Source organism: Balaenoptera ricei, chromosome 13, assembly GCF_028023285.1.
Source record: "Balaenoptera ricei isolate mBalRic1 chromosome 13, mBalRic1.hap2, whole genome shotgun sequence".
In the NCBI taxonomy this organism is placed as follows: domain Eukaryota; kingdom Metazoa; phylum Chordata; class Mammalia; order Artiodactyla; family Balaenopteridae; genus Balaenoptera; species Balaenoptera ricei.
Window position 1 is genome coordinate 80,552,698 of NC_082651.1, and position 1,153,433 is coordinate 81,706,130.

At 43.1% G+C, this 1,153,433-nt stretch overlaps 29 protein-coding genes, 1 long non-coding RNA gene, 1 other non-coding gene and 1 pseudogene across 61 annotated transcripts; 16 read left to right on the forward strand and 16 right to left on the reverse strand.

Annotated features, from left to right (window-relative positions):
* Window positions 1-48,639: 48,639 nt before the first annotated feature.
* On the reverse strand, window positions 48,640-68,400 carry FOSL2 (FOS like 2, AP-1 transcription factor subunit). 3 transcript variants are annotated; one of them, XM_059943679.1, is made up of 4 exons: window positions 67,479-68,400; window positions 57,196-57,447; window positions 52,617-52,724; window positions 48,640-50,160 (listed from the first exon to the last, which is right to left on the reverse strand). In XM_059943679.1, the coding sequence occupies exons 1-4, from the start codon at window positions 67,578-67,580 to the stop codon at window positions 49,639-49,641; spliced, it is 984 nt and encodes a 327-aa protein (XP_059799662.1). In that variant the 5' UTR covers window positions 67,581-68,400; the 3' UTR covers window positions 48,640-49,638. The 3 variants fall into 3 exon arrangements, with proteins under 3 accessions (XP_059799662.1, XP_059799663.1, XP_059799664.1); XM_059943680.1 differs by lacking the exon at window positions 67,479-68,400 and adding an exon at window positions 65,517-65,617; XM_059943681.1 differs by lacking the exon at window positions 67,479-68,400 and adding an exon at window positions 65,321-65,387.
* On the forward strand, window positions 66,847-69,273 carry LOC132377423 (uncharacterized). The gene is made up of 2 exons (XR_009506630.1): window positions 66,847-67,548; window positions 68,054-69,273. It is a non-coding gene; the product is annotated as an uncharacterized LOC132377423 (long non-coding RNA).
* A 50,945-nt stretch (window positions 69,274-120,218) lies between these two features.
* On the reverse strand, window positions 120,219-564,686 carry BABAM2 (BRISC and BRCA1 A complex member 2). 3 transcript variants are annotated; one of them, XM_059942959.1, is made up of 12 exons: window positions 564,656-564,686; window positions 560,767-560,918; window positions 518,616-518,692; window positions 474,238-474,332; window positions 428,269-428,463; window positions 409,395-409,469; window positions 325,633-325,742; window positions 220,513-220,612; window positions 217,423-217,493; window positions 214,513-214,595; window positions 158,336-158,489; window positions 120,219-120,538 (listed from the first exon to the last, which is right to left on the reverse strand). In XM_059942959.1, exons 2-12 carry the CDS (start codon window positions 560,892-560,894, stop codon window positions 120,475-120,477), a joined length of 1,152 nt encoding a protein of 383 aa, XP_059798942.1. In that variant the 5' UTR covers window positions 560,895-560,918; window positions 564,656-564,686; the 3' UTR covers window positions 120,219-120,474. The 3 variants fall into 3 exon arrangements, with proteins under 3 accessions (XP_059798942.1, XP_059798941.1, XP_059798940.1); XM_059942958.1 differs by having other exon boundaries at window positions 564,576-564,662; XM_059942957.1 differs by lacking the exon at window positions 564,656-564,686 and adding an exon at window positions 564,116-564,538.
* On the reverse strand, window positions 552,869-553,132 carry LOC132377286 (mitochondrial import receptor subunit TOM6 homolog). Its single transcript, XM_059943469.1, has one exon. The coding sequence runs from the start codon at window positions 553,130-553,132 to the stop codon at window positions 552,869-552,871; it is 264 nt and encodes an 87-aa protein (XP_059799452.1).
* A 342-nt stretch (window positions 564,687-565,028) lies between the features above and the next one.
* RBKS (ribokinase) lies at window positions 565,029-650,644 on the forward strand. 6 transcript variants are annotated; one of them, XM_059943683.1, is made up of 10 exons: window positions 565,090-565,172; window positions 585,981-586,192; window positions 586,975-587,111; window positions 591,193-591,325; window positions 597,765-597,828; window positions 598,767-598,829; window positions 602,714-602,878; window positions 610,775-610,866; window positions 616,005-616,193; window positions 648,456-648,700. In XM_059943683.1, the coding sequence occupies exons 3-10, from the start codon at window positions 587,107-587,109 to the stop codon at window positions 648,627-648,629; spliced, it is 885 nt and encodes a 294-aa protein (XP_059799666.1). In that variant the 5' UTR covers window positions 565,090-565,172; window positions 585,981-586,192; window positions 586,975-587,106; the 3' UTR covers window positions 648,630-648,700. The 6 variants fall into 6 exon arrangements, with proteins under 6 accessions (XP_059799669.1, XP_059799670.1, XP_059799665.1 ...); XM_059943684.1 differs by having other exon boundaries at window positions 586,992-587,111; XM_059943685.1 differs by lacking the exon at window positions 585,981-586,192 and having other exon boundaries at window positions 565,157-565,172; window positions 586,992-587,111.
* Window positions 650,267-658,763, reverse strand: MRPL33 (mitochondrial ribosomal protein L33). The gene is made up of 4 exons (XM_059943688.1): window positions 658,677-658,763; window positions 657,803-657,821; window positions 655,956-656,062; window positions 650,267-650,573 (listed from the first exon to the last, which is right to left on the reverse strand). The coding sequence occupies exons 1-4, from the start codon at window positions 658,696-658,698 to the stop codon at window positions 650,524-650,526; spliced, it is 198 nt and encodes a 65-aa protein (XP_059799671.1). The 5' UTR covers window positions 658,699-658,763; the 3' UTR covers window positions 650,267-650,523.
* Window positions 658,764-660,718: 1,955 nt separating this feature from the next.
* On the forward strand, window positions 660,719-661,060 carry LOC132377029 (cAMP-regulated phosphoprotein 19-like; annotated as a pseudogene).
* Window positions 661,061-725,649: 64,589 nt separating this feature from the next.
* On the reverse strand, window positions 725,650-752,230 carry SLC4A1AP (solute carrier family 4 member 1 adaptor protein). Of its 2 annotated transcripts, XR_009506631.1 has the most exons (15): window positions 751,522-752,230; window positions 751,110-751,305; window positions 749,516-749,638; window positions 748,664-748,724; window positions 748,188-748,327; window positions 743,179-743,339; window positions 741,815-741,884; window positions 741,248-741,434; window positions 737,818-737,929; window positions 735,694-735,940; window positions 733,811-733,897; window positions 733,072-733,139; window positions 731,625-731,694; window positions 730,240-730,403; window positions 725,650-729,210 (listed from the first exon to the last, which is right to left on the reverse strand). XR_009506631.1 is itself a non-coding variant. In XM_059943689.1 (14 exons), the coding sequence occupies exons 1-14, from the start codon at window positions 752,185-752,187 to the stop codon at window positions 730,354-730,356; spliced, it is 2,238 nt and encodes a 745-aa protein (XP_059799672.1). In that variant the 5' UTR covers window positions 752,188-752,230; the 3' UTR covers window positions 730,074-730,353. The 2 variants fall into 2 exon arrangements, 1 of the variants encoding a protein (XP_059799672.1); XM_059943689.1 differs by lacking the exon at window positions 725,650-729,210 and having other exon boundaries at window positions 730,074-730,403.
* A 251-nt stretch (window positions 752,231-752,481) lies between these two features.
* SUPT7L (SPT7 like, STAGA complex subunit gamma) lies at window positions 752,482-764,207 on the forward strand. 2 transcript variants are annotated; one of them, XM_059893356.1, is made up of 6 exons: window positions 752,482-752,698; window positions 753,489-753,589; window positions 754,343-754,961; window positions 758,471-758,795; window positions 759,715-759,952; window positions 761,537-764,207. In XM_059893356.1, the coding sequence occupies exons 3-6, from the start codon at window positions 754,549-754,551 to the stop codon at window positions 761,797-761,799; spliced, it is 1,239 nt and encodes a 412-aa protein (XP_059749339.1). In that variant the 5' UTR covers window positions 752,482-752,698; window positions 753,489-753,589; window positions 754,343-754,548; the 3' UTR covers window positions 761,800-764,207. The 2 variants fall into 2 exon arrangements, with proteins under 2 accessions (XP_059749339.1, XP_059749340.1); XM_059893357.1 differs by lacking the exon at window positions 753,489-753,589.
* On the reverse strand, window positions 763,494-782,966 carry GPN1 (GPN-loop GTPase 1). Its single transcript, XM_059893358.1, has 14 exons — window positions 782,826-782,966; window positions 782,031-782,124; window positions 779,982-780,021; window positions 779,149-779,215; window positions 778,386-778,423; window positions 774,312-774,390; window positions 774,011-774,105; window positions 773,041-773,086; window positions 772,245-772,391; window positions 771,432-771,514; window positions 770,079-770,118; window positions 769,344-769,434; window positions 766,378-766,485; window positions 763,494-764,865 (listed from the first exon to the last, which is right to left on the reverse strand). The coding sequence occupies exons 1-14, from the start codon at window positions 782,934-782,936 to the stop codon at window positions 764,780-764,782; spliced, it is 1,125 nt and encodes a 374-aa protein (XP_059749341.1). The 5' UTR covers window positions 782,937-782,966; the 3' UTR covers window positions 763,494-764,779.
* A 100-nt stretch (window positions 782,967-783,066) lies between these two features.
* Window positions 783,067-786,198, forward strand: CCDC121 (coiled-coil domain containing 121). The gene is made up of 2 exons (XM_059942968.1): window positions 783,067-783,615; window positions 784,087-786,198. Exons 1-2 carry the CDS (start codon window positions 783,119-783,121, stop codon window positions 785,039-785,041), a joined length of 1,452 nt encoding a protein of 483 aa, XP_059798951.1. The 5' UTR covers window positions 783,067-783,118; the 3' UTR covers window positions 785,042-786,198.
* Window positions 786,199-790,045: 3,847 nt separating this feature from the next.
* Window positions 790,046-822,466, reverse strand: ZNF512 (zinc finger protein 512). 4 transcript variants are annotated; one of them, XM_059893353.1, is made up of 14 exons: window positions 822,353-822,466; window positions 821,773-821,831; window positions 811,784-811,968; window positions 810,879-810,974; window positions 810,197-810,280; window positions 809,414-809,538; window positions 808,788-808,874; window positions 808,277-808,375; window positions 807,519-807,686; window positions 804,398-804,592; window positions 796,492-796,593; window positions 795,504-795,566; window positions 794,230-794,328; window positions 790,046-792,067 (listed from the first exon to the last, which is right to left on the reverse strand). In XM_059893353.1, the coding sequence occupies exons 1-14, from the start codon at window positions 822,380-822,382 to the stop codon at window positions 791,759-791,761; spliced, it is 1,701 nt and encodes a 566-aa protein (XP_059749336.1). In that variant the 5' UTR covers window positions 822,383-822,466; the 3' UTR covers window positions 790,046-791,758. The 4 variants fall into 4 exon arrangements, with proteins under 4 accessions (XP_059749336.1, XP_059749335.1, XP_059749338.1 ...); XM_059893352.1 differs by having other exon boundaries at window positions 811,784-811,971; XM_059893355.1 differs by lacking the exon at window positions 810,197-810,280.
* A 522-nt stretch (window positions 822,467-822,988) lies between these two features.
* SPATA31H1 (SPATA31 subfamily H member 1) lies at window positions 822,989-856,650 on the reverse strand. Its single transcript, XM_059942614.1, has 8 exons — window positions 856,507-856,650; window positions 839,005-839,081; window positions 838,341-838,397; window positions 838,032-838,127; window positions 835,801-837,632; window positions 833,921-834,663; window positions 829,309-833,380; window positions 822,989-829,059 (listed from the first exon to the last, which is right to left on the reverse strand). The coding sequence occupies exons 1-8, from the start codon at window positions 856,648-856,650 to the stop codon at window positions 822,989-822,991; spliced, it is 13,092 nt and encodes a 4,363-aa protein (XP_059798597.1).
* A 9,266-nt stretch (window positions 856,651-865,916) lies between these two features.
* GCKR (glucokinase regulator) lies at window positions 865,917-885,872 on the reverse strand. Its single transcript, XM_059942615.1, is given in 21 exon segments — window positions 865,917-866,087; window positions 866,902-867,040; window positions 869,418-869,563; window positions 875,123-875,206; window positions 875,291-875,394; window positions 875,592-875,630; window positions 875,633-875,678; window positions 876,065-876,141; window positions 876,491-876,588; window positions 876,821-876,919; window positions 877,559-877,677; window positions 878,940-878,960; window positions 878,962-879,046; window positions 881,858-881,952; window positions 883,105-883,158; window positions 883,378-883,447; window positions 883,756-883,829; window positions 884,214-884,282; window positions 885,148-885,216; window positions 885,379-885,534; window positions 885,813-885,872. Coding segments are annotated over 21 exon segments (1,875 nt in total).
* Window positions 885,873-887,951: 2,079 nt separating this feature from the next.
* Window positions 887,952-891,632, forward strand: FNDC4 (fibronectin type III domain containing 4). 2 transcript variants are annotated; one of them, XM_059942969.1, is made up of 7 exons: window positions 887,952-888,321; window positions 888,502-888,646; window positions 888,733-888,848; window positions 889,080-889,284; window positions 889,779-889,868; window positions 890,202-890,326; window positions 890,493-891,632. In XM_059942969.1, exons 2-7 carry the CDS (start codon window positions 888,526-888,528, stop codon window positions 890,526-890,528), a joined length of 693 nt encoding a protein of 230 aa, XP_059798952.1. In that variant the 5' UTR covers window positions 887,952-888,321; window positions 888,502-888,525; the 3' UTR covers window positions 890,529-891,632. The 2 variants fall into 2 exon arrangements, with proteins under 2 accessions (XP_059798952.1, XP_059798953.1); XM_059942970.1 differs by lacking the exon at window positions 890,202-890,326.
* A 2,503-nt stretch (window positions 891,633-894,135) lies between these two features.
* On the forward strand, window positions 894,136-935,604 carry IFT172 (intraflagellar transport 172). Its single transcript, XM_059893359.1, has 48 exons — window positions 894,136-894,310; window positions 896,901-897,044; window positions 897,618-897,730; window positions 898,161-898,200; window positions 898,506-898,571; window positions 898,783-898,862; window positions 899,081-899,168; window positions 899,996-900,210; window positions 901,114-901,237; window positions 901,639-901,734; window positions 902,645-902,806; window positions 903,166-903,219; window positions 903,461-903,564; window positions 903,739-903,824; window positions 906,644-906,756; window positions 907,734-907,901; window positions 915,799-915,935; window positions 916,168-916,275; window positions 920,230-920,314; window positions 920,604-920,696; window positions 921,229-921,306; window positions 921,544-921,792; window positions 921,973-922,051; window positions 922,251-922,371; window positions 922,565-922,709; window positions 924,072-924,161; window positions 924,754-924,851; window positions 925,028-925,163; window positions 925,249-925,365; window positions 925,705-925,847; window positions 927,440-927,533; window positions 927,695-927,759; window positions 927,952-928,132; window positions 928,376-928,485; window positions 928,607-928,736; window positions 931,103-931,201; window positions 931,410-931,519; window positions 931,649-931,712; window positions 931,803-931,889; window positions 932,183-932,299; window positions 932,989-933,099; window positions 933,290-933,409; window positions 933,933-934,028; window positions 934,251-934,310; window positions 934,396-934,494; window positions 934,808-934,961; window positions 935,167-935,258; window positions 935,468-935,604. Exons 1-48 carry the CDS (start codon window positions 894,272-894,274, stop codon window positions 935,555-935,557), a joined length of 5,250 nt encoding a protein of 1,749 aa, XP_059749342.1. The 5' UTR covers window positions 894,136-894,271; the 3' UTR covers window positions 935,558-935,604.
* A 77-nt stretch (window positions 935,605-935,681) lies between these two features.
* KRTCAP3 (keratinocyte associated protein 3) lies at window positions 935,682-937,416 on the reverse strand. 3 transcript variants are annotated; one of them, XM_059893364.1, is made up of 7 exons: window positions 937,228-937,410; window positions 936,879-937,063; window positions 936,744-936,803; window positions 936,370-936,576; window positions 936,112-936,246; window positions 935,897-936,010; window positions 935,682-935,775 (listed from the first exon to the last, which is right to left on the reverse strand). In XM_059893364.1, exons 1-6 carry the CDS (start codon window positions 937,256-937,258, stop codon window positions 935,903-935,905), a joined length of 726 nt encoding a protein of 241 aa, XP_059749347.1. In that variant the 5' UTR covers window positions 937,259-937,410; the 3' UTR covers window positions 935,682-935,775; window positions 935,897-935,902. The 3 variants fall into 3 exon arrangements, with proteins under 3 accessions (XP_059749347.1, XP_059749346.1, XP_059749345.1); XM_059893363.1 differs by having other exon boundaries at window positions 935,682-935,778; window positions 936,744-937,063; window positions 937,228-937,416; XM_059893362.1 differs by having other exon boundaries at window positions 936,744-937,063; window positions 937,228-937,414.
* Window positions 937,417-937,460: 44 nt separating this feature from the next.
* Window positions 937,461-948,748, reverse strand: NRBP1 (nuclear receptor binding protein 1). 2 transcript variants are annotated; one of them, XM_059893360.1, is made up of 18 exons: window positions 948,631-948,747; window positions 945,312-945,541; window positions 945,004-945,126; window positions 944,713-944,814; window positions 944,237-944,326; window positions 944,043-944,083; window positions 943,579-943,673; window positions 941,986-942,069; window positions 941,742-941,800; window positions 941,484-941,582; window positions 939,555-939,687; window positions 939,250-939,355; window positions 939,052-939,102; window positions 938,818-938,953; window positions 938,560-938,613; window positions 938,409-938,472; window positions 938,091-938,146; window positions 937,461-938,010 (listed from the first exon to the last, which is right to left on the reverse strand). In XM_059893360.1, the coding sequence occupies exons 2-18, from the start codon at window positions 945,519-945,521 to the stop codon at window positions 937,906-937,908; spliced, it is 1,608 nt and encodes a 535-aa protein (XP_059749343.1). In that variant the 5' UTR covers window positions 945,522-945,541; window positions 948,631-948,747; the 3' UTR covers window positions 937,461-937,905. The 2 variants fall into 2 exon arrangements, with proteins under 2 accessions (XP_059749343.1, XP_059749344.1); XM_059893361.1 differs by lacking the exon at window positions 938,409-938,472 and having other exon boundaries at window positions 937,895-938,010; window positions 948,631-948,748.
* Window positions 948,749-964,024: 15,276 nt separating this feature from the next.
* On the forward strand, window positions 964,025-983,597 carry PPM1G (protein phosphatase, Mg2+/Mn2+ dependent 1G). Its single transcript, XM_059893366.1, has 10 exons — window positions 964,025-964,334; window positions 978,286-978,355; window positions 978,827-978,912; window positions 979,256-979,388; window positions 980,055-980,470; window positions 981,060-981,194; window positions 981,522-981,756; window positions 982,142-982,271; window positions 982,569-982,671; window positions 982,988-983,597. The coding sequence occupies exons 1-10, from the start codon at window positions 964,209-964,211 to the stop codon at window positions 983,192-983,194; spliced, it is 1,641 nt and encodes a 546-aa protein (XP_059749349.1). The 5' UTR covers window positions 964,025-964,208; the 3' UTR covers window positions 983,195-983,597.
* Window positions 983,598-984,089: 492 nt separating this feature from the next.
* Window positions 984,090-987,721, forward strand: ZNF513 (zinc finger protein 513). Of its 2 annotated transcripts, none has more exons than XM_059893375.1 (4): window positions 984,090-984,157; window positions 984,713-984,868; window positions 985,870-986,457; window positions 986,548-987,721. In XM_059893375.1, exons 2-4 carry the CDS (start codon window positions 984,844-984,846, stop codon window positions 987,372-987,374), a joined length of 1,440 nt encoding a protein of 479 aa, XP_059749358.1. In that variant the 5' UTR covers window positions 984,090-984,157; window positions 984,713-984,843; the 3' UTR covers window positions 987,375-987,721. The 2 variants fall into 2 exon arrangements, with proteins under 2 accessions (XP_059749358.1, XP_059749357.1); XM_059893374.1 differs by lacking the exon at window positions 984,090-984,157 and adding an exon at window positions 984,334-984,454.
* Window positions 987,722-987,829: 108 nt separating this feature from the next.
* On the reverse strand, window positions 987,830-993,681 carry SNX17 (sorting nexin 17). The gene is made up of 15 exons (XM_059893373.1): window positions 993,429-993,681; window positions 992,861-992,935; window positions 991,718-991,835; window positions 991,131-991,195; window positions 990,740-990,850; window positions 990,538-990,628; window positions 990,281-990,368; window positions 989,967-990,036; window positions 989,581-989,673; window positions 989,281-989,484; window positions 989,017-989,142; window positions 988,775-988,852; window positions 988,548-988,622; window positions 988,414-988,455; window positions 987,830-988,321 (listed from the first exon to the last, which is right to left on the reverse strand). Exons 1-15 carry the CDS (start codon window positions 993,489-993,491, stop codon window positions 988,208-988,210), a joined length of 1,413 nt encoding a protein of 470 aa, XP_059749356.1. The 5' UTR covers window positions 993,492-993,681; the 3' UTR covers window positions 987,830-988,207.
* Window positions 993,682-993,837: 156 nt separating this feature from the next.
* Window positions 993,838-998,679, forward strand: EIF2B4 (eukaryotic translation initiation factor 2B subunit delta). 6 transcript variants are annotated; one of them, XM_059893370.1, is made up of 13 exons: window positions 993,838-993,906; window positions 994,285-994,328; window positions 994,644-994,779; window positions 994,975-995,181; window positions 995,445-995,527; window positions 995,715-995,806; window positions 996,042-996,156; window positions 996,358-996,434; window positions 996,617-996,719; window positions 996,958-997,085; window positions 997,224-997,401; window positions 997,799-997,979; window positions 998,440-998,679. In XM_059893370.1, the coding sequence occupies exons 1-13, from the start codon at window positions 993,873-993,875 to the stop codon at window positions 998,637-998,639; spliced, it is 1,578 nt and encodes a 525-aa protein (XP_059749353.1). In that variant the 5' UTR covers window positions 993,838-993,872; the 3' UTR covers window positions 998,640-998,679. The 6 variants fall into 6 exon arrangements, with proteins under 6 accessions (XP_059749353.1, XP_059749354.1, XP_059749352.1 ...); XM_059893371.1 differs by having other exon boundaries at window positions 994,978-995,181; XM_059893369.1 differs by lacking the exon at window positions 993,838-993,906 and adding an exon at window positions 993,916-993,934.
* A 3,521-nt stretch (window positions 998,680-1,002,200) lies between these two features.
* GTF3C2 (general transcription factor IIIC subunit 2) lies at window positions 1,002,201-1,023,818 on the forward strand. Its single transcript, XM_059893376.1, has 19 exons — window positions 1,002,201-1,002,494; window positions 1,010,063-1,010,333; window positions 1,010,497-1,010,818; window positions 1,011,413-1,011,698; window positions 1,013,540-1,013,634; window positions 1,014,420-1,014,497; window positions 1,014,644-1,014,742; window positions 1,015,832-1,016,059; window positions 1,016,234-1,016,345; window positions 1,016,562-1,016,670; window positions 1,017,966-1,017,991; window positions 1,018,176-1,018,305; window positions 1,020,282-1,020,426; window positions 1,020,534-1,020,695; window positions 1,020,879-1,020,966; window positions 1,021,636-1,021,764; window positions 1,022,061-1,022,213; window positions 1,022,364-1,022,471; window positions 1,022,792-1,023,818. Exons 2-19 carry the CDS (start codon window positions 1,010,087-1,010,089, stop codon window positions 1,023,008-1,023,010), a joined length of 2,736 nt encoding a protein of 911 aa, XP_059749359.1. The 5' UTR covers window positions 1,002,201-1,002,494; window positions 1,010,063-1,010,086; the 3' UTR covers window positions 1,023,011-1,023,818.
* Window positions 1,023,819-1,026,395: 2,577 nt separating this feature from the next.
* On the forward strand, window positions 1,026,396-1,036,908 carry MPV17 (mitochondrial inner membrane protein MPV17). Its single transcript, XM_059893378.1, has 8 exons — window positions 1,026,396-1,026,502; window positions 1,026,895-1,026,969; window positions 1,033,721-1,033,836; window positions 1,034,056-1,034,148; window positions 1,034,243-1,034,338; window positions 1,034,587-1,034,619; window positions 1,034,889-1,034,941; window positions 1,035,936-1,036,908. The coding sequence occupies exons 2-8, from the start codon at window positions 1,026,900-1,026,902 to the stop codon at window positions 1,036,003-1,036,005; spliced, it is 531 nt and encodes a 176-aa protein (XP_059749361.1). The 5' UTR covers window positions 1,026,396-1,026,502; window positions 1,026,895-1,026,899; the 3' UTR covers window positions 1,036,006-1,036,908.
* Window positions 1,036,909-1,036,989: 81 nt separating this feature from the next.
* On the forward strand, window positions 1,036,990-1,038,613 carry UCN (urocortin). The gene is made up of 2 exons (XM_059893379.1): window positions 1,036,990-1,037,808; window positions 1,038,070-1,038,613. The coding sequence occupies exon 2, from the start codon at window positions 1,038,083-1,038,085 to the stop codon at window positions 1,038,461-1,038,463; it is 381 nt and encodes a 126-aa protein (XP_059749362.1). The 5' UTR covers window positions 1,036,990-1,037,808; window positions 1,038,070-1,038,082; the 3' UTR covers window positions 1,038,464-1,038,613.
* A 383-nt stretch (window positions 1,038,614-1,038,996) lies between these two features.
* Window positions 1,038,997-1,059,692, reverse strand: TRIM54 (tripartite motif containing 54). Its single transcript, XM_059893377.1, has 9 exons — window positions 1,059,170-1,059,692; window positions 1,043,685-1,043,857; window positions 1,042,982-1,043,153; window positions 1,041,117-1,041,212; window positions 1,040,204-1,040,437; window positions 1,039,922-1,039,944; window positions 1,039,681-1,039,805; window positions 1,039,450-1,039,542; window positions 1,038,997-1,039,142 (listed from the first exon to the last, which is right to left on the reverse strand). Exons 1-9 carry the CDS (start codon window positions 1,059,335-1,059,337, stop codon window positions 1,039,132-1,039,134), a joined length of 1,095 nt encoding a protein of 364 aa, XP_059749360.1. The 5' UTR covers window positions 1,059,338-1,059,692; the 3' UTR covers window positions 1,038,997-1,039,131.
* On the forward strand, window positions 1,048,543-1,048,615 carry TRNAW-CCA (transfer RNA tryptophan (anticodon CCA)). The gene has a single exon. It is a non-coding gene; the product is annotated as a tRNA-Trp (tRNA).
* A 1,763-nt stretch (window positions 1,059,693-1,061,455) lies between the features above and the next one.
* Window positions 1,061,456-1,063,362, reverse strand: DNAJC5G (DnaJ heat shock protein family (Hsp40) member C5 gamma). Its single transcript, XM_059942971.1, has 5 exons — window positions 1,063,250-1,063,362; window positions 1,062,732-1,062,945; window positions 1,062,391-1,062,535; window positions 1,061,827-1,061,900; window positions 1,061,456-1,061,628 (listed from the first exon to the last, which is right to left on the reverse strand). Exons 1-4 carry the CDS (start codon window positions 1,063,360-1,063,362, stop codon window positions 1,061,845-1,061,847), a joined length of 528 nt encoding a protein of 175 aa, XP_059798954.1. The 3' UTR covers window positions 1,061,456-1,061,628; window positions 1,061,827-1,061,844.
* An 11,232-nt stretch (window positions 1,063,363-1,074,594) lies between these two features.
* Window positions 1,074,595-1,082,746, forward strand: SLC30A3 (solute carrier family 30 member 3). Of its 2 annotated transcripts, none has more exons than XM_059893380.1 (8): window positions 1,074,595-1,074,886; window positions 1,078,318-1,078,499; window positions 1,079,077-1,079,223; window positions 1,079,321-1,079,474; window positions 1,080,062-1,080,260; window positions 1,080,506-1,080,611; window positions 1,080,853-1,080,987; window positions 1,081,942-1,082,746. In XM_059893380.1, exons 1-8 carry the CDS (start codon window positions 1,074,792-1,074,794, stop codon window positions 1,082,088-1,082,090), a joined length of 1,167 nt encoding a protein of 388 aa, XP_059749363.1. In that variant the 5' UTR covers window positions 1,074,595-1,074,791; the 3' UTR covers window positions 1,082,091-1,082,746. The 2 variants fall into 2 exon arrangements, with proteins under 2 accessions (XP_059749363.1, XP_059749364.1); XM_059893381.1 differs by lacking the exon at window positions 1,074,595-1,074,886 and adding an exon at window positions 1,077,924-1,078,012.
* A 9,077-nt stretch (window positions 1,082,747-1,091,823) lies between these two features.
* Window positions 1,091,824-1,114,313, reverse strand: CAD (carbamoyl-phosphate synthetase 2, aspartate transcarbamylase, and dihydroorotase). Of its 3 annotated transcripts, XM_059893382.1 has the most exons (45): window positions 1,113,926-1,114,271; window positions 1,113,547-1,113,686; window positions 1,111,241-1,111,370; window positions 1,110,230-1,110,372; window positions 1,109,916-1,110,057; window positions 1,109,558-1,109,729; window positions 1,109,169-1,109,354; window positions 1,108,885-1,108,997; window positions 1,108,419-1,108,564; window positions 1,108,030-1,108,161; window positions 1,107,655-1,107,888; window positions 1,107,307-1,107,528; window positions 1,106,918-1,107,106; window positions 1,106,548-1,106,672; window positions 1,106,238-1,106,368; window positions 1,103,438-1,103,550; window positions 1,102,949-1,103,193; window positions 1,102,486-1,102,732; window positions 1,102,022-1,102,120; window positions 1,101,609-1,101,833; window positions 1,101,340-1,101,522; window positions 1,100,893-1,101,111; window positions 1,100,450-1,100,617; window positions 1,099,656-1,099,838; window positions 1,099,432-1,099,536; window positions 1,098,758-1,098,997; window positions 1,098,430-1,098,511; window positions 1,097,963-1,098,129; window positions 1,097,633-1,097,797; window positions 1,097,357-1,097,488; window positions 1,096,934-1,097,135; window positions 1,096,368-1,096,558; window positions 1,096,133-1,096,273; window positions 1,095,821-1,095,922; window positions 1,095,326-1,095,422; window positions 1,094,994-1,095,044; window positions 1,094,657-1,094,701; window positions 1,094,380-1,094,549; window positions 1,094,195-1,094,269; window positions 1,093,461-1,093,673; window positions 1,093,131-1,093,256; window positions 1,092,777-1,092,932; window positions 1,092,590-1,092,691; window positions 1,092,324-1,092,418; window positions 1,091,824-1,092,208 (listed from the first exon to the last, which is right to left on the reverse strand). In XM_059893382.1, the coding sequence occupies exons 1-45, from the start codon at window positions 1,114,005-1,114,007 to the stop codon at window positions 1,092,106-1,092,108; spliced, it is 6,729 nt and encodes a 2,242-aa protein (XP_059749365.1). In that variant the 5' UTR covers window positions 1,114,008-1,114,271; the 3' UTR covers window positions 1,091,824-1,092,105. The 3 variants fall into 3 exon arrangements, with proteins under 3 accessions (XP_059749365.1, XP_059749366.1, XP_059749367.1); XM_059893383.1 differs by lacking the exon at window positions 1,094,994-1,095,044; XM_059893384.1 differs by lacking the exons at window positions 1,091,824-1,092,208; window positions 1,092,324-1,092,418; window positions 1,092,590-1,092,691; ... (5 more) ...; window positions 1,094,657-1,094,701; window positions 1,094,994-1,095,044 and adding an exon at window positions 1,095,049-1,095,108 and having other exon boundaries at window positions 1,113,926-1,114,313.
* Window positions 1,114,314-1,114,359: 46 nt separating this feature from the next.
* ATRAID (all-trans retinoic acid induced differentiation factor) lies at window positions 1,114,360-1,118,497 on the reverse strand. The gene is made up of 7 exons (XM_059893389.1): window positions 1,117,973-1,118,497; window positions 1,117,733-1,117,854; window positions 1,115,856-1,115,927; window positions 1,115,572-1,115,643; window positions 1,115,349-1,115,470; window positions 1,114,920-1,115,017; window positions 1,114,360-1,114,694 (listed from the first exon to the last, which is right to left on the reverse strand). Exons 1-7 carry the CDS (start codon window positions 1,118,195-1,118,197, stop codon window positions 1,114,590-1,114,592), a joined length of 816 nt encoding a protein of 271 aa, XP_059749372.1. The 5' UTR covers window positions 1,118,198-1,118,497; the 3' UTR covers window positions 1,114,360-1,114,589.
* Window positions 1,118,498-1,118,974: 477 nt separating this feature from the next.
* SLC5A6 (solute carrier family 5 member 6) lies at window positions 1,118,975-1,130,565 on the forward strand. 4 transcript variants are annotated; one of them, XM_059893386.1, is made up of 17 exons: window positions 1,118,975-1,119,078; window positions 1,119,486-1,119,552; window positions 1,123,035-1,123,579; window positions 1,123,906-1,123,971; window positions 1,124,299-1,124,455; window positions 1,124,710-1,124,777; window positions 1,125,100-1,125,254; window positions 1,125,633-1,125,773; window positions 1,125,969-1,126,098; window positions 1,126,646-1,126,734; window positions 1,127,152-1,127,264; window positions 1,127,607-1,127,674; window positions 1,128,086-1,128,172; window positions 1,128,321-1,128,502; window positions 1,128,718-1,128,821; window positions 1,129,072-1,129,187; window positions 1,129,583-1,130,565. In XM_059893386.1, exons 3-17 carry the CDS (start codon window positions 1,123,187-1,123,189, stop codon window positions 1,129,733-1,129,735), a joined length of 2,022 nt encoding a protein of 673 aa, XP_059749369.1. In that variant the 5' UTR covers window positions 1,118,975-1,119,078; window positions 1,119,486-1,119,552; window positions 1,123,035-1,123,186; the 3' UTR covers window positions 1,129,736-1,130,565. The 4 variants fall into 4 exon arrangements, with proteins under 4 accessions (XP_059749369.1, XP_059749371.1, XP_059749368.1 ...); XM_059893385.1 differs by lacking the exon at window positions 1,118,975-1,119,078 and adding an exon at window positions 1,119,178-1,119,312; XM_059893387.1 differs by lacking the exon at window positions 1,118,975-1,119,078 and adding an exon at window positions 1,119,178-1,119,312 and having other exon boundaries at window positions 1,124,299-1,124,350.
* Window positions 1,130,566-1,153,433: the final 22,868 nt, after the last annotated feature.

A 1,153,433-nucleotide genomic window follows, 5' to 3' on the forward strand; every position in this document is an offset into this window, starting at 1 on the left:
GTAGCCATTTCTTATAAATAATAATGTTCTGGTCTATGAAAATTCATTTTTGAAAGATTCACAACAACCATATTGATCATTTAGGATGATTTTGGTCCTAAGCAACACAAAATCCAACACAAACTGGTTTAAGAAATAAAAGGGATTTCTTTTTGGCCCGCTGCCTCTTTTGACTTCCCCCTATTCTGGGTCCTCTCATAATAGTCTTTCCCACCCCCATCACATCCAATACCCAACAGCTTCTCTTCTTCCCTCCAGTTGCTATGAATGAGCTGCTTATGACTTTATCTAAGACCAACTCTCCACCTGTGCACAGGGTCCTGTCCCCTCTCTCTCAACACACCAATGATCCCCTCTCAATTACTTCCTACTTTAGCAAACCAACATGGTATAATTTTTCCTGATGTCAAAAATCAAAACAAAACTTCTTGACTTCATAACCCGCTCCAGCTTCAATCACATTTTTCTTCCTTCTTTGATGTTAAAAGTCCCTGATAGATTTCTCCATTCTCCTGGACCTCAATTCCTCACTTCATTTCAGTGAGCTCTGATTCCACTAGTTGAACAACACAGTTATTCTTAGGTTTACCAATGACCTTCTTGTCGCTAAATCCAGCAGTCAGTTTTTCATCTTCATCGTAATCTACCAGCAGCATCTGATACAGTTGACTACCCTGCCTTTTTTGGAAATCCTTTCTTTTCTTGGATTTCAGGATAACCCTTTCTTGGTTCTTCTCTTCCTTTGTTGTCCACTCTTTCCTGATCTGCTTTGCTAATTTCTTCCTCATCATGCTGATCTTTAAACCCTGGAGTACACCTGGGTTTGGTTCTGGGCCTGTTCCTCTTCTACAAGTATATTCACATCTTGGTTGATTTTACCCACAGCCATAACTTCATACACCATCTATATCCTTTCAAATGTTGAATGATTTCTCTCCAGAACTCTAGGTGCATATCTAACTGGCTAGTGAACATTTCCACTTGGATATCTAATGGACATCTGCAACTTAATGTGTCCAAACCAAAACTACTGACAGTTCTGTTTCCAGGATAGCTCAGTAAGCTCCTATGAGACAGACTCCTGTAGATAATAACTATGAACTCTTAAAAACTAGCAGTTACCTGAAGGTCCTGGAGAGTGAACAGAAGCAAGCAGTTTCTGGAGAGGAATCAACACTTGGAAAAAGCAAATGCACAGGCTATGTTTCCTGTTTTGTTTTTGTTTTGTTTTGGGTTTTTTTGCCTGAAGCAGGCCACAGTAGAGTCACAACAGGCAGATAAAATGATAGAAAACCTGCAATCCTTCTGGCCTGAAGAATCAAAGGAGAGAGTTTAAGGCAGCCACAGCCTTTAGAAAGTGAGGGGAGGAATCCAGGAAAAGAGAGACCCAGAGAAGAAGAACCACACATTTTATGTATAAACTCTGTCCAGGTCTCTGGCCAATTCCTGAAATGTAATACATGAGGCAGGCTTAAGAGGCCCAGATAAGAATAAAAGAACTGAACTGAGTTTTGAACTGTGGCCCAAGAGACAGTTTATAGTTTGATACAATCAAGTTGACTGCCTGCTGAAGCAAACAAACAGTCCAGCATTTTTGGGGAGTTGTAGAACAGAATCCAGAGTCTGCACAAATTAATCACAATGTCCAGCATATCCCACAATCTCTCAACACATGAAAAAAGTGGAAAATGTGACCTATACTCAAAAGACAATCAACAGAAACTGAGAAGACCCAGATGTTAGAATTAGCAGATCATAATTTTAAAGTAAGCTGTTATAACTATGCTTCATGAGGTAAGGGGTCATATGTTTGTAACAAATGAAAAGATAGAAAACATCAACAGAGAAATAAACTCTATTTTTAAAAAACTAAATGGAAGTTCTAGAACTGAAAAGGATAATATTTGAAATTAAAAATTTACTGACTAGGCTTAACAACAAAATGGGGATAACAGAGGAAAGAGTCAATGACCTTGATATTAGACCAATAGAAAGCATCCAATCTGAAGAACAAAGAGGAAAAAAGATTGAAAAAAAAAAAAAAAACAGAGCCTCAGAGGCTTAAGAAACACTATCAAAATGTTTAACATATGTAACTGGAATCCCAGAAGGAAAGGGGAGAGACTACTGGACAGAGAAAAAAATAAGAAATAGTCCAAATTTCCCCCAAATTTGGTGAAAAATATACATTTACAGATTCAAGAAGCCCAGTATACCCCAAGCAAGATAAATACAAAGAAAACTTCCTCAAGGCATGCAGTAGTTAAACTGCTAAAAACCAAAGATGAAGAGAAAATTTTGAAAGTAGCCAGAGAAAAAGGATACATTACATATAGGGGGAAAAAAACCCAACTCAAATGACCCTGACTTCTGACCAGAAATAATGGAGGCCAATATCCAATAAGGGGTTAACATCCAAAATATACACAAAATTTGTATAGATACCAAGGGGGGTGGGGGCATGGGATGAACTGGGTGACTGGAATTGACATATATACACTACTATGTATAAAATAGATAACTAACGAGAACCTACTGTATAGCACAGGGAACTCTACTCAGTGTTCTGTGGTGACCTGAATGGGAAGGAAATCCAAAAAAGGGGGATATATATATATGTATAGCTGATTCACTTTGCTATACAGCAGAAATTAACACAACATTGTAATGCAACTATACTCCAATAAAAAATATATATACACAAAATTTTATACAACTCAATAGCAAAAAAACATATAACCCAATTTAAAAATGAGCAAATGACCTGAATAGACATGTTTCCAAAGAAGGTATACAGATGGTCAACAGGTGCATGAAAAGGTGCTCAACAACACTAATCATCAGGGAAATTATCAAAAAAAAAAAAAAAAAAAAAAAAGAGAGAGAAAAATGCCGATGAGGATGTGGAGAAAAGGGAACACTGTGCACTGTTGGTGGGAATGTAAAGTGGTACAGTCATGACAGTATGGAGGTTCCTCAAAAAATTAAAAATAGAACTACCACATGATCCAGCAATCCCACTTCTGTATATATATCCAAAGGAAACAAAACCATTATCTCAGGTATCTGTACCCTCATGTTCATTGCAGCATTATTTACAATAGCCAAGGTATAGAAACAACCTAAGTGTCTGTCAAAAGATGAATGGATAAAGGAAATGTGGTATATGTGTACAATAGTATATTGCTCAGCCTTAAAAAAGAAGGAAATCCTGTCATTTGCAACAATATGGATGAACCTGGAGGGCATTGTGCTAAGTGAAATAAGTCAGACAGAGAATGACAAATACTTGATGGTATCATTTATACGTGGAATCTTAAAGAAAGGCGGGGGGAGGGAATCAAAATCATAGAAACAGAGAGCAGAAGAGTGGTTGCCAGGGGCTATAGGTCAGAGAAATAGGCAGAGGTTGGTAAAAGGGTACAAACTTTCAGCTATAAGATAAATAAGGTCTGAGGATCTAATGTGTAACATGGTGACTAAAGTTGATAACACTGTACTGTATAATTGGAATTTTCTAAGAGGAAAATTTAAATGTTCTCACCCCACCCCCAAAAAAAGGTAAATATGGGAGGTGATGGATGTGCTAATCAGCTTAGATGGGGGCAATCCTTTCTCCATGGATCCTATATCAAATCATTATGTTGTGTACTTTAGATATCTTACAGTTTTATCAGTTATACCTCAATAAAGCTGAAAAAAAGTTGGGGGGCCCGGGGAGAAAAGAAACAATGAAGAAACCAGTGGACCAACATCTCTAAAGTACTGAAAGTAAAAACTTTCGACCCAGAATTCTGCACTCGGCAAAACTATTCTTCAAAAATGAAGGTAAAATAAAGATATTTCCAGATAAAGAAAAACTAAAAAATGTCACCATTAGCAGGTCTTCACTACAGAACACGCTAAAGTTCTCAGGCTGAAGGAAAGTAATATAAGAAGGAAATCGGGATTATGAGAAACAAATGAAGACCATGGTAAATAGTAATAACCAGATAAATACAAAACCAAATTTGTAATTCCCACTTCGCCCCACGCAAACCTGCTTTTCCTTGTAGGTTCCTTATCTTGGTGATGAAAACACCATCTTCACATTTCCCCAGGCAAACACCTTGGGGTTAGATCCTTCTCTTACTGTCCAGCAAGTAGTATTGGCTCTACTTTCAAATCAATATATATTCAGAATCTGACCATTTTTCTACTTTCATTTGCCTTCCTGGTCCAAGCCACTAGTATCTCTTGCTTGGATTACTGCAATAGCCTGCTAACCAATCTCCCTATTTCTACCCTTGCTACCATGCAGTCAATGGCATAGAACACAGCAGACAAAGGGTTCTTTGAAAGCCTATGTCAGTTCTTCCAGTCTTCTGCTCAACAGGCTCCAACGGCTTCCCATCTCACCAGGGAACAAAAAGAGTCCTTGCCACAGTCTACAAAGGCCCCATGTGATGTGGTCCCTGCTACTTCTCTGTTCTTCCTCCCTCCCTCTCTTGCTCATTCTGATCTGGCCACCTTGGCTGTTCCTTCCTTGCTGCTCCTCAAACCCACCAGCATGTTCCTGCCTCAGGGACTCTGCTCTTGCCCCAAAATCCTTCTCTGATATTTATAGGACTCACTCCTTCAATTTTCTCCCTAAATAATGCCTTATCAGTGAAATCTTTCCTAACCATCCTCTTTTATCTTCAGTTTTAGTCATAACACTTTTTGCCTTCATATTCAGTTAAACGTTCGTTGAAGGAATGAATGAATGACACAAATACCTATAACACAAGGCTGAAAGCTCAGATAAAGGGCTATGAAAGTTCAGAGGAAGGAAACTATTATTTCTTGAGCATCCTTCATATTCTAGCACTGTTGTTTATACCATTTAATCTTCATTACTGTCCTGTTAAGTAACTTATTGCCACTAATTTACAGAGAGATGTTGAGGCTCAGAGAGGTTGTTTGCCAAGGTCACGTGCATAGTAAATGATGGCAGCAGAATTCAACCTAGGTCTTTATAATTTCATTTATACATTCATTGCATCACACAGCTCCCAAAACCCCATCTGGCTCAGATGAGGGAGAGAGAGGAAGCATCTGGAAAGACTTTCTGGAGGAGGTGGCATCCTGAATCCTGTGAGATAATAGAAAAAATATTTCCTAGTTCCTGGCACAGAGTCTTAAAACCCTTATAATTCCCTAAGTGATAAGAGCACTAGGAGCACCTTTTGTTCTAATATTTGGTCTTTGACCCAGTTTTTGACACAGAATTCCTAAATCCCTTGGAATTTCCTGAGTGATAGCAGTGTCTTTTGATGTAATGAGGTGGCCCTTGGTGGGTTCTTGGATGGGGGCTGGTCACTGGAAAGACCAAGCCACGATTAGAAATTTGGAATTTTCAGCCCCACCTCGTATTCTCCAGAGAGAGGAGAGGGAAAATGGAGTTAATGATGGATCATTACGTGATGAAGTCTCCATAAACATCCCAAAAGTATGGGGTTCAGAGAGCTTCCAGGTTGGTGGACACGTGGGGAGAACAACGTGCACGGAGAGGGCAGGAAGTTCTTCACCACCACCCCCCCCCCAACCCCACACACCCTGCCTATGCATCTCTTCCGTCTGGCTGTCCCTAATTATATCCTTTTATAATAAACCAGTAAACAGTAAATAAAGTGTTCCTGAGGTCTGTGAGCCACTGCAGCAAATTAGTCAAACCTCCGATTTACAGCCAATCAGTCGGCAGCACAGGTGACAACCTGGACTTGCAATTGGCATCTGAAGTGTGCAGGGGGCACTCTTGTGGGACTAAGCCCTTAACGTGTGGCATTGGATGCTATCTCCAGGTAGACAGTGTCAGAATTGGATCAAATTCCAAATTAAATTGTAGGACACCCAGCTGGTGTCACAGAATTGCTTGGTGTTGGGAGGTGGGGACGAACGCCACACATCTGGTGTCAGGAGGGCTGTGAGTGTGATAGAAGTGCGAGAGCAAAGGAGACACACAGGAGAAGTGGGTTTTCCTAACACAGTTCCCAAGGGAAAAGATATAGGCAGGAGGTGAGCATCGCTCACGATATCAAGGGGTTGGGATGGAAGATGAAACTGGTAAATGGCACATCCTAAGACATATGTAAGAGGAGAGGTGATACCAAGAGCAACCTTTGCTACTTCACAATTCTGCCTGAACTTTCCAGCAATTAGAGTTGTCCCCAAATGGAGCCAATGACCTAGGGAAGCAATAAGGATGATATTGTTTATGATTCCTTATCTGTACTGAGTGCTTCAGAATTTACAAGTACTTTCACATCCATAACCTCACTGATCCTGTGACAGTTCTGTGACATAGGAAAGGGCAAGTGTTCTTTCCCTGTTTTATATCTGAGGAAGATGGGGCTCAGCAATTAGGCTCAACTCAGGTCCTTTCACTTGAGGTTCAAAGCTTGTTTGAGGTAGTCAGAGCTCCATTCTTGAGCCGTAGGGTTCCATGGGTGGGAGCTGTAGGGTTCCATATTGGATCGTCATAGCGGGCGGTAGTGTGAACAATGGTGAAAGAACATGATGGGCTCTGTGGACTTTATGATCCTGGTTCAGTCTTTTTTTTTTTTTTTTTTTTTTTAAGGTTTCTTACGGTAGTAAAATATATCTAACAGAAAATTTACCATTTTAATCATTTTTAAGTGTACAGTTCAGTGGCATTAAGTACATTCACAAAGTTGTGCAACCATGGCCACCATCCATCTCCGGAACTTTTTCATCATCCCAAACTGAAGCTCTGATCCCATTAAACACTAACTCCCCTTCCCCACACTCAGCCCCTGGCAACCACCATCCTACTTTCTGTCTCTATGAATTTAGCTATTACAGATACATAATGTAAGTGAAATGACACAATATTTGTCCTATGGTATCTGGCTTATTTCACTTGGCAAAACGTTTTCAAGGTTCATTTGTACTGAAGCATTTATCAGAATTTCATTCCTTTAGAAGGCTGAATAATATTTCATTGTATGGTATATACATACATTTTCTGTATCCATTTCCAGGTGTTGTGGTTCAGTCTTGCTAACAAAAGGAGCAGCCTCTTTCTCCAGAAATATTTCCCCCTTTACGCTGCCAGCTCCTAGAGCAGAATATACCAGCACCCTTTCTCCTTACCCCAGGGAGGCTCTCCCCATGCAAATGGGGTCATTTGCCCAGAGAACTACCTACTTGGGGGATCAGATCCCATTGTGAACACAATGGAAGTTTCTAGTCTTCTAGAAGACAGTATCGTGTGAGGGCCAGGCACCAGAACTTCTTTCCCTGAGGAACGCGAACGGCAAAATGCTCCAGGTCCTCCCCCTCCCCCAAACCAAGAAATGTAGCTCGGCTGCCTGAGTTGCCGGGGAGGACGGAGAGAGAAAGAGAGGTGGCCAATGGGGGACAGCCACCACTTCTACCTTGTTCCCTCACACAGTCTCCCAAGATGCCCCTGTCCCTCTCAGTCATTACCAACTAGAGGCTGGCCAGAGCTGGGTGGTGTGGCCACCTGTTGGGGACCGGGGGTGGTGCAGCCTTGGGGCCCGGAGAGGCCCCATCCTTTCCAGCCGGACCTGCTGCAAGCACCAGGCAGCAATATCCCTGCTCCACCACCACCACTGGGGAATGCGAGGCTTGCGGGCTGAGACTGCTGCAGGAAAAGCTAGATAGAAGCCCAACTGAAAAACAAAAACTGAAACAAAAGTAGCCCTTATATCCAGACAGAACTTTACTCAGCATTAAGAAGAAATGAGGGGCTTCCCTGGTGGCACAGTGGTTAAGAATCCGCCTACCAATGCAGGGGACACGGGTTCGAGCCCTGGTCCGGGAGGATCCCACATGCCGCGGAGCAACTACGCCCGTGCGCCACAACTACTGAGCCTGTGCTCTAGAGCCCAAGAGTCACAACTACTGAGCCCGCGTGCCACAACTACTGAAGCCCGCGCGCCTAGAGCCTGTGCTCTGCAACAAGAGAAGCCACCTCAATGAGAAGCCCGCGCACCACGACGAAGTGTAGCCCCCTCCTCACCGCAACTAGAGAAAGCCCGCGTGCAGCAACGAAGACCCAACGCAGCCAAAAATAAATAAATTAAATTAAAAAAAAAAAAAAGAAGAAATGAGCTACGAAGCCATGAAAAGACATGGAGGAAACCTAAATGCAAATTACTAAGTGAAAGAAGCCAATCTCAAAAGGCTCCCTACTGTACAATTCCAACCCTATGACATCCCTATGACATCCTGGAAAAGGCAAAACGATGGAGACAGTAAAAAGATCAGTGGTTGCCAGGGGTTCGGAGGGAGGGAGGAGTGAATAAGTAGAGCACAGGGCATTGTTAAGGCAGTGAAACTATTCTGTGTGATATTATTATGATGGACACAGGTGTCAAAACCCGTTGAGTGTACAACACTGAGAGTAAAGCCTAAGGTAATCCGTGGACTCTGGGTGATAACGACATGTCAGTGTAGGTTCATGGATTGTAACAGATGTACCAGGCTGGTGGCGAACGTGGATGGTGGGGAGGCTGTGCATGTGTGGGGCGGGGGTACATGGGGGACCATGGGTAAATGGGAACTCTCTGTACTTCCTGCTCAGTTTTGCTGTGAACCTCAAACTCCTCTAAAAAAATACAGTCTATTAAAAAAACAAAAGCAGCTCCAGGTACCCTGAGCTCTGGGTAACAGAAAGGGCCACCTCACTCCTCATGCCAGGAGTTACTCAGCTTTAGGCTCAGAGAGACTTGCTTGCCCCCAGGAGGGGGCAAGCCCCATTTTTCTCTTCTGATGCCATTTCTTTTTCCCATGGGGCAGGGATGGAGAGGCATTCCTTTGCCTTTTAAGTGTAGGGAGGGGATTGGTGGAGTCCTTCAAGGCCTCTACTTGATTCCTCAGCTCAAATCTGACACCTCACGGAGGCCTCCCCTGACCTCCATAACCCCTAGTCACTCCCCCTCTCTATCTGGAGGCCTAGTTTTCTGCCCAGCACTCATCACCACCTGAAATTCGCCTACCTGCTTTCATATGCCAAAACTAAGACAGAGCCTTGCCCCTGGTGTCCAGTGGGAGGCACAGAGTAGGAGTTCAGTAAATGTTGACCAAATAAATAACTGTGTGACCAGCTGCATAACCGAGGGTAAGGCAGTTAAACTTTTCTGGACCCCAACTTCCTCATCTGTAAAATGGGCGATTAGACTTAATGACCGTGCTCTCTTCTTGCTACAATGCTCTGAGTGTTCCAGCAAGTATCAGAATGACCTTGTTTTCCCACCCAAGGGCTTCTGCCAGGCCATCAGGTGACTGCGAGGTACTTAGGAAGAGAATTCCTAGCAGCCTGACCGATGTTGTCTGACTTCTCTGGCTAGGTCTGCAGATGCAGGAGAAAGGCCAGAGTGTGAGCTGAGCAGATTGGGGTGTGGGGGAGCTCCCCCCCCTAGAATGTAAGCTTTAGGTTGGCGGGGGCTCATATTTGTTTGTAGAGCCCACGTCCCTAGAACAGTGCCTGGCACACAGTGAGCTCACCAGACAGTGACCATATGAGTAAAGCAGCAGCCCTCAGCACATGTTTCCAGTCTTGGGTGAGTGTTCTGTTTGGGTTGAGTGTGGTATGAAAACAGCGATAATAATCCCTCCCATTGGTGGAGCCCTTTGCAAAGTGTTTGCACGTGCATGATGCATTTGATTCTCATGACAGCCCCATGAGATAAGGACCATCATGTATTATTATCCCCAGTTTACAGATGAGATAACTGAGGTTCCAAGAGTTTAGCTTGCCCGAGGCCACATAGCTGGTAAACGGCAGAGCCTGATCTCAAACCCAGGGTTTTTGGTTTTTTTGTTTTTTTGAATTTTTGAATTTTATTTTATTTATTTTTTTATACAGCAGGTTCTTATTAGTTATCCATTTTATACATATTAGTATATATATGTCAATCCCAATCTCCCAAAAACCCAGGGTTTTTTGCTCCAGACCCAATGCTTGTGTGTTGCTGGTCGTGCAGAGTCCTGCAGGTGGGCTGGAGAAGGAAGCTTTATGTTAGAGCCAGGGCACCGAGGACAGAAAAGGCGGCAGAGAGAAGAGCTGCTGCGACTGAGCCTGCGCTGCTGCCAGCTGGGCCCGCTGGCTGGGGGATAGGGGTGGGGGGAGGGGGAGGACTGGGGGGGAGGAGTGAGTGAGGAGGGGATGGGGTGGGGGGAGGGGGAGGAATGGGGGAGGAGTGAGTGAGGAGGGGATGGGGTGGGGGGAGGGGGAGGACTGGGTGGGAGGAGTGAGGAGGGGATGGGGTGGGGGGAGGGGGAGGAATGGGGGAGGAGTGAGTGAGGAGGGGATGGGGTGGGGGGAGGGGGAGGACTGGGGGGGAGGAGTGAGTGAGGAGGGGATGGGGTGGGGGGAGGGGGAGGAATGGGGGAGGGGTGAGTGAGGAGGGGATGGGGTGGGGGAGGGGGAGGAATGGGGGAGGAGTGAGTGAGGAGTGGATAGGGGTGGGGGCAGGGGGAGGAGTGAGTGAGGAGGGGATGGGGTGGGGGAGGGGGAGGAATGGGGGAGGAGTGAGTGAGGAGGGGATGGGGTGGGGGAGGGGGAGGACTGGGGGGAGGAGTGAGTGAGGAGCAGGAGGACAGCAGGCAGAGCCAGAGGCTCCCTCCACTCCAGCAGTGGCTGGGACCGCTGGGCGAGAGGCTGGAGAGACCACTGGCCTCACGTAGGCGCTCTGCCCCTCAGGTCCAGACATGCCCAGCTGCAAACAGGTCCTTCATGGGGCACAGATGCCAAGGATGTGGGCAAACTGGTTTGAGGAATACAAAAACTGACTTAAAGCTTTCTTCCCTTTCCCACACGAGGCACCAGACCTGCCCCATCATCCCTATGCCAAGGAATTCTCCAGAATGGCGTCTGCCCAGCCCCCAAATCCACCTGACTTCACCAAAGTCACTTATATGTCTCTTCAAATCATACACACACACACAGAGTGCCACCCCAGAGCCCTCGCTCTGGAATTCTCCAAGCTGAGCCCTGTCGGGCCCTCCCCTCCCCTCCACCTGCGGAAATCCTTTGCTCCCATCCTGCTTCCCTGCGCTGGGTCCCACCTGGTGCCCGGATCGCAGATGCCGGCCACATTGCATCAGCCCACATCAGGGAGTTCCGGGGAGCCAGCAGTTATCACACCTCCCTGAGGCCTTCCCCAGAAACCACAGGCAGTGATGAGGAAATGGAGGGGGAGGGGTGGGGCGGGGACAGGTGGCGGCCCACCCACTGGGCTGTGTTTGTCAAGGAGGGCACAGAGCGAGCAGCAGAGTAGAGGTCATCGCGAACGCATGCGCAAAGAGGGACAGGCGGGGAGACTGAGGACACACCTGAAAACCAGCGGGAAGAGGTGCCGTGTCAAAATGTCGTTCTCTTGCTGGAGGGGTGCTTTTCTTTCCAGACGCCCCAGCAAGACCCAAAATGGCCGGAGGGGGACATCTCGGTTAATCACTGGCCGATGTTTGGGTCTGCTCTATCAGCCCCAAGGCTCCAGAACCAGAGTCCTCCTTCCTGCTTCACAAGGAGACTGAGATGCGGCTTCCCCGCTGCCCGGCTGGAACAGGGCCCCCAGAGCTAGAGCAAACAGGTGATTACCACCACCACGTGTAGCTGGTACTTGTTTATTGATCACACGTTTCTCGATCACCTACTCTCCCAGGCCTTGTGCTAACGGGGTTCTCATTTCCTTAATGGGACGCCTCCCAGAGATGGTTCTGGCGGCCACAACGGGGAGGGTGTGCTTCTGACCTGGGTGGGGTGATCAGACGCCCCGACTTGCCTGGGACAGTCCCATTTTATGTCTGTTGTCCTAGCCTCACTGTCCACAGAGCCCCCTCTCACTCTCAGAGGCGTTCTGGTTTGGAAGATACATGATAGGTTTGTGGGGGGCCTGGCCCGGGGACTGGCTCAGGGGAGTTGTGTGTGATGTGCCTTGTTCCCAAGAGGGGCAACTGGACTGAGAGAGGCAGACACTAGAGGGCGCCAGTTAGCTGTACTTGGCCGGCAAAGTCCCCAGGCTGGGGCCCGACTGGCTGCCAGGGGACAAGGCCTGTCTGAGGAGAGCCGCAGGCAGAGGCCTGGCAGGTGGGGACCAGCGCGCAGCAGAGCCCTAGCTGAGCCCCTTCCTGGCCTCCACCCGGCCTGGCCCGCCTCCTCCCGCTCCCTGCATCCAGCCGGCGGGGTGCCGAGCAGCGCCTATGAGGGAAGACGGGTCCTGGCACTGCCTCCCCTCCTGCATTTCAGCCTGGACAGGCCCCTGCCAGCCTCTCCCCCGCCCCGGGCTCTTGGATGTGGCATGGTCCACCCTTGCTGGAGACCTCAGACCCCTGGGCCTGCTCTCCCGATGGTTTGTGGCTGGGCCTCAGATGGCCATTCTGGAATAATAGCCAGGCCGGGTCCAAGGAAACCCCACAGCCCCGGAGGCGTGAAGGTGGGGTGGGGAGGGCAGGAGGTAGGATGTAGAAGGGACCCACTTTCTCTTCCTTAACCCACCCTCCCCGGCCGTGTGGACTCAGACGCAACACTGGGGTCCGGGCGTCCTGTCCTGCGGAGAACGTGAAGGGCTTGCTGCCCACAGAGAACCCCCTGCTCACCGTCCCGACCTGGCCACTGCCCTGTCCACCCCACAACTGCACACAGGACTGGCCTCCAGGGAGGCCAACTCTCTGTTCCCATTCTGTTCCCCAGCCCCCGTGACTCCTCTCCAGCAGATAAACCTGATATTACCGGGCACCAAGCAGGAGAGAGCAGGCCGCACAAAAGCCGGGTTGAGGACTATTAGAACCCCGTGGTTCGGCATCCAACAGACCTGGGCCTGGGTTGCGGCTCTGATATCGGTAGCCGTGTGATATTGGGCACGTTGTTTAACTTCACTAAGCCTCGGTTGACTCACCTAGAAAAGGTTGTAAGAGCGTCTATTTCGCAAGGGTGGTGGGGGGAATAAACGCAGTAAGAACACAGAGCACCTAGCTCAGTGCCTGGCACCAAGCAAGCAGTGCCCACGGTGGACGAGTCTCTGAGCAGCACCGGCAGGGCCTTGCAGTCCCAGCCCAGCTTTTCTCTCTGCAGCAGGAGTCCTCGTCTGCAAGGGAAGAACACAGATGGACCATAAAACGTGTTATGGTGCACATGGTACGTGTAGATGAATTTTCTATTTGACAGTGACATCTTGGCTGCCTTAGCGCCAACAGCCTCAGCCTTTTAAAGAATCATTCATTCATTCGTTCATTTGTTCATTCATGCATTAGTCCCAGATTATAACTGTTGTCCTGACATAATGAGTAATAGCCTCCTTTCACTCTTGAAGTGTCCCAGTTTGGATGATAAATGATACGATCACCCTACCTAGTGTGCCAGGTTCTGTGCCTGGCACTAGGGATTGAGAGAGAGATGCTATATAAAGACACTGGGCCTATAAAGCCTTATGTAGGGCTCACCAGCCAGTGAGGAAACAGACAAGGAGATGATTGGAGAAGTGTGAGAAGTGTGGGGCTAGAGATGTGTGGCCAGCTGGTGACCCTCTGCCCCGTAAAACCCTCCCAAGAAGTACCCTTTGATTTATCTCTTCTTGGGTTAATTTACTTTTGCTTATTTACAAACCAACTTTTTGAGGTCAGTTCATGCCATACATTTTCCACCAGATACATGAAGTAGCAGTCCTCTTATTCATTATAATATTATTTTTCTCCAGCCTCAGAAGCTGCCTTCTATTCAGATATTTGTGGTATTCTGTTTTAAGAGTCACAGATATCCCATCTGCTCCTTCATGATCCTATAAACATCAGTTTTCCAGAAGCAGGTACTAATTTATTTTTTCATTCTCATGGAAAAGTATACAACTGGAAAATGGCAGTGATCTCGAGGCACACTCTGAAAGGCTAGTCCTCATAACTTAGGCCAGAAACACCTCCATGACATTTAATGAAGTTGAGGGGAGTCTTGGGGAAAAGGAGGGAAAATGAGAGAAAAGGAGCAGGGGTGTACCCTGGGGTTGGCTGGGGGTCAGGGCTGGGGCGGTCACCCCTGGGCTCCTGCCTAATCACCTGAGTTGGGTTGGGGAAGGACAACTGCCCTCCCCAAGGGACCACAGGCAGCCAGCCATGAGTGTATGCGTGAGGGTGGTGCCCCCTCACCACCCACACCAGAACCAGTGTTGAATGTGGAGGCTTTCAGGGTCCCAAACCTGCCAGGTTCCCACACACCGTGCCCATTCTCCTTGGCCCAGGTCTCATCAAACACCTTCCTCCTTCCCCCACCCACGCCTTTCAGGTTCCTACTCAGTTAACTCAAGAACACCAGGGTCCCACATTCGCTGCAGGGTCTCTGTGTCTGTCCAACGCTAGGTGCACCACAGGAATCATATCTGTCCCACCTTCTCACCTGGGGATGGATCTCAGGATTCTATCTCACCATTATCCAAGAGTGTAACTGGGTGAAAATCATGGCTGTACCCGGCCAGCCGCAGGGGGAACATCACCTTATTTAGATGTGCTGCCCCCAGGGGAGGAAGGAAAGGAAGGAGGAGGAGGGAGATGAAAAGCAAACAGGACCAAAAGGAGAAGAAAGAAGAAGGCATGGGTGATTCTGAGAATTAAGGGCAACTAGTGATGTCATCACAAGGAGTGTTTCACCTGGGTCAGTGGGTGGGAGCAAGGCATGGTGACTCATTTATGAGACTGGCCCCCATATCCAGGAGAAGCCATTCATTTAGCAAGTCATCAAGTCTTTCAGCACACGTTTATTGAGCTGTTACCATGTTTCAAACACTGGACTAGGCACAGGGGAGGGAGAGAGAGCTGACAAGGCACTGGGAGCTCGTGGCCTAGAAGGGAAAGACAGTTCCACTGCAGAGTGTAGGTGTGCCGGGGGCAGAGGGAGATGGGGCTGGAGGCCAGGGGGCTCGGTGCCATTCAGAGGGAGTGGCAGGAAAGACTGCCCCCCAGGAGGGAAGGAGAGGGTGGGGAGGGGACTCTGTGATACGTGCTGTGGGAGGAGTAGGCAGACGCCAGATGGAGGGAGGGGAGAGGGAGTTTCAGGCAGAGGAAGGAGCGTTGTGCTAGAAGGCACGGAGGATGCAGGGTGGAGGGCGATTTGGGGAACTGTAAGTAGATCCTGAGAGGGTGCAGGGGAAGGTGGCGAGAAATGAGGTTGAAGAGCTAAGCAGAGCCGATCCTGAAGGAGCTGAGATGCTCTTTCCAGGCAGCGAGGGCCCCTGAAGGTAGAAACCCAGGAGAGCGTGGTCAGATCCCCTCTTGGGAGAGCAGACACTTCGTCTAATGTGGGCAAGTGACTCTGATAGATGGGTGACCAGCTCGCTCAGAGAGAGACTGGCCCCAGTATGGAGCTCTTACGGGGGTCTGGCCTGCGCTGGAGGTTTCATCACACATCGCCCCACGCCACCCTCCAGCGATCCTCGGAGGTAGATCGGATTTCCCCAGTGGACGGATATAAAGGCTGAGGTGCCGTAGGCATTGAAGCTTGCCCACATCCCACAGCCAATAAGTGGCAGAGCCAAAATCAGAAGCCAGGATGTCTGAGCTCTTAACTGCTTCCAAACCCTACCATCCCGAGTCCTCCCTAGGACCTCCTGCTTGAACTCACTTTCCACGATTTTTCACAGTTCCTTCTTAGCCACGGCCAGTTTCATGGGATTCTCTTAAAAACAGCCAGACTTCACCATGATGTGTGGCCCGCCCTGCCTCGACCTTCTCACCCATGCCCCATCTTGTCCCATCATAGGACCTGGAGCCCTGGTTCCCCGAGTCAGGGGCTGAGGGGTCCTAGCTGTGTGGACCCCATACTCTCTCCCTGTCCCAAACCTCTACCTCTCCGGGGAAGCTACCAGGACTCCCTCCTGGGGGAGCTGGAGCCAGGTCATCCTGTAGGCCACAGCCCACCAAGATGACGAGGGCTCCCAGGAGGGACCCTCACCCCAGAATTTCCTTTTTCAAATAGGAGACTTGGGTGAGAACCACGAGGACAGGCCCCGGCGTGAACAATAGCAGCATCAGACCTCGCGCAAGCCCACGTGGCTCCTGTTCTGCACAGAAGGAAGGAAAGCCCTTTTCCACCTGGCCTAGGGTCCCAACACTGTCCCTCTTTCCTGGCTGGCGATAAATTCCCAAACATATTTTTGCTTCTCCCTCTAAAATGTTATCGTGGGCATATTTCAAGGGAAGCACTACTCTGTCTGCTTCTGATTCATACTCACTGAGCTCATCAAAACCAGAATTATTTGGTAATCCCTGTTGGGTTTACTGGATGCCCTCTGGGATCTGTAAAAATCTCTGTTCCTCAGAAACAGGAAGTTTCAACAGAAGGACAGAGGCTGGTTGCAAAAGTCAAAATTTGAATCCTCTCTGCCAACTGGAGAGGCATTTCCTCCCTTCTTCCCATCAGAAAACGTGGATTCTGTGCCTACTGTGTGTGGAACACAGAGATGATTTTTAAAAGGGGCTCTGAATTAATTCGTTAGAGCTGCCATAACAAAGTACTACAGATGGGGTGGCTTAAACAGAAAGTTATTTTCTCACAATTCTGGAGGCAGGAAGTCCAAGATCAAGGGGTCTTCAGGCTAGTTTCTTTTGAACCCTCTTGCCTTGGCTTGCAGACAGCCGCTTTCTCCCTGTGTCTTCACATGGTCTTCCCTCTGTGTGTGTCTGTGTCCCGATCTCCTCTTCTTAGAAGGACACCGGTCACATTGGATTAGAGCCCACCCGTATGACCTCATTTTAACTTAATTTCCTATTTAAAGACCCTGTCTCCAAATTCAATCATGTTAGGAATTCAACAGATGAATTTGGGGGGACACAATTCAGCTGATAAGAGGCTCTGATCTCAAGAAGTCATCCTGTGACAACGGCTTTTTCTTTGATCTCGATCTGAGGTTAGCCCCTGAGACGAGGTGGTTTAGGATATATTTCCTGAGCTGTTGTAGACTTTCTAAGGCAGGATGATTCCATGGACTAGGCACTGAGCTGTCAGATCTGGATTCAAATTTTGCCCCTTTCACTTACTAGTTGGGTGATGTAGCCCAAGTTACATAAGCTCTGAACCCTCAGTTTCTCACCCGTATAATGAGGATCATACTGCCTGCCTCACAGGGAGTTTTTGTGAAGATCCAAAAAGATAACACATGTAAAACATAGCACAATGTCCGGGAACATAGTAGGTGCTCACCAAGTGGGAGTTCTCTTTCCAGGTGCATTTCCTGCAGGGTTTCCTCTTCCAGGGAACTAAGGATGTATTCCATCCATTCTCTAGGGAGGAGCGTGCCGGGAAACATAAGAAACTCAGGTACAGGGTTAAGATGTCAGCTTCCTCAGCCAATCCATAGCCAAAATGCCTGACCGCTGTTTGGGCCAGGAGGACCCTTGCTTGGTCATCTCTTATAGTCTGGGCTGACTGGCTCACCAACTCTCCATCCTACATGTGGTCTCCTGGCTTTTCCACCTGTTACTACCTCAGAAAATGTTCTACCCTGAAGGCAGCCAAGCCCCAGAGCAGGAAGGGGGAAGAATAATCTGGACTTGAACTTCACCAGGAGCATCCACTGCCGGGACCTCTGTGAGAATGTGATGTAGGAAAGGGTGGGGATGGCTGTCGGGTCCAGGCTGAGCCCAGCTGTGGAGAGCTGGTCTAGCAGAGAAAACAAGTCCAGAGGCTGGCAAAGACCAGACCTTGCAGTCCAGAGACACAGGTGCTGGACTAGTCTAGGGACCTGGGTTCTAATGCCAGCTCTGCTAGTTCCCAGTGGTGGGCAATTCACATGACCTCTCTGAGCTTCAGTTCCCCTCAGAGAGACAAATGGGATAATGTGTTAGAAAAAATCGAGTTCATATTTTATCAATAAGTCTAAAAGGTACCCTATTGGCATCCCTCCTCTGGGCTACCACACTTCCCCAGCTGCCTAGGAAGGAAGGGAGAAGTCCTTGTTGCTTTGGTGTCCAGTTTCCTTAAACTGCCAGCATTCTACACACACACACATACACACACACACACACACACCACAGTTTGCAGCAGATTAAGGATGCATTATTTCTCAAAAAGAGTAGCATTTCCAGGTCTGGAATAAGAGAGGTGAGGGCTCATTCTGGGCCACATTGCCTCTTCAACATCATCCCCCCCCAACAAGTGTGAGTCCTCTCCCCTTCCCCCTCCCTCCCTGAATTACTCATACTCCTGGAAACATGACTGATGACCTCGGGATGAGTAAGAGGCCCATGAGCGTCAACTGCTGGGAGGGTGAATGAGTTCAATGCTCCCTAGAGCAGGGCCACTTAGACATGCGCCAGGAGTCCTGCTGGGGGAAGGGGCCACAGGACCCTGGACAGGAGCTAGCCTTTACTCAGCAATGAGCTAGAAGTCCTTTTCCCCTTTCTCCCTTCTGCCAACCCCTGGGTGCCGATGGCCTTCTCAGCAGGAGGTGGCAGCCCACACCCCTTTCTGGGCAGTGGGTGCAGGGCCTCTCAGTGAGCTCCAGGACACTGCATTTCTCTGACCCAAGCACCCCTGGCCTCACCCCAGCACAGCCAGGCCCAGGGCAACCCTGAACTTGGCAGCCTAGCCTTGGCTGCTTTGAAAGGGCCCTAATCCAGGGCTCAACCTGCAGGGTGCGTATGTGGAGTGGGTGTGTGGGTTTATACTCTCCTGTACACCCTAATCCACAGTGCCAGTCAAGCAAATATTTTTGGTCTGTTTTCCATTTTCCATGTGTCCCATTTCTGAACATTTGGTGGAAATGAGATCCCAGCAAAGGGAGGTATTAATTCAATGTGTTTTCAAGTGTTTATTTTACATGCTTGGAGTTAAGGTACAAGCTGAACATGCTACTATAAGCAAAACAACATGCAAACTAGATTGTCCTGCACTTAATACATAGAGCTGAAGCATCAGTTTCTCCATACTTAAAATGGGTGTAGTCAGGACACAGATGGCATGGAAAATAACACCAGGACTGGGAAGCATGAGGCAGCCCTACCTCAACGTTCTCTGCAACCAGGAAAAGACAGTGTCCTCACTCTGAGCCTCAGCTCCCCAGACAGTCCCTCCGTGTAGGAAACGGGGCTCACCTCCAAGCTTCGCTCCATGGGGATCTTGAGGTGTCACTTGGGACCCAGCACGATGTCCTTTGAATTGCTAAAGACAAGAGCGATGCATTAAGCGGAAGGACTTTATTAAGGTGTTTCGGGACAGAGGCACTAGATCTCAGAAGAACATGTTAGGAGGATGAATTGTTTGATGGCATTTTGAGATCCAAAACGCAGGGACTGAAATGTTAGTGAGGCAGGCAAATGGCCTGGTCAGGGAGCCCCCTGATTCCTCCCCACCAGCCCTTCTCCCAGCAGAAAGGAGGGCTCCTCTCCCCCATCTTCACTGTTTATTATCATTAGCCTCGGTCATTTAAATGTAGTTTGTTACAAGTTCCATATAAAGCAGAATAAATCTTAAGCAATAAACTCAGGTGTTTTAGGATATTACTTTCTTTCCTTCCCTATAACTCAGCTGAAACCCCTTGCTACCAGTGTAGCAGGACATTAATCACAGTCAATTCATGATCCTTTCCCCCTTTTCTTAGGGTCAGGACAGATCTTCTGGGAGGTTTACAGGGAACCAAAGCACCGGGGTAAATTCCCATCCCTCTGTTGGGATGGCTGCTGTTCTGATCCACAGCCTAGTCAGGACACAACTCTTCCCCAGGGCCACAGTGAGGGTCCAGGGTTCATCCTGCTGCCCTGGACCCTCAGAGACAGGGGAGATTCTGCAAGGGTTCCCCTGCCTCCTTGAGATCCTAACCCCGACGCAGGGGTGCCTGGTCGCTCTAACTCCTTCCACCCATCCTAGGGTGGGTTATCTTGTCTTAGAAGTGCTGTTGACTAGAAGCTGAGGGGCGCCCTGCTCTTTATCGCGCTGTGTTCCCCAGATGTTATGTCTCTATTCCTCTGAGGACTTGGGCTTTCAAAACCAAAGCCAGGAAGTCTCCCTTTTGTGTCTGCCCTGCATCTTGGGATTGTGCTTATGCTTACTTCCCCTTGGCAATCAGCACAGAACTGCCCGAGTGGTGAAAAGGGCAGAGAATAAATACTGGAGGGAATTGTTGGTATTTCAAAACTGTCTACCCCATGGAGGGTTCTCACTACCTGGTTTAGGACTTGCTGTAAAGCTCTAGTAATCAAGACAGTGGGTATTGACATAAGAATAGACAATGGGATCAAGGGAACAGAGTCTAGAAGTATTGAGTTGGCCAAAATGTTCGTTCGGATTTTTGTAACATCTTACGGAAAAACCCGAACGAACTTTTGGCCAACCCAATGTATCCACACAAGTGTGGTCAACTGATTATTAGCAAATCAGCAAAGACACCAAGGTAATTCAATGGGGAAGGAAAATCTTTAATTTTACACGGTGCTAGAACAACTGGATATTCATATATTAAAAAATGAGCATTGACCCTTACCTCACATCATACTCAAAAATTATTTTGAGATGGATTATAGACCTAAACAGATAAGCGAAAACTATAAAGCTTCTAAAAGAAAACAGAGGAGAAAATTTTCATGATCTTGCAGAAGGCAGTTTTCTTAAACAGGTCACAAAAAGCACAAAACATTTTTTTAAAGAAAGATTTATAAATTGGACCTCATCAAAATTTTTTAAAAATCAAAAGCCATTGTTACAGAAATTGACAAGCCAGTCTACAAAGAAATATTCACCAAACATATATCTGACAAAGTTCTGGTACCCAGAATATATAGAGAATATCAACAGATCAATAATAAAAAGGACCCCCCCCCAAATAAAGAAATACGTAAGTAAATAAAAGAGAGCAAAAGACTTGACCAGACATGTCACAAAAGAAGATTGGCCAATAAACAAATAAAGATTGCTCAACATCATTGAGTTAATCAGGAGACGCAAGTAAAACCTCTGTGCAACCACATTTTACACCCACTGGAAGAGCTACACTTAAAAAGACCAGCAATACCAAATGTTGGCGAGGATGGGGAGCAGCTGGGACTCAGACATTGTTAGCGGGGGTGTAAAATGGTCTGACCATTTTGGAAAACTGTTTGACAGTTTCTTATAAACTTAAACATACACCTGCCCTATGATTCACCAGTTCCATTCCCAAGCATTTACCAGAGAGAAATGAAAACATACAGTCACCAAAACACTTGTCCAAAAATGTTCACAGCGGTTTTACTCATAACGACAAGAACTGGAAACAAACATCCATCCCTATGTGGATAAATAACCACATTGTGGTATTTTTGTACACTGGAATACTACTCAGCAATAGAAATGAACAAGCTACAGGCATGCCTTGTTTTACTGTGCTTCACTTTATTGTGCTTTGAAAATATTGTGTTTTTTACAAATTGAAGGTTTATGGCAACCCTGTGTTGTCAGATGATAGGTAGCATTTTTTTTAGCAATAAAGTATTCTTTAATTAATGTATGTACATTTTTTTAGACATAATGCTATTGCACACCTAATAAAGTACAGTAGAGTATAAACATAACTTTTATATGCACTGAGAAACCAAAAAATTTATGTGACTCGCTTTATTGCAATATTCGCTTTATTGCAGTGGTCTGCAACTGAAACTGCGAGATCTCTGAGGTGTGCCTGTATTGATAGATGCTACATGGATGAATCTCAACAATATTATGTTAAAAGAAATAAGCCAGCACAAGAGAGTACATATAGTATGAGGTCATTTATATGAAGTTCTAGAGCAAGCAAAACTAACCTATAATGATAGGAATTAGAACATTGGTTGCCTCGGAGAAGGAGGTGGGGATTGACAGAAAAGTTCTGGGGATCTAATGTACAACATGGTGATTATGATTATCGTTAATAAAACTTTTTTTAAAAAAAGAAAAAGGAAAGGAGAATAAGGCCAGTTTGTGAGGTGATGGAAAGATGCTATATCTTGTTTGGAGACGTGGTTACACATATATGCATCTGTCAAAACTCATCGGGTTTTACACTTAAGATCTATGCATCTCACTATATGCAGAGTATACCTCAATAAAAAACAAAAAGAACCAGTTGCCAGAGGCTCGGGAGATGGAGAAATGCGGAGCTGGGCTTAATGGGTCTAGAGTTTCAGTTTTGCAAGATGAAAAATTCTGGAGATTGGTTGCACAACAATGTGAATATACTTAACACTACTGAACTGTACACCTAAAACGGTTAAGATGGTAAATTTTATGTAATGTGTATTTTACCACAATTTAAAGAAACAAACAAAAGATGCTACCACGTACAACCTAACAAACCTTACTCATGAGGAGTCAAACACAAACAAGTTAATTTCATAATATTTATGTAGTCCTTGAACTAAAAGAGGCAAGGTAAATCGAGGCATGGAAAGTGGTACGGGTGGCCATGGACAAGTAAGTGGGCACCGCCGTAGGGCTGAGGAACACGGTGGACCCTTTAAACTTCCTAGGTCTCTGCCCACCTCGGCTCCCCAGAGGACAGAGAGGGATGGAGCTGGAAGATTCAGGAGACCTCTTCCATGAACCCATTTTCTGAGAACTTGGGCCAGCCAGCCCCCTAGAGGTTTGTACAGACAAGGCCCTGCCTCAGTTGTGTGCGGCAGGGCCAAAGGAAGGAGGTAGGTGAGGGGACCGTGTTGAGTCCCTGCACCCGAGGCCTCAGCGCACTAGCCTGAGCTCCACCCCTAACACACTATGTGGCCCTGGCCAAGTCCGTCATCTGTCACCCCTGTCGGGAGGCTAACTCAGGGCTTCCTACACAGAGCTCCTCAGCACCCGCTGGGACTTCCCTTGGGCTCAGCTGGTCCAAGAACCAGACAGGGGCAGGGCTGGGGGCCCAGGGGGCCAAGGAGAGTCGACCCCCTCCTCCCACATGTGGCTGACATCTAGGCCTGCTGCGTGGCTGGCGGGTGATGCGAACGGTGGGATGGGGGTGGCAACAGTCGGGCCAAGGTGGGAGGAAGGCAAGCAGAAAGGGCATCATTGAGAAGCAGCAAATCATGAATCATGCTGTTCATTAACTCGGGCTAATTAAGAGACCAGCAGGATGGCCACAGTGCTGGCAATTTCTTAATGCCCGGTTGTCACAGTTCCTGCTGATTAGTCCCTCTACCTCCTCATCGTCCCAGAAGTGCCCTGGGGGATGTAAATGCTTTGGGGGCACCTCTAGACTCTCCCGGCCTTTGCAGTGGACTGCTGCCTTGAGAGAAGGGGAAAAAGAGCTGGCACTTATTAAGCATCTCCTATGGGTCAGGTCCGTGTTAAAAACTTTCATAAGGGGTATATATCGTTTGGTCCTCATAACACCCTGAGAGGCGGGACTCATCATTCCCATTTTGTCAATGGGAACATGGAGGCTCAGAATGGGGAGTGGACTTGCCCAAGGTCTCCTGCTAAATTAGGCACAGCCCCTGCCCCCCTTACCTCACTCCATCACAATGTAGAACTGTCTCATTTGTAAGACTGAAGATACTTCTAGATGTTCTACTCTGACCCTCCCCCCGCCACCCATGGCAGTCGTCTGCTCTAACAATCAACCTCCAGGTCTTTCCAACGACCCTCTTCCCTTGCTTGCTGGTGATGGAAACTCCCTCCACTGAGACAGATTTGAAGGGCTTGACTGCAGAATGCTCCCCAGAAGAGGGAAGGTGAGATCTTAATTTTTCTGAAATAAATTGAAAAAATGGAGGGACGGATAACAGTTACAGTGTGTTGCAGAGGTGGATGGAAGAATGAGCTTGGCTTGTCCCAGAGCCTGAAGGAGCTGTTGTGTCTGGAGTACAGGGACTGGGGGGATGGGGGTGGGCAGAGGCGAGGTTTGCATTCTCTTTTATCCCCCCGGCATTTCTAGCAGAGGCAATGGTGTTCGCCCTGCAGCCCTGTGAAGACTGGATGAGTGGTGTCAGGTGGGCAGCTCGACAGGGTCTGGGGCTCAGCAGAGAGATCCGGGCTAGAGTGAGACCTGAAGCTGGGCCGACCAGAGATGGCTAATCTCTGGGTATCCTCAGAGCCTGCCGCGGTGCACGGCGAAGCTGCTGCATGATGGAGATGGCCGACTGGCTGAATTTCAGCAGATGCCCTCGCTGTGGCCCCAGTGCTTACGATACTGGAAAGAGATTCTAGAGGAACAGCCTATATTCTGGGCCCCACCCCACTGGAAGTCTGGTGTCCCCAGGCTCTCCCTATGTTGCTAGACCCAGCAGCATCCACCCAGCTTCTGGAACACGTTGCTACCATCGCAGTGTTCTTCTCAGGCCCACCTGCACTTGCCTTCCCCACAGCTCTCCCATTGAGCCCTCTGATTCCACAGTCCCATTTCTAAGCTGGAAGCCTCCCAGCTGACAGCAGGACCCGGGATGCAAGACTCCCGGCGTGCACACACACGTACACACACTTACACACTCACACGTACTTCAGCATCGTTCTCGACAGGCCCCCTGTGTCCATCAGACTAACTCCTGCTACCAGGCAGGAGACCTGCTTCTGGAAAACAGAGAAGACACACAGAAACACACAGCATATTGAGTCCACTTGGTCGTTACTTGGAGGACTGATTTGGTCCCGAACTCCACGAGCTGCTGAAGATCTTAGGTGACAGCCCTATCATGAAACCCAGGCAGGCCCAGGAATCCACCCTCCTGCCAGCATTTTTCAACCCAGGAAAGGACAACGGGCAGTTACGTTTGCCCGCAGAGAGCAGAGAGCAGGAAGCCCATCCTGACCCAGGTGTGGAGGATGGCCGCAGTGTGAGGCCCACCTGCCCACAATCGCCCAGTGATTGCAGAAATCTTTTCCTTTTAAAATCATGGGGAAGGGGCGAGCTGAGGGAGACAAGAACCTAGGTATGGGTTTGGCGTTCTACCCTGTTTGTAACTGGGAGCAATTTTACAAACTTGCATCATCTTTCCCAATACAATAGATTTGGGGGTTCAAAAGTGCTGGCATGATGTCTTTTAAATATTTAGAAACCTTCTCCGCCCCTACCACCAAAGCTGAGTATTTGTTTTTTAAAAATAAACGCTTGGCAAGGATGCCACGTGGTGTCTGCAGCACAGGTGACTGTTGTGCAAGCCGGCCCACCCGACGGCCGAGGGTGGGGACCTGCCCACAGCTGTCACCCTGTTCCTAACAACTCCTCGGGGCACACCCTGCTCATTAGGCCCTGGCCACGCCTGGCCGCCCAGACTCCTGGTGGAACCAGAATGCCAGGAGCGGGCGGCTCCTGGAACCCTGAACAATGGGCTGTGAGGAGTTAATCCAGGCCAAGGGCCGGGGGGCCCAGAAAGCTGGGTGCTGGGTGCTGGGAGCTCCCTCTCCCATGCCTAGGACGGGCCTGGGCAGCGTGCACACTGGCCCAGCTCCCGGGTCTCCAGGCGGCCAGGAAGCAGCAGGGGCCCCAGAGGGAGCCAAGCAGAGCTCTAGGCAGTAAAAGTAGACTTGTGTTTAGAGGCTGCGTCTCTCAGTGGAGGGCTGAGCCGTGCCGACATTACCTCACTCCGGCTCAGTGTCCCCCCCCCCCCCCCCCCCCGGGCAGGTAAGGGATGGGACTTGTTTCTGCGTTATAGCTGGGGAGCCCAAGCGGAGCGGATGGGCAGGCAGAGAGGGGAGGCCACCGTCACAGCCCGGCACCTGCCCCGTCTCTGGCACCAGCTGGGCGAACGCCCCTGCCGGCAGCGCTGCTGCCCCCTGGAATGGATGCTACCATCTTGGGGTGGGGCTGCGCCTCCGCTGAAACAAGCTGCCTGCCTCCCACCTCATCTCACAGCCCCCCAGATAATCCAGACCCGTCTCCCCTTCCCCCCCCGCACTCCCCCCGCCCGCATTGGCCGCCTGTGGCATGAGGAAGGATGGGGCTGCCCAGCCTGGCCCCGCCTGGGAAGTACGTCCCACTGGTGCGTCTGCCAACTCAGGATAAACCGGATTGGGGTTAGGCAGGTGGCAACACGCTGCTATTTGTGGAGGCTCCTGGCCTCTTGCTCCTGTGACACCAGGAGGGTGAGGGCGGCAGCCACCTCTGTCCGGTCACGGGGCTCAGGCCTGCCAGAAGACAGGCCGGACTCACGGGCCGCAGGCTGGAAGCACAGAGTCTGCAGAGACCCACGGAAGCTGCCGGGAAAGAGCCCTGGCTTGGGACACAGGAGTCCCCAACACAGCAAATCTAGCCCCCCATTACTGGGCTGGGACAGCCCTCCCCTCCAGGGGCCCATCTGTCCAATGATGAGTTGGATTAGATGAGACCTCCTCATTCCACACTCCTGCACTGTCATCAGGCTGGGCCCCGACTCCCAATCCTCCATTGCTTCTCTCAATAAACCCTGGGGTTCTACTGGGGAATTAGAATCAACCTCTGTCTAAATTGAAGGCCATGCATGTGCAGCTCTGGGCAGGCAGCCCTGGGGTCTCCTGAGAAGAGAGGAGAACCAACCGAAAGACAGGGGGCCCTACCTTGTACCTCCCGCCTGGCCCCCATCCCAAACCCTGACCTCGTGAGGCTTACCCGCTCTCTCCAGGTCTCCAAAGCAGGGCTGAGGCACTTGGGCCAGAACCCACTCCTGGAGACACGGGCACAGAGGCCCTGCAGGTGTCATGCAGGATGGGGGGCTGTGAGCCCTGCAGTGGGGAGCCCCCTAGGGTGCCAAGGACTAGCCACAGGGCTTGAGTAGGAGTCCAAAGCCCCCTTTAAACCAACTCTGCTTCAACACTCACCCCCTAGGAAGGCCCAGAGCAAAGAAACTCCAAGCCCCACACCCCCTTTGCTAACCACTAGAATTGGTTACTCATTTGCAGAGCATGTTTTGGTCGACAAAGCTTTTTCCCATATGTGATGTCATTTGATCCTCACAACAACACGATATTTCCCCCTTTTACAGAGGAGGAAACTAAAGCTCAGAAACTGAAGCTTCAGAGGTGGTGAAACCAGAACAGGGAGCCGGGCGGTCAAATTCCAAGGTCAGTGCTGTCTGTGGGGTGTTGCGTCCCTATCTCCAAGCCCTAGGGACCCAGAAACACTCCACTGGGACTCAGACAGTGGGCTGAGGCCTTCCCAGCCAGCAAGGCTATGTGTCTGCAGTCCAAAGGGCCTAGAGACCCACCACACTGTTGCCCTGGGCCCACATGCGGGTTCATAGAGAAGGTCGGTAAAGCAAAGCCATTCTGTAGTGGGCCTGAAACTCAGGGCAGACCTTCCCTGAGGGTTGACAGGGCTGGATCTCTTTCCTCCTGCTAAACCCCATAATTTTTCTCTTAGAGGAAGAGACCCATTTGCTGCCTTCAAATCTCTGAAGAGCCATGAGGAACGGGGAATGGCCATCTTCTGTGGGGATGACGGGTGGAAGAAACAGCAAGCAGATGGGTTACAGTGTAAGGAGGGCCCAATGTAAGGATGAACTCTCCAGCTGTGGGACCTGCCTGGGGATCTTACCAGCTGCTTTGTAAAGAGGTAAGCTCCCCATCACTGGAGGCGTTCAAGCAAAGGCTGGGTAATCGTTCTGCCCTGGGGATGTTATATAGGAAATTCAACTCCTGTAATGCTGAGTGGGAAGAATGGGGCTACGTGATATTTACGCTTTTTCACACCAAGAGCCTATGATGAAATGGCAACTCTCTTAGCTTCTATTTGGCCCTCGAATTCCCCTCTATGAGTACCATACTGGATCAAGATAAAGTTGTTGCTGAGTGTCTCTACCTGCTGCTGATACAGACTGGGATGGAGTGGAGAGAAGAGGTCAAGAAGCAGCGATGGTGGGCTGTGTGGTGGCCCCTGGACCACAGCCAGCTGAGAGTCTGATGTGGGAAGGGTCTGCTGGAGCTCCACGCTCTGAGGGCCGAGTGCTCTGAGGCCATCTTTATCTGCTGTCCCCGAGAGGTAACTGGGGCATTCCCATTGATTTGGGTGGCCAGCCAAAGACCTGCCTGGGCCTCATGGGCAGCTGTCTCCTTTGCCTCAGTGACCAGAATGAGTTGTTCGGCCAGGTCAAGGCAAGCCCTCGGCCATGGGTGTTGGTCAGCCACCTGTGCCCAAGAGACAGCTGGCCAAGCCACTGGCCATCCCTCCTCTGCAGCTGACCTGGATTGTCCATATTGAAGAGGAGTTCTCTGAGGACATCTGAGTAACTGAAATCCGGAATCTGGAGCTACAGGTGGAGTGATTTGACACTAGCATCCCAACACTGTCCGCGGAACACCTCAAGCTACAAAATTGTCTGCCGCAGTTCCTTGAGGGTTAAGAGAAACCAGACCATCCCCCTCGTCCAGAAAGTCTCCCAGGAGTGTGCTCAGTTGGTGAACAGAGGGTGGCACCATCCCTCCCCCACCACCCCTCCCGGCCACCCACCTCCTGCTTGGTTTTTGGTTTTCCCCTGGAGGCATTCCCTGCCAGCCTGGGGAGGTGTGGGCACGAGCAGCCTTCAGGCTCAGCCCAGCCTGGCCCATGTTCTTCTAGGAGCCCTGGGAGCTACTCCCACTCATTCATTCGTTAATCAATGCTTCCTGAGCCCCCGTGCACCTGCAAACCTAAAACAGCAGATAATTCCCTCATAGAAAAATGGGCAAAGGATATGAACAGGTGATTCCCAGACCTGGCCTTGCTACTTATTTGCTGTGTAAATTTGGGGAAGTAACTTAACCACTCTGTGCCTGTTTTCTTATCTGTAAAATTGTGATAATAATGCTTCTAATTCACTGGGTTACTGTGGAAATTGAACGAGAATTATCTCACATGTTATGAGTAGAATTGTGTCCCCCACCAAATTCACATGTTGAAGCCCTAACCTCCCGGTACCTCAGAAATTACTTGGAGGCAGGGCCTATAAGGGGTGATGACGTTCAAATGAGGCCATTGGCCCTAATCCAATATGACTGGTGTCCTTGTAAGACGAGGAAAAGACAAAGAAATGGGCACACAGAGAAAAGACCATGTGAAGAGGTAGCAAAAGGGTGGCCAAGGAAAGAGGCCGAAGGAGAAATGAACCCTGTGGGCACCCTGATCTTGGCCGTCTAGCCTCCAGAACCCTGGGAAAATAAATGTCTGTGGTATTTTGTTATGGCAGCCCTAGCACACTAATATACCACCCAAAGCACTAGAACAGCATCTGGCATATAGTATATACTCAATAAATACTAATTACTGCCATAAATATTATTGTTTATCTCAGCTGTATACCCACCATATTAGTTTCCTACTGCTGCTGTAGAAAATTACCCCCAAACGAACTGGCTTAAGATAACACGTATTTATTTTCTTATAGTTCTGTAGGTCAGAAATCCCACCAGACTAAAATCAAGATGTCTGCATGGCTGTATTCTTTCTGGAGGCTCCAGGGAAGAATCCATTTCCTTGTCTTTTCCAGTTTCTAAAGGCCACCTCAATTCTTGGCTGTGGCCCCTTCCTTCATCTTTAAAGCCAACAGTGTAAGATGTTCAAATCGATCTTTCTCTGACCCTCCTGCCTCCCTCTTATAAAGACCCTATGATTACATGGGGACCACCCAGATGACCCAGGATAACCTTCTCATCTCAAGATCCTTAACTTAATCACACCTGCAAAGTCTCTTTTGCCATGGAAGGTCACATATTCACAGATTTGGGGGATTAGGACATGTGCATCTTTGGGAGAAAGGCCATTATTCTGCCTACCACACGCATAATCTATGATCAAGTGAAAAAAGCGAGCCATAGAACAACACCTATAGGTTAATCTCATTTATGGAAAAAGATACTAAATCAATTTATATAGAGAGAAAGAAACTCACACAACTATTAACCATGGGAAGGGAGTCGGGGCTTATGCTTTTTGTGTATTGTTCTAACTTTTTTTTTACAGTATGCACATATTCACAGATTACTTGTGTAATGTGAATTTTTTTAAAGTAATCCAAAGGAAAAAAGAAGAGATGAGTAGCCATCCTTGGGGAGATCAGTCTAGGGACATCAAACAAATCAACAGCCTCAAGACCTCTCGGTTCATGGTCTGAGAAGTAGCAGCTGGGGTGGAGGCTCCCCCCTGCCTGGGTGACACTACCTGAGGTGACACTTCTGCTGGGCTCTGAAGGATAAGAAAACGTTTCCCAGATAGAGAGGAGGCAGAAGAGTGTTGCCAATGGCAGTGGGCCTGAAGGGGCCGCCCTTACCGGGTGGTGGAGGAGCCATGGAGCAGAGGCCAGGGGCAGGACTGGACTGCTTGGCTGTGGGCAGGCCCTGTGCTGAGCGGTGGTGCAGGCCTTTCCTCATTAGATGTACGTGAACTGAGGCTGTGTGTTTTGATGAGACGAGAGAAGGTGTGACTGGATGAGAAAGGGCATGAGAGCAGGCGGCAGGGGCTTGGGGCAGCTGGTGCAGACAGGGAGAGCTGGGGAAGGGGGCAGGTAGGGCAGAGCCAGAGGCGGTGCCTTCCCTCAGTCCCCACCCACCTCCCACGGCCCCATCTGCAAGCTGAGCCCCAAGGCAAGTAGCAGGCCCAGGACAAGGTCTCGGGCAGCCTCTCCTAGGGTTGCGGGAGCTTCTAGGCCTGACCTGGGACCTGCTGCCTTGGGGCTGACTGCCAGGTCTGCGTGGGGTGTGCAAGGCAGCTGGCCACAGACCCGGCCAGGTCATCCTGGCAGCGAGGTGCCTGCACAAAACCATTTCTCTTAGTCCACTGGGGCTGCTATAACAAAATACCACCGATTGGGTGGCTTATAAACATCAGGAATGGACTTCCTTGGTGGCGCAGTGGTTAAGAATCCGTCTGCCAATGCAGGGGACATGGGTTCGGGCCCTGGTCCCGGAAGATCCCACATGCCGCGGAGCAACTAAGCCCGTGCGCCACAACTACTGAGCCTGCGCTCTAGAACCCGCGAGCCACAACTACTGAGCCCATGTGCCGCAACTACTGAAGCCTGCACGCCTAGAGCCCATGCTCCGCGACAAGAGAAGCCACCGCAATGAGAAACCCGCGCACCTCAACGAAGAGTAGCCCCCGCTCGCTGCAAGTAGAGAAAGCCCGCTTGCCGCAATGAAAATCGAATGCAGCCAAAAAATAAATAATTAAATAAACAAATCTATAAAAAATAAATAAATAAATAAACATCAGGAATTATTTCTCACAGTTCTGCAGGCCGGAAGTCCAAGATCAGGGTGCCAGCATGGTCAGGTGAGGGCCCTCCCAGGGCCTCAGGCAGCTGACTTCTTGCTGTGTCTTCACCTGGTGAAAGGAAGCAAGGGGTGTCTCTGGGGCCGGTTTTACAAGGGTGCTCATTCCACTCATGACCTAATCACCTCCCAAAGTTCCCACTTCCTAATACCATCACCTTGGGGATTAGGCTTCAACATTTGAATTTTGGGGGGACACAAACATTCAGATCATAGCACCCTCGAAGGGTTCCCAAGCTGGGGTGAGGCTGGGTCTGAGGGCGGGGAAAGCAGGCAGAGGGCCTTCAACCTGTGGCCAGCCACCCTGTGCGCTTGTCCTGACTTGCAGAGAGAACCCAGCCGTGTCTCGAAGATGTAACTGCAGATAACACAGAAGGCACCTGTCAGTGGCAGAGGGGAGAGGTGATTGCGTGGGTGGGATTAGCTTAGGTGGTAGCCAGTTCCCGTGTTCCAATGGCACCCGGGCCCAAATGATGGGCCCACATCTCTGCTCTGCCAGTTTCAAGCTGTGTGGCATTGGACAAGTTACTTAGCCTCTCTGGGCTTCAATTTACCCATCTCTAAAGTAGGGGTAATAATAGTATCTGCTTAATAGGTAACTGTCTGGTAAGTGCTTGGAACAGCTGGAGGCCAGCTTAAGTGCTAGTGGTCATTCCTGGGGACCCTCCATGGATCTCCCAGCTCGGCCTGGCAGGCGAGGACCCCTTCAGGGTCTCCACAGCGCCATATCCCTACCCTCAACCAGTCACCCGCTCACACCTGCTCCTTGGGGCCATGAGGTGGCCCCGTCAGCAGGCCCTGTGGCACAGGGAAGGGGGAGGAGTGATGGCTTATGAGGCAGTGGTTATGGGGTGCGAGGGCTCTGAAATGGTGGGAGGTGGGGACGGGAGGAAGCAGGGGTTTCAGAGTAGCAGAGAATGCCTCGGGGAGATCTGTCCGGGGCAGAGAATGCTGGCCACCGAATGCCTGGCTTTGGGGTATCAGAGCCAGCTTTGACGGGAGCCAGAGCTCCCGGCTCTGCTTCACAACGCAGAGTTGTCTGTCATTATCTGCAGGGCTGTTGCGAAATGTTCCAAACAGAATTACATACTTTTAATTCACTTTAATTGTATAAAAGACCTGTAGGTCAGGCAGCACTTTTGAGAAGGGGATAAGGTGTCACCAAGTCAGAGAAATACTGATGAGTCTGGGTCCACTCAGGAGAGTTGGGGGTGTGGGTGTCTGGATACTGATTCTGGCTGCAGGGTGAGCAGGCCAGGGGCTCTGGAATGCTAATATTGTTCTTGGAGAGGGAGAGGTGTGCTGATCTGTTGGAGCCCACAGGGAGGCCCATCTCAGATGAAGGGGGCAGAGCTCAGCACTGAGGAACTCAAGGAAATCATCCCAGTTTGCAAACTAGTGGCATAGCCAGGAAAAAGTAACAGCCTGTGGTTTTCTAATTCCATTGCCAAATGGGGGCAGGGGGCTACTGACCGGGGTGTGAAATGCAGGCTATCGATTTGTTTGATCTGTGAGGGATTCTCAGAAAAGGCCTGACCAAGGCAGGGGTGGAAATGATTGCAGAGGAAGCCCAGGCCTGCCGCAAACCGGCTGTGTAGCCTGGAACGAGCTGCTTGCACTCTCTGGGTTCCACCTCAGTCGTGTCGTAATAAGGAAGGATGGCTGCATAACCATGACATAATTATCATGCAGGGCTTACTAGGTTTGAGTCACCTTAAGTACATTATCTCACATAATCCTTCCAATAACCCTATGGAGTTATCCTCATTTTGCAGATGAGAAAATGGAAGTTCATTAGGGAGGTTGAGTAACTCGTCCAAGTTCACTCAGCTAATGAGTGACCCAACAGGGATTTAAAGGCTTGAATGGCTTTAAATGGTTGCTAGCCCCGTGCTAGATCCCTCGGGGTCAGTCAGCTCTGTGCTCCATCCTGAGCGTGAAAAATAGGGAGGGGACGCCCCAGTTCCTTTGCGCTCTACCTCACTGCTGCTTGAGGGCTGGGTCCTGGGCTCGATGTGCAGGGAGTGGGTTGGGATGGCCCCGGCCGCCACCAGGACCCCCGAGCACGTGGAGAGGAGGTGAGAGCCCTGGCACCTCCACAACCTATACACCTCCTGTTCCCACAGGTCTGAGAAAGGCCACACCCTTGCTTTTAACTGAACTCTTCTTTCCAAGAGCTTATTACGCATACCCTTTACACAGCAACTTAATCAAATAATAACTTCTGTGAAAACCCCTACAAAGGACCTTTTCACCCAGGGCTCATTTAATGCTCACAACCTCCCAGGCGGGGATGCTGTCGTCATCATTACCATTTGGACAGTCAACTGAGGCAGAAAGGTAGCCAAGGATAGGTGCTACAGAGTCGCTTGGGGCTCTTCGATAACCAGCTGGGTGCCCTTGGACGAGTCACCCATCCTTCAGAGCCTGAGCGTCCCCATCTGTAACCTGGGGATGGTTGTGAGGACTAAAGGCAGAGTGGGTGTGCAGTGCTCAGTACTCTGCTGGTGCAGAGTAAGCACTCAACAGTGATAGCCTGTATTTTTTTAGGTCCCTTTTTAAAAATGGACTTAATTTTTTAGAGCAGTTTTAGGTTCACAGCAAAACTGAAAGTACAGAGAGTTCCCATATACCCTCTGCCCCCCCGCCAACACACACACACACAGCCTCCCCACCATGAACGTCCCCCACCGGCGTGGTTACAGTCAGTCCCTGAACCCACACTGACACATCATGACCACGCAGAGTCCCCAGTTTACGTTAGGGTTCTTTCTCAGTGTTGTACGCTCTATGGACAAATGTATAATGTCGTTTACCCACCATTATAATATACAGAGTACTTTCACTGCCCTAGAAGTCCTCCGTGCTCTGCCTATTCATCCCTCCCTCCCTCCCCCTGAACGCTCGGCAACCACTGATCTTTTTACTATCTTCATAGTTTTGCCTTTTCCAGAATGTCATATAGTTGGAATCACAGAGTATGTAGCCTTTTTAGACTGGCTTCTTTCACTTAGCAATATGCTTTCAAGTTTCCTCCATGTCTTTTTGTGGCTTGATCGCTCATTTCTTTTTATCGCTGAAGAATATTCCATTGTCTGGATGTGCCACAGTTTCTTTCTTCATCCACCTACTGAAGGACATCTTGGTTGCTTCCAAGTTTTGGCAATTATAAATAAAGCTGCTGTAAACATCCATGTACAGGGTTTTGTGTGGACATAACTTTTCAACTTGCTTGGATAAATACCTAGGAGCACCATTGTGGGTTCATAAAGAGTATGTTTAATGTAGGCTCTTGTTTTTTTTTAAAGACACCAATTGTACTTGAAGATTTGTTACTTTTTTAAAAAATTAATTAATTAATTTATTTATTTATTTTTGGCTGTGTTGGGTTTTCGTTTCTGTGCGAGGGCTTTCTCTAGTTGTGGCAAGCGGGGGCCACTCTTCATCGCGGTGCGCGGGCCTCTCACTATCGCGGCCTCTCTTGTTGCGGAGCACCGGCTCAGTAGTTGTGGCTCAGGGGCCTAGTTGCTCCGTGGCATGTGGGATCTTCCCAGACCAGGGCTCAAACCCGTGTCCCCTGCATTGGCAGGCAGATTCTCAACCACTGTGCCACCAGGGAAGCCAAGGCTCTTGTTTTTTTTATCCAGTCTGCCACTCTATGTCTTTTGATGGGAGTATTTAGTCCATCAACATTTAAGGTAATTATTGGTAGATACGCATGTATTGGAAATAACCTAAATGTCCATTGACATATGAATGGATAAAGAAGATGTGGTATGTATGTGTGTGTGTGTGTGTGTATATATATGTATATATATATATAAATATATATAACTCAGCCATAAAAAGAATGAAATAATGCCATTTGCAGGAACATGGATGGACCTCTAGATTATCATACTAAGTGAAGTAAGTCAGAAAAAGACAAATACCATATGATATCACTTAACATGTGGAATCTAAAATATGACACAAATGAACTTATCTACGAAACAGAAACAGACTCACAGACATAGAGAACAGACTGGTGGTTGCCGAGGAGGAAAGGGGAGGGGAGAGGGAAGGAGTGTGAGTTTGGTATTAGCAAATGCAAGCTATTTTTTTTTTTAATTTTTTTTGGCTGCATTGGGTCTTCATTGCTGCCCACAGGTTTTCTGTAGTTACAGCGAGCAGAGGCTACTCTTCATTGTGGTGCGCGGGCTTATTGCAGTGGCTTCTCTTGTTGCGGAGCATGGGCTCTAGGTGTGCGGGCTTCAGTAGTTGCAGCACGCAGGCTCAGTAGTTGTGGCACACGGGCTTAGTTGCTCCGTGGCACATGGGATCTTCCTGGATCAGGGCTCGAACCCACGTCCCCTGCATTGGCAGGTGGATTCTTAACCTCTGCGCCACCAGGGAAGTCCAAAAACTATTATATATATGTATAACTGAGTCAATTTGCTGTATACCAGAAACTAACACAACATTGTAAATCAACTATACTTCAATAAATCAAAAATTTTTTTAAAAAAGAGTATATTTAGTTCTGTAAGAAACTGCCAAACTGTCTTCCAGAGTGGCTGTACTATTTCTCTTTCCCACCAGCAATGGCTGTAGCTTTTATTTTTATTGGGAAACAAGAAGTGACTAGCTTAAGATTATACAGCCACTTGTTGGCAGAAGAAGGACCTGAGGACAGTACCACTTTGGGTGGTTTCCCTTTGACCACATTGCCCCTCAGCTAGACACACCAATCTCATGCCCTGACAAACACTCACACTTATTCACTATGGCTTTCGAGACCCAATTCTCGGTGCAGGTGTGTGTGGAGCACTCCTCTTCTGCCCCATCCAGGAAAGCCTACCGTCCAGTCATTGCATCTGAGAAGACTGTGATGCTCTTGCCCCATGCCCGGGTGCATAGGGGCCAGTGTCCAGGCGTTCCAAGCTTACCTGTACCTGGAGAAGAACCAGATGTCCTGGAAGACTCTCCTGTCAAAGCAGACCCAGCCAGCCCCAGAGTCCCAGGAGTCACTGTGACTTCATCAGGGACTGGCAGAGGGAAAGAAATGGTCCCTACACTCTCCCCTTACTCCAGCTCTGAGTCCTTCCTTCCTTCCTCCCTTCTTTAGGTGAAATTCACATAATAAAATTAACCATTTTTAAAGTGTACAATTCAGCGGCCTTTATTACATTTCACAGTGTTGTGCAACCACCACCTCTACCTGTTTCTAAAACATTTTCATCACCTCAAAAGAAAACCCTGTACCCGTTGATCTATCACTCCCCATCCTCTCTCTCCCCAGCCCCTGGCAACCACCAACCCACACTCTACCTCTTTGGGTGTACCTATTCTGGTAACAGAATGAACGGAGTCATACAGCCAGACCTTTTGTGTCTGGCTCCAAACACGTTTCTCGGACCACACTTTCTGTAACTCCCTGAGGAAGGAGGAGAAGCAGGGCCTCTGCTGTTTCCTTTGCTTCCGTCCCTGCCCCCGGTCTACATTGCCCTGCACCCCCTGCCCACAGCGTCTGTGGCCCACCTCATCCGTTCCGTGCCATTTCCTGTTTCTTGTAACTACCCCCAAGCTGAGGACCTTGATGCTTCCTAGATTCAGTCAACAAATAGCTTCTGGGCTGGCAGGGGAGACAGACAGGTAAACAATCATTGCAGCAGTATGATGAGGCACCGCTAGGGGGTTTTCAGAGAGTCAGGGGAGCCCAGAGGAGAGACATGGAACCCAGCCTCGGGCTGAGGGTGGTCAGGGAAGACAACATGGAGACTGGGGGCCCCGTCTGTCTTGTTCTTGCTGTTTGTTTCCTCAGCACTTAGCACAGTTCCTGGCACCTAGAACAGGATGGATGACAAGTCCATCCATCAATCAAAGCAGCTCTTGGCTAAGAGCTGAAGGATGAAGTTGTTTATACCATAAATTGGGCATAACTTACCTGAAGACTTGTAGGCAAAGGTTTAGCCCCTATAGTACCCTGAAAGACGTTTCAATCTAGATCAACATGGAAGGGGACGGGGAGTCAAGTGGGAAGAGATGGGGCCAGATCACACAAGGCCTTGGAAGCTGCACAAAGGAGATTGATTTTAACCTGAGTGAAAAGAGGAAGGACTTCAAGAAGATTTGCATTTTAGGAACTCATCATTCTAATCTAGGTTAGAGATTATGATGACCTAAGGTTGTGTCAGGCGGACAGAAGAGAGATCATTCTTGCCCTCATGCAGCTGATGTTCCAGTGGGGAACAGAGATACTTAATATGCCATTTAAAATAATTAAATAGTCCCAAAGGTGCAAGATGATCTGAGGGATGCCATGGCAGGGAAATCTTTAAATTTCAGTGACCTTTAAATTGAGTGACCTTTAAATTGAGACCTGAGAAATGAACAGGAGATGGTCAGAGAGAGAGGCAAAGAGATTTCCAGGCTACACTAAAGCTATTATGAAGGTCCTGAGCAAAATGTGTTGAAGGAACTGAGAAAAGTCCAGTGTGGTTGTTGAGAAAATGTGAGGCTGGGAGTTTGACCAGATGAGGCTGGGGAGGAAGCAGGAATCAAACCCCAAAGAACCCGCTTACACATTTTGGACTTACCCTCAGCAAAACATGAAGTTTTTAATGATGTAAGCAGGATCCTAGTTTTCAAAATAGGATTACTTGCATTTCTCTTTTGCATTTCTGTGCATGTGACCTCCTTCCTCATCAGTGCATTCGTCTGCTTGCCTTGAAAGTGGTGTCAGAATTATCAAAGAAAAACAATTCAGAGAAGGAGATAAGTAGTATTTAGCTTCTGACATTGAAAATAAGATTTTTCAGCCAGGCAATAGTCTTGAAAGACAGTCGCTATCAAGGAAAAGGATGTTCTGGATGTCTTTAACTTTCTCTTTAAGATTTCAAGAAGCTAACCTGACAGAATTGATCTTAGGGCTTTAGCTAAAGAAGAGAACAGGGACTTCCCTGGCGGCCTGGTGGTGAAGACTCCGCGCTTCCACTGCAGGGGGCACAGGTTCGATCCCTGGTCGGGGAATGAAGATCCCGCGTGCCGCATGGTGTGGCCAAATAAATAAATAAATAAATAAATAAATAAATAAGTGTGCAAGCTAAAAAAAAGGAAAAAAATGAAGAGGAGAACAGAGGAGAGAGCCTCAATCTCTAGTTTGGAGGGTGTTGGGGAGGAGGCAAGAGAGGAAGCAAGTGTGGAAGGAAGTCAGGTGTGCACCCTCGTGGTCCATCCTCCAGTTGAAGTCCCAGGTAGCAAAGGTGTGTTAGATGAGGGAGGGAGGGGAGCCTGGGAGGAGATTTCCTTAAATATCTCTCTAGAGGTCTTCACATCAAAGTAAATTGCAGTGTAGTTAGGCACAGGGAAGGTTTGAATTTAACCTTCTCAAGCCACCCTGGGTCCCCATGCAGTGTTAAAATGATGGCTGCATTAGATCTGTAGCTGCGGGTTTAATATAAGAAATAGACAAGAAGCAGATAGATTGAAATCCTGCTAAGCATTTTTTTTTAATGCATTGAACAAACAACAACAAAAAGTATTGACTATGGCCTGTCATTTAATAGTTACTTCCTAATACAATCCCTGGGCCCCAGAACCTGCAGTAGCAGGAAGTAGACGGTGAACACTCTGAAGCTCCCAGGGGCCCTGCTCACCAATGCCTGTTTCAGGCATAGCCATGGCGGATAATGCACCAAGAAGGGCCTCCCAGAAGGAGAAGCCCAGAGACACAGACAGTGGACAAAGCTCCACTGCTGGTGAGGGGGGTTCCCTCCTCCAGTCTATCAGTATCTGATAGTTGCCATGAACCAGTGTCGGATGTGTCCCTTGATTCCCTTTTCTGAATGGGAGTCTTCACTGCGGTTATCCTATTCCTATTCCACCTGGCAAGTAAGTATGGGGTGGAGTGTTTTCGCTTAGATGTGTTCAGACCATACAGAGCTTCATCTGATGCCCATGGAGAAGGCTGCACATCGCCTGATGATCTGGGCCCTTGATCTGCCTGAGGCTTTGGAGTTGTCTCCCCGGGGGAGGAAAGGAAATAATTCAGTGTATGAGAAGAGGGGGGCATATAAATTTTGGGGTGGCCAAAGGGCAGACTATGGCAGAAACTGCCCGTTGGTTACTCCAGTATCCATTCTTCCCTTCTTCCTCAATAACACAACCCCCAGTTTTACGACTAAGGCTGTATATCACTAAGGCTGTATTTAAGATGACATTTCTCAGACTCCCTTGCAGCTAGCTCTGACCATGGGTGTAACTTCTAGCTAATTACATATAAATAGAAGTGTCATAAGGTTTTTCCGGAAACTCTCTGTAAGAGGGAAGGAGTTGAAATAAAAGAGGGGGAGGGGAAGCCTCTCTCCCATTCCACCATACTGCTTCTTGGAAAGCAAATATGATGGCTAGAGTTTGGTAGAACATGGATCATGGAAATTAGGGCCGTATCTTGGGAATGGACAGGAAAGAAAAGCTAGAGGATTTTGGCCCCTGACAACTTCATGAAACCACCAGACCAGCCCTCAAGCTCTGGCTCCAGACTTTTATAGGAGAGACTAAAGCTCTGTGTGTCCAAGGTTCTGTTTATTTGGGTTTTCTGTCACCGGCAGCTGAATGTAATACTAATGGATATATCTCTACGACAGGCTTTGAGTGGGAGACTTACATAATCAATTTAGTGGTTGGGTCCCAGAACCTGCAGACTGTGAACACACAAAATGTTGGCGCTATGGCTGCAGAATGGGGATTGGAGGTGACATCCCAGGTGAGGGATGACAGGGGTTTGTATGAGGATGGTGATGGTAGGGTTGGATAGCACATTCAGATCTGAAGCATATTTAGGAAGTGAGACAGGAGTTGGTGGTGGTGAGGGAGAGATGAGAGTCAAAGGCAGGAAGAGGGAAGGCAAAGAAAATGGCATTGCAAGGGAGGAGCAGTGAGCAGAGCCAGCTGCTGTGCCGTGGTCAAGGAAGATGCGGGCTGAGATATATCTGTAGGATTTGGTCACAAGGAAGTAGTCTCAGGGCAGTGGAGGTGGAAGCGGACTTGAGTGGGTTGAGGAAAGAGTGGGAGGTGAGGAAGTGGGCCCAGCGAGTAAAGATAACTCCTCCGAGGCTGAAATAGGGATGGAGTCAAGGGAGGGCTCTTATCATTTTTAAGATGGGCAAGACTTGACCTCATTTAATGGGAAGAGCCCTTAGAGAGGCAGAGGTCAACGACGGAATAAGAAGAGGTGTAAGCTGCTTGATGAAGGTCCCTGAGAAGAAGGTGGGAGGAATGAGGCTTGGGGAGCAGGAGGGACCCTTCTCTGTTAAAGCAGGAAAAGGAGGGCAGGCAGGAGACATGCTCTCTCTCTCCCGAGCTGTGGGCAGAGCCCCTGGCCTCCCTGCTCCCCGCTCCCACCTCCCCATCCTGCACATCTGCTGCCTCAATATTCCTAGTGTGTGACGGAAGCCATGTCCATACCTGCCGCCCCCTGCCTACAGCTCCCAATACCTCAAAACAAAATTCTCATTTCTGCTTACATTTGGGGTCTCAGCTTAAATGCCACTAGTTCTGGGAAGCCTCACAAATTAGGGGAAGTGCCAGTGATAACTGCACCCATGACAGCTTATGTGTCTTCTTTGAGATGCCCAGTGAACTTGTAATTACTTGATCGTACTCCCATTAGACGATGGCAGGTGTGTGCGTGTATGTGTGTGTGTGTGTGCATGCATGTGTGTGCTTCCTTAACACCTCTATCTCCCCAGCACGGAGGACAGGGCCTGGCACAAATAGGCACTACATTGGGCTGAATGACTGACTGATGAGAAGATTCAAGCCTGTCATTGAGGCTCTCGAGATCTCAGCTTCAATTTCCAGCATCCCCTTAAACCTGCCCATGCTCCAGATGTTGGGGACTACTTCCTGGTCCCCAAAGCTGTCCCACGCTTTCCTCCCGCACTGGGTCTTTGCTCAGACTGTTCCCTGTGCCAGGAATGCCTGCTCTCCACTCTGTCCTGTACAGACTCCACTTCTCCTCCCAGCCCAGGGCCTCTTCCACTGCAGAATCTTCTCTGAAACCCTCACCTGCCACAGGCTGAGCCACTTAACATTTTCCACTGTGAATGTCTGTTTTCCTTGTCCCTTCACTCCCATCAGATTGTAACCTCCTTGAGGGAAGCTTCTAGTTCGTAATTAATTGTTATTTCAAATGAAAAATTTGACTGTGAGGCAAAGAGACACCTCATATAACACTTGGGTAAATAGAGTCTTATACAACTGTGTCCCCAGTGGTGGCTTTAGAGTGTCATGCACTTAGTAGGGACACAAAAATATTTTTGAATGAATATTTTCTCCCTCATACCTTCAAGACTATGATGGTGACAGTCTCCATCTGCACATTAATTTTTTAAAATTAATTTAAATGTGGTTCTCCTATGTTTACAACACGGAAAAGGTGCCTGTTTTCATCCGTGAACAAAGTCTGTCTTTTCAGATTTATTCTGTCTTTACTTGAGAAACCAAGGCATGTCTTATGTAGCAGATCAAGGTGGTGACTGTCTTTGCCAGTGTAACAGATCCACCACTGCGTTAAGGGAAAAGGAATTTCTCCTGGAGCTGATAATTTCCAACATGTTCAGCAACATTTGTCTCTTGGGCTTCTGAACAAGACCACGAATGTAAAGGATATGAAATCTACAAAGCACTAAAATAAGGAGGAAACTACATCACTGTTCATAGCTATTATTTTCCATGCTAATGTTTCATGATTGTTTTTTAGTTCAGAAAATAGTCATTGGGATTCTCAAAAATACTACCTAAATTTATCCATAGAGACAGAAAGCAGATTGGTGGTTGCCAGGGGCTGGAGGCAGGGGGCACGGGGAGTGACTGCGTAATGGGTCAGGGTCTCCTTTAGGAGTGATGAAAATGTTTCGGAACTAGATAGAAGTGGTAGTTGCACAACATTGTAAAGGTACCAAATGCCACTGAACTGTTCACTTTAACATGGTTACTTTTATGTGATGTGAGTTTCACCTCAATTTAAAAAATTGCGTTTCACCTTTGGATCAGGACTGGGGTCCTCCAAAGTGTCCTCAGAGACATTCAGCTGAGCACCGTTACAAACCAGTTGAATGTGTGTATTTTGGTTTGTTGCTCCGTTGGCTGAGTCCTTAACAAGGACTCGTTAAGGTGATTCGTTTGATTTAGGAGTTTCTAGTTCCAGAGGTGGAGCTTGAAGCAGGTTTTATTTTTTCCTTTAAACCAGGGGAACCTCCCAGAGACAACATCTCGCAGACTGTGGATGGCGCCCCAGACGCTTCGCTGGGCCGTCTGTCCATCAGGGCCCAGTGGGGTGGAAGGAGGGCGATCCTGCCCCAAAGAGCAGAGTCACAGGCTACAGTTTCTCCCCACTCCAGGCAGGTCCCGGCAAAGGTGAAGGCTGGTTGTAAAGAATGGCGGGTGGACTTGTCCTAACAGCTCACAGCTTCTCAGGAAACCGTCCTTTTGTTGTCTTGTCACGGGGGGAACAGACTCCGTCAGAGAGAGCAAGGGCAGGTGCTGAAGCAGCATCCTGGATCAAGTGCCAGGCTGGTGGGGACGGGAGGCCGTCAGCCCTCCTCTCTGGGGCCTGCTGTGCGCAGGCCTGGCAGGGCCCTGAACCAGCGGCGGGGGGGCTGGGCTGCCCACATACCAGTACCCGTCCATCTTTTAAAGACACAGGACCCAAAGGGAAATCACACCCTTTCATTTCAAACATGGCCCGGGAGCCCCGAGCCCAGTGGCCGTGCTATAATCAAGTTGCATCAGTCAACTTTATAACCAAGTCTCCTCCTTTTTTTTTCAACACTTCATACCTTCTCCTATGCCTTCACATACGTGTCTCATTCAGTAACCCAAGAGACAAACACTGCTGACGGCCTTGGAAAATAGCAGCTCCAGGAGAAATTCCTTTTCCCTTATTCAGCGGCGGTCCAGTGAACAAAGAAAGCCCAGTGACAAAGTTGTGTTCACTTTGGAAACTCTAGGTCCAGCAAAAGGGGATAGTCCCAGGAGTCGTTCACCAAGTCGTCTTTCCCGAGGGAGAGAACCCCGCTTAATCTTTAGAACTCCACCTTTGTTGGAAATGTAATCAATAGAGTTTACCATCAACCCAGGTCACTGAACCAGTTTGGTTCAAGACAGCCTAGACTCAGCAGGAATTGCAAATTCCCCAACAGACCCTGTTAGAGCCCAGTGGAGGTGGCCCCTTATTGTTTTTCTCAATAAAAGACTAAAAAGCTGTCTGCATGCTTTGAAGGCATTGACAGCCACCCAAAGAAACAGGACTGCTTATGACTCCATCTAATAAGCGCCTGGCAACCATCAACCTCTCTAATTGCCATGTGAGTGAAGAGGTGGGAATTTTAACAAACGAAGTCGATTTCGAAGTGTTACTGGAAGATGAAAAATGTGACAGAAGCGCCTAGCCACGAGAGGCGAGCAGAGACGCCTGCTTCTCTCGGGACAGCATAATCCCGAAAGCCGACAGAAGCCGACATGAACATTCCCAGCACCTGCCTCCTTGACACTCACAAAGAGACGCATCAGTTGCTCAGGAAAATACAGGTACCCCTGAGACACCCCAGACCCTTTCCTTGTTGTCTACTCAGGCAGAAGAGGTGGCTTGGAGGCCCGGTGCTGAGAATTCTGAGTGCCCCGTTCCCTTATATTCCAGGCCCTCTCGGAAGGGAAAGGAGATATGGGAATCCTTCCCATGCAGCTGCTCTCATAGTATTATTGTTCCCCTCCCCCTCTACAGAGAGGAAACTAAGGCTCAGAGAGGTTACGGGTAGTGGGGGCAGGCCTAGGATTCAGGGCCCCTGTGACTCACAGGTCAGTGCTCTTGGGTCCTCCAGGAAACGAGGCCTACACCCTGGGCTCGTCTTATGCAGATTAGGAGCAAGTGGTGTCATCTCAGGGCCTGACTCTCAGCAGCTGCCAACCATCACGAGCGCTAATTGATTACAGGTGTGTCTCCCTACCGTTTATACCGCAGGGAAAGAGCACCCAGGACAGATGCTCCTCCATTTACCCCGGGGTTTCCTGGTCTACAGGGCAATGGGATCTGGCTGACACTTCTCAGTGTTCCACACCCAACAAACTGGGTCTATTCAAAAAGGAAGTCCAGAGATGTGATCATCCCACTTATTTGCACACCTTGGTTGTTTCCAGAGGCCTTTCCTGCGTGTGACCTCACGTGACCACCTGGACCATCCGAGCGATACCTTAAATTGGTTTTTTGAAGATTCTTGAGTTTCCAGAGTCAACCTTGTTGAAATACAATCCAAAGTACCCCCAGGAAGGGACAGCACTGTGAGCCATTAGTGGCTGGCACTTGGCAGCCAGCTGAGAATCAGGCCCTGAGAAGTGGGAAACAGGACTGGGAGGGTTTGGAGAGGGTCAAGAAGAGAAAGAAGCAAGAGAAAGGAGGTGGGGAAGGTCTGAGCCCCTCCCAGCGGCTCACCTCCCAGTTTTGCAGAAAGAGGTTCCCAGGGAGCCATTCCTTGCTTCCCCACTCCCACCAGAGAGACCAGCTCTGCCCACGGGGCCAAAGGTAGAAAAGTCTAGAAGAAAAAAGGAGACGTGACAGGAGAGATGGGAAGAAAACACAGAATAAACCAACCATCAGAGGCTCTTCAATCTTAATTCATTTTATTCTACAAAATGCTACTCAATTGAAAGTGGAGAAGCTAACCAAAAAAAAAAAAAAAAAAAAAGGAAAAAAAGTTGTAATATGTTCTCTCTTCCATAGCAGCAAGCTTTTTCTAACAAGCTTTCTTTAGTGCAAATACTGTAGGCTTGTATTACAGTAAAATAACAAAACAGAACAACAACAACAAAACACCACCAGAGATGCTTTAGAGCAGAGCTACTCCTCAATTTTCAAAAGTATACAAAGATTTTTGAGCTCACAGCCCTGCCTGGAGAGGCCTATTTAGAAGCCTTTCCAATGGGACCATTTCACCAATACTTAAAAAAAGAAAGAAAACAAGGTGCTCAGAAAGATAATTAAATTCCCCATCAAGCTGTAGGAATCTTGTACAACTTTTTTTTGCCTCCAGGATCTTATAGCAGTCTTTACTCCACATCATTGACATACCTCAAATACAGATGCACAAAGCTTATGATTGTCCACTATATCCAAAATACTATATATACATCTCTCACTGCAGAAAAGACACCCTGATACCTATTCTTTATACAAAGGCGAAGATTTTCTTCCTCAATATCAAGTAACCACAAACTAAAATAAATGGAATAAACTTTTAATCATACAGAGAAAATAATTTTTGAGGAACAGGGCAGGATCTTTCCTTGTGTTCTCTTACAACATAGACTTCTTGGTGACCACTGTCCCTAGAGGAATGACAGTCCATCTTTAAAAACAGACCTTTTTTTATACAGTTTATACAGCAGAAATCACAAATCATTTTAGAAACAAAAAAAGTATCATTAGCCTAAATTTTTAGAAAAATTATAAAGAAGAAAGAGAGGGAGAGAGGAACGGAGCATTTTAATGCTATCTGTTTCTATTCAGGCTTGGTACAACACAAAGATGTAAACATTTAAAATAAATAATAAAATAAATGTCAATTTCTTCTCCCCCTCCCCTTCCCATGCCCCGCTCAAAATTTGACCCAGCTCCTCCTGAACATGTCAGCATTAAAAAATTAAAACCCTTTTTGATGTATGACCAAAATACTAGAAGCACGAAAAGATGTCAAATAGGTAGTGGGGTGACTGGGTTTCCTTTTTTAAAAGGTGCAGGAGGACATGGGCACACCTAGAAATGTACACACGAACACACACACACACACACACACACACACACACACGACCTGTCAATAAATAGTGAGATGCTGGCTTTTAAGATGAATGCCAAGAAGACTCAACAAGCAGAAAATAGCAAGACCCCTTTACTTAAGTTTTTAAAAGAAAGTTACACACACCACGTATCCTATTGGTCCACAAATTCTATAAAACTCAGGTCAACCATCTGAAAAGTGCAAAGGAGCACATCACAGGGAAAACAAGTTTAGAGGTGGAAGGATATTGTAGGGGGTGGGTCTTTGAGAACAAACCTCGGACTGAAGGCAATCTTGCCTTGGATCTTTGGAGAAAGACCTTCTCACCTCCAGGTGTTTTTGTTTATTCATTACTTGTGGGCTTTTAATAAGGGAAGTCCTCATCACTCAGTCTCATCCTAAAGAAGGTATATATATATATAAAAGTGCCTAACACAGCGTCTGGCACATAGTAGGTGTTATTCTTTTCCTTCTTAAAGAGGCCACGTGGATGTCTCATCAGAGGAGGAAATCAACCTGAAAGTTACAAGAAGAGACTGCGAGAAGCACTGGTGGTCCATCAAGGAAATGGGAGAAAAGTCCCAATGCCTATAAGTTGAGCTCATCCTTAAAATGGAGCCATGTGGGAGCAGAGAGGAGACTCCTTTCCCCAAAGCCTGAGAAAGAGAACCCGTAGCCTCTGATGGTTCTTGGCGTTGAGATGCTTGTGTGATTGGGCGCAGTGAAGACACCTGGCCTGTCTCACGGGCAGAACAATGATTTCTTTCTGAAAACTTCCTCAGTGAACTCCCTGCTTTGAGTTGGCTCTGGCAATTGCCTAAACTTCACCTGGGATCTCCTCTCTTTCCTGTGTCAGCAGCTGCCCCCATCCACCCAGCCAGGAAGAGGACTATTCCCAGAGAGGCCAGCCAGGTGGCCAAGGGGACGGTGTGTTTCACACCAGCCTGTCAAGGGGTGCCTGCCCTATGCCATCCCAGAGCTGCCTGCAGCCCAACTGGAGTCCACACCAGCTGCCTCACGGCTGGGGACACAAGGGGAGCACAGGGTTCCCTGCCCAAGCACAAAGGCCTCCCCCCTGCGGCTGCTCCCTGAGGAGGAGGAGGGGGAAGGAAGGAAGGAAGGAAGGAAGGAAGAGGAGGAGGAGGAGGAGGAGGCAGGCCTGGGTCTGGTGTGAACTTGGGGAACAGCCAGGAGGAAGTGACTGAGGATACACTAGTGCGTTAGGTGTGAATATTCAGCCTTCTCTGAATAACCTCTGGCTTTGGGGAAGCCAGACTACCTCCCAGAACAAAGCTAGAGGGTCCTGAATAGAAACACAGCTCGGAGGCCTCAAGATCCTGAGGGGCGGCTGGGGTTTTGCTTTCTGCTGGTCCCAAAGCCAACGCAGCTTGAAATCGGAACGAAAGCCAGACACTGTCTCAGGCATGTACAGCCCGGCCCCAAGTCTCATACCGGGACCTGCCTTGGGATCAGGGCTGTGCAAAGTGGGGCACAAAGGGACTTTTAGAAATAAAACACCAGAAAGCAGCTTCATTTAAGAAATATATATATATATATATGCAAAAAGAAGCAAATAGCTCCCAATTGGCCACAAATACCACTTGAGATGATTAAGCCTTTCAGAGCTGAGCACACCCCAGTTCTCTTTGCCCATCTCCTGCTACTCCTTGCTGACTTCTGCGTCCTTGATTAATCTGAAGCCAGAGAAACCCAGTGGCCCAATCTTATTAGGAGCGCCGCTCCCAGAACCTCTGGGGAACTGGGAAGGCAGCGTCACAGCCAAGGAATGTGGGAAATAACATTTTTAAAGCATTTGGGGACAAAATACTTTTTCTTTTAATCTCCTCTCTCTTCATGCCCTATCTCTCCACACGTCACTCCCAGTCATAGCGGTCTGTGTATTTTAGGCATTCGGCTGTTCCATTCTGTGTGTCTAGTGCATGGCAAGTGGATAATGGACATTAAATACCGGCCGGTGTGCCAGGCCTGGGTACGTGAAGGGAATAGGGAACAGGGAACCATGTCATTGCTCTCTTTCTCTCTCTCTCCCCGGAGTCCAACTTTGAGTTCTAACCCCCACTGGGTTGATTTAAATAATATCTATATAGTTTTAAATTATCATACAATGATCTCTAGAGCTGAATCACAATAGCGGGGTCTCCCTCAGAGCACTAGCCCAGCAGAAGCTCATTCTGGAAGATCAGCCCTGGGGAGAAAAAGGCTTTGAGGGGTGGGAGGTGGGGACCACGCTGAGCTCTGCTGAGTTGTGCTCTTGGCGAGGCTGGAGGACTCCTTCCCTGCCCCCGACCCCATGGGAAGGGAGCAGCTAGCTTGCAGCGGGAAGCAACACATCTCATCTCTGATTTCAGCAGCCCCCAAGAATGGCATGTACGCTGCAAGCCACAGTGACAGCTCTGGGCCAGCTGTTCACAACTGGCTGATGGATCTGAGGAGCACACTGGGGTGAGGGGGCAGGGGAGTATAAAAGAAAAAGCACTAGATCCATTAGGTAGCAGATGACCACAGGGGGTTGAACAGGCACCTGGGTGAGAGGTGAGAAGCAAGTGCTGGGGCTGCTGCGAGGCGAACCCGACTCCGACTGCCTCCCTCCTTCCTCCCCCTGCATTTCTGTCCACAGCAGAGGCGCTTTTGAGGCTTGGGGAGGGGCCAGGCCCACGCTCATTAAACCTCTGTGGGTGGCATCACCCTGAGAGACAGGGTGGGGGAGGGCAAAGCCGGCAGGGACTTGGAGTGATTTGTGGCTCCTAGGGAGAGATGCCTCCCTGGTCTGGAGAGAAGGGTCCGGGGCAGAACGGCGAGGCAGTAATTACAGAAGACGTCCTACTCAAGACACCCATGTGGCTTGTTGGCACTATTCCTGGCCCGGTAATTAGGCATTTGGCAAACCCAATCTGTGCCCCGGCTGTCTCACTCACACCCTGTCTTTTGGCCAAGCCGCTCCTCCAAAAGCCGTCTCCGAGGATGGGGAGGAAGGGTCTTCCAAGCCTCCCAGCGATGGCGGCATCTCCTTGAGAGCTCAGGGAGCCCTGCTGGTGGTTCTGGAGATGGTGGTGGACCGGGAGTGTCAGGGGAGGAAAGGTTCTGTATTGCACATTGACTGTCCCCTTCTGGACAAGTCAGCCCCAGCAGAAGAGTCACCTGCTGCCCCATCTCCAGAAATGAAGAGCTTTAATATTCAGACCACCCAGATGAAATGTCATGGCAAATTTGATAAAAACCAAGAGGAAGTGAAATTGACACTGGGGGAAGGAAGGGGCAAATAGTGGGAAGGTGAAACCAAAAGGCACTGAGCATGCTTGGTGGGGCAGAGAAAGACACCATCACTCCAGAGACATATCGTGACAAAGGGACGGGAACGGTCCACACCAGCTTCAGGCTCTTCAGAAGCCAGAGAGATGCCCGGGTCCACCAAACCAAGTTCTCCAACGTTTTTCAAGAAACAGGATTTGCTTTGCAAGATGAACAAGGGAGGAGGTCCCGTGACTTCTAAGAGATCATCCAAGTCCTCCAACGCCTCACCGCCAAATCCCACCTGGGTCTCCCCAGAAGCAGGAAGCTCTCTGGCAGGGTCCCCTTCTTACCCTCATGGCCCTGGAGTGCTGAAAGGTGCTGGTCCCTGGGAAGGAGGCAGTGACGAGGACCCCCCTGGGAGCTGGGTTACAGAGCCAGCAGAGTCGGGGAGTTCAAGGAGTCTGATGACTGGTCCCCACTGCTACTGCTTCTGCGGTGAGCCTTGGAGCAGGACTCAGAGGGCGACGCTGGAGACTCCTGCTCCAGGACGCTGGGGTAGGTGAAGACGAGGTTCGAGGTGCCTGGAGTGATGGCAGGAGTGGAGGTCACCACTATGGGGGTGTGCAGGGGCTCCTCCCCGTAGAAGCCCCCAGCGATGCTGATGGGCTTGATCACGGAGCGCTGCGCCTTGTCCAGCCCCGCCGATGAGGACGAGGGGCTGTCCTCTTCCAGGGGCTCCTGCTTCACCACCACGGCGCCTACCCCTCCACTGCCCCCACTGCGCAGGGCCTGCAGCCCGGAGGCCGGGGGCGACCGGCGCTCCTCGGGGCTGATCTTGCACACAGGCCCGTGGGCCACCAGCATGAACTCCAGCTTCTCCTTCTCCTTCTGCAGCTCGGCGATCTCCTTCTGCAGGCCTGACTTCTCCTCCTCCAGTTCCTCCGTCTCCTGCAGGGGAAGAGGGGTATGTGAGGGACAGCAGGGGGTGCGCTGGGGGGTTGTCAAATCTGGGTGAGAAAGGGAAAACCAGCCACGTGCTCAGAGGACAGAGCTTGAAGGCAGCAAGCTCACACCCCACTGCTTCTGAGCCACCTGCACATTTAAGATTTCCTTTTGTTCCCAAAGCTCCAGACTGAGAGAAGAGGAAGGTCAGCTTGGAGGAAGGGTGAATTAACAATTGTAGCTGTCATGATCGAGCACTCACTTTGTGCCAGGCACTGTGTTAAGCACTTCACAGGCATTATCTCATTCAACCTAGCAGTTTTTTGAAGCAGCTATCAGCAACCCATTTTGCAGATGAAACTGAGTTTCCAAGAGGTTTAATCATTTGCCCAATGCCACAGAGCAAGCAGGTAGGGTAGCCCAGATTTGACCCCAATGTAGCTGACTCCAGAGTCCATATGCTACTACGCTCTTCTGCCTTCGTGCCAGGACCGCCCCCCGGTACCCCTGAGGGGTGAATAATAGTGAGATCCGGCGGGGGAAGGGAGCACAGCATGCAGCTCCACCCCTCTCTCCTCGTGCCTCCTCAACCCCATCCAGCTCGCCGTGGACACATCGACACTAAATCCTAAGCTGCGTGACTGGAGATTTCTGTCTGCACACACAAGCCTAGGACAGTGCCTGGCTTATAGGAAGTGCTCAATCCATCCCGTTTGGATCCTCACCGTCCCTCTTCCCTTTTTTGCTCTAAGTAGAAAGCATATGTTTCAGGACTCACAGAACCCCGGGAGAACATTCAGTTCAGCCCCTGTGCTTTAACAGATGAGACCCCTGCCAGCCTGAGCGGGCATGTGAGGTTGGCATGGACCTCAGCCCTTCCCTTCACACAAAGCCAGAGAAGCAACAGATGCACATGCAGGGGGTCGTTATGGAATACGGAAAGGCATGTGTCACCAGCCTCTTCCCCACTTTTCCTGAACACAGATTCCTGTTTGAGAGCGAGATGACATGGGCCAGAGCTTCGCTAAGCAGAGTACAGCACATTCCGAAGTGAAAAAAAGTTTCCATCTGTCTCAAGGGTCTGATGAACGTCATGAGCTTATGAGAGGCTTCCTGTGGAGGATGTGGCTCAGGGCCTGGGTGGCTGGGCCGTAGGTGGGGAGGCGCGGGGGAGTAGGGTGTGAGGCTTCTAGGGAGGTGGGGGGAAAGCTGCGGGGCCTCAGGGGGCAGGCTCTTCTGGGGCTGGTGGCAGAAGCACCTGGGGTACACCCAGGGGGCATGGCTCCTTGGAAGGTTAGTGGTAGGGAGGGCTCTGCTCGGGGAGTCTCCCCGGGGAGTGCTGATCACTAACGGATCTGCCTCACGTGACATCGGAGCACTCCCACTCCTCCTCCCTGACTCTAACACCTCCACAGGGCACTACTACAGGCATCACGGAATTCACGCAGTGCACATTCAAGACCCACGAGCGAGGGCTCCAGGATGGACAAAGGGAAGCGGCAGCAGGTGAATGGTAACTGGGAGGATTAACTAAAGTAATAGGATGTGCAAGGCAATGATTTCCAAAGCACCATCCTGGCTGCTCATTGCAAGGACCGCCAACAGAGTCTCCCTCACCTCCTCACTTTGCACACATTCCACCCAGGAGAGTTAGTCCTGGCTCTGGGTTTCCTCCACATGGCATACGGCCCATTCTGGAGGGCGGGGCTCTGGAGGGAGTTATGTGACGTTGGTCAGGTCAAGCTTTTGAGAGGGAGGGGTAGGGCCATGGGCCCCCAGGTGTGGGCAATCAGGCAGCAGGGGAGAATGACTCACAAGGGCAGAATGAGGTACCAAGGTGACAGCTTCAGGCTCAGGGCAGAGGCAGGGAACCCTCCCAGCCACGAAGAATATGAGAAAACCCCAGGATAGCACAACTCAGCTGCACGTGACCCATCTCCAGGAGACCTAGAGAGCGTCACGACCCCTGCAGAGGTGAAGGAGCCCAGAGAGCAGCTCCCCACAATGCTCGCCCGCCCAGACTAGATGGCTGAAGCTAGGCCGGGCCACTCCTGCTGGTGGCAGGCACCCTGGGAAGAGGAGCCCCAGAGGAGGCAGGTCTGGGCTTGCCTTGGCTCCCGGGCCCGGCAATGCCAACACCCTCTGCCATCCCTCACCCAGGAGCCCCAGCAGGTCTCAGTGCAGGGATCGCTCAGGTGCTGAATGAGAAAGGGTACCAGGCCCAAGAAGCCTGTCCAGTGCTCTCTGGGCCCAGGCTGGTGCTACAGGCCAGCTCCCTCTCCCCAGCCCTCTCCTTTAATCAGGGCAGTGCTGACCCGTGTGCTGAAAGGAAGGACTGTCTCTGTCTGCACTGACTCACGTGTCAGCCACTAGGGGCAAGGAGGAGGGGCGAGGGCCAGGAGCCCTGGGGTCCCTGCTCTGGCCCACCCAGAAGCGCGCCCACCCCACGCAGAGCTCCTCACCGCCTGCAGCTTCTCTGTCAGCTCCCGGCGGCGGTTCCGGCACTTGGCCGCGGCCAGCTTGTTCCTCTCCCTCCGGATTCGACGCTTCTCCTCCTCTTCAGGGGACAGCTAGAGGCCAAGGTCAAGGATCATGGTTAGGCTCGGATAAATGGCTCACCATCTTTTTGGCTTTTAACTGCATTTTAAGTAGGGGAAGAAGCCCTTCTGGAACTGGGGAGGGGAGGGCCGAAGGCAAGAGGAGCACGGCTCAGAGGCCCAGAACATGCGGCTCACTACTGTCTGGACACCTGGGAGGGCACTTAGAGCTGAACCCACCCCTGGAAGGTGAGGTCACGTGTTTGAAGGGAGAACAGGGCAGCCATGGGTCAGGGACTCACCAGCCCAAGCATGATGGCAGCACGTGTCAGGTCAGCCCCGATTCAGTGCCAAGGCCCGAGAGAATGAGCTGGGACTGCTTCCCCCAGAGTCCCCTCGTGCCAGGCCTGCCCCACCCACTTAAGCAGCTTCCTCCGCTCTGCCTAATTACGCCTCCCCATCACTCTGCCTGCTCTGCAAGCCTCATTATCTCCATTCGATTAAGGAGCTGGGCCCAGAGTAAGAACCACCCAGGGGGGCACGTTCTGTTGCCAGAGGGAGGGCCACCCACTCCCAAGTCCCTCTGCCAGCCCTCGAGTGCTGGCCGCTCACAGTTCAACCCCGAGGACTCACCAGTGTGCCTGGCACAGTGCCAGGCTGGACAGGACCAGCAAAAGGAGGAGGGGCCCTTAGGCAGGTTAAACCCTGCTGCCCACCACATCCACTCATTCACCCAACGAGCCCTTCTACACGCCAGGCACAGTTTGGGGGGTTAGAGATTTGTCAACGAACCAAATGAACAAAAATCCCCCTGCAGCTCCTCACAGTGAGGCTGGTTAGGGGCCCGTGGCTCAGGCCAGAGGGCAAGAACTCTGCTCCCCCATCAGGGCTGACACTCTGTTTACATAGAGACCCCCTTCCAGAGAAGGGCCACCAGCCCCTCGCAGAGGTGATGTGAGGAGATGGCTGAGGGCCAAGGCAGAAAGCAGTTCAAAAGGACAGACCACCCCTTCAGTCATCAGACTGACGGCACACGTACAAGATGCCAAGTACAGTACTTGGGGCTTAGAAGATTCTGGGGGAATAAGACGTGAGTCCTACCCTCAAGGGACACATGGGGAAAGGGCCAAAGCCACTTTTGGAGGGGCTAAGAGAGAAGCCGCCCCACTGATGGGTGCTGCCTGGACCACCAGCCATCCTGTGAGGGAGGGAGCCGCTGCCCGGGCTGGGCCCAGGCCAGAGTCCCCAGGACGCTCCCTGCAGCCTTGAAGGTGCGTGGCTGTGATGTCCTGCGCAGGGCACAGCATCACTGTGTCCCTCACCCCCTGCAGCAGCCTCCAGGTGGTGCGCACTGACCTGAGCCCATCCAGCGGTAACATCTCTGTTAGTCTTCAGGCCCCTTCCAGAGACCCGGTCTTGGAGTCCACACTGGAGTCCTGGCTCCACGTCCCTCCTTAAGCCCCCTCCTCCGCCTCCCCAGGAACGCCAATGGCTCCACAGTCTCTCTTCTGAGAGGTGTCAGGCAGCTGGCAGCCAAACACAGATGTGGCACTTCTGGGTGGACTTGGACGGATTATTGACCCTTCTGAGCCTCAGAGCCCCATTTGTAAAATGGGGTTAATAGGACCTGCCCTGCTTTCCACAAAGTTTCTGCAATGATCAGATGAGATGCAGTGTGAGAGTCCTCTCTAAACTAGAAAGTGCTAGAAAGAAGAAGATGCAATTCAGAGGTCTCCTCTCTGATGCCTTTTCTGCACTCACTGGGCAGCAAATCAACTGGAGACCCGGAGTCCACAGATTCAGGCACCCTGTTCTCTGTGGGGATCGGCTGAGGTCACAAGGCCACTTGGCCAAGGCCCTGAATACTTGCTACTCCTAACCCTGTCTCAACCTGAGCCCAAGAGGGTAACCCTGCTGCAGTCGTGGGTTCAGGGCTCAGCACTGAAAGGCTACCAGGGTTCCCCTTGAGGCCCAGCTAGCCCCCCTCCTCCTTCACTGAGGAGGGGCAGAAAAGATGGAGAGCTGGTCCTGGTCCACTTTGGCCTCCATTCCCCCTTGGCTGCCTCTGGACAAATTTTGGCCTCCCAATTGCCCTAGAAGTCTCGCCCCTATCTGGTGAGGTGTGGGGCAACTTGTGGGAGCTCTTGGCTTAGGAAGTGTTCAGGGGCGGTGACAACATGATTACAACTTGAGTGTGTCAGCACCACCACGTACCCATCCACAAGCCACACACACCCGCCCCTCCCCGCCACTGCTGGCCTCAGAGGGAGCCTCTGGGGCAGGTTCCAGAGCAGGGCAGTGAGGCACCAGGCCAGCCCCTGGTAACAGGCTCCTCCCCCTGGGGGAGGCTGGGAAGGCGGAAGTGAGCCTCTGAGAAAAGACCCTAGGGCTAGGAACCCAAAGAGCCAAGGTTCTAGGATGCTACCACCTAGGCTTCCTCCAAGCTGCCAGATGATTATCTGAACTCCTAATTGACATGGTATAAAACACTTCTGGCTCTCTCCTTCCCTCTCAAAAAAGGAAGGAAATTCTCCAAACTGTCTTATGGCACGCCTAGGTGGTGTGGTGGGAAAACCACAGGGCTGAAGGTCAAAAGAGGTGGATTCTAGTCCTGGCTCTGCTACTAACTCACTGTGTGAGCCTGGACAAGGCCCTTCTTTCTGGGCCTCAGTTTCCTCATCTGTAAAATAGGTGCAGAGGGAAAATTACTGAATTTTCTATAATTATTGAAAATTATAGAAAAGCTGGTCTCCAAAGACTCTTCCAGATATAAACTTCTAAATTTGGTGTGAGCTAGGTCCAGAAAAGGATGAAGAGTACTCAGCACATCTTGCTTTGTTGTCCTGCTAACCCAAGAGTCCCTCACAAGCCTGGCTCTCACTCAGGGGTCCCTTACGTACAGAGAGAATCCAAATCATCAGTGACTATAAAGCTTAGCACCCTGGGCTCCCTGAAGGAAGCACATTTATAGAGGACCTTAGGATCACTGCTACTGCAATATTTATAACTACAGGTATGGAAAGCAGCAGGGAGGGGGGATATTGGCCACTTGCCCCAGCAGCAGAAGCCCGACAGCACCCGGGAGCTGTGTCTGTTACTGTCTATTACACTCACCTCTCCATGTTGCCCCTGCACAGGGCCCTGCCACTAATAGAACAAACCAACATGTAATGGATACAAGGCCCAGCTTTGTCCTCAGAGGAACGGGGCTCCTGTGAAAGCGTCCGGTTCCTCAGCGCAGTGACCCTTGTGATTCTAAGTGTCCTGGGGACTAGTGGCACTGGATCTGCAATCATCCACTGGGCACCATGATTGAAAGGTCCTTGTATTGGAACAAGGAGTGGAGGCGGACAGTGGTTGAAATGGGGAGGGGTTCCAAAGCTGTAACTGAAGTAATTCTTCAAGCTAACATTTCATTTGAAAAAGGGATTCTACTGCCAAAGTATCTCCCTTCCCTGGACTTGTGGTGGCATGGTGTTGTAGAAAGAGCACCGCACAGGGGTCCAGGGGCCTGGTTCTAGGCCACGCTTGCCCACTCACTTGCCAAGTAGCCCCAGGTAGCTGTGTCCAGGCCTTGGCTGTGTCATCTGTGAAGGGGGACAGATGGGGCTCTTGGAAGGCTCATTCCCTCCTTTCTGGAATTATGCATGACTCTGATTTCTCTTTTGGGAAGCAGGGGGCCATCGCTGCCCTGGTAATCTGTTAATACAGACAATGGGCCTTTTGAGTGTTGGGTAGATGCTACGTAGAGAGCACAGGCCCCACCCTTTTCTGGCGTCTCTCTCAGCCAGGCTGACTCCTGCTCAAAGCTGAGCCCCTTGAGGAAAAAAAAAGGCTGATGATATCTGACCACCTCCACCCCCAGCCCTGGGAGCTCAAGCAGCGGAGCAGACTCCAAAGACCCCAGAGTCCCTCCACTTCCGAAATGTGCATCCCAGGCACCTGAAACGGGCTCCTGCCTTGAATTGGAGGCCTGAAACATGGAGGGAGAATGGAAGTAGTGTGGGCAGTACTGGTCTAGAAGGGGCGGGGGGGGGGGAGGCTTTAGGACTGCTGGGTGTCTACCAGATACTGGGAGACAGTTAAGGACTCCCCAGAAACCTCCCAGCCAGGGTTCACTGGCTGCTTGTCCTGTGGCCCCTGTACCAAGGATCAGAGAATGATACTGCTGTAGGCAGGGCCTAAGTCCTGCCCACGTGCTGACGCCTCACCACTCACTATGCGCTTTCCCACCATGATCTCATTCGGGTGGCAGCAAGTCCTGGCCAGCAAGACCCTATCTCCATTTTGCAGCCGAGGAAACTAAGACTCAGAGATTCTAAGGGACACAGGCGAAATGCCTGACTCTCAGGTCTCTAGCTCTGCCTGCACTGATGAGGGTCCTGAGCTCCTTCACCTCCCCAGTGCTCCCAGAACATCGACCCTGCTCCCTGCCAGTCTTCAGAAAAACCCTGTGTTATAAGGCCTGGAAAGCCACCGATGCGGCTCCTGACCGGAACTGTACCTGCTCATCTCTCCTCCTGCGGCCCACGGTGGTGCCAATGGTCTTGATCACGCCAGGTCTTGGGAGGGCCATGTGCCCGGGAACAGAGGCCAGGCCTGGCAGGGGGCTATAGGGGTGCGAACGGGGGTACGGGTTGGACATGGAGGTGATCACCGTGGGCTGCACCATCCACTGCAGGTCCTGGCTGGTCGTGATGGCGTTGATGGTGGGGATGAAGGCGCTGCCTGAGCCAGGCATATCTACCCGGAATTTCTGAAATGAGGAGAAAAGTAGGATTGAGCCAATAAATACTGCAGAACAGGACAAACAGAGCCAGGAGGCCAAAACTGGCAGAAAGTAGAGTCAGAGCCTGGGAAGCCAAGGTCAAGACACTGGGTGGACTTCCTGCACATCCAAGAATCAAGGGGATCTTAACTATTCCTGGGACCCCCCATGTCAGATCTGCTCCCTGACTGAGGTCCTGGAAACTCCATCCCCAACTGGCTCAGCGAGGATGTGGGCATATCCCCAATGGTTTCTAGGATAGATGTGGTCCCTAGCAGCTCACACTCAGCAGGCCCTCTCTCAAGCCCTCCAGGCCAGCTAGGCCCCCATCTGCAGGAGAGCAGGTCTTCCATCTGGGCCTCCTGAGCTTCTGGGTCACTTGCCATTATTCCCCAGGGTACCAGCTTAGGATCCCTTGAGGAGATTTGCCGACCAACTGCTTTGCAGCAACGAAGATCACCAGGAAGGTTATTATGTCTGCTTTTGTTACTTTCCAAACAGGTTCATGATGGGGTTGTGACCCCATCAGGGTGAGACCAGGTCCATGAAAAGATGTCCTCTGACCCATGAGACTGAAAGTGGTACCGTCTGCTGCCAGACTTCCCCTTGCTGTCCTTGTCCTCCTTGACCTTCACCCCCATCTTGCTTGGGGCAGACACACTGTGTCTCTCTTTATCTATCTACATATCTATCTATCTGTGCTCCCAGGCGTGTCTGTGCGAAACTTTGCTGCTAGCTCTGAGTCTTCTCCCTGTCACTTAATTTATGCCCAGACCACGTTGCAGAGCTCTGTGGAACATGCTGCAGGAAGCATTCTATTTAAAATATAAGATGATGACAGAGTACAAAAGCTAAAATGGGCCATGCTCCTCAGCAGCTGGGCTTGACCTTCCTTCAGGGCAGCTACTAGAAAGCGAGAAGGGGGGAGAAGGGAAAGATCCCCTACTTCCAGATTTTTGGGAGAGCTCCCCTCCTGAAACCCTCCAGCCTCGGATGATTCCTGTTGCCACAGAAAGGTTCTGCACATCCTTTCTTCCCTAACTTGGTGGATGAAATGATGACAACAATAATAACTAACACTTACTGAGCACTTATTAAATGACAGGCACCATGGTAGTGTTTAACCTAGATTATCCCATTAATTTTCCCTCTGAGGTAAGAACTACCATTATCTCCATTTTAGAGGCAGAAATTTAGGCTTAGAGAGATTAAGTAACTTATCCAAGGCCACGTTCTAATAAGCAGTGGGGTCAGGATTCAAACCCAGTTCAGCCTGACAAAGAGGCTAGGTCTCTCAAATACGGTGCAACACAAGCTTCTGTAGCATTGTTTCTTCCTGCCTCGAAATCCAGCCCCAAGTGCTGGTATCCATCCCCACTGCCCTCGGACAGAGCATCAGGGCCATCCCCACCAAGGGTCCCTACAGACCTTCCCTCACCCAGGACGCCCCACAGGTCTGGTTGACCCCAGATGAAATCCCACTGCCATTAGCATGGATGCTATAGCATCTCCCCTATATTGGCCCAATCAGACCAACCAGGATTAGAAGCGCCAGCAGCAACGGCAGCTGCCACCACCACGGTCTTCGCCCCTGGAGACGACAGCCGGGTTCCTTTGTGTAAATAAGGTGAAGCTTAGAGTACTTCACTGCAGCTGAGGGAGCTGTGGACCCTTCCTTGCTCACTCCCCTGCCAGCTGCCTGACCCCAGTCTGGGTGGTGGAATGTGGCTGCCTCACCTCCCAGACTGCCCTGGGGGCCCAGGGCAGGGGCATTCAGCGAAGAGAGTGACCCAGTGCAATGAATTCTGGGATTCTGTGAAGTTACCAGCGCAATGGATTCTGGGAGTCCGTGAGGAGAGCTGCCCAGTGCAGTGGATTCTGGGATTCTGTGAAGTTACCAGCGCAATGGATTCTGGGAGTCCGTGAGGAGAGCTGCCCAGTGCAGTGGATTCTGGGATTCTGTGAAGTTACCAGCGCAATGGATTCTGGGAGTCCGTGAGGAGAGCTGCCCAGTGCAATGAATGGATTCTGAGTCACCTCCCAAGGCAAAGACAACTGGACTTTTTATCCGGAGCCGACTGAAAAGTAACAGGTGTATCTGGGTATGTGTGTGTGAAGGAGGGCAGGGTGCAGTGAACACGGAAGGATACAAGTGGGAAATGATCTTCAAGGAGGAAAAACAGACAACCAGGGCTGGCTGTGAGGAGGCAGGGCAGTGAGAACACGTGAGCGGCTGAGTGTGTGCAGAAGCACTAAAGCCCAGGCAGCTATGTTTCTCTTGGGCTGCTGGATTGGGAGGGAGAATGGGGAGTAGCCTGAGTCAGGAGGCCTGGGTTTGAGGCCTTGGTGAATCACTGAGGACCCAGTTTCCCCGTCTGGAAAGGGGAGTAGTAACACCAAACTCACTGCACTATCATGAGGATTAAATAAGTAGCTACTTGTAGTCACAGGCTATAAAAGCACACCGGCGGCTCTCAACCCTGGCTGCACATTAGAATATTCTGAGGAGCTTTTTAAAAACACCAATGCCGGAGCCAGCCCCACCATTACAGTTCTAAAATCATTGCTTTGGGGTGGGGTTCTGATAAGGTGTTTTTTAAAAATGCCTGAGGAGGTTCTAATGTGCAGCCAGGGTTGAGAAATGCTGCTCCAAATAAGTGGCAGGTGGCATCGTCATCATCACGACCACCATCACCACCATCACCATCATCATCATGCATCATCATTGTAAGTGTCTGTGCATTTACGGTGCAAAAGGGGTGGCTCCAGGGAGAATTGCCAGCTTCTCATTCCTGGGAAGCACCCAATGTTTTTATTGTTTCTCTCCCCAAGTCCGGTTCTGGGTTTGAAAGACACCCGAAGCATCCAGCAGGATGGTTTAATGTGACCTTCCACTTGTGTGGGGGAACTGTCAGCTTTCCTTTCAGGAAAGCACCCAAGAAATTCATTCCTCATTCCAAAAAAAACAAACAAAAGAGCTCCCATTTCAGGCTGGGAGAGGGAAGCCAAAAACCTGAAGCAAAGCTGAGCGACTAAGATCCCTTAGGACTAAGTGCTGACTCTCAGCCCCTCTCGGGGCCCTCCAGCCCACTCACTCTGTGATGGCAGGTCTACAGAAGGCCGTGCCCAGCCATCAGCCAGATTCCTTGCAGCAGTGGCTTGGTCTAGACAAAACAAGACAGCAATAAAAAAAAAGGCAGTAGGTAATGACTGCCTCTAAATGCATGTACAACTTGTTTCAGAGGGAGGTAAAGCCATCTGGATAACACACTGGCTCTAAACTGCAAGGAAAACACGTCCTAGCCCCTGAGGGGACTGGGGCTCCGATAAAGAAGGCTTTTGTCTGCCGGAGGAGGCTCTCTGAGACACACACAGAAGTTTAAGTGAGATCTGGCAGATGTGTCTTGTCTCAACTCCAAAGGTATTTTTCAGAAAGCGACACTGGGGTCGGAGAGAAGAGGTGGGCCTAGGAGTCTGTGATCCCAGAAGTTAGCTGGTGTTCTTCTCTGACAACAGACCCAAGAATCAGTCAAATGTCATGCTGGGGAGAAATCATGGTTCTCTACGAACGGGTTAACACTGAACATAAACCAAGATGGGGTTTCCCAGCTGCGGGCATTAGGGTGGTTTGATCCCTGCTGCAGCACCAGGTGTGTGCTGGGAGTGGGGGGCTACAGGAGGTAACCCAGGACCCTCACTTGACTCCCCTGGGGCTCTCCAGCCCCCTGGAAGCTCCTCCTCTAGGGACAGAATTGAAGATGCTGGATGGCTGTGTGGTATTCCAGCCTGGCAGAGCCTCCAAATGCTTTCTTTCACTGTGTCATCCTGTTGACTTCTGGGTGGGCAAGAATGCCTATAAAAGGACAAACTGCCCCCCACCCCCACCGACCTCCTAGAGCAGTTTGGCAAACTTTCGCTGTAAAAGGCCAGACAGTAAATATTTTAGACTCTGAGGGCCATAAGGTCTCTGGTGCAACTACTCAACTCGGCCATAGTAGCGTGAGTGCAGCCACAGACAAGATGTAAACAAATAGGCGTGCCTGTGCTCTCTTAAGCCCTATTTACAAAAATACTTGGGCCATAGTTTGGCAAGCCCTGTCCTCGAGGATCATTCTCATCTCTCATGCTCAGGTTGGTGGAAAAAGAATAAAGAGAGGAAGTGAGAAGGCAAAAAATCACAACTATTCTTCTAACCCAGGGAGTCAAGGGATGGACTCTCACTAGACAGCTTGAATCTCCAGAACCTGAAGCCAAAGTTCAAGCCTTACAAGCCTTGCTGCAGGTCTTTGGGCAGCAGAACCGCCTTATCCTGAAGCATCCTGAATTTAAGGGAGCTGTGGGGCCGCTCAGTAAGTACGTGTGTCCTCCCACTGCCTATGAGAAAGACAGCTCAGAACACAGGGCCCCTAGGGCCACCCAACTTCATCAGGTCAGAGAGGTCCCTGTAGCCCAGCAGTTGCTAATTTGGGAAAATGACCTTTCTGAACTCTGCAGGGCCTTGGATTCAGAAATAAGGGTCACAACCACGGCCTTTTGCAGAAAGGTCTAGGAAGTAGGGTTTGGGTTCCTATTTCTTGCAGACATGGATGGGGCAGGGCTTATCCCAGAAACTCCTGAGCTGGGCAGAAATGGCATTTGAGATGGAAGTCAGAGTTGGTGTTTTGGGTCCATCCCCTCAGCCAGGCATGTCTCCATCAGATTGATTCTTGACTGGGCCACAAAGCACTCGAGCCATGAACCCCATGAATACCTGTGACCTGCCTCGGCAGGCAGAAATGATTATGCATATCTGGGAAGAGACTGGGTTCTTTCTCTTAAGAACCCCTTTTTTTAGTTTCCCAGCACAGGAAAAGGAAAATTCCAACATCCCAGGAGACTGGCTTGGGGAAGAGGAGAGGGCAGGGCAAATGCTGCCTCAAATGCCCCAGAATAACCCTGTTGAGGTCCAGTTTGACTCAAATGCTCTGTATTTTTACCAAACATGGGGTGTTCTCCAAAGCCTTCTATATGGAATTCAACCAATTTTCACAGATTCTGCAGTGGACATCACTTTGACCTTTGACCTTTCATTCCTCTCTGAGTAAAGCCACTTAGTTCACCATGGAAATGGTCCTAATAACTCATGATTTCCCCAAATTTTAAAGTATACAAACACTATCTCAGGTGATCTGCCTCCTGTCAGGTTCACTTGAAAGAATCATGCTATCTTTCTTCACCTAACTGCCAGAGTGAAGAACAGCAAAGAAGAAAAGGAAAAAGCAAGGAAAATAAGGTGACCAACACAGAGTTTCCACCAAGTTCCCCAGTGTCCTTCCTCCCAGGGCCCTTCTGGACAGAAATTCCACTCCAAAGCATGAGAGGATTCTCTCCACCATTCTGTGGATCCCTTTTGTACCTCCACCAATCCTGGGACAGCTGTGCACTCCACGGGAAGGGGATGCCGTCTCATCTTCTCTACAACCACAGCAGGTGAGCATGGCCAAGTCACTGCCACATGACAGGGTGCGAGACAGCAGTGGGCAAGAGGAGTCTTACACCTTCCCTCTCCAGCCCAGTGAGTCCAAGAGGGACAGAGTTACCGAATGGGGTTTGGAACAGATATATTTGCCTCAATCAGGGCAGCTGCCGTCATTTTGAAATGCTGTGGCCATCAAAAGACACCACATACAACACAGATGAGACACAGCCATAAAACACTGATTCTTTTTCTTTCTTTCAACACATAGACCAGAAAGTTAGCCTCCCGAATTCTCCAAATCAGTACCTTTATTCCTGTATAACAGAGTGGGGACATCTAAGGTAGAGGTGGCAAAGGCGCCTGCTTTTGGTGTGCCTTGTCTTGGTGACTGCTGTCCCAGGAAGACTCCTGAGATGGAGACCAACAGAATTTGGGGTCACACCCTGCTTTGGACCCAGACAGATCACCCAGACCTCATACATCACACTTGGTTCTTTATATGTCAGATCTTTTGATAACTTCCAAATATCAAATTCACCCTCAAAAGACAAAGATATGTTAGGAGGGAGGGTTTTCAAAAGAATTTGCTGAAGGCAATCCCAAAGAGGGATGCTGTAAAACCTTTCTGAATCTGACTAATAGCCACAGCATTCAAATAAGTATTTAGTCTTCTCAAAGAACAATAATGAAGGGGACAACAGTGATTTGGATGCCTAAGTTCGGGTGTGTTTGTAATAAGACAGAAAAGAAAAAAACAGAGGCTCCTAACTTTACGCTCACCTTGCATAATGAGGCAGGCAGAAATAAAGTAATGGAAATGCACTCAGGAGTTTGGATAGGAAAATTCAACTGCCACTCAGACAATACATGACTGCTGTTTCACCCCATTCACTTTGATGAAACAGTGACACTGACTTCCACCATCAAGAATCAGCGGAACAGACAAATTCCTGGGATAACATTTCGTTTGATCCTAATCTACAACATCTGTGAGATCAAGGCAAAAATTTTAAAAAAAGGCACCAGACCGTTAATATACACCTCCCACCTTCCCACCAATTCTGAAGACCACCTCCCCAAATAAAATTCCCAATGCCCTAATACAAACAATATCAAGAAAACAAGCCTTGGGAATTTGAAGACATTGTGCTGACAGATATCAAAATAGGGAAAGAAAAAAAGCACTCCTTTTTCAACCACGTTTTATTCAGAAAAAAAACAAAATCAGAAGAGAAACTGCATCTCGAAGTCAAGCAGCTCCTATTTAACCACTGTTAAATATATGGCATTTATTTGACCTGGATTAAAAAGAAAAAAATCCTAAGAATTCCGAAAACTCACCAAGTTAACACTCTCTGGGGCTGGAAAAATACATTCCCCAGATAGTTCTTCTAAGAATGTCCCGTAGGGGGCACTAGAGAGGCATGATTGGGGCTGACTTGGGAATCACAGTCATTTCTGGTAAAAGTTCTTTGATGTGAGGAATGTCCCAGCCTGGGTACAGTTGGCAAAAGTTCACTCTGGGGAATGTGTGTGTGTGTGTGTGTGTGTGTGTGTGTGTGTGTGTGTGTGTATGTGTGTGTCTTGGAAAAGGATGGTTGCCAAAGAAGAGAGCTAGTCTGGTATTCCTTGAACTGTCCCCCTTGATTTATTTTCACAAGTTATCTGAGGAACAGACAAATGGCAGCCTTGGAAAAGTTCTGGGTCTTGTTTTTGTTTTGTTTTTCATTAAAAGGGGGCCCAGCTGATGAAAACAAGTTATGAAATGACCTATGTTTGTGTAACTGGCTGAATTGCGTAATGCTCAGGGCCTGAAACCGTTTAAGAGTCGCGCAGCCAGGCAGGGCATATATCTGGGAGGTGTTTTCCTAGGAAAGTTAGGAGAGAGAGAGAGAAAACAACAACAACAACAATAAAAAGAAAAAGCCAGGAGGGGGAGGTGTGTGCAACTATTAGAGACAAATCAAATCACCAATGACCAACCTCTGAGATTAAAACTATAACTGGAACAGGAAATATTTTTCATGCTTCAAGTTCCTGCCATATACAAGAACAGAGGTTTCAACAGAGTTATCTGCCCCCCACCACCTTCCCCAAGTCACTGAAACTCATGGCCATGTGTTAAGATCAAGCTTTGTGAAGCGAGAGAGGAGAGGAAAGTTCTAGGTTGAGTAAACAGCAATAAACTTCTCAGGAATATCAGACCCCACAAACAAAGAGAGCAGAAAAAAATAATATTCACTTGCCCAGGGTGAAACCAGAGAATGCTCTTACACTGATTGGTCCGCTGAGATGCCACAAAAGGAAGAAGGCCCATCACTAACTGCCAGGAAAGTCTCCCCATAAAGGAAGCTAAGAGAAATAAAGTGATTACAGGTTTTATCTGGTATGCAATAAAGTTACCTTGAGCCAGAGTGGGGTCACAGACTTGTGAAGTAACAAAAGCTTCTCGCGTCAGTCCTTAGGACCACAGAACAGCTCTGCTCAAAGCCACAGAGATGATAGAAAAAAACCCTGCCTCCCTCCCCCCCTCCCCCCCTCCCCCCACCCCCTCCCTCAGGAGTGGATAGGCTGAGAAACTTGTCCAAAGCTACGTTACCTTGCCAATCCCTCTGGTTTGAAAGGCGCCTCACTCAAGCTGCTGGGCCGAATGGGCAGGCGTATATGCAAGAACCCTGTGCACCAGTTATTACTAATTGCAAAATCCTCATGTGTTACAGCATGCTAGGAATTAGCCAACAGCTGCTTTTTGCTTCGGTAATGAGGCCCCATTACACTCTGCTGGACTGAGTTCTCTTCCTTCTGCCTAGCACTGGTTTCCTGTCTGATTTTCTTCCAAAACAGGGAATTGCCTCCGCTCACATCCTGGGCTCAAAGCCCTAGTGACACAGATTATTCAGTTGGGGCACTGATGTCCGGTCTGACTTCCCATCCAGGCCCCAGGGTCTGAGAAAAGCCAGGCGGCGAGGTTGTAACATTTCAATGATGAGTGCCACAGAAACGGCAGCCAAAGGAGCAGATGAGAAATCAAAAGAACCCTTCCTGGTTCAGAGAGGCAGAGAGGGACTTTTTGGGGGCTGTTGAATCGGAGAATGAGGGAATGGGTTATAAATGACTCTAACCCATTGCCTAACGATAGCTGGATTCAATACAAACCACCAATGGGGCTGGAAAGCAAACAAAATCAAACACTTTGGAACAAGATTTGAAACTCTTCACCTTGGTATTCGTCATTAGGGGCGCACTGACTGCACCCTCAATGCACAGACCAGGCTCTCTACAGTGGTGCTTATGGGGACAGCAGGGCAGGTAGAGGGAAGACACAGAAAAGCCGTTCTGAGGACTCACCAGGTATGGGGAGCCAGTCTGGAATAAGATACCCCTCTTCAGTTACCAGAGAGAACCGTGTTTCCATTTTACTCTCCATCAGGGTCCCTCCTCCCTGGAAGCCCACCCCAGCCCCTTCTGGTTGGCTGGTGTATAGAGGCCAAGGCCACCGCCTTACCAGAGCAACTCTTGCTGCAGCCAATTTGGCTACAGACTGCAGATCCTGACTGAGGCGGGTTTCAGGTTCTAGTGGCCTTGCTTGTTAAGCCAGCTCCCTCACAAGCCTCGGGGTGGGGGGGTGGCTGCTGCCGAGGACAGGCACCCCACCAGCACCACCAACCCAGCAGCACCCTTCTGGTATTTATTTATTCTGGTATTTATAGACAGATCGCACGCACAATCCCTCCAGTGCAAACCAGTCCGCCTGCTTTAGAAACAAGTTGTTTTTCGGCTTCCAGAACCACTCAGGAGCCCAAGCGAGGTCTCTCCACCCTCCCCCCCCCCCCCCTTCTCTCTGCAGGCGTCCTTGCCCCAAGGTACTCCCAGACCCACAAGGCGCCCCTTCTGGTGGCAGTGCAGACTCCTTCTCCGACCCTAACAGGAGATGCATGGGCGCCGGGCACCTAGGCGCAGCCGAGCCAATCAAGGCTGACCTCCTCCTTCCCGACCTTCGCACCTGATTCCCAGAGCGACAACCCGCGCCCACTCCGGATTACTTGAAGGAACCCAACCATGTTTCCGAGTCCCCAACATTTTCCAGAAATTAAGACCGATGGGGGCCGGGGGAGAGAAGGAGAGGGTTTTTCTTAAGAATAAGGTCCCGAGATGTAGGGAGGGGCCCGTGGGTGCAAAGATTTTTTTTTTTTTCCACCACGGAAAGAGAGGAGAATGGAGGTGGATTCCTGGGAGATGAGGTACAGGATCCTGGGAAGGGGACCTGCAATTCCAGGAGCTGGTCTGGATAAGATGTAGTGTGAAGGATAGGGTTTGCTGGCTGTTCCAGCCCGCTCAACGCTCCACTTTAAAAAAAAAAAAAAAAAAGTGTTGGCGGCGGGTAGAGGGGATGAAAGGAGGTGTGGGCAGGACAAGACGAAAATCCAGAACTTACAACGGTGGCCCGTAGGAATTTTCTCGCCAAACCAAGAAATGGAAAAGAAAGCAAGAGAGGCAGTGGCGGCGAGAGGATGGCGGGGATCCGCCCGCGCCGCCAGGTGCACCCGGGCCCCGCACCTACCTGCTGGCCGCCGCCGCCACTGGAGTAGGACTCGGCGTGCGCAGGAGAGCCGCTGCTGCCCCGGGATGAGGTATCAAAGTTCCCGGGATAATCTTGGTACATGATCCGCGGTGGGGGCCCGAGAGGAAACAGGGTGTTTTTCTTCCCCCGCCCTCGCCGAGGCCGCGCACCGGCTGCTGAGCGCTGGCTCCCTGCGGGCCGCGCCTCGGGCTCTAGTCTTCGGTCCCGGGCTTCTCCCCCTCGGCGGCGACACCCCGGGAACAGTGACCCCCGAGCGCCGAGCGCTGCACTTCTTTCCTGCTCTATGAGCGCTGCGGGTCCGGCTGTCCACCCGGTCCCTCCCACTAAAAAGTCCGCGCGTCCCTCGGTCCCTCCCCTGCGCGCGCCCTCCCGCCCCCGCGCGCAACCGGAGCTCAGGCCGGACCGCCGGCTTAATCAAAAATTGGAAAGTAAAACAGAATAGGAGCCCGGCGAGTCAAGCCTGCCACGTCTGGGGACCCCCGATTTCAGACAGGGCAAAAAAAGGCGAAAAGAAAGGCTGCCCGCTTGGAGAAACTTCTATTTCCTCCTTTTAGAAAAGGAGCTGAGAATAAACTTCCTGTGGCCGACTCGCCGCCGGAGTTTCGAGCGGTTCGGACACTTGACTAGAAGGCAGCCTGCGCCCGGCCCGCGGCCGGTGGGGTTCCAGTTGAGCCGGCGCGGAGAGGGACGTGGCCCCGCTCCCCGTGCCACAGCTGCGGCGCCCGGACCTGCACCCCTTCCCCGGCGCCCGCTCCCGGACGGGCCCGCGTTGCCCGTCCGCGCCTCTCTCACTCCCTCTCTCTGTCCCCGCCGAACGCCGTTCGCTTGCTCGCTGGTTTGCTCGGAGCCCCAGCGCTCTGCCCGAGATGAGTCACTACAATGGCACGAGTTCAACTCCACACTCTTTATTCTCCAGCCCCTGTACCTCACGTCAACCCCAGACTCCACCTTGCAGGGAGGAGCGCGCGGGGAGGCGGAGGGAGAAGGCCGAGGAGGAGGAGGAGGAGGAGGAAGAGGCGCGGGAGGAGGCGGGCGCAGCGCTACCCTCCCTGCCCCGGCTCCCGGCCGCGCTGACGCCAGCCGCGCACCCAGCGCGAGGAAGGAAGGGGGTGGCGGGTGTGGGAGCGGACCGCTGGCGCGGTTTGAGGGAGCCGAGGCTCCTGGCCCTTCCCCCCCCCCCGCCCACCCCCCGGCCCCGCGCCCTTGGTCTGCTCCGCTGGCGCACGTTGCCAAAGATGGTCATTTGCGTTAGAGGACGCGAGTGCGGGTTCCCTCGCTTTCGGGTGACGTGGAGGGAGAGGGATTCCCTCGCCGGCTCCCCAGCACGCCGCGGCCTCCCCGCCTTCCACCACCCTGGGAAGGGGCGCGGGGCGGGGCCCCCGAGAGCGGCCGCAGGGGCCTCGGCGCCGGGTTTTAGAAAATAATCACAGTCCCGAAGAGCGAGACGGGCGGTTCAGTGCGGCGCCACCGCGAGGCTGGGAGCCGGGCGCGCTGAGCCGCTCGCAGGGAGGGCGCGGCCGCGCATGGTCGTCGGCGTCCTCCGCGGCGCCGCCTGAAGCAGCGGGCGCCCTGGGCGCGCTGGGTATCCGCACCTCCCTGAGGCCGGGCCTTGGCGGGGCACGGCGCCGCCGGGCGGGGCCGGCCTGCCTAGTTTGCCCTCCGTGGCTGGCTGCCCACTGCTTCCCGCCCCTTCCCCCCACCCGCCCCGTTTTTTCGGCCCTGAAATTAATTTGTTAGGAGTAGCCTTGAAGACGAAATTAAACAGTCAAGACATTCCGGCCGCCTTCTACGCTGGGCAATTGGGACGCATCTAATAGGAGTAATCGGGCATTATAAGCAACCTTGACTGTTACGAATTTGGAAGGAAAAAAAAAAAAAAATAGGGAAGAGGGAGGCCCGGGAGAGGGTGTGCCCCAACGTTGTCTTCAGCTGTTTTGGAGCGAAGTTCAGGCAGTAGGTAGTGCGGATTCCTAGGTTCTCCCTCCTCGCTGGGCGGGGTGCGGGGTAAAGAGCACAGGCCCTGGAGTATGAACGCCAGGCTGTGCTGTTTACGAGCTGTGAGACTTTGGGCGAGTCCCTTAACCTCTCTGGGCTTCAGTTTCTTCCTATCAAACGAAGGGGTTGAGACATGACCTTCAAAGGCCCTTGTCAGCTCTGGAACTTCAGTCCTTCTGCAGAGATGATCCGGAGGAGCACTGTACTAGGAGTCAAGGAAACTGGGTTCTGGTCCAGGCTCTGCCTTAGTCTCGGTTTACCCAACTTTTACGTGTACCATCTGTATCCCCACAGGGTCCTTGTGAGGACCCAACGGGAAGATGTGTGAAGGCTGTGAAGCATTATGCATTGTTAACACATCACGGTTTCGGTCCTCAGTTTCCTTATCTGTAAAGTGGGGGTGTTGCTAGGAAAGAAAAATAGAGCCGGGAACTCAAAGCTTTCCCGGGGCTCTATATAAAGCGCTGGCGTTTCCGGGACGGCTGGCGGCATCTGGCCGCCCCAATGGCCCCAAGATACGGTAATCCCAAACAATACTCGGGGTCATTGTTTACAACTATAAAACACATTCTGTCCTCAGCTCCATCCCCAAGGACGCGCGCGAAGAGGCGAGGCTGGCCGGGCTCCTCGCACCTCCGCCGCCGCCTGCCTGGCAGAGTCCCCAACTCCCCCGGTCAGGGCGAGAAGTGTCGGGCAGACGGATGCGCGCACCCAGCGCGGGGGCTTGGCGTTTTATGTTTTTGTCTTTTAAATCCTGCGTCCTGCCTGCCTGGGTGTGTTTACGCTCTTCTCTCAGCAGGACTGTGTAAATGCAGTCCTTTGACGCAAAACCGTTCAGCCCTTTCCCCAGCGGCAGCGGCAAAACCCAGAAAACTGGGGGTGGGGACGGTGAGGGGGGGGAGCGCAGGAGAAGAAACCGTGACACTTTCTTCCTCGCCTCTCCGTCCCCTCCCGCGCCACCCGGCCCCCGGCCGCCTTGGCGAGCTCTTAGCGGGCTACAAAGGGAGTCGCGGTCTGGGCGCCCAGGGCCCTCCCCGGAGCAGCCGCGTGTCGAAGCGGCGCGAACAGACGCACTTTTAGTTTTCCTTTGAGCAGCAGCGGCTGCCCGGGCCTCCCCCACCCCGCGCTTGAAAATCCGGATGCTTCTGGGTCTCTCCCACACAGTACTTCCAGTAATTCGGGGGAAAAGAAGGAGGGGGAAAGGGAGCGGGATCTTCCTCGGTGGCCTCCGCCGTCCCGGGCGCGTCCAGGCCCGGGCAGGCGCCGCCGGGAGCGCGCGGGCAGGCGAGCGCACCCTCGCGCCCTCGCCCGCCCCCGCCCTGCCTGCTCCCCAGCCCTTTCCTTTCTTGTGGGTTCCCGTAAAGCCCAGCAGCCCCGAGACGTCTGCAGAGCATCACGGAAGCTGTGCTGATGCAAGTCGCTAGCCTCCCTTCGGTGCGCCCCGGCCTGCCTCGGAGCGCTTTGATCCCGGCCTTCCCCGGCTCCAGAACTTGTGTTGGCTCCCTCTGCCCGCCGGGAGGCCTGCGTTCTGCAGCCTGCCTTCGCCCCTCAGTCCTGGAGCGCCAGACACAGAGCTGCGCCCTGGTGCTGTGGGCACCGACCGGCTGGTGCAGCTGGTGCCTCGGACTAACTGTGAATGCCAAACTGAGAATTTAGCTTCCAAGCCCAGTTCATTGCCCCCCTCTGGGGGGAATCATTCCAGGATCACCCAGTTAGAAGGGATCCTCTGACTCCCTGGAATAGGATACTAAGAAGAATAGGGGCCAATCTTTACTGAGCACTTACCAGTAGTCAGGCTGAATACTTTACGGGGATTGTCTCATGCAAGCCTCCGAACAAACGTTTGAGGTGGCTATTCGTCCCTGGTTGCAGATTAAGTAACTTGACCAGGAGAATTAGAGGGTTAGTGACCCAGTTGGAAGTACAGCTGGGCCTCTATGACTCCAGGCTCTTCCTCTTACCTGGGACATGTGTGACCTGCCTCCTACTGGAATGTCTTTGTTTCTCTCTTACTGGTCTCCAGAAAGCATGGACTTCCTCTGGTGCATGACTTTTCCTCCACTTAGAGGTTCTCCTTAATTCTCTGCCCAGCACTATCACTCAGGGTACGGAAAGGTCATGTCATATGAGGGAAGAGGAGGCGGTAAGCTGGGATGGGGAGAAAAAGGTAGCTTGTGCCACCTTCTCATTGCCTCTCTGGGTCTTGGGACCTCCCTGCACTGAAGTTAGGTGTTTCTTCCTCTGTCCCTCCTGTCCAGTGTTTGGCCCCGAAATGGTTGCCTGCACATCTGAGTGCTGGACAGTTCATGAAGCCCTTTCACATACATGGCCTCGTTTTTCCTCACATAACATCTGTGCCAGAGATGTAACAACAGTCAGGGTGCCTCTGGATTGCCAAAGTGGAGGCCGAGGAGCAGAGTGGCAAGGCAGCCTCCTCAAGATTTCCCAACCCATGGTTGCCAGAGCCTGAACTCAAACCCATCTCACCTGACTTTACACCCAGGGCTCTGCCTGTTGTCCATGCTCCCAGGCTTGACAGGTCAGAAGCAAAGTCCATGGCTTAATAATAAATGGTCCTTTATCCACCATGCCTGAGCGAATCTGCCATCATTTCTCTATTGTAAACCATACATGTTGATGATGTTTGAACATTTCTGAAAGCCAGGTACATGTTATCATCAGTGACTATTTAATCCGGAAGCGTTTCTGTTTGTCCCAAGATCTCTGGATCACTCAGGAGTCCATCAGGAAACAGACCTCAGCCCGGATGGTTCAAAGGAAGAGGCTTTAAAAATGGAGCATCTCCACAGAGAAGTGTGAGCAGAGCTAAGAGAGCAACAAGGGATCTTGCCGCACCCAAGGCCCAGTAACAGCTGGAAACTGTGACCATGCCCAGGGTTCAAAAGGGAAGAAAATAGTGTTATTAGAACCTATTGCACACTGGGACCACGGAGGAAGGCCATCCAGCAGGATAAAGAGAAGCAACCCATGCCAGAAAGACACTGAAGAGGATGGAGGAAAGGATCCCAGACCATCTCTCCCATCCCCTGTCAGCCTCCCAGGCACAGCGAAGGGCAAGGAAGGGTGAGCAGTGGATCTGGTGGGGGTGGGAAAGGCACACTCAGCAAATGAGGAATAACCAGCAAGGATGCTATTAAACCCAGAGGTATCTTCTCATGGGTGACATTTCAGGATGGGGGAAATACAGTCAATCAGTAAGTCTCACATCTCACCCCGAGTCGGGGTAAACACGAGAATAACGCACACAGCTTTTCAAGCTTGCACCTCCCCTCCCTTTAAACGTCACTGATACATTCAGCCACTAATCCAGAGGGAATGTGTTATATCGTTCAGGTGTGGGGGCAGAAAGAAAGGCTGGGAACCACGGATCAGAAGAGATCAGCATCTGGAGGAAAGAGCTGGATGAATAAGCAATGTTGACTCCTCCCTGTGGCCTAACACAACCTCCGTTACATTCCAAGAGGGGCCCACCGGCTTCAGTATTCTGAGACATGACATGGGCCCTCACCCACCATGATTCCCATTTCATGTATGGGATTCACACCAAGGAGGAGATGTGAAAGCAAGGAAGTCCAGAAACTATCGCTCTAGAGGCCAACCTAATAATAATATTAAAACTGAATGTTCTGCATCTGGGTGGTGGTTACATCTGTACATATGTGAAAAACTCATCAAGTTCTACCCTTGGATTAGGGCATCTATTTACTTTACTGTATGTTACCTTCAATTTAAAGAATACAAGCAAACAACAACAAGCCCTTTTGATTGCCTTAGACCACATTTAGCGTTATATTGAAGTCCGTGCAAGACTTCTCAGAAAGCATATGCAAATGAGGCCTTTCTGGTCCCCACTTATGGCCCCTAGGAGACTCTGAGTAGTGACTGCCCTAGAAAGACTCAGGCAGGAAGAAGGTACTTCCCCAGTTGCATGTGTGCGCGTGTGTGTATGCGTGTGTGTGTGTGTGTGTGTGTGTGTGTGTGTGTGTGTTTAAGCCGGATACATTCCAGAGATAAGTTGACCAGTGCTATTATTCAGAAATATCTTTATGAGTCAGAACAGAAGTTACCTCTGGTAGGAATGTTAGTTGGGTCTGGAAAGGAGGAACAGGACAGCTTTGCTCGCTTCCTCTTCTGGGTCTAAGATCTGCATGAGGAGAGGCAGCTCAGATTGGGCTTTGTGTTGAGAAACAGAGGTCCAAGGATGGCCCTGCTATGGCCGGCTCTGTGACCTGGGCCAAGTCCCTTGATATCTCCAGGCCCCTGCTTTCTTATCTGCCACCGAGAGGCTGGACTGAACATAGGCCCTGTCATAGGGCAAGGGATGCACAAAAGCCCTAAAGGGGGAAACTCTTTCCCCACCACTCCTCTATCCGGCATGAGTCTCCTGCCAGGCATCTTCAAGTCCCACATGAAAACACATCTCTCCCACCCTCCTATCCTGAGGACCCAGAAACCCAGGGGGCTATTCAGACCCCAGCATGAGCTTCCCCCCTCCTGCCCCCACCCCAGGCCAGAGGCTCTAGGAAGGCTTCCTCCACTTCTAATCTGGTCAGAGCGTGGGACCCATCAGCCTGGCCCCAGGATTTGCCCAGCATGTAGAGGAAGGGGGAGGAGAAGCCTGAAGCCTGGATGGACCCTGCCCTCAGGCAGTTCACAATCTAGCTGAGAAAAATAAAGAGAACACACACAATAGTGGAGGCATGAAGCAACAACAATGGTGACACCTATAAAAACCTTTAATAGGGCTTCCCCTGTACCAGACAGTGTTTTAATTGTCATATATATTAACTCAGTTAATATTCACAACAACTCTATGAGGTAGTTACAATCATCCCCATTCAACAGATGAGGAAGACTGAAGTCAAGAGAGGTAAATTCACCCAAGATTCCAGAGCAAAAGAGAAACAGAGTTGGAATTTGAACACGTGCATTCAGGCACCAGACTCGTGGTATAGAAGGCGCTAATGAATCTTCCCCCTAGCTCTGCATGGAATCATGACAAACCATCTCTACACACTTAGACACTCCACCCACCAGGGTGTCATCTGATCCTCTCAACAGCCTATGCGGTAGCCAGGACCCCCATTATTGGCCCTATTTTGCAGATTAAGAAACTGAGGTTCAGGAAAGGTAAGCCATGGGCTCAAGGTCACACCCACCTTGCATGCAGAGCAGGGTGTACCCAAGTCTTCAGACTCCCATGTGCCAGGCCTTTGCTTTTCTCCTTCACATGCTGGGTCTGTAGCGGATACAAGAGGAGCTCAGAGAATGACCAAGAGCAGGAGGCCTTGTTGCTTGATCCAGGGCTCCTTCCAGCACTGTTGAATCTCTGTCGTTTGGCAGGCCTAGCACCCACGCCCCGTTCTGGTAGGAGGACCCTGATTTTCCTTTGGGGGAACCTCCACTTCCCCATTGATCCTAACCTTTGAGCTCTAGGGATAGACTCAGGATACATGAGTCTGGCCAAACCAAACACCCACTTCCCTGGCCACAGTTACTGTTTCAGGGTGTGCTGATGACCCAAGACTGGCCTTTGAGAGTCAGACCTGAGGCCTTGGCTGAAACCCTTGGGAAAAACATACTCTCTTTCCAACTGGGAGACCATGCTCTTCACAGGGGAGAGACTGTGAGGCATAAAGCCAACCCAGAGGGCAGCAGGGCCAAGCGACGGAGAACAACAGGTTTCTGATGACTTTGTTGGGTCTCCTGGACCCCAGCTTGCCTAAAGTGGTTGTGTTCCTGGATTTCCCATCCTATGGCAAGAGATTCCCTTTTCTATTGGAGCCAATTTGAGTTGGGTATCTGTCAATTGCAAATAAAAGAGTCCACCAGTGAGCCCATAAACAGCACCTACTGTTAGCACTTACCGTTTGCTAGACATTTCAAAAATAAACGATGCCAAGTAAGAAAGTGGCTGGCCTCAAAGAATTTGGAATCTGGTGAGGGATGAGAAAGATTCTCAAACAACTTTAAAACAAGTCAGAGCGCAAGGCACCCCTAAACGCCACAAGGCAGCCACCAGTGTTCTCTGGCTAATGCGGAGGTGAGAACATATCAGGTGGAACACCTGAGCAAAGCCCTCACGAAGGTGGTGGCAGTGACATTGGCTTCAGGAGTCTGATGAGATGCTGACACGTGAAGGCGGGGGAGGTTGCAGAGCAGACAGCATTAGGAAGAGCCCAGGTTCAGGGAAGTCGGCGTATGTAGGGGCAAGAATCAAGTGATGGGGTTGACTAGGTCCAGGGGCATGGCCTAAATTTTATAGTCTGGGTGGGTGGGGGTGAGGAGAGGACGGTCCTGAGCTATTTCAAATACCTGAAGGCATTCCCTGTGGAAAAAGAGCTAAGCCTACTTGGTATGGCCCCAAAGGACGAGGCTAGGGCTAAAGGGAGGATACTGGTGCCGGGGGGAGGCAGAGTTGACCTCAGCCTAAGGAAGGCAATATCATGTCAATTTCATGGGCAGTTTGGGGAAAATGTTCAAAAAGAGGCCAGAACCTGGTAGGTGTTATAAAGGGGATTCAGAAACCAGAGGGGATGGGCTTCCCTGGTGGCGCAGTGGTTGAGAATCTGCCTGCCAATGCAGGGGACACGGGTTCGAGCCCTGGTCTGGGAAGATCCCACATGCCGCGGAGCAACTGGGCCCGTGAGCCACAACTACTGAGCCTGAGCGTCTGGAGCCTCTGCTCCGCAACAAGAGAGGCCGCGATAGTGACAGGCCCACGCACCGCGATGAAGAGTGACCCCCACTCGCCGCAACTGGAGAAAGCCCTCACACAGAAACGAAGACCCAACACAGCCAAAAATAAACATAATAAATAAATAATAAATAAAAATTAAAAAAAAAAAAAAAAAAAAAAAAGAAACCAGAGGGGAGTCTGAATCAGCTGACACTGACCATTCTGTGAGCGCTGAGCCAGACTTGGAAATCTGTGGCTAACATTGGAGGGGTTTGGATTTCATTCCAAAGGCAACGCTAATACACACCAACTTGAGGAGTGAGAAAAGGATACAGGTGCGTTGATGGGGTCAGAGCTGCACCTGTATCTATGAATTTCCTTTATAAACACACAATTTGGGAAATTTTAGTATGGATGGGATTGTAGGTGATGCCCAGGAAATTTTTTTTTTTTTTTTGGTTAGGTAAGATACTGGCATTCACTCACGTAAGATAATAGTCATATTTTTTAGATGCATACTGAAAAACATGGGGATTAAATGACATAACGTTTGCATTTTGATTTAGAATATTTAAGCAACAAAAGGGGGGAAGCATATGTATTTTTTCACACACATATATGTATATGTGTGTCTATATATACTAGACACATATACAAAGTTAGCAAATACAATGAACAGAAGATGCCAGACACAAAGCGATACTGATTGTGTTGTTCCATTATATAATTTTTAAAAGGCAAAACGAATCTATGATGTTAGAAGTCATTACAGGTCAGGCAGAGTGGAGGGCATGAGGGCTGAGTTCTGTTTCTTGGCTGGGTCAGGCTTACAGGTGTGTTCACGCTGTGAAAACTCAGTGAGTTGTGCACACAAATTTGTATACTTGACTGGATGTATGTTGTATACGTCAATAAATTTACCCTAAAATGCCACCCCTACACACATGCCCACGCACACGCACGTGTGCATGAGTGGGAGAGAGATCTGAATTGTGATATATATGTGAGAGGGAGAACGATCTGAAGCACATATGATCCTCCACCGATAATTTCTTAGAAGACGCAATGTGAGCTACGGCCTCAAGCCTGAGTTTTCCAAACAAGTTTGAATGGTACCCTCAGGGGGAAGTTGTTTTGTTTGTATTTGCCTTACTCAAGAGACACAAATCATGGGCTACAGCCAGAGAATAAAAATCTAGCTTTACGCTGATCACCCTGGTACAGGATGGAAGGCAGGGGGAAGAGCCCAGCGTGGAGACTGACAGGAGAGAGGTGGGGGGGACCGCAGTGGGCAAGGGCCTGGGAGGGCAGCGTCCACGTTCAATGCTCCCACCCCCGCCCCCTCCGGGCAGTCCCCAGCACACCAACCGTCTGGGGCGTGCTCATGTGGAGAGGGCAGATGTGCACAGACTCACAGACACCCCAAGTACGACACTCACAGAGGGGGCAGGCGCTGCCAGAACCCCTACTGAGCACCCCCTGGGTGTCAGCACACCCCACCCCGGCACCCCTGTGGATCAGCTACTGTGGGTCACTGAGCGCATGGGCTGCACACCCGCACCCCTAAAGACACACAGAGCCCAAGGAGCGGTGGCCCTGTTATCTGCACAATGAGCACATCATGCGATTGCCTGCCTCGGGCAAGGAAACACTTGAGAGGTAGGGGATGTTCCTGGAAGGAAGAATGGGAGGGAGGGAGAGAGGGAGGGAAAGAGGGAGGAAAGAAGGAAGAAAGAAAGGAAGGAGGCAGGGAAGAAGGGACACCACTGGTTTTTCTTTTGAGGCAACTGAGATGTTTCAACAGCCCTAGGTGTGTAGGCGAAAGACAAGGTTTGAGTTCTGGCTCTGCTACTCAGAGCTGCAAACCCCTGACAAAATCATTTCATCTCTATACACCTCGTTCACTCATCTGCAAAGTGGGGCAGAGAATGCTGATTTGTGCACAGCTCAATGCTCAGAAAGGGCCATGGGCTTAGATGAGAGGGGCCTAGGTTCCAATCCTGGCTCTGCTGCCTGAGAGCCAGGGGACCTTGGGCAGTTACTGAACCCCTCCAAGCCTCACTTTCCTCCCTTGTGATGTGGTGACGATAATAACACCAAGACCTCAGGGCCATGGTGAGGATTATGCATGTATGCATTCATCTAAATATCCGTCCACTGTCTATTTATTTATACTCTGCTTATTCCCCAAAGGATTTCTGTAGCTATGGGGAAGATTCAGTGAAACAACACAGGAAGGGCCTGACACAGGGTTGGCTGAGAGCACTGCATCCCTTTCTCTGCCTATCTCACAGGGTTGGGTTGAGGCTCCAGTGGGATAATGTTTCTGAAAATGTCTTGCAAACTAGGGAATTCGATACACATGACAGCTAGAGAAAGTGGAAAAGAAAGGAAGGATTTGGGGAAGCTGAGGCAGGAATGGACATCCAGCCACCTCACAGAGGAAGAGCTTGGGTTCTTGGAGCACTGAGGGTGCCCACCCACCAGCTAGGGGCCCATGTGCTTAATACATAAAGCAACTCTAGGAGGAGCCGTGGCTACAGGGTCCTGTAATGTCAGAGCTAGAAGGAACATGAGAGATCATAGGGTACAACCCCACCTCCTTACCCCATTTTACACATGTGGAAACCGAGGCTCAGAGAGGGAAACGGGCTTGCCTCAGATCATCCAGGGCAGCAGAGGCAGAGCTGGGACCAGACTCATTTCCTGATGCAAAGTGCAGAGCACCATTTCCACTGCCCCATGAACCTGGTACGTTTCTCCTCACTCTGGTCTGGGGCACTCCGAAGCAGGTCTGCAGGAGCCTCACTTCCTGGGGTGAATTCTGGTAGCTTAAGGCAGGAAGGTTTGCTCCTTCCCCTGGTAAGTGTGCCTGGGGCCCCACCCGGATGACACACCCAGGGGCTCCTGAGCAGTGACTATAGCCAATGAATATAACCTACAGCCAAGAGCAAACATAGAGCCTTATTGTTAGGGACATCGATTGCTGCACTGGGTTGGGCATTTATTTATTATCACATCTATTTCTTTTCATCAACAGAAGGCAAACATTCCCCACCCCAGTAACTGCAAGGCTACTACGTGTACCAGAGGATGGCTGATGTCCCTTGAGGCTGGGTTGGGAGCAGAACGAACCTACTTACATGGTCCTTCCATCCGATCCAATTCAGGCAAGGGTAGGAGGGACTCAGGACCGACCTACGGGAGAACTGCCCACACCATCAGGACCCGGAGGCTGCATCACTAAATACTATCAAAAGCTGGGGGGTGGGATTGGGAGCCAGAGCTTGTTCTATTCCTCACTTTGCCTCTCAACTTTTGGCAAGATACTAAACCTCCGCCTTGGTGTGCTCACCTGTAAAATATTAGGGGCTGAAAGGATTAAACAGAATACATGTGAAAGCAGCTAGCATAGTGCCTGATATATGGGTGCTCAATAAATAGTCCTGGATCTGTGTCTGAGAGCATGGTGAACCCGTATCCGCAGACGAAACTGTCAGGCCACAGCGGCTCCTTACATTACAAGGTGGATCTGAGCTGGGTTGCCCGTTCTGGGGGAGGACAGTAGCCTGGCCGTAATCTCGCTTGGCGCCAGGGAAATAAACCTGGTGGCCTTCTCAGTCTATGCCAGTCTCCTTATTTAGCTTTCGTGTCAACGTTCCCATCTTTCTCTTGGGCCCAGAGTTGGAGCCGTGCACCTCCACCCATCCCGCCCTCAGGCTCTCTCTCTCCTCTCCGCTTGGGACACACCTTCAGGCCCTTCTCTTCCCCCACCAGCCCTGTCTTTCCCTTGGGAGGTCCAGGTTTCTTCTTGTTCCCATTTCAGAAGATCCAACTTCTCTGGGCTTTTTTTCCCCCCAGCAAATGTAGGAGGGATTTCGTTGGGACCTTCAGCGGAAAGCTTTGGGAGAGGCAAGTTCCGAGGTAGCTTTGTCTAACGAGGGAGGGCCGGGCAGGTAGAGTCTGAGGTGGACGTGAAGTTTGGATCTGAGGGATGTGGGGAGCAGGTCCTGTGGGGCAGAGCAGCGGAAATGCTCTTTCCTCCGTGGCTTCCTCCCAAAGGCCCCCAGCAGGCCCGGGGCCCTTGGGAGGAGGCCTTCACCCGCAGCCTTGCCCAGGCTGTCTGCGGCTTGGGGGAAGGGCTTCTCATTTTCCAGATTCTTGACTCTCATCTTGTAATGGATCATTTGTTACTTCCAGCAAAACGCCTGGCAACAGCTCTGGGGATGGGAACCAAAGACTCGAACTCAGCTGTTTGGTTTGACCTCAACAGACTGTGAAAGCTGGAAAGGGTGCCCAGGCATCACAGAGATGGGTCCTCCTGCCAAAGCAGCACAGAAGTTCTGCGGGGTGATCAAAGAAAATGGTAGTCGATAAAACGACTCTATTTTCAAATAAGTTTGGAAAAGACTGACTTCAGTGGGTTTCTCTACTCAGGACTTCTCACGGGCTTTTGTAGGCCAGTGCAAATTACGAATATCCAGGATGCATTTTCCAAAAGCGTCCCTTGGAAATAGTGATTCAGCCAGCCCTTTGGCATTATGGTGAGGAAACCGAGGCACAAGGTTCTAGGGACAGAGCCACCAGTGAGTCAAGGTCTCCTGACCTCAGGGTCTATGCACTGTCTCTGACACCAGGATTAAGCTGGCTCATCTTTTTCTGATTTTGTTTTTGCATTGTAATCGGGGGCAGGAGGTAGTGGGAATAGAGTTTATTTATTTAGGTGTATTTTATGTGCTCTGAAGGACAGAACTAGGGCCAGTGGGTAGAGGTTCCTGTTGAGTGGAATTTCAACTCCACCCAAGTTAAGAACTTTAAAATAATTAGACCTGTCTGGACGCGAACTGAGCCAACCCATGAGGTAACGAGTTTCCCATCACTGGAGGGGTCCAACCCATGGCTGACTGACCGCTGGGTGGGGTAACAGATGGCTCCCAAAAGATATGTCCAGGTCCACATCCCCGGAACCTAGGAATGTGGTCTTATTTGGAAAAAGGGTCTTTGCAGATGTGATGAAATTAAGTATTTCAACATGAGGAGGTCATCCTAGATTATCTGGATGGACCCTAAATCCAGTGACAAGTGTCCTTATAAGAGTGAGGCAGAGGGAGATCACACACACAGAGGAGAAGCCGATGTGAAGACAGGGCAGAGACGGGTGCGCTAAGGCTACAGAACACCGCAGCTGCCAGGGCCTGGAAGAGGCCCTGCCCACACCTTGATTTTGGACTTCAGGGCTCCAGAACTGTGAGAGAATAAATTTCTGTCATTTTAGGCCAGCAAGTTTGTGGTAATTTGTTGCAGTAGCCACAGGATAAGGGTTAGGGATGCTGGCAAGGGGAGATAAGCACAGATGGGCGAGGGAGGCTTCCCCGAATGACCCTCGGGCCTCTCCTGACCCTCTGCCCAGCGGTCATCATGCCTCCAGGACACCTGTGATTCGGGGATTGGAAAGCTGTGCCAGGATTTCCCATCTGTCCTGGGAAGGGGAAGCCATCAGGGTCTAAGGCCTGAGTTAGGAAAAGCCAGTGGGGACAGCTTAGTGGCCGAACCCTGGCTGGTGCTCCCCACGGCCCCCAGCAAAGGCCCCCACTTTGGTGTCTTCAGCAGAGTGTCCCTTAAATTCAAAGAACCTACAAGCATCTCTACTAAGTGATCAGATGGCCTGTCAGATGGGGGCCCACGGGAGCTTCTGCGTCAACCAAGCAGGGTCTGCCCTTGGGTCCCCTGCCTCAGTGACAGAAATCAGTTCCCCCCAACACACACACACACACACACACACACACACACACACGGAAGGAGGGCCAGGCACGCATTCCGAGGACAGCCTGTTCCCTCACTGCTCCACGCATGCACGTCTACACGCACGCAGGGGCCCTGTGGCAACTGCCTCTCTGCTCCCGAGACAAGTGATAACACGCCTGCCGGCCCATCTCTTCTTGCTTCAGTCCCTGGCAGACTAAGACCCAACCCAAGTTGCAGGGCACAGCAGGATTAATTGCCAGGTAAAGGAGGAGGCTGTGGTTTGACTGTCTCAGCAACAATCTGGGGAGACCTGGGGACAGGAGAGAGGGGGACTGAGGCCAGTGCCCCCCCACAAAGCACCTGACTGCCCCCAAGACCCGCAGCCACCTGCAAAGCCAGTGTCGGCTGCTTTGTCCCTACAGCCGGCAGCCCAGCCCGTCGGGCACCTCCTGGCTGGCTGCTGCCTGCCTCCTTGCGGAGCAGGATGAGCTTTGCCCACCTGGGTGAGCCAGGCTGGGTGCTGGGCAGGAGCCCCAACCCTGGCACACCTGTGCGTGTGGCGGCCTGGCTCACACAGAGCCCAGCTGGCCTTGGGGGTGAGGACGGTTCCCCCTTGCCCAGCTGCAGTCACAACAGGACGCCCAGCTCCCCACTAGCTCCCACCCCACACACCCAGGGACCCGGGATCTGGTCTTGGAGGTGGCCTCGCTTTACTTCCTGGTTCCCTCTTTCCACTTTCCAAATCCTCTACAGACTTACCCCAAACACGAGAGGGAACATGGCATTCTCCCCTCTCTAGGTTAGAAATGTTTTTGTAACTGCGCCCGCGGGCTCTGTAAATGTTTGCTTGCAGGCTTGTTTTGCTCAGCTGGGCCAGGGATGGGCTGAAGCCACCCCCCTCAGCACCCCACCCTGCCCCCACCCCGTCCTCGATTGCCTTCTACCCCTCCTGTCACCACCCTAATTTCAGGCTCAACTGTGCGCGTTTAGGGCTTAATTAAACTCTTGTCTTGCTTTCAGAAGAGACATTTTCTGCCCCAGGGAGTTGCTACCGAGCTTTGTGAGGAAGGCAGGTCTGAGCAGGCTCTCAGGTGACGACCTGCCTGGTGGGAGAAAGAACATCGCCTCCTAGAAGCTGCGGAGCTGTGGCCAAAGGGGAACCAGCAGGGCAGGAGGTGGGAGGCAGGGAGGCCCCAGCCTCGGCAGTGAGGCCGCCCCCAGGCACGGGGGGCGACCTCACTGCCTCCGCAGCAGCCATTGCGTGCAGCACTCAATTATCGCAGGTCACGCTGTCCAGGTCACACTGTTCCCGTGCCCGCCCTGCCCTGCCCTGCCCAGCCAGCGGCAGCCTCCAGCGCCTCCCGCCCACTGCTGGCCGCACCCTGGACTCACCATCCGAGATTTCTCCCTCGGGGCCAACGCCCCACCCCCAATCCAAGGGGCCTCTGGAAGAGGAAAAGGGCCCAGCGAGTGGGCTCTGTGATCCAGGCCCTCAAACCAAGTCAGACCTGCCCAACACTGGTTCCAGGAGGGACTCTGTGGTATGGAACTTTCTAGAGAAGTGTGTCTCAGGGAGAGGCCTGGGTCTGCCCCTTACTACTTAGGTGTCCTTGAGATTACTTCATCTTTCTGAGCCTCAGTTTCCTCATCTGTAGATTGGGAGTGCTCATATACCTCTCCCGTGGGTGGGGAGGGGAATTGAAAGAGACAACACAGGAGAGAAAGCATTTTGTTAACTTGGGTAAAAGGCTGTACAAATATTAGGTAGTATTTCTATCAACATTAAGCAGGCAGTGAGCAAAACCACTGCTGGAGCTGCATTCCCACCTCCACCCCCCAGCCCTGCCGAATATCACTCCATGGTCCTCTCCCCACCCCGCGCCCTGCCCCCGACCCGTTCTACCCTGTGAGCACCGTGTCCCCTGCACGGCCCCCCACCCCTGCCCCCATCTCCTCCATTTCTTTCCTCCAGCCTTCAAAACCCCCTCAGGCGTTCCCCACAGACGTTACCAACAGGGAAACTGAGGCAAGGAGCAAGAAGGCCCTTGTCCAGACCACACAGCTTGTTTGTGGGGGCCAGGGGTCGGAGCCTGGTCTCCAGACACCCTGCTCGGGCCCAGAGCTCCCACCACTGTCACTGGGATGAACCTGCTTTCTAACAAACTCTTTGGGCTCCTGTGAGGCAATCATTAAAAACAGATAAGATTCTGGGGAGTGTGGCTCTGAGTCAGGGTCTCGGGGACTGTCAGAGCTGGGAGGGACCCCAGAGGTCTCCTAGGTCAACCCCCTTGGAGAACTGGGCCCCAGAGAGGGGCCCTAGCTGGCCAGTCACACGCCCTGGCCTCAAACTCTCCCTGGCCTGTTCCGGTGGGAAGGGACACCCTCAGCCCTCTGTCCCAGGAAGCCCGGTCCTCCCCAGAGGGTCCCCCAGGCAGGACATGGGAGGCCGCCCTAGAGGCCTGGAGGGAAGCGCATGGGCCACCGTCCCCAGCTGATCCCAGGTCAGCCCAGGTGACCATGCTGTTTCCATCTTCTGAAAGCTTCCCTGTGGGATGACAAAGAGCCCTGGACAGGAGGCTTTTCATCTTCCCCTGGGAGGACCTGGGTGCTGCCTCGGAGCACTTCAAAGCCCGTCCCGCCGTGGTCTCATTCAGCCTCGCCTGAGCGCTGGGGCTGGGAGGCAGTCAGGGCTGGGGGACTCTGAGGACTTGAGGGTGGTGGGGGAAGGGAGAGGTTGTCGAAGAACATGACTCGTCCAAGGTCACACCACTGAGCGAGTAACTTTTCCTCTGTGTACCTCAGTTTCCCCATCTCATGCTCCCCAGATGGCTTGTGGCCCATATTGTTGACAGTGAAAGCACCAGCATGTTGCTTGGTCCATGGTAGGTGAGCATAAATGGTGGCTTCTTCAACAAGCCAGTTATCTCACTTGTGAAATGGGAGCAATATGCCTACCTCACGGGTGGGGTGTGATCAAATAACACAAGTGCCTTGTACAGGGCCTTGGCACACACCAGGCGCCCTGTCAATGTTACTGCTCTTCCCAAATCGCTGGACCAAGCTACCAAAACCCATGCCTATGGACTTCCTCCTATGTTCCCAAGTGTCCCCAGAACTCAGTGGTCCAGACTCCCCTGGCAGCCACTCCAGGGCCCTGGCAGGTGGGAGGCTCTGCCGCTGTCCCATCAGCCTCATTGCAGGGCTGGGCTGGAGCCCACATTTTCTGAGCCTTTCCCAGGGGCGGGGAGGCTGTGAGTTCTAGCCCTCATGGCACTGCTGACTTACTGTGTGGCCTCAAGCCAACCTCTTGGATTCTCTCAGTTTCCCCATCAGTAAAATCAGGCTAATGACCATCAGCCTCCTGCACTGGGGTGTAGTGAGAATTAATTAAGGTTTGTAAGAGGCTTTGAGATCCATGGATGAAAGGCCCTGGAGAAGGGCAGAGTGTTATTATCCATTATTAGTACTGTTATATTCCATCCAAAGATCTCACAGTCTCTTACAGATGGTAATTAGTACCTTGCAGGGGTGTTTTGAGGGTGATTAGTCCCATTTCACATTTGGGAAAACCAAGGCACAGAGAGAAGTTAAGTCAGAGCAGGATGGAAAAGGGAAGAGCTGGCCCAGCATTCCTAGAATCTATTGCCACCCTGGCTCTTGTATCCTCAGCCCCCAGGGTACACTTGAGCATCTTCCTTAGGACCAATCGGTCAGGGTCCACGAGGGGCTGGTGAGGTGCCTCCTCACCTGTTCCCTTGATTCTTCCCTCGGGGAAGCCCATCCCCAGTCTGGCTGGGCTGCAGAAGCTGGCGCTGAGGGGCCTGGAAGAAAAGCCGTAGCAGGATATAAAAGCAGAGGGCACGACAGGACAGGGAGAGTGGAGACCCAGGGCAGCCCACTGCTTTGGGGTGCTGGGCACAGATGCTCCCTTTCACGCTTAGCTGCCCAAACTCCTCTTGTCGCCTTGAGGGTGGGATCATATCAAGTTCCGGTGAACCAACGCCAGTCCAGGCTTCCAAGCTCTCTCTCCAAGGGCATTCAAGAAGGTGAAGAAGCATGAGGCTCTAAGACTGACGAGGTGGGTGTTTCTGGGCTGTCAGTCCATTGAGGACTCATTGGACTAGAGAGCCCCCCGCCTGCCTTTTCTGGGGGAGGCCCATTTGTTTCCTGGAGACGATCAGGAGCCCCCGGTGCTTGTGGCTGGCTCTCCGGTGCCCTGCTATGTGGATATGGTGCCCCAGAGCTGGTAGTTTGAAGGCAGGTTGCACTAGTTTGCAGAATAAGCCATGATTTTAAGTACGTAAAGTAAAATCAGTGCTTTAATGTAGCAAGCTACAGAGGTGTTCCACAGCAAACCCAGCCTCAGAGCGTGCATCCCCATCAGGGCTGCCATACTGCACAGCTGCAGGCATCTGTCCTGCCCCTCAGCCCCACTCCCTGGGAACCAGAGCGCCGAATGCGGGACACTGATATTCAGGGACATGCTGTAAATGTTTCATACCAAGCTCTCAGAAAACAAAACAAAACCAAGAAACTTGACATGTAGTGTTTGCCAATTTCAGTGGTATAAATACTACGGCTGACTTCAAGCTACTGATGCGACATCAACCAGCTCGCCCAATTCTCGAAACTCTGACAGTCGGCTCTCTTAAGCTGGTTGGCGCCAGCTCCTGCACACTGCCCTCCCTTGAGACCATTTCCCCAAGGAGAGAGGGAGCTAATTGATACCATAGGGAGGGAACTGGGAGGTCCCTCTCACCCAAAGTAGTTCCTTCATTGATTGTTTTGTCACCAGAAATTCCTATGAAACCTTCAGTTCCAATAGAGCCCTGACATAGATGGAGAGGAGGAGGACTGAGGTGCCTGCTCCGGGGATTGTATTTGTAGGGCTCGTTCCCTGGGTGTTTCCTTGAGAAGTGGCAGCAAGCTGCTAAGGAAATGGGCATAAGATGGGCAGGTTTTGTGAAGGGATGGAATTATAAGGGGTACAGGTAACTGTCAAAGTGAGAGGCCTCAGGATAGAGGCTCTGGCTGGGAACCTGAAGCACAGCAATTTTGAGACTCCCCTGCCTCCAACTAACCAATAAGGGGCACAAGAAGCCTTTTGAAATGACCTATACTATTCAAAGAAATGAGAGAAGCTACTGCATCCGTGAAATAAGAACAAGATGATATTTTAAAAGGTGACACTGGAAAATAAAAGAGCTCTTTGAAAGTAACCTGATAGAAAACCTTAAAAAAATCTAACAGAAAAGTCAGAAGATAAAGTCGAGAAACTTTCCCAGAAAATTGAGTAAAAAGGCAAAAAATTAGGAAAGAGGAAAAGTAAAAGATAAAGAGAATTAGAGAGTGGATCCAAGAGTTCCAACATTTGCTTGTAAATAATCTCAGAAAAAGATAATGGAGAAATTTAAGGGGAGAAATAATCAAAGAAATAACCATACAAAAAAATTTCCCAGCACTGATAAAATGGGTGACCAATATGAAAGGACCTACCAAATGCCTAACACGATAGTTGAGAAAAGACCTACACCAAGGACCATCGTTGTCAAATTTCAGAATGGAGAGAAATAAAAGAACCTAAAAACTTCCAGGGTGGAAAAAAAAGCAGGTCACACGCAGAGGATCAGGAATTCAAATGAACCCAGACTTCTCAAGAAAGCAAAACGACAAGGGAGCTATGTTTTTAAAATTATGAAGGAAAACAATCTTTAACCAATACATGGTTAAACTAAAAACTAAGTGTGAGGATAGAAAAATATATACAATAACTAGATATGCAAAATCTTCAGACATGCAAAATCTCAAAAAAAGTTCACCTCCTATGAATCCTTTCACTGGAAGCTGTTATTTGAGGTACTTTCCCCCAAAACAAGGTGAAAAGGGGAAGAGCTAGGAAACCAGGAATGGAAACAGGTGAGTGGTGAAGAGACATCTCAGATGATAGCTGTGTCACAGTCGTAGAGAACAATCTATCCAGACCAGAGCCTAAGGCCTCTAGGAGGGTGTCCGTCCCGTGGGTGATAAATCACAGACCTGACCTGTTACCCACGGCACTGTAGTGAGGGGGGTTTTACTCTCTGTCTCAAGGTTAGATGAACCATATTGCAGTGTGTTAAGAATAAATGCTAAGGATGGATGAAAAGATGTTAAGGGAATTAAGAGAGACCCTTCATGATGTCCTATAATTTCTCTGCAAAACTGGAGTTAGGTCATCTGACAAAAGGGGAGGGAGAGAGAGACAGATGGGAGGCTGAGCCAATGGCGAAAGTTTAGAGATTCTGTGTCAGGAATGAAGGGGGCAGCTAACCAGGAGCAAAAGTGCTCCTGAGCATTGGGTACCACACATTTGCACCTCTCAGCAGAGCCGTGTGGGAGCTGTCTGCACCATGACTGGGTGTGAGGTTTATTCACTGATCATTTATTTTGAAAAAACTTCAAACCTATAGAAACATTCCAAGAACAATACAAAGAACTTCTATATCCCCTTCATCCAGATTCTCTGATAAACATTTTGCCACATTTCTGCTCTCTCTCTCTCTATTTGTGCCCCTGTCTCTCTCTCCCTCTCTCTTCATAAATATATATAGATCTGCCTTTTTCCCCCTGAACCACTTGATAAGAACTTGTAGACAGGTTGCCCCATGACCCCAAAATACTCCAGTTTGTACTTCCCCCAAACAACGCCCTCTCCTCATTACTATCATTCAACCCTCCAAATTAGGAAATCAAAATTAGTTTCAAGCCATCCTTTAATCCATGGACCCCATCCAAGTTTCTCCAACTGTCCCAACAATGCCTCATTTGCCTTTCTGGTCCAGGATCCAAGTCAGGATTCTGAGTGGCATTTAGTTGTCATGCCTCATTAGTTTCCTTCAATCTGGAACAGGTCCATCCTTCCCTGTCTTTCACGACCTTGACAGTCTTAAAGAGTACAGGCCATTCAGTCTGAGGATGTCCCCCAGTGTGGATCTTCCCAGTGTTTCCTTGTGTTCACTCTCAGGATGTGCACTCTTGGCAAGAATACCACAGAAATGCTGCTGTGCTCATGTCAGGACATCACATCTGGGCATGTGTTACTGACCTGTCCCACCAACAGTGATGTTAACCTTGATCACCAGGTCAGGTTGGTGCCTGCCAGGTCTCTCCATCATCAACTCACCATCTTTTTCTTTGTCTTTGATAAGTATGCGGTGGGGAGATACTCCAAGACTACACCAATATCCTGTTCCTCGTCAAATCTCCGCCCACCAGCCTTAGCATCCTTTGATGACTCCAGCCTTATTCAACAACTAGGAAGGTTGCCAAATGGTGAATATCTATTTCCATCACTCGTTCTATACATATAGTTGGCATTCTACTGTAAGGAAGAGTTTTCCATTCTCCATCATTTATTCATTTATTCCCTTATATCAGTATAGACTCACGGATTCTTATTTTAATCCAAAGGTTGTAATCTGTTACCATCACTATTTATTTTGATGCTCAAATTGTCCCAGATTTAGCCTTCAGGCAGATTCCTGTGTCATTTTGACATGTCCCCATTATTCTTTGACTGTTTCCTTAGTTTCTGGCACAAAAAGATGTTTTAAACTCATCTTGTATTTTTCCTGTTCTAGCCCTGGGATCGGCTATCAGCTCTGGTTCCTTTTAGTGGAGAATGATATTTTTTTAAAACTAAGAAGTGGGCTCGTGATGGCTTATTGCTACTGGGTTATCATTGCCTCTAGGCAATTGCCTCTAACCAATAGCATTGATTGTCTGTTCCAGAATAATGTTAAAGAACAGTGGCAAATCCTGGCACCCTCTTCTTATGCCTGACTTTCATAGCAATATCCCTGATGTTTCAACATCATGCATGGCGCTGTCTATTGGTTTGACATAGATATTTTAAAACCACATTAAAGAAGGATCCTTCTATTTCAATTTTACTAGGAGTTTATTTTTTTAAAGCAGGTATGGATATTGAATTTTATAAAATATATTTTTTGGCATCCATCTCAATGGCCAAGTTGTTTTTCCTCTTTTGATATATTAATATGAGTCATTGTATAAAATTTAGCAGTATTAAACCACATCTCTTTCTCTGAATAAAGTCTATTTGGTCAGGATGTACTTTTTAGAATATAATGCTTAATTCAATGTGTTAATATTTTATTTCAGAATTATGTATCAATATTCATAAGTGAGAAGAGCCTGGCATTCCCTTTTTTTCTTGTCTTGGTTGGATGTCTTGGTGGGGTGGAAACAGGATGCAGGTGAATGTGCAACAGAAATGAGGGCTCCTGGAGTTAAGGAGGAAAGGAAGGTGGGCAAGTGGGAGAAAAGAAGGTAGAGGGGGTCCCTGGAAGGCATACAGGAGACATAGATGCACAGCAAGTTGAAGTGCATTCTGAATGGGAATTTGAAAGAATGGAGCCCTTTCCAGTGAGGTCAAGTCTCAGATTTTGGCCAGGGGGGTAGCTTGCTGAAGAAAAGCTATAAGTCATGGGGCTTGGAAACGTCAAGAAACTGTGAGGCAAGGATCTGAATGGACTGCGCACCTGACTGTTGAAATCTCCCCAAGTGGAAGCCAAGGAGCTGGCAGAGTCAGTGACAAGGCCAGTGGGGTCATGACCTGGAGGTTGATGGAGATTGCCACAGTGGGGAGGGGCAGGTGGCCTGGCTGGCTGAGAAGACCCCAAGGGGGAGGTGACTTCTTTTTCTTCTTAATAAGGGTGAAATAGCTCGACACATGACCAGCAGTTCAGAGCTGGGGGAGTGCTGTCCTGTCCTCTCCTGGGCTCAGGTAAGGAGGTGAGAGAGGAGAGTTGACAGCCTGAGAGGCCAGGCGTCAGGGCAAGCAGAATTCGGTTGGCCAGAACTGCTGTTGAGGGAGGGGCGGCTTTTCTAATCTCAACTTGAGGACCAATTCAATTGAATGAGTTAATGGATGTGCCTGGCACAAAGGAAGCCCAGCAGAGTCACTATCATTATTATTTGTATTAAGTAATTAAATGTCTTTAAGTGATGCTAAAAGGCATTTGCAGACATTGCCCAAGAAATGTGATTGACACGTTCTATTTACAGGCAGAACTGGTTATCTTCCCCACACCCCCACCCCATCCTCCCTTTCCCTTTCTCATTTCCAGACAGCCTTTGGCATCAGCCAATCCCCTGACTCAAATCCCAGCGGCCCAAGGGCAAGTTGCATGGACTTGAGGAAACTCGGGGCCTCATCTGGAAAATGGGTAATGACACCTCCTGAAGTTGAGACAGGGCACCGGTGCCACAGGGACCACTGAATCTTGCAGCACCCTGAGCCCAGGACTGCCTAGCGCTGCAGGTTTGGTGGCTGCTCAGAGGCTGAGCAGATCCCGGGGTAGAAAGGGGACGAGGGAGGGAGCCCCAGCCAGGGCCTGGATTCCTGCAGCTCAGACTGAGAGAGAAAGGCGGTTGTTGGCGGAGGCGGGGGGTGGGGGGGGCGGGGGATGTTGAGAACAGGTTTTCCGGTCCAGACAGGCACTAATCTGTCAAGCCTAAGATCCAGGAACAGGACCCAGGAACTCTGGGAACTCTGCGGCAGGAGAGCATGGCAAGGCAGGGAAGGGTGCCGGTCCTTGGCCTGTGGACCGGTGGGTAGTCTCTGCAGTTCCGCATTTAAGCTGGGAACCAAGCAACCAGCCTCTACCACACGCCTCCATCCCCCTCATTTCTGGCCACGCTCCTGGTCCCAAAGTCCCCTCCTGGAGCCTGTGTGGTCACAGGCCCTTCCCAGGGTCACTGCTAGGGCTGCCTCTTTCCTGGGTAGGACCCTCGCTCCTCAAGGGACAGGGCATGCTGGAAAAGCCTGGGTGAACTTGGAGCCTTGTCCTAAAAGCACCTTATCACAGAGCCAGGGAGGGAGAGGGAAGGAGGGCAGGAAGGATGGACTCCCTCAGCAGGATGAGCCTCTCCCGGGGGAGGGCTTCCATCCGGGGCTCTGGTTGCTAAGTAATAATGATGATGATATTAATACTCATTCAGCATGTAACACGTGCCTGAATCAGAACCCGCACTTTACAGATGAGGAAACTGAAACTCAGAAGAGAGTTTGACTTACCTAAAGTAACAGAGCTGGTCAGTGTCAGGGCAGAATTCGAACCACATCTATGGAGCGCCAGGGCCTGTGCTTCGGTCCCCTCCACGTGCAGTGCATGAGTATTTAGAGAGCTATGGGGAGCTCAGCAATCAGCCAGGAGTGGGGTCAGGTGTGAGTTACTTAACCTCTCTGGGCCCCAGGTGCCTCTGGTGGAAAATGGGTATAACGATAGCTCCCAAAGAGAGGCATGGGAAAGAGCAAATCAGAAAATGTAGTTGTAACCGAGTCGGCTGGGGTCTCACAGGATCAGTGTGAAACCCCACACCAGGCTCCGAGGAACCCAGGGCCCTCCGCAGGATTTTTGCAGATCACCCCAGAGTGGGGGTGAGATGCGGGGCTTAGGTTCAGGGTCCCTTAGCCTCTGGGCCCTGCCTCTGCGTTTCTCTCTCCATGCCACCCTGTGAAAGCCCAGGCTATCTGTCCCTTCCTCTCTCTCCATCAAAAGCCAGCTCTCCCACACCCAGAGGTAGAGGTCTTCACCGGCCAGTGGACGGGGAGGACAGAGAAGCAAAGAGCTTCCGAATGAACACAGCGCGCTCGGGTTCTTCAAATGCCCTTCAGTCACGAGACTTCCATCTGCCCTCTCCCTGCAGGGCCCCGAAGTCCCAGGCCTCAGCTTCTCATGGGCTCCGGCCCCGCCCTGCTCTCTCCCCCCACCCTCCCCTCCCTGTGTGCCCTCTCCAGTTTTCTCCCTCTGTCAGGCAGTCCACTCAGCTTCCCCATCCCCTCCTGCCTGACTCCTTCTAGACCCTTCTCTGCACATCCAAGCCAGCCAGGTGCTCACAGAGCAAAATGACCTGCACCTAACGGAGCCACCTTCTTAGACAGCAGACTAGGTTACTTAAGCGGGGCAGGGGCGCACAGGCGAAGTGGTTTGCCTTTCCCATCCCCAGCATCCTTCCCTGCTGGCAACCCGCCCTTAAGAGGTGTATGGTCTAGTCGGTGTAAAAAAACAATTCTTGTGTTCTCTGTTAAGACCATTTGGAAATAAGATAGAGTTAAGGGTTCTAAGTAAACTCAGGGAGGGGAGTAACTGTAGGGAAAACAGGACGACTCACTGTGTGGCCTCAGGAAGGTCTCACCTCCAGACTTTCCATTCACCTGTGACAGGGGAAGGGGACAGGGCAGGACAAGGTGGCCCCGGAGGGCCTTCTGGCTGCTCCCTGCGTCCTGGAGAAGCTTTGGGAGGCGTGACACCCGCGTGACCCTCAGCCAAGGCACCGGGCTAACCCCTGTGGCACGTGCAGCCTGGCAGCCCCTGTCCCCAAACACTGTGCCGAGGAGGCAGCCCTGTGCACGAAGCAGCTGCAGGCAGAGGGCTGGACGCTCCGTGGACAGAGGACTGTGGCTTGAGCTGCGGTTTGCGCTGCGCACCAGGAAGGCTGAGCAGGGAGAAGTGGGTCCTGCTTCCTGTCTCAACCACTGACTGTTACTTTGAACAGCGAGCTTCCTCTCTCTGAGTCTTGGTTTCTCATCTGATGAGGAGGGCCTGGCCCAGCCAGCACAGATCACTAGGCCCTGGGCCTGTGGAGCTTGTGCAGGAGGCCACTCTTTGGGGCTGGGATTGGGGGACACCCCAGCTATAGGAAGAGCTGCCTGCGGAGGCAAGAGAGACACAAGAAAGGAAACTTTAAAGACTTAGCCAGCCTCCAGACTCCACCCTAACACACAGAAATCAACTCAAGAAAGGAAGAGAGATTGTATAGCCCCAGGAGCCTAAAGTGCTAAAGAGAAGTACTTGAAATGTTGCCTCAGCGCCCTGATCCTTCAGCACTCCCTTGACCTACTTTGTGCCAGGCAAGGCCGAACCACCAATCCTGGTCACATCCACCCTGACCACATCCTCGCCAGCCCCGTCGTGGTGTTTCCTTCAGGTCCAACCACCACCAGGGTCCCTCTCCTGAAGGACTCCGTCTCAGACCACCAGGACACCTGATTTTGCCCCATCAACCTTGAGCTTGGATGAATGAAGGAATGTTTTCAACAATGACTAATTACTGGATGCCAGGCTCTGAGTTATGCCCCAAGTGTGCTGGGCATCATGATGGCCCAGCCCACCCAATCCCCTTTGGTGAGGACTTGTTGCCCCAGTTCCTGGGAGGGCCAGCCAGTCATCTGCCCCTTGAGGCATGGCCTCAGCTATAGGGAGCTGCCTCTCCCAAGATCTCGCCTTTCCCAGGGCAGCACAGATAGATGACGGATGGATTTGAGGGTATAAAGGGCCCATTTGGAATGACTCTGGAGAGCAGCTCTGGTTCCAGAACTCCCATGGGGCTGGCTGAGGCTGTCACTGGGCATCTCTCCTCGGCTCCCCTCTGCCCAGTCCTGCTTCCTTCCTTGTCCCCTTGACCCCAGGGGTTGATCCCAAGTCCACTCCCTAAGAAACATCCTGCACGCTGTCTGAGAGCCTGCTTCCAGGGAACTCAGCCAGCAACACAGACAAGAGATGTGGCCCTTGCTCTGGAGAGCGCCCAGTCTAGTTGGGAATAGAAACAACAACAACAGCGGTAATAGTAACCACACAGAGCTTCCTATCGGCCGGGCACTGTGCTGTGCGTTTTATATTCACTGTATATCAGCCAGGCCTCTCTCAGTTGAAAGAGATAGAAACTCAGCTGAAGCAACTTAAGTAAAAGTAAAATAGGGAATAAATTGGCTCATGCAACTGAAAAGTCCCCTAAACCTCTTGATTCAGCTCCTGTCGGATCCGAGTGTTGCCATGGTGCCAAGAGTGTGTGTCCGAGGCCCTGTTTCCAGGGTTGGCTTCAGTCTCAGGCACAGCCTCTCATTTGGTGGCTGTATTAGTTTCCTGTGGCTGCTGTCACAAACGCGGGTGGCTTAACACACAGCTAGTTACTCTCTTCCAGTTGTGGAGGTCAGAAGTCTGAAATCACAGTGTTGGCGAGGTCTGTCCCTTCTGGGGGTGCTGAGCGGAAAATTGTCCCAGGCCTCTCTCCCAGCTGCTGGTGGTTACTGGCAATCCTTGTGTTCCTTGGCTTGTAGCTGCATCACTCCCATCTCTGCCTCTGTTGCCATGTGGTCTTTTCCCTGTGTGTCTCCATGTCTAAATTTCCCTCTTCTTATAAAGATACAGGTCATTGGATTAGGGTCCACCCTCATCCAGAATGGCTTTATCTCAACTTGCTTACATCTGCAAAGAGCCTATGTCCAAATAGGATCACCTTCGGAGGCAGTTAGGACTTGAACGTATCTTTTTGGGAGACACCATTCAACCCTTAACAATGGCTAAAGGCTCCAGCTTTCCTTCTATAAGCCTAGTAACTTCAATGGAAGTGAAGTCTCAGTAACTCCAGCTAAAGTCCCAAGTATGATTCCCACTGGCCTGGTGTGAGTCACATGTCCATCCCTGGGAACCTATCTCTGTGGCCAGGGCAAAGGAATATTCTTATGGGCTGGGCCTGGATCATGTGCTCACACTGGAACCAGGAAGTAAGATTAGCCCTACCTGGACCACATAGCCAAGTACAAATCCCTGATATCACCCAAAGAAAGAGGAATGGACTCTGGAAAGGCCAAAATAACAGATGCTTCTCAGTCTCCGTACCCCCAAGTACCCTGCAGGGTGGGACTTATTCCAATTCACCGAGTGGGAGATGGAAGCTCGGAAAAGCCAAGTGACTTGCAACGAGTGAATGGGATTAGAACTGAGCCAAGACTCTAACCCAGGTCTATGTGGCTCCAAAACTGGGTTCTTTCCCCAAGAGGTGAATGCCAAGAGTTCCTAGGATGTTCCCCCTCAGATGGGACAGTCAGGCAAAGCCTCTTGGAGGAGGTGGAGCTTGGGCTGTGCCTTGAGGGGAGGGAGAGGAGGAGCAGCCAGGAGAAGCAGAGGCCTGGAGCCGGAAGAGCCCAGGGCCTTTGGTTGGGGCAGAGAGTTCTCTTAGAGCAGTGGGGAGGGGCTGGAGGTGTGCCTGAGGCCCACTGCGAGGCCCTGACACTCTTCTGTTCCCCATGGGCGGTGGGAGCCACTGAAGGTGTCAGAACCAGGAACAGACTAGGCCCTTGATCAGCACACAGGGCACAGTCTCAGCGGAACATCAGTTAGAGGGGCGAGGCTTGGGCCAGGACCAAGAGGGGGCTATGGCCACAGTCCAGGTAAGAGGCGATAAGCACCAAGTGGGGCTGGAGACGAGGCAACTCTACCCGCAGCCACCTCGCTGACCCCAAGCCGAAATGCAACCCTGTCCCAGCCCAGTCCCCCCACCCGCCTCTGTTACTTTCTGCCTCTTGATACCAGCTGTAAATTATAGGAGAGGACCAAGGACCGGCTGGGACTTCCCTCACACTCATGTCTAGTGTCGGCCCTCAAAAACCCCTCCGGACAAACCATGCTAGTGCAGACCTCGATGCGGGCGAATCATTTCGTCCTGGATGGTTATGTTCTGGCACCAAAGGCATTTCCCCAACCAAGAGGGAGAGCAGCGAGGCCAGCTGCTGGGCCAGCTCCCCTGCCTCCTCCCGCTGACTCAGGGCAACAGGGATGGGGGATGGGGGTCAGCTGCTCCCTGGGGCCCCAGGAGCCCGTGCCCTTTGCGATGGGCTCCCCTGCGGGCTCTCAGCAGGGAGGGATGCGAGCAGGGGGATTTCTCCTGCTGCACAGAGGCCCGCAGCTGAGGATGGAAGCCCACGGGCTGCTGGGAAGCCAGCCCCGGGGCCTGGCTTAGGAAGGGGAGTTGGGGGGCCGCTCAGGTGGACTCCTGGAGAGCTGAGGGCTCCGTGAATCTTTCGCAAATGAGGCAGAGCCTCACAGGACGGGAGAGAGGTTCCCACTGTCCCCAGCGCCCTCTCGTGAAGTGTGTGTGTGTGTGTGTGTGTGTGTGTGTGTGTGTGTGTGTACAACATGCGTAGCGTGGGGGGTGGCAGGGGAGAAGGAGCCTTCGCAGTCTCCATTCTTCCCTGGTGCTAAGTCTGCGGAGATGGTCTCAGGCCACACCTATGACTGCACTTCCTCTCAGGGATCCTGGAGGAGATGGAATGAGACCCTTCCCCAGTGGGTCCCCCAGTCTTTCCAGTGACTCAGTATGGAGCGCCTTGCTCACCTTCCCCTCACCTCCTGGCATTTGAGAGAAGGGGAAGTGTGTGGGCAGCTCTGGGATTTCTCGGCGACCGTTCCCAGTCCCCCTGCCGGGGGCACTTGCTGCTCCAGCTGCTGGGAAGCAGCCCACGGGAGGGGCTCGCTCTGCATCAGAGGGAAGGCCCTTCATGTCTCACTGACTTGGCTTTTCCCAGAGCTCCCCCTGGCATCAGAAGCTGCCAGCTCCGCTCCCCGAGCACCTTGTCCTGGGGCGGTTGAGGCCTTCGCTTTAGGGCAGCGGTCCTGGGCTCCCAGTTCCCCAGTTTCTAGAGGCCAGGAGCGGAATGGCATGAAAAGGAGCCCCGAGTTTCTCAAGGATGGATTCAAAAAGATGGGATGGGGGAGGCCAGGGGGAGGCTCTGCCCAATACATTGTCATTTATAACGATGAACCAGAAAAATCTATTCTCCTGAAAAGCTGGTACACTTCTTTTTATCAGAAAAGGAGAGCTTGACACCAACAGCACTAGCTTTTGGACGAGACTGCCTGGAAGCTGTGCTCAGATGCGACAGCAGCTCAGCCCACGGTGCCCGGACAACTCTCTCCTCCTCTACCCGAGCCTTGTATTCTTTTAACCTGACTTTGAAGGCCTCTTATATCTGTGTTTTCCATTGTGAGTCATCTCTAACCTATTTGGAAACAGTCAGGACAGAATGAGTGAATGCATGCATGCATGAATGAATGAATGAATGAATGGTAATCTTTGCTGAGTAAATGTGCCAGGCTCTGTTCTAAGCACTTCATGGTATCGACTTATTTAAGCCTCCCAACAACCCTCTGAGAAGATATTTTTAGCATGCCCGTTTCACAGCCAAGGGACTAAAGCACAGTGAGAATAAAAGCTTACCCCAGGTCAAGGCTGCCTGGCTCTGCATCCTGCTTCCTACTGGCACCATCCTGCCTCTGAGAATGAGTGAGTGAAAAGAGCGCATAAGTACTGGTGAAGGAAGGGGAAGGGGTAGGGGGAGGGCAAGTGATGGTGCTGGTACTGGAGGGTCAGAGCCGATGCTGGAAATGCCGGTGGTGGGAGCAATGGAGGCGGGGCTGCTGAGGAATCCTTCTCACCTGGCTGCTTCCAGCTCTCCCATGAGAGGGTTCCTTCAGGTGCAAACACAAGGCAGCTGACACTGTGGGAAGCTGGTCCCTGGCTTGCTTGTGGCCTTGGATAAGTTCCTTACCCTCTCTTGGCCTCACTCTGCCCATTTGGGAGACAGTGGGATTCAGGGATCTGGGAGGCCTTTTAGCCAAGACACACCACGGCTCTTCCCATGGATGGAGCCAGGGCAGGGGGTGAGTTCTGAGGGTCAGGCAGCCTGGCCCCAGTGGGACCTGCAGGGCATGGGAGCAGGGTGGGAGGGCTCCAAGCTCTGGTAGCTCTTGGGGGCCACAGTCCTCAAGCCCAAACCACCCTGAACTCCCTGAAAACTGCTGGGTTCTCAGAGCTGGGAAGAAACCCAGAGACCATCTAATCTGACCTTTCAATTTACAGACAAGGAAACTGATCCTGGGGAAGGGAACTCCCTGGGCCCCCCCACTAAGCCCCAGCAGATGCAGGGCTAGACCCCAGCTGCCTGTCTCTCCGCCCACCTTCCACTGCCCACGGCTCTCTTTCCTTAAAGCTCCAGTCACCAGGCAAGAGGGCTGCAGGCAGGAGAGACCCCAGAGCATGTGGCTGGGCCAGTGGGATCTCCGGCGGTTCCTCCGGTCTTCGTGTCATCCCGGGCCATGAGTCAGGGAAGCACCACTGTGACACCAACCCAGTGAACTACGACTTTTGAGGTCAAGCAGTTGCTTATGACTAACCCTCACACTTAAGGTGCTGAGTTGGCCCTGGGAAAGTGGCAAGGGAGGCTATATCTCTTTCTGGCAGCCTCCCTTAGCCCCTGGACCCCCGGGACCCTCCCTCAGCTCCACATCTACATGCCAGGGCTCCTCAACCCCAAGCTTGCTGTCTGCTCGCAGCTGGGGGTACCTTGGAAAGAATACGATGGGTAATTCATAGTAGGATGATAACAGCTACAGGGAGGGAAAGCCCCACAGCAAGAGAGGGAAAGAGGGAGCGAGAGCTGGGTCCTGGCTCCCGCGCTGCTGACAGCTGATCACGTGCTTGTGGACAAATCCTGTCCCCTCTCTGGTCTCAGTTTTCTCCTCTATAAAAGGAGAGCTTGTGCTGGGTGTCGGTGTATCGTTCTGCACGCTGACCTTGGAGGATGACGGGGTGCTGTCCCTCTCACGGGGTATCTGCATTATAAGGAAAAGAACTGAAAAGGGTGAGCTTCAGCCCAAATAGCTGCGACCCCAGTGAAGAAACGTTGGCCAACTCCCCGCACTGAGCCTCCCGTCCCCTGCCTGACACAGTGGCCCCTGCAGCCCTCAGAGCAGGTCTGAGCGGGCGCGGGGGCCCCTCCCCGGAGCAGAGGGACTGGGGCCTGGGGCAGGTCAGTGCACTTGGACAGTCTTGGCCGTAGAATTAGGGATCTCACCCACCCCTGTGGGCATCACACCTACCCTTACACTCCCGCCCAGACCCACCCAGAGCTACAGAAAACTCCCTTAGGCACTGCCCACCCCCAGCTCATGCAGCCCTGGAGAGGGGGCGTGCAGGCCTGGTCTCCCCGTACAGCTTTCTGTCCTCAGGCAAGCTGTCCACTGGTCCCCCCTACACAGAGGTCACGCCCTCCACCCCCACTCGCCAGTCCATCAGGACCAGGGCCGGCCTGCTCTTCAGAGCCAGTTTCTCCAGAGAAACCTGCTCAAAGCATTGAGGAAGGAATGGAATGAGACTGGAGAGTAGGGTTTAGTTTTAGGAAATCTCTTAGCTTACGAGGCAGGACGTAGAACAAATGAAGAAACTGAGGCTTGCGGAGGGTAACTCAATAAGTAGGTGGGGACTACGGGGCTGGAACCCGGGAAGCCTCCACACGGGCCTCGGTGTCATTTCAAGGTTGAAAGCACAGAGCAGAGGCCCACCAGCCTCTTCCTCCTCATCTCTGCGTGGGGATCGTGCCGACCTCATGGGGTGCTGTTGAGGAGGTAACAGGGTAATGGAGCCACGTACGTGACATTTATTGCCAACATTACTATGATTATTGCTACTCACTACGCCCACCACGGTGAGCACGATCCTCAGTGCCTCAGGTGCCAAGGAGCCACGCCGCCCAGGGGGCCCCTCCCCGCAGCGCCCCAGGAAGCCGCCCTGCCTGGCCTCTGACGTCTGTCCTGTCTGGGAGCCCTCTCCTTTCTTGCGGTTCCATGTTTGAAAATCTCCCTCTGTTTTCCCAGCTCCCCTCTAACCAGAATGGCCCAGGCTCTCTGTCCCTCTGTGCACATGAGTGACTTTTGCTGAAAAGCAAACATCATTGGGGCACCCAGCCTCGTGGTTTCAGGCTGTGCGGTTTACCTCATGACGTCATCTTCCTTCCTCCAGATAAACCAGAAGAGACTTAACATCTCAAAGTCTCGGCTGCTCCTGGAAAATGGGGCCTGCACTGACTCGTCCTTTGAAGATTCAGAGAGGGCAGAGGAAGGAGTCCCCAGGCCTGGCCCAGGGTCAGGCTGACCTGGGATGGCCGAAGGGGGTTTTCTAGCACCGAGAACCTGGGTTCCTACTGGCTTGGACAGGGCTCTCTAAACATAGGAATCAGGCTCAGGGCAGGAGCTGGGGCCCCTGAGGCTGGAAAGGAAGGGCTGGCACCTCCTGGGCCCCAGCTGACAGAGCACCGGGCCCTGAGCCGCCATGCACAGAAGGCAGGAAGACAGTAGCAGCCTGAGCCCGGGGACCCCTCACCTTCCTCAGACCAGGGCACAACCCCCCTCCCTGCCCCCTGCCAACCACACAAAGGGTGGGGTATACCGGGGCGGGGGGACGGGGGGACGGGGAAGGGACCGCTTACAGCTGTTGAATACCCACCTTATCCCAGGCTCTGTGCTTTATTATCTCATTTAATGTTCTAACAGCCCTTTGAAGTAGGTAATTTATAGAGTGCTCAGTGACAGATGACAGACCCAGAGCTCAGAGAGGTTTGCCCAAGGCCCCAGTTAGCAATAGGCCTGGCACACAGTGTTCAGGACTGTTTGCTGCATAGAAAGGAGCCCAGATGCTACCTTCCCTCCACGAAGCAGAGGTCTCCAGGGCTTCCAGGACAAGACCATCTCCCTTCCGAGGGCACTCGTACCCACGGCCAGAGGGGTCCTTGCTGAGTGGGGCCTCCTCAGAAGGAGCCTGGACCTCAGGCTGGGGCTGGGGGCGGCCAGAGCAACCCAGAGTCATCTCATTTCAGACCTGTCCACTGCTGGGGAGCATGATGGCCCTTCTGTCTTCCCAGTGGGGCCCCATCTCCTTCTACTCGATCCAGATTCTTACTGGGCCTCCACCCCGTGCCAGTCCCACTCACTCCGCAGGGTGTGACGGGGAACGCAGGGAGGGGAGAGAATACAGAAACAAAAAGACATGGTTCCGGTCCTCAGGGAACCTACACTCTTGGCAGGGACCGTGACAGGGACAAGGGCCGGCACCACCACCGCAGTGTTCATGGTCACCGCGTTACTCCGTGCCTCGCCCCGCACTTAGCATGTCACACACTTGTCTCATTGAATCCCTGTTAAAAAGCAACCTGTGAAGTGGCCATTATTCCCATTTTATAGATGAGGCAACTGAGCCTCGGTCTCTCACCCAAGGTCACCCAGGTAGGAAGTGGCAGAGCTGGGATTTGAATTTGGGACTGTCAGACCGTCGGACTGTGGCCCTGATCACAACGCTCCAATAACTCTGACCCTAGGCAGGACCCATGTTCCAGAAAGATATACTGAGTGTGCAGGGGAGCTAGGGCCCCGTGAAGGGAACAGAGGAGGCAAAGGGCGCTCTCAAGAGGGGACCAGCATGCGTCAAGTTTCATGGTGCACATGGGAGCAGCAAAGAGTTCCATCAGGGCAGAGCCCCGGGCCTGGGAAGGGGGGTGCCTTTGGGAAGAGAGATCAAGGACATCCGCAGGGCAGAGCAGATGCTGGGTGATAGCCTCCACCCTGGTGCAGCCTGGGCTCCTCTCAGGAGGTTGTGTCCTTGGGGTCAATGGCCGGTCCAGGAGGGAGCTTCTCCAGGGCTGGGCCACCCTCCTCTGCTCTGTGTCAACCTCCTGCCTCACTCCCTGTGGCCCAGATGCCTTCCCGGGTCAGCTGTTGGGACTAAGCAGTCCCCAAGAGGAAAGCCTGAGCAGCTCCGAGATTGCTGGGTTTGTGGGCTGAGCTGGAGGTCTGGACAATAATGCGAGCTGATAGAGCCCACGTGGGTGGTCTCCGGGAGAGCCTGGGAGGAAAGCAGGCAGGGCGCCTCTTGGCCTGGGCTCCCAGAGCTCATTTGGAACAGGCGTGTCCATGCTGCAGGCTGGGCTGGCTGCAGGGCCTCCGGACCCCTCGGATTCTATCCCCCAAATCATGGCTGGTCATCACGAGTCACTGCTAGGTGGCCACAGCTGCCTGCCTGCCCACTCTGCCTGCAGGCCCTGATGGGGGTGGGGAGATCTTTCCTGCACTCGGGGGGTTCATTCCACAGCCGGAGCCCTGGCAGTTCCTCTCTGCCCTCTGCCCTTGGCCACCCCCTTCTCTCGTCAGCCCATCCTCTGCTCCCCCATCAACAGGAGTCACTCTTTGGGGCCCCAGAGCCGACAGGACCCTGGGGAGGTGGACTCGGAGGTGGGGAAGGGGCAGGGCCAAGGGCTGCAAGCCCCGAGCGAAGGCCTGGGACAGCGTCTGAGCCCAGCTCCCTCTGGCTCACGCTCCTGGCAGGAGGCCCAGGCTCAGAGCCAGCCTCACAGGCTGATTCGTGACTGAGAAGCTGCCTCCTGGGCCCTGCTCCGGGTGGGAGGAGCCTGGGAAAGTCAAGTTGTCGGCCCGCACAGCCCCGTGGGGCTGGCGCAGGCTAAGTGCGGTGGCTCGAGAAGCACGGAAAAACCGTTGTCTTCATTAAGCATCTGGGTGGAGATTGAAGGAATCAGCAGGAAGGCTTTTCAAATTATCCAGACTTGGGCTGGCAGCCGGGCCCCCGGGGGAGGCAGGTTTGCCTCTTTTGGGCCTTGGAAGGCTCCTCGCTCTCCTTCCTGCCATGGTAATTAACTGGGGCCTCTCTGAGAGGTGAGCAGCATTTTTCCGTACTGCTCTGCCATCCAGCTGCCCAGCCGAGGCCTCTGGCTCTGGAACCTGGGAGCAGCAAGGTCCCCAGGATGTAGTTGCCATCCCCACAGTGGGCCTGGTGAGGCCCACTTAAAGGCCAAGCTTGGGTGAAACAGGGAGCAGAAATGTGGCCACCCCAGGCCCTCAGGCAACCTTGTGTGCAGTGGCGGCTGTGGCCCAATGACCTCTGCAGGTGGCCAGGATGGTGAGGGTCAGCCATCAATGACCAGCCCCTTGATCTCTCTGGCAGCCATCGGCCTAGACCTCTGCTCTCAAAGAGCACGACGCCCGCCTGGGCGGACCCCCATCCCTGGGCACTGCTCTCTGTTTCAACTTTGGAGGTAGAGTAAGAAGGGCCAGTGACTGGCTGGATGAGGGGATTAGAGAGAGTGGGGGGTGGTCTCTTGGGCAACTTGGGGTGCCGTCATCTGAGCCAGAGGCCCAAGGCCCCTCTGGGCCTCCTAAATCCAGAGGATCCTCCATCCTACCCACTTCCAAGGAGGGATGACTGAGGTCACGTCTGCCCAGCTCCAGTCGCTCTGTGGGGTCAGCGTTCTGGAAACTCACACAATCTTCTCTATACTTGTAACAAAAACCATGAAATAACCCAAATACACTCAGAAGAAGGAAAAGGGAGTATCATGACAACCCCCCACCCCCGTGAGCCCACCACTCAGCTTCAACACATCAACATTTTCTAATCTCTTTCACTTCCCACCCCACTTTAAAAAAATGTTTGAAAAGAATCCTAGACATATTATTTTTTTAAACATCTTTATGGGAGTATAATTGCTTTACAATGGTGTGTTAGTTTCTGCTTTATAACAAAGTGAATCAGCTATACATATACATACATCCCCATATCTCCTCCCTCTTGCGTCTCCCTCCCACCCTCCCTATCCCACCCCTCTAGGTGGTCACAAAGCACAGAGCTGATCTCCCTGTGCTATGCGGCTGCTTCCCACTAGCTATCTATTTTACATTTGGTAGTGTATATATGTCCATGCCACTCTCTCACTTCGTCCCAGCTTACCCTTCCCCCTCCCCGTGTCCTCAAGTCCATTCTCTACGCTAGACATCATATCATTACCCATAAATATTTCTCGTCTCCTGGCAGTGGCCACGTGGAAGTGACCTGAGCAGTTTCCACGTCAGTCTCCTTTGGGGCAGGGTCTGCCCCTGTCACCTCTGTAGCCCATCTCCTGGCATGGTTCTTTAGGGACAGATCACTGAGCTGAGGTGACCCAAGGGCCATGATGTGACCTGTGTGCTGTATGACAATCTCTAGGTCATCCTCCTGTGACAATCTCTAGGTCTAATTTCTATGACCTAGAAATCATGGCCCTTGGGTCACCTCGGCTCAGTACTCTCTCCCTAAAGAACTGTGTCAGGAGCTGGGTTACAGAGGTGACAGGGGCAGGCCCTGCCCCAAAGGAGACTGATGTGGAAACTGCTCCGGTCACTTCCACGTGGCCACTGCCAGGAGACGAGTCTTCCTAGACCAGCCTGGATCCAGGAAGATGTGGAATCCTCTCCTGCCTCCCCAGCGTCCTCAGGATCAACTCAGTGGGGTTGGGAAGCCCCTTAATGGGGCCTACGCCTACCTCCGGCCCCTTTCTCACCCTTTGTCCTCTCTATGCACCTGTGCTGGAGTGGCCAGGCCTGTCTCCTGGCCCAGAACACCCCTTCTCCCTGCCTCCAGGCTCCTGCTCGCATCTCCTCTGAGAAGCCCTCCCTGACCAGCCTGGGGTTGCTCCTGTGCCCGCAGCCTAAACCCCCGGCCCTGTTGTGATGACGGTTCAGCGTGCCCGGGGCTTTCTGAAAGGCGGGACTGTGTCCTGAGTGTTTCACACGCGGCCAGGCCTCCTCACCAGGGATGCTCTGTAAGTTTGCTGCGTGACTGTTGGTGTGCAAATAAAGGAGTGAATTTGCAGGAGAACAAGTCAGTGGAGTAGAGAAACGACTGGAAGCATGCGGCAATGGGGAAATGCTCTTCCAGATTCTCTGTCCATCTTCAGAAACTGGAAAACAGATGGAGCCAGTGAAAGTGTGGGGATGCTTCTCTGCCGGCTGGAAAGAGGGTCTCCTGCCCCTACCCGTCAGCCAAGGCCTGGCCGTCCTGTCCGGTGTCCTGTGTCACTGGCTTCTCGGAAGCCCCCAGGCAGTTTCTCTCCCTGGGGCGGTCCGGGAGCTGGCGTGGGGCTCAGCGCACACCCGGACCCTGCGCCCGCTGGGGGGGTCTGTTTGCACACGGTCATCTGGTTTCAATCCAGTGAAATCTTCAAACTTTCCATGGGAACATGTTCTATTTTAAACTCTCCCGGATGGGCTGGACAAACTCAGCCCAAGCAGGCTGTGAGCCCTTGGGCAACTGCTGGGGGACTTGCCACCACCGGCTGGCCCCCCGTCAGCAGGAGCAGGCGTGGCTGGGGGGCTCTAGGACCGAGGCCCAGCTCCACTCCGGACTCCCTGGATGACCTCGAGCAAGTCCCTCTGCCTTCTGGACCGCAGTCTCCTCATCTTTACAGCATAGGGTTAATAGCAGGGAGCCCGACTGCCTGGGTTCAAATCCTGGCACCCCCCCTTAGTTAACTGCGTGAATGGCAAAGTTACAGAACCTCCTGGGCTTCAGTTTCTTCATCCATAAAATGGAAATAAGTTGAGTTGTTGGGATTACATGAGAGAAGTTCTCAGCACAGTGTCTGGGATATGGCAAGGCCCACGCTAAGTGCTGCTTATCACAGATCTGGAATTTCTTATCTGGAACCTTTGGTCACTTGTGTTCCAGAGTTCATATGTTTTTGCATTTTTAGGAAGGTAATATAATGCATAGTCCAACACCTCACATAATCCAGTGAGGTCTGGGCAGTACCCCGTGATGAAACACATTAGTATTTCCTCATTAACAACCAAGAATAGTTACCCAAAGTGGGAAAATTATAGGTAGCCTCATGTTTGATCAGGCCAGGTTTTGCTGCCATATAGGTTATGAAAAAAACTTTGGGTTTTCAGAGCTTTGGGGAGTTTGGAATTTCAAACAAGGGCTTGGGGAAGGTGTATTGTTATTATACCGGTCTGTTTAGGAGGAAATGCTGAAATGTTTTCCACTGCTCTGGGGTGGCTCCAGGGCCATGGACAGGGAGGGCAAGGTGAGCCCGCTGTCGAGCAGGGTGGCGGGCCACCCCCTCCTGCCCACCGTGGCCTGCCCTGGGCTGGGCCCGGTCATGCAGGGCCTCCACCAGAAACTGGGCACCTTTGTGTGAATTAGAATAAAGCACCCCTCCGTGCAGGCTCAGTACCCATGGGGGTGAGACTCAGTCAGCAGACAGCGACCTCGTCTGCAGAGAACGCAGCCCTCCCTGTGGGCAGGCCAGCACCACGGCAGCAAACCACACAGACCAACAGGGCGGGCCCTGTACCGACGGGCGCTGGAGGGGCTGGCATCACCCTCGCCTCATGTGGACGCAGTGTGACGGCGCACCTTTGTCTGAGAGTCACGAATTACAGAAGCTTCCCATGGCGTAGGGCAGTGGAAGGAGCCCCTTCAGGTCAGGACATCTATCTGGGGGCACCTGAGGCTGATTTCTGACCCACCTCCCTCCCCTGCCCTCTGCTCTGGCCACTTGGGCCCAGGAGCGCAGGCTGAGGGCTATGTGGGGAGAAGGGAACAAGCTCCTTTCATCTTAGAATCCAAGTGGGAACTAGGGCTGACATCCCCACGGGGTCATCTCAACTGACGTCTGTCCCGACGGTGGAGTGCTCTGTCCTGCGTGTTTGCCCAGAGCTGAAGCATTTACAGATCACTGTCACAGACTCCGATTTGACAGCCACAAGGGTCTCATCACCCCTGTCGTATACCTCAATAAAACCGGGTTCAGAGGCGAAGCGACTGGCCCAAGGTCATACAGCAGCGGTTGGCGGAACCTAGGCTTCCCGCCTCCCCTTCTAGCGCTCTCTTTCCCACAACTCGTGGCCTCTGGGGCCACCACCTCACAGCTCATCCGGCAGTGGCCTCACAGGGACACCTTCCCTGCTGCCTGGGCGGATGCTGCGGACAGATACCCAATCAAAGGCAGGTACGGGAGAAGGAGCTGGGCAGCAGCCGGGTGGGACCTGGCCCCCAGGTTCTAGTCATGCTGGCCAGGAGGCGTCCAGTGACTGCTCCACCTTGGGCTTGAGGAATTACGCCTTGCTGGGTGCCCAAGGGTTAAACGCAAAACCTCAGCTAACAATAAAATACAAAGAGCAAACAAAACAACAGCCGGGGTGGATAAAGGAGATTAATGCTTGTAAAAGTGCTTTGAGCCGCTGGAAGAAAGGAGACACCAAACACAAAGCTCCCTTCCCCAGCCTTGGGTCACTGTCGGGCAGCTCTGAGCCTCACGATGGAGAGGGAAGGCGTGGGCGAGGGGTAGGGGTCCACAGCTCAGGGCATCCTGTGAGCAGGGGGGATAGACACCCACACCCGGACTCAAGGGGAGAGTCTTGCTGAGATCACGCAGCCCACAAGGCAGAGGGAGGTCAGCTCTGGCCCACGCGTGGGAGGCCTCGCGAGCCTCGGGGCCCCCGGACAGGATTGACGTTCAGCACAGGTGGGGAGGCTGCCAGGCCCCTAGGGGCTCGAAGCCGGGCCAGGGGCCCTGAGGACTGAGCGCTGGCCTACTGCAGCTGGACAGGGGTGGCAGCCCCCCACGCGGGGTAAGGGCGGCTCCAGTGGGGCTCTGGGGGGGGGGGGGGCCAGGGGCTGAGGCCAGGGGCCGGGGTGGGAAGAGGCAGGAGCCCAAAGCAGATGCCTGTGGCCCTGACAGGAATGGGCACAATGCGAGCAAACAGTACCTGGAAACAGACGCAGAGTCGTGGCTCCCAGACGGGGCAGGAGAAAAGAGGCAACCAGCCCAGGGCCGGGCCAGCGCTCCACGCGCCACTGCCCCCTCCTGCCCTCCCTCAAGCCAAAGGGCTCTCCAACAGCGAGCTGCAGCAACCACCTCGGCCAGCCAGGGATCCTTTCCGGAATGGGCCAGGTGACTCTAATCCGGGCTGTGGGCGGTCTCTACAGGGCCTGAGGGCAAATTGGAAAAAGGTGCCCCTTCTGGGCTGCTGCAGCCTCAGGCCCAGCTCCAGGGTTTGCTGAGTAGCTGGGAGGCGGGGGCTGCACTTTCACCTCCTCCCCCCTCCCTATACGAGGTGGGCCTGAGCTGGAAGGCCCCCTGCAGATCAGGACCCGCCTGCCTTCCACGGGGCCTCTGAGGTCTTCCTTCCCACCTTATTCCTGCACCGGCCCCGTGATGCTGGGGACCAGCCTGCTTAGTCCCTGCCTCAGCTGAGTCAAAGAGGCAGGTGAAAAAGCACTGAACTGGGAGTCAGATTGGGTTTTAGCCTCATGCTGGGTCCCTGCCCCTCTCTGGGCCTCAGTTTGCCCATCTGTGTTAGTGTTGGCCCAGATGGTCTTGATGGTCTTCAGAAGCCTGGACATTGGTGATGCATTGATAAGTGCCTGAGTAAAGGTCGCCCATTGCCTGGGTAAGGCCCCCTGCCTCCCGCCTTTCCCACAGAGTGGCAGGAGTAGAGGCAGAGATGGGGGTTGACGGTGCGGGCAGCTTGGGAAGGGCTGGATTCCGGGTCTTTCCCCACTGCCTGGGTCTCCTGTGTCCCAGGGAGATGCCTCAGAGAGGACTCGTGCTGGGGGGACACCGTGGCTTTTCCTAGAGTGGATGACACCCTGGCTCGTGTGGGTGTGGTCACGTGCCTCCCTGCTCGGCTCCCCTCCGCCTCCACTCAGATCCCACGGCCTGCAGCCTGGGAGAGGGAGCCCGGAGACCTGCGTTCTCCTCCTAGCGATGCCTATTATGAGCCGTGTGGTCACGCTATGGGGACTCCACTTTCTTGTCTGTAAAATGGGGATAAAAACTTTTACCTCTTAGGGTCATTGTGAGGGTGAGAGATGATGGGGCGAAGGGTCTGACCCCGGGGCTGGCACGGGGCAGACAGATGGGAATTGTCATCCATCCCACCTTTGGCCCAGCCGACTCCCCTGCAGCTCCCTCCTTCTGGGATGTTCTTTCCCAGCTCCCATCCATCAGAGCCCATGGGACAGACAAGTGCCACCTCTCCCAAGTTACATTTTATGATCCCCTAGCTGGAATCTATCTCAAGAGCCCTTTTTCGCCTCCACCATAGACTCTTCCTCTTCCCGATCTCCTTGGAATGTAGTTGCTTCTCTGTGGGAGGCCTTGGGGGCAGGCCAGATCTGATGTCTCTTGGAGCTGATCTCTCAGTGCCCAGCAGAGCCTGGCACACAGTAGGTGTCCTAGAAGAGTGTGTGCAGTGCCCCAGCACTGAGGCTGCCGGCCGGGGCCTTCACAGGGGACGCTCGGGGAAACCTCTGCGATGTGCTGGCCTGTGAATGGTGCCAGGCGGGTGCTGAGGGCTTAGGCCGTCCCCTCCGCAGCCGCTGCCCCCAAAGCCTCCCAGGCTGGCCAGGTGTGGCTGGGGTAGAGCTGGGGGTGGGCTGAGGGCGCCTTCATAACAGTAATGGTAGCAGCAGCTCCCATCCACTGTCTGCTTGTTACATCCCAGGTGTGTTATGTCCATTATCTTGCCCAATCAGCACAACCAGCCCGTTAGGTAGGTGCTATTATCATCCCACTGGATCGACACAGAAGCCGAGGTTCAGAGACGTGACGGTCATGGGGCCAGTGAGTGGCTCAGTGAGGACTCTTGTCTCTTTGGTTCCAGACTGTTTGCTGCCTTCCCTCCAGCCTGGGGGTTCTGGGCTGTGTTCAGGTCAAGCCCCTGGGCCTCCCATAGGCCCTGGCTGGCAAGAGGCTGGCAGAAGAGGGCATTCCCACTATTCTCTGAGGCTCCGAGGCCTTCCCTTTGGTCTCAGAGCTCCTCCCGCATTGACGCCCACAGGTCTGTACAGGCCAGGTTTCAGGGACTCCCTGGGGCCTCCGCCTGGGCCTGCCCCTGGGTGGGCTCCCCCCGGCTGCTTCCACGCCCAGGCCCTGAAGGCAGAGGACTCAGGCTCCCGCTGCCCCTGACGGGTCCTGCAGCAGTGCGGCCTGGCCACCAGCAGGTTGCCTTGCTCGCGCTCTGTGCCCGCTGGTCTCAAAGCCCAGGCGCTGTCCCCGCATGCGGTCTCATTCCCATCTCTTCCTGTTCGCCCCTTCCCAGGGCCTCCCCTGCTCCAGGGACCCCGCCTCGGCCTCACCTCAAGGTGAGATTCCTTCAGCAGCTGCTGGCCCTGGGCTCCTTTGCCCCTTGCTGGCTGACTTCCAGTCACCACACGGATGGACCTGCCTTAAGTATCACTTTGATTCTGTCCCTCCCCTGCTCACAAGCCTTCAGGGCTCTCTGTGTCCACCTGCAGCAGCTGGACACCTCAGCCTTCGTGGGAAGGCCTTCAGAAGCCAAGCGTTTCAGTGGCTGACTGCCTCCGTTCTCCTCACCGCCCCCCTCAGCTCAGCCTGGAGACACAACACCCTCCGCGGGGTCTCACCCAAGGCACCCACCTCAGTGCTTCCTCTGCCACCCTACCAGAATATTCCAGCACCTTCCCCCATCCCCCCTGATCTGGAGTCTCCGAGGCATGAGCTGGTCCACCACCACACCCATTCCCCTACTGCTTGCTAATTGAATCGCCCCAGATTAGTGTTGCCCTAGTGCCTTTCCTACAGTAGATTTAAGTAATTATTTATGGAATATATTTATAATAGAGAAAATCAAGCAATAATTTAAATGGCCCCAAATAAAGGACGTGGTGTAGGAACTATGGAGAAATATGAGGTAGATCTTTCAAAGATGGTTGTGCTGACTGTAGCAAGATGGCAAACCCTTATGAAATCATGTTAAGTAGAAAGAAAAGCAGGATACAAAATTGTTTTGTATTGTTTTTAAACACGTTAAAAAAGAATAGAAAGAAAGACTGGAAGGAAATGCCTTTATTCCTCAGGCCTCAGCTGGGCTATCATTTCCCTCCATGGAATAGGTACAAAGAACTTGCTGCACACTGTTTAACACCCCCCGCACCAAACACGGTCATGTTAGGAGGATGGGTCACGAGTGGCTTCTGTCCTCTGCTCCTTTCATATTGAGAAAAAGACTAGGATACTGACAGTGTTGATGGGAATGACGTGGAGGGCTGGGAGCTTGTTGCTGGCTGTGACACCTGCCCAGGTGCCCACCTTCCAGGTCACACCCACCTCGGGCTGATCCAGGACCCAACAAGCAGAGCTTTCAGGCAGGACTCCTTGTGGTCCCTCCTCAGCACCCCAGGGGACCCTGTTCACCCACATCGGGTTCTCTAGAGCTGAGTGGGGGGAAAGGCGGCCCGCTGCCGGCGCACCTGCCCCCCGTTCTCCCCTCCACCCTCCGCTGGGCCAGCAGGGGAGTGCAGGCGAGATGAGCATCAGCACACATGTCCTCTGCAGTTGGTGGTACCTTCACCGCGTCCTCAGGCACCTCTACCAGGCCCCGGCCGGGCAGCAGGAGGGCCTCGATCTTAAGTGGTGGCAGAGGCAAACTGCTTACATAGCTGCTACATCTCGCAGTTCCCAAAGGTTCCCCAGGCCCGGTCAGCCTTATTTTCATAATCAGCCTGTGAAAAGGGCTCATTATTTTGTAGATGAGGGACCTGAGGCTCAGAGAGCAGCCAGCCAGGACTCAGCCCAGGCTTCTTGCTTCGCTGCTCTTTGCCTGCCACCTCTGGATGTTCTGGGTTCCAGGACTGACTTTCTGGGTGGGTTCCTTGGGGACCCGAGGCAAGCCCATACTGGGGCCTAGGAATGGGGCAGGTTCCAGGAGAGGAAGGCGGAGGGCAGTGCCCTGCCCCTTCCACTTTCCTACTTTAGGTCTTGGCTCAAATGTCACCTCCTCAGTGAGGCCTTCCCTGACCACCCTGGTTAAAAGCGCACTCCCACTGTCCCTCCTTTATTTTTCTTCTCCTCTCTTATCTTCTACCATGTGCACAATTTCCTACTTATCTTGTTCATGCTCCCTCACCCCTGATGGAGCTGGAAGTTCCACGAGGGCAAGGATTGTTATGCTCTATTCACTGCTGTTATCTCCAGTGTCTAGAACAGTGCTGGGCACCAAGTAGATGCTCAAGAAATAATTGAATGCATCCGAACTAGGCATCATGTTCTCCTTAGACCAGTTGCGGAACTCACCAGGAAGTTGAAACATCATGGTGAGGTAAAGGGATAAAATATTGGTGCGGCCAAGAGGCTGAGTCTGTGCTTAGCTGGCCCCTCTTCCAGGAAGCCCTCCCTGATTTGCATGGCCTGGACGTAAGGAGTGTGAATCTGCTGCTCTCACCACACAGCTTATCACTGCCTCCATAGCTTATCAGCAGCAGAGGAGGGGGTACTTGCCTTATCTCCCTGGCTCTTTGTGGGCAGGGCTGGTCTTATCAGTACAGCCTCAGTGCCAGGATCAGTGGGGATGCTGACAGATGTCTGTCTAACGCATCAATGGGATTCAATTCTTACTTCTGCCCTGGAAGCAACTCCCGCCTCTGGGCACATAGAAAGTGCTCAGTAAACAAGTGTGGAGCAGATGGAGGGCTGCCTGGCTGGGCACCGATTTCTGTTCTAATTTACATTTGTTTATCCTAACCTGTCAGCCTGGGCTCACCTGTGTCCTCCTTGAACTCAGCCCATCTTTGGGCTCCAGGATGGCCCTGGCACCTCTTCCTACAGCCTCTGCAGGCCTGCCCACCCTTCCTTGGGTGTGGGACTCTCCTCAAGGTTTCTGGATGATGCTACCCTCTCCAGACCTGGAAACCTGCTTCTCACTCTCTGGGTGCCCTTTCGAGACCAGGGTGGCTCACATGCGAACGAGTGGGGGACGGGGTGCTGGAGAGGGAGCTGTGATGATTACACTGGGAGCTCCTCCTGTTTCTCCAGTTAGCCTGTGGGCCTGGCCCAGGCAGATCAGGCTTTCTAACAGGGGTTCCGAAAGGCAGGAAAGGGGTTTGTCATCGACAGTCAAGATTTTAAGGAAGGCTAATGTTTATTGCATGTTTACCAGCAAGAAGGAACCCCAGCTAGTAAAGCGTTCTAGTTTTGACTGGAAACATGCCCACTCAGTGAGGTAACTTCCAGTCTCCGGCGCTCACCGGGATGTAAGCAAGTATGTAAGTCCTTGGTTTCAAAGGGGAAATAAATGATTACTTAAGAAATGCAGTTTAATAAGCAAAAATTTTGAAACAAGGGGGTCTTAGGAGCCTGATGGAAGTGACGAGTTGGGGACCTCAGGTCAAGCTGTCCACCCAGCACAGGCTCACTGAGGACCCTGGGAGGGAGGAGGGGCCGCGGGCCTGGTGGGGCTGGTGGGGCTGGTGGGGCTGTTGGGGGAGGGAGAGCTGGCAGCAGGGGTGTCGCAGGTGCTCCAGGAGGGAGTAGCGTCTATGGGACTGGAAGTCAGGGGCAGAAAAGGGTTCTTTTTTTTTTTTTTCGTCAGGTGAAGCTTAAGGGTAGGGATAGGAAAGGAAAGGAAGCAGTAAAAAGAAGGCAAGGAGCAGCCTGCATCAGACCTAAAAGGCACTAGCATCAAAGACAGCCTTGCCTGAGCACTTACTCTGCCGGCACTGGTCTAAGCACCTCACACGTCCGGATTCACTGAGTCCTCTGCCAGGCCCAGGACGCAGGTAGTTGCCCCATTTGCTTGCAGGGTAGGAAACTGAGGTCAAGCGGCTTGCTCAACGTCACGCCTCCAGTAAGTGGTGGAGGCGGGACTTGACCCAGGCCAGCTGGCTCCAGAGCCCGCGGGGCCTCAACTCCTGACAACAAGCCAATTAGCCCAGGGCTCGGTTTCATCCACGCGAGGCTCCAGCCTGGAGAGAGCTCTGGAAGGGGTTGCTCCCTGGTGGCTGCCGGCTGCTGATCGGCCAGCAGCTGGAGTGGGCGAGGGTGCGGGCCACCAGTCCTGGGAGGCTGGGGGGACAGCAGGCGAGGCAAGGGGGTGCCCCAGAGGGCAGCCTGGGTCTCAGTGAGGGTGGAAAGCGGGGAGAGGGCTGGATTGGGCAACCTGCCGGCCCGTGCAGGCTGCGAGCTGTGGTGCGGAGTTGCAGTGAGGCGTCCTCCCCCAACCTGTGCCTGCGCTGAGTCCTGGGAGTGGGCACCGAGGCAGGCTAAGCAGCATCAGGGCATCTAAAGACCCCTGTGTGCGTGTGTGGGTGCGCATGTGCTTCGAGGTGGAATGCGTCTCCCCTCAGGGCAATCTGGCCGTGTCAGTGACCCCTGCCCCAGATCTCGTGTCCCCAGGCATGACACCAGCCTTCATTCAGCTGGGCTATAAAATGAACCCAAGGTAAAACCCCCTCCACGAACCTACTCACGCACCCGAATGACTCGAAATCCCTTCAAAATTTCCCCTGGGGAGGTGGACGACATTGCCTTCCTCAAATGACTTTGTACTTCTCAGGAACTGCCATCAGAGCCCTGAGGCTTCCCTTTGGCTCTCTCTCTGCAGCGGTGGCCTGTCCTAGTTCTCTGAAGGGTCAGAGGACCAAGAAGGGAATGGCTGCAAAGGACCCGGAACCGGGCCTGGAATATCACTCACGGTGCTCAAGAGGGCAGCTGTCACTATTAACACCCACCCACCATCTTATTTCTAGAGCCGCCTGGTACCCTCCTAGCTTCTACTCTTTTGGCACCTGCCCAAACAGCCACAGATCTCTGGGAGCTGGGAGTCCCATTTTGTGGCAGAAATGTGATCATGGAGTTGAAAGGGATGAATTTTTATGAGTGGCTCCTAAACCAGCTCAAAGGGCAGATTCCAAAGAGAACCTGGAATGAGGAGACTTCTGTGGAGGGACTCTGCTCTCTGGGGGCTTCAAAGAAGGGGACGGTGGGCTCTGCTTTGGAGGAGCAAGTGTCTGTCCCATGCCATTTGGCTCATTCCAAGATGGTACCAAGGCAGCTGGCCCAGAGCAGGGAGGGCCATGCTGGTCATTCCTGGGTTGCTTTTGGGGCTACTTTTACTGCCATCATTAGTCATAATTTATCATGACCCCAAGCATGACCTTGCAGGCTTGTAAAGTGTGGCTCTGTGAAGGGGATCAGAGAATGAAGGCGCCAACGTGGGAACCCTGGAGAAGGAAAACATGAGTTACGTTAGGAAATAACCTTTGGCGTTACTGCATATTTAACCTGGAGTCAGTCGTGGATCCTGCTATCTTTGGTAATACCTTCCTTTGGTAATTTTCCTTAATGATCAGAACAACTATTTTCGTCTTGTTTTTCCCAGATGTCAGGCCATTATTTCAACCAAGTGTGTGTTGGACTTTAACCTGAGAATATGGCACAAGCTTTGAAGTCAGATTTTTTTTTAAAACTGTGGGGCTGGCCCTGGCTCGACCATCTGAAAATCAACTGGTATTTATGTATATTTAGACAGCCACATAGTTAGACCTATCCACATCTACAAAGACTGCTTCAAAGTATCTTAGTTGGGGACACAGAACACAGAACTGCTGTGTGAAGCCTGGCCTTGGAACCAGCATCTGACCTTGGCCAGCCCCAACCACCCCAAGCCCCTCTCCTCCTGGGGAAAATAGCAAAAACAAGTATATGAATGTCTTATACAGGGCTCTGTATACAGTAGATGCTCAATAAATATCTCATTTGGAGAAGCTGGGAAAAGGAAGTAGAAAGAAACAGAGAGACCTGAGTTCACTTCCTCTGTGTAATAAGGAAGGGGATGGAAAGGGAGAGATAGAGGGAAAGGGAGGGAAAGTAGATACGATGGATGAATAAGGAAATATACCCGTTCCCTGTGCGTGGGTTATTTAACTTCTTTGAGGCTTAGTTTCTTTATCTATAAGATGGGGATAATAACACCTACCTCACTTAGTTGTTATGAGGATTAGAAAAGTAGCTAGTATGGAATGTCATTCATAGCTCACTAAGGGCAGTGATCACTGTTACCACCACTCAGTACCCTGCGTCTATTACACGTCTGGTCTACTCTCCTGACTTTTACTCTCCTAGCAGTGCCGTGAGCACCAAAGATGCATAAACGTAAAGGTGATGTTTCTTCTCTTGTTTTCATTTTAAAAAGCACCAATGAATTAATCATGTTGCCATTAACAGAACTCGATGTCACGTTACCATTAGATGCTGTTCTTAACATTCACGTTAAGAACTGTGGCACAGGCCAGTCCCCATGAACTGGGGCAAGTTCTGGGCTTGTTCTATTTATAGGCCCAAGCAAGAGGCAAACCGAATGTGGTCATTTCTCTGGCTAGGCTGTGACTCCAAAACAAGGGTCTGTAGCTGTCAGGAACTGAAACTGAGTCAGAAGCAAAAGTGGCTTGTGCGGCTCTAGATTTTCCTGCCTATGCGGAGGCGGGAGGCCGAACAAAGAAGCAGGTCACTGTGAGAGGCTGAGGACCTGCCGAGAGTTCAAGCAAGACGAGCGTGGGGCAGAGGTGGAGGGAACTCTCACAGATACATCTAACCCCTCATTTGTTAAGATCAAGATGACATCATTTTGTCTTCCTAGTCACACAGACAGGGTCACTCTTCCAAAGGGGGCATATTCATTGGCAGGACTTTTTAACAGGGGCATTCTGACTTTTTAGGAAAAGGCCAAAGTCAACATCAGAAAATCCTTTTTCTGGTCTGCAATAATAACAGCCACTGTTTAGCAAACGTTTCTATGCGCCAAGCTCTGTGCTTTGTGATTTATATACTTTTCTTATTTAATTCTCACAACCCTGGGAGGCAGATGGTATTATTCCCATTTTACAGATGAGGAAAACAAAACTCAGTGAGATTAAGTAAAGATCCACACTGGAGCCCGCTCACCCCAACAGAGGCTCCCACCACTCGACTCTCCCTGCTCTTTCCAAGCCTGCGTCCAGTGACCTCATGTTGGGAGCTTGGAATCGGTCATGGTGAGAGCATTTACACCATGGGAATCGGCAAACAATACAAACCAGCCCCCTCCTTTTATTTCTCTTCTTTTTTAAACTGCTGAAGAACTGCTCATTAAATATTTACCAGCCACTAAGTGGGCAGAACCAGGATTCAAATACAAGTATCTCTCCTCCTCAAGCCCACCCTCTTTCCAGTTCATCCCAAGGAGAAAACGAGCTCTCTCTCTCTCTCTCTCTCTCTAACAAAGCACCGTCTCCCTATTGTCGTGGGTCCTCAGGAAACCAAGAGGCTGGGAGAAGGCTGAACACTGGCTGCCCCGGTCTCTTGTGCCTCCTCCCCGGCACCCCAGGAGATGCCCTGATGCAGCCATTAGTAGTAAACACTCATAACATCTGAGTCCTTTTCCTTGTCTGTGCTGAGCTAAAGATTCAACTGAAATTACAAGGGCCGAGTAAGCTGGAGACAGGATTTACAAGGTAATAATAATGTGCTGTCGTATATGGCACTTTTGATCTTCAAAGCATTTTATAGCCATTTACTAATTAGTCCTGGGCTGCACTCTGTGCGCAGGTACAATGCTCAGTGATGGGCGAACTAGCAAGAAGTGTTTAAAAAATACACAGGCGACTGTCGCCCATTTACAAGTGCCACTTGCTTCCATTGCTGTTGTGGGTAGAGATAAAAATCTCACAAACACTGGTTCTGAGTCCCTGGCATTTGAAATATGAAGTGGCTATTGTCACCTTCTGTTCTTTGGTTCCGCATAAGAAAATGAGCCCAAATCTTCCCCCTGTGCTAAGGGGGCTGAAAGTCTTTTTAAAAATCATATAATCTCCATGCTCACAAACCTACACATAGTACATCATCCTTCGCTGGGGAAGAAAGAAGTCTCAGTTTGTTTACTAGAGTCATGGACGAACGTGAGAAGCGGTACTGGATCTGGAGCTGGGAGCCTGGGCTGAGTCCTGACTCTGGCACCGACTGGCTGGTGATCATGGGTAACTCGCTTAACCTCTCTGATCTTGCTTCCTCATCTGTGGAACAGGGGCGACCCTCCTCACTTGCTTACTTCACAGGTCTGCTGCAGAGATGTGCTGAGATAAAGTGCAGGACAGCACTTCTGGTTGGATTGGGCCTGCTTCCCAGACGTGCGGGCTACCGTCGACAATCTGGCCAGCCTGAGCCATCTGGATCCCAAGAGACTGGCAGGGGCAGGAGGGCCACTCTCAGGTCACACTGCCCAATACTGGCTGCTGTCACTGCGGACTGGCGATTTGACATGCCAGGGGTCCAGGCCACGTGACCTCACCCCACCCCACAGCTGCCAACCACCCCCAGCTAGAACTGGAGCTAGAAACCCTTACTGGGTCTGAAGCAAACCCTGAGTCTGTCTACTCTAGGCTCTGTGGGCAGTGAGCCCAATCCGTGCCCCTCCATCCTGAGTGACCACGTCACGGTGCAGGAGAGTGGAAACTGGCACACAGCTGCCCTGGGGCAGAGGAGGTAGGCAGCTGGCCAGGGTCAGAAGAGACTCCAGCATGGTTGCGACCACATGCTCAACAGGATCACCTGGGGACTTTATCAAAATCCGGACGCCCAAGCCCCAGCTAATGAGGTATGATTCAGCGGGCCTGCAGCGGGGCCCTGAGCAGCAGCTCTTTAAAAAGCTCGCCGGGTGGTTCTGACTACACAGAGAAGTGACTTACTCAGGGTCACACTGCCGGCTGACGGCAAAGCTACGGCGCTGACGCAGGACACTGGACTGTTCTCTGTCATGGGAATTCCCAAGGTTTCAAGGCAAAGTACTCAAGTGGTGAAAGATCCCAGAGTTGGGCAGCACTTCGGCTGGAAGCCAAGCTGGGAGGTCTGTTCTACCTGTTCTCCCACCTCCTGAGAACATTCCTGGGTGCTGGAGAATACAGGATGGAGGGGTACCCTCACTGGCCCCCAAAAGGGCCCCGAGCTGGCTCCCTTTCAGGCTGACGTGGTGAAACTGAGCTCCCCCAACAACAAGAGGAGCTGAGGGAAGAGTGAGAGGCTGGGTTCCACCTGTGCGGGCCCTACAGCGGGAGAGAGGCAGGTGGGCCGAAGTAAGAGCACAGGCCACTCAGCCTGCTGGTTTCTCTCGCCTCCGAGCCGAGGTCCCACTTCCCTGTGTCGAAAGCCCTCAGGGTGGAACGGCGCTAAACTAAACTAGACCTTGTCAAGCGGGCAAGTTGGCTGTGGCCAGCCTGGGTGTAAGTTGAGGGAAGTCGTGTGATGGCTCCCGACTCCCAGGTTTGCCCTAATTTGCTGGCAGAGTTTCTTTAGCTCGTGGGCCTTAGTTCTCGCCTCTGACACTGAAGGGAGCAGCAGGGGAGAGGGCTTGGGGGTGGAAACAAGATGACTTCTGAAACCCCGCCTGGCTCTGATAATCCATAAATTTAGGGAAGATGGAGCTTGCTCAGGGTACCTTCCCCAACTCCGTTCCCGGATGGCTGCGGAGCTGGCAGGCCTGAGCCCAGGGATCACCCACGGGACCCAACCTGTGTCTTTCAGGTATAATTCGCACAGTGCTTCGTCAGCCCAAACAACTCTCCCATCAGCCTCGGGAGGAGGGATGGAGAGAGGGATGGATTCCTTGATGCATTCAGCAACCTTTAACGACTGCCTCCTGGGTCAGGATGGGCTTTGTACACGGCACACACACAGGGGCCTGGAGATGGATGGGGGAGCGGCGTTTGACGCTGGCACCCAATTGTTCCCGAGCGCTGGCCTAGGGCCCAGCTGGGTAGGTGGCTGAAACCTTGCCAGTTGGTCAGACTCATTCAGGCAGCACCTTTCCAATGAGGGACTGTCCAAATGGGAAAGGTTGGGTGTGAAACACACACGCAAAAGGCGCTGGCTTCAGGGGGAAAGAAAAAAGCAAATGGGTGTTTTATCTGAAAACTTAAAAGAGGTCTCAGAGACAAAGGCTTTGGAATCAGGGTGTGTGCATTTATGATGTCTTAACGTTCCCTGGAAAAATAACAGCATCCTGATTTGTGACTTTATTTCTTCCAACTAAGAAGTATACTGAAGGAAACAAAGAGGGAGCAACCAGAGGTGAGGGGCTCTGGGACCCAGGTTCCCGCCAGCCAACTCAAGTTTGGGTTCCAGTCGGGGCGCAAAGCTGCTGTGTGAGCGAAATGCTGCCGTGAAGACATTCCAATGGCTTCCAGGAAGCGGCCATATGTGCTGACACGCATGTGGACAGAGCAGTCTGGCTGGCCACCTCTCAAGACTGGTGTTTCCTAGAGCTTTCCATTGGCAAACGCTGCCTCCTGGAACTGAGGGACAAAGGTTTTGAAATAAGCCCTGGTGGGAAAGGGGGAGAAAAAAAATTGTGGTTAGCACAAACATCTTGAAAAAAAAAAAAGTGCAACTCAGAGCTTTCAACCTAACTCGGAACAGTTGTTATTTATTGTTCATGCATCTTGGATTGGATTCCCTTCCCTGCTGATGCAAAGCCCTCTGGATTTTTCCAAGGGAGGTCCATACAGTTCACTACCGTGCTATCTCTCATGGATATTTAAAGGGCCTGTACTCGGACCTTCCTGGCTGCCAATTCCTATTAGACATCAGTACTCGGGTTCCGTCTGCCCTTCCCCAGGTCAAAGCCAAGGGTCCAAGGGTACAAGCCAGAGAGTGATCAAGCCAACCACCCAGTCGTTTTCATGATCTGAAATATCAACAAGGTTGCACTTTTACTCAAGTGGATCTTTGACTTCATATAGACAGAGAGGGTCTAATAAGAGGGATTTCTAAGTGATCCACGGTCTCCATTTGTTGGCAGACATATTTGTAGTTTGATCTACTGGAAAGAAAGCCAGGCTGGGTATCAGGAGAATGTTCCCTGGTCAGTCACAGACTAGTGACAGGGTCTGGGGCAGACCGTTTGGCTTTTCCGGCAACCAGGTTCGAATCTGGAGAAGCAGGCTCTCTGTCCAACAGCAGGAGAGGGGCACGTGCCACGCTGACTGTGCCAGGCACTGCCTGAGGTGCCAAGGGTTGTGAGATGACCCAGATGTGGCACCTGCCATGCAGGTGATCTCAGTTTAGAGAAGGAGCAGACACGTAAGAAATACCAACTGCGGTGGTGAGGGCATTTATGGCAATGCCATGAGGCACCAGCCTTGGGCAACCAGTGAAGGAGGCGGTGAAGTAGCCATTTTACAGGAGTTCGAGGCAAAAGACACAGCAGGAGCAGAGGCCTGGGGGCGTGGGATGGCTGGTCAGGAGCTGGGAACTAAACACTCTTCCGGAAGAGAAAGGGTGAGGTAGAAAGCAGAGGGAGAGGAAGCCGCAGAGGTTGCGGTGGGCACCCCGTGTGTCTCCCAGTCCTCCCTCCCGCACCCCTGATGCCTGTGAGATCAGAGCAGTCACAATGGACTTATCCAGAAGTGGCTCACCTGGACCTGTGACTTGAGCTAGGAAGGGCCACCAAGACACCTGTCACCATCAGTACCACAAAGGCCTCAGTACCGTACCCACGTCTATGTTATTTAGGATATGGTTCTAATAAGCTGGGCACTCCAGGCTCCCAGGAGGTCAGAAGCCCCACATTAGGAGTCGGGGAGCTAACTTAAAGGCAGAGGGCAGACCTGCTGAAGCTGCGAGAGGCAACAAGGTGAAGCCCATCCGTGAGAAGAGAGCAGAGAACTGCTCAGCAGTCATGAAACTCAAACGGGTGGTTCAGTGTCGGCGGTTCAGTGTCAAATGGGTGGCTCAGCGTCCGGCGAAGAGCCCCACACAACTCAGCAGCCCCGGGGTCGCCGCTAAATCGCCGCTAAGAGCAGTCACTGATGACACCTGCCTGATCCCCTCCCCTAATGCCAAGTCACCGGAAACCCTCTTTCAAATTTCCGTGCTTTGCTGAATTTTTTCAGTCCCAGTCTCTGCAGCCTCTCTGCCGCATTCACGCGTGGGCGCCTGTGTCTGGGAGCTCTCTTTCCCTGGGACATTACACGTCTAGACCCCCTCCGTCCCTCCTTCTCTCCCTCCCGCCTTCCCCACTCCCACACGAAATCTCTCCTTGGCCTCTTCCCGTCCTGCTCGCCACTCCCCTCGCTTCCTCTCAGGCTCGAAACACCCTCAGCAGAGAACCTCCCCCGGACCCCGCCACCAACCAATCTGGGTCTCCAGCCCTTATTTCTCTCCCAAACTTCCAGGCCCACATTTCCAACCACCTGCAGGACATTGTGACCTGGACGTCTCTCTATAACTCAAGCCAGTGTGTTCCAAATGCACTTTTTCATCAATATTACGCATTTGAAAGTGCTTCGGCCCCCTGGTACTTCTGTAACAGAACCCTCAGTTTCCACTTCTCCCTAAACCCCTGCGATGAATTCATCCTGAAGTTTCTTCCTCTTCCTCCCCGGTGTCCCAACACCTGGGCTCCCTGTCTTGTTACCTTTCACAAAACTGCTGTTTCTCCCCGAGACAAAAGGCTTACTTCGCTTTTCTGTTGCAACTAAATCAATTCTCTTTGAACGTGGGTCTCTGCCACCACCCCAACCAAGACCCTTCATCTGCCCAAACTCGCAGCCTGGCATGCCATGATTTTTACTATTTGCACTTTTCCTCGGTTACGTTTTTGGGATCGTGCCTCCCCCCACCTCTGAGAAGCTGAGGAAGCTAAGGATCCTCTCCCAGAAAAACTGCAGGTAAGGCTCCTCACTGTGATGTCACGCGCAGTCGGGGGGCGTCGTAAGCCCCCGAAGCCCACGCACCGGCCAGGACGCCAGCCCGCACGCCCGCTCCCTGCTGTCTGGCCACCTGCTCTTCCTCACACGTGCCATTTCCACCTCGGGGCTTTAGTCACGCTCAGGACAAATGCCCTTGCCCCCATCAAGGCTTCCCTGGCCACCAGAAGCTTCTCTCCCTGCTTGCAGACGCTCTCTGTGCTTCTGCTGGGGCACGTGTCACGTGTGCACACGGCTTGCTGGCCGGGCTGCACTGCCAGACCTGGGAAGCAGGGGGCGTGTCCCCTTCTCAGTGACCCCACAGGCTGCCCGTACACAGGGCCCAGTGTGGACTTCACGGCTGTAATTAAGGTAACTACCGATGGCCACCGGGTTTGCAAGAGCAGTTCAAGCACGTCCCTTGCACGCTGTCGAGGAAAGTGAGAGAGAGCAACCCCACAAAGCAGGCAAATGCAACGTTTAGGTTCTGAGGAAGAAAACTATAAAACTGTCGTCCGTTCTCAAACTTCAACCTATGCCGACAGTTAGTGAGAAGGGTAAACACAACTCCACCTGCATCCTGATCCAGCCAAGCCGCCACCTTCTCTGAGGCTTTAGGACCGCAAATCCCTTGCCCACGATCGTCCTTATGGGAAGGGGCACTGTGATGGGGCAGAAGGAGCCCCTGACCGAGGGTGAGGCTGGCCGGGCGAGAGAAGCCCTGAGCCTTGTTTCCCCACAGTGAGGAGGGGCAACAAGCCCACCCTGATGTGACGCTCACACACAAGACGTGTGGGAAGGAACCTTGCCAACTGGCTGCCGCCCCTCGGACGTGAGGGCCGTTCGTTCCTTCCCTGTGCTTCACCTGCTGCTGTCTCCCCAGCGATATCTGTGTTTGCTGGAGGGGAGCCTGGTGGCCCTTCTTCAGAGGGTCAGATATTGACAGGCTGCTGCCCGTCTCCGCTGCATCTGCTTTACTGCCTGACGGACACCGTGGAGTGTGACGTACCCCAGCACCCCTGGGCGGGGTGGCGTCCCTGTCCCAAGTCACAGGGGAGGACATCAGGGGCACAGGCTGTTGGCTCCAAGATAGGTGCCCGATGAGGGAGTGGTGCTGGCTGCTGCTGGAACGGGCCCTGGGCACCGGGGCAGGGGCGTCTCTCCCCCGCTCTCCCTCCTCAGGCCCGGCCTCACACTGGGCAAATCTCATCAGCTCAGTTTTTCCTTGGAAACTTCTGGGGAAGGGGCCACACCAGTGCAAGCTCCTTAGACCGAAAGGTCTTGGCAAGAGGGAGCAAGCTTTAAAGCAAGCTTTTTCCTTCTTCAGAAAGTTCTGAAGTTTCCTGTGGTGTCCTGGGCTTTCCCTGCCAGGGCAAAGGGTGTGACGCCAAGGGGAAGCAGTGCGGAGAAGGGCTATTGAAAGGCATGATGCTGCCAGCTGTTGTCAGTGCGTCCTTCTCAACGCGGGTCCTCACCAAGTCGGCTCAGGGAGGGGAGGAGGAAGGGGAAAATGACAACTGGCTCCCATCCATCGATAGGTTTTCTTTTGAAGTGCTGTTTTCGTTTATTTCAGTTTTTATCAGAGAAAATGGAGAGCTGCCCAGAGTATACTGCTTGCCAATGGCACTAGTTGTCTGTCACCTTTTAAAAAACGCTTTCACCCAAAGACAAAGTGTATGGTAAGCTTTAAAAGTGTAAGCGTGTTACGGGGGGGTGGGGGGAAGGTCTTCTCACGTCCCCCGTAACTGGCCAAAAGGGCCCTCAGGGAGAGAGGCCTTGAGGCAGCCAAGCTCCTCATTCTACTCCCACTGGAAGAGAAATTATTTTTAGACCAAATTAGAGCTAAATATGCCTTCGGACAACATAAGGCTCTGACCCTCTTCACTGATCTCAGTCCCTTTGCCCTGGGTTTTATTTATTTCTTTGGCTGCACTGTGGGGCATGCAGGATCTTAGTTCCCCGACCAGGGACTGAACCTGTGCCCCCTGCTCTGGGAGCACGGAGCCTTAACCACTGGACCGCCAGGGAAGTCCCTTCACTCTGGGTTTTATAAGATCACAACTCCATCCGATCCCAGAGTCTCAGGCTAGCAGGATAAAACTTAAAGCACTGACCCCAGGCTGAGGCCAGGTAGGTTTTTCAATGAATTGGAAGCAGGACTGGCTCCTGGCCTCAGCTCACAGGCACAGCAGGGGCGGAGTAGACAGACCCCTGAGGCCAGGAATCAGGGTGCTGGGCTGCTCAGCAGGTCTACTTTTCCGGGCCCTGGGTCCAGGAGTAAGCCTCTTCCCTTCTCTGGGCACCAGATCCCTCATCTTCAAGGCAGGGAGCTGCGCCTGATGATCTCCAAGGCCCTGCAGGCTGGAGGCTGTGAAGGACAGGCAGTGTGGGCTCAAGGCCTGGCCCTGCTCCTTACTGGCTGTACCACCTGGGCAAGTGACTCACCGGTTTAGCTTTAATTTCTTCAACTCTAAGAGGTGAGCCATGACGCCTACCTTAAAGGATGATCCTCATGAAGATTAAATGAGATGCTCCGTGTAAGCACTTGGCCTGGTACCTGGCAAACCAGTTGATCAATGGGTGTCAACTGTTACCGTGGGGACCCAGCTGGGTCTACGGGGAGAGGCGGACAGCCAGGGCATGTGTGGCTGCAGAACAGAAAACCCCTGTGTGGATGGAGAGGTCCTATGGTCCTTGCTCCCGGCTCATCCTTTCCCCTGGGCCTTCTTGGATCGTTTTTCACGTATCGTATTGAGCTGGCAGCTGGAGGCACAGAGGTGGTCAGTCTCAGCATCGGACACCCAGCCAAAGTGGTTGGGACACCGCGTACCTCTTGAAATGCAGCCCGGAGGTGCTGGAGGCGTGCTCGTGGTACCAGCGGGAGGCGCCTGCGCCCGGCCGGCTTCTGCTTGAGCCGCTGCGTGCGCTCCCGTGTGTGGCTCTGGTCAAAAGCTTGGTTGGGGGGAGGTCGCAGCCGTGGACTAGATGGACGTTTAAGAATCACGTGGCTCTGGCTACCCCAGACGGGGGTATTGAAGTGGGCCCAGTCCTCAAGCAGACCTTTTTCTGTCCAGCAACAAGTATTATAAAGGGGAGGCAGTGGGGCAAGTGAAAAGAGCACTGAGCCATGAGGCAGAAGACACGGGCTCTAGTCCAGGCCCTGGCTCGCCGGGTCATCGGGAGCTGGGCCTCAGTTTCCTCACCTCTAACAGGAAGACAGATACTTGGCAATCTCTAAGCGCCACCCAGTTATGGTTCTGAGACACCCACGTGACCTTGAGCAAGCCACTTAACCTCTTTGTGTCCTGCCTCTTCACCTGTTCAATGAAGGCACCAGCCAAGCCCAGGCCCCGACGCACCGTAGGTGATGGTGGTGAGGGGAGATGGTGGTCGCCTTATCTGGGATGCTTTTTCACAAACATGGCAGAGCTCTGATCAGATGTTCAGGGAACTACAGGCAGTTGGTGAGAGGGAAGGAAGGCCTGTTCCTCTCGGCCATGTCTGCCCTCCAACTGAGAGGAGGTCCAGAGTCAGGGAGCTCAGACTAAGTTGTCGGGGGAAACAATGCCTGGGAAATCCAATCATCTATGTGTTCTGGGGAAGGGGCTCTGGCGGCACTAAAGAGAGTGGTGGCAGGGAGCTGTCAGGAAGATCCTCAGAGGCCTTGAGATGAAGGCAGTTAGGAAACTTTCTTCAACAAGGCTCATCAAAAGGGATTTTCCCTGCTGGAATTATAGGTCTTGATTTATTCAATGGACCTTTTCAAAAGAACAAGAATCCATGCGATCAACATCTGAACAATTGAATCAGTACGGCTTTAAGAAAATGAAAACAAAAACAGAGAATAAAAAGCCCTAAGAGGTTGGAGACTCCGGAGAAAGAGGAAGGAAGCCCATAAAGCAGATTAAACATCGCATAGGTGGCACTCACAACACTGTCCCGTGGGGCAGGAGTCAAGGTCCCACTTTGCAGGTGAGAAAACAGACGCTGAGCGAGTTTAGTTAAGATACACCCTGACCCCAGTGCCACCGGAGCTCGTCTTGCTGCGGGAGCGCGACTTCAAGGAGGAGACCTTGTGATCTTGCCGCCTTTAGCCTCATATACTTGGGGCCTTTTATTTGGCAGGAGCCTAAACAATTGCTCTTTTCCCAAACTGGACTCAGTAGTCTCTTTCTGGAATTCCCACATGCTTTTCTCTGGGCAATCGTAAGAGGAGCCCTACGACGCTTGCTGAGCCAGGCCAGGGCGGCGGTGGACCGGGCAGGGTGGGAGGAGAGGTTCGGGGACACGGAGCTCCTCGTCAGGAAACCAAGGACACACAAATCAAGTCAGAATTCATTTTTGCAAATAGAGGCAAGTTCCCAAACATCTAAGGCTCCTTTCTTTTTCCAGTTTTCTTCTGCAGCTGTGACTTCAACTGGCACATGTTTTTAATCAGTCATACGCAAGCCGACTGCGGTCTGAAAATCAAAGCAGTCCTGTAAATAGTGTAAGACAAGTCCCGCTAATCATCCTTGTGGTCTTGCCTTGTCCTCATTGTCCCGAACGGCCACTGTAAATACTGACTCATTTGGGGTTGCTGTCCCCGTGGCAAAGGGGTCATCCTTATAACAGAATCTCTATAGAGAGACCCAGTTCTGCCTCAATGCCTGTCACCCCAAACCCTCCAAAGGCCACTGTGAAGACGGCCCATCCAACTCTGGGCGCCTTGGTAAGCAAGTGCCCGGCACGATGGGAGCTTATTTTGTAGCTGTGCCCTGAGCGATGTCAGCCTGGCTGCTGGTATGGGCTTTAGGAACAAACAAGTGGTTGTAACTGGTTCATGTATACAGTCTCCCTAAATGTGCCAACCCTTGAGCAGGCCTGGTTCATTTTTAGGGGGTCCAAGATCGCAAAACAAGGAAACTAACACGCTTGAGGTGCAAAGCCTTGATATCATACCGAGAACACAGAATCACACGCTCGCAGCTTCGGGCAGAGGTCCTCGCCCTCGGCTGGAATCAATCTCCCCTCTGCTGGGTTCCATGGCACAGTGGCCTCCAACCTCAGGCCCAGCCATGGTCAGCCTTGAGTTTGAGATGTTTAGACTGGTGTCTAGGCTCTGTCTTATACAGCTCGGGCTCCTCGCCCGTGAGAAGGCCGAGACCGTAGTCTCAGCATGTGTTAAATTAAATAAAATGCTGTTTTAGGAGGACTTCAACAAACAATCAACTGGGATCCATTTCTAGACATCAAAGTATTGGGATGAAATCTGGCTCCTTCTAAATCATAGGGTATTTGTCAATGCGTACTGAAACGATCACAATTACCTCGTGGTTCCTTCTCCTTCTGAGACTCTCCGAGGAGGCCTCCTGGAGCCGGGCCAGTTCCTCTGGGGCTTGAGCAGCGTGCAGCCAGCTTCTGCAACTGCAGGGCCAGGCCCTGCTCAGGAGTCGGGGTCGGGGGCTGTAGTCGCCTCTGCTCCCCGGGCGCCCCCTGCTGCAGTGTCTGAGGGGAGGAGGCCACGTGGGCCAACTGGCCAGAGAGGGAGGGGCAGGGTAGTCCTCGTGGGCTCCCCCAGCCGCAGGGCTGCCTTCCTGCCCTGGGCCCCCAGCTCTGTCTGCAAGCGTCCGTCACAGCCCAGCCACCCCCCCACGTCCCACTAGAAGCTCCTTCACGGCAAGCCCCGCTGCTCATATTCAGACATCTCTGCAGCCCAGCTTCAAGTCTAGAGCCCGACGCACAGCAATTCAACAAACATTTCTCAAACGACTGTGGAAGCTTGGCTTATTTAAAGAGGTACTTTAGAATTATAAAATTTTGTAACAGAAAGAAACCTTAGCGGACATATAGTCCAATCATTACAGGGAAGGGAAAACTAAGGGCTGGAGAAGTTGATGGTCCCTCTCATATGGCCTAGCTCTTGTCTGGAAGCCCCTTGAGGGCAGAATCTGGTGGTGGTTCACCCTTAGTGCCCCATGGTGCTCACCTTCCTTAGGGCCTGACAGCAGGAATGAATGAATGCATGCATGGCTGTCCCAGGGGGCTGCCCTAAGGCCCCAGAGCTAGTAGGCAGAACCTGAGCCCATCCTCCCTATCTCCTTACTCTCAGGCTGATGCTCTTTCCGTCGTGAACCTGCTTGATGAGAAGCTGGGAGGAGGGGGCAGCAGCGTGGCCACTGAGAAAGGCCGGCCCCCCTCTCCCCCGGGGTGGGGTGTGTCAGCTGAGATGACGCAGTGCACCTGCCTGGGCTAAGGCTAGGGCAGAGAGTGGGTAGGTGGGGCTAAGGAATATGGTGCTGCCTGAGGCCTGGGACCCCAGAGCAGAGCCACCACCCTTTGTCCACCTTGTCTCACCATCTGCGCCTGCCTGGTGTGCCTCGGATGGCAGGTGCCTTGGCAACGGGCATCTCATGTTCTCTGCTGGCTCTGCCCAGGGCCGCACGGGCGGGAGCTCGGCCCTGGCTCTGCTGGTGGCCATGCAGATGCCCGTGGAGGGCGCTGGGCTCTCCTACTCACACAACTCACCTGCGCTGGACTGCTGGGGAGAAGCCGCTGTCTGTCTGATGGCGGTGAGTCACCGGCAAAATCACAGATTACCCTCCCCCCATTAGTCAGCAACAGGGGAAAAACCAAAGGATGGCCTTCAAAGGGGAAGTGCTCGGGGTCCCAGGCGAGCTGACCGTGAGGAGTGCGGGGCCTGGTCTCGCCCCAGCGGGGACGGTGCCTCCAGGCTTCCGCTCAGCACCGCCAGGCATCGGCCCGCACAGGACGGTGCCGGACCCCCAAAGGGCTTACAGAACGCTTAGGAGATCAACTCTTTGGAGCACGAAACAATCTTCTTCCCCGCAGAGAGTCTCTCTGGGGCTTTTAAGTATTGCTTGCCTGGTTGTAAACTGGGTTTCTCCCAACAGACTCTCAGCATCTAGAGGCCGAAGCTCTGTCTCCCAGCGCGGCTTGGGCCCCTGCCTGCTGCCTTCTGAGTGCACCCCCTGGTCACACCCACACTCTGGGTGTTCGCCCTCCTAGCTGGGTGCTCACAGATACCCCTTGAAGATCTGGGGGAGGGGCAGCAAGGACGGCCATGGTCCCTCTTCAGTCTAATCCCCCTGCCCAGCAGCTGAAATGATATTCCCAGACGCCTGGCTCTCTGGGCTTACAGATGGAAAAGCAGCAATTCCAAAAGAAGAAACTACTGGATGGGAGAGGACATCCGAGGCCTACCCTCCCTGCTGGGGTGCAATGGCCTTAATGGGAACTTCAGGTGGGCTCCTGGGCTGGGAGTGTGGGCAAGTTCCACAGCAGGCTGGCAGGAGGCAGAACTTCTGCAGGTGGAGGGCCCTACGGGTCCTCTCAACCATGCTGAGGTTCATGGCAAAGATGGGGAGGGGTGCAGAAGCAGAGCTCACTTGCCCTGCAGGCCCGCAGGGCTCATTCCACCCTGCACGAGCACAGGGCCCGGCACGTGCTGGCGACAGCTAGCTGTGTGGCCGTGTGCCAGTTACAGAGAGGGAGGGAGGGGGGAAAGGCCTGGAACGAAAGGAAGGACACACATACAATGTGGATAAATGATATCCACACATGGTATGAAACAGGCTTGTTCAAACGATAGGTGTAATCCATTAGTGGGTTGTGAAATCAACCTAGTGGGTCCTGACCAGCATTAAAATAAAATGAAATCAAAATCAGAGTACATCACATGTGGCAAGTAGAATTTTCTTTGTGTGAAACTTTTGTGGATGTAAAATAAATGTCTTCCTGTGGATTGTGGTTAAAAAAAAGTCTGGAAGCCAGGAGTATAAAGGAAGGGAGGTGCCTACTACATGCTAGACTTCACGCTATTTGTTTTCATCTATACTATTTTACGTTTACTCCTCCTAATGGGCCTACTACCACGCAGGTATTAGTACAGGTTCCCCCCACCATCTGAAAGTAGAGCATTCCTATGAAACCTTTCGAAATGGCATAAAGCGAAGAAGCAATAACCTTAGGACACATCTTGCTAACGGATGCAAAAATAAAATGAGACAAAGCAAGATGCTCACAGACACAGTTCAAAGCTCTGGTGGCCTGATGCTGAGATGCCGAGTGTTGTTCCTGGGGAAGGAGCTTGGCGGCGCCACTCTGGCTGCTCGGGGCGCACGCTGCCTCTACAAGGGCTCGCCACAAAACACAGGCTGAATGCTATTTTTGCTTTTTGCCTTTTTTGATAAAAGTGAAAATCCTCTTTGGATGTCTTTTAGTTACTGAAAACAGGTACTAATGTAGGTCTTTTGTAAAAGCAAAGTGGCATAAAGCGAACTTTCAAAAAGTGGGGGACACCTATATCTTTATTTTTGCCAATGAGAAATCTACAATTCGGAGATGCAAAGTAACTTTCCTAAGATCACACAGCTAATAGGTGGCAATGCTATTTATGATTCCAGAGCTGCTGGACTCCAAAGAGCACATTCTTTCCACAACGCCATGATTTCCAGCGGAAAAGGCGCTGGCAGCTGAGTGCAGAGACTAGGCCTCCCCCTCGAGATCTGCTGTGTGACACTGAATCACTCCTCTGTTTCCTCATCCACACAACGAAGGCATGGGAGAGGTGATTTCTAAATTTCTTTGATTTGGTGATCCTCCCCCTCCCAAACATCATTTTAGGTATATCTCATTCTGCTTCATTAAAACTCCATAAAATTGGACTTCCCTGGTGGTGCAGTGGTTAAGAATCCACCTGCCAATGCAGGAGACATGGGTTCGAGCCCTGGTCCTGGAAGATCCCACATGCCACAGAGCAGCTAAGCCCGTGTGCCATAACTACGGAGCTTGCGCTCTAGAGCCTATGAACCACAACTACGGAAGCCCGCTCGCCTAGAGCCCATGCTCTGCAACAAGAGAAGCCACCGCAATGAGAAGCCTGTGCACCACAAAGAAGAGTAGCCCCTGCTCGCCACAGCTAGAGAAAGCCAGTGCACAGCAACGAAGACCCAACGCAGCCAAAAATAAAAATAAATTAATTAATTTAAAAAAGGTGCTTATGTTTTTAAGAAACAAAAACAAAAACAAAAAAACTCCATAAAACTGGAATTGCCAATGGCCCAGTAATGAATGTTGAGGGCTCCTTACTGCCAACTCCCATTATACCTACGTTTGTTCTTACAAACCCCCCTAAATGGCCCTCCCTCTTGTAGGTTTGTGTGTTCAGAGGTGGTGACTGGTATCTTTAGCTCTCATTTAGGGACCTGCATTGGGTGACTTTTCAGTAGAATTATGACTGTGATAACAAGGGATGAAAGGGATGAACTTGACCTCCCTCTCACTTGTCCACCTGGTTCCTGGAAGTATTAATGCACCCTACAGAAGAACAAGGTCTAGTCTGAATGTCTGGGAGAAGGAAAAGAAGGGCACGTGCAATTCACACAAGTGCACATGGGAGGCACCATAAATGTTCTCTAAATAATGAGCCCCAGAAGAGCAAAGGGTACCCGGAAGGTTCCTTTAACAGTAAAGTCATCTGTCATCTTAAAACTCGCCAGGGTTGTTGAGAAGTACCATGTCTGTAAAGTACTATAAAATGGGAGGTATTATTACCCTGACATAATCAAGCTTGAGTTGTGATCCTGGCTCTGCTTCTCACTTGCTATGTGACCTTGGATGAGCCACTTCACCTCTCTGTACCCCAAATGCCTCATCTATAAAGTGAGGGGATGGCTTCTGAGCTTACTTCCAGGTCTAACATACAGTCATCCCCTGGTATTCACAGGAGACTGGTTCCAGGAAGGACCCTCGCGGATACCAAAATTCAAGGATGCTCAAGTCCCTTATATAAAATGGCATAGTAGGGCTTCCCTGGTGGCGCAGTGGCTAAGAATCCGCCTGCCAATGCAGGGGACACGGGTTCGAGCCCTGGTCCAGGAAGATCCCACATGCCGCGGGGCAACTAAGCCTGTGCTGAACCTGCGCTCTAGAGCCTGCGAGCCACAACTACTGAGCCTGCGCTCTATAGCCGCAAGCCACAACTACTGAGCCCACGTGCCACAACTACTGAAGCCCGTGCGCCTAGAGCCCGTGCTCCACAACAAAGAGAAGCCACTGCAATGAGAAGCCCCATGCACCACAACGAAGAGTAGCCCCCTCTCGCCGCAACTAGAGAAAGCCCGTGCATGGCAACGAAGACACAATGCAGCCAAAAATAAATAAATAAATTCATATTAAAAAGAAATGGCATAGTAGTTGGCCCTCCATATCTTTGGATTCTGCAGCCTTGGATTCAACCAACTCTGGTTTTTGATCCTCCGTTGGTTGAATCCACGGATATGGAACATGCAGATACGGAGATCCGACTGTACTTGCATATGACCTATGCACATCTCCCGTATACTTTAAATCATCTCTAGATTACTTAAATACCTAATACAGTGTAAATACTATGTAAATAGTTGTAAATACAATGTAAATGCTCCATACATAGCTGCTGTGTTTGGCAAATTCAAACTTTGCTTTTTGGAACATTTTGGAATTTTTTTTTTTGAATATATATTTTTTTCTTTGAATATTTTTAAAATATTTTCTGGATGTGGAACTCACGAGACATGGAGAGCCGACTGTACCATTATCCATTATTAATATTATTGCTTTGGGATCAATTTAACCACTTTAGCCAGAGACAGTTTCTTTAGTGGAAGCAGTAATTTAATAAATGACCTCTCCCTGTGCTTTGCTAAAGGGGTTCCCTCCTTAATAAGTACCATCAAAGGCATGGCAAGAGGTTTCTATCTCCCTTTTGTCTCCGGATCTGACTTAGGACCCCAAGAATGGAGGCCAGCATCCATCCTTCAGACCAGCAGACAACCAGACATTCACTCATTCATGCTGAGCTCCTGAGCTAGACAAGGGCTGGTTTCTGCAGGGGGCAAGGGATGAATCTGAGTAAGGCCTGGCCCTCAGGGGACACACAGGCCCTGGACTCCCAGACAGACTGCTGCCTGCTCACTCTGGGTGGGAGTTGGATGGCTTCACTTCACAGTCGGGGGCCAAGCCCTCCTCCGCCAGCTCCTTCTTCCTGCTATTGCTCTGGAACAACCAGAACAAACTTTCTGCCTGGAGTTGGCTTTCGTTTCTGCTCAGAGCTCTGCCAGGCCATTATCCAGCAGGCCAGACGTCTAGCACTTTTAATGACAATAATAATAATTTGCATTTATACAAGGTCTTTCATTGGGGAATCTTAGAGTGTTTTACAAACAATAATTAATTCTCCTTGGCAATTCTGGGAGCCAGCTATGTAGGAGTCCCTTTGCTTTGCAGGTAAAGGGTACTTTCCTGAACCATGCAACATTTTGGGGGCCTCCCTATCTACCCAAAACCTACTCACACTCAAGGCCTGGCATAAGCCTCAGGCCCTCCGCAGAGCCTGCAGCACCTGTAAGAGTTACAATGTTTTTCCTTCTCCTGAACTGGAATTTGTCCCCTGGGAACCCCTACCCATGGGGCCTCCTTTTGCCTTCTGGAACAAAACAATCCTACCTAAACTGCCTGGGGTTGCTGGTTGGTGTCCCTTGTATACACGTTGTCTACCTCTGTGGTCACCCTTGGGCGGAGCTTTGTGGCTGTCTCGCCGAGGTTCAGTGAGGCCTTGTGAACTGAATGGTGGGAGCAGCTGAGGCCTCCACCGTGTGCTCTGAGCTCCAGGGCCAGGCTGACTTCCTGGGCAGGAGTTCCCCAGGTGTTACTGGCTCTGGAGCCATGGGTCTGCCCATCTTTAAATGCAGCTCTTTAGATGTTTCCTCCTCTGTGTAGACACGGGAGGCTTCCTGCGCTCATTTCTGGGGGCTGCACCTCAGTGACCCAGAAATACCCTAAATTTCTGTTGAGTGGCTGAATGACAATGAATGAAGATCCTTCTTTCCTAAATCGATCATCTTAAGTCTAGGCAATAACTGTCAATTGTTTAAGGACTGGTTTTTGGAGACCAAGCCAGACAACAACCTCTTTAGTTCTTCTTTTTTCTTAAAAAAAATTTTTTTTATCCTTTATCAGAATAAATACTTGGTGCTACACTTGAGAAAAGGACTCATTGACTGCTGAGCTGGAAACCCACACAAGGACAGGAGCTCCATGCCCCTCCTCCTCTCCCAGGGGTTAGAGACAAGGGAGGACTCAGCACTGGGGGGCAGGGGGGCGGGGGCGGAGGGGCGAATAGAATCCTTTGCTAAGTTGATTTCAAAAAGCTAGACCTTCTGGGGAAACCAACAACTCCCTTGAGTGACTTCTGGGTCCTTGCTGGTAGCTTTATGCTTGAAAAGACACCCACCCTCCCTCGGCCAAGAGTACATTGTTTGGGTGAGATCTTTCTCACAGTGGCTTGCCATGGAAGGAATTCTGAGCATGCATCGGAGGCCGTTGTTCTCCTAAAACCTGCGCCCTTGTGAACATGAGGTTTGGCTTGTGGTGATAGAGCCTCATTTTGCTCTGATTTCACATGGTTCCCACTTACCAGCCTAGAATCAGGGGTGATCATCTCTGGCTTGGATTTGGCCTGGCTTATTGACCTGGGGGAGGCTTGGGAGGAGAAAAGTGGGCTAGAGAGGAAATCTGCTAGTGTCATTCTGTGGCAAGGGAACATCTGGAATCAGAGGGAACTGAACTCAAACATGGGTCTGTCAGTTGGTGGCTGTGTGTCTCGGGGAAGTCACACTTAACCCTCCCCGAGTCTCCACGTATTTCTCTCTGATGGGCCCAAAGGACCCATGCGGTGGTTGTCAGGCAACAGCGCCAGGCACACGGTAGGAACTCAAACCAGAGCAGCTTCCTTTCCTCCCACCCTCCCCTCCCATCGCCTAGCTGAGGAACTCCTGTTTCACTTTAATTTAACACACATTTATAGAATAGGTCCTGTTTACAGGAGGGCCTGGAGTACCGGGGACACTGCCTGAAAGTACCTGCACCTAGTAGGCATTTAATAGTTGTTGGATAAGTAAATGAACTAACTTGATCCTTGGTATTTTACAGTTTATAATATGCTTTTAAAAATAACCTCATTTTGAAAAGGGAACCCTCCTGCACTGTTGGTGGGAATGTAAATTGATACAGCCACTATGGAGAACAGTCTGGAGGTTCCTTAAAAAACTAAAAATAGAACTACCATACAACCCAGCAATCCCACTACTGGGCATATACCCTGAGAAAACCATAATTCAAAAAGACACATGCACCCCAATGTTCATTGCAGCTCTATTTACAATAGCCAGGACATGGAAGCAACCTAAGTGTCCATCCACAGATGAATGGATAAAGAAGATGTGGCACATATATACAATGGAATATTACTCAGCCATAAAAAGAAACAAAATTGAGTTATTTGTACTGAGGTGGATGGACCTAGAGTCTGTCATACAGAGTGAAGTAAGTCAGAAAGAGAAAAACAAATACCATATGCTAACACATATATATGGAATCTAAAAAAAAAAAAAAAGGTTCTGAAGAACCTAGGGGCAGGACAGGAATAAAGACACAGACGTAGAGAATGGACTTGAGGACACGGGGAGGGGGAAGGGTAACCTGGGACGAAATGAGAGAGTAGCATGGACATATATACACTGCCAAATGTAAAACAGGTAGTTAGTGGGAAGCAGCCGCATAGCACAGGGAGATGAACTCGGTGCTTTGTGACCACCTAGAGGGGTGGGATAGGGAGGATGGAAGGGAGACGCAAGTGGGAGGAGATATGGGGATATATGTATACGTATAGCTGATTCACTTTGTTATAAAGCAGAAACACACCATTGTAAAGCAATTATACGCCAATAAAGATGTTAAAAAAAAACACAACTTCATTTTAATGCAAGCAACAGTCATGTGTGAAATAGATAGCATTACTCTACTTCCACTGTACACATGAAGAAACAGGCTTGGAGAGAGTAGGTAACCTACCCAAGGTCAGGTGCGTGGTAAAGGCAGAGTGGGGCTCAGATATGAGCCAGTGCCCTGCGACAGCACACTGCCAGCCCCGGAGGGCCTTCTGTGGCCACAGGCTTGGAGCAGGAAAGGCATGGCTCTGGTGCACCCACATTCCACTAGAAGGGCCCTCTGAGCGCTGCTCCCCACCCCATATCTGGCCATAACCTCTGCAGCTAAAGGTGTGGGGCATCATCATGCGTCTGGTGACTTGGAACAGTAAAATTTTTAAATTGGGAACATTTGCTAACTGGGAGATTTCTTTCTCTTAGGCCCTGGGGCTCTGGTCCGAAACTAGCGGACAGGGCTATTCCCCAATGTCCACTTCACGGGCTCCCACCACCCTTCCCTATGGGGTGCAGCCACACTGACGCCCACACTCCACCCACTCTCCTCCCGATCGCATCTTTCTAGGGCACAGAGAGAAGTGCTCTCGTCCACACGACTCTAACTGCTCCTTAGCACAGCGCTCTGCACGGTTAAGGGGCTCAGAACAGTGACAAACTACATTCCTTCTTATTCCCAGGAGCCTTGTAAGATCCAAGAAAGGGAACAGGAAGTAGATACTGAATCCTCGGCTACTCCGGGCTCCCAGCCTCTTTTTCTTCCCAATCCTCTGGCCTCTGAACTGCTGGGAACCGCTGATAGATGCAGAATGAAAAGGGTAGGTTAGGAATCTTTCAAAATTTGCCCACATGGCCGGCCGGCCCCAGTACAATTTCCAATGTGAGCTGAGAGGTGGAAACCAGATCTGACCACAAAGCTGTCTCACCCACGGAGAGTTCATAACAGCCTTCTCAAAACCATGCCGACAACACACCCTGCAGAGGAGGGTGTCCTGGCAGAATGTCGTCACCGCGCACACTGGGCGACGCATAACCCAGCGCCTGGGGAGTGAGGTCAGTCCCCACCGTTGTGAGCTCGTCTGTTCTGGCCCTCTTAGCACATTTCTTTGTGCTGCTAGCATATTACCTCTGAGATCTAACTCTGTGGAAAATTATGTGCATTCCTTAAGCGGAGCCAGTTTTAGGTCAGAAGTTGGCAAAGAAGAGCCAGGACGTGGGCTCTCCAAAATAAGCACCTCAACGAGATCAGGGCCCTTGGTGCAGCTGGGGGAGGACCACGTCTTTGTGCTCCCAGCCCCGGGGCTCTGAGCCACCCTGCACTGTGGCACTGCTGAGGGGACGGGTATTACTGGGCGTGCGGGGGACCAGCCCAGGCTGCTGTGGTCTCAAAAACCAAGGCCAAGCAGAGTTAACCTGTTGTTGGTCAGCAAGGCCCTGTGAGAGGAGCCCCCCCCAGACTTCCAAGATGCCAGGTGGCAGGAGTGGCTGCTCCACTGGGGAGGGCAGCATCTGCTCTGCACCAAGGAGTCTGGCCAAACGAGCAAGTGGGGGCTGAAATCCAGTCCCTGCCCACTTACTCAGCTGTGTGCTCGCCCAGGGCTAGATGCCTAGAGAAAGGGGGAGGTTTTTCTTACCCAAAGCTATTAACCAAGTCTGCACCAACCCAAAGGGGCACCTTTTTCTAGTCTGCACAAAAGTTCTTTATAGGCCAGGGAGGCCTTGACCGGGGGACCATGCAGTTCTGTGCTTTGGATCCCCTATTATGCCCTGGGAACGTGGGTATGGGATGCATGCCACTGGGATGCAAATTTTATGTTAGAATCTTGTTTGGACTGGCACCAGGGGAAGAAGATTAAAAAGATTAGTTCTTCCCTAGTCTCTGCATTTTTCAAGGCTTCTTCCTGTTTTTCTCACCATGGCCACCAACCTACCTTGCCACTTTGAGCTATCCTGCCCCATCTCACTGCTCAGACTCAGAGACGGGCAAACACAAACAGCGGGTGGGGTGGGTCCAGGCAGCCACACAGGTTCTCAAGGCAGCATTTGGCTCCCTTTCCTACCATAGTTATCAAGCAGATGAATCAGTGTTCTCCTCCACGTGGGCACAGACGGGTGGCCCACCTTGAACCATGCCACTGAATTCAGTCAGACTTATACAGCTGGGGTGTCTTTTTACCAAAATTGGTGGACCCCACGGACGCCAGAGCCCTCAGACCAATAAACGAATACAGACATACAGCAAAATAAACTATAAAAACACAGCAGAATAAGCCCCCTCCCTGTGTAGACTTCAGCAACCTCAAGGCGTGCTTTGCATTGTAACTACTGCAGGGAAGAGAGAGGCCCCCTTCTAGTCAGCCCCTCATTAGGTGCTTCAGGAGCTTGTGCTGTAAAAGAACTGCACGAGTTCAAAAGTCATAGAAAGTTGGATTTGAAAACCCTAAAGGTCATCTAATCCAGGGATCGGCAATGTTTTCCTGTAAAGGGCCAGACAGCAAGTATTTTCAGCTTTGCAGGCCATATACCCTGTCTCTGCAATTCAGCTCTGCCCTTGGAGTGATAGCAGGCATGTGCGATATGTAAATGAATGGGTGGGGCTGTGTTCCAATAAAACTTTATTTATAAAAACAAGCAGCTAGCTAAGCTTGCCCTGGGGCTATTGTTTGTCAATTCTTTACCTGTCCAACCCCTCTATTTGCAGAAAAGAAGTGAAGTGGCTCCTTCCCAGTCACAGGACCCACCTGAGACCATCTAAGACCAAGACCCCAGGGAGGAACAGAGATGCTGCTGCAGGCCTCAGAGCCACCAGTGCGGAAGGCCAAAGTAGCCACTGGGATAACTGGAGATTTTGACTCACACATTCAACTTCTCCAGAGAGGACCAAACTACAAGTGGAAAATCACAGGTTGAACTCTAATGGGACTGGGAAAGACAACCCACATATAGAGCTCGGCTTGCAGAGATGTAACCATCGGTTATATCCTCATAAGTATATGTTGCTAATGTTCATTCATCAGTTAAACTCAGGCACTGTCTTAAAATGTCTCTGGTGAAGGGCTGGAAAAAACGGGAAACAAGGGCCTGGCAAGCCACTGGCACTTGCCTGTGAACAATATGAGAAGAAAACAGCAACTTCATTTTTTCCAGTCAGCAGCTAGTCAAACATCAAACAGTACAGAAATAGTCAGAAAGGACAGACCCTCTCGTCCAGAGCCGAGAACAGGTTGTTTCGGCTGTCAAGCATTTTCAAAACAAGTTTTCTTGGTCTCATGACAGCCTGTGGCAAGAACAAGCAAATAAAAAAGAGAGGAAGACCCCCTGATGGCCGCTCCGGGCTTCCACGTGGGCCGGCTCTGCCCACCCGGCCAGGTTTGCTTTCCGAATGTGCATATAAAGCTGGTCTTAGGGCTAATGCCACCTCGCCGGTGACACCACTGAGTAAAGGGCTCCTCTAAGAACTCTCTGGTATCCAGATTAATCACTCTAATCTGAGGGGAACAGGTCAAAGGCACTTAAACCCAAGGGTGCTATACTGCCCCAACTTACACCCTGCTTTGTTTTAATTTTCACCTCCTGTTACGTGGAGGTGAAATTACTCCTCTGAAAGTGAGGTTAAAAGCCCTCTACTTTGAGATGGATTTTTCCATCTCAACCGCGGAACACTTGGTCAGGGTGGGGCAAAGGGATCAGCAAGGAGGCACTGCTGGGGAGGAGGGCTAAGATCAAGCTGGTCTAGAAAGTGCCATGAACTCCGCACCAGTAGTGATTTTGCTCTTAGGGGCGGCAAGCATGAAGCTGAGAGTGGCAGCACTGAAGGACATGCAGCCGAGTGGAGATCTGGAGATGACAGTTGTCAAGTAGTCCCGAGAAAATGTTCACAAGTCAACCAAACAAGTGTATTGGGAATTCTCAGACGCCCTGAATTATTACAGAAGAACTCAAGGTAGTAGACCCAGGCTGAAGTTCAGACTCAAATTCTGGATAGCTGTGTGACCTTGGGCAAAGCACTTCCCTTCTCTGGGTCTTCTTTGTTTCACTTGCATAGTGAGGCAGCTGGACTGTCCTCCCAGCTCCAGTACTGCGGTCCCCAGACTCCCCAGAGCAGGGAGCATGTGGTCAGTTACCATCATGCCTGCTCTGGCCGCCTCAAGTCACTCACGCCACAGGGACAGCTAAAGTCGCCACTTTTAGCAATGTTCCTGGAAGAAGCTCCGTGAAAGAGGGCTTGCACTTATTCCGTGAGACAAGTTATCAGACCACAAAGGCTGTCTTCATTCTGCCAATTGTCTGTGAGAATGTTCTGAAGAAAGAAGGCTGGGGAGATGTGAAGGCTGGTACAAGACATCCTGCCCCACTTGACCTCTGCTCCCGCCCCAAACACACACAGTGGGACCCATCAGCATTTACTGTCTCTACCCAGGAAGTGATTTAAAGGCACTGCCAAAGTCTGCAGAGCAGAGCCTTTATTACCTGAGGGACAAGACTAGAGGACGGGTGGGTCCCCCTCTCCAGGAAGGCGGACAGATTGTTCTGACTGATTCCTGAGCTGTCCCTCCACAAAGGATGCCCATATCAATTTAAATTTCAAATAAACTTCAAATAACATTTCGGTATAAGTATGTCCTAAATTTTGCATGGGATATACTTATACTAAAATTATTTGTTGTTTATATGCAATTCAAATTTAACAGGGCAACTTGTATTTTTAATTGCTAAAACTGGAAACCCTAACTCTGGAGAATAAAGAGTGGGTCTCTTGGGCATTGAGGTGGCAAAGAAAAGGTGAAAGGGCCCAAGACAGGCATTCCTTTATAGTGGTGCACAAGTGTGACCACAGGTCTCAGTTTTTACTGCCTTCCTTAATATTTCCAAGGCAAGAAGGCTCTATTATGCTTTATATATCTATGCCAAGGCAGGTCACTGTATCAATATGTAATCTGCTAATTTAAGAAAAACCTTATTGCCTACAGAAAAGAAGATCAAGTGTCTTAGCACAGCAGTTAATAACAAGTTACCATTAATTGAACACCAACAATACCCCAGACATTTTACCATCATTTTCCCACTTAACATTCACAGTCCACTGTGAGAGAGGACTGTTATCCTCATGGACAGATGAGAAGAGCAACATCCACAGAGGTAACAAAATACTGCCAGAAAGTGGTAGAACCAGGATTTGAATTCTGGCTGGTCTGATCCCAGAGCATCATTCCTTCTACCGTGCAGAACTCTGTTACCTGCCTCTTTTCTTTCCTTCTCTCCTGCCTCATCTACTGCTGCCCTCTTCAAAGGAGACTGGCCTACCTGGAACCCCATGCTTCCCGGCCTCTGAGCCTCTGTTCCCTCTGGCAGGAGTGTCCTCCCTCCACCTCTGCACATCAGTTCCTACCCACCCTCCAGCGTCAGCCACCTCAATCTCAGGAAACAGACATCATCGCCTCTCCTCGGGACTCCGACTGCATTTCACCTGCATGTTGCACATGCTGCTGCCTGATGAGTTATTTATGTAGAATTTTCATCTCACCTCTGGTCCAGTGAAGGCAGACTGTGTCCCACGCATCACTTAACATGGTGCCTGATACCTACTTTGAATTCAATAAATATTTGCTGAATGAATGAATAAAAGAATGGGAAAAATGCTGGTGATCTGGGCAGGACCTAATCAAAATGACTGCCACTACAAATCCACACTGGGGCTCGCCAAACCTGAGCGTCGACCGAGGCAGAGCACCCAGAGACTCTGCAGTTCCAGACAGACAGCTGAGCTCAGTCGCCTGGCAATTTTGGGATAACTCAGGCAATCAGTCTGAGGAAGAGTGGCAGGGCATTATAAGAGCAGAATGCCAGTCTAAAAGTTGGGAAACCCAAGGTATATCCTCAGTTCCTACACTAAGTTACACTGTGACCTTGGACAAGTCACTTCACTTTGTGGGGCCTCAGCTTCATCATCTGTAAAATAGGTGTAACAACGGGCAGTACCTGTCTCATAGGGTTGTTACAAGAATCACAGGAATTAAAATATATAAAGCATTTACAGCTGTGCTGGTGCAGTGAAAGCCCTCAATGCATATTTATTATTATTATTGTCTATAAGATGATCAGGAGAGACTGGTTGATCCATTATCACTTATTCTCAGAAAGAAACAACATAGTCTTGCCTTTACATATACGTTCCCATAAATTTCACTTTTTTGGGAGACTGAAATAATGACAGTTTAAAGATTATCCGATCCCCAAAATGATCAATAATGGAAAATCTTGGTCTTCTAAATTTGATTTTTAGAAGAGCTACAGAGCTTCCCACTTTGCAATTCTGACTTGTACTCCGTGTACTGAGTAGTTCATGCCATGGATGCCCTGTCATGGGAACAGAATCTCAACCAGTGATGGACGGTTCCAAACATCAATCAGCGGGCTTTGTAGTTGGGACTCTTCACAACAGGTGGATGAGTTTTAGCACCTGGAGGGCAGCAACCCTGTGTGTGTGTGTGTGTTGTGGTCCCCAGTGCTTTGCACATACTCTGTATATACAGTTGACCCTTGAACTACATGGGTTTGAACTGCGCGGGTCCACTTAACCACGGATATTTTTCAATTGTAAATACTACAGTGCTACACAGTCCATGACTGGTTGAATCCGCGGATGTGGAGAAACTCTGGATACAGAGGGTTGACTGTATGTTACATGTGGATTAACCCTCGCATTGTTTGAGGGTCAACTATAGTGTATATAGCTCTTAAATGTTTGCTGAATGAATTACTAGCAATAACTTCACTGCAGAAGCCATTGTTACACTTGATTCTTATAATCACGGCTGCTTTAAAGCCTGTTCTCCCCATGGCCATGGCACTTCTACCTGGCAACTCAGCCCTGACCATCCAGGGCACTTTTTCTCCTCAGAAGTGACTCTGGATAAGGACTACCCTAGATCACTCCAGCCTCACTTCTGCTTTCTTGGCTTCCATTTTCCATTAGGCATGACTAAGTGCCAGAAGTTCTGTCTGGGAAGACAGGAGTCACTGGAATTTTTTGTCCTCTTCTTGATGTGCAGCCTTCCGGCTGGTTTGGAGGCAGCTGTGAAGCAGTGTCTTTCCTTTGGCCTGCTCCATTATCATACACCTCTTCTTCTTTTGCCCATTGATTATAGTAATAAGTTCAGCCACAGGAATGTTCACTTTCCCTTAAAGGTACTCAGTGTCAGGTCTCCATATTCTTAGGAGAGCTATTTCTGCTCAAGAATACCTTGGGCTTTCCCCGTGGCCACAGTGTCCCTCAGCCTGCTGGGTGAGCCACTAGGAAGAAGGTTCGATGCCCGGCCGCCCCAAGGGAAGGTGGTGGGTACGTGGATGCAGGCGTGCTGCCCTCCAGCCCTGGACTCCACGTGCTCTCCTGTGAGCAAGGGAGCAGGAAACAGGCAGAGTAAAGGGGAGAGGTCAGAGGCGGCTTGGGCCGGCCCTGGACCAGTGATTGGGTAAAAGGGTTCTAATCTTTGTACTGCATGGCCTTGAACAAGTTCTTCCAGGAAATGAAAATGATGAAGTGAATGTCAAGTCTATGCCAATCACTGTGCTGAGGGTTTCAAATATACCAATCACTCCATTTAATTTCCACCACAATGGTTAATGCTGACCATACTCAATTCTGGTGGCACTAGATGATGCTTAAGGTTCCTTCCATGTTCCACGTCCTGAGACTGGCCCCTACTGTCACGCTTACCTTTCTAAATGCATCCCTGCTTGGTCACCCAACCTAGCTCTGCTATTGGCTGTGGATTTTGGAGGTCACTGGCATAGTGGTTACTACCCTAATATCTGCTCCCTGTTTTTGCTCACCTCTATAAAGCTGTGAGTTTAACAAGTCATGAATCTAGTTCATTTTCACAGGGGGCCCCTGTGCTGAAGGATCTGACCACAGACAAGACAGAATCCCATTTCTGCAGAAGCAAGGCCTCTGCTTGTCACTAATGATGTGCACAGATTGGATGGTCATTCTTTGATGCTTCCCCTATTTCTAGAATGCATGCCTTAATGAGAAATGATAGAACCATGCGGCTTGGCCCTCCTGCCTTGGCTGGACTCCACATCATAAGCCCTGAGCAGCCCCGGCGGCACCTGTCAGAAACCAACACGCACATCTGAACAGTCAAGCCTAATTCCCGAGAAGCTGTTTTAACTTGACATCTGAAAAAGTATTACATCTAGAAGTATTTTACTGGGTGTGTGTGTTCAGGGCATATGTGTGCACGTCCCACAGCTGAAGTGTTCTATAAATATTAGATACGGGTTGTACAAAAAGGCATCACGTACGGAGTGTACTTAATTCCATTTAGCAATGTTTTCAATTTGTGTCTGACCTCTGGCAACAGAGATGGAATTTTGTCAACACGAATTAAAAAGTATGCTAAACTACCTTAAACACAATTTTCACTTAAAATCCCAGAAATATGTTAGAGCTTTGTGATCATCAGCTACCAGCCCAGTACTTTCAGATGAGGGTACTGAGGCCCCGAAAGGTGAAGTGTCTTTTCCAAGTTCACACAGGAAATTAATAATGGTGTCCAAATGAGACCCAGGTCTCCTAACTCCCAGGCTGTTATTCTTTGCATTTTCTTTACTTACTGTACGTTTTTCCTTCCAACCGTTCAAAGGCGACTCCGATTCCATGAATAAGCGTGTGTTTCTACTTTGGTATACTATAAAAATCCAAAACCAACTCCCCTATTCCTTCCTTTCTGACTTTATAGGACATCTGTCTATTTTTCCAAGAAAATGTAGGGTTGTAACTCACAAACGAGGAAGTAGGTGTACTTGGCTATCATGAACGTTTTCCCATCCTGGGAGGGATAATCAGAACCCAAGCCTGAGCTGATCAGGAGCTCTCACAACAGCACGACTAAGCGAGTTCCCCCGACTAAGATGCGCTCATCTCCCAGTTACTCTTCTGTGTGCAGCTCCTTCCGGCTTGGATGACTGCGACCAGACAGTAAAGCCTCACCCTGTTTCCCACTGAGAAAGCAGCACGGACAGGGGGTTCAGTCCTGAAAACAGCCCTCAGAGCGGCCAAAGAGTGGAATCAAAGGAAGCCAGGAACCCAGATGGAGGGCCTGGGAGAGATGGCCTGAGAGGTCCTGTGGAAGGAGCGGGGAGGCTGCGTGGGGCTGCGAACGCTCCGCGCCTGGTACAGCCTGGTCTGCACAGGCTGCAAGTGTGGTGAGCGGCCCACTCCAGGATGAGGGCTGTATCAGCAGTAATTGATGGCTGGGCTTTTTAATGGAGCTTATCATTTCACAGCAACAGATGTCAGGTTCTAACAAATAACGTGTTCTCTCTGACCTACGCAGTTTGGAGAGGATGCCTGCATGTCAGGCAGATCTGGACTCCTCCCCGTCTCTGTCGCCCTCTCTTCTGAAAGAAAAAACAAACCAAATCCCTTGAAGATACTTTTCAAAATGATTCTCTGTGAGAGTTCAAAGATCCAAGAATTTCATGGTATTTATTTGCTTTATTTTTCTCCTCACAACTTCTCTCTCTCTAAACCCTAGGAGGGATGGGTCAGCTTGTGAACACGGGAACCCAGGGTGCGTGGGGGAGAGGAAGGTTTGGCGCCCTTAGCCTTCCCCAGTTCCTCGGGAGGCACCATCACTGGTTCCTCTCCTGTCTTCTACGGGTGCTCTCATCCCCCAAGCGAGGCTGGCCTGGGCCTGGAAAATTCCCTCTTCTCTCTTGAGGGGAGTTCAGCTGAGATGAGGTTGGGAGTTTTTAAAGGGAACTATTCCTAGGAAACTCAAGGCAAAAAAAAAAGAAAACCCATGAATCATAGCAGCAGCCGGGCTTGCAGGCTCTGCCACTGAGGTCTGAGCCGCGATGCGCCCCCTGTGGCCGAGCTTTCTGGGAGCCCCAGCCTGGTTGCTCTGCCTAGCTCGGGGCTCCCCCTTCCATTCCCAGGACGCTTCCTGCCCAGAATGGCTCAGTTCTGCAGCTGTGAGGGTGAGCAGTCACAGTGGCCACAAGTCTTACCTTCCTGGTCAACCCCTACCCCCGGGGGGCCAGATGGGAGTTCCAAAAATACAGATATAAAGGGGAGGGATGCGGGGGGCGGTTAGTGGTCCTGGGAGAGGGAGGGCTGCAAAGTCCCCGTCAGGGTTTTCCCTAACACAGAGCGATGACTGGATACCTGGGCCCCAAAGCTGGTTCAGTCAGGGTTCCCTCTGGCCAGCTTACCAAGCACAGGGACTGCAGAGAGAGGCCTGATGCCACAATTAAATCTTAACCAGAAGATGTGAGTAGGCTCACATTATAACCACTTATGCTTCAAGATCACCCCTCCCCCCACCAGCCCTACCCTGGTCTCTAAAGAATTCTCAGGCCTCAGGGCTCCTGCAACCGTACTGTGAAGTGCCCTCTTAGGACTGGGATTTCCACGCTGTGCTCCATGGCCTCCCAGAGGGGCCCCGGAGGCCACAGTAAGGGATAGGGATGAGGAGCACATCAGGTGACCCCCTTCTCTTGAGGAGAGAAGATCTATTTTTATCTGTTTTACTTAGAGGGCTAACGCTTAAGACTGGATTGAAGCATTTAGCAGCTAATGAGAAGTTTGAAGGAAACAGTGTCTTTGGGAATACTAAGGTATTAACGATGAAAAATAATTGAAATAGCCCAGAATGTACAATTTTAAAAAATGATTGAAAGAGAAAGTTATTCTGCGAAGACAACAGAATGACAAATAATAGAAGTATGCATGGTGAAGAGCCACATATGGGAAATTAGGGATTGCTTTGGGAGTATCTAGATAAGTTTCTAAATAAGAAAATTACATCTCTTTCTGACATGGAGTCAAGAGGGGAAACAACAAAATGTTTTAGAAGGTTCATGATGAATTGCCCCCATGTGTTGACCGAGAAGCTATTTTTTGAAATATTCCATTTATATAATGGATTTAATGTGTGACAAGCCATTGCAGTAGGTAGTTTTAGGGTTCAATGCTGTTCTGAGAACGTACTCAGGCCTCTAGGATCAACCTAATGCTTTATACAATGAAACTCAGGGAAAACTCACTCCACCTATTCATAGATTTATCAAACTAGAAAGGATTATAAAAAATTGTCTGATTCATTTACTTAGACAGAGCTAAAGCTGTGTATAAGATACCAAGGTAGGTAAATAGCGGGTTCAGTTTTTTTTTTAAGTGATAGTTGGTTTTATGTAGATTATACAATTGAAGCATGGAGTTTTTCCACTTTTCAAACTGGCTGTACTGGCACCAAGAAGACACAACCATAGGGGACAGCAGCCATGGATGGAGCAGCCTAGAACTTAAGAATCTCTGGCCAAGTCACTGAGGTTTGAGGGACTGTTTACTCGGTTGCATGTGTAGCTAGCAATGCTGACTCCGCTATCTTTTAATTAAAAATCTCTGTTTTTCCTCCAGGTATGATGATGCTGAATTCTAACATTTACTGAATGCTTATGACATGCCAGATCCTATGCTGGACAATTCACCTACATTACCCTGTGTAGTAGGCAGAATTCTAAGATAGCTCCTAAGATTCCTCATCCCCTGGCATGCACTCCCTGTATAATCCCCAGGACTGTGAAAATGATGAATTTCATTCCTGTAAGTGGGTTATGTTACATGGAACCGATGGATGACTCTAAGGAAGGGAGATTAACTGGTAGGCCTGACCTAATCAAATGAACCCTTTAAACCAGAGACTAGATGTCAGTGACACAGAGGTCAGAAATTGGAAACATGAGTGTTTGATGTACTACTGCAAGCTTGATGATGGAGGGGTCCATGTGGCAGGGAATGGCCTCTACCTGACAGCCAGCAAGGAAGCAGGGACCTCAGTCTTACAGCCACAAGGATCTGAACTCTGCCAACAACCTGAATGAGCTTGGAAGAGGCCCTGGGCCTCAGATGTGGTAACGGCCCCAGCCAACACTTTGATTTTAGTCTTTTGGGACCCTAAACAGAGAAGCCAGGAAAGTTGTGTTGGATCCACAGAGAGTGTGAGATAATAATTTGTGCTGTTTTAAGATATAAAATTTGTGGAATCAACAATAGAAAATCATCACACACCCCATTTGATATTCTAAACTAGCTTCACTATTTTATAGATAAGGAGACAGACTATGAATTTGCCTAAAGTCACACAGCTAGTGATAGCAGAGACAGATTTAAACCCAACTCTCTCTTGACTTTAGGGTCAGTGCTCTTAACTGCCACATGCATTTCCTCTCTGTATTTATGTTACTCAAATGCCAGGCCTCTGAGGAGGGAGGCTCAGACAAGTGGTAAAGAGAATGGGAAACTTTATCTATCTGCCTGGGTGTGGATGTGCAGAAAGCCAGAATAAAATGGAGCATAATTTTTCTTTCTTTTCTAAAATTCTTTAGAAGTCAACTGACTATTAAAAGCCAAAGTAATAACAATGTATTGTGGGATTCATAATATATGAAGAAGTGAAACATCTGAATATAATAGCACAAGAGAATTACATTGTTTTAGGTTTCTACATTATACTTGAACTGTTGTAATATTAATTCATGGTAGACTGAGATAAATTAAGAATATATTTTAGTGTGTTAATAACTAAAATATGATACAGAGAGCTATAACTAAAAGACCAATAGAAGAGAGAATAGTATACTAAAAAATACTCAAATAAATCAAATGGAAGATTTGGAAGGGAAGAACAAAGGGATAAAGAACAGGGGAAATTAAACAACAAATAGTAAGAAGACAGACTTATACCCAACCAGCTCATTAATTATATGAAATGTAAATGAATGAAATACTCCAATTAAAAGGCAGAGATTATCAGACTAGATTTAAAAAACCAAGTTACAAAAGGTTTCCTTGACATATAAAGACACACATAGGATGAAAGCAAAAGGATGAAAAAAGATATACCAAGCAAAAAATAGGCACAAGAAAGCAGGAATAAAGACGCAGATGTCGAGAATGGACTTGAGGACACGGGGAGGGGGAAGGGTAAGCTGGGACAAAGTGACAGAGTGACATGGACTTATATATACTACCAAAATAGATAGCTAGTGGGAAGCAGCCGCATAGCACAGGGAGATCAGATCGGTGCTTTGTGACCACCTAGAGGGGTGGGGTAGGGAGGGTGGGCGGGAGACGCAAGAGGGAGGAGATATGGGGTATATGTATATGTATAGTTGATTCACTTTGTTGTAAAGCAGAAACTAACACACTATTGCAAAGCAATTATACTCCAATAAAGATGTTAAAAAATTAAAATTAAAAATTAAAAAAGAAAAAGAAAGCTGGTGTAACTATATTAATATCAGAAAAAGCAGAATTCAAGTGAAGTAGTATTATCAGAAATAGCAAGAATCATTTCATAATGATAGAATGGCCAATTTATCAAGAAGACATAACAATTCCAAATATGTATGTACTTAAATAACAAAACTTTAAAATGCAAAAAGCAAAAAATGACAGAACTAAAAGGAGAAATAGACAAATCCAAAGACATAGGTGGAAATTTTACCACCTCCTTTCAGTAACTGTTATAATAATAAACACAAAAAATAATAGTAAGGATATAGAAGATTTGAATAACACTAACAAGTAATTTGACTTAATATGTATATAGAACACTATACCTCAGAACTGCAGGACACACATTCTTTTCAAGTTCACATGAACTATTTATCAAGATAGACTACATGTTGGGCCATAAAACAAGTCTCAACAAATTTCAAAGGATTAAAATCATACAGATTATAATCTCTGACCAAAACAGAAATTAAACATCAGTAACAATAAAACATCCAGAAAAATCCCCAAACACTTGAAATTCAAGCAGAACGATTATAAATAACTCATGGTTCAAAAAGAAATCACAAAGGAAATTAAAAATTTTTTCTAACAAAATGATAATGGAAAAGACATACAGATGGCCAAGAAGCACAAGAAAAGCTGCTCAACATCACTAATTATTAGAGAAATGCAAATCAAAACTACAATGAGGTATCACCTCACACCAGTTAGAATGGGCATCATCAGAAAATCTACAAACAACAAATGCTGGAGAGGGTGTGGAGAAAAGGGAACCCTCTTGCACTGTTGGTGGGAATGTAAATTAATACAGCTAATCTGGAGAACAGTACGGAGGTTCCTTAAAAATCTAAAAATAGAATTACCATATGATCCAGCAATCCCACTACTGGGTGTATACCCAGAGAAAACCATAATTCAAAAAGACACATGCACCCCAATGTTCACTGCAGCACTATTTACAATAGCCAGGTCATGGAAGCAACCTAAATGCCCATCGACGGACGAATGGATAAAGAAGTTGTGGTACATATATAAAATGGAATATTACTCAGCCATAAAAAGGAACGAAATTGGGTCATTTGCTGAGACGTGGATGGATCTAGAGACTGTCATACAGAGTGAAGTAAGTCAGAAAGAGAAAAACAAATATCGTATATTAACACATATATGTGGAACCTAGAAAAATGGTACAGATGAACTGATTTGCAGGGCAGAAATAGAGACACAGATGCAGAGAACAAACGTATGGACACCAAGGGGGGAAAGCGGCAGGGGGTGGTGGTGGTGGTGGTGGGATGAATTGGGAGATTGGGATTGACACGTATATACTGATGTGTATAAAATGGATGGCTAATAAGAACCTGCTGTATAAAAACAAAAAAGAAAAAACAACATATCAAATTTTGCGGGATACAACTAAAGCAAACTTCAGAGAGAAATTTATACCTTTAAAGGCTTATATTAAAAAAGAAGAAAGGATTAAAATCAATGATCTAAGCTTCTATTTTGAAAAAATTGAAAAAGAAGAGGAAATTAAACTGAAAATAATTTGAGGAAATAATAAAGATAAAAGCATAGATTAATAAAATGGAAAACAAACCATGGATAAAATCAACAAAGTAAAAGCTTGTTTCTTTGAGAAGATTAGAAAAATTGATAAACCCGTAGGTAGACTGTTTTAAAAAAAAAGGGAGAGGAAAAAGATACAAATTTTCACTGTAAGGAATAAAAGAAGTTATATCACTATAGCCCCCATAGATATTAAAAGGAAAATAAGACAATACTATAAACAATTCTATGCCAATCTATTCAACAACTTAAATATGATGGATAAATTTCTTAAAAAAAACCCACAATTTGCTACAACTAACACAAGAAAAAATTTTAAAAATCTGAATATCACTATATTTAGTATAGACACTGAATTTTTTTCCCCACAAATAAACTCTACCAAACATTTAGAAAAAAATAATGCCAAACCTACATAAACTCTTTCAGAAAACAGATAAGGAAGGAAAACTTGCCAATTCATTTTATGAAGCCAGTGTAGTGCTATTATCAAAGTCTAACAAGGACAACACAAGAAAGGAAATTTCAGACTACTATCATCCATGAACACAGATGTAAAACTCTTAACATAATTTTAGCAAATCAAATATAATAATATAAAAAAGGATAAAATATCATGACTCAGAAGGGTTTATTTATCCCTGGAATGCAAGGTTGGTCTAACAGTCAAAACCTAATTAATGTAATTCACCACTTTAATAGAAAAAGAAAAGCCACAGGATCATGTCAATAGAGGCAGAAAAAGCATTCTACAGAATTCAACACTCACTCATGATAAAAACTCTTAGCAAAGTAGGAATATAAGGGAATTTCTTCAATCTGCTAAAGACATCTATGTAAAACCTACTGCTAACATGAATTTTAATGTGGAAATATAAGGCCAGATGTCTGCTCACATCACTTGTGTACAACACTGGACTAGAGGTCCCAGTCAGTGCAAGTAGGTTAAAAAAAAAAAAAAAAAAAAAAGAAAGAAACTAAAAAATGTAAAGATTTAAACACTAGAAAGAAGTAAAGCTGTTAACAGATGATATGACTATTTATGTAAAAAATTCTAAGAAATCTACAAAAAAGCTACTAGAACTTAGTAGGATTGTAAATTCAGCAATGTCACAGTACACAAGGTCAATATAGAAAAATCATTTCTATTTCTATATACTAGCAACAACTGGAAAATAAAATCTGAAAAGCTATCATTCACAATAAAAGCAAAAACATTAAAAAATATCCAAGACTTCTACACTGAAATCTTAAGACATTTCTGAGGTAAATTATAGAAGATCTAAATAAAACCATGTTTACTGATAGGAAGAATTCGGTATTGTTAAAATGTCGATTCTTCCCTTGTTGACCTACAGATTCAATGCCATCCCAATCAAAATTTCAGCAGGCTTTTCTTTTGCAGGTTGGGGTTGGAAGTGGCAAACTGATTCTAAAACGTATACAGAAAAAAAAAGGAACTAGGACAGCCAAAACAATCTTTAAAAAGAATAAAGTTGGAGAATTTACATTTCCTGATTTTAAGAAACATTGGTATTGGTATATAAACAGAAAAACAGATAGATGAAATAGAATATCCAGAAATAGACCCACTCATGTATGGTCTATTTATTTTGACAAAGGCATGAAGGTAATTCAACGGGGAAAGAAAGGTTTTTTCAACAAATGTTGCTTAAATACCTGGAGATATATAAACAAAAAAATTAACTTTAGCCTCTACCTCATACCATACCCCCAAATTAATTTGAGATGGATCATAGACTTAAATGTCAAACCAAAACCAAAGCTTCTAGAGAAAGACATAGGAGAATCTCTTCATCACCCTGTGGAAGGTAAATAATTATGAGGATACAAAAATATTAACATAAAAATAAAACACTGATAGGGCTTCCCTGGTGGCGCAGTGGTTAAGAATCTGCCTGCCAATGCAGGGGACACGGGTTCAAGCCCTGGCCTGGGAAGATCCCACATGCAGCGGAGCAACTAAGCCCGTGCACCACAACTACTGAGCCTGCTCTCCAGAGCCAGCGAGCCACAACTCCTGAAGCCTGGGCGCCTAGAGCCCGTGCTCTGCAACAAGAGAAGCCACCGCAATGAGAAGCCCACGCACCGCAATGAAGAGTAGCCCCCACTCACCACAACTACAGAAAGCCCACACGCAGCAACAAAGACCCAATGCAGCCAAAAATAAATAAATAAAATAAATTAATTAAAAAAAAAACCTAAAACACTGATAAAATAGATTTCATTAAAAATAAAAAATTTCTGCTCATCAAAAGATACTGTTAAGAAAATGAAAAGGCAAGCCATAGATTAGGAGAAAATATCTCTAATACATATTTCTGACAAATATATAAAGAACTTTTAAAACTCAATAATAAATAGACCAACAACCTGATTAAAAATAGGCAAAATTTGAACAGACCCTTCACAAAAGAAGACATACCAATAAGCACATGAAAATATGCTCATCATTACTCATCAGGAAATCAAAATTAAAAACACAATGCGATATCACTTCATCCCCTACAGAATAGCTAAAATTAAAAAGACTGATAATACCAAGTGTTGGAGGAGAGGATACGGAACAACTGGAACCCAGCATATTGCCGGTGGGAGTATAAACTGGTACGACTTCGAAAAAGGTTGTCAGTTTCTTATATAGTTAATCATACACATACTCCCAGGTATCTACCCACAAAATTGAAAACATATGTCTATTAAAAAGCTTATATAAGAAAGTTCATACCAGCTCTATTCATAAAAATCCCCAAATTGGAAACAACCTAAATATAATATGCAGATGAATGGATTAGTACATTATAGTATATTCATATAATGAAATATTGCTCAGCAGTAAAAAAAGGAATGCCATAACAGATAACTCTAAAATAATTATGTTGAATACAAAAGACACAAAAGAGTACAATCTGTATTATTCCATTTATAAGAAGTATCTAGAAGAGGAAAAGCTAAGACATGGTGATAGAAATCAGACAGCGTTGTCTTGGGGGTGAGGAGACTAATTGGAAAGGGGTAGAAGGTAACTTTGTCAAAACTCCATCAAAAGATACACTTAGGGACCTCCCTGGTGGTCCAGTGGGTAAGACTCTGCATTCCCAATGCAGGGGCCCGAGTTCGATTCCTGGTTGGGGAACTAAATCCCACATGCATGCTGCAACTAAGAGTCTGCATACTGCAACTGTGAGCCCACCTGCTGCAACTAAAAAACAAAGATCCCGCATGCTGCAACTAAGACCCAGTGCAGCCAACAATAAATAAATATTTTTTTTAAAAAAAGATACACTTAAATCTGTCCACTTCATTGTATGTAAATTATAAGTGTATGTAAATTACATGACAATAAATATCTTTAAAAGATATATGCAAAACCCTTGCCTTCAAAGGACTCACAGGTCGATTAAGGAAATGAGATATATACAAAGATGTGAAAAAAATCAAAGAATAATACAAAAGAGATTTCAAAGCAGTATATGACCAACAGTCAACCAACACTGGAAAGAGGGGAAAGAGCTGCCTGCAAGTTAGCATGGATGGGAAAACCATAAGGAAGAATGTGGAAGGAAGGGTAGACCTGCAGGAGCAGAAAGACAGCAGGAGGAAAGCAGTGGGCACAGGCATCGTGGGACAAAGCAGAAGCTAAACCCAAGGGTCTTTCACATGTCCACCCACTGACTGACCCTTCATATCAAGCCCATCAGCAGGGAGGAGTACAGTCTTGTTTTACACGATGAAGTTCGGGAAGGTTAATAGCCCTGCCCAAGGCCACAGAGCTTACAGATTAGAACTTGTGATAGGAACTGGGGCACACATGACCCTGAAGCCTGTGCTCACCCAGCAGAGGGTAATTCACTTGTGAGGACAGAATTTGCTGAACAGCCACGAGCAAGAAGTACATGTCACAGGAAGAGCCCTGGCCAGAAAGTGTCCTTTCTGAATTCACATGCTTAGAATTTTGCTCTGCAGGAGGGAATAAACAGCTGACTCCACTCAAAGGGCTCTAGCGCTGTTCATAAACCGTGAGAGTGTTTATGTCCTGGGCAGAGCTCTCCAAGTGAATTATAGCCTTTTACGCACTGTGTACATACAATATTTTCAGCAGGGGGTGTAAGGAATGCTGCAGCTGACCTTTCTCTCTTTCTGTCCTGTCTCTCCACCTTCTCCACCAAACTCTGGTCTGTACTGCAGGACAGTTCTCTGGTTGTGCTTATCCATTACCTGGCCTTCTGACACAGCTCAGGGAAGTTACTCAGGTCAATTAAAGACGGAGCTTTTAAACTATTTCTTCTTCCTAGCATGAGCTGCTGGCTTTCTCTTTTATTACATTTAAAATGGATTCATCTTCACTACAGTAGAAAGCAGACTTTTTTAACATTACTTCGGATGTTTTCTTTAGGCTGGTAAAGTAAAGCAAATGTCTCTTGCAACTCTGAACCAATCTGTTAAGATAAACAGGCTTCACTTACGATATTCCTATACTGAAATCATAGCCTTGTGGTCTGCAACTCCTTAAAGACTCAATTCATACATTCTAAAATGTCTACTTAAGAAGCGCGCGTGTGCGTATACGGACACACGGACGGACACACACACACACACACACACACACTGAGATAGCTTTGCCATGGAAACCACAAAAACACATCTGGTTCAGACTCCACAGCACATACCACAAATAACAGCCCATCTTCTAAGGGCAGATCCTATGTATACACAGGGAAAGCCCGGAGAATTAAACAACTGCAATCCCTCAAATGTAAAACTTACATCATAATCCCCCTTTTCAAGTTTATTTCAAGATAAGTCAGTCTTACTCATTGTTATTAGTTACATTTGCATATGTTTGTTTTTTTTCCTTAAATAGAATTTCAGACTTGGGCATCACAGACAAAGAGGCATACAGGGAGGAAGGGCACACTAAAGGTTCAGGTAAACAACAGCTCTGGATTCCACATGTGAATCTGGGGAGGTCTGGATTTCTAGAGAAAGTTACCCTGTCATTATTTAAAAGAGCCCCAACCCTGCTATGAGTGAAGGTCTTGTACTACAGAACATATAGATGCCAGTGGGTACCTGGGGATGGAAATAGGACCCAGGGAGGGGAAGGAAAGAGCAAGAAGTCTTACCAGTCAAGGAGCATTCTAGGTCTGGAAGGCCAGGTTTACTAGTAGGTACTTTAAAACCGTCACACGTTTGATATGACAAAGGCTTTGATCTCTCCTGTTGGGCTATAAATTCCATGAAGACATGGACAATTTCTAATTTATTTATCATTGTATCCCCAGCGAGGGGCACATTGCCTGGATCATGGTAGATGCTCAGTAAATACTGGATGAGCAATAAAGAGGATGCTGAATTGATATTCTTCATTTCTGTGATTCTTTGGATCTGAGCATCCTTCAGCTGGGATCACAGGTGTGAGCATATGGCTGTACGGAGTGATAAAGTAATAACCACCTGCCACTCTTATGATTTACTTTTGGAAGCTATGGTGTTGATCCACTGTTGCGTCAATCTAGGAAGGCCATGGTTCATGAAGACTGGTGTTCCAGATACTAAAGTCTTACCTGTAAAAAACTCTCTGCATTTACATTTACATATTCCATATGACTGGTGAAAGCTTTCTACAGAGAGATTCATGTGCAATAGTAGTATCTCTAAATTCCCAGCTCCAGCTAACTTCAACCTTTATCAAATTCCCAACTTACTTCCATAAGGATTTTAACAGTCCTAAGCTATTTGTGTAGCCATTTATTCAATCAAAGAAGACATAGGCCCTACTTTGGGTAATGGCTGCAGAGATGCAATGGGATATATAATTCACTCTGTTCCTTCAAAGACATTATAGGTCCATATGAAAAACTAGGTACTGGATCCCTGTGTTGACTACTAGGCAAAAATTCTATTTGTTTACTGTCAGCTGAAGTTTTCCTTTAAAAAAAAAAATGAAAGTAGATGCCAATATTTTCTTCATCGACACCAGTTATTCCCTAACTCCAATTTCTACCTAGTACTTATTCTCTAATCTAAATAGAAAGGTAGAGGGACCTCCCCGGTGGTCCATTGGTAAAGAATCCGCCTTACAATGCAGGGGACGCGGGTTGGATCCCTGGTCGGGGAGCTAAGATCCCACATGCCGCGGGGCAGCTAAACTCGTGTGCCACAACTACCGAACTCGCGCTTCTCAACTAGAGAGCCTGCGTGCCGCAAACTACAGAGCCCAAGCGCTCTGGAACCTGCTTGCCACAGCTACAGAGGCCACATGCCCTGGAGCCTGCATGCCACAACTAGAGAAGAGAAAACCCTAGCGCCACAACTCTAGAGAAGCCCCCGCACCGCAACGAAGAGCCTGTGTGCCGCAACTAAGACCCAATGCAGCCAAAAATAAATAAATCTTAAAAAAGAAATAAAATAAATAGAAAGGTAGATTTCAGAAAAATCATATAACCCATTTAAAAAGAAAAAAAGGCAATCTTACCTGATGAGGCTAGATGAGGAGTTGGCTAGCTTTTTCTATAAAGGGCCAAATAACAAGTATTTTTTGCTTTCCAGGCCATATGTGGTCTGTTTCTACTACTCATTCTGCTATGGTTGCATGAAAGCAGCCATAGAAAATAAGTTTAAAAATGGGTGTGGCTGTTGCAACAAAACTTTATTTACAAAAACAGGCACAGGGCAGGATTTAGCCTGCAGGCAGTAGCTTGCCCAACTCCTGGACTAGATAAACAAAATGTTTCTATTTGCAAGAAATAACAATTGATTCACTTACTTTGCTCTTTTGGCCATTTCATTTCCATCCCATCTGGGGCTGTATGGGTAATTTTTCTGGGCCTGGGAATAAAGCTGTCCACTGTTGGTAAAGTGATAGACGGACTGGAATGTGAGAGTCGGCTGGTCTCGAGGAAAAAAGAGGGGCAGGTCAACTGCAAAGACAGAAGAAAGGAAAAGAAAGTTAGGGCTTAAATGCCTTTTAATACACTTTTTTGGCTAAACCTGAATGTTGGGTACAAGACTATTTGAACCACAAATACTCGTTAAGGCTTAGGTAAAAGGTATGGAGAGAGAGACCAAGAAATACAAGGTGCCTTCCCTGTCTTCACAGAGTTTACAATCTAGGTAGAGAGGCAAATCACCCATAAATAAAAATTCAACCAATATGAGGCCTGATGTGCAGGTGCTGAAGGAATACTAGGAAATGGTTACAGAAGCTGGGCACCCCCAGCCACCTGACCTGCTGTGGCACTTACCTTGTCCACTATTCCATAGAGGAGTTAGCTGTATATCTGCTTTAAGCCTCCATTATATCAGAAACTCCTCAAAGGTTAGGCACTGTCTTCCTCATCTAGAATCTGATGGAGGAGGTGGGATGGAGACCATCTTTAAAGAATGGATTTGGAAAGGGGATCAAGAGGGCAAGTGATAATCTTTCTTTTTTATAGGATATGGCAACTGGGCCACCAGAAAAAAAATAAAGTTATCACTTACTTCCAATCAAGCAGTGAATTTTGATACTCAGCAGTTTTACATTTTTCCATATGTGTTACCATATATATCTCCTAAACCAGTAGGAGTTCTTTAATGGAATGCAACAGGGACTACATATGTCTACTGTTGTAGTATAGGCTGATTCTAATATTTGCTGTTAACAAGTATTATGTGCTTTATTTGTTCACTTTGGGATCCCTTAACTCAATTTTAAAAAATAAAATGACTTCCTTCAGTTGCGGCATGCGGGATCTTTAGTTGTGGCATGCATGCGGGATCTAGTTCCCTGACCAGGGATCGAACCCGGGCGCCCTGCATTGGGAGTGTGGCGTCTTAACCACTGGACCACCAGGGATCCTGCATGCTGCAACTAAAGATCCTACACGTAGCAATGAAGATCCCGCGTGGTGCAACTAAGACCTGGCACAGCCAAATAAATAAATAAATAAATTTTAAAAAATGACTTCCTGCTTTCAGTTGAGGCAAACCATCAGTAAAAATGCAGTCTGTTTCAATGGCACATTCCTCAAGGCATATAATGTGTATTTCTGTGAATGTTACCTACTTGAAGGACACAGAACAGGCACATTAATTTACAAAAAATAATAAGAAAAATGCGTATAGACTTTTATAGCTTTGCAGAGTACCTTTATATACTTTATCTGATTCGATACTTACAACTCCTTGAAGCAGACATTATTTTTACCAGCTGCATTCAACAGATGAACAGACTCCGAGAGGTTTATTAACTTGCTCATGCCATAGCTATGCAGACACAGGACTCAAATCCAGTCCTATGATTTAAATCCTAAGCTCCTTCTACTGGTCACATTGCCACCTGCTCTTGGGTCTACTGGTATAACCTCCTCACAACATACTCACTACGTCAAAATTACAATTTAGTAAGCTAAAGTCTCCACTGTGAAGGATGTATCGGGTTCAACTTTTCGGCTCCACGAGGCAAATACATGACAGAAAAATACACACTAGATAGTTATACATGTATCACCATGTCAGTTAGGGTGACATTTGACTTGGATTAGGCCCACTAAGTACCCAAAATGATTTCTTGAGGGAAGTTAGGCTTGCAGCAAACTTAAAAAACTGTCCAGTTGGTAAGGCCTCTTAGACGTCTAAGTATATCTGACTCTGACTCAGTGCTGCAGGGGGTTTCTGACAAATGAATCACACCACGACCAAAGAAAAGTGGCAAGATTTTGAATGTCCACTCTTTAATCACATTTTCCAAGTGCCTCAATGCAGTTTCAATACATGTCTATTTGTGCCAAAGCAAAGATTTGGTAACATATAGGAATAATACAAAACATGAAAAACAGACTAATTCAAATGGTAAGTAATTGGATTCAGAAAACCCTTTGGAATCCCTTCATCTTTCAGAGCTTCATCTGTAATGTCTTCAGTCTTTTTGGGTTTTTTTTGTTTTTTCTTTTTTTTTTTACATTTTCTTGGCTGCGCCATGCAGCATGTGGGATCTTAGTTCCCCGACCAGGGATCGAACCCGCACCCCTTGGATTGGAAGCGTGGAGTCTTAGCCACTGGACCACCAGGGAAGTCCCATGTTCAGTCACTTTGAATAAATATCGTTTTCTAAAATTGTTTATCTCTTTTCTGATTACTCATTTCATTTCCTCTGATTAATTTTAGAAAAATGCCTATTCACATATTCTTTCCTTTGATTTCAACTATGTTTATAGTATATATAAGTTTCCACACATTAAAATGAGATTCAGATTAACCCCCAAAGCAATAGCAATAGCATTGGTGAAAAGTATTTAACATGGAAGCTTCCCTTCAAAACAGCAATAATTTCAAATAATAAAATTCAATGGCAATAATTTACAAATTCAAAGTAAGTACAGTCACCACTCAGTATCCCAGTAATACAGATAATACCATAGGCTTCATGATTCTCAAGCTACCAGCGTTTTGGAGCTTTGAAATGCATTATATTTTTTGTTCCTGTTATTTTGTTTTCTAGAAAATGAGTTGCTGGAAGCTTTTTTGAAGCCAGTATTAAAACTCAAACACAGTGGCTACATTATTAAGGGGGCAGGACTGGTCAGAGTCCTTCAAAGGTACAATCGGTAATCCACATACTAATTCACATATGAGAAAAGAAAATTAGAAAAATATAAATATCTTGCTCAGCTTAACTAGGGTGTATCCTGCCTGGATCAGTCAGCAGTCACTAAAAGGATGGCTTCTTTAAAAATGTTCTACGCATAAGAAGGAGTGAATAAATAAACTATTTATGAGAAATACTTTGCATTTTTCTTAGAAGAATGATTTGAATGGTGCAAATTAGTCAGAATTTTAAAAAAACTAAAACTTGTTTTCCTTATCCCCGAATGTTTCTGACACTTCACATTTTGCCTATAGGCTAAAGTCATGATTTTCTGATGCATAGTAAAATAATGACTGGTGGGCCTTCAAACAGCTAACTTGCTTTATGGAACTCCCAAGGCTCTAAGCAGTTTGGGCTCATCATCTCAGCCATGTCAAATCTGAACATTTTAACATTTGCTTCCTTAGAACCCAACCTGTCTACTAGCTCGGGTTTGATTCCCAGAGTAGAATCATTCCATTTGGTTCAGTTACTCACTGTCAGTATTAATGTTCACAACTGCTTCCTATTTCCTTCTTTCTGTATACAGAGACTGAATTTTGGTCAGCTCTTGAGTCACAGAAGGCATGGTCCCCACTTGTTCAGTATAATTTCAATAACCATTTCCGAAGCATTACTTTCTTCAAGAACTTGTTGAAACAAGTCACATCCAAACACTGCTAATTCTGCTCAAGCTGGGCATTTCACAGGAGTCACTCACAGGGCTCTGACACCCTGGCAGAAGGCAGGAATAATTAAGTTCTGCACCAGCTTGCCTCATACTGGACAGTGGCTGCAGTAACAGGTTCCCCTGGCCACAGTCCCAGAGCTGGTGGTGCTGTCCAAGCAGCCACCCTCCGTGCAGCTTTGAGAGGGGGCTGAATGCACTGATAAACTTTGCTGCCTCTCTCTAAACCATGCTGAAGTTCCGACGGTTTTACCTTCTCTAGTAAATAAGCGTAACTGGCCCTATGTGCTCATCCTTGCACCAGAAGAAGACTTCATTAGTTTTCTCTAAGTTCATAAGACTCTCTAAAAACTGCTCACTTTCCCCAAAACCTCAACAATGGAAAAGTGACACTGAACAGCCAAAAGAAATGCCACACTATGTATCCGACCCACAGGACAGCTGCCAGATACTCACTCAACATTTCAGGCATAGTTCTAACAAGTTTGATCATATGGTTTTTCCAGAAAAAAAAAAAAATCTAATTATGGCAAGATTAGGGCAAGGGACATTAACAGCAAGTAGTGATAATTAGCAGTCTGGCATAAAGCAAGGAGAGAGAATACTAAATAAAAGCAGACTTAGGAAATCAAAAAGCAGCCCAGTCTGGGGTGATTCAGTGTAGGAGCAAAAAGCTCGACCATCCCTCAAGCTATAACCGTACATAGTGACGTTTACTCCCAATCTTGGTAATATGGCCAACACTCTTGGTTGCCTACCCAACAGCCATTCTCCATCCTTCTTTTTTACGGGCAGAGCCCTCCTCCCACCCCACAGTCGGAGACTGCTGCGTATTCACTCCCTCAGACTTCCCATAAAACCAAGGTATAGAAATGTGACTCAGTCCTGCCAATGGGACCTGAGGGGAAGTTGGCCAGGGGTCTTCTGAGAAATATTTTCCTCTCTAATTAAAGACACATGTACGGAGAAGCCCCCATTTCATTCTCGCCTAGATCTTATCATGTGAGATCTTGGGGCTTGGACCTGTGCACCCATCTCGTGACCATGAGCGGAAAGTCAGCCTGACATCACTGAGCTGAGAATTCATCATTCTCTGGTACTGCCCAGCTCTGGATTTCTTGTTATGTGAGACGATTACAAGCCCTAACCATTTAAACCTATCTAATCAGGTCTTCTCAGACCTGCAGTCAAAGGCAACAAAAGGAAATGTTATTTCTTGCAGCTTCTGTTCAAGGAGGCAGGATAATTGTATAATCTATTTCAAAAACATTTCCACCAAGCATGGTTAAAAACATTCAAGGCGCATAAATAGGAAAGTTTTAGTTGTCTGGAAAATTCAGTTATGTGGGATGGTTCAATCCTTGAAAATGCCAAACAAACGAGGGGTTAACCATAATTGCTTCCCTGGGAGTCACATCATCAAATATTTTCGTCATTATTCACAAGTCAGCCATTATTTCACTTCTCCAAACCTTCCAAACTCTATACTCTTGTGTTCCTGGCTTAGCAGGGAAGATGCTCATGGAGTCACTCTGTGGTGGTGATGGCCCATTCCCATTTCCAGTCCTCTCAGGCCCCTCTGCTTCCTCGAAGCCGCATTAGGAGACAGTTTTAACCCCACGTTGAATGGCTGTAAACTTCCCTTCCAAAGATGATTCCCACTGAGGTCAATTCTTCCTAAAAGCAGTTTGTACACGTCTCATTCCCAGGCTGCCCCCACAGTGGGCACACAACCAATTAGGGAAGCTGTCATTTATTTACTGACCACCCCTGATCTTACTAACCACACGCTAAACCTCTGAGACACACAGATTCTAACCACTAGAAAGTTAAATACCATACATTGCCTACAAGAAGTATAAAAGTCAAGTTTTCCAATTCAGAAGTGTCCCTACTCAAGGCATTAAAAATCAAATGGTGTGTCCATTTACTATCACTGCCTTACACTTAAGTGACCAAGGAGACTAAATATTAACCACATGTTATTAAACTGGTTTCAATTTTTCACTATCTTTTTGTGATTTGATCATGTAAACAGATTACCTTTGGGGTTTTACTAGTATTACCAAACTAAAGCCTGAAGTTTCTTGAATTTTGCTGTAAACGCTAAAAATCCTAATATGGGAGGTGACAGCATGGTATGATGGAAAAAGGTACCTACAGCCTTTGGAGTCAGATAAAAATGGGTTCAAATCCTAGCCTCATTCATTTATTAGCGGTGAGACCATAGGCAAAACATTTCATCTCTTTGAATCTTGATTTTCTCATCTGCAAAATGAGGATAATAATTCTTATAGCATTGTTGAAAGAACTGAACAAAAAAAGAGCAGGTACTAAATAAACATTCCTTCTCTCCCCCTACTCGTCCTTTTCCTTAGTTTGTATTTTTTTTTTAAATCCGACTTTATACATTCCTCCATATATGTGAAATTTCTAACTACAGCATAAATTTTCAGTGTTTAATTTTAACTCTTTTGATGGGTATCTTTCTAAACTTTGTACAGACTTTCATGTCTCAGTAAATATAACATACTGAAAATAATTTAGCCTTTTCTTGATGACAGAGAACACATGGAAAGACCATTATACACAAGAGTCTCAAGTGTTAAGAAGACTTCGCTTGCTCTTTCACAAATACTTCCTACCAGACCCCCGAAACCATCCTCTCTTAAAGAGTTGATGTGCCCTTAGTGTGGTACCGAGGTCCCCAGGGCTACTGGGATGTGCATGCTGTTTGCCCCCAACCACGAACTTTCTCTATTTATTTCTGTTGCCTTTTCCTAGCCAGCTCTTTTTCCTTTGCCACTTCTCACCAAGGCCAGCTCGGTCTCAGTATGGTCTCTCTCTCTTGCCTCTTCTCTTTGCCTTTTGTCTACTTCATCCCGCATGTATCTCAGCTTCTGAAGAGTCAGGCATGGCTGAGTATCCATCCCTAGGACCAGGACCCGGCGTGGATCAGGGGCTGCACGATATGAAGTGATGCTGTGTGAGCTCTGGGTCGCTTTCCTCAGGCACTGTCCTGAGTTCAGAGACTGTCTCCTCCTCCTCCTTCTCTTGCTGTTGTTTGTTTCCTTCCGAGTTTACAGCTGCCCCAGATAGGTGAACTTATAGGAAATCCGGCCTCTGCTTACATTGTGTTTAGCATTTGCTTTTGAGGTACTTTCTATCAACAGATACAAATTCATCATTCCAACACCCAGTGAGCCAATCAAATAAAACTGTAAGAAGAATCTCAAGATGAAAGGGATGCCATAGCATTGGCCCAGGAAGAGCCAGGTTCTCCCACCTGCCCACACAAACAAACCCAGGCTGAATTAGCTCGGCTTCTCCCGCCACGAGCTCAGAGGTTCTCAACTGGAAGTGAGCATTGGCATCACCCTGGAATTAACGTTGCAGATGCCTGGGCCCCACCTCAGACCTCTGGTTCCTGAAAACGGACCTTAAGTGACTCTGATATGCCTCGCCAGGTAGGAATCACTGCAAAGACTGAGCACTCCTAAGGATCGGGGCCATGAATTAGCACTTAGCACACAGCATGACACATTGCTAAAGGCTTGTTGAACTAAAGGAAAGGAGCATTTAAGGGACATGTAAAATTAAAACCTCAAGGAGATTCCACGTCATACCCATTAGACTGGCAAAAATTTTAAAACCCGACAATCCTCAAGTGTTGTCAAGGAAGTGGAACACTGGGATTTCTCATCACTGATGATGCAAATGTAAATTTCTATAACCTCTTGTACAGTAAAAGCGAAGATGTACATACTTCATAACTCAGCATTCCCACTCCTAAAATACTGCCGCATGTGCATAAGAAGGTAGTTAGGAGAAGGTTTGCTGTAGCAATGTTTGTGATAACAAAAATTGGAAACATCTTAAAATGTCCATCAATTGGAGACTGTGGTACATTCCTCGATGGAATACCTTATAGCAGTTTAAACGAATGAGCTAGGGCTACATGTATCAACATAGATAAATCTCAAGAACATAATGTTCAGTGAAAAAAGCAAGTTATAGATGAACATTGTTAAGTATGACCTTACAAAGTCCAAAAACATGCATACATTATTACACACTGTTTATGAATGTCTATGTAGTAAAAAGCATAAAAACGTGCATAGGAATGGTAAACATCAAATTAAGGATAGTAGTTCCCTCTGGGGGTAATGGGGAAGGAGAGAGGGACAGGAATGCATCCGGGAGGGGTACTCAGGGGGCTGCAACCAAATTGATAACATGCTCTTTCTTTAAAAACAAAACAAAACAAAACAAAAACAAAACCAGAAGCACTTATAGCAAAATATTGAGATTTGGCTAAGGTGGATACATAGTATTTGTTTTTGTACTTTTTATATACTTAAGTAGGCTTTAAATATTTATAATTTTTAAAAGGTTTTCAAAAAGCAAAGACACATATTCATAGCAGCAGAAAACAGTCAACATGATTCCATTTATATAAAGTTCAAAAACAGGAAAAATTCATGATATATTGTTTATGGACATACGTTAGGTGATAGAACTATTAAGAAAATCAAGAGCACAGTTGACATAAAATTCAGGGTAGTGGTTACTTCTGAGAAGGACACGCTTAGGGCTTCTAGGATACTGGCGTTATGTTCCATTTCTGAAGTTGGTGGTGTTTTTTTTTTTAAAGATTTAATTTTATTTATTTTTGGCTGCATTGGGTCTTCGTTGCTGTGCGCGGGCTTTCTCCAATTGCGGTGAGCGGGGCCTACTCTTCGTTGTGGTGCGCGGGCTTCTCATTGCGGTGGTTTCTCTTGTTGTGGAGCACGGGCTCTAGGCACTCGGGCTTCAGTAGTTGTGGCTCACGGGCTCACTAGTTGTGGCACACGGGCTCTAGAGCACAGGCTCAGTAGTTGTGGCGCACGGGCTTAGTTGCTCCGTGGCATGTGGGATCTTCCCAGACCAGGCATCAAACCCGTGTCCCCTGCATTGGCGGGAGGCTTCTTAACCACTGCGTCACCGGGGAAGTCCTGGTGGTGTTTCATTAGTCTCTAAAGTACGTAGGTATGTTTTATATGATCCTTATATATATATATATATTCAAATAAATACTATTTTTAAAAATGAGAGCATTTATAAAACTAAGAGGGTCAGGAAAGCTGAATGGTCTTCATGGGAAAAAAAACACCAAAGTTGTAAAGAAAAATAAAAAGCATAGTAGAAAACGGTGCCTAAAAACTGGACTACAGCTTATACAGGCACTAAGAAGATGTACATTCTCTCATGAGAACACTGTCAGGTTGGCAAAATCAGCTGGTCAGCTGGGTCCCTCCTTTTCTCCCAAATTTACTGAGTGGAAGGTAGGGTGCCAGGGAGAATGAAGGCGTCCATGCTCTGAGCATGGGCGGGAACAGGAGGCCTGAGAAATGGGGAGAAGCTCCCACAGTGAAGCACATCGGACAACGGCTGAGGCGTGAACATGGTGTCCATGCAGAGGAAGGGGGACCCTGCTTGAGGTGGAAGCTCTGCAGACGAGATGGACTTTGAGTTGGTTCTAGAAGGTTAAAAGCTGAATCAGAATGGGAGCCTGGGGAATACTCCGTAGAAAGGAAAGAAGTCGATAAAGCTTCAATACTGTGTAGACATAACAATTTTCCTTTTTTATTTGGCTCTTTTGGTATTGTATATATTCAATTTAGAAAAGCCACAACCTGCCCTATTTCATCAATCACACTTTCTATTCCACCACTGCCCTCACCTTGGTACATGCGGAGAGCAACGGGTGATGCAAAGATGAAGGGAGCTGACGCTGGCCTTGGAAGCTCGTGGCCAAGCTGCTCTCCCTTCCTGGAGGGCCCTCCACCCTTTTCTGGGTTTATCTGGGTTTCCTCTCATCAAGACTCAACTTGTAGGAAATGCCTCTGTCCCAGAACTCTGCATGCGTCCAACTCGTACTCCTGAACAAGGCCCACTCGGGGCTGTCCTCACCAGGAGAAAAGGAGAAAACCAGTGGCTGAGGCCAGGACCGAGGGGTCCCCAGCATGAGAAACCTTCCCTACCCCAGCGCTTCTCTGTCTGCTTTCCCTGGTTTGTCCATTCCCTCATCCATCACATGTTTTGTGAGCACATCCCATGTTGCAGGCCCCACGCTACACCTGAGGACCCATGCTTCCTGGAAATGGATGGTGGGCTACACTTTGTGCTTCCTGCAATGCCACCTGGTTTCTGTGTCCCCTGCGGTTGCATCCCGTTTGGATCCTGTGGATCCTGGTATTTCCTCAGTCCTGGCTTCTTGTTCAGTCCCTTCAACCTGCTCTTGCTTCTGTGACCTTCTTCCAGGACACCTCTCTTGCCTGCTCTGTCACTCACTGAGTTCTCCGTCCTCCACATCCCCATAATCCAGCCTTGGCTGAACTGCTAACAATGAAGTGTTCTTGTTATTTTATATCCTCCACATGTGAACACTGGGCTAGACACAATCAAGTAGTTGCTATGTATCTAGGGACTGACTGGCAGAAATCATAAAAGTGAGGAGATGTTGACTGCACTAGACATGTGAAAAAGGAAACATGTTTCTATGAGATGCAGAAAAAAATCTAGCAAGAGAGAACACCATAAACAGCATTTTAATACTGTTTAAACTTCTATCTTTAAAAGAATGTAGTCACAATAAATAAAGTCCTGGCCTGGGAGGATTAAAACAGAAATCTGGCTAAATTAAGGAAGAATTTGATTAAAATAATCCTTAAATAAATTAAAATATATTCAAATGCAAAATCCTTGGTATTTAAAAGCTGGGCAAAGTCTTTAAAGAGTCATAAGCTTTTAATTTCAAAAATTCATGGCTGATGTACCAAATGCAAATGATTAGAAGGAAAGGACAAAATTTTTCGAAGTAGCAGGACCGACACTGGTCAGTTTAAATGCCAGTCTTTAAAAATTAGAATATCCTACCAGGCACAAATTTGCAAATACTGAGACTACTCCAAAGTGAAGGACGACTAACTTGGCTTTATGAAGAAAAAAAATTTTGAAATGAATCTAGTTATTTTTATTTTTGAAAGGGTCTGGTTATGAGCTTCATATCCTAGAGAAAACAGCAACAAGTATCTAATTTGACGAGCATTCGTGGAGCACCTACTATGAGCCGGCTCTAGGGAGGCCAAGCTAACCAAAGCCCGGTCCTCCCCCTGACAGGACAACGCCAGCATGCACTTGACCGTCACTGTTCTCAGGCAGGGAAGCGATGGTGAGGGTTATAATAGAGATAGTAACCGCCTGGGGTGTGGGGTGGAAAGATAATCCATCTAAGGGCTTCTAGAAGGCTTGTTAGATAAGCAGGGCCTTGAAAACGACCAGGATTCCGACAGGCAGTTGCAGTGGGAGGCTTATGACGGGGAAGGGAGAGAGAAAGGTGAGGGAATTCCAGGCAGAGGGAACAGTGTCGAAGAGTCAGAGCAGAGGAGAGTGAGGGAATGCGGGTGATCAGGGTAGAGGGAATACCGGCCCAGAGGACAGGATACCGGTGCAGAGAGGCTCTGGATAAAGATGCCAAACTGTGCAAAGTCGTGAGCACAAAGCAAAGGAGTGTGGATTTTCTTCCGCGGGCACTGTTACCCTTGAACATTTCTAGGGGAGATATCCCATACCACCCACTCTGGTGGGTCAGACATTTTCCTGCAATTTAAATACCCCCAACATGGTAGAAATCTTCTAGAATGGAGAATGTTTTGGAAGGTATAACACATAAATCAAAAATGTTATTATTTACTATTAGAGGAGCGCAGTCATTCACGTCTCAGTTTGGGAACCGATTCCTCTTTACGAAACATCCCCTACGACTTACTAGCGCGTCCCTTACAGTCAAAGGGAGGCCCTGCGTGGCAAGCCTGAGGACGGCCTGTAACCAGTTTACAGGAATCTTCCGTTTTCTCTCAAACAACTCTACCTTCCTAGGCGGACAATCCTTACCGTAGGGCCTGAGATTTGGGATTGGGTGTAAGATTGGGGTGGGACATAGTTTAGGCCAAATACATGGCAGTGCTTGGAAACCAGGACCCTCAAGAGTGATTTTGTGTTTCCTCATAAGACAGGGTTAAAATCCTGGTCACCATGTCATTCCCCTATGCAGAAACCTGCATGAACTTATTTTTTATTTGTGTATTACACATGCCAAACATCCTCCACTCCAGGTTTATACTGTGCTGGGTATCAAAATTACAGGAAAATGTCTGACCCGCTAGATTAGGTGGCTATGGAAACGTTCAAAGATAAGCCATTCCATTCTTTGGTTGCTTTAGGTTCAGTTCCATCTGGTGAGATGGACAGGAAAGAGCTTATCTCGGTGAGGCTGAATTGTCACGTGAAGAACATGTGCTCTGGAGGTGGCAACCTAGGTTCCACTTAGAGGTTGTATCACGTTGGTAGATTAACTGAGCTTCTTTCCTCATCCATAAAACTGGAAAAACTCCAACCTCCAGGTTGAAAGTAAAGCAGGTGGTACAACATCTGGCACATAGTAAGTGCTCAATAAATAAAGGTTGGAGCCTGAAGGAATGTAAGAACAGGATGGTACAGTGGAAAGAATACGATCTTTGGAATTTGACAGATCTGGGCTTAATTCCTACTCCACCGGTTATGACCTGGGTGACCTCAGGCAATTTATTAAACTCTCTGAGTCTAGGTTTTCTCATGTTTAAAATGGGATAATATCTACCTTGCAAGACTGTTGGGTGGTTTACATGACATAATGAATATATGTAGAATACTTGGCACATAGAAGATATTCATAAATGATACTTATTATTACTCACTTTTCTCTTAGAAGCAATTAAAACAAACAAACCTGAGTCTATATAATTTCTTTTTCTAACCTGACTTCCAGCTGAGAAAATACAACCCATAGATTAAAGGTAGCCAGGTTCTTTCAATTAAGCTTCCAAGTTACTTCTGCCCATCATTTTATGTGGGGCAACTTCAGGAGTCTTTAGGAACTCTTCATTTTTAATTCTATAATCTTCTTCCTTCAAATTAAAAAAAAAAAATCATAGCTCTGGAGAATGTAAGGTCAAATGGGTTTTGCAGCAAAAGTTGACCAAAGACCAGAAAATATTTGAACAGAGGGGAAGCCTGATGAAAACTTGGTCAGTTTTCCTTTTCCTTTCCTTTCCTTTTCCTTTCCTTTTTTCCTGGATAAAAAAGACCAGAAATGTAATCAATCTTTGTATATTTCAAGATTCCTATTTGGTTCGTGAATTATCCAAGTTTTTGTTTAGTTGTTTTCTGACCATCTCCTTAGTCATTATTTCTTCTGTGAGAAGGGGTGGGGGATACAGTAGGAGAATGGAAATTAATTCATGTTCTTCCTTGATAGCAACTCTGCTTAGAAATTTCACTTCAGATGAAAGTATGATCGCTGTCTAAAATGATGTTTTTAAACTGTCATATTCTCCTAACTTGAATTAAAGAGAATACATTCTGAAACACAAGGTGAGCATGTTGAGGCAAACCCTTGACTTGAGTTGCTTGACTTGCACATCCAAATGTAAAGGAATAAGATCATTTTCAAGCAAAGGTATTGGATCACCGTTCTCCTAAGAGAAGCATATTTGCACTCAATAACTGGAAGCTCCAAAACTTTTTTTTTCCTTTTTATTGTTTTTGATTGAAATCTTTCTAAAGCAGCCTTCACATTTACTTCTTCCATATCCCCCTTCATTTTTTTAAAAATAAATAAATTTATTTATGGCTGAGTTGGGTCTTTGTTGCTGCGCACGGGCTTTCTCTAGTTGCGGCGAGCGGGCTTCTCATCGCGGTGGCTTCTCTTGTTGCGGAGCGCGGGCTCTAGGCGCGCGGGCTTAGTTGCTCCGCGGCATGTGGGATCTTCCCGGACCAGGGCTCGAACCCGTGTCCCCTGCATTGGCAGGAGGATTCTTAACCACTGCACCACCAGGGAAGCCCCATATCCCCCTTTAAATGACTCAAAGTCGCAATTATGAATATTAGCTCTCAGAGTGGGCCATACAGCCATGACATCAGGCTGAATGAGGCAAGTGTGTCTAAGTGTCTAGCATCTGCTGTCTATAGTTTCTTGGTTCCCTCCACCCCCATCTCCCGGCTCAGGCTATAGGTTAGGCTATACCTATATACCACAGACCTTCTCTGGACAGTCAAGCTGCTAGGAACTAGGGAACTAGTGCACCAAACTTATTAGCAGGTGTAAGAGTCAGGCCTGAGGTCCCTGTGAGTGAAACACACGGACTAAGTGACACCTCTTTGGTCTATTCCCTTCCTTTTGGCTGTGTTTTTGACAGATATGATTTCAGGGCAGAGCTGAGCTAGGCAGGTGAGATACTTAAAAATCTCCATGTCTTATCACAACAGAGGACATACTTGTTAAATCACAGTTCAGCAAGAGGCCTTGGAAATCATCTGTCCATCTGGTAACTGACGAGCCCTGTGGTACGGAGTGGTGAGCTGCTTAGGCAGCTGACAGAGAACCCCAGGTCTTGACCCTGCATCCAGCGAGCCTCACTGTCTGATGCCCCTTGTGACTTGGCAAATCTCCCTGCAGGAGGAAAGTAACCGCAGCTACCAAAGCTGCTTTTACAGTATGACTTTGGGTTCTCCATTAACCCAACTCTGAAAAATCTCTTGCTACAGAAAAATTAGGCATGGTGGTTTTTATTTTTGTGTTCCATTCCTTGGTTTTTTTTTTTTTTTCTTTCTTTCTTTTTTTTTTTTTAAATGCTAAGAAAAAGGAAGGAAATCAACATTTACTGAATACTGCAATGTGCTGGGTGCTTCCTGCCACATGGTTCTCTCTTGCCCCTTTTTACTAGGGAGTAAGGCCATGCGTGTGGCAAGGCCAAGCACTTTCCGGCAGCCATGAAGAAGAGATGGGGCCAGGCTTAGCCCTGGGCCGTCTGGGTCTGAAGCCCATGTTCTTTCTACCACAAGTGCTACAAATTAGATTTACTGCTTGTTTCTGACATTCTGGAAGGAGTTTCTACTCAGGGGCATTTTGGCTCATCTGCCATCTCAGCCAGGAGTTGCTACAGGCAAGCAACGTTCTCTGGCCATGAATCAGAAAGTGCACAGAGGTCTGAGACTGACCCGCACAGCCGTGATAGACCAAGAGGAGGGCTAGGATGTGTTGTTCGTCCAGACCTTACGAGTTATTCCCCTGGGTACAATGAGCTCAGACTTTTAAGAATTTTTATTTTTGATGTTTTGGTTTCCTTGTTTTCTTCCTTTTGATTGGGAAAATATTTTATGGTCATATCTATGGGGTTTTAATGGCATTTGACACCGTTGCTCACTTCTGTTCTTCTCCCGTGATTTCCATGACACCGTATTGATCTGTACTTCCCTTCCTTTTAAAATGTTTACCGTCTTCTTTTCTCCATCCGAGTAACAGCCCCTCACAAAGCTCAGGTGAGGGACTATTAACCCTGGAGGCTTGGCCCTCAGCCTTCCTCCTTTAGCAAGTTCCAGAAAGCCCAGTCTCTCAATATCCTCTGATGCCTTCAAAATCTCCACATCCTTCTCTGACTGCTCACCTTTGCAGTCTGATAATCCCAGAGGCCTGGTGAATGTCATAATACAAGCTTTTTGGCTTAAATGTTTTCATATATATCATCTCATCTGTGATGTTCAAGGGGGCATATTATCCCCATTCACAGTTAAGAACACTGAAACTCAGGGACAGAAAGAAGCTCATTTAGAATTACAGTTATGTGACAGAGCTGGACCTTGAATTCAAGTCTTTCTTCAGATTTTAAACCCATGGTTCTGACATCATCAGGATGTCCTGCTATCGACAGGGGAAGAATCAGGCCACATGTCTGAAATAAAAGCCATAAGCTTGCTCCTCGCTCACCCTCACAGACTGGATCTAATATTCGACCACGCTCAGGACCTTTGAGTCAACTCTGACTCTTCATCCTGCTGTTTCCATTTCTGGAAAGGCTCACTGTTGGCAGCACATCCTGGAGAGGACTGTCCACAAGGTGCTGTCCCACCGGGAGGGGACGGGTGGGGCTGGAGGCACATCTACTTCCATCGTGGACAAAGAGAAGTGGGAATTTTTTTTTTTTTTTTTAATGGCTGTGTTGGGTCCTCGCTTCTGCGCGAGGGCTTTCTCCAGTTGCGGCAAGTGGGGGCCACTCTTCATCGCGGTGCGCGGGCCTCTTACTATTGCGGCCTCTCTTGTTGCGGAGCACAGGCTCCAGACGCGCAGGCTCAGCAATTGTGGCTCACGGGCCTAGTCGCTCCGCGGCATGTGGGATCTTCCCAGACCAGGGCTCGAACCCGTGTCCCCTGCATTGGCAGGCAGACTCTCAACCACTGTGCCACCAGGGAAGCCCCGGGAATGTATATTTTTTAAAATATCAGTCCGCTTTACACAGCTGAATATGCTTTTGGTTAAACCTAAGAACAACTGCATTAGGCCTCCCATGCCAACCCTTTTAGGTCAGCTCCAAATACTAATCAATTCACACCTGAACTAATTCAATAAGCTTTCTCAGCGTCGAGGAATTGCTTCTCTACCTGTCCTACACATTGGCGCCAGCTTAATTACCTTAATTCTACCCCTTGTTCTAGCCTATAGGGACTAACCAAGGTCTCCTGGATAAAAATACAATTCTTGCATGCTGGTGTGGGCAGCTCAGGGAAGGCCCACATAGCTTTTCCTTCTTAAAACGGTGTGTGTGGTACAGCCCATCAGGCTCCAGTTAAGACTAAGGTACTGAACACAGAAGCTGAAGTTCATATACACAGAGCATTGAAGGACAGATGAAAAGAATCAGATTAGGGGGCTTCCCTGGTGGCGCAGTGGTTGAGAGTCTGCCTGCCAATGCAGGGGACACGGGTTCGAGCCCTGGTCTGGGAAGATCCCACATGCCGCAGAGCAGCTGGGCCCGTGAGCCACAGCTACTGAGCCTGCGCGTCTGGAGCCTGTGCTCCGCAACAAGAGAGGCCGCGATAGTGAGAGGCCTGCGCACCGCGATGAAGAGTGGCCCCTGCTTGCCGCAACTGGACAAAGCCCTCGCACAGAAACGAAGACCCAACACAGCCAAAAATAAATAAATAAATAAATAAATAAATAAATAAATAAATAATTATTAAAAAAAAAAAAAAAAAAAAAAAGAATCAGATTAGGAATAAAAAAGAGAGGGAAGATCCAAAGGGCTTTAACATAAAGTACCTTAAACCTGGTCACACCTTAGCAGAGCCTGATGTGGACTCAACAGCTAATCCCTTCTCATTCAGCCTGCCTGCGGCTCCTACTGTAAAACGGACATTCTCACCCGCCCCACCTTATTCTTGACCCTTTACCAATACTCTCTATGATGGAATTACCTTTGTTTCTATAAGCCAAAGGGTTCACTTTAGGTATATTATTAATTGGTTGAATGGAGAAATAGGTTTGATTCTTTAAATGTTCAACTTGCTAGGTCATCACTTATCCCTAGCTCATGGAAAAATTAAACTAGAATCTGCAAAGGGGTGCCCTGAGTAGGCACCGATATGGATCCAGAGGAAAGGTGTGGGATCCCCAGGTCTAGAGGAATGCTTTACCAAGAGGTGCCATTTTTTATATGTGTACACACACACACACCTCTATCTAAATATATGTATGTACATGTTTATGTATTTGGTTTAAAGTGCAGGGAAGTTTTAAGACTTGTACAACAGAGAAGAGAGAGCTGCTTGTTTGAAACTCAAAGATGGTGGCCATGAGCATTCCCGACCATGGGACTCTTGACCGGTGAGAGTTAGGGCATCTTTTAGCACAGCACAGAATGACTTATGGGGTTTTTAACTATTTAAAAATCAGTTATGATTCGGTATGAGAGTAGCACCACATGCATTATTATAAGTCAAATAAGAAAAGAGTATGTGAGTTTGTACATTTAGTTATAAAGGCTCTGAGTTGCCCTACCTGCACTAACCCTGTGCAAAGGGCAGGGGATTTCGAGATGAAGCAAAAATGTACTCTGCCCTAAAGAGCTCATCACTGGGGAAAGTCAGTAAACAAGATAATCACACTATAGAATGAGAAGTCCTGAAGTGGGAGGGTGCATTAAACGCACTGGTGTTCAGAGGAAGAGAGGCTGTCTAGCTACTAGGCAGACTTTATTTTCTTCCTCTGTGTTTCATAATATGCCATTTTTCTCTGGATGATAAAAAGTAGATAGTGAGATCAATGGCCTTGCTTTGCTGATGTGCATCACTGCTGAACTGTCCTGAGGTTTCTGGCTGACTAACCCTCACGTCCAGGGACACCTACTTTGCCGCCACATTCACCTGCGTGTGGCAGAGAAAGCAGCGTGCAGACACCACGTGGTTCTGAGGGGCCCCTCGGGCAGGCCAGTTAGTGGCACCAGCTGATGTTTCACCCTCTTCCATGTTTTGCTCATGAGGTGCTGAGCTCTACGGCCAAGAAACACTGTGGTTGGACAGGCCGTGATGGCCCCTGGGACTGCAGGACCAGAGCAGGGTGACAGGCCGCTGAGCGCCGTCGGAGGAGCGGGGGTTCCTGTGTCAAGGCCTCAGGCGGAAGTGGACATACTGCAGAGGGGCGTCGCAAATGCTCCGAGGTGAAGGGCTACTTCTGTTGTGTTTTACTTTAACTTCCAATCTGTCACCCACTGATAAAATAAAACTGAGTGACCAGAAAAACAATCATGCTCGGATGCCAGAGCAATGTCAAATTGCTGTAAAAGTTTCTAACTGTTTACTCTCAGTGTCTCCGTGCCTCTTCACGGTCAGGTAATCAGCTGCAGCCTGCACTTTGAGCCTCTGGTCAGGGGAGCCGCAAGACGTGCCTGATGCAGATTTTTCTCCCCCTCTTTCCTAACATCTTCATTGGAGTATAATTGCTTTACAATGGTGTGTTAGTTTGTGCTTTATAACAAAGTGAATCAGCTATACATATACATATATCCCCATATCTCCTCCCTCTTGCATCTCTCTCCCTCCTGTCCTCCCTATCCCACCCCTCTAGGTGGTCACAAAGCACCGAGCTGATCTCCCTGTGCTATGTGGCTGCTTCCCACTAGCTATCTATTTTACATTTGGTAGTGTATATATGTCCATGCCACTCTCTCACTTTGTCCCAGCTTACCCTTCCCCTTCCCCGTGTCCTCAAGTCCATTCTCTACGTCTGTGTCTTTATTCCTGTCCTGCCCCTAGGTTCTTCAGAACCTTTTTTTTTTTTTTTTTTTTTAGATTCCAAACATATATGTTAGAATTCAGTATTTGTTTTTCTCTTTCTGACTTACTTCACTCTGTATGACATTCTCTAGGTCCATTCACCTCACTACAAGTAACTCAATTTCGTTTCTTTTTAAGGCTAATATTCCATTGTATATATGTGCCACATCTTCTTTATCCATTCATCTGTGGATGGACACTTAGGTTGCTTCCATGTCCTGGCTCCTGTAAATAGAGCTACAATGGACATTGTGGTACATGACTCCTTTTGAATTATGGTTTTCTCAGGGTATATGCCCAGTAGTGGGATTGCTGGGTCATATGGTAGTTCTATTTTTAGTTTTTTAAGGAATCTCCATACTGTTCTCTGTAGTGGCTGTATCAATTTACATTCCCACCAACAGTGCAAGACGGTTCCCTTTTCTCCACACCCTCTCCAGCATTTATTGTTTGTAGATTTTTTGATGATGGCCATTCTGACCAGTGTGAGGTGATACTTCATTGTAGTTTTGATTTGCATTTCTCTAATGATTAATGATGTTGAGCATCCATTCATGTGTTTGTTGACAATCTGTATATCTTCCTTGGAGAAATGTCTGTATAGGTCTTCTGCTCATTTTTGGATTGGGTTGTTTGTTTTTCTGATATTGAGCTGCATGAGCTGCTTATATATTTTGGAGATTAATCCTTTGTCAGTTGCTTCGTTTGCATATATTTTCTACCATTCTGAGGGGTGTCTCTTCATCTTGTTTATGGTTTCCTTTGCTATGCAAAAGCTTTTAAGTTTCATTAGGTCCCATTTGTTTATTTTTGTTTTTATTTCCATTTCTCTAGGAGGTGGGTCGAAAAGGATCTTGCTGTGATTTATGTCATAGAGTGTTCTGCCTATGTTTTCCTCTAAGAGTTTTATAGTGTCTGGCCTTACATTTAGGTCTTTAATGCATTTTGAGTTTATTTTTGTGTATGGTGTTAGGGAGTGTTTTGATTTCATTCTTTTACATGTAGCTGTCCAGTTTTCCCAGCACCACTTATTGAAGAGGTTGTCTTTTCTCCATTGTATACTCTTGCCTCCTTTATCAAAGATAAGGTGACCATATGTGCGTGGGTTTATCTCTGGGCTTTCTATCCTGTTCCATTGATCGATATTTCTGTTTGTATGCCAGTACCATACTGTCTTGATTACTGTAGCTTCGTAGTGCAGTCTGAAGTCTGGAAGCCTGACTCCTCCAGCTCCGTTTTTTTTTTCTTTCTCATGATTGCTTTGGCTATTTGGGGTCTTTTATGTTTCCATACAGATCGTGCAATTTTTTGTTCTAGTTCTCTGAAAAATGCCACTGGTAGTTTGATAGGGATTGCATTGAATCTGTAGATTGCTTTGACTAGTATAGTCATTTTCACAATGTTGATTCTTCCAACCCAAAAACATGCTATATCTCTCCATCTGTGTGTATCATCTTTAATTTCTTTCATCAGTGTCTTATAGTTTTCTGCATACAGGTCTTTTGTCTCCTTAGGTAGGTTTATTCCTAGGTATTTTATTCTTTTTGTTGCAGTGGTAAATGGGAGTGTTTCCTTAATTTCTCTTTCAGATTTTTCATCATTAGTGTATAGGAATGCAAGAGATTTCTGTGCATTAATTTTGTGTCCTGCTACTTTACCAAAAGCATTGATTAGCTCTAGTAGTTTTCTGGTAGCATCTTTAGGATTCTCTATGTAGAGTATCATGTCATCTGCAAACAGTGACAGTTTTACTTCTTCTTTTCCGATTTGGATTCCTTTTATTTCTTTTTCTTCTCTGATTGCCGTGGCTAGGACTTCCAAAACTATGTTGAATAATAGTGGTGAGACTGGACATCCTTGTCTCGTTCCTGATCTTAGTGGAAATGGTTTCAGTTTTTCACCATTGAGAGTGATGTTGGCTGTGGGTTTGTCATATATGGCCTTTATTATGTTGAGGTAAGTTCCCTGTATGCCTACTTTCAGGAGGGTTTTTATCATAAATGGGTGTTGAATTCTGTGGAAAGCTTTTTCTGCATCTATTGAAATGATCATATGGTTTTTCTCCTTCAGTATGTTAATGTGGTTTATCACATTGATTGATTTGTGTATACTGAAGAATCCTTGCATTCCTGGGATAAATCCCACTTGACCATGGTGCATGATCCTTTTAATGTGCTGTTGGATTCTGTTTGCTAGTATTTTGTTGAGGATTTTTGCATCTATGTTCATCAGTGATATTGGCCTGTATTTTTCTTTTTTTGTGACATCTTTGTCTGGTTTTGGTATCAGGGTGATGGTGGCCTCATAGAATGAGTTTGGGAGTGTTCCTCCCTCTGCTGTATTCTGGAAGAGTTTGAGAAGGATGGGTGTTAGTGCTTCTCTAAATGTTTGATAGAATTCACCTGTGAAGCCATCTGGTCCTGGGCTTTTGTTTGTTTGAAGATTTTTTTTTTTTTTTAAAGGAATTCCTTTATTTTTATTATTTATTTATTTATTTATTTATTTATTTATTTTTGGCTGTGTTGGGTCTTCGTTTCTGCGCAAGGGCTTTCTCTAGTTGTGGCGAGCGGGGGCCACTCTTCATCGCGGTGCGCGGGCCTCTCACTATCGCGGCCTCTCCCATTGCAGAGCACAGGCTCCAGACGCGCAGGCTCAGTAGCTGTGGCTCACAGGCCTAGTTGCTCCGTGGCATGTGGGATCTTCCCAGACCAGGGCTCGAACCCATGTCCCCTGCATTGGCAGGCAGATTCTCAACCACTGCGCCACCAGGGAAGCCCTGTTGGAAGATTTTTAATCACAGTTTCAGTTTCAGTGTTTCTGATTGGTCTGTTTATACTTTCTATTTCTTCTTGGTTCAGTCTCGGAAGATTGTGCTTTTCTAAGAAGTTGTCCATTTCTTCCAGATTGTCCATTTTATTGGCATATAGTTGCTTGTAGTAATCTCTCATGATCCTTTGTATTTCTGCAGTGTCAGTTGTTACTTCTCCTTTTTCATTTCTAATTCTATTGATTTGAGTCTTCTCCCTTTTTTTCTTGATGAGTCTGGCTAATGGTTTATCAATTTTGTTTATCTTCTCAAAGAACCAGCTTTCAGTTTTATTGATCTTTGCCATTGTTTCCTTCATTTCTTTTTCATTTATTTCTGATCTGATCTTTATGATTTCTTTCCTTTTGCTAACTCTGGGGGTTTTTTGTTCTTCTTTCTCTAATTGCTTTAGGTGTAAGGTTAGGTTGTTTATTTGAGGTGCTTCTTGTTTCTTGAGGTAGGATTGTATTGCTATAAACTTCCCTCTTAGAAGGGAAGGTTTTGCTGCATCCCATAGGTTTTGGGTAGTTGTGTTTTCATTGTCATTTGTTTCTAGGTATTTTTTGATTTCCTCTTTGATTTCTTCAGTGATCTCTTGGTTATTTAGTAGTGTATGTTTAGCCTCCATGTGTTTGTATTTTTTACAGATTTTTTCCTGTAATTGATATCTCGTCTCACAGTGTTGTGGTTGGAAAAGATACTTGATACAATTTCAATTTTCTTAAATTTACCGAGGCTTGATTTGTGACCCAAGATATGATCTATCCTGATTGGGTTTTGGAGCTGGGACAGTCCAGGCCTCCGGAGTAGCTCTCCTGGAATACATGTGCTAGTGGAGGTGGCGTCCTGGACAATCCGACCACCAGTTAACTGTGGCTCTCTGAGGGTTTGCAGAATTGAGGACAGTGTCAAGTTCTCACCATGGCTTTCTCTGCTGCTGGGGCTGCCTTCTTACTCACTGTCCCTGTGCAGACCCCCAGATATCTCTTTTCTCAGCCACCTTCTCCCTAGCTAATTAGTCTCTCACTTTCAGTGAGGCTCATCTTTTTTTAAAAAATTTATTTATTTTATTTATTTATTTTTGGTTGCATTGGGTCTTTGTTGCTTCGTGCGGGATTTCTCTAGTTGCGGCGAGTGGGGGCCACTCTTGTTGCAGTGCACAGGCTTCTCATTGCAGTGGCTTCTCTTGTTGCGGAGCATGGGCTCTAGGTGCACAGGCTTCAGTAGTTGTGGCTCACGGGCTCTAGAGCACAGGCTCAGTAGTTGTGGCGCACGGGCTTAGCTGCTCCGCGGCATGTGGGATCTTCCCGGACCAGGGCTCGAACCCGTGTCCCCTGCATTGGCAGGCGGATTCTTAACCACTGCGCCACCAGGGAAGCCCCAGGCTCATCTTTTGTAAAAAAAACAAAAACAAAAACGGAAAAGAAAATCCGTCTTCCTGTCTCTTCCTGATGTCCTCTGTCACTCTGGATCCTCTCAGGATAAACACCCAGTCTGTACCGCACTGTGGTTACCTCTGCTCCTACTCCGAGAGACGCCTTCTTGTTTCTTCTCAGAATGTTCCTGCCACTTCCTTGTCTCACGTGAAACCTGGCTTTCTCCCTTGGCCACTCCCTTGAGTAGAAGCCACCTGTTTTCCCGGACTCACCTACACACTCAGCCTTGCCCCCAAGAAAAGCATCCCCATTCGAAGCTTCTACCATTTGGCTAGATCACTTGTGTTGATCCTCTTTGCTGTTACCTACTCAGTCTCCTGGTTACACACTAACTTCTTGATAATGTCTGCACTGGCCTCAAGTCCTCCTCTCCACTCTGGTTTCTGTAACCATCCAGGGTAACTTCAGCATCTACAAGGGCAACCTATCCAGCACCCACTTCCCCAGGGCCACATCCCCAACCGTATCATCTATTCATGCTCAGCTGCAAAATAATAACTTCTAAAATACTACTCTGTGACCACAATTTAAAAATTCACTGATTCAGAGACATTTTTGAGTGCTGGCTATACTCCAGGCACTGTTAGGTGCTGGTAGTATAGAAATGAAGTAAACTACTCTTAGTGTGCTGTGCCAGCTCTGATGACTATGCCAAAACTTTCTGTCTCTTTAAAAAGCCGAATCCTATCCTTGACATTTTCACTCAGGAGATAATCCGGTTTCCAAACTTCTTAGAGAAAATGGACACTCGAGGGCGAATTATCTTCATTTCCTGGCACTTCCTCCCTCCCCACCTCTCATATGTGCATCCTTTCCTTCTGTCTCAGAGGAGGTGGGGTTCCTTCTTGTCCAAAGCTCTTTCCCTGACCCGTGTTCCAGGTTCCATACCCTTAAGCCACTTCTAGGATTTTGTCTTTCAATGATCTCTCTCTCTCTTTTCCCTCTAAATTGTAACTTCTCCTCCACTGGTTCCCTTCTCATCCTGCTGAAGAATCTCTTCTTCCCATAAGGACCCCTCTTGACCACCACCCCTACTAGCTATTTCCCATTAGCTCCTCCTTTAATTCTCTAAACCCCATAAAGAGGTCTGGCTCACCTTCTTCATTGTCAATTAATTCCATAACCCACTCACACCTGGCTTCCCCCAACTCTAATGCATGGATGTTTCTTTCACTGCTTTTCCCACTCTAACATGGCTCATGTTAACTACCAAAGCAAATGCTTTTCACTCTCACCTCACTTGCCACTCCTGCCTTCCTGGTGTCCCTCTCTCCTGGTTCTCATCTTTCCTTGCTGCTGCTTCTTCGTCTCCATCTGTCTCCTGACTGCCACCAGCTGCCGCCGTCCCCAGAGTTGTTTTCAGTCCTCTCATGTTACAGGCTCGTCCTGTGGCCATTCCCCCAGTCCCATGCTACGTGGACTGCAGATCTGCATCAACTAGGATGGCTCTCCCTAAGCTTCAGCCTCACATTTTTGGCTATTTATTGCCTGTCTCCACCTATTTACCACCTAAACACCTCAGACTCAATATATTCAAACTCATTGTCTTTCCCCTCAACTCTGGTCCCCTTCTTTTTTTTTTTTTTTTTTTTTAATTTTATTTTTTTTTATTCAGCAGGTTCTTATTAGTTATCTATTTTATACATATTAGTGTATGTATGTCAATCCCAATCCCCGAATTCATTCCCCCCTGCCCCCTGCTTTTCCCCCTGGGCCCCTTCTTAAGTTTCCACTCTCTACTCAGCTATCCCAGCCATGAATTACACAGCAATCTGCAACTCTCCCTTACTTCCTAAATCTGAGTGTTCACAAAGGCCTGCTGGTGAAGTAGTTCCACCGCGTCTGAAGTAGTTCTAGAATCTGTCCTTTCCTCCCCCTCCCTAGTTCCACTGTTTCAGTGCCTTATATTATCTTGCCCAGACTAGTTATCCCAAGTGGTTTTCCTACCCCCGGCTTCTTCCCACTTGGATTCATCCTCCACTCTGCCATCAGACCTATGGCATAAGTGAGATAATGTCACAGCTCTGTTTAGCATCCTTCCAAGACTCTCCATGAGTAACAGGACATACTCTGAACTCCTTACATGCAAGGCTCTTCATCCTCAGGCACATTTCTTTCCCGCCTCATCTCCCATTACTCCCTTAACTCACATACCCTAAACATGCAACTTTATGAATTATTCCCAATCTTCTGAATGCACCTCATCAGTCCACGAGCACTCTAGTCTCTCTGGGACATCCTCTCCTGGTTATCTCCACAGCTTAGTTCTGCTAGCACTTGAAGACGCAGCTCTAGGGCGTTTCCGTAAAACCCCACAGAAGGGGTTTTATACACCTGTATTTTACGTCTGTGTTATGGCTCTCCGCACAAGGGTTGTATTACTGTATCTGCATATCCGCCTCCCGCACCAGAAGGCAAACTCCTAGTGCACCTCCCCATTTCTGTGGCCACTGCTCCCAACAGAGGGCTGTGTCTCTAGGAGGTCCGCACATGTCTGAGTTGAATGGACACAAGGCTTTTCTCTTTGACAACAGGACCAAGTTTTTAACCTCTGCATGCCCTGACGTTCTTAGTAATAGTGCTACAGAGGCACAGCAGGTGAGGAATGCAATGGTTTCACAGGTAACTGCCGGGTGACAGAAGTGGTTAGAAGTGATTGTGAGCTGCGTGGGGCAGAGTACTTCTGCTTTTCACTGAATTTCTTTGTGGAGTATTTGCTTTTGTAACCATGTTCATGTTTCTTTGATAAAAGTAAAAAATATAAAATTCTTTGGGTACTTCCCTGGTGGTCCAGTGGTAAAGAATTTGCCTTCCAATTCAGGGAATGAATGCAGGTTCGATCCCTGGTCGGGGAACTAAGATCCCACATGCCACGGGGCAACTAAGCCCGTGCGCCACAACCACTGAGCCCGGGCGCCTTCACGAAGATCCCGCCTGCTGCAATTAAGACCCGACGCAGCCAATAAATAAATAAATAAATAAAAAGAAACAAAGAAAGAAAGAAGTCAAATGCTAAAAAAAAAAAGAAAAAGAAAAAAATTCTTTGTTGGTTATGAATAATCTATCGATATGTCTACAAACTGCAAAGGACCATTTTCTGTGTGTTTGAAAGGACGGGTCAAGTTCTGAGGGCTTAACTCCAAAGGGACTGCATAATGAGCGTGTGCCGATGACCAGGGAGCAATCCTAGCGGGAGGCTGTACCTCCGGGGTCACTTGGCCAGCAAAGCCCTGCGCCTGAGAACAAAGTACCAGCCCCGCAGAAAGAATAATGCATTTACTTCCACAAGTCTGCTTATGTACACAGATCATTCTTACCAATGTGTGTTCACACACGTGGGTATGTATGTTTGTGTATATGGCTTTTAAAAAAACATACAAAAAAACTTTAAGAAAATATCCTTTTGTTTCTTCTACTCCCCGACCTGGGTACAGTGTGGAGGGAGCAAGCCTTTGAAAGCTATTTCTCCCAGCTTAAGAAAACTAGAATTTTAATGTTAGGCTGAAGACTTACACACACACACACACACACACACACACACACACACACACATTTGGTTAAAGGAAGTGGGCCTGAATGAATGCTGGGAAGCTTAGTGCAGAAAGGGTGCAGCTGAGATTTCCACTGAGGACAGCGGTACCCTAGGGTCAGGTGGCACTGCCATGGACAGCAGCAGACGGAACGGTCATATCAGCCAGCACGAACCACAGGCAGAGTCTTTCAAAGGCCAGAGATGAAGATAAATCAATCCTTGCTAAAAACATCTGACGGCTTCGGGGCAGAAAGGCATATTTTGCTTTGCTATGTAATTTCCTCAGTCCTTAACTACAAAAGTGTATCAGAATTGAATTCTAGTGCTCATCCTAAATGGGAGCTGAGTCACAGGTACCTCGGTGCTGTGTCTGCAATCTCAAGTGGGTGACTCATGTCTGTAAAATTCTGAGAGAAAGTACCAACCGACCCGTTGCTTAGTCATCTTTCGCATGGATGCTGGGTTCATGAGCTCTGTAAACTATAATGAGCGATCTAGCCTTTTACCATCTCTTTATTCTTTTCTAAACAGTACAAATTACATCTCTAAAAATAACTTCATCTATGCAAGTGAGTCACTGCGACCTGACAAGCTTCCACAAGCTACCCAGCTAAACTGTAATATTTACTTGTGAAGGTACAAATCTTACTGTCATATTAGCCCCCCCCCCCTTTTTTTTTTAAGATCAAAATTTGGTAGACTTGGGGAAGGGAGGAGGGTTTCATCAAATGTTTTAAGGAAAATACGGTTTACTCCTAATCTTTGATATGGGCAGGGCTTTGGGGTGGAGGTGGGGGAAGAAATCCTCTGAAAGCTACTTCTAACAGCTTATGAAAACCAGAATTTTAATATTTCAAGTTGAAGATTAATCAAAGACTCTGAACTTTTAGTAAGGGGTGCTTATTGGCTGTTGAAGGAGAAATATCAGTAATCTTACTTACGCTAACATCCTGAACTGTGAATTTATGACATTTTTGACAAAAGACCCAGCCACACTAATAAATGCATATATATTCGACATTCATCTTTATTGTCCCAGTAGCCGATTCCCTCACTGCGCCCTGGATTCTCTACCCACACAACTAAGCTTTGGTACTCCACCCGTTTGCTGGGTAGCTGTCCAACCCTCAGGCCTGCCTGCTGGTCTTTAGCTTGCTTGCCTTTCTGGGCCTGGCGTTGCCAGCTCTCAGCAGCCCCACCCCAGGCCTGTTCCAGTTAGTCAATAAGTACAATGAATGCAACCTGAGGCAGGAGCAGGTTACCTGCAAGGAGCTTATACCTTCATAAATTAGGTAGCAATACTGAAATATCAAAGCACTGTTAATCTACACTCTGGCTGAAGCCAGAAGACTGGAAGGGTTTCTTTCTCATCAGTGTTTGGTCAGGAATGGAATTACTGATACCTCTAAACCTAGGAAGTTTCCACTGCTGTTTCAGCTTCTCCTTTAAGAGATCAGACCACTTGGCCATAATCGGATGGCCACATCATCAGCCTCCCCCAGGGCACAGGGACGCTTTGGAATAGAAAGATGAAATCACTGGTCCATCTGAAAATTCCCCAGGAAATGGCCTACAAAGCCCACTGCATGGCTTCGACCTGGGCAGAGGCTGAGTCACATTAAATCCTTCCCATCTCCCGCTCACTTGACTTGTCCCAAGGAGGAGGCCAGCTGGAGTCACCCGGCCTCTGCTCCTCACCCTGGGGAGCAGCTGCCCCCTGAAGGGGTACCTACTGCAGCCTGTTGGGTCTGGTCCTTTCCGCTCGGACCTCACTAGTTCAGCCTCAGCCCCGAGCACCCGCCGTGGCCTGAGGACTGCCTGCAGGAACTGTCGCTCACGTCTACACCCCACTGTGGGCTCCGCCGAGCTCTGGTTTCCCTCAGGATGCAGTGTCCCGTTGTCTCCCTGTCATTCTCGCAAGTTTGATGTTACTCAACCTCCCCAAGCCTCTTTCCTCACTTGCAAAAATGGGGAGAATAACTATCTACCTCTCAGGGTTGAGATGACGAAGACACCTGTAGAGGAAAGTGCTTTATAGACTGCAAGTGTGCTCTGAGCACCGCACCCTCCCAGCTCAGTGCGGGGGTCCCTGGGCTCCTGCCAAGTGCCTAACACCGTGGGGGGCACGGCACATAAGAATAACATAATTTAAAAGATCAATTAGGCCTAGCAATCCTGGACCTTGGCAAGCAAATTAACGGGAATAATGAATCAAATACGCATGACAATGAAAGAACCATTCAATATAATACACGTTAAAGTCTCACAATGACGTTATTCAGATTGAGATGGAGGTGATCAGGTTAGAAAACTGGAGATAGGTTTTAAGAAATGGTGCAAGAAATATATGGAGGTCAAGGAGAGATAGCAAAGAGGTCAAAGTTGAGTGAGAGAGAAAGCCCGGTGGGCAAGGGGAGCCTGTGTCCTGAGAGAGGCCGGTGGGCGCTTCCGAGCAGGGGAGAAACACAATGGAAGTGGTGTTTCAAGACGATTAACTTGGTGGCAGGGCGCAGGAGCGACAAACCAACCAGCTGCCAAGAAACAATCCAGGAGGGAGGGGATTGGCTCTAAACTGGGGTGGAGGCAGGGGAGTGGCAAACAGGGATAAGTAGCACCTGCATTTCCAGAGCACGTGAGGGTTTCCAGTTGGCTTTCATGTGATTTAATCTTCACAAAACCCTGTGAAGTCGGTGGGATAAACAACAATACCATTTTACAGGTGAGGAGACAGTCTCAGGGCCAGTGTATGGTGAGGCTGGAAACTCAACCCAGGTTTTCTGACTGTGAGTGAGTGTTCCTTCTACTATGTGCGTAGTTCTCAAGACTAGCTACGCATCAGGCCTACCTAGGAAGCTGTTTTTAAAATATGCAAGTTCAGCAATGCCCGCCCCCTGCCCCACCCATTCTGGATTCTGATTCAGTAATAGAGGGGGGTGGGGAGAGGAGAGAGGCAGGGAGGTAGGTGTCCAGGTGTCGGGCTTTTTCAAGGCTTTGAAGGGTCCTGATGTAGGATCGGGGCTGGAACCTTGTGGGACCCAAGCGGACAAAGCGGGTACAAGAAGAGGAGCAATCACCCTCCATTCCAAGATTTGGAGCCTCAGTTCATGGAGTCGGGTCCTGCCATTAAATGCTGGGTGGAACAGAAGCTGTTCAATCCAGGGAATCTGGTAAAGACCGTCTCCCAGCCTGGGATGCTGTTTCAGCTCCATGTGTCTGTCTTAGCTCTTATCTTTTATCTCCACCAGCCAGCGTAAAAAGAGTTCTGTGGACTCCGGAAGACTGGCGGAGAGCAGTGGCTGTGAAGACCACCTCCTGTGTTGGAGGGCTCCGCACTCTCCCAGGTCTGAGTGAGTACGGGTGCTGCTGGGCCCCAGCCTCCCCATCTCCTATGGCTCTTCACTCCACCTGCTACTTCAGCCCTGTCAGTTCCCAGTTCACATGGGGTCTTAGGGAAGCCTTCTCCCGCTTCCTCAGAACCTTCTCCAGTTCCACAGAACTCTGGAAACCCCTACCCTGCTGTGGGCTTTCTTGGTCTCCCAGACTGCCCTGCTAGACACTGAGCAACGTGCTGGCAGACACTGTCTGGCACCAGCTTGTTTTTCTGACACGGGAGAGGCTCAGTGACTATTGGTTTACCTTGTGTGGTAACCTCTGAATCTGAGACAAACTGAATAAACTTCTGTCCAGTTCTCAGCTTTCTGTTCCACCCCATCACCCTTTGGAGCAAATATGAACTTCTATGAAGGCACACGTTCACTAGACTGTTCTGACTTACACTGAGGTTGGAATCCCGGAGTTGGGCCATGTCGGCCTTCCCCTTATTTTGAGCCTTTGTCCAAGCAATAGGTTACCCCTTTTATTAGATGGGGTTCATCCTCCACTCCATTTCCCTCCTGGAAGCTACAGGTTTTAAGAGATTTTTGCCTTAACAATCATTTCCCCATGAAATAGCCACATTACTAAACCAAATTGACACAATTTCAAACCAAAGCAAAAAACTTAGTATTTCATTTATCCATGATACGACTTTATCATGGATAAGTGTTTGATTTCTATTAGGCTTTTTGAATTACAGCTCTGAACATAGTTCGGTCATGGACCACCATTGCTGCTTTTGTGAATAGTTCAACTGGAATAAATACTAGAAAGAATCTCTTATCTCCTGTTTATCATACCCCACCTTCAAGGTAGAATCTTAAAACCTTTTGGATGCTTTCCCAAAAGAATTCTCCCAATTCTCTACCAGCTAATATTAACTCTCCCTTCTCCTCTCCTCTTAAAAGGTATTTGTACCCACTGTATCTGTACTTTCTACAAACATGCCAACCAAAAGTTAATGCCCTTAACAGTAGAAACCACCTCTAAAATCTACCATGTGCCTAGAAGTGAGTAATCATTTGAAATTATTAAATGTTACTAATTAGCATAAATTTCATAAGCTGAGGGTAATTACCAAGCTTAAGCACACATCTATGAAACTTCAAAATCCATTTTAAACTTGCCAATTTCAAACTGATAGGCAGAGTCTTCCAATGTTACATTGTACAGTTAACCTTCCTGGTTGGCCCTTTCCCTTTTAACTAATGGCTCTGTAAAGGATGAATGTGGGGGTGATACCTGCTTTCTGCATGTATCTAAAATCTTTCCAGTATTATGGTATTGTTTCAGTTTCTATATGTTAATGGAACCCTTACTGTAAAGAGCATGGACATTTACCATACTGCCAAAAGCAATGTATGGATTCAATGCAATTCCTATGAAAATCCCAATGGCATTCTTTACAGAAATTTTTAAAAATCCTAAAATTCATATGACACCACAAAAGACCCCAAATAGCCAAAGCAATCTTGAGCCAGAAGAACAGACCTAGAGGCCTCATACTTCTTGATTACAAAATATATCACACAGCTACAGTAATCAAAACAGTATGGTACTGGCATAAAAACAGACACATAGACTAATGGAGCAGAATAGAGAGCCCAGAAATAAATCTACACATTTACAGTCAACTGATCTTTGACAAGATTACCAAGAACACACAACGGAGAAAGGATTGTCTCGTCAATAAATGGTGTTCAGAAAACTGGATATCCACATGCAGAGGAATGAAACTGGACACTTATCTCACACCATATAAAAAATCAACTCAAAATAGATTGAAGACTTGAACATAAGACCCCAAACTATAAAACTACTAGAGGAAAACATAAGAGAAAAAGCTTCTTGACATTGGTCTGGGTAAAGATTTTTTGGATATAATACCGAAAGCACAGGTAACAAAAGCAAAAATTGACAAATGGGATTGGTGGTGTGCTGAATTGGGCGATTGGGATTGATATGTATACACTGATGTGTATAAAATTGATGCCTAATAAGAACCTGCAGTATAAAAAAACAAACAAACAAAACAACTAATACTAAACTTTCATTGGGTTATTTGTATGGAAATATGTTAATATAAATGTTTCAGACATTACATGAAATTTCTAAAAATCTTATATTTGTATTTGTATGGAAATATGTTAATATAAATGTTTCAGACATTACATGAAATTTCTAAAAATCTTATATGTTCTGGTATAATGTTATAAGTAATAATCCTAGTTATTACTTTAAAATGTATATCTCAGAAATAACTAATTTTCTTGTCAACTGCATTATTATGAACTTTCATCAAATCTTTAACTGTGGTCATTTTTAAGTCTTTTGTCATTTACAGACAGTTCTGGGTGTAGTCTGATGCTTTTGCAAATATGTTCCTATAAAAGGGTTTCATCTTCAAGAAATTCATGGAAAAGACTCTGACAAGTACAGGTTTCTGGTAACTGACTGTACTGCTGAACTGAATGAATAAGCATTTTCAGAACTCTAATGAAAAACTGATGAACTCATAAAAGTGCTAAAAAAAGATCAAGATGAAAAAAAAATTAATTACATGGGACTGAGTGAACTGATGAGGATGAGTATAATTTTTGTGACTTTCCGTCTGAATTAAAAAAAAAAAAAATCCCACAAGGTCTCAGAGGCAAAGAATATACAAATCAATTTTCACTGCAAAGTAAAGGAGCTGTTACAGTGGAGGCTTACTGGACTGAATGTCAATATTATGACATAGTATGAGTGTGTTTCATGTTTGGTAATTGCAATCATTGTTGCTTTTGTTGTGGTCATCCATGTACAATGCTTGGTGTCAGTCTATTTATCTCTTGTAAAAATAAAATACAGTGTGTGTGTGTGTGAAAAAAAAAAATTGACAAATGGGATTGTATCAAACTAAAAAGTTACTGCACAGCAAAGGAAACAATCAACAGAGTGAAAAGACAACCTATGCGATGGAAGAAAATATTTGCAAACCATATATCCGATAAGGGGTTAATATCCAAAATATTTACAAAACTCATACTCAATAGCAAAAAACCAAATAACCCAATTAAAAATCAGGCAAAGGACCTGAATAGACATTTCTCAAAAGTAGACACACAAAGGGCCAACAGGTGCTCAACATCACTAATCATCAGAACCACAATGAGATATCACCTCACACTGTTAGAATGGCTCTTAGCAGAAAGACAAAAGATAACAAATGTTACCAAGGATATGGAGAAAAGGGAACTACTGATGGGAATGTAAATTGGTTCACTAATTATGAAAAATAGTATAGAGATTCCTCAATAAATTAAAAATAGAACTGCCATATAATCCAGCAATCTCACTTCTGGGTATACATCCAAGGAAATGAAATCAGTATCTTGAAGAGATATCTGCATTCCCATATTCACTGCAGCATTATTCACAAGAGCCAAGATACGAAAACAACCTACATGTCCATCGATGGATGAATGGATCAAGATAATGTGGTTTACATAGACAATGGAGTATTAATCAGCCTTAAAAAAGAAGGAAATCTTACCATTTGTGACAAAATGGATAAACCTGGAGGGCACTGTGCTCTGTGAAATAAGTCAGACACAGAAAGACAAACATTGCATGATCTCACTTCTGTGTGGAATCTTATAGTCAAACTCTTGGAAACAGAGAGTAGGATGGTGGTTGCCAGAGTTGTGGGGGAGGAAGAAATGGGGGGATGTTGGCCCTAGGGTACCAAGTTTCAATTATGCCAGATGGCTAAGTTCTGGAGATCTAATGTACAGCATGGTGACTGCAGTTAACAACACTGCATTGTATACTTGAAATCTGCTAAGAGAGTAGATCTTAAACGTTGTCACCACATACAAAAATAAGAAAAGGAAAAAAACCAGGTGACTATGTGAGGTGATGCATATGTGAATTTGCTTGATGGTGTTGACCATTTCACAGTATATAATATATCATAACATCTAGCTGTACACCTTAAATATATACCATTTTTATTTGTCAATTATACCTCAAAAAAGCTGAAAAAAAGAGTGGCATGGATATTTAAGAGCCTTCTTTCCTTCACAATACGTTGACAGGTTGATCTCTCAGAATTTCTTTCTTTGAACAAGAACACCAGGAACTATTTGAAGACTGGCTGAGTCACGTCCCTGCAGCTGGAGGCACAGTGGTGCCCGTGAGGGCCCGTGTTGTGAGGAGAGGAGGTTATGTTGGTTCACTCCCTGGGCGGGCGAGACCTTGAAGGAACAATGTCCCTGATGCAGCAGGAAGTAGCCCTAGTGGCAGGTGGTGGCTCTGGTCCAGCTTGAGGCCCAACCAAATCAAACACACCCAACCACCTTGCATTTACAAAAACCTCTTCTATTTGAATGAGAGGTGAAAACTCTAAGACTCTGGGTCTGCGTTCTTCTGAAGAATTCCATACATGTGAAGCAGCTGCCTCCCTTTATCTCTGACACTGCCAGACAAGTAAAGCATTCCACAGAGCTTTAGTTGTGTGTTCATGGACAGCTATCATCTTCTAAATCGGGAAAACCAAATAAGATGCTCTACATCCTTTTTGTCTCCAAGGCTCTGGCACATAATCTGTATATGTCAACTTGGCATTCACGTACCCTCTGCATAACTGACGCCCGCATCCCAGGGAAACAGGGCAAGATCATATCATTATAAGAATCAAGAAATAATAGCATTACATCATTGTGTGAGTAAGATGAGGCAAGGCAGAGCTGAAAGGACTCAGCGTTTGAATTTAAACATTTGGGACCTGATTTAATCATTCTGCATTTACCACCTGTGGGATCTTAGGCACGTTACTAAACCTCTCTGCTTTCTACCTTTCCATTTGGAGAATGGCAATTGTGATTTTTATCTGGCAGGATTGTTGTAAGGATTATGAGACAATGCACATAAAGTATCTAACACAGTGATTGTCTCACAGTGAGTGGTCTTTAAACGACAACTATTAGTGTGATGTGGATTGAGGGCCCAGATACTTTCTCTTCCATAGAAACAGGAGAAGATATCAACAGACGGAAGGAAGAATCTTGCCATCGGGGTGAACAGGACTCGTGGTTCAGGAGTGAGAAGATGAAGGTGGTTTCCAGTTTAGGTTCAATCAAATCCATGACCAATAGCAGCAGTGGCCAAAACCCTCTCCAAAGCATAAAGCCCACGAAGTGGCAACACAGGTACCAGACATCAGCACGAAACGGGCTTGTTCTTAGATCTGGTCCTTTCTTAAGAGACAATTTTAATATAATTTTCTGGAGCAGTGGGTTATACTGATGATTTTCTAATTTTAAGTTCCTTGAGGGAAGGACCATATCTTATTTGTGTACCTGATATACTGCCTGGCTCAAGATGGGGCTTCAAAAAATAATTTTTAATTGAATTAAAGTAGTGGCCTTAACCCTGTTTTCCAGGCCAGAGTAGAGAAAAATAGCACATGTACTATAAACAATGCCAAGGCAATATTCCTCCCAGCATTTTCATAATACGTATGTTAGCCAAGTACTGCTAAGTACTATTAGTCAAGTACTGTTAGAGCCTCTGATGTGATCTTCAGTGTAAAAAAAAAACGACAAGAACAAAATCCAAAATATCTTCAGATTATTTTTATTGAACAGTCTGGGTTTGTTTTTACTCTTTCTACAGCCCATGTTCATATCTGGAGCCTCCCTTTTATGGGCTCTGAAGCTATAAATCTTAAAGAAGACAGATAAGGTAGGCACCTTGTTAAACAAAATCCCCACCAATATGACAAACATTCAAACAGGAGTGGCCTGCCTTTATCTCGTCGCCACCCAGTTTTGACGGAGTCTGTTTCCCTTTTACAAAGGGTTTGCTGTCTGAGAAGTGAACATTTTACCCAAGAGACCAAAAGTCACTCCCCAGCAAGGTATTTCCCAAAGGAGTTGTACTGTCTGTTCCAGAGGGCGGGCTGCGGCTGCTGAACTAACTCTCCAGGCTGCTGTGAATGCCTTGATTTTTATCTATGGTTAGAGGAATTGCGTTTTCTGATAACCTCAGTCCACTCCCCTGAAAACGTGGGTATGTATCCATATGCTGACTCATTCTGGGTGCAGAGAGCACAGAATCCCCTACAGAGGGTGGAGATGGCAGAGGCTGAAACTTCAGAGGAGGAGAAGGGGGAAGGGGGTGGGATGGAGAGAACAGCAACCCAGAGGGCTGGATTGATTATTTACAAGCTAGTTTGCCAGCAGCCAGATAAGGGATGGATCCTGGCTGGTGACTGTTACCTTGCTGCTTCTTTTAGGTCTTTCACTTAGCGATAAAGACGATGTGATGTGTTTATTAAGTCATTTGGTTGCCCTGGAAGTTGGACCTGTGCCTGTGGTGATAACTGTCTAGCCATGACTCCTGTTTGTTACAAGCCTCAGCTTTTGTTTGCTGAAATGTGGGATTTAGTTGCATCTTCGTAGGTAGGAGATACTTTTTTTTTTTTTTTTAGAAATTCACGTTCTTTTATTTATTTATGACTGTGTTGGGTCTTCGTTTCTGTGCGAGGGCTCTCTCCAGTTGTGGCAAGTGGGGACCATTCTTCATCGCGGTGCGCGGGCCTCTCACCATCGCGGCCTCTCTTGTTGGGAGCACAGGCTCCAGACGCGCAGGCTCAGTAATTGTGGCTCACGGGCCCAGTTGCTCCGTGGCATGTGGGATCTTCCCAGACCAGGGCTCGAACCCGTGTCCCCTGCATTGGCAGGCAGATTCTCAACCACTGCGCCACCAGGGAAGCCCCAGGAGATACTTTTAAAGGGACAGTTTTTAGGAAATTTAGATATATAGTGCTTGCCTTTCACTGGGAAGGATCACAATATATAGCTTTGCGGGATTTCTCTGCAAGGAATAATCCCTTCGGCACACAACAAGTCACACTACACACTGAGAGTATGAAGACGACTGATCCATACAGGAGAACCAGACATGATTCTGACCAGGGCACTGGGGCTGATCAAAACCATGGCGGCCAACAACGTTTGTGATCTCAGGGGCACCCAGCCCCAAAGTGAGTCACTTTCACAGCATGAGGGACACCAACTGATAGTCACCTTTTCAAGTGGTGGGTCTGCTCCTTGTCACATTCTTAGAACTAATAAAGATTTATTTGTATTACTACTAATGATAGTGTTCCAGTTCTTTTTAAAAATTACTATGCAATGTTTGATACATGTCAAAGAATACTTGTAATGCACATTTAACATAGTGAAAAAACAGAACGTGAATGAATCCACACTCCCTCTCTGAACAAAGACACTACCCACAGGTCGAAGCGCCTTGTGTGCTCCCCTCTTCCACTCAATCCCCCTGCCTCTCTCCCGAGAGATAACCACTATCCTCAAGTATCTGTTTGCCATTCTTTTGTTTTTTAAAAACATGGTTTTAATGCCTATTTCTGTATCCCTAAATAATATTTTATCTGGTTCTGCTTGTTTTTGAGCTTTTCATATACAAATTCTATCACATAGTATGTCTCCTGTGACTTGCTTCTTTCAGTCAACATTGGGTTTCTTAAGATTTCATCTTTACTGTGTGCAGATATGGTTTTGTCATTTCCACAATGGTGTAATGTTCCATGGGGTGAGTTTAACACTATTTATTTATCTACTTCCCCATTAGTTTTTACCACGACTAACAATGCCACCATGACTATTCTTGTACACGTGCTCCTCAAACACTTTTCCTCCTGGGCAAAGTCAAACAAATTTCTCAGCCTTCCTGCAGCGAGGTAGAGTCACATGACTGAATTCTGACCCATGGACTGTGGACGGGAGGGATAAATACCACTTCTAGACCTGGCCCCTACAACCCTGGACGTGCTGGTCTGAGGCAGAAGATGCAGTGGAGGATGCCGAGGCCCCAGGGAATGGTGCAGCCACTGAACTGAAGCAGCCAGGTCCCAGGATGCCTGCATGAAGCCGAGCCCTCCCCCACTCCCTAATGACCGTTGGTGAAGTGATAGCACAAAAAAATAAACCTTTACTGTTAGCCACAGAGATGGGGGTTGCTTGTTGTATGTTAGGCTTTCCTGACTACTACAACCTCCATTAAAATAGATTAGAGTGTGGGTATGTATGTAAGAAGGGGTCAGGGCTGGGGGTGAGGAGAGAAGGAGGGAGGTGTACCTATAAAATGGCACCAGGGATCCTTGGGGTGATGGAGACGTTGTGCGTCTTGGTTGTGTCACTGTCAATATCCTGGTTGTTGATAATGTACCACAGTTGTTCAAGATGTTACTGCCACTGGAGGAAACTGGGTAAAGGGCACACAGGATTCCTCTGGGTTATCTGTTACACTCACATGTAAATGTACAATTATCTCAAAGGAAAAATTTTTAAAAAACTACAAAAGACTGTATGGTAAATATGGAGAAGTACTAACAAAAGGAGGAAGGCAATTTCTCCCTTGTTTTTGGAAAACAGAAAAGTAAAGTGGCATTAGGTACAGAGGATGGCCCTGAGACCCAGGTGTGTGCCCAATGCACATGACTTTGCCCTTGGTTTCTTCACCTTAAAACAAGGACAATACCTGCCCTAAAACTTCACGGGGCTTGGGGAGATACAAATTACATGGGATGATAAATAGGAAAGTACTTTGAAATATTGAAAAGTTTTATACAGGATGTTGAAGACACATTTCTAGTAACAACTTGGGAATGACAAAGCATAATACAAATCCCACCTAAATTTTTAAGAGCTGGAAAGCTGCGAGCTCTGAGTCTTTGTGTTAACTCAGCAACCAAGATTGAGGGGATGTTAGGGATTGTACATCCGTGGTAACAAGATAAAAGTACTTGTTCCAGGTGCAGACAGAGTGTGAAATATGCTACTTCTAATGTAAGAAAGAAAAGAATCAAGAATATATATTTATATTTATTTTATTCACATAAAGAAACTCTGTAAGCCGGAATTGAACAACTAATAAAAGTGCCAAGAAGAGGAACAGGGTGGATTGAGCAGGCGTGAGGGTGAGACTTTTCATAGTGTGCATTTTTTTTAACTAGGTGAATATATTGCTTATTCAAACAATAAAATGCAAAATTTAAGGGACATTCTTAGGGACGGTTCCTATATTGTGTGTGTGTGTGTGTGTGTGTGTGTGTGTGTGTGTGTGTGACAGTTACTTCTGTTTTTCTCACGGCCTTACTTAGTTCCAGGAGGATGAAGTTTGCTGAGTGTTATCACTGGGGTGTGTATTTGTGTGTGCCCGTGTGTGTGTGTGTTAGTACAAGTCTGCATATGCCAGAGAGTTTTGGACAAGGTCTTACCCCCTTCATGTCTCCCCACATTGGAAATACCCAGGAGTCATGGAGTGGGGACCACTGGAGCAGCAACCCCTGCTTTTCAATTTTCTGCCCCTTACCTTATTACTATGTTTAAGAACACCAATTGATTTAATTATATTATCACTTTACATGGGGAAACTGAGGCTGACCTAACTCACCTTACCAGACAAGATGAGATTAGGAATAGCAGCTGAGGCCTTTCCTCCCACTTCTGCACTATAACCGCTAGTCAGTAACTCCCTGGGTCTTACGTGGCTTAAAACGCAAATGCTCTCAGGGTAACGAAGTTAAACCCAGGTTGTTTCAAAGGACTTTCTAGTTGTTACAAGAATTAAATTTGAAAAGCTGAAATCAAGAAGCAATTCTTTCTGATTGTGTTGGTTTTCTGCAGCCTTCACGATCTCGGCCATAATGGAAACAATGAACCATGTTGGAGTAAACTGTCTTTGAACCTTTGAGGGTAGAGTCTCTTTTTGTCTACTCTCTGCAGAGTCCACTAAGCCTGCAATCTTGGGCTGTTCACCTCCCAGAAGAATGGGTCTTTTGAAGTATGCTGTCCTCTTGGTTGGAGGCCAACTGCGCATGCTTTCATCTTCTTGTAAACACAATGTTCAAGCACCGTCCCATCGAAATGGGTTCTACCTCCTCATTGACTGACTGTGGTGGAATGATTTGAACTGAAGGTTTGGCCCACTCCATTCTTCCAACATAAAACAAAGGTTATGCCACTGAGAGATGCTTTGCTGAGACCACAATTCATTTCTGAGGTCTCAACCAAACACGAGCTGAAGGATTAACTTTGCAAATTCTTTTAATTTGTCTGACACAGGAGACAGTTTACAAAACATATGAGGTTTCCACGCTACAGCCAAATGAAAAACTAAGAAATATTAGCATAGCCAAAGAGGTTTTAAAAGAAGACTGTTCATTGGGAGAAGCCTCAGGGAATCTGAGTACAGCAGACTGTGAGTTCCTTTAGAAAATGAACATGTCCCATTCAGCCCTATATCTTTAGTATTCAGTATGGTGCCTGTCACAAAGAATACGCTTAAACATTCATGGAGTTAGTTAAATGCAGCTGCCACCTGGGAGGACATAAAAAGACAAACCCCATTTCTACAAATGTCAGGGCCTATAAAGCTAAATGAGACCCTATGTCTAACCTGACAGACTAACTGGAAAAATGCACAGAACTAAATTTGTATCTTTATTGGGAAACAAACTGAGGGGTGACAATGGTTTAGGTCAGAGATTGCTGGGTGCCTGGCATTTAAAATGTGAATGCAGTTTGCTAATTCCCTCGCCTCATGGATAGATTTGTTTTGTAATTATCTTCACTAGACTCACCTGTATGCAAAGTTTGCTGATCACTGGCAGGTACTATGGTTTCCCTGGAGACAGGGAATCCTTAATCCACCTTTTCAACACTTGGGAGAGTTCAAAAGACTCACAGTACAAAGAGACAGATTCATAGTTGGGAGTATCAGAAGCAGCACTGGGAGAAGTAACTCATTTACAGAAAAGAACTAAGACTTAGGATTTGTACCCACCAGGTACACTGGGGTAGGGACTCTCCTGATGGTATACATACCTAGAGTCTTTTAAGTGTTATAGAAGTGGCAACACATATACACTATATTACGTATATAGTGTTATATAGTATATGTACTGTGCTCCCCAGACTCTTTCAAATCATAGCATGTACTCAGAAAGTGCTATGATTTTATGGCACTATGGGAAAAATTTACGAGGCTGGCAGAGGTTACTGACCATAGGGTCCAGCTTCTCCAAGGACTGAAACCATCAGTAGCCTATCTGTAGCCTGTCCACAACCCAGCAGTATGTCCTAGCACGTGGGCTGGGAAGCTTTAGTGAACTGTTGAGAACAAGAGTTCTGGAAAGGTCTTAGTTCAAATGCTGTTCCCTTCTACTACTAGCTGTGCGACTTCTGGCAAGTTACTTCATTTCTAGGTGCTTTAGTTTCCTCTACTGTAGAATGGGGATAAGTAGCTATCTTATCGGGCTGTTGAGATAATTATATGGAATTAGGAATGTAAAGTACTTAGTACAGTATTTTGCACATAATAAGCATTCAGTAATAAGTGACACTATTTATACAAAACAATGGCATTATCATCTTCATCATCACCACCTATCATTAGAGGTCACTTCTTATCATCTTAGTAACCTCTGATTGAGAATGAATTAGATAAAGAAAAAATACCAGGTTGACTGAGACTGATGAAATGTGAATAAGATGCCTGCCCACTAATGAATTTTTTATTTGTTCATTTTTAAAATTGTGGTAAAACATACAGAACATAAACTTACCATTTTAGCCATTTTTAAGTGTACAGTAGCATTAAGTATACTCACATTGTTGGGCAAACATCACCACCATCTATCTCCAGGGCTTTTCTCATCTTCCCAAACTGAAACTCTACCTATGAAACAACAACTCCCCACTCCCTGTCTTCCCATTCCCTTGTAACCTCTATTCTGCTTTCCATCTCTGTGAAATTGACTACTCTAGGTACCTCATATAAGTGCAATCACACAGTATTTGTCCTTTTAATTGTGTTTTGACATTCCCTTCACCCTCACCTATCTGAATAGAAGGGTTTAAATCTAGCCAAGGGTCATTCTCAGTCCAGAAGTCACTCCCCAAAGCCTCTTTCAGTACATTCTAGGCCAGGCCATGTCAAGAATTTGGACTACTTCTATGGGAGGAAAAGTTACCAACAAGGTTTCAAGTTCCAAACCAGAACCCCATTCAGTGTGAAGTATGACTGAATCCTTTTGTTAAGGGTTCAGTCAGGCCAAATAGTTCTGAATCATCCAAACTGGGGATGACCAGGGGTTTCTAGCTTGGGACAGATTCCAGGTGAAGCTGGTGAGAGCCTCCACCATGCATTTGTTTCATGTAAATGTTCACTCGTTGACTCTTCACCTGGATATCCAGTGGCTCAGAAAATTCAACATATCCCAAACTGGGCTCAACATTTCCAAATCTGCTCCTCCTAACATAATCCTTGCTTCAAATGATGGCATCATCAGCTGTCTAGACGCCAATGGAAGAAACCTGGGAATCATCCTACTTCTTCTTAGTCCTTGACTGGGATCAACTACTAAGTTTTGCCAGTTTTACTTCCATTCTTGAAATATTTTCTTTCCCTTCATCTCTATCATGACTGCTCTAGTTCAGGTCTAATCATCTTTTGCCTAAACTATCTTTTTAGGTTTCCAGGTTCACATTTCAAATCATCTTCTACATAGTATCAGAATAATCTCTTTTTATAAAAAGCAAATATATGCCCCTTCTCTACTGAGCATTCTTCAGTAACTTCTTGCTATCCTCAGGATAAAGTCCATATCCGTCAGACTGGTATACGATGCTCTCTGAGTTCTGGGCTCTTACAGACTCGCTAGCTCAATCAGACATTCTTCAGGCTCTATTATATTGATACGTTAGAAGAATTCTAAGCCACTTACAGTTCCTCACGTATACTCTGTGTTTTCCCACAGTGCTTTTGTTTATGCTAGCCTCTCTGTCTGAAATGTTCTTACAGCCCTCCTGTCCTACCGGGTTGGGTGCCCCTTCTCTGCATTCTTGAAACATCTGGTGTACGCCTAGCATTGAACTTTAAATGTTTCACTGTTGTTTTTATATGTTTATCTTCCTCACTAGACTGAGCCATTGCAGAACAGGCAGTATTCATCCGGTATCCCTAGCGTCTTGAAAGTGCCTGAACCAAAGCAGATGTTCAATATGTGGTGAATAAAGGACTAAATCAACAAACAAATGAGAATAGCTATGGCATAGGTCAGGTCTGGATGCCACTGGAAGGAAGGAAGGAAGGAAGGAAGGAAGGAAGGAAGGAAGGAAGGAAGGAAAGAAGGAAGGGAGGGAGGGAGGGAAGGAGGGAGGGAGGGAGGGAGGGAAGGAGGAAACAAGGAAGGGAATACACATTGGAAAAGAAGAAGTAAAACTGTCTTCATTTGAAGATGACATATAGAGTGTACATAACATTCTAAGAAATCTACTAAAGGTCAACATACAAAAGTCAATTGTACCCCTATATATTAACAATGAACAATTAGACTATGAAAATTAAAAAAATACTCCATTCACATTAGCTTAAAACAGACTTAGGAATTAATTTAACAAAAGATGTACAAGACCTGTATACTGAAAACTATAAAACACTGCTAATGGAAATTAAAGAAGATGTAAATAAACGAAAACATATACCATGTTCATGAATCAGAAGATTCAGTATTTCTAAGACAGCAATTCTCCCCAAATTGAGCTATATATTCAGTGCAATCCCAATCATTCTTTTTGTGAAGAAACTGACAAGCTAATTCTAAAATGTATAGGAAAAGGTAAAAGATCTAAACAGCCTAAACAATTTGAAAAAAGAAACACAAGGTTAAAGACTTATCCTACCTGATTTCAAGGCTTACTATAAAATGAAAGTATAGATACATAGATCAGTGGAACAGACTAGAGATTACAGAAATAGATATACACTTACTTGGTCAACTGATTTTTGGCAAAAGTGCCAAGGTAATTCAATGAGGAATGCACAGTCTTTTCAACAAATGGTGCTGGAACACATGGTTATTAGTTTACAAAAAAAAAAAAAAGAAAAAAAAGAAGCATGCCCCTTACCTCACACTATACACAAAAATTAACTTGAAATGGATCACAGACTTACATTTAAGAGCTAAAACTATAATCTTTTTAGAATAGATAAGGCAGAAATTCTTGCTAAACTAGATTAGGCAAGAATTTCTTAAGCAGGACACAAAAAGCATGGCCCTTAAGATCAAAAAGTAATAAAATGGACTTAATCAAAATTTAATTTTTTGGCTCTTTGAAAGACATAGTTAAGAAAATGAAAAGGCAAGCCACAGATTGGGAAAAAAGATCTGCAGAAGATACAACTGAAAAGGGGCTTGTATCCAAAATATATAAAGAATTCATAACTCAAAAATAAGACAACAATCCAATTAAAAACAGAAAAAATATTTGAACAGACACTTCACAAAATAACTTACTTGGCAAATAAGCACATGAAGGGATGCTCAACTAGCCATTAGGGAATTGTAAATTAAAACCACAATGAGACACTACTACACACCCTATAACAACTGAAATTAAAAGGACTGATAATAGCGAGTGTTGGAGAGGATGTGAATGAACTGAAGTCCCATACACTGTTAGTGAGAATGTAACAACTTACAGCCTTCTGGAAAACAGTATGGCAGTATGCTACTGAGTTAAACATATATTTACTATATGATCCAGCAACCCCACTCTTAGGTTTTTACCGAAGAGAAATAAAAACATATGTCCACACAATGACTTGTGAAAGAAAATATAAAAGACTATACTCTTTATGATTCCATTTTTGTGAAATTCTATAACAGAATAAACTATAGTAATGGAAAATATGATCAGTGGCTCCCTGGGGCTGGAGGTCAAGGGAGGTGATTAACTGCAAAGCCACAAGAGAAACTTTTTAGGGTGATGAAAATGTTCCATGTCTTGATTGTGGTGCTAGTTCTATGACCATACGTGGTTGCCAACATTCATTTAAGGGTTCACTTAAAACGGGTGAATTTTACTATATGGAAATTATACCTCAAAAAAGATGGAAAAAAATATGCTTCGCGGACTTACGAAAGTTGAATTTGTACAATTAGGAAGCATACAATATGCAAATGGAAAAGTCATTAAACCTTAAATCTGAGCGTTATTTTCTGGCTTTTTCCTTATGCTGAACATTACTCAGTTCTTCAAGCTAGTGTTAAGATGTCAGCAGTACAATACTGAACACATACTGTTGTAAAAGTACTCACCTGTCTTAGCATCTTAGAACTGAGCCATTCAAACATAGGAAAAATAACTGGATTTAAGAAACCTGGTTTCTAGTCCTATTCTTCCCCTAACATCATGCATGGCCTCGGTCCTGGCATTCAGCCACATCCTATCCCTGTAATACGGAGAGCTTTCAGTAATCTGAGGTCCATGCACCCCCCTTCACCTCCTCCCCCTCCACAAGGGTCCTTGGATAAAATTCAGGGCATCTGGGAACTTGCATGGGAAAAATGTATGTCTTTATATTCACTACTTTTAACTGAAATTTAGCATTTCCTCTAATTATGAATGCAGGCAACCAACTGTAGCAGTGTTAGCAGTACTTTGACTTTGTTATCAAGAGAAATCACAGATATTTTTATATCACATTGTGGTTGTTGCTCATATCTTCAAATATTCTTTATGCTCATCACTATTTCAAAATTGCAGTGGTTATTAGATTTGCCATGGATATTGTTATTTAAGGTATTTACAAAGAGGCTCTTATATCTCTGTTATTACTTTTTGAAGATTTGATAATAGTATTTTAATATAATTGGCTTCCTTGTAGTACTGTATAATTTATTTTATGCATTTCAAAACACTGAAGAAAGGATCCATAGGGTTCACCAAAGGGGTCTTTGGCACAAGAAAATGTTAAAAACCCCTGGGCAAGATGACCTCTAACCATTCAATTAACTGCTAAGAATTCTATTCAAAACTGGCATAGAGATAGATAGCTCATATTGTAAATGAGATAATTAAAAGCACTTTAAAACTGTAAGGTGGTACACTAATGTAAGAGGTTGTCTTCTATAGGCCCATGGGTGAAGCAATGTTTTCAATGATTTCACCCCTTACTTTCTTAACTAAATTATGGGGAAGGAAAATGGGTGGTGATATCCATTATTTGTGTCCACATTTCTTTTCTAAAGAAAGATTTTCAAGATTTATGGGTCTTGACTTATTTGGATCCTGCTTTGAACAAACTAACTGTAAAAGAAACATGTTTGAGACAAACAGGGAAATTTGAACATAGACTGGGTATTAGATAATATTAAAGAATTAGATGTAATAATGTTATTTGGATACAGCTTTTTAAAAAAATTCTTATCTGTTAGAGATGCACGTTGAATTACTTACAAGTGAAATAATATTTCACATTTGCTTCAAAATATTCCAGAAAATTAAAAAAAAAAAAGAAATAAGGTAGACAAAACTACAATATGGGTGATGGGTACATGGGGGTTCATTATATTTTTCTCTCTACTTTTGTGTTTGTTTGAAATTTTTATAATAAAAAGTATTTTTAAAAAAAGATTCATAGGCTATCAGGATAGATCCAGCCCACAGAAATGCTTGGACTGTACTCTGTATAAAAAAAAAAATCAAAATCATGTAAAGGAGCACGCAGCTTGCCACAGTTCCTACCACTCCCACTTGTCTTAGAACCTGGGCTACCCCACATCTATGCAAACGTCTTTGGCTGTAGGTTTGCATGGACTTTGTATAATGAACCATTATAACTGACCACATTACTATGTCTAAACAGGTTAAATCTAGTTTTTGATAATCAGGAAATGGTAATTCTTTTCTATTTGTTTCATTATTGTTTTATGTTTTTATCCCCAATCTTCATTTAGAAAAGATTGAACTATACTTGATTTACAATATTGTGTTAGTTTCAGGTTTATAGCAAAGTGATTCAGATATATATATATATATATATATATATATATATATATATATATATATTCTTTTTTACATTCTTTTCCATTATAGGTTATTACAAGATATTGAATATAGTTCCCTGTGCTATACAGTAAAAATCCTTGTTCATCTATTTTATATATAATGCTGTGTATCTGTTAATCCCATACTCCTAATTTCTCCCTCCCCCCCTTTCCCCTTTGGTAACCATAAGTTTGTTTTCTATGTCTGTGAGTCTGTTTCTGTTTGTAAATAAGTTCATTTATATTATTTTTTAGATTCCACATATAAGTGATATCATATAATATTTGTCTTTCTCTGTCTGACTTACTTCACTTCGTATGATAATCTCTGGGTCCATCCATGTTGCTGCAAATGGCAAGATTTCATTCTTTTTTATGGCTGAGTAATATTCCATTGTATATGTATACCATATCTTCTTTATCCATGAATCTGCTGATGGCCACCTAGGTTGCTTCCCTGTCTTGGCTATTGTAAATAGCACTGTTATGAACATTGGGGTGCATGTATCTTTTGGAAATAATAGTTTTCATCTTATCTGGATATATGCCCAGGAACGGGATTGCTGGATCATATGGTAACTCTATTTTTAGTTTTTTAAGGAACCTCCATACTGTTTTCTATAGTGGCTGCAGGAGCTGATAATTCCTTAATTAAGCCACTTACTTTTCTCTTTCTATGGCCACAGAGTGAAACCCTACTGGAGCCAATATATTTGTGCCACTGGACAGGGGATCACAGCTAGACAAACTGTCACCATCACTGAGGAGTGACACTAGCTTCATGCCTCACTGCCTTCAGATCAGTAATGTCTTTGGTGAGATGTCCACTTACACTCCTGGGAGATGAGACAGTATATGTGTATCTCCCAGTGCATGCATGGTCACTGACCCTCTACGTTTGTTCCTGGGACTTACAGTTCTCTGTGAAACTCCAAAGGCTTTTGACATTCATCACATACGTGGGGATACTGCCAAGCAATGACCTGAAGCATTATAGTAATATTGTTTATTAGCACATAGGCTCTGGAATCAGTTCCTGGATTTAAATCCTAACTCTGTCACAGTGAATACATTTACCCTTTCTGTGCCACAATTTTGTCATTTGTAAAATGGGGCACTACTAGTAATTATCCTCAGAAGGATGTTGTGAGGAAGAATAACAATATATATACGCAAGGTACTGAGAACAATTTCTAGAGCATGGTATACACTTAATATCTGTTAACTCCTGTTACTATAACTATTATCTTCAACAACAGCAAAAGTTTTACAACCAAAATGATGCCCATGTTTCAATAATACTTTAAAATTAATTCTAAGAAAAGGTTATACTGAATGAGATTGATACTATAAAAGTTACTCTTTGTAAACAGCTTCCTTTCTTTCATTGAGTGAGGTGCCTTCTTGGGTTACAATTCGTTAATTTCAAAGCCGCTGCATACGTTTTTAAGTCAAAATCACTGAGTATTCATGACCTTTCTTTAATCAGATAAACTCACTTTAGCAATCACTTTAATCCAACAATTACAGTTGAAAAGAATAATATAACATATATAAGAGGGTATTTGGTATTGTGTATCTGATTTACAACCTCTTTCCTTACAAGAAGTCCCTTAAGGTCACTGAAAAGGTCTCACAAGGTATTAGAATGAAGAGAATATTCCCAATGAAAATTAATGAAATGAATTCTCAAACCAGGGTCAGAAATTACAAAAAAAAGACTTTCTGGAAGTAGACTCTAAACATGAAACAGAAGTTTCAATTTGAATCAAAATAGTGACAGTGGTTGCTAAAGGATTGGAGCTATTTGAGCTGTAAACCTTGAAGAGGGTGTGTTTGTGTGTGTAATCAAAAGACGAAAACCACTTTGCCCAGCAGAGCTAACCACTTTCAAGGAAGTCCAGGATAAAAATTAACCCAAATGTTTAAAGTATCTAAAATACCCATAGTTCTCTTAAGCAAAGCAAAAAGGCATTTTGCATTAGAAAGTAGATTTTCTTTTATCTTTTTCTATATTTTTAAATCATTTTGAACAGTACAGAGAACTGATTGGTTTCACTTTTTGTTCATAATCAATTTTAGTTCCTGTTGCTTTGATAGTTATTATTACTACTAAAATGATAAAATTAAACCACAAAGCTTTACATATTCCTGATCTGAGGTAAATATATTAATTCTAAAATAATATCACACTTTTTATAAATCTGGCTTGAAATGAATTCTAATGCATATCATTGTGGTTCCTAATTTTAATCACTTTGTTTATTCTGATTTACTCTTCAAATCTATTTATTTATATAAAAATGAGATCTGTATCCAAAAAGCAAGCAGGTTTGGGAAACCACACAGCTTTGGTTTTACTGAATTATCTAGTAGCCATCTTGTTTGTTGCTGCTAAATATTCTACAAGACATTGTTTCTGTGGCAAAGAGATGAGTTCACACCACTTTGCTCAGGAGCTGAGTGGCTGTCAATTTCGCAGCTTTGCTTTGAGTGGTGAAACGACAGTGACACATCAATGCAAATAATTTCCTTGGTTATACTAGCAATCACACAGCCTGACACAATCAGAGCTTGGAAGGGGCATTTGCAACAATAAACAGAAGGCTCTGATTTTTACTTAAAATTTCAAAAGCTGTCCTGATTTCTAGCTTATTGGCCTTGATTACAGGCCTATGAGGAAAGAATTATTTAAATGACTAGCAGAATTAGTCTGCAGTTGTCAATTTCCTCTAGCTTTCAAAAGAAAAAAGAAAAAAAAAGTCTTACCAGAAACTGAGCTCTCTGTAAAGCAAAATTACTGTTTTCTGGACTAATGTAAGCTTAAAACTAATGAATGACCAAATGAGTGGAAAGAGAGACAGATAAGGACAAATACCAAAAGAAGTATATTAGGGAATCTGTGTGAACTTTAATTATTGAAAATAAAGAAAAAAAATCAGAGTAAGAAACTCATCATCTGCTAGAACAAATAAACCCTGCCACCTCCTTCTGCCTCTACTATAACAACTGTGAAATGGAGTAACAGAGCATTCAAAGTCCTACTAAGACCTACCTGAAATAATGGACAGAGCAAAATACAATGCAAATTATTTTCTTCTTTTAATTTCTTTTGAAAATATAAGATTGTTTATAACTAACAGAAAAAGCTGTATTGTTATATTTACATGCTGTCATATATAGATATAACATATATGACAATAATAGCACAAACAAGGGTGATAAGGAGGAGCAAAGTTGTTATATTTTACCAGAATTAAGTCACTATTAAACTGAAGTAGATTGTGTTAATTTAAAGATGGATACTGCAATCTCTAGAACTACTAAGAAAATTAAAAAAAAAAAAAGGTAGCTAAAATATCAACAAAGAAATTAAGATGGTACACTAAAAACATTTGTTTGACACAAAATGAGGCAGTAAAAGAGAAACAAAAGAGGAATGAGACAAACAGCAAACAATATCAAAATGGCAGGTCCCAATCAAACTGTACCAATAATTACATTAAATGTCAATGGATTAAACTCTCTAATAAAACAGCAGAGTTTGTTTAAATGTATACAAAAGCAAAACCCAACCATATGCTGTCTACAAGAGACACACGTTAGATTTAAAGGCATTAAAAAAAAAGGTTGAAAGCAGTGGGCTGGAAAAGGTATACCAAGCAAACAATAAACAAAATAGAGCTGGGATGGGTTATTAATATCAGATGAAACAGACTATAAGACAAGAAATATCTAGAGACAAAAAGGAACATTCCATAACGATAAAAGGGTCAATACGTGGGAAGATATAACAATTATAAACGTACATGTACCTAAGAACAAAACCGATAGAACTGAAAGGAGAAATAATCCTTCCTTCATTTGTTAGTAGTAGCTACCTTCCTCAACCAAAGGCTTTCCCCAGTTCCTGCCAGGAAACTCTTTCCTACAGCTACAGCTATAGCTCTTTCCAGCTTCTGGTAACCACACTCTCCTCTTGCCCATGCAGTTCTAGGGAAGGTAAAGACTCGCTGCTGCTGCTAACCATCCCTTTTGGTTTTCTTTAACCTTTGAACACAGTCCTTCCACTGAATTCTCCCTAGCTACCTGTGTGATGTGCCATCTCTTTTCTGATGGAAACTTGACCTATATCTAAACTCCTCTCCTTGATTTGAGAGAGACTAGTAGTTTCTTACTAAATAGGCATTCTCTCTTTCTCACTCAAGTTAAAAGAACTCTGATTTTTAGTTGGGCATTTGCTGCCCCAGAAAAAGAACTACATTTCCCAGTCTGCCCTAGCACACACGCTGAGGCCTTATGAACTAAGTTCTAGAACGATGACATGTAATTGGAAGTGGTGCATGAGACTTCTTCAAAGTCTCAGTAAATAAGAAGGTTTGTACCCTCCTTCCATCCTTTTTCTATTCTCTTACTTGGATTGTGACAGCTGGAGCTCCAACAGCTTTTTTGGCCTATAAGCAAGAAAGTCACACCCAAGGGATGATGGAGTATAAAGCCTGAAGGAATCTGGGTCCCATGTGACCTTTGGATATGTCATTCCAGCCCTGGACTGCTTCCTTATACACAAGAAAGAAATACACTTCTATCTTGCTTAAACCATTGTTTTTCAAGTGTTTATTACCACTCCATCCTGACACACATGGCCTGTGAGGCACTATCTTATCTGGCCCTGACTCTCTTTCTAACCTCTCTTGTGTGACTCTCTTTGCTCACTGTGCTCCAGTCACACTGGCTCATGCAAAGCCCTTTGCTACCTTTTGTAGCTCTTTGCACAAGAGGACTTTTTTCCCCCTGAAATCTCTTCACTGAATCTGAATGGCTGCTCATTAAAGTCTCAGCTGAAATGTCAGCTCCTATGAGAAGGCTTCCCTGACCATCCTAACAACAGCTCCCCTCTTAGCCTCTTTCAAAACCCTCTGTTTTGTTCCATTATGGTATTTGTCACCATCTGTAACATATATTTGTTAGTTGACTTCTTTATTGTCTGTCTCTCTCATTAGACTCCATTAGGGATGGTGTCTCTCTTTCTAATTCTCTCTTATATATATAACATACGAAGTTTTTCTCTGTGTCACTCATCACTTTGTGCCTTGCATACAGTAAGCGAGCTTAGAGAATATTTGTTTTTAGAAATGCGTATCAGTGCACCACACCTTTATCTGATCTCTTTTCTCATTAACTAGATCAGGGGTTGGAAAACTTCTTTTGTAAAAAGAGTCAAAGAGGAAATATTTTAGGCTTCACCGTTTTTGTTGCATATTCTTCTTTTCTTTCCCCTAACGACTCTTTAAAAACATAAAAACCATTCTTAGCTCAAGGGCCATATAAAAATAGACTCAGGGTGGAGTTTGGCCCATAGGCTGTGGCCAAACAACCCTTGCGGGAGACTCTAGGTGTCTTAAGGTCAAGCCTGAGTTATTTACTTATATCCCCTGGGACCTAGCACAATACTGAGCACACAGCAGGTTCTCAATCAACTCAGAACTCAGGTGAATTGGATTAAATTGATTGGGTTAGGGGTCGAGAAGAGAAGAAATGAAATGGAACACCTAAAATGGTCAGATTTGGTCTAATATGTATTTTGCCAGGGAGATAAGGCCTATGGTCCAGGCTGGATGACTCAAAGGGTCATCTACCAAGGAGTTACAGGTAACTGGAAAAGATCTCAGTACCCTCTCCTTCCAAGCAGCAATCCTGTGACCTTAGGCAGCTGCATTCCTTACAGTGCAGCTGACAGGGGCCCATGAAAAACAGCCAGTTTTCCCCAGTGGTTGCTTTTGTTCTGTGTTACTGTGCCTTGCTATCTGGTTCTCTTGTCATCCAGTATTCTGAAAAGCTGCTGCCTTAAAGATAGCATCTACCTCCAGAGGTAAATACAGCTTGGCAAATACAGAATTACCTACATAACCACTACAGATAATTCTTAGATGATGGCCAGGAAACCTTTCTGAAAACAGTTTCTGAATGAAAGCAAGTCCCTGATCCTGCTGTGGTTCCAAATCTTGCGATATGTTGATATGGATAAAGGAAAGAAAGAAGGAATAAATGGATGAAAATTCTCCACGGCCACAGCTCCCACTCCTGGAACTGCCAGAACGCCAGGAAGTTGCAGTGTCTCCTGAGAGACCCCAGAATACGTACAATGTTCTTTCTCCCCTAGGGCATTCTTACTTCCGAACACTCTGGCAAGGTCTGAGGTCACAGCCATCAGCCTCAAGAGAGGAGTGCCTCTTTCCTCTAGCATCCAGAATGCTCAGAATTATTGCCAGCACCTGCCCTCTCGACAAACCTCTTCCCGGGCCTGGGCAGAACAGAGGGTGCGGGAGAGCAGAGACGTTATCGGGTGTCCTGCCAGGTCTTCAATCTGCATGGAGCGGTGAACCAGCCACAGAAGACCGGCTCCATCTCTAGGCGCCTCCTTCTTCCTTTTTCTTGTTCTTGAGATCTCAGAATAATTCAAGGCAACGTTCTATCATTAAGTCTCTGCCACCCCATATTCAACTCCCATCTTCATGACAAGAAAAAAGGGAATAAGTGGTCCCATGGGGGTTGTAACCAAGCAAGCAGATGCTTCCAAAAGAAGGTAAGTTTCAGATGCTTAACTGTATGACTGAATAAAATGCATTACCTAACCAAGCTTCACTCTGATGTTACAAGTCCTACATTTTAGATACAAGAAAGACACAAAAGGGTGGAAATAATTTATTTAAAGACAGGCTGTGAGTTAATGATGGAGCAGGAAACAGCATCAAAGTCCCTTGATTCACAGACAAGGTCTTATCTGCCAAAGAGCCGAGAACGCGGGCCCTGACGCTAAGAGCGGGGAGCAAACGGCCTGGGGAGGAAAGGAGTAAGAGCCTAAGGAAACACTTCGGAAGAAGTAAATTCAACAAATCTTGAGGTCCCTGTACCTGTTCTCATGAGTGTCTGGGGGTTCTATGTTTCTGAAGAAGGTAATCAAAACTAAGTGAAAATACGACTTTAGGACTTAATTTTGCACGTGACAGAGGACGGTAGAGAAGGGGCTGTAAGAAACAGTGGATACACGGTACTGTGGGGAAAATATTCTTTGGGGAACAGACCTTCCAGAGGAACAAGAACTACCATAACACTGGACGCACTGAGAGGAGAGCTGGCAGGAGCTGAGAGGCGGATGCGCTTCTATCCCTGAACAGCTCTCCTGCCAGGCCCCGCCAGAACCGGCATCCTTGAGTTGCATGTGGAAAACACAGGTGGGGAAGATCAGTGCCAAGGATATCTTTTTTTCCCTTATATCTGATATGATCTGACAGCATCTTTTTTGAAAATGGAATCATGGCTAGGAGGCCAAAGTAAGTTTCGGGACAAACTGCTGAGATTTCATGCCACTTTGGGATGAAGAAATTGGTTGAAGCAGTCATCTAATTTACTGTTTATAACTGTCCTTCTGTGTGTCCTTCCTTCTGCGTCCTTCTCTCACAGCCACTCTGGGAGGCCTCAGACCACAGCCACCACCATTCATGGCAGGGTACAGGTCCCTACTGCTGAGCTGGGCTAGAGGAAACACACCAGACTAATCCCCCAGGCAGCTGTCCAGGGTCATGAGACACAAACCAAGCATATAGTCAGGATCTGGGGTCAGGTTACCAGGCTAGAAACAGAATCACTGGGATCAAGATGGTGGGGCAAAGTGGACAGAGCAAATAGGAAGTGAGATCTCAGAAAGTGATTAACACTCAGAACAGAAAACCAAAGCCGTGATAAGGTCAGAATTAAACGTGAGAGCTGGAAGCAGCAGTACGCAGCTCAGCTCAGTAGAGCCACAGAAGATGGTGAGCAAAGAGGAGAGTGCCAGGAGGCCTTGACTGTGGGACCTCCTCTTCCACCTGGCCCTGTATTGTAGGTTAAGCTCCATCTGCTGATGTCTCCACAGGACTTACCAACCAAATCCCCAGTGACGTAAGAGGGAACTAAAACAGAGGGAGGCTTGTCCTAGTGATTTGAACAAGGTCATATAATTAGTTGGAGGCACACCCAAGATGAAAATCTTCACCTCTCCAACTCTCTGCTTATCTGTACGCATAATTAATATAGAGCAACATGCTTGCATTTTTCAGATGCATTTGAAAAGATGGTCCCAATGTAAGACTAGTTATCGAGTAGGAGTTCCATATGAAGCACTGCATGACAAGGTGGTTATCATTGGGAAATACCTTAAACGATAGGGATAACCAACTTCTTAGGAGTACGTATGGCCAACTCTCAATTATCTCTATGTAGATTATACCGTGGTAAGGTTTTCATTAGAGCTTTCTTCCCTCTACTACTGTGGACATTTTTGGGTTTCTTCCCCTACTATCTGTTGATGTGATGTCAGGTAAGACAAATTAAGCACTATTTTAGCCTAAGCAAATCATAACCAAGAAAGTAAAACTGCTGGGGAAGAAAAATGCCCCCAAGTCATTATCTTTACACTGAGAGCTTGGCTAAACAGGGCCAAAGCTGTGCATCCTGAAATAGTTTATTAAAGTCTAGGGTAGTTCCATATACTGAGTGAAGTCAACCCAAACCCACTGCTTTTCTGTAACTGGACTCAGGAGAGCTGAAACTTCTGTGCCTTTGGCTTGAAGTCTGGGCATGTTGCATATCAAATTACTAAAGAATAAAGCTCGTAGCTGACTTGCAACTTAAACCCTGCACGATGGGTCGCTGGTTCTTATATAACAAAGAAATATACAAAAGAGACTCTAAATGATCCATTAAGGAAAAGCTGGAGCAATGTTTACTGACTGATTAATATAATACAACAGGAATTTAAATATGCCTACTGTGTGGAAAACACTGAGAAGTCATGTCAGGAATTCATTAAAACATAGTCCCACCTTTAAGATATATATTATATATTACCAAAGTTACAGATTTTTTTCACTTAATAAGAATGATAACCAAATGAGCAAAGCAATATGTTTCGAGTAATCTTGAAAGTTTTGAGGCCTGAATCTGGAAAGATACTTTGAAAACAGAAATCTCTCTAGGGTAGGGTTTCTTAAATTCAGCACTACTGACATTGTGGACTCAATAACTTTTTGTTTTAGGGACCTGTCCTATGCATTGTAGGATGTTTAGCTGCATCTCTGACCTCTACCCACTAATGCCAGTAACAACCGCCAGCCCTGGTCCCCTACCCATCGTGACAAACAAAAATGTTTCCAGACATTACCAAATGTCCCCTGAGCAGCAAATGATACCTGGTTGAGAACCACTGATCTAGAGATATTTTCTCTTGAAGACCACGCAGTAAATATACTTATGCTAAAGTAAAAGGAACCAAGTCAGGACACTAAAGTTTGTCATATTCATTATTACATGTGGTTTAGTACATTTTTAAATGTAGGCTGCCATGCTAATAGCAAAAGTATACTCACTGTGTACAAGAAAACAAAAATCTTTCCACATCAGCAACAGAGTGAGTTTTGTAAAGCCTTCTGCATCATATTCCACGACACCCCTAAGTAATAAAAACATACACACAAACAAAAAACCCTCATAAAAACAAGGTATAAAGGAGATGGAAACAAGTAAAGAATATATTCATAAAGTCAGGGTTATTGAATCCGAGATGCATATAAGACAAGTGAGTGTTACCACAGGAAGGATGTGGGATTTGGAATGAAAGCAGCTAGGTTTAAGTTACAGCTTTGCCATTTTACTATCTGTTACAACCTCGGGCAAATCACTTAACCTTTGGAGCCTCAGTTTCCTCATCTGTAAAACAAATATAATCATATGTGTAAACTTCATCATGGAGTTGTGAAAAACAAGTAAGGTAAACCATAAAATGTTATGCAAATGTTAGTTACTAGTGATGAGCAAAAGGACAAATGAAGAAATCAGGGCAACAATGACCCTATGTCTGTACAGTGATAGTGAAGTCTCACTTTCACTTAGGCACTGAACAGTAACAAGCAGTGACAATATTACTAACTACAGGATTATATACTACTTTCTTCCGAAGTATTTGGAATCCTTTCTCTTGTGTCCCCCTATCCTCCCCACCAGGCTCAAGACAAAGTAGCAATGTTAGCTGGGTGGACACTGGGATCAGATGGGAGATGCACGCCTCACGCGTCAATGGAGAACAGCCTCTGAGCATGGAAGGGCCTGGAGAGAATTCTGATAGGCTCACCTCCCCCATTTCCCTCAAGAGCTAAGTGCTTGGGGGGTGTTACCATAATGTGCCAATACTAACCACACAGCGAGGACAAGGATAATGTTCTCTCTTGTCCATACAAAGAGGCCTTTGTTGTCCTTAGAGATGCCTTCATCCTGGCTGAGTCAGGCCAATCAGACCATTAATACTGATGGCCTCCAGGTTTAAGTAGGAAGGAACAGTTGAACTCATTGGGAATGTAAAGGAACTAAGGTACTGAAGGCTTAGTGATTTGCTCAAAGACTGTTGATACATCACTAAGATCTGCTGACTTAAGTCAACAACTCTGTTCACCAGTTTGTATTTCTTTTAAGGATACGTAATTTACTCAACATTATAACACTGATATCTAAACTTTTTAGATCCTGCATCCCGTAAGCAAAAACAAGCACGAATCCTTTTCATTACGCATATAGTACAGTATATGGTAGTACCTGTACATGATTTCGTAATTGTATACAAGTACTACTATATTATATGTATAAAAAAACAGGAAAATGTACATAAACCGAATGAGATTTAAAAACAAGTGTAAATTCAATTTTCACCCTTTTCGTGAACACCAGTGGAGCGAGGTGGGGCACACACCCCTGAGGTATGTGCAACCTGCTTTGGAGGTCATTGTGTTAACGTCTGCATTTTCGATTATATATAAGAAAGATAATCTTACTCAAAAATGAGAAGACTAACGGTGGCATTTATTAACCACTCTTTGTATCATAAGCACTTTCTCAAAATGCTCATAAATAAAGCTGAAAAATAATCTTAAGTATTAGAGACTCACGTGAGAGGCGGTCATACTGTTTAGATATTGATACTTCTATTTTGGGGATATGACAAATTTCACTGTGGATAATGAGAAAATTCCTTGGAATTGTTTTGAGGAGTCATAAATTTTGCTTATAATTATGCCACATTTGTAAAATTATATCCCAACCGTCTTCTTTTTTTTTTTTTAAGATTTTTTTGATGTGGACCATTTTTAAAGTCTTTCTTAAAATTGTTTCTGTTTTATGTTTTGGTTTTTTGGGCCTCGAGGCATGTGGGATCTTAGCTCCCCGACCAGAGATCGAACCCTCACCCCTCGCACTGGAAAGCGAAGTCCTAACCACTGGGCTGCCAGGGAAGTCCCCCCAACCTTATTCTTGACCTCATCTTCTCTTTCTTATTCCTTTTGCCCTAATTTCTTCATTTACTTATTTAAAATTTTAATACACACACACACACACACACACACACACACACACACACAACCCTTCTCTGGAATAAGGTGGGAGATAACTAGACCACTAAAACCCTTAGGGCTTAGTCCCCTCAGGTAGGTAGAGGATCCACCTTTTAAAGAGACTGTAAGGAAAGTCCATTCCCCACCCCTGCCTCCCAACTAAGCCCTGAGGGGAAGGTTGATAAGGGCTCTACCATCATAAGGAAACAGCTGCAGAGCAGCACACCACAGGCAAGGTGAAGGAAAGGGCCAGAGCACAGGGAGGGCGGGAGGAGACGCCCACCCTGGAACTGCAGCTACACACTTCCCTCCTCCCTTGTGGGGCCTTCTTCCAACTCCTAATCCCAAGTGTGAGTCATCGCGATGATGTCTAATGCCAGACTTCCTCCCCGAACCTCTGTGGCCCTGTGGGGCGTGGTGGTCCTCCTGTCAGGAGACCTGAGCTCTGGGAACAGGATCCCAGCCTGGCTTTCTCTCCCCGAGGTGTGTGACTTCCGCCGGGTGCCTGAACTGGCCAAGGTTTCGGGGCTTTCTTCAGTAGAATGTGCCAGCCATGCCTGCCTGCTTCACCTCATGGCTGCTCTGTGATGACGGAGGTGGAAGTGCTGTGCAGACTCTAAAGAGCCCGAGAAGAAGCAGGCCTTACGCCCACTGTTACTGCAGTGTTTGGGGCTAGTCATGCTGCTGCTCCGGGAAGACATTTGATTCTACTGTTTGCTAAAGAATGCCAAAGAAAAAGGCCTTCCTGGGAGCTTCAGTGTAAGCAACACACCAAGAAGAATCAAAATGGCATTCAGAGGCATCATACGGAAGAACTGCTCTTTTCTTAATCAAGCCCTTGTATTAGGGTCATCAGGACGTGAGTGCGTCATTGATTCGTGGTTTAAACAGAGAACTTACGTGCCAAAGTGACTGAGAAAAGCAGCAATATACTCTCTTCTTTTGTGATATCCTTGAATTACATACTGCACCTGGAATAGGAACCCAAAGCTGAGAAGTGGGGTAGGAAATCATTAAACATTTTATTATGTAAAATTTCAAAGATTCAGAGAAGTAGAAAGAATAGCAAATTGAACACCCATATGCCCACACCTCTATTCAACAACTGTGAATATTTTGTCTAGTTGCTTTATCCAGCCATCTACCTACCTATCAACCTGTCAATCAATCTTGCTGAAATGTTTCAAAGGAAATTAGAGACATCATGACAGTTTGCCCCTAAACACTTCAGCATGCATCTCCGAAAAACAAGACATTTTCCTGCATAACCACAATACTGTTGTCATACCAAATTTAGTAATCATTCTCTGAATTCATTTAGTACGCTGTCCATTTTCAAAACTTCCCAATTGTCCCCAAAACATATTTGAAAAAAGCAGAGTGTAAACAAGGATCAGGCACTTAATTTAGAAAGTCTTTTACTATAGAGTAATAGTACCTCCTGGGGTGTGGATGTGTGTATATAATATTGACTTTCCAAAGAGATTGGGCTAGTTGTCTTATTCTGTATTCTCGATTCTCTGATTGTTTCCTTCCTTTTTTCTCTACCTTCTGTATTTCCTGAAATTGGAAGTTAGAGCTAAAGGTGTGACTAGATTCAGTTTAAGTATTTTGGGCAAGAAAACTTCCTAGGTAATACTGAGTTTGATCATTGGTTAAGGTGATGCCATCCAGACCACTCTACTGTAAGGGGATGTTTCCCCTCTGCCATAGTGAGTAATCCAGGGGTACACCCCTCAAAGCATGGGAAGATCTAGTTCCCATGAACCTTTTACTTAATGGTTTTACTATCTGTTGGAGATCCTTGTCTGAATCGATTACTTCACTAGGGCCTGAAAAAATGGTGATTTTTGTATTCTCTCATTCCATCTGCCTTTATCAGCTGGAATTCTCTATAAAGAAGAGCTTCCTCTCATCAAATGGGTCTATTTGATTATCTTGAACTACAACGCCTATTGAAAAGGCACAGTAATGCTCAATTCTTTCTTTTTAAGCTCATAACATTCAGAATAAGGAGTGTTACAACAGGAGATTTTATTTTGCCTTTTTATATTTCCTTGTTATCACCAAATGACAGTTTCTATAAAAAAAATTTGTGAACTCATTAAGCTAGGCATCTGAAAGTTAGTCATTTACCCATCAGCTTCTAACACAAAAATACATTCCTTATGAAATGTCTTCATAATGGCTGAAAGAAACAGTGGGAGAAAAAGACCCCCCAAATTGTTTACATTGGCTGTAGTCACACTGAGTTTCCATGGATAACAAAAGCTCGAGATAAAGTGCTTGAAATAACCTTGACACAATTGGTACTGATAGCCATTTGTACCCTTTAAAAGTAAAACAATTCTATTTATATAAAAGGGGTTTTATGTCAATTTATAAAAACAGTGCTTGCTCTGCAGGCTTAATGCAGGATCAGAAATGTTATTTTGGGAAAAGAAAAACAGATGATAAGTTTGCTTAAGTGGCTTTGTTTAAAAAGGGGATGAAAACAGTTCTGTATACTTGATTTTAAAAACAGAAAACCATTCTAACAGAAACCCACAACAAAACTGGCTATAAAGATAGATTCCAATGTAATTACGGAAATTCATTTGAAGAGATTGTTTCTAAAAGCAGCCCATACTGTCCTCGTTTGTGGCAAGTAGAAGAACATCAATTTTAAAAGACAAGCAAAATTAATGAAAGGGAACCAGATAAGAAAAACTGACTGATTCTTGTATTTCTGGGAAAATGGTATTATAATTTTTTTGAGGAAAATGTATGACTAGAAATTAATCTCAATTGGAGAGCTTTAAAAAGGCTTTTCTTCTTGGTTCTGGAAGACCAAATTTGCATTTTTCTCTATAATACTGGGATACAGATTTGAAGGCAGTGCAAAGTCCCCCAGTGGAAATAAGAACTCTGTCCTCTGATCAGTTTTGCAGGAGGGCAGTGGCTGCGGGAATTTGGTCCAACGAGAAGCAGCCACTCCGTGAGAGTTAAATACCCTGGAATCTGTGCTGAGCCCACAGACTGCGGAGTTGCCAGGTTTTAGTTTCTCTGACATTTAAAAAGTAATACTGAAGCCTTTGAAATATTATTATATTTCTAAAATATTTTCTATATAGAGATGAGCTATCTTTTGAATGAAAGAGACAAACAAAGGATTTATTTTCCAAGCCGTTGTGAACAAGTCAACAGGAGCAAAGAAAATAGGATTTTGGGAATTAAGCAAACTGAGTCCATGTGGGAGAAGAAAGAAAGTCAGTATTGCTTGCGGATTAATATCTCCGATTTTTAGCTAAATACACTGGCTGGACATTAACAAGCATATTCTATACTTTGTAGAAATAGCTGACAACAACCATTAGTGGAAACGCAGCTACTTGCCAATGTAAGGGCTCATTCACACAGCTAAGAGACGGCTTTAGATAATCTGATGTGCCTGACTATAAGACAAGCTGACCTGGAAATCCTGCCCCTAGAAGCAGGACTCTGGCAAACTGCTCCTAGACATGACAGGGAGAATCAAGAACCAACTATTAAGAAGTGCAGTACAGAAAAGCAGGAAGAGATAAAAGCAGCTCTACAGAATTACTGTGATATTAACTAGTGGCAAACACACACACACACACACACACACACACACACACACGCAACAGATAATTGGGAAATGAAAGAGTTCCAAAATTTTAAACTGTAAGAAGGTGTAAGATCTAGCAAAAACTTAGGGCATAAAGGAAATTCAAGAAAGAGGAGATATACATTTAAAAGATGAAGATAAGACTGGAACAGGAGGTCAGAATCCTCAGAAAAGGAAGGAGGGCAAAGAAATCAGGGGAGAAACTGATGAGATGTAATTCAAAGTAGGAAAGGTCGATGTCAGACAGAGGCTGCAACTAAGAGGATGGGGTGGAGAGGACGGTGTGTGCACCAGGATGCTGGGGAGATGACACTGGAGGAAGGAGCCTCACAAGGTGGGGGAGGCAGGGGACTTGCTTTTACCTTGTTGGTGAGCAGGTGGCACACTTGAGGAACATAATCAATGAGACATCCTCCTCCTGGAAAAGCTGGGATATGAAGAGCTGAGGAGCCGCCAAGCGCACTGAAAGGACAAGAGTACAGTGGACACTTCTCTTAGGGCTCAGGCAGTTTAAGTGACACCCCAAACAGACCTGGCTTCTCGTGTCCAGCTCTGCCCACCAACTGCCTGAAATAATGATGAGGGTTACGGGGGCTTCACTTCACGACTACATTTCCATATATATTTTATCCATTTTGTTAAAACAACATGTTCATGTTACACATGACTAACAACTAATGATTAACGACAACTCCTGATCCTATCACACAACAGTACAAATTAGCAAATTTTGATTGGCATGGGTAAATGTCTTACCAACATTAATGGATTGTACCTGTTACTGAAACACAGACTTTTATACTCTTGATTATGCCCAGTTCATAATTGGGCTGAGCAAAGGTAAGTCATTCATTAAACTGAACAAAACTGAACTGACACAACGGTGTAACAGTGTACCAAAGGGACTAGTTCTGCAGCTCACCGGCTTTGTTGCCTTGGGCAGCCTCCTTGGGCTTTAGTTTCCTCATTCTTAGTGTGAGCCAGGTGGTCTAGGGCAGGGGATGCAAAAGCCTGGGGTCTACCCAGCCCAGGCAGGTTTTGTAAATGAGTGGAGAGAACCAGGTGGGGACTCTCGAAGGAACTGGGGATTTTGTGCACAGTGGGAAGGGCTCTCACTGATCAGCCCCAGCTATCTCTGACATGGAGGAATACAAGCCTGGTCTTACCAGATCCTAATTTTTCAAGTGAAGCCAGAAATCCAGATGATTTAATCTCTCAATTGTTAAATGGTGGCAATTAATTAAACATTTTCTGAAACACCGGGGTCCCGTGTCTGTGGGTCAATATGGGTAGGAAGTGAGCAACTAATCCCAGTAAACACTGATATTTAATTCATCTAAACAAGAAGGTACAGTCAAAAATCATCAATCCAAACACTAAGACTCTGTTGATCCAGAAACATTTTCCAGAACCTTCCTGGAGATTCTCTTTTCAGTTTAATTAACCAGCGTAAGATTATTAAAAAAATTGTTCAGAACCTTATAGCATGCATTTTGTATATCATCCTTAATCTTGATTTCATCTTCTTTCCTACTCTCACTTTCCTTCGGTCCTAATTTGTTTTTCCTATTTGAATTTTATTTTAACATATATATTTCTGTAAGCCTCTTAAAGCCTCTCTGTAAGACAACGGGATATAAAAAGACCCCTAAAATCTCTTAATGTTGTGATTATTCATTATCCAAGTCCCCATAGTAACGAGGTTGTAAATGGAAGCAAAACATTTCATAACAGTAACAGTCTAGAAAATCATTCTCAAATAGTGTAGAGCAGATTGACTCAGTCTAGAGTTTGTGGTACAAGGAACGATATATGTAACTACTCAAAGGACTCCAGATCCAGCCTGTCTCCCTACTGACTACAGATTTCTGAAATTAATTTTTCTGGTAAAAATGAATATTTTGTTTATTTATTTACAGGAATGAGAAATCCCAAGAAACAAATAAAATTCCAGGTGGTGTGAGCAACTCAATATGGAGTGGAAGTATTCGCTGTTGACTTATCCTACTCAGATGGTAATTAAAAAGCACAATAACTCTGACAACTGAGAAAATTCTGAGACAGTGTTTGACTAAGTATGACATTAATATATCACGTACACCCTGCAACTGCACAGAATCAGCAAGAACATCATTTCCATTTGCTACTCTCAGAGCAGACATTGGATGAGATTTAGCCTCAACTCTGAAGAAGGCTAGGAAAATTCCTATGACTTTCTGTGAACGAGAGGAAGGCTTTCTGTCCCCTCTTTTCATGCAAAAGTATACAGAGGGCACACATCTCACTGGAAGTGTCTAATGGTTCCATTAGGATGGAAAACGGATTAAGAAGAAAATTCTATAGTACAAGAAAAATAAATCCAGCATTTACAGCCTGTGGTTCTTGGAATATCTGCATAACAGAGAATACCAAGATCCAGGCTTCTCATAGGTTGCTTAGAGGAACAATCCTTAACATAATAAAATAAAATAAAAAAAATTCAGACAGTTCTCTGGAATTGATAGTAATGGCCTTTGACCTGTAAATAGTATTAGAGGATAAGTTCTTAATCATTCACTAAATTGAATACAAGGAGTGAAAACAGCGTGTGGGTAATCCTCTCAACTTGAAACTCTCTCTCTGCCTCTGAAATACAGCCATTAAACAAAAAATTACCTATAATAATAGGAAGAAGCAGAGGTATGGAGAAATCCAAAGACCGGCTGCTCTGCTGCCAGGCCCATCTCTCTGCACTCTGCTTCTGTGATTATCAAGAACTAACCCTTGCTGCTAGGTGCCTTCTCATTATCTAATTTAATCCTCTCCACAATTCAACGAGGTGGGAATTATCACTGTGATTTTACAAGGGAAGAAATTGAGGCTCAGAGAGCAGAAGAAATTTCCCTGGGTTCACACAACTAGGAAATGGTAAAGCCAGGATCTGAACTCAGGGAAGCCTGTTGCCAGAGTCCAGGCTGCTGTTACTGCTGAATTATGTGCCTTCCTGAGAGCAGGGGGGATTTTAATCTTGAAAGGGCTACAAGGGGACTTCCTGGTGGCGCAGTGGATAAGAATCCACCTGCCAATGCAGGGGACATGGGTTTGATCCCTGGTCTGGGAAGATCCCACATGCCACAGAGCAACTAAGCCCGTGCGCCACAACTACTGAGCCTGTGCTCTAGAGCCCACAAGCCACAACTACTGAGCCTGCGTGCCACAACTACTGAAGCTCGTGCGCCTACAGCCCATGCTCTGCAGCAAGAGAAGCCACCGCAATGAGAAGCCCGCGTACTGCAACGAAGAGAGCAACTAAGCCCATGCGCCACAACTACTGAAGCCCACGCACCTAGAGCCTGTGCTCCGCAACGAGAGAAGCCACCGCAATGAGAAGCCTGCGCACCGCAATGAAGAGTAGCCCCAGCTCGCCGCAACTAGAGAAAGCCTGTACACAGCAATGAAGACCCAATGCAGCCAAAAATAAATAAAAAATTAAATCTTAGGGAAAAAAAAAAAGGGCTACAGGGATGGAAAGACACAGTGGGTATGGCTGGTAAGTGAGCAGGGTCAGGATTCCAGTGAGGCTAAAGGGCTTCTAGAAGTACTCAGACCACCACCAAAGCAGGCACTGTGCTGTACAGCCCATCTCCCCTTACAGCTTTCCACAAGGCAGCAGGACAAGTATTCCTCCCGATTTTGTTCACACCTCAGTATTCTCCCACCCCAACCATCAAACAACCGGATTCACTGCCTCTTGGATGTGAGGGACCGACCACTCTGTCATGTCCAATTGTGAATGACTTAGCTGTGCAGGGGAAGCCTCAATGTGTGAAGCACTTCAGATACCAGCAAGGATAGTTTTAAATGAGAGTTGATTTTTTAAAGGACGCTCGCTGCACACTTTATTTAACTCAGCAGTTTCTCTGCCTGTGAGGGTTCTGAACCTGACTTCCAGCATCACACGCTGATAAGTGCCGCTGATTCATGTATAAATATCCGCCTCATTGGTAAATATTTAACAGGCTTGCTATAGCCTGAATGCTGCCCTGATCGCGCTGAATAAACAAAGTCAAGTGCCTTGAAATAAAAGAGCTATTATGTTTTCAAAGTGTGCAAGATGGAGAAGGTAAGGCCTTGTGATCTCGAATCCTTTAATATTCATGAATCAAAAAATATTGGACTGAGCATGTACAACAGAAAACTCACCCTGTGCAGGGATGTCCGGCCTCACTCAGCCATTCCCAGGAATGCAGGGCTGGCTGGCGAGAAGCAGGGCCTCACTAACTCACCAAGTGGCTGAGTTGGGGCTGGGGAAGGGGTGAGGGGGAGATGAAAGGGACCACTGGCTGTAGACTCTTCTGATCTCTGGAGTGGTGCAGGGAGAAAGCAGGGCTAAAAGGTGGGGAACCAAAATTGGTGTGGCAGGGTCTCAGGCTGAACTTGGGAGAAGAAACGGGTGAAAAGGGCTGCTTTGATGAGAAAGCACCGCCTATCTCTTTATGGACTGTAATGAAACATGAAACTGCCTGATAATTCTTAGAACTGAAACTGAATCTGTGGATAGAAATTAGAAGGACAAGGCCAGAGCTCGAGAAACCTTTCCAACAGTGGAGTTGAACAGACCAAAAGTTAGCCAGAAAAACATTTCCAGGTCTGTCTCCTTGGCTCTAAAAGTAAAATATAAGAACTGTCTATGTACTAATACTATTGTTTCCATGCAAATACAGCTAATTGAGCCCTGGTGGACCTTGCTCTGTCAGCAAGTATTCAGAGCGTCTCTAATATTGAAGACTTGGATTGGCTACAGTCAACAGCATAAAGGAAATATTTTTGAGCATTTTGACATGGAAAAATGCAGGCAGTCAGCCTGTCTGCAAGCTTGACTTGGGACAATAGAGTTTTAACTCATTATGGAATAATAACTCCCTTCTCCCCATGTTGGGCTTTACCTTACTGGCCAAATAAAATGAAGAAAACATGATTTGGCACTGGAGAAAAGGAGAAGGGCCAATGATTTTCAACTGTAGTTCTTGCTGCTGCCAAGTTTGCTCTCTTTGGTCTTACTCAACTTTCCCATGAGTGCAGCGGGGAAAACACTACTCTCAAAAGGACCCATCTCTCTCAAGGGTTAAAGTAACAATAGAGTTACACTAATATTAAAATAGCACCATGAGCTCCAAGAGAGACGTTATTAAAGAATGCCTCTTGTGTGAGTGTTCTATGTCCAGGGTTAGGTCAGAGATGCTTGAATCGGCCTTAGTGTCCCCTTCTGCCTTTGAACCGGGTTCTGAGGGAGAGGAAGTTGCCCTGGTTGCCTCCTCCATAGTATGATTCAGGGGAGTGTTGGAGGGTGAAGCATGGAAATGGGGAACTTCAAGGATGATAGATGGACACCAGCGGCCACTAGGCCCCAAGCTAAGAGAAATCTAAAGAAAGGTGAGCCTTCAATTCAATCCAACAAACACGAACTGTATGCCTAGATCTGTTTAAGGACTTGAGTTTTCCATTCTGAATATGTGACTAGGGCACCACTGTTAATTCCTTTCAAGGTAGAGAAATGCCAGGGACCTCAAGAATCTGGGGCACTCTATAATGACAGAGTATGTTTCCTGGTGGCTTGCCAGGAAAGCCATTACAATAAAACAAAAGTCACTGTTATTTATTGAGTATCCACTTTTGCCAGGCACTCTAATAGGCATTTCATTATCTCTAAACCTCCCAAGAACTCTGCTAGATAGACCTAATTAGCCCAAGTTACAGATGAAGAAACTGAGGTTCTAAGAGTCTAAGTATCTGGTCCAAGATTACCCAGCAAGTAAGTTGCAGAGATAGGCTTGAATCCCAGTCTTTCTGGTTCCAAAGCCTGTGTCCTTCTTCTTTAGAAATTCTTTCATAAGAAGGATGGTGTGGAATTTCTAAAACTCTTACCCCTACTAATCCCTACCTACATACTGAAACAGTAGTATAAGTGGCTGAAATTATCCTCAAAAAGCCTTCATCCATGAAATTCATCACCTTGTCATCTCACTTTTTCTTAAGATATCATCTGTCACAAGAAGTTAACTGGGTAGGATAAAAAAAAAATCATATGTAGGTTCTGAAAACCCAAAAGTACATAAACACTACACCATGGAAAGAGTCTGCTTTTTGTTTTTGTTTTTTCCTAACTGGATTTTCTTTTTCCTAGTAAAGCATTTTCTAGAGCTGCTGTTAGCTCTTGTCTCATTTTATAGATTCAACTTGGAGCCATCTTAAGAGTCTCTCCACTGCTCAGTTAAACAAAATCAGGGTGTAATTCAAAATGGAAAAAAACTCAATGAATATAACAGGAGAAGAAAATAAAAGATCAGAATGACAAGTTAAGTTTACAAGTAGGAGAAAATTTGGGGAGTCGCACTGGATGAGAGGTTCACTGAAGCATCAGTGTGGGCCTGGCTGTATTACATTTATGCACCTGATCTAATATTTCCACTAAACATACTTCACAGCATAAAATCAGGTCTTCTTACAGCACTATATTCCATTTCTTGTTTCCCATTTTTAGAGGGACATATAAAAATGGAAATGTTCTGAGACAATGATAAGTATGATTAAACATACAGAAAACGTTCCTATTTGGAGCAAAGTCTAAAGAAGTTGAAATTGCTAAGTTAAGTTACTTAGAAGCCTATGGAATTATGAAATAGAGTAATTTAAAAATGTGAAGGCATACTATATGGATAATTTGAATCAGGTATTCTTTGCTTAGTCACAGTATAAATAAAGAGGGTTTAAAAGGCAATATGAGGGATTTAGTTGGTAAAATGAATTCTCCACAGAATGGAGTAGTGAATAATAGCTCCATTTATGAAGTACTACGTATTAGGCACTATACCAAGTGCTTTTCCTCTATGATATCCTCTCTTCTTCACATCAATCTCTGAGAGAGGTGCTATCCCATTGTACAGATGAGAAGGCTAGAGCTTAGAGAAGCTATATAACCATCTCTGAAGTCACGTAGGTGGTAAAATGGCAGAAGGGCATCTAAATCCAGGTCTCTCTGACCTAAATCTACCCCACTCTCAGGTCTTCAGTGATCACTTTTGTGACATCTGGTTCCACATGTGTCAGATCTATCAGGCTCCTCCTGGTTTGGGTGTTTCAGGCAGATGCCTGGGCTGACTGAACCCGTGAGGCTGTTTCCAGGAATATTAATTAAGCTTATTTAGGTACCTGAACTGAAATGGTTAGGGACGCTTTCATTCTAGGCAAATGAACCCCTGGAAACTCTGAGGGCCAGAGGACTTGATGGACACTTTCCAGGAGACAGGAGGTGAAATGCAAGCAAGGAAACTTTACACTTAAAGAAATACAAAAGATGAGAATATTGTAATTGCAAACAGAGTCTGTCTAATGACATGAACACTAACCAAGTTTTTGTTCAGAAATGTGTTTAAGTTTGTTAACATCTCAGAAAAGCCTTTGAGGGACAATCTTAACAGATGACTACCATCAGGATTTTGTTAGCATATGGAAAAGCATTTAAAGCTTTTACAGCCCTGAAAAACAACAAATGAACTTAGCAGATGTTCTATTAGGATTTGGTATGAATCAGTCTCCTGGACTTCAGACTATACTACAAAGCTACAGTAATCAAGACAGTATGGTACTGGCACAAAAACAGAAATATAGATCAGTGGAACAGGATAGAAAGCCCAGAGATAAACCCACGCACATATGGTCACCTTATCTTTGATAAAGGAGGCAAGAGTACACAATGGAAAAAAGACAGCCTCTACAATAAGTGGTGCTGGGAAAACTGGACAGCTACATGTAAAAGAATGAAATTAGAACACTTCCTAACACCATACACAAAAATAAACTCAAAATGGATTAAAGACCTAAATGTGAGGCCAGACACTATAAAACTCTTAGAGGAAAACATAGGCAGAACACTCTACAACATAAATCACAGCAAGATCCTTTTTGACCCACCTCCTAGAGAAATGGAAATAAAAACAAAAATAAACAAATGGGACCTAATGAAACTTAAAAGCTTTTGCACAGCAAAAGAAGCCATAAACAAGACGAAAAGACAACCCTCAGAATGGGAGAAAATATTTGCAAATGAAGCAACTGACAAAGGATTAATCTCCAAAATATACAAGCAGCTCATGCAGCTCAATATCAAAAAAACAAACAACCCAATCCAAAAATGGGCAGAAGACCTAAATAGACATTTCTCCAAAAAAGATATACAGATTGCCAACGAACACATGAAAAGATGCTAAACATCACTAATCATTAGAGAAATGCAAATCAAAACTACAATGAGGTATCACCTCACACCAGTCAGAAGGGCCATCATCAAAAAATCTACAAACAATAAATGCTGGAGGGCTTCCCTGGTGGCGCAGTGGTTGAGAGTCTGCCTGCAAATGCAGGGGACATGGGTTCGAGCCCTGGTCTGGGAAGATCCCACATGCCAAGGAGCAACCGGGCCCGTGAGCCACAACTACTGAGCCTGCGCATCTGGAGCTTGTGCTCCGCAACAAGAGAGGCCGCGATAGTGAGAGGCCCGCGCGCCGCGATGAAGAGTGGCCCCCGCTTGCCGCAACTAGAGAAAGCCCTTGCACAGAAACGAAGACCCAACACAGCCAAAAATAAATAAATAAATAAATAAATAATAAAAATAAAGGAATTCCTAAAAAAATAAATAAATAAATAAATGCTGGAGAGGTTGTGGAGAAAAGGGAACCCTCTTGCACTGTTGGTGGGAATGTAAATTGACACAGCCACTATGGAGAACAGTATGGAGGTTCCTTAAAAAACTAAAAATAGAACTACCATATGACCCAGCAATCCCACTACTGGGCATATACCCTGAGAAAACCAAAATTCAAAAGCAGTCATGTACCACAATGTTCATTGCAGCTCTATGTACAATAGCCAGGACATGGAAGCAACCTAAGTGTCCATCCACAGATGAATGGATAAAGAAGATGTGGCACATATATACACTGGCATATTTCTCAGCCACAAAAAGAAACGAAATTGAGTTATTTGTAGTGAGGTGGATGGACCTAGAGTCTGTCATACAGAGTGAAGTAAGTCAGAAAGGAAAAACAAATACCATACACTAACACATATATATGGAATCTAAAAAAAAAAAATGGTTCTGATGAACCCAGGGGCTGGACAGGAATTAAGACACAGATGTAGAGAATGTACTTGAGGACACAAGGAGGGGGAAGGGTAAGCTGGGACGAAGTGAGAGAGTGGCATGGACTTATATACACTACCAAATGTAAAATAGCTAGCTAGTGGGAAGCAGCTGCATGGCACAGGGAGATCAGCTCGGTGCTTTGCGACCACCTAGAGGGGTGGGATAAGGAGGGTGGGAGGGAGAAGCAAGAGGGAGGGGATTTGGGGATATACATATGCATATAGCTGATTCACTTTGTTATACAGCAGAAACTAACACAATACTGTAAAGCTATTATATTCCAAAAAAGATGTTAAAAAAAAAAAAAAAAGATTTGGTATGATCTACTTATAATGATGCCCGGCCACGCAAGACATGAACAGGCAAAGGGAAAGAAAAGCTTTTCTCCTCTTGTTGTATCTTGATCCCTGGCGTGTTACCTGCAGTACGATTCCACCACAGTTTCTTTAAGAAGAGAAACTATTTTCAAATACTAGCCTTTAGGAATGAGTGAATTTATTCTGAGTTTGTTACAACTTTGAGGCTCCAATGAATGGCTTTACTGCTCTGCTACTGCACAGGTAGAGGTTATTTTTCCTATGAATTACTTTTGAAACATACTTACTGAAAAAAAACGCAATACATGCATATATCAAATCATTACATTGTACATTGTAAATATCTTACATTTTAATTTGTCGTTTATACTTCAATAAAGCTGGGGGGAAAAAAAATCAATGCATACAATAGTTACCCTAGACTAAACCCACAAGCATTTTTATAACTCCCTCCTCCTCATTGCACACAGGTTTTAATGATGGTCAAAAGAAGATGCAGAGAAAAAACTCCCTCTGCCTGACCGGGTAGAGAAGTGTACCCACCTGATTCTTGTTTGCTGCCATTTACTAAAAGCTCAGGCCTATGAACAGCATGAGGCAACTTCACACACACATCACTGGTCTCTGTGCTCAAAGAGCTAATCTATAGGTAGCTGGAGCCTGGCTTGCACACACAAAGAAATGAAAAGATACCAGATGCGGTTAGCCAGGCTACTGGTACACAGCACTTTACAATTTGTTTCCAAAGTACTCCTCATTTGGATTTTTACAGCAGCCTTACACAGTAGGTAACAAGTATTAATATACTCACTATAGAGATGAGAAGACTGAGGCTTGAAATAGATGCCTTGTCCAAGGTTTAAGCCTGGCAACAGTCAAAGTGGGATTGGAATCTTTCCTGCGCGCTATTTTCATGATTGCGTAAGAATGATCTAGGGAGCCTATTAAAAGCTCAGATACCCAGGCCCCACCCCAGAGAAGCTGATTGATTAAATTCAGCGGGTCTGAGGTGGGACCTGCTTTCCTAGCGGATGCAGGTGCAGGTGGTCCTCACACTCTGCTCTGTACCTCACCCTGAGGTTGCACAACAGGGACTGAGGACGGGAAGGTGTGTGGTAAAAGCAAATGTGCCTCCCATCCCTGAGGCATTAGGTCACTGACTATTTGAAAGGCACTGTGGACAAAAACAGGAGATGAAGAAAGCAGAGATATACTCTTAAGGAGCTCAAGGCCTAGTACGGGAGATGAGACATTCATGGAAACAACTAGAAAAAAGGTGATTACTGCTAAGTGTGTACATGGGCAAAATGAAGTCCAGTCACATGCAGGTAACCAGAAGGCAAAGCAAAGAGCAGTAAAACAAGACTGGGGCTGGAAGGGAGGAGGACACAAAGACTACTCAACAAGGCAAGGCAAATAATCATAGGCTAGGAACTCTGCAGACAGCAGACCGTGGGTCCTGGACCACGTGAGCAGCTTTTTGCCCCAATATGAGAAAAGCCTATTTCATACTTCGGGCTGCCTGGGATATCTACTGGTAAAAGGGCATCTGCCTGGAGAGGGAATAAGAAGCTATGATGGTCCATCCTGATGCATGCCAATGGTGAAGTGGGCGGGAAAGAAGATTCAAGGTTAAAAAAGAAGTTCTGTTTAGTCATAGAGTGAGAGATGTCCTGGAGAGAAGGAAAGGTCTGGGGTTTGAGCCTGAATCTCAGCCAGTTTCCTTGCTTAACATACCTCTTTTATACCGACACCTTCTAAATTTATATTGTCGCTCAGAGTTTTCCTGAACTCAGGACTCATGTGGCCAACTGCCTACTGAACGCCTCCACGTGGATGTCTAAAATGCACCTCAGATTTAACCTGCTCACCAGCAAACTCTGCCTCCAAAACCGACTGCTCCTGCTCTCATCCCATTTCAGCCCACAGCAGCTCCAACCGACTGGTTCCTTAGGCCCAGTCCAGTCTAACATAACTTCTCCTCTGGATTCTGGCCTCCAAGGATAAGCTGGGGCTGCTCCGTCTCAGTGCACTGGCTCAATTCTTCTGCTGTTCCCTCTGCCTGCAACTCTCTTCCCAGCCATCTACTGGGCTTCCTCCCCTGCTTCAGGTCTTAACTCAAATACCACCTTCTCAGTAAGGCTTCCTCAACAACCCTATTTAAAATAACCCACCTTTTCCAGTAACCTCTCTTCCTTGTCTTACTTTTTTTAATGGTGTATAAATGGCGTATATCTCCATAAAACATTCTACATATTGTATTTGTTTATTATCTCCCCCCATCACCCTTCACTAGACTGTAAACTCCTCTAGAACGAGGATCTTTGTTCTGTTTACTGCTAAAACACCAGAAATAAGAATAAGGCCAAGTTCACTGCAGGCACTCAATAAATATTTGTGGTATTAAAGTTGAAAGAATAAGTAAGGAAAGATATGAGAGTTAAATTTCCAAAATGGACATTAGAAGTCAGTAAGTGTATATTATCTTTTCTGAAACAGTCACTGTGAAAAAGAAGGTTTTAAGGGTCTAGGACAGGGGTTGGCAAACTTTTTCAGTAATGGGCCAGGTAGTAAGTATTGGCTTTGCAGCCCTAAGGTTTCTGTCGGAACTACTAACCTCTGATGCTGTAACAGGAAGGCAGCCATACACAATATGTAAACGAGTGTGCACGGCCATGTTCCCAGAAAATTCTATGTATGAAAGCTGAAATGTGAATTTCACACGATTTTTACAAGTCACAAAATATTATTCTTTAAATGTTTTTCTAACCATTTAAAAAATGTAAAAATCATTCTGAGCTCGCAGGCCATACAAAACAGACTGCAGGACAGATCCAGCCAGCGGGCTGTAGTTTTCTGACTCTTGATCTAGGATTAAAGGATCACTTGAAAGTTCTACAGATGCTGAAGGTAGGAAAAATATCCAGGAAGAAATATAGGCCAAAAGACCTAGATTAGATTAGCCAAAATGAAAAGTGGGCCCTTGGGTCAAACCTCTTAGAAACTGCATTCGATCAGCAGGTAAACCACAAGCATTAGCCTTTTCCAGGCAAGGGTGAGGTGAACATTAGGCAACTCGTGGACTGTGGGAGTTCTCATAATGATACTGGATTAGAACTGTGCAAGAGAGAGCTATTTATATGATCTCAAATGACGTTTGAGGCATGTTCTGGTGCTTTTACTTCTATGCTAGGTGAAAAAGCTGCCTACAAAAGCCTTCCTCCCACCCGAAATACTAGCTGTTCGTTGGCGACTGATCCTCAGAAATATTAAGATGAATCATATATGCTCTTTTCACAGTGCAAAAAGAGATAATTTTAAAATTCAGAAAATGTCACTTTGGGTAGTCACAAACCACACAGTAGAAAAGCTGCCCAGCCTGAAAATTGTAAATAAATAAAATCCTGTTCCTGCATGGAAACCTTTTTCCTCACTTAGGTTCCAATGCTGCCCTGGGACTTGCCTCCAAGGTTGGCTGCTGTTAAAACGTGTTGGTTCCCATAAGCTGCTGATGGGAGGCGGCCTTTGTTCCCCAGCCCTCTTCCCCGGGGCCCTCCCAGGCTAACTCCGCTGTTCTTGGTAATGCACAGCGCTCAGCCTTGACCTTCTCAAGCTGTTCTTTTCACCTGCAGGCAGCTCTCGGCTGCTCTGTCTACTGCGCTCGGCCGGGTTGGCCTGAAAGGTGCCAGCTGACAGTGGCTCAGTCTTTACCTGGGCATGGGGAAAGGACTCCTGTGTTTCTTTCTGCTTCCTGCTTGGAGAGACAGGTATTTTTGTCTTTGATCCCTAAGCTCTGTCTTCTTTCTCCTGTCACTAAACAGTTCACTCCCTATTTCCTCCTGTGCCCCTACCCCACGCCCGCCCTTTTTTGCAACTTCATCATTTTTCCCACATTGCACCGTTTGGCACAGGAGAAGGAGGGAACCACATCAAATAAAGGAATGCAACCACAAAAGCTGCCTTGAGAAGCAAGGCCCCAGATTCTTTTTTTTTTTTTTTTTTTTGCCAATTTACCGTTTTTGGATTTGTTCTCCCATAATCAAATCCTCCCTATCGTGTTAACAATGTGGTGGTGTGTCAATACATTGGAATTTTGCTTCAATCAGCGACCCAGAGCTTAATAGGAAAATGAAGCAATAAAATGTTGGTCTTACTGTTAACCTTAAGCTAGGCCTGTACTTAGGATGGGGATGTTGGCTTCTTGATGGAATGTGGGCCAAACCTTCAAAGTTTTGTGAGAGCTCGGGGTTGTCAGCAGAGGCCTAAAGCATTATTCAGGCGTACTTCTGCGGTCGGGAGGTGCAATCACTCCAAGTACCACTGACTGGAGCACGAAGCACCCCAAATTTTAGCAAGCCAGAGAAAGTTCAGACTGAATTTGCGTGCAGACGTTGAAAAGACATATTCAGCTTACAGGCGACAGCAACTCTCGGGTCTGGCTCTGATGATGTCTGTACTTATCACAAAAGGGTTTGTGTAAAGTTAAAGTGTTTTTTTTTTTTTTTTTTTAAATTAAAAACATGTGCCCAATATCCAAACCATTCAGAGACAACGATAAGGTGCCACAACCCCCAAGTGTTGGGAAGTCACTATTCCCTGTCCTCAGGATACATGTGTTATCGTTAATGTTTAACAACAGCTGGCCAATAGTCATCGTAAATGAAAACACCAGTTAGAGGTTGAGCACTTTTGATGTAGTGATTTTATCTTTTGTGACTAACTTGGTAAACCCAACTGTTCAGGGCATGAAGGGAAGTACTTTTGTTGTTGTTTTGGTTTGGTTCACACGGCGTAGTCACATGCGATTCTGGTTAATGTGGGAAGTCAGTCTGCTCTTGAACATCTCTAGCAGATACAAGCAGACCTGAGCGGGCCACAGACAAGCCACTAGGCAGTGACCGGCCACCTTCAGCTGTCCCAGAACACCCAAGTGATGTGGTAGCCTCCAGAGATTCTCTTGGGGAGAGGAGAAGGGAGAGGAGAAGAAATCTCTCTCCTCCCATCCCTGTTCTAGGGTAACATATTAGAATCTTACGATGGAAAAATGTGTGATTAAAAAAAAAAAAAAATCCTGCAGCTGGTTCTGATGTGAACTAATAGGACAGGTTTTCAACTGCCCCGGCACCAGCAGAAGAATTACCACGTCAAACATACAGAAGGAGGAGTCTTTGATCCTTGGGAGTTAACGACCTTCTCGGCTAACAGGCAAGATAGCTGGTCTGCCAACTTTAGCAACATTCAGTCTGGCCCCAGCTCCACCTTTAAAAGCCAAGTCATCCATGTCATTCCAGCTGCCCGTCTTCCTGCCCCTCCTCCCCACGACAGCCCCACGCTGCCCAACAGGACAGAGAGTAGGACCAAGGCAAGGCAGTGAAGGGAAGCGGGGACTGCGGGCTAGCGCCTGCGCAGAAGCCCCGCCTCGGCCCCACATTCTGCTGCTGCAGCTGAGGTGTCTGGTCCCTGTCCCAGCTACCGCCCCAGGAAAGGACCACAAACGTGAGTACAGAAGTTATCATTCTACCAGAACACCACACGGAGGCTGGATGGGGGCGCTGCTCCCCTCTGCAGAACCCCCAGACCTCCACACCGCATGCTCCAAAACCCACCCGGAAAGCGGCGGGACCCATTTTCTGGAGACACTGGGGAGAAGGAATTGAGGAAAAAGATGATGAAAAAGGACATCTGGGAATCTGAAGAGGGGAGGGACTGAAGAGGCTATCAGCGTAGTCAGAATTTTAACAAAAACAACATGTATTGAGTAGATTCCTGTCATTTAAAAAACATTTTATTTTACTAAATAAATTGTTTACTTACTAATGAAGGAAGTAGGAGTTCAGTTCTGTTGACACCCATCTGTGCAAAACTGGAGACTGCTTCTGAATATCATAATTTATTTACCTGTATCTCTTACTTTAAAAATACCTCCATCGGTTTAAATGCTATTTTTATCCAGTTCCCTAAAATAGATGATTCTAAACAGCCACAGCAGTAAACACAGGTCTACATACTCCCAGACACAGACTGCAGGGCAGGCCTGGTGAGAAGCAGCAGGAGGCCCAGGAGAGCACATTGGGCCCCGCAGCTCAGGGAAGTCTGGGTTTGTGGGTACTGTGACAACCCCAGAAGGCAGGTGCGTTTTCTTTCTTTAACCCAGTGACACAAGATGCAACAGAAGGAGAAAGTTCGAGTCAGGAAGGAAACGAATTCTGGTAAATGTAGACAAGGATGATGCCCATTTAATTGGTCAGATATAATTGAAATTGGCCTAATAACTTCTTTGCAACTCACTTTCTTGGTTGCTTCAGAATTTTGACTACTATTATTTTCTTAAGCTTTTAAAACCAAAACATTCAAAATTTACTAACAGAGCAATACTAATAGCACAGAGGGAGCTGTCAACATGACTTATTTAAAAAGTATGACTGGGACTTCCCTGGTGGTCCAGTGGTTAAGAATCCGCCTTCCAATGCAAGGGACACGGGTTCGATCCCTGGTCGGGGAACTAAGATCCCACATGCCGTGGGGCAACTAAGACTGCGTGCTGCAACTAAAGAGCCTGCGCGCCTCAAGGAAAGATCCCACACGCCGCAACGAAGATCCTGCATGCTGCAACTAAGACCAGACACAGCCAAATAAATAAATAAATAAATATTTTAAAAATAAATAAATGAAAAGTATGACTGAACCATAGCTATTGAATCCTGACCCTGCAGTAGTGAGTGTGTCAATATGGCATCAGTGGCATCAATTTCACCCATTCACACAAAAGAACATGCTGAATGGACCCCTTGATGTAAGGGTTCAGTTTAAGACACTCTATAACTCTCAGGAGTCCTGAGTACTCTCCAAAAATAACAATCCCATAGAAGTCCATGTGGATAATCTTCGAGGAGGAAGGCAGAGGGGGGATCCACAATTTCGGGGCCACCTGGCAAATTCTGAGCATCAAAGTATGCAGGGCTCAGTGGTCCAACTCAGAGCTTACAGCCCCTCAGGAGGGGGCTGGGCTCACATCAGCACCTCTCTTTCCCAGTCGGACCGAGACTGCTTCTCAATACAGGTGATGGCAAACTCAGGACAACTGTCTCTTCTGAGTACTTCCTCATTTTACTGGGCACTAACATGGGATCAGGGTCTCTTCAGAGCCAGAGGAGCCTCACACTCACTCACATCATATCCTCACACTACAAAGCTGCAGCCATGCTCGTTGCCTGAGCAGCAAACACACCAACTGTCCTCCAGACTCAACATATGCTATCGGGCATATTCTGAGAGACTGGAGCCTCCTCAGTAGGGTGAGGACTGAAAGCCAATTCCTAGAGAATAAATGACAGGTTTGTATGGGTAGGACCAAATCACAAATGTAAACAACAAATTTCAAACAACTGAAGTATCTGTCAATTGCAGAGTTGAATCCATTAGAGTAAAATCTTCTGATGCAGCCACGAGAAAGAATGACACTGACTTACAGGTCCTGAGTTAGAAAACTGGCCGTGATGTATTGTTAAAGGAGAAAAAAGCAAGTTGCAGACTGGTATGCAATATATCATACCATTTCTGTGACTAAACTAAAGCAACAACAGTAACTACAAAAACCCAAAAAGAGCTAGCAGGAACGACATTGTGAAAACACGAAATCTACCTACTTTGCATTTCCCAGTAAATCATATTTCCCCTCTTTTCACTGAGGTGAAGATTTGAGGCTCATTGATTGTCCTAAGGAAGAGGGTGGTACCACCCAGGCCAGAGAAGCCCCGAGCATAGGGAAGAAGATAGCTATAGCGCAGCCCCCAGACGGGAATGGAAAGAAACAGAGGCAGAAAAGGGAGAGAATCAGAGAAAACAGGGTCTGCCTGGGCGTCTTAGAGACCTTCCTTGGGCCTCAGTGTGTGTGTGTGTGTGTGTGTGTGTGTGTGTGTAGAGACAGACAGACAGGGTAAAAGAAATAAGTAGAGGAAGTAGGTGTGTGTGTGTATGAGGAGGTGGGCAGTGATGGTGAGAGGACAATAGTTCTAGATCACCTGAGGGAAATCCAAGTGCAGAGGGGTTTTTATTCCACTTTCCACTTGGGGCTGAGGAGGTCATGCTTCAGAGTAACCTTCAGACTAAGGGGGAGCTACAGTCGGACACAACTATGACATTTTACCCTGTATACTCTGTTCTTTGGTGCCACTGGAAAGGTACAGTTGCCATTTATTACCTGTGTGTGGGTGAAGGGGACCAGGGTATAAACAGAAGTGAATGTAAAGAATAGAAGGTCCTGAACTTGGCAGGCGAGGGTGGAAAGGGAAGGGCAAGGACCCGATGAATGGAGCACCTGAGTGGTGAGCAGTGTAGTACAGTTTGCTTCTGGGGTTGGGAACCTAAAATTCCCGAGGACGTGGGGACTCCATATTATTGATCTGATTCCCACCATTATTTGGAAGAACAGTCATAACAGCTAACACATATTGAACACTTTCTGGGAGCCAGGCATTGTACTGAGAACTCTCATTTATTATGTTTATTTAATCCTTATGAAAGCCCTGTAAGGTTGATATATTTCACAGATAAACAGTAAGGCTTGGCAGGTTAAGTAACTTACTCAATTAACTCATCTGGTAAATCATGGACACTGGATAGAGCCAGGACATTTAATTCCTAAAGCCACACATTTCACCACCACCCAACCCCCGGCCTCCCACCACAGACCATCTGGCGGTGGGGCCTTAGCAATCACTTAGCTTTTCTGTTGTCCAGTTTCCTTATATGCACAATGAGGATGGGGCCAACTAACTCTCAGATCTCTTTCGGTTCCATCATTCCACTCTGGTCTAATGCAGTGGTGTAGACAGATAGGTAGCTATTTGGATTCAGAAAGCTGGGAGTATCTCTTATTAAAGAAGCTTTACGAGAAATCCTATAACACCTGAAAGATCCAATCTTAATGTACAAACTTCTCTGGCACAAAATTAAGAAATAGTGACTAGTTGAGGAAAGCACATTATTCAGAAGCAGAAGGTCTAGACGCTGTAAAGAGGGCAGGTACTAAATCCAGGAAACAGGAATACTGAGCCATTACTGTCCAACATGATTCTGCTCACCAGCCTGGGTCCAGGGAAGTCCCTGCAGACAGTAGCACCACAGTTTTATTTTGCAACAGGGACACTTGGCCATGAAGCCCTACATGCTCGCTTGACTCCTCAATGGTTTGTCCAACCTTTCAAGCACAGTTGTTGAGGCCCTGTTACTACTACATACTTTTCTCAGCTCCCACTTGCGACTACAAGCCTATTCCTTTTAACTAAACATGAAATAATCTCTCACTGAACAGTTTCTTTGCTTGTAATCCTCTGCCTGACGTTTTGTCTGATTAAATAGAAGTAAGCTCCTAGCACAAGCCTTGAACAAGGATAAGCATTTGTGGTGGGCAGAATAATGGCTCCCCAAAGATGTCCAAGCTCTATTGCCAGAACCTGTGGACATGTTACCTTACATGGCAAAAGAGAACTTGCAATGCAATAAAGGTTAAGGACCTTGACACAATTATCCTGGATTATCTGAGTGGGCCCAATCTGTTCATAGAGTCCTTAAAGGTGGAAGAGGCAACAGAAGAGTAGGTAAGAGAGATGTGACAACAGAAGAAGAGACAGAAAAGATTTGAAGTGTGAGAGGGACTGGATCTGCTGTTTCTGAAGATGGAGGAAGAGAGCCATGAGCCAATGAATGCAGGCAGCCCCTAAAAGCTAGGAAAGGCCCTCAGCTGACCTCCAGCAAGGACATGGATGTCACTTCTATGACTGCAAGGCACTGGATTCTTCCAACATCCCAAGTGAGCAAGGGAACAGATTCTCCACTAGAGCCTCCAAAAAGGAATACAGCCTGCTAACACCTTGATTTTAGCCCAGTGAGAACTGCACTGGACTTGTGACCTATAGAACTGTAAGACAATAAATTTATGTTGTTTTAAGCTGCTAAAGTTGTGGCAATTTGTTACAGCAGCCATAGAAATCTACACAGCACTCAAAATACAACTGTTTTGGGCTTCCCTGGTGGCGCAGTGGTTGAGAGTCTGCCTGCTAGTGCAGGGGACACGGGTTCGAGCCCTGGTCCGGGAAGATCCCACATGCCGCGGAGCAATTAGGCCCGTGAGCCACACTTACTGAGCCTGCACGTCTGGAGCCTGTGCTCCGCAACAAGAGAGGCCGCGATAGTGAGAGGCCCGCGCACCACGATGAAGAGTGGCCCCTGCTTGCCGCAACTGGAGAAAGCCCTCACACAGAAACGAAGACCCAACGCAGCCAAAAATAAATAAGTAAATAAATAAAAAATAAAAATAAAGGAATTCCTTTAAAAAAAAAAGTAAAACAAATATCCTTGAAAAAAAAAATACAACTGTTTTTTAAAGCAAATACAATGAGATGAATTTATCTTTCTTTATGCAACAAGATAAATAATGACAGTAGTGGCGTATATTCTATGGAATAAAACAGAATCATTAAGTCCTCTACTGACAGATGAATGGATAAATAAATAAATGAGGAAAGCTCTTTTTTACGGTAGAAAGCCAACTAATAAATGTAGAAGGAAAGATGAAGCTAGAAAATCATCAGTGGATGTTAAAACTAGTGGGTTAAAGTCTGATGAGGATACTTACATAGTCTCAACACTTGTCTCCATGAATTTCTTATTAATCACAGAGAAAAAATTAGTAACATTACAGTGAAGAAACCTTGTGGACATTGCCTTAACCAAGCGATCAAAGCTGACATCACCAATCCTGGGACAAACTGACTTCACGTGCGTCTCGGTATGATGCACTCAGGACACACACCATGTCTGCAGCACTGCTGCCAAATTTCATAATCTGAATCTAATCATGAGGAAGTACCAAATGAACCCAAATTGAGGAACAAAATAACTGGCCTGTACTCTTCAAAACTGTCAAGGTCAAAAAAGATAAAGACAGACTGAGAAACCATTCCAGACGAAAGAAAAACAAAGAGACACGACAACTAAAGGCAACATGTGATCCTGGACTGGATCCTGGACCAGAGTAAAAAATAGCTAACAGGGATATTATGGGAACAATTGACAAAATTAGAATATGGACTGTGGATTAGATAATAGCGCTGTGTCGGTGATACATTTCCTGACTTGATAACTGCACTGTGGCTATGTAAGAGAAGGCCCATGTTCTTGGGAAATACAATTTGAAGCATTTAGGGTAACGTCCATGTCCCCAACTTACACTCAAATGGCTGAGTTAAAAATAATCATAATATATAGATACAGATACACAGAATACTAAGGCAAATGGGGCAAAATATAAACGATTGGTGAAACTAGGTAAAAGATATAAGGCAGTTCCTCATTCTAGTAACTTTTTTCTCTTTTAAATATCAACATAAAAAACCCTATTCCCAAACCATATAAATTATGCTTTCAATTCTTATGTTTATATTAGATCTACTGTTATATGACACACAAAGAGAATTTTAGGGAAAGGAAATATGAGTTCAATGAACTTAATTTTCTGTAGTGTAATACAATATATAAGTGGCTAGGTGATTTTTCAATTAATGTTAATATGCTATTTAATACCTTGAATATAGTAGGCAAGCAATATGTACCTGTGGGCTAAAAAGAAGTAATTTATTTTTAGTAGGAAAGTCAGCATCCCAAATAAAAGCATGGAGATACATACATGATATGAAATAAAAACTTCAAAAAAAATTAGCTTAAAGTGTGAATGAGCCAGAAAAATGCGGAGGTTAAGAGCTCTTGCTCTGGAATTGATGGGCTCAAGGATTTGAAATCCAATATCCACTTAGTATACTGACCTTAGGGCAAGTTGTTTAAAACTTCCCTAAGCCTCAGTTTTGCTCATCTGTAAAATGGAGATAATAATGAAGCTCACAGGGTTACTGTGAAAAGTGAATTAAAGAATCCTGTGCCTCAGAGTTTAAAATGTTATTTATTATTATTATCTAATGAGTTCTAATGCTTCTGTACTTGATTGTTTCTTTCATAGGAAAGAGAATCAACATTCAAACCAAACTAAAAAATAAATTCGTTTAGTGGGTATCCACTGTCAACTGTTTGAAAAAAATCACACTTTCAATGAACTTCAAAAACCAACTTATCCTGGAGGAAAGCGTAGTTAAAGGTTCTTTTTAAACTTTCTAGGTCACTAGTCTCACTGGCCCCTCTTTCTCTCCTCTCCCCTGAGACTCTACAACGTTAGACATGTTTCTTCAAATAGAGAAATGCTTAAGCATGTTAGGCTTTCTGCTTTTTCTACTGTAGGCCCACTGTTTATTTTCTTGAATCTGGAATGAGTCCCTGTATCTCTCAGGTCAAACCTGAACTACTTCCTTAACATTCTGAAATCCATTGAGCCAGCTTCCTTCACGTTCACCTTCCAAGTGGTCCCTTCACTGTAGTTCATCTGGATACTCAAAAATGCTCTTACTGAACAAATGATTTTTGACCTCCACACAGCACTTATTAGTATAGATCATTCCTCACACATAAAATGCCTTCTGGCCATTATGTCTGTCCAATCATATCCATCACCTTTTCCAAAATAAATAAGCAGCAATCCATGGAGCCTTTCTTGAGCATCATGAAATTCTTCATTCACTCACTCAATGCATTCATTCAACAAATATTTATAGACATGGCAAGGAACAGGACAATTGTTCTTTCTCTTACAGAGTTTACATTCTACTAAGGGAAAGCAATATAATAATAAATGATAATAAAATAATTGAGGAGAACAGAAAGCACAAAGAAGGAAATAAAATATCATAATGTTTAAGAGCATGACTGTTTATGTGGGAGGCAACTTCAGTGCAATCAAGGAAAGCCTTTCTGAGGAAATAAATTTAAACTGACACCCAAATGGTAAAGTGGAGCCAAGCAAGTGAACATCTGGGGGAAGAGAGTCTTTCTGGCAGAGGGAAGAGCAAGTGCAAAAGCTCAAATGGTAGGCAAAGAACCTGGAGTGCTAGAAGCACAGAAAGAGGTCAACGAATGAGGCCAAAGTGCAGGGCATAGGGGAGGGTGGGAGAAGGTCAAATGTGCTGGCAGGGGCTGGATTATGAAGGTGATGGTAAGGTATTTGGATTTTATTCTATGCCCATGAGAGGGTTTTACATTGTTTCTTTCTTCGTACGGTAGATATTTCATGGGCGTATATAAGCTTTCCACACAATAGGTGCTTAATACATGCTTGTTAGGGGCATAAATTAGAAAAGCATCTAGGAGGGAAATGGAGCCAATACTCTAAGATCATGGATGATGGTTTCTGTCACCAACTTGTACCTGTGCTCCATCAACCTTGACTTCAGGTCAATAAGTCTGTTACACTGCATGAAAACAGAATTGTCATGGCAACTCTAATTAGATGGGTTTCTTTCCAAGGAGGATGAACCAAGTACTACACTTGCAGGCTGGTTTGGTTCTCTAAAACACCTGAAAGAATTGCAATCCTCTACAAGTTGGAACATTTAGTACAGGGAGGGCCCAATTTACCAACAGAGTGGGTTCCTAAAGTTGGCTTGTTTGTGAGGAGTTTGGGGAATGCATTTCCCTTTAGAAAGAATGTTATAAAGGAGGTTAGACTTGGGCCAATACACTAAAGCTTTTTAAAATTCATAAAGTGGCAGAAATACCGTAAATTTGCATTGAGAAAATAATAGAAGTGAATTCTTTTGAAATGTAGCAATTAACCAAAAATTAAGTTGGAGCTTTTAATTTTTCTTCATACTGTCATTTGAGGAAAGGAAGTTTTAATTAAAAGAAAATGAGGAGAGAAGTAGAAAATTTAGTAGAGATTCTATTAAGGAATTCTGGGCACCATCAGGCTTTTAGACATTAATGTCACTAATTTTTTATTATTATTACTTTGGATTCAGGTGTCTCTCAGATAGCTTAGTCATGATCATGGTCGTTTTTGGCTCAGAAATAGAAGAGCAAACCATGAGGAGTGGCTGTCCTGAGGTTGCTGGGCCATCTTGAGGTTCTCCAAGGAAATGGAAGAGATTAAAGAGAAAGATAGCCTAAAATACAATTATGGGAACTATGAGAAACTGAAAAAGTAAAATGAAGGAAAAAGGGAAAGAGGAAATTCCCATGAGAGTAGGCAAGAGTGGAGGGGTAGAAATTGGCTCACCTAGGACAGCTTGATTGTTACCAAAAAAACAGGGAAATGAAGAGGAAGGAGAAAGGAAGAAAAAGAGGACAAGTGCAAAGGGAAGGAGTGGGAGGGTAAGGACCAAACACTGACTGGTCTTGGATGGATGGAAGAGAAGAAAGTTTTCATTCTTTTATTCAAATATATGGGATATTTGAAAATTAAATGGTACATTCTTCTAAGACTGAATTTGCACTTAATATAACTCTGTTGCATATTAAAGAGAGTTTAACAAATTACTGTTAAAGATACAAACACTTGTATATTTTTTGTATACAAAAAATATATTGTGTTTTGTTGTAACAACAAAATAACAACAACAGCGAGCACTTATTAAATGTCTATTACCTGTTAAGCATTATATATATATATAAAATCTCATTTAATCCTCACAACAACATAAGATAGTTATTAGCCCCATTTACAGATGAGGAAACTGAGGCTTAGACTAGTTAAGTAGTCTGCCTAAGGTCACACAAGCTAGTAAATGATGAAGGCCACATTAGAACAAAATCTGATTCCAAAGCGCATTATCTTAACTTCTCTGCTCTATACCTGCCTCAGTAAATATTACAACAATGCTAAGAAAGGAACGAACCTCAAAGGTCAGACCTTCAACAAGTATTTGACCAATTCTTCTTAACATTCATAGATGCAGAATTAACAGTAACATGAATTCATACGCCAAACTGCTTTCTCTACAATCTTCCTCTTCTTTAGATGAACATATTTTACCACTGGCAATATGAGACCTGCAATGAGTACTTGGGGAAGGCAGCAGTTACAGGATAGATGGCATTTGCCAAATCATATAAGCATATCAACAGACGCAGAAAAAATATGATAAAATCCAACAGCCATTCATGACAAAAACTCTCAGCAAATTAGGAATAAAGGAGAGTGTCCTCATTTTGATCAAGAACCTCTATAAAAATCCTACAGCAAACATCATACTTAACTGTAAAAGACTGAAAGCTTCCCCACCTAGGCTCAGGAACAAGGCATGAATGTCTGCTCTCACCACCCTGATTCAATAGTACTGGAGGTCCTAGCCAGTGCAATAAGGTGAGAAAATAAAATAAAAGGCATATGGATCAGAAAGAAAAGATAAAGTTGTCCTTATTTGCAGATGACATGATTGCCTATGTAGAAAATCCCAAGGAATCTACTAAAAGCTCATAGAACTAATACACAAAATCAGCAAGGTTGTAGAATATAAGATTACCATATAAAAATTAATATTACTATATATACTAGTAATGAACATATGGAAACCAAAATTAAAAGCATAGTACCTTTTATAATTGTGCTCCAAAAATAGATAAATAAATCTCTAAGTATAGATAGATAAATAAATCTCTAAGTATAGATAGATAAATAAATCTCTAAGTATAATGCAAATGTAAAATAGCACAAAGGAGTTCTTCTGTGGTGATGTAACAGTTCTAGATCATGATTGTGGAGATGGTTACATGAAACTATACATCAGATAAAATTGCACAGAGCTACACACACATGTGCATACATACACACAAATGAATGCAGGTTTAAAAAGTGATGAAGAGAGGATAGATGAAGTATGACAAAATGTTAAAAATGGAGGATGACTATCTGGAGTCCACTATACTACGTTCTCTGGTTTTGCAGATGTTTGAAAACTTTCTTAAAAAAATATTTTTAGGGCTTCCCTGGTGGCACAGTGGTTGAGAATCTGCCTGCCAATGCAGGGGACACGGGTTCGAGTCCTGGTTTGGGAGGATCCCGCATGCCGCGGAGCGGCTGGGCCCGTGAGCCACAATTACTGAGCCTGCACGTCTGGAGCCTGTGCTCCGCAACAAGAGAGGCCGCGATGGTGAGAGGCCCGCGCACCGCGATGAAGGGTGGCCCCCGCTTGCCGCAACTAGAGAAAGCCCTTGCACAGAAACGAAGACCCAACACAGCCATAAATAAATAAATTAATAAATAAATAAGTTTAAAAAAAAAAAGAGAAAAGGACTTTACTTCTCACCTCACTTACCAAAAAAATATATATATATTTTTAAGTCCCAACCTGACTCAACGTAAAGACAACAGTTAATCAGTTTCCAAAACCAACCTGACTATTCTCTTTCGTGGTGACTAATAGGAAATTCAGACAACATTAGAATGAAATTCTGTGGTACCCTCTGAAGGTTTTGGCTACTATATGTTCAGGGAATGCAAACTCACTTTATTACTGAGCTAAGAAAAGTATCATGATAAACCTGGAGAACCAAATCATATATAGATCTCATTCTGAAACCAGATTTAAAATATTTGAATTGTCTTTACCTCTGTCTTCATTTGCATAAGGAATTAAGATTTAACCCTGATATGAAATCACTTTGTATCTCTGTTCCAAAATCTCTGTTAAGTATTCTGCTTAAATGATTTTTTTTTTAAATTAATTTATTTATTTATGGCTGTGCTGGGTCTTCTTTTCCGTGCGAGGGCTTTCTCTAGTTGCGGCAAGCGGGGGCCACCCTTCATCGCGGTGCGCGGGTCTCTCACTATCGCGGCTCTCTTGTTGCGGAACACAGGCTCCAGACACGCAAGCTCAGTAATTGTGGCTCACGGGCCCAGCCGCTCCGCGGCATGTGGGATCCTCCCAGACCAGGGCTCGAACCCATGTCCCCTGCATTGGCAGGCAGACTCTCAACCACTGCGCCACCAGGGAAGCCCTGCTTAAATGTTTTAAGTGTTTTGTTTAAAAGAAATATAATCATTTCAAGGACTCTTCTCCAAGGAACTACTTTTTTTTTTACCTTTTTGGAGATTCATTTCTAAGGGACTGGCCAAAAGTATTTAATGAATAAGCTTTAATGACTACTGTACTTCACTTTCAAGGAACACCTCATCCAGGAGTTTCTACTGGCACTATTAGGAGGAGGAAGGCTTGATTGCCCTTGCTTTTTCTTTCTCTTGCATTTTATAACTCTCTCTCAAGGGGAAAAACAGAAAATAATTCCTTTTACATTGGAAAAAAAAAGTCACTGGAGCACATGCTTTTGACATCTTTCTCTTTTCTTAAGACGTGAAGGTGAAATACTATCTCCTGCTACCACCTTTGCCACTGGGCACATTCCAAGGCCTTCTTTAATATCCAGCCTAACCATTATCAAACCTTGGTGAAACGCTTACTCTTTAGTCTTCCAGGAAGTTACCAGCACTCTCTCCTATTCTAGTATACGTCATTCATAATGCAAACACAGCACTTTCTACTAGGGAAATGGGATAAAGACTGGATTTGATCAGTCAGTGCACCACAGTCATAGTTTGCGTGTGCCAGGCATCACAGATATTCAGCCTGTACACACCAGAGCAACAGCACCAGCTGGCTCCATTCTGATGATGGAGTTACATAAATCCTGACTGATCATTGCCAGAGCTATACTGATTGTTAAATATTTCGAATAGCATCATAGTGCCAAGTGTTACGGTAATTCTGTACGTGCATTAAAAGTGCTCTAAAATTAGGAGTTTGGCATTAAAATATATACACGACTATATATAAAATAGATAACCAACAAGGACCTACTGTATAGCACAGGGAACTATACTCAGTATCTTGCAATAACCTATAATGGAAAAGAATCTAAAAAAGAACAGATATGTACATATATGTATATAACTGAATCACTTTGCTGTGCACCTGAAACCAATACAACATTGTAAATCAGCTATATTTCAATAAAAATTTAAAAACGATGACAAAAAAGAACAATTTTAACAATACAAAATTTAAAAAATTTTAAATTTAAAAACAATTAAAAAAAAATTTTAAAAACCCAGTACTTTCTATGTTGTAGCATAATTTACTATTTCCTATGTTGTTCTTCCTCGTAGACTGTGAGCAGCTCAAGGGTGGAAACACATCTTTCTTATTTATCTTTGTAGCTATAGGACCTGGCTCCATCCCAGACGCGTGAGAGGTACCAAATATCTTATAAGTTAATACAAGGCAGGAAGGCAGGGGAGGAGAGCCACAGAAGAAAGGCTCTCCCCTACCCCTGCTCCCCCTGCAGGCTTTTCTTTTTCAAGAGGCTAACGTGTTGAAGAGATGGAACGACATTACTCAAAGCCATGGAGCCAATGAGCCCAGGGATTTCTACATTTAAGGAAGGAGGCGTAAGAAAAGAATGGAAAGTTCCTCTTTTAGACACTACGGAAATGGAACCACAGGGTTAACAATTAGAACAGTTAAAGGTATGTGAACAAGGTACATAATTATACCTAGACTTCTGCTTTCTCTCTATACCAATTACTTTAAATTATAGACATGTAGCTTTAGAGTTTAAGGTTACCTATTTTATGGAATAATTTTGTTTCTAAAAAGGAAAATCATACAAGAATCTTTATCTCAAGTAAACCATGCCTATATCTCAATCCCTAGGATTGGATTTGCAGCATGATCAAAAGAATCACTACCTCCTAATGGCAGGAAACCCTAACTGCAGGCCAAATGTCTAAGTAAAAACAGTCCTCAGTACTGGCCCTGAGGAATAAAGAACCCTCAGTGGCTGGACAAGTATCTGACACATGGCTGTTCAGTGAATGTATGTTGAATGAATGAATGAGTAATGTGACAACAATAACAACACGATTACAGCACATACCTCATCTTCTACTAACCTGGCAGGCCTTCCCTCCTCTCAGTTGGCAATGCTTATAAGTCAGTGTCTAGAAACTTAAAAAAATTTTTTCTGTTCCTTATCAAGGTAACCCTTTTCCCCCAGGCCACACCTTCTACAGGGAATCTGAAGATCAGGCTAAAGTCCAAAGTTTCTATTATTGGCCAAGTCTCCACCCCCAATTTGTGAGATGCCAATCCTAACAGATAGAGAATAGGTAATCGGAACCTTCTCCACCCAATGCAGCCATGACAGAAAACACTGCCTCAGAGATAAACAAAGTAATCATCACCCCAACTCCACCTCCACTCTGAGGAAGAATCAGGAGAGAGAGCTGTTGACTTCCTGCTATGGACACACACAGCCCGGGGGCCCACATTTAGCCAGTAAAGGATCTCTGAGCTGTGGGAATGGGGTGTGACAGCAACTATGACCAACTCAGCTGGCCGTGAATATCCAAACTTATTACTGCAAATAACTTATGAGGGACCCTCAGACCTAATTTAGCCTCACTGTACATTTCAGGAAACTGAGACTCAGACATGTTAAAAGACTTGCCTGAGAACACAGAGCCGGTAGAGGCAGAGTTGTGACTAGAAGCACCTGCCCGCGCTTCTGGCCTCCCAGCGGAGAAAGGGGACCAAGGATCAAAGAAGAAAGAGGGTGAAACCTATCATCAATCAGTTCATCTGACACTCTCTTAGAGGTTGCTTACCCCATCACCCCATTTGTCAACTCCAGAGCCCTTGCTCACCTGGTAGGTTTGTCAAATCCTATCTAAACAGGTAGAGGAGAAAATTGTTAGTAGGAACATAAGTTCCTTTATGTAAGGAACTTACATGAAGGTCTGAAGAATAGGAGAAGAGGGTGAACACTCAAGCAGGTATGCAAGAAAAAAAGAAAAGGAAATCGAAATTGTGGGAAAGGTACAATAAAAGAAGAATTTGTCTAGAAGGCAGTGCCTCAGGGGCCCCTTTTGGACATCGGAAAGACTGAGTAAGCAGAGTCCCACGAGGGTGGGTCCTGATTCTAAGTTGTAAATATTGGGGTTGGAAAAGGGGGTATTTCTGCTAACTTAAAAAAAACTGTTAAAGTTCTCAAAAACCACTGTCCTACAGTACTTATAAACCAAACTCAACAATTCAGCTTTTTTTTTTGTTTTAATAGCAATATCCAGTTAAGAAATGTTCCATAAACATGAATGGCCTGCTACAGACACAACATCTTGGGCTGGTCTCTCTCTGTCCCACCCTGAATCTGTTCTGATCGCAGCCGGGCTGTTCTGGACCAGCATGAACTCTGGAGAGCGGTACCCAGAGCTAACTACCTGCACAAGAATCTTCTATCACAGCTCAGTGAAATCTGGTGCAGGAGGGCAATCCCATTCTCACAGGTGTGTACACACACACACACACACACACTTTAACACCTCACCCTCTCACTCACAATTCTTTATGAATTGCTCAGGAAAAACGTATTCTCTCTCTCTCTGTTCCATTTATGAAGCAAAGAAACAAAACACAAATGAAAACAATAACAGCAGAAACCAGGGACCTAAATCACAGAGGAGAAGCTACCAGGACTTAGCAGTGAACTAGACATATACTCATATTATGGAAAAGGAAATGAAATTAAACCTGATTAACAGTCGGCCTATACCACCAAATTTAAACTCTCTTTGAAATATCCCAAAATCGCCATCATTGTTTTCACAATAATCTTTATCTACTTTTACAGTGTCCTCTAATTTAACCTTATATTTTTCCCTCAAGTGCCAGCATTCAAGATGGTTGTGTATACAGATCATGTGAAACATTTATTGACAGAATACTGAACTAATGCTATCCCCTGGTCAAGTTTGTTGCTTTAAAAATTTGTTATTGTTTTTTATTTGATTTCTAATAGTGCAGCAATTCTCTTTTCTGAGATACTTCATCCTTAAGTATTCAGGGGAGCTACTACTATAGTGGGTAAGCCCTCAGATTTGGAGTCAGAAAGATTGGCTTCAATCCCCATTCTGCCACTTAGACAGCTAGTATCAGTACTCACCTCACAGGGAGACTGTGAAGATCAAATGAAATAACGTGTGTACATCACTGAATGCTGTGCTTGGCGTAGGGCAAGCACTCAAGAAATATCAGATGCTATCCTCTCCCTCTCCTCCCTCTTGTAGTAGTAGTAGTAATCGTAGTAGTCATAGTAGCAGTAGTAATAGGGGTAGTTGTCGTAATAGTGGCAAAATCACACAGAGTTTGTAGTTAGGTAGGGCTGCAGTCAAATCCTAGCACTGCCACTTAATCAGGGCTGCTGTAGGCATATAAGGAATCTTTATAAAATGATATACCCCTCCCCCAAAGATAAATGACAAAAAGATGCCCCTTCCTCTGGATTGAGGAACATGCCAAAGGGCACTGGCTTGGCAACAAGAGCAGCTGTGCAAGTGGAACACAGGTGGGATCTCAGGCCCCAATCACCATCTCATGGATCAGTATCATCATCATCATCATCATCATCAAGAACCCAGAAGAAAAATGAAGACTCAGAAAAGATGTCAACAGTTCTGGTTACTCTCCATTCCTGATCTTTCTAATATTCCTGAGTTCCACCTGTCTAATGGAGTCTTGGTCTATAGCTCTGATCAGGTCATCCTGATGGGAGACTCTTGGCCCTCTCTCCTTCTGGCTGAATTACATACACATTCCTAAGGCTGGCATTCAAGGTTCCCTATCTACCTCTGAGCTTTATAACCTGGAAGCTTTGTGAATACCTGCCTTATTCTTTCCTACCTTTTGCTAGAATATAAGCACCATGAGGACATAGATTTTTGCCTATATTGCTCAAATATGTAGCACCCAGAAGAGTGGGTGCTCAACAAATATTGGAAAATAAATACATTTGCTCATTTCAGACCCTTTCACCTGGAAACCCTTCCAGCCTTCAAAATTTTATCTTTCCTTCCATCTCTGTTCTACATGAAAGCTTCCCTGAGTCCTAATACATTTTCCATGGAATAATCAGAAAAAACTGCCCAATTTGAAAAGAAAGTCAGCAATGTAATTTTTATAATTTTAAAAGTTGAAGTATTGGTAAAATTATATACTCCTCTAGAAGTAGCCAAACTACTCTAGTGCCCTTTGGGAGGAATAAATTTATATTCATCCACTATAGCTATAAGTCAGGTACATATAAATGCCACAGATTGGTAATGTCTATTTAATTAAAACAAGCAAAGTAAGTTACTTAGCTTCAATCCATACTCTACAAAAGAGCTGGGACCTAAGCCAGCTGAAATTTTAGATCTCATTAATTTCACAGGAAAAACTGCATTGAAGCTAAAATGGTGGACTCTGGAGTCAGAAAGTCAGAAACCTGGGCAAGTTAATCTCTCCGTGCCTTCTTCATCTGTAAAGTGGGGGATGATAACAGTACCTACTTTATTAGTTAGGATAGGTTAGGCAATGCTGCAGTAACAAATAATTCCCCATACATCAGTGTCTTACCACAGCAAAAGCTCACGGAAAGTCGGCTGCATGCACAAGCGACTGTCCTCGACAGCTGTCCTCAGTTCAATGGCTCAGTGATCCAGGTTGGCTGAAGAAGACAGTGACTAGAGAATCTAGTAAAAGAGGCTTTTTACCAACCCAGCGTGGAAGTGGCACTGTCGCGATGACCCTATTCCTACAGAGACTGAAAAAGGATATTCCAAAGAGCCAGTACAAGCCCCACAGGTGACTCAAGCACTGGTTCATATTGCAGGTAACTGTAGGGCCTCTGTGCTTATGCGTCCCTAAAAGTTCCTAGGTAACATTCTGCACGCTGCTTCTGTCTCAGAGACCAGGCTGCTTCTTAAATTCTCTAAGGTCATGGCCTAATAACAATCATAATTTTCATACCATCTACTGCCAATCTCTAGTTCAATGCAAATACAAAATTATGGTGCAGTGGTTAAGAATCTGCCTGCCAATGCAGGGGACACGGGTTTGATCCCTGGTCCAGGAAGATCCCACATGCCGAGGAGCAACTAAGCCCGTGCGCCACAACTACTGAGCCTGAGCTCTAGAGCCCGCGAGCCACAACTACTGAGCCCGCGTGCCACAACTACTGAAGCCCTCACACCACAACTACTGAAGCCCACGCGCCTGGAGCCTATGTCCCGCAACAAGAGAAGCCACCACAAAGAGAAGCCCGCATACCGCAACGAAGAGTAGCCCCCGCTCGCCGCAACTAGAGAAAGCCAGCGTGAGCAATGAAGACCCAACACAGCCAAAAATAAATAAATAAAATAAATAAATTTATTTAAAAAATTATATTTTTCCCAGAAAGCTACAAAAATTTAAATAGGATAAATAATGATATCTGTTCAAAGATGGACGTTAACAGACAAAATGAACAGATAGGTAACATACAGGGAGAAGATAATGGCAAAGACTGAAACAAGGGATTAATAACTAAAATATGCAAGGAACTCCAGGGAATCAACATGAAATAATGTAAAAATGGGCAAAAAATATGAATAGGCAATTCACAGAAGGGGAAACTTAAATGGGTAAAAGCAAAGTGATGATCAGTCTCCTAGTAATCAGAGAAATAAAAATTAAAGCAAGATGCCATAAAGATTGGCAAAAATTATAAGTTCATAGAATACAAAGTGTTGGCGAGGATGTGGGAGCACGAGCATCCTCCAGGATTGCTGATGAGACTGTAAATCGGCACAGCCCTTCCGGAAGGGCGATCTGGCCCTGCTGTAAGAATGTTCACTGCAGCACGCTGAGACAACTTAGCCGTTTGTCACTACGGGGATGAAAAGCAAAATGTGGTGCATGCCTGGTATGGAACCCCGCGTGGCAATCAGGTTCAACAACCTACACATAAAAGGAAAGATCTTAAAAGCGTAAAGCCTAGTGAATGTAAGAAACAGAACAAGAGCTTTAGTATATCACCTATGTAAATGAAAAGCATCACTTACGTGAAGTCCACAGAACTACGCTATACCTATTTTAAGGGCATATCAAAAACATTATTAATGGGAATGGGAATCGAATGGAGATGAGGGTTAAGAGTAATAAAAGAAAATAAACAGCCCTTGAACAGGCTGGTGGTCATGATACTGTGCTATATTAACTAACCAGCAGGACAAATTCAACTTTCCACCCTGAGGTTCCATAGATACTCATACCCACACAAAAAAAGTAGAAAATCATGGGCAGGAATTAGTTGATACTTATCCATGAAGTTCTCCCTAAAATTACTGACTGAGGTATGCAGATAAATAAAATAAAATAGGCTATGGAGTGATGAGGATCGATCTGAATACAAAAGACTTAAAGCAAATGAAAAATATTGACGTTGCTACTTGTTTTTTAACGGCTACAGTGGATCAAAATTGTTTCACAGCAGCCTTTACAAGTAAGCCCTTTTCTTATGGAATTAATTGATAAATGCTTTGAAATGAGAAACCCAGATCCTAAAACATAAGGCAGCCCTAGGACAACATATTCACAGAGACTTAAAAGAAGTAAACTAAGTGAATTCATTACCAAGGTCAAAGTACAACCTGTCACCTTAGCTCACTCTGACACTTCATTTTGACTTTCCTAGTTCTGGATGTGTTAATTTTGGCACATTATTACCCTATACATGAGGGGTAATACAGGAGGTTTCCCACAATGATTCATCAATAAGAATGTATTCATTCTGAGGGGGTGTAAGGACACAGGTGAGGTTAAGGTACAAAATACATGCCAACACTTTGCCATAATCAATGGCAGTAAAAAATGGGAGGAATTTCCCATTTTTGAAGCACTAAAGGCACATATTTGTATTGTGTTTTACAGGCTTTATTTTGCACTACCTGTTGAAAATTTTTATTATATTTAAGTCTCTTTTCCTTTTTGCTTTTATTTTCTCTCTCTCTTTTTCAGTACATCTAAAGCAAAGATGAGAGTTCTGATTATTTGTACTCATAGGTTCAATTTTTTCTTTTGGATATTTAAAGATAATGTTATGGGCAAGTTAAATAATGCCATGACCTACTCTTCCCCCAGCTGCATGTATTAAATTAACAAAAGCCCCAGCTAACATGTTCCCAACACATAAACTAGAGCAATAATACTAAGTCCAGCTTTGTCAAGTCCAATTCACCCTGCTGCTTCTGAAACAACTAGATGCTGGAATTAAAGTAGAATTTTCTATCCTTTGAGGAACCTTTTTTTTTTTTTTTTTTTTTTTTTATTTATTTATTGGCTGCGTTGGGTCTTCACAGCTGCGCGCGGGCTTTCTCTAGTTGCAGCGAGCGGGGGCTACTCTTCATTGCAGTGTGCGGGCTTCTCACTGCGGTGGCTTCTCTTGTTGCGGAGCACGGGCTCTAGGCGGGCAGGCTCAGTAGTCGTGGCGCATGGGCTTAGTTGCTCTGTGGCATGTGGGATCTTCCCGGACCAGGGCTTGAACCCGTGTTCCCCGCACTGGCAGGCGGGTTCCCAACCACTGTGCCACCAGGGAAGTCCTGAGGACCTTCTTAACACGGTAAGAATATAAGCAGTCCTTGATAAAGCTATTGAGAGAAAAGTCACTTCTTAAATCTGAGGAGGAGAAGGGAAAGGGGATAAGGACGGAGAAAGAAAGGGAGGGAAAGGGCACCAAAGGAGAAGGGAAGGAAGGAGGGAGGGGGGGCAACGGGAAACAGGGGACAGGTGGGGTGGGGGAGGAGCCAGGGAGGGGGAGAGGAAGGTCAAAGTTGAGGACAACTAACAGAGCAAAGCTAAAGTAATCCGATACTGGGAACACAGTAATAAGCACCCCGGTCACGAGTTGCCCTCCATTAAGCAGTATTTAACCAAATCTTTCTGGTATCTTCCTGAGGGTTTATTTTCCTTCTCTGACCCAGCAGTGCTTTTCCAGCTGGTCGCACACTCCTTATCAGAGTGGAGGAGTGAACCGCATCCAGGGATCGTTCTGAGACCTCGGAGCACTCTCAGTTCTAAAGCTTTTAACTTCCTCTGGTAAAGGATACCCCTGGCCTGCTGTTCCCAATTGCTCCCCTGGCCAACCATCCCCGTGGCTCACCCCACATGACTCCCCTAAGGGAGGAACATCCCGTCTTTGCATCTGTACTGTGACCACAGTGATCCTTCACCATCCGGAGCTTCGGCTCCGCTTTGTGGCCAGGCCTCTACCAGTCCTTGCGTCTTGCCAGAGGCTTTGTCTTCATTTTGCAACCTGTTCCTGCTGATGCACTGCAGTTTCTTGCCAGCATCTTTGTAAGTCTCAAGACTTAAGAAATCCCTGGCAAGAAGCTGTGGAGGATTAGATGAGGCTACAAAATGGAGATGAAACTCCTGATACAGCCAAATCTTAAGAGTTTGGCCACGCTTGTTCTTGATTTTTTTCTTTCCTTCCCTTCATATTAAAAACCCACCTAAACACAACAGAAGAGCTTTTAAGCAAAATTAACAACAGTCTGTCTCTTGGTGTCAACTAAAGCCACAAGCTAAAGGGTGCTCCTTATGCACATGGAGATTTAGAGCGCCATGTGGCACCTCGGCCAACATCACAGCCTCTTTGAGTGGGCACTGGCTTCCTCAAAAATATCATCTCTCTTGGCATCCTACTCGAAGCCCCGTATATAAAAAATAAATATAAATGAAAATGTGTGCGTAAAGCAGCAAACAAATGTTGAGGAGATTGAGGGTCCACATTAGCCATATGGTATTTTTGGGTAAAAACAATCATTATGTGATATTAGGACCAAAGAATATGAAATTCAGATTCATCTCTAAAATCTGGCATCTTGTTTATTTCTGCTATCCTCGTTGTATAATACTAGGATTCCTTCTTTCCTTATAGTTAAATCCTTAAAAACAACAACAAAAAAGACATTTTAATATAGAATAGCATACTGGTTTTTTTTTTTACTGAAACACAGGACATAACTTTTTTTTCCTACATTTTTTTCCCTACTTAAAAAAAACCCTGAACTGTAGTTGATTTACAATATTGTGTTAGTTTCAGGTGTACAGCAAAGTGATTCAGTTGCATATATATATTCTTTTTCATATTCTTTTCCATTATGGTTTATTATAAGATATTGAATATAGTTCCCTGTGCTATACAGAAGGTCCTTGTTGTTTGTCTATTTTATATACAGTGGTGTGTCTCTGTTAATCCCATACTCCTAATTTATCCCTCTCCCCTCCACCCTCACCCCCTTTCCCCTTTGGTAACCATAAGTTTGTTTTCTACACAGGATATAACTCTTTGGTTATTAGTGAAATTTACCGCCCCCCACCTCATTAAAAAAAAAAAAAAAAACTTGGTAAACTTGTAAATGGCCTAGAGTTTTTCATTACAAAAGCCAAACCTTGTAGTTCTAGTCTATTTTTGGAAAGGTCAATGATGCTACCTATTGTTTGAATTTGATTGGCTGTTTCAGTCAAGTAAGCAAGAGGAGGAAGTTACTTAAACTATTATTTCTAGATGAGGAGGCCAATTAATTGCTTCGGCAAACTCCCAGCTGCCTACTAATATGCACTTGACCCCTGTGGCTAATTGAGTGTGTGCGCAGGATGGTTACAGATGGATAGTTCGTGGTCCTTTTTTCCATCTGAAATGATACACTGCTTTTATTAACAGGGAGTGAAGAAGAGGGTTAATATCTGTAGATAACATTATATTTCATTCACTTCTCTAACAAATGATTAGCCTTTGCAGCCTTCCATTAGTAGACGGTAATAATGTACAAAAATATTCAGCAGAGAGACACTTGGACCTAGTGAGAGGCAAACGGTGAATGGTGATCTGTGAAAAATGGACACAGAAGACTCAACAGTGACTGATGAGGGGAAGGAATTTAGTGCAAAGGCTCAACCTTTCGTCCTGCCTTCTCCTTTTAGTGTTGTGCGCTGTCAATAGCCTAATAGATAGGAAGGGTTGTTCAGAAAGTAGGTTCTAAATCAACCGTGAAGAAGGTAAGCAAGAGTAAAATGTGTTATTTCCCTAAAAGGCACATTTCATACATTTAGTGGAGAAGACAGCAGTGCTAACTGTGATTAGCAGTTCATTCTTATTACCACGTACAGAATGAAGAGGGGTTTCCTAATATTTACTTTACAAAATAACAGGGTGTTGGGGACTGCCCAGCTCTACCCATGCCCTGCTTTACTGTCAATTACAGAGCACTTACTTTGTCTTACTGTCCAGGGTATCTCGTTCTATACCTGACTGTGGTTCCCAAATTTTGGCCAGAAACTCAAGGGTTATAGGCTCTTGAAACTTCAGTTGCTGCATGCTGCTACCTTCCTAGAACCCAGTCTGCCAACCTTGACCCAGCACATTAGCTGGTTCTCTACTCCTTACCTGCTTTACTGCCAAATTAAGGGAGAACACAACTCCTGAGCTCTTCTCCAGTCTTGCCTTAGGACACTAGTTCCTCATCTCCTTAGCTAATACCTACTCTAAGTTTTATCCTCTGGACTTTAACTGCAGTCTATACAAAATAAGAATTCATTCAGAGAATTTATTGAGCACTCACTGTTTGCCAAGCACAATTCTAGGAGTTGGGTGTATGGTAGGGAACAAAGTCTTTTGTGAAAATTTTACATTGAGAAACAAAGACTGTAATCTGCTAGAAAAACCCACAGCCGCCTGAGCAGCATATACAGGCTAGGAACAGGAAGAGCTGGGTGGCACTAACCTGTGCCAGCCTAGCCAAGAATATGCACGTAAAACATGCAACTTGCTACAAGCAGGTAATGAAAGAGCAGAGGCTGTGAGTCGGCCAAGAAGTCAATTCAGCATGCAATGTAACAAATGCCACCTTGCTTCTGGGATTACACCAACTGGCACGATGCTTCCAAAATCAATTGTCTGTCCTCAATGCTGACCCAGCAAAGGGATTAGCACTGCATTATAAAAACGAGTCCAAGAACTGCAAAGACAAGGAAGGCACTAAAAGGTATGCTGGGACAGAACCATGGGAACAGGTACACAAATTCGAGCCAGCAAACCCCAAATTCTAGCTTTTAATAATCGCACATAAACGGTGGGCACTCCTGATCCTGCCTTCCCAGGCTGCTTAGTGGGAGCGGCCCTAGGGGCCCTGAGGCCCAGTCACCCACTTTCTCCTTCTTTGGCTGCCCTAGGGGGTCTTGCTCTGGTCAGAATGCTCCCCTCTCTGTCCTGCTGCCAAAATGACCACACTCTTAATCCACACCCCCCCTGCCCTCCATCCCTAAAGCCCACAAAGAGCCTGCTTTAGGGTTGTTTATTTGGGGAGGGTTATTAAGATCAGAATTGACTTTTAATATAGTTAGGGCATAGTTAAAAAGCTCTCTTCTTTCCTCTCTTTTTTCCCCCTCCCACTCGCATCGTGCAGGTCAAGACCCAAGATTATGGATATCACAGGGGGTCCCTGCTTACCTAAAGGCCTGCGGTAAGACTGATATTAACGAAGAATACTGCAGCCAACTAAAAGCTCTAATATCTGAAGATTGGAAGAAGACCCAGTCTCCTGGTATTTAGTAACTGGAGCTAAAGGCAAGGAAGGTAAGGAGGGGGCAGGTGCTTTGAAAGTAAAGCAGGAAGGCAGCTTGGGTACCAACAACCCAAAACTATGTTAAAGGAAAGTCTTTGGTTAAAGGTTTTCAGACCCTCTGACAGTATAAATGCAGGCTGCAAACTGGCTTGAAGGCTGCCTGTAGTTGTGAATCCCCAGGAAAGAGCTTTTGCTCCCTTCTATCTAATACCAAGGTCATGGCAGGCATGTTTCCTTGCTGTCCCCTTCTGTATTACAGATTCCTTTCTCATTTATCTTTACATGGAGGGTATTGCACTTTGGGGCCCCAATTTTATATGGGTCCCTCTTATTAGACTCCTCACCTTGGGCAAAACCTTGGATTTGGCTCCTGTCCCCTACATCCAACAAGTTATCAGAACCCAAGTCCAAGGGCATCATGGTTAGGTAGATGTCTCTGGGTGAAAGCTGACTTGAGTGCTAACCTACTCTGCTGGATTCCTGCTTAAACATTATTTCTGGCTTTTGAGGTTATGTTACTTTCTTTCAGTTTTTATTTTATTTTATTTCATTTCCAGAGCTTTTAGTCAGAGAGTTGTTCAGGTACTTAATCTTACTTACAGGGAGAAACAGAAGCTGGGACGTATATTTTGTGTCAGAAAGTTCCCCAGATGATGCCGATGATTCAGGTGTGATTGCTAGGGCTCTAAAGCATAGCTGTAGTAGACATAATTTCCTGATTCCTTCGAACAAAAATAGCTGTTATCTAGCTAATCTCTTTTACCATCTTCATCTTCCATCTAGGTTTAAGGGTAGGACATGTAGATAATTGTAAAGAGGAAACGCTCTAAGCTAATATGCCATGCCCATTTTCCATAGCGAGTATTTGTGGTACTTGGTAAACAGGAGAAAAGCACATTCTGAGCACTCACAAAGCATAAAAGTCCTCTGTTTTGTGATTTCACATACACTATTTCTTTTTACTTCTTCTTTCAGCCTAGTAAGTTAAGTATTATGAGCTGCTTCTTTACAGATAGAGGAGTAAGCTCAGAGAGGCTAAATAAATTGGTCAAGGACACACATGCGCTGAAGCTTTGAGCCAAGAGTCAGTGTGACTCAAAAGAACGTATTTTTCCTCTACCCATAATGTTGTTCCTCAGTAGAAAATAAAGGCTCATGTCCTCCTGGAGCTGACATTTTCATTGGTAAACTGGTGTGTCAATTCAGAGATGAAGAAACTGAGGTTAAAAAAAAGATCAGTGACAAGCGCACAGACACAGGCCAAGTGAATGGTAGAGTGGACACTGTCTGCTGAGTCCCTGCTTCCAAACACCAAGCTTAGCTTAAAAAAAGTTTTAAAAACAATTCTGAAAAAAGTCTTTAACTTTGGATTAATTATGCACTATTGTGAGAGGCACGATGCTCACCATGGTGAAAGCTGGCGCTTACTTCTAAAGTATGGCGGCTCACAGTGCAGTACCTTCTAACTTGTTGGCACTAGTCACAGCCCCAGTGCCTCTGGGATGGGATTCTGTCTTTGCTTGCTCAAATTAATACTTTATGTGTGTGTTAGACTTGCCCAAAGCTACTTCTGTATTAGACAGACTTGAATTTTTAACTATTTTGTGTGAAAAATGTGTTATGTTCAAACTGGCACACTCATTTCTGCTGGTAAGTTGACTAATGGCCTGTGTCAAATACACTGACTGAGACCTTATGTCTGATGAGAGCCACTTTTTACACACACAGGTTGTTCACACACACATATGTAATGTGAACAGACAACACATTTTTTTTGTTCAATAATGATTCACTAGTGTACCTAGAGACTCTGGCCTTCTAAGACACCCCCCACTTAAAAGGAAGGAAACTGTCTTCCCTCGGTTGCTGAAGTATGAATCCAGGAGTTTGCTCCATGGGGTCCATGCCCCCTGCCCTTTGGAATTCTCATGTCATAGGAATTTTTTTTCCCAGACAGAAATCTGGATATAAAAACAAATAAACAATAAACTATCCTGACACCTGGGGAAAATTCTGTAAAGGTTATATCGTATTACTATCTATAAGAGACTAAGAAATCTGAAAAGTATAGAAGAAACCCTGTCCAAACAAATCTAAAGCTATAAAATAGAAAGATAAAGGGAAGACCAACACAAGTACAAATAAGCAAAAACTGCAGATGTGTTCTTAACAGCATTCTTGCAACTTGCAAAAGTTAGCATACCTTCCCCAAGGTGTTTAAAAACACCAATGTGACATTTGGGAAAAGGGGAAACAGAAATTAATTATCCTACTATTAAAAAAAAACTCATTGCATTTAACCTTAGAGAGCTTCCCCTGTACTCAAATCTTTCTGGTTTTCCCTGCTAGAGCACAATTTTCTCTCTGGTAATAGGATTCCCATTTAAAATGCCTATGTTGCAACTATACAACAAGTTGTGAGGGAAACACTGAAAAGTACGGTTTTACTAACCAGCATCAGTGACAGTCACTGTTTATTTGGAGAGGTTTCTGTTTTCTTGGCAGAAAAACAATGTAAACAAAGTCAGTTTGGTCACCATAAGCTTAGTTCCATCCAAGAAAATCTTGCCTAGCAACCTTCTTAATCTTGAGGACCACCAACAGGACTTCACAAGGAACTTTGGGAGCTGTGAGCAGAAAACCTACTGCAGAGACAGGGAGCTGACAAACGGACCCATGGTCTCCCCTGCTCCTACCACGAGCCCCGACATGATCTGTCCCCAGGAAACATCGTCATCTGTCTCTCGCCCACCTGCCTTCCATTGTAACCTCTGGTCACGCTAAGCTCTCCTCTCTGCCTCTGCATAGGCTGTTTCTTTCGAGCGGAACGCTCGCTCCCATGCTTTGCGTGGCTAACCCTTCCTTATCCTCAGGTCTCAGTTCAAATGTCTCCTTCCCCCGACTCCCCACATCTGGATTAGGGGGTCCAAGTGCTCCAGAGCACCTCCTCCTTTCCCCCTCGTAACGCTTATCAAACTGTACCACACCCCACTTTACCCCCGCCCCCCTCCCCCCACTTTAAGGGCAGCTTCTCAAAGGCAGTGACTCATCTGTTTTCTTCCTTGTTTTATTTCTATTGCCTACAGGACCTGACACCTGGCAGGTGCTCAGGGAATATCTGCTGACTAAGTGAATGAAGCAAAATGAGGAAGCAGAGAAGGGAAGAGAAAAAAGGGAAGAGAGAACTGCTTTTGAAGGAGCAGGGTGGGGTGTCCGTGGCAATAATGTCATAAGTTTTAGTGACATCATCTGTCTCTACATAGAAGTTTCATGACATAGCCTTCTTTTCCTTCTTGTAAGCTGTGAAGATTACCTACCTTGGGTTTTCTTGAGCAACGAACAAGCAGGCAATGAAACCCCAGGCAAGATAACAACAGAAGTGGCAATAACCCCTTGCATTTTTATGCCATTTTACAGCTTTTAAAGAATGGTCATATGACTCTCATATCAATTCTGGGAGGCAGGCAGGACGGGTATTATTATTACTCTCATTTTACACATGAGGAAACTGGGACTGTGTGACATGACTTGCCAACGTCAAGTGTTTATTAAGTGGCACAGACACAGCCAGAGACCAGGCCTTCAGACTCCTCGCTGAGGGTTGACTTGGGTTCACTCAGTGCAGTGCATAAATCTAGAGTCTTGCCTAATACCTGAGGAGGAAGGGCTCAGGAGTGGAGAATTATAAGCCTCTAACTCGAACAAATTAAAATCTAACCAAAATGTAATTTTATAATGTGCCTGATTTATTCTTCATAGGTACAGAACTACTGCTCAAGAACAGTTTCTTTGAAACAAATGCAAATACAAGCTAAGAAAAGGCGCTAGAAACCCAGCCCAGTTGACAAAGACCCACAAATTGTGATTGCTTTAGCTTTTCTACCCGGCTTCACGTATAATCTCCTGCCAACATCAGTAGGACACTGAGCTCCAGTCGGAAACATCTCTTTGATTGATGTCATCAGTTAAATGAAAATGATCATATTAAGCAATCAATTTTTTTTTTTCCTACAGTTTTGAGGAAAAACTGACATAAAATAAACTGCACATTTTCAAAGCATACAATGTTAGTGACTTTTGACATATGTATACACTACACCCGAGAAACAATCATCACTATCAAGATAATGAACAGATTCATCATCCCTCAGAGTTTCTTGCACTTTGTAATCTCTCCCTCCTGCAACTACATCACTCCTACCCCCAGGCAACCACTGATCAGCTTTCTGTCATTGTAGACTTGTTTGCATTCTCTAGAATTTTATATAAATGGAATAATACAGGATGTACTCTTCTTTGTCTAGTTTTTTTTCCCCACTCAGAATGATTATTTTGAGATTTATCCATTGTTGGATGTTTCGATAGTACATTCATTTTTACTGCTGAGTAATATTCCACTGTATAGGTATGCCACAATGTATTTATCCAATCACCTGTTGATGGACATTTGAGCTGTTTCCACCTTTTAGCTATTATAAATAAAGCTGCTATGAAAATTCATCTGCAAATATTTGTGTGGACAATGCTTTTATTTCTTCTGCTAAATACCTGGGGGTAGAATGAGTGGGTCATTTGGCAGGTGTATGTTTAACTTTGCAAGAAACTGCCAAACTGCTTTTCAAAGTAGATGCTTTTCAAAGTAGTAGACTATTTTATATTCCCATGAAAGTTCCAGTTTCTCTATATCCTTGCCAACACTTGGTTTGGTCGCTGTTTTTATTTTTAGCCATTACAGTGGGTGTATACTGTTGTGTTCTTTATTGTTTCTTGTATATGTCTTCTCTGCCCAACTAAATTGCAAGCCCCTCGGGAGTAACACAATAATTTATACTTAATTATAAATCTACAATGCTTGGAATATTGATAGGCAACAGGAAATAAATCTTTTTTTTAAATGAAGGGACTCATAAATTCAGCAAACCTTGTCTAAAACTCTAGTCTATCTGTATTCAGTACTAACTTACAATTAAGCAGGTAAAAAACCAAATATTAAATATGTGTTTGCTGTATTCAACTGTAGCCTAGAGACTAAGGGGTTCAAGTAAGTGTGGATTTGCCTTCCTGTCCTTAGGGAGCTCACAAGGAAGGAAAGCATCCCACTGCACACCTAGACGGCAGAGACCATCCCACTACATACCTAGATGGCAGTTCTAAAAGGGCCCCAAGGCCTGTTGTTGGGGGAAACCTAGTTTCATGATGGCTTCTTTCCACTTTTCCATTTCAGTCTCTGGTATATGCAGTTCTGACAAATACCTGTTACTATCTGATTGAGTCTGTTTACAAGATACAGGCAGTTGTTTATAAGACACAGGCCAAATTCTACCCTTTGATATCCAAGAATTATTTTCAGTGATTTCAGGCCCATTATTGGATTCTGGATTCTAGCCCTAACTATTTCTCAGCATAGTTCAAGACTGTAACCAACTTGTTTTCAAGCCCTTGAACTGTAGGGTCCCCCTGACCCACATAATAAATCAGTTTCAAGCTTATTCACCACAAAGTTTAAGGAAGTCATCAACAGAGTTTTTTAAGTGGCAAGCGAGTTAGATGGTTGGGATGTTATGCCATTATCACATAGGTGAATGTGTAGGTAGGATGAAGAAAGTGATATATGCCCAGAAAGGAGGGCATGAGAGGCATCAGGAGCAAATATATGAGGCTGGCATTGTGTTGCAGATCATATGGCGGCAATGTCTCACTCAGGGTTTACCTAGTCTAGAGCTTAAAACATCAAACTTGCAAATAAGATACTTAGGATCTAGCCTATGTTTGCAATTTATCATCTTATGCAAGTCTCAACTTTTCTGAGTTCCTCCATGTCAACCATCTCAATCCACATTGCAGGCTATAGATAACAGAGACTGTGTAAGCGAATGGCTGTGAGAGTCATATGTAATGCTGTATTTAACAGGTAGCTGCTTAACCCAAACTCACTACAGAGAGTGCTAAGGGTACCCCACCCAGTATTGCCTTAAAAACAAAAACAGGAATAATTTGTAAGGGACAGGTGTATTTGGGGAAAATAAACAGTGTCATTATAGCACAGTTAATTAAGAAACATTAGTTCAAAATCCACCATGCCTCATATAAAATTTGCTGATATTTATGGACCCAAAGACATTAACAATCAATGGTGGATTTGCGTTGTATTTCTGATGCCCAGCAACCCTCAGGTTCAATCCCAGAGAATTCCTTCATATCTACTGCCTGGACTCGGGGTGGGATAAGGGGAAGCATGCTCTTGTAAATTACAAAAGTAGTAAAGAAGTATCTTTAAAAAGTAATCCCAGTGGTCCTCTTATAGAAGAACAGTAATAACAATATTATGTGTATATATGTGTGTGTGTTTGTTTCAATTCTGTTAGTAAAAGTCAGAGGCCATTATCAAGATTTTTCTTTAGATTTCAAATATACAGATAAATTGACAGAATAGATAAAATTTTACATTAAAAGACTCAAAGTACAAAGAATCCCCTGAACTGTTCCTATGACTCTGCTTTGTCTTTAAAGCACTGTAGAGCAGAACTGTAGGCAAAAAGGCCTCTGCAATTCCTCCTCCACTTACTCAAGTGAGAGCTTTAGAGATGGAAGAATACACTTATTTAACAAATATTTGCCAGTCACTGTGGAAGCCACAACAAAAAAGACACAAAACAGACATGGCTCCTGCCCTCAAGATCCTCAGTCTAGTGGCTTTTCTCTACAGGTCTCTAGGAGCTCAATATCTTGCTACTGTCACTTTCCTACGCAAGACCCGGGCTGAGTTACAGAGGTGCTCAGGAGAGAGAGGTGACTGCATGCGACAGAAAAAAGTCAGCAACCAAGCTTCACATACCACAGAGCCAGTAACGGGTACAATCAAAACCTATTTCTCCATTATTAAAAATGTTGAATTCCTTATGATCCACAGTGTTACAATAAATAGTACAGAATAATGAGCTAGGCTACAGCCCTTCCTCAGTATTGTCGAATTTGACTTGCCTCTCTTCTCTGTTTTCTCCTTTAGACCATACTTCTCACCTCCCTTTTGACAGTAATGTCCTCTAAAATTTCCCCATAAGGGTGAAAATTCTTGCCACGCATTTTTGGATTTGTTTCAAAAACAATCCAGTGGGGGGGGGGAGGGGCAGCTGGGACTGGGAAGTGAGTGGGGTACAAGACTGACCACAGATAAAGGAAGGATGGTGATGGCTACCTGAGGTTCATTATACTATTCTACTTTTGTATATTTTTGAAATGGCCCATAAAAAGTTAAAATTAAATAATTTTTAAAAAACTTACTGCATCAACATTTTGCCCTGAAAATATGGTGGTAGGCTAAGGTAGGACTTAACCATGGATTTGCAGACATAACAGAAATGCATTAATTTGCATTCATGAGTCATTCTCTTTTAAATAAGGAAGCCCTGTTTTCAGCTCTCTCTCTTTCACTCTTCTTTACCATGTCCCACACTAAATCCTACCTTTGGGTATTCACCAGCTTTTACAGAAAGAAATCAGTGATATTCCACATAAGACCAATTCTTTTAGGAAGTGCTTTGTCACATTTAAAACTAACTTTTAGCCCACGCACCACAATGAAGAGGAGCCCCGCTCGCTGCAACTAGAGAAAGCCTGCGTGCAGCAACGAAGACCCAACGCAGCCATAAATAAATAAATAAATAAATAAATAAATAAATAAATAAATAAATAAATAAATAAATAAATAAACAAATAATAACTTTTATGAAAAAGATGTATTTAAAAGGGCAAAAAAATACCTTAAGTATTTAAGATAAATAATGAAAATAAAAGAAAGGTGGTGATCGAGGTAATCTGCTTTACTTTCTAGGTAGTTTGTCCCCACTCTTCTTTAATAGTAAACTGGAAAGCTTTCACGCACTGACCCCTGCCCTGGGGATCACCTGTGGACCAATATGTATTCAGACAAGAGTCTCAGGCTGAAGACTGGAACTTGAGACCTAATTTATTTTCAATATAACTGAAGTTTAACATTACAGGAGTCCAAGCCAGTTCCAAAACTGTGCCCAGTGATGTTTCTGGCAGGTGTGCATTCCGGATCATCCATGAAGGTTTTTAAAATTGCTTGATATGTAACCATGACAGATTTTAAAGATCAAAACACAGGTGTGTGTCAGTGTTGCACAATTCTGCGGTAAGGGCAGAACATGAGATCATTCTACCTAGAAACACACCCAAACACAAACACCCACCAGGGGTTCAGGTGTATGGCTCTGTCTGCAGGCAGATGAATTTATCTCTGGAGTTTGTTCTAATATAATTGGTTCTGATAAGAAATGAGGTTTTGATACATTAATACTACCCCAAACTGGGTAGGTCTTTTCAGCTGACGAGCACCTTCTACACCTGCCTTTATGTTCTTTTTAACCTATTCAAAGACCCAGTTTCTCAACATAAATGGGTTACAGTCACCCATGATTTAAATAGCCTTATTTATTCTTTTCAGCCTCAGTAAACATGAGAGAGGAGCACAAAATCTCAGAATGGTGGAGGCAGAACTCTTTTCCATCTTATTATGAACCAAGAGAGAAAATGATCAAGATAAAGTCTTAAGAAAATAAGTGACTTAATTAAAGCCACCTCACAAAGTAGTGTGTGCATGTCATCCAATGATGCATTTAATATGAAATATCTCCTATATGTAAGGCAGTATACAGAAACTGTTTCATGAGTTGTAAAACTACTTGGAGAGAGAGAGAGAGAATTGACTAGAAGACAGTGCAAATAATCTTCTCAAGTCACAGCCCTGGATCTTTGGTTAAGGTTCACAGAAAGCCTGAGATTTATTTCACTTACAAAAGAAAGCTAACAATAGTAAAGGAGTTGCCGACACAACTGAGCAAGTGTACACTTATCTCCTGTGCCCAAATGCAAACTTTATTGCTCAACAGACTAGGAGTTAAGTTTTGTGTGAATAAGAGCCCAAAGGAAAGAGTTATGTATGTATCTTTGTGAGCAAATAACTACCTTGTGGCTCTCTGATATGAAGATTTCCCAAGAGAAATAAATCCTTTCTTTAAAAAAAAAAACTATAAAAAAGAAAAATACACACAAACATAAACAGAAGATGCATTTTGTACACCACCGCCATTTGGTTACCAGATGTTGGTGTCTGCCCTCAGCTCTCACAAACAGATCAATGCACTTTATTTTTGTGTAGCATCTTCTATCCAAAAGTAAAGTGCAATGCCGTGTGGCTGGTTTGACAGTGTGTCTGCAGAATGTGCGTAAGAATGGTAACGGAGTGAACACCTGCCGGGCTTGTTTAGATGTTGTCTGCGCTGGTGACTGGGTCCACGGTAAGATGGCTGCTGGGCTGGAGAAATGTTCCGTCTTTTCTCAAGTGAACCCAGGTACCATCATGTGTCACATTGTGTTGCTATGGCTTGCTTACTTCATGCCTTATTATTATATGACCTTCACTTACATTGAGGGAAGAAGTATATTTTGGTGAATTTTCCTGATTCAAACGGATGCTGTGGATTAATGGGAACCATAAATGACATACTTAAAAAAAAAAAACCTCACTTTTGGATCCAAAAGAACTAGGATCTAGTCCCTACTTTATTACTTACAGTCTCCACCACCCCAAGGCTGTCAGGTAACTCCTCTGGATTTCAGTGTCCCGGCCTGTAAAGTAAGTTGGGAGGTTGGACTAGATACGCCTTTCCCAAACTTTTCAAGCATGAGGGACATTTTAACACATCAAAACCCCTCTCGGACTAATCGAATGGCAGCAGTTATACTTCAAGAATCTGTGCAATTAGAAAATAAATAATGATAAAAAGAGACTTTCAATGCAGTGACAGTTGAAAATAAAATTCCAAGTTATTAATCACAGCAGAGTCTGTATTCATTTGTAAAGGAATGGTATACAGATGTTAGACATTATTTATTTAGTCTGCAAACAACAGTTGGTGTACATGTGAATTTGCAGTCTTTGCAATAATTCCACAGAAGATTCCCCCCACCCCAACTCGGTCTTCTGTTTAAAGGCTGAGAACCCTGAACTACAGTACAAACACTCCAAATCCTTTCTGACGCTGACTCTTCATAGTTCTAGTTTCTTTAGATGGTTATAAGGATCTTTTACACATCAGTGACAATTCTTTGGAAGTACACTTTTAATTCCGCCTCCTCAACCAGCCAGCCAACCAATCGACCAACCAAGACCCATGAACGGATAATTACACAAACAACTAAAATAAAAAATGGGCCAAAGACCTTAACAGATACCACAGCAAAGAAGATATGCAGATGGGAAATAAGCATATGAAAAGATGTTCCACATCACATGTCATCAGGGAAAGAGATGCCACTACACACCTATTAGAATGCCCCAAATCTAGAACACTGACAACATCAAATGCTGGTGAGGAATGTGGAGCAACAGGGACTCTCATTCATTGCTGGTAGGAATGCAAAATGGTACAGCCACTTTGGGAGAGTTTGGCAGTTTCTTACAAAACTAAACATACTATTACCATATAATTCAGCCATTGTGCTCCTTAGTATTTACCCAAAAGAGTTGAAAACTTATGTCTACACGAAAACCTGCACATGGATGTTTATAGTAGCTTTATTCATAATGTCCAAAACTTGGAAGCAACCCAGATGTCATTCAGTAGATGAATGGATAAATAAACTGTGGTAAATCCAGACAGTGGAATATTATTCAGCACTAAAAAGAAATGATCTATCATGCCATAAAAAGACATGAAGGAACCTTAAACACACATTACTAACTGAACAGATAATTACTATCAATGGTCAAAAAGAAAACTCAATGCCATGCATTTACACCTTTGTCCTCAGGCTATGAAATGTACACAGATTACTCCAAATTGTAGAAATAACATTAAAAAACAAAATCAAAAGAAAACTAACACCTTTTAAGACAGTTATCCCATAAACTGTATTGGGTAAATATTTAATAACTTTTACCATCAAAAAGTTTTTACTTATATACAGCCTAAATCTTTCCTGCTGCAAATTTGCCTCCTTCTCTGTAACTGACCTCTATTGATTATCCATCATCGCATCATCAGTAATTTTTATGTAATTCTCTTCATATAAGTGAATTAAAAAATAATAAGGCACAGAACTTAAAGTAAAATCTTGAATTTAGGACTTCTCTTGGCTCTATTACACACTATGGCTAGCTAATCAAAAGGGACTCCCAGAATAAAAGAAAGTCCCAGAGTCTAAGAAAGAAAGAAGAAGGGAAACTCCTGGCATAGAGACAAGTGCGGGGATGTACAAATTATGGTACAAATTATGGTCCATGGGCCAAATCCAGGCTGCTGCCTGTTTTTGCAAAGTTTTATTGAACACAGCCTTGTTCCTTACTTTACATATTGTCTATCGTTGCTTTTGTGATACATTGGCAGAGTTGAATTGTTGGCCCACAAAGCATAAACTCTTCACTCTATGGCCCTTTCCAGGAAAAGTTTGCTGACATGGACTTAGACTTTCACCTTTGCCCTGGGCTGGTTCATGCTGGAGCTCCAGGGCTCAGATTCGGTCTTCTCTCCTCCATCTTACCCTTGCTTGTTACATGAGCTCATCCAGTTTCAAGACTTTAAATACCACCTATCTATCAACAACTCTCAATACGTATCTCCAGGCCAGACTTCTCCCCTGAGCTCCAGATTCACATACCCAACTAACTGACGCATCCACTTAGAGATCTAACAGACATCTCAAGCTTAATGCATCCAAAACCTAACTCCTGATCTTCTCCCGAAAACCTGCTTTACCCACAGTGTTTCTGATTTCAGTAAAGGGCAATTCAATTCTTCAAGTTAAACCAATAAAAACTAACCAACCAAACAAAAACCCTGGAATTACCCCTAATTCCACTCTCACTCCACATCCGGTCTATCAGCAAATCCTCAACTGTCTCAGTATATTCAGAAACCTGCCACTCATCATCGCTTCTGCTGCTATCATTCTACTCAAAGCTACCGTCTCCTCTCTCCTGGCTTCTTGCAGAAGCCTCTTAGTTGGTCTCCTGACTTCTACCCTTGTCCCTTTCATCCACTCACATGACAGCAGTCAGAGTGATCTTGATAAAACGACAGATCACATCATTCATCTTCCCCACTGCCACGCTGTGCTCCAGCCACGCTGGGATCCTTGCTGATCCTTGATCACTGTCAGTAACCTCCCATCTCAGGCCTTTGTGCTTGCCGATTCTCCTCTCCACAGTGCTCCTGCCCCCAGATCTACGCACGGCTCGCCCCTGTACTTCCTTCTGCTCAAATGTCGCTTTCCCAGGGAGGCTTTTCCCCCGACCGACTTCATCTCTCACCCCTACCCCCACCCACACACCCTACCCCTTTTCCCTGCTTTATTTTTCTGCATATTTCTTGTTTATTTTATTGTCTGTCTCTACCAGCTACAGCGTAATCTTCACGAGGGCAGGAATTTTTGTCCATTCCACTCACTGCTGTACCCCCAAGTGCCTGGAACACTGCCGGGTACATAGTAAGTACCCAATAAATATTGGTTTAATGAGTGAATGAATGGGCGAATAGGCCATCCCAAGGGTTTACAGCACAGTCGTACTGAAAACTACATTTCTGATTTTATTACGAAGATTAATGGGAAAATTAAAACTCCTTAGTGAAAGATGCTTCACAGATAAAGTGGCTGGAAAGTACCATTCTACTCTAAAGCAAGGGATCCTGCCCCTTAATAATTTGTTTTTTACTCAAATACCTGTATACTAAAGGAGTTTTCAGTTAATCTTTATTTTCTCTTCATCCTCCTAATTCTCTTAAACTTTGTAAATCCGATTTCTCAATCTCATCTTCAGTTTCGTTTTCTCCTGGATTATATCCAAGGCTTGCAAACCCAAAGGTCAGGTATCAACCTGTACCACAGAATGCTTTCAGCTGCCAGAAACTTTCATTGGCAATACAGAGCTGTCATTGATTTCTTGGCAGTACATCATTAAGCGATGCACTGATAAATCAAAAAGAAATGACAACATCACATTAATCCAACAACTGGACTTGACTGAGTTAAAAATCTAAAAACAGCAAGGAAAAATCAGGGACACTGTGATCCTGGCATGAAGGCAGTCTGCACACACTAAAGCCACACTCAGTGTGATCCAAAGTCTCGCCCTTGCTGCACTCCGAAACCCGGGAGCCAGATCACTGGAGCTGGCTTGGGTCACTGTAGCCGCTTTTAATGACTTCAAGTACACCCTCCTGGTGCTCTGAACCCTAGGACATCCCAGATAGCTAATTAAAAAAGAAAACCCTCCTCACCCCTCCCTGGGCCTGTGTGGATCTGAGGGATCTGGCAGCCTACCTGGTCCTTGCCTGAAGTCTTACGAGGCCTAGAGGCTTGGACTACACTGTGAACTGTACACACTAAAGGGGGGAAAAGTAAACAGAGTCACTTATTTATATATCATTAGTCAGTTTTTGCTCAATTAGGGTCTTGTCAAAAGTAGATGGTAACCTGTACCAGGGCACCCCCCACAAGACTAACTCAGGCAAGGACTGAATGTTTGTGCCCTCCTCAAATTCATATATTGAAGCTCTAACTCTCAATGTGATGGTATTTCAAGCTGGGGCTTTTGGGAGGTAATTAGGTGAGATGAAGTCATGAGGGTAAGGCCCTGGTCCAATGGGATTAGTGCCCTTATAAAAGGAGACCTGGAGAGCTTGCTCTCTCTGCCATGTGAGGAAGACAGTGAGAAGGCAGCTCTCTGCAAGCCAGGAATAGAGCCCTCACCAGAAACTGACCAGACTGGCACCTTGCACTTGGACTTCCCAGCCTCCAGAACTGTGAGAAATAAAATTCTGTTGTTTAAGTCACCCAGTCTATGGTGTTTTGTTATGGTAGCCTGAGCTGACTAATACATGAGGTTTTAGATTTTAAAAGTTGCTTTAAATTGCCAAGTCCCAGAAAGCATATTTGGAATGCTCTGTTGATGATACTCTGAATTTGATTTCTTTTTCTATTCAACAAGAGAATACAGGAATACTTTTGTCCTTACTTATCTCACACACACACTACTCTGAGATCAGCCACATCTTGCTGAGACAAGTCTTCTGTGCAGGGAACTATAAGCTGATAGAAAGAACATTTCCAGAATGTCCGGGGGAAAAAAAGACATGTCAAGGCAGAGTCCCTCAGCCTTGGACTTCTGGCCCCCTCCCCTTTCAGTGCTCTTCTTGTCCAAAGGAGCCAGAAGCAGAACAGGGAAGCAAATGCACGCAGGGTAGGTATACTGGGGCTAAATGTGGGGGGGCATGAAACACAGGTGCATATTCCCTGCTCTGTAACCATTCAGCGGAGATTCTCCAAAGGCTTACAAGAACCTGTTCTTGCCTTTTTTTTTTTTAATTTATTTATTTATCTTTGACTGTGTTGGGTCCTCGTTTCTGCGCGAGGGCTTTCCCCAGTTGTGGCGAGCGGGGGCCACTCCTCATCGCGGTGCGCGGGCCTCTCACCATCGCGGCCTCTCCCGTTGCGGAGCACAGGCTCCAGACGCGCAGGCTCAGTGGTCGTGGCTCACGGGCCCAGTTGCTCCGCGGCACGTGGGATCCCCCCAGACCAGGGCTCGAACCCGTGTCCCCCGCATTGGCAGGCGGACTCTCAACCACTGCGCCACCAGGGAAACCCTGTTCTTGCCTTTTTGATAGGAAAAATTAACACAATGAATGTCCAACAATTAGAAATAGGGAGACAAACCCATGCATATTATTGTAGATGTTGTTCTTCAAAGCCCTGAACAAATGCACTCATCTGATCATGCTATCAGATGCCAGAAGAAAAGGACCGGTCATTTCTATTAAGGATGGTATGTTGAATAATGTAAACACACACATGCACCCCTCAGAAGAAAACAAAACACAACAGAGGTAGGTAATCTTCAGCACGGTTACATTTCCCAAGTTCCTCTGACTTTTTTGGTCCCTTTTAATCATATCCCTGAACTAAACTCTGAAGAACATATACCCTGCTAAGAAAGTCCTCTGTTCTAAAATGTACACACAAAGAAATCAAGTAGCCATTGTTTCTAAGTTAGCTGAACAGAAGGAAATGACATCAATTTTAAAATCTGAAGAAAATAAGGTCCAAATCTATAACTTCTTTGACATGTCTCTTACAAGTCACTAAACATTCCAGGTGTTACACATACCCGGGAAGAGCTGGCCCTGGTATCAATGACATAATTTATTAAGTAATACTGAATTAAGCGGTACCTCAAGCAAAGGGTAAATGAAATTCTCACCCACAGCAGTCCAATTAAAAATGAGCACAGGGCACTAAACATGAAAAACAATTAGAGCACAACGAGATCGCCCTCTTTCTTTCCCCTGTCTTCAGCTGGTATTAGTAAGAAAACACCAACTGCTAAAAAAAAAAAAAAAAAAAAAAAGCCTTTATTTTGGGAAGACCTATTGGACAGGAAAACAAGAATGGATTGCCTCATTTCTTGACTCCCTAACCAGAGGGCACCCCCAACCATTAAATGAATGATCCTCTCTCCATAGCAACCTTGGAAATGCACCTGATGGTAGCCCACTTCCAGCAGTGGAGAACTAACCATTTCAGAAGGCAAACAAATGAGGCAAATAAGGAGATATAGGGGAAAAGCCTTCAAAACTATCAAGTGCTATAGGGATATGAGAATATCACCACCATCTCTCATCATTTGACAGATGTGACTGTTTTAACAGTACTCCACAGGGTATATATAAAGATATTCATTGTTAGTGATAGTAGCAAAAGACTAAAAAATGAAAACAAAAACTCATATGCCCATCAACGAGGATCTGATGAAATGAATTATGTTATAACCATCCAGTGGACCCACCTGGCTTAATATGGAACAATCTCCATGATATACTTTGAAGTTAAAAAAAAAAGAAAAAAAAAGGCTGCAGCATACTTTGTATAGTTCAATATCATACAAGTGACAGAAAAGGTACATTCATAAACACTTTTATACCCATGAAGAACACACAGACTTGTAACTGGCTATCCTGGGGGAGAGGAACTGGAAGTCTAGGGGGTCTGGGAATGGAGGAAATGTACTTTGCATTGTATATCCTTTTATATCGTTTCTTCACTTAAAACTTTTTAAAATTTGTATATCCTTTTATGGATATACTGTTTGATTTTTCTTTTAAAAATGTTTCAAAATGTGAGACAGAAATTAATTTCTTGCAAAGTTAAATTCTTTTCCTTTATAGCTTCTACCCATTTATCTTTGTATAATCTCTTAGAACCATAAAATACAAAACAATAATAACCAAAACACCCTCTAATCTCCCTCTTACAGTTGTATGATTCCGTTGTAGTTCACAAACATCTAAAAATAACTTTTAAAAATGTGATATTTTCAATCAAACATAAAGATATGTAACATAGCTTTTAGCTATTTTAGGGAGGAATCTTTCTTATACTTTATAATTGTTCTTTATTTTCAGAGTTAATAGCTAAGTTAATTACTTTAATGGCAATTGGTGGATGGAGTTAATATTCCTAGTTTTTTACACACACTACTTGTGATCTTTGGGTTTCAGAGAAGTCAAAATATTAGTTCTATTCCTTAAAGTATTTAAATAACATTTTTCTGAATAAAAAAAGTAGTTCATGTTCATTGTAGAAAACTTCAAAAATAGAGAAAAGCACAGAGGAAAATACCCTCTGGGGTATCAGGGAACTAGCCTTCCTTTTTACTTTCCAATGCATGCAAGAATATATTTTTTACATAATTGGAATCAAGCTGCACATATTGTTTAAAAAGTCTACTTTAATAAATTATCACCTCTACTTATCTTTTGTTTTATAGTTTTAGTGCTTAAGATTATAAAATACGCATTACTTGTAAAATTTCAAACAGATAAATTTTTGATTTTCATTTTTTGTTTTAGTCTCTCTGACAAATGTTACCTGAAACAAAAAACTTTAAATGACTCAAAATTCTCAAAATTCACAAAGTGAAATAAGTGGAAAATAAATTTAAATAATTAAACTTTCAAAGAATGTTTTTTGAAAATTTGAAGCATTTTATACTTCTGAAGTTACTAAAACTTAAAACTGCACTTAAGGCTTTTGGAATGCCCTGTATTATAAGTATATTTTCATGCCATTAATTATTTTTGAAATGGCTGACAGGATTCTGTTATCCTGATATGTCACAATATACTTAGTTAACCCCTTATTACTGGATATTTAGATTGTGTCTTTGAAGAGGTCACAAAGAACATAAAGATGTCAGCTAAAAAGGCCTCAGGTTAGGTTAGGTTAGACCCAGGTTAGAACTGTATCAACATACTGAAATCCTGGAAAAACTGATATGAACCTTTTAAAAGTTTTTAACACATATTGTCAAATTATCGTCCAGAATGGGTAATAAGCAACCATTTCATCAATATTGGACATACTTAGAGTAAAATAAAAATGTTTTTAAAATATAAGTGATTTTTCCCCCTTAACCAAAGACACCTACAACAATAATTAAAGTAATATGTTTCAAGCTTTGTTACCACAGCTTGAAATAAAATTCCAATACAGGGCTCAAAACGGCTCTTAAAAACTGACCCATAGTCCTTTACTGGGGTTTCAAAAGAAGTAAAGGTCTAAATAAACCCGTAATAAAATTCAGTTATCGGGTCTTCAATGTGAGCAGGAAGATAATCAGAAGCCCACATACTGGAGGTAAGCTACATCTTTCATCAGTTTGCTCAGAAGCCCTACCACACCATGAGGAAGAAAAAGGGGGTATTAGTGTCAAACCAATAATTGACTGAGTAATAAGACAGAACCCTTACTTATAGTGTCTCTGTCTTTCTGAAAGTTTGGTTGAATTAACTGATTTGGGGAGAAGTGAGACTAAACTATCTTGCACCACAGGGGAAGTTACCAGATCTGTGCCCAGAAAGGACACAAAGGAAAAAAATGTGAAGATACTAATATCTTCTTATCTGCATTTCAAGTCTGACTTGAAGCCATTCAACTTTCAGGCAGGTCCTTCAAATCCATTTAAGAGACAAGTTTCAGAGATTAGAACCTTGCTCAGAACTAATCTTCCTGTCCTCCGAGAATTATAAACACACTGATAACTTTCAACAATGCATTGTACAGAAAAGGTTCAAAGGACCTTGGGTCATAAAACCAACCCATTTCATTTTTTGCACACCCCCACCTTCCAAAACCTCAAAATGGGGGGAGAATTTGTAATAAACGAAAGGAGAAAATTCATAGCCACTAGGAGTGATTATTGCCCATACAAAGCAGACAGGCGAACCCCCATGATACCACACCAGGCCACAAGCAGACTTCCAGAGGTAGCAGGCCATGGCTTATAAAAGTCACAAACATACTCTGATTATAGTATTCAAGGCTATGAGTGACGACCTTCCGAGAAAATCAGATTCTGGCGAAAGTTTAAAATTTGGTATAAAGGATAAAACTTTTATAATAGCCAAAGATAGAGAAGATGTATTTTTTTATCCATCCAACACAGGAAATTCTGGCCCTTTATAATAAAATGGCTCACCTCTGTGCTGGACCTTCTTTAAAAGTATTTTCCAAGTCTAGCCCACAGGAACACCTTTTATGTGAAAGTGCGTTACACTGGGTTCCTTGAGTTCTTCTGTAACAGAAAGCACTTGGATGGGGTCCAAGAAAGTCTTTCCAAGTATTACTGAAAACCCTCATTTAGCCAGATAAATAGAAGAATTTGGTTCTGACATTTACTATTTTCCAAGTCTAGCCCACAGGAACACCTTTTATGTGAAAGTGCGTTACACTGGGTTCCTTGAGTTCTTCCGTAACAAAAAGCACTTGGACGGGGTCCAAGAAAGTCTTTCCAAGTATTACTGAAAACCCTCATTTAGCCAGATAAATAGAAGAATTTGGTTCTGACATTTACTAGTGGTGTGGTCTTGGGAAAATTACTAACTTCTCTAAGACTTTGTTTCATCATCAGTAATAAGAAAGATATTAATGGTATCCACCTCATGGGGTAGAAATGCAGATTAAATAAGACAGCATGGGAAAAACAATTAGCATCTGAACATTATTATCTTCTCGATTTTATAGGTACCATAGATTAACTACTTTGGAATACATAGAGTAACTAAATCTCAGCCAACAAAGTGTTGTCTACTAAAGGGACTTACACTGCTTTAACAAGTAGATAAAAATGACCTGTCATTAAATACACGGATTATAGTTGTCCCTCAGCAATCGTCAGAGATTGGTTTCAGGACCCCAGCAGATACCCAAATCCATGGATGCTCAAGTCCCTTATATAAAATGGTGTAGTATTTGCATATAACCTACGCACATCCTCCCAAATACTTTAAATCATCTCTAGATTACTCATAATACCTAATATAATGTAAATGCTATGTAAATAGCTTAAATACAATGTAAATAGTTGCCTGAGCACAGTAGATTCAAGTTTTGCTTTTTGGAACTTTCTGGAATTTTTTCCCTGAATATTCCAATCCCTGGTTGGTTGAATCCACAGATGCAGAACCCATGGATATGGAGGGCCAACTGTACTTAACAAATACATATATTTCTGAAATCCTTAAGGATTCTCAAAAATGTTTTCCTTTGTTAAGCTACTTAAATATTCTCTTTGAAAGTGTTTCACTTGTCATTGTCTTAAATGACAGAACTTTATTTTCTCACAGTTCTAGAGACTAGAGGTCCAAGATTAAGGTGTTGGCAGGGTTGGTTTTTTTCCTGAGGCTTCTTTCCTTGACTTGTAGAGGGACTTCTCCCTGTGTCTTCACATGGTCTTCCCTCTGTATGTGTCTGTGCCCTACTTTCCTCTTTTTATAAAGACACTAGCCATATGGATTAGGGCCCACACTAATGACCTCATTTTAACTTAATTACCTCTTTAAAAACCCTATTTCCAAATATAGTCACATTCTGACATACTGGGTGGTGGTGTTTAGGGCTTCAACATATGAATTTTGGGGGAACACAATTCAGCCCGTAACACTGAGTATGTATTTTCTCTGCTTAAGAGCCTTTACTGCCAGCACCCCCACCCCGCCACCACATTTTCTATACAACATACCCTAGATTTTTAAACTTGGCATGTAAAATGACCTTACCAACCTGGCTGCCTATCTTACTTTTCTAGCTTCATCTCCTGTAACTCCTGGTTTTGCACCCTAGATACTGACCCCACTGAACCAATTATCATTTTCCAAATGTACTCTTTCATACCTCCTTGTCTCTGGATATACTGTTGTCTCTGTCTAGAATACTCTCCCATGTTAGGTACTCTGTGAAGTTATTTTTGATGCCTGAGGCAGAGCCCATTACATTCTTCCCACTCCTCAAAGAATCTTGAACACCCTGCTACTATAGCACGTATCACCCTGAACTGCAATTGATTCTTTCCATGTCTTTTTCCACCACTATACTGGGAATTCCTTGAAGGCAAGGACCACGTCTGGTTTTGCTCATTACTGATTCTTCTGCACCCAGTGCAGACCTGGTAGACACTAGAAGCTAAAAAAGTATTTCTTGAATGAAGGAAATGAGTAAGTAAATGAAAATATGAACAACCAATGATTGAGAAAAGGGCTGAATTTCTCTTTTGATACCTAGTATAGTGGTATGGTAGTCACCAGACTTAGTACCTGCTTAATATATGATTGCTGACTAAAATACTGACTGAACCATACAAGAAAACCTGCAACAATGAAGGGCTCTGGATGAATTCACTTTAAGAAAAGTTATGAAAGCTGATCGTCTTTGGGGTAAAAAGGAAATGGATTTTTAAAAGCTTATAAACTTCAGGAAAGAAGCGCCAAGATACATGTGACAAGGCAATCTGAGCTCCACTCTGATCCAAGAACAAAGGGTTCCTGGTTTAAGCTATGGGAAGGGTCTGTTCCAGAAAGCAGCTGGGCAGAATTTCCTCACACGAATAGTTCTTAATGTATGGGAAAAGAAAAGAGCAAAACAAAACAAGCAAAGGCAGCAAAAGGGAATAATTAAACAGTTTCTTTTTGTTGTTGTTGTTGTTTTAATGCACTGGACAAACCCCAAGAAGAATGCTGTGGGATAAACATCTGTCCATTGGGAACATGACAGAGCCCTTCACAGGCTCTGTGGCCTGTGTGTGTCCTTATGTGCCCGAGGTTTATATTTGTGCTCCCTCAGCTCAGACAACCTAGCAAGAGGCCTGTTCCAGGCCAGGACACACTCCACTAACTCCAGCTAGGGCTGGGGGGTGGGGGGAGCTCCCACTCAGTCGTGTCGGACACGACAAAAACCACATAGAGGGGAAGAGCAAATACCAATCGAATGTACGTGCAGAACTGCTTTGCTCTATTTGTACAGGTTTCCACCAATACTATATTTTTACTGCTTGCATTAAAGTGACAAGACATGTCACATTTAGAGGGATAAGCATTTGTTTTCCATCCCTATGGTCCCTGGTATCAAGATATTAAGTACAGTAAGTTGAAAGAGTGTTTCCTTGTGCCCCTTGCAAGCAGTCACTGAGTCTGGGAGTGTCTGTTAAGAAGAAAGGTCCATAGAAAAATTCTTCTCCAGTCTCCAGGATCACCTGTTAGTTTCTGCCTCCCCAGCTGAGTAGAGGTGAGTAGCTGTGGGCCTAGAGGTGAACCCAGACGGGAACACTCTAGCAGTTTTCAGCGGGCAGCGCCCTCAGGGAAACACCCCCCCAAGGGTAGGTGGCCTTAATTCCCATTCTCATGATGCTAGATGACCTCACCTTAAGAGTCTTGGGCCATGTGGGTCCAATTCTGTGCCCTCTGACCCAGTGCCATCAGCCCAACCCATCTTACACAAGTTTCACTCTTAGGAGTACACAGTGTCAAGATGAGGACAGGCTTTGCCTCACCTTTCATCTTTGTTTCTGGCTGTAGTCAAAACTTCTCTTGCTCTTTCTGTTTATTTCCCTTTTCTCTTTCTAAGGCCTGGTAAGCACAGTTTTTTCATGATTCTCTTACATTATGGCATTCATGTCTAAATCTGGCATTTTATTAAGTACCAGGCAGTGGTGACTGCCTTATGCTTCTTTCCTAGACCTTTGTTCCTAGCTCTATGTTATTTACATAAGGAGTTTAAGTTGTGATAACCGTGGTGCCCTGATCATCTAAGTCATACGGGATTTTTTTTCAGATATCCATTTTCTGTGACCTGCCTCAAGTCCAGAAAAAAACGTTTTTTTCCCCATAGGCATATAGCTCTCTACATCTCTAAAGCCTCCCAGTAGAGCCAGCTACTGACTTACCCCCATATAACACAAGAGGCCACATTTAACAGAAATACTTTGAAAGTAGCCAGTTTGGGCTGTTAAGAAAACTAATTATAAAACTTACCAGAGTCCACCTACTGAGTTGGCTGGAACAAGTACCAGCACTCAGAGCTTCACATTCAGAAGAAGGTCATGGAGAAAGCAGAGGAGCTGCAGGCTGGAAAGGCGTGTGGGAAGAGCAAGGATCTCACGGGGGGGAAATGCCAGAAGCCAGCCCCCAAACACAATTCCAACATCTTTTCTTTGGGGCACCCCACTCTATCTGTCCATATACAATAAAAAATGTTTATACGTAAAGATATTTGGTACGAGTTTTGATTTTCTATAGAATGGTGATTGAAAAACCAATTTATTCTTATGGATTGGATGGTTACTCCACAGTTTAATTTTATCTGAAGGGGAAAAAAAAAAGCTGACATCTAGCAGTTCAACAAGTCTTTGTCACCAGAGGCCTGTGACACAAATCTCGATATTTTATGGGAACATGTATAGCTTTTCTTCATTTGTGGCTATAATTGCTGCTGGAGACGCCCCAACATGTAAAGGTTGATGCTTCTGAATGTGCTGAAAGATGTTGGAACTAAACCATGCAGTGACAACTATCAAAATGTCACCAATGCAGTGTCACATTCAGTCAAGATGCTTCAAAATGCAAATGTTCAACTAACACTGTTCTAGCTGTGGAAGGAAGAGGATTACCTGGGTGGCTGATGTGGAAAATGAAATGAGTTAATGAGCATAACAGCACTTAGTAAGGAGCCTGGCACAGAGGAGGCCACGCCGGTAAGAGCTCTCCTGCATGGTGCTTCCTGGGTGTGGTTGTGTATGCCAGACGCTACTCTCAGTGCTTTACATGTTTTACTCAATCCCCACAACTGTCCTTATGCCCAGTTCACAGGCGACAAAACTGACTCATAAGAAACTAGTCCAGTATTACCCAGCTAGTAAGTACTGAAGGTGGGATTCAAACCCTGGTCTGACTCCGGAGTCTGTACTTTAACCATTATGCAAGTTCTAACTTCTCACAGTGTCCTTCTGCAGAAAGTGGTATACGTTTCAAGTGCCCTTTATCTTTACTGCCCAGGTGTGAGCCCTGCACTCAGAGTTCAAAGATGGTACCTTCTTCAGCTTGCGCTAAACACCTACTGGAAGCAGCATGTAAACGATAAAAGTACAACATTTCAAATTTCTAAATTTTCTGTCTAAACAACTGCCAACCCCTAGCCACCTGAGCATAAATTCAAAAGGCTTCATCTGAAACCACTGGTATTCATTTTACGAATGAGTATTTGATGTGAAGAGATGGTTACAATAGTTAAACTTTAAACTTACACTAATTAAGGCATAGCAAGCAGTATAATCTAGTGAATTATGTCTGAAATTGAAAGCAACAAAAGGATGTCCAAATGTTTGGTCCTAGATCCACCAGAGTCTATCTCTGGCTTTAAATTAAACAATTAACTATCTCATCCCTCAGTTTACCCCAACTGCAAAATGGAAATAGCACCTAACTCAACAGATGAGTGGTTAAATTAGCTGCAGCTGTGCCAGCCTGGCATTGAGTAACTGCTGTGCAAGACTTTTTGACCACAAAAGAACAAACTGGAGGGGGACAAGTGCCAGAAAGGACACACCCACTTGTGTTTCCTTTTACATTATGAATGCAGGGCTCAGCATTGCTCAAGGGGTTTCAGGATAATATCCGGGACAGGTCTGCCGCAGAGCTCTGGCTGACCCTTGTTTGAAAAGTGGAAGGAGAATTTGGGTTCTGAGTATTTCCAGAATAAAAGGAAGAAAGAGCTAGCTCTGAGACATTAAGAGGTTGGACCAAAACAGACACTCTTTGAAAACGGGGAAAATAAATTGGCATATCCTCATCTAATCTATATCTAATTTCCCCTTTCCACCTACTCCGAGCCCAACTCTTGTCCCCATGCCCACGACAAGCTCTGGGGTCATTTGCACTACTGAGACCTGCTCAAGCCCTGGGTGGATCGTTGGCTTCCTCCAGCGCCAACCCCAAGCTCTGGAGCCACCCCAAGAGCCCTAGGGGTCACAAAGTAGCCCTGGGGTTCAGGCAACTCAAGACGAGAACGTGCCAACTAGTGTTCCTCTCCCAAAAAGGGCAATGGTTGGACATGTGCTCTTTGCCCCACAATGCCATTTTTCAAATGCTTTATAAGCCACTTGAAAAGAAAACTGCTTACCCATAATTCCCTGAAGATGTCTGGCAGGTTCAAATAATTCCTCAGTTATGAGCCTTTCCTCTAATGGGAATCTGTTGGAAAGCTGACTCTTCACAATCGAAAAATGGGATCACCACGATTATAAACCACCACTAATAAATTCACAGAAAACCACACCTAATAGTTTTAACCTTGTAGTAGTCTCCAGAAATTTGACTAAATAGCATTGAATTAAAAGAAAAGAAAAACATGAGTAGTAGAAATCTTTCATGTACCAGATTCTGACAACGCTTGGACCACAAGTTTCTGTACTTTCCAAACTCTCCTATTCACTACTGTCACTAACACCCACCAAATCACATCCTTTGCTCATTTGCCCACACTCACTATTCATTATAAAGTCCCACCCAACACTGTTTTTTTTTTTTTTAAACAATTTATTGTGTCCCTTTCCAGTTTACTTAGTTCAGTTCTCCGGATAAATCTGTATGTGATATTTGCATGTGCTAGATGCTAGTGCTTGTGCCACCCCAAAAAAAAAAAAAAAAGCCACCAAATATTTAGAAAGCACATCCTGGGAACTCAATTTTTTATTAGGTATAATGGGAGGGAATACAAAAAAGCATATTTGTGTGGCTGTGTGGGTGGTGCTTATGCGTAGGGCACGTGTGTGGCCTCCTTTAAATTGTTGCTTCTGCAGCCCAGCACCGTGGCCGAGTGAATGAGGGAAATGCCGTCAACATTATGTGTGAAGAGAGACACTAACCCAGCAGGCTAGGTGGCTGAGGGACCTGAAGGGACATCGGCTCCAGCCTGAACACACCGGTAAGCTATGTGCATAGGGCCCAGCCGAAAAGAACATTCTAAACAACAATAATTTGGGTTTTTTTTCCGAGGATGTGGAACCTTACTGGATCATTACCTTTTAGTTAGGTACCTGCATTACCTAACTAAATTCTGGCACATGATTGAGCTACAGCTAGGATGACACATGATTAGACACTTGTACTGGTCCCCTCACAGTGCCCCAAAATGCCAGGCACACTCTCACCTCTGGGCCTAGTTCCCAAGTCCCTTCTGTGTGGAGTGCTCTTCCTCTCCTTCCCCTCCTGGAAAGATGTTATCCTTCCTCCAGTGTCCTAGTCAGGATCCACCCCTTCTGCAGGCCTGGGGCCTCCAGCAGACCAAGCTCATGGCTCTCTCGGCTCGGCTCCTGTGGCTCTGCGTGCCCACCTCCAGTACAGGACTGCTACAGTGTACCAGCTGGTTACTGCCGTGCTCCTCTCCACCAGTAGGCTGTTACTCTTGAGGCTGTGACATCTTCATCTTTATTCCACAACTCCCTACCCCCACCCAAACAGCGTTAGCAGAGTGCCTGGCATGTGACAGGCACTTCAAAAAATTGGTTGAATGAATAGAGGACTATACTTTTCATTTCTACAAACAAACAAACTCCTGAAATGCTTTGACATAAATCAATTCACTCAGAACATAGGAATTTCAGATCAAATGTTTTCTCCCTCACCCACTCAAACGAAAAGAGAATTTTGTTGATGATACTAAAGCTCCAAAATATGCTTTCCATACCAGTAAAAATTTCCAGGCATGAACTAAAGCAGAACTGAGGCTGCCAGATAGCTTAAACCTCAGGTGATAACTTGAAACTGAGAAAGAAAGGACAAAGGCCTTAATGAGAATAAACAAAAATTTCCTACTCTGCCAACTTTAACTTCTTTTCTATTTTAAAAAACCTCCCACAATCTCTATCTAAAAAGTCAAAGTGTCAGTCATGCAATAACAAATAAAAATAATGCAGGAAAAAGCTGCATTAGGCAAGTAGGATCAAGAAGTAAGGTAGAAGTCTCAAGCTGTGTTACACTGCCTTTTTATACTGTTGAAAGGTTAAGAATTTGGCTTCCAAATAACGAAGGAGACAGAGCAGGAAGGTCTAAGGAATGGAAAATGCAAATGTAAGTGTGAATATTGCCAGTCCTAAGAGATGAACCCTCTTAGTGGGGTCAAACAGTAATAGCACAGAGATCCAGAGTGGGGACAGGGAGTCCCTTACCAAAACTACCTTTGCTACTGATAGTTTTAGGACCACATAGTGAGGCATAAAGTGGGAGCTACCTTATTAAGAGAACAGCATGTATATCAGTATTTTTTAACTTTCCTGTTACAAAGAACGTTATATAAGCAGACACTGTTGTTTTTCCTTTGGATCTCTATCTTTTCTCCCTATGTTAGCTTCTTCATTTTGAGTTTATTTGTATAGTTTTACTGTCCTGCTGACTTAGACCTGCTGCAAGTATTGTGCTGTTTTTATTTTGAATTATTAGATGCCAGTGAACATGGTTCCATATTTGTTAGTTGTCTTATTCTTTTGTAAACTGAAGGACATTATTATCCTTTTACAAAGAGATCTTAAGTGTTCTGACCAGTTTATACAGAAATCATGTTAACTTTTGTTATATTTGTGATAGATAACTTTCTGGTTTGTTTTTAAATTGTTTTCATCATATTCCTGACATAGAAGAAAAGTTCAGCTTGAATGGTTGGGTAAATCACTCATGATTTTATCATTAGTAGGTAGTGTATCTGAGATTAGAGCCCAGGCCTACCTGATCCCCCAGCTCATGTCCTTAAATAATTTGCTGAACAGAATTAATGAATTTTACTCTATTAAACTCTATCGATGATATGGAGCCAACACTGGAGATGTCAGTTAATATACTGTTATTTGAGGTGGTTTTCTTTGCTGCTTTTTAAAGCTGTATTTTCTCCTGCTACCAAAAGTATACTCAGAGCAGCCGACTTACCTTCTTATACGTTGCTTCATATATGCTATGGGTGTAAAAATCGGCTAAGCAAGTTTGCCAGGTCAGTATAAAACAAAATCAGAGTGTGTCTTTAAAATAGGCTCTTCAGTACTCAAACTCCCCTTCTCTTAGTCCAGGGATCAAGGCTCTTCTCCAGGGGGTTGCCAGGAGTCTCACCTTTGGATAAGTGGGATTTTTCCAAGGGGCTGTAATATGACCTTCCCATAGCAATCACCTGATAAATGTTCATTGAAGATGATGAAATACTTTTCTTTAGAGTCCTAATTGCCCAAGAGAAACTTTTCCAGTCAAGATTAGAGAAACAGAAATTTTCCATACACAGGGAAATAACTGGGATGTTATTTTTATAAGAAAAAAAAAGTCTTACAATTTTCTTTAAGTTAAAGAGCTTACTATTTTCATCCTCACACAAGTCTAAAAATTATAGACAAATGCGTTTGTTTTCTAAACAGAAACACATAATTCACTTTAAAGAAAAGTTGGCTATGAAAAAGATTTCTATCAATTGAATTGAATGGAGTGAATCACATTTTCTTATTAAGTTCCACTTAAAAATTCATAATATTGAATCAATTTTGGCCTACTACTCCAAGATGTCCCTAGACTACTTAAACTCATCTAAAGAAAATATTTATTTCTCTTCAATCAAAGTCATAAAAAATGCATTCCAAATAAGTCACAAAATGAAAATTCCAAATAAGTCTTAAAATTCCATAAGTCGGCTGCATGGGAGCAAACTATAGTAAGAAAAGTTAAGCCATATATATGGCATGGTCCTTGGAACTAATCCTATAACCCTTCCCCTTTTAAGATAAATGCTTCTTTCTAAAAGTCTTCTAAAATCAGTTATTTTGTAAGATGACTCCTGATAGCTTATTTATAATCCTGGGAAAGACTCCGTAACTACTAATAACATAATATTCTTTAAATAGTCTATGAAGAACTATAAGTCACAAATATTTAAAACTTACTTATTCTGTGATGGATACTCACCAGGTTTTGTATTTGGTTTTGTACTCAGCAGTGGGTATAGAAATATAAATACTATATGGTCTCTAGAATCTTCCAATTAGTGACAAAGATAGATAAATTGAAAAAAATTTAATTCAATGAGATAAAAACTATTATAGAGCATAAACAGTCATGTAGGAGTATGAAAGAGAGCGCTCTTAACTCTGTCTGGTAGAATAGTGCCAAGAAAGGTTCTGGCGAGGAGGTGACATTTGATCTGAATCTTGAAGGAAGAGTAAAAACTAACTAGGAAAGCAAGATTACAGGCAGAAAAAGTAGGAAATAAGTTTTCTCATGTTGTCTCTTAAGTGTGGGTACATATACTTAGAAAAAGCTATCTGTACTTGCACCCAAAATAGATTTGTAAACATCAGAAAAGGAAGAGTTAATAATAACTAGCATTATTTCATAAACAAATCACATCAGATTACTCTAATTTTCTTCTTAGAGAGAGGAGGTAAAAACAGTAAACTGATCTAGAGAATTCAGGTAAATACTGTGCCTAACATACAGGTATCTCATGTTATGAATTATCCACATATACCACAACTAGTTCCACACTTCTTCCACCTCCTTGCTATATCCATTTGGAAGCCTGATGGAACAGCAACTGAGCTGCCTATGGTTGACAGCCCCATCTGGTGGTCAGGATGGGGAACTATGTGGTTAGTATTTCTGTCCCTCTGTTTTTCTTCCCCAGAGGGAAGAATAAACACTATGTTCCCTCACTGTTCCTACTTTTCTCCCTATAGCTCAGTATCTCCAACACCTGGCCTTTAGTACACTAATATCTATTTTTTAGATTCCCAATAAATATTTACAGAGCTGAACTGTTTCAAATAAGAAGTCCATAATTCAAGGCTTTTGTATGGCCCTTTCCATTTTTTCCCAAGTACTTTTACTGTGTACGTTTAGCTCAGTTATCTTGGTATGAAGATGAAGAACTCTGTTGCATAAATCACCAGGATTCTCATCGGCTTGCATTAAAATACAATGTAATCTATAAGGAGATGATCCTTATCAATCAATTATTTGATGAATAAGTGAATAAATTTCCTATCTTCTTCTCTTCAAATTCTTAATCTGTTATCTTAGGAACTGTTCTTCATTTTATTTGTAAGGCAAAAGTCACCAGAAATCACCCGTAAGATCAGCGCTAGATGTGTATACACTTGCAGCTGAGCTAATGGAGGCTGAAGATTGAGATAATAAAGAATGATTTATTTCCACAGCTGTTGAAGTGCTTAAAAAAAAAAAAAAAACCTCAAATATTCCAGAAGTCTCCAAGTACTTTTTATTTTTTCTTTAAGTCTGCTTTTTCTAAACCCTAAAGATCTTCAGAATTTAAAAAAACTTACTCAATCTTATTTTTCTGGGATATTTAATTACTTAGGATGCAATAGTATTAGTTCATAAAAGCAGAAGAGAGAGAAGGGAGATGATAGGAAGAATACAGGAAGAGCAAATGGGAGAAAATTTAAAAGGTAGTAATAGCAAGGAAATACCGTAGGCTCAAAAGTTGAAGTTAAAAAAAGAATATTAAAGAAAGAAAAACGGGAAGAAAATATGGTGATAACTACACAGGGTCTCTGAAGGACCTGAACTGATTCTCAACATTAAACTGTATTCATTTAATATATGTTCTAGCTCATTTGAGAAAAGATATATAATAAAACACTAGAGGGGTGGGATAGGGAGGGTGGGAGGGAGGCTCAAGAGAGAGGGGATATGGGGACATGTGTATGCATATGGCTGATTCGCTTTGCTGTGCAACAGAAACTAACACAACATTGCGAAGCAATTATACTCCAAAAAAGATCTATTAAACAAAAAAACAAAAACAAAAAAAAACAACTCTGGAAACAGAGCAGAAAAGTGGTTGCCAGGGTCTGGAGGTAGGGGGATTAGGGAGAGGCTGGTAAAAGGATACAAACTTTCAGCTGTAACAGAATAAGGTCTGAGGGTCTAATGTAAAACATGGTGACTACAGCTGGTAACACTGTAGTGCAGAATTGAAATGTGCTAAGACAGTACAATTTAAACGTTCATATCGCTCATACCCAAACTTTGTGGGCCATTTTGGGTGAGTCTTTTACTTAATCTTTCTAGTCCCAAGTATCTTGTCCTGTAAAACAAAGGGGCCTGATGATATGATCTTTAAGGTTTTATTTTTATTTTTAATACTCTCTGACTCTATAAATGATTGAAAAATAAAGAAGGCCCAGTAAAGGAAAGGCAGATGAAGGAGCCTGAGGGAATATGAGATTTATAAAATGCACAGAAATTCTAATAAAATGATGGTGTTTTCCAGGTAAACACCTCTAGTTACTAAAGGCATTAATTAAAGTAACCAAAAATGGTGTTTTCACTCAGGATATACTCTGGAATTCCAAAATACCCTACCACTACCACTCTCCCAACTCCCCACAAATCACAAACGTTTCCTTTGAAATAATCCCGTTTCTCCAAGTTGAATGTGTCATTTATCCCAGAAAAGTGTTGAAGCTAACCTTCTTATTCAGCTTCAGGTTCTAAATCTATAAACTGAGAAACTTAACACTGACCTCTCTTGCCAGGGCGTTGCATACCATGTTTAATGTGGCACTTGAAGGCCTTGGGCTTAAAGACACTTGAGAAATACAAAGTATCATTATGTTAATTACTATTATTATAAGGCTCCAGAGCTTAGACTAGCTATATTCTGATGTCTAATGTACTATGTAGTCCTCTGTGACCCAGGAAGGTGATTTCCAAGCATCACGTGTAGGTCTGCTGCCCTTGTATATTTCTAAAGCACCACACAAACAAGAGGCCCAAGAGGGTCCAGTGACTTGGGTTTAGATAATACTGTTGGAGCTTAATTTTCTCTGTAACACTACTGAATACCAGGGAAAGTATGACCCTACTCTTTCTGAGGAATATGCTTCACATAATTCAAATCAAAGAGAGTCCACAGAACGAAAGACCAAAACTCACTCATGCATGTCCTGGAGAAAATTAGGTAATAAATCCCAAATAAATAAATGCTCAAGGAAGAACTTCCCAAACTTTATGTGCACACTACCACCTACGAAGCTTTTAAAAATCCAGATTTCTGAGCCCTCAAAATTCTGATTTGGTAGGTCTGGGATGGATTCAAGTAATCTATACTATAAACAAGTGGTCTCCTGATCACACTTTTGAGAAGCACTGCTTTGGGGTTCCAGAAAGCCATCTAATAAAACACCAAAATCCTGATTCAACACGTTCAGCAAAGACATAGAGATCTCAAAGACAGCAAAACCAAGTGAAATGAATTAATTACTTTTTAACATAGTTTCAATCAGACAGCAACTTAAGTGGCTAAGATTTGCACTAGTATTTCCAAAGTCTTGACCAAAAGAAGCTGAACTGAAAAGCCATTCCAAAAATGCAGTATCAAGAAATCCACACGTATACGAACAGAATAAAGCAGAAGAAAAGCCTTTTAGATAGAAAAAGTGATTGTTACACGCTTCGCATTTTCAAATACACCAACTAGCAGCTCAGAGAACAGGTGTGACAAACAATGGGCCAATTTAATGCCCATTAAAGAAAAAGTATGAGCAAAAAAAAAAAAAACAACAACAAGCCATTTGTGAATAAGCCTCTGAAAAGAGGAGCCTCCGAGAAACAGGATCCAAAACCCTAATGTGTCTTTACATTCTTAAATGCTAAAGTCATGGGGGAGAAAAAAACAACTCTATGTGAAATGTTATGAGGTGTTAATGTACCAAAGTGTTACCCACTAAGAATAACACACAAAACTGCTCAAGTGATTACTGGAAGCTTTTATTACAAAGACGAGAAGAGGTAGAAGAGACACGGCTGAATGAAGCAGACGATGGCTTTGAAGAACAACAGGAGAACTGTCTACACACCCCCTCCCCCCCTCCCCCCCAACTAAATTGCAGACTGAACTACTGGCAAGCAACAGCATTGTGTAACTTTACATGAAACTCTTGGTATAGTCACCAGCCAAATCAACTGATCTGTAATTAGGGCTCAATGCCTAGTAGCTGGTGACTGTCCCTCAAGACTCAGCTCAAATCACACCTCTTCTGTGAAGCCTTCCCTTCCTTACCCCAGCAAGAGAAATTTACTAGTGATTACCATGCTGGTTTTCGGTATTCTGGTATCACACTATTTTTACAAACCAAAATACTGATACTTCTGTTGGTGTTAGAGCATGAATTCATTACGGGTAGGCAGCTTCGTTTGTCCTGGGCTCTTTCCAATTGCTGGTTCTCTCCAATTCTTCCCATCCCCAGTCCTTCCCGGCCAACCACTCACCCCAGACACCTTCACAGTTAAGCAGGGAAGCCTCACAGCTTCTCCTTACCACTCAGCTCCTGCAAGGTCCCTTCTCTTTGCCAAAACCAAAAAAAAAAAAAAAAAAAAAAAAAAGGCCCACACTAGACTTGGGGAAGGGCGAAGATCTCCTGAAGTTGAGGCACCCCTTCCCTGGGGAAGGGTTGGCCTAGAGAGAAATCAAAGCTGTATTGAGGCCATTGGCCAGAGCTGAGAAGCTGCCCAATGTCCTGAAAGCCTGACCTGGGAAAGCATCTGAAACGTGGCAAGAAAGCTCCAAAGCCCTGTTGCAATTCTAGGATGCCAGGGCAGAGGGCTGAGGTCCAACCCCTTAGGGGTCCATGGATCTTCATTCTAAGTTTTTTTAAAGCAAGAGTTTTAAACCTTTAAAAAGAGACGTGTTGCTAAACATAAGCGTGGCTTTTTGAGCATGCAGAAGAGTGATGCTGTGGGCCATTTACTGTAGCCAAAACGCCTCAGGAAAACATAACTACCCAGTAAGTTTTCTCTTACATATTCCATGATATATTCATTTGGATTACTCCTTTAAAAATCATTCCTTTAAAATAAAACAGCGCCTGGAAGGATTAGGTTATCTCTCACGGTGCAGCGGCAGTCAGTAATCTGGTTGTCTTACCGTGCAAACCCGCCCACCCTCTGGTGAGTATTCATGCTTGTGAGAAGTGAGGAAGACCACTGACACCAAAAGGGGTCTGACGACCCAAGAAAGCTCTGGAAATTGTCCTCTCCAAGAAAGGATTTGAACTGAATTTCCTACTTAGGGAAAGCCAGAGGTAGTTTAAACAGCAAATGTTAAAATGTTTAGTTTATTAAGGAAGAGACCAAATTGTACGAAAGTATTTTTAACTATCTTGCTCTAAATTATAGTTTTCTTCATATTTATTATATAAGTATTAGTAATTAGCTATTAGTTTTAGCTCACTATTTAAGAATTATTGTAGAAAAATCTGACTGTCCAGCGAAAAAGTATGCCATTATCCTCCTTTCTTAGTTATTCCACACCTCAAGAGCAGCCTATCTGCCTGGAGCATGTACGCATAAACAAGGCATCACAAGTCATCTGGAGTCAGTGAGAAGAGCTGCAAACACAGTGCCCAAGAGAAATTTTAAAACCTCAGCTATGTTTTCTTTAAAACCTACAAAGCAAAACCCCAAATCACAGGTATCTTTAAAGGCCCTAAACACTATTCCCCGGTCATTCACTGATCAATAACTATCTTACCCACAAGTCTGATAGGAGCACTGCCTCCTGTGGCCCCCTATTTTCTTTAGAAAAGTCAGACCCTTGGGAGCTATTAACACTACAAAAAACTGTAATTGGCAAGGACTTGAGTAGCAAGAGGTTTTTCATCATTCTCACGGTCTTGTTTTCTAAAGATTCTTTTCCTACCAATACCATAAAGATATTTTTATGATAATAAAATTGCAGTTGCTGGGAGGGCCGTCCAGTTCAGTTCCCATGTTTTACAGGTAAGGGAACTGGAACCCAGCCAGGTGAGGTGACTTACTAACCTAGGGTCACACGGCTACAGCACGGTACTCCTGCCTTCCGGGCTGGTCCTCTTTCCCCAGGTCTCCCTGCCTTTCTGAGAGAGAAACAGCGCTCTTCCCAAGCAGCTTTCTAACTGCTCAGCATGGGTGACGTCTTTGATCAGGCCCGCCTTGAACAGCTACTAAAACACTGACACATTGCTCTTGGTTAGTTTACCTTAGTTCAACTAAGCAACAAGCTCATACATCGGAGCATTTGTCAATAGATCTATGATCTTTAGAGGAAAGAAAAAGGAATGTGTTCGCTCCTTTCTGGGGGTTGTCAGGAAAAAGAAACAGCTGTCCTCCAGCTTCCCTCCTTCCCTGCTGTGTCACCCTGTGTCCAGGGCATTCTTTTGTTTGTTACTATAAGCCCTGCAAACGGCGCCCTTTGCCCAAGACGAAGGTACGTGGGAGAGTAGACAGAACATGAGCCTCAGAACAGAGAAGCCTAGGTTTTAATATTCCCTCCAGTTTTTCCTTGCAGTGTAAGTTACTTAGCTTGTCTGACCTACAGTTTCCTCACCTGTAAGATATAAAACATCATAGGGCTTTTGCAAGGACGAAATGAGATCCCATACTGGAAGCTCCTAGTTAGGTGTCTGGTTCACATGAGCTCCTCAAAGAAATGAGTTCCCTTCTCCCCTCTTCTGCTCTTATTATTAAGATTTTAGACAAGTAATTTAACTAGTTAACCTCCCCTACATAATGGAAGATAACATATGTTTCTGATGAAAAGACTACATAAAACAAAATACGATTATTAACCATCAAGGTGAATACCTGAAGGCATTAATTCACTTTATAAAATGCACAAAGGTACCAATTCACTAATAAATATGCCATGGCAGGAGCTTGTCCTAGGGTGCCAATTTGCTGAAGTAAGAGGCTGCCAGGGCCAAAGTGCCAAGAACACTGACTAGAGCAGCTAGAGAAGGAAGCTTAGTTTTCTAGTAGGAATGGATAGTGCCAAGAACACTGACTAGAGCAGCTAGAGAAGGAAGCTTAGTTTTCTAGTAGGAATGGTTAGTGCCAAAGTAAAGATCCAAAGAAGGAAAACAGCAAGGAATAAGCAGAGCTACAGGAAACAGCAACAGCACAGGCATACAGCGTCGTAGTGGGAAGAGCACGAGAAGCCTGGGCCCCAGAAGCCCTGAGCTCTGGCTCCAGACCTGCCGGGAGAGGGTGTGAGAGTTGGGCAAGTCCTTTAAGGTATCTGAGTATTGCTTTTCACTTTGGAAAATGGAGATGGCCATACCCGTCCTATCTAGCCTGCAAAGATAACAATGGAGAATACACTTCTAAAGTCAGAAGTGCAATATACATGTAAAGTGAAAATATTGTTACTAAGCCAGCATACAAAGATAGGAAATAAAAGACTAAAATAAGGAAGCCCCAAAGGGTGATGACAAGACAGTAGGATGGTACCCATCGCCCTGACTAGAGGACACCAAGTGAAGATGCTAAGGAATTAACACGGAAGGGCTGAGAACTATGTGCCCAGTGCTTGGCAGGTCGACTGTAACCCACCATGCCAGGGGACAGGGCAGGTGACAAATAGGCACTATAAACATTTAAGCCCAAATTCAGCTTAATTTCAAAAAAGGCAATAAAAACACGACAACAATAATACTCTTACCATTCCTGTCTTTAGAACAGTACAATGGGTCTAGAGGTTGTTCAGTTCCTATCTTTACTGTAATAAGTGACAAATGACAGGGAAATGTGATTCATACTCAAGAACCTAGACTATGGGGTAATAAGCTTTTGTGGACAGGCCCCCCTGTCTGGTTTGAGCTGGTTGGCTTTCTCTGGGTGACACAGGGTCCACATGGACAACTTACAGAGACAGTCATTTATTGCAAGGACACTTGATAACATAAGGAAGAAAAGAAAGTACTCCATCCGCTCTGCGTTCTTTCTGGCTCCAGTTCCCCTGGCTCTGGGATGTGGAGGGGTTTCACAAGCAATAAAGGAAAGTCGCTTATTACTATTCCAGATAACAATCCAGAACGGAGTGACAGCTCAACTGCTGTTTGCCCTGCATTTATACTTTGTAGAGAGAAGATATGCCTGAGCTTTGGAGGCCTCTTGGTGTATGGACTTCTGTCGGCTGAACTGAGCCGGCACAATCTGCTGTGACTGGATCACTGCTGGCTCCCTGCCATGGCCCAGCAAGGCAAGCTGTACAAGTGACAGCCACGGAAGAGAAAGAAAAAGGATTGGGTTCTACCCCTCAAAATGTGGCACTATACATGGCAGGCACTATGGCTTGAGTACATCTAGTTTCCTTGGTAACCTAACTATGTATTGAATGGTTTCTATGGCAAAACATGCCCCAGAGTCCAAATAACCAACATATGCGTACAATTTGAAATGTAACTTATAACTGGGGGGCTTCCCACACTTGAAAAATTAGTAAGCTTAAAAACCAGTCATGATGACCTTACTGTGGCACCAAAGCAGACGTCTCTGTGCAGCCCGATTCGAAGGGCACCGTATCAGGGAAGGGGAAAGCCAAACTAGAATGTGCCAGCCTGAGCTATGTGACATTGTCTCTGTGGATGCTACGTCCCAAGAGATGAGATCCTGATCTGAAAGTAACAGGCTAGACAACCACAGAATGAGAGTAAAGTACTTCTGGGACTCCTGGAAATCTCTGCTAAGAACAGGAATAAGAGTCTCAAATAAGCAATCTAACAAAGTGTTCATTTTATAATCTGGAACTCAAAGGAAAAAGGTTCTTACTTTCCTTCTCAACTGGGATGATAGCACCCCCTTAGGGGGCATATGGAAATATATGGGGACATATTAAGTGGTCTCAATATCTGAGGGGTTATTCATGCAGCAGGCAGGGCTAAGGATGCTAAATGTCTTGCCCTGCACAGGACGGGACCATAAAACAAAACGAGTATAACATCCACATTAGAAAATGTGTCCTGTTACTGAAAGAATTTCCTGATGGGAAAAATGATCAGTTTCTTACCACTTGTCTTTTCTTCTTTAAAAACAAAAGATAAAAAGGGAGGGGGCAAATCTAAATAATATTTTTGAAGTTCTTAATCTGTTTGATGGGGGCGTTATATATCACAGAGATGTGAACTTAAGCAAATGATGTAAAAGAAAGGTAAAAATGACTCGTTAAAATGAAGAAGTAAGCAACTTTAATTTCTAAGAAAGGACAGGGCTCCAAAAAGCTGGTGGGAATAGAGGCTCCATGCCAGGCTTGGTAGGGTAAAGCTGCCCTGGGGCCTATTGTGATCTTTGAGTTCAGAACCCTTCAGCCCAAGGTCAGGGTCTACATAGGCCCTCTCTTCACTCTGCAACTAACTGAAAATCTCTAGTTGTCTGGTATGCAAGCAATAGTGATTATGTAGAAGAACAGTGATTAAGGGCAAAATCCTCCTTTCAGATCTCCAGAAAGGCTTCAAATGATGGGCAGATCCTCCAGATCCTACTTCATTCTGCAGCTAGTCCAATTTCAGGGCCAAGACAATCTGCTGAAATCAGAAGACTTCCTTAGTTCCAGGACTCCCTTTGAGAATCCTGGACACCTTTAAGTCTGCACTGAACTGAAAAGCCCGTATTGGCTTTTCTTAAAATTCCTAGAAGTTCTGGGAATCTGATCCATATAAGAGTTCTTAAGATTAAGACCCAAGCTAGGATCAGAATGAATTCACTAGAGGGCTGAAGACTTCCCAGCCTGGTTCCAATCAAAAGCCCAGTTCAGCCTTAAGATCGCAGAGGCCGAGCAGCATTCAGGGTCACTCAATAGTTCTAGCCTGTCAAGAGTCTAAGGTGGTCTGCTGATGGTAATGGCTGTCACAGCTATCATGACATTCTCATGTCTATTCTTATATTTCCCCCACTAGCTTACCCTAAATGATTCAGGAGAGTGATATTACCTATGGTCCTGGTGGATAGTATCTGGAGTGGAATTTTCAAAAACTGGGGTCTCCAAACATTTCAAGAGGAGGAGGCACATGATGCTGCTGACTGGGATGACAGTAATAATGAAACAGGAATTTGCTATGTATCTAGTGTGCACTATGCTAAACCCTTTATATGCATTCTCTCATTCAATCCTGACAAAAATTCTATGAGGATTATAGATGAAGAAACCGAGTTACAGAGAAATAATTTACACTAGTTCACATAACCAGAGAGTCGCAGTCAGGCAGCAAACCCAAATCTGTCTTATTGTGAAGCGGTGCTCTTAACCAGTGCCTGCCTTTATATTTCACTAGAGACTTAATCCCGATGGGAGAGGTAGGTGGGCCAGAAGAGAGGTAAAGTAGCTATGGAGAACAGAGGGGAAGATTCTGTTTTGACTCAACTACATTTATCTCCCAAGAATTGAGAAATGGGGCAAAAGGCAGAATCAGACCTTGGGCCCTGTTGGTCTTCGAGCTATGTTAGTCCTTGGAACTAAACTGTTGGGAGACCCTTCCAAAAAGGCTATAAAAATCAGCCCAGAAATGTAAACATGCAAAACTGCTCTGCTCAACAAAGTCTGTGAGGAGACTGAAGACTGACTAGGAAATATGTGTCTGTGGAATGGAAAGTAGGAAAAAGATAAAAGCTTCAAATGGAGAAACACAATTTAAATACGGTACCAAGTAGAGACCGTGGTCTTTCTTCCTGAGAGTACGGGAGGATAGGAAGTAGACAGACAGTGAACTGGAGAGACTCTAAAAGCGAGCTGGCTATATACAGCACCCATGGCATGTAAATACTAGAGGTTGTGAATAAGACATAAAAACCGTAATAACTGGAGAGTACTATAGGGTCCAAGAGTGTATTTCAGTTTCTAACCGCTGTGCATGACCTAGGCATCACAACCTTCATATCAATATATAATAAAGGAAAACAGTTCAATACTGTGAACGAAAGATATTTCTAAGGCTTAGCACAGGTACAAATAGACTCTTGAAGGTTCCTGAAGGATGATAATAGTAGACTGGTGGTTCTCAACTGGGAGTGATTTTGCATCTCCTGCCGTCCCTCACCCAGGGGACACTATAGACGTTATTGATGTCATGACTGGGGGATTGGTGGGAGCTACTGACATCGACTGTGTAGAGGTCAGGGATGCTGCTAAACATCTTTCATTGAACAGGAAAGCCCCTCACAGAAAAGAATTATCCAGCTCCAAATGTCAACATTGCTAAGGTTGAGAAACTCTAGAAGATGAGAGCGATTAAGCAAAGTACTTCAGACAATTACCAAATGTTCAGAGCCCAGCAAAAATAGCATTTATTATATGCAGAACACAGGCTCCACCAAAAAGTACATAAATCATCAATATATGGTAGATTTCTTCCAATATGATTCTTTTCCACTTTTTAAAAAATTAATTTTAATTTCATAATTGAAATGCTTAGATTCACCCTGAAGAAAACTAAAGCATTACCAACAGTCTAAAGTTCCCTTTGATCTGTACCCTTAGTCCTGTTAGAGTCAAACTGCCTAGTCTCAAACCACAGTCCCACCACTTGCTAGGCAGGTGACTCAGCAAGGTTCTGACCCTCTGTGAATTCCAGTTTCATCATCTAGAAGATGGGGACAACAGTAGTAGCCAACTTTATAGGGATGTTGTAAGGACCAAATGAGTTAATGGGTATAGCATACTAAAAACTTGTGACATAAGTACTCATTAAGCATCAGCTATCATTAGTATCCAGGACACACATACACACCCACATACACACACACTCACTTGTAGAGAACATACACTATGATTTTCATGTTTAGCTTTTTTTTAACATAAAAATGTACGATTCTGCTCATCTTTCTGATATTTGCTCTTTTTTTTCAACTCAAAAAACTTTCCATGTGAGTACATAGAAATCTACCTAGTTCTTTACTGCTTCATTCTATGCCAAAGTATTTTAAGTTATTTCCCTACTGTTGACCATTTCAGCTGTTTCTACCGTTTGGACCCTTAATGTTAAATTCTCCACCGAGCGAGAACAAACAGGGCCAAGTTTATCTGCACCCTTAAGAAAGAGTGTGCAAAAAGCAAATGAACAGTCACTAACAGATTAGAAATAACAAAAGCCAATCACCATAAAAAATGATACCTACCAACAAATATTTTGAAGGGTTTCCTTATTGTATGAACAGAAAAATCTAAGATTAAAAAATAATAATATACTCTACAATTTGTTTTTTTTCCAAGGAATCCTATATGATAGTATAACTAATAAATCCTCAAAAGCTTTCAAAATAATTTTCTTTGGCTTTAGCACACATATTATATTGGTCATGTCAAACTCTGACAAAATCGAAGTTAGGAAAAAAGCACTAGGTGAGAGGAGGAAAGGGAAACGTGGAAGTGTTATCACCATTTTCTCATAAACTTTTCTCAGAGAAACACGGCTATAAAAATGTGTTCCAGGATGAAAAGTTGGCACAAAACAACCCAATCTTACATCATCCTTTTTAAAGATTGGGGTGGAGTAGGGAAAGGAAGGATTAAAAAGTGGGAGGGGAAAGCTCTTTGCATGTAGGAAAAAAAAGGATTGTTGGTAAAATAAACTTTCCACTGATGTACAGCTTCTTTAAATGAATGGTTTGGTTTAGCTGAAATTTAGCAAGGTAACAGATTTTAGTCTTTTTCAGGAATGGGGTGGCACCTTCAAGATGGCGGAGGAAAAAGGCATGGAGATCACCTTCCTCCCCACAAATACATCAAAACTATATCTACATGTGGAACAACTCCTACAGAACACCTACTGAACACTGGCAGAAGACCTCAGACTTCCCAAAAGCCGTGTGGCTGACAGGGTCTTGGTGCTCTGGCCAGGTGTCAGGCTTGAGCCTCTGAGGTGGGAGAGCCGAGTTCAGGACATTGGTCCACCAGAGACCTCCCACCCCCAAGTAATATCAAATGGGGAAACCTCTCCCAGAGATCTCAATCTCAAAGCTAAGAACCAGCTCCACTCAACGACCAGCAAGCTACAGTGCTGGACCCCCTAGGCCAAACAACTAGCAAGACAGGAACACAATCCCACCGATTAGCAGAGAGTCTGCCTAAAATCATAATAAGGTCACAGACACCCCAAAACATACCATCGGACGTGTTCCTGCCCACCAGAAAGACAAGATCCAGCTTCTTCAACCAGAACACAGGCACCAGTCCCCTCCACCAGGAAGCCTACACAACCCACTGAACCAACCTTACCCACTGGGAGCAGACACCAAAAACAACGGAAACTATGAACGTACAGCCTGTGAAAAGGAGACCCCAAACACAGTAACTTAAGCAAAATGAGAAGACAGAGAAATACGCAGCAGATGAAGGAGCAAGGTAAAAACCCACCAGACCGAAAAAAGGAAGAGGAAACAGGCATTCTACCAGAAAAAGAATTCAGAGTAATGATAGTAAAGATGATCCATATGGTGGAGAAAAGACAGCCTCTTCAATAAGTGGTGCTGGGAAAACTGGACTGCTACATGTAAAAGAATGAAATTAGAACACTCCCTAACACCATACACAAAAATAAACTCAAAATGCATTAAAGACCTAAATGTAAGGCCAGACACCATCAAACTCTTAGAGGAAAACATAGGCAGAACACTCCATAACATAAATCACAGCAAGATCCTTTTTGACCCACCTCCTAGAGAAATGGAAATAAAACAAAAATAAACAAATGGGACCTAATGAAACTTAAAAGCTTTTGCACAGCAAAAGAAGCCATAAACAAGACAAAAAGACAACCCTCAGAATGGGAGAAAATATTTGCAAATGAAGCAACTGACATAGAATTAATCTCCAAAATATACAAGTAGCTGATGCAGCTCAATATCAAAAAAACAAACAACCCAATTCAAAAATGGGCAGAAGACATAAATAGACATTTCTCCAAAGAAGATATTCAGATTGCCAACAAACACATGAAAGAATGTTCAACATCATTAATCATCAGAGAAATGCAAATCAAAACTACAATGAGATATCATCTCACACCGTTCAAAATGGCCATCATCAAAAAACCTAGAAACAATAAGTGCTGGAGAGGGTGTGGAGAAAAGGGAACCCTCTTGCACTGTTGGTGGGAATGTAAACTGATACAACCACTATGGAGAACAGTATGGAGGTTCCTTAAAAACCTAAAAATAAAACTATCATACGATCCAGCAATCCCACTACTGGGCATATACCCTGAGAAAACAATAATTCAAAACCAGTTAGGTACCAAAATGTTCATTGCAGCTCTATTTACAATAGCCAGGACATGGAAGCAACCTAAGTGTCCATCCACAGATGAATGGATAAAGAAGATGCGGCACATATATACAATGGAATATTACTCAGCCATAAAAAGGAACGAAACTGAGTTATTTGTAGTGAGGTGGATGGACCTAGAGACTGTCATACAGAGTGAAGTAAGTTAGAAAGAGAAAAGCAAATACCGTATGCTAACACACATATATAGAATCTAAAAAAACAAAAAAACAAAAAAAAATGATCAGAAGAACCTAGGGGCAAGACAGGAATAAAGATGTAGACCTACTAGACAATGGACTTGAGGACATGGGGAGGGGGAAGGGTAAGCTGGGACAAAGTGAGAGAGTGGCATGGATGTATATACACTACCAAACGTAAAATAGATAGCTAGTGGGAAGCAGCCACATAGCACAGGGAGATCAGCTCGGTGCTTTGTGACCACCTAGAGGGGTGGGATAGGGAGGACGGGAGGGAGGGAGACGCAAGAGGGAAGAGATATGGGGACATATGTATATGTACAACTGATTCACTTTGTTATAAAGCAGAAGATAACACACCATTGTAAAGCAATTATACGCCAATAAAGATGTTAAAAAAAAAAAAAAAGATGATCCAAAATCTTGGAAATAGAATGGAAAAAGTACAAGAAACGTTTAACTAGGACCAAGAAGAACTAAAGAGCAAACAATGATGAACAACACAATAAATGAAATTAAAATTCTCTAAAAGGAACCAATAGCAGAATAACTGAGGCAGAAGAACGGATAAGTGACCTGGAAAATAAAATAGTGGAAATAACTACCACAGAGCAGAATAAAGAAAAAACAATGAAAAGAATTGAGGACAATCTAAGAGACCTCTGGGACAACATTAAATGCACCAACATCTGAATTATAGGGGTCCCAGAAGAAGAGAACAAAAAAGGAACTGAGAAAATATTTGAAGAGATTATAGTTGAAAACTGCCCTAATATGGGAAAGGAAATAGTCAATCAAGTATGGAAATGCAGAGAGTCCCATACAGGATAAATCCAAGGAGAAACACGCTAAGACACATATTAATCAAACTATCAAAAATTAAATACAAAGAAAAAATATTGAAAGCAGCAAGGGAAAAGCAACAATTAACACACAAGGGAATCCCCATAAGGTTAACAGCTGATCTTTCAGCAGGGGCTCTGCAAGTCAGAAGGGAGTGGCAGGACATACTGACAGTGATGAAAGGGAAAAACTTACAACCAAGATGACTCTACTGAGCAAGGATCTCATCCAGAGTTGACAGAGAAATTAAAACCTTTACAGACAAGCAAAAGCGAAGAGAATTCAGCACCACCACACCAGCTTTACAACAAATGCTAAAGGAACTTCTCTAGGCAGAAAACACAAGAGAAGGAAAAGACTTACAATAGCAAACTCAAAACAATTAAGAAAATGGTAATAGGAACATACATATCGATAATTACCTTAAATGTAAATGGATTAAATGCTCCAACCAAAAGACACAGACTGGCTGAATGGATACAAAAACAAGACCCGTACATATGCTGTCTACAAGAGACCCACTTCAGACCTAGGGACACATACAGAATGAAAGTGAGGGGATGGAAAAAGACATTCCATGCAAATGGAAATCAAAAGAAAGCTGGGGTAGCAATTCTCATATTAGACAAAATAAACTTTAAAATAAAGACTATTTCAAGAGACAAAGAAGGACACTACATAATGATCAAGGGATCAATCCAAGAAGAAGATATAACAATTGTAAATATTTATGCACCCAACATAGGGGCACCTCAATACATAAGGCAAATGCTAACAGCCATAAAAGGGGAAATCGACAGTAACACGATAATAGTAGGGGACTTTAACACACTACTTTCACCAATGGGCAGATCATCCAAAATGAAAATAAATAAGGAAACACAAGCATTAAATGACACATTAAACAAGATGGACTTAACTGATATTTATGGGACATTCCATCCACAAACGGCAGATAACACTTTCTTGTCAAGGGCTCATGGAACATTCGCCAGGATAGATCATATCTTGGGCCACAAATCAAGCCTTGGTAAATTTAAGAAAACTGAAATCATATCAAGTATCTTTTCCAAACAAAACACTATGAGACTAGATATCAATTACAGGAAAAAAACTGTAAAAAATACAAACACATGGAGGCTAAACAATACACTATTAAATAACCAAGAGATCACTGAAGAAATCAAAAAATACCTAGAAACAAATGACAATGAAAACACGACGACCCAAAACCTATGGGATGCAGCAAAAGCAGTTCTAAGAGGGAAGTGAATAGCAATAGAATCCTACCTCAAGAAACAACAAACATCTCAAATAAACATCCTAAGTTTACACCTAAAGCAATTAGAGAAAGAGAACAAAAAAAACCCAAAGTTAGCAGAAGGAAAGAAATTCCAAAGATCAGATCAGAAATAAATGAAAAAGAAATGAAGGAAACGATAGCAAAGATCAATAAAACTAAAAGCTGGTTCTTTGAGAAGATAAACAAAGTAGATAAACCATTAGCCAGACTCATTAAGAAAAAAAGGGAGAAGACTCAAATCAATAGAATTAGAAATGAAAAGGAGAAGTAACAACTGACACTGCAGAAATACAAAGGATCATGAGAGATTACTACAAGCACCTATATGCCAATAAAATGGACAACCTGAAAGAAATGGACAAATTCTTAGAAAAGCACAATCTTCTGAGACTGAACCAGGAAGAAATAGGAAATACAAACAGGCCAATCAAAAGCACTGAAATTGAAACTGTGATTAAAAATATTCCAACAAACAAAAGCCCAGGACCAGATGGCTTCACAGGCGAATTTTATAAAACATTTAGAGAAGAACTAACACCTATCCTTCTCAAACTCTTCCAAAATACAGCAGAGGGAGAAACACTCTCAAACTCCTTCTACAAGGCCACCATCACCCTGATACCAAAACCAGACAAAGATGTCACAAAGAAAGAAAACTACAGGCCAATATCACTGATGAACATAGATGCAAAAATCCTCAACAAAATACTAGCAAACAGAATCCAACAGAACATTAAAAGGATCATACACCGTGATCAAGTTGGATTCATCCCAGGAATGCAAGGATTCTTCAATATATGGAACTCAATTAATGTGACACACCATATTAACAAATTGAAGGAGAAAAACCATGTGATCATCTCAATAATGCAGAAAATGCTTTTGACAAAATTCAACACCCATTTATGATAAAAACCCTCCTGAAAGTAGGCATAGAGGAAACTTACCTCAACATAATAAAGGCCATATATGACAATCCCACAGCCAACGTCATTCTCAATGGTGAAAAACTGATATCATTTCCACTAAGACCAAGAACAAGACAAGGTTGCCGACTCTCCCCACTATTATTCAACATAGTTTTGGAAGTTTTAGCCACAGCAATCAGAGAAGACAAAGAAACAAAAGGAATCTAAATCAGAAAAGAAGAAGTAAAACTGTCACTGTTTGCAGATGACATGATACTATACATAGAGAATCCTAAAGATGCTACCAGAAAACTACTAGAGCTAATCAATGCATCTGATAAAGTAGCAGGATACATAATTAATGCACAGAAATTTCTTGCATTCCTATATACTAATGATGAAAAATCTGAAAGAGAAATTAAGGCAACACTCCCATTTACCACTGCAACAAAAAGAATAAAATACCTAGGAATAAACCTACCTAAGGAGACAAAAGACCTGTATGCAGAAAACTATAAGACACTGATGAACGAAATGATACATGATACAAACAGATGGAGAGATATAGCACATTCTTGGATTGGAAGAATCAACATTGTGAAAATGACTATACTACCCAAAGCAATCTACAGATTCAATGCAACCCTATCAAACTACCAACGGCATTTTTCACAGAACTAGAAAAAAAACTTGCACAATTTGTATGGAAACACAAAAGACCCTGAAGCCAAAGCAATCGTGAGAAAGAAAAATAGAGTGGGAGGAATCAGGCTCCCGGACTTCATATGGTACTACAAAGCTACAGTAATCAAGACAGTATGGTACTGGCACAAAAACAGAAATATAGATCAATGGAACAAGATAGAAAGCCCAGAGACAAACCCACGCACATATGGTCACCTTATCTTTGATAAAGGAGGCACGAATATACAATGGAGAAAAGACAACCTCTTCAATAAGTGGTGCTGGGAAAACTGGACAGCTACATGTAAAAGAATAAAATTAGAACACTCCCTAACACCATACACAAAAATAAACTCAAAATGCATTAAAGACCTAAATGTAAGGCCAGACATCATCAAACTCTTAGAGGAAAACATAGGAAGAACACTCCATGACATAAATCACAGCAAGATCCTTTTTGACCCACCTCCTAGAGAAATGGAAATAAAAACAAAAATAAACAAATGGGACCTAATGAAACTTAAAAGCTTTTGTACAGCAAAAGAAGCCATAAACAAGACAAAAAGACAACCCTCAGAATGGGAGAAAATATTTGCAAATGAAGCAACTGACAAAGGATTAATCTCCAAAATATACAAGTACCTCATGCAGCTCAATATCAAAAAAACAAACAACCCAGTCCAAAAATGGGCAGAAGACATAAATAGACATTTCTCCAAAGAAGATATACAGATTGCCAACAAACACATGAAAGGATGCTCAACATCACTAATCATTAGAGAAATGAAAATCAAAACTACAATGAGGTATCACCTCACACCAGTCAGAATGGCCATCATCAAAAACTCTACAAACAATAAATGCTGGAGAGGGTGTGGAGAAGCGGGAACCCTCTTGCACTGGTGGTGGGAATGTAAATTGGTACATCCAGTATGGAGAACAGTATGGAGGTTCCTTAAAAAACTAAGAATAGAACTACCATACGACCCAGCAATCCCACTACTGGGCATATACCCTGAGAAAACCATAATTCAAAAAGAGTCATGTACCACAATGTTCATTGCAGCATTATTTACAATAGCCAGGACATGGAAGCAACCTAAGTGTCCATCCAGAGATGAATGGATAAAGAAGATGTGGCATATATATACAATGGAATATTACTCAGCCATAAAAAGAAACGAAATTGAGTTATTTGTAGAGAGGTGGATGGACCTAGAGTCTATCTTACAGATTGAAGTAAGTCAGAAAGAGAAGAACAAATACCATATGTTAACACATATATATGGAATCTAAAAAAAAAAAAAATTGTTCTGAAGAACCTAGGGGCAGGACAGAAATAAAAACACAGAAGTAGCAAATGCACTTGAGGACACGGGGAGGAGCAAGGGTAAGCTGGGACGTAGTGAGAGAGTGGCATGGACATATATACACTACCCAATGTAAAACAGATAGCTAGTGGGAAGCAGCCACATAGCACAGGGAGATCAGCTCGGTGCTTTGTGTCCACCTAGAGGGGTGGGATAGGGAGGATGGGAGGGAGACACAAGAGGGAGGAGATACGGGGATATATGTATATGTATAGCTGATTCACTTTGTTATAAAGCAGAAACTAACTCACCACTGTAAAGCAATTATACTCCAATAAAAATGTTAAAAAAAAAAAAAAAGAATGACCTCTATTTTGTTGAAGCCCTCTATAAAAGATAATGTTCACAGACAAGATGTCCATTCCCTGTTACGGTCCTATTTACGATATTATGTTAACTCATGATTTGTTTTGTTTAAAACTAAAGGCTTCTCCATTCATTAAAGTCATTAGTGCTGCTAGTGAAAGACAGCGTGTCTGAATTTTAACAAGTCCAGAAAAAATCCAATAAAATTATTAGCCCTGTATTATGAGATTCAAAATCAGACATACCAGGATCAAATCACCTGCTCTTTAATAACAGGTTACAAAGTAAAATCTGAAACATTGGTGTTAGACCTTTCTTCCAAGAATGGTATAAGGGGTTCCACTTTATATATAAATTTTATACACTGAGAACCTTAGTCATTACCTACTCACGCCAAACACTTGTAATCAAGAACCATGCCATTACTTCTTGGTACTAAATAATTACCCTTTGAAGGCATGTTGTGGATGTAACAAACCATACCCATTTTCAGGGAGAAGACGAGATAGAATGACTTGATTTTTAAAACCCAACTGACTTATCCCCCTATCGACAACCACACTCTGCTCTGTAAACTAAGTAAAAGATACATTAATGTAATAGACCAATTCACACATCATGGAGATAGAAACATATTGAGAAACATGAGAACCAGTGGAACATCTGAGAGCTAGAAGCACTGGGACAGAAGTGCTATGAACCACATGAGCTTCATGGAGGTCAAGGCCCAAACACAAGAGGAAAGCTCCCAAGTGTCAGGGCTCAGTACCCTGGATCCTTGCTCCTGGAGTACCTCTGTCCCCACCATGAGCTAAATTAAGAAACCTAGGCGTTTGTGTTGGGCAGAGAGGAGTGCAAGTGGCAGGGTCTTCATGAATCAGTCATTCCACTGTGAGCCAAAATAATAAGGTTAAAAGGTGCTTCCTAACATAGTGATTATGTTAGCTATTTTGAGAGCAAGAAACCAGTTAAAATGTGCTCTTACTGAAGCAAATATCAATCAACAGAATTCTTAGAAAAATGATCATTCATTATATACCCCTGATAGCAAACGTTCCCAATCTGTTGGCTTCATGACACTATAGGGCCTTAGACTTGCAGGTTTACTAATTTATTGGACACCAAGCATCTGAGGACCAAATAAATGCTCTGTGTGTGTGTGTGTGTGTGTGTGTGTATGAGAGAGAGATATCACATACATAAAAATATGTATGTGTATATACATATATGTATACACACACCTACATGCATATATATATACATATATATCCACAAATATACAGCATTTACAAGTGTATATACGTATCCATTGTTCAAATATATATACAACCTGTTGTGATTAAAAAAATATAAGTTCATTTAAAAGGCATTTAATTCACTTATTAACATGAAAGGCTAAAAGTATTACTTCTATCTGCATAGGTCTGTGAAATTTTTTTTAGTTTATTTTCTACTCACAGTAAAGTTCAGTCTTTGTGATGCACAGTTCTATGAGTTTTGACAAATGCATAGAGTTGTATATCCACCACCACAATCATGATACAGAACAATTCCATCATCCTAAAAAATTCTCCTGTGCTGACTCCTTGTAGTCAAGCCTTCCTTCCACCCTCATGTAAAAGGTTTCGACATTAAAGATCATTCTTCACACTTGGAAGGAATGGGGATAAGTGCCTCATAGCACTGATGACCATCTTTTTCATAATTTCATCATTTACACACTAGTTTCTACTTCCACCCAGTTATTGACAAAAAGGATTAAAAAGGAAGTTAACTGAAACAACAAGATAGGAAGAAATAGACTTGGAGGAGTTCAGACTTCAAGATAGTACGAAGAAAAAAATGCTAGAACTTGAGGATATACTAGATTAGGTAGTTAAAAAAAAAAAAAAAGGAATATGCCTGGGAGATATGGGGGAAAGCAACAAGTTGGATAAAGCTGGTGAGTGATCATTTATGAGGAAAGGGCATGAACTTGGCTTTTAAGCAAGAGAATGATGAGAGCAGATTTGTTCTCGGAAGTCCACTCCGCCTGCAGAGTGGCAACTAGATGGAAAAGGGGAAGGAGTGGGTGCAGGAGACCACTTAGAACAGTATTTCAATAGTCTGATGGAGAGATGACAATGGCTCAGCTAAGTTATCTGAAAGGATAGAGGTTTACTAAAAAACACAAGAAGTAAAGAAAAACAGGAAAGAGTTTCAACAGCTGCACAGCAGAATATCAGTGGAATATCATTCAGAGCACATCTACAATCATAGTCGACCCTGTGGAAACTAGAACAATCAAGACACAAGGCAGAAGAACATCTTGGCAATATGGCCACCTAGATAACCTAAGGAGTCCTCTTGCTACAACACACCTAAAAATGTTGGATAAAAAGTTTTAAACAAATACAGCTACACTTATAAAAAAAATTAAGGAGAATCCCCAGAAGTACCTATCCCTGGTTGCATCGCCCGTGGTTCACGTGTCTGGGATATGTGGTACACAGAGGCTGGGAGTATGGTGGGAACTGAGCTCCTCACACAGGACAATGTAGCAGGCAGTTTTCTCGCCTGTTCACTAAAGAGACACTAAGAGTGTTTAAGCAAGGCAGTGACATGGATGGAGTTATGCTTTTGAAAGATTAATCTGCAAAGAGTTAGGAACATAGAGGCTTGAAATAGGGCTGGGGGGAAGGGTGAGGAGATAAAGGTGAGAGACACCATCGAGGCAACATCAAGTGGCAGTTGTTTAGATACAGGAAACAATGGCGGGAGGAAGGTCAAAAATAGGATGCCTAGGTTTCATGGCTGTGGTCAGTAGAAGGACAGTTAAGTCATTAATGAAAATAAGAACATAGGAGAAGAGTAGATTTTGAGGAAGGGGAGATGGGCAATGTCAGATGATAATTTGCACTTTACATATTAAATTTGAAGCTTCCATGATTGTTTCAGCATGAGCTAGTACAGAAGGCAATTAACAATGAAGAAATGAAATCTAGAACAAGGATCCTTAAATGAAGTTTATGAATTGGCTTCAGGGGCAGGTGTGTTACTTTCAGAACTTTATTTGAATTTTCTGTGTCTGTACATTTTTCTGGGGTAAAGTCCATGACTCTCCAAGATTGTCAACGAGGTTGGTGTCAATCTGCTATTCCTTTATACACAATGTGTCAATTTCAGATACTTTTCCTCTTTGCTGTTCAGATGATGTATCTAGGTGTCAATTTCTTTTTATTTAGCCTGTTTGAGTTTCCTTGTACTTCTATTTGGTGCCTTCCATCAGTTCTGGAACATTCTAGACTATTTTCTCTTCCACTTTCTTATTTCTCTGTTCCCACCTATAACACAGCTTAATGTTTTCATGAACTACCCACTCTTTATCTCAGACCTTTCACTGAGGAATATTTTCCTACTTGTGAATAAATATAAATGAACACTGACTGTACGTAATGATCCGTGCTCAGAGCTTCGCTGTTGAGATATACTGTTAAATTGAAAATCATAAGGTTCTCGTCTTCATTACAGAAAAAACTGCACAAAATCCTTGAGATGTTTAGTAGAAAGGTGCTAGGCCTCAGCTTTTAAATGAGGACACATTATATCTTACAGCTTTAAGCTAATCATTATGCTGTAGAGAGAACAGCATTTGAAAGAAACAAGACACAGAACTGCCCAAAGACACAAAATAAATCTAAGACAGAGCTTAAGGGTCCAACAAGTTTAAGAAACATGTACCAGTGAGATTTAAGGTATCACAGACTTATATACATCTTCTTTCTAAATGTCTATTGTCTGCCTAAAAAGAAAGCTAGATAAAAACATTAATCTGTCACTAACTTAGGAGGCTGGGGGGACAGGAGTTCTGCACCAGAATGTTTCCAAAAATATGGTATTTGGGGACTGATCGATTTTTTTCCCTGAACTAAATTCCATTCTGGTCTTTTTTGTAATGTTTCCAAGTGCAGGCTGAGCTCTTGATCTTTTGGGAGGCACAGGCAAGACAAAAGGCCAAACTCACTAATGAAAACTTGCTGAACTTACTCTTCAGAATTCCATTCTAAGTCACGAAGAACCCTTCTGGCCCTGCTCCCGGACTAGTAAAATGAACATCTCAAGTCCCTAGAGACTAAGATAGCTCACTCCACTAAAACCAAATACACATCTCTCCTGACAGCTGGTTGTCTTAGCATACTCAGGACTATATATTTATCAAAGAGAAAAAAAAAAAAACCACTCCAGGAGCACAATATTTATTATAGGATTATCTCAGTGACTCAAGCAAACATAAGTAAGGCTAAATTAAACCATGTTTACTATGATGTTCTATTACTTAAATCCTGACACAAAATCATCCCAAGAGATCTGAGAGAGTTGATACAGCTTTAAAAATAAAAGGCAAGATTTACTTTTCTTTTAAATCTACCTGTGTTTACTTGCACAATTTCTCTAGTTATTCTAAAAAGTCTTTTGAGCATCTAAAATGAAAATTCCCCATCCCGTTAAGATGTTGCATTCAGTATCAAATTTAAATAAAATCACAAAATACTGAATTTGCTCATTGCTTTTAAAAAACTTATTTTATCTGATTTATCTGAATTTAATATCCATAATCTCATGAAATCTCACCCATAATTCTAAGTATTACTTTAATATTCAGTTCTCCCCACCCCCTTTCTCTAGGCCCTTTAGTCAAATTTCTGCTTATCCCAGTCTTTGCGGATTACAGGCTATCCAAATGTTCCAAGGGACCATGTCTGTGGCCAGGCACACTGTGGGGGTAAAGGCAGGGAAAGAGAGGCTGGAAAGGCCACAGCAGGAGTAGATGACAGGTCACACGAGATCAGAAGCACATGTACCACTTCCAGGATTCAGCTGATAAGCCACTCCTACAAAATGAAGCTCCACCTCTCAGAAACAAGGCCAGGGTTCACAGGGAAACAAGTCTGCTGGCTAGCCACAAAGCACAGCAACAAGAAACAACAATGGAAACCACGTGCCTTTGCAGGCACAGGGATCCAACAGGTCCAAAGCTTTCTGCCCCACCAGGGAGTCCAATAGGTGGCGACTGCGGCTGAGCTCACGTGGGACCCAAGGGCAGGGCCAGCTTGGCAGGAGGTAGGCTGTGGCTCACCAACCCTCAACTGCTGGAAAAAGAAGCCCGCCCTTATAGAGTTTATAGTCCAGGGAAACAGTACGATAATAGAGGCACAAACACACGAGGGGAGAGTGCAGTCATGCTGCAGAGGCAGGTGGTGGTGGGCAGAAAAGTTCCACGGAGAAGGTGGCGATGGAGAAGAATAAAGAGGACAGACCCTATAGGAGAGGAAAATAAATTCAATGTTCTAGTATAAGAAGCAGTCCAAGCAAAGATACAACAATGAAAAAAGTACAAAGGGTGTTCACAGGAAATCACACACAAAAAACCAGTTTGGCTGAACAACAGGAAATATATAGAAGCCAGATCAGGGTGGAAAGGCAAGCTGGGATTAAGACAGAGAATACTTTGGATGATGAGAGAGCCGTGCTTAATTCAGTTGGTAACAGGGAGGCACTGGTGGTGTGGAGCAAGGAAAGGACACTACATGACTGGAACTTACTTCAAGAAGATAGTGAGAGTTTTGTGCAAAATAAACTGAAATAGGAGGAAAAGTTACAAGGCCATCAGGAGACATGGCAACTGAAGGACTGAAGTGAAATGACAGGAGGAATGACAAAAATAGAGATATTGTGGAGATAGGTTTTCTAGTATAAAACAGTGGGCTGGCTATTGCCCTTGAGATGCAGCACCTGGGCATGGAAGACCACGAGAGTACTGTGAACAGAAAGAAGGCCGTGAAGCAGAAAACACTCATCTACTGGAGGAATGATGAGTTTGGTTTCAGACACTTTGAATTTGAGGTGTCAACCGAACACACAAAAGGATGTATCTATCAAGTGGCTAGAAAAGCAGATCTGCAAACAGGGAGAAAAGCTGGGATTCGAAATAGGGATTTGAGGGTCATCCACAAAGAGGTGAGGCCATGAAAGAGGCCTAGGGGTGGAATCACGGGAAACATAATTTAGCATAATTTAATGGGTTGGAAAAGGAAGTAAAAGCAGTGAAGGATGCTAGGAAGGGTCTAAGAATTCCAGGTTTTAGAGGGAAAAAGATGTATTATAAAACTCGTGCTAGACTATTCACAACAGCCAAGACATGGAAACAACCTAAATGTTCATCGACAGATAAATGGATAAAGAAATTGTCGTACATATATACAATGGAATACTACTCAGCAATAAAAAGGAATGAAATAAGGCCATTTGCAGCAACATGGATGGACCTAGAGATTATCCTACTAAGTAAAGTAAGTCAGAAGGAGAAAGACAAATACCATATGATATCACTTATATGTGGAATCTAGAATATGACACAAATGAACCTATCTACAAAACAGAAACAGACTCACAGACATAGAGAACAGACTTGTGGTTGCCAAGGGGGAGGGGGTTGGGGGAGGGGTGGAGTGGGAGGTTGGGGGTTAGCAGATGTGAGCTTTTATATACAGAATGGATAAACAACAAGGACCTACTGTATAGCACAGGAAACTATATTCAATATCCTATGATAAACCATAATGGAAAATAATATAAAAAAAGAATGTATATATATGTATAACTGAGTCACTTTGCTGTACAGCAGAAATTAACACAACATTGTAAATCAACTATACTTCAATTAAAAAAAAAAACTCATGCTAGGAATATTATCATGAAGATCAGATGGGATGGTAAATCTTAAAGCAATTTGAACATTTCAAAGCACAAAACAAATACATTTTTATTGTTACAGTATTACATATTTAATCTCTAGAAAAGCCACACTGCATTGGAAATGCCACACTTCCAAAGTTTTCCAAAGTCCCCTCCTCACAAATTGACTGGAAATGTGATCTCCTCCTCTTCCCTTGAAGTCTTTCAGTAGTTAATGTCTTTTCTTAGGTGTTCATACAACTCAAGAAGCACTAACTGAACATCAACCATGAGTCAAACACTACACTAGGCACTTTCATATATATCCCACCTTGGAGTGGATGAAACTGAAGCCTAAGATTTATCCCCCTTTACAGAAGATGAAATGAGGCTCAAAAAGGTTAAGTATCTTAAGCAAGACTGCCAGCTCGCAAGTGGAGGAACAGAGGGCTTCTAATGCCAAATCTAATCGTGCTTTTTCTACATACAAGTTGGAACATGTCATATTTGTTCTTATCTCCCTTACTGATTATAAGCAAACTAAGGGCATAAGCCATATCTCATTTTGAAGCATCTAGCAAAGGGCCTTACACTTGGTCACTTTTCACTGCATTTTTTTGCCTGAAAGAATGAATGCATGGATATTTGCAGGCACAAAGGCCTCACTAATAGTGAGTGTTTGTGGGCTGGTAAGCTTTGAGTATTTATTTCCAAGGCGGGGCTGTAACTCAACAACACAAAGTTCTAAAAACAAATTCTGTACTTGTGAAAGATGCCACCTGGTCCGCCTCAGGGGCTGAAGTCCTCTTTTTATGCACAGAGTGGGAACAGCACAGGGAGTGACGAGTTGGTTTTCTTCAAACTACTCCCACAAACCAGCTCAAGCCAAGGAAAGGGCCCACACCTTTTGGGGAAGAGAACTGTGCAGCCTCTGCTGCCCATTTAACCTCTGGTGTCACCACCAGAACTGCCAACAGTCTGGGGAGGAGGGGAAGGTAGAGCAGGTTTAGTGCCAGCTCTGATGACGTTATCCTACGATTCCAGCTTTTATGCCAGGAAAAAAAGGCAACTGGTTTGGAATCTAGTTCCCCCCCCCAACTCCTATTATTCAACCAAAATTTAATTTGCATAACTTACCACTAGCTTTTTTTCCATACTTTACCACTAACTATTTTTTATTTAATGAACAGTCCTTTGTGTCTAATTCAACTGACTGGTTTTGGTTCCTTGGAAAACAAATGTATGGACTCTGAAATATGTGTGTTTCATAAATGTCCCTTGTTGGAGAAGAACACAAAGTTCTCAGAAGCGTTTACTTTGCAAGCCATATACGCACACAGCGGGAGACCAGGAAACAACACGCATCTAAACACTATAAAGGCGACCAGTCAGTCATGCTTTCCAGCGCTGCCAGAAACACCAGACAACAATTCCAGGACAGACTTCTGAAGTGAGACTGCATTGCAGAGCTTCATAAATTATAATACACTTGGGAGCTTTCTACCCAATGTCTCTGACAGATGTTCCCTTTTGTGGCAGTCTCTAATTTGGGGGCAGTTGGTATCCATGTCCCTAGAAATCTTTAGGGTACAGTAAATGATCCCTTTCCTTACATGTGATGACAAGACCCCAAAGTAGCCTTCTCCTATTTCTGAGACTAGTTAACGTGAGCACAGTACCCTTGCCTACTGCACAGACAAGCTGGGGCAGAGATATATCAGCCAGACTAAAATGGGGGCTCTCCCAAGCTCAAGATATCCTTCCATGCCCATGGAGAGTCTTTTCTTGACAATTTTTACCTAATGTGGATGAGGCTATTGGTCTCCTGGGCCTCTGCCTGTCAAATACACTGCATGGGGCTTGGAACTTCCTAGAAAGAGCCACAGCAGAAGCCAAAAAGAGTACAAGCCTCGGCTAGGGCAAGCTTCTGGCATCAGCTTCGGGCAGGCCCACATGGGATGCTTTTCCCATGACTCCTGAAAGAACTCTCCAAGTCTGACTCTATAATCAATGCCTCGATAGTTAAAAGTTGACAGGATAGCATGAAACACAGAAAACAAATGAGAGCTTAACACAATATCAAAGATAGTACCAACCTCTCTTCACTCAGTTCCTATAATCTATCCTATGACCTTGGCCTTAATGAAATGACATTACCTCTTTTCTATGCTCTGAACTCTGTAAGAGTTAACCAAAGATATTAATAACTTTAGCAACTATGTAAGCCCTTAGAAGGTCATACCACAATTTGGCCACTTTCCATTTTAACCTTTCTCTAAAACCTCATTTTTACAACTTCTACTGAAGGGCATAAGAACTTTTGTTCGTTTTTCTTTGGTATTACAAATGCAGTTCTACTAAGTGAACTTGTATCAACCAGGAAAATTGTACAACTTCTCAGTGCAGCATCTTCACATTTTCTTGTGAGAATTACTTACTGACCTAGAACACTGACAATTATTTACTATTATTTGCTATTATTTACTGTGTACTGCATTCGTAAAAGCATTAAAGGAATGAAAAGACGTGTTCCTTGCCCTTGAGTTGCTTCATAGTTAAAAGATGAAAAAAAAAAAACAAACCACACACCACTAACTAAATCTGTGGTGGGCAGAGTATAAGAGCGATATAAATTCAGTGTTATAAGAACTCAGGGGAAGGCTAGACTAATTGTGCTCAGGGAAAATGGGTGGTAGATGGCATTTGATTAAGGCCTTAGAAAATGTACAATATTTCAATGCAAAGAGGGCATTAGAGAAGGGCATTTTACATGGAGGTAACAGCTTTAGCAAAGGCATGGAGGCAAGAGAGTACATGTGAATTAAGAAAACTTCAAGTGAAGGACAGGCTACAGAAGGGGAAATGACCGGAAACTGATCTGGAAAAGTAAGCTGTGGCCAGTTCTTAACATAAAAAGAGGGGGGTAAATGTAGAAAGTTAGATTTTAGAAATAGAAAATCGCTTTTAAAATATTCCCTTCACCAATAATTTTTCCCCTCCTATCTTTGACTTTTAGAGTGAGAAATATTTTATTAGCAAGTTTACTTGCAAAGTAGGTGCAGTCACTTCAAAGAAAATTAATGTGGATGCTGGCAACATTGCTTTTCTGAGCTGGCAAATTCTTGGCTGCAGCTTAACTGATACATTCTTATTACCCACATCTTGTGATGTTTCATTGATAACTCTTTTTTGTCATCACCAAAATACCTTCTTAATTTCACTCATTATGTATGTACTAAGTGGCTACTCCAGAACTAGTATTCACTCACTTGTTTACTCATCCTCTCCTTTTCTGCCCCAACTTGTCCTACTAACCACTAACCCACTCACTCAGTCACTCACTCTTCTCCTGTAAACTATATCAGTGATAATAACATTAATAGCTACTACTTGCTATAGTGCCAGGCACTGCACTTAATGCTTTATGAACAGTATTTAATAGAATGCTCAAAACAACACTATGAAATAGGTATTATTACCCCTATTTTACGGATGAGGAAACAAGTTCAAAGATGTTACCTATTTTGCCAGCTGCTAAGTGACAGAACCCAGGTTTAAACCAGATATGCTTAACCCTGGAACCCTTGCCTGTTACCACTTCACTGTACTGCCTTCAACACCCTTTGGCCTCTTACTGCTATGGGTCAGTATTTTCAGTTATAAATGAAAACAGTCATTGAGCGCCTGTTACTGTAAGATCCTGTCCTAGGTGCTGTCATGTATATAAATAGAGCAGAGAATGCCTGTGGGTTATTAATGCTCATAATCTTCCATATTTGAGGATAAACAGCCATGTCTTTTATCAGTGTGTAAGACTGTATGTCCATGATTCATAAATTAAAGCAACTAAGGACAGAGGGGGTGAAAAGAGCTTAGTACATGAATGTGGATGGTGACCACATCTCAGACAGAAATCAGCCAACCCTGACTATATGACTTACAGAGAATTTTAATAATACATTTCAATTGGTCTGTAAAAACTCTCTCTGCTGATGAAAAATCTGTCCTGTCAGAAGTTCCCAACCAAATCTGCTTACAATCCATTTTCGATGAACCTCAACTTCCTTTGAAGTAGAATAAGCTAGTAAAGAATTTTAGCCAACAATAAGCACGTTGCAAGGTTAGTCCTTATAAGATTCATTACTGCAGAATAAAGTTATTGAATTAAAACACAAATGTGATATTAAACTACTTGTACCACAGGGCCTTCAAGATGGCAGAGGAGTAAGACATGGAGATCACCTTCCTCCCCACAAATACATCAGAAATACATCTACATGTGGAACAGCTCCTACAGAACACCTACTGAACGCTGGAAGAAGACCTCAGACTTCCCAAAAGGCAAGAAACTCCCCACGTACCTGGGTAGGGCAAAAGAAAACAGAAAAATCAGAGACAAAAGCATAGGGACGGGACCTGCCCCTCTGGGAGGGAGGTGAGAAGGAGGAAAAGTTTCCACACACTAGGAAGCCCCTTCACTCGTGGAGACAGGGGGTGGACGAGGGGGAAGCTTTGGAGCCGCAGAGGAGAGCGCAGCAACAGGGGTGCAGAGGACAAAGTGGAGAGGCTCCCGCACAGAGGACTGGTGCGGACCAGCATTCATCAGCCCAAGAAGCTTGTCTGCTCACCCGCTGGGACGGGTGGGGGCTGGGAGCTGAGGCTGGGGCTTCGGAGGTTGGATCCCAGGGAGAGGACTGGGGTTGGCTGCATGAACACAGCCTGAAGGGGGCTGGTGCGCCACAGCTAGCGGGAGGGAGTCTGGGAAAAAGTTTGGACCTGCCTAAGAGGCAAGAGACCATTGTTTCAGGGTGCGCGAGGAGAGGGGATTCAGAGCACTGCCTTAATGAGCTCCAGCGACGGGCGTGAGCCATGACTACCAGTGTGGACACCAGAGACGAGCATAAAACGCTAAGGCTGCTGCTGCAGCCACCAAGAATCCTATGTGCAAGCACGGGTCACTACCCACACCTCCCCTCCTGGGACCCTGTGCAGCCTGCCAATGTCGGGGTCCCGTGATCCAAGCACAATTTCCCCAGGAGAACGCACGGCGCGCATCAGGCTGATGCAACATCACACTGGCCTCTGCCGCCACAGGCTCGCCCTGCATTCTGTACCCCTCCCTCCCCCAAGCCTCAGTGAGCCAGAGCCCCCTATTCAGCCATCCCTTTAACCCCCTCCTGTCTGGGCGAAGAACAGATGCCACAGGGTGACCTACATGCAGAGGCGGGGTCATATCCAAGGTTGAACCCCAGGAGCTGTGTGAACAAAGACGAGAAAGGGAAATTTCTCCCAGCAGCCTCAGAAGCAGGGGATTAAATCTCCACAAGCAGCTCGACGTACCCTGCAACTGTAAAATACCTGAATAGACAACAAATCACCCTAAAATTGAGGCAGTGGACTTTGGGAGCAACTGTAGACTTGGGGTTTGCTGTGTGCAACTGACTAGTTTCTGATTTTTATGTTTATCTCAGTATAGTTCTTAGCACTTGTTATCATTGGTTGATTTGTTTACTGGTTTGGTTGCTCTCTTCCTTTTTTTTTTAATTACTTAAAAAAATTTTTAATTAAAAAAATTTTGTAATAATATTTATTTTTTGTTTTAATTATTTTATTTTATTTTATTTTATTTATTTTTCTTTCTCTCTTTCTTTTCTCCCTTTTCTTCTCAGCCGTGTGGCTGACAGGGTCTTGGCACTCCAGTTGGGTGTCAGGCCTGAGACTCTGAGGTGGGAGAGCCAAGTTCAGGACATTGGACCACCAGAGACCTCCCGGCCCCATGTAATATCAATCAGCGAGAACTCTCTCAGAGATCTCCATCTCAACACTAAGAACCAGCTCCACTCAACGACCAGTAAGCTCCAGTGCTGGTCACCCCATGCCAAACAACTAGCAAGACAGGAATACAACCCCACCCATTAGCAGAGAGACTGCCTAAAATCATAATACGTTCACAGACACCCCCAAACACACTACCAGATGCAGTCCTGCCCACCAGAAAGACAAGATCCAGCCCCATCCACCAGAACACAGGCACCAGTCCCCTCCACCAGGAAGCCTACACAACCCACTGAACCAACCTCACCCACTGGGGGCAGACACAAAAACAACGGGAACTACGAACCTGCAGCCTGCAAAAAGAAGACCCTAAACACAGTAAGTTAAGCAAAATGAGAAGATAGAGAAACATGCAGCAGATGAAGAAGCAAAGTAAACACCCACCAGACCAAAGAAATGAAGAGGAAATAGGAAGTCTACCTGAAAAAAAATTCAGAGTAATGATAGTAAAGATGATCAGGAATCCTGAAAATAGAATGGAGAAACTACAAGAAATGTTTAACAAGGACCTAGAAGAACTAAAGAGCAAACAAACAATGATGAACAACACAATAAATGAAATTAAAAATTCTCTAGAAGGAATCAATAGCAGAATAACTGAGGAAAAGAACGGATAAGTGACCTGGAAGATAAAATAGTGGAAATAACTACCACAGAGCAGAATAAAGAAAACAGAATGAAAAGAATTGAGGTCAGTCTCAGAGACCTCTGGGACAACATTAAACGCACCAAGAGTTGAATTATAGGGGTCCGAGAAGAAGAAGAGAAAAAGAGAGGGACTGAGAAAATATTTGAAGAGATTATAGTTGAAGACTTCCCTAATATGGGAAAGGAAATAGTCAATCAAGTGCAGAAGCGCAGAGAGTCCCATACAGGATAAATCCAAGGAGAAACACGCCAAGACACATATTAATCAAACTATCAAAAATTAAATACAAAGAAAAAATATTAAAAGCAGCAAGGGAAACGCAACAATGAACTTACAAGGGAATCCCCATAAGGTTAACAGCTGATCTTTCAGCAGGAACTCTGCAAGCCAGAAGGGAGTAGCAGGACATACTGAAAGCGATGAAAGGGAAAAACCTACAACCAAGATGACTCTACCCAGCAAGGATCTCATTCAGATTAGACAGAGAAATTAAAACCTTTACAGACAAGCAAAAGCGAAGAGAATTCAGCACCACCACACCAGCTTTACAACAAATGCTAAAGGAACTTCTCTAGGCAGGAAACACAATAGAAGGAAAAGACTTACAATAACAAACTCAAAACAATTAAGAAAATGGTAATAGGAACATACATATCAATAATTACCTTAAATGTAAATGGATTAAATGCTCCAACCAAAAGACACAGACTGGCTGAATGGATACAAAAACAAGACCCGTACATATGCTGTCTACAAGAGACCCACTTCAGACCTAGGGACACATACAGAATGAAAGTGAGGGGATGGAAAAAGACATTCCATGCAAATGGAAATCAAAAGAAAGCTGGGGTAGCAATTCTCATATTAGACAAAATAAACTTTAAAATAAAGACTATTTCAAGAGACAAAGAAGGACACTACATAATGATCAAGGGATCAATCCAAGAAGAAGATATAACAATTGTAAATATTTATGCACCCAACATAGGGGCACCTCAATACATAAGGCAAATGCTAACAGCCATAAAAGGGGAAATCGACAGTAACACGATAATAGTAGGGGACTTTAACACACTACTTTCACCAATGGGCAGATCATCCAAAATGAAAATAAATAAGGAAACACAAGCATTAAATGACACATTAAACAAGATGGACTTAACTGATATTTATGGGACATTCCATCCACAAACGGCAGATAACACTTTCTTGTCAAGGGCTCATGGAACATTCGCCAGGATAGATCATATCTTGGGCCACAAATCAAGCCTTGGTAAATTTAAGAAAACTGAAATCATATCAAGTATCTTTTCCAAACAAAACACTATGAGACTAGATATCAATTACAGGAAAAAAACTGTAAAAAATACAAACACATGGAGGCTAAACAATACACTATTAAATAACCAAGAGATCACTGAAGAAATCAAAAAATACCTAGAAACAAATGACAATGAAAACACGACGACCCAAAACCTATGGGATGCAGCAAAAGCAGTTCTAAGAGGGAAGTGAATAGCAATAGAATCCTACCTCAAGAAACAACAAACATCTCAAATAAACATCCTAAGTTTACGCCTAAAGCAATTAGAGAAAGAAGAACAAAAACACCCCAAAGTTAGCAGAAGGAAAGAAATCATAAAGAACAGATCAGAAATAAATGAAAAAGAAATAAAGGAAACGATAGCAAAGATCAGTAAAACTGAACGCTGGTTCTTTGAGAAGATAAACAAAATTGATAAAACATTAGCCAGACTCAACAAGAAAAAATGGGAGAAGACTCAAATCAACAGAATGAGAAGTGAAAAAGGAGAAGGAACAACTGACACTGCAGAAATACAAAGGATCATGAGAGATTACTACAAGCAACTATACGCCAATAAAATGGACAACCTGGAAGAAATGGACAAATTCTTAGAAAAGCACAATCTTCCAAGACTGAACCAGGAAGAAACAGAAAATATGAACTGACCAATCACAAGTACTGAAATTGACACTGTGATTAAAAATCTTCCAACCAACAAAAGCCCAGGACCGGATGGCTTCACAGGCGAATTCTATCAAACATTTAGAGAAGAACTAACACCTATCCTTCTCAAACTCTTCCAAAATATAGCAGACGGAGGAACACTCTCAAACTCATTCTACAAGACCACCATCACCTTGATATCAAAACCAGACAAAATGTGACAAAAAAAGAAAACTACAGGCCAATATCACTGATGAACATAGATGCAAAAATCCTCAACAATATACTAGCAAATGGAATCCAACAGCACATTAAAAGGATCATACACCATGATCAAGTGGGGTTTACCCCAGGAATGCAAGGATTCTTCAATATACGCAAATCAATCAATGTGATACACCATATTAACAAATTGAAGGACAAAAACCATAAGATAATCTCAATAGATGCAGAAAAAGCTTTTGACAAAATTCAACACGCATTTATGATAAAAACCCTCCTGAAAGTAGGCATAGAGGGAACTTACCTCAACATAATTAAGGCTATATATGACAAACCCACAGCCAACGTCGTTCTCAATGGTGAAAAACTGAAATCATTTCCACTAAGATCAGGAAAAAGACAAGGTTGCCCACTCTCACCACTATTATTCAACATAGTTTTGGAAGTTTTAGCCACAGCAATCAGAGAAGAAAAACAAATAAAAGGAATCCAAATCGGAAAAGAAGAAGTAAAACTGTCACTGTTTGCAGATGACATGATACTATACATAGAGACTCCTAAAGATTCTACCAGAAAACAACTAGAGCTAATCAATGCTTCTGTTAAAGTAGCAGGATACAAAATTAATGCACAGAAATCTCCTGCATTCCTAAACACTAATGATGAAAAATCTGAAAGAGAAATTAAGGAAACACTCCCATTTACCACTGCAACAAAAAGAATAAAATACCTAGGAATAAACTTACCTAAGGAGACAAGAGACGTGTATGCAGAAAACTATAAGACACTGATGAAGGAAATGAAACATGATACAAACAGATGGAGAGATATACCATGTTCTTGGATTGGAGGAATCGACACTGTGAAAATGACTACACTACCCAAAGCAATCTACCGATTCAATGCAATCTCTATCAAACTGCCAGTGGCATTTTTCACAGAACCAGAACAAAAAAATTGCATGATTTGTATGGAAACATAAAAGACCCCAAATAGCCAAAGCAATCTTGAGAAAGAAAAACGGAGCTGGAGCAATCAGGCTCCCTGACTTCAGACTATACTACAAAGCTACAGTGCTCAAGACCGTATGGTACTGGCACAAAAACAGAAACACAGATCAATGGAACAGGATAGAAAGCCCAGAGTTAAACCCACACACATATGGTCACCTTATCTTTGATAAAGGAGGCACGAATATACAATGGAGAAAAGACAGCCTCTTCAATAAGTGGTGCTGGGAAAACTGGACAGCTACATGTAAAAGAATGAAATTAGAACAGTCCGTAACACCATACACAAAAATAAACTCAAAATGCATTAAAGACCTAAATGTAAGGCCAGACACTATAAAACTCTTAGAGGAAAACATAGGCAGAACACTCTATGACATAAATCACAGCAAGACCCTTTTTGACCCACCTCCTAGAGAAATGGAAATAAAAACAAAAATAAACAAATGGGACCTAACGAAACTTAAAAGCTTTTGCACAGCAAAAGAAGCCATAAACAAGACGAAAAGACAACCCTCAGAATGGGAGAAAATATTTGCACACGAAGCAACTGACAAAGGATTAATCTCCAAAATATACAAGCAGCTCATGCAGCTCAATATCAAAAAAACAAACAACCCAGTCCAAAAATGGGCAGAAGACCTAAATAGACATTTCTCCAAGGAAGATATACAGATTGCCAACAAACACATGAAAGGATGCTCAGCATCACTAATCATTAGAGAAATGCAAATGAAAACTACAATGAGGTATCACCTCACACCATCAGAATGGCCAACATCAAAAAATCTACAAACAATAAATGCTGGAGAGGGTGTGGAGAAGCGGGAACCCTCTTGCACTGTTGGTGGGAATGTAAATTGGTACAGCCACTACAGAGAACAGTATGGAGGTTCCTTAAAAAACTAAAAATAGAGCTACCATACGACCCAGCAATCCCACTACTGGGCATCTACCCTGAGAAAACCATAATTCAAAAAGAGTCATGTACCACAATGTTCATTGCAGCTCTATTTACAATAGCCAGGACATGGAAGCAACCTAAGTGTCCATCGACAAATGAATGGATAAAGAAGATGTGGCACATATATACAATGCAATATTACTCAGCCATAAAAAGAAATGAGATTGAGTTATTTGTAATGAGGTGGATGGACCTAGAGTCTGTCCTACAGATTGAAGTAAGTCAGAAAGAGAAAAACAAATACCGTATGCTAACACATATATATGGAATCTAAAAGAAAAAAAAAAAGGTTCTGAAGAACCTAGGAGCAGGACAGGAATAAAGATGCAGACGTAGAGAATGGACTTGAGGACACGGGGAGGGCGAGGGGTAAGCTGGGACGAAGTGAGAGAGTGGCATTGACATATATACACTATCAAACGTAAAACAGATAGCTAGTGGGAAGCAGCCACATAGCACAAGAAGATCAGCTCGGTGCTTTGTGACCACCTAGAGGGGTGGGATAAGGAGTGTGGGAAGGAGACGCAAGAGGGAGGGGATATGGGGATATATGTATACATATAGCTGATTCACTTTGTTATACAGCAGAAACTAATACAACATAATTCTAAAGCAATTATACTCCAATAAAGATGTTAAAAAAAATAAATAAAATAAACTACTTGTACCATGTAGCCTGAATGTTGTGTAAAGTTATATAGAACTATTTCAACACAGAAAAATAATTCGAACATGTCATCGTTTTAAGCTATATGCTTTTTCTATTCCCTTCACTAATCTAAATAAGTTAATACTGTCAGGATACTGGTTACCTTTTTGCAAACAACTGGAAGCATTACAAATACACAAGAAATTGCGTAGGATGTTGTTCAGCAGTCCTCTTTCGGGTAACCATACATACACAGGGGCATTTGGAAGGAGTCACAATTGTGAATCCAGTCTACCAGGCACAGTATTCACATCACAAACTGCACAACTAAGTCTCATCCAAAGATCACAGCGGCAAATACTAACTGCATTTACTCTGAAATCTAAACTCTGAATATAATTCATTTTTAAGAACACAAAAGTCAATAAAGAGAAGTCATTTTAAGAGTTTAAGAGTGGCAAAAGAGGTAGCAAGCATGTTTGATTAACAAGGAGAAGCATCAGGCTACATAACATAAATGACACGGATACTTACTGTTCAATTCGGGGTGACAAGTACAGCTTAGGGTACACCTGAGTGGCTTCTGTGTCCTCAAAACTGACAGAAAGGAGGGCCACATCTTCTCCCGGGTCTTCATTCACATCCTTAAACAGTTAGTGAAAAACACAATGCCATCAGTTCCTTCTCTCATGACACCTTTCTGGTGACCAGCTTACAGCCCACTAGCAATGAGACCAGTGGTGTGAGTTACCTGGATTCAAGACGCCACACATCCTTTGCCACCTACCTAGTCACTCTTTTAGAGTGATAGCTTTCAAACTTTCTGACCAAAGCCTACCACAGTGAGAAAAAGACTGCCACCAATTTCACTTGTTCCCACATTCCAAGAGGGGAAAAGTGAATCTGGTGACAACAAAGAATTAGACAAAAACATAGTTAACAAATTACAGTAAACATGTTGCTAGCAAGATATATAATGGCTTATAATTTACATAATACATACAAATGGCTTAAAATTTACTTTTCCTAGGATGAAGAAGCATTATAAACATGATTTATATCACTAGACAACAACAAAATCTTAAAATACCCAGTAATTTTATTATATCTACCTTGATAATATGTTATTTAAATGGCAAACATTACCAAGAAGCATATCACTATGAAGTATTCCACTGTACATGCAAATGGCAGGGTGTTATGTACATATCTGCTTTAGCAAAATGATTATGGATGATTCATATGTGAACCACAAGACATACGTATCTTAAAAGGCTAGTTATAAGAATATTATGACAAAAACATTGTTGATCCAAATATGTGTCAAGAAACATTGAGAGGTTAACCAAACAACCCACAATAAACTAGACTGATAATGATAAAGCTAAACTTACTGTAATTTATAATTAAAAAGCACGAATAGCAACAATCGAATGTCATAACCAACCCAAACCAACACGGATGATACACTGAATTGTCCTGTATTAAAATTGTGGGATTTACAACTATGTGCATGTGCTTTACGATTACTGCCAAGCACTGAGTATTTGCCAGACTGCCAGAAGAAAATACCAAATTAGAATAAATTCTCGTAGCATGTTGATTTCAATTTGTGAATAGCAAATTTTAATAACCCTTAATAATTTATTTCTGGTTGACAGTGGCTCCAAGTCAAATGTAGGTTTTTTTAAAAAACTTAATATCATTGTGCATCTTTCACCCCAAAGGACCGGTAAGAACTGACCCACATTTCTGAATCAGTTCACAGGTCCTCAGGAGGGCTCAGCAGCCATCCTAGGAGGGTCCCAACCCAGACTTTAAGAATCACTGCCCGTGAGCTGTGAGAATCTCAGATATGAAGTCCTTCCTTTGATCTAAAACTAACCTCAGCCCTGTTTCTCCTGCATCCTAAGAAGCTGGACATCATGCTCACCTGCTCACCTCTAGCATCTTCAGTGTCCTTGCTCTGCCTTCTATTGTGCCTATAGGATGCACAAGTGTGGCAAGTATACACAGGGACAAGGACTGGAAGTCTCTCCCATCTTAAAATATAAAAATTTTAAAAAGAAAGAAAAGAATCATGCTGGTCTCTGCCTAGTTCCCTGGGTTCTCTCTCTCCTCCCCTGCACAGACTGCTGAAAGAGTGGTCCACACTCCCTGCCTCACTCCCTCCCCTCCTCTTAGCCTCCCCTTAGCCCACTAGAGTAGCCTTCTGACCCTACTTCTTCCCACAGGCAGCCACTAAACACAGCAAATGCCTCTCGGTCCTTAGCTTACTTCATCTCTAAACAGTATTTAACATGGAAATCTCTCTCCTCGGGAAATTCTTTCTTGCTTCTAAGAAACTATACTCTCCTGGTCTTCTTCTATCTCTTTGGCCACTTACCCTTCCCTTTTCATTCTCTCTTTTATAACTTCTCAATTGTCTTTTCGCTTTACATTACAAAATTTAGGCTTGTTGTAACTAGTCAAATGATACAGAAGTTTTTAAAAGAAAAAGCATTTCCACCCTCACTTTTCAAGGTAACCAATAGTAACCGTGTATGTGGCCTTAAACAGCTTTTTCTATGATCATAAAAACACACACACACTTGCATATAAATAACTCTTTAACCCTGTGTCTTGTTTTCCCTAATGGAGTCATATTATACACAGGACTCTACCAACTGCTTTCTAAATAGCCACATAATATTCCACGGCATGGATTTATTTTTTATTTAACCATTCCCCTAGCAACAGACATTCAGGTTGTTTGTAGTTCTTAGCTACTTGATAGTGCTACAATAAATATCCTTGTATATATACCCTTTACTAGTGGGATTCATATTTCTTAGGAGATAACTAAAACTCAGCTGTTGGGTCAAAGGTTATAAATATTTTACATTTTAATAGAGTTTAATAGATTGTTTTTCAAAAAATTTTGCAGCAGTTCAAATTTGGACCCATGAATTTGCATCAGTATGAGAGAGAGCCTCTTTCCGTTCATCCTGAGTCACTGGATAACACTGGCTGTTGTCACTCTTTAATTTAATGTTGGCAATCTGATAGCTGGAAAATGGTATCTCAATTTAGACTCAATGAATGAAGCTGGGCAATTTTTTTCACTTGTTTACTGGTCATTTACGTTTCTCCTGTAAATTTTCCCAACAAATCCTTTACCCATTTAGCTTAAAGGTTCTTAGACTTTTTTTGTTATTGTTGTTTATTAGATTTACTAACACTTGTCTATCGCATGTATTATAAATATTTTCTCTTTTTGACTTCTGACTTTATCTAGGGGCTCTTCTGAGATCAGAAGAAAATTTAGATTTCTATAGAGTTAAATCTGGTTAATAACTCAGGGGTTGTTTAATCATTTTCCTAGTTTTTCATCTAACATTGTTACAATTTTATTTTTACATGTAGATTTGCAATACACATGTATATCTGGAATATATTTTTAGGTGGTATGACACAGGAAGTATGTACAAGGGGGATCTTAGTACAGTGCCTGGAACACAGAAACCACCCAATGTTTGCTGAATGGATAAATCAATAAACAATTTAATGTTAATTCCTAACCGTTTTTCTCCACACCTAGTGATTTTCAGCAACCTGCTTTACAAAAGTTGTTGTCACCAGTGATGTCTGGAAACTAAGTACTGGCTCTTTGCTCCTGTCCTCCCCCCGTAACCCCCACCCCCCGCCAGGTACACCAAGGTCCCTAGAACTAGCAGTTTTAAAAGGAAAGCCAAGATTGGGAGTCTGAGTTTATCTATCACTTTTTGCTCTTTTATAGATGATAAAGAATCCAACCTTGGGGCTTCCCTGGTGGCGCAGTGGTTGAGAATCTGCCTGCTAATGCAGGGGACACGGGTTCGCGCCCTGATCTGGGAAGATCCCACATGCCGCGGAGCAACTGGGCCCGTGAGCCACAACTGCTGAGCCTGCGCGTCTGGAGCCTGTGCTCCGCAACAAGAGAGGCCGCGATAGTGAGAGGCCCGCGCACCGCGATGAAGAGTGGCCCCCACTTGCCGCAACTAGAGAAAGCCCTCACAGAAACGAAAACCCAACACAGCCAAAAATAAATTAATTAATTAAAAAAAAAAAAAAAGAGTACTGGTAAAAAAAAAAAAAAGAATCCAACCTTGAATATTCCTTTCTGCAAGGTAAGGATGGAAAATTTTAAAAATACTTATAGTCTCAACAAATAGAAACTATGTAATTATATGACTCTAAAACTCATAAAATATCTAAAATAAGGTTGAAGCTGAGCTTGAAAAAATTCACATTCAGAGGGACAAATTCATTTTATTTTATTATTTATTTACTTTACTTATTTATTTTTGTCTGCGTTGGGTCTTCGTTGCTGCGTGTGGGCTTTCGCTAGCTAGAGCGAGAGGGGGCTACTCTTCGTTGCGGTGCGTGGGCTTCTTTCTCACTGCGGTGGCTTCTCTCGTTGCAGAACACAGGCCCTAGAGCACGCAGGCTTCAGTAGTTGTGGTGCGCAGGCTCAGTAGTTGTGGCTTGTGGGCTCTAGAGTGCAGGCTCAGTAGTTGTGGCTCACGGGCTTAGTTGCTCCACGGCATGTGGGATCTTCCCGGATCAGGGTTTGAACCGGTGTCCCCTGCATTGGCAGGCGGATTCTTAACCACTATGCCAACAGGGAAGTCCCGGGACAAATTCATTTTATAATCTAAGTGTAGAAGTAGTCACCCTTTCGAGTTAGGCTGGTCATCTTAAGAGAGGCAATAAAAAAAGAACTAACATTGAATTGACTTTCAGATACCTTTCCCCAATGACTGTTTCCTTGTTAAAGGTCAAGGCTCTGACCTCAAGTCACAAAACTCTGTAAAAACAAAAAAACACTGCAAAACCTGGGGCCAGTAAAAACCCTTTTAATTAACAGCTTCATTCCATATGCCTATGGATAATTTATAATTATTTCCCTTTCCTGCTTTTTAACTTCTCATTTCACTACTACTTAAGCAAAGAACAGAAATGCTCAGAGACAGTCCTCCAAACAACCGGAATGACCCTGGTTTATATAATCAACATTTATTATCTGGCATCCTGCAAGAAGTACACGAAACATTACTCTGAATATGAAAATAGTTGTTTCCAGGAGTTCCTTTTATGAACTACTTTAATATGATTTATTCCCCTTGGTGTGGCACGTGAGTTTTCCCCCGAGTTGGTATTTGATTCCTAATGGATACGTAAGTTTGACTTTGAGAGCTTAAATAAGCCCAAAGAGTTCCAAAAATACAAATCCACACAGAGCTGTTTCCAGTTTCTGCAACTCTAACAGGCTTGTACATGTGTTCCTTTCCATCTGGGAAATTATAAAAGAAGCTCTTGTACCATGGCTCTTAGAAGCTAACATTACAGATGATTATTGTAACCACTAATGGCAGCATTTGGAAAACAGGGGGTGGTTATAGTGTAGTAGGGGACATTTAAAAATGTATAAGTATACATTTTCAGGGTTTTCTATCTGCACCATTTGAAACTGCAACAAGCTAAAATGGGGGAAAGATGCCGAATCTGCTGAAGCTAAAAAATAAAAATAAAAAAAATAAAAATACTGACTCCTACCTTTATAAAAGCATGTCAGGCACTGATATACATAGGGTGAGGCAATAATGGCCATGATATTTTGCTGAAAACTAACTATGGATTTGGCTCGGCACTTGGCTGTAGCACAAAGGGGTTCCTACGGCTTGCAGTGAATAGTCACTAGATGGTGAGTTCCATGCAGGCTGGGAGTTTTTCCTGTTCATTTTTGTATCCCCAGTGTCTGGAACATAGTAAATATATAGCAAATTGGTTGAAAAAAACTGAATTAATGCAGGAATGACTGTAAGAATGAGGAAATAATGGAGTTAAACAGAAAATGCTTTTTGCTAGAAAGATTCTCAATATTTATCTCTTTAGTTCCTTAAATCTATGACTACTTAAGATTTTATCAAAGAAAACTCAAAGCTGAACCATAGGTAAGCGAAGGGTATACCGACTAATAAAAGTTAACATTCTGCTTAGGTCATAATGGTTTATCTATACACCTATTCTCAATCGCTGCTCATTGCAAATATCAAAAGGGTGTAGAAAAGACAACAATTAGCCTTGGAAATGAAAGCAAACACAAGTACAATTTATCATTATGCTGTACCTTTTTGATATGCTAATTTTCCAAGTGAGGAAAGCAGCCATTAAACAAGCCCCTATATGTTGAGTGTCAATACAGGAACAAACTATCAATTAACTAATTGCTGATAGACATTAGCTGGACAATATATATTACAAACTACATGTCACATAGCCACTGTATTTCTCAATTCAAAAAGGCTTACAACAAAGCTATAACCATTACTAGCAAAACCAGTTTGTGGACATAAAGACTATAAGGAAGCTATTATACTGTCTGTCAAAAATAGAGTAAGAACCATTTTGAGTTACATTTAAAATGATATTAAACAAGACCCAGGATTAATCATGATTCCTAGGGTGAAAAAACTAGGTCTGAGTAAGCACCTCATTATACAAAAGCTATGAGCTTTTGAAAAGATGTAAGCAAATTAAAAATTCCAAACACAGAACCTTATTTTAAAATATACTAAGTGAGGTTTGTACTTTAGAGGCCCAGTATTTTGATATTACAGATTCGTCATCAAATTACATAAATTTAGATTTTTCAAAGTCAAGTTCTTTCAAGTAAGAGAATAAGACTCTCATGATGCTACCGTTCATTTAACAAACATTTAACAAAGTAAGGAAAATAGATAATATGTTACAAATATTATGGAGAAAAATGAAAGCAGGGGAAGGGGGCAAGGAGTGAGGAGGGAATGGAAGTTTCAAGAGAGTGGTCAAAGACAGCTTATGGAGACTCGGCAGTGGCCTCTCATTACTTGAGAGAGGAGATTTAGGATAAAAAGTCCTCTTGACTCACGGTGTTATATGTCAGCATAAGCAGTCCCAGTCAAAATTTGAATTTGTATTCTACTAGCATTAAGATATGACAATGAACATGCTAGGGAATGGAATTAAATCTAAGCAAAAGAAATATGGAAGAACAAGGAAAATGATGTACCTAACAGAAGACCTTGGTCTCACTGCTAAGGGGTCTCTGTCCAATAAAGACACTGGTCATTTTTTTTGAAATCAGGTCATTTCCTCTTCATCAAAGTGCTGGGAAATATACAAGTGCAAGGAAAGGCAGTGTAGTCGGAAAGCAAAATGGATACAAGAGTAAGGAATCAATGGGCGTCGTGTCGTGTCGTGTCGGGCCCTTCTGCCTGCTGGTGTGGCCCCTGGCCCTGGTCCCCTCCTTTCCATGCAGCAGGGGTTGCAGCACTGGGGTTGGGGTTCTGAAGGCCTAGTTACTGCTTATCTCACCACATACTGAGTTCTTGCCTAAAAATTACTTTGATACATTGATATATCTTGTGAAGGTAGCCTTTAAGAGAGTTACGTCTGATTTGGTTTCTCCAAATAGAAATGGGAGTAAAAAGATTCCCTCTGCTTGGTCCAGACAAACTGGGCCACTCCCCATATATTTTACTAGATCTTGACTAACACTTTTGCCCTTGCCATTTCCCTTATCAAAAAGCTCTTTCTCTTGAGGGGGTTGGGAAGGGCAGAATAGGTGAAGGGGATTAAGAGGTACAAACCTCCAGTTAAAAAATAAATAAGCCACAGGGATATAATATACAAAATAAGGAATATGGTCAATAATATTGTGGTGATCATTTCATAATGTATGCAGATGTCAAGTCACTATGTAGTACATTTGAAGGTAACATAATATTGTACATCAACTATATCTCAATTAAAAAATAAAGCACAATTTAAAATGTTCTTTCTCTCCTTTTCTTAATGACTTTATGTGGTGACTTAATGTGGTGACTTTAATTTCTGTTTTCTTTTTAAAGATTTTTTTTTTAATGTGGTCCATTTTTAAAAGGCTTTATTGAATTTCTTACAATATTGCTTCTGTTTTATGTTTTGGTTTTTTGGCCGTGAGGCATGTGGGATCTTAGCTCCCCAACCAGGGATCGAACCCACACCCCCTGCATTGGAAGGCGACGTCTTAACCACTGGGCCGCCAGGGAAGTCCCAGTGACTTTAATTTCTTTAACTCTGATTGTAAATTCACTTGCTCCATTAAGATTCCTTTCAACTGCAGTGTGATCTATGTCTACCCTTGGTAGTTTGTACATGTTGCCTCATGAATTCCCCATGCTGTTTAAGCAGTGTATATTTTAAATTCCAAACAGACTGAATTTCTTGAGGGCAGGGTAGAGATCTCCTACTTCCTATTATGTCTAATAACAACAGCTGACATATATTCAGTGTTTATTCAATAGTCACTTTGCTTAGTGCTTTCTGTGCATTATCTCATACAATTGCCATAACAGCCTTAAAAGGTAGGTACTATTATTGTACATTTGCAGATGAAGAAACTGAGGCTTGAAAGTGATTAAATGGTGAAAATGAATTTTGAACCCATGTATGTTGACTCAGAACCTGGACTCTTAGCCATGATGCTATACCCACTGGCATGTTGTTGGGCACAAAGAAAAGACTCAGTATCAGTGCTCAAAGAAAGATATAAACAACTTGGAAACCCACATGCAGAAAAGATAGCAGAGGTTTACTATACATGTACTTGTCCTCCATTTGGTGTCTAAATCCTGTGTGCTCCAAACGACCATAAGCAACTTAAGGAGCCATTTCTTATGCCCTTTTTATCCCAAATAGACTATCCTGCCTGCACCAATGGGTATTCAAAATTAATTGAGGAGTATATGCTTTATGTGTTTTAATGTTTACTTTTAGAAACTGTGGAGCAAGAAATTTTAAATTTTAAGAGTATGAAGACTAAATAAAAGCTATAAAGGTCACCATGCCAAATAAAATGTATTTGTTTGACATCTTCACACAGACTCAGTGAAGGAAAGAGGATGGCTTCCCCAAGAACACTGATGAGGGCTGTGGAGTTCTAAGCCATAACATCAATCTTCCTTCAATTCTGTACGGTTAGGCACACTCTACGATTAACTAACTGTACTCAGTGGAAATAAGAAGAGCTGATTGTCGGGTCGGGAAAGGATAACTACAATGTTCTTGGAACAGCCAGCTCTTAGAAGGGGAGTCCAGGATACCAGGAGAGAGCTGCTGTCACCTACCCGTGTTTTCTAAAAGTGACATCTTGAGTTCATTACTATGAGATGTCACCATACAGTATGGGGTTAGGGTTTTGTTTTGTTTTTTTTTATATCTTGCTTATTAGTTTCATAAACAAAAACCACTTCACTGCTCTCATTTATGCAGGAATCTGCTTGTGAAGCTGTACTTAACCTTAATATGTTGGTTATAGCTTCTGTTTATAAAACTAAATTGAAACACATGCTGTGCAAACAACTTTGGGGAAAAAAATGCCTGGCTCTTTTAAAATAATGATGATCAAGATTTCGTTGGTCAACTCCTGTCCCAATGGTTATTATACCTAACAGACATAGCCTTGAGAACCACCAACTTTCTTTGAATAATCACAGCATTGACTAAAAGGCGTGTAAAATGGAGACTTCTCTCCAGAGGGTTGGAGGTGGTGGTGGGTGGGGGTGGGGGGGAAATCGCAGTACAGCCAGGGTCCTCATTGGAAGCACAGGATGTTTCCTGGCTTCCACCACCTTCTCTACTCACCAATGTTTCTAGAGAAAGAATCTGGAGTGTGGGGTTTCCCCTATTACCCTAACAATGTGTTCTTAATGAGTCTGATAAGAAGCTAAGCTTATTTATATAAGCATCAGTTTTTGTAACTGTTTTACAAATCAAACTAAACCACATCCTCAGGCATCTGAGTTGTGACTTTATGCACATCTACAGATACAAACCTTGTGCCAGACTGTCATCCAGGAGCCCAACAAAACAAGTTAAAACAATAGTGAGTTTTCTTTAAGCGCATATGGAACAAATACGACACCATTTACCACATCCCCAGTATGGTTCCATAACTTAAGGAAAAGGTAGATAAAGCTTTTATGTAAGTAGTTCATACAGCTCTTTGTAAGGGATAGAAAAAGACAGATTTGAAATGGTAGCTGATACAGTGGGCATCTGTGATGTTACCTGCCTGACACCTTCTCTTCTCCTGGGAAGCCCCTCTCTCTTCTAGTCCCCACCCGTAAGCCCCGATCCTTACAGCTCCCAGCAGAGATGCCACTTCCAACCCCCTGAGAACAGCTGATGGGTCCCGGAAGAGTCGAGTCCTTTTGCGCAGGCGAAAGAAACTGTCAGTAGCCGTATTTCCCATTCATGGAAGAGGCCAGGCTGTAGGGTGAGCGAGTAAAGCCTGCACCCTAGAGAAGCAGAGCTGAGAGAGAAGAGCGCCCTGGGCAGCACTCACACCCTGAGTTCCCGTGGTGCTTGGTCCAGCTGTGTCCTGCTCCTACTGTTGTTTGGCTTTTCAACCTTCTCCCAGCTTTGGAAAGCCAATAAATTGCCCTACGTGCTTTCTGCTGGTTTGAAGTGGTTTTCCTTCACTTATAACCAGCATTTTCTCTTGTAAATTATTAAACTGACTAATATAGATGATAACCATGGCAAATTGAAACTTACAGAACTAAGTGCTAAGAAGAGACTTTCGTTCCTGAGTTATTTGAATACTTGTTACATGCTACGGAGTGCCAGGCCCTAATCAGAGCCTAGAAAGGGCTTTTAGAACAAAGGTGAGCGGCATGCCTCCGCACGTGCCAGAAGAAAGCTTTGCTAGAGCAATCTGCCGCAGTGTCAGGCTCTGGCTGCAGCTCGGCTATTTTCCTGCACTTACTGCTTCTCATCCTGGTGGACCTGAAACAGCACAGTAACCCATCCCGGGCCTTGGATGGAACAGCCTGCACTCCCCGCTCTATAGCCACCCTAAACCTCACCCAGTGAATGAAAAGGTATTGGAGGTGCCAACGCTAAAGGCGGACAAGCCGCAGCAGCAAGCCATTTGAACACATACAACGTTTTGCAAGTTCATCATACAACTTAACAACTGCACAGAAATGGTGATCTTTTAGCTACAGAAATAAAAAAATTTTGCTAAGAGTCTGCATGTTTTTATATTTTTTCCATATGACATGCTAAATGTGGGCATTATGGAAAGCAACAGGTTTGCAAGGCTTCGGCAAATGTATATGAAAGTAGCCAAGCACAGAACCAGGCATGAAGAATGTGCTTGGTAAATGTTAAGTTTCATTTCTCTTACTCCTTCCTCCCCGACTCTTGGTCTGACATCATTTCCATTACCATGCTATTCTTTCTACTATTAAAGCTCCACCCTATCCTTTCCAGGCTAGGTAGCTTTGAGTTATGGGGTTTAGAGATTCTTCCTGTGTGGTTCTGTGTGTGAGGACAGAAGGGAACGGCACCCTAGAAGTGCATAACACCTTTGCACCCACCCACCCAGCGAATCATTTGGCTCAAACAGTCTGGTGCCCATGGCAACTAGGCAACTGGTTACTTCCATGCTGTTTCAGCCACCTGGTACCGCACCCTCATTAACTGGCGACAATCACAAGCCACAGGTGTTAAAACAGAGAATGGAGCCTACTAGACACTCTCTCCTTGAAGTAATCAGAGATCTTTTGATTTGCATATTGATGTTATCTGCAGAACCTAAAGGGCAGATAGGAGCTCTGAAAAGAACTAGAGGCTTAGAGCCATATCCCTCTGGAACTGGCTGGAGGAATGATTCCAGAGCAGAAAATGAGCTCTGAGAAGTAAACACTGCATTTCTCTCAGATTCAAAAGTGCACCCTGGCCCTACAGTGGCCTGGTATTCCAGCCCCTCCAAGGTATCCTTCCAACCTCATTTTCCCACTCCGCCGCTGACACACCCTAACTGCAGCAGCTGCCCGAACTCCATCCTGCCACTCAATCCTAAATGCCTTCTTCCAGCCCTGCATTCCCCCAACCCCAAATCTCCCAATTCTATCTGTTCTTTAAAGTGCCACTCAGATGCCATGTCCTCTCACAAGACTTCCTGATCCCGCCCTCTGATGTAATGGTTTCTCCTCTGAAATCCTACAGGTATGTAGCTACACCCTTCATATGGTAACATTTCATTGTTTCATCTGCATTTTAAAGTTCCTTAGATATGTGCTCTTATCATGTATCTGGTTGAGTTCCTTAAGAGCAGTGTTTCATTCATTGTCGTGCTCCCACTGCCTAGAATGGTGCCTACTACAAAAATAGGCACCCAATAAGTATCTGATGAACAAATGTATGAATATGTGTGTGAAAGAATGATCACATATGCTTGCCAGTAAACTGCTGATCCAAAAATGGGTTCCACAAGCAGACTTCCCTAGCAGAAACAGCAGAGGTCTATGTACCTTATTAATTTGACTTTCCAATATAAATCAGTAGGTGTAATTTGGGGCAGAATGAGCCATTATTCCTTGGGTTCAGGTCATCCCCTAGAATAAGAGGAAAATTCAAGTTCAAACACTTGACTGAGAGAGCAAACCTTACAAGACAAAAAGGCAAGAGCAATCTTTTTGCCATTTCTAATCAACTTCCAAACAACACACCATGTGCTATCACTAAGTCAATACTCATTTATGATTTACCTACCATGGGCAAGACATTTTGATGGAAACAGTAAGGAAAAAAAGAATTGCAAGAATCCATCTCCCAACTCAAAGAGGCAGATGTAAACACATCAAGATGAGAAATGTTCTTTTTTTCTTCTTCAATAAGAGATCCGATAAGATAGGACGTGATTAATCCTTAAAAGGTAAGGCTGAAAACTCATCAGTTTCTTCTATGTATTGAGAGTGAATTCATCAGACTCTTTCCTGGCATTATACTTTTATAAGAGAGGAGATAAGGCAGGAGAGCAATGGGCATCCTAAGAGGAAAAAAGCAAAACTTCTAGAGGTGGTAGAAAGCAGCGAAAGGAAGCTCTGACTTTCCCAGCAAGCATGATATTAAATAGCAAGCTTTGGATGTTTTTCAGTGAAGACAGTCCTACCACTTCCTTACTCCAGACTATCTAGTTCAAAACGTGTAGACACAGGGGACCAGCACCAGACCCCAAAGGCAGATGTGGCATTACATTTGTGAACAGCCGGCAGCTAAATGAAGCCTGTGTGGATGGAGCCTTGCTAATCAGACCAACAGCACCAGCTTCACCTGGGTGATGCTTAACAAATGCCTAGATGATCTGTAGAACATTAAAGTTTGAGAAGCACCGGCTTAGAGAACTGACACTTAAGGGAGAGAAAATAGGTCCAAAAATAAAGAGAGAACTGAAAAGCAATGGACTGAGATATCCATCCTGTGATTAAACCGGAGGAGAACACAGATGAACTGTGATGTTGAACGGGGCTGTGGAAGAGTGTGGAAGGTATCTGAGACAAAGTTTAGGATTTAAAAATAAGTATCTGTGGTATATTCCAAAACCTCAGAGTTAAATGGAGGAAAGAATCATGGTAGAAACTGAAAAGTACAGTAAGGTACTCTTCAAATATTCTTCTAACCAGCCACACCCATAAGCTATGGAGGAGCCAGAGAAAGGGGCCAGGTCAAGAGAGCTGGCATTGTGAACACTATCCCCTTCGGGTCAATGATGTAGGAAATGTGCCAAAGGTGAAATGACATGCGCGAAGGGTAAATAAAATCAGAGAATGTTAAAAATAAAAAAGACCCCTTCGAGATCTGGGCCAGGGGTTGTTACCCTGTGTTCTGGGGAAAACTTGGGATCATGTGTACCTTAAAGTATATGTCTTAAGACATATACAGGGCATTTTGTATACCGGGCACTGGGAGAAAGATTTCATTTGTAAAAAGGTTTCTATTCTATTATATTAAAAATAAAGTTTGTAGTCATTGATTCCAATACCCACACTTCATAGATTTACAGATGGAGAAACCGAGATAAGGGAAGTGATTTGTCTAATGTGCAGAGTTGATCAGTCACAGGGCTGAAACCAAAACCCATGACTGCTGACTCCTGCATCAATGCTTTTTTTCACTACGTCAATCTACTGTATCCAAACCTGCTTTGAAAACTCTATGCCGCTTACTAAATGAGGTCTGTGTGAATCAAAAAGGAAATGTAAGATCCCCCCAAACAGGAGGAAATTATTAAGAGTAGAAATTTGCATATGAAGAACATATTATACTAAAAAGTTCCCAAAATGGAAAACTCTAAATGTTGGACTTAGCATACATAACTATTGAGTAGGTGGCTTTGTTATTTAGAACTTTACTAATTATAGAGGTGCTGATGACCAGATTTAGAAGAACTATAAATTGAGTTAGACCTTATCCTTGGCTTGGGTTAGTGAAGAATATTTTTTTAATTTCTAAGCTAATAACAGGTTTAAGATAGACCAATTGACGTACATTTGCAGTTTTGTGCTTATGAACAGAAATTGTGACATTTCACGATACATAAATGATGATGAAAGTACTGAAGCATCCTAGCAAGTTGCAATTCTCCAGGGAAGCTATTAACAGCTTAACATTTCTTGTTCACATTAGAATGTGGATTCAACTTACTGAAAAAAGTTTATATCAAATAAGCATGAAAGAATACAATTAAGATAGCAGACTAGGTTGAACCCTTTAGCTCTTGGGTCTGTTACTTACTGAATCAAATGTTGGTAAGTGTACATGAAAATCTGCACAACAATCCAAAACAGGTTTCACAAACTACGTTAAAAAACAAACAAGCAAACCACGTTTAAAAAACTACACGGGCAGAAAACCTTCCCAATGCCTCAGCAAACTAAATAGGGCTTTTCCCCCAGATAAACCATGGCTGGACCTACTAAGCCTATGCATCCTGGGCAAAATATATTGCAGATTTCTTTTATTTTCTTCTGTCTTCAATTATTTCCATTCTCCTTCTATACTGAGTATACCTTTGGGACTGACCTCAGGATTCATGCATTCATTCATTCTACGAACATGTATTAATACTCTATTCTGTGTTAGGCACTACCTAGAAGGTGCTAGGGACACATGCCCTCAAAGCCTTTACAGACAAGTAGGAAAACTAAATAAACAATAAAAAAAACAATAACTGACCACCTGATTAAAACTGTTAGAATAAAGGTGTATTATAAGAGAGGTGTGAATCTATGGCAGGAAGAAGGAGAGGTGTTAAAGAAAGGGCAAAACTGGCTGCCACATAGGGCTTTTCAAGGAGATAACGTTTTTAGTTGGAAGGAATCCCAGTGCTCTAAAGGAGTAAAAAGTATAAGGGAGTGAAACAAAGAGAGAACAGTGCATAGAAAGACACGGGGGTACAGAGGTACATGGCACATTCAGGGCAATGTTCAGGAAGGCTGAAACAGATGACACTAGTAAGGAGGGGTGACAGATGAAGCTGGACAAGTTTAAGGCACCAACTGTAAACAACCTTGATGCATTTCAGCCAGGAGTTTGTTTTTTTAAGGGCAACGCAAAAAGGGATTACAAACAAGGTAATAAAATGATCAGATTGCTTTAGAAAGAGTATTCTAACAGCTTGGGAAAGATGGACTGGAGAGCAAGGCTGAATGTGGGGTGGGGGTGGGAGGTCTACAGTGGTCCAGAGCAGAGCGAGAAGGATGTCCCCATAGAAAGGCAACTTGGTGTAGGGTGTCGGAGCCCAAGCAGAGTGCGAGGGTGCCCACACGAGGGAGAGACAGCAGCAACAATGGGAGACTGGTCACATGGGGGGGTGGGGGTGGGGGCTGTGTAACCAATGGAATATATCCGTAATATATTATAGAGAATGGGAACGGGATTTATCCCTGGGTGATATATCCACAATATATTACGGAGAACGGGAACGGGATTTATCGCTGGGTAATATATCCACAATATATTACGGAGAACGGGAACGGGATTTATCGCTGGGTAATATATCCACAATATATTACGGAGAACGGGAACGGGATTTATCGCTGGGTAATATATCCACAATACATTACGGAGAACGGGAATGGGATTTATCGCTGGGTAATATATCCATAATATATTACGGAGAACAGGAATGGGATTTATCGCTGGCTAATATATCCAAATTATATTATGGAGAATGGGAACTGGATTTATCACTTTCAAAGAAGAAAGTTACAAATACGTACAAAGAGGAAAACAGAACAAATCCAGCATATTAAATTGGTATTGGAGGTATCCGTATGAACATAGTTGCTTAATATACACAGATAGATATAGAAATAATATTGAGCATCAAAATAAACAATGATGTAAGTCAGAAAGAGAAAAACAAATACCGTATGCTAACACATATATATGGAATCTAAAAAAGAAAAAAGAAAAAAAAAGAAAAAAAAAATGGTCAGAAGAACCTAGGGGCAAGACGGGAATAAAGATGCAGACCTACTAGAGAATGGACTTGAGGATATGGGGAGGGGGAAGGGTAAGCTGGGACAAAGTGAGAGAGTGGCATGGACATATATACACTACCAAACGTAAAATAGATAGCTAGTGGGAAGCAGCCGCATAGCACAGGGAGATCAGCTTGGTGCTTTGTGACCACCTACAGGGGTGGGATAGGGAGGATGGGAGGGAGGGAGATGCAAGAGGGAAGAGATATGGGGATATATGTATATGTATAACTGATTCACTTTGTTATAAAGCAGAACCTAACACACCATTGTAAAGCAATTATACTCCAATAAAGATGTTAAAAAAATAAAAATAAAAATAAACAATGATGGTAACTGACTATAATCCATTAAATCAAATGGGAAATCATGAGTCCATACTGCTATAAATAAAGTTTCATGAAAAACGAGACATTTGTATGGTTTCAAAGGCCCTCCCCATAAAATACTTACCAATTACAAAAGAAAAAAAGTAACTTTGCAGGGGAGAGCCTCACAGACACCACTTTAAACAAGTCATGAAGGTGAACACAACATTGGTAATGAGTCAAACAGATAGGGTGTGCCACGTGAGAGAGGGCAGTGAGAAGAACACAGCATCACTTCTGTGATATTCCTGCCACAGACGCATAAACAGAATCCAATCATAATGGAACATCAGACAACCCGAATTGAGAGACATTTTAAAAAACTGGTCTATAATCTTCAAAAAGGTTGTGAATGTCAAGGAAAAACTGAGGAACTATTACAGATTGAAGAAACTTGTCAACTGAATATAATCTATGATTCTAAACGGAATTCTTCTGCTATTAGGAAATCATTGGGATAATTGGTGAAATTTGAATGACGTCTTAGATTTGGATGGTTGTATTGCATCAGTGTTAATTTCCTGATTTTTATGATTATACTGTGATTGTGTAGGAGACTGTACATATTTATAAGAAATGGCTAAAGTACATGAAAGTAAAAAGGGCATCACAGAGCAACTTACTCTCAAATGGTTAAAAAAAAACAAATGCTCTGTACTGTTCTTCCATTTCTATTATAAATTTGAGATTCTTCCAAATATAAAAAAAGAAAAGAATTAAAAGATGATAAAATCCAGACCAGGCCATACAAAGACACTGTTCTCTTAGGAACAAAAAGGAAGAGAAAGTGGAAAGAGCCATAAAACAACAACAACAACAACAAAACAAACAAAAAGGAAGAGAGAAGTTGGAATCTTAAATCAGAAACCCATTACATACACATGCTTCAAAGTTTTATGGTACATATTTATGCTTAATTGTGTAATAAAATATGTATAGTTCTCAAATCATAACACAGGTTAAGTAATCTCCCCAAATACTGCCATTTTCCCCAAATTAAGGAACCTTGCCAGGTTTGGTTATAGCTATCTATGTGGAATGGCTGACCTCCACCTGATCCTGGAGTCAAGATTTGATGCCTAAAGTAGTCAAACCTGGGTTAGCTGTGCTTCTTACAGAAAATCACTTAATAAGGCTGATTTCTGTCTGGGTGCCATACATCACACCTAAACTTACATCACCAACAACCCTGTAAGATAGATACAGTCATCTCTATTTTGCAGATTTAAAAATTTCTCAAAGAGATTAAGCAAAATATCCCAAATCTTCTACTAGTAAGTGGAGCATCAGGAAATAAATTCAGTCTTCTCTAACTCATAGCACATGCTTTTCCCACTACAATCCAGTAGGCTTGTTACGTGCAAGGCATCACATGCTATTCACTACGGGAGAGACAAGATGAATAAGACATGTTCTCATGGAACTGACCACTTCTGCTTTCTCCCCTTTATGCTGTAGTCGGAATCGTCTGTCTCTTACCTCTTGCCAGGTATGACTCACCCACATACCAGTTTTTATCAGTGGGTGAATGCAGGGACACAGTTTTATCTACCTTTTCCATCACTGAAGAGATGCAACAGCAATTCTGAAGATATACAAACGTGCCTTAGAATATAAAGGCCAAAAAATGCTCTCTAAATGTACTGTGTTAACTGAGGTTTTCTGAGTATATAATGACCCCTTATCAGCTAAAACTGGAAAGAACAAAATGATACAGAAGGAGTGTAAAGAAAATAGTATTACTTCTGAATAATTTGGTGCTGGATAAGAAAGCCAAAGACCAACCCAGGAAATGTCAGGGGTTCTGGACAAATGAACTGCTTACTCCCAAATTTTAATGTTTCATTTGGTAGAAGAGGTCACCTAAGAAGCTCTCAGAAGTCAAAGCCAGGCCCCTGACTAGAGCAATGGGACTGTCGCTCTATGAAGAAGCAATGGGACCTTGAATTCTTCAATTATCTCTGTGAAGATTATGGTATTCTTCTCACTTCAGTGATGGTTAAAAAGAAACTGACTGCTCGATAAAAGCAGAGGGAGGACAATGAGATGGCACGTTACTACGTCAATAATGAATTCCCTCCACCGAGCTCATAATACAAAATCTGATATGTTTAATATTATTTATCTAATCCTGATTTATCCATATGGAACACTGGATATAGGTCTTGGTAGAATTTTGAGAAGCTTATATGTATTGAGCAGATTTCCCCATAAAACAAATTTTCTAAAATTCAAGCTATCATGTAAGGAACCATATAATTACTTTCAAAGTTTTATGGAGAAAAAAGGAAGGAAACCATAAAACAGAAAACTATAAGCTTGTTTATAGGTTATTCAAATTAACATAATTTAGAAATGATTTTAATAGGGGAACATGTAAGAAAACTCAATGCTGTTACACTTCTCGTCATTAGTACTATGTCAGGCAAGTCAGTGGCTTTGGTTCAACTCCAGTGGTCTCCCTTACAAACACCAACTGACTGAGTCTATTCCTGGAATTGCTCTAACCTCCCCTAGTATTTCGTCCTTTCACACACAGTAACGCACAGGGAGCGGTGCTAATACGTGAAACAAGTTCAAAGATCCCAAAGTGGAAGACATTGTTTTCTTGCATCCTACCTACTGTAACTGAAAACTGGGAATTTACTGGAATTGAGGATTTATTATGAGTCAGATGGTTGACAGCTTTTCCAACCAAAACATCTGCTCTACAAAGGCACAACTGCTACAATCCATTTCCTCTTGGATCTGGAGAATGACCAAGCTGTAGCTTAGCCCTTTCCTTAAAGACACAGGGATCTGAAATGAGAAATGAAATAAAAGCGGATCTCTACGTCACCTTCCAACCTCCACTATTTTCTTTGGTGGCATTAAAAATACAATAAAATATGAGAATTAACATAATTTTTGACCATTAAAAAATGGCAATCAGCTTAGTGGAATAACCAAGGACTTTACCAAATCATTCAAATTGACGGCAGCCCAGCTGAAACCAATTCTTTCTTTGGTATTTGAAGAAAGAAGGGACACATATTACCGAAACGCAGTGGGGAAAGGGTTTCATTATTTATTCATTCATTCAACGAATATTTACTGAACACTTCTATGTGCCAGGCACTATTCTAGGAACAAGAGGGGAATAGGCTAGATAATGGCCCACCTCTTGGAGCTAACCTTTCAACAGGGGTTAACAAATAATAAACAAGTAAGCCGATTCATACAGTCTTCAAAGCACTACAGGTTTCCAATAGTCTATTCGTTACCAATGGCACTAAGATTTTTTTCCAGCAACTGAAAGCAGTAAGATTGTTTTTAGGGACCATACCCTAGAGCAGTGGTTCCAATTCTGGTCCTTGTTTAAAAACACATTCCTGGACCCTACCCCTGGCGAATATGATTCAGTAAGTGTGTTTGGGCCAAGGAAATCTGGACTTTTTTTTTTTTTTCAAGTTACCAAGGGACTAAACTGCACATCCAGGTTTGGAGTCTATTGCCCTAGAGTACTGACCTCCAAACATTTAAAATCATAAGCTGTCAGTAAAAAATGTTTGGGCTCCACATCAATATGTCTTATATGTATTTACTTGTAAGCTATATACATGAACCACTGTGCCAATACATTATGAACCTCATAAAACATGCACAAACAGTAGAAATTCTAGGAAGGTGAGATAAAAATAAATATGAACAAATATTTTCCCCCAACCTGGGTGGCTGCCTGCACAGGCTTTAGCTTACAAGGTGGGGCACCCCACGAGCCCTGCAGGTTCCTCTCGCAGACTGGGGACCGGGGCAACCAGAGGTGAAGCCCTTTGATTCACAGCCTGGGAAGACAGACTCTACCTCAGCCCTCACTCTGCTCCATAAACTTACACAAATATCACTTCTGGCACAGGTGAGAGAAGTAGGCAGAGGAGCATTAGAATTATAATCTCAGTGGCAGGAATTTAGGAGACCTTGCTTCACTCTACCTGCCAACACATAACCTGCCCGCTCTTGCTGACATAAACTAAGTATGGAAAAGCCAGACTTGAAAAACATATAACCTCCATCCTAGGTTCAGCAGCTGTAACCCTGTTGTGTCAGCTGTCTGAATCGTGTGTGAATGCTTCTGTGCCTGCTAGATGCCAGGCCATGTGATACAGTAGAAAGAGCACAGGCTTCGGGATTAGACAGGCTAGTGAGAATCACGGCTCCACAGCTTACTCGCTATGTCAACTTGGCTGGATAAGTTATTTAAAACCTGGACGAGCCTCTATTTCCTCAACTGTAAAATGGGAAGAGTTATAAAACTATTATATCAATAACAACATCTGTAAAGGGTACCCAGCACTACGGCCACCATCATTGTCACTGTTACCCCAGATCACCTTGGAATACCTGACCCACCTGTTCCTTGCTATATCCATGCACACTGAGCCTGGCCCATGTCCCTGGAAACGATACCTGTCGGTTGCCTTCAGTGTGTGTAAACTCTTTGTTGGCAAACCCTGGCCTGTCTGTGCAGAATCAGTTTCTTGTTTGGTCCCTCCTGACCATAATAAATGAGTGGCACCACAACTGATGATATTAAAGCCACTTGCTTGGCTTGGCCTACAGGCAGCCCCTTGACTTTGAATTCAGGGTTACACCTCATGGACCAGCAGCTTTCACCTGCCTTTTCATTTGGCAGCTCATTTCCTGGCTGTTTTCTCTCTGTTGACCCACAAAAAAACCCTCAACAGCCAATAACTTCTCTCTTTCAGTCAGAGCCTCCTTTCCAGTGTCATCTTCTTTGTGCTTCCTATCACTATTGAAATAAAATGTAATAAAATTACTTGAGTGTGAAGATTAGAAGACAGTTCTCAAATGAGCTACTCATGGCTATACACATATATCCATAAACAGAGTATTTCAACTAATAGGACTTTTACAAGTCAGGCAGCCATATTAAGGAAGATCAGACCTCTTAAACAAAAGAGTTTCCAACTGTCTAGATTACTAAGGAAAGAAATAAAAACAATTAAGAATCTATCTAAAAGAATTTAGGAAAAGAAAAAAGAAGTGATATCAAAAGCAGAAAAAACATAACAAAACGTAACATTAATCCAGAGAAAAATTCATATTATCAAATCAAGATTACTAGTTAGAAAATACTTTTTTAAAAAAAATTAGGGCATGGGACTTCCCTGGCGGTCCAGTGGTTGAGACTTCGTCTTCCAGTGTAGGTGGTGCAGGTTCGATCCCTGGTCGGGGAGTCAGGGAGCTGGGATCCCACATGCCTTGTGGCCAAAAAAACAAAAAAACAAACAAAAAACACCAAGGCATGGAATAGAAGCAATGTTGTAGTAGCAAATTCAATGAAGACTTTGGAAATGGTCCATGTCCAAAAAAAAAAACTTTTAAAAAATAAATAAATAAATAAATAAATAAATAAAAATTAGGGCAATATAAAATTTTAGTTACCTGGTAATAAATTTAGTAATTAAATGGGAATGGATAAAAATTCAAAATAACAAGAAAACAAAAAGGAGATATCCAGAAATAGCAAACTGGAATGGACAATTTACAACAACAAAAAAAAGTTATTAGAAATTACCATTTTAAAAATGCCTACGGCCAATGAGTTTGGTAAGAATGTTTCTAAATTTTCTAAAAAATAGATAAGAATGTTATGCTTTTCAATCTACTTCACAAGGCAAATATAGTTTTTTTTAACTGACATACATTGTATTAGTTTCACAACATAGTGATTCAACATTTATATACATTAGGAGATGAAGACAAAAATAGTTTTATTCTCCATAAACAGACAAGATATTCACAATGGCTTTTTATGAGTATGGCTCTAATAACTAAATAAAAATCTTAATAAATAAAATACAAGACCACATTAAAATAACTTTCCATTACGAACAAGCAAAGTTTATACTTGGACTGCATGACTGGACACAAGGAAAATAATGTAATTTGTCACATGAAGAGAGGAAAGTAGTAAGAATCATAGCATCATTGCAGTAAGTGCCCGTAGAAAACTAAAATACCCATTCTCAGCCTTTTGCCAATGCAAACACCACAACCAGGTTGTCGGGCTCTCTCCAAGAGGCCTCAGGAGCAAATTTATATTCTTAGTGAGCCTTCTGGGCTCAGAAACTCGATTCTGTTTGCACACCAACTGCAGAGCCATTGCTCAGGGGTAGGTGACATACAGCCAGAATGCTAACTTGTTAGTTTACCATGGGAAATTAGGTACTAAAATAATTCTAAGTTCATATGGTTAGTGCGTTCTTTCCGCATTATGTCAGTCCATTGCTTTGTAATGATAAATCACAGTCACAGGGAATGGAATATTTCAAGCCCCTGTATCAGTGCATTCTCTTCCTATGAGGAAGACCCATGTGGGTTGCTAGATGAGCCAGGTGAGATAGAGGAACTGCATTTTAATAAAGCCTGATACATCAATCTCACCTTAGGAATAACCTTGTCAGTGGGGTCAATGGGACACTAGGAGTGCTTAGTCTGTGAGTTACATCCTCCTGCATCCAACTCTACTTTCAGATTATTCAAAACTCACCCATCCTTTATACTGGATAACACTGGAGCAGTTACTGCCAAACTGACTCTATAACAATCTTTTTTTCCTGTTCTTTCCTTAGTTTTTGTTTGATACGTTCTTCCTCCAGATACATGATCACATTCAAACAGGTCTAATATTGTTCACCTGGGATCCATTTCATCTCCCAGAGAGAATATCACACGTTAATATCTTTATCCATTTATGTGCTGGCTGCAACTTTCACGGGGTAATTTGATTCCCCTACTTCCTAGTTCTTAGGGAAGCAAAAAGGTAGTTACGTCACTGAATGGGCCATTAGGTATTAGAGAAGAAAAGGATTTAAAAGTATAAACACAGAAAGGTAAGAAAAAATACGTTTTATATATGACATAATTCAGTATCATCAAGTTATAAAGTTATATGATTATATAACTCAATAAAGTCAATTTGAAATAACCAGTCATTTAAAATAACTAAGTCATTATTTAAAATAACGACTTTAAACAGCAAAGTTGCAGGATAAAAAGCCATTTGAAACTACTACAGGCCTATGTATCATGGGCCACATCTAGAAAATGCACTGGAAGAGACCCCATTTATAATGCTGACAAAAAAAGTCAATAAGTGTGTATTAATTTAAATCAGAAAATTAGAGACATCTTAATCAAAGATGACATGAAGTCTGACGGTAGAAATAAAGATGGATAAATGGAGAAATATAATTTGCTCCGTGCTGGGAAAACTAAATATAGTAAAGATGACAACATTCCCTAAATTATTATGTAGATTAAATAAAATACTGATTTTACAGAACTTGATATTAGTACTAAAACACATGTGTTTGAAAAGTAGGAAAAATACCAAAGGAAAAACACTGAAGTTATGATAGTGGTTTCAAACTATCAAATTTTAAACTGTTACAAAAGAAAAACTATTATCTTTTTAAGAAAGATAGGGTATTAGTTGAAGTAGAAAAAACTCAAAATAGTATTCATAAATAAATATAAAGGGTTAGTACATGATCAGCCAGAAGCAATCCTATTAGAGGAAAAGGTGCTGGTGAGCAACTAAGAAGTGAACAGAAATGCAAAGAACTAACTTAGAGCCTTAAGCTCATACCATTCGTGCAGGCTAAAGAGTGAAATTATATGTAGAAGATACCAGAACAGCATTATTTACTCCAACTATGGAAGAGACAGAACTTTAAAACTGCTCCCCAAAAGTAAAATATTATCACAGACAAGATATTTTCAATTATAAAAAAATTTCTATTCCCCCAAATATATCAACTGTCAAACATACCAATATAATATTAGATAGCTAAAGGACAGAGAGAGCAGAATACTGAAATGTGAAAAACGTGATATAAGGTTACTATCCATAGCACATAAAAAAAAAAGAGTCAATAACCAGACTTTAATTGAAAAAGCAGTCCAAGAAACATGAACCCTGGAAAGATGTACAGCTTAATAAGGCGATGAAAGACCATTTTAAGGTATCATAAGTATAACTATTAACTTAGCAAAATAAATTAAAATGACAAAAATCCAATTAGGCCAGGGTTGGAGTACACAAAGCTTTGCCTCCTGTTCCCACCTCCCCAGCCATCTCCCCAGCTAGTCCCAGATTTTCTGGTTATGTTTTATGGGTCTAGCCTGATTACATATGGCCAAAAACTTACTTTCTATGCATTCCAATAAAAGAATCTGAGTTTTATTTTCCTGTTCCTAGGTGCTTGGCTTCCAGGCATCACAGATCTCCTACAACTATATCCCACCTTGCTCCTGTTCATGCTCTTAGAGACTGAAATAAAATATCAATTACTGTAACCGGTCTCTCCTTCTGCCAGCTTGAATGCCTTGCCTTTATCTAGTTACCTTCCGAGAGTGACCATCCTCGCCAATGGATGGGTTTAGTTTCCAAGGCAAGGTTCTGGGTCTGATGCATCCCACAGAAAACAGAGCTTTAATTAATCACGGAGATAATTTTCACATTGTTGGGAATAAACTGGTGTCATCTTTCCTGAACACAACCTGGAAATGTGTAATAAACTGTGCTTATCCTTTGACCCAATAATTGTATTTGGGGGAATTATTCCAAGGAAATAATCCTAAAGTAAATAGCAGGAATTAGTACAAGATGTTCATGGCAGTGTTATTAGAAATAAGAGGAGAGAGGAAGGAAGGAAGGAAGGAAGGGAGGGTGGGAGGGAGGGGAAGGAGGGAGGAAGGAGAGAGAATTTAAATATCTAATGATATGAGGAGAATGGCTGATAATACTCTGAAATATTAACATAATGGAATATTCTGTAACTACTGAAAAATGGTAACTATGTAAACCATATATACATGGAAATAGCTGGGGCATGGTTCAGTGACACTGGACATGAAAGGACTGGGAAATTGTCGGCCTGACCCCTCGTGCTCACCCCAAAGCCTAGACTACCTAGTATTCTTTCTGTACCTTCCCCCACACCCCACCCCCATTGAGGAAAAAAAAGTTTTCCTTTATTTTTTCCACCATAGCTTGATTTTTTTTCAGATCAATAATACTCCCAAATTGTTGCAACCTCTCTTTTTCTAAATGAGTGTCTAAACATACGTCAATAGGTTTCCAAGCTTTGCACAACTCGCGTACAGTTCAATTTTTAGAACAACACTTCTGACAGATATCAGCCATTCAACCTTTGTTTTGCCTGAATTCCTTCCCGTTAGGCCCCACTTACCCTGCTCACCCAGCTTTAAGGACTACTACTAGGTTCAAGCCAGTGTGCAATATGCATGTGGCCCTTGAACTATCCACACGGGCGTCAGACCGCACTCGCTCTATGGAGCCTTTAGCATATGTGGCTAAGAGCAAGAGTGGTTCTCATGCTGGTTACCTACTGAAACTAAAACTTAGTTCTGAACCTCAGGTCACTTGACGAGGGGGCTGAATTCCTCACTCTCAGGACCTGACCCTATTTCCAACGTCTCTCGCGTTTCCTCAGATACTCCTTCCTGACATTGCAACCCCTTGGAATGGACTCCACAGAAATCAACTTCTCTAGTGGTCTCTCCCTGGAAAAGAGGTCTCTCTTGGGGGGTGGGGGGAGTACTTGTGTTAGGTGGGCTAGTTCCTACTCCGCACAAGTCTTGACTTGCTTTGTTTTCCTCGTGAAGAGAACCCAAAAAGCCAAACCATTTATGACATTTCACGAGGCCATGCATTCACTTCTGGATTCAATTACATTGAGTTAAAATCTGTAAATCTGACTTAAGAGTTCCAGTTAGCCCCTCTGAAACTACAGAGAAAAATCTTCTACTCTCTGTAAAGCCCTTCAAAATATCTAAAAGCAGAACATCTTCCTTAAATTGTCTCTTCTCCTACACAAATAGCCCTAGTTCTTTTAACATACTTGGTAGAAATCCAGATCCTCACTCTCCTAATCACCTTCCGCTGTTGGTCCTCTTCTTCACCTACACGCCTCTTAGGATGCAGCACCCAGAATTATACTACTACTTAAAACCCCAGAGACAGCTTTGGGAACTATCACCTCCTTCGTTCTGGAAATGGCACTTCCATTAATGAAGTCTTATATTACACGAGAATTTTAACAGCTGATTCCCAGTTCTTTTCATATGACTCCTGAATACCCTAAATCTTTTCCACATGAACAATTCTAAATACATCTCCCTATATCTTGCATTTATCTGTGTAGCTAACATGTTTTTTAAGTTGAGTGTTAGAGTGAGAAATGGAATAGAATGATCTCTGGACTATGAATGAGAAGACTTAACTTGTTTCCATTCATCCGTTCAACAAATATTTATCGAGCACCCACTCTGCATCAGGCCCTGTGTTGTGCTAGGTATCAGAACTATAGCAATGAGCATGTAGTCAGGAAGACAGGAAAGTAAATCAACAATTACAGTACATGTGATAAAGGCTTTGTTAGGGGAGGCAAAGGGTATTATGGAAACATGGAGGACATGCACCTGACCCAAATTTGGTCTAGAAAGGCCTCCTGGAGAAATGTCCTCACTCCATCACTCCTAATGGGTGATTTAACTCCCAAAGCCTCAGTTTCCTCACCTATAAAATGAGAGAACTGCTATGGATGAAACTTGCCAATCCACATCAAAATTACAAATGCATTACCCTCTGACCTGGCAATCCTACTTCTGGGAATTTGGCCTACAAATATACCAGCAAACACAGGAAATAATGCATATACAAGGTTACTCACCTGCAGCTTTATTTATAATAGACAAAGTTTGGAAACAACCCGGGTGTCGGTAGAGGATGATTAAAGAAGCCATGATACGTCCACATAATAGACTACTAGGCATTTGTGAAAAAAATAGAAACAACAAAAAAATAGAAACAAAAGAGGGAGCTATACAGCATGAAAAGATTGCCAAGATACATTTGTTACGTAAAAAAATCCAAATGCAGAGTAGTGTATGTAGTATGCCACCTTCTGCATAAGGACGAGGATAAATAAGAATATATATACACACTCACACACATGTACTTGCATAAAGAAATCCTGGAAGAATATATAAGAATAAGTAATAAAAGTGATTACCTATAGGGAACTGGAAGCGGAATGGAGCACATGGAAATGGGATGGGAGTGAGTTTTTTCAATGTACACCTGTTTATATATTTCAATTTCTGAGCCATATAAATGACTGAAAAACCTACTTATTTACATTAATTTTAAGACTGAACTAGATGATTTCTAAAGCTCTTCTACTCTTAACATTCTATAATTATATGACTTAACCTACATTTAACTTGTAATAATATAGCCAAATATTCATCAGATTTATTATTAGTAAGGATGCTGAAGTTTATAATTTTAAAAAATTGAATACTTAGGTCAGACCAAGAGGAGTATCTTCAAACTCTGTATTCTGTGACTAACACAATCTTCTTTTTCTACCTATATTTAGATTTTTTTAAATGCCTCTAAGTTTATTGAAATTTAATAAAGACTTATTGAGTACCTACCCTGGGCTAGGCACAGCCATGAACAAGACTAAAAAGGTCTCTGAATTAATAAAGCATTTATTATACTGACCATAAGTCATCCTCATTACAGATGTTAACACTGAATTTAAACATAATTTTGTCATCTCTTTCTCCACATATAGATACTTGTGTTGTTTTTAATCTTTTTATGGAAAACTTTCTCAAATCTAATTTAAAACTTTTAAATTAAATTTGAGGAGGGGCCAGCTCATTGTTCTGATAATCTAACCTGGCCCTGCCCTGAACAGGCTAGAAAATACTCCTGGCTATTTCAATGTGTTCCTCAACCTGGCTCAGGACAGATAAGAATTTGGTTATCATCTCATAAATTAGCCCCCTCCAGACCCCTGGTTTCCCATATATTCATGCCACCAATCTCTCACAACAGTATTAGTGTTTGATTCTCATACTGGGTTCAAATATTTCACAAGATAATCTGTACTTCTCTCTTAATTATTATAATAATTGATTTCTTATCTGCTCCCCCACTAACTGTGAGCATTTTGAGGGCTCAGCTCCGGTTTTATTCAGTGCCTGAAATACCTAGTAGATGGTCAATAAACATTTGCTGGATGAATAAAAGAATGAACAAGTAAACAAACAAAGGAATGGTTAAATAACAACAAAACTAAATTAAGGATAAGTTAAAAATTGAAAAGGAACCAAAAAACCACAAGGAAATTAATGTTCTATATTTATTCTCATTACAAGTAAACACAGTAGCTGGCTCTAGGCCCCAAAGGCAAGGTATGGGTACCCAGAGAATAAAGGTAGCAGAGTGCTGACGCTATGCGGATGACATGCTGTCTTCTGCAAAAGAGAGGCAAATGTCTCAGCCCAGATGGTGGTGAGTGGTGTGGTGCAGTAAAGATAATAAAAAGACATGGGTTCAGGCCCCAGCATTACTACTTACTAGCTAGGAAACCCTGTGCAAGTTGCTTAACCTTTCTGACTCAATTTCCTCCCCTGAGAATGGCAAAAAATAGTATCTGTCCTGTCTACCACATGGAATTGTTGGCATGAGCACATAAAACACTCTTCACGAGAGTTTTGTGATGGTAAAGTGGTATACAAACTTAAAGGACAGAATGAATACTCTTCAACTCTGGGTCAAAATAACTCAAAGACTTGTTAATGACTAAAACTCAGTAAGACTAAATATAATAGGGACAAATCGCATCTTAACTAAACTGTAAGTTCCTCAAAAGCTGCCATTTTATACTTCAGTGGAAACCATAGAGAATGGCCTGAAGATAATACCAGCAAAAGGTATTTTGCACCGCTCACTCAGTGCACGTGTGCCAGAGAGAGACTAAGCCAGATGTTGAGAATATGAAGACAAAGAAGATATGATTCTATGATCCTGAACCTATAAGGGCTCACAGTCCATTGAGAGTGGCAGAAATAAGTACAAGTGATCAGGGTACTATGGGTGTGTGTGTGTGTGAAAGGGAAGAAAGGAAGGAGGGAGGGAGGGAAAGGGAAATTGGATATAATGATTAAGATTGGCTGGTTAGGTACAAAGTACTATGGGAGATTTACAAACCCATTCTAACCTATTCTTTACCCAGGCCCCTGTTTCCAGGCATCCCAGGGTATTTTGAAGATTCCTGGGCTCCACCCACGGTTTATCTTTCCATTGTTTTAGGTCTATATTTTACCTCAGTAATATTCTATAGATTTCAGTGTAGATATCTTCCACATCTTTAATTAAATTTATTCCTAAGTATTTTATGTTTTTGATGCTACTTTAAATGTTATTGTTTGTAACTACATTTTCTAGTTTTTCTCTTAGTATATATAATAAATTATTTCTAATATTAACCTGGTATCCTGTGCTCTTGCTAAATTCATCCTTTGTTCTAGCAGCCTTTTTGTAGATTTTATTGGATTTTCTACACACACAACTGTAACGTCTGCAAAGACAGTTTTGCTTCTTCCTTTCCCATCATTATGTCTTTTATTTATTTTTCTTGCCTTATTGCACAGATTAGCACATCCAGTACAATGCTGAATACAAGTAGTGAGAGCAGACATCCTTGCCTTTTTCCTGATCTTAGGGAGTACACATTCATTAAGTATGATGTTAGTTACAGGTTTACTACAGACGCCCTTAATCAGATTGAAGACGTTCCCTTCTACTCATAGTTTGCTGAGAGTTTTTCTTTTCTTTCATTATGAATGGGTGTTGAATTTTGTCAAATGTTTTTCCAGTTTCTACTGAGGTGATCATGTGATTTTTCTTCTTTATTTTATTAATACAGTTAATTACATTGATTTTTGAAAGTTAAACCAACCTTGTATTCCAGGGAGAATTCCATTTGGTTGTGATGTATTATTACCATTTTAAATATAATACTAAATTCTATTTGCTAATATTTTGTTAAAGCTTTCTGTATCTATGTTCACACATGAAGGGTAATGGTTTGTAATTTACTATTCTTGCAGTAACCTAGATAGGTATTAGAGTTACTCTGACCTCATAATAACCAGTTCTACTGAACTACACTGATGGGCTGAAATTTACAGCTGATTTTAGCAATGCATAGACTGAAAATGGCAAACCCAGAGAATGGTTGCTAAATTTTATGTGTAAGACAATTAGAGAAATTATCATATAAGCATACTATACACAATTTATTGACAAAATTATTTCCCCGAGTTAGCATAAGGAGAAAACTAAGCCATATTTCACTTTAACTCCATATTCCCTGGTTCTAACAATTTACCTTTCAGAGACAAGGAGGTTATTTTGGATGATGTTAAACATCAGAGATTTGTATTTATTTACTGTTTATATCTTTATACTTACTTCCCTGACTCTGAAAAAGGAAACTGCTCCATTCACACCATAGGTAGAGATGGAACACTACTCCTTCCCATTCCTACAGTCATCCAAATACACATTCTACTCTCCCTGGCCCCACCCTGACCCCCCCCCCCCAGGAAGGGCACCCCTACTTTCCCATGCAAGTTCAACAGAAGACACTGCAACTCTGAGCAAATAAACCCAAGTATCATGTATCCATTTGGTTAAAAAACTCTCAAAGGAGCTAGTATTTTTCTGTCACACCGTTTTTAATCAAAACAAGGTGCTAATTGACATTAGGATGCATTTTAATTGTTTTAGGGCTGGAAAACAAGAGGTTCTGATGGAGATCAGAGCTAATGTGAAAACAAATTGACTACTTTCCTACCTTTATATGAAATGTGAAATTGAAAAATTAAATTTATAAGGCTAGTATTACAAGGGGAAAATATATTATTAAGGCTAAGGAGTGAGGAAAATAACATTATCACCACGGTAGATTTTTTTAAATGATATCTATTATTTACATAGCACTTGGTAGTTAAGAATGTGTTTGACACGTCTCATTTGATTCTTCCAAAACCCAGGAAAATAGAAACCTAAATAGTACTATCCTAATTTTCATGGTGAGAAAACAGGTTCAGAAAACTAAGCAACTTGCTCAAGGCTACACTCACAGCAAATGGCAAGTCTGGGCTTTAACCCTTGTCCTCTAATTCCAGAAGCAAAATCACTCTACTTGGCCACGGGCCCTTTGTTTGGCTACGTGTATAATTTACACATAAATATCTTCCAGAGGTAAACCAGAAGATAAATCTATCTTAAAGAATAGAGATCTTAAATAAGTATAACCGCCTTGGAGTGACCCTGAGCTAGAAGCATTTCTATCTATTTCAAGTCAAAATAGGACTGATAGGTGATACCTCCAGGAAAGACAATGAGGACATGAAAACAGCTAGAACAGAAACTACAAGAGGTAATTTACTTTTCTCAATGACCTAAGTTCTTTGTGCCAGATACAAGCTCTCTGTCATTTGGCCATCTCTTGATTACTACCTTTTACTCATGTATTAGGAGTTAAGAAGTTATAAATATAATCCCTGTTAACGAAGACAGGTAAAAATTATTCCAAGATTATCTGAACACTGGCAACTGAAAAACCCTGCCTAAGTGTAATGAGTGGCTCTGCCAACTCATCTGAGGGAACCTTCAAATGCCCATATCTTTCTGTAAAATAATGCTAACTCATTAAACACATGCACGCACGCACGCACACACACACACACACACGTACAAACATGCATGCACGCACACAAGCCAAAACACCACCACAGAGCTTAACAGTGATAGCTACTAGGTAATTTCAAAACAAATATCAATGGCATTGAAACTTATTTATGGTGACTAAATTTTTTAACAGTATTTAATTTCATTGCACCAAGTACAAAGTCAATCCAATCTGCCATAATGTAACAAGTAGAATATTAAGCCTCTTACTCTTAAGATTTGAAGATAGAGGACCTAGATTAAAGTCCCAACTGAGCTACTACTTGTTACGAACCTGGGCAAGTTACTCAAAGTGCATGAAAAGTATTTCGTCTTCTGTAAAATAAGGACAATAAAAATAACTATTAATTATTTTCTCATCAGGTTGTTTACTGTAAGTTTCAAATGTAATTATGAATTTCATCATCTATTATAATACCCAGAAATCTATCATTTGGGCTCTGGCCCAAAATATGACTGTGAAAAGAATGAAAATCAGGCCTTAAAGGTGTATTTTAAAATTACTTACCAATATCAGGAAATTTGTTAAACTCACCTCAGGGCCTCCTGCATTTAGAACAATGACTAGAAGATAGAGATGGCCAAGACATAGTTGTTAAATGGAAAAATGAATCTGGTTCACAGTGATTTTTACTTTTGTATTGAGATGTTTGTTATTTCTCCAAAGGTTTGGCTCTCTGAGCTGTAGTTCTTCCTAGGCACAATGTCAGAGGTGTGTGTTTGATCATAGCCATCAAAGCCCTGTGCAAACCATGGGTTTTCAATACACACATTATAGGAAAAGGAGGTCTTTCCTCACTGAATCCCACACACTCCGGGCTGGTAGAGGCCTTGAAAATCAAGAATGTGTAATGATGTTTTGACCATTTAAACAGTCTTTGCCCCCTTTTAGATAAAAATTTAAAAAGCTGAAATCATTAATTTTGCAAATATCTTTGATAACCTATTAGAACAGGGACTGTTCTAGACACTCGGGATACAATAAAAAACAGAAGAGACTGCCTCTCCTCTTACTGCTAAAGATTTGTCACATCAAGGCAGATACACACACGCACACACACACAATGAGCACAGCCTGTTAGTCAAAGGGTATGAAGTGGCTACAGAATCCTGCCAGGTGCGTATTGAGATACAGTGAGTCCAGAGATTGTTTTTCCAGATTGTCCCTGAAGATCCAGAGGGCTACTTAGAAATGAAAACATTTAATTTGTCCTTTAGAGCAGTGACTCTGAAATCATCTGGAGAGTTTTAAAAACTACAGATGCCTGGGTCCCCTCCCCAGAGAGTCTGATTTAATTGGTCTGGGATGAGACCTAAGCACTGGGAGTTGTGAAAGCTCTCCAGGTATAGCCAAGGTTGAGCACCACTGGCATCGAGCAGCTCAGAATTTCCTGGGAATTAAATAGCCACCCTGTCCTATAAAAGTTTCCTCACCTGGGAGAAGAGAATAATTGCAGAAGTCCATGGGCCATCTTCCACGCCTGCAGCTCCAGAGCAGTTCAACTTAAAGCCCTCGGGTCAGGGAGGGGATCCTAACAGTGAGCTTTAAGGCAATCACTGGGGTCCAGCTATAAAGAACTATGCTAGTCACCACCTTAAGCACCCAAATGGCAAGTTTCAGTAGAATACTAGTCATTTATTATCCTAAACATCTAGATGAGAACAAGCTGAAAAAAAACCAAAGAGAATCTTCTAAGTAGTAGTGAATAATTACAGGTATAGTTCTGCTTTCTGAAAATTCTGTGAAACATTTTTTATTTGTAACATTATAGAGAAAATACAAATAGAAGAAAAATATCACCCACAAACGAGGTTTATACTGTACATTCTTTTTTTGTAACAGGCTATTTTCAGTCAACAATATATTGTGAAGAAGACTTCCAGTTAAGATGACAGATTAAATTGCAGAAGGCCATGGTGATGAGAAGTAAATTCCCATTTGTTTCTTCACACTGAGAAAGTCCCAAAGGGCAGGACAGAGGTACTAGGTTCTGTGGGAGCTGAGGTCAGAGGCAGGGCTGAAAAGAGCGGTATTGATTCAAGGTGTGTATAAGATTGCAAAAAAGGAAGAAAGCCCGTTCTATGACTGCAGGCCCCAGAAACTTCAGGTTCTCAACAGCCTTGGCTTCCAGCAATTCATCAAAATTTCTAGTTTCATCATCCTACAAGCATCCAGTGACTTCTACCTCAGGTAAGGGAATGCTTATGTCCTGCATCTACTGAAGGCCCCAGTCTCTTTCCAGGTTTTGGGATGGTCATTTGTTCTGTGACCTTAGTTCTGTGATGGTTTCACGAAAATCTGTCTGTCCAGCTTTTCTTCTTGTGGTAAGGATGGGACTTAGGTTGTTCTAGCTCTTTACATCACAGAGCTGAAAGTGGAAATTCACTCCTAGAATGTCAGCAGCCAGGCCTCTACGTTCTCACACCTCTCCTCCATCTCCAGGCAAGAGACAAAAAATTTACTCTCTGGAGAAGTTAAAAATTCCCCCAGAAATACCTACTGATACTGGCATTTGAGGATCTCCCAACGAAAAAGATAGCTCACTGCCTGAATCTTTTCCATAGCTGAGCCCTCAATCAACAAGCACTCCCTACACACCCACAAATACATAATCAATCTCTCTTCTTCCTCTCTGTCTCTCTCACATACACACACATACACACACAGCTTCTATTTAGACTTTTAGTATCTCATTCTTTTTTTTTTCAAGTATATGTACTCTTTATTCCATTTAAGTATCTCATTCTTTTTTTTTTTTTTTTTTTCTGGTCTGCAGTGGGGGAGCAGGATTTTTTTTTTTTTTAAGAAATTCACGTTCTTTTATTTATTTATTTATTTATTTATGACTGTGTTGAGTCTTCGTTTCTGTGCGAGGGCTTTCTCTAGTTGCGGCAAGTGGGGACCACTCTTCATCGCGGTGCGCAGGCCTCTCACCATCGCGGCCTCTCTTGTTGCGGAGCACAGGCTCCAGACGCGCAGGCTCAGCAATTGTGGCTCACGGGCCCAGTTGCTCCGTGGCATGTGGGATCTTCCCAGACCAGGGCTCGAACCCGTGTCCCCTGCATTGGCAGGCAGATTCTCAACCACTGCGCCACCAGGGAAGCCCTAAGTATCTCATTCTTAAATATAAAAGAACCACCAGGCTTTCAAGGAAAGCTTCCAACATAAAAAAGAAGGGATTCAGAGAAAAAGTGAAATTAAAAAACCCCACAGAATTAATATCCTAAAAGTATGATACCAAAATTTAAAATTCAGTGGAAAAACTGAAGATAAAGACAAAAAAATCTCCCAGAAAGGAGAATGAAAAAAGCAAAGAGAACCAGGGGAGGCATAATAAAACAAAAGGAAAGAAATCTAATCCAGAAGTCTAATTTCCAACAAACTGGAGTTCGAGAGAAAGAGAACAAAGAAAATGAAATGGAGTAAACTTTCAGAGGAAAAATATAAGATAATTTCCTAGAACTGAAAGATAAGAGTCTCCACACTGAAAGGGTCCAAACTGCCTACACAGTCACCTTTTGTTTATCTACATTAAAGAAGGAAAAAAATGAACAGGCAGATATACTATAACGAATTACATGAGTAGATTTTTTTTGTTTTGTTTAAACAGCAGGGTTGCTTCTCTGCTAATTAAGATTTGCTTAAACTGATTTTAAAATTAATTTTGCATTCTTTAAACAAAAATATATCAAGAGGCTGCTCAAGTATAGTGGCACAGCAGAGGAAAACCAAGTCAAGGTAAACATTTGTTTTCTCCCAGTTTGGAAGGTAGGTTGACTATGTAGATATTTTGAAATATATGAAGCCATTAGAGACAATTTAAGAAACCATGTTGGAATCAAGGAAGATACATTTATTGGAGAGTTACAGGAGCACTTTTGTGCTTACCATAAGAACTTTTTTGAAATTATTAATCTGAAGAGGGGGAAAGTAAACCTTAAATAAGTTCTTGTATTGCTATTTCTAAGTGAAGTTTTACAGTAGTTAAATTATAAAATCATAGGACTAGAAAAATAGATAAGGCCCTTGAAAGCATATTTCAACATTTGCCTTCCTTCCTTCCTGAGGCAAAAAAATACCTCAATCAATCACAAGAGGAACTATATGCCATGCTAAACTTAAAAAAAAAAATTGTTAACCCTGAAACAGGTATCCACATGCATTAAACAAGTATTCACTGATAAACCTGTTCATCTGTAAAGTGAAAATGTAAGCTTCTCCAAGATGGAGGCATGTTTACTTTGGGGTCCAAATTAACTCACTGTGGTTAATAAGTAATTAAATTAACTTAATTTAGTTAGAAAGAAAAAAAACTGTTTTATGAACTCAAAGGGTATTTGTGTTTTAAAGCCCAAGTCAAGTTTTTCCCTGTACTGGGGACTGTGTCAATGTGTTAGTACACCGGATCATATACAAACCAGCCTATCTTGGATATGAGCTTTACACAGATATATTGAAAATTCTTTCTTCTATTTGTCTAAGCTCTAATCATACCTTTTTCTGCACTAGGGCATATCCTATCTACAATTTACAGATGGACAAGCTCATTTGAAAATTGACTAATTAAAATATATTGATCATAAAATACGTACTGTTATCTTTTTTCCTTAACACATCCTAAAGCCAATCTTAGCTGAAAATGTATACTTACTTATCTTTGTACAGCATAAGACAAGAATATAATTCAATGAAACCTTTACAAAATGTCAGATTAATTACATTTTTTCAGTGCAGATGGATTTAAGGAAATCATCTCTGAAAACAGTACTTCATTTAAAGTAAAATAAAGACATAATTTTCCCTGATAAGTCAATGTGTAGGAGATGCCAAAATATTAAAACTGCCATATATTAAAGATGCTATGATATGAATTTTTAAAGTACATACAAGTAGTTTGTGATGATCCTGAGGCAACGTCCCAGAAGCACTAAGATTCTCTTCAGGTTGCCCAACAGGAAGGAATGATAACATGATACACAAGAAATAAACTTTCAGTTATTGGGGCTAAAAATCTCCAATTTTAGACGGATCATTAATACACAACTCAAGTAATGCAGTCATTTAACAAATATTTATTGAATATCTGTAATATGCAGCTTTTCAACTACATCTGTAATTCTGAAAATGAAGTTGGTATGAAGTTGATCACATAGGCAAATCTTACCTCTCCCTCAACACAGGTCAGCATGACATTTCTCTAAAATGATTTCTTTATGAGGTTTTGAAATTCAATGCCATAAAAGTCAGATGCATAAATCACTTCTGAAGAATAAAGTTATAATGTACAATGTATTGTGCAATGGCTTCATGTTTTGGTAGACTTAAGAGATTTACTGTTACTTGAGTTAAACATTAACAGAGACAAAATATATTTATCTCTTTGCCCAATAAAGCTTAATATGCACCTTAAAACAACGTATGTTAACACAATACAAGTAATGTTCTATTCATCCCCCACTGAACTGTGATATTTAAAACATTCCCTATGTTATATCTGATTATAAATGACATTTAAGAGCAGTATTCAACTTAGGAAATGCACAAAATAGAGAGGTTGAAAGTGTTATTTCTTGTAAAAATGGATTGGTAATGCCTTCCTTTTATTAGTCCTTACTAGTTATTACTCTTCATTCTGGAAGAGCAATCTTCTTTTTATTTTTTTAAACAAAAATAAAAAAGATATTAGTTTGGTTTGCTTCTAACACTACGCTAAGTAAAATGACACTCAGAGAGCCTGAATACACATTCTATCGTTTAAAATAAATTACACAGGACTGGGATAGTGTCAAAAATGGGGACACTTAAGGTTACCTTGGGTTTCTTTCTTTACCATGGTTTCCTAACAGACTGTGAGAAGAAAGAAGGGCTTCTCAGGACTCGTTTTCATGGACCATAGACCATAGCCCCTAAACTACTGTCCTAGACTAGCTGTCAGAGTCCACAACTTAGGCTCCTTGGATTCCTCCAATGGATCAAATCTCTAGGATTACTCTCCCCAGCAACAGACTAAAATGTCAAGAGCACATGAAAAGGCATCAATACTATCTCTTCAGGAAACCACCCAAAATGAAGACACCCAAGGGTACTTGCAAAATAAACATCTTTCCTTCCACATACCCCTTGGCTCCCTCAAGACCTATAACTCTAGAAAGGAGAAAAGGAACTGCCTGGGTTAGAGAGCCCACCCAAGTTCTACTTTCAAATATAATTCAACGCACACACACACACACACACACACACACACACACACACAAAATGATGGTCAGATTCCATGTATAAGTTTCTACAATGGTTTATGTATACATTGTCCTCTAGAGAAATGCCCTATCTGTGCACATCTCTCAACAGAGTCGAAGCCTGCTCTCAGGCTGTTCCAGCCAAGATTGCCACTCACATCCCTGAGATGTCCTCTGCACACTACCTCATCAAACGACACATCTCCTTTCCAAGCCCAGCTCTAATTTCCCTCTTAAAACACCCTATAGGTGTGGAGAAAAGGGAAGCCTCCTACACTGTTGGTGGGAATGTAAATTGGTACAGCCACTATGGAGAACAGTATGGAGGTTCCTTAAAAAACTAAAAATAGAGCTACCATATGAACCAGCAATCCCACTCTTAGGCATATACCCGGAGAAAACCACAATTTGAAAGGATGCATGCACCCCTACGTTCATTGCAGCACTATTTACAATAGCCAGGACATGGAAGCAACCTAACTGTCCATAGACAGAGGAATGGATAAAGAAGATGTGCTACATATATACAATGGAATATTACTCAGCCATAAAAAGGAATGAAATAGTGCCATTTGCAAAGACGTGGATGGACCTAGAGATTGTCATACAGAGTGAAGTAGGTCAGAAAGAGAAAAATATCATATAATATTACTTATATGTGGAATCTAGAAAAATGGTACAGATGAACTTATTTGCAAAGCAGAAACAGAGTCACAGATGTAGAGAACAAACTTATGGTTACCAAGGGGGGAAGGGGAGATGGGACAAATTGGGAGATTGGGATTGACATATATACACTACTATGTATAAAATAGATAACTAATGAGAATCTACTGTATAGCACAGGGAACTCTACTCAGTGCTCTGTGGTGACCTGAATGGGAAGGAAATCTAAAAAGAGTGGACATATGTATACGTATAACTGATTCACTTTTCTGTACGGCAGAAACTAACACAACATTGTAAAGCAACTATACTCCAATAAAAATTAAATAAATAAAAATTTTAAAACGCCAACACACACCCTATAGAGAGGCTGTTTCAGACCCATTATTCTAATCAATTTGGTAGTTCCTACTACTTTAGAGCCTCTCCAAGTGTTTAGCGCAACTGTAAAAATTCTGTCTGGTTGCTGCTGTCTCCACCGCTCATGTGTACAATAACAGCCGCCACAGCCCTGGAGTCGGAAGGAAAAGACAGCCATGCTGCCCGTCAAGTGGCACCTTGCTCTACCCTGCACCACAAGAAAGGGCAGGACACTTCTTAGGTAACCAAATTCATGGTTAGAACCAAGTGCATAACAATGAAGTTTTACTTAAATTAGGTGGGTATGTCTCCCTCATTATCAATTCAGAGAAACGGAGGGCGGGCTATGTGTCTTACTCTCTTTCTAATTTTCCTTACTACCTACCTAACACAGGACACTATACTCAATAAATACAGATCAATGAATAAACTGAACACACACATACAAGTAAAGAAACACCATCGGGGGCTTCCCTGGTGGCGCAGTGGTTGAGAATCCACCTGCCAATGCAGGAGACATGGGTTCGATCCCTGGTCTGGGAAGCTAGAGCCCGTGATCCACAACAAAGAGAAGCCACTGCAATGAGAAGCCCGCGCACAAAAAAAAAAGCCGCGCAACAAAGTGTAGCCCCTGCTCGCTGCAACTAGAGAAAGCCCGCGCGCAACAACGAAGACCCAACACAGCCCTAAATAAATAAATAAATAAATAAATAAATAAATAAATAAATAAAAGAAACATCATCTATTTCAAAGATGGCCACTTTCTAAAGCTGGGACAAAGGCGAGAGTTAGATACCTGCTTACTTAAAGGCTCAATCAGACCTCAGAGATACAATGCTGCCAGGTGACATTTTGTCATCAATCTCCCAGGGACAATGAGCGTACAAGCACAGTAGCAAGAAACATCAATAATCTCAGTAAAGTGAGAGGCAAGATCATCTCCCAAGAGGAAGGGTGGGCTAGTTTAGAACTGGAAGCACAGGGAGGATGGAATATATATTTTTAGTCATTGAAGAGAATGTGCTACAGAATTGATAAGAAATTACTGTCGAGCCACAATAAGGGCCTAAAATGAAGTTAGAATCACAAATTTGTAGTGGACCAAATCAGCATGGTTCTGGGAATTTCTTCTATAACGTTTTACCATCAGATTGCAAAAAGGGGGAACACACACAGCGACTAATGCAGTGGACTAAGTGCGTGGCTAGGAGGGCCACAGAGTTGACACTGAAGCAGCAGGTCTCTGGGACATGGGTGGGCAGGGTATCAGCAGCGTCTAGGAGTGAATGGATCAAGGCAAGGACACAGCTCCACAGACCTGGATGGAAGAGGCAGCAGCTCAGGACTCTGCAAACAGAGGAGAGAACTGAGATCTTAGAAGTGTAGCAGCGATGATGGAGTACAAGGTACAGCAGAAAGGGGAGGTGGGGAGCAGAGATGGAGGCGTAAAGAGTGTAGCAGGGGCTTCCCTGGCGGCGCAGTGGTTGAGAATCTGCCTGCTAATGCAGGGGACACAGGTTCGAGCCCTGGTCTGGGAAGATCCCATATGCCGCGGAGCAACTAGGCCCGTGAGCCACAACTACTGAGCCTGTGCGTCTGGAGCCTGTGCTCCGCAACAAGAGAGGCCGCGATAGTGAGAGGCCCGCACACTGCGATGAAGAGTGGTCCCCGCTTGCCGCAACTAGAGAAAGCCCTCGCACAGAAACGAAGACCCAACACAGCCAAAAAAAAAAAAAAAAAATACCTTGGCTAGTTTAACAAGCCACAGTACCAATTTAAAAAAAAAAAAAAAGAGTCTAGCAGGCTGAAGAATGATGAATGCACCACCATCTCACATACCAAAGTTGGTAAGGAGGATGGCAGAGGATGGAAAAGAGACATGACCCAGGTACTGAGGTTGCCTAAAAAGGTGGGAATGAGTCCTAGATGGACAAAGTCAGCATGATTACTTGAGGTGAATGGTACAGGTGGACAAATGATTACATTTTAATACTTTCTCAACAAATCAGGATAAGTGGGGAAAAAATGAGGCCTCCACAAAAGAGGGAAGAATCAATTTTCACTTAGAGCAGGAGGGAAGGTACATAAAGGAGACGAGAAATGACTAAAGAATGAAGGGGTATGTCTCCAGGTAAAAGAACATTTCTAGTCACTGCAATGTTGACTGGATTAATCAAGCTTAGAGTCTCTTAGTAAAATACTCTGAAAGCCTTTGAACTAAGGTACCACAAAAATAACAACTACCTCAACTACTATCATTTTCGGAGGATTTATATGCAAGAGACTATATGAAGTGGACATGCATTATTTACTTTCATCCTTACAATGAGACTATGAGACAGGTATTACATTCATTTTAGTGAAGAGGATACAAAGGCATAAATAAGCTAAATAACTCGCCCATGGTCAGAGTCAGTGATAAAGCTGGGACTGGAACCCAGGGGTAACTGAGCCTTTGCTGTTTTTAACCGCTAACAGAATTCAGATGGTATAAAGTATTCCCTTGTCCCATATTTCTGGTCCTCATACTTTCATCTTTAAAATATGTCTTTTAAAGCTATGCAATGCCAATTCTCAACCACATCAGAGAACTAACACCACATATTTGCACTGCACTGAGAATGCATTGTAGTGTCTTCCCGGGAATGCAACACTTCTAACCTAAAACAGAAAAATGCATTATGCTGAAGAACAATTGCTCTTCACTTTCAAATTACTGGTATCAGAGTGAATGGCTTGTTTTTTTATTTTTTCTCCCCCACGACAATGTCCCACAATCACATCACAGTCACACCAAAGAAATGTTAGGCAGCTCTCTGTTTGTTTAGTCTAAGGATTTATTTCCTCACCTCCAAAGAAAATAAACAACTTTAGGTTGTCTTCACTTTGTTACGATTAACTCATTACTAAAAAGTTACAGAACATATTATTATTATATAATAATCTATAAGAATATATATTAAGGTATTATTACCTCACTTCTTATATATAGTACAGAATTGTTTAAAAAATAAACTGCATGTAAACACAGCTTTAGAAGAGCATCTGATAGAACTTATTCCTGTGCCTTTTCAGTAGCTGTCTCATTTCCACACCAAGAGAAAGAAGCAGGTTTGGTCTACTGAAAGGCAATGGGTCTGAAGCAAACTAAGGAAACCGTGGGTCTCTTCTAATTTGGTGTAAAAAGAGATTGTCATTTCTGCTCAGCAACCTAAATTCTTTTAGGGATGAAATGAAGGAAATGGTAGTAAAAGAAGTGAGAGCAGCATGGCTTAAAAATGTGAAAGGGGCCCACTGTAAATCAGGCTGGTGGAAAATGTGCACTCTTAAGATGTGTTGAAGTGTGATGACCACTTTAAGCTCCTCTCCAACCTGCAGTTCAGGTGGACTGGTGGTATTTAGTGGTGATGGTCTACAATGGTTAGGCTGCCACTGGATGCACTAAAAGTGACATTTTCTGCACTGAGTAATTTGCCTCATGGAAAACAACTTAACACCAGGATACTTCCCTGGTCTTAGCCATAGACTGGCAATTAGGGAAGTGTGGTTCTAGCCTGTCTTCACCAATTATCTGTACCACAGACTTTGACAAGTTCCTCTTCTAGAGAGAGGAAGCTACAACATGTCCAGCCTGTCTTGGAGGGCTGTGAGAAGACGCACGTTAAAGTAAAGAGCTGTGCAGGAAGGGAGAAGGGACTCTGGCTGGAATCAGCAGCTTCATGACCAGCCCTCAAGTCTGCGTGGCTGCACTGTGTTTCTCTGCCTTCCTCTCCCCCTACTATATAAGATTGTTTTTTAGGCTCATTATTGCTTCACACACTGCTTGCTAGGAAGGAAATATTTCTATGCAATAAAAATTCTTCTGGTGTTTTTTACTCCCTTCTCATCCATGCAAAACAGGAAAGCATGACACATTGCCTTTTATGGTTATAAAGATCCAGACTAAGGTTCTTAATGTTCTTAGACAATTGTACTCATAATATTACCACAATACTTTCCTAACTTAACACTGTTTGAAGAGGAAAAGATGCCTTACATACTCCAAGCTTAATATATCTCCAGGGAAGACATACCCTTACAAATGTTTACTAAATCAAGTCACCAGTTAATCAAACAGGGAGTTCAATGAAATAATAAAACTAATATGCTTGTGGAGGGCTACTAAAAATGAGAATACCAAGGTAATTTCACGTGGTTTTAAAAGCAATTTTCTTCTATTTGAACCATGCTCTGAACAGTATGGTCTACAGGGCACTGAAAACCAAGGGCACAATTGGTCTCTCATAACAGGATCGCTTGTTTTTGTTCACTGTTATTCAACAACCATCACCACAGAAGGTGCTGGAAAAACAATATCCACATGAAAAAGAATGAAGTTGAACCCTTACCTAACACCATATACAAAAATTAACTCAAAATGAAAAATTAACCTAAATGTAAGAACTAAAATAATAAAACTCTTAGAAGAAAACACAGGACAAAAGCTTCACACTAGATTTGGCAATGATTTCTTGGATATGATACCAAAGGCACAAGTAACAAAAGAAATAACATAAATTTGACTTCATGAAAATTTTAAAACTTTGTGCATCAAAAGATAGTATCAACTGAATAACAACGCAACCCACAGAATGGGAGAAAATGTTTACAAAGCATACATCTGATAAGGGATTAGTGTTTCGAATATATAGAGAACGCCTAAAACTCAACAACAAAAAACAACCCAATTCGAAAATGGGCAAAGGACTTAAACAGACATTTCTCCAAAGAAGATATATGAATGACCAATAAGCACATGAAAAGATGCTCAACATCACTCATTATTATGGAAATGTAAATCAAACCAATGAGATACCACCTCACACTCATTAGGACAGCTAGTCTCAAAAAAACAGAAAACAACAAGTGTTGGCAAGGATGTGGAGAAATTGAAACTCTGTGCACCACTGGTAGGAATGTAAAATGGTAAAGCTGCTGTGGAAAGGAGTATGATGGTTCCTCAAAAAATTAAACATAGAAATACCGAATGATCCAGCAATTTCACTTCTGGGTATATACCCAAAAGAACTGAAAGCAGGGTCTTGAAGAGATATCTGTACACCTATTTTAATATTCACAATAGCTAAAACGTGGAAGCAACCCAAGTGTCCACTGAAAAATGAATGGATAAGCAAAATGTGGGTATGTGTGTATATATATATATATATATATATATATATATATATATATATATGTATATATATATGTAAATAATATATATATATTGCAACATTATTCAGCCTTAAAAAGGAAGGAAATTCTGCAATATGCTACAACATAGATGAACTTTAAGGACATTATGCTAAGTAAAATAAGCTAGTTACAAAAAGACAAATATTATATGATTCCACTTATACAAGGTACTTGGAGTAGTCAAAATCATGCAGACAGAAAGTGTGATCGTGATTTCCAGGAGCTGAAGGGAGGGGAGAATGGGAAGTTATTGTTCAGTGGACATACAGTTTCAGTTTTATAAGTTGAAAAGAGTTATGATGATGGATAGTGGTGACAGTTGCACAATAATATGAATGCATTTAAACCACTGAACTGTATACTACTTAAAATAATTAAGATAGTAAATTTTTTTACATATATTTTACCGCAGTAAAAAAAAAAAAGCCACCAGCTGATAGATAGCTTATCTAAAGCAGTACCATCTCTTCCGTTATTTCTGGAGATTTTTTTTCCTCTTAGATGAGGCAGGTAGTTTACGGCTTCTTCTGCCTCTTCCAAGTAGTCTGCCCAACAGACAAATCTACGTTACTGAGATCATACTCACTTTTTTTTTCCAATGTTCTAATACTGCTTTCATTTAAGAATACACAGGTTCTTAACAATTTTTTAAATGCTGTATGGTACAGTTGTTTTTAAAATGAGCATCACAGAATTTTAAGGCTGAACCTCAGAGATTATCTAGTCTAATTCTGGAATTAGAGATAAGAAGGCTGAAACTCAGAGAGGTTTCTTAACTTCCCCAGAGTCACACCATTAATTAAGGACAAATAAGATAAAGGGTACCCAATGGTAACTACTTTGAAAAATCTAATCTAAAAATCTGAACTTACAAAAAGTTATTCATTTTATAAAAGGATTGGCTGAAGGGTTCCTTAAACAATGAGCTCCTGTAGTTCCTTTTTAAGAATTCACTATGCAAAATAAATGTACACTAAATCTGTAGAAATATATCTATAGTAGAAAGTTAACTATGAGCCAAGATTCATGACTGATTTTTGGGTAACATATTTGTAAAATAGTATAAAATAACTTTCACTGTTTATGCTGCTATCAATAAAACATTGGGATAATTCTGCCTTCTTCAAAAATGGTCCATTTGAGAACAAAAAAAGTAAATCTTCTAATGCCTTTGACACTGTTTCAATCAATAAAATGAAATCCGCCCCCCTTTACTTCAAATTAAAGGTGGTGCATTTATTTACAGAGGATCATATTCCTTAATAAGCACTGTAAATCCAAATAATGTAATTAAACTCTGAATTTCCTATGAAAAGAATTATGAAGGAAGGATACCTGACCAAGGGCCTAGAGCTCAAAATTTTGTCTAAAAACATATACAATGGGAGTTACTCAGTTTTCCTGGGTCTCTCCCATGTACACGTATTGAATTTTTTGTGATTTTATCCTGTTAAAATAACAAACAAACAAATACAATGGTCCTACTTTATCAACAGTGAAATAATGTACTTATAATACATAAAAAAAATACTGCAAGTCAATAATTAATTATAAAACTTTTCTTTAGTAAGCTATATTTCCTAATAAAGGAAGCAAAGAGCCTTTATTTACCTTTTTTTCAAATTCCTACTTTATTTGTATGACAACAAACAGAAAATGAAGAAACACTGTCACTGGAGTCATCAAATTCTGAAGACCTTCTCTAGATATATGTGCAAGAGCTTTTTTTCCTTTAATGAAATAGTCCAGACAGATACAATTAATGCCAATCTACCCATCATGCAGGTAAAGAAACACATGAAATCCAAAGAAGTGCCTATGTATTCCCTACCTTTTTACATAGCCTTCCCTATCACCTTTCCCAATTATCCACCACCCTGAAATTTTTTGAGACTACTTTGGCACACCTGATGGCTTTTTGAGAAATGGTTTTTATTGTCATTTTTCCCCCTGTAAATTTCCCTTACTTAGGAAGTAGTTTGCTAGAGAAGTTGAGATCAATAGTCCCCAATTTATTTGAAAGTATATGTTAATTTGTATGTTCGATTAACACAAAAATAAGAGATGAAAAACTGGTTCAAGTTGCAAATATGAATAACTTTAAGATCTGAGTTGAGAATCACTTCTTTAATGAATAACAAGTGAACAAATGAATGAATGAATAAATGAAGAACAAACAATCTAGCCAACATATTTTAACACTGTCTTCCTCTCAGTCAGTGCTCAGCAGCATTAGACACAGGTGACCAAGCTTTCTTCTGGAACATCTCCTCTCTTGGCTTCTGCAATGCCACTCTCTCCTCATTTTTCTACCATTTCAGTAACCACCCTTGTCAGTCTCCTTTATTGACTGCTTCTCCTCTACAAGACCTCTAGATAATCCTCAGGGCTTGGGCTCTTCTGTCTCTACACTTTCTCTTCAGGTGACCAGAGGCATTCCAATGCGTCTAAGCAATGCCTCCATGCTAAATACTTCCAAGTTTATATCTCCACCTCAACCTCTCTTCCAAACTCCAGACTTACAGATCCTATCTACTGGACATCTCCGCCTAGACGTCTACTAGGCAACTCCAAATTAACACGTCAAACTGGAATTCTTAGTCAATGCTTCAACCTCTTCATCCCACCCCAAACTCGTACTCTCTCTTATCTCTATCCTCCCCATCTAAATAAATGGCACCACTATCCACCCAGTTACCCAAGCCAGAAACCTAGTGGTCATCTTTGCTTCCTCTCTGCTAGTATTTAATTGTCTTGACATAATGGATTTCATGAAAACTACACTTAACATTGTCCTACCTTCCCAAGACACTGAAACTCTAGTGAACTAAAGAAAGGAAGTCTGATAACATGATCTGGTGCCATTTTCTTTAGGGTGGGATTGAGAGAGGGGGAGGGAGGTTAGGAAAAGAATTGAAGCGATATGATCAAACTCGGTATTGGGAACATCCTGGGTGTTCACAACAATCCATGCTAAAGAAAATTTGTTCTTCAAAACCAAAGACAGTTGTCTTTAAAAAAAACCAAAAACCTTCATTTTTCTCTGAAATAACATTTATTTGGGTTTAAGGTACCTCAAAAAGAAGAGCCTTTGTTCTTAGAATGTAAGTTTTGGAATCTTATGTGAAATTTTTTGTGAGATGAACAGCTCTTCCGTACACTACCTCTTCTGAAGTCTGTAATCAAGGATAATTACACTACAGCATAAAAGCCAAAAGTTACTACAATTTTAATAGCATCTTATACACTCTATAAAAATATTTTAAATTCATAAAACATATAGGAACAAAGAGCTGCAGTCTTAAGACTTTAGTCCTTAAAGAGCAAAAAGTTTACTTATATCTGCTGTAAGAAGATATTTAAATATAGAAAGTTGTGCTTTGTTGTTACAAACATTTATGTACTTTTATAACTAACCAGTCTCTCCACTCCCATTAATTATATTTAATTCTATTGTCAGTAAGTAGACAAAGCTTTGGGCAATGTTAGTGTTTGTCTCCAAAACCTAAAGGCTAAAAGGTTTGCTCAGCTTCTGAAAATGAAAGACGATAGTATTTGAGAGAATTCTTATATATTTTCCAAGTCATTTACTCCCCCTGCCAATTTACAATTAATGAAAGAATATGTTGAGCTGGAAAACACTGCTGATCACCTAAATTAGGTACTGATGATACACGATGAATAAGGCACTGAGTCTGTCTTTTAAGAGCTCATGGTACAGAAATACAGAAATACAGTATGAAAAAAAATGAAATGATAAGATTCTTTATTAAAAATGTTAAGTGGTCATCTAGGATTTAAACAACCTCAGTTAAACTGTATGTTAAATTACTAAAACAGGAGTTACTTCCATAAACGTTTTAAATGTAGAATTTTATAAAAACGGATCAAATTTTCTACCTCGAGATTTTAATTAAGTCTAAAAATCTATAATATATAATTTATACAATATAAAATATAAAATGTATACAATAAATGAGGAAAAGTCCGTGAGACAATGAGGAAGTAGAGAGTCTTATTCAAATGAAGTGAAAATGATTGTATTATAGTTATAGTAATCACACGCCAAAGAACACTCAATTTGAGTTAGCTGCCTACTGCAGTAACTTCTGAAGTATACAATAGAAAATACTGTATACTACATTTGAACAATTAGTTAAAATGACTTTCCATATCTGTCAAAAACTGTAGAACACAAAGACTTATATGGTAGACAAAAGCAGGTGGCGACCCTGAAAAAAGATACCCTGGGCTTGTATGTGCATACACACACACACACACACACACACACACACACACACTTTGTTTTTATGGTAACCCTAATTTGAAATGGTAATAGGAAGGTGTAATGCTTTTTCAAACTTAACCTTACAGTTGGTCCTTGTATCCAAGGGTTCTGCATCTACAGATTCAACCAACCACGGATCAAAAATATTTGAGGAAAAACAATTCCAGAAAGTTCCAGAAAGCAAAACTTGAATTTGCTGAGTGTCAGCAACTAATTTCATAGTGTTTACATTGTATTTACAACAATTTGCATAACATTTACATTGAATTAGGTATTATAAGTACTCTAGAGATGATTTAAAGTATGCTAGAGGAGGTGCATAGGTTATATGCAAATACTATGCTATTTTATATAAGGGATTTGAGCACCTCAGGGGTCCTGGAACCAATTTCCCACAGATTCTGAGGGATGACTGCACTTTCATCCTTTCTTAAATAAGGACAAATTTTCCTTGCCTAGAAGGGAATGCCAATATGAACTCGGAAGCCCCTGTTTACTGCAGAGGTGGGGCCCCACGGCTGTACAGCTCCCTCACTAACTTGTTAGGAGCCTGAAGGCCAAGTTAATCCGCATTAAAAAAAAATTTATTTTAAAGCAGCCCTCTCAGCTTTTAACAGAGGTGTGGTCCAATCCAGACAATTGTGTGTCCCAGCATATTCTGCTAGATCCAAATAGTTTCCATTGTGATCAAGAAAAAAGCTTGCTTGTCAGAACTTGTATTAGCTGTATTGGGTGTACTTTGTATTAAAACTGGAAGCAGGCAAAGGCAACAGCTGACTTCTTAACTAAGTAGTATGGAAAATCTTCAAGGTTCGATACAGATGTGGTCCCGAGGGTCCATGAACTGGGAAAATCTGTGACTATCTTAGGCATGCCCTAGAGGAACTTCTTAAAAAACTGCCCTCCTTTTCCTGGTCTATACCAAACCTCCCTTCCCCAAAAATTTCTGGCAGAAGCATAATCTCAAATACTTATTTAGTTAAATGTACACTAAAAGTATAAAGTTCACTATTCTCAAGGAAATTTTACATCTTAAACAAGAGCTTGAAAATCCAAATTTATCCAAATCAATGGGCTGTCTATGGATGGTAAACAAGTGCCATCCACTGGTCCTTGTCTGCTTGGGTGACCATTCCCTCCAATAAATACTCCAAACTTTTCATCTTTCCTCACCCCTGCTAAAGCCATGGAGGGCAGAAAAGAAGAGAGAATGTGAAAGTCCACAGAAAGGGAAATGGGTCTACTGGAGATTTACCAGTAGTATAATGACACTTAGGAAGGGTTAGGGAAGTAAAAATCCTGTTTTATTTATAGACACACACACAAATCTACAAAGGGCTAAATTTGGATTTTGTCCCATTAAGTGTTGGTCATAGACTCTTCTCTCAGAAATAAGGCACTCTGCATCTGCTGAATAAAGAAATATAAATGGTACCAGTGGCATCTGATATTTGACTAGAGATTAGAGAGAACTCCATATGGCCCTAAGAGATGTTAATCTGAACAACCAAAAAAAGTTCTAAACTTGAGCTTACACATGAATAAATAGAGACAAAGGGAGACTTCAAAGCGCAGCAGACTAGCAACTTTTCCTAAATGAGTGCAATGAAGAAATCTGAAGGTCAAGTGGCACCCACTTCAAGCATCTCCCTAAGCATATAACTGACTCTTCGTTAGATAATGCTTTTGCAATCCTAAATCTTAGGTAGGAACTGAGTTCAGGGTCAGAGAAGGACTCCTGGCTGACATGGCTTGGTTGTCATGGTTCTGGGTTGTCATGGCTCTTGTCACAAGAGTAAAGCTGTGGTAACAGATAATTCTTAATTCTTTACATACCACTTCAAACATTTCTGAAAAGTAAAACTGACGAAATGCAGTCTGCTCTCTACAACATTCAAGGTCTGGTCTCTATCAGCTTCACCAGCTTCAGCTCCAATGGAAACACCACATACGCAACTGTCTAGCTGAAATAAAATTCCAGGATTACGCTCTTTGAATTCATTTGTGGTTTGGTGGATGGGGGAGTGTTAAACTCCTAAGTGAAATCATGGCCAGATAGGAAGCAGCAAAGGGCCATCACCACTAAGTACAACTCGGGGGGGGGGGGGGGGGCGGTCCTCAGATGCACTGAAGACAAAGGGAGGGTGACCAGCGCTGCTGCCAGCTCCACAGAGAGAGCGTGGGTGCAACACAGCCAGAGAGCACCGCCCAGAGTTTACAGATGCATCAGGTTGAGAGTGAGCACAACTGAACACTGTAAATCACTGTGTTGCATCAACAAGTTTTCAACATAGTCTGCTTCCCACAAATTTTCTTTACTGTTCAAAGAATAAGGCAAGAACACCTATAGTTTTACCAAAGGAACTAAACCCAAGCTGTTTTCCCCCTCAAACCACTGTAACATAACATGAGAAAATCTTAACTACTTCTCAGGAATTTAATCATTATGTAAATTGGTAGGAAGAGACTAAGAATTAAATTTAAACGAACAGAGTTGCATTATAGAAACAAAATTGGGGGGGGTTGGAATTCAGTGATTTTGAACCTGCCTTTCCCATATGAACTGTATCACTGGATAACCAAATAGTAGATGAGAGAAAGCATCTCCTTATTCAATTATTCCAGCTAATACATAGAATGATAAAATTACAGCATCACCATTTGCAACCCCCAATGAATTAATGGATCTAAGCATTAAGCACCAATGGCTGCTACCTTCACAAAAAGAGTGACAACCAGACATTTACGTGCCTCTTGATAAAAGAACACACTACCACCTATAGTCTTGCCAAAGGAATTAAACCCAGATCTGATTAAGCCTTTCGATTCAGCTGCCGATTTGCAGGAAATACATAGGAACATGCTTCACAGCACAATGAGTCTGCAATCAGCAAAATCTAGACTGTGGGAAACTCTACAAGTAAGTGACCTGGGTTCTTGACAACAACAACAAAAAAAGTAAAGAATAAAAAAGGAACCTGTAGACAAAAAAAGACTTAAAAGACACATCAAATTTAAAACAACAGGTAAGACACAAATATAGTTGAGGGATACACACTTGGGTGATGAAACCATAAGGAATCTCAAGGGCTTCTTCCTAAAAAGTCAGGGCAGTGCTTACTTTTGAAGTGAGGAAGAAGGTGTGATTGGGATGGGGCACAGGAAGTCACGGGAGAGTGCTCTTAATAGGTGACATTTCGGACAGATATTACTACTTTATAATTAAGAAAACTGAAGCTTAATGGGTCTGAGTAATCCACCAAGGTTCCACAGTAAGTGGTGGGCGTGTAGCTGTAGTTCCGGCACAGGCTGTCTGACTACAAGCTTGAGCTCTTGCCTAGGGCCTACCTGGATTTAGCACCTTTTTTTTTATTTTAAAGGTATAATTTACAAAAACTAAAGTGCACCCATACTGAGTGTAACTTTTACTTGAGAGTAAAGTCCAATGAACTTTACATTTGAAACACTACCTGCTTCTTAATATCCATAAAAATAGAGGAATGCATAATCTCTTTAAGCAAATATCTTTGCCAGTGCAAAGCCAAGCTGTCGACAATTTAAGATTAATAAGGAAGGTACTTCAGAGACTACAGTAGTAAGTGAGTTTTTCCTGTAACTGGGGATAAAACAGGATGATGCTTCCTATGTGATCTAATGTTCTAGTTTTCTTTTTTTACTGGTCAAAATTAATAATTACCTGGGAATTTTTGAAGACAGCCAAGGTGTGGGCATTGGAAGTAAGAGATAACAAAGTATTTTCTCTCCATAGGAAAAAAGAGACATGAGTGGGGCATCAGAATAGGAGCTACCATAAATACAAACTTTCAGGTTAGCTAACAAAGGGGTAAGTTTTCATAGCACCCCGGAGCAAGCAGAAAAAGACACGAGAAAGCTTCGTGCGAATTAAAAAAGATTAAAAGATTTTCTTAAAGAAAGACTTTCCTAGAGAAAACAGAGTGAAAAAGTACTTTGATTACGGTTAGGTTTAATGAAGCTATTTGAAACTGTGCCTTAAAGTAGGTCTAACTCTTTTGAGTTTATTTATTGTAACATCTAGGCTTGGATTTGTTTGTAAATCATAGTAGTTAGTAAATATTTGTCCTGTTATTTTAAGAATTCTTTTTTGTAACAATCATAGTAATAGGAATGATAATAAGTAACATGCCTAGAGTGCTCTGTGGTGGTCCCTGAACTAACCAGTTACAGGTATCAACTCATTTAATCTTCAGAGCCACTCTCTGAAGTAGGTTGTAACTGTGGATGTACCAAGGCAAACAATTAGTAATCAGCAGAGCTGGAACATTGACACTTTTGTGTGTTTGCATTTATCCACTGCTTTGCAGTTACTTGGCAGTTAATCTTCTTGTTGGGCCAATCCTGCTCTAAACTAGCACCACAATCCCCATGCTGGTGGGCAACCTTAATGGAACTTAGGAGAAACTAAGAGCTCTCTAGAGGGAATGACTATCTGAGTTTGTTCCATTTCAGGGAAGGAAATATTAGAGGTAGACTTGACCTATACTTTTAACTTTCTGTAACTAACTCTTTGATCCATTATATTCCACAGATATCTGGAAATATCAATACATCAGACAGGATTTATCCTATAAACTATGGGTTTCTCTACTACAGTGGTTGGCACACAGTAGGTACTCAATATTGAACGAAAGTGAAAATGAATACATGAGCTAACAATCACAGAACTTTTAGACATATTGTATAATCTGTAGAGTACCAAGGAAGTAAACCGATCATCTCAAGTGGCCCCTTTCTTTTTAAGCAGTGTCGAAAGGTTGAACTAAAGAAAGGGATAAAAAGCGAGATCCCTGGAAAGAAGACAGGGGAAGAAAAGGACCAATGCAGGGAGTATGTAGCTGAGAGAACCAATAAAGAGGATAGTAGGCAATGATTCAAGTTTTCTCACGAATGCATAAATTTATATGGATATTTGTCTTTATTTTCAGTTTGCTAGGAGTCTCTATTATCCTGAAAGGTGAAAATATAATGAAGATGTACCCCTTCATCACCGTCATACACAGACACGTTCATACTTACTCCATTAAAAACATCCTCTGACTTAGAGAAAAAACTTATGGTCACCGGGGGGAAGGGTGGAGGAAGGGATAGATTGGGAGTTTGGGATTGACACGTACACATCGCTATATTTATTTATTTATTTATTTAAAGCATTAGGCCTATAGATTTTTTAAATTAATTAATTAATTAATTAATTAATTTGGCTGCGTCGGGTCTTAGTTGCAACACGCAGGCTCAGTTGTCCCGCGGCATGTGGGATCTTAGTTCTCCAACCAGGGATCGAACCCACATCCACTGCATTGGAAGGCAGATTCTTAACCACTGGACCACCAGGGAAGTCCCCACACTGCTACATTTAAAACAGATAACCAACAAGGACCTACTGTATAGCACAGGGAACTCTGCTCAATACTCTTTAATAACCTAAATGGGAAAAGAATTTGAAAAAGAATAGATACATGTATATGTATAAGTGACTCACTCTGCTGTATACCTGAAACTACTGCAACATTGTTAATCAACTATACTCCAATATAAAATAAAAGATTAAAAAAAAGTCCTCTGAAATAAAAGAAAAAAAATCAGAGCAGAGTTGGTTTTTTTTTTTTCATGCATTCATTTTTTTGGTTTTTATCAACCCAGTTATTTTGGGTTGCTATAAACTAAAAGCTATAAGAATGTCAGTGTCGAGGCCATATGTTGAAAGTCAAGAGGATTCTTTTTCTTCTAGCATTCTCTCTTTTATTGGCAGGTTTTCCTAGTAAGATCTGTCATCTGGAAGAGCTCATTCTGCACAGTTGATGATTTTCCATAGGTTATGTTTTCAGGCTGAATCATAATCTTTTGTAGCCATAATCTGCTGAAATTCTCATCACATGCATACAATATTTAAAACATTTCATTTTTTTTCCAAAATGTAATATACAAGTTTTCCCCCATCTTCACAATTAAACCAATATCAAAATGTCTTGGCAGAATTAATTATAGGGTGGGAAGGGTAATTAAATTTTAGAACTTAAAACCTCAAATCTACCACAGAGTTGTAAACTTAGAATTTTATGCATTCTTAACAAAGGTTGTCTGCCTCAGCCAAGTAAGTTCACAAATGTTACATTGCGTGACTTGATTCTGATTTACGGTTAAGATTGTTAGAACTTGTATTTTGTGCCCTTGCCACACATGTACATTGTAAATATTGCATAAGAAGACTGGAATGCAATAGTCATAAAAATAATTGCAGGCTATTACATAATCAGAAGTCTGTTTCTATCCTTTATTAGGCTAGTCTCATCACACCAAGTAAACTATATATACCAAATAAAAATAGAATGAGTTCTAGAATTATATTTCCTTTTTCATGTTTTCTTTAGATTTAAGATTTTAATTGCTATAATGTGGATCATAATGTTTCTTTTTTAAAAAATCAGTAGAAAAGGGAGAGTTCACTTGAATAATATACAAGTGAATATTCATCTACACTGCCATGAAATCATTCTACAGATACTATATACCTACACATATGTGTTTTTTTCTTCAAAAGCAAATTCTTCCTGAGTATATACTGTGTTCAGGATGGTACACCAGAATGCAGGGAAATACAAAGGTGAATTAGACTAAGTCTGCCATAAGGGGCTTAAACTCACAAACATCATCCTTTCCTTCCTATGTACCACTGCCAGTGTATCACTTCCCTTCTAGACTGTTGCTGTCTCCTCTAACCTATGCTCCTTGCCTCCGTGTGCCATCCGCAGTGAAATCTTAAGGCATCACTTTGACTGTACCTTGCCACTGACTTTTGAGCACGTACTAAATGAAGTTCAAACCCTTTAGTCTGGCATTCCACACTCAACAATCTTGTTTTTCCTTGAACAGAATTCAAACTTGTCTACCTTTAGGCCTTTCCTCAAACTTTCACTCCTCCTAGAAGTAACAGTGGTATAAGGCCACACATCTGATGGGTAAGATTTCAACAGGTAGAAACTGTAACACAGAGGATTCCAGACTGAAGAAGACACAAAACCAAGGAAGAGTGACATTCAAGCTAATTGTTTGGTATGGTTGGAATGTAAGATTGATGTAAGTAAGTAGAGGGATACAGGGATAACATAATGCTCATAAGCTTTCAGGTCCTAGTATTTACCTGTCTTTCTATCTCCCAATTTACCTACTTACTTCCTGTGGTGGTTTTAAAATATGTTCACAAATTCCTTGAAACTCCTGCCTTCAAGAATTACAGCCTTGGGCTTCCCTGGTGGTGCAGTGGTTAAGATTCTGACTGCCAATGCAGGGGACACGGGTTCGAGCCCTGGTCTGGGAAGATCCCACATGCCGCGGAGCAACTAGGCCCGTGAGCCACAACTACTGAGCCTGCGCGTCTGGAGCCTGTGCTCTGCAACAAGAGAGGCCGCGATAGTGAGAGGCCCGCGCACTGCGATGAAGAGTGGCCTCCACTTGCCACAACTAGAGAAAGCCCTCACACAGAAATGAAGACCCAACACAGCCAAAAATAAATAAATAAATAAATAAAATTTAAAAAGAATTAGAGCTTAATTCTCTTCTTCTTAAGTATGGGCTGGACTTAAGCCACTACTAAAGAAGTGAACGAAGGGAAGTGACACTGTGTGACTTCAGACACTAGGTCCAAAGCTTCTTCCTTACTCTCTCAGATTGCTTACCCTGGAGAAAGTCAGGTGCCATGTTGTGAGGACACTCAAGCAGCCTATAGAGAGGCCCATGTGATAAGGAATCAAGCCCTCCCGCCAACAGCCCTGAGAGCGAGCCATCCTGGAAGCGGATGCTCCAGGCCCAGATAAACCTTCAGATGACTACATTATTGCCAACATCCTGACAGCAACCACATGAAAGACTCTGAGCTGGAAACTCACAGCTAAGTGACTCCCAAATTCCTAACCCAGAGAAGCTATGACGTAATGAATGTTCACTGGTTCAAGGCACTAAGTTTTGGAATAATTTATTATGCAATAGTAAATAACTGCTGTGCTACCTATGGGATAAATGTCTACCAAGAAGAATGACTTCAGATATACATATAAATCTTTATGACAATATTCCCAAAGAGTATACTAAAGAATAAATAGCCTTTTAACCTGTGGTATCATTCATATGATTAGAAAGCACAGTGAGGACACAGATCACATATATCATGTTTTCCACCATGTATATCCTCAGCATCAAGTACAGTGCCTAACACAGTAACAATTCAATAATATTTGTTGAATGGATGGACCCCTTCCCAAGGATGGCTCTGAAGGGGATTTCCTTACAATATAATAGATTTCACAGCCCTGAGTTTCTTAGCAAAAGATAAGACTAGGCAGGATAAATGGAGATAAAATATAATTCCTTAAAACTGTCTACATTCACCTCTGACCAAAGTGTTCCTCTTTGGCTTACCATTTTAGAGACCTTGAGAAACTGATTTAATCTTCCTGAAAATATTTGACTCTGACATTAATAGTACTACTTAGCACATAGACCTGATATGTTATTTAAATGAAATATTTAAATCATCTGGAACAGTTCAAGGCATAGCAGGCACCCAATAATTAAATACTAATGTTAGTATTATTATTCTCTAAATATCAAGTCTAGAAAAATACAATTTACTTACGGTAGACTTTGACATATATGTAAATTGTATCATTCTTATTTCTCACTAGCTATTTAAAAGGCAATGTTGGTTAATCTAAAACTTAATCAAATGTTCTTATATGACTCAGATAATTGTTTTTTTAATGCCCTCCAGAAAATTGTCTATGTTATAAGCAGAAACTCATTTTAAGTGAAAATTACATCATAGCTGATCTTTCCTTGTGCACGTTGCAATAGTCTTTGTGCCAAAGCAATAAAATACAACATGGATATGTAAATGAAAAAAAAAACTGTCTACATTCAATACATTGTTTTTATTTTTATTATTTTACCTTCTTATTGAAAAATACAACTACAAATACTGAAACTGACACAAAAAAGTATCTATAGCTTAGTGAATTACTAAAAGGCAAACACCCTGGAAAGAACCAACCAGGTCAAGAAACAGAGCTTTGCCAGCTACCCCAGGAGCCCCTCCAAACTGAGTGTGTGTGCAGATGTAGTTTCCTTTCTTACATCCTACACCTAAGAAAGGAAAGAACCAGACTACTTAGGCTTAGAAAATAGAGAGGAGATTAAAGAAGAACCAGATCCAAGGAGGTGACTCTCATCATGGCCAGGATCTCATGAGCAGAGTTCCCACAGCACTAAGAACTGGCTGCCAACTGTAGAAACTGTGGGTGTGCAGCAAGAGCTATATGACAGGATCATGAATGGGAAGACCCTTAATGTGAACGTATTATCTTTTTTTCTTAAAATTTTAATACATGGCATAAAAGAGGCATGGATGGAATTTCTGAATAAGAGATGTGATGGTGGTAGCAGGTTCAGACGTCACACTTGTAAATACGACAGCACTCTTGCTTTGTAGATTTTAATTTTGGGGAGCTTTATGTCACATTATCCACTGAAGTTAAACTGCCTTGAACTGTTATGTTATTGTCTAATAATGAAACATCTGATAGTGTGCTAACAAGGTAAATAAATTAAGTTGAATGTCTAGCTCTGTGCCATCAAATATAAATTTTTTTACTCAGTTTATGGATTGCCTGAGTGTTCTAGCATAAAACCCCAGCTCTGTGCATGTTAATTATCAACACATGGGATTATGACAATTTCCTAAAATGGATCAACTATCAACTGAACAGCAGAGTATTGGACTGAAAAACAAAAAAGAATAGCCTCATGTTGATTTCCAGTCTTTTGCAACATCAGTTATGGCACCGAGAAAAGACTGAATCATTCTAGAATTATTGTGAGATCTTGCTTAACTATATTCAGGGTGGAAAACAGATCTTACGCAGCCTTAACAGGGTTCATAAGTCTTGCTCTTTAATGATGTAATTGTTTAGAGGTGCTAATAAAGCTGCCTGGAGAGGCTGTAATAGATTTCAAATGAAACAAGGTTGGATGACTCCACCAGTATACAAGGCAGCACATATGTGACCACAAGATATGGAGGACTGAAGCAGGTTCCATTCACGGCCAAGTGACTTGCTGAAGTAACTTTTTAGAGAGGGGTGGAGGTAGAATATGTTCCTACCAAAAAGTTCCTGTCAAAAAAAGAAGTATTTTCATAATTCCACTATAAGAGGCTAGAAAGAACTTGTTGACCTTTGAATATGTAAGAATAAAGTTCCACCCCTTTATGTGAAGAAACAGGTCTGCTCTACTGCTAGCTTCCATGACAACTTCTTGTGGTGGAAGGAGCCTGGGCTTTCAAGTGAGACAAACCTGAACTGAAACCCTGTGCCCTGCCACATACAGATAAGGTAACCCACGTAACGCAGTTAACTTCTCTCAGCTTTAGTTTCCTCATCTAAAAAAAATGGAGACAATAATGTCTTCATGTACAAGTCAAGATTTTTCTGATCATAAAGGACAGAAACCCAAATGATACTCACTTAAGCAAAAAAGATTATTTATTGGAAAACTATTGGAAAGGCTCAAAAACTCCAAAGAACAGCTGGTCATAGGAGTTAGAGACAAGACAGGTCCTCAAACCTCAAGGAATGAAACCAAAAACCTCACTACTGACAGTACTGTTTCTCTCTCTCTCCTCTGTACTTCTTTTTCCATACTTCATTCCCACTGTGTAGAGGTGTACTGTCCAATATAGTAGCCATTAACCAAATGTGACTATTGAGCATTTGGAATATGACTAGTTTGAACTAAGAGGTGGTAAAGAGTAATATACATACCAGGCTTAAAAGGCTTAGTACAAAAAATATATATAATATGTCTCATTAATAATTTTCATTTTGATTATATATTGAAATAATATTTTGAATAACAATGGATTAAATAAAATATATTATTAAAACTATTTCCACCTGTTTCTTTTTAGTTCTTTATGTGGCAACTAGAAATTACATACATAGCTCATATATGTGACTTGCATTATATTTCTACTGGGCAGTGCTACCAAAAAACTACAAAAACAACCAGAAAACAATTAACAAAATGACAGTAAGTACACATCTATCAATAATTACATTAAGTGTTAACAAACTAAATGCACCAAACGGCTAAATTGTTAAAAAAAAAAAAAAAAATAAGACCTCTATATAAGCTGCATATAATAGACCCACTTAAGATCTAAAGGCACACACACATTGAAAGTGAGGGAATGGAAAAAGGTCTTCCATGCAAATGGAAACAAACAAACAAAAAAGCTGGGGTACCAATACTTACATCAAAATAGACTTTAAAATAAAGACTGTTACAAGAGACAAAGGACATTACATAACACTCAAGGGAGCAATCCAACAAGAAGATATAACAATTGTAAATCTAAATGCACTCAACATAGAAGCACTTAAATACAAAAAGTTAATACAAAAATAAAGGGAGAAACTGACAATAACACAGTAATAGCAGGGGACTTTAAATCCCACTTACATCAATGACAGATCATCCGACAGAAAATCAATAAGGAAACACAGGCTTTAAATGACACATTAGATCAAATGGACTTATATGTATATTCATTCCATCCATCAGCAGCAGAATACACATTCTTTTCAAGTGCATATGGAATATTCCCCAGAATAGATAACATGCTAGACCACAAAACAAACCTTAATAAATTTGAAAAGAATGAAATCAAATCAAGCATCTTTTCTGATCATAACAGTATGAGACGAGAAATCGATTACAAGAAAAAAAAACTGCAAAAAACACAAACACATGGAGGCTTACAATATGCTGCTACAGAACCACTGGGTCACTGAAGAAATCAAAGAGTCAATAAAAATATATCTGCAGACAAATGAAAATGGAAACACAATGATTCAAAATCTATGGAATACAGGGTGGAGTAAAGATGGCGTATTAGAAGGACGCGGGATTCTCATCTCCTCACAACTAGGGCACCTACCAGGCACCGGTGGGGGACCAAGGACACCTAAGGGGATGGGAGGAACCCCCAGTGACCGGGTAGGACATGGGGTGTGAGAGGAGTGAAGGGGGAGGAGAAGTGGAGGCAGGACGAGACTGGCGCCCCAGAGGGGCGGCTGGGGGAGGGGAAGGGATCCCACACCTGAAGGGGGAGATTGGGGAACCACTGAGAGGGCAGAGAATCAATAGGGAGCATGGCCAGGTTTCCCCTGCCCACTTGGGCCACCAGGACCCTGCTGAGATCCTGGGCCTGATCCTCTGCCCACCTAGACCTCCTCCAGCTGCACGGGTCCTGAGGGAGTGGGCGGGAGGGAAAGGGGAGCAAAAGTAAAGGCCAGACCTCCGGGACTGGCACCCCTGAGGGGTGGCTGGGGGAGGGGAGGAATTCCAACACCTAGCGGGACCCACCCAAGCCTAGGGGTCCAGTGGTGACACAGGAGACCCTGGGGGAGACAGTGGGGGAGGGGAGCAAAGGAATGGAAGGGAATGCAGCCAGTGCTTTCCTAGTCCACTTAGGCACTGGGGAGCCTATTGGGCTCCTGGGTCTAATCCTCTGCCCTCCGAGCCTCACTCCTGCCCTGCAGAACCCAAGGCCTACCCCTACACCCCCACCCAGAGCCCCATCTCTAAACTCTGAGAACCCCTCCAATGCGCTGGGCCTAAACCCCACCCACACACCCTCACTCAGGGCCCCACCTCCAAACTCCGGAACCCCCACACTCTGGAGGCCCTCCTTTCAATGTGCTGCCCCTCCCCTTCTGCTCGGGTCCTAAGCAGAAGCCCCACCCACACTTGAACCGTCGCCCCGCCTAGGCTCCGCTGTATGCTCAAACGTCACCCCGCCACATCTGCCTAGGTCCCGCCCCACCCTAAACCCTGCCCCTGCCTAGGTTCCACCCCTGCCTAAACTCCACCCCCAGAGCCAAGGATTTATTTTTTATTTATTTATTTTTTATTTTTTCCTCTTTTTAGATCAGGGTTCTGTTTCTTGATTCACTGTTGTTGATTCTTTTATATTTTTACCTTTCCTAATAAGTCTTTTATCTTTCTAATTTTATTTTGTTTTTTATTCTTTGATATTGTACTGCTTTTTTTCTTTCTTTCTTTTACTTTTTTTTTTTTTTTTTTTTACAATGCCACAAACCTTGCGGAATCTTGGTTCCCAGGCCGGAGGTGGGGCCTGAGCGCCTGTGGTGGGAGCTCCAAGTCCAAACCACTGGACTAATAGAGAACCTCGGACCCCATGGAATATCAATTGGAGTGAGGCCTCACGGAGGTCCTCATCTCAGCACCAAGACCTGGATCTATCCAACTGCCTGCAAACTCCAGTGCTGGACGTCTCAGCCAAACAACCAGAAAGACAGGAATAGCGCACCACCCATCAAAAAAAAAAAAAAAAAAAGAAATGACAAAAAAGTATGTTACAGACGAAGGAGCAAGGTAAAATCCTACAACACCAAATAAATGAAGATGAAATAGGCAACCTACCTGAAAAACAATTCAGAGTAATGATAGTAAAGATGATCCAAAATCTCGGAAATAGAATGGAGAAAATACAAGAAACATTTAACAAGGTTCTAGAAGAACTAAAGAGCAAACAGTGATGAACAACACAATTACTGAAATTAAAAATACTCTAGAAGGAATCAATAGCAGAATAACTGAGGCAGAAGAATGGATAAGTGAGCTGAAAGATAAAATGGTGGAACTAACTGCCAGGGAGCAGAATAAAGAAAAAACAATGAAAAGAATTGAGGACAGTCTCAGAGACCTCTGGGACAACATTAAACACACCAACATCCGAATTGGAGGGGTCAGAGAAGAAGAAGAGAAAAAGAAAGGGTCTGAGAAAATACTTGAAGAGATTATACTCTAAAACTTCCCTAACATGAGAAAGGAAATAGTTAATCAAGTCCAGGAAGCACAGAGAGTACCATACAGGATAAACCCAAAGAGAAACACACCGAGACACATACTAATCAAGCTATCAAAAATTAAATACAAAGAAAAAATATTAAAAGCGGTAAGGGAAAAGCAACAAACAACATACAGGGGAATCTCCGTAAGGTTAACAGCTGATTTTTCAGCAGAAACTCTGCAAGCCAGAAGGGAGTGGCAGGACATATTTAAAGTGATGAAAGGGAAAAACCTACAACGAAGATTACTCTACCCAGCAGGGATCTCATTCAGATTCGATGGAGAAATCAAAAGCTTTACAGACAGGCAAAAGCTAAGAGGATTCAGCACCACCAAACCAGCTCTACAACAAATGCTAAAGGAACTTCTCTAAGTAGGAAACACAGGAGAAGAAAAGGACCTACAAAAACAAACCCAACACAATCAAGAAAAAGGTCATAGGAACATACATATCGATAATTACCTTAAACATGAGTGGATTAAATGATCCAACCAAAAGACACAGGCTTGCTGAATGGATACAAAAACAAGACCCATATATATGCTGTCTACAAGATACCCACTTCAGACCTAGGGACACATACAGACTAAAAGTGAAGGGATGGAAAAAGATATTCCATGCAAATGGAAATCAAAAGAAAGCTGGAGTAGCTATACTCATATCAGATAAAATAGACTTTAAAATAAAGAACGTTACAAGAGACAAGAAAGGACACTACATAATGATCAAGGGATCAATCCAAGAAGAAGATATAACAATTAAAAAAATATATATGCACCCAACATAGGAGCACCTCAATACATAAGGCAACTGCTAACAGCTATAAAAGAGGAAATCGACAGTAACACAATAATAGTGGGGGACTTTAACACCTCACTTACACCAATGGACAGATCATCCAAAATGAAAATAAATAAGGAAACAGAAGCTTTAAATGACACAATAGACCAGATAGATTTAATTGATATTTATAGGACATTCCATCCAAAAACAGCAGATTACACTTTCTTCTCAAGTGTACACAGAACATTCTCCAGGATAGATCACATCTTGGGTCACAAATCAAGCCTCAGTAAATTTAAGAAAACTGAAATCATATCAAGCACCTTTTCTGACCACAACGCAATGAGATTAGAAATGACCTACAGGGAAAAAAACGTAAAAAACACAAGCACTTGGAGGCTGAACAATACGTTACTAAATAACCAAGAGATCACTGAAGAAATCAAAGAGGAAATCAAAAAATGCCTAGAGAAAAATGACAATGAAAATACGATGATCCAAAACCTACGGGATGCAGCAAACGCAGTTCTAAGAGGGAAGTTTATAGCTATACAAGCCTACCTCAAGAAACAAGAAAAATCTCAAATAAACAATCTAAACTTACACCTAAAGGAATTAGAGAAAGAACAAACAAAACCAAAGTTAATAGAAGGAAAGAAATCATAAAGATCAGAGCAGAAATAAATGAAATAGAAACAAACAAAACAATAGCAAATATCAATAAAACTAAAAGCTAGTTCTTTGACAAGATAAACAAAATTGATAAACCATTAGCCAGACTCATCAAGAAAAAGAGGGAGAGGACTCAAATCAATAAAATTAAAAATGAAAAAGAAGTTACAACAGACACCGCAGAAATAGAAAGCATCCTAAGAGACTACTACAAGCAACTCTATGACAATAACATGGACAACCTGGAAAAAATGGACAAATTCTTAGAAAGGTATAATCTTCGAAGACTGAACCAGGAAGAAACAGAAAATATGAACAGACCAATCACAGGTAATGAAATTGAAACTGTGATTAAAAATCTTCCAACAAAAGTCCAGGACCAGATGGCTTCACAGGTGAATTCTATCAAACATTTACAGAAGAGCTAACACCCACCTTTCTCAAACTCCTCCAAAAAATTGCAGAGGAAGGAACACTCCCAAACTCATTCTAGGAGGCCACCATCACACCGATACCAAAACCAGACAAAGATGCTACAAAAAAAGAAAATTACAGACCAATATCACTGATGAATATAGATGCAAAAATCCTCAACAAAATACTAGCAAACAGAATCCAACAACACATTAAAAGGATCATACACCATGATCAAATGGGATTTATCCCAGGCATTCATGGATTCCTCAATATATGCAAATCAATCAATGTGACACACCATATTAACAAATTGAAGGAGAAAAACCATATGATCATTTCAATAAATGCAGAAAAAGCTTTTGACAAAATTCAACACCCATTTATGATAAAAACTCTCCAGAAAGTGGGCATAGAGGGAACCTACCTCAACATGATAAAGGCCATATATGACAAACCCACAGCAAACATCATTCTCAATGGTGAAAACCTGAAAGCATTTCCTCTAACATCAGGAACAAGACAAGGATGTCCACTCTCACCACTATCATTCAACATAGTTTTGGAAGTCCTAGCCACAGCAATCAGAGAAGAAAAAGAAATAAAAGGAATACAAATCGGAAAAGAAGAAGTAAAACTGTCACTGTTTGCAGATGACATGATACTATACATAGAGAATCCTAAACATGCAACCAGAAAACTACTAGAGCTAATCAATGAATTTGGTAAAGTTGCAGGATACAAAATTAATGCCCAGAAATCTCTTGCATTCCTATATACTAATGATGAAAAATCTGAAAGAGAAATTAAGGAAACACTCCCATTTACCATTGCAACAAAAAGAATAAAATACCGAGGAATAAACCTACCTAGGGAGACAAAAGACCTGAATGCAGAAAACTATAAGACACTGATGAAAGAAATTAAAGATGATACCAACAGATGGAGAGATATACCATGTTCTTGAATTGGAAGAATCAATATTGTGAAAATGACTATACTACCCAAAGCAATCTACAGATTCAATGCAATCCCTATCAAATTACCAATGGCATTTTTTGCAGAACTAGAACAAAAAATCTTAAAATTTGTATGGAGACACAAAAGACCCTGAATAGCCAAAGAAGTCTTGAGAGAAAAAAGCAGAGCTGGAGGTATCAGACTCCCTGACTTCAGACTATACTACAAAGCTACAGTAATCAAGACAATATGGTACTGGCACAAAAAAAGAAATATAGATCAATGGAACAGGATAGAAAGCCCAGAGATAAACCCATGCACCTTTGGTCAGCTAATGTATGACAAAGGAGGCAAGGATATAAAATGAAGAAAAGACAGTCTCTTCAATAAGTGGTGCTGGGAAAACTGGACAGCTACATGTAAAAGAATGAAATTTGTATCTTAGGATGCAAAAGAATGAAATTAGAACACTCCCTAACACCATACACAAAAATAAACTCAAAATGGATTAGAGACCTAAATGTAAGACAGGACACCATAAAACTCTTAGAGGAAAACATAGAGAGAACACTCTTTGACATAAATCACAGCAAGATCCTTTTTGACCCACCTCCTAGAGAAATGGAAATAAAAACAAAAATAAACAAATGGGACCTAATGGCACTTCAAAACTTTTGCACAACAAAGGAAACCATAAACAAGACAAAAAGACAACCCTCAGAATAGGAGAAAATAGTTGGAAATGAATCAATGGACAAAGGATTAATCTCCAAAATATATAAACAGCTCATGCAGCTCAATATTAAAAAAAAAAACAGCCCAATCCAAAAATGGGCAGAAGACCTAAATAGACATTTCTCCAAAGAAGACATACAGATGGCCAAGAGGCACATGAAAAGCTGCTCAACATCACTAATTATTAGAGAAATGCAAATCAAAACTACAATGAGGTATCACCTCACACCAGTTAGAATGGGCATCATCAGAAAATCTACAAACAACAAATGCTGGAGAGGGTATGGAGAAAAGGGAACCCTCTTGCACTGTTGGTGGGAATGTAAATTGATACAGCCACTATGGAGAACAGTATGGAGGTTCCTTAAAAAACTAAAAATAGAATTACCATATGACCCAGCAATCCCACTACTGGGCATATACCCAGAGAAAAGCATAATTCAAAAAGAACCATGCACCCCAGTGTTCATTGCAGCACTATTTACAATAGCCAGGTCATGGAAGCAACCTAAATGCCCATCGACAGACGAATGGATAAAGAAGATGTGGTACATATATACAATGGAATATTATTCAGCCATCAAAAGGAACGAAATTGGGTCATTTGTTGAGACGTGGATGGATCTAGAGACTGTCATACAGAGTGAAGTAAGTCAAAAAGAGAAAAACAAATATCGTATATTAATGCATATACGTGGAACCTAGAAAAATGGTACAGATGAACTGGTTTGCAGGGCAGAAATTTAGACACAGATGTAGAGAACAAACGTATGGACACCAGGGGGGAAAGCGGTGGGGGGGTGGGGGGGGGTGGTGTGATGAATTGGGCAATCGGGATTGACATGTATACACTGATGTGTATAAAATTGATGACTAGCAAGAACCTGCTATATAAAAAAATAAATTAAATAAAATTCAAAAATTCAAAACAAGAAAAAACAAAAGTCAACATCCATTTATGATAAAAACTGTCAACAAAGTGGGTATATGGGGCATGCCTCAACATAGTAAAGACCATATATAACAAACCTAGAGCCATAATTATACTCAACAGTGAAAAACTGAAAGCATTTCCTATAAGAGCAGGAACAAGACAAGGATGCCCCTCTTGCCACTTTCATTCAACATAGTGCTGGAAATTCTAGCCACAGCAATCAGACAACAAAAAGAAGTAAAAAGAATCCTAACTAGAAAGGAAGAAGTTAAACTACCACTGTTTGTAGATAACACAATACTATACATAGAAAATCCTAAAGATGCCACCAGATCCTATTAGAACTAATAAATGAATTCAGTAAAGTTGCAGGATACAAAATTCACATACAGAACTCTGTTGCATTTCTATACACTAACAAAGAACTATCAGAAAGAGAAATTAATGAAACAATCCCCTTTACAATTGCATCAAAAAGAATAAAATTTCTAGGAATAAATCTAACCAAGGAGGTTTAAAGAAAAATATGTGTATTTGTAAAACTATAAGACACTGATGAAAGAAATTAAAGACAAAAGAAACAAATGGAAAGATATACCATAATCATGGATTGGAAGAATTATTATTGTTAAAATGACCATACTACCCAAGGTAATCTACAGAGTCAATGCAATCCCTATCAAAATACCAATGGTGTTTTTCACAGAACTAGAAAAAATAGTTCTAAAATTTGTAGGGAAACAAAAAAGACCTTGAATAGCCAAAGCAACCCTGAGAAAGAGGAACAAACCTGGAGGTATTACATACCCTGATTTCAAACTACACTACAAAGCTGCAGTAATCAAAACAGTATGGTACTGGCACAAAAAGAGACACATAGATCAATGGAACAGAACAGAGAGCTCAGAAATAAACCCATGCTTACTTGTATGGTCAATTAATCTATGACAAAAGAGGCAAGAACATACAATGGGGAAAAGACAGCCTATTCACTAAATGGTCTTGTGAAAACTGGACAGCCATAGGCAAAAGAATCAAACTAGATTACTTGCTCACATCCTATGCAAAAAATAAACTCAAAATTAACTGAAGACTTAAATGTAAACCCTGAAACTATAAAACTCCTAGAAGAAACAAAGGGAGTACGTTCTTTGACATTAGGCTTAGCAATATTTTTTGGATATATCTCCTCAGGCAAGGGAAACAAAATCAAAAATAAACAAATGAGATTACATCAATGTAGGGACCTCCCTGGCAGTCCAGTGGTTAAGACTCCACGCTTCCACTGCAGGGGGCACAGGTTTGATCCCTGGTCGGGGAACTAAGATCCCACATGCCACGTGGCATGGGCAAAAAATTTTTTTAATAAAAATAAAAAGGTTCTGCACAGCAAACAAAAATATCAACAAAACAAAAATCAGCCTATTGAATAGGTGACGATATTTGCAAATGATATATTTGATAAGAGGTTAATATCCAAAATATACAAAGAAGTTGTACCATTAACATCAAAAAATAAACAACCTGATTAAGAAATGGCAGAAGATCTGAACAGACATTTTTCCAAAAAGACAGACAGATGTCTAACAGACACATGGAAAGATGTTTGACATCACTAATCATCAGAGAAATGCAAATCAAAACTACAATGAGATATCACCTCACATCTGTCAGAATGGCTATAATCAAAAACACAAAGACAACAAAAAACAAGTGCTGGTGAGGATGTGTAGAAAATGGAACCCTCATGCACTGTTGGCGGGAATGTAAATTGGTGCCGCCACTATGGAAAACAGTATGGAGGTTCCACAAAAAGTTAAAAATAGAACTATCATACCATCCAGCAATTCCACTTCTGGGTATTTTTCCAAAGAAAATAAAAACACTACTTTGAAAAGATATATGCACCCCTATGTTTGGTGCAGCATCATTTACAATAGCCAGGATATGGAAGCAACCTAATGTCCTTCCATAGATGAATGGATAAAGAAGATGTGATATACACAATGGAATATTACACAGCCATACAAAAAATGAATGAAATCTTGCCATTTGGGACAACATGGATGGACCTAGAGAGTACTATGCTAAGTGAAATAAGTCAGACAAAGACAAATATTGTACAATTTCACCTATATTTGGAATCTAAAAATCAAAACAAATAAACAAACATAAAACAGAAACATACTCACAGAGAACAACTGGTGGTTGCCAAAGGGGAGGAGGGTGAAGAAATAGGTGAGGGAGATTAAGGGGTACAAACTTCCAGTTCATAATCCATTTGAGTTAAATTATGGATTTAAAGGTATGGATTAACGTTTCTTTTTTCTTTTTTTGTGGGGGGGGGGTATAGATATCCAGTTGTTCTAGCAACATTTGTAGAAAAGATCATACTTTCTCTTCTGAATTGTCTTTCCACATTTGTCAAAAATCAGTTGTCTCTGTATGTATGGGTCTATATCTGGATACTCTTCTGTTCCACTGATCTGTATTGACCTATCTGCCTTTTTAAAACTGTCACCATACTTTCTTAATTACTGTAGCTTTATAATAAGTCCTTAAATCAGGGAGTCTAAGTCTTCCAATTTTGTTCTTTTCAGGATATTGTTTTGGCTATTCTAGGCCTTTGGTATTTCAAAATAAATTTTAGAATCAGATTGATGATCTCTACAAAAAAGCCACTGGGTTTTGACCTGATAGGATTGAGACAGATCTATATATTCACTTGGGAAAAACTGACATCTCACAATATTGAGTCTTCCAATATACGAACATGGTATATATTTTAGCTTAGGTCTTCTTTAGTTTCACTCAGCAGTGTTTTATACTTTTTAACATACAGATATTTCATATCTTTTGTTATATTTATCCCTAAATATTTCATATTTTTATATTATAAATTATATTTTTTAAATTTAATATCGGATTATTTCTGGTTAATATATAGAAATATGATTTGATTTTTATATATTGATCCTGTATCTTGCAACATGACAAAATTCACTTATTATTTATAGAAGTTTTTTTGTAGATTCCTTAGGTTCTTCTACATAATAATCTTAGCATCTGTGCATAAAGACAGTTGCTTCTTCCTTTCTACTCTGAGTGCCTTTTATTCCTTTTTCTTGCCTTGTTGCACTGGCTAGAAACTCCACTATTGAACAGTATTGGTGAAAGTAAACATCCTTGCCTTGCTAATAACCTTAGGGAGAAAACAGTGGTCTTTCACCATTAAGTATAATATTAGCTATAGACTTTTCATAGATGCAAGTTATCAGGTGAGGAAGTCCCTTTCTGATCCTAGTTTGCTGAGAGTTTTTATCAGGAATGGATGTTTGGTTCTGTCAAATGTTCTTTCTGTGGCTATTAAGATGATCATACAGTCTTTCTTTTTAGTTTGTTAATATGGTTAATCATAGTGTTGATTTTTTAAATATGCAGCCTACCTTGCATCCCTGGGACAAACTCCATTTTGTCATGATATATCATCGTTTTTATATATTATTGTACTGAATTTCAGTACAATACAAAATTTCATTTTGAATTTTACATCTATATTCATGAGAGAGACTCATTTGTAGTTTACTTTTCTTGTAATATCTTTGTCTGGTTTTTGTTATCAGGTAATGCTGTCCTCATAGAATCAGAACGCATTCCCTCCTTTCCAATTTTCCAAACGAATGTGTAGAATTTGTGTATTATTTTTCCTTAAATGATTGATAAACCTTACCAGTGAAGTCATCTGTGCCTGCAGTTTCCTTTATGGGAAGGTATTTAACTATGATAGACATAAGACTATTCAAGTTATCTATTTCTTCTTGAATATGTTTTGGTAAACACTAAGAAATTTTTAAAATGCAAGAAAACATGAGCAGACACACCACTAGCCATCAGAGTGATGATTACATAACACACCATGTAGCCTCTGGGAAATTCCACTACTCAATCATGAGGTAAATGAATTCTTAATTTTATTTTGAACACAGTTTTTACTTTATGGACCCTCTGAAATGGTCTTGGCGATACCAGGAGTCCCAGGACCACACTTTGTGAAGTGCTGGTCTATGGAATAGAGACTAAGAATACCATCACCATCAATATTCCAGGATTTTATGTAAAAGACTATTTTCATGAAGTACCCACACACTGAAAAGACATTCAGGGTGTATAGACTACGCTGTAGAGTTAGCACAAAGCTTGAAAAACCTAAACCATTGTCTATCCTGCTTCAAGAGAGTCAAAGCTTTGCATAAGCACCCTTGGAACAAATAATGACACCAACCTTGTTTCTGGGTGTCACCCATTCCAACAATATGGTCATCATGTAAAAACAAAACTGCAGTAAATGGATTCAAGGAAGGAAAGGGATCTTCAGAAAAATGCTAGAAAGAGGGCAGGTATCACTGTGACATTATTTTGTCATGAAACTAGATCAAAATATAAGTGTGCTGGTTAAAATTGTTTTAAAATATTTTATAAAGAAAAAAATCCCTCTCTTCCAGTTCTATATTAGATGCCATCCTAATCAAGGGCTGCAGTTTCCTTCTCCTACTCCAAATCCTGGCGGTGCGTTTATTAAGAAAAAAAGGAGAGTGGAACATTGTGTCACCGTGAATACAAAACCTAGCTAAGCAAAAAGAACAAAACTGAAAACCCCCAAGGATACTTAAAAAGACTGCTGTGTCTCAGGATAAGAGAGGCGATGGCAGCCAGGGGCCCTAGAACGCAAGGTGTGAGCTAGAACAGGGCTCCTCAAAATATCTACAATGAAGGACCTGTTACTGTTCATTTTGTTTTCTTTTTCCTAATCCTTCACATATTGACGGCTTCATAAAATACATTAAAAATGAGTTCTTATAAAAAGAAAAAAATTTTAAACATCAAAATGCAAACCCAATATTTTTATCATTACAGTCAACAGACATGATTATTCTGTCAAATTGCTTTAAATGTTTCTAAAGACTATCAATTCTGAACTTATCTCATCATGAACCAAAACATACACTCTGGGTAGCACTGATTAGAACGTTCTGACACCACCCTTTCCTCTCCCTCATTTTCCCAGGTTGATCATTGAGTTAGGTGAGTAAGCACATCAGCTAACAGGTATGAAAACTTCAGCAAGTCTGAAACGTGGTCACCTAGACCCTTAATATTCAGTTTTACATCCCTTGAACCCTGACTATCAGCCTCATTTCCCTCTTCCTTCTCCCCATTTTATATATGTCTCCTGGCAGACTTCTCCTCCTAAATACAATCCCAATCATAGTACTACTCAAAGCAATCACTCAAAACAATCACTAAACTCCCTAGTTGAATATTTAAGGCTCTGTCTATATCATTATATCTTTAAAATGCCTTTCTTTTCTTATCTCCCACTAGTCTGTATACATGTTCTGTGATTTAGGCAAACTAGACTTTTCTGCTGTTCTCCAAATGTTCTTTCATTGTCAACTAAAACCACGCTCATATTTTCCCTAGCTTCTCTCTATCAATACGAGTCTTTCAGGCCCATTTCAAATGTCACCTCCTTTATAAAGGTCTTTTCTAACTAGATGTAACCTCTCACCAACCCATTAAAGAACTTTGTACTTCTCTTACGGTACTGAAATTATTATGACTTGCATTACTATTGACTATGCAATCATCTTAATGCCCCAAACCAGATTTTACTTTTATTTGAATTGTAGGTCAGCTGATTGATGAAAATGGATTAATGGTAACAGATGACACTGATAAACTGACACTAGCCCTGTCATGTGCCAGGTGGTAACCTTATGATGTGGGGAGAGGAAATGTCACCATTGAGAAAACAGCTCCGAATAAAAAATGGTAAACCTGTAATGATCACAGCCCATAATTCCTGTTACCCTCACTGTGCTAGTTGGTTCCAATCCATACTTCCCTTTCTGAATTATAGGTGGCAATACCTTCCCCATAAACAGGCTGAACAAAAAGGGCAAATTCAAAAAGACAGTATGAAGGGATTCGTCTATACTTTGCCTTAAAAAACCAACTGCATAAAACAGGATTAGAAAAATAAGGAAGTTTGGGTTTTTTTTTACAAACTCAATAAATACTCAATAAATGGTGAAGTTCAAAGTTCTAATGAACACTGACCTGATCAATGCTATCTGAAATTTTGTGCTTATTTCTGGACACCACAGTTTAAGAGAGATGCTGGCAATCTGGAATACCTCCTGAAGAGAAGTATGAGGATAGAGAAGGTTTTAAAATCGTATGACATGTAAGTATAAAGGACTAAAGCTGCCTAGCCTATAAAAGAACAGAATCTCTGGTTGTTTGAATACAATTGTTTTTGCTGTAATGTGAAAATGCATTCCTTTAAAAAATTGCATTTTAGTAAGCTACACATTAAGAATAAGAGGCTTATGAGAAAAATATAGCAAGGCTAGACCTTACTTTACAGTTAGTCGCTTGTACAACTTTGTAACCGTAGCATTAACAAAAACCAAAGTAAATCCAATAAAACTCTAATGTACTTAAAATGACATGCTATATTCGTAATAAACAAAGAATTATTATACTAAATATAGGACTTTAAAAAAACTGAAGATAACTTAATGAAAGGGGCTACAAGGAAAGGTTGAAACTGCTGAGTTATGGGAAAGAGTAGAGGGACATCATCATTAGAAGTTATAGCGGAGAAGCAGGTTTTGGACAAAATGTAGTGATGCCAGAGAGGGAAAGCTCTGGCTTATTGTCTTGTGTTTCTTTTCCACAAAGATGGGGAGAAACCATGCGATAAATACTTAAATACAGAGTGTACAGCAAAACTGAGCCACATGAAAGGAATGGAGTGAATGGACACTGTGTGCCATACAAAAACCCTCCACAGCTTGTTAGTTCATCTGCATTAGTGTACTTTCATTCAGCTGCTGTTATTCAGTGGTCAAACTATTAACTAAACCATGGCAACTTCTGACTTATACTGACATACTTCCACTATTTATCAATCATGTGCGAACTAATCCATGTTACTAAAGCATTGTATGTAACAGAATTCATTGTACGTAAAGAACTATCAAGATATATGGGGACAGGGTAGCAAAGCAGGTCAACTGATAGTGATTTGAGACACAGCTCCATTCTAAAATTATAATTTAGAAGATAAAAACACAAGTACACCATAAAAAAATAAAAGCAAAAGAAAACAATAAAAGAAAACTGAAAGGAGGAAGTTCACAGAAGCTGCCTGTGACTATTCTTCATTTTCAGTAGGGAAAAATACTACTGTCAGAATTACCATAAATTATATCTGAAAATTTGGGGCGAGTGAAAATTTGGGTTTTGAATTCTAGATGGGGGAAAAACAGGACAGAAGAAAAAGAAGTAGTAAACATAACTCTATCTTAATTTCAATGAAATGCTTACTTTCTTCCTAGACCACAATAAATTCAATACTTTGAAATATAAATTAATGACTAAATAAAATCAAAACCATTTCTATTCTGCATTTACTCCAAGCTCAGAAATGTATTAAGTACCATCATATTCATCATCTCATTGATATTCCCAACAACCCAATGTGTTGTGCTATAGCCTAATCACATTTTAACAGTTAGGGAAACTAACACTTGGAAGAAAATTTAGTAAACTGTATGCTGCTAACAGATTATTTAAAAATAAGAGAGAAGATGGAATAAAGGAAGGAAGAAAACAAGGAAGGAAAGGAAGAGGAGGGAAGAAAAGAGGGAGGGAGACTTCAACCAAGCTGAAGGTGCTAGTAAAATAAAAACAAAGAGACCATGGTATTAAAATCCACTTAAACTCACTGAACCAAATCCTTTTTCTCATCTTTCTATGATGCCCCAGGTGCCTTTGTGAAGAATTTCCCCCACCCTCCATCCCATAATTTAGAAAAGGGGCCAGCAAACAATTGTCTGCAGTCCAAAGCCAGTCCAATGTCTATTTTTTTTAAATAAAGTTTTACTGGGTTTCAGACACAATCATTGATTTAGATATTGTCCGTAGCTGCTTTCATGCTGTGACAGCAAAGTTAAGTAGTTGTGATGGAGACCACATGGCCTACAAGCCTAAAATTTTACTATCTTGTGATTAAGCCTCAAATGCAGATTTTGGCTCAATTTTAGCAATGATAAAGCAGACTTATTACTGGAATAAAAAGCACTCTACTTTTATGGCACGTTCTTCCAGGTACATATTCCTACTTTTATAAAGGTATGCCTACCCCTATTTGATTAGACAGAAACTATTTCCTTTCAGATAACATGAGGGTTTCCTGTGAATTCTTTATGGTCTTTCAAGCACCAGACAACTGTTTTGTTTAAAACCAGATTTCACAAGAGTGAGTTAAAGCAGTCTTTATTTCTAAAAGCTGCTTATTAAGTGTGACTTTATTGGATCCAAAAAATTCCCTAAACTAAAAGGTATCAAATTCTTTTTTTTTCTTTTTAACATCTTTATTGGAGTATAATTGCTTTACAATGGTGTGTTAGTTTCTGCTTTATAACAAAGTGAATCAGCTATACATATCTATATATCCCCATATCTCCTCCCTCTTGCGTCTCCCTCCAACCCTCCCTATCCCACCCCTCTAGGTGGTCACAAAGCACCGAGCTGATCTCCCTGTGCTAAGCAGCTGCTTCCCACTAGCTATCTATTTTACATTTGGTAGTGTATATATGTCCACGCCACTCTCTCACTTCATCCCAGCTTGCCCCTCCCACTCCCCGTGTCCTCAAGTCCATTCTCTTCGTCTGCGTCTTTATTCCTGTCCTGCCCTTAGGTTCTTCAGAACCATTTTTTTTAGATTCCATATATATGTGTTAGCATATGGTATTTGTTTTTCTCTTTCTGACTTAATTCACTCTGTATGACAGACTCTAGGTCCATCCACCTCACTACAAATAACTCAATTTTGCTTCTTTTTATGGCTGAGTAATATTGCATTGCATATATGTGCCACATCTTCTTTATCCATTCATCTGTCAATGGACACTTAGGTTGCTTCCATGTACTGGCTATTGTAAATAGTGCTGCAGTGAACATTGTGGTACATGACTCTTTTTGAATTATGGTTTTCTCAGGGTATATGTCCAGTAGTGGGATTGCTGGGTCATATGGTAGTTCTATTTTTAGTTTTTTAAGGAAATCTCCATACTGTTCTCTATAGTGGCTGTATCAATTTACATTCCCACCAACAGGGCAAGAGGGTTCCCTTTTCCCCACACCCTCTCCAGCATTTAGTGTTTGTATGATGGCCATTCTGACTGGTGTGAGGTGATACTTCATTGCAGTTTTGATTTGTATTTATCTAATGATTAGTGATGTTGAGCATCCTTTCATGCGTTTGTTGGCAATCTGTGTATCTTCTTTGGAGAAATGTCTATTTAGGTCTTCTGCCCATTTTTGGATTGGGTTGTTTGTTTTTTTGATATTGAGCTGTATGAGTTGCTTGTAAATTTTGGAGATTAATCCTTTGTCAGTTGCTTCATTTGCAAATATTTTCTCCCATGCTGAGGGTTGTCTTTTCGTCTTGTTTATGGTTTCCTTTGCTGTGCAAAAGCTTTTAAGTTTCATTAGGTCCCATTTGTTTATTTTTGTTTTTATTTCCCTTACTCTAGGAGGTGGGTCAAAAAGGTTCTTGCTGTGATTTATGTCATAGAGTGTTGCCTATGTTTTCCCCTAAGAATTTTATAGTGTCTGGCCTTACATTTAGGTCTTTAATCCATTTTGAGCTTATTTTTGTGTATGGTGTTAGGGAGTGTTCTAATTTCATTCTTTTACATGTAGCTGTCCAGTTTTTCCAGCACCACTTATTAAAGAGACTGTCTTTTCTCCATTGTATATTCTTGCCTCTAAAAGGTATCACATTCTGAAGCATCTTTTAATGTGTGGTTTAGAGAAAAAATTTTGTAATGAACAGTCTTTGAATTTATATTCAGTTATCAGGATCAGAGGGCTTTTTGATGTTTGCTACCTTATGCTTGCTGAGAAACAACTATAATCAATACATATCACTCTAACAAGCTTGCTATATTTTAAAAAAGAGAATATTTGGGGGAAGTTATCAGTTTCCTTCCTAGCAAATATGTAAAAATAAATGGGACTTTCAAACAATTCCAAATAATAAAGGACAATGCAAGAATTCATCAAAAAAAAAAAATCCAGGGAGATTAATTAGCCTAATTGTCTTCTTCCAGCTGCACAGAATGCAAAATTCTTCCCTGTTCCTAAGGAAAGGTGAGGAGAGTGAGGAATTTTAAAACGGAAAATTTACTAAAACTCAATCTTTGATGACAAGTCACATTTTGTGACTGTCATACACACACATTTTAAACAGTCATGCTATTACCTATTTTCCCCTACTATATGAAAGAATGATAGCACCCCACTCTCACCACTTTTATTCAACATAGTATTGGAAGTCCTAGCCATAGCAATCAGACAAGAAAAAGAAAGAAAAGGAATCCAAGTTGGAAAGGAAGAAGTAAAACTGTCACTGTTTGCAGATGACACGATACTATACATAGAAAATCCTAAAGATGCCACCAAAAAACTACTAGAGCTCATCAATAAATTCAGTAAAGTTGCAGGATACAAAATTCATATACAGAAATCTGTTGCATCTCTATACATTAACAAAGAACTATTAGAAAGAGAAATTAAGGAAACAATCCCATTTGCAATCACACCCAAAAAAAAAAAAAAATAGCTAGGTATAAACTTACCTAAGGAAGTAAAAGACCTGTATTCAGAAAACTATAAGACACTGATGAAAGAAATTGAAGATGACACAACAGATGGAAAAATATAACATGTTCACAGATTGGAAGAATTAATATTGTTAAAATGAGCACACAACACAAGGCAAGCTACAGATTCAATACAACCCCTATCAAAATATCAATGGCATTTTTTCACTGAAGTAGAAAAAAATAATTCTAAAATTCATATGGAAACACAAAAGACCTCTAATAGCCAAAAGAATTTTGAGAAAGAAGAACAAAGCTGAAGGTATCACATGCCCTGACTTCAGACTATGCCACAAAGCTACAGTAATCAAAACAGTATGGTACTGGAACAAAAACAGATGCATAGATCAATGGAACAGAATAGAGAGCCCAGAAATAAACCCACACACCTATGGTCAAATAATCTATGACAAAGGAGGCAAGAATATACAATGGAGAAAAGACCATCTCTTCAATAAGCGGTGCTGGGAAAACTGGACAGCTACATGTAAAAGAATGAAATATGAACATTTTCTCACACCATATACAAAAATAAGCTCAAAATGGATTAAAGACCTGAATGTAAGTTCTGAAACCATAAAACTCCTAGAAGAAAACATAGGCAGAACACTCTTTTACATAAATCACAGCAATATTTTTTCGATCTGTCTCCTAAGGCAGAGAAAACAAAAGGAAAAATAAACAAACAGGACCTAATTAAACTTAAAAGCTTTTGCACAGCAAAGGAAGTCATTGACAAAATGAAAAGGCAACCTACCAAATGGGAGAAAATATTTGCAAATGATATGACCAATAAGGGGTTACTATCCAAAATATATAAACAGCTCATACAACTCAATATCAAAAAAATAAACAACCCATACAAACAGCTCATACAGCGCAATATCTAAAAAACAAACAACCCAATCAAAAAGTGGGCAGAAGACCTAAATAGACATTTCTCCAAAGAAGACATACAGATGGCCAACAGGCACATGAAAAGATGTTCAATATTGCTAACTATTAGAGAAATAAATCAAAACTGCAGTGAGGTATCACCTCACACCAGTCAGAATGGCCATCATCAAAAAGTCTACAAATAATAAACGCTGGAGAGGGTGTGGAGAAAAAGGAACCTGCCTACACTGTTGGTGGGAATGTAAATTGGTGCAGCCACTATGGAGAACATTATGGAGGTTCCTTAAAAAATTAAAAGTAGAGTTACCATATGATTCAGCAATCCCACTGCTGGACATATATCTGGAAAAGATGAAAACTCTAATTTGAAATCACTCAGCCATAAAAAGGAAGGAAATAATGCCATCTGCAGCAACATGGATGGACCTAGAGATTATCATACTAAGTGAAGTAAGTCAGACAAAGACAAATATCATATGATATCACTTATATGTGGAATCTAAAAAAAAAATGATAAAAATGAACTTATTTACAAAAGAGATACAGACTCACAGACATAGAAAACAAACTTATGGTTACCAAAGGGGAATGGGGGGGGCAGGAATAAACTAGGAGTTCAGGATTAACAGATACACACTACTATACATAAAATAAACAATAAGGACCTATTGTATAGTACAGGAAACTATATTCAGTATCTTGTAATAACCTACAATGGAAAAGAATCTGAAAAAGAATATATGTATGTATAACTGAATCACTTTGCTGTACATACAATATTGTAAATCAACTATACTTCAATGAAAAAATTTTTTTAAAAAATAAAATAATAAATAAACCACCTGATTTAAAAATGGGCAGAAGAACTGAAATAAACATTTTCCAAAAAACAAAACAAAACATACCTATGGCCAACAGGCACATGAAAACATGTTCAACATCAATAATCATCAGAGAAATGCAAATCAAAACCACAATGAGGGCTTCCCTGGTGGCGCAGTGGTTGAGAATCTGCCTGCCAATGCAGGGGACACGGGTTCGAGCCCTGGTCTGGGAAGATCCCACATGCCGCGGAGCAACTGGGCCCGTGAGCCACAATTACTGAGCCTGCGCGTCTGGAGCCTGTGCTCCGCAACAAGAGAGGCCGCGATGGTGAGAGGCCCGCGCACCGCAATGAAGAGTGGTCCCCACTTGCCGCAACTAGAGAAAGCCCTCGCACAGAAACGAAGACTCAACACAGTCATAAATAAATAAATAAAAGAACGTGAATTTCTTTAAAAAAAAAAAAGTCAGGATTCTGTTTAAAAAAAAAAAAAAAACCACAATGAGATATCACCTCACACCTGTCAGCATGGCTATCATCAAAAAGGTCACAAACTGGGGGCTTCCCTGGTGGCGCAGTGGTTGAGAATCTGCCTGCTAATGCAGGGGACACAGGTTCGAGCCCTGGTCTGGGAAGATCCCACATGCCACAGAGCAGCTGGGCCCGTGAGCCACAACTACTGAGCCTGCGTGTCTGGAGCCTGTGCCCCGCAACGGGAGGGGCTGCGATAGTGAAAGGCCCGCGCACCGCGATGAAGAGTGGCCCCCGCTTGCCGCAACTAGAGAAAGCCCTCGCACGAACTGAAGACCCAACACAGCCAAAAATAAATAATAAATAAATAAATAAAGTAGCTATAAAATTTAAAAAAAAAAAAAAGGTCACAAACAACAAATGTTGGCAAAGCTGCAGAGAAAAGGGAACCCTGGTACCCTGTTGGTGGGAATGTAAATTGGTGCAGCCACTGTGGAAAACAGTATGGAGGTGCCTCAAAAAACTAAAAATAGAACTACCACATGATCCAGCAATTCCACTCCTGGGTATTTACCCAAAGAAAACAAAAACACTAATTCAAAAAGATACATGCACCCCCATGTTCATAGCAGCACTGTTTATAATAGCCAAGATATGGAAGCAACCTAAATGTCCATCAACAGATGAATGGATAAATAAGATGTACTTGTATACAATGGAATATTACTCAGTCATAAAAAAGAATGAAATTTTGCCATTTGCAACAACATGGATGGAGCGTATTCTCTTCAGTTGAGAAGTTCAGGGGTGCACACCTGCGCCCAAGTAGGACAGACATGGGAAAGTCAGTCTATGCCTACCTGTAATTTATTTCCTGCTACGTGGACTATGGAAGCAGAGGATTTGTACCACATTTCCCATTTAATTTATACTAGTTTGTGCTGGAGTCCTATCACCCAGAAATAAAGAATCCTAATTAATACAGAAGTACTTTTTTTTTTTACTGACTGAGTTTTTATGTAAATGATTTATCTAACCCTTTGACTTACCACAGCTAAGAATAAAACTCAGACACTAAAGTCAGGACTCATTTTCAGAATAAATTCATTCTATCCCATGTAACAACCATATACGTGGACTTCCATGGTGGCACAGTGGTTAAGAATCTGCCCGCCAATGCAGGGGACACAGGTTCGAGCCCTGGTCCGGGAAGATCCCACATGCCGTGGAGCAACTAAGCCCGTGTGCCACAACTACTGAGCCTGCGCTCTAGAGCCCGTGAGCCACAACTAGTGAGCCCACGTGCCACAACTATTGAAGCCAGCGCATCTAGAGCCCGTGCTCCACAACAAGAGAAGCCACCGAAACGAGAAGCCCATGCACCACAATGAAGAGCAGTCCCTGCTCATCACAACTAGAGAAAGCCCACACGCAGCAACGAAGACCCAACGCAGCCAAAAAAAAAAAAAGAACCATATATGCTTGGAGTATAGTATAAGGCAAAATCATATCACTGAATATTTAATGGCTTTTTCATTCTAACATCAAAAAATTTCATTAGTGGATAAAACATGTACACTTGGAAATATAAACTTATGAGTGAATGATGGCTTCATCATAGGGTGATAAAATTTCACTGTAGCAAATTGGTAGGATATGTAGTCAAACTCCATGATATGTCAATATTTAAAAGTTCTACTTTACCTTTCATTTCTTTGAGATGGTGAGGCAAAACTACATTGATGCTGTGAAGAGTATCCTAACCCTAGGAATTTAAGGAATTTACTTTTGGACTTAGACTATCAGACAGCAGGCAGGTAATTAGATTAGGAGCATCCAAATGCAGATAACATGTAGAACAGTTCCTAATGCAAACTTAGTTTTAAGCATATAGCCAAATGTCCCAAGATTATGATACAACAACTTTAGGAACTTAGATCTTAAAACCCTCAACAGGTATTCTGGATTACTTTTGGTATGCAGGTAGGTATTTTTTTGCCCTTGTTTTGTGTTATACAAGAGTTTCTCTTTTTTTATCCTTGTTGTTTTTTTTCCTCTCTGCAGGAACTAAAGATCCAGAAAGACATTAGTGCTGCAAGGCAGGCATTTAATCTGTAGTAGAAAAATCACTTCATTGTACTTTGGGAAGGGAAAAATGCTTTCCAATTCTGCCAAAGAGGTTCCCAATTCTGCCAAATAGGTTCCACCTTTTTCCTATCTGACTGGCAAGGAAAGTTAGGGCAAAACAATATAAAGTTAGAAGTCTTAGAATAGAAAACATGGAAATTTGGTTTTGAAGAGGAAAAAATATATAGATTATGATCCAAGAAGTATGTTTTTTCCTCTGACCTTCAAGAACATGAGCAGAGACAACACTAAGTTCAAACAAACAGGACAACCATTCAAACTGATAAGGCCCAACAGATCAAAACACAGGAACTATAACTGTAAATTATGGATTAAAGTGATTATATGAATAATATACTCTCATATACTACTGAATTTTGTTTTAAATGAGCAGAAATAGAGTTTTAACTGGACATATAGAGGTCAATGAGTCTGTGATTTAAGAGTTTCCAAAGAGACTGCTTGCTATTCTAATAGAGCAAAGTAACTGCTAAAACCAAATTAATTATGCTTGGTAATCACAGGTCACAACTCTTGGATACACAGTGGGAAAACAGTCAACTAGAAACTAAAAATGAAAGTTTAATGAGGCACAAAAATCCCATGTTTTACTTAGGGGAAAAGAAACTAATAAGTCCCTTGGGTAGAATGTTTAAAAAAAAAAAGTGTTCCCTAATCTTTCCTATGGTCTATAGTTTATATACCAGACTATACTGTATTTCCAGGCATTATCAAGATTAAGATCTAATGTTATTTATGACTACTATAATATGCAGGAACACTTGCACAAGGATTTTGTCTTCTCGCTACACTGTAATAAATACCATTAACCCTCTGAACAACATCAAATTTGGAAGGCAGAAATTTTTCTTACATTAGAGCAAAGCTATATCACCATGGGCTGAAGATGGCTGAGGAGATACCTTAAATTACGACCCAAATCTACATCTATGATAAATTGAGGCCTTTGTCTTAAGGCTTCCTGTCCAGAACTTGCTGGTTCCCTGGTCCATTTAGGTTTTTTTCACACTAACCACAGCCTAGTGTGGATCTGGATTTCCTCTACAAAGCATTTTGCAGACCCCTTCCCAAAGTAGCTGCTCCCAAGCCACAAGTTGCTTGCATCGTATTTTAAAGAATGCCATATACACCGGCCTAACTCAATTCTAGGTCTCTCCAGGACAGTCCAACTTTCAAGGTGCCCGGGATCAACTGCGACATAAATAAAGAAAATGAAACATCCTTTAGCACAGCATAGTTAATATGCAATCCTACTTAAAGACAGAATGCATATTAAGATAATTTCTAAGAGAGCCTTTCATCCCCAAAAGATTATTAACCAAAGGCAGTTTTTTTTCCAATGTTTAATTTGCTTTTACTAATTTTGTCTGATAAGGAAAATCCATTTTGAAATGATTTTTAGGGCCACTATTTTAGCTTTTAGGTAACAGTAACTCCGTGGATCTTCATGTAATATATTTTTTAATAGAATTCATCATCTGAACAAAATGCTGGCAAACCATGCAAATACTCGGAGTTAAATAATGACTTAAAAAGCTCATTTACATTCTCATACTGATAATCATACACTTTTACCTTGAGCAGGTATGTGGGAATATTGCTGAAATCCACCGGCAACTTCAAAAGGAAACGAGCTGAAAATTCACCAGTCTGCAGGGAACAAAAAGGTTTAATAATAAGATTAAAATAAAAAATAGATTGTGAAGTGACAATTACAGCCAAGGCCACAAGTTCAACCTGTTTGAACTGCAGGTATCTTCAATTTGGGTTTCCTAACATCAAGCAAGAAAAGAAGGTTGAAAAAGTAGGGGAGGATCAAAAAGCACTATTAAATTATTAGTTACTAAAAAGCACAATTAGAATTTTTTAAATCTGCATTTTAAATGTGCAATAGATTTATAATGCAGTAGTTTTACCTTTTTGTTTTTTAAAAGGATGAAAAGAATACATGAATGTGTGATTTTTTTTTAATCCAAAAATAGGCACAGACCTGCCCATTTGATTCATCTGACTTTACTAAAGCATTCAGACCACTTCACTAATATTTATAACCCATAAGCTAATGACATAAATCACCATCCTTTATAGTATGTCTGGAAGTAAAAACAAAGGTCAAACTTCGACCCACGCATATAAAGCAGTACATCAGTGGGTACCCCAAATAAGACTCTAATCACTTGAAAATCTGTTAATATCATTATCATCAACTAAAATTTTTCAGTAATTCTTTCCATGAACTAGTCTCTATAGGAAAGATGTGCAGAGGTTTGGTGATTTAAAACATTAACTAAGCTTAAATAATAGCTTCTATTTTTTTCTAAAAGAGAAAACTCATGCAAAAGAAAAAAGTTTCCCTCTCAATTTATGATGATGGGAAATCATAATAATATTTTTTCTTTTTTATGATGGGAAAGGCTAAGGAATCACATTTTTTAAGAAAACTCTGGCATAGTCTAGAGGAGGGGTTTTTCCAACTGGGCTATGCAGACACCTAGGGCTTCTAAGAAACCTCTGCAAAGGCAACAAAGAGGGGTGCTGAGCTGGTGGGGTCCTGGGTCTTCCAGTCTCTCTGGCAGCAAGCCTGCAGTGCAGCTTGGGACTTTGACATCTTGGGTTTCATTATGAAATTCTGTTTGAATAAAGAACTCTGGGGATGATCTAGAGCTACTCTAAAGAGTGGGTCTCCACCTTTTTCATATTATGACCACTAGACAGCTCCCTGAATCTCCACTGTCTACCCCCCCTTAAAAAAATGAGCGCCCTAAACTCCCTAGCACATCTTTAAACATAGCAGGCATTTACAAATATTTTTTATGGATGGGTGGATGAACGCACATAAGGAGGCATGCACACCTCTTACAGAAGATTCCACAAGAGCCACCACTCCTTTCTACAAACACCCAAGCAACTGGCTTCAAGGTCCTGGCCCTAATTTTAAAACTCTGACCTAAAACCTTGAAAATGCAAACAGAAATATAAACCTTAAGCTCAAAAGATAAAAATGGTAACTACAATCTGCATAGTTGTGTGCTGTTTTACTGCTTACAACATCTTTTAACTTACATCAACCTCTGGCTAAGGACAGATCACGTCTTCATCACCACAAGCCTAACCCCATGACAGAAAAGGCAGAAAAGAGAAAACCAAATGGACAGAATCAAAGCTGAGGTCCCAGAAGTCACTGTGTCACCAGGAATGCCAACGGTGAGAAACAGCGACACTCCTTAGAGCTGAGCAGCTGTGCTCTTCCTTTGATACTTATTCCTCATTTCAGTAAATGGTAATTCCATTCTTTCAGTCTCTCAGACCAGAAACCTCAGAATCATTCTTGACACAGTATGGAACCCCAATCGTGCAGGCTACTTGCAACTCAACACTTGAGAGAATAGTTAAGAGCTACTTAAGGATCTATAAAGAGCTTGTCATTGTGGATGGGAGGAGAAGGTTTGTGAAAGATTCTAATGAAATTCTTACCTTCTGTTATAGTCCAAAATTGCTAGAAAGATGTGGTTTTAGTGTACTGTTAAGCTCCTAGAGGACTAACATATCCTGTGAAGTGTGATTCTTTGGCCCTAAGTACAAGAAGTCATACTTTGAAAGGGTTAAGTATAGGAGCAAGAGTTATATGGGAACTTATAAGAGGAGCATCTAGCTCAGTAGGAGTTTGGGAAGAAGAAGAGAAAAGTCTTCCTTTAGTGCTGCATACAGTACTATAGAGGGAGGAACACACACAAAAGAATACATGTTCCCAACAATTGTCCCCATTCTTTCTCCTATATTCTCTATTTTTTCCTGTTTACCCACTCACTCCCATCAGCATGCAAACATCATTAAAAAAGGTCTTTCTTGACTTCATATCCCTCTTCAGGTCCCATCTCATTTCTCTGTTCTACTTTACAAAATAATCTCCTGTAAAGAATTAGTCTATATTCGAGGTCTACATTTCCTCTTTTATTATCCTCTCCAGAACCCTCTCCCAGTCAGCCTTTCCTCCACACCTCTCTACAAAAACAGCTCAAGGTCACCAATGACCACACCATTGCCAAATCCAATGGTCATTTCTCAGTCCTCATCTTATTACTGTTCTATCAGCAGCATTACAACATAGCTGATCACTTTTTTCCTGGAACATTCTTTACTTGACTTCCAGGATCCCAGTCTCTCTTGGCTCTTCTCTGCTTCTCCACTGGCCCTCCCTCTGGTCTCCCCAACCTCTAAACACTGAAGTGTACCAACGCTTAACCCCAAGACCTCTTTTCTTTATCTACACTCCCCCAGGTGAGCTCATCCAGGCTCTTGACTTTATTTTTTTTTTTTTTATTTTTTTTTTTTTTTAAAGCACTTTTCTTTTTTTTTTTTTTTTTTTTTATAGCTACTTTATTTATTTATTTTATTTTATTTTTGGCTGTGTTGGGTCTTCGGTTCATGCGAGGGCTTTCTCTAGTTGAGGCAAGTGGGGGCCACTCTTCATTGCGGTGCAGGGACCGCTCTTCATCGCGGTGCGCGGGCCTTTCACTATCGCGGCCCCTCCCGTCGCGGGGCACAGACTCCAGACGCGCAGGCTCAGTAGTTGTGGCTCACGGGCCCAGCTGCTCCGTGGCATGTGGGATCTTCCCAGACCAGGGCTCGAACCCGTGTCCCCTGCATTAGCAGGCAGATTCTCAACCACTGCGCCACCAGGGAAGCCCCAGGCTCTTGACTTTAAATACCATTTATATGCTGATGATTCCCAACTATTTTATCTCCATCCCAGACCTCTTCCTAATTCGAGTTTCATTATCCAACTACCACGATGAAAACAAAAAATCCTGATTTTGTGCTTTTCCTTTGATATTTATTCCTCATTTCAGTGAATGGCAATTTCATTCTTTCTGTCTCTCAGGCCAAAAACTTCAGCATCATCCTTGATTCCTATCTTTCTCTTGCTTCCACATTCCAAATGGCAGCAAATCCTACTGACTCCACTGTCAATTTATATCCTCAGTCCAGCCACCTCTCACCACCTCCACAACCACCTGATCTGAGCCATTATTATCTCCAGCCTGGTGGACTGCAACTACCCCTAACTGCTTCTGCCCTCGCTCACTTGCAGTCGATTCCCATCACCACAGGCAGAGAGATCTTCTCAACACACTCATCAGATTATGTCCCTCCTTGGCTCAAGAGTCTCAAACGGTAGGGATTTAGCTCCTTCACAGAGGAGTCTGACAAGGTAACAATTGAGCAAAGATGTGAAAAATACACAAAAAATGTGTTTTTTTGAAAACAACAACAAAAGGAGTGAAATGTGAGACTTAAAAAATTAAAACAACTCTTGTACATATAAGGTAATCGGAAAGATAATTACATATTTAGCACTTGGACTCATTTGAACTGCTAGTTATTTTAGTTCATGTACTGCACTGTAGCTCTTTTGCCCTATTTTAGTTTGTACAATGTATTTTTATTCTACTGGCTATCTTAGACCAACATTCTTTTAAAAATGCTCAGACGATCCCTACTTTATCCCTTCTCAAAATGTTGATCCTAGAACTAATATAAATTTATGTTTATTGGCAAAAGACTGATTTATACAGCTAAATTTATAATAAAAGAAATGCTGATCTCAGGACTAATATTAATTTGTGTTTATCAGCAATGGGCTGATTTACACAACTAAATTCAAAATAAAAGAAACTTAAGAGTGTGAAAAGAATTTGGTCTACTGGAAACCATAAAAAGTGCTTTATGGTCTCCAACTTTCAAACCTACTATACAGTCTTTATTTTGCCTTTGAGAGAATAAACAAAACTTAGTACTTGTTTCTAACAGCGTTGGAAATGTTGGAGACTAACGTTCTAGAATTCAGTCTTCAGTTCTGCCACTGATTTTCCTTGTGACCTATAAGCTAATCTTTTTTTGTGAAACTGAGTAAGTGGTGATTTAAAACATGTCTTAATGTAAAATTTGAGCCATAAACATTATATGAGGAGCAAAACACAAGTGAAAAATCCTCCTGGAGTTCTACCTCAGACAGTGACTCTTCCTGTGTTTTTATATTTGAAGTTCCAACAGTTATTCAAGCAATTTACTGCCACTCTGTTGCAACGTCAAAGATTGCTTCCATAGCAATCTTTCCTGTAAGCCGAAAATGAGACATTTAGATGCAGCCAAGTCAACATAATCATTTGATTTTCTTTTTGTCAATCCTTGGTCAAATCTTCTCTTGGATAGACGTAGAAGATTATCTGACCTATGACTGTTAAAATGTCAGCTGTTCTGCCAACTGCCTTAATGGCAATTTCCCCAGCATTAGCAATAAATATGTGCATCCTTCCTTTTTTCAAGTTATAGTACCTTGGCAAGTAACTTAAACTAACAACATGGAGTTTTGGCAATTTATTAAGTCTAAGCTTTTCTTCTGGTAATAGCAGCTGTGTCATAGTTCTCTTTTCCTTTCAGAAGTGACAGGTAGACATCTTGTGCAGAATGGATTCCAAACCCAGGTTGCTCTGCAAAGGGAAATTTTATTTCTTTTTTTAGAGACTGTTCGCTGTCAACAAACAAGCTGTCATCTGAAATTGACTGCTCTTACTGCTTAGGTAGCTAAAAGCTAAGAAATACTCAACAGTGCCTATAACTTTAGCTGGTGACAGCCTGGTAAGGATGATTCTTTAAATAGACTCTGACAACCAATAGCCTAAATCTGGAGGTTGTTCCTTGTTAAATGCATAATTATCTACCACATGTGAGAAGGAAAGCCAAAGTTAGTCTGATTAGAACATCTCACACTTCACAAAAATATTTTCTAAGATATATCATTTAATTATTCTCAAACCCTGTTCAGCAGATATAACTCATTTATACCTATTTTAGAAATGAGAAAACTGAGGCTTAGTCAAGAAACCTGCCTGCAGTCATTGAGAGAGTAATAAAGAGTCAGAACTCAACCTTAAGACTTAAAATTTATTCATCCATTCATTACTGTACAGAGCCTAAAATCTGCCAGGCCCTATACGAGGCACTGCAAATATAGTAAGTAAAAGAGACAAGATCCCTGCCCTCCTGGAGCTTATGGTCTAGTGAGTGAGTCAGACATTAATCCAAAATAATACTCCTATAAATTACAACCTGTGAAAAATACTATCCATGAAAGGGCAGAGTGCTCTGAGAGCATTTTCTGGAAGACCTGGCCTGTTCAGGCTTTGGGGCTCATTACTTGAGGGAACTTTAAAAAGCTGAGTCAAAAGACCATGTGGAAAAATAAACAATCAATACCAGCCATGAGAGGAGGCTAGTTATGCCAGATAACAAAGCATCATATAAACACACAGTAATTACAGCAGCATAGTACTGGTGTTAAATCAACAGACAGACTAATGGAACAGGAAGTAAGTCCAGAAATAAGCCCAAAAAGATTTAGTGCGTGATTGATAGTGTGGGACAACTGGAGCCATAAAGGAATAAATAAAACTTAGATCCATATTTCACATCATATATAAGGAAAAAGTCCAAGTGGATTAAGAATTTCAGTGTAAAAACTGAAACTGTAAAGAAGCAAACATTGACGAATGTCTTTATAAAATCTTGCAGCGGAGAATGACTTTCTAATTCAGAAGCCACAAAGGAAAAGATAGATAAACTTGACTACCTGAACATAAAAATTTTCTGGATGGAAAAAAACACCATCAGCAATGTTAAAAGACAACTGGTAAACTGAGGAAAGTATATTTTCAACTCCACCACAACGAGCTAATGCTCTTAATGAAAAAGAGATTTAAAACCCAAGAGAATAACAGGAAAGGATAAACAGAAAAGAAATACAAATGACTCTTAAACATATGAAAATATTCTAAACCTCATTCATATCAAAAAATATACAAATTAAAACTAAATTGAACATCATTTTCCACCAAACAAATTGGCAGAAATCTATCAGCACTTTAAAGATATCACTGTACTGTCTTCTCACCTCCACTGTTTTTGATGAACAGTTAGTGGTGACACAAATAATTTTCACCTACATATAAAGTGTTATTTTCTGTGGTCACTTAAAATTTTCTCTTTATGTTTGGTTTTCAGTATTTTGACTATGATGTGCCTTGTTTTTTCCTTGCATTTGTCTTGGTTGGGGTTTGTTGAGATTCTTCAATCTGTAAATGTATGTCTTCCACCGTATTTGGAAATATCTGGGCATTATTTAATCAAATATTTTCCTGCTTTCTTTCACGCATATTAAACATTTGGATTTTGTCCCATAAGCTCTGCTTTCCCTTCTAAGTATCAACCCCCATCTAGTATCTGCTGCTTTTGATCACTCTCCAGCGCCTTGAGGCACATGGCTTTATATCTGAGGATGGGTTAGTCTAATAGGAGCTACCCGGCCATTATGCAAAGAGGAACCTGACAGAAACCTGCAAATAAGTTTGATTTATGATTGGCACTGCTGTGGAGAAACAACCACTCTCATATATTGCTGCTGGGTTAATAAATTGGTATAAACATTATGAGGGCATTCTGGTGATAAAATTATAAACACACATAATCTTTGATCCAGCAATTCCACTTCTAGTTATTTATCTTACAGACATACTGGAACACATGCAAAGTGACATGTACAAGATTATTTATTCCAGTCTTATTTGTAACAGCGAAAGATTCAAAACAACTTTAATGCCCAACAATAGAATTCAGATTAAATAAATTATGGTTCAATTATTCACTGTAATAATATACAATTATTTTTTTAAAGGAACGCTTATATGGAAAAAAATCTCTGAGCTATATTAAGTAAAGTGCAAAACAGAGTATATATGTTACCATTTGCATAAAAAGTATGTACTATATGTTACCATTTGCTTATATGTGCATAAAGAAACTCTGAAAAACTACAATAGGTAAAAGCTACACCAGTGCTTATTTGGGGTGGGAGAAGCAAAGGAAGGTGGTTTGATTTGGGTGGACACAAGACAATGATGGGAGGGAGACTTTTTACTATATATCTTTTAATACATTTTGATTTTTGAACACTATGAACATATTACCCACTCAAAGAAATTTTAAGGGATTTGAAAAGTAAAATTAAAAGTGTGTATGATGAGATGCTCATAATTCATGCACTCATTCATTTATTCAACAAACATTTATTGAGCACCTACCATGCCAAGTCCCAGGCTGGGTAATGGAGATCTTAAGGCCAACAAAATACAGTCTGTTTATCTTGACTAGACAAACAAAATATTACAGTGTGATGCTTGGAGAGAGATATTTACAGGATGTGGCGGTAACTAAGTTAAGACTCTTAGTTTCAGGTGACAGAATTCTAATTCAAACTAACTTGAGCAAATAAAAGAGAATTTATTTAAAAGATATGCGGTATCTCAGGGAATCTAAGATTAAAAAAGCAGCCCACACCTAGAGGGGTGGGATACGGAGGGTGGGAGGGATATGCAAGAGGGAGGAGATGTGGGGATGTATGTATACATATGGCTGATTCACTTTGTTATACAGCAGAAACTAACACACCAGTGTAAAGCAATTATATTCCAATAAAGATGTTAAAAAAAAAAAAAAAATGCAGCCCAGTCTCAGTTCAAAGGACTCTAATGCCCCCAGAATTTTCTCTCTGTCTCTTATCTCTGCTCTCTCTGTGCTTCGTCTTACTTTCTCTCTATTTACCACTTTCTGATTCTTTTGACTAGATAATATGAGAAAAAAAGGTCCTAGAGTTACATGTTACAGACCAGCTACCCATAACAAGACCAATCTCACTCTCAGAACTAACTCCAAACTCTCAAGCAAGAACTCTGTTTGGCTTAGGTGCCTCCTGATCTAATCAACACTCTTTCCACAGTTTTTACAGTGAAAAAGTTAATGTTACCATAAATTCACTGAAAATAACTGAAAAACTAGGAAACTCTTTGGGGGAGGCAGGGTTGAGTTACATGCACATTTCCCAAAAGTCCTAAAAAAGTATGAGGGGCTTTCTTACAGAACACATCAAATACAAGATTCTTCATCTTTTTCCTTTTACTACGTGGAGTAGACTCAGGGCTTCCCTGGTGGTGCAGTGGTTGAGAATCTGCCTGCCAATGCAGGGGACACGGGTTCGAGCCCTGGTCTGGGAGGATCCCACATACCGCGGAGCAACTAGGCCCGTGAGCCACAATTACTGAGCCTGTGCATCTGGAGCCTGTGCTCCTCAACAAGAGGCTGCGACAGTGAGAGGCCCGCGCACCGCGATGAAGAGTGGCCCCCACTTGCCGCAACTAGAGAAAGCCCTCGCACAGAAACGAAGACCCAACACAGCCATAAATAAATAAATAAATAAACCCAAAATTTAAAAACAAAAAAAATTTATAAAAAGTAGACTGAGCCGGTCCTTTGGAGATACTCGTAGGTTCTCCTCATGCTGAGGAAATTGTGCAAGGGGTGCTCCCAACATCTAAATACCATCGAAAATGGGGCACCCAAGACTCATAACAAACAAGTGGCTTCACAAATGCAAGTAAGCGGCACCATTCCAGCCCTCCCTCACACGCTGCTGTGTGAGATGCAGGCAAAGGATTCCCTCTGTGTTTCATAATGTTTCCGTAAAACCAGGTCTTTTCCACTTGACTGGCCCTGCTGCTAAAGGAAACTTGAATTTTCTACTGATGCTTGTATTAAAAAAAAAAACAAACAGTAATAAAGGTCCTTTTAAAAGTCAGTAAGGGGCTTCCCTGGTGGCGCAGGGGTTGAGAATCTGCCTGCCAATGCAGGGGACATGGGTTCGAGCCCTGGTCTGGGAAGATCCCACGTGCCGCGGAGCAACTGGGCCCGTGAGCCACAATTACTGAGCCTGCACGTCTGGAGCCTGTGCTCCGCAACAAGAGAGGCCGCGATAGTGAGAGGCCCGCGCACGGCAATGAAGAGTGGCCCCCACTTGCCACAACTAGAGAAAGCCCTCGTACAGAAACGAAGACCCAACACAGCCATAAATAAATAAATAAATTTTTTAAAATGGAGGCTAATTAAAAAAAAAAAAAGTCAGTAAGATTGGAAAAGCTATCATGTTTACTTTAAATGTCTGGTGACATAAAGCAATTTAGGTACACACACACACTACTTTTAGTGAATAAACTAAAAAACTGAGGTATAAACTACTGTGACCAAGATCCTAAGTACTCCTACTGACATACAGGTCAAAATCCAATATAACAAATTCCATTATGCAAACAATAAAATTGTGAGAGCCTCTGTCCTGGGATCATTTATTTTAAATAATGCTCAACTCATAATAGTTCCATGTGGTTAAAAACAAAAACAAACAAACAAATCTGGACAGTTTCAAGTGACTATTATAGATTTGACTACCATGCTACACTCTTTCCAAAGGAGAGCCACAAGTTTATCCCTGCCACAGGTCAAATGCCATCAGAGCATAACTCCCAAGTAGCATAAATTAAAGGGGGATGATGAGAAGCCCCCTGTATCCCCTGCTCCCTGTGGCTGACTGGCGTCACTGAACACCTACTCCATCCTCGTGGCCAGCGGTGAAAAGGCCGTCCACTTCCAGACCCTCCAGCTATTCTGATCTCTCTCTGAGCACTCTCGCCCTCCTCTCCCACCATTCTAGACCAGTGCTGCCCAAGAGACAGAGAGATAGAGAGAAGGAATGCAATACACAAATGTGAGCCATATATACATATGCCATTGGAGATTATTTAACATTTTCTAACAGCCACATGTAAAAAGATAAAGAGGGACTTCCCTGGTGGTCCAGTGGTAAAGGATCTGCCTTCCAATGCAGCAGCGGCCCGGGCTCAATCCCTGGTCGGGGAAATAAGATCCCAACTAAGCCCGCACGCCACAACTACTGAGCTCACGTGCCACAACTAGAGAGCCTATGTGCTGCAAACTACAGAGCCCACGTACCCTGGAGCCTGCGCGCCACAACTAGAGGAGAGAAAACCCGCGCGCCACGAAGATCCCGCACGCCTGAATGAAGATCCCGCGTGCCACAACTAAGACCCGACGTAGCCAGAAGTAAAAATTAAATAAATAAACAATAAATAAATCTTAAAAAAAAAAAAGATAAAGAAAAACAGGTGAAATTAATTTTAATAATATGTCCCAATATATCCAGAATATTATCATTTCCACATGTTATCAACACTAAAAAATTATTAACAAGATCATTTTTTGTGCCAGTTCTTTGAACTCTGCTGTGTATTTCACACTTGCATACATCTCAGTTCAGACCAGCCACATTTCAAGTGCTCAACAGTCACTTATGTACAGTCTGGGGTTCCTGTTTTGGACAGCACAGTTCAAGATATTTTTCCATTGGACAGCACAGTTCAAGATATTTTTCTACTAACATTAATTCCTATGTTAAGTTAGTTACTCCCTGTCACAAATACCTGAAGAGCTACCTGAGCTACCAAATGCTATGAACCTGGAACACTCCTAACAGGAAGGTTGGTAAATGTCACCTGGTTAGTGGGAATGAACATGGGACCCATGCCTCTTGCAGCTAATATGTTTTTTCCTTCTTCCTCCAAATACAATCTGAACTTACTGCCTTTACTTTGTCTTCACCACTTCCCTTGCTGATACCCTGACATCTGTTCCCCCAACCTCAGAACCCCACCAAAACTACTCCTGGAAAGATAAGCAATGCTCTCCTTCTTAAAAAGTAACTCTCCCCTTCCCCTTGTTTTCCATACTTAATCTACACCTTGGTGATATCAGCTTCTACTCGTCCACACATGGTACTTTATGATTAACAGCATTTTCAGAGATAAGACAGGAACAATCACTGAACTACAATTTACTGAGCAACTACTATAATAAGTTACTTCAAATATATACAAAAGAAGGCTAATAATAATAACAATAATACTTTGTATTACACAACTCCACCGTTTGCTTAATTTTGTTTGCTTCGCACACAGGGGATCTAATTTAATCTTTGTGTCAAGGTTGGGGTGACAGAGTAGTTATCTCCAGCAAAGTGACACAGGGAAATGCTTTAGTCAGACACACACAAAAACTAATGACAGGGGCTTCCCTGGTGGTCCAGTGGGTAAGACTCCGCACTCCCAATGCAAGGGGCCCAGGTTCGATCCCTGGTTGGGGAACTAGATCCCGCATGCATGCCACAACTAAGACCCAGCACAGCCAAAATAAATAAATAAATATTTTAAAAATACAACTAACAACAGAATTAGAATCCAAAGCTCCCACCTCCCAGATCACTTCTCTCTCCAACACATTTCTAGATGGCCTCTGCACTAGAGGAGCTTACACTCTAAGCACACTGCTCTAAAAGTAATCAAACAACGAGGCCAGAAGAATGAGGAGGCTCTAATGCCTTGGTAGCCAACTTAAGCCAGAATCAATTCCTGTAAATGCCTCAAGGTTAAGAAGAACAGCCAATCCCAAACAGCCAACTAGTCTTTCCCAAAAGATGCAACCACGTCGGCTCTAGCCAATCAATTTCCTTGTTTTGCATCCAACTCCTCTCTGTAAAAACCTTGCCCGTAACTCTTATCAGTAGAACACTCCTAACCACCTTGCATCAGTGTTTGCTCAAATAAACTCTTAAAAATTTTAATATGTCTCAGTTTATCTTTTAACAGTGCTCATATACTTTCCCTTCAAATGTAATATCACAGCAAGATGGGGTGACAGAAGCATCAAGTCATTAACTCAAATGAGGAGCTATCATGAAATGGCTCCTTTCATATTTTTAAATGTTGCCAGAGTTTAATTTATAAGCCATAAATTTTAAAAATCTTACTGGGATTTGTGGTCAGGTACAACAAAAAACGGTAATTGTTTCACATTCTCCAACATATATCATTATTAAGAAAATACCCACAAAAGAAAAAATCGGTTGCTAAGAAAATGTTTTACCTCACAGATCACACACTGGTGATCTTTAATATGTAAACGATGTGAAAATATGTGGTTTTAGAACATCTCAAAACCTTCGTTTCACGGCAGGAAAGACAAATGCCTTTAATCAAAATATTAGGGATGATAAAATAACTTTGAGTTCTGGGAATTAAAACAAAAGCCAAAGAAAAATTCACAAATTTGCTTACTGCGCTCTGTTACCATTAACAGACTCTGGTTCTTTAGCTATAACAGACACATGCAGGAAATGCTGACAAGGCAGTTGACAGATACAATATAAAGTGAGACCTTAGGTTTTACCCACTGAGAAAACTTATAATGTACCTTTATTTTGATATTGTAGCAAAACAGTATATACAATTTTAACACCTATAGCTTACATTGTGACATTCATTGAAATTAAAATTCTAATCTTAATAACTGCTCAAAGAGGTAGCAGGAGGAAGATCTTTGTGGTAATCTGTATCTTGATTGCAGTGGTAGTTATAGGAAATTACTCATGTGATAAAATGGTATACACATACATTGTACCAATGTCAATCTCTTGGTTATGTAAAACATAACCACTGGGGGAAACCAGATGAGGGTATACAAGACCTCTCTGTACTATTTTGCAACTTCTTATGAATCTATAACTATTTAATATATCTTTCAAAATTAAATATTTTAATATACCTTTTAAAAATGATTCTGATCATGCAGGAACACTAGAATTGTTCATTGTGAACAGGTAAGCTTGCATCCCAGTGTATCATCTGTTTTCTCCCAACTAAAAAAAATACTGGTGTTTACTAAAAATTATAAAACCAGCATAGACTAAGAATACAATCTTCAAAACTCTACTTATTAAAGGAGATGGACGAAGCAATAAGAGAGAAGACTTCATAAAAAGACCATGGTAAAGAATTAATAAAGAGTTTGTGTTGGTTTTTTGTTTGTTTGTTTGTTTGTTTAATGTTTACTTTCAAATGTGCACTTGCTGAAATCCTCTAACTGGAAATTGAGGAGGAAAAAGAAGAGTGTCTGCAGTGGTGTGGAGGGAGCACTGTATTTCAAATTAATATGCTTGTCAGAAGGCTGACAGGAGATCAGAGCCCTCTCCCTCTTTCTACTACATGGTTTTTCCTTTTGCCAGCTGACGGTAAAATGGAAGAGGCACCTCAGGTTTTTCAGAGCCTCTTACTTTTAGAGCAGAAATGTAAGGTTAAGAATGTAAACACATGTTCCAAAAAGAAAAACTCCGTGATGCAAAGGCGAAAACAAAAAGTCACCATCCTCTCAAATGAACACAGGATGTTGTAATCCAAAGGTATTCAATACTTATGCACAGTCTTGGATTCATTACAGAAAATATTTATCAGATGGCCTAGTAGAATCAGGAGAACCAAAATACATGGATTCACATTTAGCCCAGGAAGAACACAGTGACTCTTATAATAATTTTATTTAGGGAATAGATTAATTTTCATATTTTATTTCCTATATCAATTTATTTCATATTAAATTGTCCCCTTGCTTCAATATTCCAAAAAGACATAATAGGTATGATTTACTAATCAGTAAAACAGTCATATGTATGCTTATAATTCTTGTCCCCCACGTATGCTATGCCTCTAAGTTGTTCTGCAACCATATAACCCCCTGACCTCCTCTTGCTGTAGTGCTGTCTATGTCCACCTTCCTTTAGGACCTAGTTAACCAACCGCTGTTCCAATTGACTACTGCATTCTCATTTAAGTGTCTGCGAATCATCCACCTAAAGACCTGAGTGTAATTTCTTTCAAAAATCTCCAGAATGTTTTTGCTTTCTACAATCCCTAGGACCTTTCTGCTTCTCCCTAATTTCTCAAAGATAATATCTCTCAAGCACATCAGCCAGTTTCTTCAGTGCCCTGAAACAGTCCCCCCTAGAGCCTCCAGAAGGAACGCAGCCTTGCCGACAATTTGATTTTAGTCCAGGGAGACCCATTTCGGACTTCTGACCACCAGAACTGTAAGATAATAAATTTGTGTTGTTTTAAGCTACCAAGTTTGTGGAAATTTGTTACAGCAGCAATAGGAAACTATTACAGTCCCTGATTCAAAAAATCTCGGCTCAAAACCAAACTGCTTTCTTTCTGCTAGGGTCCTGTGTTTGTCACCCAAATTCTTGGTCTGGATTTGTATTCCATTAGCAAGCTGTCCTTTAACATATTCCTGAACCAGCATGCCATGCTCAAATGTGTTTCATCCTGCAAGACTCACCTTTATGCCCTGCTTCTAGACCAGGAACTAACTCGTATGCCTATATTTTTACTTCTAGAGTCTCGGCTCCTACTTCCACTGGGCCCTCCCTAGGGCTGGTCAGCTGCAAGCTTAACCTCTAATTGTCCACCTTGCCTTCTTACAGGATTCTCAGTTTCTTTACTTCCCCTAAGTCCATAATCATTGCCCTAATGCTTACAAATTACTCAATAGTATATCAAAATAAACTGGGGCAAATGTAGCAGTAGTAGGTTTAAAGAATGGAGAATCAATAACATTAAATGAGAAGTTTTAAATATACTATAAATTCAAACTACCTAGCTATTTTAAATGAATTTAAACTTCTACACTCAGAAGAACTATATCTCAGGTATTAGCTGAGCCAATGAACATAATTTTAAAAATCCTTAGATCAGAAATGGTACCATAGGGCTTCCCTGGTGGCGCAGTGGTTGAGAATCTGCCTGCCAATGCAGGGGACACGGGTTCGAGCCCTGGTCTGGGAAGATCCCACATGCCGCGGAGCAACTAGGCCCGTGAGCCACAATTACTGAGCCTGCGCGTCTGGAGCCTGTGCTCCGCAACAAGAGAGGCCACGATAGTGAGAGGCCCGCGCACCGCGATGAAGAGTGGCCCCCACTTGCCGCAACTAGAGAAAGCCCTCGCACAGAAACGAAGACCCAACACAGCCATAAATAAATAAATAAATAAAATTTAAAAAAAACAAAGAAATAGTACCATAAAACTGTATATACTTAAATTCAGCCTTAATATTAAAAGGGGGAATTAGGAGGGAAGGAAAATCCTAAAAACTAAAGATCAATTAGTTTGACGGTGATTCCAATCATGTCTTTAAAGGAATCTATCGGCACTAAAGACAACACAGACAGGTTCACCAAGAAGTCATGTCAAGTTAACCTAACACCTCTTTTGAGAGGACAACTAAGTTGATTTTTTAATAAGAAAAATGTTGGGATTAGAGGATACACTAAGTTTAATAAAGTTTTCCTTACTATCCATATGAACAGATTAAAGTTTCAAAACAATAGTGTAAAACCGTGAACTCTGCACTACTGGTAGAAATGTAAAATGGGGCAGCCATTATGGAAAACAGTACAGAGATTCCACAGAAGAAATTAAAAATAGAATTAGCAATATGATCCAGCAATCCTACTTTGGGGGATATATTCAAAAGAATTCAAAGCAAGATCTTTGTACATACCCATGTGTAGTCAGCATTATTCACAATAGCCAAGAGGTGAAAGCAATGCAAACGCCCACTGACGGATGAATGGGTAAACAAAACGTGGCATATGCATGCAATGCAATGCCAGGCAGCCTTAAAAAGGACAGAAATCCTGTCACATGCTACGGTCACATGCTACGACATGGATGAACCTCAGAGACATTATGCTAAGCGAAATAAGCCAATCGCAAAAAGACAAATGCTGTTCGATTCCTCGTATATGAGGTCTCTAAAGGAGTCAAAAATCATAGAAACAGGAAGTAGAAAGGTAGTTGCCAAGGGCTGGAGGGAAGAGGAATTAGTATTTAAATTGGTAGAGTTTCAGTTTTACAAAATGGAAAAGCTCTAGAGATCTATTGCACAACAATGTGAACATACTTAACACTACTAAACTGTATACTTACAAATGGTTGACGGTAAATTTCATTTTGTCTTTTACCACAGTAAAATAAGCAAAATAAATTTACAAAATAACAAAAAAACCTTGAACTGAACACAAGATGATTTGTAACAAGGATGAATTTTAGTCCTACTGATTCAAAGGCATTAATCATGTATAAAACCTTGGAAAACATGTCCTTTGAGAAAGAGCTGAAGAACAAAAGGGGAAAGGCATGTTTAACCTAAGAAAAGAAAGACTAAGTGAAATCTGAAAGAATTAACACAGAGAAGGGAACCTAAACTTATTCTGTGCTTAAATAAACTAGAGTTTATTAATTAATTCATTCAACAAATGTTTACGGAATGTAAACAATATGGCAGGCACTGTTCTAGGTGTTTACTATATTTCCAGTGAATGGAACAAAGATCTTGGCCTTGGTGGAATTTTACATTCTGCTGGGGAGAGGCAAACAAACAATAAACATAATACGTAAGTGTGGTAGGCTCCCAGTGATCTCTGGTATTCACACTCTTATGTAATGCCTCCCCCTGCGTGTAGACTGGACTTAACAAGCAGAATACATCAAAATTGATGAGATGTCACTTCTGAGATTAGGTTATGAAGACTGTGACTTCTGTCTTGCTCACATACTCACTCCTGTTTGCTCGCTCTGGTGAAACCAGCTGCCATTTTATGAACTGCCCTGTGGAGAGGCCCTAAGAAGAGACAAGGAACTGAGGGCAGCCTCCAGCCAACAGGCAGCACTATACTGAGACCCTCAGGTCAACAGCCCACAGGGAATTGAACAGTACCAAGAAATACATGAATGAACTTAGAATGGATCTCTCTCCAGTTGAGCCTTGAGTGACTACAGCCCTGGCCAGTACCTTGAGTGCAGCCTGTGAGAGACCCTCAAACAGAGGGTCTACACAGATTCCTGGCAAACAAAAATTATGATAATAAATGCTATTGCTTTAAGCCACTAAATTCTGGTATGATTATTTTATGTGGCAACATATAACTAATACAATATGTTAATTATACAGTTTGTTAAAAAGAGATGCAAAAAAAAATGTGGAGCAGGGTCAGGGTCGGGGGAGGGTGTACAAGTTACAATTTTAAAAAGAGATGTTGGAAAGACCTGCACGTGAATGTTTGTACAGCATTATTCATAACAGTCAAAAAGCAGAAACAACCCAAATGCCCATCAATTGGTGAATGGGTATGTGGTATGCCCACCAAATGGACTATTACTTAGCCACAAAAAGAAATGAAGTACTGACACACGCTACAACATGGAGGAACCGCACACATAACATGTAAGGTAAGAGAATCCAGTCACAAAAGACCACACACTGTATGATTCCACCACAGGTATACCTCATTTTATTGTGCTTCGTTTTACTGCCCTTCTCAGATATTGCATTTTTTATAAATTGGAGGTTTGTAAACCTTCTGTGTTGTTAGACGATAGTTGGCATTTTTTAGCAATAAAGTACTTTTTAATTGAGGTATGTACATTGTTTTTTATAGACATAGTGCTATTGCACACTTAATAGACTACAGTGTAGCGTAAACATAACTTTTATATGCATTAGGAAACCAAAAAATTCGTGTAACTCACTTTATTGTGATATTTGCTTATTTGCAGTGGTCTGGAACCAAACCCGCAATACTTCCCAAGTATGCCTGTGCATGAATGTTCAGAAAAGAAAATCTATACAGACAGAAACTAGTTTAGTGGTTGCCTGAGGCTGGGGATGGGAATAGGATTAACTATAAATGGGCATGAGGGATATTACTGGGGTGATGGAACCACTCGAAAACTGGATTGATGGTGGTTGCTCAACTTGGCAAATTCATTAAAAACCATTAAACTTTACACTTAAAACAGGTGAATTTATGGTATCAAAATTATACCCAAAAAAAGTTGTTTATAATTTGGGGGTATTAATATAGGCATTGCTGAGAACATAACACATGAGTAAAAACGTTAAGGAGGAAGGATATTAGCCTTGCGAATATCCAGGGGAAATATGCCAGACAACGGGAAAGCTATGCAAAGACCCTAGGGCAGGAGCATATCTTGTGTGTCTGCAGCACAGCAAGGGTGCTACAGAGGCTGGAGCTGATGATTTTTAGACAGGAAAGTGGGAGACGAAGAGAGAGAAGGAATGATGGATGGAGGATGGTGGTGACAGGAATCATGTACAGCTTTTTTACACCTCTGGAAAGACTGCGGCTTTTACTATGAAAGAAGAAGAGAGGGATATGAAAGTGCTGGGCAAAGGAGTGATACACTCTGACATGCATTTTTAAAGGATCATACAATGTAAAGAAATTATAAAAGGATCCGTATATGCTGGCTACCTCCAGAGTTACTGACCCCACTCATCTGACTGGAATACTATATACTTTCTCATAATTCAGAGTTTTGAAAAGACATTAATTTTTATCTGGTTTCTCAAAGATACCGCCTGGGAAGTTTGTAAAATTTGGAGTCTCACATCCACAGCCGCAGATATTCAGAAGTCAGGGGCTGCGGATGTGAGACTGAGAAAGTACACGGGCAACCTAAATCATGTTTATCTAAGGAAATGGCCAGGATTTATTATAAATGCATGTCTGAATTGATTATTTTATTCTATTGCAGATAAAGTGACCTTTTTTCTCCCATTCTCAAAAAACCTTACCCAGTTGTTTTTTTTCCCGGCATAAATTTCCATGTTCTCTCCATACTGCGGCTCTTCCAGTAACGTCTGGTATTCAAACATGAGGCGGGAACTCTCACGGAGGCGGCTGCATTGAAATTGGTGATATTGTTGCACAAGTTCCTTCACCACAAGTAAGAGACATTCAGGATTTGATGGATTCCAGGAGGCAAGGTTCTGCAGGAGCCAAAAATAAAAGACCAGTAACAAATGCATTTTCACACAAATCCAGTATCATATTAGCACATCAATATAGAGAAAAAGAATAATGAAAATCTAAGAGAAACAGACTACTCTTTTTTTTATTGAAGTATAGTTGATTTACAATGTTGTGTTAGTTTCTGCTGTACAGCAAAGTAATTCAGCTAAACATATATGTATATATAATCTTTTTCATATTCTTTTCCATATGGTTTATTACAGGATGTTGAATATAGTTCCCTGTGCTATACAGTAGGATTGTTGTTTATCTATTTTAGATATATATAATATATATATATATAATATACCTGCTAATCCCAAACTTCTAATTTATCCCTCCCCCACCCCCTTCTCCCTTTGTTAACCAGAAGTTTGTTTTCTATGTTTGTGAGTCTGTTTCTGTTTTGTAAACAAGTTTCTTTGTATCATATTTTAGATTCCACATGTAAGTGATATCACATGGTATTTGTCTTTCTCTTTCTGATTTACTTCACTTAGTATGATAATCTCTAAGTCCATTCATGTAGCTGTAAATGGCATTATTTCATTCTTCTTTATGGCTGAGTAGTATTCCATTGTATACATGTACCACATCTTCTTTAGCCATTCATCTGCCAACGGACACTTAGGCTGCTTCCATGTCTTGGCTATTGTAAATAGTGCTGCTATGAACACTGGGGTGCATTTATCTTTTCAAATTAGAGTTTTCTCTGGATATATGCCCAGGTGTGGGATTGCTGAATCATATGGCAACTCTATTTTTAGTTTTTTTAAGGAACCTCCATACTGTTTTTCATAGTGGCTGAACCAATTTACATTCCCACCAACAGTCTAACAGGGAAACAGACTACTCTTAATTTATGATAAACTCAGAGCTGAAGTTAGAAGGGTCTTTTGAGCTTGGTGATTTTTCCTGCCTTCTAAAAATTCTTGCAGAAAATCAAGGAGAATTCCACCGCGGGTAGGCAGAAATATAAAGTGTAAAGTAGGGTAGTAACAAAACAAGAAACCTAAACATCCTAGAAGACCATAATTGTAGCCCTGGAAGACTGAATTTGCTTCATAGTCTTTCATAATTTTAATTTTTTTCCCTCTGCACCTAAATTCAGCATTAAAAGCTAATGTCATTCAACTCAGATCCACAGACCATCTGCATCTGTAATACCAGACATAAACAAATGCTCTGTAAACATTAGCACCCCACAGAAATATAAGCACAATGGTGGTGGTTCAGCCTGAAAAAGATAGGAATGGAGTAGAGATGAGGGAAAATACAATTAGGAAATGCAAAGTTCAAAGAAAAAGAGGAAGGGAATGTCTCTGATAGCTTATGACCAGGAAAGGAGCTGGGAAAGATGTGGTAAGTATATAGTAGCTGTTAAGCTCTCATTCATTCAACAAATACTTATCAAGTACCTATTCTGTATCAGCCACTGTTCTAGGCAGTGACAGGAACAAGCCAAGTCCTTGCTAAAGGAGCTTACATTCTTGTGGGCCAAAATAAATAATAAACAATATCAGACGGTAATAAATGCTACCGAGAAAAATAAAGCATGCATCCCTGAAAAGTGATGAAGGAAGGGCTTCAAAAGAGAAGTGATCAGCTGGGTCAAATGGTGTTGAGAGTAACATGAGGCTTGGCAATTGACTGCTGGGTCTATTGACACAGGTCAATAAATAGTGTGCTCAGCAAGTGCTACTTTGGTGAAATAGAAGCTTGACTGTGGAGGTTTAAAGATAGGATGAGTAGAAAGAAACTGCAGACAGCTAATACAGACAATTCAAACTGGTAACCAGAGGCAGAAGTGGGGTCAAGAAAAAGTTGTGCTCAGATGTTTACAGCTTGATGGAATATCCCCATAGAGGGGGGAACGTGCTGATGTAAAGGGAGGTGGGGCAAGATTCCACCAGAGAAGATGACGATTAGGGAGGTAGGGATGGGATCTCCAAGAGGGTTGCCCTAGCGATGAGCACAGGGAGTCCATCCGTAGGTACAGGAGAAGAGGCCAGCTTAGGAGTACAGATGCAGGCAGGCTGTCCTAAGTGCTGATAAGAGCTTGTGGCGGTTCTCTACTGGGAGCTTACGTTTTCTCCTTGAAATAAGGTGATCAGCTGAGAGTGAGGAAGAAGGAGGGGATATGGGAAGTTTGAGAAGAAGGTGTGAAATAGTCATTTAGAACAATAAACAATAAATGAACTGGGGAAATGGGGGAGGAATAAATGGACTGGGGAAATGGAGGAGGCGTTCCAATTAGCACCAAAAGCCCCACTGAGCTTGAGGTATGATTTTTAAGTGAGATCAACAGCATAAATTCCCTTGCCTGGGTGCAATGTGGAGTGGGAGGAATCTGGATTTAACAAAGGTTGGGATTTTGCCAGGTAAGTACAAAAGAAAGAAAGAGGGGCAAGAGATCTTAGAGGGTTTGCAAAAGAATGATCATAATTATGGACCACTGACGTTAAGCCAGGAAAAAGCAAAGTAAGTTCATAAGGGAAGTGAGAGTTAGTGAAAAGGTGGTAGGACCCAAGGTCCTGGTGAGCTGGAAGAATTGTTGGAGTTGAGATGCTAAAAAGAGGAAATCGGAAAGACACGAGGCGTGGTCAGAGAATGGGATGTTTGCAACTGAGACGATGGAGGTGATCTATAGTGGTACTGATGAGGCCTGGCTGAGCATGTGCCTGGCTGAGGACGTGAAGGAAGGACGAGACCACCAGAGGAAAGGAAGTCAGGGACTGAGAGGCCTGCATGTTGGGAGGAGCATTTGTATGAATATTAAATCACCTGGAATCACGGCAAGAGCAATAGTGCTGAGAAAATAACAGTGAGCCATGTGCTAAAATCTTCAAAGAATGCCTCTAGATAACAACAAGGAGGGGGTGGTGGGTCCCACTGCCTGACAGCCTGAGTTTCAAGGCTGGGGGTGGGGTCCGGGAAAAGGGAATGACCTTTCCTTGCCAGCAGCACTGAGGAGCAGGAACACCTACCTCCCCTCCAAGTACAGTGATACAAGAGGTGAGAGAGAAATCAGCTACAATTTGCTTGAGAACATGCGGGGAAAGACAGAATCTCAGGGTAGAGGGTCTGAATACTCAGGCTTTAGAGTGGTGGTCATCAATCTTCAAACTGGAATCACCTAGAAATACTAATGCTTGGGCCCTACTCCCACCTCCAGACTCCGGTTTAACTGAGTTAATCTGGAGTATGTCTTGGGTAATGAGGTTTGTTTGTTTGTTTTCTAAAGCTCCCCAGGTGATTCAACATGCAGCAAAGGTTGAGAACCACTGACTTAGAAGAAAAAGGGGTAGAGAAGTTAAGGATATCAGGGACTTTACTGATAACAGACCAGGTCAATACCCAAAAACACCCAATCTCTAGAAATCTAGAAATTTAGCACCTATAAAGGAAAACAGCAATACATTACAAATGTTTAACAGGTAGTAATTATATAGCTTGCTGAGTACTATAGAAGTTCTAAGAACTTTTCGTATATTCAAGTTAATCCTTATGACAACCTATGTTATATTATTATACCATTTTATAGGTGAGGAAACTGAGGCCAAAAGTAGTTTGGTATCTCATCCAAGGTCACAGAGCTATTAAACAATAAAACTAGGTTTCAAACTTAAGCAATTTGACTCCAAGTCCCTGCTTAAGCACCACAGCAGAGGTTCTTACACATTTTGGTCTCAGGAACCTTTTATACTCTTAACAAGTATTGAGGACCCCAAGGAGCTTCTATATATATGAATTATATGGGTTAAATTTACTATATTAAAAATGAAAACTGAGAAATTTTTTTAATATTTATTAATTCATTTTAAAATAACAATCTTATTACATGTTAACATAAAAACATTTTTTAATAAAAAAACTGTATTTTCCCCAAAACTCATGAGACGCATGGCATTGTTTCATATTCTTGCAAATCTCTTTAATGTCTGGTTTAATTAAAGAGCTGGATTCTCATATGTGCTTTTACATTCAGTGTTGCAATATGTTGTTTTGGCTGAAGTATATGAAGAAAATCCAACCTCATTCAAATATGTACTTTGAAAAAAGAGGAGTATTTTAATAGCCTTTTCAAATAATTCTGGATCTTCTTCTTTGATACTACACCAAAACTCAACAAGTGGCAGTTTCTTAAAGGTTAGTTGCAATGTGGAATCTAAAACTACTTTTTTTTCTTTTCCATAATGGTTTATTACAGGATATTGAATATAGTTCCCTGTGTTATATAGTAGGATAAAACTATATTAATAAACACTTCATACTCTTACCCTAAATTCCATTTGTCTATCCTACACTTTAAATGAAGCTTTTACTCGTGTATGACTTTGTATCATGCATTGATCATTTAGAAAATACTGACTCACTGAGTTATACAGATCTTCCAAATGTTGACATATTTCATGTATATAATTTTAAAAAACCACATTCATTAATATCATGACCAATCTCACCAGAAAAGTCTTCTATCAAAAGAAATAAACAAAAGGTAAAGAAATGCATCCTTTAAAAGGATGGTAATTATTTTGCTCCACTGCGTGGGTTGATTTAGGGACTGAATGACAATGGAGACACCACTAAACTTAGAGGAAAGATAGGTCTTAAGGGATATCCAAATGAAGACTTGATGAACAGAGGAAAAAGTAAGAGCTTCAGCATGCTACACTGAAGGACAGAGGGCCCTTGCTATGAAGCGATTTGACAGAAACAGTACAAAGTCCTCACAGGCAAACCTCTGGACCTCAAGAGCCTGAGGTCCTTTGGGGCTACTCAAGACCGCAGAAGGATATAACAACACAGTATAGAACTTAAAGTGATCATTATATAGCTGGCTATGCATTTCCTTCAGAGATCATCATTAAACACTGATAAATAGGAAAAATACACAATCTTCCATTTCCTGGTCAAGTATTCCTTTCAAGTCCTTGTTCCAGTACAAAAAGAAAAAGCTTTAGTTGCCTCAATTTAAACTCTTAATTCTATCATTTCTCTTTAGCTATCTGGCAAGTTACAAGCTTACATCCACAAATTTTTTTTTAATTATGAAAGCATATAAGCTGGCAAACACCTCTTACCAATTTGAATTCATTTCAAGTGATTCAATCTAATTGTTAAATGCATAGTAAAGACATGCCAAGCAGTCCCTTTCCATTAAATACAGCCTCCCAATACATGGAAATGCATTTGACCTCTTTGGCCATTCAATGAAGACTTCACTGGGAAATGATTTAGCTGAAAAACATTCCCATCAAGGGAAGCAGAGACACACTCACAGTGATAAAAATTCCTCTACTACTGCTACTTGACCACTTTTACATATTAAGTAATTTGTGCTTTGAACTACTTGGCCTCAAAGGCGAGAACCCTGAAGATATACAAGATTTTTTTGGTCACTTCCTAAGACTAAAGCATATTTTAAAAACAAGTCTAACAATGCAGGACATTGGGGTTTTCCACTCTCTTGAGTAGGAGATAGAGACAAATACCCAAAGCTTCCTCAAGGAAAGAGTGAGAGACCATAAATTAAGAGGCCTCTTTATGAAAAAAAGAAAAATAAGTTTCTCTCTCTATGCACCAAGTTCTTATTCTGCTAATTTTTGGTAATACATGAAAGAGGAAATCTGAAATGTGGATGGTCAAGAAGAATAGGCATAGGACACATAATATACTAACATAGAAAAGAGTAATGAAAATGCATTAGGAGAAAGTGATATAATACAAGAGACAAAAGCAAAAGAAGTAACTACTATTATGAAACTTTATTCATTCTCACCAGACACCTATGAAGCAGTTCAGGGAAGGTATCACAGCAGTGCTTTTTCCAAGACTGGTTAACTAGAGAGGCTGAATAACTCTGAGGATACTCAAGTGTAGAACTGAGAGTGTAGAATGTAAACCTGACAACCTTCCCCCATTCAGGTCACTTAAAATACCGTTTCTAACCAAAGAATTGGCATCTGCCTCTTTGCAGTCACAACCTGTCTCCCACCTAGCAATAATTCTTGATTCCTCACTTTGGTTCCCTGTCCAGGCTGCCTGACTTGAGGGATGTTCCTGTTCATGTGACCCTCAACCTTCCCACATCTCTGTCATCAATACACTCCACCACGCACATTATCCTCCCAGATCAATGGCCCCGCAGGCTTGAAAAGGCACAACCAATCCTCAGCTCCTTATGTGAGCTTCCTTATGTGAGAAACATAGCGAAGGATAACTTTTTCAGACGCCTAACTCACTTCACCCGCAAATCACATCTCACTTATTCAAAACAAGGCTTCTCAGCCATACTGAAGCAAATTCATTCACAATGACACCAATATATGAAAAAAGCTGGGAAACAATGTACTAGGTTCACAGCGCTGGGGAGATGAAGAAGGGAAATAAGCAAATTAGCAAATGAGCCCTGGGACCATCATTGCCTAATAATGAAGGGGAAAAAAATCTTCTAAGGGAAAAAATTTTTCTTTTAAAAAATAAAGCTTATAATAAAAATTTTCAATTAATAAAAGGATAAAGTACAGGCATAAATTAGAAATACTTCTTTAAAATTGTCTGAAACTTCTTACTATAAAATTTCACACAACTCTCTAGCATTGTATACAACATACAATACTGTACTATATAGCACTAAGTAGGCCTTCTACCTATACTACTCCAAGAGTTAAGACAGCAGAAGGATTTAGAAAGAACATTTTTTTTACAGTCAGTTAATTTACCATGTAAAATTGAAAGTTGCTAAGATAGTAAATCTTAAAAGTTCTCATCACAAGAAAAAGAAATCTGTAACTATGTGTGGTGATGAAAGTTAAATTTATTGTGGTACTCATTTCGTTATTCATATACGTATCAAATCAAAATGTTGTACACCTAAAACTAATACAATATTATATGTCAATTACATCTCAATAAAAAGTTAAAAAACAATATATGAAAAGTATGTAACCTTATTAATAAGCAAAGAAATGTGATTTTCCTGATTTCTTCTTTTTCATAAACTAATATTTCATTGAAATAGTAATATATACATGGTAAAAGTAATAGCATGTTTTTCCAATAGCATAAAAGAGTGTAAAGAATAAAGGTAAGTCTCCCTCCCAACCTATACTATCAGATCCCCCCCCCCGCCACTCTCCAAGAAGACTACTCTTATCCCCCAGAAGGAGCCACACTGGGACCTCGTAAAGTACCAACGCTTGGCCCTTCTTGGGTGTTCCTACATCTGACCTCTGGCTGTGCTCACTCGGAGCTTCCTCCTCTCCTCTTTGAAGCTCCATGACCTGCTTCCCATGGTTCAACTGGCTCCCTTGGATCAGGTCTTAGTTTGAACTCATTAGCCTGACTTTTACTCCAAGACAGGGCCTCAGTCCCACAAGTTGTTTCTTGTTCCCCTGGGACTTACTAATTTGGCCTGCCCCTCACCCAGCATTCCCCACAAGAGAAGAAAATCAAGCAATAATTATTAGAAACAAAATTTACATCTTAAATTAGCCAAGTTCTTTCTGTAAACAAATAACTAATGCTGGTGAGGATGTAGTTTAACAGACACTTTACACATGAGAGCACAGACTGGTACAAGCATTTTATATATATGATTTTTTTAGGAAGATTTTTTTTCCCATATATATATATGCACACTACCATGTGTAAAATTGATAACTAATGGGAACCTGCTGTATAGCACAGAGAGCTCAGCTCAGTGCTCTGTGATGACCTAAATGGGTGGGATGGGGTCAGGGGAGGCCCAAGAGGGAGGGGATAGGTGTATACATATAGCTGATTCACTTCATTGTACAGCAGAAACTAACATAACATTGCAAAGCAACTTACTCCAACTAAAAAAAAAAAAGGAATCTTAAATATGTTCATTCTCAAAACCTCAATTACCCCTAGAAATCCTATTTATCAAGAGTCTTAAAAATGTTCATTCTCAAAATCTCAATACCCTTAGAAATCCTATTTCTGGGAATCTATCTAAGAAAACAACAAAAATAAGGGGGAAAAAATCTTCATAGACAAAAAATATACTTTGAGTCATTTATAATATCATAAAATTGCAAATTGCAAATAACCTAAAAAGCCTGATAATACGAAACAGTTGAAAAACTGTTATAGTCATTCAAAGGAATAATATGCAGCCAATATGTTCACAAATACTATGTAACAGCATAGGAAATACTTTCATTAAAATATTAAATGAAGACAGATATAAAACTATATATACATTATGATCACAATTTTTGACTACCCCTACCCCTCCAACCCTCCACAGCAAAAACCATCTATCCACAGAAAAATTACTATAAAAAATGTTAACAACTGATGTCTATAGTTGGGAGCTGTTTAGAAGAGTTTTTCTTTTCCCTTCTTCCTAATTTTCTATATTTTCCAAATTTTCTGAGTATGTGTCTACAGATATGTATGTATATGTGTATATGTGCACATGCAAAACACATGCATATACCATAATGGAAAAAAGATAAATTTTAAATAAAATAGCATACTTCAGACATTTCACTTCAACCTGCTTCTCAATCTCAAAGTTTAAGAAATTCCACTTGCCATCTACATATTTTATGAGACTTCAATCATCTCTTCTGATCAGCTAAAAGTTAGTTCCACAGCCTTCTGGAGAATAAATCTTTCTAAATAAATACGCTTCAAGTAACCTTGAACCTGGTGTTTCCTAAGTTCCAAGCCTCACAGAACATTTCCAGAAAGCTAATGCAATATGCTATAATGTAACAGTCACAATTGTAGGAATGTATTCTTCTCTCAACCAAAACTCTTTTGTAGTACACTCCTCGAGTGGAAAGTCTCAGGAAATGACCAGTTGACATCTTACATTTCTAACAGAACTGTAACTTAACAGCATGAATTTTTAAGATGTCACTTCATCCGGAGAATACAAAAGATAACAAAAATAAATTTTCTATTTGATCTGTTTTTAAGAGGACCAAGTATTATCAGAAATGAATGTCTACACTATACATTAGAACAGGGTTGAGTATTTATAACTCCTCTAATATAGCATCTGAAATAATTTAAGTGAAATTACTTTAAATTTTTTTAATATTTTTTCATACTTTCTTAAAATATACCAACTTCTTAACTTCTTAAAGTAGAGTTAACATAACATAAATTTGGGAGTGGGTGAGAGGAAAGTTGGATTAAGAGAAACTAACTTTGGGACTCTACAGAGCAAGTCTATTTCCTTTTCCATATAACTTCCCTTCATGTATTTATAGTCATGTAGCTAACAAAAAAGACAACACAGCACTCCCAATCATATCCCTTATAGTTATAATTAACTTGTAGTTAATGTTTTGGCATTTTATATTTGAGAAGAGTCAACTATTAAAAACAAACTGGGGCATGTGGAAGGGGAAAGAACATCGGAGTTGTATTCTGCTCTAATAAAATTTGTAGAGTACTCACAGAAATAAATATTGGTAAGGCAAAATTTTAATTAGGGTAGTTTTATAATCCTCAGTGGCTTTATTTTCAAATATTCTAATAATTCTCTTCATTCTTATAAGCAGAGCTGACTGAGTCTGAGATGTGAGAACGTTGCCATGTCCTTTGAAGTTGTTGTTAATTACAGTCTTGAAAACTCAGTAGCTTCTTGGAAGCACAGAAGTTAATTAGAAAGAGATGCAAATCTGTGACATCCAAATGAATAGCTAAGAAGACAACCAATATAAGGCCACTTCTGGGATTAATACGGGCTAGTAAAAGCATTCCTAAAAGTACAGTTAAGTTAAATTCTCACACTTACTTAAGAACTATGTCTGACCAGTAAACTGAATGTATTCTGGTAAAATGTGGCAATTCGCAGCCTGTGTTCAGTGGCTGCTACTGAAGTAATGTGAGTAGAAGGCACTCCGACCTCTTAACCTGTTTTAACCAGGACACCTCTGCCATTCTGCTTTTGGTTTTGGTTTGGTTTGGTTTGGTTGGTTTGGGTTTGGGTTTGGGTTTTGTTGAAGTTTTACCTAAGATGTCATTTGAAAAAAAAAATTTATTTTTTGGAAAAAATGGGGTAGTCTAATAAGTAGTGAATACTTCTCTGAAATCTTATGCTTCTTTTACCCTTCCTATTTGTGACCATCTTCATCTTGACCCCGGAGGCCCTCCTAGGAGGAATCCAGAATTATAAAATGGCCTGGAGGACCTTCAAGATGTGCTGAAGAAAAGCATTTTCTCTAGTTTTTAAGACTATAGTCCCAAGTCACCAAATTAGTCTATGTATACAGCTCATGATTGGAGTAAAAGGGATTCATCTCCTTAAATCATACATATCTTGACAATAAGCAAAGTGGAAATGCCATCTTCTCAAAAAAATCTAGTCTGTTTGGGGCCAGTCATGGCAGCTTTTGCTGTGGTTCTGCCCCTGCTTTCTCTAGCGCTCTCCAAGGTTCTGACCTCCCTCTCAATCAACAACCAACTTCCCGGGATTTTTTTTTTTTTCTTTTTTTTTAAACCTTTTTTGATCTAGGCTTTTCTTAAGTCTTTTTTATTTTCTTGCAGAAAAAAAAAAAATACAGCAGTCCATTCCCTGGCTTACAATCAATCAAAATACACAAATAGCTTAGTTTATGAAAAATCACTTTCCCACATGATTTCATGATAGAACCAACAGGCTCATAAGGAAGAAAAAGCAAAATAAAGAATTCTAAATCTGAATTTTTTGAAATGCCATTCAGTAGGCAGCCTCACCGACAGTTGCTAGGTAAGCAAAACTTCCAATTAACAGAGGAGTTCTGGGGAATCTTCAAATATCTACCAAGAGATGACCTACTGGTGCATCACACCAGAATTTCTCTACCATCCCAATTTTGTGCTAGGGTGACAGACTCATTGGAACTGACATACTTGTTTGCTTTCTTCCACAGTCAACCATGCTTTTAATCTAAAATGTACAAAAGTATCTAAAAATTATAGCTTTGGCTCCATTTAAAAAACTCAAAAAATTGTAATATCCCTTCTTGTCCATCAGAAGTTGCTCTACAGATTACCTGTCAGCTCCTCTAAAAAGAAAGTGACCAGCATGCAGCCTCATGACATGCTGAACTACCACTTCAAATAGGTCTCTAGGATCACCCAGCACATTTTCTAAGTTCTGTTTCTTTCTTTGGAATTGGGGGTGGAGAGATGGAAGCAAGGAGGGAGGTGGGAGGGAGCAGAGGAAGAAAGGAATCTCAAACCACATCTCTTGATCCAGCCTTCCTTGTTTATTAAGAGGAAGAGAGTAAAGAGCAGATTCTTTTCTACCTTGAAACCCACCTCCCCAAGTGAAACATTCTTGAAAAGAAAGAGTACCCTTCCCAGAGCCTTTACTAGCCTTTCTTCTCTTAACAGTACAACCAATTAGAGAATAGGAATGGTATCTTTTCCAAAATGTGTATAAAAGAACTAAGACTGGAAACACTAAAGTCACTGAGTGCTGAATTTAATAAAAACTAAATCCACTCTATTTCTTCCCTAAGATGTTGTCTTTGTCCACACAACTTTAAGGTGCTATCTTTCAAATACAAAATCAAATCTATTTGGGGCCAAAATGCTCAAGTTTTACACCTACTGTTTCTCAAAAAAAAGTACAAATAAATAATATTATTAAGTTCAATTTTGGATAAAATGCCAGTGTAGACTAAAACTTGATTAATGAACCCTAAACATTAGAAATCCTTCTGTCTGGCCAACAAAGTGTTTTAAAGAAATTTAAATTCCTTTAAGTTGTGCATGCATCCAGTTTACCAAGACCCCAACAATTACAAACAAACAAACAAACAAATCCTTCTGTGACCTAAGATTGGCTGTGGCTCTGAAATGAAAGTTACTATTTACCTGAGACACTGATGCCACACACCTTCTCAATCAAGGCTACTCAGACTCTGAGAATAAAAGGCAACATTGCAATGGCAGAAAGGAAATTAGCAAATATGATTTCCAACTTAATTCAAATTGTTTTTCCTGGGGATGCATTTAAATTGTCCAGGTTGCTCGAATATCATCCAGGGATGTGATTTTGAAGGAAACAGCTTGTTACTGGTTTTCCTGGCTGTACTACAAGAAACAACAGTGTGAGCTTATTTTAAGTTAAAGTGTGCTTCTGTGTTTCTTTACAAGAAATTAACTGCAATCATTTAGTTAAAGCAAACACTTTGTTAGGGTTTCACTTTTCATTACAAAATGTCTTCAGGAGTCTTTTAAACTTAGAAGATTAAGAATCCCATCTGCACAGAGATTTTAAGCTTGGAGCAAATTATTTAAATCATGGCAAAAGATGACTGAAGTGATCCTCTGTTGGCATTGAGTGTATTATAGCCATAGGTGAGTCACAACATCACAGGAGTCCTATCCATTCTCCCCTATCAAGACAACTTTTTTTCTGCCTCAGTCAGGACCAGACCTCAGGGTAGATTCTCATTTCTTTCCAACTAATCACAGAGATAAGCACAAAAAGACCTATAGGAATGAGCAGTATGGTACAAGACAGAGAACAAACAGCTTCAACCAAGTTGTTATTTTTTAACCAAACACCTGCAAGCTCTGACCCCTGGTTTCTGACCCCTGCCCTAGATGATTTCCCTAGCTAGACCTGGCCCCTGGGCTACAATGATTTACACTGTACAACTGCTTCTCCTCACCTTAGCTGAGCTCCCTGGACTTAATTCTAGGCCTGCAGTATTTGCCAGACCCTCTTCCTCTTAGCCAAAATCCCAGTCCTGGGCCTTCCTGGCCAGTGGGCTTAGAGCAACCAGTGTCCTAGTAACACAGTCTGTGTGTGAATGATCAGGGGAAACTCCAACTGAAAAGGAGGCTGCCTCAAGCTCTTCTTGTTGCCCCAGCCACAGGCAGCTATAAGAGCAAGGAAGGAAAAGCCATGTAAACTAAAGGAACTAAAGGGGAACTAAAGGAAAAGACATCCGCTAAATGCAATACACAAGGTAGTAAGAGCTTTCAATGTCTTTATCCTTCCCCCTAAAAACTATACCTCACCCTAGGTCCATATAATGTCCTTGGTCTAAACCCACATTTGTAGACATCTATTGTTTGATTTCCAACACCCATTTCCCTTCTGGTAACACAATCCCAAATGTCCTTTGGGAAACCACCCCTCCCCATTCTCAGGCATGGGTTTTGAGTAAGAACCTCCACTTCAAGCTCCACAGGTCCTGACTGCCTAACCCCATCAACATTTCCTACGCACCTAGGAAATTCAGCTACGTGCACATATCCAATCAAACCCAATGAGAAAAACGAAAGACATCTGAGAAATAAAAGTGTTCCTTCCTCCCATGATAGGAGAATACAAAGTCTGAATTGGAGTAACAATTTTATATTCACAAAGGAAGAGACTTGAGCCGCTGGGTGGATATGGAGACTGAGAATAAAGTCAACACAGTGGAAAGTAGAGCAGAGAAGAAAAGAAATAGAAACTAGGTCCTTAAATGACAATGATTGTAGCCACTGGACCAAGCCTTATCTGAAGCCCACCTCTGGTCTTTTAAGTTCTGTAAGCCAATGAACTCCCTCTATTGTTTAAGCCAGTTTGAATCAGGTTTTCTGTCAGAAGAAGAAGAGTAAGGAGGAGAAGGAGAAGAAAGAAAGAAGAAATAAAAGAGTACTGATACACCATATCACTATTTTACCTCCTGTAAGACACAGAATAGAGGGAGACATGCATAAACTCATAACTATTTAAAAGCCCTTTAATCTAAAGTATAGATTTGATGTGGGTCCTTAGGTTTTCTGCTAGAGAAAAAAGTTAGACAGCTTCTTACATTATCTGCAGGAAAGTCTACACAGAGGATCAAGCTATTTCCACTAACCCAACAATGATTAAAATCATCTCTCTTAAGGAAAAAGTAAATTAAAAGGAAGGAAGGGAGGGAGGGAGGGAGGGAGGAAGGAAGGAAGAGTCCAGTCCTATATATTAATATTACAACTCATTCAATACACTTTTAGTTAAAATGGATCTGAAATAGGTATCTGAGATGTTCCCCATCCCAGAGCTTTTCAAACACCAGTAAGGTAATTGATTCAGTGGGTAATAAAGCGAGACTTCTGAAAAAGCCAATAGTCCTGTTGAAGGATACAAAGGAGAAAAGTGAACAACCGTTCCAGTCCAGATAAGGACACTTTGATTACTGGCACGTGTCTTGGGAAGGCATACAACAAGCCGCAGCCCAGCCCTTCATTAGCACTGAGCTTAGAGAGGAGGTCTTTACTGGCTTCATGGTCCTGTAAACAGGAGATATTTTTACCTTTCCTCCACTTGAGTGAAACAATCAGCATGGACAAACTGTACTATGGTGTCTTATCAATGCTGGCTCCATGCCAAGCTTGAAGTGTGTAGCTTTGACTAGTAAACCTTTATATCTTTTGCACAAATTCTCTCTCCAGAGAGAGTGAAAATAGGCCCCCACAAAGCAGCCACAGTGACAGCCTCAAACCATTTGTCAACTTAGCAATACACAGTGACTACTCGGTTTCATGAATTGTCACTTCCTTAAACTTACCATCCCTCTCTAGCCCCCAAAGCCATTCCTCTCATCAGTTGTTTCAAAACTGTGGTGTTCCTCACAGTCAACTAAACAAAAGCATCTACTTCAAATTGTACCACCCAAACAATCTTCCCTGGATCTCAGTTAGTGTAAACAATCACAGATACAAACCCCTCTAATGAAATGCCTCAAGAGCCTTAACAATGCCCTTACATCCTAAGCCACCAATATCTATTACCATCAACACACTTTTATCGAACAGAATGGGGTTCTTTCTATCAATAAACACCACTTTTTAAAAAATTGTTCAATAGAGAGCTGTCAATATGCAATCTTCATTGACCAAAGAACCTGATATCTTCCAGCAAGTATATGAAACCTTGTCTACCTACAGCTGTAGTTCCCATCCTATCATCAGAATAACTGTAAAAGTATCTTTCAGAAAGACAGATTCTCAGATCTTACACTCTGAGACACTGATTCAGTAAGCCTGGAGTGATACCCACTCCTTGGCCCTAGATAATCTGTTTCGTGATTTTTGGAGTCATGTTCAGACATTCTGATAGCAAGGTAGAAACCCAGGAAGTTTGATCATCTTTCCGACAAATGTTCTTATTGTGATCAAAGACCCAAATAATTTCACATAAACTCATTAGGCTTTCACATAAGATCCACTGTTTAAATGATGGCTAAAGACTCCATCCACTAGAACTTTCCATTCAAGTTGCCCTGCATATTTCCCAGGCAGTAACAGAACGTGTCTCCAGACCTGTGACCTGCTTCTAACAATAATTAACACCTGAAATCCAGGGCTATCCATACCCTGAAAGAAAAAAATCTTCAACAATGGAGAGCCAAGATCATTCTTGTGAATTCCTATTTCTCCTACAGTAGTAGAATCTACTAAACTTGATCCCCTCATCTGCCTAGATCTATATCTTCCAGGCAGCTCCTCCTGGGATCCCATCATTCCTAATCCAATGTCATCTATGCCCCAGAAAAAAAACACCAAATAGCTTACCAAATGGTGTCATCATTCTTAAATTGGGAGTATTTATTTGTGTTTAATTTTAAATCACATCTTTCCTCTCAAATGCTTTTATGATGGTTCCATTTATATTAAGGAATTACAAAGGGGTTGCAAACTGGCAGCCTCAGCCTGCAGACATGCTTTCTCTGACCCACACAAAATTTTTTTTTGAAAATCTTTAGACAAAACATACACACTTCAGCAGGTCACAATCACCACCAATTGTGGTGATTGTGACCTGCTATACACTGTGCTATATACACTGATCTTTTTCACTCATTTGTATTACCTGCTGGCTCCTTTAGGCATCTGAGTTTGCAACACCTGAATTAAGACTTCAGGGAATTTACCAAGATATTTTTTAGTTCCTTCCTTGCTTCCTTCACTTATGGTAGATACATAAGGTGTTTATTGGCGTCACATAAGCAAAATGCAAAACGAATGGCTAAAGTTCCTCAGGCATTGAAAATTAAAGATAAAAAGAAAATTCTCCTATTCAATGCACCCACTAATGTTCACGAAGAATGACTGCCTGGGTGATACAGTTCTTTCATATTATCTTCCCTCTATTAGACTATAAACTATCTGAGAACAGGGACAGTATCTTATTGATCTTTGCACAAGGGATGTACTAGACATCATAGGCTATTCAACGTGGGCACTCAAATTATTTGTCAAATGAATGATCACTACTATTCAATTCATCATAAACTAAGTTAAATATATTAAAGGATCCGAAAATTTTCCAGGGTCAATAAAGACACCGGCTTTTGGGAGCCAAGCTAATCCGCAGTTAAGAGCAGAAGTAGACAAAGGAAAACGGGACAGCAATTCTGAAAATACAATATTGCAATATGACTAATTATAGTCATCAATCATTAAAAGTTTAAACAGTCTGAAAAATATTATCTTAAAAGCGTTTTAAGATATCATATCTTTCCAAAAGCTAGCACACTTAAAATAAGAATTAAAAAATTATTAAAAACAAAATCAAATTATCATGGCTCAACAGACAAGGTCCAAGGGGTACAAAATAGCACATTAAATCAGTTCCCCGTTCAAAAAACCTGCATGAGCTGTTGATCTTCCTGTTTTTCATAAACCTTATAATTGTGCTTCCAGAAAACTACCAAGCATCTGCCTCTATGTAGCTAATTCTTGTCATCTTGGAGCCCTCACAAGGAAATAGAGAGTGTACTGTGCCAGGATCACTATCTTCTCCAGCCAAAATCATTATGCTTCAGAGCCAATTTCCTCTTGGTAAATTTTGATCAAATTCCTTCAATTTGCAATTTCCTCAGTACTGGTAATGGCTGCACATGTCACAAGTCGGTATATATGTGTTATGTGTTTAACAATATTCATTATAAATTTAACAGTAATATGTGCACATGTGCACACATGTAAACATATATCTATGTCTGCAGCCACTCACATATATCCATGCATACTGGTTCCTATAAGTCTCTTTGCTTGGCTCTCTATGAACGCCACAGTCACAAAGCCCGTTTGGGCTTTCCTAATCCAGTGATAATTCTCTAGGAGCTAATATAACTTTGGAAATCTGCATTAATCAACTCTACTACGCAGCTACAACATCATGACAATCAAGCTTAATAATAATTCTGATGCTATAAACAGCCCCTTAAAAGCTTCTGAATCATCAAAAAAAGATCAAATTATGTTATAGTTTTAGTGTAAAGGGTATTTTATCAAAAACCAATTATTTTAAAAGAATTGGTGATCTATATATAACTTCCACAGTAAATTTTTATGAGTCCGAATATTTGATTAACCAGTATACCTTATTTCCCAGTTATTATTGATAAAGCAGAATTTCTGTAATTTTTATATATGACTCCTATCTTTAAAATGTACATATTTACATATAGTATTAACAAGAATTGCAGATTAATCATAACACCATATTTTACAGCTATGATACATAATTCTTCAATCCTTTAAGTGCCAAACTGTTGACTCTCTAGTTGTTGTTATTCTTTAAAAATAAGCCATATTAAATATAATTCACCTTTCCCAATGAATCAAGGTCATTTTTATGAGAGCATATAACACTGCCAGTATGTATTTAAAAACAGTGATATCATTAGAGGTGTTTTTTTTTAGAGAAAAATGAATATTTTTAATTAATTTTTATTGGAGTATAGTTGCTTTACAATGTTGTGTTATTTTCTACTGTACAGCAAAATGAATCAGCTATACACATACATATATCCCTTCTTTTTTGGATTTCCTTCCCATTTAGGTCATCACAGTGCATCAAGTAGAGTTTCCCTGTGGTATACAGTATATTCTTATCTATTTTATACATAGTATCAATAGTGTACATGTATCAATCCCAATCTCCCAAATCCTCCCACCCCTGCCTTCCCCCTTGGTATCTATACATTTGTTTTCTACATCTGTGTCTCTATTTCTGCTTTGCAAATAAGATCTATACCATTTTTCTAGATTCCACATATATGCGTTAATATACGATATTTGTTTTTCTCTTTCTGACTTACTTCACTCTGTATGACAGTCTAGGTCCATCCACGTCTCTACAAATGACCCAATTTTGTTCCTTTTTATGGCTGAGTATGGAGGTTCCTTAAAAAACTAAAAACAGAACTACCATATGACCTAGCAATCGCACTACTGGGCATATACCCAGAGAAAACCATAATTCAAAAAGACACATGCACTCCAATGTTCACTGCAGCTCTATTTACAATAGCCAGGACATGGAAGCAACCTAAATGTCCATCAACAGAGGAATGGATAAAGAAGATGTGGTACATATATACAGTGGATCATTAGAGGTTTTTAAGTGAATAGGCTATCCTTAAAATGAATGAGTCCAGGATACTTTACCTTAATAATCCTTCTGTTGCTTTTGATAGTTCTTTTCTATCTACTATACAAACATTTGCCTCATTTTGCTATAACCAGTGTCATTGTAAATTTTAATCTTCAGTCATGCATTATTTACAATTATCTAAATAAAAACTAAAGATGCCTCTATAGCTCATGTATACATTACAGCATGTAGTCCCTACAACAAAATTCAGAACCTCTTTCTTTTGGGAGGGTGGGGGTTATTTTTGGTTTGTGACTACATACCAGGTGGTTGAAGGTGCACAAAATCTGGGACATATTTCCACCTACCAATTCATAGGAAATGCAGAGGAACATGTTCAACTGTGCCGTGGGAATACAATCAACAGAATCTAGTCTGTGGTAATTTTATAAGACAAATATCTCTGCTTCTTCAATCATAAATTGCAAATAGGGGAAAAAAGACAGAGAAAACTTACAAGTTAAAAGATATTTAAGGGTCTTCCCTGGTGGCGCAGTGGTTGAGAGTCTGCCTGCCGATGCAAGGGACACGGGTTCGAGCCCTGGTCCGGGAGGATCCCACATGCCGCGGAGCAACTAAGCCCGTGCGCCACAACTACTGAGCCTGCGCGTCTGGAGCCTGTGCTCCGCAACGAGAGAGGCCACGATAGTGAGAGGCCCGCGCACCGCGATGAAGAGTGGCCCCCGCTCTCCACAACTGGAGAAAGCCCTCGCACAGAAATGAAGAACCAACACAATCAAAAATAAATAAATAAATAAATAAATTTATTAAAAAAAAAAAAAAAGATATTTAAAAGACATAACAATCATAATGCATAGATTTTGATTCAGACAATTTGAAATTTAAACACTGGTTATTTCACGATGCTACAGAATTACTGTTAATTTTTTTAGACAAGATAATGGTATTTTGGTTATGCTTTTTAAAAGATTCCTTATCTTTTTCAGTAACATACCAAAATATTCACAGATGAAATGACAAAATGTACAGGATTTGTCCACCTAGAGGGGTGGGATAGGGAGGGTGGGAGGGAGATGCAAGAGGGAGGAGAAATGGGGATAAATGTATCTGTATAGCTGATTCACTTTGTTATACAGCAGAAACTAACACACCATTGTAAAGCAATTATACTCCAATAAAGATGTTAAAAAAAATAATAGTATGCTAGGGAGTAAGTGGATGAAGGTACAGATAAAACAAGATTGATTATTAGCTGACAATTATTATGGGTGACAGACACATGAGGATTCACTATATAATACTTTTTACTTTTGTATATGTTTGAAATTTTCCATAATACAAAGTTTTTTTAAAATGAGGCAATTCTATAGTTATAAAGAATTTTGTTTTGCTTTTATTTCTAAAAATTATATCTAAGATTTTGCTTTGATTTCTAAAAATCGCTAGTTAAATTTATGCTAAAAGTTAAAAAAGCTATATCATTAAACTAATCGTAATTTTTTTAATCTAGCTAAAAGAGTTTCTCAGTTTTCAAAATCTCCATTTATCCTTTATCTTAAATGTTATTAACGTCTTACACTGCATTATTTTCTTAGGAAAAAAATTCTCACAGGGCATGTTGCAGAATAGCACAAAAATTTAGATCACAATTTTAATAGTTATAAATAAAAAGGTACAAAAAAGTACTAACAAAAAAACTGAGAAATGGCTCCTAGGCTCTCTTCAGGAAGTGGAAGTCATTAGGTTCATGGAGAGTATTTCAGCTGTTTATTTTTAGTCTTAAAAGTTTGATAATTACTAATACGGATTTTCTGATTTGGTAAAACTATAATTAAGGGTGCCTATGATTTATTCACTATGAGTTACAAAAGATACATTTATAACATAAGTCTATAACTAATACCAAAATTATTTCTAGTCAGTTCTATTCATATATCAAAACAAACACACAAACTCAAATGTTGGAAACAGTTATTTCATCTTTTCCTGACCCTAAAATGCTTTTAAATTTAATGTGGGTGGATTTAGTGAATTTGGGTTTAGTAGTATTACCTAGGTAGGGGTTGAAAGTAAAACAAATGGTTAACTTACACTTTTAATATAATAACCTAATTTTTAAATTAAATCGAGTTTCATTGAGACAAATTTTACATTTTTAAAATAATTCCCGTAGAAGCTGACTGTGCTAAAAGTTCATGTTAACCTTGCAAACATCTCCAGAGTAATAAAAGAAATAAATCCTTTTAAAATGTACCTTTAAACATACAAATTATCTACAATTGTTATATTAATTACTATTCTTACCAATTAATTTTTTCAAATCTTCTAAAGGACTCCTTTGATTTAAAAATGTGACTGATCATTTCTGGTACACTATATTTTAGATACTGTAAGTAATTAGCTGTCCTTCTTTTAAAAATCTATAATCCAGACTTCTTACTTTTCAATCTGGCTTCTTCACAAATGTTCTTGAAACATATTCAAGAAACTGCATTAAATATGCTGAATGTTTTGCTTATAATAATATTGTGCTTCTATGGTATTTTCATAATCCCAACAACTTAAAAACATTTAAAAAATGTATACAGGGTCTACTGAGTCACTGTCAATTCAAGGCTACAAACCATTCTCTGGTTAAGTGATTACATCAGACCATTGTAAGGGTTGAGCTGGCACTTTACTTTGCAGGTTTAACTATCTTGGCTCTCCAAAGCTTGTGTGGGGGCCGCAGTTTGGCATAAAATTCTCAGCCGGATACAGATAATTTATCTGAAAAACTGTTTTAAATGGCTAAGGGTTTGTTTTTTTTTTTTTTTTTGCTTTTTAAAAATGTTGGAGAAAGCATACATTAGAATCAGTTTCAAATTTTATAATATTCTTTTCCTTTTTAACGTTTCCATCCCCGTAGATAATCCAAGTATAGCAAAATAATCCCAACCCTAAAGACTTTCAATAAGTACAAAACCTCACTTCTATATGAGTTGAAATGCAAACTCAAAGATCAGAATAAATTGCTTTGAGTTATAAAGGGAAATCAGAGGACTTCTCAGAAAATACAAACATCTGCTAAACCTTCTATAGCTAAGATTATACATTGCCCTTGGTCATTTTGGCTTCTACACCTCTAGCTTTATTTCCGTTTTTCCATTCAAATGTTACTTTCTTTATTCTTCACAACAGCCTTGTGAGATAGAGGTACTAATATTAGCAGTTTTATTAATAAATAAATAAATGTATAGATGCTAAGTACCTTGGCCAGCATAAACCACACAGTAATCAACAGAGCTAAAACTAGAATTCAGGTCTATCTCAACCATATTTGTTTTCAGTACCCTTAGGTCTCAGCCCTGGTTGTACACTAGAATTGGCTTTCTAAAACCACTGGTGGGGCTTCCCTGGTGGCACAGTGGTTAAGAATCCACCTGCCACTGCAGGGGACACAGGTTCGAGCCCTGGTCCAGGAAGATCCCACATGTCCCGAAGCAACTAAACCCATGTGCCACAACTACTGAGCCTGCGCTTGAGAGCCCGCGAGCCACAACTACTGAGCCTGCGAGCCACAACTACTGAAGCCTGTGCACCTAGAGCCCGTGCTCCACAACGTGAGAAGCCACCACGATGAGAAGCCTGCACACTGCAATGAAGAGAGCAACTAAGCCCATGCGCCACAACTACTGAGCCTGCGAGCCACAACTACCGAAGCCTGTGCGCCTAGAGCCCGTGCTCTGCAACAAGAGAAGCCACTGCAATAAGAAGCCTGCGCACCACAACAAAGAGTAGACCCCACTTGCTGCAACTAGAGAAAGCCCGCGCACAGCAACGAAGACCCAACACAGCCAAAAATAAATAAATAAATTTATTTTTAAAAATAATAATAAAACCACTGGTGCCCAGGCTCTAACCTAGACTAAATACCTAAATTAGAATCTTCAGGAGATAGGAGGCTCAGTATATTTCCAGTGGTCCCCACGAAAGAATCACAGTATTACACAAAGCAATACAAGAACAGAAGAGCAGAAGGACGGATAGCAGACATGGTCAATATTAAGTTGACCACGTGTAAAGCCAAGCTTTAATGCTATTTTTTTCCTCACCCTATAGACACCCACATCCCCACTCCCAAGTAAACGCCAAGAAAAAGTCACTTAATTTTAATATTTGCCTACATAAATTTTATTGGGAACATAAGTGCTAACATCCACCAAAATGTATAAGATAGGTGTAGTTGAAATACCTTCTGGATGATTTATAATTTTATCCCCTCTTTACTGCTATCTCCCTTCACTGATTTTGTTGTTCTTCATTCCTTTCTGCATCTCTAATCTTCCAACTGAAATCTTTTCTTCTCCCTGAAGAATTAGTAAAGGTTGGCTGATGATGAACTCTGCTTTTGTTACCTAAAAATGTCATTATTTTACTTAAATTCTTGAAGAATATTTTTGCTAGATACAAATTTTAAATGGTTGTGGTTTTCTTTCATCACATTAAAGATATCATTAAACTGTCTTCTATCTTCCATGTTGCCATAAGAAGTCAACTAACAGTCTAACAGTTGCTCTTTTGTTTTCTCTGGCTATTTTTAGATTTTTCTTATTGTCTGGTTTTCTGTAATTTTGCCATGATGTATCTAGAAGTGCTTTTCTTTACACTACCTTCTTAGGATTAACTGGACTTCCTGAATCTGAGCAATTACGTTAATTTTTGAATGCTGAATGTATTCAATTATTTTTTAAATGTTTTATTGTAAAATATAACAAATATTTAGACAACATCACAAAACAAAAATGTATAGCTCAATTAATAATCATAAAACCAACACCTGTGAAAGGAATGGAGCACATGTACAAAGCTAGGCTGACCATCACCTTCTATCCCCCAGGCAACAATGTTCATGGATATGATGACCCAAGTGAGGTTAATCAAGACTAACAAAAACAAAACAAAACAAAAGACTAACAAGTCTCAATTCTAAGACTTCTGGTCATGATGTCAGATTTGCTCTTCTTCTGGTATTGTGATGTTGACCTAGAGGTATTAGGAGATGCTATGAAGGGTGTGAGAACAATGTCAGCAAAGCAGGAGGCAGAGCAAAGCCCTGATGCCACTGTTTGATCCTAAAACCAGTCATGCCCCAAGCTAGCTTTATCCCTGGTCTTTTCTGTTATGTGGACCAATAAATCCTCTTTTTACTTAAGCCAGTTAGGTGACATTTTCTGGCACTTGAATGCTACCAGGTTCTAATTGATACAATTCATTGTGTGATTTCCCTTCTTGAAGCATTTCTCCATCTGAATTTTGTTATTACCTTTCTTTTTTACCTTATATCATAATTATCTGCAGCCACATTTTCTCTATTATTGAACTATGAGCATGGAGCACAGGGGCTGACACACAGGTATTTGATAAACATGTACTGAAGAAAGCGTAACTACATCAATCACTCATCTTTGTATTCCTAACACCTAGTACAAAGGCTTAAATATAGTACAGATTCAATACATGCTTGTAGAAGGAATTAACTAACAAATAAGCAGCTGGAAATAGTATTACAATAGAGCAGAGATCAGGACACACAAACGATATGTTAAAACATCCCTTTCCAGAGACTAGAATGATCCACGTGGTTGTGGATTAGAGTTGGAGACATCAGTATAAAATCATGTTTCTCTTAATATAGATACAAATGGTTAATATATACAAACATTTATAGATATGTGTGTTTCCTTGCTCTGTTAGCTCAGAGGACCCAAAAGGAATGACACCCCAGTAGCAACAAGCACACTTAGCACTCAGACCTTGGTTTCTAATACCTTTCTCCAATAAAATTAAAAGAACTAGGGCTTCTTGGGGAAATGGCTGATTCTAAGACAAGAGCAGGAAAGAGATAAGATGGGCCTCAACATCTTGTCATGCTATAAAGTAAGAAAGTGATCCAACAAACAAACCTATAATAATGGGGGCATGTCAAAAGGATACAGGAGCCAACTGAATAGCTTCCAGTGGCCAAAGCTGGAACAATTTCAGCAGCAAAATAAATAATGTAGTATTGGATTGTAACCCAAAGTATAAAATAAATAAGTCCATACTGATATAAATAAGTGATGTGGGAGAACACACAAATCTCCCATGCAGAAGAATTCCAAATAAATTATGTAGATATTCTGCCATTAAAGAGGTATATCATACCTCCCAATCCTTAAGTGTGGCCTGCACACAGTTACTCCCTTCTAGGGAGGACAGTATGGAAAGGAGGAGAAAAGAGTAACTTTACAGTAAAGAACTGACAAACACTCTCTCAAGCCAAGTAATTAAGGATAATATCAACAGTGATAAGTCATATTGATAGTATGCACCCTAGATATGATGTGATGAAAATGGCACATTACCTCTGAGGTCCTCCTACCAAAAGCCCATAACCGCAGTCTAACCATAAGAAAAATATTAGGCAAATCCCAGTTGAGAGACATTCTATAAAATACCTTGCCAGTACACCACAAAACTGTCAAGGTCATCATAAACAAGGAAAGTCTTAGAAACTGTCACAACTACAGGAACCTAAACAGACAAAAGAACTAAATGTAATGTGGTATCTTGGATGGGATCCTAGACAGAAAAAGGACATTAGGAGAAAACAAAGGAAATCTGAATAAAGTGTGGACTTTAGTTAATAATGATGAATCAATATTGGTTCATTAATTGTACAAATGTATCATAGTAATGTAAGACGTTAGTGATAGGCAAAATAATGTGGGGTACACAGGAACTCTCTGTACTATCTTTGCAATTATTCTGTAAATCTAAAGCTAAAAGTTCTAAAACTGAAAGTTCTAAAAATTACGAGTTTATTAAAAAATAAATAGCCCTTCACTCATAAGGCCCTGCATACCAAAAGCACACAAAGTAAGCTAGCTGTAAGACTAGCCTTTGAAACAAGTAGAGAATGGGAAATAATCAATTTAGACATTCTGAGGGAACATAATCAACAATCAAGTACACATTTTTCTTTAAAAATGTAAAATAAAATTTGACTCCTCTGAAAAACTAATGTACACATATGAAGTTCATAACTATTTCCAGAAGTGTACTCACCAACAGGTGGCTAAAAAATAAAGGCATCAAAAATTTCTGGAATCCTTAATACCACAGGGGAAAAAATATCTTCAGATCATGAATATCTCACAAAAGCATGTCTTGGTAAACCATATTTTTTTTAAAAAGGAAAACAAAATAAAACAAAACCTAAGACTGCAGCAGTTTCTTAAAATCACAGCCTAAATCTGTAATGAATAATCTTTTGTATCCTAAACCCCTAACAATTTTGCTTCCATCTACTTCTATAACTATACTTTCTATTCTTTACCTATGCAAACTCTACTCCAAGAAAACTGGTTTGCATAAACAAAACAAAAAGGCAACCTACAGACTGGGAGAAAATATTTGCAAACGATGTGACTGACAAGGTATTAATCTCCAAAATATACAAACAGCTCATAGAGCTTAATATCAAAAAAACAACAACAACCCAAACAAAAAATGGGTAGAAGACCTAAATAGACATTTCTCCAAAGAAGACAAACAGATGGCCAACAGGAACATGAAAAGATGCTCAATATCACCAATTATTAGAGAAATGTAAATCAAAACTACAATGTGGTATCACCTCACACCAGTCAGAATGGCCATCATTTAAAAAGTCTACAGATAATAAATGCTGGAGAGGGTATGGAGAAAAAGGAACCCTCTTACACTGTTGGTGGGAATGTAAATTGGTACAGCCACGGTAGAGAACAGTATGGAGGTTTCTTAAAAAACTAAAAATAGAGTTACCATATGACCCTGCAATCCCACTCCTGAGCATATAACCAGAGAAAACTCTAATTTGAAAAGATACATGCACCCCAATATTCATTGCAGCACTATTTACAATAGCCAAGACATGGAAGCAACCTAAGAGTCCATCAACAGATAAGTGGGTAAAGAAGATGTGGTACATACATACAATGGAATACTACTCAGCTATAAAAAAGAACAAAATAATGCCATTTGCAGCAACATGGATGGGCCTAGAAATTATCATACTACGTAAATCAGGCAGAGAAAGAAAATATGTGATATCACTTATATGTGGAAGCTAAAAAAGTGATAGAAATGAACTTATTTACAAAACAGAAATAGACTCACAGACAGAAAACAAACTTATGGTAACCGAAAAGGACAGCGCTGTGAGGGAGATAAATTAGGAGTTAGGGATTAACATACACACACTACTATAGATAAAGCAGATAAATGACAAGGACCTACTGTATAGCATAGGGAACTATATTGAATATCATACACACACACACACAACTGAATCATTCTGATGTACATCTGAAACTAACACAACATTGTAAATTAATTGTACTTCAATTAAAAAAAAACAAACAAAAGAAAACTGGTTTGCTCAATGCTCTCAACATGCCATACTTGGTTTGTGATACTTCACTATAGCTTTGTCTTCCTGACTACAGTGCCATTACCTCTGTTCATTTTCTAAATCCTACCGCTGCTTAAAGACCCAGCTAAAACCCTTCCTCCCTCATAAAGCCTCAGATGACCATAAAGGCACAATAATCAACACTTCATCAGAACTCCGGTACCATTAATGTGGTACTTAGCATATTCATTCATTTAAAAACAAAACAAAACAAAACAAACCTTAGTAGTGTGTACTTACTAAATGCCTATACCACAAGTAAGTGTTAGGGAAATTAAAGATGAGTTAAGATATGGTCTCTGGCCACCATCACCCTGATACCAAAACCAGACAAAGATGTCACAAAGAAAGAAAACTACAGGCCAATATCACTGATGAACACAGATGCAAAAATCCTCAACCAACTACAAGCAAACAGAATCCAATAGCACATTAAATGGATCATACACCACGATTAAGTGGGGTTTATCCCAGGAATGCAAGGATTCTTCAATATATGCAAATCAATCAATGTCATAAACCATATTAACAAATTGAAGGAGAAAAACCATATGATTATCTCAATAGATGCAGAAAGAGCTTTTAACAAAATTCAATACCCATTTATGATAAAAACCCTCCAGAAAGTAGGCATAGAGGGAACTTTCTGCAACATAATAAAGGTCATATATGACAAACCCACAACCAACATCGTTCTCAATGGTGAAAAACTGAAACCATTTCCTCTAAGATCAGGAACAAGACAAGGTTGTCCACTCTCACCACCATTATTCAACATAGTTTTGGAAGTTTTAGCCACAGCAATTAGAGAAGAAACAGAAATAAAAGGAATCCAAATCGGAAAAGAAGAAGTAAAGCTGTCACTGTTTGCAGATGGCATGATACTATACATAGAGAATCTTAAAGATGCTACCAGAAAACTACTAGAGCTAATCAATGAATTTGGTAAAGTAGCAGGATACAAAATTAATGAACAGAAATCTCTTGCATTCCTATACACTAATGATGAAAAATCTGAAAGAGAAATTAAGGAAACACTCCCACTTACCACTGCAACGAAAAGAATAAAATATCTAGGAATAAACCTACCAAGGAGACAAAAGACCTGTATGAAGAAAATTATAAGACACTGATGAAAGAAATTAAAGATGATACAAACTGATGGAGATATATACCATGTTCTTGGATTGGAAGAATCAACATTGTGAAAATGACTATACTACCCAAAGCAATCTACAGATTCAATGCAATCCCTATCAAACTACCAATGGCATTTTTCACAGTACTAGAACAAAAAATTTTACAACTTGTATGGAAACACAAAAGACCCCAAACAGCCAAAGCAATCTTGAGAGAAGAAAAACGAAGCTGGAGGAATCAGGCTCCCGGACTTCAGACTATACTACAAAGCTACAGTAATCAAGACAGTATGGTACTGGCATACAAACAGAAATATCGATCAATGGAACAGGATAGAAAGCCCAGAGATAAACCCATACACATATGGTCACCTTATATTTGATAAAGGAGGCAAGAATATACAATGGAGAAAAGACAGCCTCTTCAATAAGTGGTGCTGGGAAAACTGGACAGCTACATGTGAAAGAATGAAATTAGAACATTCCCTAACACCACACACAAAAATAAACTCAAAATGGATTAGAGACCTAAATGTACGGCCAGACACTATAAAACTCTTAGAGGAAAACATAGGCAGAACACTCTATGACATAAACCACAGCAAAATCATTTTTGACCCATCTCCTAGAGTAATGGAAATAAAAACAAAAAGAAACAAATGGGACCTAATGAAACTTAAAAGCTTTTGCACAGCAAAGGAAACCATAAACAAGACGAAAAGACAACCCTCAGAATGGGAGAAAATATTTGCAAACAAAGAAACTGACAAAGGATTAATCTCCAAAATATACAAGCAGCTCATGCAACTCAATATCAAAACAACAAACAACCCAATCCAAAAATGGTCAGAAGACCTAAATAGACATTTCTCCAAAAAAGATATACAGATTGCCAACAAACACATAAAAAGATGCTCAACATCACTAATCATTAGAGAAATGCAAATCAAAACTACAATGAGGTATCACCTCACACCAGTCAGAATGGCCATCATCAAAAAATCTACACACAATAAATGCTGGAGAGGGTGTGGAGAAAAGGGAACTCTCTTGCACTGTTGGTGGGAATGGAAATTGATACAGCCACTATGGAGAACAGTATGGAGGTCCCTTAAAAAACTAAAAATAGAACTACCATATGACCCAGCAATCCCACTACTGGGCGTATACCCTGAGAAAACCATAATTCAAAAAGAGTCATGTACCACAATGTCCATTGTAGCTCTATTTACAATAGCCAGGACATGGAAGCAACGTAAGTCTCCATCGACAGATGAATGGATAAAGAAGATGTGGCACATATATACAATGGAATATTACTCAGCCATAAGAAGAAACGAAATGGAGTTATTTGTAGTGAGGTGGATGGACCTAGAGTCTGTCATACAGAGTGAAGTAAGTCAGAAAGAGAAAAACAAATACCATATGCTAACACGTATATATGGAATCTAAAGAAAAAAAAAAAGGTTCTGAAGAACCTAGGGGCAGGACAGGAATAAAGACGCAGACGTAGAGAATGGACTTGAGGACACGGGGAGGGGGAAGGGTAAGCTGGGACAAAGTGAAGGAGTGGCATGGACATATATACACTATCAGCTGTAAAACAGATAGCTAGTGGGAAGCAGCTGCATAGCACAGGGAGATCAGCTCAGTGCTCTGTGTCCACCTAGAGGGGTGGGATAGGGAGGGTGGGAGGGAGACGCAAGAGGGAGGAGATATGGGGATATATGTACATGTATAACTGATTCACTTTGGTATAAAGCAGAAACTAACATACCATTGTCAAGCAATTATACTCCAATAAAGATGTTAAGAAAAAAAATATATATATATGGTCTCTGCCTGCAAGGTGTTCTCAGAATGGCAGAGGAGACAAAAAATGTAAACAAACAACAACTGGACAAAATAGTAGTGCTACAGAGGTATATATAATGTGTTATGACAATACACAATATTGTAACAATATGCTACAATATTTCTCTATTTATGTTTAAGTTCTATTTCTCCAATTAAATCAAAGTCCTCTTGAAAGGTAGAGTTCTTTATCTCTACTCAATGCTGTATACATATTAGCCAAAAACAACTTGGATATTGTTTCACTAAAACCTTAATTTCACCTCTATTTTCTTAAGAGAAGTGTGGGTAGAATCCCTGTTCACAGAAATTAGACTTACAATGATGAATTAATATACTTTTTTAAGCAAGTTATTGTAATATTAAGTAATATTATAATCACCAACTATTAGGTATTAAGAATTCACAAATTATTTCCATTTCACTTAAGTGAAGTTCCTTGTTTTCGATGAAAAACAAACTTGAAAGTAAAGAAAAAGGACTGGTTTGAGATACACTTTTTATGTTCCTGGGGATGCACTAACCATCAGGGACAGGGCAAAAGAACAGAAGCCAGTTTTAAAAGATTCTTCAGACGAATTCATCATGTCAAAGGAAAAATGCTTACAATAATATGTAAGGTAAAAGAGTATATATTGAAAACTGTAAAGGACATGTATGCGTGTGACAAAGACATAGAAAAATACTGAGAGTAAATCCACTAAAATGTTAATAATACTCATCTCTAAACTGTGGGATTAAGGATTTGTTTTTATTGGTACTTATCTGTATTTTATATGTTGTTAATAATAAAAATACCCTGTTATAATTTAAAAATCCAACTCTTTGAGAAGGGTGCTGGAGAGGAAAAAAGGTGATAAAGAGAGGATGACAGAGATGACCAACCAAAGACAATGAATAATCTTCAAAACTGATCATCAAGTAACTCCTCTGAATAAGCAGTTTTTGAACTGAAATGCTTCACACGCACGCAGTTCAGTACCTCATTTTCCCAAAAGCATTTTTACAAATTCACTTGAGTAAATCAGAACTGGCAATATATGCTAAATGTTATATTTGCCATTAGATTTCAAAAAATAACTTGGTTTGCCTTTTTTTCATTTGTCTTATAAGAGTGAACATTTTTTTTGGTATTTATTTTTGTTTAACATCTTTATTGGAGTATAATTGCCTGACAGTGGTATGTTAGTTTCTGCTTTATAACGAAGTGAATCAGCTATACATATACATATACATATATCCCCATATCTCCTCCCTCTTGCATCTCCCTCCCATCCTCCCTATCCCACCCCTCTAGGTGGTCACAAAGCACCGAGCTGACCTCCCTGTGCTATGGGGTTGCTTCCCATTAGCTATCTATTTTACATTTGGTAGTATACATAAGTCCATGCCACTCTTTCACTTCGTCCCAGCTTACCCTTCCCCCTCCCCATCTCCTCAAGTCCATTCTCTACGTCTGCATCTTTATTCCTGTCCTGCCCCTAGGTTCTTTAGAATCATTTTTTTTTAATATTCCATATATATGTGTTAGCATACGGTATTTGTTTTTCTCTTTCTGACTTACTTCAAGAGTGAACATTTTAAATGTACCTTGTTTGTACTTACAAGATGTTGTTTTTCTACAACTGTGCTTTTAAAAGCCTTGTTTGTAACACATGCCTTCAAAATGATATGTGTGTATGCATATGTGTATACATTAATACTCATCTTATTCCACAGTTGGTTATGGTAGCAACACCTTTGAAAAAATAGATGAACTCATAAATCATCATTCCTAGACCAGGGGCCTTCCCCTGTCTCCCCTAAGGAGGTACATTTTACAAAGAATAACAATATCAGCATATTTCCTACCTCATAAAATGTTTCCATGGCTGATAAGTAAAAATAGATAATGGTGGAAATACAGAGTTTTTAACTCATCAGCACATAAACCAAGTTTGCATCGAAATTTCTCATAATTTTCTCATATTCACTTGGATCATACATTGATGCATCCTTTGAATCCAAGCTGCATTCAGATCAAGAGAACCAGAGATGCCATCTCTAAATAATGTTTACCCTTATTTCTTTCCACCTTAGGAAAATCTATTGGAACTTAAAATCTAGGTTTTCGGGCTTCCATGGTGGTGCAGTGGTTGAGAATCTGCCTGCCAATGCAGGGGACACGGGTTCGAGCCTTGGTCTGGGAAGATCCCACATGCCGCAGAGCAGCTGGGCCCGTGAACCACAATTACTGAGCCTGCGCGTCTGGAGCCTGTGCTCCGCAACAAGAGAGGCCGCGATAGTGAGAGGCCCGCGCACCACGATGAGGAGTGGCCCCCGCTTGCCACAACTAGAGAAAGCCCTCGCACAGAAACAAAGACCCAACACAGCCATAAATAAATAAATAAATAAATAAATAAATTTTTTAAAAATCTAGGTTTTCGTAAGAAAGGAAGAAGTACACTGTTTTTTGGCATTTTAATAATTTTTATTAATGTTATTGAAATTTTATTAACATTAAGTATTTTTATTATTAATAATGATTTTTCTTAATTCTGTATTCTTGCCAACATAGGAAGTGGTATTTATGGTCCACTAAGGTTTTGTACTTTTGCTTTGTTTGTTTTGTTTTGTTTTTTAATTGGAGTATAGTTGCTTTACAATATTGTGTTAGTTTATACTGTACAGCAAAGTGAATCAGCTATAGGTATACATATATCCCCTCTTTTTTGGATTTCCTTCTCATTTAGGTCACCACAGAGCACTGAGAAGAGTTCCCTGTGCTGTACAGTAGGTTCTCATTAGTCATCTATTTTATACATAGTATCAATAGTGTATATAAGTCAGTAAAGGGCAAAACTATATGTAGGACAACTGACTTATGCTTCCAGATCAGATGGAGTGGCTTTGTATAAACCAGCAGTCTCAGTAAGAACAACCAGAAAGCCAGATAGTTGAAGGTATTTGACGTCTGCTGAAGCAATGAGAACTGGAGGGGCTGAGAATTCAGAAAGGAGAGAGCATCAGGGAGAGGTATCCCTGGGACATTTGCAAATTCTGGGCACAGGAAGGAGGCTGAGAAACCAGGCTTTGCACAGCACAAAGTTGCTGCTGGACTCAGAAAAATCATCAGAACAGAGTCTTGAGAGACCTCAAACATGCAGCCAGTTCCCCTCAAGACATCTGATAAATTCTGGGGCAGCCCAAGGGCAAGAAGCTAAAAATTAAGCAACCACTTCTGAAAAGCAGAGCAGAGTTACCAGCAGGCTTAACAAGACAAAATTTAGAGTATGAGGTCTCTCAGGGAGATCCATGAGATCCATGCTGTGCAGGTGTTCAAATAATTTGATAAATAACATGGTGTCTATTTTAAAATATTTTATTGGCCAAAGCACTTAAAAGGGTCTAAGAACAGTGGCCACTCCAGACTCTTGGTTAAAAACCCTGAAGAGCTCTACTTCAGGAACAGTAGTAAAGCAAAGGTAGACGTACCCTTACCAAAGCCATAAACCAGCCTCAACCCAGCAGAGTCCCTGTCTGGATTAAGGTGATCGGTCAACGTGTATCTGCCTGTGAGAGGGGACAATGAACTTTCTCTCTAGAAGAAAAGAGCATCACCTGGAGCCTCTATTGTTTTTGAACTGGAATGTCTGACATCCACTCAAAACAACTAGAAACACCAAATACAGAATCATATCACTGATAAAGAAAAAAAGCAGGCAAAACAAAGAGACCCAAGAATATTTCAGATATTGGAATTGGTTCATAAGGACTTGAAAATAAATACAATTAGTATGTACAAGAAAATGGAGAAAACTATAGATGAAAAGCTAAATTCACTAAAGAACGTATAGAAAAGAACCAAATGGAATTGCAGAATTGAAGAATATATTACCTGAAATTAAGAGCTCTTTAGATGGGTTTAACAGCAAATTAGACACAGCAGAAAAAATAAACTGGAAGGTAAGTTTGGTGTTACATAGTTGTGCTGGTTATTCCCTTATTGCCTCTCATCTCCCAAATCTACTCTTCTTTGTCCTGCTTATGAAACTGGAACTGGGCCCTGTAAACGTGTTTCCTCTGTCAGCTGGTGCAATGTTTAGCTTGTCAATAGAAAGTGAGGGAGGGACGGTGCAAGGCGTGACAGAAAGGGAGCTTCTTACCCTGGCTCTAGTGCACTTTTCAGAGCTGCACCTATGGTGCAGCTGCTAGAGGCACACAGGAGACCCAGCAGTGCTCACCCTCCAGCCCGTTTAACTGGCACCTAGCCCATTTCTACTTGCCAGCCTTGGCCTACCAGAACCCCCAAGTGAGGGTCTCCATCATCCAGGGGGCTGTAGCCACACCCTCTCCAACAAGGAGGTCAGAGTCTCAGCCTGGGGGGGTTGCAGGGAGCCATGAGTAAAGGGTCTTCCCAGTTTGTTCCTTTTGGGGCATTCTTCCTCTACCCTCCTCAAATTACTGATATGGTTTCTGTCTCCTGACTGAACGCTGACTGACAAAATGGTCAAGTTTCATTTTAAGTGTACCCTGTTTGTACTTTCAAGATGTTCTGTTTTTCTACAACTGTATTTTTAAAGACTTATTTATAACACATACCATCAAAATTATGTGTGTATGCACATGTGTATATATTAACAGTCCTCCCCTTAATCCTCTACACAACGTGAGCCAGTGAGTCTGCCCTTCAGTATACGCCCATCAGAAATGCACACATATGTCCAATGAGACATGCAGAATATTCATAATAGCACTATTCACAACAGCAAAAAAAAAATGTAAATAATCCAAACGTTGATCAACACTAGAATGGATAAATGAACCGTGGTACGCTCACACAGGGAAACACTATGAGCAACGAGCAGGCAACAACAACAGCTACACGGGTAAAGCTCCCAAATAAATGCTGAGTGAAAGAAGTCAGGCACACAAGTACATGCTGTTTGATTCCATTTGCAGAAAGATCAAAAAGAGGCAAATTAATAATGGTGAGAAAGTCAGCACAGTGTTTACTCTTGGGCAAGGTGGTCACAGTGATGGGAGAGGGCATGAGTGGGGCTTCTGGAAGCTGGATATGTTCTGTTTCTTGATCTGGGTGCCGATTACATAATGTCTTTACTTTCTGGAAATTCGCCATGCTAGGTAGTTACGATTTGTACACTCTTCTCTAGGCTTGTTATTCTTCAATAAGTTACATAAAATGTGTATTATTTATAAACAACCAAATAATATGTTTCTAAGTCCTTGACACTTACTATCCATGGATCTGATAAACTGCTCCTCCTCCATGTCCCCCCAGCACCGTGTGCACATACCTCTATTTCCTGCTCGTATCACCCAAGGCTGCAATTCTGTTCACTTATTTGTCTTGAGCATTACGACCAGCTTGAGGGTGAAGGATGAGTCTTTTATAGGCCTCAATTGAGGCATTAAACAGATATTTGAAAAATGCAGAGCGTTCTATTTTATAATATGTTAATGGCCGTGGCAATGGTAGTGTCGAGGAACAGCAGCACCACACATCTGGATGGCATTTGTGAACAATGGGCCATGCAGTCTATCTCAGCTTAGTGCTTTCTTCACATATATTTCAAATATCTTTCATGTACACAGGATACGGACACTATTTTCCATGGACACATTCAAAAGATGTCTTTCTTTAGGTAGCACAGAGAAGAGCAGGGAAGGAGAAGCAACAAGGTGTGAGCACACTACTCTTTCTACACTTACATTCCACAAGCAGAACAGAGTCAGTGAAATAATTACACAACCAGTGGGTAGTACCTGCAGTAGCGTTAGGTTCCCTACCCTGAAGATGCTTGTCGCAAACACAAAATCGTCGTCACCTTCTTCAAACTAGGAAGTCAGATATCAGTGGTTTCTAACCATGCTATAATTGCAACATGTTCTTCTCATTTAAATATATGATCCACCCTTCCTCCTTTATGCAATTTTATTTTAAATTAAAGTGAATTATCACTATTACTTTGGGGGGAAAGAATTTCACAATACCCTCTAAGGCAGCTGAACACACCACACGGTGTTACAAAAGCGAGGCTGAAAAATCACAGCTTCAGAGTTTCTGTTAACTGATTTTTATCCTACAAGTTTCTCAAAAATTGAATCTCTTTCTTCTAGTTTGAAATTTTCATTTAAGACATTTTCTAGTCTTGGAAACCAACAAGTCCCTTAAGGATGCAGAACCTTAAAGGCAAACTGTTCATCTAACAGATACACACTGCGCACCTCTATGCACCAGGTACCCTTCTAGACACTAGGATACAGCAGTGAAGAAAACAAATTCCATTCTCTCAAGAAGCTTCCAATCCAGTGAATAAACAAAGGTGATCATGTATCCCAGTTTACCTGGGACTGTCCCGTCTTAGCAGGGAACATACTAAATCCCAGAAAATCCCTCACTCCGGGACAAACAGGGCAGTTGGTCACCTTAGCAGAAACAGATACCTAATAAATAAGCAGCCCCAAATTTATCAAATGGTGATAAAGTGCAGTGAAGAAAATAAAGCAGGATAATGATGAGAAAGTAATGGGGAGAGCGTTACTACTATTTTGCATAGGGATGTCAGGGCAGGCCTCTCTTACATAATGACATTTGAAGATAGGAGGAGAACAAGCCATTCAGATAACTGGGAGAAGAAGGTTCCAGGCAGAAGGGAATGAAACTGGTAAATAGCAAATAAAAAGTTTCTAAGGAGGTCCTCAGACTTTTGGAGGAATAGCAAGGAGGCCTGTGTGGCTGGAAAAGAGTGAGCACGGAATAGAATGGAAGGAGAAGCAATTATAACCGCTAGAGCAGACCCATCACTTACAGTTCAGCACAAGTTCCAACTTCTTTCTGATGATTTAAATCCTGCAGTTCCAAACCATGATAATTTTCCCTTTTTCTTTTTTTTTTTTAATTTTTATTTATTTATTTATGGCTGTGTTGGGTCTTCGTTTCTGTGCGAGGGCTTTCTCTAGTTGTGGCAAGTGGGGGCCACTCTTAGTCGCGGTGCGCGGGCCTCTCACTATCGCGGCCTCTCTTGCTGCGGAGCACAGGCTCCAGACGCGCAGGCTCAGCAGCTGTGGCTCATGGGGCCCAGCTGCTCCGTGGCATGTGGGATCTTCCCAGACCAGGGCTCGAACCCGTGTCCCCTGCATTGGCAGGCAGATTCTCAACCACTGCGCCACCAGGGAAGCCCCCTTTTTCATTTTAATGGAGCCTCTGTCTTAATTTAGTGATCATCCTCTCCTCTCATATTATATAATATATGTGAAAACACTATGTAATTATCCCACAGCACTTCTTGGTATCAAGTATTCCAGCACTGAAGTATATACACCTATGGCCATTTGTTTTCATGTATCTATGTCTCCCTAAAATTTAGCCTCCTTGAGGTCAAATTCCATATAACACAGTGTTGGACACACAGTGTGTAATCAATAAATACCCACAGATAGGATTTTCCCCAATTTGTCTGTTGTTGATTTTTATGCTTTTTCATTAGTAAAGGAGGGCATCAATAAGTCAGCCTCTTAGTTACAATATGACAGATGAAACAGTATGGCAAACACATAAGACAGAACAGAGTGAAAGCAAAGTCACTGACAAATTCACTTATAGGGCAGGGACAGCTCTTTAATCAGCATATGCTTCAGACTTGAGGCTCAAAGCAAAAGTGCAAACAGCAAAAAGCTCTACAAACAACCTCTCCAACCAAGAATCAACTCTTCTTAAGTGTCCCTGAAAAATACTTCTAAGCACAGATTAACTGGATGATTATCATGTTATTGTTGTATTAAAAACTTTCCACCACCAGCCCCAAACCGAATTAACTGCTCCCTCTGCCATGTACTATGTTGTAGTCACATGATTTTCTCATATTGTCTATTAAATAAAGTAGTGTGCTAACCCTGCTAACCAGAGAACACTATATATCTAGAGTATATATATATATATATATATATATATATATATATAGAGTATAGTATAGAGTATATCTAGAGTATAGTTCAGGCTTTTTTTTTTTTAATTGAAGTACAGTGATTTACAAGTTGTGTTAATTTCTACTGTATAGTGAAGTGACTCAGTTATACATATATATATTCTTTTCAATATTCTTTTCCATTATGATTTATCACAGGATATTGAGTACAGTTCCTTGTGTTATACAGCAGGATGTTGCTGTTTTTCCATCCTATGTATAATAGTTTGCATCTGCTAATCCCAAACTCCTAATTCTTCCCTTCCCCCCATACCCTCCTTGGCAACCACAAGTCTGTTCTCTATGTCTATGGGTCTGTTTCTGTTTCATAGATATGTCCATTTGTGTCATAGTTTAGATTCCACATATAAGTGATATCATATGGTATTTGTCTTTCTCTTTCTGACTTACTTTACTTAGTATGATAATCTCTAGGTCCATCCATGTTGCTGCAAATGGCATTATTTCATTCTTTTTAATGCCTGGGTAATATTCCTATATATATATATTCCACATCTTCTTTACCCATTCATCTGTTGACTGATATTCAGGTTGTTTCCATGTCTTGGTTATTGTAAATACTGCTGCTATGAACATAGGGGTGCAAGTATCTTTTCAAATTATAGTTTTGTCTGCATATATGCCCAGGAATGGGATTGCTGGTTCATATGGTGTAGAGTTCAGGCTTTATCTCCATTGCTTAGGCCTTAGGTCATAACTTTCAATTAATATTACCTTACATGGTTTGGTGAATAAATTATTAGCATATATAATGTAGAGCAATGAGGCAAATTTTTAAGAAATCTACTACAATTTATGAATGTTGATCTTAAAAGAAGCTCCCAGACATACTGTAAGCTAATTGCAATGCTGCTTCCATTTCTATCTTATGAAACACTTTAAGTTGAGTTTAAGAGATCAAAGGAAAAGCAATATCAGTATTTTATGACCACATCTCAATATCAAAATATGTAATCACCCAGCTTCCACAACAAACTGATTTACATCAAAAAAGTAGAAAAAGATGAAGAACATAATTCTGTAAAGAGATTTCTGCTCAATAGAAAGAAAAACTTTATGTTAAAAGTTAGAGCTGTAAGGTTGCTGGATACAAGATCAATATACAAAAATCAATTGTTTCTGTATAGTATCAATGTGAAACTGAAAATGAAATTAAAAACAAGTTTATTTACAAAAACAATAAAGTTCTTAGGAATAAATTTAACAAAACGAGTGTAAAACCTGTACTCTGAAAATTACAAAATTAAAAGATATTAACGAAAGACTTAAAAATGTTAAGGCATTTCATGTTCCTGGATTAGAAGACTTAATGTTGTTAAAATAGAAATAATCTCTAGCTGGATATACAGATTAAATGCAATCTCTTCCAAAATCCCAGCTGGATTCCTTGCAGAAATTGACAAGCTGATCCTAAAATTAATGTGGAAATGAGAGCAACCCACTAGTCAAAGCTATCTTGGAAAAGAAGAACAAAATTCAAAAACTCATACTTCCCAATTTCAAAACTTATTACAAAGTCACAGAAAGCAAGACAGTGTGGTACGGGTATACATATTGAGAATTCAGAAACAAACCCACACATTTATAGTCAATTGAGTTTCAGAATGCCAAGAATGCCAAAACAATTCAATAAGGAAAAGATAGTCTTTCCAATAAACTGTGCTTGGGGCATCTGTATCTCCACTTGTAAAACAATAAAGCAAGGCCCCTACCTCACAGTAAGAGCAAAAATTATTAAACTTGGACTAGACAATGGTTTCTTAGATATGAAACCAGAAGCACAAACAACAAAAGAAAAAAGACAACTTGGACTTCCTAAAAATTAAAAATTTTTGCCCTTCAAACAATACTATCTAGAAAGTGAAAAAATCCACAGAATGGGAGAAAATTTTGTAAGTCATATATCTTGATAAAGAACTTGTACCCAGAATATATAAAGAACACTTACACCTCAACAATAAAAAGACAAATAACCCAATTTAAAAATGGGCAAAGGATTTGAATAGACATTTCTACAAAGAAGATAAATAAATGGCCAATTAACAAAGAAAAAGATGCATAACATCATTAGCCATCAGGGAAATGCAAACCAAAAACCACAGTGAGATAACCACTTCATACCCACTAGGATGGGTCTAATCATAAAGATAGATAACAATAAGTGTTAGTGAGAATGTGAAGAAACTGGAACACTTATACACCACTAATGGGGATGTAAAATGGTACAGACACTTTGGAAAACAGTCAGGGAGTTCCTCAAAAAGTTAAACATAGTGTTACCATTTGACCCTGTAATTCCACTCCTATATATCCAAAAGGACTAAAAATATGTCCACACAACAGCAGTATTTATAATACCCAAAATGTGGAAACAACCCAAATGTTCATCAACTGACAAAAGTACAAATAAAATGTGGTACATGTATACAATAGAATATTACTTGGCAACAAAAAATGATGTAGTGATACATGTTACACTGAAGACAGTATGCTAAGTGAAAGAAGTCAGTCACAAAGGACCATATATTATATGATTCCATTTATATGAAATATCCAGAATAGGCAAATAAACAGACAGAAATATACATTAGTTACTGCTGAGAGTGAACACAGGTGGGGGTGGGGAGGATACGGAAGTGACTGCTAATGGGTCTGGAATTTCTTTTAGAGGTGATGACAATGTTCTAAATTTGACTGTGGTGATAGTTGCACAACTAAAAACCACTGAAATTAATCAAGACAGTATGGTACTGGCACAAAAACAGAAATATAGATCAATGGAACAGGATAGAAAGCCCAGATATAAACCCATACACATATGGTCACCTTATATTTGATAAAGGAGGCAAGAGTATACAATGGAGAAAAGACAGCCTCTTCAACACGTGGTGCTGGGAAAACTGGACAGCTACATGTAAAAGAATGAAATTAGAACACTCCCTAACACCATACACAAAAATAAACTCAAAATGGATTAAAGACCAAAATGTAAGGCCAGACACTATAAAACTCTTAGAGGAAAACATAGGCAGAACACTCTATGACATAAATCACAGCAAGATCCTTTTTGACCTACCTTCTACAGAAATGGAAATAAAAACAAAAAGAAACAAATGGGACCTAATGAAACTTAAAAGCTTTTGCACAGCAAAGGAAACCATAAACAAGACAAAAAGACAACCCTCAGAATGGGAGAAAATACTTGCAAATGAAGCAACTGACAAAGGATTAATCTCCAAAATATACAAGCAGCTCATGCAGCTCAATATCAAAAAAACAACCCAATCCAAAAATGAGAAGACCTGAATAGACATTTCTCCAAAGATACAGAGATTACCAACAAACACATGAAAGGATGCTCAACATCACTAATCATTAGAGAAATGCAAATCAAAACTACAATGAGGTACCACCTCATACCAGTCAGAATGGCCATCATCAAAAAATCTACACACAATAAATGCTGGAGAGGGTGTGGAGAAAAGGGAACCCTCTTGCACTGTTGGTGGGAATGGAAATTGATACAGCCACTATGGAGAACAGTATGGAGGTCCCTTAAAAAACTAAAAATAGAACTACCATATGACCCAGCAATCCCACTACTGGGCATATACCCTGAGAAAACCATAATTCAAAAAGAGTCATGTACCATAATGTCCATTGCAGCTCTATTTACAATAGTCAGGACGTGGAAGCAACCTAAGTGTACATCAACAGATGAATGGATAAAGAAGATGTGGCACATATATACAATGGAATATTACTCAGCCATAAAAAGAAACGAAACTGAGTTATTTGTAGTGAGGTGGATGGACCTAGAGTCTGTCATACAGAGTGAAGTTAAGTCAGAAACAGAAAAACAAATACCATATGCTAACACATATATATGGAATCTAAAGAAAAAAAAAAGGTTCTGAAGAACCTAGGGGCAGGACAGGAATAAAGACGCAGACGTAGAGAATGGACTTGAGGACACGGGGAGGGGGAAGGGTAAGCTGGGACGAAGTGAGAGAGTGGCATGGACATATATACACTACCAAATGTAAAACAGATAGCTAGTGGGAAGCAGCACATAGCACAGGGAGAGCAGCTCGGTGCTTTGTGTCCACCTAGAGGGGTGGGATAGGGAGGGTGGGAGGGAGACGCAAGAGGGAGGAGATATGGGGATATATGTATATGTCTAGCTAATTCACTTTGTTATAAAGCAGAAACTAACACACCATTGTAAAGCAATCATACTCCAATAAAGATGTTAAAAAAAAAAACACTGAATTATACACTTTAAATAGGTGAATTGTATGGCATATAAATTATGTCTCAATAAAGAAGTTATTTTAAAAAAATCAGAGCTATTCCCAAAATGGAAAATGATACCTCACTGGAAATAATGTCAAGCAAAGGCAAATGGCCTTCTATTGGAGATATTACTGTAAGAGATGGATTCAATTAGTGGTTCCCAATAGCAGTTCACAGACTAACACATAAAAATCACCCAGGGAACTTAATGACTCTGTGGCTCCCTAAAGCATCTATCTAATTCAGTATGTCCAGTGAGGTTCAAAAATTTGTATTTTTAACAGGCTTCCTAAATTATTCTAGCAAAACAAGTGTAAAACAAAACAAGTGTAAAACCAGAAGTGGGACCAACTGTACCATTAAGATCCTAACAATAATTTTATGATTCCCTGATATCTATGAGATACCTATCTCTAGATCTGGTATCTATCTAGTACTTTCCATTCAGCTGAGAATCTCAAAGTCCATAATGAAATTCACCTTCCTGAATGAAGAGTCTGAGTTTAGAAAAAAGTGGCTTCATCAGATGGATTAGAGCACCTCATATATTTTTATTAACCTTATGTGTATCCTTTAAGCTACTTCAAACCGTTCTTTGCAAAGATACAGGGCACCCTCCAGAGCTGTGTAGACCTCACCCAGCTAGTGCAGGGTGTATCCTGGTTGCTTATCTAGGCTTGTCCAGCTGACTGGTCCATAAAGAAGCACTGGGTAACCTGCCTGAGGCCTTAGATAAACTATAGCTAAAGAGAGGTGTTCCCCTAGATTTGTAATCTTTCTTTTAGATATAGTGCTTTATTTTTTTGGCTGTTCTTTTTCAGCTAATTTCTCAAAAACATTTATGATAACTTCACTCAAAACTAAACATCAGGGGACTTCCCTGGTGGCGCAGTGGTTAAGACTCCAGGGGGCCCAGGTTCCATCCCTGGTCAGGGAACTAGATCCTACATGCATGCCACAACTAGGAGTTCGTATGCCACAGCTAGGGAGCCTGTGTGCTGCAACTAAGGGGTCAGTGAGCCACAACTAAGAAGCCCACGAGCCACAACTGGGGAGCCCACCTGCCGCAACTAAGACCCGGTGCAACCAAATAAATAAATAAATAAAAATAAAATAAAATATGCACCATTAAATAAATAAATAAGAAGAAGTTTACACTTATAAAAAAAGAAAAAAAACAACTAAACATCAGAAGAGTGAAGTTATAATATCAACTCCAACACAACAATATGGTCGATTTCCCAGATGAATGGATAAAGAAGATGTGGCACATATATACAATAGAATATTACTCCACCATAAAAAGAAACGAAATTGAGTTATTTGTAGTGAGGTGGATGGACCTAGAGACTGTCATACAGAGTGAAGTAAGTCAGAAACAGAAAAACAAATACTGTATGGTAACACAAATATATATGGAATCTAAAAAAAAAAAAAACGGTTCTGAAGAACCTAGGGGCAGGACAGGAATAAAGACACAGACGTAGAGAATGGACTTGAGGACACGGGGAGGGGGAAGGGTAAGCTGGGACGAAGTGAGAGGGTGGCATGGACATATATACACTACCAAATGTAAAATAGATAGCTAGTGGGAAGTAGCCACATAGCACAGGGAGATCACCTCGGTGCTTTGTGTCCACCTAGAGGGGTGGGATAGGGAGGGTGGGAGGGAGATGCAAGAGGGAGGAGATACGGGGATATATGTATACATATAGCTGATTCACTTTGTCATACAGCAGAAACTAACACACCATCGTAAAGCAATTATACTCCAATAAAGATGTTAAAAAAATAAAATAAAATAAATCTAGGTCGATTTCCTGAATATTAAAACAGAAAAGTGGAATAAGATAAAACTTAAGGTCCTTTCTAGCTTTTAAAGTCTATACTCTCACCAAAATAAATAGAGAGATAGACAGATAGATAGAAAGATAACGTCTATACTCACAATCCTTGCTAATATTGAAGATGTGCCTTGTAAATTTTAAAGGCAATTCCAAAAAGAGAAATTGTAAACATATATTTCTTATCCTTTCCATCATAGTGTTCCCTCTTGCATCATGCTAGCTCGAAGCCCCTTCCCCCCCACAGATTTTTACAACAGTCCTCAGTCTCTCTTAATCCATTATACAGACCACACTGCTGTTAGATAATTCTCCAAGTATCATTTCCTTCAGTGGCTCTTAACCTAGCATTCAATGCATTCCACAGTCTTATCCCAAGTTATCTTTCTAACCTTTTCTAGCCCTTCCTTATATTAACTTACTCTTCAGCAAACCTGTCAAGTACCTTCTTCTACAATATATTATACATATCATTTGTTTATGTCATTCCCCTTACTTGAAATACTCTGTGCCACACTCCCCACTTTTGTTCCATTCTTCAAGTATTATTATAAGTTTCACCTCCGCAACAAAGCCTTTTCTGACAAGCTTCTTTAAACTTCTGGAGCTCTTAGCCTGTAATATATCTTCGGCATTTAGCATATGCTACCTTCCACTGGGCGTATTTAATACAGGACAGATCTGTAGGGGTACTTCTGCCTTATTTTCTCCAGGTAAGGCCTTCAGTTTCAATATGGGGTGAATTTGTAACACAAAGCATCTAAAGGGACCATACTTAAACTACAATGTTTTAAAAAATCAACTAAAGTAACAGTTTATGTGTAATTATTAGAAATTTTGCAACAAACCCATCCTACTCTTGCCAACTGTATTTTTACAGCTGTGTTCCAAAATTTAAGATAATTCTTTAGGTTTGGGTTAGTACTTCCTGTTTAATACTTCCCTTTTAAAAAAGGGAGGGGGGACAAGATTTCAAAGCAAGTCCTCAAACTTTTAATTACAAAACTTCAATGAGACAAAAAAAAATTTCCAAAAAACAAAACTAAGAACATAGTTTTTGAACAATAATAGAACCTCTTATGGTATAGGCATCATAGCAAATTCAAACTTGAGAAGGGAAAGAGAGAGACATTTTGTCTGGTCAGACCTTTTAAATAAAATGGCACATGCTTTTCTCCACTAGCCATGAAAAAAACATTTTTTATACAAACCACATGTGCTCTGACAAGTACTACCACCCTTTTCTCTGCTTTAAATCCAGAAACATTTTACTTCAACTACAAAGTTTTTGGTCTTGCTTAATAAAGAACACTTAATCTGGTCTTTACCCTTCTGATAATAATACTGAGAAAATGCAGATGTAAGTCCAAATTTGCCACTTTCACTTCTATACAAAAAAAGGCCTCCTGAAGAGCCAAGAAACACTCCCCTAACAAGCCCCGTGATGAAGTGTTAGTAAACATTAGAAAATTGATTGCAGGCATGAAATATTAAGTTAAAACAAAGAAAATGTTTTCAACATGTCTCCTTCAGCTGAAGTAAATATATTTTAACCAATATGCTAGAGGTTTTCATTAATTCAAAATAGTCTGAAAGTAAAACTGCAATGAAAAAAAATCTCTTATTATTTTGGCACATAACGAGTTACACTTATTTCATAGGACAGAGAAAAAAGGGGTGGAAAAAATCCATACGTTCAGCAAATGTATCTGTTAAAGAATTATCAAAAGCTAACTTTATTCTCCTTTCAGCAAACAGAGATCATCCAAACAGGCCTGCAGTACTCACATGCAGAGCCGAGGGGTCTGGCAGGAACTCAGCATCTTCTCCAAAGATAAAGTCGGGAGGCAGCTCTGGGTACTGGGCATTGAAAATGATATCCCCTGAAATAAAAGAAAATGTCAGCCCTTCTTATTTCCTTGCAAATGTATGAATGATCTGAGGAGTGCATCAGAAAAACTTCTAAAAGAAGTTTATATTAGTTTAACAAAAATACTGAAAAGCACTTTCAGAAACGAAAGAACTGATATCTTCTTTTAAATTAACATCCACAGCATGCAATCAGAAAGTGTTACCTCCTAATACACTATAAATATAAATACCCATGTAGAAAAGTAGAAGCAATAACATCCAAAGTACATGCAGATTTTGTTAATAGGAAACATTACTGTCCAATCACTGCCTGTTAATTAATAAGCCTTTATCAAGGACTGATTTTCTAAAGATAAAGTCCTTGTCTTGAAGAAATTAAACACACAAACCTTTGGTATAATGGAAAGAACATTTGGCTTGGAGTCCAAAAAGTCAGATTTAAAACCACAGGATCTCCTAATTATTTATTAGTTCAAGTCATTTGGGCAAGTTTTAACTTCTTTAGAGTTCAGTTTCCTCATCAGTAAAAAGAAGATATAATAGTACTGACATCACAGATTTGTTGTGAGGGTAAAAAGAGATAGCATGTCTAGCTAGGTGTCTGGCATATGGTAAGCACTCAACAAGTCAAACAGGAGTACTACTATTGTGAGTAACAGTGTTATTACTATTGAAAGTATTATATTGAAGCATAAGATAAATTACAAAAGCTCCTTGGCAAATTTGTACTATAAGATCTTCTACCTCTCTGTTCCTCTCCTTTCTCCTTCTTTAGCTTCCTTTTTTTTCCCTCTGCTCACCCCAAGAATCAGTCCTCATCATTCCACTAACACCAACAAGCAGATTAGTATATCCACAATCTAACACACATACTGGGTTCTAGTGTACAAGAGTGTGTATACTTGTATACATGCCCACAACCTCTGTACCCATGCACACACATAGTGTTGTATCAGTCCAGTCATTTTTACTGCTCAAACAATAATATCTTCATAGTGACATCTAAATTCAAACATTCAGAATTCAGTTTTCATTTGAGCCTTTCTAACCCTGTGTACTATGTATTTCAACTTCAAACTCAACAAGTCTAAAAACATGCTCATGACTATCCCTTTTCTCACTCCTCTCTTCCCCTAACTGACTTCCCCATTTCTAGGGATGGCACTGCTACTCCTTAGTCACCTATGCTGAAACTTTAATGTCATCTTTGAACTGACCCACACCCTTTATACTCTTAGAAAACAAGTCATCTCAATTTTTTCCCCAAAATGTTTCGCATATGCATATTTCCTACTGCTAACAGCTCAACCCAGGCCCAGACGACTTAGTCCATACAGTTATGCATCCAAAGAACAAAAATTTGAACTCTCCTCTAGGCACTATGCTGGGCATGAAAGATCAAACAAAAAACTCTGTTTTTAAGGACTCAACAGACTAGAAGAATTACTACCATACCCTCTTAAATGGTCTCCCAATACGTCCCGCCCATAATACATACTATCATAAAGTAAATCTTAAAGTACTGCTTTGCCCCAAAACATCCTAGCTCAAAAAATTTCAATGGTTCTCTAATGTCAAATGGAGTAAGAGCAAACTTTTCAAACTGGCATTTAAGGCCTCCAAAACACAATGTTCCTTATTTATCCACCCTTCTTTCTATCTACAAGCCGATACCAATTTTCTATTCCAATCAACATGATCCACTCGCTGACCTCCAAACTATGACACCTAGTTGAAATGCTCTTTCCCCTTGCTCAGTTCTTACTCATCTTGTATGAGCCCTCTTAATTACCTTCTCTTGCATGAAGCCTTCCCTAATAAATCCAGTACACACTGATCATTGTTACTTCTGAAATTCAACAATACTGATTGGTTATGCCATTCAGTGAGTATTTAACTGTAGTCTTATGTTGGTTTCGTAGCTCCATTAATTTTAAAAATTCATAATAAACACATGGTACATGTGAGGCACTATGATACATACCATGTCAATACAAAGATGGTTATCCTCAAGGAGCTTACATTTAGTGAGGGGGACAGAACATATACACTGCAGCACAAATACACAGCAGTACAAAGTAAGTACATATACTTGATCTTCCTAAATATCTTGTAAGCATTCAGAGAATAAATATGCTCTTATACTTATTTCATGTCTTCTCCGACAGGGCAAAGTACAATAGATACAGAATATATTCAAGAAATGCTCAATATATGAAAGAAATTCTGTTCTCTGAATTGGGTATCTAAGTACTGACAAAATCTACAGTACAGAATAGGGCTTCCCTGGTGGTGCAGTGGTTAAGAATCTGCCTGCCAATGCAGGGGACACAGGTTCAAGCCCTGGTCCAGGAAGATCCCACATGCCGCAGAGCAACTAAGCCCGTGCGCCATAACTACTGAGCCTGCATTCTAGAGCCTGCGAGCCACAACTACTGAGCCTGCGTGTCACAACTACTGAAGCCCGTGAGCCTACAGCCCATGCTCCATAACAAGAGAAGCCACCGCAATGAGAAGCCCGCGCGCCGCAATGAAGAGTAGCCCCTGTTCACCACAAATAGAGAAAACCCGCGCGCAGCAACGAACACCCAACGCAGCCAAAAATAAATAAATAAATTTATTTTTTAAAAAAAGAATAAAGTATGGAAGAGTTACTTCTACCACTTTCTGTAGGGAATAAATCTAAACAAGAAAATATACTCTTCAGAAGTTGGGTGTGGAATTAAATTATCAAAAGTAGTACAATCACTACCTCTCCTTCACCCTACCACAATCATTATCCCTGGTTTTAACTATATCTATTACAAATTATAAACTTCCTTCAAGTGTTCTAACTATAAAGCATTACCCCAAGCCAAGACTAAGAGGCAAAGACAATATAAATGTACTGATTATTCATTCTTACTCAACTATACCCATAAGTTAATAGAACAGAGGCATTAAAGTTTTGGAAAAAGCCAAGCTAGAATCTATTGTGCCTTGATGTTCAAAAAATAAATAGCATGCTAAATTCCAATAGAAGAAATTTTATTACTTTTGTTACTACAGGAGGACACAATGCTGGATTTTCAAGTTCTCAAAGGAGCACTGTCAGTAATACATATTTCCAAACCACTAAACATTAGAAATCTGATCCAAGGATATCTACTCTTGCCAATTCTATTCAACACTGTACTGGAGGTTCTAGCCAGGGCAATTAGGCAAGAAAAAGAAATGAATGGCATCTAGATTGGAAAGAAAAACTAAACTTATCTCTATCCACAGATGACATGATCTTGCATATAGAAAACCCTAAAGAATTCACACACACACACACACACACACAGACACACACAGACACACACACACAAAACTATGAGAACTAATAAACAAGCTTCACAAGGTTGCAAGATACAAGATAGATGTATAAAATCAACTGCTTTTCTATACACTACTAACAAACAATCCAAACATAAAGTTAAGAATATAATTCCATTTACAACAACATCAAAAAGAATGAAATACTTAGGAATAAACTTAACGAAAGAAGTGTTAAGACTTGCACTTTAAAAACTACAAAACATTGTTGAAAGACTTTAAAGAAAGCCTACGTATATGGGAGATGAACAACTCATGTTCATGGATCAGGAGACTTAATATTGTTAAGATGACAATACTATCTAAATTAATCTATAGATTTCATGCAATCCTGCTGGCTTATTTTTTTGCAGAAATTGACAAACCAATCCTAAAAGTCATATGGAAATGCAAGGGATCCACCATGGCCAAAAAGTAATCCTGAAAAAGAGCAAAGTTGAAAGACTCACACTTCCCAATTTCAAAATTTATTACAAAGCCACAGTGATCAAGACAGTGTGGTAACGACATAAGGACAGACATACAGATCAATGGAACAGAATTCAGACTCTGGAAATAAACTTTCATATTTATAGTCAATTGATTTCTGCCAAGGGCGCCAAGACAATTCAGTGGGGCAAAAAGAGTTTTTCATCATTTGACACCCATAAGGATGACTATTAAAGAAAAAAGAGAGAGAGAATATAACAAGTGTTGGCGAGGTTGTGGAGAAACTGGAACCCCTGTGCACCACTGGTGGAAATGTAAAATGATGCAGCTGCTATGGAAAACAATATGGCAGTACCTCAAACATTTAAAAATACAATTACCATATGATCCAGCAATTCTACTCTGGGTATATATTCAAAAGAAGTGAAATCAGTGTTAGTGTCTCAAACAAATATTTTCATACTCAGGTTCACAGCAGCATTATTCACGATAGACTAATGAAAACAACACAAGTGTCCATTGACAGATGAATGGATAAACAAAATGCAGTGTACAGATACAACGGAATATTAATCAGCTTTAAAAAAGGACATTCTGGGACTTCCCTGGCAGACCAGTGGTTAAGACTTCGCCTTCCAATGCAGGGGGTACGGGTTCAATTCCTGGTCAGGGAGCTAAGATCCCACATGCCTTGTGGCCAAAAAACCAAAACATAAAACAGAAGCAATATTGTAACAAATTCAATAAAGACTTTAAAAATGGTCCACGCACACACATACACACACACACACACACACACACACACAAATACATTTTGACACATGGTATAATATGGGTGAACCTTGAGGACGTTATGGAAAGTGCAATGAGCCAGTCATAAAAAACACAAATACTGTACAAGTTCACTTATATGAGGTACCCAGAGTAGTCAAATTCATAGAGGCAGAAAGGAGAATGGTGGTTAGCAGGAGCTGGGAGAAGGGGAGAATGGGAAGTTGTTCTTTAAAGGGTACAGAGTTTCAGTTTTGTAAGATGAAAAGAGTTATGGAGATTGCACAACAATGTGAATGTACTTAACACTACTGAGATGTTTGTTATATATATTTTACACAATTTTTAAAAAATTTTTAAATAAAAGAGTCTGCTATAGACTGAATGTTTGTGTCCCTTTAAAATTCATATGTTGAAACCTAATCCCCAGTATGACAGTACTTGTAGGTGGGCCTTTGTGGGTGATTAAGTCATAAGGGCAGAGCCCTCATGAATGGGATTAGTGCCCTTATAAAAGAGAACCAAGAGAAGGCCCCTCCCGCTTCTGCCATGCGAGGTTATAACAAAAAGACAGACTGTTTATGAACCAGGAAGAAGACCCTCACCACTGACTCTGCCAGCACCTTCATCTCAGACTTCCCAGCCTCCAGAACTGTGAGAAATAAACATCTGTTGTTTAAGCCACCCAGTGTATGGTAATCTGTTATAGCAGCCTGAACAGACTAAGACAGAGTCTTTTCAACAAATGGTGCTGGGAGAACTGGATAGCCACATGCAAAAGAATGAACTTGAGTCCCAACTCATACCATATACAAAAATTAACTCAAAATGGATCTAAGACCTAAGTGTATGAGCAAAAACTATAAAAATCTTCAAAGAAAGCATACGAGTAAATCTTCATAACTAGGCAATGTTTTCTTAGATGATAAATCAAAAGCACAAGCAACAAAAGTAGGTAAACTGGACTTCATAAAAATTTAAAACTTTTGTCCTTCAAAGAACAATACCTAGAAAGTGAAAAGACAACCCACAGAATGGGAAAAAATTTGGATTTAGGATTTGGCAAATCACATATCTGATAAAGGACTCATACCCAGAATATAAAGAACCCTTTTACTTCAACAATAAAAGGCAAACAACCCAATTAAAAATGAGCAAAGGATTTGAATAGACATTTCTCCAAAGAAGATATAGAAATGGTCAATAAATGTATGAAAAGATGCTCAACATCATTTGTCATTAAGGAAATGAAAATCAAAACCACAATAAGATACCACTTCAGACCCACTATGATGGCTACAATCAAAAAGACAAATAATGACAAGTGTTGGTGAGGCTGTGGAGAAACTGGAACCCTCATACAGTGCTGGTGAGAATATAAAACAGTGCCATCACTTTGGAAAACAGTTTGGCAATCCTCAGAATGCTAAACATAGAGTTACTTCAGGACCCACCAATTCCATTCCTAGGTATACACCCAAGAAAAATGGAAACGTATGTCCACACAAAGACTTGCACATGAATGTTTGTAGCAGCATTATTCACAATAGCCAAAAAGAAACAACTCAGTGTTCATCAACTGATAAATGGATAAATAAAATGTGGTATATAAATATAATAGAATATTATTCAACTATTAAAAAAAAAAAAAAAAGAAGTACTGATATATGCTACAATGTGGATAAACCTTGAAAACTTTATGCTAAGTGAAAACAGCCAGACACAAAAGGCCACATATTGTATGACTGTTGTGTAATTCCACTTCTATGAAATGTCCAGAATATGTAAATCCATAGCGACAGAAAGTAGATTGATGGTTGCCAGGGGCCTGGAAAGGGGGGAGTGGGGAGTTACTGCTAACAAGCACAAAGTTTCTTTTTGTGGAGATGAAAATGTTCTGGAATTTGTGTTGATGGTTGCACAACTTCGTGAATGTATTAAAAACCACTAAATTGTATATTTTGAAGAGTGAATTGCATGGTATGTGAATTATATCTCAATAAAGCCATTGTTTTCTTTAATCTGATGCAAAAATTCATCCCATTTTAATCCAAACTTAAACACAAATAAATTAGAAAGTGTTTACTCAACGGTTATGAGTAAATTATTTTTTATAACTAAAATCATCTTGAAAATGCAATTGGAGAGTTCTCCATTTAAAGAAACTCTGCAATGAGTCCTTTTTAAAAGCAAAGAATGTTTTTATAAGATGAATACTTACAAAGACCTTTATTTTTCAACAAGTTCCCCAAATGGGTCCTTTTAAAAGAGAGTACTGGGGAGTGTTAATTTTTTTTTAATTTTCATTGATTTGAAAAAATTTTTTAAAGCTGCCAAAATTACTTAAATATGCAATAAATTTTTTAAAGGAAACAATGTATACCAATTATTACACCCTCAACTGAAAGGATCCTTTTAGAGAGAAAGAAAATAGAGATAACCATATTACACATAGTAAAAATATTATACAAGTAATTTTCAAAACAAAGAAATAAATATCTTTCAGAATTTCACACTCTTACATTTCAGAATTTCTCAAAATCTTACTTTCAACCTCAAAGAACTCCTAAAACACTCTACCTTAATACTCTATAGCCTCTTGGGAATAAAATGCAGCAATGTTTCCTTGCTAGGGAGAATGGTCAGTAAATTAGACGAGAACATTTATTAAAAACCCACCATGCACAGATGCACACATTAGATACCTGGGGAGTTATCTAGGAAGTAGAAAACATAGTCCCTGACCTCAAGGCAGAGATGGTGGAAAAAGACCAACACAAATCATGGAGAAGAGCAATAACATCGCATTTCCTTTATTTCACCCTGGAGAAGATGATACAAACACAGAGTACAGATCACTTGGATACTGCTTACTCCAACTTTTCATAAAAAGGAAGAGCAGGCAAGAGAACAAAGAAATAAAAATAGGATCAGAGGTGATATAAGGTGAGGTTAAGAAAGAAACAAACAAAGAAAGAAAAAGTAAAGAAACAAAACACCTAGAATGGCTAGAAGTATAACAAACACGTAACAACAAAATGGCAGTTTCAAGTCTTATTTTTCATGATTCCCTGAAAATTGACAGACTACCACTGTAGGACCAATGGGGCAGGAAAACTTCTCTTTGAAAATACACATCTACAATTCTTCATAGAAATCACAATCGGTGCTAGAAAGTTTTTATTTACATGCTGTGCCTTGGCAGCTGACACTCTTCAGAGCATACCAGCACCATCTCAGGAAGCCCCAATCACCAGGTCCACAGAGCGGGCCACATGTCCTGCTCCCCGGTTACAGAAGGAACACAGCTTGTCCACAAGCTCCTTTCCTTATTCTTATAGCATGGTGCTATTTTGTCTATCTTAAGCTTAAATCACTGCCAGGAAAACACAGTTTCAAAGAAGCAATTCAAATGGTAAATAAGTGGTATTTTGCCAATGATGGAAGAATTATTCCTATCAGTGGCTACATAAAATGATTATTTACTGAAACTCCCAATTATGGGAAGTAAGGGTCAGACAAGAGTCTTGTGGAAATGCTAGGCTGAAGGAGATTTTCAACAGAAAGGCAGGTTTAAGCAACAGTTCTACAAAAGATTTTGGAGAGGTTAACTTATTTCCAAAAGTTAGTTCTAACTCTTGATAGTGTTTCCTTACACTGAAATGCAACCTATCTTTCTCTGAAAATTTCATCTACTGGTTCTTAGGAATTTATGGAACAAGTGTAGTTTCACTTTAATATCAGAGCCCTTCAATTATTTGCAGGCAGTTCTTGAGACCTCTCTTTCAACCCCACCATGAGTCACCTCTTGACCAGGTTAAATATCCCAGTTTCTTTCACTATTCCTCTTATGACTTGGTCTCCATTTCCTTTATCACTGTCTCCTCTCTCTTCTCTGCATGTGTACCAGTTTGTCAACAGTCCTCTTAGAGGGTAATACCCAGAACCAAACACAAGATTCCAGGTGTGCTCTAAAGAACACAGAATCAAGTAAAAAAAAATCCATGCCTTCATTTTAGATACTAAACTTCTATTAATAAATACCACTGCAAATTGAAGTCGCTTTTTTGGCAGCCGTATCAATGTTAACTCATATTACGCGTCCTATCAACTAAAAGCCCCCAAATTTTACATATACACTAATGCTAAGCCATATATCCCTCATTCTTAACTTGGATACCTGAATTTCGGAAGCCATTTCAGGAGTTTAAATTTATCTCTATTACATTTCAATCTTGTTAGATTCACCTCTCTATTTACAACCCATCAGAATATTCTTAGGTTCTATTCCAATTTAGGGCTGGCACCCTCACTTTCAAGTTATACACAGACTGGCTAACCATGCTTCTGGGAAACTCCCTCTCTGGCAGCCACAGTTCAATTATCAGTACCTCTTGGGTGCAAACATTCAAACAATAATATTTACCCCCAAATACTACAAACCTGCAGCATTGGAGCCAACAGGCTGTTGGGTGGGACTGACAGCAGCCTCCGGGAGGGCTCACGCCAATGAGTCCTCCCCAGAACTGCTGCTGCCATTTTCTTTGTCCCCGCGGTGAGCCACAGCCGCCTCCCCACTTCTGCAGGAGACCCTCCAGTACTAGCAGGATTGTGGTTACGGAGAAGGTAGAGGTGCATACTGCACAGCCTGCCCTGCCCTCAGATACAAAAGCAGCTGGGGCCACCACAGATGTCAGACTTGCATCACCTGTGCTGTCATCAATCGTATCCAGAAGGCTAACTGTACAGCTACCTCTAATGCCGTCTGTGGGGACTGTCTGCCCAGGTTCTACCAAAAGACACGTACTGGAAGCCTGCAGGACCACGAGTGTATCCCATGCACGAAGCAGACCCCCACCTCTGAGGTTCAGTGTGTGTACCCAGTTCTCTTCTACCCTTTCTTCCCCAATCCATTGGGTGACAGCAAGACAGGGTAGTAAAGACTTCCCCTACCCCCTCATACTCCTTCCTATAGGGTAGATTGGCAAGGGAATAGGTTAGATTTGAGTAATAGTTTCACAGTATATTATCTGTGTAACCTTCTATAAATCATTGAAACTCATTGAACCTCATTTCCCTCATCTGAAAAAAATGTAAGACATGAAAATCATCGTTCTTCATACCTTATGGGATGCTGTCTAGTTCTAATGAAATAATAGGTTCGAAAGCGCTTTGTAACTTACAACATTTGTACACGTGTGGATTATTTATTTGAAGTTTATAGGAGTCCCTCATGCTTAGGACTAGTAAAAGGCTGAATGAAGTACTAGGATCTAGTCTATGCCCATATCACTATCCATTTATCTATCATTTTTGTCTATCTACCATCTATATGCCTACTATTTTTTTAATTGATTGATATCTTTTTAAAACATGAAGTATTTCAAATATGTAGAAACATTTTAAATGCAGAAAAATATAAAAATTAAAATCCTCAGTTACACAGCATCAATAATTAATAAATCTTAAAATTTTGCAAAAAAAAACCCTACAAACCTGAACATTCATCACAAGGATATGATGAAGAAACTTATCAAATGCCTCAAACATACACTCTGTTTTCCCCACAAATTCAGAGATACTGCCAATGATTCCATTGTACAGCACATTTTTTTGTCTTAAGAGGTAAAATTTCTTTTCCTATATTAAGAAAAAGAGACTATAAAGAATTATATCTGAGAGTTGTTATAATTTGCATGAAACAGGCCCTCAAAAATTATCTGTAGAGGAAAGGATGAAAGTGGGGGTAGATTAAACTGAGATCATTTAAATTTCCCTCCTTTCCTTATGAGACTTCCTTCTATCAGATTCCTGTCTCTAGACTGAGACCACATGTACTCCTTATTTGCATTTCCAGTATCTAAGCTGCGGTGCGCAACAGAAATATAATACAAGCCATATACATAATTTAAAAATTATTAGTAGCAACTTGAAAAGAGTAAAAAGAAAAGGATGAAATTAAATTTTAAACTATTTTTTAAAATTTTATATACAGTAAAATGTACCTTTTTTGTGTAGAGTTAAATGAGTTTTATCTTATGTGTAGATTCACATGCATAGATTTGTATAAATGCTACCAAAATTAGGATACCCTCCAAAATCTCTTCATGCTATGCCTTTGTTGTTGAACTTTCCCACCATCCCTCATCCTTGGCAACCTCTGATCTGTTCTCTGTCCCTTCAGTTTCACATTTTCCAGAATGTCATATTTAGAATCATATAGTAAGGTATTTAAAATCCAGCCAAATGTATTGATACATTTAAATGCATGTATGAATAGTCTGTTCCTTTCCTTGGCTGACTAGTGTTTCATCGTATGGATGTACCACAGTTTGTTTATCCATTTACCCAATGAAGGACACTTGGGTTATCTCCAGTCTTATAATGCAGCTACAAACATCCATGTACAGGTTTTTGTATGAATACAAAATTTCCATCTCTAGAAAAATGATTATCATTTCTAGTAAATACTTAGGAGTGGAACTGCTAGATCATATGAAAAAGTGTATCTTTAACCTTAAAACAAATTGCCAAACTCTTTTCCAGAATGGCTGTTTCATTTAATAGTCACAGAAACAATGCATGAGAGTTCCAACTGATACACATTCTCACCAACTGATGTGGTCAGTTTGTTGTTCTCATAGTCCTTGTTGTTTTTAGTCCTTCCAACAGGTGTCTCATGGCATCTCATTATGGTTTTAATTTACATTTACCTAATGACTAAGGAAGTTGAGCATCTTTTTACATTCTTATTTGCTATCTGTATATCTTCTTTGGTAGACTGTTCAAATCTATTGCTCATTGCTTATTATTCAGTTGTTTGTTTTCTTATTATTGACTTTTGAGAGCTCTTTATATGTTCTTGAAATTTGTCCTCTGTTAGATATGTGATTTACAAATATTTTCTCCCACTGTGTCTTATCTTTTCACTCTCTTAACAGCATCTTCAGCAGAACAAAGGTTTTAATTTTGGTGAAATCCAATTCATCAACTTTTTTCTTTTACAGATTGTGTTTTTGATGCTGTATCTAAGAATTCATTGCCTAACTCAAGTTACAAAGACTTCCTACTTATGTTTTATTCTCAGAGTTTTATAGTTTGAAATTTTACATTTCAGAATGTGATTCATTATTTTTTGTACATGGTTTAAGATATAGATGGAGGTTATTTTTTTTCCCTTGGCATAGAGGTGCCCAATCACTCTAGCACCATTTTTTAAGAAGACTATCCCTTTTTTCCATTGAAGTGTTTTTTTCATAATTGTGAAAAATAAACTGACCATATTTATGTGGTTCTATTATTGTACTTTGTATTTTATTTTATTGATTCATGTCTATTCTTTTGTCAATACTGTACCACCCTGATGACAAGTCTTAAAATTTAGTAGTCTGATTCCTCCAACTTTGTTCCTCTTTCCAAAATTATTTTGCTATTCTAATTCCTTTGCCTTTCCAAATAAATTTTAAAATCATCTTATCAATATCTACAAAATCCTGCTGGGATTTTGATGGGAATTACACTAAAACTATAGATTAATTTAGGGAAAATGACAACTATATTGAGTCTTCCAATCCATCAATATGATACGTCTTTCCATTTACTGAGGTCTTTGATTCCTTTGGTTTTTTTTTTTGGCCATGCCATGTGGCATGCAGGATCTTAGTTCCCCAACCAGGGATGGAATCTGTGCCCCCTGCAGTGGAAGCGTGGAGTCTTAGCCACAGCACCAGCAGGGAAGTCCCAAGGTCTTTGATTCCTTTCATCTGCATATAGATCCTGAACATATCTTATTAAATTTATAACTATTTCTTTTTTCTTTCCATTTTATTTATTGTACTTTATTTTGAGAGAGAGTAGCTATTATAATGGCACTGTTTTTAAAATTTGTTTCCAACTGTTCTTGCTAGCATAAAAAAATATGATTGAGTTTCCTGTGTTGACCTTGTATCCTACAACCACGGAAAACTCACTTATTAGTTCTAGGAGTTTTCTAGAAATTCCTTGGGATTTTCTACATAAACAATCATGTCATATCAAAGGGCTGAGATTCTTCTACTCTGTAACAGTTTCCTGTGTCACCTCCCGCTAGAACACAAACAGAGGCAAACAGAGGCAGTGTTATCTCTTCCTTTCCAATCTGCATGCCTTTTATTTCTTTTTCTTGCCTTACTACTCTGTCTACAATTTCTAGTATAAAGTTATACAGGAGTGGTGAAAGTGAACATCCTTACCTTGTTCTCAGTCTTAGGAGGAAAGCATTAGTTTTTTTTACCATGTATGATGTTAGTTGTAGGTTTTGTGTAGATGTCTTTTCAGGTTCAGGTTGAGGAAATTCCCTTCTATTCCTAGTCTGCTAAAAGTATTTGTTATGAACAGATTTTGAATTTTGTCCAATGTTTTTTCTGCATCTATTGATATGATCATACAGTTTATCTTGTATACTAGTCTGTAAATAATGAGAATAACATGATTGATTTTCAAATGTTGAACGTGTTATTTATTCCTAGGATAAAGCCCACCTGGTCATGATACATTTTTTTGTTCTGCTAGATTCAATCTGCTGATATTTTTTGAAGAGTTGCTTCTCTCTTCAAATGATGGATACTGGTCTAAACTTTATTTTTCTTGTACTTCTTTGACTGGTTTTTATACCTGGAGAATGTGGCCTTATAAAATGAGTTGGTAAATTTTGTGTCCACTTCAATTTCTGGAAGAGACTGTGGTGAACTGGTGCTATTTCTTCCTTAAATGTTTAGTAGAATTCGCCTGAGATGATCTGGACCTGGAGTTTTATTTTTGAAAGATTGCCTTTTTAAAGCTATGAATTCAATTGTTTTAACAGATATAATATTATTCAGAGTATCTATTTCTTCTGCAGTGAGTTTTGATAATTTATGTCTTTCAAGGAGTTTGTTCATTTAAGCTGTCAAATAAGTTGATATAAAGTTAGGTTCAGACTGAAAGTGCTAAACTATGTTCTATGGACTTGGTTCAAATGGCAGTAGAGTTTTCAAAGCCTTTTAATGCTATCCTGGTTTTCCCCAAGTGTATGTTACCCAGAGACCAGTCAGGGACCTGGGCAAGAGTCTACACCACAGTTTAATTCTCAAAGCCTTTGCTATATTGATTCTGTCCAGTTCCATACATGTGTAGTTCGAAAATAAGCCTGAGATTCCATACACAAATTAAAGGATGCTTTTCTCCAGCTCTATACCTAAATTAATTAATTAACATCAGTTTCACTTTTTCTCCAGCTTTTTCTCCAGCTCTCCGTGATTTCCCTCTATACTCTCTGACTCCCAGGGGTGCCTTTTCCTGGTGTTCCGGCTAGAAAGCAGGAGTTTTAGCCTTCCCAAGTTCTCGTGTGCTTCCCATGACTGTGTCCACCTAAAGGTGAAGCAGCAAAAGAGTTAGAGAGGCTGCTGCAGGAGTCCAGTTTCACCACTGGAGTTTACCTGAGTTAAGGCCAGGAGAGTTTAAAAAGCTCCATCCTAAAGCACCCCCACCCCACCCTTTTGATCTTCTGACCCGAGAGAAAGGGTTTTCCTTGCAGTTTCTTCTGTCCATGTCCATTGCATAGTTCCAGGATCCAGGGTACTCTAGGGTCTAAACCAGGAGATGGGAAAGGAAAAATGGGGGGGGGGGGGGGCGACAGGAAACTAACCTTTAACCTCTATATGGGCCGTTCTTTGAGCTTTGATCTCTCTTCTTAGTATGTCTGCTATTATTTATTTGTCTGAGTCCTCAGGTAGTTGCTGTTTATATTCTTTAGGTATTCTAGGGTTTTTAATTGTAACCACTGAGAGAGATAGGGTGGAGAATATTCCTTCTTATCTGGAACTGATAATTAATCGTAATAAATAAATATTTAATAAATAATCATAAACAAAACAATTAACTAAAATTAATTAATCTTAATTATTTATTTAGCCAATAGATACAAAACAGTATTATTTCAATGCACAATGAATATAAAGGTAATTAATGAGATATTTTACATTATTTTTAGTACTAAGATTTCAGAATCTGTTGTGTCACATTTACAGCACATCTCAAATTCAGATTACCCATATTTTAAATACTCCATTGCCACTTGTCGCTAGCAGTGACCACACTAGGCAGCACAGAGCTAGAGGAACAAATAAAAGGAAAGAAGAGAACAAAGGGAATGAAGGGAAAGTAAGAAGGTCACGCAAACTTCCATGACCACTTCCAGGTAAAATGTGCTCACTATTTCATAGGCAGCAGATTCTGTTGCTGGGCAGTCATTAGTCGATGCATAAAGTACTATCTTGTACAGAAAAAATATATATGCCTACAGATCACTTTTACCTATTCATGGAAGTCCTACCCTAAGCATTATCCTACATGGCAGTACCTAAATCATCTGCAAATGACTTCTTCTATTAGTCTTCTTTTCTCCAGATAAAACATGTCAGTTGTTTCAGTGGTTTATAAAAAGAGACAGTTGTCAGGAAATTAAGCTACATAATTCTTAGGTATGTCAAAGGGAATTTGCTATGTTGCTGATTCTTAGAAACTTAGGCTAATTAGGAAAGGGGTATAATGTCCCATCTTCAGATGTTATGCTTTAAATGAACCTTTAACCTTGAAATTTTGTATCCTTATTTCAGCACATAAAATAACAATATCTTAAGTCAAATGCTATGAATTAGCATTACTTTATTGAGTAATAAATATTCTATTGTAGACAACTTTAATCTTAATAATTTTCTGATGCATATTCACAAAATGTTTCATTAATACAATTTGTTACCAACTTTTTTTAATGACTAAAATGCATCTGAAACCATAAAAAGAAAGTAAGCTTTCTCAACCTTTCTATGATTGTTTTTTGTAGTTTTAGAAAGTAGTTAGGTATCAAATATAATTTTTAAACAAATCAGTAATAATGACTGTCATGACATAGTGAAACTGATGTTAATTAATTAATTTAGGTATATAGCCTCTACATTACTATGTATTTACATTTCATTTTCTGTGAACTAAATATCATAGTGAGATGGATAAAAAAGTTGATTCAAATATACAGAGTAAGTAACTTTGCATTTACAGAGAAGAGACATTGCCATTTGGAGGATACCATGGAAAAAATCATAGTATTGTATGTGACGCAATACACACACACACACAGAAAAAGGTAACTGATTATTCTATACTTGAAGAAGCTTAAGAAAAAAGAGTATGTAACTGTAAAGATTTAGGTTGAACTGGCAGGATAAAAGAAGGCTTTTTTTCTCATTTTTAGAGATAATCTTTACTTGTTAATTCACTCAATACCTCAAAAAATATTGAGCATATACAATACTCTACGTCATGTCAGTAACAGAATAAGAATTAAGAGATTCTACTCCAATTAAGGTTGCAATCTAGGAGGTATGATCTTAGAGGTAAGACATTTATGAAAATAACTATAAACACTAATAAATTATTGATTCAGAATAGCATCAACCAATGGATACTAAAACCAATGGACAAAAACTTGTTGGGGAACAGGATAGTCTCAAATATCAGCCCACAGATAACTAATAAATTACAATATAAAAAAAGGTATCTTTATAATGGAGAAATCTGGCAGATGCTACCTTAATTTAACCACGTGGCCAAACTTAGCAACACCAACAATGGAACAAATGGGCATCATGGACCTTATGATGACTGCACTGAGAAGGATATAACACCACCTGTTTAGAAAGCTTGGCAAACATGTTTAAGCTAAATGCAATCATGAAGAGATAATCAGACAAACCAAACTGTGGAACATTCTACAAAACAACAGGCCTGGAGTCTTCAGAACCATAGATATCATGAGTGAAGGAAAAAAAAAAATGGTAAGAGAACTATTCTAGATTAAAGAAAATAAAAGAGGTATGAGCAGTAAATACAGTGATGATCCTTCCCTGGACCACAGATCAGGGGAAAAAAGCTAAAAGGACATTAATGGACAACTGGAAATATAAATATGAGCCACATATTAGATAATACTATTGTATCAATGTTAAATTTCTTGAGCGTGATAATGGCATTGAGATTCTATAGAAGAAAAATGTCCTTTTAATGAGAGATATATACTGAAGTACTAGAGGTGAAGTATCAAAATGTTTGCAACTTACTTTAAAATGGCTCTGCAAAAAGATTTAGATATATAGATATAAATATAATCTATATCTGCATACGTATGCACACGTGTGTGAGTAAAGAGCGAAATAAATATGGTAAAATGTTAACAACTGACAAATAAGATAAAGATTTTACAGATGTTCATCGTACAATTCTTTCAAAATTTTTATAGGATAGACGTTATTTTTAAAAATAACAATTTGAGGGGCTTCCCTGGTGGCGCAGTGGTTGAGAATCTGCCTGCCAATGGAGGGGACACGGGTTCGAGCCCTGGTCCGGGAAGATCCCACATGCCACGGAGCAACTAGGCCCGTGAGCCACAATTACTGAGCCTGCGCATCTGGAGCCTGTGCTCCGCAACAAGAGAGGCCGCGATAGTGAGAGGCCCACGCACCGCGATGAAGAGTGGCCCCCGCTCTCCGCAACTAGAGAAAGCCCTCGCACAGAAACGAAGACCCAACAGAGCCAAAAATAAATAAACTAATTAATAAAAAAAAAAAATAACAATTTGAAAGAAAAAAACAGTATAAGGTTAAAACTGATTAGTGTCACATTAAATGGACAAAATAACATGCCATGGAAATTCTGAAAATGGAGGTATTAGTAAGGAATATAAGAGATGGCTTCATCAAAGAAGTGGCACTTGAGCTGGGTGTTAGATAACAAAAACAACTCTAAAAGAAAAAAAAATTACAAAATACATTAATATATTCTTTCATAAAAAGTGAAACAATACAGAACATATACCAAAAAATTAAAGAATGAAAAGGATTTAGAAATGAAGTGAGGAAGGGAACATCGTCAGCAAAAGCAGAGTTGTAGGAAACCCAAAGCACATCTAGAGAAGTGTAGCAGATGCCGCTGTTGCCCCACCCATATCCACCTGGTCCACCCACCTCAGCACTCACTGCAGCTCTGGATTCCTGTACACGCAAGCTTCTCAACCTCAGTCCCACTGACATTTGGGGCTGGATAATTCTTTGTTGTAGGGGGCCACTCTATGAGTAGGATGTTTAGCAATATCCCGGGCCTCTACCCACTAGATGCCAGCCAGTAACACTCTCCTCCTCCCTCAGTTGTGACAACCAAAAGTATCTCCAGATATGGCCAAATGGTCTCTGGGGAGCAAAACAACTTCCCCACCCCAAACCCCACTCCCCATTTCCCTAACTCCCCTCCTCATCCTGCTACCCCCCACATACACTATAAACCAGCTCAAGTAATTTCACCTGTCTGCCTAAGGACATTCTCTGGCCTAAAAGAGAGCTTGGCAAAAAAAAACAAAAACAAAAACCAAACAGACAAAAAGCTACAGTGCCTGAAAGTGAATGACACTAAGACCAAAGGATGAGAATGGATATCTAAAGAACTTCTTTGCCCTTCCTTGGGACAATATGGAGGAGTTCTACATGGTTGGGAGGCTGGAAGTAGGCTTTAACCCCATCTACCCACAACAATAACCCACTCATTTATGCACCCTTTTCTGGCTTTTCCGCCTCCCTTGTCTCTCTTCCCCACTCCCTCACTGTGTTTCCAGGGATCACCTTCCAAATAAACTATATGTACCCAAATCCTTGTCTCAGGCTCTGCTGTTCTAAGTATCCAAACTTAAGGCAGAAAATTTGGCTGTTCAGAGAAGAAATGTACATTCCTCCTGGAGAAATGAAATGTTTAATATCTAACCATGACTAGGTGGGAGTTTCCAAAATCACACCTCTGACAGTTTTGCTCAGCACTTGGTCTGAGCCACTAAAGTTCAGCATCATGAGACAAGGCTTTGGTCCTTCCACTTCTATTTCACAAGCAGAAAAGGAACACAGCATGCCTGTACTCAAAAGGCAAAGAAAGGAATAAAGACTGAACAAACCAACCAAGTTACTTCAAAGAGAGGAGAATGGTTCAAACTATTAAAGCTGCCTGATCTACCAACTTAAACAAACCAAGGGGTAACTTGAGACCTGAGAGAATCTGGCTCAGCAACTCACTAGAGACAGACATGCAACTTTGCAAAGTGCAACAATTTCTTACAAGAAATTGCTTCCCGCAGTTGTTCCCTGGAGGGAGAGGAAGAGTGAAAATGCTGGCGTGAGGCCTGGAATGAAAAAAGTACAATATGAGCCTGGAATATCTGGTCATGCCAGAAAGCAAGAAAGCCATCAAAGGCTTTTGGGGTCATATTGACAAGACTCAGAAACACCACGAAGAGGCTCTCACTGGCCAAAGATGGGTCACTTCAAGCGTCAACAACAATAATAAGTGTAATGGGCTAAAACACATCAATAACCAATTAACCATGAGTTAATCATGATACACTAAAAAAAAAAAATCACGTTATCTTTGGAAGATGTGAAGGAAACTACTCATTATTTTGAAAACTGATTCATACAGGAAACACAGGAGCAAATGACATGGCTGAAATCATCAAAATTCAGACGGGGGAAAACTCTATAGGACAAATGCCCCAGTTTCTTCACAAATAAAGTGAAAATGAAAAAAAAAAAAAGAAGAAGAGAGAAAAAAGACTGAAGGAGGAGGAAGAGGAGGAAAGAGAACAGGAAAGAAAAACACCATGAAGAGGAAAAGGAAAAACAGGAGAAAGAAGGAGGGACCAGGGATGAGATGACTGTAAATAATACATCAGTCTATTGCAATATATACACTCTCAGTATCCAAACAAACTGTAAAACACACACACACATTTTGTTTACATATGTGTGTGTGTAACACACACGCACATTTTGTTTACGTGTGTGCGTGTGTGTCTGTATACATTGACTCAGGGAAATTTGAATACTACCTGGTAATGAAAGATTTTAGAATTAGTATCAACTTTTTAAAGTGTTACAATGATAGTAAAGTTATGTTTTAAAAAAGAGTCATTATCTCGTAGCAATACATACTGAAATATTTATAGATGATGTGATATGACACTCTGGATTTACTTCAAAATAATCCGGGAAAAAGTTGACGGAGGACTCATCAAACATGATGGACCATGAACTGATAATTGTGAAGCTAGGTGATAGGTACCTAGGAATTCATTATACCACTCTCCCTACTTTTGCATTTGAAATTTTCCAAAAAAAAAGTTAAGGGACTTTCTCAAAGCCTCCACATATTGACACCAGAGTTGATCTCTGATGACAAACAATATAATTTATGTTGAAATAATCTTCATTCAGCAGACACAGAGTTGGAAGGGACCTTATAATGAAGGCAATCATACAATTTATCATCCAAACTGGGACACCCTAGAGTGGGAAAGAGGGCGTTATTAATAATTAACCAGGACAAGAGATGTAAAAAGGAATATGGTTGATCGCCCTCCACATATGATAACCAGCTCAGTTTCTGACAGCTTACAATTATCCCTTAAAATACACAATGTCTCTAATAAACAATATATGGAATCTATTTTAATTCTTCCAGTAACAAAGAACTCAGTATATTAGAGGACAACACCAATCACTAAAAGCTCTTGTGCAGAGCCCAAATCCTCTTCCTAATAACCTGTCCCTGGTAGTATTGGTTTTAATACTTTCTGGGAGAACAGACTGTGATGAGTAGAAAGAACGCTGAACTAAGAGTAGAGAATGGGATCTGCCATTAACTAATGATACCATCTTGGACAATTTACTTAACCTCTCTCAGCCTCCACTTCCAGTTCTTTTTATCTTTAAAAACTAGCACTCCTGGTTTCTTCAAGCATTGCCTATGTGTCGTGATTTCTGTCATACACACACTAGTTTGATAATGTTTCTCCTACACTGTGCTGCCCAACTGTCAATACCATACTCATGTATAGTCCACTATGTCACAGACACAGCAGAAGAACCTCATTCCTAGCTGGGGACCCAATGTTTCTGTTAATACAGCAAAAGATTGAGTTAGCTTTTTCAGTAGTCACATCATGTTATTGGTTCATACTATATATCCCAGATTGTTTTTCATGTAACTGACTTCCTCTACCTACACAGCTAATTTCTGAAATCTAAATAAGGGACTTTACACAGTTAAATTTCTGAAATCTAAATAAGGGACTTTACACAGTTAAATTTCATCCTGTTGTTTTTGAACCAACATACCAGCCTACTGGGATTTGTCTGTCTCGCATCATTGTATCAGTCTCTTTAAACTTGTGTTCTCCACAAGTTGAGCAAATATGTCCATATCACTCACAAAAATCTTGAACAAAACATAGTCAAAAATACAACCCTAGAGTACTTCATTCAGAGACTTTCCAATGATTGTACAATTTACTGCGAATCTACTTAACCATTTTTTGATTTAACAGCATACATATCCAGAAAGACATCACAGGAAAGTGGTCAGACTTTCTGCTGAGGGTCTTCCCTGGCGGCGCAGTGGTTAAGACTCCACGCTCCCAGTGCAGGGGACCCGGGTTTGATCCCTGGTCAGGGAACTAGATCCCACATTGCATGCTGCAACTAAGAGTTCTCATGCCACAACTAAGGAGCCCATGTGCCGCAACTAAGGAACCCGTGAGCTGCAACTAGGGAGCCCACCTGCCGCAACAAAGACCCAGCACAACCAAATAAATAAATAAATATTTTTTAAAAAACAGCAACAAAAAAAGCTTTCTGCTGAAATGATTTGCTATGTCAGCTGATCTACCATCAAAAAAGAAATAAGGTTAGGTTGGCATAACTTGCTTCTAAGTAAACCTATGTTGGCTACTAAAGATATAACATGTTTTAAATGCTCTCAAACCATTTGTTTAATAACCAGCTCTTGAAGCTTACCCAACATCAATATAAAAATTAAACTGTCACTTTAAGAATATATCTCTCCTTCCTTTTCTTTAAATATTAGGACCATGTTTTTTCTTCATTGTAGTCTGCTACCATTATCCACAATTTCTCAACCCCGATAATTACTTGGTAGTTCTAATAATTCCAGTAATTCCATTTTTTCAAAAAGATCACCACTATAAAAGGAATATTGGCTTGGCTAATTAATTCAAACAGGAATTCCACTGAGTGCTCCTTTCAGTACCATAAAACTGTCATGCAGATGACAAAATAAAGCTGTTTTGTCTCTGGGACAAAAATATTTTTTGAAGAGCACTGCAATGCTGTCTCATGAATAATAAGATTCCTATTAATGATAGTAGCTATATATCCACTTACCAAGGACACTACTAAAGAAATTGCTACAATCAGTAGTGGATTAGATGACATCAAAGAGTCTGTAGCTCTAAAAATAAAATTCTTTCACTTCAGTTAATTATTAGGATGACATAAATTCTAACAAATCCATGTCTCTTAAGAGGAATTGTAGCAAGACTAATAGGTTGAAGGTAGAATATTCTATTTTAATTAAATTTGCTTTTGATCATGTCTAATTTCTTTCAGATTCCTTTTGTTTCATAAAATAAAACTGAGTATTTGATATTTAAAGCTTATGCTAAGGTCAAAATCTTTTGATAATTTCATTTCAAAATAAATGTTAAGTACATTTTTAAATGAAAAGCCAATTTTTTCAACTCAAAAGTGCCCAAAAAGTTTAGCTCTACATATCTGGTCCACCTTATTATCTTGACCTTTAAGTTATCTTGACCTTTAAGTTTTCTCCCCTCATCTTTCCCACATTAAATCAAAACCATCCAAGTGATTTTAGAAAGTTGCTCGAAACTGTTGTCTAATTTGTGATCTGATTGCAAATTAAACAACAGATTTTACTATATCACAAAGATATAATTAAGACAATGAAAGATGTATTCGGCCAGATAATAATAGATCTGAATCATAAAGCTATGTTGCTAACTTAGGGTCTATAAGATAACTGAAGATCACAGGCTTAAAGACACACACAGTAAAATCAGCATTTCAGACTATTCTCTACATCTCAGAGTTGAAACTAAGCCTTTATCTCTCATAAACCTGATTAACTTCTCATCCTATTTTCAGCAACTTCTGCTTGTGATTTTTGCCCTCAGAAACAAAACAAAAATAACCAACCATGAGTTGTTACTCTTCAAGTGTCCAAGAGAGATCCACACAAAAGTGGAAGTTTGTCAGTTCGTTTCCCAGTCAGGTACTAGTCAAACTGACCACCACCTTTCCCAGCTGACGTATGACTGAAGCATTAACATTTGATGTTGTATTTACTTCCTATTCAGCAATGCCACTGCTTGTTCTTATTCCCTGCATCACTTTCTCACCACGTTGATTTGCTCTTATCTGCTTCTACTAAGAAGCCAATTGTGAGTGTATGGTAATAAAGACAATAATTCTTTCCCAGCATGTTACAGTGGGAAAAGCATCGGGCTTGTACTCAGAAGTCTTGGAATTGGCTCCCTGACTTCCCAGTTATGTGACCTAGTCACTTGGACTCTGTGAGTCCTCCCTTGTATGTAAAACAGGGCAACTGGCCCTCTTGAAAGTTGTTGGGCAATTACAGTGAGATCATTTAAGTAAAAATACTTTGGAAAATATGGAATGCTATATGATTGCTAATACTTCTTTCTAATTCCTAGCTGAATTATACAAAGCAAAAATTTAAAGCTGCTGTGCCCACAGCTTGACACAGACGAGCAACACTTGCCAAAAAATCAGGAGAAATAACCACAGAATGCTAGATGGGGTAAAAAAACAAAAAGAAAAAAACCACACCAATCTTTCTTTCAATTCTGAGTTCATTGTTTAGCAATGTGTCTTTTGCTGACTGCATCCACTGGCACAAACCAGAACACCAGCAGCAGAATCAAATGAGCACACAAAGAACAATCTCAGCCTGGGCCTTTTACTTCAGCTCCCACAAAACAAGGCTTGGAAGATTGTGCAAAAGCCCACTCATAAACTTTCAGAAACTTTGTGAAAACCAAGCACTAGCCTGTGGAATTCATGAAAAAAAAAAACAAAACTGAATAATACTTCCTACTGTCAAATAACTCTGAAATGCCCAGCAGCTGGACCAAGAAAGATTAAAAAAAAATAGTATGAAAGATCCTTTGAGTTCACACACGACAGAGTCAAACAAGTCTAACAATGAACAAAAGCAAGTCCCGTAATCCACAGAAGCTAAAGTGGGGGGAAATCTACTGAAATGAATGAAAATTTAGGATGCTGAAAAATAAGGATGAATAGATTAAAATTCTTCAAAAGTAGATAAAAGAAAATGCTTTACAGAAACAAGGAATGATAAAATTTTAAAAAGTAAAACCACTACCAAAGTAAAAACAGTTAAAGCTCTAGCCAACATTCAAAAAAAAAAGAAAGGAAAAAAGAAAAAGAAAGCAACATAAAATGAACAGTTTTTTAAAAGCAATGGTATCACGATGACAGTGTTTCTGTTTGATAATTTAAGTTGATGATAACAAAGGACAGAGATGGTCAAGCTCCAGCCAGGAAAATTACGCAAGTCAGAAAGAAACAAATCAAGCAGGGTCTGTAAGAGCAAGTTATCTACATGTATCACAATTTTCAGGGAAAGGGTGGAGAAATAAGCAAAACAAGTCACAACATCTCAGAAGTGCCAAGGTCATTCCAACAGAGTGGGGAAAAAAAAAAAAAATTAAGAAATGGTATAATCTAAAAGCATGTAACAGAGACCAAGTGAAATATAGTAGAATTCCTTATAACACAGGGGCAAATTCTATCTTGACCACAATACGTGAAGTAAAGGGTTGATACATCATGGTTACCCTGTCATGAAAGTAGCGCTCTTTTATCCAGTAATAGGATTTCAATGAGGCTACAGCATCTCTCTTCTTACAACATTAGTTAAAAGATTTCAACAAATTAAATATTTTACTGAATGGAAAACTATCTAAAACTACAGGATTCCCAGACTCTTAAGAGTACACTTAGACATGGAGCTCATAATCCTTCACAGAAACAAATTGACTTGCATGTGTCTGGTGGCCAGACTGCTGGATGGCTACAGAAAACAATTATTTTATAGAAGCAATTCCACCACTCAATCACAACACGCGCCGAGTCTTCAATGTGGACAAAAGCCCTCTGAAGCTCCATAACTAAAACTGTAGATTTGTTCCCCTCTTCTCTCAAGAAAGCTGCTACTTAAAATCAATGCCCCACTCCAAAGGTAGGATCCCTTCCATTCCCCAAAACCACAGGCATCTTTGGGTTATTCGAAATCCTGAAGAGCCATGTCGAGGTTCAGAACTCACACAGAGTCGTGGTGGTCCAAGGCACTCCTCTGGAGAGAGTCCCCTGTACTTCTTCCAAGGGTTCCCAGTACTTCACACTGACAATATACACTACGCACAAAGCTCACTCAAGGAAGGCACACCGTAATGACTAAACACCAAGCCACTCTCTTTCCTCACAAGAGTATTTGTCAAAGGCAAGGACCTGATGGTCAGTTATCTGCACTGTCTTGAATACTCTCCACCACGCAGCCAAGCCCGCTCCAGACCTTCCACCTCTTGGAAGGAGACTTCAACTCCAACCTCATCCAAATATGAAAATAAATAACATATATTCAAATATATATATATATATACATATATATACATACACATACATAATTAATATAATAGATCATCAGTGTGAATTCCCCACCCTTCCTCCTCAAAATGTACCCGTTTCTTTCCTAATCCTTTTGTCTTTTCCTCTTCCCTCTAGAGACTTAACCTCTGGTCTCTGCTCTTGATTCCACCTCTGCCATCCTCCTACAGGCTCTTGTTCCACAGCTATTCTTCAGGGTCTGTATTCTAACTACTAACGCTACTGAACAAACTACCCCAATACTCAGAGGCTTAAAATAACAACCATTTTATTATGGTCACAGATTCTGTGGGTTAGAAATCCGGGTAGAATGTAGGTGGCTGATTCTTTTGCTCTTCACAGCATTGCCTGAGATCACTCAGTGGAATTCAGCTGATGGACAGACTAGTTTGAAGGGTCCAATATGGTTCCACTCACATGTCTGGTGCCTGGGCTGGGATAACCCCAAGGCAAGAACTGCCAACTGCAGTGCCTACGTGTGAACTCTTCATGTGGTTTGGCTACTTGACAGCATAGCAAACTCAAAACAGTCAGACTTCTCATGCGGTGGCTCAAAGCTCCAAACCCAAGTGTTCCTGCTAATAAGACAAACACTGAATTGCCTTTGATGACCCAGCCTCAGAGGTCAAGCAGCATTACTTGCATCATACTCTATTGGTCAAAATAATCACAAGCCCACACAGATTCAAGGGGAGGAAAATTATACTCCAACTCTTGAAGGAGGAATGGCAAGGTCACACTCGGTACAGAAGACCATGCAGGACAGGAGATACTGTCGTGACCATCTTTGGACAGTCTGCCACAGTCTCCTACTTCACCACTTTGTTTCAGTTTAAAATCATGCTCAGGGCTTCCCTGGTGGCGCAGTGGTTGAGAATCTGCCTGCCAATGCAGGGGACACGGGTTGGAGCCCAGGTCTGGGAAGACCCCACATGCCGCGGAGCAACTAGGCCCGTGAGCCACAACTACTGAGCCTGCGCATCCGGAGCCTGTGCTCCGCAACAGGAGAGGCTGCGATAGTGAGAGGCCCGCGCACCGCGATGAAGAGTGGCCCCCGCTTGCCGCAACTAGAGAAAGCCCTAGCACAGAAACGAAGACCCAACGCAGCCATAAATAAATAAGTAAATAAAAATTTAAAAATTAAAAAAATAAAATCATGCTCAGTCTAATCAATTCTCTCTTAAAATGTCTACTCTTAGTCCTGTCCATAGTAGGCTTAGATAAACAAAGAAATTTGAGAAGGTAATTGTAGGCAAGGGTAAGAGAATTAGCAAAAGTTGGGGGGAAGAAAGCAAATTACGTGCCCAGGGGATGATGAGCAGACTACACTGGGAAGAACCAGATGTTCAGAAGGGAGAGGGCAGATAGAGTTGAAAATGAAGGCTAGAGACAGATGGTCCAAGTTGTCTGGTTTAGAGTAAAGAAGGGGGTAAAGAGAAGAGAGAGTGCTGGCAAGGTTATGATAGTGCCAAACAATGGAGGCCCTCAAATACTGGGCTTCAGAATTTGGACTGAGGAGGTGCTGAGCAATGACTGGATGAGTGGATGGGAGAAAGTGCTCTGAGATTCGTGAATTCTTTCCTTTCTATAGGAGATGGCCAACCCTGAGAAAGCAAGTAAACAATCTGATGTTTAAGGGTGATTGCCTGGAACTTGTCTTACCCAAGAGTAATGAAATTACACTTAGAAAAACAGAAAAGAAGAAACAGGAAGATAAGAACAATAAAAAAAAATTAACTGGAGAAGAAAACATTTTGCAATTTGCTCTACATTAGGATGACCAAATTGTCTGATTTCAACATGAGGTAGCATTCATTCTTCAGTCATGACAGTCTTTAGGCATACTGTCAAGCAACATATTTCATGTCTAACTAATCATTTCATGATCTGCTTATTGGACCCATCCTGAAGACAGAATCAAAAGCGCTGCTACTCTCAGGATAAATTCAACCTACTCTTTTCTTCCCAATGTATTATACTCATCATTTTAAAATAAGAGATTCATCAATCAAGAGTTGTTCTTTACAAAGTAAAGTCATTTAGTCCTATTGTAGCCAAGTGTTGGCAAAACTACTTTTGTGAGTCTTTTCCCTGGTTCTTTCTAAACATACATATCAACCTGGTAGATTTATATAAACTTTCAGAGCTCTCTTTCCCTGTCTTCAGGGCAAAAACCATGATACTCTTTCTCAAATCTTTAGATACGCCCTTGTCCCACTGAAAGTCCCACTGAAAATTAGTATCCTTCCAACTGAGACTTTCCACATAAGATATAATCTTTTAGTGCTCTGGTCTCACTCATTTAATAAATAAGCATTTCCTGATCAGCTACTATGTGGGGCATATAGACCTTAGAGATCCCAGGGATTCCACCCCTAGAGTTTAGCAATATGTTATTTCAGGAACCACAGATTTGACTGGATATAAATAATCTGGATAACAAATTCTCCCATGTCTTGGAATCCAAATTTCTTCCTTCATGCTCTCCTTAGTGCATTATCAGGATTCAGTCTGTTTCTATGATGATACTGCCTGATGTCCATAAATCTGACATAAAATCCACCTTCAGAAAGTTCACTTTTTCTGTAAAGCAGCACAATTTCTCTTTCCTTTCCTCTCATCTTAAGAACCAGAACACAAAAGAAACAGAGAGCTACGCTAATGATGTTGAACCTCACAGAAGATGGGGTTTTCATAAATATGAAAAGAAGAGTCAGAAGTAGAAATGATGTGTTCCAGGACAGACTGTTAAGGATGCCACTTAAAATAACTCATGCTTGGGTCTGTGTTCTCTTTATAAACAGGTTCTTCTCTCAGACGAACCGGGCTAAAGGTAACTCCTATTCTACATGAATAAAATCAAGTTGTCAAAATGTGACCTCCGAGTCATAAGAAAGTAAGAAAATTGCTCTTTTCTAAGTCCCACAACATAGTTCACCCACTGTGGCATGACAAATTAGAACTAAGATGACATTTATCTTCACATTAAGTAGTGAAGACATGTACTTTAAATTATCTCTGCTTTCCAAAGAGTGAAAATCCAATGCAAATACTGAAGTCATATCCAAGGTGAACAGTCTTAATGGATGCTGGTAGCAGGAACTGAAAATTCCCACTGTTAAGAGGAAGACACACAGAGAAGAAATAACTGGGCAACAACATGGCCCAAGTCATTAGAATATCCTTGAAAATCAAAGCCCGAAATAAAATGAAGTACCCCATGTGACTCTGAAGACTTAAGCATGACTCATTTGCAATGGGGGGAAAACTTCCACTAATGCATATACATGTGTTAGGAAAAAAACAGACAAGATTTACAAATGATGTCAAAGATCACTCAAGTTTTTGCCCTAGACCGACAAAATGGAAAAGGTAATTTCAAACTGCTACCCAGCACTTTTAGAAGTTGCCAAAGTTTTGAAGATTTTTGTTCTTTCAAAGGAAGAAAGCAACGATGAATAACAATAGGGTACTTCCTGGCCTGAGGAAGAGGGAGACAGGAGCTCTCCAGCTGCACTTCCTAGAGAAGTATGCCAGCTGCCTTCTGCAAACTGAGATCAAATTTCCAAGAATTTACAGGATGGCAGTTATGATAGATGACCTAAAATACTGATCTGTTGCAAGAAGGATGTAGTGCAGACCACACAGGAACTGACAGGAAATCAGCCCTCGGGCTGGCACTTACACATTTAAGAAGGCTAGGAATCCTGGACTTTTGACAGCCAAATTTCATCATTTTCCTTTGTAGGAAGAGTTATCCTTCAGAGAGAATAGTCAGAAACATCTTGTACAAAGCTTCTTGGTGCCTATTCCTATTTAATAACACTGCCCCCTGCCTGAACCAGTGGTTTCCTCACATGTTAGAAGTCCATCTAAGGTCCTACAGCACTTACGTGACCAAAAATCACATGTTTGCTGGCACACACCTTCATTTTCTCAGCCACAAGCCCACTGAATGCCATAAATGATTCACAGGCTGTGATGATGGTAAGAAGAAAAACTAATATTTGGAGTTCACCAAATAATGAGTCATCCTCCTGGAAGAAAAGAAATCCTTAGAACTGGCAGCCCTATAGGACAAAATTTTAAAAATTGTTTTTAACATTAATATTAATTCCATAAAAGTTGGCAAAATGAAAACGATTGAGAAACATGTGACATTTGGTTTGCTTATGCCTTATAAAAGTCCAGTTCATGCTCCAAGAAAAAGAATGAGTAGGATATCTATTACCTATTCCTAGACCTGCCTTCTGGACTCACTGCTGCCAAGTTACTCATTCTCCCACACAACACTTTCCATACTAATTTTGACCCTTAAAAATCAAAAAGAAGCCTTGCCTTCTTTGCACCCAAATGCCAAAATGGAATCTTTTAGTATTTCACCTTTATAAAGGGAATGTTTGAAAACAGGCCTCTTTGGCTGTGACATCAGGGAGCTACGGAGGCCTCCAAGGGCCGGAGGAAACATTCCCAGCCCCTCACAGTGCTGCCTACTCCTACGGTGCAATCTGGCAATGGCCAGGGACCAAGTCTTTAAAGCTGTTTTATGGTATTTAACATATGGTCATAAATTGCTCAGTGCTCTGAAGAGGGGCTAAATTTGCCACCCCTATTGATGAGAAATGTTCTTATTTATTTAAATTTAGTGGCAAATTGGCACTTCTCCAGATGGAGAGGTTTAGGCATAAGTACAAAGGAAGAACTAACTAGAGATGGAGTTGGAACTTTTCTATACGCTGAATGCAACCACATCAATTTAGGTTTACAGCACCACGATCAAACAGGGTTTCCCATATAGAGCGACAATAATAGGAAAAGAGTCTAATTTCTAAGGCCCAAGGAGGGGGGAAATATAAATTTTATTCAGACTGCATGAAAACTTTTTTAAAAATTTCTTTCTCTTTCTCCTCAGGTTAACTCTCTCTCTTCCTTTGTCCCTTCACCTCCCCCACAAGTTAGATGTATGTGGACTTCATCTGAAGTCTAGAGACCTCCCTGGAAGTTCCTAAATCCCTTCGCATCCACCTTCCTATTTGGCCACAATTTTTAACTTGCTTATTTTTTTTAATGGCTCTAATTCCCCACCACTAAAGACATGATCCTACTAAAACACTTTGTTCTCTTCCTTTTACAACCAAGCCCTGTAGCCAAAGGCAGAAGAAAAACAAGAATCTTATTTATTGATTGATTTGTTTTTTGGTGGGGTTGTTACTAATGGTATTAATGTGAATGGCATCAAAAGGGAAATGGGAAGGGTAAAGCCACTGCTGGTTTTGTTTTTTATATGCTGATATAGAACCAGCAGAAGAATCAAAAGATCTCTCGCCTAACTCTGGAAATGTGAAGAAGGATTTCAATAAATTGGAGGTTTGACAGCAGCCTGGGAAAAGTATTAAAAGAACTGTTCTATGAAGAGGTAGGCTGCTTATATCAAATAGAAGTCTCATTTTTTATTTTGATAGAAACAGAAGAGCCATATCTGCCACACAAATAAATATAGAGATTGATTTATTAAGAATCAACATATACAAGTTAATATGAATGATGCCACATACTAGGAAATTTAGACATGGTTCATATCCTTTGGGAGAATGGAAATATGCAATCTCAATTATTTCCCCTAAAGCAGACTAATGATCCAGTGAAAATCAATGGAGATCAGCAATCAGAAAATGCCACATAAAGCCTGCCGTGCAACCAGAAGTGATCTGGAGTGCCTGTGCCATCTGGAATGCCCATCAAATGTCCCAAAAGGTCTTATGCTAACTTCTGTTGAAATATCCTGGAGGTGAGAGCAGCTCAATGCCCTTAAGGGCCAAAATAATAAAGAAAAAGGACTAGTTCAAAAGAAACAGAAGCACATCTGGGCCCTCCATACACTTCCATTAAGAACCTGGTTTCCTAAATACCTTTAATTCTTAGGTCAGACCAGAAGTCTCTGCTTTACCTATTCTGAAAAACTATTAGTCCCTCTTTTCTGATATGAAGTCACTATTGCCAGTACCATAATCGTGCAAAAAAAGGGAATCATCCTAAGATACAAAGTTAATTAACAGAAACGTAGGCATGTACTGACACCAACTTTGTACCCTCACAAGATGCTATACATTTACTAAGACAGTCCATACCAGAACCCATAAAACAAGTCACAGTAAATTTTAAAAGATGTAGATCATATAAAGTATGTTCTTTGACCATAATGGACCTAAATTCAAAATCACTAAAAGAAAGATATCTGAAAAATCTAGAAAATTCTGGAAACTAAATGACGTTTCTAAATAACCCATGGGTCAAAAAAGAAATCAAAAGGGAAATAAGAAATATGATGAACTAAAATGAAAATATAACATATCCAGATTTGAGGGACAGAGCTAAAGCAGTACTTAGATAGGAATTTATAGCATTAAACACCAATATCATAAAAGAAAGATCTCAAATCAATGACCTCAGCTTCCACTTAATAAACTAGAAAAAGAAGAACAAGAAAACCCAAAGTAAGAGAAGAAAGAAATATCAAAGATCAGAATGGAAATCAGTAAGATAGAAAACAGAAATACAACAGAGAAGATGGATAAAGTCAAAAGATGGTTCTTTGAAAAGATAAAATTAAAAAATTAGCCAGACTGGTAAAAAGAAAAAAGAAGAAACAAATTACCAATATCAGGAAGAACAGATGTGACAACATTACAGATTTTACATATTAAAAAAAAAAAACAAGAGAACATTATGAAAAACATTATGCCAATAAATTCAGCAACTTGGATGAAATGGACAAATCCCTTTAAAGATACAAGCTACTGACACTTGAGAAGAAGTAGATGACCTAAGTTCTATATCTATTAAGGAAATTTAATCTGTACTTTAAAGTGGTTTCACTGGAGAATTCCACCAAACATTTAAGGAAGAAATAATATGAATTCTTCACAAACTATTCCCCAAAACTGAGGAAAATGGTTCTCATTTCACAATTCATTCTGTTCTGAAGTCAGTTTTGCCATGATGCTAAAACCAGTAACAAGCATAAAAGAAAACTACAAACCAATATCATCCATGAACATAAATGCAAAATTCTAAACTATTTTATTTAGCAAATTGAATCCAACAACATATAAAAAGGCTAATACATCATGACCAACTGAAGTTTACATCAGAAATGCAAGGTAAGTTGAACATTCAAAAGTCAATCCACCATACTAATAAAATTTTTTAAAAACCACATGATGATCTCAATAGATGAAGAAAGTATTTGCCAAAATACAACATCCATTCCTGATTTTAACAAAAAACAAAAAACTCTCAATTAACTAGGAATAGAAGGGAACTTCCTCAAACTGATAAAGGGTGTCTGTGAAAAATATACAGCAAATATTATACTTAATGGTGAAAGACTGTACATTTTCCCTTAAAATCTGGACAAGGCAAGAATGTCTGCTCTCATCACTTGAATCCAACAACATGTAGGAGACTCTAGTCAGTGCCCTAAGGCAAGAAAAAGAAATATGGGGGGATTATATTTTCAATATATTAGCAACAAAGAGTTAGAAAAAGAAAGTTGAAAATAGATATACTATAAATTAGCATCAAAAAATATGAAATATTCAGAGGTAGATTTAACAAAATTTGTACAAGACCTGCTCACTAAAAACTACAAAATACTTAAAGAAATTAAAGAAGACCTAAATAAATGGAGAGGTTATCATTTTCATCCATTGGAAGACTCGATGTTATTAAGATCTTAATTATCCGCAAATCGACCTCCAGATTCAATGCAATCTCAGCAGGATTTTTGCAGACATTAACAAGCTAATTCTAAAATTTCTATGGACATAGAAATAGTAGAAGTAGTAGGACTTATAGTACTTGACTTAAAGATTTACTACAAAGCTATAATAATCAAGGCAGAGTTATACTCACAAAAGGATAGACATATCAGTGGAATACAATGTAAAGTCCAGAAATGGGCCCACACTTAAATGGTTAATTAACATGCATATGGTCAAAGTTAACTCAAATTGGATCATAGACCAAAATGCTAAAGGCAAAAAATATAAAATTTCTAGGAGAAAATCTTTAAGACCTTCAGGTAGGCAAAGATTTCTTAAACAAGAAGCCAAAAGCATAAACAACAAAGAAAAAATGTTAAATTTGACTTCATCAAAGTTAAAAAGTTGTGCTCTTGGAAAGACACCATTAAGAAAATGAAAAGAGAAGCCATAGACGTATGAGAAAATATTGACAAACAGACAAACAACTTCTTTCCAGACTATATAAAGAACACTTACAACTCAACAAAAAAAAACAATCCAATCAAAACATTTGAACACTTGACAAAAGATATATGAATAGCCAATAAGCACATGAGAATGCAAATCAAAACTACAATGAGATACCACTACACATCCACTAGAATAAATATAATTTAAAAGACCAACAATATCAAATGTTGGTAAGAATATGGAATAACTAGAGAGCTCGTAAATTGCTAGTAGGAATGTAAAATAGTACAACCACTTTGGAAAACAGTTTAATGATTAACATTCACTTAGCTTACAACACAGCAGTACCACTGCTAGGTATTTACCCAAGAAAATGAGAACATATCTCCACAAAAAGACATGTACAAAAATTTAACAGCAGCTTTATTCATATAAGCCAAAACCTGGAAATAACTCAGATGCCCTTCAACAGATGAATGAATTTTTTTTTAACTGTGGTATATCCATACAATGTTCTACTATTGGCAATAAAAGGAATAAAGCATTGATATAAGGAATAGTATAGATGAATCTCAAAAACATTAAGCTGAATGAAAGAAGCCATACACCCAAAACTACATAGTATATGATTCCATTTATATGAAATTCTAAAACAGGCAAAACCGTTTATAATTTCAGAGAGAAGATAAGGATCAAGGGTTGGGGGATGGTGGCGGAAGGAACTGACTTGTGGAGGAAAGAAAATGTTCTATATCTTTGGAGGATGAAAATGTTCTACATCTTGACTGTGGTGTAGTTAAATAGCTATTTATAGCTGCCAAAATGTATGGAATTGTTCATTAAAATGGGTACATTTTATTTTATGTAAATTATACCTCCATAACGTTAATATAAAAAAGTGGGATATAAATTTCTATCTCAAAGTTACTGTGTGATTAAATGAGAAGATGTATATAAATAAGCCTAACTCTCTATAAAATATATGCTCAATAAGTTAGTCTTAGCAATTTTATCAGTCATTTTTTAATAAACTATAATCGGCATCAAAGCCAGATTTTATAGATATATAGTTAGCCTATAACTAAGCTGACTTCTGACTTTACAAATTTTTAATAATGTTAGTTGCTATTATTAAAAATTCTTCCAACATTCCATGAATTCCAAGAAGAAACATTCTGAAATACCAGACAAAGGAATCCTCAAAATCTAAGGGAGAGTTAATCTCTAATCCACAAAATTAGCACTTATTACTTGACTTTCAATGAGCATTTTTTAGAACATTCACTAAATCAAAGGTGACCTGCCTCTCTAATTAGCCTCTAAAAATACCTTGAACGCTAGATAATAATAATCTTTAAGTAAAGATTATTATAAAAAAGATAAAAATAAAGTAAAATGATAAAAAAGATAAAAATAAAGTAAAATGATAAAAAAGATAAAAATAAAGTAAAATGAAATATACTACCAAGAAAAATTATAATGCCTCTTGGCATGATGCCAAACTAAATCCCTGGACTTCTGTGTCCAACTTTTTACTTAGTGCAACTGTTACAAGTCCTAGTAAAATTGGTTCAATCCTCCTCTCCTTGCAGGTGATCCTGGAGTCCCAGCCAAGGAGCCTCACAGAGAGCACAGCCATCAGAGCAGCAGGTTGGCAAGTGCCAATGAAGAACCAAATATGTCACAGAACAGTCCAGCCATTTTACTATTGCCTTGGTCCATCCTACTGAAGACTAAACAGTGTGAACAAAAGTAGAAAGAGGAAGAAAGGCAGGATATTTGAGAAGTACAACAAGCAAATCACTTGTATATAGGCTTTTTTTTTTTTTTAGAGAGACAGAGTAGTTTAATGTGATTGTTTCCAAACCTGGCAGCAGCACCTAAGAATTTTTTTTTTTTAATGCAGATACCTAGGAAACATCACAGGAAATTCAGATTCTGTAGGTCCAGACTGAGGTCTGGGAATAAAATAAGGTTGTTGGACTCTCCTTAAGGCTCCCCTCCAATTTTCCAAGTTATAATCCTGAAAGGCAGACTAATAATTAAACCCACTTTCTCCTTCACCCTCATTCTCTATAGGTTGCCGTCTGCTGTCACAGGAAACCAAGAAAGGTGACTCACAGTCCCAACTGAAAACAAATCAAAGATAAACCACTGGTACAGGGGATTCATACAAGAGAGGAATTTAGGGATGGAAAAGCCCTAGGAAAGGCAGGTGTTAGAGAATGGCAGAAAATAAATGAACTGGACTTCATTATATTACATGCTACATTTCCTGTTTCAGGGATTGTGAGCATCTAATGCTTGGCTATTTCTTTTCCCCTCCTGTTTTAAAGTGAAAGTCTTAAAGAAAAGAAGAAAATTATGAGAGTATTTTTGTTTCTACTTTATACTATTGAAGAAGGACATTAAGGGAGTTAATATAAGGCTAAATATTGAATGCATAAATATTGCTCTATAATGCTATTCACTTTAGTAATTCAGTGAAAGATGAATCCATCCATCCTCTAGATCTTATCCAAGGAGTTGTGTTTCAGTTCCTCAAAAGCAAAGGTAGAGTCATATGGCTCGTTCAGGATGTAGGCCTCTAATGTAAGTTGCAAATACAAATATTTTGAGGGTATGTTTGCTCTTTGCTAAAAGCTCTAAATTTTTTGCATAAAGATTTTAAAATTCCAAAAGTTTTACTTTTTAATGAAATTCATTGTTTTAAGGGAGAAAACTTTGAGGTCCCAGAAACTGTTCCATTTCGCCTGACTCATAATATGGTTAACGGAATGGGTCCTATGGGAACAGAAGGTCTTTTTCGAAGAGCTTGTGAAGTTACAATGAGGCTGATGCAAGATCAGAGAGAACCTTTAATGAGGTAATCATCTATATTTTGTAAATAATCAAAATGCACAGATGTTTAATAGTAACTTTGAATGTGATTATTGGTTTAATAGTAACTTTGAATGTGATTATTGGTTTCTAGGTTGTTTTCTTTACATAGAAGCTACTTTGCTGAGCCTGCGAGCCACAACTACTGAAGCCCGCGTACCTAGAGCCCGTGCTCCGCAACAAGAGAAGCCACCGCAATGAGAAGTCCGCGCACCGCAATGAAGAGTAGCCCCCGCTCGCCGCAACTAGAGAAAGCCTGCGCACAGCAACGAAGACCCAACGCAGCCAACAATAAATAAATAAATTTTTTTTAAAAAGACCAAATTTTATGGTATGTAAAATATATCTTAATAAAAGCTACTATCAAAAAAAATCTACTTCAACCAGTACAATGTATATAGGCTTTTGACTTGGACTGTCGTCAGCTGAGCTCCACCGAGGGGGCCCAAGGAGAGGCTGGAAGGGCAGACTGTGACAGCCTCGAATGCTAGGCTGTGGGATTCGGTCGCTAAAATACTGAAGGGAAGGGAGAAAAGGTTAAAGCAGAAAGATTACTCGGTTAACATTTTCCAAATAGATTATTTATTTTAAACAATACAAGAAATTTTTCATAAAATAACACTGTCATCCCAACAAGACTGCCAACAGCTACAGCCACAGCAGCCAACCTTTGGACCTACTGACCAAAGTTCAGGATATAAGGTATAAGAACAAACCAAGCAAAGGGCAAAATTCTTACAGATAAGATTAAATCAACAGAACCTTAATATCTCTTTCAGCTGATGCAACAAACTTCTCCAAAACACCACTGGGACCTTCTGGTGCTACCAGTTTGGCGTTTAGTTTATGTTTGACAGCCATCAGGCAAAGCCCTTGAGTGTCTCTACACACTGCTACATAAGTGAAGTCTTTAAAGGACAAAGAGCAGAAAAAAAGAGCATTCTGAGTTTACTATGCTGATTGGCTAAGACAAAGTAATATATAATAGACCTGAGATGCAGGAAGCACTGTGTCAATGCATACACACACACACACACACACACACACAGGGCAGCCAAACCACTTGAGATAGGATAAAAATGAAGTCGAATTTCAAGATTCAGTAAAGCAGAAGTTCTGGAACACTATTTACAATTTGTCTATAAAAATCTCTGTGTATATTTGACCACTGTTTAATTAAATGATACATTCCATTTAAATAGCAGTTCTGAGATTGGTTTCCTTTTGTTGTAATCATTCTCCAAAAAATACAAATTTAAATTTAGTGACACAGTATCGAAGCCTTGGAAATGCTTCGATTTTATACTGCTCCTCTGAAGACACAGAGACATAACATATCATTCAAATCATAATCTTTTTTTTTTTTTCACTTTTTCCTCTGAAAAAAAGGCTTTTCCTCTGGGAAAGTCTTTCAACTTCAAAACCTTTGGAGATAATTTTTTGGCATGACTTCTTGACTCTGTCACAAATGGCTCTGAAATATTCATCATTCCTCTCAGATGATAAACAATGGCACTGCTTCTACTGCTAAAGACAAAGGCAAAATGCTTCTAGTTTCACTTGGAATCTCTTTAGAAAGAACTCCTGAAACAGTGTAATAGATACCTCTCTGGGTACCTGCCCAGCCCACGCTCACTTTGTGTTAAACTGGCCTCTAGTAACCATGATAATACATGAACCAGAGCTCTTCGCTATATGATTGGATCCCAAGTGGACACCCAGCCCAAGATGCCAAACAGACCCTCTCACTCGAAGACCATAGACTGTCTTCTCGTGGCCTTGAACTTAGTCACCATGTCCTAGGGGGCTCAGGAAGCCATTTCTGCTCTACATGAGGAGAAACAGAAATCTGGGGGAAAAAGAATAAAGTGAATATGGTGACAGGAAAATATGTTTCGGGAGGAAGACAAAGACGTACAAGAACACAGATGCTGACCAGCTATTATTGTGTCTGCCACCCTTCCAGTCCCTATGAGGCCTGGCTATACTTCCTGCCCTTGGGCACCATGGAGTTCACTTAATTCCTTATAAAGACAAACAAACAAACTCTTTAGTTTATGCTTGTTCCAATGGGTTTCTTATAACCAAACAGTCCCTGATTAAAATAAATTGTTAGTATGAAAAATAGAAATTTTAAACAAAAGATAATTTCAAATTTGAAACCAGTGTTAGGAAACCATTTGATTTCGGCCACAGATTTGCTTGATATAACTTAAAATATTTCAATTATCTCTCTTTATAGTTACATAATAGTGTTACTCAAAAAACTTGTAAAATTGAGAATATTTCAGAGTTCTGTCACTTCCTCATCAAACCTCTTCATTATCATATCCAAAGAATGAACATGGTCCATTCATTCCACAAACACAAATTCCCCTCTAAATACCAGGCAATAATGTACAGGTTAGAAATAAAATATGAGCAAAACAGCTTCACACCCGCCCTATTTAAATAGGACACAAAAAAACACAAACAATAATTTCTTCAAGAGTTAAGTGCTATAGCGCGTGACTATTTTTACAAATATGCATTTATAAGAATCTCGCTGATCTTCCTCTGTGAATTTTGCTGCAATGGGCATATTTTCACTCATTTTAGTGGCACCATCCTAGATCTTAACATTTGTTTTATTTAAATCAATTTGATCACTGAAGATTCACTTTTCCAATCCTCTTTAAGTAAGTACCAGTTGTCTCTTCTACAATCATGAAATTCAAGGACTTTTTTTTTTTATTAATTTTTATTGGAGCATGTTTGCTTTACGATGTTGTGTTAGAAGGACTTCTCTTTAATTCAGATATCCTTTGATATTTTCCATGAGAATCTTACACAAATTGGCAACGCTTTCAATGCCCAACAGTTTTCTCTTCACATTGAAAAGAGCTGAGGAGACAATAACGTCATTCCTAATGTACTGTAATCTTCTGGTCTTTTTTACTTCAATTATTTCATTTTACACGTGGGTAATTCTGTAGGAATAAATTCATGAATTCATGAGTAGAAATGTGCCCTCTCCTTTGTCTTTCATTCTTACTATCATTAACTGCAAAATTTATAGAAGAACTGTTTCCTAGTATATAAAATATCTCAAAATATAAAATTTCGTTACATAATATTGTCATTAATCTGCTTTGAGAAGGCAGAGTAAAATATATAAAGACAAAATAGAAACAGACTCCAAATCTGCAAAGTACTGTATGTCCTTCCTGTTTTCTGAATTGTTAAGAGCGATGTTCCAATTACAAATTCCTTGTACAATAAATAACTTCTAAAGATTGAATTTCTGTTGGCAAAAGACTGATACAAGTAACAGAATGTCACATTCTTATTTTTCCAATTCAATAAACTTTTGTATATACAGTTTCCATAGTCAATTGTCTTTTCCTTTTATTTGGCTGTGGACTGCTTAAGGCTAGGAGTCTGACTCACCTTAATGTGCAAGAATCTCAGTCTATAAAGTTCATTTATTACTCAATTATTATAGAGCATTCTACAGGCTAAATTAAGTCTCTAGCATATAATGATGATATCAAGCAATAACTTAATAGGACATAACTACAAGATATGGTAAATACCAGTCCAAATACCCTAATCACCAAAGTTATAAAAGCTTACAGTAGTGAGAGGATACAGGATACTAGTAAATGCTTCCTAACATAAACTCATACAGCTAGAAAGATCTTTGTGAAGTCACATTATTTCTGGCTCAAGACTGTGGACTGACCACAAACATTTATTTCCTCTCTCTTCTAAGACCCACCCTCTCATTAAATGATAGTGGAGGAACAGAAATATAAAAATCAAAAACAACAGGAGAGTGAAGAGGAAGGGAAAACAGTAGCAACATTTCCACAAATTCCTAGAAGGCAGAATGCAGATGGAAGAGTAGTACTTGAAGAGATAGGGCAGAGAAAGCTTTGGCTGCAATAATGAGAGGAAGAGGCTACTGATGAAGAGGAAGCCATCTGTCCTGGTAAAGCCATAAAAACTTGTAGTCATCCGGTATAAGGAGAGGCAAGAATGAGACTAGGGGCTAAGAACAGGGAGACTGACTAAAAGTTCCACAGGCAATAATCTATATATACCCATCTCCCAAAAATGGCATGGTGGCCAGATGTGTATCCCCAGGAAAAAAATTTAGAAGACTTTCTTAAAAAACAGAATAAGATATCTGGGGGAGAGCCAGAACAGCTGAACTCCAAATATGACACATAGGGGTGCTCATATTAACAGCCTGCCCACCATTAACCCACATATTCAATTAAGTCCTGCCTATACCGAAGTCCCAATCAGAGTTTTATCATGTTTTATATATAAATGGACAACCAAAACCCATCTTTTATTTGAGGAAAGGCTATAGAATAGCAGAGGTAAAAAAATAAAAGATGATAAAAATATAATCCCTGGGGAAAATCAAAATAATTCAGAAAACAGAAAAAAAACTAAAAAAAAAAAAAAAAAAAAAACTATATCCTTCGAAAACTTTTAAGATACTGTATTCATAAAATAAGAACAAGATGTTGCAAAAGAGGAACAGAGCTCTTAGAGCTCTTAAAAATTAAGATACCTGGGCTTCCCTGGTGGCACAGTGGTTAAGAATCCGCCTGCCAATGCAGGGGACACTGGTTCGAGCCCTGGTCCGGGAAGATCCCATGTGCCGTGGAGCAACTAAGCCCGTGTGCCACAACTACTGAGCCTGCGCTCTAAAGCCCACAAGCCATAACTACTGAGCCCGTGTGCCACAACTACTGAAGCCCATGTGCCCAGAGCCTGTGCTCAGCAACAAGAGAAGCCACTGCAATGAGAAGCCCATGCATCACAACAAAGAGTAGCCCCCGCTCGCCACAACTAGAGAAAGCTCAAGCACAGCAATGAAGACCCAATGCAGCCAAAGATAAATAAATAAATAAATTTATTTTAAAAAAAAAATTAAGATACCTAATTATGACTGTGTTAATAAAAAATTATCAGAGGAGCTACAGGAAAGGTGGAAGGATAGAGGGAGGAGTGGAATCTGAGCAAGTTGTTTGAGACTGTGGTCCAGCAAAATAACAAGGTAACCTGTTTACCAAGACATAATTCTAAAAACACAGAATTTTCAATACACTACAAGGTCAAATCCAAGAGAATAATAAAGGTAAATCCCATAGTGATAACTGCAGGAGCAGGCCTGCAGAGTTAATCATTCAAGCAATTTGTAGACAAGGCACAGATGGCAACTGTAGATTCAGAGCAGACAGTAAGTTATCACCCTTGACAATGCAAAAGGAAAATAACAGAAGACAGAAGCTGGGAGGTGAGGAAGAGGAATGGAAGGAAGGGCAGAGGCTAATATCTTCATCTTACAAAGTGGGGAGCCAAAAGACACTGTCTATGGTTAACGGGAAACTAAATAAAAGCATACTAAGCGGTCATCATTACTGCATAGAGATTTTGCTTAAGTAATAACAGTGATAACTGTGTGCCAGGCACTTACTAAGAACTTTTAGGAGCTGTTCATTTAACTATATAATACAATGCTTTAAATGATCCTTTAAAAGAAAAGAAAAGAAAAAATTTGAAGCTACAGGGTAACCAACACAGGCACCGATAGTGGTGGTATAACTACACTACAGAGGAGAAGAGAGAGATAAAGGGTGCAGTGAAAATAGGCTGATACCTTATGCATCAGAGCAGGAAATCAAAAGATAGTAATATCTAAAATTGATAAGCCAAGAAACAGAGGCATAAGCATATTACTTAGATATGGGGCGATCATCCCCAGGAGAACTAAACACTGAAACAATTTTTTTAAAATATTTTAAGTGGTTCCCTTGAGAAACAGGACTAGGGCTGGGGAGAAATGGAACAGAGGACTACTGTTTTCATGTATTAAAAAATGTTTGAATTATTTACATTTTTAGTAAATGTGAATGATTTACTTTGATCATTTTCTTCAAATTTAGTCAATAATATTTTTCCCCAAAAAAAGTAGCAACCTAGTCTGTCCCTACTACCTCAGACAGGTGAAATTCTTTTGTATTTTAATGGTTTCCAGAGAATGATCTAACAATGAAAGGTTAGCAAGTCAGCATGTCACAAATTTTTTGGTTCACGTTGCATTTGGTAAATTAATATAAAGTGATTCTACGAATACTAAGATGTGGCCTTTCCTAGCCTAGAGTGGTCTGAAAGGCACCGCTTACCCATCTGTCCCACCTTCAACATCTTTGTTCTTTATTCCTCTGTATAATTGAGAGACTTTCATACCCCATTCACTAGTACAGTTTCAAGAAAGAAAACTCCTGATGAGATTATTGATACTAACCAACCAAAGCTATCATCATCTCCACACTAGGCTAGAGCTTCAGTATTGGTAATTATGGCAGAGAAGGGCTGATGCAACCTAGGCAGATGCTGTAGATGGTGGACTAAATCCTACAGTAGGTCTTGCATACTATTCATCGAGGTCACAAACCAGTGGTCCAAGAGCTCAAGGCAGCGCACACACACATTGGTTTGGCCTGCATAATGCTGGCCCACATTGTAATTTTGAAGAAGTGGCCTACATCTAAAACTGAGAATTCAAATAAAAATTCAGATTTCTGCCTTTACTCAATAAATCAGTAAGGGCAACCCCTCGAAACTGGGTAGGAGTTCCCCAATTTGCCACACCTAGCCTGCTTCCCTCATTCATGTTACCAGTCTGACCTTGTAGCCATTTGTATTTCTGACCTTTGCTAAAAAAGATAAAACGTGTGCATGCCCACTTGACCACAACTTACTCCCTGCCGACTGCCTTACTTTATTTTTGTTTTTGTTTTTTTTTTGTTAACATCTTTTTTGGAGTATAATTGCTTTACAATGGTGTGTTAGTTTCTGCTTTATAACAAAGTAAATCAGCTATACATATACATATATCCCCATATCTCTTCCCTCTTGCGTCTCCCTCCCTCCCGTCCTCCCTATCCCACCCCTCTAGGTGGTCACAAAGCACCGAGCTGATCTCCCTGTGCTATGTGGCTGCTTCCCACTAGCTATCTATTTTACGTTTGGTAGTGTATATATGTCCATGCCACTCTCTCACTTTGTCCCAGCTTACCCTTCCCCCTCCCCGTATCCTCAAGTCCATTCTCTACTAGGTCTGCGTCTTTATTCCCGTCTTGCCCCTAGGTTCTTCATGACCATTTTTTTTTTTTTTAAGATTCCATATATATGTGTTAGCATACGGTATTTGTTTTTCTCTTTCTGACTTACTTCACTCTGTAGGACAGACTCTAGGTCCATCCACCTCACTACAAATAACTCAATTTCGTTTCTTTTTATGGCTGAGTAATATTGCATTGTATATATGTGCCACATCTTCTTTATCCATTCATCTGTCGATGGACACTTAGGTTGCTTCCATGTCCTGGCTATTGTAAATAGAGCTGCAATGAACATTGTGGTACATGACTCTTTTTGAATTATGGTTTTCTCAGGGTATATGCCCAGTAGTGGGATTGCTGGGTCACATGGTAGCTCTATTTTTAGTTTTTTAAGGAACCTCCATACTGTTCTCCATAGTGGCTGTATCAATTTACATTCCCACCAACAGTGCAAGAGGGTTCCCTTTTCTCCACACCCTCTCCAGCATTTATTGTTTCTAGGTTTTTTGATGATGGCCATTCTGACCGGTGTGAGATGATATCTCAATGTAGTCTTGATTTGCATTTCTCTAATGATTAATGATGTTGAGCATTCTTTCATGTGTTTGTTGGCAATCTGTGTATCTTCTTTGGAGAAATGTCTATTTAGGTCTTCTGCCCATTTTTGGACTGGGTTGTTTGTTATTTTGATATTGAGCTGCATGCCTTACTTTGACTAGAACTAGGACTGAAAGACAAATTTTCAAAAAGTGGTAAATCCTTCTGATCAGTATCTTAGGAGATAACACCTAAAAGCCAGAAATACAAACTAAAGCACAAAATCCAATAGCTAGCACTGTAATCTACATTTTTCAGTAAAAGAGTCATCATTTACTTACATTTTAATGTCTCTCCAGCATATGGTATGTGCAATTTAAATCGGTCACAGTTGGGTCCAGGAGTCAATGACGTGCAGCTTTAAAAAAAAGAAAGAGAAGAAAAGAGTTTCTTAAAACCCCGCATATTTACAATATTTAATAAGTTAATAAAAAGTGATCCTTAAAGACAAACGATTAAAACACTGGCTTATAGAACAAAATAAAAGCCCTTAATGGTCATGGAGGCCAAGACACAACAAGACTCGCACTCAAACAAATAATTCATTTATCCCACAATAAAACCTATATGCCTTCTAACAATAAATACCAACACTGCTTCAACTACTTCTCTCAAAGAAGTGTATCTCGACTTTGAAAACAGGTATATGATCCAAAACAGGTCTGTAGTCTTTGATGCCAAGAACTGTAAAAGAAGAGTAGTTTTATGGTCATATTTTAAATATAGACTCTTAGTTTTCGCTCAGTTAGTACTAAAAAGAGCCCACTTTTGGCCTTTTTCTGGTACCAGATGGTTTTCTCTCTTTTCCCGAAAATAAGGCGCTTCCTCTAGATTTGGCACCCCATAACTTACATCTGTAGCAGAGCACAATGCACTGCACTCAGTTTCAGATAAAATGCAAATCTAAAAGGGGGGTGAGTTAGTCACCCAGGTCTCAACAGCTTGTTTTTTTTTTTTAATCTATTACTGCACAAAGTTATACAATACTCTTTGTTCTTTACAGAGATTTACTTTGTAAGATATCTCTCATAATCTTCTGCGTCATAACTTCAACTGCATAACAGCAGTATTGGCTTCATAAATTAATAAAATATTAATATGAAGTCAGTTAAGGAAGTTGTATGTCTTCATGTAGTCAAAAAAAAAGCAACGTTTTTAATTTGTAAAGAAGGCTAATTTTCATTCATAATTCCAAAACCGCCTATGAAACATTTCTGAAAAAGAACCTACAAAAGTAGTTTAAGGAATGGAAGCATTGTTAGAACAAATGTACAACTTTCTGAGATGGCCACTTTGAAGGGCAACAGTCATTTGAAACTAAATTTGAGAAGTGCTGGCTCGAAAAAAAACTAACTCAGATCTCAGATTAACTATTACTTTTCCCCAAAACTATTTGAATGTGAAAGAGAAAAGAGGCAGACAGAAACTTTAATGTATTTAACATAAATCACTAGGTTGATTATTCCTCTTTATCTTTACTGGCCAATAAAAATATTAGTTTATAAACTAAACAAAATTGCACTAGTCATTGCAGAGTAATCTACTTTAATTTTTTTACAGGTTTTAAGAACACAGTCTCCTTTTCAATATAAAAAATTCTTCAGGGCACATTTTCTTAAAGGTACTAAAATATTTCTCTTATAGTATAATCTTTCCTAGCCCACAACATAGTAGTTCTTTGAAAACACTTATGGAAAACACATAAATTTTCGCATTATAAAATACAAACGGACAGAAATGACCCTATAAGCAACACTAAGAATTTTTTCTCGTATATTATACTCAACCAGCAATGTTTTTAAATGATTTTTTTTTTAAGTATTCAATCAAGTGTCTTTTGGGGTCTTGAAGATCATCAAATTACCTACATCGCTTAATGAGTGAAGTTATTAATAGTACAGGAAATCCTCGGGATTAATCTGATTCTGGTTTGTTTGAATAACTCATCATTCTTCAATGTGAATTAAGTTTCTAAATTCTTACATTCACAGTGGGGCCACACTTTATATTATTCACTTTATGCCTTAACCACGACTAGGAAAGTGTTTTTGTGCTCTGCCTCTTCACCTTCCTCCCTTCCTCCTTGAAGGGCTGGTTCCAGCCACCTCAGGGTGTAAAAAAATACATTCCTCCACCTGCGTGATTCACTCACTGATTCTTTTCACTTAGATAAGATTTATTGAACATTGCTCTATGTGTTAGGAATACAGGGTGGACAAGACAGACAAGAGCTACAGTCTCACGATAATTAAATTCTAGCGAGGGACGGAGAAATGATAAAAAAAGAGACAAACACACAAAGATGGTTTAAGATTGCTAAATGTGATGAAGAAAATAAAACAGCGAGCTGCAATAAAACAGGAGCCACATTACATTGGAAGACTGGGGAAGACCCCTGGAGGAGGTGAAATCTGAAACCTCAATAACGCGAAGGGGCCAACCATGCAAAGCTCTGGGGAAGAGCGTTCCAGCCAGAGGAAACAGCTGGTGCAAAGACGTGAAGGCAGGAACAAGTCTGATATTTCTGGGGGAAGGAATCTTGCTAAGTCTGGGCAATGCGGCTAGAGCAGAGTGACTGAGAAAGAAAACAGCAAAAGATTAGGACAAGAGATTAAGCAAGGGACAGACCACGCAGAGCCTTGCAAGTGGTGGCAGTTGATTCAGGTTTTACTCTAAGCACAAAGGAAGGTTTTAGGAAGAGTAATATTATCTGATTCTAAGCTCTTAAAAGATTACCCAGTATACTGTATGGAAAAGGGAACTGTAAAGAGGCAAAACGGAAACGAGGAGACCAGAAACAAGTCCATTTCAGGCCAAGAATGATGCTAGGTACTTGGATGAGGGAAACAGCAGTGGCAAGGGAGACAAGAAGATTTATTCAACAGGGGCAACTAGCAGAGAAGCACACGTTTAGGGAGAAGGCAAGTCAAGAGCTGGAAGTGTGAGATGACAGCCAAATCTCACATGGACACAGAGGCAGATCCATGGGTGGGCCAGCCAATCTATACAGGCCACTAACACAGCACGAAAAAGAAGAAAAGATAGAAGAAAAACTCACCTTAGAAGAGTCCTGTCTGTTGTTGGACAGATCACTTACTTGAAGTGGGGATGGTGGCAGGGGTAATACTCCTCAAACAGGAGTATACACAGGTTATGTCACTAATCTCCAGTGAACTGTAGGGCTTCTGTTTTGCTGAGAGATATACACAAATTTGGGGCCAAGAACTGAACTGTTCAAGGGAACAGAGGCAAGAAAGGCTAAGCTGGTCTCTCTCTCCTAAAAAGTAGGCAGTTTCTCCTCCAATTAAATACTGAGAAAATTATTTAAAATACCTTGTTATGCTCTGTCTTCCATATTACCTAGGATAAATAGTTTTATGGGAAACAAACCAATGTCATGTTACCTAAAGGTTCTTTTAAGATTAAACTAAAATGTTTCCCCTTTTTAAATTACCTCTGTCTAAAACTTGTTTTGGATGGACTTCCCTGGTGGCACAGTGGCTAAGAATCCACCTGCCAATGTAGGAGACACGGGTTCGAGCCCTGGCCCGGGAAGATCCCACATGCCGCGGAGCAACAAAGCCCGTGCGTCACAACTACTGAGCCTGTGCTCTAGAGCCCGCGAGCCACAACTACTGAGCCCGTGTGCCACAACTACTGAAGCCCGAGAGGCTAGAGCCCGTGCTCCGCGACAAGAGAAGCCACCGCAATGAGAAGCCCGTGCACCACAGCGAAGAGTAACCCCCGCTCAACCGCAAGTAGAGAAAGCCCACGAGCAGCAACGAAGACCCAGTGCAGTCAAAAATAAATAAATAAAATAAACAAATTTATTAAAAAACATAAAAAAATAAAATAAAACTGGTTTTGGTCATGTTATTTAATATACCATAAAATTTCAAATCACACTCAAAGAGTGTTTTTCTGTTAATCAAAAAAGGGCATGGGTTAAAAAATACTGAAAACCACATATGGATAGTATGGCTCCACGTACGGAAAAGATAGATCAATGTCTGTGTATGTCTATGTACATAACAGATTTCAAAAGGACCGTCACCAAAATGTAGCAGGATTTGGGGTGATTTTTAGAATGTTCTCCAACTACCTTTCTGCATTGTTTTGATTAATAATGAACATGAACTATTCTACAATTATATAAATATTTTAAAGCTAAATACATTCTTTTTATATTTGCCTCAGGAAACTTGGCTATGATGGCTTGATTTATCTTTTTCTTCTAAAGTGCTTCACTCCTTTACAAAAGGAAAGAAGGCAGGATGATCTACCTATAAAAGAGCCTTCAGGTAAAGTATATGAAAGTCTTTATATTGTGATATCACAAAATGTCACATTTCAAACATTTATTATCTCTCACAGTTTCTTATGTGGCAGGGTTTGGGAACCCTTCCACCAGAACTGTGTAAGGCCTCCCATGAAGCTGCAGTCAAATGCAGTTACAGAGAACTAATACAGTGGGAAAGTTCATTCTCCTAGAAAGGCATTTCCTTACACAAGTATGAAAATGCTAGTAAATAAGAAGTTACCAACTTCATTAAAATTATATTTGTATAATGGCAACTTGTCCTAACACACAGTTAGATCTAAGGTTTAAAAAACCAATATTCCAAACTGAGTATCTTTTAATAGTAAAATAATTTTTAAATGACTTAGAAATTACTGACAATTTAAGTGTAATTTCAAATTTGTCTCTCAACTATATTTTTTTGTTTGTTTAATTTTTTTTTTTTTTTGGCCACACCATGCAGAGGCTTGTGGGATCTTAGTTCCCCGACCAGGGACTGAACCCACGCCCTGAGCAGTGAAAGCATGGAGTCCTAACCACTAGACCGCCAGGGAATTCCCTCTCAACTATACTTCTTGAGTGCTTACTATAGGTCAGGCAGTGTGCTGGGTGCTGGGAATACAGCAGTGACAAGAACAAAACACATATCTTGGCATTATAACATAAAAAGGATTTTTGGGTGAACTATGCTCTAAAAATGTATCTTTCACTAAATTCTAATTACCTCAATATACTGGGGACTCAAGATTTTAAAGTTTAACATGTGGGAGAACAAAGTGGGTTGAGTTCCCTTTTAAAAAGATTATGCAAGTGGGAATTCTCAAGTGGGGATTCAGGTTAACAACAAATCAGGCAGTTTACTCTGGTTCTTTATTACAGAAATTGCAGCTAACCATTGGCACGTTGAAATGCTAAGCATAATAACCTTCTTATACTCTCATTCCTATGATCTCTTATTTTACATCTAATCATGACTCTCAATATTATTATTGATCTATTTTCTAATTGTGGTTTGTTTTTCCCACCAGATCTAAGATTCTTGGTGCCAAGAACTGCTTTACAGTTTTAAAAATGTCTTAGTACAGCATCTAGCACAGTGCTGAGCACCCAGCACTGATGAAATTTTACTGTATGACTGTAATCATCAGCTAAGCTCAAAAACTGTCATTTTACAGATGACAACAGATTAGAAACCACTTCCACTTCTGGCCACATCTTAGTCTCCTGGGCCTAAGCATCTTTTCTTTTTTTTTTTAATTTTTTTTTTTTAATTTTTATTTATTTATTTTTGGCTGCATCGGGTCTTCATTGCTGCGCGCGGGCTTTCGCTAGCTGCGGCGAGCAGGGGCTAATAATCTTCATTGCGGTGCACGGGCTTCTCATTGCAGTGGCTTCTCTTGTTGCGGAGCACAGGCGCCAGGCGTGCGGGCTTCAGTAGTTGTGGCTCACGGGCTCTAGAGCGCAGGCTGAGTAGTTGTGGTGCATGGGCTTAGTTGCCCCGCGGCATGTGGGATCTTCCCGGACCAGGGAGCAAACCTGTGTCCCCTGCACTGGCAGGCAGATTCTTATCCACTGTGCCCCCAGGGAAGCCCAAGCCTAGCAGCACTGGTGTCCAGAACGTGGCTACTCCACCGACTATGTATGGAGATAAAGGTTTGCTGAATGAAAGGTTTGCATAAGACTTGATTCCCGGTCTAGTGCTCTTTTCCTGACAAAAACTGATGATTTAACTGGAATTGGGAAGGCGCTCTCATCCTCACCTCTGAGAAAGCTAAAAGTGTGACTATTTGTGGAAGGTCCTCCCTTTGAAGAGTTGTACATGCAACTCAGAATTTAAACTTAAAGTCATTACCTAAAATTACTCTATTTTCACAATAAATAATAATAACAACAACAGCTAACATTTCTTGGGCATTTACTATGTGGCGAGCACTGTTCTAAGTTCTTTAATTAGATTAAACTATTTAAGCCCACGGCAACCTTCAGAAATAGATGCTGTTATTATCTCCATTTTACAGATGAGGAAACTGAGGCAAACAGAAGACATGCAACTTGCTAGTAAGTGACAGAGCTGGGATCCAAGCCCAGGATGTCTAGCTCCAGGGCCCATTTTCTTAACCACCAAACTAAATCATCTCTCAATAATTAAAGGGGAAACCATCAGACTTACTGAAAAATGTGAATTATAACTCTTTTCAACAAATGTGTTTTTATTAAGTACTTATAATAATGGAAAGTAAAAGCTGACAATAAGTTGCCAAAAAGTGTTCAACCACATGTGCTTTAATGAAAAGAAAATGATTTCTCAGTAATATGAACTGTATACATGTGAATCAATGATGCAAAAGAGGGAACAAGGCCCTTATAACCTTATAACTTGATTAAATAGGCACTACAATGTTGACACTCTTGATTTATTCAGCAAACTCTTTAAATAAATAGTGAAACATAAATTTGGATTTGAATCCTCTTTAAATTATTACTTGTTCCTAATTACTGAGATCGAACTCTAATTAGTAGAGTTTCACTCTAAAGAGGAAAAGGTAGGCAATTTCACAACACTTTATATGATTTGAGTGACAGCCAAGAATTAATCTTGATTAACAAAGTTATATGAAGATATTCTACAACATTTAAGACATCAGCATTTTTAAGACAATGCAAAATATATGCTTTCTAGTTTAATGCTAAACCTATTATTTGACATACTTTCTGGAAAAAATAATGACAAACCATTTCTATTCTTCAAGCCACCTAAAAAGAACAAAGTAGATGAGTCTAGGGTTCCTTCCCTGAGTCTACGTCAGTTTCCTTTACCCTGACTATTAATTCACCATTTGGCATGTTCTCCTACATAGCTTCCTGTTTTCTTGATAATGACGTTTGTGCTTAACCAACAATATTTAACAGCAGCTAAGAAGGAAGTCTTCAGCTTTGGCAACCTAAAATAACAGGTGAGTATAAAGAAAAAAGACTCAAAGGCCAATAACTGCATTTTAAATAACTATTAAGTTATAAATTAGAGTGAATTATTGTCAGTTGATATTCAGCACATTTCCATTTTACAGAATTAATTTATTTTCTCTGAACTAAATCTAACATCAATAATTCCACTCAGACTAAATCAGTTTCAAAATTATCACGGTTTCTAGACTGAAAGTCAGCAGTAAAGAAGCTAGAAGACGGAAGTAGGATATCTTAACAGCTATCTAAATAATCTATAAAATGGGCATTTTATCTGTGAAGGCATCTGAACCTCTGATTCACAGAATCTTTCACCCTCAGTCTTGGAAGGGAATTATGGTCCATCTAAGTTGACTGTATCAAAACCCACTAGGTCAAGTCTTAGGCCTTTCTACAAGAAGACTCATGAATTAAAATTGGTAAAAGGAGGCAGCAAAATCACACTGAAGTAGATGTTTTAGATCAGGGGTCCCCAACCCCCGGGCTGCAGACCAGTACCGGTATGCAGCCTGTTAGGAACCGGGCCTCACAGCAGGAGGTGAGCAGTGGGTGAGCGAGAGAAGCTTTATTTGCCGCTCCCCATGGCTTGCATTACCACCTGAACCATCCCCCGACCCAGTCCATGGCAAAACTGTCTTCCATGAAACTGGTCCCTGGTGCCAAAAAGGTTGGGGACCACTATTTTAGATCATTATCCAGGAGAATGGAACTACCTACTTGATGACATATGATGTTCCTGATATACCAAATACATCCTCTACATCTCTAAAGCCTAAAATCTATTTCTGAGCCCTACTAGAAAGTGATAGATTTAATTCTTAGCATAGGAATCCAAAATGCCATTACCAGAATAAGTGAGTCAGCCCAGAATGTTTTAAAAATTATAAAATTAAAATATTCAAAAATATGTGTTTGCCAGTTCATGTGGCATCAACTGTTATTCTCAGTTTCCATGCTATATCTCCATTTATAAATGAGAGATTTCAACTCTACTTTAGAGTAGGGAGTATTTTTAAATCTTAGTAGGTGTTCTTATAGCAAAAACGTGGTTTAAATTGCAATATGATTTCAGTAGGAATGATGGGCTCAAATACTATTTTTAGCAGTTAACTAGGAGGGGGGGAATCCTTTAACTTTCTGAGATAGATGCCTAGCTCATTACTGTCCAACCTTTCTTCTTTTCTAATATGTGCATTTAATTCACTCTGCTAACAGAATAAAAAAGAAAATTAAGAGGATTATCTCAATAAGTGCAGGGTAAGTGTTTGATAAAATTAAATATCCATTTATGATTTTTAAAACTCTTTGAAAACAAGGACCAAAAAAAAGAAATTTCTGGGGCTTCCCTGGTGGCACAGTGGTTAAGAATACACCTGCCAATGCAGGGAACACAGGTTCGAGCCCTGGTCCGGGAAGATCCCACATGCTGTCGAGCAACTAAGCCCGTGCGCCACAACTATTGAGCCTGCGCTCTAGAGCCTAAGAGCCACAACTACTGAGCCTGTGTGCCACAATTACTGAAGCCCGTGTGCCTAGAGCCCATGCTCTGCAGTAAGAGAAGCCACTGCAATGAGAAGCCCACGCACCGCAATGAAGAGTAGCTCCTGCTCGCCGCAACTAAAGAAAGCCCGCGTGCAGCAATGAAGACCCAATGCAGACAAAAATAAAAATAAATAAAATAAATAAATTTTTTTAAAAAAGAAACTTCCTTACTATGATAAAGGCCATCTACCAAAAACCTACAGCAACATCATACTTAGTAACAAAATGTTAAATTTTTCCCTTTGAGATAGAGAATGAGACAAGGATATCCTTTCTTACTACTTTTACTTAACATTGTACTGGAGGTCCTGGCTAGTACACAGTATGTAGCATGGGGAAATAAGGGTATAAATATTGGAAAGGAAGAAATAAAACTATACTTATTTGCCGATAATATGACTGCATGTAGAAAGCTTTTAAAATCTTCATCTGCATCATTGGAAATAATATGTGAGTTTAGTAAAGTTGCTAGACAAAGAACATACAACAAAAATCAACTGTATACTGTATATGCACATCTATATACCATCAACAATCAGTTAAAAAATAAAAACTTTTAGAAAGATGCCATCGAAAATAACATCAAACAATAAAATACATAGAAACAAATGTCACAAAAGATGCACAAGAACACTATTTAGAAAGCTATTATTACGAAGAAAATAAACAAAAATGAACAGAGATATCGTGTTAAGATTAAGAGAAACATAATGAAAAGATGATAGTTCTCCTTAGGTTGATCTGAAACCTGAAAGGCAGATTCTAAATGGAATGTTAAGAACCAAGAATAGACCAGATTCTCTTGAAGAAGAAAACTTGAGAGAATTATTTACAATAACCAAAAGGTGGAAGCAACCCAAGTATCCACCGACTGATGAATGGATAAACAAAATGTAGTATATACATATAATGGAATGTTATTCAATAGCCTTAAAAAGAAAGGAAATTTGGGGACTTCCCTGGTGGTCCAGTGGTTAAGAATCTGCCTTCCAATGCAGAGGGTTTCGAACCCTGGTCAGAGAACTAAGATCCCACATGCCACAACTAGAGAGTCTGCGTGCCACAACTACTGAGCCCACACACTCTGAATCCTGCACACCACAACTAGAGAGAAGCCTGTGCGCCACAACAAAGAGCCTGCCCACCGCAACGAAAGATCCCATGTGCCACAACTAAGACCCGATGCAGCCAAAATCAATCAATCAATAAAAAGGAAGGAAATTTTGACATATGCTACAACATGGATAAACCTTGAAGATATTACACTAAGTGAAATAAGCCAGTCACCAAAGGACAAATACTGTATGATTCCATTTATATGAGGTACCTAGAGTAGTCAAATTCAAAAAGACAGAAAATAGAATGATGGTTGCCAGGGGCTGAGGGGAAAGGAGAAATAGTGTTTATTGGGTACAGAGTTTCAGTTTTGCAAGATGAAAAAGTTCTAGAGATGGATGGTGATAATGACGGCACAACAATCTGAATATACTTAATGCCACTGAACTGTAAACTTAAAAATGGATAAAATAGTAAATTTTATGTTATATTTTACCACAGTAAGGAAAAAAACTCAGTAGGAGAACTTGCTCTGTTGGATATCAAAAATTACTATAAATCATTAACATAATGACATTGGTACAAAGACAGACAAATAGAACAGTGGAACAGAATAGAGAGTCCAGAGAAAGATCCTCACATATCTGGACACTTGATTTATGACAAAGGCATCTTTACACAGAAGTAAGGAAAGGAAATTGTTTTCGATAAATGGTGCTGGGTCAACTGGGTATACTTACAGTGAAAAGTATGAAACCCGATCCCTATCCTTGTAATAGTCCACAAAAATCAAGTCTAAGTGGATTGAAGCTCTGAATGTAAACAGTGAAGAAAAATATTTTTAGAAGATAACTTGGGATGGAGAGAGATAATGTAAGAATATCTTCAAGAACTTGGGGTGAACAAAAATTCCCCAAAAGCACTAACTATAAGGGAAAAGATGGGTAAATAGGATCACCTTAATATTAGATCTCCTGTTCATCAAAAAACACCATTAAGGGAGTGAAAGACAAGCCACAGAGTGACAGATGATATCTGCAACCTATAAAATTGATTAAAGGCTCATATCCAGACCATATAAAGAACTCCTGTAGTGTTAATAAGAAAAAGATAACTAAGTTAGCAGACCCAAAGGAGCACTTCATAAAAAGGGATCCAAATGGTCGATAAACTTATGAAAAAGTGCTTATGCAAGTTCACATTTTCCTTTCCCATAATACTAAATAATTTTGAAACAGCTGTTTTCATGATCTTCATCTCTTCTTTAATTGAATTTTTCTTAACTCTTATGGAAACATTTCCAAAAATTTGTGATGGGGGATACACATTTCTTTACTTGAAATCAATTTATAAGTATTTGTTGAACATTACTAAGATGACTATATAAAGTGTTACACCGGGCTTCCCTGGTGGCGCAGTGGTTGAGAATCTGCCTGCCAATGCAGGGGACACGGGTTCGAGCCCTGGTCTGGGAAGATCCCACATGCCGCGGAGCAACTGGGCCCGTGAGCCACAACTACTGAGCGTGCGCTTCTGGAGCCTGTGCTCCGCAACAAGAGAGGCTGCCATAGTGAGAGGCCCGCGCACCGCGATGAAGAGTGGCCCCCGCTTGCCGCAACTAGAGAAAGCCCTCGCATAAATAAATAAAATTTAAAGTGTTACACCTAACAGATCAATGGTCCATGGTCTGTGTTCAAGTGAGTATGTAAGACAACGCACTAGGACGCAGGAAGAAAAACTTAGGGGAAAAGAGTGTGTGTGTGTGTGTGTGTGTGTGTGTGTGTGTGTATGCATATATATGTATATGTATGTGTGTATATATATATATGCATATATATGTATATGTACATGTTTGTGTGTATATATATATATGGACAGAGAGAGAGAAATTAATCCTTACCAATACGTAATATACAGACTGACCCTGGCACTCTCTTTCAGTTCCCACATAGTTGTTCAAGTGCCCTGAGTTTAAAAAGATTACTTTTTCAGGTATGACAAGTGAAAATACCATATTAAAATTATGTAAATTATGTTTACAGTAATGCTTATTTCATTTTATATCATTTTTTAAATTTTTATTTTATATTGGAGTATAGTTGATTAACAATGTTGTGCTAGTTTCAGGTGTACAGCAAAGTGATGCAGTTATACATATACATATATCTTTTTTCAGATTCTTTCCCATATGGGTTATTACAGAATACTGAGTAGAGTTCCCTGTGCTATACAGTAGGTCCTTGTTGATTATCTACTTTACATACAGTAATAGTGTGTGTATCATTCTTTTCAATATATGTCATATATGTTTTATAATATACAAGTATGTTTTATAATTAAATAAATATGCATGTATTAGGGGTTCATAATCAAATTATTTGAGGTACATAATCAAAAAAGATCACTGCTATAAGAGTTACAGAAAGGAGTCTATTCTCAAGAACCTTGAACTGTAATCAGAAGACAAAAATCAAACCTGTGAAAGTCAAACAAGGCACAATTTAAATAACAATTCAAGACAACAATAGATACCAGTCACAAAGCAATTAACATGATTAATTGCCAAATTAGTGGTGAAAGAAAATAAGCACAATAGGAGTTGAGAGAGCAGAGAAACCACTTTCAGCAGGTAGTCAAGGAAGGTTTACTGGAACCCGGGCTCTAAGAATTAGTTGGATCTGATCAAGAGAGAGGAAGGAAAACTAAGTACCTGCAAGTGTCCTTAAATAGGGCAAAACCAAGGAGACAGATGCTCTGCTAAAACAAAAGCTCTATAATAAACTAGAGTACATTAAACCTTGGATCCCTTAGTGCTCAGCAGCCTACCTGGTGGCACACAGGAGGCACCCGAAAACTACTGCATATATAGTACAGGTGAGCAAGTGGAGCCGGAGAGGACAAGTGTACTCCAAGGTCATATCAAAGTTGAAACAAATTACATAAATGTCCTGGACGGATTCCTATTCCAACTGTGGGAATGCTGGTGATTCTTACATTAAAAAATATTATAGAAATCCCCAGGGACAAGGCCAACTTACATACTGTTTTTTGTTTGTTTGTTTGTTTTTTAATTTATTTATGGCTGTGTTGGGTCTTCGTTTCTGTGCGAGGGCTTTCTCTAGTTGTGGCAAGCGGGGGCCACTCTTCATCGCGGTGCGCGGGCCTCTCACTATCGCGGCCTCTCCCGTTGCGGAGCACAGGCTCCAGACGCGCAGGCTCAGTAATTGTGGCTCACGGGCCCAGTCGCTCCGCGGCATGTGGGATCTTCCCAGACCAGGGCTCGAACCCGTGTCCCCTGCATTAGCAGGCAGATTCTCAACCACTGCACCACCAGGGAAGCTCTTACATACTGTTTTTTACAATTAATGTACAACATAATTTTAGAAAAAGCAATTTTTATATCAAACACTTAATTTGTTCAATAAAAATATTCCTGTAACAGTTTTAGGCCACCATTTTCATTCCTTGACCCCAAACATGACCTAAATGGATGTATTCCCTATTCTCTGAACTCTGCTTTATATTTTATACCATTTATAACCTATATGCTAAATCCCAATCTCAATTCCTGCTCCTTACAGGAAAGGACTGGAGAGTATTTATCTTGGCATGCTCCAGTGGCTCACGTTCTCAAGGGAATGAACTAGCAGAGCTTTGATCTTTCTCTTACTGATTTTCATGATATTCGTTTTATTTGTTTGTATCTCCACAGTGCCTCACACTTACTAGGTGCTCAGTATATTTCTTCTTATGAAAAATAAATTTGAACACTGCTATATTTAAAATAGATAACCAACAAGGACCTACCGTATAGCACAGGGAACTCTGCTCAATATTCTGTAATAACCCAAATGGGAAAAGAATTTGAAAAAGAATACATACATGTATATGTATAACTGAATCACTTTGCTGTACAACTGAAACTAACACAACATTGTTAATCAACTATACTCCAGTATAAAATAAAAATTTAAATAAATAAATAAATTTGAGTGAACATGAACAGTGCAAAGGCAGGGTACAGAAAAGAATAAATGGAAAACTGGTAGGGGACAGGGGAGGACAGAGAGAAGAAAAAACAACAAGAAAAAGTACAAGAGTGAACCGCAGTAGAAACAGACAACAAGGTGGAGGTAAAAATGGAGAAGGGGAGAGAGAATGGGAGAGCGGAGGGAAGAGGGAGAGTTAATAGATTCTGAAGTGTCATTAAAGGATTCCCTTTCCTGTTGGTGAGAGGTGCTTTCCAAAGATGAAAGAAAAGTTTTTTAAATTCTCAAATTCTTTCTTTAAGTGATTATGAAAAAACTTAGCATCTGCTATATGAGCATATCTGGAACTACAAGATAATGGGACAAATGTGCCATCCATGGATTTTAGGTGTAGGTGGTTTTAGAGGATTTTTTTTCTTAGATTGCCATTTGAGATACAATTGTTATACACTATGAATTTTAAAGCCTCATGCAGGTTAAATAATCGGTCTCTTCCTTGGTTTCCTCATCTGCAAAATGGGGATGACAGTCACACTCCATGGAGCTGTTATGAGGATCCACTGACTTGATACATATAAAGTGCTTAGAACAGGGCCTGGCACAGAGTACGTAATTACTGTTAGGAGTATTCAAAAGCACAAATTGCAAAACCAGAAATATGGAGAAGGAAAGTCTATCTCAAACACTGTGTTCATTAAAGCCTTAATTTTGCTTGGGTAATAATTTTCAGAATTTAAAGCAAACAAACAAACAAAAATCTTCAATTGACCCCCTCAACTCATTACTATGCCTTCTTTATTCCACAGACAAAAATTATCAGAGGGGGTCCCATCGTGCAGAGATTGAATCAGAGCAGTAAAATGATTTTCCCAGGTCCCAAGTCAAATCTAATGGAGCTCAGGATGCCCCTCATGTTGCACAGCAGGACCCACAGGCGAACAAAGAGAAGAATATCAGCTGGAGGATCTAAGTGGTGGCAGAGCCGGAAGAGAACAGAAGGAGCCATCAGAGAAAAGCAAGCAGGGGAACCCTCTAGTCTAGACCAGAGGCTTTCACACCTTTCTGATACACAGTAAGAAACTTATATATCACCACTTTATACCACCACTCACTACACACACATGCGCTGAGTATATATGTACATATACGGGTACGTGTGTATACACGAGTGTCTATGTGTCTATATATACAAATTGAAACATTTTTCTATAATACTTAGCTCTACTACATGAAATGCACTGATATTTTTTATTCAGTTCTATCCTATTTCATATTTTTTTAATGTGGACCGAGACCCACTAAAATGATTTTATAACACACCAATGGGTTACAACCTGCCAATGGTTTGCAACACAAAGCTCTGTCCAATACAACCTCAGAGAATATAACTTCCAAAAAAATGAAGATAACAGTACTGTACTCCACACTGGTTAAAACCATCCCTCAAACACGTCATTCAGCTCTAGGTATTACACTTTGAGAAGTAGAGAGACTAACTGGATCACATTCAGAAAAGCCAACAAGAATGGTAAAAGGACACAAATCACATGGTATAAGCAAAGGCTATGTGTCAGCCTGCAGAAGAGAAAAATACAAAACATGACAGCTATCTTCATTTATGTGAAGTGCTGTCGCATCGAGGATTGATTGTTTGTTCCATACTGTGTCAAGATGTAGAAGTGACACAAAAGCACTTTCTAACAGCACAGCTGCCCAATAAGTGGCCTTGGGACTCATGGAGTTTCCCTGTGACTGGAGATACGCAGGCACAGCCTGGACAGGCGCTTCGCAGGGAAGCATTAGAAGGGGCTAATATATCACATGGTGGTTGTTAGGGTTTAATGCCTTCCGATCCTGAAATTCTGTTAACTCTAGACTAGATTAAGACAATATTATACTATAACAAGACTTAAAAAGCCAACACCAGTTCTTTATTAAGTTTTTATAAAGAAATGAATTCTACCATGAACTACATTAAACAACCTGAAATGGCAAACGTTAACATTTTAACAAAAAACAATATAATAAGAATTGACTTAATGTGCCCAGCCCAGTCAATAAAAATCATCAGTTTCGACAGAAAAACTGAAATGCCACCCAAGTCACTGGCATAGTGTTAAGATGTTTATCAACTTAGAAAATATAAATCCATATATAGCTTTAACAAGCAAATAGCAAAAAATGTTTGATTTTTTTTTTTTTTTTTTGGTGGGGGTGGGGTGCCGTGCCACACAGCATACGGGATCTTTGTTCCCCCACCAGGGCTCAAACCCGCGCCCCCTGCAGTGGAAGTGCAGAGTCCTAACCATTGGGCCGCCAGGGAAGTCCTAAAATGTTTGCTCTTTAGAATGCGCAGGAATAAAGGAAGAAGGTTTCCCCAGAAAAGACTATACTGTAAACATTCTCTCCTTACTCAAAAGTCATGCTTCTTTGGTCTATATGTAGAATACATAAACAAAGTAATGATGCTCTGTCTGAGTTTTTACTGAACCAACTAACTGAAAGTTTTGAGAGAAGTCTTCATTCTCATAACCTTCTACCATATTTGTTCTACTGTATTTGCTTCAAAAGAAAAAGAAACCAGTATCTCAGATTATCCAATGTGTAGCTAGGAATTACTTATCACTAATGTACCACACTGTCTCACCCCTCAGGTAGAATTCTCAAAAAGGCCAACTCCGGGACTGTCAGAATGTAGAAATCCTCTGAACAGTGACACTCAAAGTGGGGCCCATGGACCAGTACTAGACTATAAACTATTACTAATCCATGACGAGACAAGCACAGATACTGAGAGTAAGAATTTAGAAACTTTTAGAGCAATTTATAAGAGTAGTTTTAATTTTGATGAATCTAATATAAAGAAGAATCTAATATAAATATTTCATTTTTCTAGTAATTCTTTCTTATTATATTTTAGAAAAGTATCAGTTGGTGACAGACTGGAAGTTTTTTAAAACTCTAGTCCTTCACCAAAGACAGTTTGAGAAACATTTATCTAAATATCCTTTAAATGCTGAAGGTCCTTGACCATAAAGATAAACTGCTGTACTTTGATGTCCCCCAATCTCTCTATTCCCTTTGGTTTTCCCACTACAGTAACAAACACTATTTACTCCTTGCCAAGTGTTCTTTTGATATCCCTGCTAAGTTGACAGTAATATCAATATAGCTCACTGCTTAAAATTTATCATTGGATTATCTATCTGACTGCTCAGAATTTGTAACACTACTTCATTTGCATCCAGATGTAGCTCCAACACGTTCTTGGATTCATTCCTTTTAAGAAGATATTAACTAATTTGATGATCCAGTTTGGAAGGGTCACCCAATCTTATAATATGACTGCTGGCATAATCTGTGGCAGCAAGTCATAATTTTTTAGAAAGTCTAAAGATAGTATAGCTCAGTTCTAAATCCTAGGCCTCCACACCTAAAGTAGTGGCCTGCTGCGTCCTGAACTCATGATTAAAGACCTGGTATCTCTGCAATTCTGCCAATCTACCTGGACTCTCAATTCTCCATTTGAACTATTTGGTCCCCAGAATCCCTTCTGATTACACATTCTTTTATTTCTTACACAAATATGTACAAAGATGGATATAATAAATATATAGTAGTCTCCCCTTAAATGCAGTTTTCCTTTCCAAGATTTCAGTTACCAACGATCAAAGTCTGAAAATATTACATGGGAAACTCCAGAAATAAACAGCTCGTAAGTTTTAAGTTTCATGCCCTTTCTGAGATCTCGGGCTGTCCCATCAGGAATCCCGAACCATGTCATAGTCTGTTCCTGACATACAACTGCTGACATCATCAGGGCTCAATGATCCAGGATCACCTGAAGCAGATGATCCTCCTCCTGACCGACCGTCAGGTCATTAGTAGCCTAACACTAAGTCACAATTCCTGTACCATTTACCTCACCTCACCCAATCATGTAGGCATTTGATCATCTCTCATCATCTTAAGAAGAAAAAGGGTGCTTACAGTACAAGATATTTTGAAAGAGAGACCACAGTCACATAACTTTTTTACCGTATATTGTTATAATTGTTCTATTTTATTATTGTTGCTGTTGCTCTCTTACTGTGCCTAATTTATAAATTAAACTTTATCATAAGTATATATGGAGCTCAGTACTATCTGTGGTTTCAAGCATCGCTGGGGGTTCTTGGAACATATCTCCCATGGATAAATGGAGACTAGTGTATTTATAAAAACCTGCCAATAACAAACAACTCCTAAAGACATTTTTATTATCCAAAAATATAATCAATACTACCCTTAGGAAAAATAAATAAATACACAGGGCTGTGCTATAAGAAATTATTCCAGAATGTCAATAATTACATACTTTTAGCTAAAATTTGCAACATCACTTAAGCTTCCAACTGTTCAATAACTTGAATAATGGAAAAAAGCAAAAAAAAAAAATACGAAGGAGTCTGAGAATTTAGGTCAAAGAATGAATCAGTGACAGACAATAAAATAACTATATGTGTTTAACTTGTGCCCCAGTTCCAACTATGAAATTGTTTAGTCTTTAATTTGTAGACATCTACAAACTCTTGTCAAATTATCTACAACACTGAGAGCCAGCTCATTTGTAGTAACTTATTGCCTAGAAAATATTGTTATTTTAGACAGCTACTTTTTCTGAATGACTTCTAATACTGACCTCTTCCTGATGTTTAAGTTTTAGTCTCAACTGCCTAAGAAATTTCTGAAATCCATCCAGTAAATGGGTTTTCTTACTACCATATCTAAAGATGTTTCACAAATGTAGATGGCCAAAACACCTGTTTCACAGTATACTATATTAATAAGTGATTCCTATCTTTTTCTGGCCAATGCTTTCTTGAAAAATAAATAAATAATATCTGGTAGAGAAGACCTGGGATCCAGTCCTGTTCTCCACCACTTATCAGCTAAGTAACCCTGAATGAGTTGCTTAATCTCTCTGAGACTTACGTCCTCACATGTTTTAAAAAAAAGTTTAAAGGGATGATTATAAAAACATTCCTCACAGATTTACTGAGGGCAAAAAAGAGCCAATGAAAAAAAGAGCTTTATACTATTCACAAATGCTAAATACATTTATTGTCCATTTCTTTATGGTAAAAAGATGATAGATAGATAGGGAGACAGATAGAGAGATATTGTCTATTTAGAGCTCTGAATCCACTGGTGGCCATGGTCAGTATCCAATATCCAATTCACAGTAAAATAAATTTTATATTCTTTCCCAGGAATGCTATTGAAAGTTCTGTCATTCCTACAATATAAAGTATATACTCACACAAAGAGTCCTGATGATAAACCTACACCGGGAAGAGCACAAAGTGACAAAGATGCTCTCTTTTGAATTTCATTCTTCCTCAAGTCCGTTTCTTCTACCTTCTATCCCAATGTCTGTGTTTTCTCCTAATACTAATAAAAATTTCCCCTGATGCTGTCTCATCCCTCTGGGCTCCTACAACAGAAACTGTTTTTAAGCCAGATCTACCTTTTTTTAAATGAATCACACGAGTAAAAACCTTTCACTATAAAAAAAATTATAATAATATGGAAATCAAAGTACCAAGTATCCCTTCACGGCTCATACTCCTTCCCTCTCCCAAGTTAACCACTGAATTGAGGTTTTTAAATATCCTTCCAAACCTTCCTCCATACGTTTAGATATACATATGTACACATGTATAGAAGACTTCTGTACACAGATACAGTCATACAATACCTGTTATACTGTAGACTGACACTTAACCTACTTGCCATTCAGTCCTGATCAACACTCCTCTAGTGGCACTTTGGCAATACAGACAATACTTCCCAGTGGTGGGTCACTGAGATCATTCCACTCACAGCACAGTTTCTTAGTGCTTCAACAAGTATTTACTGAGTGCCTACTTTGTGCCACATACAGGGTGTAAGGTCCTGAACAAAACAGGCATGGTGCCTGCCTTCATGGAGCTAAAAGTCTGGCATAAGACACAGCATTAAATAAATAATCAGTTGTGAATATAATTTCAAATGGCATAAGTGCTAAAATAAGATGTTACAGGAGCAACCTAAATGGGAAAAGAATTTGAAAAAGAATAGATACATGTATATGTATCACTGAATCACTTTGCTGTACACCTGAAACTAATACAACATTGCTGATCAACTATACTCCAATATAAAATAAAAAGTTAAAAAAAAAAATAAGATGTTACAGGAGAACACAACCAGGAAATCTAATTTATATGGGGGCTAGGACAGCCCTCTGAAACTCTGAAAAAATTACATTCAAGCTAAATCTGAAGCATTGTAGAAATCAGACAATAACAGGAGGAGAAAGAATGATCCAGGAAAAGGAAGAAGGTGAGCAAAAGCCCCCACTGGAAAAAGGCTTGGGGCCTTCTGGTAACAAAGAGAAGGTCAGTGAAGCTTTAGGGAAGTAAACCACGGGGAAAGCAACACAATATAAGGCTGAACAGGGGAGAGGTGCCCAATCACATGGCAAATCATTGAGCATTTGGAGGTTTCATTCTAAGAGCAAAGGGAAGCCATTCAATAGCTCTGAATGATCACAAGATCTACTTTTGATTTTTAACTTACATTTTTTAGATTTCCTGAAAATAATATAAATGGCTGCTAGGTAGAAAACAGATGAGAGAGGAGCTAGAACACTTGTGAAGAGACTAGCCAGACAACAGCTGGTGGTGCTGACACTGCAGATGGAGGGCAGTGGCTGGACTGGAGGCCAAAGAGCCTCTGAGAGGAGCTGATGAGGCTAAAGAGACACGTGCATTTCAGGAAGTAATGATATCTTGGGCTGCCCTGGTGGCGCAGTGGTTGAGAATCTGCCTGCCAATGCAGGGGACACGGGTTCGAGCCCTGGTCTGGGAGGATCCCACATGCCACAGAGCAACTAAGCCCATGTGCCACAGCTACTGAGCCTGCGCGTCTGGAGCCTGTGCTCCGCAACAAGAGAGGCCGCGATAGTGAGAGGCCCGTGCACCGCGATGAAGAGTGGCCCCCGCTTGCCGCAACTAGAGAAAGCCCTAGCACAGAAACGAAGACACAACACAGCCAAAAAAATAAATTAATTAAAAAAAAAAAAAAGAAGTAATGGTATCTTTAAGTCCACACTCAGGATTGGGACAGGATTCCATTTCAGTAACTCACTTTACTGAGGAGTCCCTCTCAATGGCTGCACGCTTGCCTCTGGCTTTCTTCACCCTTTCTTCTCTACAATCTTTTCCTGTCCCAATTTTATCTCCCCATATTGTCCCTCTGCCTCCCTCCATCGCTTCTTTTTTCCCTCCATAACCTTCTCCTTTACTTAGATACAATATGAAACTGAAATAATTTTTAAATGCTTACTTAATGAATAGTTCTTAATTTAAAATCCAAAGGATTCAAACATGTATATATACATTCACCGAAAGATATGTACTAGAATGTTCACATCAGCACTATTCATAAAAGACAAAAACTAGGAGCTACCCAAATGCCCTCCAACAGCTGAAGAGATAAAACTGCTATGTTCAAATAATGGAATACTCCTTACTCAAGCAGGAGAATCAATACATCCACAACAATATAAAATCTCACAAACATAATGTTGAACAAAAGAAGCCAGACACCAAACGGCATTTTGTGGAATATAAATTCTACTTACATTCAGCTTTTTTTTAAAAAAAGGCGAAACTGGGCTTCCCTGGTGGCGCAGTGGTTGAGAATCTGCCTGCCAATGCAGGGGACACAGGTTCGAGCCCTGGTCTGGGAAGATCCCACATGCCGCGGAGCAACTGGGCCCGTGAGCCACAACTACTGAGCCTGCACGTCTGGAGCCTGTGCTCCGCAACAAGAGAGGCCGCGACAGTGAGAGGCCCGCGCACCACGATGAAGAGTGGCCCCCGCTTGCCACAACTAGAGAAAGCCCTCACACAGAAACGAACACCCAACACAGCCAAAAAATAATAATAATAATAATTAATTAATTTTAAAAATTTAAAAAAAAAAAAAAAAAAAGGCAAAACTAACCTATGCTTTCAGCAGGCAGGACAGTAGTTATCCTTGCACATATGACGGGGGAGGAAGAGCACCAGGAGGATGTGTGAGGAGCTGGTAACGTGTTTCACGGGCTGCTCATTACACAGACGTGTTCAGTTTGTGAAAATTCACAGAGTTATATAACATATGATTAGGTGTACTTTTCTGAATGTATTCTGTACTTCAAAAAAAGTTTTTTAAAATCAATGAGTTTAGACCTTTAATGTCCAGGGGAAGGGAGCAGTAGCAACAACGAACCACTTCTTTGATCCGTGATGCCCTGTAATGACCTTTTTCACCCCAGGAGACAACTGCGATATAGCCCTGAACTTGGAACCACGAAATCTACTCTCAGATTCACAGCTTTATACTTATTGTTCTTCCACTGTGCCGTGTCCTACTCTAGGCACTGAGGACACAGCTGTGATGCCAGATGAGACCCCTGCCTTTTTTGAGGCAATATATGCTTGAAATTGGCAAGAAGCTGGATCCCGTAATGGAGAAAAACAGGGGAGACCTGCTTTTGATGGAATGGTCTCACTAGACAACCCTGAACAAGTCACTTAACTTACTTGAGTCTCAGTTACCTCATCTGCCTTAAGGGATTATTATAAGGATCAAATGTGATAGTATCTTTCAAAGCACTCATAATGATAGCATTATTCATGATAACAGCTCTTATTACATTATTGTCCTTATTGCTCAATATAGAGTTGCTTGAGTTAACCAGTGTCAGCCTAGTCTACACACTAATACAGTAACAATAACAAGGAATAATATTTTGGGGGTCGTTAATTCTCAATTAAGAGGTTTCTACTCTGGGTAGAAGCAGGTGTATTGATAAACAGCTCTCCACTCCCTCTAGAGGGGTGCTAATGACACAAAGGCCTGACTCAATTTCAGCACAGCCTTCTCCAGCCTTTAAAGAGAAGCAAGCACAGAAAGACGGAGCTAAGAGAGGGGCAGGCTAGAGAAGTGATATCAGCTTCTCAGAGATCAAATTAACCAACCAAAGAACATATATGCAGTACCTTCATTTATTATCTGACCAGCACTTTCTTGGTACCACAATGAATCAAGGTCCATACTTAAAGGAGCTTACGATATGGTATCAGAACTAAAGTCAAACAAAGACAACAAATTAGGGGAAAGCAAAAGGACTGAGCAGTCAGAGACTTAGTATCAAATCCTGGTTCTGCCATGTAGCAGCTTGGGACCCTCACCTTGACCTCTCAGGACTGCTTCCTTCCTTGTAACAAGAGAATGCCAACACCTACACCTTGTGCAGTGATGTTGCAGAAGGCAGTGTAGCTAATGTGCCTAGGACACGATGTGGTGTAGCAGCTACTATTACTGCTACCATCATCGTGATTATTTTATAGGCAGAATTCCACTAAAAGCCACTAGTATGCAGCCCAAAGTGTCTACACGTTGGTTCCCTCTATTCTTTCTGACTGCATTCCCTCAGTCCTACACGGAGCAGTATGTACTCAGATACATTTACACTATAAGGCTAAAAATACAGTGTGAACGTAAATCTATGTGCTTGCACAGACTGAAAAGGTAAAAAAGCCTCTGTGAGTTTTCAGAACCTCAGCTGCTTCTAAAACTATGAGGATGCTCTCCCTGCTACTTATTCTGGCTTAAATCTTGGGGCAGCCCCCTTTACAGAAGCTATTTTCATAAGAATTTACAGTTCAAGAATAAGTTCACAATTTCAGCACTGTTTTAGCTTTCCTCACAGTACTTGATTTAGTTTGCCTTCTCAGCCAAAGGCTTGAAGCAAAGCATAAATTGAAGGAAAAAATAAATAAACAATGGTGAAAGACTGATAGCCTTTTCTGTAAGGTCAGGAATAAGACAAGGATGCCTGCTTTCACCACTTCTATTCAAAATAGTACTGGAAGTCCTAACAAGAGAAATTAGGCAAGAAAGAGATATAAAAGGCATCCATATCGAAAAAGAAGAAGTAAAACTACCTCTTTTTACAGATGACATGATCTTACATGCAGAAAACGCTAAAGATTCCACCAAAAAAAAACTGTTAGAACTAATAAACAAATTCACCGAAGTTGCAGGATACATAATTAACACACAAAATTCAGTGGCAGTTCCATATACTAACAATAAACAGTTTGGAAAGGAAATTACAAAAACAATCCCATTTACAACAGAATCAAAAAGAATAAAATACTTAGGAATAAACTTAACCAAGGAGGCAAAAGACTTGGACACTCAAACTACAGAACATTGCTGAAAGAGATTAAAGAAGGCACAGACAAATGGAAAGACATTCTGTGTTCACTGAAGACTGTTAAAATGTTGATATTACCCAAAGCGATCTACAGAGTCAATGCAATCTCTATCAAAAGCTCAATGACATTTTTTGCAGAAATAGAAAAAGCCATCCTAAAATTCAAATGAAAGCTCAAGGGATTCCCTAATATCCAACACAATCCTGAAAAAGAAGAACAAAGTTGGAGGTCTCAAACTTCCCAACTTCAAAACTTAATATAAAGCTATGGTATTCAAAAGAGTGTGGTACTAGCATAAAGACGGACATATAGACCAACTGAATAGAATAGAGAGCCCAGAAATAAGCCCTCACATATATGATCAAATGATTTTCAACAACAATACTAAAGGCATGTAATGGCAAAAAGATTGTCTTTTCAACAAATAGTGTTGGGAAAACTGGATATCCATGTGCAAAAACAAATGAAGTTGAATCCTTATCTTACACCATACCCCAAAATTTTTAATTAAAAACTAAAAATGGATAAAGACCTAACCATAAGAGCTAAAATGATAAAGCTCTTAGAAGAAAACATAGGAGGAAAGCTTTATGACATTGGATTCAGCACTAATTTCTTGGACATGACACCAAAAGGACAGGCAACAAAAGAAAAAATAGATAAGCTAGGTTTCATCAAAAGTAAAAACTCTGTGCATCAAAGGATACTGTCAACCGAGTGAAAAGGCAACCCATGGAATGGGAGAAGGTATTCGCAAATCATATATCTGATAAGGAATTTGATATCCAAAATATATAAAGAACTCCTACAACTAGAAAACATCAACAAAAAAATTTAAATAGGCAAAGGACTTGAATAGACATGTCTCCAAAGAAGATACACAAATGACCAATAAGCACATGAAAAGATGCTCAACAATTTTAGGGAGATGCAAATCAAAACCATAATGAGATACCACTTCATATTCATGAGGATGACAATTATTTTTTTAAAAAATTAAAACCAACATGTGTTGGTGAGGATATGGAAAAACTAGAACCCTTGTGCATTGCTGGTGGCAATGTAAAATGGGGCAGCCACTGTGGAAAACAGTATGGTGATATCTCAAAAACTTAAACATAAAATTACCATATGATCCAGCAATTCCACTTCTGAGTATGTTCCTAAAAGAACCGAAAACGGACTCAGAAAGATGTTTGCACACCCGTGTTTATAGCAGCATTACTCACAATAGCCAAAAGGTGGAAGCAAACTAAGTGTCCATCAGTGGATGAATGGATAAACAAAATGTGGCCTATACATGCAATGGAATATTATTCAGCCTTAAAAATGAAGACAATAATCCTGCAGCCTGTGGACCAAAAACCACAGTTACAGAAAGACAGAGAAGATGAAAAGGCAGAGGGCTATGTACCAGATGAAGGAACAAGAAAAAACCCCAGAAAAACAACTAAATGAACTGGAGATAGGCAACCTTCCAGAAAAAGAATTCAGAATAATGATAGTGAAGATGATCCAGGACCTCGGAATAAGAATGGAGGCAAAGATTGAGAAGATGCAAGAAATGATTAATAAAGACCTAGAAGAATTAAAGAACAAACAAACAGAGATGACCAATACAATAACTGAAATGAAAACTACACTAGAAGGAATCAATAGCAGAATAACTGAGGCAGAAAAACGGATAAGTGACCTGGAAGACAGAATGGTGGAATTCACTGCTGCGGAACAGACTAAAGAAAAAAGAATGAAAAGAAATGAAGACAGCCTAAGAGACCTCTGGGACAACATTAAACGCAACAACATTCGCATTATAGGGGTCCCAGAAGGAGAAGAGAGAGAGAAAGGACCAGAGAAAATATTTGAAGAGATTATAGTCGAAAACTTCCCTAACATGGGAAAGGAAATAGCCACCCAAGTCCAGGAAGCACAGAGAGTCCCATACAGAATAAACCCAAGGAGAAACACGCCGAGACACATAGTAATCAAAGTGGCAAAAATTAAAGACAAAGAAAAATTATTGAAAGCAGCAAGGGAAAAACGACAAATAACATACAAGGGAACTCCCATAAGGTTAACAGCTGATTTCTCAGCAGAAACTCTACAAGCCAGAAGGGAGTGGCATGATATACTTAAAGTGATGAAAGGGAAGAACCTACAACCAAGATTACTCTACCCGGCAAGGATCTCATTTAGATTTGATGGAGAAATCAAAAGCTTTACAGACAAGCAAAAGCTAAGAGAATTCAGCACCACCAAACCAGCTCTACAACAAATGCTAAAGGAACTTCTCTAAGTGGGAAACACAAGAGAAGAAAAGGACCTACAAAAACAAACCCAAAACAATTAAGAAAATGGTCATAGGAACATACATATCGATAATTACCTTAAACGTGAATGGATTAAATGCCCCAACCAAAAGACATAGACTGGCTGAATGGATACAAAAACAAGACCCATATATATGCTGTCTACAAGAGACCCACTTTAGACCTAGGGACACATACAGACTGAAAGTGAGGGGATGGAAAAAGATATTCCATGCAAATGGAAATCAAAAGAAAGCTGGAGTAGCTATACTCATATCAGATAAAATAGACTTTAAAATAAAGAATGTTACAAGAGACAAGGAAGGACACTACATAATGATCCAGGGATCAATCCAAGAAGAAGATATAACAATTATAAATATATATGCACCCAACATAGGAGCACCTCAATACATAAGGCAACTGCTAACAGCTATAAAAGAGGAAATCGACAGTAACACAATAATAGTGGGGGACTTTAACACCTCACTTACACCAATGGACAGATCATCCAAAATGAAAATAAATAAGGAAACAGAAGCTTTAAATGACACAATAGTCCAGATAGATTTAATTGATATATATAGGACATTCCATCCAAAAACAGCAGATTACACGTTCTTCTCAAGTGCGCATGGAACATTCTCCAGGATAGATCACATCTTGGGTCACAAATCAAGCCTCAGTAAATTTAAGAAAATTGAAATCATATCAAGCATCTTTTCTGACCACAACACTATGAGATTAGAAATGAATTACAGGGAAAAATACGTAAAAAGGACAAACACATGGAGGCTAAACAATACGTTACTAAATAACCAAGAGATCACTGAAGAAATCAAAGAGGAAATAAAAAAATACCTAGAGACAAATGACAATGAAAACACGACGACCCAAAACCTATGGGATGCAGCAAAAGCGGTTCTAAGAGGGAAGTTTATAGCTATACAAGCCTACCTAAAGAAACAAGAAAAATCTCAAGTAAACAATCTAACCTTACACATAAAGAAACTAGAGAAAGAAGAACAAACAAAATCCAAAGTTAGCAGAAGGAAAGAAATCATAAAGATCAGAGCGGAAATAAATGAAATAGAAACAAAGAAAACAATAGCAAAGATCAATAAAACTAAAAGTTGGTTCTTTGAGAAGATAAACGAAATTGATAAGCCATTAGCCAGACTCATCAAGAAAAAGAGGGAGAGGACTCAAATCAATAAAATCAGAAATGAAAAAGGAGAAGTTACAACAGACACCACAGAAATACAAAGCATCCTAAGAGACTACTACAAGCAACTTTATGCCAATAAAATGGACAACCTGGAAGAAATGGACAAATTCTTAGAAAGGTATAACTTCCCAGACTGAATCAGGAAGAAACAGAAAATATGAACAGACCAATCACAAGTAATGAAATTGAAACTGTGATTAAAAATCTTCCAACAAACAAAAGTCCAGGACCAGATGGCTTCACAGGTGAATTCTATCAAACATTTAGAGAAGAGCTAACACCCATCCTTCTCAAACTCTTCCAAAAAATTGCAGAGGAAGGAACACTCCCAAACTCATTCTATGAGGCCACCATCACCCTGATACCAAAACCAGACAAAGACACTACAAAAAAAGAAAATTACAGACCAATATCACTGATGAATATAGATGCAAAAATCCTCAACAAAATACTAGCAAACAGAATCCAACAACACATTAAAAGGATCATACACCACGATCAAGTGGGATTTATCCCAGGGATGCAAGGATTCTTCAATATACGCAAATCAATCAATGTGATACACCATATTAACAAAGTGAAGAATAAAAACCATATGATCATCTCAATAGATGCAGAAAAAGCTTTTGACAAAATTCAACACCCATTTCTGATAAAAACTCTCCAGAAAGTGGGCATAGAGGGAACCTACCTCAACATAATAAAGGCCATATATGACAAACCCACAGCAAACATCATTCTCAATGGTGAAAAACTGAAAGCATTTCCTCTAAGATCAGGAACGAGACAAGGATGTCCACTCTCACCACTATTACTCAACATAGTTCTGGAAGTCCTAGCCACGGCAATCAGAGAAGAAAAAGAAATAAAAGGAATACAAATTGGAAAAGAAGAAGTAAAACTGTCACTGTTTGCGGATGACATGATACTATACATAGAGAATCCTAAAACTGCCACCAGAAAACTGCTAGAGCTAATTAATGAATATGGTAAAGTTGTAGGATACAAAATTAATGCACAGAAATCTCTTGCATTCCTATACACTAATGATGAAAAATCTGAAAGAGAAATTATGGAAACACTCCCATTTACCATTGCAACAAAAAGAATAAAATACCTAGGAATAAACCTACCTAGGGAGACAAAAGACCTGTATGCAGAAAACTATAAGACACTGATGAAAGAAATTAAAGATGATACCAACAGATGGAGAGATATACCATGTTCTTGGATTGGAAGAATCAACATTGTGAAAATGAGTATACTACCCAAAGCAATCTACAGATTCAAGGCAATCCCTATCAAATTACCAATGGCATTTTTTATGGAGCTAGAACAAATCATCTTAAAATTTGTATGGAGACACAAAAGACCCCGAATAGCCAAAGCAGTCTTGAGGCAAAAAAAATGGAGCTGGAGGAATCAGACTCCCTGACTTCAGACTATACTACAAAGCTACAGTAATCAAGACAATATGGTACTGGCACAAAAACAGAAACATAGATCAATGGAACAAGGTAGAAAGCCCAGAGATTAACCCACGCACCTATGGTCAACTAATCTATGACAAAGGAGGCAAAGATATACAATGGAGAAAAGACAGTCTCTTCAATAAGTGGTGCTGGGAAAACTGGACAGCTACATGTAAAAGAATGAAATTAGAATACTCCCTAACACCATACACAAAAATAAACTCAAAATGGATTAGAGACCTAAATATAAGACTGGACACTATAAAACTCTTAGAGGAAAACATAGGAAGAACACTCTTTGACATCAATCACAGCAAGATCTTTTTTGATCCACCTCCTAGAGTAATGGAAATAAAAACAAAAATAAACAAGTGGGACCTAATGAAACTTCAAAGCTTTTGCACAGCAAAGGAAACCATAAACAAGACGAAAAGACAACCCACAGAATGGGAGAAAATATTTGCAAATGAATCAACGGACAAAGGATTAATCTCCAAAATATATAAACAGCTCATTCAGCTCAATATCAAAGAAACAAACACCCCAATCCAAAAATGGGCAGAAGACCTAAATAGACATTTCTCCAAAGAAGACATACAGACGGCCATGAAGCACATGAAAAGATGCTCAACATCACTAATTATTAGAGAAATGCAAATCAAAACTACAATGAGGTATCACCTCACTCCTGTTAGAATGGGCATCATCAGAAAATCTACAAACAACAAATGCTGGAGAGGGTGTGGAGAAAAGGGAAACCTCTTGCACTGTTGGTGGGAATGTAAATTGATACAGCCACTATGGAGAACAATATGGAGGTTCCTTAAAAAACTAAAAATAGAATTACCATATGACCCAGCAATCCCACTACTGGGCATATACCCAGAGAAAACCGTAATTCAAAAAGACACATGCACCCGAATGTTCATTGCAGCACTATTTACAATAGCCAGGTCATGGAAGCAACCTAAATGCCCATCAACAGACGAATGGATAAAGAAGTTGTGGTACATATATACAATGGAATATTACTCAGCCATAAAAAGGAACGAAATTGAGTCATTTGTTGAGACGTGGATGGATCTAGAGACTGTCATACAGAGTGAAGTAAGTCAGAAAGAGAAAAACAAATATCGTATATTAATGCATGTATGCGGAACCTAGAAAAATGGTACAGATGAGCCAGTTTGCAGGGCAGAAGTTGAGACACAGATGTAGAGAATGGACATATGGACACCAAGGGGGGAAAACTGCGGTGAGGTGGGGATGGTGGTGTGCTGAATTGGGTGATTGGGATTGACATGTATACACTGATGTGTGTAAAACTGATGCCTAATAAGAACCTGCAGTATAAAAAAACAAACAAAACAACTAATACTAAACTTTCATTGGGTTATTTGTATGGAAATATGTTAATATAAATGTTTCAGACATTACATGAAATTTCTAAAAATCTTATATTTGTATTTGTATGGAAATATGTATGGAAATATGTTAATATAAATGTTTCAGACATTACATGAAATTTCTAAAAATCTTATATGTTCTGGTATAATGTTATAAGTAAGAATCCTAGTTATTACTTTAAAATGTATATCTCAGAAATAACTAATTTTCTTGTCAACTGCATTATTATGAACTTTCATCAAATCTTTAACCGTGGTCATTTTTAAGTCTTTTGTCATTTACAGACAGTTCTGGGTGTACTCTGATGATTTTGCAAATATGTTCCTATAAAAGGGTTTCATCTTCAAGAAATTCATGGAAAAGACTCTGACAAGTACAGGTTTCTGGTAACTGACTGTACTGCTGAACTGAATGAATAAGCATTTTCAGAACTCTAATGAAAAACTGATGAACTCATAAAAGTGCTAACAAAAGATCAAGATGAAAAAAAAAATTAATTACATGGGACTGAGTGAACTGATGAGGATGAGTATAATTTTTGTGACTTTCTGTCTGAATTAAAAAAAAAAAAAATCCCACAAGAACTCAGAGGCAAAGAATATACAAATCAATTTTCACTGCAAAGTAAAGGAGCTGTTACAGTGGAGGATTACTGGACTGAATGTCAATACTATGACATAGTATGAGTGTGTTTCATGTTTGGTAATTGCAATCATTGTTGCTTTTGTTGTGGTCATCCATGTACAATGCTTGGTGTCAGTCTATTTATCTCTTGTAAAAATAAAATACAGTGTGTGTGTGTGTGTGTGTGTGTGTGTGTGGAAAAAAAAAAAAAAGAAATGAGGAGAAAAAAAAAAAGAAAAAGAACTTACATTGCTAGCATCAGAAGAAAGGGAAAAAACAAGAAAAAGAAGGAGGAGAAATTGACCATCTCCTCTACCAAGGGAAATCATCACACTGGACATGGAAAACCCTAAGAATTAATAAAGAGCAAAAAGCTGGGGACTATCAGGGAAGGGCATTACTACCTTGGGTGAGCTGTCCTAAAGTCAAGGCTTAGAAAAACAATATCGGGAAACCTGGTTGTTACCACAGACGCAGGCTGCAATCCCCAGTTGAATTTTACCCATAATAAAGCTGTTTTAAAAAAAAAAAAAAATGAAGACAATTTTGACACATGCTACAAAGTGGATAAAACTTGAAGATATTATGCTAAGTGAAATAAGCCAGTTACAAAAAGACAAATTCTGCATAATTCCACTTATACGAGGTACTTAAGGTAGTAAGATTCATAGACAAAAAATAAAATGGTGATTGCCAAGGGCTGAGGGAAGGGAGGAATGGGGAGTTATTGTTTAATGCGCAAGGAGTTTCAGTTTTGCAAGATTAAAAATGTTCTGGAGACGGATGGTGGTGATGGCTGCACAACACTGTGAATGTACTTAATGACACTGAACTGTACACTTAAAAATGGTGAAAATGGTAAATTTGTGTTACGTATATTTTACCACATTAAAAACAAAGTACGTGCTAAGCCCGAAATTGAAACTCCATGTTAATAATTTACCGAACCACAAAAATTTTTAAATAATGCTTTTTAAATGGAAAAGTCTTAGGAGTCTATAGATGAAAAAAGCAATTGTTCTGAGGGCATTATACCTACTTAACAGTAGAACATCAAGATGTTTCCCAAAACTTCCACTTGATTCCAGATCTCTTATCAATAAGTTGGCAAGAGCAAAGGCTGAGATAAAAACCTTTTCAGAAAACAAAAAGGATACGTTTTTCAAAAAGTCAAGAGAAGCAAGGTCAATGGGAAAAACAGCTTTCATAACATGCCATTAGAAAGATAACCAAATGACTCAGGAAATGTGGCCCTGGAAAGGAAAATTACGAAATTATTTCTCAAGACCATGGCACCAAAAAGCAAGATTATTCAAGCAACGTGGAAGCTAAAAAGGGGGCTGTGTTACATGCGCATAAGGAGTCCTTTAACATATGACTGATGGCACAGGACAGTTAATTTGGAGCCCTGAAACAGATTTATGTACCTATCAACATGTATAAAAGAGCCCCGCTTTAATCTTAAAGAATTTTGCAGATTTGTCATTCTAATTAAACAAAAACTAGTCAAAAAGTACTGCCTTAAAATTGCACAGAATAGAGAGGACAAAAGATAACAGTAGGAATGATTTTTTTTGTTCTCTTTAACAATGCAAAGTAGAGCTAGGAACAGACTAAATTAATCTTATACCCCTTTCCTTTACACGTTAGACTGGCTACTTCCCTTCACCTCTTCCCCTTCCCCAACTTCCATACCAAGTGAAGTCACCCTGAAATTAAGTCACTGCAGGGCATGAAAAGCCCAAGACTGACAAACATTTAAAACTCCAGACTCAGATTTATCCTAGCATTCACCACCCCAGACTCTGTGTGAACACTGTGGAATCCTAGCAAAAGTTCCCAAGGCCAGTGCCTGCAGGGTTCACTGAGTCAAGGCCAACACCACCACGCTGACTTTTCCCAAAAAATCCTAAGTACAAAATATCCACAACCCCACCCACCACTGCCCTCACGAGCTCTCCACCTTCCACCAGGGCTCCCTCATCTAGCCTGCACACCATCTTACCAGGCCTTGCCAGGCAGGCTTCTTCAACCCTCTGCTAAGAACTGCTGCATGTCTCTGCCCAAGACAAACAATGTTCAATCTCTAATAGCTATTGAAAACTGTTAGGTTCTATCTGCTGGAAAAAAAAAAAAAAAAAAAGTTGATACCTCCATGCTCATTCATTCTTCAACCTAATCAAATATTCCAAATTATATCCACCTGCAGGGTCTAAGTTAGCCACATTAACTTTTTCCTGTCTCCATAGATCTCCAAAAATCCATGAACAGGATAGAAAGTTACCCTGGAAACAAAAGTCTCTGACTCTCCTGTCCTTTTCTGCTCTATGATTTCTGACCTTTGTAATACATGTGTGAGCTCCTTTTTTTTTTTTTTTTTTTAAAGATTTAATTTTATATCTTTTTGGCTGCGTTGGGTCTTTGTTACTGCGAGGGCTTTCTCTAGTTGCGGCGAGCAGGAGCTACTCTTCGTTGCGGTGCACGGGCTTCTCATTGCGGTGGCTTCTCTTATTGCGGAGCACGGGCTCTAGGTGCGCGGGCTTCAGTAGTTGTGGCACGCAGACTCAGTAGTTGTGGCTTGCGGGCTGTAGAGCGCAGGCTCAGTAGGTGTGGCACACAGGCTAAGTTGCTCAACAGCATGTGGGATCTTCCCGGACCAGGGCTCGAACCTGTGTCCCCTGCATTGGCAGGAGGATTCTTAACCACTGCGCCACCAGGGAAGCCCCCATGTGTGAGCTCTTACCTTGCTCTGCTCGCCTGGGTCTTATTAGACAGCTCCTTTATATCGCTTGCATAGACACTCATTCTTTATAGAGTCCCTGATTCTGGAATGCCAATGTGATTCTACCAACTAACAATGATAATACAGTGAAATAATAAATATATATAATATACATATAAACTATGAAAATACATTATACATGTTATAATAATAATATAATAGTAGCTACTATTTATTGAGTACTATGACCAAGCTATTCTAAGTGCTTTATATAAGTTATTTCATTTCATCTCCATAACTACTTTTTATTTTGCCTTTATGTGCAGTCTTTATTTCAAGTATTTGTTAAAATACCATTAGGTTATTCCTCAGGACAAGAGCAAAGATCATTCCCTGCAGAAACTTAGGAACTATGTACAGAACTTTACAGAACAGAAAACAACACTTTAGCTGAAGCCTGACTGCTCACCAGTGATTGGTGTTCTGAGTGGACTCAGCGAAGAAAGGAAATCAGGCAGGGAAGGAAAGGTGCCCCTCTGGGCAAGTATTATGATGGTCACAGACTGGAGGCTCTGTTTCTGGAAGGTTCAAGTACAGCACAGGGATTCTATGTGTCTTTTTGGCTACACGCCAGGCTGAGGGGCCATTAGTTTAATGTCACTCAAATTCCTGGCCAGCCAAACTCCCGCAGCGAAAAGTCCCAAACTGAGGATCAAGTTCTTCCAGAAATCATTCCTATCAGTGGCGAAGTGGTAGACACCCTGAAGCCAATATCCCACGTCATCCAGAATTTCAGGAGCTTCATTTGGCAAGCCGGCAGTGTTCATGTCAACCCCACTGGAAGCCACAGCAGCACTTTTGGGCTCCGCAAGGCCTCTCACCCCCATAACTACTTAATAAGATAATTATTAATATCATCCCCATTTAAGAGAAAGCACAGAAAGGGTATGTAACTTGCCAAAGGTCATAAGCTACTAAGCAGTAAAATCAGGAGTCAAACTCAGACCTCATTGGCTGAAAAACCTACATGCTCACCATTATATCATGCTGTGATCCAACACCTCTAAAGATGGCTCACTGGGCTCCAGCCCCATCCACCTTGACCTCTGGCTTGTGCCTACCCAGCCCCTCTCCCCAGCCTTGCTTGAGCTCTTCTGGTCCTGGCTATGTTTCTTTTCTCCAAATTCTTAAGTATTCTTAAGTATTCTGATAAGAGATTACTGAATTATTAAATTTTCCAATATGTCTCCTGATTCTACTTTAAATTCTATAATGGCTTTCATATATGCCAATAAACCACTAAGAATTTCCATATGATAGCAGCCAAAGAATAAACACCTAGGAGGTTAACAGTAAATGTGCAGGAACAAAATGAAGAAAACACAAATCTTTATTCACATACACAAAAATGGATGTGAATAAGACAAATTGACCATATTCCTAAAGATGTATACTCAATATTATAAAGCAGGAATACTCAATATTGTAAGACTATGGTCCAAGGGCCACTTACCTATTTTTTTAAATAAAATTTTGTTAGAACACATTTATTCATTTTTGTATCGTCATAGATTTTGTGCTACAATGGCAAAGCTAAGTAGTTGCAACACAAACAGTAAGGCTCAGCTAAGTAGCTGCAACACAAACCGTAAGATGGTAAATATTTTAATACCTAAAATATTTACTTCTGACCCTTTACAGAAAGTTTGCTGACCCTTGTTGTAAAGATGTCCATTCTCTCTAAATAAATAAAGTTTTATGCAATGTCAAACTCCCAGCAGGTGAGACCACAAGTACTCGAACATATTATAAAGCTATAATAATTGAAAAGCTATAAAATTGTACAAGGCAAATACAGACCATTGAAAAGAAACAGAAGGTCAGAAATAAATATAAGAATTTAGCATATAAGATGGCATTTCAAAATAGTGACTGAGTAAAGGATTTATTTTATAAACAGTGCTGGAATAACTAGATAATTATTTAGAAAAGTAATAAAATCCCATTTCTACAGTGTATTATACACCAAAATAAATTCCAGATTAATTGACTACTTTTCAATAAAAATGAAACTATTACAGAAGAAAATATAGGTGGTCTCAAAGTAGAAAAGGCATTAATTGTGCAAAATGTTAAAAGAATCCATGAAGGAAATAGATTTGATGACAACTTACAAAGTAAAAGTTTTGGCATATCAAAGATAAATACAAAAGGAGATTCTTTACAACCCCATGTTATAGCAAAAGATAGATACAAACTGAACAACTATCAATAATAACTGATTAAATTATAGTACATTCACACACTGGAATATTATGCAGAGATTAAAAAGGAGGCAGCAGCTCTATAAGTACTAATATGAAATAATCTTCAAAATATCAAGTTAATATGAATGTTTAATATGTTACTATATCAGTTATCTATTACTACATAACAAGCCATCCCAAAACTTAGTGGCTTAAGAAAACAATTTTTATTTCTCATCAATCTGTGGGTTGGCCAGTCAGTTCTGCTGGTCTCTCCCTGGCTCACCCACTCAGCGGCACTCAGCTGATGGGTTGGCTGTGGAGCTGAGCACAGCTGGGACAGCTGGGATACCTGAGCCATTCTTTCTAAAGGAAACTAGACCAGGAGACTCCTGAACATGGTGGTGGGGCTCTTCCACGAGAGTGAAACAGAACACAAGGCCTCTTAGGGCCTAGACGAAGAAGCCACACAACATCATTTTCACCACACTCTACTGGTAAAAGCAAGTCACAAAGCCAGCCCAGATTCAAGGGGTGAGGAAGTAGACTCTACCTGCTGATGAAAGGAAGGACAAAATCATATTCAAAGGAGAAGAGATAAATAAAGATAGGCAGGCTTTATCAGGAGCCATTACTGTAATAATTTACCACAGCTATTGCTTATAGAGAAATAAAAAAAAAAAAAAAGAGGGCTTACATCTACAAAGAACACCTCTAAAAAGAAGTAAAAGAAGCTGGTAAGCAGTAGTTTCCTCCAGAGAAGAAAATTTGGGGAAAGGAATAGAAAGGAGACTTATCTTCTGCTTAATACCCTTTTGTATCTTTTATTTTTTTTATCTTTTATTTTTTTGTATGCTGTACATTTATTACTGCCTCAAAAATGAATGCTATTTAAGATATTCTGCATATTGAATAAATTAATTTAATTGAATGACACTGAAAACTTCGGGAAAACCCATCTATAATACCTGTGACAAAAGGCTAATCTTCATAATATATAAAAAGTTTACAAATCAATAAGAAAAAGACAAATACCCCACCAAAAAAATGGACAAATGTCATGAATTCGTAATTTTCACACACACACACACACACACACACACACAGAGACATGCAAACACATGCCAATAAATGAAGCAAAATAAAAGAGCAAATACCATTTCCATCTATTGAATTAGCAAGTAATATTACAAAATTTATAATACTGATATTATCAAAACTAGAGGAACTAGCATCCTCATATACTACTAGTGGGAGTATAAATTGATAATACATTTCTGAAAACAAGTATGTGTATATTTACATATCCTTACATATAAATACAATAAACCAATATATTAAATACATCAAAAGCCTTAAAATTTACATACTCTTTGGTCTAATAACTGAAATTTTGCTGACACACAGGAATATATACATCCATATAGGCACTTTAACTTTTTATAGCCCCAGAGAAAAGACCTGCAGATAATGAAACTGACAATCACCTAATAAAAAGGCCAGGTTTTTTACTGCCTGAAAAACAGTTCCTGGACCCAATTCCAATGTATGTGTGGAGGCTACCCCATACCAACAGCAATTCTCACCCTACTGGTGTCTGACAATTCAACTCAATTCTGACACTGTCTATCCAGAGATAAAATCAGATTCCACAGTTAAAGGGCTCAGTCCCATAAGACCACCTCCACTTCAGATGCCAGGGACCCACTGGCTATAAATCAGAGGTTCCCACCACCCCCTACTCAGGTTCTACTAATTTGCAAGGAAAGCTCACAGAACTCAGGAAAACCCATTTACTCACTAGATTACTGACTCACTATAAAGGGACATTAAAGGATCGAATCAACAGCCAGAACTTCTGGGTTTTTATGGCAGCTGCATTACATAGGCATGATTGATTAAATCATTGGCCATTAGTGATTGATTCAACCTCTAGCCTCTCTTCCCTCCCCAAAGGTCAAGGGGTGGGACTGAAAGTTCCAACCCTCCAAGCACACGGTTTGTTCTCCTGGCAACCAGCTCCCACCCTTGGGTGGGATCCAAAAGTCACCTTCCCTCAAGCATTTTCAGGAACTGAGGACAAGAGACCAAATATTACTTCACCGCTCTTGTCATTCAGGAAATTTCATGGGTTTGGGAAGCTATGAGCCTAGAACTGTGGCTGAAGACCAAATATATATGAGATAAATATAAATCACAACACCACACTGCTTGATCACAATGCAGTGAGGCTCAGTAGTTGACAAGCCCACCTATGCTCAAAGAGCTTCAAATTCACATTTTAGAACCTCAGCCTTTAATAGACATGGACAGCCAAGAATCATCAGTTTAAGGAAAGCCACCAACATGAAAGACAGAGAGCAAAACAGAGATAATGCAAGGTATAGAAGAAATATTTAAACATTTTTTAAACATTTAGTCAACTATACCTCAACTGAAAAAAAAAAAAACTACAATTAATATCCTACAGAAAAGAAAATACTGCATCCATAAAACAACAATATGTGTTGGGGGTTCCCAAGCTTACAGATCAAGGCCTCCAAAATTCAAAAGGAAGATAATGTGCAACCTACACTTTTGCACCTGCCCAAATTATCAACCAAGTTTAAAGTAGAATAAAGATATTTTCAGACTTGCAGGAACTCAAAAATGAACCTCCTCTTCTCCTTTTCTTAGGATGCTATTGGAGTACATGCTCCAACAAAGCTAGAGGGTAAAACAAGAAAGTAAGATATGAGATTCAACACAGGAAAGAGGCTAAGGGAATGATACAGTGATACAATGAGAGCTGCCTGGCAGACCTAGACAACAATCAATCCAGATTAAAGCAGCTCCTCCATCAATCTTCTCACCTTCCCATGTCAGCAGATGGCATGACCATCTACCTACCCACTCACTCAAGCTAACAAAGAAGTCATTCTTGATTCTCTCTCAAAACCCAAATTTAACAAACTCATCATTTTACCTTCTAAACAGCTTATAAATACATTCACTTCTTTCCATCTCCATTGCCACCACCATATTCCAAGACTCCACCATCTCTCACCTGGTCTATTGTAATGGACAGCTAACTAGTCTACCTTATCCTGCACAAGCCATTTTCCATATAACAACCAGTGATTTTTTTTAATATAAATAAGATCATGTCACTCTGCTTAAAATCCTTCAATAGCTTCTCATTCCACCCAGAATAAAATCCAAGTTCCCAAATATGGCCCACCCGGCTCTGTATAATCTGGTCCCTGACTATCTTTAGAATCTCACTTCCCTCTCACACTCCCTCCCTATAGTCCAACCACAGTGGCCTTGCAGATCCTTGAACATGGGAAGCTTTCTCCTGCCTTTGAACATGGTATTCCCTTTTTACAGCAAATTCCCCAGCTCTTTGTTGAATTATCCTCATCTTTCATGATTCACCTTTAAATGTCATTTCCTCATAGAGAGCTTTTCTAACCATCAATTCTCAACTAGCCCCTCACCAGGTCAGTTTCCCTTCATTTCCTTTCCTCCATGAGTTAAAAAGAGGGGGTTTTGTTCAATGAATTACAGTACGTCATAATAGAACAGTATGCAACCATTTAAATGAAGTTATTGAGACTTCCCTGGTGGTCCAGTGGTTAGGACTCAGCACTTTCACTGCCATGGCCCAGGGTTCAATCCCTGGTCGGGTTACTAAGATCCCACATGCCACGTGGCATGGCCAAAAAAATATATAATAAAATAAATGAGGTTAACAAAAAGTATTTAGGATATATGGTTAAGCAAGACAAGTTTTAAGTATTAGAATAAGATGGATGAGGAGAAATTTTTCTACCAGCTATCATGACATACTATAAAGTTGTAATGGTTGATACAGTGGGAACTGGCACAGGACAAGGAGGCTGACTGATCAGGACAGAAAGCCTAGAAACAGATCCATGAGTGATATAAACTTGACTTAATAAGAGAGGTAGCATTGCAGAGCCACAGGCAAAGGATGACCTTTTCAATAAATGATGCTGGGACAACCAATTATCCATTGGGGGAAAAAACTATACTCCTATCTCACAATATATTTTACAGAAAAAATAAATTCCTATTTAAAGACCAAAAAAGGAAAACTTTAAAATTCTTAGAGAAAGATATATTACTTTTGTGTAGGACAGAATTTCCTGAAGTGGTCCCTTTCTCTCTCTTACAAATACACACACACACACACACACGGGCACAAATCTAAAAAGGAAAATATTGATGAATCTGACTTCATTAAATTAAAACTTCTGGACATCAGTAGCACCAAATTAAGAACATAAGCCACAGACTAAATGCAGATATTTGTAATATATGTAACTGCCGAAAGATTAGTATCCAAAATACGTAAATAATATTTTAAGATCAATAAAAATATATATAAACAATCCACTTAAAAGATGGGCAGGGCTTCCCTGGTGGCGCAGTAGTTAAGAATCCGCCTGCCAATGCAGGGGACACAGGTTCGCTCCCTGGTCCGGGAAGATCCCACATGCCACGGAGCAACTGGGCCCGTGAGCCACAACTGCTGAGCCTGTGCGTCTGGAGCCTGTGCTCCGCAACAAGAGAGGCCGCGATAGTGAGAGGCCCGCGCACCACGATGAAGAGTGGCCCCCGCTTGCCACAACTAGAGAAAGCCCTCACACAGAAACGAAGACCCAACACAGCCATAAATAAATTTAAAAAAATAAAATAAATTTAAAAAAAAAAAGGATGGGGATATGCTCAAAAGCCAACTTGACAGGGCTCTCAATGACAAAGGCTAGAACAATTGAGCCAAAAAAATAAATGAATATAGTATTTGGATTATAACCAAAAGAATAAAATAAATACCTAAAAATTCATACTGACATAAATAAATAACAGAATAAATAAATAATTGGGGGGGTGGGAAGGAATAGTGCTTCTTTACAGAATTCAAATTACTAAATGTGGGAGGAATAGGGACATTAAAAATCACCCCTATACAAGAACCACAGTAACAATTATTGCAGGCAAGAACAATTAATGGATGCTGAAATTAATGGACAAAAGTATGATGAGAAACAGAACATCTGCACAGTATCAAAATGTCACTCCACAAGACACTTATGAATTACAAAGGGAAAGTGAGTTAACTTTACAGTAGAGAAACCTGGTACACACAATCTTAACCAAGTGGTCAAAGTTAATATACCAATAACTAGACTTATGAACATCATGTACTCCCTGATTTGATGCACTGAAAATGGTACAACATCTCTTCTGTAGTATTCTTGGGTGGAAAAATAATGTTTCTCACTCTAATAAAGGGAAGACACTAGACAAACCTGTACTGAGCAACATTTTACAAAGTAACTAACCAGTGCTACCTTTAAAAGCTTAAAAATCATGAAAGACAAAGAAAGACAGGAACTGTCACAGGTTGGGAAGACCAGGAAGACATGACAACTAAATGCAATCTGTATCCTGGATTGGATCCTGGACCAAAAAAGGACATTAATGGGAAAACTGGCAAAATTCAAATAAGGCTTACAGAGTAATTATCAGCATGTAAGGATGCTAATTTTCTGTAGCATTTTTGTAACTTTTCTTTAAGTAAATGTATTTCAAAATAAAAAGTTGGGTTTGCTTTTTTTTTGATTGGGGTATAGTTGTTTTACAATGTTGTGTTAGTTTCTACTGCACAGAGAAGTGGAGTTCCCCGTGCTATACAGCAGGTTCTTAGTAGTTATCTATTTTATACATATTAGTATATATATGTCAATCCCAATCTCCCAATCCATCCCACTCCCTACCCCCCGCTTTCCCTCCTTGGAAAAAGTTGGGATTTTAATGCAATATTTCTGGCCTGAGATATTACTGTTTCAACTCAGTTGTGAAAAATGACTCATTTTTGGCTATTATAATTTTCCTATTAGGAGAGACTGTATCAGATAATGTCAGATTTGCAATCTCAAATCCCAACTCTTACAGTGCATACTGAATTGCAGAAGACACAGCAAGAAAACAAGTCAATGATGAAAAACACACTTGCTAAAAACCACACGGCACACTGTTAACAAAGAGATTTGCCTTTAAAAAAAAAAAAAAGAACATTCTGATCATAAAGCGATGGCCCACAGCACAGCTAAAACAACTTGAAACATAAAATGTCAAGAACTGGACAAAACCAGTCAACACGTGATAAGGTCATGACTTGATGAATTTCTGTGGTGTTCAATTTTTACAAGCCTGGTGAGAAACGTTTGCTATTAGGTAAAGCTTGGATTGGTTCTGGTACATACCCTGATTTCAAGTCAGTTATCCTCAAACAGTTTGTAGCATCCAGTCCCACTTTCCCATTGCGGACCACACTAGATATGAAAGGGGAGAGCATTGGAGAAATTCGGTTCAAGGCCACTTCCGGAGACATTTTAGCTTGACTTGCAAATCACCACTGAAAGGAGAAGGAAAGAATGATGATCAGAATATCCAAAGGAACAAGATATAACACGCTTCCTGGAAACTAGCACAGCACACAGAAGTATCTCTTGCATGACACCTCATTTCCTGTCTTAGAGCAGTCTCTTCCAATGACCCTCTGGAAGAATCCATCTCCCTACTGCTCACCTACTCGGGACGCAGACTTTTCAGGAGCAGCAGCAACCCCTGAAATCCAATTTCCTCCCCCTTTCCAAGCCAATTTCTACATTGCCTCACTGTACTTAAAAGCCGTCCCACTCTATCTTACAACTGGCAGGTCCTACTTTAGTTGAAGCCTCAAGAAGTCTTCACTGACAATCCTCTTCCACATCACACAAAACACACACACCACTAGGTTAGGAATCCCTCCCTCTGTGTCCCCACAAAGAGTAAGAACTTGATGGATAAAACTATGTAAAATTCTAGAAGAAGCATATCCTACTTGCAATTTTGTTACTTACTAGAAATTATTTACTTCTGCTATACCTCTCTTAATTACTTCCCCTCCACAGTGTATTATAATTACCTGCTTAGTGATCTCTCCCCTGCAGAACTTTTTTTTTTTTTAATAAATTTATTTATTTATTTATTTATTTATTTATTTATTTAGGCTGCGTTGGGTCTTGGTTGCTGCGTACGGGCTTTCTCTAGTTGCGGCGAGAGGGGGCTACCCTTTGTTGTGGTGCGCGGGATTCTCTTTGCAGTGGCTTCACTTATTGTGGAGCACGGGCTCTAGAGTGCAAGCTCAGTAGTTGTGGCACACGGGCTTAGTTGCTCCACAGCAGGTGGGATCTTCCTGGACCAGGGCTTGAACCCATGTCCCCTGCATTGGCAGGAGGATTCTTAACCACTGCGCCACTAGGGAAGTCCCCTGCAGAACTATCTCGAATCCCTAGTGTTTAACAAAAGTACCTGGCACACACTAAGCACCCAATAAACATCTTTTAATAACTATGTGAATAAGGAGACAAAAGCTAGAGAAATATTTAGGTATGAAGAGAAGACATTATGCCCTCAAAAAATTTGGTAGAAGATAGCATATCTGAGATGTGGCAAAAATCTACTTAACAATTAAATCATGAAAGCACACACCTATCCAGATATTAAGCAACACAAACTAACATGGATCTAAAAGTTTTTGACTTTAAGGCACTAAGAAGTTCTTAGACTTGAAAATACAAAAGTAAAACCAATAAATCATCTCTAAGTTACTTGGAAACCCACGGGGCTGGAGGAGGGAGTACCTGAATTCCTCTTAATAGATTTCTAAATGAAAGCCTCCACTTTCAGAGGTGAGTAAGTCAATTTAAATGATCATTTTCTTCCTCGATCTGAAAGGGTAATCCCACATCAAAAGCAAATTAATTTCCTGCAAGTTACAATTACAAGTAAATGATGTTCTCGTTCTAGTTTTCATATATAATGCCATATGAGGATTTACAGCCCCCTGCTAAACGTTGAAAACTAGTACCTGTTTTAATCACTTCAGAGTAGTAATAAAGGGCAGTGATCTTTCAAAAAATAATAACACTGTGACCCTACATAGTGATGACACCCAGAAGTACCTCTGAAGCAGATAAAGCTTTATACTTTAGTACTCAAATCATCCTTTCTGCAAATATAAAACGACCTCCTCTTCCGACCACTTAACAGATGATCTTCCTCCACCATTCCAATATTTCATCACAAAATAAGAATAAACATCTAATGCACTGTATTCAGTCATTAAAATCATGTACATTTTCATAACACTTTATCACTTATAAAGAGCTTCCATATACATTAGTGCAGTGGACCTTCACAACTCTGGACGGTAAGGCATATATTAGAATTCCCATTTTACAGATGATATGGATAACTTTTATAATTTGTCTTTGAATAGTATACTAGACCATATTATCACTTTGAAGTCTATTTTTTTCCTGTTCTGCAACATTTCCACTTTTATTTCTACCCACTGATGTCACAGTTCTTGAAAGGATGCTTATCTAGATCATATGCAAAACAGAAATACTCATCTTGGAAAAAGCAAAAGGACCTTACCTACATTACAAAATTATTCTTCCATGTATTTCCCCCCAATACCTATTGTTATTTTACCTCTCATTTCTATGAAAAAGGGAAACAGAACCAACACATTCTGAAAATCTACTGAGTATCAAGCACTATATTATCCATCTCTATCTGTAATTTCATTTACTTCCCAATAACTACCTTGTTCTCTGATTAGTATTATTGTTCCCATTTCACAGATAAGAAAACCAACGCTTGGCAAGACTAAGTAACTTGTTCAAAGTCACAAACCTAGCAAGCAGAAGGATCGGAATTCAAATTCAGATCTCTCTCAAAGTCCACTATACTCATCTTCTTCTCAAATAAACATAACTTCAATCACCAAAGAGAAAAGCATCAAAGTGAATTTATGTTTCTTTTAACACACACATCTAGTGAAATGAACAAAAAGTCATGAATTTAAACTAATGGTTGCTTGACAACTAGAAACAAATTAGACTACTGTTGGCCTACTGCTGAAGCTGGCCTGAGTGATTCACTAGGCAAATGCTAAAGGGAACAAACCTGCTCCAGAAACCAAACTATACTTCAGGTGACAACATCCCATCCAATTCAGCAACTGTCATGACCTTAGAATGACACCTGAAGGAATGAATTTGTCTTTGTTTCCAGAACAGCCATAATACTATCTTTTGACAGTGCAAGATTTCATGCAGCATTAAAATGTTTCAACCGTAGCTGTTGTGACTTCTCTAAGGAAGAGGAAAAAATAAAAAACCTGACTCCAAAATCAGAGGTCACCAAACAGCCAAAAATGATGGTTCTTTGGCTTTTGAGCCAGGGACACGGATGAGAGATCACCCCCCAGTAGTAGCTTTTACACATCAAAGCACAATAATAGATCCCAGATAGTCAAAATTTTACGGTGGCCAGCCTCCCTTGAATGCTAGTTGTGCATTTTCTATTTCCTGGTTTTGACGTATAACATACAGAAGGAAAGTGCAGAAATACAATTTTTACAGGGGTCTGCTGCCTCAAGATAGGGTCACATGAGGTCCTTTGATGGGTAGTCTGTGGAATACAAAGACGTCTAAAGCATCGCCTAGTTTCTTGCAATTAAGATGGGATGACAAACACGGAAACATGTGCCCAGCTTACGTCATGGAACGGAAAGGGGTGGCGTCCTGCTGCGTCACGTCGACGTCATACAGCGCACGAGGGAAGTTACACTGGGGAAGCAATTTCTCCAAGGGGCAACATTCAAGAAAAACAAGTCGGCTCGAACCCAAAGAATGACCACCCCGCTCTAAAACGGGACAGCTAAAAGGGGACGCTCTTCCTTCCCCCAAACTGTATGATCCCCTCATCAGGCGGGAAGGAGGGAGTCTGAGCTTATTCAGGGACCAGGGGGCGGGCTAAGTGTGGAGAGAGCAGCCTCTGGCCTTGGGGGCTCGTTCTTGAGGGGACCAGCGTGATGGGGATGAGCAGGGCATCTTTGGAACAGGGGCCTTCTCTATAGGAAGAGAAGGCGAGCCCTGGGCATATTTAAACCACGGTCCTCAGCGCCACCTGTGCGACTCGGGATCCAACCTCCCCGCACCAGCCCCAGTCCAGGTACCTGGAACTTAGTCCGATCGGTAACCGGCGACTACGTGGGGGTACAGGTTACCCGAGCGCGCCCCCGACCGACGCACCAACCTGCGCGCGCACCGCGGGCCAGATGCGTGCGCGTCCCCGGACGTCCTGCCCCGCCCCGCCCCCTCTGCGGCCCAGGAGCCGGGCGGCGTGCGCGTCCCCGGCCGCGCCAGGCCGGGCGCTCGGAAGGGCGTCCCCGCAGTGCCTGAAAGTTCCTTCCTCCGCGCCTGCCTCGTGCGCGGCGAGCTGCGCGGAGCGTGGAACGATTAGGAGGGCTCTGTAACGAGAGGCTGTGCAGGGAGACAATTCCTGGGAGAACTGGGGGCAGTAGGTGGGCGGGGTTATTTCGGGCATCCAGGTGGGCGACCCGCGTGGGCGTCCGGAAGGCCCGCGTCGTTAGGGAGCGTGGAAGCGGAGTCTCTGGTTACGGGGTCGGGCAAAGGTTAAAGGGCAGCCTCTAGGTGGGAGAGCGCTGACTTTGCGCAATGGCCGCCTCTGGGGAATCCGGGAGGCAGTGGCAGGAGAAGGTGGCGGCGGCGGCGGTGGTGGTGGTGGGCTCCTGCATGACCGACCTGGTCAGGTTAGTCCGGGGCCCTCACGCAGAGTCTGCGGCTGGAGCGAAGGGCGGACTGCGCTCTCTCTTTTCACTGCCTTGGCACTGGGGCTCTGGGGATGGAGAGTGTTGACTTGTGGTGAGAGCTCCAGGTTTCCCCAGCCCGCAGCGTGCCTTGATAGGGTAGAAGAGGCAGGGTTTGAGTTTGTAAACGTAACTGTCAGATGAGGGAACATAAAGGCCGGGGTGTAGGGAAAGCTCTGGTGTAACTAGCAGGGCCTCCAAAGACCTGCTCCTGTTTTCTTGACCAGGCTGCTGAACTCTCCTCTGGCTAGCCGAGTGACTTTGGCCACGTCATTTTACCCCCGAGAATGTGCCCGCCTCACAGCGTTGTTTTGAAGACTAAATGAACTAAAGTGTTTTGAGCTATAATATTATCCAGATTGGGTATTATTCGTGTGAACGTGTATAAAATGAGTGGAGCAGAGGTCAAAATTTTAGGCGGTCATCTTTCACTGTATTGATTGTTGGCTTTCCCGCATTTCATCTTTACCGCTTATTTTTCAGTATTAGAGTAACCATAGGTTGTTACCTATGGCAAACCAAGTGTGAGTCAAAATAAAAACCCGTAAACACAATATATACAACCATTTTAAAAAAAAGTGATCAAATAAACAAAATATGCTAGATGAAAATAGTTGAGAGTGAGATTGGATGAAGAGATCTTCCCAATTTATCTTTTTTTTTAATGAAAATGGCTTTTTTGATTATAAAAGCAATGTTTATTTATTATAAAGAAAAAAAAACATATCCCAAGAAATCCTACCATTTAGGTTGCTTCAGTTTAATTTTTTGGTGAGTGGCATTTTAGATATAATACTATTTTTATATTATAAAAATAAAAAATGATTATACTACAGTAAGACTTTATCTGTCCTGCAACCTTGCTTTTCCAAAGGATAGCCGAGAACCTGGAAATATTAAATAAAAAGGCCTTGGGACAATCAGAATAAGTCACCAAATCCCTGCACTAAACCACCTGTGTTTTACTTAGAAAATAGTTTTGGGCTTCCCTGGTGGCGCAGTGGTTGAGAATCTGCCTGCCAATGCAGGGGACACGGGTTCGAGCCCTGGTCTGGGAAGATCCCACATGCCGCGGAGCAACTAAGCCCGTGTGCCACAACTACTGAGCCTGCGCATCTGGAGCCTGTGCCCCGCAACAAGAGAGGCCCCCACAGTGAAAGGCCCGCGCACCGCGATGAAGAGTGGCCCCCGCTTGCCTCAACTAGAGAAAGCCCTCGCACAGAAACGAAGACCCAACACAACCATAAATAAATAAATAAATAAATTTAAAAAAAAAAAAAAAGAAAATAGTTTTAGGGTCTTCACATAACCAACTTAATCTTATATTGCTTAAAATGTTTATAAACTAGGTTATCACATTTCCAGACCGAGATTAGAAAGGTGGAGATTAGAAAGGGGGAGAGACTGCAAGGGGCAGTTATAATAATCACCAAAAACTTGAGTGAGGACAGTGTATCAACAAGCAACAAAAGAGTTTTAAATGCCAAGAGCCTGGGGAATTCCCTGGCAGTCCAGTGTTTAGGACTCTGCGCTTCCACTGACGCGGGCCCAGATTCAGTCCTTGATCAGGGAACTAAGATCCCACAGGTGTGCAGTGTGGCCAAAAAAAAACAAAAACAAAAACACCAAGAGCCTTTTTTTTCCCGCAGATATTTGAGCTACATTGTGCCAAGATAGATGTGCTTCCTTTAGTGACAGAACATAAAGTCCAATCTAGTTCTGGACATTTGGTGAAGAGGCCTACACATCTTTCTCTAGAGCTAGAGTCAGCAAACCTTTCTGCAAAGGGCCAGATAGTAATTATTTTAGGCTTTCTGGGCCACATTTGGTCTAGGTCACATATTCTTTTGTATTTTATTTTTTTTTAACAGGTACAGAATGTAAAAACTATGCCTTACAAAATCAGCCTGCAGGCCATAGTTTGCTGACTGCTGTCTAGAGCATCACCGTCTGACAGTTCACTATAGTAATTGATGTTACTAGCAATGACTCTTTTCAAGAAAAGGGAATATGGTAATAGTTAAATTTTATATACAAATGGGGCACGTGTTTTATTTTAGAAATAGTTCCATCAAATATACTTAAAGTTTAGTTACATAAAGGAATAAACCTTCAGATATCTAAAATAATTCATTCCTTAGAAAATCCATCTAGCTAAAATTTTACCATAATTCTATACGTGAAGTACAGAAGAGAAAGAAAGCTAAATAATTTTCCCATGCACCCTCCCTGAATAAGAATGCCAGGGTTAGAATTCAGAGCCACCTTCCTGTTCAACTAAGAGCTTTCTGTGAAGCTTGACCATCACACATTAACGCTAATTATAGTACTTTCTAAGATGAATACTCTTCAAACTTTGGGGAGGGCAGGGTCTCAAATGCCCATGTTAGCATCTGTCAGGATTTAAAAGCTTATTTCAGAGCTAGAGGAATTTAGAGATTATTTATAATCTCTAAATCTCTTCAGTTTATAGATGAGTAAAGTGAGGTCCAGAGAAGAAACTCTTACATTGTGGATAACCTTTCCTTTTTTTTTTTTTTAATAAATTTATTTTATTTATTTATTTTGGCTGCATTGGGTCTTTGTTGCTGTGCAAGCTTTCTCTAGTTGCGGTGAGCGGGGGCTACTCTTCGTAGCAGTGCGCAGGCTTCTCATTGCAGTGGCTTCTCTTGTTGTGGAGCACGGGCTCTAGGCATGTGGGCTTCATTAGTTGTGGCTCGCGGGCTCTAGAGCGCAGGCTCAGTAGTTGTGGCTCACGGGCTTAGTTGCTCCGTGGCATGTGGGATCTTCCTGGACCAGGGCTCAAACCCACGTCCCCTGCATTGGCAGGCGGATTCTTAACCACTGCGCCACCAGGGAAGTCCCTGGATAACCTTTCTAATTTCTCTTCTCTTGCCATTTTCTTTCCTTTATAAGATATCCAGGTTTCTGTTCTTCACATGAGTCACTATTAAAACTTTTTATTCCCCTATAGATTCTCTCCCACAACTTTACTAACAAACTTTTCATGATTTCTTTTCTGATTACTTCTGCCTCTGAAGATATTTACAGAATACCTGAGTATAGAATTTTTATTTAAAAGCCTGCTTCTGTGATAAACTTGGGTCCAACTTCACTGGTTATGGTACATATCATGATTGTATTATTTTTCTATTGCTTCTGTAACAAATTACCACAAACTTAATGGCTTAAACAATACAAATTTAATACTTATAATTCTGCAAGTCAGAAGTCTGACACAAGCCTCACTGGGCTAAAATCAAGTTGTAGGACTGCGTTCCTTTCTGGAGTCTCTAAGGGAAATCTTTTTCTTGCCTTTTCTAGCTTCTAGAGGCTGCTCACATTCTAGCTCATGGCCTCTTCCTCCATGTTCAAAGCCAGCAATGTCATCACTCTGATACTCACTCTTCTGCCTCCCTCTTCTACATTTTAAGAACTCTTGTGATTTCATTGGGCCCAAATGGATAATTCAGGATAATCTCGTTATTTTAAGGTAGCTTATTAGCAGCCTTTATTCCCCCCTTGTCGTGTAACATTACGTATTCACAAGTTCAAGGGATTAGGATGTGGACATCTTTGAGGCAGGGTTGGTCTGGGGGTGGGGCATAATTCTGCATACCACAGTGATTAAAGTCAAAAAATCTTATAATACTTAGAGCTTGGAGAATCACTGAAGCCTATCAGTCCATCCTCCACATTTTACAGATGAGGTAATTAAGAGAGGTTAAATGACTCACCCCAAATCATACAGCCAGTTAGTGGGAACCCAGGTTTCTCAACCTTTATCTTTCCATTATGTCATTGTACCTCTAACTCTGGCTCATATTTATTGCCCTTTTCATGTACAGTTCATTTAAGGGCTTATAGTCTGTGCATTCATTAAGTGTTTACTTTGTAAGCTGGCAAGGAATAACAACTAAGGGTTTATAATGTTCAGGTCTAAAGATAGTATCGTCATTACTGTTCCTTACTTCCTATCTAAGTTTAACCATAACCAGCCTGGACACCCATGCCTATACTGTAAAATCACTTTAGAAATAAAACTACTTCAGTAACTAAGCCCTCTTGGATGGCATCCAAGTCCAACTCACTTTATATATTACATTACTGTGTGCCAGGCACTGCTAATTCAATCAATGAGCAACTTTTTTCATTTCTAATTTCAGTCCACTATGAATAGTAAGCTCTATGTACTAATAATTTTTTAAAATCATTAGCTCACCCAACATGACAAACAATGAACATTATTTAATACCCACCTGTATTTATCATTATTCTCTTCCTCCTTCAACAATCATCTCTGAAGTTCCACATTGCAAAGATAAGAGAAATCAAGTCTGTTCTTGTGGAAAATTAAGTCAAAGTTCCTGCAAAGACAGATTCCCATGAGAACCCAACAACAGATGAAACTTTTTAGACATTAGGCTCATAGACCTTGGTTAATCATGCTTTCACTAATCTTTATTTCTTATGACATGTGTCACCCATTTTTAAAATTATTCATTCAGCAAATATTTATTGATTTTATACCATGTGCCTCTGGACTTCCCAAGGTGCAGAGGATACAGCAATGAAAAACACAGCAAAAAATCCTTGCCTCATGGAGCTTACATTCTAGTGGAAGAGACAGACAGTATCAGTTAGAAATAAGTAAAATACATACTCTGTTAGATAAATGCTGAGGAGGAGAATAAAGCATGAAAGGGGGATGAAAGTAGTAATTTTAGATCATTGGCCACAGAAAGCCTCACTGAGAAGGTGATTTGAGTAAAGACCTAAAGGAAGAAAGGAAGCAAGCCATACAGAGAACCAGAAGAAGAGCATATGCAAAGGCCCTGAGGCAGGAGCAGACCTCTTATTATCAGTGAACTACAAGGAGTCCAGTGTAGCTGAAGAAGAAAATAAGGGAGAGGGGAGGGCAATTGATGGTTAAAGGACATTGGGTCCTACCCTGGATGAAATGAAAGGCCAGTGGAGGGTTTGAGCAGACAAGTGACATAATATGACCCGCAAGGGCAGAAACAGGGAGACCAGGTCAGAGTTAATTACAATAATCCAGGCAAGAAATGATGGTAGCTTGAAAACAGTGCAAGTGGGGAGAAGTGGGCATCTTCTGATTATATTTTGAGGGTAGAGCTGACAGGATTTGCTGAGGAGTACGAGATAGGTCAAGGATTACCCCAAGTTCTATGCCCTCTGCAAGTGGAAGGGGAAATTGATGTGTGCTGAGATGTAGAAGATTGTGACAGAGCAAGTTGCGTAGGGAGAGGGCAGTGTCAGGAGCTCAGGCTGGACGTGTGAGATTTGAGATGCCTGTTAGACATCCAGCTGAAGGGGTCAAGAAGACAGTTAGATATATGTGTTTGGAGTTCAGAGGAGAGATCTAGCTGGAGATATGAATTTGAGAGTCATCAGTGTATAGATGGTATTTAAAGCCATGAGACAGGATGAGATCACTGAGGTCTGCGCTCCAAGGGCACTCCAACATTGAGAGGATCCATTTTACATAATTTATCTCCTGTCTCACATCTCTCTGTACCCCTAAAACTTGCTTTGAGACAAGCTTAATACAAACCCATGTTTACATTTCCATGGCAATAGACTATGATGTCAACTAAAACCCTATGTTATCCTTTTACATGCTCCAATTAAAAGTGATGGCTGGAGAGGTAAGGCTCATGTTCAACCAAGCATCTAAATTTAATCCTTGGCAAGTCAGGAAATGATTGCTTAATTCTCAAAAGATTTTAATTGGAAGGTGGCATAAGTGAATTTAGAAGCTTTTCAATCCAAAGTGGATGAAATGTTGGACCTAGATTACTTTAAAAAAAAAAAAAAGGCCAAAATTTTATACTGTACCTAGAAAAGTTTACATGTGTCTGACATATTACGGTACCCTCTAACCTGCCTTCCACCAGAAGCTTCTTGACTTGTCAAATTTAGAACAGAAAAATCACTTTGGCAGTCACTTTTTCAGGAAAGTAAAAGCCAGAGGAATATTGGTCCAAGAAGTATCATGCATTCCCAATAGTAGAGGAATATAATATCATCCTTCATTATTCTTTCTGCTCCTTAAATTGGTCTTCAAAGTTGCTTATCAGTTACCAATCAATCTTTAAATTAATGTTTCATTAAACATGTTTCTGTCAACTGAATTCCCTAAATTCAAATGAAATCATTCATGGGAAATTTGCTAATTTTGGTGCCTTCAAATAAAATATATGTTAAAAGGTAAATTACGTATGACAAAGAAAGAGCACCTATTGTTTGGTATTACTAAGCAGTCCCTTTTGCAATCCATTACTTGGCCAGCTCTTCGTGCCCTAGTGTCTGCATTCTAGGGAGAGCAAGGTGAAGTGGGCTTTGTGATGAACGTTGCTCCAGTATTTTGATTACTTGTATGTAATACTGAAATACTGAGAGTGTGCTAAGTGCTAGGGATACTGCAATTAGTATAACATGGTCATTGCTCTTGAGGAACTTATAGTCCAAAGAAGGCAGACACAAAGATAGATCATTGTAGTATGGTGTGCTAAGTACCTGCAGGTTCTGTGGGAGAACAGGGGAAAGTTCCTGGATAAGATGCCTCCTGAGCCAAGTCTTGAAAAATAAGCAGGTGCTAATCCAGGAAAAAAAAAAAAGAAGAAGAAGAGGAATCATTCTGGCCAGTTGGGATGAACACGGGGAGTGAAGTCATGGATGTGGGTATGCCAGGGTGGGCCAGGGACGGCAACCCCTGGGTCTGCACACTGCACACTAATCATCAGATGGAAGGTGTCCATGAAAGACCTCATCAGCCATGCTAAGGTGCTTGGGCTTTATTTTGTAGACCCTGGGAGCCAGTGAAGTGTTCAAAGTATAGGAATGGCATGGTCAGATTTGTATTTCACATAGCTCTGTCAGTGCCCAAGGCAGATGTAAAAGAAGGCAATGTTTTGAAGGCATCAAAGACATTCTCCTTGAAGACCGAGAGACCCATTTTGAAAGGTAAAGCAATGGTCTTCACAAGAGTTGATGAAGACCTGAACTAGGACAGTAGTAATGGGGATAAAGAAGAGGTTAAAGGTTAAAGAAATACTTAGGGAGTAAAAGAGTTGAAAACATCTGTTAAGAAAAATGGGCATGGGCTTCCCTGGTGGCGCAGTGGTTGAGAATCTGCCTGCCAATGCAGGGGACATGGGTTCGAGCCCTGGTCTGGGAAGATCCCACATGCCGCGGAGCAACTAGGCCCGTGAGCCACAATTACTGAGCCTGCGCGTCTGGAGCCTGTGCTCCGCAACAAGAGGGGCCGCGACAGTGAGAGGCTCGAGCACTGCGATGAAGAGTGGCCCCCACTTGCCGCAACTAGAGAAAGCCCTCGCACAGAAACGAAGACCCAACACAGCCATAAATAAATAAATAAATAAAAATTTTAAAAAAATAAATAAAAGAAAAATGGGCATGAGTCAAGCATCTGCTCTCTGGTCCTTTATGAGCAAACCCTGTTACTGACAGTTAGCTTTCCCAAATTGATAAGACCTGGAAACTGGAGTTCTTGGAAAGAATCTCATTTTGTGGAACAAAAGCATTCTATGCTTCATGCTTTTTAGCAGGGGAAAAAGATTATATTCCTTAAAAATCAAAATATGTATTATCAAATAATTAAAAGGCAGTCAAATCCCCTCTTGGGAGGAAAAGTCGAAAATTGGTTTTGAGATTTAAGAAAAAATATTGATTTGCTTTTATAATTGTAATGGAGAAATTAATGACAAATTTAGCTCAGGAAATTCACAACTATTTATTGGAGATAATGAAACTAAGAAGATATTAGGTATACCAGTACTCCTAAAAACAGAAACTACACAAACTCCACCACCCATGTAACAAAGATATTTATAATGTAGCAAAGGTGTGTTTGGGGAACTTAAAGAAATACTGTGAAACTAGAGACTTTTAGAGTAGGAAAGAACCTTGAGTTCATTTTTGTGTTCCACACTGTTCATTTTAATTATTGGAAACAAGGCTGGGAAGAATTAAGTGATTTTCCCCCAGCAAATACCGTTAAGGTTGGAGCCAGGATTAAAATTGTATCTCTTGACTCTCAAATACTAACACACTGTTGTGAAGGTTAGAGTAGCCTTTCAGAAGTTTGACATATATTTGCAAGAGACAAGAAGGTATTCAAAAGTGCTACTAGGGAGCATTTTCCTTGGGGGGAGAAAAAGCAAATTATGTAGTTATCTGTATCAGAGGACTTAATATTGTCCTTTAGAGGGTTTTTTTTCATATTTTTTACTATGGTAAAATACACTAAACATAAATTTTATTATTTTAACCATTTTTTAGTGTACAGTTCAGTGGTATCAAGTATTATACAACCATCAGTATTATACAACCATCATCACCATCCATTTACAGAACTTTTTTTTTTTTTTAAGATACAGAAAAATCAAAATCTTTTATCTCCTCTTGCCTACAGCTTGTCTTTGCCAAGAAGGGAAAGGGCTGCAGCAGGGAACATTTAAAAGTAGGGACCCCGTGCAGGGAGCATACTGTATAGTGCAGGGAACTCTACTTAATGCACTGTGGTGTCCTAAATGGGAGAGAAATCCAAAAGGGAGGGGATATATGTATATGTATGGCTGATTCATTTTGCTGTGCAGTAGAAGCTAACACAACATTGTAAAGCAACTATACTCCAATAAAAATTAATTTTAAAAAATAAATAAAAAATAAAAATAGGGACCCCCCGCCCTACCTGGTCAGTTTCTTCCAGCTGGACAGAGTCCCCTTTGGGGTTTTTTTGGATCACTTTCTAAATTTAATATGCATCAGGGTTGAGAACCGTGAACTCAAAAGGACCATAATTTAAAATTTTTCATCTTCCCAAACTGAAACTCTGTACCCATTTAAACAATAACTCCCTGTCCCCCCTCCCCCTTGCCCATGGCAACCACCATTCTACTTTTTCTCTATGAATTTGACTTCTCTAGCTACCTCATGTAAGTGGAATCATACAGTATTTGTCCTTTTGTGACTGACCTATTTCACTTAGCATAATACTTCAAGGTTTATCTATGTTGTAGCATGTGTCAGAATTTCCTTCCTTTTTAAGGCTGAATAACATTCCAGTGTGTGTCGGTACCACATTTTGTTTATCCATTCACCCATCGATGGACACTGGGTTGCTTCCACCTTTGCTCTATTGTAAATAATACTGCTATAAAACATGGGTGTACAAATATCTGTTCAAGTCCTTGTTTTCAGTTCTTTTGCATATATACCCAGAAGTGGAATTGCTGGATCATATGGTAATTCTGTCTAATTTTTTGAGGAACCACCATATTATTTTCCATAGCAGTTGTACCACTCTTCCTTTCCCTATCTTGCATTTCTTTTTAAACTACCTACTCTTCATCTTACCCTCCTTTTCCTATTCCAGTTTATCGTGTGAGATTTTTTTGTGTCTCTTATTTTTGGCTCCTGCTAGCAATCCCCCTTTTATGTCCTCTTATGCAATTATGCGTCCCCATGTGCATGCATACGTGTTCTAGGTGTATGTTTGTCGGGGGCGGGGGGATGACTGGGCAGAAGAGGAGCTCAGTAACCTCACACCTCCTCCCCTACCACCACACTCAGCCACAGCATTGTTGTCACCACTGTATTACTTGGAGATAAGTAATTCAGTGTCCTAAATTTATACCTGTAAGTTGATTCCATTTGCTATGATGAACTTCTTTGAACACTTACCTTTTGGACTTGTGTCTTTTTCCTTCAGGAAATTCATAGAGGTAGAATTTCTAGATCAAGGGAAATAACATTTTTAAAAATTTTTGTAATATATTGCCAATTTGCCTTCATAAAAAAGTGTTCTAAACTACACTCCCACTAGCAATGTGAGAAACGCCTATTTCCTAGAAAACTAACCAACACACTGCCGGTTTGAAAGGTGATAAATATTATCTCCTGTTTTACTACTAGTGAGATTGAGTTTTTTCTCAGATGTTTGTTGGTTTGTATTTCTTCTTTTGAGAATTGCCCGTGCATGTGTCCTTTGTCCATTTTTCTGTTGGCCACCCCTTAAGATTTTAAATGAGAGTGTTCAGAGGGAAAAAAAACTGTGAGGATTCTAGCATGAAAGAGAGTTCTTTCTGCAGCAAAGGAACTAATAGTGTAAAAATGAAAGTGGAGCCATAAAATTGACTCCAGCTAGCACAAAATGTTGTGGAAATGAGAAAGAAAAAGGTCTCAACACTGGCTGCCAATTAGAATCAATTAAACCAGACTTCCAGGGATAGGGCCCAGGCATCAATATTTTTTGGAATAAATTCCTCCCATAGATTTTAATGTGCCACCAGGGTGGGGAACAAGCATTTATCAGTAAAAGCAGGAGCTATGAAGTAGTGTGAATGTGGCAAAATACTGTAGTAATTTGGAGAAATTACCCTTTGAGAGAATGGGGATAGGGTTATTCCTGACCCTGGGAAGGCATACTTGGCACAGATGAGCACATCAATTTTTAAGTGGCACCATACCTGGTTATACAGTCTGTCAGCTGTGATAATACATAGTGTTAACTCCTGACACATTGTATCACGTGACACTGTCCAGTGGATATCAGTTCTTGAATTACGTGAGTTCTGCTCAGGATAGTTATCTCCTAGTTAAGTGGCTGGATCTTCCTCCATTTTGACAGTGAGCATACAGTGTTAACACTTGACTGTAAGCTCAGTGAGGACAGGGTCTGGAGGTCCTCAGAACCTCAAAACAAAGCCTGGAATATAGTAACACAATAAATGTGTGCTGACAGTGGACTGGGTATCCCGAAACGGGTCTGAGATGATTCCAATATATTTCTTCCATAGCTATACTAAGTCAAAATTTGCCTCATTGGATATAAGTTTAATCACTTGTTAGTAGTATCCACATAGTGATGCGTTACCCTTTTGTTATATGATCTTTAAGGAACATACAACAAAAATCATAAAGGAAGATTTCTTGGAATTGTGTAAAGTTCTTATGACAACTGATTGTGGTCTTAAAATTTTCATATGAACATTTTAAATAATCTCCATCTATCTTTCTTTACTTTCTTCACAATTTTTATAATACTAGCTTGACTTGGTGCATTTCTTGTATATCTGCACAAGGCAGATATAAATTATCTTTGTATGTATATGGTCGACTTGTTTTCTAAACGAAACTTGGGGGTTTTGTTTGGAGTTTGGGTTATTTTGTTTGGAGGTGTTTTGTTTTGTTCTTAGTTTGTTTCCCAGATATATCACGTATTAGATACTGGCTTTTCCTCTTTGGTCAAAAATGTTTTCTAATGCAGTTCTTCCATAATATTGCAGAAACTAACTTGTGCAACACTTTTTAAGTGCCTTTTACGTATTATATTTTACATCTGGACTTTTACCACTGATTTAAAATGTTACAATCCATAGACTGTGGTAGCAATAATATTGATTTTTTTTTTTTCTAAATTAGAAGTCTTCATTTCCAAGTGAGAAATAACAAATCTAAATTTTCAGTTACCTGTTTTCAAACAAGTATAGTTGACCCTTGAATAACGCAGGGGTTGGGGGGTGCCAACCCCCACACAGTCAAAAATTCACGAAGAACTTTACAGTTGCCCTTCATATCCACGGTTCCACATCCGTGGATTCAACCCACCATGGGTCTTGTAGCACTGTAGTATGTATTTAGTGAAAAAAATCTGGCTATACACACAGTTCAAGCCAGTTGTTCGAGAGTCAACTGTACTCTGCCAAAAATCTTAAAGAAACTCAACTCCCAAGTCCTTTAGGCTGTCTTGATAAAAATTATAAGCAGTTCTTTGGTACAGGTGTACCTCACTTTATTGCGCTTCACAGATAGTTTTTCACAAATGGAAGGTTTGTGTCAACCCTGCATTGAGAAAGTCTATCGGCGCCATTTTTTCAACAGCATTTGCTCACTTCATGTCTCTGTGTCACATTTTGGTAATTCTTGCAATATTTCAAACTTTTTCATTATTATTGTATTTGTTATGGTGATCTGTGATCAGTGATCTTTGATGTTACTATTGTAATTGTTTTGGGGCACCATGAATGGCACGCATATAAGACTTCAAGCTTAATGTTTTGTGTGTTCTGATTGCTCCACTGACTGGCCATTCCCCCCATCTCTCTCCCTCTCCTCGGGCCTCCCTATTTCCTGAGACACAACAATATTGATATTAGGCCAATTAATAACCCTACAGTGGCCTCCAACCGTTCAAGTGAATGAAAGAGTCACACATCTCTCAGTTTAAATCAAAAGCTAGAAATGATTAAGCTTAGTGAGGAAGGCATGTCGAAAGCAGAGACAGGTGGAAAGCTGGTCCTCTTGCGTCAATTACCCAAGCTGTGAATGCAAAGGAAAAGGTCTTAAAGGAAATTAAAAGTTCACTCCAGTGAACATATGAATGGTAAGAAAGAAAACAGTCTTATTGCTGATATGGAGAAAGTTTCAGTGGTCTGGATGGAAGATCAAACCAGTTACGATATTCCCTTAAACCAAAGCCTAATCCAGAGCAAGGCCCTAACTCTTTTCAATTCTGTGAAGGCTGAGAGAGGTGAGGGAGCTGCAGAAGGAATGTTTGAAGCTAGCAGAGGTTGGTTCATGAGGTTTAAGGAAAGAAGCCATCTCCATAACATCAGAGTGCAAGGTGAAGCAGCAAGTGCTTATGTAGAAGCTGCAGCAAGTTATCCAAAGGGTCTAGCTAAAATCATCAATGAAGGTGGCTCCACTAAACAAAAGGTTATCAAATGCAGACAAAACAGCTTCAGATTAGAAGATACTATCTAGGACTTGCATAGCTCGAGAGGAGAAGTCAATGCCTGGCTTCAAAGCTTCAAAGGACGGGCTGACTCTCTTGTTAGGGGCTAATGCAGCTGGCAACTTAAAGTTGAAGCCAGTGCTCATTTACCATTCTGAAAATCTTAGGGCCCTTAAGAATTAGGCTAAATCTGTTCTGCCTGTGCTCTGTAAATGGAACAACAAAACCTGGATGACAGCACTTCTGTTTACAACATGGTTTACTGAATATTTTAAGCTCATTGTTGAGACCTACTGCTCAGAAAAAAAAAAAAAATCCTTTCAAAATATTACTGTTCATTGACAATGTACCTGGTCACCCAAGAGCTCTAGTGGAGATGTACAATGAGATTAATGTTGTTTACATGCCTGCTAACACAACATCCATTCTGTGGCCCATGAATCAAGGAGTAATTTCAACTTTCACATCTTATTATTTTAGAAGTACATTCCATAAGGCTAAACGTGCCACAGAGTGATTCCTCTGATGGATTTGGGCAGAGTTAATTGAAAACCTTCTGGAAAGGATTCACCATTCTAGATGCTATTAAGAACATTTGTGATTCATGGGAAGAGGTCAAAATATTAACATTAACAGGAGCTTGGAAGAAGTTGATTCCAACCCTCATGGATGACTCTGAGGGGTTCACGACTTTGGTGGAGGAAGTACCTGCAGATGTGGTAGAAATAGCAAGAGAGCTAGAAATGGAGCCTGAAGATGTGACTGAAGTGCTGCAATCTCATGACAAAACTTGAACAGATGAGGAGCTGCTTCTTAGGGATGAGCAAAGAAAGTGGTTTCTTGAGATGGAATCTACTCCTGGTGAAGATGCTTCGAAGATTGTTGAAATGATAACAAAGGATTTAGAGCATTACATAAACTTAGTTGATAAAGCAGCAGCAGGGTTTGAAAGGATTGACTCAAATTTTGAAAGAAGTTCTGCTGTGGGTAAAATGCTATCAAACAGCATCGCACACTACATAGAGAAATCGTTCATGAAAGGAAGAGTCAATTGATGTGGCAAACTTCACTGTCCTATTTTAAGAAATTGCCACAGACACCTCACCCTGATCACTCAGCAGCCGTCAACATCAAGACAGGACACTCCACCAGCTAAATGATTATGACTTGCTGAAGGCTCAGATGATGGTTAGCATTTTTTAGCAATAAAGTATTTTTTAAATAAGGTAGGTACATTGTTTTTTTTGATGTAATGCTATTGCACATTCATAGACTACAGTATAGTATAAACATAACTTATATGCACTGGGAAACCAAAAAATTCATTTGACTCACTTTATTGCGATATTCGCTTTATTGTGCTTGTCTGGAACTGAACCAGCAATATCTCTGAGGTATACTTGTACTTTTTGTTGTTGTTGTTGTTTTTGTTATAATTTAGTTTTCATTACTTTCTAAATACCATTATTATGTCTTCTTTGATCCATCAACTTAATTCCTCCTGAACTCTAAGGAAAGGAACACTATTTGGTCTTTCCACTTTACCATCTTGGTTCAGCTTGCAAAACTCCAATATTCTTCAAAAGTACAGCTACCAGAAATTACATGAGAAATTATAAAAACATGAAATATAAATAATTCCAAGGGACATTAAGTACATTTGTACATAATATCTTATAATGGGTTTTGTAGTCAGACCAGCCTTTGTTTGAATCCTGGCTCTGCCATCTTTTACTGGGTGAGCTTGGGTAAGTTTTTTAATCTAATTCTCATTCTTCTTATCTGTGAAATGGAGATGAAAATAATAACCTTGTCTTGGGGTTATTGTAAGGATTAAGTGATTTAGTGGTCATAGGTGCTTAGTGCAATATTTGTCTTATGATAAGCACTCAAAAAATGGTATCTGGCACTATTAATGTATGTATATTTTAACAACTGTTTATTGGACACTTGATGCGTATAGGCACAGTCTTAGGCCATAGTGATACAGAAGCAAACGTGATACAGGCTATGAGACAAACATGCATAGATTGCTAGGGAGTAGAGGCAGGGCAGCTAACCCACATGGTTACATTCGGAGTCCTAGAGGAAGTAATATCTGAGTTGACGCATGACACATATAGATTAGCTCCAAAAGAAGAAGGGGAAAGAAATTTCCAATCATAGGGAATAGGTTATGCAAAGAGATTTGAAATACAAATAAGATTTTAAGAATGAATACTTAACTATTATGACAGTGTAGTGAAGGCCACCACTCTCCCCTGTAACATCACTTAATGTCACAATCAAAAGAAGTAGAGAGATGCAATGAACTATAAGTCTTTTTCAATACAGAATTTGCTATTTTTTATGCTCATAAAAATAAAAACAAATATTTCTGTTATATCTACTGAATGTCCAATATTATAGTCAAAATTGAGAAAAAATATCTAAAATATATAAAGAACTCCTGCAACTCAAGAGCAAAAAAATAATCCAATTAAAAAATGGGCAGAAGTTCTGAATAGACATTTTTCCTAAGAAGACATATAGATGCCCAAGAGGTACATGAAGAGATGCTCAACATCACTAATCATCAGGGAAATGCAAATCAAAACCACAATGTATTATCATCTCACACCTGTTTAGAGTGGCTATTATCAAAAAGACAAGAAATAAGTGTTGGAGAAAAGAGAACCATTGTGTACTGTTGGTGGGAATGTAAATTGGTACAGCCACTATGAAAAATAGAATGGAGGTTCCTCAAAAAGTTAAAAATAGAACTAACAATCTAAGGGTCCACTGATGCATGAATAGATAAGGAGAATGTGGTGTATGTATATACACAATGGGATATTATTCAGCCATAAGAAATAAAGAAAAATTTGCAACAATATAGATAGACCTGGAGGACATTATGCTAAGTGGAGTAAGTCAGAAAAATACCATTTGAGATCACTTATATGTGGGATCTTAAAATATATATATTTAATTTAAAAACTAAGCTCATAGATACAAAGAACAGATGGGTGGTTGCCAGAGGTGGGGGTGGGGGTGAGTGAAACGGGTAGGGGCTCAAAAGGAACAAACTCCCAGTTATAAAATAAATAGGTCACAGGGATGTAATGTACAACAGTGTGACTATAGTTAATAATACAATATTGCTAAGAGAGTAGATTTTTAAAGTTTTCATTTAAAAAAATTGAGAGAAAGTTGATTGTAAGTAGCATAGAATGATTTAAGGACCATGGCAGTGGAATCCTAAATCCAGAATTAAGATTTAGGCTCATCTACCTAACAGCTGTGTACATTTTGATAAGCCATTACTTTTTTGAGTTCCCACTTCCTTACTAAGACAGAAATGATGATAATGCCTATCCTGACCCATCTTACAAATGTATTGTGAAGCCCAAATACAATATAATCAGTTCTTGATTATTCATGATGATGGGAATGTGAAAGAAGCATGAGCACTAAAAACCAAACATAGTAGGTAAATTAACATTTTTAATAACTGATTCCAGAATACATTATTTTTGTGTGCTGATTTAGCCTTCTAATCATATTTTGCTTACAATAAAATTAATTCCATTTATATTTCTTTTACCTACACCAGCAGATGGCAGGAAGAACTAGCCTAGAGATAATTACAGTGTGGTGACAGGAGTCATTTTGAAATTTAAAATTTACTATAATTAATTGGCAAAATAGAAAATAAAATATTGGTTTATAGTTATTTGACACTATCATACTTTGCTTGTCTTCTTCAATGAATTAAAACATTTTTCATCAGGAACTTTGATAAATGTCTCAACAATTCTTTCTGCTCCTTTTTTTCTGCATCCTGATTGTCCCACATACCTTTATGCCATCTTATAGTTGTCCAATCCCCACTCACTAATCCCCCATACACATACATATATGTATTTCTCCTGCCCTCTCCTCTTGCACCTTGTAGTTCCAAAATTAGCTCATTCAGCACCTCCCTATCCAAGCTTTTATTCTTTCTCCAGGACTTTTCTCAGCTGGGAGTAAGGAGGTATATATATATATAATTATTCAAAAAGATTAGTTGACATTAGACGGTGTTTTAGATTTTAGATATATTTTTAATACTTTGACCTGTATGCCTCTGGTACCTTCTGTACTCAGTCCTCTATCCCACGTTGGAAGACTGAAGAAGGATGTGAGCCTGTTTTGTCCCTGTTATTCTGACCACATTTGTTTAATAACCATTCTACTTGGGCTACAGTCATACATAGCACTTTTGCCCTGCTCTCACCTCATTGTATGATTTTTTTTTTTTTAATGTGGAGCCATATGCTTTTTCGCTTTTTATTTATTTATTTATTTGGTTGTGCTGGGTCTTAGTTGCAGCAGGCAGGCTCCTTAGTTGCGGCAGGTGAGCACCTTAGTTGTGGCTCACCAGCTCCTTAGTTGTGGCATGTGAACTCTTAGTTACGGCATGCATGTGGGATCTAGTTCCCTGACCAGGGATAGAACCCAGGCCCCCTATATTGGGAGCACGGAGTCTTAACCACTGCACCACCAAGGAAGTCCCTGTATGATTTATTATGTATGTGGGATTCTGTCATCCCAACTAAGTGTCTTTTAAGGTGTAGAACATTCATTCAAAAATATTTACTTCTGACCATATTAGAATAACTAGTATAAAACTTACCTTCCCACCATAAACAACTAGAAAATGGGACAAAACATATGAAGCAACCGTTTCTGATATTGGACAACAGGAGTGTTATCCAGAAGAGAAAGGAGACAAACAAGGTAAGTCCTGGAGGCACATTACTGACCATCGCACAGAGAGGAGGAACTCAAGGGAAGCATGGCAGCATCAGTGAGTTGAGAAAACTGAGTTCATAACTTAGGAAGACCACGGTGGCTAGGATTTATGGGAACATATACTGGAAGAGAAGGAGCTAATCAGGGGCAAGTCCAGAAATCTGCAAAGGAGTCCCCTTGACTCTGTTGCTAAATGCTAAATGGATATATATAGAAACTCCACAAAGCTGGGCAACTACTCAAGAGCTCTAAGGTGAACATGTCCCAGAAATTGTACAGGAATGGGAGGTGTTGAGTTCTGTCCAGCCAGAGACATTATTGAACCGCTGGAGCATTCAGTGGAGATCCAAGAAGGATCACAATTTAGTTAGAAGGGGTAAACTTGCCCTAAAGTAAAGGTACTCTAAACTCACTGTAACAACTCTCAAAAACATTCCTCAAAGGATCAAACAGATCCACAAATTAACTGCCTGAAAAAGTTCAACCCTTTGGAAAAATACAATAGAATTAAGACACCCGATGTAACATTTGCAATGTTCCGCATTCAATCAAAAGTCATTAGACATGCAAAGAATCAAGAAAATGTTATCCATAACCAAGAAAACAAAAGTCAAAACCAACACAGAAGTGACAGGGATGATGGAATTCACAGAAAGGGATTTTAGAAGAGCCCTTGTAAATATGCTCAGTGATTTAAAGAAGAACTTGAACATAATGAGAAAAGTGGAAGACGTATAAAAGAACCAAATAGAGATGTAAGAAATGAAAGGTGCAGTATTTGAAATGAAAAATTCATTTGATAGGCTTATCAGCAGAGTAGACATTAGAGAAGAAAGGATCACTGTACTTGAAGACAGTGAATAGAGATTATCTAAATTGAAGCGTAGAGGGAAAAAATGACTGAGCAAAATGCAGAGAGCCTCTGTGATATGAGACAAGCAGTCTATCGTGTGTAAATGGAATCTAAGAAGAAACAAAGAGTGGGAGAGGCACAAAAACTATTTGAAGAAACAATAGCTGAATTTTTTTCAAATGTTATGAAAAATATAAACACATAGATCTAAGAATTTCAGTGAACCCCAAGTAGGATAAACATAATGTAAACCATAGCAAAGCACACCGTAATCAAATTCCTGCAAACCAATTATAAACAGAAACTCTTAAAAGCAACCAGAGGGAAAAATACACATTACATAAGGGGAACGAAGATTGACTGCAGACTTCTTATTAGAAACAATGCAAGCCAGAAAAAAATGAAATCTTTAAAGTACTGGAAAAATAAACTGTCAACATAAAATTCTATATCCTTCAAATATGATGGGGAAATAAAGACAGGAAAACAATAGCCAAGAGAATTTATTACTAGAAGCTTGCACTACAATAAATATTGAAGGAAGTTCTTTAGGTGAAACCAAAATAGTACTAGATGGAAACTCAGATCCACTCAAAGGCATGAAAAGTCCCAGAAATGGTAAATCTATGGATAAATGCAAAGCGTTCTTTTCTTCATTTCTTAATTTCTTTAAAAGGCAATTGACAATTTAAATAAAAATAATAACACAGTGTTGTACGGTTTATATTATGTAGAAGTAAAATGTATGCCAATAATAACACAAAGGTTAGGAAGGGGTAATGGGAGAATACTACCGTAAAGTAGATTACATTTATAAGTAAAGTGGTTTAGTAATATTTGGAAATACTAAACTAAAGTGCTTATTGTAAACCCTAGATCAATCGCTTTTAAAAAATAGAAAAAAAGAGGTGGAGTTAATAACACATCAGTAGTGAAGAAGAAATGGAATACAATTAATCCAAAAGAAGCTAGGGCAAGAGGAAAGAAATAAGTGAGTGTTGTAACGTTGGGCAATGATATTGCTATGAAGAAAATTGTTGGGATGCGATGCTCCATGAACGTTTCCACGTTTGTGCATGATCATGACTTTCTGAGAAAGACTGTTGGCACTTGGATTAAAGAATGTTTGAACGGCAGACAAACTGTACAAGTCAGAGACCTCTGGAGAGATTTAGAGACTTTTTCCTTGGATACATTTATTTACATTCTAGGGATTGTAAACCTAAAGACCTCTCCCTCCTTTCCCCTAAGAGGATTTGTTTACATTACAGAGCAAAAGTCAGTAGGTCATATTCTTCTCCCCCCTCCCTCCCTCCCTCTCTCTCTCTGCCCCATCCCACCCTAGAGGGGAGGAGGAACAGCAGCTGTGTCAGCTGTCCTACATCAACTCCCAAAATTCATGATTTAAAGGTTTCTCTCATCATGTCACCCCACAGGGGATTGGGACATGGAGAACTAACACAATTAAGAGTAATTAAAAGGCTGGATCTGATCCAAAAACCTAGTGTTATTTGTCAGAATGAATGAATGCTTTACAAAAATTCAGTTAGGAAGGGGGTATCTCACCTGTAAGGTGGTCTGGGAAGGCCTCTCCAAGGAGGTAACATTTCAACAGAGGTCTGAATGAAAAGCCATGTAAGACTATAACGTGGGAGAAGACCATAACATGCTTGGCTTTACTGGCTCTCCCAATGCCTAGCACACTTTCTCACACATAAGCAAAATTTAAATAAATAAGGGTCAAGTATATGACACTCTGAAAGGCTGGCCACTTCTGACTAGAGTATTGTTTATCTATTCTATAAATACAAGAGTAGCTGCATCTTCAGACAAAATGACTTTTTAGCCACAGGCTTGTTAGCTAGGAAAAGATATAAGTTAGAAATCAAAATCAGTTAAGAACCATCTAAAGCATAATTCATGTTTCATTTCCTTAAATAAATTATACGTGTATGTATGCAAATTTAGGGTTAGGCACCACAAAATGAAGTTTTAGCTGCAAGGCTAAATTCTTTTTACAGAGGTAGAAATAGGTATCACTAGCTTGGTTTGGGAATTACCCCATGCTTGTAAATGTGACATACACAAATGCTGGGAAGAATAGATATGGTTGAAATATACAGGCAGTAGGAATAATAAATGAGCATAATGAATGTTAACTGGGTGATAACTAATGGTACAATCCCCTGTTACAGGGGTGTACAGTGTCAGAAGCTTACAGCCAGAAGAAGAAAGGATGGAATTCAAAAGCCAAAAAGCAGCATATTCCTTGACTTTTGGCTGGAGCCAGTATCAGTGTAACCTCTTTGGTCAAATCGCTTCTTATCCGTTTCACCAGGTCATTCCTTCCTTTGATATGAATCATCTCTGAGAATCTGTAACAGGCACATCATTGTCAAGAAGTTAAAAGCAATTGATAAGTTGTTCTGGTAACACCTGTCAGTGAAATAACTCAGAGTACAAAACCGAGGCATTTAAGGAGTTGACAAGTATTATTAAACCTGTTTTGCAAGAGAAGAAGCTGGTTCAAAGAGGGAAAAGCTGTCAAAGGTAATGCAATCTGTAAGTGGCTCAGGCCTCCTTCCTCATACAACCAAACTCTAACTGCATGACCTCTCATGGCCCAGAAGACTGGGGGGCCACCTGAACATTTATCGGTGCTTCCTTCTGTCCAACTTTAAAATATCACGACATTTAAAAAAAAAAAATTTTTTAATAAATAAAATATCATGACATTTTAAAGTTACGAATTTGTTTTAAATTCAAATATATTTCTTATGACTGGTTTTCTCCTTCATTCAGAAATTTACACTATTTAAAAATTTTAAATGGTAGCAACAGTATATTTCTACCAGTACTGCTTCCCTTTTTTTTTTTTTTTCCTTTGAGCACTTAATTGGTCTGTCTTTGACACCCTACTAAGAGCTCATGTTTGAATTGGGAAGAATTATGGTGATGCTTTCATACAGCGGATGGTGCTTTGTGCAGGTCCTTTCCTCAACCTGACCTTAATTTCATGATTTTAATAAAGAAAAAAAGATAGAAAAGCCTAATTCAAAGTAAATTAGGATCTATAATTCAGAAATGCTTCTGCCCGTTTGTAACTCATGTTCTAGTTGCTCTCCAATTCACTTTCCACTGTTTAATTCATTCACTTTTAAAAAAATAATCAGCAATAAACTATCATTCAACAGAAAGCAGGGCAATAAGACAAAGGCTTGAGTGCACATCCTCTGTGCTGGACTGTAATCCAGGGAGCAAGAGTGAGGGCCAGGGAAAGTGAAGCCGGGAAGCAGAAGAGCTTATACCAAGATACTTGATGTGTTTAACAGGTTGCTCTGTCCTGCAGAACGGCCCAGAACAGAAACAGAAATCCTGGAGTGAGGAGAGGATGGCCCTGGGCAAGGCTCTGTTAGGCTGCACCTGCAAGAAGCCAGCCGGAGGCAACTGACGGCTAGAAAAAGATGCGGTGAGGCCAGATGAATCTGAAGTAGTCACAAGTGGCTTCCCATAAAACACAAAGATATTCTTGTTGAATATAGTAGGTCCCCTACATACGAACCTTCAAGTTGTGAACTTTCCAAGATGCGAACGTGCGTTCCATCAACATCAGGCATGAGTGAAATTGCAGCTTACCCTCTGTCTCCTATTGCTGACGATCCTACCATCTCCTACCTCCTCTCCCTCCTCCAGTCAGTTAACTCTTCTTGCCTGTTCACACAGTGCCAGCCCCTGTATGCCATCTGTTGTACTGTACTACCATACTTTTCAAGGTACTGTACTGTAAGATTAAAATGTTTTATTTTTTGTGTTTGCTTGTTTTTTATGTATTATTTGTATGAAAAGTATTGTAAACCTATTATTACAGTACAGTACTATATAGCCAATTGTGTTAGTTGGGTACCTAAGCTAACTTTGTTGGACTTACGAACAAATTGGACTTACGAATGCGTTCTCGGAACGGAACTCGTTCGTAAGTAGGGGACTTACTGTACTTCCGTGCACTTTTGCCCCCCACTCCCATCCTTCTCATGGGTATCTGTCATTAACATTTCATTTCCTGTGCATTTACATATCATATGAGAACATGTATCTTTTTCCTTTTAAGAAACATGAATCAGGTCATACTAATCTCCTTATTCTGTGACATGTTTTTTTCACTCATGTGTTATTAGCATCATGGTTAGGTTTTATCTCATTGTCAGCAAGCTTACTTTGCCCTTAGGAGGTTCATTGGAAAACACTGATTTAACGTTTGTTGAATTAATGTGTGAATGAAGGAATGATAGTATGAGTTCTAGTTACAGTTCTTGCTTATAGAAAGGAATGCTGCCAATATTGGGAATGCAGTGGGCAAGGTCTTGTAAAACATGGAATTTTTATTGCCAGACAATTGAACAGTCATCCCAGCCTCTTCTCCCTCATTCGTCAACACCTCCACATCTTCAATTCAGAGGAAAGAACGGATACCATACAGGGAGACATGGAAAAGAGATGTAGGGGTGGAAAAATAATCTTCCCTCTACCTTTCTAAGTTCTTGGCTGAGACCCCTGTAATGAAAAACAGATGAATAAGAGAAAAACAAACAAATTTATTAATGTATCCCTCAGGTATACACGGGAGATACCCAGGGAAAAAATGAATCCCCAAGGTGACTTAGAATTTGGGATTAAATAACATCTTAATAGGGAAGGGGGAGGGGAGTGGTAGGTCTCTTAGGGGAGAGTGAATGATTTTTAGGACAGATGAATGGCCCCTTAGAAGAATAGATGGGAGTTGTGACAGTCTGTGACAATGTCTGTCTAGGCATGGTATTGACTTCTAGTCTCTCCTGTGACAAGAGTCAATCCTCTCTGGTTGATGAAACTCCCAGGAAGGGGATTTATGGCAGTTGAGTTCCTTTGGGAGGATCTGTCCGTAGGCAGATAAGGGGAGTTCGGAGAAAGCCTCTCCCTGCATTTGCTGTTTTTCACGTGCCTACAGTCAAGATAAACAATATACCAAAGCAGCATATTTTGCAGTAGCACGTCCTTCTCCAGTCATATTTTGGAGTAGCATATTCTGCTACCCTTCAGAGGTAACAGGAGACTCTTACAAAGGTTCATTCAGTCAGCAAATGGGGATAAGATGGTGCAGACATTGGTCCCTATCCTCACGCAGGGCAAGGCGACAACTCAGGGAGGAAGGAAATAAGAATAGGACGAAGATGTAGAAGGAAAAGAAAATAGTAGCATTCCAAGGAGTGAGGAATTTCAGTGATGGCTAAATTAGTACAGTGCTTGTGTTAATATAAGTTGTTTAGAAATGAGTTTAAATCCCAGCCATCTGCTCCCACATCAAACACATACACGCAGCACCCCTGATTTCACTCCTCCCCCACATACACGTACATCCCGGTAATAATCTGGTGATATATTTTTTATGGTTTCCCACAGATGATAATAAAAAATACACTCAATTCAAACCAGTGAGTTATGACCCAGATCTAAGTATAAATATAGTGGAAGTCATAAGTTTCTTTAGTGACAGTCTTACTAATTATTTTGGCCTGTTTTTAGCCACATTGGATATTTTTTTCTTTTTAAGGTTGCTATGAATGTTGTTTGCAGCAGCATCAATAAGCCAAGAATTCATATAGTTACTCAATCACACAGATTACTCATCATTGCCTGTTCATAACAGAATCCTAAAATGTTTAAGATTTCTGATGCAAATCAAAATCTCATCATCACTTGTCATTGCTAAATTAAATGACAGGATAATAACATTACATTAAAACCATTTTTCTCTTGATTGAGTACCTTTTTCAGAAGTGAACCTTGTAGATGTATATTTTTTTCATCAGTACTATAAATGCATTTAGAATCCAAGATAAAAATAGAATTGAAAAGGGGCGGAGTAGAGTGGGATGTTTTCAAATTATTGATGAGTCTCTTTTGAATCTCAAATAACCATATTTGACAGGGCACTGCTAGGGAATGGAGTAGTTTTGGCCCAATTTATTGAGACTTTTAGAAATACATAAAGGAGGTTCATAGGTCAAACTTCGTTTTTATTGACATGATCATGTGTTTTTGGCATCAGTCGTATGTCATTCCATTGCAGACAGGCTGTTTTCAGTTAGATCACAGCCTAGGTGGGAAATGAATGTAAATTTCTGATCTGCTAAAACAGAGTAGGTTCTCAGTTGAGTTATTGTGAACTTCTCTCTTGGCCTTTCTTTCCTGTCTAAAGCTAATTAACCTTTGGAGCACCTGCCATCTCTCCATTGGCTCCATCTGGCCCTTGGCCCTCTTTGTGGCCATTCAACCAGTCCTCATGCCACTTGAGCCAGTCTTCTCCACTTGCCCCTATACCCAGAACTCCTTTTCCATTTAAAGTTATCTGTTCTTCAAAGATTTTGTTTCCTCGCATCTTCCACCTTCAGTGTTATGAAAATCATATCCTGGAGCAAGTCTTTGATGCTTTTTGCCTCGTTTACTATTATCTTCATTAGACAGTAATGTCAATAAAAATCCTTAGCATTTGGAGAAGTCAGTGAAGGTATAGACTGAAACAGGATTGGCTATGAGTTGACAATAGTTGAACCTGGGTGATGGGTACATGGGGATAGGGGAAGTCAATATAGCATTTCCTCTAGTTTTATTTGTTTGGAATTTTCCATAGTAAAAATTTTAAACTAAACTTAGATCTTTAGAATGCTTTTATTTATATATATATAAAAGAGATGTAGGGGTGGAAAAATAATCTTCCCTCTACCTTTCTAAGTTCTTGGCTGAGACCCCTGTAATGAAAAACAGATGAATAAGAGAAAAACAAACAAATTTATTAATGTATCCCTCAGGTATACACGGGAGATACCCAGGGAAAAAATGAATCCCCAAGGTGACTTAGAATTCGGGATTAAATAACATCTTAATAGGGAAGGGGGAGGAGACTAGGACTGAAACCTAATCCTGCCATCTAAATACCCCACTCCCACCCCACCCGGAAGGAAACAAATAAGATTCTTTAGTGCCCGGAATTGCAACTTCCCTCTTCTCCTTAGGTCCTGAACAGGACTACCAGAATCCTGGCATACTTCCTGCTTCTTGTAAATGACCAGATAAACCTGTACAGAAATGCACAATAACTTGGTCCCATTTATTAAGTCCCACTGTGAATAAAGTTCTGTGCTGGGCATTGGGAAGGGGGAATATGAAGTTACTTCCCTCCAAGAGTTCCCCAAGATGGAAAACAGAGGCACCCGTGAACAACCCTGATGCAGTACAGACTCTAAGCGCTGTCATCTGAAGTAGAGCTACAGCAGTATGGCTGTGGGGCAGTGGGGAGGGAAGAGTTTTGTCAAGCAGATGCGTTCTTGACAGTGATGCAAACTACTGAATGTTATCTTCAAGGAAAAGGTAATCTTTCCTGCTTCTGCCTGCAGTTCTGGCTGCTAAGACTAGAGCTCCATCAGATAAACTTCCCTGTCTTCTGAAGAGCTTAAATTGATTGCAGTTACCAATGTGCTTTTTTTTTTTCTCCTTCTCTTTTAAAATTATGATAGCCTTACTTCTCGTCTGCCAAAAACTGGTGAAACCATCCATGGTCATAAGTTTTTTATTGGCTTTGGAGGGAAAGGTGCCAACCAGTGTGTCCAAGCTGCTAGGCTTGGAGCAAAGACATCTATGGTGTGCAAGGTAGGTGTAAAGTATGGTGGAGAGGGTTCTAGAGGCGAGAACCCGGTTTAAGACATGAGCTCATTTTTTTAAACTATTTTAAAGTGAACAATTCAGTGGCATTTAGTACATTCACAATGTTGTACGACCACCATTTCTATCTAGTTCCAGAACATTTCCATCATTCCAAAGTAAAAACTCCTTGCCCATTAAGCAGTTTCTCCCCATTCCCCCCCCTCCCCTCAGCCCCTGGCAACCACCAATCTGCCTTCTGTCTCTATGGATTTATCTATTCTGGATATTTCCTATAAATGGAATTATATGATATGTGACATTTTGTGTCTGGCTTCTTTCACTTAGCATAATGTTTTCAAGGTTCATCTACCTTATAGCATGTATTAGTACTTTATTCCTTTTGTGGCTGAATAATATTCCATTGTATATACCACAATTTGTTTATCCATTTATGTGCTGATGGGCGGTTCCCACCTTTTGGCTGTTGTGAACAGTGCTGCTATAAACAAGTACATGTACATGCATGTTTAAGTATCTGTATGAGTCTTTGAGAGGTTTGTGTTTTTTTTAATTTATTTATTTTTATTTTTATTTATTTTTGGCTGTATTGGGTCTTCGTCACTGCACGCAGGCTTTCTCTAGTTGCAGCGAGCGGGGGCTACTCTTCGTTGCGGTGCACAGGCTTCTCATTGCGGTGGCTTCACTTGTTGCAGTGCACAGGCTCTAGGCACGCGGGCTTCAGTAGTTGTGGCTCGCGGGCTCTAGAGCACAGGCTCAGCAGTTGTGGTCACGGGCTTAGTTGCTCCACGGCGTGTGGGACATTCCCAGACTAGGGATCGAACCCATATCCCCTGCATTGGCAGGCAGATCCTTAACCACTGCGCCACCAGGGAAGCCCACGTTCGTTGTTTTTAAAGATTTAAATAGGAGAGAGTAATCTTCCATGTCCTTCATATTAGTTTCTACCTCACTGAATCCTCTGGGAAGTAGCAGTCCTCAAATAACTTAATGCTGCATTCCCTGAATTTAATGAGTTTATAACTGGAGTGTAAGAAGTGAGGGGAATTAGCCTACTCCAGTGGGTTTCTGTGGTCCAGCTTCTAAACAACAGCATAAATCATCCTGTTTTTAGCAGGTTTCACTCCAGCAACACAGCTCTTGGAAACTTGGTCTAATAACTGATGATTTACTCATCTCTAAGCTATTTTCTTCTAATGCTGTATCTTGGATCAGAAAGGAATCTGGGGGACTTCCCTGGTGGTGCAGTGGTTAAGAATCCACCTGCCAATGCAGGGTACACAGGTTCCGTCCCTGGTCCGGGAAGATCCCACATGCCGTGGAGCAACAAAGCCCGTGCACCACAACTGCTGAGCCCACACACCGTAAAGCCCACGAACCACAACTACTGAGCCCGCATGCCTTCTATTCCTCTCACATCCACTCCTATGGTTTCGTGATTCATTTCCCAAGTTCAGTTTCACAATTCAAATATTTCTATTTTGCATTTTGGGAAATGTTCGAGTAAGGAGGCTGATTAAACAGAGGTGCTATTTGTTTTATTCTGGTCTGTGTATGATGGTTATTTGAGCACCTGTACAATTTTGAAAGTTCTTTATATCTACTGTGACTGATTTAGTCGTCTGTTGTTTAGCCCCACAGTGGAATTTAGCCTGGGTGTCTGTACAGAAAGGACATGGAAACATGGCTTCAGCTAAGACCTATACAAGGTTACTTTGCTTAGATACCCTGGGACCTTTAGACATGGATTTATTTAAGCTTAAACAAATTGCATTGTATTCTTAGGCTTCTTAAAAAGAAAAATATCTTTTATAATGAGTTATTGTTATCCATTAATCATAATATTTCATTCAATTATGAAGTATATTTTTATTTAGCAAATTAGCCAAACTGCCTTATAGCAGGTTTCTTAAAGATAACAAATTCCAAGTAGAAAACCAAAATCATGAAATTACTCAAGATAAAAATGAACAGATGGAGCAAAAGAAAAACAGGTAGAAAATTTTCTTAGCAACCTTAACTTACTACTGCCCTGCAACAAGCTCAGACTCGAGCTCTGATGGAGGAGCACTGGCACAGGCACAACATCTGATACCGAGCTAAGGGGAAATATTTGTCAGGACATTGTGATGAGGGCTATTCAGCAAGAATCCATCGAGATGCGTACAGTGACACGTGTAATGAAACCCTTCAAGTAGTTAAGAGTTGTGTAGTCAGTACTCAACTGAGTCACGGGCCAAGGCCACAGTCCGAGGATCACAGGGAGCCCCACCCTCCCTATCCCACCCCGCTAGGTGGTCACAGAGCATCAAGCTGATCTCGCTGTGCTATGCAGCAGCTTCCCACTAGCTATCTATTTTACATGTGGTAGTGTATATATGTCAGTGCTACTCTCTCACTTAGTAAAGGACTTTTTAAATAGGACTCAGATCTCCATTGCTTTTTGTCCCCGTTTCAATACAATAAATATTGTAACCCTGGGCATAGATATGCTCCCAGTTGGCTATATTGTTCTTATGAAAGGAATAAGATACATGGTTATGTATATATATACATATATATGTGTGTGTATGCATATATATATATACATATATATATATATATATATATTTTTTTTTTTTTTTTTGGCCGCACCAGGCAGCTTGTGGGATCCTTAGTTCCCCAACCAGGGATCGAACCCACACCCTCGGCAGTGAAAGCGTGTGGAGTCCTAACCACTGTACCACCAGGGAATTCCCAAGATACATGGTTATATTAACAGCATTATTTACACCAAACCATTAATGGAGCTGTTATGTTTTTATTAAAATAATAATAGTAATACAGTCTCATTTTTAAAATAATTCACCCACCTGCTTGCTTCCACGATCAGTTGCTTTTCTGTTGAAGATAGGCGGCAACAGGAAGAATTAGCAGCGTCTGGGAGAACTAGATGGGCAGGAAAGTAGTTTATAAGATTGACTCCAAGCAGCAGTAGCCCTGCCCCTACCCCAAGAGAAGCAGCCATAGTAGCAGGAGTACAGCCATGATGATGATGACGATGATGATGACACCAAGTCATATTACTTAATCCTTTAAAGTTTTCAATGTCCTTTCATGCGTATTATTTTATTTTACCTTCGCAGCAAACTGGCTGGGTCTTTCCAGATACGGAAACTGAAGCCTATAGATGGTTAAAGTGGCTTGCCCCAGATCACACAGCTAATGTGAAGGGGCTTCTGACTTCCATGACACAGATGAAAATATTGTCTTCCTATTAGGCTTTTTTCACTACTTTTACTTTGTAATGTATCACTACAACCTCCATGCGAAGTTAATGGAGCTAGAGTCGACTTCTTCTAATCCTCAACAGTGTTGCTGTTTTTCCATTTATTTTTGACAAGAGAATACCAAAGAAGGCAAAAACAAAGGATTTTATTCCACTTCTCATGTAGAACTTAGAAGGCCAGCCAACAGATTTGCCAGGAAATCACTATTAGAATAAATCTGGAACCATAACAATCACTGAGGGATGTAGCCAATCAGGTAATTCTCTGGGCAGGAAGAAGACAGGCAGCTACTGAAGCCTTTAAAATACAGCTGCAGCAAGCCTGCAAAAGCTTTCACACCCTAAGCATGAAATCCCTTCCTAATTAGGCCTCTGATGCACATGATATTCCACCTGGTGTTATAGTTGTGTATCCATGTCTTATTTTCCCTCCAGTATTATCAGTTTCTTGAGGGCAAAACTCCATGTTTTGGTTTCTTCCTCCCCTCCAACAATTCTTCCAAATCCTGGCACTTTCTAATATTTGTAATATCAGCACCATTTATCAAGCCTGCCCTTGGTATTCACCTTAAACAGATTTTGCCTGTATAAAACTGATAGGGAGGCTTCCCTGGTGGCGCAGTGGTTGAGAATCTGCCTGCCAATGCAGGGGACACGGGTTCGAGCCCTGGTCTGGGAATATCCCACATGCCGCGGAGCAGCTAGGCCCATGAGCCACAGCTACTGAGCCTGCGCGTCTGGAGTCTGTGCTCCACAACAAGAGAGGCCGCGACAGTGAGAGGCCCGCGCACCGCGATGAAGAGTGGCCCCCACTCGCCACAACTGGAGAAAGCCCTCGCACAGAAATGAAGAGCCAACACACCCAAAAAATAAATTAATTAATTAATTAAAAAAAAAAAAACTGATAGGGAAGGGTAGAGAAGTTCCTTTGCTCTAATTTGTATCAGGCTCCGCATGCCTAGGGATGGCCTTTCTTAATTCCTACAGCATTCTTACAATGATACTTTCCCAACTATACACCACTTTTGATTACCCATGGGAGAGAGTTAAATAATGTAAATAAATTTTTTTTTTTTAAAAGATGAGATAACAAAGATTTTGTTTTCTGGTATGAGTCTTTGACCTAAGAAACAGGATGCCTTGGCTCTTACCTGGTAGAAAATGGCCAGCCTTCTGTAAAGGAAACCTTTAGTCAATGACCTCCTTCTACCAGGGGACTCTCCCCACAGCAACCCTCTGTACTTCATTGTAGAGATAGAAATTCTGCTAATAACAACTTATATATTATTTGAGATTATTGTCTAATCAGCATTTCCACCAGAAAAGGAGCACAGGGAAAAGTGTTCCTTGAGGAAGAAGTTATCAGAGGTGGCATTTAAATCAGAGGTCAGCAAACTATGTCCCATGGGGCAAATCTTGGTCACCATGTACTTTTGTAAGTAAAGTTTTATTGGAACACAGCCATACCCATTTGTTTACAGATTGTCTTTGGCTGTTTTCACACTACAATAGCAGAGCTGAATAGGTGCAGGAGAGACCATCTGGCCTGCAATGTCTAAATCATTACTACCTATCTGGCCCTTGACAGAAAACATTTTCTGACCCTTAACCTAGACAGTCTAAAAGCTTACCAGGAAATGTTATCATCACTCATTGAGGTTCTTGATCAAGTAAACCTCTAGGTTTCTTTCTGTTGATATGTCCAAAGAGGAGCAGAATATACCAGGAGTGCTGAGACCTAGATAGAGACGTTATCCACTGACAAAGTGCTCATCTGCAGGACAGAAAAATAGAAGTATAGTTCAGGTGTGGCAAGCCTAAAAGCCTATGGGGCCAAACAGGTAACATACATTGCAGTAGGCCAGGTGGGGGCTATGGTGAACTAGAGAGCATGTGCTCACTAATGAGATAGGTTCAGCTCTGTTGTCTTGTAAGAATGTAGGCCTGGTGTTTACCAGGACCTCTAAATTTTCAGGACTTCCCAGAAACGTGTTTGTTTTTGTGGAGTCTCTTGATATTTAAATGGTGACAAGCTGGTTAAAAGTAAAAATAGGAGGAGATCCACACAAAAACCTGCACATGGATGTTTATAGCAGCTTAATTCACAATTGCCAAAACTTGGAAGCAACCAAGATGTCCTTCAGTGGGTGAATGGGGAAATAAACTGGTACATCCATGCCATGGAATATCATTCAGCACTAAAAAGAAATGAGTAATCAGGCCACGAAAAGACATGGAGGAACCTTAGATGCATATTACTAAGTGAAAGAAACCATTCTGAAAAGGCTACATGGTGTATGATTCCAATTATATGGCATTCTGGAAAAGACAAAACTATGGAGACAGTGGAAAGATCAGTAGTTTCCAGGGGCTAAGAGGAGGGAGGGATGAATAAGCAGAGCACGGAGGATTTTTAGGGCAGTGAAACTATTCTGTATGAGACTATAATGGTGGATACATGTCTATACGTTTGTCAAAACCCAAAGAATGTACAATCCCAGAGTAGACCCAGATGTAAGTATGGAGTTTGTGTGATAATGATGTGTCAATATAGATTCATTGATTGTAAAAAATGTGCAACCCTAATCATGTTGTCTGTGAATGAAAGAGTCCAAAGGAAAAATCGAAGTATCATTACCAGAATGGATGCTAGGATGCAAAACAACAGAATTCCACTACACCAACTTACCCAAGTTAGCTAGGACTTTTTAAATTCCCTCCTGTTTGCCCCATGTCAGGGTCAGTGGAGAAGATAAGAAGATTCTAAAACACCAGGCAGGTCACTACAAAGATGCCTTCATTTATACTGAAGTATGAACAGCTGAGATTCTTCATAAATATTGAGCGTTGTTGATGGTGGACAGCTCTGTCTCAATGGCAATTTCCATATGAAAAGATCAAAATGAGAGTGAAGCTGCAGAACTTGTGACAGTCACTAAATGTTTCACGTTTTAGGCAGGATACAAATGGAACATTAATATATAACAATTCTTTGGGCTGAAATCAAGTATAGCATCTTACATTAAGAAGATTAATTAGTTAATGTTTACAAAGTACCATGCAGATATGCCCTTTTAAAATGCTAAGTATTCTAAAAACTACATTTGTAGCATTTTACTAAATGTAAAAAATCTAACGTTCATCATTTCTTTGGTACAGGTTGGCAAAGATTCCTTTGGCAATGATTATATAGAAAACTTGAAACAGAATGATATTTCTACAGGTAAAATTTCATCTTTCTTAAAGTTAGTTTTTATAACTTTCTTCTGGAATCTGGTTACAAGTTGAAAATACAATAGAATTATTAGATCCTCCCCTGGTGGCCAGAGAATTTTTATGCACAACTTTGTCTAGTCTTGCTTAAATATCCTTTGGTTAATTCTTTCATGTACGTTTCTCCAGACAGGAATAAAATGATAGGAGGTTACAAGCGTTCATCTCATAGAAATGTTTCAAAAGTAGGTGACAAGAGAAAACAGGTGCTGCATTCACAAAAGATATCTTAAGAAAAGTCATTGAATGTCATAGCTGGAAATGATCTTAGAAACCACTGATGCTGATACCATCATTTCACAAAAGAGAAAACTGAAGGCCAGATTGGTTCTGAATTTGTCCAAGAGCACACAGTTAGCTGGAGCCAGAGCCAGGACTAGAGTGCAGGTCTTTGGCTCCAGTTCAAGGCTCTTTGCTGCTGCCAAAGGCTGCCTGATCAACATTTCCATTTACACGCCAGACCATAGTTCTTGATGAGATGCGAAGCTTATGAAAATGAAGAAAGTTAAACAATTTCATTTTATGAGTTTGACCTTTAGTCTTTCATCTCAAGTCTGTCATTTCTTTCACTGAAGAAAAGAAATATGGTGGTCTAGAAAAATGCATATGTGTACAACTGTGAATAATCTGAAGGCATCGGAAGCGGGGGTGGTTTGCTGGGTTGCCACTAATGTAGAAAAAAGGCGCAACTAAGTGTGAAGACTTGTATTTTCCTCATTGTATAGGTGATGGGTATAAATTAGCACTAATTACTTATTTCTTTTTTATCATTCCAGATGGTTAAAGGTTAAAAAGTTTTTCCAAGGATTAGTGGTGCATTGAAATTGTTAAAATAGATTATCCTTGCCAGGCTGTACATACGTGACTGTGATTTCCTTTTTCTTTTAGAATTTACATATCAGACTAAAGATGCTGCAACAGGAACTGCTTCTATAATTGTCAGTAATGAAGGTATGTGTTTCACATATTGGAGTATCATTTCCAGAACTAGAGCAGAAGCATCAATTTTTACCCTATTCCTGTGGATCTCTTACCATAACCACCACTCCAAGTTCTAATGTGTGGTCTTTCCAATCTAAATATATATGTTGCCCTTTACTTACACTTCCCTAGTTGATCATTCAAATACAAAATTGTCCATCCAATACATATGAAGTGGTATAGTTGCCTCAAAATTATACTTACATTCTGTAGCATCCCATTACCCTTCATGTGAACCCAGAACTGATATTTCTCTCTAAAAGTAGTTAAGTATTCATCTGTCATTTCAGTTACACTAAGTAAATAAATGTAAATATATGGGTGCAAAAGAAAGTTGATGAATCATATTTATAGAATATTTACTGAGCAAATGGCAGCAACCAATTACTTCTAACTTATTGTTAGTGTTCAATTTTGTCTGCTCTTTAAACAGCAACCAAATCTCAAAAGTCTATATATACAACTATGCCTGTCACAAGGCCTTGCAATAGTTGAAACATTTGTCTTTTAAAAACAGTAACTTCCAGGACTTCCCTGGTGGCGCAGTGGTTAAGAATCCGCCTGCCGGGCTTCCGTGGTGGCGCAGTGGTTGAGAATCTGCCTGCCAGTGCAGGGGACACGGGTTCGAGCCCTGGTCTGGGAAGATCCCACATGCCGCGGAGCGACTAGGCCCGTGAGCCACAATTGCTGAGCCGGCGCGTCTGGAGCCTGTGCTCCGCAACAAGAGAGGCCGCGATAGTGAGAGGCCCGCGCACCGCGATGAAGAGTGGCCTCCACTTGCCGCAACTAGAGAAAGCCCTCGCACAGAAACGAAGACCCAACACAGCCATAAATAAATAAATAAATAAATAAATAAATAAATAAAATTAAAAAAAAAATAAAGAATCCGCCTGCCAATGCAGGGGACACAGGCTCATTCCCTGGTCCGGGAAGATCCCACATGCCGCGGAGCAACTAAGTCCGTGCACCACAACTACTGAGCCCGCGTGCCTAGAGTCCGTGCTCCGCAACAAGAGAAGCCACCACAATGAGAAGCCCGAGCACCGCAACGAAGAGTAGCCCCCGCTCACCGCAACTAGAGAAAGCCCACACGCAGCAACAAAGACCCAACACAGCCAAAAATAAATAAATAAATAAATTTATGGGGGGAAAAAACCCAGTAACTTCCCTTTACCCTCGAGTAAACTTTTCATAATTGCTGCCAACTATTTTAAGTATAAAAACAGCTACATAAGATTTTTTTAAATCAGAATTAACATTCAGAAGGACCGAGCATTTCATGGAGCACCTAGGACAGAAGAACCTACTGCTTTGTGAGAAGTTAGAGTGCATTGTTTTAAATTAGGATTTGTCACAATATGTCTTTTATTTATAATGCAGTTTCACAAAATCATTTATCATGAAGTTATGGTATTTTTAGTTCTACTTTAGTGATCTCAAAGTTGCAATAACAACCCCACAAAAGATATATTCCACTTAAAGACAGTAGACAAAAGATTTCATTCTAACAACCGTCTGTGTCCATTATTTTAAGCTACATTTAAGTAATTATTGCTGCTAACAGCAGCTCATTCCCTGCCTTAAAGTTTAACTCTTTTTTGTGTTCTAGGGATATCGAGTTATGTTTCTTCCTTATCTGTGTAACAAAATACTGCATTTTCCGTGCAAAGATATTTAATATTGTGTATGGGGTGCCTGTTATGGTAGACTTTGTCTGGTTTATAGTGTATGGTAATGCCCTCGAGAGTATAGATTGTAGTAGAAGAGCTAACACAAATACCCAGAGAGAGACAACAATCAGCATCTTTAAATGAAGGGATGAGTAGCGGTTTTGACAAGTTTAATTTGAGGCATGAACGAGCTAGCCATATGGCAGTGTCCACCAGACAGCTTTCGTCTTGGGCTTTGTCACTCATCAGCCAAGGCCAGGCCAGAAATGTCTATTCAGGAGTCAGCAACACAGAGCAGCAGTTGACTGTAGCAGAGAGAATGAGGTCACTGAAGGAGAACGGCAAGGAGGTATGCTGTCTTTCAGTGTGCGGGTACTTTGAATTTTTCCAGTACTGAGATAGGGTTTATGCTGAACCATCCCCACTTTATTAAGTCCTCCTTGGCCAACAAACACATCTGTGGTAAGATGATAGGCCAGCATGTGTTCTGCGGTCAGAGGTAATTTTAGGTCACGTCTATACAAGATCAGCACAAGCAGCCTAGAGCACAGAAAATACTGATGCAACTCATCCCTCTAGGTCAGGCTGTCCTATAGAATATAATGCAAGCCATGTCCATAATTTTACATTTTCCATGAGCCACATTTTAAAAAGTAAAAAGGAACTGGTAAAATTAATCTTAATATATTCACTTAATATATTCACTTAACTCAATATATCCAAAATATTGTCCTTTCAACATGAAATCAAAATGTTCTTTAAAATTAATGAGGATTTGTATGGAAATATGTATGGAAATATGTTAATATAAATGTTTCAGACATTACATGAAATTTCTAAAAATCATATTTGTATTTGTATGGAAATATGTATGGAAATATGTTAATATAAATGTTTCAGACATTACATGAAATTAAAAAGTTTAAAAAAAAAAAAAAATAAAATAAAATAAAATTAATGAGGGACTTCCCTGGTGGTGCAGTGGTTAAGAATCCGCCCGCCAATGTAGGGGACACGGGTTCGAGCCCTGGTCCAGGAAGATCCCACATGCCGCAGAGCAACTAAGCCTGTGCACTACAACTACTGAGCCTGCGCTCTAGAGCCTGCGAGCCACAACTACTGAAGCCTGCGCACCACAACTGCTGAAGCCTGCGCGCCTAGAGCCCGTGCTCCACAGCAAGAGAAGCCACTGCAATGAGAAGCCCACGCACCGCAACAAAGAGTAGCCCCCGCTCACCACAACTAGAGAAAGCCCATGTGCAGCAACGAAGACCCAATGCAACCAAAAATAACTTAATTAATAAATTTAAATAAATAAATAAATAAAATTAATGAGATATTTTACCTTCTTTTCTTACAACTCAGTCTTTGAAATCTGCTATGTATTGTACGATTGAAGCACATCGCAGTCTAGACAAGCCACATTTCAAGTGCTCGGTCGCCACATGTGGCTTGTGCTCATGACCACCGTATTGGACAGCACAGTTCCTGAGAGTTCACCTGACAGAGAAAATGCACCACCACTCCTCCCTCACTTGCGTGGGATTGTAGAGAGTAGGTCCAAGTGATAAGCATACAAGATTCCTTAGTCCTGCTTCTGTTTGATCTAGTACAGTATAGGCCAAATATCACTCTCACCCTACCTTAAGTTATCTCGTATAGTTTTTCATGTTTGATATCATAAAATGTGTTTTGATTTACAAAATCACTTTTCTGAATACCCTGGGGTACACACATGAACTGACTGCATGCTAAAGAGCATTAGTTTTTAGCATTAAGCAAGCTGATTCCTGTTTATACTCATCATTACGACCTCTGTCATTTAGGATTCAGAATCTTTACCACATATATTGTACCAGCCATTTCCCATAAGAGAAAATTTTTAAGTATGTTATATATAATTCATCAGCTAATATTCTTTGTAAATATATAAGAATATTGATAAGGGAAATCTTTTTTTTTAGATTTTGCTCAAGATGATCAGAATAATGTGATTCCTACAGAGATGTAAAGGAAGATCCATTAGGAATACGAAATTTAACCTGAATGGCTTAGAAATGCTAGAATTAATACTTACAACACATTTTATATATAATGACTTTCTAAGGGTAATTGTAACATTGCAGGATGTCGTTGCTTGGTTTTGCTTGATTTTTAGTATAAACATGTAAAAATTCTTTATAGGCCAGAATATCATCGTTATAGTGGCTGGAGCAAATTTACTTTTGAATACTGAAGACCTGAGGGAAGCAGCCAGTGCCATTAGCAGAGCCAAAGTAATGATCTGCCAGCTAGAAGTAACTCCAGCAGCTTCTTTGGAAGCCCTGAGAATAGCCCACAGCAGTGGAGGTAATTCTACACATTTGTCCTTCTTTCTGTAAAAGCTTTTATCACTGTCTCAGTGAAAGTTAACCTTTCAAGTTAAGCAAAACCATACTTTTTCTGCAGTAAAATATTCTTTCTCCCATCTGTGAGATTCACTGTCTTCCTGTAGTTCTCGATAATGTTAGAAAACCTTAAAAACAGTGAAAAAATAACATGAGTAGCATTTCTGATATTCTGAAATACAAATCTCCAATCTAGTTAGCAGAAATAATTCAAGTAGTAACTAGAATCTTTGAAGCAGCCCATTGTCCAAGATACACTCTAAGCAGTAGAATGAGTTCCATTCTGACAACCAGAGGTTAAGCTGCAGGTCATGTATAATCACTGCCCAGGTACATTTGGATAAACATCTCAAGGAACTGAAGATTTGTTCTTTCTCCTTTTTGTAAAACTTCATTGTCTTTTCTATAAACAACAAAAGATTATTTATATGTAATATTTTCTATGTTGTCAGTGTCCTTTAAGCGACTCTTTTTGTTTTGTTTGATCTTTGACTTTGGAAATTTTCAAACACACAAAAGCAGGCAGAATTGTATAAGGAAACCTATCACCCAGCTTCAACAGTCATCGACTCGTGGCTAATCTTGATTCATCTGTTCTCCCACCCACTCCCCTTCTCTCAACCCCAGCACATAACCAACTTTTTAAAACTCCAGATAGTTTCTTTCTGTTTGCTTCTTTTTTACCACTGACTAGTGGGGAAAGCGTCTTCTGAGTTAGAATCCCATTTCTGTTCCTTGTTAGCTTTGTGGTCTTAGCAGAATTATCTGAGTTTTCTGAGCCTTGTCTGTTAAATGCATACAGAAATACTCCCCTACAGAATTGGTCTAAGAATGAAATAAACTATGATGCCAAGTATGGTGTAGTACTTCTCAGTAAACACCAGTTTTCTTTTCTCTTTCACTTCTCTCTTTAAATTAAAATTAGGATAATATCCTGATCTCAGCACCCTTTGGTCAAAAAAATCAAAATAAGAAGTAGCCACTCTAAGACAGTGGCTTCTCCTTGATATTGTGGCCATAGTTCTGTGAATTATACTAAGAAGAAAATAGGGAGAGAACCACATTGACTTTTCCAGATAAAACTTTCTCATCAAGACACAAAACCAAAAAAAAGAAGAAAAAGAACAGTAAGTGTGTGTATGTATCTGTGTGTTTATATAAGTGATTCTCTCAAAGTGTATAGTGTTCTACATAGCAATAAATGGAAAATAAGTTACTGAAATGATTTTGTGGAGAATTTTAAAATGTATGTCCTGATTTAACAAATTTCCTCTTGGCAAAACAACATGCTGTGGCAAATTCTCACTGACATTTAATGTATTTTTAATGGACTCGAAGCTGTCAGAAAGAATTTTAAGCCAAAACCCATTTGGTTACATTTTCTCAGGGTGTCACAGATAAAGTCTAAGGCTTATGGTGAGCATTCTCTGCACTGACTGCGCTCATCGTAATCAGGTGGTGTGAGTACACCGTGCCACTTCATTCATGCTCCTGTCTTTCCTTGTACAGGTCAAAGTATATTCTCATGTAACTTCTTTTTTTCCTACTGTCCCTTGCTTCTCGGAGATGACTGCTCCCTCTGTCCTAGTCTACTGGCCTGTTACCTACCCAGCTTGTGGCGGAGAGAAAGGTACAGGAACCACAGTTGAGGAGCTAACCTCTCACAGGTGAGGCTAGAGTTACCCGGATGGACAGGCCTGTTACCTACCCAGCTTGTGGCGGAGAGAAAGGTACAGGAACCACAGCTGAGGAGCTAACCTCTCACAGGTGAGGCTAGAGTTACCCGGATGGACAGGCCTGTTACCTACCCAGCTTGTGGCGGAGAGAAAGGTACAGGAACCACAGCTGAGGAGCTAACCTCTCACAGGTGAGGCTAGAGTTACCCGGATGGACAGGCAGCCTGACTCAGGCTGTCATTTGGTGGGGGAGAGCGTCCAGCAATGCCTCCTCCATCACCTGCCAGGCAGTTCTTCTAGTTGAGGAGCTGGAGGATCTGGGGCATCAGGAATGGGTGGGGGTAGGTGATGGAGAGCCAAAGATCACCTAGCCTACTTCACATTTTTACTGAGAGCCAGCATGCCTAAGTAGCGATTCTGCATGATCTTTCTTATATAGTAATATTGGAAGTAGTAATTCCTGCACTTATATGTACTTTACAGTTTATAAAGCACTTTCATATATATTTGGTCCTCAGAAAAACCTTATGACAAAAATATGGCAGGCATTATTCTCCCAGATTGAAGGGGAGAAGACAGACTTGGGGAGATTAAGTAATTAGCTCAACCAAGGTCACTGTAGAAACCAGGATTCCACACTCCAAGACCCAAGTTCTGTGTCCTAGAGCATACTTTAAATAAAGAAACTGCCACATCCTGTTGATATCAAGGAAGAGCCTTTATGAAGAGTATCTCTAGAAAAGTGAAATCCATGAATTGTAACAATGTCCAACATGTAGCCTAAGCTTTGAGTGTTATTACTGCTCGAGTCACAGAGACAAGACCCTAGAGTGTTCTCAGCAATGTGTCCCCTATCTGCCTCATAAAACACACACACAAGCGCCCCAGCACACAGGAGCCTCTGTCTAGAAATCAGCTGGTCCCCATTTGGTAGTTACCAGTCAGACACAGCTCAGATTTTATACTGTGAGTGGTGTGTGTGTGTGTGTGTGTGTGTGTGTGTGTGTGTTTGAATTTAATGCGTCTACATTCTCACCTGAGAGAAGAGTGGTACAATGAAAGGAGCACTGGTTTGGGAGTCATGAAGTATGGCTTTGAATTCAGAATCAATCACTTACCAAATGGGGGACCTCATGCAAGTAAGTCAGTTCCTTGCACTGAGCCTCATTTTCTGAGAGCTCTCACAGTTCTTCAGTGTCACAGTGTGAGAATGGGCTGATCACAGAGCGTAAAGATCTGTTGAGTGCTGAGTGTCCTGTCCATTACCCCACAAGGCTGCATATGTGCTAGTCAGCATTATTCCATCTACAAGAAAGATGGTAAAATCCTTGTTGTCATCATCATCATCTATGGGTTTATTATCACAGCTCCCTCATCTGTATACTTATCTGTATACTTACAAGCAGTGACGTTTGAATTAAATACATTGTATAACTGGATTATATATCAGTTGTTAAAATACAGAGGAAAAAGACCCCCCGCCTTCATCTTTGAATATACTGTCTCCGAAATCGCTCTCTTTACCAAAATGAAAGCATTGGTTTTAAACAGCACCTGCAACACCAAAAATGACTTGGGAGCCCTCTACAGCCCCCTCCTCTCTAGGTCACAGTGGTGTGACTTAGGCCCACGGCAGAGCTGGTGGTACAGCTGCTTGTGATGAAATTATGCCTGTTGGTTCTGGTCTTTATATCCATTTCAAAGCAAATGCGACATTACAGGAACAATTATAAATAATTGAGATTGTAAGATCGCCAAGATTAAACTCTAGGTAGGATACAAAATATCTTTTAATGCCACTTTAGTCCTTTTCCATTTGGCAAACAAAATTTCTTGGCTGGCCACCTTGACTTTCACAATAACATGGACCAGCACACAGCCCAAGCTTTGGGTGTTTTTGCTGCTCAAGTCACAGAGAAGAACCTCTAGAGTGGGAGACTGCCAAGCCAGTGTTTTGGGTAGCCCAACCTTCCTATGGTTTCTTTACTTAGGGTGATTTTCTCCCCCTGTTTCTCTGAGCTCGTTATTAGGGCCTTCTTAGCTGTCCAGCCCCCTGCCCTGCATGGTGACATCATTAAGAGCTTCCACCTCATTTTCCTGTCTTTGCGCCTGTACAACTGCCTCCCTGGGCCTCACCAGTTCCTCATGGACATTATTGCGCCAGCCATTGACATGCTGTTAAGACAACTGGGAGTTTAGTCCGTCATACGTTGTAATGGATAATAATTACTGTTGGGTGCTGTCAGTCACCTCTGCAACTCCAAGTTACTCCATGGTACATCCTGTGTTCTCTAGTTTTGCATGGTTCCAGGATGACATCAGTTTTTTTTTCATCTTGACTATTACAAATTTGCATTCTTCTTTGATGAACTACATCTGCTAATTCTTCACTTTTTTTTCATCGTGGTAAAGTATTCATGCTTATTTATGGTAGCATGAGCCAAAGAGACTCCTTTCTTTATGGTATTTTCACTTTTCCCCTAAATTTAGTTATTAGACTCTAAGCCTGTGTATCCAGTTTTTTTTGGTAAGAATGCTTTCCCTTCTTAAGATACAGGCAAATAAGATTTGATTATTTTTATACAGTATTTACTGTCAAATTAAATTGTAGAATTTCTCAATCCAGCAATTGTTGCTTAAAATTCAATGTCATTGTTTCTTTAAAATTTGTTTTTGGGACTTCCCTGGTGGTGCAGTGATTAAGAAACCTCCTGCCAATGCAGGGGATATGGGTTCGAGCCCTGGTCCAGGAAGATCCCACATGCTATGGAGCAACTAAGCCCGTGCACCACAACTACTGAGCCTGCGCTCTAGAGCCGGTGAGCCACAACTACTGAGCCCGCGTGCCACAACTACTAAAGCCCGCGCGCCTAGAGCCCGTGCTCCTCAACAAGAGAAGCCACTGCAATGAGAAGCCTGTGCACCGCAATGGAGAGTAGCCCCCGCTCACTGCAACTAGAGAAAGCCCACATGCAACGACTAAGACCCAGCGCAGCCAAAAATAAATAAATAAAATAAATTGTTTTTAAAAAATTGTTTTTATTGTGAAAAATTTCAAGTATGGTAAACTCATATATACTCTCATTTAGCTTCAACAATTATCAACACTTGGCCAATCTTGTTTCATCTATACCCCAACTTATTACTCCCATCCCCCACTGCAACCTTGGATTATTTTGAAGCAAAACCCAGACATTACAGCATCATTTCACTCACAGTGTACTCATTTTTTCTTTTTTTTAATCTGTTGTGTATCTATACACTAGCAATTCTTTTTTTTTTTTATTAATTTATTTATTTATTAATTTTTGGCTGCGTTGGGTCTTTGTTGCTGCACTCCGGCTTTCTCTAGTTGCGGCGAACAGGGGCTACTCTTTGTTGCGGTGTACAAGCTTCTCATTGCGGTGGCTTCTCTTGTTGCGGAGCACGGGCTCTAAGCACGCGAGCTTCAGTAGTTGTGGCACACGGGCTTAGTTGCTCTGTGGCTTGTGGGATCTTCCCGGACCAGGGCTCAAACCCATGTCCCCTACATTGGCAGGCAGATTCTTAACCACTGTGCCACCAGGGAAGCCCATGTACACGTTTTTTGATGTGAGATATTATATATATTTTAAGAATTATGTCTTTGCATGATGTATAGCAGTTAATCTGTGGTCAGATTTATTCTCAGCCTTTTGTAACTAATCACTTATTAGTTTAGTGAGTAACCTCTCAGACTTTTTTCTCTTCTATGTAAGTGTATAAATGTAAATACACATATAGTTATGTTTTATTTGTTTTGTTCAAAAAAGAGGGGGATCCTACCATAGACTTTATTATAAAACTGCCTTTTTCACTTATAAATAAATTATAGAAGTCTTTCTGTGACAAAACAGAGATCTGCTTCATTCTTTGGAACAGCAGCAGGGCATTCCATTGGGTGTATGTGTCATAATTTTTTATCCACTCTGATAGATACTTAGGTTTCTTTTGGTTTTTTTCTGTTACAAGCAGAGCTGAATGAACGTCACTGTACCTCATCTTTGCAGGCCGGTGTATGTCTGTAGGACAGGGTTAGAAAAGGAATTGCTGGATCAAGGATCTTTTAGGATAAAATGGAACTTTTATAAGAAGAATGGCTCTACCCTATTGTTGCATACTGATAGCTTGCTCTAACCTGTGCTCAGAGCTGCTGAGTGCAGCTTTGAGGATCAGATTAGGTGAGCAATGGTGTTTCAATTTAATGCTTGAGGAAAATAGGGAACAACATATTTATTTTGAAAACCTAAAAAGTAAATGGGTGTGTTAGAATGCTGGGCAATGATGGTTTTTATGCATAATTGACATCTCTGAGACCTTGCAGAAGCGGGAAAACCAATGAGAGAGATTGTTGCCAGGCTAAAAACTCCATCAGAAGGCAGAAGAGATGGGTGGACAGGCGGGGGTGTTGGGCTATGGGTAAAGGACAATATAATAACAGTAATAATCCTTTACTTTTGTACAACACTTCACAGTTTACACAGGGCTCTTACATCCGTTTTCTAATTTAAGCCTCACAATAACCCTGTGCAAAAATATGAGCAGCCAAAAATATACCATAGAATTTCTGTGGGTGGACATTCTAGATTCTAAAATAATGAAAACATGGGAATAGTGTTAGCCTATAAACCACTGGACAAGATCCACTGACCGAACCAAAATGTTAAGTAAGACCAAAGAAGGTGCAGCAGTAGATTAGCTCCTCCCTAGGCAGAAGTGGTGGACAGCTTCCACCAGCCACGTGCTGATACACATCTCCCTAGGAACGTGGAACGCATCAGCGCCAAACTAGCCATGGGAGAGCCACGTGGAGAACTTGTCAATGTGCACACTCACTGACCTTACCCCCAGAGATTCTGATTCAGTGGGTTTGAGGTGGAGCCCAGAAGTCAGGCATTTTAATAAGCTGTCCTCGTGAGGCGGATATGCAGCCAAGTTTGTGAACCACTGTTCTAGAAGAGTCTCTGGGGACTGCAGCTAGAGAGTTTTACTCTATGAGTCTATAGTAAATTAAGGTTACTAAACACACATAAGTCAGTGGACCTGGGTAGAAGAAAGAAGACCAACCAATCTAGTTGGGTGCTCTGGTGGATAAGTGTTTTGACAGAGGGAGAGCTTCCTATGAATATAATTTCTAAATACTTAAAAAAAAAATTTACAAAGTTCCAGAACAAAGGCTGTTTTTAAATTTTGTGAATTGGCATGGGGGGCTTGTGTTGCTGTGGACAGAGAGTCCTGGCCTAGAGAGGCAGCCACTTTAGAAACAACCAAACCCTGGACTTCAAGCTGGAGGACCCTGGGTAGGGACCCAGCTTAACCGTCTCCCAGTGTTAGGACCTTAGACTGACCTCATCTCTCTGAGGTTCACTTTCCTCCTCTGAAAAATGTACTTCTTCTAACACTGTGATGGCCGTGACATTCTCATTTTTCCTCTTTCTGCTGTCCCCATCCATCCTCCTCTTGTAGTCTGAGCTAGCTCTTAGCCTCTGATTGAATTTCTCCTCCTTTATCAACCTTTCCTTTACATTCCCAGATTGCCCACAGAAGCCAAGACTGTAAGCTTTTGTGTTAATGTGTATGTTTGCATGAGTAAGTGCAACATATTTGGAAGACATACATAGGTGTTCAAAACGTGGATATGTACATGAACTTCCTACTTACCATTCTTACCAGGAAATTTTTAAGCTCTTCATTGTTTCCTTTCTATCATCTCTTTTTTACTTTCCTGGAAAATGGATTTATGAACTAGCCTTGCATCTAAGCACTCACAGTAACCCACAAAAATGTTCACCAGACTGCATGTTCACATTTATATGTGTCCTTTCATGCCACAACATTCAAATTTTTAATTTTAATTGTTCTTGTTGTTTAATGTTCTTGTTGTCCTTTGCCATAACTTTGTAATCACCTTAGTTATAAATATTGATGCTTGCCCTTGAAGCTGAAATGTTGTAAAGTAAAAAGTAGAGCACATGGACATAAGAAGGAATTGCTACTAGGCTATCACAGAGATTGAGATTCCAGACTTTTCTACATCTGTAACTAAGTTGATTTTTAATCCAATGGGGAATATGGTTGTACTTGAGGACTTCCCTTACTCAATGTCCATAAATGCACCATGTTAAAAATGATAACCACTGAACCCCTTTTTCACTCCTTTGTAGTAAAAACACTGTTCAACCCAGCACCCGCCATTGCTGACCTAGACCCCCAGTTCTACACTCTCTCAGATGTGTTCTGCTGCAATGAAAGTGAGGTAAGGATGGAAGGTTTTGCTCATTCCTTGAGAAACCAAAAGACTTTCATGTATGTGGATAAAGCAAAGAATCAGGCCTTACCTCATCAGCTTGATTGCATGTGAATTCTTGGGCATAATGAAAACAGATTTTTTTGAATGACTGGGATGTAGAGAAAAGGAAACTAGTGAGTCCTAGAAGAAAAAGGATTCCCTTAGTCATACCCATAATTGGGCATTTATCAAACCTCAGCTAATTTTAGTCCCCACCCTGCCCTCATACTATTAGTTTCTGTTTTCTTTTTTAATCACCATAGTCTATGGACTAATTACTGTTAGTATTAGAGTTGCCAGAGATAGCAAACAAAAATACAGGATGCCCAATTAAACTTGAATTTCAGGTAAATAAGGAATAATATACTAAACATACCATAAAATTATTTGTTGTTTATCTGAAAGTCAAGTTTAACTGAGAGTCCTATGTTTTATCAAGCAGTGCTAACTAATGTACAACCCTGGAGCATTTGCATTCTGTTGTGAAGACCCTGTGATTGCACTGGTGGACAGACAGGTTCTCCATTGATGCCGTGGGAAGCCCTGGTGGCCACTCCGCTAGGGGAGCACCGTCTCAGTCCACCTGAGGGTCATAATGTATATATCTGCATAAAATCTCCATCAATATATTCATATCGTGCCATTCTAAAGCATTTCAGGAAGAAAATTTCAATATTTTCCCTCTTATAGGCCAAACAGTATTAGACCAGCACTCTCCTCCAACATTGGGAGGCAAGACATATTATACAATGCAACATACAGAGAAAGAAAGTTTATAATTAACGAACTATTAGTTTTTCATTTGGTGCAAAGGCTGAATGAAGGTTTCTAGGATTTCCTGACCTGCCTTTTTATTAACTTCATCTCTCAGAACATAAAGGAAATAAGAAAGAAGACTGCAACAAGGAAACTAATTTTAAGAAGCCACAATAGGTTATGCAATATTTTTGAGCAACCGCCATGGCCAGGCATTGTGCTAGGAAAAAGGAATTGTGGGAGAGAGTGACCATTTCACAATAAGAAGTTAGATTACCCTCAACTGCCAAACTGGCTTAGATTTCCCTGCTAGATACTTACAGAGCATCTCTAATGATTCTTCAAACACTCATCACAGCTCGGACTGCTTGTTCAATACCTCTGTCTTCTCCTGCGAGAGAACAGACATCTCTTATTCACTATTGTATCCCAATGGCTATCTATTGCTGCATAATAAATTACCCCCAAATCTAGTAGCTTACAACAACAGGAATTATTTATTGTCTGTCATGGTTTCTGTGCATCAGGAATTGAGACAGGACACAGCATGGCTTGTTTCTCCTCTACGATATCTGGGGTCCCAGCTGGAAGACTCAAAGACTGGAATCATCTGAACCTTCTTTCACTCACATGCTTGCTAGTTGATGCGGCCGTTGGCCAGAACACTTACACATGGCTTCTCCTTGTGGCCTGGGCTTCCTCACAATATGGAAGCTGGGTTCCAAAAAGATCCAGTCTCCTGAGAAAGGGTGAGGGAGAGAGAGCGCAAGAGCCTGGCAGAAGACATGGTGGCTTTTATGACTTAGCTTTGGAAGTCACACAGCATCTCTTCTGGCCCATTCTATTGATTGACATAGGAAAGTCCACCCTGGTACCCCACCTCTCAATAGAAGATTGTCATTGTCACAGTGTGAAAAGAGCATGTATGATGTGATATATATTGATAGTTATCTTTGGAAATTATCATCTGTTATATTGTACTCGGCACATAGTTGGCACCTAGTAAATGCTTATTGAATGAACAAATAAATGAATGAACTCTGGTCGTTAAGGAAATTGATCTCAAAGGGAACTCTATTCAATACTCTGTGATGACCTATATGGGAATAGAATCTAAAAATAGTGTATATATGTATATGTGTGGCTGATTCACTTTGCTGTACAGCAGAAACTGACACAGCATTGTGAATCAACTATACTCCAATAAAAATTAATTTTAAAAACTTAATAGAAAAAAGAAAAATTTTTAAAGCTTAACATTCTCATAGATGACTTCTAATCATGATAACAGTGTAAATTCATGCTTTAAGATATTCCCTCTGTGCCACACACAAACCATTGATATATAAATACAAAAAGAGACAATGAAAATATACTCACAAGCTCAAAAACAAGATAAATAACTCCACAGATCAGAAATGGAACAAAATCACAGAGATTCAGCCTTGGGTGTGCTGTACTCCAGTCCCAGAAGCTGGCATAGGTGTGTGGAAGTTTGCCTCCAATGGGTAATGGGCACTGAAAGTGTGCCACTCATGGGAGACTGGAGCAGTGCCCAGGCTAGAAACCAGAGGTGCTGGGCTAAGGCTTCCCTGCTAAGGAAAAAGAGTGGAGAAAGCTGCTATGCCTGCTGCTTGAGGCTACAACATATAGAAAGCTCCCAACCTGCAGAGACAGGAGGACAGAGAGACTGCCTCTGATCAGGAAGAAAACCAAGCCAACTGATGACTTAGCGACTGGATTGGCAGTTAGTGCCAATACCCCCAGAACAGGAACTCTCTGTTGCCGACCTAACACCTGGCTCTGGTTTAGAGACCCTTGGGGACCTAGTGGCTGCAGCTGTAAAGCCACTAGAAAGGCAGGGATAAACCTGATGGGAGTGAAATGTGCAGACTCTCCAACTCACTGCGAGCAGAGTGAGCCTGCAGGTGAAGAAATGTACTGATGCTAGAGATCCAGCAGAATCAACAATCTGAAGAGAAATGTGCCCAAGATGAAATGCAAATAATAAAACAATGCAAAAAGACTTATATAAGTATGATTAAGATTCTCATTCTTTAAAAAAGGAGAAGAAATTGTGAAAGAGAAACAGAATCAAAGCAACAGTCTGTGAATATGAAAACCAACCAATTAGAAGTCCTGAAAATGAAAAACAGTCATTGAAAAATTTTTAAAGCACTCATTAGAAAGATAAACATCAGACTGGAATGAAGAATTTGTGAACTGAAAGTGAATCTTGATCAATTCACCTGGAGGTAGAAAACTCAATTCACCTAGAAAATAGCACGGAAAGAAAAATAGTTTTAACTGTTAAAGAGGAAGTTAGCAGCTTGAGAGGCTTCAACATGTGTCAAATTGGAATGAAGGAAGAAGAGAATGGAGGGAACTGAAGAGAAGCTATGTTAGAGGAAACACTGCAAGGTGTTTTCTAGAACTGAGAAAAGGCATGAGCCCTCAAAAGATCAGAAGTGTGTTAGAAGTACCACATAAGATAAATAAATATAACTTTCTACTAACATACATTTTTGTGGAACTGCATAACATCAAGGGGTTGAATAAAGATAAAAATATTTTTAAATAGCCAGAGGAAAAAGGAGTACATGCCTGTAAAAGGGGAAAATGGAAAAAACCAAAGTGTCCATGAAAAAGAGAACAGATTTTGTTCAAACTGTAGCATATATCTGCAGTATGGAATACAGTGCAGTTTTTTTTAGAAAGCTACATATATCAACACAAATTTTAAAATGTTAAGGTGAAAAGCACAATGCTAAATAATATATCTGGAAGATATCATTTAACTTCTTTAAAGAAAAATATTGGAAGCAAATAAAGTAAAATCTAATAAAGTAAAATGTATTAAAGGTGGGTGGTAGGTACATGGGTGTTTGTGCATTATTTTTCATGTTCAAGATTTTTCGTTAAAGAACAGCTGTTTAAAACGTTTTTAAAAACCACAAGAAATCGATATTTCTGAATATAAACTATCCAACTCAACACAAATATCCCAGTAATGAAGATCAATGCAAAACTTATAAAAAGAAAAAAGAAAGTGGCCTCACAGTATAACCCACACACACTGAAAGAAAGGGTCTATGGAAAAGATGGTAAGGGGGGGCTGGGGGCTACATGGTCAAGTTAATGAAACACATGCTCCTGGGAAGACTGACACCAAGAATGAGCAGACACTGTGGGATGATTTACAGGCACCAAGAAGGGTTAGTCTGGGCACATTCAGGGCAAGCAAAGGAAGGGATACACCCATTCTTAGGAAGAGATAGTATATGATTAAACTGTAATCGAGAAAAGAGAAAATTTGGTTATAAACTTTCTAAGTCAAAAAGTATCATATAATTCATCTAGTCCAGTGAGTTTTCAACTGCCAATCCCAGAGCCATAAAGGATCCCTGGATGAGGAAACAGGGCTGCAGCCCCTCACCCCTGCTTCATCCAGAGGATTTTTTATATTCTGGGAGGAAACTACTGATCCTGTCCAAGCCCTACATTTTACAGACTTTACGTGACTTGGGGAAGTTTCCAGAGTTAGTGAGTAGTGGAGGTCTCTGAACATCAGCACGTTGCTTTTTTCTGCTGTATATCAGAGCCTCTCCTACTCTGCTTCCATCTACTCAAGCAAAACAAACAAAAGAAATGAGTGGTCTGCAAACTAGTAATATGCAAGGCATTATGGCCCAAGAGAAGCCTGAAAGAATTTAGGTGTGAAATGTATGGCTATGATTTATACCAAAAATCATTGGCAGTGGCCCCTTCCTTTCTTCTTTTCCTCCCTCCCCACTTCCCTTATTTCTTTTGTAAAACTCTCTTTGTTCCTCCTAACTCTTTATTATGAAAATCATCACAAATAAGGAAAAGCTGAATGGGCAATACAGTGAATACTCATATCCTCTCCACCCAAACAGTTGTTAACATTTTGCTGCACTGGCTTCCCCTCTCCCCTGTGTGTATTTATTTTTGTTTTGGTTGAATTATTTGAAAGTTGCAGGCATGATCCCTCACCCCTAAATACTTCAGCTTGCATCTCCTAAGAGGAACCACAATACCATTATCACACCTAGGAAAATTACCAGTAATTCTATACTGTCATCTGATATTCAGGCCACATTCAAATTTCCCCAGTTGTCTCAAGAATGTCTTTTATAGCTTTTTTGTTGTCATTGTTATTATTGTTTTATTTTATTTATTTTCCTGAGCCAGTACCTACCAAAGTTCCCCACTGCATTGGTTGTTATGAAAAAGAAGGGAGACATCACCTAGAAAAACAGATCTAATCTAGAAGCAGACCCAGTTACTTATTCTCACCACAGTTTCTTTTCTTTTTGTATGTATTTCAGGCTGAGATTCTGACCAGCCTTGAGGTCAGTAGCCCCTCGGATGCTGGGAAGGCTGCGTTGGTGCTCATGGAAAGGGGCTGCCGGGTTGTAATCATCACCTTAGGTGCTGAAGGATGTGTGATGCTGTCACAGACAGAACCTGTCCCAAAACACATTCCCACAGAGAATGTCAAAGCTGTGGATACTACGGTAGGTTTTTCAATTTCAGAATCCTTTTTGGCCCTTGAAAATCATCATTTAGTAACTAAGATACTGCACCTGAATTTTCGGATCACGCGGTAGAAGCCCTTAGAGGTAATATGGGGGAAGAGGACAATCAGGCAGGAGAACTGTATCTTAACCTTTTCTAACCCACTGTAGGACTTTATACAAGTCACTTAACCTCTCTGAGTCAGTTTTCTCATCCATAAAATTGGAATATCAGTAAAATTATACCCATATTACCTATATTCATTCATTCATTCATTAAATAAGTATTTATTAAATACCTATTATATGCCAGTCATATATTAGGTGCATATGTATAGTGATGAACAAGACAAAGTCTCTGCCCTCATGGGGCCTAGATTTTAAACAGTAAACACATCGCCGGGTCTTACAAGCCTCTTGTGTGGAATGAAATCACAAGGACCACTGGTTATTATATTGTAGTAATAATAGCATTACTACGTGCTTACTGTGTCTCTTTCACATACCTCTCATTGAATCTTTACAACAACCATATGAGGCAGGTACTATTATTATCCTCATTTTACAGATTTAGAAACTTGCTCTAGATCCTAATGCAAGGAAGTAACAGAGCTGGAGGTTCAAAACTGAGACACTTGTGTGAGGTGCTGTGTTAAGGACAAGCAGGTTAAGTGGACAAGGCACGGCTACAGAGCAGCGACGGAAAGGAAACAAGTTAGGAAAAGGCTCAGGCTTCCTCTAAAGCTGGGGAAATAAAAGTTATTTGCTTACGGCCTAGACTAGAAAAGTAAGTAAACGTCAAGGACAAGAAATTAGAGTTGCGGAAGAATAAAAATTTTAGGGTTTTTACCTATAAGAAACTGACATATTATTATTTATAAAATGTTTATTTCTTTGCTTAGAAAAGACTTTAAAATGTGGGTCATTTATCAAAAAAAGAAGCCTAAGGGCATCTGATGAAGTTTTAGTTAAGAATATGCATTGAAATAGATAAGTGCAAGGAATGCTTCTATTACATGAAATTACATCCTGATTGCCTTTGTGTGTGTGTGTGTGTGTCTTTTTTTTTTAAGTTACTTACTTACTTACTTACTTACTTATTTATTCTGGCTGCGTTGGGTCTCCGTTGCTGCATGCAGGCTTACCCTAGTTGAGGCGAGCGGGGGCTACTCTTCGCTGCAGTGCGCGGGCTTCTTGCTGCGGTGGCTTTTCTTGTTGCGAAGCACAGGCTCTAGGCGCATGGGCTTCAGTAGTTGTGGCACACAGGTTTAGTTGCTCCATGGCATGTGGGATCTTCCCGGCCCAGGGCTCTAACCCGTGTTCCCTGCATTGGCAGGCAGATTCTTAACCACTGCACCACCAGGGAAGCCCCTGATTGCCTTTTAAAATGTGCTTTATCAGGAATTGGATAAACTATACTTGGCGATGTTATTCTCATCATATTTACTTATTTCTGAAACCATTAGTTTTTCTGTTTTGTCAAGGACAGTAACCTGAATTTGAGAGATTCCTTATTAGTTCTGAAGTCAATCCTGCATTAGACTAAAACTATTCCAGGTCCTGAACTAAAGCAGAAGAGTTTGTTCTTCTTTTGCTAAATATAAAACAAAGGGTCCTCATGAAGCTATTGGACCTCTGTGACTGCCCAGAAGTGGCTCAGCCTCTGCCTTCAAAGTCTGTGTCAGTCACGACTCCTTTTGCTCATAAGCACCAGGAACACAACTCAAACGGCTTACACAGAACAAGGGATTTATTTGGTGCACATAAGTGGAAGGTTCGAAGGTACAGCAGAATGCAGAAGCTAAACCGTGTCATCAAGACTCACTTGCTCACCCTCTCCCTGTCAGCTCTGCTTGCCTTTTGGTGGGCTTTGAGCTCAGACAGGTGCCCTCCAGGTGGTGGTCCCTGGCAGCACCCTACTCACACTGTGCCTCACATCATGTCCCCATCCCCAGTGTCAAATAAAAATCAAAGAGCTCTTATAAGAGGATGGGAAATAGATACTGATCAGAGTAAAACCACCCATGCCCACCATAGAACACTCATGTGGAAATGCACTGCTTGGGCAGAGGATTAAAGGATGGAGAAACTAGCCTTGGAAATGTTCAAATTTGAATCAGTAGTAATAATCCTCAAAAATTTCATGTTGAAGGACTGGATTTCACAGATCATGACGGATTATAACTTTGAGCATCTTATGTACAGCGATGTGCACCAAAGAGGTTTTCACACTTTGTTGATACAGTTTTGTGCTCTTTCATTTGGTTTCTTAGCACTTGCAGTTAATTTCTAGGTTTCAGGAAAGGTGAAACACAGTGAGAGTTCAGCGAGAATAGATTGCTTAATGCTTGGAGGCAGGAGAGAGAAAATGGGATCGGGAAGATCAGGACGCTGGATCAGGGTCAGCAGGTTTTTTCTGTAAAGGGCCAGATGGTAAAGTTTTAGGCTTTACAGGCCATATGCATACATGCTCTGTTACAGCTACTCAGCTCTACCGTGGTAGCATGAAAGCATCCATGAACAACTTTGTATGCTACTGAAATTAAGTTAGTATTAATCTAAACTAGATTAAGGTGTTAATTGGAATCACCAATGCAATCACTAAGAAAAGAACCAAAAAAAGAAAAAAAACACCTAAAAGAAACAAGACGATTAAAATGGTACACTAGAAAATATTTAACAAAAAACAAGATGGTAATGGAGGAAGAGAGGAATAAAGAAGCTACTGGAAGATATGCTATTGTAAACTGGGATAAAACTAAGACAGGAAGATATGAGATCCAGGAAACAGGTGATGCAACTTAAGAGAGAAGTCAGTGACGATGAAGGAAAGTTCCAGGACAATAGCTATGCAGGAAGCCCGTGCCCAGTCAGTTCAGATTAGAGCAGGAGCATGGCGGGCTCTGGAAGGAACGTCTCCCAGAAACAAAAACGAAAAAAGGAAAAAGAAAGAAATAGTGGAATATCCAGATATCCCGTGTGTTTGAATATGCACAAAGATTTTTAGCTCTTGTAGAATTTGAGGATGAAGTAGTAATTAATATGTAGAAAACTGAGGAAATGAAAAAAAAAAACAGCAAATTTTTTCCTCTAGGTCATCTGGAGTCTAAGGGGAAAAGGTATGATTAAGTAAATATAAATTTTGTACACCACATGGCTATGAATGCATAGTCATAACAATGTAAGTGCCAATTATTGATTTAACCAAAAAGAGAGATTATAATCATACTGTGAAAATGGAAAGATAAAGTGAGTGTGTATTTGTGTACACATAGGGGAAGATAAGAGAATTAAATGCTCATTTTCCATTGTTGGAATTCAAGAGATAATATCTAAAACAGATTTTTTTAAAAGACAACAGTATAAGCATACTACCAGAAATAGAAGATAAAATCAGAAGAAACCAGTAAAAGAATTTAAAGTATTTGCCTCATAGAAATAGGAGTGGAGAGGGATGGGGCATTTACACTTTCAGCTTTGTCTTTTTAAACTATGAATACAGATGGCTTGGATTTTTTTTTTTAAAGGCAAAACACAATGAGATACCATTTCACACCACTAGGATGGCTATAATCAAAAACAGATAATAGCAACTGTTGACTAGGATGTGGAGAAATCAGAACCCTCAAACACTGCTGATAGGAATGTAAGATGGTGTAGCCACTTCGGAAAATGCTCTGGAAGTGCTTCAAAAAGTTAAATTTAGAGTTACAACAGACTCAGCACTTCTACTTCCAGGTATATAGCCAAGAGAAATAAAAAAACATATGTTACACAAAACCTTATACGGAAATGTTCACACAGCATTATTCATAATAGCCCCAAATTGAAAACAAACCAAATTTTCATCAACAGATAAATGGATAAACAAATTGTGGTATATACATATGATAGAACATTATTCAGCCATAAAAAGGAATACTGATACATGATACGGCATGGATGAACATCCAAAACATTATACTAGGTGAAAGAAGTCGGACATAAAAGGCCACATATTGTATGCTTCCATTTATATGAAATATCCAGCGTAGGTAAATCTATCAAAACAGAAAGTAAATTGACAGTTAGCAGAGGCTGGAGAGAGGGTAGAATGAGAAGTGACTGCTGATGTACCCAGGGTTGCTCTTTGGGGTCATGAAAATGTCCTAGAATTAGATAGTGGTGATGGTTGTACAACCTTGTAGATATACTCAGAACCACTGAATTGTGCACTTTTTTAAGGGTGAATTTTAGGGCATGTGTATGATATCTCAATTGAGAAGACAAAGGACAAACAAAAACAACAAAAAGCACTTCACTAATGAGTGGATACTCCTTCGATAAAGAATCTTCCACTTAATTGCTGTACTGAATCTACTGACTGGACGCTTAACATCCCCCCAGTGGAACCGAGGTGACACAGGAAACAAGGGTAGTTATTTTCTGGCTGTAGAGTCTCCCTCAGCTTTTTCATGCTGTCTTTCTCCTCTCATCCAGCACTCATTATTAAAATTCTTGCCTGTCCTGCACACAACTGTTCAGCTTCTTCATAAGTCTGGTAAAGAGGAGCTAATTCACCTGGGGAGGTGAGGAACTCCCAGGGAGGCATTTTCTTCTGAACAAATGGGCTCCTTCACTTTCCTGTCAGGAGGGTATTACTTGCTCTCGGGCAGTTTGTAACCTTCTCGCTTTTCTCCTCCTCCTCATCCCTTATGATGTTACACCTTAACAAAAAAATCCTGCTGTGCAACCTAAATATAGCCAGTTTTTATTTGCCAATCATACTGGCATGGATGGCGGAAACCTCTTTAGTTAGTTGGCACGTTGTCCACTGGAGACAGCCTGCCCTAGCAGGAGCCATCGCCTGCTCTACGCTGTGCCTCTGCAGACTGCTATATCCAGTTTTGCCTCAGTGTTAATAGTTGGAGGTATCGCCTCTATTTTTACATCTGTTTTTCCCCTTGTACTAAAGTGAGATGGTGGCAGTAGCTGCAGATGTCCTTGGCTCAGTTTGGAAGACATGACAGATTTGTCTCTTTTCCCATCTCTGGCGCTCATGTCCTCACTCAAGTCCTTCCAACCTGAAGGTCAGGGGCTTTGCCTTCTTGTGTCCATGACTGCACTGAATAATTCGCTCCATAGTCAGAGTTACACACATATAAACATGGTGACACTTTAGGATTACTGTGATAGCGTGATATATTGTAACCTTAATTATCCTTGGCCTATAAGCTCTGTAAAATTCCCGATTTATAAATTTCCTCATGTAAATGGTTAAGTCCTAAAATCTACATTGACACTCTTAATTTCAAGAATTCAGCCCCTAAGCTAAATCTGTCTTCTCAAGAATCACTCACTTTGTAATAAATCATCATAATTCAGGATATGTAAGTAAGCGAGAGTAACCAAAGGCGAGGGGCAGGGGGGACTCACCTTCCCTATTTTTTATTCCTCTTTCTTCCTATCCATTGCATTTGAGTCCTGTAGTCTTCACGGTTATTGGTGAGGCATGAGGCAGCATCAGCCCAGCTGCATGGATGCCCCCAAGGGACAACTCGGGGCTGGAGACGCAGCTGCAAACTAGAGACCGCACCAGTAGGAAGCGGGATCATTTCTGTTACCGTTGGCGTGGAAGCACTCATGAGGGCGGGGTGATTGCTGGGGCTGGTGGATTACCCACAGTTTTCCAAGGTAACTCCTCCTTGGTGTGTCCCCCCCATCCTGGGGTCTGGCCTTCTGCCATCCAGGCTGCTCACAAGCATAGGCTCCCATTAATCCACTTCTGAGGTACCATCCAGAATGACAGTTCAGTCTTTGAAAATCCAACATCTGAAGGGCCGTTATTTCCATCTTGGTGTGACCTTCCCCCCAGCCTACACCCTCTTCCCATCCCCAGCCGCCTGGCCACTGGAAAGCCAAACTAATTTTGTCAGATGTAAGTAGAACGATTGAATTTAGGTGCTCTCAAGAGATGTTTCTCAACTCCGGCAAACTCAGACACTGTTTCCTGCTGAGCCACAGTCTTGCTGAGAGGACTGAGTACTCACCAGGTCTCCCACGGCACTGCCAGTGGTAGTCTTTGTGACGCTCCTTAAACTGTGGTTCCCCAGCAAACCATTCTTTCTTTCTCCCACCTCCTTCTTTCTGATCAACATGTACATTCCTTGCATTTGTTAATAATTGGTGGAGTTGCTGAGGGGACTTTGTAGCTCAGTAGCCATTTTGTCCTTGAATAGAGACTTTGCACATTTCTCTCCAGAAGCTTCTGTTATAGCCAAAATGTTTGAGTGCCCCTCACTGTTGATTGCCAATACTTCAGAAAGGGTTGGGCCATAAAATACAGTGGGTAAAGAATGATAGAATCTTGGGTGCTAAAGAGGTAACTATAAAATAATAAGACTAACTGTATCTCCATATCAATTTATTATCCAAGAAGTGACTGTTGTTTCCTTCAAATTTTGACCTTAGGAGAATTAAGTATATATTGATACTGCCAATACTCAAAGTACCTTGGGAAATGCTCTTTTAGAATTGCTTTGAGAGCCTTCATCACCTTTACCCCACCAATCACTCTATTATTTCTTTTACTTTCTACTCATGAAATTAATACATGCTTAGTGTTCAAGAGGAGAAAAGAGCAGACAACACAGAAAGGTATAAAAGTCAGATATTCATGATCCTATCACTTAGATGTAACCACTATTAACATTTTAGTGTAAATCCGCCTAGATTTTTCTATGCATAATTTTGAATATCTGTACTTTTGAATATCTGTTAACAGCAAACTTGAATATTTGCAACAGCAGAGGATTAATATGTGTCATTATAGGAAGGCTGTACATCCCCAAAAATAAATGAAACATTTCTTTAGAATAAAGTAAGTAGGCAATTCACTGAAGAAGAAATACGAAAGATAAAGAAATGAAACACTGTTTAACCCTACAAGAAATCAGGAATATGCAAATCAAAATAACAGTGAGATTGCCTTCACTGCCCATCAGGTCAACAAAAATAAAGATTGATAATGTCAAAGTCCAAATAAATTGGAAAAACACATGCTCTCATATAATTCTGGTGGGAGTATAAATTCATAGAATGTTTTTGGAAGGCAATTTGACAATACCAATTTTTAAAATATGTTTTCCCTTTGACCCAGTATATCTCTTTCTAAGAATCTGTCCTACAGAAGTGTTCACATATATCAATATTTGTACAAGAATGTTTATTTCAGCTTTGTTTGTAATAACCAAAAAATCGGTTAGACAGGTCTACATAATCATCAGTAGGAGAAGGTCAAATGATAATAGTATGGTGCCATTGATTTAAAAATAACTCTAAAAAAATAAAATAAAATAACTCTAGCTATCTGTAAGTAAAAGTATAATTTAAAATCCAAAACAAACAAACAAAACCACCAGACTTTCCCATTACTCACGGGAAGGGGAACAGGATGGGGGATAGGAAAGTGTTATAAAGGAGGACCTCTACGTTCTGCTCCATATTCTTCTGAATTGTTTGCATTTTTCACGTATTACTTTGAAATTTGGAGTAAAGATGATTTGGGGACATAGCAAAAAACTATTTGGAGCCATATCTAGCAAGTAAGATAGGTGATATCCTTTCTCAAAGGGCAAACTGGGCATTATTTTCACAAAGGAGCCGAATTAGCCACTGTTCACTCTTGATCTCATAAAGAACCTCTCAAGCTTTCCCAAATCTCTATATGTGGAGGCTGAGTAGCCCTTTGACTTAGGATGACCTCTGAATGGAATAGAGTCCTGATGCCAAAGAAATAGATCCACATGCCTTTCAGATCCACAGCACTTCAGCCTCTGTAAATCTGGATATTTCACTACACACTTTTGACAGTTTTTTTCTTAATCTTTCTAAGGAAAAAATTTCCCTCAAAAACATGTTATTTTATACAGTTTCCTTTGGAAATATCAGAATAAATGTCAAAGCTGCACTGTTTCTGTTCATCACTCAAATGCACGGCAGATCTTCAGAGAAACTTCACTCATGTTCAAGTTTTCTTTCTGAATGAGTCTGTTTATATATCTCGGTTTAACTCTTCAACCCTCATTCTCTAAACTGATAACAGAATGAATGATCTAGACTTTGGCTTTGCCACATTTCTTGGTCTTTGGCTAATGAATGACCTGGAGGAGCTATAAAAGGGGCCAGGCCATAGGAGATGCCTCATGTTGAAGTACTTAATAGTTCATGTACTTCGTCGTTCATATACCTCTGATTTGAAACAGACCTGAATGGAAGGGCTCATGAGGGATGGAGGAACATACGTAACACAAGCCCTTGGACTGAATTGTGCTCCCCCTAAAAGTTATATGTTGAAGCCCTAACCCCCAAAGTTACTGTATTTGGAGATAGGACCTATAAGGAGGTAATTAAGATGAAATGAGGTTATAAGGGTGAAGCCCTGATCCCAATAGGATTAGTGTCCTTATAAGAAGAGACAGCAGAGAGCTCAGTCTCTCTGTATGTGCATTCAGAAAGCTCATGGGAGCACATAGCAAGGCGGTGGCCTCCTGCAAGCCAGGAGAGGAGGCCTCAGAATGAAACTTATCTTGCCAGCACCTCGATCTTGGACTTCTAGCCTCTAGAACTGTGAGGAGTACATTTCTGTTGTTTAAGCCACCTAGTCTGTGGTATTTTGTTATGGTGGCCCAAGTAGACTAACACATGCAAGAAAGCCAATCAGCATGCTTCAGAAGTGACCTAAAGTGAATGCTGAAAAATCAGCTGTTCTGTGAGAAAATAAGCCTAGGCAAACTAACAGGATCAGCCTAAATCACCTTTCTAGTGAAATATCTCAAGAGTTTTTCGTATGGTTCAACTGTAATCATTGGTCCGGGTGGCTAAGGGCAGATGATGTCCTGGGTTCTAATCCTGATTTAACTAATAACTAGCAGACAGTTTTGGGCAAATGACTCATTATGTTTGGGGCTCAGGTTGTGCATCCAAACATGATGTTTCTGGAGTGGGTGATCTCTGAGTCGTCTTCAACCTCTGAAATTCCTTGATTCTTACAGATTCTTGGGGACATAAGGATCCTTTGGCTAATAATGAAAAGCAGGGCACTACTCTAGGCCAGGCATTGTGCTGGACTCTTTATGCATTTTCTCACACGCTCAGAACAACCCTGCAAGACAGGCTAATGCCCACTTTAGAGAGGAGGAAGTTATACCCCCAAAGGTAAACAACCTGCCCAGAGTCATCCAGCTGGTAAGTCGGCAGAGCCAGGAATTGATTCTAGGTCTGTCTGCCTGTCTGCCTGACCCTGACATCCATGTCCTCCTTACCACACCCTCTTGATTTGGTGGCAGTCTGCCTAGCGTCCAGTCTCTTCTATTTGGCATTCCAGCACTGACTCCTTGCCACTTGTCATGCTATAGGCTTCTGTAAGTTGCTCCATTTCTCTAGATTTTCAGACGCTTCCACTCTTGCTTTGTGCAGTACAGTGCAGCCTCACTTAAATGCAATAACTCACGTGTAGTCTAAGAACAGTGCCTGGCTCATATAAGCACTCAGTACATCTTAGCACTCATTAGTAGGTCCCTGTGTGCCTAAATGTTCACTTTACCTGGATATCTGCGGGGCGGGGTGGCGGGGTGGTGCGGTGGCATAACCAGGTAGCACGTACCAGGAGCTTGCACTACTCACCATCACACAGGGTGGGTATGATCTTGGCTCTGTACATTACTGGAGAGAAACCCAGGTCCCACTGCCATTCAACTCCAGCACCTTCCTGTACAGGGCAAGGAGCAGGATTGCATGGCTGGCAATGTGGCAGGATGGTGCCAGACCAGATGTCAAAGGTTCAGGCACAGATCACTTCATTCATTCTTGTCTTTGAATGATCAAGGAGAAGAGGTGCACCACTCCTAGAGTCTGTAACCAAAATATCTTTTCATTAAACTTCTTTAAGTAAGGGTCTGAACCACTAACTAGAGAGGCTAAGGAAAATGTAATTCTTCTTTTTTAATCTTCCCAAACTAGTTCTCCAGTTTAAGGAAAGAAAAAACACTACTCTTTCCCTGCCTAGCAAACTCCTACCCATCCTCAAGGTCCAGCTCAGAGAGTTCTTTTTGGGCAACCCCAATGCTTAATACAGTGCTTTGCATATAATAACAGGTCCTCCTGAAATAATGAAAGAGTTCCAGTTCCTTCTGGGAAAATAACTAGTATGTGTGTTACAGTCACTTAGCCTCACCGAGCTCCAGTGTTCTCAGGGCACTAGAAGATCTACAGGATTCCTTATAGTCCTTCAGTGCCACGCTGAATGTGCCAAGGGAAACAGTCAATCTCAGATACAAATGCTCTTTTTTAATGATTTGCAAACAAAATAATTACCCAGTTTCCCATTTTTTTAACAGCTGTTCATAGTATCTTTATTTGTAATATTTACAAATAGTTAATTTGTAAAACAAAAAATAACCTAAATGTCCATCCAAGTGAATGGGTAAAACAATTGTGCTATGTCCATACAATGGAACACTACTCAACAATAAAAAGGAATTAACTGGGCTTCCCTGGTGGTGCAGTGGTTGAGAGTCTGCCTGCTAATGCAGGGGACACGGGTTCGAGCCCTGGTCTAGGAAGATCCCACATGCCGCGGAGCAACTAGGCCCGTGAGCCACAACTACTGAGCCTGCGTGTCTGGAGCCTGTGCTCTACAACAAGAGAGGCCACGATAGTGAGAGGCCCGCGCACCGCGATGAAGAGTGGCCCCCACTTGCCGCAACTAGAGAAAGCGCTCACAGAAACGAAGACCCAACACAACCAAAAATAAATAAATAAATAAATAAATAAATAAATAAATTTAAAATATGGAGGAAAAAAAATCATTAAAAAAACATGATGTTTTTAAAAAAAAAAAAAGGAATTAACTATTTATACAGCAATAAAATAGATGAATTCAAAATAATTACACCGAGCAGGAGCCAGACAATAAAGAGTACGTATATCATGATTCCATTTATATAAAAACCTAGGAAACACAAATTTGTCTATAATGAACAGAAGCAAGCCAGTGACTGCCTAGGGACAGAGCAGGATTGGGGGAGGAAGTTTTGGATTACAAAGGGTCACATAGGCACTTTTACCCAGTTTCCCATTTTAAAACATATCCTAGGATTGTTTTCCCTGGAGTCATAGAAAGGCCAGGCCAGAAAAAAAAGAAAGAAAAGAAAAGTTACAGAGGGTAAATGACATCTCCGAAATTGGCATCATAGAATAAAGAAAATCCATATCCAAATGAGGCTCTGAAATAGCCAACTTTTTTCTTTTTTTTTGGCTGCGTTGGGTCTTCGTTGCTGCGCATGGGATTTCTCTAGTTGTGGCGAGCGGGGGTACTCTTTGTTGCAGTGCGTGGGCTTCTCATTGCGGTGGCTTCTCTTGTTGCAGAGCACGGGCTCTAGGCGCACGGGCTTCAGTAGTTGTGGCACACGGGCTCAGTAGTTGTGGCTTGTGGGCTCTAGAGCGCAGCCTCAGTAGTTGTGGTGCACAGGCTTAGTTGCTCCATGGCATGTGGGATCTTACCGGACCAGGGCTCGAACCCGTGTCCCCTGCATTGGCAGGCGGATTCTTAACCACTGTGCCACCAGGGAAGCCCTGAAATAGCCATCTAAAACTTAAGAATGATACCAATAAATGGGCATGATGTCTGTGCGAAGTCTGCTGACTCTGGCTGCCAGAAAGGATGAAGATGACAAAAAGAAGTTCACTGACTATTAAAAAAGGAAAAAAAGGCCAGAGGACAAGGTAATTGCTAAAGAGACTGATCGACAAGGCACAAGACATCTGTCATGCCGGGGGGCATATTAACTCTATTACATTACTTCCACATCAGCAGATCACCTCAATTACCAGCTAATCAGGCAGAATTAAACATTTTAAATTATCTTTCTTAATCCTGCTTGTGATCATTTGAAAACCCAGGGCTCTAAAAATCTAATTGTAACTGCTTACCAGAAATGTCATCTTCACTTTGAGGAACTGAAGCAGGGCCAGATACAAGACTGTTTTTTTTCCGTTTTCCTAAAGTACCGTCCCATGGCCAGAACTGGACTTGCATGTACATCTGCCTAGTGCCGGGCATATTAGGGGCTCCCAAGGGGACCTGGCCCTGCTTCAGAACTCATAATGGCCAGAGACTAAAAGAAGAGCAATGGTAGGGGAGAAGGGGGGTATGGGGGTGGAGGGAGGATGGAGAGGAAAAAACAACAGTTAAAACCTTAGCAAGGGACTTCCCTGGTGGCGCAGTAGTTAAGAATCCGCCTGCCAATTCAGGGGACTCAGGTTCAAGCCCTGGTCCGGGAAGATCCCACTTGCCATGGAGCAGCTAAGTCCGTGTGCCACAACTACTGAGCCTGTGCTCTAGAGCCCACGAGCCACAACTACTGAGCCCGCATGCTGCAACTACTGAAGCCCACATGCCTAGAGCCCATGCTCCATGGCAAGAGAAGGCACTGCAATGAGAAGCCCACACACTGCAATGAAGAGTAGCCCCCGCTTGCTGCAACTAGAGGAAGCCCATGCGCAGCAACAAAGACCCAACGCAGCCAAAAAAAAAAAAAAAAAAAAAAAACCTTAGCAAAAGTCAGGAGAGCAAAATCTAGATTTAGAGTGTTCTGTGGGCCTCGAAGGCACCTAATTGAAGGGACAGGAAACAGTCCCTCTCCCAGTAAGAAGGGATGGTATGAAGGGATGGTATGAGGTTGTGGGAGATTGCTTACCCATCTACAGTTAAGACTTCTGAGCTTCCTATGCCTAAGCTCCTCTTCTTCCCACTCCTTCAGTGTCCTGGACATCAGTGTGATGACATGGCAGTGAGCTGGTAGTCTACTCCTTGCCCGTCTTCCTAGGATGCTGCAATAGTGTCCTCAGGAGCAGAGCTGCCAGGACTGTACTGTAGGTCTCCTAAGTGGTTTCCATTGCATGAAGATGATTCTTGGGTAGGCCTAGAATTATATGGAGGTGAAAAAACGTTTGGAGCCAAAGTGTAGAGCCCCGTGAGTTAGAGCCTTGCCCATTGCCCTCAGTGCCCATTGCTGCTGATAGAGGTGGACAAGGAAGTGAGAAAACAGCTATGTGGGTCATAGCTTGCTGAACGTCTGCCTGCCCTTTGCGTGAAAGTATGAGTATGTGTGTGTTAGGTTAGTGGTGTGTGTACTTTGTGTATTATCAATGTGGATAATGTGTGCTCCATGTGAATGATCTGTGAGTGACATGAATGCCATGTGTTCGTGTGTGCATGTGTGGGTGAGTAAATGTACTACAGGGGGACAGAGTTTAAAGGGCTAACTAGTCACTCCCACTTTCCTCCTCCTACTTCCATTCCTTTAAAATCTACAGGAGGGTGCCATACGATGGGACAACCCCTGAAAAAGCTATGTGATTTGGGACCAGAATTTAGGTGAATTACATCTTCCCTGAAAGATTCTCTAAAAACAGGAAGTTTTATATCCTTTTCCATCCTTGGTCAAAACAAACAAAAACTGGGAAAAGAACGATCATGGTTACATTTGCGAGATGACTTCCCTGTGACTGTCCTGTTCCCAGTTAGGAAAATCCTCTTTACTGAGACTTCAACTTTTAGGTTTAGCACGTGGGAATCTAATTAGAAACACATTTGGACAGAAGAATAGTAATATTTTGTAAGAATTTCTCTTGATCTTTGCCATTCTGCAGTTTTACTGCAGTGAATTCAGATCTGAATTTATTCTTATTTTTACTGCTCATGACTCTTTGTTCCTCTTGAATCTCAGTATTTGTGTTTTTCATCAATTCTGAAAAATCCTCAACCATTCTCTCTTTTATTACTGCCTCTCCTCTATTTTCTCCATCCTCTCCTTCTGGAACCCCTATAAGGTATATCTTAGACCTTCTGTTTTCCATATCTTACATCTTTTAAAATTACTAGAGGGACTTCCCTGGTGGCGCAATGGGTAAGAATCCGCCTGCCAGTGCAGGGGACACGGGTTCGAGACCTGGTCTGGGAAGATCCCACATGCCGTGGAGCAACTAAGCCCGTGCGCCACAACTACTGAGCCTGTGCACCACAACTACTGAGCCTGTGCTCTAGAGCCCGTGAGCCGCAACTACTGAGCCCGCGTGCCGCAACTGCTGACGCCCATGCACCTAAGAGCCTGTGCTCTGCAGCAAGAGAAGCCACCACAATGAGAAGCCTGTGCACTGCAATGAAGGCCCAATGCAGCCAAAAATAAATAAATGTATAAATATATTTTTTTAAAAAAACTACTAGAGAGAGAATCCTAAATAGGGTTTCTTCGTAGTCAGGATCCTGGGGCTGCCTGGCACTTTATTCTCGTAGTTCCAGGGCTGATGAAGCAAAAGTGCCCTCTAGAACTGAAATCAGTTCTTTAAGAAGTGGAAAAGACTCCTGTGGAAAATGATGGCAGAAGGGGTGAGGAGCACCCCACTGTGCACTCATCTCCTCGCGCTTGACCTGAATTTTCTGCATGGGGGGGGACATGCTGCTGTGATAAGACAGACCCTGGCCACACAGCGCTTCCGTCTAGGAGGGTGTGTAGCCCACACAGGATGAGAAGTGCCGTGATAAGGAGGCTCCCGAGGTGCCGCGGGCGTGCAGTTGAGGGGTCCACCTGGCCCGAGGCGCCCAGCGAACCTGCTTCGAGGGCCAGGGAAGGAGATGAGCGGAGGGCTGTCTTCACCTTAGTGAAGAGTAACCCAGGCAGAGGCAGGAGCTCATGAAAAGGCCCAGAGGCAAGACAGCAGGTCATGTCTGTGCCTTTTCAATTAGTTCTGATTGGAAAGAGCTTAGAGTACAGGAAGAGTGGGAAAGGATGAGGTACAGCTGGAACAGGGATGGGTCGTGAAGGGCTTCGTTTGCCACTCCTGGGAGTTTGCACTTTCTCCTGCGGGCAGTGGGGAGCCACTGATAAGAGGTTAAGCAAGGGATAGATTTGATCAGATCTATACTTTATAAAAGATTAACATGGCTGCTGTGTGAAGAATAAATTGGAGATCATAATACTGGAGGCAGGAAGAACCATCCAGAGACTGTTAAATTGAAACAGATAGCTAGTGGGAAGCAGCCACACAGCACGGGAGATCAGCTTGGTGCTGTGTGACCACCTAGAGGGGTGGGATAGGGAGGGTGGGAGGGAGAGTTAAGAGGCAGGGGATATGGGCATATATGTATACATAGAGCTAATTCACTTTGTTATACAGCAGAAACTAACACACCATTGTAAAGCAATTATACTCCAATAAAGATGTTAAAAAAAAAAATGTTACATTGATCTGAGAGATCATAGCAGCCTCGACTAGGAACGTGGCAACAGGGGTGTGGAGAAGTGGCTTTAAGAATTCTTAAGAATTCAGAAGACACCCCACCCCACCCCCACCAAAAAAAAAGAATTCAGAGGACATAATGGTAGTCCATTTCCTTTTTTAAAAAACTGGGGGGGCGGGCCTTAGATGCTTATTTCATAGTCAAAACAAATAGCTCATTCTATCAGCCTCCATGGTTTTCAGCATTTTTTGGAGCCCTGACTCACCTAAGCGCTAAGACCTACTCCCATTAGAAACAGTTCACATCATCAGTGATTCTCTGCAGGTGGAACAGGAAGATGCCCGTGTAATTTACAAAAAGGAAAATGAAATGAAATACCCTGATGATTCCTATGTGCCCTTCTATTAGGCATGCCGGGCTGCCTGCCACCATTTGAGGGAAGCACTGATCTATGCAACAGAGAAACATCTGGAGCAGAAACTTATCCTTCATGTAAAGTAAATAACATTTGAAGGAAACTCTTTTCAAACATAGCGCTAGTTCAGATATCTCGCCCTACCACCTGTGCCCAAGACACTAGCTTACTCCTGATAGAGACAGAGCCTTCACGAAACTACACACTCTCCCCCTGATGAAGTGACGAATCAGCCAATATGTGATGAATTTGGGTTGTGTAGACAAAAATACTAGGTATTCCGGCCAAGGCACACACAGTGTGCTGTGAATCATCCCCACCAGCTTTCAGCAGTTAGATTAGCGGAACAATTGCTCAGTTCCTTCCTTCGTCTTCACAGTGTAGACCTGGCCCAAGACCCAAGAGTGAAGCAGCAACTGTAAGGAAGCAGAAACATTATAAATAACCTAGAGAACCCTTTTATAACAGCAACTGCCTGCTGATTTTGTGGCCTAACAGCTCAAGCAAAAAAGGATATAAATATAATATTGTGCAATGACTGATTACTCAAAATGTTGTGCATCAGCAGAAGTGGGACCTGTGGTTGGTGCTAATATTATCAGATGCCTTTGCTGTTTAATAATCTGGTAGCTCTGTATTATTTAGCATGCAGTTTTCACAGAGAACAATGATTTTATTTCAAGTACCTCTCACTGAAATAAAAAAGCAGCTGTTAGAAGATGAACATTTGGCAGAAAATGTTTTAGTGGAATCTTTTGTGAGATACTAAATCATATTGGATTAACTGTTTTCTGTCTAGAATAGTGGAGTCACAAAGAAAAAAGATCGCTGACCACAGAAGGCAAGGGCAGTCTTTAGAACCCAGTGAATCACTAACAGACATTTTAGTTTTAAGTGCCATTTATTCACCAATATATAAAGTTATTTATATACAAAGCTTCCATTAATAGTGCCTGAAGAATGGGCCTTTTTTATTGCAGTTTTAGCTCATACTCAGGATTCTACTTCTCTTTCATTAATAATGGAATTCTTTAAATTATAGAATAAATTAATACACCACAGACATTTTGGGCAGAATGGGGTTTTTAACCAGTCTTAAGTCTCCACAGGCCATTCTGTGTGGCTAGCCTGCTGTGCGCATGGCGGCCCTGCCCCTGAAGAGGCACCGAGGCAGCCCGCTGGGCTCCTGGGCTCCTGGGCTCCTGGCCCACCCACTCCCAGGTTGCTAGAGCAGGGCCGAACCCCAGATTGACAATAGACCCTCACAGGTTCTTCAGGCTGGCCGGCCACTGTCAAACTAGGGCTCTGCTGGAGAGGAAGTGACATCATGACATAGCTACTGGGCATAGCCGTTTTCAGCCAGAGAACATGATCGAGCTGCTTTCATGAGGCCATATTGACTCAGGAACATTTTTCACATGAAATTATTATCACTAAAACATAAAATTCTCTTTTCTAAACTATCAAGCAATGTATAGAGCAAAGACTTTCACTTTACTCCCAATTCCCACTCTTGGGATGGAGTGGGTGATGGGTAAAGATTAAAAATGGAGGGTTTTCAGAAATAGCTGAGGATTGCTTATAGGATAAAACTAGCTCAAAACAGCTTCATCAGAATGTCCATTTCAATACTGGTGTGACTGGCCAACCCAGAACCCATCAAAAACCAGAAGCTGAGAATGGACTCTGAGACGCTGAGTTGGGCCCCAGATGGAGCCAGCAAATGACCTGTCAGTATGGACCACTGGCTGACTTAGACCAGGAGTTTGTCACCAATAATGGAACCAGACCAGTTCATGGTGCTAAGCTCTGAGGTAGAACACCTCAACCATGTACGTTCAGGTGGTGAGGCTGGGATAGGTGAAACGTGGCATCAGGCTGGCAACTTCTTTTGCCTTTGATTCAATTTTAGATCAAATCAAGGTGATGCAGTTATTATGATCACTGTACTCTTGCATATTGTTATTAAATACTAGTAGGGTACCAATAAATAAAAAATCTAGCAGTTCTGGGATGAAGGTTGGTAGAGTTTTTCTTGTTCTTTAGTAGTTGAATTTTAATCAATATGTTGAAAATTGGAAGACCAGAGTCATTTTTTAATACCCCTTACAATCTTTTGAGGCAGTAATATGCTGCCTTGAACATATATCTCCCAACCTTACTTTGACTTTGCACTCGACTCCCCATTGATCCCTCTCTGTTTTCATCCATCTAAATGAAAGAAGGCTTTGGCCCCATAAACCTCATTCCAGATGGAAATGCATAATTCAAGAGAAATATTGATGTCAAAGAAGAGAAGGCACACCAATTTGTGTCAGCAGTTGCTGTAAATTAAAGGAGTACACGGAGAGTTTAATGTAATATAGAATTGAAAATAAAATTAGAACCAATATTTAGGCAGTTCTCCACCTCTTTTTTCCCTACTGTGACATGAAGGATTGACTCCCAGCTTAAGTACCTGATGTAGTTCATTTTTCTTTTCTGCTAGAATTTTTTTCCCCATAAAATGTTGCATGTTTATCTTTGGCATCCAAAATTAGATCTCTTCACTTTTTCCATTCTAATCTCAACAGAAAAGTCAGGGTAGGAAGAGTCAAAATTTTCCCCTCATCTTCCACACCCATCACGTTTGCAGCATAGAAAGGACCCCACTCTACCAGTCTGACTAGTTGTAAATAGCTATTAATCCTTCCTTAATATTGTTTCTCTGTAATATGGATGTCACCTACATGGTTTCTTTTGTTTTTCTAAAGCTGGAAAACAAAAGGTTGATAATGAACATCTCAGACATGTAGGACTGCACAAGGTGTTCCTAAACACTCAGGAGAAGCATTCTTGAGCACGCATCCAAAGGGATTAGTCTGATCAACTGCCATTATTCAGAACCTTTTTGGAGCTCTTTATTCAGATTTCCCCCAGAGCCAGTGTTGTTCTTGATAGTCACCCATTGTTTTGGCCACTGGTGGAATTTCCTAGCTTGATCCCCCCACCTTAATCACTAGATGGTTTTAAATGATTCACTCTTTCCAGAAATAAATTTCTTAGGATAGTGGTTCTCAAAGTGTGGCCAGGGACCAGTAACATCAAGATCACCTGGGAACTCTTTAGAAACACAAATCCTGGGCCCCACCCCAGATTTAATGGATCAGAAACTTTGGGGGTGGAGCCCAGCAATGTGCATTTAACAAGCCCTCCAGGCAATTCTGAGGCACAATCTAGTTTGAGAACCACTGACTTAGAAGATGAAATATTGCCTTCATTGAGGATATTCAAAGATGTGCTACTGATTTTTAAGGCATTCCAAAGAACAAGTTTCCAAAAGTTTTTGAGCAAAGTTGTAGTACATGTATGGCCTCTCCGGGGGACTGCTTTAAGAGAGACTGGCCTTCCTGAGACATCCCGGTTCTGCCACCTAGTCATTTGACCTTGAGCAAGTTCTTACACTTGGTTTCTCATCTGGAAAATGAAAGACCCACCCTTACCTACCTCACAGAATTGTAATGAGATTCAAAGTGAGTCACATCTACAAATATGCTCTGTAAACCAGAAAGTACTAAAAAAAGTGAAAAGTGAAAGTCGTGTCATTCTGCAGACAGGATTCTGGTAGTCTGAGCATTATGTCAGGGCAGAGAGTTGGAGAAAGGCCTGTATTTATCATTCCTTTGGCCAGATCCACCTTTTTGTCTATATAATGACCGATTCATCACCTTGGTGGATGTGTCTAAGATTCTGCCATTTCAGCCCACCAATTTATTTGGTGCTAAGAGAGGAAAACCATTGCCTGACTGGTGGCTACAAGGGGCTAGGAAGATGTATTCATTTTGAGACATGCTATTTTCTATGGAAAGCTTAGTGATGGTGAGTAAGGATGGACTGTGTATGTGGGCACTGTACTCTCGTGCCCAGAACTTGTCACACACTAGCAGTGAAAGGGTCTGTACTGAAACCACCCATTTCAGCCCTGTGCAAGGGAGTCGTGACCTTCAGCAAGGAAGCGAGTGTTCATTGCCATATACTAGTCATTGCAGAGAGGCCCAAAAACAAAATCCCTCGAGCAAACCAAATCTATAGAAACTGAGATTTTAAGCCAGACCAGTTAATGTGTCTGTGCTTGAGAAGAATGTGGGTGGATTTTCCCTCAGAGGTTAGGCTTTACTAACAACTTCACCATAGGAATTCTTAAAACACCAAGCTCCTGGTGCATTTGTAACTTAACTTTAAAGCTTTACAGACTGTTGAGTGAACATATCTGGGCAGGAAGGAAGCTAAATCTGTTGCCTTAGTGCTTATTGGGAATGCAGTTTTAGTAACACAGAAAACAGTTCCCACTAGGCCAACATCAACTTCACTTTTCACACAAAGTGGCAGCTAAAATCAAGAGACTCAATAAGAATGTAATTGGTTAATTATGATTAAATTATTGGTTAATTATGGGAAAATAAGCTGTTGGTTAATTATGGAATTAGAATAGGAAATTATTTTGCTCAAAATGTGTGCCTATTTAACAAATCTGTAGAGACAGAAAGTAGATTAGTGGTTCCTAGGCCTGGGGGGAGTGGGGAGGAATGAGGAGTAACTGTTAATAGGTCCGAGGTTTCTTTTAGGGGGGATGAAATTTCCTAAAATTAGACTGTGGTGATGGTTGCTCAACCCTGTGAACATACTAAAGAACACTGAACTGTATACTTTAAATGGGCGGATTATTTGGCATATGAATTATATCTCAATCAAGCTGTTTTTTTAAAAAGTCAAATTGCTAATAAATTGTAGAGCCAAGGAAAACATTATGCCTGTTTAAAAGACAAATAAAAATCACATCAAAACTTTGCTACATGTGGTTTCGGATCGATATGAAATAGTGATCATTTGAAATATATTAAGGCAGAAAATATTTGCTTTCTTTTAGTCAGAGTATTTTAAAAGCAGACTATCTCAGCCAAATAATTGAAATTTAAATGTAATAAATTAAGGTGGCTAATAGTTGAAGCCAAAGTCATGGACATTTATGACATAATGAGTAGTCTATGTTCCCTACAGATTTATTTAGAATAAAAATCAGCAGCACTTACACAATAATGATAAGAAAACTGGATTCTCACTGTCCATCGTGTTGCCCTAAACTGATCTGGTTAGGGAAGGCTGGAAGGTTGAAGTTGGAAAGGATATGATCTCATCCTTATGATGTGAATATGCGCTGATAAGAGAAGATAGAAATATTCAGATTCAAGCTGTGAAATGGGGCTCTTGTATAAGCAGCATGTATCTCATGGTATGTTTATCAGACGGACTACTCAGTTTTGTCTGCCCAGGAGAGAACCTTTGCCCTTTCCTGCCTCGGCAAGATAGGCCAGGCCACGCTAGCTCTAATCTCCTGGTTAAAGTCCTGGCTCCAGGGCTTGGGGCTTGCCTACGGCTCACTGGTGGCCATGGAGACTGTAGATTGAAGTAAACAGGAAGGGAACTGGCTGGGAGATGTAGGAATTTCTGGCTCAGTGGAAAGAAAGCAGGGAGCTACCAACACCTGCCTAGCGAGCCTTGTAATTTGGAGGCTGCTGGTTAGGGCTTCTTAATGCACCGGGAGACCCTGACTGGGCCACTGGCAGCTCTTTGCGGCAAGAGGCCCTACTTTGGTGTTTCTCAAACACCTTTCTTTCATTTATCACCACCCACTCACCCACCTCAAGGAGGCTTTTAAGAGATTTTTTTCCTAATTGTCCTCTTCTTCCATGAAATTTTAATACCACAGATATTCATTCATATTCTGTGTGTGTGTGTGTGTGTGTGTGTATCTGTCTGTTTACATACTGTGGTCGTCCCCCACACACAAGAATGAATTTTCCCCCCCGAGAATGCATGCCCTGGATGGAATGAAGGGTCTGCTCACACTTGGAGTGAGTGGTGAGGTCAGTCACATGGAGAAGGTGGAGAGGGTGGCCCATGCCCATCACTAACCGTGAGAAGCCCTGACTTCAGGTTCCAGCATGGCTAGAGGAGTGTCCTCTCCAGTCACCTTGTCCCCGCCCCATCTGTTCAGCCTGCCTGCCATCCTCCGGGCTCTGCCACCACCTCCTCTCCCTGGCAGGAGCCCTCTGCCCAGTGGTTGGCTGACTGTGATGGAAAGCAGGGTCCTCCATCAAAGCAGCAGCACAGGTAGAGGTGCATAGCTTTCCCCGCCAGCAGGTCACTTCCTTCCCATGCTGTCCTGCAGCCCTTCCCAGCTCTAGGCCTCTCCCCAAACCCTCACTCACTGTTCTCCCTCTGTTCCTTCACCCAAATGAAAGCGTGAGATTTATCAGGTTCCCCAGTCTTGCACTGACCTTTATACTCTTCACTTCACATTTCTTTAATATCCTGCTCACAAACTCTTTGAAGTTCTCAGAAAGTACCTCCCCTGCCCTCACAGTGAAATGGGTTTCAGAGACCCCAGCACATACAGATGGCCACTGCTAGAACTCTCTGAAACCTGGCTTCCTTGTAATTAAGAGCTACAGGACATGCTTCTACCTCCTCTGCCTTTCCAGACTGAGAGCATTCCTAATGCCCTCTTCTACTTGGAGCTGGGAACATGAAGCCAGGCACAGCATAAACCCCTTGGCCCTGGGATCCGCAGGATCATGACCCTCTTTGTTCCTTAGAACCCTCTGACTTAGATCATGGGCTTTTATTTTCCAAAAAAGTTAGCAAGTTAAGGGGCCTCTAAGATGGTACCATCGAGTCTCCCCCACCTTTGCTGAACACCTGCTCTGCTCCAGGCACTGTGCTAGGCCTTTTCACATACATTATCCAATTCAGTATTCACCTCCTATGAGGTAGGTTCCCATATTACAGATAAATAGTCACAAGAGAGGTCACACAAGAGGCTGAGTCACTTGCCTAAGTGGTGAAATCAGGGCTTAAAGTCAGGCCCGTTTAACTCCACACCACTTACTGCCTTGTCCCAGGGGAGAAAACATGTTCCCACTTGAGAAAAACATTTTCCCAGCTGTGTACAGAGGGGCTTCACTGTAGTTTACCATTCTCAAAAGATGACACAGTTAAAAGGGAAGAAGGTGGGATTCAGTTCCAGGTGTGTGTTCCCTCAGTGTTTCTTCCCCAATATCCATGTCTCCTGCCCGTCCATGATTAGCCCTTTAAGGACAAAGAATGACTTTTCCTCTCCCAGGCCCCACCAGATGTTCATGCCTCAACCTCCTGCAAACAGGAAAGAGGCAGAAGCCCCATTCTTAGAACTTGGAAGCAGGAGCAAAGCAGAAATTGCCACCAAGTTAGCCTGAGGGTAAAGCCACCTCAGCGCCACCTCAGCGGCCCTGCCTGCACGGGGGTGGAAGGTAGCAGGGAGCCTGGTGGGTTTACACTGATCCTGTCCCTTTCCTGAGCCCCTTGCAATATTCTTTTTTATGAAGAAGAAATAGCACATTGACTTGGGATTTAGTCATATTTCATCCCATGTGCCTTTTCCCTGGCCTCTAAAACCACGAGCCTGGCTGAGGAATTCAGGTCCACAGTGTAGGCTTTGAACAGCTTTGTGTAGGGAGAGGTTTTGAAAAGAAAGGAAAGTGGTATCTACTTGTCAGATGGAATGTGTTAACAAATCAGGGAGGAATGCAAGGACTTTAACTGTTAGGGTCCCTTGGCAGTTTGGGTGATGAATCATCCAGCGTGGGTACGGATTCCTAACAAATGAAGCCTCATGATGACATCACTCTTGCAAGATCATCTGGGTTTCTGTTGTAGGCGCCTGACAAGTTCTTACCTTGGGGATTTTCACCACATGGCGTTTGTTGTTTTTTTTTTTCCCCCCAGCCACAATTAATACCCATCATGCCTTAGAATTCACCCATTTTTCTATCAACTGGAATTTGGCAAACTAGGACTTTCACAAGTTTGTCTCATTATCCTCCCTCCTACAGGGCATTCTTGGGGCACCGTGTGCTTCTCACCTAATCACTCAGCACCCAGCCTCCTGATGGTCCTTGATTCAGTCAGCATGTATTTCAGCGGCGAGCCTGGCCTTGCACTAGTCTGAGGGCGTGGACGTGATGAAGATCACAGAGGAGAGCAGGGGCATCTAGGACGGTACCTAATCCCGACTCGTGGGATCAGGGAAAACACAGTGCTTTGAATATGGTGCCAGTCAGCAAATATATGATGACTAAGTTAATAACTGAGTTGAGTCTTAGGAGAGGAGTAGGAGTTAGTCTAAGGATGAGTTCAAGGGGAGATATCTCAATGAATGAAGACCTGTGGTTACATGCGTGAGTAGGAAAAAGTAAGAGATGAAACTGGGTAGGTGGGCGGGAGCGCCTCATGTGCCATGCTAAGGAGCTAAAATGTTATCCTAAGAAAGATGAGAAATGACCAAAGGGCTTTGGGCATGGAAGTAAGGTGGCCTGATTTACAGCAGTATGGAGGATGGAGTGGAAGGGGCCAGACTGGAGACAGAGAAACTAGTTAGGAAGTTAACGTGGTCCTTTAGAGGTGATGTGAGCATGAAGTAGGGCAATGGGGTAGGGATGAAATGAGAGGACAGATTAGCAAAATATTTAGAATTTAAACTTGGCAACTGGTGATTATCCAGAAGATCCCCCAGATTTTCAGGGTAGAGTTGCCACAGACTGAAAAGAAGAGGCCCACGTTCAGCCAGAGTTATGAGTTCGATTCGGGTATGTTGAGTTAGAACTGCCTGCAAGAGACCTGCAGCTGGTCGAGCTGACTCACAGGTAGTTAAGATACACGAATCCCAAGATAGAGGAGAGTGTGGGCTAAAGATAATGACTTAGGACGCCTCATATTCATAGCAGTCAAAACCATAACAGCACAGTATTTGACACACCCAGGAAATCAGGGGAAATGAGAAGGGCAGTGGGTGAAGGACAGAACCTGAGGAAATACCAATACGGATGGTGGGGGAGAAGGAAGAGAGACCATGGCAGAGACAAAGAAGGAGGGTCAGAGAGACACAGGGACCCAGGAGGGTGCCTTACTGCTCTGTGCTTCTCTCCCCTCTAAACCTTATGGTTGTCCTGTTCCTCATAAGTAAGCTCTTTTACATCCTTACCTCCCCATACAGCCCTTATAGGTGAAAGCGGCTCCTGATCCCAAAGCACATTCTTGCAGCTTCCAGCCATCCCTCCTCTACCCCCCTGAAGAGATTCCTGCATCTTCGTGGCTCATACAATTCAGTTATAAAGGCTCAACCTCCTTTCCTGGTCATTCTCTGTTTATCTAAGCCTGGCATCTACATCACCATTTCTCTCTCCACACCTCCCCCCCAGTGCTACCATCATAGGACGACTTCAGTACCATGAGGATGAACCATCACCAAGACTCACAGTTCCTAGATGCCCTCACCTCCAGGGACTCTTCACCTCCACTCCAGCCTCCCATTCCCATGACGACTCCCAGGAAATGGTTACTACCTGGCACTGCTTCAGTTCTGTGGGAATAAACCTCACATCCCACTCTGACCACAACCAGCTCTCTCACCTCTTCTCCTACACTTGTGTTCTCACTTTCCTTAGTTCCCTCCATTTTCTTCTGGCCTGTTGACCCCCTCCTGACCTCTCTTCCTTCTTTACCCGGGTTAGACTCTCCAGTTATTCATCTGGTTATTCTTTTTTTTTATAAATTTATTTATTTATTTTTTTATTTTTGGCTGTGTTGGGTCTTTGCTGCACGGGGGCTTTCTCTAGTTGCTGCGAGCAGAGGCTGCTCTTCGTTTTGCAGTGCACAGGCTCTAGGCATGTGGGCTCAGTAGTTGTGGCTCGTGGGCTCTAGAGGGCAGGCTCAGTAGTTGTGGCACACGGGCTTAGTTGCTCCGCGGCATGTGGGATCTACCCGGACCAGGGATCGAACCCGTGTCCCCTGCATTGGCAGGCGGATTCTTACCCACTGCGCCACCAGGGAAGCCCCATCTGGTTATTCTTTCCTGAAATCTTTACTCCCTTTGTACCGTCCCTCTTCCCCCACACCTGCCCAGGGCAACTCTGGTTCCCATTCTCTTCTCTGCTCCTGCCCCAAGCACGCAGTGGGAAACGGGATCCCATACAGAGGGACATCATTAAAGATTCACGGTCTTCACTCTCATCCCTGTAATTCTTCATCGCTATAGAAAACATAAGCCCCTCCCATGGGGAAATAGGAAAAATTGAGCAGTAGCCAGAAGCCCAATCTCTCTCCCAAAATAGCTTCTCCACCTGCTCTATCGCTAGATTTCCACACAGATGTCCTTGGTACAATCTTGACTGCCATTTACCACCTTTATTCTTACCTTGGGCGAGTTACTTAACCTCCTTAAATCCTAGTTTCCTCAGTTTTAAAATAAGGATCCCCCAGGCTTGCTGCCAGCCTCCATGGCACATTGTGCAAATTAGAAGGCGCCTCTCTGAATAGGCGCAGCTTGGGGAGCTGAGCACGGCCTGCAGACCCACAGTCACCCCATCACCGGGGCACCCTCGTGCAGAGCCACCTTGTATGACCAGACACTGCAGCCCCAGCTACGCCCACCTCCACAGGGTTCTTAGGAAACAAAGGCGATAACCTGCACAGTGCCCAGCAGAGAGGAGGACTCTGAGCAGAACCTCAGACAGAAGAGCCCTTGCGGACCCCCTGGACTTGGCTCAGCATGTAGGCATGCTCTGCTGGGGTGGCACCTGCAGCCATTTGCAGGCATTGCCTGCCAGCTCCAAGAGGTTTATCACTGTGCTCCCCTCTGTCGTCAGAGAGCAGACCCCTGAGAGACTGGGACGTGAGCTGCTAAGTTCAGTGAGAGAGCAGACCGGGGTCACGGTCAAGGGCTCAGGCAGGCAAGGGGCAGTGGGAGGGAACAGGGAGTGCGGGCAGCTGCACAGAGAGGATGGTCTGAAAGGGAGGAGAAGGGAAATGAGCAGCCAGCCTCCCCAGGGCCACACTGCCTCCCCGCAACCCCACACCCCAGCTCTAGGTGCTGTCCTTAGGAGCACCCACCTCTCAGATTCTCCCCTTGGGGTCCTCTCACCAGCTGCTGATGAGTGTCATCCCTACGCCACCAGCCCTGCAGAGTGCCTCGCCCTCCCCCAGGCCCCCACCAGAGGGCTCAGGTATTCCATAGGGTGTGTTTTGCTCCTTCCACTTCACTGTTCCTGCATCTGCCTCCCGGGTCCCACAGGCCAGAACCCCTCAGGACCCAGGAGTGTGCAGGCCCTCAGGAGAGCAGGAATTTCAGAATGCTACATCCATTCTCTAAGAGCGGCTCTTCCTTAAGAGGCAATTATTGTGAGAAGGCAATGAATAGTAGCCACGTGGGTATTTTTATTGAAGAAAGATGAATTATGCCATCACCCCTTTTGGCACAAAAATAATTTTCAGTAAAAGGTTAAAGCCATCATGTTGTATCAATGAGAACTACTCCATTATTCCAAGAATGATTGATTGGAAAGTACTTTACTTACAGGAAAATCACAGTGATACAATACAGCTTCTACTTTTAAAGCACTTTCCATTAAAAAAAAATTATAACCAGTGTATAAAAATAGTTATACTGAAGATGTGAATCAACAGCCGAGTAATTTATTGGCACTTGAAAGCCCTGTGGTATAAATAGATTCAACAATGAGACTATCAAGTAACTCTGGGCTATGGCAACCTAACCTCCATTTTCACTGACACAAAAGAAAGTCACATGTAGTTCAGAAAGGGACATCTGGCCCCCTTGGAAGAGATCACTGGAAGAGAAAAACACGATGGAACTAGGACCATGAGTCAGGCCAACTCAAAGCACTGGGCGAGGCAGTGGAAGAGACACAGGGGACAGAGATATGGTCTCTGCCCTCAGAGAGTTTTCAGGTTGTCCCAGACTGTAGGCCTGTACACACAATCGTCAGTACGTTTTAAATGCCTAAGAGAAGTGCAAATGAATATATCACTCCCTTTCTTTCCCTTACACTCTTTGGTGAAAGTTAAGTAGTACTTTTCTACCTTTTCACTCTTAAATTTCAAAGAGCTTTTCCACTGTTGGATGTAATGTGACTTTTAAAATAGTATTCACTGGCCTTCACATCTTTGAGCTGATGGCCCCAGGAGTCTCCCTACTTCCTTGTGTTTGGGGAATGAGGCCAGACTGCTGCCCTCTTTGTGAAGAAGCATGTGGACCACCACCCCTACCCCCACCATCTCACTTCCGGTGAGAAGGTGGAGACTGGGGCAGCTGAGAGTTGGCCCATCAGCAGTCATATAATTGAGCATATACTACTTTTAAGGACTGTATAACTCTGGGGAGTCATCAGATAGGAAAGAACTAGACAAGATTTCTGGCCTCTCAGAGGAGTTTAATACACGGGATTGCATCAATCAAGGTTCTTGGTTGAAAACAAATCGACCAGCTGTGTTACTGACATGGGGCACTGGACACCATCACAACGCTGCCACTAACATCCCAGAATTCAGTTTTTCTGCAACCACTGTCACAGCCAGAAAATGTTCCTCCCAGTCCCCTGGACTTTCAGGAGGGTGTCACTGCCTAGTCCTTAGTTGCAAAGGAAATTGCCTCAATGAGATGGGGTATCTCCAAATGCAGGCAAGAGGTTCTCTCAGTTCAGTTCACTCCGACTTGTAGTAGATGTCCACTTAACTAAGAAAAAGAGGGAAATCATTCAGAGGCTGAAATTGGCCCATTTGCAAATTCACACCGTGACCGATCCTGATTTTTTTTTTAACTTCGTTAGTAAAATTTCCTTTGTTAAAAACTTCTCGGGACTTCCCTGGTGGTCCAGTGGTAAAGAATCCGCCTTACAATGCAGGGGACGCGGGTTCGATCCCTGGTCAGGGAACTAAGATCACACATGCCGCGGGGCGACTAAGCCCGCGCGACACAACTACTGAGCTCGCGCGCCTCAACGAGAGAGCCTGCGTGCCACAAACTACGGGACCCACGCGCTCTGGAACCCGCGCACCACAACTACAGAGCCCACGGGCCCTGGAGCCCGTGCGCCACAGCTAGAGAAGAGAAAACCCACACGCCACAACTAGAGAGAAGCCCGCGCACCGCAACGAGGAGACTGCGTGCCGCAACTAAGACCCGACGCAGCCAAATAAACTAATTAAAAAAACAATTTGATACAAATCCTTCTTCATTTTTCTCTGTATTCTTAAAAAAAATACACACATATTCATAGACACAGGTGTTCTCTTTCCTCTCTCTTCCATTCCCCCCCCACCCCCGCAACCTCCTATCCATCATGATGCTGAAATCTTTTTTGGCTTAACTAATGGACATTTCTCCAGGTATGTGCATGTATTGCTAACCTTTTCGTATTAATAGCTGCATATTTTTCCATAATACAAATGTACGAGATTATTCATCCATTCTCCTATTTGATAGAAAATCACATTATCTCCAGTGTTTTGCCTTTGGAATCAATGCAGCAATAAGCATCTTTGAGCACATATCCCAATATTATAGGAGTTTTCACTTCTGTAGATTTCCAGAAGCAGGACTGCTAAATCAAAGGACACACACATTTTTTAACAAATACTGTATTACTCTTCCACATTCCTACCAACAATATATGAGAGTATCATTGTCCTCCCCATCTTCATCTTGCTGCTCTTGCTATCAATCTTACTATTTTATCAATCTGATGGGTAAAAAATATTATTTTAATTTGCATTTTACTTAACAGCTGATAACGTAGTATCTTTTCATGTTTGTTTACTGGCCATTTACATTTCCTTTTCTGAAATTGCAGACCTATATCCTTTGTCCATTTTTATCCTGCATTTGTCTTTTCTCTAGCAATTTGAAGGTGTTCTTTGAGTATTAGGAGTATGTCATATGTATTAACAAGAATTTTCACCACATTTGTGCTTTTTAACTTGGATCTTTTTTTTTTTTTTTTTTTTGGCCGCACAGCGTGGCATGCGGGATATTGGTTCCCCGACCAGGGCTTGTACACGCACCCACTGCAGCAGAAGCACGGAGTCTTAACCACTGGACCACCAGGGAAGTCCATTTGGCTTTATTTACAGTGTCTTTGGACATATATTTTTAAATTTTTTTAAATTAAAATCTAATCTTTTTTTCATTATGGCTTTTGGGTTTACTGACTGGCTCGTGGTTTCCCTGCTTGCAATTATTCAAATATTCATCTAAATTTTCATACTATGTTACTGTTTTGTTTTGTTTTGTTTTTTGGCTGTGTTGGGTCTTCGTTTCTGTGCGAGGGCTTTCTCTAGTTGCGGCGAGCGGGGGCCACTCTTCATCGCGGTGCGCGGGCCTCTCACCGTCGCGGCCTCTCTTGTTGCAGAGCACGGGCTCCAGATGCGCAGGCTCAGTAGGTGTGGCTCACGGGCCCAGTTGCTCCGCGGCATGTGGGATCTTCCCAGACCAGGGCTCGAACCCGTGTCCCCTGCATTGGCAGGCAGATTCTCAACCACTGCGCCACCAGGGAAGCTCCCTGTTTTATTTTTTACATTCAAGCCTTTTAACCTACCTGGAATTTAATTTTGTGTATGATGTAAGGAGGAATCAAGACTTGAAATCTTAGAGTTTGCCATAACTCTTCATATACTGTAGTATTTTCCATGTTTTCATAATATACCCTCCACCCAGCTCATAATTTCTCTGGTTTCAGACCTTTCTCTTGTCACATTGCTGTGTTGTGAACTGAGGGAGGGCATGCCTGTCTGTCTCTTTCTTTCTCCGTTGTTTCCCTCAGGAAACACTTAATAATAAACAATTGCAAGGCACCTAGCATAGAGCTTGACATATTTTAGGTACTCAGAAAACATTTATGGGAGGAAGGAAAGTGTTGAGTTCACACCTGAGTTACTATGACTCCTTGGCAAGTTGAGTATTGACTGCTTATCTGTGTAAACAAGGGGAAATGTCATTCTCCTTAAAGCCATTCACTGTCTCATGAGCTCACTCTGTTCCTTCCTCCTCCTATATCTTTATTCTTTGAGGCCTTCCTTCTCTCTATAAATCTGTCTCATTTCATAAGGATTCCCCTTAGGCAGGCTTTCTTCAACCCTTCCTTAAAATTCAACAGTATTTATAAACTCTGCCACACTATTTAGCATTTAATCCACAATTGATTTTATTCTTTTTCAAGTACCCATCACTGTGCTAGACACACAGCTTAGTAAATACTTAAACTGCAACTGAAACAATCGTGTATACCAAGGTATAGCCTCAATATTTGTTATGAAAGCTCTTGGGACTAAGGAAGCAACAAATTGGGAAAAACTGGAAAATGACCCTGAAAGCTGTTAAATACCAGAATGATTTTTCAAGTGAAATTGTATCATCATATTTATTTTAAATACATTTGTTGGATGAACACATGACTAGGTACTGCCCTACCTGAAGGCAGAGGTCAACAGACTTTCTTTGGTATTTTCTATTTCCATGGGTCCCTATATGGCCTTCACCAACTTGGGCCTTTGGAGATTCAGGGGAAATGGAACTAAGCCTTATATGACCCTACATTTAGTTTGAAAATAACATCTGAATGGCTCTCACCACATTCTGCATGAATTCTTAATGGAGAAACAGCTAATTCTAGGGCTAGGGCAGAGAATATACAAGATGAGCCTGGAGCATCTTATAATGTCAGAAAATAAGAAAGTGCTCAAAAAATAAAATGATGGAAGTATGTCAAAGGGACACAAGTACCAACTGAAAGAACTCCCAACTGCCAAAGCTGGAACAATTTGAGCAGCAAAATAAATAATGTAGTGCTGGATTATAGCCTAAGGAATAAAATAAATATCCCTGAGTTCATACTGATATAAATGAGCAGCTGAATAAATAAATGAGGGAGAAGAAACAAATCTCCCATAGAGAAGAATTCCAAATAATTTATGGAGATACTCCACCCTCAGGGAGGTAGAGCATAACTCCCCACCCCTCAAGTGTGGACTATACTGTGATTTGCTTCCAAAGAGCAAGTATAAAAAGAGAAAGTAACTTTAAAATGGTGAAACCTGGCAAAGACTACCTTAGCCAAGTGCTCAAGATTAACATCATCAGTGATAAGTCATGTTGACAGTATGTACCCTTGATACGACATGATGAGAATGACACTTCACCTTTCTGATCTTCCTCCCCAATACCGTAAACACAGTTTAATCATGAGAAAAACAGACAAATCCCAATTGAGGTACATTCTACAAAATACTCAACCAGTCCTCAAAACTATCAAGGTCATCAAAAACAAAATGTCTAAGAAACTGTCACAGCCTACAGCAGTCAAAGGAGATATGACAACTAAATGTAATCCAGGTATCCTGGATGAGATCTTGGAACAGAAAAAACACATTAAGCAAAACTAGTGAAATCCGAATAAAGTATGTAGTTAAATTAATACGATAATGCTGTTATTTCGTTAGTGGTGACAAATGTACCATAATAATGTAAGATGTTTACAGAACTAGATGTGGGGTATATGGAAATTCTCTACTATCCTTGTACCTTTTCTGTACATCTAAAACTATTTTAAAATAAAAAGTGTACTTATATATTTTGAAAATACAGTTTGGGCAACAGATGGCTACATGCTTATCTCTACAACTGTGCTTTTAATTACAGGGCGCTGGTGACAGTTTTGTGGGAGCGTTGGCCTTCTACCTGGCTTACTACCCTAATCTGTCCTTGGAAGAAATGCTCAGGAGATCCAATTTCATCGCAGCAGTCAGTGTCCAGGCTATAGGAACACAGTCATCTTATCCGTACAAAAAAGACCTGCCCCTTGATCTGTTTTGATTGCTATTAACTCCAAAATAAATATACCTGGAAATAAAGTGTACTTGGGGATGGCCACTCTTAACTAGCAACTTACTGTCATCTTCTCCTTTCTTTGCAAATACTATTTTCATTTACTAAGTCATCCTCAAGCCTTCATTCATTTCTTTATAATGATGATTTCTTTGCTTTTCATGCAGAAGTCAACTAGACAGAATTAAGGATTCCACAACGAAGACTTGTACAAACAATACTACTATTCAGGAACCAGCAAACTCTACTGCCAACACATCATGATACTATAATGTACACCATGCAGCAGAGGTTGCATACAACGGTGTCTAGAGTCAGAGCAGAGAATGTTAAATAAGGGAAGGAGGCATATGAATTGGGCCACTCAAGCAGTTCCTTAGCGGGGCGGCTGACATTCAGCTTTGCCTTTAGTGTTGTCAAAGCTTCTGGTTTTGCAAGGGAAGCCAGAAGTTTGGATGTTTATTGAAATCTTTCAACATTTAAGTATCAGCAACTGATTTTTTTTAATTGTAAATACCACCTGTGGGCTGCTTTCAGCCCATATGCTGAATAGACAAGTCATTTGCTAAGCCAGATTCTAAGTTTTTTGAAAAAAAGGTGATTCATGCATGTCACAGACCCTTTACACTGGGCTTAGGTAGGATCAGGTGAAGGATTTTTCTTGTAACCCAAGACCACAATGTAGTTTCCATCTAAAAACAGCCAAGATCTCACCTAGTATTGCTTTGAATTAGAGCTTTAACAAAAGATGCCAGAAAAATAGCTGATTGACTATAATGCCACAAGCCTCTAAGATTCAACAACTGTCTAATTTCATTTCCAGAGAGCGGCGCTCACATTTCCTCAGGAGACAGATTGGGCCACAGGGAGGAACACCTGTTATTTTGGAACAACATTGGTTTCTTAATGCTTGTGGTCATGGTGAACACTCTATCCTTCTCCCCTATAAATGCAGTAGGATACGTACCAGCAGAGCTCAAAATGTGAGCTGATCCTTACCTTCGACCAGAAATTTGACAAGTAAAGGAGAAAATGGGCAATTTTGAAAATCTGTAGTAAACAATAGCTTGAGTGGCAAAGTGTACAGATCTGGGTAGGGCAGGAGTCCTTATCTGATAGGGATTTCCAAGCTGATTAGCTGTGTGGTACCACTGCCCCAGAAGCCCTAGCCATTAGCTTTATGGAAATACACTATAGCACCTCTTATTTAAAAAAAAAAAAAAAAAAAAAATCTAGGAGTTAAAGCAGTCCAAAGCTGTCCTAGAAAATCCTAGATACTACTTTGGAGACATGAGTTTCAGAATATGGACCAATGGCATTTTTCTAATTATATAAGCACAAAGCAAAAATAGCAGTTCTCTTGGTTTCTTCTGTGTTACAGCTGGCTCCCTTCTTACCATTCCTGCTCACCGCTGCCATCTCTGCTACTGCACGGGAGTTCTTTCAAGATCAGTCTGGACTGTGACTGCCTTTTCTGTGAAGTACAAGAAAGAGCAGACTGGAAACTCCTGCACAAATCTCACTATGGAAAATTTTCTTTTCTTATATGAAACAATGGTTATTTTTTAGGAATGTAGTTTTTAAAATTTCAAATAGTGGGGGAAAACACCACTAAGAGACAATAGTACAGGCTATTTTAATATTTTTATTAAGGGCTATAAAAATATCCAGAAAGATAAATAAATGTGATGCAATGATGTATGTCCTAATATGAAGAACTTTCTTTCACTGCATTGTTTTCCTTCACAATGGCCTTCAAATCACAGGAGGCAGTGATTCCATGCCATTTCCTCTTCTTTCATTACACGCTGCAGAATTTCTGAATCAGTATCCCGCCCTCAGTCTTCTCATTTATAAATCAAATTCATTTTCAATCCATTGTTTAGAGGGAGCGTATTTTTTTCTGTTCCACAAAGAGGACTTTTTTTTTCACTGTCGGAGGAGAAAAAAGGATTGTAGCAGAAAACTAAAAAGTATCGTCACCATTTTTTAATAAAAATACATATCAGACCATGAGCCCTCTCTTCTTTTACTTTCCTTTGTCATGAGGATGGAGCTGACTTGCTAACTCAGTTCCTCAATCCCAGAGATCAGAGAAGACTGGAGAAAATGGTAAGGAAAACAAGGGAAGGTGCACCAGCCAATCAGTGGCATCCTTGGTACCCCACAAGGTCACATTTCAACCAATGTGAAATAATCAAATTTAAAAAAAGAAAATTACAAGCAAAAAAATGAAAAACAATGTCTTCACCCAGCTAATGTCCACTCTTGTAGGAAGTAAAGCAAGAGCTAGACTCCAGAAAAAAAGCAGTAAAAACTGAGCAGACCACAGAAGAAAAGGAAGCCTGGCTGAAAGAGTAAATACACATTAAACCTTGTACTTTCCAGAAATGGTTTCATATACCCAAATATAAATTTTCAAGTTTGGTAATAGATTTAACATCATAACCCAAATCTTATTATTTTAAACATCATAACAGAGTACAGTTCTCTGAAACACCCAAAACAAAAATGCTAACTGCCTGGATGAAAGATTAGAGACTAGATGCTAGGCAATAAGGTTTTCATAGTTCCTGTAACGCCCTATTATAGCACTCCATTAACATCACACATCTCTCCCTCTCTCTCTCTCTCTCTCTCACACACACACACACAAACACAAACCACCTGAATTCTTCTTTGCCAAAAAACCAAAAACAGTGCATCCAGGAAGATCCAGGAACTCAAAAGACTAAGACACAACAACTCACTTGTCCCTACCACATAAAGAGATTTTAGCTTTGTTTTTTTGTTATTCTTCTGTATCAATATGGATACCCTGTATATGAGATTCCCAAACTGTCTATGATTAAGAATTAGCTAGAGAGCTTATTTAAATACACTCCTACTTCTTACCTCCACCTCTACCCTAATTCTGGTTCTGTAGAACTAGAGGGGGACTGGAAGTCTGTATTTTTTCAAAACCCTCAGATGATTCTGATGGGCAGCTGAAATTAATAACCATTAACCAGTCAACAGAATTTTATCTATAAATTTAAAATACATATTTTATTACTTTGTATATAGGGATATTTTTAATATACTTCAAATCATCTAATATTAAACATAAGTAGGACTGATGCTCCTTCAAAGTCCAAGGAAGACTACAAAGCACTGTAAGACAGTAGTAAAGAACCCAAACAGCTTCCCATCAGACAATGTTATTCATTGCAAGAAATATTTCCCCCATGTTTTTCTACATGGAACTAAAAAATGGATTAAAAAAAGAATTTGTCTCATGGATAACCAGTCAGGAGATTATTTAAATGACCTTGAACAGAAGTAACTGATGAATATTAGTAAAGCAAGGCTTTATTCATAAAAATTTTGATTTACTTGCTGCATTCCTTCCCTTAATTCAAAGAATAGATATTTAAGTTCACAAAACTGTGCTAGGCAAAGTGGAATTTATGAAAGCGTAAAAGTCCCTGCTTTAATACCAGTATATCATGAGGTGCCTGTATGGATGTCCAGTAAACCCCACAGGAACCTAAAGATCAAAGGGGACTGGAATGGTGAGGGAAACGCCTCACAGAGAGGGTCAAGTTTAGCCTCTAAAGCAGCAGCAGCATCTGGATGAGCTAAAACAGGAAAGGGCATATAGTGTAGAGAAATCGTGATAGGAGGTAAGAATGACAGTGTTGACCGCAGGGGAAGGTCCTGATTAAAAAAAAAAAAAAAAAGAAAACAGACTAATTTGGCTCCATGTAATAGAAAAAATATGGGGCCTGGAGTCAAAAAGACTGGGTTCAAACCTCGGCTCCACCATTTATCTACTGTGAGTCCTTGGGCAAATTTCTCAAAATACTTTTCCTTCAGCTTTCTTCCCTATGAGAGGGATAACTCCATCTCCCTCACAGGTTGCCAGACAGCAAACACTCAGTATGTGTTAGATGAGTTGAAATGACACACTGCTATCCACAATCATAAACATAAATTAATTTTCTGTCAAAATATTTGCTGCTTAATTCACAGAAGAATGAATCTGTCAAGTTCTTTCCCTACATCTAATTTAAATCTATTCTGCTTCAATTAAAGTCTATATTGTCTTGTTTAGTCATCCAAGGAATTAAAACTGACAAGTTTTCATTTTCTTTATAATAAACCTTCATATATTTAACAAAGTTTAATAAGCTTATGCCTCAGCCTTTAATCCTTCCTCCTTGGAAATTTGCATCTAGCTTTATATGAGGAAAAGGAGTTTGAAAGGACTTAGGCTGGTTCTAGCCATAGAGTATACCATAAAGTACTCAAATAATTGGGAATTTTTCCATGTTTCCTTGCCTGATTTCCTTCATAAAGCAGACAAGCAAAACATTACCCTTAAACTAACCATTTATTCACTGCAGTAAAATATGCTGGGAGAACTGCCAAGCTATTTGGTACCCTGGGCAATGGGGCAGGCCGCAAGGCAAACATCACGCAAGCCTCCACGGCATTCAGTAAGTGGGCAGAAAGCCAATCGCTCTGCTATCCCAGAACATTCTCTTCTTCAGAAGAGACAAAGTTGTGCTGTCATGGCTCCAACCATTCCTTATCAGAAAAGCTCTAATCATCTGTTTGAAATTAATATATGAATCTTTTCTTCCACTTTCAACTTACAGTCAGAACTGTTTATGGTTGTATCCTTTCCCAATCTCAAAACTTAAAATCAGTCTGACAAATAATAAGTTCCTAACACCTCCATACTAACAGTGAAAATTCCAATACATTTTCACACTTAAAATATCAGAGAAGGTTATTCAATCAACATTTATTAATGTTGTACAAGTTCCTAAAAAACTCTGAAGGAGCTAAAATGCTAGAAAAACAGCTACTTTCTTGTAAAGTTCATCACTTTGGGTTTTCACCAGCTGATACAAAGAAATCAGAGGGAGAAAACCACCACACCAATCCAATATCACATTGCTATGGTCTGAATGTCTGCACTCCCCCAAATTTACATCGAAATCCTAACCTCCAAAGATGATGGTATTAGGAGGTAGGGCCTTGGGGAGGTGCTTTGGTCATGAGGGTGGAGCCTTCACGAATGCGATTCATTCTCTTATAAAAGAGACTCCAGAGCTTGCCTGCCCCTCCACCATGTGAGAACACAGCAAGAAGAACCCCTTCCTATGAACTAGGAAGAGGGCCCTCGCCAGAAAGCGACCATACTGGCACCTTGATCTTGGACGTCCCAGGTCCCAGAACTCTGAGAAAGAAAGATCTGTTGTTTATGAGTCACCCAGTCTGTGGTACTTTGTTATATCAACGCAGACTAAAACATATACCTTATCATTCTAATAATTTTTCCACCATATGAGATATCATCTTGAAATTCAGACTCCTAATTATCAGGTACAAACCTAGAATCCCCTTTTTATTATAATAAAGAATGACCAGAAATCTTAACACCAAAAAAACAGCAGGAAATTTTATTTCTGTTAAAGAATGCAATTTATACCAATTTTAGGCTGACAACTGGGCTTCTCAGAGCCTTTTTTAAATGCCTCCTTACATTGGTACAGCCCTCATTTTTTTTTTAAGGTGGTATTATTTTTGTTTTTCTTAGACATTGACGAATGCAGCATAATGAACAGTGGTTGTGAGACCTTCCGTACAAACTCTGAAAGCAGCTAGTAACATAGCTGTCAGCCAGATTCGCATTAATGCCCAACCACAGTTCATGCACCAGTAAGTGAGTTTTCGCCTCCTATGAAATCTCTCGATAACAGGTCCATACGTAGTGATTCAGGGCCTAGGCTTGGAGTCAGACAGTCCTGAGTTCAAATTTGTATTTTGTCACATATTTGAGCTGTGTGTCCTTGATTAAGATCCTTGGTACCAGATTCCTAACCTATAACATGGGGTTCAGATTGCCCGGAGAGTATGGGTGCTTATGTTACTATGCATTCACATATCTGAAGACCTGAAGACTTGTGTAGGTAAACAAAGAAGACAGAATTTTCCATTTGGTCTGGTTATTCACAAGCACTAGTTTGTTTCCTTTCTCTCAAGGATCACTGTCTTTTGTTGCCTATATTGTCCTTTTGTTGTTGTTGAGTTTCAAGTGGGAAAGTAAATTCGGTCCCATTGCTCCATCTTGGCCACAAGTGAGTCTAGCAGGTCTTGTTCTTAGTTAAAGAAAAAGTTGATTATGACATTAAGTGCCTATCTTTCATTATATCATGGATTAATTTGGATAAATAAGATTCTAGCACCAGTTTCAACTCTGATCACCAACCAGGTGTCTCACAATTCAACTCAACTCTGACACTATCCGCCTGGAGACAGTAACTCAGGAACAGCCAGATGGAAGTGACGCACAGGGCAAGGTACGGGGAAGGGGAGTGAAGCTTCTGTGCCCTCTCTGAGCATACCAGTCTCCCAGAATCCCCACGTGATTACCAACCCAGAAGCTCTGGCACAGCCATTATTAAGAGGCAATTATAAAGGGGCTGTTTAGAAGCACAGGCACAAAAATGAGATGAATGGCCTGCAGTTTTGTTTGCTAGCTAATTTTGCATAAATTGGCTCATGAAATCCAAAAACAGGATAGGCTACCACCAACAGTAATCAGGGTGCTGACCCTTTTTATCTGGACTTGGGAACATTTGTCTTTTTCAGACAAATGTTTCTATCCACTGAGGCCATTTAAATTTATCACTTACTATGTCATTTTAGCAGATGGTACAAAACAGCAAATGAAATTTCCTACTCTCCTGCTCTAATATATAGACAGCATACTCCTTTAACTCGAATCTGGACCTAATTACTTGCCACTGTTGGGCAGATGACCCCAGCAGAACATTCCCTCCCTTTTTCAAGACACTCTTCTCTGTTTCCAGAACAATATCCTCTATTCTATTTACATGGCTGCTTTCTCACCTTTAAATCTTTGGTTAACTATCTCCTACTGGATAGACTTTCCCTGAACTATCCTATCTAAAGGATAAAGGTAGGATCCACCTCCCCCCAACTTCATCCTGTATCTCAGCATCCTGCTTGTTTCTCTCATAGCACTTAGCATAATTTGTCAATTTTCCTTTCTCTCCCTTCCAAAACCAGACTGTAAGTGCCAAAACCACAGGTACTGAGTGTATCTTGTGTCTTCGCATATCCCAGCACCTGGGATACTAACTAGCACCACGGTAAACTTTCAATATGTACTTGGAATGAACGCTATAGTGACAAAGGGGCCACAAAACTGCCAAAGATGTTCAGCATCAATCTGAAAAGGGCATCAGGCCTTGAAAGCATTTGAATTTATTATGGAGTAACTTCTCTGAATCTTACCTACTGGATCATAATGCAAGAGAGTCAGTTTCTCCCGTAGTCGGCTTCTCTTAGTGTTGAAGGAAAAACCTGTTCCAGCTTGGCTCAACATTTTCACCAGAATTGTTCTAAGATTTAAAAGCAAGTTGTTACAAGCTGAGGAAACAGAACAAAATCAGTCATGGGGGGATGGCACATTTTGAGAACCCTATACAGCAGTATTACTTGTGAGACATCACTTAAGCCTTAAGTTCAGTTCTAAGACAGCCTATTTTTCCATATATCACAGCTTGAAAGGTTCTGATTCCCAAGGTTTGTTCCATTACACAGGGTGCCTTGGTAATGACCTGACCAAAGCAACAAAAACAATCAAACCACACTGTGGGAATAGACTCAGACACCCACCTTTTAGAAAGAGCAGAAGTCAGGAGTGGGGAAAATACGCAAGTACTGGTAACCCTAGCTGGCCAGTCAGGAAGATGGCTGTCTCAGAAGAGCCCTATCTTCCAGGGATGAGTAATAAGAGTAAAATCAGGAAAGGACAGAATAAAGGTATTGGAACTTTTACATTGACAATGTGCAAAACCTTGTTCCCCTTCATATTTTGTTTAAGTTCTAGTCATCCAAAGCATTAAAGTTCATATTTTGCCTCACTGGACCTTTTAATACCTCATACTATTTGTTACTCTTGCACATGTCTTATCTCCCTATGTAGATCATGCTATTTGATTTCTCATCTAATTCCAAAAAAGAATTTGAAGCATTCAAATATACAATATATCTAAGATATATTACACATCTTTGCATCCCTTTCAATGTACAGCACAGTGCCTCATACTAAGAGGGATATAATATCTGTTGATTAAGATAGACAATAATTAGTCATTCATTCAAAAAGATTCAACAAATATCTATTAAGTGCTTACTCTGTGGAAAGCACTATAGGAAATGCAAAGCCCTGTAAGTCCACATCTGCACCTTGAAGAACTAACAGTAATAGTATGGAAGGTGAGTTGTGTACACAAGGTCTGTAAGGCAAGACATATATGACAAATGGCACAAGGATTCAAACATGACAGGCAGGGAGCATCTCTAAAGAAACTGAAGGCATGGGAGATTCCTACAGAACCTGAAAGTGGGAAATAAATAACTGGATTGTGGGAAAAGCTATAATAATCAATAAAAAATATTGAGGGTAAAACAGTAACATACATGTTTTTCATTAACGTTAATCCAAAAAACCTAGTTTTAAGGATTTGTGATGTGTCTTGGGTTGTAAACAAAGGTTGCTTTAGAATTTTTCTATTTTTAACGCAGAAAATCTTACTTCGGTTATTGTCTACAAAATTTATTTTGAAATACCAGTTTGGTATTTATAGTCTCTCTGGTACAGCATAGAATCTTTAGCCTTTGCTATTTTTGAAATGCTTATACCATGAAGGCAAAGGATTACAAAACTCAATGAAACAGGCTCTGTCGATTAATCAAATCACAGCTTGCTCTGCTAGATTCCTGTAGTGGGCTCCAGACAAACTTCCCTTGGTCCTCAATTTGAGGAAACAGAATTGCAGTGGTAGTCCAAAGAGAGCACGGGGACCCTGATGATTTGTTTAGGAACAAGACAGCAAGAGCAACTTTTAGTAAATTATTTGAATGTTCACTTAAGTAGGTCAGTTGGGAAGGAGGGAAAATATTTTTTGAAACAGTTCATAGGGCCAAAATAATTCATCAAGTAACTAATCCTCAAATCAACTTTTAGAAAATTGAAGCCAAATGCTTAATTTAACATAAGGATTCATTGGCAGCAGTGGGACTAATGAATCTAACATAAACAAGTGAAGTTTAAAAAGAGAAAAACTTTTACTTACTTTGACTTGGTCTTGGCAACTTTTTTGTAGGGAGGAAAGAGAAAAGAAAAATAACGATTTATTATCTTGCTTATGCAAAGCTCATATAATGTCAGGATAATCAAAATTATTTAAATCATGAAGTAGACCATAAATTGTCACTCAAGTAACTACTCCCTAGCTATTAGGGATCCCGTTAGGATTTTATAGAAGCTTTTTAAAAATCCAATCAGACCACCACAGTTCTGGATGTAATGCTATGCAGTCTCTTTTCAGTTGGACTGGTTACCTTTTAAATCTTCCTAAACTAAGATCTGCTCCACTTGCTCCTCTTCTAAGGTGCAAACATTTGCACTAGAACAAGCCTCTTGTTTGGTAAGTTAACCTGTGCAAACTCCAACAACCATCACATCAGGTGGAGAAGTGAAACTAACTCTAACCGGGAAGTCAGCCTGGTGCATGGAAGAACACTGTCTTGGGAGCCAGAGGGCTTCTTTCCCAGCCCAGCTGTATGACCTAGAGTCAATCACTGCTCCTCATTTTTAGAGTTCTAAACGACTGAACTAGAGGTTTTCCCCAGTTAGCACGTCCGGAGATTCTACTGACACACCGCTACAGAGGCCGGGGGAAAGCGCCCCACTCCTGCCGGGCTGACTCTACAGTCCGAACGAACCGCAACTGATCCAAAACCAGCGCCCCAGACCCCCGAGACCCACTAGCCCCGCCGTGAGCGCGGCGCGGGGCATGCCGGGCGCTGTAGTCCTGAAGGCCTGGGAAGTCGCAGCGGCAGCTTCCCGGCCGACGCGCGCACCCCACCCCGCAACTTCCCGGGGCCCGCCTGTCACGGCCTCCCGCCCCCGCTGCAGGCCCTGCCGCCGCCTCCAGCCCCACTTACAGGTGACCGCGGACAGGAACATTTCGACAGCAGCCTCGGTAACAGGTCCGAATTCCCGCAACGAATAACTGCTTCCGGGGCACAGGCCTGTTCCGGAAGAGGATTCCGGGAGTGCTCCGAAGCCACGCCCCCTGTGTAAATCTCGGGGCTGAACCCGCCTCTAAGCTGTGTTCTTTACACTCCAGGTGTGTCTTTTGTGGTGCTGGAGTGTGGAGTCCCCTCCCCTTTTGGAGAGGGACTTTGTTATCGCTCGGGGTTCGCGACCCAGACCCTGACTCCTACTTCTGGGTCAGAGTTAGGTGCTTTCCATACATGTTTCATAAATAATCGCAGCCGCCTACATTAAAGCCACAGAAACTCCCTATGTTCCTCAGCCGCTTCAGGCTATCGGGCTCCCGCGTTATTTCCTTAAATTTGTTGCCTTCTTTTGCCTCCTCTGGCCCATCTCCATCTCCACCTAGTTAACATCTACTCTCAGTCCCTCCAGAATTGAGAACTCCACCTGAATATCCCTATTCCTTAATTATATGTTGGATTTCTAGGAGGGCAGGGCCCTGTGCATCTTGTTAACTGCTGTATCTAAGCACCTGCGTGGCAATAGGGACCGAATAGCTGAGATTGGGAGCGCTGACATAACTTGCTTAATGTCACAAAACTAGTAAACGGCAGAGTCAGAATTTGAACCCAGATTTTGTCTGACTGCAAAGACTCATGCCTTTCCCTCTAGACATTGGGACCTAACCACTTTGCCATCTTCCAATCTTCACCTCTCTGCAAGGAACCTGGGCTCCTTCAACACCAGGTACTTCAGCCGAAACCTCATTTCCCAATAATCAGGACTTTAGGATTTTTTCTAATCTGTGATTTTACCTATATATTAAATTTTACAAACATGTGAAAGATTTATTCTCATGGATCATCCTCACTGCAAGTAATAAAATTATTAAAAAGACAAAATGGCGACTTCCCTGGTGGCGCAGTGGTTGAGAATCTGCCTGCCAATGCAGGGGACACGGGTTCGAGCCCTGGTCTGGGAAGATCCCACATGCCGCGGAGCAACTAGGCCCGTGAGCCGCAACTACTGAGCCTGCGCGTCAAGAGCCTGTGCTCCGCAACAAGAAAGGCCGCGACAGTGAGAGGCCCGCGCACCGCGATGAAGAGTGGCCCCCGCTTGCCGCAACTGGAAAAAACCCTCGCACAGAAACGAAGACCCAACACAACCATAAATAAATAAATAAATAAATAAAATTTAAAAAAAAAAAAAAAAAAGACAAAATGTAGCTCTCCAATACAACACAATTTTTAAAATTAGGACTCTCCTTGCCCTTAGTACCTCTAATGGTTTTTTTCCCCCATAACTTAATTCCAGCAACTGAGCACCCTCTAGGTGCCCAAACCCTTCCTTACCTTGTGCAGTTCAGCTGCTGACAAACAAGAGCTTCAGGTGTTCAGGAAGGTAAGGTTTCTTATTTAGGAAATTCCTTTTGGGGGTCTATAAGAAAGGAACACAGGACTGGAAGCCAAGGAACGTGAATTCTAGTCTTTGTTCTGTCCCTTAGAAAGTCATTTCAACTCTTCAGACCTCAGTTTCAGGCTCAGTGTGGGCACTGGACCAGTGATTCTCATTCCTGAAGGTATATCAGTCATCTAGGGTCTTTTAAAAGACCTGGATGCCAGAGGAGAGGCCCAGAGTCTGTACAATATTTCTTCCCCCTCCCCAATTTTCTATGAAGAAGCATTTCGAATATATCAAAAAGTAGAAAGGATAGTATAATGAACAAACTATATACCCAATTCAACAAATGTTAAGATTCTGCTATGTATATTGATGTATATGGAATTTTTTTTAATATGCATATGTATATGCATATATATATGGTTAGGGTTTTTGGCTAAGCTGTGTAAAAGCAAATTGGAGACATAACCTTTCACTCCTAAATATTTAAGTATCTCTCAAGAATAAGATCATTATAACTACAATAGTGTTTTTATTCCTTAAAAAATTAATAGTTTGGGGGAGAAGCTGGGTAAGAGGGAGCAGTATGTCCATGGAAGTCCCTGAGGACTTCCAGCCTCTGAGGAGGAGCAGAAGGAAATGGAAGACAAAGTGACTAGTGCAGAGAAAGCTGAAGAAGCAAAATTAAAAGCAAGATACCCTCATCTGGGACAAAAGCCTGGAGGTTCAGGTATTTTAAGGAAAGACTGCAGAAAGGGCAAAAATATTTTGATTCTGGGGATTACAACATGGCCAAAGCAAAAATGAAGAACAAGCAACTTCCTACTGCAGCCCGGATCAGACAGAGGTCACTGGTGACCACGTTCCCACTCCACAGGACCTTCCTCAAAGGAAACCATCTCTTGTTGCTAGCAAGCTGGCTGGCTAATTAAAAGAGCTGAACTGCATGAATCTTCTAATTCCCATTATTTCTCCTTAATATGTTACTTCTCCGCTTTTTATTTCCTTTCACTCACTAAGCCATTTGAGAATTATGGCTTTGCAGGTAGTGGTAGTGTGTATGTAAGGGAATATACATGTGTAGAGTTTTGATTAGTTTAACAGTGCACTGATAAAAAGAACATGTTAGAGCAACATAAAGTAATCTACTTGAAAATAATTGTATATATTACCTAACTCCTAGTGTAGGGCTGGTTCCAACAAGTAACAAGCAAGTTTTACAATTTTAATGTTTTGGCTTTCTTTAATTCATCTTAGTTATAGCTTTGTATGTTACTCTTATTTAATATAACCTCTGTTGTATTGATTTCTTCTGTACTTTCCTTTTGGATTTTGTAAACCAGAAGTTTAAGACCACAAGTTAGAAGAAAGGTCACATATTTCAAACACAAATAGATGGGGCTTCAAAAGATTTGTATCCTGTGCTTGAACTTGAATGGCCTTAAATCTGTTTCAGCTTTAACAATAGAATTTTACTTGGGCAATATTTGCCCATTCTGGTGTAACTTATGTGACTCTAATGCTTAATAGCTGCTGTTGAAGCTAGTATTCCTATTCAGTTTTATAGTGTTAGAATACCTTTTGTTGTTGAAGATGTGAATGAAGTGTGCATGTGCATTGACTGTTGAATTCACTTTTGTGCCATTTTTGTAAATACAGTAGTTTTGCACAACCTCTCAAAAAATAATTAATAGTTTCCTAATCTCTAAGCCAGAGGCAAATTGTCTTTTATGACTGGTTTCTTCAAAAACAGTGTCCAGTCTGGGACTTCCCTGGCCGTCCAGTGGTTAAGACTCCGTGCTTCCAATGCAGGGGGTGCAGGTTCAATCCCTGGTTGGGGAATTAAGATCCTGCATGCCATATGGCATGGCCAAAAAATTTTTAAAAATAAAATTGCAAAAAAAAAGTCCAGTCAAGGATCATACATTATCTTTAGTTGTCATAAATCTTTAATCTCTTTCAAATCTAAAACAAAACCCCTCACTTTTTCTTTTTCGTGATACTGAATTTTTAAAGAGACTGAGCTAGTTTCTTGTGGAGTGTCTTGAATACTGAATTTGTCTGATTGTTTTCTTATGTGGTCATTTTACTTATTCTTCTATCCCCTGTATTTCCTGTAAATTGGAAGGTAAGTCTAAAGGCTTGAGTAGATTTCATTTAACACTTTTGACAAGAGGACACGATGCTCTCAGCTTCATATCCCAACATATCAGGAGGTCCAGAATGTCAGGCTGTCCCCCTGCTAGTGCTAGGTTGGGTGATCTCTAGATCTCTCCGTTGTAAAAGTAGATTTTCTTTCTCTTTGCAGTTTTCTGTAGTGTGGTACTTTGGCATATGAGCATATCCTGCTCCCCAAGAACCTTTCCTCATGGTTTTAGTATCCATTGATGATCTTTTTTTGACTCAGGAATTACATTTGGGGGTACACAATGGTAATTTTTCTAACATTTAACTTCTTATTCATTTGCTAGCTTTCTTCTGTAAAGAAGAGCTTTCTAGGGACTTCCCTGGTGGTCCAGTGGTTAAAACTGTGCTTCCACTGCAGGGGATTCTGGTTTGATCCCTGGTCGGGGAACTAAGATCCTGCATTTTGCATGCCTGTGCAGCACGACCAAAAATTTTTTTTAATTAATTAAATAAATAAATAAATAAAAGCAGAGTTTTCTATAACCAGCTGAGGCTGAATTATAGTTCCTCCTAAAAAGTCAGGGTAAATGCTAATTATTTTCTCTTTAATTACTAACATTCAGAGTAAGAACTTAGCATGAGTCACTTCCAGTGGTGACAAAGAGGTTTTCCCCTTTCCGTAGTTTTCTTTAACTTTTTAGTATCACTTTAATGGATTTTTAATCATTGTTTTATAATCAAACATGGTCATTATTATTTTTGATGTTTGAATTTTCCCAAAGTAGGTCATTAGGCGTCCCTTCAAGTTGGTCCAATGTTTTGGTTTTTTTTTAATTTATTAATTAATTTATTTTTTTCTGTGTTGGGTCTTCGTTGCTGCGCGCAGGCTTTCTCTAGTTGCAGCAAGCAGGGCATGCTCTTCATTGTGGTGCCCAGGCTTCTCTTGTTGCACAGCACGGGCTCTAGGCGCATGGGCTACAGTAGTTGTGGCACATGGGCTCAGTACTTGTGGCTCACGGGCTCTAGAGTGCAGGCTCAGTATTTGTGACGCACGGGCTTAGTTGCTCTGTGGCATGTGGGATCTTCCCGGACCAGGGCTCGAACCCATGTCCCCTGCCTTGGCAGAAGGATTCTTAACCACTGCGTCACCAGGGAAGTCCCCAATGTTCTTCTGACACACTTCCTTCCTTGCTTTCTGTCACCAGCTGTCTCAGGTTAACCTTGTACTTTCCTTGGCCCAAACCTGGAATCAGCCATTTCTCCAAGGTACTCTGATTCCTTTTTGTAGAAGCCACAATCTGATGCACAGCCACTGGACTAGATTTTAGTGGATTTCAAGCTTTATTTTAAACCATAGAATCTTCATGCAAATGAAATCTGTCTCCAGAGCTCACAGTGTAATATAAAGCTTCATCTCTTGAGGGATGTCCTCAGAATCTTAGACTCCACAGGTCACAGAAACTCTGGACTATGGAATGGCCACATTCTCTTCCAGAGCTGTTGCTCTGGATTCCAGTTTGAGGTTTCAAACCCCACCCACAGGCCCTGCAGCCTTTTGTCATACTTCCCATTACGTACTTCCTTCTCACACTGTCTGACCATGCAGAGGACTGGTCCAGCTAGGAGAGAGCCCTGGAGACACCTTGGCAGCAGCAGGAACAGCCTGGAGCAGAAGACCACTTAAGACCTCTGCTGCCTCAGAGATAGCAAACAACACTTCAGAAACAATTTGGGACCACACTTACAGAGTATCTGCCATAGACTGAATGTTTGTGTACACCCACCCCCCAGCCCCACACTAAATTCATGTGTTGAAACCTAATCCCCAGTGTGATGGTGTTTGCAAGTGGGGCCTTTGAGAGGTGATGAGGTCATGAAGGCAGATCCAGTCCTTGAATCTCATCTCTGTCTACACTCATTCCCTTGATGGTCACATCTGGTTTGTTTTTAAAAATCTACAAGCTGAAGACTTTCAAATTTATGTCTCCAGTCCCAACCTTCCCTCCGAACTTCAGATTAGTGTATTTAACTGCCTACTTGACATCACACGTCCAAAATCAAATTCCCAAACTTCTGCTGCACCCCACAGGCTTCCTCTAAATCAGTATGTGACAATTCCATTTTTCCAGTTGCTCAAATAAAAACCCCGGCGGCCAACTTGACACTTCTTTCTCCTACACCGTATATCTAATCCATCAACAAATCCTGTCACTCATATGTCACCTAATCAGTGAGGCCACTCTATTTAAAAAAGCAATACACACACACAGTCCCTATTCTCCTTACTTGGCTTTATATTTTCCTACAGCACTTATCACCATTTAATATTATTTGTGTACTTGTTGATTTCCTTATTGTCTATCTTCGTTCACCAGAATGTAAACATCTTAAGATCAGGAATTTTGTCTTATTCACTAACTGCTGTAATCTGGTGCCTAAAACAATGCCTGCTGCCTCTATCAAATATCTGTTGAATAAATGAATGAATAAATCTGAGAAGAGAGGCACCATACAAATGCTAAATTACTGGGAATTCCCTGGCGGTCTAATGGTTAGGACTCTGCGATTTCACTGCCAAGGGCCCAGGTTCAATCCCTGATCGGGGAACTAAGATCCCACAAGCCGCGAGGCATAGCCAAAGACAACACAAACAAACAAAAAACAAATGTTAAATTATTAATAAATATTTACATTTAAATGGCAAACAATGGTAAGTATTTGTGTATTGTTGATTGTTTCGGGCTTCAGAACTTATGATGACTTTTTAAAAGAGATAGCATGTACACTGTTTCTTGAAATTCTTGAATGGAGTAGAAAGGAAGCAGTGGCTTTCTAGTCTCATTACTTCAACCTGCATCCACGTGTTATTTACACCTCATACTTCGTCGGCAGTTGGTAAGTGTTAATTAAAATGTTTATTGATACAGATGTAATTCATGATCTGGGGTGTGTATGTTTGCCTGAATTTACGTAATGAGCCCTCTGTGCCTTACTAAAGTGAAGAACAATTAGATCATCCTGGAAGCCCAAATGGAAAGGGTATAGTCCTTATGGGAGGGGCACTCATCCTCTTTCTGCAGCTGGGAGAAGGTACAGCCGTTTAACCTAGATTCTTAACCCAGGGAAGTAGATGGAGGAAAAGAACAAATCTACTGAATATCTACTCTCGCGGGGCTTTAGCCGCAGTGTCTGTGTTGCATTGGTCAACACCGCATTCCCAGCTCTTAGCACTGGGATTCAACCCCGAGGATCTGGATGCTGTTCCCCGCCTCCTCTGTTGTGTTAAGAGGCCCCTGACTGCCCATTGTCCAGCCCACTGTCCTACCTATGTCCTGCCTGACTTACAGTTGGGAAGTACAGCCACCGTTCTTGTCTACAGCGTCAGTGAGTCTGGCTCCCTGACGTGTCCCAGGGGCCTGGGAACATGGGCATTTGAGGAGGGAGACTCTGCTGGAGAAGGCTGCAAAAAGCTGGTACCTTCACAAGCTCAGACACCTGCAGGCAGATGGGACAGCTTCAAAATTGGGTCCTCTGCTTCAACAGCTTAGTATTACAGCAAAAACTTCCTGAGGCAGCAAGACTAAAAGCTGGCAGGACCTGGGGGCACCAACCAGATTCAATCTGTGAGCAGTGGGCATCCTCGGGTTGGCATTCAGTGCCTTCCATAGTCTGGCCTCGCTCTAATTCAGCCCCATCTCTCTTCACTGGGGTCTGCCCTTTCTGGAAGAGTATCAGTTACTTTTTGGATGAAGTCTCTCCTGACCCTACACTCCCCACCCTACCCCACTTCTCCCTTCCACAGATTCCCTTAAGAGCACCTATTATGTTTCCTGCACCCGGATCACTGGTCTGCCTCCCTGCTGGCATCTAAGTCCCCTGAGGGCCAGAGCTTCTGAATCTCTGTATATTTCTCCCCCGCCCCCAGCAGGAGCTCCTAATACAAGGCAGCTGCCCCACTCACTTTGACAAATATGAACTGAGCACCTTCTGTACTAGGGAACCCTGCTCCAGCCATTCTCCGTCTCTTCAATCCTACCTCCCCTCCCATGTCTACTTGAGACAGGGAGAGTGGGAGGAACCAGGAGAAGAATAGAAGCAAAGGCAGAGAGGTGTCAAAAAAAATGAGCAGTGAGCATCCTTCTGGGGCTAGAGTGTGTGAAGAAATGAGCGCAATGACTAGAAAGGATGCCTGGGGCCAGGTAACCAGGAAGGAAGGAACCAGGATGTTATCGTCGGGGGTTTGGCCTTGGTTCTGTGGGCAGCAGGGGAGTTAAGTGATGTGATCAGATCTCTGTAGTGGCAGCATCTGAAATCACACCGTTTTCCTGGCTAATTGGGAGAGAGGCAGGGACTCTCCCATCCCACCAAACACAACATTCCGAAGTGCCCTTCACTTGTGAAGCAACAATAGGCACTTTTGCTGCTCTACACGTTAGTGCCTGTTTATTTAGTTAACACATGTATTTGGTGTTTCTGTAATAACTGGTAAGTTCTTCTTGTTTGTTATCTTAGACCAGTCACTGCGCCGTTTTTGAGGGGGAGAAAGGTAAGGAGAAAAGTATCACTGAAGACTTTGAGAATCTGCTAAAGGCTATGGCTTAGCTTTTCCACCAAATGCACATATGCCCATCCAGAAACAATTTTACCTGGACTTTCCAGTGGTTCTCAACCTTGGCTGCACATCAGAATCACCTGGGGAGAGCTGTCAACCACTGGTGCCTGCCTCCCACCACCAGAGGTTTTCATTTAATTGATCTGAGTGCAATCTGGATTTCTAAACTCCCTAGGAGATTCTAGTGTACACTCAGGATTTTACATTATTGGGCTAGGGATCTGTGGACTCCGAAATAAGGCCTCTACCTTAGACCATAAGTTCCAGGTGTGTCCATTTAACTTTGACGGTGAGTAGCACCTACCTGTATAGGCAGGGGAGGGGAGAACGTAGCCGGTTTGAAAGAACGAGAAAGTCTTGAAGCTGTAAGCAAAGAGAGGAGGTGCTCACATACATTCCAGAAGGCTGCAGGACGCTTAGCAAAAGAGGGGCTGAAACAGCAGACAAAGAGCAGGAAACTTAATTGCCTTCCTGACAGATGGATGGAAGGCCAGCAGACAACACCTTCCCACCCACGCACTGCACCTCTCCCAAAGAGCTGAAAACATTATCGAGGGGCTGGCAGAATCAGTCTTTGGGGAAAGCCAACCAGTTAAACGTGTGGTCTGGTTGATGGGTGGGGAGAGGGTAGCAACTGTGGGTGCTGAAATAAAGCGGCCGTGAGGGTGTGGAGGTTTGGCGTTGAGGGGCTGGAGGAGAGGAAGATTGGGGGCATGGTCAAGGAGAGGCAGTCCTGGGGTGGGCGGGCCTGGGCTGCACGGTGGCAGCAGGAGAGGCGGCTGCGGTGGAAGGAGAACTTAGAGCAAGGCCCAGCGCCACCGTGTCCTAGCCACGGGACCCTGCCCAAGGACCTGGCCTCAGTTTCTTACCTGGGACTTGTGTGACGATCACTTCAGAGAAGCCCGCAATCTCAGATGATTATTGTCAGATCAACTCTAAGGCTTTTTTCACTGTGAGGTCCCATGAGCCTAGGAAAGTGCCCTCTGCAAATGCTCTTTGACGTTTTCAAACCTGGTATCCATCAGAATCACCTGGGGTGCTCACCACCCAATAATACAACTCGGTGAGGGATGGGAGGGCGGTCCCCAGGTAGTTTATAATTCTCACCTGGTGCTTCTGATGCTTGTGCTTTGGGAATCACTGTTCTAGATCATGGTTTCTCAACTCCTGGGGATCTCGTCAAGGGGCAGATTCTCAGCCGGGAGGTCTGAAGCGAGGCCTGAGATTCTGTGTTTCTAACAGACTCACTGATGGTGCTACTGGCTGTACATCCTTGCCACTCAAAACGTAATCCAGGCAACATCCCCAGCAGCTGCAGCAGTAACATTTGAGAGCTCGTTAGTAATTCAGAATCTCAGACCCCACCCTAGACCCACTGAATCAGAAACTGCAGCTCCAAGTGATTTGTATGCATATTGAAGTTTGAGAAAGATTGTTCTAGAAGAAGTGACTTCCTGATCAGGGAACCAAGGTTGAAACTTGGGAATGGTAAGACAAGACTTGGTTCCTTAAAACAGAGTATAAGTTAGAGAAAGGTGAGTATTTTCATGTTTTAGTTACTGCCATATTTGTGGGCCTGGCACATAGTAGGTGCTCAATAAATATTTGTGAAGTGAATGGATGAGGTAAGAGTCCAGTTTCTAGGGCCAGGGTATGAGGCTAGAGTGGGGCCAGTAACCATCATGACTAGATGCCAACTTCTAGGATCAAGGTCTTTCTAGCCCTCTGCCCAGGACAGGATTGGTCCTGATGTTGGCCCAGAGTAGAACTCATGGCCATGTGAGGTAGGACTGTATTAAATTGTCTCATCTGTGAAGATTAAAAGGCTATATGGAAATGTAGCCAAGAAATACACTGGTGTTCTCAAGTAGGTCTGCTACAAGAAGCAGGGGCTGAGCCAACCAGTGGGGTACGGGTGGCCAAAGGAGCCACAGCTCCAGAAATAACTCATCTGGTCTGGAGGAGGGATTCCATGAAGCTGCCTCAAGCATGTACATAAGGGGTAGAATTTAATACAGTCAGCATCAATTCTAATACTCCCCTCTTTCCTCTGTTTAAAACAGATGTCAGGGGCTTCCCTGGTGGCGCAGTGGTTAAGAATTCGCCTGCCAATGCAGGGAACACAGGTTCGAGCCCTGGTCCGGGAAGATCCCACATGCCACGGAACAACTAAGCCTGTGTGCCGCAACTACTGAGCCTGTGCTCTAGAACCCGCGAGCCGCAACTACTGAGCCCGCGTGCCACAACTACTGAAGCCCGTGCACCTAGAGCCTGTGCTCTGTATGCAACAAGAGAAGCCATTGCAATGAGAAGCCCGCGCACCACGACGAAGAGTAGCCCCCTGTCACCACAACTAGAGAAAGCCCGCACACAGCAACAAAGACCCAATGCAGCCAAAAATAAATTAATTAATTAATTTAAAAAACAAAAAACAGATGTCAGTAAGACCTAGCCCAGGATCAAAGGCAACCAGTATGGCTCTTGTGGGTTGGGGAAATATTAAATCCTACAAAGGACAAACAGTGTTCATTATTAACTAGCCTTAGAGGAACAGATCAGTAATTCATAGTTGAAGTGATTTTATTCCTAGTCTTCAGGGATGCCAGTCTAGAAGAGAAAGTGTTTCTCTTTGTTTCTCCTATGTGTAGCATTATCCAAACTTTCTGCATAATCCTGACAATAGAAGTTAGGATTTCAACCGAAGTAAATCCATTCTCATCCTGTCCTAGGAACAAATTGGGCTGAAGATTTCTGACAGACTCTTCAAAACACCAGGCCCTTTTTCCTAATGATTATTTTAAATATACTGTGAACATGAGAGAATGCCTTCTAAAGCAGTGTCATTTTTATCATCAATTTCATTTGCTTGATTCCTGCAAGCGAACCAAGTAGTAATTGTGCATTCCCAAGGGCTTATCTACCTCCGCCTTGGACTGGGGTCCACGTTTAAGGTAAAATGAAATGACCACGGTAATGGCCATACCAGTCATAGCAAAGTTTCCATGAATAACTACTTTCAAAGGAACAATAATTTTCCATCATGGCTTCCTCCCCCATAACCTGATCTTCACCGTAATTTCTAACTGTCCCAGAGAGGCAGGTCCCACAGAGGGACAATCCTGTGAATGTCTGCAATATCTCCCAGAAGGATGGTTCCTGACCAGCATGCAGTCCCCCAAGTTGCCAGGTGCATGTGAGGAGGGAACATGAACTCAAACATTGTACTCATTGCCTGCCAGAAAAGTGATTTAAACTCCTGTACTTGACTGTCCTGCTACAGACGGGTGTGAATGTATCATTGCACCTTTCTTGGCTTGTGAAAAGAATGGCTAATTAACTTTCTCAGTTGCTTTGGAATAGCATTCAATGTCAAGTTGCCATAGTTATGCATATTCTCAGTCTTTTAGAACCAGTTTTGAATGGGTCTGTGTTTCTTTTTGTTGACCGAGAGAGACAGTGAATTGTCATGTTCACAAAGATGACCTAACTTGAGTTTCTGTGGTTTGGGATCCTGCCTGCCTGTGTTTCACCCTGTTTTGCCTCCAAGGCAGAAGCCTATGTCTCTAGCCAGGATACTGTGGTTAGTTTCCTGGCCTCTGACCAAGGTGGGGACACACCTGCACCCCTGAGGGAGGGAGAGCCTGTGGAGGGTTCATGAGGCCAGGGCTGAGTCACTCGGCCGGGAGACATGTCAAACGGCATTAGAACATCAGTTTGGCACTTAAGGAGCAAGTCCCCACACAAAAATTTGTCTGTATGTTAACAATCTAGTCCATTTGCAAACTAAACCAAGGAAAGAGATTAAAGTTTTGTATCACCTATTCCAGCACTGGAGTTTGGTCATGTGAAATCACCCCAAAGGAAACCTCAGCTTCACCCACAAATCCAAGGATCCCCACCTGATAATATTTCATCACAGGCTGCTCTCTACTACTCCTACACTTCACAGTCCTGTCCAAGGACCATGCAAATTCAAAAAACCTCATTGCAAGTCATCAGCTTGAATTTTTCTACCCAAATCACTTTCCTTTCTCAGAAAATTATTTGACATGTAACTTGAATAAAATGAGCCTTCTTAAAAAAAAAAAAAGGGAATTCCCTGGCAGTCCAGTGGTTAGGACTCCACGCTTTCACTGCCAAGGGCACAGGTTCAGTCCCTGGTTGGGGAACTAAGATCCCACAAGCCGCCCGTGGCCAAAAAAAACAAAACAAAACAAAAGAACAAACAAACTGAGCCTTCTTTCTCTCTTATGAAGTTCCATCTTCACATGGTATCCAATTCAAAAGAAATGTAAGTTAAACTCCAAATGCCTTAAAAATCATGTAAATCTTTGAGAAATTTCTTGAAAAAATGGCCATTTTTCTCACCCAATATCCCACTCAACAGCGTACCCAGCCCATTCTCTCTCCAGAGAGTAGCTTCCCCCTTTTTCTTATGTAGATTAATTTAGCCTCTTTGATGTCTATCATCCTTGCATCCTAGCCACCATCTAATTCAGCCATAAGAAATGGGGGCATGGGTGGGGGGGAAGGGAGGGGTGGGAAGGCAAGTAGCTCAGAATCCTCCCATAGAAAGCTAGAAGGGAAGAAAGGCTGTAACAACCTCTGCCTCAGCATCTTGGCCCCAGAAGTAAGAAGAGGGAATGGGAAGGAAAAGGATGCCCATAGCACTGTTAGTACCTGAGAGACCTTCTCCATCCTCAAGACAGCAGCCTCCTGAACAGGGCTGGGTCCCAACATGTTGCCCTGATGCTCACCAGCGGGCAGAACGCAGGCAGTGAGATCCTCGGGACCCTCCACAGGGTCCTGGGACGACTTTACCCAAACAGGGGCAATCACTGCAATGTGCATATGCCTGTCTCTCTGTGAAGCAAGAGCTTTTGAAGGATTCAGACTGTTTTGATGTAACATGGTGTGCGGCCAAAAGGAAAATCAGGATCCACATCAAGCTTGATTTTCATTCCAGTAAGCCATTCCAAATGAAGGAGGCAAAGCCTTTCAAAAGTTGTCTTCTGTGATTGGGAATAATTGGGTCCAGTTTAATCTGGTGCACGGTGAAGTTAAAGAGCTACGGGACTGCTTCTAGTGTGTTTTGCAGTTTCCAGAGTTACTAATTAGCTCCATGACATTAAGGTTAATGAGATAAAACATCTATAAATCAAGTTGATGGCCAATTCAAGAAGAAAGCCCCCAACTCCTGCACCACGATGAAAACACTATAATTTCACTCTTTCGGGCTGTCCATTTGATTAAATTTGATTATGTGTGAATATATACAAATGTATAATTATAAAATTCATACTTAAAGTATAACTACCTTGCCCAAACCTCCTTTCTAAATGTATTCAGTACCAATAAGACAGTAAGTCAGTTGTTAACTATTAACAGAATGAACTGATTTGATGAAAGTTCTAGGAGTGACCCTTCCCAAAGAGCAAAAGTCTATCTGTTATGTTAAAAAAATATGTTCCTTAAAATTTGGACATGAACTCCAGAAAATAAAATTATGGATTTTATTGACTGAAGCTATAGAGGAATTTGGGGTGTAGAGAACATTCTGATGAACCCTTTTGTGATTTGAAGGATTCTAACCCTCTTAAACTCTCTATTTGTAAATGTGGGTTTTTCAGATGGTTATGAGCCTAGGCTCCAGACTCAGGAGAACCAGCTTAACACCTTGGCTCTACCACTTACTAGCCCTCTGTCCTTGGGCAAGTTACTTAAACTTCTGTGCCTCAGTTTCTGCACCTGTAAGATGGGGATTATACTAGACTCTCTCATAGGGTTTTCGTGAGAATGAAATGTGAAAATTCATGTAAATCATTTAGCACAGGACCTGGAACATAGTAAGCACAAAGTAAATCATGATGATTATGAGTGACGTAGGGCCTAATTGTACTTTGACTTTCCTTCTTGAGCCATTTGCAGGGAACGTAGAGCCTCGAAACATAGGTTTAGTCAGACAAAGTTCTTTGCAATTTATGATGGAGGTATAGTTGCTCATCATCAAGCTAGTTTGAGTGCAATATTTAGCAATTTTCCTTTGTCAAAGACTTGATGCACCTTCTCTTTTTTCCCTCTCAGACTCTTTTTTTTTTTTTTTTTAACTTAAAAGATTGTAAGAGTTATTGTGTTCTGGGCGTCCAGGTTCCTGGGATATGAAAAGTAGCCCAGAGTCTCATTTATATTTGATAGATGGGGCCTTGAATAGAAATGGCATTCCCAAGGGCATGTTTTGAGGCTTTGACTATACAGAGGAAATTTCCAGATCTTCTGACACTCTCTGATCCTTCTGACTGGATCCACTTCCTCCTGGAAGAGCTCGTGGGAAGCATGGTCTAGTGGGAGCAGATTCTCAAAACAACTATCTTTCTTACCTCTGGATGACCCCACTGTGTGTGGCGGGGCCGTGGTATGTGTGTGGTGTGTGTATACACTCACGCATGTCCACATTCCTAGCGTTCAAGGATATTCCCTTCAGCTACAGGTTAAAGAGCAACAGGAGTAAATGGACAAAGTATCAGTTACTGGCTCTGATGACCAGACAGTGAACCCCATTTCAGCTCTACGGAGAGAAGAGGAAGCTGAAGCTCTGCAAAGAGCAGGGCCTTGCAACTGCAGCCCAGGTTGGCCCGGCCCAGCCCAGCCAACTTTTGCTTAGTCTTCGAAGAATACAGGCTTGTGCCTGCCTATTGCATCAGCTGCTCCCCAGCTGCCCTTCCCTGCCCCACCCTGGAAAGTGGTGAGAGCTACGTAACAGCCTGTGAGGCAACCACTCAGGCAGGGGGGGTCTGGGGGAGACTGTCTCACTCCTTCCAGCCAGGCCCCACCCAACAGGCACTCCTCTAATCCAAGCCCATGAAGGGAAAGCACTCATCGGGCCCAGGGTCCTCCCTGCTGTCCTGACACTGCACGCATCCCTTTCTACCTCCACCTGGGCATTGTGGGGTGACGGACAGGACCTCTGAGCCTCCTCTTTTGGCCAAAGCGGGCTCCAGAATCTCAGAATGTTAGGGCTGGAAGACTTCAGAGGGCATCTGAAACAGTATTCCCATTTTACAGATGATAAAATTGAGGCCCAGAGAAGCAAAATGACTTGCCAAAGAGCCCACGGCTGGATTGCATCAGCTTGTTCAGACTATAGCTCACATCTCCTCTCTCCTGCACAACCTCAGCAACAAAGGACAGAAGTGTTTAGACTTGGCCAATCTTTGAATGGAAGACAACACCAGAAATGAGTGCTCTGCGGTCTGTGAAGTCATATAAGCTGGAGAGTAGGATGTTTAGGAGATTTTAAGGAGGTTGAAATCCTTTCTGAACATACGCAGAAGACTCCTTTAATCGAAGCCTTGCAGGAGAGCAGGCCAATTTCAGGCTGAGCTGGGACAGGAACAGACTGAGGAGAAGGGAGAGGGGAGGAACTCAGCCTGGAGCAGTGCCAGAAAGCTTAACTGATGCCTGGCTCTTCCCCAGGCCTTCAAGCCCCCTGGATCCTGGGAAGTCCCAGGGCCACTGAGGCAGGTCATCAGGTTCCAGGTTAAACTCAACTACCAGGCCCACTGTGGGGGGCTCAGGATGGAAAAAGAGAGCAGCCATCAACCAAAGGTGTTAACATGGGAATCCAGGGTACTGGGTTGAAATCAATAACCACTAACAATGTATGTTGATTTAAAGGGTATATTAGAAGCTATAGCTACACACAAATCCACGTACATATTCTTTTTTTTAAAAAAAATCATTTTATTGAGGTATGATTGACATACAGAAAGCTGAAGATATTTAATGTACACGATCTGATGAGTTTGGAATATACACATATTCTTTATTAACGTGTAGTTCCACCGATGCCCAGTCCAAGAGGTATCCAGCTTCCCTGGGTCCCTTGCAGCTGACACGTGCAGCCTCCCTGAGCTTAAGCTGATGAAGAATCAACATTGGCTCCTGCTCTTCCTGGGACCTTGTTTAAGAACCACCTTCTTTGGCTTTTAACTCAAGGGCTGCCAGCAACACGTGATGTCCTGCAGTTTTTAGGCTTTTCATGGACTCTAGAAACCTCATGCTGAAATTCTCTCTCTGAGTATGATGCTGATTTGACAGATACTCTGGCTGTTTATCTGGCACGTGTGGTTTTCCTGAAGGCGATACCTCCCTTGACTGACTTCTAGAACTACCCACATTCTCACAGCCCCTCAGGACTTGAGCGCTCAGCCATGTTCTCCTGCTGACACCCAGGTCCTGAGTGATTAAAATTCTTCAACCCACCTTTCTGATTCAGGGCTCTACTTTTACAATGCAATTACTTGTCTTGAATCTCCATCATCATCTCAAAGGGGCAGGAGGCATTCTTCCTTCTTTTCAGCCTGCTGTACACAGGAGGTTATCCAGCTGCCATTTAAATGCTGGGCCCCACCAGGTATGCAGGAGGCACAGCCCCACCCACTAGTAGGTGTACTCCTGGGAAAGCCCTCAGGTCCACATGAAAACAGTAGGATAGGGCTTCACTGTGTCCATGGGCTCCCCCATTCGGCCGCTGAGCCCCTGGTGCACCTAGGAAGTCACCCTGACACATCATCCCTCCCCCTTCCTCAGAAGGATGGTGAGTAAGCAAGGCCTGTGAATTGGGCATCCCCATGTCAAGGGGCAGGGAACACACATGAGCTCACAGGGAGGACAGGGAGATGGTCCTGTGAGCAAGAGGGTCTGGCATAGTCACAGTGGGGAAGCAGGAGACAGGAGAGGAATCAGGGAAAGGCCCGGGGGAGGAGCCTCGGGCAACAGAAGGGGGTCCAAAGCAGTGTCATCAAACGGTTTTCTATTTTTTGCCTAATAAAGTTTCATGAGTCAACTCAAATGTTTGCTCCCACTTCCTGCCCTTAAGAAGACGGTAGAGGATAGCTCGTCCAAGGATTTGGAATTTGGAAATGGTCAATTTCCAAGTATGGGAAAAATTCATGTAAAATGAGCACTCATACCCCGTCTTCATTCCACTCCTGGCATGGACAACACATTCCAAAGGAGAGCTGAATGACAGAGCATAAAGGGAAATTAGAGATGACATCATTTCGTCAACATCCTCATTTTATAGATGAGAAAACTGAGGGCCAGAGAGGTGCTCAAAATCACTGTCAATAATTGCAGAACTGGGGCTTCCCTGATGGCGCAGTGGTTGAGAATCTGCCTGCCAATGCAGGGGACACGGGTTCGAGCCCTGGTCTGGGAAGATCCCACATGCCGCGGAGCAACTAGGCCCGTGAGCCACAACTGCTGAGCCTGCGCGTCTGGAGCCTGTGCTCCGCAACAAGAGAGGCCCCGATAGTGAGAGGCCTGCGCACCGCGATGAAGAGTGGACCCCACTTGTCGCAACTGGAGAAAGCCCTCGCGCAGAAACGAAGACCCAACACAGCCAAAAATAATAAATAAATAAATAATAATTGCAGAACCGGTGAGACTAGAACTCTGGCTCTTAACTCCCAGTCCACGCGTTTTCTTCCCTTCTACCTGGGGCTAGGTTTCCATTCCAGCTGCCATGACTATTCAGGGATAAAGGTTTGCCTTGGAGCGCCCTCCTCTGGCTCTGCGCAGCCACTGGAGTAGCTACGATGATGTAGGCCTGGGTTCTTGGACTTGAGCATGCAACAGAATCACCTGCAGGTGGTCAAAACAGGCATTGCTGAGCCCACCCTAGAAGTTTCTGATTCAGTAGGTCTGGGGTGGGACCAATAATTTGCATGAGTAACAAGTTCCCAGGTGAGGCCGATCTGCTGATTCAAAGACTCGTTATTGAGAATCTCTGGTGTAGGCAGAGATCTTGTGGCTCTTGCAGCAAGAATACCTGGGTTCAAGTTCCAGCTTTGCCATGCGTGTACTATAACATTGAACATGATGTTGCTTAATCTCTTGGCATCTCAGTCTCTTCGTCTTATGATGGTAACTGTAATAACCACCCATCAGGTAAATGTGTAAAATAAATAAATCACATGTAAAACTATATGAGGAGTACCGTACTGATGCTGTGTGAATACACAGACTGACAGATATACGACCCTTGTCTGGAGACATAGCGCTGTGGGCCAGGAAATGTCCATGGTAACTGAAGCATTCTCTTAATACTACTCAGAAATACCACAAATCCAGCAGAAATGGTGTTCATTCTTACACAAATATTGCCTGAGGAATTATTAGGGCCCAGCACTGGTTTACAAAGGTGAATGACACAGTCTCTGCCCTAGAGGAGCAACTAGGAGGAATTTAAACATGCAAATCCTAATAATTACCCTACTGGGTGATGAGCCAGGGAAGGAACCCTATGCCTTGGAGCACAGAGCAACCAACCCTGGGGAGTCAAGTAAAGCTTTGAAGAGGCAGCTGACTTTTAGAGTAGGCTCTTGAAGGATGAATAGGAGTTCTTTAAGAAGAGAAGTGGCAGTGGGCACTCCAGACAGAGGAAACAGAATATGCAAAGTAGCCACAGAGGCATGAACATGTATAACATGTCCAGGGGAATAGTGTAGTTCTATGTAGCTACAGCTCAGTGGGTCTGGGAAGAATAGCAGAAGAAGGGGTTGGCAAAGAAGGCCAAGGCAAGATTCTGCAGAATCCAGGATGCCAGGCTGAGAAGTTTGGACCTGATCATGAGTCTGATGAGAAGCCATTAGAAGACAACCACCTCCTCCTTGGTGGAGTCCTTGGGAAAAAAATCTCTAATGAATCCCCAAGATGAGGATTTATGAGCCAAGGGCCTTCACCACCCTCCTGAGCACCCCCAGTGTCTGCGAGCCTCACCTGCCAGGAAGTCAAGCCCAGAAACGCCTCCTGAATTGGGCGGGGGCCCTCGGGAACCTGGAAGGCGTGAGGAGTAACGGGGCAGCCTCCTACCTCTTACCTTCATCAGATAGGCCGAATTTTCCCGAAGGTTTCCTCATTCCCTCTCCCCATGGGTATGGAGTCAGCGAGAGAACAAAAGCGTGTTATCTCAAGCTAAGAAGTTTTGGGAGGGGAGGAGGGAGGTGTAGGCGCCCTTGGAGGTGGAAGAATGAGCGCTGATGTAATCCCGGAAAAGGTCTGTGGAGACCTACACCTGGGGAGGCGGCCCCTTACCTCACTGACCTGGCTGAGGTATGGAGAGTTCGGGAGCTGGAAGGGGCCTGAGAGGTGCGCTCTCCCAGGTGCCTCCTTTGAAGATGAAATAACAAACACTCAGTGGTCAGGCAAACTGCCTGTGATTGCTGTCTGTCCCTCTCTCCCCATATCTGACTCCAAGATGTAAAGTGCCAGCCTCTGGGAAACTGGTGCTTTCTGTGTCCACTGACCTCCCACCCTCCTCCTGAGTCTCTCCCACACCCGACACCCCATCCCCCCACTCCCCACCCCCCATTCCCACCCCCCCAGCCAAGCCCCTGACCCTCTGTCAGACTCAGGCTTTTGTTTCCTAATAGGTAGATACGAAAATGTGTAGAAAGTGGTCTCTCCTGTTTTTGAAAACTGCAATGGTGAGAAAAGAGGACAAATTGCTATGCTAAACTGCGTGGGTTTGGGTTTTTAATCCCAGTTCCTCTATCTTCTGTGGAGGTGGAAGCAAATTGCTCTTGTGGGAATAATCCCTTTTGTTTTTAGGAAAATATTTTAATAGGACTTTGTGTTACGCAGGGATAAAACTTAAACCTGTTCTGGAAAAGAGACAATGCAATTCAGAACAATGTGAAACTACAGGCTCTGAGTCGTTATTATAAAAGGTGGTTTTCTTTTGGAATGAGTGGCATCTCTTCAGGGGTTATGGGGAGTTTTGTTAATGCTGCAGCCTGGCCTTGGCTGTGCTTTGGGGAGTTGAGGGTGGGGCCTGTGTCCACGGTGGGAGAGAGCAGGATTGAGCAGGCGTCTGGCAGGGAGGGCAGCCCAGTCTGTGGAGAATTCCCAGGGGTTCTCGTAAACACTGGAGGAGGGAACCCCAGGAAGAATGGGGCTGCCACTGGAGCTGTTTCTCTTTCGTTGGGGGTGGGAGCTGTTCCCCTCTCTGGCAGGGCTATGGAAAAAAACTACTGAGCTCCTTCTAAAATGACTACAAAGTCAAGTAAAACTGGTCCCTCTGTCCCTGGCCCTCCTGCCACTGCCAGCTGAGAACACAGCCTGTTCTTTGATGAGGCCTAGCGTCTGATGGGATGTGGACAAAACCAATAGAACCTCTCAGTTCCTAAATATTGTATTTTATTTTGAAAAATACCTTTTCATAAATACTTTACTTTGAAAAGGTAAAAAACTTTATTTTGAAAAAAGTTGTTCTAGGACACTGGATCATCCTGCGATTAAGGATGCATGTCCTACCAGGCATAGGGAACTGGGTTTGAGTCAGTAACCAAGGGAAAGAATAGATGGACCTTAGGGGGTAAAGGACTTCTGTCTTATATTAGTGTAAAAATTACACTAATCTATTATTTAGATAACAATATATTATAAACATATTACTATGTACTTATATTTTGTAACATATCATAAAATAATTAAAAACAATAATTTATAACAGGAAAAATCTATGTTAATATAAATGTAATATATGACTTTATAGAAAATATAAATAATACATACATGTGTAAAAACCATAAATATCACCAATTACCCTATCACCAAAAATTAATTGATGTTAACATTTTGGGATACTGTCTTCAGATCTTCTTCTATGCATATAAACAAATAAATAAGCAAACAAATAACTAGATATATTGACCATCCATTCACACTTACTGTATAATCCCAATGGAAAGAGAACACGCTTCTTTTCCAACAGTTCTAGCAATAGTCCCAGGACCAACTCTCACTGGTCCAGTTTGGATCATGTACCTATCCCTAAATCTAGAACACACAAAAGCCAATTTAACCTATAAGATATAGGTTAAAACTAAATATATACTTTTATGAGTCATTCTACTTAATGAAATAAATGAAACCATGCATGTGCAAGTTTTTTGCAAATGTAATTATTAAAATCATTAATTATATATGTTATTAATATCATCACTGCCCTTTCTCCATTGTCCTTTTTCCTCTCCTCTTCTTGCTTTATCTGTTTTTCTGCTTTTTCCTCTTCCCACCAAGTCTCCATCATGTCTGGGTTAACTCGGCTGTGGTGGACTAGTAAGGAGACCAAGTGCTATTTATAGTGGTGTTTCCTCAGGCGGTGTGGTGTGTGGTGATATGGGAACACACCATTAAGGGATACTTCTATCTCTCGCTACAGCCAAAGTGGCTTCTGAGAACTCTGTCCATGGTGAGGAAGAATGTAGAGGACACACTCCTCTCTCCCAGCAGAGACAAGCTCTACCTTTTACACCACCTGGTCAACGATTTAGGCATAGATTTGGTAGAATAAGAGTTTGTTACTCAGGGAATATCTGGGATGATGCATTCCTGTCCGTAGACCTACAGAAGGACATTTCAGCTGGAGAGAGACCAGAAAAAAACAATCAACCCAAATCCTGGAGAGGACATCGATGTGAGAATTGGCATTTTAGTTTGGCAAACTGAAGGTTGGCACAGGTCAGGGACTGTAAGGACAGAGTGTCATAAAGTCCTTTATTGAATCTTGGATATGTGAAATAAGTAGTTTGGGAATAATTAAATTCCTACTTTAAAAAGTGGGTGGTTGACAACACATGTACACTGGAATTGAATAATTAAGTAAATGAATGGCACATGGTGGGAGCCAGGTTTCTTATTGTTGGAGTAGATGTTTACAGACAAGAGAAGGCTAGAACGATCCATGTGGTAATGAATTAGAATTGAAGACATAAGTGGGAAATCATGCTTAACTTAATATCGACACAGATGGTTACATATGGAAGTATTTATAGATATACGTACATACATGGGTTAGTATACACATCTATTTCCTTGCTATGTCAGCTGAGAGGATGTAGAAGCAATGACATCCCAGTAGCAATGAGCACACCTAGCACCCAGATCTTGGTTTCTAATACCATTCTCCAATAAAAGGACTAGGTCACCTTGGAGAAATGGTTGATTCTAGAACTGGGGCAGGAAATACAGGATGGTCCAGGAGCATCTTATAATGCCAGAAAGTAAGGAAGTACTCAAAACTCCACAATGATGGGGGGAGGTGGTGCGGTAGAGAACACAAAGGAACACAGGGAGCCAATTGAAAGAGCTCCTAATGGCTAAAGCTGTAACAATTTGAACAAGAAAATAAGATATTATCATATTATAACCCAAAGTATAAAATGAATATTCATGAGTACATACTAATATGAATAAATAATTAAGTAATTAGATAAATGAGGGATAATAGATAAATCTCCCATATAGAAGAATTCCAAATAACATGTGTAGATACTCTCTGCCTTCAAGGAGGTGGGGCATAACTCCTCAATCCTTAAGTTGTAGATTGCCCATAGTGACTTCCTTCCAAAGAGAACAGTATGGAAAGGAGTGGGGGGAGTAACTTTACAGTGCAGAAACCTGTCAAATACTACCTTAGCCAGGTCATCAGGTCAAAATCAACAGTAACAAGTCATATCAATATACATACTCTTGATATGATGTGATGAGACTAGTGCTTCACCTCTGTGGTCTTCCTCCCCCAAAAATCCATACTCCAAGTCAGATCATGAGAAAAACATCAGACAAATCCCAGTTGAACGTCAGTCTACAAAATATCTGACCAGTACTCCCCCACACTATTAAAGTCATCAAAAACAAGAAAATTCTGAGAAACTGTCACAGTCAAGAGGAGCCTAAAGAAGCATGACAACTAGATAACGTAGTATTCTGGATGTGATCCTACAACAGAAAAAGGAAATGTAAAAAACTGAGGAAAACTGAATAAAGACTGGACTTAGCTAATAATGGTGTACCAATATTGGTTCATTAATCATGAAATATGTGCCATACTAATGTAAGATGTTAATAATAGAAAGAATTGGGTGTGGGGTATATGAGAACTCTGTACCATCATTGTAATTTTTCTGTAATCTAAAACTTTTCTAAAATAAAAAGGTTATTTTTTAAAAAGCATCATACACCAAAATGTTAATATTGATTATTTTTGGATGGTAGGATCATAAGAGTTTGCTTTAAAGAACTGCTCAAATTTTCTACAAGGTACTATTTATATAATCTGGAAACATTTTTTTAAGTAAGTATGAACTTCCAGTTAGAGATAACAAACTGATCGTGTATCTTTATCTCCTCTTCCTCCACAGACCCCACAAAATTCTTTTTAAAGTATAGACCCATGAGAATACAGAGGGTGGAAGTGAGGACATCAGTGGACAAGATTGAGTTCAGTAATTTTTGGACGATTGAAAGTGGCTGGAAGAATGGTAACAGAGTTAGCAGAGCAGAGGAAACCAAGACTTGAAGGACCTGGAGAGGAAACTGATGGTGAGGAGTGAGCAGATTCTCCCCATAGAGCCCAGAGAGGCAGGGGACTTGGAGGCAGCAGGTTCTGCAAGAAGTGAGTTTGAAGCATGGGATTAAACTCTAGGGAACTGGTTGGAAGAGATATATGGAAAAATTACAACTCTAGATCCCCTTCCAATCTCACACAGTCAGGCAACCATGCCCCCACCAGAGAGTGGAGGTTTTTTCTTTAGAGAAATTGAATCAGAGCATTCCCGAATTCCGGGATTCCAGCAAGATTAGAGGGCAGATGACTGATTAAGTGTAAGTACACATGATAACAGTAGGGGCCTCTGCAGGACTCTTCCCTTACCGAACTCCCAGAAAGGAACATTCAGGCATATGTTCCCTGGATAGAAGATTCACTGGAAAAAAATTTACTAGCCCCCAAGAGAAGTCCTCTAAGTGTTGGCTTTTCATGGTTTCCCAATGAAATGGCCTGAGAGTGAGGCCCGCCAGTCAAGTCCCTGCCCATACACACAGCTGCCAATCATGTTGATGCTCAATGTTACCTAGGACTGGATAGCCCAGAATCACCAGGAATTTGCAGAAAGTCTCCTACATGAAAGAGAGAGACCAAAGCAAACAAATATTAAAAAAAAAAAAAAAAAAAAGGAACTCAGAGGAAACAGAGATAATGTAAGAAGAAGAAAAACATTTTTTAAATTTTATGTATATATTTAATAGCCTCAGAGAGCTAAAAGAAGATGCATATCCATGAAAAAGAATAGGATGGTGTAAAAAAGGAATAATCAGAGAATGAGCAAGAGCAATTAGAAATTTAAAATGTGACAGCTAAAATAAAAGATTCAACAAAAGAGTAGGAAAATAAACTTGAAGATATCTCCCAGAAAGTAGAATAGAAAGATAGATGAAAACTAAGAGAGAAAAGAGTGTTAGAGGATTATTCAAGTTCCAACATCTGTATGCAGTTTCAGAAAACAGAGAAAGTGAAGGATAGAAAACTATTTTTAAAATAATAACAATGTAAGAAAATTTCCCAGAAATGAAGGACATAAATATCAAAATTGAAAGTACCCACTAAATGTCCAGTAGAATGGAGGGAAAATACCAAGGCAATAATTTTGAATTTCAGAATAACCAGATAAAAGAAATAACAGCATAGCTTCTAGAGAGAAAAATCACATAATATGTGAAGGAGTAAGAAGCTGTGGCATCAGACATCTCAACAGCAATATAGGATACTGGAGGATAGTGTTGGGAACCCAAAGTTCTGAGTGAAAATTATTTTAATCCTAGAATTCTGTACTTATCCAAATAAAGGCTAAGTGTAAGTGTTGAATAAAGACGTTTTCAGATTTGTAAGAACTCAAAAATTTTACCTCCCACATACCTTTTCTTAGGAAGATAGTGAAGGGTGTGATTCAGTGAAATGAAAGAACTAAGCCAAGAAGGAGGAATAAAGAAATTCCAGAAAACAGAGGAGCAATTCAAAGGAGAAGACTGATAAAAGGAAGTCCTAAAATGACACCTGAGCTCCAGGTGTAGAGAGCAACTCATTCAAAATGAAGCAAGAAGACAGAGGGTATGGGGGGTGGGGGTGGTAGAGAGAGGACAGTGACAGATTATTGGATACATATGAATTTGGAAAAAGACATTGTTAGATATTTAACAGATATGTAGAGAACATTTTGAATATTAGCAATAGTTATTAAAAAGAAATAAGCAAAAAAAAACTATGGCAACTGTTAACTGCAAGAAAATCACAAAGTCAGAGGGAATATAACTATGCAATACCATTGTTCAGCAGTAAACAATATTTACAGAGTCATAATAAAATAAGCATTGACTATTGATTTAATTTTTTTAAATCATGCTACACTTACATGGGAACATGAGAAAAGGGGAAAGGTTAAGAAAACTAAAACCTCAATTACCATGGAGGAAATCAACAGAAAATATCTGTCAAGCTCATGCATACAAGGCAAAGCAAAGTCAAGGCCTAACTGATTTAACCAGTAAAGATACAATTAGCCACCTTTAGACTTAGACAATTTTTTACTCACATAGGTAGCAAAAGGAAGAAGCCAAAGATGCCAGCTCCCTGTGATCCTGGTCCCATACACCAAAAAACAAACAAACAAATACACTGAAACAAAAGGGGCTGGATGACTGAAACATGAGTTGTGGGATACATGTTACTGCGGAGCCAGTTCTAGACTGTGGCTAAGCAGTTTTATATTCTGCAGCTCTATTCTGAGGTATGGGGCTTTAATGATTTGGAAAACAGAAGTAAGGAAGTCTCCTAGGTCATAACCAGAAAGATCAAAGAGATGGAAAGATGGGATAAGAAAGAAATGGCAAGAGTCCTATAATAAGAATTCTGGGAGAAAGTGAAAAGGGTGACAAAAAGTAATTTTTTTCAAAGAATATGTGAGAATTTTCCAGAAATGAGATAATATTAAAAACATTATAGTGAAACTAGAGACTATCAAGAATAAATGTTAAAGTTTTAAAGCCAAGAGAGAAAAAGAACTGATTACCTAAAGCCCGGGGGTATGGGGGCAGGGTAGAAAACCCTATATCTCATCAAAACCCAAAAGCAATGAGAACCTGTCTCGTGACAGCCTTCGAGGGAAGATAGGGAGGTGAGTGGAGATAGCTTCTTAGTAACTCCTTACAAGTCTCCCATACTCTCATCTTCTGGGAGGATCACAAGGCATTCCACCAAGACTTACACTAGCTGTGGTTCAACCTTGTAGCCTACTTGGATATGTGCAAGGTCACAAGGGTGCCATGGCAGAGTTGGTCCATGCAGTATCAAGAAATATCAGTATAAGCATATATTTTTTTTAAAAAGCAGAAATCATCAAAGAAAACAGCTAAAAGAGTTGGAAGTAGGCAGACTACAAACAGGGAGGGAGGGGCAGAGGGTTGATGCTTTTATATAAAAGATTTTAATATAGAAGGTTCTATTTGATTCTTTTCTATATACTTTGATAAAAATAGAAGTTAGTTTATTTTAAAGAGGTAGTAGGTACAGGGATAGGTCACTGGGCCCTTGAATCTTTGACCTATCACCTGGTACTTGTTGTTGGACATCTCAAGCTACAGCTCATGAAGCTTCATACCCCATCTCATCCTTCTCACTTACCAAAGCCTAAAACTTACTCCCCTAGAAGTAGAAGTCCCGAAACTCCAGCCTGGCAAAATAAAGGATGAAAAATGCTCATTGAAGTATCATGAAGTTTCATAGCAACAGGGAAAAGTGGAGATCCTTAAACTTTCAGAAAGAAAAAAGTGAGTTTAAAAAGTCCTAGGAATCAGAATTACAGTTGACACCGCAAAGCAATACTGTAGCCCAGAAGACAATGACTCCAAAATTCTGAGGGAAGATGATTTTACCCCAAAATTCATGGGCTCTAGAGTGCAGGCTCAGTAGCTGTGGCGCACGGGCTTAGTTGCTCCGTGGCATGTGGGATCTTCCCAGACCAGGGCCCGAACCCGTGTTCCCTGCATTGGCAGGCAGATTCTTAACCACTGCGCCACCATGGAAGCCCCCAACATTCTTATGATAAGAATTCTGGGGGAAAAGTGGAGAGTTTAGCAAAAGGCATTTTTCTAAAAGATAATGGTTGAGGATTTTTCAGAAATGAGGAAATACAGAAGCATTATAGTGAAACTAGGGACCATTAGTAAAGAAGAAATTCTAAAAGTAAAAGAAAGAACTGACGACCTAAAAAGGAAAAACAATCAACCTGATAATAGACTTCTCCTGTACCACAACAGAGACTAAGAGACAATGAAGTAATAGCGTCAAAGTTCTAATGGAAAATCACTGTGAACCTGGAATTCTGTACTAAACGAAACTATAATTTAAGATGGAAGGTGAGGGACTTCCCTGGTGGTCCAGTGGTTAAGACTTTACCTTCAATGCAGGGGGTGCAGATTCAATCCCTGGTTGGGGAGCTAAGATCCCACATGCCACGGGGCCAAAACACCAAAACAAAGCAGAAGCAATATTGTAACAAATTCAATAAAGACTTTAAAAATGGTCTACATCAAAAAAAAAATCTTAAAAAAAAATAAGAGTGAAGGTGAAACAAGGATAATTTAAAACATACAAGCACTTAGAAATCTTACTACTCACAGACAATGCTTTTGCAAAAAGAAAACTGAACCCAGAAGGTAGGAATCAGAAGAATCTATGGTGAGGAAAAAGAAACACTAAAACATTGTAGTAAATATAATTAAGTGCTGTGTACAAATAGTAAGAATAAGAAGACTAATAATTGTGGCTTTGAAATAAGAAAGAGTTCTGAGGGAGGGTACATCAAGCTTAGATCCTTGTCTGACTTGAGAGCAGGCTAGAAGTAGGAATTAATTTAGGCTTTGTTAGAAAAAACATAAATTTGCTGTTATGTTGGGAAATAGAATATATAATTTCAATACTAGTAGAGGAAAACAAAGGGAATAAGTCATTTGCCATGTTTTCATGGTCAGATCCCACATCCCCACCCATCTTGTTCCACCAAAATTGCCATGTAAAACAAAGACTTGGGTTAAGGGGTGCTCACGAAATACTGAGCTGATTACATGGACATTTTAATTTCAAAAGTATCAATAAATTCACAATCTAAGGGTAAAATTGGCTACCTGAACAGGTTTTCATTTATCTGGTCATTAGTTCAACAACAGCATGTATTTCCTGAGACACTCCCATGGGTCAGGCAGCATGTTGGAAACGGATGAGATGAATAACATCAGTTATTCCTTTTAGAGTCTAGGAAAGTAGGGGAGGAAGAAACACCACTAAAGCAACTAACTTGTTTAAAAAAAAAAAAAAAACAACTCTAAATAGAATGAGGTGGTCCCCCAGTAAATCCTTTCAGTTGGATAAAAAAGAGATTATGGACAGGATTCCACAGAAGCAGATTAACTCAAAATATCTATGATGAAATCTAGAATGAGAGGCAAGTCTCCAAAAGAATTATGGGTACAGTGATGGACACACAGAGTTGACTGAACTCAAATAGTTAAAAAAAAAAAAAAGACAAAGTTTTTGAGAGAATTACATCATCAAAAGAACCACCAACCTGTACAAAAGGAAACAGTGACAGTTTGAGATGTGAAAAGACCTTTGAGCCCCAATCCCACACCCAAGAGTGAGTGCCTCCCTAAACTTTGTTAACGAGATTTAAAGGATTGTTAGCACAGAAAAGCTGACTAATACATTATGGAAATGTTCTAACATAAGCAAAATATTGAAAATAGTATAATGATGCTCCACATACCCATTATAGAAACTTCAATAACTATCAGCATGTAGGTAATGTTATTTCAACTCTAACCCCACTTACTCCCCCATCTTTGTCTTAGATTATTTTGAAGCAAGTCCAAGATATCTTATCATTTAAACTGTGAATATTTCAGTATGTGTCCATAACAGCTAAGGACTCTCCTTAAAAATAAACACAATGTTGTTATCACACAATTTTTTTTTTGCTTTGAACCTATTCTTTTTTAAAATTGTGGTAAGAAAGTACATAACATAAAATTTACTATCTTAACTGTTTTTAAGCATACAGTTCAGTAGTGTTATTTTCACATTGTTATAAACAGATCTCCAGAACTTTTTCACCTTGCAAAACTGAAATTCTCTACCCATTAAACAACACCTCATCCCTGGTAACACCAGTCTATTTTCTGTCTCTATGAATTTGACTATTTTAGATACTTCCACACTCATCTTGTACATTATCCTATCCTGTAATCAGTTATTTCCCCTAAGGAGCCCTGGTTCTTTTAGTGGGACATAGTATTTAGAAATCACAGTCTAGGTCTAGAGGTGCTCATTGTCACCAGGCTGGTAATGGTTTCTAGACCTTCTCAGTTGACCTCACTAGAAAGCAGATTATTTTACTGATTGTAAGTCCATATTTTCAATTCAAATTTAGGATTTTACTTAATTTAGTTGATTTTTATATTTATATCTCTTTTCTCATTCGCTGAAAACCTTGGATCCTAATGATGTTAACATAATTTCTTATTTGCATCATTCTACCTATATATAATAATTTCAGAATATTCATATTACTAACAATATGATTACAAAAAGAAGTTTCATATTTTTACAGGGTTTTTTGTAATCATTTCATAAGGTATGTTCCTCTACAGTCACATACTCAAGTTACTGTGTTTTTAAGTCTCTTGAAATAATTCCTTGAGTTTTGCCACCAATTTGACACGTAATTAGTATCATTTCTTTTTCTTTCTTTTTTTTTTTTTCTCTTTTTCTTTTTAAGAATTGCTTTTTTCTATGCTAATTATTTTGTAATTGTGTATAGTAGTTATATGGCTCAAAAGTCAAGTCCATGAAATTGTTTACTCAGAGAAGTCTAGCTTCTGTCAATGACCTCTCTGCTTGGTCTCTCTCCCAGACAGAAGCTTTTTTTTTTTTTTTTTTAATGTTATGGTTTATTCTTCTCCTTTTTAAAATATAAGCAAACACACACATGAAGATGAATGTTTTTTCCCAAATAAACACATACAATACTTGTTTTCTCCACCCTGCTTTTTTCATCTTATATTTCATATGTGCTAGAAATCACGCAATAGGAACGTACGGAGATGCCCCTCATTCTTTCTCACAACTTCATAGTACTCCTTTGTATAGATATACCGTGATCAATTCGACTAGTCCCTTATTGATGGACAAAATAAAATAGAATTTAAGGTAAAAACATTATAAGGGTCAAAGTGGGGCATTTCATACTGATAAAAGGAACAATTCACCAAGAAGATATAATAACTGGGAATTTGAATGTTTTCAACAGCACAGCCTTGACATATATAAAGCAAAATCCAAAAGAGTTACAGAGAGAATTTTACAAATCCATAAAGATATTTTCTTGACTTGTATCATAAAAAATGGTTAGCAGTATCTCACCCAGGGTCTCAGAATGCTTTTGAGATGCAGCCATTGCATACCTGACCTTCCTACTTCCAGTCTTACCCCATCCAATCCATTCTCCACACTGCAGCCAGAGTGATTTCTCCAGAGCACACGTTGGACCATGCTTAAAACACTGCAGTGATTCCATTAGGTGCTAAAAGGCCTTTGCTGCTCTGGCCCCACTCTTGTCTCCAGCCACCTTTCTCACCACTCCTGCTCTCCCTGTCTTCCTGTCCGTCATGCTGCACTGGTTTGCAGATCCTCAGTGTGAACTGTGGGTTCTCCTGCCTTGGGCTTTTGCATATGCTATTTCCTCTACCTGGACACTGCTCACCTTTCCTCTTCTCCTTCTCCTCTTTCTTTTTCTTCCTCCTCAAGGTAACACCTTCTAATCACTTAGGACTCAATTCAGGCATGACCGCCTCCAGGGAGCCTTTCCTGGCTCCACAAGATGGGGTGCACCCTTAGCCCCTGATGTTCCCTAACAGAGAATATATCAGCCTGCTGGCCACGGGCCTTTTCTTTCTCCACTCTAGACTGCAAGTTGAGTTCTGGAAGGGCCAGGATTGTGGAGCTTTTTTTGCTACTGTACCCTCAATCCCTAGCACATGCCTGATATACAGAGAGGCTCAGTAACTATTTATTAAATAAATGAACAGTGGGCAGAGGTAAGGATTATATCACCTTTATGTTACTGGGGAAGAACAGAAGCCTAAAGATGGTCAAGAAACAATACAGAATCGGATGGAGGTAAACTCCTTAAAATCTGGCTTCTTAGCCCGGGATCTGGTCCCAAGGTCTCATGGACCCATAATGAGCTGTCTAAAACAAACAAAGCTGACCATGTCCCTCACATGTAAAAAGCAGATGATCTTTAGGAGTTTTATAAGCAAAGCAGTGCAAACGGGAGCTCCTTGGAGTTCTTCGTCTAGGAGTGTCAGTGGGTTGGGTGGCCAAAACCATGTAGGATGGTGAGAGATAAGTGTGTCCCTGACATCAGCCCTTCCCTCCTAGGCTTCTTCCCCAAAAATCCACATTAAGTGTGTGCTCAGGTGACCCTGGAAAGGGGTCTGTGCTCCCCAACCTTCTCCACTATGCCTAGCAGAGTGAAAGCCGGCTTTCTGGAGCAGAAAGCTCCATCCTGGGACAGGGGAGGCTATTGGGGGGGAGGGGACAGTGCAGAAGGGCAGGGGGATAACAGATGAGGCTAAATTAATTTTGGAAACCATTAAATCTTTGAAAAGAGAGCGTGTTTTCAGCAGGGACAGTGAATCACTGTGATTTGCAGAAACAGGCACAAAGCAATTAGCCATCTGGATGCTGTGGCTTCCAGCTCCCCAGCGGAAACTTCAAGTGAGCGGAAGGCTGGTCATTACCCAGCCCAGGCCCAACTCTCCAGCCTCCACAGATAAGTCTGTGCCTGCAGCCGGCTGGGAGCCCAGAGGCCTAGGACAAAGGGCAACTTGGCAAGAGTCACAGAAGAATGGGCAGGAAATGCAACACCAGCCACAGGGAGCCAGTACTACTTCCTTCTTCCTGTGAGCGCCCCTCAAAACCCATCGTGACTGAGTGAGCAGTTCATTCACTTGGCAAGCATTTGTTAATCACCTACTATCTCCCAGACTGTGTGCTAGCACATAAATTATGTCATTTAATCCTCATGACATGCATATGAGGAGTTCCACCTGTGGCACAATTTCAAGGGGACCCATCACATGGTATTCCATGTAAATAGCACCCCCTGGAGTTATAAAGCAGAGTAGCCTTGCTGGGAGAGATTATTATCTTTTTAAATTAAATTTATTTAAACTAAAAAAACCCCCACAGTTCACCCATTATAAAAAAATTTGTTATCTTTTTTAGTGAATGAGGAAATAAAAGCTAAAAAAGAGGGCGTGAACTTGCTCAAGGTAAGTGGCAGGATTGAGAATGGAACTCAGAATTCCGTGCCCTTTCCTAGATGATCTATATTTGCCAATTACTGCTCTATCTGGCTCATCAAGTTTTGAGAACCAAATAATACACATAATAATGGATGTGAAAGGATTTATAAACTGTAAGGTGCCATACACAGCTGAGCTATTTTTATAAAGCAGTTACCCTGCTTCCTCTGGCACCCTGTAATCCTCAGGCACTGATCCTCCATTCATTCCTAGAAACTGCTGGGGAATACTGGACAAGCCCTTCCAGGAAAAGGGTCAGCCAGCCTCTCCAGGAAGAGAACGTACCACTGACCAGAAAGAGTGCTTTGCTCGAGGAAGCCTGACTGGTCTGGACTGCGCTGTGATTTGCAGACTGCGATGGTTTTGGCCCTTTTGCGCCATCAGTTTGCACCACGTGTGGCAGAAAGGCCAAATGGAGCAAGATGCTGCCAGAGGGAGCCAGCGAAGGGGAGAGAAGCCAGGAAGGGAGACACCACCTAGACTGACCAGAGGTGCCCGGGTCCTCTCGCCTGCCTGAGTGGTGGTGGGACCATTGACCAGTCACTTCCCGCTCCATGCGTGGGTAAAGAATTGCCTCTCCAGAGCCTCCGCTGAGAGCTGGTTTGCCCAGTTTAGGACTCTGCTGAGGCCTACGAAACCCCAGACCTGGGCAGCCAGAGGGTTTTCATTTGCTGTCTGCATCTGTAGTCCATCCAGCTGCTGCTGGGAGTACCAGCTCTCTGACCAGGAAAAAGTTGAGGGGAATGCAGAGATCATGGACCGGGAAGCAGATTACCTGGGTGAGAAGCCCAGCTCTGCCTCTCCCTGGCCAGGACCTTAGGCAAGGCTACTGACCTTGCCCCTTGCTTTCTTCATGTATAAAGTGGGGTTAATGTCCCTGGCCTCACAAGGTGATGGTGAGGCCTGAAAGAGATCACAGGTGCCCTTGGGGAATAGGCGGGTAATAGGAGTGAAGAGAACTTCAACAATAAGGTTTCCTGACTTACCATGGCTGCCACACGGAACGCAGGCTCAGGGTTGCCAGATCTTTTCATTTGTCAAGAAAAATCAGAAGTCTGGGTTTTTACATGAACTTTTCCAATTGTCAACAGCTTGTGAGGACAGAACAGAGCTTGACTGCTGGCGGTCAGAGCGTGAACTCAGGTGATGACCACGTGCCTGCTGGTCTCTGGGCTCGCTCTGTGCTCAAAGTATTAGTGTCCTTCCTCCTCTCCCTGCTTTACTCCTTTCTGGTTGGCTCCCTAAGGCTCCGCCCTTCCCAGGTGGTGTCGGTTACCACATTGTAAACTGAGCTGGGGTCGGCTCAGCCCTGGCGTGGCTTGAACCCAAGGCCCTGGAGCTGAGGGAGGGCAGGTCCTCTGGGGCTCTGAGGAGAGGTGTTCTCAACAGAAGCAAGCTGGGTACAGGATGCCCACCTGGGAGCCCCACCGAGCCTCTTCCCCAAGAGGGAGAGAGAAGGTTGAGGAACAGGGATCTCCAGCCACAAAATGAATGAATGAATGAACAAATGGACAAGCCACTGCTGCCTCAGGCAGAACTTTGTCTGGCAGCTGGGGATCAGGATTGAAGATTCTGCTCCTCTCCAACACGTTGACGGAACTCCTAGAAGGCCTCTTGCAAAGGTTGGCGGGGCCTTGGGCTGGGAGTCCTTGCAGAACAAACAGGCTCAGGGCCAAGTGAAGCAAGATGCTTTCCAGCTCCCCATCTCCATCTCCTGCCTCTGATTAGAATCGGAGGCAGCCTCCTCCCGCCAGTGCCTTCCAGAGAACCGAGCTGGGGCTGCCGGAAGCTGGAGGGCAGGGCACGGGGGAGGGAGGGGTATAGGGGTGGACTCTTGCATCAAAGTCCTTCCCAGAAAGGGGCAGCTCCTTCCTAGCACTGGGCCTGCTGGTCTCCCCCACCCGCCCTTTCCCGGACATCCCGACGTCTCTCTTTGCAGCCTTTCCCAGGCGGGGCCCAGGCTGGTCGAGGCCTCAGGAGTCCTCTGTGAAGCCACAACAGGAAGCACTTGGCCCCGAGACACACCCTCTCGTTCCCTCTTAGCAGTTCCCAGGAAAGGGTGAGGGAGAAGTCCCCACAGAGCCAGTCTTTCTCGGGGCACTTCCCACTAAATCCTCCAGGTGGGGAATCTTCCACCGCGGTGTCCCCTCCCTGGTTCCTTCAGCTTCCCCTAAGCTCCTCCCCTGAGGTTGTGCCCTGGCCGGGCTCCTCCGGTCTGCAGCTGCCTGACCTGACCTCAGTGCCCACCAAATGGACACTGGAAGCTCAGCCAGCCAGACATCAGATAAACCTAAACTGAGGGGCATTTTACAAAGCCACAGAAGGATAAAGAAGGGCTGAGGAACTGTTCCAAACTGGAAGAGACAAAGACAACTAAATGCAATGCGTGATCCTGGGTTGCATCTTGGATCAGGAAAAAAAAATGCCGCTTTTAAAGGACATAACTGGCAAAATTTAAATATAGACCATATAATAGGTGGTAATATTATATCCATGTTAAATTTCCTAAATTTGATCATTGAAATGTAGTTATGAAAAAGAATGTCCTTGGTCTGTTTTCTCTGAAGTATTTCGGGATAAAGGGGCATGTCTGCGACTTAACTCTCAAATGGTCCAGAAGTCATAATATGCACATTAATATTCCTCAAAGAGTTAAGCATACAATTATCATGTGACCCAGCAATTCTATTCCTAGGTATATACCCAAGAGAAATGAAAACTTATGTCCACACACTTGTACACAAATGTTCATAGCAGCATTATTCATAATAGCCAAAATGTAGAAAAAACCCAAATGTCCAACAACTGATGAATGAATAAATAAAATGTAGCATATATCTATATACTGGAATGTTACTTGGTTATAAAAAGGAATGCAGTATGAAAGGATAAATCTTGAAAACATTGTGCTAAGTGAAAGAGCGAGTCACAAAAATGACATATATAATTCCATGTCCAAAATGTGTTGACCAGAATAGGCAAATCTATAGAAATAGAGAGGAGATTCATGGCTTCTTAGGGCTGGGGGGAGTGGGGTTTATGGGGGAGATATCTAAAGGATATAGGATTTCTTTTTTGAGGTGACAAAAATGTTCTAAAATTGACTGTGGTGATAGTTGCACATATCTGTGGATACACTAAAAACCATTGAATTGTACACATTAAATGGGTGAATTGTATGGGATGTAATACTTCAATAAAGCTGTTATAAAAATAATAATACATATATATGAAGAGAGAGAGAGAAAGTGAGTGATAAAGCAAATGTGGCAAAACATTAATGACTGCTAAATCTTGGAGAAGGATATTCAGAAGTGCATTATACTATTCTGAGTTTGAAATTATTTCAAAATAAAAGGTCGATTTTTTAAAAGGAGAAATTTTCCTTTTGCCCATCTTCCATCTAGAGGGTGGTTGCAGAGAGGCTGTAGTACAGGCTCTTGAGTCTGACAAGGTGGGCTCCAAGTTCAACCCCACTATTTACTAATTGTGTCACCTTGAGTGAGTTACTTGATCTCTCTGGACCTCAGTTTCCTCATCTGTAAAATGGTAATAATGCCAATATTACTTACCAAAGAGAACTGTTGTGAGCATGAGAGACAGTACATATAAAGTCCTTAATTTTTTTATGTGGTAAGTGCTCAAAAATTATTAGCATTATTACTCATTCCAAAACAATTTAAAAATAATTTAGTTTGCCTTTGGTATTACAAACGTAATACCTGTTCATTATGGAAGTTTTGGAAAATGCAGATATACAAACAAAGAAATAAAAATCACCTGTAAAGCCCAAATTCTGTGAAAATCATTGTTAACATTTTGGGATATAACTGGATTGTGATACATTTACAGTGTACATAATACAATATTTAGCAAATTGTACATATTATTTTGCAACATGCTTTGTTCACTGTACATAACAGACATCTGCTGAGTATTTACCAAGTACTGGGTTTAATATTGAGGAGTCTGAAATGAATAAAACAGATATCAGCCCTTAGGAGCAAAATCTAGAAGTAAGAAAGACTCATTAGCCAATAATTAGAGGACAATTTGATGAGGGTCACTCACATTGAAAAAAAAAGAAAGAAAAGGGCCTGCCTGACTCGGCCTACAGACGGAAGGGCTTTTCAGAGGTTCTCAGTGGATATGAAATAGGAGGGAAGGGGGCAGGGCACAACCTTTAAAAGAATGACATAGCCATAGGACACGACATAAATGGTTAGAACCAACTAGGTCCAAGATGGCGGACAAGACTTCCACTAGACCTTGAGCCTCAGTACACACTCACTGTAACGTATCAGCGTGCTAAATGACACACCCACAGGCGCCATGACAGTTCCAAGGCCAACCATAAAAGGTCAACAAGTGGGCGGTGGCCCAATTCCTGGAAATCCCGCCCCTTCCCTAAAATAGCTGGAGTACTCCTCCCACTCATTAGCCTATGAAATTACCCACCCCTATAAAAACTGACAATGCCGTGCCCTGGTACCGCTCTTGCCTTCTGAGATGGCCCACAGTCTGTCTGTGGAGTGTGTTTCCCTCTAAATAAATCCACTTCTTACCTATCACTTTGTCTCTCACTGAATTCTTTCTGTGATAAGACATCAAGAATCTGAGTTTCATTAAGTCCTGCGACCAGGTGTGTGATCTCAGTTCAAAGACTGTGGGTTCAAGTCCCAATCTAAGTTGCACGGTTTCAGATAGACATTTCAGACAGAGAAATGGGGAAGTGCTGTCTGGACAGGGGAAACAGTAAGTGCAGACCAGCTGGGGCAGGTTCATGGAGTGTTTCGTAATGGATCACAGTAGGAGCAGTGTGGCTGGAACCAGATCATAAGGGGCCTTGAATGCCATGCCCATGTTTCTGGACTATAGCACAGCCCTCAAGGGTTAGAATTATCCTTCAGCCTTCTAACTCTCCCTCTTATATCACAGTGTTTAGAGTCCCTAGTTAGGAGGCAGATTGGCTGAGCTCATATCCTGGCTGTGTAGCTTACCAGCTGTGTGACCTTGGGCATGGTACTTAACCTCTCTGAACTTTGATTTCTCATGTAGACAATGGGAAAAATAACAGACCCAAGTTCACTGGATTGTTGTGAGGATTAAATGAATTTACAATACATGTAACAAGCTTAGAGTAATGTCTGGCACAGAGTAAGCACTAAGTATTTGTTATTATTTTTCACCTTTCATCACCTCAACCCTCTTTTCTAGCAGCTGACTCTCCAGTAATTTAACTCCAATAATATAGAGCAAGGTGGGATGCCCAGGGCTCCAGGGATCACAGAAGCAGGCTGTTTGCCAGAGCTGGAGCCATGAGTCCCTTCCAGCCAAGTCCTGGGAGTGGGAAGAGGTCAAATAAAGGAGCCTCCATACTTCCAGGAGCCCTCACTAACATCTGATTCCCCTCTATCGGGAAGTTGTCCCCTGGGGCTGGGACTGGGCCCACACAGCTGTCTCCTCCCTTGAAGGGAAAGCTATGATGGGAACACTTTTCTCTAGGGAGGAAATGGGCAGGGAATGACATTTGTGTCCCCACCAGTATGCAAATCGTCCTGCGAGACAAATGATTTTGCAGGAAAACACATCCTGTTCCCTCCACAACATTTCCCTTGACGTCTGGGGGGAACCTGTTGGGGTGATCAGGGTCAGAGCAACTGTTCAGGGAGCTCCTGACTACCAGCCTGTATGCCCCAGGAGCCAGAGGGCTGGTGAAGACGAGAACCTATAGGCTGGGCACCCCTGGGCTTGGCCCACGTCCCCTCTCCAGCCAGGTTCCTCCAGCCAACAGGGAAGAGAGAGGAGGTCTGGTGGAGCAGTGTCTGAGGAGCCAGTAATCCTGGCTTCTAGGGCTGACTCAGCCCCTAATCCACTATGGACAAGTCATTTCTCTCTCTAGGTCTTAGTATCCTGATCTATAAAATAAGTTGGTTAAATCAGATCAAGTGTTTGCTTGAACATAGACCCTTAAATCATAAATGGGTCCAGGAAGTTGGTGCTGCCCTCAACTGTATGCAAATCTCTTTGCATGTGTGTATTTTTCTGGGGAAGCGTGCAAAGCTGTCATCAGTTCACCGTGGCAGGGGCAGGGGTGGTTCCTGTTAGTCAGACAAAAGGTTGGGTGATCTCTGTGGTCCCTTGATCTGACTGCTGGATAGATGGAAGCTTCTTGAGGACAAGGATGTGTCTTATAACAACAGCATAACCTGGTATCTGACAGACAGGAGCTGCTCAATAAATATTTTGAATGAATGAATGACACTCATCAAATGCTGGGTAGTGATGAGAGCAAAGGATGGAAGTGCTCATCAGTGCAGACTCTCAGCTGTGGGATTTGAGGTGGCCAGCAGTGACAAGGCTGGGGAGGGGACAAGCTGGTGGGAAGTGAAGGAAAGCTATCTGAAAACCCATCCTGGAATCTGCACAGTTCGTGGGCTACCTGGCTTGGGTCTCTCGTCTCCAGCAGACACGCACACCTCTAGCTCCTCTTGGTTTCTTACAGAAGACTCAGCCAAGCCAGACTCAGCCCAGCATTCTGCAACTGAATCGGTTTGGTTGCCACAATTAAAATTCTCAAATTTCTCCAACCAGAAAATCCATCGAACCTAAAGATAGGCTCACTGCCTGGTCTCTTGAGGGTCACTGGAGCAGGAGTGAAAGTAAAGCAGGGGGCAATCTGTCTCCTCATCCAGGACACCTCCAGCCCTGCCACCTCAGCACCCTCCCTCATGGCCCCACTTGGACTCCTGGCTGAACTCCTTTACCCTGCAGCATCGTTGTGTTTCCTCCCTCCACTCCTTTGCCTAGAAATATACACTGGTTTCTACACTGGCCTCTCCCGGCCTTAATTAAAATGCCTTCACAAGTTTTTTATGACCTGGAAAAATGCTTGTGATTTGTATGTGAAAAAGAAAAAAAGAGAGAGAGAGAGAGATACAAAATTGTATATCTACAATAAAGTCTCAACCCCCAAAAATAAACTATGTAGAAATATGGATGCTATATACATTATAATATTATAGTATCAATATATTATATATTTATGTATATGTTTGTATAATATTATAATACTTCAATGCTCTGTCTTAAGACAATATTATTTTTCCCCTATTCCTCCATTCAGAAAGCATGCTCAAGTGAGAGGCATTCTGGGAACTCAAGAGCAAAGGAGGCATAGGGGCTGGGGTGTCCGCATGGCAGCGGAGATCATGAACAGGATAACTGCATGGTCCGGGACACAGAGGTCCTGGACGGCACGCTCTGGACCTGGCTAAAGGAAGCTCATCCCACCATCATGCTCTTGGGAGGGCAGGCCCGGGAAGAAAGGTTCCAGCTGGTTGGGCCCTTCCAGGGAAGACCTCAGCCCATAGGAAGTAGGGGAGGTGGGGTGGGTGCAGGACCCAGCAGGATCAAGTTCTCTTGTAGAGGGGGTGACAGGGGCTGGGGTCAGGCCTGGGGCTCCCACATCTAGTCCAGGTCATTGTCAAACTGTCCCAGCCTTTGTCATGGCAACTCCCTGGCCTTGGGAGGAGTCCTGAGCTGGTGGTTTGTCTTCCTCTTCCTTTCTCCCTCTGCCCTAGCTGAGAGCATTGGGAGGAGTTGCCTTTGCAGCGATCCATTTGTAGATTACTATTAAAGTAATCATAGACTATTGTAGTGTAGTGTTGTCTCCATTCAACCAACATCTATTATTATACCGAGTACCTACTATATACCCAGAACTTCCACGGGTTCTGGGTATATAGCAGTGAGCAGAACAAATCCTTATCCTATATCGTAATAGAAATATATTGAACAAATTTTTTCAGCCTTGGATGACACCTACATAAACCCACAACGACAATGCTGGCTCAAAAGCTTTCACTATAGGGACTTACCATTTTGTCTGCCTAGAACAGCACCTCCCTTTTTTGGGGGAACAGCTCTTTCACCACTCCAACATGTAATTATGGAAAGAGCTGCCAACCAAGTGTGTTGCTCCCCTGTTCACAGGGCTGAATGTATAACCCACATGGGGCCAGTTGTAGAACCCTAGGGGCGCCTTGGCCACAGTGCATTGGTCTAGGGATAGTCACATGACCCAAGTTGAACCAATCAGAATGCTTCCATAGTTTTTTTTTTAAGTTTTAAAAATTAAGTCTAAATACATAAATTATACATAAATGTGTTATCATTGAAAAAATTCAAACCTGACAGTCTCCTACGATCTCCACCCCTAATCTTAGTCCCTCACCAGAACTTTTTCTAGGCATTTGGATACAATTAGAAATATATGTTATAAACATACACACAGGTATATCTATTATTACTTCAAGGTTTTGTTTTTGGTTATGCTTAAGTTATACCATATTATGTGTCATTCTGCAAATTACTTTTTTCATTTACCAAGATATCTTAGGGGTTTATGTCAGTACGTATTTCATTCTTTTTAACAGTTTCCATATTTTCAGAGTATAAAATGTACCATGGTTTAAAGATGGACATTTAAGTTATTCCTAATTTTGTGCTACAAATAACCCTTGCCGATATTTCTTTATGCTCATGTTTGAGAGTTATTGGTCAGGATTTTGAGAAGTGGCATCATCAGAGCAATAGTATCCACATTTAAAATCAGAATAGAGGGAATTCCGTGGCCATCCAGTGGTTAGGACTCTGCACTTTCATTGCCGAGGGGACAAGTTCAATCCCTGGTCGGGAAACTAAGATCCCGCAAGCCACACAGCGTGGCCAAAAAATAAATTAAAAATATATAAAATCAGAATAGATGGTGCCAGCTGTCCCTCCAAAATGGCTGGGACAATTTACAACCTCCCAGCAGTGTATCAGAGCATTAGTGTTTCCATTTTCCCATTCCTTCACTGATAGCTGAGAGTATCAGAGTTTAACATTTTTGAAATCTGACGACTGAAAAATGGTATGTTGCTGTTTGCCAAGATGTCTCAGGGGTTTATGTCAGTACTGGAGCTGGTGGGAGGAGCTCTCTGTGCTCTGGCATAGCCCTGAGAGCTGCAGTGGAACCAACACCCAAGAGGGGAGGGAGGGCGAGTCCCGAGGGTGTCCATGAACCCAGTTGTTCCCTCTCTGCTGTCTCCACAGTCAGCTCATGTGAGCCAGCACCTCCTTTGGGGCTCAAACTAACCACAGCTGTGTTTCTGTTACTTTCAGCCAAAAGATCGAACTCCTAATTAAAAGGTACAAATGACCATTGTGTCTGTCATCCTTGTCACTGAGTTCACAACGCTTACACTGATTCTCTAGCCTCTCTCATTGTTCCTTTTTTTTTTCTTTTCTTCTCTTCTCTTTTCTTTTCTTTTCCTTTCCTTTCCTCTCTCCTTGCTCTCCTCATTCACACATCTCTCACCCTAGGCAACATATTCGTGTGTCCAGATCACCCCGGAAGGTCCTTTTCAGGAAGGGTAGGGCAGAGCAGCAAATAAAGCCCCTGGGAACAGTGGACGGAAAGAGCATTTGCCTGACTCCCGAGTGGAGTCTTCGCAGAGTGAACACAGACATTCTTAGAACCCAATTTCTCTGCTTTGGCCTTGTCAGAGATGGCCAAAGTCAATGTTAATGGAAGGGTCAATATCTCTGTTTTAAGGGAGAAAAAAAAAAAAAAGGAAGAGAAAGAGCAAGAATGAAAGACAAAGTAAAATAATCAGCCCTCCCTCTGTTTTAATTATCATACCCCCCAACACTGAGTGAAAACTCATTTTGTTAAAAATCTACAAAGCAGTTGCAATAGAGACAGACATAACATAAACACATAAACACAGGCTGTCAATGTTCTTTTGATGATAGTATGTGTTTACTGTTTTATCTTATTAACAAAAGAGTGAGGACAAGGTGCTAAATTACATCCAATCCAAAATAAAGGGGAGCAGCTCAATCTTTCCTCCTGTAAACACACTGTGCTTGGTCTTCCGCTGGCTGACCTAACGCTGAGAGCAAGTCACTGTCAAGTGTGTTTCTGGTTGACATGACCTACAGTGCTGGAGAGTTCTGAGTACAGTTCTTTTCAGACACGAGGTCATTTCACCCTGGAATAATTCTGAGAAGTAGAAATGGGCGAGGGACAACAACCCCACGTCAGAAAGTAGGGGCCTCCCAGTAACAGGCTGTGTCCTTCAAGACCAAACAGTGACAGTGGAATGACGCAAAAGGCTTCCCTCCCAAGATTGGATGTCTGTGAGAAAACTGCTGGAGAAAGGCTGGCTGGGCTGGGAGCTCACGGTGGGAGATGAAGGGAGGGAACTGCACCCCCAGGATGGCTGCAGGGCCAAAGTGGGACTTAGGAGAAGGGTCATGTACACTGAGGATTGATTCACAGAGTGAGAGGCTGTGAGAGGGGTGATGGCCTCTCATCATGGCCCCGTAAATCTTTAGCAAAATACCCCTTGCCCCATACATACATGCCCTACCCCACCCCATGTTTGGAGGGAAAAGTTCTTTTCTAGAAACCGGTAAAGGGGCTGAATGTTACATTCCATTTGCTGGGGTCAAGATAGTCAGCTCACTAGCAAGAGAAGACAATCTGTGAGGCATCTGTGTGTGCATATTTGTTCTTTCCTGCGGTATCCCCAGTACCTAGAACGGTGACTGGCATGTAGTGGATGCTCAGAAAATACTTGTGGAATAAATATACACAACCCTTCACGTGTGCAGTTTCGGCCACACACATCGCTGTGTCTTCCTCCTTCAAAGTCTGTTCAGCATCCACCAAGACTCTGCTGTGATTGACCCAGATCCTCACTCACAGCACTCAGCACCCTGCCCTGCTGCTCCAGGGAGGTCCTCACCAAGATCTCTCCCCCCCACCCATGTCTAGGAAGGATGGAGATAAGATGCATCCTGAGGAAGCTCTTCAAGCTCCACCAGTGAGAGCAACTGGCCTGTTTTTTGTCTATGGCCAGGGTGGGGTGGCAGACTTGTCCACCTGGTTCTCACAGCAAGGCCTCAGCTCTGCCCCCTACTGTGAGAATGGAGGAACTTCGCCCAGAGCTTCAACTCCCAGGCTCCTTGGAGCTGCAGCACATTTTATCACTTTGCTCTGTGTAAGGGTGAAGCCACCACTCTCACATGTGTTAGGATTGGTCACTCCGAGCAAAGACCTAACCTCTCTCAGCCCCAGGTGGCTCATCCATAAAGGAGGAGGCAGCTCCCTCCCTGCTCACCTGACTGCGACTTGGTGAGGGTCAAACGAGCTCAGACGCTCGAAAGTGCCTTGCTTGAACTGTATAAAGCCCAGGCCAGGTGTGGCGCTGCCATTTTCTAACACAGGCCTCTGAACAAACACACACTCCACTACCCTATGTGCAGAGCTTACACCTCCCTTTTCCTCCAGTCCTCAGCCTGGGCGCCACAGTGCAAGCTGCTGGCTGGCCGAGGGCTGCAGGCTCCTGGGCCACCTACTGGGCCTGGATGCAACACCCTGGTAGATGCTGCTGGCTGAAGCAGGAGAGTCCTGGTGCCCTTACTTGTTAGGCCTCACGATCAGAGGCAGAGGGCTATCCATCCAGGTGGGAAGCCACAGGCACGTGGAAGGCCACAGTAGCTTGGGTTAGACGCCAGCTAGCCAGAAGCTGGAAGGCCATCAGGGACAGGGCATGTCTCCCCATGTGACCCTGAGCCCCACATGCTGAGGGATGCAGAGGCTAGGTCTTAACATGGCCTCAGACGAAGGAAAATCCCACAGGCCCTGGTATGCAGAGGGCAATGAGGTACCCCATGGGTGTCTGTCCTGTATTTAGCAAATAAAAATACAGGACAGACACCCAGTTGGACTTGAATTGCAGATAAGCATCAAATACTTTAAAAATATAAGTATATCCCATGGAATGTTTGGGATATACTTATACTAAAAAGTATTTGTTGTTGATCTGAAATGCAAATTTAACTGGACATCCTATACTTTATCTGGAAACCCTACCCCCTCCAGCACGCCCCAAGGCTAAAAGGGCTCAAGGAGCCCAGAGCCTGCAGCCACAGCCCACTGGAGGTTCTGGGAACTCTCCCAAGAGGCCACTTCCTGGCAGCCTGCCAAGGCTATGTTCTCAGTTGGTGACCCGTGCAGCCCCGCATTGGGTGGAAGAAGGAGAGGGACCATGACAGGGAGAACTAGGGGTCCCCTCAGGTCATTTCACCCATGAGCCTCTGTGAGGTGAGAGTAACCCGTCTCCTTCACAGGGCCTTGTCCACATGGAAGGCAGTCACGGCGGGCAGGTGCTTTAACTTATGACGTGCCCTCCTCCTGTGAGGGTATTGTCGCAGGGGCCACACCTGCCTTTGCTCAGCTCTTAAGTGTTGGTGCCCCCAGTGCCCCTCCCTCTTCCCTGCGCCGTCTCACCCACTGCCTGGCTCCAGTCACCATCTCCGGAGAAATCCAGCCCCCTTTACAGGAATAAACATATACAACGTTCTCAGGGTCGACACCGTCCCAGGAGCCACTGCACACAGGCATTCCAGCCACTCTCATCCACACCATGGAAACAGCCTCCCGGCGTGCCCGCCTCCGGTTCCCTGCCATGCCCCCGCCCCGAGTCCCCTGCTTAAAACTCCTCAATGGGTTCACGCTGGCCTTGGCATAAAGTCAAAACACCTCATCTGTCTTCTGCCCTCAGGCAGGCATATTTCTCGTCATGTCACAAACTGGCCAGCACTGTCCCTCTTCCCCAGCCCATTGTCCAACCAAAAGCCTTGCAGTTCCCCTGACAGCCGTGCCCTTCCCCGGCAAGCCTCTGTCCATCCTGGCCCTCAATACCCTTCATGAATCTCTTTAACAGTTCCTTCGCTTCTTTGACCTTCAGCGTCCTTCCCTGTCCAATGGTGATATTTGCTGCCCTGCCAGGCTTCTTAGGGTCTCAGAGAGAATCAAATGACAATAGAGATGTAAAACTATTTCCTAAGCTGTAAAGTTTTGTGAGAGGTGAAGGACAGAATGACAGGCAATCCAGGAGAGCCTTACAAGTCTCCTTATAAGCTGACCTCAAATGCCCACAAGAAGCACAGGGGACAATCAAGTGAAGGGACCAAGGAAATTATGGCATTTGAGCAGGGAGGTGTGGCTGGGTGGGTAGCACCGGGGTGGGAGCCTCTAGTGGAGCAGCCATAACCTCCGCATGGGGTCTGGGGCTGCACGGGAACCCCTGGGGAGGCAGGGTGGTGATGAGGTGTGCAGGAGAGGGGGCTTTGGCCCCTTCCTTCCAGCTCAGCAGGGTGAGTCATCCAGGAGTACGGGCCCAAATCTCGCCTTCCTCCGCTGGAGGCTGAGCTGAAATGGTCCAGAGGATGTGCCCAGAGCATGGAGACAGCAGTACAGAGAGTGAGTCACAGAGCTGAGTCAGAGCCCACTCAGCCCTTTTCAGGGCTCTGACGAAGGCTGTGCCAGCAGAGTGGCATTCTTCCAGCCTTGCCCCTTCATACACACACACACACACACACACACACACACACACACACACACATTCTCCAGATCAGTGGACTCACAACATGCTTCCCCTGACTGCCAGCCTCATTTGTATCCCAGGGTCAGTGAAATCCTACTGGGTCTCCAATGTAGCTCATAGCAGGGAGAATGAGGGAGCAGGTCCAAGACACAACCCCTCAACACTGGGATGAGTTGGGAAGTCACTGCTCAAACACCCAGCACCAGGACCCCAAGTCCTGGTGGGAACATTGAGCGTAAAGGTGTGTCTACGCAGATTCAAACAACATTCTGTTTTCTTCTTCTTCAAGTTAATATGGAGGCTTTGATACACGTAAGCATAACCTGAGCTCATGGTCACAAAACAGGTTCTAGTCTGATCTGTCCATTTTCAGCATGAATACTGAATTCTGGCTTTGAATCTATAACAGAAAGAGCCACTTGCTTGTATCAGAGAATATACAATATCAGAACCGGGATGACTTAGAAGTCATCAACTTCTAGTCTAACTGCTTCATTTATAGAGGTAGAAACTCAAATCCAGAGAGGAGAAAGGAAGCAGAGTCTTTTGATAATTTCCAACGATTTTGCAGTTCTTAAAGAAATATAACATTTACTACAAAAATAAACCATATTACAGAAAGAATAAAAAAGAAAAACCACATTAATCCCAACACTCTAACATAACCACCAATATCATTTTGCTACTATTTCTTTACAGTTTCTTTTTGTACAATTGGAATCCTACATGCATAAAATTTTGTTTTTTGGTTTTGGCCGTGCCACATGGCATGCAGGATCTCAGTTCCCCGACCAGAGATCGAACCCATGCCCCCTGCAGCGGAAGTGCGGAGGCTTAACCACTGGACCGCCAGGGAAATCCGATGCATATAATTTTGTACATTACTTTTTTCATTCTACTTTAACTTCTCAGCATTTCCACCATGTTATGAGAGTCTTTATAACCACCATTTTCAATGACTATATAGTATTCCAGCATGGAGAAGGTCATAATTTTTTTCATGACTTATTTAACCATTCCCTTATTGAAAGACAGTTAAGTCATGCCCAAATTTTGCCTATCATAATGTTAAATATTACTTTTTCATTTATTTCCTTGGGTTAGACTCCCATAAGTGGAATTGCTCTAAGGTAAGAAGTGTGAACATCTTTAGGTCTCTTGACATATGTTAACAAACTGCTTTCTTTATGACTGTACTAATTAAACTGTTACCAGCAGTACAAAGGCCTATATTCACTGCATCTTTACCCTCCACTGCATACCATGGTTTAAAATAAAATAACTTGGATAGTCTCATCCACCAGAGGGCAGACAGCAGAAGCAAGAAGAACTACAATCCTGCAGCCTGTGGAACAAAAACCACATTCACAGAAAGATAGACAAAATGAAAAGGCAGAGGACTATGTGTCAGATGAAGAAACAAGACAAAACCCTAGAAAAACAACTAAATGAAGTGGAGATCGGCAACCTTCCAGAAAAAGAATTCAGAATAATGATAGTGAAGATGATCCAGGACCTCGGAAAAAGAATGGAGGCAAAGATCGAGAAGATGCAAAAAATGTTTAACAGAGACCTAGAAGAATTAAAGAACAACCAAACAGAGATGAATAATAAAATGACTGAAATGAAAAATACACCAGAAGGAAACAATAGCAGAATAACTGAGGCAGAAGAATGGATAAGTGACCTGGAAGACAGAATGGTGGAATTCACTACCATGGAACAGAATAAAGAGAAAAGAATGAAAAGAAATTAAGACAGCCTAAGAGACCTCTGGGACAACACTAAACACACAGCATTCACATTATAGGGGTCCCAGAAGGAGAAGAGAGAGAGAAAGGACCCAAGAAAATATTTGAAGAGATTATAGTTGAAAACTTCCCAAACATGGGAAAGGAAATAGCCACCCAAGTCCAGGAAGTGCAGAGAGTCCCAGGCAGGATAAACCCAAGGAGAAACACGCCGAGACACATAGTAATCGAACTGACAAAAATTAAAGACAAAGAAACGTTATTGAAACCAACAAGGGAAATATGACAAATAACATACAAGGGAACTCCCATAAGGTTAACAGAGCTGATTTCTCAGCAGAAACTCTACAAGCCAGAAGGGAGTGGCACGATATATTTAAAGTGATGAAAGGGAAGAAACTACAACCAAGATTACTCTGCCGGCAAGGATCTCACTCAGATTTGATAGAGAAATCAAAAGCTTTACAGACAAGCAAAAGCTAAGAGAATTCAGCACCACCAAACCAGCTCCACAACAAATGCTAAAGGAACTTCTCTAAGTGGGAAACACAGAGAAGAAAAAGACCTACAAAAACAAACCCAAAACAATTAAGAAAATGGTAATAGGAACATACATATCGATAATTACTTTAATTGTGAGGGATTAAATGCTCCAACCAAAAGACACAGGTCTTTTGGAGCTGTGGAGCTAAATGGATACAAAAACAAGAACCATATATATGCTGTCTACAAGAAACCCACTTCAGACCTGGGGACACATACAGACTGAAAGTGAGGGGATGGAAAAAGATATTCCATGCAGGTGGAAATCAAAAGAAAGCTGGAGTAGCAATACTCATATCTGATAAAATAGACTTTAAAATAAAGAATGTTACAAGAGACAAGGAAGGACACTACATAATGATCAAGGGATCAATCCAAGAAGAAGATATAACAACTATAAATATATATGCACCCAACAAAGGAGCACCTCAATGCATAAGGCAACTGCTAACAGCTATAAAAGAAGAAATTGACAGTAACACAAAAATAGTGGGGGACTTCAACACCTCACTTACACCAAAGGACAGATCATCCAGACAGAAAATTAATAAGGAAACACAGGCTTTAAATGACACAACAGTCCAGATAGATTTAATTGATATTTATAGGACATTCCATCCGAAAACAGATTACACTTTCTTCTCAAGTGCACATGGAACACTCTCCAGGATAGATAACATCTTGGGTCACAAATCAAGCCTTGGTAAATTTAAGAAAATTGAAATCATATCAAGCATCTTTTCTGACTACAACACTATGAGATTAGAAATAAATTACAGGGAAAAAACGTAAAAACACAAACACATGGAGGCTAAACAATACATTACTAAATAACCAAGAGATTACTGAGGAAATCAAAGAGGAAATCAAAAAATACCTAGAGACAAATGACAATGAAAACAAGATGATCCAAAACCTATCGGATGCAGCAAAAGCTGTTCCAAGAGGGGAGTTTATAGCAATACAATCCTACCTTAAGAAACAAGAAAAATCTCAAATAAGCAATCTAACCTTACACCTAAAGGAACTCAAGAAAGAAGAACAAACAAAACCCAAAGTTAGTAGAAGGAAACAAATCATAAAGATCAGAGTAGAAATAAATGAAATAGAAACAAAGAAAACAATAGCACAGATCAATAAAACTAAAAGCTGGTTCTTTAAGAAGATAAACAAAATTGATAAACCTTTAGCCAGACTCATCAAGAAAAAGAGGAGAGGACACAAATCAATAAAATTAGAAATGGAAAAGGAGAAGTTACAACGGACACCACAGAAATACAAAGCATTGTAAGAGACTACTACAAGCAACTCTATGTCAATAAAATGGACAACCTGGAAGAAACAGACAAATTCTTAGAAAGGTATAACCTTCCAAGACTGAGCCAGGAAGAAATAGAAAATATGAACAGACCAATCACAAGTAATGAAACTGAAACTGTGATATTAAAAATCTTCCAACAAACAAAAGTCCAGGACCAGATGGCTTCACAGGTGAATTCTATCAAGCATTTACAGAAGAGCTAACACCCATCCTTCTCAAACTCTTCCAAAAAATTGCTGAGGAAGGAACACTCCCAAACTCATTCTATGAGGCCACCATCACCCTGATACCAAAACCACACAAAGATACTACAAAAAAAAAGAAAATTACAGACCAATATCACTGATGAATATAGATGCAAAAATCCTCAAAAAACTACTAGCAAACAGAATCCAACAACACATTAAAAGGATCAAACACCATGATCAAGTGCGATTTATCCCAGGGATGCAAGGAGTCTTCAATATACACAAATCAATCAATGTGATACACCATATTAACAAACTGAAGAATAAAAACCATATGATCATCTCAATAGATGCAGAAAAAGCTTTTGACAAAATTCAACACCCATTTATGATTAAAAAAACTCTCCAGAAAGTGGACAAAGAGGGAAACTACCTCAACATAATAAAGGCCATATATGACAAACCCACAGCAAACATCATTCTCAATGGTAAAAACTGAAAGCATTTCCTCTAAGATCAGGAATAAGACAAGGATGCCCACTCTCGCCACTATTATTCAACATAGTTTTGGAAGTCCTAGCCATGGCAATCAGAGAAGAAAAAGAAATAAAAGGAATACAAATTGGAAAAGAAAGTAAAACTGTCACTGTTTGCAGATGACATGATACAGTACATAGAGAATCCTAAAGATGCCACCAGGAAACTACTAGAGCTAATCAATGAATTTAGTAAAGTTGCAGGATACAAAATTAATGCACAGAAATCTCTTGCATTCCTATACGCTAACAACGAAAGATAAGAAAGAGAAATTAAGGAAACAATCCCATTCACCACTTCAACAAAAAGAATAAAATACCTAGGAATAAACCTACCTAAGGAGGTAAAAGACCTGTACTCAGAAAACTATAAGACACTGATGAAAGAAATCAAAGATGACACAAACAGATGGAGAGATATACCATGTTCTTGGATTGGAAGAATCAATATTGTGAAAATGACTATTCTACCCAAAGCAAACTACAGATTCAATGCAATCCCTGTCAAATTACTACTGGCATTTTTTACAGAACTAGAACAAAAAATCTTAAAATTTGTATGGAGACACAAAAGACCCTGAATAGCCAAAGCAGTCTTGAGGGAAAAAAACGGAGCTGGAGGAATCAGACTCCCTGACTTCAGACTATACTACAAAGCTACAGTAATCAAGACAATATGGTACTGGCACAAAAACAGAAATATAGATCAATGGAAAAGGATAGATAGCCCAGAGAAAAACCCATGCACCTATGGTCAACTAATCTATGACAAAGGAGGCAAGGATATACAATGGAGAAAAGACAGTCTCTTCAATAAGTGGTGCTGGGAAAACTGGACAGCTACATGTAAAAGAATGAAATTAGAACACTCCCTAACACCATACACAAAAATAAACTCAAAATGGATTAGAGACCTAAATGTAAGACCAGACAATATAAAACTCTTAGAGGAAAACATAGGAAGAACACTCTTTGACATAAATCACAGCAAGATCTTTTTTGATACATCTCCTAGAGTAATGGAAATAAAAATAAACAAATGGGACCTAATGAAACTTAAAAGCTTTTGCACAGCAAAGGAAACCATAAACAAGATGAAAAGACAACCCTCAGAATGGGAGAAAAGATTTGCAAATGAATCAACGGACAAAGGATTAATCTCCAAGATATACAAGCAGCTCATGTAGCTCAATATTAAAGAAAACAAACAACCCAATCAAAAAATGGGCAGAAAACCTAAATAGACATTTCCCCAGAGAAGACATATAGATGGCCAAGAGGCACATGAAAGCTGCTCAACATCACTAATTATTAGAGAAATGCAAATCAAAACTACAATAAGGTATCATCTCACACCAGTTAGAATGGGCATCATCAGAAAATCTACAAACAATAAATGCTGGAGAGGGTGTGGAGAAAAGGGAACCCTCTTGCACTGTTGGTGGGAATGGAAATTGATACAAGCATTATGGAGGACAGTATGGAGGTTCCTTAAACACTAAAAATAGAATTACCATATGACCCAGCAATCCCACTACTGGGCATATACCCAGAGAAAACCATAATTCAAAAAGACACATGCGGGCTTCCCTGGTGGCGCAGTGGTTGAGAATCTGCCTGCCAATGCAGGGGACACGGGTTCGAGCCCTGGTCTGGGAGGATCCCACATGCCGCGGAGCAACTAGGCCCGTGAGCCACAATTGCTGAGCCTGCACGTCTGGAGCCTGTGCTCCGCAACAAGAGAGGCCGCTACAGTGAGAAGCCCACGCACCGCGATGAAGAGTGGCCCCCACTTGCTGCAACTAGAGAAAGCCCTCGCACAGAAATGAAGACCCAACACAGCCATAAATGAATGAATAAATAAATAAATAAATAAATAAAAATTTTAAAAAAAAGTAGTCAACCTTTAAAAAAAAAAAAAAAAAAGACACATGCACCCCAATGTTCACTGCAGCACTATTTAATAGCCAGGCCATGGAAGCAACCTAAATGCCCATCAACAGATGAATGGATAAAGAAGATGTGGTACATATATACAATGGAATATTACTCAGCCATAAAAAGGAATGAAATTGGGTCATTTGTAGAGACGTGGATGGACATTGAGACTGTCATACAGAGTGAAGTCAGTCAGAAAGAGAAGAACAAATATCGTATATTAACGCATATATGTGGAATCTAGAAAATGCTACAGATGAACCAGTTTGCAAGGCAGAAATAGAGACACAAATGTAGAGAACAAACGTATGGACACCAAGGGAGGAAAGCGGGAGGGGAGGGAGTGGTGGTGGTGGGATGAATGGGGAGATTGGGATTGACATATATGCACTAATATGTATAAAATAGATAACTAGGGCTTCCCTGGTGGCGCAGTGGTTAAGAATCCGCCTGCCAATGCAGGGGACACAGGTTTGAGCCCTCGTCCAGGAAGATCCCACATGCCGCAGAGCAACTAAGCCCGTGCGCCACAACTACTGAGCCTGCGCTCTACAGCCCACGAGCCACAACTACTGAAGCAAGCCCGTGTGCTGAGAGGCCATGCTCTGCAACAAGAGAAGCTACCACAATGAGAAGACTGTGCACCACAACGAAGAGTAGCTCCCGTTCCCTGCAACTAGAGAAAAAGCCCGCACGCAGCAACAAAGACCCAGCACAGCCAAAATAAATAAGTAAATAAATAAATTTATAAAAATAAAATAGATAACTAATAAGAACCTGCTGTAGAGCTTCCCTGGTGGCACAGTGGTTAACAACCGGCCTGCCAATGCAGGGGACATGGGTTCGAGCCCTGGTCTGGGAAGATCCCACATGTCGCAGAGCAACTAAGGCCGTGCACCACAACTACTGAGCCTGCGCTCTAGAGTCCACAAGCCACAGCTACTGAGCCCATGTGCCGCAACTACGGAAGCCCACGCACCTAGAGCCCATGCTCCACAACAAGAGAAGCCACCACAATGAGAAGCCCACGCACTGCAACGAAGAGTAGCCCCCGCTCGCCGCAACTAGAGAAAGCCCACGTGCAGCAGCAAAGGCCCAACGCAACCAAAAAATAATAATAAATTAATAAATAAACTAAAAAAAAAAAAACCTGCTGTATAAAAAAATAAAATTCAAAAAATAAATTAATTAATTAAATAACTCGTCCATTTCAAAAAGTGACCAAAATGTAAATATTTATACCTTCTGACTCACCAATTCCCGTGTTAGAATTATGGAAATAATCTAGTGTGTACTGACACATGCAAAGTTGTCCACTGAAGAGTATGATAGTGGGATACCAGGTATCTTAAAATGGAGAGGCGTGCTAAAGTCTGTGCAGAGGGGTATTACGGGGAAAGACGTCAATATTTTACTTTATACACTTCTGTGTCGTCTTAATTCTTCCATGATCATGTATTACTTTTATAATTAGCAAAATGACAAAGATATTTCCATATCGGAGAATAAAAAACCTTGCAGAAACCAGCAAGTTTTCATTTGCAGTTAGTGCTGCTTCAATGCATCAGAACCCCTGCCCCTAAGCCTTACATGACCTCGAATTTTCTGTCAAATGGTAATGATACTACTAATGTCATAGGGTTATTGTGTCACTTAAATGAGATCATTCCTGTAAAATGTTTAGCACAAAGCCTTGCATTTAGTAAGTACTAATAAATGTTAACTACATAATTATTTCACTCTGACATTTGTTTTAGTCCCCTACCCACAATCTTAGCCACTATTTCTTACCACGAATCCACTAACTCCCAGCTTCCAGGGAACAAAGCTTGTGTGAAGCCACATTAGCCACATACCTTTCCTGAGAATTCTGTTTGACAAATCATAATCCATTAACCCCAGAGCGACACAAAGGCGTGATTCAGGAGGGAGCTAGTGGCACAGGTATGTGTGTGGGCAGTGCACCTGAGCACCAATGAATACCCCTTCCTTTCCAGATAGTGGCAAGGACCCACAGCATTTGAGACTGGCAAAAATGAGAGAGCTTGTTTTCAGCAACAGCTGGGGGAAAAACACCCAGAGAAGTAAAAATAAGAATATCTGATTTTTAAAAAATTGAAATCTCCAAGCACCCATAAGTGCTTAGAATCTCAAATACCTTATGCTTATTTTCAGAAAAGAGAAAACAAAATAAAACAAAAATCACTCTTTAGAAAGAAAAGCTGAGTAGAAGCACACTAAGCTGGGGGCAATAGCTGAGTAGAAGCACACTAAGCTGGGGGCAATGGTGTGTGAAATGCAGTAGGACCTACAGTCAGGCAGCCTGGGCCCAAATCCTGGCCCTTCCCCTTGACTAGCTCTGTGAATATGGCCAAGTTAATTCATCTTTTTGTGTCTCAGTTTCATCATCTGTAAAATGGGGACAATAAAAGTTCCTACTTTATGGGGTTGTGAGAATTAAGTTAGTTAACATGCAGGTATAAGTGCTCTGTGAGTACTGGTCGTTACTATTTTTGTATGTGGCTGTTTGCTTTCAGCAGGTACGTGCTGGGCAACTCTCACAGCCAGTCAGGGAACCTTGCTGAGGGTCCCCCCTACAGACATAGCCTTGGAAGGAGGGCCAGCCCAGGTTTGCAGGCAAAGCTTTTGCTTCCTCTCAATCCCTCCTGAGGCAAGGGCCGGGGTGAAGGAACCGCTGCCTCCTGGTCTTTCTGCAGGCACCAGGCCCCGGCGGTCTCACAGAGGTGGGGATGGTGCCAGGGTCAGGGGTGGTGGAGGGTTACTGCAGTCAGGCAGAGGCAGGCTGACCTTGAGGGCAGCTGCTCCTAGAATGACCTTTGATTACATCGCCTGGGAAGGCAGCAAGGGCCTCCAGGCAGCTTCCTATCTGGAGACCAAGGCCTTGCAGTCAGAGGCTTGGAGCAGAGGGGCAGGGCCTGATGGGAGGGGGCGGAAGTGGAGGTGACAACGCAGGAGGAGACTCTGGGGGAGGGAGAGGAATTGGGAAGGTAGGGGGCAGATGGCGAGGCAGAGGCAGTGGGGAAGGTGAGAGACCAAAAGTGGAAGAAGGAGGAGGAAGAGGAGAGGGGGCTTTGGGGGAGGAGTGGGGGGTGTGTGAAAAGGAAGGGGGAGGGGGAGGTTAGGGGACGGTGGAGGAGGGGGAGGGGTGGGGGGACGACAGGGGCGGCAGGGCCCCTCCTCCCCTCAGAGTGTGGCTGTTTTGCGAGCACCCCTCCTTCCGCAGCAGAAATGCAGCCTCGGCCTTTCTGGCCTTTTCTGGCCCCGTTGCTCATCCACACGCCTCCGACGCACTTGTCAGGCAGCCACTGGGGAGGACGCGGCGGGAGCCTCAAATGCCACCTACTCCCCGGCCTCTCTCCCAGTTGATGCTTCTATTTTAGGCACCACATTATTTCCTGCTGTGATTTTTTCAGCCTTCTAATTCGGGCTCTGAGGTAAGCCGTGACATCCGCTCCGGCTCCCGCAGCCTCCCCCTCCCGCCCCCTGGAAGCTGCGCCTCGACCCTTGTCGGCTGCACTCCTGGGACTTCAGGGATTCACTCAGCCACGCCCACCCCAAAAAGAGTCTTTTAGGAGGAGGGACATTCCCCCTGTGCAGGGTGAAAGAGCCCAGCTAGAATATATTTCTAGGCAAGGATTTAGAAAAAAGACAGGGACTGGGTATAAATTATACCAGTTTGTCCCAGATCCACCAAGGGGACTGCTGATGCTTCCATAACAGTGGTTTTCAGTTTTGGGGGGGACAAGTCCCCTTTGAGAATCTCATGAAAGTTATGCACCCTCTCCCCAGAAAGTGTCTGCAGGCAACCCCCCACCCCTCCACCACAACACGCTTTGATTCTGCTTCTAATGTCAGGGTTGTGCATGAGACCAGAGGTGTCCCAAGACCCCAGGATAAAAGCTCCAGCTCAAAGGCCCTGAGTATCCATACATCGGTCTCCTCTTGCCAGTCTCCTCCCAACCAGACTCACTACTCCCTTCTTATTTTCCCCTCCCCCAGGATAGGCCTCATTATATTTAATCAATGTGTCTGTATGTGCAAGGATTTCACCCCCAAATGGGCAAAGGGAGGTCAGATGGTAAAGTGCTTACTGGGGGTTGGGAACAAGCCCCTGGGTCTCCATTCTGATTCCTTACCTGGGCCTGCCTGACCCTGGCAGTGGAAAGGACACTGCGCTTGGATTCGGGGAGACTTGGGTTCAGATTCAACTCTCAGTAGCTTTGGTACATTGACTTTCCTGAGCCTGCGTTTCACTCGCACAAAAGGAACTCTGATAATAAAGCTTCCCTCATAGGGCTAAACGAGGTGGTGCAAGCAGAGGCACCTTTTAAAGACCTTCTCGGTCAAGGGAAGGGGCTAGTTTACTTCTTTTGAATCACTTAGACCTTGTCTGTTGTCCCTAAGAGTGGGAAGCACCTAATAAAGTTTTGTGGTGGTTGTTTTTTAAATCCAAATAGGTAAAATGAGTCCCAAATAAGGAAGTGATGTGAGCTGAGATACCTCCAGAAAGATGAGTGAGAAGTCAAGAGCCCATCGCCAGACAAATACAGAGCAGCTGACACGGGAATCTGCCTTTGAAGTCTGGCAGATCTTGATTCAGAATCTCTGCCTTTTCCACAGGTGCTACAAGGGGACCCTCCATCCCTTCCTCTCCACTGACGCCTCCCCTCCCACCTCCAGATACACCTCCCTCCCACCCTCCATGCTCTCTCTAGGGTGCCCTCTGGTATGTCTTAGTTCTTTCTCCCAGCCCTGTGAGATGTCTCTAGAGTGCTGAGTGCATTCTCAGCATGATGCCCTAATGGTCCAGCTCAGGGGCCTTTTCTCAGTCCCCACTCCCTTGACTTTGGACGCACTTCCTGACACTGTAGAGGGCTCTTCTAAGCCTCTCCTGAGCTCCTACAGTGATACTCTATCCTGATTCTCTTCCTGCCCCTCTGATTGATCTGTCTCTTTTGTTGCCTCCTCTCCCTACTCTGTTATCTTTTTAAGGGTGGCTGTTACCCAGGGTTCATCACATTGCCCTTGGTTCCCTGTCCTCTGCCCTTTGGGAGGGAATCTCATCCATCCTGGTGGTTTCAACTATCTCCTCCAGGCTACCAGCTCTGACCTCTCTTTGAGTTCCACTCCCAATTTCAACTGCCCATTGGATGACGGTAAGCCCTGTTATCATCTCAAAATCATCATATCTAGAAATAAATTCTTCATTTTCTCCCACCCAGCTTTCCCTCCTGGCTTCCCTTCTCTGTTTGGGGCATGACATTCTCCTGGTCACCCAGGGATAAAGGCTCCATCAGCTTTGACTCTTCTTTTTCCCTCTCCTCCCACCTCTGTGCAGACACAAAATCTTGTCCATCCCCCCTTTGGGATGTCTCTCTGGCATCCATCTCTTCCTTCCCTTTCCCACCTCCATTCACCTAACCCTAGCTCTTAGCTCTGATGGCTGAAATAGCTTCCTGGCTGGTTTTTCTGCCCACAGTCTTGCCATTCTTTAGAATAAGTTAACTTCTGAGTCAGGATCCACCTCCACTATAACTTCCTTGACCATCTGAACTACTTTAGCACATCTTGCCTGCTCCATTCACTTTGTCAGTACATCTTATCTTGCCAAGTGCTATCTCTCCTATTGCTGTTTAGCTTTTCACATTTTTCACCTAAATGAGAAGCTCTTGGAGCTCTTTCTAGCCCCTGATCTGAGCTTGCCCAGGACCAGCCAGCATCCCTGGTGCTGCACCCTGGCATGTAACACGAGTAGTTTTGATTCCTCATTGTCGCCCCTGTTTTTCAGTCTGGCCACTTCAGCCCCTTTTTAATTAACCAAGGAGTGCCCTCCACCAGAAAGCAGAGAACCCAAATTCTAATGCCTAGAGGGACCGGCAGATCATGAAGTAGGTGAGGCGGGCCAGGTGTGTGCCGACAGGGAGTGGTGGGATGTAGATCCCATGTCCCCGGTCCAGAGGGGTTGCTGCTACTCAGTCCCCCTTCATTGCCATTGGGCCCAGTGTGGCCAGATTTCCCAGGTTTTCAAAACAAACACCAAATTTGCATTTTTACAGGAAACTTCCCAACTTTTAAAACACTGTGCAGGCTAAACAGAAAACACGCTACAAGCTAAATTCAGCCTGCAGGTAACCCTGGACATAAAGGTTTCTAGCCTTGTAATTATTCTTGATGTGGCAGAAAGCACTTTGGATGGGAGGTTCCTAGTTAATGGTTATGTCAGTAATGAGCTGTGTGATCTTGGGTAAGTTACATCCCTCTCTGGGCCTCAGATTCCTCATCTGAACAATAAACAATCCTATTAAATGATCCCTAATGCCTTTTAACATGGTTATTCTCTGGTTCTGTGGCTTATACCAAATGGTAATTTTAGGATTTCCCTAAAGAGGGAAATCCTGTTTAATTGAATCGTCTGGTAAATGAGATTTACTCTAAATACACAATGAACATAGATAACCACATTTCAAAGAACTAGAATACAATAAGTCATTGGTTAACTGAAATTCTCCAGGGTTAACTGGAAAATCCCCTTTTAATCAAGCTTATTGTTGAAAGACTTTCTAAAATACCAGAGTTCAGTTTCCTGCCTTTCTAAGCACAGGAGATGCAGCAGTGCCGGGCAGGGGAGGGGAACTGGTGAGTCAATGTCTGGATGGCCCTGCCACCTGGGCTGAAGGGGCGGCAGCAGAGCCGCGGGAGGTCCTCTCAGGCCACTCTCAGCCAGGGGGGCTGCTAGGGATCAAGGACCAGCTGGCTGGGGCCAGAAGATCACTGCACTGGGACCTCATCAGCCTCTTTGCAGGACTCTTTGCGCCCCAGGGCTTAACATCCACGCTGGGAGTGGGAATTACCTCACTCGTAAACTGGGAATTCATTGAAAACTGGCACTGGCGGAGATGTGTGTTGAGGCTGAAGGTCATAAAACAACCCAGAGCTCCTTCCCTCTGAAAAGAGTAAGAGTTTGGAGCCCTACAGATGTTAGTCAGAATCTAGACTCTTCCACTTCCTAGATGTATGACTTTAGGCAAATGCCTCAAGCTTTCTGAGTCTTAGTTTCCTCGTCTATAAATTGGAGATAACAATACTCTTTCAAAGAGTGGTTATGAGGACTATATGAAATCATGTCTGCTAAATGGCTGGTGTAGTGTTAGGGATTTACTAAGTGCTAGATAAAAGGAAATTCTTCTTCCATTAGGAAGTAACAGCTTTTATTGCTTAAAATCCAGTCTGATTTTCCAGTCTTTTTTCTTAATAGGGTTAGAAAGTCAATACCAGTCACCTTCCATGATAGACTTCCACTTTCCATGATAGACATTTGAGGAACTGTTTACAGAATCGGAAGTTGTCTCTTGTTCCCTCCTCCCTTCCATCCTACGCTATCATTCTGAAGTACAGACACCAGCCTTAAAATCAGAACCAAGATCTTGATTTTGCAACCATTATGCTAATCATTGATTCAGTCAAGCATCATCAATGGATGGTAAAGTTTGATGAAGGCAGAGTATTCACAGGCTTAAAGTATCTCCTCTTAAATTACTTATTAATTACAAAGGGAAAAAACAGTAACTTTACCATGGAGAAACCTGGCAGACACCTTCACCTCCATTGGTGAAGTTAACATCACCAGCCCTGGGACAAACAGACATCATGTTGGCTCCTGATATGATGCACTGAGATACATAGCATCACTTCTGTGAGATTCCTGCCAACAAATGCCTAACTTTAATCTGATCACGAACAAACATCAGACTAACCCAAGCTGAGGGACAGTTTACAAAATGACTGGCCTAGATTCTTGAGAAATATCAGCGCCATGAAAGAGGAAGAAAAGCTGAGGAACTGTTTTACATTAAAAACTAAAGAGATATAACAATTAAAAGGAATTAAAATTAAAAAGAATGTATGCTCCGGATTGGATCCTGGACTAGAAAAAATATCATTATAAAGAACATTATTGGAATAATTAGGTAAGTTTTAATATGGATTGTACATTAAATAATAGTATTATACAGATTTTAAATTCCCTGATTTTGATTTTATGGAAAAGAACATCCTTGTTCTTGAGAAATTCACACTGAAGTATTTAAGGACAAAGAGGTATAATGTCTGCAACTTACTCTAAAATAGTCGAAAAAAAGAAAAGTATAAACATGTAAAAACACGTACAAGGAGAAAGAATATTTAGACAAATGCAGCAAAATATTCACATCTGGTGAACTTGAGTGAAGAGTACAGAGGAATTCTTTGTACTAGTCTTGCAACCTTTCGGTAAGCTGAAATTATTTCAAAAGAAAAAGGAAAAAAAGAAGGAAAAGTCTGAGCCAGGGGTTCGTTACAGCCGGGCACAAAGCCTCACGTCATTTGACCTGCAGCGCGGTGAGGTAGAAAGAGCCCTGACTTGGAGACGAGGTTCAAGCCCAGCCCCGCCAACTGCAAGATACTTAACATCTCTGGGTGTCTGTCTCTTCACTCCAAAATGTAGAGAATAATAGTAATGCCTCTCCCTTAGGGTTGTCAAGAGGACTAAATTAGGGAGTCGATGTAAAACAATCCGGCACATGCCAAAATATTATTCATGTATTCTACAAGTATATGCTGCTAAGTGTCCAGAAGTGAAAAATACGAACAGAATTCTTGCCCTCAGGTAGCTTATACTCAAGTCAAAAAGGTGGAAAATAAATGACTAAATGAAGGGCAGACATATAATTACAAACTGCCATAAATTCTATGAGGGTGACGGAGTGTGGCCGGAGAGATGGGGAGAGATGGGGAAGCCTACCATTTACAGGGTGGTCAGAGGAAATGCCATTTAAGCGGAGCCTGCAGAAGGAGGAAGAGGGGAGGGTTGGCAGTCTAGCTGGTGGGAACAGCAGGAGCAAAGGCCCTGAGGTGGGTGAGAACTTGGTATATACGAGAAATGTGACCCTCTCTCCTCAGCTAGAGCATTTATAACTCCTGTATGTTCTGTGAGGGAAGGGGCAGCATAGCACCGAGCACAGATTGGACACTCAGTGTTTGATGAGTGAATAAGCGAATGGGTGTTCTTTGGTTTCAATATTTGCCATGAGGAGATCTCCTCTCTCTCTGCCCTTAGCTGCTCTATGTATTGAAAAGAAAGGAGGCTTCTTCTGAACTGGCAGCTCTGGAGTCTTCCTCTCTGTGGGCAACTTGCTTAGATCACAGAGCCGGGAGGGACCCCAAAAGTTCCACGCTCCCATCTCTCATGGTAGAGGGAAGAAGCCAAGACCCAGGCTTGGGACAGACTTGCCAGAACCCATGGATCTGGTTGGGGGCCCACGTCTGGTGCTTTCCCAGCCCCGCAGCCTGCCTTGTTTATTTGTTCAACAGGTTTGTTCAACCATGGCACAGCCTGATCTGACTCTGGAACGTTTAAGAGACGAGCCAAAAAAAATCACAGAAAAATGGTTCGCTCTTGGAGCTAAGGGGTGGGGCAGCCAAGGTGGGAGCCAGGGTTCTGGCCAGCTCTGGGGCAGAGTTTTGGCTTGTCCTCTGCTGTCCTTTTCCCTCCTGCCCTTGAGAACCAAAGGGACTCCAGTGGGATTGCCTGTCTCTCTGTCCTGTTTCTCCAGGACCGTGATGTGGCCAGCCTAGAACTTTCAACTGTAAGATCCCTGGTTCTCATCTCCACCCTCATTAGCTCCATCCCAAACCCCAGCTTCCACCCACCAAGTTCAAGCCACAGCCTGATCCACTTGACCAGCCCTGGGATAGAGGTGTTGGGCCCAGCACCTGGATCGTTCTGCCCCCCTCTGCCTGCATCGACCTCTTTCTCCCTGCTTGTGAGCTCTTGCTTATCCTTCAAAACCCAGCTGTTATGTAAAACCTTGAACTGACTCCCCCGGGTAGTCTGCCAGCTACTTTTTAAATTTTAAAAAGCCCAACCAGGATAAACAGGATAGCTAAAATGCTGGATTTCTTTGCTTTTGTGTAACTAGATACTAATTCAGTGTCATAATGTTATTATCGCGTGTTGATCAGAAGCACTTATTTGCAGTTACATAAATGTTTGATTACAAAAAAAACTTGAAATGAACACCTTAAAAATGCAATCTGTGGGACTTCCCTGGCGGTCCGGTGGCTAATACTCTGCGCTTCCACTGCAGGGGGTATGGGTTCTATCTCTGGTCAGGGAACAAAGATCCCACATGCCGCTCGGCGCCCGCCCCCCACCCAAAAAAAAAGAAGGTAAAAAATGCAATTTGTGTGGCTGACAAAATAACTTATTTAAACATTAATTAAGGCCAGGTGGTAGAGGGGATGAAGTAAGGAGGACAAAAGGAATCCTGGTGGTAAAAAGGTGACTCTAAGGTCCTCTGCAAGCCTTTTGATACACATGGCTGCCTCATTTCCCCAAAGGCTTGGTACACAGTAGGTGCTCAGAAAGTATTCATTGAATACCGTATGTGAAAGTTTAGGAGTATGCAAGGATGATGACTAGAGTCACTGAAGCCTCTGTCAACCCTAGTGGCTGTCCCTTGGGGACCAGACTAATCACCAATGCAGGAGCTGTCCTAGCCTCAGGCCCTTTTCCCCTAACTGCCAATCCTTAGTGTTCACCCAAGTAGCACTGCGATTAGTCAGAACCCGGGGAGGAGGCTGTGTATTCTGGAGCCCCGCCAGGAAGCAGGGGCAACAGCCTGGATTCTGACGCCCATTGCAGCCCCCTCTGCCCCTTTGCTCCAGGCAGCTCCCCAAGAAGCTTGAGTCTGACCAGTTGTGGGAGGCGCTGCTCTCCTTCACTTCCAAGATTAGCTCAGACCTTAAAAATCACAGCCTGGCGCCTGCTCTTCTCATGACGAGGAAAACAGGAGATGTCAGAAGGCTCCTTAGGTATCGGGAAGAGAACAGCTCCTTCTGTTCCCTCCCTTCCTCGTATGAGGTCATTGAATCAGGATGACAGAGCAAACAGTGACATGTTGGGACTTGTTCCTGGACTGATTCCAGGGTTTCTCCAGCCCCTCCCTCCTCCTCCTCCTCAGAATGGCAGACCCAGGTGTGGACGACAAACAGAACTGGCCTCAGTCCTTGGGATCTGGGAGATGGACACTAGTTGGGAGGCACCCTCCGTGGTGGAAAAGAGGAGGTCCTGGATAGACCTTGGTGGAACTGGGAATCGTGATATTGGCACCACCGGACACTTGCACAGTTTTCCAGGCTTCAGTGTACTTTCATTTATTCTCATTTGAGTTAAGGAGGACAAGAATTCTTTTCTGATTTTACAGATGAGAACACTGAGACTTGTTTAAGGTCAGCAACTTAATCAGGGTAACATGGCTTAAGGGTCACAGAGCCAGACATGAAAGAGTTTTGTGACTCGAGTTACAATCATCTTCCCACCTCACCACAGTCCCTTGAACTTCACTCATTGGTATACCTGTCTCATGCTTTGTACCTTGTTGCATCCCACCATACTGTTACTTACTTAATGTTCTTCTTTAAATAAACTCACTTTAAAAACTGACCTCATTCTATGCAACAATATGTATGTGTGTGTGCATGTGTATAAATAATAATGTATTTATATGCATAACTGCTAAAATTAAACATTTTCATCCTCCTCCCCTGAAGTCAACTCTCATAATGCCAGGGATGCTACTGCACACTTTCAGAAACTGTCCAACTGTCCTCCGCCCTCCCTGCATTACTAATGATGGATTGTCACAGGCTGGCAGCCAAGCGGCTGCCCTTGTTGAAATGCTCAGCCAGTGGGATCACTCAGGGCCACCACTGTCGTTGTTAGCGCTGTGCCTCCAAATCACAGAATTACTGAATCAGGGGGGTAAGAGAGAGATCATGGAATCCAGCTCCTAGCGGGGAGAGCCTTATACAACACACCCACTCACAGTCCTAAAGGTTAAGGGAGCACCGTTCAGAGACAAAAAGAGGAATGAGATGTAGTCTTTGCTCTTGAAACTCACAAACCTTACAAACATAAACAACTGAAAACTAGAAGGAATAAGCAAAGGATCTGGAATTATGGTTCCACCATGAACTTGGCATGCCTTTGAACAAGTCACTTCATTTTCTGAGCCTCAGTTTCCTTAAACAGAGGTGATAACATCTTCTCTTTTTACATTTTAAGACAGATAGGAGGGCTTCCCTGGTGGCTCAGTGGTTGAGAATCTGCCTGCTAATGCAGGGGACAAGGGTTCGAGTCCTGGTCTGGGAGGATCCCACATGCCGCGGAGCGGCTGGGCCCGTGAGCCACAACTGCTGAGCCTGCGCGTCTGGAGCTTGTGCTTCGCAACAAGAGAGGCCGCGACAGTGAGACGCCCGCTCACCACGATGAAGAGTGGCCCCTGCTCGCCGCAACTAGAGAAAGCCCTCTCGCACAGAAACGAAGACCCAACACAGCCTAAATAAATAAATAGCGTTCCCTTAAAAAAAAAAAAGAGTCCACTTGTGTTGCTTTAAAAAAAAAGTAAAATTAAAAAAAAAGACAGGAGATTCAGATTTTTGAAGTGAGTGTGATCTATCAAAATATCAAGTTGTACACCTTAATTATATACAATTTTTGTCAATTATTCCTCAATAAAGACAGCGGGGCGGGGGGGGGGGGTTGGTGTGAAAAAATGCTCTGTAATACAGTGTGTAAATAATAAACAGGCAAGGCCTAAACTCCTCCATAGAATATGTGCATTATGACTGGAGAATGACTTTCTCCGGGTGAAACTAAGCACCAGAAACAACAGGCTGCGAAGAGATTTAGGGAACACTGTTTGGACCTTGTCAGTGTCCCTAATTTGCTGCTTTCAGGTCTTGGACCTGGGAAGACATTGGTGACCTGAACCAGCTTGCTGCCCTGAGGTCTTTCAGAACCCTGATTCTGAAAGAGTTCAGGATGTGCTTCTTACTCTTTCTTCTGCTTTGAAACATTTGTCTTCTGGCTTTCAGCTCCAAGTGCAAGTTGCTGTACGGTGATGGGTCTTTACTGCCCTCTTGTGATCACTCCCTGTCATAGTTGCATTGACTTTTGAAGGGGTGTGCGTGACAGCCTGAGGAAACCAGAGCCAACCCTCAAGATCAAGATTTTCCAGGGCCAGCAGAGGGCTTAAAGCCCAAATTAAAACCAGCTGCTGTAATCCGGAGCTCCTTGACGGGAAGGGGTAGTTCCGCCTGATTTTGCCCCAAATAGTTCAGGAATCCAGGCCTGTGCCTGCATTAACCCTGCTACGATGGTTAGTGCTTAGATTGTCCAGCTTGTCTGGAACAAGTTCTGGAAATGAAGGCAGCTCTAAGGTCCCTTCTCTGCCTGGAAAACCCAAGGGCAGGAAGGGCCAGGACTAGAACTTGCCCTGCAACCCTCATACCTATAAAGCAACAGTTAACTGAGCACATATTTTGTGAACTGGTAGGTGCCATGAGGTGCAGGTGGGGTACAAAATAAGATAGTTGCCATGCCCAACTCAGAAAGTTTACAAACATAAATGACCCAAGCACACATATAATTAGCAGATGTCAGGTCATCCGAGCAAGGGGTATCACAGAAGTAGAAATAAAGTGCTGCAGGGCTGGTGGGAAAAGGGAGATTAGTGACAACCAGGGGGATCAGGGTTTCCTGAAGATAGTGAGACTCAAGCTGAACTTTTAAAAAATGAGTAGGACCTTACCTAGTAGACATGAGCAAGGAAGACCACAATGATGCTAATAACTACATTTTGGGGAGCTGATTACGTGTCAAGCATGGCTAAAGGTTTTATAGATAGCTCAGTTACTTAATCTCCACAACAGTACTATGAGGTAGCTATTATTTTCTCCATTTAACAGACAAGGAAACCGAGGCTCAAGGCCATGTACGGCAAGGTGTGATGGAAAATACATGAAGAAGTAAAAGCGAAAGTTGTGTTTGGGGCAAATAACCTATTATTACTAGAGTATGGGGTATACTTGGTGGGTAGCAGAAAGGGACAAGAGCATACGGGGATGAGTTATGATGATCAAAAAGTACAGGAACCCTATGATATGGGATTTTAAAGCCTCAAATGAATTTGGACCTCACCCTTTGGATAATGGAGAATGTTTTGAGGTTTCAGAGCCAAGGATTCTGCTCAGTGATGTACTTTAGGATAACTCAGATGTGTGGAGGAGAGCTTGATGAGGCAGAGAGAAAAGGGAGGGAGATGTGCGAGGAGTCAAGAGGCAAGGGGAGCTTGGGTCAGGGCAGTGGGCAACGCAGAGGAATGAATCCTAAAACCTCTACACGGAGAAATTGTTGAGACTGACTTTGGGTACTTCGATTTTTAAAAAGTGGTTTAAAAAAAAAAAAGGATGCACTTTAAATGGCTGAGCAAAACAAAGTTACAGTGTTTGGCTTCAAAGACCTCGAGAGATTTAAGTTATGCTTCATGTTATACAATCCTCAACTACAAACATTTACACACAATGGTTATAGAATCCTCTTCCAGTAAAGGTCTTATGAAGCCTGCAGAAATGCTTCCTCAAGAGATATAAGATACGCATTGATTTATAAGATGTTCTTTCACGGGTTAGGTGGCAAGAAAAGTTGTCCTCTATAGGAGATAAACAGACTTTTACTTTTAAGGATAAAAGAAGACTCTAAATGCTACACTTAAAATTCCATATGAAATTGGCAATTAGTATGGTCAGAACCAAGAATGTGGACTAAGTTCAGATAGTTATTATTAAATCTATAAAAAGTTCACACTACATATTTCTCACACTTTCCAAATGAAATAGAAATCTGTTCAAAGTCATATCATCAATTTTATTGATACTTCATTAAAATGTGTTACAAATAAATTCTATGAAGACTTGAAATAAAAAAAAAAAAGATCGATTTGGAGGATGAAGAAGGTGGAGCTACATTCAGTGGGAACCACTGTCCCCTCACATGCTGAGCCCTCAAACCTGTCATCAGTGCCAGGTCCTCTTGGGGGGAGAAAGACTTCTGGTCTCCCGTGGAATAGAGGTCTGAGTCCCACCCTGGACTGTCGTAGTGCCAAACCTCTAAAACCAAAGCAGGGCACAGTCCTCTCAGATTGCTGAGAAGAAATCTTGAAAATGGTTCTCAATGCCCACATCAAATGAGGAATCTCATGATCAAAGAGCAGCCTGTCACAAGAAGACATGATACCAGTTTGATGCCGTGACCCACCCTCCACAAAGGTCAAGGAGAGCTTTACGTCATTTCCCAGCAGTTTGTCAAACCTGGTTTGGTCCAAACAGGGATGGACCAAACCTTGTATGGGAACTCAGCCGCGCCAGGGGTTTGCGTTCCTGCTTTTGATTGCCACAGGGCTGGCAGGCTTCCTTCCCTCTGGCTCCCACTCTCAGGAAGCCGTCCACAGCTGCTGGTCACTTGTCACACCCTATCCGGGAGGTGGCAGCATTTCAATGGTAAAGCAACAGATCCCCAGGCTGTGGCTACTTCAAAGTTTGATAGGAATTGTGTCATTATTTCCCAAAGAGTTAACTCCATCCAGTTACAGTGAAGTAGTAATGGGTAAAGGCTTGTAATGGGCTATAAGGAAATAATGGGACTTCATACTTCCTATGCTAGATTGGGACAATTCCAGGGAAAATATTTATAGCAGGCACTCAACAAACATTTATTGCATATACCAGGCACTATGCAAAATCCTTAGAAATGTCCTAAAGCAGACAAAGAGATTTGTTTTAAAGTTACACTCACACCCCTGACCTTTCTTTCCAGAATGTTGTTCACTGTACCACTTACTTACTTTACTTTTTCCCCAAATAAATGAGTACCCATAGCCAAGAAAAACTGTTCCCAATACCAAAGATATGGAGACCAGTTGTCCAAGACTGGGGTCTGCCTGCAAGATTCGTGCCTGCCACCTGGTCTTCAAAATCACCTGAATCTTAGGCTCATCTGGTAGAAGACTGAAACTGTTCTCTAGCCCTCTCTTGAGATCCAGACCTCTATATTCAACTGCTTTCTGGACACCTTTACTTAGATGTCTTAAAGGGACATCAAGTTCAACTTGTCCAAATGGAATTCACGATCTCCTCCACCTCCACCTGGTCCTCCTCCAGTGTCCCCTCATCTCAGCAAATGACGCCATCCGCCATTCAGATGTATAAGCCAGTGATCTAGGAATTACCCTCCAGCCTCCTTCCCCTTTCACTCCCAGACAATCCATCACTCAGTCTCAACCATTCTACTTGTTAAGATATTGCAGGGACCCCTATCTTTGTATCTCGATCTCCACTTAGTTCAAGCTGCCATCATCTTTCACCTGGATCTCTGCAGCAGACTTCTGACTGGTCTTCCTGCATCCTCTTGCCCTCTTCCATCCTTCCTCCAACCTGTAGCTTAAGTGTTCTTTTAAAGACCCAAATCTGACCATTTCACTATCACTAACATTCCAGTGGCTTCCCGTTGCTCTTTAAATACAGAGGCAGATATGATACCGAATTCCTGGGGAGGCCAGGAGAGACCAGGGACACCCTGCTTATAGATAACCTGTTGCATTCTTGCTGTAACAATATTTTTTGTAATGACTAATAACCTTGCTTTCGTTTCTGTGAAAAGGAGACTAGATCACTTTGATTCCTGGTAACCAAAAAACTGCAACCCATACAGTTCAGGAGGGGCTAATTAGCCTTCTGAATAGAAACTTTTCAAATATCCTAAAGACACTGTAATGAACATCTTGAGTCAGATGAGACCCCAAAGATGAATTAGCCTAGAGCTGACAGTGGGCCAAACCTGGCCTGCCACCTGTTTTTGTTTTTAAAATATTTACTTATTTGACTGTGCTGGGTCTTAGTTGTGGCGTGAGGGACTTTTAGTTGCGGCATGTGGGATCTAGTTCCCTGACCAGGGATGGAACCCGGGCCCCCTGCATTGGGAGCATGGAGTCTTAGCCACTGGACCACCAGGGAAGTCCTGCCACCTGTTTTTGTTTTGTTTGGTTTGGTTTGGTTTGGTTTGGTTTTTAAAATTTATTTATTTATTTATTTATGGCTGTGTTGGGTCTTTGTTTCTGTGCGAGGGCTTTCTCTAGTTGTGGCAAGCGGGGGCCACTCTTCATCGCTGTGCGTGGGCCTCTCACTGTCACGGCCTCTCTTGTTGCGGAGCACAGGCTCCAGACACGCAGGCTCAGTAGTTGTGGCTCATGGGCCCAGTTGCTCCGTGGCATGTGGGATCCTCCCAGACCAGGGCTCGAACCCGTGTCCCCTGCATTGGCAGGCGGATTCTCAACCACTGTGCCACCAGGGAAGCCCCTGCCACCTGTTTTTATAAGTAAATATTTATTGGAACACAGTCACGCTCATTCACTTGTATACTGCCTATACCATTTGCACTCCAATGGCAGAGCTGAGTAGTTGCGACAGATTATATGGCTTGCAAAGCCTCAAATACCTGGCCATTAATAAAAATGGTTTGCTGACCCTGCTCTAGAGGTTGTCCATTATGGGCTGCACATTAAAATCACCTGGAGTGCTTTTAAAAGGGATCAACTCAGAGATTCTGATTAAATTGATCTGACATGGGATCTAAGTATTGGAATCAAAAACTTCAAAAATTTCCCTAGGTAATTCTAATATGCAGCTACAGTGGAGAATCACTGATATAATCCAGTCTCCTCTCACAGGTAAGTCGGCCCAGATGTCAGGATATGTCTCCTTTTTGTAATGAATAACAACTACTAATATCTACAAATCCCTGTAAAGCACATCCATCTACATGGTCTCATTTGATCCTAGAACAAATCCGAGGTCCAAAGAGCAAAAAGCATTACTGTCCCTGCTTCACACATGACAGAATTCAGGCTCAGGGAAAAGTCATGTCCCCAAAGTCTCCTATTTACTAAAGAGAAGCTAACACTCACGTGCAGGTCTTTTGAAACAAGTCCACTGACCGCTGATATTAATTGTGCAAGTTACACATTTATATTTTATTTTGGCCAATGGAGTCCTACTTGCTTTCATGCTCTCAAGACAAAGGACTGTACCTACCCTTCCCAGAACACGTAGATATCTGCCTTCCTAAAGCAGACGATGCTCTGTGGAGTCCCTAGGGTTCCTCAAGGTCACTGTGAGGGTAGAGTTAGGAGGAGAGGATTGTATGCATGCAGGTATGTGTGTGTACATCCAATCCCCATCCATCCCCACCTCAATTCAACCAGAGCAGGCATATTTTTTACCTGTTCAAGTGTTAGGGTTCCACATACAATTCTGTTTGAATCAGGAGTTTCATCTTTGAAGACCACTGATCTGGCTCAGACCTTAGTCCGTGGTTTCGATCCAAGGTGGCACAGACACTCTGCCCCCGAATTCCTGTCACTTCTTACATCATCAACAAGTTCTTCTCTGTTGGTCTAAATGAAGTCCAAAATAATCGTTTCTCATAATGCCAATATTGGTATTGTTTTTTGAGAAATCAGACTTATTTTTAGTAGAAGAGACATCTGTTAGGGTAACTGAAGCTTCTTGTTACTGCTTCCTGCCCACCTCACGCATCCCATATAATCCACATTGGGAAAGCATCATCCTCACCCACTCCCTCTCGCTGGGCCACAGCCGTTCTCCTGCCTGCTCACTATGTGTGCCTCCAGCATAATCCACTGGTGTTCCACCTTGCTTCCACTCTTAGGCTTTCCTTTCCTGTGCAAGTGAGGCACTGATGATGGGAAGTGGGGGGCGGAGTGGGAATAAGACATATTCTTGCATTTCTTCATGTTTCCAGAGAGGAAGGAACTATTATTCCCCTCTCTACAGAGATGAGAAACCCTACAGTGGGCAGAACACATCCAGCTTTTCATTCTGTGACCTTATTTGCACCTTTCCACAAGAGGAGGAGTGACTAACCTGACTGGTCAGAGTCCAGGATATTCAAAGGGCTGAGTTTTTATCAGCATCAGTGCCTGAGTGCACGAGGTGTGCTGTGGTCCTGAACTGTGTCCTCATAAGTCAGGGTCTGTTCTCAAACCTGGCAGGAGGATTATAGTGAGAGGGAGTAGGAAGCCCCCACTGTGTAGATGTATTTTTAGTTCCAAGAATGACAGAGACACTCAGGGTTACACCCTGGCATGACCTCATATTTCAACACTTATTTGAGGAGGCAATTACCAGTGAATCCTAAAGCCTAACTGCCAGAAGCACCCTATTGCTCAGTAAAAGCATAGTCCCTAAAGCTTAAGACAGACACTGTAGCCTTAAATAAACATGAGACATCTTCACCTTCTTATTTTAACAGAGTCATGTCTCTCACTTTACTAATTCTCAAAATATACGGTTCCTTTTTACATACATACACAAACACTTTTAAACATAAATACCAAATTCAAGAGAATCAGATGGGTAGATAAATTTAGGAAGCCAAGAGCACAGAAGAAAAGGCCAGTCACCAGATTTTACAAATGATCATCTGAACTCCTTCTCTGGACATTCAACTTGATATATTATCCTAAATATCCCATGTCACATGGTCCACAAGGTCTTCCTTTAGGATTCGGAAGCAATCAATAGCCATACTTATCATTAAGATGGGTCCTGCCATCTCCACTTTGGCCTAGATCAGAGTAAAAAGCAGACAAAAAGCAAGCATTTTAGTACCTAAATTTCTATTAATTATTAGTATATTAGAAACCCAATCCATAGAAAAAGCAACCTGTGATAAGCATATGGCAAAACAAGCATCTCATATATTGCCTTAAGGGTGTAGTAGGAACATAAACTAGCATAATCCCTATAGAATGCAATTTATAGTCTCTTAAAAATGTTTGTAGCCTCTGATCCAGCATGTTGACGTTTAAGAATTTTTTTCTACAAGTACACCTCGACACTTGCAAAATTACACATATTAGAGGTTACTTACTGCAGACTTGTTTGTAATGGCAAAAGACAGGAAACACAGCAAATACTCACTGAGGAAACTGGTTAAATAAATAAAGGTATATCCATACTATTAAAAAGAACTATGCTACCATTACAAAAAAAAAAAAAGAAATCTATAAGTAGCTATGGAAGGATGTCCATATATTATTAAGTGCAAAACAGTAAAGTATAGAATATGCTTCCATTTGTGTAAAAAAAGTGATGAAATATTATGTATTTTATTGCTTACATAGGCATTTTACATTATATATATAAGAAGTCGTAAGAAACTGATATTTGGTTGTCTTTAGAAAAAAACTGAGTAGCTAAAGCACAGCTAGAAGATTTTTTTTTTCCCCACTTTAGAGAAAATTTAAAATACATGCAAAAGTGAAGAGAAAAATATAATGAACCTCCATGTACCCAGCACCCAGTGTTAACCATGATCGACATGTGGCAAACCCTGCTTTATCTCTTGCCCCTCCTCTATCTTCCCTCATCCTCCACCACTGGACTATTTTAAGGGAAATCCCAGGTATCATTCCATCTGTGAACACTTTTGTACATATTCCTGGAAGACAAGGACTTTTTCTAAAAAACATAACTCAATATCACTCACACTTTAAAAAAATTAACAGTAATTTCCTAGTATCATCACATATCTAGCTAGTGTTCAAAATTATCTGACTGGCTTATAATTTTTTTTAATAATTGTTTGTTTGAATAAAGATCCAAACAGAATACACAAATTATATTTGGTTGATATGTCTCTTTAGATCCTTTAATCTACCCAGAAGGGAGACTTTTCCACTACATACGCTTGTAATGTTCTTATACTGAACCTTAAATATATATTACCTATTCAGAAACCTAAATAAATAAATATTAGAGGAAAAGAAAAGTAAAAACCATCTACCTTCAGGTGGGACCCACACACAGTAATCTGGATCATCTTCTGGATAGTTGGAGGAAAGTGTCAGTGGAAGCTGCAAAAACAGATAGGTTATTTTATTCAAAAGAATTTTAACTCTAAGAATTATTGTCCCTATCCCTGTGAGCAAACAAAAATTGAGAGAACAGCTTCCACTAATGATCTTGACATAAGTAACCAAAAATGGGGGAGCATTCTCTCTCTGAATCTTGATTTTTTTCCACAGAGCCTCAACAAGCTGATTTTCAGGCAGTGAGAGTGATGTTTTTTCTAAAAGAGGCAGTCAAGATAGGTGTGAACTCTAAATGATATCACCTCCACAGAGGAAAATTTGACATTGCCTTTTGATCCAGGTGCAGAAAAGTTAACAAAGCAAGCCTGACTGCTATCCTTTGAAAGGCCTGTTTGAAAGGCTTGTTGGTGGCCATCTGGGAACTTGGATTTCAAGAAGGTTCCCACTACCCTAACTGACAAAGAGTGGCCCACTGGGCCAAAACTGTTCGTAAAAACAATGTGGTTTATGCTGAACACCTGCTTTCCTTCTAGGACAATGGAATTTGGGTAGATGCCAGGCAGGGGATACCTATGTGATCAGTACCCAATATAAATCCTGGGTACTAAGTCTCTAATGAGCTTTCCTGGTTTCACAAGTTGTCACTCTTTGTGAGGGGAATTATGCACATCCTATGTGACGTCACTGGAAAAGGACCCTTGGAAACTTGTACCTGGTTCCCCGGACTTCACTCCATGTTCCTTTTCCCTTTGCTGGTTTTGCTTACTATTCTTGTGATGTAATAAATCACAACTGTAAGTTCCACCACATGCTGAGTCCTGTGAGGCTTCTTGTGAATTACCTAGCCTAAGGGTGGTCTTAGGGACCTCCCGACACCAATTCCACTTCTGGGAACTTACAGTATCCATACAAATTATATTCACATAAGGTTACTCATTATAGCACTGTTATAATAAAAGACTAGAAAGAACCCAAGTGTCCATCAATAGCGTACACCCACACAGTAGGAAGCTCTCAGTGCACTGATATACAATGATTTCCACCACAGGTTAAAAAAAAAATCAAAGTGTAGCATGCAGTATATTACATTCTACCTTTTGTGTAATAAAAGGAGGAAAATAATATATTATTCAAATGTCTTTGTATGGCATATTAGGATATGAAGAAAGATTCACAAATTAATAAAAGAGGTATGTGAGCAATTATAAAGAACAGAGTAGATAGAGACAAGAATAGAGAATCCAAAAAATAATAATTCAAAAATAAAAATAAAAGAGCCCAGATTTCTAGAAGAGTGAGTAGAAGGCAGCTGGGAATTCTGCTAAGATAATCCCTGGATTCACTCTTCTGGATATGGCCCATGGCAAAGGGGTTCATTTTTACTTCCAGAAAAATGAAGATTATGACTAAAGCACTTACTTTGCCTCGGCCAGGAGCTTTCTTTTTCTTCAATTCATCTCTGCTTTTCTCATATTCATTCTTTGATGCTAATTTATGAAAAAGAAAAAAAAAGAGGCAATAGCTATTTCAGAAAAATAAAATGGAAAAGAAAAATTCCGCCCTAAAGAGCATTATAATTATTGAAGAAAACATCACAATCTAATTCTCAAAAATTCCTTCTACTACTGTAAAGACTATGTAGAGAGAACTGTCCTTTCGTTAATAACCTTAGTTTTCAAATCCTAAGCTTAAATTTAATCACACCTTTCGAAAAGGTAAAGGAAAATGGGGCTGACTTTACTATTTTTCAATTAATCATTACAGTTAAAAGCAGTAGAAAACCAGAAAAAAACAGTCCTTTTAATAGCCCAACCTTTCAACCAATTTATTTTAATAATGTTTGAATCACGCCCATGACAGGCACATAGTCAACTCTGGGAGATGTAAAATTGTAGAGAGCTTTGCATGGCCAGAGGGAAACATGAAGGCATTAGGTGCTTTGGGGGTCGGGGGGGAAACCCAGGCGACAGAGGAGGAAAAGAAAGGCAAACAGGATGGCACCAAACATGAACCTCTCATATATTCCAACTCTGTCCACAGCCCTGGCGGCAGCATCTACCCAGTGTCTGCGCCCCTCGGGTCAGCTGCCACCCCCTCCTCTCTGACACCAGCTGGCTGCCTGTGTGTGGAGCAGCAGTGGAGTTGCTGCGCTACTTGCCTGAGGGTTCCTCACACGATGCAGCTGTCTCACTCATCTCTTGGTAACCTTTATTCTGTTCCACTTGGCCGAGTTGAGACATGTTTTCTATAAAATGCAGAACCAAAGCATATTGTATTACTTAATTCGTGGTGGGGAACCAAGAAAACAAATCAAAAGCAAGAAAAGCTAAGTACCTACATAATCATCCAGTTTTACTATCATTAGCTTCAACTAACCTTAATAAGGTTTTCAATAAATGTGTCTCCAGAGGTCTAACAGAGAACCACCAATTTTCCACTTCAAAAACTGGCCAACTCTGAGGTAAAACTTTTTAGCAATACTTACCAAACCCTTAAAAATGTACATATTCCTCGGCCTAGAAATTCTACTTCAAGGAACATATTCGAAGAAAATAATCAGAGATGAGCACCAAGATTTATTATATACAAGTATGTTTATAATAGCAAAAACAAATAACTTACATGTATAATAATGTGGAGTTAAGTAAATTATGGCACATTCATGTGATGGACCACTTTGCCCCTTATTAAAACCACATTTTAAAAGACTATTTTAAGACATAGAAAAAAATAGGTTATAAAATAGCATGTACAATACAATCCCAATGTTATTTTATAAATAAATTAATTAATAAATAAATGAATGCCTGGAGTAATCCCTAATCAGCTGGAGATTTACTAATTAATGTATCTTATAAACCAAATTTTTAAATCTGCTATTTTTAGACACACATATTTACTTCGGTCCCTTAAACAAAAAAACACAATACTTACTGCTCGCCTCCCCACTGACCTGTTTATGTAACACCCTTACAATGGGTGGATCAAAGATTAGACTCTGAAAAAAGTATGTGTAGTACCTTTTTTGAAAAGGCCAAGCATTGTGCCAATAACAAAGGAAAATGCAAAAACAAAAGATTTACTTCTCACAGTTGAGGAAACAATAACTTTTCTGTGTCTAAAACAGCTGAAGGGGACTCAGGAGAAGGTCTACATACCAGGCCTGGTGTTTTTACATGGACTTGCCTGGTTTGTTTTGGAAGTCCATATGCACACATTCCCACACACATTTAATGCCAGTGTTTTTTGCTTTTCCTCATGCTCCCTATTTTCTGTGCAGTCTTAATCTTGCTAAGCAGTTTGGCCAACCTGCAGGAAAATAACCGCTGCACCTGACAAGGGTTAAGAGGATACTAAAAAGATAAACAGTAATCTCTGGGCGTGGGAGATTCCCCTTTTCTTCTTTGGACTTTTATGTATGATCCAAAGTTTCTAAAATGAACATATATGCCTTTTATAATCAGAAGAAAACATATTTAAAAACTAATCAATTCCCTCTTTTATATTTTTCATCAGCCCTTTGCTGAGGTGGGTGAATATGACATGTCAGGTTCTCTGCTAGGTACCACGGGCAAAAAGATGAATAAGGCATGATGCTTCCTGAGAAGTACATCCAGTGGGTACAATTATGTTTAGCCTCTGTTTCGGGGATGGGGGAAAAATGAATAAGGGGAGGCTTACCCCGAGACCACCTAATCAGGCCCCATCATCTGCCCTGTTCCACTGCCCTCCAATCACAGAGTGGCAGCAGCTCAGGACTGTCCCACAGCTGCTCTGGTTTCAGATTCCACAGCTTTCAACTTTCCATAATTCTGGAATACACTGGAAATACTTGCCCTTATTTTACAATGAGGATAAATAATGACTGGCAATCAGAGAAAGACCAGGAAAGTATGTTTCCACAGAGTCAGCTGTATCACACATCACAAAGTGTCACAAAGCCAAAATGCACAGGCAAGAACTGGCTTTGCTTTTTCAAACCTATCCACGATGAATGCATATGCCCACTGAATAGCACAGGAAGGAGAAAGAAGACATTACCATGATTTTTTGTTTCTTTAGAATATGTGAAATCTGTGGGAGGACCTGTTTCCTGCACTGCTCCTTCTGGCTCTATCTCCTGCTGCAGCCTACTGCTTCCTGCCTCCATTTTCTTCTTTTCATGCTCCTCCTTTTCTTTCTCCTCTTGCTCTTCCTCCTCCTCCTCCTCCTCCTCCTCTTCTACTTCAGGCTCATCCTTCATTCTCATTAGAGTTGGAGGGAGTTCTGGACGCTTGGGGGGTAACTTCTATGAGGGAAAAAAACCCATGAACAAGCAGTTCTACAATATGACAGAGACACATCTTTTCAAGGGGGTTAAGCTAAATGAGCAGAATGTCTAACTTCTCTAGGCGATCAACCCTGCCGAAGTTTGTTGGAAGGAGGACTTTCACATGAAATATTATCCATCTACGAATCCTTAACAAGTATGCTTGTTAATTTCTAGGGTCAAAAGAACATTAAGTATGAAACACTTGAAACAGCTTGTAGGGAACAAAAACATTTATTCCAGGTACGATTTACTGAGTACCAGCTGTAGGAATTCTGTCCTGTTACCCCTCATGATGTTAAATTCATTACAAATCTTAATTCATTACAAAATCTCCTAGGGAGTAAATCAGATACACATTTCTAAAAAATAAATCATTTGTGCAGCTTTTTCATTTTAGATTTAACACAATTTCAAGGAAACAAGATATGTAAATCAGTAAAACAGATCCTGAAGAAAAAGAAATTTCTTGAATAAGGTCAAATATTCTAATCAAGACCTTTCAATAAAAGTAATTATTAGAAAAAGTTGATCACAGCATAAAGAATAGGAAGAAAGTACCAAAGTATATGTTAGGTATATCATTTTTTAAATATAGGATTTAGCTCAGTAATCCTAAGGAGAGCTTTTCAGTAAAGAGTTTTTCTTCTAACTAAAACACCCTCTCCCCACCTCACAGAAAAGCCTCCATCACAGGTAAACCACATGGTACTCACTCAGGACACATGGCTGGGACTTCAGACCTCTGCCACCAGAGGACAGTTTACCCTAATTCAAGGTGTTATGGACTGAACTGTGTCCCCCCAAAATTCATGTTGAAGTCCTAACCGCCAGTACCCCAGAATGTTACTTATTTGGAGATAAGGTCTTTAAAGAGGTGATTAAGTTAAAATAAGGCTGTTAGGGTGGGGCCCTAATCCAATATGACTGGTGTCCTTATAAGAAGAAGGAAAGCCGCCAGAGTTGCAAGTGCACAGAGGGATGACCATGTTAAGAGGCAACAAGAGGGCAGCCATCTGCAAGCCAAGGAAATAGCCCTCAGAGGAAACTAACCCTGCTGGCATGTTAATCATGGACTCCTAGCCTCCAGAACTGTGAGAGAATAGATTTCTTTTGTTTAAGCCACCCAGTGTGTGGTATTTTGTTATGGCAGCCCTAGCACGTTAATACATAAGGTTATGCTCTTTGGGGTGATGAAAACCTTTTAAAAACTGACTCTATAAATAAGGATGTACAAAGAGCAAAAACATACATCAGTGAAGTATTAGAGGATAGTAGAAAGATCACAACTCAAGAGATATAAGACCTGGATTTGATTGCATCTAGTTACTTAATGATGGTGTGATCTTGAATTTAACCTCTCTGACCCTGCTCCTCAACTGTGGGCGGTAATAATTCCCACACATCATAAGGTGTTGGAAGGATTAAACAAAGTAAGAAAAACTGTATGGCAGAACCAGGTGTAGAGATTATGTTACTACCAAGTGTTAGTTGACTCTGAATATTACAACATCTAACCACCAGGAAAAAAAGCAAAAAACCCCAAACAAACCCAGAAACCACAGGAGACCCTTTCTTAAACGCAACATTGATCACAAATTAATAAACCGGTATTCTAATTCACAAATCGGTTACATGCAAATTGATTCACATGAATCGATTCATCAATTCTTGATAAGCCTAGGCTGAAGAGAAAAATCCAAGAACGACGTCCTGGGAAAGATGTGATCATACCAAGCCCACAGCCACTTTTTACATGACTGTGGATGAGGCATCTGAGTTTTGAAAAGAAAAGAGATACATTAGCTCGGGATAACTCAAGAGCTAAAAGTTTAACACCTTGACCCACAACTTACCCCTATTGTTCCAGTTTTTAATTTGAATTTGCTTCCTCCTTTCATGGCACCAAAGAGAGGCAGTGTAAGCTTTTTAGCTTTGTTTTCTCCATCTGTAGCCTGACTTTCAGTTCTAGGAAGAAAGAATAATTATCTATTCCAGTGAGGCCAAGGTTTTATCTAAAAATACCATGGTAAACAAACTTTTGGCACCACAAAACTTTCCACAGTGAACATTTATGCATACACGAATAAGAAAGAGGTATTCAGGCCAGCAAAGTTTGAATGGACAACACTGCTGATTGTCACAGACACAGAGGTATTAAGGGCAAGATAAGGATACTACCTTAGTCTAGCAATTTACAACATGCTACATGACTTCACATTCATAAAATGATGCCTACAGTACACAAGTCAATGGCAAAGGAGACTACACAGGCATGCCCCATCCCCACTAAATGGCAGGAGGTGGATCCATGGTGTAAAGCCCTATTTGCCATCAACCTCTGAAGAGGACTCAGTGCTTGACTTACTTACCTGGAGGCCACACTTATCATAACCACACACAACAGCTCTGAGCACAGAAGTTTAACAAACAAAAACGTATGTGTAAAGGGTGCGGGAGGCAGGATATCCTGTGTAGTGAGTAACAACAAAGACTTAATGAGAGACCCCACAACTGGCGAGCTTGTCAATGTTCTCAGTGGCTGAATATAGTTATAAAAGCTAAGCACATGAGGGTAAAGCTGAGGAAGAGCAAAGAGAAGAGACTGTAGAAATTAGAAAAGAACAGGGGAAAAAAGAACAAAAAGAAAAACAAAAAGGATGGCAGTTGAGTTGACAAGACACTCAGAGAGTAGGCAGAGGTGACAATGACAAGATAGCATGAGGAGACAGAGGGGAGAAAGCCCTATGCTTTCTTCACATTGACTACAGGACAACCCTGCCTTCTAGAATATAAGGACAGCACTGGCCCTCCTGGCTCACAGGGGCCCATACAAGAAACTGACTACGCTGCTCAACCCTGAAGCCGCATTTCCACTCCTGCCTTCTTTTACCTAAGTCTTACCCCCTCGGTGGTGCTCTTGAGCCTAGCCTCACCCCCCTTCTGTACCAGAGACAGACCCACTGCCTTGCTGAGGCCATCAGAGGAAATCCTGCCTGCCTGGCCTTAAAGACGCTCTGTCAAACATCCCTCACATCCCTTCCCCATAAGCGTCAGGAAGCATGGAAAGGCAAAGGCAAGAGCAACACAGATATTTTTCAGCTCCATTAAATAGCTTGGCTGGCCTGGAGGACATGCAAAGCCTCCCAAAGGAGAAGAAAAAGTAGAAGATGGGATCACAATCAAGAGTTGCTTGTGGGTGGAGCAGGGGTGGACTTAGGTAGGAAGTTTAGAAGTTCAACCCTCAAGTGAGAAGAGGAGGGAGAAGATACACAGCATCTGAAGGCCAGTATCCAAAGTAAGAAAGGGAGGAGGAACAAGACAGACACACAGACAGCAGGAGGGGAGGCTCTGGAGGAAGCTGATGTGTGTCTTCTAGCTCAGAACACCTCTCAGGGCTGACTTAGCAAATTAAAGGATTACAGAGCTGGAATTAAAACTCACTGTTAATTTGTCTAACCTGGGCTATGGCTCCTGAGTTTTTACCTTTTCTCCACAAAAACGATGTCACAAATAGTTGCTAAGTATATCAATGATAGTAAAAATTACGACAATGATAATACATATGCCAGCACTTTATTAAGTGCTATTCAGTTAATCTTTGCAACATCATTATTCTAATTTACAGATGAGGAAAGTGAAGATCAAAGTTATATAACTTGCCTTAAAATTCCCAAAGACTAATTGACAGAGCTGAGAATGAAACCCAGGAAGTCTAACTCTAGTGCTAATCTACCTCCTCACTGTCAGTAAGGTAACTCAAACATCATTTGCGGCAAATAGACTTCCGTAGACTGATCTATGAATCACTGTATTAAATATCCAAACTACATACAAATCTTTGAACAAACCTGCTAGTAATTTGGGGATACATCTTCTGTGCAGATGATCAAGAGCTCCAGAAACGGTTGGCCATTACATTTTTGTAAACAGAGGTGCCTCTCAATTGATAGATACTCATCTTTGCAATGCCCCCAGCATCAAGCTACAGGTTTTGTACACGGGGGTGAGGGGCTGAGTAGACGCTTACTGACAACCTAAAGCAGCACTGTCCAACAGAACTTTCTGGAATGATGGAAATGTTCTCTGTCTGCACTGTCCAATACAGTAGCCACTAGTCACATGTGGCTATTGAGCACTTGAAATGTGGCTAACGTGACTGAAGAACTGAACTTTTAATTTTGTTTAATTTTAATATCACATGTGACTATTGGGTGCTGTACTGAACAGCACGGACCTAAAGAAAACAAGAAACCTTCTATATTTAACTACCTTCATAAGTGAGTGAACGCACCTAGGTAGTACCACTTTTTGAGATGCCCATCTGGATCGTGTTTATTGAGGGTTGCTTACTTCTACAACCACCTACTCAACATTTTCAAAATTTGTCGACACCACATAGAAGACAATTTAAAAATATTGTCAAGTTGAAAGACTGGATCTCTCTCTCTCTCTCTCTCTCTCTCTCTCTCTCTCTCTCTCACACACACACACAAACACACTCACTCACTCATAAATACTAGCCACGTCTGGGAAAAATTATTCTTAAAATCTTGTTTACAAATTACTCAAGTATCTTCTGGATGTCTGCAAATGGATTTGGGTTAATCTCTTCCAATAATTTCCCCAAAATCAAAGTTAACAATAAGATCAACTTCAGGGGATTATGCTTTTTCCCCTTTTTAAGGAAGAGATTCCACTTTAAAAAAGTATTTAAATATATTGAAGAGTTAGCAACTGGTTCTTAAGAATGACAGATATAGGCATTAAAATGACCATCTGTACTCATATCTTTTCATCTGTGGTTTTAAAATCATAGATAAAAATGTTATTACATTGTAGTATTTGTATTTCTCTTATTATGCGTGAGGTTGAGTTTATATAGTTAAGAGTTATTTGTATTTCTTTTTCAGTGGCCTTTCAGTTGACATCCTTTGCCCATTTGTCTCTGGTGAATAGGTCTTTATATATTAGGGAAATTAACCTTTTGTGCATGTTACTCTTTAAAGAAGTTTACTCTGCACTAAAAGTATTAAGTAAAAATTTAGAGCCCTTCAATGAAACAGGAATCAATATAGTTTTCCTTAAAAATCCAGTAGTGGTCTAAATTTCACAAATAAACTGGGTTTTTAGTTACTCCATGAAACCACTGCCTTCTGTGCTTTAAAGAGTTTCTTATAGTCTATTTCTAGTCCATACTGATTACCTAAAAAAATAAAGATATAATTCAAAATGTTATCTTTGTGAACAAGCTTATTTAAAATTCCAAGTATAACTAAGACTTACTTTTTTAGTTCTGGAATCTCTGCTGGCTTTACAATTTTTATCAACCCTTTAAGTCTCTGCTGTTCTTTTCTCAGTTCAAAAGTTCTCAGGTGAAGTTTCTTCCGGGACACACCATCTAATGCATTCCCTGATTTCATTTCTGACATGAACGCATCTAAAGAGTCCTGAGATGGTGACTCTGATAGAGCTGTCCAAGAAAGGGATAATACATGTTTAGAAAGATGGCACCAAATATTTTAAAATTCAGCCCAAGTTTCCATAGAAAAGTCACTAACTTAAAGCTGGACAGAGGACATTACTGATACTAGGAATTAAGGAAACTGGTTATACCTGGGAGATCTTAGAAAGTCATTTTGCCTCAATGGGCTTCATTCCCCTCATCTATTAAATAAAGAGGTTGAACCAAATAATTTATAATGTTCTTTCTAGTTCTAAAATGCTATGCTGCTCCTTAGAAAGGCTCCATATCCTGTAAATCTTAGTAACCAATGTAGCCTTAGTACTAGCAAAGTGCACTACATACAGTAGGTGCTCAATAAATATTTGTTTAATGAGTCATTACCTTACCTTTGCCGGAGGCTTTCAGTCTCTCAGAAATTTCAGAGAGTTCCTTTTCAGCATCATTTAACTTTGCAACCTGTAACACCCAAATTAACAGGGTTAGCAAATGTTTTTCTTCTTTCAAAATGTGGTAGCTTTCCTTTTCTTCCTCCTCTTATTTTAATTATTGTGACAAGTTTTAAGAGGATTAATTCAGAAGTCCATTTAAATCTGCTCCTCATGGGGTTAACATTTTTCATTTGTTTATTTAAATCTAATTGAATGAATATCTGAATTAAAGAATCAAGAATTAAACAGAAGGAATGTACAGAACACAGACTTTATTTTACTCAAAAGAAAGAACTCAAGGGACTTCCCTGGTGGTCCAATGGTTAAGAAGCGATCTTGCAATGCAGGGGACACCAGTTCGACCCCTGGTAGGGGAACTAAGATCCCACATGCCTCGGGGCAACTGAGCCCGCGTGCCACAACTAGAGAGCCCACGTGCCGCAACTAAGACCCAACGTAGCCAATAAATAAATAAATAAATATTTTAAAAAAAGAAAGAACTCAAGGCATTTGTTTTCATTGATGAATCAAAAGGATAGATGTTAGATAATGTTTTAAGCTCTGAATACTACTTAATATAGTGAAAATACAGGTCATCTTATGATCATTTCATGAAGGATACACTGTTTAAGACTACAGGCATAGCTCATTTTATGGAGCTTTACTTTACTTGCACCTTGCAGATATTGCATTTTTACAAATTGGAGATTTGTGACAACCCTGCATTGACAGAATGATGGTTAACATTTTTTAGCAATAAAGTATATTTAAAATATACATTGTCTTTTTAGAGATAGTGCTATTGCACACTTAATAGACTACAGCATACCTTTTATATGCACTGGGAAACCAAAAAGTTCGTGTGACTCACTTTATTACAATTTTCATTTTATTGCAGTGGTCTGGAATTGAACCTGCAGTACCTCTGAGGTGTGCCTGTATTACCAAACTACACTCATCAAAATTCCTTTCACAATTCTTGGCTGCCAAAAGCCTAGAGTCAATTTCACCTCAGAATGTCCCAATTTGGAACTTTATCCTTTCTTTTTCTGGGGGTAAGATCATATCCAAAGAATGCTCATTAATGGATCACTACCCACCTAGAGATAGGTATAGTCTCTAGCAACAAGCCAAACTTTTTTCCAACTTCGATAAGACTAGTTGTTTGTTACCATCAAATTTACAGATCACAAAAATTATACTTCAGTACTAGATTTCAATGCTATTGCTTTAAAAATTATAATTATAAAACAAATTTAAATAATACATTATTTTATTAAAAAAATTAAACTACCACAGCTACTTCTATAAATAAAACTTGCCAATGATTCGAAGGTCTCTGGCTTCTCATCAATCTTCCCAGCCTTCTTCATTCGGTTCAGACGCTTCTTTTCAACCAGGCCAGTCCGATCAAGAAACGTGTCATCATCACTATCATAAAAGTCTTCATCTTCCCAGTTCTTGGCTTTCCTTTTCCGAGATACTAGAGGTAGATAAAATAAATGATAATGAATCAGTTTAAAAAAAAGAAAAAGAAATAAGGCAAGTAGACAAGCAGCTTAAAATATCACCATCAGTTATTAAAAGAGAGGATTCAACAAGCTGCCAAACTACATATAAAAACAAAGGGCTAAACCTTGAAGACATTATTACAAGTGAAACGAGCCAGACACCAAAGGACACATATTGCATGATTCCACTTACATGAGGTACCTAAAATAGTCAAATTCAGAGACACAGAAAGTAGAACACTGGTTACCAGGGGCTGGGGGGAGGAAGAATAGGAAGTTACTGTTTAATGGGTACAAGGCTTCAGAATGCGATGACAAAAAAGTTCTGAGATGGACGGTAGTGATGGTTGCACAACATGAACATATTTAATGCCACTGAACTATATACTTAAAAATGGTTAGGAACTTCCCTGGTGGTCCAGTGGTTAAGACTCCATGCTTCCACTGCAGGGGGCACAGGTTCGCTCCCTGGTTAGGGAACTCAGACCCTACACGCCGCGTGGTGCGGCCAAAAAATAAATTAAAAAAAAAATTTTTTTAAATGCTTAGAATGCTAAATTTTATGTTATGTATATTTTACCACAATAAAAAAAAAGTTAAAACAAAGAGTTAATTTATTTAATGAGCAAAAGCTCTCAAAAATCAATTAGCAAAAAAGGAAAAAGATAAATGAGGAAAGGGCCAATAATCCAAAAGAAAATTTTAAAAGTAATAAAAATAGTTCACAAAAAATGAAATACAAACACCCAGCAAACATTTGAAAAGATGTTAAACTTTTTTTTAATAATTAAAAAACACAAACTAAAATAATGAGATACCACTCACCTATTAGACTAGAAAAAACATAAAAAGATTAATAATGCCTAATTTGGTAAGGATATGGGGAAATGAACTCTCAAACAGCTGGCTGGAATGCATATTGACACCATCTTTCTGATGGTCAATCTTACAACAGCTGTCAACATTAAAGACGCAATTAATCCAGGATTCTACTTAAAGGAATTTATCCTATACATATCAATGAAACATTGTAACCATGAAAACCATGAAAACCAGGGGACTATGGTAGCTATTACTTTTTTGTCTACCCTATGTCATCTTACTCCCCTTGTTCTGGTAAAAGTACCCCCTTTCCTCTAGAAAATTCCTCTCCCATTCCATCTGGATTACGGGTAGTCATGTGACCAGAGCCAGATCAATAAGAATCTTTCCCTTATAGTTACACTTAGATACAGGGGAAAAGAGGCTCTCTTTCCAATGAGGTTATTAAAGAGAGAAGATATAAATCCAGGGCTGTAAGCATCCATCTTTTCCACGTGGGGTAAGAATCTGTCTGCAAAATAAAACCATGCCTTCATGAGACAGACTCACTCACAGATACACATATATAAGTTGTATGTGTCCTGGTGATACTGAGTTCCGGTTTTGTAGCACTAAGTTCTGCTTCCAGAACTTGAGGTCCTGGTTCATGCAGTTCTTCCTTCAGTCCTGTGAGGTACTCTTCCCAGCTTTTGCAGCCAATAACCTTTCCCCCTAAGCTAGTTTGAATTAGGTTTCTATTATTTGCAACCAAAACAGTCCTTATTAATATAAACCTGATAATTTCCAGGTTAAGATGGTACACTGAACACACATATCTAATTTTGTTCTCTCCCCATACCCCACTAAAACTGCAGCAAAGAGATCTTTTTTTAAAGACACTAATCTACAAAGACAGGGAGAACAGTCGTGGGGACAGTAACACCAAATTTTTGGAAATTAAAAAGCAGACAGATAAGTGGAAATTAACTTAGCAGAAATAAAAAATAAAAAATGGATCCTAAACCAACAGTGGGGAAAGCTGAGAACCAAACTGATTATACTACAGAATCCTCAAAAGGATCTGGAACTGGGGCTGGATAGTAGTGCTAAAATAAAGAGGACTGAGTAAAAGCTGATTGAGAAACAGATCCTCCTTCTCCCTGGCTACTCACCTCCTTCCCACCCCCAGGAAAAACACAGAGTTTAAGACAGAAAGTCTTTGAACTATGGGTTGACTAGTACAATTGAGGGCATGCGTACTACATTCAAAAAACAGTACTCTCCTGAAAAGAGCTGAATGCTGAGAACACGCTCAGCCATCTCCACCACGCAGCTCTAGGAACGCTGGCAGCCAGTCCTCTCCCTTCATGTGGGAGACTGGAAGAGTACTCTCTGGGGAATCTTGCCAGCAGAAGAAGGAAAATCTAAGGATACTTACATGGAGAGTTCCCCAGCAAAAGGCCCACCCACATCATTGTATAGTGTTCCTCAAACTTAACAAGCCCCACCTATATATTCCAAGCTGCCAACCACATTTTTTGTCCCTATATAAGTAACTACAGCCAAGAAATACATGACATCTGAGAAAAACCTCTGCCATGCACGATAGATACCAAATAAACAAAAAGAAAAAACAACCTGGAGAAAACAGATTAGCAGAGAGATGAGACATTAATAATCCATGAACAACAACAGGATATTATGTTTTAAAAATGAATATTCAAAGAACAAAAGTGAGCTTTGGAAATTAAAATCTTGATAGCAAAATTAAGACAGAAAGATAAAGTTGCTGAAATATCCCAGAAAGAACAAAAAACACAAATAGAAAAGAGAAGGGAAAAAAAGATAAGAAACTTAGATGATTGGTCCAAGAGGTTCAATATCTAAAATAACAAAATTCCAGAGAACAGAGAAAACAGAGGGATAAAATGATGGAATGGCACAATTCCAGAAATGTTCCTAAACTGATTTCCAGATCAAATGGACCCAACAAGTACCCAAGGGAAATGGATGAAAATATACCCACAGAAAGGTACATCACAGTTAAGTTTCAGAGCCTTGAGAACAAAGGGAAACTTACAAACTTCTAGTGAGAGGGGGAAAAAAAGATGACATACTAGAGACCAGGAACATGAATAGTTTAGGACTTTGATAGCAACACTGGATGTCAGGTAAGAGCAATGCCCTCAAAGTTGTGAAGGAAAATTACTTCCAATTTAGAATTCTATTCCCAGCCAAACTATTAACCAAAAGTAAAGCTAGAACAATTATATTTTCAGAGTGGAGGGTTTAATAAAGTTGACTTGCTATATATCCTCTCTTAGTAATCCACTAGAGGATGTCCACCAAAACAACAGTAGACCAAGAAAAATGGAAGATGTGAACTCCATTGAAGATTATATCCGTGCCCCTTATCGTTGCACCAGCTTTCTATCCTGCCAAAACTACAGAAAGATGTGCTCCACTAAAACAAGGGAATAAACCAAGAAATATGAGAATCTGAGAATCACAAAACAGAAAATCCATCCCTGGAGAATGAGAAAGGAAATCTCAAGGAAGACAGCAAATGAAGTCCCAAATGACTGTTCTGCAGCAGGCCTAGAGAGTGGTCAACCTTAAAAGAATGAGAAGAGTCCTCTTCAGGAGAAATGTCTCCAAAAGAGTCAGAACTGATAAATTACTTAATGTGATTGACCATATCGAAAAACATACTGAAAGGCTACTGAACGGTGTGGGAAGAATGAGTAAGAGGTACCAAAAAAATCAAACACATGAAACACATACACAATTATTAACTTTAGGAAAAAAAAAAAAAACCCCTGCTCAGTTGTGACTAATATTTGCATAAATGTAACCAAGTAAATATCAAATACTAATTTAAATCAATAGATAATGTTTAAATGACTCAAAATATAATAGCATATTCATGTTTTTTAAAAATATGAATTTTTTTTAACATTTATTCTTTTTTTATTGAAGTACAGTGATTTATAATACTGCATTAGTTTCAGGTGTACAGCACAGTGATTCCATTTTTGTTTTGTTTTGTTTTTTTGCAGGTTATATTCCATTACAAGTTATTATAAGATACTGGATTAGAAATATGGATATTTTTAAATGCCAGAAGAAATAACTGAAAGAGTTAAAAACCTTCTAGGGGACTTCCCTGGTGGCACAGTGGTTGAGAATCTGCCTGCCAATGCAGGGGACACGGGTTCGAGCCCTGGTCTGGGAAGATCCCACATGCCGTGGAGCGACTAGGCCCATGAGCCACAATTGCTGAGCCTGCGCGTCTGGAGCCTGTGCTCCGCAACAAGAGAGGCCGCGATAGTGAGAGGCCCACGCACTGCGATGAAGAGTGGCCCCCACTTGCCGCAACCAGAGAAAGTCCTCGCACAGAAACGAAGACCCAACACAGCCATAAATAAATAAATAAATAAAATTTAAAAAAAAAAAAAAAAAAGCCTTCTAGGGATGAAGACTGGGGAGGGGCAGGGCAAAGAACAGGTATATTTAGTTATAAGCCTTCGGTAGTTTTAAATTATATGTAAGTTACTTTGCAATAAAATTAATTTTAGAATAAATAAAAAATAATTATATACCCAGACAGATTTTTAAAAAATAAGGTAAATTTAATGCAATGACATGGGTAATGTCCATGATACACTCTTATGTTAAAATGTCACAAAAGAATATTATAAGCAAAAAAAAAAAAAAAAAAAAAAAAAGAATATTATAAGTAACATAAATGCATTTGTGTCTACGTGGTTTTTTTTTGTTAAAGGATCTACTTCTGAACACACATCTATAGAAAATGTCTGGGAGAATATAAGTAAACAATGGTTACCTTTGGGTATGGAGATAGGGAATTTTTTCTTTTCACTTCATAGAATTCTGTACGATTTACATTTTCCCCCTAAAAAGAGGTTTTGTAACCTTATGTGTTAAATTTCCCTTCCTTCTTTCCTTCTTTTTTCTGTTTTTTTTTTTTTTAAAGAAAAGTGTTCCCACGTACTCACCTGCCTCCTGCCGCAGCAATCCCAAAGTGTCAAGGATTCGACAAGCTTCCAGTGAGCACTGGATCATTGCCTCTTTTTTCTTTCCTGAGTGAATAGCCTCAGCCACTAGCTGTTTTCCAGTTGAATCATCCACAGGTAATCTGCATTGGTTTGGGGGGAATTATAGCAGAGCACTAAGCTCCAATTCTCATGAAAAAAATTAATATTTTATGATAATAGTCATATTTTTTGAGATGGCTTTTTAATCTCTCAGTTCATTTTGTTCTATCTTGCCAAGGTTGGACTTCAAATCTTTTCCTTCCACCTTTTACTCATCCCACCCTAACCCCAACGTGTTACTAAACTATCAAGGTCCAAATTCAGGAATAGGCTAAAATTAAGATTAAAGTTGCTCTTTGGGTTGTTGTCTGTAACCATAAATTAAACCTGAAATTGACCACTTTCCAGAAATGGATGTTAATGAGAAAAGAACATACCTCACCCTGCAAAGCCAAGTGCTATGACCCTGTTCATCAAATTCATATTCTAATTCTTCTCCTGTGGGAGGAAGAAAGACAAAACAATTTTAATAGCATCTGAAAGTTACTAGTTGATACAAAGGGAAAAGACAGCAAAGGTTATGTAAGAATATAAAGTTCTCATACCACATTGAATACTAAATTTCAAAGCATTTCACTTCCTATTCCTAGGAATTATTATCTGATAATAAAATGAGAATGAGCTTGAGGCAGAGAAAAGCCCAAACTCAAATCAAAACAACTCTCCATACACAGGTTTGTCCCCTATATAGGAGCTTTCACACTTATAAGTTGTAGACTTAGTGTTAATTTATCATGGTTGCCTAGTTTTTAGAAGCATAAATATTAAGTGCAGAATGCAAGCAGTTCATATATATATTTACACTCATACACATGCGCACACATACACATAGATGTTCTCTCAAAGCATTTCTACTGAAACTATTCTCTGCAGAAACATTCTTTAAATCATACAAAGTGAAAATCCATGTTAAGAATTACAAAAGATCAGGTGAATAAGAAACAAAAAATTGACAAGAAGTTGGGTCAATCCCCCCACCACCCCAGTCCTGGATCTTTTGACAAGAATCGGATGAAGTCAGGCAAAAGTACTTCCTTCTTTCCAAGATGTGAAAAAATAACAAAATTCTTAACTATTTTCAAAATAAACCTGAAGCAACTGACCACACAGGCAAGAAATGAACAAGGAGGAGAGCAGATAAATTACAGCATTGCCAAGTACCTGAAGATCTGGAAAACCACCCTGTTGTGGATACATTATACTGGCAGTGTCAGAATCTGTTTACATACCTTCTCGGTCAAAAAAACCTTGGAGAGCCTTTTTTGGATCCTTTATATAAAAGGCCTCTCTTTCCTGCTGAAACTCTAAGACAATAGGGTTCTCTTCAGCCTCATCCTCTACAGCATCTTCTCCTACAGGATACGGGAAAGAAAGAAAAGACAATCAGACATAAGAGACTATCTGAATGACACCCACTATCCCTTCAGGCTGGATAAAGATACAGTTATCAGTGATGAAAAGAAAGGTGGGGGTGGGGGGGGAGGAGGACAACCACAAGACCATCTGTATGAACATCTTCAGGTTTTCTAAATTGTGTGACAAGTTAAAACTTGTTTTCATGGCATCTTATTTTTGTTCTCCATCACTATATGTATTGATATTTTAAAAGCAAAATTACCTACCGCATTCTCTATGTAAAAAAAAAAAAAAAAAAAAAAGAAGTTCCTCAGCCCAGCATTCTCACTCTCTCACACCCAGGTCTAGTACTTTGTCTTCAATATAATTTCCCAATACTTATCATATCCACCAACAGACTGCTCTACTTAGTACTCCCTTAAAATCATCAATCCCTGCCCCAAATACCACCCCAATGCTCAGCTTCTTAAGGGCTTCTTTTCCTTTCCTTCAAGTCCCAGCTCAAAACCCTTCTGTTTATAAACTTATAAACTGTCCCAACGATCTGTCAGTGCTGCCCAACAGAAATATAATGAAAGCCATATATGCGATTTACATTTTCTAGTAGCCACATCAAAAAAAGAGAAACAGGTGAAATTATTATCAAGGAATCTACATAAAAATATTATGAATATTTTACATTCTTTTTTCACACTAAGTCTTTGAAACCCAGTGTGTATTTTACATTTACAGCACATGTCAATTTGGACTAGCCACACTGTAAGTTCCCAGTGTGGCTGATGACTACCATACTGGATAGTGCAGGTCTAGGTCCTCAGTGACTGCCCCCTTCTCTGAACCCTTACCCTAGCATACTAATGGTTTCTAGCTTTTCTTTGGCACTTACCACAACTAATTTCATAAGATTTATCTGTCTTCCCAACAACATAGTAAGGCCATCTTCTAGCTTTTCAAAATCCTAGCTCCTGAATACCCATCCTCCAAAATGTCTGGTGTTATGGAAAATTCAATTTATTCCTCTGATTAGATATTTTCACATTTCAGGGTATTTACACAAAGTATGAAAAATTCAAAAGAACTCCTATATTGAATAACATTCCGTTTTATTTGATTGAATGTAGTTTCACCCCCTTTAGCAATAATCAGTAGTTAATTAAATAAATTTTAATGGTTAAAAATAATAAACTATATGCTGAGGAACTTTTGAACAAAGGAGTGCACTGTAAAGCACATTAAAAGAAATCAATAGTGCCCATAATTCAATTTTTTGGCATCAGAAAAGTTAATAAATCTGAGTTTTGGTAACCTAATGTGCAAACTGTATTTGTCCTATCTCAAAGTCATGAAAGCTGTATGATAAAAAGAAAAACAAAAAAACCCAAACAAAAAAAACCCAAAAAACATTTAAGGGTACTAGTAGAAATGAATTTAAAATATTAACCTCTGGCAGCAATTTTGATTCCTTACCCATTCCCCAGGTGCAGCCCATTTCATCATCTTGACTACTAGCATTTCTCTTTCTTTCAGCTGTATCCGTTTCCTCTTCTTCATCTGAGTCTTCTCCCAGCATCTTCTTCTCCAACATCATTTGTTGCTGCTTGCGCAATTCCTTCAATTGCGTTACTGTCAACTCAGATTCTGCCTCTCGGTCTTCCTCTGGTCCCTGATGGATCAAGCAAAAGAATTCTTTTACAGTTGACTGTTGAAGTCACTTTCAGAAATATGGCAATGTGTACAGAGGTCTGGAGAAGAGGGGCCAGATTCCTCCACTTTTGTAATCGCTGACTGAGACAATCTCCTTCCTTAGTGAAAACTTAACGAGCTCAGGAACGCAGCCAGGTGCACTCCAGAGACTGCAATTCTAGGTTTTTCTACTTACCTGAAAAACAAAGAGCCGGGTGCTGCCTCCAAAGCGAAGAACATGCCCGACGTGGACCCGACAATAGGTGCGGGGTGGGATGCGGGTTTTGTTAAGAAAAGTGCCGTGGGTGCTTCCCAAATCGTAGAGGTAGAAGCCAGGCCCATGGCCGTCGCATTCTGCCTCGGGATCGGACACCCTGTGCTGCAGCACAGCGTGGTAGCGAGACACCGAAGGATGCTCCAGGCACACGTCGCAGCTAGCGAGCCTCCCGAAAAGACAGCAACTCATCCCTTTCAAACTCCGGGTGCCAAGGATGGTGCCGCCCTTCAGTGTCTCTAGGCTGTAGGGGTCCGTGGCGGGGCCGCCCCACGGAGGCTCTCGGTAAGGGGGAGCCCGGGCCGGGCCGCCAGGAGAAGGAGCCGCTGTGGGGGACCGCGGCTGCTCCTCCGCTGGACCCCTAGTCTCCCCGCCGTCCAGCAGGGCTGGCGGGACTTCAGGCTCCGCGGAATCGGAGTCCGGCAGTGCCGTGGGCCTTTCCTTCTTTACCTCCTCAGGGTTTGAAGGATTGGTGGCCGGGGCTTTGCCCCGCACCGCCGGGGGCAAGGGCAGGCCTGGCTTCTTGAAGTCGCCATTGAGTTCCTGCGAAGCCAGCGGCTCGGACTGAGAGGGACTAGCGGCCATCATCAAGCGCGTGCAGCCTCGAAATGTGTTCCTGGGAAACCTCACCCCCTCGGTCTCTACATTCCTCTCCACGCCTCCCTCTCCCCAGCCCCCAGCGGCTTCTCTGGCAGCGACGGTGGAGTTGCTCCTTCACGACCTAGAGCGTTGTGAAGAAGTGAGTATCCTGGGAAGTCATAATAAGAGGAAAGCAAAAAGGCGGTCGGGGTACTGTCGGAATGGGGACATCTTTAGAGGTTGCAACTGGGTTATAACGACTTCCTGTGGCAGCGCCTGATTGAGAAGAAGCGCTTCCGGCAGCCTTGAATCACTAATCAACACACCAGCCTTCCGGGCCTGACGCGACCCTTGTCTCAGGCCTCTCGGAGTCGTACAGCCGCCCAGCCCCGCGCCTGCGACGTGGCAGTCCATAGTGGAGCCTCCTTGCCTCGGTCCACGTCCAGATGTCCCTGTGTCCGGGCTGCCTCAGCATTAGGCGACCCCAGAACCCTGTGATTGGCGCCTGCGCCTGCTGACGGTGACGGAGGAGCCCCCCTAGGGACTTGGGCATTGCTTGTGCTTGATGTCTGTCCTTCGTGCTCCTTTCGGTGAAGCTAGGGGAGAGGGCGATTTTTGTTGTCACTTGGTTCATTCATTTATTCGTTCGTTCTTTTATTCTTTCCGAAACCGATTAATGAGGCAGCATAGTGTAGTTGTTAAGAGTGCAGGCCCTGGAGCCTGGCCGTGTTGATTTTCCCTCTCAGCCATTTCTGACATTAGGCAAGACAGTAAGCCTCAGCTTCCACATCTGAAAAGTGGGGTAATAATAGTATCTACTTCATAGAGAGGTTGGGAGAATTGAATTAACAGTAAAGGCAAAGCCCGGTATGTAGTAGGCACTCACTGTACTAAGATCACAGCTGTGAGAGATAGATGGAAGAATAAAATTGAGATAAGTACTAGTTTAAATATAGGGATAAATGCTGTGATGGAGACATGCAAAGTGCTTTGAGAATATAATGAAGGGAGATGTACTGGGGAGGTGATAGAGGGTGGTGACTTAAGCCATACTTAAGAATGAATACAAGTCTGCCAGGGATGTGGTGGGTGTCAGGGCATTTCTGGCAGAGATCACATCTTTAAGCTGTGAAAATGCGTGGCATTCTCACCCTGAGTAGTCTGATACTGGTAGGTCTAAGGTGGTCATTTTCTCCAGGAAGTTCCTCCTTTGTGTTTTCTCACTGCACCAGGTCTGTGTCTCTAGAACAGCTCTTACCACACACTTTAATATTGAAATGTCCTTTGTATGTTTTTCTCCCTCACTTCAGGGCAAGGATCTTGCATTAGTCTTTATCTCTTCACATGATACCTGGCATTCGGTAAATGTTTGTTGAATTTGAAGAGACATATGGGCAATGAATCTGGAAGGGTGAGTTGAAGCCAGACTGTAAGCGTTGTTGAATGGTAAACCAAAAAAATTTTGAGTGACTTTTTTCCAATAGGCAATGAGTTTAAAATATTAAGTCTAGCATTACTGTAGAGAGTAGATTAGATGTAAGGAGAGACTGAAGGAAGGGATATTCGTTAGGAGACAGCAGATATCTCAGATTCTTCCCTGTATACGTCAGAAGTTGAATGCCTAAGACCGTTTGGATTAGTGGTTCATAAATTTTTCCACCAGGACTAGTTAAAGGTTCCTATGCCTGGCATTCACAAATTAAGAACCACCTTGGGAATTCCCTGGTGGTCCACTGGTTAGGACTCGGCACTTTCACTGCCCAGGCCTGGGTTCTGTCCCTGGTCGGGGGAACTAAGATCCCACAAGCTGCATGGCACAGCCAAAAAAAAAAAAAAAAAAGAACCACCTTTTCCTATCTTTAACTCTCTGCCCTTTTCTCCTACTGATCCAGGACAGATGTGTCAAGATACTCTGAGAAGTATTCCAGGTCTCATTTAAGCATCTTGCCTTGCAAATCGTTCAGGACTGGGTATGATGGCAGTTCTGGTAATGAGTTAGTAGGGTGAGATGGAAAATATGGACACTATAGCCCCAGATACTCTTGCAGCTATTAATCTACTGATGACCCAAACTCTACCTCGTGGTTCAGTCCAGTAGGAATTATCCTAGTGTGTGATTGTGATGACTGGCATCTAACAGTTATATTTCTCTTAATTTCTTCAGGGAGAACATCCTTGGTCCTACAGTGCTGCTGACACTGACATTTTTCTAAGTGGTCTTCAACTGCCTACTTTTTATGTAAATAACTGGCTAGACTTCACATTTTTCACTACAGAAGCCCATAACCTGCAGTTGCTAGAGATTTTAAAACACTACTTTTAGGATATCATCTACATTTAACTTGAAAGCTGTTCCTTTCTTATTCCAAAATGTTGAGATACTGGGGAGAGATACCAATCTCATCAAGCCAGACCAACAGAAGTTCCTTTGACTTGCTCCCTCGGGAGTTCCGACTGGTAGAAGTCCATGACCCACCCCTGCACCAACCCTCAGCCAACAAGCCCAAGCCCCCCACTATGCTGGACATCCCCTCAGAGCCATGCAGCCTCACCATCCATACCATTCAGCTGATCCAGCACAACCGACGTCTGCGTAACCTCATTGCCACAGCTCAGGCCCAGAATCAGCAACAGACAGAAGGTGTAAAGACTGAAGAGAGTGAGCCTCTTCCGTCCTGCCCTGGGTCACCTCCTCTTCCTGATGACCTCCTTCCTTTAGATTGTAAGAATCCCAGCGCACCATTCCACATCCGGCACAGTGACCCAGAGAGTGACTTTTATCGGTAAGGCAAGGCTTTGCTATATCTTACTTTTCTCAAAAAATCTTCCCAACAACCCTGTTAAGCAGGTAATCACATTTCCATGAGGAAACTGAGGATGAGAGTAATTGCCTTGGCCAAAGTTGCTCAGGTAATTAGTGGGAAGTCTAAGACTTGAACCCTGATCTTCCGAATCCAGAGTCTGTTATTTTTTTATTTTCTGATGGAACAAATATTTATTGAGTGCCTAATATGTGCCAAGCACTTTACTAGGAGCAAGGTACTGCACTAGTTTGTAAAATAGGCCATGGCCTCATAGTCCTCAGAGTCTAGTTCTTCTGTTTAATTAAAAGGTATAATATGGGTTTAGCTCAGTGTCCTCAAAATTATATTCATGGACTTATTCTCATACTATTAAGAATCTCCAAGTTCTATACAAGAATTTTTAATTGTGTATTTTCATTTTGATAACATAGTTTAAGAAATAATAATAGAAAAATGTTCTTGATCCTTGCTACTCAAAATCTGGTCCAAGATCAGCAACATCAACATCACCTGGGAGCTTGTTAGAAATGCAGAGTCTCAGACCCACCCAGACCTGCTGAATCAGAATTTTCATTTTAACAAGACCTCCAGAATATTCACCCAGACCTGCTGAATCAGAATTTTCATTTTAACAAGACCTCCAGAATATTCATAAGTATATTTCAATTTGAGAAGTCCTGCTCCAGATCCTCTGAATGACTGCCTTATAACCTAGTGCTACTACTAGGTTTCAGTGTGAAAGTTTGCATTTGGTGCCAAATAATTACTTTTTCCTTTTCATTTTGAACTTTGTCAGACTTATAGAAAAGTTTAAATAATAGTACGACACACGCCCAAATACACTTCACCTGGATTCACCAATTGTTAACATTTTGCCACATTTACTCTCTCTCACGTATGTGTGTGTATACACACATTTACACACAAATATACAAACATATATGTATACATATACACATACACATAAGACTTTTTGCCAAATATTTTAAAGTTGCAGACATTGCAATATATCACCCCTAAATTCTTCAGCATTCTTTCACCCCTAAATTCTTCACCTTATCCTAAGAATAAGGAAATTTCCTACACAATCCCAATAACCATTATCATATCAAAGTAAATGAACACTAATTAAATACCATCATTTAATATGTCTGTATTCAGATTTCTCCAGTTGTCTCCAAAATATCTTTTGTAGGTATGTTTGTCCCCAATCCTGGACCTAACAAGGATTCATGCATTGCATTTGGTTGTTATACCTCTTTAGTGTCTTTTTTTTTTTTTTTTTGAGGTATAGTTGATTTACAATACTATATTAGTTTCAGGTGTACAACATCATGATTCAATATTTTTATAGATTATACTCCTTTTAAAGTTATTATAAAATATTGGCTATATTCTCTGTGCTGTACAATATATCCTTGTAGCTTATTTATTTGATACATGATAGTTTGTACCTCTTCATCCCCTTCTCCTATCTTGCCCCACCACCCTACCCATTCCCCCCGGTAACCACTAGTTTGTTCTCTATATCTGTGAGTCTATTTCTTTTTTGTTATATTCACTAGTTTGTTTTAGATTCCACATAAAAATGATATCATACAGTATTTGTCTTTCTCTGCCTCTTTAGTGTCTTTTAAGCCAGAATAGCTTCCCCCTTTTATAATACATGATATTAATCTTTTTTAAGAGTTTAGGTCACTTGTCTCGTAGGCTGTCCCAAATCAGACTGGATTTGCTGATTATTTCCTCAAGATTAGATTCAAATGAAATGTTTGGCAAAAATACTACATAAGTAATACTGTATATCACTTAGTGCATCTGCCTATTGATGATAATAGTTGCTACTCTTTTAATTGTCCCAAACTAATGAGAAAAGAACAGAAATAGACTTATTAAGTAAGGCTTGCAGTTGGGCCAGATGAAGGCCAGAAAATGTCGTGGTGTATTGTCTAATCGAAGGCTCTGAAGACATTGGAATAGTGAAAAAGGGAGGGAGAACTGTGTCGTTACATGCTTGCCCCGTGTTAGTATAGATGTGCCCAACTTCAACACACTTATTCTGTGGGAATCAGTACCAAGTTTACATTTTGAGGGCAATTTACCTTTAACAAAATAATATTGTCCTTCATATTAAATTGATGCTATTATTTAGAATTTGTAGTTTCGTGTCAATTTTCTAATTTTAATTGTTAGGAAGATTCTGTGAACATCAGAAGTTTAAACGTAGTTTGTTTTATACATATTTAAGAAACTGTGTACAAAAATAATTTGCATCAGCTATGGGGGTACAGGAAGAATTATTTTCCTTTGAAATGGGTCCACATATTAAGCAAAGCAATACTGATTTAGCTCTGTTTATTAGGCACTTCTGAAGCCTTTAGCTTTTGGTCCAGAGAGACTGGCCATGGGAAATGATGATGCAAACAGTGAATGAAAAGTTATTAGGCAGTTGGTTTTCTTATGTTCCAATTATTATGTGAATTACAGTAGTTGCTACCGAGCAGGTCACAGCAGCATGGGTGTGCAGCTCCTCAGGCACTCTGTACAGCAAGCACAGGGTGGCGCACGCCAAGTATGGACCGGGGAAAAGTAATTTTCTGTACCCTATCTTATTTTTATCTATTTACTTTGTCAGAGGGAGGCAGAAGATAGGAAATTTCAGGAGAGCGGGTAAATTATTAGGAGCTCATTAAAAGTTATTTTTAGGAGACCAGACAGTTTTTTGAGATTTTTTGTTTTGTTTTGGAAAGATTAGGATCTTTGTCATAGTGATTAGGTGCAAAACAGTGTATTATTAAGAACATGGGATCTAAAGGCAGAAGCTCTATCACTTAATAATACCAAAAATCTTTTGGCAAGTCAGCCCCTCTCAACTTCAGTTTCGTCACCTGCCGGATAGGAATGTGAAGAAATATGGACCCCTACCCACTTCACAGCATAAAACAGGATAAAAATGCTTTGTAAGCTATATATGTTTTAAATTGCTTTTATAAAATTGAGTTCCTTTCCCAGCTTTACAAATGGTCTGTTGTAGTTAAATAAGAATCTCCTAATTGGGACTGTGAATTTCTAGAAGTCCATGTATTGACCAGCATGTGAGGAACCTATGTTCTGGTGAAATAGAGCGCCACTGAGCAGTATCTGAGTTGTACTCTTACAATTAATCAGATCCTAAAAGTGATCAAAATCCAGCAGTTGATATAAGGAGAAGGAAACTTCCTTTTCACTAGATACCCTTTTATACTGTTTACTACAGGCATCTATTGCCTGTTCAAACTTTATGTAATTGGAGCAGCTCAGGGATATGACTGTGGGTTGTTGAGACATGCCCTGACAGCAACAAGATGACACTGGGCTATGTAACCTGCCTAGAATTCCCCTGGAAAGCTGAGCCGGTGGTTTGATTGGGGTTGTAAACCTCCTAGGGAGACAGGACAGGTCACCCCTTTGCAAGAGCACTAATAACACTAGCATGTCTCCACTTTCAGTGGGAAAGGGGAACCTGTGACTGAACTCAGCTGGCACTCCTGCCGGCAGCTCCTCTACCAGGCAGTGGCCACAATCCTAGCCCACGCAGGCTTTGAGTGTGCTAACGAAAGTGTCCTGGAGACCCTAACTGATGTGGCACACGAGTATTGTCTTAAGTTCACCAAGTTGCTGCGCTTTGCTGTGGATCAGGAGGCCCGGCTGGGGCAGACTCCCTTCCCCGACGTGATGGAGCAGGTTTTCCATGAAGTGGGCATTGGCAGCGTGCTCTCCCTCCAGAAGTTCTGGCAGCACCGCATCAAGGACTATCACAGTTACATGCTGCAGGTGAGAGGACCCTGAGGAGAAGTGGGTAAAGATGTGTAATCTAGGGGTGTCCAGCAGGATCCCTAACACTTGCTCTAGGGTGCAGAGCACAGGGTCTTGGAACAGAGCGGACTTATCCTGCTTTCCTCTCGGCCCTGACTGTGTTCCACTGGCCTCATCACTGACCTGGCCAGACTCAGGGGTCTCCTTTAGTCAGTGAAATTATAGCATGTGGTTAACATGCTTTTATTCAACGAATATTTATTGAGTGCCTATTGTGAGTCAGGCACTATGGGATTCAGCAGTTAACAAGTTCCTTGAGCTTGCACTCTTGTTGAAAGGGAAACAAAAACAAGTAAACAAATAATGGTCAAAATAACTTCAGATGGCATTAAGTGCTGTGAGAAAGAAACAAGACAGAGTGAGGTGACGCTGCCCAAGGGTGCAGTGTGGTGGGGGAGACACCATTTTTGGTTAGAAACAGAAATATCTGAGCTCTTCAACCCTTGTTGAAACCCTGAGGCATTTTGTTCACTGTTTCGGTGTCCCCAAATCTAAAATATGGTAAGGAATTCTTAACACCCAATCGTCTTTGCTAAGCGATCCAGATTTCCTGCAGTGTTCATTATCCACCTGTGGTACCTATGTCAAATGTTAGTTTTTATAGCTAAAAATGTGATCTTTTGTCCCAGTTCTGATATAATAATACAGCCTAAATATTTTTCACCTTTATGTACCTTTTAATTAATGACATGCACATTCTCTGCTAAACAGATATTCTTTACATGTCTCTGTCATTTACGAATTTCAAACTCACATTCCTTCCTTTGGCAGTGATGCTTTACGCATATTCATATTCTGTTAGCTTTTCCATGGGATGCCACAAGCTGACTATCCAACTTGCTTTTAACTTGGAAAACTGACTCTTGCTTGCCGACAGATTAGTAAGCAGCTCTCTGAAGAGTATGAAAGGATTGTCAATCCTGAGAAGGCCACAGAGGACACTAAGCCTGTAAAGATCAAGGAGGAACCTGTGAGCGACATCACCTTCCCTGTCAGTGAGGAACTGGAGGCTGACCTTGCTTCTGGAGACCAGTCACTGCCCATGGGAGTCCTTGGGGCTCAGAGTGAACGCTTCCCATCTAACCTGGAGGTCGAGGCTTCACCACAGGCTTCAAGTAAGAGAAAACAACTTACCCATTTTGATTCTGGGAGATCTGCCAATCTCAGTACTTCTGGCGTTTTGGACTCAAACTCTGGAGATGGTAGAAAAAAAGTGAGGATGGGCAGGAGAATGGAAAGTCTGAAAACAAATACAGCTTCACTGATCTACAGATACCAACATTCTCTTTGTAATTAAGGAAGAAAGGACTAGCAGAGCTTTACAGACATTCTTTAAAATTATTTCTAGTTAGGATGTAGATGCAATAAGTGATTACCAGAGTTAATTCAGCTGACCCAGCTGGGTGGGCAGATGGCCTCCTGTTCTCTGTATTCTGGTCTTTCCTGATTCTTGTACTGAATTGATTAAGGCAACTTCCAGATAGATGGAGTAATGTTAATTGCTCAGGGATGTTTGAATAGTTGGGGTTCCTTGCTAAAGTACCCCCCAACAAGTTGGAACTGAAAGGAATTGAAATAGGGCAACCCAGTTACAGTCAGCTGGCCTCTTCTTCCAGATAGACCCTGTGATTACCTTCAGAACCAGATGACTTGATCCCTAAGTCAGTTAGATTGCAAATTAGTCTAGACACTCAGTTCTTTACAAATATAAATTGTCATGTCATCAATGCACAAATGATGCAAATAGCCAGTCCTCCAGTGTAGCCTAAACAGAATTAGGCCGCATTTTTTAAAGTATTGGGCAGAGAGTCTTTCACCATGGAAGACGTAATAACTACAGAACAGTGTTGCTAGAAGACACAGAGGCAGGAGAGCCAAAAGGAAATTGTTGCAGATGTAGGGGTCATGTCTCTTTTCAGCAGTCTGGGAACAGCTGCCAGCATTTCGTACTGGTCATTAACTTTTCATAATGTGAGTGAGGACCAGGGACCCAAACACAAGGCAGGAAAACAAGACAGCCCCATGAAAGGACAGGCCAATGTAACACCTGACCAAGAGTCCATGGTTGTGCCTGCCTTTGAACCATGAATCTTTCCATGTGCAGTTTTACTTCCCTGGTTTAGGGAAAATGGAGGTGGATGAGGTGGGGTAAAGGAGGGTGAGGAAGTGGAAAAGAAGATATTTAGAGTTGGTAACTGTTTGAGCAGAGAATAACAACCAGATTCTCCAGCCAAGTAGAGAATCAGAGTGAAAACTGCTCTCAAAGGTCATCAGTCAGCCCTGGGTGGTGCATGCCTCCTACCTTGTTCCAGCTTTTTTCTTTTTTTTTTTTTTTTTTAATAGTTTTTTTAAAACAAATTTTATTTATTTATTTATTTATTTTTGGCTGCATTGGGTCTTCGTTGCTGCGCGCAGGCTTTCTTTAGTTGCGGCGAGTGGGGGGCTACTCTTCGTTGTGGTGCGCGGGCTTCTCATTGCGGTGGCTTCTCTTGTTGCGGAGCATGGGCTCTAGAGCACAGGCTCAGTAGTTGTGGCGCACGGGCTCAGTTGCTCCGTGGCATGTGGGATCTTCCTGGACCAGGGCTCGAACCCGTGTCCCCTGCACTGGCAGGCGGATTCTTAACCGCTGTGCCACCAGGGAAGCCCTGTTCCAGCCTTTCTTACTGCTAGTTAGTTCTACGTTCTTCTTCCATTCCCAGGTACAGAAGTAAATGCTTCCCCTCTTTGGAACTTGGCCCACGTGAAAATGGAGCCGCAAGAGAGTGAAGAAGGCAACGTCTCTGGGCATGGCGTGCTGGGCAGCGATGTGTTCGAGGAGCCCATGTCAGGCATGAGTGAAGCTGGGATCCCCCAGAGCCCTGATGACTCAGACAGCAGCTACGGCTCCCACTCCACTGACAGCCTCATGGGGTCCTCCCCCGTTTTCAACCAGCGCTGTAAAAAGAGGATGAGGAAAATATAAGGCAAAGAGGGAGAGTTGCTCTCCAGACCTATAAGACCCAACAGAAAACCTTGATGTATTCTAATTCGTTTCCATAAACAGTGATTTGACTTTTATTCTTAAACACAGTGGGTTTTCCTGATACCAGTGGAACTAGATTTAACCAAATAAGTAAGTCTGCTTTTTCCTTTTGCATCCAGTTTTTGTAGTTTTCCACAACAACCAAGCTACCTTTCACAGACATCATGACACTGGGATGGTAATCCAGAGACCAAAGCACTGTCCCTGACATCTACTGTGTGACTAGACGACTTAGCTTCTCTAGAGCTGTTTCTGTTGCACAACTAAGAAGAATCATACTGCTTGACCTACCTTGCAGAGATATTATGAAGATGGAGATGTTAAGCCTCAAAGCTGTGCTTGAATAGACTCACAAGTAAATATATGCTGGTATCAGATGTCAATTTTTTTTTAACTTGCTTCATTTTTGGTCCAAGTTCTTGGGAATCCAGTGCTAATACCTAATAGGAAATAGCTAAACATTGCATAGCTTATTAGTAGTCTTTTTTTCAAACTGTTTTTGCTGCCCATGAGGTCACCTATAAAGTCAGAGCGGTCTGTGGTAAACAGCCTTTTTGCTTATTCAGACAGCCCTCTACTATCTCAGCCACATATTTTCTTCTTCCTTGTCTAGACTTATTCCATGTATTTCCACCATCTTTATTTTCTTATTTCCATTCAGATTTTTTTTTTATATTTTCACCACGTACACTTTTTGATTGCTCCTTTCATTTTTCTCCTTTGTGAATGAAGCAAACAGGACCTGTCCAAGGACAGGCTTATGCGTATGTCATTTGTTGCATCTGCTTGGCCATCAGAGAACAGTCCATTCCTTTGCCAGAATTCTCTGCACATTGTGTTTCTACTGGATGGGCAGCCTCTAAAAGGATAACAACAGTATGCACCTTTCTGCTTTACATCATGTCTTGAACAACTTTACTGCTGTTACTCATCCATAGCAGTATCTGCCCTGTTTGGCATCCGATAGTCTCAATCAGTATTTATTAAGTAAATGATGTAGCACTGGAATAATCAGGAGTAATTAGCAAATGTGTGCATGTTAAGTACTGCTGAAGTTTGGTTTGGGGGTGCAGAATACAAGTCTTGTGAAAGTTAGAGCACTCCTTTAGTGGAGACCAGAAATCAAGGCCCACATCATTGAGTGCCTTAAATGTCCAGCACTGAGAATAAATATGAATGCAATAGCAACAAAATGAGGTTATAATTTAAACTGTTACCAGATCATTTATAAGTTTGCTAATCGTACATCCTTGGCACATTTATCTAAACCCTTCCTGTTCCAGGCTTAGCTTCATTTTCCCTTATTTATTGATGAAAGTACACATCAGGTGGTCAGTTTCCATAAAGTAGCCACCTAGTATTTAATTCATTCACTTAGCAAACATTTATTGAGTACCTATTATGTACTGGGTCCTCTGCAAGGAATACACAGATGAGTAAGACTGTCTCTGCCCTTATGGAGCTTATAGCATAGGCCAGACAAGTTCCTCTTTAAGGAAAAAGTATACAAAGGCACTAAGGGAAAAAATCAGGTATGTTCAGAGTTTTGCTGTGCAAATGGTTTCCTCTTAAAGAACAGGTTCAAGTTTTTAGACCAGTGCTTCCCATTAGTTATAGAATACTGAAATTAATACTTCATGTAAAACAAAACACTTTTATTTTTAGAATGTTAGAGAATAGGCACCAGATGGTCAAGGTAGGGGTACTGTGATAAAGCAGGTCATAAGCACATTGATATCTGATATTCACCTGGCCTAGAATTACGTCATAGGCTGTTTGAGTTAGAATATTGTTCTGAACTTAGCATGCATCAGAATCCCCTGGAGGCCTTTTAGTAAAACGGACTACTTGGCCCCACGCCGCCTCCCCCCCCCCCCCCCAGTTTCTGATTTAGGTCTTGAATGTCCCATTTTTAGTAACTTCCCAGATGCTGCTGCTGCTTCTGGTCCAGAGACCACACTTTGAGAACCAGTGATCTGGAATACAGGTTAGGCAGGAATAAAATTCCTTAAGAGAAATGTATAATGTTTTAAGATACTGTGAAGAATGTGGAGGCAAAGCAAACCCTTACCAGGGCTGTTATATATGGAATGTGCAACTGACCCAAATCCGTGGCCTTTGAGTAAATCACTAAGGATACACTGCATTAAGTTAAAGTACAAAACAAACAGGGCCTGGCTTTGTACCTGGTTACTAGGTGTGGTATGTACATGGAACTTCAGTAAACATCATGTGGCTTTAAACCTCTCTTCTGAACTGCAGTGACTATTTGTGATAATTTTCGTATTTGAAATTATGACAAGCAGGCTTACAACAAAGTTAAGATTAAAAACTCTTTATCCAAGTCACCCTCTAAAGTAGAATTCTTACTTGTTAACAATATTTTGCCCACTTTCTTCAATGAACCTGGTGTTCTACAATGAGCTACCCAGTGTGAGGCACATTTCATACCAAGATTGATTGGTTGCCAAGAAGACTCCTCCACTGCCACTCTGGACAAGCTCCTGTTTCCCCTCTCTCTTTCTGCTAAAAGGAGGGGAACTCGTGGTACAGGTTCAAAGGCAAGATGCTGGAGAAGTAGAGGCTACAGATCCAGCCTACTAAGTTCTCTCTCTGTTCTGTCCATCAGCAGCAAAAGTATGTGCATTCAAATGATAAAACTTGCAGTTTTAGACTTGAAGGGATATCAGCATCCAAAAACAGAATATCCTTCCTTGCATAAATCCAAGGAAAATGCCAAGGGGAATCAGCATCTACCTGCCAGGTCCAAATGTATTCTATGCCTGGCTTCATCTGAGTCAGGAGATTTCACTAATAAGAGAAACTGCTATCCTGAACAAAATTGTCCTTTATAGTAGCCCCCAATCAGAGATAAGGATAGTCCCTTCACACAGAGTTCCAAAATTTTGGACTTTAGAAACTATTTGTTGTTTCTCTTCCAGTACTGTGCCATTGATTCTTGCATAAAATTCTGGAATGCTGGCTCTTCACGGCTTTCCTCCGTAACTGCAAGGAAAAAAGAAGGTTAATTCTTTTTAAACTCTCCCATTAGACAGGTGGATTAGAGCTGCTGTCACCCATCCATCAGAAATAGTACCTTTGACCCTTGAACAACACGGGTTTGAACTGCGTAGGTCCGTGTATACACGAATTTTTTTCAATCGTAAATACTACAGTACCACACGATCCACAGGTGGTGAAATCCACGAACGTGGAACCACAGATACGGAGGGCCAACTATAAGTTAGTTATACGGGGATTTTAAACTGCGAGGAGGGTGGGTACCCCTAGTCTCCAAGCTGTTGAAGAGTCAACTATATTTCTAAGACACTGTTATGTTCACTTCTCCCAATAAGGAAATATCTCCTAGAAGTAGGCTCTATTTATCATGTTGCCCAAAATGTACAATTTCTTTGACCTGTAAGTGGGGAGAATACCTCCTTCATAAAGTAACTAAAATGAGGTCCCACTCCTACATATTTTTAACTGAGAGAAATGAAAACCTCTGTCCACAAAGACCTGTTAATGAATGTTTAGAGCAGCTTTATTCACGACAGCTAAAACCTGGCAACAACCCCAATGTCAATCAGCTGGTGAATGGATAAAGGTACATCCACATAATAGAACTATTACTCAGCAATAAAAAAGAACATATTACTGATACATGCAATAACATGGATGGATCACAAAAGCATTACACTGAATGAAAAAAGTCAAATGCAAGTTAAATACTGTGATTCCACTTACACAACATTCTGGAAAAGGCAAAATTATAGGAACAAAAATCAGATAAGTGGTTGCCAGGAACTGGTGTGGGGGAAGGGACTGAATAAAAACGAGCATGAGCGAACTTTTAGGGTGACGGAAGTGTTCTGTTTCTTGATTATAATGGTAATTACAAGACTATATATATGTATTAAAATTCATCAAGCTATACACTTTAATAAAAGGGTGGGATTTATTGTTTGTAAATTATACCTCAATAAATCTTACTAAATGATGCAATTTACATGTTAGCATCCAGCACACTGGAATAAAGAGAAGTTTGCTCTTGGGCACAGCTAGACCTAAAAGGGTTGTTTCAAGAAATAGATTCTGTCCACAGTCCATAAAACTATGCAAAGTGGAACACTTCTGGGTTTCCAGAGCCATTCTATCTTCAATGCTACAGTCCCTTCTGACTGGTTTAGGTCTGCTGAGGCCTCCTTCTGTATTCTTAAAACAACAATTACAATAAACATTCTTGGATGCCTCAAAATTGAGTTAGGACCTAAAGTTGAGAAGACACAAGACTAATAAAAGGCCGTAATCAAGCTCAATATTAACCATTCAGTAGGAAGGCCAGGAACTTTTAATATATGGAACTCCTTCCTGGTGCTGTATCCTTTAGCATTTCCTCTCTCCCCTGTTACTGGCTACATGCTTAAGGTCTTCTCTCAATAACAGGAAGCTCCCGGGCAAACAATGAAAGAATAAGCGGTTGTTCTGTTTTCATGAGCCACCTCAGCCACCTCTCACCTCTGTGGTCAATATCTTCAGTATCACTGTCTGCTTCCTCATCCTCTTCATCCAAGGTTCCCCGAGTCAGGATCAAGTCAGAAGGGTCCAGCACAGGAGATAAGCTGCCTACATAGAAAACATCTATCAGTAGCACGTCATGAACACAGGCCTCCTCAAAAAAGTGATTTTGAATCAATAAGTAACTACGATTAAAAATTGGCAGGATGAAAGTGATCATGATAAAATACAGGATCTTATCTCTTCTACATACCACTTAACATTTCTACACTAGTTTATTTCACAAAGTGCTTTCATGAGGCCAGTAACCCAAGAGGTCTCATTTTTAAGTTGAGGAAAATAACTCTCAAGTAGCTTGTCTTAATAGTAATAGTAATGTCATTTGTTTGTACTAGCTCTCAGCTTGGAAGAGACTATGGTTTTTCCTATGAAGGCTAAAGACATTTGAGCAGATCCAGTGTGCTGGTAAGTCAAGAGTAAAAGTGTGGAGCGTGTAGCTCACTTAACTGGTAAACCCAGCCAGGTTCCAGCACCTCCTCCACCAAGTGGCTTTGCTGTTCTTTACTAGACCTATAGCAATAGCTGTCATGAACAGAACTTTACTCCTTTAAAGGCCAGTCCACCAATGAGTGTGGGTGGGTGAGTGTGTATATATTTAAATTTGAGCACCAACCCAGGAACCCCTAGAGAATTAATGACAAAACTAACTCAAACAATAAAAAATGTCAGTAAAGTAGCAGAATAAAAAGACTAAAATACAGAAATGAAAAGTCTTCATAAACACAAACATAACCAGTGAGAAGAAAAATCCCATTTTCAACACTAACGAAGATACAATCCTTGGGAAAAATTTAACAAATTTAACAAAACCTACAGGAGGAAAACACTCCTGGAAGACACAAAAGTAGACTTGACAAATATAAACACATTCCTTGTTCTTAGACAGGAAGAGCAACATCAAAGAGATGTCAATTAATTAATTAATTAATTAATATAACACAATCCCAATAAAAATATCAAAGAGCTTTTTTAGCAAGCTACATTAAGTTGATACTAAAGGTCATTTGGGAAAATAAACATGCAAGAATAGTCAGGGAAACACTAAAAAAGAAAACTTTGAGGAGGACTAGCCCTAGCAGATATTAAAACGTACTATAAAGCCTCTATATGTAATTAAAGCCACACAGTACGGGCACACAGTCTAGAGGAATAAAATAGGTAATCCAGAAATACATCCAAGTACATATGAAATTTTAGTGTATGATACAGGTAGCATCTCATCACTGGGACAAAGGTAGACTTTTTAATAAATCATGTGGGTACAACTATTTATGAAAAAGGTAACACAGACCTATACCTCACACCATACCCAGGAATAAACCCTAAATGGATCAGGGTTCCAAATGTAGAAAATAAAACCATACAAGTACTACAGTAAAACATGAGTGAATGCCTCTTTAACACAGGTGTAGGTAAAGGATTCCCAACTATGACTCAAAACCAGGTGCAATAAAAGATCAATAAATTTGACTACATCAAATTTATACAAAACAAAACAGAAACTTTTGCATGGCAAAATAACACCATGAACAAAGTCAGAGGGCAACTGACAAACAGGGAGAAAATATCTGCAACATGTATCACAGGAAAATGAAGACTATCCCCACCTAGATTAATGTATATTAAAACTAGTGGGTGAACATTTGAAAATTAAAAGTACATTTATCTAATCAAAGCATCACCCCACAAAATACTTATTATGAAGGGAAAAATAACTTTATGATGGAAAAACCTGGCAGACACCACTTTAAGTAAGTGATCAAAGACAACTCATCATCATGCACCTTGTGATATGATACATGGAAAAAACACTTCACATCTGTTAACTTCTGCTAAAAAGGAGCCACCTGAATCGAACCATGAGGAAACATCAGACAAACCAAACTGAAGAAAATTCTACAAAAATATAAGTACCATATACTTCAAAAATATCAATGTCATGAAATGCAAAGAAAGACTAAGGAGCCATTCCAGATTAAAGGAAAATAAGAGACGTGACAACTAAATGCAACACAGATCCAGAATCTTCTCCTGCTATAAAGGGCAAATGGCTACATCTAAATAAGGTCTATACATTAGATAATAGGAATGTGTCATGTGTCAATGTTAATTTCCTAGTTTTTGATAACTACAATGAGGGTATATAAAATAATGCCCCTATTTTTAAGAAAAACTCAAGGGTAAAGGTGCATCATGTCTGCAACTTACTCTTAAATGATTCAGAAAAAAGTTATATATAATATACAAATATTTTATAAGTATACTTATATATATATATATAAAATGTAAAGCCAAACATATATAACAGAAAGAATAAAGTAAATGTGGTAAAATGTTAACATTTGGCGAATCTAGCTGAAGGGTATATGGCAATTCTTTGCAATTCATGAAACTTTTCTGTGAATCTAAAATTAGCTCAAAATAAACAGTAAAAGAGGGGGAGCATTAAAAAGTAATTAAAAAAAAAAAAGTAGACATCAAGTATCTTGCCAAAGTAAACCAAAAACTACCTGAAGAAAATCATCATATACATATGTATAAAAATATAAACACAGATAAGATAAATGTGGTATGAGAGACATAGACAGTGGATTCCTCTTTAACATAGATGTCAGATATAGGTATGTCTGTAGGTATACATCTACATCTGTACACTTCAAAAATGTTAATGTCATGAAATACAAAAACAAAGGATCCATTCACGATTAAAGGAGACTAAGAGACAACTAAACACAATGCAGATCTAGGATTTATCTAAATTGACTGAGTAACAGATAGACAGATACACTATACAACATTTACTTTATCCTTTTCTCTTTCTCTCCCTTGAACATAAATACCTACCTACTAAGTGGAGATAAGTGTACCCCGCTCTTCGTTCCTAACACCAGAAGACCCTCCAGTACCTGTGGCAGTCCCGGTGTCCAAGGCTATAGAGCCCATATCTTTCCGAAGTCGTTCCAGTTGTTCTTTCTGCTGCTGGCTCTGTGCACTGGCCTATATACACACAGGAAAATGTTGTCATATTAAAAAAGGAGGCCCAAGTTAGATGCCAGACTTCTAACTGGAGATGACAAATTATACAAATACTCGAGGCAGATAAGGGATGGCTGATGACAGAAACGTTGAGCAGTGCAGGCCCAGATCAGCAGAAGCTCATTCCAGAGGGCTCTGCAGACTGTATTAGAGGCTTCAGAAATTGGACACAAAATCATCAAAAGAACCCTCAAACAGACACAGCAGGAAGGCTCAGTGATAAGATGTCCAATGTAGCCGATGGGGACAGGACACTTGATCATTTGGGATAAGTTGTGAACTACCCCTCTGTTCTTAAACAAAATTCTACAAGTAGCCTTTAAATGGACCTTGGAGTAGGGGTGGAGGTATGGCACAAGAAGGGCTCAGCATATATAAAAGGAAAAATTACTGATTTTTATTACTTCAAGTATAGAGAAGAAAACTAATTAAGGGGCCTTTCTGCATCCAGACAGCATACATACAAATTTACAGGTTTAAATTAACAAGTATCTAAAGGATATACTGAGAACCAAAACAAAAGCATTTATGGCAGAAGGATTAGTACATAGTTTGAGATTGTTTATTCAGTGGCCCTAAAATACACAAACAGCCTCTTTTCTTACCAGCGATTTCTTCAGACGTTCATATTCAGGACGATACTCTCTGGAAAGAGAAACACTTTCTAAATCCCTTTGATTAATAATCTATCCTGTCCCCCCGGCCACATCACTTCTATTTTCCTAGTACTTTGATAATAACAAAAGATCTTATGTCACCATACATCAGATGTAACAAGTCTTAGTCACTGAGATTCAATCCCTAAGGAATTAAGAGCCAAGGTGCCTGTCCCCACCCTGAAATCAGCAACAAGACAAAAGACTGACTGCTGATCTGGGAAGATCAACTCTGGGGAGACCATGACCAATGACTTCACCATTCACTTGGATAAACATGAGTAAAAGATGTTTAAATGATGAGTAAAAGAAGCTAGGCCTACTGGGCTCAGGAAGCCCAATATATAATTATGTCGTTTATCTGGGCAACCATGAAAGGATACAGAAAAGAGTCTATCCTGAGGCTTTGATAACACATGCAAAAAAACAAAACAAAACAAACAAAAAACCAAACCTCGTCTGATGAATAAAAATCAAAATAATGTTTCTGAAAACCACAATGTGGCTATTAGGCTCTTGCTAAGTATGAAGCTTGCTAGAAAGCAGCCAATTATCAGGCCTAAGGAAAGTGTATAGGTGCTATGACTCCACTTTCCTTTAGATAAATGGAACTCCAGTATTAACCAAGAAAATAGTTATAACAATCATTTATTAAGAAATATGCTTACTACATGTCAGCAATTGTGTTAGGTGCTTTAGATATATTATCTCAAATAATCCCCACAACGATCTTAACAATAAATGCTATTATCCCTCATCTATAAATGAGGAAAATTTGCTAAGGTTACACACTTATTAACTGGAGGAAAAAGAAATCTAACCCATGTCTATCTTGACTCCAAAGTCTATGTTCTTCATCAGGGGTCAACCAATGTGGCAAACAGGACAAATCCAGCCCACTGCCTATTTTTATAAATAAAGTTTTATTGGAACACAGCCACGCCCATTTGTTTAGGAATTGTCTATGGCTGCTTTTGCACCACAATGAGAGTTGAGGAGTTTCAACAGATAATACTACCCACAAAGCCTAAAATATTTAACATCTGGCTTTTTACAAACAATGTCTGATGACACCTGTTCTTCATCATTCAATACAGTGAAGATTTTATACTCCTATTCTTTTTTAAAAAAAGTTAACAGCTACTTGTTAACCCTAAGTGTGGTCAGATCCAGTACACATCTGCATGGCAAATATAATACAAACACTATGAAAACCAAAATGTTTTGCCTGGCTAAACAGCTATCATATCAGACTTGTGGGTAACTAAGAGTGCCATCAATAGAATGTTCCTTTATCCTCACCTTTCATATTCTTCTGTGGCACTGGCAACTTGCACGAAGAGTTCATCTAAGCCTGTACCCAGAACAGCAGACACACCCACCACCTGCCAAAAGCATCATTAATGCCACTGAGGAAACAACTGTATACTTTTAAATGGCATACATTATTTGGCTCAAATTTCATAAAATCTTCATAGAAGAGGTTTGGCTACTTTAAGAAGTCTCTGGCAAAGAATGAAGCTAAAACAAGACAAAACGGCATACCTACTCAAAAGTGATGGAAATAAGTCTATGGAAAATAGAGAACTGAGAAAGATAATTAGGATCAAACAAGCAGCAGTTCATCTATTCCCTATCAAATCAAACCACAGTCTGTTCTCTATAAAAATTAGTATCTCAATGTCTTTGCTTGGGCAATTAACATACTTGCTGCTACCCACACCCACTTTTGCTTACACAAATCTTACCCATCCTTCAAAGCACACCTATATTGGCTATATCCTCCAAAAATCTCTCATTTCAAAAGTGATCTACCCCCTCACCACTATCAGGCCCAACTTTTAATCTTTCTTAAGATATCACAATATAAGTTACTATAATACATCATGTTTCAACTCTGCGTTTAGCCTTCTCTCCTAACTAGAACATAAACTCTCTGAGGGTAGGGTCCGTATCATATTTATCTTTCAAGTCTCCAGTTTTTAAAAAGCTATGCCTTAAAAATTACTTTTCAGAAGGTAATGAACTTCCTTTCCAAAACAGGTTCAAAGCCAGCCCTTTGGGTTATGAGGTTATCTGGAGAGACCAACAGCATAAACAAGAGAGAAAGTTTACCCTGAGGGAGCTGTAAAACTCATCTAACACCAGGCTCATTGAACGAGTCAGGTTACTGACGTATGTAGTCTCTTGATTCAAGGCATCTTGGAAAGCCTCAAAATCCTGCATCCATTCCACTGCAAAGCTGTGATCAATGATGTCAGTCTGTGCCAGAGAGAAGTCAACTATCAGCAACCAGAGACGAGGTCAGACATCAAACAGTGGCAAAAAAATTTTTTTAATTAAGTGATGACAGCAAAGAGCAATAATTCATGTATTTTCTTTCTCTGCTTCCCCCATTTCCTCCTCCACTGCAACAAGCCACAAAGAGCCAAGACTGCTGTGCAGTATAAATAATTAAATGAAGATCTGTATATTCCAGGTTAGAACAGACCCTTCACTATACACTGCCAAGTGACCACGGCCACAGTGGAGGCCAGCACCCTCCAGGCTCTGAAGTCAAGTACATAGCCTCTTGCATCCTAGCCAACAACAGAGAAGTTTTGGTTTTGTTTAACTGCCACTTCCAATAGACTAGCAGTCCCTCCCCCATTTACACAGTCCCGATCCTGAGGGATAACCCATACGCTGTGGACCAGGGGCTACTCTATCTAGCCTAAAGAAACTTTGGAAAAGAATCAGCGATATATATTCATTCAATTTGACTGAATCCATTTCCTAGAAGTGCTCATGACTTTGCTTCAGGTTAGCTTAAATCTGCTCTCCAGCATCTAAAATAATCCTTCTCACCTACCCAAACACCAGGTTCTGATGAAAAGGAAATATTCAATCACAACAGGAAGAATCCACTTACTTTATTCATGACCACAATAAAAGGCAGCTTGGTTTTGTACAAGATGCTGAAAATCAAACATTGAGGCATTATTAGTAAAAGCACTTAAGCGCCTGCTTGCCTGTTATCTGATGGAACTGAGTAATAAAAAGGGAGATGGGTTCAGACTCTAAATATAGGCATCCATTCTTACACAGCACTCACATATTCTCCCCTCCCAAGCAGGAAACCACCACTACCATCAAGCAAACAACACACATACACACTCTCTCCTTTTCTTAGAGTAATAATGCTTTGGTACTGATCCTGGTTGTGTGTGTGTGTGTGTTTTTCACCAAATTAACTGTCTTTTAAACAATATGAAGACAAAATAATGCTATCAAACATCAGATTTCTATTTGGACTAGGATTTCTTGTGTTTAACAGGAAGGGACATCCCTAGTCATAATGGAAGAGACAAATAGGGGTGATTGTTTTTTGCATACCCCCAAAATAAAATTCAGCATTAATAATGGTCTGCCTTGCTCCTAGGTCTAATGCACTAATATAGCCTAGTGAGGCATGTCCTTCCTCTCCTAATGGCACCACACTTGGGAAAACATGTGCATTTAGAATCATGGATGAATCTTTTTTTTCAGTCTCTCCTCATGTTATAATTTCACGCTTCCTATCACAACACAGAAGAAAGGCATTTAGACCAGGGGCTCTATTCTATTCAGAATTGGATTTCATTCAACTTGGGGCAACTGCCAGAAGGTTCATATTCATTCATCACCTATTCTGTAACAAGCAAGGGAGGAAGATGAGAAGTGGCTGATAGAGAATGCCAACAGTATATGTGCTTCTTTTCCGGCCCTAACCCAGAGCCACTAAAGTGAGTGGCAAGCCTGAATGAAAACCTAGGGGTAAGCACTCAGGACTCAAAAATGATGGAAAAGAAGTGGAGACTTCATACCTTGACATAATACTATGCCCAACAATAACGCATTACCTGCAGGCATAGAGCATATTGGACATGAAGGTCACTGGGTTGATACTTCGAGATGTGTCCATTACATAAATGACAATCGTTGGAAACGAGGATGCCTAAAGCCACAAAATAATCAAAGCTTTAGCCAGAGGGTTCTTGACCTGTGCCCAAACTCTTCTCCTACCTTCTGTGGCAAGGAAGAACCACTTTAGGCAGGTGTGCAGAGCTCTATGACTCTATCCCACATAAGATCCCAAGCAATAAGAAGCTTTTCTTGTCTGGCTCTCTACTTACCCTGAGTAACAAGTCCTAGAATACTCACCAGGGCCTCAGTGATGATTGTCCCAGAAGCTGACCAGGTGAATACCTCAATCTGTCCAGGTGTGTCAATCAAGACATACCTATGTCAAAAAAGACCATTAAAGAAGTTTTTACTTATGCATTCTGAAAGATATTCCATCCCACAAAACATTAACATCTGGTTATTCAAGACTGAAATAACCTCTTCACACTGCCAAGTCTCACTTCTTCCCATTGCCCTTAAAGTGCATACCACATTCCCGTGGGTTTTGTTCAATGTCCAGTATTCAGGCTCATTGGCAGGAGCAGCAATACATCACTGCTGCAAATGGTCACAGAGAAAACTGACAGTTTTAGAAACACACTGCATTAAAAATGAGAGATAAGCAAAACCAGAGTGTAAATCTCTTGGGAAACCATCTAGTTACTTATGGGTGGGGTTGGAGGAAAATGGAGGGAGGGAGAAAAAGAATAAGAAAGTGATAACTAAAGAAGAGCGTCTCTTCTTGAGGGGATGAAACGGTCTAAAATTGATTGTGGTGATGGCTGTACAATTCTGTAACTACACTAAAAGCCACAGAATTGTACAATTTAAATGGGTAAACTGTATGGCCTATGAACTATATCTCAATAAAGCCGTTTTTAAAAAAGCAAAGATCCACACGTACATGGACAATTAACTGACAACAAAGGAGCCAAGAACATACAACGGAGAAAGGAAAGTCTCTTCAAGAAATGGTGTTGGGAAAAACAGTCACATGCAAGAGAATGAAACTAGACCACTCCATACACAAAAATTAACTCAAAATGGATGAAAGACTTGAATGTAACACCTGAAAACATTAAATAAATTCCTGAAGGAAAACATAGGCAGTAACCTCACTGACATCTGTCTTAGTGAAGTTTCTGTGGATCTGACTCCAAAGGCAAGGAAATCAAAAGCAATAATAAACAAATGAGACTACATCAAACTAAAAAGCTTCTGCACAGCAAAGGAAAACATCATCAAAACTAAAAGGCGGGAATTCCCTGGTGGTCCAGTGGTTAGGACTCAGCGCTTTCACGGCAGTGGCCCAGCTTCAATCCCTGGTAGGGGAACTAAGATCCCGCAAGCTGCCGGGCATTGCCAAAAACAAAAAACTAAAAGGCAAGCTACTGAACAGCAGAAATTGCAAATCATATCTCTGATTCGGGATTGGTATCCAAAATATATAAAGAACACAAACAACCCCAAAACAAATAAACAACCCGATTCAAAAATGGGCAGAGGATCCGATTACGTAGACATTTCTCCAAAGACACACAGATGGCCAAAAGGCACATGAAAAGATGTTCAACATCACTGATTATTAGGGAAATGCAAATCAAAACCACAATGAAGTATCACCTCACACCTGTTAGAATGGCTCTTATCAAATAGATAACAAGTGCTGAAGAGGATGTAGAGAAGAGGAAACCCTCGTAAACTGTTGGTGGGAATATAAACTGGTGCAGCTACTATGAAAAACAGTAGAAAGATTCCTCAAAAAATGAAGGATAGAGCTAACCATATGATCCAGTGATTCCACTTCTGGGTATTTATCCAAAGAATATAAAAACACTAATTAGAAAAAATATATGCACCCTTATGTTCATTGCAGCATTATGTACAATAGCCAAGATATGGAAGCAACCTAAGTGTCCACCAATGGATGAATGGATAAAGAAGACGTGGTATATACACAGTGGAATACTATTCAGCCATAAAAAAAGAATTAAATCTTGCCATTTGTGACAACATGGATGAACAACATGAGGGTATTATGCTAAGTAAAATAAGTCAGAAGGAAAAAGACAACTACCATACGATTTCACTCACATGTGGAATAATCTGGAGGAAGGAAGGAAGGAAGGAGGGAAGGGAGGGAGGGGAAGGGAAAGGGAAGAGAAAGTGAAGGGAAAGGGAAGGGGAAGGGAAGGAAACCAACCAACCAAAAGCAAGCTCACAGATACAGAGAATAAATCAGTGGTTACCAGAGGAAAAAGGGGTTGTGGGTGGGCAAAAGGGGTGAAGGGGATCGATTGTATGGTGACAGATGGTAACTGGACTTTTGGGGGGTGATCACCTTGCAGTGTACACATGTTAAATTATAATGCATACCTGAAACTTATTTTAAAAAGAGCAAAAAATTTGAATAGACAGTTCTCCAAATATATACCAATGGCCAAGAAGTACACTAAAAGATGCTCAACATCTGGACTTCCTGGTGGTGCAGTGGTTAAGAATCTGCCTGCCAATGCAGGGGACACGGGTTCGAGCCCTGGTCTGGGAAGATCCCACATGCTGAGGAGCAACTAAGCCCGTGCACCACAACTACTGAGCCTGAGCTCCAGAGCCCGCGAGCCACAACTACTGAGCCTACATGCCACAACTACTGCAGCCCGCGTGCCTAGAGCCTGTGCTCTGCAACAAAGAGAAGCAACCACAATGAGAAGCCCAAGCGCCACAACTAGAAAAAGCCCGTACACAGCAAACGAAGACCCAACGCAGCCAAAAAATAAATAAATAAATTTATTAAAACAAAAACAGTTACAAAAAAAAAAAAAAACAGTTACAAGTAGTGACCAGGATGTACAGAAAATGGAACCCTCCACACATTGCTGGTGAGAATGTAAAATGGTGCGTGAAGCCAGCAGGAGCTTGGAGGAATGGGGAATAGAGTGACTGCTAATGAGTATGGGGTTTCGTTTGGAGATGAAAATGTTCTGAAATTAGGTAGTTCTTTTTTTTTTTTTTTTTTAAGATTTATTTTTTATTTATCTATTTTTGGCTGTGCCGGGTCTTAGTTGCGGCACCACGTGATCTTCGTTGAGGCATGAGTGATCTTCCGTTGTGGCACGCAGGATTCTCTCTAGCCATGGCAAACGGGTTTTCTCTTCTCTAATTGTGGCACAGGTTCTGTAGTTTGCAGCACGCGGGATTCTCTCTAGCCGTCGCGAACGGGTTTTCTCTTCTCTAGTTGTGGTGCGGGCTCTGTAGTTTGCGGCACGCGGGCTCTCTAGTTGAGGCGCGAGAGCTCAGCAGTTGTGGCTCGCGAGCTTAGTTGCCCCGTGGCATGTGGGATCTTAGTTCCCTGACCAGGGATCGAACCCGCATCCCCTGCATTGTAAGGCAGATTCTTTAGCACTGGACCACCAGGGAAGTCCCTGAAATTAGGTACTTCTGGTCAATGCACAACTTTGTGAATATACTAAAAACCACTAAACTGTATACTTTCAAAGAGTGCACTTCATGGTCTGTGAATTCATATTGCAATAAAGCTGTTACTTTAAAAAACTACTCTAGTATGATCCTATTTTTGTAAAAACACCTTATCCATCCATCCTTCTATCTATGTACACGTGAATAGAAATGCTTGGGATGACAGTCACTGATAGCAATAATGATAATAATGATAGCTATTTCTAGTGACAAGAAGGGTGATAGTTTCATCTTTTAAATACTACGCATGGTAGGAATTATTTATAGTAATAAGCCTATATCCTTTTTACAAAAATAATAAATTATCTTCCTTTCTTTTAAAAAAGCAAACCTATTAAAAATTTAACAACAGTTCATTATGGGTAATATAATAAGAATATCCTATTTTATATTTTGATACTTTTTAAATTAAAAAATATTCCCTCTGAATCATGTAAATTATATTAATTTAAACAAGGATTAGAAAGGTGTTTCATAGACTTTAATGTCAACAAGCAAGAGAAGGCAAGTGGACAAGTGAATGTGGACTCAAATTCTCAAAATACCTCCTAAGAAGCTGGGAACATATACCAAAGTGATTGGGGGTGGAATACTATTAAATTGAGCTCTACACTGTAGAGCATCTTGTTGTTGTTGTTGTTTTTTTTTGGCCACGCCATGGCTTGTGGGATCTTAGTTCCCTACCCACGTAGAGCATCTTAATGACTGTCTTCTTGCCAACAATTTGTTCACTTATCATGGTTTCATCTCAAACTACACCCTCTCAGAACTTGATAGTAACCCAAAATCCTTCAAAAAACCTAGAAACATGTCAACTACAGAGTAATAAATAGGCATTAGACTGAAATCACTTACTTAGACATGTTCTGGGCCTTCTCAATAAATTTCATCACCTAAAAGAAAAAGACGCCAATTACCACAGAATCCAAGTTCAACAAAAAAAATCACAGGGCCCTCTCGAGAGTGGCCCACCTCGCAGGCACCATTAACGACTGAATCTCTATGTTCTCTGTCTGAGGACACCAACTAACATGCTCATGGAACCAAAGAAACATAGCCACACCTGCCGCACCACAACACCCTGGAGCACAGGGCAAGGCCTAAGGAGCTGAAGACTTGATCTCTCACTGTCAAGTCTCTCTCGGTGCTTCAGTAAAGCGTTAACAGCCTGAATCATTGAGTGAAATCGGGGTAAAAAATCAGTGATTGCCAAACACTCTTAAGGAAGTGGAATGTGACAAAGAAAACATAACAGATGACAACAATTTGTCACAAGTGAAAAGCCCCATAATTGTTCCATTCCCTGCCTGGTAGCCCATCCCACTTCCCATCCCTCCACCCCATCCTCAGGGTAAGACTGCAAGCCAGTAACAGATCAAGAAGAGAACCCAGGTCTCTTAGGTCTTTGTTTTATTGGCCGCCACAACGTTCAATGTGAAGTCTCTCACCATGTTGATCATCCTCTCATAGCCTACTTCTTTGTCCACCAAAATGCCTCCTTATATTCTGTATTGACATTCAGGTTGATTGCCCTTCTTTCCCAGTGTGATCAAGCTAAGGCATTTAAGAGTCACAGGTTTTGACACAGCCATGTCTATGTAAATAGAGACAGACATACCTGATCAAATCTGGTAGCAAAGAGATTGAGTGAGGTCACTATGCCACCATTGGGTCCAAGTCCATACCTAGACACTAAGTTGAGGATTTAAATTGCTTATAGATCAATTTAGACGATAAAGTTTATTATCTAGACAATCCCTCACAAAAACAGCATAACATTAGTGTTCCATTGACTAGTATGTATCACACAATCTTAACCTCATAGGGAAACATTCACTATCGATGTCTACCTCATTCATCGTTTAGAAATGGCCAGGCGAAATGGGGCCAAAATGGAACAGACAGATTATCAGGCATTGACGGCCTGATGGCATTAGCCATGAAGATCATTTATATACCACTCTTTGCTCTGATCCTCACTCATCAAGCCACCTGAGGATTAGAATTAGTCTTCCTACCTAGACTTACCTATAGGGAAAGTACACATTTCACACAGCAATGTACTAAGAGTTGATCTTACTAATCTTTGAGTTTCCCAGTCTAAGCGGATGGTGATCAATGGATGCATTCACCAAGGCAATACTCCCTTGTGGGACCCAGGCACGCCACCAGCTAGCCTCTCCTTCTCTGTGCTAATTACAACAGCCTGCAGTTCAAGACAAAGGTAGAAAACGGAATTCACAAGCTGAAATAGGATTTCTAATCACCTATAATGCTTCTCCCCACATTCATCTTCCCTCTTCTTCATAAAATTACCAGAAAGTAATCGAATGCTTTTGCTAGTGTATTTCACAAGGGAAGGCACAAACAGTTTTTTCAAAGCTACACAATACACAGACAGTAGGTAGCCAGGGATGAGCCAACAACCAAAGTAGATGTGAAAAAGGATACTGTTTCATGACTTCTTTATACTTCACAGTGTCACGAATATCTGGAGGGAAAAAAAGAGAGAATGAAATGAAATTTAACATGTAAGAAACAATACAGTTTGAGAATCTCCACCTATAATATCTAAGCCAACAGACCTCTCAAGTCATCTCTGCTTCCTCTGAGCAAACAAATCAGTTTCTCTCTTAGCATCCAAGGTACTTTTCAAATCTGTTTTCTAAATTTTCAAGCTAAGATCACTGAATTGCAACAGCAAAAGAAGCAAGTTCAGGAAGAGACTAGGAGGACAAAAGGTACCCTGTAAGTACCTTCCCTCCCAGCAAGAAACTGAAACTAGCTTTTGAGGCTTCTAGGAGCTCTCAAGTTATGGTAGGGATGTCTGAGACAAAGAGAAAAGTTCGATACAACTTAAATACCTTCTCAGTGACCATATACATAGAAAAAGGGAGCTAAATGAAGAAAAAAGGTTTATTTCTTACTCCTTGCTTACTGGTAACAAAGGTAATGCAGATAACATTTTTATAAAGGCATTAACTTGGGAAGTGGATGGTGGGAGAGAAATAAGTGATGGAGATTAAGAGGTACAAATTTTCAGTTACAAAATAAATGAGTCATGGGGTGAGATGTACAGTGTGGGGAATACAGTCAAAAATTATATAATACCATTTTATGGTGACAGATATTAACTAGACTCATCATAGTGATCATTTTGAAATGTACAGGTATTTCAAATTACTATGTTGTATACCAGGAACTAAATACTGTGGCAGGTCACTTACACTGCAAGACAAACAGACAAACCCACAGAAAAAGAGATTGGATTTGTAGTTACCGATCTACAAATCGGTAGAGGGTGTGGAGGGAGGGACAATTGGATGAAGGTAGTCAAAAGGTACTAACTTCCAGTGAATAAATACTAGGGATGTAATATACAACATTATAAATGTAATGAGCACTGCTACACGTTATATGTGAAAGTTGAGAGTTCTCATAACAAGGAAAAAAATTTTTTCTATTTCTTTAATTTTGTATCTATATGAGATGATAGATGTTCACTAAACTTACTTGTGGTAATCATTTCATGAGTTTGTAAATCAAATCATTATGCTATACAACTTAATCATATACAATGCTGTATGTCAATTATATCTCAATAAAACTAGAAAAAAAATTATTTGGATGGAATTTTAAATAAAAAGGAAATTGGTCTGTCCAGTAATATCTAACTAAACCTATCTAGCAGTCAGTAGACCTATATCCCATCAACTATTAGAGTTCCAGCCTTTAAGTGAAAAGATGGAAATTTTTTTTTTTTTCAAAATTCTTCCCATAATGATTTCTGCTTCTTAATACAAGGTCTTCCTTAATTAGTAATGTTTGGAGTACAAGCTTAATAGGATTAAAAAGAGACCAGGAGGGAAAAGACTAACATCAAGGAATAGTCTGAAAATCAGGAAGCCTAGATCCTATCAAGAATCAGGACACTGGATCCCATCCATTCTTAATCTTTTTTATACAGTAGTCTGGGGACTCCTCTACAAGTCTGATGATAAGAGGGAAGGAACCTCTCACCAAGACAATGCACACAGGCATATACACACACATTTTCCCATGTAACTTTGCAAGATTCCTACAGATCAGTAAGCAAACTCTGCACAAAACCCACATGCTCTTAACTGGAAGAAAAGAAACTATATAAACAAAGTTTATGTATCAGAGCCTGCTGAAGGGTTTACGGCTTAGAAGCCAGAGGACTGACTTTCTGTCACTTCATTTTCCCAAAGAACCATAGTCTGACACCCTAGGGTCAAAAGAGGTAGAGAGAATGGTAGTGGTAAGGAAAAAAAGGAAATTTAGGAAGAGGGAAGGAGTAAACAAAGAGAAAAAGGGAATCAGGAAGAAGCCTGTTTCAGGATGCTAGCAAATCCAAGGGAAACGAAATTAGGCAGTTTAGAAAACATTAAAAATGGAAGCATTGAAGACTCATAGGATAGGCTGACAGCTTTCCATTCTCTGAGAAACTTCACACAAGTTCTGGCACAGTTTACTCACCAATATTGGCAGGAAAGGGAACTTCATGCACAGCTGGGTCCAGGTTGATCACATAAGGTGGACACCCCTGACTATGCAGATATCCTGTGAGCCTCTGCACACATACGGGGAGAAGGATGGACTGAGACCAAGAGGCATGATAAAGGAAAAAGAGAGAACTTCCACCCCTTAATCCAACTTACCAGAATTCTGCACTTCCATTTCCCTCTACCTTAAATATTCGTTTCTGATCTCCACCTCCGACATTCACTCTCAGTTGAAATGCTACCTTTCTTCATCACACATCCAACAGAGCCTCCTCTACTCTCCATCACTTATTGACTTGGGGGGTGGGGGGGAGCGGGGGTTTCTATCTCCCCCACAAAACATTAGCTCCATTTAAGCAGGAACCTTGTCATTTCCGCTATATCCCCAGTACCTGAAACATGGTAGGCACCCCAGAAGGAATTCTTTAGGAATCTACACCGAAAGCCTGTGTGCTAGCACTCTATTAACCGCCAGAATGACTTGTTAAGCCTCTGCCTTCGAGGAGTCGGCACTAACAAGGCAATTCCAATACCAAGTACGGTCGTCACAAATAGGCACTGAGGGTGCGCAGAAGAGAGGCTGAATGAACCCAGGCTAGGATCTGAGACGGCTTCGCGGAGGAAGAAACAGGGGTTGCTGGCAAGTCCCTGAAAGCCAGGCGCCGGTACCCTCCAACTCCCCAGAGAGACCTCCCTTTCTCCCCTGGCCTTACGCCTGCCACAGACAACTTCTCGCGCGCTCCTACTACGCCCGCGCCGTGTAGGTCACCTGTACAAAGGTGGTTTTCCCAGACCCCGCCATTCCCAACACCAACAGACACACTGGCGGCCGGGGACCCCCGGAAGCTTGCGGCTCCGGGGCAGCTGCGAGCGCGGCCATCTTGCTCCTGGCTCCGCCCACTCGACCATAGAGACGCTCGTAGCTAGAGAGGCTCCCGCCACGTTCGGAGCTCTGAATGAGACTAGAACAGAGCAAACCAAACCGAACCGAACCAAACCGGCCAGAGAGGGCAGAGCCAAGGGGTTAGGCGTGCGCCTTATCTCTGTCCGTTCCTGACCCGGATGGGGGCCCAACTAGGGACAGAGGCGGGGAAGTGGAGGCACTGGGAGGACGATTGGAGTAGGCCACCTAAAGAGCCGCTCATCGTCGTCGGGCAGGGCCTGGGAAGGGCAAACCTCTGGACCCCGGGCGGGCGGGACGACAAGGGACCCCCGGGCTCCCACACTGCGAAAGTGAAGAGAGTGCCTTTTCCTGTCGGCCCCCCGAGAGCGGGGAACCGAGCCGCCGGAGAACCGGCCGCTAGGGCTCGTCCGGCGGCCGAGGAGGTTAAGCGGCTCAGGGCTGGACGTGCCGGGACCCGGGCGGGATGCGAGCCCCGGAGTTGCTGGGCCGCGCCAAGAGCCGCAGAGACCAGCCCGGAGAAACTGGAAAAACCCTCCGCACTGGGACGCCGTTTCCGCGTGTCGCCAGCCCGCGATCGTAGGGCTCTCTCCCTGGCGGTCTCCGCAAAGGTGCACCGTGACTTTGGGAAGGAACGTTTGGTTGCCGAGTTTGTCAAGTAGGTACTGAGGGGGCGCTTCTCTCCACCCAGGCGCCCTCGGTACCCGGAAAGGTGGTGAAAGAGCCGAGCCATGTATACACTCCTACTCCCGACCCCCCAGTTGGCTGCGGTGGCCCTTTGCAGCAGCTGTAGTGTTCAGTAAGCCGTGAGATCTGGGTTTTACGCCCAGGCTCTGCCACCCGCTGGCGGTGTACATCGTGGCCAAGTCACTTCAGTTCTCTGAACCTGTTTTCTCCTCTTTACCCTCGAGATACTACCTCGCAGGGTTGCAGAGATGGCATATTGTCAGTTGTAAACTACACTCCCTCGTCTTTACCCCTAGCTCTGTCCCCCGTGCCTTGTGTGAGGAACATCGTAGGTGCTCCCAAATAGTTGGGATATGAATTAAAGTTACGTGTGCATTTTTAAAATTATTTCCTAATTTTTCGTGAAAAACATGGGGGGATGTCTCTCTTGTTCTTCCTTCAGGTTGGCTGAGGGCTCCAGTAATTCCCTTCAACCGGATCTTAGTTTCATAAATAATTTTCTCAAGCCAGAGAAGCTAACAAAGGCAGAGAAGAGGTTTAAAGAAAAGGCAGTAGTGGAAATGATGAAGCTAGACAAGCAAATCAAAGAAACTCAAATCCGACTAGAACCGTTAGTGGAGGAATCCAGGCAGCTGCTGGCGGAAAACGTACGTGTCGAGGAGGAAAACCAGTTCTTTCGGGAATACCTGACCAAGCAAACAGAGGAGTCTAGACAGCGAACCGAGAAGCTGTGGAACTACTATTTACAACAAAGTGGGCAGATCGAACAAAGGAGACAAGAATTAACCTCCAAATATGCGGGAAAAAATTCAGCGCTTAAAACAGAGCTCTTGCAGAAAGAAAAGATCCTATCCAATTTGAATAAGCAGTTGGAGGCAATGAGGGACGTTTCGATAGTAAAGGAGAAACAGGAGAGAGAAATTCAGACACTACAGCAGGAGATAAAGAAAACCCACGCTGAGACAGCTGCAAAGAAACAGGCCATGCTGGTCAAGTTCTTCCAGGATAAAGCATTACTGGAGGCACAACTGAGTGAGCTAGATGCAAGGCAGTTGGGAAAGAGACCAACAAAGGAGCTGAACAGCAAGAACGAGGCCTTGGAGAGGGCAGCAAAGCACTACACTTCCGAGTTCCACAATAGCATCGACAGACAGCACCAGCAGTTACAGAAGGAACTACCACAGCTAATTCAGAAATGCCAGAAGTTGGAGGTTACTCACAGCCGTTTAAAAAAGAAGCAGCAGCAGCTGCAGCAGGAGCAGTGGTACCTACAGTGCTTAAGCCGGGGGAGGCAACGGCTGCACGAAAGGCGTAATCCGTGCCCAAAAGGACAGGGTGCTCCAAAGACCACACTGAACCCTGCCCTAGGCACCAAATCAAGGACGCATCCAAAGTAATTCCTAAAATAACACGAAGTCAGGAATGGAGCAAGGGTTCTTAGGTGCTACATAACATAAACCAGGTTAGGAAGGCTTTGGGATCTCAGGGTGCTGTGGTTAAATATCCATCATGATGTGTTAGTGTGAAGGATTAGGTGCTTTTCTCCAGCAGTACTGCTAGATTATTTGTGGGACTAGCTTCCCTTAAAGTTAGGTTTTTCTTTAATTAGCTCTTGGTAATAAATGGGCTGTTCCTCACACCCCCAGATAACCCAGTACCATTTGCCAAAAACCCAGATGTGAAACTACCTCAAGAAAACCACCTTGAGGAAGTGACAGGAAAATAGTTGTGTGGTGTGTTTCACCTAGCTAAGTTAGGTTTCTTTATAGAAAAAGCCCCCTGAAGAATAGCATTTCAGATTGTTATATTCTGCTTTCTGCTCTGTAAACAACCAATGTCCATGTATCCTCACTTCTTTGGCCACCTTAGGACACAGTGTTTTTAAGCTCTTTGTAAAGTTTGTGCTGGTGATCAGGTAGCTGTTTCTACAGTTTTTTCATGATTGAAAAACTCTTAACAGCAAGTGTAATAAGCCTTAGGCAGAGTAACCTTCTGATGCTCAGCCCATACCATTTTTGCTTTGTGTAAACTGTGTGAAGGGAAGAGAAGCTAGAGGGTATGTATACCTGGTCAGTTTTCTGTGGAGAAATACCTCTAGCCTGAATGAGGTGACTGAATGCTTCTGCCTGTTTTAGGAAAATGTATCAACAGAAAGTTTTCATATATTTGGAGAACTTTCTAAAGAGTCTTTTGCCATCTCTTTCCCTGGCAACATCCTCAATTTCTAAGATGACAAAGATGACTGAAGTTTCAATAGAGTGAGCACTTTAGCTTTAGGTCACTTACTACGTTTTTACTGCATAAGCACTTGAAATGCGTTTTGTCCTTGAAATGCGTTTTGTTATTCATGTGTACCCTATTTATGCCCCTTCAGTAGAACTAGGAATAGTATTTTAAATTAATATCGACTTTTAGGGTAGTTACATTTTTGGCACTTAGGACATACTGATGGTTAGGTCGGGGATTTCTTTGAATGCTGAATCCTGGTACAGAAATACAGCCTCATATTTTAATGTTGCTCCTTTATGGAAAAACAGAATCAACTTAATGTTTTCAATTGTCAGTGATGAAAAAGTTCATAATGGTTTTCCCAGATTTCAGTTTTATTCATATGTAAAATGAATTCTTGTACAATTAGATTCAGAAAAGGATTCTGCCTCAATGTGCCTTAACTTCTAGCTTTAACAACTTTTCTGTTAAATGTGTAATGTCTCGGTTCTTAAAATTTTGTTGTCATTGAAAATAAACTCAGATTATAATATACCCACTGATTTCATTATTGTTTCAATGTAATGTACCTTCTACTTACCTCTTCTCATGTCTTACCAACTCTGCATGTCTTCTTCATACTAGTGTGCACATAATAAAAATGCAGTTTTAGTGCACAAAGTAGAATGTTAGGTAGCACACAGTTGCCTTAACCTGAATAGTTCTATTCAGTGGAGCTGAAAATACAGAGAGCCTGTTTAAAAACATGGTATCCAAGACGCATTTGAAACCGTTATTCTCTGTCGATGCAAAAACCATAGGAAGATATAAAACTAAGGATAAGGAGCTGGAAAGCAAGAGGGATGGGTAATCTTATTATTCTGCTGTTAATTCCCCCTCCTGCCAGTGCTGTCCCGATGAATTAATTCAGGAGTGAGTAACTTCCACCGTCTCAGTTTATTTTGAATTCCTCATCCCAGATAATGGATCTGATCTGGTGTACTGCTTCTGGCTGTCCCTTTGTGAGGCCTCTGAGGGCTTGAAGACTTTAAATGGTGAGTCATCTGATAAAGCAGCGGTCACCAACCTTTTTGGCACGAGGGACCGGTTTCGTAGAAGACAATTTTTCCATGGACTGGGGTTGGGGATGGTTCAGGCGGTACTGCGAGCTATGGGGAGTAATGGGGAGCGGCAGATGAAGCTTCACTTGCTCGCCCGCTGCTCACCTCCTGCTGTGCGGCTGGGTTCCTAACAGGCCATGCACCGGTCTGCAGCCCAGGGGTTGGGGACTCCTGCTGATAAAGGCCCTTAGAAATTCCTGTCAGCAAGCCAGCAGTAGGTTGGCCAACTAGGATCTCAGTCTACTTTTTGTCTGCTTTCCTATGCTAGAAAGGAAAGAGGGTGATGTTACAGAAAGTGCATTTAGATGGAAAAGACCTCTGAGGTGAAATTTAGGTTAAGACTTGAACGATGACATGAAGACTGATGTACAAAAATTGGGGAAGACATTCCAGACAGAGGGAACAGTGAATGCAAAGGCCCTAAGATGGGAAGGAGTTTAGTAGGATTAAGGAACAGAAGAGTCAGTGTGGCTAAGTGCAGTTGGGGAATGGCAGTGAACACGGACAGAGCAGAGGCAGATGAGGCTAAAAAGGTTAATAGAGCAGGCAGGCCTTGTAGGACAAGGTAAAGGGGATGACTTTTATTCTAAGTGCACTGGGAAATCACTAGGCTTTAAGCAAGTGAACGAGGTTGATTTACAGTATAAAAACTCACTACAGCAGTATGCGGAGTGTACCAAGCCAGTGAAAAGCAGAAGGAATCCAGTTAGGAAGCTCTTGAAAAGGCAAGAGGTAATGACTGTTCGGAATGGAATGGCAAATATGGAGGTGAACAGAAGACATGGGGGAGAGCTGATTCTTAGTGTGAGGGGAAGAGGAAGCAGAAGTAAAATTCCTAAACTGTTCTTTTTGAAGAAGGAGGTGGGCAGAGTATTTTTTCTTTCTTGTTTGCGTGAACTTTTTCTTTTTGGCCACAACATGCGGCTTGCAGGATCTTTCTTCCCAGACCATGGATTGAACCCATGCCCCCTGCAGTGGAAGCACGGAGTCTTAACCACTGGACCACCAGGGACATGCCTGAACTGATTTTTAAAATGAAGCACTTCAGACATAGCAAAAAATATAGAAAAGTATAACAAACTCACTATCGATTTGAAAAAATAAGAACTTACCATTCACTTGTCCCTCCGGATCCCTGAAGCACTATCTAAAGTTGATGTTTATCATGCCTGTGCATGTTTTCCTGCTATCTTTTCTATATTTTATTAAAATATATTTATAGGTACTATATTTATATAGCCTATATACTTTTATTTCTATATATCCATAAACAATAGAGCATTGTTTTTCCATGTTTTTAAACCTTCCACAGATGGGACTCTTGATGTATTCTATAACTTGCTTTTCCCAGAGTTTATTTTGGAGCTGTATTCATGATGATACAAGAAGACCTAGTTCTTGGGATAGTGTTAAAGGGGTAAGGTTACCTGACTGAAATGGAAAATCCAGCCCGTCCCGCATGGTGCTGCAGAGCGGCAGCCCCATCCAGCATCTCAGTTCACATCTGGTGGTATCACCCCCCACCTGACACTCCCCTAGCTGTCCCCGTTGCCTTAGGAAGAAATCCACTACCTCGAGTGGCATGCAGAGAACCAGATCCTCTCCCCCAATGACTTACCCACTGAGTCACGTAAAGGTTTTCTGTGTCTCTTGGTTGAATGAATCAGTTGTTTTAAAGAGATGTGAGGAAAAAAGTGCTTTAAAACCTGCTATTAAACAAATGCTAATTTTTTTTAAAGAAGACCTGGTTCTCTTGACAGCTGTATAGTGTTCTTTAGGATGACTACCACAACTTACCCATTTTCTCCTGATAATGGACAAGTAGGTTATGTAGGAGACTAGGCTCATGAAGAGACCCAAGATTATATCATGACTCAAAGAAAAGACATTTATTTTTTGCTCATACAATAGTCTCAGATAGATAGATCATCCTGATTGGCAAATAGTCTTTCTTGGGGTCATTCAGGGAATCAATATCTTCCATGTTATGGTCTACCATGCCCTAGAGCTGCCTTATCAACTGCATCTAGCCAGAAGAAGGGGAAAGAAAGCATGGAGGTACACTCGCTCTCTTAAAAGTCCTGGCATGGAATTGACACACATCACTTGCACTCACGTTCCACCACAGAGAAGTTAGTTGGCTACCCCATCACTACAGGGGAATTGGCTGGAGGGCTGGAAATGTAGTCTAGCCATTTCTCCTATAATCCTATAACTCTGCAAGGTAAAGCCAATTTTGCTGGACAGCCAGTAGTCTCTGGTACAGGATGTTTCCAGTACATATTGGAAATTAGACTGCAACATCATTCTTGTAGATGTCTAGTAGAACACCTGACCAGGAGTAGCTTGTATAGCCGTAGAAGTGAAATTACTGAGTCTCAGGGCATATCTTCAATTTTAAGAGATCGTGCCAATTAGTTTTTAAATTGATTGTACCAATGTCCATTCCAAAGTGCAGGGAGTTCACATTGCTCCAAAATCTAGCTAGACCTGATACCATTCAACGTCAATAAATATTATTCTAATGAATTTGGTTAAAAAACTTAAAAATTCAATTAATATATTCAGTATAATCTCTAGTGAGTCCTGCTGATCCCTGGCTCAGATAGGAAAAAGGATCACCTGCGAGGGCCCTGGATGAGACTGGACAAGTTTAATCTCACACCAACTACAGGCACACATCTGTTATTGGGGGTTTGGGTGTAGACCACCACAATAAAGTAAATTTCACAATAAAGCAAGTCACATGAATTTTTCAGTTTCCCAGTGCATATAAAAGGTATGTTTATATTATATTGTAGTCTATTTAAAGTGTGCAATACCATTATGTCTAAAACAACCATGTACATACTTTAATTAAAATCGGTATCTGTAAAGGGAAGAGCAATAAAGCAAGGTATGAGTGGATTCATTTGAACCAGCATATTTCAGGGCCCAAAGAACTATGGACACAACTGTATGTGTTACTTCTTCCAAACTCATTCCCATCTCTAGTCGTTATCTTCCCCAGACACACTGTGTCAGCAAGGAGACAGGTAGCACGTTGGAGTCAATGAACAATGGAAAACATCATTCTAACACAGAGTCATTTATTTTTCTTGCCATTGCCAAACATTCCCCAAGTCTTACTCACCAGAAATTAACAGAGCTTCTCCATTTTCCTCCCTGACAATCCTCATGTACGGAAAGGGCTTTAAGGGAGCAACTGCCAATGACAATGTTGAGTGGACAGACCATGTCCTTCCCTTGTTGCAAAACTACCCGTTCTGGCAGTATCCCAATCAGGTTTCAATGCTCCCATGTTTGAAAGTGGTCTTCACAAAAGCCCACATTTTAAGGCTATATGGAGGAGCACAGAGAACAGAGTTAAAAGTGGTAACAGCCTTTCAGAATTTGAAAAGGCAGTATTGGTCCATATTAGGGTTAAGGGTCCCTGGCTTTTTATGTGGCATAAGCCACAAAAATTGGCAAGAATATAGAAGACCAATATTTATGGAAAAGGGGAAGAGAATCCAGGAATACGACAACAGAGCTGATCTAACCAATGCTCCAAGGAAAGCCAGCCTCAAAGAGAAACAGCCTAACAGATACTATCAGGTAGGCATGAGGTTCAGAAAAAGAACTTTTCTTTCCAACTCCAGATAAATATCTACACCTGGTGTCAAAGTCTCAGGTTATAAAAAGGACAGAACACAACATCTAAAAAAGAAGGTAGAGGACAATATTCTCAGAGAATTCAAAGAGACAGACTTTGGCTAAAGGGAGATACGAGGACTTAACAGAGTGCAGACTAACAAGTCAGGTCAAGTCCAGGGGAGAAGGAATGTGCACCTTGCCTACCAATCTTCACGGGAGTACCAGCAATATTAGGGTTCTGTGTCAAACATCGGGAGCAAAAGGGTTTCTTCCTCTCTCAATCCTCAAAACTTCAGGAGCAAGACAAGCTGCAGGAGGGCACTGGTCATAGCAACAGATGAGGCCTCACACCCAGGGAAGTTGAGGCGGTATTTATTTTTGCTGCTACTTTCTTCTTTCCAGTCATTTTGTGTGTGGGACACATTCCTCCTAAGGCTGCATTTCATGTGTGTGGCTCTAGGTACTTACTGCCACCTGGGACAAACAAAGCATTTCCTAGGAAAACCTGTGTCCGGAGGGTCTAGCTTTTTTTATTCTAAATCTATTTTCTCACTTTCAATCCTAAAACCATATTGAGACAACAAACAGCCTCCATAAATTCTGTCACCCAAGCAGACAGGGGAACCTTATTAAAGGAGTGACAACAGTTCTAGGTTCTAGGCTTGTTATATCACAAATACAAAATGATAAATCAGTATGGTTTTAAAAAGTTAGTTTGGAATTGTTTTATAAGATGACGGAGCGACTACGAAATCAATGGAGCTTCCAAGAACATTCTACACCCCAGTACGGAAAGGATAATCAAACAGGTTTCTTAGTCTCGTACGGGGCAAGAAGGGCCTAGAGTGGGCCTTAAGGAGGAGCTCTTTGGGCAAGATAAGAGAAAAACAGGAGGACTCCAATGAGAATAGCAGGAAAATCTACCAAAAAGGAGATGGGGGTGGGGGTGGTGGAGGGTCCACGTGAATCAATAGGGAAAACACTGAAATTTACACAGGAAGAAGGAGCTGAGAGTGCCACAGCCGTACACAAACAGCTGAAAGAGTAAATTTCTCTTCCCTTGGCCCCCATGACTCAGGCCTCTCCACACAGGTCCCTGTGACCACAGCATCCCATCCACTCTCCCAGGAGTGCTTTCACACTGACTGCCTATTTCTTTCCTCGTTTATGATTCGTCTTTGGGGGCTTGACTTTCTGGAACTGTGTTGGCACTGGCTCCTGCTCTGGTTCTTTACAGGACGTTGCCACAAGCAGTTCCTCATGACTCCTCCTCTGATCCTTCCCTACTCTAAGACTCAGCTCTGTCTCAGGAAGCTCAATGCCAGGCTGCTGCCGCCTTCTTAGAGACCTTCGGCTCCTGTGCTGCTGCCTCCGCTTTTCTTCTTCTTGCTGTCGCTGTTTTATCTTCATCAGCTTCTCAAAGCTTTTGGTCGTTGTTGGGTTTACAACAAACCAATCCTACAGAGGCAAAACAGAAACATCTGTCGTTGTTGGGTTTACAACAAACCAATCCTACAGAGGCAAAACAGAAAATATAGTGCACTAGGAAGTGGTATGGGAAGATTTTTTTTTAAAGGCATGATTAGGACAGAACACAGTAAAGAGGAAACAGATATGGAACCAGAGCTTAGAACTGTGTCTTTTAAACTGGAGAAATTCAGTACAGAGCAGTCATTACAAGCATTTCTTGTGTAAGACATGATTTCGGGTACAACAATAAGTGACCTAGGAAGTCTGATTACTTAGCATGATCCCACCCACTCCTCTCCTTTTAAAAATCTTCTCATGAGATGTAAAGCACTGAGCCACAGGAGATTTTTATTTCATGACAGTGTAGTGGTTAAGAGCATGAATTTTGCAGCCAGACCACCGGGGTGCAAATCCTAGCTCTGTTTCTAGCCATGCGACCATCAGAAAATTACTTAACCTCTCTGAGTCTCAGTTTAAAAAATTAAGGGTTAGGGACTTCCCTGGTGGCGCAGTGGTTAAGAATCCGCCTGCCAAGGCAGGGGACATAGGTTCGAGCCTTGGTCCGGGAAGATCCCACATGCCGCGGAGCAACTAAGCCCGTGCGCCACAACTACTGAGCCTGCACCCTAGAGCCCGCGAGCCACAACTACTGAGTCCATGTGCCACAACTACTGAGCCCACATGCTGCAACTACTGAAGCCCAGGAGCCTAGAGCCCGTGCTCCGCAACAAGAGAAGCCACCGCAATGAGAAGCCCGCACACAGCTCTCCGCAACAAGAGAAAGCCTGCGTGCAGCAACGAAGACTGAATGCAGCCAAAAAAATAAATAAAATTAAAAAAAAAAAGTGAGGCAGAAAGGGAGGAACAAGGTAAACATGTTTAACACCACAAGGATTTCATAAATACAGGCATAAATTATTGAACAAATACTTGGGAGCAAGTCCCAAACTAAGTGAAATTTGTTGGTTCCAACTTTTGAAACAGAAACTGGAGAAACAAGTGAACTATACAAAGGCCAGATTTTGTCAGGAGATAATTATCTTTCAAATACTTCCCAAAGCATAAAAAGGTAATATTATTAAAAAAAAAAAAAAAAAAAAGACTGCCTTCCTGAAGAAATCTCAGATATGGAAAGGGATTCCCAAAGCTTCAACCAGTAAAGCAACAGAAACCACAATGGATGACACTAACTAAAGCCCACACTGCTAAGAACTATTGCATCTGAAGGCAGAGGACAGCCGCAGGCGCTTGCTATATTTCCTCACCAGGCAACAACAGTATCTGCAGTAAAATATTCCAAGAGAATGTACACTCTACTCCTTGAGCTTTTGCAATAAGGGTATTTAATTATATAGTAGACAATTTCTCTGTTCACCTAGACTCCTAAAAACTTTCCCCAAGAGAAAACTCTTGACCTTCTGAACTTAAAGCATTTTTAACAGAATTTTTTAATTTTGAAAATTTACAAACTTTCCAGAAAAGTTACAATAGTTCAATGAACACCTAGATTGACCATTGTTAATCTCTCTTCCCCTCCTTCTCTTCCTTCTTCCCTCCCTCCCTCCCTTCCTCTGAACCATTCACAATTTAGCTACAGACATGACACTTCATCCCTAAAAACATCATCATGTATCTGCCTAAGAACAAGCGCATTCCCCTGCATAACTACAATTATCACATTTTGGAATATTAACATTGACACATTACTATTACTCAGTAGTACAGCTAGTATTCAAATTGCCTCAACTGTCTCAATAACATCTTTTACATTGTTTCTATGTGGTATTTCAACAATATTCAAAACAGGTTGCTCAAAGATGTTGGAATACCAGAAAACAGGAGCACAGACATTGCTGTGAAACAAGAATTCCAAAGGTGTAAATGCAGCCTGGTTCCCAAATGTCTGATTTAATTGGACTTAAGATAATTAGAAGAGTCAGGGATGCTCACACCCACAGTGATTTTAAATGCTTTCACAGAAAAATACTATTACACGTCTAATTTTAGGAAGTTTTTAAACTCTAATGTAGACCCTTTAGTCTCTCTGACAGTCTTAGCCTATAATAACAGGCACAAAATTCACATCCCTTGTGGCATATTCATGGGGTCCACAAGATTATAAAAACACCGTGGGAAAGGAGAAACCTCACCTCAGCGTGGACAGAGTTGATGTGATACTTGACACCACTCTCTGACACAAATTCTTTTTGACATAGAAGACACTTGTATTTTCCAGCCACAAAGGTTCCCTATTTTCAAGAAAGAAAGAAAGAGAATGGTAAATTCAGGAACACATACCTGGGCAATGGGTAGCGACTGTCAGAGATGAAAAGAGGAGATACTACTTCAGCAAAGTGAAGAAGGAAGAAAATCCAAAACAGCACTATATTTAGGAAAACAAGTTTGGGCGTACTATCACCATAATACATCTATCCTAATGCAATTCTATACCAAACACCGACCCACTGACCCTCCCCAACACAACCTGAAGTTCCCCTAATTTTATGATGTAACATGTCACATTTTTCTATCTTCCCTTATGTCTTCCACTTCACTTCCAGGTTCTCTTGGCTCCTCCCCTCAAATGATCAAACTCCTTAAGTTCAATGAGGCACCAATGTGCAATTCTTCCCACTAGAATCAATCCACGGCTGCAAAGAGTGCCTTAGGGATCCAGAATTAGAAGAGTACCCTCCATAGGACCTAGTTGAATGACTCAGAAACTAGGATCAAGATGACAAACTCCTAAGCATTCCTGGACAGATCTGGTTTGGATGCCTCCAACTCCCTTGTTGCCTTGACTGAGACTTCTCTCCACTCCTGAAGCTGCGGGTTTCCGTGGTGCTTATTTTGTGTGAGGAGATACTTCTGAATGGGAATGGAAAGTGGCAGCAATCCCCATGACTGGTAGGTTGTAGGGCACCGGGGTCAACATGGAAAAGATTCAGTGAGGTGAATGGCTATTAGCCTAACACCCAGGGATCACACCTCTCATCCCCAGAAGCCAGAATAGTTCAGATGGGTTTGAGGATCTTCACCAATCCAGATAAGCACAATGTAGGTTGATTCTAGGAAGCTGAAGGCCCAATAAGACAGGGCAGGCCCAGTGTGGTAGACGCTCAGGTGGAAGAAGTTAAATCCCTGGTAGGGACTCAGAACTATATATTTTTCTCCAAATTTTTGCATTGATATGACTTATGGCTATTTTGGCCCATTCTGCATCTTGGACATACCCTGGCATCCCACCCAATTAACAGACCGAGGATCTTTGGGACAAAAAAAAAAAAAAAACTAAACTAAACTAAACCAGCCTTTGAAGATAATAGCAAACAGGACAACTAGCTGTTCACTGAATCTGAATTCTCTTCCATGTCAGACTATTTTAGAGGTCACGTTAAGATAAATAGTTCAGAACATTACAAACCAATGTACAAGAGCCCAGGTGAGCTTTAAGGCCAGATACACTACTGTAGACAGCCTCACAGCCCTGAAAAAGAGAAAAAGAAATCATGTGAAGACTACACCAAACAGCATCCTTTTCTTAGCAATCTGGCCATTTACACTAACCCACTGTACCCTTGCGGGGGGGAGGGAGGGGGGAAGAAGCCCAATAAATTGCACCACAAACCACACAGAAAAATATGTAAGCCAAAGAACAAAAAGAAAACCAAGGAAAAGTAAAAGAAAAAGAGGTAAATAAGTTGTTTAAAAAAGCTTAAAACACTCTGTTCCCTGGTACTTTTCTGATACTTACAAAAATACAAAAAATTGTATGCTCAAATTTTTCCAAAAATCAGCTTTCTTTAGTGCAAATGTGTCTTTTACTTCTTATATATCTACTCCTGCCCAAAGTACTGCATATATAGCTGTAGTAGATTAATGATGGCTGGAAATTCTCTGCCACTCTTCCCATCAAGAAGTGAGTCATTTATCCTCCCTTTGAAACTGGGTAAGTCCTGTGATTTTTTTGACCAACAGCATGCTATGGAAATGAGGCTGAACAAATTCTGAAGCTAGGCCTAAGAGATCTGAGCTGTTGTTTTTATGTTCTTGGAATACTCTGGCTGAGAATTCAGTCACCATGTACCCCACTGGTAACCCAACTACCATGCAAGAGAGAGAGGCCATATGGACAATCAATCTCCCAGCTGAAGTAGCTGCTTTGAAGCCACCTGGTATTCAGGCCCCGTCAGAGCTTCCAGCAGAATGCAACCCATGAATGATTCCAGCTGGTGCCATATACAACTGCCCTCTGAGCCTTGACAGAATTGTTGATTTACAGAATCGTTAACAAAGTAATTGATATTTTAAGCCTCTAAAGTTCAGGTGCTTTGTCACAAAGGAATAAATAACTGAAACAACAGCAGATGCTTGATCAACATTTAGTGAATAAATGAATGAGAAAGAACCACCTGGTTAGGACACTGAATGCGATGATACTTCTTGATATCTGACTTCCATTTGTGTAGTACTTCCTGGCTGAAGGTCGGTAGCCCAGGACGAGTATATTTTAACTAAAAGACAAGCAACATTTTGTTGGAGGAATCCAACTTTCAACCAAAATACTCCAAAAGTAACAGAATTACATAACTCTTCAGGTTCATATAATTCTAGAGTTGCAGAAGTATATTTTCATACACAAAAATGATAATATGTAAGATCCTTTAAAGTTCCTGAAACACGTAAGTATAATTGCCTACTGTTCTGTCTTAAAATAGTTTGATTTTTAAGAGGACAGGAGACTTTCAGATATAACACTTCATCTAAAGTTGAAAAAAAAAGCTAGTGACAGAGCATTATACAGTTAAAATATTTGTTACAAGAGAAAGCAATATAAATTTTCCCTCTCTATATATTATATATAATATGTATATATTATACTCAAGGAACATATATATATTACATATTCAATAGAAATATATGGATATGGGTCAAAGGCTATAAATCAAAATGTTAACAGTGGTATTCTCTGGGTGCTAGAATTTTGAGTGATTTTCATTTTTTTCCTGCTTATCTGCATTTATCATTTTTCTTCAATGACATCATGTTAATTTTTGATATTTTAAAAATTCTAACACAAAAAAATTAAGGTTCAACCTGAAAGAATGTGAGAAAACTCAGGGAACAGAACATCTATTCTTTGCTTATACTGCAAAAGTAGAATTATTCCTAGCACTTCCTTTCACATGCTTTGACACCAGTTAGTCTCTTCTTACAACTATAACTAGTTTCCAGAAGAGTTAACACCTGTAGAGACAGTTCTTGCAAAGTTCACCATTGGTAATACACAGTCCTCCTGCTTGAAAAATGGAAGCATCTGAAAGGAAACTGATTCTCTGAGCCAGAAGAACAGATCCAAGCCCACAGAGGTTAATGGAGGAAGTAAGAAAGGTAATGTAAAGAACCTTCGGTAAATCACAGTACAAAACTGGTTTTATTTATAAGCATTTCCTCTTTCTTAGTCATTTTAATAGTATTAATTCTTCCAATCCATGAGCATGGTATATTTTTCCATTTGTTTCTGTTGTCTGCAATTTCTTTCATCAGTGTCTTATAGTTTTCTAAGTATAGGTCTTTTACCTCCTTTGTGAGATTTATTCCTAGGTATTTCATTCTTTTTGATGCAATTGTTAATGGGATTGTTTTAATTCTGATTTCTGATAGCTTGTTTTTAGTGTATAGAAACACAACAGATTTCTGTGTATTAATTTTGTACCCTGCAACTTTCCTGAATTCATTGATCAGTTCTATTAGCTTTTGGTGGTATCCTTTGGATTTTCTTTATATTGTATTATGTCATCTGCAAACAGTGACAATTTTACTTCTTTCCAGTTTGGATGCCATTGATTTTATTTTCTTGTCTGATTGCTGTTGCTAGGACTTCCAATACTATGTTTAATAAAAGTGGGCATCCTTATCTTCTTGATCTTAGAAGAAATGCTTTTAGCTTTCCACTACTGAGTAGGATGTTACTGGCAGGCTTGTAACAGATGGCCTTTATCATGTTGACGTATGTTCCCTCTGTAACCACTTTGTTGAGAATTTTTATCATAGATGGATTGCATTTTGTCAAAAGTTTTTCTGTATCTATTCAGATAACCACATGCTTTCCATTCTTTCGTTTGTTAATGTGGTATATCACACTGACTGATTTGTGGATACTGAACCATCATTGCATCCCTGAGATAAATCCCACATGATCATGGTGTATGATCCTTTTAATGTATTGTTGAATTAGATTTGCTAATACTTTGTTGAGGATTTTGCTTTATGTTCATCAGTGATACTGACCTGTAATTTTCTTTTTTTGTGGTGTCTTTGTCAGGTTTTGGTATCAGGGTGATGCTGGCTTCACAGAATGAGTTCAGAAGTGTTCCTTCCTCTTCAATTTTTTGAAACAGTTTGAGAAGGACCAGTGTTCACTCTTCTTTATATGTTTTGTAGAATTGACCTATGAGGCCATCTGGTCCTGAACTTCTGTTCGTAGGGAGCTTTTAAATTACTGATTCAATTTGGTCTGTTCATATTTTCTATTTCTTCCTGATTCAGTCTTGGGAGATTGGATGTTTCTAGGAATTTATCCATTTCAGTTACTGTATTCTTCAGTTCTTCGGTTCTTCTTTATATTTTTTAACTCTTTGTTAAACTTCTCATTGTTCATCCATTCTTTTCCTGATTTCATTGAGTATCTTTATGAGCATCACCTTGAACTCTATCAGGCAGAAGGCTTATCTACTCTTTGCTTAGTTCTTCTTCCAGGATTTTGTCTTGTTCCTTTGTCTGGAACATAGTCCTCTTTCTCCTCATTTTGCCTAATTCTCTGTGTTTATTTCCATATATTAGACAGGTTAGTTACAGTTCCCCATCTTGGAGAAGTGGCCTTATGTATGAGACATCCTGTGGCACCTAGCAGCACACTCCCCTCGGGTCACCAGAACAATATGCTCTAGGGATTTCCCCCTATGTGGGCTATGTGAGCCCTTCTTTAGTGGCGGGGCTGGCTACTGTGGGCACACTGGTAGGCGGGGCTGGCACCTGGTCCAGCTGGCTGCTAGGCCCTGACTGATGCAGTGGCTGCCGGCCCACTGGTGGGCAAGACTGGGTCCCAGTGCGGCTGACAGCAGGTCCCCGGGGGGTCCTGGGACTGGTGGTGACCTGCTGGTGGGCAGAACTGGGTCCTAGGGTGTCTGGCTACCAGGATTGGGGGCACCCAGGGATGATACTGGCCTGCTGGTGGATGGGACAAATCCAGTAAGGCTGGCTGTGTAGCCCAGGGGGTCCTGGGGCTGGTGCCAACCCACTGTTGGGCAGGTCCAGGTCCCAGAAAAGCTGCCTGTGCAGCCTGGGGCTCTTAGTGCTGGTGCTGGCCCACTGGTGAGCAGGGCCAGGCTCTAGGTGGTGTCAGGGCTGGTGCAGGCCTGCTGGTGGGTGGGGCCAGGTCCTGGGCCAGTGGTGGAGGGAGCTGGGTCCCAGTGTGGTAGCTGCTCAGCCTGAGCCGGTCCTGGGACTGGTGCTGACTGGCTGGTGGGTGGTAAGCCCCTGGTGCTCATAGGCTAGAGGGAGGACTCCAAAATGGCACTTGTCAGCACCAGTGTCCTTGCAGTCAAACAAGCTCCCCAAAATGGCTGCCACCAGTGACTGTTTCCCCTGGGGGAGTCACAGTTGCCTCCTGCCTCTCTGGGAGGCTCTCTAAAACCAGCAAGTGGGTCTGACTCAGGCTTCTTTCCAATTACTGTCTCTGTGCTGGGTCTTGGTGTGTGTGAGGTTTTTTGGTGTGCTCTCTAAGAGGAGAGTCTCTGTTTCCTACAGCCCTCTGGCTCTCCTGTATGCAAGCCCTGCTGGCCTTCAAAGTCAAACATTCTGGGTGCTCATCTTCCCAGTGCAGGACCCCCAGGCTGGGGAGGAGTCAGATGTGGGGCTCAGACCCCTCACAGCCTGGGGAGAACTGCTGCAGTTATGAATAGTCTTCTGCTTGTGGGTCACCTATCCAGGGATATGGGTCTTGACTACCATGTCTCTGGCCCCTCCTACCCATCTTGTTGTAGTTCCTTCTTTACATCTTTAGTTGTGGATATAACTGCTATTTTCTGCTAGTCTTCACCTCATTCTCAAAGATAGTTGCTCTGGGGCTTCCCTGGTGGCGCAGCGGTTGAGAATCTGCCTGCCAATGCAGGGGACACGGGTTCGAGCCCTGGTCTGGGAAGATCCCACATGCCGCGGAGCAAATGGGCCCGTGAGCCACAATTACCGAGCCTGCACGTCTGGAGCCTGTGCTCCGCAACGAGAGGCCGTTACAGTGAGAGGCCCGCGCACCGCGATGAAGAGTGGCCCCCGCTCGCCGCAACTAGAGAAAGCCCTCGCACAGAAACGAAGACCCAACACAGCCATAAATGAATGAATGAATAAATAAATGAATAAATAAAAATTAAAAAAAAAAAAAAAAAAAAGATAGTTGCTCTGTAAACAGGTTTGTCCATGGGAGGAGGTGAGCTCACAGTCATACTACTCTACCATCTTGGCTACTCCCCCATGCATGGTTTAAATTAAATAGGATGTAGGGGGAACCCAAAATGTGGTAAGAGTAACACACATGAACCTTATTCAAATGAGAAATATAATTATTACAAATGAGAAACATAATGAAAGGAGTGGGGGAGGTGGGAACCAACCTAAGAAACTTTGGAAAACAGTACTTCGACTATATATGCTAAGGCTAAAGATTAAAAAAACTGTATACAAATATTAGTCTCTAGTTAGTAAATTTGTTTTTTACAAATTTGAGGTATGGGTTAACAATTCTGAAACTACTTCATGTTATAGTAGGATTGAGCAAATAAATAAATGCACTGTAGACAGTGACAGCCAGGATTCTCACTACTAGAGAAAGGAGTTACAAGTAAGGAAAAAAGACGGTGCGAATGAAACTTGTAGTGTTGGACTGGAGATGAATCATGGCTTTAAACAGACAGATATAGAATAAATACTAGTACGTGTATGTGTGCATGAATATTCATACATAAATGTCATATTTCTATCTGTCAAGAGGGCCCAGAAGCAATGACATCCCAGTAGGAATGAGTACACCTAGCACTCAAATCTTTGTTTCTAAATATATTCTCCAATAAAAGAAAGCAGGATTCCTTAGAGAAACAGTTGGTTCCAGGGCTGGGGCAAGAAAAATACAAGATGCACCTACTGTATCTCATGGTGTCAGAGAATTTAAAAATGCTCAAAAAGTGATAGGGACATGCTGAAAAGACACAGGAGCCCACTTGAAAGAGCCCTTGATGGCCAAATCTGGGACAATTTGAGCAGCAAAATAATAATAGCATTGGATTATAACCCTAGAATAAAATAAGTATCCATGACTCCATACTTACATAAATAATAGAAGAAAAAGATCTTTCTCACGGTAGAATTCCAATTAACAATTGAATAAGAAATGATGGAAACAGAAATTCATCATTAGACTAAAACACAATAGAAATAATTGTTGCAGGCAAGAATCACTGATGGATGCTAAAAGTAAGTGGGCAGAAGTATAAAAAGACAGATTAGTTGAATGTCTCAATCTCGCCACAAAATATTTATTAATTACAAAGGGGAAAACTGTAATTTTGCCATGGAGAAAACTGGACACCTAATCAAGTGACCAAGGTTATTATCATCAGTAAAAAGATACATATACCTCCTAATACGGTACATTGTGAAGGGCCAACATTGCTTTGAAGGCATTTTTGCCAAAAACATAAAACCTTCAATCTAATCTTGAGAAAATACCAGACACACCCACATTAGGGATATTCTACAAAATAACCAGATAGTCTCTTCAAAAGTGTCAAGGACACAAAAGACAAAGAATGCCCAAAGAACTGTAACAGATTGGAGGAGACTAAGGAGACACAGTAAACAAAATTAAATGTGGAATCCTGATGGGATGCTGATGGGATCGTGTTATACTTACATGTAAGATGTTGGCATTAGAGGAAGCTGGGTAAAGAGCACATGGAAACTCTGTACTAATTTTGCAATGATTTTGTAAGTCTAAAATTATTTCAAAATACAAAGGTTTTTTAAAAAAGGAATATAGGTTTGTAAAATAGTAAGAAATATATATTGGTCTCTGAGCCCTAGATCCTGCTAATACTTAGTCTTTGACCCTGGTACTTGACACAGAGGTCCTAAAATTTGTAATTCCCTCAGTTATAGGAATATCTGACACAGAGCTCCTAAATCTCTTGGAATTTCCTGGGTGACAGAAGCATCTTTTGTTCTAATGAGTTGACTCTTGGTGGACTCCTAGAAGGGGGCTGGTCACCAGAAAGACAAAGCAATGATTAGAAGTTTGGAACTTTCAGGCCCACCTCCCATTCTCTGGGAAGCAGAGAGGGTATGAAAATGGAGTTAATAATCAATCATGCCTATGTGATGAACCCTCCATAAAAATCCCCAAATAACAGGGTTCAGAGAACTTCTGGGTTGGTGAACCTATCTATGTGCCAGGAGAGTGACACACCCCCAACTCCACAGGACAAGAGCTCTGATGCTCAGGACTCTTCCAGACCTCACCCTATGTATCTCTTCATCTGGTTGTTCATCTGTACCCTTCATTACATCCTTTATAATAAACCAGTAAACGCGTTTCCCTGAGTTCTGTGAATCATTTGAGCAAATTATCAAACCCAAGGAGGGGGTCATGGGAACCCCAATTTATAGCCAATCCATCAGAGTACAAGTTGACAACCTGGGACTTATGACTGGAATGTGAAGTTAAAGCAGTCTTGTGGGATTGAGCCTTAACTTATATGATATGATATTAACTCCAAGTAGATAGTGTCAGAACTATATTAAATTGTAGGATACCCAGCTGATGTTGGAGAATTGGCCAGTGTGGGAAAACCCCACACATCTGGTATCAGAAGTATTGTGAGTGTGTAGTAGTGTGAGAGTAAAGGAAAACACAGGAGGTTTTCCTAAACAAATTGCTTGTGTTTGCATCAAGAAACACCAGAAGGACACACAAGAAACTAATAAGAATGGTTAACCATAGATACAGGAGAGGAAAAAGACAAATGAGAGTGAGATATCTCAATGTTTATCATCATTTTGACTTTTGAACCACAATCCAAAAAATTAAGTTTTCATGTTTAAAAAAAATAATTATGCCTTAAAACCCATACACGGTCAAAATATAAAACTGTTTGATGATTTTGAGAAAGTATCTGCTAGGTAACACTACGAAAACTTATCAGTGAGCTAACAAATTCTCTAACACATACCATGCAAAATGAAAGCAAATGGACTGCAATATCACAAGATATATATCACTGTGCAAAATTCACATCTAAACTGAATTTAGATAACCATGTCCTTTAGCCTGTGGCATGAAAAAAGTGGCAATAAATCTGAAACAAGAAAGGATGTTCTGATATTCAAAAACAGGATCCAACTTCTTGGACACCAGTAGGACTGATTTTTAGACCAAATAAGAAAAAGTGTTAACTTCTAGATTTGACCTATTTTCTTGTAACACATAACATTCCTCTCACATGGGTCAAAGCACTAGGCCAAATCTAAACTATTCTTCTTGACACCCTGGAGAGTAACAGGCCCTTAACTCTGATCTTAGTCCTTACTGTATAGCCCTCCAACCCCTTCCCATGACTACTCCACTGTCATATACTCCTTGTCTCCTCTTGGCCAAATAGGGCTCCTTCCCTCTATGATCTGTTTATTCTAAACCAAAGGCTTCCAAGCTGGGTTCTGCACCCCTCAGAAGTACATTTGGGGCCATGGAGGGGAATGACAAAAGTATCAAGGAGAAGGCTAAGTAGACAAGCCTTTGGGCTCACTACCCCTAGTTACTCAGAGCAACTCCATTTTTAGTTATTTTATATAATGGTGTTTTGCATAAGCCTTTATTATTTGGAAAAAAAAGTAGGTGGGGAAAGGGGTCCTACTGCTATAAAAACAAACTGAAAACACCTACCTAAACTAAATATTAAACTACTACATATGAACTAACCAAGTGGAAACATACTGGGCAAAGACCAAACAAAAAAGTGACCTGGGAATTCAGGTTCACCCTGGAAGTAGCCTAAAATTAAGAGGGCTCCTTAAAGAACTTCTGAAAAAGACTGTCACTCTAGGACCTACATGAATCCAAACACTGAAGCTGGATCAGATATATTCCATCTCCAAGGATAAAGGAGCAAAATATTGTCTATCATGTACTCACTCAAGTGTGTTTACTTTTCTGTATGTAGTAAGCCAGTATCAGACATAATGCTTCAAAATTAATACTACTTTCTGCCTCACCTTCCGATCATCAGGTACCAGATCCTGAAGCACCTTTCTCTTAGGCCACTCCTTGGCTAGTTCAGCAGAGGCCAGCTCCTGCAGGTGGTATACAGCTATCTTGGCAGAACGCCTCTGAACTCGGCCCCCACTCTTTGGCTCCAAGCTCATGTCCTTCAAGCATTCTGGCTGTCCTGACTCTGGAAAGAAGGATATCTGCAAGAATAAGACACAGTACAACACAGGCCTGAGAAATGGCTTCCATCAGATCCAGTGACTAAAGGCTGTCCTTCCTGCTCTCAATATCGAAAGAGCTATTTAAAAAAAAAAAGAAAGAAAAGAAAGCTACTTACTAGCTTGCTAACCACTAGTATAAAGCTCTACCATCTTAATGCATATTTTACTGGTAAAAAGCTTCTTAGCAGGATAAAATCTGTTGTGTTGGAATAAGTGAAAGTGGTTAAAAGTCAAGATATACCCATATACAAAGAAATAAACATCAACCCATATACAAAAATTAATTCAAAATGGATCATAGCCATAAATGTAAACCATAAAAGTATAAAAATTCTAGAAGAAACCTAGGGAGAACGTTTTGTGATCCTGGGCATGATGGTTTTTTGATGTGTCAACTTGGTGAGGCTACTGTCATCAGTTAATCAACCAAACATTAATCTAGATGCTGATGTGAAGGTATTCTTGTAAATCTAATACATGTCCATAATCAGTTGACTTTAAGTAAGAGAGGTGTGACAGAAAAAAGAGGTAAAAAAGGAGACATTTCAAGCATGAGAGAGACTCAATACTGTTGCTGACTCGAAGATAAATGGACCATGAGCCAGGGATTGCAGGTAGCCTTTAGAAGGTGAGCACATCTCCCAGCAAACACGGAAATGAGGTCCTATACCTGAATGGAACTGAATTCTTGAACCATCTTAATGAGCCTGGAAACAGATCCTCTCCTCGAGCCTCCAGAAAGGAACAGCCCTACCGACACTTTGATTCCCCTCTTGTGAGGCTCTACGGCTCTCTGGTTCCCCTCTTGTGAGGGGAACCAGCTGAGCCATGCTGTAACCTGGACTTCTGGCCTAATAAACTGTGAGATAATACAGTTGTGTTGTTTAAGCCATTAATTTTATGGTGATTGTTATAATGCAGCAAAAGAAAATTATACACTGGATTGGGCAAAGACATCTTAGATACAACAACAAAAGCATTTTCCATAAAAGGAAAAAAAAAGATAAACTGAACTTTATGAAAATTAAGAATTCTGCCCTTTGAAAAACACTGTAAAAAATGCAAAGACAAGCTACAGACTGGGAGAAAATATTTGCAAAACATGTATCTGCTAAAAGACTCGTGTCCAGGGACTTCCCTGTTGGTCCAGTGGTTAAGACTCTGCACTCCCAATGCAAGGGGCACGGGTTTGATCTCCAGTCGGGGAATTCAGATGCTGCACTCCGCACAGTGCAGCAAAAAATAATAATAATAATAAATGAATAAATAAAAGACTTGTGTCCAGAATATATAAAAAACTCAAAATATATTTAAAACGTAATAGCAAGACAACAAAAACTGCAACAATAAAATGAACATAGGATTTCAACAGACACTTCACTAAAGAAGAAACTTCACTAAAGACTGACATTGCCAATAAGCAGATGAAAAGATGGTCAATATCATTAGTCATTAGGGAAATGCAAATTTAAACTGCAGTAAAATACTGCTACATACCTATTAGAATGGATTTAAAAAATGAGCATGACAAGGGCAAGTGCTGATAAAGACGCAAAGCTCCTGGAATTCTCATACTTTGTTGGTGAGAATGCAAAATGGCACAGCCACTTAGGAAAACAGTTTGGCAGTTTCTTACAAAGTTAAACATACACTTATCATATGACCTAACAATCCCATTCCTAAGTATTTACCCAAGAGAAATTAAAACTTATTTTCAGGGCTTCCCTGGTGGCGCAGTGGTTGAGAATCTGCCTGCCAATGCAGGGGACACAGGTTCGAGCCCTGGCCTGGGAAGATCCCACATGCCGCGGAGCAACTAGGCCCGTGAGCCACAACTACTGAGCCTGCGCCTCTGGAGCCTGTGCTCCACAACAAGAGAGGCCGCGATAGTGAGAGGCCCACGCACCACGATGAAGAGTGGCCCCCGCTTGCCACAACTAGAGAAAGCCCTCGCACAGAAACAAAGACCCAACACAGCCAACAGAAATAAATAAATTAATTAATTTAAAAAAAAACAAAAACAAAACTTATTTTCACACAAAAACCTTTATGTAAATATTTATAGCAGCTTATTCAAAACTGCCAAAAACTAGAAACGACTCAAATGCTCTTCAACTGGTGAATGGATAAATTGTGAAATATCCATACAATGGAATTCCTAGACAGAAACAAAAAGGAATGAACTAATGATCCCTGCAACACACGGATGAATCACAAATGCATTATGCTAAGTGAAAGAAGCCAGACTCAAGAGGGTATATACTGCATGATTCCATTTATATGACATTCCAAAAAGGCAAAACTATAGGGACAGGAAATAGATCAGTGGTTGCCAGGGGCTGGGGATGGGAAGAACAACTGACTACAAAGGGACACAAAAGAATCTGGGGGGCATGATCAAATTGTTCTATATCTTGATCACGGTGGTAATTACATGACTGTATGTTTTTGTCAAAACTCTTATAACTGTATACTAAAAAGAGTGAATATTAATTACCATATGTAAGTTATATCTTGCAACTTAACGCTAAAAAAAAAAAACGAGGTGGGGGAGCCTAGAAATGTAATCAGGAAAAGAAAAAGTCAAGACAAAAAAATTGGAATAGAGGAATCAGCTGGATAGAATCCCACAAAATTTCTCGCTTAGGGAGAATGCCTTAAGCTTTAAAAATATAGTAATGAGTTTACTTCTGCCCAGACTATACAATGAACTTTGATTTCTTTAACCTAATAATGATCAAACAGCAGACAGGAGAGCACAAAAGAACAAGGAAGAGAGAGAACAAAAACATTCAGATTACAAGGGACTACAAATGAGGAACCAAGGATGTAGGAAAGATGCAGGGGCAAGCAGTCACCGCAGAACAGATCCCCAAACAGGGTCTGGAAAGCAATCAGTACTCACAGGCCCATGCTCTGACCTCAGATGATACGCAAGTCCAGCCTTTGATCTATATGGCTTTCCACAGTGGTGACATTTCAGGGTCATCTTCTCCAGCTCTGCAGCCCCTTTGCCACATTTTCTGACATGATACAGATATCCCATGATGCTGGTGAAGCTACTAGAGCAACTCTGAACAAAGGAGAGAGGCCTATATTATAATCTTACATATTTTTATATGATTTCTAAACTTCCAAATAGCCACATCATAAAAACAGACGCTCTGATATCACTAGACCCTCTCCAGCATTTCCCATTGGCACAACCCTTCCTTGTCCCTGGCCCAACTGCTGTCCTATCTACCACCAAGTATGATATTCAATCAATTTAGTCAGCAATCAGTAAACTAGAACTGTATACCTCGTCTGTGTCACAGCTTCCTCCTTGGTCTACGATCCAACTCCACCCCAATATCAAACAGCCAGCAATATCAAAGTTCCTCACATGAGGTTACTACAATCCTCTTTATCACACTAAAGAAAGGATGACAAAGAAACTCCTTCAAACAAAGGGAAAAGGGAGAACAAACTTCTGGAGATGAGAAAGAAAATAAAGAACTGTTAATGAGTTCAGGAGACCCTGAAAAACAGAAGTCGCTCTTATGCTGGAAGATGACACAAAACCAGGTCTGTAAGGGAGAAGTAGGAGACGTGGAAGCGAATAACAGAAAGACATTCACCTGAGACTCCAGGCAGAAGGAGTTGCTGTCTTTGGGCTCTTACCTCACGCATGCACCTCAGCTTTCCCAGTCTCTTGAGAACTGTTCGGAGACGTTCCCTCTCACTTGGCTCATCTATTTCATCTCCAGCCTTCAAGATGGGCTAGAAAGCAAGAGAAGCAAACAGGCAAATGACTCATGGACAAGACAGATACAAAAAAAAATTCTATCATAGGAGAATCAAGGACTGGACTAGTACCTAAGCTGATGCCCATGAAGTCTAAGTTGTCTGACTCCTGGCTTTCTCCATCTTCTCCTAAACAGTGGAGTGAATGTAAAGGAACTAAGAGTTCAAAGCCTCTACCTCCCAGGATATGAACCTTTGGGCTAACCTAAACACAAATACCTATGTATCCACATTTCATTGTGTGTAACTCTTCTATCTAAAGGGTCTTCTTACTTAACACCCCATGAAGTCCCAGAGCCTTAGCCATCTCCACTGATTTATCTACACTCGTCCAAGTAAAGGCATCCAAATACCACATAGGCTCATATAGCACAGAAGACACTCTTACCAAGCTATTATGATTTGCCATGACATGATACTTCATCCCTGCCAGTGAACGAAGTTGTTTCCCACAATGATGACAAGTGAACATTTCCTACAAGGGAAAAATACTGCTCAGGGCCAGGCTGTTCAACAGAGAAATAGAATGTCACAAAGTCCTATTCAACTGCTCTGGTCTGTATCTCCTTTATTTCCCAAATTCTATAATAGTCAATGAATCTCAAAATCCCAAAAGCTCATTGTCATGTCCTCAAGGGCAAAGAGGTAAAGGCTATTCATTTTCAAAATAATAAGAACTACCATTTACTGAGTGCCAGTATTTGCCAAGTAATGGGGTAGGCACTTAGCATGTAATGTTTCTTTTTTATCCTCTCATGGACTACACAAGGTAGTAACTATCTCTACTTTATAAATGAGAAAACTGAGGTCCACACACAGAAAGCTAAATGACACAACTAGTAAGTAGCTGAATGAAGATTCAAACCCAAGTCTGTCAGACTCCAGAGTCTATGTTTTCTCTATGACACAATGCTGCCTCTTCTCCACAATAATCAGCATATCCAACACAGTGCCAGAGATTTAAAGTTTGGGTAAAAAGTCATAACAGTTATGAAATGCCACAAAATATCTAACCTGTTTGCAGTTTTCCATGTGTTTCTTTAAGCCCTCTATGGTCTTTCTCCCCACTGCCTGGCAGGTAGGACAGGAGACACTGCCTTTATCCACAATTTCTAAGTACCACTGCTCCTCTAAACTGCCTACAAAGGAGAGAAAGGAACACTTACAATTTGCAGTATTCTCCAGAAACAAAAAGCACAATCCCAGATTTTAGGAAAAGTATCATAAAGTGGCTTTTCCTCTTCCTGGGGGAAAGACTCTTGCTATATATAACTTCTAGAAATAATTTTTTTCAGGCAGTGAAGAGTTTCTGAAACTCCTACTCAATTCCCCACGATCAAAACCATCCAACAACCACTCCAAAGCCCAGTGGCTTAAAGAAATGAGCAATAATTTTTTTCCCAGTTTTACTAACGTATAACTGTCAATGGGTAATATTTTTCATAGTAGCATATAAGAATGGGATACTGAGATATAAAACAATCAGTTTGCCAAGTGTTTCCTATGTGCCTGAGACTTTGTTAAATGTTTTTATCCCATTTAATTTTCACAACAATTCTGACTGCCTTTATTATTCCTATTTAAAGACAAGGAAACTGAAGTTTGCAGAAATTAAGAGGCAGGTCAAAAAATTAATGAAGAGCCAAAACTTGAACAAACGTGACTGACCTCCAAAGCCATGCGCTTAATAAGTGCCTCCCTAAAAAAATGCTTTGGTACATCATTCCTTTACCAACAACAACAAAAAAGACAGAATGAGAGAACCAGATCTCACAAAGCTTCCAACAGAAGGCATACCTGCTGCATAAGCTGGTGGTTCCTTCCGAATACGACGAGCCTGGGCTTTGGGATTAGGCTGAGTTTTAGGCCGTTGCTTCCTCCCTGACGCAAGACAGAAACTTGAAGCCCAACACATCACCTTTGCTGACCCCTCTCTAGCACCAAAATCTCTTTCCTCCTCTTCTCAACACCCTAGGCCCCACTCCCTCAACCAAATGACTCCCTTAGATCATGACAGAAGAAAACGGTAAAATAAGGCAGGATGGGGGGACTTCCCTGGTGATCCAGTGGTTAAGACTCCACGCTCCCAATGCAAGGGGCCCGGGTTCAATCGCTGGTCAGGGAACTAAGATCCCACATACCGCAACTAAGCCTACACGCTGCAATTAGAGAGCCCGCGCGCTACAACTACTGAGCCTGCGAGCTCTAGAGCCCGCGAGCCTCAACCAGAGAAGCCCGTGCGCCACAACTAGAGAGCCCGTACGCCACAACTAGAGAAGCCCGTGCGCCGCAACAAAGATCCAGTGCAGCCAAAATTAAAAAAAAAAAAAAAAGGCAGGATGGAGGCCATTCCTTGCCAAAAAATTCAAAGGGCTCCAAACTGCTTAAGGGCCAAAATCTAAGGTCCCTCTCCCTTTCACCTTCAGAGAATAAAGCCCAGGCACGCAGTGAAAAAGAATTAGCAAAATTACTCCCTTACCATAAAGCTTATGCTTCTTCTGAGGAAATTCTCGATAGTCTTCATCTTCTTCCTGCCTGGGCTTCCTTTTTCCTTTGGCTGATACTCCACCTGACCCTGAAATAACATAGGAAAACAAAACAAAATCTCAGTATGGTTTATATGAGAACATCTATGCCCGCCTTCAAATCATCGATCACAAGACCACCAAAGGGAAAGATTATCAGCAAGCACAGGTCTTACAGAAGTGTCTGTAACATTTTTAGGGAAGTTGGTATAACTTTTCATTAACTGACTCAACCTTCCCTTTTCCTTTTGTACTGTTCTCCATCCCAAGTGATCAACTGTTCCCTATGAAAAATAAGATCCTTCAGGCAGTGTCATTTGTTTGATCCTGATTTGAGGCTAACTGTTCAAGATAAAGGGCTACTAAGAACCCTTCAGACTATAACTACTAATAAATTCCACTTAGAATAATCCTTACACTAGCCCCTAAACCCTCAACAGAGGATCAAACTAGAGCAACGGGAAAGAAAGTTCAATTCGTATGAAGAGGAAAGGCTATACCATATAACCTAGAGGAGTAAGATCAGCAGAATTTCACTCTGTAAAACAGAGGGACAGTTCATGAAGCTAACAGTATATGACAGCCTAACACCTTAAAAAAATTTTCTGGGGACTTCCCTGGCGGTCCACTGGTTAGGACTTGGTGCTTTCACTGCCATGGCCCAGGTTCAATCCCTGGTTGGGGAACTAAGATACCACAAGTCGAGCGGCACGGCCAAAAAAAAAAAAAAAGAAAAATTCAACCACTAATAACGAACACGTACGTGGTACTTAATACTTTAAGAGCCATTTACAACAGCTACCTCAAATATAACTTTAGAGAGTTCCCTGTCTTTGGAATAAGATACTGATACTAATACCTTCAACATGGGAAGTAGCAGCTGGCTTGATCCTTCTCATCTTCATCCAGTAGGTAGACTTTCGGAAGGAGGCTGGAAAATCACTCACCGGTTCACAAGAAGAAGCAGATGATGAGCCGCTTAAGGAGTCATCGTGAGGTATAGTGTACTGGAAACTATTATCCTTTATGGAGCACTGGGTCCTGCTACTAACACGACACAAAGATAAACACCACAAAGGAGGGTCTGGAGTAAAGTTTCTATTACTTACATTACATCATAAGAAGATAATCAAGTTGGTTACCTGTGCAAAAAACGAAGAAGTCTGATAATAAAAACAATTTAGATTGTAATTTTCTAACAATTAAAATAGTTGACCGAGTACAATACATATAATTATTATTATACTTCACTATAATCAGAAAGCATAAGCAGTCCACATAAATGATCATTCTATAGCCCAAGTAGGCATTCCTTCCTAAACCATCAATGAAAAGAAAGTAGTAAAATAGGGTGTTCCATGACCCTTCAGAAGATGCCCTGGATCTGTAAGCAGGTATGTCCAGGCCTCCCTATTTCTCTGGCAGAGGGACCGTAACCACTACACCTTGATGTCAGGGCACCCTGTCTTGCTTAGGCAACTTGATACTTAGATCCCATAGCTAAAGGAAGGGTGCTATCTTGTCTGAGTTAAGCTGGCCAGAAGTCTGGTATACGGCTGGACCCAAATTTCTAAATCTAAGACGAGTCAGTATATAGTCAACAAACATTACTGAGTAGTGACAAAGTATCTTCTAGATGGCTCAAAGTGTGGTAAAGCAGCAGTTCTCAAAGTGTAGTCCAAGGATCTCTGAGACATTCCTCTTCCAGCTAACTAACTGTGTGAGGCTTGCCTTAGATTTATGGTTTAGAAAGGTCACTCTGGATGCTGTATGAAAGATGACCCATGGAGGATGAGTGAAAGAAAGGAGAAGAGTTAGCAGCTTATTGCAACAGTATGGATAAGAGATGATGAAAGCTTGAACTTGAACTAAGATTTCGTAGTAGAGATGATAAACTGACAGATTCAAGACAACACTTTAGAGGTAGGGTTGGTAACAATTACACATAGAGGTCTGTGGTAGCAGGTAGCTGGAAGTAACAAAGGTGACCATTCTTAGGAATAAATAAAAGTAAAATGTGATAGATGCCTGCTAGGGAATATTATGCAGTTGTTAGAAGCAATAAACCATTTCTACACATCTAGAGATACGAACATAACTAAAAAGCATACTGTTTAATAAAAAAAGAAACAGAACAAGATGTACAGTACAATGTCAATTCAGTAAATTAAAAACAATCACACAAGTAAACAGCACTAGCTATTTTATAAGGACTCATAAATATTTAAGGACAAATATCAAACTTGTTAGTATGGTTGTCTCTGGGAGGAAGGGGATGGATGTGGGGATAGGGAAAACAAAAAATAACAGGGACTTACAAAGTCAGTATGCTACAAAAAGGGAAAAATGATTCTCAGCTCTGTACCTGAGGTCCAACATTACAAATTTAATACAGAGATGTCCTGGTTCTGGCACAGTGGCATACAGCCACTATGGCCCATTCCTCTTGCTGATTACAACTAAAAACTCTGGACCTCAAAAAGTAAACAGAAGTAGGTGGATTGTGGAGAAGAGTTAAAACTGGGAGAAGTGAGCCACATGGGGTATGTTTCCCAGTTTTTTTTTTCTCTCACATGCAGCTTTGCAACAAGGGTGGCCCCCACTCACAGACCAGCATGGGCAGCCTAAATTCTCATAGAAACTCTATCTTTCTGGCCTTAGAAACCAGGAAAAGGGGTCTCTATAGACTAGAGAATGTGGGGGAATCATGGAGAAGAGACAGGCAAAGAAGGTGACCTCATATTTCTGTGTACAAATCCACACAAATCACAGCTTAACCTGAGCTATGTATGTGTGGAGCATACCCAAACCAGCTTAGCGAAGACTCTGAAAGTGAAATAAGATTTAAACAAACTACACAAGTCTCAGCCTAACCCCTGAGCTACTATTGTGAGACAGATCCAAACCAATATATCAAAAGCTTGGAGAACTGAAACAAGATTTGAAAAACCTGAAAAAGTCTCAAACTAACCCCTGAGCTCTAAACCATCATAGAAAAGACTCAAAAGAATGGAACCTCAGTTCCACTGAACCAATGCCTTCAGAAAGTAGGACAGAATTTATGGTCTGAACCTAAACAGGTTACCTGCTAAAATAAAAACAGCAACAATCCCCAGAAGATCCTAAAAAGACCCACAGTCTACACAAATAACATTCACAATCTTGAGAATAAATTCCAAAATTATGCAATTCACAAAGAACCAGGAAAATGTGAGCAATTCTCAAAGGACAGATGATAAACAGATGTTGGAAGATGATGCAGATGTTGGAACTATCAAAGCCTTTAAAGCAGCTATTATAACTATGCTCCATGATAGAAAGGAAAACACACTGGAAATGAAGGAAAATGTAGGAATTATCAGCAGAAAAATAGAAATCATAAAAAAGAACAAATTAATTTTAAAACTGAAAAATAACAAAGAAAATAAAAACTCACTGGATGGGCTAGTAATAGAATGGAGATGGCAGAGGAAAGAATCTATGAACTTGAAGACAGATCAATAGAAATTATCCAATCTGAAGAATAAAGAGGACAAAACACTGAAAAACAGTCAACAAAGCCCCAACAAGCTGTGGTGTCAATATCAAAAGATCTAACTTAAGCGTAGTTGTAATCCCAGAAGAAGAGGAAAGAGAGATTGAGGAAAAATTTTTGAAAAAAAATAATGGTGGAAAAATCCCCCAAATTTAATGAAAAACTTAAATTTACAGATTTAAGGAGCTCAACAAACACTCAATAGAAAAACACACCTAGATATATCTTAATGAAACTGTTTCAAACTGAAGATTTTTTAAAAATCCAGAAAGCAGGGAGAAAAAAATGACATATTACATACAGAGAACAATGATTCAAATGATTGTGAATTTCTCAACAGAAACCAAGGACAAGACAGCACAACAACATCTTTAAAATCCTGAGAGAAAAGATTTATCAATCCAAAATTCCATATTCAGTGAAAATACCCTTTAGGAATATTTCTTCAGATGAAGAAAAACTAAGAAAATTTGTTGTCAGCAGACTGCTGTATGAAAAATGCTAAGGGAAATAATTCCAGCTGAAGGAAAAATGACACCAGAGAGAAATTTGGATTTTTAAGAATGAAGAAAGAGCAAGAGAAATGGCAAACAGCCAGGTAAATATTAAAAACTCTTTAAAGCAAAATTTTAACATTATCTTGTAAGGTTTTCAATAAATGTAGATGTAATATATATGACAACTATAATTTAATGGTCAGCAGGTAGGGGGTTAAAGGAATCTATATGGTCTAAGGCTTCTACATTTAAGCAAAGTGGTAGTATTTTAACTCTAAGTAGATGATGAAAGGGTAGGTATGTATATTGTAATTCCTAGAGCAACCACTACCAAACCACCCCCTCAAAGGAAAAAAAAAGGGGGGGGGGAGTAGGAGAGAGAGTCAAAATCAAATAGATAAATTATGGCACACTAAACATTTAAATAATCCAAAAGAAGGTACAGAGGAACAAAAAACAGAGTAGAGAGAACAAATAATTAAATGGTAGACCTAAATCCAATCATGCAATTAATTTAAATGTTTACGGTCTAAATACTCCAGTTAAAAGTCAGAGATTGGGAGAGTAAATAAAAAAGCAATATCCTAGTATATGCTGCCTACAGAAGCACACTTTATTTAAATATAAAGACATATGTAGATTGGAAGTAAAAGGATGAAAAAATTATACCATGCCATCAGCAAACACAAGAAGGCTAGAGTGGCCATTTTAATATCAGATAAAATAGACTTCAAGACAAAGAGTATTACCAGAGATAAAAAGGGACACTTCATAATAATTAAAATGACAAATCATCAGGAAGACATAATTACTCATTGCATGTGTCTAACAATAGAGGCTCAAAGCACACAAAGCAAAACTGATAGAAAAAGAAAAGTAGACAATTCTACAATCTTACCAGAAATTTTAAGTCCTCCTCCTCTTAGGAACTGACAGACTAGGCAAAAATTGAGTAAAGACACAGAAGATCTGAACTACACTATTAGCCACCTTGCTGTAGTTGACATTTATAGAACACTACATCCAACACTATGGGATATACTTTCTTTTCAAGAGCACACTGTGCATTCACAAGATAGATCATATACTGGGCTATAAACTTTAAACTTAAAAAGATGAAAATCATACATGTGTTCTCTGACCACATCAGGATTAAATCAGAAATCAAGAATAGCAAGGTATCTAAAATAAAAAATAAATCTGGCAATTAAAGAATCCAATTCTAAATAATTCATGGGTCAAAAATGAAATCACAAGGGAAATTCAAAAATATTTTAAGTGAATAACAACAAAAATATATATAACAAAATTTGTGGGGGCTTCCCTGGTGGCGCAGTGGTTGAGAATCTGCCTGCCAATGCAGGAGACACGGGTTCGAGCCCTGGTCTGGGAAGATCCCACATGCCGCGGAGCGACTGGTCCCGTGAGCCACGATTGCTGAGCCTGCGCGTCTGGAGCCTGTGCTCCGCAACAGGAGAGGCTGCGATAGTGAGAGGCCCGTGCACCGCGATGAAGAGTGGCCCCCGCTTGCCGCAACTAGAGAAAGCCCTCGCACAGAAACGAAGACCCAACGCAGCCATAAATAAATAAATAAATAAATAAAATTTAAAAAAAAAAAAAAAAAAAAAAAAAAAAATTTGTGGGACGCAACTAAAGCAGTACTTAGAAGGAAACTTAAAGCTGTAAATGCTTATGTTAGAAAAGAAGATCTAAAATCGATGAGTTAAGATTTCATCTTAAGGTACCTTAAAAAGAAGAGCAAAGTAAGCCCAGAGAAATAGAAGGAACAACATAATAAAAAGGAGAAATTCATAAATTAGGAAACAGATATTACAGAAAATCTGGTTCTTTGAAAAGATCACAAAATTGACAACACTGTAGCTAGATTGATCAAGAAAAAAAGATGCCAAAGATACCACAAATAACCAATGTCAGAAATGAAAGAGGGGTTATTACTATACATCATACAGACATTAAAATAATGAGAATACTTCAAAAAACTTTATGCCAAAAAAACTGACAAATTAAGATGAACAAATTTCTTAAAAAATACAACTTACCAAACTGACATAAGAAGAAACTGGAGGCATAAAGATCAGAAGGAAAAAAGTAAAACTGCCCCTACTTGCAGATTTTTTTAACAGATTTTATTCAGTTTGTTTACAAAGATAATCTCAGGAAATATATGAAATAATTACTAGAATTAAAAGTGAGGGCTTCCCTGGTGGCGCAGTGGTTGAGAGTCTGCCTGCCAGTGCAGGGGACACGGGTTCGAGCCCTGGTCTGGGAGGATCCCACATGCCACGGAGCAACTAGGCCCGTGAGCCACAATTGCTGAGCCTGCGCGTCTGGAGCCTGTGCTCCACAACAAGAGAGGCCGCGATAGTGAGAGGCCCGCGCACCGCGATGAGGAGTGGCCCCCACTTGCCGCAACTAGAGAAAGCCCTCGCACAGAAACGAAGACCCAACACAGCCATAAATAAATTAAAAAAAATTAAACTTAAAAAAAAAAAAAATGAATTGAGGGACTTCCCTGGTGGTGCAGTGGTTAAGAGTCTGCGTGCCAGTGCAGGGGACACAGGTTCAATCCCTGGTGCAGGAAGATCCCACATGCCACGGAGCAACTAAGCCCGTGTGCCACAACTACCAAGCCTGTGCTCTAGAGCCCGCAAGCCACAACTACTGAGCTCATGTGCCACAACTACTGAAGCCTGCGTGCCCTAGAGCCGGGGCTCCACAACAAGAGAAGCCACCACAATGAGAAGCCCGCACACCGCAACGAAGAGTAGCCCCCGCTCACTGCCAACTAGAGAAAGCCCGAGCACAGCAACGAAGACCCAACACAGCCAAAAAATAAATTAATTAATTAATTAATTTTAAAAAAATGAATTTAGCAAGTGACAGGATACAAGGCTAAAATACAAAAATCAATTGTGGGACTTCCCTGGTGGCGCAGTGGTCAAGACTCCGCGCTCCCAATGCAGGGGGCCCGGGTTTGATCCCTGGTCAGGGAACTAGACCCCGCATGCATGCCGCAACTAAGAGTTCACATGCCACAACTAAGGAGCCCGCTGGCCACAACTAAGGAGCCCATGTGCTGCAACTAAGGAGCCTGCGAACCGCAACTAAGGAGCTCGCCTGCTGCAACTAAGACCCAGCACAACCAAATAAATATTTTTTTAAAAAGTGTATTCTTAGCTACTAGCAACAAGCAACTAGAAGATGAACTTATAAAAATAATAGCATTTACAATAACAAAAAACACAGCAACCTAGGAACAAATCTAGGAACCCAGAAACAAATCTAAGAAAAGCCATCCAAGAATTTTACAATGAAAACTACAACACACTGGTGAGAGAAATTGAAGACCTAAATAAATGGAAAAATATAACAGGCTCATAAATCAGAAAATTCAATATTGTTAAAATGGCAGTTCGCCCTAAATCGACCTATAGATTCAATACATATACCAGTCAATACTCCAGCATGCTTCCTTTTATAGAAATAACAAACTGATTGTAGAATTTATATAAAAAGGCCAAGAAAATATAATAGCTGAAACAATCTTGAAAAAAACAACAAAGTTAGATGACTTACCTTATCTGATTTCAGGACTTACTCTAATGCTACAGTATCAAAACAGTTTAGTATTGGCAAAAAGATAGACATATACATTAACAGGAGAGAATAATGAAAGTCCAGAAACAGACCCACACCTATACATGTTCAACTGATTTTTAACAAAGATGCCAAGGCAACTGAACAGGGAAAGGATAGTCTTTTCAACAACTGGATATACAAATGGAAAGAAATTAATATTGACCTTTATAACACACCATACATAAAAATTAACTCTAAATGAGCCATAGACCTGAAGGTAAAACCTATAAAACTTCTGGAAGAAAGCAAAGGAAAAAATCTTTGCAATTAGGGATGGCAAAGTTTTCTTAAATAGAATACAAATAGAATGAAACATAAAAGGAAAAAATGATAAAATTTTTATTATTTTTAATGATAAATTTAAAACTTTGGCTCTTCAAAAGACACCATTAAGAAAATGAAATGCAAACCACTGACGAGGAAATATTCAGGACACATACAACAAAAGAACTGTGTTCAGAAAATATTTTTTAAAAATTAAATTATATAATTTAATGGTGAGACAAAACACAATTTTTTTTTTTGAGGGGTGGCAAAAGACATGAACAGACACTTGACAAAAAAAGATATATGAATGGCCAATAAGCACATGAACAGATGTTTTACACCACTATTCATCAGGAAAATGCTCATTAAAACCACAATGAAACACAATTATACACCCATTAAATTAGCTAAAATTAGAGACTTACTCTCCTACACTGCTGGTAAGAATGTAAAATAATACCGCCAATTTGGAAGACTGACAATTTCTTAAAAAGTTAAACATACTCCTGACATAGGACCCAATCAACCTAAGATGGTAAATTCCATCTTAATAAATAAATACTGTGTTAAGTATTTATCAAAAGAAACAAAAATATTTTTCCACACAGAGACTTGCCCATGAACGTTCACAGCAGTTTTACTGTAATACCTCCACACTGAGAATAACCCAAATGTCCCTCAAGATAGATGGCTAAACAAACTATGTTATATCCATAATGGAATTTTGTTTAGCAACAAAAACTATTCTTCATTCAAAATCATTATTTTGAGTGAAAGAAATCATGCAAAAAGAGGACACAATGTCTGATTTCATTTATAGAAAATCCTAGAACATGCAAACCACTGTACAGTGACAGAAAACAGGTCAGGGGGTGTCTGGGGACAGGAGTGGAGGGAGGAATGAATTGCAAAGGGACGTGAAAAAACTTTTGGGAGAGATGGAAATGTTATCTTGATTGTTTTACACCACTATTCATCAGGAAATAGTGTTTCATGGGTACTTACATATGTCAAAGCTGAAGATACTGTATACATATATCTATATATTTATACAATATACTTATTGTATAAATATATGCAGTCTACTGTATTTCAATTATACTTCAATGAAGTTATAAAAAAAATTTTAGTGGGAACTGGCAGTCCTCTAGGGCCAAAACCCACCATCCCAAACAATGGGAACAATCTCTACTAGAAAGACTTGATAGTATCAACAGGCCATTAAGAGTCAAGTCCCATATGACTCCTCTTAGGAAACTGTCCTCAGAGAAATTTCTTTGCTGTCAGTGTAGGACTCAGATATACCGACCTCCCTGCTCATGAATAAGCAAGAGTATAGGGGAAAAAAAATCAACAGTTTTAACATCTTGGGGATTAAGTCAACGTGGATAGGGAATCCCTCCCTCCAGCTCTCTTTTATTTTTAAAGGACTCAACAAAAACAATTCTCAAGTATTTTACATTACCTATCAACTCAGGGTATTTGATTATTTGTTAAAAACCAGATTAATCTCAAACTTCTCTTTCCATAAATATGACAAGAAAAAGCCTTTGGCTCATACAATAACTATCATAATTGTAGTGATTTTAAAATAACCTGTTGTGTGTGGTACTATCTTTCAGTCTCGGCTTCTGATCACAAAGATGAGAAGTTTAACCTATTTTCAACTCCTTTCTGATCTACCAAGAATTTTTAAGAGCCCCTAGTTCACTCTCTAGGTGCAAATATTTAGATTTCATTAGAAAAGTATTTTACGTTCATCTCAGTATCCTTTGCAGCCTTTTTTTATTCTACCCAATCCTTAAATACTGATGTTTTCCACGGTTTCATTCTCTACTCTCTTCTAGTCTCATTTCTCATGGAGGATTCTCAAACTTCACAATGTCCTAGGAGGCCAGTTAAAAATAAGGATTCTGATGCCCTAACCCCAATGATTCTGATTCTGATAAATAGATGAGGGCCCATTAATCTTTACATTTCTGAATAATTACCCACTTGCTATTCCATTAAATCCTTTTACCCATTCACATTCTGTTCTTTCTTCTGAAAAACAAAAACAAAGAACAAAAAAACAAAACAAAACCCTTTTCCTTCTGGCTAACTGTATTATTCCTTGACTTTCAAGTCTGTTTAGGAGTGATTTGCTCTGGCAACCTTTCCCTTCCAAACATCACTCCCCTTCCCAAAAGGCTATATTAAATTCCTGTTTAAAAACATTTCTTTACACTGTATTGTGTGGATCTCCTTGCCTAAATCGGTTAGACTGTTAGTTGTGTGCTTTTCACGTCTGTGTATCTAACCTACCACAGAGCTGGCACAAAGCAGATATTTAGTAAATATTGTATGAATGAATTAATCCCTTCCAATGAGTATCTCCTTAACAAGAATCTTTTTTGTATTAACAAATATGGAAAAGCTTAGCACATTCAGTAAACAATAAACCAGTCTTGAAGCCAAGTAGTTTGAAAATATAAGCATTTCTTACAGTCATTTTTATCAGTCCTTCCCAAGTTCATCAATGTATTCATGAGTACATATTTGATGTCTAAAGAAATGCACGGCTACACTGAGTCACACATCCCATTTTTCTTATAATTCGTACTTCTTTTTTTTTGGAAGCCAAGTTTTCCTCCCCCACACTAGGATTAGACTTGCACTGTCCAATCAGGTGGCCACTAGTCACAGGTGGCTATTTAAATTAATTAAAATACAACTTAAAATTCAGCTCCTCACTGACATAAGCCACATTTCAAGCGCTCAACAGTCATACGTGGCTAGTGGCTACAGTACTGGACAGTGCGGATACACAACATTTTCATCATCACGGGAAGTTCTATTGGACAGCGCTGGCGACACAATTATAAATGGATCGCACAAAACCTCACTTACTTCTTAGCTCCCACGATCCTCGTGCTCCTCTGCTGCTTAAAGGATGTGGGTCCCGGGGTCTAGCAAATTGCAAGCACATGAGTAAATGCTAGGGGCCTCTGAACCTTGACCACAAAAAGACGAATCCCCCTGTGCCAAGAAATGAAGCTCTCCCGGGGCTACTCCCTCAAACGGAAGAAGGCAAGACTTTTGACGAAAAATGTGCCGCCCTATCTTCGTACAGGGTCAAGGCAGGTGACAACACTAGAGCCTTCATCTCCCCCATTCTCAAAGCCCTGTCCTAGAAAGAGGCTCTAAAAGGGAGACAGAAAGCGAGGACAACGGATATGGGAGGCACTGGGGATGTAGAAAGAATAGAGACTAACGGCAATATGACGAGGAACTGAGTCCAAGGGGGTGGGGATCGGGCAGCAGAAGTCGGGGGAAAAACGAGGGGGCTGGTATATCTGACCTAGAAGGGTGGGGCCTGCGATGGGCTCTGATAAAACCAACTCTGAGCAGGGGACAAAAGCGAGGGACCGCGTGTGGCGGGCTCGACAGCGCTACCCCTAAAGCGTAACGGTCAAACCGAGAAACTCACGGCGGGCACTGCACCGAGTCTGGAAGACATCACTCCCTCTCCACGCCTAACAAATTCACCCAAGGGCTCCGGCCAGATCAACGCCACTTCCGCTCTCCTCTCCGCTCCCGGATGTGGAGTCGGCGCCGCGAGCCCCGTGTCGAACGTCTACTTCCGCCTCTCAGCTTCCGAGGGGGCTGCGGCAGGGCGAGTCACATGACCAGGCCCCCACACCCCCGCCCCACACACACTTCCTCTGAGACCCCGCCCCGGGAGTGCGCTGTGGGACCCGGGAAACTGGGGGTTGGGGGTTGGAGCCTCTGCTTGGCCTCGGAGTCCGTCCGTCTCGTTCCCTCCGTTTGCACTACCTCTCCTGCCCCTCCACGCCCCCATGCTCCACCGGGCACGACGAGTGGTCTTTCTAGGTGCACAGGAAGGTCAATTATTACCCGTTTATTTATCTTAGGGAAATGACAGAGCCATTCCCGCCTTCCCTCCCTCCCTCCCCTCAGGTAGAGAGAAGTAGAAGCTCTTTCATTGCTGAGGGTGCAGGAAGTGGAAGCCAGTGGCTGAGCAGGAAGGAAGCCAGGAAAAGGCAACTTGGTGGAGACTTGAGCGAGGCAATGAATAACTGGGGCGGGTCTCTATCTTCTAGCGTCAGGCCTCCAAACTTGCCCTCCTTTGGGGTTTTTTGGTGTGGTCTCTAGGAGACATGTTTGAGTTACTCCTGAAATCTTTACCCAAACTATATCTGGGCCTCTCCCTAGGTGAGCTGTGCTTGAGTCTCTCCTTGAGGGGACTTTGGTGGCTCCTCTCAGAAGCACTGTGTCCTCTCCTCTCAGAGGGACTGCGACATCTCCTCTCAGAGGCCCTGCGGTGGCTCTTCTCAGAGGGACTGCGATGGCTCCTCTCAGAGGCCCTGCAGTGGCTCCTCTCAGAGGGACTGCGATGGCTCCTCTCAGAGGGACTGCGACATCTCCTCTCAGAGGCCCTGCGGTGGCTCTTCTCAGGGGGACTGTGACATCTCCTCTCAGAGGCCCTGCAGTGGCTCCTCTCAGAGGGACTGCAATGGCTCCTCTCAGAGGCACTTCGGTGGCCCCTCTCAGAGGGACTATATTGGCTCCTTCCAGAAGAATTCCATGGGATTCTTTCCCTACAGAAGCTGTGGTGGTTTCGTTCCTTGTGTGTGGACTTTTCTTTAAGGTGACTGTGTGAGGTTCTCTTCATAGGGGAACCATGTAAGGGTCTCCCTCCAGCGTAAACTCTGGTTCCTGGTTTGGAGTTCTTGGACTCCTGGCTAGAGATTTCATTTCTGTTAAAGTTTTTCTTAGCTCTGCTATTACTCTCATTTTGAACAGGACCCAAAGGCTGGCTGCTTGAGGTGTTTTTGAGAGTGGTACTTCTTTGGGAAACTATGGGCTTGGGCAGTTGTATAGGTCTGGGTTGGAAAGAGCTATTTCCTGTTGGTTGTTGAGCTGATCTGAATTGGTCTGTTTCTCCCCACAATGTGCTCTCCTCCTTAATGGTTGGGTCTGTTGACCTTAGCTTGAGAGTTGGCATCCTGTGTCTTTTGATATCTCTTGATAAGCAATAGTCTCTGGCTTTTTGTTTTGGAAGGTAGTTTTTGCTTGACCAGAAATAGTCTCGCCTTGTCCTGTCCTCAGGCTTCTGCCCAACCAAAGCCATAATTCTGTGTGCTGTTTGGAATGCCTGCTTTAGGCCCTGAAAAAGGAGTTGTATGAATTTTGGTTGGGAGGATTTCTTAGGTTGTCTTTTTAAAGAGGCGGTAGTTGTCTGAGACGCTCCACTCATCTTCCTTCTTAACTGGCTTGGTAATTCCTTAGAGGAATTAGGAGCCCACTTTTCATCCTGATTGCTTTCAGAGTCACTCTCTGATAGAGAGTGAACTTCAGTGAATTCATAGTGTCCAGGCTCTCTAATTTCTGTCTTTTCTACTAGGCCAGGGCTGCCACCTTGCCTTCGCCTGATGTGGACTTGTATAGGAGCAGGACACTGGGAAGACCCAGACTGGAAATCTATTGTAGAAGTAGGACTCTTGGAAGCTTGAGTATAGCCTTTAGCTTTCCTTAGTGATGTTGATCTAAGGCTCCTTGGTGTGATGGGTCTATCTCGTCTATGATACTTTGGGACTTGGGGTCTTTTCCCAGTTTGCAACCTAAAGCCAAGACGCAACCTGATCTCTCCATGGCCTTCAGGAGTGCTTACAAGGTGAAGCTGTGGATAGATAAGAAGGTAAGTTCCAAACGTGGCCTGTAATTTATGGCAGCAATTAAATCCTGAACATCGGCCACACTGTAGGCAGATAGGGTATTTTAGAACCAGACCTGAAGCTAAAGGTGGAGGTACGTTGGGGGGTATTTGACTCCTTAACAGTTTTGCTGCTATTTTTAGCTGCAGATCTTGTAGAAGCTGGAACTGTTCTGAGAAGTCAGACTTGGCCTGGGGAAGATAACTTGGCTTGAGGGAGTGTTGGGACTCAAAAATCCTTGTCTGTGAATCACTCTGTGAGTTCTCACTCTCTTCCACTGGAACAGAATCTCTCCTAGCAAAAAATACGTTGAAGGAAGACTCTGACTTTGCTGGGGCAGGAAGCTGACTCCCTGTACATGAAACAGGCATGTGCTGAATGACTTCCTGGGATATATCACAGGGCTTTGAGTTTGTTTTCTTTATTCTCACTCTAGTGCCAGAGTAGTGCTGTATTATGGAGGACATGGAGCCACGTGTCCACATCCTTAAGGCCATTCTTTTCTCATGACCATGGCATGAAGTATGTCTCTGAATGTAGTTTTTGACCACTGAAGGCTGAGAAATAGTACCTTGACCCTTCTCAAGCAGACTCTGGGAAAATTCCATCAATTCAACTGGAACCCCAAATAAATTCTGAATAGATTGACAGGTATCTGCAGTGGCTCTTTCTGTTAAAGATGTTTGAGAATAAAGCTTCCTTTCCATGCTAGTCCCCAAGACATTCCCCAGCGTTAGCATACTGGAGAGGTATTTTCTAGGTAGTCGCTGCCTCCAGGAGCGACTCTCCCAGACATTCCGTCGCCTGCCCAGGACAGGCCAGGTAAGGCCTCTTCGAGCCCCTGATCCTGCCTGGAAGATCCTAGATTTTACATGTTTTATGCTTTGCAACTTTGGTTCTGGAGTAGACGCCAAATATTTCACACCTTGTTGCTGTGATTCTGGAGACAAATTTGAAAATTTGACACTAGTCAACATTGGTCCTGGTATGAACTTCTTAGTTGACTCTGGTGCTGACACTACTGATTTCATACCTTGCAATCCTGAAGTCAACTCTTGGCAATTCATACCTTGTTGTTGGGACCCTGGTGTCAACTCTACAGATTTCACATTTTGAAGACATGGCTGTGGTGCAAAGACCTCAGATTTAACACATTGTGACCTGAGGCATGATGATGACCCTAAAGAATTCACACTTTGAGGCTGTAGCAATAGGTTTGACTTCATAGATTTCACATCTTGAGAACATGGTGCTGATACAGACACTACAGATTTCTGCCTGAGGCAAGAAATCAATTTCTTAGAATTCACATCTTGAGGTTGTGGCTCCAGTTTCAACTCCAGAGATTTCCCATCTTGAAAACATGGCGCTGGTGCAAACACCACAGATCTTACACTCTGCGGCCTGAGGTGTGAAGGCAACTCCTCAGAATTCATACCTTGAGGATGTGGCTCTGGATTTAACTCCACAGATTTCACTTTTTGAAAACGTGGCTCTAGTGCAAACACGTTCCATTTCAAGTTCTGCAGCTCAAAGTCTGAAATCAATTTCGTAGAATTTGTACCACAAAGCAATGGCTCTTTGTTCATCTTCACAGACTTCATATCTTCAAGAAGTTGCTCTGGTAAAAATAACATAGGTTTCATACCTATGTTTAACTGAGGGCCCAAAGTGAACACAGACTGCACAACGTGTTGCTCTTCCCCAAGGTGGTTCACCAAAAATTGGACTTCTGGAAACTTTGTGTCTGGAGTTAACTCAGAAGATTTCACATCTTGCAAATGTGGTTCGGGGTTGAACAACATAGATTTTGTACCATGAGACTCTGGCCCGGGGTTCATTTCAGAGGGTTTCATGCCTTGCATCTGTGGCCCTGGATTAGACTTTATAGAATTTATGTATTGAAGTTCTGACCCTGAATTCAACCCAGTAGAACTCACACCTTGCAACTGTGCGCCAGAGTTGAACTTTGTTGAGATTATACCTTGAGACTTTGTCCCTGGAGTCAATTCACATTTTACATCGTGTAAATGCTGCACAGGACTGAACATAATAGATTTTATACCTTGAAGTTCTGGCCCCAGATTCAAATCAGAAGATCTCATACCTTTACATTTTGTCCCTGAAGTTAACTCAAGAGATTTTACACTTTGCAAGTGTGGCCCACATTTGCAACCCATAGAATTTAAACATTGTAATTTTGGCTCTGGATTCAACTCAGAAAAATTTGCACACTGCATCTGTGGCCCAGGGTAGCATTCTGTAGGTGCTACACTTAGAAACTTTGACTCTGGACTCAATTCAGATTTCTGACCTTGGCAATGTGGTCCAGGATTGAACACCATAGATGTCTCACATTGATTCTCTGTGCCTGGATTCGCCTCAGATCCCATATCTTGACATGTTTTCCCCGAAGTCAACTCAAAAGATTTTGCTCCTTGCAAGGGTGGTCCATGTTGGCACCCCATAGAATCTAAACATTGTAATTTTGGCTCTGGATTCAATTCAAAAGACTTTGCACACTGTATCTGTGGCCCAGGATTGCATTCTGTGGGTGCTACACTTAGAAACTTTGACCCTGGACCCAATTCAGATTTCAGACCTTGGCAGTGTGGTCCAGGGTTGAACACCATAGATGTCTCACTTTGAATCTCTGTCCCTGAATTTAACTTAGAAGAATTCATGCCTTGAAGTTTTGAAACGGAATTTAATTCAGAAGAGTTTGTGCCTTGCAAATGTGGCCCAGGGTTGCATCCAGTAGAATTTACACACTGAAGTTTTGGTTCTGAAATGAATGCAGAAGAATTCACACCTTGCAAATAAGGCCCAATGCAGAGCACTTTAGATTTTCTACCTTGAAGCTCTGGACTAGGATTCAACCCAGAAGACTTTATATCTTGCACCTGTGACCCAGTGTTGAATGGCATATAATTTATACACTGACGCTGTGGCCCTGGATTCTGTTCAGAGCATTTCCCACCTTGTAATTTAGGCTTATGCTTGAATTCCAGAAATTGCTCATCTGGAAGCTTCATTTCTGTGCTCAACTCAGATTTTACCTCTTGCAACTGTGGTCCAGGATTGAACTCAAAATATTGAATACCTTGAAGCCTTGTTCCCAGACAAAAATCAGAAGATTTCACATCTTGCAACTGTTGGTCAGGATTGAATTCCAAAGATTTCACATCTTGAAGCTTTGTCCCTTTGCATAATTCTGAAGATTTTATATGTTGCGAATGTGTCCCAGGATTGAACACCATGACTTTTACACTTTGAAGTTCTGGCCATGGATTCAACTTGTCAGATTTCTCATCTTGCCACTGCTTTCTACCACTGATCTCAGACAATATTCCACTATGAATCTTTGATTCCAAGGCCAACTCAGAGGGTTTTGCAACCTGAAATTCTAGACCAGGGTTGACCTCTGTAGAGTTCATTAATTGAAGCTTTATATGTTCAGAAGATTTTGCACCTTGCAATTTTGCCTCAGGGTTGAATTCCATAGATTTCACACCTTGAAGGTGTGCCTCTGGTGTCAACATAGACAATTTCCTGTCTTGTAACTGTGGAGCTGAGTTAAACCCCAAAGATTTCACATCTTGTACCTTTGTACCAAGAGTCAATTCAAAAGGTTTCATATCTTGCCACACTGGCCTGGTGGTGAACTCCACAGATTCTCCACTTTGAAGCTTTGTCTCTGGTGTTAACTCTGAAGATGTCACACCTTGCAACCATGGAACAACAGATTTCAAATCTTGAAGCCTCCACTCTCGCATCAAATCAGATTTCTCACCCTGTCTCTGTGGTCCAGGGTTGAACTCCACTGATTTCACACCTTGAAGCTTCCTCCTCTGGGTTAAATCAGATTTCCCACCTTGTAACTTCAGTCCACAGTTAAACTCTAAGGATTTCACATCTTGAAGCTTTGTCTCTTGAATCAACTCAGAAAATTTTTTACTTTGTGTCTCTGGTCCAGAGTTGAACACCGATTTCGCTTTCTGAAGCTTTGTCCCTGGGATCACTTCAGAAGATTTCATAACTTGAAAGTGTGGTCTAGAACTTAACCGCTTAGATTTTACATCTGGAAGCTTTATACCCATGATCAGCTCAGAACACTTCATATCTTGTAAGTGTGGGCCTGAGTCCAACTCTACAGATTTCACACCTGGAAACTTCCTCCCCAGAGTCAAATCAGAAGATTTCTCACCTTGTAACTTTGGACTAGGTTTCAGTTCTACAGACTTCACACCTTGAAGCTTTTCCCTTGGGATAACTTCAGATGATTTCATACCCTGCAAGTTTGGTCCAGACCTGAAATTCGTAGATTTTACATCTTGAAGCTTTATATCTGTGATTAATTTGGAAGATTTCATATCTTCCAACTGTGGACCCGACTTGAATTCCACTGATTTCACTTTTTTAAGCTTTGTCCCCAGTATCAACTCAGAAGATTTCACACCTTGCAATGGTGGCGCAGATTTGGACTTCACAGATTCCACATTTTGAAACTTTGAGTCTGAGATTAATTTAGAAGATTTCACTCTTTGCAATTGTGGCTCAGAGTTGAACACGAATTTCACATTCTGAAGCTTTGATCCCAGAATCAGCTCAGAAGATTTCAGAACTTGCAACTGAGGACTGGGGCTGAATTCTTTATGTTTTACATCTTGAAGCTTTATCTTTGAGGTCCATCCAGAAGATTTTACACCTTGTAACAATGACCCAGGGTTGAAATCTGTAGACTTGACACCTTGAATCTTTGTCCCCACAGTCAATTTAGAAAATGTTGTACCTTGCAACTGTGAGTCAGAGATTAACTCAGTAAATTTCTTATCTTGGGACTTTGTCTCAAGTGGTGACTTAGAAGATTTTAGACCTTGCCACTGTGGCCCACTGTTGAAATCCTCAGATTTCACACCTTGAAGCTCTGTCTGAAGAGTCAACTCAGATGACTTCATACTTTTCAAGTGTAGTGGGGAGTTCAACTCTATAGTTTTATCACTTTGTAATTGTGACTCTTGGCTTAATACCCCAGATTTCACCTCAGGAAACTGTGGCTCTTTTGTAAGCAATACAGACTTCACACCTTGAAGCTGTGTTCCTGGGGATGACGGTAATGGTTTCACTTCTTGAAACCATGGTCCTGGGATCAACTTAGGAGATTTTCCATCATGCAAGTGAAGCCTAGATTTGAACATCATGGGTTTTATATCACAGAGCTTTGACTTGGAAGTCAGGTCACATGATTTCTTACTTCTAAACTGTAGACAAGGTTTCAAATTGAGACCTTGAGGCTGAGGTTCTTGGAGTGATGCCAAAGATTGTATACCTTGGAGCTTTGGCCTTGGAGTCAATACAGATGACTTTATATCTCTTAACTGTATCAAAGGTTTCAACTCTGCTGGTTTGACACATTGAGATTGCAACCCAAGATTTAGCAGAGATTTCACACCTTGAAACACTGGTGCAGGCATCCACTGAACAGTTCTCATACTTTCAAGCTGTGGCTTTTGGTTTAACTCCACAGTTTTCATACCTTGAAGCTGTGGCTCTGAGGTTGATGCCAAAAATTTTCCTTCTTGCCGCTGTGGTCCTGGGGATAACTCAGGAGTTTTCACACTCTGCGACTGTGGCCCAAGGTTGAACTTCATATATGTTGCACCTTGAATTTTTGGCCCCAGAGGCAATTCAGATGACTTCACATCTCTTAACTGTATTGAAGATGTCAACTCTACAGATTTGACACCTTGAGATTGTGACTCAAGATTTAACCCTACAGATTTCACACCTTGGAACTCAGGTCCTGGTATCCACTGAATACATCTCATACTTTCAGGCCTTGGCTCCTGTTTTAACTCAACAGTTTTCACACCTTGAAGTTGTGGCTCTGAAGTTGACTTTGAGGATTTCACTTGTTGCAGCTGTGGTCCTGGGGTCAACTTGGGAGACTTTATACTTTGCAACTGTGGTTCAAGTTTGAACTCTTTAGATTTTACACCTTGAATATTTGATTCTGGAGTCAATTCAAATGATTTCCTACCTTTCAACTCTAACTGAAAGTTGGGATCTACTAATTTTCTCTCTTTAAATTTTAGCTCTGGAGTTAACTCCCAAGACATCCCATCTTCTGACTTAGACCCTCTCTTCAGTGGCTCTGAATTCACACATTGCTGCTCTGGTGAGATTACAGATATCTCACCAACCTGTTTTGGCCCAGGAGTTAAATTCACAAGTTCCATCTCTTGAAGCTGTTGCCTCGGGGCTAAAGCCACAGATTTTACTCCTTGAAACTTTTGTCTTCTGGTTGCAAACGCAGATTTTACTGCCTGCTTCTTTAGCCTTGGGGTCAACTTCACAGATTTTACAAATTGCAGCTCTGGATCTGGAGTCTTCTCTACAGGTTTTAAACTTTGAGGATTTGAACGTGGGGTTATCTCCAAAATTTTCACATCTTGCATTTGTGGCTCGGTAGTCAATTCCTGAGGTTTCATACCTTGTAGTTGAGGCCCTTGGAGCAATGACCTTGGTGCAAAAAACACAGAATTCTCATCTTGCATCCTTTGTCCAAGTTTCAATTCCACAGCTTTCACATCTTGCAGTTGTATCCTTGGGACCAACGTCACAGTTTTTAATCCTTGATTTCTTGAACCCAGAGCCAACTCATCAGATTCCACACCTTGAAGCTTGGAATCTGAGGTGAGTTTCACAGATTTGACGTCTTCTATCTGTGGCCCTGAGGTTATCTCCACAGACTTCTTAACTTCCAGCTGTGGACTTGGGGTTAGCAACGTAGATTTCATACCTCTTGGACATTGTCCTGGAGTTAAGGCCACAGAGTTCACATCTTTCAACTCTGACTCTGAGATCAACAACTCAGATTTCAAATCATGAAGTTTTGAGCCTGGGGTCACCTCTACCGGTTTCACATCTCCCACCTGTGGCCCAAGGGTTAACACTGTAGATTTGACATTTCCCAGTTGTGGCTTTGATGTTAACTGCATAGATTTCATACTTCCCAAATGTGGCCCTGGTGTTAACTCCACAGATTTCGTATCTTCCAGCTGTGGCTCTGGCATTAGCGCCTCAGATTGTAAACCTTGAAGCTTTGAGATTGGGATCCACTCTACAGGTTTTACATCTTGCAACTGTGATCCTTGGATCAATTCAGAAGATTTCACAACTTGTAACCGTGGTCTTCTGGTCAACTCAGAGTAGTTTACACTTGGCAACTGCGGTCCAGGAGTCAACTCCATAGATTTTGCATCTGGTATCTGTGGCTCTGAGACTAATTTATATGAAATGTCACCTTCAAAGCTTGATATGTGGTCTACTGCCACACATTTTACACCTTGAAACAGTGGCTCTGGTACTAACATCTCAGGCTTAACCCCTTGCTGCTCAGGTCCTGGGGTCAACTTCATAGATTTTACTCCTTGCATCTTTGGCTCTGGAGTGAACTCAAAAAATTTCACATATTGTTGTTGTTGCGCTGAGTTTAACTCTGAAGATTTCACACCTTGAGGTTGAGTTCCTGATGTCAGATCACAAAATTTGACATCTTGTAGCCATGGCACCACCTGTTTCACACCTTGAAGCCCTGGAGACATCTTTGCTGATTTAGAATCTTGAAGCCCTAACTCTAGAGTCGTCTCCACAGAAGTCACACTATGAAACAGTAGTCCTGGGGTTTGCTCCCCAGATTTGACACCTTGAAGCTTTGGCCCTGAAGTCAATTCAGAAAATTTTACATCTTGCTGCCCTGGCCCTAGGTTCAGTTCCTCAGATTTCACATCTTGAAATTGTAGTTTTGAGGTCAGTTTGACAGATTTCAAGCTGTGAAACTGTGATCCTTCAACAGACAGAACAGATTTCATATTTTCAACTGGGAGCCCTTGACTTAACTGCAAAGATGACTCTGTTACAAATCCTACGGACTTTATGTCTTGAAGCTGTGTTCCTGGTATAAACTGCACATGTTTGAAACCTTGATGCTTTGGTTCTGGGGTCAAATCAGAAAATCTGATATTTTGCAAGCATGGTCCTGAATTTAGTTCCATAAATTTCATACTTTGAGGTTGTGATTCTGCAGTCAACTGTACAGATACAACACTTTGATGTTTTGGTCCTGGGATAAAATCTGACAATTTTATTTCTTGCACTGGGGAAGCTGGGGTCAATTCATCAGATTTCACACCATGATGTGGAGACCCTGAGATTAAATCTATAGGTCTTTCTCCTTGAAGTGGCAGCTCTGGAGATAACTCTGAAAATCTTGCACTATGCAGCTGTGGCCCTTGGAACTGTGCCTCCTTACTCAATTCCTCTGATATCATGCTTTGTAGCACTGGCTCTTGTATTGGCTTCTCTGATTCTACCACTCTGGTAGTAGTTGACTGTTGAATTAAATTAACATATTTCACATCTTGTAATTTTGGCTCTGGCTCCAACTGCCTAGACTTTACTCCCTGGAGCTGTGGCTCTGGGGTCAACTCCATAACATGTGGTTTTCGTCCTGTAATAAACTGTTTAGATCCTACCACTAATGGGGATGACTCAGAGGTTAACTTCACATATTTCAAATTTTGCAGTAGTGGCTCTGATTTCTCATATTGCATCCCTGGTCCTAAAGTCAACTCCAGAGATCCTTTTTCTGAATATGTTGCTACTGGTATTACCTCCTGGATGTTTTCAACTGGAAATGTTGCCAACCCCACAGTTTCTGTGTTTTCATATTCTGACCTTAGGGGTATCTCTGATGACTCTGTAACTTGAAGATGTGGCTTTAGAGGAGTCATTCCTGTATATTCTCTAACTTGACCTGTTGGTTTTTGTGTTATTGCTACTTGGGGCAAAGCCTCAGAAGTCAGCCTCACAGTTTCTGTATCTTGATAGCCTTGACCTAGAGTCATCTCTGAAAATTTTTGAAAATGTGGCCTAGGCATCACCCCAGCAGTTTTCAAGACTAGCTGTGGGATCAGTTTCACAGATTCTTCCTCTTGTGGGCAGATCTCAGCAGCTAACTCTGCAGGCTCTGTGTCTTGATGCCTTGGTCTGGAAGTTAGACCCACAGATTTCAGTCCTTGTAAATGTGGTTCCATGGTCACTTTCCTTGATTCAACATGCTGTAACTCTGTCTCAGGAATTAACCTACTAGATTCTTCCAGTGGCACGTGTAAATCCACAAAATTATTATCATGCATTAATGGCCCTAGAGTCAACTCCTCAGGTTTTATACTTTTGGACTGTGGTTCTAAGGTCAATGGCACAGATTTCACATTTTGAAATTGTGGTTCCAAGATCAACTCCTCATAGTTCATAACTTCTGAATATGGTCCTAGATTCAGATGAACAAACTTCATACCTTGGGACTCTGGGGTCAACATCTTTGATTTCATACTTTGCATCTCTGATCCTGGTACCAACTCTAAAGATTCTTGTATTGTGTGCTGTGACACTGGAGTATCCCCCATGGCTTTTACACTTTGGAACATTGGCTCAAGAGTACCTTGGAATGACATTGAGTTCATCTGCATAAATTCTGAAGCTTGGCTCAGTGGCCCTGGGGTATTTCCTAAAGATGATTGTATCAACCCCCTAGATTCTTTTGCATGGTGACAAGTGTCAGAGGTAAACTTTGCTTCTGTTTCTGGATATGCTGGCTCTGAGATCATCCTTAAAGATTCTGAAGCTTGATGCCATGGGGTCAATCCTTCAGGTTCTGTGACTTGATGGTTCGGTTTGAGGTTCAACTCTACAGATTTTACTGCTTGAATGTGTGCTCCTGGGATCAGTTCCTCATATTTCATGTCTTCTACCTGTGTCTCAGGAATCAACCTCCTACTTTCTACCATTTGAGGAGTTTTCACATCTTCAAGCAATGGTACTGGAGCTGTCTCCTCAGATCTTATATCTTGTAACCATGGCTTTGGGGCAAACTCCACAGATTTCATATCTTCTTGTACTGGTCTTAGAGTCAACTCCACGGTTTTTATACCTGGAAACTCTGATGGTAGGGCCAAATGAACATATTCCATACCTTGCAACTGTGAACTGGGGGCCAAATCTATAGATTCCCTACTTTGCAACTGTGGTGCTGGGACTAACTCAGCAGGTTTTTCATTTTGTTGTTGTGGTCCCAGGGTCAATTGGATAGATTTCACACCATGAAGCTGAGACCCTGGGGCTGACTGCACAGATTTCTCACTTTGCAGCTGTGGTATGGAGGCCAACTCATCAGGTTTTATACTCTGCAGTTGTAGTTCTGGGGCCAATTCTATAGAGTTCACAGTTGGGATCAGCTGTCCATATTTTACCATTTGTGGAATTGAACCTGTGGTTATGTCTATAGATTTTGTATTTTGCAACTCTAGTCCCAAGATCAGTTTCCCAGATTTCAAATTTTGCAATCCTGGGGATAACTTCATAGAATCCATAACATTAAATTGTGGCATTGGCTTCATCCCCATATACTTCACATCTTGAAGCAGTGATGAATCTTGTAGCATTTCTGTAGATTCTGTGACTTGAGGCAGTGGCTTTTGGCTCATTCCCATAGATTCTGTACCTTGACCCAGTGACCTTGGGATTGTCCCTAAAGATTCCATCATTTGATGGTGTGACTGTGTCACCGCTACAGATTTCTCCATTTGTAGCCAGGTGTCAGATGTCAAACCCGTAGTTTCTGTGACGTGATGGCTTTGCCTTGGACTCATCTCTGAATACTCCAGAATTTGATGCCTTGGGGTCAACCTTGAAGACTCCATGACTTGATGAGGTGGTCCTGGGGTTAATGCCATAGATTCTGTGCTTTGATGGTGTGGTTGTGGAGTCATTCCCTCAGAGTCTAGCACTTGAATGCATGACTCAGGAGTTGACTCCAGAGATTCCTTGGCTTGAGATATTAGCCTTGGGGTCAAATCCTGAGTTTCTACAACTTGTGACTGTGGTGCTATGATCATTCCCATGGGTGACCCCAGTGCTGTTGGAGTTACCTTTAGAGAAGGTATGGATTGTTGTGATGGCATTGGAATCAATTCTACCAATTCCATGATTTTAGGTGGTAGCTGTGGAGGTAAGCCCACAGATTCTACCATTCCACGTGGACCAATAGTAGTAGGAGAGCTAGAAGAAGTCAAACCATCTGATTGAGTTGCCCTTGGGGTCAAATTTGCAATTTGAGACTGTGTGTCTGGAGTCAAACCCCCAGATTCTATAACATGTGACTGTGTTGGTGGAATTATCCCCATGAAATCCATAGCTTGTAATAGTGTCACTGGAGTTACTTCCAGGTAATCATTCACTTGATGCAATGGCCTGGCGATCATTTCAGGTGATTTTACATTTTGACATATTGGCCCTGGAGTAATCTTCAGTGGTTCTATGACTTGACTTTGTGGCCTTGATGTTACGTCCACTGATTCCATAACTTTATGCTGTGGCCCTGGGGTCATTTCCACAGTTTCCATGACTGCATGTCGTAGCCTTGGACTCATCTTTCCTGGTTGTATGACTTGCTGGTCCAACAATGTGGTCCTTTTCATTGACTCCATGACTTGATATTGCATCCTTGGGGTCATTCCCATTGACTGTATGATAGGTGGATGTGATTTTTTAATCATCCCCATAGAATCCATGACTTGAAGCAATGCTATAGGAGTTACCTTCACATTGCCTGTGACTTGATTCTGCTGTCTTGAGGTCATCTTCCTTGATTCCATAACTTGCTGCTGAGATCCTGGGGTTACCTCCACTGATTTAATGACTTGATATGCTGGGTTTTGGCTTACACTCACTGTTTCCGTGGCTTCCATTGGTTTCACGACTTCATTTGGTGGCCGTGGGAACAAACCCACAGTTTCTATCACTTCTGACTGTGATTCTGGAATCATCCCCATTGAATCCATGACTTGAAGTAATGCCAGTGGAGTAACCTTTATGCTATCTCTGACTTGATATGGTAGCTGTGGGGTCAGCTCCACGTTAGTCACTTGGGTCTTATGCTGCTGTATCCTTTTTTCTGGAAGATCTATGACCCTCTGCTCTACACTAAGCTCTAACACACGTTTTGGGTCCTTTGGCAGTAAAGTCGTTTCCTCTTGAGCTATGTCAACTCCTAAACTTTTGGGAGGTGGAGTGCCCATTGATGTCATTAAGGGCCTGGATCCAAGGATTTGAGGGCCATCCCCAGGTTGTGACTGCTTACCTGGGATAAGAGTCTGTGAAATTTTTGTTTCTGTTCTGTTTAATCCAGATTCCACTCCAACGTTCATGTGAAGCTGAAATGATGGAAGGTCTGGGGATTCATTGTTGATATTATGCTCAGTGCTTTGATGAATGGGCATAGATAAGTGGATTTGAGGTTTCTCTGGTTCAGGGACTCCTCCTTGTATCTCAGTTAAATAATTCAGCATTGCCCATGATTCCCTCACAGGCAGAGGCACTGTTTGTTCCTGCAAAGTACAAACCTTCCAAGCCATATGTCCCTCTAACTCCCGCCTAGCCAAAGGAGAGAGCTGGAATGGAGCTGACCCTGGCAGTAGTGGTCTCTCTTTGAAAATTGCATTTGGTCTATGATCTGACGTCAAATGACTCTTGCTCCTTCTCTCATCCTTTGTTTTCTCTTCTTGTCTGTGGAGATTTGGGGATTCAAAAAGAGAGTTGATAAAAGTGCTTTGAGGTCTTAAGGATGAAAGAGCTGCCGAATTCTGAAAAAGTTTTGATTTCCCAAGCTCTGAGAGCCTAAAAGAAGGCAGGGATGTGCTTTGGTTCCTGAACACAGGAGGAGGTTGATTTTGAGGTAAAATAGGTAAACTGTGGCTCCAGAGTTGACAAGTTGTTCCTTCAGAAAAGACAGGAAGGTGAGACAGGCTGGAGTCGTAGGATGATCCAGAGGAGATGCTACTGTCAGAAGAATGTTTTGCCTTCTTACAGTCACAACAGGGTAGAACAGGCTCCTGAGCCACAAAGACAGAGGAGGTGGAAGAAGAAATCATATCCTGTGGTTCAGGCAAACCCAATTCCATAAGACTTGATCTAAGAAATAAAGAGAAAAGTTTCTATTTGTTTTGAAACAGGAAAAGGAAAAGTAGGAAAAGGGAAAGATAATGGCCATTTCAAATGCAAAATAATGTGGACTGAGGGAAAACAAACAAACAAAAAAAGGTTGCTTTTCCCAACATCAATTACTTATTTATGGAAAGAATTCCTCCACCAGGACAAAGGGAGGCATTTGTCTCCATTCCAATCAGAAATGATTCACAGACCAGTGGTTCTTAAACTTTGTTCGAACCCAGAACTTCCCCCACTACCAAAACTAATTAACTAACCATCTTTCTTCTCCCTCTCCTTCTCCCTCCCTCCCTCCTTCACTCTCTTCCTTCCTCCCTCTTAAAAGCTCTACCACCTTCAACCCCAACCCAGAAACTACTTGACCTTGCACTTTCCAGGTGTTGGACGATCTGTTGAAGACTCCTGTCCATTAACCAGCATACATATTCCTGGGACCACCCCATAGGGAGTCCTGAAAAGCTGGATGCAACAGAGTATGTCAGTGTAATTGAAGTGATATTAAAGTACTGGTAAGGAAAACAATAAGAAGAGAGACTTAGAAAGGATACAGCTATCATAGCGAGGGAAGTAAAACAGAGTCCGAGGTATCTTACTCCTAACTTTTATAGAATTTATCAGTAGGGTAGGCTGAAGAGAGAAAGAATAGACACAGCGAAGATTGACTTTACTCACCATGTCAGGTTAGCTTCAGTGCAACCCATCCTGAGATTGTCTTCCCACTGTGGATCTGGGAGTAGAGGTAAAGAATCTATTAGCGTTATGACTATTGACATTACCTTAGTTCAACCCCTTCATTTTGCAAATAAGGAAACAAAAACAAAGCCATGCCTAAGATCATAAAGCTAATTAGTGGTAGAGCTCAGATTTAACCTAGATCTCATTTTGTTTGTTTGTTTTTTTAAGCTGTAGGATGCTGTCTTCAGCATATAGTAGATGTACCCATTGGAAAGAGCAGGAATAATCATGATAGGGAGATGGAGTGGGGTAAACAGAGGAATACATATCTCTGGAGGAAAAGATATGTATTATCCAGTGTCTATGCTAGAGAAAAAAGGTACCAAAACTTCCCGCACCAAACTCTTGGTAGTTACCCCTTCTTTGTTCTTCAGTCTCACCATGTTTCTTTCCTGATACTTTGAGCTTTGCACAAAAAGAGATTAGGAAAGGAAGTATGAGGATAGGAAGCATGGAAAGAATTATGGAGCCATTTACATTTCTTTGGAAGTGGAGATGCTAGAAAGAGTAGGACTATTTCTTTCATTTACATAGTCCAACCTTCTTCCTTCCACCTGCTATTAAAGGTTAGAGTCTTAAAGCAGACCCCACAGTTGATTTGTCGTTAGCCTTGAACTGAATAGGATCTTTCTGACCTGTGAATTTCTGGATCTTTTTCAGTTTATGCTGCTTTGAAGTCTAGAAAGGAACAAAAAGAAAAAATAAAATCAGGTAGTACTCTAGGTTAGAGACTTTATTGACAGCGCACTTCATCTCATAGACATAAATATTGATATTGTTGGCATCCATAACCACAGCAACAGTTATGTCATTCATTTATTCATGGATCATTTATTGAGTACTTACTAAGTTCTCAGTATTGTGTAGGGTGCTGGAACTGTAGAGATAAATATGATCCCTGTGTTCTAGGAACTTACACTAGTAGGGAAAATAGATGTCTAAACAGATAAATTACAATACCATGTGGTAAATGCTGTAACAGAAATATAAGTGTGGGGCTTCCCTGGTGGTGCAGTGGTTAAGAATCCACCTACCAATGCAGGGGACACGGGTTCAATCCATGGTCCGGGAAGATCCCACATGGCGCGGAACAACTAAGCCCGTGCTCCACAACTACTGAGCCCGCGAGCCACAACTACTGAAACCCATGTGCCACAACTACTGAAGCCCGCACGCCTACAACCCCTGCTCTGCAACAAGGGAAGCCACCACAATGAGAAGCCCACGCACCACAACAGAGAGTAGCCCCTGCTAGCCACAACTAGAGAAAGCCTGTGTGCAGCAACGAAGACCCAACGCAGCCATAAATAAATAAATAAAATAAATCTATATATAAAAAAAAAGAAATATAAGTGTGAGGGAATAAAGAGAACAGTGATTAACTGCCTGGGAGAGAAGGGAAGAATTCCTCAAGAAGTTGCCATTTGTACTGGAGTATGAAGAATCAACAGAAGGTTTTTAGGTGAAGAAAGGGCATTCCAGGCAAGTGGGAACATCACTGAGAAGATTAGAGCATCATGATTGTTAGGTGCACTTTTGCTAAGTAGTGAGAGATGAAGCTAAAAACATAGGTGGAAGCCAGATTATGCCAGATTATTTGGAATTTTTATTTTATCCTGCAGGTCAGAATTTCCCATCCAGTAGTTAATAAAATCCTGGGGTTTCTGCAAGGGTGTTCCAGGTCATTTTAAAGGCATAAATGACATTTGTTACAATTTCAAATAAAACTTTTTTTATTTCTTCCCTTTATATTAGGACATCAGTCTCTGAAGGTATATTAAAAGAGCCTACACAACAATTAGTAGGGAATTCATGAACATGCTCATGATGCAGTAGGCCAGTAGTAGAATAACCCTAGCTGCAGTGGTAGTTTTGAACTTTGGACAGTTTTAAATTGATTTTGTACTTAGTCATATATTATTTAATTTATGTCCATAATGGACTGTTGATTAAAAACATAAGCAAAAGGAAAACTGATGTTGAAATACAGGTTGATGTATTTACAAATGATCTTTCTATATATTTATCTCAAAATGATCTCTACATATCATAGACCTAAATAATCTCCCACTAGAAAACACTTGGGAATGCTGAATAAAATACAACAAACATCTTTTTATTTTTTTTTTTTTTTTTTTTTTTTTTTTTAACTTTGGGTTTATTTATTTATTTATTTATTTATTTATGGCTGTGTTGGGTCTTCGTTTCTGTGCGAGGGCTTTCTCTAGTTGCGGCAAGTGGGGGCCACTCTTCATCGCGGTGCGCAGGCCTCTCATTATCGCGGCCTCTCTTTTTGCGGAGCACAGGCTCCAGACGCGCAGGCTCAGTAATTGTGGCTCACGGGCCTAGTTGCTCCGCGGCATGTGGGATCTTCCCAGACCAGGGCTCGAACCCGTGTCCCCTGCATTGGCAGGCAGATTCTCAACCACTGTGCCACCAGGGAAGCCCCAAACATCTTTTTAAATGCAGAATGTAGCTCCTTAAGAAAGTAAGGGAAATCTCCAGGTCAAAAAGCAGAAGAAGAGGCTTCCCTGGTGGCGCAGTGGTTGAGAGTCCGCCTGCCAATGCAGGGGACACGGGTTCGAGCCCTGATCTGGGAAGATCCCACATGCCACGGAGCGACTAAGCCCGTGCGCTACAACTACTGAGCCTGCGCGTCTGGAGCTTGTGCTCTGCAACAAGAGAGGCCGCGATAGTGAGAGGCCCGCGCACCGCGATGAAGAGTGGCCCCCACTTGCCGCAACTAGAGAAAGCCCTCTCACAGAAACGAAGACCCAACACAGCCATGAATGGATAGATAAATTAATTAATTAATTAATTAAAAAAACAACAACAACAACAAAACTGAGTCTCATCCAATGCAAAAAAATAAAAATAAAAAATAAATTAAAAAATAAAAAAAGCGCCTCTATTGGACATACTAGACCTGTTTAAAAAAAAAAAATCAGAAGAAAACTGAAAAACAAGAGTGGAAACTAGTTGAGACTTCAATGCCCTAGGTCATTTGCAGTGTCAGCCACTGAGGGACTTAGGTTAACAGTAAGGTGGGGACAAAGATAAGGCCCATGTGAAGTGGGTATTTAAATGAGACCCCAGGAAAAAAAGCCAGGCTTGTCAAATTGCTACACACTTGGTAAAAAGGTGGCTAGAAAAATATCTGCTCACCAGACAAGGAAACTTGAACTCTGGGTGGGAAAAAAAGTCTTCTCTGAAATTTTTAACCAAGAGTCTATCCTCATACTGGTTTGAAATTCTAATTTATATTCCTTGTGTAGTCAGGAACCCTCAAACTGAAAATAAATTTGGTCCTGGGCTGATAATGCCCCTAGGGCAAAAGGCAAAATAAATATAAATCTTGAAAATTGAAGTAGAAGAGGAAAGAGAAGAAAAATAGTTTGAATAACTATATTAATAAATGTGAAATGCCTAATGCAATAGTTAAATTCTTAGAAAAAATATAAAATATAAAAAGTGGGCAAAAAGAAATAGATCATTTGAGTAGACCAATAAGCATGCAAGCAATTGAAATGATAATCAAAGACATTATCCATCAGAGGTAATGAAAGAATTCACCAAGGTTTCTGAATACCAGAAAAACTTATAAATGTCAATAGCATTTCTCTACTGAAGCAAAAAAACTAGAAAAATATAATTTTAAATATGAAAGATATTTTCCACAATAGCAATAAAAATGTTAAAGTATCAAGGTATTAACCAAAAAGAGAGAAGACCATCACGTAGAAGACTATAGAACTCTATTAAAGGACATAGAGCATGATCTGAATAAATGGAGAGACATTCTTGGCTCTGGTTGGAATAATTTTAAATTATAAGGATGTCAGTAGTCTCCCAATTAAATTATACTTAATGCATTCCCAATTCTTTCAGTTGGAATGTTTCAAGGACTTGTAAAACTCTCTAAAATTTATATGGCAAAATAAAGGCCCACTAACAGCTAAGTCAAGCTCAAAAAGAAGAGCAAAGAAAGGACTTGCTGTACCAAAACCTAAGATACACTACAAATGTATGGTAATAGAAACAGGAACAAATAAGTGAATGGAACAAAATAGAGAACTCAAAGAGGGACTCCTGTATATACAGCAACTTAATATGGTAAAGGGAGTTCCATAAATGAATGGGAAAGATTCTTTAGCAAATAGTGATGAGGAAACTGGCTCAATATAAAGAGAAAAATAAAATTGGATCACTTTCTAATACTACGTATAGAGGGGAACTCTACATGTATTAAAAACTAAAATGTGAAACGTGAGACTGGAACATAAAAACAAAAAAAAAGTAGGAGAAAATCTTTGTGACCTAGGGCACAGGATAACTTCTTAAAGAAAACTTCAAAAATACAAACCAGAAGGGGAAAAAAAATCCAGTAGAAGACTCTACCATATCCAGCTGGAACCTCAAAATCACAAATCTGCCCCTTACTCCTAACCTCAGGGAACTACAGGGAAAGTTGCCTTGACACTGAGAAGTTCAGAGGACTGGAGGGAAGTCCCTGAGAAGTTGTAACTGCAGGTTGACTTTTGTGTAATTTTCAGCTTAAGTTCACATCATCTGCATGGTCCCCCAAGCCATGATCTTGAAGTGGTCCTGGATTGATGGTGCCATAGTCTAGAGCAAACGAGATACTCTCTGAGGAAGATCTTCATCCTAAGCTTCAAAAACTACCGTGAATATTGCATTTCATTAAACATCTAAGATACTACCAATTATAAAATGTACTATATTCTACATGGCACTGAGAATTTTTTTTAAACCCTGCCAATTAAATTATAAAACAACATCAATTGCAAGCCATATCCCAATTTCAGAAAGGTTAAATATTTTAAAATAAGCACATGTGCAGAAACAACAGAAAGCAGAAACAAACCTACAGAGATGTCAGGTATTGGAATTATCGGATCTAGATTAGAAAACAACAATGCATATTACATTTAAAGAAATAAAAGACAAGCTTAAATATATTTAAAAGGAACAGAAAACCATAAAAAGTGATGTAGCAGATTTGAAAAATAATCTAATGTTATTCTAGATATTAAGAATGCAGTACTGAAATTAAAACCTCAGTGAATGAGTATAACAGTGTTGATGAAATTCTTCTGAATAGAGAGTTGGATAAGTATGCATACTGAAATTTCTGGAGTAACCACTAAAAGAATAGAAAGAAAGTATATGAAGGGAAAAAATGGAGAGAAAAAAACCAACCTAGGATTTCTGTTCATGACAATGGTTTGAATCCTGTGAACGAAAACAACTAGAAAAGATTGACAAAAAAAAATTTTTTTAAACATCTGTTTGAAGTCATTGGAGAGCTATCAAGGCATCAAGGATGAGAGGAGCCAAGATCTCAGAGAAAAAGGAAGTGTAGAGAAGTGAGCCCCGATTTCCTCCTCAAAGCATTTGACAATTCTCAAACCATGGCTGAAAGGCTAAAAATCTAAGCAGAGTATTCAGTAGTTTTATAGGGCTGATGGACAAAAACTGACTAGGGGCCAAGGAGGAGGGACCCTAATAGAAATCCCAGGCTTTCAGTCGGAACCCCCAAATGGCCATACCTTGGAATAAAAATAAACCGGAAATAAACTAGGCTCTAAAATTGAAGCTCAGCCTCCAATGAGTTTAATCCTTGACTGGATTAAGATGATCTTTCCCTATTCTAGATGACTTCCAGAAGCAAAAATAATTCTGCTGTCTGAAGGAAAGTAACTTTATCCAGAGCTTTGAATTATGTCTTCAACTTTACATTTAAAATATCTGATATTCAATTAAAAATTGCCATGTATACTAGAAGATAAGACTGAATGAAAACTAAGAGACAAACACAGGCAGTATAAACAAATTCACAGGCAATCCAGATATAGTTAAAAGACATGGTGTTTAAAATATATGTGATTTATGTGTTCAAGAAATTAAACGACAAGACGGAGAATTTTAATAAAGAACTAAAAGCTATTTTTAAAAATCTAATGGAAATTCTAGAACAACAACAACAAAAGAACTAAAAATGGGTATAACAGCAGATTAGACACAACTGAAGGGAAGTCTGAAGAAAATATTCATATTGAAGCATGGTGAGAAAAAAAGGAGAAAAAAATAGATATAAGAACCAAGAAACGTGGAGGACAAAGTGATAGGAATCCCAGAAGAGAAGGAGAAAGAGAATAGAGCAGAAAAATATTTGCGAAGTTAATAGTGCAGGGGTGTATATGGGAATTCTCTGTACTTGCTGCTCAATTTTGTTGTGAACCTAAAAACTGCTCTAAACACTAAGGCCTATATTCAGGAAAAAAAGTTTATAACTAAGAACTTTACAAAACTGAGAAAGCCTGAGATTCAAGCCATAAATGCAAGAAGTGTTAGGAAGCAATGTAAAGACAAAGAAAAGCCAAACTGAAGTACATTATACGGTGCTGAAAACCAAAGACACAGAATTTTTAAAAGAGCAAAAAATAAAGGACACATAACATTCAAAGGAGCAATAAGATCAACACTTCATATCTTTTTAGAAATAATGGAATCCAGAAAACAATGGAATGACATCCTTAAAGTGTTAAAAGAAAATAACTACCTGGACCTCTATACTCAGTGAAACTATCCTTCAAAATTTAAGGTGAAATAGAGGCATTTTCAGTCAAACAAAAACTGAAACTAGGGACTTCCCTGGTGGTCCAGTGGTTAAGAATCTGCCTTCCAATGCAGAGGACATAAGTTCGATCCCTGGTCAGGGAACTAAGATACCACATGCCATGGGGCAACTAAGCCCGCGCACCACAACTACTGAGCCCATGTGCCACAACTAGAGAGCCTATGTGCTGCAACTACAGAGCCCACGCGCTCTGGAGCCTGTGCACCACAACTAGAGAGAGAAGCCTGCATGCCTCAACTAAGACCCGATGCAGCCAAAAATAATAAGTAAATAAATAAATAAATATTTAAAAAAGAAAAACAAACTATTCATAGAATTCCCAATTGCTCTAGCTAAACAATGTTGGATAGAAGTGCTGAAAGCAAGATATATCCCGAGAATCCTAAGGTAGTTCAACGTAAGAAAATAAATCAATGTAATATACCACATTAATAATAAGAAAGGGTAAAAACTGACATGAATATCTCAATTGATACAGAAAAAGCATTTGACAAAATCCAACACCCATTCATGATAAAAACACCAACAACAATTTAAACTAGGAATAGAAGGGAACTTCCTCAACATGATAAAAGGCATTTATTAAAAAAAACAAAACAAAAACCCACAACTAATGCTGTACTCAATAGTGAAAGACTGAAAGCTTTCCCTCTAAGATGAGGAACAAGATAAGGATGCCCACTTTCCATATATCTGGACAAAACTATAATTCGAAAAGATACATGCACTCTTACGTTCATAGCAGCAGTATTTACAATAGCCAAGACATGGAAACCACCGAAATGTCCATCAACAGATAAATGGATAAAGAAGATGTGGTATATATATACACAACTGAATATTACTCAGACATAAAAAAGAAATAATGCCATTTGCGGCTACATGGATGGACCTAGAAATTATCATACTAAGCGAAGTAAGTCAGAAAGAGAAAGACAAATACCATATGATATTACTTATATGTGGAATCTAAAATATGATGCAAATGAACTTATCTACAAAACAGAAACAGACTCACAGACATAGAGAATAGACTTGTGGTTGCCAAGGCTGGGGGTGGGGGAGGGATGGATTGGGAGTTTGGGACTAGCAGATGCAAACTATTATATATAGAATAGATAAACAACAAGTTCCTATCGTATAGCATGGGGAACTATATTCAATATCCTGTAATAAAACATAATGAAAAATAATATGAAAAGAATATATATATACATATATATGTATATAACTGAATCACTTTGCTGCACACCAGAAACCAACACACCATTGTAAATCAACTATACTTCAATTAAAAAAAAAAAAAAAAAAGGATGCCCAATTTCACTACTTCTCCATAACATTGTACTGGAAGTTCTAACCAGAGCAATCAGGTAAGAAAAAGAAATAAAAGACATCCAAATTGGAAAGGAAAAAGTAAAATTATCTCTATCCACAGACGACATAATCTTACTTACAGAAAATCCTAAAGAATATATACACACAAAAAATTATTAGAGCTAATAAATAAAATTAACTCTAACAGTTACAGGATACAACATCAACACACAAAAATAAGTTGTATTTCTACACACAGTGAACAATCTGAAAAGAAAATTAAGAAAATAATTCCATTTTTTAGCATCATAAAGAATAAAATAACTGATTCACTTTGTTATAAAGCAGAAATTAACACACCATTGTAAAGCAATTATACTCCAATAAAGATGTTTAAAAAAAAAAGAAGAAAATACTTAGGAATAATTTTTTTACTGGAGTATAGTTGACTTGCAATATTAGTTTCTGGTGTACAGCATATAGTGATTCAGTATTTTTACAGATTACACTCCATTAAAAGTTATTACAAGATAATGACTATAATTCTCTATGCTATACAATATGTCCTTGTTGCTTATCTGTTTTATACATAGTAATTTGTATCTCTTAATCCCATACTCCTAATTTGCTCCTCCCCCCTTCCCTTTCCCCTTTGGTAACCACTAGTTTGTTTTATACATCTGTGAGTCTGTTTCTGTTTTATATATACATTTGTTTGTATTATTTTTTAGATTCCACATATAAGTGATATCATACAGTATTTGTCTACTTAGGAATAAATTTAATCAAGGAGAGGTAAGACTTGTACACTGAAAATTACAAAGCATTGTTGAAGAGATTAAAGAAGACTGAAATAAATGGAAGGACAATCTTAATAATGGATGGGAATATTTAATTTTGTTAAGATGGCAATACTCCTAAAGCAATTTACAGATTCAGTGTAATCCTATCAAAATCCCAATGTCTTCTTTTGCAGAAATGGAAAAAATTATCATAAAATTCATATGGAATTACGAGGGACCCTAAGTAGGCAAAACAAACATGAAAAAGAAAAACAAATTGAAGGACTAACACTTTCTGATTTTAAAACTTTCTACAAAGCTACCATAATCAAAACAGTGTGGTACTGATATAAGGATAGACATAGAGATCAACAGGATAGAACTGAGAGTTTAGAAATAAACTCTCATATTTACAATCAATTGATTTTCTATAAGGGTACCAAGACCATTCAATGGGGAAAAAATAATCTTTCAACAAATGGTGCTGGGACATCTGAATAAACATATGCAAAAGAATGAAGTTGGACCCTTCATATTATTTACAAAAATTAATTCAAAATGTATCAAAGACCCAGATCTAAGAGCTAATACTGTAACATTCTTAGAAAAAAAATATGGTTGTGATGATTAGTTTTATGTTAATTTTATGTCATGATGGTTAATTTTATATGCTAGGCAGTGGTGCCCAGTTGTGACCAAACACTACTCTAGATGTTGCTGTGAAAGTATTTTTAAGATGTGATTAACATCTAAAATCAGTAGACTTTAAGTAGATTGCCTTCCATAATGTAGGTGGGCCTCATCCAATTAGTTGATGACCCTAGAGCAGAGAGTGAGGTATGTTTCCTGAAGAGGAAGTAATTCTGCCTCAACATTGAAACAGAGAAACACCCTGAGTTTTCAGCCTGCCATAAGAATTTCTGATTTGTCTCTCTCATATATATGTGTGTATGTGTGAGTGACTGTGTGTGTTTGTGTGTGTGTGTGTGTGTTGTGTGTTATAATAAAGAACATATCTGGTGTTTGTCTCGGGTTCCTGGCACAGAGCTTCAAAAACCCTTGGAATTTCCTGAGTGATATGAATGCTTTTGCCATGTTAATGGAAAGAAAGAGGGATTACTTCTCCCTTTACTTTAGGTGCCTGGAATAACCTCGATTCTAAAATCTGATAAAGTGCTTCCCTGGTGGCGCAGTGGTTAAGAATCCACCTGCCAATGCAGGAGACACGGGTTAGAGCCCTGGTCTGGGAAGATCCCACGTGCCATGGAGCAACTGAGCCCGTGCGCCACAACTACTGAGCTCTCGTGCCACAACTACTGAAGCCCACGCACCTACAGCCTGTACTCTGCAACAAGAGAGGCCACTGCAATGCAAAGCCCACGCACTGCAACAAAGAGTAGCCCCCACTCACTGCAACTAGAGAAAGCCCACACACAGCAACGAGGACCCAATGCGACCAAAAATAAATAAAATAAATTTATAAAAAAAAAAGAATACAGATGCAAAAACTCTAAACAACATATCAGCAAACTTAATCTAATAATATAGAAAAAGGATCATGAACAACATCACAAACATGTCATAATTATTCCAGGAATTCACAGATGGTTTAATATTTCAGAAATTAATTGTAATTCAGCACATTAATAGAATAAACCAGAAAAGCCATATAAGTATCTCAATAGAAGCAGAAAAATCACTTAAAATTCAACACCCATTCATGCTAAAATTCTTAGCAAACTAGAGATAAAAGGGAAATTTCTTAATTTAATAAAGAATATTTATAAAAATCACATAGCAAACATTATACATAAATGGTGAGTTAAGGAAAACTTTCTTTTATATAAAAAAAAAGAAGGTAAAGATCTCCACTGTCATCACTTCTGTTGAACATTGTATTTGAAGTCCTAGTCAGTGCAAAAGAGCAAGGAAAAGAAATAAAAGGCATAAGAATTGAAAAGGAAGAAATAAAATTATCATTTTCAGACAATATGATTGTATAGAATATCAAAATATGCTTTTCAAAAAGCATCTATAGATAAGTTTTTAGGAGTGATAAGCAAATTTAGCAAGGTCTCTGAGTGAAAGATCAATATAGAAATATCTACTTATTTCCAAGTGTCAGCATCATTTAGAAGATGATACTTAAAATACCATACCAAACCAAACATTGTGAACCTCCTGATGATCATCATCACCTATGAAATAATCTTGCCCCCCAATAAACGAAACTAATTTTGATAAGTCTTAGATCCAACTTTCTCATTTACAAGAAACACAGAAGAAAACAAAACATGATAAATGACAACATGGGCATTTAATCAGCAAAATCTTGCTTGCAAAACTCTAGAGGGCAAATGATCCCTTTCTTTTACACATAAATGGAAAGAATGAAAGAAAAAAATAAAGGTGGGGAATCTACAAATTAGAAAGAACTTAAGAAACACACCAACCAATCTCAATATGTGGGCCCTATTTGATCTTGAGTTAAACAGACTATAAATAATAATTTATATCATTTATGAGACAATCAGAATTTGAATACTGATGGATATTTGATGGTATTCAAGAATTATTGTTCCATTTTTAGGCATAATAATGATATTGTGGTTAAGTATTTTCAAAGAGCTCTTAACTTCCAGATATACATATTTAATTATTAATGAAATTTTATTATCTGAGATTCACTTCAAAATAACATGGTAAGAGAGTTAAACCTGGGTGATGGATTCATAGAGTCATTATACACTTCTATGTGCTTTTGATTTATGAAAAGTTCCCTAATAAAAATGAAAAAAAATCATTTACTGTAGCTTCAAAAAACCCTTTTTATTGAAAACTAAATGTTATTGGAAGAAATTAAGAAGACCTAAATAAATGGAGATACAAACACATTCATAGGTCAGAAGATTCATTATTTTTAGGAAGTCAATTATTCTCAATCTGAACTACAAATTCAATGCAATTTCAATCAAAATCCTGAATGTTTTTATGTGACAATTAACAGGATGATTTAAAAATTTATTCAATGATCTAGAATAGCTAAGGCAATTTTGAAGAAGATCAAAGTTGGAATACTTACAAGACCAAATTTCAAGACTTTCTACAAAACTATATTAATGAAGACAGTGAGGTATCAGTGCAAGGATAGAAAATAAACCAATGTAACAAAGTATAGAGTCCTGAAACAGACCCATACTTATATATAATTACCTAATTTATGACAGGGTCACCAATGCAATTCAATGAGAAAATGATGATCATTTCAATAAATGGTGTTGGAAGAAAGGACCAGGATTTTAGGGTGAGGTGGTGAGGCATAGTCATGTAAGTGCAGGGTCAGATTTAAAATTCTGATATTTTGTTCATCATAGATTTTCCACGTTAAGTTTGATTTTTTAATAATATTGCATTAAATATTGTCTTGATTACTTTTATGGTGACCCTTAAATTTTGTGCCCAAGGTGAGTGCCTCACTCATCTCACCCTAGTCCCTGCCCTACTGGAGGAATTGGATATCTATATGGGAAAAAAAAGAACTTTGATCCCTACCTTACATCATACACAAAAAGTAATTTGAGATGGATCATAGATCCAAACCCAGCTTCTAGAAGAAACATAAAAGAATATCATCATAACCTGGGGGTAGGCAAAGATTTCTCACACTGGAAACAAACCAGAAAAATCACTAACTATAAAAGCAAAAATTGATAAATTAGATTTCATTAAAATTATGAACTTTTGTTCATTAACACACCATTGTGAGTGAAAAGGTAAGCCACGGTGTGGGAGAATTTATTTTTAATACCTATAACTGACAAAAGACTCATATCCATAATATTCAAAGAATTTCTACAAATAAGTAAAAGGCTGACAAACCAATCCTTATAAATGGGCAAAAGAATTGAGCAGATGTTTCGCAAAAGAGAATTTCCAAATGGCCCATAAACACGAGGAATTTTTCAATATCATTAGTCATCAGGGAAATGTTCATTAAACCACAATGCAATATCAAACACACTCGTTAGAGTGACTAAACTTAAAAGGATACAATGCCAAGTGTTGGCAAGAATGTGGAGAAACTGGAACTCTCATACTCTACTCATGAGAGTGTAAACTGATATAATCACTTTAGAAAACTGTTCAGCATCATCTACTAAAATTAAACATATATACCACATTCCCAAGCAATTCCTCCCCTACTGGAAATAGGGTTCCACATCAACAATGTGTCATTTGCAGTTAACATCCTGAAACCTTATCTTGTCATATAAGTATAAATTTTTTAAGTATAAAAAATAAACTACTGGCTTTTTGAAATGCAGTATGCAAGAATTACAGCCACTGGGTCATGAAAGCAAATTTTTGGTCTATTTTTCATGCCACAACAGGTAGTTAAATTTCATTCTACGTTTCAATATACATTAGGTCCCCAAACTAACAAGCATGACATAATGTCACTTAGAAATTCATTGTCGACCACATACATGAATCTCAAAAACATGCTTGGCAAAAGAAGCCAGATACGAAAGAACATACACTATATGATTCTAGTTTTACAAGTTTCAAGAATAGGCAAAACTAATCCATGACAACAGAAACCAGACAGGATGTTGCCTTTGAGTGGAAAAAAAACAAACTAGAAAGGTACACTAGGGAACTTTCCAGGATTATAGCAATGCTGTACCTTGATTGAGGTGTTAGTTAATGGGTGTATAAATTTATCAAAACTCAACAAACTGTACACTTGATTTCTGTGCATTTTACTGCATATAATTACAGGTATCCTCCACTTTTTGAAAATTTGCTTTATGCCACTTCCATTTTAAGAAAGACCTACATGAGTACCTGTTTTTGTTAACTGAAAGAAATCCGAGAGGATTTTTGTTTTTATGAAAAAAAAAGGCAAAAAGCATTCAGCATTCATTTGTTTTACAGCAAGCTGTTAAAGAGGCAGCACACACCCCAGCAGTGAGAATGGCACCGCCAAGCTTCTTCCCTGGGAACTACATTCAGCATCGCAGCACCTAGCCGTCACAGCTTTGAGCTGTGTCTGGGAGCATCTGTGCTTTATCTCAATTTACTTTGTGCATCCATTAGCAAGATGTGTCCTAAGGTAATTGCTCCTTCTCTTTGTGTCATTTTGGCTTACAAAAGGTTTCACAGGCTCACTCTACTTTTGGATAGCCGGGGGAACCTGTATACCTGAATAAAAAGTAGAATTGTTGACAAAAAACTTCTTCTTACACAAATATGTAGTGAGAAATATTTTTATTTTATGTAGAAAGTGACATTGTGTAATTTACACTCTACTTTGTTTTTATCGCTGCATCCTTTTGGGAAAGAGACTAACGTTTCCCCTCACCAAAGAAGGTAGCCAGGACTTTGTTCTTATAGTCTTGGTTCTCCTAATCCACAGTAGGGAGTTAGTTTTTTGGTGCCGAAATGATTGCCTGGAACCTCCAATATATGATATGTCTCAATATATGAGACAACCCTCATATAAGACTAGGCCTGTGGAGGATTTTAAGCTGAATTGTGCCAGAGGTTTAGTGTTTGGTGCTTCTAGAATTAAGAAGAGGTCAGCTGACTCCCTGAAACTGGGAAACAGCACTGACACTGCAGGTTTGCTGTGTAGTGGGCCCTGAGCCTGATGAAATTTATTCCTCCTGGTCTTAAGAGCTCAGATATAGTGGACTGGGGGCCTTGGCAAAGGTCTCTGTGACCAAACTTGACACACAGCCACAATTTTTGCCTTCAGATGGCAAAGAGGAAAAGCAACAGCTATTCCGATGGCTAAGGACCTGCCCCCTGCTATTTCGGATAAATTGCCCCCACTCCAGAGTTCTTATACAGTGCAAAGATTGGGGAAGAAAAACAGATACTAGACTTTTTGCCAACCTAGGTGATAGGAAGTTTAAGCTGGATTATACTTGATGTAGACAAAGAAATATATTTGCCATTTCTCATACCTAAGTGTTGGGGAAAATTCATATTTGTTACAAAGTCAATTAAATATCATGCATCACTTGTTACATGGGGAAAAGTGAACATTTGTCTTTTACAGATGATGTTAAAATGAACTTTGAAATTTTAAGAAAACACTGTTGTAAAATGAAATATTATTTACCTAAAATCACTTATCATATATTATGAAAAAGGGACAAAATGATTTTTAAATTCTTAAGGTGGTTGACAAATTTTGGCAATGAAAGTTTGAGAGTCAAAAAGGATTAGAAGGGCTGGCTTCCCTGGTGGCGCAGTGATTAAGAATCCGCCTGCCAATGCAGGGGACACAGGTTCGAGCCCTGGTCTGGAAAGATCCCACGAGCCACAGAGCAGCTAAGCCGGTGTGCACAAAACTACTGAGCCCGTGCTCTGGAGCCCGTGAGCCACAACTACTGAGCCCACGTGCCACAACTACTGAAGCCCACATGCCTAGAGCCCGAGCTCCATGGCAGGAGAAGCCACCGCAACGAGAAGCCCGTGCAACTGCAACAAAAAGTAGCCCCCGCTCGCCGCAACTAGAGAAAAGCCTGCACGCAGCAACAAAGACCCAAAGCAGCCAAAAATAAAATAAATTTAAAAATAAATAAAAATTAAAAAAAAAAAAAGATGAGAAATGCTGCTGCTGCAGGCAGTGGGATGCTGAGAGATTTTCGTTAGTTTCTTTAGTTACTTTTAGCAGAGTGTCACAATCAGCTTTGGGAGGTTTTGTGTGTACTGTAATTTTTTGTTTGTTTGTTTGTTAAACGTTATTTATTTATTAATTATATTTTTGGCTGCGTTGGGTCTTCATTGCTGCACGTGGGCTTTCTCTAGTTGCGGCAAGCGGGGTCTACTCTTTGTTGCGGTGCGCGGGCTTCCCATTGCGGTGGCTTCTCTTGTTGCGGAGCACAGGCTGTAGGCGTGCAGGCTTCAGTAGTTGTGGCACGTGGGCTCAGTAGTTGTGGCTCCTGGGCTCTAGAGCGCAGGCTCAGTAGTGGTGGCACACGGGCTTACTTGCTCCACGGCATGTGGGATCTTCCCGGACCAGGGCTCGAACCCTTGTCCCCTGCATTGGCAGGCGGATTCTTAACCACTGCACCACCACAGAAGCCCTGTAGTTTTGTTTTGTAGAGCCAGGGTCTATGCTCTAGGCTGGAAAACGTTTGTAGGAGACCACTTAGCGACTGAAAATAGTTCAAGAGGAGTCTTAGTTAAGATAATGACACTGAATCTGGATGGCTACATTTGAGAGATGTTTCTGAGGAAAATTTTTAAAGGATTTTGTTGCCAAATGTATGGATAACCACTATCTATTTCCAAGATCTAGAGTCTAAGTTAGTGCTACCCAATAGAATTTTCTATGATAATGGAAATCATCATATCTGAACACTTGAAATGTAGGTAGTGCAATTAAGGAATTTTAAATTTTATTTAGTTCTGATTAATTTAGATGTAAATGGCCACATGTGGCCAGTGGATACTAGATTGGACAGCACATGTCCAGACTATTAATTTGAGCTGCTTGACGAATATGTCCACATACATTTTCCGCCTCCTGCTACACTTACAACTTCTGTCAGGTGTTTCTTATGTTGCTTAAAATGCCATCTCTTCAATCATTCAGGGTTAAAACTGAGAAGTCATCCTTTCATTTCACAAACACCTGTGGAGCACTTACTATATGCCAGGCAGTATACCAGACATAGGGGATACAAAGATGAATATAGTCCTCATAGGAAAATGATGATAATGTTTGTAATTAACTCTTTATATTTGAGGCCCAATCAGGAAAAAAAAGACTCAATCCCTTTACTCTCTTTCTGCCTCACTTCCTATAGCCAAACTTTCACCTCAGGACCCTCCTCCTCTCTCACAGCCCCGAGGGCAGAGATTTTTGTCCCTTCCATTTACTGCTGCATCCATAGTGCCCAGAGGAGTGCCTTGTACATGGTGGTGGCAGTGGGTGATAAACACCGGGGGAATGAATCAATGTCCTCTTTTCCATCTTACTGCTCTGATTCTTTCACTTCCTTCCCCCTCCTTCCCACTAAGTCTTTAAAGTAGCCTCCTACGGGATTAGCTACACCAGAGAACCACCATATGCACTCACTGGAGTTATTTAAAGCCTCACATTCAAAGCATGGTGCTTGGGACTTCCCTGGCGGTACAATGGTTAGGACTTGGTGCTTTCACTGCCATGGCCCTAGGTTCAATCCCTGGTTGGGGAACCAAGATCCTGCAACCCACATGATGCAGCCAAAAAAAAAAAGAAAGTCAAAATAAAGTATGGTGCTCAGTTCAATAGCAATAGGATCACCTGGGAGCTCATTAGAATTGCAGAATCTCAATCCCTTCCTGAATTAGAATCAGAATTCTACTGATTCAGAATCTGCTACTGAATCAGAATCTGCTTTTTAATTAGCCTCCCAAGTGGTATGTTTGAGAAAAAAAAGTTTAGAGTTTAAACTTTTGAAAGTTTAAATTCTGTGCTCTAAAACACAGATCTAAGCACATTTTCCCCTGGCTTTAAAATCTTTGATGCCTTTCAATTGCAGACAGAATAATATTTATACAAAGTATTCAGTCTGGTGTTTGAAGCCCTCTACAATGGGACCCCTAACCACTTTGCGACATTTTCTCTCACTTCACCCCAACCGGTTCCCTACACTTGTACACTCCATTCCTGATAGGTGTCTTCACCTCTCCTTGAACACATCCAGCGCTCTTCTGCTTCCCATGCTTTCCCCCGATCAATTCCTTCTGTCCAGAAAGTCTTCCACTACTCTCCTCCGCCCATCCTATCCAACTTCAAAATCCTACCCTTCCTCTGAAGCACAGCTCAAACCTAAGCTCCCCGCAAAGGCATTTTATAGATCCTAGAATACTCTTTACTTCCCATCTCTTCAGCAATATTTACACCTCTATTAACTCATCCCTTTCTCTTTCCTTGGGATATATATATATATATATATATATACACACACATATATATATATGTCTTGGGTTTTATATATGTATGTATGTATGTGTGTGTATATATATATATATATATATATATATATATATATATCTGACTTTCTCCCCCACTATACCTCGAAAAGGTGGAGGTGGTGTTTTATTCTTCTTCAATGTCTAGTATGCTGCCATATATAATAGGTGCTCAAGGTTTGTTGAAATGTATTGAAGGGAAAAGGACCGAGAGTGACTTGCAGGACGACATCCATAGGCACTACCTCAACTCCCCTCTTCCCACCATCAATTCCTCCCACTGCCCAAGATTAGGAGTTTCTATGTCTCCAGGGACAGGGGCAGGGGCAGGGAGCAGTGAGTTTCAAGAGAGTGTTGCATCACTTACCTCTGAGTGCGTCTTGGCTGCCACCTGCTCCCTACTCTGCTTCCCAGAAAACGTCACCCAAAGCCCCCAGACAAGGAAACCAAATAATAGTAGAAGGCTGACATATGGTGGCAGTGGGATGGTTAGCTTCCAAACCAGAGCCATTATTCAACCCCATGCCCCTCTCAGCCAAACAGTTTTATCCCTCATGACTCAATATGACATCACAGTGGGCATTCCAAGGGTCCAGCCAATGTGCTTGCTGCTTAAGTCTCTTCTCTGAGCCATACGCCTGCTGCCCTTTCCTGCAGCTGCCCTTGTGTCCTGCTCTGACAGCCAATGCTCAAGGAAGCTCCTTTACGATTCTTCTAGGATTGAAGAAGAATCACGTGTTATAAACCAGAGAGTATGGAGGCAAGGTTTCAAAGGAGCAGGCTTTCCAAATGGCCTGTTTTGCCCTATAAGCATCCTCTCTGGAGCCAGTCACTCCCTAGAGGTCCAGGCATGGTGTCATATGTTCCAAATCACACATTAGAATGCAGGGTCAAGAACATTTAAGAAAGCTTTAAGTAGGTACTTTAAGTAGGTACTCTCAGAAAATGTATGATATATGGTTTCCTAACTCCAATGCTTGACACATTTCCTAGTTGCTGTTGCATTGAGACAGAGAAGAGATATCACGTAGGGAAATTAAATGACCTTAGAGGATCACACTACTCCAAGTCTAGAATATTTTCCAAGTGCAGACGATTTATTTTGTCATCACGCCCAGAATTGACTGGATTTTCTAGAGTTAATTCACTGAAAACTAAATTTATAAGGAATTGATTTATGCTGTAACAAAGATAAATAAAACTGGTCAGGCCATTTTTTTCTTATAGGAAAATTAATTCGGAAAATCCATTCAATTAAATAATTATTGAATAGCAGGCACTGTCTTAGAAGAAGGCAGACATGATCTCTCACCTCATAGAATTTTCAGTTTATTTGGGCAGCCAAAGTAATATACTTGAAAAGTCCATCAACAAGGCCCTGGTTAAATAAATATGATATGTCCATATTATAAAATACTCTGCAGTCACTATAAAGATTATAAAGAATGAGGCCTGTCATTCTGAGCACACATTATGTGGCAGGTACTAGTTATATGCCAGCCTGGAGTTCTAAAAAGAAGATTAGGGCTGGAGGTACAGTTTTGGGCTCTTGAAACACGTATATGCTTCGACAAGAACCTTTTTCTATATGTATATAAAAATGTATTTTTGGGGGGTCTCAAATATTTACTCACCATTTTGTTTGAGAGTCATCATGCTATTTTGTACAGCTGAGATTCATTCACTTTTATTAGTTCATTGCATTATATAACTATTTCATAATAAATTTGTCCATTATGATGTTGGACATTTGTCTTGTTTTCATCTCTGGCTATTATCAACAATGCTATTAAAAACATGCTTGTCCATGTGTCTTGGTGAACATATATTCCTATTTCTCTATGGCAGTGGTTTTCAAGCTTTAACATGTATCAGAATCATCTGGAGGGCTTGTTAAAACACAGATTGCTGGGCACTGATTGCTGATTAAGTTGGACTGGAGGCCAGGAATTTGGCATTTCTAGGGAGTTTCCAGATGATGCTGAGACTGTGGGTCAGGAATCACAATTGGAGAATGTCTGATCGAAGTATCTATCTAAGAGTGGAATTGCTAGGTTGTAGAGTAGGTGTAACTCAAACTTTAGTAGACAGTGCCAAACTGTCTTTCCTAAGTGGTTATGTCAATTAATAGTTCCACCAGTGGTGAATAGCAGTTCTTCTTGCTCTTTTTTCATGCCAACATGGTATTGTCAAGCTGTTTAATTTTAGCCAACCTGGTATATGTGGTAATGATATTTCATTGTGGTTTTAACTTAAATTTCTCTGATTACTAGTAATTACTAACGTGTGAACACATCTTCATAAGTTAATTGGGCATTTTGTCTTTAAATGTATTGCTGCATTCCAGTTGCTAATTTTTTTTAGGATTTTTGTGACCTATTTTTATGGGTGAAGCCAACCTGTAATTTTCCTCTCTTGCTGTCCTTTTCAGGCTTTTGGTATCAAGGTTATACTAGACTTATGAGTTGGGGAATGTTTCCTCTTTTTTTTTTATGCTCCGAAAGAGTTTATAGAAGATGGAACTATTTGATCCTTCAGCATTTGGTACAACTCGTCAGCAAAGCCATGCGAGCCTGGAGATTTCTTTGAGTGAAGATTTTTGACTACAGATTGAATTTATTTGAAGGTTATAATACTATTGACAATTTGTTTTTGTTTCAGGTTTTTTTTTTTTTTGAGTCAGCTTAGGAGAGCTATATTTTCTAGCAAGTTTTCTATTTAATCTACATTTTCAAATGTATTGACATAAAGCTATTCAAAGGTAGTACTGTCTCCTTTGTGTTTCTGATATTGGTTATTTGTGCCTTTCCTCCCTCTCTCTCTCTCTTCCTTTTCCTTTATCTATCTTGCTAGAGATTTATCAATTGTAATTAATCCCTTCAAAGAACGAACTTTTCTGTATATTTGTACTCTATTTCAATAAGTTATGCTTTTGTCTTTATTATTTCCTTACTTCTACTTGCTTCCCCCTCCCCCAGGCTTATTGAGATATAATTGACATATAACTACTTCTACTTTCTTTGGATTTATTGTGCTGGGTTTTTTTTCTAACTTCTTAAGATGAATGCCTTGATCATTCACTTTTAGTCCTTTTCCCCTAATTGTGCATTTGAAGATATAAATTTCCTCCTAATTACTACTTTAGCTTCATTCCACAAGTTATGATATATAGAATGTTTATCATTCTGTTCCAACTATTTTCTAATTTCCATAATGATTTCTTCTTTGATCCATAGATTATTTAGTAGAAATTTAAAAATTTCTAGACATAAGGAGATTTTCTAGTTGTCTACCAAAGTTGCATTGTGGTCAGAATATATACTTTAATTTCAATCCTTTGAAATAGTTTTAAGACTTTATTCGCAGTTTATGGTCAATTTAAAAAATTCTATCTGTGCTTAAAGATAAGACATATTCTGCAAGTGTTAAAAATAGTGTCTCTTCAGAGCTTCCCCTGCTGCCTGTGGCGGGGTGGAAGGTGGTGACGGTAGTCTAAGTCCATTTGGTCAATTCTGCTAATCTTTTTTTTGGTCATGCAGGATCTTAGTTCCCCAGCCAGGGATGGAACCTGTGCCCCATGCAGTGGAAGTGCACAGTCTTAACCACTGGACCGCCAGCAAAGTCCAATTCTGTTAATCTTGATGTTCAAGTCTATATTATTCCTAAGCTTTTGTCTGCTCTTTTCCACCAACTACTAAGACAAGTGTGTAAAATCTCCCACTATGACTGTGCATTTGTTTATTTCTCCTTTGAGTACTGTAGATTTTTGCTATATATATATATATATATATATATATATATATATATATATATATATTGTGTGTGTGTGTGGCTGTGTTGGGTCTTCGTTGCTGCGTGTGGGCTTTCTCTAGTTGCGGCGAGCGGGAGCTACTCTTCGTTGTGGTGCGTGGGCTTCTCATTGCAGTGGCTTCTCTTGTTGCGGAGCACGGGCTCTAGGCACGTGGGTTTCAGTAGTTGTGGCATGCAGGCTCAGTAGTTGTGGCTCACGGGCCCTAGAGCGCAGGCTCAGTAGTTGTGGCGCACGGGCTTAGTTGCTCCGTGGCATGTGGGATCTTCCCGGACCAGGGCTCGAACCCGTGTCCTCTGCATTGTCAGGCGGATTCTTACCCACTGCGCCACCAGGGAAGCCCCCCTTGCTTTATATATTTTTAATTGTTATTTAAAATCATAATTTATTACTGGTGAATTAAATCTTTTATCACTATGCCGACCCTCTATCTCTAGTAATGTTTTTTGCCTTAACTTATTGTGTCTGATATTAGTATTGCTATAGCAGTTTTCTTTTGGTTGGTATTCGCATGGTATACCTTTTTCCACTCTTTTACTTTCAACCGTTTTATATCCCTTTGTTGTAATATTGGATACAAAATAAACCAAAATCTAAATATATGTTATTTGTTATATCACTTATATGTGGAATCTAAAATATGACACAAATGAAGTAATCTACAAAACAGAAACAGACTCACAGATATAGAGAACAGACTTGTGGTTGCCAAGGGGATGGGGTGTGGGAGGGATGGATTGGGAGTTTGGGAATAGCAGATAGAAACTCTTACATATAGAAGGGATAAATAGCAAAGTCCTACTGTATAGCACAGGGAACTATATTTAATATCCTATAATAAACCATAATGGAAAGGAATATGAAAAAGAATATTTATATAACTGAATCACTTTGCTGTACGGCAGAAATTAACACAACATTGTAAAACAACTATACTTCAATAAAATAAATATATGTTATTTGTAAGTGACACATCCAAAATAAATAGATTTTAACTGGAGCATGTATTCCACTTACATTTAATGTAATTGCTAAAATAATTAGACCAAAATCTACCCTTTTACTTTGTACTTTCTATTTTTTCCTGTTTTATGTTTTTCTCTTTTTTCTTGTCTTTATTTAGACAACTAAGTATTTTAAATTAATCTCTCTATCTTCCCCTTTACTAACTGGAAGTTATACTCTCTGTTTCTGTTCTTTTAGTGCCAGGGTTGGCAAACGGTGGCAGGTGGGTCAAATCTAGCTTGCTGCTTATTTTTGTAAATGAAGAATTTTTGGAACACGGCCACACCCATTTTATACATAGTCTGTCTGCTTTCATGCTACCACAGTAGAGTTGAGTAGTTACAACAAAGACTACAGGGGGCCTGCAAAGACGAAAATATTTCCTGTCCATCCCTTTATAGAAAGAGTTCGCCAACCCCATTTTTAGTGGATTCTTTTTAAAATGCAATATGCACATTTAACCTATCAAATTCTTAAATTAATCAAAACTTTTATCTTTTTTATGGATAAATCAAGGGCCTCAGGATATTATAACTCTACTTACCTCTTCCCATATACTTGTTACTGTAGTAATTTTAATTTTATTTTTTTAAAAACTTTATTTGAAAGCTACCATATGATCCAGCAATCCCACTCCCAGGCATATATCCAGAGAAAAACATGGTTTGAAAGGATACATGCACCCCAATGTTCATTGCAGCACTGTTTACAATAGCCAAGACATGGAAGCAACCTAAATATCCATCAACAAAGGAATGGATAAAGAAGTGGGGTACATATATACAATGGAATATTACTCAGCCATTAAAAAGAATGAAATAATGCCATTTGCAGCAACATGGATGGACCTGGAGACTATCATACTAAGTGAAGTAAGTCAGACAGAGAAAGAAAAATGTCATATGATATTACTTATATGTGGAATCTTTAAAAAATGGTTACAAATGTACTTATTTACAAAACAGAAACAGACTCACAGACTTAGAGAATAAACTTATGGTTACCAAGGGGGAAGGGTTGGGGGGAGGGATAGACTGGGAGTTCGGGATTGAAATGCACACACTGCTATATTTAAAATGGATAACCAACAAGGAAAAAAATAATAATGTATTATGAATAATTTTATGACAATAAATTTGACCTTAAAAGAAAAGAACACTTTATCTTGGAAAGTTTTGATTTACAGAAAAGTTGCAAAGATAGCACAGTGAGTGACTGTATGTCCTTCACCCAGTTTCACCTAATGTTTTAACTTTGTTATACTTGAAAAATCTATGTGAACAACATTGGTACATTCACTATTAACTAAACTCCATACTTCATTCGAATTTCACCAGTTTTTCCACTAACGTCCTTTTTTTGTCCAGGACCTGTATTTAGTTGTCATGCCTCCTTCATCTCCTCTGGTCTTGTGATGGTTTCTCAGTCTTTCTTTTTTTTTTTTTTTTTTTTTCCTGATAGTTTTCTTTCTTGTCTCTTTTTTTAAAAAATTTATTTTATTGAAGTATAGTTGATTTACGATGTTGTATTAATTTCTGCTGTATTGCAAAGTGATTCAATTATACATATATATTCTTTTCATATTCTTTTCCATTATGGTTTATTACAGGATACTGAATACAGTTCCACCAATTACTAAGACAAGTGTATAAAATTTTCACTGTGATTGTGGATTTGTTTATTTCTCCTTTGAGTACTGTAGGTCCTATACAGTAACAACTGTTGCTTGGTTTCTCAATCTTTGTTTTCTATGACCTTTATTGTTTTGAGGAGCACTAGGCAGTTCTTTCGTAAAATGTTCTTAAATTTGGGTTTCTCTAATGTTTTCCTTATGCTCAGACTGAGGTTTGGGGAAGAATACTGAGGTGACGTGTCCTTCTCCTTCTCGTTACATCATATCAGGTGGTACATGATATCAATTGGTGACGCTAATTTCCAGTACTTGGTTAAGGTAGTGCTTGCCAGACTTTTCCAATGTGAAGCCTCTATTTTTCTCTTTCAATACTCTGTTCTTTGGAAACAAGCCTCTTACTTTTGCCCATACAGGGGTTGTAGAGAGTGAGGGGTTATTAAGCTCCATTTCCTGGAGTGGGGTATATCTACATGTATTATTTGGAATTCTTGTGTTAGGGAGATTTTGCTCCTCATTTATTTATTCAATTATTTTATTATATCAGTATGAACTCATGTACACCTAATTTCTACTTTGTGTTATAGTCCAATACGACATTATTTATATTGTTGCTCAAATTGTTCCGGCTTTGGCCACTGGGAGCTCTTTCAGGTGGGCTCCTGGGTCCCTTTGACATGACCCCATCCTTTTGTTTTTATGAGGACTTCGTTACTTTCTGGCACTACAAGGTGCTCCAGGCTCTTCTTCCTATCTCTCTCATACCACAGCACCCCAGCCACTAGTTTACAGTTAAGCCCAATTCTTCTCTTTTCCAGGATGAAAGCATTTTGCGACCTAGATGCAGTGCCTGTCCCGTCAGCCCTAGGATTTAACCCACCTCTCTAAACCATACCTGAGTTTAGATTGGATCTTAGACATTTTGCTGTGCTTGTAGGGCCCATCCGTAGAGCCATGTTGGGGCCCCTCTACCTCTTACCTGGTCCCCAAATCCTCCTTCAACCTTACTGTCCCATGGGAACTTGCTCCACCCTAATATTCCAGACCACCTGAGTTATAAAAAGAATAGCTGACTTGGGGGAGACCTCATGAGTTCCATCTTTAAATACATTAAATATGAAGTATATGTAATATCCAAATATCTTCTGCCTCTGCACCTCTTACTTTTGATCTAGTAAATAGATATAGCAGGAAATTGTTTCCTTCATCCTCCACAATCCAACCCAGTCTTTTGGGTTAGACCCTTTTAGTCATTTCAGGAGAAATTACTGTCTTGTGTTGATACAGATTACCCTCTAGCTGTTCTTGCCCTCAGATATTTGCTTTCTCTAAATAGTGGTAAAAGTTGTCACCCTACCTTTTGCATCTGGATAGGTCTTTAAAAATCTTTGAATCTCTTTAGCTCTTCCTAGAGCTCAGGTTCCACTGACAATGACTTGACTGTCTGATATTGGATCCACACACCCATGCAAGCCTCCAAACATTCCCGGGTTTTCTTTGAATGTTCCCTCACTCCACCGCAACCTCCTTCTTCCAAAGCTGTCCTTGATTCTTGGCCTACCCTGTAATATCCTCAGAACAATTATGGCAGTTCTCTGTACCTAGCTTGCTGGTGGAATCCACTTCAATGATCTCTGTCCTGTATTGCAATTGCTCATATCTGCTTGTGAGTTCCCAGGGGGTGGGGATCAGATCTTAGTCATCTTTTTCTCCTCTACAATGCCAGAGTGTAGCCCAGCCTCTAAAGTTTCCCAAGGTGAGCAGTATACCACCTTGTTTATAACACCTGAGTATCACATGCAACTGTATACGAATTGAATTCACTTGATATCTTTGCACCATCCAAGTACTTGGCGAGTAAAAAAAAAAAAGAAAGAACCTCTGGACTTCTAGTGTCCTTCTGCATCCAGCCTTGGGGAAATCTGACCCTGCAACCTACCCATTCCACATGTAGGAGTAGGGCTACTGCACATGTTGGCTCTGCCTCCTCCAGCCCTGGAAAGCTGGGTATCTTCTCTGACTTGACCCTGCTCATGATGCCAGGATGAGAGACGAATTAATTTTCTTAATGGAAGTGCATGGGGGAGAGTTGTGGGTAAAGAGAAGCTGAGAGCCTTTGCAGGATCTTTTCCTAACTTTACCCCTCTTGAGTTGTAGAGTTAGGAAGAGGTGTCTGTGGAGGATAAAAACCAAATCGATGGCAGTCAGAAGGCACTATGGGAATGGTGTTGAGGAAAGGGGCATTGGTTAAAGACCTAAGGTAGCAAAGTAAATGTAGATATATCAATAGAACAGGAAAAGAGAGTTCAGACAGAGGCTGGAGGCCCACAGATATAGAGAGGTAACTTGTGGCTGTCTTTAAAAGACTGAATACTCTATCTTCATAAAACTGAAATCTATTTGGCTCCTTAGCAATCACCCTCCTGCAGAAAGGTTCAAGTGAGCTTCAGGGAGGTTTTGTCCCCAGAGAGTTCCTGAATGTCTATTACCTAGGTACTTCTTGACCACAAGGGGGAGCCAGCTCTCTACTACCATGGTCACAGTCATAGGCACTGAAGAGCTGGCATGGGTCTGGGATGAGCGAGGGTGCCTTTGATTTGTCAAAACAGGTGACAGCTGAGGTCTAAAATGTTCAGAGTGGGGTCTCTAGTGTGTGTTGGGTCCCACTCTGGCACCCTCAGAGTTCCTTATGTTCCCTTTACAAACACTGGGTAGGGATGCAACACTCACTTTATGGTCCAGTGTGTGGATGTAGCATTCATTCTAGTGATGAGGATCCTGTCATGCCTAATTGGGATTGTTATTTTCTGGGTGTCCTATGTTGGGGACACAACTTCTTCCCTCTTTCCTTGGAATTATCTAAGTTCCCACCTCTCCTTGCTTGTGTGATTCTTTGTAGGAGTGAAGTATGTGTGTGTGCGTGCACGTGTGCACCTACGTGTTGGAGATGGGGGGATATAAAGAAGCTGGAATAAGGTTTGGGTCAGTGACCACTGAAATGGAGTTGGGAAGCAGGTGGAGACATAAAGAAACAAAACTGCTGTTGGGACCGACCCATGCCACTCATCTTGTTCCACCTCTGATCTATTGACTCTGATCTCAGTAGATTTCGAAACAAGACATTCAGTTTTATTTCTGAAATCAGAATATGCCAGGGAAAGTGGATACCACTGGGTGAACAGCAAGATCTCCCCAGAGGAGAGAGACGCTGTCTCCCCAGCCTGGGCGGCTGGTGCTCCTGGAGACTGGGCCTCTCCTCCCACCTCACGTGCTGCTGACCCAACAAGTCCCCGTGGGGTGGGCTGGCCCCCTCCACGCGCCCAGAAACACCAGTTCACGGCACAGCCCGAACTAGGGTCTCCAAGAGGTCCGCGTTGCGCTTCCGACCTGGCCGGGTGCGGGCGCTCCTGACAGCCTCACGGACAGAGGGAGCTGCAGCCAGGTATGCCTGGGTCTCAGGGACGGAGCACCGGAATAGGAGGCTCAGCAAGGCTATGGGGATCACCTGTGGGGAAGAGGCAGTGAGAACTGAAGCCTGAGAAAGTGAGGCCGTCTGAGGAAGAACCCTGGAGGAGCTAGAGCATTCAGTGTGGGAGTCAGAAGATACCAGGTTGGATGCAAGAATAGAAGGGAGGGGCTTCCCTGGTGGGGCAGTGGTTAAGAATCTGCCTGCCAATGCAGGGGACACTGGCTCAAGCCCTGGTCCCGGAAGCCCACACGCCGCGGAGCAACTAAGCCCGTGCGCCACAACTACCGAGCCTGCGCTCTGGAGCCCGTGAGCCACAACTACTGAAGCCTGCGCGCCTAGAGCCCGTGCTCCACAACAGGAGAAGCCACCACGATGAGAAGCTCGCGCACCGCAACGAAGAGTAGCCCCCGCTCGCCGCAACTAGAGAAAACCTGCGTTCAGCAACGAAAACCCAATGCAGCCAAAAATAAATAAATAAAATTAAAAAAAAAAAAAAAGAATAGAAGAGAGTTTTCAAAGACCAGAAATTGGAATGAGGTGAGTCAAGAGCAGAGAGAAGCCTTCATCCTGACCCAGAAAACTCCTATTCATCAAGACTGGTTCGTGACCCAGGTCTCCCACTCTTTCCTGACTCCCCTCCTAGGTAAAACTGAAGACTCCTTTTCGACACCCCTGTAGTACCTTTTTCACACTTCTCTGACTACTTTTCACAATCATGTCTCCTCCATGAACAGGGGGAGCTCCTTGCAGAGTGTCACTGAACTTTGTAAACTCAGTGCTGAGACAAGTTCCTGACACATCGTAAGTACTCAGTCAGTGTTTGCTAGATGACTAGCAGCTCGCGAGTTACCTGTTCCTTCACATGTGCAACCTGGACGTGGAAGGAGATGGGAGCTGCTCGAATATCATCCAACAGTGGCTGAGGGAAGTGGATCACCTGGAGGAGGCTCTCGATGCATCGAACCTTGGGCTGTCCCTAGAACCGCTGTGGAAGAAATAGTAATGTCCATGCTGGGCTAGAAAGCCATGGGAGCTGAGAATGGGGTCAAGAGAGAGTGGGAGTATGGGATCTCGAAGACCAGCTGTAGAGAATTCGTCCCTGTAGGCAATCCCAAACTCACAATCCCCAGCTGTAAAGGAAAACTGGGGTAAAAGGATTGGTGTTGGGCCTTGATTGGCTGGGTTACACTGGAGAATTAATGGCAAATTGGTCGTATTTTTGGCCATGTCCCTGCAATCCCAAAGGTTAGTCATCTTAAACTGAACTCATTCCCTCTGGTTTCCTCCCTAACCACATCCATCCTTTATACTGCTGTAAGACAGTTCATCTGCAAACACTGCTTCTATTTTTTTCACCACCCTTTTCCTCTCTATCTAGCTCAGCACTGTCCAATAGAAATATAATGAGTCACATATGTAATTTAAAATTTTCTAGCACAGCATTAAAAAAGAAACAGGTGAAATAAATTTTGGTCATGTTTTATTTCATCCAATATATCCAAAATATCATTTCAACATGTCAACAGTATTAAAAATTTGTATTAAAAATACAGTATTAAAAATTATTAGTGACATATTTTACAATATTTTTGTACCATGTCTTTGAAATCCAGATTGTATTTTACAATTACAGCACATTTCAATTCAAGTGCTGAATTTCAATGCAAAATTGAAATGTAGTCCTACCAAAAGAATAAAGTTGCATTTAATGAAAATTTACATGCTTCACTTTTTAAATAAAATTTGGAGCTCAGTTCAGTTCAAGTGCTCTATAGCCACATGTGACTGGTGGCTACCATCTTGGACAGCACAGATCTAGCTATGTTTGGCAAGTCCAAATTCCTGTCTGCCTTTTATTCTTCCACAGTTTCTCCCCTTCCTGCTCCCTCACCACTCTGTAAAATGACTCCAGACCTGTGTCCCTCACATATCATGCCTAGCCCCCCTCTGGGCCTTGGCTAATATTCCTTCTAACAAAAGTGCCTTTCTGTCCTTCACCCCTCCAAGCCATAACCAGTAGGCCTAGCTCAAACATCACCTCTTCCATGAAGTCTTCTGCTTTGCTATAGTGCATAGATCCTACCTTCTTTCATGTTCTATTGGACTTCAGTAAGGATCATGCAATTTGACACTTAATTGTTCTCTGTTTCAAGTGTTGGTTTTGTCTCTCCTCCATTAGATGGGCCACTCTGGGATGGCAAGGACTGGATCATAGGTAGCTCTGGCTTCCCCTACCTGCCCCAACTCCAGGAACTAGAAAAGCATAAAGGATTTTTTTTCCCAGTTGGTTGGTTGTTTTTACTCGTTCGAGAAGGTTGTTTTTGGGCCCTGGTGGCTGCTCACTAAATGCCCATTCATTGGCTCCTTTCACGTAGAGTTGCCAGATTTAGCAAATAAAAATATTGGATACCCAGTTAAATGGAATTTCAGATGGATAATTTTTAAAAATTAGTATAAGTATGTCTCAAATATTGCATGGGATATACTTATACTAAAAAATTATTCTTTATTTCTCTGAAATTCAAATTTAACCAGGGTCCTATATTTTTCTTTGCTACATCTATAGCAACCCTACTTTCAGGACCATCTCTTGTGCTATGTGCTCAGCATCCATGCCTCCCCCTCCTGGTATCAGCACCTTGATTTTCCTCTGGGGAATTATTGCTTCCCCATTCTCAGGCCACACTGTTTGATTGAGGCTCACTTCATGCCCCTTCCTCCATTGCCATCTTAAAGGGAGAGCATGGGTGACCCAGGCCTGGGCAGAGGGCTGCTTTCCCCTGGAGAACAGTGATTGGCTCAGGGATGGGCATGTGACCCAAGACAAACCAATGAGGACCCTCCCCCAGGTATTTGCAGGAATCGCAGGGACAGATAAACTCTCCTTCCGCCAGAGTTGCTAAATTGGTAGGATGTTAGGCTGCCACTGCTGGTGGCCAGTTTGCCACCTAGTGGAGAAAATCTTCCTGAGAATGAGAGCAACACAGAGGAAAGCAGAGCTAAGGGCTGAAAGTTCTGGAGCATGTCATTTTGCGTTTCTGGATCTAGCTACCCTGGGACTGTTCAGTTACATGAACCAATCATTTGCCTTGCTTAGTTAAAACAGTACAAATTGGACTTCTGTCACACATATGTGTAACTGAAAGAATCTTGCCTAATAGTTATAATTGCACAAACACGCACCCACGTGTGCACATATACTTCTTAGAGGAGAGGCTGGGCCTGACAGAAGGAGGAGGAGAGGCACAAGAGAAAAGTCAGCCCTTACCCCTACACATCTACATACCTCTGAAATACGCCCTCCTATGGCAGCCTGGGCATTGAAGCCAGGCCCCACCCAGCCCCATCCCGTCATGTCCTAGGTGCAGAGTGGCCAGAGCCCGCCAGAAGAGCTTGGAGTTGCAAATGTGGAGGTCCAACATGTGGTTTTGGAGGATCTTCCCAAGAAGCACATGGGCCCCTGTACTCACTGTATTCAGCACCCACTTGGCGCTTAGCTCATGCTGGAACTTCTAAATAGGGCAGACACATGGGGATATTGAAAATTAGGGGACATTAGAGCAGCAGGGTGAACAGGGCCTTATTATCTGACAGGAATCCAGGGATCAAAAAATGCAGACATAAGGACTTCCCCGGCAGTCCAGTGGTTAAGGGTGCATGCTTCCAATGGAGGGGGCATGGGTCTGAGCCCACATGCTGCTCAGCATGGCCCCCCCCAAAAAAAGTAGACATAATTTGCTCCATCAGCCAGGGCCATTCCAGGCAAACCTGGCAGCTTCACATATTTGTGGGTTTTTCTTTCTTTCTTTCTTTTCTTTTCTTTTTTTTTTTTTTTTTTTTTTTTTTTTTCGGTCGTTCTGCACAGCTTGCAGGATCTTAGTTCCCCAACCAAGGATTGAACCCGGGCTGAGTCCTAACCACTGGACCACCAGGGAATTCCCCACATATTTGTGTTTTTGACCCTTGGTAGACAGATATCTTCCCTGAGTCCTTCCACAGTAGGATTTTGCTCCTTTTTTTTTTTTTTTTTTAAGATTTTTTTGATGTGGACCATTTTTAAATTTATTTATGGCTGTGTTGGGTCTTCATTTCTGTGCGAGGGCTTTCTCTAGTTGCGGAGAGCGGGGGCCAGTCTTCATCGCGGTGCGCGGGCCTCTCACTATCGCGGCCTCCCTTGTTGCGGAGCACAGGCTCCAGAAGCACAGGCTCAGTAATTGTGGCTCACGGGCCCAGCTGCTCTGCGGCATGTGGGATCTTCCCAGACCAGGGCTCGAACCCGTGTCCCCTGCATTGGCAGGCAGATTCTCAACCACTGCGCCACCAGGGAAGCCCAGGATTTTGCTCTTACCAGCACTTTCCTCTTGTTACTCAGGTACCAGACAGGGGAGAAGTGGAAATCCTGGGATTCATTCCACTACACTAAAGACTCCTTGAGAGCAGAGATGGTGTCTTATTTTGCTCCAGAGCCCCAGTCTTTTTGATAATGGCTGACACATGATTACTGATCAATACATGTTTGTTGAAAAATTAATTCAATTTAATCCTTATAACAACCCTATGAAATAGGTTTTTTCTATCCCTGTTTCTACGTATGTGGAAACTAGAGGTCAGAAGTAAACTTGATAGTGAGACGTAGAATCAGGACCTAAATCCAGGTCTCCTGATTTAGTGATGAGGGCACTTCCTACTTTGCCACGATCATTTCCTGGATGAATGAGATAATGGATGTGAAAGCACCATGAAAACTGAAATGTTGTACAAACACGTGGTACTCTGGAAATAACTACCACCTGTTCTTGACCCTCATATCTTGCACTTATAATATCTATTACCAAACTTTGAGGGCAACAGGAGTCCAGTAAAGGAATTGAGGGGGTTAAGTATTTGGTCCTAGCCAGGCTGAGGAAACAGGCTACTACTTCTGCCTCCTTATTCTGCAACTCTATAAATAGCTGGTCACACAAACCCCTAGCAGGGTGTATACTGAAAATACTTAACAAGTGATCGACAAAGACACTGAGTATAAGAATAGAAATCTGACCGATCAGAATGAAGCTGGCCAGTATGCAGTACTGATGCTATAGGCTGCATGTCAGACTGCCCTGTGGGGGAGAGATCAATCAAATCTGGGTTATATCATTAACCATTTATATCACCAACCACTTATACCATTAACTACCACTAACAAAAAAATACTTTAATTTTTACGTAATTTGAAGCTAGACACGTTCATTTTAAAGTTCATGTGGAAAAAGGGCAGCAATTCTATAGAAGAGTGTTGAAGGGAGGACTAACTCTATCAGACATTAAATTTACCATAAAGCATCTATAATTAAACAGTATGGTACCAGCACATCAATAGACAGAAAGAAAGTCCAGAAATAAACCAGTACACGTGGGAACTGAGTATCTGATACAGGTAGCATCTCAAATCACTCAGGAAAAGATGAACTTTAAATATATATTGGGATAATTGGATAGTCATTTAGAAAAATATAAAATTGGGTCCATACCTCACCCTATACACAAGAATAAACTCTTAATGATAGTTTGGAATTAACACTTACACATTACTATATATAAAATAAACAACAGGGACCTACTGTATAGCACAGGGAACTATATTCAATATCTTATAATAACCTATAATGGAAAAGAATCTGAAAAGGAATATATATATATAACTTAATCACTTTGCTGTACACCTGAAACTAACAGAACATTGTAAATTAACTATTTAAAAAATGGTTTAAAAAAAAAGAGAGCAAGAGAAAGACCACTTTCACTAGAAGAAAACATGTACTAAAAGAAAACACATATGGAGTTCCTTTACAATCTGGGGGTGGGTGTGGCATGAGGGGAGCTTTCTATTCATCAAGATCCAAATTCAATTAAAGATTGATAAGTTCTATCTCAGAAAAATTAAAGCAAAGACTTTAGCATGGTTAAAACCCAAAGAAAATGTAATATATAGTTGACCCTTGAACAACACGGGTTTGAACTACAAGGGTCCACTTATATGCAGATTTTTTTCAATAGGAAATAGTACAGTACTACAATGATCCTATCCCAGGAATGTGGATAGGGAGGAACCACGGATACAGAGGGTCAACCATAAGTTACACCATTTTCCACTGTGCAGAGGATCAGTGTCCCTAACCCCCCACCTTGTTCAATTGTCAACTGTATAGCAGAAATAAAGGACTAATTTATAAAGAACTCAAAATCAAGGGATCATCAAGACCACAATACCATTAGAAAATGAGTGTATTTCATGTATTTACATGAACACACAGTTCAAATGCCCTACGTAAGAGACTGCCCGAATAACCCTCGCAAATGTGTGAGCACACCCGAATGTGAAAAATAATGAGGAAGAGTTCTATAGGCCTGCGCTCTAGAGGCTGCGAGCCGCAACTACTGAAGCCCGCATGCCTAGAGCCCATGCTCCGCAACAAGAGAAGCCACTGCAATGAGAAGCCCGCGCACCGCAACAAAGAGTAGCCCCCGCTCACTGCAACTAGAGAAAGCCTGCACAGCAACACAGACACAGTGCAGCCAAAAATAAATAAATAAAATAAATTTATTAAAAAAAAGAATGGGTGAATATGCCCAAAAGATATGAAGAAGCAGTATAATAAAGAAAAAAATTCAGGGCTTCCCTGGTGGCGCAGTGGTTGAGAGTCTGCCTGCTAATGCAGGGAACACGGGTTCGAGCCCTGGTCTGGGAAGATCCCACATGCCGCGGAGCAGCTGGGCCCGTGAGCCACAACTACTGAGCCTGCGCGTCTGGAGCCTGTGCTCCACAACAAGGGAGGCCGCGATAGTGAGAGGCCCGCGCACTGCGATGAAGAGTGGCCCCCACTTGCCGCAACTAGAGAAAGCCCTCGCACAGAAACGAAGACCCAACACAGCCATAAGTAAATAAATAAATAAATAAATAAATAAACCCAAAATTAAAAAAAAAAAAATAGATGTAACACTCAAGATTTCAGCTTTAAAAAAATAAAAATTCAATGGCGAATATATATCTTTAAGGAGCCAATCTCCATAGTAATTAAATATAAATTACCACGGAAATGCCTTTCGTTTTGTTTCACTTTTTTTCCTTTGCTGATTAGCGAAGATTAAAAAGAACAATGTTACCCAGTATTTTAAGGTTGTGGGGAACAACCAATTTTACACTTTGTTTACAAACCTCTTCGGAGGTAACCACATGCATCAAAAACCTTAAAATTTTAAACACCCTTTGACCCAGTGATTCCACTTTTGGATGTTTATCCTAATGAAAGAGTCAAATGTGTGTATAAGAATATTCTGTGCAGCATTTTAATAAAAGCCATAATATTGAAACTACAGTGTTTGACAACTGGGGCTAGAGTAAACAAATTACAGTCCACATACCGTGGAACACATGACATTAAAAATGATGATGTAGATATATTAGTACAGAAAGGTGTTCATAATTTTAAATAAAGAGAAGCAAGTTAAAAACAGCATGTCAAGTATGATCTTGTTTTTATATAACTATATTTACATATGCATAAAAAAGTAGAGGGACAGTCTCAAAATTTGTCTGAGTGGTTTTTGTTTTGTTTTGGGTTTTTTTGGAAGAAGGTAGATTATGGATGATTTTTTTCCTTTTTTTGATTTCTGTATTTTCTAAAGCTATGACAATAAAAAAATGTATTGCTATTGTAATTACAATTTTCTTTAAAAATACAGTTCTTTAAAATATCACAGATTATCATTCTCTGCTATATCCCCTATCCCTGGGATAGTACCTGGCATGTGACAGGTACTCTAAAAATATTTGTTGAATGAATGAATAAATGGATCGGGCTCAACTCATGAATATGGCTGAAATTTATCTTGTATGGTGAAATAAACCGTGGATTTAGAGTCCCAAAACCTGAGTTCAAATCCTGACTCCTGTCTTATCTGTGTGGTCATTATTAAAATCCCTTAATCTCTTAATTTCATCTTCCTCATCCGGGCAATGGGGACACTAAACATACATTCCTTAGGAGATTGTTCAGAGAACTGAGATAATATACATGAAATATTGTGTAAAGTGCAAGGGCCTCTGTGTATTAGGTATTATGACTATACAATGGAACCTATAAATATGATGGGGTATATTAACATAAAGGAGGGGTCTAGACGTTGTGGGTTTCATTGGAAGAGACTTCTTAGAAGATGTGAAATCTCAAAGGCGACAATGAATGTGGAAAGCATGCCAAAAGAAGTAGGGATATGACCAATGAACACCATTTGGAAGGAAAGACAAAGATACACATTGAAAGGAGCGTGGATCCCCTGTTCAGGGGGAGAGGAGAGGAGAACTCCATTGAGTTCTGAGGGCAGGTAAGGAGCATGCCAAGCTGTTGTCTGGTTAAGTTGGGGAGCTTCCTGGAGGAAGTAGTTTGAATAATGGATGAGGCCACATCTCTCCAGGGCAACCCTTCAGGGGCCTGGTTCCGCCCCATGGAGGATGGAGGGCTGTCGTGTGAGAAAACTGAGAACCAGAGATGTGTAAATCTGCTTTCTTTCTTCGGCCACGAAGCAGAACTGAACTGGCATCCAGACGTCCTGCTGCCCACTCCAAACTCTAAACTGCAAAGTGCACCCAAAGTGATCATTACTTCTACGGTTATTAGCAATGCTTGTACTGGATCATAATTTCATTAGTAAGCAGGGACTGTATCAGTGTACTATTATCTGCAGTGAACTCAGCATAGGACATCTTGCAAAAAAATATGTCTTAAAGGCTTTTGGACAGTGAGGATGACTATAGTGTCGACAATTAACTTGTGACAAAGGACAAATGAGTATCTGTCAGGTGATTGGCGACCTATCCTGTACTTTTGCATATTTCTCGAGATAACTGAATGCAGTAGCCCATTGACTAGGAAACTCTGACTAGTGACCTGGTAACACAAGAACTTGCCCAGCTGGTTTGGTGAAAGTCAGACAAAGCTTTCTACCCTCCGGCCCTGGGTTTTCTAATTCCTGGAATCCCTCCTCCTCTGTGCCCCTCACTGCAGATATTACCTCCTCATTCCCCATACCTGGATGAATTCCCCGTCATATTCGAAGAAAAGCAGTGGCCACGTGATGCTGATGATGGAGGGAAAGAGCTTCTTCAGAGGGGTCTGCAGAGAGAGAGGAGCAGGAACGGCATCTCCAGGAAGCCCTGGCTGTAACTGCTGCCCCGGGTCCCCTCCTCAAGGCTGGACCCTCTCCGGCAGAGACTGCCGCACAGTGCTGTGTGCCAAGGCCTGGATGTTGGAGGTCTTCTCTTTCACCTGCTCCACGAGCATCTGCACCTCCTTGAGGTTGTCTAGGAGAGGGGGAGGGCATCAGAGTGGAAAGCCTGGCTCTTCAGCTGTTCTTTCTCCTCCCCTGGGGTCCAGTCAGGACACACACTCCCGTCCCTCCCTCTGAGCAGGTGCCCTAAGACCCAGAGAAGTGATAGTTCCTCTGAGTCACTCTGCTGCCTCCATCCCCTCACCCCACCACTCCCATCATCCCTCTCACCATCCAGGGTAAAAATGAAGACCACAGTGTCAATTTCTGCAGGATGGAAGTCAAGAAGTCTTCCTGGGAGAAGGAGAAATGGGCACCCTGGGGCAGAAAAAGAGGAGAGAGTCCTTCCCATGGAAAACTCCAGCATATAGACTTGAAGACCAAAGAGGCCCTTAGAGGACATCTAATGCAGAGCTTTTATCTACAGATGTAAAAACCAAGATTCAAAGAGGTAAAGTGTTTTGCCCAAGATAATGCAGCATGCTGACGGAAGAGTACTGGACCAGAGCCAGGTTTGGGGAGTGAATCCAGAGCTTTCCACACTGTTCCTGTGCTGCCTCAAAGCCTCATGACCTTTAACCCATATTCCCTCTCTAGAAGGGAATCTCATTGTACTCCCTTACCTGTTTCCACCTTCCTCTTTTCTCCCACCCTCTGCACACCAGTTATCTTCCCAACTTCCCCAAGTCCCATCATCTTCCCACCTGGTTGATGAGCTCAGCCTTCTGGTTAAACATGTCACTGTGATCACCAATGAGAAAGCCATGGACATCTTGGAAATCTGGGAAGGTTAAGGACAGGGAGAGAGGAGGGATGGGCTTCAAAGGAGAGGAAGGTTCTAGGCCTGGGGAGGTGTCAGTGGGGCTGGGAGGAAAGTGGCAAGTGGGGTGCAGGGTAAGCAGTAACACACTTGGGAGGCCATAGCTAAGCACGGGGCTGGGAGCTGAGGGATCAAGGACTGAGTGAGGGCTCAAAGGAAGGAGCATTTGACTGAAATGCCTATCTAGATAGGGCAGGATGGACATTGAATGAGGACCCTCCGTGGGTTGGGAGTAGGAAAGAATTTGGAGAGCAGACCAGTTGGTTTGGATCAGGAGGAATCGGGAAGTAAGTCAACACTGGGGTCCCACCAGCACCAAAGGTGTGGATGCACTCTACTCCATCCATGATGGCAATGATGCCCAGGGTCTGCCAGCCAACCAGGTCTACTCAGCCTTTTTTCTCCAGGCTGAGAATGGGTCAGAGGTCAGGCCATGAGAGATCACAGTGAAAAAAATCCAGAGATCAGAGAAAGACACACGCAGAAGAGCACAGGAGTAAACGAACCAAAAGCCTACCCTGACCCTCCAACACGCAGACCCGCTACCCTCCCCATGTTATCATGTCTCGTAGAGTCTCCCCTGCTCTCAGGACATTCCCCATCCAGGCCGCTTCCCCCCTCCAAATACGCATCTACACACCCGGTGCTGACTTGCTTCATCAGGGCGGCGATCTTGGGGCTTTGACTCTAGGTCACCTGATGAGCCCACTCAGATGTCTGCAGGATTTCCAGAAGGCATCTGGGAGAAAGTCCACCAGCTCCCAGGGCAGGCCCAGTGCCCCCTCAGAAAGCCTGAGTCCCTCCCGCCCTGGGGAAGGCACAATTCCCTTGAAACTAAGTTCTGCTGGTCCCTGGTGGGGGAGCGGTAAGTAGAGCCAGACTGCATTCAACAGGGGCAGAGAGGGCTTCAGCGGGAAGAAGACTAAAGAGCAGAGAGGAGAACAGGGCATCCAGAGCACTGGGAGGAGGGTGGGATCAGAAAGTTGATGAGGGGGTAAGTGAGTGATGTGGAAGCTAGGCGAGAGACCCTGGTGAGGGAAGCAGGCCCACAGCAGGATGACCTCTACCCTGCACGGCCTGGACCACCCCCACATCAAAGACTCTAGGAAGCTAGGTTAGCTTTGGATGTCCCAGGTGTGCACAGGGATCAGGTCTGGACCTGAGGAACCCAGGGTCCATCGGAAACAAGCCAGACTCTGTGACTGTGTGATGGGAACAGTGGCGTCCCCCTGCCAGTTCCTTTCCCAGGGAAGGAACGGCAGGGCCACAGTCTTGCTGCTACCAGCGCACCCTCCAGATCTGGATCTGCCATTCCCCTGCCTGCACCCTCCCACCCACTGCCTGACTCTGATCTCTCTCTGGTCCAGATCCTCCTTACCTCGGAGATGCTGCGATGCTCCAGTCCGCAGTCTTGTGAGCTGCCAGTAACAGGGTTTCCAGCAGGATCTTGGTGGCACTTCCACCTTTTATCCGGGAGGAGCCATTGAGGCCCTCAGGCTGCAGAGTGATGACACCCAGGAGAAACTGGGAGAGGAAGGAAGGTCCTGGAGTTTACTAGTTAGTGACCACTGTGCATGCAATCTGGTTAGTGACTCTTGGACATGCGCTCTGGTTAGTGGCCACTGGGCAGGCATTTGTAGGACTCGTGGCCCCCAGTGTGCTGTGAGGAGGAGTGCTGGTTGAGGGCTTAACTGAGAGGAGAGGAGGGAAGGGAAGGGAAGGGAAGGGAAGGGAAGGGAAGGGAAGGACAGAGAAAAGAAGAGAAGAAGAGAAGAGGGAAAGGGCCACTTTTGGTCATTTCTATGGTACATTCAGGACTCTGGAGAGGAAGCCAGAATAATTGAGTGTCCTGTTAGCTGGGGATAAGGGTTTTTCAGAGAGGTTTTGTTTTCGTTTTTGTTTTTGTTTTCCAAGTACTTTCTCCCTCCTCCATCCCCCACTTTTTAAATAACAGTTTTTAATCCAAACACTACATTTCATGTTCCTTGGACAGACCAGTGAAGCAGCCATTGATTGTAACGTACAGATATGTAGTATGACACACCAAAAAGATAAAGAGATTACAGCAAAAAGAATGATAAAAGCATTGTCTGAGAAAAGGAGATTAAAAGTAAATAATTGCAGAGAAGAGGAGAGATGAGCATCTGGGAGATGAAAGATGCAGAACTTGTGTGTAATGTGGAATTCCTGCCTTCCTATCTTGCAAAAGGAAGATCAAGGAGAATGTCACAGATGTGCCCATCCCTGGCAGAGTGGGGCAGGGCAGGGATTTGGTTAAGGCCCTTGTAAGGTCAAAGGAAGGGCAGATGATGCTAGCGAGATGCAACCACAATCCAGAGAAAGAAGGAACAGGAGCACTGGAGGCTTAGAAGGCCCACACCAGTTTTGGAGAGTCTTAGGCAGAAGAATGAAACTGCATCCCCTTTTCTTTTAAAAGCCCATATTTGAAATTGAAACATATAAAAGAGACATAAAGCAATACTTTCTACACACAGACGCAAAAGAGCTTCTTTAAATAGAAACTGCCCTAGACCATTTAGGTGTTTAATGATTACTGATTTAAGAGACAGGGTCAGAATGGAAATAAAACATCTTAAGGTGAAAAACGAAACGAGAAAACAGGATTTGATTTACAACATTTTAGTAGATACACAACACCAGGAATTTAGACATGATGTAACAAAACCTAAAATCAGAGGCCCTAAGTGGCAAGCCATCCAGAGGTGGGTGTGAGGGGTAGCGGTGGGGGCAGGTCTCACCCCAGTTGCTGGATTGAGCACAGAAGCTTTCTGTTTTCTCTGGCAGTTTCTGCATCTGCTCTGCTATTTCTCGAAATGTTGAACTCCAGTCTTCAATGGGGTCATTCCTGGGGCCCAAAGAGAGACAGAGGGGGGATCATGTGTGAGGATCTAAAGGAAGGGCCTCAGATGAGAGTTGGAACCAAATACCACATTGAGATTGGGGTCAGAGGTCAACAATTTCCTAGAGAGACGTGCTTTGATGCTCATAGGGGCACTGTGTTCCTGAACCCCAAGGATGAGGGTTAATAAAACATTCAGCAATTTAAGCCCAGAGCAAAGCCAACACTCAAGTAAAAAGTTCCAGCCTGAGACCAGAACTTTCTTGTGTCCTGGTTCTTGCACAGGTCCTATTGCCACGTCTCCTCTGCAGAGAGAGGCGACAGTGTTTATTGTGTGGTTGAAAACTGAGATCCCCAGACTTGGCGGGTCATCAAAATCATCTGGGGAGGTTTGCTTTTTTAAAATAACTACCCATTTCTGGTTTCCACACCCACTCTGAGAGTCTGCTTCAGTAGTTCTGGAGTGGAGCCCCCGAATCTGTATTTTTAAAAAGCTTCCCAGATGACTCTGAAGATCAGCCAAGTTTGGGAGCCACTGATTTAAGGAACAGCTGGAAGGTCTCCACGCCTACGTTGTTTGAAATCCTTCATTTCACTTAGTCACAGTCCCTGAAATTAGCATCCACTGCAGCAGATACATTTTTGGTGAGGAAAGCCCTCCATTAAAAGAGATCATTTATACCTTCGTATGAATTACACTACATGCCTGGAATCTGGGAGCTGAAAAAGTCTCTCAGAACTCAGCTGTCCCTCTCCCCAAGACCACCATTAAATACACAAAGCTGCTCTTGGGTAATCAACAAGCCTTCGCTGAAATACCTCCAGTGACAGGAAGCCCTCAGCTTCATTGGGTGGCCCCCTCCAATGGTTTATTTAGCAGAGTTTCCCCAGCTTGGCTGTGCATCAGAATCTCCAAGGATGCTTCCAAAAATTAGATATTTCAGGGCCTTACCTCAAACCTACAACATCAGACCTCTCATACAAGAATCTTTCTTATTAACACTCCCAAGGCAGTGCTTCCACAGAATCACACCTGAGCATTGTTGGTTTAATATGCTGGCCTTCATAACACAACATTGTAAATCAACTCTACTCCAATAAAAAATTTTAAAAATATATGCTGGCCCTCTTTGAGATCGAAGTGTCCATTTAGACAGAGAATAAGAGGGAGGTGACTTGGAGGCACAGGGATTTCAGGAAAGGGGAACAGGGGGGGAGATGTGAGTAGCCAGAGGGGACCAAAGGGGCTCCTGGCATGAAGGAGAAAGGGCCTAAATTAAGGGAGCTAGGCAAAGGAGACTAGGAGGCCAGTCAGCACCCACTATTCCTTCTTTGAAAAGATGCTTGGGACCCACCTCAGATGAAAGCACAGATCTTTGTGGTATGCATTTTCTTGAGCCCACTCTATCCTCTGACCCATGTTTTCCTTGCCTCTTCATTCCCTGTTTTAAATGTATGCTTCCTTATATTTTATGTATCCTTTATAAGCTGCCTTCAATCCTTTCTGAAATGAGAGAATAAGCAAATTAACCAACAAACAAAAAACCTCCTAAGCTTAGGAACACCCTTTATTTATTTTTTTTAACATCTTTATTGGAGTACAATTGCTTTACAATGGTGTGTTAGTTTCTGCTGTATAACAAAGTGAATCAGCTATACATAAACATATATCCCCATATCTCCTCCCTCTTGCGTCTCCCTCCCACCCTCTATCCCACCCCTCTAGGTGGACACAAAGCACCGAGCTGATCTCCCTGTGCTATGCAGCTGCTTCCCACTAGCTATCTATTTTATATTTGGTAGTGTATATATGTCCATGCCACTCTCTCACTTCGTCCCAGATTACCCTTCCCCCTCCCCGTGTCCTCAAGTCCATTCTCTACGTCTGCGTCTTTATTCCTGTCCTGCCCCTAGGTTCTTCAGAACCACTTTTTTTTTTTTAGATTCTATATATATGTGTTAGCATACAGTATCTGTTTTTCTCTTTCTGGCTTACTTCACTCTGTATGATAGTCTCTAGGTCCATCCACCTCACTACAAATAACTCAATTTCATTTCTTTTTATGGCTGAGTAATATTCCATTGTATATACGTGCCACATCTTCTTTATCCATTCATCTGCTGATGGACACTTAGGTTGCTTCCATGTCCTGGCTATTGTAAATAGAGCTGCAATGAACATTGTGGTACATGACTCTTTTTGAATTATGGTTTTCTCAGGGTATATGCCCAGTAGTGGGATTGCTGGGTCGTATGGTAGTTCTATTTTTAGTTTTTTAAGGAACCTCCATACTGTTCTCCATAGTGGCTGTATCAATTTACATTCCCACCAACAGTGCAAGACGGTTCCCTTTTCTCCACACCCTCTCCAGCATTTATTGTTTGTAGATGTTTTGATGCTGGCCATTCTGACCGTGTGAGGTGACACCTCATTGTAGTTTTCATTTGCATTCCTCTAATGATTAATGATGCTGAGCATCCTTTCATGTGTTTGTTGGCAATCTGTATACCTTCTTTGGAGAAATGTCTATTTAGATCTTCTGCCCATTTCTGGATTGGGTTGTTTGTCTTTTTGATATTGAGCTGCATGAGCTGACTGTATATTTTGGAGATTAATCCTTTGTCAGTTGCTTCGTTTGCACCTTTATTTACTTTAATATTCTGAGATTTGGTGAACAAGAGGATATTTGCCCTGCCCTCTCCTTTGTGACTGTTCTGTAGATTTTCACAGGTTCCCTCCCAGCCTCCCCCAGGGGTCTGGCCATGACCTTTCATTACAGAAGGTCTGCGTACGACTTTTCATTACAGAAGGCTCACCTGGCCATGCTCACTGGGTTGAAACCCATCAGGACTGGCAAAAAGACGGCTGGGTTATCCGTGCAGTAGTCCATCTGGCCTGCCACAAAGGGAGCCTGGTGGTAGGGTGAGAGAGGAGGGTACGATGAGGGGGGTTACTCTAGTGCTGCCCGAGGCCCACGTACATCAGAATCCACCCCACATGCTTGTTTAAGTGCCGATTCTGGGCCCAGTTAAAATCTACTGGATCTGAATTTGAAGGGGAGAGCCCATGGACCTACATTTTTTTAAATTAATTATTATTATTATTATTATCGACCACACCGTGCAGCTTATGGGATCTTAGTTCCCCAACCAGGGATTGAACCCAGGACCCTGACAGTGGAAGCGCTGAGTCCTAACCACCGGACCACCAGGGAATTCCCTAGACCTACATTTCTAACAGGTTCTCCCAAGGAAATCTTCTGCGTGGTAAAGTCTGAAAATACAGAAGTAAACTGTAAGCTCCATGAGGTCAGTGTCCTGCTCTCCTTGTGTGCCTCATTCCACATCTAGCCCTTGCTGGGGTCCAGGTCCTGCTCAGGGAATTCTGAGAGTCAGAGTCAGAGCTGCGCAGCTGAGAGGAAACTCAGGGTCATCTAGCCCAGTGCTTCTCAAACAAACTACCTGGGAATCTTGCTAAAATGCAGATTCAGACTCAGTAGGTCTGGTGTGGGGAGGCCTGATATTCTGCATTTCTAACAGATCCCAGGTGATACTGATGTTGCTGGTGTAAGGACCACACTTTAAGTAGCAAGGGACTAGTCCAGGGTCAGCTTTTTCTGTAAAGAGCTAGAAAGCAAATATTTTAAGCTTGTGGGCCCTATGATCTCTGTCCAATGACTCAAACTTACCATTGAAGTGTCAAAGGAGCCATGGACAATATGTAAACACAAATGGCTGAGTTCCAGGAAAACTTCATTGACAAAAACAGGGAGCAGCTGGATTGACCTGCCAGCATAGTTTGCTGACCCCTGGACTACTCTATCTATTTTGGTTGTTGAATGGATGGGTACATAGTTATTGTTGGATAAGATCCCTTCCCCCTTGTCCCACATTCATGCAACTGGATCCTAATTAGTGAGAGTAAAATCAAAATTCCTTACACAAGCCCTTTCCGTTTTCTAGCTAAATCTAGATAAATCTTGTTGATTTATCTTCCATGCTGTTCCACTCCTACTCCCTGCCTTCCTATAAAATTGATCCACCCAACCCATCTTCACACTCACAGAGAGTCCCACTGAAATGCCAATGACAATCACCCTCTTCTTCCCAGCAGCCACCTAGGAGAGGAGGATGGGTGAGGTAGTGCCACCAAGAGGATTCTAGGGTATAAACATATTGTGTGGGGATGTCAGTGCCAGGATGGGGTGGGGGTGGCTGGAAGGGAGTTAGGGGGCAGGGAGGAGGCAGGGGATGGGCTTTGGCTGGATGTTGGGGCTTTGATGTCCCCACAAGAAGGAACAGACAGAGGTCTGTGGTTGAGTGTCAGTGGAAAATACAGACTTCTTCAGTTCCTCGATCCCATCCAGGGCACTATCTTCCGTCCCCTCCCTAGAGGCCATCACAGACCTAAGAGGACAGACTCAAGGTCAGTGGCACTGCTTGGGAAGCAGAAGCCTGTGGTTTATTAGGGCTGCTTTGAGAGAAGGAAATGAAGGGAAAACTATCACTGAATGGGCACCTACTATTTGTTGGGCACCATGATAAACACTCTGTAGGGTTGAAAAACTTAAATACCTATGAGGGTTAGTCAAGCAACGTAAGTATGTGAAGTGGGAAGCAAACCGGACACAATCTCCACCTAAAAGCATTCAAATTCAGTTTCTAAAAGACACTAGTTAGGCCAAACAAAATATTCATAGGCCAACTTGGCTTACCTGTCACCTCCTGCAATGAGGTAGGTGTAAAGAGGTTTCTGTCCTAGACCTATCATCAGCTGGTTAAAGGAGACCTGCAAAGTCGGAGAGAACATGAAGTAGTAATGACAGGGAAGGAACAGTTATCTTGGACTTTCAACACCTTGAGGGTAGAGGCTGTATAATGATTCTCTTAGGTCAGTGCTTAAGCCAGTACTGCTTGGAATCTGACTCTTAAATATGCTGCTTGGAGATGATGGATTAGGGGTGTGTGGGATGTAGAGACATTGGCAATAGACTGGTGGGGCTCAGATGGGCTCAGAAGAAATGGGACTCCATGTTGAGATCTAGCTTTTGGAGAAGAAAGAGAGCTGGAGCTGGAGGCGGTCCACCTAGGAGCTTAGCTATGAAGAGCTTTATGGTCCTGAGGTTCACCCCAAGAAGGCAGAGAGAGCAAAACCAGCGATCAAGGTACTCACCGACATGAGGAATGCCATCCTGCCAGAGGTGCCCCTCCACTCAGCCCCACCAGCGCCTCCCTCAGGCTCCTGAGAAAAGAAAAATGCCTAGGTCTCCAGGACCCAGCTCAGGTTGGGAGAAGCATATTCTCTTTTTGGTTGGTAACAGAACCCCCCTCTTATCCCCAAAGCGAACAGAACATAGAGAATATGGTGTAGAAGAAAGAACCTTGGACTTGAGAAAGAAACTTCAGTCTGACCCCCAACTCTGGTTTAGCTACTTATTCAAACCCTTACTGGACTTCACTCGTGGCGCAGTGGTTAGGAATCCACCTCCCAGTGCAGGGGACACGGGTTCGATCCCTGGTCCAGGAAGATCCCACATGCCGCGGGGCAACTAAGCCCGCAAGCCACAACTCCTGAACCCGCATGCATAGAGCCCATGCTCCACAACAAGAGAAGCCACCGCAATGAGAAGCCTGCACACCACAACGAAGAGTAACTCCCACTCGCCACAACTAGAGAAAGCTTGTGCTCAGCAACAAAGACCCAACACAGCCAAAAAAAAAAAAAAAAAAAAAAAACCCTTACTTATTCCAGAAAGGACTGAAAGCAGCTTTGTCATAGACAGATAGAAAGAATCAGCATTATCTGGCCATTATTAGCTGAGTGTATTTGGGCAAGCTACTGTGATTATCTTAAGTATTTGTTTTCCCATCCAAAAAAAAAAATGGAGACAACAACACCAACTTTCCAGGTTTTTGTGAAGGTAATGGGTGTGAAATACATGGTCAATTATAAAGTATTACGCAGTAATAGTTATTATAATTACTATTGATTAGTAAGAGTGACAATAAGGATGTAAAAGTCTATAAAAGGGAAAAATAGAGACCAAGAAAAGAGAAAAGTAGAGGGAAACACGAATTTAAGCAGGGAGCAGGTGGAGAGTTGGTACCTTCAGCACTTCCTGAACTTTTCCAGCCACTTGTACCATGGTGGTCAGAGTTGACTCACTGTTGAGTCACTGGAGGCAACAGGCAGGCATCAGCAGCCAAGAAAAGGACAGTGGTTTGGGGGGGTGGGGGAGGGGCTCTCAGACCGTGGTCTGAGAGGGCAGAGGTTGAGGTGGGGTGGGGTTGGAGTGGGCATCATTATTTGCAGTGTCCAGGGGATGGGTCTGGGTCACCTGGCATGTGGGCATGACTTGTCCCTCCTCCTGGAAGATCTCAGGATCACATTGCCCCAGCAATCGAACAATCTGCTCGGCATCTGCTTTGTACAGATCCCGGGTCAGTGGGTTTGACTTCTCTGTGATGGGCAGGGCTGCCTCATACCCAGACAACTAGAGGGAAGGGGGGACAAGGTCAATGGCAGGGAGCCTCATTCATGTCTGCTGAACTGGAGGTGGGTGTGGCAGCAGGCACAGTGTTGGGACACACACACACACACACACAAAACATTTAGCCTGCACTTGGTACTCTGGGCCTATCAAGGAAAGAAAATCAGGAAGGAAGTTGGGAAGGAGGAGGGGGAAAGCAGAAACCCAGGGTGGAGGGAAGTCCAGATGAGGCACGATTCTAGGAATCAGCGCAGAAGGCCAACAGGGAGAAAGGGTCTCACCTCCCACTTGCCAGGCTCCGGGGTCTCAATCACATGTTGAAACCGTTTTGTGCCTGGCATGGTCCGACACTGTGGACACACTGTTGTGCCTACCTCTTCAGCCACATAGCCCCTTCTGTCACACTGACTCTGCTTCCAGTTGGCAGGGCCTTAGCTGAGCCACGGTGATGATTAACCCAAGTACCCTGGCCTCTCTGCACACCTCTGCCTGTACCCTTTCCTGGACACTAGGTCTCCAGCCCTCTGGTCACCCCATGGGGGCTCCCCAGGTCCCTCTTTACAGGCACCCAGACTCCCCAGCCTCTGGTTGTCCCCGAAGAGGAAGACGCGAGGTCTTCATTACTCTTGCCCTTCGGACAATGCCCTCTTCTCTGGAGAGCCTGGAGGCCGGAAGGACAATACCCAGGCCCAGGGCAAAAAGAATCCCTGGGCACGAGTGCTCTGGAACCAGGATGCATCAGGAGGCCAGAGATCAGGGTTCTCAGGGTCAGCAGAGGTCAGAGGACCTGGGCCATGGCTTGATCACATGCTCAGCACATGCAGTCCTCCCTGTCCCACTTGCACCATTTCACTTTCCTCTCAGAAGGAAGGCAACAGAAGCTTCAGAGCCCCAGGGGTGCACGCACTGAACTGGATATTACAGGGGAAAGTGCCACAGAAATAGAAATACTGCAATGAGAATTAGAAACCAAAGTATCTGCCCTAAATACAAGTTTGGCTAACATTTATTTACACTGAACAATGTATTTTCACATACAGTATCTCATTAGATACATTAAGAAGCTGATATTAAAATGAATGAAATAATGTCATTTGCATCTGGAATTTATCATACTAAGTGAAGTAAGTCAGACAGAGAAAGACAGATATCATATGATATCACTTATATGTGGAATCTAAAAAAATGACACAAATGAACTTACAAAACAGAAATAGACTCACAGACATAGAAAACAAACTTATGGTTACCAAAGGGGAAAGGTGGGGGGGAGGGATAAATTAGGAGTTTGGGAGTAACAGATACACACTACTATATATAAAATAAACAACAAGGACCTACTGTATAGCACAGGGAACTGTATTCAATACCTTGTAATAACCTACAATGGAAGAGAATCTGGAAAAGAATATATGTATATATGAATCACTTTATTGTACACATGAAACTAACACTTTGTAAATCAATTACAGTTCAATGTTTTTAAAAAGATGATGATATTGACACCCTCATTTTTCAGATGAAGAAACTGAAGCTCAGAGAAGTTAAGTTAGTTGCTGAAGATCACACAGCTGACAGAATTGGGACTCACACCCAGGTTCTCACTCCAGATCTCATGCTCAACCAAAGCATGAAATAACTTAAGGATTTACATGTTTATTGAATAAATGAAGTAACTAACAAATTGGTGCAATTAATAATAATCTCTCATTCACACAGTGTTATAAGCTTTATAAAGATCGTTCCCCAATATTGTCTCATTTGATCCTCACAACAGCCCTGTTGGATGCTCTGATTTACACGTGGGAAACCTGAGACTTAGATTAACCTCTTTGTCTAAGGCCACACGGTAAGTCCCAGAGCTAAGACAAGAAACAGGTCGTCTCTCTTTAAATTTCCCCTATAAACCCAGCACTCCTAATAATCGCCGTATCTCCAGCTATTAACATGCCAGACACATAGAGAACGCTCAATAAATATTTGCCTAATAAATGAAAGAACGACTGAGAGAATGAAGGGAATCAATATCAGATTATGAATGGGGAAGATACTTAAAAGCTGACGCAGTCTACAAGTAGGAGATTGTCAAAATAATTATTATCTCCATCATTCTGTCCCCTCCCGCACCGGAGGTGGAATTCCACTTCCCAACTCGGCTAATTCCATCTGGGGAGGGAGAAGCCTCCCAGGTGCCTGAGACCCTCGCACCTGCGCCTCTCCCGACATCCCCCCGCCCCCCTCGCCCCTGCCGGGGCTTATCACACAGAGCCGGGATCTGGAGGTTTGGGGGCCCGAGAGGCCGCCAATGAGAGGGTCGTGGGAGGAGTCCCGAAAGAACCGGGTTGGGGGGGCGTTGATGACGGCGGCGAGAACCCCAGCTGGGCGGGGCGGGCCCGCACGTCCCGGCCGGGCTGCGGCGGAGCGACGGGGGCCAGCTCTGCAGAAGGCGGCGGCTGGTTCGCCGGGACGGTCACATCTGCTGCAGGGGCCGGCGGAGGCAGCCGCACCGCCTCCCGCCCCGGAGACCCAGGCCAGCCTCCGGGCCGCGCCGGCACCGCCCCCTGCTCCCGGACAGACTGCGCGGCCGGTCGGAGCTCGGGGGGCTTCGCGGCCCCGCGGCCCGCGCCCGCTACGCGTCCGCCCTCTGCCCGCAGCTCGGTCCAGCGCCGCCCGCCTCGCCGGGCCCGCGCCGGGATGGGGTAGGGACAGCGCCACGGAGTCGGGCGATGGGCCGCCCTCTGGGCACCGAGCAGCCTCCCGAGGCCTGAGCGACCGCGAGGACCGGCGGAGGTGGGTGTGGGCAGAGCAGAGCCGCGCACCAGGGGCGCCGGGATGTGGCGGGGGCCAGGAAGGCATGGGGAAAAGGGGGGCTCTGGGGCTGCTGTGGGCCGTGGGGAGCCCGGGAGAGCTGCTGCCCACCCGCTCGTTCTGGCAAGTCCTTGACCCTCCCACAACTCCTGCCACCTCCAGGAGCCCCGCCTGGATGTCAAACGGATGCCCCAGTGCCTCCCAGCGGACTCGGTGGGGACCATGGCTTCGCTAATGCCCCTCTCCCCATATCTAAGCCCCACTGTCCTCCTGCTGGTCAGTTGTGACCTGGGCTTTGTACGAGCAGGTGCGTAAAGGGGGAGAGGGTGGGAGGTAACCAGAGTTAGTCTGTGGGTGGAACCTGTTAACCGGTTAACGCACCGGCACCCACAGACCGGCCTCCCTCTCCTGTGAATGTGACAGTCACTCACCTCAGAGCCAACTCGGCCACTGTGTCTTGGGACGTCCCAGAAGGCAACATCGTCATTGGCTACTCCATTTCCCAGCAAGTACGAATCACCCTTCTGCTACCCTAACCCGTGTCCTTGGATCTCTGAACATTCCTTCTGTCACCTCCCTCCCGACCCCAGCTCCCCTCCCAGCTGTGGGAGAATCTGGGAGCTGGGATTCCCTGGCTCACGCTGCCCTTTTCACCCTTACTCCCTTGGAGTGCTTGGATGTTCAGGAGGTGGCCTGGGACCAGGGTGAGGCTGTCCTCCTCTCTCACCAACTCCCTGCAGCGACAGAATGGACCAGGGCAACGTGTGATCCGGGAGGTGAACACCACCACTCGGGCCTGTGCCCTCTGGGGCCTGGCTGAAGACAGTGACTACACAGTGCAGGTCAGGAGCATCGGCCTTCGGGGAGAAAGCCCCCCAGGGCCGCGGGTGCACTTCCGGACTCTCAAGGGTTCTGACCGGCTACCCTCAAACAGCTCGAGCCCAGGTGAGGGTCTCAGGTATTCCTCGCTCCCTAAAGCTTTGCATTCTCTGGCTCTTTACCTGGTCTTTGGTCTCCTGTTTACTTCCCTGAAGCAAGCAGCCGTCTAGCTTAGATGAATAGAAGGATGATTTAATTCATTGTACTGCCAGGAAAGGAAGGAAAGCAGGTTGGCAGGGGACCGGGTATAGACAGGCTGGTAACGAATTCCTTGGGGGAAGGGCTTTTAAGCTTCCTTTTACCCAGCCTCAGTTCACAGCAGCTGCAGCCTGCATGAGTGAGTACCTGACCTGCAGCCCCCCGGCTTTTTGGTCTCTAACCACCTGTCCAGCAACAGCTTCCCAGAGAGGGGCTACCAGTGGCAACGCTGTGATGGGTCTACCTTGGCTCTAATCCCCAGTATCTCCAACCTTAACTGTCTGCACAGACATAGCTCTCTAGCTGTAACCTGTAGTCTCATAGCTCCCCTGTAACCTGGGGTCCGTCTCCTTCCTTCTCAGGTGACATCACAGTGGAGGGTCTGGATGGAGAGCGACCTCTGCAGACGGGGGAAGTGGTCATCATTGTGGTGGTGTTGCTCATGTGGGCTGGTGAGTTAAGCAGCTGGACAGGGCACCATGGATTGAGTGGGGCTCAGTGAAGGTGGGAGTTGGTGAAGGTTGTTGGGAGAAAAGGGGGTGAGAGCAGTGGCGTGGGGAGATGTTTAGTTGAGAGGGATGAGCAGGAAAAGTTTGAAGAGAGGGAGAGGAGGCTTTAGGGAGCCCAGAGAGGATGATGAAGAAGGTGGCGCTTGTGCATGGGGACCGGGAATTCAAAGATTTTCTTCTCGGATTTTCTAGAAACTGTGTGGGTATCTCACTGCCTTTCGAAGCTGTGAGTGCGGAGGTCAAGATCAAGGTTCAGATTGTGTTGTTGTGTTTCAGCTGTAATTGGGCTATTCTGCCGTCAGTATGACATCATCAAGGACAATGACTCCAACAATAACCCCAAGGAGAAGGGGAAGGGACCGGAACAGAGTCCTCAGGGAAGGCCAGTGGGGACAAGACAGGTGATGTGCGGCCAGAGAGGGAGGGAAGGGCGATTTTGCCTCTAGAAACAGTGAGGGAAAGGGTGAAGGGCCACAGAGGGGCAAGAGAAGAGGGAGAATGGAAATTTGGGATGGAGGAGGCTATCGCCTTCCTGAAATTAGAGACTCAAGCCATCTTCTTTCACAGAAAAACTCACCATCCATCAACACCATTGACGTATGAGTGAAGAAACAGAACCAGAAGACAGATGCACTAACATCCTGGGGATGGGGATGGGGTCAGGGAGAGCCCAAGATGGTGATTTGCCCAAGACTGAAGGATCCCACCGTCTCCCAGAGGGTAATGACACTCCCACAATCTCAGGCCTGGTATCCATTCTCTTTCCACTGTGAGCAGGGCCAGAAGGTAGGTCTGTTAGGGTCTGAGCCCCTGGACCTGGGGAGTGGATATCAGATGGGATATGTCCTTCCATCCCCCAGGTCCAGGAGAGAGTCACTTGTTCAACCCTATCCCATTAGGTCCCAAAGGGGGCCCCCATTTCACCTGTGTCAGGACCCTTGGCATCCCCAGCTGCCCCCACGTCTTGCCTCTGGGTCTCAGAGAGGAGTGTTTCTGTGGGTACTCCACCTCCCCCAGCAAATAAAAGGCATCGTCTGGGCCTGGAGGCAGACGCTGCACTGCACTACTCCAGTGTCTCCCATGGAGCCTCAGGTGCTCCCCCTCTCACCTGGCAGCCCCTTCAGCTGCTGGTGATCTCACCCCGTGGACATTTTTCCAATAAAGTTTCTTGGACAAACTGGAGCTGACTGTATGGGATACTGTCTAGTATGCTGAAAACACTTCTCCACTGTCTCTCCCCTGACTACAAGGGCCCTTCACACCACCACCAACTTGACAGGAGCAGACTCTTATCTGAAGGTGTTTGCTTTGATTTTCCAGCCTGGAATTGGGTGGAGCAGAGCCAGAAAGAGGCATAGAAAACGAGGGCCCTAGATCCTTTTCCTTTTTTGGGTGAGAAGGGGGAGCAGGAAAAAAAGAGGATATAAATTCTTCATGTACTAGTGGAAACTAAGGTTATGGCACATGAGAGGGCCAGTAGCCTTTTTATCTTCACTTCCCACATTGGCAGCTCAGCTCCTCACCATTTATTCCTCTGATTTCATCAACCCTGAGCTAATTTTCAGAAAAGGACTGAACAAGGTCTTGGGACAAATGAAAGAACAGCTACGCTAATGGATCCCTGGGTGCCAAGTGTTCCTCTCCCGTGCATTTCTGTGCCTATTCTTCCCTGCCCTCGCTTTCCCTTTTGTCTGTATGTCTCTCTGTTCATTCGGTCAAAATCAGTAATAATTGTAAAGAATAAATGAGTTTATATTCACTCTCGGCCATTATATCCAGAGGAGGATTCTGGAAATAAAACTGGGGTTGGAACTCTCTTTTCAAAAGAATTATAATTTGGGGGACTTCCCTAGTGGCGCAGTGGTTAAGAATCCGCCTGTCAATGCAGGGGACACGGGTTCGAGCCCTGGTCCGGGAAGATCCTACGTGCCACGGAGCAGCTAAGCCCGTGCGCCACAACTACTGAAGCCCGCGTGCCTAGAGCCCATGTTCCGCAACAAGAGAAACCACCGCAGTGAGAAACCCGTGCATGAAAAGGAAGAGTAGCCCCCGCTGGCCGCAACTAGAGAAAGCCTGCGCACAGAAACAAAGACCCAAAACACAGCCAAAAATAAATAAAATTTTTAAAAAACACTAATATTAAAAAAAAAGAATTATAATTTTTTTTAAAAGTTTTTTTTTTGATGTGGACCATTTTTAAAGTCTTTATTGAATTTGTTACAATATGGCTTCTGTTTTATGTTTTTTTTTTGGTTTTTTGGCCATGAGGCATGTGGGATCTTAGCTCCCCAACCAGGGATTGAACCTGCACCCCCTGCATTAGAAGGCAAAGTCTTAACCACTGGACTGCCAGGGAAGTCCCAAGAATTATAATTTGGGCTCTGGGGCCTACTTGTTTCCTGTGAAAATAGGGACTGTCCTCTACTTTTTCCTAAGTTCCACGGGGAGGTTGGTGCCAGTGAAAGAAACACCTGTTGACATTTGCAAGCACTCTGTGGGAAAGACTTCAGAACCCAGAATCTGTCTGGACAGCATATGCTACACTGTCTGGAAGGTAACAGTCTTCTCCACGTATGATCCTCCGAGAGGTGGCTTATGAATAACTCTCCTTTTTTGCATCTTGATCTCTCTGGTATGTTACAAGAAATTAGACCAATAATTCTGAAAGGGACCCCAATCCAAACAAAGATCAAGAAGTCAGTCAGTATCTTTTAAACCTAACCAAGCTCCAACCCTGGGTTTCACAAGACTACACCTGTCAGGTGAGCCAAGCTCTGGTCTGCCCTCTGCCCTAAACCATAAAAGCATCCTGATCTAAGCAGCGGTCTTAAACTCACCATTTTCCAGTTCAAAAGTAGGGTGTTTACCTCTCCCTGACCACTGCTTCCAAAGCACATATCTCTCAGACTCTGGATACATCATCATTTCTGGGGATAGGAGTGTCACAGGGTATATAGTAGCATGGGATGGAGATAGGGAGGTAGAAGTTAAGAAGGAATACAGGGCTTCCCTGGTGGCGCAGTGGTTAAGAATCCACCTGCCAATGCAGGGGACATGGGTGAGAGCCCTGGTCCGGGAAGATCCCACATGCTGCGGAGCAACTAAGCCTGTGCGCCACAACTACTGAGCCTGTGCTCTAGAGCCCGCGAGCCGCAGCTACTGAGCCCACGTGCCACAACTACTGAAGCCCATGCGCCTAGAGCCTGTGCTCCGCAACAGAAGCCACCTGCTCGCCGCAAATGGAGGAAGCCCGCGCACAGTAACGAAGACCCCAATGCAGCCAAAGATAAAAAAATATATTTTTTAAAAAAGGGGCTTCCCTGGTGGCGCAGCGGTTGAGAATCTGCCTGCCAATGCAGGGGACACAGGTTCGAGCCCTGGTCTGGGAAGATCCCACATGCCGCGGAGCAACTAGGTCCGTGTGCCACAACTACTGAGCCTGCGCGTCTGGAGCCTGTGCTCCGCAACAAGAGAGGCCGCGATAGTGAGAGGCCCGTGCACCGCGATGAAGAGTGGCCCCCGCTTGCCACAACTAGAGAAAGCCCTCGCACAGAAACGAAGACCCAACACAGCCAAAAATATAAATAAATAAATTAATTAATTAATTAATTAATTTAAAAAAAAAAAGAAGGAATACAAAGGGTGTTTAAATGCACCAGCTCTGGGTTGAATCCCAGTTCCGTTCTTAATGCACTGTGTTAGCTTAGGCAAGTGACCCCTCTAATCCTGAGTTTCATGTTATATAAAATGGGACTAATAATGCTATCCCCTTCAAAAGGTGGCTTTGAGATTAAAGGAGACAATGCATGTACAACACTTTGCACGGTACCTGGCAGACACATACTGAGTATTCCCCGTTACCCATCGTTATCAGCCTTGTGATCCCGTGCAAGTTACATAACCTATTTAGGATCAATTCCGTAAAAGGCCTATAATAGCAACTGCCCTGCTTTCCTCCAGTGTTGTGCGGATTAAAAGAAGGCACTCAGCCACGCTTACGTACATCGAACAGCTAGAGAGACTACGATTACGTAGGACCCCGGAGATTGCGGAAGGCTTGTGGGCGTGGCTGGAGTTTGGGTTTGCATGCCACGATGGGATTGGTCGAGGAGAGGATTCATCAAGCCCTCTGGTGGGGGGTGGGTCCCAGATCCCTCCCTAGACCTCACTGCGGCTGCGCGGGTTCTGTTTTGCTTCGCTGCGAACCTACGCGGTGACCTTGCGACGCGTGTCGCGCTCAGGTCGCTTCTGCGTCAGCAGCTGCCGCTGCGGCTGCGTGGCGGGTTGTCCAGGTAACCACGGGAGTTGTCCGCTATCTGTTGGCATCTGAGAGACAGGTGTTCGTTATGCAGTTGAAGCACCTGAGGACCCTGCTGAGCCCCCAGGTGAGGAGTCGCGTGCCTCTTCCCTCCCTCGCCCGCCTTAATGTTCCAAGAAAAGTGGGGGACTGAAGTTTAAAAACGTTGAGCGCCTACTGTGTGCAGAAGACCGAAGGCTATAGTTGTGATTCGGACTGTGCTACGTCCATAGAGTGTTGAGTAGGTGAGATGGAGTGCTGAGCACCGTAGCTTTCATTTCGTTCCATTTAACGAATCGGTTGTGTACCAGGTCCCATGGTGGGGCTCCAGGGGATCCAGAACTTGCTCAGTTGTTGCCCTTGCCTTCAAGAGGCTCGTACTAGAGGCAGAGGCGCACGTGTAAACAACGAACATTAATCTCCACCTCTCAAATAAGCGCTTTAGGTGTAAGCCCACCTAAAGGAGTGCAGACGACCACACCGTTCGTTCTGATAGTGAAGATCCCAGATTCAGAAGAGGCTGGACACTGGGGGAGGAACCCTAGAACATGGTGAAGAAAGGCTGGGTTTCGGAGTCAGGAGGCCAGAATTCAAGTCCTAGCACCCCACTACTTTAAATAAATGACCTGATACCCCTGACTTTAGCCTTTATCACACAGGCTCTCTGAGCACTCACCCAAACTTCTACATTTGGAACGGGAGTAATAATAATCGCAGCCTTAGGGGGTTAGGGGGAAGAATTAAAGGAAGTAGTATACACAAGAGAACGTTGTAAACTGAAAAGTAGCGTGAAAACTGATAGACAAGAGAGAAGGACATTCAAAATGCAAAGGACAAAATAATAGAAAGCTAATAAGAATATCTGTCATAACTGAATGTTTAAGGTGTACCAGGGCAGCGTAAGTAAAGAAGCTAGTGTTGCGGATTATGGAGTCAGACACACATGGATTTAAATCTTGGTTCTGCCACTTAAACTGTGTTTGTAAACTTGAGCAAATTACTTAACCTTTCTGTGCCTCAGTTTCCCCATCTGTAAAAGATGCATAATAATAGCTTCTACCTTAGTTATGAAATAAAATGAGATAATGCATATCAAGCACTTAGCAAAGTGCCTAGTCCACGCTTGTTAAAGGTTAGCTATTATTCTGTTCTCTACCTCATGTAATCCTCGCTACAGTCCTGTGAGGTACATATTGTAGAGAAAGGAGAATTGATTGATTATGAGAATCAGGAAGACTTCACAGAGAGTGTGGCTTTAAGAGAATAGAAGGAAATTAGAACAAAAGAGAGGTGTGCTCATTGCTCAGTAAACTGTTCTCTGAATCTGTATTTCTAAAATTCCTTTACCCTAATGGAATAATTGGAAATGAAATCTTCCTTCAATCTTTCAAAATAAGATGATGTCACGATGCAGGTAAGGGCTGAATGCCCAGGATTGGGCAAAATGATTAAGGAAGATGATTGGCAACAATTGATAAGCCCTCTACCCTCCTAACCTAATTTAGTCAAGAGTTGGAGGGGGCTAAAGGTGGTGGTGTGGCTATTTTCTGACTCCAGTTTGAGGATTTTGATGAAAAATGCGTTTTTTACCTCTGACTTTGGAAGTGGGTAGGTTAGGAGTAAAAAGTAACAATGTTTTAAGCCAGGGCTCTAGAGCCCAAGCAGTTAAACAATTGGAGCAGAAATTAAATTTTTTATTTCAAGGAGGGAAATCCTTAGTGCAGAACCACAGACCACCAGGGCTGGTGGTGGAAGGGACAGACATGACAAGAATAATTCACTGGGAGTTGATCGCTTCTAACTTGGGCTTCTGTGAAGTGGATTGTTAAGGGTAAAAAAAGACAAAAACCAAAGTGGCATTGTTTATCCTGTCTCAACTCTGATTATTTTACTTCCCATTCCAGAACTTTCACTGTCTCTCCCTTTCCTGCCAAATAAGCCCAAACTCAGCCTGGCTTCAAAGACCCTTGTTGAACTGGCCTCTGTCTGTTTTTCCTACCTCACCTCCTCTATTCTGCTATTTACAATATAGTTTCAGCTAAATTAAATTACTATTTATTGACCAGAACTTGCCATTGCTCATGCCATTCCTTCTACCTCAGGTAATTTCCCTACCTAACTGTATCCATTCTTCAAAGCTTAATGTTGATCATTTAAGTGGAAAATTATCTCAGGCTTTTCCAAACTATTACAGTGCTTTATATGTGCCTCTCTTATGGGACTTTTCCCGTTTTTTGTACCATCTTATTAGATCCTTGGGCAGGGACCATGTTTTGCTCCTTGTCTCTCTCTTAGCACTTGGCCAAGTGCCTTTTTTATTAAGGTACTCAAAAAACATTAATTGAATGAATGGCTAAAGACCAAAACTTTGCAGTTATTTCAGTAGCAGACCTGGGGAATGAGGGAATAAGGAGGCCACTGCAGGGACACATTGGTACAGTTGATTTACCATGTCACCTCTTAGTGCATTTGCATTATGGGTTTCTAGAAGCACTTTGTTCTCACCATCCAGGGCTCTATAGCCTTGGAGACCTGGATGGATTATGGGCATCTCTTTGTTTTAAGGACTGTGCTAGAAGGAAAATTGACCAGAGTCACACTAGAAGTAATGGAACTAGAAATGCTTTTGGCATTCTAGACCAGCACCTGGGTTTATTTTTGCCCCTTTGCTTCTGCAGGATGGAGCTGCAAAGGTCACCTGCATGGCATGGTCCCAGAACAATGCCAAATTTGCTGTCTGCGCAGTGGACCGAGTGGTGTTGCTGTATGATGAACATGGGGAGCGAAGAGATAAATTCTCCACCAAACCAGCCGACATGAAGGTGAAGGGAATATTCATGTGTACCTTAATCTGTTGATGGGACCCTATAAATCTAGAAAACTTCCTATCCTGCTTCCTAGACACAGGCATAGGAAATGGCCCGCCCTTCCTTTTCTCAGTATAAAGCCCTCAAGCCCACTACAGTCACACATGCACCTTTTCTTCTTTTTTTTCTTTTTTTAGATTAGAGCATGGTATTCTTTTTTTATATATAAATTTATTTTTTTTTAATTTATTTATTTGTGGCTGCGTTGGGTCTTTGTTGCTCCGTGAGGGCTTTCTCTAGTTGTGGCGAGTGAGGGATACTCTTTGTTGCAGTGTGTGGGCTTCTCACTGTGGTGGCTTCTCTTGTTGTGGAGCACGGGCTTTAGGCGCACAGGCTTCAGTAGTTGTAGCTCGCGGGCTTAGTTGCTCTGCGGCATGTGGGAGCTTCCCGGACCAGGGCTCGAACCCATGTTGCCTGCATTGGCAGGCGGATTCTTAACCACTGTGCCACCAGGGAAGTCCACCTTTTCTTCCCTTTTAAGGATACTCATTACTTCTTTTTCTTTCCTTTTTTCTTTTTGACTCTTAGTATGGCAGGAAGAGCTATATGGTGAAGGGCATGGCTTTTTCTCCTGATTCCACCAAGATTGCCATAGGACAGACTGACAACATCATCTATGTCTACAAGATTGGAGAAGATTGGTGAGGATAGAGATTGGGAGATGGGGTGTCCCAGAGAAGAAGGGAAAGGCAGGAAGAAATGCCTCACTGGGAAGGGGGAATAGAGAGGATGAGGAGCCAAGCTGGGGCTTGGAAGGTAGAGGCCTTCTGGAGTCTGTTGTTGTAGCTTCCCTACCTTTGCGTGCACCACGTGTTCTATGATCCCATCCCTGGAAGAGTCAGTCTTAGATCAACAAGGAAGCCCTGTGAGATCCTGGGGAGCCCGGAGTGATGTTTTGTCTTTGTTATTCTTCCAAAGCTACTCAGGCTCCTCTGAGGGCTTCTGTGGAGAGGTAGGAAACACTAGCGGGCCAGGGAAGGTATCTACAATTCCTCCCCTCCCGCAGCATGATTTGTAGCAGTTTATTCATGGAAGTGGTTTGTAATATGCTTCCCTCCTTTTATTTGACAGGGGTGACAAGAAAGTCATCTGTAACAAGTTCATCCAGACGGTAAAGTTCAAACCAGTCCCTGGGAGATTAGGACGAACAAGCATGTATCAGTATATCCGCTTATAAATACAACCAGAAGTTGCATTTGTTAACATCTGGCTCTGCCTTTTCCTACTGCGTGAATGGTACTGCCTGCCTGCTCATCCCCCTGCGCTTTCCTCCTTAGAGCCCAGTTGTGTCCCCTCCTCTCCTTCCCTACAGGGGGTTGGAGTGGTGGCATGTGGTGGGCTGTCCAGGTTCAGGTTGTTATCAGTGTGCTAACATACATAGACAGCTTTATCCTTTTCATTCTTTCTTTCTTACAGAGTGCTGTTACTTGTCTGCAGTGGCCAGCAGAATACATCATTGTCTTTGGACTGGCTGAAGGGAAGGTAAAGGAGGGAAGAGAAACACAGGAGAGGTTGTGCATGGGGATAATGGTTCTGGAAAGAGGTATATGGTTAATCTTCTCCCTTAGGGTCAAGTTGTGTACTGGGGAGACTACCCAGGGAACAGTTTTTGGTTTTTTCTTTTTCTTTCCTTAGGACCTGGGTGAAATTGAAAGTAGCCTAACCAGACTTTTGTCCATTCTCCCATTTTCAGGTTCGTTTAGCAAACACCAAAACTAATAAATCATCTACCATCTATGGGACAGATTCTTACGTGGTGTCCCTGACAACGAAGTGAGTAAGGGAGAGCGGTATCCCAAAAGCTTGGAAATGGTAGGAAAAGCTACAGGGGACTCTGGACTGGGGGACCATAGTATGAAAGATGGAGAGAGCTGGTAGCAGGAACCGCAGGTAGGGTAGTGTTTGACAGAGAAAGGGGACTTTCTTGGTGAGACAGGATGCTCTAATGTCTTCCTGTATTTCTCTCCTTTCCTCCTTTTCCCCTTTTTTAGTTGCTCTGGGAAAGGAATTCTCTCTGGTCATGCAGATGGCACCATTGTTAGGTATTTCTTTGATGATGAAGGCTCTGGAGAGTCACAGGTATGAATAAAGGATGCTCTGGAATAGGGGAGAAGGAAATCCCAAGAACTCTCCGAGAGGAGGTTGGACATCTAAGGAATTTAGATCATGGTGCTGGGAGAAGAGGCTAGAGGAATGAGACCTCAGGCAGAGAGACACTTGGATGTGGCCACAGAAAGGATTTGTTTTTCGGAGGCCAGAGCTTAATATTTATGGGAAAGGATGAATCATGTGGAAGGGACCTTGAGGCAAAGAGAAATAAAGACTCCGAGAGTAATGAAAAGTGAAAATTATTCTCATTTATGTAAAATATATATTCATGTATATAAATTCATAGAAAGAAAGGGTTGTTTACTCTTGAGAGGGAAAATATGGGGGATTAAAGGAAGGTTCATGTTTTAATCTATGTAATTCTCTATTGTTTGAATCATTTACGTTAAGAATTACTTGTGTAATAATTAAATGTATCCCTCCTGGAATAAAGGGGCCATATGCTCCCTGTGGGCCTATACGGTATTGGTTAATGTGTAGGACAGCTTCCTTTGGGGGGCCTTATTAGGTGAATATTAAAGATCTGCAGACACAAGTATTCTGAGGTTCCATCTTGAACACAAGATCAATAAGTGTGTATTTGTATATATGCCATAAAAGATGTGTGTGTGAGTGTAAGACAGAAAGATAATTTGTGAAGTCTTCAGATTAAGATGTGTTAGGGTGGGAAAATGTTGGGAGAAAGATTTCTGCAGAGTAGGATGGTCAGAGTGAGTGTGTCAGATGCTAGGAATGAGAAATTTCTGAGGTGGAGTCCTCAGAGTCAGAGTGATTGAAACCCTCTACTTCTGTCTTAGGGGAAGTTGGTGAACCACCCATGCCCACCCTATGCCTTGGCTTGGGCAACCAACAGCATTGTGGCTGCAGGCTGTGATCGGAGGATTGTGGCCTATGGAAAGGAAGGCCACGTGCTACAAACTTTTGACTATAGCCGTGACCCTCAGGAACGGGAGTTCACCACAGCTGCAGCAAGTCCTGGGGGCCAGTCTGTTGTGCTGGGAAGTTATGACAGGTGGGTCTCCTTTCCAGTTGCAGCTTCTGCCTGCTCTCCCTGTGTACACTCTTCTTTAGTCCAGTTTTGCTTCTCAACCAGAGTGGGAGACTGGATCAGAATCAAGTGATTCTCAAGTTTTAATTCATGCACTTTCCTCTTCCTGCTCCCACCATCCGTTGGCATGTCTGCAGTTCCAAAACGCACCATGCTCTTGTTGTGTCACTGCCTCTCCCCGGGATTCCACAGCAGAAGTCATCTCCACTTTCTTTGTGTTCCCTTTGCCCCTTTTCAGACCACTGGCTTAGTGTTTATCACATTATATTATACTTTGGTGTTTGTATCTAACTGGTTAAATTGAAGAGCCCTTGAGAAGAGGGCCTATTATTCATTTTTTTTTTAAGTCTCCAGGGCCTAGATTAGCATCTAGTATATAATACATGCTCAAATGTTTGGTAAATGAATGAATGAATGAATGAATGAATGATGGAACGGTGAATAAATAGCTAGAGTCTGGGTCCCATCTCTTCCTTGGAGCGCTTTTAACCCCAGCTTGTCAGTCCTGTCTTTCTGTCCCCTTCAGTCTTATGTGTGTCTCTTCCTTTCTTTCTTCTCTGACTCCTACCATTTCTCTTTTCTTTTTCCATGTTTCTCTATTGCTAACAGCTCATTTTTCTCACCAGCCACAATCTATTTTTATTTTCTCCACTCCTATCTCTCTTATTCCATTTTACTTTTGACTTGATTTTCCCAATTTACTTCCTTTGAACACTTTTGTCCTCTCCTACTAGACCTCCCAACTTGTCTGTTCTCTTTTATTTCCTCTGTTCTCTGATGTAGCAAGACTAATTTCCTTCCGTTACAGGCCCATTTTCAGTTTTTCTCAGCCTCCAACTCTTCTAAAAGCCACGTACTTAATTTCAGACTACGGGTACTCAACTGGAGCCCTCGAAGAAGCATCTGGGAAGAGGCAAAGCCCAAGGAGATTGCCAACTTATACACCATCACTGCCTTGGCCTGGAAGCGGGATGGCTCACGACTCTGTGCGGTGTGTGACTAGTAACCCCTTCCTGCTTTGGTGACTTTCTTCAAATTAAGAGAAATCCCACCTTATCCTAAAGCACTCTCTTCTGACACTAGAGAATCTCCTCTTCCCTTTTGACCACAACCTAAAACTCTGAAAGAGAAATGCATACCTTATTGGAGGCCAAATGGGACAAGAGTTTTATAGGCAGGGATGATTTCTCCCTTACGTCCCATCACTATGTGATTCTCTTGAGTCCTGCAATTGCCACCTCTTTCCTGCTGGTACTTCCAAAAACTACCAGCCCTTTTACTGCCAACTCTTCTGTAGATTCTAGAACCTAGGATTTGAGAGTGTCTCTAAATACCCTCTACATGCCTACATACTGTGTGTGTTACCCTTTATGCTGTCACTTTCCCTTCCAGGGCACACTCTGTGGTGGAGTGGAACAGTTTGACTGCTGCCTCCGAAGGAGCATTTACAAGAATAAGTTTGAGTTGACGTATGTGGGACCTAGCCAGGTAAGCGGCTGATAGCCTGCCACACTGAGATTTTGCCATGGCTCACTCATCCTTGTAGTACTTCCCTGCCGTCTGGCCACAGCACAGAGTCAAATTAACCTCTGGCCAAGCTGTTCTGAGGAATAGAATGTGTCAGGGCAACTCTCTGGCAACTTTCCTGCTATAGTTCTTACAGCTTATTGTAAGAAAAGGATTAACCACCAGGTTTAAGGGGTACAGAGATTGCCATTTACATCTTCCTGGTTTAAAACTTCACTGCCTATAGGATGGCAACTGGGGAAGTTGATAAATAGGATTATAATTCTGAATTCTTTTGTTGTAAGGCCTCTGAACTCACTGTGTATGATGTTGCAAGCTCATTTCTTAGTTTCTGAGCCCACTTTTCTCTTTTCTCTACCTCCACCCTCCTTTCCTTCATTTATTATTCATTGATTCCTTTAGTCTTCCATTTTCTCCAGAAATATTTATCCATTCTTTATGTGTCAGCACCGTTAAGCATTGAGAATTCAAAGATAGTTATCTGTAATCCATTGTCCCTTATTTGAGAAGATCGTTCTAGCAAAGGAGACAGACATATCAGAAAATAATACAGCACACTGCGGTAAAGTTATCATAAAAGTTTGTACAAAGAGCTACAGGAACATAGGGAGAGTGATTGGTTTAACCCAGTGGAACTTTCAGAATCGTATGTATTATAAACATCAAAAGAGATAATATATTAAAGCATTTCATAAATAGTAAAGCATTATGTAAATGTGAGGTGTCCCTTTTACCAAGAATATCCTAGGCCAGGCAAGGAAAAAAGAAGTTGCTTTGTTTAGCCCTGTGAAGGTGGGCGAAGGGCACAGCATGTTCACCCCTCTTTCGGATTGGGGGAAGCCTGGGGAGCTCAGACTCGTCTCCTACCAAGGTGATTGTGAAGAACCTCTCATCGGGGACCCGAGTGGTACTCAAGTCACACTATGGCTATGAGGTGGAAGAGGTGAAAATCCTGGGGAAGGAACGCTACCTGGTGGCCCACACGTCAGACACACTGTTGCTGGGGGACCTGAACACTAATCGCCTTAGTGAGGTAGGAACCAAAAATGGAGAGGTGGGGAATGGGGCGTCCTGAGGTGCTACTCAGGCAAGCCAGGGTCGCTGGGGGAAGATCTCCATGGGAAGCTCTGACATTCTGGTGTTGGGGAGCTGGCTTCAGGGAATGAGACCCAGGAGGCTTAGAATCCCGGAGTATGAATCACCGTTGTTGGACTGTTTTTACACCATCTCCCAGAAGCATAGGGACTAGGGCAAAATCTGACATAGCCTCTCTTTTGTGCAATGTCAAAGCGTCCCCCAATTCGATCTCTCTGCATCCCACCCTGTTGTTCTTTCAGCGTCATCTTGGATAGTTATCCACATTGTTCCCTATGTCTTTTCCCCCCTTAACAGGTAGCTTGGCAGGGATCTGGTGGCAATGAGAAGTATTTCTTTGAAAATGAAAATGTGAGTAGAGTTTGATTCACCATCACTGTCCTGATAAGCCTCCTTCTAGCTTCCGTGTAGCAGGATGGCAAGTGGCAAGGGGTTGAGAAAACAGCAGATAAAGAGGGAGGGTGAAATAGGCAGAGGAACAGAATAAACAGAAAGGTGGGTGTCGCTTTGAACTCATGGTACACCTCCCTCGACTGATTTTCTCTTTCTTCATGTAATCTTTCCACTGTATAACAATTCCATTCATCCTCAGGTATGCATGATCTTCAATGCTGGAGAGCTAACGCTGGTGGAATATGGGAGTAATGATACCCTGGGTTCTGTACGTACTGAATTCATGAACCCCCATCTCATCAGGTAACCCCACAAGGTTCTCTAAATTTTTGAAACCCAAAAGAATTCCTTTTGACTTCTAACTCCTATATCCTCAGGTTAATCTAAAATCTTCATCCCATATGGTATTTCAGAGCTCTTATTAAACATCCCAGCTACCTAAACCCATTTTGCCTCACCTGACCCTTCATGTTTCAGTGTCCGTATTAATGAGAGGCGCCAGCGAGGAATGGAGGATAATAAGAAATTGGCTTATCTTGTTGATATTAAGACTATTGCTGTAGGTGAGTAAGACTCTCTCATAATTGTAATAACAAAATAGATGTTTGTAAAGCACTTCCATGTCACAGGATTGTGTGCAGAGGAGAATCCAGGAATCGGAGAGGCATCAGGTAAATGTGTGACCTCATTCTTACAGTGGATATGTGAAATGTTTAAATCCATATGTGTATGTCTGTATCTAGAAGTCTAGATACAGATGCATTGGTATGTATAGGCCTGCCCATATAATTATTCATGTTCTCTAGGCATATATCTCAGGGCTGGAAAATTGTGAATTGTAGAAAAGAACCATTAGCAAATTTAAGAATTTTCCTGTTTAGACTTCATAGGATCACAGATTCTTAGAACTGGAAGGGGCCTTACTTTCTGTTTAGTTTGTCATTAATAAGTAGTGATGACAAACTTTATGTGCATTTCACAAATGTTCACATTTATAAATCGTATTGTATATATTAATAGTTAATTTTTTATCATGAAATGTTTTAAGCATAGGAAAAAAGTATAAAGAATAGCATGGTATTCTCTAAAAAGTTTAGAGAATAACTTATCCAGGTAGTGTAGGTATTAAGAACAGGGCTCTGGAGTCAAACCTCCCCACTTCTCTACTTACTACCTGTGTAATCATAGGTAAATTACTTCACCTTTCTGTATCTCAATTTCCTCATCTACAAAATGGGGATAAAAATAGGACCTACTTCATATGAAAAGCACTTAGACTAGTGCCTAGTATATAATAAGTGCTTAATAAATGTTAGCTATTCATAATAATAATATTATTATTACTTGTGTACCCATACCCAGTTCTGTCAAATCCTTACATTTCATTATTTTTACCTTGGATCTTTTCTCTCTTCTCTATTGATGGACATTTGTTGGTTTTTCACTGTTACGGTATTTCAGTTCTCTAAGGTTTATACCCAGCATGGAATTGCTGAATCGTAAAAGAGGTACATCTTCAGTTTCACTGAATATTTCCAAATTGCTCTCTGAAGAGGTTGTACCAATTTACACTCCCACCCCAGTTACAGTTCCACTTCCTCTCCAATGCTTGAAGTTGCCGGACTTCATTATTTGGCTCAATCTGTTGTATATGGAAATATATTTCATTGTTTTAATTTTTTTGTTCATTTGTTTATTGGCCATTTGGATTTCTTCTGTGAATTGCCAGTTCATATCCGTTGCCTATTTTTAAAGTTAGGTTGTCTTTTCTTTATTTACGTGAAGGAGTTCTGTGTGTGTGTGTACAGGCTTTGATGGTTATTTGCATTGCAGCTATTGTCTCAGCCTGTGGCTTGTCTTTTCTCTCCTTTTCAGCACTTCTTAGTATTTAGACATTTTTAAGTTTAATGTAGTCCATTTTATCACTTTTTTTTTTACTGAAGTATAGTTCAATTTACAGTGTTGTATATCACTTTTTAATAAATAGTTTGTGGTTTTTGAGGTCTTATTTAAGAAATCCCTCCCTACTCCCTCCTGTATTTTGGCATTTAAAATTTTGCTTTTTACCTGGAATTTATTTTTGTGCATAATGTGGGTAGGAATCTAATTTTATTTTTTTTCCATATGTTTAACCATTGTTCGAAAGTCCATTCTTCACTCACTAGTATGTAATGTCATCTCTCATAAATCAAGTTTCCATATACATATGGGTCTGTTCTTAAGATATTTTTATATTTCATGAATTTTCTATTTCACCTGAAGTTGCTGAGCTCAGAAATGTAAGTATCTGTAATAGAAATAATAATACAGTCCAGTGGCCTAAGTTCTAAGTTCCAGTGGCCTAAGTTCTCTCAGCAGTAATGAGCTGTGAGATTTTGGACAAGTCACCTCACTCTGTAGGTCTTATCTTCAATGTACATTGACAGAGTTCTTCTCTTAACCATTTTGGGTCGTCAACCCCTTTGAGTATCTAATTAAAAGCATAGATCCTTTCCCAGAAAAATATCTACATGCATAATTTTGTATGTAATTTCAGGGTGCTCACAGAAATAGGGTCCCCACAGCTCTAGCATTCTATGGTTGTACTTATAATCGGGGCATTAAAACATGGATTTATCATTTTGCTTTTTAATTAAAGGATAATTCATTTTTAAGTTGGTCTTCCCAGTAGTGGACATCCGCTGGCATTTGGTCTTTAGCTTAAGCATAGGTAACAAAAGCAGGCACATTGCTTGTTGATAATGTATATCAATAAGACCTGTGAATGGGCTTTGTTCAAGAGACTCCCTGAAAGCACCCTAGCCAACCCTGAGTGGTCTGTTCTAAACATGACTGTTTCTTATATTGCCTACGAAATTCAGACCAAACTAATATTCATCCTCTGCACTGACCAGCCTAACTTTAGTTAGAGGTTCCTCCTATTTTGTCTGTGTGCCTTCACCACTCTTTGTCCCTAAGTGTTCTTATATCACTGCCACTCAAATATGCAGGTACCTCCTTGGAGCACGTATGATCACCAGGGTCATTTTGTTCATCAGCTTTCTCTCACTGATGTGTTTGCTCTAATTGTGGTTCATCATGAGAACAGAAGCCAGTTGCTCCATAGTTCTGACCTGCTCTGAGACAACTCTGAGAGTCCCAGAGAGGAATCACATTTCTTGATGAGTCTGGATCTTTTGAGTTAATAACTGCAGGGTTAAACAAAACCTCTATAATTTTAGAAGAAATACAGCATCTTAAGGATCTTAGCAAAATTATGTTGTACCGCCCATTTACATTCCTGAGTGACATTCTCTAGACTAATGCAACATTCTTAAAGCCAGACTTTCACAGGCCACCTCATGCCTTGTATGTGATTAACCCTGTTTCCTTTACTCTCTAGTGGACCTGATTGGTGGCTACAACATTGGCACCATCAGCCATGAGAGCCGTGTGGATTGGCTGGAACTTAATGAGACTGGGCACAAACTTCTCTTCAGGGACCGGAAACTTCGTGTGAGGAGGGTTACTAAGGCCTTAGCCATAGACTGGTCCATAAAGGATGTGGTACTAGCTGCCAGCAGGGACTGTGGGAGGCAAGATAGGACATCATTTCTTGGGGCTATGCCACTAGCATAGCAAAAGGCACAGAAGAATCAACATTCTTTGTATCTGCTATCACCACCCATCCCATTTTACCCTTCAGGAGATTGTGTCATGATGGCACCAAAGTCAAGAGAGGAATTTGGGAGTTGATGTCTCTCTTACTATTCACAAATCTGTGCCCTCATGAAACATCCTTACCCCTGCATTCCTCTTCCTCACGCCTAGCTGACCTTAGCCCACACCTACTGCTCCAGTGCTCTTCAGCGACACTTATCTGACGGCACTGAAGCTGGCTTGAGTCTCCCCCTAGCCCCTTATTGATTCTGATCTCAATATGGTATCACCAAAGAGTTCAACCTCAGGGGCAAAAGGGACTCTCTGGTGATTTTTTGTTTCATTTTCACTGTGATGTGAAAGCCATCACAAATTTCCAGACCATTTAATTCATCTGGTGCCCTTACTTTTGTAATCCAGGCTGGTAACTCTGGCCCAGAGTTATTCTAAGAATGAAAGTCTGGGACTTCCCTGGTGGTCCACTGGTTAAGACTCCGCACTTCCACTGCAGGGGGTGCAGGTTCGATCCCTGGTCAGGAACTAAGATCCCACATGCCTTGCAGCGCAGCCAAAAAAAGTCTGACGTTCACCTAACTTAAATTCCTAGGGTGTAGATCTTTGCTCTTTTGATCATCTCTTATTTGGCCAGAGTCAGAATATGCCAACTCAGCATAAACTTGAAGGGTTTATGGTTGAAGATCAGTAAGCTTTGAAATTCAGCATGTACCTGACTGGTGGGTTAGCTCACCACATTTCAACATTAGGAAAATTGTCAAGATGAGAAGACACCCTTATCTCCTTTTACTTGTGCTATCTGCTTCTTCCTCCTTCAGTTGCACCTGTACGACATTGAGAGCTGCTCTAAGACAATGATCCTCAGCTTCTGCTCCTACGTGCAGTGGGTCCCAGGAAGTGATGTGCTGGTAGCTCAGAACCGAAACAACTTGTGTGTGTGGTACAACATCGAGGCACCTGAGAGAGTCACCATGTCCTCTATCAGGGTATGTTGACACAGGGCACCTCAGACATAGTGTTGAGCTGATTAATTAGAACCCTGAGTAGGCTCTGAAGTGTGCTTGGTTTCTCTGCCCACCACCCATAATCTCTTTAATAGAGTTGGCAGGTGACGCTTAGACTCCTTCCCACAGTGGACCAGGCCCCAGAGACATCCTTGTTCAGATTCCTGACATTATATTAGACCCTTGGAGTATGGGTCTCTATTATAGTGGGAATTCACCAAGTCATAACATGGAGTCCCCTTAGGCTGGAAGATCCCCAATAGGAGGAGTAGTTCCGTATCACCTCCTTGTGTGCTGATTCTCTGTTACAAGCCATTCAGAGTTCCATTTTTTTAAGACTGCTGATCAGACCCTCTCTCCTATCCCACGACAACATCACACACACAAGTAATATTCCAAAATCTGGGAGGAGCCTATGCAAACAGAGGAAAGAGGCCCCTATGGTAGGCTAGGATGACTGGTGTGGGTGTGGGTAGAGAGCACTTGATACTTCCTTTTTGTTCTTTCTATATCTCTTTTTTTCTCCTTTTTTGCCTCATTTTAGACTGATTAAGGTTGAGTTTTTGTGAGGGGTCGGGGGGTTGTCCTTTTCTAAATACTCTTTTTTTCACTTTTTTGGTTTGAAGGTTACACATCCTATTTCTATAGCAGTTACCCTTAGAAGTTCACCATGTATTTAAATTAACAAGGTCTAAAGTTAATCAGCATCTAACCCCCCCTGCACTGCAAACAATACAAGGACCATAAAAGACTTTAAATGTTATTACCTCCCCTTTGCCATTGTTGTCTAGTATTTTGGTTCCCTTCTGTTATCCCCAAAGTTAGACATTATTATTTTATACAGACAGAATTTGTATAGATTTACCGTCATAGTGCCAGTTTCTCTGTTCACCTTTTCCTTCTGCATTGCTGATCTTCCCTCTGGAGTTATTTTTCTTCCTCTTCTTGAAGAATATCATTTAGAAGTTTCTGGGGGTTTTTTTTGAATTTTTGAATTTTATTTTATTTTTTATACAGCAGGTTCTTATTAGTTATCTATTTTATACATCTTATTGTATACATGTCAATCCCAATCTCCCAATTCATCCCACCACCAACCCACCCCCCCCGCCACTTTCCCCCCTTGGTGTCCATACATTTGTTCTCTACATCTGTGTCTCTATTTCTGCCCTGCAAACCAGTTCATCTGTGCCATTTTTCTAGGTTCCACATATATGCGTTAATATACGATATTTGTTTTTCTCTTTCTGACTTACTTCACGCTGTATGACAGTCTCTAGATCCATCCACGTCTCTACAAATGACCCAGTTTCGTTCCTTTTTATGGCTGAGTAATATTCCATTCTTTATATATACCACATCTTCTTTATCCATTCGTCTGTCGATGGGCGTTTAGGTTGCTTCCATGACCTGGCTATTGTAAATAGTGCTGCAGTGAACACTGGGGTGCATGTGTCTTTTTGAATTATGGTTTTCTCTGGGTGTATGCCCAGTAGTGGGATTGCTGGGTCATATGGTAATTCTGTTTTTAGTTTTTTAAGGAACCACCATAGTGTTCTCCATAGTGGCTGTATCAATTTACATTCCCACCAACAGTGCAAGAGGGTTCCCTTTTCTCCACACCCTCTCCAGCATTTGTTGTTTGTAGATTTTCTGATGATGGCCATTCTAACCAGTGTGAGGTGATACCTCATTGTAGTTTTGATTTGCGTTTCTCTAATAATTAGTGATGTTGAGCAGCTTTTCATGTGCTTTTTGGCCATCTGTATGTCTTCTTTGGAGAAATGTCTATTTAGGTCTTCTGCCCATTTTTTGATTGGGTTGTTTATCTTTTTAATATTGAGCTGCATGAGCTGTTTATATAATTTGGAGATTAATCCTTTGTCTGTTGATTCTTTGCAAATATTTTCTCCCATTCTGAGGGTTGTCTTTTCATCTTGTTTGTAGTTTCCTTTGCTGTGCAAAAGCTTTTAAGTTTCATTAGGTCCCATTTGCTTATTTTTTTGTTTTTATTTCCATTACTCTAGGAGATGTATCAGAAAAGATCTTGCTGTGATTTATGTCAAAGAGTGTTCTTCCTATGTTTCATCTAAGAGTTTTATAGTGTCCAGTCTTACATTTAGGTCTCTAACCCATTTTGAGTTTATTTTTGTGTATGGTGTTAGGGAGTGTTTTAATTTCATTCTTTTACATGTAGCTCTCCAGTTTTCCCAGCACCACTTATTGAAGAGACTATCCTTTCTCCATTGTATATCCTTGCCTCCTTTGTCATAGATTAGTTGACCATAGGTGCATGGGTTTATCTCTGGGCTTTCTATCCTGTTCCATTGATCTATATTTCTATTTTTGTGCCAGTACCATACTGTCTTGATTACTGTAACTTTGTAGTATAGTCTGAAGTCAGGGCATCTGATTCCTCCAGCTCTGTTTTTTTCCCTCAAGACTTCTTTGGCTATTCAGGGTCTTTTGTGTCTCCATACAAATTTTAAGATTTTTTTGTTCTAGTTCTGTAAAACATGCCACTGGTAATTTGATAGGGATTGCACTGAATCTGTAGATTGCTTTGGGTAGTATAGTCATTTTCACAATATTGATTCTTCCAATCCAAGAACATGATATATCTCTCCATCTGTTTGTGTCATCTTTGATTTCTTTCATCAGTGTCTTATAGTTTTCTGAGTACAGGTTTTTTACCTCCTTAGGTAGGTTTATTCCTAGGTATTTTATTCTTTTTGTTGCAGTGGTGAATGGGATTGTTTCCTTAATTTCTCTTTCTGATCTTTCGTTGTTAGTGTATAGGAATGCAAGAGATTTATGTGCGTTAATTTTGTATCCTGCAGCTTTACCAAATTCATTGATTAGCTCTAGTAGTTTTCTGATGGCATCTTTAGGATTCTCTATGTACTGTATCATGTCATCTGCAAACAGTGACAGTTTTACTTCTTCTTTTCCAGTCTGTATTCCTTTTATTTCTTTTTCTTCTCTGATTGCCGTGGCTAGGACTTCCAAAACTATGTTGAATAATAATGGTGAGGTGGACATCCTTGTCTTGTTCCTGATCTTAGAGGAAATACTTTCAGTTTTTCACCATTGAGAATGATGTTTGCTGTGGGTTTGTCATATATGGCCTTTATTATGTTGAGGTAGGTTCCCTCTATGCCCACTTTCTGGAGAGTTTTTATCATAAATGGGTGTTGAATGTTGTCAAAAGTTTGCGAGTGTTCCTTCCTCTGCAATTTTTTGGGAGAGTTTGAGAAGGATAGGTATTAGCTCTTCTCTAAATGTTTGATTGAATTCACCTGTGAAGCCATCTGGTCCTAGACTTTTGTTTGTTGGAAGATTTTTAATCACAGTTTCAATTTCATTACTTGTGATTGGTCTGTTCATATCTTCTATTTCTTCCTGGTTCAGTCTTGGAAGGTTATACCTTTCTAAGAATTTGTCCATTTCTTCCAGGTTGTCCATTTTATTGGCATAGAGTTGCTTGTAGTAGTCTCTTAAGATGCTTTGTATTTCTGTGGTGTCTGTTGTAACTTCTCCTTTCTCATTTCTAATTTTATTGATTTGAGTCCTCTCCCTCTTTTTCTTGATGAGTCTGGCTAAAGGTTTATCAATTTTGTTCATCTTCTCAAAGAACCAGCTTTTAGTTTTATTGATCTTTGCTATTGTTTTCTTTGTTTCTATTTCATTTATTTCTGCTCTGATCTTTATGATTTCTTTCCTCCTACTAACTTTGGTTTTGTTTGTTCTTTCTCTAGTTCCTTTAGGTGTAAGATCAGATTGTTTATTTGAGATTTTTCTTGTTTCTTGAGGTAGGCTTGTATTGCTATAAACTTCTCCTCTTAGAACTCCTTTTGCTGCATCCCATAGGTTTTGGATCATCGTGTTTTCTTTGTAATTTGTCTCTAGGTATTTTTTTATTTCCTCTGATTTCTTCAGTGATCTCTTGATTATTTAGTAACGTATTGTTTAGCCTCCACGTGTTTGTGTTTTTTACGTTTTTTTCCCTGTAATTGATTTCTAATCTCATAGCGTTGTGGTTAGAAAAGATGCTTGATATGATTTGAATTTTCTTAAATTTACTGAAGCTTGATTTGTGACCCAAGATGTGATCTATCCTGGAGAATGTTCCATGTGCACTTGAGAAGAAAGTGTAATCTGCTGTTTTTGGATGGAATGTCCTATAAATATCAATTAAATCTGTCTGGTCTATTGTGTCATTTAAAGCTTGTATTTCCTTATTAATTTTCTATCTGGATGATCTATCCATTGGTGTAAGTGAGCTGTTAAAGTCCCGCACTATTACTGTGTTACTGTTGATTTCCTCTTTTATAGCTGTTAGCAGTTGCCTTATGTATTGAGGTGCTCCTATGTTGGGTGCATGTATATTTATAATTGTTATATCTTCTTCTTGGATTGATCCCTTGATCATTATGTAGTGTCCTTCCTTGTCTCTTGTAACATTCTTTATTTTAAAGTCTATTTTATCTGATATAAGTATTGTTACTCCAGCTTTCTTTTGATTTCCATTTGCATGGAATATCTTTTTCCATCCCCTCACTTTCAGTCTGTATGTGCCCCTAGGCCTGAAATGTGGGTCTCTTGTAGACAGCATATATAAGGGTCTTGTTTTTGTATCCATTCAGCAGCCTGTGTCTTTTGGTTGGAGCATTTAATCCATTCACGTTTAAGGTAATTATCGATATGTATGTTCCTATTACCATTTTCTTAATTGTTACGGGTTTGTTTTTGTAGGTCCTTTTCTTCTCTTGTGTTTCCCACTTAGAGAAGTTCCTTTAGCATTTGTTACAGAGCTGGTTTGGTGGTGCTGAATTCTCTTAGCTTTTGCTTGTCTGTAAAGCTTTTGACTTCTCCATCGAATCTGAATGAGTTCCTTGCTGGGTAGAGTAATCTTGGTTGTAGGTTCTTCCCTTTCATCACTTTAAATATATCGTGCCACTCCCTTCTGGCTTGTAGAGTTTCTGCTGAGAAATCAGCTGTTAACCTTATGGGAGTTCCCTTGTATGTTATTTTTCATTTTTCCCTTGTTGCTTTCAATAATTTTTCTTTGTCTTTAATTTTTGTCAGTTTGATTACTATGTGTCTCGGCGTGTTCCTCCTTGGGTTTAATCTGCCTGGGACTCTCTGCGCTTCCTGGACTTGGGTGGCTATTTCCTTTCCCAAGTTTTTGACTATAATCTCTTCAAATATTTTCTTGGGTCCTTTCTCTCTCTCTTATCTTTCTGGGACCCCTATAATGCGAATGTTGTTGCATTTCATGTTGTCCCAGAAGTCTCTTAGGCTGTCTTCATTTCTTTTCATTCTTTTTTCTTTATTCTGTTTTGTGGCAGTGAATTCCACCATTCTGTCTTCCAGGTCACTTATCCATTCTTCTGCCTCAGTTATTCTGCTATTGATTCCTTCTAGTGTATTTTTCATTTCAGTTATTGTATTGTTCATCTCTGTTTGTTTGTTCTTTAATTCTTCTAGGAGTTTGTTCTTTAATTCTTCTAGGTCTTTGTTACATTTCTTTCATCTTCTCGATATTTGCCTCCATTCTTTTTCCGAGGTCCTGGATCATCTTCACTATCATTATTCTGAATTCTTTTTCTGGAAGGTTGCCTATCTCCACTTCATTTAGTTGTTTTTCTGGGGTTTTATCTTGTTCCTTCATCTGGTGCAAAGTCCTCTGCCTTTTCATTTTGTCTATATTTCTGTGAATGTGGTTTTCCTCCCATAGGCTGCAGAATTGTAGTTCTTCTTGCTTCTACTGTCTGCCCTCTGGTGGATGAGGCTATCCTAGAAGTTTCTTTAGTGAAAGTCTTTTGATGATAAACGTTCAGGTTTTGATTATCTGAAAATGTTTTTATTTAGAGCTTTGCTCTTGAAAGATACTTGGACTCAGCACCCAATTCTAGATTTTTTTTTGGCTGTGTTAGGTCTTTGTTGCTGCGCCTGGGCTTTCTCTAGTTGCAGCAAGCGGAGGCTACTCTTCGTTGCGGTGCGCGGGCCTCTCAGCGCAGTGGCTTCTCTTTGTTGCAGAGCATGGGCTCTAGGCATGTGGGCTTCAGAAGTTGTGGCACGCGGGCTTCAGTAGTTGTGGCACGTGGGCTTCAGTAGTTGTGGCACACGGGCTCAGTAGCTGTGGCTCACGGGCTCTAGAGCGCAGGCTTAGTAGTTGTGGCACACGGGATCAGTAGTTGTGGCGCACGGGCTTAGTTGCTCCGCGGCATGTGAAATCTTCCCAGACCAGGGCTTGAACCCGTGTCCCCTGCATTGGCAGGCGGATTCTTAACCCCTGCGCCACCGGGAAGTCCCCCCAGTTCTAGATTGACTGTTAATTTTTCTTAGCCTTTTGCACATATTGTCCCATTGATTGACTTCTTTTGTTCTGACAAGTTTATTAATAGCCCTTTCTGTATAGGTGATCTGTCTTTTCTCTCTGGTTGCTTTTAAAATCTTCTTTTAGGCATGTTGAAATTTTACTACAGTGTGTCTAGCTATAAATTTCTTTTTATTTATCCTGCTTGGTATATATTGTGCTACCTGTAATTGTGAGTACACATATTTCTACCTGTCTTGCAAATATCCCAACCATAATCTCTTTAAACATCGCTTCTTCTATCGTATTCTCCAGTCTCTCCATCAAAACTCTAATTAGGTGTATGTTATATTTTTTGTTCTGTCTTTTGTACCTTTTTAACCTGTCTTTCATATTTCCTTTCTCCTTCTCACTTCATGCTACATTCTGGATAATTTCTTGAGATACATCTTTTAGTTCATTAATTCATTTTCATCATTGTCTAATCTGCTATTTAAACCATCTATTGAGTTTTTTAATTCAAAAATTAAATTTTTCATAAGGTTTTATTTGGTTCTTTCTCCAACGTGACTGACCGTTTTTGATAGTCTCTTGTTCCTTGCTTAATTTTTCATTTCATCTTTTAGGTCTTTAAACATCTCACACATAATTATTTTATATTTCGTAACTGTCTTTTTTCTTAACTATTATTTTTGATATCTGAGACCCATGGAGGTCTAAAACTGTTGTTTATAGGTATTGTTTACTCATTTAACTTTTTGGTTAACTGTTTGTTAACTTATATTTTGGTAATTTTTTATTGTGAGCTCATGTTACATTGAATGTAATCTTTTGGAATCCTGAGGGCCTCATATAGGCATGTTTTCCTCCAGAGATGATTTGTGTTTGCCTCTGCAGGAATTAGGCATATTAATGACCTGTACCCCTTTGGTTCCCTTTACTGAAGAGAGGATCCCCAGTTTAATGAAGGAACCTTAGATTTGGCCTCCCCATCCTGCTGGAGGACCCACAGTTTATTCTCCTAATACTATGTTTGCCTTCAGGGCAACTGTATTCTTCCTACTTGCTCACCTTCCATTTTTTCCTGCTCCTGTTTTTTCGGTTTTAGCTTACTGACCTCTTTCTCTCTTGCTTTCTTTTTGTGGGGGCGGGGGGAGGGAGTAGGAAGCATTCCTAGTGGTTTCTTCAGTTGAACTTAGCAATACATTGGGAAGTATGTTCAAGTTGAATTTTAACAGGAGGGCCTTTAAGAATACCGAGTCATAGTACTGCTGGCAGTACTGCTGGCAGTAGCAGAAGTGGATGTCACACTTTGTCAACTTATCCCTAGCCATTAGTGCCATCATAGCTATGAGTGTACTTTAACCCAAGGATATTACCATAGATAGGGAATTTTTATCTGCCTGAGAGAAACTAAATGTTAGAAAAACAGGGGCCACTGTAATTCCCTCAGTGTATGAGCAGTAGGGTTGAATGAGGGTGGGTCTTTTCTGCAGTTGAGTCAGTGGAAATGCTCACTTGGAATTCTGGTGGGATGGGGGTGTTGAATTTTTACAGGGTGATGTTGTAGGTCTGGAGCGGGGCGGGGGAAAGACCGAGGTGATGGTGACTGAAGGTGTGACTACAGTTGCCTACACACTGGATGAGGGCCTTATTGAGTTTGGAACAGCCATTGATGACGGCAACTACACCAGGTGAGGGGCTAGACTGGTAACCAGCAAGGTGATGGGAAATTCTGGTTCTGAGGACCTGGGATGGGTAGTAAAACTGGCCATGTCTGAAAAGAACGTGGTGTCCTGGGAGGAGATTAGACAAAGAGGACAAATAATTGCCTGCCCCCCTCCTCCCCTGCCCCATCACTAGTATTCCTCGGTGTCTTCCTGACCCTGGACTCATTCCTTGTGCTTTGCTTCCTTCCCTCTCCAGGGCAGCAGCCTTCTTGGAGACTCTGGAAATGACCCCAGAAACAGAGGCAATGTGGAAAACCTTGAGTAAGCTGTCACTGGAAGCAAGGCAGCTACACATTGCTGAGAGGTGAGTTGGGCTGTAGAACCGAGGTGCCAGGCAGCTAGGAGGGAGGGATGGCCATGCGGGTATCTTCCCCGTGGGCTGCTCCTCCCCAGTGTTAAGGCAGCACTTCCCTTCCCATGCCAACAGATGTCATAGAACCCTTCCATGGTACAGTTATTCCAAACATCCTCCCATCCTATGTTATGAGTATGTCTTTTATTTATTTATTTTTTAATTTTTATTGGAGTATAGTTGATTTACAATGTTGTGTTAGTTTCTTGCTGTACAGCAAAGTGAATCAGTCATATGTATGTATGTGTATATATATATATATATATATATATACACACTCTTTTAGATTTCTTTCCCATTTAGGTCACCACAGAACATTGAGTAGAGTACCCTGTGCTATGCAGTAAGTTCTCATTAGTTATCTATTTTATACATAGTAGTGTATATATGTCAGTCCCAATCTCCCAGTTCATCCCACCCTTCCTTCCCCGCTTGGTAACCGTAAGTTTGTTCTCTACATCTGTGACTCTATTTCTGCTTTGCAAGTAATTTCATCTCTACCATTTTTCTAGATTCCACATATAAGCGATATTGTACGATATTTTTTTTTGTCTTTCTGACTTACTTCACATGAGTGTGTCTTTTATTGTTGTCACTCCCCAATCTTGTAACTAGGTGCCCCTTCAAAGTTTTTAACACTCATACCCTACAATCCACGTGTTGATGTGTATATTCCAGGTGTTGTATAGGAGTGTAATTTATAGGACAAACATGGGACTCCAGACTCTCTGATTTCAAATATTGGCTCCATTTACCAACTGTGTAACTTGAGAGAGGTTAACTTAACCTTCCCAAGCCTTGGTTTCTTCATTTGCTCTATGAAATGGGGATGATAACAGAATTTACCTGCAGGATGGTAAAGAAAAATGGCAGTGGTAGTGGAGAGCAAATGAGAGGACCTGTGCTAAGAGCACAGGTTGGAAGTGCTCTTTAAAGGTCAGCTGCTGCTATTTTGCCGAGGAGTCATCCTTGGTCCCTTTTTTCCTATCCTCCCACAGCTAGACTCTCAGCAAGTCCTAGGGACACTGATCCAGGGTCTTCAAAACATATCCTGAAAATTAATTCACAGAAATCTCTTGCATTCCTGTACACTAACAGTGAAAAATCAGAAACAGAAATTAAGGAAACACTCCCATTTACCACTGCAACAAAAAGAATAAAATACCTAGGAATAAACCTACCTATGGAGGCGAAAGACTTGTATGCAGAAAACTGTAAGACACTGATGAAAGAAATCAAAGAGGATACAAACAGATGGAGAGATATACCATGTTCTTGAATTGGAAGAATCAACATTGTGAAAATGACTATACTACCCAAAGCAATCTACAGATTGAATATAATCCCTATCAAACTACCAATGGCATTTTTCACAGAACTAGAACAAAAAATTTTACAGTTTGTATGGAAACACAAAAGACCCCAAATAGCCAAAGCAATCTTGAGAAAGAAAAACGGAGCTGGAACAATCAGGCTCCCTGACTTCAGACTATACTACAAAGTTACAGTAATCAAGACAGTATGGTACTGGCACAAAAACAGAAATATAGACCAATGGAACAGGATAGAAAGCCCAGAGATAAACCCACGTACATATGCTCACCTTATCTTTGACAAAGGAGGCAAGAATATACGGTGGAGAAAAGACAGTCTCTTCAATAAGTGGTGCTGGGAAAACTGGACAGCTCCATGTAAAAGAATGAAATTAGAACACTTCCTAACACCATACACAAAAATAAACTCAAGATAGATTAAAGACCTAAATGTAAGGCCAGACACTATAAAACTCTTAGGGGAAAACTTAGGCAGAACACTCTTTGACATAAATCACAGCAAGATCCTTTTCAACCCACCTCCTAGAGAAATGGCAATAAAAACAAAAATAAACAAATGGGACCTAATGAAACTTAAAAGCTTTTTCACAGCAGAGGAAACCATAAACAAGACGAAAAGACAACCCTCAGAATGGGAGAAAATATTTGTGAACAAAGCAACTGACAAAGGATTAATCTCCAAGATATACAGGCAGCTCATGCAGCTCAATATCAAAAAAACAAACAACCCAATCCAAAAACGGTGGAAGACCTAAGTAGACATTTCTCCAAAGAAGACATACAGATTGCCAACAAACATATGAAAAGATGCTCAACATCACTAATCATTAGAGAAATGCAAATCAAAACCACAATGAGGTATCACCTCACACGGGTCAGAATGGCTATCATCAAAAATTCTAGAAACAATAATTGCTGGAGAAGGTGTAGAGAAAAGGGAACCCTCCTGCACTGTTGGTAGGAATCTAAATTGATACAGTCACTATGGAGAACAGTATGGAGGTTCCTTAAATAACTAAAAATAGAACTACCATATGACCCAGCAATCCCACTACTGGGCATATACCCTGAGAAAACCATAATTCAAAAAGATGCATGTACCACAATGTTCATTGAAGCACTATTTACAATAGCCAGGACATGGAAGCAACCTAAATGTCCATTGACAGATGAATGGATAAAGAAGATGTGGCACATATATACAATGGAATATTACTCAGCCATAAAGAGGAATGAAACTGAGTTACCTGTAATGAGGTGGGTGGACATAGAGTCTGTCATACAGAGTGAAGTAAGTCAGAAAGAGAAGAACAAATACCATATGCTAACGCACATATTTGGAATCTAAAAAAAATGGTACTGATGAACCTAGTGGCAGGGCAGGAATAAAGACGCAGAGAATGGACTTGAGGACCCAGGGGTGGGGGAAGGGGAAGCTGGGACAAAGTGAGAGAGTAGCATGGACGTAGATACACTACTAAATGTAAAATGGATGGCTAGTGGGAAGCTGCTGCATAGCACAGGGTGATCAGCTGGATGCTCTGTGACGACCTAGAGGGATGGGATAGTGAGGGTGGGAGGGAGGCTCAAAAGGGAGGGGATATGGGGATATATGTATACATATAGCTGATTCACTTTGCTGTACAGAAAAAACTAACACAGCATTGTAAAGCAATTATACGCCAATAAAGATTAAAAAATGCTAACAGGTAGATACAAGTATTTTGTACATGTGTACATGCATATATATATATATGAACACAAAGTCAAATTCTATATGTTAAAAATAAAAAGTGATCCATGTGATTGTAAAAAAAAAAAGAAAAGGTATCCTGAATCGCTTATTTGTTCAAGTCTACTGTGTCCACCCTGGAATAGACCACCACTATCTACATGCTATGTTGCAAAGCCTCTTAATTAGTCTCACTGATATGGTTCTTATACCCCTACGATCCATTCACCCCATAGCAGCTGAGGTAATTTTTTTAAAACATAAATTAGATTATATCATTTTCTTGCTCAGAACCTTCCAGTAACTTACTATTGTACTTTGTATAAAACCCAAACTCTTTGCATGTCCTAAGGCCCCACAAGATTTGGCCTCTGCTTTCTTCTCATATCAGGTACTTGCCCATTAGTCTCCAGCCGCACTGGCATCCTTTTGTCCCTTTGAGTGTGCCAAGCTCACGCCTGCCTTAGGGCCTTTACACTAGCTTTTCTCTCTGCCTGGAATAATTTTTCTCCATCTTGTCATGATTGGCTTTTTCTTGTATTAAGGTCTCAGCTCAGATGTCAGCTCCTCAAACAGGTCTTCTCTGACTACCAACTTAAGGAGTCCCCTTAGTTTTATTTTCCATTCTTTCAAATAATCTTTGTTTATTTGTTTACTAATTATTTGTTTCCACTAGAAAGTAAGTTCCCTAAGAGCTGGTCCCTCATCTGTCTTATCCCTTTTGTGTCCCCAGTGGCAAGAACAGTTTCTGGCATATAATAGATGCTCAGTATATCTACTGAACCAATGAATTAATGATGATTCTATAATAATATTACTGTTATTGCTTCCATGCTATAGGTGCTTTTCTGCTTTGGGCCATGTAGCAAAAGCTCGATTCCTACATGAGACCAACGAGATTGCAGATCAAGTGTCTCGGGAATATGCAAGTATTCTCCTCCTGATTCGTTCAGTCTTTCAAGCTGAGATTTCTCCTGGTACTCAACCCCACGACTCTTAGCTTTCCAGCCACGGCTAATTTCCTCTACCCTGCCCCCTCCACCTCTACCTTCAAGTCAGACCATTTTGGAATTGCTTGCCAAACCTCGAGCCTCTAAGCCCCATGGAGGTTTTCAGCTTCCTAAGCCTTTTAGCCTCCATGTCTCTCTGGCCACACGGACAGAATGGCTCCTGTGGCACCAACAGAATAACCAGAACCTCCTTTTTCCCCACAGGGTGGAGAAGGAACAGACTTTTATCAGGTCCGAGCACGTCTAGCCATGCTGGAGAAGAACTACAAGCTGGCCGAAATGATCTTCTTAGAACAGGTAATAGGAACAGAAGAACTGGACGGAAGAGGGGATCAGAGGGGGAAAAATAGAGAGGCGAACTCGAGAGGAATGAGCACTGGTCAGCTGGGCTACCAAAGGTCTGGGGAGAACTTTCAGAAAGGTCTGTACAGTGCATTTCACTCCTCCATAATTGCCTCCTCTGTGTTAGTTCTTACAATTACTTCCATCTTTCATAAAAAGTCTGCTGTCTTCCCCGTATACTCCAGAGCCTGTCTTTGCAATTCTTGTGCGTGGAGGTAGATCCAGATTTTGTGAGGCCCAAAGCTTATACAATTTGAGGAGCCCTCTTTAAGAAAAGTTGCTTTGGAAGGAACCTGTGCAAATAAGGTGCCCTGAAGCTTAAGTTTCTTTTAGTTTCATACTAAATTCACCTCTGCTTGTGTATACGTAAAGGGTGAGGCTTTCAGTCCACACAGGCCGGCATCTTAGCTGGGCTGAGGAGAGCTTGCTGATTTCTGATTCTCGTATCTTCCTGGTGTCCCTCTTTCCTCTGCCCGGGTTCCCCTAGAACGCTGTTGAGGAGGCCATGGACATGTACCAGGAGCTACACCGTTGGGACGAATGTATCGCTGTGGCTGAGGCCAAGGTACCAGTTCTGTCTTCCCCACAGTTGTTCAGAACTCACGCCCACCAATATCAGAAACCTCCTCTTGTCAAGGAGACTGTAGGAACTGCAGCAGGGCGGGGGCCGGGACCTGATATGGTGAGGAGTTGGGACATTGGTGACTGGGAGGGTTTCTGTTGTTACAGTGGGATTGGAGAAGCCTGGGAAGCAGCAGGGCAGGAGGGATGTGACTCCTAGTCTTCTCTGTTGCGTGTCCAGGGGCACCCAGCCCTAGAGAAGCTGCGCCGGGGTTACTACCAGTGGCTGATGGACACACAGCAAGAGGAGCGAGCAGGCGAACTTCAGGAGAGCCAAGGGGATGGGCTAGCAGCCATAAGCCTCTACCTCAAAGCTGGGCTCCCTGCCAAAGCTGCTCGGCTGGTGCTGACCCGAGAGGAGCTGCTGGCCACCACAGAGCTGGTAGAGCACATCACTGCAGCCCTTATCAAGAGCGAACTGTATGAAAGGGTATGGCTGGCTTCCTATTCCTGTCCCTTACCCCCAGGGCTCAGTGCCCCTTTCCTACCCAGAGGAGTCTTGGAGCGCATAGCCCTCCCTGACTGGTGGCTGACTCGCCTCCTTTGGGGACTGATACTTGATTTTTGTGGAGTAAGGGTATCTTTGTAGTAATATGGGATGTGTTAACAGGCAGGTGATCTCTTTGAGAAGATTCGAAATCCACAGCGGGCCCTGGAGTGCTACTGTAAAGGCAACGCGTTCATGAAAGGTACTAGCCACCCACAGCCCATCCCTCACTGTTGTGGACTGCGGCCCAAACAGTCCCCCACACCTGTTGTGTGCCTCTGCTCAGGCTGACTGGCTTCAGTGCTCCTCTGTCCCTCCACTTCTCACCTGTATTCCACGCCTCATTTCTCTATCTCACTTTTCCTGAAGTCTGAGCTGAGTGCCCTCTCTGTCTCTGGCAGCGGTGGAGCTGGCTCGATTGGCATTCCCAGTGGAGGTGGTGAGACTAGAGGAGGCGTGGGGGGACCACTTGGTGCAGCAGAAGCAGCTTGATGCGGCCATTAATCACTACATTGAAGCCAGGTGTGGTGGTCCGGGGGTGCAAAGGACATTTGGGCATGAGATGAGAGGTGATGGGGAAAGTAAGGGTGCCAGGGCCTTAACTAAAATAAGAGAGATCTCAAAATGTAGGTTGGAGTATGCTTGAGGTTTTCCTTTACCTCCATCTGTTTTCCTCTTTCCTCATACATATTTACACCTTTCCCAACTATGCCAGGTGCTCCATTAAGGCAATTGAGGCTGCCCTGGGTGCCCGCCAGTGGAAGAAGGCAATTTATATATTAGATCTACAGGACCAGAACACTGCGTCCAAATACTATCCTCGTGTGGCCCAACACTATGCGTCTCTGCAGGAGTATGAGGTGAGGGAGAGCCCCTTTCTGCAGCCGGAAGCAATGCAGTACAGGATGATGATGAGGGAACCCAGAACAAGAAGTGTTCCAAATCCTTCTTTCTGGGACCCAACAGTGTCACCACCCTGAATGGGAAGAAAGAGGTTTACTTCCCCCATTTCATTCTAACATAACATAGACCCCTCTCCCAGACGTATAAAGCAAGTCTCTAGCTCTCTTCCTGTGCAAGCATGAGTGATGCTTCATGGATAACTCCAACATTAGCAGGTGCAAACTAGTATATACAGGATGGATAAACATCAAGGTCCTACTGTATAGCACAGGGAACTACATTCAATATCCTGTGATAAACCATAATGGAAAAGAATATGAAAAAGAATATATATATACACGTATAACTGAATCACTTTGCTGTACAGCAGAAATTAACACAACATTGTAAATCAACCATACTTCAATAAAATTTTTATTTATTTATTTATTTATTTATTTATTTATTTATTTATTTATGGCTGTGTTGGGTCTTCGTTTCTGTGCGAGGGCTTTCTCCAGTTGTGGCAAGCGGGGGCCACTCTTCATCGTGGTGCGCGGGCCTCTCACTATCGCGGCCTCTCTTGTTGCCGAGCACAGGCTCCAGACGCGCAGGCTCAGTAGTTGTGGCTCACGGGCCTAGTTGCTCCGCAGCATGTGGGATCCTCCCAGACCAGGGCTCGAACCCGTGTCCCCTGCATTAGCAGGCAGATTCTAAACCACTGCGCCACCAGGGAAGCCCTAAAATTTTTTTTAAAAATTAAAATTAAAAAAAAAAGAATAGGGACTTCCCTGGTGGTGCAGTGGTTAAGAATCCACCTGCCAATGCAGGGGACGCAGGTTCGATCCCTGGTCTGGGAAGATCCCACATGTCGCGGAGCAGCTAAGCCCGTGCGCTACAACTACTGAGCCTGCACTCTAGAGCCCACGAGCCACAACTACTGAAGCCCCCGCACCTAGAGCCCGTGCTCTGCAACAAAAGAAGCCACCGCAGTGAGAAGCCCGCGTGCAGCAATGAAGACCTAACGCAGCCAAAAATAAATTAATTAATTAAAAAACAAAGAATAACTCCAACATAGTTACAGTATAGAATTGCCTTGCATTGCAGAAACGTGAGGCCCTCTTAAACTCCCACTGTACTGTCCTCATACTGTTTCAGGCTGGTCTTTTTTCAAAACAGTAGAAAGTCTGAAACACCTGTAGTCATCTTGTCTTCTCTGTGACTATAGGATAATGGTATCCCAGGCTCTGCTCCATCCCAAATGAGGTTTGTTCTTTCCTCCTACAGGCTGCTTTCACTCTGATGCTCTGACCTTTTGCCTCTGCCTATCTCAACCACAGATTGCTGAGGAGCTCTACACTAAGGGAGACCGGACGAAAGATGCCATAGACATGTACACCCAGGCTGGCCGCTGGGAGCAAGCCCACAAGGTAGGGAATGGGCGGAGTTCATGAGAAGAGAATTCCACCTTTGTGGTTATGTTGCCACTTTCCTTAGTCTCTGATCTCCCCACTTCGCCAGGTTCCCTGAAAGCTGAGGAAGAGTACCAAAATACAGTCTGGGTAACTTTGATCCCTAGCCATAGGGAAAGGCAAGGATGAAGAGAGGCTCTTGTTCCCAAACCTGCGATTCTGAAGACAGCAGATGGGCTTGGGGGCTAGGGAATCTGAAATACCTCTGCTGAAGCTCTAGCCACACTGGTAACCGTTCTCGCTCCTGCTCCCAGAGCCCAGTGGGTACAGTAGGAGTAAGGTAGTGGGAACAGGTGCCCCCCGCACAGGGTGTCTCTGGCCCTCCTGCCTTAGCAGAATGTAGTTCTTACTCTGCTCATTATGGACTTGGGATTCCCTGAACTGACTAGGAGAGTGACGCTAACCAAACACCTGTGGTTGTTGGGAAGGTTCAGAGTTCCTGAGAAAACAGGCTCCCTTGAAGCCCCACTTCCTTGTCCGCTCTACATTTCCCTCTGCTTCCCTTGGGAATTGGTGCCTGAGGCTACCCTGGCTCTGTGTGTCCGCACAGCTGGCGATGAAGTGCATGAGACCAGAAGATGTGTCGGTGCTGTACATCACCCAGGCTCAGGAGATGGAGAAGCAGGGCAAGTACCGAGAGGCTGAAAGGTGAGCCGTGGCCCCAGGGGAGGTGTAGCAGGGGATGGGGCTTCAGGGCTAGAGGGAGGGATGGGGTCTGCAGATACGTGCCCTCTGCCCAGAAGGCAGTGACAGAATCCCTTAGGAACGACTCTAGCAGCAGGAATCTGGGTCTAGGAGGCCGCAGGTGTATCTCCTATCCCCAGGCTATATGTGACAGTGGAAGAGCCTGATCTTGCCATCACCATGTTCAAAAAGCACAAGTTGTATGATGATATGGTCCGCCTAGTAGGGAAGCACCACCCAGATCTCCTCAGCGACACACACCTACATCTGGGCAAGGTGAGCCCTTCTCCTGCCCCTGCCCATCTCTCCCCCAAACAGGCTCCATCTCCCCCTCTCTCCATCCTGATCCACGTCTCCCCAGGAGCTGGAGGCTGAAGGCCGACTACAGGAGGCTGAATATCACTACCTCGAGGCCCGGGAGTGGAAGGCAACAGTGAATATGTACCGGTCCAGTGGGCTTTGGGAAGAGGCCTATCGGGTAAGGAGTTCTCACCCTTCCTGGGTAAGGATGTACAGGGTTCGTCCGTCCCTCTGTCCCACTCTCAAGTAACTGTCTAATTCTAAACTGGTCATGGGTGTCTTTGAGAAAAGTCCACACCTACGCACAAAATTTCACATACAATTTTAATGGTTTGTGAACGACCTGAAATCCATCCTGGGACCCTAATCAGGTTAATAGACCCTGAAACTGAGCCCTCTTCCTACTGTTCTAGGCGAGGCACCTGATCCTTTTCCAAGCTGAGGTCAGGTCAGAGAGGAGAAGGGAGCAGCCATGTACCCCTGTATTGGAGGATTGCCAAGTGGCTTTGCTTTTCAGGTGGCCAAGGCTCACGGAGGAGCTAATGCCCACAAACACGTGGCCTATCTGTGGGCAAAGAGCCTGGGAGGTGAGGCTGCAGTTAGACTGCTCAATAAGCTGGGACTCCTGGAAGCTGCTATTGACCATGCTGCTGACAACTGGTGAGGCCCCAAGCCTTCTCTCTGCTGGCCCCATTCCAGACAGAGCCGCTATATAGAGACAGGAAATTGATGTATAACTGAAAAGCATTTCTGGAGGCTGAAGCAAGAGTGAAGCAGTGTGGTAAGGAGAGATCCTTGGAAGAACCTGATAGAGAGGCAAGAATGAATTAGTAACTCTGCTCCTGTTCCCCAGGAGGCTCAGAATGGTGTTTAATCTTCGGCTGTTCTAAGGAGAAAGGTGGAAAGAGAACAGCTTTTAAAGCTGAAATGCACTAAGCCAGTAACTTACTTCTGAGTAACGGAAGTGTGATTCTATTAAATGCAAAATGAGCTTTTCTTTCTTTTTTTAAATTAAGTTAAATTAAATTATTAATGTTTTGAAGTGTAGTTGATTTATAATATTAGTTTCAGGTGTCCAACATGATGATTCGATATTTTTATAAATTATACTCCATTTAAAGTTATTATAAAATATTGGCTATATTCCCTGTGCTGTATAGTGTATTCTTGTAGCTTATTTACTTTATACATAGTAGTCTGTACCTCTTAATCTCCTAGCCCTGTCTTGACCTTCCCCCCTTTCCTCTCCCCACTGGTAACCACTAGTTTGTTCTCTATATCTGTGAGTCTGTTTCTGGTTTGTTATATTCATTTGTTTTGTTTTTTTAGATTTCACATATAAGTGACAACATACAGTATTTGTCTTTCTCTGTCTGACTTATTTCACTAAGCATAATACCCTCCAGGTCCATCCGTGTTGTTGGAAATGGCAAAATTTCATTTTTTTTTATGGCTGAGTAGTATTCCATTGTATACATGTACCACATCTTCCTTATTCATTTATCTGTTGATGGACACTTAGGTTGCTTCCACATCTTGGCTGTTGTAAATAGTGCTGCTATGAACACTGGGGTGCATGTATCTTTTCTAATTAGTGTTTTTGTTTTCTTCAGATATATACCCAGGAGTGGAATTGTTGGATCATATGGTAGTTCTGTTTTTTAGGTTTTTGAGGAACCTCCATACTCTTTTCCCTATTGGCTGCACCAAATTACATTCCCACCAGCAGTGCACAAGGGTTCCATTTTCTCCACATCCTCACCCACATTTGCTATTTGTAGACCTTTTTTGATGATAGCCATTCTTACAGGTGCGAGTTGTTATCTCATTGTGGTTTTGACTTGCATTTCTCTGATGATTAGATGATTAGAGCATCTTTTCATGTTGACCATCTGTGTATCCTCTTTTGAAAAACGTCTATTCAGGTCTTCTGCCCAAAGTGAGCTTTTCTTAAGTAAATGTTAAGAACACCAGTAGTAATCCTGCATCGAGTCAGATTGCTGCGGGTAGTTTTACTTGTTTTGGGAAGATTATTTTTCTGCTAGTGTAGATGTGGCTCAGGAGGAGGTGGTCAGAGCACCAGGAGTCCTTCCTCCCTGTCAGTGCTGTGCTCTCTGTGCTTCTCTATCATGTCATATTGTCTTTCTTAATCTGTGCCTTTTCCTCCCCTCAATCCTTGCCCTCTGTTTTTCTTTTCCTCTTATAAAAGGAAGTATAGAGTAGGCTAACCTTATCTGCGCCTTCCATTTCAGCTCCTTTGAATTTGCTTTTGAACTCTCTCGGCTGGCCCTCAAGCACAAAACTCCTGAGATTCATCTCAGATACGCTATGTACCTGGAGGATGAGGTATGGATGCGATTCTTCTCCATTGCTTTTGACTCTGACCGCAGAGCCCTCCTTCCCATCCCCTAGCCCACTGCTGCCAGGCATTCAAACCTCTTGTCTCACGGCTGCCTGTGATGCCAATCTCTGTCTCATCATGTATGGCTGCCTTTCTCTCCCTCTAGGGAAAATTTGAAGAGGCTGAAGCTGAATTCATCAGGGCTGGTAAACCCAAGGAAGCAGTCCTCATGTGAGTTACCCCATAAATTCCTTAGTCCTGTCCTCCCAGACTCAGCCCCAGGATCTTTCATTGTCATCTTCACCTTCATCTAAACCTAGTACCAATAAATCTTATACCCCCTCAGTGACATGGCTTGTTGCCTCTCATCGTGGAGGCCTCATTCCTATACTCAGCCTCCTCTCTGTCCTCATCTGGGAGCAGGTTTGTCCATAACCAGGATTGGGAGGCAGCTCAGCGTGTGGCCGAGGCCCACGACCCTGACAGCGTCACTGAGGTGCTCATGGGGCAGGCCCGGGGCGCCTTGGAGGAGAAGGACTTCCAGAAAGCAGAAGGGCTGCTGCTTCGGGCCCAGAGACCGGGCCTGGCCCTCAATTACTATAAGGTGGGCCGGCGGATTCAGGGCCGTGAGGGGAGGGTGAGAGGATGTGAGAGCCCACAGAGCACTACACTGAGCCCTGGTACTGAGAATGATACAGGAGGTTAACACTGGGGAGGGGGAAGGAGACAAAGAGGAAGGGGAAGAGAAGTCCAAGGACCTAGGGATCAGTGGGCCATAGCACCTGAGTGGCACTGGAAAGCTGTCACGCCTGCCGCTAACCGTCCTGCTACCTGGCAATCTGAGCAGGAGGCTGGACTGTGGAGCGACGCCCTGCGGATCTGCAAGGACTACATGCCTGGCCAGCTGGAGGCTCTGCAGGAAGAGTATGAGCGGGAAGCTACCAAGAAGGGGGCCAGGTATGAAGCCAGGGGACCCGGAAGTGTCGGCAGGGCTGGGGATGGGTGGTCAGAAGGTGTGCACAGAATTGGCCACGCCGCCCCTCCCCGTTCCTGGTCACAAGCGCGCTCGTCCGCACAGGGGCATGGAAGGACTGGTGGAACAGGCTCGACAGTGGGAGCAGGCTGGAGAATACAGCCGTGCAGTCGACTGTTACCTCAAAGCGCGGGATGCAGGGAGCAGCAGGCTGGAGGAGAAGTGCTGGATGAAGGTGAGGCTGCCACACCTGCCTGGCCCTGCGCTTCCCGGCCTCCATTCACGTCCAGCGTTCCTTCTCAGACAGTCACCTGTTTCCTCCTGTGTCTTTTTGTTTTCAATCAGGTAGCAGGTATCTACCGAGTGCTTGCTAGATGCTAGATCCAGAACCTATGAAGGCTATAAAAAGGGATATAACACAGAACCCGGAGAGCCAGAAATTGGGGGAAGGTAGACTCACATGTGGCTCAATTAGTTAATATTGCAACTTAGTGAAGATTGAAGTGTGTGATTCAAGTAGAGTTGAGAGAAGGGTGAGATCTCTGTGGGCTGGGGTAGGGGAACCCTTGTGAGGGAGGAGGTAGGCCTGGGGTCAGAGCTGGAAGGGCAAATCCAGACCCTGGAGCTGGGCCAGATGGAGGCCATGAAAAAAGTAGAGGCCCCTCCTCTACCCAGCAGCTCCTGAAAAGAAGCCTCTAGCAGATTAAGCCAAGCTAATTTGTTTCATCAATTCTAAGATAGATTCTTGGTGTCTTTGAGATGGGGATACATGTATATTTTAATGATGTGCCTTAGATGCAGGGAAATACGGTATTAGGAGTTATGAAGGGGTGAGATTGCTCAGCCCCTGAATAAAATGTTGGTGTGCTGATGCCCCTGCAGAACTTCCCTTAGGTTTGTGAGGCCTTGTAATTGAATAGCCCCTAGAGGTTGGAGGGGAAGGAAGTAGAAAGGACTGAGGATTGGTTAAGAGTTTAGCAGGTTTTAATCAAGTATGAAGCATCTTCTGTATCTTACTCTGGGGCATTGTTTACTCGGGTCTGTTCACGACTATACCTTCTTCAGATTAGTCAGAGGGTGGCTTCCTGGATGGGAGCACTTTAAGCCTTGATGGGTTTGGCAGGTAAAGAAAGAGAGGCAAGGGACTTCCCCGGCGGTCCAATGGTTAAGACTTTGCCTTCCAATGCAGGAGGCGTGGGTTCGATCCCTGGTCGGGGAACTAAGATCCCACATGCGTGGGGTGTGGCCAAAAACTTTAAAAAAAAAAGAAAGAAAGAAAGAGAGGCAAGAATAGGTGGGGGAAGACCAGGAGGATTAGCATAGACTATAGCTGAACTGGACCATGTGGAAATTAAAATCTGGTGAGGATGTCAGCATCACAGCGCAAACAGAGTGAACTCATGGAACACTTGGGTTTGTAGAATTACTGAGTTTTAGGGTTAGAAGAGGTCTCCAAGGTCATCTAGACCAACACTGTCCAGTAGAAATATAATGCAGGTCACAAAGGTTTAAGTCATACATGTAATTTTAAACTTTCTAGTAGCCCCACATTCAAATAAGTATAAAGAAACAGGTGGAAATAATTATATTCTATTTAACCCAATATATCAAAACTATTATTTCAACATGCAATCAATATAAAAATTTATCAAAAATTTGCCATGCTGCCCCTCATTCTATTCATGTAGAATGAATATTCTACATTCCTTTTTTCACACTAAAATCTTTGAAACATTTAAGGTTACAGCACATCGCAGTTGGGACTGGCCACATGTGACTAGTGGCTGCTGTTCTGGACAGTACAAATCTAGACTGACCGTCACTCTTTTTTTTTTTTTTAAAGATTCTATACTTTATTTTTTATTTATTTATTTTTGGCTGCATTGAGTCTTCATTGCTGTGCGCGGGCTTTCTCTAGTTGCGGCGAGTGGGGGCTACTCTTTGTTGCGGTGCGTGGGCTTCTCACTGCAGTGGCTTCTCTTGTTGGAGCATGGCCTCTAGGCACGCAGGCTTCAGTAGTTGTGGCTCGCGGGCTCAGTAGTTGTGGCTCGCAGGCTCTAGAGTACAGGCTCAGTAGTTGTGGCGCACGGGCTTAGTTGCTCCGTGGCACGTGGGATCTTCCCGGACCAGGGCTCGAACCCTTGTCCCCTGCATTGGCAGGCGGATTCTTAACCACTGTGCCACCAGGGAAGCCCTGACCATCACTCTTATGGGTGAAGAAACTGAAGCTCAGAAAAGCCTAAAACAAATAGTTGCAGAATGCCCTGGGCTCCGATTTTAGGGGTTCTTTCTCTATACCATGCTACCAAGATTCTGTTTGTGACAAAGAACTTGAGAAACCAGTTTGTCAAAGGTGACAGGACCAAATGCAGTGATCTCAGACAGCGATGAGTGTCTGAAAGAGGATGAGTTGAGAGGAACAGATAGGTCCTCTATTTAAAGGCTCTGATGGACCATGAGGCAGGATTTGCCCAAGAGGGCGGAAAGTGAGGGAGAGTGCAAGAAAGTTGACAACTGGAGGGAAAAAAACAGAGCAGGTCGAGGACCCCCCAGCAATATTTGTCTCTCCTACCCATTTCTATCTTCTGTTCAACCACTCAGGCAGCTGAACTCTCCATCAAGTTTCTACCTCCCCAACGCAGTCTGGAAGTAGTTCGGGCTGTGGGACCCCAGCTGATTGGAATTGGAAAGCACAGTGCAGTAAGTAGCGTGCTGGGACTGAATAGAAATAGATTGCACAGAGATGGGTGGAAAGGTGACACCTGCACTCAGGAAGCTGTATGAGGTGGGTCTCCTGGCAGGCATGGCGTGCATTTCTGTTTCCCCAGAGTTCCCAGAGAGTTCCCGGAGGGGAGACTGGGGAGGGAGGGGAAAGATGATCTCCAGTCTCTGACTTTCCACTGTGCAGGCTGCAGAGCTCTATCTGAACCTGGACCTAGTCAAGGAAGCGATCGATGCTTTCCTTGAGGGTGAGGAATGGAACAAGGCCAAGCGTGTGGCTAAGGAGTTAGATCCCCGGTAAGCTCATGACCCCTTCTCACTAGAAATTCTCTTTTACTTCCTTTTGTAAAGATTGGGAGAAAGTTCTCATGGGAGGGGTGTGCATCCCAGGACCATGAAGTGCAAGATCTCTGCACATCTTCACAGGTATGAAGACTATGTGGACCAGCATTATAAAGAGTTCCTCAAGAACCAGGGCAAAGTGGACTCGGTGAGATTGGCAGAGTCAGCAGGAGGCAAGCTCAAGAGATTCTCTCTCTCCTTCTCCTCGTGTAACTCTGTCTTTTCCACTGACCCGTAGCTGGTGGGTGTGGATGTGGCGGCTGCTTTGGACCTGTATGTGGAGCAGGGCCAGTGGGACAAGTGTGTTGAAACAGCTACCAAGCAGGTACTGCTCTCTTCATCCCACTCCCAGCTCTTCTGTGCATTTTTCTGACTCCCCACCTGTCCCAGAGCTGTCTCTCTTACTTCCTCCAAAGCCCAAACCCCAAAGATCCCTGATCAGCATCAGAGAGCTCAGTCTTCACACTCTGACAGTGGGGTCAGAGGCCTAGCTGGGCCTGGCTTGCATATGCCCTTGGCCGCCTAAACAAATCCACGGCCTCAAGTCACCACCCCACCCTCACTGCCTGGTCTTACTGACCCCAACCTCCCCTTGCTTTTCCTGCACCCCTGGAACAGAACTACAAGATTCTGCACAAGTACGTGGCTTTGTATGCGACTCACCTGATCCGAGAGGGCGGCTATGCCCAGGCGCTGGCCCTGTATGTGCAGCACGGAGCCCCTGCTAACCCACAGGTATCAGCCTGCTCCTTGGGGTGAACGTTTCCGCAAGGAAATTCTTACCTTCTCCTCAAGGACCACTCACGCTCTCAGGGTCTGTCTTCTCAAAGGATTCTTTCATTAGAGAGCATCGTCCCCAGAGACCCCACCCAGCCTCTTCAGAAACGTACAGCCTCTCTAGAGGATTTACCCTTTGAAGGAACACCAAACAACCTCCCCATGCTCTTAGCTAGCACGCAGGGAACAGTCTTGCAGAGATGAACCGCACACACCTCTAGGGCCTTACTGACTTCCTCCGGAGAGCGAGCCCCGCTCTCCTACCTGAGCATCGCAGCTCTGCGGACACCGTCACCCCGGTAACAGTGTGGCTGCACTTTCACTGCGGACACTGTCACCCCGGTAACAGTGTGACTGCACTTTCACTGCAGACACTGTCACCCGGTAACAGTGTGACTGCACTTTCACAGCCACACATTTGCCCACACCCACAGGGCGCCAGATAGGAAGAAATCGCTTTTTCTTGCCCTTCTTCTTCCTCTTCTCTTAAAATAACGCTTTCTCCAGCAGCGTCCCATAGCTCCCCCGCGCGCACGCACGTTTACAGCCCGTTTTCCTCTTTGGCCCCACTTCCCCTGGCCTTCTCTTCTAGTTGTGCTCTTCTCACTCAGCTCTCCTTCCCCCTCCCCCTCCCCCTCCCCCTCCAGAACTTCAACATCTACAGAAGGATCTTCACTGACATGGTGAGCTCCCCTGGGACCAACAGTGCCGAGGCCTATCACAACTGGGCTGACCTTCGGGACGTCCTCTTCAACCTGGTGAGGAAGTCGGGTGGACAGCAGAGCACAAAGGCTATTCCGCCTGTCCATGTCCGCGTCTTTTCTTTCACGCACATAAACCTTCACCCTCGGACTCTACCTTCCTCTGTCCAGGTGGCCGTCAGTTGACCACTCTGGCCCTGGCACTCCTCTGACCCCTGACCCAGGCTGTGCACTCTCCCTGCTCTAGTGTGAAAACTTGGTGAAGTCCAGTGAGGCAAACTCTCCAGCCCATGAGGAGTTCGAGACCATGCTGCTGATTGCCCATTACTATGCCACTCGCTCTGCGGCCCAGAGCATCAAACAGCTGGTGAGACAGACGGGGGAGGAGCCCTCAGTCTTACAGACGTATCATCAAATGTATGAAGTTGAATGAATTCAAGATCTGGACAGTCTCAAGCTTGGCTCACTGCTCTCCTAGTTTCTCTTTACCCTTGCTGAGATGGTTTTCTTTGTATTCCTCTGACCTTCTTAGGGCTCTGTGCCCACAAAGCTCCAGCCTCATTACGCTCAAACATTCAAATTCCATGATTTCTGCATTGACCTCTTATAATATATACATACCTTTGGCTTATTCATGGTAGTATATTGTATATTTATTTCCTGGAGTTGGACAATAGAATTCTAGAGGTGGGAGGAAATTTAGAAATAACCTAGGTCCAGTTCTCGTGTGCAGATGAAAAAAAAACTAAGACCCAGAACTGCATGACCCAGAGCAATTTAATATTGATTGTTGGTCTTCTGGTTCTATGGCTGCCTTAGTTATAAGATCATTGGTCTGGCAGCTCAGTCACATAGTGCCAGGATCATAATGCTTTGACTTTAATCCATAGGAAACTGTGGCTGCCAGGCTTTCTGTTTCACTCTTACGTCACACCCAGCTACTACCTGCAGACAAGGCCTTCTATGAAGCAGGCATTGCTGCCAAGGTGAGCAATGGGGCCAAGCAAGGGCGGGGCCCAGGAGAGAAGGAAATCAAAAGTTGGAAAGTAGGAAATCCCAGCTGCTCAGGTGGAGCAGAGCTGAGTGTGGGGCTGACGTTATGGAGGAGATCATTTTCCTGTATCTTCCTGGGTTCTCCCCCCTGCATCCTGGAGAAACACAGCCACGCCCAGCTGCTCACTCCCACTTGCACCTTTTCTCTGGTGCAGGCAGTTGGCTGGGAGAACATGGCCTTCATCTTCCTCAACCGCTTTTTGGATCTGACAGATGTGAGTAGGGCAGTTGTGCCCAGAGGTTGGGAGGTTTTGCCTGTCACAAGCTGTGCCTATTTCATGGCTGCCCACTCTGCCGCAGGCAATCGAAGAAGGGACTCTGGATGCCCTTGACCACTCTGACTTTCAGGATACAGACATTCCCTTTGAGGTGCCACTCCCAGCCAAGCAGCACGTCCCGGTAAGGGCACAGGATTGGAGAGCAGGAGGCCTCACGAGTGTGAGTGCACCGGAAAGGGAGGACACTTTAGGATGGTCCTCCCAACACTTTGTAATGGCATCAGTCAGCAACGTCTGTGGAAGGGCCTCAGCCCTCACTGTTCATTCAGTGAAAGTAGAAGCAGAGGAAAAAGCTAAGGCTGTGACTGTGACCACCAATCCGAGGAGGATCATTTGTGGGTGAAAGGTGGTACACAGGATGACGGCTCAGCAAACCCTCTACCCATCACCTTCTACTTGCCCTGCCCTGCGTGAAGCTGCTCTGTCCTTCCCAGGAGGCTCAGAGAGAAGAAGTTCGAGACTGGGTGCTCACAATCTCAATGGACCAGCGGTTGGAGCAGGTTCTGCCTCGGGATGAGCGTGGTGCCTACGAGGCTTCCCTGGTGGCGGCCAGCACTGGAGTTCGGGCACTGCCCTGCCTCATTACAGGTACAGAACCCTACAGCACCCCATATTCTGTGGTGGGTGGAAAGGAGGGAAAAACAGCAGGATCAAGAAACTGTTTTACTGTGATTCAGTAAAGGATGCAGAAGACAAGAACATCCTACTTTCTACCCCTAAATTGCTCTTCATTCTTCCCCCTCAATCCATCGCAATCTCCAGTTCATCTTTTTTTCTCCCCCCACCCCTCCAGGATACCCCATTCTGAGGAACAAAATTGAATTTAAGCGGCCAGGGAAGGCAGCTAACAAGGACAACTGGAATAAGTTCCTTATGGCCATCAAGGTTAGAGAGGAAGGCTTGAGAGATGGGGGTAGGGAGAACAGCGCTGAAGAACCCACCAGCAACTGTGCCGGGTGGGGGAGGTGCTGTCAAGAGGGCAGGTGCAGGCCTGAACCCTGCTCCCCACACTGAGATGGAGCAAGTTTTTTTTGTATCAGGGATGTTTTTCCCAGCGCTGCTGAGTTCCTCTCGTGCCCTCTGTTTCCTCACAGACCTCCCACAGCCCTGTGTGCCAAGACGTGCTGAAGTTCATCAGTCAGTGGTGCGGGGGACTGCCCAGCACCAGCTTCTCCTTTCAGTAACTGGTAGGGTTAGTAGGTTCCATCCCTCATTAAAGTCTTGTAAGTAACTGAGACCACTGTATTCTTTGATCAAGTTCACCCCCAACACTAGCCCAGCGCCCCTTTCCCCCAAAAGGAATCATAATCAAGTAGAAGTTCTTTTATTACAACTGTTATTATATAAACATATCCTAGGTGTCAGTGGAAGATCCTTGTGGACTGAGCCTCCAGATCAGCACCTGCTTGACAGAAGGAAGAGCCTGCGTCAGAGGGCAAGCAGCATAGCAAAGGCCCAACCCAGTTCTAAGAGTGGTCCCTGCCACCGCCCTTCCCCAGGCCACAATCCTCCTGGCCCATTACCTGTCCCTAAACCCAACTTTTCTGTGATATCCGGATTTCTCGAGTTTGATCCAGTAGCTGCTCATTTTCCTGCCTCTTACATTTAGGAAGTTCAAGCTCTGTCAGTTCCTCCAGCTACAGAAGAGGGTGGGGTTAGTACTCCAGCCCTGTATATAATTCAGCATCTTTTCAACACAATTTGTGTTGAATGAACCCTTCCTGTGCATCTTCCTTACCTGCTCCTGTAGCCCTTCCTTCCTACAGGGCCCAACCCCACGTAGGGTGAGCGCAGCCACACAGCAGTAACCAGATAGAGCAGCCTCAGCTGCAGACATGAGCAAAGAAGGGATCCAGAGAGCCAAGGCTGTATCCTAAAAGGTGAAGGAAGGGCGGGAGGCCAGAGGAAGCAGGGCAGGAGTGGCAAGTAGGGGCGATTAAAGGGCAGGACCAAGGCTTTGTGGACCGCCAAAAGGCTGGGAAGAGAATGGACTCACATAGATTCTTGTGGGGTCAAAGGGGCAGTCGGTGTGTCCAGACCCCTGGTCCAGTGGTAACAAAGGATCCAGCAGTCCTGGATGGCAGTCAGCAATAAGACGGCGGCCGCCGTTGGCCACAGTGAATGACACAGCAAGGAGGAGGCCCAGGGAGCAGGCAGCAGACAAGAGAAGGTTCACCAGAGCTAGTGCCAGCAGGGCCCAGTGCTGACAGGGGCAGAAGGTCAGGGTGAGCAGCCTGGGGGTGGCTGCCTCTCCCACTGACACCTCGGCGACTCCATCTGAGGCTCCTCCTCCCACTAGAGATGAAGCTGAGTCAGCCCCCATTTCCCTGACGCCGGGCCTCCTCATTAAAGCTCCAGAAATCCCCTCACCAGTCGTGGGCGAAGAAGGTTCCTGGATGCCAAAAGGGCCACAAGTCCCACGGAAACGCTCTGGAAGAAACAAAACCTGAGGCCCGCGCCGCTCTCCGGCGCCAACCGCCCGCCCCACGGCCCGGCCCCGCTCACCAGCAGCCCGGAGCCCACGGAGATGACATTGGCGGTGGTGTACTCCGAGGTGACGGCGCCGCGGGGATTGGCCACGTGCCGCAGGACGGTGCCGTGCAGCACGGCCCCCAGCAGCAGGTTCACGTGGCCCACCAGGATCAGCGCCAGGCCCACGTGCATGAGCCGCCGGGGCCCCCGGGCCGCGTCTGCAAAGCACGGGGGGAGGGGCAGGCCTGAGCGGGAGAGGAGGCGGCGGAGGCGGCGGAGGCGGCGGAGGCCCCTAGCTGCCGCCCCGAGTCGGCCACGGGGCGTAGGGCGGGTCCAGGGTGGGCGCTCAGGGGAGAACGCGACCGGAGGGGCCAGAAATTACCGAAAACGCAGAGGCGGCAGCGGCACCTCATCTGTTCCTCAGCGCTCGCCGCGGGGCAGCTCTACCTGCCCTGGCCCCGCCCTCGCTCCCCGGCCAGTTCCGCTCTCCCTGCGCACCTGCAGCCCAACCTCCGCGCCCCCTGGCGGGGGAGGCAGGCGCGCGCGCCCACACACGCCCACACACACACACACAGACACACACCCACCCACACCCACACACCCACATGACGCGCGTAGCAAAAAGTAGACTTTTATTACAGCAGCAACTGAGGCGAATCGAATGGCCCCCCGGGGCCACCCCTGCAGCACCACCCTTCTCTCCCGCCCCGTCCGCCCCAGCGGGATTGTAGAATTCAGCTCCCAGCGCCCGTGGGCTTCCTTTCCACACAGGCTGGGCGGGAGCCAGCAGATCAGCTACTAGCCCCCAACTAGAAGGCGGCTGCTGAGAAGGCCCAGGCCCACGTCTGTGCAAAACAAGTAAACAAAGTGCAGAGGGATGGAAGAGAAGGGGAGGGGTGGGTAGGGTGATGCTCAGAACCAGGGAGCCCCAAAGCCCTCCTGAATAATAAAGGAGAGCGGGGCTTCACAGGGTAATACTGTCTGGGGGGAAGGGGCAGGAAGGCTGTAGCACATGTTGCGACAGCCACAGCTCAGATTAGGGGTTGGGCCCGAGTGAGCTCTAAGAGGAGACGGTGACAGCGGCTGAGTTGAGGGTGCTGTTCCTGGCAAAATTGAACTTGTTCAGGGTCTCCTCCAGCAGAGAAGTCAGTCGGCTCTGGTCCGCCTAGAGGGGAGGAGCTCAGTGAGACCCGGTGGAGGAGAGCGGAGGCAGCGGGGGCGGGCGGCTGGAGGCAGAAAGCTCACCTCGCTAATGAAGCCCAGCTGCACCAGCTCGGCCGCCAACTCGGGGATGTTCTCATCTGACAGAGAAACGGGAGAGGGTGAGTACAGTGCAGCAGTGAGGGGCACAGAGCCCTTGGAACAGCCCCAGTCAGGCGACCCTGGCTGGGAAAGAATGACACAAGCAAAACTGTCAGATCCACCCTCCAATTTTAGGGGCGAAGATATTCATTCTACGTGAGTCGATGTGTTACTGCCCTGTCACCTTCCCCACCCCTGAATGTGTCCCTCACAGATAAGGCTCATAGACTCTCCATCCTCTGAGGGAAAGGAGAGACTCACTTGGCATCAGGTCACAGCTCAGGTGCCGGTTCAGTTTGTCCTCCAGCTTCAGCAGAAGCGTCAGCTGGAGAGTAGGACAGTCAGAAAATGAGGCTCCCCTTGCCCACCCTCTGGCCACCCAGCCCTATGCAGCCCTGGCCCTGAGCCTTACATGGTGTTTGACGCCCTCCTCCACCGACTCGATGTTGCACTGCATCAGAACCACCTAGGGAGAGGGGACAGAGGGGGTCACTAGAGTAGGGACCAGTGAGCAAAAAACCCCCAAGAGCTGGAAGCCTTTCCAGCCCACGGGACATGAACGCCAGGGAGCAGAAACACATTCTTCTCTCTAAGGGACAAAGCCTTATCTGAGATGTCCTCTCTCCCTTCCACCACGACCACAGAGACAGCCACACCCACACAGCCCCACCTTGCGGGTCTCCACCTCAGCTGGTTCAGGTGTTGGAGTCTTGACAGACGGCGGCACCACAGGTGATGTCACCTCCTCCTGCTGTGGCTGCTGGGGCCGAGGCAGCCCAAAGGCCGTCAGGGGGTAGATCCCGTTCCTAAGTGGAGATCAGACAGGTCGGATGGGCTCCGTGGATGCCTTAGGACACCCACCCCTGCCTCCTCAAGGAAGCTTTTTTTCTCATTCTTCTCTCACCTGACATCTTCAAGGAATTTATCCAGTTCCAGAGCTGGTGACTGAGAGTACCTGGAGAAGAAAAGAGAAGGAAGATGGAAGGAAGGAAACAAGCAAAATAGCAGATTCCACCACTCCCAGAGAATGGACAGTTGACAGAAACCTCAGGGTGGGAGTGACCAATCTGTCCCTTTCAGAACCTCTCAGTTAGTTACTCACAAAGTCTGAACTGGTTCTCTTCCTGGTCCTGCAGGGATTTCAGCCAGTACAGCACTGGTATCCATGTTTTTGGTGATCTCCTCCAGAGCATTCTCTGGGATCATGTCTGGAGGGCATGATGGAATGGGAAGTTATGGAAGGATAGTTCAGCTTAATATCACAGAAGGCACAAGGGGTCCTGGGGGAGGGTGGAGGAGGAACGGAAAGAATCCCTTTGGAAGTAGAAGAGGAAAGGAATCATTCCAGTGAGAGTTACAAGGCTCCAGACTGGAAAAAAAACTCCCAGGAGGGTTAAGAGGACTCACGCTGGTGTCCCACAATGCAGTGGGCAGCAAGGAGTTTGAGCGAGGGCACTTCAAACAGTGCTGGGTGGAACAGAAGTTCTCTGGCTGTTGGTCTGCGAGCGGGTTCAGACTGCAGGCACTTTTGAATGAACTCCTAGAAAAGGGGACAAGGGAGTGGAGCAGGCATCTGGCAAGCACTCCACTGTGTTCGTCTCTCTCTCTCACATTATATCTAGCACAAGGCTGTGTGCATACCAGGTGCTCAGCACTGGCTGAGGGAACAAATTGCTAATGTATTTGAAAGGACTTTGAAAACTGTAAGGTATTATATGAAAGGTATCATTCACTGTCCTTCTGGTTTTATTTTTCTGCTCCCCAACCGCAAGCTTTTTTTCTTTACTGTTCAAATTTATGATTTCTTTTTCCTTATTTTCTATCTCTCTGCTTTATTAGCCCACTCACTGCCTACCTTCTCCAACCCTCACCAAATTTACCTCTCTCTTTCCAAACTCACCCACTGTGGTCAATAATAGTTACCATCTTTTTATTTCCCAAGCCTACCACTACAATTTCTTTTGTCCGCTACATCATTTATTAAATTCACTGGATTTCCCCATGCTCCCTCTAACCCCACAGGTCCCATGACAGTTAACCTGCTCTCCTCCTTTCAATCTGGAAGGCCAAGAAGGCCATATACGTAATCTCTTACTTGAACAGCCCACCCTGACACTGAACTAGAAACTTATTCCACACTAGCCTCAAGACTTCCCACTAATCTTCCTTCTTTTCTCTCCTCCCCCCACTTTTTTTTGAATTTTTGAATTTTATTTATTTTTTTATACAGCAGGTTCTTATTAGTTATCCACTTTATACATATTATCCTCCTCCCTTTTATAAGCATCTAATGAGTTACAAACTAACCTTGTTTGGACCTTCCTGTCCAGACCCTACTTACTATAGTCTACTTCCTGATTCATAACCCCTATAACCTTTTTATTTTTTAATTTTTTCTTCCATTTTTTGATTTGTGTTTTAATTTTATTTGGTTGTGCCGGGTCTTAGTTGCGGCACGCGAACTCTTAGTTGCAGCATGCATGTGGGATCTAGTTCCCTGACCAGGGATCGAACCCGGGCCCCCTGCATTGGGAGCATGGAATCTTAACCACTGTGCCACCAGGGAAGTCCCCCCCATATCCTTTAAATCTTAGCTCATTTATTTCAGGGCACTTTCCCTAACTAAAACTATATAAATATAAAACCCCAAATGACTGGTTTGAGTAATTCAAACTGATTGATTTGTTCAAAAATATCAAGATGGTTGGGACTTCCCTGGTGGTCCAGTGGCTAAGGCTCCGCGCTCCCAATGCAGGGAGCCCGGGTTTGATCCCTGGTCAGGGAACTAGATCCCACAGGCCACAACTAAGAGTTCGTGTGCCAGAACTAAAGATCCCGCATGCAGCAACGAAGATTCCCATGTGGCGAAACTAAGACCTGGCACAGCCAAATAAATAAATAAATAAATAAATAAATAAATAAATAAAAGGGTGTGTGCCAATAATGGTCATGCCTATATGAAAGAAAAATACATACCAAGATGGTTGTCTGAAAGTGTATACCAATTACCTGAGGTAACCAACAAATTAGTTTGTTTTCACGTAGACAAACCTAAGTTAACACACAAATTTTAGTCCCAATGTTACCCATCTTAAACCCCTAACCTGTGAGAGAGAGAGAGAGAAAGAAAGAGAGAGAGAATGTGTGTGTGTGTGTATGTGTGTGTGTGTCTGTGTGTACCAAAAACACCTAGGGAAATGTTCACTACTTTGAGTGCCCTTTCTGCTTTATGTTTTCTTACTCTTAGAAGAGAGCATATTCCCAGCAGGTAAAAGGAAGAAAAATCTGAAGACATTTCAAAGTCTGTTAAGGAGGAGTGATCCTGAAGATTCTTACCCTCTGTAATGGGTCTTCTAGAAGCTGAATGGCACTGCTGATGGCTTCCTGTGGCACATATGAGGACTCTCCATTGCCCTGAATCTCTAGCACTGCCATCTGCAGTGAGGGGTAATAAAAAGGAAAAATAGAGACCTAAGAACCTCAGTGCTCCCACAGTCACTCCCTCAAGACCAGTACCTTACTTGTCAACCCTCCATTTCTCTTCTATCTTCTAATTTGACCCCTTTCCACTACCCACCCTTCTGGTCTCCTCACCTCCAGTGCACACATGCCAAAAGAGTAGATGTCTACTGCCGTTGTCACATTAGTGACTTCTAGGGAAAACAGAGAAGCTTTGGTGAATCAGAGGATCCGGGCAGGACATGGCAGAGGTGTCTTAAAACTTTTTGCATGCCAGTAGAGAAGGACAAAAGTTCCAGTTATGTTACCTCCGACCCTCAGGTTGTAAAGTGGAAAACCTGGGGGATGGGCACAGGGCAGAGAAACTGGGATGCCTCACCTCCATATTCTGGTGCAAAGAAGTGGAGATTCTTCTGCTCTTCCCGACAAGTCTTCACATGATTGTTGATAGTGTCAGGAGCCACTGGGAGTAGGGGAGATACCCACAATCTGACCACCATCAACAAAGCACACCTCACTCCAGAGAAAGGCCCCCAAAAGACAAATTCTCTCCTGAAGTCTCTAACCCTCAACAGGCGCAAACCTATCCCTTTCCCATCATGAACTCCAGACTAAACATGAACACCACCTATCTCCCCTTTCTCAGGTCTACCGCTTCTCATCTAAGGTCCCCAACTCAGTAGCAGCAAAGGCTCCACACTAAACTAACAGGTACACGGGGGCTTTGGGCTGGCAAGGAACAACACAGTCTAAGGAGAAACTCACTTGTGACCTGCTTACCTTCCCCAAAGCCCAGGTACATCTAACCCCAGATCACATGAAAACGTTTGGTCTAGTTCTTTCATCCACCCTGCAAACAGTGTAAAAACACAGGCAGCCCTTCCTAATCTGGAACAATTAAGAGACCTCAGAAACTTGGATGAAGATGGATAAGAAGGATTAACATACAACCAAGTAGACAGCCTCCTTCTTACCCACCTTTACTGACTGAAACTCAAAAACAGCTCAAAACTGAACCAATACCCTTAAATCAGTTTCACTTGTAATCCACCAAAATTTTTAGACCCCTGCTCTACTCTCTTATTCCTCAACATTGCCTGCCACAGAGCTGAACGAGGAACCAGGGCCAGGCCCAATTTGGACTCATTCGGATCATAAACAATGACTACAAGTCACAGAGAGTCTGGGAGCACAGTATGACTTAGGGAACCAGCCTGATGATGAGGGCGAGTAAGAATCCAGGACGTAAGTGGCCAGCCAGGCAGAATCCATAGGAAACAAGCAGGTTATGGCAAGGCAAGCAGGCGCAGGGCTGGTAGCGCAGAAGCCAAGCAGGCATAATTAGGCAGGGGAACGGTGTTTGCTCCCACGACTGCATGCACTGGGCAGCCGCAAAGGGGAGCAGAGGAAGCACAAACAGCGCCCCAAGTAGGGCAGAGGGAGCTCTCACCATTAGCAAAAATCCTATGAAAGACTGTTGGGAACAGAGCAGCCCGTAAGCGGGAGGGAGGAAAACAGAGAAAAGTTGTGAGCGATGGAGCAGCCAAGCCCCAGACAAATGGACACACAAACAACACACAGACACGGCACACAGAAATGGTAAACACTGCACACATATACACAGCAAATGAAAGCACTCACAGCAGGCACAGCCTGGAACGTCCTTTGGTTTGGTAGCGTCTGGCCCCAGGGGCTCAAAACATACCTTACACCTAACCCTTGCCCTTTCCCAACCTCCTATCAAGATCTCTGTATTAACCCCAGTTTCCCTCCAAAAAGGTACAAGATTAGACCCTACGCCTTCTCCACTGATTGACTGGCCTCTCTATAAATTACCCCTAGTAAGGTCCTTTCTCTTATCACCAGCCCACACCTCAGAACTTTGCTCTGTCTTCCCCCATTCCTTTCATCTTACCCCCATGGTTCCCAAATTCCCGAGGCTCCCCTGCCCAGAACCTCTCCCTCCCCTCACCAGAGCCAATCTTGATGAGTCCGTTGTGCTGGATGAAGATGGTGTCACAGGTCAGGTTCCCATGGATGATGGGGGGGTCACAGGAGTGCAGGTAGCTGTGGGGGCACTGGGCTGTTAGAGGGGCCACTGGGAAATTAGGGCAGGGGGATCCTAAGGGCTAAGAGGAGCAAGGGCCTGGTCTCCTGCTGCTCACCACAAAGATAATACCCACACTCTGAATCTCCATTATGCCTGATGAGTTAAATAGCTGGATAAGCGCTAGGAGAAAGAGGTAGGAGACAGCATCATGGTCAAGGCATTAGGATGAACCCTTTAAAAGACCGATAGGGGCCTAATCTTGAAGTATATGACTCAAAGAAAGTGGGGAGAGGCAGAAAAGAACGGCAGAGTAGTGCCCTGAAATCTGTCTGGAGGAACTAAATCAGGAATAAATATGGGAAAGACACTAACCAGATCCTACTTACCTTAGGGCAGAGAGGATTTGTGTGCACCAACGCTTCCAAGCCTGGAACAGAGTTTGATCCAAGGGTCAGCAGTAATCCCCTCTCTTAACCCTCCAACCAGTTCCCTCCATCCCATCCTGATCAGCTTCATAATTAACATAATCTTTTTTAAACCTCCAAACCAGCCTACAGCTTTGTCTGCTCTCCCTCCATACCTTTTCATTCATAGTCTTGTGGTTCTTTTTGGTCTTCTTCAGAAATTGCTTAAGACTCCCAGATGACATGTATTCTGTGATAAAAATGACCTGGAGAGGCAAAGCACACAAATAAAGCCTTATAGTAGAAATGATCCCTTATCTAGGTAACACATATACAACATATACATAAAATTTGGAAGCCTGGTGTTTTTCTTGATAAAGTTTCTCTCTTTTGTTCTTAGCATCACTTCCTTAGATTTAATAGGGCAATGAAAACTACTGAGCAATATGATCTACGGGAAGGAAGAAACAAAAATTCACTCATTTCTATCCCGACTATAACCAGACAAAAGGCACAGGTGGTGGTCATAGCCCTACTCTCATCTCAACAGCAGCTGATTCCAGCTCTGTTTCAAAACTATCTTTTTCTGAATATAAAATGAACAATAAGTGTAACTAGTCTCTTTGCAGTAAGCTCAGGAAAAAGTTCTTACCCTGGCCTTGTTCTCTTTAATGTCAGCCCAATACTTGTGAAACTTGACAATGTTGAGATGTTCCAACTGAATCAGATTATCAAACACAGCACGGACCTTTTCCTGGAAGCAGGGGAGACATTGGGATAATAGGGTTCAGAAAGCATTATCATCCTAAAAAGCCATTCCCTATCCCCCCTAGAAATGATCTAACCCCAACGTACTCTTCTCATAGTAGCTTCCCAACCCCAATTCCTCTTTAACACCAGCATTCTAACATCCCACAGGCTGCGTTCTTTCACCATTACTTACCTCCTGCAGCTTGTAGTTCTTTCGCTCAGAGAACTGTACCTCATTCCACACAACCTCTACACCCTCCTCTGTATCCATGGCCAGGTATGCACTGTCAATACCTGGTACATTCCGCTGATTCACCTGAGAAGAAATTCAAATGAAAGGGAATTAAAGTTACCACACGAACTCTCTATTTTAATACTCCATACGATCATCTCCTCCCAGGCTCTGACCTGTTAAAGCTTGGTCTGCCCCATTGAGACTCTGCCCCTCCACTTTTTACCTCTTAGAATTCACTCTCAAGAGTAACATGACCACTACCTCACCTCTTCTCGCCTCTTCTGCCAGCGCCCACAGGGTGACTCTTCCAAGATCTCAGACTCATCTTCACTTTCTTCTTCTTCCTCAGGGGAAGCTGCTGAGGTCGTGGAGGTCACAGGAGGTGACACTGACGTCAGGCCAGGAGCTGAGGATGAGGATTCTACCTTTGGGTCTGAGCCACTGCTGAGTACTGTCTGGGACTCCCCCTCCGACATGCTGGAACAAACACTCAGGCCTGCATTGGTTGGAGCAAGGGTGATGGGAGAAGGCAGAGAGGGTTAGGATAGATTCTATAAAGATTCCATCCTAATAACCTAATCTGGGGTTAACAAGGAAACAAAACATATACCTCCCTTGTTTCCTTTAAATCCAAAATCAGAATTAGTCCTGTATGAACCCTAAACATTAACTACTCTCCTAGTCTAGAGAAGGGGAGCTTTCTTGGTTGAAGATGACTCACCCAGGTCAGTGAGCAACTGAAGTATATTTTAAGCTTAAAGAATATGCTGCTATGCTTAATTCTGTTAATAAACATATTTTATCACTTAAAAAAAAATGACTCACCCAGGAGTGGCAAGCACAAGATTTACGGTAGTACAACCCGTGTTTAGTAAGGTCCAAATGAACAGCAAAATCAGGGGCCTCATTCCTTCTCAGCAAACACTTACCCGATAGCCTTCTCTGTGAATCCTCACCTACCTCTTGCACTGTGCTCAAGAACCAAGGTACACGGGCCCTATTTGGAACAGATGACTCGAGACCCCCAAATGTTCCACTGAGCCAGCTCTAGATCTAGAGCTGTAGCACTCTCAACCAATTTATTCAGCTGAAACCCTCAGCTGATTTATTCCACTTGAACTAACCTTGGCATTCACTGTCCATCTCTCCTATGCACAGAACAAGCCTGCCAGTCCATGATGAGGCTACCCTTGGGCCAGGTGACTGGCAGTGGCTAGTGACTTCATCCCTGATGACCTCACCCTCCCTGTGATGTGAGTGTGGCAAATGGGTGGGTATTGGTTAGCAACATTTTTTTTTCATTCACTCATTCAACAAATGTTTATTAAGCACTTACTGCAGGCCAAGCACTGAGCTAGGTGCTTGAGATACAACAGTGAACAAAATAAATAAGATGCCCACACTCATAAAGCCGCAAATTTAAGGCAGAGCTAAGACTTTAAGCTTCCAGTTTTCATTTCATTCACATGGCTCAAAGCCTCCATCCTCTGACACAGGTATTCCTTTCAAGTACAAATAACTCAAGACACAGCCATTATAGGATAAAGCACTATACAGTATAACATTTTATACTAACTAGTGTATAGTATTATACATTGACATGGCTACTTAAAGAAAAAGAATCCTCAAAAGCTAAATGTCACTAACTTCAAAATCACAGGACAATCCCTGAATGTTATCCCATATCTCTAAGAACGAAGGCCGTGCTTCCCTGGTGGTGCAGTGGTTGAGAATCTGCCTGCCAATGCAAGGGACACGGGTTCGAGCCCTGGTTTTGGAAGATCCCACATGCCGCGGAGCAACTAGGCCCGTGAGCCACAACTACTGAGCCTGCGCGTCTGGAGCCTGTGCTCCGCAACACGAGAGGCCGCGACAGTGAGAGGCCCGCGCACCGCGATGAAGAGTGGCCCCCGCTTGCCACAACTGGAGAAAGCCCTCGCACAGAAACGAAGACCCAACACAGCCAAAAATAAATAAATAAAATAAAGAATTATTTAAAAAAAAAAAAAAAGAAGTATATCTAAGTATTTAAAAAAAAAAAAAAAAAGAACGAAGGCCGTGAAGGAGTTGGAACCTGATGTGTGCTGGGCTCAAGGGAGTGCTCGCCAGGATGAAAATGATATCCCGTAAAGTACATTTGCTCCTGTAAGTCAGTTCAAAATACAAAAGCTTCTGATCAACACCAACCTTCTGAAAAGCCCTCATTTCTTTTTAGAACTCTCAGATGCCCCCTTCTGCCCATCTCTGCCCCCAACCTACACTGTGTTTAACCCAAGCCAGGAGATATTATTAGATGACATTCCAGTAAATATCAGAGGGCAAACAAAGCACTACAGAGAAAATTTGGCAAGATGTCATTTCGCCTATGTTTTTTTCTCAGTCCTTGCCTACCATAGATTTCAATCAACCAGTCTTAGTAATCTACCTGAAAAGTAGCTTAAAAAAATGGTAAGAAAGTTCATATGGGTTACTTTATTTATAGAATGCATCCTGAATCTGAACAGCTAAGTAAAGTTTCCAGCTACATTATAAGAAATACCAGTGGAATTCTAATACAGGAAGCCTGTAGCCAATGGGCTCTAAAGAAACTTCTGGACCCAGGGCACAATTAATCCACAGCAGGGCACCGCAAGAGATGCCAAACCTTCACCAGTCATAGATGCTCTTCGAATGTGCTTGTCTTCTCCCTCCCCAATCTCTCCCCCCTAGGCAAAATGAAGGCAATGCCCAAGATCCCCCAGCACTCCCCCTGCTGATGGCAACACTGGAGTTTTTGCCTCAGGGTCGGTCGTTCAGAGGTTTAAATGAGATCCCATATGGAAAAGGCCACTGACGCCCCTCAAGGGAATCTCCTCGCCACCCCGAGATGCCTAGCGTTCAGTTCCGAGCAGTGTAGGTAAATCGTTGCAAAGTTTTTTCCTGCAAAGTTTTTCATTTTTTGGACTGCAGCTTCTCAGCATTTCAACTCCTCGGCAACAGCTCACAGGCCTCTCGCCCGCCCTCACCCTGAGCGGACCAAAGAAGGCCTGAGACCTGCAGAACAAGCAAGCTTGGGGAGGAATTTCACACTGCAACAGGTCGCCTAGCCCGCTGTTGGCGAGGGACCGTCGGGCCCGGGGGCCGGCCCTGCAGCGAGCTGCAGCCACCTCACCAAAGGCCAACCCCGCGGCGCCGTCAGGGGCGCAGGCCACGCCCCCGCGCAGTCGGCGCGCCGACCCCGCGAGCAGGCGCGGCCCCGACGCTGCGCTTCCGCAGGCCGCCGGGCCCGCGACCGCCGCCCCCGCCCCCGCCGCCGGCCCCGCCTCTCGTCAGCCCGAGTTCGACACGAACGCCGGGGCCTCGCGCCCCGCGCCCGCAGAATTCCGGGCGCTGCCGCCGCCGCTCGGGGACGGTCGGGGAGGGCCGGGCAGGGACTGTGGGGCCGAGGTGTACTCTCGGCTCCGGCGGGCCGGGCCTTGGCTGCCGAGTGAGCAGGGCCGCCTCCAGACACCCGCCTGCCGGGGTCCCACCGTCCTGGCCGCGGAGGCCGATCCTCTCGTCCTTTAGCCGAAACCTTCCCTCCCTCTCAGTCCCCTCGGCGCTCACCACCCGACTCCGCTCCCCGCAGCCTGCGCTTCAGCTCCAGCTCGGGTTCCGGGGCCCCGGATCAGAAAGACTCGCTCACAGCTGCGCTCCGCGGCGCAACCGAACTGCGGGCCCCGCCCTCGCGGCGTCCGGACCAACAGATGGGCGGTGCCGCAGTGCCGTTGGGTTTCCATTGGACAGGGCGGCCAGGGTGGGCGGTGCCCCGGGTAGACGGTCGCTCGCAGGGGTAGTCTTCAACCCGGTTTCCTCCCCTAGAGCCTGTCCGGCTGAGACCTCTTGGAGGGTTCGGTGTTTTCGGTCTCAACTGGGGCCTGTCTCTCCGTCCACCCCTCTGTCCGGTCGTGGTGCCCCCGATGATTCTGCTGGGCGAAGGGAAGGCCTTCCCCCTCTTCTTGAAGGCGCCATGACAGTTCTAGTCCGACTCAAAGACAAAAGGAGTGAAAGACGTAGCCTCAATCTGAGAGGAGCGCCCACCCACTTTCAGTATTTGGGGGTGAGACTGCGCAGAACACCAATTCTTCAGAAAACTTTTAAAAAATTACTGGACACATTAACACTGAAAATGAATAGTTAACGCTTCGTAATTGGATAGTACTGATGTTAGCCAAAACTTTGCAAGAGGTTTTCACAGATATCTTTTGATCCTCGTCAGAAATTGCAATTTTCATTCAGTAATAGTTGCCAAATGGAAAAATACTGAATCAGAGGCATTAAGCTATTCACCGAGAATTGGTAAGAACTATATCTAGAATCCGAAACAGTTAAGATTTATCAAAGAAGACTTCCGTGAAAAGATGTTTGGAAAGAATTTAGGTTAACTGCGAGGAGGTGAAAAGAAAAAATGATAGATTGTGGGTGAGCCCATTGATCTTCGAAAACCAAACCCGGAGCCCAAAATAAGTTAACTCTGCTCCTAGACGCGTATTGTGGAGGGAGGAGGATGAATCAATCATCAGTACTTGGAAATGTCATAATCACCAAATCTCACTGTCCTTAAAGGGAATCTCTAATCCTATTTAACTGATAGAAGGCTGTCTGGTAAAAGTTCCCTCATTTTCCATCTCTTCACCTTAAAATTTTTTAAATCAAACTTTTATCGTTCCTTGATTCTTTCACCTTTGAAAGAGAGGGCTCAAACACTCTTTTAGAAATCTGGACCTTGTTTTGGATATTTTTTAAAGGCATTTGCCCACCAAATTTAGCATATAATTTCAAGGAGTTGAGGTTAAGAATCTTTGTTCTAATCTCAAGGAAAGGATGCTCCTCCTCCTGTCCAGATTAATCTCTTCACCAGGTAGACTCCAAAGCAACTGAACACCTGGCGAATGGTAAACATTCATTAAGTATCAGTTGATACGACTATTACAGTTTCCCATTCTCTTCTGTCTGGTTCTTAGTATTATCAACCTTTACCTTTCAACTAGCTCCTTTCAAATCTGCACAGAGGACCCATTGGCATCTTCAAGTTCTCGTTTTGTTTTTAACCTTTCATTCATGTTTTTTGGGGGTTTTTTTTGTTTGGTTGGTTGGGTTTTTTTGTTAGTTTTTTCTTTGTTTTTTTGGCTGCACCGCGTTCCGCCCCACCCCATGCCCCCTTCCCTGGAAGCGTGGAGTCTTAACCACTGGATCTCCAGGGAAGTCCCTTTACATTCATGTTGAAAATGCTCAAGGGGGCTTCCCTGGCAGTCTAGTGGTTAAGACTCTGCCCTTCCAATGCAGGGGGCGTGTATTCGAATCCTGCTGGGGGAACTAAGATCCCACATGCTGCAGCGGTGCAGCCAAAAAATAAAATAATAAAATGCTCAAATACTGCCTACGCTTTCACCACATCATTTTTTTTTTCTGCTTTAAAAATAATACATACTTATTGTAACAAATCAAACCATTTCAAAAATAACATAGTATAATGTAACTTTGTATAGTAGCTTGTATGTGCTATATTCCACTGTTTTAATTGCCTTATGACATATTAATTCATTTAATCCTCACAACAATCCTATGAATATTGTGAATTAACAATTGCTATAGAAAGTGAAAATCTCTTACCTTAGTTCACCAAAATAATTAAGACTTTGATATATATTTCTCCATATTTATTTTTTCTATGTATATATTAATATATGTGTATATAATTTAAAATAAAGGCAAGCGTATACCACATAATCTTTTTCAATTTACTCTTTTCACTTTTTTCCACAGCAGCACATACAGCACTATAATTTTTTTAACTACTGTAGAGTATTCCATTATCCAAATGTGCCAATGTTTAATAACTACCAGGGAACTTTGAGGTTATTTCCAACATTATTTATTACAGATAAAGCTGTAATGAACATTCTGCTACATACACCTTTGCCTACTTGTGAAAATGATTTTACTCACTCTTAAAAGTGGAATTGCTAAGTCAAAGACTAAGAACATTTTGAGTAGATATTGCCAAGTTTCTCTTCAAAAAGATACCAAATAACCATACCACCAAGAGTATGTTAGGGTTCCTGCTTCCCAACATCCTTACCAACATTGGATATTACCAATCTTTTCACCTTCGGTGATATATTAAGGAAAAAAAAAAAGATATCCTACTGTTTTAATTTACATATATTTAATTAGTGAAGTTAAACATCCTTTTTTTTTTTAAACATCCTTTTTTTAAAAGAATTTTTTAGAACAGTTTTACATTTACAACAAAATTGAGAGGAAAGTACAGAGATTTCCCACATACCCCTGCCCCCACATTTGCACAGCCTCCCCCATTACCAAATCACCGGAATGGTATAGGTTTTACCAAGGGTGAACTTACATTGACCCATCATAATCACACAAGTCCATAGTTTACCTTAAGGTTCTTGGTGTTGTACATTCTATGGGTTTGGACAAATGTATAATGGCATATATCCATCATTATAATATCATACAGAGTGTTTTTACTGCCCTAAAACCCTCTGTGCTCTGCCTACCCATTCCTGGCAACCCCAATCTTGTTATTGTCTCCATAGTTTTGCCTTTTACAGAATGTCAGAATCATACAGTATGTAGCCTTTTCAGATTTGCTTCTTTCACTTAGTAATATGCCTTTAAGTTTCCCCCATGTCTTTTTATGGCTTGATAGAGCACTTCTTTTTAGTGCTGAATAATATTCCATTGTCTGGATGTACCACAGTTTATCCATTTACCTATTGAAAGACATCTTGGTTGCTTCCAAGTTCTGGCAATTATGAATAAAGCTCCTATATACATCCACGTGCAGGCTTTTGTGTGGACATAAGTTTTCATCTACCTTGGGTAAATACTAAGGAGTGCAATTTCTGGACCATACATTATGAGTATGTTTAGTTTTATAAGAAACCACCACACAGTCTTCCAAAGTGGTTGTACCATTTTGCACTTCCACCAGCAATGGATGAGTGTTCCTATTGCTCCACATTCTCACCAGCATTTGTCTTTTTTTCTGTTTTTGGCCATTCTACTAGGTGTATAGTGGTATCCCATTGTTTTAATTTTCATTACCCTGGGACATATGATGTGGAGTATCTTTTCATATGCTTATTTGCCATCTGTATATCTTCTTTACTAAGGTGTCTGTTAAGGTCTTTGGCCCATTTTTTAGTTGGGTTGTTTTCTTATTGTTGAGTTTCATGGGTTTTTTAATGTATTTTGGGTAACAGTCCTTTATCATATGTGTGTTTACCAAGTATTTTCTCCCAGTTTGTGCTGTCTTCTTATTCTCTTGACATTGTCTTTCACAGAGCAGAAGTTTTAAATTTTACTGAAGTTCAGCTTATCAATTATTTCTTTTATGGATCATGTCTTTGGTGTTTCATCTAAAAAGGCATCACCATACCCAAGGTCATCTAGATTTTCTCCTATGTTATCTTCTAGTTTTATAGTTCTGCATTTCATATTTAGGTCTATGATCCACTGTGAGTTAATTTTTGTGAAGTGTATACAGCCTGTGTCTAGATTCTTTTTTTTTTTTGTATGTGGATGTCCAGTTGCTCCAATACCATTGTTTTCATATGTTTACTGCCCAATTGCATTTCCTCTTCAGTTTCTTGCCTGTACATGTTCTTTGCATATTTTTAACTGGGTTGATCATCTTTTTCTTATTGGCTTGTAAGAGCTCTTTGTATATTAGGAAAATCCCATTGTCTCCCCAGTCTCCTACACTGTGAATCCCATCCTATCTCTATCTCTATTGAAACTTTACACTCAGTTTATTATAAACCTCTATTCCAAAAGCCCTTTCTCGTTTCCCATTCTCCATGACCTCTTTAGCATTTGGGACCACTGAACAGCACGTTCTTAAAGCTCCTCTCTTACTTTTCATAATACAAATTTATTTCATTTCTCTCTCAATTTCTGATTTTTTCTCCTTTATGTTCTGTTCTTCCCTCCTTTTTTTTTTTTGGCCGCACCACACTGCTTGTGAGATCTTAGTTCCCTGACCAGTAATCAAACCCGAGGCCCCGGCAGTGAGAGCGCCGAGTCCTAACCACTGGACAGCCAGGAAACTTCCCCCTCCTAACTATTAATGTGCCTGTCAATGTGTCCAAAGTTATATTCTTTGTTCTCTCTACACCATCCTTTAGAAAATATGTCCATTGATGAGCTTCCAATACATCACCAGGATGATGGTTATATTTATCTCTAGCACTTCTTGCCCAAGCTCCAAGATAATATTGGATGCTCCACTCTCACTTCAAACTTAATTTGCCTAAAGATTTTCATTTCAGGTTAGTAATCCACCTTGAGAACTAATTTATTGGGAATAGAAGCCAGGTGGCTGGGTGACAGAGTGGGAGGGAAACTATTTGTATGCCCATTTATGCCTTTTGTACTTTGTGCCACATGTACATATTTTTTATTCAAAAAAGAAACAATATTTAACAAAGAAACAATTTATTAAATAATTGTAGAATAAAGAAAGGCAATGCTTTTAGAATACCCATATATATATGACTAATTTCTAAGCTTCCCAAGTGACCTGCTGACCTCATCTCCCAAGTGGACTGTAGCTTGGATCGTGACATGCTGGTTGCACAACTCTATACATTTACTAAAAATCATTGAATTAACAGTGAGTGAATCTTATGATGTGAAAATCATACCTCAGTAAAACTGTCCAAAATCTTTCAGATCTTGGTTTCCATAAATCAGGGCAATTAGAAATTCAGTTGGGTTTTTGCTCAAAGCTTTTCTTCCTCAGTGTGCGACTCACTAGTCACACCTCCAATCTGATCATTCTTCTAGGGATGTGATGTGGATTCTTTCTTCCAAAAGAGCCTCTTTTCAGAATGAAGACATAATCAAAGGAACAAAAATGTTCCTTTGCCTCAAGCTTGGCACTTACATTTCTATAGGACCTCAAACTAAGAGAAACCTAGATTTCGTGATAATTGTGAATCATCTGAGAGATGCTTTAAAACATACACCTTCCCAGGACCCTACCTGAATCAACTGAATCTGAATCTGGGGGCCGGGGAGGACTTGAGTATCTGTATGCCTAAGATTCTGCCCAGGTGATGCTGATGCAGGTAGCGTGGCTTGTCATTAGGCTGAAGGGTGGTAACCATCATCATAGCTGATGCTTATTCCTGTCCAGACATTGCCTCATAACTTAGGCCTCTGAGCTTCATTGTTTAAGTTATGAAATGGGAACATGATTTGCCCTACACCTCTACGTCATGTCATAAGAAATTGAGTCAACTTCTAAAATAAACATGATAGATAAATAGGGGCACTGGGAAATTAAGAAAAAAAGCAGCTCATCTAAATTAAGAATTAGATTTATTAATTTTTAGATTATTAGATTTCCACAGCTGTATTCAATTATGTTCAAATCAAATTTATTTATTATTTATTTTGCTCTGTGTTTTACTGGCATAGAGTTAATACCTATTTTATTTCACAGGGATGTTGTGAGTTTAAAATAATTATCAGGTCATTCCACAGCTTTTTCTGGGCTAAAACCCCTTATTGTAAACCTTTTGTTTCTCTTCATTTACTTAATTTACCTTTGTTGTAGTAATAGAGAGAACTTTCCTAAATCTAAAATTATTTCCTGAAAAAACATAGATTCAGACTTTAAGAAAAGGCCTTTGGAGATCCCTTGTAGCATTAGTAGTCTAAGATTTCATTATTTCACAGCTCACAGCCAGGCTGGAATCAGAGAACAAAATTCAATTTAACTAAACAAATATTTATTGGCTTGTAAGAGTACCTGCTAGGTGCCATGCTAGGCAGACAAATCAATAAGACAAAGTTCCTGTCCTTAAAGAGCTCATATTTATTTAGGAAGATATCTGTGTAAACAAAAAAGTGACAGTGCTTAACAAGTACAACAGAAGTATGTATAAAGTTCTGTAGGCTTCATAGAGAAGGACCTGATTGACTTCATAGAAGAAAGATACAGGGGAAGCTGTCGCAGGCTGAATAATGGTCCCAAAGATACCCATGTCTAATCCCTGGAATTTGTGAATATCACCTCATATGGCAAAAGGTACTTTACAGATGAGATTAAATTAAACATTTTGAGATGGAGATATTATCCTGGATTATTAGGATAGGCCCTAAATGTAATCACAAGTGCACATAAAAGAGGGAGGCAGAGGGAAATTTGACTACAGAAGAGAAAGAAATGTAACCACTGAAGCAAGAGATTGTCTTTATGCCGAGGAATGCAAGCAGCCTCCAGTAGCTAGACAAGGAAAGGAAATGGATTCTTCCCTAGAGCCCCTAGAAGGAACCAGGACTGCTGACACCTTAACTTTAAACCAGTGAAACCAGTTTCAGACATCTGGCCTCCAGAACTGTAAGAAAATAAATTTGTGGGGTTTTAAGCCACCAAGTTTGTGGTAACTTGTTACAGCAGCCATAGGAAACGAGTACATAAAGTTTCCCAGAGGACAAGAGTGATGTCTGCCTGACCTGGGTTTTAAAGGATGAATAGGGGGCTTCCCTGGTGGCACAGTGGTTAAGAATCCGCCTGCCAACGCAGGGGACATGGGTTCAAGCCCTGGTCCGGGAAGATCCCACATGCCGCGGAGCAACTAAGCCCGTGCGCCGCAACTACTGACCCTGCGCTCTAGAGCCTGCGAGCCACAACTACTGAGCCCGTGTGCTGCAACTACTGAAGCCAGTGCGCCTAGAGCCCATGCTCCGCAGCAAGAGAAGCCACTGCAATGAGCAGCCCGCGCACCTCAACGAAGAGTAACCCCCGCCCGTCGCAACCAGAGAAAGCCTGTGCGCAGCAACAAAGACCCAACGCAGCCAAAATAAATAAATAAATACATTTATAAAAATAAATAAGTAAATAAAGGATGAATAGGAACGTTAAGGGAGGCAAGAACAATCCAGAGAAGACTGAACCCTCCTTTTCTCTGACTCTCCAGTCTCAGAAGATAGGAAGTTGGACCTAAAACATGATTTTGCACCCCAAGTTTTGTGACATATGCCTCATTTTTTAGCAGTTAAGAGTCGAAGATTTCCAACATAGGTGTTATTTTTCTTCCCTTCCCTTCACCTCTGGCTTTTCAGTTTGAATTTATTTTATTTTTTAAAATTTATTTGTTTGTTTGTTTATTTATTTACTTGGCTGCATCAAGTCTTAGTTGGCACACGGGATCTTTGTTGCGGGGAGTGGGCTCTGTAGCTGTGGAGAGTGGGCTTAGTTGCCCCACGGCATGTGGGATCTTAGTTCTCCAACCAGGGATTGAACCTGCGCCCCCTACATTCCAAGGCAGATTCTTAACCACTGGACCACCAGGGAACTCCCTGAATTGAAATCTTTGTTTTTACAAAGTTTTTTACATCTGGGAGAGAAGAGACTCTCTAGGAAAAACATTCTTAAGAGAGCAAGTGAAAAAAACTAGAGAGTCTGATAAGGATACTTGTTTATTACTGGAGAAAGCTTGGGAAGAAAGTGACAAAACACTCTCCAAAAACAAGCAAAGGAACTCCTTGCCTGTTTTGTTTGGGACTAAGAGAAACAAGACAGTGAAAATAAGATGTTAGTAAGAGCTCTAAACTGGGTATAACTGAAGAGAGAATAAATTACTCAGAATGCAGCACAGAAACACAAGGATATATATAGTTAAGAGAGAGGGAGGATAGATGGAGAGCTCCAACATGTATAATGAGAGTTCTAGAAGAAAATAAACAGAATGATGGTGAAACAGTGTTTGAAAATGTAAGAGATAAAATTTTTAAATATTGATGAAAGACATTAGACACCAAATTTTAAAAATAAGCCTTTAGTACTAATAAAATAAACACATGCTGAGGCACATTATAGGAATATTTACACAACATTAAGGATAAAGAGAAAATTGTAAAAAGCTACCAGAGATGAGAGAAAAAAAACAGATTACCTATGAAACAACAGTGAAGACTGATAAAAGGCTTCCCTATAAACCTAGAATTTTATACCCAGCCAAAATATCATTAAAGAGTGAGGGCAAAGTACATTTTGATATACCAGAAACAATTAAGGAATTTTTTTTAAAAACCACCCATACAATCTCACTGAAAAACATAGTTATAAATAACAATTTATAAAACTGCTTGGGAAAACTTCCATTTCTGGCCATGATGGTATAACAGGGACCACGTTTACCCTCCTGCCTTAATCATCTAGAAAACTGGACAAAATATATGAAGCAACAATTTTCAGACATTGGACAACAGGCAGCACAGGATAGTGATCCCTGAGAGAAGGTAAACAAATGAAGTGAATCCTGTGAGTACCCCAGCTTACAGTCTAGAAAGAGTTTTCAGGCCACCTTGTAGACAGAGGAAACCTAAACAGAGCCTGACAATCTCACAGCATTGGGAAGACAGAGTTTGGAGTTCAGGGAGGCCAAGGTGGCTAACATTTTCAGGGAAGAGTGCCAGAAAGGATGGAGATACACACAGAGAGAACTATGGAGCTCTGCAGAAGGATCCTCTCAAGATCTCGGCTAAACATACTCATGATGAAACTATCAAGGTTGAGGAAAGAACCGTTTGAGAGGAGGAATTGGCACAATCTTCCAGTGGTAAGAAAGCCATTTTGGTGGACAGGGTAGCAGGATTCCAGCTGGCAGGTTTCTTATTACTACTGTTTGCTCTTTATTCCTTAGCAAATCAAAGAGCCAAGAGATTACAAATGTGAGGTCATTTGTTACTCTGAATGTGAGCCTCAGTTAAGAACTTTTGCCCTCCTGGTGACTACAAGAACCAGCAGGGTTTTTCTAAGTAATACTCTGGTTCTCTTGGGCCAATCTGTCAGACTCAACTTGTGTGTCCTCAGTTCTCAGCAGCCAACAGAGCAAAGGAGTTCTCTTACTAAAGGATTCTGAGAAATCTCTAAGGAATGGTTAAGTGTGCCACAGATCCTCGCAGGAAATTACTATCACTTTTGCCAGCTGTCCCTGCTCCAAACCACTGCGGCCCTTGAACTTTGTCACCACCTCCTTCAGGCTCCCCACATGGCCCCATCCCAATGGATATAGATCTCCTCACTCGATTCCCCAAAGCTCAGTTCAGTCCAGGCTATTTAACAAGACACAGAGGCACAGACATGAAAAACAAAGAGTAGCCCACAACTGCCACTAGAAGTGGCTATTCTTCACATTCCTGATAAGGCAGAGCCAGCTCAGCCTACCCATTTTCCCCAACAGGAATCTCCAGACTGTGCCACGTCTTGGAGTCTTGATGCCAGCAACAGGCATGAGTCCAAAGAGAATCTTTCTTTTCCAGTTCAAGGCCTGCTTATTTTCACTCTAGAACATCTATCCTTTTCCTTAGGGGGAAAAACTCACCTCCACCTTGACCTGGTTGATGCAATCCCAGGAATTGTGGACACTTTCCAGGCTTCAGATAATCTGGCTCTAACTCCACTTTGTGAGATACCAGTTGTTCAGACCAGTCTGTCAGGTGTGAGGTATGGAGAAAAGACTGGCACACACCTCAGGGTGGCTCCAGTTTTGTGATCACCTGTGAGCAAACACTTGAATTAAAAACAAACATTGGTCTCCTAAGAACAATAAGTATTTTAAGAAACATTCCAGTCTATGTTCTTATTTAGGGGGAAAAATGGATCTCTCTCTCCCTGCAAGGGCACAATCCTGTGAAAGACACAATTTATAACACTAATAAATAAATTAACCTCAGCATCTCAGTCTGAAATATCTGGATTTTGGTTAATGGTCATTTCATGATTTTCTTTAGGATAAAGGTGGGTATTTGCTTTATGTATGTGTAGTGGGCCCATCCTGGTGATTTTCCTAAGTAAAGGCAGACTGCTTCAAAATGAATTTACATCTTGCCTTCTAGAAATATAAAACTGTGACTGTAAAATATAACACTTCTCTGACTTTAGAAAATGTTTCATTTATTGGGCACCCTTTAAAACTTATGAGTACAAAGAGGAGTAGGGGCTAGAACAGAACCTCAGAAATGGACTCCTTCCCTTTTCTAGTTAACTTCAAAATATCTATATTCTTTCTTTCTTAGCACTAAATCTTGCCCCCACTTTTTTTTTTTTCCCTCCCTGGACCAATCTTTCACCTTTAATCACACACAGAATGGAATGTAGCATAAAAACTGCTGAGCTTCCAAAGGTAATCTTTTATGCATAGTATAATATCATCAGAAACTGGATATGGTCAAAAACAGAATTAGGAACCCCAGGAAAAGCCTGGGTGGGGGTTAGCCTGGGAGGACTTACATCTCAACTTCTTGCCTTTTTCTCATTCTCTCCCCACTTAACATCTTCCACATGAAGGTTAGGTTTCTCAATCTATGGTCTGTTACCCTCTGGGGGTCTTGAACTTCCAAGGCACTCTGAGTCTTCTATGAGAATTTTATTTTTTTTTGTTTTTCTAAAATTTTTATTGGAGTATAGTTGATTTACAATGTTGTGTGTTTCTGCTGTACAGCAAAGTGAATCAGTTATACACATACATATGTCCACTCTTTTTTAGATTCTTTTCCCATATAGATCATTACGGAGTATTGAGTAGAGTTCCTTGTGCTATACAATAGGTCCTTATTAATTTTCTTTTTTAAAAAAATTTATTTATTTTTGGCCGTGTTGGGTCTTTGTTGCTGCTCGCGGGCTTTCTCTAGTTGCAGCGAGCGGGGGCTACTCTTCGTTGTGGTGTGCAGGCTTCTCATTGAGATGGCTTCTCTTGTTGTGGAGCACGGGCTCTAGGTGCGTGGGCTTCAGTAGCTATGGCACATGGGCTCAGTAGTTGTGGCTCTAGAGCGCAGGCTCAGTAGTTGTGGCGCACGGGCTTAGTTGCTCCGCGGCATGTGGGATCTTCCCGGACCAGGGCTTGTACCCGTGTCCCCTGCATTAGCAGGCAGATTATTAACCACTGCGCCACCAGGGAAGCCCCTTATTAGTTTCCTATTGTGTATATGTCAGTCCCAATCTCCCAATTTATCCCTCCCCTCCTTCCCCCCACCCCCGGGTAACCATAGTTTGTTTTCTACATCTGTGACTCTATTTCTGTTTTGTAAATAAGTTCATTTGTACCTCTTTTTAGATTCCACATATAAGCGATATCATATATTTGTCTTTCTCTGACTTCACTTAGTATGATAATCTCTAGGTCCATCCATGTTGCTGCAAATAGCATTATTTCATTGGTTTTTTTTATGGCGTAATATTCCATTGTATATATGTACCACATCTTCTTTATCCATTTCTGTCAATGGACATTTAGGTTGCTTCCATATCTTTGGCTATTTTAAACAGCGCTGCAATGACCACTGGGGTGCATGTAACCTTTTGGATTGTGGTCTTCTCTGGATATATGCCAGGAGTGGGATTGCTGGATCAGTATATGTGCTGCCGAAATGAGCACTTCTATGAGAATTTTAAAACATTGTGCTTTAAGTTTTATAATATAAGCATGTTAGCATATTTTGGATCATCTGGATTAACATTTTATATTTTTGAGTGATCCTGAATTTATGTTTAAGTTTACAATTTAACTGGTATCACATTATACTCTGAAGTTAGCATTTAACTTTTAAAGCAATGTTGCCCAGCCCAGGGGGCGGGGGACGGTCCCTTAAATCCCTTGGGATTTGCAGGTATGTCTCAGTGGTACACAATTACTCACACTTGAAAAACACTGACTTAAGCCACCTTCTTCTCTTTTCTTCTTTCTCTTATGAGAGATAACTGAAAAGAAACTCATGAGAGGCTAATAGAAACAGACAAAAAAAGTTTTTAAAATGACAAGTATTCGTCAGTTTATTTTCAATATTCGATCAATTTGAGCAACAAGAAAATATAAGCAATCTAATTTTAAATATAAAAATCAGGAATTCCCTGGTAGTCCAGTGGTTAAGGATTTGGTGCTTTCACCGCTGACACCCGGGTTCAATCCCTGGTCCAGGAACTAAGATCCTGTAAGCGGCGCAGCAAATAAATAAATAAATATTGTTTTTTAAAATAAGGCAAAGGCAATACCTCAATATTGTGAATATGTATAGGAATCTCCAAATGCTTAGAATTCGTTATTTTCTACCCACAACAAACCAATTCCATGCCTTTATCCCTAGTTGTTGTGTGAACTTGGTATATATTTTAGAGACCCTTTTTATATTCAGGCCGGCCCCTAAAGTACATGTTCAGAAGCTGCTTCTGTTACCATGTGTGATAGGTCAGATTTCTGAAGCTCATAGTTTACAGAAAGACTCATGAAAATCAATCTGTGAATACAGTGTTTTAGAGTATTTTTAGTTAAAAAAATTTTTTTTGCTCAAAGCATGAAACCTTTGTGTCCTCAGAAGTGTAATGTAGTGGTTTGGGGAAAATGGAGATGGAATAGGGAGAGGATAACCTTCATATTCTTTGTCTCTTTCCCACCTCTTTCCATGAGCCCCTTAGTATCTCCATTTCTTCTCTCAGAGGCACCACTGCCCTCCCAGTGCCTCACTTTTTTTTTGAATAATATTTTCTTTCCCACTTTTTTCCTTATCTGTTTTTCTCCCATTTTGTTTCAGGCCTTCTTCTATTGTTTTGTGAACATAATTTAATGTTATTTCCATTCCATATTTAGCTTGTATATATGCATACCTAATGAATGGTAGATTTTTGGTTGAATAATAATACAACATTTATGTACACTTGGCACTTTATCTTCAGCTCCTCTTAGCCTTAAAGCAATCCAAAAAAGTAGATACTGTATGTCTGTTTTATAGATGAGGAACTGAGTCTGAGAGAGAATAAGTAACTTGTGAAAGACCACATAGGTAATATATATATCAAAACTCACGCTTTTTTTCCACAACATCACATTCCACTCTTAGAAGAAAAAAAAAAAAAGAGGCTGAGGGCTTCCCTGGTGGCGCAGTGGTTAAGAACCGCCTGCCAGTGCAGGGGACACGGGTGAGAGCCCTGGTACGGGAAGATCCCATATGCTGCGGAGCAACTAAGCCCGTGCACCACAACTACCGAGCCTGCGCTCTAGAGCCCGTGAGCCACAACTACTGAGCCCACGTGCCACAACCAGTGAAGCCCACGCACCTAGAGCTCGTGCTCCGCAACAAGACAAGCTACCGCAATGAGAAGCCTGCGCACCGCAACGAAGAGTAGCCCCCGCTTGCCGCAACTAGAGAAAGCCCGCGTGCAGCAACAAAGACCCAACACAGACAAAACATAAATAATAAATAAATTTAAAAAAAAGAAAAGAGGCCGAGTAATTTCACGCTCCTTTAACACTGCCTTGGTAAGAGATCTTATCCAGGTTCCTGATGACCAACAGGCCTAATTAACACCTCCTACCTTCATAGCCTAACTTCAAGCCAATATTTGCAATGTTTGTATATCTGGTTGTCACCTTAAACCAAACGCACCATTTTCTCCCCAAACTAGCATTCACCCCCGCCCCCCGCCCCCATCACACCATTTTCTGTTACCGGCTCTGCCAATTTTTGTCATTCAGAGGCAAAACCTTGGTGATATTCATTCATTCAACAAGTATTTAAATACTATTCAGCACAGATAAGAATTGTGCTAGGGATGCTGGGGTATACAACAGTAAGTTTGACAGAGTTTCTGACTTCCTAAAGGCTTATAGTCTGTCAGGAAAGACACACAAGTGGGGACCCAAACCATTGTAGGGATATTAGAGAAGACTTCCTGAAGGTAGTAATGATGAGGGTGGGTGGGTGAGGAGGTATGTTCCATGGGTGAAAGCATAGGAAGAGAAAGCATGGAGGAACCCAAAGACGTATTGCTGAAGCACTGGGTAGCGGAAATGGAGAGGAATGGGAGAGACATGGAAGAAGCCTTTCAAGCATGAAGGGTCTGGTAAACTATGTTAAGGAATCTGGACTATCTGAAGAGTAGGAGGAAGCCATGATCTTTGTATTTTAAAAGAATTAATCTTCTTATCCTTTGAGAATTTTCCCTTTCTCTTCCACCCCGAATCCAATCTGTTACTAAATCCTGTCCATTTCTTATTGTCTAATTTGTTCCTTTATCTCTATTCCCATTGCCACCCACCTTAGTCCCTGCCCTTCTCGTCCCATACTTAGATTACGAGCCCTTTAACCAGTTAGTTTCCAGACTCTCCCTCCAATCTACACTGTACACGAAGACTAGACCAACAATCCCCAAGTGCTACACCAGGATAGCAGTGAAGTTCCAAGTCACCCATTTTGGCGCTTGCGACCATCTCTATCCTATCTAATATTACCACTTAAAATCAATTTCCAACGAGGCCAGATAGCTTCCTCAAAAACCCTCACCAAAGCAGTTTACTTTCATTCTTCACCCGTGCAACCTTGTAACATTATTCCCTTCTCCCCCTGGTATAACGCACGCCTGGGGCATCCTGAGGACCTCAAGTTAACAGCTCTTCCACTCTCTGATTTCTTCTCGACCAGCATAGACTGGGTCACAGATCGAGGTCTTCATTTTCTTTTATCAGAAAGACTCTCTCACATCCTACTCGCGTAGGCCTCACAAAGCCTGGCCAGGGTACTTCTTGCGCTCAGAACCCTAGTCAACTTTAATTGAACCGTACGGGGCGGGGTTTGAGGGAGTCTAAGGGCGCGGTGGAGAGTGAACTGACACGCTGGAGGATGAACCGGAAGTGCCAGGTCCCGCACAAAAGAGCTTCAGACAAAACGCGAGAGGCCGGGGTAGGGGAGCGGAGGCGGGGGACAGTGGGGGACGGTTGAGGACAGACACTGGCGAGGAGCAACGTCCCACGCTGCCCCAAGGAGGCCGCGGCCGTTGGTGGGCGTGGCCGCGCCAATCTCGCGGGAGGGCGGTTGGGCGGGCCGTTGTCCCCGCGGGCGGGGCGAGTTGCTAAGGAAATGACTGCCCCCAGCGCCGCGCCGCGCCGCGCCGTCCGGGCGGGGTCTGAAGCGGCGCCGTTTCCGCTTCCGCTCCCTCTCTGCTCCGGTCCCGTTACCGCCTCCTGGGCCGCCTCGCGCCTTTCACCGGCACGTTGCGTTGGCCGCGCAGCCGGGCCCGCTCCTGCCGCGCGCGCACCCGGGGCTCCGGCTCCGGCGCCGGCACGGGTCGCGCTCCGTTCGCCTGCCCCTGAGGCCGCCGGTCAGCCGCCGCCATGGGTGCCTACCTCTCCCAGCCCAACACGGTGAAGTGCTCCGGGGACGGGGTCGGCACCGGCGCCTCGCGGCTGCCGCTGCCCTACGGCTTCTCCGCCATGCAAGGCTGGCGCGTCTCCATGGAGGTGAGGCGGGAGGGGCCCATAGGCTGACGGCTGTAGGGCGGGAACCTGACGGAGAAAGGGAGCCGGGGGGGGATGGGGTCATCCCCGGGGAAGGGTCCGAATCGAGAGCCTGTGACCGCAGCGGCAAATTGGGGGGCGACAGCGAGAGCGGAGCCGGGGCCGAGAGGGAGCTGCCGGTGCTAGGAGACCGTGTGACGGTGGCCAGCTTGGCGGCGAGGGCTCGGCCATGTGGGGAGAGGCACCTTCCGCCCACTGACCGACCTCCCCGTGCCTTCGCGCCATCCTCTCGTGACAAACCAGCCCTCCAGGCTCGTAAACGGTGTGAGGTTTAATGTGGGAGTAAAGATGAAGAGAGGGACTATTTATCCATTGATTTTTGCTAGAGAGAGGCGGATAGATGTGAATGATTGTACTTAAAAATAAAAAATGTGATGTGTGAGGCGTCTTTGGACGAGGAGTTTGACAGGAAAGGAAGCCAGGCAAATAGTCCGCTTCAAAATCTTAATACCTATATGCCTGGCCCTGGGCACCACATGTTAATTTCAGAGGTTTGACTTGACCTCCGAGAGTTGTCACTCGTTTGTATTCTTTCACGGCCTTTCTTGGCCTTTGGAAGCCTTGAACTGTGTCAGTCACTATAATTTCTTTTAAAATTATGCCTGATGTTTTTTTCTCACTCGGAATTTCTCTAAAACTTAGTAATTGTCATTTTACCTGTGCTTGTTGTAGCTTATAGTTTCCTTGATTTTCAGTCATTTCATCAACTTTTTTTTTCTTAACCTACAGAGAACTGATTTTTCTTTTATAGAAAAATTTACTATCGATAAAAGGGAAAAATGGAAAAATTCTGGATAAAAAGGAGTAGTGTTGGGCAAATGGGTGTGAAACTACAAAGGAGAACAGAGAAAACTATGGTAGGAGGGAAAGGAAGAAAGACATGTGTAAGACGTGTTTTTGTGAAGAGTTTTGTGAGGTCTAGGCAGAGGAGCCAGGGAAATGCTCTATTATGTCTGGGATCGAAGGTTTATCCACTTACTAGGTGGGCTTCAGGTAACAGCCAAAAGTCTCCCTTGGGAATTTCTTCAAATCCCTCACTCCTCCCTGTGGTTAGCTCTGGAATGACAGTATAAACTTAAATGGTTTGTTCTCAGACTCAAATTTTATACCCACGGCAGACTTTATCATATGCTTAAAATCTCAGGAATGGAGAGGATCCTATATAGTTCATCTCACCACATTTTACAGCTCAAAAACCGACGCCCAGAGAGATTAGGATACTTGTGCCTTGGTGGAAAGAATCTGTAGGATGAAAATTGTTCAAGACCTATACTACACACTGTTCTCATCTGTGTCATCCTGAAATAAAGCATTTATATTTCTCTATGGTGCACAGTATTGAGTTTACTGGGTGCTTGGTAAGTGTAATTGTCTGGCTGGTAGAAATATCTGGATGTAGCTTCGCTGTCAATCTGGGGTTTGGGTTAGTTGGTAATTTGGAGGTTCCAGTTCTATGGCATTTTCTGTTAATATTGTAAGATTTGAGGTGACTATCTCATGTCACAGTAAGGCTTTTCCTTTGGGTTTCTCATTCCATAGTTTCCACTTTCCTCTCTGCTGTGGTTGTTCCACTTCTTTGTTACTCTTTCTAGTTTTCTTTATGAGTTGAGTTGCTTGGATAATCAGTTTTCCAAGTCTTTTGCCCAGTGATTCTGTACTGTTTGCTTCTTCTTTCTCTGCAGGGCATTTCCCTTTATTTTTGGCTTCTCCTCTGGTAATTAGAACATAACTGTTTTCATCAGGGGCTGTTTGGTTTGTAGAGATCTTGCTAGACTATTCCTTAGATCCTAATCTTCCTCCTGAGAGATAACCACTTAGGGTTTTAAAATCTTATTGTGCGGTTTCTGAATTTCCCTTTGTTTGAATAGTTAAGTATACCCAATCAAATCTTCTTGAAGTCCTGTTTGGGATCCTGTTCTGCTGCATTGATACTTTTGCTTCTGGCTTTGTTTCCTTTCTCCCTGCAGTATAACATAGTTTCTTTGCTATGGCAAGAAAAGAACTGACTTCTAGCCTGTTGAGTGAATCTTACCTTTTCCGAAAGTGTACTCCTGTTACTCTTAACCTTTAGGGCTGAATTTCACCAGTTTATTAATTCTATTGACCTTATTTGCCTGGTCCTAATGATTTAGTTGAGGTAAGTTTATCACACCCATACACATTATAAAGGTTACTGAAATCCTGACTGATGTATAGTCAGCCTTAGAGAGTACTGTTTTATCCCTTCTCTTGAGGCAAGAATGGCAACTATCAATAGCTGGCATTTTATACTTTCTGCCTCTCTCCAGCCCCTTTTGCTGTGGAACCAGGGTGTTTTGAGGAGGGGTAATCAAAATACCACAGTTGATGTTCCCTTCCCTTCTTCCTTCTCCATGGTTTGGAGGGACCCTCAAGCTGGTTGAGGTATGTATTTTGGGGGTTAACAGGTAGGTTGTGGAAGGGTGCCTGAGAAATATATATGGAAAGGCTCTGAGTTTCTGATGTCTAATGAGAAGTCCAATCTGAAAACAGTTTTAGTTGATGTAGTCTCAAAGAGACTAGAGTACTTTTAGTTTTTGGTTATGAGGTTCTGTGGAAGTGACAAAATTGCTTCCTGTGGGGAATTAGGAGATATATATATATAGATATATATATATATATCTTATATTTGTCCCTTTTAAAGGCAGCATCAATACCTAGAGTATAAATTTGAGTAGGCTAGCTGTTTATTGCCATATAGAAGCTGGCTTATTAGTGGTCACAGAGAGTCATCTAGAATTGAATGTAGATAATGTTGAGCAGAAAGTTCTTAAAGATACATGCATGATAGTTTCAATCATTATATTAATAGGGGAGATATAAAATGAGATACCACAAGCATGCTGTGGGGTTGCACTTGAGAGAGGGCATCTGAGGCTGAAGACCATTTATTGTTTGTACCTCAGATTAGTGTCTCATCTGTAGCTTAAAGCACTTTTTACTTACTGAACCAGATAAGAATTCCTTTGTCTAGGATACAGTTAAGCAACTTTCATAAAAGGGCATTCTTTTTGATCAGCATGCAGTTCCTATTCTTTACAATTCAAAGGTAGCATGAAATGATATCAAATGCATGTCCATTAATATGGAGAAATTTTTTTCTACTATACTATTCCTTTGTAAGTTTTCAAGCAACTGTAAGTTACAGTCAGAACTTATTTCTCAAGATTTCAAGAATATCTTACATTATTTCTGTTGCCCAATCCCCTAGCAGTTAATACTGCTTCTGAACCCCTGACCCTCTATTGGGTTACCATCTTGGAATTATACTTTGAGAGGTAAGGGCTTGAATTTGAATGTAGAAATTTGACAGATCTGATCAGTAGTTCTTGCCACTGTTAGCTGCCATTAAAATTGTGCTGTCTGGAAGCACAAATCTTTAGAACTGAAAGCATCACTGATGTTTAATGATACACTGTGAACTGAGTACCAATTCCAGTGGAGTTGTTTTCTGTTTCCCTCTAAGTCTAGTTCAGAGATGGAGTGTATCAACTTTTAATCATGCATAGTACTTGAAAATGTATATACAGGTCCCTCTTTAAACAACTGTATCGAGATATAATTCAGGTACCATATCCATTTAAAGTGTACATTTCAATAGTTATTATACTCACAGAGTTGTGCCGCCATCACCACTATTAATTTTAGAACATTTTCATCACCCGAAAAAGAAATATTGTGGCCATTATTAGTCACTCCCTATCCCCCCTCCTCTAACCCCTGGCAACCACTAATTTACATTGTGTCTTATGGATTTGTTTATTCTGAACATTTCATATAAATATGTCACCTTTTATGTCTGGTTGCTTTTTACTAAACAATATATATATATATATATATATATATATATATATTTAATTTATTTATTTTTGGCTGCGTTGCGTCTTCGTTGCTGCGCGCCGGCTTTCGCTAGTTGCAGTGAGCTGGGGCTACTCTTCATTGCAGTGCGCGGGCTTCTCATTGCGGTGGCTTCTCTTGTTGCGGAGCACGGACTCTAGGCACGCGGGCTTCAGTAATTGTGGCGTGCAGGCTCAATAGTTGTGGCTCGTGGGCTCTAGAGCGCAGGCTCAGTAGTTGTGGCACATGGGCTTAGTTGCTCCGTGGCATGTGGGATCTTCCCGGACCAGGGCTCGAACCCGTGTCCCCTGCATTGACAGGAGGATTCTTAACCACTGTGCCGCCAGGGAAGCCCCTAAACAACATTTTTAAGGGTCATCCAGATTGTACCGTGAATCAATCAGTACTTCATTCCTTTTTATGACTGAATAATCTTCCATTGTATGCACATTTTGTTTATTCATCCATCAGTTGATGGTGGTTTGGACTTCCACGTTTTGGCTCTTATGAATAATGGTGCTATGAATATTCATGTTCAGATTTTTGTGTGGAAATAAGTTTTATTTCTCTTGAGTATATTCCTAGGAGTAGAATTGCTGGGTCATATAGTAACTCCGCGTTTAACATTTTAAGGAACTGCCTAACTATTTTCCAAAGTGGTTGCTCCATTTTACATTTCTACCAGCAGTATATGAGGGTGTCAGTTTCTCTACCTCCTCCCTACACCTGTTATCTTTTTTTTTTTCCTCCAGTTATAGCCATTCTGGTGGGTGTGAAATGGTATTTCATTGTAGTTTTGATTGTATTTCCGTGATGGCTAATGATGTTTGAGCATTTTTCCTTGTGCTTATTGGCCGTTTCTGTATCCTTGGAGAAATGGCTGTTCAGATCCTTTGTCCATTTTTTTTTTTTTTTTTTTGGCTATGCCGAGTAGCATGTGGGCTTGCAGGATCTTAGTTCCCCAACCAGGGATCGAACCCGTGCTCCCCTGCAGTAGAAGTGCAGAGTCTTAACCACTGGACTGCCAGGGAAGCCCCTGTTGGTGTCCTTTGAAGCACAAAAGTTTTTAATTTTGATGAAGTCCAGTGTTAAGAGTTTTATAGTTTTGGCTCTTACATTTAGGTCTGTGATCCATTTTGAGTTAATTTTTGTGTATGGTGTAAAGAAGGGTTCCAAGTTCAAACTTTTACATCTGGATATGTGTTCGTCCCAGCGTCGTTTGTTTTTGTTTTTTGTTTTTTTAGGTATTTATTTATTTATTTGGCTGCATCGGGTCTTAGTTGCAGCGTGTGGGCTTCTCTTTAGTTGTGGCGCATGGGCTCTAGAGCGCACGGGCTTTGCAGCTCAGGGCTTAGTTGCCCCGCGGCATGTGGGATCTTAGTTCCCTGACCAGGGATCGAACCTGCATCCCCTTCATTGGAAGGCAGATTCGTAACCACTGGACCACCAGGGAAGTCCCCATCATTTGTTAAGAAGCGTATTCTTTTCCCTTTCTGAATTATCTTGGCATCATTGTTTAAGATCAATTGACCATAAATATGAGGGTTTATTTCTGGACTCTTAATTCCATTCCATTGATCTATGTACCACGCTGTCTTGGTTACTATAGCTTTGTGGTTTTGAAGTTGGGAAGTACAAGTCTTCCAGCTTTGTTCTTTTTCTTGTTTCTTCTTTTCTGGGTCCCTCGTATTTCCATATGAGCTTTAGGATCAGCTTGTCAGTTTCAGTACAAAAGGCATCTGGGATTTTGATAGGAATTGCTCTGAATTTGTAGATCTATTGATGAGTATTACTATCTTAATGATATTAAGTCTATAGTTTTCTTGCGATGTCTGTCTGGTTTTGGTATCAGGATAATACTGGCCTCATAGAATGAGTTGGGAAGTGTCACCCCATCTTCTGTACTTTGGAAGAGTTTGTGAAGAATTGCTATTAATTAGTCTTTAAATATTTGGTAGAACTCACCAGTGATGCCATCTGACACTGGGCTTTTCTTTGTAGGAAGTTTGTTTGGTAAGATACACATAACATAAAATTTACCATCTTAACCATTTAAAACGTGCAGTTCAGTAGCGTTAAGTAAATTCACATTGTTGTGCAACCAGTCTCCAGAATTCTTTTCATCTTGCAAAACTGAAACTCTATACCCATTGAACCACTCCCCATTCCCCCTTCCCCCAGCCCCTGACAACCACTGTTCTACTTTCTGTCTCTATGAATTTGACTAGTCTGGGTACCTCATATAAAGACAGATTTGTCTTGATGACTGGCTTATTTCACATAGCATAATGTCCTCAACGTTCATCCATGTTATAGCATGTGTCAGAATTTCCTTTCTTTTTAAGGCTTGATGTTCCTTTGTATGTATATACCACATTTTGTTTATCCATTCATCTGTTGATGAACACGTGGGTTTTTTTACTTTTTGGCTCTTGTGAACAAAGCTGCTATGAACATGGGTGTGTAAATATCTCTTTGAGACCCTAATGGGAAGCTTAAGATCAAGGTGTCTGGAGAGGGCCCACTTCTTGGTTCATAGTGGCTGTGTTTTAGCTGTGTCCTCACAAGGCAGAGGACCTCTCTGGGGTCTTTTATAAGGGCACTAATTTCATTCATGAGGGCTCCTCCCTCGTGACTTAATTGCCTCCCAAAGGCCCTACCTCCAAATACCATCACTTTGGCCCTGAAGTTTCAACATAGGAATGTTAGGAAGACACAAAACATTCAGTCCGTAGCACAGTGGTAATACATGCATATAATTTTAAAAGTCAGACAGTAATACATGACTTTTTTTTAAAATAAATTTTTATTTATTTATTTATTTATTTATTTATTTAATTTTTGCTGTGTTGGGTCTTAGTTTCTGTGCGAGGGCTTTCTCTAGTTGCGGCAAGCGGGAGCCACTCTTCATCGCGGTGCACGGGCCTCTCACTGTCGCGGCCTCTCTTGTTGCGGAGCACAGGCTCCAGACGCGCAGGCACAGTAGTCGTGGCTCACGGGCCCAGTTGCTCCGTGGCATGTGGGATCTTCCCAGACCAGGGCTCGAACCCGTATCCCCTGCACTGGCAGGCAGATTCTCAACCACTGCACCACCAGGGAAGCCCAATACATGACTTTTTAAAACCAAAAATGTAGTTCCCTTTCCAAGCACCTTCAAAAGTTTTATCTTGAATTGCAAAGATTTAGATAAATTTAAGTATCATAAATCTAAATGATTGATCAAGTGACACAGGAGCCTTTGTGGATGTATTTGTAACCTTAGGAAATTGACATCAGGAAAGATAACCAGGTCTTTATTAATAGCAGATCCACTGGTGTCTAGAAGGTCAGAAGGTGCTGTGTGATATATAATTTAGTAAGGCAAGACCTAAGAGCCCTTATTCAGGTGATCTGTGTATTCTGCATCATTTCTTTCGTACCATCTCAGTGGTTATTGTGTTATGATACAACGTTAGGTTTTGGGTAGTAAATGAAGGAGGAGGTATCCCTAAGATATTTGTTCTGAGGCAGCTGGGAACTCACCATCATAAGCAAACATCCTGCTGTGTTACAAAACATACTGTTAGGCCCCAGCGCTGTAAAGAAATTTAAGACAATCTGTTTTCATGCTGTTTTGGACCTAGGACTCCCTTTTCCCCTATGGAATGTTGGATAACAATACAAGATAGCATATGCTGAATGCCAAATTATTGGTAGAAGCAATAAATGTTAAGAGTTCGGGTGGGGAATGATCACAGAGTATTGGTGTGATGAAGAAATATCTCTTGGAGGTGGTGAGACTAACTGGACCTTTAGGAAAGAGTATAAATGGTAACAAATGGGGAGGAGGAAAGTGGGAGAAGAAAAAGTATTAGAAGAAAGGATAGGAGGAAAGACTGAAGCAGGCATACTTACTACTTTGCTGGGGTAGGGTGTTCAGTATCAAGAGTGTCAAGAGTAGTTTCTTTTGGGGAATGGTATGAGTTAAAGAGACTAGGTTATGGAGATGGATAGGAATGATTACTGAGTGCCTTAAATTGCCAGTAACTTGTATGGAATTAATCTAATGCAGTAGAGTCCATTGAAGGGCCTAGCAATAAAATGTTATATAAGGGAGATTAATCTGGCAGCTGGATGTATGTAGGCTGGATTACAGGGGGCAGAGAGTAGAGATTGGAGAGGAGTTAAAATACCATTAAGAATAAAGTAATCCAGGATCACAGTTACGAGGGAAAAGTCAGCAGGACTCAGTAGTGGTTGGTGGAAGACAGCCAGGAAGTCAAGGAGGACTGATATTAGGTGTTGCCTAGGACAGTTAAGATTCCATTGACAGAAATAAGACATGTAGGGGAAGCTTTGATTTTTTTGGAGACTGCTAAGTTCCTGTTTACATATGTTAAGTTTGAGGTGGAGAAGGGATATCCTGTAGAAACAGGCAATTGGAGGTATAGAACTACAGTTCTTTACAGAACCCAAGAGAACTTTTGAGAAAGCTGACGTGGTTTGTACTATTTAATTACATACAGCGGTTGGGGAGAATGAAGCCTGCAAAATGGCTATTGGGATTGCTGTTATAGTGATTGCCTGCTTCGTGAAGTATGATTCTGAAGGAGAAGGGTTTGAGTTTAAGAGGAAACGTTAATCTAGAAAGAGAGGAGAGGGACTTCCCTGGTGGCAGTGGTTAAGAATCCACCTGCCAATGCAGGGGACACGGGTTCAAACCCTGAGCCGGGAAGATCCCACATGCCACGGAGCAGCTAATCCCGTGTGCCACAACTACTGATCCTGCACTCTAGAGCTCGTAAGCCACAACTACTGAGCCCACGTGCCACAGCTACTGAAGCCTGCACACATAGAGCCAGTGCTCCGCAGCAAGAGAAGCCACCGCAGTGAGAAGCCCACTTGACACAACTGGAGAAAGCCTGCGCGCAGCAACGAAGACCTAACGTAGCCAAAAATAAATAAATAAATTTATTAAAAAAGAGAGAGGAGAAATATTGCTTCTGAGGCAGAAGTGAAGGAGATGTTAGATACAGCTATGGAGAAATTTTGAGTTAGAATAGGGAAGATGAGGTAGATCTTGAAATAAGACCTTGATCTAAGTAAAGTAAGAGGTTAGCTCATCTGCTATGAGTGAAAGGAAAATAACATTGAGAGCTTGAATAATGTGGGAAAGGTTTGTGACTGACTGTGGTTAATATATTTAAGAGTCAATGCAGAATAGAGAAAAAAGTGCTAAATGGAAGTAGTCACCACAATCAACATGATTTCATGACATTTTATGACTAGCGATACTTAGTGGCTCGGGTTCAAGTGTGAAGAAAGCATTTGGTCGGGTTATACAAGGTTGGATGAGTTTTTCTAGATTGCTAAGAGACAGAGTTGAAATATGCAATACTTAGCTCTGACTCAGAAGAGGACAGAGAGAGAGACAAAGGTAAAGGTATGGAAGCTATGATTGAAGATATAAGGGGGAAATTGAAGTGCTTAGAGAAGGTAGAGCAGTTCCAAGTGATATAGATCCAAAACCTCACCAAGAAGTGGAGGAGAAGGTAATGTGGAGTGGTTCTAGGAACTGAGACCTCGAGGTATAAGATGAATCTTTATTGTGGGCATTCCTCTTTGAGACAAAGGATAGAGAAGACAAATGTGAACCAGGTACTAAATTTCAGAGCAGAATATGTATACTTATATATTACGTTCCAGTTTACAAAGAATTTTTACATGTTTTACATCAGCATCATGATAGTCCTGTGATGATACGAGTAATGTAGATATTCTTATTCCATACTATAGAGGGTAAAATTGAGGCACATCAATAGATAGCTGACCAGAGATCACACAGTATATGGTAGCTTGGCAGCTTAAGGACAATCATAGGTTTCTTTTGTTGTGGTCATTATTCAGAATGGAACGATATGGCTAATTGTATAAAAATAAAAATCTTGAAAAGTAGGATATAATTATTACTCAGATTTCACCCTCCACTGAGTTTGATGTGTGATCTTAGACTTCTAACATATACATAGATACTTTATTTTTTGCTTTTTATCACAATATATTGTGAACTCATTTCTAAATGAATACATATTCATCATTTCTAAGAGCTGCATATATTCCATTGGAGGGATGTACTGTTTGTAATCTAATCTATTCATGGAAATTTAGATGGTTATAATTATTTTTTATTATAAGTAATGCTGTAATGAACATTCTTCATATCTTTGTTTCCTTGTGTCAGTACTCCCATAAAATAAACTTTTAGAAGTCAAATTACTAGATCAAAAGACATGCACATTGTGGTACATATTACCAAATTGCCCTCCAGGAAAACTAGTAATTTATATTCCTGTTTGATCAGAGTACATGAGAATGTGTTTTTATCTTCACTCGTATTATTACTGGATACTATTAATCTTTTTCATCATTCTCATTTGCACAAAAGGATAATTCCTTGGTTTTTTAATGTTTATTTCTTTGATTACTATTGAGGTTAAATATTTTTTCCTGTGTTCACTGTTGCTAGATCTGCTTCAAAGTCACATGATCTTGTGAGGAACAGATGAGAAGTCAAAAAGATTTTTTTAAATAGAGGTGTGGGTTCAAAAGAGATAGTACACCAACCTAAATGTCCATCAACAGATGAATGGATAAAGAAGATGTGACACATATATACAATGGAATATTACTCAGCCATAAAAAGAAACGAAACTGAGTTATTTGTAGTGAGGTGGATGAACCTAGAGTCTGTCATACAGAGTGAAGTAAGTCAGAAAGAGAAAAACAAATACCGTATGCTAACGCATATATATGGAATCTAAAAGAAAACAGAAAAATGGTACTGATGAACCTAGTTACAGGGCAGGAATAAAGAGGTAGACATAGAGAATGGACTTGGGAACATGGGGTGGGAGGGGGAAGCTGGGGCGAAATGAGAGTAGCATCGACATATGTACACTACCGAATGTAAAATAGTTGGCTGGTGGGAAGCAGCAGCACAGCACAGGGAGATCGGCTCGATGCTTTGCGATGACCTGGAGGGGTGGGATAGGGAGGATGGGAGGGAAGCTCAAGAGGGAGGGGATATGGGGACATGTGTATGCATATGGCTGATTCACTTTGTTGTGCAACAGAAACTAACACAGTATTGTGAAGCAATTATACTCCAATAAAGATCTATTTAAAAAAAAAGAGATGATACAGCTGTGATTTAGAGTGCGTTACAGGACAGAGAAAGACCAGTTGATTCTCTTGTTCCACTGGGAAGCAGTGGACAGGAAGAGTGCTCCTCTCTCGTCTACCAAAAAAGTGAAATTAGTTGGACCAGCCTCTCAAATTTTAGCATATATTGAGTCTTTTTAAAAAGACATTTCATTTACTTTTGAAAAAGTAAACATTCCCATGCTTAAGTCTTGCTCCCATCAGTCTGCGCCCTCATGCCCTCCCACAGTTTACTTTTATTAGTTTTCTGTGTGTCCTTGTAGTATTAAAGTATGAGAAGACAAATGTCTATTCCTATGCTCCCGCCTATACAGAAAGCAGCTTACTAAATATATCATTATGCACTTTGTTTTATTTAACAAAATATCTTGGAGATCTTCCATGGATTTTTTGTGTGTGTGTGTTTTGTTTTTTGGTTTTTTTTAAGGAAAGCAATATTTGTGGATCTCCAGTATTCACTAAAATGTTTTTAATGTAATGTTACTTATATGTGTACAAACATAGAACTGGACATAAATTACATGCCAACAAACCAAACTACAAAATCAACAGAATTAAAATCAACATTAATGTGACACAACTGTTTTGCTGAAACTAATCAGACACTCACAGCATGACCAAGGTAGTGACGGCTGAGGTACAGTTTCTTATGGGTTTAGCATACCTGTGCTATACTGTGTCCCATGCCGATTCTCTCACTGCTTTTGTCATCTAACCCATCCCTTCTCACTTTTTCTTTATTTCATAGCACTACCATCTTTCTATGTGAATTATGCCATCATTCTATATGATTTACCTATTTACTGTGTTTGTTGTCTATATTCCTCACTAGAATATAAGTGTTTTATGAAGTGTGGGTCTTTATTTTGTTCACTGATACATCCTGAGCACCCAGAACACATACTAGCACATAATGGATACTCAGATATTTGATGAATGAATGAATGAACAAATGAATTCTTAGGCACATTAAAGTCTGAGAACCACTGTAGAGGATGCTGTGGTAAAAGACAATCATAAAAGGCAAGAAAGTGCTAAGATGTTGGTGATAGGAGAGGAAGGCCCAGTAAGATAAACCCTGGTCTAGAGGGATGGGAGGTCAGTGTGGCTGGTGAGAGAGCGGTTGGAAGAGGGAGAGAGGCAGAAGATGACCTTTGGTGTGTGGTGTTCTTCTAGATCTTGGGGATGAGGCTAAGAGGTAGTCGTGTCAATGGCCATAGATAGGCCATCAAAGGCCTTCTGTGGACGCCCATTAGCTTCTGGGGCACTTTCTCCTGGAGACAATCAGAGGGAAATACAAGAAAGAGTAGCTCCTTTTCAGTGCTCTTCTTCCCTACTTTAAAACCCTAAGTTTTTGGTTTTTTGTTTTATTTATTTTTGGCTGAGTTGGGTCTTCTTTGCTGCGCGTGGGCTCTCTATAGTTGCGGTGCGCGGGCTTCTCGTTGCGGTGGCTTCTCTTGTTGCGGAGCACGGTCTCTAGGTGTGTGGGCTTCAGTAGTTGCGGCACACAGGCTCAGTAGTTGTGGTGCACGGGCTTAGTTGCTCCGCGGCATGTGGGATCTTCCCGGCCCAGGGATCAAATCCGTGTCCCCTGCCTTGGCAGGCGGATTCTCAGCCACTGCGCCACCAGGGAAACCCCCTAAGTTTTATATTCTAGACTTGTATAATGAAGGAATAGTCTTATTTTAGTGACAACAGAACTACTACACTCAGGTCTCCTGACTATTAATATAATTAGAAATTTTTAAATACTAATACCTGAAAGACAAAGGAGAACTATTAACTTTACTAATTAATCAAAGTAAATAGCTAATTATATCCTTTTTGTCTGTAGAGAATACCTGAAAGGAAGGTTGGGTTGTTGTCCAAGATGGGGCAGGGTAAGCGGCGGTACCCTTTTATCTAGGTCTGACAGTCTTGCCTGAACTTTGGCTTAGCCAGTAATATTAGTTTGGGGTAGCAGTTTTATTAATAGAAGAATTTGATCAAGCCCAGCCTCCCAAATAAAATGTTCGTGTAGCAGGACCATTGCAAATTTCTCTTCAGGTGTGCTGTGCCTTCAGAGTTAAATGGTATCTCAGTTCCAGCTGGGGATAGGAGATGGGATGGCTGATTTAATGGGGCATTGTAAATTCCACTGTGTGTAGTTTAATAACTATTTGTTGGAAAGATATTCTTTTGTAAATACATCCTCCGCCTAGCCTTGGGGGTAACTTCTTAAATGAGTTAAACTTTAAGAGAAAAGGGGAGTAATTTGTTTAGATGGTGGTTTTTGGGGGGTGGGGAGTATTAAGTGTATGTAGCTTTACCAATTTCTAGTGCTTTCACTCCGGCTGTCTCAGGATTCTCCTAGAAACTTTTTAGGTCGGTAATGCCCTCAGGTCGCTTTTTGCTATCTTCCCTAACATTTTCTTCCTTTAAGTTCACTGATTCATAGAATGGGTCTGGAAGTGACTTTAAAGATCCTTTATTCTGGTGCTTCCCATAGTTGCCACAAATCCAAAAGGGTCAGATCTAGAGTTCCAACAGCCAAACATTCTGCCATCTGGACTGAGATCTCCTAGGCTGAGGCTGCTAGACTGCAGAGGTAGTGACCTGATTCATCTCTTTCCCTTCTTCCCTCCCTCCTTCCTTTCCTTTCTCCCCCTCCCTTCCTTTCTCCCTCCTGTGTACTGTTCTTATTTATCATCCCATCTTCCTTTCTTATTTCTAGGCCATATAGGTCAGCCAGGGAAAGGTTAGTGCGATTAAGGTGTGAAGGCAATCCTTAATGACCTGAGGTGCACAAGGAAGAATACCCTTTGACCTTAAGAAATGATGATTATGCTCTTTTTCCTAGGATGCTCACAACTGTATTCCTGAGCTGGACAGTGAGACAGCTATGTTTTCTGTCTACGATGGACATGGAGGTAACTTTAGCAGATCATATGGTAACATTCTAGGACCCCACTTCCAGGTCCTTTGTTCTTTTACTTTCCAGGGTTCTGGTCCTCAGATATAATTTCCTGCCTAGTTCTGTTTTTCTCTATTCTGCCATTCGTCCTTCCCAGGAGGATAGTGCATTGGTTCTTAATCTCACAAGGCCTTGTTTTAATCCAAGAAGCCTCTTCCTACATTAGCATTTATCTCTTTTTCACTGAAAACTAAGTATACAGGCGAGAAAAGACATGGGATATATTAATATAGCCCTGAGAGAGGTGATGGTGAAATCCATTTTCTTGGTCAGAACTTCCCAAAACATTGTCTTTTAAATAGGTTTCAGTTGTGCTAAGATATTCATCTTCTCAATCCTTGGGGTTCACTCTAGAATGGTGTGCTGATATTATATCACTTTCTGTGTGTGCGAAGCTATGCTCTGGGTGACTTTACCTTTGTTCTAGGGGAGGAAGTTGCCTTGTACTGTGCCAAATATCTTCCTGATATCATCAAAGATCAGAAGGCCTACAAAGAAGGCAAGCTACAGAAGGTCTGTCTTCCCACACTGTTCATTCTCCATTTCTGCAGACTTTCCCTTTTTTTCCAGTCCTTGGCTTTTCCTTTTTCATTGCCACCCAGCTTCTTCTTACTGTATTTCTTAAAGAATTCCGTACCTAAAATGAGCTTATTCCCACTTGATCCTTTTTAGAGCTACCTTATTGATTCCTAAGTCTCTAAACTGTTTTTTTATTTGTCTGTGAGTGTCTCACAGCTTGGTGGATCACACTCTAATTTGCATCTCATCCTCGTGCCCAGGCTTGTGTATAGGCAGTTCATTTTGTACCCACGTACTTCTTCCTACACTTGCCTCATACTAGTTTGATTATATTCAGGCTTTGGAAGATGCCTTCCTGGCTATCGATGCCAAACTGACCACTGAGGAAGTCATTAAGGAGCTGGCGCAGATTGCAGGGCGACCCACTGAGGATGAGGATGAAAAAGAAAAAGTAGCTGATGAAGATGATGGTGAGTGTGGCATCTTTTGTTTGAGAGGAAATTGGCATATTAAAGAACTGTTCTTTAATACATATTAGTTGTGTGTCAATTCTGAAAGATGGCTTCCCAGGGACCTGGGAAATCCTCATGTTAAAGAATCTCCTGTACTACAGGTGGTTATGAAAAGGAGAGAGAGGATTAACCTTTGTTGAGTTCACAGTGTTGTAAGCATTTTTATATACATCATCTTTTGTCATTGCAATTGGGTCTTTCTGGTTCATTTTAATGTTTATGTGATTTTTTTTAAGACTGGAGCTGCCTTTAGCCATAGCAGCCAGTCATTAAGCCTAGGCCTGGACTAGGAGCATTGTGGATTTCCTGGGTCCTCAGCCAGGTTAGGGTTTCCAACTTACCAATAAAAAACGAGAGGTGATAGGGAACACATATAGTAACTAGTATTCCTTTGACTAAGAAGGGAGTGCAAGACAAAGACCAAAGGAAGTCTCTGGAGGCTGATGTTACTTGAGGAAAAGGGAGCAAAGGGCTGTTCTTCTGAGATTTGATAAGTGACAGGAGCCTTAGGAGTGGGAGGTGGTGGGGAAGTTGGAACTCAGGTTGCAAGGGCTGTGGAGGTAGTAAGGGACTGATGCCATGAGGAGTCTGGCATGGGGTGCTGATTTAGCCTCTCCCCTGCAGTGGACAATGAGGAGGCTGCACTGCTGCATGAAGAGGCTACCATGACTATTGAAGAGCTGCTGACACGCTACGGGCAGAACTGTCACAAGGGTGCTCCCCACAGCAAATCTGGAGCTGGGACAGGCGAGGAACCAGGGTCCCAGGGCCTCAATGGGGAGGCAGGACCTGGGGACCCATCTAGGGAAACTTCTTCAGAGGAAAATGGCCCCACAGCCAAGGCTCACACGGGCCTTTCCTCCAACTCGGAATGTGGGACTGAGGCAGGCCAAGGTGGGGAGCCTGGCACTCCCACTGGTGAGGCTGGGCCTTCCTGCTCTTCAGCCTCCGACAAGCTGCCTCGAGTTGCTAAGTCCAAGTTCTTTGAGGACAGTGAGGATGAGTCAGATGAGGCGGAGGAGGAGGAGGAAGACAGCGAGGTAAGGGCCCAGTGGGGGCAGATAGATGTTGAAGTTGTAGAGAGGGCCTGGTTGGTCGCCGTGCATAGCTTTCTACTCTTTTCTGTCTCCTATTTTGACATCATCCCCCACCTACAGTCTAAGCTTTTTTTTAATTCATTATCTCCACCAACACGGGTACCATTAGCCCTCTTAACCTCTTCCTTTGTTGACATTGTAACAAACAGATCTAGTTCTGGCCTTTCAGAGTCTGTCTCCTAGAGAGAGAACAAGACGTTGGTGGTTATTACTTTGGATATGTGGGTGTTTCTTTTTCTGGGCAACTTATTTTCTGGTCATGTTGCCTGGAAGGTGCTTTTGGCTAGCAGCTCTGGCCTTCCCCGAGGTTTCCTGCTAGTGACCGCTGAACCTAGTTCAGGATATTAGTTATATCCATCCTAGTCCTCTCCCCCGTCCTCCACATTTTTCCATCATGATCATGTATTTGCATCTTTCAGTGTTTTAAGGATCTATATGTTCAGTCAGGGCCTCTTGGTTCTGAGCGTGAGTTGGGGGGAGGGGGCAAGGAGGTCATCTCAGTCCCAGTAGCCTGGGATTGTCCCTCTGGCAGGAATGCAGTGAGGAAGAAGATGGCTACAGCAGTGAAGAGGCAGAGAATGAGGAAGACGAGGATGACACTGAGGAGGCTGAAGAGGATGAGGAAGAAGAGGAGATGATGGTGCCTGGGATGGAAGGCAAAGAGGAGGTGTGTGGGGAAAGGAGGGCAATGAGTCTGGAAAGCCAAGAGGCCAAGTGTGAATTCTCTGATTTTGATTTTGGGAGAAGGGTCCCCTTCCTATCTTAGCACTGAAGTCATGGTCATGGAGGGATTTACTCTGCAAGGGGAATTAGGCCTTTCGGGTAGAATTATCTCAGAAAAGGGCGAGAGCATGCTATATCTGGAAAGATTAAATCTATGCTCCTCTTGTCTGTTAAAGTGCTCTTGGTGGTCCTAGTGAGATGAGAAGACATAGGGGAATGATTAGAGCTGGTGTCCAGAAGCTCCCATGATGGTCCCTTTCTTCCTTTTAAGCCTGGCTCTGACAGTGGTACAACAGCAGTGGTGGCTCTGATACGAGGGAAGCAGTTGATTGTAGCCAATGCAGGAGACTCCCGCTGTGTGGTGTCTGAGGCTGGCAAAGCTTTAGACATGTCCTATGACCACAAACCGGAGGATGAAGTGGAGCTAGCACGCATCAAGAATGCTGGTGGCAAGGTCACCATGGATGGGCGAGTCAATGGTGGCCTCAACCTCTCCAGAGCCATTGGTAAGGGCCAAGAAACTATGGGAAAAACTTCTGGGGTCTTGTTCTCTGTTCCAGACTACCTATAGCAAACTTTAATCTTCATGGCCTTTTTATCTTTCCAAGTATTTTTGTATCTACTACCTATGTCCCTTAATCATCTCTATGAAATAGGTAAAATAGGTATCATTTCTAGATGATGAAAAAACAGGTTAGTGACTGACCTAAGGTTCAGCAACCCAAAGATAGGGTTGAAACCAGAAAAACTAGACCTCACTTCTCCATTCCACTAGATTATGGAACTTTGTAAAGAAGGGAAATAAATGGCAGGGTTTGACTGGCCTCAAACACAAATCTGTGCGAAGTGCTCAAACTACTTACTCATCAACCATCCATTCCTTTACTTCAGGAGACCACTTCTACAAGAGAAACAAGAACTTGCCACCTGAGGAACAGATGATTTCGGCCCTTCCTGACATCAAGGTGCTGACTCTCACTGACGATCACGAATTCATGGTCATTGCCTGTGATGGCATCTGGTAAGCACTGGCGGGACACCCTAAAATTCCCTTTTTTCCCCTGCAGCATTACTTCTCTTCTAGGGCTCTGAGCTGCTTTATCTTCCTTCTAATGGCTGTAGTCAGCCCCTTTTCTCAGGCTGCTCTAGAATTAGAGCCTAGATAGGCAGCAGCTTGGTGTCAAGACCCCCAAACCTAAGGCAAAGCTGAGAAAAGTCTCTGTGGGTGTTTACGTTGGCCTGAGCCATCTGTGACCTCTATCCTCTACTCTGCCTTGCTGGGACTAAAGAAGATTCTTACTGTTGTTTTTGACCCCAGGAATGTGATGAGCAGCCAGGAAGTTATAGACTTTATTCAATCGAAGATCAGCCAGCGTGATGAAAATGGGGAACTTCGGTTATTGTCATCCATCGTGGAAGAGGTAAGTCCCAGGTAGAGGAGAGAAGGTGTCTGGTCTGTGTATCCAAGGTTTTCTCTTTTGGCCTGAGTTAAGACCAGAGCCTGGGAGTATCACTAATTACTGACAGATACTAAACTCTGACTAGAAAGTTTCCCTTTCCCTCATTTCCCTGACTTATCCTTATGCCTCATGCACTAGCAAGTGGCCTGTTTTGTGACACCTGTTGCCCGTTCCCCTCCTTCTGCCACCCTGTCTCAGCAAGGCCAGCCCTTTGAGACTTTAGGTTCCCAGGAAGGTTTTCAAATCCTGAAGCTGAGCTACCCCATCCCTTTTGTAGCTGCTGGATCAGTGCCTGGCACCAGACACTTCTGGGGACGGTACAGGATGTGACAACATGACCTGCATCATCATTTGCTTCAAGCCCCGAAACACAGCAGCGCTTCAGCCAGAGAGTGGCAAGCGGAAACAGGAGGAGGTGCTCTCTACTGAGGAGGCTGAAGAAAATGGCAACAGTGACAACAAGAAGAAGGCCAAGCGGGACTAGCGGTTGTCCAGACCCCTGCCCACCTAGACTGTTTTCTGAGCCCTCCAGACTGAGACTGAGTTTTGTCTTTTTCCTTTAGCCTTAGCAGTGGTTATGAGGTGTGCAGGGGGAGCTGGGTGGCTTTGCTCAGCCCATTCCAAAGAGGGCTCTCCCTCCACACAGCAGCCTGGGAGCCTCTGCTGTCCTCCCCAGCCACCTCCTTGCTCCTTGGGGCTCATCACCGGTTCTGTGCCTGTGCTCTGTTGTGTTGGAGGGAAGGACTGGTGGTTCTGGTTTTTACTCTGTGAACTTTATTTAAGGACATTCTTTTTTATTGGCGGCTCCATGGCCCCCAGCCGCTTGTACCCGCTCTCTGTTGTACACTTTCAGTCAACACTTTTTCAGACTAAAGGCCAAAACCTAATCGTGCCCATGGTGTCCTTTTTTCTCTGCTGCCATCCTGTCCAGACCACCCACCCAGGATGCCCTGGCTCCACAGTTGGCCCCCACCAGTAGCATCGACCTAGCCCTTCCCTGTGTGAGGTGGTGTGTGTGTGTGTGTGTGTGTGGTGTGTGTGTGTGTGTGTGCGCGCGCGCGTGCGCGTACCTGCCCACCTACCTGCCTGCCTGTGATGTGTGAGACTCAGGGAGAGGGGGGCCGGGTACGGTAACTCCCTGAGCCGCTGGCAGCCTGGCCTGGCGTCGCGGCTCATCCTCACCCCCTCCTAGGGTGAGGAACGATTTCCTTGTTCCTCCAGGGAGGGGTCAGGACCGGCCAGGCAACCCTTAAGACTAAAGCCAGAGTCCCGGTTTGACCTCCCCTCCTTACCGGCCAGGTTTCATCTGATCCCTGATTGGCTCGCCCGCTTGCTTCCGTCACAATCACTTCCTGGTCACGCTGTGGACGCTTTCGGGGCTTCTGCTTTCCACGGACTACGCGTCCCGTGTGGCTCTGCGACAGCGGAAGCGGAAGCGAGTACGGAGGTACCAGCTGGTCTCCGTAGGGCGGGGGTAGGGGGCTCCATGAATGGACGCGGCGGCGGCGGCGGCGGCGGCGGGAGCGGCCTGAGCTGGGCGCCGGGGCCAGGGCCGGGGGCTGCCCGGGGCCCGCGCCGCTGCATGGGGGCGGCCCGCGGGCCCTGAGGGGAAGGGCGGGCAGGCCGAATTGGGAGGGGCGGGGCCGGGCGGCCGCAGGCCGGAGGCGCGTCGGGCTGGAGCCGGTCACGATGCCCCGAAGGAAGCAAAGCCACCCGCAGCCCGTGAAATGCGAGGGGGTCAAAGGTCAGGGGTCAGGGGTCACGAGCTGCGAGGTGGGGAGGAGCGGGGGTGGGGTCAGTGGTGTGGGTTCAGGTCTGGGTGGAGGGGGACTCTTGAGGGATGGGGTGGGCGATCTGGACTCCTAGCTTCCCATCGAGGTACTAACAGAACCCGAGAGGGTCTACGAGTGCGGGAAGTACGGTCTGCGAGGGCTGGCTCCCCGGGTGCGAATGATGGGCACGGTTCCTGAGGGAGGATCTACAAGCCTCTTCCCCTCTTCAGTGGATACCGAAGACTCCCTCGACGAAGGACCTGGGGCCCTGGTATTGGAGAGTGATTTGCTACTAGGCCAGGATCTGGAATTTGAGGAAGAAGAGGAAGAGGAGGAAGGTGACGGCAACAGCGACCAGCTCATGGGCTTCGAGAGAGACTCTGAAGGTGGGTTTGGGGGACTTACTTAAGGAAGTGACCGCTGGAACCCCGGCCTTTAGGAGGCGGGTTACGGTATAGTGCCAGTGAGCAAAACACCGTTTCCTGCCACTGGGGCTGGTTTCGTTTAGATTTGAGCTAGATTTCTTCATTTGCCTGATGGTCCATCACTTTGTTGAGGTCAAGTTCTGGGGCCTGGTTCAAAGGTGGTATGAATAGGACAGTAGAGGAATCACACGGAACAACTGGTTAAAAGTAAATGCCCTTTTAATAACTTTATCCCGCTCCCTAGCCCATTCCTTATATGAATTTATTTTTAAGAGGTTCAGGGAAGCAACCTCATTCAAGCTAGTATTTACAGCTGATCTAACTCCCTTTCACCTGCAGCATAAACTCCTCTTGTATGGAGGTATTAGTCTCTGCCCTCAAATATCCTTCCACATTCCTCTTCCCTGTGATCTTAGCATCACCCCATCCTAGTTTGCTGCACTACCTATCCACTAATGCCACTTTTGAAGGATGATTTTGAAAGTCATTGAGGGAATCCATATAAAAGAGAATCCATCCTTTAGGCTTATAAGTGGTATTACATGCGTTACTGTTTCCTCTTCCCTCCAAATTTTGCCTCTTGAGATAGTATGGAGGTGATTATAAAATAAAAACTAAGAGTCCTTACTGATAGAGGCACTAGAAAAAAGGTATCAGGTCTCTGCCTTGTGTATTTTTACTTTCTTATCCCAAGAATCAGTTAATTATTTAATTATTGATTCATTTCAGTCTGTGGTCCACTGTGAGCCCTTGATCTTTTTCCATTCATTGGTCCTATGTACAACTCTGTCATCACTAGGTTAGTCCAGACTTGGAGGTAGATGATTTGTGTTGAATTTTTAGGATCATTGAATTGAAGAGAAGGGTGGAGCCCAGGAAGCGGGGAGACCACAAGTGAGAAAGGGAGTTTGGAGTCTGTTCCTAGCCTGTGTTGATGTCTCTTCTCATGTCTGTCTCACCAGGAGACTCTCTGGGGGCCAGGCCTGGGCTTCCCTATGGGCTGAGCGACGACGAGTCTGGGGGCGGCCGGGCACTAAGTGCGGAGAGTGAAGTTGAGGAGCCAGCCAGGGGTCCAGGGGAGGCCAGGGGTGAGAGGCCAGGCCCAGCCTGCCAGCTGTGTGGGGGGCCCACAGGTGAGGGGCCGTGTTGTGGGGCAGGAGGGCCGGGTGGGGGGCCCCCGCTGGCCCCACGGCTACTATACTCATGCCGCCTCTGCGCCTTCGTGTCCCACTACTCGAGCCACCTGAAGCGGCACATGCAGACACACAGCGGGGAGAAGCCGTTCCGCTGTGGCCGCTGCCCCTACGCCTCAGCCCAGCTCGTCAACCTGACGCGACATACTCGCACCCACACTGGCGAGAAGCCCTACCGCTGTCCCCACTGCCCCTTTGCCTGCAGCAGCCTGGGCAACCTGAGGCGGCATCAGCGCACCCACGCGGGGCCCCCCACTCCTCCCTGCCCGACCTGTGGCTTCCGCTGCTGTGCTCCACGTCCTGCCCGGCCTCCCAGTCCCACAGAGCAGGAGGGGGCAGTGCCCCGGCGACCTGAAGGTAAAAAGCCAGGGACCAAAGAACCTCGGACGTGGGTGGGTGGCCTTAGGGGTACTTGGATTCATAGCCCAGGTTTCATTGTCTCTACAGATGCCCTGCTGCTTCCAGATTTGAGCCTCCATGTGCCACCAGGTGGTGCCAGTTTCCTGCCGGACTGTGGGCAGCTGAGGGGTGAAGGGGAAGGCCTATGTGGGACTGGATCAGAACCACTGCCAGAGCTGCTGTTCCCTTGGACCTGCCGGAACTGTGGACAAGAGCTGGAAGAGGGGGAGGGTAGTCGGCTGGGAGCAGCCATGTGTGGGCGCTGCATGCGAGGAGAGACTGGAAGTGGTGCCAGTGGTGGACCCCAGGGCCCCAGTGACAAAGGCTTTGCCTGTAGCCTCTGCCCCTTTGCCACTCACTATCCCAACCACTTGGCTCGGCACATGAAGACGCACAGTGGCGAGAAGCCCTTCCGCTGTGCCCGCTGTCCTTATGCCTCTGCTCATCTGGATAACCTGAAACGGCACCAGCGTGTCCACACAGGAGAGAAGCCCTACAAGTGCCCCCTCTGCCCCTATGCCTGTGGCAACCTGGCCAACCTCAAGCGTCACGGTCGAATCCACTCTGGGGACAAACCTTTTCGGTGTAGCCTTTGCAACTACAGCTGCAACCAGAGCATGAACCTCAAACGCCACATGCTGCGGCACACCGGCGAGAAGCCCTTCCGCTGTGCCACCTGCGCCTATACCACGGGCCACTGGGACAACTACAAACGCCACCAGAAGGTGCACGGCCACGGTGGGGCAGGAGGGCCTGGCCTCTCTGCCTCTGAGGGCTGGGCCCCACCTCACAGTCCCCCCTCTGTTTTGAGCTCTCGGGGCCCAACAGCCCTGGGTGCCACTGGTAGCCGAGCTCTCCATACAGACTCACCCTGAACTAGGTCCTTCTCCCCTAGGGCTCTATGGATTAGCCCTGACCCTCCTGTATGTTTTATACAGATGGACCAGAAGCCACCTTTTCCTTCCTCCCCCGCTGGCCAGGGGCTCCACACAGACTAACCTAGGCACTATACGGACCAGTCCAAACCCCATGGGCGGGGGGCCCATATGGACCAGGGGGCCTTGCCTTGACTGATGCGACTTCATAAGCTCAGTGAGAAGGGCCCTGTATCCACCTCCACTGCTCCCAGGGGTGATGGATGAACTGGCTGGGGGACTGTCCAGCCTCACACCTGTCTATTTAACTTATTTCAGTGCTTTATAATAAAGGAAACACTAACAAAGCCACGTCTATGCTGAGTCGCCAGTGGCAAGCACGGCTCGGCCTCACCCTTAGCACAGCAGTCCATGCTGTGACGGGGGGAGCAGGGGCAGTGAGAGGGAACCAGAGGTAGGCAGCAATCAGGCTGAGTTTAATGACGGGGAGCTGGGCCAGACCATACACAGACCTCTGCCCATCCCCTTGGCTCATGGCCCCGAGAAGCCAGAAGCAGCCTGGGGGGAGTTGTGGTTCCTCCCCAGGCAGGTAGCCATGGTCCCGTGGACTTTGTGCAAAATACTAAATGCTAATTTGGCATTGAAGGCCAGCTCTGAGCGATCCTTTGTATAGCCAGCCCTGGGGAGGGGAAGGGAAGGCAGGTTAGGAGGCCCCTGGCCGAGGAGAAAAGGGGACGATACGAAGAAAAAGACCCCAGTTTGGGGGATACAGGCACAGGGCAAGTTTCTGAACACTCCTCCAGGGTAGAGGGCTGACATCCAAGCTCTGGAGATCACAGATCCTCGTCTCCAATGCCCTCAAAGGCGAAATTGCCATGGACATCACTGGCACTGGCATCTGTGCTGGGAGTGCCAATCCCCCGCAAGCTCACGGCACTCAGCTTGCTCTGTAATAAAGGCAGGGTCGGGGTCAGAGGGCTCAAGCCTCCCTAAGGTCCCCTACAAACACCAACCTCACCAACCCTCGTGGGAAGCTCACTGAGAGTTTGACCATGGACTCCCGGCTGGCATCAGGTGACTCCTAGGGAGGAGGAGGCAGAGGTGTCAGAGACCTCACTGGGGAGGTGACACAAGGCCTGGGGGCTGGGGGACTGACCAGGGAGTAGTACTTACAAGCAGCGGTGGGGACTTCACTGCTTGCTGGCTGTCTGAGCGTCTCAGGGTGCTCCCCACCCGCCGGCGTAGCATCTGGGGATGGAGACATGAGGTGCTGATAAGGGCTGGCCACTCCCTCTGGAATCCCAATCCCTTCCCCTCCCTCTCAGGAGAGGCGTCACACCTAGGACAAAAGGCAGGGAGAGCACAACTGCTCAGCTGCTTGGTCCCTGCTTGCCGCTTACCTTCCTGATGCTGCCGCCGGATTTCTTCACCATCAGTTCATCTACCATGGACTGCAAGCAGATGCTCATCATGATAGCCTGAGGGCAAGGAGAGAGCTCAGCCTGACTAGAGTGGTCATCCTGAGCCCAGCACCCCTAAGACAAGGGCTCCCACTCACATGGAGTCCTGGAAGCCCTAGACTTGGGTATCTAAGAGAGACGGTGCAATGGGCTCCAGAGGAGGCCTGAGGGTGGGCTCACACCTGGGGGCTGGTGATGGTGACCCACTGTAGCCGGTCCTTGCTCATGAGGTATTCAAAAGCCAGTTCCAGGCGCACCTCACCCCGGCCCCGACCTGGGCTGCTTGTGCCTCCACTGGGCAGTGGCACCTGGGAGAGGAAGGGTAAGAATTAGGCTGAGCTCATTCTGACCGATGTGCCTCTCCCTGACCCACTCCAGCCCATTCCTGAAGCTCAAGGCTTGCCGGGCCTCCATCCCCAAGGTCTCCCCCTCCTACCCCAACTCACAGAGGAGGTGACCCGCCAGCACCGCATGCGGGTGACCCGGAAGGAGCCTTCACGGAGTTGCTGGCCAGGCAGGCGGAGCTGGAGGCTGAGCTCACTGTTGCCTGCGCTCACCACCACCGGACAGTCCTTCTCCGGGAAGTCAGCCACACAGGCATCGAAGCGCAAGTAGCCATAGTGCCGCAGTGTCTGGGCCAGACGCAGGAACTGAAACCCAGTCAGCACGCGGGACGGGTCAGGAGGGGAAGTGGGACAGCCCAGAGGAAGCAACCCCTTGGAGGGAGACAGGGAGGCAGGGCTCACCTCCTTCTTGGAGACCTTCTCTTGCAGTGATTTGAGCTGCCGGTGCTGCTCCTTGGTGACTAGGATCCACCCACGCTCAATGTCTGATACTGTCTACAGCGGAGACAAGGGGTGGGGGGTTCGGGGCTCCCAGTCAGAGATCCAGAGCGTCCAGTTACCTCTGTCCAGCCTGACCCCTAGCCCCACATTTGAGCAAGCTCTTCGCAGTTGAGTCCTTGACCATATCAGCTTACAAAGCAGGGAGAGTAGAGGTTGTGCCATATGCCCTGAGAGTATTCTAGAAACTTCCCCATGAACTGGCAGTAAAGATACGAAAGGAGTTTTCTTGGCAGAGGGACACCAGAGCCATTTTCAGGGGAAGGGTTCTGAGGCAGCTCCAAGCTCACCTGAGCATAAAGCAGGTTCAGGCCAACCCGGTTCTCCATGACATCGTCATCATAGGCAGAGTCCCAATAACTGTGAGGCCAAGGGGTGGAAAGGGGTAATGGGGCTAAGCTGGGGGAAGGCAAGAGGCAGAATGGAAAAGGGGCAAAACCGGAGCAATCTGGAACTATGGGGCTAATGGCGATACAGCTGGAGGAAGCTTGGGAGGCCTGGTAGAAACACCCAGCACTACCCCCTTATCCAGATTATTCTGTCTCAATACGTGGCCCCATAATCCAGTCCAGCACCCTCTCCCTCCTCCAAGCCCAGCCCTGACCTCTTCCTTAGCACAATCTTATACTCTTGACTCCGAAGACTGGCAACAGACACATAAGGCAGCTCAAACTCTTGCAACTTCCGTACAACTGTGGGTTTATAAAAAAAAAAAAAAGAAAGAAAAGAAAAAGAAAATGTCATGAAACTCAGGGGAGGGAAATCAAGAGAGAAGCCCTGGGGAAATGCCACATTCTTGGGGGAGACAGGCAAATTCACTAGTGGAAACAGAGGGAAGCTGTAAAGTCCAGACAAACTCACACGAAAAGCCTCCATCCTCTTTTTCTCGAACTAGAAAGAGACTAAAGTATCCGATCAAGTCATCTGGAAGATCCAGCTTTGCAGCCACAGCCTAGGGATAGGGAAGGAAATACAGCTCATCATGCTGGATGGTTCCAGTCACCCCAAGCCTGGGAACCTGGGGTGCAGGGGGAGGAGGGGCAGTGCAGAACAAGCGCCTCACCTCCAGGACATCCTCAGTCTGATCTGAAGTTAGCACATTGACCAGAACTTTCTGCCCGTTGCTAAGCAGCACTTCCAAGGAGACCTCTTCTGTTGGGACCTGCTGTGTCTCCTGGTTGTGAGCATACACGGGAATGGGAGGCGCCTTGTTAACAACATGCCCAGCGTCCAGCTCTGACCCTTCCCAACTATGTTGTATTGTAGGTCCCTCTGGTGACTTTATTCTCAGCTGTTTAATTATAGACTGGGTTTCCTTGATTTCACTGGTAGAGCAGAAGCCCCATTCCATACAGAAAGGTGCCAGGATGGCTCCTCTGTACCCACCTCATTAAAATGATGTGGCCCTGCAGGAAGGTGCTTCCCTTAAATCTTGGTCCCATCCAAAACCTTACCTGTTGCGCCCGACGCAGGAAACTATTAAAGGTCTCACTGCTCCCAAGCAATGGGTCTTGCCGAACTGTGGGGACAAGAGAATGATGTTCTAATAACTTATGATTCCCTCTTGGATCCCCCCCAGTTCTCTTTTTGGCAGGCCCCCCAGGTCCCCTTTCCTGGGCTGATGGTGGCTTGTCACATCTCCCAACTGGCCTCACCTCACTCACTGTTTGCATAAATTCTTCACCTGCCCCACCCTTGGCTACCATCTAGTTGAGTCCAGTCTATAGAACTAGGGAAAAATAATGTTCATCTAAAGCACATCAGATACAAATTAAGTTCTCCCCGCCGATCGAAACTGCTTTAAGACTAGTTAGTGCTATATTAGTACTTCTCATAGATGTCAGTGCCCAAATTGCTTTGCTGGTACCTAGATATTAGAACATCCTTGCATGCTATTTACTTTTGCTAATTAAATAATAGATAAAACAATAGGCTTCCCAGATCTACAGATTCCTTCAGGACCTTCTATAAAATCAGCTGTTTTAAGTCTCTCTCCATAGTCCTCAACAGAGTCAGCCTAAAGTTCCCTCCAACCACTCACCAGCTTGCATGTACTTCTCTAACTGCTCTCTCCTCTGTTCTACCTCAGCGGGTGTCAGAGAGAAAAGCTTCTTTGGGGGAAATGCAGGAAGCACATTGGCCCCATATTCCTTCCGAAGCTATTTGGAGAAAGAGATACAACTCTTCACATAAACATAGCAAATGAGAAGAGGCAATCCACATTCATAATGTTCTCTAGGGCTCCCCTTCCCTTTCCTTAGTCCCTGCTCCCCTATCTACCCTGGTCATCCAGGAAATCATTCCTTTGGCAGGGGCAGCATCCCAAGGGAGCCATTCCTCTGTCCTAGATATATGTTCTTTCCAATCTTACAGTGTACAAGTCAGTCCCTCCACAGTGTGGGAAGGGTTTGTATAGGGCCAGGGCCTAGGGAGATCCTTGATTATCTAGCAAAGCTGTGTTCATTGAACCCTCACAGGAAGCAAAGGGCTTTGTAAGGAAAGTTTATGTGCACAGTTAAGTAACAGCTAAATATATTCACGAAGTATTTTAGGACTTAAAGGGACTTTGCAGATCAATGACTCCATTTTTCAGTTGTACAAGTTGAGGCCCAAAGAAATCAGGTAACTTGCTCAGGGTTGCAAAACTAGTTATCAGTAAAACCAGGACTCTGTACCGAGTTAAATACAGAGCTCAGAATCTGGTGAGGATAACAGAGAAACATTACATCACAGACACATAAGGATAACTGGAACAGCTACACCCGCTCAGGTGAGTCAAGGAACACAGAAACTGGTGAATGGTTTGTATCAATATGAGCAAGGAAAAGAATTTCAAGTTGCAGCTCAGATGAGAGAAGGAAAGTGCTTTGGCAGCGTAGGGGGTAGGGTTGTCGTTTTCTCCATGCACAGGCACAGGCAGTGTACAGGCTGTGTAAGATGGGGACAGAGGAGAAAGGAGGGAGTATGTGAGTATAGGGAGGAGCAGTTAGTGGCAGACATTAAGCTTCCTGGGAGTTCCCCGGAAATGTCAGACGATAAGATAAAGCACCAAATCCTTCCTTGTGGCAGTGATTAAAGGGGAACTACAGCCTACGGGAAAGCGACGAGGACGGAAATGGAGACACTGATGCCCAGGTGTAGAAAAGGGCTTGAAGCTGCCTCAAGGCAGGGGTGCTAGTCCCACCTGCTCGTGCAGCCCCAGGAGTTGGCTGTAGCGCACCCGACAGTGCAGGACTCCATTCACGTGAATGTTATAGGCCTGAGGACACAAAAGCAGGCAAGCAGTTTAGGGTCGCGGTCTTGTTTAGGGTCGCTCGCCTAGCTCGCCATTTTGGCGGGGCTTGAGAACCCTGGCCGGAAGTTGCCTGCCACAGCTCCGCCTGAGCAACGCGCCGAGATCTTCCAAAGGTGGCCAGTCGATTTTCCCCAGAGCCAGGTCCCAAAGCAGAAGGACCAGTCGGGGTAAACCCGGGCGCTCAGGCTGCAGTCTTCCTCCCCAAGAGGCCAGGGACGCCCACCAGAGTAGCCACGGCCCAGCCGGGGGAGGCGATGCGGCTGAACAAAGGACCTACAGGAGCTGGGGCGACCTTTGGATGAATCTGAGACGTAATATAAGCTCCCAGCGAGGCCGTCGGGACTCGGCGGCCTGTGACCAGGCCCGAAAAGTGGCGGCCAGACTTCGGAGGCCGCTCGGAGAGGGCTCCGGCCCGTTATCCCCGCCCCTGCCCGGCCGGGCTCCGGCCGCTCCTCACCACGTAGGCGGAGCCGCCGCTGTCCCCGCTGCGGGACTCGGTTTCAGGAATGGAAAAGTGCATGTTCCCTGCGGCAGGGCCCGGCCGGGTCCGGACTGTGAGGGCCACAGCGGCTTTGCACGCTCGCCTCCGCTCCTCAGCGCGTCCCCGCAGCCTCGCTCGCCATTTTGCGGGGGACTTGCGATCAGAGATGGGAAGGGCTGGGAACGTCCGCTCTGGGGCGCAGCGCCCCCGGCATCCTGGGAACTGTAGTCTAAAGGGCAAGAGCCGACAGCCGGGATTGGGAGCCCGAAGCTGAGAAGGCCCTTATCGCGACCCGTAGCCAGGGGCAGAGCCCCAGAGCACTTCGGGGCTTGTAGTCCGGTTGGGGCTGCGCGCCGAGGCTGTCGGCCCAGGGGGCGCTGTAGTCCCTGTGACCCAGGCGGGCGGAGCCTAGGACGGAGGATGATGGCTGCCGTGGCCGTGGCTGTTCGCGAGGGTGAGTGAAGGGCCGGGCGCACAAACAGGTACGCGAGCGCACGGGCCCCGGATGGCTACTGATGGGCCCTGAGTAGCTCTGGGCCCCGTCGTTCGGTTGCCGCGCCACGCCGGACTCTGTTCCGCACTGCCTCGGGCGCACTCCTTGCCGCGTAAGGGCTTGTTCCTCCGGGAGGTGTGCGTGCTCCCTCCTTCCCCCGCCCCCCTTCCCTTTGATCCTGCCGCGCACTGCGTACCCCACGCCGATCCCCGGCTCACCTCCCGCCTGGTGGCGGACGCGTGGTCATGCAGACCCAGCAGCTAGCAGCGCCGAGTACGTGTCCCCGCAAACCCTCCCGGAGCCTCTCTGGTTCACTTTGTGCCCTGTTTTCTGATGCAGACTCGGGATCTGGGATGAAGGCGGAGCTTGTTCCTCGGCCTGGGGTAAGTGCGGGTGCCCTCCCTAGCCGCCTGTCAGGCGGTACGCAGGAGGCCGTGTCAACTTCATTCCGCCCCAATCTTCATCCCCGTTTCACTTTATTTCTTGGTAAAGCCAAGAGATTTTACAGAGCTTTTTCAGCCCTAATGCTAATGTGACTGTGACTTGCAGGAGATTCCTGTGGGCTCTAAGCTCGTAACAGGTAGCTGCTGAGACTTAGGAAGGATTAGGAATCCTGTGGGAGACTAGTAAGTATCCAGTAGTGTTTATTCGTTTTTGGAATTGTTGGGGAAGAGCAGTGTTCTATGTCTGTGTCTTAGGCAGGGGGGAGGGAGATGACCCAAGAAGAAAAGCTGCAGCTTCGGAAGGAAAAGAAACAGCAGAAGAAGAAACGGAAGGAGGAAAAGGGGGCAGAACCAGAAACTGGCTCTGCTGTATCTGCAGCCCATTGTCAAGGTGCGGGGGCTTTTTTAAAGGGCCGGGGTGTGGAGCTGGTAAAGGGATGTGGTGGGAGAGAAGAGGGGGAGACAGGACAAAGTTGATTTGAACAAGTGAAAAGGGAAAAAGTTTAGATAAACAGGAAAAGAAGCTTTGGTTGGGGCATAGCTATTACCTACCTGGGGCTTGGGCACCTCTTCCTTCTATCTTTAGCAGGCCCGACCAAAGACCTGCCTGGACTGGACAGTCAGTTGGGCAGTGCCAAGGAGAAAGTTCCAGCAGGTCGGAGTAAGGCTGAACTTCGAGCTGAAAGGCGGGCCAAGCAGGAGGCTGAGCGGGCCCTGAAGCAGGCAAGAAAAGGGGACCAAGGAGGGCCACCTCCTCAGGCCTGCCCCAGCACAGCTGGAGAAATGCCTTCAGGTATCTTCACTTCAAGACCTCTGTTGATTCAAATGCCTATGTTAGCTCAGGCTTCCCCACAGTAAAACAGCTCCCAATTTTCACCTTGGTTCCCAGAGTTCACAATTCTCTCCTTAACCTCATCCTACCCGTTTCTTTTTCTACTCTTTTCTCCTGTTTTTTTCCGTCTCTCTCTCAAATCTTTCTCGATGTCCCTTATGCCCTGAAAGCAGATTTCTCATTATCACTTACAGTGTCTTGAAAACACGATTGTTATCTTCTAGGAGTGAAGCGTCTACCCGAGCATAGTCAGGTTGATAACCCCACGCTTTTGAGAAGGCTTGTTAAAAAACCAGAACGGCAGCAGGTAGGAAGTGGGTTTGGTGTGTGGCCAGAAAGAGCCTAGGGAGATGGAATAGAGGGAGGAAAGGTGCTCGGGGCGAAGTGAGACCCTGGAAAAGGATGGGTATTTGGCTCACCATCTTCTTCCTTCCCAGAATTATCGCACAGTTTTAAACTCTAGGCCCTTGGTCCTGTTCCCCTGTTTTGTCAAGGTTCCTACACGAAAGGATTATGGATCCAAAGTCAGTCTCTTCTCCCACCTACCCCAGTACAGCAGACAAAACTCTCTGACCCAGTTTATGAGGTAGGAGCTTATGAAATTGTCATAATTTTTAAGCATGAGGAGTTTTAGTAATTCTGATTTGAAAGTGACTGGAAACTTGAGGTTGGATCTGTGGAAAGAAGCATGAACACAAGGCAGAACTCTAGAGGAAATGGGGGTGTCTGTGCGAGTGAAGGAGGTTTCTTTTCATCAGGGGCAGGTGGGCGGTAGGTGCTCAAGTTCCCTTGCAAAGTGTGTGACACCGCCATCCCATCAGCATCCCATCCTCTGTGATCCACCCAGCCATGGTGCGACTCGGCCTGCAGTACTCCCAGGGCCTGGTCAGTGGCTCCAATGCCCGGTGCATTGCCCTGCTTCATGCCTTGCAGCAGGTATGTCCCATCTTGTTACCTCTTATGATCCAGCCTCACTTTCCCCAACACTACCCCAGCTTTTCTCACCCAGAGTAATCTCTGGGGGGAAGAAGGAATGACTCTACCCTCAGAAGACTATTCTCAGAGAAGCTTACCCTATCCCCCTTTCAGAGACTTTTGTTAGGGCACATTTTGCTGATCAACTTGTGTACCCTACAGGTGATTCAGGACTACACCACACCTCCCAATGAAGAACTGTCAAGGGACTTAGTGAATAAACTAAAGCCCTACTTCAGGTAAGGATGACCACTGCACATCCACTCCCACCCCACCTTGCTCAGTCCTTTTCTTGGACCCTTTTTCTTGCTCTTCTATCTCTATTTTCATTTTTCTGTTTTCTTTTCAAAAAAATGTTTTTAAATGTGAAAGCTTTGTGAGCTGTGAAGAGTTGCACAGATGCAAGGTGTTGTTGTTGTAGCTTCCTGACTCAGTGCCGTCCCCTGTCCGCGAGCATGTACAACGCCATCAAGTTCCTTAACAAGGAGATCACGGGTGTGAGCAGCTCCAAGCGGGAAGAGGAGGTGATGAGTATGAGGAATGAGCAAGGCATGCACCTGGGGGATAGAGCTGGAAACATGTTCGGGACTCCCAGAGGGGCAACTCTCTGGTCTGCCTGGTCAAGGGTTAAGGAGGTGGTTGGTCTGTCTGACCTTGGCCCCCTTTAGGCCTGTCATTATATGCATATTCAAGCATCCAGCATGATAATCAAAGGGAAAGTTGTGTTCATTTCTTGTTCCATAAGTATCTTGCTCCATTTAGGCCAAGTCAGAACTTCGAGAAGCCATCGATCGATACGTGCGAGAGAAGATTGTGCTTGCAGCTGACGCAATCTCACGCTATGCTTATGAGAAGATCAGTAATGGAGATGTGATCCTGGTATATGGATGGTATGGGCCAGACGCTATGACAGAGAAAATTGGGGAGTGAAGTGATTTGAAGAAGGAACTGCCCCTTTGCCCTTTAGGAATGAGCTGACCATCAGTCAGTGACATTTATAACTGAATCCTCCTCTCCATTCACTCCAGCTCATCTCTGGTATCACGAATTCTTCAGGAGGCTTGGGCTAATGGCCGGCGGTTTCGGGTGGTAGTGGTGGACAGCCGGCCACGGCTGGAGGGAAAGCACACGCTACGTTCTCTGGTCCGTGCTGGGGTCCCTGCCTCCTACCTGCTGATTCCTGCAGCTTCCTATGTGCTCCCAGAGGTGAGGGCAGAGGAAAAGGACTCCAAAGTTGGAGTAAAAGGGTATAGTAGTATAGACATAGTCTGGTCTTCCCAACATTGCAATTGTCTAGAAATACTAGAATTATACAGCTGTGTTTATATTTAGTAGGAGAAGCATCTACAGCATGTTATACAGCATGTCTAGCTATTGCGAGAACCTTATATTAAACTAGTAGCCGCTGAGAGGGAACAGGGCAAAAGAGTTTAGTGTTCCTGTGGGTGGTGCGGTGAGTCAATGGTCAGGTGTTTTCCAAGAGCCTTTATTAAGATTTGTTACCCATTGCCTTAATATTGCTGTCCTCGGTAAGAGTTGGGAAACTTATTCTGCACTGGTCACACATGACATTTTTTTTCCTCCTCTCTACTCTCCAAAATAGGTTTCTAAGGTGCTGTTGGGAGCTCATGCACTCCTGGCCAATGGGTCTGTGATGTCACGGGTAGGGACAGCACAGCTGGCCCTGGTGGCACGGGCCCATAATGTGCCAGTGTTGGTCTGCTGTGAAACATACAAGTTTTGTGAGCGTGTGCAGACTGATGCCTTTGTCTCTAATGAGCTAGGTAAGGAGGCCCAGGAGGGCAGGAGAGAAGGTTCCAGGGACCTGAGAAGATTTGGGAGGGAGAGGGGAGGTTGAAGTACAACTTATTTTTTATTTTTATTTTTTTATAAATTTATTTTATTTATTTATTTTTGGCTGCGTTGGGTCTTCGTTGCTGTGCGCGTGTTTTCTCTAGTTGCGGCGAGTGGGGGTTACTCTTCATTGCGGTGCGCGGGCTTCTCATTGCGGACACGGGCTCTAGGTGTGCGGACTCCAGTAGTTGTGGCTCATGGGCTCTAGAGCGCAGGCGCAGTAGTTGTGGCGCACGGGCTTAGTTGCTCCGCAGCATGTGGGATCTTCCCGGACCAGGGCTCGAACCCGTGTCCCCTGCATTGGCAGGTGGATTCTTAACCACTGTGCCACAAGGGAAGCCCACAGCTTATTTTTTAAAAGTACGTAAAAGGGTACACCTCCCATTGCAGATGACCCTGACGATCTGCTGTGTGAGCGAGGAGAACGTGTGGCCCTGGCTGACTGGCAGAACCACTCGTCCCTACGGTTGTTGAATCTGGTCTATGATGTGACCCCCCCAGAACTGGTGGATCTGGTGATCACGGAGCTGGGCATGATCCCTTGCAGTTCTGTACCTGTTGTGCTGCGAGTCAAGAGTAGTGACCAGTGAGTGGGGGAACGCAGGGTCAATAAATGACATACTCCCTACACTTAGCAACTCTGCTGCCTTTTATCTCTTTTAGCATCGCCACCGCTTAGGTTAGGAGTCCAGACTCTCCAGCCCCTCTTAGCACCTGCTACCAACCTCCATGCCAGTGCTTTGGGGCCAAAGTGAAGGTCAGTATGGAGACCAAAAACTATCCAAGTCATCAACCATTTATTGAGCATCTATGTGCCATACACTGAGCTAGATATGAGGAAAAGTATAATAAGGACAAATAAGAGTCCTATCCTTAGTATTTTAGTGTTATTATTACATTAATATTTAAGTTAAACCAATATGTTGATATTTATATTAAATAGTTACACATTAATATATTAGTATTTTGTATCTTTAGTATTGAGTGTTTACTGTGTGTCATAAACTGTTGTAGTCCCTTTCTTATCCATTTAGGAAGATTAATACCACTCTATGAAGTGTGATTTTATAGATGAGAAAACTGGGGCACAGAGAGGTTAAGTTACTTGCCCAAGGTAACACTAACTAAACCGGCATGTGATCTCAGGCATTCTGGATCTAGAGACTGTGCCCGTAATTTTTATGCTATCTGCCATTAAGGAGTACTCATCATGATGGAGGAAGACAGATGATATCTACAGTATGAGATACATTCTACTAGTAGTATGAACAGAGTTCACTGGAAGCAACCCAGGATGTTGCCAGGAGATCTAGTGAGGTTGGAGAAGACTTCACAGGTAACATCTGACCTAGTCTTGAAGGATAAGAAGTTTCCCAGTTGGAAAAGAATGAGAACGCAGATCAACAGAGGAAATAACTTAAACAGACTACAGAATAGGCTTTAAAGTGACTGGCCAATTCCAAAGTGCCAAGTAGTGTGGTAAAGCTAGAACCGCGGCTTATGTGGACAATTAGTGATACAGCTGCTAACGTAGGTTGGATTGGGTCCAGGTTGTGAGAGTCTAACCATTGTGGTTAGCCTAAAAAAAATGTTAGAGTATCCATTTTGTGTGTGTGTGTTTGTTTTATTGAAAAATTTCAAGCAGCATAGAAGTACAGTGAACTATACAAAGAATCCCCATCACCAAATGTAGTAATTACCAAGATTTGCCACATACGCTTTTTGTTTCCCTTTTTTTCCTTGCTGAAGTTGTATTAGAGCAAATCCCAGTCATTATATCGTTTTACTCCTCCAAACGTCAGTATGTCTCTAAAAAATATGGAAGCTTACCACGTCATTACACTTATTAAACTCTTCCTTATTGTCCAATCCATAATCAAATTTCCTTGATTGTCTCAAAAGCAGGTTTTTACTGTTGAATCAGGATCCAAACAAATCCATATATTACATGTCGTTATTTTGTCTTAAATTTTTTGTAATCAAAAGCAGTCTCTCCAACCCCCCTTCTTTTCTCATGACATAGACTTGTGCCAGGAACCAGGTTGAGTATGTTTCATACTGCCTTGCCATCAGGTTGGTTGGTCCATTTTCAGTGATGAATGGGTCCAGGTGTTTTAAAGTTTCCCAACAAACTTTCATTTAGTGGTTTCATCCACTTTTATTGTTGCCTGAATTATTTCATTAGAGGATGCAACATGGTAAATTTTTTTTTCCTAATTACATCATTCCATACGTACTAGCTGATAATCTTCTATAAAGAACTCCCTCTCATCAGTTACTATTCTGAATTACAATTCATACTGGAAGGCAAGATAAATGTTTAATTCTTTCCTTTTAATTGCCAGTTTTCAGGATTGATCACTGGTTACTTCCAGTGGCATACAATGAGAAGTTGTTGAATTTTTGCCTTTCTCTGTATAAAGATCATGATGAATTCATGTTTTTTTACATATTGAGCATACCACTCAATCATCAAAATTAAGCAGAGGTTCAACAGGGTCAGCTCTGTGCTTTAGAAAGGTAGCTGGTAGAGATTAGAGGCAGGGAACCAGATCAATTAAAAAAAGATTGCCTATCAATCAAAATCACAAATGCACCTAAACTTTGGTCCAGCAGTTCTGCTTCTAGGAACTTATGCTAGCCATGTAGTTGCACATTTGAAGTAGCTTAGAGTTATTTATAGCAGCATTGTTTATAATAGCAGAAGACTGGAAACCACCTGGATATCCATTAATAATAACAAGGGCTAATCATACTACATTCATATAATTACTAAGCAATCATAACAGAATAAGGAAGGTTTTTATATAGAGAAATGGAATAGTCTCCAAGGTACACTCAAAAGAAGTAAGGTGCAGGACAGTGTGTGTAATTGCTGTTTGAATTAAAAAGGGGAAAGACTCCCTGGCTGGGGAACTAGATCCTACATGCGCAGCATGGCCAAAAGGTTAAAAAAAAAAGGGGGGGTGGAGATATATATGTATTTGCATGTGTATAAATACAGAAAGTATCTTGGACCTGTAACAAGAAAACTGCCTGGGTGGATGTGGTCTGGGAGGCTGGACACAGAGGTGAAAGGTACTCTTCACTTTATACCCTATGTATCTTTTGAATTTTCAGCCATGTGAATGTCTTATCCCCCAAATAAATACAACTATTAGTATAAAAAAGATTTTGCTTTAGTTGAAGTCAAAGATAGTCTAATCTGAGGCAACAGGAATGGAGAAGAGTCAGATTTGTTCATTACAGAAATAAATGCTTGAAAAAAATTTTTAATAGAAAAATAAATAAATGCTTGAAGTTGTCAAGTTGAGAGCTGTCCATTGGACAAGCATTGTAGATACTCCGTATTAGAGGAACTGCAGCCTCGACTGCACCTGATTTTGCACTCTCACAAAGGAGTCAGTCCTAAGCCACGGCGCAGCCTTAGCTTGTCTTTAGGCCACTTAGGGCAAATGGGATGGGAGTCCCCTTGCTCCAGATTTTAAATCTTAGCTAGCTTCTCCCATGCTTTTCTTAAATGGTTTGTGTAACCAAGGGAATTTAATAGATGAGATTATCTGGTAAGAGAAAGATTGGTTTACCCCACCCTTTCCTGTTTGTTTATACATCCTGAACTCCACTATTCGTTGTATGGAGACCTGTGAGATTTACACAGCTTTAAATGCCTCAGGAAAGGGCGGAAGTTTGTTACATTCTTTCTCCACCAGCATCCTACCTCCCAGGGAGGGAGTGGGGCAAGGCCTACGACCAAGGGGAGGGTCCAAGCCCGAGGATCACTTGAGTAGAGCGTCCCCATGCCAGGCTTTTCTACTGCTCTTCCCTTTCACTGTGTTTCTGTCTCGGGTCCATCCTTGACTTCACTAGTGGCTGGATCTGCTGGGGGCTGCCCTGAGGGGGAAGCCGGAGTCGTCCCCCGAGGCAAGGATTCCTTTGTCTCCCAGTCTTCGGCTCGACGGCGGGGCTGCAGGTCAATACTCTCACATCAGCCCGGCCCTGCCCGCCACAGGCCGGTAGTCTCGACAGAAAGCCAGGATTCCGCGCTCGGGAGCGACACTCAGGCCTGGGCACCCGCACTCTCGATGCTCGAGTAGAAGCCGCGTGGGAACCGGCGGGGGCGCGACGACTGTCACCGCGCAGGCGTCAGTCTTCCCTTCGGGACACTGCAATTCCCATAAGGCCGTGCAGCGGCATCCCCTGCGCCGCTAAGGCCCGGGAGCTGCGCCCGCTGCGACAGGGCTCGGGGACGCTCGCCGCACTGCATTATGGAATACACAGTCTAATAGAAAACGTCCTGGGGCACAAACTCCCAACCAAGCCCACGTGTTTACCTTGTGCACTGGGGGGACGTCAATGAAGAGTAGCTACCAGATTTCGTCATAAAACGGCGACCAGACAGGCGGCGCCATCTTCGAACTTGGACTTCCGGAAGGACTTTGGTGAGGGTGAGTGTGCAACAGCGGGATGTGCGGGGCCCCACGATTACTACCCCCCCACCCCACTTCTTTTTCGGTAGCACTAAGATATTGGGAACCAACTCCGGCTCCGCTTTTCCGCCTCTGCACAGCATCGCGACCTCCAGCCCCTAAACTCCTCCGGAAACCGTCGTGGTCCCCACCTCCCTAACCCACGGTGGCAACCGTGCATCCCCCATCTCTGCTCTCCTCGGGTCTCGCCTTCTTTCCCCACGCGGTGTCCGTAACACCTCATCCTGTGTCCCGGCCGCGGCGCTGCCTACATTGCAACCCTCGGACTCTGCGAACCTACCGTAGTCCTCAGCCTTACGAAACTCAGGGCTCGCTTCCCGAACAGGCTAGTGGTGAAAGCTACCCCACGCCCAGGACTGAGAAAGGGCAGGCGGTCACCCCTAGAGTGGTAGCGGGTCGGTCTTCTCATTCTGCTGTGTTCCAGCCTCTTCCTCGGTGAGGCTCTTCTAACCCTGGGGGTTGTGCCCCGCGCGCTGCAACCTCATTGGCGCAGCCAGGGGCCAGTTATGTTTCCCAATCTAGTCCTTTTATCCCGCAGCAACTTGGCTTTCTGTTGGGGAAGGCAGAGGTGGTGACTTCAGCTTCACCCGTGGTAACTCACTTTGTTAGAGGGGTGCAGGGTATGGCCAAGCCTTATAGCCCCAGGGGCATATTGTTACACAAACCTGTCATTCCTGCGCCTTCGTCTCTTTTGGCCACCCCTTCTTATCAACTGTAGTATTGTTTTCTTAGTAATTTTCTTTAAATTGATTTAATTTTAAGATTTAAGTGCTTTAGTCTTGATCTAAACAATGTAGATGAAACCATAGGTTTCATGGACTAGTTATAGTTTTTTTTTTATATATACAAGTTAAAATAAAAACACAATTAGTCAAATAAAATCGTTCATTTTTGTATCTCAGAAATCATCTTGCATACCACCAGTTGTACCATAGGAACACTTTGGGAAACAATGTATTAGACCAAACAGTGTGTGTAAAGTAATTCCATACTTGAGGAGCAGTGTTATCTAATCATTTTCCACATCTGGGGAGATCAGGCTGGCAGCCTTGGAGCAGCAGGGGAACCAGACAAGTTGGGGTGCAGATGCAAAGTCTTATAAACTCTGGTACACATTTACTCAACATCCCTTACTTGTGTCCAGAATTTGCATTGTGAAGTCAAAAATGGAAATTAACCACAATGCCATGCCTTCTATGAGAAGTGAATCCTTATAGAGATTTTTGTACCTTGAGAAGTTAGTTGTTCAATCAACAAAGGTTAATTATTGCGCTTACCACGTACCAGGTTCTGGATACAATAGTCAGATAGACAAGATCCCTATCTCTTGAAACTTTTAAGGAAGATAGATATGGAATAAGTAAATACCCGTATCTCTTATGATAAGAAAATTCCAGATGGACTAAAGAGCTACATGTAAAATCCAAAATTAGAAAAATTATTAGAAGAAAATAAAAGAAGATACTTTATATCCTGATATTATATCAGTAGGGTAGGAAATGCCTTTTTAAGACACAAACAGGGGAATTCCCTGGTGGTCCAGTGGTTAGGACTCTGCACTTCCACGGCAGGGGGCACGGGTTCGATCCCTGGTCAGGGAACTAAGATCCCCGCATCATGCAACATGGCCAAAAAAAGAGACACAAACAGAAGCCATAAAGGAGAAGACTGAGAAATTTAACTCATAAAATTTAACTTCAGTTTGGCAAGAAACATGAGCAAAGTTTTTTTAAAAGGTAGATACAGAGAGAAAATATTTGCAACATAAATAACTGCACAGATCAATAAGGAATGATCAATTTGTCCTATAGAAATATGGGCAAATTATGTGTATTGGCAATTCATAAAAGACATAGATGTCCAACATATAAAAAGAAGTTGCTAATCTCAATTATTATCAGGACAATGCAAATAAATACAGTAGGGAAGAATTGTTTCAACCATCAGACTGGCAAAAATCAAAGATTGACAAGGGGTGGTAAAAAGGGTATACCCATTTTTACAGTTAGTAAGAGTATAAATTGATTTTCACCTTGGTGACCTGTTTGGCAGTATCTGTTAAATTTTGAAATGTGTATACCCTTTAACCCAGTACAGTAATTCCACTTCAGATGATTATTCTAGAAAAATAATTTCTCATTAATGAAGAGATCTATACTAGAATATTCATTGCAATATTATTTGTAATAATATTATAATCCAATTGTCCATTAAATGGGAAATATCCAAATAAACTATAATCCTATGGAACACCATATAGTAACTAAGAAGAATGAAAAAGATGTATGTGGGAAAATGATATGGAAAAATCTTTAAGACATGTAGAAATTCTCTTAACTGATTCCATTTAACTAGCTGCCTCTGTTAACTGACATTCTCCATTTCCTGTGTAAAGCATACAAGCTGATGCCCATGGCACAATGAATTCTCGAAGCCTGTAGGTTTTTTTCCTATAGGCCTGGTCACTAACTAGTTGAACTGAATGCTTGCCAAGAGTCATTGTATTGGCTCGAACATTTTTAATATCAGTTGATTTGTCACTATGTTTATATAATTGTGACATATTTAAATTTTAAGGAAATTTGAGTATGTAAGAGTTACTGTTTCTATTAAAAGTAAGTTGAAACATGGCAGATATACAGGTGTTTTATTGTTATTCTTTATATTCTACACTTATTTTATAAGTATTTTGTATCAACTAAAGATTTTATAAAAACAATTCTGAAAAAGAAAAGAAAGCAAACTAAACTGAATACTTTGGAGAGACAAAAGTGGTGAGTTTGCAAACCAGCAAAAAAGCTTCCAAATAGGTGTAAGACAACTGTAAAAGACTGAGGAAATTTTGTAAACATCTGGAAGGTTACTGCACTTGAATTGCTTCTCAAGAAAAGAGAATGTTTCAAGAAACAAGTGGTAAGGAGCCTTGGTGCTGCTGAGAGGTCAAGTTAAACGAGACTGAGAAGAGTTTATTGGACTAATTGACACAACAGTTATTGATCACTTTAGCTTCAGTGATGAGTTGAGGGCAATATCCTAGTTAGGATGCAGCAGGGTAATTAAAACGTCAAGGGCAGACAACTCTTAAAGTTTGACTGTGAGGGGCAGGAGGATATTAGTTGGAGAACTGTGGGTTGAAGGATAGTTGTATTTGTGTTAAGATGAAAATTAAAAAATAGTTAAATGTTGTTTATTTTTTAAATTTTATTTTATTTATTTATTTTGGCGAGGCACATATTTTATTTATTTTGGCGGGGGGTGGGGGGGTGGCACCATACAGCATGCGGGATCTTAGTTCCTCCACTAGGGATTGAACCCGTGCCCCCTGCGGAAGCGCAGAGCCCTAACCACTGGACCACTAGGGGATTCCCGTTAAATTCTGTTTAGAAGGAGCCAATGGAAAGGAAAAGGATAAACATCTTCAGTTTCTTTGGGTGGGGCAGGAGGGGGCATGGGACTAGAACACAAGTGGAAAGTTTGGCTTTAGAAAGTGGATGAGGTGCTCAGAGGCAGGGAGTGTTAGGTTATCTGACAAGAAATTGAAGTATGGTTTTTGATTGTTTCAGAAATCTGAGGCTAAATTATCTGCTGAGGACTAGGGGATCAGACATTGGAGGAGAGAGGGTATGGGAGCTGATTAGAGAGAACGTGTGATTGCAGTGCTCAGCTACCTTAGATGCTCCCGTGGAGAAGATGGGTGATTGGTTCATCCAGGCTTGAATTTTGCCGGGCCTATGGAACAAAAAGACAAAAAGAAAGGAAGTTTGTAATATCAACAAGAGTCTGATTAAAATAAAGGAGTCTAAACTACATGGTATGTGGCTGACATAGGGAGAAATTGGAGAGATCAGTGGATTAATTAATATGGTTAAAGAATAGATACAGTGATAGTAGTTGAGCAATCTAGCTGTAATGATGGGAGGTTGTGATCAGATATTGGGTGTCTTAGTGATTTTAGAGGTTAAAAGGTTTTATATGCTGACAAGTTTCAGGTGTGACAGTGGAGTGACTAGCAGTGATTTAGCTGAATGTTATGAGCTTGGAAGGAACAAGGTTTTTACAAGATGGGGAGGACTATTGGTCAAGAATTGACACTGGAGAGGAATTGAGAAAACACTGATCCTACTTTCTACCCTGGGGTAAGTGGGATGTGAGAGAATGAGCACCCTCCATTTGAGAGCCTGGAAAGCTAGAAATTTCATTTCCTGGAATTTTTCCATCCAAGATTCTGAATATGATTTAGGCCTTGCCAATCAAATGTGCTCTTGAAGAACTCAAATTTGGACTTGAGTTTAGAGAGGAGGCAGGCCAGAAGGCATGCATTTTGCTGTTGCAGGTTGTGGCAGTGGTACGGCTCTGGATCTGGGAGCCAGAGAAGAGTCTTCCTCAGTTGGTCACTTTCTGATTATTGCAGAGGCAGCTTGTTTACAGAGCCATCAGCTATGGCAGGGGCTTCTTCAGCCAGCTTCTGGCTCCCCACCATGGCAGAGGAGAAGCCATGTGGTTCTTGAACCAGCATCTGTAAACAACTTCTCAATTTGACAAGTACTTGTTCCTAAACGTTTTTTCCCCAACCCTTCCAGTGATCCTCTATGCAGGTCGTTTTCAAACTTGAGTATGCATCAGAATCACCTGAAAGGCTTGCTATAACATGAAGTGCTGGCCCCATCCCAGAGTTTCTGATTCAGTAGGTCTGGGGTAGGACTGGAAGTTTGCACTTAACTGACTTCCAAGTGATGTGCCAGTTCTGGGACCACCCTTTGAGAACCACTGATGTGAACCATTTAATACCCTGTAATAAATCCCTTTTATTTATCATGTTTCTGTCACCCTTGTGTTGTTTTTTTTTCTTTTTTCTTTGTGTGTGTGTGTTTCCATTATTTTTAATGATCTTTTATTATGTGGTCTTTTAGAAAATTCCTTCCGTTTCTTAGCCCTATTGGGTATTTTGGAAGCAATATAGTATACTGTTTTTAGTTCTATTAAACATCTAAATGGTATTAGTAGGGAGTTCCCTGGTGGCCTAGTTGTTAGGATTCCAGGTTTTCACTGCCGTGGCTGGGGTTCAATCCCTGGTCTAGGAACTGAGATCCCGTAAGCCACACGGTGCCACCCCCCCCCCCCAAAAAAATGGTATTAGTAAACCTATATTTTTCAATTTGTCAACCTTAGAAGCAAAATTAAGATACTTCTTCTTTTGCCCCAATCTACTACAATCAGAATATTGGTATTTTTACATTGTGGGGCATTGAAATTTTTAATTTATAGTCTGTTCTATACCTGTAGTTACCACAGTTAATGATGTGTCACTGGGTTAAATCCTTACTACCAGCCTTTTAATAACACAAGTTCTCCACTAGAAAGTTCTTTATATTGATTTATCTTTCATTGGCTAAATTAGGTCTTCAAGTGGATTTTTTTAGAAACTTGCATATTTAGAATGTCATCCCATTACCTTTACATGAATGACAGTTAAGTAAAGAATTCTCTTGATCCTTTTAATGTTTCTTTATCTTCTGACATCAAATGTTTCTGAGAACTCTGAGGCTGACCTGATTTTTTTCTCTTTGTAGGAGAAATTTAGTATCTTCACTTGTATTTCTTGGTCTTGATGAGTATTTACTGATTTTTGTCTCCCTTTTGCACCATAAGCCCTTTTGATCTATAGACTGAGATCTTCCTTTATGTTAGGAAAGTACGCATTTCTAGTTTTCATTTCAGGAAATTTTCTTTTGTTAGGTCTTTGAACATTTTTTTTTCTGTTCCCATTTTTCTTCTCTCTTCTTCAGGAACATCAATTATTCATATGTTGGCTTCCCACTTTCTCTTTTCATCCGTATCATCTTCTCACTAATCACTTTTATCTCTTTACAACCTGTGGTTTTTTTCAAACATGTCTTTCATATCACTGATTGTCTTTTCAGTAGTACATATAGTTTCAGCATTTTGCTTCTCCTCTGGTTTTCATTTCTTTGATTTTATTCTTTTACTCAGTTTCTTTCCTTATGACTGCCAGCTCATTTTTTTTTTTTTTTTTGCCTTGCCATTGTTTTATCTCTTCTTTCATCTCTTAAATCTTGGATTCCACAGTCTCTTTGGCTTTTTTGAAAGAATAGAAGCTTTTGTTGGAAAATTTCTTGTTTTCTGGAGGCTTTCTTTGAAAGGGTACTTTTCACCTTTTTCATTTGTGTCCTTTTTATTCTTTCCATAGTAACTATGCATAGGTCCCATTGGATCCTTTTTGCTTATTACTAATTTTGAATGGAGTAGTTCTCTCAGGGTTTGCTGTTTACCAGAGAACAATGTAGGTGGATTCTCATTGACCTCTATTTACCTTGATAGTGTTATATTATATCCCTAGCATATGATGTTATAATGTATCCTTAGCACCTGAGTTAAAGAGTTGGCTATTGTTATAGTTTATAATGATAGACTGTAGCTTCCTCAAGAGAGACAGTTGGAAACTTTAATTTGTATGATATTTCTTGTGGTATTTGTATTAGCACACTTTTCCACTGAGGCTGATGAGTTCTTTATCCTTAAGACATATATAGACCTATGGAGAGGTTCCTCCTGGGATCTGAGCTATTTCTTCCCTTTTGTTACAGACAAGTAGGTTTTTCTGGCCAAAAACTGGGCCCTTGCAGAGTTCTATGTTGCTCAGGTTTTTGGTTTGGTAGTCAGTGTGTTGTTTATCTCTGTCAGTTTACTTTGGTCCATGGTTGCACAGCTGGTTTCCTGGGTTTGAAGAAAATGAAGATTCATGACCATTTTTTAGTCTATTCTTCAGTGTGAAAATGGTCTCTTAATTTAGTAGGATGCTCCTTAAATGTCTCATAGGCTACCACCTCCCCCATCCAGCTGAAAGATTGCTAGCAGGACACTAGAGAATTACTTATTCTTAAATAAATCTGTACCTTGACTAATATTCACAAAGATGGATGTCAGATCTCGTCATCCTGTCCTCCTTCAATTTGATGTAAACTTTATAGTATCTGGCAGCTATTCTTTATAGTCTATTCTGGAAACTTGTGGCCCTTTCCTACATTCATAACAGGTGATTTTCTCTCTCTCTCTCCCTTTTTTTTTTTGAAGGGTAGGGGATGATTCATTTCATTGGGTTTCAGGGAGAGGAGTTAAATAATTGTTCACTCACTTTAAATCATCTAAATAAAGCACTTAGTACAATACTTGGCACATAGTAAGCATTTAATAAATGGTAGCTTTATTATCGTTTGTTTGTTTATTGTCAGCTCCACTAACATGTGAGCTCCGTGAGGTCAGGGACCTTGTCTGTTTGGCTTATTGTCATGTTACCAGTTCCTAGAATAGTGCCTGACATGTAGAAGATGCTTAGTAATTATTGCTGTATGAATGAATGATCAGAGAGCTTGGGTTTCTTGTTGGTGGGGAAGGTGGGGGGAGGTTGGAGAAACGGTTGTGAGAAGAGAAAGACAGGAAAGTAGAAAAATCTGAGCCAGTGCAAATAGCTTTTACCTTCTACTCACTTGTATGTCTCTTGTATGCAGGCGCAGCCATTTTAGGGGGTGCTGATGGATCCCTACGGGGTCGGCTGTGTTGCTCTGGAGGAGGCCGGCCCCGTGGGGAACATGACTGTGGTAGACTGTCCTGGACAAGAGGTGCTAAACCAGCTTGATGTCAAGGCCTCTTCAGAAACAACCAATGTGGAGGCTTCCATAGAGACGTCATTACCTACCCCTTTGCCTGGATTTGAGGATTCTCTTGATGAGAGGAGGCTCCCTCCAGAACAGGAAACCCTCTCCAGACTGGAACAGCAAGGTATGTCCCTTGACCTTTCAGCTTTTTATCTCCCCATGCTCAGCTTAAGTTGAACGAGAGCAGGTTGAGCTCATAGGACCTTACAAACCTGGGTATGGTGTAATCTGTTCCAAAGAGGCTTGAGCTCTGGTCCCATCTCACAGACCCATATTCTTCTCTACAGATCTTTCTTCAGAGATGTCAAAGGTCCCAAAGCCTAGGGCCTCAAAGCCTGGCCCGAAGAGAGGTGGTAGGACACGGAAAGGCCCCAAAAGGCCCCAGCAGCCTAATTCTCCATCAGCCCCTCGGGTTCCTGGTCTCTTAGATCAATCCAACCCTCTGTCCACCCCCATGCCTAAGAAACGAGGTCGAAAGTCCAAGGCAGATCTGCTACTGCTGAAGTTGTCAAAAGGCCTAGATCAGCCAGAGTCTCCACATCCAAAGAGGCCCCCTGAGGACTTTGAGACCCCTCCTGGGGAACGACCCCGCCGAAGGGCTGCCCAAGTGTAAGGATTTTGGGGCACAGCTTGGTGGAGGGGGGCTGGGCGAAGGGATGAGGGTGGGGCAGATGCTGGAGAGATGAGTGGACTGTGAGGAGGTGTCAGGTAAGCAGGGGTGGTGTCTGGGTTCTGGGGACTTGAGCAGTCTTCTAGCTCTTACCACAGCAAGTTTATCTGTGGTTAAATTTGTCTATCTGGGAGGTTCCTTTCTGTACCTCATATCCTATCACATTTTTCACAATGTCCTCCAAGTCTTCATTGCAATTTTACTGCCCAGTATATGTCAGTATATATGTGCCCTTCCATTCTTTCCCTTCGCCCTCAATGATCTTTGACTGTGGTAGAGTGAAAAGTGTTTTGGACTTGGAGTCAGAAGACCTGGGTTCAGATTCCACATATGTGATCTGAATCATCTTGGCCAAGTTACTTAACTTTCCTGGATTTCTGTTTCTACATCCATCAAAGGGGAAGGGAAATTAATAGCCACTTCACATGGTCACTGGGAGGATCTAGTGAGATAAGAATCAGCCAAGTGTCGGGCAAAGTGGGCTCTCAGTTAAGTGTCTGTGAGTATTGCTCTGACTCTGCCCTATCCTACAGGGCACTTCTGTATCTTCAGGAACTGGCTGAAGAGCTCTCAACAGCCCTGCCTGCTCCAGTGTCCTGTCCTGAGAGCCCCAAGGTGAGCAGCCCCACGAAACCCAAGAAGAGCCAGCAGCAGGCAGCCTGTCATTACAGAGAAGAAGAGGATGACACTGCACGGGACGAAGACTTCGTTCTCCAGGTTGAGGCTGAAGATGGAGAAGAAAGTGAGGCCCCAAGTGAGAGCTCGTCTGACCCCGAGCCTACAGTGCCCCGGAGCACCGCACGTGGATCCACTTCAGGGGTAACCTGAATAGACAAAGTGAATGGGGATAGCAGGATTATTAGGGGGTCAGCAGGACGCCTAGGAGGAAAGCTTTGGCCTAGTAACTAGGATGGCCAAAACAGGTAAAAGGAAAAAAGAGCAACTTCAAACACAGTTGAGATTGTAGGGGCTGTGGGTGTAACTAAACAAGATTATTCGTTCATATGTTGAGCATCTACTCTATGCTAGGAAACACAAGCATGAATAAGACAAGGTCCTGCTTTACAGAGCTCACAGTGTAATAAGTGCTGCATCAGGAGTGAACAATATGCTTTAGGCATATAGAGGAAGGATGATTAACTGCTTGGACTTCATGGAGAAATGATACTTGAGCTAGGTCTCGAAAGGAATAGAAGTTTACCAGAGAGGATGGTTTTCCCAGAAATTGGCTGTGGCTGCAGCATAGGGCCTGTGGTAAAGTGGTGGGGAAGATTAAACTAGAGAGGATGAAAGGACTAAAATTGATAGGAGCCAACAAAGGGTGTGTGTGTTTGTTTAATTATGGTAAAATAGATAAAACAAAATTTATCATTTTAAAATGTATAATTCGTTGGCATTCAGTGCATTCACAATGTAGTGTAACCATCACCACTATCCATTTCCAAAACTTTTGTCATCCCAAACAGAAACTCTATACAACAGAGGTTTTTAGGTAGAAAAATAACATGATCAGTTAGGAAAATAGATTAATTTGCAGTTGACAATAAAGAAGACAGGTTCAGTTCTCCAGTTCCAGAGGTTGTAAGGGCCTAAATTAAGCAGTGAAGGAAGAGAAGACGGGGAGGCAGATAAAAGAGATATATAAGAGAATTAATAGCAGTTGGGAGTTGAAGGAGAGGAAGGAGTAAGAGTTTCCAGCTTTGATGGTGCTCTCATACACTGAACTTGGGAACACAGAAAGAGTGGGGGACACTGGAGGGGGGAAGGTGGGCAGGCGAGGTGATGAGTTTACTTTCTGACATGTCAAGTTGGAAGTGCTGGTAGATCAAGGGCCATCCTTCTGGAGACGTCTCTTTGCCAGTCAGATATATGGGACCAGTGCCTTACTTCTCCCAGATGCAACATTTAAGGGAGCACCAAAACCCCCAGTAATCAAGATAAATATCTCGATGCAACATTTTTTTTTTTTTTTTTTTTGATGCAACATTTTAAAAATCAAAATTAATGCAACAAATCTATGGTGAAGAAAATATCAAAAATTTAAATAAAGATAGCAACCGTATAATTGATATTCCCTTTTGCCTCAGGCTCTAACATGGCTCAGCACCACACTGAGTCTAGAATTTGTAGAAAAGTTGAGACTGAGTAAAGTTTACATTTACTAAGATGCAGACTTGATAATCAGGCATTAAAATGGTGGTCAAAGCCATGAGACATGGGATGAAATTACGAGGAGTACGTGTATTGAGGGCTGAGGAGACAGAGGGACTCTGGGAAATACCATCACTGACCAAATGGATCAGAGGAGGGAGAGCCTGCGGAGGAATATTAGAGACGAGGGAGGAATAAGGAGAGACTACCCCATAGGGCAGGAGTTTCAAGAAGCAAAAGGAGTCCTCTGAATCAAGTGCCATGGAGACACGCTAAGGAAGATGAACAGAAAACAGATAGCAGGTTTTGCGGTTTTGATGGAGGAATAAGAGCAGAAGATGAAGAAGTCATTGTAATGGTTGAGATACAAATCTTTTAAGATGCTGATAGGTAAAAGGTTGGAGAGGAAGTAATGCCAAGAAAAGTAAAAGTTGGGAAAGCGGTCTCCTGGGGACTTCCTCCAGCTTATACGATTCTCTCCCTTACACTTTCTTCAATTTGATCCCCAGAAGCAGAAGCCACACTGCCGGGGAGTGGCTCCCAATGGCTTACCAAATCACATCATGGCTCCTGTTTGGAAGTGCCTTCATCTCACCAAGGACCTGTGAGACTTGGGGAATGGGGACTGGGGATGAAAGGGTGGTGGAGGAGTGCAAAGGATGATCTAGCAGTGGGGCTGTGGGAAGGGCAGAAGGCACTCACAGGGTAGAACACTGTGAAGACATTCATAACTAAAAGGCACTGCTCCAAAGGCAAGAGCTCTGTTTTTTTTAATTTTATTGTATTTTATTTTTTGGCTGCCTTGGGTCTTCGTTGCTGCGCGGGCTTTCTCTAGTTGTGGCGAGCGGGGGCTACTCATCGTTGCAGTGCGCGGGCTTCTCTTGCGGTGGCTCCTCTTGTTGTGGAGCACGGGCTCTAGGCACGTGGGCTTCAGTAGTTGTGGCATGTGGGCTCATTAGCTGTGGCTCGCGGGCTCTAGAGCGTAGGCTCAGTAGTTGTGGCGCATGGGCTTTGTTGCTTCATGGCATGTGGGATCTTCCCGGGCCAGATATCGAACCCATGTCCCCTGCATTGGCAGGCGGGTTCTTAACCACTGCGCCACCAAGGAAGTCCAAAGCAAGAGCTCTTGAGCTGTGCTGTCCAATACGGTAGCCACTAGCTGCATGAAGCCATTTAAATTTCATTTTCAATTAATTACATATAATTAAAAGTCCAGTTTCTCAGTTGCACTAGCCACATTTCAAGTGCCCAGTAGCTACTTGCAGCTGGCGGCTAGTGTGTTACACAGCACAGATAATAGATCGCTCCCATCATCACAGAAACTTCTATTGGGCAGCGCTGCTCTAGAATTTCTCTCTTCCTTCATTCATGATGCTTCTGTTTCTCCAGCCGAGAACAGAAGCATTCATACTGGGAGTTTGCAGAATGGATTCCTTTAGCCTGGAAGTGGCAATTGTTATCTGAACTGTAAGTTGAAGAAACATCTTTGAAATCTAGGAGGGGGTGACACCACTGGAGACAGAAGGGTAACAGAGGACTCTAGATTTATAATGGGAATCCCAGGATGGATGAAACTCTTCCAAATTTAGGCTATTCCCTTTGCCCTCCCCCAGTGAGGCAGCTCACTACCTGCCCCAGGAGGAGAAGTCGCCACTGTTTTCTGTACAACGTGAAGGACTTCCTGAAGATGGCACACTCTACCGAATAAACAGGTGACGATTGCACATCTTTTTCTGATTCTGGGAGACAGAAAAATGAAAAATGGATGTTGAAAGGGATGATAGATTGGCCCTGTTCTTCCCTTAATGCTGGTCCAATTGGTCCCAAGGGTAGGAGTGCTGGCTAGATCTGGTCAGCCCTCTCGAATTTGCAGTGCTTCTCGCTGCTAGCCAGACTGAGGGAGCCTAGGGAGGTTGAGGGTAAAACCAGTTTTCAAGGTCACATCTACTCAGATAGACCTAGACAAACTGGCCCTAGAGAGAACACTGTAGTAAACTAGAATGCACAACCTGTCATCTTTGAAGGTAAGCCTAGGACTAGACAGACTTTGGGAAGGAAAGGAGGAAGATACAAATGGTGGCTAGGACTGGTTTCACCTGTAGACTGTGACTGATGTTCTGGTGCTTGCTTAAGTCAGTTCACAGGAGCTCCAGGTGGAGCTCCCATTCTATTCGCATTACTTTTCTTTTTCTTTTCTTTTTTAAGAGCAGTTTTAGGTTCACAACAAAATTGAGGGGGTTTTTCCCATATACTCCCTGCCCCCCACATGCACAGCCTCCCCCATTATCAACATCCCTCACCAGAGTGGCACGTTTGTTACAGTTGATGAACCTACACTGACACATCATAATAGCTCAAAGTCCATAGTTTACCTTTGGGTGCACTCTTAGTGTTGTACATTCTGTGGGTTTGGACAAATGTATAATGACATGTATCCATCAATATGGTATCATACAGAGTATTTTCACTGCCCTAAAGATACTCAGTTCTGCCTATTCATCCTCCACCTCCCCCACCTCTGGTTATCACTGATCATTTTACTATCTCCATAGTTTTACCTTTTCCAGAATATCTTGTAGTTGGAATCATACAGTATATAGCCTTTTCAGGTGGGCTTCTTTCACTTAGTAATGTGCATTTAAGGTTCCTCCATGTCTTTTCATGGCTTGATGGCTCATTTCTTTTTAGTGTGAAATAATATTCCATTGTCTGGGTGTATTACAGTTTATCCATTCACCTACTGAAGTCCGTACTACCTTTTATTAACTCCTTTTTTCATCCCATCTTTGACTTTTCTCTAGATTTAGCTCTATCACAGCACACCCAGAGCGCTGGGATGTGTCTTTCTTTACGGGGGGACCGCTCTGGGCTCTGGACTGGTGCCCAGTGCCGGAGGGGGCAGCAGCCTCGCAGTATGTGGCTCTTTTCTCCAGCCCTGACATGAATGAGACACACCCACTGAGCCAGCTTCATTCGGGCCCTGGGCTGCTCCAGCTCTGGGACCTTGGGACCTTGCAGCAAGAAAGCTGGTGAGGTGGGGCTGGGACACTGCCATTGGAGGGTGGTTGAGGAGGAGAGAAGGATGGGGCTGGGCAGGGGAAGGGGTCAAGGCTCGGATTGGGTTGAGACAAGGGGAGCGCAGGCTCTGGCAGCTCCAGGCCCCTCCTTCCCACCCATTCTCCCCACATGCTTTCTCTTCTCAGTCCTGACAACAGAGCCCACTTTGTCTATGGGATTGCTTGTGACCACGGCTGCATCTGGGACCTCAAGTTCTGCCCCAGTGGAGCGTGGGAACTTCCAGGCACCCCTCGGAAGGTACCTCCCAGTTGATTGTGGGATGGCCCTAGGACTCAGAGCCAGGACAAAGGGGCCCTGGGTCTTCCCAGAGTTGGAGGGAGGGAGGTTAGAGAGTGGTGGGTGGAGTTTTTCCAGCAACTCCATGTCATATTTTCAGGGACCAGAACCTGAAAAGTTTTCTGAGAGGTGCCTGAAGGCAGCAAGCCTCAGTGCAGATCTGGTCTCACCCTCTAGGCGCCTCTCTTGCCCCGGTTGGGTCTCCTGGCTCTTGCCTGCTCAGACGGGAAGGTGCTGCTGTTCAGTCTGCCCCATCCCGAGGCCCTGCTGGCTCAGCAGCCCCTAGGTGAGTAGCACAGCAAGGAGAGTGGGGCTGCTGGAGTTGTGGCCAGAGCTTAGCAGGGCCTTTCTGTCTCCCCTGAAACTCCTCCAGGCCCAGTCTCTGCAGTACAAAGCCTTACCGAGTCACTCCTCCCATTCTGACTTCACACATGTTGTTCTTGACCTCATGCCTGCATGCAGTCCTCTCTTTTGCAGTCTTGTAACCGCCCACTTTCAGCACATTACCTTTTATCTACCCCCCTTCCCTGCTCTCCTGTGCTCTCAGGTCTTCCCCCTCTTGCTACCACAGTTAATTGGCTGTGTAAAGAGCTGCTGAAGGCTGAGGCTTGCGCCTGGGGCTTGTCTCCCCTGCCATATTCCTCTTCCTCCCCCAGATCCTGTCCTCCACCTCTCCTGCCCTCACCCACCACACATACACGTAAACACACTCTCTTTGTTGTGAAGAGAGGGAGAGAATATAGAGTTCTCCCTCTATATTCACCTTTGTGAAGGTGAGCACAAAGAGGAAGGGGCAGGGAAATGCAGCTCCTATTTGGTTGAATTTATTTGTTTTTCAACAGCACTGAGTAATTAAAGAAGAGGGCACCTAGGTTTGAACCCTGAGAAATCCCGTTCAGTGGTCTGGTGTTAGGAGTGGGCTGAGGAGGGAGTTGGAGGTGAGGAAGTGAAGACAGAAATGTATAGACAATTCTTTCAGGAAGTTTGGCTGTGAAGGGGATCATATAAATGAGGGCAGTGGCTGGAGGTGAAAAAGGGGTAAAGGGGTGCTTTCCTGGTAGTCAGTGGTTAAGACTCCGTGCTTCCAATGCAGGGGCGTGGGTTCAATCCCTGGCCAGGGAACTGAGATCCCACATGCTGCGTGGCGTGGCCAAAAAAAAAAAAAAAGAATAATGGGTAAAGGAAGGCTTTGGTTTGTTCGTTTGATTTAGATAGAAGACAAGAGTGCATGTTTACATGTGCGTATGAGAGTGACCCAATAGGGAGGGAGAAAGTGGACAGGGCAGGAGAAGGGGAGGGTAACCAAATGAGCCACGCTCTGGAAAAGGAGGGGATGAGACGAGAGCCGAGTGGAGGGATTAGCCATTCTGATAGGAGGAAGGGCACTACCAGATAGAACAGGAGGAAAGGCGAATCTGGGGGCAGATAGAGGCAGGTTCATCCATTTGATGGTGAAAAGAGAAGAGTGTGAGGGAAGGGCATGGTTGAAAGGGCTGGGGGTGCTGGTCTAAGAGCAAGGCCTGATTAGGACCTCAGTCCTCTGGATGTAGAGTGTCAGTTACTGCTCTTCTTCCCTCACAGATGCAGTGAAGCCTGCCATCTATAAGGTGAGTGAGGAACCTGCTACCTTAGCCAAGGCTCCATCTTCTTGAGCCTCCGTTACTGATTCCACAGCGAGTCTCCTTCCACCTGAAAAATCTCCCACCTCCTGCTGGATTAAACAAGGATTGGAGCCTTTGTTCCAAACAGTAGTTATCCCTAATCCTAGCCTTGTCTCTCCTGTCCCTGCAGGTCCAATGTGTGGCAACCCTTCAGGTGGGGTCTATGCAAGCGTCAGACCCCTCTGAGTGTGGTCAGTGCCTTAGCCTCGCTTGGATGCCCACCCGGCCCCACCACCACCTGGCTGCTGGATATTATAATGGTGAAAAGCAAAGCAGAACATAAGGAGCTACCGCTCTTTAAACTTTTATATATGCTTGTTTTTCTGTTGTTGTTTCCTTTTTGATTCAGTGTTCAACATTATATACTTAAAACTATTCATGAAATGTAAAAAAATACAAAGACGAGAAAAAAAGTCACTAGAATTTTTCTACTCAGAAAGAAATAATTGAGTAGATAAACATCATTTCATGCTGCTCTCTATGCAGGTATAAAGATAAAAAGATTAGATGGAGAGATAAAGAATTCTGTAAAAATGGGATCATACTCTAGATACTATTTTAAATTAAAAGGTATTAAGTTTAATTATACTTTAACTTCATGGAAGGAAAAGGCAAGTGAAACTGAAAAATTAGTTAAGCTCCCAATAAATGTTCCTTCACCGCAGAGAGATTAGTTCCATAAAGATACTTTTAAGATTAAAAGGGAAAAAAGTAAAAAATTATAAATAACATTAAGTAATTGGCGTTATCAGGTTGTTATTGCTTTTAAATGACAGTTCCACTTTTAGACACACCAGTAGACTTCCTGCTAGGGTGGTAAGGGAATTAGCACTCTTAACCGCTTCCTGTCATCCTTCTCACGATCTCCTAATTGTGTTTCTTTTGGTGGTCTTGTTCTTACACTGTCAAGGTATGTGATACTCAGTGCTGTTTTGCTATCTTAGTTCCCAGAGTTACTTAATCTTAACTCTATATTGAAAATGATTGCCTGTCTCCACCAGTCCTTTGATCTCCGTCTCCCCCTCCATTGCTGAATTACTTATATTGTTTAGCTGTAATTCACTGTCAGGTTTTTTCAAAAAGGCTCATAGATGCTACATTTCCTGAGTTTATGTATAAAAGGGGTTTTAGCTTCACATGCTTCCCCCAACTTTTTTTTTTTAATTAATTTATTTATTTATTGGCTGCGTTGGGTCTTCGTTGCTGTGCGCGGGCTTTCTCTAGTTGCGGCGAGCAGGGGCTACTCTGTTGCAGCGCGCGGGCTTCTCATTGCGGTGGCTTCTCTTATTGTGGAGCACGGGCTCTAGGCACGTGGGCTCAGTAGTTGTGGCTCACGGGCTCTAGAGCACAGGCTCAGTAATTGTGGCGCACGGGCGTCGTTGCTCCGCGGCATGTGGGATCTTCCCGGACCAGGGCTCGAACCCGTGTCCCCTGCATTGGCAGGCGGATTCTTAACCACTGCGCCACCAGGGAAGTCCCGCTTTCCCCCACTTTTGTTTATTAAATTCTTATTGTTCTTTAATTTGTCTTTCACTTTTATCAAAGTTATACTTTTGATTACCTCGTCCTCTGCCAGCCTGGTCAGGGGTCAGCTTGTTTTGGATCAGCTGAGTTAGTTTCTATTTGTCCATTTGTTTTCTATTCCTCTACATTTTATTGCTTTTGGCTCCTTGCCTGTTCTCTTTGCCTTAGAGCAGAGTTGGCAAACATTTCTCTTAAGGTTCAGATAGTGAGTATTTTATGCTTTGTAGGCTGTTTTGCCATTGTTGGAACTATTCAACTCTGCCATTAAAAAGTGAAAGCAGCCACAGACCTTAGGTAAGCAAATGGGTGTGGTTGTGTTCCAGTCAAACTTATTTACCAAAATAGGCAGCAAGGTGTATTTGGCCCATGGGCTGTAGTTTGCAAACCCTTGTCCTGGAAGGTTTATGCTTTTTAAAAAAATCCCTTTATTTTTATTTAGTAGGGAGTAGAGGACACTGGGTTCATTCAACCTATCTTTCAACTGCAGATCTCAGACTAAGCTATTACTTTTGTTGATGAGAATTGGAACTAATATCAGGTTGAGTCTTCAAACCATAGAGGGAATGTTGGCTAGCTAATCATGATCCCTATAGCCTTTCATAAGGCATCAGGTCTGAGAGTAGAAGACATAGATCCTAGGAGCCAGAGAAAGGAATTAGAACAAGAAGGGAGAACCTGGCTCTAATACCTACGCATTCTGTCCCTACCTCAGGCATGGTGGTTTTCTGGAACCTTCCCACGAACTCGCCTCTGCAGCGGATACGGCTCTCTGATGGCTCCTTGAAGCTCTACCCCTTCCAGTGTTTCCTAGCCCATGACCAGGCTGTGCGTACCCTTCAATGGTGCAAAGCTAACAGGTATAGAATAGGAGAGTTGTGGAGGTGGGAGGTGAAGACTGGGACAGGCTGACTCTTCCAGGCTTGTTCAGATTTGATCCTCTCCCTCTTCTCCCATCTTTCCACAGTCATTTCCTAGTCTCTGCAGGGAGCGACCGGAAAATCAAATTCTGGGACCTTCGACGACCTTATGAACCAATAAACTCTATCAAGCGCTTCTTGAGCACAGAGCTGGCTTGGCTGCTCCCCTACAATGGCGTCACTGTGGCTCAGGACAACTGCTATGCCTCGTACGGCAGGATGGAGAGAGGAGGAGCTCTGGGGGCAAGCCCTAAGGGTTGGGGTGCACTGTGCCAGATTGCTGTGGGGAGAGGAGGGTTGAGGGTTGTTTCACTGAGAGAGTTTGAATTGTGGGGGAAGAAATGAATCTAATCTTAGAAAAAGCAAGGTTTTCTTTTCTCTTTCTCTTACAGTTATGGACTCTGTGGAATTCATTATATTGATGCTGGTTACCTTGGTTTCAAGGCCTACTTCACTGCTCCTCGAAAAGGCACTGTCTGGGTGAGCTCCTCTCTTCCAAACCTTCATTACACAGGAAAACGTTTCCTTTACTCACCTAGTGGTGGTCAGAAAGAGGCAGTAGTGGTTTTTTTGGTTTGTTTGTTTGTTTTGTTTTGTTTTGATATTTTTAAATTTATTTTATTCTTTTTGGCTGCGTTGGGTCTTAGTTGCGACACGCAGGATCTTCACTGAGGCATGCGGGATCTTTTTCGTTGCGGCGCGTGGGCTTCTCTCTAGTTGTGGCGTGCGGGTTTTCTCTTCTCTAGTTGTGGTGCGCAGGCTCCAGGGCGCGTGGGCTCTGCAGTTTGTGGCACATTAGCTCTAGTTGAGGCACGCAAGCTCAGTAGTTGTGGCGCACGTTGGCTTAGTTGCCCTGCGCCATGTGGGATCTTAGTTCCCTAACCAGAGATCGAACCCGCGTCCCCTGCATTGGAAGGCGGATTCTTTACCACTGGACCACTGGGGAAGTCCCAGAGGCAGTAGTTTTGGATAAAAGGAGAAGACAGGTGTGTGGTAATTGTATCTTCAGGGATATGGGTTATGATAAACTCATATTTGTTTGTGCAAATATGTCTCTCCCCCCTCAGACTGTGAAGTTGTTACCAGTTCACAGAACTGAATAAACATGAGTGAATGAATGAATGAAAAATATCTCTCTCTTTCTATTAGAGTCTTTCAGGATCCGACTGGCTCGGGACAATAGCTGCAGGAGATATATCTGGGGAGCTCATTGCAGCTATATTGCCTGATATGGCGCTGAACCCAATAAATGTCAAACGACCTGTAGAGCGAAGATTCGTACGTATATGAATATTTAATAGCAGCACCATCTGTTGGGTCCTAATCCACATGACCTCTCAAATTAGCGCTACCAATTAGCAGCAGAGTACAAATTAGTATTAGGTCTCCCAGCCCTGATATTCTCCCTGGAAGTCTTAGAATAGAGCTGTACATAATTTCCCCTACCCTCGTGCATCTGAACATATGTTTAAACATACTACTTACAGTCTTTCCTGCTCCAAACCAATTTTCTCTCTTTTACTTTTATTCAGTCTTCAGTATTATAGAACCTAATCTAACATTCTTCTTTCTAGCCTATATATAAAGCAGATCTGATGCCATATCAGGACAGTCCTGAAGATCAGGACCACTCTTCTGCTTCATCCGGGGCCCCCAACCCTCCCAAGGCTCGAACTTACGCTGAAACCGTCAACCATCACTACTTGCTCTTTCAAGACACAGATTTGGTAAATTGAGGCCAGGAGAATGGGTGTGGCGTTAGAAAAAGTAAAAAACTTGAGTCCTTGTATAGTAGGGAATCCTAAGGAGTTCCAGCAGAAAGATGCAAAACTAAGAAGCTGCTCGCTTTCTCTCTCCTATTACACCCTCCTCCCCAGGGTTCATTCCACGGTCTGCCCCACAGAGAACCAATACTGCGCATGCAGGAGGGAGAGGGGCAAACGCGGCTCTGCCTGGACCGGCTGCAGCTGGAAGCTATTCATAAGGTAGAAACCTTATCTCTCATCTTCGCCATCCTTCATCTCATTTCCTCCCAACTCTGCGCCTGTGAGCAATGAAATGGGAGATGAAAAGGTAATGGAGACGGTGAAGGGGGGGAAACAGCTCCGGCACTCTCATCCTCCAGAGCATGATAGACATACCTCATTCACTGTCTTCTCATTCCTACCTCTCACCCCATCGTGGTCCTCCTATCCTTTCAGATTGTGGCTCTTTTTTGGTTTGTTTGTTTTTTTGCTCTTACAGCTAAGACTCACCCTAAAGCAACAACTGTGAGCATCTCTTTTGTTTTCTATTCTCTTCACAGGTACGTTTCAGCCCAAACCTGGACTCCTATGGATGGCTGGTCTCTGGGGGGCAGTCAGGGCTCGTTCGGATCCATTTTGTCCGTGCACTCACCTGCCCACTGGGCCACCGTATGCAGCTTGAAAGCCGAGCCCACTTCAATGCTATGTTCCAGCTGGCCTCCCCCACTAAAGGGCCTGGCTTCCCTCCAACCAGCCATCGCCTTCTGCCTGGTCCCTAGTCATGGTCCCCACAGAACACTCAGGATGAAGTCTGCCGAGAACAGTTGGCCCCGTGCACACAGCCATGGGAACTGGGGCTTTCCTGGACAGTGATGCTGCCAGGCCTGGACCTTTAGACCTGCCTCCCCAGGACTCCTTAGATCCCTCTCTTTCCACAGACTTCTTCTGTCATCACGGCCCCCCGCGGGCAGGGGGGTTCTCCCTCCACAAACTCTCAAGTCTCCTCAGCATAAAACTATGACTCACGAGAAACACTCAGGCCTGACCTAGGCTTGGGAGTCAAATTGCTCATATTGAGCATATTGTGAAGTGGGTAAAACTAAGTAAAGGTACTGGGTGTTTTTGAGACCACATGTGAGTGGGTGTTTGGAGAACTGGAAAGGGTATCTGCATGAAGGCTCCTGTCTGACTATATTCCAGGATCCAATATTACTGCCTTCCTAACTTCCTCCTTAGAGTACCCAACACCCAGGCCCACAAGGGGGTGATGGTAATTCATTGCACTGAAGCTGCTTATAGTACTTACTTAACTGAGGAACACACCACAGACACCCGGCCAACAGAACTGGCTCAGATCTTACTTGTTCCTGCTTATGAAATGTTCCCAATCACTGGTCATCTGACCCTTCTTGAGCACTCCTAGACAGTCATTTTTTAAAAATCTTCCTTTATATCAAGTCAAACAGTATACCTCTATAAATTTTACCATGGGTGTTAGGAAATCTAGTCACTCTTCCCTATGATTGCCCTTTTAAGTATTTAAAAATAGCTATCATGTGTTTCCCAAGTCTTTTCTTCTCTAGATTAAATATCTTCAGTTACTTTAACCATTCTTTTACACGTCATGATTTTTGAGCCTTCATTATACTGTCACACTGTTGACTTATTAAACATATTTAGCTACTTTGTTTCAACTCTATAGGAGGTGTTTCAAACCCAAGTACAGTAGTGTATTATAGCTCATCTTGTTAGGGTCCTCTTGTGGGATGTTGCAGACTCACAGTGACTGCAATATTGCCTCTTAAGCAAGGATAGACCCCACAAGGAGAAATAAGCAAACCATAGTCTTGGAATGTATGAGTACAACCTGAGGTTTGGGGCAGGGAGTAGTCAGATGACTTCAGGAAATAGAGAAAAACACATAGCCAGCTCCTATTTAAGGGAGTGGAGATTAGTTCAGTGCCTACCTGGAACAGAACACTTTCGACACTGTAGACTGATTGGCCAAATATCTGGGAACAGCTTTCTGCCTCTTCAGTGTAGGGAACTTAGCATTATGTGAGAAAATCTCCTTTAAGAGGAAAGGAATCAAGTAGTTCAGTTCCTCCCCTGTACAGAAGAGGAAACAGATTTGGAGGCAACCCAGACCGTTAGCAGCAGAGAGACCACAACTCACGTCAATGCAAAGCAGCCAAGTATGCACCATCCTATTGTGCCAGCTCAGTTTATGCCAGTTTTCTTTTTGAGAGGACTGGTAGGGAAGTGCTTTCCATTGCAGAGGAGCTTTGCTCGTTCTACACAACAGCCCCTTAACACTGCCTCAGGAAATCCCACTTTCAGTGGTAGAAAAGGTGGGGCCTGGGGACCCATGTCATTGAGGCTGTAGGTTGGTGTTGGCAGCCCTGCTCCTGCTGCTGGGTCTCTGCCCTAATCTCATCCAAAAGAAAAGCAGGAAAGTGCTTTCAGCCCTTGCTCTCTTTCTCTGCCATAAGCCCTTTTTGCCCCAGGCCACTCCCCTTCCAAACTTTCCTCCTGATATATACTTTATACTATCCATGGGTTCCCGCATTTTTTCTTCCTTTGTGCCTTTGCTCACACTATTCCCTCCTCCTGGAGTGTCCTTTTCCACCATCTCCACCTAAGTTCTATTCATTGTTCAAGGCCCCAGCTCAAATTCCACCTCCACCAAGGGGCTTCCCAGATTTCTCCAGTAAAAATAATTCTCCCTTCCATGTGCTCCCAAGAGAAAAGGAAGGAAAAGAGGTTAAATGAGAGTTTATTAGGCACTTGATCTATTTCAAGTACTTTAGCATATGTTACTTAATTTAACCCTATGAGGTTGGTATTGCCCCATTTTACTTGACAAAGATAAGATTCTGAGAGGTTAAGCAGTCTGAATAAGGTCACATAACTACTGAGTGGTGGTAGACAGTCTGACTTCAGAATACAACTTTCCAACTTAGTACATTTGGTCTCCTATTACTAGTGTAAATTCACTCCTCTAGCATGGTGTTTTGCATATAGAAAGCTTTAGTTAAATGTTTGTGACATCGAGTTCTCTTGCCTCCTTACTGTGTTTTTCCAGTTATCCGTTACAGGATTCTCCCTGCCTTAATCATATAGGAATTGAGTAAATTGGGGCTGGAGCTAGCCAGGTAAAGACCCTGAAAGAGTCAGATATGGTTGCCTCCTGAAGTGTGAGCTCTCTAGGGATGATTAAGCAAAGGCTGTCAGCCTGACAAATCTGCTAGGGACCTTGTGAATGTTTCCACTACCCTAGAAAGGATGTTGCAGTATATTCATAAAATTTTAGAATGTTAGAGCTGGAAAGGGATTAGGAAATCACCATATCTATTGGTTTCCTAACAGTTTTAGTTGTGGGCCCTTGTTTAAATGTGGCTTTTTCTATAAGTATACATGTATTTTTTAAAAGCTTAGGTAAAGAAGAACCTGTGATACCCCTTCCCCAAACATCTATAAAGCCCTAAAACTGAGGAGCCCAGTTTGAAAAACAAAGAGTCCAACCCCCTAATTTCACAGATGAGGAACTTCAAGTCTCGCGATGACCAAGGCTGCAAACCCGCTAGTTATGAAACCAGTATCTAAACTAGAGGTTCTGTAGTCCGAATGATTTCCATGGAGCAGTCATCTTTACGCTGCATTTCTAAAGGCTACTGTGGACAAAGCATTGAACTAGTTGCTATGAGGACGACAAATATGAACAAGACCCAGTTCCACCCAATCAGGAGCTCACAGTTGAGGCTACTGAAGAACTTACAGACATTTTTTTTAAAAAGTAACACACACGCACGCATTTAACTATGGCTAATAGTTTCCAAACTATAATTCCTGAGACCGAGAACGACGTCTGCACCTTGGCCAGTTCCGGAACGCGGGAACAGTGAGAGTCTATCCAGGTTAAGAGGCCCGTGCACCGGAGAGAGAAGGGGCAGAAGCAGACAGAGGCCGGACCCAGGGGGGCAGGCGGGCCCCGCACCAAGACTCGGCGCAGACCGAGCCAAGCCCTTCTCCACGGTGTTAGTGGCTGAATCCACTCCCATTCCGGCCCTGGATGCAGGGGAAAGCCTAGCAGACAGCCGAGCGGAAGGGATGGGATTTGGGGCGGAAGTCCCTCCGACGCTCAGGTCACGTGGGAGGGGCTGAGCTCGCGTGCTGTTGAGTAGCGAGAGTTCCGCGGTCACCGGCTCAAAGCGCAGCGAGCCCGCAGCTGCAGCCCCGTGTGTGACCGTTCCAGGCTCAGGGAGTCAGAGGTCGTTTTTCTGGTGTGGAGTTGGGCTCAGGAAGGATACGGGCTGGTTCCAACTGAGAGTCTGAATCTGGGGACCGACCAGGCTCTGGGTGAAAGCCAGAGCAAACCTGTCCTCCTGTGTGTCTCGGTCGGGACAGAGGCCCCCAGATAGACCTGCTTCAGGGCTGGGGGTGGGGTGGCGGGTGGAGGCCACCGGTATTCCATAGCCGCCCACAGCCTTCCTCACTTCTCCGATTGCCTAAGGCGATCCCTGTGACAGGAGGCTGTCCAGGAAGCCTCTGCCCATTTAGAAGCGGGAGGGGGAGAGGGAGTGGGCACAAGGGAAGGACAAAAGTCTCTTTAACTGTGGAGAGGGGCAGAGGGGGTGACCCCCCTCTCCTCTCGCCTTGACAGAAAGCATGGCACTTTGGCGGGCATACCAGCGGGCTCTGACTGCTCACCCGTGGAAAGTACAGGTCCTGACAGCTGGTAAGTGTCCCTGTGGGACCTAGTGGTACCAGAGCAGGCTGATCTGGGAGGCAGAAGCTCGCTGCACCCCCCGCCCTCATTTTTTGCTTTTATTCAGACCCCTTGAAGGATTGGCTCTCACCCCAGTCTGTTTTGGAGGGAGGGTCCCCAAGGCTGTTCTTAAGGAAAGGGGTATGCATAGATGACTTGGCTATAAAGTAGGATCTGAAAGTCCTCACAAACCTGAGGAGTCACCCCCTTAGGATGAAGAAAGGCATTGCCCCTAGGAGGCCTTAACTTAGAAAATGAACGATAACAAAGGCTCCTTTAACATTTCACAGTGTGCAAAACACTTTCAACACGCATTATCTCATAGGGTCCCCACAAAGGTGGGGACACAAAGTGGGCTAAGATTACTTGGGTCCACATTAGATCACACACCTAATAAGTGCTGGAATCAGACTCTTACCCCAGTTTATTTTTCTTAGTATTGTTCTTATTGTGAAATATATCTTAGTACACAAAAAAATGATTAAGATATGTATGTACCATTGAAATAAAAGTAAACTGAATACTCCTGTATCAGTACCCAGCTTTGAGACCCCTTGAATGCCTGTCCCTAATTCATACACCCTAAGAAATAACCACTGTCCTGAGTTTTGTTTATATCATTCTTTTGCTTTTCTGATAGTTTACTATCTATGGATGTATCCTCAAACAATATACTAATGAAGGATTTATTTTTCCTCTAAATCCAGTGATTGAGTAGCGACCTCACGAAGGTAACCCAGTGACTTACCTGTATTTGTTATCATCTCATTTTGCAGATTAGCTAATATGAGAGGAGACGGCACAGAGATAAGTTTTATAGGGGGAAGGATTGGAAGGCCTGTGACTATTGGGGCAGTGCGAGGGTGACCGGTTAAGATAAGGTCTTGCCTATGTTTAGAGGAAAGGAACAGGATTCTAATGAGGACCATGGGCTTCTGAGAGGAAGACTGTTAAAAAGGGGTGGGGGGGATGCTACTGAAAGCCAGGACGCAACAGCAGTCCTGTTGCTGGAATAGCCCCACATCAGCACTAGGAACTTCATTGAGTGACTGGCCAAGGAGTCTTTTGCCCCTCCCTGGGCCCCTCTCCAGCCTCCTGTGCCCAGCTGTCCCCCATCCTGTCCTCAGAGTGTCCGTCAGCCTGCATGACTCACCTGGCTGCGTGTGTGGTGACTCACGCTGGACTGGGTGGCTGTGATGGGAACTGACACGCTGGGCCCTTTGCCCAGCCTCACATTCCCTCAGGGACCCGAACTGCCGGAAGGAAGTTTCCCCCTCTCCCCTTCGTGGCCATCAAGAATAGGGAGGGAAGGATGGTCCTTGTGTTTCCTTACCCGAGGGATCTGCAGCTGACGAAGGCAGGAGCTAGATCTCCAAGGGGTCCAAGTGCAGATACGTAGCTGAACTGGGGTGCTGGTCTGTCAGTGCTAGAGCTCTGTGGCTCCACACCCCCAGTCTTCCTGAGGCTGTGCCAGTATCTCAGCCCTGAAGCAACCTGTAGGTAGCACTTTTCTCAGAATTTCCCAGACCTTTCAGACTTTTCCTTCCCTGCTGCTCAGTGTACTCGAATCAAACTACAAATAAAGGGGGAAGTGGATTTAGCTCACTGAGCTGTTTTTAGATCCCAGTACAGTAGTTCCTAAGGTCCCACGGCATAGCTCATCACACTGGAAAACAGAATAGAGATTTCAGACTTGGAGTTAGAAGACCAAGGTTTGAATCCCAGAGCCATAGCACTTAGTAGCTGTGTGAATCAGGACAAGAAAATAAACCTCTCTGAGCCTCAGTTTCCTCGTTTAGAATTTGAGTTTAGTTATATGACCTCACAGAGTCAGTGTAGGGATTATCTCTGAAAAGGCTTTAGAAATCAAAAAATGCTCAAGAAACTTAAAGGCTCCAGGAGTTGGCCCTTTATATGAGTGTTGGCAACCCAAGAACAGCAAGCTCTTATTTTTATAGTGGTTTTTGGGTTGGGTTTGTTCCACTTGCCGTAAATTTGGAACAGGGATAACCATCTAGCCTCGGTTCTCCAAAAAGTAGAGTCTGAAGCTTCTTTGCAGGTACTTTGTTAGGAAGTAATCCCATGGTGGGGAGAGAGGGAAGAGGGACAGCCAATAGAAGGATGCATTATCAAATGGACACTGCTTAGGGCACATGGCTGCTCAATCCCTTAAAACTGACTGAGAAGCTCTTTGAAATGCCTCTTAGGACTTTATGGGTGAATAGTCTTTTCTGGAGAAAAGGAGAAACCTTTACCCACCGGCTCCATCCCACGTTGGTCAAAGGTTTGCCATATGGGATGTTGATGCCCGTGCTCTGTGCTCTACCAGGTTGCACGTGCATCATCCCCAGGTAAAGCATCAGTAGCTCAGCCCCAGGTAAGACATAGGCCTGAGACAAGGACCCATCAGGTGAACTGCAGTGGTGGCTGGAGTAAGAGATAAGTGAATCAAAAAGATCTGATAGGGTTCAAAAGAAGTGTCTGGTACACCCAGTTTGGGCCAAGCCAGAGTCAGGAACAGGGCAGCCTGGGCAAAGGTCTGTGGTGTGTTCTGCAGAGTCTGAGTCAGCCTTCTCCCATCCTTTCTTGAGGGCCCTTCCAGTCTCCAGGGGGCCCAGCTCCATCCATCTTAGGCCACTCTGGTCCTGCTGTGGAAGCAGCTGAGCTTCTGCAGACACTGGTTTCCCTGCAGTCTGAATGTGAGAGCTCAACAGGCATTAGAGACCATCCAGTCCAGCCCTTGATACTACAGAGAAGGAAACTGAGGCACGAGGGAGGAGTGATATGCATGAGGTTTCATGGTCAGTGGTGGAGCTGGCATTAGAACCTGGGGCACTTCCCAATGCACTGCCCTGCACTTGAGACACCTGGGACCTCAGATTGCTGAGTATAGTTCCAGCTGGTCTGGGCTTAGGTACCTGACAAGCTGCAGAACCCTCCATTTTGTCTTACTTTCTAGCAGTGGGAAGGGTTCAGGCCAGGAGTGGGGAGAGCACTCCGACCGATCCCAGAGGAGGCGCTCCCCTCTCACTGCTGGGCTTCAGCTCCCTTCACGCTCTGCCAGACCAAGCCCCTACCCCAGGCAGCTATTTAATTATTGGAGACTTCTGGAGAGGAATGAGATAGCACCCTGGCCCCCTGCCAGCAGCTATACCTGCTGACCCAGACCTCCCATAGTCAAGGACAGTTTCCCGCTCCTCATTCCAACCTCCTGCCCCTCAGTTTTCTCATCTTCCATTAATACTTTGGTTTCTTGCATCTAAGACTCGACACACAAAAGCCAGGAGAGGAACAAAATAGGGGAAGTAGAGAACTTACCCCCACCCATGCCTAGGATGAGGGCATGGAAGTTGGGGCTTTTCCACTAGCGGGCAGAAGGTGGTCCCAAATAGATCTGTGCTCAGATGCAGGCGCTCCCCAACCCCTACCCCCCGCCCCACTCTGCTGAATCTGGTGGCGAGTGACGGCATGAGAACTGGCACCTACCCAGGGGCATGATGTCACACCCACGCCAGCATCTGCCCGCTGGGCTCTGCACCCAGCCTGGCATTGGGGCATCACTGCCCGGCAGCCCCTTGTCCTGCCCCATCGGGGCTCAGGCATTATGTCTCGGCAGGCCTCTAGTCCCAACCCCCTGGAAACAAGTCCAAGGAAAGTGGAGCCAGAGCACTGGAGGGTCCAGGCCAACCAAATATGTCCAAGAGGACTCCCAGAGCCTAGGGTGGTTGGGGTCTGTTTGGCCTCTGGGTTGGGGAAGGTGGGATGAGGAATCTGGGTGTCAGCCCTTCCTGCTCAAACAATCACTCTGACCAAAAATGCAGGCCTTGCTCTGTGCTTAGACCAAAGCCTTAGAGCTCCCTGGAGCTGCTGCAGGCCCATGGGGCCTGATGATCTGTGTTCCTCCAGAGGACGAACTGGGCATGGTTCTGTCTGAAATGGACAGAACTGGCAGGGCTACAGGCTACACACCACCTACTCACTCCTGCTGCTTGGTTGTCTCTCAGGCCTGATGGGCATGGTTTGGGGGCCTGGAATCCATCTTTCTCAAAGGCTGCAGGCTTCCAGGACTGTGGGACTACACGTCAGGGACTTTGGTTTTCACTCCTGCTCTGCCTTTAGCTTGCTGTGTGACTGTTGGTAAGCCATGAAGAGTGAAAACACCCCTCTCTTTGTGACTGTTTCCTTCCCAAGAATATTGCTGCTTGCCCTCCCCACAAGGTGGCAAGGAACAGAGGTGATCACATTCTGGGGAGTAAAAGACAGAGAGGAAGTGCGTTAGTCCAGGAAGTGTCTTTGATATGCGGGCCTTTGGGGCCTTGTTTGGGCAGGAACGCCCCCCCCGCCCCCCCCGCGGTGAGGAGCAGCCACAGGAGCCTCTTGGTGCCCACTGGCCCCTGAGCCCAGGTCTCAGCCTCTGCTGGGGGTTCCCTGGCCTCCTGTACCCCCTTGAGAGAAGGCCTGGTTTCAGGCTGCAGCTCCACTCCTTACCAAGTCACCTCATCTCTCAAAGACATTAAATGGAGGTGTGACCTCTACCTTCCAGACCTTTCGTGAGGATTAAATGTATGAGAGCCCTTTTGTATACTGTAAACATCTTGCCAAGTGTCAAACTGTTAGTCCCTTCATTTAAGCAGTGACTGTCTTTCTGTTCCCCCTTCCCCAGGCCTCGTCAGGGTCACTCTTCCCTTTATGCATGGCCCCAGCAGCTCCCTCCCCTCCCTGGGCACGCAGCTGGTGACCCCAAGTTGTTAGGGAGAGGGGATAGGGTGTTAAGTGCTAATTGCGTGGAGGGGGAGCAAGCCTTCAGCCCCACTGCTCCTCACACCTTGAGCCTGGGTGCGTCCTTTGGGCTACACTTGGCGTCCTCTGTGCCCTTCCCAGGGCAGTCTTGTTGTCTGGGTGGTACCTCTGACATTTCTCCCAGTTTATTTCCTGAGCACCTGCCAGGCTTGGTATGGTGGGGGATAAGAGAACAAAGACGTCCAGGATTCTGTCCTTGCCCTCTGGGAGGCCGTGTCTACCCGTGTACTTGGAAGGGCCTCCACCACTTTGGGAGTTTCAGGGAGAGGAGAGGCAGGGCTCCCTTGGTGGGTGTGCTGGGGGTCCCAGCAGCTGAGGCCAGCAGCCTAGGTCACCTGTGGGTGCCCCAGCCCGACCCCAGCCCTCAGCCTTACTCAGCTGCCTCTGACGAGGCTGCACAGGGGCAGGGCTGTGCAGGGGTGCGGGCGAAGAGCAATGAGTGTGCAGCCAGGACGGACGTCAGAGCCAGCTCCGGGCCAAGGATGAGGATGTGTTTGCCCAGTGCTAATTGAGGGCACAGGGACAGTGGTGGCTATGGGGCTGGAGGGGACTCTCATTACTCACTGTGATGGACAGGCAAGCTGAAGGTCATACGGTCACTCCCAAGTGGCCCTAGTAGAAGTGTGTGTTTGCTAGAAACCATCACACCACCATCACTGACAGGGGCTCTGTAAACAGTGATGGTTTCTTTTTTTTTTTTTTTTTTTTGGCTGCGTTGGGTCTTCGTTGCTGTGCGCGGGTTTTCTCTAGTTGCGGCGAGCGGGGGCTACTCTTCGTTGCGGTGCACGGGCTTCTCATTGCAGTGGCTTCTCTTGTTGCCGAGCACGGGCTCTAGGCACGCGGGTTTCAGTAGTTGTGGCACGCGGGTTCTACAGCGCAGGCTCAGTAGTTGCGGCGCACGGGCTTAGTTGCTCCGCGGCATGTGGGATCTTCCTGGACCAGGGCTCAAACCCGTGTTCCCTGCATTGGCAGGCGGATTCTTAACCACTGCACCACCAGGGAAGCCCAAACAGTGATGGTTTCTGTCTTGGTTTCTGGGTGTGGGTGTCCTACTAGTGCTGCTTGGAGCTGGGTGTCTGTGCAAGTGAGGGGAGGGGAAGCGGGTGCAAAGACCTGGGGAGAAATGGCCTTAATACCTGTTGGCAGCTCAGTCTGAGGCTGTGAATGGGAAGTCTGGGTGTCCCTGACTGTGCTGGGAGGTGACAGGATCCTTCCTTGCAGGGACTCTTTACCAGCTCAGCCAGTCATCCTCCTGCCTGGGACCATTTGAACACTTAGTTTTAGAGTTATTCTTGCTGTTCTCCACAAACAGAGACCCCAAAACCAAGGTGAAGGACATTGGCCAAGGTCTTGCCTTCGGCTGGGGGGGAAAAGCAACCCCAGGATTCCTTAGCGTTCTGCACATGATCTATTCATAGTAAGGCGTCCTGGAAAGGACACTGTCTAGGAAATCAAGCCACCTGGTTCTTGGCCTTGGCTCTACCACTTACCGGTTATGTGAGGTCCCGGACCTTCATTTCCATCCATAACTCTAGAGTAAGGAGTTTGCACGAAAACGTCTGGAAGGCCTTTCAAATTCTGACAGTCAGTGCGTCTCAGCCCCTGGCACCTCAGATTCTCCTTCCCCTACCTGCGGTTTCTGAGTCCAACTTTCCTTCACTGCTCAGTGCAGTGTTCTTGGGCCCTGGCCTGCTCAAGGCTGCTCATCCCAGTTTCTAACAGGGCACATATGAAATATCACCATCCTCGGGGAGGTGTTACCATCCTTGAAGCAGCAGGAAAGGACTGGCCATTTGCCCCAGAATGAAACTCCTGACCTCAGAGTGCCAGAGCCTCATTCAGTGAGCAGACTTACCTCCCTCCTTGGGATGGCAGCTTGTCTCTGGGAGGTGTCCTGACAACACCTGTGTACCCTGCACAGGGTCTCTGATGGGCCTGGGTGATGTTATCTCACAGCAGCTGGTGGAGAGACGAGGTCTGCAGGCACACAAGACTGGCCGTACCCTGACCATGGTCTCCCTGGGCTGTGGCTTTGTGGTAAGTTCTGCCCACAGCAGGGCTGCTGGTGGATTGGACAGTGGTTTCAGTTCCCTGTCATCCTTTAGTTTCCCTTGGACCCTGTCACATCTAAGCCAGCCTTGAGTGTCTGCTCCCCCTGGGGTTGGGTTTCTCATAATTCGGGGGAGGAGCTTTGTGATGTAAAGGCCTAATGCTCCCCTCTGCATCCCTGCTCCCCTCTGTGGGGGTTACTTTCAGGGCCCTGTAGTAGGAGGCTGGTACAAGGTTTTGGACCGCCTCATCCCTGGCACCACCAGGGTGGATGCACTAAAGAAGATGCTGTTGGATCAGGTGAGCGCAAGGAAAAGGGAGTTGGGGAGGGTGAGCTGTGTCGAGGGAGGGCAGGGGTTTAGGTGCTCACAGTGCTTTACTTTCTCTTCCCTAGGGGGGCTTTGCCCCATGTTTTCTGGGCTGTTTCCTCTCACTGGTAGGGACACTCAATGGACTGTCAGCACAGGACAATTGGGCCAAACTCCAGCAGGTGAGCTGGGCAGGTGTGGGGATGATTTGTGGATGGCAGGCCGGCAGGCCCAGGGGAATGAGGCAGGCTTCATGGGGACGGGAAAGGTGGAGGTGCAGGCAGAGCCCCAGCTCTGGAGGAGAGGAGCTGAGGGGCAGTGGTGCAGGGGTGTCTTCTCTGAACAGAAGTCTCTATGTGATACTCAGATCGGGAGGTCTGAGCTGCCTGGAAATGCAAATGTTCACTTGTTCCTTCTCTTGTCTCCTCAGGATTATCCTGATGCTCTCATCACCAACTACTATGTAAGAGCTGACACCTCAGCTGCCTCTTCTTCTTTCTTGAGTCCAGAAGTGCCAGGGTCTGGGGGTCCTCCTGACACAGAAATCCCTCAGTTGGGATTACCCTCTCATTCCCACATGGGCACCATACTCAGGGAAGCACTCACCCAGTTGTGCAACATATTCTTGTCAGACCAGACAAGGAGTCAGCTGGAGTCAGACCAGGCAAGGCAGTGAGTCTGGGGTCAGGTGATGGAGGCAGCCCACCAACCTTTACCTTCTCTCTCTTGTAGCTCTGGCCTGCTGTGCAGTTAGCCAACTTCTACCTGGTCCCTCTTCATTACAGGTATGACAGATCCCCACCCCACCCTTCAAAGAAGATGCACATTATGAACGGTTGGAGACAAAGTGATTCTCATTTTAACCTTGAACTACCTTAGACCCCCCAGAACACTCTGCCCTGGTCAGAGCTCCTCAGACTCCTGAGCATATTATTACAGAACATCCCAGAGTGTCTGCCCACTGACTTCTTTCATCTTCCTAGGGAGGATCTTGCTCCACAGTCCTTGTCTCCATCCCACCTGGGCTCTCTACCTTTGATGGCATGTCTGCAGGGGCAGTGCTGCAGCCTAGGTTAGGCAGAAAGGTAGACCAGAGAGACAAGTAGGAACGTGGTCAGGTTAGTCCACTGCAAAATATTATTTTATCCTAGATAATAAAGGTAGTTGCTGAAATCTCAATAAAAAAATATAGTGGAACCAAGATGAGTGGTTAAAATTATTGGAGGTGTGGGGGCTTTGGGAACAGGGAAAAACATGAAACTCTTCAGAGGGGACAGGGTCAAAATGGACATGAGTAGCATAGCTAAAAGGAGTATAGACGTACGAACTAAATGAAACTTTAGAGTCCTTGCAGTGCTCTATGAAACTAGAGCAAGGTATATTTAAAATAAAGAGAAGGAGGTGCTACTTTATATGGCAGGCAGCACATTTTTTGGAAGATGAGATCTCAGCTGTACAAGACGGACAGATGTGCATTTAGAAGGAGCCTGGACAGGAGTACGAATAATGGAGCCATGCATGGCGAGATGGCGGCTGAGGGGGGGTTAACTTTGGGGATTTTGTCCAGGAGACAGAGCTCTGGGCTGACACCAGAACCTGAGCTGGTTTTCCTCTCGTCTGAGTTACACATCCCTCCGTGGGGGGGGGGCTGAAGGAAGGAGAGCTAAATCTGGGCGTTCTTGGAAATAATCCCTCTTTTCCCACTGTACTTTCCCATCTCTCCCCGCTTGCTTGCTCCTTATTCTGCTGCTTCTTCACGGTGCCATCCCTGTTCCTTAGGTTGGCTGTTGTCCAGTGTGTTGCCGTTATCTGGAACTCCTACCTGTCCTGGAAGGCACATCGGCTCTAAGTCTGCCTCACTCCATCATTTCAAGCTTGCAGTGACGCAACTTGACCCTGGAAGGGTCAAACCACCTCCTCAAAGTGGGCACATTGGTTTTCACAGGGTTTTGTGGCTGGTCAGAACTTAATGGGGTTAGCACTCTGAAGTGGGCTGTTTCACTCTAAAATGTAACCTGACTCCTACTGAAATCACTAAAACCTTTATAATGGTCTTATACCCACCACATAGTAGGCACTCCATAAATACTTGTTGAACCATATGATTTTGTCACTTTCAGTTTACACCCATATCCCGGCAAGTACCACTCATCCCCACTCTTCATAGACACATCTGTTTTTCTAACCCTTCCCAGCCCTAGTCTAGCTCCAATTTTGGGGGAGCCCCTCAAGCTCTTTATATGGTGCCTCCATAAATATATTTCTAAATAGGTAATCTGGAACTTGCAGAGGCAATGAGTAAGACCCAGCAGAAACCAACTGGGGAGTCCCGTTTTCTAGAGTTTGGAAAGAACCTGGAGACCACTAAGCCCAGTCTTTTACAGATGAGGACACTGAGGTCCACAGAAGTGAGGTGACCTGTCCACACCATGAGTTACGGGCAGAGTAGAAACTTGAACCCACGTGCTATAGTTTGAATGTTTGTATACTCCCCAGTTTATATGATGAAAACCTAATGCCCAAGGTGATGGTATTAGGAGGTGGGGCCTTTGGGAAGTGATTAGGTCATGAGGGCAGAGCGCTCATGGGATCAGTACACTTACAAAAGAGGCCATGTGATGAGACAGCAAGAAGGTGCCATCTGTGAGCCAGAAAGCAGGTCCTCACCAGACACCAAACCTACTGGCACCATGATCTTGGAGTTCCCAGCCTCCAGAACTGTGAGAAATAAATGTTTGTTGTTTATAAGCCACCCAGTTTATGGTATTTTTGTTATAGCAGCTCAAACACTTAAGACACCAAGTTTCCTTACTTCCTACCCAGTGATCTTAACCTGGAGGTCAAAGATAAAGTAATACTGCTGCTGTGATTCCCAGGAGAAAAATTAACTTGGCTAAACTCCTGCTTTGGGGCAAACCTAGAAGCAGATGGACCAGCCTTTTGTTGTCTGAAAGCACCCTGACCAGAGGCCCTCTTTTTTATGGTGCCTCAGTCAAACAGCCCTAGAATTTAGATCCTGGGGCTAGAATGACATCAAAAATCCTGGCAGCTCAAGCTGCCTCAGACGCCTCTTGGGTGGGTACCATGATGGTAGCTGAGTGCCAGCAGTGCTGTCCTGATTGCCTCCATTTACAGAACTGATAGCTGGGGCAAGGGACTGGGTCTGAGCAGGACAGCATTCTCCAGAGGCCTCTGGCCCCTTCTAGAGGCTGAGGACAAGGTCAGCACCATGGACAGCCCCGTGGTCCAGTCTTCCTTTCATGTGCCAGATAAGACTGCAGATCTGGACTAGTCTGGTCTGGGGACAGGCCCCCTGGTCACTGCTGGCTGTTCTAAACAGGTGAAGGACTCTCATGGCTGGAGCAATCTTTACTCCCCAACAGGCTTCTCACTCTCTTGAGCCAGGTGTCACTTCCAGAGACGCGCCCCACGGGGTCTCGCAGCCGCAAGGGTCGGACTCGAAGCTGCGGCCGTCATTGCTCTGCAATCAGTGCATGTTCCTCGCTGACGTCAGCCGGAGCTGTCCTGGCGCTATATAAGGCTGGCGGCAGTCCCGGGACAGACCCCGTGTTCCCCAAGGCGCCCTCAGCCCGCCCCGAGGGACCGAGACAGGAGCTCCTTCCTGCAGGGTACAGACGCTCTCCGGCAAACTGTGAGTGGCTCTCAGTGTCCGCCCAGACTCCCTCAGCACCGGGACTGCGCTCAGCTCACCCACCGCGACCCGCCAAGAGGGAGGGAGGGAGAAAAGGGTGGCACAGGACTGGGCAGCGGCTGGGGCTGGAGGGAAGGCTGTGGGCACCGGGCAGCAGTCGCAGGGGCCCGACAGGGGCGCTGGAAGTGCGCGGGAAGGGGAGTGGCTCCCCCTGCGACTGCCCCTGGCGCACCTCACCCTGCGCTGCGCCTGTGTGTCCAGGGCCGGTGGTACCATGAGGCCGGCGGGACGCGCGGCGCTGCTGGCGGCGCTGCTGCTCCTGGCACAACTGCGCCCGGGGAGCAGCCAGTGGAGCCCGGAGGCGGCGGCGGCCGGGGTCCAGGACCCAAGTCTGCGCTGGAGCCCCGGGACAAGGAACCACGGCGGCGGGGCCCGCGCGCTCCTCTTGCTGCTGGCGGAGCGCTTCCCGCGCCGCGCGGGGCAGGGCCGATGGGGATCCGCGATCACAGGCGAGCGGCCGCGACGGGACGACCCTCCGCTGTCCATTGACCTCACCTTCCACCTGCTACGGACCCTGCTGGAGCTGGCGCGGACGCAGAGCCAGAGGGAGCGCGCCGAGCAGAACCGCATCATATTCGACTCGGTGGGCAAGTGATCGGCGGGGTCTGGGGCCCCGGAAATCTCGACCCCCATCCCCCACCCCCGGGCTGAGACGTGCGCGACAGGAACTGACCCAGTCCCGCGGGGCTAGAGCGGCCTAGGGATACCCTGAGCACTCTCCGCGTTACTAGTTTTTAATAAAAGTGCCGAAGAGCCGTTGGCCTCTGCTGCGGGGCGCGGGGAACCACAGCAGGGTGTAAACCCGTGGGAAAGTGGGGCTCCCAGGTCGGCGAGAGGGGACCAGATGCTGCGGGAGGGCTCCGCGAGAACGGCTTTCAGCCAGGGTCCTGCGGTCCCCATCGTCCCCAAGTCTCCCAGGAACTCAAGCCCCGGTGCCGCCGCACCACCCCCGACCCTCTTGGCACTGGGCTTGCGAATCCGTGCCTGATATCGAGGAGGTGCCCAATAGGGGTTCATTCCACTTCCGCCCCCGAAATGGTCCCAGATTAGGAGAAGGTTGGGATGGATGGTGATGCGATCGTCGCCGAAGCCGAGGCTGAGAGAGTGAGCAGTGAAAGGAGCTGCGGGTCGGGACGCATTAGCCCTTTATTGAGTCCCTCCCCCGCGGCGGCGCTCCGAGCTGGGTGGCGGGTGGTCCCTGCTCAGGTCCTTCACCACCCGAGCGCCAGGCCGCGGGTGCGCAGCCTCCCCAACAGGGGCGAGTCAGTGCAGGCCTGTCCCCGGGAAAGAAAGCTCGGTGGGCGGGCGCTCCAAAGAGACAAGGCAACTCCAAAGCCCAGCTCACTCCCTTTCCCTAGCCAGGAGGGTTTCTCCTCCACTTCCCCACCCAACTCGGACTCCCAAACCCCCAGAGGAATGGATGGTGGGAAAGAAAGTTGTACTTCAGCACGCGCGCTAGGGGGCGCACCCCTCCTGGTTGAGGTTGGGAGTAGGGGCCCCAAGCGATCCCTGATGCAGCAGAGAGGGAGATCGCTGGGGGAGGGGCCGTACCAGCCAGACCCCGCCAATGCCCACACTCACCTTCCGGCCCCTCCAGCCGCTCTTCCTCTGGCCCTGCGCTGCCCTCTTCCCCGTCCAACGCTACCTCCTCATCCTCTTCCTCCCCAGAAGCGCCTGGGCGGAAGGAAGGCTGGGTGAGCTGGAGTCCCCGATTCTCTGGCCGTCTTGCACCCATCCCCCGACCCCCAACCTGGAGGGTCTGGACGCCTAGTCCTAGCGGCCCGCCGCCCCCTCCCATCCTCGCTCCCTCACCTGGCTGGAAGTCGATGGTCCTCAGCATTTCGGCCACATGCTCCACGCTCACGGTGAATTGCTCCATGCTTTCATAGCCCGGCTCCGGCCGTCCAGCCAGCTCCACCTTTGACATTGTCCCGACCCTGCGGCAACCGCAGCTGCAGCGGCTCATTTGGAAACACCCAGCACCCTCACCCCCTCCCGGTGGCAGCGGAGCCCCCTCGGCCCCTTCCTTTCCCTTCCCACTCCACCTACTCACTTATTGATCAGCTCCTTGGCCTGCTGCAGGGAAGAAAAGAGGGTGAGAGTAAGCATTGTGCCAACCTCTGGCAAAGTCCCATTTCTGGTGCCCAACACAGTCCTGCGGGGTCGGTGGGGATGCGCGTCCCAATTCGTTAAGGAAATAATGCACTCAGAGGGGGTGATTTGCCCAAGGCCGTGGGGCAAGTAGGTGCCAGAAATAAGACTTGAACCCGGTCTCCGCGTGTCAAGGCCCCCACTGCAGCCACTAGGCAGCCTGACACCATCCCCCAAAGCCCACCTGCAGATAGAGCGCCATCTGCGGTTCCTCCATGGACTGGATGGCGGACTCCACCAGCTTAGAGGAGGCCTCCAGGTGGTCTCCGTACTGGCGGATGAGGGCCCTGACGCGCTGCAGCTTCTCCTCCTGCTTCCGGGCCAGCGCCTGCAGCAGCTCACCCTTACGCTCCTCCAGAACTGCGCACAGGGCCTCAAACCTCTGGTTTAGCAACTGCTTCTGCCTCCGGCTGTTGTCCTGAAAGACCGGAAGCAAGGATGAGACCTCATAACTGGGAGAGCACGGGGCTACTTGTCCCACTCCCGACTTAATGGAAGTCACAGACAGCCAAGAAGAAAAGTGACCTGTCGATTACACCACAAATTAGTGGCAGAGACAGAACTCCAGCCAAGGGCTGCTGATTCCCAGATCTTTTCAGTAATAATAATGATATATATTTTGTTAAGGTTTAATTGACATATAACATTATATTAGCTTCAGGTGTACAACATGATGAATCAATATTTGTATATATTGTGAAATGATCACCACAATATGTCTAGTTAACATCCAGCACCATACATAGATTACAAATTTTTTTTTTCCTGTGATGAGAACTTTTAAGATCTACTCTCTCAGCAGATAACACTATATTTTAAAGAAGCTTCATGAGTGCTGTCTATATTACTTGTATTATCTCATTTAATTCTCAAAAAGATCCAATGAGGTAGCTAACATATCATTCTCTCATCACTATTTTATATAGTTAAAAACAAGAAAAACTGAACACAGAGAAGTTAAGTTACTGGACCAAAATCACAGAGCTAGTCAGGGACAGAGCTGGGATTCAAACCAGCAGCCTGGTAAGCACATCCCACTACTTGTGATCCACCTCCAGGAGTCCAGAAACTTTCCCTCCCTCCCATCCCAGGCTCACCTCAATGGTCTGGCACACCTCCTCCATCTGCGTGATCACTGCTTGCACACGGTCATTGCCTGCCACCAGCATCGAGATGCCATCACTGAGCTCACTCTGCCATACACACAGGCCAGCACTTAGGGCTGGAGGACCTAGTCAAGAGCTGTGCCCCCCCCCCCACCCTGGCCAGGCTGCCCAGGAAAGGACTGCCCCCTCCCCTCCACCATTAGGGCATCTTCAGGGCAGCTCTGACAGAGATCTAGAGAGTTTGGAGCCATTCAAGAAGTGTGGAAGCACCTTCTATGGATTCTGGAAGGAGGTGGAGAGAGGAAGTCCTCCACCACCAAATGAGAAAGGAAGAGACATTCACCAAATATCCACCAAATGCCAGGCACTGGCCTAGATGCTTTATCTGTAGATTCATGCCTTCCATCAATTTTGAAAAATTCTTCATGATTATCCATTAGGATAATATTGCCTCTTTTCCATTCTCTTTATTCTCTCATTCTGTGACTCTGATTAGATATATGTTAGACCTTCTCATTCTCAACCTCCTCATCTCCCAGTACTGTATTCTAAGTGGTTTTTTCAGTCCCCTCTTCCCCACCTTTTTTTTTTTAATTAAAAAAATTTTTTTTTTGCTGTGCCCTGTGGCTTGTGGGATCTTAGTTCCCTGACCAGGGATTGAACGCGGGCCCTCAACAGTGAAAGTGTGGAGTCCTAACAACTGGACCGCCAGGGAATTCCCCAGTCCTCTCTTCCTGAGAGAAATCTGTCATTTAATTCATCCTTTGAATGTTTTATTTCAACAATTATATTTTCATTTCAAAAAGTTGTATTTGGTTCTTTGTCAGATCTGCATTTTTGATAGTCTATTATTGCTTTTAAAAAATATTTATTTATTTATTTATTTTTGGCTGCATTGGGCCTTTGTTGCAGCATGCAGGATCTTTGTTGCAGCACACGGGCTCTTCATTGTGGTGTGCAGGCTTAGTTGCCCCACAGCATGTAGGATCCTAGTTCCCTGACCAGGGATCAAACCCTTGTCCCTGCATTGGAAGGCAGATTCTTAACCACTGGACCGGCAGGGAAGTCCCTATTGCTTATTTTAAAATTCCATTTTAAAGCATTTTATGCAAAGTGACTTTCCGTTCTTCAGTATTTCCAGTATCTGAATTTCTTTGTGTATCTTCAATCATGAGCTAATCTTTTGTTGTTCTTAATCTAAGAAAAACCCAAGGCCTAAATTGAGGGTTTTTCCTCCAGGCAGAATTTGCATTTGCTTTTGTCAAAAGCCAGGTGGCACAACTGACCACTTTAGGGATTCCTGGGATTCCAGTTTAACCTGGGATCCTTGGGGGTCCTCACTGCAGGCCCCCCACCTTTTAGGAGTTTGGAGGCATAATCTCATCTCTCTAGTTCAGTAATAATTTGCCCTGTGGGAAATCCTGCCTTTTCCGTGCTTATCACTCAGGGTTCTGTTCTCATCCCACTTCCCCTCCTCCTCTCCCCACCTCACCGGCACTTGGAGCTTTCCTTTACTTCCTAAGTGTCTACCAATTTAATTTTTAAATTATGTTTTATGTAGAATCTAGATGTGTGACAGTGAGATGGCCTTGAGAGTCCACCATACTGCATCCATTTCTCATTTTATCCTTACAGCTCTCAGGGGTAAGCATTTTCATCCCCATTTTACAAGTGAGGAACGTGAGGGCCAGAGAGGTCAAGTGACTTACCCAAGGTCACACACTGAGTCACGCATAGACTTGGGACTTCAGCCCTGATCTGCCTGCCTTTGAAACCAAGTGGAGTAAGAGGCTATAGTTTGAGACCCTTTCCTATGTCCCCACCCCCACACGCCTGCTCCCTCTGCTGCTTGATACCTTCTGGCGTTTGTAAATGGTGGGCAGTGGGGCCACCTCACAGTCCTTGTGGGCACCGAAGACCTTGCAGAGAGAGCAAGTGGGCACTTCACAGCTCAGGCAGTAGATATTGATCTTCTCATCTTCATGCTCCTCACACATGAGGTGCTGCTCAGCCTTGGAATGCAGCGGCCTGGAGAGGAGCGGACAGGGTGGCAGGAAGGTCAGGGGCCAGGCTGGGTGGGGGGCAAGGGTGTGAGGCTCCATGAACACCTTCTCTTCAGCCTCCACCACCCAGCGCCACCTTCTCTGCCCCTGCAGCTGGTGCTGTGGCTGGGCAGGCGAGTGACTTCCACGGGGCTCTTCCTTTGAGGAATAGAGCTATGGCATAGCGGAGACCTAGATCCAAGAGTAGTTTCTATTCCAGGGCAGGGAAGTCCCATGGGGCGGGACGTCATGGAGGGTTGGCAAGGACCTTGCTGGTGGACAGCCAGCCCCTCCCCAGGTGAAGAGGGGGAAGCACTAACCAGGAATCAGAGGCTGCCTGAGCTGGGTGACCTGACGAGCTGGGGGCAAGTCCCTCCTCTTCTCAGGTCCAGTCCTCTCATCACTAAACTGAAGAGGCAGGTTGATCGTTTCAGCTCCTCTCTTCTGGCCCTGATGGGTTCCCTGGCTGTGTCCCAGGCCCTGCACTTTAGAGAAACAAGAGACCCTAACAGCTCACCGGGAGGACTCCTGCTTGTAAATGTCGATAATGTTCTCCACTAGCAGATTCCGCTGCAGGCCGTAGACACCATGTCGGTCCAAGACAACCTCATGCCTGCAAGACGGGCAGCGGAAACGGCCTCCTGAAGACACAGTGGTGGAGCCCCGGGATTGCCACAGAGGGTTTGAGGCCTGTGGGGACGGGGAGCGTGAGAGAAAGGCACAGTGAGTCATGGGGGAACTGGGAGGAGGCAGGGGGAATATCACGGGGACTGGGGAGTAGGAGAGTGGTGAAGAGGAAGCATCAGCTCTTTTCTATGGCTGGACGCGCCTCTGAGAGCAGCTCTTGGTGGGTGGCCATGGAGACTTTCCCACCTTTGCCTTGTTACTCAGCCCACCTCCTTGAGTGTCCCTGCATCCAGAGCCTAGCTTGATCAAGCCTAGTTAGGGCAATCTCTCCTCAAAGCGGCCCAGCTTGGAGCTGTGGGGAGACATTGACCTCAGCAGGAAGGCCAAAGTAGGAAATGGACTCTGAGTGTTGCAATCCTCCAGCCTGGGGCTCTCACGGGCCACATCTGGGGGACGTTCTCTGCAGCCACGGTCAGGGGCACGGAGACAAGTGCTGAACAATGGGGCAGACATATTGAGCCGGGTAATTCGGGAAAATCACTCCAGGGACTGGGAATCAGGAGTCCTGGGTTCTTGTGCTGCCCCAACACTGCCCTACTATGCATATTTGGTCAAGCATTCAACCTCTGTACAATTAAGGACGAGATTGGATTATTTATTCTACCATAAACATTGAGTGTGTCAGGTAATTGCTAGGCTCTGGGCATAAAACATGAACAGGTACATCACATTACCCTCAGGGAGAGCAAACTGACAACCACATCCAGTGGGCTGCGTGTTATGACAGGAGGAATCTCAGAAGAAGGGTTTACCAGAGCTGCTCACCACTTCCTCCCGCTTACACTTCTTAGGGAACTTGCTCCATCGCATCCTAAACGGGAGAGCCCTGCCATGGCCCAGGCCACAGATGCTTGGCTCAGAATTGAGGAGGTGATCACCTGACCCAACAGGACCAATCAAATTTTCTCTCTAGGAACTTGGAATCGAGTCACAGAGGCTGAGGTGACTAGACCATTTGCAGCTTTTGAACTGAAAAAAGACTTGTGAAGTTGGGCTAAAAGCTGACATTGTGGCCACCCCAAAATCTGTGCAAGTGGACGGTGTGAGGGGTCAGACACTGTGAACAGAGAAGGCTGGTCTGCAAGGAAGAGAAACAGTCAATCTGGGGAGAGCAGCAGAGATGAAAGACTGGTAAATACTGCTTATTGTTGCTCGATATTCACCCCTTCTTCTTCAATAATAGAGCCCCTGAGTTTTTAGCAAGACACATGGAATAAAGACCATGTGACCAAGCCTCCCTTCCAGCTGGGTGTGACCAGGTGACTGCGTCTGGCCAATGGTATATAAATAGAAATGTTTTGTGCAATTTCTAGGAAGTATCTTTAATGGGAAGGGCATGCCCTACTCCTCCTCTTCTCTCCTTCCTGCTGGCTGGAATGAAGGTGGACTGGCAGGACTTCCCTGGTGGCGCAGGGGTTAAGAATCCACCTGCCAATGCAGGGGACACAGGTTCCATCCCTGGTCCAGAAGATCCCACATGCCGCAGAGCAACTAAGCCCGTGTGCCACAACGACTGAGCCTGCACTCTAGAGCCTGCGAGCCACAACTACTGAGCCCTTGTGCCACAACAACTGAAGCCTGTGTGCCTAGAGCCCATGTTCCACAAGAGAAGCCACCTCAATGAGAAGCACGCGCACCACAACAAAGAGTAGCCCCCGCTCACCGCAACTAGAGAAAGCCTGCACACAACAACGAAGACCCAACGCAGCTCAAAATAAATAAAGTAAATAAGAATTTTTAAAAATATGGACTGGCATAGGTTGAAGCAGCCATCTTGAGCCATGAAGTAGCCACATGTCAAGAATGGCAACAAGATAAAAGGAGTGAGTCTCTTATGAGGCAGTCCTGGACTGCCTACCCATACTTTCACTGGAGAGAAAAAATTTTACCTACTTGAAGCCATTGTTATTTTTGGTTTTCTGTCTTTTACAGCCGAACCTAATCCTAATTGGCTGGAATACCATGCACTCTTAGAGAGTAATGGAGAGAGAGTCACCTGTGACTTTGTATGTTCAGGTGTATTTCCCGCAATTGGGTTCCATAAAATTCTCCAAATCCTTATGCTATACATCAACCAGAAGGACCCTAATGCGTGTGCAGCAGCACCTATAGCACATAGAGGGCATCCAAGTCCAGAGTCTTATTTGATCCTTTGGTAGCAAGAGATGTAGGCAAGGCAGGAAATGTGGCCCCACTGTGAATTGGGTGACTTATCTTGGGGAGAGTGACAGGCATATCATAAATACTACATTTTGGGGGAATTTTTTTTTTTATTTATTTTATTTATTTATTTTTGGCTGCGTTGGGTCTTCATTGCTGCGCGCGGGCTTTCTCTAGTTGCGGCGAGTGGGGGCTACTCTTCATTGCGGTGCATGGGCTTTTCATTGCGGTGGCTTCTCTTGTTGTGGAGCACAGGCTCTAGGTGCGCGGGCTTCAGTAGCTGTGGCATGTGGGCTCAGTAGTTGTGGCACACAGGCTTAGCTGCTCCGCGGCATGTGGGATCTTCCCAGACCAGGGCTCGAACCTGTGTCCCCTGCATTGTCAGGAGGATTCTTAGCCACTGCACCACCAGGGAAGTCAGGGAATTTCTTTAGAATTATAAGAAGTTAACATTTTAGCCCATCATAAAGCTAGAACGGATTAGCTTGAGATTATTCAAGGCTGTGTTTGTGCATCTGTCCTTCTCAGTAACTGGAATTGTATGAATATTGTTGAGTTTAGTTTAAAGACTGGGTTAAAGTGTGAGATCGCTGGGCTTTTGTTTGCTTAATACAATAATCTTTCAATATTTAGAATCCAAGTGAGCAAGATGGTGTTAGGAGAGCTCTAAGCCTGCAGACTTACTCCTGGAAGGATCTTCTCTTTGATTTGCTGGTGGCAAGCATATAAAGGTGCTCAGTAAATGTCTGAATGGGAGGAAAGGGGGCGTATTCTAAAGTCTTGACCCAGAGCAAAGACAAACTGCTAAGTAGCCTCTCCTAACCTCCCTCTCTCGCTGCACTCTTCCTCTATACTCATTATTTAACAGTCAACACATGTTTTGAGGGCCTATTATGTGTCAAGCACTGTGCTGTGGGCTTTCCAGACATTACTGAATTAACCCTCAAGAATTTCTTGTAAAGATGGTGGAGGAAATGAACATTTACCCCCTAACTTGGACTACAAGAAATATAACCACAAGGCTAACACCTATTGAACACTTAGTTTATGCCAGGCTTTGCTCTAAGTCCTTTTATTTGTATTAACTCATTTCATCCTCATGTCATTAGCCCCATTTCAAACATGGGAAATTGTAGCCCAGAAAAGTTAAATAAATTTGCACATGGTCATCAGCTAATAGGTGGCGGAATCAATATTTGAACTCAGGCACTCGGACCCCAGAGCCCATCCTAATAATCATTATACTGCATTGTCAGATACAATAAAATTTAGGCCAATTGAAGAATGATGCCCAGAGCTAACATCTGTCTCTCTGAGCCTCAGGTGAAACATTTTAGTAAAAGAGTCATGAAGGACCAAACAACAACCTGTCACACAGAAAAGAGAGGACAGCCTAAAAATCAACTTTGCAACTGTGCAACTGTGGATTGAAGTTATTTGAGCAGAAATAAACAAAAGATGACCCATCAAACCAAAATCCCGTTGCCACGGAGCGCTAAGAGGGCCCAGCGGGCAACCAGAATGATCTGCTTGTCTGTGAAAAGAAGAAATAGCTCAAATCTCAGGGGAGATGGATCTCCCTGCCCCCACGGCAGATAATTCATCAGATTCTGTGTGAAAAATATTCTGAGGCAACATAACCAAATTGGGACACTCAACTGCCTACTAATCCAGGTCATACCCCTCTGTTTTCCAAAGAAGCCAAAGAGCTAAACAGAGATTACAAACCAATGACAACATCCAGCTAGCCAGTCTGCATTTAAGAGAACAGAGGAAGGAAGCCAAGGTAAACAGGGTTGAGTGAAGAATTCACCCTCAGCACCAGATAAAGCTACCCCTATACAAAGAGGAGTGATAAGCAGAAGAGATCTAACAGGAGATACAAGCCAAGATATTACAAAAAGAAAAGGGAAAAGAAAGCAAGATGAGCAAAGGACAGATGAAGAAAACCCTCTGGAAGAAGAATTGCTCCAGCAAACAATTCAATTTCAATCTAACATTTTTAAAGAAATGAAGAAAACATAGTCTCCTTAATTAAAGAAGAGATATAAGGGAGCAAAGCTGGAAGAAAAAAGTGAGCTGGCAGAATTAAGGAAAGTAAAATATGTTATCAACATAGAAAGAAAATTCACATTTGACACAGTAAGAAGTAGAATATATGATACTGATAAAAGTCACATAGATTTTAGTAGAAAATAACAGAGACACAAGTAACCAGGACTGCATGCTACAACATGGATCAACCTTGAAAATGCTGTGCTAAGTGAAATAAGCCAGTCACAAAAGGACAAATACTGTATAATCCCTCTTATATGAGGCACCTAGAATAGTCAAATTCACAGAGACAGAAAACAGAAGGGTGGTTGCCGGGGGTTGGGGGAGGGGAAATGGGGAGTTATTATTTAATGGGTACAGAGTTTCGGTTTGGGATGATGAAAGTTCTGAAGATGGATAGTGGTGATGGTTGAACGACAATGTGAATGTTCTTAATGCCACTGAACTGCACACTTAAGACTGGTTAAGGGACTTCCCTGGTGGTCCAGTGGTTAAGACTCCACGCTTCCAATGCAGGGGGCCCGGGTTCAATCCCTGGTCAGGGAACTAGATCCCACATGCTGCAACTAAAGATCCCACATGCCACAACTAAGACCCAGCCAAATAAATAAATAAATAAATTTTTAAAAAGACTGGTTAAGATAGTAAATTTATATTATGTGGATTTTACCACAGTATTACAAAAGAAAAGAAAAAGTAATCAGGACTTGTTGGGTTATCTTGGCCAAGGGTCCTACTTCAGACTCCCCACATGAGGACTGACCTCAGGGATTGGCCTGAGGTGGGCTGGCGAGGCACTCTACCTCTTCATCGCTTCCCCACCTGCCAAAGAAATTTCTGTGGTAGCTCATCCCACTGGCTAACCATGACCATTCTCCCAGGACCAGGGGCTCTGAGAGGCAATCAGTACTCAGGCAGTCAACCGTCCATCCCTTGTTTGAAGAACACCACCTTTCTTGGGAGCTGGAGAGCACACAGGGCGGGCGAGGTGGAGGGTTGCATCGCTTTGGCCACAGGGTGGTGCTGCTCCCTGGAGCAGATGCCACAGATGAGCGCAGCTTTGACATTCATCCCTGGGTCCCAGAGTCCCTCCCTCTTCCACAGCTCAACTCCTCCTGCCATATCCTACTTCTGGTTGGCTTTCCTCCTAACCTCGAGGGCACCCCTTCCTTTCTGTGATGGCTTTGGCAATGTTTCCCCCACCCAACTCCACACCGCCCCACTTCCTTTGCTAGACCCTGAAGCATATATATATATATATACGTGTACATATATGCCCTTTGGTACTGGGGCTAAATTTGACTGGTAATAAAATAGTAAAGTTTTTCTTTTGCATTTTCCAGGCCCTCGAGCTTATGGCCCAACACGCATGTTGCTTAGAGGCCTCACTGTGCTACCCATGTGCTCAGTACTTCCCCCAATACAGCATACATACTGAGGACAGGTGTGAAGATTTCAGGTGATACGAGGATGGACATTTAAATTTTTTATGTGTTTATCTCAATGCATATTAGAAAAAATAACCAGCCTATAAAACTGGTGATTTTTCATGGATTTTGTCATTGAGAATGATAAATATTTCAACTTTAAAAGTGAGTTCTGGGGGCTTCCCTGGTGGCACAGTGGTTGAGAATCTGCCTGCCAATGCAGGGGACACGGGTTCGAGCCCTGGTCTGGGAAGATCCCACATGCCGCGGAGCAACTGGGCCCGTGAGCCACAACTACTGAGCCTGAGCGTCTGGAGCCTCTGCTCCGCAACAAGAGAGGCCGCGATAGTGACAGGCCCGCGCACCGCGATGAAGAGTGGCCCCCACTCGCCGCAACTGGAGGAAGCCCTCACACAGAAACGAAGACCCAACACAGCCAGAAATAAACATAATAAATAAATAATAAAAAAAAAAAAAAAAAAAAAAAAAAGTGAGTTCTGGGACTTCCCTGGTGGCGCAGTGGTTAAGAATCCGCCTGCCAATGCAGGGGACACAGGTTCGAGCCCACGTGGGAAAATCCCACGTGCCGCGGAGCAACGAAGCCAGTGCACCACAACTACTGAGCCTGCGCTCTAGAGCCTGCGAGCTACAACTACGGAGCCCACGTGCCACAACTACTGAGCCCTTGAGCCACAACTACTGAGCACGCGTGCCACAACTACTGAAGCCCGCGTGCCTAGAGCCTGTGCTCCGCAGCAAGAGAAGCCACCGCAATGAGAAGCCCACACACTGCAAGGAAGAGGAGCCCCCGCTCGCTGCAACTAGAGAAAGCCCGTGTGAAGCAATGAAGACCCAACGCAGCCAAAAATAAATAAATTTATTTTTTTAAAAAAGTGAGTTCTTTTGATTAACAACATTGTTAATCAACTATACTCCAATATATTGTAAAATAAAAAGTTTTTAAAAATGTGAGTTCTTTTCAATAGAAATACTCAAGCATAGCATAGGTGGTACACAGCTTTGGCAAACATCAGGAAGGTGAAACGAGAATGAAGTTTGGGACGTTTGCTCTAACCCTTTTCTGACTCCCTCCCCTTATCAAAACTTGTGTGTCTTGCATCCCAAACCTTTTGCAAATGCTAGGTGGCTACTTTGAGAAAGTCACCTGTACTGGATATGTAGATAAAATTGTTACCCATTCTTGGCAACATCTCTATATTTTAACAGAGATGATATGCAGGATGATATAGGGAAAGTAACACTGATCTGAAGATCTGGTTTGGGATTTGCCATTTATGACCTTGGGAAAATAATTTCTCTTAGGGCTCAGATTTCCTCAGATCTAAAAAGAGGATTCGTACTTAGCACTAGCTCCTTTCAAAGGCTGATGTTTTCTGAGCAATGAGCCTTAATGGATATATTTATGGTAAGAATACTGACCAGTGTGGGGGAAGGGAGTTGTTGGTTTTCATAACAACCTTCTCCTCTCATATGTTGCAGGCCACCATATCCCACTCTGTTTAAAGTTTTGGCTCCTGTGATCTGGTATCTCACTTGTTTTTGCCAGTCCCTAGCTGTCCCTGGATCGCCCTCTTCCTGTCTGATGTCAGCACTTCCTGAAATCCCATCTCCTCTGAAACAGCCCCAGTGTATTTAGATGGATTTATACATTCTACAATTTGTATTATCTGTGAGGTTTAAATTTTACATAATACACCTGTATTATTTTTGTAACCAGAAGGAACAGTAAAATTGCTTTTTCAGATAGTTAACATGCTGGTTATTTAATAGTAAAGATTAAATGAGTTATAGAGGAATTATTATGCAACTATCTTTAACAGTTCTTAACATGGGGAGAGACCCATGAAAAAAGCAGGATATAAGTCTGTATAGACAGTAGGATCCCAATTTTGAAATGAGTGATGGGATTTACAGGATTTTAAAATTTCTTCTTTGTAGTCATCTACATTTACCAAGTATCTTTGTATAGACCATGAAATTACTTTATAAAATACATAAAATAAAAATTAAACATTTTGGCAATCATTTCCATTGAGTGATAGAATTGTGGGTGATTCCTTTTTTTTTTTTTTAATATAATTTCCAAATTTTGTACAAGGACTTTGGGTTTGGGGGAAAAAAAAACCCTTTACTTTTAAAAAGTGCAATGCTCAATCCTGCCGTGAATGAAAAGGGGGCGCTAGAGTGACAGGCGAGTTAACAAGTGAAAACGCTACTTAGGAGACCGTAAGGAACCATGTTAGTTCGAGGGAAGGAGGTGTTTAAGATGATACCATTTGAAGACAGGGTAGACAGGAAGCAGGAGATGGTCGTTAGGAAAGAGTTTCAGGAGACCAGAGATACTATAGGAGTTTAGGTTACAGACAGAGGAGTCCTGAGACGGGCGGGGGTTGCGGGGTTGGGGGGGGAGCTAGAAAGGTAGGTTTTACCAAGAAGGGCTCTTTTTTTTTTTTTTTTGGCTGCGTTGGGTCTTCGTTGCTGCACGCGGGCTTTAGTTGTGGCGAGCAGGGGCTACTCTCTGTTGCGGAGCACGGGCTGTAGGCGTGTGGGCTTCAGCAGTTGTGGCACGTGGGCTCAGTAGTTGCGGCTCGTGGGCTCAGTAGTTGTGGCTCACAGGCTCTAGAGCTCAGGCTCAGTAGTTGTGGCGCACGGGCTTAGTTGCTCCGTGGCATGTGGGATCTTCCCAGACCGGGGCTTGAACCCGTGTTCCCTGCATTGGCAGGCGGATTCTTAACCACTGTGCCACCAGGGAAACCCCCAAGAAGGGCTTTTTAAAAATAATTGTGGTAAAATCATGGAGGGCTTTGAATCCAAGGGTAAAGATCTGAACTTAACTTTATAGGCAAGGTTTCTAAACTGCAAGAGAAAATTAGAGTGAATATTAATCTAACAGAGGTGATTTGGATACATGGGAGAGGAGACTATGGCTTTTGCTTCTGATCTAAAGGCACAGATCAGAAGCAAGAGCCATAGTCAGTGCAGGTCACAGGCTTGCCCTCAGATAGTGGCAGTAATCCTGCAAAGACTAGGGATGCCAGAGGTGGAATCTGGCCAATCACTTGGCTGTGGGTGGGCTGTGGGGAAAGGAGGGAGTAAGACAATTCAGGCATTTCAAGCCTAGATGCTTGGGGAGACACCGGAAGCTGTATGCTGTATACATTTCGTATGACAAAATGTATAATCTTGTCAATTATACCTCAACAGAGCTGGGGAATAAATGCTGGAGAACTTAACCTGGGGGCCAGAGCCCCCAAAAGATCCATGACTACAACTTAAGGGGTCTGTGAGCCTCGATGGGAAAACAATTACATCTTCATTTTCACTAATGTGCCTAGCAGAACTTGAGCGCTTTCTTCAATTATGAAGGTAGGCAACAAACCACGTAGGTTTAGTAGTACCTGTGACTTTGTCACCAACAGAAATCATGGGTATTTTCATATCGCATTACAGTTGTTGATCAAATCTCCAAAAACAATTTATACTTGTCACTACTTCTAAACTATAGTAGTTATTAGGCCCACTGTTCCTTCTCTCTTTTTTTTTTTTGGCTGCACCGCTAGGCATGTGGGATCTTAGTTCCCTGACCAGGCATCGAACCCATGCCCCGTGCAGTGGAAGCGCAGAGTCCTAACCACTGGCCCGCCAGGGAATTCCCCCATCTCATTATTTAATGTGTTAATCGAGAAGCACATATATTACTCTATCAAAAAACATGTTCTAATTATTTTGGTAATTATATTCCAGCGTTTCTCAAGCTTTTTTTTCACTCCTGCCTCTTCTAAGAGCCTTTTAAGACATTTCCCCCCAATTGCTATCCCCCGCAATTAAATTTTAACACCACAAATCTTAAAAATGTCAAACTCATAGAAGCAGAGATTAGAAAGCCAGTTGCCAGAGGCTCGGGGTGGGGAAATGGGTAGCTGTTGGTCAAAGGGCACAAACTTTCAGTTATAAAATGAAGTTCCCGGGAGCTGATGTACAGCATGGTGACTGTAGTTAATAACACTATGTTGTGTACTTGGCAACTGCTGAGAGAGTCTAGACCCCTCACACACAAACATGGAAACGGTGAGGTGATGGATGTGTTAACTACCTTGATTGTGGTAATCATTTTACAGTGTATAGATATATCACATTATCATGTTGTATACCTTAAATATATATAATTTTGTCAATTATACCTCAACAGAGCTGGGAAATAAAGTTTTACATAAGAGCAGAAAATAAATAAAAAGTAAAATTGCAATAAATTTTTTTTAATACCACAGATAAAATTGGAGCAATATCACCCCCACTGAGACTGCATGCTGTGTTCTAATGCAACTGGCTTTTTCTTTATAATCATATATATTTTATGCACTTAAAAACCCTGTTCTTAAAAAAACACACATATACATTGTCCTTAGGATCCATAGGCTTCACAAACTAAAAAGGGATCTATAGCACAAAAAGAGATTACTTCCTGCCCTGATCGTGAGTCCCAGATGGTCTCATCACAAATAGGAACTTTATACTCTGAGGTGCGCATGGCAACTTCCTTAATACGTCTCCATAGCTGACAGTCTCCACCTTGGGCTAAAGATCTCTCAGCTGACCAGTATCCAGTTAGCATAAGCTATCTTCTGCTTCTGTTAATCTTTCTATTTTAAGACTAAGAAATAGCTTTGCTTAAATCTTACATTTACACAAGGGAGCCAGCCCCATAAAGTAAAATTTCACAGGCCAATAATGTGATGTGTAGAGAAAATTCCATCACTCTAGGAAACAGAACACCTACATTTATGTCCCTACTCTGTCCCTTTGTTTGTGTGACTGTAACCTGTTTCCTGTGTTCTCCCCTGTAAAATGGAAATGACATTGATTCTAACTCAAATGGAATCACACATATGAAGGTACTCTATAAATTATAAAGCACTGTACAAATGGTTATTAAAAATCTTAATCTAGACCTTAAAAATATATGACCACATAGAACCACAGGACATGAAATAACTGTTCTTTCTTCACTGTGAAGGATAAAATGGAATGGAATAAATACATGGAATTCTAGGCCATGATCAGGGGTTTTGTGTGGCATAAGAGCTATATGGTGCCTTCTATTTCTTTTGTAATGGTCCATGGCATCCAACAGAAATGTTCCATCTAGAAAGATGCTCCGTGAACGCAGTTTCTCTATCAAATCTATTCTTATCTCAGAATGTTTTCCCACTTTCCTGGCTATCCAGAGTGATGCTGATTGCAGATACTGGCCCAGGATGTAAGGGGGCTTGTTGGAGGCTACCTCCCCTAAACTATTGGCCTGGCCAATGATGAATAGTGGACCACGCAGATACTCTGTGCCAGACCCTCAGAATACACTGGAGAAACTGGGAAAATGGTGGCAGAAGACCAGACATTTGGTCTGGTGACCTTGGCCCTCTTCCTCTGAGCTTTAGAAGAATACAGGCGTTGGCGGCAAAAGCTGAGCTGTGGGTGGAGAAGGGGTTTTGGGTGGTGAGCTAGCTCTGCCCGACAGAACCTAGCAATGAGTGTGGCACAGGGGTTTGTGAACGGAGGCTGGCTGAAAGGAGGGCTGGTAAGCAGAAGAGTGAGCCAAGGTAGGACACTAGTAACAGAATGCAAAGTCCTGAAAAAATGGAAATCCATAATGATATTTCTTGAATTTGTGAAATCAGATTGTTAGAATTACAAGGATGTTAAAGATCAGTTTAAAACCTCCGTTTCATCCATACATGTGTAAACAGGCTTGAAGAGGTGAAATAGCCTGCTTTACATCACATGACAAATTAAGGAAGAAGCTGGTGGGACTTGAGCCCAGGAATGCTGAATCTCTGTCTATGATTTTGTTTCCCACTCAACCCAGTTTCTTCCCTAAAGTAAGATCCTAAGCCTGCTACAAGGTTAACACAATTCACAAAATTTCAGTGAACCAATTTCTCAAAAAGGAGACCTGCCCAAGGCTGGGCTGGGGTGGGGATGTCTTGGTGCCCTCAGTAGCAGGTGGAAGTGGCCAAGGAGACAGGCTGTGTAGGGTTTTCACCAGCTGGCCTGTACTTGATGACAGCAGGTCCTAACAATTAGCCGGTAAAGAAGTGGAATTCGGGATGAAGTAAAAGAGGTCATCTCTTTCCCAGACTGCCCTTTATGAGAGAATGAGACCCCTTTATTGCTATCCCCATCTCTGTAAATCTCTCCCTACATGGACACCCTCCAGAAAAGCTGTTTCTGATCAACCTTCTTACAAGGCCTTCTAGTTGCCTGTTAAGTTACAACAGGTTGCAGCTCATAAACAAGTGCCCACAGTGAAGTGGGGGCAGGTATAAAAATAAACCGAAGGCTGCTTTAAAGTAGTTTAGGAGTGAATAGAGTTTACAAATTCAGAAACACATGGGAAGATGTTTGTGTCAAATTCCCACACCGACAGCTTTCCTCTAGTCAAAATGCTTGGTAGCTGAGTGGGTGCAAGTGTGGGGAAAGAGAGAGAGAGAAATTAGAGGGTAAGGTTAATGTGGTGTTTTGGTGTTTTATTCTGTTTAAATTCAGAGAGAGAGAGAGAGAGAGAGAGAGCTGTATCACAGCTCTGAAGAAAACTAGTTAAATTGTGATGGCAACTATGTAAAAATATGAGACAAGCACTTGAAAGTAATATGCAAACATGAAAATAATTGTGTTGGAGGAGGTGGGATCATGGATGATTTCCTCCCAAACCCTTAATACGGTTCAACATTTTCAATGAAAAAAAAATTTTTTTTCTTTTTTGGCCGTGTTGTGTGGCATGTGGGATCTTAGCTCCCCGACCAGGGATTGAACCTGGGCCCTCAGCAGTGAGAGCTCGGAGTCGTAACCAGTGGACTGCCAGGGAATTACCTCAATGAAATATTTTAACTTTTAAGATTTTGCTTCCTGGCTTTTTTGTTAACCTGATGTTATAAGATCATACTCCCTCCAAATTCTTGTTTGTTGCCCATCACAGCAGTTTTTAGGACAGCAGAACACTGGGCATCATCTAAATGTTTCAGAGTGCAGATTAAACAGACTGTGGCCCAGCTACAACAATGGACCACTATACAGCCATGAAAAAGGAAGGTGCATGAACTTTTTTTTTTTTTTTTTTTGGCTGTGCCGCAAGGCCTGCGGGATCTTAGTTCCCTGACCAGGGGTTGAACCTGTGCCCCCTGCAGTGGAAGTGCAGAGCCTTAAGCACTGGATCACCGGGGAAGTCCCAAAACGAAGGTGCATATCAGAATGTGCGGATATGAAACAATGGCTAAGAGAGCAAACAAAGGCAGGTATAGGATGAATTTAGTTTAAACGTGTGTGTATACACACACACAGAGAAACGTCTACCGGACCACGGAAAATTTCTGGAAGTATACCCAAGAAAGTTGGTAATGGCTACCTCCATCTGGAGAAGGGAATTACATAGGGCCTGAGGTGAAGATTCACTTTTCATGATATAAATTCCTATAGCGTCTGAAAAAAAAAAAAAGTGTGTGTGTGGGGGTGTATAATATACTGGTATCACTTTTCTAAGTCCTATTAACTTTCTAGGCAACGTTCTAAGGGTGTTCTTCCTAAGTAGTTTTAAGAGAGAGAAACCACAAGTCCTATTCTTGTCGCCATACTTAGAAAACAGACAATCTGATTATGCCTAGAGTTGTCAAAATGTGGAGGCAATGTGTGAAGAAATTAAATATGCTCATCTTTCACAGGGAGATCTACTGAGATGTATATACATAAGTGCAGCTGAAGAACTGGGTCAGCCTCCCACCAGGCCACCCCAAATAAAGCAGCAAGGAAATGAGCTGTTCAACTTCTCTCCTTGGAGGGCCCAGGGGTGCCCTGCACTCTAAAAGATACACAGTAGTCCAGATGCACAGAACCATCCCAAAGCTCTGGGAATCATGTTCTCTCCCAAATATTCTGTACCAAACAATTCCCAGGTCTCTCAGGGCCCAGATCAGTATTCCAGAGCTTCAAGGAACCAAAACAGTGTGTCTAGATACAGAGGATGGACTGGAACATCTTCTAGCCTCCATATGGAGGACCGTCCCTGGGTCCTCTTCCCAACGACACTGTGTGCCATGTACTTTAATATTCTGACCAATTTTTTACAGAACATGTTACCTTCACTTTCAAAACTTTGTTTTGCTTTCACATATTTCAGGCTCTAATGAAAAGACGTTTCACTACAAATTCATGAGGAGGGATGGCAAAATCTTTTTGTCATTCCCTCCTAGGCATCTCAGCCTGAAGGATGTTCAGTGTTACTAAGACCGAGGGAAAACCCAAGATAGTGGGCAAGGCATAGCCTCTGGTACATGACTTAGTGCCCGGGATAAGCAGATCCCAGAGGGGGAAAATCACTGGCTCCGAGGTTCTCTGGAGCCAAATAATGGCAGGTTTGGACACGTAGAGGAACAGGAGATGGGCACAAGCCTTGATGGGAAGATGGCAGGAGAGACCATGGAGTTCAGTGAAGACGGCAGACAGCAAAGGGTGGGTCACAGGGCACAGCTGTGGACCTGAATTCGCCAGCCCATTATTTTCCCCCAAACATGCTGCCCCTAAAGAACTTAAAAGGGAAACAGCTTCTCGGTTAAGTTGAAAATCACGTGTTCAACACATTTCCTCATAATTTCTGATACAGATGAAGAACATGTGCTCATGATGTTCCTTATCACTGCCATGCCCACTAAGCCAGCCAGCTCTGGTCTATTCTGAGTTTTCACTTCATTTGCAAGGGTGTGTGTGTGTGTGTGTGTGTGTGTGTGTGTGTGTGTGTGTACGTGCCTTTATCCCTCACTCTCCCTGATCTTTGTTCATTTTATAGGTTACTAGAACCTACACCAGGGCACGGGGCAAGAAAGAAAACCCATTTATATAAACCATTCTGGTATGTGCTTTTATTTTTGAAACCAGGAGCTAAAATGATATCTGTGAATTTGACTAGCTATGCTTTGCTCCATGACCACACATAAGCCAAGACTGGTTACATTTTGGGGAAGCAAAATTTATTCTCTGCCTTTTCCCTGCTTAAGTGACCTCAATCCCTTTTAACAAGCAGGTCCCTTTACTGACCAGTCTGAGGGGGGACACAGGTGCGAACTTCAGCTGGGGAGGATTCCCAGTCCCCTGCCCACTGTCTAACTCTGCCCCCCTCAGAGATGGATGCGTTCGGCTTTGCTTTAAATACAAATAGTTTCACTGTCATCATGGACCTTTCTCACAGAGTTTATTTTTTAACGTTTCAGTATCTCACTGCTATTTTCTCCAGATTTTCCATATTGTTCTCGAAATCTCAAACTCCAAACTGGAATGCAGAGTCTAGCACAGACTGTCACACAGCCTGGTGGAGGATCGCTTCCCTCCCAGTTTCTAAGGGGGTCTCCTTTCCTCTGTAGATACCAGCATCCCAGCGGCTGTCCACGCACAGGCTGTACTCGCCAGCCTGCAGAGCAGCTGCTGACTCATGCTTACTTTGGGATCTGCTAGGACCCCTGGCTCTTCTTCTGCTCTTCAGCCAGGACAGCCACCACCCACCTCATGGAACCCTCCTCCCATCACCTTCTGGGATCTCAGCGCTGACCCGATGAGAAGTCTCCCACGAGTCTGCACTGCTTTACCCGGCCCTGCCCCTGCCCCGGCCCACCTGGAAGACGTCATTGGCACACTTGCGGCACAGGTTGTGCTGGCAGGGCAGGATCACCACCGGTTTGGAGAACATCTCCAGGCAGATGGGGCAGATGAGCTGCTTCTCCAGGCTGTCCATGCTGTGTGCATCCCCGAGCAGCGGCTTGAAACCCACTGTGAAGTTCATCCCCTCAGCAATCGTGCCTACCCTGGCCTTGACCCTGGTCCTGGCCTTCCCTCACTGCCTCTGGACCCTTCCTCGTTTACGTTAGACAGTCTGCAGATTCTTGTGTTCCCTTCTGTTGCTCACTCCCGAAATAGCTCTGCTATCTCTTCTGTCCCTTCCTCTAACAATTTGCCTTGTCTTAGATCGCTGTTTTCAGACACTTCTCTGTCTCTCCTGAGTCTCTGCTCTGTACCCCAGCCAGGCACACGTAGCTTTTTCTATCCCTCCCTCCCTGAATGGCTCTGTCCCTGGAAATTTCTCCTTTTGTTTCCCAAACCACTCTTGTCCACTCTATGGGCGGCACTGTTTGTCTCTCACTGCCCAAAGAGGAGATTGTTTTTTAACGTGGGGGTGGGGAACAAGGGGCATGTGTGTGTGACATTCCAGCTCCCAATTTAGCTCATGTAAGGTGAGCCACAGCTGTCACCGAGTGACCCTGACTCACTCAGGAACGGGTGACTCCCTTGAGCAAGAGCCGGGGTGAGCTTCACCGCTTATGGTGGAAGGTAGGACAGCAAAGTGGCTCTTACTCAGGGGGCTCCTGTGAGCCCCTGACCCCCATGCTCTGGCCTGGGCCCCTCTTCCAGGGCAGTGACACAGAATCTGAATCGGCCTGTATGAGAGGCACCATCCATGGCTCGGGGTGGGAGGAAAGATCCTGCCAGACCTACAGTTAGTGAAAGTTTCTGCCTCCGAGGCTTAGCCAGTGACCTTGGCCCTCTTCCTCTGAACCCTGTGATTCAGAACAAGGGCACCAGAGATGAGAGAGAGGCTCTGGTTCAACACTTCTGGACCCATTTTTGTTTTTGCCCAGACCTTTCTTATATCCCCCTAGGAAAAGAAGCCCAGGAGGCTGGAGCTGGCAGGTGTGCCAGGGCCTGGAACTACCTCATGAGCACGCCCCTGAGAAAGTATGGGATTCTGGTCCATGAACACATCACTGGAGCCACTCCAAGGACTTTAAATTTGTTAGGAAATTGAGAGTAGCTGAGCTGGGCAGAAAGGACTGGAATGCCAGGGACCTATTTCGGGCACCAGTGGAATCAGTCTCCAGGGGAATTTTAGAGCACTGACAAAGGCATCATCACAAGGTTCTGGGAAGCCTCTGCCCCAGCTCCACAGTTGTCCTGGACTCCTGCTCTCCAGGGCAGGCTGGTCTCAGATGTGCACACTGGTCCTCTATCTTTTTCTCCTACTTCTTCTCTATCCCAGGCACAATTTGTCTTTTTGGGGCCCAACATATGCACTGGGATTGGACAAAGGCTCTTTTATTCACTGACATCCCTTAGCCCCTCTCCCAGTCAGGAGAGAGAAGTTTGAGGAGTTACTAGACTCTGACCCTGCGTAGACGGGAAATGGTGTGATGTGGATACCAAACAGACAGTGCGATGAGGCACACATGGGGAAAGGGTCTGTAAGAGTGCAGTCTTTACCCTATCACACGTTTCATGCCCCAGTTTTAAGAACAAAACATATAGTGATCAGCTTGCATAAGATGTGGTCAAAAGGACGGAGGCAGGCAGGCACTGAGGTGTGAACTTCAGCCAACCCACAGGCGCCCTGCTAATGGGTGCTATGCTGGCAGCTGCAGTCCAGGGAGAATCCAAAGGTGGGATAACTACCCCTAAGCCTCAAATGCATTGATTCTTTTCCTGAGTTGTCTCATGGTGGTATGGAATGTGGCTGGCAATGCCAAAGGCATGGGCACCAGAAGAAGATGAGACCAGCCGCCAGAAAGGTGTACTCGCTTAGGAATGTGGCTGACACTAAGAGTTGCTGGTACACAGAACTGCAGCAAAGAAGGGTTAGCTGGTATAGCAGCTCCAGGACAGGATCCATCCAGCTTGGTTATCAGGATCCTGATGGAGGTATCGCAAGTGGCTGACCCTACCAGCTGACATTGGCTCAAATCCCAAGGAAAGCACAGGAAAAAGAATGCTCAGGAAAAGACTGTCATCACTGCCTAAGACCTCACAAGGGTAGGGATATGAGGGCTGCTCTCTAACAGATTAAAATTGGGACTGCAGCTGAAAAGAAGAATAGCTGGGTGACCCTGTATGGCCAGGGTCAGTTATACCATCAAGGACAAAGATGGCATCCTCACTGGGATGGATGCCATCGATGCTTCTGAAGATGGGAGTCTTACAAGTAGAGGGGAAAATCAGGGTCAATGTCAGGACAGGGCTACTTGCTCTTCTCTTCACCGAGTCCAGCGGACTGGGCAGCGGAAGGCACCCTCACTGGGTCAGCACCTAAGGGCAGAAGAAGATGGCATCTTATTAACCAGAAGGAATGATCACCCAGAATTTAAAGCCAACCCCCTATAGGTAAGGATACAAATACCTGTAGTCCATACTATAAAGATATAAACTTTCCACTAATGACTCATCTGAAGTTAGTGTCTATCCTTTTCTTACCCTTTAATTATTGCTGCATTTCAGTTTTCATACCTCACTCTTCTTCATCTTTTAATAATTATCGTCACTGGAATTATCTTCCCCTCCTCTAAAATGGTCTCTGCGTCCTGTGATGGAATTTGAAAAACACGTATGTAAACATTTAGTAACAAGTTTTTAGTCCACTGGTGAAAAAATGGTGACCTTGCAGTTATGCATTCACATCACTAGGTGGCACTGGTGTGAACGTCAGTCAACCCACACTTTAGGGGATAATCTCAGGCACTTTACCTTTCTTTTGAGTAAATGCAATGAACTGCATCCTCTAACTTGTCTTCGACTACTGCCTTTTCTAGGCACAGTCCCCCACCCCATTCTTTTCCTTAACTCCCACCCCCCATTTGTTAAGCTTAACAGTCATAGGAGGCCAACATCACATTCAAACTGTCAGTGTGCGGCATAAACAAACTCAGAAACCAAGTGTATCCCCTTCTCTTTCTTCACTTCGCCCCAGTACTGACTTGAGACGCCCATAGTTGGGGGTTCACAGTTTCACCCCCAACCATTTCCTGCATCCCTGTGCCAGCTCTTATCCCAGTCCCTGCCTGTGGTTCTCACCTGGCCTTGGAGGCTGATTCTGGACATTCGGCTCATATTTTTTCTTAGCTGCTTCCTCGGGTGGTGGCTTAAGTGCTCCACAGCAAAAGCAGCAGCAGCAGCAGCAACAGCAACAGGTAAGCAGAGCACACAGGAGGACAAGCGTCTAAAAGGTGGGAAAGAATGGCTTCAATCCGGCAGTTCTTGTGTATTTCCATTCAAGCTCCCCTCCCTCAATCCTTCCAGCACCTGCTATATGAGACAACAGAAGCATTTGTCCTAGGAGAGGAGGATTAGCTGTCCTAAGAGAGGAGGGTTTCCCCTCCTTCCTTATTCTTAAGAGACTAGGAAGAATTGTGTACCTTGAACCAACAACTATTCAGCGTAAAATAGTATGTGACGCCTTCTTCGCCAAAGTGGTCGTATATATATATTCCCAATGAGCCACGCCGGTCGTAAATTTGCCGCTTCTTAGGGTCACTCAGTACGGAGTGGGCTGTGTTGATCTCCTTGAATATTTCTGCTGCTTGAGGGTCCCCTGGATTCTTGTCTGGATGATACTTCAATGCCAGTCTCCTACCCAAGCAATACCCAAAGGAGGGTGGGAAGAGGATGGGAATGGCTGGGGAGGGAGGGTTAGGATGAATGACAGGGATAGGTCTCTAGATGGTGAAGAAAGAATGCATGAGATGTGGTACAAAGGATGGAGGCAAGCAGCCCAAGTCTACATTCCTTCCCGTGTCACAATGAAGAGGATGATGGCCCCACCTGGCCCCAAAGTGAAGGCTTGGGGATTTAAAAATGGGTCAGAAAGCAAGGTAGAGGGAAAAGGGTTCAAGGGGGAGAATTGCAGGATTTAATAAGGGGTTGATGTCTGAACCTGTAGGCCTTTTTGATGTCTTCAGGTGAAGCGCCCTTCTTAAGCTCCAGCACTGCATAGAGGGTTGATCCAGTTTTGGACAACCGGCGGGCTGCTTCATCCACGTGAGCCATGATCTGGGTCAGAGGAGAAGAAGCATTTGTGAGAACTTCCACAGGTGAGGCCACAAAGAAGTGAACTTCCAGTGACAGGAAGCTCATCACCTTCAGGGGCTAGGCAGGTAAGTGGCTACAACGGGACAGGTATAAGACAACAGTGACTGGCATCTGTGACTAGCAGGAGAGTGCAGGTGACAAGACCTTCAAATTTTAAAGAGGAAACATCTCCTCACATTTCCCAGTGTCCTTCAGATACACAGACCTCCAGACACACCACATTCTACAGAAGTGAAGCCAAGGGAGGTCTAAACCCTGCAAAAAGATCGATTTTGTCCAGAGCTACTGGTACCTTAAGTAAACAGCCCCGAGCCTGTCCAAGCTCATTACTGGGTTTGAAAGACCAGCAGGGCCCCAGCCCCTAAACAGCTTGGGTGAGGAATCATGGAGGTCCCCAGTTCCCAAGGGAGAAACAAGTCAGACCAAACCCTGCGCTGCCTAAGAGAAGTCAGGTGTCCAAAAGCCAGGCCAGAAGGCAGTGCTTGCACCTAGGCCAGAGACTTTCTTCCTCCTAACCTCCCCTCTCAAACCCTCCCACCTCTGTCCCTCAGGGAGAACAGAGGGGTGACTCAAGAGATAAAGGAGGAGCTGTGGGGCAGACCAGAGAGGTAGCAGCGAGCAGGACCCCAGAGGGTCGGGGGAGTGCTTGGGAGGCTGTGGCTTGGGAGAACCAAGGCAACAAGCTCAGAGGGCACGCTCTGGTTCCCCAGGTCCCCTCTGGCTCTGTGTGGACCCCCCACCCGGCCTGGCGTCTACCTGGGAGTCGCTCTCTTCAGCCTGGGAGGCCTCAAGCAACCTCCATCAAGGTGTGAAACTTCACACGGCAGCGGGCCAGTGGCCGACTGCGCCTGCGCGCTGCGTCAACACTAGGGGTCCCTTTTTGGCGCTGCAGGTAGGTCTGGGAGGGACTTATTTCTCTCGCGGGGAGCCTGAGCGTAGGGATCTGCCTGGCGCCAGCGGCCAGGGGCTGCGGCGCGTCGGTTCCAGCCCCACCCGCGGTGCAGCCTGCAGGGCCGTCCCTTCTCGGGTTGGGGCGGGGGGGGGGGACCCATTCATTCTGATCAGGGACATGGCTCATCGACTCACCGAAGGAAAGCTAACGGGGCTTGCAGACCGTGGCTGTATGAGAGGTATGTTTGCTACAAACCTTTCTCAAGAGGTATATTACCTTCTCAGTCTTCTTTTACGGAATTTAGGGGTCTCCACTTGGTCCTTTTTTCCCCTTCTGCCGGGAAACTCCTACACATGCTTTAAGACCTACATCAAATATCAGTATTCCTAGGAAACTTCCCTTCATTCCCTCAATTGTTCTCACCTTCCTCTGTAAAAGCATTTATCCTATCATATTGTAATTTAGATGGCATGTTCCTTTAAATTGATGTCTTGAACATTTCCAGAAGTCATTACTGTTCTTCAGAAACTTCCTTTAAATACTATTACATCACGAGGATGTACCATAATGTAATTATATAATCCAGATTGGATAATTGTTTCTAATCATTTGATAGTATAATGACCTTATTATGAAAATTCTTATCTTTAAATCTACAAATAAATCTTTTTTTTTTTTTTCTTTAGAGTAGATTCCTGGAAGTGGAATTATTGGGTCAAAGCGAATATTTTTGAGGCTTTTGATCCATATTGCTAACTTTCTTTCCAGAAAGTTACCAAAAGTACCAATTTACCTCCCTAACTAATTTACATGCTACTTGCAGGGCATAGGAGCACCTATTTCTACTCAATTCCTGTGATCTCTTACAGGTTTGCATCCCTTATAATTTACCACTTCATGATGTTGGTTTTCGTAACAAAGGAGCACTCAATGGCTCCTATAACATGGAATTGAAAGAACTTTATTGTTTCAATCCTATCTCTCTGTTACCTCTCTTGTGACTTATTATCTCTTCCTTTTATTACTGTTACCTGTGTACATTTACCTTCCCTTCTAGGTTTTAAGCTGTAAATACTGCACCCCAGAGATGTGAGCCATCTGAGCAAACTAAAGAGTCCATGGGCAACAGGCACAACAACCACTGAATTAGTTTATTTCTGTAGATCTGTGATCAGTGTAGGGGTGGGGATGAAAATCTTTGGTACCCCTCACTGAGTTCATAGGTTCTGGGTTACATGAGTTTAGAGGTTAGTCACCTAAAGTAAAGGAGATAAAGCTAACAATTTTTTGATGGTTTGTACTATGCCAAATTTCTCTAACTAACCTCCAGCCTTTCGTCACCATCATGGAGGGACAGAACTAGAACAGCCCAAGTCATTTCTTTACCAGCACTGGGAAGAGAACAGAAGGCACTGGAAGTGCAGTGCATTTACAGGGAACGTCTCACCTCAGTCTACAGGCCCAGTGTGGTCCGGCCCCTGCCTCTCACTCCAGCTCTACGGAGTACCACTGTCTTGCGTGCTCTGGTCTCTGCTGCACTGCTTTTCTGTCAGTTCTTTGAAGACACCGTGTTCCCTCCCACTCCTCTGCCTGGAGGGCTCCTCCCCAGGCTACGTGCATAGCTGACTTCTCATCCTTTGTGGCTCTCAGCTTTGTGCCTCCTCGGAGAGTCCTTCTAGATTGAGTTCCACTTCTCTCTCCCCATCTCGTTAACACCCTCACCCTGATTTGTGAATATATATTTATCTCACGTTGATTTGTTTAAGGTCTGCCTTCACCGGTAGACAGTGAACTCCATGAGGGCAGGGACCTTGTATGTTTGCTCACCATTGTATCCCCAGCACCGAGAACCATGCCTGGCTTATGATAAGTGAATTAATGATTTGCTGAATGAGCTATGGCAGAGGGAGCCCTCTGCTGGTCCAGTGGAGGCCCAGAGTTTGGGCCATAGCAAGAATTGCCTGCGACAGAAGCAGTTAGCTGGGGAATTGGACAGGACTGCAGAGCCCACTTTTCCTCATAGGATCTGAGACAAGAAGAGACATGAGGGGTAAAGAGACAGAAGGCACTAGGAGAGATAGTAATGGCGATTCTGGGCTCCTTGTTTCTTGTTTGTCTTAGTTTTCCTCCAGTTCCTAACACAGTATCTGGAATATTGTAGGTACTCAATAAATGTTGGTTAAGTTGAATGAACAAGCACGCTTTTGTGTACCTTTTCTGAAGCACTTTTACCTCATTGTCTCCTTTGATCCTCACAACAACCCTGGGAGGTGGTATGAGCCCATCCCTGCTTTACAGAAGTGAGCCCAAGAAAGAGCCAAATTAGGCTCTGAGAAGAGTTAGTAAACAGCTTTCACATCTTGCCAGAGGCTCCAGAATGTTATTACTTCTTATCACTGCCCTCTGACATTGTAATTAATTCTAATCATAGTGGCTCTTGAAATAGCCATTATCTTTAAGCCTTCTGCGCCTCTGCTCTGAATGAGATGACACTGCAGGCAGTAGCTGCAGAGATAGGAATAGAGCAAGCAGGTCAGCTGGCATCCTCTGGCCAGGGGCCTCCACTTGGCCTTTACCTAGAAATAGACCCTTTTTGACTCCATTTTCCATGCACAGGGTCTCTTCTAACATCCAGCACAGAACTAGGAAGAACATACAAGCCAGGAGTCAGAAGCCCTAGATCTTCGTTTTGGCTCTGGCTCTAACAGGCTGTGTGATCTTGGACAAGTCACTTAATCTCTGAGTCTCTTCCCTCTTCTGTAAAATCCTGTGCTGTTTCACAGGGTTGAGGTCAAGACTAAATTAAATTTGGTTGTAAAAAAAAATGGAAAAAAATTTTAAAAACCATGCTAAAGAATGATGACAGACTCAAATCTTTTCTGGAATCATTTGCCCTCCCATCATACCTTGAGTCAGTGATCTTAGAAGTTTACTATGTCATAGAGCCATTTGGTCTCTCCTGGAGAAAACCAAGAAGCATCCCTTATTTACCCACAAACAACTAAAGTTTTAGTCATATAGCTGGAATATACACATACAGACGGCAGACATTGGCATATTTATACCCAAAATATCACGCTCTCGAACATATGCAGTGGGAGAGAGAGATCATAATTTGTCACACCCAACCCCCAGGTTCTAGAATCGTACAGATTTTGAGCTGGAAGGGACCTCAGAAACTTAACTCTCATACAATGCCTTCCTTTTGTAATTGAGAAAAGTGTGGCCTAGAGAAAGGGATTAACCTGCCCAAGGTCAACCTGTGAGGTCCAGACCTGTCTTCTGACTCCAAGTTCAGCGCCTATACTGTGTCTGCTCCTTATACACACCAGCTCCCTTTCCACTTTAAAATCTAAGTGTAGAAACAGACCAAATCCGTAGTTGATATTCACCTCTTTTCATGGTGACGTCAGGTAATATCCTGCTTTCCCTCCCCCCAGTTGAAGGCATACATACTACATGTGACTAAAAATACCTCTGGCCCCGTTTGTTTGCCTGTCCTCCCCAGGGCAGACGTCCCGTGGTGGGAGGTGGAGGCCTTCCAGTTAGAGAAGCTGCTTTATACCCCTGTCCTCTCTGCCCTGCAACCCCAGACTCTGCAGACCTAAGGGCAGGCTAACAGGGCACACCTGCCTTACCTGTAAAATGGAGATAATAGTCTCTGCCTCTTAGGGTTGTTAAGAGGATTAAATATTTAATCTGAACAGTGCTTGGCATGTGGCAAGTGCTATGTCATCGTCGTCATCATCATCGTCATTCTTTCTATCCTGTCTCCTCCCAATTTTGTAAAGAGAGAAATTGCTTTCATTCTGTCTCTGGGAGGAAGGGGGTAAATCAGGGTCCTCCCTCTAAGGAGATTTGGAAATTGTCATTGGAATCCTTCCATCCCCTTTCTACATTCTTTTCTCAGCCCCTTAGAACCCTATTTTCTCATTCCTCTACCCAGTGCCCTCTGCCCTCCAAAATATCCATAGTGTTCCCCAAGCAGTCAAAACTCCAAAATTACCTCTCTCACTTCCTCTCCTCTAAACATTTCTAATAAAAATGATTACCTCCATAAAATTATCTCATCCCTACGGGTTAGGTGGAAAGCAATCTAATTAAAACCCTATAATTCAGCTTATAGTGAGAACAACTGTTAATACTTCACCCTCTTAATTCTTAACCAACACAAAAGGAATAACTGGCAGAATTTCAGGCAGTATGACTGAATGAAGTGAAAAATATCAGGCTCTGTTTTGGGAAGAGACTTTGGGCCTTAAATCTCTCCTCTCCTTTCTGTTCAGCTCTACCAACTTCATGTCTTTTCAATTCTGGGGCTCTGCATTATTCTGTGTCTCCTCCTACATCTCTGATAAGTTTCCTGTCCCTTGCTGGCTCCTCTCCCTTCTTTCATTTCCTCATTGTGGATATTCTGTATGGTTTGGTCTTTAAGCTCCTGCTTCTTCTCTCTCCTCTCTACTTCAGAGATGCAGTCTGTGGGCATGGCTTCAGCTGGCACTACTCTGCTTTAGCTCAGCTTAGTGTCACCCGCATGCCAGTCTCCCATTGCCTCAAAACCACACTCTGAAATCTGAGCTTATGACCTTGCCCCCAGACTGGTTGTCCCTCTTGCTTTTTCTATTTACGTTAATGTTATGACTCTTTCCAAGATAATGCTGCTCAAAACCCAAACATCAGTGGGCTGTGGACCATTATTTCCCCCAAATTCGGGCCAAAAAAATCTTACTAATTTCTTTTTTCAAAATTGCTCTTTCATTGTCCCTTTCTTTTCAGCTCCCACAGCTTTGAAGCACCTCAGTTAAAGGATTTCCAGGTCACACTGACTGTTGTCCTAGCCTTCTAACTGTTCTCCCTGCTGCCAGTCTCATCCTGGATACTGGTTACCAGATCAATGTTCCTAGAGCAAAGCAATGTTTCCATCGTTACCACTCCTTTGCTCATAGCCTATGGGGTGCAAAACAACCCTTTAAATATGGCAATGAAATCTACAATCTGATACCATGTTATCCCTCCAAATGCATTGTCTGCTATTGCCCTGAAGTAAACCTTCCATAACCATCAGTCTTTTTTTTCCTCCTAAATATTCCTGTTCTTTCTCACCTCGATACCATTGCCCTCACACCAGTTCCCCTCATGAACTGTCCTTTTAATTAATCAGTTCACTTACTCAACAAATATCTATTAATCGTTGCTCTATGCCTAGTAGCTTGGATACAGTGATAATCGGCTCTCATAGATTATAGCTTAGTGTGGAAGATAGACATTCATTTATACCTTCAACAAATATTTATTAGGTGCTATCCTCTGCCAGATTCTGTTCTAAGTACTGGGGATATAGCAGCATACAGAACAGACAAAAACTTCTGCCATCATGTAGCTTAAATTCTGGTGGGAGGAGATAGACAGTAAACAAGATAAGTAAAATATTCAGTGTGTTAGGTGGTAATAGTTGCTATGGAGAAACATAAAGCAGGGGATGGAGATGGAAAAAATTTGAGGGAAGACTGCACTTTTTAAAAGCATAAGCAGAAAGGGCCTGTAAAAGTGATATGTATATTTTGTAATATTTATTTATTTATTTTTGGCTGCATCGGGTCTTAGTTGCACCCATTGCGGTGCGCGGGCTTCTCTCTCTAGTTGTGGTTCATGGGCTCTCTAGTTGTGGCCCGTGTGCTCAGTAGTTGCGGAGCGCGGGCTTAGTTGCCCCGTGGCATGTGGGATCTTAGTTCCCTGACCAGGGATCAAACCCACGTTCCCTGCATTGGAAGGCAGATTCTTAACCACTGGACCACCAGGGAAGTCCCTGTAAAAGTGATATTTGATTCAAGACCTGAAGCAGATGCTCAGGTGAGTCGTGAAGACATCTGGCAGAGTGTATTACAGGTAAAGAGATGAGGAAATGCAAAGGCCCTGGGGTGGAACACACCGGGTATGTCGTAGGACCCACCTGCACAAAGGCCAGAGTGGCTGGGGAGTGAGGTGGGAGTAGTATGAAATGAGATCAGATGGGGCTAGATTGCATAGGGCTTTGCAGGCCAGTGGAAGGCCTTTGGCTGATACTGAGACAGAGACTGATGAAATCTGGCCTAGTTGCCTAGCCCGGATTGAGGATAGACTATAGGGCAACAAAGGTAGAAAAAGGAAGACAACCTAGGAGGCTACTGCAATAATCAAGAAGGCAGACGATGGTGGTTTAGACAAGGATGGGAGCAGGATTTGTTGACAGACTGGATGTGGGGTACAAATAGAGAAGTCAAGGATGACTCTAAGGCTTCTGGTCTGAGCAAGTGGAAAGATGGAGTTCGCATGTTCTGACATGGGAGGACTGCTGGAAGAGAAGGTTTGGGATAAGGGTGACGATCAGGAGCTCAGTTTTCGATGAAGCTTGAGATGCCTATTAGACATTAAAGAGGAGAGGTCAAGCTGACATTTGGGTATATGAGTTCAGAGTTCAAGTGAGAGATCTGGGAATCACCATATAAGCTGCCATTTATTTTTTAAGTTTTTTTTTTTAATAGAAACTTTCAAACACATATAGAAACAGAATAGTACAATGATCCTCCATGTATCCATCACCCAGCTTCAACAATCATTGTTTCTTGCTGTTTCTAGGTAGTATTTAAAGCCTTGAGACTGGATGATATCTCCATGGGACTAAGTGTAGGAAGGTAAGAGAAGAGGGTGACCAAGTACTGGAATATTCCAGCATTAAAAGGTTGGGAAGATGAGGAGGAACCAGCAAAGGAGACTGAAAATAAGCAGTCAATGAAATAGGAGGAAAACTAGATTATGGTATCCTGGAAGCCAAGTGAAAAAAGAAATAATCTCCAAATAACAATTTAATTACAGTAGGGTAAGTGCTAAGGCAGAAAAAGAAGTGTGCAATGAGAATGCATAACATGCACTAGCCTGATTTGGGGGGTCAGGAAGGCTTCTCTGAGGATGTGACATTTAAGCTGCAGCCTTCCCTCATCTTCTGTATCTCCAACTAAAATCCTGCTTCCTCCATCCTGCTTCCACTCTGACAATCAGCTCCTCCTTTCTGGGATGGCTTTATCGAGGACTATGTATCAGGCACTATGGTGTGCTGGGGACACAGTGTTGAGAAAGACAACAGCTGTCTTCAGAGAGCTTGTACTCTAGTGAAGAGACTGACAAGTAAACGATTTTGTTAAAATGTGGTGAGTGCTAACATCACCGAGGCACAGTGGGCCCTGAGATCACCAGGGAAGGGCACATAACCCACCCAGGGGTGGGAGGGGTCAGGGAAGGCTTTCTAGGGGTAACACCTCTGTGCATACGCTTCAGCTTGGCTTGGCCCTTTCAAGTGTTAACCCTTGCCCACAGCCTTGGATTCCAAATCTTGCCTGAGATCCCTGGCCCAGCCTAAATCCTGACCTCAGCACTGGGCTTTGCTCTCCTTCTCTCTCAATATGAAATGGTCCAGCCTGGGTCTCCCTGAAGCCTTCTTCTGAGCTGCTCTGTTGCCCTCTGCTCTGGAAGCTGGCACTGACCTGTCCTCTAGGGAACACCCAGGCCTTCCTGCCTCCACAACTAATAGCAGACTAAGGACTCACCTTAGGGAACATAGGTATCTGAGGAAGGCGTAAGAGCATGTGGGTAAATAAGTAACCAAAATCTGCAGAACAGAAATCTCTTGCAATCAAGTTAAAGCCAGGATGGGAGAGAACACGTCTATCTTGTTCACCAGGAATCCGCAGCTAGGATAGCAGGGCGCATGGCAGGAATAAGTGTTCAGTAAATGTTGAATGAAGACTAGAGTTCCATACAGGGCACCAGCCCTCAGCTGTCCTTCTAGCTCCTGCACAGTTTTCCTAGCTCCTGTCCAGGTGCAGAATGCCTTCCTCCGACCTGGAATTCGAGAGGACCCTTTGCAAAGATTTTCATAGGGCCACTTGATGGTTCTTTAAGAAACAGGTGCAAGCTGTCTGTTTCACTGCCAGGCTTTTCATGCATAAATTTCCAAGCAAAAGAAATTGTTGGTATTCTCCCTGCCGTTGCACTCGACGTCTGGAGGCAGCACGTTCCAACGCCAGAGAGGCGAAGCGAAGGGCAGCCCTGTTATCCATCTGCTCCGACGCCCCTTTCCCGTCCTGCCTTCTCGCTCCCCGCCGGGTGGCGGTGGTGGGGCGGGCACGTGCCGGCGTCTGCGCCCCCTCCCGGGCACCCGGGGCTGCTGTCCCTGCGCCACGGGCTGCCCAGGAAAGGAAATCCCGGAGGAAGCCATTGTTATTACCACGTCCCCCTGCTGTCGTCATCGGCCGAGGCGTGCCTAGAAGCCCGCCCCCCCACACCCCGTCCCGCATAGGGTCCCGCGGTTTCTGCCCATTTTCGAGGCTTTGGGCGAGGCTACCACATCTGAGGCTTTGGGCGAGGCTACCGCATCTGAGCCCTGGAGTGAGCAGTGGCCCTCACGTCCCAGCTCCAAGGCTCTCAGAATTGGCAATGCCCCAGGCCCAGTGCGGACGGAGCTTCGAAAACCGACGGCGCCAGGCGGGACGTGCCCGGGGCCCTGGCATAGGCGAGCGGGACATGAATTCCACCCCAGCTCTGACACGGACCAACAAGGTGACCTTGCTGGTGGCTTCCCCTCTCGCCTTCCTATAACCCACGGAGGGAGCTGAGGCCCCATGCCTCTAGGGGAGGTTGGGGGACGAAAGCCACCCCCACCCTCGCTCCCTTGCTCCGCCTTAAGGGAAGAGTGTGGAGAAGAGGCTGGCGCGGGCCCCGTGCAGGGCGTGGGTGGAGGCGGCGCCGAGGGCGCGCGCAGACCCTTTCGTTCTTCCGTGCCGCAGCGCTCCCGGCGCAGTACAATCTCTTAGCACACGCCGCCCGCAAACCTTGGCACAAGCCGCACTCTCCCCGCCGGAACAGCCAGCCCGCCGCCCAGCTTGCCTAATCCGTTCAAGCCTCACCTCCTCCGCGAAGCTCTCCCAGGTTAACCCCATCACTTCCAACCACTCTAGCTGGCACGTCCTCTGGTTTTTTTGTTTTTAGAAGTACACACGCAGTCTCATTGTCTGAAAAACACAATGTTGGGGTTAGATGACTGTCACCAGAACCCTAAATTCATTCTGACGGGTATTCTGAAGCCCAGGGTATTCTGAAGGGTGCGTTTGATGGGCTTCTTGCCTGGGCTAGCTAACGACTCTCACCCTCCACCTTCCCCATCCATGCTCACTCTTTTCCCTCCTCCTACGGACCCTTCTCTTCACAGAGTGTCACAGCTTGGAGTGCACAATCCAGTCACCACTCCTTTTCATTGTACACTGGTGGCAGGTGTGAGGGGCACAGAACATTGAGCATTTGAAGCTTCGGCTCCAGGCTCGGCCACAGACTGCTGTAAGTCACTCCTTCCCCTGGGCTTTAGTTTAAATGAGGCAAGATGAAGTAATGCCCGGGAAGGTGCTACAGGTTTGGAGGTAAGGACCAGCTGACCGCAGCCTCCCTCCATGAACTTGGGGCTTGTGACCCCAGAGAAGTGGAGCGCTCTTCCTTTCGGCTGCCCCAGCCTCTCAGTGACAAAGCTGCGGCTGTGCGCTCTCTCCAGTCGCCTTGTGGCGTCCTGAACCGGGGAGGGAGAGAGGATGGGGTTCCAGTCCCAGTCCTTTATTCACTGGTCGCATGACCCCGGACACTTCTTCCTCTGGGACTGTTACTCGTCCGAAAAATAGGGATAATAATGGATTGAAGGAGAGCTGGAAGCTTTTTGTCGCCCCATGTCTCTATAAAAATAAATAATAATGAGCGGTACAGTGCTTGGCAGCAGACTTTGCTCGCGAATTCCGACCCCACATCCGCCACAGAGGGGTTTCTGGCCGGAGTCCCTGGAGTTCTCCCGGATTTGTCACACAGCTTACCCCACATTCTCTTTCTGGTTCTCTCCTCCACACCTGCTTCTGCCTCCGTGTGGGGAGGCTGGGGCCACGAGGTGACGGGTGGTGGGGAGAGGGGGTGGGATGCCCTGGCGCGGACCTGCACGGGGCGGTGTCCCTTGGGCGAAGATTGGTTGGAAGGTCCCTAGGCTTGAGGAGCTCGGCTGGGAACTGGTAGGCAGGGCTTGGGTAGGGGCGGGGCTGGTCTGCCTAGGGGTGGGCTATGGAGGTTAGGCGTTCTCTAGAACCCGGCGGGGGCGCAGAGAGCTCCCACCGCCCCACCTGGCTCCGGCACCGGGAAATAGGGCTATGCCTCCGGGGGCGGGGCTCCGGGGGCGGGGCTTAGGCGTGGGGGGAGAGGCTGGGGAGCCTGGAGGCGGGGCTTGGGGAGCTCGCCCCACGCGGGGCGGGGCTCCAGCAGCCGCGGGATCTGCAGTTCGGACTGCCGGCGCCACAGTCGCCGCAGTTCCCTCCACTGTGGTGGCCCCGAGGCCCTGCGGGGAGTCTGGGGGTCGACGGGCCGCTCGGACTTGGCGCGGGGTTGGCCACGCCTCTCTCTACCTCGGTGCGGCCTAGACGGTCGGGGCCGCGGGGAAATGGAGGCTTCTCCTGCCACGGGGGGCTCTGAGACCACTCGCCTGGTGAGCCCCCGAGACCGCGGCGGCGCTGGTGGCGGCCTGCGTTTGAAGAGGTAGGATTGACCTGGGTCGGCCCTCGGCTGAGGGGGGCGCCACCCTTCCGCCTTCAGTCCACTTCGTTGTCTCTCTCGGCCGGCCGGCCCAGCGCACCGCGACCCCCTCGGCTTCGTGGCGCTGCGCTCTGTCCCCTCCGGCTGCACAGAGAGCCCCGGCCCGCCCAGCCAGCCCCGACCCCCGCCGCTCAACAGCCCGATATGCCTCCTCCTGGCCACCTTCTTCCTCCCGGTCCCGGGAAACTGCTCCTCGGCCCGCCCCCCAAGCCTCCCGACCCCTCCGCCCCCCCCCCGCCGCGTCTGACTTGCCCGCGAGCGACTGCCCCTCCGTCTGGCCGGAGTCCGCGCCAGGTGCCCCGATGTACGCATTGCTCCGGGGTCGTAGGAGCCCCTCGCCGCCCAGGCCTCCGGCCCTACCCTCCGCGCTCCCGGGCTCGGGGCGCCCCCTCCAGAGTGGCCAGCTGTGGGCACCCGGGCCGACGATGGGCCCGGGCTCCGCAGCGGGTCTTCCGGGCTCCTGGGGGGCGGGCGGCCGCTGGGAAGCGAGGGGGCGGTAAGGAAGGAGCAGGTGCGGTCTGGGCGGCGGGGGTATTCCCGGCTACGCACAGACGGGGCCGGGGGCGGCGAGGTGTGAAATGAGGCGCTTGGAGCGGTTGGGACAGCGGGCCGGGGGCGGCCGGAGAACCGCCTCCGCGTCCCGCCGGCCTCCGGCGCCCGGCGCCCGCCGACCGCCTTGTCCCTCCGAGCGGCCGCGCCAGGCCCTCCCTGGCCACCTCCGCTGGCCATTTTGTCTCTTTGCCCACCGTTCGTTTATCTCGGGAATTTGACAGCGTCTCCGGCTTTTTCTCTTTCCTCATCTCTCTCTATCTTTCCTTTTCCCTCCCAACCCGTCTCCCTTTGTCTCGGATGTGGTGCCTCTGTGGGTTTCTCGCTCTTTCCCTGGATGGGGGCCGTAAACCTGGGTGGATGGGGGAGTGGATGAGCAGAAGGGAGGGAAGACTTCCGTCGGAATCTCTCCCGCGGAGGACTGCAGACGGGGGCAGCTGTGGCCCTGGCGTCTCTTCACGTGCCTTTCGACTCTGCTTCAGGCCAGTCTCCCCTCTACCCCGCTCAATAGTATTTGTTGTTTGTTGGGGGTTTCAGAGGGCCAGGGAGAGCAAGTTGTCTTTCCTTCTCTGCACACAGCAGGTAGCTCCCCGAACCCCTACACACCAACAGTGAGGCTTCTTTAGTGCCCAGTTAATGCAAAACAAAAGGGAGCAGCCTGTTGATGGGTGACTACCTTGATGCCTGGCCGCGCTGTGTCTTACAGGGCCAGGAAAGGCATCTTGCCCTCTGCCTCAAAGCCGCTCACCCTCTGTTTGCTCTTCAGACCCTCATCTCTGACTCCCAGCTTATCCTCATTCTCATATGACCATTAGTCACCAAATCCTGCAGTACTTTCTGGAAGAAGCTCTTCCCTACCTGCCTGCCTGTCTCTAAGATTCTGCGCAGGAAGCCTCTGGCCTTGTCTGTTCTGGACCCCTCCATCTCCTCTCTTCTCTTCCTCCCAGACTAGTACATCGTCAAGGTCATCCATCTCACAGCTCAGGAAAGATTAAATCAATCAGTGTATCTCCCTTTATGTTACTTTGAGCCCATCAGTTTCCTCCTCAGCCCTTCCCCTGGTTCCTCACACTTAAGCTCCAAGCTGCATATCTTGTCATTGTCATTCCATGTGTCTGGAGCTCCTGTCTCTACCTAGGTCTTCTCTTAAACATCTCCTCCTCTGTGAGGGTCTCTTCATCCCCTTTAGAGTTGGTCACTCCTTCCCCTGTGCTCCAAAATCCTTTGTTCATAACCCTCCTGGCCCCAGCTTCTCCTTGCATAGTCAGTCATTTGCGACACTTCTGTCTCTCCCACTAGATTGAGCTTCAGTACGTGTACGCTGCTTGGTACTCTCATTGAAGAATGAGGATGGATTTCAAAGCCACCCTCATCTCCCATCTTCTCTGGAAACACACCTGGAATCATACACACCCAGATTCTAAGTCTTGGAAGGGGATTCCAAGAAGTTAATCTACCTGCCAGCACTTGTATTTTCCCTAGAAGCACCAAATGTGTCCCCATCTCCCTCACAGCTGAATTCGCCCATTGGGCAGAGCTGTCCTTAGCCAGAAGGCCCCAGGCACCCTTCCCCACTTTACTGCTGTGATCACATTTCTATCTGGAGCCTTCATTTTCTCTCAAGGGTATTCTTGTGACACCTCCATGAGTATTTCTAGAACTGTACTTTTCTATTTAGGTCCTTTATGCTGTGGAAGGTTCTGTTCTCCCTGGGGTTCAGGTTGGGTAGTAATGGGGGTGAGAGTTAAGCCAGAAAGGACTGAAAACTCAGTTAACCTGAGCTCAGCCTCTGGCATCCCCAGGGGAGGCCTCCAGCCCCACTCATTTGTCCAGGGAGGCTTACTGAACTGTGCGGTTAAAGTGGCCTCTGCTGGGTGCTTGTGGCCACACTGAGGTCCAGCTAGCATGTGGCAGACTCCAAGCCGAGCACTCCTACTGCTACCAATCCCAGCCACACCAGTCTGCACTCTCTCCTCCCCATGACAACCCAGCTCTGGAATCTGGCCATTAGTTCTCTGTGCCAGGAACTTCAGACTTTTTGGGTCCCAGCATTCTACTCTCCTCTTAAAGGGCCACGTCTAGCTGAATGTCTTAGAGAGAGAAGGTGAAGGACCTGGGAGTGGAGGCACCAGGAGGTAGGTCCAGCAGGGAGGCACTAAGGCCAGGACCACGTGCTGAGCCCCACCCCACACTTTCACACCACTTCCCCTTCATATTGCCTTTGCCGGGCACGTGCACCTACTCTTTATCAAAATCCTTCCTATCCTTCCAGGCCCTTCTCAGGTGCCTCCTTCAGTTGTTTCCCTGATTTCCTCATTAGAGTCAGTATGTGCTAAGGCAATAGCTACCTTTTGCTACATCTCATAGTATTTAGGTACACATTTGTCTTGTTCACCAGAGGCTCCCAGAGAGCAGAAAGGATATCCTGCTCATCTTGTGTTCTTCGTGGCGCCTATCATATTGAATTGATTTGGTTGGAGTTTAATCTCAGCTCGACCACTAACTAGCTGTGTGGCCTCCGTAAGTCCTCTCTCCCTTTGAACCTCATACTTCTAATTCTTTAATAAGTGGTAGACTAGACGTCTCTAAGGTGCTTTCCACGTGTGCTCTGAGATTCTATGGCTCTGTACGTGAAAGGAAAAGGGAGGCTGGAATCTGAGTTGTCCATTTAGCCCCATCTCTCCTGTGGCCCTCTGTCCACAAGGCCTCGGGAAAGGATAGAGAGGAGGGACATCTGATGAAGCCGGTCTGGGGGATCCAGGACCTGGGAGTGAGGAGTTAGCCCTTGAACCAGACCCCAGCTTGAACTGTGCTGCCTGCCTCAGTCTCTTCACAGAGCCCTCCGAGCCCCTCCCCGAGGAGCCCAAACCCGTGGAGATGTCCTTCCACCACTGCCACAGGGACCCTCTGCTACAGCCAGGTCTCACCCCTGAGAGGCTGCAGGCGCAGAGGCAGCTGTGTGCCGCCTGTGCTGTGTGCTGCGTCTTCATGGCCGGGGAAGTAGTCGGTAAGTCGGAAAGCAGTTCCTCCAACACCATCCTCCAGATGCCTGCTTAAGCCACTTCCCATCCAGAGTCCCAGGAATGTTCCTGGGTGGAGATGCAGAGAAGATGGGGATGGCTGGGACCGGGGAGGTGGGTGCCCAGGACCCAGGAAGTGGGAGAGGGCGAGGGACAGCACCAAGGGAATTCAGGGCTGGCTCATCAGTATGAACTGGTCTTGTAAAAGCCCTATTTTCTTGTTATTAAAATATGTTATTGTAGGGAATTCCCTAGTGGTCTAGTGGTTAGGACTCTGCGCTTTCATTGCTGAGGGCGCAGGTTCAATCCCTGGTCGGGGAACTAAGATCCCACAAGCTGCGCGGCGTGGTCAAAAAAAAAGTTATTGTAGAAAAACTAGAATATGTGAATGAGTGAAAACAAAAAACCCCCACAAAATCCCATGTGTAAAATCCCATCACCAGAGAAAAATTGCCGTTCACATTTTGGTATATGTCCCCCCGCCCCGTCTCTTTTCCATGCCTCTACACACACTGCATGATATTTTCTAAATGGACCAGACCATGTATCACTTTACTCTTGCAGGTGGGTATTTGGCGCACAGCCTGGCCATTATGACTGATGCAGCCCACCTGTTGGCAGATGTGGGCAGCATGATGGGCAGCCTCTTCTCCCTCTGGCTCTCTACCCGTCCAGCCACCCGCACCATGACCTTTGGCTGGCACCGCTCAGGTAAGGCCCCTGCATGGTGTGATGACCCCCCCAGTCTTGCCAGAAGGTACCTCTCAGGGTCCTGGGCAGCTCTCTGATAGCTTGTCTTCCCCTGCAGAGACTCTGGGGGCTTTGGCCTCTGTGGTCTCCCTCTGGATGGTCACTGGCATCCTCCTGTACCTGGCCTTCATCCGCCTGCTGCACAGCGACTACCACATCGAGGGGGGTGCCATGCTGCTGACCGCCAGCATCGCAGTCTGTGCCAATCTGCTGTACGTTCCAGTATGGAGCAGGCACCGTGTGGGATTCAGGGCGAGGGCTCCTCCTCCAGGACGGGAGAGCAGGCTCTCCTCTCCCGGACAGACTCGCAGCACGCACGTGCTGTTCTCATCTCTCTGCTCTAGGGATGCCTGAGAAGGGACTGGGGTAGAGACCTAAAATTCAGAGTCAAAAGACCTTTGTTAAAGGCCTGCTGTGTACTGGCCACCCTGCTGGGGGCTGTCATCAGCACTGTCTCATTTAAAGCTCACAACCACCCCATGAGGTAGGTAGTATCACTCCTGGTATACAGTTAATCAGATAGATCCCAAGAGGTGACCAGGGGACTTGCCCAGGGCACATAGCTACTTTAGTAGCAGGGCCAGGATCTGAATCCACGTCTCTGGCACCACGTGTTCTTGCCCCCAGGCTGCATTACTTGTCTCTCTTGGACCGTATTGTCTTTTTCCTGGGACTGGGAAAATAGGGAGAAAATAGGTGGAGAGAGGGCTCCTGGGGAGGTGAGAAGAGGAGGTGTGGAAGTGGGCAGAGGAGGCCGGGAGCAGGCCACCTGGGCTGAGCTGCTCTGCTTCCCCCTCAGAATGGCCTTTGTGCTGCACCAGGCCGGGCCCCACCACAGCCACGGGTCCAGGGGGGCAGAGTATGCACCGCTGGAGGAGGGGCCTGGGGAGCCCCTGCCCCTGGGGAACACCAGCGTCCGGGCGGCCTTTGTGCACGTGCTGGGGGACCTCCTGCAGAGCCTTGGGGTGCTGGCCGCTTCCATCCTCATCTACTTCAAGGTACTGTCCGTGCAAGCCTGCCCCAGCCTTCCTCCCCCAATTCCACGCCCCAGCCCCTCCTTCCCTGGACCCCCACCCACCCCACTCCAGCTCCCAGCTCCCCAGGACTCCTGGCCCAGGGTTATCGTCCCTTTCACCGCAGCAGGGTTCTCAGGGGCCTCTCAGGTCCTGTTTGTCCAGGATGCCCCTAGGTCTTCCTCTGAAAGGTCCCTGATTCCCAGGCTTAGGGCTTTCTTTCTCTACAGCCTCAATACAAGGCAGCTGACCCCATCAGCACCTTTCTCTTCTCCATCTGTGCCCTTGGATCCACGGCTCCCACCCTCCGAGATGTTCTCCGCGTCCTCATGGAAGGTGAGTCAGACGCCACTGCTCCCCAGCCCCCCCGGGCCCTCTCTGACCTCACCCCAGGACTAGGCGCCTCTGTTTTCTCTGGAGAAAGTGTGGGGAGAAGGCCTGTTGGTGGAAGGAGGATTCAGGGACGGGGTAAACTGTGGGGGTCAACAGGGTGAGTGGTACAGGATGGGGGAGGTGGGGTCCTGGGCTCTGGGCAGGAGTGGCCCTGGCAATAAGGCGTGGTGGGTGCTGCTTGCAGGTACCCCCCGAAGTGTGGGGTTTGAACCTGTGCGGGATACCCTGTTGTCAGTGCCAGGAGTTCGGGCAACCCACGAGCTGCACCTGTGGTCCCTTACGCTTACTTACCATGTTGTCTCCGCACACCTGGCCATTGGTGAGTCCACACTGACCCCAGCCAGTTACTTTCCAGAAACATTTCTCCCTTCCCCTACCACCATCCAAACTTAGGAAGATGGTCTGAATTAACTGCGAATGTTTCCATCTCTCTGTCTTTTGTATCTCTCTCTCTCTCTCTCTCTCTGTCTGTCTGTCTGTCTGTCTCTCTCTCTCTCTCTCTCTCTCTCTCTCTCGTATGTTGGAGGCACGGAGCCCTGGCTGGACAGGGTTTTTTGGGGGAGGTTTCACTCTCTCTGAAGTAGTGCGGTGAACCAGCAACCCTTTAAAAGATCACTGGTACCTACAGGTCTCATGATGGGGCACAGTTAGGTAAATTATGGCTCCTCCACTCAGTGGAGTATCATGTAACTTTTAAAAATGATGATTATGAAGACTGTAGGGCAACTAGAAAAAATGTTTATGGTATAATGCTAAGAGAGAAAGCGGAATATAAAATTTTAGCTACATTATGGTTCAACTATTTAAAATATATATGGTGACTCACAAGCTGACAAAGAATTTTTGAGTTTCTTCCAGATGCAAGAAGCAATCAGAGACATGCAATTTGGATGCCAAAAATATTATACTTTGTAGGATATTTGATGGTAACTCTAGAGGGACAATGAGAACAGAATATTTAACATCTGGAATGTTGTGGAAAATCGGGTGGTATGGCTGCTGAAATACACAGCTGTATACTGATACTCAAAGAGCAGAAGAGAATAGAAAAATAATGGTCTAGTGTGTTAGCCTAGTCGATTAAGGATGAGTCTCTCCGACCTTTTTGACAGTTTTACACTGTTCATACAATATAGAGTAAATAAAGCTCCCCGTTCAATCTTGGCTTTCATGCCATGCAAACCCCTGGTTCCCCTTCACCCATCCTTATCTGGGCCCCTTGCTGGTTCCCAATTCCCCTGGAAACCTGCTGCCTCTTATCACTCCCCCGCAGACTCCACGGCTGACCCTGAAGCCGTCCTGGCTGAAGCCACATCTCGGCTCCACTCCCGGTTTGGATTCTCCAGCTCTACCCTGCAGGTCGAGCAGTACCAGCCTGAGATGGCCCAGTGCCTGCGCTGCCGGGAGCCCCCCCAAGCCTGAGGCACGGCCGCACCCTCACCCCACTGCCAGGCCCAGGCTCAGCCCTGGACTCTCAGCAACTGCCTCCCTGCTCACGGAGAAGGGACGGAGCTGGGTCCGTACCCTTCCTCTCTGCCCGCTTCCACCTGCCGACCCCCCAGCCCCAGTGGGCAAGACCAAAGTGTGTGTGGGGAGTGGGGCCAGAGTCAGGCTGAACAGGGAAGTCAGGGCAGTCGGGGTGTGTAGAAGTCCTGTGGTCCCTGCTCCCCGTGCTCGGGGGAGCCCCCAGCCTCCTGTCTGTGCAGTTCATTTGTCTGTGTGGCAGGCTGGCTGGCTGGGGGATCTGCCTGTCTTTGTGCTGTTGGTGTGCCTAAGCCTGGGGGAGGTCAGCAGGGGCCCCCTCCCCACGTGGCTCTCTCTCTGTCTATGCAGGAGCCCCAAAGCCTGCACTTTGTCCGTGTGTTCTAGCCTTATGGTTTTGTGTGTGTGTGTCTTGGTGCTGTGGCCTGTGTGTCTCTACCTGTGTGGCTGTGCTATGGTCTCTATGAGTCTGCACCATCCATGTGTCTGTCTGGGGGTCTGTCTGGCCATCCCTCTGTTGGTGCTGTGCCCTCGGCTCTCCCAGAGAGAGGGAGGACTCCGCCGCAGCTCTGCCAATAAACTTGTATCTAACTGCACCTTTCAGCCCCTGTGCTGACTCCTCAGGAGGGGGACAGAGAATCGGTCATCTGGGAACGGATAGAATCCCTCAGCCAGAGTGACCTTGCACAGCTCCCCTACCCCCTTCCCAGCCTCTCCATCCTCTCCACCCTCAAATATCCATGCTGATGTAGGCTGAAACCCGCCGGTCCCTTTACTGCCTTCCCCTACTTGGCAGTGTGCTCGAGCTTGGGTCCTTGGCTCAGGGAGATGCCCATTCGTTCTGGGCTTGGTTATAGGAGAAAGCTGGATGGCAAGAAGCTGAGGGATACTAGAGCCATTCTGAAAGGCTTCCGCAGGCCAGGATGGCCTTGGGCTGGTTGGCGGGAAGCTGCAGCCATTTGGGAGAGAGGGGTTGGACCACAGTGCTGATTTGCCTCTGTTCTCAAGCTGTGTGAGGTGCTGGGGAGCAGCCCTCAGTCCCAACTGCCCCAACCCTGCCTCACAGCAGCCAACCCCAAGTCCAGGTTTGAGCTGTGGACACCAAGGACCTCTTTTACAATTATCCTCCCTTTGCCTCATATGTTGAATCATATATTTCGACAGATTTGACCTTACAGATCTCACTAAGGGATTGTTCATTTTCTCTTAAAAAAAAACATCAAGCCCTTTGTGCTTTCGTTTTGGATATAGTGCAGGAGTCCACTGGCCTTCCCATCCTAGGTTGATATAATGCCAGCCTGAAGCAAAGACCCGGAGCATTTTCATTAGCTCGTGCATATTTCTGGAAGGCTCCTCCCCCACAATGAAAATATCTTTATTATTAAATTGTGCTGATTTTTTAAAATTATAAAGGCAATATATGTTCACTTTAAAAACCTATCAAAGGAGGGAATTCCCTGGCGGTCCAGTGGTTAGGACTCTGTGCTTCCACTGCCAGAGGCATGGGTTCGATCCCTGGCTGGGGAGCTAAGATCCCACAAGCTGTGCAGTGTGACCAAAAATAAAAATAAATAAATACAAACCTATCAAAGGAAAGTGTATAAAGTAGAAAGTGAATGATTCCCCTATACTCTTAACTCCCAGAGATAACTGCTATTCACAGTCTCTCTGCTCATATTTTCTTGTATGTACAAAGACTTCTACATAATAACATAAGAGGATTACATTATAGGCGATAACATGTAACCTGCTTTTATGATTCAGCCGTATATCCTGGGTGCGTCTTTCCATGTCAATACACATAGATTTCATTACTTGTTTTAAGGTGTGGTCTTTGGACCCATTGAAAATAGGCCTCCCCATTCTGATCTTCAGCTGGGCTCCCCTCGACCAGGATGGGTGAGTCGCTGCTGGCCTGCTGGCCTGAGTCTAGCACGGGAGGCTGGGCGCAGGCGAAGGGCTAGCAGTCCCTCACACTCGGCACCAAGGCTGCCCCAGCTGCTCTCCATGCTTTGCTAGTTCCTGATACTTTCTCATTTTACGACTCATTGATTACAGGCCCCAAGTGACAGGATGGGAGTTGGGAAGAGGGAGGAAATAGAGGGTGGGGAAGACTAGGACTAGATTTTTACCCTTCCAACAGCCTTAAGCTGCAGCCCTGCCCTATATGCACAAGGCTGGATCTCTTTGCAGGAGAGGGAACAGAACATTCAGGGCAGGAAGAGACCTCACAAAGCATGCAGTCCATCTCTGTCCCATACCCCTGCAAAATGAAGAGGAAGCTGAGGCTCAGAGAGGGAAAAGGACTTCCCCAAGGTCACCCAGCAAGTGACAGGGGCAGGTGCAGAGCCTGGGCTCTCACTCCCACCCAGGCCCTGGGAGGCTCTTGCACAGTTGAGTTTCTCAGCAAAACTTCTCTCGGTTCTTTCCCAGCAACCTGTTGCTGCTGGCTAGCCCATCCTGGGGCTCTGCGCTCAGGCTCCTTGGTTCTGCCTCGGCCTTCTGCTAATACTCTGGTCACTGGTAACCCCTCTGTATTCCAGCTTTCCTAATTATAAACAGAGGGGTTACATGACATTGTGGGTACAAGTGTGCCTGGTATATAGAGGGCATGTAGGAAAGGGTTACCTTTTGGGTGGAATCTATGAGGGATTTCAGGGAAAAGGGTGACCCAGCACCCTGACAGCAGGGATAGGAACCGACATTTATTGAGCTTACACTTGGTGCCAGGCGCTGTGAGGCAGACAGTATTATCTGTGCTTTACAGATGGAGAAACTGAGGCTTACCTGCCCCAGATCATGCAGCTAATAACCATCAGAGTTGAGATCCAAATTCAGTTCTGGCTGCACTAAGTCCCCAGCCCTTTTCAACACCACCCTGCCTTTCCACCCGCCTCCAGGCATTGCTCTGTCAGGGACAGAGACGCACAGAAGAATCAGGAGCATTCTCCCCCATTCATAGGGCATTCCCGAGGGAGTCCAGGAAATCCTTATCTGCAGGAGCTGCCTGCACACCCGTATTATCTCCCTGACGCACCTCTCCACTTGCTTATCCAGAAGGCCCTTTCCTCTTGGTGTCCTTCCTTGATGGTAAAAATGAGTGGTGGAGGGAGAGGTGAGGAGAAAGGGCTGGGAGGCGTGGGGACGAAGGGGAGGCCTGAGGAAGAGCAGAGCAGGGGAAGGGCCCATCCATCAGCCCAGCCCTGGCAGCTCTTTACACAGCTGGTTAACCAGGGGAGGAGAGGGGAGAGGGCCGCTCTCAGAGGTGGAGATGTACCAGAAAAAAGGGAAAGCCAGAGGAAGATGAGGTGGACAGGAGGGGGGGGCTCAGTGCAGTTGTAGGAGCGCTTGAGAGAGACCAAGGAGTCAGATGGAAAAGCCAGAATGGGAGGCTGTGGATTGGAGGGCCTCGTGCTGCAGAGACAGGGCAGGTGCTGAAGGCGAAAATCTGGGCAGCTGGGCAGGCCCTGCCCTCCTCAGGGAGCTGCTCACCCAGGGGGCCGCCGGGCCAGCTGGCCATGGGTGGGGGGCCGTGCTTTCCTGTTTGAGGGGCGAGGGCTGAGGACCCGGCAGACCAGGGAAGCAGCCTGTCTGTGGTCAAGAGCAAGCTCAGGTTGATAAAGCGGTGTTCTCCTCCCTCCGGTGACCCTGCCGCCCCTTCGGGGCCCACTGTGGCTGTGGGCCCACCCTGGCTGCCTTGAGCCGTGCTATCAGAGGGGGAGCAGCGCCCCCCTGAGGCCTGTGCCGTGGCAGCAGCCCAGGCAGCTGGGAGACTGGAGGGAATCCCAGGACCCTGAGTCAGGCTGGGAAGACCCCTGCCTCTATTCCTGGCAGATTCCCCCACCTCTGTGGAGAACTGCATTTAGGGAGTTTCTTTGATTGATTGAGTGATTGATTGATTGATTGGCCTCGCTACTCGGCTTGTGGGATCTTAGTTCCCTTACCAGGGATTGAACCTGGGCCCCGGCAGTGAAAGGCCTAACCACTGGACTGGTAGGGAATTCCCTAGAGTTTCTTTTATACTTGAAGGACTGGGCCTCCCTGTCCCTGCTCTGAGGCCCCCGGCCATCCCATCTGCACCTGGTCAACACCTTCCAAAGGGTGCTGGGCAGTTCCCAGGTGCCTGTGGGGCAGAGCCTGAGGCTGCACGTGCAGCCACGATCACAAATGATCCCACAAAGTGGGCCCTGTTGCCAGGACTGATGAGAGAAAGTGGGTGGGGAACATGGGGAGGAGGAGGGGCCCAAGGCTGCCAGAGCCTGCGCCCCGCTCCTGCGCCCCATTCCCCACCCTCCCTCTGCTGCTCTCTGGCTACAGCATCCTGAAGCCCCCGGAAGCAGCCCCAGGCCTGGGCGATGCTCACTCAGAGGGCAGGTCTCCTCCTGTCTGGGCTGACCCTCTGTACCCAGCACCAGTGTAGAGGCCGTGGTAGCCACCCTGGGAAGGGCACGTCGCAGCCCGCTCCTGAGCTATTCCCAGCCTCTCCTCCTGAGCCAGAACTCCCACTCCCTGTGTTACCAAGCTGATACTGCTCACTGCACAAGAGGCCAATAAAATCAAGAGATGAGTTGTTGGGTCAAGGAATAGTGAGTGACTTTATTTGGAAAGCCAGCAGACTGAGAAGATGGTGGACTGGTGTCTCAAAGAACCATCTTCTTAAGGGAGTTAGAATTCAGGCTTTCTTCTTTCTTTACTTACTTACTTATTTGGCTGCACTGCGGGGCATGCAGGATATGGGATCTTAGTTCCCTGACCAGGGATCAAACCCCCTGTACTGGAAAGTGGATTCTTAACCACTGGACCACCAGGGAAGTCCCTCAGGCTTCTTTTATACTAAAAGGAGAGGAGGTGTGGTTGTTTGTTGCAAACTTTTTGGTGCTGGAATGCTTTGTTCTTGCAGCTGTTTAGGTAGGTCTGGTCACAATGTTCCTACAAACCTCCAACAAGACAAATGTTATTCTCTGTTCTGCAACTTTTTATCTCTATATGAATGGAAAAGTGTTATACCTTTAAAGGTCAGAGCCCTGGGGCTAGCCTGTATATTTCAGGCTGTAGGCAACATTCTTAACTTGTAGCAAAAGTAATAGCATACAAAGGTTAAAGTAAAAACAACAAATAAAACAAAACAGACAAATTAAAAAAAGCTAGATCCAATGTGGAGTCAGATTTGTTCTTCCCTATTACATTTCTGGAAGATTTTATGGTCAATTCCTAAGTGGAAGCCTCATTACTGGAGAGAAGAAAAGTGCAGCCATCCATAGCCTCCCCCATCCTAGCCTAGAGCTATGATCCTGGGGAAGGCTGCAGGCTCCTGATACAGAATAGTTTCCATTCTTAAAAGAAAACAAAATCTTCCCAGAATAGAACAGGAAAGCTCTGTGTAGGTGGGTCTCCAGGTGCACCCCTTTTGAGTTTTCCTATCCTGTTTTGGTACTGTGCCCATGGCACCTGGTCGCAGGGTTTACTGCCTGACTTTCTCTCTGACCCAAACAGTCTGAACATCCATTTCCATTCTCTCGTTCCCTTTGGCTCAACCAAGATAGGCTATAAATTTTAAAAGGACTGTAGCCAAAAAGCCTAGGGAGAAACAAAAGGGAACCAAATCCAGGAAATAAAAGACAGCTAAAGCTTACCAAAATAAGCAGGTTTCAGACGTTACAACAGCAAACTTGCCTTTTCCCTGACCGTGGACTCTGCCCAGAGATCACCTCCCGGCTCTTGTCCGCCTTGCCCACCTGCTGCACCAGACCAGGGTTCAGATCAGGACCCAGTCACACAAGACTTCTGGGAGGCACAGCAAGGGGGTGAGGTTGCCCTGCAGATTGCTTATGGCCCCTGAGGGAAGGCACTGCTCTCCTCACGTTTGCCTCCCCAGCACCAAGCTCACAGCCTGGCACTTAGTAGACTCTCAGTAAGGACTGCTGGTGAAGGAATGAATGGATGGAAAGATAGGGAAGGAATGGGCGTGGGGTCAATACAAGCCCATAAGGTGCCATCTTAGTCCCCAGGCCCCCAGCCATGGGCCAGCAAGCCAGTCAGTGCCTTACGGGCTAACTCCCCAGGGCAAATCTGCACCACCCTTTGGTGGTAGCTAATCAGGAGTCTGTCAAAGAGGAAGTAATGGATATTTCTAGAGAGAGGGTCCTCCAAGGTGGATGAGGTGCCATGGCCCTGCCTGGGCATTGCCTGCCTAACCCTACCACAAACTCACGATATCTAGCTTCCCCTTTGAGCCCTGCTAGGTGATTCTTTTCTCCTGAGGATCCATCACAGCTTTCCCAGCCTTTTCTAGACTTTCAGGTTCTAATCCCTACACCTCTTTTTTCCTTGGCAAACAACCCTCAGCTTCTAAGCCAATACCTCACTAAGCCCATGAACATGGTGTCCACCTTCCCACTCACAAAGCATCAGACTGAGTCTGTGCCTCAGACTGCATTCTCTGTGGCCTCCTGCAGGATCTGATCCTGTCCACACCTCTCCCCATATCTCACATATCTGAAATTCTGGGCCTCTTTGAGGGCTTTCTTCTGAACTCTTCTCCAACCCTTTCTGGGGTTCAGGTTTTAGCTGCCCGCTTTTGCTCCCATTCTCTTGGTGAATAATACAGAGGCACAAATTTAAAGAGCTTTCATTACCTTTATGTTGATGATTCGGTCAACAAATGTTTATTAAGCACCAACTCTGTGCTCAATACTTTACTAGGTGCTTGGGATGTATCAGTGAATAACGTCTCTGTTCTCATGGCACTTAACGTCATCACATATAAATATCACATTTACCTCTGTTGCACTTGTTTCAATTCCCCAGCTTTGTTATCGACGAGACATTTCCATAGAGATGTCCCACAGCAGCTGAACGGTATCCTGCCCAAACAGTTCATCCTTTCCCACCCCAAGCTGGTCTGTACCCATCCCCGTTCTCCTCATCTCAAGAGCCCGCCCCACAGAGCCACCCTTCACTTTCCTACCCTTAGTGTTTTGTAACATCCATTCTTGTCTCTTCTCGTCAGCCATCATCTGCTTTTAGTGCAACAACATCCTACCTGGCTTCCCTAATGGTGGGATGGCTGCTACGCCCAGCTCTTCTGGCACTCATTCTCGACCCCGCACCATCACCAGCAAGGTCCCCCACAGTCTACAGGGTATCGTCACAGAATTACACACGCCTACCGATGCTACACTGGCAACTTCCAACTCTACCCTTCCCACTTAAAGCCCTAAGGTGCACTGACTTACTGGCCCACGGTTGCAGGTCGTTAGTGACAAGTGGCAGGAATAGGATGAAGGTGGTCAAGCTCCAAGTGGAATACCTATTTTGAGGGGATTTTCTTCTTCACCAGGATAGACAGTGAAGAGTTGGGGGAAATGATTTTGCAAGGAAATGGGCAAATACATTAGGTCAGACCTCTTTTCACAGGGGAATATATTTAAAGAGTTCATCCAAGAGTAAAAAAGAATGTTAATATTTGTAAAGCGCTAGAACAGTGCTTCGCACATAATTAGAGCCATGTTAACTTAAAAAAAAAAATAGATCAAATCTCTTAAGTATCTCAGGAGGAAGGGAGACCAGGAAACTTTATTTTTTTTAACTTGATGTGGTTAATGATAATCCCATGGAGCACATGAAGCTGTTTCTTAATGAATGTGGAAGTCTCAGACGTGGGTGTTTTTTTTAAAGGTCTGTTTTCATTTCTTGCTGGTAGTCTCTTTTTACTTCCCAGTGTCCTAAGATCTCCTTTCTGGTTGTAGGGGAAAGAAGTTTATCCAACTTAGAGCTGTGTTACAATTAGGAGAGCCAAAGAAAGGGTCAGGGCAGGGACACCTCCCACCACTTAGCAGCTGGGTGGAATGTGTGTGCCGCTTGGCGGCAAACGCCGCTTCCGCTGAGGACGAGCCTCCCTGAGTTCTGTGGGAATCTGTGTGTGACAGATTCCTAGTACTCGGGAAAATCTCTGATTTGTTCGAATAGCGTAAGAAGGGTAACTGAAGTCCTAGAAAGGAGTAGAAGCGTTCTGGAAACGATACTCTCCTTTCCAACCAACCAGGTCCTCCAGGTACCTGAGGGAGAATGCGTCAGGGTCAGGGGTTTGAAAAGCCTGGGGAGGATTAACATTAGGGGGATTGGAGACAGCTCAGCGACCCCGACGGGCAGGTGATGTTACACCTAGTCCCACCCTGCTTCAAACAGTGCCTGTGGTTATGAACTCCTATTTCTGTTGGAATCTACATCCAAACCTCTTGGTCTGGCTCCTCAGACTCTCAACCCTAACAACATGGAGCAGAAAGGTCCTGCTGGGTCTCGGTGTATCTCCTCACTGTGCTGCAGACACAGAACTACCACTCCTATGTTCAAGCTGGAAAGCAAGATTCTTCACCCTCCTCCCATCCACCTGGCAAAGCTTGCCCCTTCCTCAGGAACCAGCCCAAACCCCAACTCCGTGGATCCTTCTGACACCGGGAGACCTGTGCTGCTCTCTTCTGAGAACCAGCTCCCCACACACACCTTAGACTTGTTCTCTGGTTGTCTAGATCTGTGTGGCTTGTCTCTCCCACTGATTCTGAATGCCCTTCAAGCCTGAAATAATTTTTTCCTTTTTAACAGAAAGGTAAGTTTGAAGTCAAGTGGTCCTGATATGTGAATCCTAGCGATGTGACTTTGGTTAAGCCACCTGGTAATCTTCTGAGTGTTCCGCGTCTGTAAAACGGTTTGGACGTTTGGCATAGGATTAAATATATGTGGAAAGTTCCTGCTCATGCTAAGTTTTCAAAAAACGAGTTCCATCTCCTTTTCCCATTCCTGCAACTTGCTAATAGCTAACAGCTCTTTGCACAAAGCAGGTTCTTCCTGAATGATGTTGGAGCAGTTTGGACCATTGTGTGCCAATTCAATCTGTAGAAGTCACTGGATGTCTCACCACCTAAGAGGCCTCCAAGTTGAGGATGAGAATTACCTTGTTCATCCTTATACTCCCACTGCACATGGTGCTTTGTACCCAGAGGGTGTAAGTTAGCCTGCTGGATCCAGAAATTTAACGCCGCTAAAGTTCATGAAATGGAATAGCTCACACACTTTGAATGATCCACAGAAGCCCTAACCTGCAAAGGTACCTGAGCTACTCCACCTCAGCCCCCTAGCCCAGGGTTCCCAAGCGACAGTGCTCCTCAGCCCCCCTTACCCTAGTCCAGGCTGAAAAATCCAGTGAGGCAGTCTCCCAGGGAGAGCAGGAAGGAGGGGCTCCTCCCAGTAAGGGCAGCTGGAGAACTCCAAGCGAGGTTTTGAGGATGCAGTGGCCACCTCAGCCACTGAGGAGAGGACTACCCAGAGGAGAGGAAAGGCCTACGGGATAGCGAACACCACTAGCAGGACGCAGATGCTCAGCCCTCCCTTCCCCACGACTCACGCACCTGGATTGAGGAAGGAGGGCTGGACACGTATCAGTGTAGCGCAGGCCGCAGAGAGCACCAACAGAATGGCGCGTTCCTGCCCAGAACCCCAAAGAGCCACCACTCTGAAAACGGGGGACTGGCTGCCCCCCTGGCCAGAACGTGAGCCTGCCCGGCAAGGCTGCTCTCGTATTTGGGAAACTATTCTCGTCTTCTAGAAGAAAGCTCTGCCTATTACACTTAACATCCTCTGCTGAAGCCAGGATACATGCAAGGAAGCAAGAACCAGAGGCAGCTCAGCTGTTTTACTAAGTCAGTGGAAAAGTAACAGTAGAGATTTCAGGTGCAATAAGGGAGACGGGGCCGAGCGGGCCCCAGCATCTGAGGCCCCACCCCCATGCTAGACAGCTCCAGTCCAGTCCAGCGTCTGAAGCGTGGTCCACATGTGTGTGCGTATGAGCACATGACCTATCTGGATGCCCCAGAGCATCTACTAAGTGTGCTGCCTCCGTGGAGGGCACCGGATTCCATGCCCAGCAGCCGGGCCTGAGAAGAGGCTGAGGAGTCGGGCCCTAGAAGCGGCCGAGCACGGTGGCTAACAGAGCCATGCGGATGTACATGCCATTCTCCGCCTGCCGGAAGTAGGCTGCTCGGGGGTCCGAGTCCACCTCCACACTGCAAGAGAAGGAAGAGTTACCATGTGGCCCAAGACAGCCTGAACAGGACTGAGTGCACTCCCAGAGCCAGACCCCCGCCCCCAAGCATATCCTCAATTTTGATGCCATGTCACCTTATCTCATTGACTCGGGGCATTGGGTGCATCACCACCATCTTCTTCTTGGCCCGGGTCATGATGTGGGGAGTGAGGATGAACTGGCCAAAGCACTGCGAAGCAGAGAGGGGCCCCGTTAGCACCTCCGGGCAGGCGTGGCTATGAGCCCACGAGCCTGGGTTCCACCCCCCGGTCCTCGCACTCAGTTGTCGCCAGCAAGGGACCCAGCCTCCCTGCATGTCCAGCAGCTCCGGCCCTGGCTTCTCCTCAACCCCCGTGCTCACAGCTTCATACTCCTGGGTAGAGCCGAAGCGCTCCTTCTGGATGCGAGTCATGTAGAGCACGTCAGTGTCGGGCAGCGCCTCCTCAATGCTCTCAAATTCCTCCTGGAGGGTGAGGCCCGGCCAGGGTGAACGTGGTGCCGGCGCTGACTGCCCAACCCAGGTCCCCCACGGGCTCCCAGGGCCTGACCTGCTTGGTGCCGCGGGACGCCACGAAAGCCCGCACGTTGGGGGGCATGCGCAGGCTGGGAGGCGCCACGTAGCGCAGGCTGACGCGATACTGGGTGAGCAGGCAGGCCAGTGAATGCACCGTGCGTCCGTGCTTCAGGTCCCCAACCATTGTGATCTGGGGAGGAAGCCGGTCACCAAGATGGCCCCCAGACTGAGCACACCCCCACCCCCATTTTAAAGCTCTCGGCCTCAGGACCAGAATGTAGGCCTCAGAATGCAGGCAACATGCCCTGAAATGCAGAAACCACCTCCCAACTGTCCCCCTCTCCAGACCAACACCAGGCAGGCCTCCAACCCCTGCCACCACCCTCACCGTCATGCCGTTGACCGTCCCAAGCTCCTCCCGGATGGTGAAGATGTCCAGCAAGGCCTGGGTGGGATGCTCTCCGACCCCATCCCCGGCATTGATCACTGGCCTCCGGCAGTGCTTGGCTGCCAGCTGTGAACATGGGGACAAGGAAGGAGAATCCTGTCTTCTGCGTCTCAGGGACCCCCACTCCCTGCCGCAGTCCCACTCCTCCTGCGTCCCCGCACCCATCTGGCCCGACTGAGACCGGCAGTCACAGGAAGTGTGGGCAGGAGGGCCCTTGTGTCCCTGGGTCCAGCCACATCAGTCCTGCCCCGGCACACAGGCCGGCCTCACCTCCACTGCGCCGGGCTGGGGGTGCCGCAGCACCACGACGTCGGCGTAGCAGCTCATGGTCTGCACCGAGTCAGCCAGGGATTCACCCTTCTGGACGGAGGACGTGGCTTCTGAGAAGCTGAGCACGGCGCCCCCCAGCCGGGCCATGGCTGCTGCAAAGGAGCTGCTGGTCCGCGTGCTCACCTCGTAGAACATGGAGGCCATCACCTTCCCCTGGGGGAGGCGGGAGTCATGTGTGCACACACGTGTTCATCTTGGGGAGTGCGTGGGCTGATGCCTGCCTCCCCAACTTACGCAAGAGGGGTGCTAGAACCCTTTCCCCCAAACCTTCCCATGACCTGTTGTAGCCTTGACATTTCCACCGTAGTGTCACTCTGAGCTAAAGGTCTGCCTCCAAAAAGCCATTGTTAAGAGTCTGAACGAGACATTCATTCTCTGGGAGAGAAGGAAATACCCTAGACTTCTCTCCCACGAATACATCAGCACCAACCAAGTGACCAGATTAGCGGGCCTGTGTGCTGGTGCTCAGGGCCTCGCAAGTCAGCTGAATACTGACCAGAGGAGGGCAAACATGGGGGCGGCCTAGAGAAGCAGGACCTCCCAGAGTAGGGCTTACCTATGGAGGGTGTGGACTCATACGAGGGGACCTATGGCGGGGGAGGGAGACCTCTCTGACCACTGCACAGCCCTGCTGACACGGGCCTGGATCCCCAGCCCACAGCCCTGACCCTGACCTTGAGAATGTCGAGGCTCCGCTCCTTCTGCACCATCATGCGCAGCGTGTGTGCCACATTGAACAGGTGAGACATCTAAGAAAGATCCCAAGTCAGCTGGAAAGGCGGTGGCCCCCAGAGGTCCTAGCCCCAGCTCTCCAGATCCTCTAAGCTCTGGGTATCGCCCTCCTCCCTCCCCCAGGCACCTGATCCTTGGTGAACTGCTGGACAGACAGGATATGTTGGCCCACTAATGAGTGCAGCAGGGGTGAGGTCTGGGGGTGCAGCAGGCCAGGGGTCCCCAGGTTCTGGGGCGACGCCTGTCTAGGTACTGGTGGTGGAGGGTAGCAGGTGCCATCAAGGGTTCCCATGAGCTCTGCAGAGTGAGGGACGGGGCAGAAGAGGCTGGTCAGAGGGTTCCTCCTACCCAGGCCAGATCAGAGAGGTCCCCAAGGTGAGCGCGTGTTCTGGGGAGTCTCTCACCTGGCTCAGCTGCCTTCCGGGAGGTCTTCTCCTTTGGCTCCTCAGCTACAAAGAGGGCAACAGGACAGATGTAAGCCCGTGGCTGAGGTGTGTGAAGAGCCCCCGCTTCCCCAGGACTCCGGATCACAGTGTCTGTGTTAAACCAACTCACACCACAGCAGCTAAAGCAGGTTAGGTGAGGGCAGGAGAGACTGGCAGCTCTGGGCACGGACACGTGATTTCCCACAGGGGCTGTTGTATGTGATCAGTGGTGCCCTCCCGGGACCCTCCCAGTTGGCAGAAGGATCCTAGGCAGGGGGAACGGCCAGGCTCACACCAACCAACAACCTGGATTTACCCCACGCTCTGCTGCCCCATGGGATCCCAGCTCCCAGGCGGAGGAACACAGCTGCCCACAACAAAAAAGGGCCTGTGAGAAGATGCCGTGGGATGCCTCCCTCATGCTGGGCGGGCTGATTTAGGCAAAGGGGGGCACAGCAGGTCAGAGGGCAGCAGGAAGGACAAGGTAAGTGGACAGAGGTGAGGTGCTGGGGGGTGCTGGGACAGTTCCTAGGCCACAAAGCCCCCAGCCTCAGCCCACCGGGGACACTGCGGGGGAGAGGAGCCCATCCCGACACGTCTCTAAGTCCAGGTGGCCCCACCCTCCACGTCATAGGACCTTCCTCTTACCTGGCAAACCTGGGTCAGAGGCTCGGTGGATTCGGGGCGGCAGGTGGAAGCGGCCATCGGGAAGCGCTGGGATGCCCCGGCGGGGCCTCTCCGGGGTCTGGAGAGACAACACTGGGTACTGACCTGACCCTCCTCAAATTCAATCCCTCAAGAAAAGCCAAACTGCTCCCTGTCTGCTAGGATTCTACCTCCATCATGTCCCCTCAGCCCCGCCTCCCACTGGGCTGCCCTCAAGAGGCGCGGGCCCACTGGCCTCTCCGAGACGTCTCTCTGGTTGGGTTAATAATGGGTTTGTGTTTCCTGTGGGAAGACTCCTAAACTGAGAGTTAATTCTGTGTTTTGCAGTAGAGGGGGCAGGTGGTGAGGATTTTAAGTGTTAAGTGACGAACGTTCCACCGCCCCGAACCACCAATGAAAATGTTTATGCTGTTAGCCTCGCCCCTGACTGTACCCCCCCACCCCCACCCCCGCCCCAGCCCAAAGCAGCACGGATACCGTGGTTAGCTCACTGGCGGCCGGGGCCGAGGGCGTGAGCTGGGGAACAGCCCCCTGCGGCCACTTGCGTACATCCTGTCCATAGCCCGGCGGCACCAGCACCTGCGGACAGAAGGCAGGGGCGGGCAAATGAGCCAGACCGGGGTCCTAAAGGGGTGGAAGCCAGCGAGAAGAAAAGAATGCCCTGGGGACCTGCACCCACCCGCACCCAGGACAGTTGAACGGGTGGTGGGACCACAGAGATGTGCTGGGGCGGGGAGGAGAATAGCACGAGCGGGTCACGACCGGTCCGGGCATGGGCCACACACATACCTGCCCATCAATATAGGCAACCTCTCCTCGCAGGACCACACGGCGGACGGTGCCTTTCACCTTCTGCCCTTCAAAGGGTGTCCAGTGGGCCTTGGAGAAGGGCATGTGGTTGGGGACGGTCCATTCGTGCTCCAGATCCACCTGCCAGAGTCACGGGTTATGCCGGGCACGGGCTGCAGCGTGGAACAGCTCCCAGGGCTGGAGAGCCCCTGCCCCCCGGGCCTCATCCCCACACCTCCACGTAGGTGTCCTCCTGGGGGGGCAGGTGGAAGATGCGCCGCGGGTTGTGGTGCAGCCGCTGCAGCAGGTCGTCCAGGCTGAGCCGGCCCTCGCTCACTGCCGTCAGCAGCAAGGGCAGCATGGTCTCCAGCCCCGGGAAGCCGGGGGGTGGCTGGGGCCCACACTTCTCCTCCACGGCGTGGGGGGCTGGGAGAAGAGAGCATGACCCCCGGGACCAATCGCCTCCACCCACGAGAGGTCACGCACGCCACCAGGATGGTGCCTCACTACCAGCCCCGATGCTAATTTTTTCTGGGAATCAGAAGGTAGGGAAACTGGGACTGCTGTCAACTTTGGGCGCCCACACCTTTCACCCACATTCTCTCATTTACAGTTTCCTCATTTGCTCATTCGTTCTTTCAGTAAATATTTATCAAGCACCTATGACAGACCAGGAACTGTATTAGAGGCTGGGATCCTACCCAGATCAAGGCCCAATCTTCATGGAGCCCAAGGTCCTTGCCCGTGAGGATGGGGCACGAGCCCGCCTGGGCAGAGGGGGTTCGGCCTGGGCCCTCTCACCATGGTCGGAGGCAAAGCAGTCGATGACGGCCATGTTCTCCCATAGGGCTTCCACGTCCTGCCGGGAGCCAAGCTCAGGCCGAACCTCCCCCTTCCCGGGCCCCAGGCGCTCCAGGTCATCGCGGCTCAGGAACAGATGGTGGGGCGCCACCTCACACGTCACCGGCAGCCCCCGTGCCTTTGCGGCTTTAATCAGCAGGATCTGGGGGAGAGCAGGGAGACCTCGAGGAGGCCTCCCTCCAGGCCCCACCCTGCAAAGTCCCCGCAGCCAACCTCCCCTCTCGGAAAGTCATGGGGCAGATGTGCTGGGTACGGGCTCCAGGCTCCCCTGCTCGTCCCCTGCCCCTCTCCTGCCCCCAAGGACTACCCTGATCACCTGGAGTTACTGGGAAAGCAACAGGGGCACCTCTGCTGGGCTCTCACCTCTTCCTTCCGCGCCACGTGACAGATGTGTACCGAGCGCTGGGTCAGCTGTGCCACCATGAGGACGGCGGCGACACTCTGCCGCTCTGCGTGGGCCACAATGGGGAGGTGGGACGGCCACGTCTCGAAGTGCTGGGGGCAGGAAGAACATTCTGGGACCGTGCAGAGCCCAAGCCCTCACGGAGCTCCTAACTCTCACTGCTGCCAGCCCACTGTGCGGGGCCCTCAGGCCAGGAGGTACTGGTTGGCTGCCTCCTCTCACCTGCCCACCCCTACCTCCATCCACTGGGCCACACTGTCCAGCCGCAGCTCAGAGAAGGTCTCGTTGAGGTAGAGCTTCAGCCCTGCAGCAGACCCAGCCACAGCACCCAGGGTCCCTGCGTTTTCCGACGAAGCTCCGAGGAATAAGGCATAGTCACAGCGGGCGCCGGCCTCTGCCAGCTGGAGAGGGTACATTTGAGATTAGGCCCCTCAGCACCGGTGCCAGCTTGGCACCCATGCGTGGCCTGGGCCCCTGGGGAGGGGCAGAGGGAGCAGGGTTCAGGGAGGTCGGGGAGGTTGGTGGGGGCATGTGGGTCACCAGGAAGCAGCAGAACAAGGGCTCACCTTCTGTGCCAGGGCCAGAGCAGGGGCATCGATGATGGGGGGCCGGGTATTAGGCATGGCACACACCATGGTGATGCCCCCGGCCAGGGCAGCCGCTGTGCCTGAGGCAAAGTCCTCCTTGTGTGTCCCCCCTGGTTCCCGCAGGTGCACGTGGACATCAATCAATCCTGGGAGAACACGGAGGCAGCAGATTAGAGGAAGATTCCGAGACACGAAGGGCATCAAGGAGGTGAACTGGGGTGGCAGGAAGATAAGCAGCGACTGATACGAGTGAGAGGTGGTGAGGTTCGTCAAGGGCATCGTGGATGGAGGAATAAAAGAGCTTAGAGTGAGGAAGATTCTGGGCCCTCCCCACTCTGTACACTCCAGGGCAGAGTGGGCCCCACGGCCATCCTTTGCTGCACCCAGGGTCCATGCCAGCTTCTACCAGTGTCCAGAAGCCAGGTTCTCTCAAGAGATGCACTTACCAGGTAGCCGCACGAGCTTCTGGGAGGTCATGCAGTCAACATGCACCTTCAAAGGAGGGGCTGGCCCAATCTGTCCTAGGGCCTGCAAGGTGGAAACCACGGTCAGCTTTGACTTAAGGGCAGCCTGGGAGGTGCAGATAGGGATTGGGTTTTCCCATAAAGCAGGCTTCTGCCTCTCTATACCCACCTTCTCTCTCTGCAGCCACAAAGCTTGATTACTAGCATGGCTGTTTCATACTGAGGTTTCCCAGCCCCAGGGCACGCTCACTTCTCCCTCCTCCCCCACTGACACTGGCCGCCCCCTTCCTGGCACCCAGGTGTCAGTCACCTCCACAAACAGTTTGGTGCACTTGATATCGATGATGAGGGGCACGGAGAAGTCAGCGGCCAGGCGCCGGGTACGGTAGCCCTTGGTGACGAAGGAAGAGAGACGCCGGCCCCCGGCCCCGCGCATGGACAGGTTAATCACTAGCTCGAAGTTTTTCTCAGCGAGCTGCTCCAGGATGCTTCGCTGTGGTGGACTCTCTCCATCCACTGCTTCTTCAAAGTGCCAGTCCACCGCCGTTACCTGTGGCCCAAAGACAAGGTCGGGGCCAACTTGAGCCTGGCAGGGGCCAGGAAGGCCAAGCTGAAGGGAGGAGAGGCGGCCCAGGAGCCCATGAGGAGGACGGAGACCAGGCTACCCCTCTTTGCTACAGGCAAAGCATTTTTCTTGACAAGAAAGGTATCTACACTATGGTTACCAAGGACTCTGTGGTATGAGCCCACACGTCACACAGAAAGATAAAATTCTGGAAGGAAACATGCCAAAATGTCAACAATGGTGGGGAGATCATGAGGGAATTCTTTTTTTCTCTTTGCTTCTCTGTATGTTCTACTGCTCTACATGGAATATATAACTTGTACAATGACAAGAGAAGCAGGGGAACAGGGAGAGAATTCCTGGGTGCTCTCACACCTTGGAGAGCGGGCAGCGTGGGGTAGGGCGGGAGCAGCCCATACCTTGACACCGTGCTCTGTATAGAAGTCAGCAGTGCCCAGGCTGGCGTAGAGGCTGTAGCCCAGGCTCTCCAGCAGTCGCACAGTTGGGAGCAGCTCACTTTTGTTCTGAACCGAGAAGGAGGATGAGGCTGTGTTTCCCCCGTCTTCCACTTCAAGGTCAGCCCTGGCCCAGGGAGCCAAGGCCATCTGTCCCCCCAGCTTCAGGCACCCCCCGGATTCTGTACCTTATAGCTGCCAATGGTCAGCAAGATGTTCTTCTTGGGGATCTTAAAGCCAGTGCTTAGCATGGCCTTGAGGTAGGCCTCACAGCGGCTCTCCCCAAAGCCAGCCACTTCCCCGGTACTGGTCATCTCCACACCCAGCACCACGTCAGCACCCGCCAGGCGGGAGAACGAGAACTGGGGCACCTGAGAGAGCAGGAGGTGAGTGAGGCCCAGGCGTGAGGGGCCCATATCCTGCACCAGTGGGGTGGCCTCAATCCCCTCTCTTGGCCTCCTCCAGGCAGCGGGGTGAGCCTTCCCTGTGCTGCTCCACGTGAACCCACCAATCATCAGCTGCTTCCCAAACACGCTCGGCTCCCCTCGGTCTCCACGAGGCTACTCCCCGGCCTTGGAACACTTCCTCAACAAGCTCGGCCAATCTCAAATGTCACATCCTGACCGTCCTCCAAGGCTCATGCCAAATGCCACTTCTTTTCTTGAGCCTTCTTGAGGGTCACCACCCTCTCTGGAAGTTGCACCTCCTTTAGCGTTTTGTTTTTATCTCTACTATGCAGGTTTATCACACATTGTTCTACAAACAAGCTGTTTTTGGACCCGACTTCTCTTGCCTCCCATCACTAGAGGGGAAGCTCCTAAGGGACAAAGACCATCTTATTGCCCTGACAGCCCAGGAAGGCCTTGCCCACAGGAGGTGCTTGGTTTATACGTCGACTGACATACAGCTTGCGCAGGAGATGAACTCCCTCCGCTATTCGCCTCCCCGCTGACTGCTAACCTCGGGCTTCAATCCTCCTTACCTTTACTCCCACGACTCCAGAGCCAGTCATGAGCCCCACAGGCTCCACTTCTTCCCCCATGATGACCCGTGTGGCCAAGGCTACTAGGTCCACACCCAGTGTCTTGGAGACGAAGGGGAAGGAGCGAGAGACACGCACGTTGCATTCAATGACTTTCAGCTGGTCGTCCTGGGCAGAGAGGGATTGGTCGGGCCTTCCACAGGTGGACTTGTGACACCACCCCAGTGACCTTGGCTCTTCCCCTCACTCATCATTCTGTGGGTCATCAACCCGGGACAGGGGGCAGGGTGACTGCTACAAACCCTGACAATACTGTGGGCTTGAGCTGTGACCCTGCCCCTCCAGCTTTCCTCCTCCAATGAGGGCTCCCTGGCACCAGGGCCAGCACAGAACAAGGAGGCACCACGGACCTCTGGTCCCTGCCTTTAGCCCCCTCTTACTACCTTGGCAATGAGCTGCAGATTGAAGGGTCCTGTGACCTGCAGCTCCTGGCCCACAGCGTGCACGATGGCTTTGATCCGCTCCAGGGTTTTGGCAGTGATGTCCTGCGGCGGGGTCACCAGCGTGGCATCACCTGAATGCACACCTGCGTTCTCCACGTGCTCGGAGATGGCGATGGCTGCCACCACACCATCACAGGCCACAGCGTCCACATCAATCTCCTAGTTGTGGGGGGGTGGGGGGCGGGCGGCGTGCAGGGCAATGTGATGTAGAGCAAGGGCCATTTTCTTCTCCCACTTGCCCCCGCAGGAAGCTTCCCTTCCTTTAAGAGCCCTGGCACAACCCATCCTACCCAGCCCACTGTGCCTACAGACTTCTGTAGGACCAGAGAGGGGAGTCGCCTCCGAGGCTGGGAGCCTGCCTGCCGAGACTTGTCTGCAGCCTCCCACCTTGGCCTCCTGGATGAACTTGGAGATGACCACGGGGTGCTCCTTGGAGACAGCTGCCGCACTGCTCAGGAAGCGCTCCAGGTCCCCATCGGTGTAAGCCACATTCATAGCAGCACCACTTAGCACATAGGAGGGGCGCACGACACAGGGGTACCCCACGGTCTGGCAGAACTGGCGAGCAGACTAAGGGCAAAGGGAGCTTAGCTGGGTTGCTCACACTCACCCGTGACATCATCCAGCCTCCAGCCCCCCACCAGGCCCCAGCCCACCTCTAGGTCACTAAGCTCCCTCCACTGAGGCTGGCTGATACCAATGGTGTCCAGGAGCCGGGAGAACTTAAAACGGTTCTCAGCTGAGTCGATGGCTTCAGGGGAGGTGCCCAGCACCCGGCACTGTTGCCGATGCAAAGCCATGGCCATGTTGTTAGGCAGCTGCCCGCCCATGGACAGGATCACGCCTTCAGGGTTCTCTAGCTCATAGATGTCCATCACCACCTACGGTGCAGGAGGAGAAACAGGTGTCGGTAGCAGACAGGGTCAGGGGTCTGAGCCTTCTTGCTCACTGCTCTTCATCCTTCACCCACTTCCCCTCAAACCCCACAAGTTTCTAACAGTCTTGGGTCCGTCAGCCACTCCTACTTGACTGGCCTCCCAGGCTAACAGGCAGCCTTCATCCGTCTCACCTCAAAAGAGATCTCATCGAAGTAGAGTCGGTCACACATGTCATAGTCGGTGCTGACTGTTTCTGGGTTGTAGTTCACCATGATGGTTTTATACCCCATCTGCCACAGCGAGGGGAATGACATTCAGCAATTAGGTGGGAAGAAGAGCACCGAGAAAGTAAAGCCAAAGCAGTACTTCAGAGAGTACCGCCTCAGCTGTCTCTGAAATTGCTGTACAGGACGGCTGCCTTGGGAGGGAAGTAAGACCAGCAATGAAGGTATCGGAAAAGCAGATACAGAGTTCTGGAGAGGAACCACATGTGAGGCACAGGATGGCCTAAGGGGACCCCCCCAACCCAAAGCCCTGTGATAGATGTAAGGTGCAGCAATGACTAGAAAGTGCCAGGATTGAGTGCGGATGGAAGGCAGCTGCCAAAGCTGATTAGAACAGCAGAAAAAACCATATGAAAGACTAGCTCTTGGACCTTTCGGAGCTGCTGGATGCAGCCCACAGCACACCAGTCAAACTCGACGCTGGAGCCGATACGGTAGACGCCAGAGCCCAGGACCAGGACATGAGGCGTTCGAAAGCTGAGGTCATGGGTGGTGCCCCAGTATGTCAGGTACAAGTAATTTGTCTGGGCTGGCCATTCAGCTGCAACTGTGTCAATCTGCTTCACCGCTGGGCAGATCCCCAGTTCCTGACGCAGCTTGCGAACAGCCAGCTCTGTGCTAAAGAAGAAGGGTCAGAAACATAGGCCCTGGGAGTGGGGTATGGACCAAGTAGAGGGCGGAGATCCCAGGCAGGGATCAGAGAGGAAAATTCCCAGGGACGAAGGTCAGAGGCCTCCAAAGCTCCCCACACCCTCCCCTCTGAGGGCCCCTCACTGGTACGAAGGTTCTCTGCCCCACACTTCTCAGCCCGAGGCCCTCCCCGCCATCCCTGACCTGAGAACTGCGAGGGCAATCTGCTTGTCTGAGAAGCCGAGGCGCTTGGCCTGCTGCAGCAGGTGTAGGGGCAAAGACTGTCCACGGTGTTGCTCCAGCAGCTGGGTGTGTGCTACGATCCGCTTCATTCGGTGCAAGAACCAGCGGTCGATGCGAGTAAGTTCATACAGGCGATCCACCGAGTAGCCAGCCCACAGGGCAGCTGCCACCACAAAGATGCGCTTGTCTGTTGGAGTCTCCAACTCCTAACGGGGAGAGGGCAGACAAGCTAAGCCTCCGTTTCCTCATCTGTAGAAACAAATCTCGTGATACGTCCTCATAATAATGAAAAATGAGAAATGAAATCACTGAATTCTCAGCAAAGTGAAAACATAGCAAAGGTCCACAAGTGACTGGTGCTAGTATTACTGGTAACAAGCTCAGGGGCTGGGGACAGAGAGAAGCAGGGTCTGTTCTGAGGGTACTGCCAGGGGAAGGGGAGCCGCTTACCATATCACTGACGGGCTTGACTGTGTGATCAAAGCCCACGCAGTTCTCATCCACCATGCGCAGAGCCTTCTGGAAGGCCTCCTCAAAAGAACGCCCAATGCCCATGACCTCACCTGGAGGGATACCATGTGAGGACTGAGGGCCAGAGGGCAGAGGCAGCTGGGGGCATGCTGCCCAGAATGTCTGTAGTTGTTTTGTTTTTTTTTTTGGCCTCAGCTTGTGGCATGCAGGATCTTAGTTGCCCAACCAGGGATCGAACCCACACCCCCTGCAGTGGAAGCTTGGAGTCTTAACCCCTGGATGCTGGACGGCCAGGGAAATCCCCAGAATGTCTGCAGTTTACAGTCAAGTCCCACAGTGGTGGGATTTATGGTGTTTCATTGAGAATCTTACACTTGCACCTCTTCTTCCTACCATTTTCATGTTTTGTGTTTCTTAGTGAAGTGAAACTAAAATGCCTAAAATGGGCATGTGGATACTGGAACATGTTGCAGTTTTACCACAGAGGCCCCACATCCCTGATGGGTTATCCAGTTATTTGGTTTGCTTTATTCATATTGTGATGACACCATCTGGGATCTGGCTCACCCTTTAAAACTTTTAAAAAGTCTGGATAACAGGAAGATGATCCCATTACTCCATGAATCCATCCAGAGCTAATCACATTTACAACTATCACTTTAGAGTACTTCCTCCTGGACTTTTTTCAAATATGTTTTATACATGATCATAGTAGACATACAGCTTCTATCCTGCTTTTTCCCTCATGGTAAGCTTGTTCCCACATTCTATGTCACTTTATTACCAGCAGTTGAACTCCTATATGATTTACCATAATGTAACTGCTCACTTACTGTAAGACATTTAGCTTTGATGTGTTCATCATTCTAAGTGAGGCTGTGATGTTTTCCGTGCTTTAGGTTATCTCCTTAGGATACCTTTCCAGAAGTGCATGGGCAATAGGTAAGATAAATCTTCTGGCCCTTGATAAGTATTAGTGGCTTTATAGAAGTTTGCGCTTTACAATACAAAGTATAAATTTAACCAATCTTCTAAGAAGTGTGTATAATCATTTAAAACAAGTTTTGCTAATAAGCAAAAATAATTATCTCATTTTAACTAGATTTCTAACTACTAATAAGAGGGAACTTCTCCCACCCCCCAGCCCTGCTTATTGATTTCCTGTTCTATAAAGTTTTGTTCATGTCCTCTGACAATTTACCCTAGGGTCTTCAAATATTCCTTACCAAATGTATTTTTCTGTTTACAATCCTAATATTTGTTTCTTTAAAAAAATTTTAAAAACGCCAAGAGGGTACCAGTAATATTAAGTAAGTGGATGAGTGATTTTGTTCAATTCCTTTGTAATGTGGTTATATTATAAAAGTTTTTATCTTGGGTAAAAGAGAAACCCAATGCACTCATACATGCAAGCCTAGAAAAATCCTGGAATCATATATATCCCCAAATTAATCGCTGTATGACAAGATTACAGGTGATTACTCTTCTTTGGTTAAACTATCTTTTCTAATTTCTCAATGATTCATGTATCTTACTTGTACAATAAAAGTTACAAAAAGTTACCATGGAAGATCACACTCCAAGAACACTCAAATAGATGTAAGATACTTAAAATTAAATGTCTCATCTAGGAATCAATTTTTGATTGTCCTATTTTCAATCCACTTCTTTTAGCCACAATTTATGGCTTCATTCCCACGTTTATTATAATTTTTACATAACAGAAATTCATCTCCAGAAGGAACATCTTGGCAGTCTTGTAAGATTTCTAAAAGTTCTGAAATCATATCTGAGCTTAGACTTACGTGTTTAAAGGCTACTATTGTCTTAATGGAAATTTGGAGCACAGTAAAATGCTATTATCCTTAGCTAGTGGCACTTTGGTACACGCACATGCTTGTTTTAATGGAAATGCTTTGCAGGACAAACTAAGGCAATTTAAAGGGTCAGTATAAGGAAGCATACTAACTCAATCCCAGCATGCTCTCCACTGCTTGGAGGCTGACCATCATGCCCATTTATTATTCATTACTAAGTGTCCCTGTTTTTATGAAAAGGTGTCTGATGTCCTGCTCTGATCTTAGACATTGTATTAAAAAACATTTCATTTAGTGACCATGGCAGGAAGTGCCCAGAGAAGGAGATACGCTCAGCATGGCTGCCACTGCGTTGACTTGGCCTTAGAGGTGTTCATAGGAAAACAGCAGTCATCGTTTCCCTGAAGCAATCAGTATTTAAACGAGCATGGAGAACAAGCTGTCACTGGTAATAACAGCCTAGTGACCAGGCCATGGGCAAAATGCCATGAAATGCCGTGGGTGGAGTTTCATGGAACTGGTCTCACCCATGACAGGCAACGTAAACAGAGGAACATATGCAACTAGCAACGGATCTAGTTTTCAGTTCTTGGCTCCGCCCTTTACTCAGGCACACACTTTCCTTCTGTGGGCACCTACTTACTCGTTTGTAACATGAGAGAAATGAGATAGTCCGATGGCTATCACCCCATCCCAAGATTTTTGACATGCCATCTGGGGAGTGGAGGTAGCATGTGTATTCTGACAGATTTCCAGATGCCTTTGATCCCTGCCCCTGAGGAGGACTGCTATCTTAGTTGGAAATATCCCTATTAGTTCTGAGAAACCGTGTTCCCAAGAAGCTGCTCATATAGGAGCTGAAAGATCATGCCAGGGAACTGACTATGACATTCTAGATTCTTGGGACATGTGGGACCCCATGAGGTGATCTGGGGAGGGGTCTCTTGGGATGTGTCTCTCACCGACACTCTTCATGCAGCTCCCAATCTTTGTGCTGACGCGGAGGAACTTGCTGAGGTCCCAGCGAGGAATCTTCACCACACAATAATCCAGACTGGGTTCAAAGGCTGCTGTTCCCCCTGTCACCGAGTTCCTGGGAGCCATCAGGTGAGGGTGCCAGAAGGACAGAGCAGGAGATGTAAATGGTGAGCTTCCAGATAGTTCTCTCCATCCCACACATCCAGACAATGTCCTTTCCATGTTCCCTGTCCCATAATGATTTTTTTAGCTCCCCACCGCCTTTCCTCCCTGATCTCTCCCCAACCCTTGTACCTGAGTTCAGGTAGAGAGATGCCCAAAGCCAGCTTGGCTGCCACATAGGCCAGTGGATAGCCTGTGGCCTTACTGGCCAGGGCGGAGCTGCGAGAGAGCCTGGCATTCACTTCAATGATGTAATACTGCAAAGACAGAGAACAGAGAAAGAGTTACCAGATAACTGGCCTAGAAGGTCTGCCTAGGAAAGGTCTCCGAAAGGCAGGAAAATAAAGCAGCATCCTCCAACCCAAGGCCCAAACCTACCGAAGATAATCCCAGCTTCTACTCCAGGGTCTGTAGGGTTAAAGGGCCTCTTGGCCTCGAGGCCCCAAAATTATGGAAGGCGGTCCAACAGCTACAGTATCAGCTCCACGGCCTAGAGCCTCACCTGCTCAGACTCAGGATTCAAGGCATACTGCACGTTGCACTCCCCAACAATTCCAAGGTGCTGAGTCACCTTGATGGCCGTCTGCCGCAGCAGCTGGTACTCCCTGTCATTCAGCGTCTGGCTTGGAGCCACCACTATGGACTCCCCAGTGTGGATGCCCAGTGGATCTAGGTTCTCCATGTTACACACCTGTGAAGGGAGAGTCCCAGAGTGGTCACTGCCAAAGGGAGTCAGGAGAGATAGGAGGCTGCATCCCAGGGTCCTGTTGCCTCTGGAGACGCACCCATCCTGGGTCTGAGGGACATCGAACTCTCAAAGATGTCAGCCGGACCCCCGGCTCTCACAAGAACTCATACTGCCTGACGCTACGCCCCTCCTCCGTCACTCACCGTGACACAGTTGCCATAGGTGTCTCTCACCACCTCATACTCAATCTCCTTCCATCCTTTCAGGGACTTGTCTACCAGCACTTGGCTGGTATGGGCAAAAGCTGGGGCCACGAGAGCAGAGAGCTCCTCTTTGTTAGAGGCAAAGCCAGAGCCCAGGCCCCCCAGGGCAAAGGCTGCACGCACCAGCACGGGGTACCCCAGTCTCTCGGCAGCTGCCTGGGCCTGCAATGAGCAGAGACAAACAAATGGGATCAAGCCTTGACCGCGTGCCGTGCAGAGGGCTCCTGGACCCGGAGAGAATACGGTGTCAAGGAAACGACACCCGTCTACCCCAACCGTGCCTCAAACCTGCTCAAGAGAGTTTGCTGCCTCACTGGGGGCCACGTGCTCTCCGATCTCGGCCATCCTGGAGGCGAAGGCGCGCCGATCCTCAGTCAGCTCAATGGTCTCCACAGGTGTGCCCAGGACCCGGACCCCATACCGAGCGAGCACCCCAGCCTTGGTCAGCTCCACACCACAGTTCAGAGCTGTTTGGCCCCCAAAAGTCAGTAACACGCCATCTGGGCGCTCATTACGTATCACCTGAGAGAGGAGAGAGGAATAATAGGCATTAAGACCCTGGGGTTAGGGAGTGGATCAAAGAATTTGGAAAAACCCAGAGTGACACAGGATCCCCCTGCCCACGTGGGTCCCCTCCTCAGCCTAGCCTCACCCGAGTCATACCTGGGTTACGTAGTGAGGTGTTATTGGGAGGAAATAGACCTTGTCAGCCAGCCCCTGGGAGGTCTGCACGGTGGCAATGTTGGGGTTGATCAGCAACGTCTGGATGTTTTCCTCCTTCAGGGCCTTGATCGCCTAGGGGGACAAAAAGGGCATATCGGCCTCGAATGCAGAAGCAAGATTTTCAGTCTTAGACCAGTATTTCTCTTCCTCTTCTCCCCTCCCTGGACTCTCAGTCCCTAAAAACCCACTTCTGTTCCTCACCACCTCACCTTTCTGCACGGTCCCCAGATCTCCTGGGTCACTTCCTCCCTACAACTAATGTTCATGCCTCAGCCCTATCTGCTCCTGAGGGCCACACACCCAGAGGGTCAGGGACGCACGTGCTTTACCTGGGAGCCTGAGTAGTCAAACTCTCCGGCTTGGCCAATGGAGAGGCCCCCTGAGCCCAGAATCAGAACCTTTCGTGGTGGTGGAAGCCCAGAGCCTGGGGTGGGAATCCCAGGGAGACAGAGGCGCTCGGCCAGCCGCTCTCGAACTATGGAGGCAAAGAAAGTCACATAATGTTAGAGCTGAATGAGACCCGAGAGGTCATCTAGATTAACCCCTCACTTTACAGAAGAATCAAGAACAAGTCATGCCTCTAACGAGTGGCAGAGGCAGGACCAGAAGCCAGGACTTGTGATTCTGGGTTCCTTTGAATAGAAGAAGCATAAATGAATCATCTTGGCCTGACTGCCTTCCCACCCCTCCCGCCTAACCTCCCAAACACCTATCAGTTTCCCGAGACAGGTCCATCTTATGCCTCTCCTGGAGCCCATTCTTAGATCCACAACCCAGTTCTACTCGAGTGCTTACCTGTCTGGCCCCCAGGGTTACTGGTGGTGGCTTCTTTCACAGTGTCCAGAAAAATATCAAAAAGAAGTTCCATATCTGAAGGGCCAGCCTGGTGCTCTGGGTGAAACTGGACACTGTTGAAGAGAGTGGATCACGAAAATTGCCATCATCATTGGCAGCCTTGGAAGTAGGTAGTGGGAAAGATGACGGGGGCCACTGCTGCGGTTTACTTTTTGATCTTCAAGTCCCAGTGGGCTTCAAAGCTGTACAGATCCAGTCATCATGCCAGAACCACCCAGGCTCACCTGAAGAAGGGCAGGCTCTCATGTACAATGCCTTCATTGGAGTGATCATTGGCGTTGGTGAAAAGAGGAAGCCAGCTTGCTGGCAGTGAGTCTGTTTCCACAGCAAACCCATGGTTCTGGGATGTTAGAAAGCAGCGCCCAGAGCCCACCAGCAAGCATGGCTGGTTATGGCCTCGGTTCCCATACCTGGAGATGGAAATGTACTGAGTCACAGGCCCCTTTCACCCTCCCTTCACTACTGTACCAAACCCAGCTCTTGCTGATCTCACAATTCTCACCAACCCCCACTCCTGTTTCAACACTAATAAACACCAACTCTACTCCCATTCCCAAGACTCCCCACACCTCATGTCAGTGGTGTGGGCACTTCCTCTCCCCACAAGTCCCACCTCATCTTGTAAGTCTTGGCCCCAATGGCTAAGGCCAACAGCTGGTGTCCCAGGCAGATCCCAAAGACAGGTCGGGGGTTCGGTTCAGATAAGACACGGCTCAGTGTGGATACCACGCTGGGATAGGAGGCGGGGTCGCCAGGGCCATTACTCAGAAAGAGACCCTCATACTCTGGAGTGGGCAGAAAAGATGATGTCAAAACCCGTGGTCCAACTAGAGAGAAACACCACTAGAGCAAAAACCCTTATCGCCACCTTCTTCCCTGCAGCTCATTTTGACTTTCAGCAACTGGACCAAGGGCCAGATCTTCCACCCATGCTGTTTGTCTGTGACCTTGTACAGACCTAAGCTACTCACCCTGACTGTCTAATGCGTGGTCCCAAGGTACCACAGTGACCTCTGCCCCACGCTGGCACAAGCATCGGATCTGATTATACTTGAGGCCACAGTCCAAAGCAAGGATCCGAGGGGTACCCCCTGAATTGAATACCCGTGGAACCTGAGGAATAAAGGGCGACGGTTGACAGCTGTGATTAGTAGGTATAATATGCGCACACCAATCCCTACCTTGGAGGCCTCTTCTGGTTCTCCCTCAAGTGTTCACCCCCGAGTATGGGCAGACTATAACTACTGTGCTTAGTCTGGAATACTCTCCCACTCTACCTCTGTACCTTAATGGAGACCTCTGGCACCAGGGCACGGGCATTGGGGTCCAAGAAGGGCAGGGTTGAAGGCTCCGTCCCATCCTGGACCAGCTTTCCCAGCAGAGACCCTTGCTCTCGCAACTTCTTAGTCAGCTCCCGAGTGTCCACTCCTGCCCAAACAAGCAGACTCTGAGAGATCACTTCCCCAACGCAGTCACGCATGACGTTAGACTTCCATTCCAGAGCCTGAGTCACACACAGCTGTTCTATGGGCATCAAAAATCCCGGGCTATCCTGCTGGAAGTACCCTACCATGAAGTACTCTTGCCCTCAAATATCACATCTGAATTGAACCACCACTCCAGATCTGTTTACAGAAAATAATACCAAGGGACAAAAGAACACTCTAAATGACAATACAGGAATGTAATCAATAAAATGCAGACTGTGGGGTACGCTAAAGGAAAATCAACTGTTTGTGTCAAATAGGTTACAAGGCCCATAGAGTAAAGATTATCAACCAAATGCAATGTACAGTCCTTGTGTAGACCCAGATTCAAATAAACAAACAGTTTTTAAAAAATCAGAAAATTGGAGAAATTTTAAACATTCCTTGTATATTTGATATTAAGGAATTACTGTTAATTTTTTAAAGGTTACAGTAATGTTACTGTGATCATGTTTTTACAAGGATTTTTTTTTCATAGCTATTGAACTATCTGTGGATGAAATGATATTATGTCTGAGATTTGCTTCAAAATAATCTGGGAGTTGTAGTAGTGGTGATGAAATAAGTTTAGCCCTGAGTTGATGAAGCTGGGGATTCATTATCCTATTCTCTCCTTTTGCAGGTTTGAAATTTTCCATCTGAGGGAGAGCTCAGTTCCTTCCCCCAGCTCCAGCCTCCAGTCTAAAGCTTTCGGATCAGGTACATTGTATCACAATCTTGGACTCAAGTCCCAAGAGCCCACAGAGTCCTTGATTCTTTCCATCTGGGTATCTGTGCTCCACTCAGACACCCCTGTGCTTGCACCATACCTTGTAGGCCAGGTATGCCATGCTGCTGCAGCCACTCGTGCAGGGTACGGCTGGCACTCCAGTGGCTGGGTGTGGGGCAGCACTCTCCTACCACCAGTCCTGCCACGTGGATCCCCGAGGATTCAAACCACTGTCGATGGGAGGAGGAGAGTGTGAGAAGCTCAGGGCCACACACCTCCCTGTAGGGCCATGGACCCTGTACTTCAGCCACACTGAATGACCTGTCATTCCTTTAACATGCCAAGCACCTCGTGCTTTTGCCTTTTATCAGCAATGCTGTCACCTGCATGAAACACTGAACACATGGGCCTGGGGTGCCTGATTAGTCATTGAAATGACATTTTCCTTTTCCCTTCCTTTTCTTCTATCCCCTTTTCCATGAAGTCACCCCCATTCTCACCCACTGCAGCTTCTGTCTCCTCCTTAGAGCTCACCTAAGTTCACTTTGTTTCTACTTGACTTGCTATTTCCATTGTATTACAAATGTGTCCAGATGTCTTCATCAGAGAACTATGAACTCAAGAGCAAGGTACCTGACACATGATAGTAGTCAGCGTTTACTGAGGGCCCACTTGGTGCCAGGCATTAGAATAGATGCTGGGGGAGGAGCATGAGCATAAAAAAAGACAAGGTCCTGTGTTCAGAATGTTAATTTGCTACCTAGGGAACCAGAAAATTAACAAAGTAAGGTAGATAATACAAGATCATAATCACAGGGTGTGATAAAAACAGTGTAGAATAGGCAAGGGCACAATACCTTACTAAATAAAAACAAAGGTTCAGGGTGCAATACTAGGCATTATACCACCACCACCCACCCCCACTTCGTAAGGGATTATCATTTAAAAAAAAGGTAATGTACGGCTTCCCTGGTGGCGCAGTGGTTAAGAATCTGCCTACCAATGCAGGGGACAAGGGTTCGATCCCTGGTCTGGGAAGATCCCTCATGCCGCAGAGCAACTAAGCCCGTGAGCCACAACTACAGAAGCCCGACGGCCTAGAGCCCGTGCTCCGCAACAAGAGAAGCCACCACAATGAGAAGCCTGTGCACCGCAATGAAGAGGAGCCCCCGCTTGCTGCAACTAGAGAAAGCCCGCATGCAACAACGAAGACCCAACACAGCCGAAAATAAATTTAAAAAAATAAATAAAAAAAAAAAGGTAATGTAAATTTGCTACTCAATGTAAATTTGCTACTCGATAGATAAGCTTATAATAACTAAGTAGAGAAACAGATTGTTTATCTGGGAGAAAGTGGCATATTTAAACTACATCTGCTTAGTGGTGGAAGGTTTGAAGAAAGATGAACGTAATCTGAAGGCTAGTTTGGCAGAACCCTCCATGTCTGCACATGGACAAGTGCATTTACAGCATATGTGCTACAAAAGCATCTGTGGTGGGCTGGTGGCTCCAGGAGGCCTTACTCACCTTGGTTCTGTCAGGGCCTCAATTTTGCAAGGGTATAAACTCAACTTTGACATCGTATCTAGAGTTGACAAAGTTGAAGACTTACGTCAATTAACCAAGATAGTGCATTATAAACTAGAATGCAGTGAATTTATACAGAATGCAGTGAATTTATGTGATGAGGGATGGTTCTTCCAGGAATACCAAGCATGTCTCTTTCCTAGAGTTTCCTTTTCTAAGTGTCAGGGTGATTGGGAAAGCATATTAAGAATTAAAGGCTCAGTAACCCTAGAATTAGGACAAAGTGAGTTTTGAGGAATCCTACGCTGGAGGCTATGGCTACTCTACAATTAACTTGTGTTGATTTTTTTTTTTTATTACTTGAACTCTCAGAGGGCAACTTAGTTTCCAAATTCCAGACGAGGAGGAATAGGAGAAACCTCACTGAGAAGGAAACTGAGTTTCGTATCTACATGTAAGAACTCTACTGAAAAGTGGTAAAGAATGAGGCAAGGTAAGGAAAGCAGGTTTAGAAGATGATAATCAACTTCATTGGTTTGGTAGGTGAACTGTGACCCGCCATCACTGAGAAGGGTGTAACCCTAGTGTCCAGTCTCTTTCCCATTAATTTATGCACTCTTAAAGCACTGCTCCCATCACATCACTCTGCTGCTAAAAAATTTTCACTGGTTCCTTACTAGAGCCCAGACTCTTCACCTTCGCCTCCAGCACTCGGTGCTTCTCAAGGTGTTACCTAACAAACCCTGCAGAGTGCCTGTCTTATCACTTTAGTGTGTACCTGCTTTCTCCAGAATGCCTAGCGGAATGTCAGTGCCTTCACTAACAGTTAACAATTACTGATTTGAAAAGGAATGTAGTGAAAGCACTGGATGTGGCTACCTTGCTGAGCCCGAACTCATCCACTTCATCTGGAGGGATGCCGTAGTTACCAATCAGAGGATATGTCAGCACTAAGATCTGTGCTTTGTAGGAAGGGTCAGTGAGGGCCTCGGGGTAGCCGACCATACCGGTTTGAAACACTGCAAGAAAGAGGCAGAGCTGGGGCTTAGGCAGGGCACTCTTCGGAGCACTGCCCCGAGCGACGAGAATGCCCCAGAGGAGGCTGCCCGGACCGTCAGGGATAAAAGGGGTCGGGCTGGGGAATGGCGGGGGAGGGGGTGTGCAGGCGGGGAAATGGCGGGGTCTGGGCAGGGCAGGCTGGGCAGAGAGGGGCAGCAGAGAGTGGGATGAGGTCGGCAGCCAGCCCGGACTTGCTTACCCACTTCCCCGGCAGTCGACACAGCGGCCCCAAAGGGCTGGCCCCGCAGGACCGACCCGTCCTCCAACACCAGGGCCGCCATGGGAACGGAGCTCAGAGGACGGGGTGATTACAGAGTAGCGGGAAACGCAGCAAGCCCCAGCGGATGCTAGAACCACGTGAGTACGGCGCGCCCGGAATCGGTCCACGTGGCTAGCCGCGCCGGTGTCTGGATCAAGGGCGGCGTGGACCGCGCAGGAGCCCAGGCACTCTGGGCGGCGGCAAACTGCGGCGGCGCGGGCAGCTGGCGGCGTGAGGGGCGGGGCCGGGAACGTGAGGGGCGGGGCCAGGGCAGCGACAGGGTTGGGTCACCTCCTCTACCCTGCGCGAAGCGATGGGATACCTGAGAAAACCAGCTCTCCCAAGGTAGCCTTTCCCACGCTAACCAAGAGACGAAGAAGAAAAAAAAACTTTATTACAGTCAACAGCACAAATGGGAGCCGGTACTAGTCCACTCCTGGACTGGGTCTACAATACGCAGGGTTGTGCAAATTTCCATCCTCCTTCCGACGGCGGCCTCTGCCTTGGGAGGGAGGATCCGCTGACCAATGATGTCTAGGAAGCAAATCTCCCTGGCTGGACTAAGATGGGGATGATCTTTAGTCAGCAGGAAGACCTATGTGGTTCATGAAGCCTTGGCTTTTCGGCGTTGAGTCCCCCAAAGGAGGATGGAGATGGATAATGTGGTGGATCCCAGAATCCCAAAGAACATGAGCAGTGAGAAGGAGCCCTGTGAATAACAGACCGAAAAAACTTCACACAGGGTTACACTAAGGGCTTACAACCTAACACCCAGTTCTTTCCTAGCATACCTGTCCCCTCAACCAGGGCAATTCTCTTATAGTTTCCTTCTCTAGGTGATTTGCATCAGCTCCTGGTTTTATGGCTCTTCTTTCAGAGAGGTACTTACTCTATGCATTTCTCTTATCCCTAATTAGAAGACCTAATTCCTCACCTGGCGCATACACTTGTAGCCATGGAAGCCTTCAGCACAAACACACTGCAAGAGACCTGGACCACCAGGTGCACAAGATCCATTCTCAGGACACATTTCTGGGAGCCAGAGAAAAACAGAGAACATCACTGGATTTCATTAGGTATGTTTTCCAAATATCTCCTTCAACTTAGATTCTCTCAACTATTTCTAGGTCAAAGGTAGAGCGGAAAGATTACAGATAATCAGAACATTGTCATCATCATCATCATCATCATAAGTTATTTTAAAAATATTAACAAAAGGTTAAGACCTTTTCTTTCCGAGGGGTTAAAGCTTCAGAAACCCAAACAAAAGGCACTTAAGCAACTTTACTGTCTTTCTGATCTAAATCGGAGAATACAAGGGAGGAAGGGCAGTTTCTGGAGGGGTGGAGGTGAGACAGCATACCTGAGTCCCCAGTGCTGTTGCAAAGCTTCCTTTGTTCTTGGCAGGTTTGGTTGTTTATATAAAAAGTGACAGTATCCCAAGCATTAATACCTCCAGGACAGTTGACATCTTGTGGCAGTATCCTGAACACAACACAGGCAGTCATAATATGCAGCCTCAAGTTGCTGAGTTCACATCACTGCCTCTCTTTGGTTCTCTCCCACACCCCACACCCCTTACTCACAGAGTCTGGAGCTGGGTAAAGCCATGGAAGGTGTTGGCCAAGTCACCCTGGAGGGGGTTTGCCTGCAGGTCTCTGCAAAGCACACACTGTTAGCACTGTGCTCTAGGAAAACACCTTACTTCCATTCACACATGAATGTGTGTGACTGGTAATCCAGTTCTCATTCTGAGTTGTCCAAGTGTAGACAATATTCAAACATCCTTTTAGGAGTCCATCCTCAAAGACTTTCCCATCAACCCTTTGCCATAATCACCTTTTGGGAAGGAGGATAATTAACGACTTACATGATGATAGCAGTATGTGCCTGAGGAAAGTATGGACCAGGGTCCTTCAGAGAGCAGTTCTGGAGATCCAGCCTGAGGAAATAAGGTAATCAGCAAAACTGTGTGTCTCTCCCCTTCATCCAAGGTAAGCTAATACAACCCCCTTATCAGCTAATATTAATTGAACACAGCTGTGTCGGGGCCACAACCTAGGTACTCTGGTAGATGTTTTAATCCTGTATTGTCCAATTGTCACCACTAGCAACATGCAGCTACTTAATTTAAATTTAAAAAATTCAGTCTCTCATTTGCACTAGCCACATTTCAAGTGTTCAGTAACCACTAAGGTGGTTAGTGGCTACTGTATTGGAAGGTACAGATACAGAACATTTTCATCGTGACAGAAAGTTCCACCGGACAGTACTGTTCTTATCACTATACCTATGCATCTGTGCATATATTGAAAGAAATGTGTTTCTTGTCAGGATTAGTGAAACTCACTCACACTGTAATATTATGATTCTCAGATCCACAAAAGGCCGTCATATAGGAAAAAAATTCAAGTCACATAAATGAAAGTTTTTTCCAAGTGCATTTTCTACCACAGATTGGATGGATGTAAACTACTGGATATTAAGGTCCATGCCACACTATTTTTTCTTCAATATCTATTGCTGTCTGTTCCTTTATTCTACAAATATTTACTGAGTGCCTACTAACTGCAAAATTTCAGAGAATTAAAAATAACATTCAATATCTTAGCTTGCAAGTGGCTTACAATGTAGTAGGGGAACAAGACCATCACCAAAAATAAAAACAATATGAACATTAAATTACAATATGAACAGTATATAAAATTAGAGTGGTACAGACACTAAGGATTAGAGGAAGTAAAAAATAAAAAGATATTACTCTGGTTTTTAGTAGTAGGGAACATTCACAAAAGATGTTGGAATTAAAGGACAGATATGTTCTAATTTGGTGGAGGAAGGCAATTTTAGGTAAAGAGAGAGGTTTGAACAAAGAAACAAAGGTGGAATGCTTTTGGAGGTAGGAGAGTCTGGCTGCTGCCAGACCCTCATGAAGGGTTTGAGTGGACAAATAATTGAAAGTAATGTTGAAAAGGTGGGTTGGGCCAGTCTATGGTACTTTCTGGTTTGAACTTTATCCTAGGGCAACAGACAATTATAAGTCTAATTTTAAAGCCAGAGAGTAATAAGGGAAAAAAATTGGTTTTCAGAAAGTTTAACATAAAGAAGTATTTAGGCAGATGAGGGAAAGAGAAGAATGGAAGCAAGACATGTGACATTTTGAGTCTGAAGTGAGAGTGCTCTGAAAGAGGAAATATTTAACAGTAATCTAGAGGTACCCACGTGTATCTGGAGCTTGGAGAGAGGTCAAAGGAAACTAAGAGATCTAGTTTTGGGAGACACCTGCATAATGGTTGAAGCCGTAAGAAGAGGTGGATTCTCAAGAGTGTAAGAGGAAAACAATGCAGAGACTAATCTGCATAAGGGGACAAGAAGAGAAATTTGCCTCAAAGACAAACATGAATTAATGAGAAGGGGAAGCAAACCATATTCCATAGTGTCCTTCAGGCCAAAGGAGTCATTTCATGGAGACACACAGTAAATAAGCCAAAGAGTTGACAATAAACAAAAGAAACAAGCTTAAAAAAATGCTAAAAATTATGACTTTTATGCATTTCAACCAGGAAGAACCACAGGGTTGTTAACTTAGCCAAAAATGCTATAACAGATTTAAAAGTCTGAGACTCATGGTTTAGATGCCTCCAAAACAGGCACGAATATTTATCTCAAAAGCCAATCAGGCAAGCCTTGAAGAATTTGGTTTGGGAACTCTTTTCCAGTATCCAGGGATGTCTTCTCCTCCCTCACCCCAGGATGGTGCCCTTCCAATTCAGGCAGCAGCGGGCGTGCAGCATTAGCTCTGGTGTCTGCTTACAATAAAGAGCCACTTCTGACAAATTTTGCACACTCCCTGGACACTGGATGCATATCTGCAGAAGAAAGAAAACAGGACTCCAGAAAGCAAGCCAAGAAAAAAACAAGGATCAAAAGTTAACTGCCAGTACACTCTCCAGAATTCCTCTAACACAGGGCATGGAAGTGTCCTACCTTTATGTCAGGTTTACTAGAAGACGCATTTCTTCCCCTTGGAACCAGGCGCCAAAACAGCGCACCAGAGAATTTCTGTACCAGATCTTGTCCAGGGAAGGACCTCATCTTTGAGAATACTATTCGAACATATATATTATGCCCTCTCCAATGACTTCTCAATCTGCCAGCCCCGATTTGGCAGGTGTAAAAGGACTGCAGGTACACAAAGAACTCATCAAGCATTACAGAAAGTACAGTCCTGCCAACGCACAATATAGGGCATTCGTACGCTGTTAAGCTTGCAGAATGGCCAGAGGTCTCGTTTGTAGAAAAAACGACTTAAAGTTATTCAACGATTAAGGAGCAAGGAGGTCAAATTTAGGTCTTTGGACGTCGGCAAGGCGAAGGCGCTGGGAGACAGCGGAGGGAGTACTCGGGAGTGGGAGCTGGCTGGGCTATGTCTAGGGAGGCCCCAGGGACGAAATCGGGCCTGCGCGGAGGCAGAGGAGTGGGGAGAGCCGAGGGCCGGCAAGCAACTGTTTCAACCCAACCTTTAATTTGCTTCAGTACCTCGGGTAGCGCCAAAGCCCTTTCCACGCTCAGAACGAGGAGTAGGGCTGCAGCCCAGGGCACCACGCTCAAAGGACTGTCGAGCCTGCGAGGGGCCATTTTTCGCCCCCTCTGTCCTTCTCGGCTGATCGCGAGACTTGCGCGTGTGGCCCCGCCTCCCAGCGTGTCACGCCCTCGCCTGGGGCGTGGCCTAGTCTGCCAGGCTAGTCCGCTGGGCCGGTCGGTCCGGGGAGGGCTAGGGGTCGCTGATAGCTGCGGAGGTCAGCGCTCTGCTCTATGTGCCCCAGTCCTCGTTCGGGGGGACTGACCACCCCCTTCTCCTATTCCCCTTTAAGCGAAGGCCTCCCCGCCACTACTCCCTCAGCCCCGCGTTCCTTGCGCTTGGAGCCGGGGTCGCGTATCCGCAGCGGCTGGGGGTTAATCCATTTGCCCTCAGTAAACATGGCGGCGCGGCGGCGTGGGCGGGCAGGGGGCGGGACCCCGCTGTCACCCGGTTTGGCGCTGCGGGGCCGGCTCTTTGGCGGCGGCTGGACCCACGTGTGGAGACCCGGCAGGTGGGCTGGACTGGGGCGGGCCGACAGGGGGTGGGCCGGAACACAGAGGCTCGGGAGAGTGGCGTCAGGGTGGGAAGGGACGAGGAGGGGAGGGGAGGAGCGGAGAGGTGAGGGGCGGAATGGGCCGGCCTCTAGAGTGGGGGCCCGGGAAGATCGGAGGTGCCGGCGACGAGGTGGTAGTGGTCCTGCCACCTCGCGTGTGGAGGGAAGGAGAGAAGCCAGGAAATAAAGGGGGTAAGGGTAATGGAGGAGCGAAGGGTGAAGGGCAAACCCTGTCGGGAGGAGACGAGCCGGAGCACCCTATCTCCTTCAGCTCAGTCCTGAAACCACGCGGCGTCCTGTGTTCTGGCGAGGAGGTAGGGGCGGGATAGATGCTTCCCTAACTCCTCATTTCTTTGCCTTCCCAGAAAAAGGGAGCGATGCAGATTTCGGGAAGAACCACGGGACCGCCTTAGCCTTGGCTGGGTCACGGAGGTAAGGGAAAGACAAGCGCTGTCCCGTGGTGGCCCGGCGCCCTGACCGAAGGGCGCCAAGCGAGCCCCGGGCCGGGGTGGGGGGGGGGACTGAGTGTTGGCTTTGGTTAGGGTTAGCAAAAGCTCATCAAAGCTAACCAAAGCTCGTCTTCAGTAGCGTGGCTTCCCTTCCACCTACCCCCAGGTGTCTGGAATCTCCTGAAAGGATTTACCTTCAGAGGGCTGGCACATTTTCTAAGGCATTAGTAGTTACTAGCATTTTAATGAGGGCCCCTAAAGCCTTTCAGAGCTTGAGGAATTCTAGGCACAGAGACAGATTTTTTTTTTAGTAATTTCTCTGGAAACTATGCAATCTTTTTTTTTAAAATTAATTTATTTTATTTTATTTATTTTTGGCTGCATTGGGTCTTTGTTGCTGCGCGCGGGCTTTCTCTAGTTGCAGCGAGCAGGGGCTTCTCATTGCAGTGGCTTCTCCTATTGCGGAGCACGGGCTCTAGGCACACGGGCTTCAGTAGTTGGGGCGTGTGGGCTCGGTAGTTGTGGCTCGCGGGCTCTAGAGCACAGGCTCAGTATTTGTGGTGCACGGGCTTCGTGGCTCCGTGGCATGTGGGATCTTCCTGGCCTAGGGCTCTCACCCGTGTCCCCCGCATTGGCAGGTGGATTCTTACCCACTGCGCCACCAGGGAAGTCCACAAAGACGGATTTTGAAGGCATCTTTTTGGGAAGGTTTATCTTTCAGTCGCACCTTTGCCTTTTGTAGGAGTCAAAGCAATTCACTTTGTAACCAAAGTGAGAGTGGAGTTAGGGTGGTGAAGGGTGATTCTTTCTTGTCTGTGTATCTTGGACTTTTTAAAAGAGTCCCACAGCCCGCTATTTGTGCCCTGTGTATTAGAGTTTTAGTGAGACAAGTTATCTCTTACTTTCGGCTCCTCTCAGATGCAAATCCATGGGGTTTAGATCAGTGTACGGTTGTTGCTGTTGTTGTTGTGGTTGTTTGGCCACGCCTCACGGCACTTGGGATCTTAGTTCCCTCACCTGGGATCCAACCCATGCCCCCTGCGGTGGAAGCACAGAGTCTTACCGCTGGACCGCCAGGGAAGTCCCCAGTGTAGCAGTTTTAGAAGGCCACTATCCTGTTCTTAGAATCATGTCTAATGAAGCCTTTGTTACTGGGTCTGGTTTTTCCTGTCTTGCCTGGCTCTCTCTTCAGCCGTCCAGGAGAGTTCTCTGCATCTCATGCAAATAGAATCCACAGGAGCCCTGCCAGTTTACCCCAGCAGTAGAGGGTCTCCATTTCTGTATATCTGTTTTCCTGTCTATACTTGGACCTTTTTTCGTTTCTCCAACTACCAGCCTAGCCGTATCATTAACGCTTTACCTCTACACAGTGTTATGTGCACACAGCAGACATCTTCTCTCCTCTTACTCTCTGGTAGTTCCCGTCACCTCTTTCACAGTAATAAAAACTTGCCAAAGAGGAGTGAGAAAACTCAAGATGTTGCAATGCACAAAGGCCCAGGGCTTCTTTAGGTTAAACCTGAGTGGCCTGTTGGGAACATTGTTCTGGGGACTAACATTTGTGACTCAGTAGAACATGTGATTCAAGAGTTGCCAACTCTGATTTCCTCTCTTCATTGGCTCCAGGAGGTTCAGAGTTCAGGACTGGTTTTCATGAGGTCGTATCTTGCCAGCCAGGCAACATCTGTCCAAGAACACAGTGTAGGAGAGCTGGAAGACAGCTAGGCTGATCTTTCTCCTAGTGGGCAAGGACAAAAGACATAGTTTATATTAATCTCTCTCTAGATTAGTTGAAATCTGATCTTTGCTTCAGGAATGACTGACAGCAATTAACACTCTGCTCCAGCCCTGGTTCTGGGAGTAGTGAAGGAGGGGCTCCTGGTGAATTACCTGTCATACCTACTGACAGCATTGTTTTTTCTCTCTTGTTTTATATCATGCTGTATAACCCTAGGGAACTAGAGAGTGTTCATATAAAGTGCATAACCTGAGACATGGTGTTTTGAAAGTGATAAGTATGGTTACTTATTTATAATTGTTAACGTTTATAAAGTACATAACACACTGCTGGATTATATAACAGGTGTTCAAAAGATGTTAACTAACATCATATTAGGCTATCTAAATCATGGGCCTCAGTGTGTTTGTTGGTAAATGAGGGGGTTGTAATAGTGATCTCTTAAGATTCCTTTAAGTTTTGACATACTGTGATCTGGTCCTTGTTCTGAGGATAACATAGGCATATTCTTTGAGGATTAGTATTTCTTGTGCAGGAGTTAGAAAAGCAACTTTCCCATCTCTCAGCAACTCTTTTCCAGTTCCCCCTTGCACACAGTGCCAAGTGTGACTTACAGTGAAAGCCTAATCCATCTAAGAATGCTATTGAATGTGAGCTCCCTGCTCCCCATTCTGGAGCCTCTAGGGCCGAGCTGGAGTTTGGGGGCTGTAGGGTGATAGGGCCATTTGGTCCACAGCGATTGGTTTCCTGAAGGGTCCAGAACAAATAGCTGCTGAGCTTCCCTCTACCCCCAGTTCCTCGTCTCACCTCAGCCACTTGTAGACCAGATCCTCAGCCTCTGCCCAGCTCCAGACACACAGCTTCTCCAGGCAGCTTTGATTCAGAACAGGGATTGCTTCTTGAGGTGGGTGTCTGCGCCCATGGGATAGGACCACTTTCCCTGACTGTTTCTCTTGCCTGCAGCTCCCTGGCTGGTTTGCTTGTTTCCAAAGTGCCCCTGTAATTGTAACTCTGAACCCCTGGCTCCAGCATGTTGCCATCTCCTTTTGAATCACACCACTCTTCCTGCATCTCCTACTGACTGTGGTGTTATAGGTAGAGGAGCTGAGAGGTGGGTGGCCGGCCTTATTTAGTAGTGTTGGGGAGAACAGAGTGGTTGGCTTGGGGTTGCCTGAAATGGAATTTGGCGCTCTCGTGGAGGTGGCCTCCCTGGTGATCAGTGTTGAGAAGGGCTGCTGTTAGGACGGTGACACTGAGGATCACGGGGGTGCAGGTACTGAGGCTGGGAGATTGGAGGAGGCCATGCTGTCATTCGTCTCTGTTTCTTCCTCCCTGCTGGCTAGTGGCGCCAGGCTGGGCTCTGCTGGCTTAGTACATTGTAGTGACTGGGTCTGTGCCTGCAGGATGGGGCAGGGAATTCTGAGAAGAAACATGGGCTAGAGTTGATTTTTCTTTCACTGCTAGGGTGGAGACCTAAGAAGGTTCTTAAGTTTCACAGCTGTGTACACCCAAAAAGGACTTGGCCAAGTAGTTGTCTCCTGGCCCTCTCAGTCTGCTGCTTCCTCCCTCCCCTCTCTGCCCTACCAAACCCATATCAGTACCTCCAGACCTTCAAGGGCTGCCATGGAGCTGGCTGGCCCAAATCTGATGGGTGTGGGATGCACAGGCCCAAGGGTGGGTGGCCATGAAGGCAGGATAGGCCTGACTGAGAGCCGATTTCTTTGCAGCTCACCCGGACAATGTCACTTGGTGGTAGAGGAGGACGGTGAGACGGTGGCTGGGAGTCAGATTGTAGCCACTTGCCTGCCACTGCCCAGCCGAGTGGCAGCCCAGAGCCCAGGAGCAGCAAGTGGCTGCAGGTCACAGACACAGAGAGGGTATGAGTGTGGCGGTGAGCACCTCCGCTCCCCTCCCCCCAGCCTCAGACACCAACATGGTCACATCCACCTTCTCCCTGGTGGACTATGTGGTCTTTGTCCTGCTGCTGGTTCTCTCCCTTGCCATTGGGCTCTACCATGCCTATCGTGGCTGGGGGCGACACACCATCGGCCAGCTGCTGTTGGCGGACCGCAAAATGGGCTGCTTTCCTGTGGCGCTGTCCTTGCTGGCCACCTTCCAGTCAGCCGTGGCCATCCTGGGCGTACCGTCCGAGATCTACCGGTTTGGGACCCAGTATTGGTTCCTGGGCTGCTCCTATTTCCTGGGGCTGCTGATCCCAGCACATGTCTTCATCCCAATCTTCTACCGCCTGCATCTCACCAGTGCCTACGAGGTAGGTAGGGAGGAGCACGTAGGACCCCCAGGGTCAGGGGTGGAGAGGAGGAACAGGGCACATAGCGATCTGGGCCCCTGGATCTCCTTTGCCTAATGAGAGTGACAGGGAATACCTTGTGTGTTTATAAGTTCTCTCTGGTTGAAGTTGGGCAGGGTGGGAGTTGGGGGAGAAGAAGGGTGCTGTGCTGAGTGGGGCCCAGAGTGGATACGAGTTGGATATTTCCTCTGCTCCTAGGTTTCTTGAGGGAAGTTGTGTGTGAATTGTTGGGGGTGGAGTGGAGAGAAATACCTTTTTAAAAAAAAAAAAAATCTACTCCTACCTAGTACCTGGAGCTCCGGTTCAATAAAGCTGTGCGGGTTTGTGGGACCGTGACCTTCATCTTTCAGATGGTAAGTGGAATGAGGATAGAAATTGAGCCTAATGCATGGTAGGGGGAACTGAACTCAGGCTTGCTGAGGCAGCTGGAGCCTTCCTTGCTCTCAGACTAGCAAGATTGAAATTCCTGCTAGCCCCCAGATGCAGCCTGCTTCCCATTCCTTCCGGTTCCGGCACAGATACTATGGTGGCAGCAAGCCAAACTTTGGAAGAAGGGAGAGGGAGGTGAGCCTAGGTGAAGGGAGGCCATTGGGATATTGGAGCTGAGGTCCATCTTTCCTCCTCTCTCTGCCCACCCTCATCTCCTCTTCCTCTCACATTCTCTTTTCCATACCCGACAGGTAATCTACATGGGGGTTGTCCTCTATGCACCATCACTGGCCCTCAATGCAGGTGAGGAGTCACAGCCCCTGACTCCCAGCCACAGCAGGCTGGGAAAAACCTTTGGGAGGGGCAGGTGGAGGAGAGTGTGCAGAAAAGAATCCAACCTTGACCAAGGTATTATTTCACTGCCTGGGCCCTTGGCTGGTCTCTACTAGAGGTGGAAAGCTAATCAAACATTAACATGCCCCATCTGAATTGGTTAATCAACACCTTTTGGTGGAGCTTTGCAAACTTTTTTTTTCCATTGTGGTAAATGATTTATATCATCCTTAATGACTAAATGCTTCATATCTTACCAAGGCTTCTCTGGCGTCTCTGCTGGGAAACCCTCCTCGGGAGACAGGAATGTGACTTTTATCTGTTTACAGTGACTGGCTTTGATCTCTGGCTGTCAGTGCTGACCCTAGGCATTGTCTGTACCGTCTACACTGCTCTGGTAAGCGCAGTTAGTCTTAGGGGAGGGAGGAGAAGAGGTGAAATTGGGAGGGAGATGGGAGGAAAGGGAAAAGATGGGATAAGATCAATAGGTGGGTGGTAGATGAGATAAGAATATAGGTGAGGAGAGGGCATGACCTTCTAGGGTGCTGTGAAATGAGATGTAGGAAATGGGATGGGCTTATGGTGGGGGGTGGGGGATGAAGGTGGGGGTGGGCTGGGAGTGACATCAGCAGCTGTACACCGGTGGCGGCTGTCTGGTGCCCTCGCTGGTGGTGTGGCTTCGTAGACGTCTGCGGCAGGTGTGCTGTCTCTCCCTGCAGGGTGGACTGAAGGCAGTCATCTGGACAGATGTGTTCCAGACACTGGTTATGTTCCTAGGGCAGCTGGTGGTTATCATTGTGGGGTCGGCCAAGGTGGGCGGTTTGGGGCACGTGTGGGATGTGGCTTCTCAGCATGGCCTTATCTCTGGAATCGAGTAAGTACACCCCTTCCCCCGCTGGGGTCTGTAGTGCCTGACAGCTGAGCCCATCTAGAGCCTGCGCTTAGGGCTGTAGTAAGCAGAGGGCAAGCTGTGGAAGTAGAAGTGCAGCACTGAGGCCAATGGGAGGCTGGCACTGCAGCGGTGGAGGGTGAGCGCAGCGTTCTGGCTGGTGGTTGGGTGTCAGGATGTTTTTGGTACCTGGGATGAGGCTATGGTTGGAGGGGTGGAACCACCCCCTCCCCACCCAACCTGCTGCCCTGTCTTGAGTCCAGCTTCGCCCTGGCAGCCATCTCTCTGCCCTGCCCCCTGTTGTAGGAGGGTGGGGAAGGCTGAGTCTCTGGGGCAACAGTGACATGTTGGTGTCTCTGGCAGGCTGGATCCGGACCCTTTTGTGCGGCACACTTTCTGGACGCTGGCCTTCGGGGGTGTGTTCATGATGCTCTCCTTGTATGGAGTGAACCAGGCTCAGGTGCAGCGCTACCTCAGTTCCCGCACGGAGAAGGCTGCGGTGCTGTGAGTGCAGGGCCAGGAAGACCGGGGAGCACAGGCTGGGGGAAGAGTGGGCCCCGGCTCCACTGAGGCAGTTGGGATGGGTCAGGATGCCGGAGCGCACACGCACCCATTGGGCAGGACGTGGGGCTGCCTTCTGGGGCTTGGGGACGTGCCTGCTAACACCGTCTCCCTGCTTGGCACTGGCCTCTTTTGCAGCTCCTGCTACGCTGTCTTCCCTTGCCAGCAGGTGGTCCTCTGCATGGGCTGCCTTATTGGCCTGGTCATGTTCGCCTACTACCAGGAGTATCCCATGAGCACCCAGCAGACTCAGGCAGCCCCTGACCAGGTGAGAAGGCCTCCCTGCACCCCCCCCTGCACCCCCCAAGGGGAGTGTCTGGGTGGCTGCAGGAGGGACTCCCACCCTGGGAGGGAAATGGATGGAAAGTCCTTCCTGTTCTGGAAATCTACAATCCAGCATGTGAGGATCCCAGCCCCCAGCTAATCACAGTGCCCACCCTACTGGGGCGGGGACCTACCTTCACTGACTCACCGCTCTGCACCACCTTCTCTGTGGGGAACCGTCACACACCTGGTCTCGTCTAACGTCTAACCCTCCCGACAGCCTCATTTTACAGAGGAGAAAAGGACGCACAGCGGGGTGGCTGGCATGCTCAAGTCACACCGCTCACCGAGGCAGAGCTGGGGTGTGGGCTGCGTCCTTCTCTCTCCGGAGCCTGCTTTCTCTCCACTTACTGTGGGGTTGCCCTCAGTGCCTGGCCCCCTGCCTAAAGCACGCAGTCTCCAGACACTGCGTGGCATATGCAGGGGAAGGGCGGCGTGCTCTGGGGAAGGGCCTCTCTGAGGAGAGCTGTGCACCTCTGCTCCGCCTGCAGTTCGCCCTGTACTTTGTGATGGATCTCCTGAGAGGCCTGCCGGGCCTGCCTGGGCTCTTTGTCGCCTGCCTCTTCAGTGGCTCCCTAAGGTACACTCTTTGACCTTTTCCATCAGGCTTGGCACAGCTGACCCCTCCTTGGTACAAGGTGATGGGTGGAGCGGGGGTCCCTCTGAGTCTCTCATTGTATTCGTTCATGTGTGAATGACAAGGGGCAGCTCATCTGTGTGGGACAGAGCGTATCCTCTCCTGGGAGATGCCCCTTTTTGGTGAAGGATTCTTCTTCTTTTATGATACCAGGAATTGATCTACTTGAACCAAACCTGTACCCCACTCAGAGAAGGCCAGGTGTCCCTGCCTCCCAGGCCTCTTCCTCGTCAGCCAACTGTCAGGATGGTGTTTGGGCTGCACACGTCCTCTCCTGCCTTCAGGGTGCTAGTCCCTCAGTGGGGTCCCTTGTTTTGCGTTTCTCAGCTTCTGGACTTGTCTTTCTCTTTCTTCTTTCAGCACCATATCCTCTGCTTTTAATTCACTGGCAACTGTTACAGTGGAAGACTTGATTCGACCCTGGTTCCCTCATTTCTCTGAAGTCCGGGCCACCATGCTTTCCAGAATCATCGGTGGGATTATGCTTCCTCATCTCTTCAGCCGTGTTCTTTCTAAGACACACCCTAAGAACTGTTGTCCATCTGCTTTGAAACACCAGTTTTAGCCTGGGCTCAGCACTTGCCCAATGAAGCACCAACCTTGTTTACGTGTCAGGGAATTTCCTGGGGGAGGTCTCTGAGTCACATAGAGTGAGGACGGGGTGGGAGAGACCTGGAGGTGGGGCCTGAGGTAATATGCCCTGTTTCCAGGGACACAGAGGTAGTAGTTTGGCTGGGGAAGGAGCTTTGCTCTACTTTTCCCCCTTTTATTGTGTTAACTCACATCTGCTTGTTTCCTCCTTTCTTTTTCCCCAGCCTTTGGCTATGGGCTACTTTGTCTGGGAATGGCCTATATTTCCTCCCAGATGGGACCTGTGCTGCAGGTAATGACTATGGAGGGAAGAAAGCAATTTTTAAGGGAGAAAAGGAGCTGATTGAAACGAGAAATTGAAGAAGACAGCTATTGTGAAAGGAATGACATAGGGGGCAGGTGTCAGAAATTCCCCTTTGATGAGCTACCTTTAGCTGTGAACAGATTCTCAAGTAGCCAAAAGCCCCAGGGTCATTGTTGGCTGAGAGATATCTGAGGATCAGCCTCAGGAGAACCCCGAGCACATTCCCTTAACCATTTCTGCCCTCTGGAATCCTGCGTTCTGATGATTCCAGGTAGAACAGACGGACAGCTCTGACAGGTGGGGCTCTGAGGCAGTGGTGGTAGCGGTGCCACGTTGGTGAGGCTAGGGATAGAGATCCCCTGAGTGTTCTTTTCTTTTTCTCAACCCTGTCCTCCGCAGGCAGCGATCAGCATCTTTGGTATGGTTGGGGGCCCGCTGCTCGGACTCTTCTGCCTTGGGATGTTCTTTCCTTGTGCCAATCCTCCCGTGAGTGACCCATCTGGCTCCACGGTCATGTGCGGGGGTGGACCTAGGGAACGACTTGGCAGGGCTCTCACTGTGACTGCTGGGAACTTACGTGAAGGTTTGGTGGGGCTGGCATTGAGACAAGAGAGTGCGCCGTGTCTCTGGGCAGGGTGCCATCGTGGGCCTGTTGGCTGGACTGATCATGGCCTTCTGGATCGGCATTGGGAGCATAGTGACCAGCACGGGCTCGGGCAGAGCACCCACTCCCTCTAATGGGTCCAGCTTTTCCCTGCCCAGCAATCTGACTGCTGTCACCATGGCCACACTGACGCCCTCGACTACTATCTCCAAGTGAGTCAGAGCTCACTCTCTCTCTCCTTGCGGAGAACAGCTCATTTCTGAGGGGTTTTCTAGGGGCCTTGCTAAGGGATGGCCACCAGAGGACTTGGGCCACATGTCGGGTGTTGGGCCCCAGGATTCTAGGACCGTGTAGGAGGGCGGAGCCGGGTGCCTGAGGAATGCCTGCCGCTGAATTGCTCATTGTCCTCACCCTCTGCTCTCCCCAGACCCACAGGGCTACAACGGCTCTACTCCCTGTCGTATTTATGGTACAGCGCTCACAACTCCACCACGGTCATTGTGGTGGGCCTGGCTGTCAGTCTGCTCAGTGGTGAGGGGGTGTGGCATGGGGGCACAGGGAAACAAGGACCAGCTGAGGGAGGGCGCTCAGGGGTCTGGGGTCTGGAGCTCAGGGAATCCCGGGCTCCTGGGTGCTGCCTGGAACAGTCAACGCTTCTTGGTGGAGCTCGGGGAGATGGGCGGGGACTGGGGGTTTAGAGTCCTGAGAGCAGGGGGAGAGCAGGGGGCCGCGGGTGCCCCCTGGTTACACAGTAGGAACCTCGGGAGCACTTTGTCTTCAGGCGGAATGCGGGGCCGGACCCTGAACCCTCGGACCATTTACCCGGTGTTGCCGAAACTCGTTGCCCTCCTGCCCGTGTCCTGTCAGAAGCGACTTCACTGCAAAACCCTCAGCCAGGTAGCGCCTCTGTTGTCAGATCGCCCCTCCCTTCCCTCTCAGGCTACTGCTGGCCCCCTGGGTTCCTGTGCCTCCCTTTTCTTTCTCCTCCCAGCCCCCCTTTCTCTGGTGATTGGCCTGAGCTGGACTGTCCTGCAGCAGCTGCCTGGCCCCTTCCCACAGGGGAGCGGGGGCTTGGTGGGCAGAAGGGTCTCGGCCCCGAGAGGCCACAGCTGCTGGCCTTTTGTCTCCCTCCTCCCAGCCCCGTGCTCATCCCCAGGCCTGCTCCTCGTCGGTCTCCTTTCTAGCCAGGATCAAAGCAGGGTCACCTTTCCTGCAAGAGAAAGGGGAGGTTCCTTCACCTCCCCTTTGCCTCACGTTCACCCCACCCACTCCCTTTGCTCTGTGTTCCCCAGGATCTCTCTGTGGACACCGCTGTGTTTCCAGAGAAGGTGAGCAATGGGATGCTGAGGGGCAGCAGAGACAAGGAGGCCATGGATGTGCCTGAGGAAGGCCCAGCCCACCAGGGGATCAGCCCCACCTTCATCCTTCAGGAGACCTCACTCTGATCTGGACTCGGGACCCAGCCCCAGAGACCACCCTGTGGCACAGGAAGGAGTTCCTTGGTGATCCTCAGGGGTGATCAAGGACTGGATGACCTCGCCCACACCAAAGGACCTTGTTCTTGGGAGCTTGTGCTGCAGTAGAAGCTGTCATGTCACGGGAGGTGTGAGAGTAGGACAGGGTTTTTCCTTGTTCCTTGCCAGTCTGTTCTCTAGAGAACCAGGCTTGCAGAGGGTAGGATTTTGCCAGAGAAAGGGAGAGAGACGAATCCTCTGGCAAAAGGATAATGGCTTCTGATTCTGCATCATCAGGCTCCTTTGAAGTGAATAGAAATAGCAGTGCTGGACCCACTTTGTCAAGATTGACCATCTCCCCGTAAAACTCAGCTGCCTTGGCCAGCTGTTGCTTCCCTCGCAGTCCCCTCGGAGCACACATTCTGTCAGCCACAAAGGGCCCCTGTGGCACTACTTTCAGGTTGTCTGTGATACCCAGGCCCCTCTCATTATCTGTCTACCTCCATTCTTGAGAGGGAGGTTTTGGTGTCCCTGAGAGGCGTCTCGGAGCATACAGGTATATTCATCTCTCTCGCGTAGAGTAGGGAAGCTTTCCACCTCACTGCCCCACCCTCCACCTCTGTAATGGGTACTTGGGGACGGGGAAAATGTTAATTTAAGAAACTAAATTCCATGACCAGGTCCACTGTGGAGCGTGCCATCCGTCTGACTCCTGAGCCACGCCACCCTAGTGGCATTTGGTCATTCATGCTGTTTCCTTTTGGAGTTTCTTCCCCACATATCTTTGTTCCTAGGGAATAAAAACTGCTATTGGGCTAGAATTTGGGCTCCTGTACTGTCTGCACCTGCTCTTGTCCACCTTAGTGCCATCCCTGGCGAAGATAAAGAGCCCCTCTTCCCATGCACAGGTCTTCCTCTGCTGAGGAGAGAGGCACAGGGGACCAGTGATGGCTTGGTGAGGTTTCTGGTCTCTCTGGCTGATGTGTCTACAGGGGGTAGCATTGTGCTTATGGGGTGGAAGGTGCACACTTTCCCTCTGCTGCTTCTCTTCCCCTGTGGCTCAGTCTGTTCCCTGTCCCGCCCACCACGTCCTTGACCAGAACAGTCACTGCTGCTCTGAGAATTTTCACTTTGGGACAGGAGGAAGAATGCTGCTATTTGCCTTTTAAAAATAGAATATTCGAGGTGGACTTTAATGGTCTTGTGAAGAACACTTTGCTCATGCCCACGCACACCTGGTCTCTAGCTCTGCTTGGCCCCGTCCAACTGCCCAGAAACAGCTCTGGGCAAGCTCTCCAGGCCCCTCAGCAGAGACTTAGTTCCACACACATCCATGGCCAGTCCCAGAAAATGCCAGGTTGACTCTGCCCTGAGGTCTGCCCTCCTCTTGACAGCCCCCCACCTTGGGGCTGAGGGCGACTGCTCAGCCCACGTCCCCACCCAAGCCAGCTGCCAGAGTTGTAGACCTAGCCGGGCTCTCATTTATTCATTCTTCAACATATTTATCCATCACCCACTTCATTCAAGGGCCTTACCTTGGCTGCCATCTTAGAGCTAAGGAAATGACTGTGCCACCCAGGGACTCTGCACCAGGTGCCACCGTTGGCCTTTGAGTTGCCCCTTTTTGTCATAAATTCTTGCATTTTGGCTATATTTACATAGAAAAAGGGGAGACCCTACAGGACTCAGAACTTTCAAGAATTATATTTAAGGGGAATGGTAAAAAAAATTCATTCTCCATATAATTCAGACTCTGTAACAGAACACAGATGTTCCTTTGTCTCTAATGCAGTAACTTATCTTCATGCAGCGTTTTAAAAGTACCATTTAATGATTGAGGGTGGAGTCTAATGGACAGACCTGGGTTCAAATACTGACTTCAGTTACTTCATCTATTAGGTGTGAATGTCACAGTTAAAGATTCAAAATTATATTGTGTGTAAAGGACTGATGCATTCCTTAAATGCCAGTTATTGTGATAATTATTGTAGTTTTCAAAGCACTTTTCATGTGCTACCTAATTTTATACTTTGGGAGAGAAGTACATTCCATATCATCTGCATATTTAATGTATAAGGTAACTGGATTGCTTGCCTAGTGAAGGGCTGAAGCAGAGCTAGAACCCGGGTCTGTGACTCCCATTAGCCCACCAAAGTCACATCTCTTGCCTGGAAGCAGTGTCCTTTTTGATAGGGTGCTCACACAGGTGACAGGGTCTCTCCTGAGATAGTCCAGAGAAAAACGATGTACTAAATGGGGTGCTACTGTACCATCATACTAGAATCTTTCTAGGTCAGTGGCCTTCAAACCTTTCTTGAGACCCACGGTAAGAATGTATTTCACAGCATGACCCAGTACACTGATATATTGCATTGTGTTACTAAAACATTTCATGAAAGAATGTCTCTGGGTATAGTTAATATTTTTGGAGCTCTCCTTTTCCCTTCCCTCCTTGAATAATTCAGTCCTTAAGCCATTATGTGGAGCAGAGCAAGGTAGGCATTCATGCTGGGGGCTGAGCGTTCTGGGTGTCAGAGCTCAAGTGAAAGGAGGGAGGCCATGCATAGGAATGGCCCAGCTTGAATGTCAGAGCCTGAGCAGGATGAGGGGGGCAACCACATGGAGGGCAGCCTGCTGTGGGGTGTTAGAGCCCAAGCTGGATGAGGAGAGTGCCCATGGGGGTCGGGAGCCTGGTGTGGGGTTGGAGAAAGAGAAAGGCGTCCTCACAGGAAAGAAGACGTGTGGGTTGTCAGCTGGAGTGAGTGAGGTGGGAGCCTATAAGGGGGGGCAGCTTGACGTCGGGTGTCAGCATGAGGAGGGCATCCACAAGGTAGGTGGCTCAGCATGGCTTGTCAGAGCCAGTGTGTGTATGTGTGTGTGTGTGTCCCACATGGAGAATCAGAACCCTATCAGAATGAAGAAGGCGGGACCTCCCTGGCAGTCCAGAGGTTTAGATTCCGCGCTTCCGAGGCAGGGGATGCGGGGTTTGATCCCTGGTGGGGGAATTAAGATCCTACATGCTGCGCGGCCAAAAAAAAAGAATGAAGAAGGCATCTATACGTGTGAACAACACGTGCAAGCAGCTCAACCTGGGCTGTTAGAGTGTGAGTGCAGTGAGGAGGGCATCTATACAGGAGGAAGATCTGTCATCAGGTGGGAGTCCAAGTAGGGTGAGGGGGTCACCTGCCATGGAGGCAGCCAGTGGTGGGGAGATGAAGACGTCCACACAGGGGCCAGCCCATTACAGTCTCAGAGCCTGAGTAGGATGAGGAGGGCATATATGCGAGAGAGAGTGTTGGGGCTTTGACTACATCCTGAGAGATTAATCAAATAAGTATATTAGGAATAACCTGAGCCATGTTTCTCACTAGTGGAGAAGGGTGTTACATGCATGGAAAGGGAGAAAGCAAGAATGAACTCTGTGGTGGTGGATCGGAGAAAGGGATATTGGCATGTGTTCATGGTTTTTAACAGATCTACATAAATATAGAAATAAACAGGGAGGGAAGTAGCTCTGTCCGCTGAGGGTTTGGGAGCAGGAGTAGTGTGATAGCAATAAGTGCTTTGTGCCTAGATCTTGGATTCTAAATACCATTTTCCACTAAAAACAACAACAACAACAAAAACCCAAGGCTTCTTGGAGAAATAGTTGATTCTAGGGCTGGGACCAAAGTACAAGATAGGCCTGGAACATCTTGTGCCAGAAAGCAAAGAACTTATCAAGGAAAGATAAGATCATATCAAAGGACACAGAAGTTAGCTTGAAGGGACTCTCACTAGCCAAATCTGGAACATTCTGAGCATTAAAATAATAGTAATGGATTATAAGCTATTGAATGAAAAAAAAGGAAATCATGAATTCATACTGATAAAAGTAGTAAGTTGGAAATTAGATAGGGTATGGTATATTTATGTAGTTTCAAATACTTCTCTCTGCACAAAATACTTAATTACAAGGGAAAAAGAACTGTAGTGGAGAAGCCTGGCAGACACCATCTTAAGTGATCAAAATAAACATCATCTGTAATGGGATAAATCATGCATTTATCCCATTTATCCCAATGGGATAAGTCATGCATCACCTGATAAGATGCAAAGGGAAGAACATGTAATCACTTCTGTGATTCTCTTGTCAGAAATGTATAACCTGAATCTAATCATAAGAAAACATCAGACAAAATAAAATTGAGAGACATTCTATAAAATAACTGGCTTGTAATTATTGGGAACATAGCTGAAAATTAAATAGGATCTGAGCATTAGATGGAAGTAACATTAACTTCCTGACTTTGATGCTTCTGTTGTGGTTATGTAGGATAATGTTCTTGTTAGTAGGAAATACACAATAAATTTAATTTCATGCACGATCTACTGATGTGTTGCAATCGGCTAAAAACACTGTAGTTCTAGGCTTCCTTCCCAGCTTTCAGACACGAATGGGTTTCTTTCCCACTTCCCACCACCAATGGTCCCAGAATTCCAAGGCCTCCATGCATTTTCTATTTTCCTAAAGTGGTCATGTCCTCTGAGAAGCCATTTCTGGCTGTTCCCCTTCCTGTGAGAAGCAAAAGGGCTATCAGCCTCCAGTCCCAACAACAAACCTTGGCTCCCCCTCATCTGACAAAGCAGAAAACAGATGACTTCATGTCAGGGCGGGTGGTGGGTGGGTAGGGTCTTCGGTCCATTTGACCATTTTTGCCATTTGGAGAAAAATCCTTCCAACCATTCCTGTGTGTTCACTAAGCCATTGGCAGAAGTTCCAGCTCCCAAGCAATAAACTCTTTGGATTTATCGTCTGAGAAACATTTCTACCAACCTAGAATTTTACACTTAATCAAAACGTAATACAAATGAGAGCATGAAATAAAGACATTTTCAGATATACAAGGCAACATAAAGTCAACAGACGTCAACTGTTAGAGAGAACGATGACCAAATTAACCAATAACATTTATTGTTACATCTAAATAAGCAGGGATTATTTTTCAAACAATTAATATAATCTGGAACTAAAATCCAAGAGCTAAGATTCTCTAAACTAATTGAACTAAGATTCTCTTTTCTCGTTTTTAGAGAACAAGATGTAGACCAACACTGGATAATAGAAAAATTAAAGTATGAGTTATACATGTAAAGATAACTAATAGAATAAAAGAAATATGATATATCACTCCCATACCATTAAAGCAAAATATCAAATGGAACAAAAAAAACCCTGATTATTCCAAGCATAGGTGGAGTGTGTGTGTGTGTGGGGGGGGGGGGGATTTTTCTAAATAAAAATGCTGAATAACGTGGTAAAAATAAGTCGAAGTGTATCACTCATCTCAATATTTATGAATATATAGAAGTAAAACAAACAAAGTCATAGATTTATACATTTGGCAATAAGGAAAGAAATCCAGCTTTTGCTATTATAAAAGATATACTTAAAAGGAAACAGCATGAAATAATTGAAAATAAAGGTATGGAAAAAAATTTGCCATGCAAATGATAAAACAAAAGCAGAAGTAGTAGCAGTAATATCAGACATCAATAGAATTTAATAGAATATCAATAGTATGTCAATAGAATCAAGGCATAAGGCATTAAAACAGATCCAAAATGATGTTTCATATTGTTTATAACAAAAAGCATTACTGAATTTGCTTATCTGATAGTAAAGCAGGTTAAATATCTGGACCAATGTTCCTGTTGAAAGCAGTGATAATGCTGAATAAAATGTTTTTAAAAACTTCTTAAAATCATCGTACAGCTGGTAAGGGTAAGACTTCACTGGGCTGAAGGCTAAGTGAGGGCAGGAATCCAGACATGTAGGCAGAACCCTGAGGCTGCTATTGTCCCCAGTGGCATTGGCAGATCTGGGTGAAATTGAGCTTTAGTTTCAACAGCTTGAGCTTTGACAGAAGTCTAGCCCAGGGGATGCCCAGCATATGGAGACTAAAAGGATACTTTCCCTCCTTAAAGCTGGGGCCCAAAACGGTGATGCCCTCAGGCCCCAGGAATGCAAGAAGAGTTGCTCTAGAGCCAAGCAGAGCAGTGAAGAGAATCTCTGTAAAATCACAAATCAACACTTGTGGATTTGCAGTCCAATTTCACATTGCTCAACAGTCAAAATTTGGGACTTTGAAAAGAATAATAAAATTCACCAACTCTGGCAAATATGATCAAGAAAATTGATAAGGTACTACAACTAGAGATTATTGTACTAAGTGAAGTAAGTCAGAAAGAGAAAGACAAATACCATATGATATCACTTATATGTGGAATCTAAAATACGACACAAATGAACCTATCTATGAGACAGAAACGGAATCAGGGACAGAGAATAGACTGGTGGTTGCCAAGGGGGAGGGGGATAGTGAGAGAGGGATGAATTGGGAGTTTGGGATTAGCAGATGCAAACTATTATATATAGAATGCATAAACAACATGGTCCTACTATATAGCACAAGGAACTATATTTAATATCCTGTGATAAACCATAATGGAAAAGAATATGAAGAAGAATGTATAGGGCTTCCCTGGTGGCACAGTGGTTAAGAATCCGCCTGCCAATGCAGGGGACATGGGTTTGAGCCATGGTCCGGGAAGATCCCACATGCCACGGAGCAACGAAGCCCGTGAGCCACAACTACTGAGACCACGAGCCGCAACTACTGAAGCCCGTGCGCCTAGAGCCTGTGCTCCGCAACAAGAGAAGCCACTGCAATGAGAAGCCCATGCACAGCAACGAAGACCCAACGCAGCCAAAAATAAATTAAAAAAATTAAAAAAAAAAGAATGTATATATGTGTATAAGTGAGTCACTTTGTTGTGTTGTAATTAACACAACATTGTAAATCAATTATACTTCAATAAAAAAATCAAAAAAAAAATTGAGAAGGTACAAATAATTCCAGAAATAAAAAAGATACATAGGGCTTCCCTGGTGGCGCAGTGGTTGAGAATCTGCCTGCCAATGCAGGGGACACGGGTTCGAGCCCTGGTCCGGGAGGATCCCACATGCCGTGGAGCAACTAGGCCCGTGAGCCACAATTACTGAGCCTGCGCGTCTGGAGCCTGTGCTCCGCAACAAGAGAGGCCGCGATAATGAGAGGCCCACGCGCCGCGATGAAGAGTGGCCCCCACTTGCCGCAACTAGAGAAAGCCCTCGCACAGAAACGAAGACCCAACACAGCCATAAATAAATAAATAAATAAATAAAAATTTAAAAAACCCAAGGTTTAAAAAAAAAAAACAAAGATACATAATTACAGATATTGTAGACATTAAAACAATAGTAAGAAGATATTATAAACAACTTTACGCCAATAAATGTGAAACTTTAAATAAAATGGACAAATTACCAGAAAAATACCACTTATCACAGACTCAGGAGACAAGAAAAAATCTGAATAGTCCTATTCCCATTAAAGAAATAGAAACAGAAGTAATAAAAGTATCTAATTGTGAGAAGAATCCAGGGCCTATATGGCTTCACTGTTGAGTTTTACTAATATTTCAAGGAATAAATAATTCTAAATTTACATAAATGATTCCAGAGTATAGAAGAAGAGGGAACCCTCCTGAATGCATTTTCTACTTACCAGCAGCAAGCATTTAAAGTCTGAGATTTTAAATGTATCTTTTATAATAGCATCAATCTAATACCAAAACTCTACAGAGACAGCATAAGAAGAAAGGAAATGTATAGGTCAATATTACTCACAAACACAGGTGTAAAATCATAAAATAGTAGTGAATCGAATCCAGCTATGTATATAAAAAAATAACATATCATTACCAATTGAGTTTATCTCAGAAATGAGAGGTTGGTTTAACAACAGAAACTCAAATAATGTAATCCTTACCATTTACAAATTAAAGCAAAAATCTCACTATCATCTCAAAAGATGCAGAAAGGTGTTTCAAAAGATCAACATTCATTTATGAGAAAAGTTATCACTAGCAGGACTTCCCTAACCTGATTAAAGGGTATCTATGAAAAAAAATCTACAGCAAAATGTTAAAAACTATAATCAAATTTAAAGGTAAAATAATTTAACTAATTCTTTTAACTATAATCAAATTTTTTAAAAAAGGGAAACAGCTGAAAAAAATTTAGCAGTGAAATGTTGAACACTCTCTTTGAAATCAGAAACAAGATAAGCATGCCTGCTATTACAATTTCATCTTACCATTGAATTAATATTGTAGTCAGCAGTCACGCAAAAGCTCAAAAGAAAAGAAAAGAGTGATGAATTTGACCATATTAAAATTAAAAACTTCTTTTTTTTTTAACACCTTTATTGGAGTATAATTGCTTTACAGTGGTGTGTTAGTTTCTGCTTTATAACAAAGTGAATCAGTTATACATATACATATATCCCCATATCTCTTCCCTCTTGCATCTCCCTCCCTCCCACCCTCCCTATCCCACCCCTCTAGGTGGTCACAAAGCACCGAGCTGATCTCCCTGTGCTATTCGGCTGCTTCCCACTAGCTATCTATTTTACATTTGTTAGTGTATATATGTCCATGCCACTCTCTCACTTTGTCCCAGCTTACCCTTCCCCCTCCCCTATCCTCAAGTCCATTCTCTAGTAGGTCTGTGTCTTTATTCCCGTCTTGCCCCTAGGTTCTTCATGACCTTTTTTTTTTTTAAAAAAAACTTCTTTTCAATGAAAGACACCATTAAAAGAGCGAAAAAGACAACATACAAAAAGTAGAGAAAATCTGTTGTATTTGTGACACATACAACTGACTTAAAGAACATGCAATGTAAAGAACTTCTAAGAATTGACATGAAAAAGAGAAATCATCCAATTAAAAATGGGGAAAATATTTGAATTGATATTTTACAAAAAAGGAAATCCAAATGGTCTATAAGGAATTCAGTCTTACTAGTGATCAGGGATATGCCAATTAAAACAAGATACAATTACACACTTACCAGGTTGGCAAAAAATGACTCCAAGTATAGATTGGAAACAGTGACTTGATATGTGTTAAGGTGGCTACAGTTTTACTCACCACTGCTTTTGTACCATAAGTGAGAATGTCCACAGAGTGAAAAGGGCATGTTACATCTTAGTATTATGATAGAAGAAAATAGCTCTAACATCAGTGACTCCTTGATAAAGTCCCTGGGACCTCTAGGGGTTCATGGACCACACTGTGAGAATTGTTGCCCTAAACCAGGAGACACACAAGAACTTTCATAGCAACATAATAACCTCAAACTGGGGACAATCCAAAAGTTCATAAAAACTAGTGTTACATTCATACAAGAATGCTTTGCAGCAATGACAAAAAATTAACCACAACCATACACATAAGCTAGTGTTGATTTTTTAAAAAAAGCAAGTCATAGAAGAAAACACTGTGATTCCATTTGTCAAAGTTCAAAGCAGAAAAAAACTTAAGCCCCATTGTTTATGGACCCATACAAAGTTTGTAGAACCATAAAGAAAAGCAAGGGAATGATTAACCTCAAACCCAGGTGAGTGGTTACCTTGAAGGAAAAGGGTGGATGATGTAATCTGGGAGGGGCTTTGCAGGTACCAGCTGTGTTCTAGCTCCTCACTGTGTGGGAATATCATAAAGATTCACTCTAAACATTACAAATATATCTTATATGCTCTAGGAATATTTCTCAATAACTAAGAAAAATCTAATGTATAATAGTCATCAACATAGCTCTCATTTCCAGTATATTCTTAAGAAGAAAAGCAAGATGCAGAATAATACATAATATGCCACCTTTTGTAGGAAAAATGATGAGGAAAAGAATATATTAATGCTTGTTCGTATATGCACAAACTATCTCTGGAAGGGTATGGGGGAAACTAACAGTGATGAATGCCTGTGAGAGGGGCCGGGATGATAAGGGGACCAGGCTGGAAGGGGAGCCTTTTCTTTCATCTTTCTGCACCTTTTTATACATTTTGATTTTGAACAATTCATGAATTACTTATACTAAAATATTTTAAAAGCCCTGTGCATCTGGAAGTTTAAAAATATTTCTAAATAACACCTGCATTAAAGACAAATCGTACTGGAAATTATAAACCATTTAGAAACTTATTGCAACTCAAGCATTACATAGCAAAAACCGTGGCTTTAAGCAATCTTTTAAATGTTGAACAATCTGATGGGCAAATACATCTCATTTTATTTGCTTTTCTTGATTACTATTGCGTTTGAGCACCTTTTCTTTTTTCGCTTTCTTTTCTCTTCCTCCTCCTCCCCTTTCTCTTTCCTTCCTCTTCCTCTTCTTCTTCTTTGATTTTCATTTTTCTGTGAATTTCCTGGTCATATCCTCTATCAATTTAAATTATTGTTGTCAGAATTCTGTATATATTCTGGATATTCATTTAATGCAACATTTTTTTTCTCCTACACTTTCTGTTTTCTTTCAACTTTTATTATAGCATTTTTTTTAACAGAAATTTTAAATTTTATGAGAACAAATCTCTCAGTTTTTTATGGCTTCTGGATTTTGTATCTTGTTTAGGAAGGCTTTCTCCACCCCAATATTATTAAAGATATAGTTTAAAATCCTTTAAAATATTTTAACTTTTCCCCCCAAATGTTTAACTATTTGTACCATCTGTGTTTGATGTGATGGGTCAGGAGGGTCAGGAGGATCAATCTAAAATTATTTTTCCTTCAGTGGATAGCCAATTATCTCACATGATTTATTGAAAAAAGCCACCCTTCCTTCGTAGTTTTTTTTTAACATCTTTATTGGAGTAAAATTGCTTTACAATGGTGTGTTAGTTTCTGCTGTATAACAAAGCGAATCAGCTATACATATACACAAATCCCCGTATCTCCTCCCTCTTGCGTCTCCCTCCCACCCTCCCTATTCCACCCCTCTAGGTGGTCACAAAGCACCGAGCTGATCTCCCTGTGCTATGCAGCTGCTTCCCACTAGCTATCTATTTTACATTTGGTAGTGTATATATGTCTATGCCACTCTCTCACTTCGTCCCAGCTTACCCTTCTCCCTCCCTGTTTCCTTAAGTCCATTCTCTTCATCTGTGTCTTTATTCCTGTCCTGCCTCTAGGTTCTTCAGAACCTTTTTTTTTTTTTTTTTTTTTTTGATTCCATATATATGTGTTAGCATAGGGTATTTGTTTTTCTCTTTCTGACTTCACTCTGTATGATAGTCTCTAGGTCCATCCACCTCACTACAAATAACTCAGTTTCGTTTCTTTTTATGGCTGAGTATTATTCCATTGTATATATGTGGTACATCTTCTTTATCTATTCATCTGTCGATGGACACTTAGGTTGCTTCCATGTCCTGGCTATAGTAAATAGAGCTGCAATGAACATTTTGGTACATGACTCTTTTTGAATTACTGTTTTCTCAGGGTATATGCCCAATTGTGGGATTGCTGGGTCCTACGGTAGTTTTATTTTTAGTTTTTTGAGGAACCTCCATACTGTTCTCCATAGTGGCTGTATCAATTTACATTCCCACCAACAATGCAAGAGGGTTCCCTTTTCTCCACACCCTCTCCCGCATTTATTGTTTGTAGATTTTTTGATGATGGCCATTCTGACCCCTTCACAGATTTTAAATGTCGCCTCTATTGTAAGCTTCATATGGAGCTGTTTCTGCATTTTATTCTATTCCACTGAGCTATTTTTATCCCTTTAATTTTATACTGCTAGATCTATTTCTAAAATGTTAATATAGCTTTATGTATTTTTATATTTACATTTTCATATACTTTAGGGAAAATTCCCATGAAATAATCTTTTTCGATTTTTTTTGGCTACTATTGAATATTTCATCTTTCAGAAGAGAATCAGAATTCTTAAGTTCCAATTTAAAAATCCTGTTAAGATTTGGTTGGGATTGCATTAAATTTATAGATTAGTTTGATTGTCCTGGATGCCTACAGCATAGAAATATCTTTACCTGGATGATGTAAGTACCAGATCCGAGTGGTTTCCATGCAGTCTCCTTGTGAATTTTTATTTGATTCTGACAGGCAATTCCAAGGAGCCATCACTCTGTCTGAATTGTCCACAAGGAGTCTTCAAAATCCACACTGTGGATGGTGCTTATAGTGGGCTCTGCTCTCAGTCTTTGGGTAGACACTGTAAGTTCAAAGTGGCAAGCAGGGTTAGACGCAAAGGGCCCACTTAACTTGCAATATTTCCATGCAGAAGTGCACTAGTAATCCTAACTAGTCTACTTAACCACCTCAGCAACTGAGAAATACCCTCCATTTACTCTGTAAAACATATTGACCAGTGGCCAAAACCCATTAAAATCCCAGAGCTAGTAAGCTACTAGCACATGTCTCCCATTGGTTGGGTTGTATAATTGCCAAGAATCAGCCGTGTTTTTTCTCAAACCTGTATTCACCAGTTGTACTTGATATTGTAATTAAATACAATCACCATGTTAGAAGGGAGTAGAAGCCCAGGTTCCCCACAGAGCCCCTGTTGACACCCTGGGAAGGGCATGCTCCTCCCTCGGCCTCTGCTGATACCTACCTGCTGGGAGGGGGAGGCGTGCTCCCTACAGGTCTCCAGTGACACTGTAGGGGTGGGTTTCTACTTTCTGACTCCATAGATTTGCCTATTCTAAACATTTTGCATAAATGGAATCATAAAATATGTGGCCCTTTGTAACTGGCTTCTTTCACTTACCGTAATGTTTTCAAGACTTGTCCATGTTGTAGCATCTATCAGTACTTCATTCCTTTTTATTGTTGAATATATTCCATTGTGTGACTATACCACATTTTGTTTATCCATTCATCAGTTGATGAACATTTGCATTGTTTCCACTTTTTGGCTGTTATGAATAATGTTCCAATGAACATCCATGTACAAGCTTTATGTGGATAAATATTTCCATTTCTCCTGATTATATACCTAGGAGTGGAATTGCTGGGTAATATGGTAATTCTGTGTTAACCTTTTAAGTGATTACCAAACTGTTTTCCAAAGTGGCTGCAAATTTTACAGTCTTACCAGCAATGTAGGGGAGTTCCTATTTCTCCATATCCTTGTCAGTTCTTATTATTGTCCATCTTTTTTATCCTAGTGTGTATAAAGTGGTTTTCATTGTAGGGGCTTTTAGTATTTTACTTTTTTTAGAGCAGTTTCAGGTTTACAAAAAAATTTATTTGAAAGTACAGAGATTTCCCACATATCTCCTCTCCCTGAGCACATGATATCCCCTACTCTTTACATCTTGTATTAGTGTACATATTATATAACTGAGGAATAATATTGATACATTATTATTAACTAAAGCCCATAGCTAACATTAGGGTTCACTCTTTGTGTTGTACATTTTATGGGTTTTGACAAATGTATAATGACTTGTGTCTACCATTACTGTATTGTACAGAATAGTTTCGCTGCCCTAAAGATCCCCTGTGTTCCGCCTATTCATCCCTCCCTCCCCCTGAACCACTGACAATCACTGATCTTTTTACTGTTTCCATAGTTTTATCTTTTCTGCAAGGTCATATAGTTGGAATCACATAGTATGTTGCCTTTTCAGATTGGCCTCTTTCACTTAGCAATATGCTTTGAAGTTTCCTCCATACATTTTCTGGCTTGATAGTTCATTTCTTTTTATAGCTGAATAATATACCATTGTCTGGATGTACCATAGTTTATTTCTCCATCCACTTCTGAAGGACATCTTGGTTGCTTTCAAGTTTTGGCAATTATGAATAAAGCTGCTATAAACATCCATGTGCAGGTTTTTGTGTGAACGTAAGTTTTCAGTCTATTTGGTTAAATACCAAGGAGAGCAATTGCTAGATTGTATGATAAGAGTATGTTTAATTGTGTAAGAAACTGCCAAACTGTCTTCCAGAGTAGCTATACCAATTTGCATTCCCACCAGCAATGAATGAGAGGTCCTGTTGCTCCATATCCTCATCAGCATTTGGTGTTATTGGTGTTTTGGATTCTGGCCATTCTAATCATTCTAATAAGTGTTTTAATGTTCTAATTTTCATTTCCTTGATGGCATATGATGTGGAGCATCTTTTCATATGCTTATTTGCCATCTTCTTTGGTGAGGTGTTTGTTAAGGTCTTTTGACTCATTTTTTAACCAGGTTGTTTGTTTTCTTATTGTTGAATTTTAATAGTTCTTTGTATATTTTGGATAACAGTCCTTTATCATATATGTCTTTTGCAAATATTTTCTCTCAGAGCAATTCATTTTTAGAATGTTATGCCACAGAATTACCCCCACACAGGCCCAAAGATGTATATGAAGGATAGTCATTAAAGTTTTTTTTTTTTCCTAAAAAATAACAAATTAGAAGGAAAACAAAATGTCTCAGACTGGCTCTTGGTCACAAGCAGAAGTGACTCTGGCTGATGAGCAGAAAGTCATTTATTATAAAGATAATTGTTGGAGAAGAGGAACCAAGATGGCAGAGTAGAAGGACGTGCTCTCACTCCCTCTTTGAGAACACCAGAATCACAACTAGCTGCTGGACAATCATCAACAGGAAGACACGGGAACTCACCAAAAAAGATACCCTACATCCAAAGACAAAGGAGAAGCCACAATGAGAAGGTAGGAGGGGTGCAATCACAGTAAAATCAAATCCCATAACTGCTGGGTGGGTGACTCACAGATAGAGAACACTTATACCACAGAAGTTCACCCACTGGAGTGAAGGTTCTGAGCCCCACGTCAGGCTTCCCAACCTGGGGGGTCCGGCAATGGGAGGAGGAATTCCTAGAGAATCAGACTTTGAAGCCTAGTGGGATTTGATTGCAGAACTTTGACAGGACTGGGGGAAACAGAGACTCCATTCTTGGAGGGCACACACAAAATAGTGTGCACATCAGGACCCAGGGGAAGGAGCAGTGACCCCAAGGGAGACTGAACCAGACCTACCTGCTAGTGTTGGAGGGTCTCCTGCAGAGGCGGGGGGGTGGCTGTGGCTCACCGTGGGGACAGGGACACTGGCAACAGAAGTTCTGGGAAGTACTCTTTGGCGTGAGCCCTCCCAGAGTCTGTCATTAGCCCCACCAAAGAGCTCAGGTAGGCTCCAGTGTTGGGTTGCCTCAGGCCAAACAACCAACAGGGAGGGAACCCAGCCCCACCCATCAGCAGTCAAGTGGATTAAAGTTTTACTGAGCTCTGCCCACCAGAGCAACAGTCAGCTCTACCCACCACCAGTCTCTCCCATCAGGAAACTTACACAAGTCTCTTAGATAGCCTCATCCACCAGAGGGCAGACAGGAGAAGCAAGAAGAACTATAATCCTGCAGCCTGTGGAACAAAAACCACACTCACAGAAAGATAGACAAGATGAAAAGGCAGAGGGCTATGTACCAGATGAAGGAACAAGATAAAACCCCAGAAAAACAACTAAATGAAGTGGAGATAGGCAACCTTCCAGAAAAAGAATTCAGAATAATGATAGTGAAGATGATCCAGGACCTCAGAAAAAGAATGGAGGCAGAGATCGAAAAGATGCAAGAAATGTTTAACAAAGACCTAGAAGAATTAAAGAACAAACAAACAGAGATGAACAATACAATAACTGAAATGAAAACTACACCAGAAGGAATCAATAGCAGAATAACTGAGGCAGAAGAAAGGATAAGTGACCTGGAAGACAGAATGGTGGAATTCACTACCATGGAACAGAATAAAGAGAAAAGAATGAAAAGAAATGAAGACAGCCTAAGAGACCTCTGGGACAACATTAAACACAACAACATTCGCATTATAGGGGTCCCAGAAGGAGAAGAGAGAGAGAAAGGACCAGAGAAAATATTTGAAAAGATTATAGTCGAAACTTCCCTAACATGGGAAAGGAAATAGTCACCCAAGTCCAGGAAGCACAGCAAGTCCCATACAGGATAAACCCAAGGAGAAACACGCTGAGACACATAGTAATCAAATTGGCAAAAATTAAAGACAAAGAAAAATTATTGAAAGCAGCAAGGGAAAAATGACAAATAGCATAGAAGGGAACTCCCATAAGGTTAACAGCTGATTTCTCAGCAGAAACTCTACAAGCCAGAAGAGAGTGGCATGGTGTACTTAAAGTGATGAAAGGGAAGAACCTACAACGAAGATTACTCTACCTGGCAAGGATCTCATTCAGATTCGATGGAGAAATCAAAAGCTTTACAGACAAGCAAAAGCTAAGAGAGTTCAGCACCACCAAACCAGCTCTACAACAAATGCTAAAGGAACTTCTCTAAGTGGGAAACACAGAGAAGAAAAAGATCTACAAAAACAAACCCAAAACAATTAAGAAAATGGTAATAGGAGCATACATATCAATAATTATCTTAATTGTGAGGGATTAAATGCTCCAACCAAAAGACACAGGCTTGCTGAATGGATACAAAAACAAGACCTATATATATGCTGTCTACAAGAGACCCACTTCAGATGTAGGGACATATACAGACTGAAAGTGAGGGGATGGAAAAAGATATTCCATGCAAATGGAAATCAAAAGAAAGCTGGAGTAGCTATACTCATATCAGATAAAACAGACTTTAAAATAAAGAATGTTACAAGAGACAAGGAAGGACACTACATAATGATCAAGGGATCAATCCAAGAAGAAGATATAACAATTATAAATATATATGCACCCAACATAGGAGCACCTCAATACATAAGGCAACTGCTAACAGCTATAAAAGAGGAAATCGACAGTAACACAATAATAGTGGAGGACTTTAACAGCTCACTTACACTAATGGACAGATCAACCAAAATGAAAATAAATATGGAAACAGAAGTTTTAAATGACACAATAGACCAGATAGATTTAATTGATATTTATAGGACATTCCATCCAAAAACAGCAGATTACACTTTCTTCTCAAGTGCGCACAGAACATTCTCCAGGATAGATCATATCTTGGGTCACAAATCAAGCCTCAGTAAACTTAAGAAAATTGAAATCATATCAAGCATCTTTTCTGACCACAACGTTATGAGATTAGAAATCAATTACAGGGAAAAAAACGCAAAAAACACAGACACATGGAGGTTAAACAATACGTTACTAAATAACCAAGAGATCATGAAGAAATCAAAGAGGAAATCAAAAAATACCTAGAGACAAATGACAATGAAAACACGATGATCCAAAACCTATGGGATGCAGCAAAAGCAGTTCTAAGAGGGAAGTTTATAGCTATACAAGCCTACCTCAAGAAACAAGAAACATCTCAAGTAAACAATCTAACCTTACACCTAAAGGAACTAGAGAAAGAAGAACAAAGAAAACCCGAAGTTAGCAGAAGGAAAGAAATTGTAAAGATCAGAGCAGAAATAAATGAAATAGAAACAAAGAAAACAATAGCAAAGATCAATAAAACTAAAAGCTGGTTCTTTGAGGAGATAAACTAAATTGATAAACCATTAGCCAGACTCATCAAGAAAAAGAGGGAGAAGACTCAAATCAATAAAATTAGAAATGAGAAAGGAGAAGTTACAACAGACACCGCAGAAATACAAAGCATCTTAAGAGACTAGTACAAGCAACTCTATGCCAATAAAATGGACAACCTGGAAGAAATGGACAAATTCTTAGAAAGGTATAACCTTCCAAGACTGAACCAGGAAGAAATAGAAAATATGAACAGACAAATCACAAGTAATGAAATTGAAACTGTGATTAAAAATCTTCCAACAAACAAAAGTCCAGGACCAGATGGCTTCACAGGTGAATTCTATCAAACATTTAGAGAAGAGCTAACACCCATCCTTCTCAAACTCTCCCAAAAAATTGCAGAGGAAGGAACACCCCCAAACTCATTCTATGAGGCCACCATCACCCTGATACCAAAACCAGACAAAGATACTACAAAAAAAAGAAAATTACAGACCAATATCACTAATGAATATAGATGCAAAAATCCTCAACAAAATACTAGCAAACAGAATCCAACAACACATTAAAAGGATCATACACCATGATCAAGTGGGATTTATCCCAGGGATGCAAGGATTCTTCAATATACGCAAATCAATCATTGTGATACACCATGTTAACAAATTGAAGAATAAAAACCATATGATCATCTCAATAGATGCAGAAAAAGCCTTTGACAAAATTCAAGACCCACTTATGATAAAAACTCTCCAGAAAGTGGGCATAGAGGGAACCTACCTCAACATAATAAAGGCCATATATGACAAACCCACAGCAAACATCATTCTCAATGGTGAAAAACTGAAAGCATTTCCTCTAAGATCAGGAACAAGACAAGGATGTCCACTCTCACCACTATTATTCAACGTAGTTTTGGAAGTCCTAACCACGGCAATCAGAGAAGAAAAAGAAATAAAAGGAATACAAATTGGAAAAGAAGAAATAAAACTGTCACTGTTTGCATATGACATGATACTATACATAAAGAATCCTAAAAATGTCACCAGAAAACTACTAGAGCTAATCAATGAATTTGGTAAAGTTGCAGGATACAAAATTAATGCACAGAAGTCTCTTGCATTCCTATACACTAATGATGAAGAATCTGAAAGAGAAATTAAGGAAACACTCCCATTTACCATTGCAACAAAAAGAATAAAATACCTAGGAATAAACCTACCTAAGGAGACAAAAGACCTGTAATGCAGAAAACTATAAGACACTGATGAAAGAAAGTAAAGATGATACCAACAGATGGAGAGATATATCATGTTCTTGGATTGGAAGAATCAATATTGTGAAAATGACTATTCTCCCCAAAGCAATCTACAGATCCAGTGCAATCCCTATCAAATTACCAATGGCATTTTTTACAGAACTAGAACAAAAAAATTTCACAATTTGCATGGAAACACAAAAGACCCCGAATAGCCAAAGAGGTCTTTGAGGGAAAAAACAGAGCGGGAGGAATCAGACTCCTTGACTTCAGACTATACTACAAAGCTACAGTAATCAAGACAATATGGTACTGGCACAAAAACAGAAACATAGATCAATGGAACAAGATAGAAAGCCCAGAGATAAACCCATGCACCTATGGTCAACTAATCTATGACAAAGGAGGCAAGGATATACAATGGAGAAAAGACAGTCTCTTCAATAAGTGGTGCTGGGAAAACTGGACAGGTACATGTAAAAGAATGAAATTAGAACATGCCCTAACACCATACACAAAAATAAACTCAAAATGGATTCGAGACCTAAATGTAAGACTGGACACTATAAAACTCTTAGAGGAAAACATAGGAAGAACACTCTTTGACATAAACCACAGCAAGATCTTTTTTGATCCACCTCCTAGAGTAATGGAAATAAAAGCAAAAATAAACAAATGGGACCTAATGAAACTGAAAAGCTTTTGCACAGCAAAGGAAACCGTGAACAAGACGAAAAGACAACCCTCAGAATGGGAGAATATATTTGCAAACGAATCAACGGACAAAGGATTAATCTCCAAAATATATAAACAGCTTATGCAGCTCAATATTAAAGAAACAAACAACCCAATCCAAAAATGGGCAGAAGACCTAAATAGACATTTCTCCAAAGAAAACATACAGATGGCCAAGAAGCACATGAAAAGCTGCTCAACGTCACTAATTATTAGAGAAATGCAAATCAAAACTACAATGAGGTATCACTTCACACCAATTAGAATGGGCATCGTCAGAAAATCTACAAACAACAAATGCTGGAGAGGGTTTAGAGAAAAGGGAACCCTCTTGCACTGTTGGTGGGAATGTAAATTGATACAGCCACTATGGAGAACAGTATGGAGGTTCCTCAAAAAACTAAAAATAGAACTACCATAGGACCCAGCAATCCCACAACTGGGCATATACCCAGAGAAAACCATAATTCAAAAAGAGACATGTACCAAAATGTTCATTGCAGCACTATTTACAATAGCCAGGTCATGGAAGCAACCTAAATGCCCATCGACAGACAAATGGATAAAGAAGTTGAGGTACATATATACAATGGAATATTACTCAGCCATAAAAAGGAACGAAATTGGGTCATTTGTTGAGACGTGGATGGATCTAGAGACTGTCATACAGAGTGAAGTAAGTCAGAAAGAGAAAAACAAATATCGTATATTAAGGTATGTATGTGGAACCTAGAAAAATGGTACAGATGAGCCAGTTTGCAGGGCAGAAGTTGAGACACAGATGTAGAGAACAAACATATGGACACCAAGGGGGTAAAGCCGCGGGGGTGGGGTGGGGATGGTGGTGTGATGAATTGGGCGATTGGGATTGACATGTATACACTGATGTGTATAAAATTGATGACTAATAAGAACCTGCTATGTAAAAAAATAAATAAAATTTAAAAATTAAAAAAAATATAAAAAAGATAATTGTTGGGAGGGCTAGAGAATAGGCTTGATGCTAAACTTCAAGGCACAAACCACATATAGAAATAGCCTGATGAGTAAAAGGCCCAGACCTTGTGCTGTGACCAAGAATGAGATGCTGTAATTTGCACTGCCACTCAAAATTTGATGGCAGTCACAACTGTCGCTCACACCTTCGCCACCAATGTCTCTTCTGCATCAGGAATTTGCTTTGTAACTCCTACTGCTCCCAAAGCCATAAGGCTGTGTTTCCCTGGCCAGCAAAATGGATGTCCTGCCCAAAGCACATGTCCTCCTGGGGTCCACTTCTGATTTGGAGACTGGCCTGGGTGCAACTTTTTGGTAGAGCTTCCAAGAAGACTGGAGAGTGAGTTTTTCCTCCAACATGAGAAGTGTTCCAGAGGAGCTGGCCAACCAGAAAACATGACAAATGTCCACTGTTGTGCCTATCAATAGGAGATTGGCTAATATGTTATGGCACATCCATGTATTAGACTTCTATGCAGCTCTTGAACAGTACAAGGTAGTTTCAAACGTAATGATGTGGGAGGATCTCCAAGATACAATTAATATGTATTATACTCTACCATTTGTATTTAAAAAGTTATGCATATTTATATAATTGTCCATGTATGCAAAAGTCTGGAAGGATACACACGAAACATAGCAATGGTTGCTTCTAGAGAGTGAAAAAAGGAGACTAGGATGCTCCCTTCCATTTTTTTAAATAAAAATGTTTGCCACACATAAAAATGTGTCTTTTAAACCTTTGAAAACTTTTCTTCATTTTAGAATGTCTAGAACTAAAACCAACAAACAGTGCTTATTATCCACAGTGTGATCAAAAGAGACAGCATAGATGCCAACGGTACCTCAGGATCACCAATCCCAACTTCTTCAGGGCTAAAGGTTGTCCATTTCACACCTACAATTGTGACACAATGTCTGTCTCATAAAATTGGCCTGCCTGGCTCGCACTTCCCCCTGCAGCTCTGTGAAGTTGCCAGTGAGGTTGAGCACGTAGGGAACTGTTAATAAGAATAACTATTCCATCCATGGAATATTCCATCCATTCCATCCTAGGAGGTGAGAATCACTGTCTCCCATCCACCTTCCAAAGTCTGAGGGAGGGTTTCTGTGATTCTTGAAAGTGTGATTTGAGAAAGACCCATGTGATTCTACTAGGCCGTAGATCTTACAATAAAATAACTTTAACTCTGTGGCATAAAGGTCTTCATCTGAGTTCTGGGTCTCTCTAAGAACCACAGCCATTTAACACCTGCTGAGTGAGATTCAAAACACTTTCAGCTGAATCATTTAGGATGCTTACAGCAGCATAAACAGAATGCCCAACTAAATGAGGCTCAAACAGTGAGGACATTCATTATTTTACAAAACAGGAAGTCTGGACGAAAGAATTCCAGAATTGCCTAATTCAGAAGTTCAACAATATCAGAGCTCTGGCTCAGTCTTTCTGACTTTCTCATGACTTTTCCTCCACAGTGACAAAGTGACTGCTGCTGTTCCCAGCACCACATCTTCACAGGAGATTGTTGAAGGCAGGAAGCATGAAGGACTTCCCACATTTTGTCTCTCTCTCTCTCTAGTTTTTAATCAGGGAGGAAAATCTTTCCCAGAAGTCTCCAGATTTCTCCTCAGATGCAATTGGTCGAATTCTGTTATATGCCCACCCAAACCAATCACTGGCATGGGGGAAGGGATTGCCATGTTTTGGCTTAACCAATCACAGTTCATCCTCAGAACATGGGGGATAGGATTGCCTATCGGTTGTTTGTCTGAGATTAAGTTTTAACTGAATGTCCTTTCTTTTTACTTGCCAAATCTGGCAGCCCTACTGGGTGACAACCCCACCTTTCCTGAGCCTGTTGCCAGCCCATACTTAACAAAATCAGAGTTCCATTAGCAAGAAGAAAAGGGTAGTGTCTAAAAGTAGTGTTGAGAAAAAATTAATAATCGAACTAAGAAAGAAATGGAAAAATTTTTTAATTTTTATTTTATCTGTGTCTGCGTCAGCTCTTAGTTGTGGGATCTTCGTTGCGGCATGCGGGATCTTTCATTGCAGTGCATGGGCTCTTCGTTGCGGCGCACAGGCTCCTCTCTAGTTGTGGCGGTGCGGGCTCCAGAGCACACGGGCTCAGTAGTTGCGGCGCGCGGGCTTAGTTGCCCCGCGGCGTGTGGGATCTTAGTTCCCCGACCAGGGATTGAACCCGCTTCCCCTGCATTGAAAGGCGGATTCTTAACCACCGGACCACAAGGGAAGTCCCAGAAAATTTTATTTGAGCCAATTTAAGGATTATAACCTGGGAGGCAGTATCTCCCCCCCTTTTTAATAATCTTTGATAGAAAGCATTAGGTGGTGGTTGCTTACCTATCCTGGGTCCATCATGTCCCTCGATGTTGGGTCTTAAATAGCCCAGTTCTTTTTTTCCTTTTAGGGGGTTGTACTAGTAAGATATCTGGCAAGGACTAACAATCAATTTCAAACTGTTCAATAGGACTCATGCCAATTTTACCTTGCATATGTATTGTTCATGTTCATTAATTTATAAAGAACTGTAAATGTGATCAATAGTTTCAATTGTTTAGATATTATCTCAGTAAGAGTAGGTAATACACTGCACAAAAGGCAAGAAACTATCACTTTATAAGTTACACAAATTATAATCAAAATTGCCAATAGGAGTGACAATGTCACTAGTAAAGGTTTAAACCAAGATCCTCCTAAACCAAACCATTTTCCTAGTATTTCCCCTTAACTGGGAAGAGGATCATTCAGAGCAGAAATCTGCTTCTTTATATATGTCATAAGATGAGTTACATCAGAAGACACATCAGGTATAAAACCCCAACATTCAGTATGTATTATAGCACAACTTCCCCCTTGGGAAGCAGTTAGAATATCAAGGGCCATGAGATTCTGCAGGACGACTTTTCTTATCATGGAGACTTCTGAATTGAGCAAGCTAATGGCTTGACTACTATCATTCAAGGCTTGCTGAGTAAATTTTGTTAAACTCTCTATGTGAGTAATGATATCTTCTATTCCAAGTGAAGGGACAAATATCACAGCCAAATGATCACACCATTGCAAAACTGACAGAACCCAGTGTGCTTACATTAAAGGCAGATTGGCGGGGCAGATTCCAAGGCTACTGATAGGTGACCTTGAGCCCAAGGGAAACCAATTGTGCATCTTCCTAATCAACATGGGGAGAGCCGAGGTCATAAACATGTTCTATAAATCCACTGTGGTCCAATATTTAACATCTAGTCAAAGGGGGTATTTATGGCCAGGTTCTGAACAGGTGTCCTTAACTGACCAGGTAAGAGGGTTCCACTTAGTTAT

What these genes read in the sequence shown, in the direction of transcription:
- FOSL2 (XM_059943679.1), bottom strand. Translation starts at nt 67,580, where the DNA reads ATGTACCAAGATTATCCCGGGAACTTTGATACCTCATCCCGGGGCAGC. An exon ending in GCAGGAGGAGAGATGAGCAG is followed by an intron (nt 52,725 to 57,195) that starts GTACAGTTCCGG and finishes CTTGGCCTCTAG; the next exon opens with CTGTCCCCTGAAGAGGAGGA. An exon ending in TGACAGAGAAGCTGCAGGCG is followed by an intron (nt 50,161 to 52,616) that starts GTGAGGAGCTCT and finishes CTTCCCCTGCAG; the next exon opens with GAGACGGAGGAACTGGAGGA.
- LOC132377286 (XM_059943469.1), bottom strand. Translation starts at nt 553,132, where the DNA reads ATGGGGGTGAGAGGCCTTGCGGAGCCCAAAAGTGCTGCTGTGGCTTCC.
- BABAM2 (XM_059942959.1), bottom strand. Translation starts at nt 560,894, where the DNA reads ATGTCTCCGGAAGTGGCCTTGAACCGAATTTCTCCAATGCTCTCCCCT. An exon ending in CCGGGAAAAAAAACAACTGG is followed by an intron (nt 409,470 to 428,268) that starts GTAAGGTTTTTT and finishes TGTTCCCTGCAG; the next exon opens with ACTGGTGAATTTTCAGCTCG. An exon ending in GAAATGGCCAAAAGAGCAAA is followed by an intron (nt 120,539 to 158,335) that starts GTAAGTGAATCA and finishes CTTTCCCACCAG; the next exon opens with GGCTTATTTCAAAACCTTTG.
- RBKS (XM_059943682.1), top strand. Translation starts at nt 565,078, where the DNA reads ATGGCCGCCTCTGGGGAATCCGGGAGGCAGTGGCAGGAGAAGGTGGCG. An exon ending in AGACATCTATGGTGTGCAAG is followed by an intron (nt 591,326 to 597,764) that starts GTAGGTGTAAAG and finishes TCTTTGGTACAG; the next exon opens with GTTGGCAAAGATTCCTTTGG. An exon ending in AATAGCCCACAGCAGTGGAG is followed by an intron (nt 602,879 to 610,774) that starts GTAATTCTACAC and finishes ACTCCTTTGTAG; the next exon opens with TAAAAACACTGTTCAACCCA.
- MRPL33 (XM_059943688.1), bottom strand. Translation starts at nt 658,698, where the DNA reads ATGTTCCTGTCCGCGGTCACCT. An exon ending in CTTGCATTATGATCCAGTAG is followed by an intron (nt 650,574 to 655,955) that starts GTAAGATTCAGA and finishes CTCCTCCGACAG; the next exon opens with TGAAAAAAAAAGTCCTCTTT.
- SLC4A1AP (XM_059943689.1), bottom strand. Translation starts at nt 752,187, where the DNA reads ATGATGGCCGCTAGTCCCTCTCAGTCCGAGCCGCTGGCTTCGCAGGAA. An exon ending in TAAAGAAACAAAAAATCATG is followed by an intron (nt 733,898 to 735,693) that starts GTAATGTCTTCT and finishes TGCATTTTATAG; the next exon opens with AAAACATGTCTCAACTCGGC. An exon ending in TGTGTGGGTCCCACCTGAAG is followed by an intron (nt 730,404 to 731,624) that starts GTAGATGGTTTT and finishes ACTCTGATCTAG; the next exon opens with GCCAAAGTGGAGATGGCAGG.
- SUPT7L (XM_059893356.1), top strand. Translation starts at nt 754,549, where the DNA reads ATGTTGAGATACTGGGGAGAGATACCAATCTCATCAAGCCAGACCAAC. An exon ending in ATCACAGTTACATGCTGCAG is followed by an intron (nt 758,796 to 759,714) that starts GTGAGAGGACCC and finishes GCTTGCCGACAG; the next exon opens with ATTAGTAAGCAGCTCTCTGA. An exon ending in GGCTTCACCACAGGCTTCAA is followed by an intron (nt 759,953 to 761,536) that starts GTAAGAGAAAAC and finishes TTCCATTCCCAG; the next exon opens with GTACAGAAGTAAATGCTTCC.
- GPN1 (XM_059893358.1), bottom strand. Translation starts at nt 782,936, where the DNA reads ATGGCCGCGCTCGCAGCTGCCCCGGAGCCGCAAGCTTCCGGGGGTCCC. An exon ending in TTGCTACCAGATTTGATCAG is followed by an intron (nt 778,424 to 779,148) that starts GTATGTCTGTCT and finishes TTTTTCTTTTAG; the next exon opens with GTGATGAAATTTATTGAGAA. An exon ending in CAATCATCACTGAGGCCCTG is followed by an intron (nt 774,106 to 774,311) that starts GTGAGTATTCTA and finishes TTGTGGCTTTAG; the next exon opens with GCATCCTCGTTTCCAACGAT.
- CCDC121 (XM_059942968.1), top strand. Translation starts at nt 783,119, where the DNA reads ATGGGGGCCCAACTAGGGACAGAGGCGGGGAAGTGGAGGCACTGGGAG. An exon ending in TTGGTTGCCGAGTTTGTCAA is followed by an intron (nt 783,616 to 784,086) that starts GTAGGTACTGAG and finishes TTCTTCCTTCAG; the next exon opens with GTTGGCTGAGGGCTCCAGTA.
- ZNF512 (XM_059893352.1), bottom strand. Translation starts at nt 822,382, where the DNA reads ATGTCTTCCAGACTCGGTGCAGTGCCCGCC. An exon ending in GAAGAAGCATAAGCTTTATG is followed by an intron (nt 810,281 to 810,878) that starts GTAAGGGAGTAA and finishes GTCTTGCGTCAG; the next exon opens with GGAGGAAGCAACGGCCTAAA. An exon ending in TCAACTCTGTCCACGCTGAG is followed by an intron (nt 792,068 to 794,229) that starts GTGAGGTTTCTC and finishes TTGCCTCTGTAG; the next exon opens with GATTGGTTTGTTGTAAACCC.
- SPATA31H1 (XM_059942614.1), bottom strand. Translation starts at nt 856,650, where the DNA reads ATGGCTCTGGTTTGGAAGCTAACCATCCCACTGCCACCATATGTCAGC. An exon ending in CAGCCAAGACGCACTCAGAG is followed by an intron (nt 839,082 to 856,506) that starts GTAAGTGATGCA and finishes GTTCCTTTCTAG; the next exon opens with ACTTCAAAGCAGCATAAACT. An exon ending in ACATGTTATAGAATCTGGGG is followed by an intron (nt 834,664 to 835,800) that starts GTTTGACTCCAG and finishes GGGAATCTATAG; the next exon opens with ATTTGGCCCCCAGTTCACAG.
- FNDC4 (XM_059942969.1), top strand. Translation starts at nt 888,526, where the DNA reads ATGCCCCAGTGCCTCCCAGCGGACTCGGTGGGGACCATGGCTTCGCTA. An exon ending in CTCAAACAGCTCGAGCCCAG is followed by an intron (nt 889,285 to 889,778) that starts GTGAGGGTCTCA and finishes CTTCCTTCTCAG; the next exon opens with GTGACATCACAGTGGAGGGT. An exon ending in GGTGTTGCTCATGTGGGCTG is followed by an intron (nt 889,869 to 890,201) that starts GTGAGTTAAGCA and finishes GTTGTGTTTCAG; the next exon opens with CTGTAATTGGGCTATTCTGC.
- IFT172 (XM_059893359.1), top strand. Translation starts at nt 894,272, where the DNA reads ATGCAGTTGAAGCACCTGAGGACCCTGCTGAGCCCCCAG. An exon ending in AAGTACCGAGAGGCTGAAAG is followed by an intron (nt 924,852 to 925,027) that starts GTGAGCCGTGGC and finishes TCCTATCCCCAG; the next exon opens with GCTATATGTGACAGTGGAAG. An exon ending in CCCAAGGAAGCAGTCCTCAT is followed by an intron (nt 927,760 to 927,951) that starts GTGAGTTACCCC and finishes ATCTGGGAGCAG; the next exon opens with GTTTGTCCATAACCAGGATT.
- KRTCAP3 (XM_059893363.1), bottom strand. Translation starts at nt 937,258, where the DNA reads ATGAGGTGCCGCTGCCGCCTCTGCGTTTTCG. An exon ending in ACCTTCTTCGCCCACGACTG is followed by an intron (nt 936,577 to 936,743) that starts GTGAGGGGATTT and finishes TGCCCCTGTCAG; the next exon opens with CACTGGGCCCTGCTGGCACT. An exon ending in AGGAAGGGCTACAGGAGCAG is followed by an intron (nt 936,011 to 936,111) that starts GTAAGGAAGATG and finishes CCTCTTCTGTAG; the next exon opens with CTGGAGGAACTGACAGAGCT.
- NRBP1 (XM_059893360.1), bottom strand. Translation starts at nt 945,521, where the DNA reads ATGTCGGAGGGGGAGTCCCAGACAGTACTCAGCAGTGGCTCAGACCCA. An exon ending in CTTTGCACCAGAATATGGAG is followed by an intron (nt 941,801 to 941,985) that starts GTGAGGCATCCC and finishes TGTTTTCCCTAG; the next exon opens with AAGTCACTAATGTGACAACG. An exon ending in CTGCATTGTGGGACACCAGC is followed by an intron (nt 939,356 to 939,554) that starts GTGAGTCCTCTT and finishes CATGCCCTCCAG; the next exon opens with ACATGATCCCAGAGAATGCT.
- PPM1G (XM_059893366.1), top strand. Translation starts at nt 964,209, where the DNA reads ATGGGTGCCTACCTCTCCCAGCCCAACACGGTGAAGTGCTCCGGGGAC. An exon ending in GCTGGCGCGTCTCCATGGAG is followed by an intron (nt 964,335 to 978,285) that starts GTGAGGCGGGAG and finishes TCTTTTTCCTAG; the next exon opens with GATGCTCACAACTGTATTCC. An exon ending in AAGAAGGCAAGCTACAGAAG is followed by an intron (nt 978,913 to 979,255) that starts GTCTGTCTTCCC and finishes GATTATATTCAG; the next exon opens with GCTTTGGAAGATGCCTTCCT.
- ZNF513 (XM_059893374.1), top strand. Translation starts at nt 984,400, where the DNA reads ATGCCCCGAAGGAAGCAAAGCCACCCGCAGCCCGTGAAATGCGAGGGG. An exon ending in GAAATGCGAGGGGGTCAAAG is followed by an intron (nt 984,455 to 984,712) that starts GTCAGGGGTCAG and finishes TCCCCTCTTCAG; the next exon opens with TGGATACCGAAGACTCCCTC. An exon ending in CTTCGAGAGAGACTCTGAAG is followed by an intron (nt 984,869 to 985,869) that starts GTGGGTTTGGGG and finishes CTGTCTCACCAG; the next exon opens with GAGACTCTCTGGGGGCCAGG.
- SNX17 (XM_059893373.1), bottom strand. Translation starts at nt 993,491, where the DNA reads ATGCACTTTTCCATTCCTGAAACCGAGTCCCGCAGCGGGGACAGCGGC. An exon ending in TCCTGGGGCTGCACGAGCAG is followed by an intron (nt 991,836 to 992,860) that starts GTGGGACTAGCA and finishes TTCTCCAAATAG; the next exon opens with CTTCGGAAGGAATATGGGGC. An exon ending in AGAGAAGTACATGCAAGCTG is followed by an intron (nt 991,196 to 991,717) that starts GTGAGTGGTTGG and finishes TTGTCCCCACAG; the next exon opens with TTCGGCAAGACCCATTGCTT.
- EIF2B4 (XM_059893367.1), top strand. Translation starts at nt 994,191, where the DNA reads ATGCAGACCCAGCAGCTAGCAGCGCCGAGTACGTGTCCCCGCAAACCC. An exon ending in AAAAACCAGAACGGCAGCAG is followed by an intron (nt 995,528 to 995,714) that starts GTAGGAAGTGGG and finishes TGTTTTGTCAAG; the next exon opens with GTTCCTACACGAAAGGATTA. An exon ending in TGCTTCATGCCTTGCAGCAG is followed by an intron (nt 996,157 to 996,357) that starts GTATGTCCCATC and finishes TGTACCCTACAG; the next exon opens with GTGATTCAGGACTACACCAC.
- GTF3C2 (XM_059893376.1), top strand. Translation starts at nt 1,010,087, where the DNA reads ATGGATCCCTACGGGGTCGGCTGTGTTGCTCTGGAGGAGGCCGGCCCC. An exon ending in CTCCAGACTGGAACAGCAAG is followed by an intron (nt 1,010,334 to 1,010,496) that starts GTATGTCCCTTG and finishes TCTTCTCTACAG; the next exon opens with ATCTTTCTTCAGAGATGTCA. An exon ending in ACACTCTACCGAATAAACAG is followed by an intron (nt 1,014,743 to 1,015,831) that starts GTGACGATTGCA and finishes ACTTTTCTCTAG; the next exon opens with ATTTAGCTCTATCACAGCAC.
- MPV17 (XM_059893378.1), top strand. Translation starts at nt 1,026,900, where the DNA reads ATGGCACTTTGGCGGGCATACCAGCGGGCTCTGACTGCTCACCCGTGG. An exon ending in CTCTCATCACCAACTACTAT is followed by an intron (nt 1,034,620 to 1,034,888) that starts GTAAGAGCTGAC and finishes TCTCTCTTGTAG; the next exon opens with CTCTGGCCTGCTGTGCAGTT. An exon ending in CTGGTCCCTCTTCATTACAG is followed by an intron (nt 1,034,942 to 1,035,935) that starts GTATGACAGATC and finishes CCTGTTCCTTAG; the next exon opens with GTTGGCTGTTGTCCAGTGTG.
- UCN (XM_059893379.1), top strand. Translation starts at nt 1,038,083, where the DNA reads ATGAGGCCGGCGGGACGCGCGGCGCTGCTGGCGGCGCTGCTGCTCCTG.
- TRIM54 (XM_059893377.1), bottom strand. Translation starts at nt 1,059,337, where the DNA reads ATGAACTTCACAGTGGGTTTCAAGCCGCTGCTCGGGGATGCACACAGC. An exon ending in GTGCCAATGACGTCTTCCAG is followed by an intron (nt 1,043,858 to 1,059,169) that starts GTGGGCCGGGGC and finishes CCGTCCCCACAG; the next exon opens with GCCTCAAACCCTCTGTGGCA. An exon ending in GACCATCGACTTCCAGCCAG is followed by an intron (nt 1,039,543 to 1,039,680) that starts GTGAGGGAGCGA and finishes CCTTCCGCCCAG; the next exon opens with GCGCTTCTGGGGAGGAAGAG.
- DNAJC5G (XM_059942971.1), bottom strand. Translation starts at nt 1,063,362, where the DNA reads ATGGCTCACGTGGATGAAGCAGCCCGCCGGTTGTCCAAAACTGGATCA. An exon ending in TGAATAGTTGTTGGTTCAAG is followed by an intron (nt 1,062,536 to 1,062,731) that starts GTACACAATTCT and finishes CCCACCTTTTAG; the next exon opens with ACGCTTGTCCTCCTGTGTGC. An exon ending in GAATCAGCCTCCAAGGCCAG is followed by an intron (nt 1,061,901 to 1,062,390) that starts GTGAGAACCACA and finishes ATTCCATCACAG; the next exon opens with GACGCAGAGACCATTTTAGA.
- SLC30A3 (XM_059893380.1), top strand. Translation starts at nt 1,074,792, where the DNA reads ATGGAGGCTTCTCCTGCCACGGGGGGCTCTGAGACCACTCGCCTGGTG. An exon ending in CATGGCCGGGGAAGTAGTCG is followed by an intron (nt 1,078,500 to 1,079,076) that starts GTAAGTCGGAAA and finishes TTACTCTTGCAG; the next exon opens with GTGGGTATTTGGCGCACAGC. An exon ending in TCTCCGCGTCCTCATGGAAG is followed by an intron (nt 1,080,612 to 1,080,852) that starts GTGAGTCAGACG and finishes TGCTGCTTGCAG; the next exon opens with GTACCCCCCGAAGTGTGGGG.
- CAD (XM_059893382.1), bottom strand. Translation starts at nt 1,114,007, where the DNA reads ATGGCGGCCCTGGTGTTGGAGGACGGGTCGGTCCTGCGGGGCCAGCCC. An exon ending in GAGAGCCTGCCCTTCTTCAG is followed by an intron (nt 1,108,998 to 1,109,168) that starts GTGAGCCTGGGT and finishes TCTCTTCAACAG; the next exon opens with TGTCCAGTTTCACCCAGAGC. An exon ending in TAACCCTGGGGGCCAGACAG is followed by an intron (nt 1,108,565 to 1,108,884) that starts GTAAGCACTCGA and finishes TTGCCTCCATAG; the next exon opens with TTCGAGAGCGGCTGGCCGAG.
- ATRAID (XM_059893389.1), bottom strand. Translation starts at nt 1,118,197, where the DNA reads ATGCTTGATGAGTTCTTTGTGTACCTGCAGTCCTTTTACACCTGCCAA. An exon ending in CTAGTAAACCTGACATAAAG is followed by an intron (nt 1,117,855 to 1,117,972) that starts GTAGGACACTTC and finishes TTTCTTCTGCAG; the next exon opens with ATATGCATCCAGTGTCCAGG. An exon ending in GCACATACTGCTATCATCAT is followed by an intron (nt 1,115,644 to 1,115,855) that starts GTAAGTCGTTAA and finishes TGTGCTTTGCAG; the next exon opens with AGACCTGCAGGCAAACCCCC.
- SLC5A6 (XM_059893386.1), top strand. Translation starts at nt 1,123,187, where the DNA reads ATGAGTGTGGCGGTGAGCACCTCCGCTCCCCTCCCCCCAGCCTCAGAC. An exon ending in TGACCTTCATCTTTCAGATG is followed by an intron (nt 1,123,972 to 1,124,298) that starts GTAAGTGGAATG and finishes CATACCCGACAG; the next exon opens with GTAATCTACATGGGGGTTGT. An exon ending in GGCTGTCAGTCTGCTCAGTG is followed by an intron (nt 1,128,822 to 1,129,071) that starts GTGAGGGGGTGT and finishes CTTTGTCTTCAG; the next exon opens with GCGGAATGCGGGGCCGGACC.